Source organism: Homo sapiens, chromosome 12, assembly GCF_000001405.40.
Source record: "Homo sapiens chromosome 12, GRCh38.p14 Primary Assembly".
Taxonomy (NCBI): Eukaryota; Metazoa; Chordata; class Mammalia; order Primates; family Hominidae; genus Homo; species Homo sapiens.
This window is the reverse complement of record NC_000012.12, coordinates 17,955,988-19,109,420: the sequence shown is the minus strand read 5'-3', so window position 1 is coordinate 19,109,420 and position 1,153,433 is coordinate 17,955,988. Positions and strand designations below refer to the sequence as shown.

Sequence of the window (1,153,433 nt, the reverse complement as noted above, 5' to 3'; positions counted from 1 at the left end):
TTATGCTACATTTTACATATTGATAGTATACATCCCTGCGTAGCATAGCAGAATTCACACTCTCTTAACTTACCAATCAAGAGAAAGATTCTGTCACATAAAAAATAAGAACACATGCCAGGCATGATGGCACGAGCGTGTAGTCCCAGCTACTTAGGAAGTTGAGGCAGGAGGATCACTTGAGCCCAGGAATTTGAGGCTGTAGTGAGCTATCATGGTGCTACTACACTTCAGCCTAGGCGACAGAGTGAGACCTCTGTCTCTAAAAATAAAATACATAATAAAAATACTAGTTCTTCAAAAAGTTAAATATAGAATTACCACATGATCCAGCAATTTTGCTTTAATTCTAGGTATGTACCAGAAGGACTGAAAACAAGGACTCAAACCTACCTGTACATCAATGTTCAGAGCAGCATTATTCACAGTAGCCAAAAGGAAAACAACTCAAATGTCCACTGACAGACGAATGGATAGACAAAATGTGGTCTATGCATAGAATAAAATTATATTCCATAGAGCGGAATATAATTCAGCCTTAAAAAGGAATGAAATTCTGATACATGCTACCACATGGATGAACCTTAAAAACATGATGCTGGCCGGGCGCGGTGGCTCACGCCCGTTATCCTAGCACTTTGGGAGGCCGAGGCGAGCAGATCACGAGGTCAGGAGATTTGAGACCGTCCTGGCTAACGCGGTGAAACCCCGTCTCTACTAAAAATACAAAAAAATTAGCCAGGCGTGGTGTCGGGCGCCTGTAGTCCCAGCTACTCCGGAGGCTGAGGCAGGAGAATGGCGTGAACCTGGGAAGCGGAGCTTGCAGTGAGCTGAGATCGCGCCACTGCACTCCAGCCTGGGCGATAGAGCGAGACTCTGTCTCCAAAAAACAAACAAACAAACAAAACATGATGCTAAGTGAAATATGCCAGATTGTATGATTCCACTTATAAGAGGTAAATGGAATAGTCAAATTCATAGAGACAGAAAACGTAATAGAGGTTACCTGGGGCTGGGGAAGAGTGGAATGTGGAGTTATTGTTTGATGGGTAAAGTTTCTGTTTGGGATGATAAAAAAACTTCTGGAAACGGTTGGTAGTGATGGTTGCACAGCGTGGCGAATGTACTTAATGCCGTTGAATCGAACACTTAAAAACGGTTGAAATACAAATTTTGTGCTATGTTTATTTTACCATGTTAAAAACACATATTAAAAAATAAAGGGGTCGCGGTCGCTATGGAGGAACCAGAGATGCAGCTCAAGGGGAAAAAAGTCACGGACAAATTCACTGAGAGTGTCTACGTCCTGGTGAACTGTGGCTGTCTGTGGCCCCGTACCGGCTGCAGGAGCACATGCGCCACTCCCTCCCCGGAGCTGGCCCAGCGCAAGGCAGACATGCAGCGTTGGGAGGAGTAGAGCCGGGGAGCCATCTACACCGTGGAGTACGCCTGCCGCGCCGTGAAGAACCTGGTGGACAGCAGCGTCTACTTCTGCAGCGTGGAAGGTCTGCTCAAACGGGCCATCAGCATCCGAGACCATAGGAATGCCAGTGCCCAGGGCCACAGGTAGGTCCTGGGACCGCCCGCCCCTGCTGCCACTCTCAGCCGCAAGGACTGTCTCTCAGCTGCGCTGGGAACCCGCTGCTTCTCGCTTATTAGAAAACTCTTTCCTCTTGTCAAAAAACTAAATTAAAAAATAAAATAAAATAAAGATAGGCCGGGCGCGGTGGCTCATTCCTGTAATCCCAGCACTTTGGGAGGCCGAGGCAAGTGGATCGCTTGAGGTCAGGAGTTCGAGACCAGTCTGGCCAACATGGTGAAATCCTGTCTCTACTAAAATACAAAAATCAGCCGGGCTTGGTGGCAGGTGCCTGTAATCCCAGCTACTCGGGAGGTTGAGGCAGGAGAATCGCTTGAACCTGGGAGGCAGAGGTTGCAGTGAGCCAGGATCATGCCACTGCACTCCAGCCTGGGCAACAGAGCAAGACTCCATCTCAAAAAAATAAATAAATAAAAAATAAAAACAAAAACACTAACAGTATTTAACCACGACAGAAATTTTAAAAAATGCCATAGCTTCATAGCAGAAATTGCTCTTGTTTTCAAATGTGCATTATAGTTTATATTTCTAAGCATAAATTTAATTTTAGTTTTACGTGTTTTTTAAACGTTGAGATAGACTATTGAACACTCTGCAGGGGAAAAATGTTTCATGCTGTTAACCAAACAAAGCTAAGCAGAGTTCTTATTAAGCTAACTTTAAAAAATCTCCACTGTATAGCATGCAGCCTTTTTCAAATGCAAATGACTCCAGACCTTTTAGTAATTCCTTGACCCAGTGTTCCTCGGGACACTGTAGACTATTGCTAACCAGCCACCTTCACAATATAATCTGAGGATTGGCCACCAGGACTGATTGATTGATAATCTTATTCCTTGTTGTTTGTTAATTATTTTATTCTTTCTACGATTTATGGATCAATCTAACACTTATTTATTACCAACATTGTGCCAATCACTATTCTAGGTGCCATTCAATGTCCTGATGAGCTTCCAATGCCTAGACGTGTGTAATCTAAAGTACCTTCTGTTTACTATTATCCTTGAGCCTGTCCAATCAAAGGCTTGCCTCATTTCACAGGGATCCATGTCACCTTTTGTATAAAACAAATGGGAGGAGAGGTTTCTTAGTTGGGATTGGCAGAGTCTAGTGTTGGAAGGAAGATCCTCTCTCTACCCACTGTTCACAGACCTTCTCTCTTGGGCCCTCAAGCAATGGGGAGTTCGCTTTTTCTGCAGTGTCACAGGTTCATACCACAAAACTATCTCTACTTTCCATTTAAGTGGATCTGGGGCATCTGGGCCAGAAACGTGGGATATACTGTTCTTTGGGACTTCTCTCTGGAATCCTGTTTTCCCAAGAGAGGAATCTCCTTGGCTATTGAGTCCCAGAGGCTTACTCATTTATTTATCAAAAATATACAGAGTATCTTCTAGAACCTGTAATTTTTCTTTTTTTTTTCCTTTTTCTTTCCTTCTTTTTTTTTTTTTTTTGGAGATAGAGTCTTGGTCTGTTGCCCAGGCTTGAGTGCGGGGGCATGATCTCGGCTCACTGCAACCTCTGTCTCCCAGGTTCAAGCGATTCTCCTGCCTCAGCCTCCTGAGTAGCTGAGATAACAGGCGTGGGCCACCACACCCAGCTAATTTTTGTATTTTTAGTAGAGACGGGGTTTCACCATCTTGGCCAGGCTGGTCTTGAACTCCTGACCTCGTGATCCACCTGCCTCGGCCTCCCAAAGTGCTGGGATTACAGGTGTGAGCCACCGCGCCCAGCCTAGAACCTGTAATTTTTTTTTTAACCAGGTCCTAGGAATATAAACATGAATAAAATTTTTTCCTTGACTAGAAAAACTAGGCACATATCAGCCTAACAAAAATTCACTGGGATAATGATACCCTATCAGCATCAACTGAGTTACAGCAATTCCAAATACCTACTGAGTGCTCATTATGCCAAGTATTATTCTAAGTATGTTACATGTATTATCTTGTTAGATATCCATAACAAACTTACGAGATTGTTACTTACATTCTTCCATTTTATAGATAAAGGAACAGGCAGTGGGTCCACAGTTATACCACTAAGAAATGGCAGAGCTGGGATTTGCACCCAAGCAGTTTGGCTCCAGAGTTGGCACTGTTAGTCACTATTCTACGATGTGTCTCTAGTGTTAGCATAAGGCAGTAGAGGAGAGGCCTCTCCTGTGAAAATCACAACCTAAGTGCTACTTGAGCTGGGTCTTGATGGTTGAGTCACATTTCGTTAAGTACCAGGTAGACATATGTATGAGGGGGGCAGAGGAGGAAAGGAAGAAGGGAATGCTGCACATATGGTTGTGTAAGTTGTGCACAAGGATGCCCAGGTAAGAAAATGCAGACAGGGGGCTGGAATCTATAGCCCCTCTGCTCGCTGAGCTGTGGATCCTGGCATGCCTCTTCACCACCTGGGGGAAAGGATGTACTTTGCATAAAGGTACTATATATTGTTCTTTCCATCTGGGTTCTGGGAGTCATCTTGTGGGATGGGTAAACTGTAGAAAATGTAAACTAGAAAAATTGAATTTAAAGGCTTTCTTCTGTTTGTCTTCCAATTCTTGTCCATAATTCTAGCACTTTAGTACTAAGTGTCATCAATGCTGCCTTCCTGTCATAACTGGGCCTGCCTGCCCCTCAAAATACCCCCCTATTTCAAAATTAATTCTTCCTTCTCCCTAGCCATAAGAACATTTCCAGCCGGGAGCAGTGGCTCACGCCTGTAATCCCAGCACTTTGGGAGGCCAAGGCGGGCAGATCACGAGGTCAGGAGATCGAGACCATCTTGGCTAACACGGTGAAACCCCGTCTCTACTAAAAATACAAAAAATTAGCCGGGCGTGGTGGCGGCCGCCTGTAGTCCCAGCTACTCGAGAGGCTGAGGCAGGAGAATGGCGTGAACCCAGGAGGCCGAGCTTGCAGTGAGCTGAGATCGAGCCACTGTACTCCAGCCTGGGCGACAGAGAGACTCCGTCTTAAAAAAAAAAGAACATTTCCACATTTTATTTATTTATTTCTATTAAAAAAATTTTTTTTTCAGAGACTGGGTCTCATTTGTGGCTCAGGTTAGAGTGCTGTGGCACAATCATAGCTCACTGTAGTCTCAAAGTCCTGGGCTCATGCGATTCTCCCACCTCAGCTTCCTGAGTAGCTGGGACTATAGGCACACACACCTGGCTAATTTTTTTTTTTTTTTTTTTTTGTAGATACAGGGTTCCTTTCATTATGTTGCCTAGGCTGGACTTGAACTCCTGGAGTCAAGCCATTCTCCTACTTCTACCTCCCAAAGTGCTGGGATTACAGACATGAGCCACTGCTTCCAGCCTATTTATTTATCTTTAAGAGACCAGTGTCTCTGTCACTCAGGCTTGAATGCAGTGGTGCAATCATAGCTCACTATAGCCTCAAACTCCTGGACACCTTCTGCCTCAGCCTCCCAAGTAGCTGTGCTACTACCCAACAGTCCCATGTTTTAAAATATAGTTTGGAACTGACTGGTTTCTTCATCGTTTATGTTAAGGTATGAATGACTTACAATCTTCCTTCAAATGCCAAAAAGAGATTGTTTAATGAATAAAAAGAACATCCAGGTAGTAAAGTTTTAGGCAGGGGAAGATGTTTTTGGATAGAGGGAACAATTAGCTTGTGGGTAAAATTCAAATGCCTAGCCACCTGTGTTCTGTTTAGGTTCAAGAACCTTGCAATGTAGTTCTCTTACTTGGCCTCTCCTTACAACTAACCTTGGAAATATACTACCGAGTGTATGTTTTAGATTGTCTCTCTTGCCCCTCCTTCAGGTCCCCTGTCAGTTCTGTTTCTTTGTTCTTCTGGGAGTTGGGCCATTGCTCCGTTGACATTGATGACTGTCCCTAGCTTACATATCCATGGATCCTTTTCCTAGATCCACACCAGTAAAAGTCATCTCCAGTCCTAGCCATGTCCCAATTTGGGTAGATGGACCCAGACCAAGAAGATTTTTTGAATATTCACCATGATGACCTGTCTCACCCCATGATCTAATATTAATTTAATATAAACACCACATTAAATAGGGTTGTGTATAGGTTGTTGTCCATAGCACTATAGTAAGTTTGCTGTTCTGGGAAGCCCAGAAATATTCTGTTGGCTTCCCCTCTCTTAAAGGTCTTCTTTTAAAGTGCAAATACTACAAGTGCGAATAGCACTTTCAACTCATTTACACTGAGGTGTTAGTGACTTTTTTGATGGCCTTTTTTTTTTTTCCTCTGGAGGAATTTAGCCAGGGAGATTAGAGAATGGGACAAGGGAGAAAAAAGAGAAGGAGAAAGAAAGAGACAAGAAAAAGGAAGAGGAGGAATAAACATAATTGAAATTGAATTATGCCTAAAGTCTAACTTTATCCTGTGGATACTTTTTACTTTGGGGACAACATTTTAGAATAACACCTAGGGAATGTACATTACTCATTAACTATACTTCTAAGGAAACCAAGGAGACCTATGCAGGTTTCCAAATGCACAATTTTAGACGTACTGATCCAGACATCTCATTGTATTTGAGGCAAACTTTCCTACTTGGTAAATAAGAAACAAGTTTCCTATTCATCTATTTCATGGACTCTGTGAATTCTTTAACATTTGTGAAATAATAAAAACTTTTTCTCAAAGTGTGACAACATTATGTATGCCTTTGGACATGTTTGATACGAGAAACATATTTCTTCTAAGCTATCTAAAGAAAAAAAATCTCTTATAAACAGTCAAGGTATCTTACAGAACTCAAGGGCAAGAAATGCAGCCACATTCCTTGAGGGACTGGAGCTGAGGACTGGAAAGTTGTCAGTGACTGAGGCAACTCTTGGGATATTTTTTCTTTTCCTGAAACTTATCCTCTTCCCCACTACACTTTCACCATAGTTGTTAATTTTTGCTATTTCTACGTTTCTACTCCTTTTTGCAGAATAGCTTTCTTAACTCCACTTTTATATGGCACATCATGTACAGTTGCCAGATTTGACAAGCAAAAATATAGCATGCCTGTATTTTATCTGGCAACTCTAAAATCATGCCTAGCCAATCCAGAGCCCTCATTTCCTGAGTCTAGCTGATCCATAACCCAGAGCTCATTTACAAGACTCTCTGCGTCCTTATTCAAAAGGCAGGAGGATGAATCTAATTAGTCCAGCTTGGTCCACTGTCCAGACCTGATCACATCTTGTGTTGCTGGAATTAGTGACAATGAGAGTCACAGGGCCCATCTCCTAGGTGGGAAGCATTGTTAGAAAAGGGAAAAGTGCTGATAATTCAGCTCAAAATGTTATTGACTAGATATAAATGTAGGCCCTAAGTAAACATTGCTATACATATAGAAGTTGCTCTTGCAAACTTCTTGAGGTCATAGAATAAGTTTTATTGGTCTTTGTATGTCCTGGTGCCTGGCATCTGGTGCTCTATACCTATTGGTGAATTGTGTTAAACAGGAAAAATTTCAAAAATTATTCTATTAATTTGAATATCTGAAAATGTGGAGGGAAACCAAGGCAACTTTCCAGAAGTGGTGTTCTAAGTGGCTGACCATGTTGCTTTTAGTGAATAGTACAATAAGGCATCAAATGGGGACCTGGCGTCAAGAGTCACTGAAAAGCTCAGTGACTTAAAAATAGCTTAAATTTTTTATCCTCAGCCCATTTTATCAAACAGATATCTTTTAGAAGATAAAAACATTACTCCAGCAAGATTAATATATTAGCCAATCACTAAGAGGATAATTATTTTATTAAAATTTCAGATTAAATGCTCTTCTCTTAATAAACCTTTTATAAGGGGCCATTGCTCTTTTATTTTCTTTCTTCTCTTTAGGCCGTTCATAATATTCTTTACATAATGATTAACCCTTTCTTTCAGGTTCCTTAATGCATAGGAGTAGCTAGCGACTTTTTACTTATTACCTATTGCTTATATGATGCTAACTAAAGATGGGATAAAAACCATTTGCCTTAGCAACATCTAAAGCAGTGATGGCTAAATGCCATGGTACCATAATTTACTTCTTATGGGAGACAGACCACGGAAAGAAGAAATTAAAGTAGGATCACATGATCTAGGCTTGAAGACACATGATTTAGGTTTAAATCTCAGCTCTACTTGTAACTCACTGTGATGCCTTAGGTGTTTCATAACGTCTTTAAGTCTTGGTTTCTACAAAGCAAAGATAAATATGGCTGCCCAGGCCACCTGCCAGAGTCATTAATCAAATGAGATAATGTAGGTGAAAGTGTTTTGTAAACTATAAGACACTTCACAAACAAGTTTTTTTGTTGTTATTATCCAATAAAAGATGCTTATAAGTCATATTAATGTCTAAGAAAAAATAGCATTACTACGTTGATGGCTACTATGAGCTAGAGGTATAAGCTATAAAGATAGAATTATTCAAGGAAAAATAAATATGTACTAACTTTTCTTTTCTTTTTTTTTGAGAGAGAGTCTCGCTCTCTTGCCCAGGCTGGAGTGCAGTGGCATGATCTCGGCTCACTGCAGCCTCCGTCTCCTGAGTTCAAGCAATTCTCTTGCCTCAGCCTCCCGAGTAGGTGGGATTACAGGTGTGTGCCACCATGCCTGGCTAATTTTTGTACTTTTAGTAGAGACAGGGTTTCACCATGTTGGCCAGGCTGGTCTTGAACTCCTGACCTCAGGTGATCCGCCAGCCTCAGCCTCCCGAAAAGCTGGGATTACAGGCGTGAGCCACTGTGCCCGGTCTGTACTATCTTTAAGGACACAATTTTCCTATTGCTTATTATTTTTTAATGTATAAGATGAACAGAGAGCACACTAGGCTTGAGAGAAACACGAGCCCCTAAAACAACAAAAAATGTGGTTAACAAAGCCTTAATGATTTTGGTCTTTAACAACGGACTGCCTTGATAAGCATGGGAGTCTTTGAAACCTCCCCTGTTTAATTTCTATGCCTGTGCCATTGTCTCATCCCATATCCTCATTTTTGTTGGAATCTCCAGACAAAAGGCAGGGCATAGGTGTTTGTACATCCTCTGCCCCACATAGAAATATCAGTATCTACTCTCTTCTCATTTCATTTTTCTCCACAGTCTTAAGCCTCCCTATTTAGAGAAAATGAGAACTAGCTCTTCCTCACAAACGATGGGAGACCTGTGGAAAAGCAAAGCTTTCTCTACCGCTGAAAGCTCCTTTCTTCTTATAATGAGTGTGGAACATATTGGTTTTATCTGTGGTGATTTTTAGGCCCTAACTGGGGCCTGATACACATTGGTGCCCAATACATAATTATCAAATACACAAATTGATTGACTGTAGCTTGCCTGAATTATTATATTCTCAAGACGGGATATCAATATCTTTTTGCTAATTAATCCATTTAACTGTATAAAGATGATATTATAAGGACTTTGACCTTGGAGTTGTCTATGGATGCAATTCCTCAATATACACTAGTTGTGGAACAGCATACTATTATTAAATCAAATACTTACGACTTGCCTTACTTGGGAAACACTTGTAAATATCCATTTTGAGTATTGATAAGGCAATGTCTAGATCCTCTTTTGTATTACTGGTTTTATTATTTTTTATCATTTAAAATGTTAAAGTCAGTTGAATTCATGTCTAGCCAAACTGAATTGAATTTCAAGTCTATGCTGTTAAGTTTGATTAACATCTACAAAGGGAAGGAAAGCAGGCTATTTCCAGGCAAGTTTTATGTTTACAAGTTGTGGAAAGATTGCCTATTTTAACCAGTGGAATTGATCTTGGAATGATGAACTTTTAAAACAAGATGGACTATGGCCAATTAGACCCAGAGATACAGAAAATGAATTATAAAAACAACATATAGGAAAGATAGAGTTGCATTGATGGGCAGCTTTTAATAAAAAATTTAAGCACTGTTATTATTCTATTAATTTTGTTAGATTCATACATAAATTTTGTACTTGGAGCATTGGAACTAGTTAATATATCAGGTTTGCTCATCTACTTACTGCAGAGTCTGTAATTGCTTGTCATTTTATGATGCTTTATTTGTTTCATGCTGGTGTTCACCATCACTATCAAGGTTTATAGAATTCTGCCCTTGTTTGCAGTGTCCATCTTCTTTTCTTATTCTTGCCAGAAAAAAAGTTAGCTGCACCTTGTTGCTCTCCTCTGTGCCTTGTCTCTTGCTTAGGTCCCAAGTTTCTGCCTAACTGGTTGGAGGAATACTTCTGGGCTTGCCACTGTAATTTGTTTAATCAGGTCCAGGTCATGGGAACAGAGCAATGATTCTGAGAATGATTTGCCCTCAGCTGAGATCTGGCCACCCTAGAGAATAGACTTCATGTTATGGAAACAACAGCATGCTGTTTCAAAGCAGGGGACACGTAGCCCTGAGAAATCATTTGGGGAAAAAAATTTGAAGATTAACCTGAAAATGGGGAATGCTGGAACAAAATACCTGCCATGCTTGAATGGCAATTCCATTGGTCGTATACTTTGCCTCAATTGTCTGGCCTTAGTTAAAATGATTATATTTTCTTGTTGCTTCTATTTCAGAAGCGAGCACATTCATATATCAGTCAAATCTTTCCTTTTGGATACCACTGAAACCTTTTCTGTATTATAATTAAATTATAATTATTAACTCATTTATCAAAATAAAATTTCTCTAGCAAAGAACTAGATATAACAATTTTAAAAAGTTATAGGCCCGGCGTGGGGCTCATGCCTGTAATCCCAGCCCTCTGGGACGCCAAGGTGGGCGAATTACTTGAGCTCAGGAGTTCGAGACCAGCCTGGGCAACATGGCAAAAACCTGTCTCTACAAAAAATACAAAAATTATCTAGGCATGGTGGCACACGCCTATAGTCCCAGCTACTTGTGGGGCTAAGGCAGGAGGATGGCTTGAGCCTGGGAGGTCAAGACTGCAGTGAGCTGAGATTGTGCCACTGCACTTCAGCCGGGGTGACAAAGTGAGACTCTGTCTCCAAAAAATAAAAATAAAAATTTAAAAATTTATATTATCAACCCACCTTATTAATCAGAAGAAAAAGAAAGAAAAAAATGTTATAATAAAGGGAACATTTTGACATTCTCCAAAGATGTCTCTGGGTATTAAAGGCAGACCACTAGAATAATGGTACAGTAACATAATAGCTCTATTCTTATTCTACCCTCATGTTTGCTCACATATACAGTAGACTTAGTAATTGCATAAATGCCTTTAGCCTCAACGTGCTATAAGGGTTTTGTAAAATTATATCTAAGAACCACTTTTGTTCCATTTGGAACTTTCCCATGGAAAGTAATTAAAATTTCCTTTTTTCCCCCACAAACTTTTTCTTAAAGTATTATTTGCTGACCCCAAAAGGATTTGGGAAACAATAATGGATATTTACTTAAAGTGAATGCTGTGGAACATGTGAATAAAAACAAACTTGAGCTATGGTAGTATTCTTTGGATATTACAATTTTAAATATGTTCCTGTTGGGCACGGTTGTTCACATCTGTAATCCCAGCATTTTGGGAGGATGAAGGGAGAAGATGGTTTGAGTCCAGGAGTTGGCAAGTAGCCTGGGCAACATAGTGAGATCTCCATCTCTACAAAAAAATTTTTTAAAAAATTAACCAGGTAGGCTGGGTGCAGTGGCTCACGCCTGTAATCCCAGCACTTTGGGAGGCCGAGGTGGGCGGATCATGAGGTCAAGAGATCGAGACCATCCTGGCGAACACGGTGAAACCCCATCTCTACTAAAAATACAAAAATTAGCTTGGGGTGGTGGTGCGCACCTGTAGTCCCAGCTACTCGGGAGGCTGAGGCAGGAGAATCACTTAAACCTGGGAGGTGGAGGTTACAGTGAGCCCAGATGGTACTACTGCACTCCAACTTGATGACAGAGCAAGACTCTGTCTCAAAAAAAAAAAAAAAAAAAAATTAGCCAGGTGTGGTGGCACTCACCTGTTGTCCCAGCTCTTGGAAGGCAGAGATAGGAGGATCCTTGAGCCCAGGAGTCCGAGGTTATAGTGAGCTATGATTGTGCCATTGTGCTCCAGCCTGGGTGACAGAGCAAGACCCTGTCTGGGGAAAACAAAAAAAAGCTTGCTTATTTTCAGTTCAAAATACTATTAAAATAAACTTCGCGGCTAGGCAAGGTGGCTCACGCCTGTAATCCCAGCACTTTGGGAGGCTGAGGTGGGTGGATCACGGGGTCAGGAGATCGAGACCATCCTGGCCAACGTGGTGAAACTCCGTCTCTACTAAAATAGAAAAAATTAGCTGGGCATGGTGGCACGCACCTATAGTCCCAGCTACATAGGAGGCTGAGGCAGGGGAATTGCTTGAACCCGGGAGGCGGAGGTTGCAGTGAGCTGAGATTGCACCACTACACTACAGCCTGGGTGACAGAGCAAGACTCTGTCTCAAAAAAAAAAAAAAAAAAAAGTTTGCCATATGCACAGGATTCCTAATGATTGACTTATGATTGTTGCAAATCCAGCTAGAACATAATATTTGGAAAAATCTGGTCTTTACTGGCAATCCAGTCAAGGGCGGGGGTTGGTGTGGTAAGACATGAGGTTCTCATAACACAGTGGCCAGAGGAAAAGAAAATAAGTCTTTTGTGTCCTTATCATGTTTGTGTAAAAAAAAAAAAAAGAGCTGCTCTAAAAAATTGCGTAATAGAAAGTACTCAGAGCTTTAAAAGATTGCAATACACAGGACATGCATGTCATTTAATTATGCACTGATTTACCTGTTCAGACATGTCTTTGCTGTCCCTGGGTATTCATTAGAAGTTCAACTATAGTTACAATGAAGATTTTAAGTACTTAGCAACATACATATACAGCATTTGTATAATTACACGGAGCAATAAAGTTTGTTTTAGAGTTAGATACGTGCATATAAAACAAATGACATTTCCTAAGATTATCCTTCCATGTATTAATTTTCAGCTGAAAAAAAGACATAACTTTGCCAGTAAAAATCTATTTTTTCCCACCAGTTCTGAAATTTAGTGTATTAGGTAATCGAGTTTTATCAGAATGCATGCATGTCAACTGTTGTTTAACTTGAGGTTTACACGTAAGCTCTTAGGCAGATTTAAAATATGATAAGCTTATTGAGACTGTATCCAAACTGTTTTGCCCTCCTTTGGCAATCTTTCAAAGGCTATATATATATATATATATATATATATATATATATATGTATGTATATATGTAAAGTCCCCTCTCTTCCTTCAACTCTTACTGAATTGGTTAATGTTCCCAATATTACAGAATTTGTAGTACACAAAGAAAGTAGACCAAATAATTAAATACTAGCTCTGTATTCTCTCTTCCTTCAACTCTTACTGAATTGGTTAATGTTCCCAATATTACAGAATTTGTAGTACACAAAGAAAGTAGACCAAATAATTAAATACTAGCTCTGTATTGCAGGAACAACCAGAATTCAAGATAAGAATAGAGAAATTTCTAGGAGTCTTTCTTTTCTTTATGAGTAAGCCTACCACACCCATCAGAAGATGACAAAGTTCAATGGGTGAATAAGTACAAGCTTCCCTTGAAACAGTGGTTCGCAGATTTTTTTTCAGTGACTCTTTTACTAACAAAATGCCGCATATCCCCTACCCTTTTTCCTGGTAATAAGTGCTTTTCTTTTCGTTTCTTTCTTTCTTTCTTTCTTTTTTTTTTTTTTTTTTTGAGACAGGCTCTCACTCTGTCACCCAGGTTGGAGTGCAGTGGTGCCATCATGGCTCACTGCAACCTCAGACTGCCAGGCTCGCATGATCCTCCCACCTCACTCTCCTGAATAGCTGGGACTGCAGGTGCATGACATCAAGTCCAGGTAATTTTTTAATTTTTATTTTTAGTAGAGACGAGGTCTCGCTATGTTGCAGAGGCTGATCTTGAAACCCTAGGCTCAAGTGATCCTCCAGCCTCCCAAAGTGTTGGAATTACAGGTCTGAGCCACCATGCCTGGCAATAAATACCTTTCTGAAGGCTACTTCTGAAGTGGTTCGTAAGCCAATCCCTTACTAACTTAATACCTCCCAAATTTAACGGCAGTTTAATGCTCCAAGAATACAAACATGAAGGCTCTTAGGAATAAGCCAATAAGTTTAATTGTGATAGGATAGTGCTTGAATGTAAGAAAATAGGGAAATACAAGCCTTTAATGCCTTTTTGTCTAAGAAGGGAAGACTCATATAGAAATAGTCATGCTTTAAAAATGTTAATGATGCTATTGTGGCGGTAATCTAGGACTATGGGTCCTGATAGAAATTCTCGATGGTTGGAAAAGGGGATAAAATATTCGAAACCACCAAGCATTCCTCCCTGCAACTCCTCCACAAATGGTGGGAATGTGTATTTGTCTTGGGGTTTACCACCTTCCTTTGTTTAGAGAGGACTCATATATCATGAGCAAAGTATCTGTAAATTAATTAAGTAAATAGCAATTTTTAAAGGTGGGTATTTGTAAATTAAGTGCCCACAATTACCTTTGGGGAAGCCCATTGATAAAGTCATCCCCAAATAGATACTAAGTCTGCTGAATTCTTTTGGGGGTAACTGTCTCTTGGAAGACACTTTGGTTACATGACCTGGCTCTGCCTCTTCTAGCTGAGCCTAAGACAGGGCTTGGGGATATGTTATTTGTGAGAGGAGAGATAGAAAAGAAGAGCTTTTATCTTGAGAATGTTAAATGGTTTCTGTGAACATCCCAGAAGCCTGGGGCCCAAAGAAAGAGTCTGCCTGAAGAGTCCCTTTGAAATGGCATGCCAATAGACTCTAGGTTCTAGGATGAACATCTCACATAAACATTCATATTTTCCTTTTCTTTATTATAATCCCTTGCAACTTCTTCAAGCCTTAGTAAAATATGCTAAAATGTTGGTTAGTAGTATTTTCTGAATTCAAGGTGTGGGGGGATCCATTTCTTCTTTCTTTCTTTTTTTTTTTTTTGAGAAGGAGTCTCACTCTGTCGCTCAGGCTGGAGTGCAGTGGCATGATCTCAGCTCACTGCAGTCTCCACCTTCTGGGTTCAAGCAGTTCTCCTGCCTCAGCCTCCTGAGTAGCTGGGACCACAGGGGCGCGCCACCAAACCCGGCTAATTTTTGTATTTTCAGTAGAGATGGGGTTTTGCCATATTGGCCAGGCTGGTCTGAGGGCATCCATTTCTATGTTTTTGGCGGAATCTGTGTCTATATTCTGGGGAGACTAAATAGCCTCCAGCCAGCGTGATCAGTGGAGAAATCTGATGTAGCAGCCCAGAGGGAGTTGACCCAAAACACCCATGATGGATTTGTGAAACATGAGAATTTACTATCTTCATAAAATCTAGGGGTGGGACTAGACTCCCTGCATTCCCTTGGATGAAGGCTCTTATCCTTTTTATTTAGCAATTATAGAGAAAGGTGACCCACATAGGCTAGTGAAGTTGTGTTACATAATTCATTTTGTAAAAATGTATGAAAGTTAGTCAGGCATGGTGGTGCACACCTGTAGTCCCAGCTACTCAGGAGGCTGTGATGGGAGGATCACCTGAGCCCAGGAGCTCAAGGTTATAGTGAGCTATGATTGTGCCACTGTGCTCCAGCCTGGGTGACAGAGGAAGTCCCCATCCTTAAAAACAAAAACAAAAAAGGATGTAAGAAATAAAATCCTATGTCACCCTGATGAACTAGTATCTGGTAGTAAAGTAAGAGGATCATGTTAGATAATTTCAGAACAACTTGGAGGATGAAAAAAGGAAGCTTTAAATATAAAAGTCTGGCTGGGCGTGATGGCTCACGCCTGTAATCCCAGCACTTTGGGAGGCCCAGGCGGGCGGATCACGAGGTCAAGAGTTCGAGACCAGCCTGACCAACATAGTGAAACCCCGTCTCCACTAAAAATACAAAAATTAGCTGGGCGTAGTGGCGCGCGCCTGTGATCCCAGCTACTTGGGAGGCTGGGGCAGGAGAATAGGTTGAACCCGGGAGGCGGAGGTTGCAGTGAGCTGAGATCGCACCACTGCATTCCAGCCTGGGCGACAGGGCGAGACTCCGTCTCAAAAAAAAAAAAAAAAAGTCTATTACCTCTCTGCTAAATGCGATACTTTACTATTATGTAAGAGCATATGCAAAAAATACACAGGCATACCAAAAGAATAACTTTAAGTGCATATTAATAAAACATCATAAAACGACTATGGTTTGCTCATTATGGTGGGAAATGCACACACACACACAAAGCTAGGAAACACGTTCCTGCCCTTTAGAAGTTTACCATTATAAAGTCCAATTTGAATTACAAATTGAGAGACACATATGACAGACCAAAGAAAGCATGTGCAGAAATCAGTATCTGTTTTCCAAACAGGACATACCACTCTTGACCACAATGTCGAGGAAGGCATAGAATGAGGTGACCACTCTCAAACCAGATTTGGAACAAGTAAGAGGAGCCGGCAGTGGCAGTTCTTCAGAAGAATGGTTGAGATTATCAGTGGGATGCAAGTGGGCCCTCTACTTTGTCAGACATGTTTGTTTCTCCTCAGCAGGGAGGAGAATGGAGCAGTCCACTAAGGGAGGGACTATTTAGTACAGAAGTCCAGAGCAGAAACTCTAAAGCCATACTACCTGATTTCCAACTTAGGCAAGTGACTTCATTAATCCACCTATTTTTCTCAAGAGATCCCCTTATTTTCAAGGACAATAATCAATCTAGATGAATCACTAAAGTGGTGATGTTTTATGACTTGCTTTAAATATTTCCAACCAGGTGTAGATGAAGTCTTATGTGATGATTCTGGATGCAATTGGTTTCTGCCTACTCTGGATTCATTTTGAAATTAAAATTAATCTTTTTTGGGAGCAATGGAATTATACTAAGGTGGCTTCTTTTCCTATAATTGAGTTTAGGCCTGTGTCTTTCTAGACCTAGGATACAGATGGACTCACGGGCCATTTCCAGGTTGATTAGGAGCAAATATATTGGCTATAGACTAGTAGTGCCATTAGAATGATTTCTGTTGCCTCTATGGTGTTTCTGCTGTAGCCTACCTCCCAGTGACATGGCAGTCTTTTTTTTTTTTTTTTTTTTTTAGTATTTATTGATCATTCTTGGGTGTTTCTCGGAGAGGGGGATTTGGCAGGGCATAGGACAATAGTGGAGGGAAGGTCAGCAGATAAACATGTGAACAAAGGTCTCTGGTTTTCCTAGGCAGAGGGCCCTGCCGCCTTCCACAGTGTTTGTGTCCCTGGGTACTTGAGATTAGGGAGTGGTGATGACTCTTAACGAGTACGCTGCCTTCAAGCATCTGTTTAACAAAGCACATCTTGCACTGCCCTTAATCCATTTAACCCTGAGTTGACACAGCACATGTTTCAGAGAGCACGGGGTTGGTGGTAAGGTTATAGATTAACAGCATCCCAAGGCAGAATAATTTTTCTTAGTACAGAACAAAATGGAGTCTCCTATGTCTACTTCCTTCTACACAGACACAGCAACAATCTGATCTCTCTTTCTTTTCCCCACATTTCCCCCTTTTCTATTCGACAAAACTGCCATTGTCATCATGGCCCGTTCTCAATGAGCTGTTGGGTACATCTCCCAGACGGGGTGGCAGCTGGGCAGAGGAGCCCCCCACCTCCCAGATGGGGCGGACATGGCAGTCTTACAGAGTGAAGGGAGCAATGGCAGAAGAAGAGCCAACAGGTATTTCTACGATTGGTATAAGACAGAAATTGTGTAGTCTGGTTTATTGAGAAGTTTTATAGGGCCATGTTGGTTTGAAAGTACTAACAGCAGTATTCTACAACACTAAATGCATTCTCTTGAAATCCTAAACTGCCTTTAAAAAAAAAGTGTTGTGCTATTAAAAATTGTAGCGAATACATTACATTTAATTTCTTTCTTTTTAAAAAAAATTTTAAAAGACAGGGTCTTGATCTGTTACCAGGCTGGAGTGCAGTGGTGTAATCATAGCTTACTGAAGCCTCAAACTCAAATCTCCTGCTTTAGCCTCCCGAGTAGCTGGGATTATAGGTGCAAGCCCCCACACTTGGCTTAATTTCTGCCCTTTAAAAAGAAAAAGTATGGCAGTGCAATTGTTCTGTACTACATAAACTTTGTTTAACAATAGTCAGTTTTTTCTGTAGTATAGTACTTTTCTGAGCTGACATTAAAATGTGAACTAAAGACTGGGAAAAGAAAGGTAGGAGAAAGGTGGATAATAAAAAACAAACAATACTACACAGGAAAGGGCTGGATATAAAAATATGCTCCAAATACTTTTAACAAAGTGTAGTTTTTGTTGTTGTTGTTTTGTTTCTTTTTTTTGAGACAGGGTCTCACTCTGTCACCCTGGCTAGAGTGCAGTGGTGTGACCTTGGCTTACTGCAACCTCTGCCTCCTGGGTTCAAGCAATTCTCCTGCCTCAGCCTCCCGAGTAATTGGGATTACAGGCCCCCACCACCACACCCGGCTAATTTTGTATTTTTTTTTTAGTAGAGACAGGGTTTCACCATGTTGGCCAGGCTGGTCTCCAACTTGTGACCTCAAGTGATCCACCCACTTCAGCCTCCCAAAATGCTGGGATTACAGGTGTAAGCCACCGTGCCCAGCCAAAGTGTAGTTTTTATACTTGCAATATTTCAGATAAGAGTTCTAGGAACTACACAAAGATTCAATGAATCATTGTTCAACTTTTCTTGAAGATAGCACTATCCTTAGTTTTATAGATGGACAATCTAAACTACATGTTAAAAGAGAAAATCACTGCAGGTAACAAAGCCAGGGCTCCTGATTCTTGGTTCCTGCGTCAGCCACTCTCTCCTCTGAATAAGTTCCAACAGTCTGGAAACTTTGATCTAGAATCTTTTGTCTAGACGTTTCCCAGAAAGAAATTACCCTTACTATTGTGCATTTATCATGGCTAGAATAAAAATCTGCTTTTGCATTCTGCCACTTTTATTTGAGATGGACATGTGAGACATTGCAAAATGCTGAAATTTGCCAATAGTGGCAGTTCAGTTACCTGGTCTCATCTGAAGTGTCTTTCTTTCCCATATACAGTCTGTACTGTACTCAAAACTTCTTAATTTCTCATTTCTTTGAGCCCCTTAGAGCTAAGAAACTAGTCTGCTAGGAAGTTTCTCCCTCATATGTAATTACAACATCCTGAGCGAACTTGAGATCAAGTGGTTGGGGATGACCTGAGCCCATGGACAAACCACATGATGTCAAGATTAGGTCCTCCAGAGTTCCATTCCTTCTCAGCCCAAATACTGAATGGAGTATGGAGCAGCAGATTTCTTAAATTAGTAGCAGATTACTTGAAGTTAGAGTCACTTTAGTGCTCAGTGGACGCAAGGTACTCCTTTGGCTAATTTAAAGTCTTAGGCCTGGCTGAGATATGCAGTAAAAACAGCAAAATTTGTTTTATCCCTTAAGATCTCAAAGGTCTGGCTGGGCACAGTGGCTCATGCCTGTAATCCCAGCACTTTGGGAGACCGAGGAAGGTGGATCACTTGAGGCCAGGGGTTTGAGACCAGCCTGACCAACATGGCAAAACCCTGTTTACTAAAAATACAAAAATTAGCAGGGCATGGTGTTGCATGCCTGTAATCCCAGTTACTAGGGAGGCTGAGGCATGGGCATCTCTTGAACCCGGGAGGCAGAGGTTGCAATGAGCCAAGATGGTGCCACTGCCTTCCAGCCTGGGCAACAGAGCGAGACTCCATCTAAAAGAAAAAAAACAAAACAAAAGAAGATCTCAAAGGTCTGTACCCTAAGGTTCTTTCTCTTCAGTTGAATATTTCCTTGGCCTGAATAAGGAAAACTGTAACTAAGTAGTAAATTGTCGCAGTCTGCATCTTTTTTTTTTTTTTTTTTTTTTTTTGAGAGCAGGTACTGTTTATTAACCGACCAGCTTAGAAAAATAATCATGGTAGACACCTTAGTTCATTCTTCTAATAAGCCTGTTGACCTGGTCCTCCCTGTTGCCAGCATCTCCACCTTCTACAAAATGGGTGGTCTTTTTCTTCATTCCACCTCGTGGAGAAGACAATTTGAAGGCCCACAGGAAGTTATTTGCCTCTTTGAAGCCTTTTCCAACAGTATAGATCTCATGAATCAGATCCTCCATGCAGATGATGCCGTATTTACCAAGAGATCGAGCAATCAAAGTGTTATCTGTCAAAGCAATTCGCTTCTTATTCATTTTGCCATAACCACGCTTGTAGATTAGTTCATTTACTGACTTCAGATTGGGGTACCCCCATGCAATATATGGCTCTACAATCCTCAGCATGTTAATCGAAGCCTTGTCGAGCTTCACAAAGGTGCCATTGAAGATTTGACGAAGGCGAAGAAGCTGCAACACCTTTCGGACCTTTGGGCTCACGCCATTGACACCTCTGATTCTGACGACAAATGCCAATTTGGGTTCTGCAGGTACATAGAAATTGCCAGCTTTTCTTGCCATCCTCGCCTTTCGAATTTCAGTTCTGTACATCTGCCTGTATTCCTTGTGATAGTGCTTTGCTTTTTCATAGATAAGCTTCCTCCTTGTCTTTCGAAGCGTCTTTTGGGCAAACTTCTTTCTCAGGCGCTTGATCTTCAGCTCTGCAAAATTCCTTCGCTTTTTCTTAAGGGTTTCTGGCACAGCAAGAACCTTCTTCTCTTCTACACACTCCATGGTTCCAGCTGGAAAAAGAGCGCAGTCTGCATCTTGTGGCTGCTTTTACCCTTGTAGAGATCCACCTGGCCAGCACATTTGTTTACACATTGACCTTGGTGAGTTTTGCATGGTAATGCCAGGCTCAGTTGGTCCCTGCACTTTTGCTGAGTGGTCCAAGTGGTCAAGAGATGCCTCCTGGAAGCTACATACAAGTACATACAAGTAGAGTCTCTGCTTCTATAGAAACATGTGCTCATCTCAGTACAAAGCTGCCAGGAATTATAGTCACCCTTCTACATGACTGAAAACTCAAGGCTTCACTCCCATGCTGTAGGCAAAAGCCATCTGCCCATCTGTTAAATCTGTGTGGCTAATATAAGCCTCTACAAACCACTGAGCTGAAAATGCCCTGCCATAAGCTGAAGTCTAAGTCCCTCGGCCACCTGTTCTTACCCTACCGAAGGCCACTCCTGCATGCGTTTTTCCTTCTCCTAATTCCACCATGTATTCTCTTTGATTTGTCAATGTTAATAGCCAGTACATCAAATTTTGGGGTCTCTGTAGAGGTCCACAGTGTCCTTCTTTTCCTTCTGGCTTCTGAACGAATTGAGAAATAAGGTAAAAGAATAAGAGAGATAAGATGTCCAAACTTTGCCATTACCCATAAAGCCTTAATATAAAAACCAAATGGACTTCTTCATACTTAATCCAAATCCACAATGAAAGTCACAACAACGCTGGACCTGGAGACCACATGAATATTTTACTTTGCCACACTTGTTGGAGGTGAAGAAGGCAGCAGTACTAGTTCAGATTAGCCTTATCATGTTGTACTGTTTCATAATTCAAAGAAATCTCGTTGTGTTGAGTAACTTGGGATTCAGCAGGAATTCAACAGTACCTGTTGTCTAGAATAAGAATATAAGTCAAAGGAATCTCTCCTTTACCCTCTCTTATGAAGTTTAGGGTGTAACAACTGCTTTCTGTTCATTACAGCTTTGTTTCATTTTTCCAGAAACACTGGTTAGATCTGTTTTAAATCAGCTGCCAATCAGCTTAGCTACAACTGGTAAACAATGTCGTTCTGCTGAGGCCTGGTTAGACTTCTAGAGGAAGACGAGCGGCAGCTCAGCTCGGAAGAACTGGTTTTTATTGTTGTTTTTGTCATTGTAGTTGTTATTGGTGTTTGTGGTGTGTGTTTGTGTATGTGTATGTGTAGGTATGGCAGTGAGAATTTTTAAAGAAATTTTATAAGAAATATAAATTTTATAGAAGAATTTTATAAGAAATACCATTTTTTCTTTTTTGAGACAGAGTCTCCCTCTCTCGCCTAGGCTGGAGTGCAGTGGCACTATCTCAGCTCACTGCAACCTCTGCCTTCTGGGTTCAAGCAGTTCTTCTGCCTCAACCTCCCGAGTAGCTGGGATTACAGGTGCCCACCACCATGCCTGGCTAATTTTTGTATTTGTAATAGAGATGGAGTTTCACCACGTTAGGCAGGCTGGTCTCGAACTCCTGACTTCAGGGGATCTGCTCGCCTCAGCTTCCCAAAGTGCTGGGATTACAGGAGGGGTGAGCCACTGTGCCCGGCCAGAAATACCTTTTTTAAAGTAGTGAGAGCATATCTTTGGTCATGGAAATGTGCGTTTGGCTAGCAAATGTGAGATAATTAAAGGCATGGGCTGAAGTTCACTAGGGAAACTAGAAAAGTATAAGAATATTGGAGAAAAAGAATACTCTGAAATAGAAGAATACATATGGAAAAACAAATGTCTGACACTGAAAATTTGTAATTTGCTAAGAAAATGTGACCTAACCTTTTCTAAATATAGGGAAAAGAAACTGAGAAAGAGTAAAGATTTAGAAATATGGCTTAGAAATATGGTGTCATATCTTATGGTCATAAGAAAAAAAACCTGCAAATAATTGAGCAATAAAATCAGTATTCAATTTACATAAAGGTTGAATTAGAATTTTTTTTTTTCACAGTGAATGAACTAAGGAATTTTGTGCAACTGTGTAATTTAAAAAGACAGCTTTTTTAACTTGCAAAAACACATTATGATAGAGGTTATAAAGTTTATTATTATTTTTATTTTCAGTAAATACCTTTCTATCCAGTTGTAAGTCTTTATCTTAAGTGAAGTCACATTAATTCACAATCAATAATTATACCTAATAATAGAAAAACACATGGTAAAACTAAATGCCATTAATTTATAACATGTTCCTTTAAAAAGCCATCCTTTGAAGTTTGTTTCAGAATTAAAATAGGATTACAAAGAAAAGGCAAAAAAGAAATATTCAAAGTTGAAACTCAGGCCTGGCACTGTGGCTCATGCCTATAATCCCAGCACTTTGGGAGGACAAGACGGGAGGACGGTTTGAGCCCAGGAGCCTGAGACAAGCCCAGGCAACAACATGGTGAGACCCTGTTGCTGCAAAGAATAAAAAAATTAGCTAGGCATGGGAGTGCATGCCTGTGGTCCCAGCTGCTCGGGAGACTCTGAGGTGGGAGGCTTGCTTGAACCTGGGAGGTCGAGGCTGCAGTAAGCCATGATTGTGTCACTGCACTCCAGCCTGGGTGACGGAGCAAGATCCTCTCTCAAAGAATAAAATAAAATAAAATAAAATATAAAAAATGGAAACTCAATGAAATCTTTTGTCTCCATTGATAACACTTTGCAAGAGCCACTTTTAGAAAAACATTGGCAATTTAATGTTTGAATTTGTGGAAATCCATTCATTATGCAATTAAATATTTTTGACTTTTCAAAAAATGTTTTTCACTACAAAGTTTGAATTATCTGTGGGAAATAAATGATATGTACTTGAAATTCATAGATTATCAAAACCAATAATTTTAATTTTCTTTCATATGAAATCTTTAGAAAAATAAATTGAAAAAATTTAATATTAAACTTACTTTCTTATCTAACCCTGTACGGTTGTCATAAAATTAAAAGAGATAATGCAATATGAACCCAAGTGTTTTACTCAAGTTGATAATAAATTGTAGTGAAAAAAAAAGTTGCGGTTAAATAAATTAGGGAAATTCTGGATTGAGTAAAATTAGACAGGCTTTTCTTTTTAAAATATTGCAGAGGTTTTAAAATGCTAATAGACAGTAAATGAATATCTAAGAGATAAACAAAACATATTTCCCAACAGGTGTTATTTGATTATACAATATTTATTCTCAGAGTATCTGTCAGGTCTAGCACCATACGCATATTATATAGCTATTTTTTTTTTTAATTTAGAAATCTGTGAACAAGAAAAAAGGGACCTAGATGACATACAAACTGTTAAATACATAATCATTGTCAAGTGTGGTGGTCCTTAGTGCCACTTATAAATATCCAGTTCTCCTCTCTCTCCCAAGATATCAAATACTGAATTTCCTAGCTGATGAGTTTTGAGTGGAAGTCATGTGAGTCACTTCTAGGCTGTAGCATTTACATGCCAAGGCACACTCCTTAGAGCTCTTTTTCCCTTGACCACCACTTTTGGTGGTGATATTCCAGGTGGTGGCTACTTGTCAGCCTGGGTCCCAGAGTGAGGAGACCAGATCACCACAGCAGACTCTTAACTGGCATACAGTAGAAGCAAGGGGGAAATCTTGATTGTTTTAAGTGCTGAGTTTTGGGGCTGTTTGTTATCATAGCATAACCAAACTTATACTGACAGCTATGCCAAATGTATTTTTAAAACTGGAAAATAAAGTCTTCACTGCTTAGAAGAAAGAGAAGTAGGTCAGAACCAGAGTCTAGTTAGTGGCTAGCCATGTCAGAGCAGAGAAGGCAAGGACCCAGAGGCCGGGCAGATACACCAAGTTGGCACAGATGGTCAGGGAGGTGTGAGCTACAGAATGAGTCACCAGGAAAGTCATGGAACAGCCTCAGTAATTGAGACTTAATGGTAAGGAGGCCCGATGTGACCTAGTCTTTGAAGACAGGCCCCAAACCTGGGGATGTGGTCATAAAGAACAATGCTTATTTTCTAGAACAATGCTTGCTCATTGTCCAAGCAGATTAGATGATAAACCCACTGGCACAGAGCTTATTAAATAATCTCTGACTAGGGATATCTTTAATTTTGGATTAGGGGTGGGGCTGAATCTACAGATGAAAAATAAATGGCTCAAAATAAGAAGAGTAGTGGAAGGGAGCCAAGTGAGTCATTACAAATGGAAGACTTTGTGAATGGTTCTAGGGAAAAGAAGAATAGATTTTGAAATAAATGTTAGAACACCGAGTTTCTATTGGTTTTACACCTGTTAACTCTAAGACAGAAATGATTTAGCTTTGACATGGTTGTGCTTCTTTCTTAAACTGTAGGGTACTTGGTCATATGTTCTGGCTAGAGGTCTCTTCATGAACTCTAGTTGCACTCCTACACGCTTGATGGAATTGGGCTGACTTGACAAAACAAGGCCATTTATGGAGCAGTTGTGAAGGCATATGTATTCGATTTCTAGGGCTGCCATAATGAAGTACTACAAATGAGGTGGCTTAGACAAAAGAATTTTATTGTCTCCCAGTTCTGGAACCTCACAGCCAAGATCAAGTTGTCAATAGGGTGTTGAGGACTAGCTGAGGACCGTGAGAAAGAATCTATTTCATGCCTTTCCTCTATCTTCTGTTTTTCTTCTGGTAATTTTTAGTGTTCTTTATCTTGTAGAAGCATCACCCTGATCTCTGCCTTCTTCTTCACGTGGCCTTCTCACTGTGTTTATGTGACCCCAAGTTTCCGCTTTTTATAAGAACACTCATCATATTGGATTAGGGGCATATTCTATTCCAGTATGATCTCATATTAATTAATTACACATTCAAATACCCTATTACTAAATAAGGTTACATGCTAGAGTACTGAGAGTTAGGACTTCAGTGGATGAATTTTAGGGGAACACAATATAACCAATAGCATCATGCATTAAAGGAGAAGTTGTTTCTCTCACCATACCTATCTGTTCCCATTTTTTTTTCTTTTACCTGGCCTCTTACAGAAGTATTTACAGACTTTCCTGGGCTGCAAGCTTTTTTGAGGTCCGATACTACACTTTTAAAATCTGTCCAGCTCTTAGCCGGGTGCGGTGGCTCATGCCTGTAATCCCAGCACTTTGGGAGGCCAAGGTGGGTGGATCACCTGAGGTCGGGAGTGCGAGACCAGCCTGACCAACATGGAGAAATCCCATCTATACTAAAAATACAAAACTAGCTAGGCATGGTGGCGCACACCTGTAATCCCAGCTTCCCAGCTACTGGGGAGGCTGAGGCAGGAGAATCGCTTGAACCTGGGAGGCAGAGGTTGCGGTGAGCCAAGATTGCGCCATTGCACTCCAGCCTGGCAACAAGAGTGAAATTCCATCTCAAAAAAAAAAAAAAAAAAAAAAGAAAAAGAAAAAAAGAAAAGGAAAACTCTGTCCATCTCCTGACAGGAATTATTAAAAAGTAAGGTCATCATATCTCACCTGAACTGGTGACTGCAATAGCTTTCTGACTTCTCTCTCTGCTTCCTCCCTTTTTGGTTTACCCATTGTGATTCATCCTGAACAAAAGTTTTCCCTCTTTAAAAAATGTCCTTCACCAAGTGGTCCACCTGGAAAGCTGCCATTCACCCTTCTACTCTCAGATCAAGCACTACTATCTCCAATGCCTTCGATGACATTCCCAGGCAAAATCATGTAACTGATTCCTCTTTGCTTCCATGTAATACTGTGCATACCCTGTGGCAACCAGTAGGCACTCAATAAATGTTGGAATGAGTATCTGAATTAATGAAAGGAATAATTTATAAGGCAAATCCTATAAAGTAATTTTAGGGAATATTTTCCTCTTTCTGTTTGTACTGCTAAATTAAATGGATCATGCTTTAGAATAGTCTTCTCATGTTTGTATCACTTGTAACTCTGAAGAAGTACCCATACATTTTTAAAAATGTAATTCATAAACAACACTGCATCAATATAAAATGTACAACTTTTTATCAGGCTAAGAAAAAAAAAAACTATAGGGTCCTTGAATCTTCTTTAAAATAATGATAGGTCTTCTACTACCATTATCAATATATCTACCCAGAAATGCTATTAGCATCACTTGACAAATCAGAAAACTTCATCTCCACAGAAAGGCCCTGGAATGTAACCACTCCTTAACAATCTAGGCCATGATGATCAGGCGTCAACTCTTTGGGTTAGGCACATGAAAGGAGGTGGATGACAATCAAATTGACAGAGTGGACTAAGACAGTGAGTAGAGCAATTCAAGGACGTGCTGAAAGCAATTTGAAAAACTCCCTATAGCAGAGTCATTAGGGACAAGTAGGAAACTATCGCTGCCAACAGAGTCAAATTGCAGATCTTGAGGTTTAGATGGTGAAAAAGTGGATTATCTCACCTATGAGAAATACTGACAGCAAAGTCTAGGGGCAGCCAAGTCTTCCACCCTCTAGCTGCTACCTACTCTTATGCCACTGCTTTTCATACACGCCTCTCCAAAACATCATCTCCATTTGCGGTTCACATTTTCAATTCCCTTTTACTTTCATTCATTCCACTTCAGTCTGGCTTCTATCACAACAATGAAAATGAAAGTGTTTTTCTAGGTCGCTGCTGGCCTCTTACCTGCCAGAACTCACGATGCTTTTCTGTCTTTAACTCAGTCTTCTGTTGTGGTCCACATTGATGATGAAGACTTGAAACTCTCTGCCAGGCCTGGTGGCTCACGCCTGTGACCCCAGCACTTTGGGAGGCCAAGGCAGGCAAATCACCTAAGGTCAGGAGTTCAAGACCACCCTGGCCAAATGGCGAAACTCTGTCTCTACTAAAAATATAAAAATTGGCCGGGCATGGTGGTGGGCGCCTGTAGTCTCAGGTACTCAGGAGGCTGAGGCAGGAGAATCACTTGAACTCAGGAGGCACAGGTTGCAGTGAGCTGAGATTGTGCCACAGCACACTCCAGCCTGGGTGACAGAGTGAGACTCTGTCTCAAAAAAAAAAAAAAAAAAAAAAAACCCAACAAAAACTCTTTCTTTCTCAGTGTCCTCATAGTCCTTTACCATTCTCCATTTCCATCATGGGTTTCTGTCTTTCTACTGATGCTGTAAATGTTGGTGGCCCCACCAAATCCACTGGTCTTCTCACTCTCGTTATCCCATCCCTTCCTGGGTAGTTATATCAGCACCGATTTCTGCTATTATACCTGCTCATGACTTCTCCAAATTTCAGAGTTTATATCCTACTGATAGTCTTTACCTGAAGGTTTCACAGGCACCTGAAACTCAACCTGTCTAAAATAAACTCCATACCCTCATCTATGATTTAAATGGTTGGTGACATTAACAGTCTTCCAGTCACCCATGCCAAGGGCTTGGGAATCACCTTGGACTACCTCTTTCTCAGTCTCTCAATCTCATCACTCACCAGTGCTACTGATCGTAATTTCTAAACTTTTCTTGAATTTGTCCCCTCCTCTTGTCTATCATCACTGACTTAATTCAGGCCTTCATCCTCTGTGATCTGGAATTCTGAAAAGAATTCCAACCCCTCCTCTTGTTTCTAGTTTTATCTTTTTAAATTGGTCCTTCACAGAGAGGCCAGTTATCTAACTAAAACACAAGTCCAAACATGTTGTGTCCTGCTTGATGCCCACAAGGGGCTTGAATTCCTACATGGGAGTCCTTGAGGGTTGAGCAGCCAGAGCATCCAAAGAAGACTCAAGGGCTCAAGAAATGACTACTAGCAATCTCACTATTCTAGCAACCTGTGCAGTTATACTGGTAGATACCTGCTATGCACAGTATAATGTTTCTCACCTGCACCTTTACTTATGCTCTGCTCTAACTGCAACCTGGCTAACTTCCAGGCATCCTATAAAATAAACTCAGGGGTCTCTTCCTCCATAAAATCCTCCTGTCACTTCCCCCAAATACCTTGTCTCTATATCTTCTAAATACTGCATGAAAGTATCTGTCTGTCTTTGCATTTTCCACATTAGTTCCACCCCTTGTGGACAGGGACTATGGCACAAAGCCAAGTTGTACAGAATCAAGGCTCTGATATAGGAAAGCCTTGATACATGCATGGTGAAGGTTATTGTGAAGGCGGTCGTTGGTTGAGTGCTTGGAAGGATCTGGAACCTAGATAAGTAATTCTTTATTTTCACTGCCTCATGTTCAACTGCAATTTTTTCATATGTATATGAAAGCAAAAGAAAGGAAGAAAGTCACAAAGGGCTGTCTGAGGCACATGATTGTGAAGAGTTAAAGGGAAAATCCATTCTTCTGCTTTGTGAGAGCTCTCAAGCTAAAGTAAATGAGCCTTTAGAAGCCAAACATGCAGCTAACAAAGGTGAGCTCATGGAGAAGCCTATGAACAGTTGTTGGTCCTGTGGGTCCACAGTCAAGTGTCTGGGGCTATTGTTGGCAAGCAAGACCAAACTAGAGGAAAAATATGTCTATGGGCATGCAGTGATGGTGCTGGGGGAGAAGTAGGAGGAGAAGTGAACAAATAAGGGTTTCATTTAGGAAGATCAAGAGATGACAGCCTTCTTAGGTATCTAAGCAAATAGCCCCCAAAGAGAATTTAAAACATTAGATTCTAAGGGCTAGAGAGTTTTTTTGGGCAAAATAATTAAATCACTGAAAAATAAGAAAGAAAGAAAGAAAACTCTTGAGGATTGCCTGTCTTGCAATCACGTGTACATCTCTTTTTTTTTTTTTTTGGGACAGGGTCTCACTCTGTCACTCAGGCTGGAATGCAGCGGCGTGATCTTGGCTCACTGCAACCTCTGCCTCCTGGGTTCAAGCAATTCTCCTGCCTCAGCCTCCCAAGTAGCTAGGATTAGGGGTGTGCTCCACCACACCTGGCTGGCTAACGTTTGTATTTTTAGTAGAGATGAGGTTTCACCATGTTGGCCGGGATGGTGTTGAACTCCTGACCCCAACTGATCTGCCCACCTCGACCTCCCAAAGTGCTGGAATTACAGCTGTGGGCCAGCACGCCTGGGCTAAATGGGCCTTTGAAATGTGTAGAAGCTTCTACAGGATCACCTCTTTCTTCCCATTAAGTTATATCCCCCTAAATTGTATAGATGATTTACTGCCTCATGGGAGCAGTATGTATGAATGTCTAGATTCCCTCAGAGATTGCCCTGCCTCTAAGAAGTGTTGGATCTTGTGTTGGAATTCTTGGATAAAGATCTTAATATTCAAGATATGCATTAGATTTCTTTTTAAAATTAAAATTAAATTTTTTATTTTTAAAATTTATTTTTTATTTTAATAGGTTTTTTGGGAATAGGTATTGTTTGTTTACATGAATAAGTTCTTCAGTGGTGATTTCTGAGATTTTGGTGCACCCATCATCCAAGCAGTGTACGCTGTACCCAGTGTGTAGTCTTTTATCCCTCACCCTCCTCCCACCTAGATATTTGTTTATTTATTTATATCCTGGCTTATTCTGCAGAAGATTTGAGGCTGATTACAATAAGAATACATAAAATCATAATAAAATATAAACAGAAATGGAAGGATTACAGAAAAGAATACATCTATGAAAATAATAAGGCCCAACAAAGTTGTTTTACTGATTCATTCAATCTTCCATTCTTTCATTCGTCCACCAAATATTTAGTATGTATCTACTATTACTAGCCATACAATGGGTTCTATTGGCTTTGAGCTTCTTGCGAAGCCAAATTAACAAGGGAAATATGATCAATTGCATAATTTTTATTATTAGACAGGAGGAAACACATAGTTTCCCTGAAGAAAATAAAACTTTCTCTATTACTAAATTTTGAAAAAAAAATACATGGCATTTGGTGTCATTGATAATGAGTCAGAAGACAATGCCCTCAACAACTTATAGCAGTAAATGTAGATTAGTTCTCATACATGTACTAGGTAGAGGTGGCTCTTTGGGCTGGTTCTAACAGACCAGAGACTGATACTTGTATAACAGTTATATATACCTAACTAATACATTTAGTGGTAGTTTAGTGCAAGGAATAGCACTGTTCCAGGCTTACCAACAATGGAATAAATTACTTACGTCTCTTGTGTCTTAATTATAAATTGATCATCACTATAGTCATACTATTCCACCCTTTACAGAGTTGCTATAAGAATTAAACAGAAAGTGCTTTGTACATTGCTATACAAATGCTATTTCTTTAAAACGATGAACCATTTGACGGTAAGAACTCTATCTTATTTATCTCTGAACTCCAACATCCCATCTCCTCACCACAGGATTAGGCAAGCAACATGTGCTTATTAAGAAAGCAGGAAAAATGATACAGAAAGGCAGAACAGATCCTTGTCTTATGCCCCTGGAGATTATTTGACTACTTACATTTACTAAATTATTAAACTTTTAGTTTTCTGAGTATCAAAACTAGCTCTGTCTAAAGAGCCAAAAGGTAATGAAAAGCACAAAGGCGCTGCAACTTGTTTTACGTGGAGGCTGGAAGATCTCTCCTGGGTGGTGGAAAATAGTTCCATTCAGTAAGACAAGGGCGCGGTGGCTCACGCCTGTAATCCCAGCACTTTGGAAGGCCGAGGCGGGTGCATCACGAGGTCAGGAGATCGAGACCATCCTGGCTAACACGGTGAAACCCCGTCTCTACTAAAAATACAAAAAATTAGCCGGGCGTGGTGGTGGGCGCCTGTAGTCCCAGCTACTCGGGAGGCTGAGGCAGGAGAATGACGGGAACCCGGGAGGCGGAGCTTGCAGTGAGCAGAGATCGCACCACTGCACCCCAGCCTGGGTGACAGAGCGAGACTGCATTTCAAAAAAACAAAAAATAAAAAAAGACACTGGCTTAGCCTGAAGTCTGCTTTCTCTTCATGGAAAAACTCAACTGAGAAAACCTGGTGTACAGTTTAAGTAGCAAACTCGTGTAAAGGTGGTTTAAAAAATCGTGTCTTCTTTTCTGCATATAAAACAAAAACTGGTTATTCTGGAAAATTTTGACTATATATAAAAGAAGAAAATTTAAAAAATTAATATCATCCAGAACTTGAGCATTTAGGGGTTGTCATTTTAAACATTTTGATGATTATCTTTCAGTGGGTTTTTTTGTAAGAATAAATGCATGCACAAATGTGGCATCATCATGAATACACTATTTTGTCACCCTTAGTCTCCATATGATTAAGGATTTTTTTATAAAATGATTTTTAATGGCTCCCAAACAACTCAATTAAATCAACAAGAATATTAATTGTTAAGATCTACTGAGCACTTGCTGTGTAGTAGAGCTATAAATACTTAAAATACCTGTTTAAACTTCACAATAGCTCTGCAAGGTTATTTTAACATGAGGAAGCTGAGGCTTAGAAAATTTAAATAACTTTCTCACTGTCTCGCAGGTAGTATGTGACTTGAACTCAAATTTAGGTAACCACGAATACTGAGATTTTAGTCACTATGTTCTTCTACTGGTTCGTATATGGAAATAATACAGTTTATTTAACCAGTTTTACACTCTTGGACATTTAGATGGTTGCCAATTTGGTGATATTAAAAAATACTGTGATTTCTAGTAAAATTTATATACACAAGAAGATTGTTTCTTTAAGCTAAATTGCTAGAAGTAAAATTGCTTAATCGAAGGAAATGGACAATTTAAAAAACATATTTTAGCCGGGCGCGGTGGCTCACGCCTGCAATCCCAGCACTTTGGGAGGCTGAGGCTGGCGGATCACGAGGTCAGGAGATCGAGACCATCCTGGCCAACATGGTGAAACCCCGTCTCTACTAAAAATACAAAAAATTAGCCGGGCGTGGTGGCGGGCACCTGCAGTCCCAGCTACTCCGGAGGCTGAGGCAGGAGAATGGCGTGAACCCGGGAGGCAGAGCTTGCAGTGAGCCGAGATCGCACCACAGCACTCCAGCCTGGGCGACAGAGCAAGACTCCGTCTCAAAAAAGAAAAAATAATAAATAAATAAATAAAAATAAAATAACATAAAGAAAAAATAAAAATAAAAAACCTATTTTATACTTATTGCCAAGTTGCCCTCCAGAACTATTGTAACAACTTACAATACCTAGTTTCCTGAAACCTCCTCAACACTAGATATTGTCTCTTCTTCAGTCTTTGGCATAAAGTTTTCAAAGTATGCCCAAGGAAGTAATAATTTTATAGTTTTGAAGGAGTAGAAGATTGTCCTTTTTGAAAATTGGGAAGACTAGATCTTGATTATATCTACATGATATTGTACTTGAGAAATTAAATCAGTAAGTAGTTTGGTGAGAGCCAGAGCCCTAAAATCAAAATAGACTTTGAAAATTTATGTCAGCAAGAGTTCTTCACCGTGATTTATTTAACTTAAGAACTTAAAGCTGCTAAAGGCACCAAGAGGAGGATTTGCTCCATGTTGGTTGAAGGGAATGTTAATGGCAATGCATTCTCTTTGTAGTATTTCATGTTATTCTGTGAGATTATACGTGTGTGTGTATGCGTGCACAAACTTGCTAGGAAAATTCAGTTATTTTTAGTTCTAGGAGGTGTAGTATATTATAAGAACAAGATTACTGTTTGATTTTTTGTTTATTTATTTTTTGAGACAGGGTCTCACTCTGTCACCCAGGATGGAGTGCAGTGGTGCAATCTCGGCTCAATGCAACCTCTGCCTCCCAGGCTCAAGTGATCCTCCTGCCTCTGCCCATTCACAGGAAACTATACAAATGAATGTATGGTCTGTCACCAAAGAAATGACAAGCAAGACAAACACACATCTAACTGGCCTGCTTTCGTTCACTACATAATCATCAGTGATATTGCCCTAAGTAACCAATTTCTGTGTCTCCTCTTGAGAATGCATATGGCAGTATATTTAAATGGTTATTTTTTGTTTTGTATGATTGTTACCTTACCTTTGTAATAAAGTTGTTAACATGTTTTGATGCTTTGTGTTTAACTTTTATGTTTATATATATATATATATATATATATATACATATATATATATTTAGATGAAGTAGAACAATTACCTCTGCAACTACAAATGGATTGCTGGTTAAAAGCAGGACATTTAAAAAGCAAATGTGAAGATGGAAATTGTAATATCGATCAGGCTTACACTTTAAGAGAGACATGCTGTATTGATCAAGCCCAGGATAAAACCAGTCATACTATAAAGTACTAAATGTGTCTTTAAATTTTATCGACCAAACTGACAGGGGTATGCAAAATGAAAGCCATATGCAGAAAATTCTCTTCAAAGTCACTGTGATGCAAGTTTACTTTTGTTTGGCAATTCAGGGTCCCAGTGGATTACAGCTACAGATTAAAGTATCAGGAAGAAAATGAAAATGTAAAGGCATAGTAATTTTTAAGAAAGCATTATTTACTTTTGGGATTTGCTTTTGTGATAGGAAGAATGACCGAATCTCCAATGTGATTGCTTTGCAGGATACTTCTGTTCTGTGGCAAGTTATAACACCATTTTGAAATAAAATTTTGTGAATCTAAAAATAAGGATTCCAGATTCTTTCATCAATATCTTGCAGCTCCTCCCTTCAAGAGGTGGAGTCTATTTTCCCACTCCTTGAATCTGGTCTTGCCTTGTAATTTGCTGCGACTAATAGTACGTTGCTGAAGTTACATTGCGTAGACACTAGACCTTCAGTGGAGCGCCTGCCTTTCCTTCTTGGAATGCTTTGATCACCATGTAAAGCCACCTAGCTACTGAATGATGAGAAACCATGCAGAAAGAATGGCGTAGCTAACAGCCAGCAACAAGGCCCAAGACATATGTGTGAATCCATTTTAGATCCTCCGGCCCCAGGCAAGCCACCTGATCAATGCAAACACAGGAGTAATCTCAGGCAAAACTAGCAGAAGAACAGCTCAGCTAACCCACAAAATTATTAAAAATAATAAGTTGCCTTCTTAAGTCACTGATCTTTGGGGGTGGATTGTTATACAGCAATAGATAACTGATACGACATAGTAACAAACACGGGTGCAGGTCAGTAACATTGTCTGATAACACACTCTAAAGAGGATTTAAGAATGCATCTAAAGAACTTGAGGTCCTGGTCAGAAAGCTGAGATGATATGAAATCTTTACAAAGATTTCATGCCTGAAACCTTTACATCAGGCATGAGCCACTGAGCCTGGCATGTTATATGTCTTCTTAAGCACAACCGATGATACTGCAACTGATGATACTGCAAATGCTTTTTATTTTCGCTTAGTTTATGGTATATTCCGGTAAGCAGATATGAAGAAGGTCTGTTAAACAGATGACTCATGGTAACCAGAAAGCAATGATAACAGTTAAAATCAGTTTGCAAATACTACTAATGTAGGAATGTCTTCAATGATTGTGTAAGGGCAGTGGTAGAGGGGAAAAGCACCAAAGGATTGGTGGCTTATGGAAAAGTTGTTGCCAAGATGTATTTAATTACTCATCATGTGAGGTATAAGACAAGCACTAGCGATTATAAAGATTCTCACATCTTTGCACACAGTATTAGATAATGCCATACAAATTTCAGTTTTATTAAAGCTTAAACTTTCAATCGTAGGCTTTTCAGGATAATTTGTAGTGATATGCGCACTTAGTTCTAGAACCTGAACAAGCTTATGTTTGTTTGGAATTCAAGGTCCAAAATGAGTTACAGCTATAAATTAAAGTGCCAGTAAAGAAATGAAAACAAACTTTAGACTCAATATACAAACTAACATAAATCTCATTTTTTTTGAAAATTTCAGAAAATATCTGACAAAATGATTCCTCAGGCATGTGGGATTTTAGAAAAGAAATCACTTAACATGCCATAATTTAATAATATATGTTTGAAAGTTATTTTTCCACCAAACAATGGCAGCCTGAAAAATCTGTTTACTGATTATCTCCACACTGAACACATAAGTTAATGTTTGTGGATAATATTACTTATTAAATATTGAAATGTCATTTTTCTTTCAAATGCCTTTTTTGCTTTCCTCAGATGTGTTAACTTGTCTTTAAGCGGGCCACCATCAATTTGCTCAACTCCGGGATAGTTGAACCTAGGCAGGCCTTAGTGACTTGTTTAAGTAATAGAATATGTTGAAAAATATCTTTGGAGCTTCTGAAGCTAGGTTATAAGAAGACTTGGAGCTTCTGCCTACGCCTCCTGAAACACCTACTCTTGGACCCCTGAGCCACCATGCAAGAAAGTTTAGTCCCTGCTGGAATGAGTTCATGGAGAGGCTCTGAGTCTGTATGGAGAGGGAGACAGGCCTAGCTGAGCCTACCTACTACCTGTGCCCACTAAAGCATCAGGCATGTGAGTATGGTCACGTTGACCACCCCAGACCAGGTCATCTGTCAGTTGAGTACCACTGAAGAGTGACTCCGGTTAACAGCCACATTGACCAAAAGAATCAACCAGCCAGATTTTGCCTCAATTCCTGAATTTCAGAAATTGTCATTTTAAGCCACTAAGTTTTAAGGTGGTTTGCTACATTGTAATAGATAATAGAACACTGAAGAGTAATCTGAGACAACAAGGTAAGCTATTAGAAAATTATTACCACTTCCAACTATTTATCTTGTGAATCAGGCAACAGAAATGGAGAATACAAAATACAGAAATAAACTGGGCATCCTGTCTGGTTTAAGACTACATGTCTAATTTAAGACTATAGTTCACACTAATAACTTCTAATTTTCAATTTCTTTGCATTTATAAAACAGCTCTATTATCATTGATCACTTGTATAATTAATACATATTATACATTTGAATTAAGGATAAAATTTTGCTAACATTATACCACTTTTAATCCATTTTATACCTTGGGGTCTCTAATAATATTCTATTTGGAATATTCTATTTGGGAGATAGTATTTGAGCTTAAAAATCTTGAAAACCACCAAACAAATATTCTTAGTGTTTCCTTCTAGCTCTAATATTTACAAAATGTGTTGCAGTGGGCATGGTGAATTTTGAGTCACAATCTCTATCAAGGGTATCAAAAACATTTTTCTTTGTGCTTAGACAGGGCATTTGTCTTAGAAAGGAAAGCAGAATCATTTGAAAATGGCACCTGCCCCAATAGTGGTAAAATCACTTCCATTTTATGAGCATTTATGGCTCATTTAAATCTCAGTCCACAGAAGAAATTATGTAAGAAATGTATGTTTATTTTTCAATAACCCAATTTAATTTCTATTTGAACACCCACTCCTCCAGCATGGTGGAGACTTAATTGTGGTCAGTTTCCCCATTTCTTTTACCTCCCTTTCCTTGGATTGCATTTAAGACCTGGCGTGCTTACTTAGTTCTAAGCCTTCACAGCTGAAGAGGACATTTGATCACACATGCATCTCTAGACACCTATTGTCCCGTCTTGTCCATGTATGTTATGAATTGAATATTTGTGTTATCCTCAAATTCTCATGCTGAAGCCCTAACCCAATGTGATGGTATTTAGAGGTGGAGCCTTTGGGAGGTAATTAGATTTAGATGATGTTATGAGAGTGGGCCCCATGATGGGTTAATGTCCTTACGAGAAGAATAAGAGAAACTGAAGCTCACTCTCTTTCTCTCTCCACCATGTGAAGATGTAGTGAGAAGGTGGCCATTCCCAACCCAAGGAGAGAACCCTCACCAGATACTGACCCTGCTGGCATCTTGATCTTGGACTTCAAGGCTCCAGAACTGTGAGAAATGAATTCTTATTGTTTAAGCCACCCAGTCTATGGTATTTTGTTATGGCAGCCAAAGCTGACCAACACAGTGTACATTGTCATGGGTGCATTCTTCATTCCCGTCTGAATGAAATCCTCTGGGCTCTCAGCTACTTTCATGCCTTTCTAGGGATCTTGGGAGTCACATTCTACTCCCATGTCTTGCTGATATTTGTAAAGCTCTGAGGAGGCTGTTAAGACCCTCTCTTGCCAATTTCTAAGAAGCTACTCAGAAAATAGGGCTCAAGTCTCCTTTGCTCTAAGATCCAACATATTTATCTGGGTTTTTTTTTTTTAAATTATCATTATACTTTAAGTTCTGGGTTACATGTGCAGAACATGCAGGTTTGTTTCATAGGTATACTTTTTTTTTTTTTTATGTCAAAGGAGCTGGGCTCTAGGAAAAGAGTACTGGGTTCCTCTCTTCTGGGTCCACTCATTCCTCCCTTTGTTTTCTCCATCTCTCCATGCCAAGGAATCTTGTGGTAGTCAGGGGCCTAGGTGAAGGGCAAGCCTTGCTCTTACTCTATGTTTTCTCCTAAATTTTTTCTGTGCCATGAGTCCTTACTATTCTACAGAGGTTCCCTGCCTTTCCAGTCTCATAGTGTCCTTACTATGTCAATTTTTTCATAGAATCCTTAAACTAAGGCAAAGAAAGAAAGAAACAGCAAGTAAACAAACAAAATGCTAAAATCCTAATATTTCATTTATTAAATAGGTTCAAAAACTTAATAGTGGTAGTTTGTGTGGTGTCCGATAATTCAAAAATTTAAATATCTCACAACACGCCTGTTCATGAAAGCCCCTAGCAAACTGTGGGTTTAGGCTACTGAGACAAAAAACCCAAGACGACTTCTTTCTCTGCTGTTATATGCCTTCCTTTTTTTTTTTTTTTTAGGCAGGGTCTTGCTTTATTGGCCAGGCTGGAGTGCAGTGATGTGATCATAGCCCACTGCAGCCTCATCCCCTGGGTTCAAGCCTCAGCCTCAGCCTTTTAAGTAGCTGGGACTACAGGCTTATACCACTATACTTGGCTAATTTTTAAGCTTTTTGTAGAGATGGGGTTTCACTAGATTGCCCAGGCTGGTCTTTAACTCCTGGGCTCAAGAGATCCTCTTGCCTTTGCCTCCCAAAGTGCTGGAATTACAGGCATGAGCCACTGAGCCTGGCATGTTATATGCCTTTTTATGCACAAAAGCTCAGAAGGGTCTGCTTTTGAGTACCATTTGGCAGTAGTGAATGATGTGGTTGTGGGAGGAGAACAGGATATCGTGGAAAGTAAATGGCATAAAAACAAATGGTTTGGTTAGGGAATCAAGAGCCATTATAAGTATTACTGATACAAGAGATATATTATAGAAAAGGGAAGGAGCTTGGATTTATTAGAGGAAAAAGAAAGAACAGCCGGGCATGGTGGCTCACACCTGCAATCCTAGCACTTTGGGAGGCTGAGGCGAGTGGATTGCCTGAGCTCAGGAGTTCAAGACCAGCCTGGGCAACATGGTGAAACCCCATCCCTACTAAAATACAAAAAATTATCTGAGTGTGGCGGCATGCGCCTGTAATCCCAGCTACTCAGGAGGCTGAGGCAGGAGAATTGCTGGAACCTGGGAGGCAGAGGTTGCAGTGAGCTGAGATCGTGCCACTGTGCTCCAGCCTGGGCGACAGAGCCAGACTCTATCTTAAAAAAGAAAGAAAGAAAGAAAGAAAGAAAGAAAGAAAAGTAAAAAGAAAGAATGTGGTGAAGTGAAGTTTTGGAAGTTTTTAGAAGGGGTTTTGGAAGTTTTTGGAAGTTTGGAAGTTTTTGGAAGGGGTAATGAGAGTGATGGAGAGTCTAGTGCATCTGTTACATGGGTGACAAGTCAAAGACTGCAGAAAAGCCCAAGAAGCCCAAGCATGCAGCTAACAAAGGGTGAGCTCATGGAGAGGTCTATGGACACCTGTTAGCCCTGTGGGTCCACAGCCAAGTGTCTGGGGCCACGGTTAGCAAGCAAAACCAAACTAGAGGAAAAATATGTCTACATGCATGCAGTGATGGGGCTGGGGGAGAAGTAGGAGGAGAATTGAACAAATAAAGAAGAGTTTTATTTAGGAAGATTAGGAGATAACAGCTTTCTCAGGTGGCTAAGCAAATAGCCCCAAAAGATAATTTAAAATATTAGATTCTAAGGCTGGAGAGTTTTTTGGGCAAAATAATTAAACAAAAAACAAAAAAAAAGAAAGAAAAAACCTCTTGAGGATTGCCTATCTTGCAATTATTTGTACCTCTTTTATTGTCATTTATTAATGTCCTCAACAGGAATGATTGGCATGTCAGTTGCAATGAATGAGAGAGATCAAGAATAAATGGTGTAAGGAAATTACTTTCCTTCAGTTTATAAACATAAAAGGAAATCTTCAAATGCTCTGGTACTCGTGGCAAAGGCAGTTGGTTGTGATACTGTCACACTTCCAGACAAATTGAGTCTATGAGTTCTATTTAAAACTGTAAAAGCCACTGAGCATAGAAATAACTTGGCTTTTGATCTTAATTACATAGAGTCATATCGTAGTGTAAATATGAATTAAGCATTTGTAATTTTTTTTAAGACAGAGTCTCACTCTGTTGCCCAGGCTGGAGTACAGTGGCGTGATCTCAGCTCACTGCAACCTCCGCCTCCCAGGTTCAAGTCATTCTCCTGCCTCAGCCTCCTGAGGCTACAGGCACATGCCACCATGCCCGGCTAATCTTTGTATTTTTAGTACAGACGGGATTTCACCACGTTGGCCAGGCTGGTCTCAAACTCCTGACATCAGGTGATCCACCTGCCTTGGCCTCCCAAAGTGCTAGGGTTACAGGCATGAGCCACCGTGCCCAACCAAGTATTCGTATCTTTAAGTCACTTTAGTGGTACTAAAATGTTGGTAATCTGCTGGTTTAATGCTATAGTGAATTGTAGTGATGATTTTTGGGTTGAAAACCATAGCCTGTAGTTCTCAATGCCTAAAATCCTGACAAATTTAAACAGACGCTGTAGAGGATGTACATTAGTCAGTTAGTGCTGGATGACAAACAATCACAAAATCTAGTGACATAAAACCATAAGTATTTATTTCTTGTTCATTCATTTGTGTGTCAGTTCTAGTTCAGCTTCTTCAAGCTCTGGCTGAGGGTTGGGCTTGAGTCTCCTTCATGAATATTCCTTTTGGGACTTGGTCTACAAAGTAATAGCTATCCAGCAGAAGTTCTTTTCATAGCAATAAGAAGGAGTGCAGGAGGCAAACTCAATCACACAGACACATTCTAGCCTTGGCTCTCATCATGTATGCTAACATCTTATTGGTTAAAGGAAGTCACATGGCTAAATCCATCAGTAGGGAAGTGTGTTCCTTCTATGGAAAGGGGAAGAATGAACATTTCCTTAGCAACAATCTAATTTACTGTAAGATGCTTTATATATTGCTATTATTCCTAAAAATTCTTTAATTTCTTAACATTTCAAATTATATAAGTTTGTATTTAGTTGCAAGTGACAGAAAACCCACAGGAGCTTAAACAATATAAACTTTTATTTCATACATATAAATGAAGTCCACAGGAAAGCAAGCTGAAATGGCATGGCATCTTTATAATTTTCAAGAATGCAGCGGCTTCTCTTCAGCTCTATTCCTATTCCCAGGCCGCCTTCTGATCCAAGAAGGCTGCTCAAGTTCCAGCCATCAAGTTCATATTCCAGACAGCAAGGTGAAGAACAAGATGAAGGAAGTCACATCTCTTCTCTTCCCAGAAGTTGCACACAATTCTTTTGCTTGTCTTATTGGCCAGAAATTATTCACATAATTACACTAGCAAGGAAAGTTAGAAACTTAGACTGTATTCTTGGAATTCTCCAGGTATCTATATTTGCTGTCAAAAATAATGGATTTTATAATGTTAATATACTATTAGAGAAGAACAGCTGTTGGTGTAAACAATTGATAGTCTTTGCCACAAATTCCAAAGAAACTACATTCTTGTCACTACCTAGCCTTTCAATGAGATATTTTATTCCTTCTTCTAAGTTCTTACAATAAAAATATGATTGTTAACAAAGACACCATAGATATTATCTCTTAAATTAAAGTTCTGAGTTATTTTTAGTTACAGCTGGCAAGCTGCCAAAAGGAAAAAGGGAGAGGGACTGAAGTTTCTAATATGGATGTCAATTCTCAGTGGAATTATCCAGCTCTACTACCTTCCAAGTTGATCCTGAGAACGGATTCCAGGGACAGCCATTACTTTATCTTTACTACTATAATATGTTAATTTCAGTATATGAGTTCTTGAAAGACTTCAGAGAAGAGAACATTTCCTGTTACGAATAAATGGTTACAAGTTGAATTAACCCACAGACATTGATGGTTGTCATGATCATTAACCTGTAATCAAGGTTATCCAAGATCTGTTCCCAATTTACCTTTCTAGGTCTGTCTCCCACTACTCTTTTTCACGTATCTTTATAAAATTTATAACATGCTGAAAAAATGTCAAGTATTATAGATGACTTTCTTAAACAAACTAGATTAATTGTGCCACCCAAATATATCCTGTATCTTACTTTTTTGCCTATGCTTGAGTCATCTCAGTAGAGTGACCCACGTCATACCTACTATAAGTTTATCCATTAGTTTAAGACTGAAACCAAAATCTTTCTTAAGAAAGTCTCTCTAGAATCCCATAATCAGAAGTGATTTCTCTCAAAAGTCCAATACAACTGTATATTATATTCCCTCCTTCCTTTATTCATTCATAATTAATATTTATTGAAACCTATTTTGTGTCACTGTGCTAGGTTTCATTTATAGTCTAATGGAAGGCATTAATCAAATAACATATTCCTTATGTATAGACCATGACCTATCTCACATTATACTGCTACTGTTCATCTTGCTTACTTCCCCAAGCACTGAAAACAAATGGAAAAGCTGTGTTTTATCGTGTGCCTACCCTTCTGACACCTAGTAATGTGCCTTGCATTGTTAGTTAAATGTTCAGCAGCAATATTCGATGAATATTTCATTTATTGCCTTACTCTTCACCCCGGGGGAAGCAATTCAGAGGACATATGTTACCATTAACTGCTGTAGAAAAATTCATTTGAAATTGAAACACGCATTTAAAAATATATACATGTGTCTTCATAACTGGAGTGTTGAGGATGGAGAAGAACCTATAAGATGAAAATCCAGCGTGTTTGCCTTATTAGAAATGCAAATGTCTACTAAAATATGATTATGAGAATATGAGGTGTCCAGTGTCCAGACGTGCAAAAATCACACAGATAAAAGCAAATCTCTCTCTAATCTTTCTTTGCTTTGTGTAATTAAAAGACAGAAAGCAAACTACGCTTTCTAAATAAATGATATTCAGTCAGTTTTAGAAATGTTTGCATCCTGCTACAATCACCGCTATAATAGGTTTTCTAGGCTCTGCAGCCTTTTCCTTGTTTCCTGCTTATTCAGGCTTCAGATCTGTGGAGTGGATCATAATTAGGAATCTACTGGTTCTTTCCCCAACTCTGATTCAATTAGCCATATGTTACAGGCAGCAAACACAGTGGCTGTCAAACTTTAGCAATTACCAAGCGGGGGGGGGAGGGGAGAAAGGTTTGTGGGGTCAAAACTATGAACTTATAAAAAGCTCTTGAAGTAAAGGCAAATCTTAATAGTGGAGCATTAATCAGAATTTTGTCTGGCCATTCATTAATCATCTCACACGGACCAGCTCTGGAAAGAGCAGCCTTTCATACACGTGGGACAGAAGTGTTGAGCTCTCAGAGCAAAGGTATCAGAAAAGGCAATGAGTAAATATGCAATTCTGTTTACATTCTTCATTCCAACAGTGAAGAAAAATCAATAGGCTTACAGAATATGGCAATTGTCCTTTGAAATGAAGGCTTTCTGAAAGGTAGTTTTTCTAGCTCATAAGGGCTGATTCCAAATAAATGATTTACTCTTTGTGGAGTGCTACATGCTTAATGAGGGCTGTTCTGGGTAAGACTGGAAGTGGAAAATCCTTGGAGGGTCACTGTTAAATTCATTTTATCGAAAAGGCAGAACATTCAAATTTAAACATTTGACATTCAAAGCTGTGTTAGTTCAGAACTTCTCTGCTACATGCTGATTTGTTAGAGAAAGGGGGTTGGAAGTCCTGGGGTAGATAACATTTAAAAAAATAGTTGAAAGAAAATGAGCATTGAAGCATGTCATTCTTGAGGAAAAACTCACATAATTAGGTAGGCTTTGTGAAGAAATCTACTGCTTTAAAAAGAAAAAACCTATTAATTTTTTGGCTAACCTACCCATTCATGCTCTTCTCCATAGAAGGAGGAACTGAGTTACAATACAGCCACACTCCATTTAAAATAACATTTATTCAATAGCAGGTCTGCCTCGTAGGCAGGCTTACCTCCTCATAGAAAAGGCCTATTATAAATCCCAGTAATTTTCCCATGAGTTCTACAAAGAGTGTTTCTTTGTGGTGGGTTTGAGTACTTTATCCACTATAATTTAAATGTCTCAAATGATGTCACTTCAAACTGTTTCCCTCAGGAGGTTGCTCTAGTCTGAAAAAATCTTCATTAAGATATTTCTCTAGTATTTAACCTGGAATTTATTTATCTGTCATCCGAAATAGGTCGTTTCCCCACCAGCTTTAACCACTGAACTTTGTTCAAGAAGCGAGTGTGCTCTAGCATAAGAAAGGTTGTTATCTTTTCTTCATAAAATAAGTGACTTTTAGCTCAACTGTATTGAGTGCATTAAAATTCCCATTTGATTTATTTTGCTCTAGGTATGTATCCATGTCTGTGGACACTAGTTGAGATTTTGGTCCAGGAAAAGCTGAGGTTTGGTTGGGGGAGGGTGAAGGTGAGTGGAGAGGATTTTAAAGTGTAAACTTTTACTCTCTCATATCAAATAGAAATTTTAAAAAAATATCGAGAGGGTAAACATTCACCTAGTGGAAAAGAAACTGAAGAAATCAATGAAGCCACGGAATATAGGTGTGACCTTTAGACTTTTTTCTTTTTGAGGTTAACAAAGTGGAAAAGCATCTTGCTAAGAAGTCAGGGTACAAATTTCTGACCCCTTTAAGAACATCTACTGTAACACTTTAGCTTTAAGTACTTCTACTTATTTATTTATTTAATGACTGCATCTTACCCTGTCACCCAGACTGGAGTGCAGTGGCACTATCAAAGCTTACTGCAGCAAACTCCTGGGCTCAAGTGATCCTCCTGCCTCAGCCTCTCCAGTAGCTCAGACTACAGGCCTGTAGTGGCCTAATAATTTATCATCACTCCTGGCTAATTAAAAAAAAACCCCTTTTTTTTTTCTTTTTGTAGAGACAGGGCCTCTCTAAGTTGCCCAGGATGGTCTTGAACTCCTGGGCTAAATGCTTCTTCCTCCTCAGCCTCCCAAGTAGCTAAGACTTCTGCATTGATTTTAATAGCTTAATTGGAATGACAAGGGAAGTGAGGGTTGCCAGAGCCAACACGTTAAATGCCTGTCTTGGGTGGCAGGCAGCTCCATGGTGAAGAGAGAACTCACTGGGCTCCATTGCCCCTTCCTGTGATGGGCTACCACACAGGATGAGGATCTTTGCTGCTAAGTCTCTCATCTGTTTCAAGTGTGTGTGCATATTGACAGTTCTCCTAAGGAAAGCAGAGCACTCCTATGGAGGTCCTAGAGGGTACATACAGCAGCTGATGATAACGTTTTTTTTTTCTACTAGGAGAGTTTTAATTAAAACTACATGTGGTTTGAGATGTTTGCTGTTCTTTCTCTTCTGAAAATCCTTACAATTCATTTTGCATAAAAAGAAAAATTCTAAAGTCTTTCATTTAAATAGTGAGATGATAGCTTCAGTAAGAATTGCTGTGTTGGGCTTTCATATATGGTTACTGAAAGCACAATGCAAAGGCCAGGACTGAATTTAACAGGCCATTTGCCGCAAGTAGCAGTATCACTGGATACCACCAACAGGTTCATGTTGAAGGTTTTTAAAAAAGCTTTTAAATTTTGCAATTAAAACATATACAGGCCAAGTGCAGTGGCTCATGCCTATAATCCCAGCACTTTTTGGGAGGCCGAGGTGGGTGGATCATTTGAGGTCAGGAGTTTGAGACCAGCCTGGCCAACACGGTGAAACCCCGCCTCTACTAAAAATACAAAAATTAGCCGGGCGTGGTGGCAGGTGCCTGTAATCCTAGCTACTTGGAAGGCTGAGGCAGGAGAATCACTTGAACCCGGGAGGCAGAGGTTGCAGTGAGCTGAGATCATGCCACTGCACTCCAGCATGGGCGACAGAGTGAGACTCCGTCTGAAAAAAAAAAAAAAACAAAACCAAAAAACCAAAAACGTATGGCCTAATAATTTATCATAAGGCATGTAACCACCACCCAGATCAAGAAATAAAATCTTCATTGCAGCGCTATTCACAATAGGAAAGACATGGACTCAACCTAAATGCCCATCAACGACAGATTGGATAAAGAAAAATGTGGTACATATACACCATGGAATACTATGCAGCCATAAAAAGAACAAGATCCACTTTGGGAGGCTGAGGCAGGCAAATCACGAGGTCAAGAGAGCGAGACCATCCTGGCCAACATAGTGAAACCCCGTCTCTACTAGAAATACAAAAATTAGCTGGGCATAGTGGTGCATGCCTGTAGTCCCAGCTACTTGGGAGGCTGAGGCAGGAGAATTGCCTGAACCTGGAAGTAAGTGGAGGTTGCAGTGGGCCGAGATCGCGCCACTGCACTCTAGCCTGGGTGACAGAGCAAGACTCCGTCTCAAAAAGGAAACAAAAAAAGAACAAGATCATGTGTTTTGTGAGAAGATGGGTGGAGCTGGAGGCTATTACCCTTAGCAAACTAACACAGAAACAGAGAACCAAATACCACATGTTCTCACTTATAAGTGGGAGCTAAATGATAAGAACTCATGAACACAAAGAAGAAAACAATAGACACTGAGGTCTACTTGAGGGAGGAGGGTGAGAGGAGGGAGAGGAGCAGAAAAGATCACTCTTGGGTACTAAGCTTAATACCTGGGTGATGAAATAATATGTACAACAAACCCTCACAACAGGTGTTTACCTATGTAACAAACCTTCACATGTACCCCCCAAATGTAAAATAAAAGTAAAACAAAATCCTGCCAGCACCCCAGAAATCCAACTTACGTTCCCTTCATCTTCCCTTGGCTGTTATTGTAATCATCTTCTGGCTTGCTTTATAGATTTATCTCTAGGCATGTGTTGCTAAACTCTATAGTTTAGTTTTGTCTGTTTTGAATTATATAGTGAGAAATTACACAATATAAATGCTTTCATGGCTGGTTTCTTTTGCTCGTCATATTTGTGAAATTTACTCAGGATTTTATTTTAACTGTAATTTTTATTTTTCAGTATTTTTTAATCTTCCATTATAGAATTACAGCTACAATTCATTTATCAATTTTACTGTTAATGGGCATTTGGGTATTTTTAGTTTGAGGCAAAAACAAATAATACCGCTAAGAACGTGCTTCTACATGGCGCTTGGTGCACATATGTACACATTTCTGTTATATCTGTTCCTAGGAGGGGAAGTGCTAGATCTACAGTGTGCTTGTATTCAATCCTTAGACACTGCCAGACTCTGCTAAGCAGATTGCATTAATTTTATATGCTAAACAATAGTGAATGCCTCAATGATTGGTATTTTCAGTCTTAAGTTTTGGCCACACTGATGGGTTTGTAGTGGTACTTTATCTACTTTTAGTTTACATTTTCCCTGAGTTTACATTAACCAATGAGTTCAGTACCTTTCACATGTTCATACATTCATTGACTATTTGGATATCATCTTTTGTGAGTTGGCTGTTCAAATCTCTTGCACATTTTTCCATTTGGTTGTTCACCTTTATTATTATTGGTTTGTAGAATTGTTTATGTATATTAAAAATATTGTCTCCTACTCATGGCTTACTTTTTACTCTCTTATTGATGTCTCAATAAACTTGATATAGTAACTTTAATTAGTCTTTCTTTTTATGATTTTGCTTTTGGTGCCCTGTTTATGAAGTCTTTTCCAATTCTATCTAGGTCATGAAGAAATTCTACTAACATCTTCTAGAAGCTTCAGAATTTTGTTTTTTCACACTTAAATTTGCAATCTCTCTGGCATTGTTTTCTCTGAATGGCATGTGATTAAGTTTAGAGTCCATTTTTTTTTTCACCTATGGGGATTTCCAATGTTGTCAGCAACATTTATTGTAAAGTTATGCTTTCCCTGCTATTCTGAAGTGCCATGTTAATTGTAATTCAGGATCTAGATATGAACAGGTCTATTTCTGGAATTTTGTTTTCATTTCATTGTTTTATTGTCTGTCCTTTAATCAATACCATATTGTGTTAATTATTTTTACATGTAGGGTGTATCAATGTCCTGTAGAGTAAGTCCTCGCATCATGTTCTTCTTCGAGAGTATCCTCACTATTCTGAGTCTATTGCATTTCCATATATTTCCATTTTGGTACCGGACTGGTCCAATTGCATTTTGATGCATTTTCATTTTAGGACCAGCTTTTCCAATTCCATGAAAACAACAACAAGACAAATACACAAACACATAAATATAAACACACACATAATATATGTAAACACACACATATAAAACAAATTTAAAAATGGGTTAAGATTTTAGCTGGGATTGTACTGACTCTATACAGCAGTTTGAAGAAAATTGACATTACATTATTGAGTCTTCAAACTCATGAACATGGTGTGTCTCTCCTTTTGTTTTAGTCTTTAAGGTCTTTCAATGTTTCATAGTTTTCTGTATAGAGGTCTTATATGTCTTTTGTTAGATTTAATATTTAATAATTTAACATTTTTGGTTTATAATAAATAGTATCATTTAAAAATTTTATTTTCTGTTTATTGTTGCCATAAAGTAATATATTTAGGAGCCTCTGGAGCTTCTAGAACATAACAGGAGAATATTCTTCCTGACCTGAAGTAGGAAAAGGAATGCATTTATTTACTTGTGTAGCAATTTTGATGAACTGTCTTGTTAATGCTAATTTTCTGTCATTCTTTTGACACTTCTATGAACACATGCACATATCATCTGGGTTTTATTTCTTATTTCTTTCTTTCCAGTCTTTCCCCCCATTTCCCATTCCTCATTTTCTTTCCCTTTTGTTTTTCTGTATTAGCTGGGCTCCCTTTCTGTACTGGTGGCTACCTTCTTCCAATGTTGAAAGGAAGTGGTAACGACAGACATACCCATCTTTTTCCAGATCTCAGTAGAAAGCTTACACCGTTTCACCGCTAAGAATAATGCTTGCTGTATCTTTCCTTTTCGTACTCTTTAACAAAATAAGAAGATTACCTTGTATTCCTAGTTTGATGAGAATTTTTATAATGAATAGATTTTGAATTTTATCACAGTATTTTCTTTATTTATTTAAATGATCATATGAATTTTCTCTTTTCCACTAATGTGATAAATTGAACTGACTGATTTTTAAATCTTTGACCAATCTTGCACTCTTGGAATGAACTCAGATTTTTATATTTTGCTAAATTTGATGTTAGAATTTTGTTTAGGATTTTTTCAATTTGTGCTCTGAGTGATACTGACTCAGACTTTTTCTTTCTTGAAGCATTTTTGTCATGGTTTGATATCAACATTAACATAATAACTTCAAAAATAAAGAGAAATAGTGCCTCATTTGCTGTTCTCTAGAAAAGTCTGTTTAAACGTTTGGTAGCATTTACCAGCAAACCATCTGGGCCTGTCATTTTCTCTGTGGGAAGGAATTAAATTGAGAATCCAGTATCTTTAACAGGCCATTTAGACTTTTTATTCTTGTCTTAGTTTTGGTAGCTTGTGCTTTGTCCATGTCATCTAAATTTTATTTTATTTATTTATTTTTGAGACAGAGTCTCACTCTGTTGCCCAGGCTGGAGTGCAGTGGCATGATCTCAGCTCATGGAAACCTCTGTCCCCTGGGTTCAAGCGATTCTTGTGCCTCAGCCTCCCAACTAACTGGGATTACAGGTGTGCACCACCATGCCCAGCTAATTTTTGTATTTTTAGTAGAGACGGGGTTTTGCCAGGTTGCCCAGGCTGGTTTCAAACTCCTGGCCTCAAGTGATCTGCCCGCTTTGGCCTTCCAAAGTGCTGGATTTCGGGCTTTAGCCACTGTGCCCAGCCATGTCATCTAAATTTTAAAATTTATTGACATGAAATTTTAAAAATAATATATTCTTTTTTCTTTTGTAGAGATGAGTCTCACTATGCTGCCCAGGCTGGTCTTGAACTCTTGTGTTGAAGTAATCCTCCTGCCTTGGCCTCCCAAAGTGCTGGGATTACAGGCATGAGCCACTGTGTCCGGCCTGTAATATCTTGTTATGATCATTTTAATGTCTGTATGATCTAAAGCAGGAGTGGGCAAACTATAGTTCTCAGGTCAACCTGGCCCATGGCCTGTTTTTGTTTGGGCCAGTGAGCTAAGAACGGTTTTTATATTTTGAAAGAGTTATTAAAAACAGAACAACAACAACCAAAACACAAGGATATGTGACAGAACCCAGTTTCTGCTCTTAGCTTTAATATTTCCTTAGTTTACATTTGTGGTTTAATTTCCTTTTCTTTTTTTAGCTTCTTGAGAACCCAGTTTTAATAAATACTATATTCTGTGTGTAGCAGAAAAGAACAAGTTTGCTATGCTGTTATTCAAATCTTCTACATCCTTACTGATTTTTTGTCTTTTTATTCTATTGGTTAGTAAGAGTTGTGTTAAAAATCTGCCTCTTTTATTGTGGATTCACAAATTTCTTTTTATAGTCCTGAAATGAACTACTCTTTTTGAGGTCATAGCATTAGACACATATAAATTTAGAGTTGTTACAACTTCCTGATGAATAAAATCTTTTATCATTATTAATTGGGATGGAAGGGAAGTACATTTTAAGCAGTAGCAACATTCTAACAAAGATAAAAGAAAATGTAAAACATATTTTGGAAGAGGAAATAATACGATTTAATTATATTGAGAGGTCTACTTTGGGGAATAGAAAAAAGGAGACTATGAAAATAGAGGGAGGGCTTTATTTTGGTTTGCTTCAAGCATCACAGTGAGAAGTTTGTATCTAAGCCAACCATACATTTTTGAATCCAGTTTTTTTTCACCTAAATTCAAGTTTGTCACAATCGTAAGCAATAACTTTGGCTTAAGGCTTTATACATCTTTACATATCTTTACCTAAGATAAGTGATCTTAACCATTTATTGTTAAACATCCAATTTTAGTAATTATTCTACCATCTTATTTCATTTTTCTCAAGAAAGGAAAGTAGATTTTTATAAACAAAAATAATGAATGAGTGCTCGTTTATTATCCTTTCCTGAAAATATTCATGCCAGCTCTCCTTTATTTTCTTCTGAACAATGACCTTTGAAAGAAAATAACTGGTGGAAAAACAAAGTGAAAGTCTTGCCTCAGAATTTGGCTCAGTGTCAGAGTGATGTATGCTCCAGTTTTACCTCAGAGACAGACAGTGGCTGCAGTGCAATGCTGATTTGGTGGGTGGGCTAGGTTAGGGTTCAGGACCCATTCAGCTGAGCCGAAGTTGCAGTGTGACTTGCTCGGCCACGCTGGGCTTGAAGCTGGCTAAAGGCAGGAATGGTGGGAGGTGCAGGAGAGCAGGCTTTAGGGCACACAGATGTTCATCTAATGGCCAGAAACTGCTCTGCCCTTTAGACTAGCCTCAACTTCTGGCTCACCTCACAGCCTCAAATCCACAGCAACCATATCAGCAATGATTTGTCAGAGACTGAACTGTTAATTTCTATTTCTCTGAATAGGACCTTCCATCTTCCCAGCCTTCTATTTGTTGGTACTAAGGATTCAGAAAAAGGCAGGTCCTAGCTGGGATGGGATGCTGATGTCCTTATCTGACAGGAGAGGTATCTATTACATGACTGGCTTTGTTCCCTGCTCAACCACTTACGTGTAGTGAGGCCATAGATAAATTACTTTATCTGTCTCTGCTTTCATTTCTATATCTGTAATCTGAAGATAATAGAGTTATACCTACTCCTTACACACTTTAGTGACATACTTGTGAAGATAAATTGAGGTTGAATTGTAACGTGTCTGCAAAGTCCCAAGAGCTTTGGGAATAAAGGCTATCTATAAATAAAAATGTATTATGAATGCTTGAATTTTAATAAAAGCTTTTATATTTTACCCTCATGGCACTTTAGAAAGTCATAACTGTTGAATATTGAACAGATCTTTTTTTTTTCTCTCTCCACCCTGCCTGAAATAACACTTTCTAAACTAAGTTAGATCCTGGGAGATATCCATAAAGAAGATAAAGTTTGTTTCTGTGCTTCCAGGTTCCCCATTTTGCCCTGTTTTCCTTCTCAGGATGATACACTTACACTACTATTCCAAACGGATTCAGGACTTTCAATGACTTTTTACCCCCATTAAAATACACTCTCAATCAAAAATTAAATAAACTTATCCATTGGGGCAGACTGACAAGCCTAATGTGTTATCTTTCAGTATTTTTAATCTTTTAAACCAGGACATTCTTTAGCCAAAGGATTTAATCTAAAGTGGGAAGTTTGGATTTCAATCTAAGTATGGAATGGAGGCGTTGATGCTGATGGTGACAAGGAAAGAAGGCAAGTAAGTTGGAGCTTTTTTTTTTCCTTTCTTTTTTTTTGAGACGGAGTCTCGCTCTATTGCCCTATTGCACAGGTTGGAGTGCAGTGGTGCCATCTCAGCTCACTGCAGCCTCCGCCTCCCGGGTTCCAGTGATTCTCCTGCCTCAGCCTCCTGGGTAGCTGGGATTACAGGCACGTGCCACCACACCCGGCTAATTTTTGTATTTTTAGTAGAGACAGGGTTTCATCATGTTGGCCAGGCTGGTCTCGAACTCCTGACCTCTCAGATGATCTGCCCACCTCAGCCTCCCAAAGTGCTGGGATTACAGGTGTGAGCCACTGTGCCTGACCGTAAGTTGGAGCTTCTGAAATCTTACCAGATAGGTACAGGCATTAAAAAATAACTCCAATATCAAACACTTTATATATAATCAGCCATAATTAAGAACACTAAGGAAGGCAACCCTCACTGAAGTAGATATTATTTGCTCCATTTTATAGATGAGGGTACGGAGGCTTGAAGAAATTAAATAACTGTGAGATCACACACCTAGAAAGCAGCTGATCTGAGCTCAAACAAGCTTGCTTGATTCCAAAGTAGCTTTCTTGCCATGTAGAGTAACAAAACAAATCATAAATATGTAGAACTATGGCTGGGATTAACTCTGGACTCAACTTCTTTTGTTCCTTTGATGCTAGTCAAGCACACTTTTTTTTTGGTGCTAGCAGTCTCCATGTCTCTGAATGTAATTTTTTTTTTTTTTGGACGGAGTTTCACTCTTGTTTGGCCAGGTTGGAGTGCAATGGTATGATCTTGGCTCACTGCAACCTCCACCTTCCAGATTCAAGCAATTCTCCTGCCTCAGCCTTCCAGGTAGCTGGGATTACAGGCATGCACCACCACGCTCAGCTAATTTTGTATTTTTAGTAGAGATGGGGTTTCATCATGTTGGTCAGGCTGGTCTCGAACTCCTGACCTCAAGTGATCCACCCGCCTCAACCTTCCAAAGTGCTGGGATTACAGGAGTGAGCCACCGCGCCTGGTCCTTGACTGTAATTTATGCCACAAAAATAGACATCCCTGTTCTCTGGAAATAATTATATTGTGGTAAAATGTCAAAATAGATCTTTGGTATATTCCAAATGCTTTTTAGTATATTACTAAATTTAGTAATACATGTGTTTTAATTAAAAATCAGAAAAATGTTGCTAATGCTATAATAATGCATTTATGCAGAACCCAATCTGGAGGCCCTTTCTTTATCAGCAGTTTCTTTGATGTGTGCAGCATTTCCCTTGAATCTCTCTCTCTTGAATAGTGTATTTTCTTAGTTCCCTTGATACTTCTTCAGCCAGTTTCCCTCATATTCTTTTTGCTGCTTCTTCTTTCTCTTTAATGTGTTTGTCTCTCAGAACTCTTGTGTCAGAATTCTGCTATTTTTTTTCTATTCCCAGTACTCCTTAAGCATGCATCATTTCTTATAGCCTCAATGACAATCTTTATGTTGGTTTTCATTTCTCTCCAGCATGAATCTTGATTCAGGCAATTCAAGCTTAGATTTCCATTCATTCTTCTTGCTTTTCTGTATACTTATGCTCAACACACACACACACACACACACACACACACACACACACACACACGAGTCACCCATTCAGTCCAAGCTCTGTGTTGCCCATGATATGGTACATTATAACACAGAATTCCTCATCTTTGCATTTTCTCCCTATCATATCAAAAAATTAAAATGGCAGAGGTATATATGAAAAGTAGTTTCCTGATAAAGTTAGTGATACTTACATACTGAAGTTTATCAGTAAAAATTAATAACTAGCATTAACTAAGTGGAGCCATTATCAAGCTATAAGTGTATCATTTGGTTTTCTTATGTTGTCTTCTCCTACCCATGGGTTCTCTCTACTCATTTACAGTTTTTCGTTCACTGTCATTTAATGACTCAGCTGCCTGTCAACAAGAGTATTAATTGGGGCCATTCATGACACGTCCTCTTGTCACATCTGCTCACTCCACTGCCATTACTCTGGTCATTCGATCTTTGATCCAGCACTCTCCCTAATCTAGATAAATTTTAGAATTTTTCAGGCTTCACGCTGTCAAATTTAAAATCTCTGGTATTCTCTATTAATATCCTTCCCCCTAACTCTGTCCTAAAGTGGAGGGACAGTCCTTACATTATTAACTGCCTATTTTTCTTTTAAAATTTGATGGCTTCCATTTTCCCAGGACATACTGAAATTATTTAAAAGGGAAAATTGTTTAAAATATGTTTCATTACAAATTGTGTAGTCTATTTCTCCACATAGCAAAAATCTTACCAATTTTCCCTTCACAAGCATTTTTGTTGCAATAAAAAATAGTTTGCAAATGATCTTTTGTAGTTTCACTTTCATCTCTAGAGTATTCTATCAGTTACCCTAATTGTGATCAACAGAAACTGACTACCGTTAGCTTAAACCAAAGTACATTTATTTAGGACCTTGGTGGTAGGGGAAGGGATGGATATGGTGCTTGCTTACGTGGGGATAACAGGCTAGCAGGCAGCAAGGCAAGGCTTGGGAACAGAGAGGAGCAAAAGGGGATTTAGAAAACCAGGAAGCAGGAAGAACAGAACCATCTCATGGCAAAACTTGTCTGGTTAGCGCACCTCTTCTCTTTTATTGCCACTGAAATGAAATCATCTCTACAATGTTTTCTTCATTCTTGTATTATTCACTCAATATTCACAGTCCCAGAAAAGAGAGAACTGATTGGCTGGAGTTAAGTCACACAACTGACCCTTGGGACTACCAGAAAAAGGATCTGGAACACTTGGTTTCCAAAGACGGGCAATTGCTTTCCTTGCCACGACCACATGCAATGGGGAAGGGGCATTTTCCCAGAACGAAATTGGCGGAAGGTGAATGGATTGGGCAACCAGTAAAGACCAACGTCCATGAAGGAACTAATATTTTTTGGTTGACTTTTTCACCAGTTGAAATATTGTAGGGAAGGAGAGTCTAAAGAGAACTTTATAAATCACAGGAAAGAATAATTTGGTTTTTTTTTTTTTTTTTTTTTGAGACAATGTCTTGGTTTGTTGTTTAGGCTAGAGTTCAGTAGTGCCTTCATGGCTTGCTGCGGCCTCAAACTCCTGGGCTCAAACCATCCTCCCCCTTCAGCCTACCAACCAAGCCCAGCTAATTTTTCTTTTCTTTAAGATTTTTGTACAGATGGTTTTGCTATGTTGCCCCGGCTGGGTTTAAACTCCTGGCCTCAAGCAATTCCTCAGATCCTGGGATTACAGGTGTCAGCCACTGCCTCCGGCTTTGAGGAAATAATCAAGGAAATAATTTTAAATAACAGTATGTCTGCCCAACAAGAATTTACAATAGTATACACAAACAAGGAATTCCGAAGTGAGCATAAGAGATAGTCTCTTTGTTTTTTTCATTGTCATTTATTTTACATATAGGGTGGTGCTGAGATGTAGAAAAGGAGGAGAGAGGAGAGGAAATAAATTTGAATGGGAGAAAAAGACAAGAGAGGCAACATGGGGAACAGATATGGGTGTGTCAGCATTTTACATGTGTCATCTGCAGGTCTAATTCTAGTTTTGTGGAAACTTAGAATTGCTTTTCAAACCTTTGAGAGCATCTGCTTTACCTTTTCTCTGTCCAACTTCCATCTTTCTCTCTGGCAGCTAGGGTTTTCTGCATATTGGTTCAAGCATTCAAGCTAGTGAAAAAGCCACATATTTTTACTCTCCACTCTTAGGCAATTTTTCTCTCCATCAGAGCCAGTTTGTGCACGCTGTTCATGGGCTCCAGTGGTAAGAAAGATTCATTTTTCATAAGGGAACATCAAAATTAAGAGAAGTGTAAAACCATTTAGCATCCATTGTTCTTTTTTATAATTAGCAAGAATGGGCTGAGGGCAAGATAAAGCATATATATTTCTGACATCTTTAGATTCTTTTTTTTTTGGACACAGATGACAAGGCAGATTTGGCTGTTTCTTGTCTAATTTGACAAGCTGAATATTGTCAGGCAGATGTCTTCATTAAGTCTGTGTAGGAAGAGGGAAGAGAATCAAAGGGAAGAAGTAGTGAGCTTTCCTTCTGGTACTCTGGATAGGGGTCTGATATCTTGCAGGGTGATCTGTGAGTACAAGGGTAGTGTAAAGTGTTTTGTGTAAAATATTTTTTTAGGATTAAAAAGACCTGTGGCAATCATCTATTGGGTCCTAACACCTCATTTTGTAGTCTTGGAATATGCAGTGTTATGACCCACTTCAGGAAGCAGTGACAATTGCAGTATTTAGGTCAGGAAGCATAGCAGAGGGGTATATGGTGAGGTTACTCAAGGTTGGGGAAACCTGAAAATGAGTTGGTGTTACATCTTCACCAGTAGTGAGGTTTGATCTAAAAGATATCTACCAGTTAAGTCATTTCTGTAAATACTATCTGTTTAATTTCAACCTTGTTCATTCCATGCAGAGGAGATAACTATCTGACGGTGAGCTCTTTTGCCATTTAGTATTCCTCTTTTCCTTTCCTCTATCTCTACTGTCAGTTGGAAGCGCAGCAAAATCTTCCCTCTGTCATTTCTTACATTTGCTTCTTTTATGTCCCTAAAAGCTTTCAAATCCCCCTTCTCAGGATTTATTCCTATTTTTGGTTCTTTGGTTGTTTTCAACTCAACTCACATCCCTCACATAGATCATATTATAACGATTCTTTAAGAAGCAAAGCATGTTAGCAACTCCTGAGTCAGTTTTCTTTCTGTAAGCAACTAGGTTACCTCAGCCAGACTGGGTGAGAAAATGGCATCACAGCAAGAAGCTTATATTGTGCTAGTTAAGTACCAGCAATGACCAGTAGCATGCAATCAGAGACTGGGGATGAAACAACAGTGCAGCTATTTGGGACAAATTTCTGCTCTATTAATTCAGTTATACATTGTGATAACTAATATGCATCCATGACCATTGACAGCAGGTGATCAAATTATGCCTCTCAATCATCATGATAATCTAAGACATTATAAAAGCAGCGGGTATAAAATGCCATGTGCTATCTGAGTAACCAGAGAATCAGGGTTAAGAAAATAGTGCTGCCAGGAAGAGCCATTGTTCTTTTCTTTCCTCCTTTCTTCTATGTTTTAAGTGTTGGTTCCTTCCCAAACTACTAGAAAAATGCCTACTGTACATTCTGAGCACTGTGCGTCTGACACTTCTTTCCCTCCCCAGGTAGCACGAATCTTGAGAAATGAAGTAGAGAAAATGGCATAACACTTTGGAATAGCACAAGGATATGGATCAGGGAGCATCGTCGCATTTAGAAATGAATGGACTGATAGGAGGAGGGATGAGGGAGGGAAGTAAGTAATGGACAATGACCACTCATGTTAAAACACAGCACATACAAATATGAGACAAAATAAATGTAAAGGGTTTTCGCTTAAAATTACTTGTAATATGTCAGAAAACATTTATCAATTTGTCAAACAAAAGATTAAAGGTAATGCACTTATTAATGCATTTAATCAAAAAGAATTTATCAAATGTTCATATGCCAGGTACTGCTTTAGTTGCTGGGAGATACAGCAGTGGACAAAGCAAAGTTTTTACTCTTATGGTGCCTATATTGCAGTAATAGTAAGAGAAAACAATAAAGAAACAAGTAAGAGCCGGACGCGGTGGCTCATGCCTGTAATCCCAGCACTTTGGGAAGCACAGGTGGGCGGATCACCTAAGGTTGGGAGTTCAAGACCAGCCTGACCAACATGGAGAAACCCTGTCTCTACTAAAAATACAAAATTAGCCGGGAGTGGTGCTGCATGCCTGTAATCCCAGCTACTTGGGAGGCTGAGGCAGGAGAATTGCTTGAACCTGGGAGGCGGGAGGCGGAGGTTGCAGTGAGCTGAGATTGTGCCATTGCACTCCAGCCTGGGCAACGAGAGTGAAACCCTGTCTCAAAAAAAAAAAAAAAAAGAAACAAGTAAATAGATAGCATGTTAGTTGGTGCGGAATACTACAGAGAAATAAATCAAGAAGGGGCAAAAGGAGCAATGGTAGTGGTGAAAAGTTAGCTATTTTACATAGAATTCTTCAAAAGAACCCCTAATGAGAAGATGGCATCTGAGCAGAGATCTGAAGGAAGTGACAGAGCCATCTATGTGGATATGTGGGCAAAGAGAGTGCAGGCAGAGGAAAGAGCAAGTGCAAAATCCGTAGGGAAAGATTGTGTTTGGTGTATTTGAGGAAAAGCAGTGAGATGCTGTGGCTGAGCATGAGGAATGTAAAGGAGAGTGATAGGGGATGATGTCGGTAGATAGGTGGGTGGGCGAAGCAAGGCAGATCAGATCATGTAAGTACTCATGTAGAACTTGATGCTTTAGAAAATCTTCTGGCACATATACACCATGGAATACTATGCAGCTATAAGAACGATGAGTTCATGTGCTTTCCAGGGACATGGATGAAGCTGGAAACCATCATTCTCAGCAAACTAACACAAGAACAGAAAAACAAACAGCGCATGTTCTCACTCATAAGTGGGAGTTGAACAATGAGATCACATGGACACAGGGAGGGGAACATCACACGTGGGGGCCTGTTGGGGGGTGGGGGGCTAGGGGAGGGATAGCATTAGAAGAAATATCTAATGTAGATGATAGGCTGATGGGTGCAGCAAACCACCATGGCACGTGTATACCTATGTAACAAACCTGCACGTTCTGCACATGTACCTCAGAACTTAAAGTATAATAATAAAAAAAAAGAAAAAAAAGAAAATAAATCTTCTGGCTGCTATTTTGAGATTACACTGTTGGGGCTGGGGACAGTACAGAAGTAGGAAGATAGTATAATACTTAAAGCTAGAGATGATGTGACTTGAACTAGATGTCACATCAGTTGAGGTAGTGGAAAGTGGTTGGCTGTTACAAATGAAATTACTGTGAACATTTATAGACAAGTCTTTGTAAGAACTTAGGCTTATGCTTCTCTTGGGTAAACACTCTGGAGTAGAATGGCTGGATCACATGATAAGTGTATATTTAAGATTTTAAGAAATTGCCAAATGGTTTCCAAAGTGATTGATCCAGTTTATATTCTCACTAACAGTGTGTGAGAGTTCTAGCAGCGCCACATCCTTACTATCACTTCTTACAGTCTATTTTATTTTGTCAGTTCTAATAGGTATGTAGTGGTATCTCATTGTGGCTTTAATTTTCATTTCTCTAATGACTAACGATGTGGAGTGTTATTCCACGTGCTTATTTGTCATCATACATCTTTGGTGAAATGCTGTTCAAATCTTTTGCCCATTAAGAAAAATTGGGTTGTTTGTTTTCTTATTGTTACTTTTTAAGAGTTCTTTATATAATCTGGATACACATCCTTATTAGATGTGTAATTTACAAACATTTTCTTTCTCTCAGTCTTTTGCTTTTTAAAAAATTATTTATTTTTATTTTATTTATTATTGGTATTATTTCTTGAGATGAAGTCTCACTCTTGTCGCCCAGGCTGGAGTGCAATGGCACAGTCTTGGCTCACTGCAACCTCCACCTCCCGGGTTCAAATGATTGTCCTGCCTCAGCCTCCTGAGTAGCTGGGATTACAGGTGTGTGCCACCACGCCTAGCTAATTTTTGTATTTTTAGTAGAGACGGGGTTTCACCATGTTGGTCAGGCTGGTCACGAACTCCTGACCTCAGGCAATCTGCCTGCCTCAGCCCCCCAGAGTGTTGGGATTACAGGCGTGCGTCACCAAGCCCGGCCTAAAAAAATATTTAAACAGTGACTTTTGAGGAGCTGTCGTTTTAAATTTTGAAATAAAAATTAAAAAAGAAAAAATTGGGTACTGAGCTTAATACCTGAGTGATGTAATCATATGTACAACAAACCTCCGTGACATGTGTTTATCTATGTAACAAACCTTCACATGTACCCTCATACCTAAAATAGAAATTTTAAAAAAGAAAAAACTTAAAAATAAAATGAAGAAAAAAATCTGGGTTCAGTACCCAGTCTAGGATCACATGCTGTACTTAGTTGTCATATTTCTTTAGTCTCATTTTATCTGGACTAATTCTTCAATCTGCAGTAGTTGCTCATGTCCTTGACATTTTAAAAGAATACAGGCCAGTTATTTTGTAGAATGCTTCTCAGTTTGGGTTTCATGATGTTTCCTTATGATTAGATTTGGGTTATGCATTTTTGGCTGGAATACTGTAATACAAAAGTGATATTGCTTACTTCTCAGTGCATTGTATCATGAGACACACGAATTTGATTTGTCTTAATACTGGTGATGTTAACTTTGATTACTCAGTGAAAGTGTTCTGCATTGCAAAGTTTCTATTTTTCTCCTTTTAATTAGCAAGTATTTTCTGGGGAGATAGTATACTGTAGGACTATGTAGATCTCTGATTCACCCACTAGTTTAAGTATCGTTGACGACTTTTGCCAAAGTTGATTATCAGATTTGTGACATAAAAGCTTTTTTTCTTTTCTTTCTTTCTTTTTTTTTTTTTTGAGACAGAATCTTACTCTGTCACCTGGGCTGGAGTGCAGTGGCACAAACATGACTCACTGCAGCCTTGACTTCCTGAGTTCAAGCAACACTCTCACCTCAGCCTCCCAAGTAGCTGGGACCACAGGCATGCACTACTACACCCGAGTAATTAAAAAAAAAATTTTTTTATTTTGTAGATACAGAGTCTCACTGTGTTGCCCAGGCTCTTCCTGTATTTTCTATATTAGTATGAATTCATGCATTTGTATTTTTTTTAATGGGCTTTCATTTAATATAATTATTTTCCTGCTGAATTTTTTCCAGATTTGGACACATAAGACATTTTCAAATTGGCTCCTGTGGTTTTTTTTTGACATTCTTATCATTTTTGAACCAATTCCTTACTTTCTGCCATAATAAGATATGGTTCATCTTATACTTTCTGGGTCCCAGGCTGGAATTAGTCATTTCTCCAAAGAGCACTGGTTCTTTTCAATGAAAATTGTAGTTAGAAGTCAAAATCTGGGCACGTTTTCATTGCTTTTGGGAGGTGATTACTTCTAGGATTTCTCAGAATACAGTGCTGAGAAATATGTATGTATGCACACATATGCACACCTATACCCTTAATCTATTTCTTTACCTCTCTCCCTCTTTTAAAATATATACACTAAATGTCATATGTTAAATATCTAACTACAGCTCATTTTCTTTAGAATGAAAGTATAGTGTCAAAATGCCGTGTTAAAAAGTTGTAAGTAGATCTCGGAGATATTGCATGTTTGGTTCCAGAACCACCACAATAAAATGAATATCGCAATACAGTGAGTCTTATAAAGTTTTTGTTTTCCCAGTGCATATAAAAGTTACGTGTACACTATACTGTAGTCTATTAAATGTGTAATAACATTGTGTCCAAAAAAACCCAATGTACGTATTTTCATTAAAAAACACTTTATTGGTCGAGCACGGTGGCTCATACCTGTAATCCCAATACTTTGGGAGGCCGAGGTGGGTGGATCACTTGAGGTCAGGAGTTTGAGACCAGCCTGGCCAATATGGTGAAACCCCATTTCTATTAAAAATACAAAAATTAACTAGCTGTGGTGGCATGCACTTGTAATCCCAGCTACTTGGGAGGCCGAGGCAGGAGAATCGCTGGAGCTGGGAGGCGGAGCTTGCAGTGAGCCGATTGTGCTACTGCACTGCAGCCTTGGTGACACAGCAAGACTCCGTCTCAGAAAACAAAAACCAAACAAACAAAAAAACAAAAAAGCTTTATTGCTAAAAAATGCTGGCAGTCATCCGAACCTTCAGCAAGTCATAGTCTTTTTGTTGGATGAGGGTCTTGCCTCAACGTTGATAGCTGCTGACTGATCAGGGTGGTGGTTGCTGAAGATTGGAATGGCTTTGGCAATATCTTAAAACAGGACAACAATGAAGTTTGCCACACTGATTGACTGTTTTTTTTTCATGAAAGGAAAATACTCTGCTGCTGCTTTATCAGCTAAGTTCATGCAATCTTCTAAACCTTTTATTGTCATTTCAATAATGTTCACATATCTTCACCAGGAGTAGATTCATCTCTAGAAATCCCTTTCTTTGCTCATCCATAAGAAGCAACTCCTCATCCATTCAAGTTTTATCATGAAATTGCAATAATACAGTCACATCTCAGGCTCCACTTCTAATTCTAGTTCTCTTGCTATTTCCACCACATCTGTAGTTACTTCCTCCACTTGTCTTGAATACCTCGAACTCATCTATGAGGACTGTAATAAACTTCTTCTAAACTCCTTTTAATGTTGATTTTTTTGACTTTGTTCCTTGCATCACGAATGTTGTTAATGGCATCCTAGAATGATGAATCATTTCCAAAATGCTTTCAATTTACTTTGTTCACATCCATTAGAGGAATCACTAACTATGGCAGCTATGGGCTTATGACACATATTTCTTTCTTTTTTAAAAAAATTTCCAACTTTTATTTTAAGTTCAGGGGTACATGTGCAGGATGTGCAGGTTTGTTACATAGGTAAACCTGTGCCATGGTGGTTTGCTGCACAAATTATCCCATTACCTAGGTATTAAGCCCAGCATCCAGTAGCTATTCTTCCTGATGCTCTCCCTTCTCTTGCTACCCTCAGACAGGTCCCAGTATGTGTTGTTTCCCCCATGTGTCCATGTGTTCTCATCATTCAGCTCCTACTTACAAGTGAGAACCTAAGGTATTTGATTTTCTGTTCCTGCGCTAGTTTGTTAAGGATAATGGCTTCCAGCTCCATCCATGTTCCTTCAAAGGACATGACCTCGTTCCTTTGTATGGCTGCATAGGGACTCCATGGTGTATATGTACCACATTTCCTTTATCCACTCTATCATTGATGGGTGTTTAGGTTGATTCATGTCTTTGCTATTGTGAATAGTGCTGCAATGAATAAAGACATGCATGTGCCTTTATAATAGAATAATTTATATTATTTTGGGTATATATTCAGTAACAGGATTGCTGGGTCAAATGGTATTTCTGCCTCCAGGTTTTTGAGAAATTGCCATACTGTCTTCCACAATGGTTGAACTAATTTACACTCCCATCAACAGTGAACAGTATAAATGCATTCCTATTTCTCCACAACCTCGCCAGCATCTGTGTTTTTATTATTTTTTTTTTTTTTGGTTTGTTAGTAATAGCCATTCTGACTGGTGTGAGATGGTATCTCATTGTGGTTTTGATTTTCATTCCTCTAATGATCAGTGATATTGAGCTTTTTCTCACGACATATATTTCTTGAATTAAAAAACTTGGAAGTCACAATGAATTCTTGATCCATGAACTGCAGAATGGATGTTGGGTGAGCCAGCATGAAAACATTAATCTTCATGTATGTCTCCATGAGAGCTCTTGGGTAACCAGGTGTATTGTCAATGAGCAGTAATATTTTGAAAGAAGACTCTTCCTGAGCAGTAGGTCTCAACAGTGGACTTAAATATTCAGTAAACCATGCTGTACACAGATGTGCTGTCATCCAGACTTTGTTGTTCCATTTATAAGAGTAATTCTTAAGGATTTCCAGAATGATAAATGAACATTGGCTGCAACTTAAAGTCATCAGCTGCTTTATCTCCTAACAAGAGTCAGCCTGTCTTTTGAAGCTTTGAAGCCAGGCATTGACATCCCTCTATCTATGAAAGTCCTAGATGGTATCTTCTTCCAACAGAAGGCTGTTTCATCTACACTGAAAAATCTGTTGTTGAGTGTAGCCCCCTTCATCAATGATCTTAGCCAGATCTTCTGGATAACTTGCTGTAGTTTCTCCATCAGCACTTTCTGGTTTACATTGTACTACTATGTTATGAAGATGGCTTCTTTTTTTTAAACTCTTAAGCCAACATCTGCTAGCTTCAAACTTTCCTTCTGCAGCTGCCTCACTTCTCTCAGCCTTCCTGGGATTGAAGAGAGTCGGGGACTGGCCCTGGATTAGGCTTTAGCTTAAGGGAATGTTTCGGCTGATTTGATCTTCTCTCCAAACCACTAAAACTTTCTCTATCTCAATAAGGCTGCTTTGTTTTCTTATCATTCATGTGTTCACTGGAGTAGTACTTTTAATTTTCTTCAAGAATTTTTCCTTTGCATTCCCAGCTTGGCTAGCTGTTTGCACAAGAGGCCAAGCATTTGACCTGTCTCAGCTTTTGACAGGCCTTCCTCACTAAGCTTAACCATTTCTAGCTTTTGATTTAAAGAGAGAGACATGGGACTCTTCCTTTCATTTGAGCACTTGGAGGCCATAGCAAGGTTATTACTTGCCCTAGCTTCAATATTGTCCTGTCTCAGGGAGTAGGGAGGCCTGAGGAGATGGAGAAAGACAGGGAACGGCTGATCAGTGGAGCAGTGAAAACACACACGACATTTATTGATTAAGTTCACTGTATTATATGGGCATAGCTCATGGTGCCCCAAAACCACTACAGTAGTTACATCAAAGGTTACTGATCACAGATCAACACAGATATAATAACACTGAAGAATTCTGAAATATTGCAGGAGTTACTGAAGTGTGCTACAGGAACATAAAGTGAGTACATGTTGTTGGGAAAATGGTGCTGGATAGACTTGCTTGAGTCAGGGTTGCCACAAACCTTCTGTTTGTAAAGAACACAGTATCTGGAAGTGCAATAAAGGGAAGCACAATAAAGTGAAGTACGCCTGTACTTGAATTGCCCTTTCCTGCCCCTACGCCCTCCTGCGTGTTTATGTTATTCTTTTGAAATATAACAAGGTTCATTTGTTTTAGTTTGCACTCCCTCTTAGGAATAAAATGTATTCGTTGTTATTTTATAAATATTAAAACATGAACATGGTAATTGTCCAAGTGATAAAAATGATAGGGAAGTATCACTTCTCCCAAGTTTTCCATCTTCTTTCTATCTCAGGAGTATGTTTTTTTAAGGTTTAAATCTGACTGTGCTCCCCTTTGTTTAAAACGCTGTTATCACTTGTCCCAAATCCTGGAAGTGTCTGTATGATGTGACCTGCCTGATTTCTAGCTTTGTCCTGTGCTGTGCCCCTCCTTGCTCATTGTGCATACAAACGTTCTTTTAGTTCTTCGAATGATGCTACTCCTTGCTTTCTTATGACCTTCTCACATACTACACCCTCTACCTGCAATACCTGTTTCCTCCTCTTATTAACTGTGTTAACAGCAATTCACACTTTAGGCCCAAATTAAATGCCATTTTCTCAAGGAAACCTTCTCTGTCCTTGTCTCTTCTTGCCCAGTGAAAAATACAGTAGATTAGATCTCCCTGTTATTTTATCCTCACAATGTTTCCTGCGTAGCACAGATCACAGTTTGCCATTATAATGCTTATTTGTTTGATTACTTTTTTTTTTTTTTTTGAGACAGAGTCTTGCTCTGTTACCCAGGCTGGAGTGCAGTGGTGAGATCTTGGCTCACTGCAACCTCTGCCTCCCAGGTTCAAGCAACTCTCCTGCCTCAGCCTCCTGAGTAGCTGGGATTACAGGCATGCGCCACCATGCCCGGCTAATTTTTGTATTTTTTGTAGAGATGGGGTAGATGGGGCTTCATCATGTTGGCCATGGCTGGTCTCGAACTCCTGACCTCAAGCGATCCTCCTGCCTCAGCCTCCCAAAGTGCTGGGATTACAGGCATGAGCCACTGTGCCTGGCCTGTTTAATTACTTGAATCATGGCTATCTGGTCCACCATGCTGTAGGGTCCATGTACAGCAAATATTTGTTGAATTAATAAATGAGGAGTAGAAAAAACTGTGAAGTTTCATATGTTTATTGTGGCACTATTCACAATAGCAAAGACTTGGAACCAATCCAAATGTCCAACAATGATAGACTGGATTAAGAAAATGTGGCACATATACACCATGGAATACTATGCAGCCACAAAAAATGATGAGTTCACGTCCTTTGTAAGGACATGGATGAAATTGGAAATCATCATTCTCAGTAAACTATCGCAAGGACGAAAAACCAAACACCGCATGTTCTCACTCATAGGTGGGAATTGAACAATGAGAACACGTGGACACAGGAAGGGGAACATCACACACGGGGGACTGTTGTGGGGTGGAGGGAAGGGGGAGGGATAGCATTAGGAGATATACCTAATGCTAAATGACGAGTTAATGGGTGCAGCACACCAGCATGGCACATGTATACATATGTAACAAACCTGCACATTGTGCACATGTACCTTAAAACTTAAAGTATAATAATAATAATAATAAAAAAAGAAAAAACTGTGAAGTTTAAGTTAGTATGTAGTTTCAGAAAATAGATGACTTCTTATTTGTAGATATTTGAACTGATTCACAGATACTTTAGTTTTGTTCACAAATTTGTATTTATTTGTCCCATCGTAGTTGTACGAAATCTCTGTGGCCTTGCATACTCCACAATGGAAAGTTGAGGTCTGATTGGCACATTCTAAACCATACCTTTTACATAACAAAATTAGAGGAAAAAGAGATACTTAAGAACAGAGGGGCAGGTAAGTGAAATAATTACGGTATTTTCTTATTGCTAAGTATAGGAAGCAGACAGAACAAAGTGAGAAGAAAGCTATTGACATAACACACATCAGCTATTTTGCTATATGACTGAAATGCCTTTTCATTGTTTTTTCCATGTTTTCCAATATGTTTGCAAATATGCTTATAGATTTTGTTTTTGTTTTTGCTTTTTTTTTAGGTGGAGTTTCTCCCTTGTTACCTGGACTAGAGTGCAATGGCACAATTTCGGCTCACTGCAATCTCCGCCTCCTGGGTCCAAGCGATTCTCCTGCCTCAGCCTCCTGAGTAGCTGGGATTACAGGCACCCACCACCACTCCAGGCTAATTTTTTTGTATTTTTAGTAGAGATGGGGTTTCACTCTGTTGGCCAGGCTGGTCTTGAACTCCTGACCTCAAGTGATCTGCCCGCCTTGGCTGCCCAAAATGCTGTGATTACAGGTGTGAGCCACCATGCCAGGCCTTTATAGATGTTAAGACAGAATAAATGCCTTTAATTTATATGATTAATATGTATGATTTAATCCATGATAAATCAAAGCAACCGTTCCATTTTAAAAGATCAAGTTAGGTTAAGTGCAGAAGAATTTGACTGAGAAGCTATGGGAGCTTAAAGATTCATGGCCCTTCTTTCCATGGCTCATTCCAAAGTCCTGGGAAGCACCCTAGCAAGATGTTCACACAACCATCTAATTTTGTAAAATTTGCAAACTTTGAGCTGCAATTGGTTAAGATTGCTGCTTCGCTCAGACTTTCCCTCCTCATGCTTACCCTGGTGTCTGGCATTTGGGGGATGGAGTTGGCAGTCACTTCTGTGTGTAATGAGGCATTTCTTCGAAAGAATCACTTCTAGAAAACTTCTGCTGTTCACCTGGCATTGTGACACATAGGGGCAAGACCAAAAATCATGTTGTGATATGAGTGTGTCCCAAAGCACCCAGCCCTGAGGTATGCGCACAGTAGAAAAGAAGAAATGATTTAAAAAGATGAAGCGAGAACTAGTCTGTGGAAAATTCTTCTAATCTTCAGAAATGTGGAATTAGAAGCAGAGAATTCCCTTATCATTACTTAAGCAAAATGGCTATTCTTTCCTCTCAGGAATATACTTAATAATGCAGATTGTACAGAGGTAAATACACTATATTTTTTCTGTTGTTGGATGAGAATCATGCAAGATAAAATTTATCTAATTCCTGTGTTCATACTTTATAAACTCTAGGAGTTTTACAAATAGCGATCATGTCTCTTGGCATACTGCAGAGTACTTCCCAATATGTCAGATCACTTACAGTGTCTGACATATTGTGTCCTTATAAAGTTGAGCAGTTATTAGCCAGGTGCAGTGGCTTAAGCCTCTCATTCCAGTTACTCAGGAGGCTGAGGCTGGAGGATCACTTCAGCCCAGTAGTTGCTAGCCTGGGCAACCTCGAGAGACCCTGTCTCAACAATAAAATAAAAAATAATATAAAATAAAGATGAGTGGCTCTAGATGAAACAGCACACAAAACTGCTAACAACGCAGCAATACACTGAAAATAAGTGCTCAAGTGACATAATTCTTACAAACACCCATCAACTTAGTCAATATATGTAGTATTGGAGTAGTTTGATTATACATTTAGGTAGCTCAATATAATATGGCAATAATTTAAAACTGTATTTGAATTCCTCTTGTGTTACACTTAATTTTGTATGGTTTTCCAGTGTATGAAGCCAAAAAATAGGGAAAACGCATCTATTAGAGAGGTTTATTGGGCAATTAATAAAATATTATGCTATTTTTCTGTCTTAAGTGATGCTTAATGTATGTATTGTTTTTTTAATTGTATTTTGTTGCAATTTATTTTCTGTTTCCAAACATATATTCATTTTTGTTTCTAATTTTTGATATGTAAATTTTTGTTGTTTTTCTTAAAGGGTACCTCTTCAAGATGGACCACTTCAGGCCCCATAAAACTTGACTCCCTGTGGTTAGATAAATTAAAAATGTTTCTGTCCTGTGAAAGCTGGGTATAGTGAGCCACCTTTTCCAAAGTACTCAGACAAAGAAATGGTTTTTCTGTTAATTATCAAGATAATTAAACACACACACACATGCACACACACACACACACACACACACACACACACTGCCCTTCCTCAGCTTTGTTCTCCAATATTTACCAGATAATTCTATCCGTTTTGTGTGTGAGTTCAGCTTCCATTTATGTTGTGTATGTTTGAATTATAAATGAACAGAAATTGAACTATAACAAAAAGGAAGAACTTTTAACCACCCCATCCTTCCATGATGGGTCTTCTGAAATTTCCTTTGCCAAAGGTAGGCAGCATCCTCCAGAAGAGAAGTCGGAGCTTTAAGCCAGCTCAGAAAAACAGGGAGATGGAGCAGGATCGAGGACTCAAACAGAATAAGTGAACGTTGGGAGAATCCTACATTATAGAAATAGATAACTCTCAGTATTGGTTTTAAAAATATGGCTAGATAACACCATGCCTGTAGGATACAAAAGGCAAATACATAGCTAGAGCTTATCAGATGCCTAGGAATAACCCATTGAATACACAAAAGCAAAAAAAAAAAAAATCACTGACTTTAGTTTGAGAAATTATAAGAGCCAGAGGCTTAAACATCTATGTAAAATAAACAAAGGAAATAAAAAGAATAGAAGACAAAAGATCAACTGAATGGAGGGCATATCATTAGGTGGGAAGCTCTCTTGAAATTATTTGAAAAGAACAATTAATTCTCTCCTGACAAATGTGCCATGGGAAGCCAAGGCCTCTGGTACTGCTCCTGTTTTTCTCTAGCCTCAGATTTTGGTCTCCCTGCCACGACGCTCATATATCTAGTGAGCAGAAACATTGTTCTTCCATAATTCCCACAGAGGCTTTGCGACTGGATCTCTTTGAGGCTACTACCTACCTCTCCTTTTGGGGCTTATTTATTTCTGCTTAGGTACAGCTGGGAGTTGCAATTTCCAACCGGCAGCTCAAGTGTCTAAAGCTCTTTGATGTTTTCATCATTGCAGAAAAATTAAACTAATCCACAGATTATGAAATACATGCTAGAAGAGCACTTGAGAGAAAAGATAAAGAAAAATCCCCAAATTGAGAACAGAGTACAAAGTGCTAAAGTACTCAAGTGTTGTTGAGAACTCCAAAACAGCATAAAAGTCTACCAAATACAAACTCCTGAAACTTCATCATTCTCTCTTACACATATTTTTACTATCCTTTGGAACTTAAAAAAAATACGATTGTTTAGCATTTTTGACAGCCACCAAGCGAACAGAATAAAATGTAAAATTCAATTTCAAAAAATTGATAATTCTGAGCTGCATTAAGAAAGAAAGTATTTTAGCAAAACATCCCAAAGTCTCTGCTCTACAAGTTACCTCCTCTGGAGAGCTGTAATAATATGACCTGTTCTGCTGAGTGTCATGTGATGCTTGTTTTGAAAATATTTTGCATTTCTTAGATGAAGGGCACGCTTTAACACTTCAGATTACAATAACACGGCGTTACATTTCAGCTACTTCAATTCACATCAGTCTCACAATTTGGCAGAAACATTTTTCATCCAATCTGCATTTGTTCTGGTCACCCTGAGAATTCTATTTTTAGAAAAAGGTCTTTAAAAAGGAAGCACAAACACAGAGTTTTAAAAGATATTATCTTGAAACCTATTCATGTTTTTCAGATTTCTGTCCTATGAGATGCTAGTTAATTTTTACGGAGGGTCCTATCTTGCCTGAACTGGAAAAGCAAAAAGGGAAACAAAAGAAAAAGCAATATAGAACAGTAAACTCAGGGAAATCTTTTCTCTTCTAACTCTTTCAGGAGTAGAGAAAAAGTAAGGGTGGAGAATTATTTGTAGGATTATATTTCATATTTTGATTTAAATTTTACAAGGCCTGTTTATAGAGAAAGAAAAAAAAGACCCTGACTACCCTGAAATGCTTATTAAATCTAACAGCATACCTGCTACAGATTAAATGCCAGTAGCTCCTTGACTCATAACACTTTTGACATCCCAATATCTCTCTGCACCGAAGTATATCACTTTTATTGCAGTAAATCAGAAAAACATGGGAGTTTGACACACAGGTTGGTTAAAAGCAAACAAACCTAAACAATTAAACATTTTTTGAGAAAAAACTTTGAGCTTGCAAAGCTTACGACACTTGTCATAAAACACAACCCTGATTCTTTGATAACTGCGTGCATCACTGCTTAAAGAGCACTGGAATGGTACTTTCAGTGGAATTTTTAAAAAAGAAATCTTACCTTGTGATCTCAAAAGAGTAAGAAAGCTCTCTTTTGCTAAAGGGAAGTTCTTCTAGACAGATACTTCACCATAGTGAGGTATTTATTGTAGCTCATTTTTATGAATCCAGCAGCCTCAGCTCAGAGGCATTTTTGGAGAGGCTAGAAGAGGGTCCAGTTAAGGACTCGGACCTGAGGCAGAGGGGAGACTGGTGAGGGAATCAACAGCTGAAGGTGCAGCAGCTAGTGGAAAGGAGCTTTATTTGGGAAGACACTGTTCTCCTGGGAGGCCAATCAGGCTTATAGTGAACGACTGTGGAATTTAGAGGCTTGTGAATGTGGGCAGGCATCAAGGCAGGTTTCAGAAAAAGGCTCCAGTCCTGTGTCGTAAATGGAGGGCAAAAGGGAACCCTGAAACTGTAGCCAGAACTTGGCCCTGGACGATAGTGCTGCAGTGGGCAAATCTGTGGTCTAGCGGCCTGGGACATGCCAGGCAGAGGACATCAAACTTAGAGCAGGAAGATTGATTTCACACTCTGCCGCCTGGTACATCTGAGCCAAGCCTAGTTCTATATAGAACCTGCTCAGGCTAGATTCATCTCTGGAGCTTCAGCTGTTGGTGTCAGGGCCTGCAACTGGGAAACTGGAAGAAGTTTCCGATAAGTCCACTTGTTTCGTCTCTCCCAAGCCACTTCTGTATTATTCTGATCTATTTTTCACCAAGAAGTCAGAGAGGTCCTTCAAAATGTGCCTCATCATTTGACCCCAAACCTGTTCAAATTCTGTCAATGTATTCCTTAGGACATTAGGCTAACACCAAACCTTAACGTGGCCTACCAATCTCAGTATGATTGAGCTTTCCTAATTCATCTGGCCACTCTCCCTATTAATTTCTGCCCTTCAGCCATAGTGGCCTTTTCCCAGCTGTTTAGTGCCCATGCTCCAGCTTTACACTGTCTACTCTGCCTGAATTTCTTTTCCCCACTCATTTGCTGAAGAAGAAACTTGTCCTGCAGCTCTCAAGCCAAAAGTCACTTCCTTATGGAAGTGGAGACTGGGTGAAGTAAGATTTCTTTCATTTTCAAAGCAGTTATCACAACAGTGATCAAATAATTAAGTGTATAATTAGTTGCTCAATGTTTGTCTCCCCTGCTAAGACTGAAAGCTCTGCTAGACTAAGACCACTTTGATGTTCCATTCCACTGTACACTCAGTGCCTACCGATTAAAGACCTTTTGCAAAGTAGGTGCTTAGAAAATAGTTACTGAATAATTGAGTGCATGAAATAAGGGATGAGCATCTCACTATCACATCTTAAATCACAATGGGATCCTTTCTGCACATTTGCAAGGCTGGCCCACTGTAAGGATCAGTCTTGGCCAAGCATTCTATCACATGACATTACAACAAAGAGTGTAGCTTAACAACAAAATAAACCATATCGATGGCTTGCTTCATTTACTAAATTTATTTTTCCCAAATTCTTTTCTTAGAGTTGGACTAAAATTGTTTTTTAGAGAATGAAGGAGAGAGAACAAAAGAGGCAACAAAATACCTCATCAGTCTTCAGGAATGGATAAATCAAATTGAAACCAGCCCAATTCCCACAGAGCTGATATTTTTGGATTTTTTGAATAAACATAGAAATTGGTCCTCCAGGTCTTAAAACATGAAACTTACATTTGTCTTATCTGAGTTCCATCCTCAGGAAACCAACCCTCAGGCAAGGGACTGAAACGTACCAAAACACTACACCCAGACAATGAGATGCCCGACCTCCCATTAGTCAGGATTGCCTCCTTTCCCCTTCCTAATTCCTGTTTTCCAGCACGTACTTACATTCCTCCTCCTGATACATAAAGCCCTCAATTTCAGTTGGTAGGGGAGACAGATTTGAGACTGATCTCCTATTTTCCTGGGCTGACATCGCATGAATAAAAAGGCTTCTTTCCTGGCAATCCTCCTCTCACTGATTGGCTTTCTGTGTGGCATAGCAACGACCTCACCCCTGGTGTTTGGGTAACAAAATGAACACTGTGTTGGTGGCTTTTTCCATGTTCAATCATGAGCTGCTAAGTTTAAAGTAGCTTTCCACAAAATCGCATCAGTCAACAAACTGTTACTCTCATCAACCTAGAAGCTTTGGAATGTTATAAGAGGCCCTTATCTCACCTCCCTGTGGTAATATTGGAGTTGAAGTGCAGCAGCTGACATTGTACCAGTCCACAAATGGAAAAGGAAAATGTGTGCAGGGTTTCCTGACAACTCTGCTCAAACACTGTCAAAAACTACTGCATGTGATGTAGGAGTTGCAAATAGCTATCAATTCAAACTCTAAAATATCTCTTGAATCTGTTCTCTCTTCCTACTTCTGTTCATATCCCTACTTTCACTACCTTGATTTGGACCCTTTGTCATTCCTTGTCTGGGCTATTTTTTTTTTTAAGACAGAGTTTCGCGTTGTTGCCCAGGCTGGAGTGCAGGGGCACAATCTTGGCTCGCTGCAACCTCCACCTCCCGGGTTCAAGTGATTCTCCTGCCTCAGCCTCCCAAGCAGCTAGGATTACAGGTGCGTGCCACCATGCCCAGCTCATTTTTGTATTTTTAGTAGAGATAGGGTTTCACCATATTGGCCAGGCTGGTCTTGAACTCCTGACCTTGTGATCCACTCTCCTCTGCCTCCCAAAGCGCTGGGATTATAGGCATGAGCCACCATGCCCTTCCTGTATGGGCTATTTTTAACAGTTGTATGTTTTTTCTACCTTTTACGTTTTCTTTCTCTAATCTTTTCCCCACCTTGCAGCCAGAATTAGCTTTCTAAAATATAAGTACAGTCATTTAATTTTCTTAAAAAATTTCTATGACTCTTGTTTACATGAGTGATTTTAAAACTTAAAAATAACAACTAAGCTCTTCTTCCAAGTTGAAAATCTAAAAGAGATACATAAGAGAGAAGAAGTGCAGTGAGGTGGAGTGGTGGGGGCGGTGTGCAGAAACTTGACCTTTTGACCCACCCTGTGCTTCCATTAGGGCACTTTTGGGAACCTAAAAGTCTATTGAATGAAAAATAGCTGGCCTCATAAAAGCCAGTCTCTTTGGACAAACATCCATGAGTCTTCATAATCTGACCACACTTCATTCTTCCAACATAACCTCTCACTAGGGGTTACATAATCCACCCACTCATAATTCTCCAGTACTCCCATACTCCATGTGTTTTCATTCATTTCTACTTGGCATATTCTGTTAGTGCTGCTTGGAAAGGTCATACTCTGTTGGACAATTTCGGACTTAGTTTGATTAAAATCCCTTCTGGAAGTCTTTTCAGACTTCCCCAATCAGAACTGGTCTCTCTCCACCACTCAACTTTGGCTCTGTACTTAACCCCATCACAGCACTTAGCACATTGTATTGTCTGTCTTCCTACTTGATGTCAGAAAATATTTTAATTCATCTTGATAAAAGTAGTGTCTTCCTAACACAATGCCTGGCTTATAGTTATGCATTTGCTGAATGCAAGTTGATTTTATCAGGCTTTCTCAGGAAATAAAATTCCTAGGGATGGATTCAATATAACTTTTTCCTCACCACCATGTCCTTCCCTATCACAAAACATACCTACACACTTAAGATACTGTTTTTCTTTTCTCCCTGATTTTAAGTGTGATATTATGATTTACAATAAGAAGTATATACTAGGTCTTTGTAGTTTCCTGGCACACAGCTCCTATGAGTCTTGGAATTTGAGAAGTGGTTGGTGTCTTTTGTGTGCTAATGAGATGATTGGTGGCTGGGGCTCCTGGAAAGTGTCCAGTGGGGGCTTGTTGCCAGGGTGAACCAACCACGTGATTACAAGGTTGAAACTTTTAGCCCCACCTCCTGACCTAAGGGAGGTGAGAAGAACTGGAGATTGATTCAATAAGCAATGGCCAATGATTTAATTAACGATGCCCAGTGAATCCTCCCCTAAACCTCAAAAGGAGAAGGTCTGGGGAGCTTCCAACATAAAAGTGCTGAAAGGGTGGCACATCTATTGGGGGCATGGAAGTTCCACATCCCTTCCCACATACCTGAGCCTATGCATCTCTTCTATTTGGCTTCCTGAGTTGGATCCTTTTTATAATAAATGGGTAACAGTAAGTAAAGTGCTTTCCTGAGTTCTGTGAGCCGCCATAGCAAATAATCAAATCTGAGGAAGGGGTCGTGGGAACCTCTGATTTACAGCCAGTTGGTCAAATTACAGGTGATAACCTGAAGTATCAAGTGGTAGTGTGGGGCAGTCTTGTGGGAGTGAGCCCTTAAAACTGTGGATCTCCAGGTAGATTGTGACAGAAGCTAAATTGTAGGACACCAGTTGGGTCTGCAGAGAGTTGGAGAATTGCTTGGAAAATCCCACTCGTCTGTTGTCAGAAGTGAAGACATTTGAATACAATTATTATGTATCAATTTTAAAAAGACACCCTTTCTGAAAAGAAATAGATGTTTTAGAAGATGATGTAGTTTGGCTTTGTGTCCCCACCCAAATCTCATCTCGAACTGTAATCGCCACGTGTTGAGGGAGGAACCTGGTGGGAGGTGATTGGATCATGGGGTGGTTTTCCCCATGCTGTTCTCATGATAGCAAGTGAGTTTTCATGAGATCTGATGGTTTAAAGTGTTTGGCAGCTTCCCCTTCCCCCTGCTGCCATGTAAGATGTGCTTGCTTCCCCTTTGCCTTCCACCATGATTGTAAGTTTCCGGAGGCCTCCTCAGCCATGTGGAAGTGTGAGTCAATTAAACCTCTTTTCTTTATAATTTACCCAGTCTCAAGTAGGTCTTTATAGCAGTGTAAAAATGGACTCATACAGAAAATTGGTACTGAGAGAAGTGGGGCACTGCTATAAAGATATCTGAAAATGTGGAAGTGACTTCGGAACTGGGTAATGAGCAGAGGTTGGAACAGTTTGGAGGGCTCAGAAGATGACAGGAAGATGTAGGATAGTTTGGAACTTCCTAGAGACTTGTTGAATGGTTTTGACCAAAATTCTGATAGTGATATGGACAATGAAGTCCAGGCTGAGGTGGTCTCAGATGTTGTATTAGTCCATTTTTTGCACTGCTATAAAGAAATACCCAAGACTGGGTGATTTATAAAGAAAAGAGGTTTAATTGACTCACAGTTCCCCATGGTTGGGGAGGCCTCAGGAAACTTACAATCACGGGAGAAGCAAAAGCAGACATGTCTCACATGGTGGCAGGTGAGAGAAGTGAAGTGCAAGCAGAAGAAAAACTGCCACTTTTAAAACCATCAGATCTTGTGAGACTCACTCACTATCACAAGAACAGCATGAGGGAAACTGCCCCCACAATCCAATAACATTCCATTAGGTTTCTCCCTTGACACATGCAGATTACAATTCAAGATGAGATTTGGGTGAGGACCAAGAGCCAAATCATATCAGATGGAGATGAGGAATTTATTGGAACTGGAGCAAAGGTTACTTTTGCTATGCTTTATCAAAGAGACTAGTGGCATTTTGCCCCTGCGTTAGAGATCTGTGGAACTTTGAACTTGAGAGAGATGATTTAGGGTATCTGGTAGAATAAATTTCTAAACAGCAGAGATTCAAGATGTGACCTGGCTGTTCCTAAAAGCGTTAAATCATATGTGTTCACAAGGAGATGTTCTGGAATTAGAACTTATGTTTAAAAGGGAAGCAGAGCATAAAAGTTTGGAAAATTTGCAGCCTGATCATATGGTAGAAAAGAAAAACTCATTTTCTAGGGAGAAATTCAAGCAACGAGCTGCAGAAATTTGCATAAGTAAAGAGAAGCTGAACGATAACAGCCAAGACAATGGGAAAAATGTCTCCAGGGCATTTCAGAGATCTTCATGGCAGCCCCTCCCATCACAAGCCCAGTGGTCTAGGAGGAAAAAACGGTTTTGTGGGCCAGGCCCAGGGCCCTGCTGCTCTGTACGGCCTTGAGACATGGCGGCCTGTGTCCCAGTTGCTCCAGTTCCAGCTGTGGTTAAAATGGGCCAAGGTACAGTTGGGTCATTGCTTCAGAGTGTGCAAACCCCAAACCTTGGTGGCTTCCAGGTGGTGTTGGGTATGTGGGTATGCAGAAAACAAGAGTTGAGCTTTCGGAGCCTCCATCTAGATTTCAGAGGATGTACGGAAATGCCTGGAAGTTCAGGCAGAAGTCTGTTTCAGGAGTGGAGCCCTCATGGAGAAGCTCTACTAGGGCAACGCAGAGGGGAAATGTGGGGTTGGAGACCCAACACAGAGTCCCCACTGGGGCACTGCCTAGTGGATCTGTGAGAAAGGGGCCATCATCCTCCAGACCCCAGAATGGGAGATCTACTAACAGCTAGCACTGTGCACCTGGAAAAGCCACAAGCACTCAACACCAGCCCATGAAAACAGTCTCAGAGGCTGTACCCTGCAGAACCACAGGGACAGAGTTACCCAAGGCCTTGGGAACCCATCTCTTGCATCAATATGCCCTGAGTGTGAGACATGGAGTTAAAAGGAGATTATTTTGGAGCTTTAAGATATAAAGATTGCCCTGTTGGGTTCCTGACTTTCATGGGGCCTCTAGCCCCTTGGTTTTAGCTGATTTCTCCCATTTGGAATAGGAGCATTTACCCAATGCCTATATCCCCATTTTATCTTTGTAGTGGCTAACTTGCTTTTGATTTTACAGGCTCATAGGTGGAAGGGACTTCCCTTGCCTCGATGAGACTTTGGACTTTCACTTTTGGATTAATGCTGAAATGAGTTAAGACTCTGGGGGACTGTTGGGAAGGCATCATTGTGTTTTGAAATGTGAGAAGGACATGAGATTTTGGAGGCACTAGGGGTGGGATGATGTGGTTTGGTTCTGTGTCCCCACCCAAATCTCATCTTGAACTGTAATCCCCAGGTATAGAGGAAGGGACCTGGTGGGAGGTGATTGGATCATAGGGGCAGTTTCTCCCATGCCGTTCTCATGATAGTGAGTGTGTTCTCATGAGATCTGATGGTTTAAAAGTGTTTGGCAGTTCCCCCCACTGCTTCCTGCAGCCATGTAAGATGTGCTTGCTTCCCCTTTGCCTTCCCCCAAGATTGTAAATCTCCTGAGGCCTCCCCAGCCATGCAGAACTGTGATTCAATGAAACCTCCTTTCTTTATAAATTACCCAGTCTCAGGTAGTTCTTTAAAGCAGTGTAAAAATGGACTAATATAAAAGACATTAATATTCTCTTGATTGTTGGACCAGACTTTGGGTCACTAAAAAGATTCTCATGAAGTCACTTCTGAAGAGCTACTGGAGGAGAAAATGTAACCGTTAGTGTTAAGCCTTAAAATAAAAGGTATTTTAGATAAACATGAAGAGAGACAGAATTTTTCTTCCTTGCATGGAATATAGTGAGTATGAATTCCTCAAAACCCAAGACTTAGATATGTAAGGAAGGAAAATTATTAAAATGTTTTTTAAATTCCAATTTGATATCTCTCTAGAGACTCTATTCTTCCTAATGGAAGTAACCATAATTTTAGTCAATTTCTGGCAGTCCTTCACTTCATTTTCCCTCACTGAATTTAACTAACCTCATGGCCCCAGGGAAGTAGGAGGTACCCGGGCCATGGTCAGTAGTTGTACACGCTGTCATCTGTGAGATTGTCCTGTGTGGTTTCCAGACTTAGTCCCTGCTTTCCAGTAGTTTCCATTGAAATACTTATGTTCTTACTAATCCCCAGCTGTATGACTCAAGGTCCTTATGGAGCACCACGCCCTTGTCATGACCACAAAATTCCTTCAGAGGTCTTCATTCCGTCAACTAATTCTGTGCCTTCCATGGGGGCTGTTGTTAACCTAAACCAGTTTGGTTTTGCACAGCCTTAGATTATTTTAGTATACAGTAGTAACAACCATGAAATAGTGTCACTCTCCAAAAATTATGCCACAAATACAGACCTTACTGAAAAAAATACTTAATAGTGAGCAGACCCCAAAATATTTATACTAACTGTTCTGTAAGATTAATGAAGTCCTAGCTCTCTGTTCTTTGGGTGCTCCAACTACTTCTTTGTATGAAAAGTTTACATGAAGTATTTACTTGAATGCAACAATAGCCAGAGGCAGCAGAATCCTGTGCCCATAAGTTGGCATCAGGAAAGCAGGAATTTTCTGACTCAATGATTGGACACAGGTTCATTTAAGGGTGAAGTTTTCAGGTGTTATCCTTAAGGAGACAGATTATAAATCTGGGTGGATTTTCTCATTCTGTTCATTGAACAAGTTATCTTGAAGTTCACTAATTTCCACAATGACACCCCATTTTTAACATTTATTATGCCAAGTAGAAAAGCTTCTAATATTGATGGAGACATGAATAGCAGAAAGTGTATGTTCATATTGACTGTCTCTGAAGTGTGAGCTTTCTGATTGGAATGCCAGCTGACTACTCCTGAGATTTTAGTTCGTGATCTGGGTACCTAACCGAACCTTGGGTTACAACTGAAACCAAAATCTATATAATATTACATTGGTTATGCTGAAAGATTTCAAAATATGTTGTAGACATGCAAAGGCACAGGAAAACTTGAAAGCCTTCCACACAATTCTGCCCGGTGGTTTTGCCTCAGGTCCTCTCTGTTCTTGGCATCCCAAACAGTCCTTTGTCTTGCTGACCTCCTGTCAGAAGTGCAGAGAGCCTCTGCGAGGTTTCACCTCCCAGAGTTTTGGGCAGAACATTTGCACAGGATTTCTTTGCTCTGATCTCTAAGTAGGGAAATCATGCATAGCAGAAAAATAATTTTACAAAATGCAATAGTAAGCATCTGGTACATAGTAGGAGCTCATTTAGGATTATTGTTTGGATGAACGAATGATTGAATAGATGAAAGTGTGATATCAAAAGACCTCATGTTTGTGGATAATAAGACACAGGCAAAGGCATGGCAACCTTATGCATACTAAAAACATCTAGGTGATTGACAGAATTTGCTTCTGTAGAAATGATCATAGAGAAAACAACACACTGCCAAAATCTGTTGAGACAATTAAGATGAAGGGTCTACAGTGACTGCTTCCCATCTGTTCTTTTGAATATGAAGTCCAGGATCTCTGAGGTATCCTGATGGGGACAGAGAACTGCTATTCTGACAGTGGAGATGGGGAGAAAGCCATTAGAAGGCTTTTGTCCTGAGACTCGGTAAACAGAAAGGCAGAAGTTCCTTGCCAGAAGAAATTTGGAAATATTTACTGAATTTTAACTTTTATGTTGGAGTAAATTTATTCTTTAATTTGATTTTATTCTTATGAAACTATTCTAGGAATAATTTAAATGGTCAAATAATATTAGAATGCTTATAACAACAAAAAGTTTCCTCTCTCTTTTTTTTTTAAAGCATCCTGTTTTTATTTCATTGATGTGATAACTTCTCTCTATGAAGATACTAGAGGGTTTTTTTGTTTGTTTGTTTTGACACTTTCTTCTGCTTCTTGTGTTATGAAAGCAGAGGTAATCCACTTTTCCTTTTTCTTTTTTGGCCACTACTTTTATATCAAGGCTTTCGTTACACCCAGTGATCCTTAGCTGTCATATATATATATATATCTCTCTATCTATCTATCTATATAGATATAGATATAGATATAGATAGATAGATATAAAATATATGACATCAGGCTGGAGACCAGGAGAGCTAATGTTCCAGTTCCAATCTGAAGGCAATCTGAGATGTATATATATTATATATATATATAATATATATATAAAATATATATCAGGCATATATATTTATCAGAATATATATACACACACACACACACATATATATATATATATATATTGCCTTCAGATTGGAACTGGAACTTTGGCTGTCCTGGGTCTCCAGCCTGATAGCTCATTCTGCAGATTTTAGACTTGCCAGACTCCATAATTGCAAGCCATTTCTTTGTAATAAATCTCTCTCCCCCCATATATATACATATATACAGCATTTATATATACACACATACCCCTATTAATTTTGTTTCTCTTGAGAGCTCTAATTAGTACAGCCTCCTTCCTTACCTTAATTTCACCCTTATTCTCATTCATTCTTCAAATTGCAACACCCAGTTGTCTTCTAAAACTCAAATAGGGTAATTTCACTTCCCTGTTCAAAAGATCTACAGCACCTGCCCTAAAGTCTTGCAAGGTTCTAAGCTATCTTTAAAACTTTATCATCAACCCAACTGTTTTCTGAAATGCTGTGGCCTTTCTCCTTCAGTTCTTTTGCATGCATGGTTTCTTTTGGGAATATTCTTCTCCTTCTTTTCCATCTGGAAAATTGATCTTCATCCTTTAAGTCCCAGCCCAAATGTCACTCTTACATGAAGTGTTGCTAATGCCTTTTCCTCTGTCTCCTGAGTTAAGGGCCTTTCTCCCCCCCAGCCGCTCAAAGCCTATACTGTAGTACTTACAGAAAGAAATGCAAACAAAACTGATCATATTCCATTGGGATTATTTATTCATGTCCCTCTTTCTCATTAAACTCTGAGATCCTTCAAGGGAACCTAGTACATAGGAGGTATTCCACAAACATTTATGAAACAGACTACGAGAGCTATAGCTGCAATTTCTTCAGCACTTTTTTATTGTAGTTGGAAGATGAATGACAAAATACGAACAGAATTCATTGCAGTTGAATTTAAATTTCAGTTCTGCACATGACAGTTGGCAGAGCAAAAAAGGAAGACTGCTTTTATATTTTCTAGTACAATTATTCCCGCTTGCCACTCCCAAGGGAGGAGTGCCCCCATTAGGTCCTGCCATCTTGTTCTCTTGCTCCTGATTTAATGTTCTAACTGTTTTAATGTTTTAAGAGTCTCTATTGTATGGATGCCTCAATCTCTTTTGGAAATTGATACTTTATAAATAATAAATAGCCTAAGCCAGCTTATTGCTTCTTTTCCCAAGAGGCTTTACTTGTAAAACACTAGTTACCTTCTCCTTTTTGAGACTTTAAATATTGTTTAAAAAATAAAAGGCCAGGCCGGGCGCAGTGGCTCACACCTGTAGTCCCAGCACTTTGGAAGGCCGAGGCGGCGGATCACCTGCGGTCAGGAGTTCAAGATCACTCTGGCCAACATGGTGAAAAGCCGTCTCTACTAAAAATACAAAAATTAGCTGGGCTTGGTGGCGGGTGTCTTTAATCCCAGCTACTCGGGAGGCTGAGGCAGGAGAATCACTTGAACCCGGGAGGCAGAGGTTGTAGTGAGCCGAGATCACGCCACTGCACTCCAGCCTGGGTGACAAAGCGAGACTCCATCTCAAATAAATAAATAAATAAATAAATAATAAAATAAAATCAAATAAAAGGTCAGAAAAATATGCTTAAGGGGAGAATGACTACAAACTACCACCTTCTTCTGATTTTCTCAGATCCCACCTTTCTCCCCATGATGGAGATTCATTGTAGGGTGGACTCCAGAAGTTAGACGAAGTCACATCAGGTAGGCTCTTTCTTGAAATTATTCCTCACTCGACACCAGGCTTTCATAGTGAGAACCAAATTGATCTCCGGCTTCTGAGCTCTGAAGAAATTGATGCCTTTCCACCCCACAGCCCTGGGAAATGGATCTCTCCCTGCTGTCCAGATCATCACTGCAGCAGCTGTGTGGGATAGGGACTTCCGGAGCTCTGCTTCATGTTCTTTCTCAGACTCCGATTTCCAACAGTCAGGCTGAGTTTTCTTCAGTCTCATGAGAAGTTTACACTTCACAAAGTCTCTTGCTGCTTCTTTTACTTCCCAGATATTAGTGATTTTTGGTGTCAATTGTCTTTTCTTCAAATTCAATTTAAAGTTTCAGTCCTTTGGTAGTCGGTTCTTAAGGCACCAGCTGTGCAAACGAAGCCTTTTCTTTGTTAGGGACAGTGTTTGCAATAGAGAGGGAGAAGCTGTCAACTACTTTATTAAGGCAGATTCTTAATAAAGTAGTCTGTTTATTTTAGGGAGCCATTCAATCTCTTTGTATGTTTGATTTTTTTTTTCTTTTAAACTTCTCAGGTTATTGGATTCAGTGAGCTTTAAAATTCTTTGTTAATCCCAACATGTACCTCCTAATCTTTTCAAAAGGTTTGTTATGAGATAGGTCACCTGAGAAACCAGGAACAAATGCAAACTATGGCAGGGCACCACCATAGAATTCTTTTATGTAGCTTTGCTGGTAGGCATGCTGGATAAAGCTTTTCTCTTAAAACAAGACTGAATGGAAGCAGTACAAACTACCTAACAAAGCAAAATAGCAGCAACAAAAAAGACTTCTTTTTATAGTTTCCAGAAAAAAAAATTGCCAAAGCTTCTGAGAGAATATTGGAGTCTATTATTTTGCATCTGTTGTGGTCAAAGTTGATAGCAACCAGTTTCTCCCCAATTCAAGTTGTACAATATCTCTATTCAGGATCATCCTGAGAAACAATAAAAAGCAGCCTCATGGCTCGGTGAATAATAATCAAAGGGAACTTGACATTTAGTATGCTTTTGGTTAATTATTGCTTTAAGATGAAACGTGAAGTTAAAGTTTTGGTTCAAATTTATTTCTTCAGCCTGGGCAACAGTAGTGATACCCTATCTCTACAAAAAATAATTTAAAAAAAATTAGCCGGGTGTAGTGGTGCGCACCTGTAGTCTCAGCTACTTGAGAGGCTGAGGTCAGAGGATCGCTTGAGCCCAGGAGTTTGGGGTTACTGTGAGCTGTGGTCACACTACTGCACTCCAGTCTGCAGGAAGAGTAGGTTTGGTTTCTAAAAAAAACATTTTCAGTCAGGCTCTGCTGGTATTTCACAAACTGTTTCTTTTGGTATTAGTTTTTTCTGTGAACTGAAATTTAAGTCCTTATTTAGAGAAAGCAAAGCAATTAACTTAATGCAACACCCTGTAAATGGTACTTTTATTGGTTATAAGTAAAGTTGGTAAATAGTTTCATGTTCCTTTTATTGTTATGTAATTTAGTGCTGAGAGAAAAAAATTGCTTTGGTCAGAACTCTGTAAATCTTTTCTTTCTCCTGCTCAAAGGGAGATTCAATAGGTGGAGTAACAAAAGCCATGCAGATGGCCTCATGTGGAGGCCAAGCAGAATCAAGATCACCGTTGCAGAAATAACACAACAAAAGAATGAAGGTGGTAGTGATGAGGGACGGGATAGTCTGTGTTAAAAAGTAAACTGGGAAACAATAACGTTTTATAGAGTTTATTTGAGCAAGCAGTGATTCATGAATTGGGCAGCTCCAAACCAGAAGTGGTTCAGAAACTCCACTGAGGGAATGCAAAGGAGAGGCTTTTAACTGAGACGCCGAAGTAAAGCAAATAAAATATCCAGTTGCCTTACAGTAATCCCCCCTTATCCTTGGAGGATACGTTCCAAGACTCCCAGTAGATGTCTGAAACCATGGATAGTACTAAAACCAATATATACTCTGTTTTTTCCTATATATACATACCTACAATAAAGTTCAATTTATAAATTAGGCACAATAAGAGATTAGCAACAACAATAAGATACAACAATTATAACAATATACTGTAATAAAAATTATGTGAGTGTGGTTTGTCTCTCAAAATATCTTATTGTGCTCTACTCATCTATTTTTGGACTGTGAAACTGAAATTGTTGAAAGCAAAGCTGAGGATAAAGGGGAATACTATATTTGATTTATCCTTTTGGGAAATTTCTAGTTATATAATTTTAAGTTTGTTGGCTGTTTCTGATTGGTTGAGCTTACATTCTCTTTTTCTTTAATATAGGCATTTAAAAGAAATAGCTCAAGTTAAGTTTTGCTTATGTTTGCAAATCAAGCAAGGCTTAGCTCACTTATGAGGCCTATCTGGCTTTGTCTGCTCAGGGATTTTTTCAGTCTGTCCATTTTAATTTACTTTAACATCTGTAAGGTCAAGCTAAGGATTCAGCTGTTTTCTGGCCAGGTATTAGGCTCTTTTCTATTCTAGTCTTCCAAAAAAGAGAGAGACGGAACGTTTATTTATATATACAATGAAAATTTCATGCATATTATAAAATATTTACTACTTTTCCTTAGAATCAGACCAGTGTCATCAGATAGAATAAACTTTCCCTTTTACTCATGAGAAATGAAATAATTCTTACCATCTAATGGGTATCTAGCATGTGCTTGGTACACAGATAGGTACGATGTATATATTGCCTGATTTAAACTCCATAATTTATATTAATTTCATTTTATAAAAAAGAAAATGATCTCAGTGAAATTATAAAACTTGCCCAATGTGGTGCAGCTATTTAAAAGTGTTCACATCCCCTCAACATACACTGTAGATTGAAACGCTCTTTTATATGAACTTAATGTAGCAATAAATCTTGTATTTCCTTCACTTGAGAGCCAGTTGTTGAAGAGAATAAGCATTTTAAACTAAGGGATACATGTAATCCTTGTAGACTCCAAAGGAAAAACAAATTGTTTTTTTCTCTCTTCTTTACACTCAACATATAGAATACTTCTGTGACCAGATGTGTTGCAGTTCCCCCCACTGCCCACAAGCAATTCTCCTGAGGAAACCAGTTGAATGTCCTATCATCCAGTTCAATTCTGACACTATCTACCTGGACATAGCATCAGAGCCTGTAGGATAAGGGCATAATCTCACAAGATCACATGTCCCCACTTCAGATGCCAATCACAAGTCTCAGGATGTGACCCGTGCTTCTGACTGACCTGCCATAAATCTGTGTTCTCAAGACTCCTCTTTTTGGATTCAGTGATTTGTAGGATGGCTCACAGAGCTCAGAGAAACACTTCACTATGTTGACTGGTTTATTATGATATTACAGAAGATACAGATGGATAGCCAGATGAAGATATGGATAGGGCAAGGCATGGGGAAGCAAGGACTTCCAGAGGGTGCCCAGTCTGGGCTTGCCACCCTCCCGGCACCTCCACATGTTCGGCAACCTGGAAGCTCATCAAATCTTGTTCAAGAGTTTTTATAGAACTTGAGCTCCGTGGCTTCCACCTCCATTTCCCAGAGGTTGGGAGATGGGGCTGGAAGTTCCAGTCCTCTAATCACTTGGTCTTTCTGGTGACCAGCCCCTTCCTGAGGCTATTTAGGGGAACCACCTTAAGTGATCTCATTAGCATAAACTCAAATCTGATCAAAAAGGGCTCATTATTGTAACAAATCTCCTATCACTTAGGAAATTCCACAGTTTTTAAGTGCTCCGTGACAGGAACAAGGGACAAAGACCAAAATATATGTTATATTATACTACTCAGGCCCAACATTCTTTCAATTTAATCATTATTTATTGAGTGTCTACTATGTTCTGCTCTGTGAAAACAGGTGCTGAGGATATAGCAGTTAATAATAACTAATAAACAGTGCAGTTTTGTCACATAGTCCTGAAAAATTATTGTATTATGCACAATGCAATGACATTTGACTTTATGAACTTACTTTCTGAACAAAATAAACAAAGGGTCTTCAAATTGTTATCTACCCAGTTGCATTTCACATTACATTCCAAATCCAGAATGTATAAGAATCATAACATCTAAGAATGACATTGGTATATGCTTAACTCAGATTGTGTGTACATTTCCATAAGATTTCTTCTTTTGGCATTTAGTAGTAGACCATCAAAGTAAAAATATGGGAAGTTTATGTAAAAAAATAAAAAGCATTATTAAGGAGAAAACATTTTCCTTTCACCTTTTACATTTGGTTCTTGGGGGCCTACAAATAACAGTGGCAAAAGCCAGATTAATGAGAGAAAAAATATTTAATTCTGTAAGATAGTTCACAAAGAAATGTGGCTCTGTGGCCAGGGGTGGTGGCTCACGCCTGTAATCCCAGCACTTTGGGAGGCTGAGGTGGGTGGATCACCTGAGGTCATGAGTTTGAGACCAGCCTGGACAACATAGTGAAACCCCCTCTCTACTAAAAACTACAAAAATTAGCCGGGCATGGTGGTGCACACCTGTAGTCCCAGCTACTTGGGAGGCTGAGGCGGGAGAATTGCTTGAACCTGGGAGGCGGAGGTTGCAGTGAGTGGAGATTGTGTCGCTGCACTCCAGTCTGGGCAGCAGAGAGACTCCAACTCAAAAAAAAAAAAAAAGAAAGAAAGAAATATGACTCTGTGAGATGGTTAGAATTTGGGGCTTATATACTATCTTAACAAGGAATGAGGAGGGGAAGAGGGGCACTTCTGGAAGAACAAATGACTTTTAGGAATTATAAATGGGTCCTTAGGAGACTAGATTGGGGATATGGTAGTTTTAGGACAACGTCCGTTTGGGTGATTTCATATTCAGGTGCTGTCTTCTCATCTTTGTGTAGTCTTTGGTGATGAGTCTTCCCTGGCTGTGAAATTTCTAGTCGGGGGGTGGGGAGCATTTATGACAGTTGGGGAGGCTTTGCTTTTAGGAAGTTAAAGGGAATTCAGAAAAAGCCTCTTCCTGCAGCTGTTGATTCTTAAATGTCTTTAGCTTAAAATAATCCTTATGTCACTGTGGTATATTCTGGACCCCTTCAGCATATATATTAGTCACCTTAATAAACACTGCTCTTAGTAAAGGATCTACAAAAGTGTCTAAGTACTTATTTATTAGAGAATTCAGTCTAATGATAGGTAAATTTTTATTTATTTTGTAATGATAGGTCAGATTTTAAGTCCGCATGGAAAATAAAACTTTTTAATGAATTTATTACAGCTTCGCTAGTGCCCTTTTCCTTTGTTGGTACCACAGTACAAAAAAGATGACCTTTTCTAGCGATGTTTTGCATCAGCAAGAAACATCAAATCTTTTGGGAGTGAGATTGTTTTTAACATGTAAAAGATTTTGGATTATTGCAGAGAATGCAAGGACTGAAGCAGAGAGAAGTTCTTAATTGATAATATACCCAGAGGGGAGCATATCCTTTTAAGTATAACACTTCAGAAGCTATTGGCAGGGGGCAGGGGTGGGAGTTTGGGAGAGGAAAGAATGCTTTTTAATCTTTGAGTACTTAGTTGAAAAATGATGTCATATATTTGGTTGTATTGAAGCCGTTCTCACAGGGTTAACAAGAATTCTGGACAGAAATATAGTTATATTAAACATTAACCAGGTTGCACTTGACCCACTTCCTTGTAACCAAAAGTTGTGTTGCACTTGACACTGACTGTTTGCATTCCTGTGGTTCCTATAGACAGGATTTCTGACATTAGAATCAGAAGGCTTTTACTTAACATAGATAGAATTTGTGATGTTAGAATCATAAGGATTTTGTTTAAGAATTGCATACAATGTTTTTTAGATCTCAAATTCCAGGGAAAAAGCTGATACCGACCAATTTGAAGACCCCCACAGAAGAAGGGAAATAACATGAGAATACAGTTTGTATGCAGTCCTCCCTGTCTAGGACTTCCATCTGCTATCTTTGACCAATCAGCAATCTCTACACTTCAGCCCACTCCAAAATCCTTAACAACCTTAGCCCCAGACTCCTAGGGGAGACGGAATAGAGGTTTCCTCCCATCTTCTTGATCTGCAGCTCTATGATCTGCTGTAACCCGGTGTCTCAGGGCATTGACTTGCCATGCATATTGGACAATGGACCTATTACGGTTCCAGTATGTCTCATATGTCTTCTTGGACCTGTTTTTTAAATGTTTTTAAAATGAGACAATGTACAATACAAATTTGGAATAATTTTACAACATATTAAAGTCAGATAAGAAACAGGCAAGATACACGGAATTAAAACTTACCATAAAGGTTCATTTTTTTTTTTTTTTGCTAGAATAGGGAATTTCTCCAAAATGTATTTGAAAACCATTAAGAACTCAACTGAGACAGTGACTTCAATGATCCAGTGAATCAAAGAGGCCACAGTGATTAATTTTAACTAATTCTTTGTTTAGATCAAATTGAACAAACAGCCTTCCTATGCAGTTTTGATATTGGATTATTTTTTTTTCACTGTAGGAATGCAGAGTAATTGATATCTCATATTTAAGTTATAAGAACTGCTTGAGAAATTTGAACATTGAAGGAAAGACCTTTGGAATTTGAAGAGCTATGCCACTAACAACAGACATACATATAGTTGTTCATTTAGCAAAGTACACCACGTGGATGCTACATTTGGGAGGAATTTTGATGGGTGCATTACAAAGTCTGACTAAAAGCAATGCATGTTTGGTGGTGATGTTAGTTCTTTTAATCACTCCTGATGGACCATCCATATCTTCCTATGACCACATGTCCGATGCAGAGGAGAAAAGATTATTTTCCTCACCCACTGCTAGGTTCATTGCTGAGACCCCTATAACAAAAGACAGACTAACAAGTGGAAGGCATGCAAATGTAAAATTTATGTGATATGGGCACTTTCAAAAATGAATGATAACTCGAAGAAACAGAAAAAAACTGTGTATTTTTATGGACAGTCATGCAGAAGTATGATTGGAAGATAAAAGGATATGATCTAAAGGTAATAAACTGCAGGAACAAGCAAGGCCTGTTTTTCAGTTTCTTCTTGATATTTCTGTGCCTTTGAGGACAAGGATGTTTCTCTCTTTGGGGTATAGGGAGGACCCCTCTAGAATGAAGGTCTTATAACCTACTTTAGGGAAAGACCAGAGAATTTCTGCTTCAGTGAAGAAGGAGCGAGAGGAAGGTGAGAATGACCTTCCCGCTTCTGCTTTGTCTTCAAATGCCAAGGTGTCACATTTTTTGGTAGCATGTCTCTAACCCTCTCATGGATAAAGAAGGCTATTACTGATTTAAAGACCATTTGAATCAAATTGTAGGACATTCTGCCATTTAGTAACTTTTTAAGAGCCCCAGTAATACCACAAGCAAATACATACATTAACATATATTACTTAATCAATAATACATACATACCATCCATCCTACTATTTACTTTGAGTTCCAATGCTACCTAAAATGAAAAGTTTTTAATGCATTTTAGGAGCCGAAACAGAATTCTGTTTCCTGTGTGATACAGAAAAATAAGAGCAAAATTGAGCTTTTGATGCTTTAGGCAATCACAGATTAATGAGAATGTGAGTTCTTGGCACTAGGAAGGAGCTCTGCATTTAATATTATCTCTCATATTTGAAGATGATGCTTGACAGCTTGACCATGATGCCAAATAAAAAAGAAACTTTCCTGTTTGCAGAGACTATTTGTGTTCATTAGGGTACTAGCTAAGTGGCTATAACTTGAAGACCTCAAATAAAGAGGTATAAACTAGAAAAATGTTTATTTTTCTCTTACTTAATAGTCCAGAGGTAGGTGAGCTGTCCAGGGCAAGTAGACAGCTCTTTTCCTGTCATCCAGGGACCCAGGGACCCAGGCTCCTCCCATCTTTAGGTTATATCATCCTTTAGGATGTCTCATGGCCACTGTGTTTAAGTTCGAACCACTAGAAGGGGAAAGAAGGACAGGGCAAGCAGATTCCTTTTAAGGTTATGACAGTGTTGAAATTTACCTGAGCCCTGTGATCCTGAAAAACAGCCATGATTAAAGAAATCCTGCCACCCATTGTGTTCTAGGAAACAGCAGCTTACTCAACCACGACTTTGTTAAGAATCAAGGATGCCCGATATGGTTTGGATTTGTGTCCCTGCCCAAGACTCATGTTGAATTGTAATCCTCAGTGTTGAAGTAGGGGCCTGGTGGGAGGCGATTAGATCCTGGGGGTGGATTTCCCTCTTGTTGTTATTGGGATAGTGAATTCTCACAAGATCTGGTTGTTTAAAAATGCGTAGCACCTCCCCCTTCTCTCTCTTCCTCCTGCTTCAGCCATGTAAGATGTGCCTGCTTCCCCTTCACCTTCTGCCATGATTGTAAGTTTCCTGAGGCCTCCCAGCCATGCTTCTTGTAAAGCCTGCAAAAACTGCGAGCCAATTATGCCTCTTTTCTTTATAAAGTACCCAGTTTCAGGTTATTTCTTTATAGCAGTATGAGAACAGACTAATACAATGCCCCTCTTGTTTTCCTATGACAAGGCCAGACACAGACTTTCCAAATTCCTATTCTTTGCCTTTGAAATTATCAGCTGGACTGTTTTCTCACCACCGATCAGTGGAAACAAAATGCTTACTAACCAAACCTTTGTTAAGATTTTCTCCTTCCTCTAGTCCCCTGAACTCTTGCCTGCTTTAAGCCTGAGTCAGCCATACAACCCTTCCTTAAGGATCTCTGCCAAAAAAATAGACTGGTCTCAGGGTAAAACATTCCTGGATGTACTATCTGATCCTTCCATACTTTCATCCCACTTCTCTACATCTACATCTTTCTGGTCTTGTTTACTTCTCTTTAGACAAGAAAAATCCTTTTTGCCTAAAGCTTGCAGATCTTATAGTCAAATGTTCTCCTTTGTGCAATAGTCCCTCTCTTACTCTTTGCAAAAGTCCTTTTGAATAAAGTCCAGATTTGTTTTTAACTTGACAGATATAAACCAGAAGTTCCATTGGTTGGAGCCTAGCTACAAAGGGGCCTGGGAAGAACACTGTCTAGCTGGACAGCTAAATCCAGCTAAAACTCAAGAGTTCTATTATTAAACAAAAGAATCAGGTAATATATATTAGAAGACAATTGCCAGTATCTGCCACTCTCTTCTCACAGTAAGATACTGTTTGTAGTTCTACATTTCTTCTCTCAGACTGGTACTTTTGGACAAAATAGGTAACTCAGAATCTGGTTGTCCCTTGTCGCTTTTGTCTTCCTGTCAGTTTCCTGGCACTTGACTACTCTGCCATGTTTCTGAAAATGTGTCAAAATGGTCTTTCTTCCAAGTAAAACGCTTAGGGCTTCTCAAATTCAGCTTAGGACTTAGAGCTTCTAAAGTTCTGTTTAAAACCTAATCAAACTTTGGAAAATGTGGTTTTTTTTTGGTGTGGAAACAGCTGGGCTTTGTCCTTACTGTATATAATTATGGAGGCTGAGCAATCCTACCAGGCAACCCTGGTTTTTAGAGATGGATGGCTCTGGTATCAAATCCTGGCTCTGCCAGTTACTAGCTGAAGAGCCTTAAGTGTGGTATATAACCTCATGAAGGTTTGTTTTCTTCTCTATAAGAGTACTAAAATCTATATTGTAGACTTATTGCAAGAATTAGAGATAAAATTTAAAAAATGTCCAGTATAATGCCTGGCCTTGGCATACGCTAAAAAAATGGCAGATGCTACTTTAATTATTTGATACAACTTTTCTTTGGAATTCTTCCATTACATATCTTCCAGGTGCCTCATCATTTTGCATTGCTCTCCCTCGTCTGATTCTACACCCACATTTCATATTTCTAGATGTCATGCTTTGCAGTCCTCAACATTTTTGCTTGTCCTCTTCTCTGCTCTCAAAATTACCTAATTTGGGTTTAATTCTTTCAAGGTTCTAATTTCTCATTTTAGATATACAATTTCTTTTAGAAAAGTAATTCTGCCAGGCTGGGCAACATGGCAAGATCTCATCTCTACAAAACTAAATAAATTAGCTTTGTGTTGTGGCATGCACCTGTAATCCCAGCTACTTGGAAGGCTGAGGCAGAAGGATCCTTTGAATTCAGGATGTTGAGGCTGCAGTGAATCATATTCACTCCACTGCACTCTAGCTTGGGCAACAGAGTGAGACCCTGTCTCTAAAACAAACAAACAAACAAAAAATTCAATTCTGGTGTTCTGGAACTACAACAAATAGGAAGGATGAGTTAGATCTTTGGTTGTTTTTGAATTGCATCATGCTGGGCTTCTGGCCATCAGAATTACCCAGTGATATTTTCTAAAGAATCCGCTTATTACCTATTTTCTGCACATATTAGGAGCAGTAGAATTTCATTGCTCCCACTTATTGAGAAAATTCCCGCAAAGATGTTTAAGTGGTCAAAATTCATTGCATATCTTGGTAGCATGCATTTTGATGGAATATGCACAAAGTAGTGATTGATACTAGTTGCAGAATCCACTCCCCAAAAGGGAGAAAAATGGAATCACTCATATTCTTTCACAGTGCTGAGATAGTATCTGTGAGTGAATGCACAAGATTCTTATTTCAGGTATATATGGCTTTAAATTGATATCTACAAGTCATATTGTGGACTTCCTTATGTGTTCATTTGGTATAGATTATTAGAAGTTTTAAAGTCCCGTCACTGAACTTGTTTTTCTAAGAATAACCCTTCATATTTGAGTTCTTGCCAAATTCAGTCTTAATCATTATGCAACAAAATATTCTATGTCATCTGTTGGTGTGTTTACAAAGGAATGAGCATAAGCACATATGTATTTACGACCAAAAAATTAATCTTAAAAAAAAAATCACTCTAAGTTATGGGGAATTCTGGAAGCTTCTGAGTAAGCCAAAAGACAAGTTTCATATAAGGAGGTTCAGTAATTTTTGTTGCATTTGATGAGAATAAAACAAGACTTCACATATTACTAGCAGCTCAACTTGGTGCTAAGACTAAAGTTTCCCTGATGATGAAGCATTTTTGCCTTTCCCCAAGTCTTAGTGCAGGATTTGAGGAATAGGGATATAAATAAGACAATGTGTTGAGTAAGTTTCTGAGATGGAGAAGAAGGTTGCAAGAGAATAACTGAATGGTTATCAGACAATATTTGATGTCAATGTCTAAAAATTATTCCTCTGCCACATTCCCTTTTGGAGAGCCTACAGGCTAACTGGTGATAGTTCCAGGAGTGAATACATTCAGGAGTAAGTCTATTTCAAACACAAAAAATACTCCTTTCCTCCAGTCAATATCTTAATATCTTGAAGAAATTAATTTTTTTTTTTTTGAGACAGGGTCTCACTTTGTCACCCAGGCTGGAATGCAGTGGTGTGATCTTGGCTCACTGCAGCCTCAACCTCCTGTGCTCCAACGCTCCTTTTGCCTCAGCCCCCAAAGTAGCTGGGACTACAGGCTCACGCCACTATGCCCAGCTAATTCTGTGTATTTTTTGTAGAGGTGGGGTTTCGCTATGATGGCCAGGCTGGTCTCGAACTTCTGAGCTCAAGTGATCTGCCTACCTTAGTCTCCCAAAATGCTGAGATTACATGTGGGAGTCATGGTGCCTGGCTGAGATTCGATTTTTAAAATCTTTATAATATGCTTGAAATTATTCCATCTCTCCATCACCCTTGCCACTAAGTCCAAGTCACCATCATCTCTGGCTTGGATTATTGCAATGGGTTCTTAACTTGTCTATCCACTTTTGTATTTTTTCAAATTATCACAAGGTAGCCAGAGTCATTTCCTAAAAACAGAAATCAAATCATGACACTCTTCTCATTAAAACCTCTCAATGGTTTCTCACTGAAGTTAGAGGAAAATCCAAACTTCGTCCCATGTCCTACAAGACTGAATACTCTGGCTTCTGAAGGTCTTTCAGCCTTGGCAGCTTTTCTTACTGAGCATTGCTCCAGACCCTTGGGTCCTTCGTCGTTGTCAGTTTGCTGAGTGCTTTCCTGCTCCGCCTCTGCTCTCTGCTCTCTCCCAGTCTTCACAGGGCATTTTCCTCATTGCAGTTTAAACATGAGCTCCTCAAGGAGGCCTTTTCTGATTACCCCATTTAAGTAGGCTCTCCTTACTCTGGTGTTCTCAATCATAGCACCCTGTCTCCTTCGTAGCTTTTATCATTATTTGTAATTACATACTGATTTATTTGTTTATCATATGTCTCCCCTACAAATGTGTAAACTCCCTAAAATGCAACGGCCATATGTAACTTATTCACCACTCATTATTCAACCCTTAGAACATGCCAAGAACATAGTAGGTGCTCAATAAGTAGTTGTTGAATGAATGGAATGAACAATAATTACACAAACAAATAGCTATTGGACCTTTATTATGTGTTGGGCACTTGGCCTACCATAATAATAATGTTTTACCTTTATGAGAAGCCTGTGAAAGAGATACTGACATCTCTGGTTTACCGATGAAGAACTGGAGGATTAGAGACTTTAAATAACTTGTCCAAAGTTTCACAGCTAATAGGTGACAGAGATAGGACTCAAACTTAGTTCAAGCTTAAGATTCATGCTACTGTATTAACTACTACTATCTATCATTTATTTTGCAAATATTTATTGAGGATATAAAGTGAATAAAAGTACTGGGAAATAAGGAGCAGCAGTAGTAATAGTTATATGCTAACTGACATTTGAAATACACTTATAGATGAAATTACCAGATGATATTTGCAAAGCATCAAGCACAGCACTACAGTGTACTATACAGAGGGATTGCAGAGTCAAGACATAATTGAGAGCGCCCAGTGACTGATAGAAGGTCCTGCCACGAAGAGTTGTGGATGTGGTTTGGAGACATCTCTGGCTGAGCCTGATCTGCTGCTAGAGAGGAGACAATGGTGCATCTTAACAAATGACAATGCTGCTTCTGGTGTGATAGCAGCAGACTCAAATCAGGTTTTCAGTCTACTTTTAAGGAAACAGATGGTAATGTATACCTTATAAATGCTTGCAGGCTTTGTGGATAAAATGTCCTTTCAAGCCATTTGGAAATGTTCCACAGATCTGTGTTGTTATGGTGATGCAATGGAGCAGACGTAGAATAAGATTTGTAAAGAGAAAACAAAATCCAGCTCTTAAGGCTTACAGTCTGTCCTAGCCTAATTTATTTCTCTTTGAAAACATGGGGAGGTTCTTGGGGAATTAGAAAATGTGAAAACATTGAGACGTTGCTCTAGCCTTTAGAAAGCCATGGGGCAGACTATACTAATACACCATCAAATTAAATCATGAAGTTCCCTTCTAAATTTATCAGTATTAAAGAGGCAGCTTCAGAGTTTCTCTAAGAAAGAGCCACATACTAATTAAACAGCAGAAAGTTTTGCTTGAGCAAAAGGTTAAGATGCTTAAATATATAGTTTTCCATGTATCTCTAAAAATCTCGGATAAAATAATTATTGTTTGTGTCAATCATTTATTTGCTCTTAAATTCCTTTTATTATATTTAGGTTGAGAAATGCTTCATGCAAAAGCACATTTCAATGAAGTTTATTTTAACACCTCCATTTAGGGGTTTATTTGTAAATAGAAATAGGACATTTCAGACACTGATTGGACTGATTAATGGCGCTCATCAGGAAGAACCAAGGGATCATAATTAAACACCCAAAGTACATGGTCTGATGGTTTTATGTTGTATAAATTATGCATGAGTTTGGCATTTATATTTCATGGAAAAATTACAGTGCTGTTTCCTTAATGCATTGTCTACATAAAGAATATTATATGTGTGTGAATATGAATATGAATCTACAATCCCTGATGTACTTTTTTTTAATAATCAAAAATTTCAAGCAAAGATTCAATAGTTTCAGCTTAATGATGCAGGAGGTTCCACTTCTCTCTACTGGATGCTCTACACTATTCACCCTTTCAGAATAGCCAACTATTTAACATAGGAATGAATCTAGACACTGTTACCTTTACAGGCAATTGCTCCCGGAGTTGTGGATTTCACAGAATATAAAGAGACAGCCAAAGTCAGGTGAAAATAGCCACTTTTGGAGTGCAATAGAGTAGCTACCTTTTTATTTTTCTGGATACGAATGTGGAAAATAAAACCAACTGTTATTACTGTTATTTCATGTAAGGACATAACTATAAAATTCAAAATGGAATATGTTTCCCTTTATTAAGAACTCTCTACATTGTGCTTATTTTTCTTATCTCACCTCCAAACTCTAAAACTTATTATTCATAGCATGACGCCAACCTGTGGGCCAACCTTTGGAAATGATTGCTTCACGAGTCATTAGCCTTTACTTCCTAGGTAATATTTACATATCATTGGCAATTGGTAACACCAGGGTCATATCACTTTTATGCCCAGTCTCTTAGGACAAAGGCTCTAGGTTAGCTATTAAAAACATGAGACCTGTCTCAAGGTCTCCTTTATATGACTCTCTACTTGCTAACCAGACTCAAGCCACAGTGGCCTTCTTTCAGCTCCTTGAATGCGTAAGACCTCCATGCTTCAGAGTCTCAGATACTGTTCTTTCTGTCCATACCATTCTTTCCAGCATTCTTCTCCTGGTGAATACCTCCTTATTCTTTAGGACTCAGTTTAAATGTTTTCATAGTGACCATCCCAGACAACCCATCTCAGATAGGTTTCCCAGTTAGGCTTTCTAACAAAACCTGTAGCTTCGCTCTGTTAAACTTACAATTAGTAGACTTTAAGAGCCCCGAAAGCATAGTGCTGGATAGGCTTGTCTTCGTATTCCCATCACCTACCATATGCTTGTCACGTAGCTGATGCTCCATAAACATTTGATGAATGATTAATAATTAATTATAACAAATTGATAATAACAATTGCTATTACCATTTATTGAATGCAGACTTTATTTCAGGTACTTTATATGGAATCATTGTTTTTAATCTTCGCAATAAGTCTCAGAGGGAGTTCTTTCTATGTTTATTGTATGAATGAAGAAACTGTAGTTCACAGGTTGGGATTTTTGTCCAAGGTTGCCCGGACGGTAAGTGACAGTGCTAGAGGTTTTGTTTGTTTTTTTCCCAAGGAGTATTTGGCTGGGCATGGTGGCTCACACCTGTAATCCCAGCACTTTGGGAGGCTGAGGTGGGTGAATTGCTTTTGAGCTCAGGAGTTTGAGACCAGTCTGGGCAACATGGCAAAACCCCATCTCTACAAAAATACAAAAATTACCCGGGCTTGGTGGTGCATGCCTGTAGTCCCAATTACTCAGGAGGCTGAGGCAGGAGGGTCACCTGAGCCTAGGAGGTCAAGGGTGCAGTGAGTGTTGATGGTGCCACTGTGCTCCAGCTTGGGCTACAAACTGAGATCTTGTCTTCAAAACAAAACAAAACAAAAGTATTATTTGTATAAATTTAAGGGGTACAGTACAAGTGTAGTTTTGTTGCACCGATATATTGTGTAGTGGTAAAATCTGGGCTTTTAGTGTAATCATCACCTGAATAAAGTACATTGTACCCATTAAGTAATTTCCTATCCCTCACTCCCCTCCCTCCCTCCCAAATGGAGTCTTCAATGTCTATTATTCCAGACTCTATGTCCATGTGTATATATTGTATGAGAGCTAGAGTTTTAACCTAACTATGTCTTGTTTCAGAGTTGATGATCTTGGCTCTATCATGCTAAGGTATTTTTTTACTGAAGAACAAGGAGTTATTAATACACAAAGATAATTTCTTATTTTCCAGCTAATTATTATAAAAAGCATCTATTGATTGTTTTGGTTCTCCATTGCTATATTAAAAAATAACCAATTAGTGTCTTAAAATAGCAAGAGTAATGTATTTGTTTTTAAATCTGCAATTTGAAGGGGGCTTGATGGGATAGTTCATTTCCATCTCACACGGTATCCGTCCTGGAAGCTTGATTGTGTCTAAGGATCTAGTTCCTAGAAGGCTCACTCATATGGCTAAAGTTGGTGCTTGCCAGGACTAAGCTGGGCTGTCAGGCAGGGTCTTGATGGCCCTCAAGGTGGCCTCTCCACGTGGCTAGGGTGGGCTTTTCACAGTATGGTCTCTGGTTTTCAAGAGGGAGTGTTTCAAGAACAAGCATTCTAAAAGGACAAGCCCTGATGTGCAAGTCTCTATTTTCATTATGCCAACGAAAATACCGTTGGCCAAAGCCAACCAAATGGTCAATCCCAAAGTCAAGGTCGGAAGGGACTACCCAGGAAGGTATGGTTCACTTGGAGCAAGAAGTACCAAAGGAACAATCTGCCACATTGCTCGTCAAAGCAGAATGGTAGAAACAAAGCTCTTTTGGTCTCACTTGTTTTTAGTATTTTTAGTCTTTATTTATTAAAACATGAAGTGATAGCTGACTCACAGGTGGTCACTTCCCCAATTAATATTCTTTTGAGAAAAAACACAACTGAAACTGGAGAGTTTCTTTATCCTGCTTGCAGGACATGCGACAGGGGTGTGGCTTGCTTCTTCCATCGCCTACTGCGCAAACCCCTAGGGGTAGCATGCAGACAGGCAGGTGCAGAGGCCGTGAGCTTTTGGGCTCCAGCCCCACGGCAGCATCTAGGGGTGGGTGTTTGAGACTCCTGAAGCCCAAGAGGGCCTGTGCTTTTTCAGCTTTGTCGGCTGCAGACGGCTTGGGTTAATCACCTCTGTAGACCCTCCGCCTTATGGCAAGCGCAGAGGGCCAGTGTGACAGCTTTCTGTATTCTGAGTGCTTGCCCAGTGTACCCGAAGAATTGGAACACATGTGGGCTTAAAGGATGAGTGCAAGATTTTATTGAATGGTAGAGGTGGCTCTCAGCAAGATGGAAGGGGAGCCGGAAGTGGGGGTATGGAGTGGGAAAGTGATCATCCCCTGGAGTCCCGCTGTTCTGGCGGATATTGAGACGCGCCTCCTCCCTCCTTCGCTGCTGGGCCTCCCTGCCACTTTCCACCGCTCTCTGCCGCTCTGTTCCTCTGCTCCTCTGGTCATACTGAATAGGAATGGGCCCCTAATCTAATATGACTGGTTTCTTTGTGAAAAGGAGAAATTTGAACACAGATATGCATACAGGAAGAACACCATGTGAAGAAGAAGACAGGGATCATGGTGATGCAGCAGAAGCCACAGAATGCCAGGTTGCCAGCATGCCACCAGAAACTAGGAGAGCAGCATGGAGCAAAGTTCCCCTCACAATCCTCTGAAGAAACCAACCCTGCTGACTCTTTGATCTTTAGAGCTGTGAGACAATAACGTTCTCTTATCTGAGCCACCCAGTTTCTGGTACTTTGTTACAGCGGCCTGAGTAAACTAATGCAAGCACTAACGACTGTCACAATCTCTAGCATCTCTTCTGTTTTCCTTTAAAAGTGCTTCTTTTTTTCTTCTAAGTTTTCCTTTTTGTTTTCATCCTGCACATATTGTATACTTGAGCATTAGTTAGAGACAACCTATTTTTTTTTCCAATTTAAGACTGAAGTTATTTACAACTCCTTTTTTTTCCTCTGATTAGATGCAATTTCTGCAAATATTTCCTTATAACATCTCTTGAATTCTCTTACTTTTCTCTCTTTTGTAATTTAAGCCTGTCTCCTCTTACATGGCAGAGTGATAGGTTTCTACTTCGTTTCTTGGTCTCAATTCATGCCTTGCTGCTATTCATTTTACATATTCTTTTCAAAACAGCCTACTTCAAACACCAGTCTCTATACATCATTTCTCTACTTGGTTCTACTATGTCTTATTATTTTCTAGCCCATTTTTCCTATCTCTGGGTTTATTACCTCTCTTCCTCTCTCCTTCCATACCTCTTTCTGCCTCTTTCTGAATTTTCGCTATGATTGGGCATGGCTTGTCTGACCTAGCCAAAAACACCTGATGGGTTGCTGATTGCTATGCTCATCTTAGTAATTTTTCCTTGGTGCTTTTGCATGATTTTCTTATACAGAATGTTCTCTCTAATAATTTCTTTAATGGTCATCTTAGAAATCCTTTTCCCAGGGAACCTTAATGGATAACACCATCCATACTACTCTTAACCCTCTCAGCAGTTATTTAGTTTACATTATTATTATTCTTAATATGAGCCAGGCATTGTGCTAAATGGTCTATATGAATTATTTAATATACTTCTTTTGCCAGTACAGTAAATTAGATAGTATTACTCATATTTTAAAGATCAAAGTTCAGTGAGGTTAAAACCCATTGAATCTTTTATAGCTAGTGAGAGTGATGATGATTTCACAGAAAAATTACTTTGGGTATAATATATTTAAAAAAAGTGCACTAATTTTAAGAGTCCTTGAGGAACTTTGACATATATAGATATGTGTGAGTGTGTGTCTGTGCACACGTGTGTATATATAATCTCCCTATAATCATCATCCCAACAAGATATGGGATATTTCTATAACACCAAAAGCTTTTCCATGCCTCTTTACAGTGAATCCTCCACTCACAGGCTCAATGACCCAATTTCTGTCACTACGGATTAGTTTTGCTTGTTTTAAAATTTTGTGTAAGGTCAGGTGTGATGGCTCATGCCTGTAACCCCAGCACTTTGGGAGGCCGAGGCAGGTGGATCATCTGAGGTCAGGAGTTTGAGACCAGCCTGGCCAACATGGTGAAACCCCATCTCTACTAAAAATACAAAAAATTAGCCAGGCATGGTGGTGCATGCCTGTAATCCCAGCTATTTGGGAGGCTGAGGCAGGAGAATCACTTGAACCTGGGAAGCAGAGGGTGCAGTGAGCCAAGATGGTACCATTGCACTCCAGCCTGTGCAACAAGAGTGAAATTCCATCTCAAACAAATACAATAAAATAAAATTTTGTGTAAATGGAACCATACAGTATGTTCACTTTGGTTTCTGGCTTTTTTTGCTCAGCATCATGGTTTTGAGATTTATTCATGCAGCATGTACATTAGCAGTTCTTTCCTTTTAATGCTAAATAGTATTCCATTATATGGGTATAGCGCAATTTGTCTACCTATTCACCTTTTGATGTTCTTTGGTTTCCATTTTTTGGCTATTTTGAATAAGGCTGCTATAAAAAATTTTGTAGACGTTTACATATTTACAAATGTTTTTATTTCTCTTGGGAAAATGCCTAGGAGTAGAAATTCTGAGTCATATGGTAAGTATACATTTAACCCCCATAAGAAACCAACAAATTAGTTTTCTAAGTGAGTATACCATTTCACAGTTCCATCAAAAATTTATCAAAGTTCCTGTTGCTTCACATTCTTGCCAACAGACGGTATTGCCAGTCTTTTCAATTTTAGTCATTGTAGGGAAATGTAGTTACAGCCCACTATGGTTTTATTTTTCATTTCCTTGATGGTTAATGATGTAGGGAATATTTTCATGTGCTTCTTAGGCATTCATATGTCTTTTTGTAAATTTTTGTTTAAATATTCAGCCCATTAAAAAAATTTAGTTGTTTGACTTCGTGCTGAGCTGGAAGTGTTCTTTATGTATTCTGGGTTCAAGTACTTTGTGAGACATATCAGTTATGAATATTTTCTCCCAGTCTGTGCCTTGCCCTTTCATTTTCTTGATGATGTCTTTCAAATAGCAAAAATCATAATTTTTTAAAGTCTAATTTATTTATTTTTCCTCTGCAGGGCAGTGTTTTTTGTGACGTGTTCAAGAAAGATCTGCTTTTCCCAATGTCATGAAGCAATTTGGTAGGCTGTATCTTTCAAGAAGTTTGTTGATTTCATCTAATTTTTCTAACGTATTGGCATACATTGGCTAATAATATACCATTAAAATTGTCAAGAATGTGAAGGGCTGAGATTTTACCCTACTTGCAACTTAAGTTTATCTGCTATAGTTTCATGGATGCTGCAGAAGACACAAGACTCTCAGTCAGAGATGGAGAGTTCATTACTCACAGCAATAGCAGTAAAGTATCAGCATTTTTTCAGCAGTTCCCCAAAATCTAGTTACCACAGGGTGACACTAAGAGGGCCAATAACACCTGCATATGCAGGAGGTTGTATTACAGAAGGGAACACTAATTCTTAGGGAAACCTAGAATTTCATAATGATCAGTAATCATACCTTCCCTTTATTCTACATGGTGTCACTATCTGTATGTATCTCACGAGGCTGCAAGAAAACCTGATATTACTATCAGAATCATTGCTAGAGAGTTCACTAATTAACATAAAGGTTACTTATTTAATATATTTATAAATACTCATAGAACATTTATTATATGCCAGACCCTGATCTAAGCAATTTGCGAATATCATCTCATTTAATTCTCATAATAACTCTACAAGGTAGGCATAGTTATGATTCCTATTTTACTGATGAGAGAAAAGAGGCACAGAGAGTTTAAATAACTTGTTCAAGGTTATGTGGCTAGTAAGTGGTACAGACAGATTTGAACCCAGACAGCCTGACTGCAGAGCCTACATTCTTTATCATCATACTGTGCTGCCTCTGTTGGAAATCATTGTTAGTTGGTGAAATAAGTGGTATTTAAAATATGTTTGTTGACCCAAAATCATATAAAGACACCTCTATAAATGTTGCATAACAATATTGCATCATAATATTACATATTAATAAGAACTAAGGAGCCCATTGGCCTAAAGCTCTTTGAAGAAGCCCTCAGGCCAAGGATTCCATTTAATCCATCTACCACTTAATGGAAAATGCCGTTGTCTAATTCAAGTAGAAGATTAGCTGATTCTAATGCTAAAATATTCCCACATTCTTGCAAGACAGATGTTTGAGGGCCTAACATCTGAGATGGGACTTCACCAACCTTAGAGGTTGTATGGCATTTTTAGTGCCTGTTTCCTAATAAAAATTTGCATTTGCCACAATATTTGGTCTGAGATTTGCCTTTATTATAACATCCTATCTTTTGGTAAGACTGTGGGTAGAGTTCTCATCTACTGTTAAGTGCCAGAGATCACAGACATTTACCAAAAAGAACCAGATAATTCTGAAAGGCTCAATTGGCTTTAGCTCAGTTAACAATGTCATGTTTGTCTGACTCAAAACGTCTGTGCTTTTGTTCAGGTTACAGCTAGGTTTTAATAATCCTCCATTTTGTACTTTAGAAAAATACAACTCAATTATTTTTTTTTCTTGAAAGAGGTTGGCAAAAAAGTTCCAATTGTGCAAATGGCTAAGAGTGAAAAGAAAGTTTCACATCTACCCCTGTCTTAAAGTCCTCCTTTGTAGACAAAACCACTGTATTTACAAATTCTTCCAGAAGTATTTTATGTGCATATAAACATATGTTTTTAACCTATTTTAATTGTCTTTTATGTGTCATCTCGTATCCCCAAATACATTTTGTGTTCATTGAGGGAACATTGTTTATTCCATTTTTTATTCTTCTACACTGCTCAATGTAGTTTCTCGAAAAGAGAACTCTCAATAAATGTGTTTTGCTGTTTTCAGTTTGGGTAGGATGAATAATCAAGAAAGGAGAGATATGTATCAAATTAAAGGTGATGTTCTGGCGTCCAAATACCTGAAAACTTCAGACTGTTAAGTGAAATTGTACACATACCAATTAGAATGGTTAACTTTGAATCAGAAGTGCTTTCATTTACGTATTTATGACTATATTCTAAATATCCCCAAATTTCGGCGGCTTTAGTTACAAATGAGGCCATGTTAGCATATATCTTTATTTTGTTAGCTGGCTGATTACCACTGGTACAACCTGTAAAACTCCCTAGCCATTCCTGGGATTCACATGTATTCACAAAATCACTCTAGCGCTATTGCATTTAAGTGTTTTTGAGAGCTGCTGGGCGCAAGCTGCCTTACAGTGACCTCTGTGCAAATGGCACTTCTCTATCCAGCATACTTTCTTACAGCGCTCCCCAAGCTGCAAAATCTCCACCTTGCCGAAGACTACTGGATTCCTCTCCATTTTTACTGCAACACTGGAGCCATGCTATGTTGTTTGCAGAAATGATAAAATACCCTTTCCCCAGCTCTGCCTTGAAGATTGTTAATCTGGTGCTAATCTCACAAAGTTCTTTGTGTAAACAGCCACTTCAACCTTTCTCTGCAGCCTTTTTTCTGTATTATGGTTCAGAGTGAGTCCCTAGGGCAGGGTATTAAATGAACTAGATACTGTGCTTTGTGTTTTTTTTTTTTGGACCAAGCATCCACACACAAAACTGTTCTCTTCTGTCCCTATTTGGCCCCTATAAATGGTTGCTGAAGGAGGGATGGCTGTTGCCAACCAAACAAATCCAATCTCAACTGTGTAACATTTACCCTAGTTGGTTTATCTAGTGGAAACATAGAACGTGGTTTACCAAAATGCCTGGTATACGGCTTTATATCCTATTTGGTGACATTTAGAACTCTATATTTTGGACTATCTCTAAAACATCAGCATTTTTCTTAATCTTCTCAAGTGAGGAACCTTTGAGCACTGGGTTGTAAATAACTGTGTTTTCGTAGTTCACATATAAAGCATTATGTTGAAATCAATGGGCACACACTCTGAATACTGATTTGATAGAAATGCTTCATTGATTTTACGAGAGCTAAGCCAAATTCATTAACAACTTAGACTCATTAGGAAGACACCATTAATTCAAGGAAAAATGATTAAATTCTTTTATTGTATTTTACAAAGCATTACACATTAATTAGAATTTAGTATATTTGGTTTTTAGACTCTTTCCATTTCTTCTATGGACCTTTACAGAGAACATATCTGTTAGTTTGCTTATCAAATATTTATTTGTGTTAGTCACTATGTTAAATTTTGTGTGAGTATGTGAATTGTAGGATGGGTTTTTAAAATCCTTAATCCTCTTGGGTGAAGTGCTTACTCTCCCCTCCTGCAGTTCTGATTTATTCCAAATTTGGAGAGCAGAAAAATGGTAAATTGGAGATAAGAGACTGAGGTTCCTTAGAATAATGCATCAGCACTATGCAGTCAGATGAAGGAGTTTCATCTGGCTCTGGGCAGAGAGAAGCAGTTTCCCTTTGTCCCTTCTTTCTGCAAAGGAGACACTGGTTGAGATGAGTGAGAAGTGGAACTAGGGCGAAGAGGGCAAGTGAGTAAGAGAACTGTGAGAGAAAGAAAGAAAGGGAGAAGGAGACAAAGAGGAGAGCCTGACAGCCCTTTGAGCTGGGCTCAATAGGGACTGGCAGTGCCTCTAGGAAAACAAAAAGGGCTCCTTTTACCATCTTCGGAAGCTGGATTTACCTCTGATCTTCTCTTGGTAAAATTTACTTTTGGGCAATGGGCTGCCCAGTTGAGGCAGTGCTAAGAGATCTAGGGTTTTTGTAGCTCCCAAAATCTTTGTCAGAATCCCAAAGCCACCCACGTAGCCCAAGTGAAAATGGTATGCTAACCATGCAATTGTCTTTTAAATGAAATTTCCAATGCCTTCCCTCCCTTTCCTCCCAGATTTCCAGCTCTAAACCCCTTCTTTGTAGGAATTCTGGAGCGTACTGCCCTTCCAGCATTTAATGGCACAGCCAAAGGATTATCCTGTATGCATAAAACACCATCCCTTTCTTTTTAGAGCATACACTTTTGAAAAAAAGAAAAGGCATTACACAAATCACTAAAATAAAATCAGAAAAAACCCTGTTCAGGAATAGTGTTAGAAAAGAAGACAGAGGTTTGAAAGATATTGTGAATTTGACTGATTTGAAGTAGGGGTCAAAGGAGGAAGAATGAAGACCACTCTGCACTTGTGTGTCAGATTGACTGGAAAGTTAGTATAGATTGACTGGAAAGTTAGTATATCATTAACAGAAATAGATCATGTGGGTTGGGTGTCTGAGGGGAGAATAACAGGATTCTCACTAGGGAAATGTCGAGTCAAAGGAGGAGAAAGGACAGATTGGGGGAGAAATAAGGTGGGCACGCAAATATTTGGTTCTGTATATTAAGAGTGTTCTCAGCTAGAGACAGATTTGGTGCCATTCTGGATGCAGGTGAAACCTGAAGCTCTAATAGGATAATTTGTTTAGCTGGTTAAGGGAGAAAGAACAGATACAAATGAAACACAGAAGAACAAGGAGAGCAAAGCTTTATCAAAGCCAAAGGAGAAGAGAGAGAAAGAAGAATGAAGGGATCAGTTGTATAAAATGTGGCTGAGAAATTAAAAAGGTTGAGCTCTGAGTAAAGTCCAAAAGTGGTCATAAGTGACGATAAGGAGGTTGTTGGATGGGAAAAGGAGCCAGCTTGTGTTGGAATAAGGAGTGAATGAGTAAAGAGGAAGTAGAGGCAGTGACTGCTAATTTCTAAACGACTGAACAAATGCCTTGCATAATCAGTGCATTTAAAAGTTTGTGTGATTTATATTTCAAAGCTCACCAATGGTGAGCAAGATGAGACATTTAAAAGGTTTTCAGAGGCAGTGAAACAATAATTATTCAAAGGTTTTCAGATGTAGTGAGATAATTTGTCTATGAGAGGATAGTTGGTGTCAGAATTCTTTTGGTGGAGAGAGAAAAGTTAAATCATCTATATGTTAAAGAATAATCAATATATGAAGAATATTTTTTAAATGAGGCAATGGTCTCTATCCTGTGCGTGCACTATTTAGATTTCTCTGAAATCCCTAAGATATAGTTTATATCTTTAGAGGAAAGTAATTTTACATTATTTTATAACAGGGTTAAAAAAGGTAGTTTTTATTTCTAGTTCCTTAATACAAAATTAGCTAACTAGATCATTTATTTTTCAGTATCATCTTTTAGAGAGTAGGTTTCCAAGGTCTTAATACTTATTAAGTAATAGACCTTACTATAAATGAAGATTTGGAAACATCTTAGATTTCTGAAAACAATCAAAAGATTAATGTAAAAGAAACTTAATTAAAAAAGAAAAAAGTTCTAAACGTTTAGCAGCTCTTCTGTGTCTTTGAGTTGAATTGCAAATATACCATGATGAGAAGAATCTAATTTCTCATAATTAGTTAGAAGACATTTAACATAGCTCTAGGAAAAATAGAAACTATTTTAAAGCATAAGAACATATCAACCTTATGCATAGGGATTCTTGATTTTAGTGAAATCGCTTTGATGTGTTTGAAATCCTTCTCTTGAGTATCACACTATCTAATGTGTTACGCAATCGAGGGCACACTAAGAATTGCAGAGGGCAGGATTATTTTTCCAGCCAGACATCACATGGATAGAGAACCTAGCTGGAAACAATATGAGAATTCTTTTAAAAGAATTTAAAGCAAAAATAGTCTCACTATTGATCTTTTTAGTATGTAAGAAAGCTACAGGGCTCATCTTAATCTTTTTTTTAACCTAAGGCACAATTCAAAATACTGAATAGATATGGAAAATGTCATTTCCCATGCATATATTGAATAGGATCTATAGAATTTTGAGTGTACTAAGTTAGGAAAAATTGTCTTTGCCTGAAAGATATCTGCAAACACCGATTACTTAGTTATTTTTTGAATAATTACTAATTTTATTAATAATATTGGCACTTTTTTTTACAATTGTTGACTGAACCTCCCACTAATACAGAACACAGAATTTTAGATGATTTGGGGGAAACACAGTAACTTGATCAACTGAATCCTGTGCTTTCCAAGCTGGGGTCTATTTTTACAGGGAGGCAAGTATTAGCTTTCTCCTTCAATACGGCGTAAAGTGAAGGCGTCAGATTTGTTTGTATCCCAACTCCCCTCTTTACTACTGTGTGACCTGGCAAGGTTTTTTTTTGACCATCAGTTTCTACATGTAGAAAATGAGGAAATATGTACCTTACAGGATTATTGAGAGGATTCAGTGACAGATGTGGAGCTCCTGACTCAAAGTAATTCTCTTTGTGGTGATATTTCATACATTTCTTCCTTTTTTTTTTTTGACAGAATCTCACTCAGTCGCCCAGGCTGTAGTGCAGTGGCGTGATCTCGGTTCACTGCAAGCTCCACCTCCCGGGTTCAAGTGATTCTCCCGTCTCAGCCTCCCGAGTAGCTGGGATTACAGGCACCTGCCATCATGGCTGGCTAATTTTTGTTTTTTAGTAGAGACGGGGTTTCACCATGTTGGCCAGGCTGGACTTGAACTCCTGACATCAGGTGACCTGCCCACCTTGCCCTCCCAAAGTGCTGGGATTACAGGCGTGAGCCACTGCGCCCAGCTGGCATTTATTTCTTTTTTAAGTAAATAACTGAAAACAGAGAGTGCTATACAACTTTGTGTCAGGCACTGAAACTTAGTGTATGGTTTTCTACTTAAAATTTTTTTCATTTTATTTTTATTTTTAGACAGAGTTTTTCTCTCTCTCTCTCTGCCACCCAGGCTGGCATGCAGTGGCACAATCTTGGCTCATTGCAGTCTTGACCTCCTGAGTTCAAGTGATCCTCCCACTGCAGCCTCCAGAATATCAGGGACTACAGGTGCACAACACCATGCTCAGCTAATTTTTGTCTTTTTTGTAGAGACAGGGGTCTCACTATGTTGGCCAGGCTGGTCTTGAACTCTTGGGCTCAAGCACTCTGCTCACCTTGGCCTCCCAAAGTGTTGGGATTATAGGCATGAGCCGCTGTGCGTGGCCATGGGTTTCTACTTCTAATGTGCCCCATTGCTGCAGAGTCCATCCTTGCTTTTTCATGTACAAAAGAGACTCACCTAGCTCTTGGGTTGGACCATATAAAATTCCTGATATTCAACCGGGCGTGGTGGCTCACGCCTGTAATCCCAGCACTTTGGGAGGCCGAGGCGGGTGGATCATGAGGTCAGGAGATCGAGACCATCCTGGCTAACAAGGTGAAACCCCGTCTCTACTAAAAATACAAAAAAAAAAAAAAATTAGCCGGGCGCGGTGGCGGGCGCCTGTAGTCCCAGCTACTCGGGAGGCTGAGGCAGGAGAATGGCGTGAACCCGGGAAGCGGAGCTTGCAGTGAGCCGAGATTGCGCCACTGCAGTCCGCAGTCCGGCCTGGGCGACAGAGCGAGACTCCGTCTCAAAAAAAAAAAAAAAAAAAAAAAAAAAAAAATTCCTGATATTCAACATTTTTGACCTATAAGAATGACATATGTTTTCGTATAATTCAACCTAATAAATTCTATTTAAACCATAAAGTTCAACTCAGATCCTAACATCCAATGTGAGACTGAAGATGAACAGTTTCCAGGACCCAATAATGGCTCTTCTTTTTCTGTCACATTTCCTGTCCTATTTATTCTGACATTTCTTGCATACTATTTTGTACTGTTGGCAGTATTTCCATATGAATGTGTCTTGCCTTCTCAACTACTTTGTACATTCCTTGAGGCAGCCCATTGTCTGTTCTCCATTGTGGTGCCAGGCACAGTGTTGCATATAATATTTGCCGGGTAAATTTTTTAAATGATGCTAATAATAATTAATTAATTCATAACTATTGACCTGACTGCTCTGAGAATTAAAAATTTATATCGTGTTTTCTTTTAACATTTAACCGTCCATGTGTCTAACATCAAAGAAGGAAAGTTCTTTCATTTTGAGGAATCTTCTGTTGCTAATGTATGCAATGATAATGCTGTTCTTGGTCTACATAAAGGTTGCTACTGATTAGTAATTCAGCATGACTCAGGTTATTGTTCCACTAAAGGTCCTGGAATTCCAGTAATCATTATGCTCTCTCCTTAGATTCCACTTGGATAAAGAACTAGAAGAGTTGGGCCGGGCATGGTGGCTCATGCCTGTAATCCCAGCACTTTGGGAGGTCGAGGTGGGCGGATCACTAGGTCAGGAGTTCAAGATCAGCCTGTCCAACATGGTGAAACCCCATCTCTAGTAAAAATACAAAAATTAGCTGGGCGTGGTGGCTTGTGCCTGTAATACCAGCTACTTTGGGGGCTGAGGCAGGAGAATCGCTTGAACTCAGGAGGCGGAGGCTGCAGTGAGCCAAGATTGTGCCATTGCACTCCAGCCTGGGCAACAGAGTGAGACTCAATCTCAAAAAAGAAAAAGAAAAAGAAAAAGAAAAAGAAAGAACTAGAAGAGTTAGGTGGTTAGCCAAGGTGAGTAGAACAAAGTTAAATTAACTAGTCCACGTGCGGACAGATCCTTTGTTGTTGGTATGATGTATATTGTGTATTGAATCAACCCCAACGGCCAAACTCCAACACCAAACACAGCTTATTTAGGAAAAAATGATATTTTCCTTTGGAATTCTAATCACATATCTTCAGTCAGAAATAAGCGAGGAGGAATCAGGGTTAGTGTATGTTGCAAAGGGCTGGAGCTGGCAGAAGGACTATGTTACATAGGTTTACATTTGGTAAAACTAAGGACAGATGTTCAAATCAAGAGCCTCAAAAGAGCTTCAAAGTCAAAGGAAACTGCCTAAGTGAGTCACCAAAATAAGGAGGAAGACTCAACGCAGGGCATTGTTGAGGCTTGAGGTGGCCAATTAATCACACATCTTTTGACTCTGGGTTTATTTTATTAATAGATATGAATTTGAAATGTGCCTTGTGCCCAGGGCCCAAGTAGATTCCTGCTTTTTCTCCCAGGGAATCAGACTGATTTAGCCTGTGATAGGCAGAGCAGCTGGGCATCTCCAGGGCAACCCGCGCACTTCATGGAGGGGAGAAGGCCTGCAGATGAGAGAACAAAAGCCACAGAGGATAGGCTGCCTGCTTCGAACAGCTCTTCTCCGAGGCTGGGCCATGAATGATGCCACTTCTCTTCCTATGTGGAGAGCCCAGTGAGAAGTATAGAGAAGGGAAGATGTTTCTCCTTAAAATTCAGCCAATGTCGCAACTTCTAGTTTCAAGCCTGGGAAAAATTCAGGGCTAGGGAGAGAAGTCCCCTGCCCTCTCCTCCCAACCTAGTGAGAACGAACTTGAAGGTTTGAGGAAGAAGGCTGAATGTAAAACTGGCAAACAGTCTGGACAAATGCCAGAGAGAAGTGCTTGGCTGAAGCCAGCACTTAAGGGCTTCCTGAGGAATGAGTGTGGACTGGCTGGCCTCAGAATAAAGGACTGAGACAAAGCAGATGCCAGAAGTCTATTGAATTTTCACTTTGTTGTTTCAGTATCCTCTTATGCTTAATGTCTTCAGTCTTTTGCTTCTGGCTATGATGAAGTTACTGATACAAGGCTAGCCTCATGCCGTCAACAACCATGAAACTGAACAAAATACATGTGGCAACGCTTTCCAGACTGTGGAAAACAGGCAATGCAAGATTGATCCCTGAAAGAAAGAAAAATCACAAGGTAAGACCCATAACTGACCTGAATGTACCTGGGAAACATTTCCCAACCACAGCACAGGGGGCTAGAATTCACAGTGGTGATGTTCTGCTTGAAGAGATCGAGGTTAGAGTTCAGGACAGCAGAAGCAGTTGGGACAGGTGGGTACTGAAGAGGAAGAAGCTGTGTACAGGTACAGAAGTTGGTATGGTGGTTCCGCACCAGTCCTGATTGAGGACTAAGCTGGATGTGGGCTGGGTGAGACTACTCAAGGCTTATCAGAGAGCTGAGGCTTGAGGTTGTAGGATTGAGGGACTAGAGCTACTAATGCTGGGGACTTGGAGTTCCAGCCCAGCCATAGGAGAGAAATCCAGTTAACATTTCACTGATATTTATTTATTTGTTTATTTATTTATTTATTTATTTATTTATTTTTATTTTTGAGACAGAGTCTCACTCACTCTGTTGGCCAGGCTGGAGTGCAGTGGCGTGATCTTGTCTCACTGCAGCCTCTGCCTCCTGGGTTCAAGTGATTCTTGTGCCTCAGCCTCTCAAGTAGCTGGGAATACAGGTGTGTGCCACCATGCCTGGCTAATTTTTTTGTATTTTTAGTAGAGATGGGATTTCATCATGTTGCCCAGGCTGGTCTTGAACTCCTGGTCTAAAGTGATCTGCCTACTTCGGCCTCCCAAAGTGCTGGGATTACAGGTGTGAGCTACCACACCCGGCCATTTCACTAATATTTATTACAATCCAGCTAAGACCTCAGAAAGGCCTCTAAGAACCCAGCCTAGGGTACAGCCTAGAGTACACCTGGCATAATAGAGTCAGTCTATGACCAAGCCCTGATAAGATCAGGAAGATAGCGTTGGAAGTTGAATTCTTCCAAGTTAGAAGGACTTGGAAAAAATATCTTTCACTTCCCACAGATCCTTTGTAACAAAGCATAAAACTGAGCATACATCAGCTCATCAAGCCCATCATATATCAGATCATCAAGTAATTAAGCTGCCTTAGAAAATGCATCAATTTTTCAAAGGAAGATAACAGAATCCAGAGTCTGTACAATAGTTTATCTACACTATCCAGTCTAAAAAAAATTACTAATACAGTTTTAAAGACAGGACCATGTAGTCCAAAATCAAGAGCCAATTCGAAAATGACCCATATTTTGAATTTAGCAGGTGATGGTTTTAAATGGACTATTATATATATGTTCAAAGAATGAAAAGAAAAACAGAAAAGATATATTAGCAAAGAATTTTAAACTATCATAAAGAACCAAACAGAAATTCTAGAACTGGGAGCTAAATTAATGCAATGTAAAATTCACTGGATGTTGTTAACAGCAGATTGGGGGTGGCAGTAGAATGTTTAAAGACTTCAGAATGAAAATTCAGCCACATCACCTTTGGGGTCTAAGTTTCCTCAGTGACCTATGCTGAAAAATTTGGAATCATTTAGGAGATTATTTGCTCTTTTATTGTTTATACTCCTTAAGTCAGTAGGACCTATTGATCTTCTCTTCAAAATATTTTTCATATAGTGTTTTTGTCTCCATTTCCATTTCTACTTCTCTAGTTCAAGGTGTTTCCCTTTTGTGCTTAGATGACTGCTGCAGACTAGTGTTTCAATCTCAAATCCTTTCAATTCATTTTTGGATTTATCTAATCTTGGTCAGTGCTGTAATTATTTATTCATTCAACAAATGTTTATAAATCAACCACTCTGTTTATGATTAATGTCTCTATTCTGTTCTGAAATCTTTAATAGCTCCATTTTTCCTTAAATACAAAGCTAAATTCTTCTGTTTGGATATCTATATTAATTTCCTTGACTCTCCAATAATGATTCCAGTCGTATTTTTATTTGTCATAGACACTGCAGTAGACTTTTGGCCATCCAACAACGGAACTCTTTTCTTATCTATGGGGAATCTCCAACCTTCTGAAGCAGAGCTACCCTCGTGCTGTAGAGGCTGCAGATACCAGATAATCACTATTCCGGCCTCCCTTGCAGTGCCATCATGTGTCATAGCACATGATCTAGACTCTCCTAAGACAGACATATAAAATGAAAGGATGCCACAAAATGCAAAGCGAACTTGAGGTGATAGTGGCAATACCCACCCACTTTCCAGAGGCATCAGTGACAGTACTTTGGGGTCAACAATGCAAACTCCTGTGTCTATGCATCAATAGCTACCGTAGACCCTTCACCAGACCAGTTTTGCATTATGATTTTGGTCATTGACTCTGGCTGCTTAGCCTCTAAACCTGGCCCTATGTTTCTCCTGAAGATTTTATAAACTATCCAAATCCTTAAATTAGCCAGAGCTTTCTGTTGTACACAGCTAAGGATCCTGACTGAACACATACATACACTCCCTACCCTAGACAGACCAATCAATCCTCTTATCCCAAGAGCATGCCAGGCTCATCCTGGAATATCTGCTTGGCCACAGTCATGTTAACCCTTCAAAATTCTTCCTTTTTCCCGTGTCTCTATTCAAGTCTTGCATACGTTCAAGCTCTGTTGCTTCAAAGAGACTTTTGTGACTTTTCTGGACCTTAACTGTCATTCTGTCATCTATACTTTAAACCTTAACATTAGGTAATATATAAGCCAGGCATGGTGGCATGTGTCTATAGTCTCAGCTACTGAGGAGGCTGAGGCAGGAGGATCACTTGAGCCCAGGAATTTGAGACCAGCCTGGGCAACATAGAGAGATCACATCTCTATAAAGAAGAAGAAGAAATAAGCCAGGCATGGTGATGTATACCTATAGTCCCAGCTACTCAGGAGGATGAGGTGGGAGGATTGTTTGAGCCCAGGAGTTCAAGGCTGCTGTGAGCTATGATTGCGCCATTGCACTCCAGCCTGGGTGACAGAGTGAGCCCCCCTCTCTAAAAGAGAAAAAAAAAAGAAGAAAAGAAAAGAAAAGAAAAACTCTAAAACACTGGGTAATACAGTCTTCTGCATTCACTAATTTCCCTCTATCTTGAATGTAAGTTGACTGAAGTGATTGCTGGGCAGGCCCTAGATGCTTGTGTCCCTCACCATGCTTAGCGTTGTGTTCAGAACATTGTAATTATTCACGTATACTAAAAGAGGATACATTTTTATGAAAGACTTTGCTTTTATTTAGTATTTCATGAGTAGAGGCAAAACCTGATAAAGTTAAAGCATGTTAGCCTTTGGAAAGGAAGATGGCACTATTAACTGAAACTGTCTGACATGAGTTCTTCGCCTTCTTTCTCTCCGCATCTTAATATTTCCTTAAGGCTAATTAATCCTTCTCTTTATTATTCCTTTCCAAAGGTAACCTTTGACCCTCTTTCAGATATTTTGAAATCTTCCTCTATTAATATTTTTATCTCCCATAATCTTTCTCTCTTGTTACTTCTTCCTTGTATTAAGGTAATAACAACAACTCTCACAATCTGTTTCTCTCTTCTCTTTTAAAACATTTTCTTTTGGAGAGATAGGGTCTCACTATGTTGCCCAGGCTGGTGTCAAACTCCTGGTCTCAAGTGGTCCTCCTGCCTCATCCTCCCAATGTGCTGGGATTATGGGTGTGAGCCACCGTACCCGGCCTATTTCTGTCTTCTGTCAGCTTCAAAGTTGCTGAATTCTTTTCATCTGTTTAAGACTAGATTAATACTGTGCTGAATACTTCACCTTTTCCCCCATCCTATCACTTCAAACCTTGCAGACAGACTTTTTCCTCATCTCTTTAGTGAAGCTGCTGTCTTGATAGTTATGAAAAATTCTCCTCTATCAGTCAATATGGGCTTGATTTTAGCCAGAATCTCAACTGCCGAAAATCTCAAAGGTGTGCTTCTCATGCATGTTGTATATATGAGTTGTATATATGACCACCACAACATTGCAGGTGGGCTGGGGGCTCATCTTCGCTCTGAGACCCAGGCTGATGAAGCAGCCCACGTTTGGAACATGGCAGGTTGCCTTGGCAAAGGAAAAGGGAATTCTGCCAAGTTTTGCACCAGAAAACTATATTTTCTGGCCTGGAAATGTGACAGGTAATTTGTGCTCAAACTCATTGGCCAGGACCAGTCACACAGCGCCATCTCACCAATGGGGCCAGTTGAGGTAGTATAAACCTACCACGTGCCCAGAGGAAAAATAACAAAAATACATTTGTTGAACCTACCAAGTGTCCTTATTATCAAATCAGATAGATTTTTGTCTCTTTTCATTCTCCATTATTCTTTTTCAATGTTTGATATTATTGACTTATTTCTTTTTACAACTAATAGCACGCTGTATGAATCCAGCTGAGTGTTTTCCCAATACCTCAAACTCAGCATATACAAGCATATATTCAGCAGCATCATCTGCCTTCCTGCCTCTTCCTGGTTAATTCTAAGCCTTTCATTCTATTCCCTATTTCTGTTTATGGTACTACCATTTTCCCTGTCACTACATTTTGAAACTTCATATATTTTTGATTTCCCTTCCTTCAATAATTTCTTCCATCTGGTCAGTTTCCAAGTCCTATCTATTTCCATTTTCCTAGTATTTCCTGAATCTGTTTCTATTCTCCTTGACCCTGGAATACAGGATACCAAGCAAGTGTCATTTTGGCTGCTTTTATCCAGACCTGCCTGTCTTCACTGTGTCCTACATCCCCCTGCCACCTTAGCCCCTCAGTGTTCTGACCAGGTCATTTGCTGTATTAAAATATTTTTTGTTTCTTACAAGACAAAACTTATTATTTTGTATTCAAAGTCTTCTAGTATCTGGTTATAACCTATCTTTTTAGAATTTTCTCTCAATTTTTCCCATAAATTTCAGACCAGATTTCACTTTTTTCGTAAAATCATCTTGATTGTATTAGCTAAACATGAACTTTCTGTCCTTTGTAAGACTCTGATGCTTTTTAAAGTTCATGGCGCTTACCATACATCATATTATGTCTACTAATTACTTCTTGCTTATATTGTAGTTTCCTTTTTACACATCTCAACCTTAATATTAGGCTTTATTTCTTTGTTGGGAAGGACATCTCCTGAAATTGGATGTCAGGTTGTAAGCTGCTCTACCCATCTTAATTTTCTTTTTACCTGTCAGTTGCCTAGGACATTACTTTGCACACTGGTAGATGTGGGATGTTTATTGATGAATGAATGACTTACAAATTTTTCTCTTTTCTCTAAGCAGTGGCGGGGACTTGCCCTGAACTTCCCACACTTGTTCTCTTAATATTCCCTTGAGCTCACTGGTGAGGTTTTTCACATGGCGGGCTGGATTTAAGAGTTTAGTCTGCATCTGTGGAATGGTGGTTTTGTCTAAATGAAGTTAATTGGCTCATGCAGAGATCGAATCCACAACCTTGGCCTCATTAGCGCCTTACTCTAATCAGTTGAGCTTTCTGGTCTGATGCTATGAAATATCCACAAAAGACATAAATATAGATATGATTTTACCAGCCTCATGCTTTTCCCTGTGTACTCTGGCGAATGTGAAAATTAGTTGCCTATTGAGCTTGGACAACTGGTTTAAGCTGAATAGTGGAATTAAGAAATATAATTTTGAATGAATGAATGAATTTAATTGGGTCAGAATAGGCTAATTAAAAGCAATGGAGCAGATTGAGCCTTTGAAATACTAAGAAAGACAATTTCATGTGATGTTTTGCACCTTGCTGACTTCTGAAAAAATGCCAGACAACTACCCAGTGGGGCTTCCAAACTGTTGAATAAACATGCCTAAATGCCAAAAAGTGGTCCGGCACAGCAAGAAGCTTCTCAAAAGCCCTAGCTTGCCAGCTGTTTGTTGGATCAAACTTGAAAGCAGGTGCAGGTTGGTAATATTGGGTTAGGGCCAATCTTGAGACACAACCATGAAGAGCAGCTTTGATGGGGTTCTTTGTGATACTCATATGGTGGCAGTGCTTTAAAGTTGAGTGCATGCTATATCAAAAGTACCTCAGGGAAATAAAACGTTAAATAACAAAATTGACTGCTCATGCTCTGAGGTAGGAATGGTACCCGATGGGGAGTGCTAGGGCTGACTTGTCTATAAGCTATGCTTCGTCTACTCATGGCAGACAGCCCGGGGCAGTTGAAGGGCCAGATCTCAATTTAACTCCAAAATTAGGGGTAGGAGCCCACATAAGGAATCAGGCATCTGGGGTCCGATGAAATGGATTTTTAAAAGCCATACTATTATTTACTTGTCTGCTACATGTTTAAAACTGTGTTTATATTGTAGCTTCCTGAAAACAGTTTATTAATTAATATTCTTAATTGGAATTTTCAATATTTATCATGGACACAGTAGTTTATCTGGGTGCCACCTTGTTACAGATTTAGGGTGGAATTAAACACATCTAAATTTGATGCAGCATTAATTTTGCTTTAGGCCAATAATTGCCAATTTTCCCCTCATGTACTTGAAATATTGAAAATTGATGTATTTTAAGTAGTTTTATTCTGAATCTGGAGCTCTGAGGGCAGCACTGCTGTCTCTGAAGTATCAGCTTATGTATTTGAGGGCCCTTTTAACAAGTCGAAGAGGTTTGTGATGGAAGAATGTTCATTAAGCCCAGGCCCTGGGGGAAAATGTCCGTCCAGGTTATTCAGAGAAAAACGTTTAAAAGGGATCATGCAATCTTAATGAAATAAAAGGAATTGTCAGAAAGTATTTTTAAACAGAAGGATAAAGTTTCGGTGAAAATGTTGAAATATAGCAAGGAAGATGAATGTCTTTCCTTGTTTCTTTCAATGAGTAGATTACATAACTAAGGAACAGTTTGATAACCTCACTGCCTCCAATGTAACTTCTTTTAATTAGTTTATTTTTCCTGATTATAAAAGTAACCAATGTACATTGTAGGAAAATCAGACGTTCCTAATATAATTTCAAATAAAATGCCGATACATTTAAAACGAAAATGGAGTAAGACCAAAGTTAATGGATTTTACTGTATCCTTTATACTAAATGCATCAAAAGATTCTTAGGAAGAAAGCTTATGCTTCAAACGGAAAGAAGCAAAATGTGACCACACCAGACCTTACCTCCAGAAATCTCTATTGGCTGGTATTGATTCAGTTTAGAAGTGGAGAATAACAATCACAGGTAGTTGGGCCTGAGAACTCATTTGTGGACATTGGCTTTCTGTCTTCATGTGATTCTCACAAGAATTTCTTTCTATTTCAACTGCTCCAGACTGTTCTTTCTGGGCAGAAGACAGGCAGAGCTCTGCATTCACAGCCGTGTCCCCTGTTAAGAGACTGCAGAGTCATCCACTTCGTGTGCACTTGAATGGTCTCCTTCAAAAGAACCAGACAGTCATTGCTTTTAAAGTGGGCCTGATGCTCTATAACCACAAAGCAGTTTCTTCTGAGCTGTGCTATTTGATGGACCAATTTTATTTTTAAATCTACCCAGTGAATTAGATGCTGGAAAGAAGAAGCAAAGCATTTTCTATCTGAAAGAATCTTGCAGCGATTTATTAAACACATCTATAAACCAATAGTCTATGTAGAACTAGGATAGAATGAACAAAATCTATTTTCACTGAACTATAAATAGTAGGAAGTCTTGTAAAGGACCAGAGGTCAGGCTAAGGATTTTTTTAAAATGCTATGTTTTTAGAACTGGTAGATATTTTGTTGAAAGCTTTCTCTCTAACACAATCTAATCATGAGTTAATTGAGACTAAAACGACTTTCAGTCTTAAAGGGGTTTAGATTAAAAGGCTTTGCCTGAACAGTATTTTTTACTGAAAATAGGCATGTCTTTGTCTTTAGTTTTCTTAGAACTCACTTCTAAATTGCAGTGAGACACTGCTAATATACCTGTATTTTCAATGGGATGTTATAGCTCAGGGTCAGAAGAGTAAGATAAAATAAGAATAATATTGTTCTCTGGGGAACAAGTGCAAATGAACCAGTTTATTAGCTAATCAGTGTTGCTTAAGAGAATGTCAGGAGTGGATTGTCCCTGTGACTTTAATGGTAATTCATCTTTGAGACACTTTCAAGTAGTGAAACTATGACTCCTTCGTTTTGAGATAAAAATAAAACAAAAATAGGCAGATTCCATGTAGTACGTATTTGCTTTATCTCGTTAATGAAAGGAGCTATTGAATGTTTTCTCTTTACCTTGAGGTAGCTTTGGTAAGTATTTAGAAGTTCAGAATAAAATACTGTCATGACAAAGTAGGAATGATTTATATGATGAAAATGTTTGTTCTAGAGTAATCCTTTTAGCAAGACTTCTACACAATTAGAAACTCTTAAACTACAGCTCATGTCCAGCTGTAGTCTAAGTGTCATTCAAACTATTCTAGAGTAGAGTTGGCCCTTTGTATTTGTAGGTTTGTATCTGTGGATTCGACCAACCTGGGATTGAAAATATTTGGGAAAAAAAAGATGGTTATGTCTCTGCGGAACATGTATAGATTTTTTTCTTGTCATTATCCCCTAAACAATGCAGTATAACAACTATTTACAAAGCATTTACATTGCATTAGAAATTACAAACAATCTAGAAATAATGTAAAGTATATAGGGCTATATGCATAGGTTATCTGCAAATACTACACCATTTTATATAAGGGACTTGAACATCCATAGATTTTCGAATCCTGCGGGGTCCTGAACTAATTCCTCACGTATCTTGACAGATGACTGTATAACTTAAGGGGCTAAGTGAGGCGTGGTTGATGATTTACACTTCTTTTAAATAAATGTCGAGCAAATATTGACTTCACTTGGGAACCAAGATTGGTCAGATTCCCAGCATATAGCCTGATTGTAATCGATTTCCGACTCTTTGTATTAAGGAAGAGACTTTGCTGTTTTTGTTTACCTAAGTAGCTGGCTTCCTGTTTATAGTAGGGCAATTTTAAAAATCATAGCTTGTATCTGGCTAGAATTTATTTGGATGAAAACCAATGTGTGTACATGATGAATACTCTGAAATGGTGCAAACAAGATCACTGGAGTCTGATGATTAGCTCCCCAATTGATTTTTACAAATGCAGTAATAGAGAGCAACTTTAGACTGATAAACATAAACAGGTACACAAAACATCAAAGGCAAAAGCAAGTAAGAGTCTGTAAAGCAGATAGCAAGCAGGTCTGAGTGTAATAAGACACAGAGCAATGGTTTACAGCATAATTATCAGACAGTCACATTTTAAAGGTTTCTAGTGAGAAATATCTCACTTTAAAATAGTTTATAACATTTGGCTGAAATGTATAGGAATTTCAGAAAAGGTGACACTATGCAATTAGCATGGTCTACCCTGGTGGTAAACTCTTCAGTGGCCCAGCAAAGTGTACTCTACAGGATGAAGTCCAAACTGCTTTTCCTAACCGAAAGGGTTCTGCCTGATTTGGCCTCAGCCTTACCATTTTGGTCTTGGTCTTTTTGCTTCTAAAGGACTTCCCTTAAACTCGCTTTTTTTTTTTTTTTTTTTTTTCCAGAGAAAATCCTACACTTTCCTTAAGACATTTCACAAATCTACTCCTCTGGGAATTGTCCCCTTGTCTTTTTGCAACTATAAATCATAAAATTCAGCCATTGCGTTGATTACTAAATTTTCTAGGGCCGGGCACAGTGGCTCACCCCTGTAATCCCAACAATTTAGGAGGCTGAGGTGAGGCAGGAGGGTTACAAAAAAGAGTTAAAAATCAGTGGGGCGTGGTAGCTTGCACCTGTGGTCTTAGCTACTTAGGAGGCTGATGGGGGAGGTTCGCTTGAGCCCAGGAGTTCCAGGTTATAGTGAGCTATGATTGCGTCAATGCATCCCAGCCTGGGAGACAGAGGAAGACCTTGTATCTAAAAGAAAGAATAACAATAATTAAAAAAAGGTGGGGTCTTTAGATGGTGATTAGGTTTGAGGGCTCTGCTCTCGTGGATAGAACTAATGCACTTATAAAAGGCTGGAGGCAACCAAGTAGATCCTTTTGCCCTTCCATCACTTTCACCATGTGAGAGCACAGTGTTTGCCACCACTGGAGGAGGCAGCAACAAGATACCATCTCAGAAGCAGAGACCAAGCCTTCAGACACTGAATCAAATCTGCCGGCAGTTTGATCTTAGACTTCCCAGCCTCCAAAACTGTGAGAAATACGTTTCCATTATTTATAAATTACCCAGTCTATAGTATTTTGTTACAGGAGCAGGAACAGATTTAGACAAAATGACAATAAACACTTCTGAACAACTTTTGCTAGATATGTAGACCAGCATCTTAACGTTTCTTTTAGAGTGGTGTATTAGAAACCTGATTGATTCAACTTTTTTCTTTAGTACTCTCACCAGAATTTGATGGAAACTTGACTAGAATGGTGAAGAACTGCAAGGTTATGTTTTTTTTCACTAAGAACTCAGTAACTTTGTGATCTCATTTTTTCCCTTCCATTGCTTTTGGAACACATAGGCCTATTTCCATAAATTTTCCTCTCAATTTTAATGTTAAACTATTTTTCCAATATTGTAAAATTGTTTTTAAATCCTCAGTAGAAAAGTCTGTTGTTTACACTCTTCCTATTTTACAATTAAAGGCTCATGCACAAAAAGATATCTGGATTACTGCTTTAATATTTATTCAGTAGTTCAGGAGGGAAGTATATATCCATATCACTCTTACTTGTTTTTGCTATTTAGCCATAGCCTTTGACAGCACTGAGAAACAAAACATTGATTTTCCCCCTCTGTTTTTGGGAGGGAGTTGGAGGCTGAAGGAGGAGAGGGAGCAAGTGGCCTTCTGAAGCAAGTTCAATCAATGAAGACTTTCAGGAAGCAGGTTTTTCCTATATGCTTTTAAGCCTTCTCATGTAATATTCAAATCCCTCTTAGAGGGAGAGGAATACTTGGTTTGAAATTCTGTTAAAGCTGCGTGGAAAGCTAGACGAGGGGGCCAAAGAGAAAAAGCATACACTCCTATTCTTTCATTTATGAACTTTAATGTGAAGAAAGTGACAATTATAATACACTATATTTACAGGGCCAGTTCTTTGCAAAGCACTTTGACTTATCTGATCTTCAGAAGAAAGGAAAATTCATATATATTTTCTTAGTCTAAGAAAGTTTTCTGGTTGTCTTTTCTCAAACAGAAATGAAAATAAGATTGCTAGGGTTCTTTCCAGTTGAAAGATGTAGAAATCTACAAAATTAGAATTGAGGTGAGGTTCATATTGAGTTGTTCTCCAAGGCAATTTCATTTTTAAAATATTTATTTGATTACTTTTAAATTTATTTTTATTTATTTTGTGGATATGAGGTCTCTCTATGTTGTCCAGGCTGGACTTAGGCTCCTGGGCTTAAGTGATCCTCCTGCCCCAGCCTCCCAGGTAGCTGGGATTACAGGTGTATGCCATTGTGACTGGCAACAGGGAGTGGGCTCTCCCCAGACACCAAATCTACTGAAATCTTGATCTTGGACTTCACAGCTGCCAGAGCTATAAGAAATAAATTTCTGTTACTAATAAATTACCCAGTATGTGGCATTTTGTTATAGCAGCAGAAATATTTTTTGTCTGGTGTGAGGTAGGACTCCAGTGTATATAGTACATACATTGTACGTACATATTCATACATACAATGTAGGTAGTACATACATTGTACGTACATATTCATACATACAATGTAGGTAGTACATACATTGTACGTACATATTCATACATACAATGTAGGTAGTACATACACTGTACGTACATATTCATACATACAATGTAGGTAGTACATACATTGTACGTACATATTCATACATACAATGTAGGTAGTACATACACTGTACGTACATATTCATACATACAATGTATGTACTAATTTACATATCCACTAACAGTGTACAAGGGTTGCATTTTGTCCATATCCTCTCCAACACTTGCTATCTTTTATGTTTTTGATAATAGCCATTCTAGTAGATGTGAGGTGATATCAGATATATGGTTGGTTTCTGGTGAGGGCCTCATGCTGTGTCACAACATGGCAGAAGACATCATAGGGCAAGAGGGCTGAGTATGCTAGATCAGTCTCTCTTTCTAAAGAGAAAGCCACTAATGCTACTAATATAAAGCCACTAATGCTCCGCCCTCGTGACTTCATCTATCTTAATTACCTTGCAAAGGTCCCACCTCTTAAATACCATGGTCAGATTTCCCACCCTTTTAATGCTGTTACAATGGAGATTAAGTTTCAACATGAGTTTTAGAGAGGACAAACATTCAAATCATAGCATATGTATGCATTGTGGAATGGCTAAATCAAGTTCATTAATATATAAATTACTTCAGATACTTATCACTTTTTTGTGGTGAGAGCACTCAAAATACTCTCTCAGCAATTTTCAAGTACACAATGTGTTGTGTTAACCCGTAGTCACCATGTACAATAGATCTCTTGAATTATTCCTCCAGTCTAACCGAAATTTTGCATCTTTGGACACAACTCCTTCCCACAGCCTCTGATAACCCCCATTCTATTCTCTGCTGCTATGAGTTACACTTTTTAGATTACACATATAACTGAGGTCATGTGGTATTTGTCTTTCTGTGCCTGGCTTATTTCACTTAACATAATGTCCTCCAGGTTTATCGATGATGTTGCAAATGACAAGATTGCCTTTTTAAAAAGTCTGAATATTATTCTCTTGTGTATGTATACCAAATATCTTTATCCATTTATCTGTTGATGGATACTTAGATTGAATCCATATCTTGGCTATTGTGAATAATACTGCAATGAACATGGGAGTGCAGATGTTGCTTTGACATATTGATTTCATTTCCTTTGGAAATATACACAGGATAGCTGGATCATATGGCAGTTTTATTTTTAATTTTTCGAGGAAGCTCAATACTGTTTTCCACAATGTATGTACTAATTTACATATCCATTAACAACGTACAAGGGTTCCTTTTCTCCACATCCTCTCCAACACTTGCTATCTTTTGTATTTTTGATAATGGCCATTCTAATAGATGTCAGGTGATATCTCATTGTTGTTTTAATTTGTGTTTCTCTTTTGATTAGTGATGTTGAGAGCATTCTTCATACACCTGTTGGCTATTTGTACATCATCTTTTGAGAAATGTTTATTCAGGTCCTTTGCTCGTTTTAAAATCTTATTTGTCTGTTATTGGGCTGTTTGAGTTCCTTACATATTTTAGAATTAACTCTTTACCAGATGTATGGTTTGTGAGTTAATTTTTGTGTCTGGTGTGACGTAGGACTCCAACTTCATTCTTTTTCATATGGCTGTCTAGTTGTCCCAGCACCATTTGTTAAAAAGACTATTATTTTCCTACTGAATTGTCTTGGCAGCTTATTGAAATCAACTGACGATAATGTCATGGTGTGTTTCTGGACTCTGAATTCTGTTTGTCTGTATGGCTATCCTTATGGCAGTAGACCATTTATAATTTGCCATCTTAAAGATTTGTTAGCATATTTGTTTCATATTCAGTTTGGAGTCTAACAATTTTGTTTCCTTCTATGAGACAGATTTCTGAAAATGCTATTCTAAGTAAATGGATTATGAAAGAAAATTTTTTAATACAATAATTTGTGGTTATTTTCATACCCCAATTGCTCCAACATGTTTAAAATATAAGGGAATATCCTTAGGGAAGGAGCATCAAGTCTAAAGTAAACATGTCAAAGTATTATTTTTTCTCATAAGAGTTTTTAAAACTATGGTATTATTTGCAGCAAATAAAAACACATAGGTCACTTGTCTAAAAGTATGCATTCCTTGGAAACAATAAATATATTTTTAGATTGGTTTTGTCAGTATTCAAAGAATTTAAAATTCTAAAAAGTAATGATTTACATTCAAAGACTATTTCATACTCAAGAAGCTGAAGCAGATATTTTGTAGGGAAACTTGTAGATTACTATTGTTAGAGTAGGTAGTTAGGCAGATGTGAGCAGGGCAGCACAGGCCACCCCCTGACGCCCCGCTCATCCCAGAAATGTCAGGCAACCATCAGGTGACGGTCAGGCAGTTGTTAAACTATCTCTCTAAAATAATAATTGGTCACAGTCAGCACCAGGGAAAGGCAGGCTCCCTATAGATAGAAAACACCTGAAACTGGTAATCAGCAACTTCTCAATAGGATCTCAGGATTTGGGTGAGTGAGCTGAAGCATGCACACTAAGAGGCAAAATGGTGGAGTTTAACTGGTGTATGACCTTCCTCTAGGGACACTTGACTAGTAAGGGAAAACGTCTCAAATGAGCATGTGCACAACTTTAGTAAATACACTGTGCGTGCAGCCACTCCTAAGTGCTGACAGGCCACCACATTGTGAACAGCACGCCCAAGGGAAGGATCAGGGGAGAAGATACACAAACCTGAGAATCATGCCAATGTAAAAAACCCCAAATCAAGGGTCAGATGGGACACATCAAGTCACCTGCCTGGCCCTCTTCCAAGTGTACTTTACCTCCTTTCAATCCTGCACTAAAACTTTTTAATAAACTCTCACTCCTGCTCTAAAACTTGCCTTGGTCTCTTATACTGCCTTATACCCCTTGGCTGAATTCTTTCCTCTGTGGAGGCAAGAATCAAATTATTGCAGGCCCATGCAAATTTGCCACTGCTAACTTCCCTGGTGGGAATTAGAATCCTGTTTTACTTCATTTATTCTTTAGCTACATATTAAGGACTTAGTACTTACCAAGCACTGATTACCAAGGCCCGGTTTTTGCCTTTGTGGTCTTAATGATTAGCATGGAGAGATTGATACGCATTGGAATGGTTTATTTTTAAATGTTCTGCTACTAGTATATGTTTTATATTATAAGGAAAAATTTGAAAGACTTTAAAATGGGCAAAATTCTGTGTTCACTTGCTAAAAAAAGTGTTCTCATTGGCATACTCGATTTATTTAGAATTTGACATTTTGTTTTGTAGAGCTTTGGGATTTTTTTTATCCGTCCATGCATCCGTCTGTCCATCCATTCATGCAACCATGCTTTCATCCACGCATGCATGCATGTATCCATCCATCCATCCATGTATCCATCTATCCATCCATTCATCCATTCATCCATCCCTCCATCCAAATTGAGCACTTTCCATGTGCTAAGCACTGCCCTGAGTCCTAATGACACAAACAGTGAGTAAAACTGATAAAAAGCCCTGTTCCTATGGAGCTCACATTCTGGTGGATAAGGCCTTAAAAAACAAAGTGAAACAAATATGTGAAACATATAGAACATTACATAATAATGGGTGTTAAGAAGAAAAAACCCACAAGGAATAAGGTTAGTGACAGGGTTCCGAACACACTACCCCACAATATGGCGCTTTGGCACATTGAATATCTTAAGCTGAAGAAATGTGGGAAAGGCTCTTACTTTGCCTTCTCTTCTGAAGCATGTCTTAAGACCCTCTTGTGAGTGCCTTCCCTGGACCTGAAGGAAAGGAGAATCCTTATCTCTGAAGAAGGAAGACTGCTGAAAGGAATATGAATAAACAGATCTTGTTAAATTTCCTACAGCTTGCTATCCTGCAAGTCATACCCTTCTGTCCTATTGTAGCAGGACCAGCTGCAGACAAAACTCCTCAGACACAGAGTTGAAGAAGGAAGTGGTCTATTCAGCCAGAAGCATCAGGCAAGACTCCTGTCTCAAGAGCCGAGCTCCCCGAGTGAGCAATTCCTGTCCCTTTTAAGGGCTCACAACTCTAAGGGGGTCTGCATGAGAGGGTTGTGATCGATTGAGCAAGCAAGGGGGTACGTGACAGGGGCTGCATGCACCAGTGGTCAGAGTGAAACAACAGATCGGGAAGTCTCACAATGTCTTTTCTATACGATGTCTGGAATCTATAGATAACATAACCAGTTAGGTTAGGGGTCAATCTTTAACTACCAGGCTTAGGTCAGGCAGGCCCAGGCCTGGTTTCGGGTCTGGTTCCTCAGTTTCGAATCTGGTTCCTAGACCCTGGGCTACCTGCCTTTTGTTTCGCTTTTCTTTTCTTTTGAGTATAAAACAATATAAAACAATATGAGAGGGTCTGTCTCTCTTCTCTCACTATCATGTTTTTCCACAATGTTCCACTCTTCATCAAACCTAGTATAAAAATGCTTAGGCTTAACCACATAGTTGGGTCTTCATTTCCTTGTGAAGGCTCCAGTGTCCTGTAAAAATTATATTAAATAAATTTGTATGCTTTTCTCTGTTAACCTGTCTTTTGTTAGTCTAATTTACAGATTCCCAGCCAGACAACCTAGGAAGGTATGAGAAAAAGGTATCTTTTTCCTTCCTTACATTAGGAAGTGTGTATGTGTGAGTATGTGAATGTGTGTTCAGGTGGAGTGTGGTTGGTGAAATATTTTGATGAGGTGGCTGGAGAAGGCCTCACCTAGCAGGTGACATTAACTGTCCAGTCAGTCTTGAGGTCTAGACCTCTTCTGGCCCTCCCTCTTCTGTTTGTCATTTCTGTCCTTTTGGAGACAGGTGTTCTATGGACACTCATTTCACCAAATAAGGTGCTCAGAGTTCTGCAAACATGATTTTAAAATATTTTAGAAAGAAGTTGCTATTTTAGAATTCTTTTTACATTTTGAAACATTGTTTTGACACCTCAGAAAAATTATTATTCAACTTTTAGTAAAACTGGGTGACTATTACTTGGACCTCAGCCTCAACTTTTTTTGTTGTTTTTCTTTAAGCTTTAAAAAACCTGCCAATCTAGAAACCTCGTAGCTTTCTGGGGGCAATTTGAATTCAGTTTTAAAGGTAAACTGCTCTTTTGTTTTGGGAAAATCTCTTGACTAAGGCTTTTAGATATGCATTTGAAGACTTCTTTCAAATGTTGTCCTTTTTTTTCCACCTTTACAGTTGGGGAAGGCCTAAAGGTGGTGTGAGATAAACGGAAGCAGATGTTTCAGATGGAGATCATATTCTGTATAGTCATGAAATTGAGTAGATCCTTCATGTTTTCTTTAGAGAATTTGTTTTCCCCTCTAAATGTAGGTCCTATAGTCTCTGAAAATGATTGTTCTTGTGGAGATTGCATGTGTACTCTTGATACAGGAGTTAAGAATAAATTACTTAGGCAGATAGTGAGGATACTGGAGTTCTTGGTAAGGTTTTCCTTTTTAATGAAAAGTAGTGCCAAATCATTTTCTAACAAACAGCAGCCTGTAAAATCGAGCTGCAGACATAGCTGCTGGGGGTTGTGCCAATCATGTTAAAAATGGCGGCTCCATCTTCCCTTTTCTCTTTGCCATCCACGTGTACAGCGGAGCAGACAAGATGTTGCTGGTCAAGTGGAAACTCCATTTGCATAATAAGATTAGGGTTGGGTGGCCTGCCTTCCCAGCGCTATGTAAATATCATACCTGACTGAACCAATCTGTGTGCCCTAGGTAAATCAGACACCACCTCCTCAAGTCTGCCTATAAAATCCGGCGAACTCCACCCGGCCTTTTCCTCAAAAGCCCCTCTTTCTCACTAGAGAGAGAGCTGTTTCCCCTTTCTCTTTTCTTCTGCCTATTAAACCTCCACTCATAAACTTCTTGGGTGTGTCTGTGTCCTAAATTTTCTTGGCGTGAGACGATGAACCCTGAGTATTTACCCTAGACAATGAAGCCGCTTCACTCTCGCTCATGCCATGGTCCAAGTACTTGTCAAAGATTAGGAGAGATAACCACTTCAGTAGGAAGAATGCACAGGCAAATGGATACCTCAAATTCAGGGAGGGGACTCAAAAAGGGATTTGACTGAGATTGTTAAATTTTACTTTTCTAAACTGTTCTGTTGAAGGACTGCAAATAATTTTATTAAAATCGAATAACATAGACTTTAGGAAAATGTGCAAGTATTGAATTACAATGGATTGTCCTTTTACAACTCTTAGGGCAAGACTAACTTCCAGTGGGTTGGAGATGGAATATCTCTTATAAATTACTGTTGCAAGAGGTCAGTTCTGGGGCAGAGAGATAAAAATTTTTGGAGGCAAATATTTAGTTATTCTCTTTGAGTGAGACAACAGTTTTGCTTGTAGACAGGTACCTGAACCTCCTCTGTAGTAGAAAAGATGAGCAGGCCTCTGCACCTGGAGAAATTATGGAAATTGTCAGAAGTGTTAGAAGTAGAACAACTCCATCTTGAATAGGGGCTGGGTAAAATAAGGCTGAGACCTACTGGGCTGTATTCCCAGGAGGTTAGGCATTCTTAGTCACAGGATGAGATAGGAGGTCAGCATAAGATACGGGTCACAAAGACCTTGCTGATAATGCAGGTTGCAGTAAAGAAGCTGGCCAAAATCTATCAAAACCAAGATGGCAACAAAAGTGACCTCTGGTTGTCCCCACTGCTCATTATACACTAATTATTATACCTCAACATGCTAAAAGACACTCCCACTAGCACCATGACAGTTTATATATGCCATGGCAACCTCAGGAAGTTACCCTATATAGTCTAGAAGTGGGAGGAACCCTCAGTTCTGGGAATTGCTCACCCATTTCCCAGAAAATTCATGAATAATCCACCCCTTGTTTAGCATATATTCAAGAAATAACTATTAATACAAGTATAATCACTGAGCAGCCCAAGCTGCTGCTCTGCCTATGGAATAACCATTCTTTATTCCTTTACTTTCTTAATAAACTTGCTTTCACTTTATGGATTTGCCTCAAATTTTTTCTTGTGCGAGATCCAAGAACCCTCTCTTGGGGTCTGGATCCAGACCGTCTTCCGGTAACAAAACCAGGCAAGAGTTCTGAAATTGAATTTTTGTTTTAGATTCTAAGAGTGACCACTTCAAATAGCAGTTGTTGGAGAAAAAAAAACTTTCTCTGCCTTTTTAGATTCTGTGCTTGGAGGCCTGTACGTTAAACTGACAAAAGACAGATCAGCAAGAGAAAAGACAGATTTTTATGCAGAAGTTCACAGAAAAACATGACTCAAGGTGGTGGTTAGAATTTGGGGCTTATATACCATCTTAAACAGAGATGGGGAAGGGGAAAGGGACACTTTTGGCAGAAAAGATGACTTTTTAGGTGAGGGGGTGTGGAGAAAGGGCATTTATGAAAAGAAAAATGACTTTTTGGAAAGATGAATGGTTCTTAGAATAGATGGGAGATAGGATAGTTTTGTAACAACGTCTATTTGGGTGTGGTGCCAACTTCTCGATTTTCTCTAAGGAAAGATTAGAGTTGCTCTCAGAAAGGGTATTTATGAAAATTGAGTTGTTGGGGGGCCCTGCTTTTAGGCAGATAAGGAATCTCAGTAACTCAAATGCCATCAGCTCAAAATAATTTTTTTATGCCATAGTAGACCCCATTCACAGTTCAAGCTACTCTGTTTTGTTTGTCCCTTAGTTATCCTCACGTATCTGTTAAAAATGCTGGTCTGCCTTTGAGCTGTGAAGAACTGGGGACAGAATTCCCCCGTGCTGAGGAAGTAGGAATGCAGTTGTCATGCAAGCACAAAAGGAGATAGGTGTACATAGCAGCAGAGGAGTTTTCTCATAAAGGAACTGGCATTAATAATTGACAAGATATGTGGGGATTTAATTTCTGAAACGAAGAGCAGCAGGAGTCTGAGCTATTATTATTTGACATTTTAAAAATTTCCTTATTTTGGTGTCTGGGTTTGTGAGATCTATGACATATTTATTTAACAAATACTTACTGAAGTCTTAATATGTGCCAGGTACTGTTATGTGTTTAAGATATATCAATGAGCACAGCAGAACCTCAAGGAGCATACATTCTAATGCAGGAAGATGGACTATAAAAAATAAATTATTCAGTATGTTGGAAGGTGATTGGTACTATGGGAAAAAGCTAGAGCAGGTAAGATAGGGGAGTAAATAGGATGATGAAAATGGGGTGAGGAGTTGTTGATTATGGCCTAATATGGTTTGGCTGTGTCCCCACCCAAATCTCATCTTGAATTGTAGCTCCCATAATTCCCGTGTGTTGTGGGAGGAACCTGGTGGGAGATAACTGAATCACGGGGGTGGTTTCCTCATCCTGTTCTCATGGTAGTGAATAAGTGTCATGAGATTTGATGGTTTTATAAGAGCTTTCCCCTTTCTCTTGGCTCTCATTTCTCTCTTGTTTGCCGCCATGTAAGATGTGGCTTTTGCCTTCCACCATGATTATGAGGCCTCCCCTGCCATGTGGAACAGTGAGTCCATTAAACCTCCTTTTATATTTATTTATTTATTTATTTATTTATTTATTTTTGAGATGGAGTCTCACTGTGTCGCCCAGGCTGGAGTGCAGTGGCCTGATCTTGGCTCACTACAAGCTCTGCCTCCTGGGTTCACGCCATTCTCCTGCTTCAGCCTCTCCGAGTAGTTGGGACTACAGGCGCCTGCCACCACACCCGCCCAATTTTTTGTATTTTTAGTAGAGATGGGGTTTCACCGTGGTCTCGATCTCCTGACCTCGTGATCTGCCCACCTTGGCCTCCCAAAGTGCTGGGATTACAAGCGTGAGCCACCGTGCCCGGCCTAAACCTCTTTTTATTTATAAATTACCCAGCATTGGGTATGTCTTTATTAGCCGCATGAAAATGGACTAATACATTGACATTTAAAATAGGGTAGTCAGGGTTGGCCTCACTGAGAAGGTGACACATGAGTGCAAACTTGAAGGAATTGAGGGAATCAGCCACATGGATACCTAGGGGAAGTATCCCATGCAGAGGGAATACCAATGCAAAGGGCCTGAGGTAGATATGATAGACTGAATAATGACCTCCCAAAATATGTTCATTTGTTAATGCCCAGAACCTGTGAATGTTACTTAATATGACAAAAGGGACTTTGCAGATATGATCAAATTAAAGATTTTGATATGGAAGATTATCTGGATTATTGAAGTGGGTGCAAGGTAATCTAACTCCTTATAAGAAGGAGTGTACAGGAAAAGCCAGAATCAGGAGAAGTAAATGCGGTGATAGAAGCAAGGGTTGGAGTGATGCACTCTGAAGATGGAGGAAGGGGCCCTGAGCCAAGGAATACAGGAGGCCACCAGAAGCTGAAAAAGGCAGAGGAATGGACCTTCCCCTCCGAGCCTCCAGAAGGAACCATCCTTGCTGGAGCCTTGGCTTTAGTCCGGTGAAACTGATTGCAGACTTCTAAACTCCAGACTGTAAGAGAATACATTTGTGTCGTTTTAAGCCACAGACGTTGTGGTAAGTTGTTACAATGGTAATAGGAAATTAGTACACTCTGACTTTGACCAAAATTGTTCAAGCAACAGAAAGTCTAGTGAGACTCGGGGGAGAGAGTGGTACCAGCAGAGGTCAGAGAAATAAAAGGAATGGAGAAGCCCTCCTGAATCCAGTTAAGATTGTTGTGCAGAGGAGTGAAATGAGCTGACTTTTACAATTCACTATGTGTATATGTGTGTGTTTTGGGGGAGGATTTGGGAGGAGCCATAGGTGGTAGAAGAGAGGTAGTTTAGAAACCTATTTCAGTAATCACGTATAGAGATGATGGTAAACCAGATCAGGCAGGTACCAGTGGAGGTGGTGAGATATACTTTAAGATAAGGCCAACAGTATGTCCTGATGAATTAGACATGGGATCTGAGAGAAAGAGAAGAGTCAAGAATGGCTCTAACATATTTGGCCTGAGTAATTGAAAGGCTACAGTTGTCAGTCAACTAAACTGAGGAAGACCACAGGTGGAACGTAGATCTAAAGTTTAAGATATATATTACATATCCAAGTGGAAATCCAATTAGGCAGTCCTACAGGTTGGGAGTTCAGAGGAGGTTCTGGAGTGGAGATACAAATATGGCAGTTGTTGACAATATAGATGCTATTTAGGTATGAGATTAGATGAGATCACTGAAAGGGTAATTGTAGGCAGAGAAAAGAACAAGAAGGCCTAAGCCCTGGAATATTCCATCATTCAGAGGTTAGGGGTACAGGAATGATTGATAAAGAAAACAAAGAAGGAGCAACCAGTGGTGTAGAAGGAAAAACAACCACTTTCTTATCCAAGTGACAACAAACACTTGCATTCTGAATGGAAACACACAACACTCTAGAGCCCAAAGAGGAAGGTCACTGTTGGGAGCCACCTCTCTGTGGGTCTCTTGTTTTTGCACATCTGTGGGCAGAGCACAGAGAGCCTTTATTCCAGATTATCTCTTTAAGAATATTTGTGTAGTGAACAGCCTTGAAAGATATAGTGTTTCCCTCTGTAGCGGCGAGCAGATTTATTGCCCAGTATAATAAAGATAATGCCTCCCTCCACCGCAAAGTTCAGGCTGGTTTGTTAACTCTTATGATAAAAGATTGGGGATTCCAATGCTTGTATTCCATCAGATGTGACATAAACCCACCTGGGCCCCTCTGCATGGCCCTTGAAGGACTTGAGGGTGGAAAGGGAACTGACAAATATGAATCTCATGCTTCTTGCTGTGCTGTGAGTAATAAAGTCCTTTGTCTCTGACCCAGTAGTCTCATGTCTTCTGCCAGCATCTATGAAACTGTGGCAGGCTAACTTATTAGCTTGCAAGTAGGGTAAAATCCTTTCACAGTTCTTGAGAGTCATAGTTCTTCGATTATCTGGATGTGTTGAAAATTGCCCTGTTGCACAGCAATATAAAAACACTAAATAAATGGTGTAGTATTAACAATTTTCAAGGATAGCCTTTCTAGAATTTACCACATACCTTCCCGTTTTCCAAAAGACAAAAGTTCTGAAATAATTTTTGATGTTTCTGGGTTTGATGTGTGGTTGGGCCCCAAAGGCCCACTGAGTTACAGAGTTGTCAGTGTCTTTGTGATTCTCAAACTGTCCTTTATGTAAGAATCACCTAATATGCTTATGAAAAATGTGCTTTTCTGGGCCACACCCTCCAAGATTCTAATATGCGGCTCAGAACCTTACCTTTTAAACAAATCCTCAGGTGATTCTAATGTAAGTGCTTTAGGCCCACACCTTGAGAAATTCTGCTTTATATAAAATGACTCTGGATTAGCAAGGGCCTGACCTCTTTTGGTTATGTTTTATAGTTGTCTACCCTCTCTTCTTACTGTCATTTGTAAATTATTTTTGCTAAATAATTTCTAGCAGTTTATCCTGTTTCATATTTCTGTGCCCTAAGAAACACAATAGCCAAGCCTGTTAGAATAGTGTCTAAATAAAATAGCTTTAAATGAAGATAGAGACATTCCATTGGTGCAACATGTGTGACCTTTGGTGCAAAGCTCTTGTAACTAGATTTGAGCTTTTTAGAGTAATTTTATTTTACTTTTTTGATTAACTGTATTTCAGAGATATATGCTGCCATATAACTGCTATCTGGACAATTGATTGAATTGATTCCAATCCTTTCCTCAAGAGAATTTAAAATAGCTTTTACAATATTTACTGATAACCAGTAGAATTTACTGATAACTAATCCTTTCCCCAAAATAATTTAAAGTATCATATATATGTACATATATATGTATGTATGTATGTATATATGTATATATATATGTATATATACACATATATATGTATATGTGTATACATATATGTATTTTTTTTTTTTTGAGACGGAGTCTCGTTCTGTCACCCAGGCTGGAGTGCAATGGCTCGATCTCGGCTCTCTGCAACCTACGCCTCCTGTTTTCAAGTGATTTTCCTGCCTCAGCCCCGTGAGTAGCTGGAGTTACAGGCACGTGTGCTACCACGCCTGGCTAATTTTTGTATTTTTAGTAGAGATGGGGTTTCACCATGTTGGTCAGGCTGGTCTTGAACTCCTGACCTCGTGATCTGCCCGCCTCGGCCTCCCAAAGTGCTGGGATTACAGGCATGAGCCATTGTGCCTGGCAATAATGTTGATAAAAAGTAATAAAATAGATATAGAAAATCAGATCTATGGAAAAATGGAGAATGCAAAATGATGTCATGTGGATTAAGTCACTGCCATACTGAACGTGATACTTGCTTGTGAGATTCCTGGCAGTCAGTGCAAAAGGGGGAATACAATTAGTTGCATGCTTCTTCTTCTTTAAAAGGAAGAAGCACAGGTCTTAGAAAATACAGGATTTTTTTTTTTTTTTTTTTTCCTGGCAGCATATCCTAGAATACATTTATCTGAGGGGCTTTTCTTTTTCTTAAAATTTTTTTTTTTCAATTTTTTTAGTTTTACTTATCTGTTGTGACCTTCGGGAAGGGGCTTTTCTTTGTAGCAGGCATTGAGTGATAGGTTTGATAATCTACCCAACTATTTTTTTAAGCAGCAAACGCATAGGCAAACGTCTTTTGACTGTTTCTTATAGCAATATTTCGTGGAAGCTTAAGGTATCATTAAAACATAGCTCAGTCAAAGCAATGCTGTGAGAGGCTGAACTCCTGTGGTCCCAGTATATATCATTTTCATAATTTAATAAAGTGAGGTATAACTGTGTTTAATTTTGGAGAAAAAAATGCTTGCAGAGAAAAAGTTCACATTTCTCTCCTGGGATGAATGACTGATGTAATATTTCTCAACGAGACAATTAAACTATGATACATAATGTGCCTACTGCTTTGACCCATTGGGTTAGTTCGTACATGCTACATTACGTTACCTTTCTTACGGGAATCTGCAAATACTTTATGTGAATCCTAGCTGGTTGGGGCTTTTGCTTTGTAGACTGTTGTTCTGCTCACCAAATTGATTAAAACCTGCTTACTTTAAACCCAAGTCTTAAAACTTTAGGGTACTCTTGCACTATTATCATTTGTGCTTGTGCTATATGTTTTGAACATATCATTCATCACACAGTCCTTTGAGGCACTGCATAAAATTACCACTTTGACTATAAGACAATATGTTAGCCAACTGTGACTAAAAAGGTGTTTAGATACTAGCTGTCAGCATGGTTTGAAACACCCACCTAAATATGGAAATTGTGGGAACGGCAAAAAATCCAACGTGCCTCTAAACACAATGTTAAAGAAATACTGACTGCCAATATTGGTCAAAACAGAACAATTTTAGAAAGAGAAGAACCAGCTTATATAAATTGGTAGTAAGTGGAAAAAAGGTAGGCATGTGTCTTTATTTTTAAGTATCTTGCTTACTTTGGAAATAGACAATTGGTTACATAGAACTTTATGATGTGTTGTATCAAAATAAAAATTTTTGCTAGTTTCAGGCTTTTACTGCTATAGGTAGAAATGAACTCTTCTATCCATAGTAAATTTTTGTTGTTGTTGTTATTATTGTTGTTAAATGTATTTTAAAAATAATTTCTTTTAAAAGTTCTTTTAAAAGTCACCAACCAACTTCTTTTTAGGGTATGGAGGTGTTTTTTTCTTTAATAGGTAGAATAATATTTGTGTTTTTAACTGGAGGATGAGCCCAAATTATTTCATATTTCTACTTGAGTGAGATTTTCTATGTTATCTTAATATGCTTTCTACCATTCACCAGCAAGCAGCATAGCAACCGAGATAATTATATAAACACTCTATGTAAAAATATTCTATCTAAATCTGTGTAATTATATAATAACATAATATATAAGCTATATTTTCAGACTACCTCTCAGAGATTGCAAAGCTCTTATACAGATGTGTTCTGGAACATATAGGAATCTGACGGCAAGAGGGGATTTTAAAATTGATGGCAAGGTTGAAAACGGTCTGTGTTCCAGATCTCTCAATTGTTGCCTTGAATACGAAAATATTATTGCAACAGAAACAAGGTATTTGCCACTTCTCAAGAAAATTTTATATGCCCCCAGTACGGTCATCTGAATCAAATGGTTAAACATTCTCATCAAAAATTCTTACCCTCTAAGTGAACAGGTTGGATGTTTTCTAGGATGCTTGACTGGGCATTAAAGAACATCTTGGGGTTGTCATGAGTGGGCAAAGTGGGGACTTAACAGTGGTGGTGAACATAGCTTCCAGCAGCTAAACACATCCTTCTACATGAGTCTTTGCTAATTCTTGGAAGCCAGGCCAATTGGAAAAGAACCCCAATAGGCCAGAGAAAAGTAGAGAATCAAAGTAATTAATAAACATAATGGTTTTATAGGTGACTATGATTGAATGATGAATAAAACCCAGTATAACTGGTAGAAAAGCAAGCTGCTTTTCAGTTTTTGGGATATATTGATCCTATCGTTAGTTGTGGTTCATGAATTGAAAAAGGAAAGGGTGAAGGTTAAAAAACAAAAGCCATTGGCATTTGAATAGGAGCCTCAAAACAGTTGGGAAAAGTAATGACTCAACTTGATTTTCCTTCCTCTGGCAGCTCAGTGTTGTCTTTGTTTTTCCCTATGGGCTTTGTATAAAAGTAATAGGGACTCTTTAAAGGCAAATTATGCTTAAAAATACATAAAGTTGCCATTTGTTGAGCACTGCTATATATTTTTTAATGAAGACCGCATCGCAAAATATCTTACAATTGTACTTGAGCAATTTTCTATGTTATCTTGATAGGCTTTCCACCATTCATAGAAATGGAGAAAAATATAAAAAACAATGTGTACAAATAAAGTATTAAGCAAAAGTGTGCATTCTACCTTGTATCCTATTATCACTGTTGGATGGGCATCCTATCCTATCCCCTGCCCCAACTACTCAGATTGATAAAATTGAGGGTAAGTGGATTTAAGAGGCTTGCTCAAGTTCACATGGCTATTAACTATAGTGTGGAGATCCCCACCCAGGTTTGTGTCTAAATGGGGTATTTAAACCCAAATCCCAAGCCTGGAATTCTTTCCATGAATTTCCTAAATAATGATCTCATACAGCTTTAGCTTGATTGATTATCTTGGAATCAGGCAGAATGACTTCATCACAGAGCACTTATAAAAAGAAAAGTAGTCAAAGAGACTGGTTTCATCAGAAGTGTTTAGAAAGAAATCAGATTTACTCCAAAGGAAAGTTCAAAGGGTTCAAAAGTTCGAAGATCCACAGGAAGGAGGCTTTCCTTCCAAAGGAAGGATTTATGTTTGGGACAAACGTTGCTGTAGGGCAGTGTTTCCTAAATTTACCTTATTATAAGGCTCTCTCGGGGTGCTTGTTAAAGAATACAGAGTGTTAGACTTCTCGCTGAGAGAATCTGGTTCAGTAGGCTTTATGCAGTAGGGCCCAGAAATCTGTATTTTAACAACGACCCTTCTTCCCCACCCCCAAGGTTGTTTTATGATTAGGTAAGTTTGGAAAACACTGCTTAAAAAGGATAGCTCCATATTCTGAATGCCCAGAAACTAACAGAGATATGTCTTTTAAATAGAAGTTAGAAAAAGAGTACAAGTATAACAAAGATTCATCAAGATTGTGTTTAAAGGTAGCTGTTAATAGCCAGCTCTGTGAAAAAGTCAGAGTAAATGGGATTCCAGTAAAATAAAAGACAGTATACATATTATTCAGTGCTCTCTCAGATGCATGTGGCCAAAGAGTGGCTCATTGCAAACCAGTTTAAGCAAAAAGAATGGTGTGGGTGTAGGGTGGGATATATTGGTTCACAAATGCGGGAAAGATCTAAAGGCTTAAATAATGTGTGGGTTTAGCTTCCTGACTGCTGTGCCATCTTCAGGGAAGGATGCGATTGGTCAGCATGAATCATCTGCCCACCCCTATCGTGCGTATGGACTGTGATTGACAGTTACGTGCACCACATGAAGAAAAAAGCAGAGTTCTTCAAACAGCATGATACTGTAAGAGAAGGAATGGGGGACAAGATCTAGGGCTGCAGGATTAAAAAAACAACCAAACCAAACAGCTGCTACTCTTCATACGTGTCATTATTCCTTTCCCTTTATTTTGTGAAATATTTAAGTATTTTTATAAATTGTGATATTAGCTGCTTAAAGTATTGTAAATAAAATTAAATATTGTAATTGAAGATGTATATATAACTCCCAAGGTGGCATTTTGCTGTACATTTCCCACAGCCCAGCTTGAATTGACTTTGCCACTCATTTTTCCATTACCATGGAATAGAGAAAGAATATGGTCTATAGGGCAACTAATGAGCCTCTTCAGGACTTGCCCAACTCCCAAATAATGAATACATCATTATTTCATTCCTTTTTACATCCACACTTCCTTAAATGACCTGTATGAAATGATAAATTATCTCTGAAAATTGATTTCTAATTAAAAGCATCAATTTTGTTAGAGATTTCCAGCGATGTTTCAAAAAAAAATTCTGTGACTTTACTTCCTTGCCTATGCATTGTCTTCTTCCCAAAAAAGGTTTCATTCTCAGTAGTTGCAATAATCAAGCAATAAAATAATGTCTGAACACCTTTTATTGAAAAGTTGAGATTTAAAAAATATTTTAGCATACTAAAAAATATCAGTTATGTTGGCAGCTTTTTAAAGGAAAATATCCTCCTTTGAAATCAAAGATGAAAGAGGCAATGAAGGAAAAACCATTAATTCATCCACTTAACAAATCTTAAATAAAAAGCCCACTATGTGGCACATTATAATAAGCAGTTTCATTTTGGGAGTCTTGGCACATGTTTCTCATTATCAGGGGTAAGATAAGTGTGTCTGCAATATCGATTCTCTACGTCTCTCAGAAATTGGTTGCCTAACAACTTTTTGCTCAATAAATTTTGGAGACTCCTGGGATTGGTGCCTTATCAGAAACATAGGTAGGCAAAGTTGATCTTTTGCACCAGCTCAGCAATTTTTTGGCACTTTTTCCTTGCCTTCTGTTCCATTTCCCTCCGATCTAGTCCTTGCAAACTTTGTGCCCTGAGTGCTGTCCCTTTGGTGCTTCGAAGGACCTGACCAGTAGCACTGTATAGTCCTACTCTCCTACATTGTCCTATCTTCCAGAGTTATCCCTTGTTACCGGTTGTGATAAATTTTGGTTGGTGTTGTAAAATGGCATTATGGTTAGCAACATAGAAATACATGAATCCTATCAGGTTTTCAGGTATTTTTTTTTCTCTGCATTCCTAAAGAGTTTGCAAACATCACAAAAAAAAAAAAAAAAGGAAAAAAATAAAAAAAATGCTTTGCTCACTGTGCTAGGAGGAAGCTCTGGTGAGCTCAGCAGGACTTGCTGGCTCAGGCTGGAGGACCAAGGAGCTTCCTTCTTCTCCAGCCTAAACTAGAACCTTGAGTATTGCTGCCATATAATAAAAGACCTCTATTAGGATTCTTCAGAAAAATTCTTTGTATGATGGTGGCTGAGAAGTCTCACATTTGCTATCTGCAAGCTGGAGGCCCAGGAAAGCCCGTGTTGTAGTTCTAGTCCAAGCTCGGAGGGTAGAGAATCAGAGGGGCCAAGATGTTAGTTTTGGTTTGAGTCCAAAGCACCAAGAACCAGAAGCACCAATGTTTGAAGGCAGGAGAAGACAAATATTCCATCTCCAGAAGAGAAAGCAAATTTGCCCTTTCTTAGCCTTTGTGTTTTATTCAGGCCTTCAAAGGACTGGAAGATGCCCACCCCACTGGGTAAGGGTGGATCTTCTTTACTCAGTATACTGATTCAAACGTGGATGTCTTCTGGAAACACCCTCACAGACACCCCCAGAAATGTTTTACCAGCCATCTGGGCATCCCTCAGCCCAGTCAAGTTCATGCATAAAATTAATCATCATGAGGCCCATTTAGCACACTTCCACTACGTCCGAGAAGATGCAGCCAGGGAGAGACAGATGGATTTCTGGTCTCCCAGGAGGGCCTCCCTGGCTGTCTTGTGGGATAACAAATCCTTAAATGTGCCTCTAAGATTTGTCTCCTCTCCAAGAACACGTTTTAGAAATGGTTTTGAACATGGAGCCTCTCCTAATAACCATGAATTGTTCTGTACTAGCTTTTTCTTCACACTGCACAAACTGGTATTAGTAGATTAGACTTCACTTCTGAAGTGCTAGCTGTAGGCATTTATATGACACTCTTCAGCTCTACTCTAACTGTGGTGCAGTACGGAGGGATGAAGCTGGAAGGCAGAAAATGTATCTAGCTCCCCTCTGCTCCACACTGCCCCTTGACTATAGGCAATTCACTTAGATTCTCTGAACCTCAGTTATCTGATTTAATCTAAGAACACTATTACTGAAATATCCTTCCGAAGGCAAGATAAACTCTTAATGTACCTAACATCTACAAACCCTAAACCTCTTAGGCAGGCTTTTCAGGATCCCAAAGTGTGAGGACTTTTTTTTTTTTAAATCTATTTACTTAAAAGGGATTGAAAATAAAGGCAGAAGCTTCACCTGTCTCTAAAACTTCAGAACAGATCTCCCCAAGAGGCTCGCTTACATCACACTCTCCAGGCTTCCTGGGAGAACAGATGGAAAGAGCTCTTAGACATGAAGCACATGCCCTTGGGACAGCAGGATGGAGACACTATAACCAGAAGAAACTGACTGTGGTCCCAGTTCCTGAAAGCAGTGTCAGGTGGCAAGTAGCTTTAAGAGGGCCAAGGTACTCGTATCTGCCTGTAGATGTGGTTTGGCAGGAACAGTGTTTCTGGGAACAATGAAGGGTTTCTCAGGAAGTAAAAGGCAAACAAAATGAAGCTCAGTGGAGGAAATTCTTTCCTGACTGAAAGTTCGTCTGACATAAAATTCTGTCTATATAAATCTGTTTTGGAATACCTTCTTGATCACCTTGAGAATTAGTGGGGGCTTAGAGAGTTAGCGACTCCTGCTCATAAACTCATTGACTGTTTGGAGAAAGAAAAATTGTAGAAGAAAAAATATTTCTAAGAATATTCATTTGGAAAAACCCCAGTGTATAAACATGCCTTTGAAACTTGCACAAAGAGAGCTTGTTTAGTTTCTAATAAGCAAGGCATTGGTAATAGAGCTGAGAAAGACAGCGCCATCATTACCAATGCACTGCAACCCATGCTCCCCGGGCCTCACCTGTCTATGCACACACAGGTTCATACTGATGGCAATAGCCACATTTCTCTGACTCTTGCCTTCATCTGTTCATGTCTAGGTGTCCCTGGTTCTTCTCTTCTTATTCAGTTATTTCTGGCCATATCCAGTGTGTCTCACTTGTGCTTAAGATAAATTCTCTTGGCTAAAGACAATGCCAAATCTGCCACATTCTGCTTTCCCTCTCTGGTCCTTTTGGTCCCTGTGACCACCCTAGGGGCCACTGCTGCCTGGCTACTGTGGCTTGAATCAGCGAGACTACTCCAAGTGTACTCGGCGAGAGTTGCCTGATGCTCCCAAAGTACCCACCCTGAGGTCTCCAAGCAGCAAGGTTAGAAATGGGGAGGAGGCTTTTGTCCCTTTCTCAGGATCACATTGTTAGCCATTGTTACCTGTTACCTGGATACCAAATGCAGTATGCTGGCTCTACCCTGTGAGTTTTAGAATCTCTCATTTAGCCTGGGCCTGCAGTCTGTCTCTATAAAATGGGGCCTTGGGGCAAGACCTGGGAATTGGAGAGATGGCAGATGTTGCCCTCTTCTCCTCTCCCCCTTCCTCTTCCTCTGTATATGTCTTTGTTTTCTCCCCCCCATGTAAGCCATTTTTTTCTTTTTCAAATAGATGCTTGTTGGCCAACTGCCCCATTTTCTCATATATATGCCTTGAGGAGTAAAATCCTGAAATTTGGGACCCCTGCTTTGCTAATTTATTGTGTTTATTGCTATACTCATTTATGTAAGCTCTCTTTATTTAGGGTTGCCAGGTAAAATGCAGGATTCCCAGTGAAATTTGATTTCAGATAAATAATCACTTTTTGAATAAATGTGTATCAAGTGTTGCATGGAACATACTAAAAAAATTATGTGTTACTTATCTGAAATTCATATCATACTAGGTGTTCTGTATTTTTCTCTGCTAAATCTAACAACTCTAGTTTTTATCACTCTGTTTTAGTGATTTAAAAATATTTAAAAAGCTTTTTATGATCATTTGGATGTAAGTTTTAGAATCCATTCTTTTTTCCTATAAGCTTTTCTTCAGCCATAAATTCCTCTACCAGAGGGCTTTTAGAAATCTAAGCCCAAAGGTTGGAAAGTTGGCTGTCATAATCAAATTTTTTCACAGAGTTGAGAACCTTGGCTTGGAAAGCAGTGATCATAAAATTAGAGAGGGAGGGAGACATTTAATCAAGCATGTGGAGGCTATGAGGCCTGGGTTCCAACAGGATGAGGAGGGTGATTTGAGGAGGTTGGAGGTCTTGGGTATTTTCCAACAGAGCTTTGGAATTCAGAGACCTTTGGGGTCATCACTCATGGCCTCAGTTATTGCTCAAAGCAGGTGTGACCTGACCAGAAAGAGTTGCCCAAAGTTAGAGAACAATATACACACGACATCAGTGAGAAGAGCACACTGGCAATTCTGATAACAGCTACATCTCCCAAGTTTTAATATTCTGTGTTGAAAAATTCTGAACAAAGACTCTGTGGATATATATAAAATGACAGAAAATACTTTTCCCTTAGAGAGAGATGAAAATAGAAATTGTGCCTTGAAAACCTTAACCTAAGAAATACAGTCTTTATTGATCTGAATTGCTAATGCAAAAATACTGTGTTTTTATTTTAAAATCTCTGTCTCTGCCTTAAAATTTTTCATAAATATTGTAGCAGAATATTAGCTTTCATTATTTATGGATCTGTTGAACTTTGCAAGGATTTTCTGTCAGTTAAAGGATAACAATTTTAAGGATAGTTCATTTTACATCATAAATAACCTAAAAGGTCATTCAGTATTTTACAATAACATCCAAAGAGAGTAGATATTGAGAGTAAGTATTAGAAGCTAGATAGAGGAGGCAGAGCAAGGTGGCTGAATAGAAGCCTCTATCAATCATCCTTCCTGCAGGAACATCAAATTTAACAACTGTCTACACAAAAAAAACACCTTCATAAGAACCAAAAATCAGGTAAGAGATCACAGTACATGGTTTTTAACTTCATATCACTGAAAGGGGCACTGAAGAGGGTGGAAAGACAGTCTTGAATTGCTGACACCACCCCTCCCCCATCTCCTGACAGCAGCCACATGGTACAGAGAGAGAATCTGCGTGTGTGAGGGAGGGAGAGCACAGCTATTGTGAGACTTTGCATTGGAACTTATACTGCCAACACTGGGCAGAACTCAGCTGATGCCCATGGAGGGAGCATTCAGACCAGCTCTAGCTGGAGAGCAACTGCCCATCTCAGCGGTCAGAACCTGAGTTTCAGGAAACCTTGCCAAAGTGGGCTAAAGGGCTCTGGATTCTAAATAAACTTGAAAGGCAGTCTAAACCACAAGGACTGCAGCCCTTAGGCAAGTCCGAGTGCTGTACTTGCCTCAAACTGGGGGGGCATATAACCTAGTGAGACAGCAGCTGGGGTGGGTAAGAGAGTGCTTGTGCTACCCCTCCCAGGCAGCACAGCTTGCAACTCTGAAAGAGACCCCTTCCTTCTGCTTGAGGAGAGAAGAGAAGAAAGAGGACTTTGTCTTGCAACTAGGATACCAGCTCAGCCATAGTAGAATAGGGCAATGTGGTCTGGGAGCTAGGGCATGGAATGGGAACCTCATTTCTAGATATACCCCAGGCCAGAAGGGAACCTGTTGCCTTAAAGGGAAGGACCCAGCCCTGGAAGGAGTAATCACCTGCTGACTAAAGAGCTCCTGGGCACTGAATAATCAGTAGCAGTAATCAGGTAGTATACACTGTGGGTCTTGGGTGACACTCTAAGACTTTCTGGCTTCAGGTGTGACCCAGCATATTCAAAGCTGTGATGGTTACAAAGAGAGACTTCTTGAGGAAACATAGGAAAGAGTAAAGGGGACTCTGTCTTTCAGCTTAGTTACCAGCTTGGCCACAGTGGAGAAGAGCATTAAGTAGGCTCTTGATGTCTCTAATTGTAGGCCTTGGCTCTTGGCCAGCTTCTGGGCCTACCCTGGGCCAGAGGTGAGCCCACTGCCATGAAGACTGAGTCCCAGGTTTAGCAGCATTTGCCCCAAGCTGACTGAAGTGCCCTTGGGCCTTAAATGAACATTGGCAGTAGCCTGGCAGTACTCCCTGTGGGCATGTGGCAGTAGTTTTCATGGGGAAAGAATCTTCTGCCTGGAGAAAGGGGAAGGAAGAGTGGGAAGAACTTTGTCTTCTGGTTTGGGTGCCATCTCAGCTGCAGTAGAATACAGCACCAGGTACATTTCTAAGGTGTCTGACTCCTGGCCCTGGCTCCTGCATGGCATCTCTGGACCTGTCTAGGGCCTGGGGAAGCTTGCCATCCTGAAGGGAAGAACACAAGCCTGGCTTACTTTGCCACCTACTTACTGTAGAACTCTAGGGCCTTGAACAAACATAGGTGATAGCCAGGTAGTGGTTATAGTGGGTTTTGGGTGAGACCCAGTTCTGTGCTGGCTTCAGGTCAGTCTGACACAGCAGAGACCCAGTGGTAGTGGCTCAGGGGTGCTTGTGTCACTCCTTCCCCAGCTCCAGGCAGCTCAGCACAGACAGGGAGAGACTCTACTTGTTTGGGAGAAAGTAAGGGAAGAGAACAAAAGTCTATCCTTGGTAATCCAGAGAATTCTTCTGTATCTTCTCCAAGACCACCAACGTGGTATCTCTGCAAGTCTGAAAGAACCATAGCATTACTAGGCTTGGGGTACCCTCTAATGCCCATATGACTGCAGTAACCAAAAACTTAGATCATAACACCCAAGTCCGTTTGAATACCTAGAAAGGCTTTCCAAGAAGGATGGGTACAAACAAGCCCAGATTGTGATGACTACAGTAAATACCTAACTCTTCAATGCCAGACACTGATGAACATCCATAAGCATTAAGACTATCTAGGAAAACATGACATCACCAAACTAACCAAATAAGGCACCAGAGACCAATCCCGGAGAGACAGGTATATAAGACCTTTCAGACAGAGAATACAAAAATAGGTTTTGAGGAAATTCAAAGAAAATCAAGATAACATGGAGAAGGAATTCAGAATTCTATTGGATAAATTTAACAAAGATGTTGAAATAATTAACAAGAATCAGGCAGAAACCCCAGAGCTGAAAATTGCAATAGACATACTAAAGAATCAATCAGAGTCTCTCACCAGCAGAATTGATCAAACAGCAGAAAGAGTTAGCTTGAAGACAGGCTATTTGAAAATACACAGTCAGAGGAGAGAGAAGGAAAAAGAATAAAAAAGAGTGAAGCATGCCTACAAGATCTAGGTCTAATAGCTCCAAAAGGCCAAATCTAAGAGTTATTGGTGTTAAATAGGAGGCAGAGAGAGAGAGAGTTAGAAAGTTTATTCAAAGGGATAACAACAGGGAATTTCCCAAACCCAGAGGAAGATACCAATATTCAAGTACAAGAACGCTATAGAACACTAAGCAGATTTAATCCAAAGAAGACTAACTCGAGGCATTTAATAATCAAACTCCCAAAGGGCAAGGATAAAGAACCCTAAAAGCAGCAAGAGAAAATAAATAATATGCAATGGAGCTCCAATGTGTCTGGCAGCAGACTTTTCAGTGTATATCATATAGGCCAGGAGAGAGTGGCAGGATATATATATGTAAAGTGCTGAAGGGAAAAAAAATGAAAACCTTTTACCCAAAAATTGGATATCCAGTGAAAATATCCTTCAAATATGAAGGAGAAATTAAAACCTTCCCAGACAAATAAAAGCTGGGGGATATCATCAACACCAGACCTGTCTGACAGGAAATACTAAAGGGAATTCTTTAATCTGAAAGAAAAACATGTTAATGAACAATAAATCATCTGAAGGTACAAAACTCACTAGTAATAGTACATAGACAAGCACAGAATATTATGACACTATAACTGTGGTGTGTAAATGACTCATGTCTTCAGTAGAAAAATGAAAAGGTGAACTGATCAAAAAGAATAGCTATAACAACTTCTCAACACATAGTAAAATGAGATATAAATAGAAACAACAAAGAGTTAAAAAGCAGGGAGACAATGTTAAAATGTAGAGTTTCTAATAGTTTTATTTTGCTTGTTTATATAATCAGTATTAAGTTATCAGTTTAAAGTAATGAGTTAAAGATAGTATTTGCAAGCTTCATGGTAACTTCAAATCTAAAACATACAATGGGTACACAAAAAATAAAAAGCAAAACATTAAAACATAGCATCAGAGAAAAATCACCTTCACTAAATAGTAGACAAGAAAGAAGGAAAAAAGGAATATAAGATCACGAAACAACCAGAAAACAAATGACAAAATGGTAGGAGTAAGTCCTTACTTATCAATAGTAACATTGAATGTAAATGGAGCAAACTCTCCAACCAAAAGACATAGAGTGGCTGAATGGATACACAAGACCCAATGATCTGTTGCCTACAAAAAACACCCTTCACCAATAAAGACACACAGAGGCTGACAATAAAGGGATAGAAAAAGATATCCCATGCAAATGGAAACCAAAAAGGGGCAGAAGGATTTATACTTATATCAGATGAGATAGATTTCAAGACAAAAACTATAAAAAAGACAAAGAATGTCATTATATAGTGATAAAGCAGTCAATTTAGCAAAAGGATATAACAATTATAAATATATATGCATTCAACACTGGAGCAACCAGATATAGAAAGCAAGTATTATTAGTGCTAGAGAGAGAGGTAGACCCCAAGGCAGTAATAGTGGGAGACTTCAACACCCCACTTTCAACATTGGACAGATTATCCAGGCAAAAATCAGCAGAGACTTTGGACTTAATCTGTACTATAGACCAAATGGACCTAAGAGATATTTACAGAACATTTCATTCAGTGGCTGCAGAATACACATTCTTCTCCTTAGCACATGAATCACTTGCAAGGATAGACCATATGTTGGGCCACAAAACAAGTCTTAAAATACTAAAAAAATTGAAGTAATATCAAGTATCTTCTCTAACAACAATGGAAGAAAACTAGAAATCAATAATGAGAAATTTCAGAAACTATACAGGCATACAGAAATTAAACAATATGCTCCTGAATGACCAACGGGTCAATGAAAAAATTAAGATGAAAATTGAAAAATTTATTGGACCAAATGATGGTGGAACCACAACATGCCAAAACCTATGGGGTACAGTGAAAGCAGTACTAAGAGGGAATTTTAGAGCTGTAAGTACCCACATAAAAAAGTAGAAAAACTTCAAATAAACAATCTAATGATGCATCTTAAAGAACTAGAAAAGCAGGAGCAAATCAAACCCAAAGTTAGTAGAAAAAAATAAAGATCAGAGCAGAAATAAATAAAATTGAAATGAAGAAAGCAATACCTAATGATCAATGAAACAAAAAATTGGATTTGATAAGATAAACAGAATTGACAAGAGCCTAGCCTGACTAAGAAAAAAAGAGAGAAGACCCAAATAAATGAAATCAGCAATGAAAAAAGGGACATTACTGCTGATACCACAGAAATTCAAAGGATCATTAGTGGGTACTGCAAGTAACTATATGCCAATAAATTGGAAAACCTAGAAGAGATGGATAATTTCCTAGACACAAACAACCCACCAAGATTGAACTATGAAGAAATCTAAAACCTGAACAGACCATAAGAAGTAAAATCAAAGCTGTAATGAAAAGTCTGTCAGCAAAGAAAAGCCTGGGACTCAATGGCTTCACTGCTGAATACTATCACACACTTAAAGAAGACCTCATACTTATCCTACTCAAACTATTCCAAAAAATAGAGAAGGAGAAATACTCCAAAATCATCCTGTGAGGCCAGTATTGGGGTATACCAAAACCAGACAAAGACATACCAAAAAAAAGGAAATTATAGGCTAATATCTCTGATGAACATTGATGCAAAAATCTCCACCAAAATACTAGCAAACCAAATTTAACAATACATTAGATCATTACATTACATTAGATCATTTACACTACATTAGATCCTTTCATTACAATACATTAGATCGTTACATTAGATCATTTAACAATATGGAAGATCATTCATCATGACCAAGTGGCATTTATCCCAGAAATGCAAAGATGGTTCAACATATGCAAATCAATCAATGTGATACATTGTATTAACAACATGAAGGATAAAAACCATATGATAATTTCAATTGATGCTGAGAAAGCACTTTGTAAAATTCAACATTCCTTCATGATAAAACCCTCAAAAAACTGGGTATAGAAGGAATTACCTCAATGTAATAAAAGCCATATATGACAGGCCCACAGCTAGTATCATACCAAATGGGGAGAAACTGGAAGCCTTTCCTCTAAGATCTGGAACAGGACAAGGATGTCCACTTTCACCACAGTTATTCAACATAGTACCAGAAGTCCTAGCTAGAGTAATCAGACAGGAAAGAAAAAGAAATATAGGAAATCCAAACTGGAAAGGAAGAGGTCAAATTATCATTGTTTGCAGATGATATGATCTTATTTTGGAGAAACTAAGGACTCCTTAAAAAACTATTAGAACTGATAAATTTAGTAAAGTTGCAGGATACAAAATCAACATACAAATATTAGTAGCATTTCTACATGCCAATAGTGAACAGTCTGAAAAAGAAATAAAGGGAGTAATCCCATTTACAATAGCCACAAATAAAATTAAACACCTGGAAATTAACCAAAGAAGTGAAGGATCTCCACATTGAAAACTAAAATCGAAGAGGGCATAGAAAATGGGAAGATATTTCATGTTCATAGATTGGAAGAATCAATACTGGATTGGAAGATTCAATGCAATTCCTATCAAAATACCAGTGACATTCTTCCCAGAAATAGAAAAAAAAATTCTAAAATTTATATGGAACCACAAAACACCCAGAATATCCAAAGCTATCTTAAGCAAAAAGAACAAAACTAGAGGAATTGCATTACCTGACTTCAAATTATTCTATAGAGCTATAGTAAACATCATGATACGGCATAAAAACAGACATACAGAACAATAGAACAGAATGCAGAACCCAGAAAGAAATCTGTGCATCTACAGTGCACTTATTTTTGACGAAGGTGCCAAGAACATACATTGGGAAATGGACAGTCTCTTCAATAAATGGTGCTGGGAAAACTGTATATCCATATGCAGAAGAAGGAACCTAGATCCTTATCCCTCACCGAACACAAAAATCAAATCAAAATGGATTAAGGACTTTAAGACCTCAAACTATGAAACTACTAAAAGAAAACATTGGGGAAACTCTCCAGGACATTGGAGTGGGGAAAGATTCCCGAGTAACAACCCACAAGCACAGACAACTAAAGCAAAAATGGACAAATGGGGTCACATCAAGTTAAAGAACTTCTGCACAGCAAAGGAAGCAACCAACAATGTGAAGAGACAACCCACAGAATGGGAGAAAATATTTGCAAACTACCCATCTGACAAGGGATTAATAACCAGAATATAAGAGGAGCTCAAACTCTATAGGGAAAAATATCAAATCATCTGATCAAAAGATGGGCAAAAAAATCTGAATAGACATTTCTGAAAAGAAGACATACAAATGGCAAACAGATATATAAAAATGTGCTCAACATCAGTGATCATCAGAAAAATGCAAATCAAAACTACAGTGAGATATCATCTCACTCCAGTTAAAATAAATGGCTCTTATCCAAAAGACAGGCAATAACAAATGCTGGCAAGAATGTGGAAAAAAGGGAACCCTTGCACACTGTGGTTTTTTGTTTTTGTTTTTTTTTTTTTTAAATGGAGTCTTTGTTGCCCAGGCTGGAGTGCAGTGGCACGATCTTGAATCTTGACTCACGGCAACCTCCGTCTCCTGGGTTCAGGTGATTCTCCTGCCTCAGCCTCCCGAGTAGCTGGGATTACAGGCATGCACCACCACACCTGGCTAATTTTGTATTTTTAGTACAGATGGGATTTCACCATGTTGGCCAGACTGGTCTTGAACTCCTGACCTCTGGTGACCTTCCTGCCTTGGCTTCCCAAAATGCTGGGATTACAGGTGTGAGCCACCTCACCCAGGCCCCTTGTACACTGTTGATGAGAATGTAAATTAGTCAAACCACTATGAAGAACAGTTTGGAGGTTCTTCAAAAAACTATAAATACAGCTACCATATGATCTAGCAATCTCACTGCCAGTTATATACCCAAAAGAAAGGAAATCACTGTATCAAAGAGATATCTGTACTGCCATGTATATTGCAGTATAATTCACAATAGCCAAGATTTGTAAGCAACCTAAGTGTCCGTTAACTGATGAAGGAATGAAGAAAATGTACACATACACAATGGAGTGCTATTCAGCCATAAAAAAGGATGAGATCCTGTCATTTGCAACAACATGGATGGAACTGACGGTCATTTTGTTAACTGAAATAAGCCAGGCACAGAAAGAGAAACTTCACGTTTTCTTTTTTACTTTTCTTTTCTTTTTTTTTTTTTGGTGGGAACTAAAAATTAAAACAATTGAACTCATGGAGATAGAAAGTAGAATGATAATTTGCAGAGGCTGGGAAGGGTAGTGGGGGGGTTGAGTGAGAAAAATTGTTAGAAAGAATTCATAAGAGCTAGTATTTGATAGCACAACGGAGTGACTATAGTCAATAATAATTTAATTGTACATTTAAAAATAACTAAAAGAATATAATTTGATTGTAACACAAAGGATAATGCTTGAAGATATGGATACCTCATTTATCCTGATGAGATTATTACACATTGTATGCCAGTAACAAAATATCTCATATACCCCATAAATATATATACCTACTGTGTACCTGCAGAAATTAAAAATAAAAAATAGGTTAGAAGAATTGACAATTACTTCAAAAATAGTCCATTGATTAAAAAAAATGGAAGTAAAAACCTGAAATCTAATTAGGGTTAATATGTATTGAAAAGTGGTTAGTTTTAGTTAATACCTTTTCCAAATTTCTTCTTATTTTGGCATAATACTTCCCTTTTTTCACGGAATTTTTGTGTGTGTTTATAGTAATGTATTAGTGAGGGTAGAGGCCAGGCTGCTCTAGCAAAAATACTCAAAGTGGCTTAAAAAATTATAATGCCTTAAACAAAATAGTGATTTCTGTTGGTTTTTCCTTCTCACATATAAACTTAAATGTCTTGGACCAGGAGGTCACTTTACTTTTCTTAACCTATAGCCTCCATATGTGAGTCCAAGCTGGCTGCCTGTCTTAGCCAGTGGGCTGTGCAAAGGTGTCAAGGGACTCCTGCTCAAATGTTTTGAGGGCAAGGCTCATTATTTTTGCTTATATCCCACTGAATAGAACTTAATCAAATGGTCACAACTAGACACATGGAACACTGGGATTTATCTGGGGCCATTTCAAAGTACTCTTCCCCTAGTTTCGGGGGGACTGTAACTAACAAAAAAGTTAGGTTCTGCTTAAACAGTCTCTGTCTCACTCTGTTGCCCAGACTGGAGAGCAGTGGCATGATCTCAGCTCACTGCAACCTCCACCCCCTGGGCTCAAGTGATTCTCCCATCCTAAGCCTCTTGAGTGCACCACCACACCTGGCTACTTTTTGTATTTTTTTGTAGAGACAGGGTTTCACCATGTTTCCCAGGCTGTTCTCAAACTCCTGGCCTCAAGTGATCCACCGGGCTTGGACTCCCAAAGTGCTGGGATTATAGGCATGAGCCATCATGCCCAGCCAAAACTAACTTTTAATAACCTTTGCTTTCTGATAAAATTTTATTTTGATTAACTTTCCTTTAAGATAAAAATAAAATTAATTCACCTTATATAACATTATAAATAGTATTTGTTCATCAGGAAATTTTTGAAATAATCATGAACTCCAAGTAGGATATGGTTAGAAAAGTAAAATTGTCACCCTACATGGAAAATAAGTTAATATCAAGGTTTAATCTTAGATGGGGGTTTTACATGCTTATGTTTCTATTGGATTTACAATTTGATGCAGATTTTTTTTCTTTTTTCAGAGGAGTGGTATACTGAAAGTGGTTTTCAAATACTATGTCAACTAAAGCATTTGGTTTGACGTTTTACTCCAAAAACACTGACGTAATGGAAACAACTCTTATGAACCACTATTTCTTTATACTCCTAAATTATATAATTTGGCTTGTATCATAGACATTTGGTGACATGCAAGTTGCACTGTTGAATGTGATGGCTAAGATGAAGGGTTTTTGGTACCTCTGCAAGCTGGATGACAAGGTACTGCTCATGCCACCAAATTGATTAGAGCCCAGGAGATTCAATGGAGAATAACAAACAGAGCTTTGACATCTTCCGTGATGTTTCCCTAGCCTCCTTGCAGATAGGAATTACCAGGGGCACTTATTAAATATTTAACTTTCCAGACCCCTCACTTGGAGATTCTGATGCAGTGGTTTTAGGTGGAGCTTGAGAATTTGTGTGTATAACAAGGACCCCAGGGAAGTTTAAAACACTGTGCAGTGATAGACTTTATCCACTGTGCTGAAGGGATAAAGGGACTCCTCTGCTCCAAGTGATGGGGTGGCAAGCTGAGTGTCACTACCCCGTGCCTTCTGAGGCTGTTCCTCTGGCATAGGAGAGCCACTGTATGCACTACAAGAGGCACACCTTTGGTCTTAGAACTGAGTCATAAGATGGCATATAAATGTTTTTTCTCTGGTCCAAGATCCACTATCTGAGAGGAAATAGTTTCGTGACTATGGATGCAGTCCTAGCTGCCTTACTTCCACTACAATCCTGAAATAGAGTGACAGTCATTAGCAGTAATGGGAGGTTCACAGATGATTCACTCTATCGGTGATGACTACTGTATTTTTCAAAAAGAATTCTTTACTCTCTAGATTTCTTGGTAACTGGAATATTTTCCTTTTCTTTTTTACTAATAGAAGCAGGAAAAATAATGGTTTACCCATTGAAACTTTCTAGCTTTCCTCTGGGCTTTGAATAGTTCAAGATAAAGCTAGAGCCCATACTAGGATAAAAATAGCTGGGACCTTGGATAAGCAGATGTGTGAAGATCTTTTTTTGTTGTTGTTGTTGTAATCTGAACTGAAAAACTCTTGCTGTTCTAAGATTCTGTATCCTTGATCACCAAGATGAGGCACTATTTAGAATCTGATTCTAAGCAGGGGTTATTACATAAATATTTACAGTTTTGCTCTCCCAGTTCCAGCATATATATGTTTCATATAGTTTTGGGTATAGTTCCACAGAGTAGGTTAGCCATAAGCTTTCTAGTTAATTCTAAATGGAACTGTGCAACTGTGCCATGTAAAATAAAGAGCCTAGACTCAATAGTGAGAATTTTTTCTAAAAACAGCAGAATTTAGCAATAGTCTGTAGTTACATGGAATAATAAGTGGCTCTAAAAACACACCAATATTCTTGGAATATATGCTTGAGGCCACTCAATGGACACATTTTCTGTTCAGTGTGGCCAGAGTACCAATTTTGCATGATATAATAGCAAACTAAGTATCAGGAGGGACAGAAAGGGTTGTTTTGAAACCTGTTATAAAGTAGTCACTTATATATAGTAAATTACTGGAAATAACAAGTACAATTTTACAGACTGCAAAATGAATAACCATGAGTTCCATGGATGCAGGAGTTGTACCCATTGTGTTAATTGTTGTATCCCTAGCTCCTGGTGCATAATTGGTGCCTAATAACTTTTTCTTGCATAAATCAGGAAATGAATGAATATGCATTCTTGTTATATTAGAGGCTTATATGCAAATATTGTCCTTAGAAAGGAACCAAGGATCTTGTGTTCAAATTCCCTTATAATCTGTCTTGGCCCACTTTCTGGAGGACTGAAAACTATTGTCATCTATAGTAATGATGGCCACATCTTTTCTAGAGAAACAGTGGCCATTCAATAAGTATAGAGCAATAGTCTGCTTTAATTCTCCTTTCCGCCATTCCTAAAGCTTAATTTTCTTTTCATTTCGACTGCAAATTGCCGAGAAAGAAATAATAGAATCATAGGAGCTCATAGGTTTGAAAGAATCCTAATAGCTGTCTCGTAGTCCAAACATCTTTGGACTACTGGAGTCCAAATGCTGGAGAAATTTTACATCCCACCAAGTTGCCTGGCTGATATTTATCTTGCCCTAGGGATTGGCAGAAGCTTCCCATCTCTTGAGACAAATCATTCTCATCTTATGTAGCCTAGATTGTTCAACTGATTTTCTACAGACTATGCTGAAATCTTTCTTCTAAGTTCTACCCATAAAGACCATATGGAACAAATCTTTCTTCCATAAGACCGTTCTTTATACATTTGCATACAACATTCATGACCCCACATGGGTCTTTTCATAACAATTATGATAGTTGCCATTTATAATACATCAGCTCCTTTGCTAAGTACTTTACAGGCATCATTTCATTTAACCTGCACAATAAACCCACACGCTAGGTACCACCATGATCTTCATTTTGTAGTCTTAGAGAAATTAAGTAATTGCCCAAAAGTCATAGAGTTAGGAAGCTGCAAAACTGAGATTTGAACATATTTAGATTGGAATTTAGTTTCAGGTCTACTTGACAATGAATTTCCCACTATCTGTTTGAGAAGCCCGGGCTGCTTTCTGTTATCGATGGCTAAATAGGTCCTAACAAATACACTTGCCAGTTTGCATTTTGCAGCATCCAGCTTCCTCTTGCATTTGGAAAAAATGTTTTTTTGTTTCCTGTCTCCAGTTTCAAAGCCCTTTTCCTTTTCCCCTAGATTCTTCAAGATCACTGAATGTGGTTTCAACTACTTCTGACAGGAACGAACTGTGTCTACAAAGCAGAACAAGTAAATTCCCACTCTGCCAGGCTGCTAGGCAGCATTTCAGGGTGGCATGCAGCCATTACTATACCAGCTCCTTCTTTCACTAAATATAAAATGTATATGCTGCTCCACAGGGAGAGGGGGAATAGTTGGCAGGGTGAGAAAGGGAATGCATTTCCTTTTAATTGTATCATCTTATATGAATTCATTCTCTTGTTTAGAAAACAGACTTATTAGAGTCTATTTTCTGAGCAATTTTTGGTGTTTCTGAGACTATTGTTTGGGTATTTTACAACTTTGTGCTGATTTGATATGGACAGATCATCCCAGTGTTTTATCAGACAAAGTATAACACTCCAGCCGACTTCTGTTACATAGACCAAGACAAATTATCTGAGAACATGGGAAAAATGAGAGATCCTAGAAGTGGGGAAAGAGGAAGCATATTGAGCCACAAGAATTAAAAAAAAAAAAATCAAGCACACACATACACAATAACTACATCTTTAAAATAAAAATATGGAATCCCAAACATATCTCTAGTTCTTCTTTCTCCAGGATTTTCAAGCCTAGTCAGAAAGTAGCCCGTAGGCTACATTAAGCATGATTATGTTTTCCTGGTTTTTATCCACTCTGATTCACCTCTGATCTCATGCAGACACAGACTCAGGTTCTTTCAGCTTTCTTGTGATGTTCAATTCCTTTCCTTTTTTTCTACACTGGCTGCTCTCATTGATATCTGATATAATATTGTAAATAGTACGCCGAGGTATTGGCTGCCCACCAAGCTGAACAAGGTGGACTGGCTGTGACATCTAGGGAAGTAACACTGCTTCGCAGTACCAAAGTCACCTTGCTACCCTCTTCCTGGGCCCCAATCAGGCCAACATGTGCCTTACAAAAAGCACAATTTAGGGTCAAATTGGATTTCCCTCCTCCTCCAGAGACTGTAAAGAAATAAGAAAAAGGGCATATTGAGATTGAGCCAACTCTTATTACTGCATTGGAGAGCAGGTTTGTATATCAATTATAATTCTCCCGTTATCGTCATCTAATCATTTATTGCTTATTATTCTTATCAATTTTGCCAATGGGTTAGCATGGTCTGGAGGAGAAATTGGAAATCCAACTGATTTTCCTAGCAGATTTTGTGAAATGGTGGGGAAAAATCTTGAAAATAAAGTACTGGTTACAGAGAGATTTTACCATTATCCATGGGCTTTGCTTATCTGTGCCCTCCCGATCACGCACTACCCCAGATAATTGAAAATGTACAGTGTATGCATAACCATGTCAGCATGCAGCAAGATGACACAGAGTGAAACAGCAGGTTTGGGTGATGTGGTAGATTGGTCTAAAACAACGCAATAAAGTCAGATAGCTGAAAACAAATTCAAAAACAAAAAGATAAAGTTACTGAACAAAACAGAATGCAAAATTAGTTTGGAAATATAATGTAAATAAATCCTTGTGTTTAATATTCAGTGTACAGACCCATAAAAAGTCAATTAAAGGTTTAAAATTTCAGCACTGATTCATGTCACTGCATGTGTTCTTAAGCCCTGGTGCAGAAATGAGTTTTTTTTTTTTTTTTAAATAATAATCCTTTATTCATGAGGTCCCTTAGGCCTGCCATGCTCATGAGTCCATCAGTCAATTGAAAAGAACTGTTGGAAATATCGTAATAGTCCTCCAGATCTGAGAGATGCAACACAAAACTGTGATACGGCCAATACAATTGGTATAATTATTTTTAGCTCCAAAAATTATGGACTTCTTTCTACCATGGTTTATTTGCAGTCTCCTGAGAGAGATAGCAACCTGTAATTTTATTCATTAGTTTTCCACCCCTCCCAAGGGAAAAAAAAATTAAATGCTAGGAAGCTGACATGATAAAGATAGCACAGAGGTTAGAGGGTTCACTCCAGCAGGAAATAACACTTAACTGAGAGGCTACAAGCAAAATTATTTCAACTCTAAATTCCGATTTTGTTTAAAGTAGAACGTATTATTTCCTTCCTTCGCTGGGGGTCGGGATAAAGGGGAGGTTGGACAGTTGATGACTGTTTAACACATTATGGGCAACAAAAGCAGAGCTCGAAGGCTCTGGCCACTCCCTAGGGGATGTGGCTGGGGCAGTCTTTGAAAACCCACCTCTGTTGTCCCCTTCTCTGCCTCTCTTAGCTGTACCAGGGCGGAAAAAGGGGGCAAGAGAGCAGCCGTGCTGATACTTTCCTTCCCCAGACTCAGACCCCTGTCTTTACCCTGGTTCTTTGCTTTCTCAGCATGCTAGGAGAAAGGAGAGGGATAATGATGCAACTTGGGGTCATTCCATGGAGACTGAAATTCCAAAAGGAGTGGGAGGGGCTCTGAAGAGCAGTCACTCACGGGGTCATCTCTCAGTTCATTATTATTTTAAAGAGCACAAGAGCGTGGTAGGACTCGGAGATCATGCGAGATTGTAAGGGGTGAGAAGTGCCAGGTGAGGTCAGCTCACAGGATTATAAAATGATAAGCTTGGAAAGATGTAAGGGAGACATCTTCTGTGAACTGTTTTGCTGATGAAAAATTTGTTTGTGCCTAAAGGATTTTCTTGGAGGCTATGACTTTCTTGATGTTTCAGGAAAGTAAGATTGAATATTTATGGATAGGTTTTCAGGTTACGAGAACAGGTGCCAGCCCTTTCATATTTTGTTTGGACTTAGAAAGGAATGCTAACAGGTGAGGAGAGTGTTGGGTGTGTCTGCTGTCTCCATCACCATGAGGCATTGTGGGAGTTTTGATAGATCCTTCTTGGGCATCCAACCAGGTTAATATCTTGACTTCTAGATCTTACCCAAACAATAACCTTTCTACTACTTAGAGCTTTAATTTTGGGACAGGCTAAAAGAAAGCTCCCTGAGCTTCAATTCCTGTTTGCATTAGTGCATTACTATAAATACATGTGGCAGGCTTACTGTGGAAAGCAAAAATGCCACCTCACACTGCCCAAACAGTAGGATAACTTTGCCTTTCTCCATTCTCCTCCCCTAGTTCCCCAGGAGAGATTTAGAGGGAGGTGGTGGTAAAGGCATTAAGCATCCATCTTCTCAAACTGCCAGTTTTCCTTTAGTCCGATGGTTCTGTATATAATTGGAAGAATTCCTAGAGCAAACTAGGGCCAGGGTAGTAACTCAATCATCCCTGAATTTTATTGGTCAGACCATTACAGTTCTGTCTATCATGCTGAGATTACAAAAGCTCCAGGGCATGGACTAGGTCTTCTCTTCTGTCTTATATAATATTAAACTCAAAATGGGCCCTTGAGAAATCACAAATACAAATAAAATGAATATAATTTAATATAAATGTCATTCGGCTACTATACATAGATAACAATAATGGAAAATTTAAGGAAAGTCTTAGTTAAATCTGTAAGTGAATTTATGATTGGAACAGAAAAATAAAATATCTCCCATGGATTTCTCATTTTAAATTAGTGTGACATTTCAGTAAAATACTGACCAGGATCCAACTGGATCTTTTAATTAACTCTTGTGTGGGATTTACTAGGGGCCATGCTTGGGAGTGAATCCCAGGCACAGCTTAGCTCAGTATAAAATGTGGCAATAGCTTCTAGAATTTGACCAAAACCTATCATTTGACACCTGTGTCCAGTTAGTTCTCAAAATCTGTAGCTTCTTGCATTGTATTCCTGGTATTTATTCCTTTCTGTTTAAAAAGAAATCAATCATCATCACCTAGGTCTAGAATTCTAGGGCCTGGCAGGTGCAGGAAGCCATAAGTATTATTTAAAATTTTACAATAATTAAAAATGTTTTTATATTATATTCATTATATTGAATAGAGCTCCCAACTTTTTATACCATTTATTCATGTCTGCATGAAATTCGTATGGTGTCTACATCATACTATAGTATCAGGTCTTTCAAAAGACATATTTTTAACAACAGTTGAAGGAAATTTTATTCATTAGTTTTTATTTTATTCATAAAATAAATGGCAGTTTTTTTTCCTTGATGCTTGTTTTTTAGGTTGTGTATGAAACTCTTTAGAGTTTCATGTGGTTTTAAGGCTATTAATTGGTCTCCAAAGCAATCCAGATAGCCCTACTTGTCCTTAATTACCCTTTACTCCTCAAATTTAATTGTCTCAGTGTTCTTAGTCTTTCATAAAGACAATTAACTACTCCTTCTCCATTCTCCTTGGTTTACTTTTAAAAATTCCTTTTAGGTGACCCTTTCCCCCCCCATGCCCAACTGGATCCTTTAATTAACTCTGTGTGGGCTTAACTAGGGGCCATGCTTGGGAGTGAATCCCAGTCATAGCCATTTCTGACCACAGTGCTAAATTTTCTCTGCCCTTGGCCAGGATGTAAGACTTTTATTTTTTTATTTCAATAGCTTTTGGGGCACAAGTGGGTTTTGGTTATCTGGATGAATGCTATAGTAGTGAATTCTGAGATTTTGGTGCACCTGTCACCCAAGTAGTGTACATTGTACCTAATTTGCAGTTTTTTATCCCTTAGCCCTCTCTCAACGTCTCCCTTCTGAGTCTCCAATGTCCATTATACCACTCTATATATCTTTGTGTTCTCATAGCTTAGCTCCCACTTATGAGTGAGAACATATGGTATTTGGTTTTCCATTCCTGAGTTACTTCACTTAGAATAATGGCCTCCAGCTCCATCCAAGTTGCTGGAAAAGACACTATTTCATTCTTTTTTATGGCCGAGTAGTATTCCATGTTGTGTATACACCACAATTTCTTTATTCACTCATTGATTGATGGGCATTTAGGTTGGTTCCATTTCTTTGCAATTGGAAATTGTGCTGCTCTAAACATAAGTGTGCATGTGTCTTTTTCACATAATGTTTTTTTTCCTTTGGTTAGACCCAGTAGTGGGATTGCTGGATCAAATGGTAGTTCTACTTTTAGTTCATTAAGGACTCTCATAGAAGTTGTACTAATTTGCATTCCTACCAGCACAGTATAAGTGTTGGGATGTAAGTCTTCATCCACTTTTTTTTCTTTTTTCTTTTTTTTTTTAATATAAAGACAAGGTTTTACTCTGTTCCCCAGGCTGGCCTCAGGTGATCCTCCCATCTCGGCCTCCCAGAGCATTGAATTACAGACATGAGCTACTGTGCCTGGCTGACCCATTTCTTGTTAAACTTGAGACACCATCCACCTTTAATGACCTTGAGTAGTTAGTTCCATTGCATGCATCTGGTTCAGGCAAAGCCATGTACATTGGAGTGAACATTTGTATAGTGCTTAGACCAGCATCTGGTATCTTTTTAAGTGCTATGCAATTGCTAAATGCATAAGTCACTTGTGCCCCATATGTACTTGGTGTTCCAGACCAGATTGTGGTTTGCTTATATTCGTCTCACCCTAATTAAGGCCCTCGTTGAGGGCCATAGCTAGAGGGTGCTGAAGCTGGCTTGCACTGGCTTACCAGTCACTTGTTCACTTTTCAGGAGTTTTGTGAACTGGTTGTAAAACATTGACATAATTAAACATTAAATTATATGAACTTGTAATTAAACAACTTATTTTAAAAAAACAGGTAATAAATACTCAAGGCTTATCACTTCTTAATGGTTTTACTACATTCTAGTGTTATCTATATGCTTGAGGTTATGTCTATTGTATCTGTGCCATGGATAGCACACAGCCACAGGGCAGCTCACTGCCATGGTTGTTTCTTTCAATGGCTGTTCTTCAATAGATAGAAGGTGGAAACCTCAAGATGTTTTATATATTATTCTATACCAAAAATACTTTTCTAACCAATACCATTGATTTTTTCTTTTTAAAAATTGTTTAATGTATTGTACATACAAAAATGCATAAACATATGGGTATAATTTAATAACTATTATGTAGTAAATATCCAGGAAACCACTACCTAGGTCAAAAAATAGAACATGATTAGAAACCACTTGATACCTCTCCCCACATAGAGGCAACCACTCTCTGGACTTTGTAATAATCTCTTACTTGTATTTCTTTATAGTTTTGCCACTCATTTCCATATAATTTCTCACCATAATTTATTTCTGTTTTAGAATTTTATGTTACTGAAATATAGTATGTGTATATCTGGCCTTTTTCTTTTCAAATTTTTGTTATGTGCTTCAGACATGCTGTCATTTGTACTGAAAAAAAAAAATCCTTCAAACCTTGTGACTAGTGGGCATTTGATCAATTTCAATGAACTCATACCACTAACTGGAGGTGAAATTCAATGGAGATGGTGGACAGAGGGGCCCACATACATCTCAGCTATTTTTTTTAAAACCCCAGATTGCCCTCAGGCCCCTTCCATTTTTTCTTCTGGAAGCCAGGCCACCAGAGCTCAAGCACCCAGCCACTTTGTACAGCAGCTACATTACCCGTATATTTGCTCTTCCCTCATTTCCTCTGAGCTCTCAGAGTGAAAGTCCTACAGAGATATGGGTCCCACTGCAATCTTCCAAGGGTGATACCTGGCTGGTGGGAGTTGGTCATATCTTTGGGAGGGCCAAGTAAGCACTTGGCATTTCCTTGAAGGCTACCAGGATTGCTACTTGGGATGCCTCCCTTCCCCACATAGTGGGGACAGGCCTGCTCTGGCTGGGCATATGTAGGATGGAAGCAGCATGTAAAAGCCATGATGGGTGTGGGTGGCAGGTCAGCATGCTGGTCAGTGTGAGCGTGGCCTCCTGGTGGGGCCAATCCCAAACTCCTTGAGCCAGACTTCTATGGTTCTTGAAGGGAATCTATGTGCAGGAGGTGGAAATTTGGGAAGTTGATGTGCATAGGTACTCAATCGTCAAAAAGGAGTCCTCCTTTAGCATGAGAACAGAGCCCTGGAGTCCCTCTGATGTTCCAGGAATAACCGTTTAGCTTCTAAATTGAGGAAACGTTATGATGTTCTCAGGGAAGATGCTGGGGCAGCTTCGGGGAAGCCGGCATGTTGTGTAGCCCTCAGCGGAGTTATGACAATGGCCTTTTCCAATGATTAAGGAAGTAACTTGATATTTTATCATTGTTTCGACTGTACTCCTGTGCAATGGCCAAATACTAGCCCTGGGTATACGTGTGTGTGGTGAGGGACAGAATCCACGTACTCTAAGGACTCTTAATTCCTTCTACTGGCTTTCAAAAATGCACAAATCTTTCCTGTTATGGGTGAAAAAATCAAAACAAAACACATTAACTTGGTTACAAATTCTAGCTACCATTTTATTTTTCTACCATTGTTCACAGAAAAACTGCAAAAATAAAAGATCCAAATTGATAGCCTCAATCTTCTTTCTATCGGCATCCTTCTCAATCCACTTTAATCTGCTTACTTTCCCAAAAAAGTGAAGAAGGCACCGAAACTAAGAATAGGACACCATGGAAAGGGAGCTATCGGAGAACAAGCAGAAGTTCCTGGTAAGTACAGATAAGATTGATGAAATAAAGATGAATTAAGACAAATGGAGACTCCACCCACGAGCTTCTGCACACATCTTAAAAGGAGTACCGAAAAGGGCAAATTGAGAAAAAAGGAGACTAAAAGATAAAATAATATTTTTTCTCAGAATGGACAAAATATATAAATGATAAGATTGAAAGGGACTATGAAGTGCCATGTTGAATAACATTTTTTAACATCTTACACCAACTATATCACTGATGAATTTCAGAAGATGATGAATACAAAGAAGAAAAAGTTATTCAAAGGAAAAACTTCTTACCTATAAAGGAAAATAAATAATATTGGTTTTAGACTTCCAATCAACATCACTTGATACAAAAAATAATAGTTTAATTACTTTAAGTTATAAAGGGAAATATTTGATCCTAAAATTCTATTCCAGTCCAAGAAAACATTTCTAGAAACAAAAAATTGTCTCCCATTTATCCTTTATGAAAAATTTATTTGAGAATATATCTAAAGAAATAAAAATAAATCTATGAGAAAAGAAGGGTATGGAATCCAAGAAATATTAAAACTTGTCTAGTAATATGATAAAGTCCTAGGATGATCCAAATTATAGCATGAAGCCCAACATTCCAGAAAGAATGTCTTTAAAAAAAAAAGTAAATTGTATTACAGAATTTCATTGTCAGGGCCAGGCGAAGTGGCTCGTGCCTGTAATCCCAGCACTTTGGGAGGCCGAGGTGGGTGGATCATTTGAGGTTAGGAGTTTGAGACCAGCCTGGCCAAAATGGTGAAGCCCAGTCTCTACTGAAAATACAGAAAAAAAAAAAATTAGCCAGGTGTGGTGGCAGGATCCTGTAATCCCCGCTACTCAGGAGGCTGAGGCATGAGAATAGTTTGAGCTCAGAAGGTGGAGGCCACAGTGACCCCAGATCACACTACGGTACTCCAACCTGGGTGACACAGTGAGGCTCCATCTCAAAAAAAAAAAAAAATTGTTGTGAAGAAATTGTGTGATCTTCAATGAGATACCATCTCACGCCAGTTAGAATGGCGATCATTAAAAAGTCAGGAAACAACAGATGCTGGAGAGGATGTGGAGAAACAGGAATGCTTTTACACTGTTGGTTAGAGTGTAAATTAGTTCAACCATTGTGGAAGACAGTGTAGTGATTCCTCAAGGAGCTAGAACCAGAAATACCATTTGACCCAGCAATCCCATTACTGGGTATATACCCAAAGGATTATAAATCATTCTACTATAAAGACACATGCACACGTATGTTTACTGCAGCACTATTTACAATAATAAAGACTTGGAACCAAGCCAAGTGCCTACCAGTGATAGATTGGATAAAGAAAATGTGGCACATATACACCATGGAATACTATGTAGCCATAAAAAAGAATGAGTTCATGTCCTTTGCAGGGACATGGATAAAGCTGGAAACCATCATTTTCAGCAAACTAACACAGGAACAGAAAACCAAACACCACATGTTCTCACTCATAAGTGGGAGCTGAACAATGAGAACACATGGACACAGGGAGGGGAATATCACACACTGGGGCCTATTAGGGCATGGGGGACAAGGGGAGGGAGAGAATTAGGATAAATATCTAATGCATGTGGGGCTTAAAACCTAGATGACGGGTTGATGGGTGCGGCAAATCACCATGGCACATGTATACCTATGTAACAAACCTTCATGTTCAGCTCATGTATCCCAGAATTTAAAGTAAAATAACATAAAAAAGTAAAAAAAAAAAAATTGTGTGATCTTATTGATAAGATAATGATTTGTTTTACTAATCACTGGAAAGAGGACAATAAGAAGCTCTGGGAAAAGTGACTCTTAAAAAAAATCATAATCCCAATGTTGAGCAAAGTAAAATGTGACATGAATTTGGTAATTGATGGATTGTCAGACAAGTAATCTTATTTGATGTTGATGTTTGGGACATTTTCTTTCCACACAGCTGAGAGTTAGGGCTTACTGGGAAGTTCCAATGTGATAACATTTGAAGGCACCCAACATGACACCTTGTATATAGTAACTGCTCAAAGGTTAGTTCCTTCTCTATTATCCCTGCCTTAACTCCTAGCACTTCCAACTGCTTTTTGCCAAAACCTGTATTTTAAATAAGTAAGACTTCCAAACTTTGTAAATGATGTTTCAATCATTAAAAAAATCGTTTAATTTCCCTTTAGGAAGAAGTGACAGCAGCTTGGCCAGTTATAAGGAAATCAGATGATTGCTTTGGATTGCACACGAAGTTCTAAAGATTAAATAATACTCAGAAATTTTTTGGGGGGGAATTCTTGATACTCTCAATACCTTAAAAGAATAATGTAGTGACTGAAAATATAATATTAGAACACAAATACCTGTTCTCTCTGAAGGAAAAGCAGTATACTATAACAGATCAAAGTGATACATTTATGATTGCTTTACTCTTTCTCCTTTCTTTACAGCAAAGCATATATTCCCACTGCTCTGTAGCTATAGACATTTCAAGGAGATTGGTGTGTTTCAATAGGTTTCCTGTCCTTCCTTCAAAAGAAGCTGAGTGTATGAAAAATTCTAGGCAGATCATTAAAATTGTAATAATATTCCAATGTGGAAGATGAAAGGGAAGAACTCTGCCTCATGCTGGATTTACTTTTAGTGCCCAATGGGTGTTTTTTTGTCTGGTACTTGGATCAGGTCACCCCAGAAGGAAACGATCACATTAACATTGGTGTTTGCTGTGAGATATATTATTTAGTGGGACTGTAACCTTTGAAACATAGATGAAAATGAATGGAGATGATCCTGCATCAAATTCCACTTATTGAAACCAGCTATTTTGGCTAGTGAGGTGCCTGACAATTCAAAGTAAACTCATCTCTTTTGAAACAATTTATTGCCCAATTTCAGATAGCAATCTATTGCCTGATGCATGCCGGACCACATGCAAGGTATCTGTCACTGGCCCGAGAGTCTTAGAGTCATATTTTATTTGCTTCCACATCAATAGAGCCCTAATCTCACGTCAGAATTTTCTACAAAGGCAAAGTCAATAAGGATTGATATCCTATCTGCTAATGAGAGGCAGTTCGGTTATTGATGACTGTTATTTTGAGAGAATCCCAGAGCTGCCCTTCCTCCTGGCTTCTGCCTCACTTTTCCATTCTTTCATTTCATTACAGCCTCATCAGAGTGAGATTTGAGGAACACGTAGGTGGCAAAATGCAGGGAAGCTAATTTGAATACTTCAGGAGCTTCAGGAAAAGCTTTATGGGGAGGAAGTTATCTAGAAACTAGAAATCTTCATCTGATTTCACCAAGTGACTTCATCTAATGATTGGCTTTGAATGTTCACGTAAGAACAGTATTTTCACAATAACCATTAAAAAAAAAATCACACAACCTAAAATGTTAACAAATGTTCTTTTTGCTAACTTTGCAATTTCGGGAAAGATACTTAACCTCATTCAGCTTTAGCCTCATTTTTAAAAATAACTGGGAAGTAATAGCATCTACATCACTGGGTGGTGGGGAAGATTAATTGAGATGAGTTATGAAACATGATACCTGTGCATATTAAATATAAATCTAATATATGATCTGTACATTCACAGGATTAGTGAAGAGTAACAAAAATGTGGGCTGTTTTAAATCTACAAAAATATGCAGAATTTTTCTGTTGTTAGATTTTAATTTAAAGATTTGTTAAATGCTCCAAGGCCATTTAAAATTTTAGTAGAAGACAAAGTTTCACCAGATTTCTTTCTGGAACTGCTGCATAAAATGCTAAAGCGGCTTTGATGGCATTTACACTTCCCTTTGTCTTTTCTATCTATAACCACCCTTCCTTCTTCTCCACCTATTGATAGGTGCCCATTGAAGGTTTTGACTATGAGACCTTTAAATCCATCACCTATCTGTACAGTAAATTTTGGAGGAAAACCCAAAACAACTCTTGGGATTGCCAATCCTATTTAATCTAAAAATATTAGAATTCTATTAAGTAATTTTCTTTCTTTCTTTCTTTCTTTTTTAAGACGGAGTCTCCCTCTGTCCCCTAGGCTGGAGTGCAGTGGCGCAATCCCGGCTCACTGCAACCTCCGTTTACCAGGTTCAAGCGTTTCCTACCTCAACCTCCCAGCTAGCTGGGATTACAGGCATATGCTACCACGCCTGGCTAATTTTTGTATTTTTAGTAGACATTGAGTTTCACCATGTGATCCGCCCGCCTTGGCCTCCCAAAGTGCTGGGATTACAGGCGTGAGCCACTGTGCCCGGCCTCCATTAGGTAATTTTTAGGACTTTGCAAGTCACAGAGAATGATCTCTGAAAAAATGTAAAATGCTCCTCAGCTGAAGTATTGCATGTTTAAAGCTTTAAAGCATGTGACTATGTATCTTAATTGACAAAATTTCAAAGGCTTTTATTTTTTTAATTTAATTTTTAAGTTATTTTATTTTATTTTATTTTATTTTGAGATGGAAGGAACCTCGCTCTGTCGCCCAGGCTGGAGTGCAGTGGCATGATCTAAGCTCACTGCAACCTCTGCCTCCTGGATTCATGCGATTCTCCTGCCTTAGCCTCTCAAGTAGCTGAGATTACAGCCGTGCGCCACCATGTCTGGCTAATTTTTGTGTTTTTAGTAGAGACGGGGTATCACCATTTTGGCCAGACGGTCTCAAACTCCTGACCTCAGGTGATCCATCTGCCTTGGCCTCCCAAGTGCTGGGATTATAGGCGTGAGCCACCGTGCCCGGCCTCAAAGGATTTTATTCCTATAATTAATTTCACTAGATTATTTTCTAGATCAGGCACAGTATTGTTATTTGTTTTCTATCTCTTTCTCCCGGAATTTTAATTAGAATCATCTTGGCCCTCATTATTCGAGTTCCCATACGTCTTAACAGCTCCATATTTTGCATCTCTCTGTCCTCTCTGCTCTATTCTGGGTCACTTGTGTGTGCGCCTGTGTGTACTGTTTCATCAATCTTCTCTTCAACTGTGCTTTATTTTCAGTTTAGCCCATTGATTGAGATTTTAATTTCAACATTTGATGTTTCCTTTGTATGAGTTTTATTTCAAATATAACTTTCATTTTAAATAATTTCTTTTTGATGGGTGATCTGATTTTATCATTTATTTTCATTGTTTTGTAGGTAGTCATTCTGTATTCTATAGCTGCAATTACATTATCTACAGCCCCTGGATCTGTTGTTTCCTCTCCTTTCCTCAGTCAACAGTGGCTTGTTTTCAAGTATGTTTGGCCAACATATATTGTGAGTTTCCTGCTTACTCTTCATCGATAGCTGTTCTTTGTGCCTAAACCGAACACTTGAGCAGTCGTTATGTAGATTTCCTTTTTTTTTTTTTTTCCTGTGGTTAGCACCATCAACGTGGGACTACCTAAACTCTATATGTCAGAACCAGGCTGTTGTTCTGCGACTCATATTGGTCCAAGGCTGGCTAATGGCTCAGTTTCCAGACAGCACTGCTTCCCTCCATGAATTCTGCTCGTCCTGAATGTCTGCTGTCTCTTCTGGCCCAAGTGACTTTCTTTAAAGAGAGTACGTTTTTGGAAAATGCTCCTACTTCTATGTGACTAGCAATATTTCAAATAGTGTGTTGCTTCCAAACTTTAGTTGTTCTGTGGAGGGATGTCCCCTTGAACCTCCTAACCAGGCATATTGTTGGAAGCAGAAATCTGTTATATGACACACACACACACACACACACACACACACACACACTTTACAAGCAAGCTGAGCATGCTATACCTTACTGTGAGTAGTTTTTTGAGTGAGTACATTTTAGATAAATGACATCTCTCTCTCTTGAACTCACCATTTTACTAACTGTTAATTATAATACTACCTGCTAAATCTGGAACAAAATCAGATTTTTCCAAATAAAAAGATACTTAATATTTGCTTATTATTTTACTTCATAACATGTATATATATTCTTTTGTATATACTAAGTTTTTCATTTATCTGAAAAGAGATAGGTACACAGGATCAAAAAGAAGACATAGAAAGAATTGGTTGCCAGGTACCTCACAAACTACCTAACACGAGGATGAGTACATATTAGATAAAATGATGTAGATAACAGTAAGAAGAAAAAAAGAACATGTGGAAATAGGAAGATTACTGGATGAAACAGGATCATAAGAAGGCTTGGGCTATTTCTGTAAAATGGAGAAATAAAAACAGGTATCTTTCCAAGGCATCAGGCTACCCAACTAACTGGGAAAGTTCAACAATGTGGATCAGCTATGAGGCCCACCTGGGGTAGGGGCAGCATCCTCAGAGGGATCCAGGGTTTATGGGGCTGCATAAACAGGTAGTGAACTTTTTCCCAGGAATCAAATCAGTTCATATTAAATGGCAGATTGAAAACTTCAGTAAAACTACTAAAATATTTTACATTTGAAAGTTTACAATATCACCATTCCCTATAGAATACTCATCTCCACAAGCTGTAAATACAAAAAATCATACTTTGGACTGGGCGTGGTGCCTCATAGCACTTTCGGAGGCTGAGGTGGGAGGGTCGCTTGAGGCCAGAAGTTCGAGACCAGTCTGGGTAACACAGTGAGACCCCATCTCTATTTAAAAAATCTTCTTTTGGCTGAAATAACTTTTCTGTTATACTCGTTAATTCTGTGCTATGCTTCAGGGTGGCACAAGATCATGTTCTGAGAGGCCTGTCTTTTATTTTTAAGTACATAAAAATCCCAACAAAATGGTGCTTTGGTATAAAAAGGGAGAGCTCATAATCTAGGGGTCCAAAGTTTGCACTTTTTCTTTCTCCCAAAACACAGTTCTCAAAATGTATCAAGGTCTTAATTCATGGGAAGGATTATGGTACAATTTGCAAGAAGTTGTCTTTCCAAAATGCTAATCATCATTCTGTAAGTGTTCTTTAAAAATTTTTTTAATGGATCTAATTTTCACTAGACAATGTCAGTTGTGTAAGTACCATGTGCTATGTCCCAAGGGACTCCCAGGCAAATAGGACACGCATCCTCTGCCTGTAGTTTTCTTATAGTCTGCAAATCATAGAGAAGCAATTAAGCTGCAGGTTTTATGACACATGAGGGGCAAAGAAAGGGCTATGTGACTTGTATTTGTGCTTTGGACAAGATAAGACCCAGTTAATAAGCATACATGTAGATATGCTTATAAAGCCTGTGTATTAATAAAGTTTGAAAGGATATGCAAAAATATTAACCATGAGTGGTAATTTGTGGGTGGTAGGATGATGTATGAGCTTTACTTTCTTCATTTTTGGCTGTTGGAAACATTTTCTGTAATAATCACAAATTACCTGTTAATCCTTAAAATGCTTAGTGTTCAAGCATTCGACAAGAAAATCACAATGACCCTTATAGGTAGGAATTAAAGTGTTGTCTTTTAAATTGTGGCTCTTAGACAGACTGCATGCTTTTTGCTGTAGGTAAGATGGTGAGTAAATTGCCACCAGTCAACAACCTTAGTGTAGCTTAAGGCAATGTAATGAACAATTACAAGTGTGATAAGTACTGCACTATAACAGGAAAAGTACAGATTTTATGAGAATAATAATAAGAATAACACCTTCATGTGAAGTATTTTTAAAAAATGTAACCTTCACAGTAAGTCTATTAAGAATGCATTTTTTTACATATGAGAAAACGAAGACTTAGAGAGGCTGAATTAACTTACTCAAGATGATATGGTTATGTTAAGTGTCATGAACTCTAAAGCCTATTTTCAGATGGTTTGCCTAAAGGGCAGTGTGTGTGTGCATATCTGTATCTATGTCTCTACATAATATCAGTGGCAAGCTACTGGGCTAATTGTGTATTTATTTCAGATTTACTGGGAAGTTAAATATTTCAAAATTAAAAGAAAGATTACCCAACTAGGAAGAGTTGGGATTCAAATACAAATCTAACACGGAAACTCACATACTTAAAAACTTTGCTGCAGTCATTTTGTTACAAGTAATCTCTCAGTTCTTCAGGCATACGTATCATTTTATATGAGGGAATAGGAACAACATGTTAATATACGGTGAAATATTAAGTATGTAAACCTACTTTAAAAGGCTCAATTTTCTTGTAGCCTCAATTGAGTATTTTGAAAGATAGTATACCTAATTTGGACCTTGGAGCATTTGACTTCTAAAACCTATTTTGTATCTCTTTTCTGAAGTACCTATTTTGTATCTCTTTTCTGAAGTGTGTGCAATTTGACTGATTGATTTGTCATTTGAGAAGTATTTATTAATCACCTACCATATACTCAGTCCTGGGGTAGATGTAGCTAATATAGAAGAGTTCAAGTTCAAAATATTTTACCTTTTAAAGCCTGGCTAAGTAGACATAATACATGTAAAACAAGAATGAGCAACACCAACACAATTATATAAGCCAGATTTTTGATATAGACTAAGTTCTCAAAAAAGTAATAAGACAAGTCAACGTGGTCTTTAGTAACCAAGGAAGGCTTCATGAAGAAGGCAATCTTAGAATTGCTTTGAAAGCTGGTTAAGATTGGAAAGCTTAGAAAAGGGCATTCCAATTAGAAAAAATATAATCAATGGCACACGAGTATGTTGTGTTCATGGAGCCATGATACAGCCTTACAAAGAGGGTCTCTGATAGTGGGATGAATTGGTTGAAACACATTCATTCTAAGCTGAGGGGTCTATTCTTGTTATTACAGGAAGAACAAACAAGCCAAGTGAACGTTATACTTATCAGAGTGTGGCATGATGAAGCTTTCTGTTTGGAAATGCCCATTTTCTACTTTTATTGTTGAGGCTCTGTCAGAATCACTTTCATCGGGTTGCGTTGTTGTGTTACAATCACAGCTTATAAGAAATCTGCACGAATCAGTCTTTGACAACTTGTTACTGCATTCACTATGGGGATGCTGTCAAATGCCTCTTCTGCTACATCTCTCGGGGCCTCTATGTTGGGGACAAGGAGCTTCTCTCCCATGTTTTTGATTGGATATGGAGAAAGTCTTGCAGTACATCATTCCTCATATCTCTTTGCTTCTCAGTGAGTGAGTTAATCAGACTGGTGATTCTGGAAGAAGGACTGGGCAAGGATAGCTCATTTCCTGCCTCTCCTCTTCTTTTTGGAAGTGATTCTCCCCACAAACAGAGTATGCACCCAACTGCCCTCTGCCATTCTGGGAGCTTAGTGATAAAGGATCAGGCCCTGCTTCCATTGGAAGCCCCTGGGCAGGGAAGACTGAGAAAGTTTGTCTAATTCTGCGTTCAGTGTTTACGCCCACCTGTGTGCATACATAAGTCACATTCTAACATCACCTTTTTCAGGGATTATCTTGTTTTAGTTTCATTGGCTTATTCCTTTACTCCTTTCTTCTTATTTTTCAGTTACAATAAACCCTGGGTGGGAAAGAGGATTACTACTTATTGAGCCTCCTCAACACCCCATCATCTTACAAAAGCAATGTTCATATTTTGAACATTAACAACAATGGAATCTATGTCTTACATTTTATTTGCTCTCTCTGATTGTTCAAAACCAAATTTTTACTAAAGTAGAACCACTGTATATGATTTTATAGTCTACATATCTGTGTTTTATTCCTTCCTGATATTGTGTTTGCATTCTAACGTATTTTCTGTAGTTCTGATTTTTAAGTCTACAGTGAACTTTTTTATTATATGTGCTTTCTATATGCCACTCAAATATTTTTGTGGAATGAGGCCAAATTTAAATAATACGGTACTTCCATGATGTATTGACAGGCCTGAGAGATTGGCAGCTGGATATAGAAAATGAAGGAGAGAAGTTTATTAGAAGTGATTGAAAGTCTCATGTAAGTGACTATAAGAAGAAGGTATTACAATGAGATGGTGAGACACATGGCAGGTGGTGGGGCTCAAGAGAGGAGCTCAGGAAAGTGAAAAAATGAAAGTGCTAAAGAATGAAGAGAGAGAGAGAAAGACAGAGAGAGAGAGAGAATAACCATATGTAACCATATGTAGCTTCAGAGGAATTTCCATAGTTGATGTAAAGAAACAAGTGAAACCAGAAAATAAAATGAAAAAGAATCAGAGAAGAGGGGGAGAGAAAGAAGAGAAAGTAATGTCCCTGAAACTGTGGGAAGATTCAGGTAGTAAAATGCAAATGCCACGTTTTGAAAACTGCAAGACAAAGTTTCAGGAGAATGATGACTATAAGTCTTTTACTAGGCAACAGGTTCTTTGAAGCATTTATCTTTCAATAATTTTCTGATTCCAGAAATATTTATATGGCACTCATTATAATACCATGTAACTTGTGCTTTACATATGATAAGCAATATAAAGGACTTGATTGAGGAATCTTGGTAGCTGCTATGTTGTGTAGGGTTGTATCCCCAAAGATTTTCCCCTAAATTGTAAGGCAGACTGTGAGTGCACAGAATGTGGGTGCACATACACAGCTGGGAATGTGTGAGCATGGAGGATATGGTCAAGCTGGCCCCTCTCCCTCCTTACTAAAGAAGAAGCACTTAATTCTGTGGTGTGCACATTCATGCTAGGAACTCTGACATTCCTGGGCGTATTGTTCAGTTTGTTTAGAGAGCATTTCTCTGATTTTAGGCTGGGGGAAAATGCTCCTGCTGCCAGTCACTTTGCCCATGTGGGCATGTAGGTGGGTGGGTGGGGGTGGGTTGACTGTGCATCTGCTCTGCAGACAGTCCTCTGATTGATCACCTGATTTCTGCCTGTTTCCCACTCTGATTCTGAGTTTGGAGTTTTGCTTGAGCTGTGCTGGAAAGAATGGCTTCTTCCTCCCCTGCAGCCTTCTCCTCTGCTTGTTCTTGACTGCAGCCTGCCCCACTCCCCACTTTCCATCTGCACAATTCCACCTGCTTTCTATTTTCTAGAAATCATTCAAACTCTCAGTCTGCTAAATGATCACTCCTTCCTCTTGGGGCTGCTATGAATTTATTTTCTTCTTTGTTTTACACTATTGTCATTTCAATGAGATCTTTGGAGGGAGGGGCTGTAAATGTTTACGTGTTCAATCTACCATCTTAAACTGCAAGTCAATTCTCAACTTCAGTTGCCAGGATCCCCACTTGTCACTGTTCCTAGTAGACTTTTGAAATATATTTATTTCTCAAATTGCGTTTATGATAAATTATGATGATAAACATATATTTTCCCTTTAAAAGCTCATTACGAAAGGCCAAGCAAAGCTTCTGATCAGCATGAGGTAAACTATGACATCAAGCTGAATTGACACAATTCCAGCAAAAGACAAGAAATTTGATGTTTTCATTTTCTAACGTGGGTATTGTGCCTGAAAATATATTACTGATGTCAAGAGCTGATTGAGATTCCCTACGTATTTATCAAACCGTAGTTATGTTTTATGCATGCTGCTAGACTCTGGCTATATTCATGGACAAAATAGATGTCTGCCCTCATGGTGTTTATAGATTAGTGGAGAGAAAGGCACTAAAGACATCCAAGTATAAATTAAATTGTGATAAGCCCTTTAAAGGACAAGTGTAGGTTACTACAAGGAAGGATAATAGGGGGAGCCCAATTGAGTCTGGAGGATCGGGAAAAATCGTTATTTATGGAAGTGACTTTTTTTTTTTTTTTTTTTTTTTGTCTCCCAGGCTGGAGTACAGTGGCCTGATCTCGGCTCACTGCAAGCTCCGCCTCCCGGGTTCACGCCATTCTCCTGCCTCAGCCTCCCGAGCAGCTGGGAGTACAGGCGCCCGCCACCATGCCCGGCTAATTTTTTGTATTTTTAGTAAAGATAGGGTTTCACTGTGTTAGCCAGGATGGTCTCGATTTCCTGATCTCGTGATCCGCCCGCCTTGGCCTCCCAAAGTGCTGGGATTAGAGACGCGAGCCACCGCGCCCGGACTGGAAGTGACTTTTAAGCGGAAACCTAGGGGTTTAGCTAGGCAGAATCGCAGCGGAGGTACTGGAGGTAATGCAATAGCAGCTCAGATGCCCAGTGTGGTAGAATTGGACCAAGAACAGCAGAGGAGTGGCTGGAGAGGTAGGTGGAGACCAGATTCAAATCATGCAGGGTCTTAGATTATATCCTGAGAGCTTTCAAAAGGTTTTACTTTTGGCATTTACCTTACCTGGTTTGTACTTTGAGATATTTTCTGTTTTCAGCTTTGTGAAGAACAGATTTGTAGGTGTTACTATTGCAGTAGTACAGGTGAGAGATGATGGCTAGAAATGGCAGTGGATACTGAAAGAGGTGAATGAATTTGAGATGTGTATTGTATGCTGAAATGCCAAGAAAGTAATGGTTGTGGTAGGTTTAGGAAGGGGAATTGTCGCAGATGACTTTTAAATTTCTGATTTTGGCAGCTGGTGAGATTGAGGTGCCATTTACTGAGATGAAGAATATAGAATAAGAATGAGTTTTGGGGAGAAAAATTAGGAGTTCAGCTTCTAATTTTTACTTGTGAGGAAGACAGATCCAAGTGGAAATGTCAAGTAGTCAGTTGGATGTGTGGATTTGGATCTGAGAAAAGAGATGTTGGCTAGAGATGTAAATTTGTAAATTGTCACCACATAGATGTTATGTATGGTGGCATTACATACCTGGAGAAAGATGAGAAAGAGAGGCAGGCCCAAGACCAAGCTCTGAGGAATCCCCAAACTAAGAGGCTGAACAGATAAAGAGAAGCTCGTCTGAGAATTTGAAGAGATCCAGAGAGGTAGGAGTCAAGTTTTTCAAGAGAAGAGAGTATTAAAAAAAAGGAGAAATAAATGATAACCTCCTTAAAATACTCCTAAGGGGTCTTCTGAGTTTAAGGATCCACATTACAGTTTTCCTTTAAAAGGGTAAGGCGGAGGGGGAAATTGCATTCTGATACCAGAAGGAGAAATTCTGGGAGTAGCTGGGCAGATGGTAGTTGGTCTTGGGATTGTTTGTCACCGGTTGATAGGGCAAGCAAAAGGTATGTGTTCCAATACCTTATCCAGTACCTTTTCTCTCTTAAATATCTTTGCATCATCATTTCAACAACGATTATGTTAACTTATTACTTGAAAAATTGTTTTGAAGGCAACACCATTGGAAAATTTCCTAAAGAGAATAATTTCTCCTCCTATTCCTGTCCAGGTATGATGCTCTGGACCAAGGACATCAGCTTGAGAACAATAGGAATAGTTAATGCAAGTAGTTTTTGGGGAAAATAAAGCATTTTAAACTCAATTTTTCTGAGTAATTATCTATATTATGTGAATTACTCAGATAAGGACTTAGGTCTTTGACCATGTGGAACTGAACTTTAATTGAAAATGGAGTGTTAACTTCTGCTGAGTCCTTCTTCCCCTGCCAGCTTAACATGCTTAGGGAGATGAGATCATAAAGTATTGTGACCATTTCTCCGCACAGTTTTTCAGATCAACATTATGACCAAAGATTACATTTCTAAGTGTTTTGAAGTTGTGCAACTATGAGAGAAAATGTTAGGTTGAACCACAAAAATTTGTTTTGTAAAAAATGATCAAACATAGGCAATTTCATATGAGTTAACCTAATACGTGATATGTGATGATTGGTTTATTCCAGAAATGGCTTATTGTTGTTGTTGCTCAAATAGTCTTTCTTAGGGACTGTGAGCTGTGACAAATTAACTTGTGCTAAATTTAATTTTGTAGTACTGAACATATTATTGTGAATTTTCGTCTCCCTACGTACTTTGTTAAATGGCTCCAGACAGCTCTAAGAAAAGAACTTAATCCAGAATATAGTGAAAAGTTTTCAAATTTTACTTGCCCTCTTCTAGTTCTTTTCTTATACCTAGGGTTTAAGTGGATGGGATTTAACAGAAGCTCATCTTGTGCCTCAGAGTTATTTTCCACTGTGCTTTTAAGGAGTGGAAGAAGCAGCTTGGAAAGATTCCCTTGGCTGTCTGGAAGCATAGTAGCTATCCTTTTATTACCCGTCTCAGACCAGATGATCTTTAGCTATTTTATAAGAAATTTCATAAAAGAACAAATTTGCAGGGCTTAATGGTGGCCTACTATAGGGTCTTTCATTCTTGGACAGAATCAGCTGTCATACAGTTTATTTTTAAACTTAACTGATGCTGGAGTTGTTTTTATAGCTGCCAGGTTAGTAAAGTTTTTTTTATTATGAATAGATTCAATATTCATTAAATTAGACAGATCTTTCTGTTTGTAGGTATATACACATGAAAGAAATGATTCGGAGTTTTATTATTGGTGTAAATAAGTAAGTGGTATTCTAATTCACAGAGTTTGACTCATTTTTACTTGTGTGACGTATTTTAAATCTGAAAGACTATCATTGGAAAATAAATGAAAAATCAAGTGAGTAAGGCCTATTAGTTCTTTGCTCTTTTATATAGGCAAAACATTAGAAAAAACAGATTTAGAGTCCTAGGACTGCTTTATAATCTATGGATTCTAAAATGAGGTACACAGTTGTATTTTCTTAAGTTTGTATGTGTGGTGTCTTTTAGAAGTTTGGGAAAACATAGAATATAGAATAAAGACAATCAACACCCCCATAATTTTACCAAGAAGAAATAAAACCTATTAATGTTTTTGTGTGTTTTGTTTTCACATATGAAACAAAATGTGACCATTTAGAGTGGCTCTATCTTTTTTTCTTTGTATTTTCTTTTTCTTTTTTTTTTTTTTTGAGATGGAGTCTTGCTCTTTCACCAGGCTGGAGTGCAGTGGCGTGATCTTGGCTCACTGCAACCTCCACCTCCCGGGTTCATGCCATTCTCCTGCCTCAGCCGCCATAGTAGCTGGGACTACAGGCACGCACCACCACGCCCAGCTAATTTTTTGTATTTAGTAGAGATGGGGGTTTCACCATGTTGGCCAGGCTGTTCTCGATCTCCTGACCTCGTGATCCGCCCGCCTCAGCCTCCCAAATTGCTGGGATTACAGGTGTGAGCCACTGCGCCTGGCCTAGAGTGTCTCTATTTTTCCTTTGCTTTGCTACTAGTGAAAGATAGTACACAAATATTTCTTCTTATCTTCTGGAAAGGGTTGAGGATGAAACTTTCCTTGCACTCAAGAAAAGGAAAGTTATTTAATGAAATTGCCAAAGTTATGGATTATGGACTTATGGGACTTCACAGTTTATTATAAAAGAGTAAGAGTAAAAGAGTAAGAGAAGGGTAATTTTTAGGAAGGCATGGAGTGCCACGGGAGGAAGCCAGGCAAAAGTAGGATGGGTTGGGGAGTGTGTGGTGTGGAGTAATGGGGGAGAAGTGAGGAAGAGTCACAGAAGAGTATCTGGTAAGATGAGAGGTGACAGAAAGGTTTGTCCAAGAAAGGAGAGGGCTTGATTCCTGGGAAGTACCAGATGAGTGGACTGGACAAAGAGATTACTGGGGGAAACAAAGATTCATGGCAGAGGTCTGACCTACCTCTTCATATAACTTGATTATGACTTCCGGATTAGCATCACCCAATCTGGAGTGTACCATTTCCTTTGTATGATAGGTTGCTAATATGCCCAGCAGAACTTGTGATTTGGAGAGTTAGACAATACATAGCTCATGATAGGCATCTTTTAGCTATTTGATACCAATGGTTAGGTACTCAGTCTCTACAAAAGCCCAGAAACATGCTAGACACTACTTTTTGAAGAGCGAATAGTTCTGTGCTGTGAAGTTCTTCTGCCTAGCTCCGGAATCCAAGATGTTAGCATTGTGAATCTTTCGAGAGCTTTCCAGAGAACCTACCATAAAATACAGCTCTATGGGATCTGCCAGGTAATATGTTCCACGTGGCAAGGCTGCTAGTACCAGTCTGAACCTTTTGCAGAGTTGTCTTTTGTCCTGGGCTTCAGTTGAGAATGGCAGTTTTCCAAGTCATCTGATAAACATATTGGGGTCATATTCCCAAGTATGGTTTGTATTGTCTCCAAAATCCAAAGGAACTTACCAAATGTTGTGGCTCTTCCCTAATAATGGTAGTGAAAGCACAGCAATTATCTTTCATCTTGGGTGTGTATGTAGAGAAATGTCTCAGCATGCCTGATATGGTTTGGTTGTGTCCCCACCCAAATCTCATCTTGAATTATACTCCCATAATTCCCCTGTGTTGTGGGAGGGGCCTGGTGGGAGATAATTTGAATCATGCTGGCAGTGGCCCCCATACTGTTCTCACGGTAGTGAAGAAGTCTCACGAGATCTAATGGGTTTATCAGGGGTTTCCGCTTTTGCATCTTCCTCGTTTTTCTCTTGCCGCCACCATGTAAGAAGTGCCTTTCACCTCCTGCCATGATTCTGAGGCCTCCTCAGTCATGTGGAACTATAAGTCCAATTAAACGTCTTTTTCTTCCCAGTCTCAGGTATGTCTTTATCAGCAGCATGAAAACAAACTCATACAATGCCCCAGACTTCTAAACCCCTGAAATATTTGCCAGTGTGCCAGGCCACTGAATCTGCCTTCTAATGCCCCTGTCCTATCAGGGTATCCAGAGGACTCACCACTTCCTTCTCCCCAGGTTCATTTAACATAATATCAGCAATACAGTGGATTAACATGATGTTCTATACAATGCTCAGATGTATCAATATCCTTTTGGTCTTTATTAGTACAGGAAGCAGGGGCATTAACAAAGTCCTGGGGCAAGGCCGTGAATGTGTGCTGCTGTCTAACCCAAGTGAACATAAGCTGCTTCTGGTGGGAGATTGAGAAGAACTTTTGCAAATGAATAGCTACATACTATATTCCAGAGACTGTTAATTTCTTAATAGGGTATCTTAATTAAAGATACCACATCCTGCACAGCTGCAATGACTAAGGCTACCATTTAGTTAAGTTTACTGAAATCCACTATCATTTCCTATGACCCATATGGGTTTTGTAGGGACTAGACTGGTAGAGTAAAGAGGAATTTATTGGGGACCAACCAACCATCTTGCATTCCTTAAGACATTGAGGGTGACACCAAACTCCCATTCCTCCCAGGAAGTAGTATTACTTTGACTTACAGTGTTGTATGGGGAAGGGGTAGATTAGAAGGATACAAGTTGCCTTTCTTACCATTATGGCTCTTATTTCATGGGTTAGAGAACAAAGGTGAGGATAAATGCTAAGTGCATTGATGCTAACTATGCACTCAAAGATTCAGAAAATGACCACAAGAGGGTTCATGGCCCGTAGTAAGGTCTTGGTCTCGACCTCCATTTGCTACCTTGCCTCTGTAGACTTTCCTCCTAATAGTTGGGCTATGATGGTGCTTTGAATCTCCTAATAGTATCAGCAAAGACCATGCAGCCAACAGTACTTACATAGTCTGGGCATTGTCTTTATTCTATCAAATATCCATGGGTCTCCTTGGAGATGAACTGGGAAAATTGTTAGTCTTTACACTTGCGATAGTGTCACAGTGTCCTTCCTCAGGGGGGTTGAGAATCTTCTTCCATCAGTGGACTTTGGGTCTGAGAATCAGCTCAGGTCTAGAAACTATGTCACTCAAAGGAACACAATGATCTTTTAGCCATTGCCACAGACCTTTGTGAGTTGGGGTTCTCTGATGCCATTTTAGCCTTGTTGTTGTTGCAGTTATTACATCTACCTTGCCTCTGATGATTAAATATTGCCATCTGGCTGTTGCAATTCCAGATCCTATCATGCCCATTAATACCAGGGAGCCCAGGTGCGTAGCATCATTATTACCATCAATTCTAGCATACAGAGAACAGCCAGCACTGAACTTTTCAATAATGCCCATGTACCTGTCACTGGCTCACTCATTATTTGTTTAGTGAAGGGAGTGTCCTCTGACCTCCTGAGGGACATAAAGGTGAACCACAGCTGGTTGGTTCTCTGATGTTATATAATGCATACATTCTAGCATGTTCAGCTTCTGAGCCTTGACTCTTTCCTCAATCTTCTGCCAAGGTAGTTCTGGTATCACATCTCTTTTACTGTAGGACTATCTTTTTTTCCTAGCTTCAAGGAATTATTCTAGCAAGAGTTAGGACCAATTCCAGGTGTCTTTTCCAGGATGCTCAATTCTGAGTCAAATTGAGTCAGGTACAACATTATATTGTACCTCCTTTTGTTCAGTACCCTCAAGATTTGTTCCCAGGCATGTTCTCCTAGTTTTTCCCATTATTTAGTAGGCAGGTCCTACATAGCAGGCTATGCTAAGACTTAGCCCTAGTTATTGGCCTGGAAGCAATCAGGAGAAGTGGGGGCAATTCTTGAGGCAAGAATTATCTGCTCTGGATGAAACATCTGTTACAGGTGAGGATTTTGCATGATCTATAGACAAGAGAAGGCAGGGGAGTTGGATGACTTCTGCTGGCCTAGAGGGTTTAGGGGATCCTGGGGACTCATGTTTCAAGTGCATCTAACCATGTGTCCACTTCCCAGTTTTCTGAATCCCATTCCTTTTCTATCAGAGGACTTTCCTTGACTTACAGGGATTCCGAATTCAGAATTTTATTATAATTGCTAATCTTGCTTTCAGGATCTGGGCTTAATATTCAGCAGTTGACCTTTTAGCTGCAGGATTTGAGTCTCTAAATGTTATTATAGAGGCTTTCCTTTCAGTTTTCACATTGTCTTCTGATTGGATGACCTGAGCCTCAGTGTTTTTCCTTTAGTGCATCAATGGCATTTAATGACACCAACTAATCAAAGATTTCACAGTTCTTATAATATCTCCCAAACTCTACTGGTACTGCATAAACTAGTGTGTCCCTTTTCACCTTAGTCTGACCCTAATATATAATAGTTGAGGGTCTTTGTAATTATGATGCCACAGCTAACCACAAGCTGTCAGTCTCCACAATTTCTAATTCCAGAATCCATTACAAGATCTACTTCCTAGAACCATTTCAGCTGCCAACTGTCTCAGTAGGGGTTTCCACAGAAGCGCCCCAAAACAAAGACTTGGTGTGACTAGTTGATGGGATTTTAGGCAACTCCAATAAAGGTTGAGTTATCAAGACAACTTTGTGGGTAACTGAAATTTAATTCTTGGGGGGATACAAGGAGTAGGTACAGAATAAGTATCTCAGAGTTATCTTACTGAAGGAGCAAGAAAGTTGGAATATTTATACAACAATGCTGGTAAGTCATTGTTTGAAGACTGGTAGGCATGGCAGGTTTTACCTGCTGTGCAGTCCTAGCCTGCTGTAGGTGCAGGCAGAGAAGACTCTGGATGCCAGAGAAAGTCCTAAGGTACTTGGTAGTCAAGCAATGTAGCCTGCAGTTGTAAGACTTGATGAGACACGGTAGGGCATTGACAATGTCTGCTCCAGGATGTAGAAACTCAGCAGAGGACCCTGGGTGTTTCCTGGGCTTGTGGGTCACATGCACTCTGGAGATACCTGAATTCAACATGTTTGAGAACCCCTAGCTGGGGTATGGCTAGATTGTATTACATATACATGTCCCATGTACGGTTTTGTACCTTTTCTTCTCACTTAACAGTATATAGTAAGTACAACTGTATATTAAATATTATTAACTTTTTTAGATCATTAGAAGTTTTATCTTCAGGCTGTGCCCAGTGGGACACACCTGTAATCTCAGCACTTTGGGAGGCTGAGGTGGAAGACTCACTTGAGGTCAGGAGTTTGAGAACAGCCTGGGCAACATAGGGACATCCCGTCTTTACAAAAACAAACAAAAAAAGAAGCTTCATAAGTTTTATCTTCAAATTAGAAGGCAAGTTATACTCCTATAGTGACAATTTTTAGAAATTAAAAAGCATTAAAAATGTTGAACCTATAAACTTATAGTGTGTAAAAAATATAAAATAAAAACTGAAGTCTCCATGAAATACATATGTAACTTCGTGTCGAGGTGCATTTACTTTGCCATCCCGCTACGTTCTCAGGTTGCCCTCCTGCTGCTAACAGAGACGCCATCTGTGTGAGTGCTTCTGATGGACAAATTGCTTCCCATTGCAGTCCCCGATTGCCTGTATGAGTAGTACTTAGGAGGTAATTGCTTGGGGGATCTCAAAGCACTCAGCCCTAATGAATTCTTCTGGCATCTTCTGAAGTAGTCACAGGACTTGCAACTGTGAGGCACCAAAAAACTGGTTTAAAATGTAGGAAGTAAAAAGGTATGACTAGGGCAGGATCAAGAAATGCACGAGTTTTGTGATCCTGAACACAATATACCGGATGACATATTCATTGGGTGTGCATAACTGAGAGTTTCTCATTCCTGGCCTGTGGAGGTAGGGTGGGGTGGGATTGCCAGGTAGCTATGGGCAAGGTTAGGGGAGGGGATTGTAGGAAAAGTAGTTCACAGCATACATGACACTGTGGAACTCTTAACTATGCTATCTACTAAATGAACTTGCCTCAGAAAGGGCAAGCATAAAGTAACTATTTATTTTAGAAATACGTGTTATACAGGCTCAGGGACTATTCCCTGTTCCTGGTTCCTGCATGATGTTTCCAGCAGGTTTCAGAGTTTTTAGCTACTTTTAAATAAATCAATAATCTCCTTGTTTTAGCATTAAAATTCCATTTAAGGGTCGTGGGAGAGGTAGATGTGGGGATGGTTCACAGGTACAAAAATGTGGTTAGATAGAATGAATAAGATCTAGTATTTGATAGGGTGACAGGGTGACAACAGTCAACAATAACTTACTGTACATTTAAAAATAACTAAAAGAGTATAATTGGAATGTTTGTAACACAGGAAATGGATAAATGCATGAAGTGATGGGTACCTCATTTACCCTGATGTGATCATTACACATTATATGTCTGTATCAAAATATCTTACATACCCCATAAATATGTACACCTACTATGTACCCATAGAAAAAAATCTCAGTTTGGTCTAATCACATAATTGCTGTCCAGTGCTGGGTGAAATCTGCCAGTGTATTTCAACTTGATCCTTCAGAGCTCAATTCTGCTTTAGGCTTGGAGGCCTGCAGTGGGAGGAGTGGCGGTGGCCAGCTTCTTGCTCCTGGTGATGAACGTCCTTCCCATGGAAAGCGATTGTCCTTGACCTCTCCAGGGCTGGCCCAGCCAGAGAACAGATCAGGAGGAAAGGGTCAATTCTGTGTGGCTCGTGCAGCTGCAACCTGGGTTTGTTTCCCTTTGGATTTTGTTCCTGTGCTATTGCTGGCTCTTTCTCTCTTCCTGTTGTGGCTCTCTTCCTGCAGCTCCCAGGATGTGAGTATGCCTGGAAATAGTGGGCTCCCTCCACCACTGGATTCTGGTATGCTGCAATGCACAGACCCTTTCTACTGTTGAAACCTTTGTCCTTCCAGGCATCCAGAGGCAAATCCTTTAAAAATGACCACAGGTCTGCTCCCTGCAACAGCAGAGTCCACATAGAGTATCCTGAAAAAACGACCCACTTTCTACATCAATAGTGGAGCTGTTCACTCCCGATGCAGTGCCTTCTCTCCAAACTGCTATTTTTTTCTTTTAGTTTTTCCTGATAGGAATAAATTGCCAGTTTTTATTTTTCAAAGTTGAACTATTAGGTATCTACCCAAAGGAAAAGAAAAAAATTATATCAAAAAGATACCTGCACTCACGTGTTTACAGCAGCACAATTCACAATAGCAAAGATATGGAATCAACATAAGTGTCCATCAACAGATGATTGGGTTAGGTAAAGGAAATGTGGTATAAGTGTAATATACATATATATATATATATATATATATGTATATATAAAACTCAGCCATTAGAAGGAATGGAAACATGTTTTTTTTGCAGCAACATAGATGGAAGTGGAGGCCATTATCTTAAGTGAAATAACAGAAAGACAAATACCGCATGTTCTCACTTATAAGTGGGTGCTAAATAATGTGTACACAAGGACACACCTTGTGGAATAATAGACAACAGAGACCCCAAAAGGGGAGAGCATAGGAGGAGGGTAAGGGAAGAGAAATTACAGACTGGGCACAATATTCATTATTTGGGTGATAGTTCCACTAAAAGCCCAGACTTCACTACTATGCAATATATCTATGCAACAGAACTGCACTTGTGCCCCTTAAATTTATACAAATAAAAAAAAGATTAAGGCAAATGTAAGCATGCTTTCTTAAAAAAAAGGAGGGGATACATGCCACACTTTTCTAGTGTCCCCATGACATTTAAGGTAGCAGGGATTCACCCTGCTCCTCACTCCTAAGGAAGGGAGAGGAACAACGCCATGATAGCCTAACAGCTCTCTCTAAAGAAAGCATTTGCTCTAAACTCTTGAGGTATGAGAGGCTAACTCGGACAGAACTGGTTTGTTGCTATCTTGATATGCTCTGCCTTGATGCTGAGGAACCCCACTTTAGGTTTTGGGTGGTACTTGGCCCTTACGTGGTTCTTGATCTTTGGGGAACTTGGCCACAGCTGAGAAGTGTCTAATTTTACCACCCCATTTCCTGTGCTCTGGTGTCAGAAGGGTGCAGGCTCTCCTGCTTGTGACTGAGCAACCTCAGGCAAGTAACTTCAACTCTTGCAGCCTCAGTTCTTCTGTCAAAGTGGAAAAAACACCTCTCAGGTATGGTTTTGTTGTGAGGCTGCTTAGTGCATAGAATAGTGGAAATGCTCCATGTGTGATGTGCAGCATATGAACGTGATGAAAATGTTAATGATCGTGGTGGTGGTGATGTTCTTTTAGTTCCTGAGCATCTTATCACCTCCACCTATTGACAACAATTGATTAAATTTTCTGCCTGAAATAATTCCCCAGCCCCCAACTTCTAGCAGCAGAGCAGTGGGATGCCAGATATTGGCAAGGTGGCACTCCTAGGCATTCTCATCACTCAGAAGAATCCTGGGGAAAGGTGAAGAGTAATAAGAGTTGGCCATAGTCTATTATTCATTCCTCTAGTTATTCCTCCCATATGTCCATTGGAACTGAAGTGTTGGAAGAGTTAGCTCTACTTCTCTCCTCTCCCAGGTCATCCATTTTCTTTCCAGCCTTATTTACCAACCAGGAAGGGGGAAACAAGGAAAGGTTTCCAACAAGGAAAACTTGGCTGATGGTGAGGTGCCAGGCGGTCCCTGCTTGCAGGGAAATTGGATGTGACAGCTATAACTTATTGTCCTTGCAGTTACCCTGCATATTGCCAGAGAAAAGAGCTTTGTAAATAAGTGTGAGGGAGCGGATAGCAAAAATCTGAGGCTGCACCGCAGTGCTTCTAACACCATTATGGGGCACTGATTTAGTATTGGCTTGCAGCAACCAAGGCTACCTCGAGTACTGAATTACCACATCCCCAGGGCATTCTTTGGCATTCAACCCAGGCGGCTAACCAAGTCCTCCATGCTTCATTTATAGGATCTGACACTATCACACACTCCAGCAGTATAGTTGCAGGCTCTAGTAAATTCCTAAATTAAAAGTCAACCCAGTCAAGGGTATTTTGATGTCCAGGGATTTGTATGCAGCTCCCATTAGGATTAGTGCCCAAGTAACTTCTGACTTCCTGAAATAAATGCAGATCCTTCTATCTTAGCTTCACATTTTTGTACAGAAATTTTTAAAGCTGAGATGAGATTTCCGTGTAGGTCAATCACTGTAAGAATGCTTCATTTTCTGTGCGGGAGGCATACTGCATATGTAAGGCACTAGTCTGCAGAAAGCATAAAAATACTACACTGAAAATAAACTATTCTTTTCGGTTTTGTGCTTTATACTCCATTTTCTCACAGAGTCCAGCTAACACATAACCATTGAGGAAAATGGAGAAGGAAAATGTGTCAACGAAGCAGTGATGAACAGAATGGAGGTTGCCAGAGGAGCCTTTTTTTTCCAGCTTTTTAGTTCATAGATATTTAGATGGCTGATCAGAAGCCACCAAACATTTAATCACAGTGTGTTTTGGTGGTACAAATTGTATTATGCCAACCTGTTGGCAAGATGTTTTTAATAATATGCTTTCCTGAGCAATGAAACCAACTAAATTGTTATTGGTTCATTTATTTCATCCTCGTCCACGACATGCAATTTAGAGTGGAGTATTGTCCCAGTTACTCAGCGGTGATGTGTAATCAATGTGCCCAGCAGCCTCTCAGTCATGTGTGAGAAAACTGCATCCAGAGGCTTTGATCTCACAAAATTTGGTCAGCCAACAATTTACAGACATGGGAAAAAGGAAAAAAAACAACAACAAAAAAAATAGAAGTAGACCTTTTCAAAAAACAACAAACCCAAATTTTCATTTTTTGTTGGCATTTTCCATATGCCAGATTCTTTGCTTATACTATGTTGCACTTAGACAGGTAAATGGTTTGAAAATGTGGCTTAGCAAAAGTTCTGTTGTTTCAAATTTGATCTGTAGGAGAAGCAAGTGATTTTACTCTTCTCTGTTACTGCAAATTATGGTATATGATGAAAAAAAATTCCAGTTGTTTGTAACATAATCACAAAGGAAGTATTTTTAGGAGAAATGGACACAGTGCTAAAGAAAACCCCAAATATGAGGTTTAACACTGAACCAGGAAACCTTAGAACTGGAAAGAATCTTAGAGAACATCTATGTAAAACTTCTTATCTTCGTTCCCATTCTGTCACAACCGAGACCCAGAGGTGTAGTGGCTGTCTCAGTTCATAGCACAAAGTGGTAGCACTATCTGATGCCTATGGCTTTCTGATTCATTTTATCTGATGATAGAATTTTAGGACTGTGATAAGCCAAGCCAGCATGATAATATTTTGTGGGACAGGGGACAGGGTGGGTTGAAGAGGGGCACATTGGCTTTGAAGTACTTGTGCAGAACTAAATAAAATAGCTAAGAAAATCTTGAAAAAGAAGGGCAATGGTAGTGTTAAAGAAAGACAAAGAAGAATTAATCCCTGGAGATGTGAAAATGTATTATAAACCTTTAATAAGTAAAATATGTGGTACTGGTTCACAGACATATAAAGCAATGGAACACACTAGAGCGAGACATATAGAAATTTAGTATATGATAAAGGAATCTCAAATAAGTAGGGAAAAGTAGCCTTATTATAAACGATGTTGGAACAATTGGTCAGCCATCTGAAAAGTAATGAAGGATGATGAATGCCTTTAGAACCTCGGTGTGGAGAAGGGCATTGTAACTATGATGCAAAATCTGGAGGTGTAAAAGAAAAGATTGATAAATCTAAATACATAAAAATAAAGACATTTTCTAGGGGGATGTCTACTGGGAGAGTTAAAAGACAAATAAAAAATTGGGGAAAATATTAGTATTCCATTTCACAGATAAAAGACTGATTTCTCGAATATGTAAGAACTCCTGTATGATATAAAAAGACCAATTCAATAGAAAAATAGTCAAAAGATGTGAATGGGGATTATAAAATGAAATAAAAATGACATAAATATTTTAAAAAGATGGTCTATGCCATTCATATTCAGTGAGATGCAAATTATACATCCACTGAAAGTTTTGTAATTTACTGAATTGATACATATTCCAAAGTTCATTAGCACATTTGCATTGAGGCAAGCATTCTCCAAACAAATACTTTATTCAGTTGATACTGGGAAGTTTAGGAAGATCTCTCACAATCACAAATGCATATGCCTTGTGCCCCTTTGAGTCATTCTACCTGTATTTTCTTCTATGCATATTCTTGCTCAAAGTACATAATGATTTTTATACATGACTCATCATATATAACATGTTTTCTATCTATCTATCTATCTATCTATCTATCTATCTATCTATCTATCTATTTAAATGATTTTAAAGGATTTCACTTGTGGGTAATAGCAAAAGTGTTGAAATAAGCCAAATGTCTGCCAGCAGGTGACTGGTTAAATAAATCACGGTATGGATAGGAAATAGAGCTGAGAAAAAAGCAAGAAGAAGCTCTTTGTATAATGAAATGAAAAACTCTTAAGAAAGAGTCAGGAAAAAGCTGAGTGCAGATCATTGTACATAGTAGGCTACCTTTTCTTCTGTTTTGTAAATTGGGAGAAAGAATATATATCTGTGTTGAGTTGCTTATGCACAAAGGAACTTTGGAATTACAAGGAAGTAATTCTAGCGGTTACCTATGACAGGTGGTGGTGGATTAGGAGCTGGGAGAATGGGGAAGAGAGTAGAAATAAATCTTTTCATTGTATTCCTACATAAATATAAAGAACATGGGAATATATCACCTTTTCAAATAAATACAATAAAGAGAAAATATTAGAATGAGAAATGAATACCATTGACTCTGTGTATCACTCAGAGTTCTAACAGAGAAATAGAACTGTAAGATGTATATGAAGAGTTTTATTGCCACAACATTGGTTAATGTGACTTGGGGGCCTGTCTAGGCAAGTCCAAAGTCCTTAGGGCAGACTGTCAGGATGGGCTGGCTGGAAAATCTGTGGCAAGAGCTTATGCTGCAGAATTTTTTCTTCCTCAGGGAAACCTCAATTCTGCTCTTAAAGCCTTTCAACTGATTAGATCAGGCCCATCCAGATGGTAGAGGATAATCTCTTTTACTTAAAATCAACTGATTACAGATTGAACCATATCTACAAAATAACTTCACAGTGATATCTAGATTAGTGTTCGATTGAATAAGTGGGGACTGAAGCCTAGCCAATTTGACACATAAAACCGACCATCTCACCTTTCCTCTGAAATCCAGTTTGTTATTAGAGAAATGGCAAGGTTTGGCAATAAAGGCAACATATACTGAATGTGACAGAAAAACAAATCACTTTTCCTGGATTTTCTGAGATATTTCTGGGGTCAAAAATATTTTATTGAATCTAAGATGACATCGATTGTAAGATACACCATTATTTTTTGTGCTACTAATAAAGAAAAAAATACCACCAGTTTAACAGACATGCTATTGATCATAAGACATATACTTATTTCTGTTATATTACAATGATTATGTGTATTGGCCAAGGCTCTCCAGAGAAGCACAACCAATATGCTGAACACTGGCATACTGGCTCTTCCCACTTCTTCCTATTAGATACATAGGGAGAGTTTTTTTTTTTAAAAAATATTGTGCAATTACAATTTTATTTAATTAAGTTAATTAATTTTTAAATTTCCAACTTTTATGTTCAGGGGTACATGTGCGTGATGTGCAGGTTTGTTACATAGGTAAATGTGTGCCATGGTGGCTTTCGGCACAGATCATCCCATCACCCAGGTATTAAGCCTAGCATCCATCAGCCATTCTTCCTGATCCTCTCCCTCTTCCCACCCCTCCACCCTCTGACAGACCCCAGTGTGTGTTGTTCCCCTCCATGTGTCCATGCGTTCCATCATTTAGCTCCCACCTATAAGTGAGAACATGTGGTATTTGGTTTTCTGTTCCTGTGTTAGTTTGCTAAAGATAATGGCTTCCAGCACCAGCCATGCCCTGCAAAGAACGTGATCTCATTCTTTTTTATGGCTGCATAGTATTCTATGGTGTATATGTCCCACATTTTCTTTATCTAGTCTATCATTGATGGGCATTTAGGTTGATTCCATGTCTTTGCTATTGTGAATAGTTCTGCAGTTAACACACATGTGCATGTGTCTTTATAATAGAACAGTTTATATTCTTATGGGTATATACCCAGTAATGAGATTGCTGGGTTGAATGGTGTTTCTGCCTCTAGGTCACTGAGGAATCACCACACTGTCTTCCATAATGGTTGTACTAATTTATACTTCCACCAACAGTGTAGAAACATTCCTTTTCTGCACAACCTCTCCAGCACCTGTTGTTTTTTGGCTTTTTAATAACAGCCATGCTGACTGGCATGAGATGGTATCTCATTGTAGTTTTGATGTGCATTTCTCTAACGATAAGTGATGTTGAGCTTTTTTTCATATGTTTCTTGGCCACATGCATGTCTTCTTCTGATAAGTGTCTGTTCATATCCTTTGCCTACTTTTTAATGCGGTTGTTTATTCTTGTAAATTTGTTTAAGTTCCTTAGAGATGCTGGGCATTAGACCTTTGTCAGATGCATAGTTTGCAAAAATTTCCTCCTATTCTGCAGGTTGTCTGTTTACTCTGTTGATAGTTTCTTTTGCTGTGCAGAAGCTCTTCAAGTTTAATTAGATCCCATTTGTCAATTTTTGCCTTTGTTGCAATTGTTTCTGCCATCTTCATCATGAAATCTTTGCCCATGCCTATGTCCTGAACGGTATTGTCAAGGTTTTCTTCTAGGGTTTTTATAGCTTTGGGTTTTACATTTATGTCTTTAATCCATTGTGAGTTGATTTTTGTATATGGTGTAAGGAAGGGTTCCAGTTTCCATTTCTGTATATGGCTAACCAGTGGGAGAGATTTTTTTTTTTTTTAAGGAATTGGCTCACATGATTGTGGAGGCTGAGAAATCCCACAATCTGCCTTTTGCAAGCTGGAGGCTCAGGAAAGCTGGTGATATAGTTCCAGTTCATACTTGAAGGCCTGAGAAACAGAACAGCCAAAGATGTAAGTTGTGGTCTGAATCTGAAGGCCCAAGAACCAGGAGCACTGATGTCTGAGGGCAGGAAAAGATGGATGTCCCAGCTTAAACAGCAAGAGCAAATTCACCTTTCTTCCACCTTTTGGTTCTATTTGCTTTCTCAGTGGACTGGATGACACCCACCCACACTGGTGAAGGCAGTGTTCTTGAATAATGCAAATGCTAATGTCTTCTGGAAACACCTCACAGACACACCTAGAAATGATGTTTTTCTAGCTAGCTGGGCATTTCTTTGCCCCATCAGATTGACACATAAAATTAATCATCACAGTATGTGTATCTTAGAATTGACTAAAATACTCTATTTTGTGCTCTTACTAGACCATGTACAGCTAGACCAATGTGTCATACTTGTATGTTCAAATTTTGATTCAGAAAATATGAACATATTACATGTGACACATGTTTTTGAATTGTCTGCCCCACAGTCTGGCTCAAGAGCTGAACATTAGCCATGTCTGGAGTCCATAGAAGTGTCACCAGAGAATCCCAATAAAAGACACATTTCTAATCTTCCAGGCAAACGCTGGATGTGGTGGGCTTTTTGAATGGAGAGTAGAGGTTGAGAGGAGAGTCAGTTTTCATGACTTCTTCCTGTCCTCCCTCCATCTCCCAACCCCAAGCAGGCAGGATTACAACAGGAGTCTGTGACATTGTTTGTGTGTCATGCAGGGGATAATTCTAGCTGATCACTGGCATACTGGCTTTTCCTGCTTCTTCCTCTTTGATACTGAGAGAGTGCAGGGAGAGGCCAACCTGATATATTTCACATGCTGAGCCTAAATATTAAAAGATTACTTTCATATCATGATAACCACAGGAATATATAAATTTTATTCAATGGTTTTTGAAGTGTACTAGCTCCTAATTTAGTTTAACTTTAGGACATAAGGGTGACAAAGCCTCCCTGCTGTCTAATTTAGAGTTACAGAAAAAGAAAAGTTGGGTGCTGTGATTCTAGACAGTGAGAGAAGAAAATGACATCTGGAACCCAACTGAGTCATCATAGTGGGTACAGTGACCTACAAGCTGCAAAGGAGTGGGTGGCTGGCCCTTCCATTTTCTAGGGCCAAATTTTCAATTGCTTTTTATGAATTGGAGCTCTTACATATAGCCAATGTTTGAACATCATCTCATTGAGTGTAGCCAACTGTTGGTAGGAAAGTGGTTCTGATTCCTAACTTCAAAGAGGCCAAAAGGGTGTATCAGAACCATGCTTTGTTCAGCATAACTCACTAATCTTGCTGTACCTACTTTACTATATTTTATGGAGTCCACAAAAAAAAAAATCTCATTTTTGACACAATGGGCTCAACAAAGTAAAAAACAGTGCAGTCTGCCTTTTTAAATGCCTGAGTCATAGAAATCTAAGCTTAAAAACTATCATCTGCTTTTATTCAAACTGATAGTAAAAATATTAGACTTAGAAGGTACTTACATTGTTTAATAGATGACATTATTAACTCTGTGCTTTGAAATTTGCCTCTTTATTGATTTTTTCCTGAAAAACAAACCATAAACAATTTTAGTTCTGAATTCCTTTCTAATTTATCAACCATTGGAGGTATTATTGTAGTTACAATGTCAAAAGAAGAAAACAAAATCCTATAAAAATCAGGAAACAGTGCACCCCGAACAGTGAGTGGTTTTGAGGACTGCTGTTAACCCCTATTGTGCTGAAAATCTACTTGAAATGTGCATGTATATACAATAGACCGACAGCGGCCCAAGGAACCCTTTTGTGTCTAACATGCAAGTCATCTGAATGCATAAAGAACAGTATTGTGCCCCCAAAATACATTTTATTTTAAAAGTATTTGGAAAAAAAGAAAATAATAGCTACAGGTTCAGTTTCTTCTTTATAAAAGAGGTCAAAGTCATTTAGATGAAAGCCTAGGAATTGTTGAACTTTGACACTTATTTTCATTATTATTTTCCAAAATCCTACCATTATGCCTCCGATTCTATTGTAAAATCTTATTTTCACCCTATCTTCAAAAATATACTTCTGAAATACGCACAACACAGTATATAAATTTAGGAGTAGGCTCTTTAAATTCAGTCAGTCACTTGAAAAGGCAGGGTGCTTATTTAGTTAAAACATTTATTGAGCATCTTCTATGTATAAGGCATTGACTCTGAGCTGTGGAAAACGCAAAGATGCATAAGGCATAGTTCCCATCATTGCAAAGCTTACAGAAGACAAAAGAGAGAAAACTGTAGAACAATTACAAAATATACTGAAAGTCAGTCATACAAATGATTGCAGTGAGATGTAATCCTTCCTTATGAATTCAGCTCCTTCCTCTTAAAGGCTTGAAAGCCGGCCACAAACCTTGTCTCCCCACTGTAGCCTCCCACACTGTGAATGCAATGCTCATCGTTCTGGGGCCCTGCATTTGCAGAATCTGGATTCTGTCATATACTAGCTTATTTCTACCAGTTTCCAGCAGTGCTTTGAGAACAAATGAATAGACTTCTAGTTACATGAATGTGTTAGAAGAGCTCTGTTTATCTTCCCTCTTGAGCAATTATTTTCAACAAAAGTTAGTGGTACTGTTTTCTTCTCTAATAAGAATGGATGCCAATATATTGCATCCATTACAATTTCACTGTTCCCACGGCTGCAGAAACCACATTAGGTTTTGACTCTAGGAGGCGTTTAAAAAACATAAAAGCTGAAGAAGTCATGGGTAATTAATTTATCTAAATTAGTTTATTAGAGATTATTCAACTAGTATTGTTACCAGTTAATGGCATCAAACATAAGTTGGCTAAGTTTTGGTCTAAACACCAGGGGAGGCCCAGAGCAGTGGCTCACGCCTGTAATTCCAGCACTTTGGGAGGCCGAGGCAGGAGGATCACCTGAGATCAGGAGTTTAAGACCAGACCTGCCAACATGGCAAAACCCTGTCTCTACCAAAAATATAAAAATTAGCCAGGTGTGGTGGTGTGTGCCTGTAGTTCCAGCTACTCGGGAGGCTGAGGCAGGAGAATTGCTTGAACCCGGCAGGTTGAGGTTGCAGTGAGCTGAGATCATGTCACTGCACTCCAGCCTGGGTGAAAGAACAAGACTCTGTTTCAAAAAGCAAGCAAACAAACAAAAAAAACCGAACCAAACAACCAACAAACAAAACAAAAACATCCAGGAGAGGGAGAAGAGGGGTCAGCACAGGGCCACAGGATGCGGGATGTGTCAGGGCTCCGTGGGGAGACCATAGACTCTACAGTCAGACTTATTGGACTTGAAGCTCATGCTCTTGCATAATTAGTTGTGCTGCCTTGGAAATTTAAGTTCTTTAAGCCTCAGTTTCCTAATATGTAAAATCGGTTTAATAACTCACGGTTGTTGGGAGTGTTAAGTGAGAGTGTTGGGAGTGTTAAGCGAGATATCATTTAGCACAGGTTATTTATGTGTTTCATGGTGTTTGCTGCATAATGAGTATTCAGTAAATGTTAATTCCTCTCTCAGGGCAGAGAGAGAGAGAGAGCACTGGAAAGAAAAAGGGAGGACAAGGAAAGGAAAAGGAAGGAAAGAAAAGAATGGAGGATGAAGTCTATAGTATGGCTGAAGGTAACTCTGATTTTGAGTATCTATTGACCACAGAAAACTGGTATTGTCTAGGAAAATAATAAGCCTTTTTCCAGGCACATAAGTAGAAAGACTATTGGATTAGGATTTAGGAGGCTTGTGTTTTAGGGTTAGCTCTCCTACCAAGTAACATTTAGATTTAATTTAGATGATCTCTTCATGTCCTAAAATTCTTGATGAAGTATTTAAGATGAAAATAACTGAGAATCACCTCATGTATTTCATATAAATTTAAGTTGTTAACTTGTAATGAATGGAAATGGGTTTGAAGAAATTTTTACAAAGGCACTATTTACAAGGGTGCAGTGTTAACACAGTAAAAACAGTGAAGTAGTTACTACCACTAGGCCTGAAGGTGGGGAGGAAAAAGAAAGAGGCTTGTGGAGGCCTCTGAGAGGAGCCATGACCATGGGTTATGGACATACCAGTCATAGGATAGTTTACAAGGAAGGAGCCAGGGAAATGAATCACCTCATCTTATACCTTTTCTTTTTGAATTTCTGCTGGGTCTTTCCACTGTTGTTCTACATCCAACTGGAAGCCTCAAGACCAAAGGGCCTAATTATGTAGCCTCTACCTGTTAGGTCCTGAAACAGGAAGAAGGGTAGTAGAATGGAGAGCAGATATGGCCGGGAATAGAAGACATATATCAGGGGCCTAGATTTCTTTATTTTTATTTTAAATTAAAAATTTATAAGTGTATAAACTTATAGGGTACAAAGTATATTAATAATTTATAAATACTATGTGGAAAAATTAAATCAAGCTAGTTAACATGTCCATCACCCAAAAAACTTACCATTTTTTTGTGATGAGAATGTCTGAAATTTACTCTTAGCAATTTTGAAATATACAATATTATTAATTATATTCACCAGAGTGTGCAAAAGAAACTCAAAAAAATAAAGAAAACATACTCCTTCTGTCTGATATTTTGTACCCTTCAACCATCTGGCCATTCCCCGTACCACATACGAGTGAGAACATGTGGTATTTGTCTTTCTGTATCTGACTTATTTCATTAGCATAGTGTTCTCCAATCCTACCCATGTTGCAAATGACAGATTTTCTTTCTTTTTAAAGGCTGAATATTTCATTGTGTATATATGCCACATTTTCTTTATCCATTCATCCATTGAGGGACACTTAGGTTGATTCCATAACTTGGCTATTGTGAATAGGCTGTAATGAATACAGGACATTTCTTAGAGAAACTGACTATCTTTTGGGTAAGTACCCAGAAATGGGATTGCTGGATCGTATGATAATTCTATTTTTAGTTTTATGAGGAACTTCCATACTGTTTTCCATAGTGTCTGCACTAATTTACATTTAACCAACAGTGTATGAGGGTTTCCTTTTCTCCACATCCTTGCCAACATTTGTTATCTTTCATGCTTTTGATAAAAGCCATTCTGACAGGTGTGAGATGATAGCTCATTGTGGTTTTACTTCACATTTCCTAATAATTAGTGGTACTGAGCATTTTTCACACATCTGTTGGCCAGTTGTATGTTTTCTTTTGAGAAATGCCTATTTAGGTCTCTTGCACATTTTTCAAATTGAGATTTTTGTTTTTTTGGTATTGAATTGTTTGAGCTCCTTGTATGTTTTGAATATTAGTCCCTTAACAGATGTATGGCTTGCAAATGTTTTTTCCTAATCCAAAGGTTGACTCTGTACAGTGCGAATTGTTTCCTTTGCTGTGCAGAAGCTTTTAGGTTTGATGTAATCTCATTTGACTATTTTTGCTTTCATTGCTTGAACTTTTGGAGTCAAATAAAAAAAAATCATTGACCAGACTAATGTCATGTAGTGTTTTCCCCCATGTTTGTTTCTAGTAGTTTTAGAGTTTCTTGTTTTAAGTCTTTAATCCATTTGGGTTAGGTTTTGCATATGATGTGAGATAACAGTCCAGTTTCATTCTTCTGTATGTGGAAATTCAAACTGCCATTTTCCCATTGCATATTCTTGGCACCTTTGTCAAAAATTAGTTGACTTGCATATATTCATTTCTGGGTGCTCTATTCTGTTTCGTTGGTCAACATGTTCATTTTTTTTTTTTTTTGCCAATACCATGCTGTTTTAATTACTATTGTTTTATAGTATAGTTTGAAATCAGGTAGCTTGTTACCTCCAGCTTTATTCTTTTTGCTTATGCTTGCTGTGACTATCCAGGATTTTTTGTGGTTCTATATGAATTTTAAGATTGTTTTTTCTATGTCTATGAAAAATGATGTTGGACTTTTTATAGGTGTTGCATTGAATCTGTACATTACTTTGGATGGTATAGACATTTTAACAATATTAACTCTTTCCACTTATGAACATGAATTTCTTTCCATTTATTTGTGTCTTCTTCAATTTTTTTCATTAACATTTTATAGATTTTAGTGTTTAGATCTTTTACCTCTAGGTTAAATTTTTTCCTAAGTATTTTATTGTTTCTGTTACTGTTTTGAATGGGATTGTTCTCTTGATTTCATTTTCAGATAGTTCATCGGTAGTATATAGAACCACCATTGACTTTTATGTGTTGATTTTGTATTGTGCAACTTTATTCATTTATTAGTCCTGACAGTCTTTTGGTGGAATTTGTAGGTTTTTCTATATGTAGGATCATGTTGTCAGCAAACAGTGAAAAGTTTACTTCTTCCTTTTCTATTTGAATGCTTTTCATTTCTTTCTCTTGCCTAATTGCTCTGGCAAGAGCTTCCAATTCTATGTTGAATAGAAGTGGTAAGGTGGGCATTGTACCTTGTTCCGGATTTTAGAGGAAAGGCTTTCAATTTTTTTTTATCTTTGAGTATATTGTTAGCTGTGGGCTTCTCATACATGGTCTTTGTTGTGTTGAGACTGGCTTGACCCAGGAAATCAAACAATGGTTCCACTCAGCCAAAAGCACTCCCAACAACCCCATTCAGGCAGGGAGACTCCTGCTTCTATAGATTTTAGAGAAGCAGAGGAGCTAGACCAGCTTTGCCCAGGGAGTCAAACAGTGGCTCCACTCAGCCTAAAAGGTCTAGATTTAGATTGGAGTCTTGAGTGAGATCCTGCTTTGTAACTGCAGAAGAGTCCCAAGATGCTGCCTCTACAACTGTCCCATGGTTTCATGGAACCTGTAGATCTGAAGATATGCTCGTCACAAGGCAAAAGCCCTTAGTGAGTGTCCATATCTCACTTTTCTCCACTTTGAACATGAATTGTCCTGTATTCTTTGCAACACTAGTCACAATAGCCAAGTTACAGAATCAACCTAACTGCAATAACAGATGAATGGATAAAGAAAATGTGGTATATATACATAATGGAATACTGTTTATCTACTCTAGGTTAGCACTAGTCAGGAGCCCTGAAATGTTCAGATGGTTAGAGAGCTCTGATACACATAATTGTTCGTGCGATCCATGAGCCAAAGATGTATAAAATTTACCTAGGTCTTATATGAGGGATACAGAGCCTGCCAGACTGCATTGAGAGTTCCACTCAAATTGTGCTAGAAACTAAATAAGGCAGACATTTTGCCTCCAGCAAATTAAATTTTATCCTGATGCTTGGTATCCTCAGGGTACTTTTGATTACCTTCTGGAATAATAAATACAGCCATGTGCTGCATAATGGTATTTCAGTCAACTATGTACTGCATATAGGATGGTGGTCCCATAAGATAATAATGGAGGTGAAAAATTTCTATCACCTAGTGACATCATAGCCATCATAATATTATAGCTCAATTACTTAATTTTAAAATAAATTTAGTATAGCCTAAGTGTATAGTCTTTTAAAAGTCTGCAATAATGTACAGTAACGTCCTAGGCTTTGACAGTCACTCATCACTCACTCATTGACTTACCCAGAGCTACTTCCAGTCCTTTGAGCACCATTCATGGTAAGTGACCTATATAGGAGTGCCATTTTCATCTTTTACACTGTATTTTTGCTGTACCTTTTTATGTTTAGATACACAAACACTTACCATTGTGTTACAATCGCCTACAGTTTCCAGTGTGGTAATATGCTGTATAGGCTTGTAGCCTGGGAGCAGTAGGCTATACCATCTAGCTTTGTGTAAGTACACCCTATGATGTTCTCACAGCCATGAAATCACCTAGCAATGCATCTCTTAGAACATATCCCTGTTGTTAAGCGACTCATGACTGTAATTACCAATAATTGAGGGCTTTCTATGTGCCAGACTTTGTATATACTTCACATACAAAATAAGATAAAATTATTCCAGTTCCCTCTAGATTCTGGGAGTAGGGCTAGAAAGACTCCATGAGTATATTTTTCTTATTAATTAAGACATTTGAAAATATATGAATATCTGTTTTCTCTCGCTCTGAAGGAGACGGTAAAAGGAAAATTTGCATACAGAGCTCAGTAGATTTTCTTGAGGAAAGGTGTGTGAAAACTCTTCTTTCAGAGATCTGAAATTATGAAAATGGGTCGTTAAGTCTTGTTATCAAGGAAAGGCCCCCAAATTCATGTTTATTTGAAACTTCAGAAAGTAACCTTGTTAGAAAATAAGGTGGGCAGGTGTAATTAGTTAAGACAAAGTTATAGTCATTTAATGGATGGGCCTTAAATCCAATGACTGGTATCCTTATAAGAAGGGAGGACTCCTAGCGTTACACAGAATGAAGAAAACAGGTGAAAAAGAAGATACAGATTGGAGTGATGCGGCTACAAGCCAAAGATTGCTGGGAACCATCAGACGCTGGGAGGCATGAGCGTTTTTCCCTTGCAGCCTCCAAAAGAAACCGGCTCTGCTGACACCTCGATTTTAGACTTCTGCTTTCTTGGACTGTGAGAGAAGATATTTCTGTGTTTTAAGCCAATCAGTCTGTGGTAATTTGTTATGACAACTCTAGGAAACTAACGTAAGCCTCAAGGCCTTGAAAGGGAGCTCTGGGCAGAACCTCATTGGGAGTTAGCGCACAGGACTCCAATGTAAGAGTCTGAGGAGGGGCCGGCTGCAGCAGAGCAATGGCTGTTACCTGGGAACCCAAGAGTGAGGCACCCTGTGTCTCTCAGACACCCTGGGCACACATTGGAGCCAGCAAAGGCATTACTGGTATAGTGAGCAAGCATTCGTCAGAGAGCAGAGGAAGAGCCTTCATGACGCTGTGTGCAGAAACTGGGTCCGTGGACTGACCAGCAGTTCCAGCTCTCTCTTTGACTTACCTAGATTTGACCTTTTCAGATGGAATGAATCTTCAGAATTCTTGGACTAATTGGCATTAGGCTTCAAGAGGGAGATATGGAACATCCTGTTAATAAAGATACCTGGATGCTTGAGTTGTTAACCAAAAATCAGAAGAGGCTGTGTCATCTGTTCATGCTCACTTGGTGTAGCTGGCTATGCTGCTTGTATCTTTATAACTTAGGTTAGGTGCATTTATCATCTTTACGTAGTTTTAGAAACTGAGGCTGGTAGAGGTTAGGTAACTTGCTTACTGTAACACAGTCCAGATTGAAATTCAAGTCTGGGTTCAAAGCCTGTGCTTTCAATAATTGTAGTTTCCTGCCCACTAGTACTGGGAAGCTGCTAGATCTTAATAATCTCACAGAAACTTTGTCCAGCAGACCAATGTTAGAATTGGTAGTTTACATTCTGAGCTAGAGGCAGAGTCTGAATGTGGGCACGAGCAGGGAGGAAGCTTGGAAAGGTTGAATGGGGCTGGAAGGTAGGTGTGAGGTGGGCTAGACTCAAACTCATCTCAGGAGTCATGACAAATTGAAACCATAGGGTGGGGTACCCGGGTGAATCTAAATGCAGCAGCCAGACAGCAAGCATGGCTCCAATAGAATGAGGTTGTCATGGAAACACACACAGATCCAAAGGCCAGAACCTGGAATCTAAACCAGGTCAGAGTGAGACAGTGTCTGAAGCCACAGCTGGAGCTAAAGGGGTGCACACACAGGGCCTGGGCAGGCAGATTTCCTTTGAGTGCCTGGCTGTTGCTCTGGCTGGCTTTGCAGTGGCCCGCTCACTGTGCATGGGGAGCTCTGCCTCTGGAGTGCCTTCAAGGCTCTCTCATTCTTCTGACAAGTAAAGAGCCCTTCTACGACCTCCCTTTACCGAGTTTGCTGGCCCCTTCTCGAATATATTCAGCAAGAACGTTCTGAGGGAATGGTTTATCTTTAAACAGTTTAATTATAAATATGTTTTTTCTTATATGGGACTAAAACCTGATCCTGAATCAACAGAGTGTTTCCTCTTTCTCCTGGGTATCAGCCCTTAAACGTTTCGTCACAGAGACTGGCTGGAGAAGACCTTCAGAATCACAAGGCTTGAACACAAACATTATGATTCACTAAGTCTCAGACAGGGCCAGAAAAATCCACATTTAAAAAAGCTCCCAAGGTGCCTCTGATGTGCAGCTGGAGTTGGAAACCATTCATTTAGCTTCCTCAAGATTCTCATTAAAATCCTGTGGATTCTACCCGCTAAATATTTCCACAAACAGCTGGGAAGGATCGCCCCACTTCCCGTGCTTGCCATGTTAGCGTAGCTTTCATCGTTGTTTACCTTCATTATTAGAAAGACTTCTCACTGGTCTTCCCATGTCCAGTCTTTGGCCTTTTCATCCACCCTCCTTATGGTTGCCAAAGTGATCTTTTGAAACTGCACATAAATGTCTGGGCATGCCACTTTTTACTTCCAATTCTCGGCTCACTCTCTATTGCAGTGATAAATGAGATAATAATAAAGTGAGTAGACAACCAATGGTGTATACTAGGCCTTTGAGGGTTAGGTCTGTGCCTGCCACCCCTTCTTCTGTGCCCTGGTCATGCCACACCGCTTCAGGGTCTCTGATGCCTCCTACTTTCTCGGTATCGTGGCTTTACATTTGCTTTTCCTTCAGCCAAGAATGTTCCTTTACTTGCCTGATTAATTTTCCATTTGTCCTTCTACACTCAGCTCTGGCGTGGCCTTCACAAGCGTGCTATCCAAGACTCTTCTGGATCACATAATTTGTTATATGATATTTTGATTTGGCTATTTTGGTAACTTTTACCCTGAGGACATTTTGATTCCAGAAACATTTTTATGCATCATCATTTGAGTTCACTTTGATGGATAAAATAATGAACCATTACATTTTCAACCCAGGAAAAAATCCTAAGGAATTATTAAAACATTTATTCTTATTCTGTTGCTGACCTTTACAGCATTGCTGACTTACTCCTCTGTGGGTGGGGAGAGAGAGGGGATGTGGTTCAGGAATGAGGTGAGGGGAGAATGAGTTCTGCAGTGGAGTCAGAGATGAAAGAAGGATCCACGGTGAGGTGAGTATTAGGCTCAGGGTGGAGGGTCAGAGGCTCCTGCTGGCATGGGAGTAGAAATTTTGTTGCAGTTGCTGCTTAGATAGTAACAAAAAGAAAAAAAAAAAGACATCTGGACATGATTATTTCAAATAAGCCATATATTGTGGATTGAATTTTGTCCCCCCAAAAGATGTTAAAATCCTAACCCCCTGTACCTGTGAATGTGACTTTATTTGGAAATGGGGTCTTTGCAGATGATCCGGTTAAGGTGAGGCCATTAGGGTGGGCCCTAATCCAATGTGACTTTGTTCTTACATATAATACAAAAGGAAATTTGGCCACAGAGACAGACATACACAGAGGAAAGACTATGTGAAGAGATGCAGGGAGAAAACCATGTGCAGATGAAGACAGAGATCATGGTGATGCATCACCAAGCCAAGGAAAGCAAAAGATTGCCAGCAAACAACCAGAAGCCAGGAGAGCAGCATGGAACAGATTCTCCCTTACAGGCCTTAGGAGGAACCAGGCCTGCTGACTCTTTGATCTCAGACTTCTAGCCTCCAGAACTGTAAGACAGTAAATGTCTGTTGTTTAAGCCATCTAGTTTGTGGTACTTTGTTACAGCAGCCCTAGCAAATTAATACACCATATAAAAGGATTGTATCAAAAAGGCTGGTCAAAATGCCCTGTTTCAAGGTGAGTTGCCCATCCTCTGAGCTCCCAGAACATCATTCCCAGGACATCATTACTCTGTATGTTAATAGTCTGAAACTCGTCTGTATTAGGCACAAGCCTATAAGCTCTTCAAGGTCCACAGCTTTTCTCTTTATTTCTGTGTTCTCAGTACCCAGCTTATTGAGTCTAGATAACTTAGGGATAAACAAATCACGTAGGCTTAAGGTTCTGAGAGTTTGGCTGGTTAAGTGGTTGCCCTAGTTTTCAGAGTACTACGGTTGAGACTGGTCTCCAGGCTCAGCACACTTTCCATTACATCACGAAGAGCTCTATCAAATTCACCTGTAGTGCCTTCCTCTTCAGGCTAAATTTCCTCTGTTCCTCTATCCATTCGTTACATGCACAGGTTCCCGAAGCTCTCATTATTCTGATCACTCTCCTTCTCTGGATAGACTTGTTCTTAAATAGTGGCATCTAAACTGAACATAATCTTCCATCACCATCACCTTTCTTGATAAAGACCCTAGCCTGGTAGTAATGTTGATTAAGACTGTTGGAAAATTCTGGCTTCTTATGGATTGCAATCTACATCCTGTGCAATGCCTTTTGATGCAGAAAGTTCATCCAACTCCCTCTCACTCTGCACTCAATTTCTACGAATTTTGAACTAAAATCCATGACTTTATTAAATTTTACTTGGGTTTCCTCTAATGTTCTGGTTTATTGAGATAATTTCATATCTCTACTTATTGCCTTAATAATATTAGCTCTCTCATTCCATTTTGGGCCATTTGAAAATATGGTAAGAGAATTATTTATGTTTTCAAATCACTGCTAAGCATGTTGAAAAGTTTACCTAGCACAGCATAGCTGAGTAATCATCAACCTTCTGTTTTATTTTCTTTCTTTGTGGCCTTGGAACAAATCAGCACAAAGCTGGTAAGCAGAACAAAGCCTTTTCAATATGATGACAGGCAAGTAGATATTTGTTCACATAACCACGTGGGTACTGGGTAGTTGACAGTAAGGTTTCTGTGAGTTACAGATTCCTCCTCACACAACCATTCATCCAGTCTCAGCTAGGCGTGTCTGGTTACAGCAATCTGGTAGAAGCCTCCTCCCCACCTAGCTGCTTCAGTGGGGCCTGGCAGAGTAACATGTATCTATTCTCAAATTTTCCATTAGAAGGAAAACTACAACTGCCTGCTTACTTTCTTATCTCTTTTTAAAATCCTATTGATGAGAATTTTATATAGTAAATTGATCAACTTTTTTCAAACTGCTGCCATCACAGGTGCCACCTAATTAGTGGGACACACTGTGAACTTGGGCCACAACATGATACAGTAATTAAGAGTGAGGACCGTGGAATTTGTCTTTGGTCTGACTTTGTCTTTGCTGCAAGACTGTGTGGCCCTAGCCAAGTTATTTAATCTCTTTTTGGTTTAGTTTTCTCATCTGTTAAAAGAAAATATCAATTCTGTTATTACTAATGAGTATTAAGCTGAATCATTCTGTGGTAAGTGCTTATCATGGGGACTGGCACATAGTAGGTATTTCATAAACACTACCATCTTCATTATTATTTAAGCACAAAACATTTACATATTTTAAAATCACAAAGACTGAGGTGACTATGTATGAAATATGTGAACTGCACTTATGTCTGCTAACAGAAGAGCTTAATGTCCATATCAATCTTGGCATGAAAATGAGTTTTATTGAAATTATTTCACACATCTAAGGATTGTCTCTAAATAAATTGAATGGTTCACCTAATTACCCAAGTCCTTTCACTTTAAGTAGAATTGATTCACTCTTCTAATATGCCCTGGAGAGGGATGAAATCCAAAAGACAAGCAATTTCAAGAGAAAGTAGTCCAAACTTTCCTAAAACTGAAGCTTTTTAGCCTACAAAAACCCTACAGAATCCTCCAAAGAATGGAGACTAACTCTGATGAGGTCTATCATGCACTATTAACTAAATAGGAATGTTTCTTTAACATTGTACATTTGACCAACACACCTATTTAAGGTAGTAAAGAAATGGTTCTTCCATGGAATTGACTTCAATAGTACAGTTTTTATTTTTTCATCCTGCCCACTTGCTTTTCCTCCTTTTATTTTCTTTTCTCAACAAGGTGGTTTCTCTTGTCAGATTAAGAAGGGGTAGCAGTACAGGTTGGTAAGTCCTTATGCAACCTGTGATGTGAGAATTGCTATAATAATGACTGAAGTCAACAATAAAAATTCGATTCACTTCAGCAAGCATTTGTTGTATAGCTTTTTATGTGCAGGCGCTATGCTAGGGCCTGTAGGGGATACAAGGATGACTAAATCTTGGTTTTGGTCCACAAAACAATTAGAAGGGGCACAATTGCGGGAGGAATTTTATAAGTAAAGACATGGGGGAGGAAGTGAGGATTTGGGAGATGCTCAGAGACTAGTGGCTAGAGGAAATGACTTGCTGTGGAAAGAAAGAAGTTGGAAAGGAAGATAGCAACCTGACAGTGAGGGCTTGACTGTAATTATTTCGCACACGATTTTCTATCTCATAATTGGTCTAATATACCAAGTGTCAGTTTTCGTTGAACAAAACACTGAAATAATGGCACTTAAATGAGATGAAGTCAGTGTTAATAGCTTTTGAAAAGCGTATCTGTTAGTTTTCTCAGTATTAAATTTGCTTGTCTGACACATCATTATTTATTAATTAGTGATGAAAGTACTCTAAAACTTCTAAGGAAAACCTTCACAGATTGACAAATCAGAAGTCAGGCATTCCTTCCTTTCTAAATTTTAAGAGTCCCCTACCACTCCCCCCGTATTATTTGATTCACATCGGCAAATTTTCAGCAAACTCAAAGTAGTTGCACTATGTCGCATTCTTTCAGTTGGAGGGGACCTAGAAGGAGTGGTGTGATCACAGAAAGTACATAAAGGCAACACTGAACCCTGATGTTTTTGGAATAATATTCAGTATTTTGTAGTTACTAAGAATTTGAGAGATAGATAACCCACTAGGCAAAATAAATTCGTTATTAGAAAGGCAGCATAAATATTCCAAGGTCCAACCTTTATGATTCAACATTTATTTGCTTTTCCAAAATTCCTTCTCCTAGAGATGGCAATCACTGGTTCTGTAGGTTGTCTGGTACTTTGAATATAGCCCCTGGCAGCTTTTAGGGTAGGTCGCTTTCATGCATCAGGTATTGCATTAGGCACTGCTGTGGTTTGAATGTGTTATCTCTAAAACGGGGAGTTGCCAATGTGATAGTATTAAGATGTAGGGGCCTTTAAGAGGAAATTAGCCCATGAGGGGTCCTTCCTCCTGAGTGGGGTTAGGTAAACAGCTTGATGGAGAGAGTTTACCTTTCTTTGCCCTTCCATCTTATGCCATGTGAAGACATAGCATTCCTCTCCTCTGAAAGATGCAGTGTTCAAGGCGCCATCTTGGAAGCAGAGACCTGACTCTCACCAGATGATGAACCTACTGGTGCTTTGATCTTGGACTTCCCTGCCTCCAGAACTGTAAGAAACATTTCTATTGTTTATAAAGTATCCAGCCTCAGGCATTTTGTTATAGCAGCAATAACTGGACTAAGACAGGCACTTACCCTAAGATCAGGTCTAGCACCATCATATCTGCAGGATCTCCCCAATGGCATACTTATTTTCCTTTTCTCTCAAGGCAGACAAAAATAGATGATGACAAGTAAAATAGGCCCTCCTCTTCTAATGTCTTCATAAGTCTGGTCCTAGTCCATATTCTTTCCTTTTTCTAATGAGTCTAGCTTTTTAACTGTAAACTCTGGTATATAAGGATTGAGACTTTTTTTTCCCCATAAATCAACTTAAATCTGCCTTTGAGTTCCCATCCTGTAGGGCTGGTAGCAAATTTAATTAGAGATGAGGTCTTGTTTTGTCACTGAGGCTAAAGTGTAGTGGTGCAATCATAGCTCACCACTGTCTTGAACTCCTGGGTTTCAGCCATCCTCCCCAGCCTCTTCAGTAGCTGTGAAGACAGGCACGAGCCACCATGCTCAGCAGCAATTTTAATCTTTAATGTCATCTTCCCTCTACTCCACCAGATTGTCAAAATTCTGAGACATTTTAGGCTGCACCAAAATAAGAAGGAGACTCCTCTTACCTTACTGATAAACTCTGCGATGCCTATTGTCAATGTTCCTTCCAAGTCTGGCAACTGTGCGGCTTTTGTTTTAGGCTTGGGACATAGAAATTATTACTTTTGATTAGGGTCCAGTGTTCCTGAGTGACCACATAGCAATGCCCCGAGTTTAGCTAACTTCTCAGGTTAGTGCTACAGAGCAGGGCCATTCTTTGCACAGGTGTGCCTCTGTTATTTGTATACTTCCCTTTACTTTGTTCTTAAGTTATGGGTCTTTTTCTTTTTCTCCCTACCCTCTAAACACTGGCATGGTGTCCTCTATGAAGCTGGTCTTTTGCTGTTTGCATAGCACAATACTTGAATCAGGAAATTCAAAGGATCTGGCTACCTGTTTGGCAAGGTGGAAAGAAAATGGAAGAGAGGATTGATATGAATTAAATCTCAGTAAATGATCCTGCCTCATTCCCGAAGTAGGATTCTTAGTGACACCCACTTTCTCTTCTAAACTTTTTTCCTACTAGATTCCCTTATCTTCAATTTTTTTTACACATTCCAGCTGTTTTTAACCTTTTTTTTTTTTTTTTTTTTTTTTTTTTGAGACAGGGTCACTCTCTGTCACTCAGGCTGGAGTGCAGTGCTGTGATCTTGGTTCACTGCAGCCTTGATCTTGCAGGCTCAATGAATCTTCCCACCTCAACCTCTTGAATAGCTGGGACTACAGGTGTGTACCCCCATTCTCAGCTAATTCTTTTAATTTTTTTTTGTAGGGCTGTGGTCTCACTATGTTGCCCAGGCTGGTCTTAAACTCCTGGGCTTAAGTGATCCTCCTGCCTTGGCCTCCCAAAGTGATGGGATTATAAGCATAAGCCACCTTGCCCCAACTGTTTTTAACATTTTAAAGCTACTTCAGACCTCTGCTAAAAATACTGCTGTCCTTTCTCCCCCTAAATATCTTTAATCTTTTAAAATAATCACAATTGCACTATAATAGTATAACCCCTTGGTTATGTGTGTGTATGTGCAATGTATTACTAGAAAGAAAACAGTTTTACATTTAGTTGGTCATAAACACACACGGAGTCCAGAGAATGAAGGTGAGCAAACATTTCCTTAAGTTCTTTCCTTTTCCTGTTGAGCTGCCACTTTGTACTCCTGGGGTTAGGCTTTTTTGGGTTTCTGCAAGTTCTTTTCCTCCCTGGTGTCTCTATTTTATACCAATCGCAGCTCTGCTAGTGCACAGAGAGGTCAAGGTCATGATAACCTTTGTTCTGGGCTCTATCAATTCACATGGTTCTTGCGGTAGCCATTAGTACTGTTTTGTCTTGATACTGGCACATAGTAGGATTACACTTTGTCAACAACTTTGTAGTTAGACGTGACCATGAGACTTGCTTTGATCAATGAAACATGAGCTGAAGTGATGTGTTTCACTTCTAAGGGTAACATCCTGAGCTAATGGGTACTTTTTTGCTGTTTCATTCCATGTTGTGGTTCATCAAGGAAGCCTGTATTAAGAAGAAACCCCTGTCTTCTGAACCCCCCGTTTAGCCTCAGTCCTTGAATGACCACAGTGAACAGAATCCAATGTCAACTTGCCTTGGGCATGTAGAGGAAGTGAGAAATGGATGTGCTGTGTTTAGCCACTGGGATTTTGGGATTGATTTTTACTGTAGGATAACTAATCCCATACTGAATATACAGTCTTTTTTTGGAGCAGACTAGCTATTCTAGATATTCTTAAGTCAAGTAGCTAAGAGACACAAAATAAGTATCTTTGTCTTAGTAATATTTACTACCACATTGACATTTTTTAAAAAGTTATGATGTCTCTGCCTCTTTTCTGTTCTTCTAACGATCCCTTTATATCTGAGTGAGTGCAATGGATTCGAAAGAAGAGATTGATTGGTGTAGACTACTCCCTTGTGCCACAATAGATCTGGGTACTGGTAGTTTTCATTTTTTCCAAAGCTTCGTATTTCTCAAATGATCTGTACATAATAAACACCTATACTCTACTTCTATCTGTTTTTTGCTAAGTCATTTGATTGTTCCAAGATAGAACCCCCGGGAATTCCAATGACGCAAAAGCAAAAAGCAAGATAGCATTTTTCCATGCTGATGTGAGAGCCCTACTTGTGTTAAACACAGAAACTGCAGATCTTGCACAGACACATGCTCAGTATGCTTTTCGTTCAGTCTTTAAATCTTTCTAAAATTTATTTATTTTTATTTTTATTTTTTGAGACAAGATCTCAGCTCTGTTGCCCAGGCTGGGGTGCATAATCAGTGTCACAATCATGGCTCACTGCAGCCTCAACTTCCCACTGGGTATAAGTGACCTCAGCTTCCTCAGTAGCTGGGACTACAGGCATGTGCCACCACGCCCAGCTAATTTTAATATTTTTTGTAGAGACAAGGTCTCACCATGTTGCCCAGGCGGGTCTCAAACTCCGGGACTGAAGCAATCCCCCCACCTTGGCCTCCCAAAGTGCTGGATTACAGGCATTAGCCACAGCGCTTAGCCTTATTCAGACTTATAAAATGATTATTGATGGCCCACTAGGTACTAAGGACATTCATAATTATTATTAGCAATACTTGCTCTGAATACAAATTGCAAGAAAATATAAACGCATGTATTAGGTAGAACTGAAATACTTGAAGGTATCAGGAAGCTGTTCTTGAGGAAGCAACATCTGAGTTGAGAGTTGAAAGATGAGTTGCAGTTGTCCAGCAAAATGATGAGAAGGGAGTAAGATTGGGAATGGGGTGGGGAGGGAAGAGTAAACAGCAAAGTAAACAGCATTTGCAAGGAATCTGAGGCTGAAGAATCATGACACAATGGAGAAGGCGAACAAACAAACAAACAAAAGCTTGTATAGGCTGGAGTACAAATGTTCATAAGTGGCATGTGATGAGGCTGAGCAAGTAGCCACAGTCAGAGCCAGATTTTAACCGGTTCTTGTAGGCCATATTGATTTGGTTGTTTTGAAAGTTACGGGAATCTATTGAAAGATGGATATTTTAGGCTGGCTATTGACACTATAAGATTTGGATTCAAGACCAGATTTAAGTCCATTCATTCATTCAGCTTCACATGGGGGTTACATAATAGGGTGTTGCATTAGCTGAGGTCACCTTTATGGAAGTCAGAGAAAAGATTAGGGAAATTGCCTAAAACAAGCTTAATTGTCTGTAGCTTGCTTTGATGTGGCAGCCAGAGTGTAGGGCATGTGATGAATTTTGTACAACGGCTAGGATGGATAAGAGTGGGCCTAGTCCTCTTAATATATTGTTCCAGGGACAGGCTGCATCCTAAAAGACAGATTCAATAAGCCATAACAAAGCAAGTTTTTACCTTGTCTTATTACCAAGATTTTACTTTCATAAGACCAATCACAAGTAGAAAATATGTTTGGATGTGGAAGGTAGTACAGTTTACCGAAGGAGGTCACCAGTTCATATCGAAGCATATTGTCCAGGACTCCTACAAGCTCTCCTTGATGTTTGGTAGCAGCTGAGTCATATTTTAAGATAGTCTGAAGTCAGCTTCTGAGGTTTTATGGTAGGGAGCAATTCTGCATTGGCAGGAAGCTGAACTGAATGCCCTATAGATCATTTCCACACATGAGTTTCCATTGTACAAAACAAAACCATATTCATCCCAATGATTTCCCCTTTATTCTTTTCAAACTCCCAAATAGAAAAGATTAGATTCAAGACTCCTCTCATAAATTACACAGTTTTAATTCAGTAAATTTGCATAAGCTCCAAACACCAAACTTCCTACAAATAGTTGAAATAAATATAGCACTTAAGGATCACACCTAGTCATAGATTTTCAAATGATAAATTATCTAGCTTTTCTAGAATATGACTATGAGAAAGGTCACATTCAGTCCCCATAGCAAAGATGCAACCAAAGGGATGTGCTGCTTAATGAGCCCAAGGTCCATAAACTGGAGTCCAAAAAAAGATTAGGAGAGTTGAAGAACAAAGTAGAATCCCAGAACACCTAAATTTAAGATGAAACGAACATTTGGAGCAGTATCTTGACATAAAAACTTGTGTTAAGCACAAGATTCCAAGCCATCAGTATTACCCCGTACTAAGATGGATATTTGATATTCTGAATTGCTGATAAATTCCTCCAAAAGACTCCAAGACGGCTTCCCTGGAGATTGGATGACTCAGTGGCATTTGGTTGTGCCTGACAGAGTGAAGACATGTTTATAGTTCCCATTTTCTGACCTTCACGTTATTGCACTTCATTGTTTCTGCTCATCAAATCGTCTCATTCTTCTCCTCCTTGTGCTTATCATTTCTCCCTTAAATTAATGGCCTTATTGTCTTTATTCAGTCAATTTTCATTTAAATTAATGGCCTTATTGTCTTTATTCAGTCACTTTTCATCTTCTGAAATAACGTGTCTCCATACCTCCTGACTAGACCACACTCATCCTTCTTGGACCTTCTTGAATTCTTCCTCCTTCAGGAAGCCTTTAATGTGTGTTATTTAGTCTTTTTTCCCCCCTTTTTCCTTTTATCTGGATATCTATTATTCTTATAATCAACACAATGCAATTTCATGCCTGTTTTCAAAACTTTTAGTGAGGTTTGTTGCATCTCCTCAATGCTTCTTTATGACAGGGGCCGTGTCTGGCACTTTTTAAACCACTTGAACAGGCTTCATTTGGGCACAGAGCAGGTACTAAAATTCTGTTGACTCATTATATTGCTTTCCATCCTCTTCTGTCAAGATTGTGCTGTATTATTTGAGGTTTAGCTGGTTTTGGAATAATTTCACTGTAATGGCATGGCTCTTGCCAAGAACATTAAAATATAATACTGTGCAAATATAAGTTCTTAGAAATATGGCAGGTGAATTCTAAATTTTATAGATCATCAGTTTCTTAAGTATTCAATGCACTTATGTGAAATCACACCAGTTACTATTTTTGTCTATAATATGTATATATTATAGATATATGTATATATTATAGATAAAACATATATGTATATATTTACATAAAATATATATACACACGTGTGTGTGTATATAGGGTATATATAAATTTCATATTTATTTTAACAGTGCAGGTTGAGAATACTTCTATAATGTACTATAACTGAAGAATTATCCTACATTTACAAAAAAAGTTGCTTTAAAAGCAAATCTAAACAAGATAAATTCTTAGTTATATAAGATGTTTAGGTTTTGATGTATTATGATACATCTGTAATAACTACTAAATTAATAAATTATTATTGTCTGTTTCAACATTTACTTTATTTCCAGATTATATTGACAAATTCCATAAAATTACTGACTTATATTAAGTAAAATATTAGTCTATTGACCATGATCAGAACAAACTGGAGTTTCATAAAATTCTTCATGGTTTGGGTTTGAGGATGTAAAAAATATGAAATTAATTTAGTCCTTTTTAAATAGGATGATAGTTGTTTGATTACTTAGAATGCTCTAAAATACATTTTCCAAACAATATGTGTTCATTGTAGAAAATAAAAAATATCAGGGCGGGGCCAAGATGGCCAACTAGAAGCAGCAGCGATCAGAGCCTCCCATTGAAGAGCCATAATAGCCTGTGAATCCTGCACTGGCAACCAAGGTATAGGTTCTTTCATCAGAACTGACTAGGTGCCTAGTGTGATCCATGGAGAGGAAAGAAGAGCAATGTGGTGTCGTGGCCCACCTGAGAGCCACACAGGGCAGGGGAGCCCCCCATCCCCCAGCCAAGGGAGCTGGTGAGTGAGAGTGTTACCCAGCCGTGGGAAACCGTGCTTTTTCCACAGAACTGTGCAACCCACGGACGGAAGATCCCACTCGCAAACCCACGCCACTGGGGCCTAGGATTCTGACCCTGGAGCCGTGCAGATCCTCAATGGTCTCTCAGCTAGAATCTGCTTAAGGCTGCCGAGTTCCCAGGGGGAGGGGCGATGAGCACCACAGCTGTGGCTGCCTGCTGTCTAAGCCCTTGGAGCTCCTTGGGGGAGGGGCAGCAGCCAACACTGGGACTGATAACTGCCTAACACGCTGAGTTCCCTGGGCGGGGGAAGGGCGGCAGCCATCTCTATAGCTCCAGGCCATGCTTTTTTCCGGCTGGAGCCAGGGAGGCTGGACAACTTGGTCCCAAGAGGCATCCCCCACAGCCCAACACACTGGCTGTGGCAGATTCAGGCCACAGCATCTCTTCAGGCCTGATCCTGACCCATCCTTCCTCACTGGGTGGAGCCTACCTTCAGGAACTCCAACAACTCCAGCCAGGGGCTCAGGGACAGAACCCTGATCTCCATGGGCCTGAGCCCCTAAGGGGAGGGTTGGCTGCATTCTCTGTAGATCAGCAGACGTAGCCTTTCCTCTGGGTAGTTCTGAGGAATCCGGGCAGCCCAGACGAGTGGGATGACCCCAGTGAAGGACACCCGCTCCACCAAGGGACAGTCAAAGTGCTTCATTAAACGGGTCCCGGTCCCCGTGCCACCCAACTGGGTGAGACCCTCCCACAGGGGTTTTCGGACACCCTATACAGGAGTGACCCTACTGGCATCAGGTTGGTGCCTCTCGAGGTCAGAGATCCCAGAGAATGAGCAGGCACCTATCTTTGCTGTTCTCTATCCTCCTTGACTGACATCTCCAGGCACAAGAGCAAACCAGATGAATACAGCCTGAAGTGAACACCCAGCAAGCTGCAGCAGCCCTGTGGAAGAGGGACCTGACCATTGAAAGAAAAACAAACAGAAAGCAACAACAACAGCATCAGCAACAACAAAAAGTCACCACAAAAACCCCATCCAAGGGTCAGCAGCCTCAAAGATCGAAACTAGACAAACTCATGAAGATGAGAAAGAATCAGCAAAAAAATGTTGAAAACCTAAAAGGCCAGAGTGCCTCTTCTCCTCCAAATGATCGAAATGCCTGTCCAGCAAGGGCGCAGAACTAGATAGAGGGTGAGACGGACAAATTGACAGTATTAGGATTCAGAAGATGGGTAATAAAAAACTCCACTGAGCTGAAGAAGCATGTTCTAACCCAATGCAACGAAGGTAAGAACCTTGATAAAAGGTTAGAGAAGCTGCTAACTAGAATAACCAGTTTAGAGAGGAATATAAATGACCTGATGGAGCTGAAAAATACAACACGTAAACTTTGTGAAGCATACACAAGTATCAATAGCCGAATTGACCAAGTGGGAGAAAGGATATCAGAGTTTGAAGACCACCTTGCTGAAATAAGGCATTCAGATAAGATCAGAGAAAAAAGTATGAAAAGGAACGAACAAAGCCTCCAAGAAATATGGGACTATGTAAAAAGACCGAACCTATGATTGATTGGAGTACCTGAAGGAGACTGGGAGAATAGTAACAAGCCAGAAAACACACTTCAGGATATTATCCAGAACTTCCCCAACCTAGAAAGATAGACCAACATGCAAATTCAGGAAATACAGAGAACACCACCAAGATACTCCTTGAGAGGATCAACCCCAAGACACATAATCATCAGATTCTCCAAGGTTGAAGTGAAGGAAAAAATGTTAAGGGCAGCCAGAGAAAGGCCAGGTCACCTACAAAGGGGAGCCCATAAGAGTAATGGCAGACCTCTCAGCAGAAAGCTTACAAGCCAGAAGAGAGTGGGGGCCAATTCAACATTCTTAAAGAAAAGGATTTTAAGCACAGAATTTCATATCCAGCCAAACTAAGCTTCATAAGTGAAGGAGAAATAAAATCCTTTCCAGACAAGCAAATGCTGAGGGATTTTGTCATCACCAGGCCTACCTTGCAAGAGCTCCTGAAGAAAGCACTAAATATGGAAAGGAAAACTGGTAGCAGCCACTGCAAAAACACACCAAAATATGAAGACCAATGACTCTATGAAGAAACTGCAACTAGTGTGCGTGCAAAATAACCAAATGGCATCATAATGACAGGATCAAATTCACACATAACAATACTAACCTTAAATGTAAATGGGCTAAATGCTCCAATTAAAAAACACAGACTGGCAAATTGGATAAAGAGTCAAGGACCATCAGTGTGCTGTATTCAAAAGACCCATCTCATATGCAAAGATACACTTAGGCTCAAAATAAAGGGACGGAAGAAAATTCACCAAGTAAATGGAAAGAAAAAAAAAAAAGTGCAGGGGTTGCAATTCCAGTCTCTGACAAAACAGACTTTAAACCAACAAGGACAAAAAAAGACAAAGAAGGGCATTACATAATAATAAAGGGATCAATTCAACAAGAAGAGCTAACTCTCCTAAATATATATGCACCCAATACAGGAGCACCCAGATTCATAAAACAAGTTCTTAGAGACTTACAAAGAGACTTAGACTCCCACAAAATAATAGTGGGAGACTTTAACACCCCGCTGTCAATATTAGACAGATCAATGAGACAGAAAATTAACAAGGTTATTCAGGGCTTGAACTCTGCTCTGGATCAAGTGGACCTAATAGATATCTACAGCATTCTCCATCCCAAATCAACAGACTAGACATTCTTCTTGGTGCCACATGGCACTTATTCTAAACTCGACCACGTAATTGGAAGTACAACACTCCTCAGCAAATGAAAAATAACTGAAATCATAACATCCTCTCAGACCACAGTGCAATTGAATTAGAACTCAGGATTAAGAAACTCACTCAAAACCGCACAATTACATAGAAATTGAACAACCTGCTCCTGAATGACTCCTGGGTAAATAATGAAATTGAGGCAGAGATCAAGAAATTCTTTGAAACCAAGGAGAACAAAGAGACAACGTACCAGAATCTCTGGGACACAGCTAAAACAGTGTTAAGAGGGAAATTTATTGCACTAAATGGCCACAACAGAAAGCTAGAAAGATCTGAAAGTGACACGCTAAACTCACAATTAAAAGCGCTAGAGAAGCAAGAGCAAACTAATCCAAAAGCTAGCAGAGGACAAGAAATAACTAAGATCAGAGCAGAAATGAAGGAGACAGAGACATAAAAACCCTCCAAAAAAATCCATGAATCTAGCAGCTGGTGTTTTGAAGAAATTAACATAATAGATAGACTGCTAGCTGGACTGATGAGAGAGAAGAATCAAATAGACACAATAAAATATGATAAAGGTGATAACACCACTGACCCCACAGAAATACAAACTATCATCAGAGAATAGTGTAAATACATCTATGCAAATAAACTAGAAAATCTAGAAGAGATGAATAAATTCCTGGACACTTGCACCCTCCCAAGACTAAACCAGGAAGAAGGTGAATCCCTGAATAGACCAATAACAAGTTTTGAAATTGAGGCAGTAATTAATAGCCTACCACCACCACCACCACCACCAAAAAAGCCCAGGACCAGATGGATTCACAGCCGAATTCTGCCAGAGGTACAAAGAGGAACTGATAGCATCCCTTCTGACACTATTCCAAACAATTGAAAAGGAGGGAACCCCTCCCTAACTCATTTTATGAAGCCAGCATTATCCTGATAACAAAACCTGGCAGAGACACAACAAAAAAGGAAAACTTCAGGCCAATATCCCCAATGAACATCAATGTGAAAATCCTCAGTAAAATACTGGCAAACCGAATCCAGCAGCACATCAAAAAACTTATCCACCGTGATCAAGTCGACTTTATCCTGGGGATGCAAGGCTGGGTTGAACATATGCAAATCAATAAACATAATCCATCACATAAACAGAACCAATGACAAAAACCACATGATTATTTCAATAGATGCAGAAAAGGCCTTTAATAAAATTCAACATCCCTTCATGTTAAAAACTCTCAATAAACCAGGTATTGATGGAACATATCTCACAATAATAAGAGCTATTTGTGACAAAACCACAACCAATATCATATTGAATGGGCAAAAGCTGGAAGCATTTCCTTTAAAAGGAACAAGACAAGGATGCCCTCCCTCACCACTCCTATTCAACATAGTATTGGAAGTTCTGGCCAGGGCAATCAGGCAAGAAAAAGAGATAAAGAGTATTCATACAAGAAAAGAGGAAGTCAAATTGTCTCTGTTTGCAGACAACAGTATTGTATGTTTAAAGAACCCCATCTCTCAGCCCCAAAACTCCTTAAGCTGATAAGCAACTTCAGCAGTCTCAGGATACAAAATAAATGTGCAGAAATTCACAAGCATTCCTATACACCAACAACAGACGAGTAGAAACCCAAATCAAGAATGAACTTCCACTCACAAATGTCACAGAGAGAATCAAATACTTAGGAATACAGCTAACAAGAGAAGTGAAGGACCTCTTCAAGGAGAACCACAAACCACTGCTCAAGGAAATAAGAGAGGACAAAAACAAATGGAAAAACCATTCCATCCTCATGGATAGGAAGAATCATGAAAATTGCCATACTGCCCAAAGTAATTTATAGATTCAATGCTATTCTTATCAAACTACCATTGACATTCTTCACAGAATTAGAAAAAACTACTTTAAATTTCAGGGAATCAAAGAAGACCCCGTATAGTCAAGACAATCCTAAGCAAAAAGAACAAAGCTGGAGGCATCACACTGCCTGACTTCAAACTATATTACAAGGCTACAATATTCAAAACAGTATGGTACTGGTACCCAAACAGACACATAGACCAATGGGACACCACAGAGACTTCAGAAATAACACCACACTTCTACAACCATCTGATCTTCGACAAACCTGACAAAAACAAGCAATGGAGAAGGGATCTCCTGTTTAATAAATTGTGCTGGGAAAACTGGCTAGCCATAGGCAGAAAACTGAAACTGGACCCCTCCCTTACACCTTATACAAAAATTAAGATGTATTAAAGACTTAATGTATTAAAGCGGTATTAAAGACAAAACCATAAAAACCCTAGAAGAAAACCTAGGCAATACCACAATTCAAGACATAATCATGGGCAAAGACTTCATGATAAAAATGCCAAAAAGCAATTGCAGCAAAAGCCACACTTGACAAATGGTATCTAATTGAACTAAAGAGCTTCTGCACAGCAAAAGAAACTATCATCAGGGTGATCAGGCAACCTACAGAATGGGAGAAAATTTTTGCAATCTACCCAGCCTACAAAGGTCCAGAATTTACAAGGAACTTAAACAGACTTACAAGAAAAAAACAACCCCATCAAAAAGTGTGCAAAGAATATGAACACTTCTCAAAAAAGACATTTATGTGGTCAACAAACATATGAAAAGAAGTTAAACATCACTGATCATTAGAGAAATGCAAATCAAAACCACAATGAGATACCATCTCATACCAGTCAGAATGGTGATTAATAAAAAGTCAGGAAACAATAGATGCTGGCGAGGCTGTGGAGAAATAGGAACGCTTTTACACAGCTAGTGGGAATGTAAATTAGTTCAACCATTGTGGAAAAGACAGTGTGGCGATTCCTCAAGGATCTAGAACCAGAAATACCATTTGACCCAGCAATTCCATTGCTGGGCATATAACCAAAAGAATATAAATCATTCTACTGTAAAGACACATACACACATATGTTTATTACACTATTTACAATAGCAAAGACATGGAACCAACCCAAATGCCCATCAATGATAGACTGGATAAAGAAAATATGGTACATATACACCATGGAAATACTAAGCAGCCAAAAAAAGGAATGAGATCATGTCCTTTGTACGGACTTGGATGAAGCTGGAAGCCATCATTCTCAGCAAACTAACAGGGGAACAGAAAAGCAAACACCGCTCGTTCTCATTAGGTGGGAGTTGAACAATGAGAACACATGGACACAGGGAGGGGAACAACACACACCAGGGCTTGTTGGGGTTTGGGAGGTGAGGGGAGGGAACTTTAGAGGACGAGTCAATAGGTGCAGCAAACCACCATGGCCCATGTATACCTATGTAACAAACCTACACGTTCTGCACATGTATCCCAGAACTTAAAAAAAAAATACAAAAAAAGTAAAAGTGGAAAATAAAAATCACCAATGACCTAATGTCTGAGACAACAACTATTAACATTTTGCTAGTTTTAAAAAACTCAGCATTTGATTATAAACATAAAACATGTTTGATATTTTTGTTCTTAGCTACCCAGAAACAAATATAAGTTGATATTTATAAAATTAAAAAAACTTATAAAAATATAAAAGATACTTATAAAATTTTTTAAAGTTGTGAAAATATCAGTTCATTTTATTACCTTAAAATATACATTTTTGCTCTCCTGAGTTATAGTAAGAAGTCTAGCTTCTAGCTTGATTTGTAGAGGTTTTACTTTTTATTATTTGCCATTATATCTAGAAGCAAAGTTGCCAATTATGATCCTTGAGGGTTATTTATATCATTTGAAATATTTTAAAGCCTTCTGAATCAGTTGTTTAGCTCAGGCTAGAACATATGCTCTAGTTAGAATTAGGGGCATAGTAATCATTCCCTCAAATTTTTAGTGAAGTTTAAGTGTTAGAGAAACATTCCAGATTGACTGATGATGTTATCTTAGAAGACATCATAAACACTGATAAGTACACAGAAAACCTGTCTACTTCGACCACACTCAGAAATAATAGGCAACAACTATAAAACTCTAAACCCATAGAAGGAAAGCATATCAGGAAAATATACTCAGCAAACAACAGAGATTGAAAATAGTACATTATATAAAAATTGTGCTATAGTGTAGCATAATTGCATATACATTGGTAATAGTGTAGACTGTAGATTACAGCAGCATCATGCAAATGAAGGGAAATGCTGTGTACAGCTAGAAATAAAGCCTTGGTTATGAAGAGTACACAGACTGTATAATACATTGGCAATGGGCAACAGAGATTCTTCTCGATTTCATAATTTTATGAAATGATGAATGACTACATGTGTGATATTGAATATTGAACATTTATGTTTGGAGACATATACACTGAAGGTGGTTTAGAAAAAAATAACAAATACTAATACTGCCAGGAAAGTTAGGCATCAAGATGTAAGTACAAATTCACTTCGGTTCATATATACATGTTTACAGCATTTTGCCATTTAAGTGAATGTCATGGAGTTCAACCTCAGAGTATAAGACAAGGTGACTCAAAATCCAGACCATGCTGATACTATAAAATGTGTCTACACAATCGTATTTGTTGAATACCCCTGTCTTTGTTTGTGCTGCTATAACACAGTACCTGAGACTGGGTAATTTACAAAGAACAGAAAATTATTTCTGACAGTCCTGGAGGCTGGAAGCTCTAGAACAAGGCACAGGCATTTGGTGTCTGGTCAGGGTTGCATCCTCCAGCAGGGAAGAATGCTGTATTTTCACATGGAAAAAGCTGGGAGGGTGAGAAAGGAAGAACTCCTTTTGCCAAGTCCTCTTACAAGGGCGTTCAATCTCGCCCACAAGCGATGAGCCCACATAGCCCAGTCGCCTGTCAAAAATCCTGCCTCCCAACATTACCGCATTGGCAACACCTGAAATTTAAAGGGGGATACATTCAAATCACCTCATTCTGCCTGACCCCTCCCCCGCAAATTCATGTTTTCTCAGAAATTCACTCACTCTCTCATTCAACACACATTTATGAATTAGTTTAGTCAACAAACATGAATGAATGAATGAAGACAGTGGACTATAGATTGCAGCAGAGCCATGCAGATGAAGGCAAATGCTGTGTATAGCTAGAAATAAAGCTTTGGTTATGAAGAATACAGATCTTTTCAAAAATTATTCAAAAATTGTACATGGGAATTTTTTAAAGCATCTGGATAAATTAATATAAAACATAATACAGAGGGCAATTGTGTATAGGGAAATGGGAAGGATGTTTTGACAAGCTTTAATTATATCCCAGCCCAAAGACAAAGGTCTTATCTAGAAGCAGGTTACAAGAAGAGCAGAGGCAGAGAGCAGGGGATTATTATTCAACCCTACTGTGATTCACCCTTCATTTGGATTCAGATTGGCTTGGCCTCTACTCTTAGCCCAGCTGTGTCTCCACCCACCGGGGAAAGAGTGGAGTCAAGGCAATTATCCTGCTAATTTATCTAAAAATGGCAAAATTGAAGAAATAGTTTTCTCAGCTCTCTCTGAATTATCCAGGCAGGGGGTCCAGCATGATTACGCTTCTGAGGGAATCTTTTCCTCCCTTTCATTTTGCAACTGTGTACACAGGCTCTTTCTCCCATCTCTGCAGAGGAAGTTTGCCTTCTGTTAAATATTTTGAATCCTGTGTCTTTATAATTTGGCCATGAGGTGACTATATGTATCTGAGAAGTTCCACGTCTAAGACACACACACACACACACACACACACACTCACAAAATGGAGATCCATTCCTATAATAATTCTCTATATTTCCCAAGTGCCAGTTCAAGAGCAAAGGCTTGTAACTGCGTGGACCAAGATTTGCTGGAGGTTTACTTTAAAGGCTTACTCTAAGCTTGTTTTTCTAAGCAGATTCTATGCTCTTTGATGGGAAGGACCATGCCATTTATTTCTAATAGCAGCCTCCGTAATACTTAAAATGGTGCTAGTCACATAGCTGTTTTTCAAGAAAGTACTTTTGAAATTAAAATCTCAGTGTAGTGTTTATTTAATGTGGTGTTAAATCTTCTAAGCAGAGTGTTGCCGAGTTCCTGGCATGTGTGACACTGACGTAGGGATGGAGACATGCTTTTTTTTTTCTTTTTTCTTTTTCTATAGCCTCATACTAGAGGTGAGGTGACATGGTTTATAGGGGCTACCTGGCATATCTTAATCTGTTCATGCTGTGGTGAGGACAGCGGAGGCAGAGCCCAGCTAAGACATGGGAGCTCTGTGGATGGCTATAAGAATTCAGTAATTCTTCAAACTGCCATTCTTTGAATATTCCTTCAATATTTATTTTAAGAAACTACTGAATAAAGTATGAAAGAAGGATAAAGAAAGAGAACCAGTTGTGGTAGTTCTCAGGTTTTCTATAATAATCACCAGAAAGTCGCTTTTGGCCTGAAACTTGAAGTTTCCTGTTAACAAAACACACACACACACACACACACACACACGCACCCTGTGGTCAGTCAGATGTAGCTTCCTTAGAAGGAAGGCAGTGTCAGCAAGGTCCTGAGGGTGCCTGTATCAGTCTGTTCTCACACTGCTATGAAGAAATATCCAAGACTGGGTAATTTATAAAGAAAAGAGGTTTAATTGACTCACAGTTCCGCACAGCTTGGGAGGCCTCAGGAACCTTACAATCATGATGGAAGGGGAAGCAACACATCTTTCTTCACGTAGTGGCAGGAGAGAAAATAAAGAGGATGAGCGAAGGGACAAGCCCTTTATAAAACCATCAAATCTTGTGAGAACTCACCCACTATCACTGAGAACAGCATGGAAGTAATCATCCCCATGATTCAATTACCTCCCACCGGCCCCCTCCCACTACACTTGAGGATTATGGGAACTCCAATTCAAGATGAGATTTGGGTGGGGACACAGCCTAACCATGTCAGTGTCCAATCTCCCCTAACCTGTGCCCCCATCTTTAGAGGAGTTTATTCCTTCCATCTATAAGCAGTTTTCTCTGAGAAGAGTTCAAGTAAAGATAACTTTCTTTGTCTCATTCTTGTCCAGTGAAACACAGTGACGTTTTAAAAATAATCACTAAGTACAGTTGCCCAGCCACCACGCAGTCTGGCTCAGGGAAGAGTTTGTGATGTAAAAAGTTGGGATAAATCATTTAGCTTTGGGACATGTCTGACCCATGGGCTGCAGTACAAGTGAAATATCCTGGACTCAGTCTAAAGTCTCCCCTAACCTTTGGAGATGACTTTTCAAAGAGGTTCAACATAGACATGAAAAATAGGAACTGCTTGGATTGTAGTTATTATTTTTCCTGTTTCCTGGGCTCTGTCTGGTAAGACTGACTTACTAAAGAGTTTGTGTTCTTGCCCATGCTCCACAATGAATGTGGCTGGGGAGGCTGCTGCAGGTGTACAATGTTCTAGAGCTTCTGGAGGTTAAGCTCTCAGCAACATCTAATTGGAAGCCACCAACAAGAGGGACACAGAGATAGCTACACTTAACTTTCTTTATAAAAATTTACATTGTTAATCCTTGATCATAGTTTTCAGTATTAAAATGTATTGATCTGAATCTACATTAGCATCCTCTGGGATTTAAAAGCAATTACATTTAAAAGTGAAATTGCGGTCAACACATAAACAGGAATGATCTTTAAAGCAAATTAAGCAAAAGGCTCTAATTACAAATCCATTTAATTTACAGACAGAGAATTAACCTTTAGTTCACTGGTAAATATGCAGAGAAACAATAATCCACAATTTAACAACATGAACATAGTATTTCTCATACGCTTTGGGGTTGATGTTTGATCAGTTTCTATATCACTTCACCTTTTGAATTTTGAAACGTTTAAGAAGAAATTAGTGTGTGGAGAGGAGAATCTGTTCTAAGATGGATTCTGCTCACTCTCTCTCATTTATTATGTCTGGAGATTATTATCTCACAGGGAGATTAATGCTATAAAAACTGAATTTTACAAAAAGGTGTTTTTTTTTTCCACATTGCTTTTATTTTTGCTAAGTGCCCTCATCATGTAGAGTAGTCTGGAATTTACAATGGTTTAACCTGGAGCCTCCACCAATCTCACCCACTCCAGTTGAAAAACTGCCTTGAGTTTGCAAATCTCCAAAGTAAATTCACACCAATCATTTTGCTACACTCAACATGATAGTTAAATAAAAATTCCCTCTTTTAGGAGCAATTTACAGAAAACAGGCTCATCAAATGATAGTGTTGAGACTTGGCTATGAGAATTCAAGGTACTATAAAATTTGGCTTACCTATTTTACTAATGTCATTCCCTTTATTCCTAAACTAAATATTATACTGTAGTTAGAATAAACTGAATAAACAGAAATTAACTATAACTCATGACCCCTTTCATTAGCTAATAACTCATTTTTTGATCAAGGTTCCATCTCAACACTATCACAATGGCAATTAAATTTCAACAGGAGTTTTGGAGGGGACAGTCAAGCTATAGCAATAATAGAGTTTTGGATTCCTAGGAATTCATGTTGGTTCAGAGCTATTGAACAGAATTTGCTTAAAAAAATTGGCTAATTTCTTTCTCTAATGCACAATTAATCTGGTTAATAGGTAAATGGTTGCCAGTCTCTTTAGAAAAGTATTAGAGGAAGATTTACACTGTATGTTTTAAAAGAGTAGAAGGATTGTCTTAAAGAAGACCTGGTCTTTTCTCCATGTAAGGGGCTCAGGGACTGGTAACAAGCTAACATCTGGAAACTGGTTGAAGAGCCCCAACTCTGTATGAAAGTGATTCAAGACAGACTTCTCCTTACCAGAGCAAGACAAATCAAATTAAACTTTAGGAGTCTGCCCATCTATTTCAGTCCTCGTGACAGAACAATCAATTAGCCAACACCAAATAACTTTGTAGTTGAAAATGCCCTGATTACTTAGCTTTTCTGCCCACTACAGTAACTATAAGCCCCTGGCTGGAGATCAAGTGCTGCTACTTGTTTCCCATCATCTGGGGTCCCATCATCTCCACTCAATTCAGGAGCCCAGTTAAATGAAGCATCTGCTCCTGTCATTTCCATCCTTTAGAGGACAGCCACCACACAGTATTTCTGGGATGCTTTGCACCTTCAGCAATTTTATAAAACCTTGGAGAAGGAGACTGTCCTCTGAAATCTTCCAGGAGACACACGTAGGCAATAGGCGGGCACCTAAATACACTCCAGCCTTCCAATCTCCATAAGCATTTGGATACAATAGAGAATTGGCATCTCAACTTTATTCAGCTTAGGTCACCTTTGGGTCCAGGTTTAAGCAAACTGTTAGAACCATGCCAATGTGCTCAAGATAATACACCGAATTCAGAATATCTGATTAGTGCACCTCATAAATAAATGTAGCCCAATCCAACATGAATTTCTTCCCAGCCTGATCCAATATCCCTAAAATCCATTCACATATATATTCCCCAGGTTTTCATCAGTATAAACTGGTAAAATCTGGTAATTATTTTGGGCTACATGGGACCTCTTCCTGGGCCACCGTTTGTACCCAGCTCCCGGGTCCTACTGGGACCTGAGGCTGGTTATAGGTCTAGAAACAATGAGAAGTGGTAGGGATGAGTCTTGAGGAGGATCATTATTTCCTGCAAAGCCACTATCTTAGGAAAGGTCATTGCAAGTTCTTCAGAGAAGAAATGAGGAGCTGCTTTTTTATTTTTATTTATTTATTTATTTTTTAGAAGGGAAGGATTCAGCAGAATTGGGGTATTCAAGATCCTCAGCTATGAATTCAATTTGCACTGTAATTTAGTGACCTATAAGTTCTGACTTTGGGTTTAGTTTTCAGAAATATGGATCCCATGTGTACAGGAGGTAGGAATTTTTTTTTTTCAGGGAAATTACGAATGTTTTTCTAGATCCTTACTGTGTCATGATTGGAAAATTTAAACCTCTGAAATGACAATTTTCTTCCTGCAAGCTCCACGAGTAGACAAAGAACTCCTCAGTTTTTATTTTCTTAATTTCTAATATAATATCAGATGGATGCAGCAACTTGGTCACCCAAAAACCCTTCGCTTTTGTTGGCACTCACTTGCAGGTGTTTTCAAGTCATAATTTCAGTTTTTTGCCACTGGATATTATGGACTACTATTAGACCATTAACTAATAGCAGCAGAGTTATTAATGCTTCTATGTAATATATATATTGATATAATAAATATAAATTATTGTATTTAATCAGAACAGAGAATAAATTTCAGATTCCTTCCCCTGAGAGTCTTTTCATTTGAAAACACATTCAGTACCAAGCTTAAACCATCAGGATTCACTCAAGAAAACAATCACTAAAATATTATGGGATTTACTGTAGAAATTAGGACATATGCATATGTGGGAGGAGCTAGGAAAGTGAAGATCAAGAAGAGAGGAATCAGAAGATCAGAAAAAGTCACTAACACCACAGCCTGAAGCATTGGTGCTGATGTGCAGGGCAAAACTTGTGGGAAAATTCTCAACACAGAAACCCCCAAAATGTTGGTTTTAAGCAGAATTTGCCAAAAAGTATTCCACTGAAGTGCAATGTAAAGGGAGAGCTCATAGTGAGGTCTGTGGAAGCTGCTACCTCTAAGGGAAATACGGCCAAGTATTTGGTGATCGGTGTGAGTTACTTTTGGTTGGCACAGCCAGAAGCTGAGAAAACAAGCTGAAAGCCAGAGCCCTTTAGGCACATTTACACTGTCTTCACCTTGTCTGATTGCCATCATCTTCCCAGAGTAATGGCTTCTGTCGCTCTTCTGCTTTCCAAATGTCACATAGGGACCTCTCGTGGCCAGATTTAACCCAGGACATTATGGGAAGGGTATTTGGAAGATGTTTCCAGCCTCAGACTGGAGTGGCAATGCCATGTTGATAAAACACAATCTAGCGTGCAGATGGCAGGATGATGCAGTGTGTGAAATAATTTCATGAATTAACAAGGAATTTAATAGAACAGATCCAGCGTAATATTTCTTTATTTGGTTATCAAGAAGGGTGATATGGATAACACTGTACGCTCTCCTCACTCCCTTATGTGGTACAAGAACCTGAAGACTTATTCAGTTCCAGAAAAGAAGACATCCATTGTGGTCAGTTCTGTGGAAGCTCTCAGTCCAGGGTCCAGTGTTTTGCAGAGACAGGCATCTCTCAGTGCAAAGCTTGACTATAGATGGGGACCGTCAGACTTCATAGTGGCCATCTTAAGGCACCTACACACCCTTTCCTACATGAGTTGCTACTTAATTTTGGAGTAGTGCTTTGCAAGGTCTCTGCTCTATTTCAGAAAACATATAACATTTCTCTTCCTCCCAAAACTCATTCACGTCAAGAAGCTCTCTTTAATTCTAGAATCCAGCAGCCTCCAAAATGTCATCTTTTGGGGAAATTCAGCCTCATTGTTTTGAAGGACTTGGCCATACAAAACAAAGTCTGTGTGGAATTGTCTTTTGAGTCATCCCACCCCTACTTGCTACAGCTCCTTTATTTACCCCAAATTAATAGGTTATTTTTCTTACCTTTCATTTTTTTTGAAACAAGACTTAAGTGTATTTCTCATTTACTCTGGCCTTTAGCAAATGTTAATAAATATCTTTTGACTAAACCAAGTAGGTTACTGTTTCAACTGTTTCCTAGATAGTTGAAATGTTAGCCATATTGAAAAATAATATTTTTCATATTGAGTTAGTATGTTCTATACTAACCTCAGAAAAATGTCATGGGTTTTGATAACATGTGGTATACTCTTAAAGATTACAGGACAAACCTCTAGATTTGATGTATTGTTTGGTTATAGATGATGAATTTTTCAAATGGGGTTATGTTTTGTAATTTAAAATTACATATTTCAAAGATATTTGATATGCAGGTAGATGCTACAGAATTAAGTGATTGTATTGTGGAGACTTTAATAGAAAGAACTACTAGTTTGTGCCCTGAAGTGTTATAGGCTCTATTTTGATATAGGAGATACTACATATGTAAGCCTGTGTGTGTGTGTGTGTGTGTGTGTGTGTGTGTGTGTGTATTTACCTTCATGTTTACTCGTGCCAGTATCAGAGACATTACCTGTTAAGGACTAGCACCACTTCTCCTCACACTCTTGTTAATCACAGAGCAATCTCATATTTCATCATTATTACCACAAAAGAGTTTAATATGATTTTACTGTTGGTACTTTTGTATGCTCAGGCTCTGTACAAAAAAGAATGACAGATGTAGGACAAACAGCAGTTTAGAAGATTGAGCTTTAGGTCTGTTATCAAAATGACCTTACTCATACTGAACCCCAGAATTTGGCAGGCTTATCAAACAGACACATCCAATATTGGACCAAGACATATATATCATCTCCACCCCTGCTGTTGGGCAGAGCTGGTCCTAAGGGTAACCTACACTGTTTCTGGGCAAGCTGCTTCCTAAACAGGAAGAAGGGCAGGGCTGAGTTAAGCATGCCCAGTAGAATGGACTAAATATTTGTATCCCCCCAAAATTTATATGTTGAAATCCTAACCCTAATGTGATGGTATCAGGAGGTGCAGCCTTTGGGAGATGATTAGGTCTTGCGGGTGGAGCCCACATGGATGGGATTGGTGCCTTATGAAAGGGATCTCAGAGAAAGTTCTCTTGCCTTCTTTCTGCAATCTGAGGACACAGTAAGAAAATAATACTCTATGAACCACGAAGGGAGTCCTCATCATAATGTGTGAATCTTCCTATACATTAATCTTAGACTTCCCAGCCTTCAGAACTGTGAGAAATAAATTTTTTTTTTGTTTAAGCCACCTAAATTAAGACATCCAGTTTATTATTCCCAAATTCACCCATAAGATAAATTTTTCCAAATCCCTTGAGGTAGAGCAATTATAGGAGTGGGTAGGCCAGAAGTGACACTAAAAGTTCTTCTCTTAGAGAGGAGACGTGAGGAAAGAGGAGTAAGTTTTATCTCCTAACACTACCAGATGAAGAGATTATTCAGGTAGCTATGACTAAACAAATTGCTTCAGTTTATACCTTTTCTGATTCCCTTTGTTCTTGAGACACCATTGGCCGCTAAGTCTATTCCTGTCATACAAATTCAGTAGAGGTTAGCAGGGAGTAGGCATCTGTATTTTGAAAAGGGTTCCTAAATAAATCGGAAATATCCCCTCATCTACTTATTACTCTCTGTTAGGAACCACTGGCTTAGATTCTGGATGTGCCAACTGATGTTCCCTCATAGCATTCACAAATCCTTGATTTCTGTTGCTCCTCTGGCTCTGACTCAATGCTTGATAGGCCCTGCAGGTTTGCATATGTCCTAGTTTTCTGGTCCTGGAGTTTCATCCAGGCCTCAAGCATGCTGCCGTCCATGTGACAACCAAAGTTAAAGGAGAAGGGTAATGAGGCAAGAACGTGCTTGCAAGAGAGTGACTGCCTTCATGGCCAGCACTGATTGGGAACAGGGTAGTTGGCTCCTGTGATGCTCCAACTGTAGGTCAGCAGCTTGAAGCCCTGGGCTGCCACCAAATCAAAGAACTTTTCTGAACAGTGTTAGAGAAAAACGAGGAGAGAAAAGAAGAACCGTCATGGGACATATGGGAAAGACATCTTTTGAGCGTATAGCAAAGATGTTCTTCAGCATCTACTTCAGGGCTCACAAACTGGCTAATGTGTTTGAAAAAAATGGAGTTTGATTGCCTTTAGGACATAGCCTCTCCAGTTTGCTACTGTCATTCTCTTCCATTTGCCTTTTTTTTTTGAACAGTAGGCTGAAGCCCACATTGATGTTATCTGCTTGGACCAGAAAGTATTGAGTTTTTCGCACCAGGTTTAGTTTGAACGTGACATCCTGTTTGTTTTGTTTTAAAAACAAAATAATCCAAAGTCTTGGTCCTCAGTCTGCAGCCTCATCTGTTTTCCTTGGAAAACAATCTCTAATTTTCTTGTTATTATGCTTAGTTCCTTCCTTCACCTCAATATCATTCAAAAGTACCTCTGCAGTGACAAGTCAAGCCATTTACTGATTAGGTTGGCACTGGGACTTTTACATTCAAAGAATATGGTATGCAACCATGTTATGGGCTAATTGTATCCCCCCACCCTGTTCCCATTTGTGTGTTGAAGCCCTACCCCCAGTACTCCAGAGTGTGACTGTATTTGGAGATAGGAACTTTAAACTGATAAGAACAGATACTACACTAGGCCTTAGCCCAAAGGCCTAAAAGCCTATTGGAGATAGGACCTTTCAAGAGGCAATTAAGTTAAAATGACAATGTTTGGTTGGGCCCTAATCCAGTCTGACTGATTCCTTGTAAAAAGAGAATAAATTTGGACATACAGAGAGATCCAGAGGTGCCTGCACACAGGGGAAAGACCATGTGAGTATACCTCGAAAAGGTGACCATCTGCAAGCCAAGGAGAAAGGCCTCAGGGGAAACCCACCCTGCCCCTACCTTGATCTTGGATTTCCAGTGTTCAGAACTGTGAGAAGATAAATTTGTGTTGTTTAAGCCACCCAGTCTGGTATTTTGTTGTGGCAGCCCTAGCAAACTAAAATAAACCATTTACATGGGAACTTGCTTCTGAGTATGTATACTGGGATGGGAGTGGGGGAGAAGGAGATTCTACCATCTTTGATATTTTTGTCCAAAAAAAGCCTTATGTAACAATATGTCCATTTATGCTAAACATTCTGTCTTCCTTTTTTAGCACACATCACTAAGCAGACCATATTCCAAGCTCTACTTCCCCAGAGCCTCCTTTCTCTTTAAAAGACTGATTGATTATGATATGCAGCTACAAATTAAAGACAATCTAGTATCATTCACTGGTCTGCTTGTCACTCAAACCAAATGGCCTACATATAGCGTGGGCTCAAGGGACCCCAAAAGAGAATCTAGGTCACTCTGCCTTATGGTTTCATTTTTTCCCCTATAGGCTCGTGGGCCCATATTGTGTCCAAAATGAAGTGTAGGGATAAATATAGCTACATGGAAACTGTGGAATCTGAGCCTATATGGGGGAAACATAAGGGAAAGCTGAGCACACATATAATAACTTTGATAGACAGGAAAGCCGTGGGGACATCTTGGGTAAAACACTCCTGTCTGCTGTTTACTGCTCCTTAGCAGATTTCTTGGTGTAAATAACGTAGTTGTTGATTTTTTTTTAATCTCTATTTCCTATTTCAACATAGTATTTCAGTTCCTTTATCTTCAAACATTTGTCTTGTGATTATTCATTCACTTAGTAAACACTTTTAAAGCCTGGTATTGTGCTTGGCATTGAAGATAGAAACGTGTCTATATACAACCTGCCCTCAAGAAATTAATTAGTTTAGAAGGAGGGGACAGACATATAAACAAATAATTACAAGGTGTTTAAGCACTCCCCAGCTTACACAGATGAATTATGTCACATAGCCAAAGGGAAGCCACTGGACATTCTTTGTTTTTTTTTTTTTTTTTGAGATGGAGTCTCGCTCTGTTGCCCAGGCTGGAGCACAATGGCGTGATCTCAGCTCACTGCAACCTCCACCTCCTGGGTTCAAGCGATTCTGCTGCCTCAGCCTCCCAAGTAGCTGGGATTATGCCTGTCACCATGCCCAGCTAATTTTTTTGTATTTTTAGTAAAGACGGGGTTTCACTGTGTTGGTCAGGCTGGCCTCGAACTCCTGACCTCATGATCTGCCTGCCTCGGCCTCCCAAAGCTTTGGGATTACAGGCTTGAGCTACCATGTCCAGCCAGCCACTGGCCATTCTTTGTAGGGGATGTTGCTGATGTCCTACACATCAGGAGTTTGTACTGGTCCATGGCTTGTTAGGAACCTGGCTGCACAGCAGGAGGTGAGTGACAGGCCAGCATGCATCACTGCCTGAGCTCCACCTCCTGTCAGATCAGTGGCAGCATTAGATTCTTATAGGAGCTCAAACCCTATTGTGAACTGCGCATGCAAGGGATCTAGGTTGTATGCTCCTTATGAGAATCTAATGCCTGATGATCTGAGGTGGAACAATTTCATCCCCAAAACATCCACCACCCCTTACCCCATCTGTGGAAAAATTGTCTTCCACAAAACCATTCCCTGGTGCCAAAAAGGTTGGGGACTGCCACTCCATATGAAGACCTAGGAGAACATTTCTCTGAGGAACCATGATTATTCCGCATCCCATTTTTGATAGGATCGATAGAATTCTTACAAGAAAATTTGTAACATAACACGATTTTAGTAAATGGGTAATGTGTGTTGGTATCTGAGAATCCCTCCCTTTGCAACATCCCCTAAACACACACAGAGAATAGGAAGCAGTACTTTGGGTTAGGCTTTCTTCATTGTCAGAATTCCGTAAGAAGGCAAGGTGTGTGTGGGGAGGGTGGGAGAGTATAAGCAGGGAGGCCTGGGCATGGGGAGGGTTGATAATGGATGAGGTAAAGTCTGCACCTTGGAGGGCCTAGTTCCTCATGTGTAATGAGAGATTCAGGTGGTTGGGCCAAAGGCATAATTTCTTACTCAGCTCCTTCCTCCATCCCTATGCCCTGCCCCAAAGACATTTTGTCAAGCTTTGGAAACTTCACTGGAGTCCCTTCAGTAAAAAACTTTAAATCATGAAGGCCAGACTGTATTTCCTTCAGGGACAGACAAACGTGGTGGCATTCATTAAGGGTGGAGAAGGGATATTGTCCCCAGTCAGCAATGAATGGATCCCCTTCCTCTGCTGGAGTACTAGGCAATAAAGAGCATCATCCCACAACCTGCATTCAGTTCAGGAAGCAGGGCTCTATCTATCCAGAGAAATAGTTCATGGTAAGTATTTCTTGGAACAGGAAAACTAAAGAGCCTCATTCATGGGTCAGCACCCCAGGACTTCAGCAGGAACATGTGAGTCTCCTCATGGTGTCAGCTTCCTCATTAAGTAGTCCCTAAATCTATCACATGTGGATAAACCAACTTTACATTTTTGCCATTTACATTTAACACCTGTAGTGCTCTTTACTTAACTATTTCTGGGAATACACTCGTTCAGAAATTCTAAATAACTCTAACCTTGCTTAGGACAGATATCTAGTGTGTGAAAGCGTAAGTTCTATGTGCAAGTTGTATTTTTAAAAATGTGGATAAAAATATAGGTAAAACATCGAAAGCAGGTAATTTGCATATTACTTAAAATCTTCTCATGTACTAGTTTAGGTAACACTATCATATTTATTTAAAAATTTGATTTGTTTATACATTTAATAAATGGTTTTTCTAAACTGCCTTAATTCCTTTGCAGAGCATGGTGGATGCTATAGTTTGGATGTTTGTCCCCTCCAAATCTCATGTTGAAATTTGTCCCCAGTGTTGTAGGTGGGACCTAATGCAGGTGTTTGGGATATGGTGGTGGATTCCCCATGAAAAGATTATAGTGGGGTGGAGGGTGAGTGAGTTCGCTATTAATTCCTGTGAGAGCTGGCTGGTAAAAAGAGCCTGGTACCTGCTGTCTCTGTCTCTCCATGTGACACAGCCAGCTCCCCCTCCCCTTCTACCATGAGTGGAAGCAGCCTGAGGCTCTCACAAGAATCACATGCTTGTGTCATGCTTCCTGTATAGCCTACAGAGCTGTGAACCAAATAAACCTCTTTTGTAAATTATTCAGTCTCAGGTATTCCTTACAGCAACACTAAACAGGCTGAGATAGTGCAGCACGTATGAACAGGAAACATGGGTACCAGTGTGATGATGTTGGGGCAAATTGGTTGTCTTGGGAGGCAAGTCCTTGTTGGCTTTCCACCAGTAGAAGCCCTTCCTGGAGGTTACAGTCCTTGTTCATGGAATGCTGATTCCTGTACTCCTGCTTCTCATAGCCACCCCTGGTTTATTCCTGTAATTGAGGGGTTCTGCCACAGCAGAACTTGCCCAAGGAAATCATCCTTAATTTGTCATTTTCTGACTCTAAGTGAAAAACCTAAATTTGTCATGTTACCTGGGAGAAAAAACAAATTGATGTTTCCAGGTAACAAGGCTGCCAAGCAACCAATTTTATATTTTCTATATTTTTATGAAGTTTTGACATACTTTTGACTGTATTACTTTAGGTCTGCTTTGCAGAGCTCATGCATAAATGGTCATGTTTGTTTTTGCCTGAATCGCTACAGCAATCGCAAAACCCTTCCTCAGCTTTGGCTGGAGAGACCTAGAGGATGAGGGGTGTCTTGGAGACATACGTCAGTGAATCTGTCTGAAACCTCCTTTCCATCCCTCATACTACCTCTGATATGAGCCTCATCTTCAGTTGTCTTTACTGGTGCCAGCCAGCTTGCCTACAAAGCTACAAAGCAGCTTCAAGGAGTGATTTTTTTTTTCCTTCTTTTTAAAAGCTTTTAGAAGCAAAAATAGCCTGTTTCTTTCCTGTGTGGATATGGATTAATAGCTGGTCTGTCTCTTTTTCCCACTGGCAAAGCTCAGTGGCACCTTTTTCAACAAATATGGTCTGAACGAGCCCAGCTTGTGGTGCCCTAGAACGGTTACATTATGGAAAATAAACTGGAAAGGAAGTTTGCTTAAGAAATGGATGGGAAGCAGTGGGCAGTTCATTTTTTAGGATGGTAATTGGCCAATGCTCCCTTCGAATATGTGGCAGCAGGTTTTACTGTTGTGCGGGAAAACCCACTGATACATTTTCCAGGTGATTTTATAGAAATAGTCCATCACTGCCTTGCCAGCTACAATACACATTGAAAGTTAGCTGTTTAAGAAAGCCCTTAAGACTTTATATAATAAGATTAAGTAAAGAATGGTGACATTTTCTGTGAGCCAAACAACCCTAGACTTTGCTTTTAGAGGAAGCACGTTTTAACGGCAGAAGAGAAATAATAAGAATAATCTTGCAGGTTTTTTTTTTAAGAGTAATCCTGAAAAGATTTAAATCAGCTGAAAAGTGTTTGCCTTTAGGTTTGTCTGTGCTGCTCTGTGAATGGACTAGATACTCTGCATCAGTTTCTGAATGTGATTTTATAGTCTGATGTTCTGGGATAACACATGCTTTCAGAGAAATATAGCAGTTGAGTTTTTAATTTTGTGTTCAACACTAACCTTGCTCACAAGGGAATAGAAGCTCTCCCGCCATCCCTTGGCCTGCTGGTCACCACCAAAGTGAAGTTGATTGTCTCCACAGTTCCTGTGTCAGAATTCCAGCCTCTGTCTTACAATGTGGCAGCACACTGCCAGTTCTGTGTGTTCTGAATCATTACATCATTTGATACAGTCCTTAGAACAATCTGAAACAGGATTACTATCTTTGTGTTAACAAGGAAACTGAAGCTCACGGATGTTAAGCAACTTGCTCCAAGTATCAGAGCTTGGAAATAACCTGCTTCTGAAGCTTGTACTCCTTCCACACTGCTACAACTGTTGGAGGAAGTAGCTGGCAATCTCATACACGGAGTTAGAAGTACCAGTGGTCCCCCAACTTATCTCTCTTGATGTGCTAATTTTCATTTAATTGGAGGAAATACTTTGTCTTTAGGAGGTTTCTGAATGCTTGAGGATATTCTTGTCTATGCCAGAGGTTAGATTCCTGTCAGAGGTTCCATTTTCAAGGGTCTCAAAATTATACTGAATGCAAACGTCCAAAAGTCACAGTGCTTTTTTGTGTAATACAATGAAGCATGAACATACTAACCTTCCAGTAATTATGTGATTTCATAATTATGTGATTTCAAGCCACATCAGATGCCATGTCATGCTACTATAATTTTATGTAGATGGGCTGAGGGGGAGATCACAGGTTTTAAGGAAAATGTGTGGTAAATATTAGATTGGTGCAAAAGTAATTGTGGTTTCTGAATTGAAAATATTCTAGACAATATTATTACTTTTATTTTGTTATTGCAAATTGAGGAAAATGTGTGGCAAATAACTTTAAATTGAAAACACTCTAGTCAGTATTATTACTTTTATTACTATTATTGCAAATTGAGGAAAATAACTGCTAACTTAGCAAAGGATCATCTGAATTTTACAGTTTCATCCTAGCATAATTTGAGAGCTACTGGGTTAGCTAGATGACTCCTTGAAAGGAATGGGTAAAAGGTAGAGATAAGTTTCAGTGATGGGAGGAAGAAGATGAGCAAGAGGTTTGGTAGCTGATGGCTTGAATAAAAGGTTAGGGTGAAGTCTTAGGAGACTGAATGACACTAAAGGCAAATTTTTCCTACTTTGCCACTCTTTTCAAGCTGGTTCTGAACATTCTCTCCTTTTCTCCATTTCTTAGCCTTGGGCCCCACCCTGCTACTTTAGCAGTCCATACCACAAATATTTGGGTCTGTCATGAGAGAGCACATGAAATGTGGTACTCATGAAGTCTACATGTCCTTTAAGTGAGTATGAACTGGAATCAAGGACATGGATTTCACAGAAAAACTGTAGCATCACTCTAGAGAGTATATTAAAGGAAGTTCTCAAGAATTGTAAACAACTTTTATTCCTCTACTCACCCATCTCCAAAGTTTGTTCATAACTTTATGAGACACTCTTACTACCATACTCAAAATACTGATTCTTGATGTTTTTAATTTCAAATCATTTGCCACTTGAAGGGTTAATTGAAAGCCCTTTCCATCATGCCTCTCACCCTACATTCAACATCATAATCATCAGAAGTACAAATCTCATTAAAAATCATAACTTCTCATATGCAATTTTTCCCTCTCATCTCAAAACCTTAAACTACGTCTTTTGAAACTTCCGGTTTATCATCTTTGTTCTCTGTTTTGCAGGTTTACTTTCACTTCTTACTTAACTTGATTCCTGAAATCAAAGTTTCCTTTCTTGTCCTTGGCATTCTGTAGCCTTGTAAAATATGCCCACTTAAAAATGATTATCCCAATACATTGCTTCTTCCTCTAGATCCTGTGCACCTCAGGACCTTACTGTGGCTGCCATGGAAGCCACAATGAGGCTGTGGAAGATGCTCAGTTTTTCAGCTTCCACCGTAGCCATCATTTCTGGTAAATGATCTGTCTTTTGTATCTCCCGCAAAGTTTCTTTTCTTGTCCTTGGCATTCTGTAGCCTTGTAAAATATGCCCAGATGAACCCAAATGAACCTCACTTGTTTATCCCACTTAATGTGTATGCCCCAAGTGAACCTCACTTGTTTATCCTGCTTGATATATATGGAACTTCCTATATATATAAAATATAAAATATAATATATAATATGTAATATAAAATATAATATATTATATAATATATTATATAATATGTAATATAAAATATAATATATAATATGTAATATATTACATATTATATAATATGTAATATATTATATAATATGTAATATGTAATATATTATATAATATGTAATGTAATGTATAATATGTAATATATAATATATAATTGTGTATATTATATATTACATGTATTATATAATATACAATACACTATATAATATAATATGCAATATACTATATATAAAATATACATATGTCTTTTAATATATATATGTCTTTTATCAATTCTGAAACATTTTCAGGATTTTCTTCTTGAACTGATCCCTTCTGTATTTTAAAATGTTCTTTCCTTCTGAGATTCAATGATAGGCATGCCAGAATGTCTCATTTTCTCTGTTCTTTCATATAGTCTTAGTTGTTTTCTCTCTGTGCTGCAGTCTAGGTAATATCTTCAGATCTAGCTTCTAGTTCATTCTCTCTGTTCTCATGTGCCACTCATTTGTTGAAACTCCATCTTCAATCATTTCTTTCTTTTTCTTTTCTTTTCTTTTTTTTTCTTTTGAGACGGTGTCTTTCCCTGTCGCCCAGGCTGGAGTACAATGGAGCCATCTTGGCTCACTGTAACCTCCGCCTCCTGGGTTCAAGCAATTCTCTGCCTCAGCCTCCTGAGTAGCTGGTCTTACAGGCACCTGCCACCATGCCTGGCTAATTTTTGTATTTTTAGTACAGACAGGGTTTCACCATCTTGGCCAGGCTGGTCTTGAACTCCTGACCTCGTGATCCACCTGCCTCGGCCTCTGAAAGTGCTGGGATTACAGGCATGAGCCACCGTGCCTGGCCAATCATTTATTTCTTCTTCTCAAATGTTGAGTCTCTCTTAATTCTTTATGGCTATTTCTAAGTGTCACTTCTTCCTTGATCAGTTTTTGATCATTTATTTTAGTAAAATGGAAACATTTTATTCATGTTCTTTTATATGTTGTATTTAATAATTCTAAGAGCAGTCTTTGGTGTCCTTTTCTGCTCATGCTTGTGTTCGTCTGTATCTCTTGTTTTTGTCCTTTTCTGATTTCGAGTTCTTATTAGTTTAAACTTAAATTTTTGGAATCCCAGAGCTTTCATTCCAGGATATATTTCTGAAATTTATTTATTTGCTTATATTTTTATTGCCTATATTTCCTGACAAGAATATAAGCTACTTGAAGTCAGGAACTCTTGTCTTGTTAAGACTGTATTTCCAGTGCCTTGGACAGGGCCTGTCATATAGAAATGACTCAATATATATATGCTCTGTCATCCTCTTTCTCCCTCTAACCAACATATGTATGCTCATATTTTGTCATACAATTTCAGAGCTTCCACTGATCCTAATTTAATAAGCATTGCTCTAAATATATATATGTATATATATAATGCAATATATATAATGCTATATATATATATATATATATATATATATATATATATATATATATCTCAGCTTCCAGAGAAGGGAAAAATATATACCAAATATTGTCAGATCACACTCCCTTACATTTTTATAATTTATGTCTTTGAGATAGTACTTTTAAACACAAGCTATTGATTTTGGATCAATAAGAGTTTAAAACTGTAAGCTAAACACATGTTTGCCATCCTGGTTAAAAGAGTAAGTATAGTTAGAGATTCTTTACTTAGTTAGAGTAAGATTCTCTACTTAGAGTAAGATTCTTTACTTAATCCTGAAACTAATTTGATGTGTCTTTTGGAGAGTTCTTTCTAACTAACTCACAATATGTCGTTACAATCCTTAGTAAAAATGGGCTAAATGCGCAAACTTAACTTTATTGAACATGGTATTATTTAAAATATGAAAATAACTTTTACATTCTTGAAAAAATAAAACATATACTTTATGATTAAGTGTAATACCTCTGAAACATAGAGAAAATATAACCAAATTCATAATATGTTTACAAAACTGAAATTTACCTAAGAATTTTTGTATTTTACTTCTAGAATAAAAGAGTTTGTATTTCAAAACAACAGTCTTATTAGGCTCATGTCTAACTTAGAACAAACTATTGCAAATTATTTCTATTTCTCTAAGTCTGAGCTTTGCAGGCTCATTTTTTTTTTTTTTTTGGACAGAGTCTCACTGTGTCATCCAGGCTGGAGTGCAGTGGTATGATCTTGACTCATTGCAACCTCCACCCCACAGGTCCAAGTGATCCTAGTGCCTCAGCCTCCTGAGTAGCTGGGATTACAGGCGCCCGCCACCATGCCTGGCTAATTTTTGTATTTTTAGTAGAGATGGAGTTTCACTATGTTGGCCATGCTAGTCTTGAACTCCTGACTTGAAGTGATCCGCCTGCCTTGGCCTCCCAAAGTGCTGGGATTACAGAGGTGAGCCACCATCCCCAGCCAGGTTCAATATTCTTTAGATTTTTATCAGATAATTATAGCAGAGTAGCAACTAGAGCCTCAAAAATAAAACACTGCTCTCTATTAGTTGCTAGGACATAGGGCATTTTCTAATAATGTCCACACTCTATGTAGGCATTGATGTTCATCAAGGTTATATTTGAAGATAATAAGAATGAGGACTGTGGAACAACTTAAGAAAGATTTTTATGTCACCAGGGAAATGGCTTTAGAAACTGAGTGCCACTGTGTACATTATTAATGAATGATATGGCTTACCATCAAAGTATCACTCATAGACTTCTAATCTTTTATCAAAACCAACAACATTTACTTGTAACTGAAGTAGTTTTATAAAAAAATGTTTATGACCCAAGGATGATCACAAAAGACTTAGTGTTTCTACTCCTTTCTTCTCTAAGTATAAAGCCATAAGAAATTCCACTTCTTCAGCAGCAACTGACTGTTCCCTGCAGTTCATCAAGTGTGAATGACTTTATTGGACCACTTTAAAAACGAGAGTTTTCAAGACTCTGTAGGACTTCCAAATCCCATGGGTATTTAACAGGAAAGGGAGTCAGTGACTGAATTATCTACGGCAGTACTTCAGTTCTCTCATCCTCATTTTGGAGCCCCGGCTTCTAAAACTGTCTCTGTCATTTCTTCCCTTGTGCTTTATTCACTCTGACAGTCTGGGTCAGAGTGATGAAGAATGATTGAAAGTGTCTCCAACTCGCGCCAGGTGAACAATGTTCAAAGTAGTTGGCAAGAAGACATTATGCATTTCTGAAAATATCAAGACTCGCAGGAAAAGCTTCAGCCTTGGGATAGTAGGGCAAAGGTCATATTAGGCTTGGTTTCATGCATAGTGACAGTCATAGACACTCGTAGACATCCAGGAAGAACACATTAAGTGAAAGACTTATTGAATGAAGTTAATACACATTGAAAACAGGATGCTAGTATATCTTGCTGCTTTGATGACAGATAAAAGTAAAGCATTTTTGGCTGTCAAAGCATCTGAACAGTCTTTAAGAATTTTACTCAGAGACTAAATCTTCAAACCAGAAGTCGAAAACTTACTAAAAAAAATTTGCAAACTGAAATAAGGAACTAGTGTAGGTTGGCTTAAAAAAATAGTTGTACACTGAGTGAGTATCAAAGTCGTAGTTACAGAAATGACTAATGAAATTACTACCACAATAACACAGAATTGAGCCTGGAAAATATCCAGGAAGACTTGATTACAGTACATATCCTTTATATACTTCTGTACAGCCTAGCTTGGCCTCTTTTATATTCAGATATTTACTTCTGGATGAGATTCACTTGTGCTTTTTTTTTTTGACTTGTCCTCACATTGCCTGTTAGATTCCCTTAAAGGGCCAAGGTGCCCTTCTTCAACACACTCAGACAAAGAAATCTTTTATAAGATCTTAGGCTGCAAATAAAATCTCCTTTACCCCACTTTCCTTTGGGTTGGCTGTACTGACATCCTTCAACTCCTCCCTGTAAATCCCTTCCCTCCCCTTCCTTAGAAATATTATACAGGCCTATTACCTTCCAACCAAATGTACTGGAAGGAATTGTTCAAAGCAAAAGGTGCATGAAGAGAAGGATCATTATGTATACTGATACCTATAGACTGTGCTTGGGGTGAACAAAGAAACTGAATGCATAAGCAAAAAAAAAAAAATGTTTTTGATGTGGCATTTTAGTGGAAGCTTCACTTGCAATTACGGGACATTAAAGGGCTAAATAATTATTGCCATTATTAATAATAACACCACCCAAACAACCAGTCACTCTGACCCAGTCATCTGGAAGAATCAGGGCACCCTCTTATCTAATTAGTACTTTGAACTTTTATCCACAATACAAACGAATGTGAACTTATCAACTTTTTAAATTTTAGGGAATGCTAGGTGGCAATTGTAACATCAGAAATTCCATTAAGGATTAAGATTGCTAAACTTTTTTTCTTCATAAGTAAAATAAGATTATTTTGTAACCAATGTTATGTCTCCCTCTTAATGAAAACTTTCTCAGAATTTGGGGTAATGACGATGTCAATGATAATAATAATAACAGTAGCTCCTACTTAGTAAATACTTCATATGTATGAAACACTAGGGCGCCATTGCACTCCAGCCTGGGTGACAGAGCAAGACGGTCTCAAAAAACAAACAAACAAACAAACAAACTATAGGTTATTTACATACATTGTTTCATTTATTTTTATAATTACCAGTCCTCAAAGTAGATATTATTCCCATTTTACAAGGGAAAGTTGAGGCTTAATGAGTTTAACTTTCCCAAGGACACTTAATTAATGAATAGAAGAATGGGGAATCCCAATATAGGACTGATGGTAAACCTATCCTTTTGGTTATGTTGCTGTTCTCTCTCTCTGTGTCTCTGTCTCTCTGTGTGTGTATTGTCCATATAAAGAACCCAGTTGATTATGAAATGCAATTAGAAGCTGTTATTTTTGGGACTCTTGCCATGGCTGGAGTAGGCTTGAATTTAAGAGACACAACTCTTGCCACTGATTAGTTTCTGGCAGCACTCTCATGCCTGGGAAGGGTGTCATCAACCAGTTGATCATGTCAGCTGGAGTAACTAGTAGTCGCTAATAAGGACCTTTCCCCAAGCATCTATATCTGAGAATTTCAGAGATTCACAAATGCAATTAAGAAATGTCATTATGTAGTTACATAAATGTTTAATTTTTCCACCCATATGTTTACATTTTGAATATTTTTGAATATTTGAATATTTTCTATAAGCCATGCATTGTTTTAATTTCTAAGAATGGTTACATTTTCTGTATGATGAAAAAGCTAATGCACAGAGAGTTTAAGCAGGTTGCTCTCCAGTGTACAGATGACAAATGGCGGTGCTAGGATTATAATCAGATACCCTGAGTGCAGAGTCCATGGCCTTCTTCGTGACGGAGACATTGCTAGATGCTGGGGGGCACTATGGTGAAAAGGATTCTCTAACCCTTATGAACATAGAAGAGAGAGATATAAGTAAACAATTCTCTGCTTTAGTTCACAAATACTGATGAATTTTCTAGATCAGAGTTTCCATGAACAATAGAAACCAGGAGAAACCAGGTTGTGAGGAAACTTTTTTCCTTGTTAAGAATTTCATTATTAATAACAGAGTCCTTGAGGACTGGTCATAACTAATAGAGGCTAGGCTGACAATTAATGCTTGCTTTATTCATGCCTTTAATCTTGGTTTGAAATACTACACCTGGATAGTTTATGTCAAAACAAGAATTTTAAAGCCAGAATACTTAGCTTAGAATAGTGTCTTATAGATATCCACTTTGTGTTGATGTTTTTCTAAATCTATTCTTCACATATAGAATTTAAATTAAGACTGCTTGTATAACCCTGGTAAAATGAAGCTTGTACATCTTCTATTAATATTCTTAAATGAGATACTCTTATGAGGTCAAATGAAGTGCTAACATGAAAAAAATCTGAGCTAAAAGTCAGATTACACATCAAGACATATGGTATAGATGATTGGATAAAGGCAGAAGTTATTGCTTCATTTATTTGTTTTTCTTTTTTAAAACTCATGCTGTTCCATAAAAGATTTGAAATGACTTACAACAAAAACGCATATACAAATATGTTAAGAAAAATAGGATTTCAATAAAAATATTGAGTAAATACAATTTAGAAGAGTAACGTAAAAATCATAGGAAGAATTAAGTAGAGTTTGAGATAATTATATGTGAGTCAGTTCTTAAATTGCTATGTATGAAAAAGTAAGAACTTCCACTCCTGCATTAACTACTTTGGGTATCTCCACTAGACAATTTGTCTGGGTAGATGCAGGCTTCCCTGGGCATCCCTGTATAATTTTTAGCGTATCTGTTTTTCACAGATATGAAAAGCAGAAGCCTGTTTATTCATAGAACAAAAGCTGGGTAGATATAAAATCAGGAGATGATGTCACAGTCTTAATCTCTATAGACTGAATTTGATGATTTTCCATTGGAAACTTTATTGTGATTGGCTTGGAGTGCATTAGCAACATAAATGTAAGGAGCTACAATGCATTTGACTGTACTGGACATTTTATCACTCACACCCTCCTACCTACCTGCCTCACTATGACCCAAAAATTCAGCCGCCAGGCTGGCGGGACTTGGGAAGCCACCTGTGATCACGAATGGAAGCAGTCTATGTTCCTGCAGTACAATCAGCAGGCAACTACTTATTATGGTTGTTGTTATTATTATTATTTTTGAACAGAACAAGAAAGAAGGAGGAGATGAGGAGGAGAATGGGAATAGGGTGGAGATGGCAGATGTCACAGGGGAGAACGAAGAGAAGGAAAATACCAGATGGAGGGGAGAAACATTTAAAAAAGAGAACTGAGAGAAAGAAAGAATGAGAGAGAAATTTACAGGAAAGAAGCAGGTTTGAGTAGAACCAGAGACAGAATCAATATAACATTTTTCCTTGTCCTGGTATGACCCAGCTAATTCCCGATGGATGCCAACTTGTTCATTTATGGGATGCTGCAGGAGGGCAAGCAACAAGATATCCGAGGTCACTCTCAGTCACTCTTCAGTAACCCTCTAACCTCTAAGAACCCGAAGGCAGCTGTGTCCACTGTGGAGCAAACCCTGGGGGAGGAGGAAAACTGTCTCAGTGTGTTGGTGACTCATTCTGGTGCTGATTTGGCCTTATGAAAGTAATTTAGCTCCACTGGGCTGAACCTAGTCATAATTAATAACAGGATACCTGGTTATACAGTGGGTCCAGTATTACCAACAAAGTGTTGCCTGAGGCAGAGGCAGAGAAGAAACAGAGAAGAAAACAAAAGGAAAGCAAGAGCAGACGATGGCTTCCAGTATTCTTCAGGCTGTAGAGACCCTGTGAAGGTTTCTGGATACATATGTATACAATTGAGGTTTAAAGGAACTAACATTTCAGGGTCTATTACGTATCAAACAGAGTGCTGGATGCCTTTTCCATGTAACTCATGTAATCCACCCAGCAGTCTTGTGTAGTAGCTGTTATTATCCCCCTTTTACTGAGGTTAGGAAAATAGCTTGCTTGGTATAAGCAGGTTTAAACTCAGGTCTATATAACTTGAATCCTAGCACATGTTTTTAACTTCAAAATAATCATACAGTCTAGGTGACACTTAAAGAGATGTAGTTTGCTTATGTATTTAAAAGCAAGTAGCCATTACCTTCTACCAGAGCCTCCTTCTCTCTTTTCTGGTTCTCACTTTGTCTTAAAATCCTAATGTATTAATTTGTGCTTCAGCCTTACAATATACTAAATGATTTTGTAGTGGGAAGAAAATGGAAGGAAATGGATTTTGAAGGCAGAGAAATCTGGCCTCAAATTTGATTTTCACAGTTCATTAGCCATATGATCTTAGGAACCTGTACAATGGGATTAATAATATTAGTTTAGTTTTTTTTTTTTTTTTTTTTTTTGAGGATGAAATGAGTTACGGGAACATACCTAAACTAACATAATGTTTTTCACTTAGGGGTCACTGAATTGTTGGTTTCCCTCCTGTCTTTCAAAATTTAGATAGAATTCACTGGTTTCAGAATTTCCTAAACTATGCTCTGCAGAAAATTAGGTGTTCTGAGAGAGGTAATTAACATTCTTCATAAAAACGTTTTTCACGGTCAGTATGTTGGTGTGGAGTGAATGCTTCTAAAGAAATGCTTCTCTTAAGAAATGCTTCTAACTCTTGCTTTTACCCACTCTCCCTTCCCCCAGAGGATCCCAACCATACAGAGCTCATAGGTCAATTCCAAATGCATTAAGGAACTAAATGTGAACATAAAAATGGAAACCATTTAGAAGAAATATGGAAAAATGTTATATGTAATTTTTTCATAGTGAGTATCTCTTTAAAAAAGACAAAAACTCAAAACATAAAGGAAGAAATTTTGACTATGTTAAAACGTAAAACTTTCCTAAGACAAAGACACAATGTAAGAAGGTATTTCAATGTATTTAACTAACAAAGGATTAGTATCTGAATATATAAGCATTCTCACAAACCAGCAGAAAAAGGCAAACAATGCAATAGAAAAAAAGCAAAGGGTGTGAATTGACAATTCACAAAAGGGAAAGTTGTGTGGCCAAGAACATCTAGAAAAAAAAGCTCAATTTCACTAGTAATTGAGGAAATGCAAACTAATATAAAAATGAGATATGTTACACTGATTAAATTCACAAAAATTCACATTTTAATTGCTAGTTATAATTTCTTCAACATTATACTGTAATTTTTAATCAGCACGGTAACACACCTAAACACACAAAGGAATGAAGTGAAGAGCATAAGGATTGGGCAGCAAGACACAAAACTGTCATCATTTGTACACAGTGGTGGCATATTTACCATACAATTTCAAGAGAAAATAAGTCAGACTCTTCCAAATGGATTAAGGAACTAAATACTAAATGTTACGAGATATTAAATGATTTTGTAGTGGGAAGAAAATGGATTTTGAAGGCAGAGAAATCTGGCCTCAAATTTGATTTTCACAGTTCATTAGCCATATGATCTTAGGAACCTGTACAATAGGGTTAACTATGTTAGTTTAGTTTCTTTAAATGAACAAAATAAAACTATGAAACAAAATAAGACCGTTAGAACTAACACAATAATTTAGCAAGTCAATTAAATTTAAAATTAAGATAAAAAATTTAATTTTAATAAACCATACCAACAGCTATGACAGAAGAAACTGTTCACTAAATATTTTTGATTTTGTATTAGTACAGGGTAGGATTTCACTTTCTTGTCTCCTTGAAGTTAGGTTTGATCATGTGACTTGCTGTGAACAATGAAGTGTAAACAGAAGTGATGCCTGTCTCTTCCAGGTAGAAGCTGTAAGAGACAGCACAAGATTTGCTGCTCTTTTCCTTTGTTTCTTGGAACAAGGAATGGCAGTCATCTTCCACGTGGCAAATTGATAGAGCACCATTATCCGGAAGACTGCCATATCTTCCAGATATTGGTTGCTCTATAGACAATTTGGGTCCTGGGGTGAGGACAAAAGAGAATAGTGCCCTACCTAATACATGATAGACATACAGCATAAACAAGAAGTAAACTTCATTTTCAGTCATTGAAATTTTAGGGTTATTTGTTAATGTAGCATCCCCTAGCCTATCCTAACTGATATGACCAATGAACATCTATTAGTCATTTACCATGTGCCAAGCTGTTCTGAGTCCTCTCTCTCTTTCTCTGTCTCTCTTTCTCTTTCTCCTTCTTTAATGTAATCACCACCAGAATTTTCTGAAGTAGGTATTTTTATGACCCTCGATTTGACAGATGAGTGAATTATCCCCTAGAGATACTGAGAGATTAAAATAACTTGCTTTAGGTGACACACCTTGTAAATGGCAAAGGCAAGATTTGAACTCGAGTCTTTTGGTTTCAATACCTGAACTTGTTCTGTTAATCACTTGGTATGCTGTCTTCCTCAGAAAATGTACTATAAAATTTTTACATATCATTTGTAATAGGAGACAAAACTATATGATATGTAGAAAAACACTTATAAAACATTACTGAGACTTTTACATAGAAAATTTTAAAACTTCATTAAAAGAAGGCTTAACTGATTGAAAAGATGTAATATGACTGTGATATCGTAATTTGTGGTTGGGAAAACTCAAATTCATAATGATGGAAACATATCCAAATTAATTTATAAATTTAGTGTACTTTCAATAAAGATATCATCAATTTCTTTTGAATAGAATTTGACAGACAAATTCTCACATATATATGGAAATATAAATGACCGAGAAAAGTCAACACAATCTTGAAGAATAAAAATAATGGTAGATTTGTCTGACTAGGTATTATAACTTTTGTAAATCCTATGAGTAAAAACTGAGGGTTGACACAGAAATAGACAAACCAATGGAAAAGAAAAAGGAATTTAGAGCCCAATCTATTTATATAGTGAGGGTGGCAATAAAATTTTGGTGGGAGCAGGATGGATTATTAAGTAAATGACATTGTGACAATTTGTTATTGATATTGAAAAATTCTATATCTGTACATTTATACATATTGAATTCTGGATAAACTAAGGGCTTAAAAAGTAAAATAATACAAATTTAGAAGAAAACAGGGAAAATAATAGGTGAATTACATCAGGTAAGGGTTTTTTATGTATGATGCAAAGGCACAAACTATTAAGGAGAATATTAACAAATTTGACTACATACTAGCTTCTATAAGATACCATGAAAAATATGAAAAAAGAAGATAAAAACTACAAGAAACTTGTAATACTATAGCCATCAAAGGATTAGTATCCAGAATATATAAAGAGCTTCTACAAATTGATGATAAAAAGAAAAACAATGCAATGGAAAAATAGGTAAAGGTAATGATAGGTAATTAGTAGAAGAAGAAAACTGAATGCCAATAAAAATTTGAAAAGATTCTCAATATTGCTAGTATTCTGGGAAATATAAATTAAAACATTCAGACATACCATATGATACTTATCTAATATGTAAAACTTAATAATTCTGATGACACCTACTGGAGAGATTGTGAATTTTCAGTGGGGCTGTAAATGTGAAGATGGTCATCTGCCATAAACGCAGCAATTACACTTTTAGGGAGAAACCTGTACGTTTATAAGAAAACGCATACATAGTAGTTCTTCAACATCATGTTGCAGAGCTGTGTAAAGAAAGTAGACCTTCAGATATCAACACAGGTAAAGCACAAAAACACATTTTTAACAGGAAGAAAGGAGGTTAAAAAGATACAAATATTTATATGCATATTATGTATGTAAAATTTAAAAATATATGAAACAGTAGTACATTTTCTTTGTGGAGGTAAATGTCTCAAAACTTATATGGAAAGATATAGAAAAACTTCAGGAAAGTGGTTGTTTAGAGAGGAAGACAAAAGGAAAGAAGGGAGGAAGGGCTTTAATTTTAACTGTAACATTTTGTATCCTCAAAAGAGAGAAAGCTAAAACACATTATGGAAAATGTTAACATCTGTTTAATGTTAGTGGTATGTAGTAGGTAACTGTTATAGCATTTTCTGTACTTTTAATGTTTGAAGTATTTTATGATTAAAATTTAAGTCTAAAAAATCCCTAGATGGTACCTTTTCATGTATATACTGCAGTATGGTTAGTCTCAGATCTTATACCTAGGCCTTAAAGTTTGTTTTTTAATTTTTCATAAATGAGATTGACATTTTCTTTTAATTTATGCTTTTAAGCAGGTAGCCTTATTTTAGGATCTTCAGCAATAGTCATGTATGTTTTTAAAACATTTTATTTATTTGTATTTATTTATTTATTTATTTATTTATTTATTTATTTATTTATTTAGAGAGAGATAGGAGGTCTTACTATCTTACTATGTTGCCCAGGGTAGTGTCAAACTCCTGGGTTCAAGTGATCCTCCTCAGTAGCTGGGACTGCAAGTGTACACCACCGAGGCGAACTTGTTCTGAAAACTTTTTAAAGTCTACAGGCTTATTTCAGAGATGTCAGCTTTACTGTCACACAGTATCCTAGAAGTAGACATTACAATGTTCTAGGAAGAAAATAAGACTCCAGATTGCCCAAAGTCATCGGCCAAAAAGTAACAAGGCTATTAAATTTGTATGTAAGATTTCAGTCTCTAAATCAACGGCTTGCTTCATGCTTTTCTGCCTCCAATTGTTTTTGTTTTGTTTTGTTTTGGTGCACAATGGGGTTCATATTAGGGAAAAAGTGATCTAGAAAGACAGCTATTTAGCCACGGCCTTAATTATCTCCTTCCTTTCTAGAGTGCAAATTTGCCTCTAATGGATGGAAATGCTAATGATTTTAAACCTTACTACAAAAAAAACAGTCTAAAAATTTTTAAAGAAATACTTTAGCAAGCTTTATATATTCTATTGGGAATAAGACGTCCTTTAGGCAACAATTATCTACAAAAGAAAGGAAGTCATGAGAAAGGTGGGGGTGAAATGAACAAGGGAATGGGATGGTGGTAGGGTTTTTTGTAGGTGACTACATATTTGGTAGAAAAAGGTCAAGAGCAGAACTCATTCACTTCACTTCAGGGAGGAAGAGGAAAGCAGGATATTAGAGTGGAAAAAAGAGAAAAAAGAGCTGAATATGATTCTGGGATGATAAAGTACTCCTGAAAACTGCCTCACGGGCTACTCAGGGGCACTAAGGCTCACCTGCATTCGCCATAATCCATCCTTTCTGGTCATGCAGGGTTTTCAAGGAGGGAGCCTGACTTTTAGGAATGAGGTTAGTAATCCAATCTGTTGCAGTCTAGGCAATGACTGTATGTAAAACTGGCAACTGGCACTATTAAAAGTGGAACCAGACAGCATATTAGAAGAGGAAAGAGGAAAACGTGGACATGTGGGAGCTGCAGGAGGAGAGAGTTACTGAAGTGTGTGACATGTAGGTCTTCTGTCTGCCAAGTGGAGTTCATTAAGTGGCAAGAGTCTATCACTTTCAGCTCACAAATAGCTCACAAACAGAAAGATGGCAATGACAGTGCAGTTGTCACTGTTAGAAATGACAAGTCTTTGCAACACTATTCCTCCAATTTTAAAAAAGTATCAAATCAGACATTGAGATAAATATAATTAAAATATGTGATATGAAAACTTTCTATATAAATTCCATTTTAAAATATCAGACATAGAGACATTTTAAGTAGGTTCTAGATGGAATTTATGTATGAAAACTAGGAAATGAGCTTAGTGGAGATATTTTTCATAAATGTTTATATATGAGTAAGTTTTAAATACAAATAGATTTTTAAATACTATGCTCTAAGAGATGTAAACTTTAAGAAGAGTAAGGGAATAATAAAAATAAATATTCATGGAGAAATCTCTGATCCCATTTATTTAGCAAAGTAGCCGTCCTTCTCTATGAGAGATGTATTGAGTAATTCAATTAGCTTTTCATTTACAAATTCGTATCCTAAACTCATATTTATTGAGCGCCAAATTGTGTTTCTGTTTAGGAGAGGTAAGACTTTACCTACTTACGGTCTCCAGCTGGGCTTGAGAATTAAATTGATATCAGACAGATTAACAGGAGAAACGCACACAAATTTCTACATGTGCATGGGAGCCCCCATAGGAAAATGAAGGTCCAAAGAATTGGCAAGACCTAAGTGCTTATAGAGTAGGTTGAACAAAGTGTGACAATTGTGCAAAAGTAACTAAAATGTATGGGAAGGCTAAAGGAAGATGAGTGATTTTAACAAGGTTTCCTTGTCCAGATTTTTCTGTTTCCACTCTCCATTTCTGGTGACAAGAATATTTATTCTCTCCTGGCACAGGGAGGTCAGAGTGTCCCTTTTGTATCTGTTGTTTTCCAAGTGCCTTTAGCTAGAAAAAAATCCTTCTGCCACTCTTCAGCAGGCATTGTTCTAGTGTTTGGGACTTATTTGTATATCAAAGACACAAAAATCCCTGCTTGTGTGTCTTACATTCTAGGAAGAGAAGAAATAAACATAATAAGTTAATTCTATAATACTTTAGAAAGTAATAAGTGCTGTAAAAATCAAGAAGAAGACACCTGTGTGCATGTGTGTGTATGTTGGGCGTGAGGGGTGGGCTAAGAGGGTAGCATTTTGTCGTACAGATCGCCTTCTGAGGAGAGGATATTTGAGCAAAGACTTGAAGGAGGGGAAAGACCGTTTCAGGCAGTGAGAATAGCCAGTGCAAAGCCCTCGGGTGGGAGCATGCCTGGTGTATGTAAGGAAGCTTGGAGACCAACATAAGAGTATAGTGAGCAAGATTGAGAGTGTACGAGATGAAATCAGGGAGGTCACAGGGGCAAGAGCACACAAAACCTACAGGGTATTGTCAGGGTTTGCCTTCAGGAGCCATGGGGGCATTTTGAGCAAAGTGAAGTGATCTGACTTAGATTTGAAAGGGATCACTCTGCCAAGAACATGCTGTGGAATGGTGAGTGTGGAAGTGGGGAGACTGGTAAGGATGCTACTGCAACAGTCAGGTGAAAGATGATGGTTGGAGCAGATGGTAGCAGTGGAAGTAGTGAGAAGTGACTGGACTCTGGATATATTTTATAGGACAGGCCAACAAGTTTCTCTAATAAAATGTATAGAAAGGGCATGGAATGAAAGAGGCAGAAATCAGTGATGACTCTGACATTTTGACAAGAACATCTGCAAAGGTGGAATTGTTGTCAACTCAGGCAGGAATTTTACAGGTTTGTAAGGAAATATTAAGAGTTTGATTTTTGGATCTGCTAAATTTGAAATGACTATTAGATACACAAAGAGAAATGTTGTGAAGGTAGTAAAAGAACCTGGAGTTCAGAAAAGTGTGAGTTGGAGATACAGAAATTATCTTACGTCTGACAGCCATGGAATTGGATAAGGTTATCTGGAAAATAAATGTTGAGTAAGCGAAGATGTCTAATGACTAAGCCCCAGGGTCCTTCAACCTTTAGAGGTTGGGAGAAGAGGAGATGCCAACAGTGGAGACTGAGAAGAAAACCTTAGTGAGGAAGCAGGAAAGCCAATGAAGTGTGCGATCCCAAGACAAGTGAAGAAAATGTATCAAAGAGGAGTGAATGATCTAATATGTCAAATGCTGATGATGAATTAATAGTGAGGTCACTGGTGACAACAAAGACTTAATGGTGAGAGCAAAGCCTTATTGGAGTAGATTTCTTTTTAAATTATTTTTTTCCAGCTTCATTGACTTATAATCAGCAAATAAAAATTGTGTATATTTGCATCATGTGTACTTAAGGTGTGCAACATGATGATTTGATATATGTATACGTTGTGAAATGACTCCCACAACCAAGTAATTAACACATCCATCCCTCACATTGTTACTTTGTGTGTATGTGTGTGTGTGTGTGTGTGTGTGTGTATGTGTAGTAAGAATACAAGATTTAGTCTCTTAGATTTCCAGTAAATTATATGGTATTATTAACTGTAGTCACCATACTGTACATTAGATTCCTAGAATGTACTCATCTTATAATGGGGAATTTGTACACTTTGACCAATGTCTCACCATCTCCCCCATCCTCTAGATTGCGAATAATACTGCAATGAACATGGGGGTATAGATATCCCTTTGAGGTCTTGATTTCAATTCCTTTGGAATATATACCCAGAAGTGGGATTGCTGGATCAAATGTAGTTCTTTTTTTCTTTAAATTTTGGAGGAATCTCCATATTGTTTTCTATAGTGGCTGCACCAACTTATGTTCCCATCAGCAGTACACAAGGGTTCCCTTTTGTTCACATCCTTTCCAACAGTTGTGATCTCTTTGCCATCCTGATAGGAATATGGTGATGTCTCATTGTGATTTTGATTTGCATTTCCCTGATAATTAGTGATGTTGAGCAGCTTTTCATATACATTTTGGCCATTTGTATGTCTTCTTAGGAAAAATGTCTATTCAGGTATTTTTTCATGTTTTTTTTAATTATTTCTTTTCTTTTCTTTATTTATTTTAGAGATGGGGTCTTACTATGTTGCCCAGACTGGTCTTGAACTCCTAAGCTTAAGCAATCCTCCTTCCTTGGCCTCCCAAAGTGCTGGGATTACAGACATGAGCCACCACACCGGGCCTTTTTTCCATGTTTTAACCAGATTTTCTTTTTTCTGTTGAGTTGTATGAATTTTGTATACATTTTGCATATTAGCCCCTTATTAGATATATAGTTTACAAATATTGTCTTGCATTCTGTAGGTTGCTTTTTCATTTGTGGATTGTTTTCTTTGGTGTGCAGAATGCTTTTAGTTTGATATAGCACCCCCCCCACCAACTTGTTTATTTTTGATTTTGTTGCCTGTGCTTTTGGTGTCATATTCAAAAAATCATTGCCAAGGCCAATGCCAAGGTGATTTCTCCCTGTTTTCTTCTAGGAGTTTCATGGTTTCAGGCTTATATTTAATTATTTAATCCATTTCTAGTTAATTTTTGTGTATGATATATGATAATGGTCCAATTTCGCTCTTTTGCATGTGAATATCCAGTTTTTCCAATACCATTTATTGAAGAGACTATCCTCCCCGTATTGTGTATTTTTGGCACCCTTGTTAATTATTAGTTGACCTTATGTGTGTGGGTTTATTTCTGGGTTCTCTATTCTGTTCCACCGGTTGATGTGTCTGTTTCAATGTCAGTGCCATACTGTTTTGATAGCTTTGTAATACATTTTGAAATCAGGAATTATAATGCCTCCATCTTTGTCCTTCTCTCTCAAGATTGCTTCAGCTATTAGGGGTCTTTTGTGATTCCATGTGAGTTTTAGCATGGCTTTTTCTATTCTGTGAAAAATGTCCTTTGAATTTTGATAGGGATTGCATTGAATCTATAGATTGCCTTGGGTGGTACAGACATTTTAACAATATTAGTTGTCTAATTCATGAACACATAATGTTTTTCCATTACTTGTGCTCCTTCAATTTCTTTCACCAATGCTTTATAGTTTTCAGCAAACAGATCTTTCACCTCTTTGGTTAAATTAATTCCTAAGTGTTTTATTCTTTTTGATGCTATTTGTTAATGAAAATATTTTCTTAATTTCTTTTTCAAATACTTCATTGTTAGTGTATAGAAACACAACCTGTTTTTGTAAGTTGACTTTATATCCTACAAGTTTACTGAATTACTTCTTAGTTCTAACAGCTTTTTGGTGTAGTCTTCAGAGTTTTCTATACGTAAGATCATATTGGAGCAGATTTTTAACATTGCTTATATTTTACAAAATTTTTTTCAAAATTCCACTAAAACATTATTAAAACCTTGTTATTTACAGTGGACTTTATAATATAAACTTACATTAATTTGTCCAACTTATATCTTCTTCTTACCACTTTTCTTGCTTTGCAATGCAACCAAGAATACACAATACCCAGACCATGTCAAAATGATATTGTTTGTAATTAAACTGCATTATTCAGCTAATTATTTTCTCATTTGCATTTATTTTTCTTCACAGCAGAAACTATGGCAATTTAGGGCTAATTGTTTAATACTTTCTCATAATTTACCAAAAATATGATGATATATTAATTTTTAAAAATACGTTGCATTAATCACACCAAGCACCTTGGCTGGAAGCTTACTCTCAATATGAGAACACATTATTTCTAAAGACACAAGTGACAAAATATTTCATCCCAAGATGTGGGTGGACTGTGACAAAACAGCCTGCATTCATCACTTTGTTTATTTACTAGGCAAAAGTTCAGTGACAGTGACCAATTTTTCACCTTTCCCTATATTCACAAATAGTGCCTTTCTATCATGGGTGGGGTGACCTATCCCACCCCTGACAGTGGTTTCAACCATGTGACTTGCTTTGGCAGATGGGATATTATCGGACATAAATGCAAGAAGAGACTTGAGATGGGCCTGTGTGCCGTGGTTTACTCTCTTGTGCGTCTGCCATCACCATGGGAACATGCCTGAGCTCTCTTGCTAAAAGGTGAGAGACACATGGAGCAGAACTGTGTCACCATGTCACCCCCACTGTTCTGGTCAAGACTAGCCTAGATCAGCCAACTGCCAGCTGACCCCCCAAACATGAGCAATAAGCAATGACTGTTGAATGCCACTGAAGTTTTGTAGCAAACGATTACTAATGCTGTATCCTTTTCTGGCTTTTATGTTCAAATGACTTAGTAGGGTCTGGGCTGATATCACCTGATTCTCAATGTGTCTCTTATATTCTTAGCCTTTGGCAATTCTGTCAGAGCACTTTGCCATCCTTTCCCAGACTTTCTGTGAGCAGTTCCACCCACAGCCTTTTCTGCTGCTCTCATCTCAAATTTACTTAGTCCCTCAAGGCAGCTGTCTGGTGAACACTGGAAGTTAGTGAGCACAATGAAGATAAGAGGGTAGACGTGAAAATAAAGATTTGGGAGTTACGAAAATACAGTCCATGGAAAAAGCAATGGGAATGAATGGAATTATCACAGAAGAAAGCTCAGAAAGAAAAAAAGGAGAAAACAAGGGCTGAACTTGGGAACAACTCAATACGTAAGTCCCAAAGGCGTGGAAGAAGCTACAGCAAGGAAAACAGAAAGAAGAGGTCAAATGAGTAGGAAGAGAACATGGATAGAATACTAGCTTGGAAGCCAATAATTAGAAAGTTCCAAGAAAAGGAAAGTGGCAGAAGTGTTCATTATTTTAGGATATTTCATTAGAAGTATGTCATTGGAGCTGAAAATTAAGACGTCACTGGTGATTTCTGCCAGAAAACAGAGTGAAGTAGTAGAAGCCAGACTGAAATGGAATAAGGAGTATGAGATGGGGAGGTGGAAGTGGGTATAAACCATACAAAACATTGTCTAAAGTGCATCAAAATCATTTGGGTGACGTGGTGAAAGTGTTAAAAAATAGAGATTTCTGGGTCTCACTCTCAGAAGTCCTAATTTAGTCTTACCAAGAGCCAGAAATTTGCATTTTATAAAACATCCTATTAATAAAGTCTGAACTTTTTTTTCAAAAAAGTTGGCAAAAAAAAAAAAAAAAGAAGGAAGATGCCAAAGGGAGGCCTAAGTGCTAGTGGGGGTGACAAACACTTTAAACACTTTGTAATTTTAAACTTGCTTCTAGAGAAAGCTTCTCCCCTGGGGCAATAATGTGTTGATCAGTGCATATAACGAGCAGCCTGCTTAGCAGTTGCGCTTTTCATTATAAATTGTTTAATTGGCTTTTGGTATAAATCAGTCCTGAGTTTGGGTACCATGACCTAACATCCTAGGGCCTCATGACCCTTGGAAAAACTGAATGTTGATATTTTAGCCCTTAGTAAATATCCCTCATCTTTATGTCTCCTGTTTTTTTTTTTTTTTTTTTTTTTTTTTTTTTTTTTTTTAAACTAAGAAAAAAGATTCCTAGTTGATAACCTCTAGGCAACCTTTGAAAAAAAGGAAAAGCATTTTACTGTTTTCAATCTTTGCAAAAATCCTTTTGCTATTTTTAAGTCCTTGAGAGCCCTCTCTTCTTAAACCTCTTTAACCTATCTGAATTGTAACCCTCCTATTCTACTAAAATAGTGCTATTTAAGGTGTAGGGGTGAAAAGGCAGTATCTTTTTTGTCACCTATCACAAGGGTCGTGGCTGAATACCTTATAACAAAACACAGATTAACAAGAGAAAAGCGTAACAAATTTATTATAAAAACTTGAAGGAAGTTTTACATGACATGGGTGCCTTCAGAAATAAATACCTGAAGATCCAGGGAAAACTGTGTGGTTTTTTTTAACATTTATTTTTATTTTTTCTTATTTAGTCTTTTGAGAGTCTGGCTATGTTGCCCAGACTGGATTCAAACTCCTGGCCTCAAGTGATCCTCCCACTTCAGCCTCCTGGCCACCAGCAGATTACAGGCATGTGACACTGCACGTGGCTTAAAACTTTGTGGTTTTATGCTAAGTCTGATGGAAAGAAATAGGTCATTGTGGAGAAAAATAACTGGACAAAAAGGGTATAATCTCATGGTAATAAACTTGAGGGAACTTAGCAAGACCTGTTCACTCAAGTTCTTCTTGGCTTCTCTGTGTAGCATTTTTTCTCTATGAGCTTAGGGCAGAACACCTGACATGTGAGTGTCTTATGAGCTACTTTTAGGGGAGGTAGGTCAGAGAGTGACCTTTCTAAGTTTTATTGTTTTGGGGAAGAGAGAGCAAAGAGGGAGACAAGAGGGCAGAAAGTCAGAGACACCTTCTTGCTTCTGAGACCCTCCTGTTCTCTTCAGCTCAAAAATACTCACATGTCAAGGTACTATACTTTGAGGTATTGTGTTCTGAGCCTGAGAAAAGTCACCCAATGGCTCCAAAATCCACACTGAATATCTGTTTGGTTTAAAATTTTTGACTACTCTGAAACATTAAAGATTGTCAGTGCCCCTTTTCTAAAGTTTTCTATTCTTTGGATGTTTCCTGTTTTCCATCCTGCAGTCTAATTGTGGATGGCCACAATGCATCTTTTATTCAACATTTACATAGCAGTGTCACCTAGTCAGATAGGTAGAAATGTAAACTATACAGACTATTTAGAAATCTCTGATTTCTAACTCAGCCTTTTTTTTAAAGCTGCTATCTTATGTTTCTCACTGCCTGTTAGACTTTTCAACTTGGAGTCTTTATTTCTTTTAGTGATTCTACCATGCTTTCAGAATAAAGTTTCTCCCTTAATTTTGCATGTGAGTAATTGCTGACATCTATCATTTTTTCCTTTTTGATGTACTTTGGAATCATTCTCTCAATTTCCATTGACACTGGTATCAGATGTAATTTGGATCTTTTTTAATGATCTGCAAGAATTAATGCAAAAGCATTTTTTAAAAGTTAGGTTCACCTGGGTGTAATTTACATACAATAAAATTCACTCTTTTAAGTGTGGAATTTAATGAGTTTTGACAAATGCATATACAGTCATGTTACTACCACCATGATCAAGATACAAAATATTTCTATCGCCCCAAAATGTTTCCTTGTGGCAATTTGCAGTTACTTCCTGTCCTAAACCTTTAGCCGCTGGCAACTGCCAATCTGTTTCCTGTCCCTATGATTTTGTCTTTTACAGAATGTCACATAAGTGGAATTGTTCTGTATACACACTTTTGTACGAAGCTACTTTCACTTAGTGGAATGCTTTTGAGGTTCATTTGTATTGTTGCATGTAGTTCATTCCTTTTTATGGCTGAATAGCATTCTATCATAAGAGTTGTATCACAATTTGTCTATCTATTGACCAATTGATGGATATTTGGTTGTTTCCATTCTTTGTCTACAATGAAAAAGCCTGCTGAAAACATCTGCATACAACTCTTTCTTTCCATATATATTTTCCTTGCAATAGCACTTGAAGTCATTTCTCTACTCTTGTTTCTCAAGTTCATGTTGCCCACAGAAAAATCTTAATAGTTGTTATAGTGTTTTTCACTTACTCTAAAGCTTTTAGTGGTTTTTTATTACAGGAGATTTATTAGACAAATGTCATTTCTTAGATGACTTTGTTCATTAGTTAATCTTATTGTTCATTACTTAATCTTGTTAGATAAACATCAAACCACTTGTCTTTCTATTAAAGACTTCCAAAGTTGATCTCAAAATACTTTTTCAAATTTACCGCCAATTACTCACTTTATGCTCAAACTATGCTCCTGGATTATTAACCACTCCTGGCATGACATCTTTAAGACTTTCTTCTTCTGTTTATACCATTAATTTAAATTGAATTTAGCTAAATAAGCATTCACTGACCACCTACTATGTGTAAGCTACAATGCTTTGTAGATTCAAGTATCCCCTGCTAATCAAATCTTATTTGTTCTTGAGTTTTTTCTTTGTTTTTTTTTTGTTTTGTGTGTGTTTTTTTTTTTGTTTTTTTTTTTTTTTTTTTTTTTTTTGAGACAGAGTCTCTTCCTGTCACCCAGGCTGGAGTGCAGTGGCACAATCTTGGCTCAGTGCAACCTCCATCTCCTAGGTTCAAGCGAGTCTCCTGCCTCAGCCTCCTGAGTAGCTGGGACTATAGCTGTGTGCCACCATGCACAGTTAATTTTTGTATTTTTAGTAGAGACTGGGTTTCACCATTTTGGCCAGGCTGGCCTGGAACTCCTAACCTCAAGTGATTCACCCCCCTCGGCCTCCCAAGGTGCTGGGATTACAGGAGTGAGCCACAGCACCTGGCCTGTTCGTGAATTCTTGACAGCAAATAGTGGGAGTTCAGCTAATATAGAATACTGACCCTATCTTAATTTATTTGAGTCTATTTGATCTCAGATAGTGAAAGAAGAGTCCCCAGCCCCAGAAAAGTTGCTTGTGTATAATGGGTGCCTAATAAATGTTTGTTTAAATGAGTTTAATTAATATCAATGGCATAAACGATGAAGTAGATTTCAGGTGAGTATGGTGAATTTATTTTTTCACATGCTGAGATAGAGACATCATGGGAATGTGAGATAGGAAGTAGGGATCACATTTGAAGACATAGCTTGAAGCAGGAATTGCTTAGAAGTGGTAGCTGATGCCAAGGGAGTGAATAAGTTTCCTTAGGGAGAAAGTAAAGAATGAGGAAAGACAGAGCTGGGAAACCTTTGGGGAATGCAGGCATTTCATATCTGCTGACTAGGGCAGGACTGAGATAATTAAAGAATAAGTGGAGCAAAAGCAGTAGGAGATATAAGAATATGCAGGGAATAGATGAGGTGGTAAGGAGAGTGTGGGAAGGTGAAATGCTTGGACATTTATTGAATGACTATTATGTGTCTGTTAGAGATTGATAGGCAATTTACTTAATTTGCCCCATTTAATCCTCATAACAAAGCCCATGAAATAGGTAATATTATTCTCCTTTATTAGATGAGAAAGCTTATGCACAGATAATTTAACAAATTTTCCCAAGGTAATATAGCTGGAAAGTGGCATAGCTGGGTAAAATATTAAGCGTAGTAAGGGCATGTTGTTCTGTGTCTAACATTGTTCCATGTCTGCTTTGTTTAACATTGATCCTCAGAACCTAGTTTGGTTCCTGGTACACACTGTGCATTCAATAAGCACCCATTGATTATATTAAATCAAACTTACGTCTGTTTGACTTCAAAGCCTATGGTCTTTGCGTAATACCTTATTGAATGATCACAGAAACCAAGGAAGGTGAAAGTTTGAATACGAAAGCATACACTAACTCATTCAGAGCTGTTGAGTCATCACAAGGATTTAGAAGAGTTTATTGACTTTCTCAGAAGGAGGTAGTCATTGACAAGCTTAAAAAGAACATTTTCCATAGAGTAGACTTCAAAGGCAGAATGTCATAGGCTGGAAAATGCCTTGCCTCAGCATACTTTGCTATTGCAAACTGTTTCTTATACGTGGCAGCAACACTCCAATGCTCTGAGATAATTGCAGCTCATTAGCCCATTTCTACTGCCTCCAGATTTCTTGGGTGGGAGTCAGATACTATTCCCCTGTGTTCCTCCTAGCTTCGAGGTTCACATGCTAAGCTTCAAAAGCAGACTCATTGGTGCTCCCTTATTAGGCTTGAGAGCTCCTGTATCTCCAAGGAGGATGGGACTCTTAAGTAGAGTCTTAGAAGAAAGAAACCTAATTAGAAATCCATCCTTTATCTCAATTTTCATTTTTTCTATAATTTCAAGGTGGATGAGGGATTCAGGTATTGTTTAACTATTCTAATTATCTATTTTTAAAATTCTGCAAATGGTCTAGCACCTCCTTTGGAATGTAATATCTATTGTGTTGATTCCTTCATTTAAATTTATAATTTAACATCTTGTTTTATCAGCAAATTTTTGCAGTTCAGTATACCGAGTGCTCTATAAGAAATATTAAAGATATGGAGCAAAGGAAAGTGTGATCAACTCTCACCTGGGGTGGAGATGTGGTCAGGCAGAACTTCACAGGAAATGTGATGTTTGACTTTAGTTTTGAAGGATGGAAGCGTGTGGGTAGCATGGGACTTTGACAGTGGGAGGAATATAATGTTCTCCCTGTAGCTATGTGTCCCTGCTGGCCTCTTTCCAAATTACTTTGGTATAGGTGATAACCTACAAGTGCATAGCATTGCATTTTTTATTAGGTGGAATAAATTTATTTCTTTCAGTTTATATAATAAGTAGTTCTGCTGCCACTGCTGCTGGCTTGCTTCATGGTTTGCTTATGTGCCGTTGGTGGAAAATAAGAAGAAGGAATGACTTAAATAAAAATACAAAAAAAGCAAAATTACATAAAGAGGCCCATGGAAGAAAACTTTTTAGGAACCAGTAATGGGAAGGGTTACTATTAAAGAAATGGGATGACTATCAAGAATGTTATTGTGTCTACTGAATTTATTTAGGCATGTTGAGTCATAGACATAACTTAATGTGTTAAAATACATTCTCACAGATTGACCAAACCAAATAACATTAATATAAATGTGGTAATAGAATAATATTTCAAGTTGAATTTTAGACCATACAGATAGAGTGAGGGAATGTGGAGGATACCTGTCATTTAAGAGACCACAAAGGACTCTTTCCTGAGGTGAATGGAAGGTGGAGGTGAGAATCTTGGTCTCAGAGTGCATACCTGGGTTCAAAGTCCAATTTTGCTATTTTCTGTCTTTTGACTTTGGGGAAACTATTCTTTCTAACCCTCAGTTTTCTCATGTCTAACATGGAGATTATATCTTTGTTACATTTTGCTATGAGAATTAAATGACTTCACATATATAGAGTGTCTCACAGTGTACCTGGACCAAAGTAGTTGCTCAATAAACATTGGTTAATTTCTTTCATCTCTGTTTTCTTTTCTACTTCCCCTTTACCTCCTCATGTCTTCCTTTCTATCTCTTCTCCCACTGAAAGATGGGAAAAGGAAGTTATATTCAAGGAAATGTTCAGTAATGAACTATTCAAGAATTAAGGCTCAGCGCTTACATAAAAAAGTAACATAGACTTCATGTTGAAGATTTTACTATTATCAATGTCATTTTATATATAAGGAAACTGAGGTGTGGAGCGATTAAGTAATTTACCAAGATTAATCTTGAATAAGTGTCAGATTCAGGACTTTAACTCCCCATCCTTTTGATGCTAAAGAACAAGCTCTTAATGACAATTCACAATACTGTGAAGATTTCTGTGAACTCAACTAAATTCCTCAGTCATCATTTCACCTGCTGCCTTTAAGCCACAGCTCCCTCAGCCTGTACCTAAATAGCATGCTTCTTTTGTTTCTTTGTTTTTTGTTGTTGTAATGGCCTTATATTTATCCTGATTAAATTCCATCTTGTTAGATTTGGCCTATCTTTCTAGCCTGTCAAGATCTTTTTGATTCATGATACTGGCATATTGTCATCCAACATATTCCTTACCCTTCTAAGCTTTTTATCAGGTGCAAATATAATACACATATGTTTCCTGTCCTCATTCAAGTCATTGATAAAATTGTTGAACAAGATGAGGCAGAAGGCAAAGCCCACAGAGAGTGACATTATTTCATCATTAATCAGTATCCTCAAGAAATGGCTTTTCAATTCATTTCAAATCCATCCAGTTTTATTAACATTTACTCTTTCTTTTGCAAGGGTATTAAAAAAGACTTTGTCAAGCCTTTTAGCCTTGATGAAGTCTAGGTTTCTGATATCCACTGTATTTCACTGATGTGCAGGTTTAGTAACCCTGTCAAAAAGGACTCTAGTTTTCAACCTAACTTTATGCATTACATGTTGTTTGCTAAAATGTTTCCTTTTGAAGGAGTCCCATTTAATATTTTTATTTACAGCTGCCTACTTCAAGTGAAACGTAAATCCAGATCATAGAGCTCCCGACTATAGCTATCTTTGTACAGAGCTTCTCACTTATGCCTTTTCTAAATAGAGTTGGCCCTTCATATTTGTGTGTTCCATATTTGTGGATTCAACCAACAGATTGAATATATTCCAAAAAAATTGTGTCTGTATTGAACATGTACATACATTTTTCCTTGTCATTATTCTCTAAATGATATAGTATAACAACTATTTTTATAACATTTACATTGTCTTAGATATTATAAGTAATCTAGAGATGATCTAAAGTTATGGCAGGATGTGTATAGTTTACATGTAAATAGTACCCCTATTTTATATCAGGAATTTGAGCATTCATTGATTTTGCTGTTTCAGGGGGTCCTGGAACACATTCCCCAGTGGATATTGTGGGACAACTGTACTATAGTCTCATCCCTCATTCACTTACACATGAAATTAAAACAATAATCTTCTGTTAATTTTTATAATTCACATAGTCTCAAGAGAGTGTGCTTAAAGCTTCTAATGTTCCCCATATCAGGAATTTAAAGATTAATTCCAAGAAGCTGACAAAATAAAAAAAAATTATATTAAAAGTGACTGACTTTATTTTTCAAATAGAGGCAGGACTGGATTGCAACTCTGACTTGGATGGACAGAGCAGCGTGCAGAGGCTCGCATCATAAATATTAGCTTCAGAATGAGTGCAAGAGCAAAGCAGGAATCCCGAGAGGACCAACAGACCCTCTGAAGGAAGCAGATTGTTCCTGTAGGACCCAGGAAACACACCAAATACTGTGAGTGCCCAAACCGTGGAAGTGGGAAAGGGACATCCTCCACCCCCGAAAACACATCCCCACTGGGGAAACTGAAGATCTAGTTTGCAGGAGAAGTTTCCAACCTTACCTGGAGCCGAGTCAATTTAGAGAGCTGAGTGAAATACATGGGGTAGAGGAAGCAGCAGGAAAGGTCCTGGGAGCTGGCTGGGTCCCCAAGCAGGCCATTCCTGCCTGGTGTCACAGGGATCCTTTGGGAGGGCGGCCAGAGGCTCAGGGGAAAATGCCACAGGGAGAAGGTAGAGCTGAACTTTGTAAGAATTTGAACTGGGCGAGAAGCTTCCTGGCCAGAACTCGGGGGAGGATGTGAATCCAGCATGTAGACTCCACAGGCAGGGGAAAAACCAAAGCCCTTTTCTTTCACAGCTGGGAGATGGGGAGCCTGGGGTAAGTTCTCAAGCCCTGCTAGCCCACTGGCCTGGAAACAGACTTGGTGCTGTTAGAGGGGGCACTGCAGGAATGAGATTGACCCTTTGGATTGTGTGGGAGCTGGGTGAGGCCTGTGACTGCCGGCTTTCCCCCACTTCCCTGACAACCTGCCTGACTCAGCAGAAGCAGCCATAATCCTCCTAGGTACACAACTCCATTGACCTGGGACCTTACCCCCATTCTCCACAGCAGCTGCAGCAAGACCTGCCCAAGCAGAATCTGAGCTCAGACATGCATAGCCCTGCCCCACCTGATGGGCCTTCCCTACCCACCCTGGTAGCTGAAGGGAAAGGGCATATAATCTTGGGAGTTCTAAGGCCCTAACACCACTGGTTCCTCTCCATAATACCACAGCTGATGCTCTCTGGAAAGTGCCACCTCCCAACAGGGGCCAACCAGCAGGAAAATAGAACATTAAACCACCAAAGCTAAGAACCCTCACAGAGTCCGTTTCACCCCCTGCCACCTCCACCAGAAGAGATGCTGGTATCCATGGCTGAGAGACCCATAGACGGTCTACATCACAGGACTCTGTGCAGACAGCCCTCAGTACCAGCCTGGAGCCTGGTAGACTTGCTGGGTGGCTAGACCCAGAAGACAGATAACAGTCACTGCAGCTCAGCTCTCAGGAAGCCACATCCATAGAAAGAGGAGGAAAGAACTACATTAAGGGAACACTCCGTGGGACAAAAGAATCTGAACAACAGTCTTCAGCCCTAGACCTTCCCTCTGACAGAGGCTACCCAAATGAGAAGGAACCAGAAAACCAACTCTGGTGATATGACAAAACAAGGCTCTTTAATACCACCAAAAAAAATCACACAAGCTCACCAGCAATGGATCCAAACCAAGAAGAAATCCCTGATTTACCTGAAAAATAATTCAGGAGGTTAGTTGTTTTCTCTTTCTTTTCTCTCTCTTTTTTTTTTTTTGACATGGAGTCTCGCTCTTGTTGCCCAGGCTGGAGTGCAGTGGTGCAATCTCAGCTCACCGCAACCTCCGCTGCATGGGTTCAAGTGATTTTCCTGCCTCAGCCTCCTGAGTAGCTGGGATTACAGGCACCCACCACCATGCCTGGCTAATTTTTGTGTTTTTAGTAGAGACGGGGTTTCACCATGTTGGTCAGGCTGGTCTTGAACTCCTGACCTCAGGTGATTCACCTGCCTTGGCCTCCCAAAGTGCTGGTATTACTGGTGTGAGCCACCGTGCCTGGCCCAGGAGGCTAGTTATTAAGCTAATGAGGGAAGCACCAGAGAAAGGTTAAGCCCAGTGCAAGGAAATCCTGAAAATGATACAAGAAGTGAAGGGAGAAATATTCAAGGAAATAGCATGAAAAAGAATAATCAAAACTTCAGGAAACACTGGACACACTTATATAAATGCAAAATGCTCTGGAAAGTCTCAGCAATAGAATTAAGCAAGTAGAATAGAGAAATTCAGAGCTCAAAGACAAGGTCTTCAAATTAACTCAATCCATCAAAGACAAAGAAAAAGGAATAAGAAAATATGAACAAAGCCTACAAGAAGTCTGGCATTACGTTAAATGACCAAACCTAAGAATAATTGGTGTTCCTGAGGAAGAAGAGAAATCTAAAAGTTTGGAAAACATATTTGGGGGAATAATCAAGGAAAGCTTCCCTGGCCTTGCTAGAGACCTAGATATCCAAATATAAGAAGCATGAAGAACACCTGGGAAATTTATTGCAAAAAGATCATTGTCTAGGCATATTATTATCAAATTATCTAAAGTTAAGACAAAGGAAAGAATCTTAAGAGCTGTGAGGTGAAAGCCCCAGGTGACCTATAAAGGAAAACCTATCATATTAACAGCAGACTCCTCAGCAGAAACCCTACAAGCTAGAAGAGATTGGGGCCCTATCTTCAGCCTCCTCAAACAGAACAATTGTCAGCCAGGAATTTTGTATCCAGTGAAACTAAGCATCATACATATAGGAAAGATAACAGTCTTTTTCAGACAAATAAATGCTGAGAGAATTCACCACTATCAAGAAACCACTACAAGAACTGCTAAGAGGAGCTCTAAATTGTGAAACAAATCCTGAAAACACATCAAAACAGAACCTGTTTGAAGCATAAATCACACAGACCCTATAAACAAAAATACAATTTGAAAAGCAAAAACAAAACCCCAAAAAAACCAAGGTACACAGGCAACAAATAGCACGATGAATGGAATGGTGCCTCACATCTCAATACTAACATTGAATGTAAACAGCCTAAATGCTCCACTTAAAAGATCAGAACTACAGGATGGATAGAACTCACCAACCAACTATCTGTTGCATTCAGGAGACTCACCTAAAAATAAGGACTCACATAAATTTAAAGTAAAGGGGTAGAAAAAGGTATTTCATGCAAATGGACACCAAAAGTGAGCAGCGGTAGCTATTCTTGTATCAGACAAAACAAATTTTAAAGTGACAGCAGTTAAAAGAGACAAATAGGGACATTGTATAATGGTAAAAGGCCTTGTCCAACAGGAAAATGTCATCCTAAACATATATGCAAGTAACACTGGAGCTCCCAAATTTATAAAACAATTACTAATAGGCCTAAGAAATGAGATAGACAGCAATACAATAATAGTGGGGAACTTGAATACTCCACTGACAGCACTAGACAGGTCATCAAGACAGAAAGCCAACAAAGAAACAATGGATTTAAACTATGCCTTGGAACAAATGGACTTAACAGATATATACAGAACATTTCATCCAACAACCACAGTATATATATTCTATTCAACAGTGTATGGAACTTTCTCCAAGATAGACCATATGATAGGCTACAAAGTGAGCCTCAATAAATTTAATAAAATTGAAATTATACCAAGCACTCTCTCGGACCACAGTAGAATACAATTGGAAATCAACTCCAAAAGAGACCTTCAAAACCATGCAAATACATGGAAATTAAATAACCTGCTCCTGAATGATCATTGGGTCAAAAACGAAATCAAGATGGAAATTAAGAAATTCTTCTAATTGAATGACAATAATGACACAACCTATGAAAACCTCTGGAAAACAGCAAAGGCAGTGCTAAGAGGAAGGTTTATAGCCCCCAAAAATGACATCAAAAAGACTGAAGGAGCAGAAAATGACATTCTAAGGTCACACCTCAAGGAACTAGAGAAACAAGAACAAACCAAACCCAAACCCAGCAGAAGAAAGGAAATAACCAAGATCAGAGCAGAACTAAATGAAATTGAAACAAACAAAAATACAAAAGATAAATGAAACAAAAAGCTGGTTCTTTGAAAAGATAAATAAAGTTGTTAGACCATTAGCAAGATTAAACAAGAAAAGAAGAGAGAAAATTCAAATAACCTCATTAAGAAACGAATCGGGAGGTACTACAGCTGACACCACTGAAATACAAAAGATCATTCAAAGGTACTATGAACACTTTTACGCACATAAACTAGAAAACCTAGAAGAGATGGACACATTCCTGGAGAAATACAACCCTCCTAGCTTAAATCAGAAAGAGTTAGATACCCTGAACAGACCAATAACAAGCGGCAAGATTGAAATGGTAATTTAAAAATTATGAACAAAAAGAAGTCTGGGACCAGATGGATTCACAGCTGAATTCTACCAGACCTTCAAAGAAGAATTGGTACTAATCCTTTTGACACTATTCCACAGCATAGAGAAAGAGGGAACCCTCCCCAATTCATTCTATGAAGCCTGCATCACCCTAATACCAAAACCAGGAAAGGACATAGCACAAAAAGAAAACTACAGACCAATATCCCCGATGGACACAGACACTAAAATCCTTAACAAAATATTAGCTAACTGAATCCAACAACACATTAAAAAGAGAATCCACCATAATGAAGTGGGTTTCATACGAGGGATGCAGGGATGGTTTAATATATGCAAGTCAATAAATGTGATACACCACATAAAGAGAATTAAAAACAAAAATCACATGATCATCTCAATAGATGCAGAAAAAGCATTTGACAAAGTCCAGCCTTCCTTTATTATTAAAACTCTCAGCAAAATCAGCATACAAGGACACACCTCAATGTAATAAAAGCCATCTATGACAAACCCACAGCCAACATAATACCGAATGGGGAAAAGTTGAAAGCATTCCCTCTGAGAACTAGGAACAAGACAACGATGCCCACTCTCACCACTCCTCTTCAACACAGTACTGGAAGTCATAGCCAGAGCAATCAGACAAGAGACAGAAATCAGTAAAGAGGAAGTAAAACTGTCACTCTTTGCTGATGATGCAATCGTTTACCTTGAAAACCCTACAGATTCCTTCAGAAAGCTCCTAGAACTGATAAAAGAATTCAGCAAAGTTTCTGGATACAAGATTAATGTACACAAATCGGTAGCTCTTCTATACAAGAAGAGCAACCAAGTGGAGAATCAAATCAAGAACTCAATCTCTTTTACAATAGCTGCAATAAATAAATAAATAAATAACTTAGGAATATATCTAACCAAGGAGGCGAAAGACCTCTACAAGGAAAACTACAATACACTGCTGAAAAAAAATCATAGATGACACAAACAAACGGAAATACATCCCATACTCATGGATGAGTAGAATCAATATTGTGAAAATGACCATACTGCCAAAAGCAGTTTACAAATTCAACGCAATCCCCATCAAAATACCACGATCATTCTTCACAGAATTAGAAATAACAATTGTAAAATTCATATGGAACCAAAAAAGAGCCTGCACAGCCAAAGAAAGACTAAGCAAAAAGAACAAATCTGGAGGCATCCCGCTACCTGATTTCAAACTATACTGTAAGGCCATAGTCACCAAAACAGCATGGTATTGGTATAAATATAGGCACATAGACAAATGGAACAGAATAGAGAACTCAGAAATAAACCCAGATACAGCCAACTGGTCTTTGACAAAGCAAACAAAAATATAAAGTGGGGAAAGGGCACCCTTTCAACAAATGGTGCTGGGATAATTGGCTAGCCACCTGTAGGAGAATGAAACTGGATCCTCATCTCTCACTTTGTACAAAAATCAACTCAAGACGGATTAAGGACTTAAACCTAAGACCTGAAACTAAAAATTCTAGAAGATAACATTGGAAAAACCCTTCTAGACACTGGCTTAGGCAAGGATTCCATGACCAAGAACCCAAAAGCAAATGTAATAAAAACAAAGATAAATAGCTGGGACTTAATTAAACTAAATAGCTTTTGCACAGCAAAAGGAACAGTCAGCAGAGTAAACAGCCCACAGAGTGGGAGAAAAATCTTCACAATCTATACATTTGACAAAGAACTAATATGCAGAATCTACAATGAACTCAAACAAATCAGTAAGAAAAAAGCAAACAAGCCCATCAAAAAGTGGGCTGAGGACATGAATAGACAATTCTCAAAAGAAGATATGCCAATGGACAACAAACATATGAAAAAATGCTCAACATCACTAATGATCAGAGAAATGCAAATCAAAACCACAATGCAATGCCACCTTACTCCTGCAAGAATGGCCATAATAAAAAAATCAAAAAACAGTAGATGCTGGCATGGATGCAGTGATCAGGGAACACTTCTAAACTGCTGGTGGGAGTGTAAACTAGTACAACTATTATGGAAAACAGTGTGGAGGTTCCTTAAAGAACTAAAAGTAGAACTACCATTTGATCCAGCAATTCCATTACTGGGTATCTACCCAGAGAAAAATAAGTCATTATATGAAAAAGATACTTGCACAAGCATATTTATGGCAGCACAATTCACAATTGCAAATTTGTGGAACCAACCCAAATGCCCATCAATCAACGAGTGGATAAAGAAACTGTGCTCTCTCTCTCTCTCTCTCTCTCTCTCTCTCTCTCTCTCTCTCTCTATATATATATATATATATATATATATATATATATATATATATATATATATATACACAATGGAATACTACTCAGTCATGAAAAGGAGACTTATTCTAAGTGAAGTAACTCAGGGGTAGAAAACCAAACATCGTATGTTCTCACTGATATGTGGGAGCTAAGCTATGAGGACACAAAGGCATAAGAATTATACAGTGGACTTTGGGAACTTGGGGGGAAGGTGGAAGGGGGTGAGGTATAAAATACTACAAATAGGGTACCGTGTATACTGCTTGGGTTATGGGTGCACCAAAATCTCACAAATCACCGCTAAAGAACTTACTCATGTAATCAAATACCACCTGTACCCCAATAACCTATGGAAAAATTTTTTAGAAAAGTGACTGACTTAAAACAGAATTTATTTAAGGCAATCATATTTAAAATTGAAAGTATATTTGACTGTATGTTTTTGGAATATCAATAGTAAGCATATTTCTTGGCATAAAGATGGCGATTGCAAAATTTTTATTTAGGTCTTTGTAATTGCTATTTAAGGAGACTTACATATTTGTAAAACCCCTTCTGCTTTAGGAACTTTCAATGTATAGACGTGGTGGTATTGGGAAGGCGGGGGATATGCATGAAAAGAGGTTTATCAAATAGTTAACATAATGTTTATAGCCTTTGACTTGGTACTAAAAAAACAGTAATCTATACCTAAGTATGAGTTCAAATTCTAATAATCCAGCATAGGAAATGACCAGTGAAGGTTATCTGGATGTAGGTGATCATGGGTTTACTGAATTTTTTTAATTTGTGGTGATTACTATTTTAGAATAATATGCTAGCACAAAGATCCTGAGATCAAAAACTAGGCAAAGAGGATAGTGGAGATAAATAAATTCCACAAAGAAAAGTTGAATTTTGTTTTGTTTTGTCTTTGTTTTTGAGAGGGAGTCTCGATCTGTCGTGCCCAGGCTGGAGTGCAGTGGGGCGATCTTGGCTCACTGCAACCTCTGCCTCCCAGGTTCAAGCCATTATCCCACCTCAGTCTCCCAAGTAGCTGGGATTACAGGCACCTGCCATCATGCCTGGCTAATTTTTTGTATTTTTAGTAGAGATGGGGTTTCACCATGTTGGCAAGGCAGGTCTCGAACTCCTGACTTACAGATGATCCACCCGCCTCGGTCTCCCAAAGTTCTGGAATTACAGGCGTGAGCCACTGCACCCAGCCAAAAAAAGTTGAATTTAAGACAGTAATTCCAACTTCTATTCTACAATAAAGTTCTCCTTTTCATACTATTGTTAAGAAATATTATTTAAAACTTAAAAATAAGGCAAAGGGATGAGGGTCAATAGGTTTATTCATTGCCACACTGGGGCTTCATTTAATGAGCTTACCTAAGGATATTTTAATTATCTAGGGAAATGTATCTGTGTTTCATTTTGCTATTTTCTATTTGATTGGAGTCCAGACACATGTTAATTTGAATTTTTCTGTTCAGAAAGGGAAGATAAGAAAGAAAGAGAAGATAAGCCCAAATGTTATGATTTTATAACACTGTAAGACACTAATCAAATTTGTATCTTACGTAGCAAACTTATTTTTATTCTTACTTTGTTTTCCCAAAATGCCTATAAATGCCAGTTCCTCAAAATACCCTCAGAACCAGCTTTAAGATCTTAGTGGATCCCTCATTAATGAGCTAAAACATTTTGACATGTATTCATCTGTAATTGTAAGGAAAACATGTTTTTTTGTTTTTTGAAAATTGTATTTTGACTCTGTAGACAAAAGGCAAATAGAGTAATTTACAGTTTAGCTTTCTGTGATCTGAAATAGCTAGAAAGTAGGAGCCAGGTATGAGTCATTTCCTTAGAGTCTAATATATTGATGTGTCTTTTAAGATAGATAGTTTTAATTAGTAAGTAGAAGTATGAACCATCTCTGGTTCATTATATTAAGTAGGATGATATGAAATTGAAATTTTAATAAGTCAAATAATTGAATATCGAACATTTCATATGACTTAACCTATTATTTGCAATTGAGACAGAGACGTTATTAAAATTTCTCTGTAATTGGGTAATAGCAGGAAGAGTCTAGTTTGTGTATGATTTCTGATGCAACAGGGCCATTTTCATCCTGGAGTTTATTTTTCTAATTGGCACTGAATAAATTTCCCATATTATGAAGAGGAATGAATGTTCATGTAATGCCAGAGAAGAAAATATACAGCATTTGGATGCCCAAATAGAATCTTTATGGTGATGAAACAAACAATTCGCGCAATGCTTGCCAAAGTGAATAATTACTGCTCTGACAAAGTTAAGCTGGAGCAGTGTTTAGCTTTCGAGGACAATGAGCAGATGGCCTGTTCTCATAATAGGAATGACGCAGGGTCACTTATTTGAGTTAGTTACTGTGATTCATTGGTTTTACATCATATGTTGGAAAACAAGATTAGTTATGGATATGTTTGGATGACTTTGCTTGTCAGCTTCCTTTAAATAGTCTTAAAATATTTAAAACCCTGAAATAAAAGAAGTGAGATGGAAATATTGGATGACTTATTTATTGTTCATTTATAGAATCTGGTATTAATCTCAATAACACTTTTGGAGGCACTACAGAATGAGACAAGTGGCATGGTTGTAAACCTTAGCATAAATTTTTATTATAAAATTCGGTGCCTTTTCCAAAATAGCACTGTCCTTGGAATGTCTTCCTGAACTTCCTTTACTTGAACCTATTAAGTGGACTCTTTTTGTTAGTTAAATGTATCCTTAAATCTCATCTCTTTTTCAAAATGTTTCAGTGCTGATCATATTGTAGAGCCACGCACTCATGAGGCTTTACCTCATCTTTCTTCAGTTTTGAATTGCATTGGATATATACCTTGCTGTATGTATATGTGTGTCTTACTTAGAAGTTCTTATTCTGTTGATTTTTATAGGAATTTTATCAATTTATAGTGGTATCTCTATATGGATAACCATAGCAGCACACATACACCAAATGAGATACTGCATGTGATGTGTTTTTTGAATTATAAAATAGCAGACAAATATAAATAATGATTGTTAACCTATTTCTACTGAATTGTAAAATTCCATAGTGTAGTGGTTAGGCTATATTTATGAAATTCCTTGTTATCTCATTATATAAGATCAAGCACTTGTGATGATGGTAGTTAGAAAGGGAGAAGAATTAATATCAGTACAGCTTTTGTATGTTCTTGGTTCCATTTAAGATCTAAAGAAAAAGCTCGTCACTTATTTTACAATTCTAAAAATTGTTAAGTACCATTGTGATAGTTTAAGAGATTTGTGATTTTTGCTGGGATCTCCCAGGACTTAGTGCAGTAGGAGTTTAATAAAATTTGTTAATGAATGAGTGAAAATGTGGCTATATGATAGATAAAATTATTTTTAGGACTATGTATATTTTGTCTAACTTGGCTATTTAGAGCTTTAACATTTGCTAAGTTGTATTTCCTGATATAACCCATTTGAAAAAGTGGTCAATAAACATAGATGCATGAGAAGTTAACTGTTGACTAATTGAAGGAAGACACTGAGTGATTTAATATACCCTAAATTATAAATTCATCTCTGTGGCATTGTAAGCTTCTTTTTCTTTTTCTGTCTGTCTATACACAGAGAAGTATGTGTGTGTATATATACACACATACATCTACACATACATATACATATATGTACATAGAAGTGATAGAAATTTTTGTTGCTTTATGGTGTTCAGGTCTTTTCTATTCATCCTTTTATCTACAAAAACAACCCTTAAAAAATTGCATTACCTAATATTTATTCTTCAAAGGAATACTGTCTCAGTGTATTTTTTAAAGAAATTAGCTGTGAATATTTCTCAAGGTAGACTATATATGTATAGGGGTTTTTGCTATGATATTATACATATTTAAGGGATTGATTGATGATGTTAGAGTAAAATCATTTAGATGTCACATCAATGTAAAATAAAAGCCAATAATTTTAAAAGCAGTTTGAAATTGCTCATATTGATAATTTTTTACAATAGTACTATCATGTTTCTTGAAAGAAATCCATTGACTTTTATAGTGAAGTTTAACAATCACTTTCTCTTACATTTCATTTTAAAATGCTTTCCTACAATAAATGTCCACAAATTATAGAAATAAAATGCCAACTACAGTACAATCACATATCAAACCAAAATAGCCCATCATATTTTATTTATAACTAGGTACCAATCATAATGCAGAGAATAAAAACAGGAAAAACCCATATGTACCAAGCTGTACAGCTAAGGGTGCAAAACTCCTGGATCTATTCCTTGGGTGATCACGAGGTCTTTATTTTTAAATTTTATTTGTATTTAAAAAAAATTCCAACTTTTATTTTAAGTTCAGGGTTACATGTGCAGGGTGCGCAGGTTTGTTACATAGATAAACATGTGTCATGATGGTTTGCAGCACAGATCATCCTATCACCCAGGTATTAAGCCCAGCATCCATTACCTGTTCTTGCTGATGCTCTCCCTCCACCCATCCCTCACCCTCCAACAGGCCACAGTGTGCGTTGTTCTCCTCCATGTGTCTATTTGTTCTCATCATTCGGCTGCCACTTATAAGTGAGAACATGAGGTATTTGATTTTCTGTTTCTGCCTTAGTTTTCTGAAAATAATGGCTTCAAGCTCCATCCATGTTCTTGTGAAGGACATGATCTCATTTCCTTTTATGGCTGCATAGTATTCTAAGGTGTATATGTACCACATTTTCTTTATCCAGTCTATCATTGATGGGCATTTAGGTTGATTCCATGTCTTTGCTATTGTGAATAGTGCTGCAGTTAACACACACATGCATGTGTCTTTATAATAGAACAATTTATATTCTTATGGGTATATACCCAGTAATGGGATTGCTGGGTTGAATGGAATTTCTGCCTCTAGGTCACTGAGGAATCACCACACTGTCTTCCACAATGGTTGTACTAATTTACACTCCCACCAACAGTGTAAAAACATTCCTTTTCTCTACAACCTCACCAGCATCTGATTTTTGACTTTTTAATAATAGCCATTCTGACTGGCATGAGATGGTATCTCATTGTAGTTTTGATGTGCATTTCTCTAATGATCAGTGATGTTGAGCTTTTTTTCATGTTTGTTGGCCTCATATATGTCTTCTTCTGAGAAGTGTCTGTTCATGTCCTTTGCCCACTTTTTAATGTTTTTTTTTTTTTTTTTTTTTTGTAATTTTGTTTAAGTTCCTTAGAGATGCTGGGTATTAGACCTTTGTCAGATGCATAGTTTGCAAAAATTTCCTCCTATATTGAGGTTGTCTGTTTACTCTGTTGATAGTTCCTTTTGCTGTGTAGAAGCTCTTTAGTTTAATTTGATCCCATTTGTCGATTTTTGCTTTTGTTGCAATTGCTTTTGGTGCCTTCATCATGAAATCTTTGCCCATGCCTATGTCCTGAATGGTATTGCCTAGGTTTTCTTCTAGGGTTTCCCCATCAAACAACCATTGACATTCTTCACAGAATTAGAAGAAACTATTTTAAAATTCATATGGAACCAAAAAAGAGCCAGAATAGCCAAGACAATCCTAAGCGAAAAGAACAAAGTTGGAGGCATCAAGCTACTCAACTGCAAACTATTTGACAGGGCTACATTTGGGCTTTACATTTAAGTCTTTAATCCACCTTGGGTTGATTTTTGTATATGCTGTAAGGTAGAGGTCCAGTTTTAATTTTCTGCATATGGCTAGCCAGTTCTCCCATCACCATTTATTAAATAGGGAATCCTTTCCCCATTGCTTGTTTTTGTCAGATTTGTTGAAGATCAGATGGTTGTAGGTGTGCAGACTTATTTCTGGGTTCTCTAGTCTGTTCTGTTGGTCTATGTGTCTGTTCTTGTACCAGTACCATGCTGTTTTGGTTACTGTAGCCCTGTCAAATAGTTTGAAGTTGAGTAGCTTGATGCCTCCAACTTTGTTCTTCTTGCTTAGGATTGTCTTGATTATTTGGGCTCTTTTTTGGTTCCATATGAATTTTAAAATAGTGTCTTCTAATTCTGTAAAGAATGTCAATGGTAGTTTGATGGGGAAAGCACTGAATCTATAAATTGCTTTGAGCAGTTTGGCCATTTTTACAATATTGATTCTTCCTATCCACGAGCATAAAATGTTTTTCCATTTGTTTGTGTCCTCTCTGATTTCTTTGAGCAGTGGTTTGTAGTTCTCCTTGAAGAAGTCCTTTACTTCCCTTGTTAGCTGTATTCCTAGGTATTTTATTCTTTTTGTGGCAATTGTCAATGGGAATTCATTAATGGTTTGGCTCTTGGCTTGCCCATTATTGGTGTATAGGAATGCTAGCGATTTTTGCACATTGATTTTGTATCCTGAGACTTTGCTGAATTTGCTTATCAGCTTAAGAAGCTTTTGGGCTGAGACAATGGGGTTCTCTAGATATAGGATTATGACATCTGCAAACAAAGATAGTTTGACTTCCTCTCTTCCTATTCGAATACACTTTCTTTCTTTCTCTTCCCTGATCACCCTGGCTGGAACTTCCAATACTATGTTGAAGAAAAGTGGTGAGAGAGGGCAACTTTGTCTTTTGCTGGTTTTCAAGGGGAATGTGGCCAGCTTTTGCCTATTCAGTATGACATTGGCTCTGGGTTTGTCATATGTGGCTGGCTCTTATTATTTTGAGATATGTTCCTTCAACACCTAGTTTATTGAGTTTTTAACATGAAGGAATTTTGAATTTTATTGAAGGCCTTTTCTGCATCTATTGAGATAATCATGTGGTTTTTGTCTTTAGCTCTGTTTATGTGATGAATCACAGTTATTGATTTGCGTATGTTGAACCAACTTTACATCCCAGGGATAAAATCTACCTTGATCATGTTGGATAAGCTTTTTGATGTGTTACTGGGTTTGGTTTGCCAGTATTTTGTTGAGGATTTTTGCGTCAATATTCATCAAGGATATTAGCCTGAAGTTTTCTTTTTTTGTTGAATCTCTACCTGGTTTTGGTATAAGGATGATGTTGGCCTCAAATTAGTGAGGAGTACCTCCTTTTCACATTTTTGAAATAGTTTCAGTAGGAATGGTACCAGCTCTTCTTTGTACCTCTGGTAGAATTCAGCTGTAAATCCATCTAGACCTGGGCTTTTTTTTTTTTTTTTTTGGTTGGTAGTCTATTTATTACTGCCTCAATTTCAGAACTTGTTATTGGTCTTTTCAGGGATAGAATTTCTTCCTGGTGCACTACTGGGAGGGTGTAAGTGTCTAGGAATTTATCTATTTTCTAGGTTTTCTAGTTTATCTGCATAGAGGTATTTATAATATTCTCTAATGGTGAGGTCTTTAATAGACTTAGAATATTTTTCTTTCTTGTTGCAAAGATTACTCTGAAATATAAGAATTTAATGACTAAACAAATGAATTCTCCTGGATCCAATTTTGAAAACATTTGACCTTGAATAGTTCAAACTAAGGGCATATTTGCCTTAGTCTCAGGAATAGAACTCATGTATCTAAATTCTTGCGTTCTAGTATCAGTCAGTTTGAAATTCTATACAGGACACTTGCATATGCTAATCTCTGTCTTGTCTCCTTTTTGTACCTGAGCAAATTTTAGTCATCCTTCAAATATCAACACAAATGTCCCTTCCTTGGGGAAGCCCTTTTTAATGACCTCAAATCTCTTTATTATAAGCTTTCATATTACCATAGCCTTCTCATTTTATAGAAATTATTAATTTCATACTTTTGTATGATTATTTGATTCTCCTCCCTGTTTTCCACTCAACTGCAGTCTTTGAGATTAAGAACTGTTTCTGCTTTTGCTATTCATTTTTTTTTTCACTGAGTATAGTGGTTGGCTTATTGTAGGCATTAAATACACCACAATTGAATGAATGAATGAGTATGTTAGTTTGTACTCAATACATTAATTGGAGATAATCTGAGGGAAGAAGAGAAAGAAAATGAAGGAAATAAAAATGCATTTGGAGATGGTGGGATGAGTAGTAAAATATTATCCTCAAATGTAAGGTTGGTGCACATAACTCATTGTGTCCTAGCATAGCTCACTGCATTGCTTAATTTGAAGTTACCTAAATAAGAAATGTAATGGATGTAACAACGACATTCTAGCCAAGGTTTTTATAGCCATTGAGGACCTAATCACAGTGCATAATGTACTTTGTTATGGTTTCACAGCCCCCCATTAAAGAAAGCTATTGGAATGACAATCATTACTAAGTTTTGCCCGCTGTTAAATTCCTTTAATCTATTATTTCTTCAGCCAAAAAGTATGTAGAAGATGAAGGAAGGAACTTGTGAAGGAAGTTGGTTATTATATAATTTCACAATCAGTTCTCAGATAATTTAGGAAGCAGTGGATTATCGCTCCAATGAGTTAACCAAATAATTTTAAAAATCCTACCTCTAATATTGGGATGAGATTGGAAAATAAAAAAAAATTAAATTTGATATTTTAACTCTACTGCATATGCTCAGTGTTTATTTTGGCTTTTTTTTTTTTTTAGAGGACTATGATATGGTCAAGATTAATAAAAATGCTGATGTATGTTACAGGAAGACATGTTCCTAATTCAACCTTGCTTTATGCTTTAATATATGTTTTAGGTACAAGAAATTCCTTTCTTTTTCCCCCAGAAGATATTAAGAAAACATTTGTAATGATGAATGACAATGCCACCAGTAATTCTAATATAAAAATCTGTGCTCTGAAATACAGAAGTATCCCTACAAAAATACTGTTGGTGGCTTGTGCTGTTTGTCTTACTGGCTCCCCGGTCTTCATCCTTTAAGTCTTTTCATCATGCATCAGGCTCAGATACCAACTCCCTGGTGTTTTTACAACTATGGATAATGTGGACAGAATTACCTCCCTCTAGAGAGTCATCAGAAACTGCTATGGTGCTGCTGATAGCCTGCTTATCTGCTGCAATGTAATAAGTCTTGTCCTTAAAAAAGCTTCTGCTTATGGCTAGTTAGCTCAGTTTGCTAGGTTTCTAATGAGGCCAAGTTCATGGTGCAGAACTTTAATACACTCTATCAGCTTTTTACCATTTTTTAGCCATGTACTATTCCTAATCCCTGTCCAATTGTCTTACAAAATGCATGCTGTTATTAGCAATAGGAACTGGGCAAGAAAGGAAATAGATCATGACAAATCTCTCACTTCTGATAAATAGCCAAAATAAATAGGAAAATTAAATAATATCAATTTTGTAAATGGAGGTCAACATATCATTATTATGGTAAATTATTTTCCCAAGAAGTTGTGGTTCTTCTCATTGATTATTTGGCTATTAAGCTCTCCCACTCTCTGATTTCTTCTTTTATATAGAAATGTTCAGATTTTATCCAGGAATGATTGTTACACTTACAAATGTAGAATAGTGCTTTATATGCAGCAGACTGCCAATAAATGTTTATTAAATGACTTTGGAATTTTGAGTGCAAGAAAGAATAACAAACCAGAGGGACTTTGCATTGTCTTCCAATTTTCTAAGCAAATAGTAATTATGCTATTTGGTGTCAATAGAATAAATAATTCCAAATATTTCATTAAAAATAGACTGTCGTATAACATATATTATGTTAAATTCAATTCATTTTTCCTGACTTGCCCTCTGAGCACTCTTGCCTTATTTGCAACTACCTATGGAATATTTACATTGGATAACCAAGCTATACATGCACAACAGAAAATGCCTGGAAGATGCTATACGTCTATTAATGGTTGGACTTTTGTATGAAACTCCAGTGTAGGTTCCTGATGGAGGTGGAGGATGCCTTGTACTTTTAAAATAGTAGAGACGGCCTAATCCTCCCATCTTGGCCCAAGCGGTGCTTTAATTGTAGCCAAAATTTATCTCCCAAATATTGCAGAAATTTGCAGCTAAGAATGTCATAAAAACTGTTCTGAAACCAGTGAGCATTAAAAAACTTTAGCAGAAGAAAATATAAATTTAATCCACAGTGGTAAACCTCTACAGTCCAGGACACATGTAACTTTTGTAAATGATAAATCCCACTGAATATGGGAAATATGACAAATCATGCAACAAGATAAACAGATGAAATAAATGAAAGTATTCATACCTAAGAAGAACCAGAATGATCTAAGAAAAGCTCTAAGATAAGTGTGCCTAAAATGTTCAAAAGTTATCTCTTGAGAAATAAGATAATCCACAAAACAAGAGCATAGCATCAGAAGGAAACAGCAGACAGATTGTAAATCACCAAATAAACATTATATAAATGCAAGGGGTAGTTATTGAAATAAAAATGTCAAGGATGAATTAACAGTAGAGTAGACAAGGTTGAAGAGAGAATTGTTTAATTGAATGACAGCTCTGAGGAAATAATTCTGAAAGTAGCATAGTAAGGAAAGGGGCAGAAAATACTTAAGAGATGTGAGGAGATGTGAAACAGGCCTAAAAATTCTGACATGTCTAATATGCAGTGTAGACTTGAATTAGGAGGCAGAATTGAACAAAGATTTGAACACTCATATTAAAAAAAAGCATACAGGGCCATGAGAAAGATAAATAATAGTAAATCTATAGTTGAGCATTGTTTATTTATTCAGTAATCAGAAAAAAAGTTTTGGAGACTTATTATGTGTCAGGTACTGTTCTGGACACTTGGGATTGTTCAAAGCCGACAAATGTCCAGTTCTCATAGAGCTTACATTGTAATATGTGGGTGGAGAAGAGAGATAATAAATAAATGGTACATCAGGTAGTTATGGGTGATAAGAATAAAGTAAAGCAGAGATAGGGAGTAGGAAATACTAGGGGTGGGGCAGGGTAGGTAAGGGTTCTTGTTTTATATAGATATGCCAGGAAAGAGCCCTTTGAAAAGGGCACATTTGAACAGAGAGACTTGAAGGGAATGAGTCATATAAGTATATGTATGCAAGTAGGCAGTAAAGAAGTAGGAAATGCCTGGTATGATGAGGAGCAGCAAGGAGTCCAGTGCACCTGGAGTAAAGCATTAATCCAAAAGGGAAAAACTGATAAATTGAACTATACTAACATCAAAACATTCTGTTCCCTAAAAGATGCCATTTAGTGAATGAAAAGGCAAGGTACAGAGTAGAGAAGGTATTTGCAGTCCTATTAAAGGACTGCTATCTACAATATATGAAAACAATAGAGTAGTAAGAAAAAGACAAAACACTTAGTAGAAAAATGGGCAAAATATTTTAATAAGACTTCAAAAAGTAGGTATCAAAAATGCCCACAAACAGATAAGATGCTCAACCTCATTAGTTATTAGGAATATGCACTTAAAACCACATTATGATGTCACATCACACCAAGAAATGGCTAAAAAAGATTTACAATACCAAGTCTCAGTGAGAATATGGAGCAACCAGATTTCTCAAATGTTGCTAGTGGGAATGTAGACTGGTACAACCACTTTGCAAAACTAGGAGTGTCTAAGTTGAACACAATTACATCTCATGACACAATAATTCCAGTTGTAGCTATTACTCAACTGAAATGTATACGTTTAATTACCATGTAATATGCAAGCACATGTTGCATATTGATGTTTTAGTCAGTGATGAATTGTTTATATGACAGTGGTCCCATAAGATTATAATGTAATGGAGCTGAAAAGTCGCTACTGCCTAGTGATGTTGTAGCCATCACAATGTCATAGTGCAATACACTATTCATGTGTTTGTGGTGATGCTGATGTAAAGACACCTACTGTGCTGTCAGTTGTATAAAAATAGAGCACATACAATTTTGTAGAGTACATAATGCTTGATAATGATAATAAATAACTGTTACTGATTTATATATTTACTATAGTATGCTTTTAATTGTTATTTTAGAGTGTAATCCTTTTACTTATTAGAAAAGTTATCTGTAAAACAGCCTCAGGCAGATCCTTCAGGAGGTGTTTCAGAAGAAGGCATTGTTGTCATAGGAGATGACAGCTCCACATGTGTTATTGCCCCTGAAGACCTGCCAGTGGGACAAGATATGGAGGTGGGAGACTGATATTGATGATCCTGACCCTGTGCAGGCCTAGGTTGATTTATGTTTATCTTTTAGTTTTTAGCAAAAAAGTTTAAAAATTAAAAAAAGCTTTTAGAAATAGAAGAAAGCTTATAGAATAAGGACATAAAGAAATACAATATTTTTGTACAACTATACAATATATTTGTGTTTTAAGCTAAGTATTATTAGAAAAGACTTAGGAAGTTAAAATAAATTTTGTAAATAACATACAAAAACCAACTCAAAGTGGATTCAAGACTTAATTGTAAAACTGGAAGCAATAAAAACTCTTAGAAGAAACAGGGAAAATGTTTCTAAACATTGAACTGGGGAATGATTTCTTGATTATTATACCAAAAACATAGACAACAAAATAAAAAACAGACAAGTGGAATTACATCAAACTGAAAACTTCTGTACCGAAAAGGCAACTAATGAAGTAAGAGAAAATATTTACAGACCATATACCTGATAAGGTGTTAATACCCCAAATTATAAAGAACTTCTACAACTCAACAACAAAACAAATAAATAATCCAGTTTCTAAAATGGGCTAAGGATATGAATAGACATTCTTTTAAAGAAGACATAGAAATGGCCAAGATTTATATGAAAAAGTGCTCAACATCACTAATCATCAGAGATGAGATATCATGTCACACCTGTTAGAATGGCTGATATCATGTCATACCTGTTAGAAAGGACAAGTGTTGGAGTGGATGTGGTGGAAAAGAAAAAAAACCCTTGTACACTGTTGGCGGGAATGTAAATTGGTACAGCCTCTATGGAAAACAAGAAGGCTGTTTCTCAAAAAATTAAAAAAAATTACCACTGGAGCTAGCCATCTCACTTCTGGATATATAGCCAAAGGAATTGACATCTGGATCTTGAAAAGAATTTTGAAACAACCCCATGCTTATTGCAGCACTATTTGCATTAGCCATGATATGGAAACAACATAAATATCCATAAACAGAAGAATGGATAAAGAAAATGTGGTATATACACTCAATGGAATATCATTCATTTTTTTAAAAGGAAAGAAATCCTGCCATTTGCAACAACAAAAATAGACCTGGAGGAAATGATGCAAAATGAGATAAACATGACACAGAAAGACAAACACTGTGTAATCTCACTTACATGTGGATTGTAAAATAGTCAAACACATAGAAGCAGAGAGTAGCAGGGGCAGGGGGAAGGGAAAATGGAGAGATGTTGGTCAAAGGGTAGAAAGTTTCAGTTATGCAAAATGAATAAGTTCTGAAAATCTACTGTGCAATGTAGGGCCTATTATTACCAGTATTGTATTGTATCCTTAATATTTCCTGAGAGGATAGATCTTATGTTAAGTGCTGTTACCACAAAAGGAAAAGAAACATTATAGGGGTGAGAAGATTCTTTTGGAGGTGATAGATAAATTTACTACGCTGATAGTTTTGAGAGTTTGATGGTTTCACAGGTGTGAACTTATTGCCATGTACATCCAATTGTATATGTTAAATATCTATGGCACATCATATGTTAATCATAAACTGGTTAAAAAATTTATCGTCACTATCATCTCAAGCTATAAGGTGTTCATTTTAGCCAGCAGTTAAGCTTTGTGAATATTATCTACAAGAGAACTGGGTCCCAGCAACATAAATATGGTCAGTACTATTACTATTGTTGGTATCATATAAGCATTATTATTTTCATTTTACTGAGACCCACATAAGTAACTTGTCCCTGGTTATATAGATAGAACATTATGAGAGCTTGGATTCAGAACCATTTCTTTATAATGCTAAAACCAATGTCTTTAAATACAAGTCATTTAATTCTCAAGTAAACATCTAAACTGATTAGTTGACTTATCTTTAATCATCTTATTTACCTGGTTGAATGTTAGGCCACATAAAATGATGACTCCAGCTGTAAGTTACTGTCAGAGGGCTCAGAACAGCATCAAACAGAGCATACACATGCCATTCCCCTTTAACAAGACCGGTTCTCAGCCAGGGTGATTTTGCCCTCCAAGGGATGTTTGGCAATGCCTGCACACATTTTTGGTTGACATAAATGAGAAGGTCATTTAGGGAGTAGAGGCCAGGGATGCTGCTGATTACCCTACATTGCATAGGGCAGCACCCCCACATCAAGGAATCATTTGGTCCAACTGTCAATGGTGACAAGGCTGTGAAACCCTGGCCTACAGGACGGCTTTATGTTACCTGGCTTCTTCACAATTAGTCACTCAGATGGTAAGATTACATTTGGAAGGTGCCAAAGTCTTTTTTACTTTTTCTGCTGACAAACACCATCCACTAGCCCCAGGATTGTCGGAGTGCTTATATTTTACAGTAAATAGTGAAGGTATTATTTTCTGAGAGTTTTATTTAGGACTTAAAATTTTTATCAACACCATTGCCATCTTAGCTCTAGTAAAAATGATAGCTATTACTAAATTAATATCCATTTTGGGCAAGGTACTTTTTTTTTTTAAAGGCAGAGTCTTGTTGTGTTGCCCATGACAGGCTTGACCTCGTGGGGCTCAAGCAATCCTTCCGCCTCAGCCTCCTGAGTAGCTGAATCTACAGGCTCACATTGCACTTTTTATTTAACATTGCAAATCTTCGGAAATTTAGGTATGGGTTGAGCATCCTTCATCCAAAAATTTGAAATCCAAAATGCTCTAAAATCCAGAAGTTTTTGAGCATCAGCATGATACCATAAATAGAAAATTTCATACCTGCCCTCATGTAATGGGTTGTAGTCAAAACTCAGGTGCACAACACACAGTTTATTTGTTGTCCCCAAGGGGAAAAGAGCCTCCCAATTTCCTTCAGCTGTAATACATCATTTCCACACACACCCAGATTTGCCTACGCAAGCATGCTCTTGAAGAATAATAAAATGGCTCGTGTGCAGGCCAAATGTGCCAATGGCAATTTCTTCACAATGCCCCACACAGAGTTAAGACCTATGCATATTACCCGCTGTGTTCTTTTGATTATTTTCTGCTCTGTGGTGTGAAGACATTGTTGAAAACGTCAAAAAAGCCTGCAGATACCCGTATGTGTAACGGCGATAAGAAAAAGAGGAAGCATTTATGTTTATCTATAGCACAGAAAGTTGAGCTGTTGGAGAAAATGAACAGTGGTATAAGTGGGAAATGCTTTTTTTTTTTTTTTTGAGATGGAGCCTCGCTCTGTCGCCCAGGCTGGAGTGCAATGGTGCGAGCTCGGCTCACTGCATCCTCTGCTCCTGGGATCAAACATTATCCTGCCTCAGCTTGCTGAGTAGCTGGGATTACAGGCATGCGGCACCATGCCTGGCTAAATTTTGTACTTTTTTTTAGTAGAGATGGGGTTTCACCATGTTGGCCAGGCTAGTCTCGAACTCCTGACCACAGGTGATCCACCTGCCTAGGCCTTCCAAAGTGCTGGGATTACAGGCGTGAGCCACTGCATCCAGCCAGGAAATGTGTTATAGAAGATTATGGTGTGGGAATGACCACTCTATATGATCTGAAGAAAAAGAAGGAAAACTGTTGAAATTCTATGCTGAAAGTGATAAACAGAATTTAATGAAAAATTTTAAAAAAACACTGCATAAAGCTAAAATGAAGATCTTGATTATGTATTGAAGGAGTGGATCCATCAGCATCACAGTGAGCACATGCCACATGTTTGCATGCTCATGAAACAAGCAAAGATCTATCACAATAAGCTGAAAATTGAAGGGAACTGTGACTATTCAATAGGCTGGTTGCAAAAATTTGAGAAGACATGGCATTAAATTTTTGAAGATTTATGATGACATTGCATCTGCTGATCATGAAGCAGTGGGGAAGTTCATTGACAAATTTACCAAGGTCATCACTGATGAAAATCTTACATCAGAATGAGTTTGTAATGCAGATGAAATGTCACTGTTTTGGTGTTATTGCCCCAGAAAGACACAGACTCCAACTGATGAGACAGTGCCTACAGCAATTAAGAATGCCAAGGACAGAATAACTGTGCTGCGATGTGCCAATGTAGAAGGCATGCATAAATGTAAACTTGTCATGATAGGCAAAAATGTGCATCCTCACTGATTTTCAGGATTGAATTGCTCACCAGTCCATGATTATGCTAACAAACAGGCATGGATAACCGGGGTATCTCTTCTGATTGTTTTTACAAACATTTTGTACCAGTAGCTCATGGTCACTGCAGGGAAGCTGGACTGGATGACAACTGTAAGATTTTGTTATTATTTGACAAGTGTTCTGCTTATTTCCAGCTGAAATTCTCATAAAAAATAATGTTTATGACAAAAAATGGCAAAGTATGGTGGCTTACTCCTGTAATTCCAGCAATTTGGGAGGCTGAGGCAGGAGGATCACTTGAGGCCAAGAGTTCGAGACCTGTTGGGCAATGTAGTGAGACCTCATCAACAGTAATAGTAATAATAAAATAATATTTATGCCATGTATTTTCCACCAAATGAGGCTTCATTAATTCATCCATGTGATCAGGCTATCCTTAGATCAATGAAGAGTAAATATAAAACACTTACTTGAACAGCATGTTAGCAGGAATGAACAGAGATGTGGGTTTGGAAGGTTTTCAAAAGCACTTTAGCACGAAGGATGTCATATATACTGCTACCAACGCTTGGAACACATGATAAAAGACCCAGCTGTGCATGCCCGGCACAACCTCTGTCCTGCAACTACGTTCAGTCATGACAATGAACAAGGTGGTGACTTTGGAGGATTTTGTATGTCAAGTGAGGAAAAACAGATGTCTGACTTCTTTACGTATGCAATAAATATACGTTCAGAGTTTTTGTCAGTAAGTGGCAGAAGTGTACATTGAAGAAGTTTCAACGTCAGTAGTGAGGCTCCAGTTGTTTATGTATTGACTGATGGTGAAATAGCTCAAATAGTTCTGAATCAAGGTGACCATGATATGAGGAGGACGTTGTTAATATTGCAGAAAAATTGTCTATAGGCAGCATGATGAAAATATGTGATGGGCTTATTGAAGGACTAGCACAGTGTGCATTTGTAACAGAACAGGAAATTGCGTCAGTTTATAAAATCCAAGGGAGGCTCCTGAGATGAAAAAATTTTGTTAATAAGGCAGATGACTCTGGGGGAAAGATTTTCTAAAAGCCATTCGGCAGAATGTCTCCTCAACCCTAGAAAACTCAGTTCCTGGTTGCTCATCTGCTTCTGATGTGTCTTCTCATCTAAAAAAATAAAATGTGGTGTACAGTTACCTTTTAATCAAAACATAGCATTGGAGGTGGAGACTGAAGGCCTGTTGTTTGCTGTTGCTGTTGTTTGACAACTGATATAGGTATTCTGGTGATGCTGCTGGAATGCTCACTTACCCTGAAGACATTGCTTTTTCATCATACCAATGGTGTATTTACCATTATGTGTGAATAAGTGTAAGAAAATGATTGCCTATTGGTAGTGTGTAAATTCAGAGTGAGGAATGATGGTGGTGCTAAACAACCACAGACTGTCCCCATGGGTGGCTGAGATGATGACGCCTTTGCTTTCTGATGGTTCAATGTCACAAACTTTGTTTTGTGCTCAAAATTATTAAAAATAGTGTGTAAAATTACCTTCATGTTTATGTGTATGTGGAGTGAATAAAATATAAATGAATTTTGTGTTTGGACTTACGTCCCATCCCCAAAATATCTCATTATGTATATGCAAATATTTCAAAATATGGAAAATTCTGAAATCTGAAGCACAAATATTTCCAAATCTGAAAAAAATCTGAAATCGGAAGCACTTTTGATCCCAAGCATTTCTGATAAGGGATATTTACTGTGTATCATTATCTGCATTTTACACGAGAGCAAACTAAAATTTAGAATTTAGGACTAGTCAAGGTCACACAGCTAGTAAGTAGTGGAAACCAGCTCTGTACAGTTTCAAATTGTGTGTTTTACCCACATTTCTTGTTGCTAAACCTTCCAGGAATGACCAAAGAGCTCGTTTTAATCTTTCTGTTTTATAATTACTTGTAAAAGAACCCAATCTTTGTTAAGTTACTTGGGTTATTTAGATTTTTTCTTAGCTTAGAAAAAAGATCTTACGTTAGTTGAAGGCATTAGTACATTTCTAAATATTTTTCTAATGTTTTAGTAATTATCATTAAAAAATCTGCATTTCTAGGTTCCTTGGATCTACTGGACCCATTGCAACACAGAGTCACCGATTATCCCTTTCTAGCAAGACAGCATAACCTTGGTGCCCTTAATCATCAGTTTCTCAGCTTAGCCACTGAATAGACTTAGAAGGATATTTAGTAGCTGCTGCTTCAGGGAACATAATTGTTGCCCCATGCTTTATTTCATAAGCTGAAATTTTTTTGGACCCACCTAGCTTCACAGTTTAGTCTCTATATTTAGAATAGAATTTAGAAATGAGTTGGCAAGTAGCTAGTGCAATAGATACTATATGGCATATATCCCTACATGTGGTTGAGCAAAAAATCCTATTGTTTAAAGCACTATAATAGAATCTATCAAAATGGAGATATAGTCCAACTCCTGGATCTCCTCTGTTTATAACCAGTAAAAAAGGGAAAGCTTTTTATTTCTCATACTCAGTCTGCTGCAGAGGATTCTCATCCAGATGAAGTGAGAAGGCAATTTACTTTTTTGTTAAATTTGAAATTTTAGATTCTCCAAATGCCAAAACGTTTTTTAAAATCAATTTTTTTTTAGTTTTCTCAATTTGAGGTCATCTGAAATAAGAGATCTTTCAGGAGAAATAATGATACTTTATATATATATATGTATATGTGTGTGTATATATGTGTGTGTGTGTGTGTGTGTGTGTGTGTGTGTGTGTTAGACTCATTTTGGGAAGAAAGGTTCACTTTCTTAGACAATTGAGATTCTTTATAGTAAGGGGAAATTAGTTTTCTCTCCATTTCCCTTCCTATGGTAGATACATAAGAGTGGCTTGTTGGCAAAACACACTGTTCAGGGGCGAGGGTAGGAGATGGAGAGTGAGATTTTTTAGTTTGGTAAGTGAAATTACTCTATCCTGAACAAGACAGGATGTTTTCCTTCACAGAAGGGGTACAGTATTTTTTTTTATGAGCAGGTAAATAATATAGAGCTGAAAATCAGGAAAATCTTGAGCCCAATCCCTGGATGCTTGTGGAGGAACAGTTCTGGAGGATCTAGATTTGAGTGGTGCTGGTTATTATGGAAATTGCCAGAGATTTTAGGACCCTTTCGATGAGACTTTTTGTCTTAATTTTAAAAGATAATAATTCTGTTTAATAAAAAATGTAATACCCACCACCATATATATTCATACTTAAAAGCCTTCTAGAAACCACGGGTGGTAATAACGTGCATTTCAATTTATATTTATTTTACTCTTTCCTCAAATGTTTCTGCCTATGTGGGAGGAGGGTCAGGTAGGAATGAGATGGGAGGGAATTATGTGTTTACCTTGTTTGGTGTCTCATTTTATTGTTTGCTTTTCTGCAACTTATGATGTATAGGCTGGAATTTTCAACCTTCATAAAAGAAAAGGTAAGTTCGTTCATAATATGATTGGAATATGAAATAGAGAAATGAGCTGAAATTCACCTTGGTTTATGATAACAGGCCATTTGCTGGCAAGACAGCCAGTTTTATTGGCAAGCCTTTAATGAATGGACTTACAAGAGGAACAAAGAGAGATTGCTCTTCCCCGAATCTTATCATCTTTAGTCCGTGTCTTCATGATGACATTCGACGTCTAGTTGTTTCAGCTCATCTGAGTAAGTGCTTATCAGTTCTGGATCATTAATTCAATTCCCATACGGGCCAGTCGGCTTTGTTTAGTTCTGTGACCACAGGTTAACTCTGAACTGTCATCTTGCTATGGATGCCATTGATCACGGAAGACAGAACCAGAGATTGTGAGTGAATAAGCACAAATTCATCATCATTGCCAGAGTGGAACTCAAAACACAGGCCCAGCATGGCAAATTAGTTTGAACTTTTGTGTCTACAAAAGAAAATAATGTCTTTATTTATGTTGGGATTTAAGGTCTATTTAGTACTTTTAAGTTAGCTCATTTAAACCTCACAATAACTCATCGAGGTAGATATTTTCTGCCACTTATGAGAAAAGGAGACTCAGGTTAAATATGGCAGAAGGGAAAAATGATGTACTTTGGGCACTTTAGTGTTCGAAATCTAGTTTTGATCATATGTAATAGTGTGAGGTGGGAAGAGATGCTTCGTTTTTTAAAACAGAGTGAAAAATATTTGCCTTACGTTATAAAGGTTAAAAGAAATGATATATGCACTCAGTATTTAGCCTAGCACAAAGTATTTTTATTAAATGATCTGTTTGAGATCACACAATTAGTTAGGTGGCAGTACTAGGGCTTGTATGTGGGTGCTCTGACACCAGGTAGAGGGCTCTCTCCCCTACATGACAGCTGATATTGTGAGAAGTGAAGGATAGAGGTGGAAAGGTCGTCATCATTTATCTCTATACAGTAGTTCCCAAGCCTGCCTATGTGTCAGATGCTCTTATGGTGGGGGTGTGCGAGTCTCCTCAAATCTGTTTTTCACTTCTTCCTGGGCACATTGCAGTCCAGATACAGACTATGTTTCCCAAACAAATGATTAAGTTGTTTTCATGAGAATCAGGGTGGAAGTGGTGTGGGCAACTTCTGCCCTACTTGCTGATATATAAAACTGCTGAGCTTGAACCTTTAATCTTTCTCTTCCGAGAGTTGTAAAGTGAATGTGACAGTGGCTGCACTTTGACCAAACAAGGGACATTACGTTTATAAGCGCTTTTTGATTGTAAGTGGGCCCCTTGGATGAATAAGATGGAAGGAAATTGGGATCTTTAATGATTAGGCAGAGCCCAGCTATCCTGCCAATCTGGATCCTGGTGTTAGGACAGTTAAGTGAGAAAAGAAATACATTTCTTATTGTGTGTGTGTGTGTGTGTGTGTGTGTGTGTGTGTGTGTGTGTACTTTTTTTTTTTTTTTTGAGAGGAGCTCTTTGTTGCAGGAGATTAATCTTTACCCTAAGCCAATTGAGGAGCTTTCAAAAGTACAGATTTTCAAGCCCTAACAGACTTATGAAATCACAATAATCTTTGTGAGTGAGGCTCAGGAATCTATGTTAGTAAAACATATTGATGTATAATAGACTTGAAAACCCCTGGTCTCTATAACAAAGACTTCTCTCTTTGGAAGTCTTCACTCTTTATAGAACAAGAAAGATTAGGAGAAGAGAGGAAAACCTAGACAGAAGAAAAGAGTAAATGAAAAGAGAGAAGCTAAGACAAGACTGAAGAAGTTTCCTAGTATTTCTGGTGTCATTCCTATTTTTGGATCCAGTTCATTTTTAAGGCTAACTTAGCATTCCTGCTCTTGAGATACTTGTATGTCCTTAAAACTATGAAAGAAAAAATATTTTTTGAGAAGTGGTCTTGCTCTATTGTCCAGGCTGGAGTGCAGTGGCACACTATTGGCTCACTGCAACCTCTGCCTCCCGGGCTCAAGTGATCCTCCTGCCTCAACCTCCAGGGTAGCTGGGACTACTGGCATGTGCCCTCACACCCAGTTAATTTTTGTAGAGATGGAGTTTTGCCATGTTGCCCAGGCTGGTCTCAAACTCCTGGACTTAAGCAATCCACCCGCCTCAAGCTCCCAAAGTGCTAGAATTACAGGGGGGAGCCACTTTGTCCAGCAATAAAATACTTGATCCTTCAGTTTTCTCTGCCTTCCAAGGAGGTGGCTACCTAGTCCCATCGGTGAAGCATACAGGCTGGGGAGCTACACATCTCAATTCCTTTCGTGTAAGAAAGGAAGCTCGGGTCTAAGTCCCAGAGCTTAACTGGAGGGACTGGAAGAGCTGGACTTGGAGAGAGAAAGAGAGACTGTATCGAGAGAGAATATTTTGAAAGACAATGGAAGTTTAGCTACACTGTAAGAAATATAAATCCTCTTTGCAGTCTTCTCACAAAAACTTCAATAACACATCTTTTTGTGTGTGGATCATACATTGAATAGCTGGATCTATGTGATCTATGTTTGGATGTCTGTGATATTTCAAAGTACTAAGTCCAACTTGCAGGTTGGTGTGAGGTGAGATGAGTGTTTGTCCAGAAGGATCCAACCAATATTTGTTGCAATGAGTTGTTTTCTGTAACTGACAACTAAAATTAAAAAAGCACTGATTAGGTTGGTTTGTATGGGCATAGGTACAAACTTAGCCTTTTGGTATAATATACATGCTAATTTATATATACCAGTTGTATTTTTGATATCCATCTCTTCATGATTTTTAATATTGGCCCCTGTATGTTTATTTGCTGTATACCTGATACTTACACTTGAGATATCGAATAGAGTTTAGGAAGAAGAAAACAACGCCAGCATTTTCAACTGGGTGTAATAGTCATCTTTATCTTCCTGTTTTAGACTGCTAACTCATACTATGATGAACAGTCTCATTTCTCTTCACAACAGCTGCATTTTATGGATGTAGCTTGTTATGTTTGTAAAAAGCCCATAGGTTACAAGTTGGCTTGTGTGCAAAGTGCTGTGATTAATGATCATTTTCAAAATGACAAGTGATAAAGCACTTGAGGATGCAGTGGATGAGAGACAACCTTGTAGCCTTATTGGAGGTTTCTGCATCTTCTAGTTACTATAAAAATAACTTTTCAAAGATGGGCTAGCCCTCACATCCTCCAAGACATTAGAATGTGGGATAGTCACATCTTCTCTTGTCAAAGAGCTGTTGCTTTAGTCAGATAAAGGTCGGAGGATGTACATGATACTTGAAAACTGTAGGAGACTCTGTACCATAATACATTATTGTTTCTATCTTTTGCATTTAGGCTATAAACCCATAAAATCCAGGATGCCATTTTATAACCACAAGACAGTATATTCAGAATTTCAGGAATATCCCAGAAGTTTTAATAAAGAAGACAGTGCTGAGACATTGATTTGTTTGTGGACTGTTTTGCTGTTGTTATTTTGTTTGGCTTTGTTTTTATAACTTTTCAGAGGAGGAGAATAACTGCTTGTACTGCTATAGCTTTTCCCCTGGACACCCATGTGGGACATATTTTACATGAACTACAGTCTCTTGTTGGCAGTAACTTCCTTTCATTTCACTGCGTTATTAAGGATCCTTTTCTTCAAACCATCTCTTAAAATTTACATCTGGAATAGGAAAATAGAGGATTCTAAATATGTCTTTGAAAATTAATTTTATAGTAAGTCTTTTTGCCATCCCGGGAATTGAAACTTAGCTGCAGAGTCTCTTTAAGTGGGCTCTCTGGATGCAGGGCAGGCTTCAGTCGGTGAATGAGAAGACTGTATTGAAAACAAGGGAATGTTAGTGATGGCAATCAGCAAGCATTAAACAGCTCATGTTTTAAAAAATGAGCTCTGAATCAGAAGTCATAATCACTCAGTCACCTGCTGGGTTCATTTGCCCTTCAGAGATAAGGACATCTCAAAGTGTAGAACATTTTAATAGAATAGCGGCAGACAAGCTTGTTACTTAGAATTTTATTTGACAGGCTGGAGCTTGTTTTCAATATTCTTTTTCTGAATTACATGAAAAACTTTATTATAGGGTACATTGTGGAGGCATAAATTGTAGATGATATAAAAATAAAAAAAAATTTTTGTTTCTCTGTTTCCTTACAGAGATTATCTTCCTGTGGCTGTGACTTACCAGATCCCATGATAATGCAATTAAGCAGTCAGTTCATTTAAAAAGGTTACTCTAATATCAGGCTGGAAAAATAAAATACCACAAATAGATGTGCCTTTTGAGCATGGAATTTGGTAAAATATACTTGGTAGAGGGATTATAGTGAAAATGGTAAGGGAATTGCAACTAATGATTATTTTTTCTTTGTAAAGTCTTTATAAAGACTTTCATACAAAGTGACTTTCCAATCTTGTCTTCTTAGAGAATAACAGGATTAACTTGGTTATTAATTTTTATCTTCGTTGAAAATTTTGAGCACATTTACTATTTCTGATAAGAGGAAGAGTTCACCATTCTTCTGACTTTCAATCTGTGTTCATGAATATATAAAGTTCTGCCAATTCATCCATACACAATTTGACCTACAGTTCACGAAAGCAAAGCAGACTGAATTGGATGGGAAATGATAACTAGTCTTCCATAATGTGTTCTTTCTCTGCTTAGGAAGAGACAATATCAAAATGGTGTCTGAATACTCCATTGTAGGGTACCCTGGACGTCAAAATACCATCTAGCCTTGTTTCTTTATACACATTCCAAATAGCATTTCCTCTATCCTTTTGAACAGTATCATAAATCATATGCTTTTATACCTAATTTATAATTGTGATTATATAACTGTTAATTGTAGAAAATTTAGAAAAGGTACACAAAAATCCTAAAATTCTACCTCCATACATAAATGGTATTAACGTTTCAGTCTCTTTCTTCCTTCCTCTTACTCTCCTCCCCATCCTTTCCCCCTCCTTCCTACATTTCCTTTCTGTCAGATTAAATTAAATTGTAAATAAAGAGGACAATCTTATATAATGCATCAGAGGACTCATCATTCTACCTGGCCACTATGGTCCATCCGTTTCTTAGGTGTGTGTTGGAAGTACACATATATAGACATTAGCCCAGTATTTAGGATGTAGCTAATGAGTTACTTAGATACTTCTTCTTCTTTTATTTTTATTTTTTAAATTTATTTTATTATTTTATTTTTTTGCTACTTCCTATATAGAGTTTTCACATAGGGCCTGATACATAACTCATAACTTTGGCATTAGAGACTGGATTAAGTTGCTGCTCTTATGAGACAGTATCTTATCTTGGCTTTAGCATGGGCCCAGCTCATGGAGAGCTTCTGGGAGGAAAGAGCAAAAATGTTTACTTTTATTTTTTCATCTCCAGGCCAGTAAAGAGCTATACAAAGGAAAATGGACTATTTATGAATAATGTAGTAGTAAACAGTACAAGTTCTTCTGTCAGACAGACCTGGTCATGATCAGTGACTTTAGAGAAATCTCTTAAGTTCTAAGCTTCCATGTCTCCATCTGTATCATCTGTAAACTATAGATAATTACAGTGTCTAGCTCACAGGATTCTTAGTGAGCATCTATCTCTCTCTGTACCCCCTCATGTTTTATAACATATTCCTCCAAAAGAAGCTGCTATATTCATTTTGACAGCGGTTAGGGTGCCTTAGGTTGAGTTCCTGGAAAAAGGCTCAGAACAGCACTGAAAGGACGAAGGGAGGCAGGAACAGGCAGAAGGAAAAGATGATCTGTGATGTAGTTGCCACAAGGCCACAGGCAATCAATTCCTCAGGGAGCTGTGGTCTGGGATGGCCATTCAAAGTTGTTCCAAAATGAGGCAAGGGTCTGGACTTTTATACCCCTGCATTGGGCAGCCATTGGATGTGGCCTGCTCCAGGGAAGGGGGAATGAACTTGCATTAGGTGTCTCCCCTTGACTGAGGATAGTTCCCAGAGAGAGATAAAGCTTTGAAGTGTCAGTAGTCAACATTCTTGGCAGCGGTGGAAATGAGTGCCTCAGTCCCAAAGGGGATATCTGAGCAGTGCGCCACTACATCCTCTACTCTCCACCCCTTATGCTGCTTGGATCCACTTGCCTCTCAAAGTATATTTCTCCTGTTTAGAAATAGATTCTCCAGGATTGTGTGTGTGTGTGTGTGTTTTAAAGTTATTTCCAGGGAAAACTTACAGGATAAACTTAGTTGGAAGAAACCACAACCCCCACTGCTGCTGCTGCTAGCCTCAGGGCTGCAATCAATACTCACCTTCTCCCTCCTCTGTTATCCATTCTAGATGTTTTAACTCTCAGCTAGTACTTCTGCTGGTCTGGTGGCTTACTTGTGGACAGCCTAGACTCTTCTTTCTTAGAGATTTGAGTTCCTGGTCATCACGCTTTTCTTAGGATGTGGCTGTTGCTTTTGTCCATTTACCATCAACATTTGGCAAGGGGAGTCCCAAGTCAAAGTCCAGAACCAAATGTCTTCCTCCTGCTGACATGAGCAGTTACTTCTTTGTGATGTTCAGGATCAATTACACCTGTCACTGTGACCCTTTCCTTGGTTCTGATTACTTGGCACATGGATCCTGAAGTGACCGGTAAGAGGCATAATTTACTGTATTCCCCTGTGAAAACATTCATCCTCTTGGAACCAGAACTTCTACACTGGCACAGTCCAAATCTGTAGGGATGAGACACACAAATTCTCTAAGTGGGTCATGGGAGTGACGTAAGTAGGGCCACTCCTACTGCCACACTTTACTTCTAGGGTTCATGTGTTTTAAGTAGCTGGGGACTCATGACCATGAAATAGTCATTGCTTTAGGGCACATGCTGTGTCCTCAATGATGGTGCCTCATCCTCACAGGCATCTTCAAGGTGATGTCTTACCTATGCCTTCAAAGACTGTCCCATTGCACTTTCAGCCTGAACATTTCTGGTGGTGTGCTTTGTAATGGGGGACAATTATTCCCATGGTCATATGCTCAATGCTATACCCACTCTGCTCTAAAATGAGTCTCTTCATCCAATGCAGTGTTAAGGTGGATTCTTATGTCAGTGGGTCAAATACTATTTAAGTTCTTGTAGACGGGTACCGGCCAAGACCTGGTGGGCAGGAAAGACAGTCCATATTTGGAATGTGTTTTGGTCTTAGTCAAGAAGGGCTACCACCTCTTTGAAAGTTGAAGGGGTCCAATGAAGTCAAATTGCTGCCAAGTAGTTGATTGAGTCTTTTCTAGAAATGCTGACATTCAGGGGCTTCCCCTAGGGAAGGGTCAAGGCAGCTCCATTCATCCAAGGGTAACTTTTGGAGGGCATGTAGTTTTGCTCCTGGCTACTAGAGGAATGAGTATCTCAGTCCTGAAAGTATTCTGAGTGGCACACTACAGCATCCACTACATATAGAAAACAAAACGAATTGGCTTAAGTTAAAAAAAAAAACTGTAAAGGGAAGCTTATTGGAAGAATTCTGGCATAAGGCATGGAATCTAAACATGTGTTGAACATCTAGAAAGGCAGGAAGCAGACTGACTCTAGAGATTTCAGATGAATAAGTGTTGCTGTTAATTTGATTCCTCTTCAATAACTGCTAATCTTGTTTTGAATTTCTCACTCTCCAATTTTGAATTCTTACGATAGAAAAGGTGATTGACTCAGTTTAGGCCAGGCATCTTCCCTCAATCAGTCAATATAGTCATTGAGGTAGAATCATGTTTCAGAGATATGGCCTCAAAGAACCCATTCTACCTAGGGAGGGTTTACCCAGATGAGGGGGATTCACTGTGAATCTAGCAGCCTGCCTAAAAGGTATTTAGTTATATTTTCCCTTTTATTTCTCATGAAGATATGAAGTTTTTACATTTTTGCAACCGTATTTTTTCAAAACCAAAATTTATTGCACTTTCTGATAATTTTGGCATATATTGCCTAAGTTACCATTATGTATCCTATATAAAGCCAAGGTGCTCATAGCTCAGTCCTGTGTGAATTGCAGTTCAAGAAATATTTTCTGTAGCTAGGGATTTATTTCTAATTGGATTAATTTGAAGCATTTCAAATCTTTACTATTGTTAATGGAAAATATATACACTGAGGGGAAAGTAAAGCATGTTATACTGCAGAACTCACCAAAGCTCCTTCAAAAAAAAGCTTTTCTATTACAATTCTTGAAAATTCCAAGGGAAATTTAGTGCCGATGCTCTGAAAGTCCCCTTACATTTCTCCTTCAATATCTCTCTTATGGTAGATTGATGACATTGATGATGTCATTACATTGATCCGCTCCCTGCATCCACACCTGTAGTAGCTTGTTACATTAATAGTCCCTAATAATCATATTTCTCTGTATGCACACCCTCCTAAACTGATCCTGGGCTTGGTTCTGTGATTTTTCTTTGACCACACAACTTGCTTTGGCTGATGGGACTTTAGCAATCATGACCACAAAGCACTTGTGCAATAGAATATGCCCTCTCTTGTCACTTTTGTAAACCAGCCATCATGAGAAATCCTGGGTTACTCTGTCGATGATACACGATCCAGCTGATAGCAAGCACCAACTCAGACACATGTGTCAGGACATCTTACATTATCTAATCTCAGCTACGTTGTTGGTTGAGCCTCCAGAAGAGTAACTCTGAATAGTAAGCAAATTAAATGGCAGTTGTGTTATGTTACTAAGTTTTGGGGTAAATTTTTAATGGAGCAGTAGATATTTAACAGAGTACCCTCTGCCTTTGACTTTATATTTTCTCTTGCTAACAAGAACGAGTCTATTTTTACCTCTCTTAATTCTGGTTTGTCCCTGGGACTTGCTTTGAACAACGAGATGTTAGCAGATATGACGCAATAGAGGCTTTAAAAAGTACATTTGTGTTTTTGCTATATCTCTTGCTTCTCTTTGTTATGAAAAAGCCTGACTTGCTGGAGAAGAGACCCAGTTCTGAATTGCTCCAGCTCCCACGGAGGCTATCCAAGATCAGCTGATTCGCAGCTGATGGCCAGACACGTGAGTGCGCCCAGCTAAGGCTGGAACTGTCATGCCAACCTCAGTCTAAATTGATAACCCACAGACGTGTAAGCTCAATAAATGCCTATTGTTTTGAGCCATGAGTTTTGGGGTAAATTGTTATGCAGCATTACTATGACAATGGATAACTAATGCATCTCTGTTGCCTAAATGTTATGCACTCACGGCAGCTGCAAAAACACTGTCTTATCTATCCAAATGTCCCCATATGGTCCTCTCACTGCTCTAATTTTCTCAGTTCATCATCTTTTCTCAAGCCCATCTTAGTGACTCAGGTCTGAACTTGATTATTTAGTCCTGTTCCCAAAAGGCCTCTAGCATCACCTGCTACCTGATGAGCTTCATAAGTCTGAGATTTATGCGGCCTCTCAGTTTGATGATGAAACTCAGAATTTTTGAATAATTGATGGATAAAAATCACATTCACTGGGACTGATCCAATCAATTCTAATGCTGCTTGATAGCTGGCCCACTGCAGCAGTCCCTCCAACAGAAACACAAAATGGAACATTTCTTCTCATTTTAATGTTAATCATGAATTCCATATGCAAATTCTTGCTACTTCATACCCTGCTATACTAGCTTTCTAGGGGAGGGAAACAGTCTACCAGGGACATAAAGAGTCTGGTGTTTTTGATTCCTGAAATAAATGTAAATGCTGGGTCCTATATGTTCCCACTCACTCCTCTAGTATTATCAGTTACTAATATTTGCCATCTTTCCAGCATTTTCAGTGTTGTGTGCCAGTCATGAGTCAAATGACTCCCCCTGAGGTGGGACCATCTGGAAATTTCTCTATTTATGGAATCAGTAGTCTGTATCCATGTAAAGGCTACGTGGACCAGTTGAAAGACCGAGAGCAGCCACCGCGTCTCCACAGAGCCAGTCAGTAAAGCAGAAATACAAATTTGAACCAGTCCAAGCGTGTCTGATCTTTCTCTCTTTCTTGTGCCAAAAATAATTCTAATTTCTTTTTTTTTTTTTTGAGACAGAGTTTCACTCTTGTTTCCCAGGCTGCAGAGCGATGGCACAATCTCAGCTCACTGCAACCTCTGCCTCCCAGGTTCAAGCAAGTCTCCTGCCTCAGCCACCCAAGTAGCTGGGATTACAGGCATGCACCACCACACCCGGCTAATTTTGTATTTTTAATAGAGATGGGGTTTCTCCATGTTGGTCAGGCTGGTCTCGAACTCCCAGCCTCAGGTGATCCGCCCGCCTCAGCTTCCCAAAGTGCTGGGATTACAGGCGTGAGCCTCCACACACGGCCAATAATTCTACTCTCTAAAATGTAGTAAGTATGGCCGGGCGCAGTGGCTCACGCCTGTAATCTCTGCACTTTGGGAGGCCGAGGCAGGTGGATCACGAGGTCAGGAGATTGAGACCATCCTGGCCAACACAGTGAAACCCCGTCGCTACTAAAAAAAAACCACAAAAAATTAGCCGGGCGTGGTGGCGGGCACCTGTAGTCCCAGCTACTCAGGAGGCTAGGCAGGAGAATGGTGTGAACCCAAGAGGCAGAGCTTGCAGTGAGCCGAGATGGCGCCACTGCACTCCATCCTGGGTGACAGAGCGAGACTCTGTCTCAAAAAAAAAAAAAAAAAAAGTAGTAAGTATGCATTGTGTCTGGGTTCAAAACTAATATTCAACTTTGTGAGTGAGCTGTTTATATGTTCTCATTTAGTAAATTCATGAAATGTTATGTGATATTGGTCTCTGCCTGGATCGTCCATTCTTGAACCATGCTTTCTCTCATAAACTGCAATTCCAAGCTCAGCATGATCTCCTCAATGCCCCTCTGAATCACCCATGCTAGTCTAAGCTGCTCACCCAGCTAAATGATTATTAACATGAAAGGGCAAATTCCTGTTTATAGGGATAGTTTTTCCTCAAATTCAGAATATAACATATTCATGTCATACATGTGTTATTTAACATACTTTTTATGATAAATATTGTCATCCTTGAGATTAAAAAATCCACTGCATATAAGAAGTCTTTGTTTCTGTAAGATATGAATAATACATTATTAAAAGCAGTCATAATCATTGCTCACTTAACAGAGTAATGTCTATTTCAGTTGCCTCAATAGGGCTTAAGATGGGTTGGATCATTAACAGTATGGAAAGGAACTATAAGTTTAATGTATAAGATATACTATAGTGTCCAATTGGTTTTTTAAAGGCTCTTTTTCTGATTCTTGGCAACAATTAAACTATACTTCATGTGGTACTGAATTAACCAGAAGTAGCAGGATCATTTTACACCTATAGTTAGTACTTTTCCTATTTAAGGTGAACTGGACTACGGTATCTCTAGAAATATTCTGCTTTGCCTAAATGATGCGTTGCATACTAACTGCAATGCAATGCCATTTTCCTGCTGATCACTCTGTATTGTCCTAGATGTCTTTTCTCTTATGATTGGCCGCCATTTGGCAGTGGCTACTTAAGCCACTTTCCTCATAAGAGAGTTCAGTAAATAAACACTTAAATGCACCAGGGGTGTAGCTTTTACAAAGTCCTTGGTAATTCACATAATCACCCCCTAATGTTTTATAAGAATCTTTGAGCAAAGCTTGCTGTTATACTGTCCCATGGGGTAAGAGCACTTCCCCCAAAGATAATGTGAACACATGTTTTAAAGTCTATTACATGGTTTGAAGTAAATGGTATGTAGAGGGAAAAAATAATAAAGTTCAAATAAGCAAGCACACAGTTTTCAATAACATTGGACGATTTCTACTGAGAATTGATATCTAAAAGATTCATGGCATGTCAATTTAACAGAAGGAAGCACAAGCCAATGGGAAAAGTTGAAAGAATGAAATTGACATAAGCAAGAAAAAAGGAGGAGGGGTTCTCCAAACAGGGTGAGTTCAATATTAAAAAAAAAATCAAATAAAATCAAGAGGGTAGGATTTTATAAAGTATTCTTAAGTCCCTCGTCTTAATAACTTCTCCTTTCCTCTCCCAGGAGGCCTGCATCTGTGACAGTAATATTAAATGTCAAGTGTTGCGACAAACGGTGATGCCCTTTCATTGCTCTCATCACCTATTTATGCTAAGCTTATAGAAGGCTTCTCTGATTAGAAGTCATTGACAGAGAAGCTCAGCATGGTTTCTTTTGAACAGTCATAAATAGTTGAAGACTTGCAGTATGCATAAAATTAGAATTCCTAATAATTTCCCAGCAGAGAAAATATCATTTTTTTATAATTTAAAAATATACTCAGCCATAGGTTTAAATACACCATACATTCAAATCTTAGCATCAGGCTAAAATCTCTTCTATTTAATATTCAATTTAATGTTTAAAGCCATTGGATCAGATTCTTATGTCAGATGTCTTCTTTGGTTCTTATCTTTGGAGATTATATTACTTTGATGTTACTGGGAAAGAACTATGGCATCCGAACACCTCACAACTGGCATGGCCTTAGATTTTTGCTTTGCCTAAGTTCCTGGAAGAACCACTTCTAACGCTAGGTCTCCAACTCCATTGCCCACACAATACCACTACTCTGTGTCCAAGGATACTTATTTTTAATACAAATATTTTTCAGTGGAATCATAGCCTGTCATTTATTTATTATTTTCTTTTAATGAACAGAAGAATTTGAATCCTTCCGGCTCTTTTTTTACCAGCTCTGTCAGTTTTAATCAAGTTACTAGTCTTCTTTGAGCTTCAGTTTTTTATTTGTTAAATGATATTAGATAATTTCTCAGGTCTCTCCAGACACTCAGATATTATATGCTACGCCTTTCACTACTGAACATGTTACATTTAGTATCAGAGAAAAATTTATTGGACATTTTTCTGTGAGTCCATCTTTCTATGAACTGAGTCTTCATAGCTCATAGAGCTGGTTAAAATATCAAAAACCAGAAAAGGTCATAGTGTTTGGCTATCCTGGATGAAAACTGAACTTCTATGGGTGTTCACCATTTTCTTGGACAATTATGGCAACCTCTTCTTGATATTTCCTAACTGGGAACTACCTTTTCTCTTCTGCCCAGTAGCATAGGGTTCTTTCCCCTATGTAAGTTTCACAGAGCCCCTTGCTGGTTAACATCAAGACAGCGGGAGTGGGGTGGTTTTAGACTGAGCTCACTGTAGAGAAAAGTTTGTAAATCTAGTGGATTTAGAAATTGGGCTGAGGTGGTCTCCAGCCTCTGGTGGATATGAACTTCCCTTCTTATTCTCTGCCATCTGTTTTTTATCTGGGATAGTCATATTTCAGATTCTGAGACTATAGTCTTTTCCCCCCAACAACATGTGCAGGTGCGAAACACCATGATTCTTGTCTTGAGGAACACACATCTAGATTGTGGTAATACATAGATAAATATGCTGTTGTGGTTTAGCTCTATTAGACATTGTAAATATCTAGACAAAAGGACTTGAGCAACATTTGGAACACGTGCATGTGGGGATCTAGCCATAAGCCACTGAGTTCTGATATTTAGTGAGGGCAGATGGAGGGAGGGGGAAGTGATTTTTTAGGAAAAGATAGTGTTGGAAAAGTGATTCCCGAGTTAGGCAAATACCATCAAAGCATTTGAGCGTGATTTGATTTCTTCACTTTTTAAAGATAAGAACAAGGTTAAGGACATTAGATAATTTGTCCAAAGTCATATAATTAGTACGTAGCAGTAGATTGCAATATTTAAATTCATTTCCATATAATTTCATAAGACATTATTTTCCTATTATCCAAATGCCTTGGTGCCACATATATTTTGGGTACCAGAATTTAGAAGACAATACAGTGCAAATATCACGTACTATATAAACAGTCCCAGCAAGGCCTGGGGCTCCCTGTAATCAAACAGATTCATATTTTGGCAGAAAAACAATAACGTTCACCTAACGTGAGATAAAAAATGTCTGTAAATAGCCTTACGCGAATGCAGGTCAGGTTTTGCAGCCAAATGACTCAGGTCATTTCAGCTTCGCTGCCAAAAGAGTTTGGAGCTTTAGAACTTTTTGAATTTCAGGATTTTAGATTTAAGAATCATGCCCTTGATCATTAGCCTGCCTGAGTCTATTGAGGGAGTTTTGAGTGGGCTCTGGACCAAAGCTAAGTTTTCTGACTGGGGAAACTGTCTCTATCCCAGGCCTCCCTGCAGCCCTATCTGGACTGGTGAGTGTCAGGACCTGCAGCTCTCACCCTGAGGGGCATAAGGCCCAGGGGCTTCTCCCTGAGCAGCGAGAGGTGAGGGTCTTTGGAAACACGCAGTGCTCCATGGCAAGGGAGCCTCTTGTGGCCATGTTCTCACTGCATCTTTAACATGCTTTGTGACCAGAGTTTACAGAAGGAACTTTTCAATGATATCACATTTTCTATTATATTTGGGAGGTCACTGAAAAATATCGGACTTAAATCTGTATAAATTCGCATTGCAGCTAAATTCAAAGAAGCATATCTAATTTGAAAAGTGATGGATATCTATTGTTAATGAGCTAAAGCTGTGTTATGCTAAGGTTATTTGAAAATAGAGTGAGATTAGAAGTGGAAGTGACAGTGTTTTTTCTTTTCCATAGGCTGGGCTTCTGGGACAGGAAAAAGCTATTATGTACCTGAAATATTTTAAAAACTGATGTATGGTATAATCACTTTCAAAAAAATACACTATTTGAAATATAACTAGTTGATAGCTTTTTTTTTGTTCTATATCTCCAATTGTTTCTATATCTTAACATGGTAGAAACATTAATACTTTCTAAATTGTGATTGAACATGAAGTTAATGTTATGAGGATATTAAGAATTCATGCCATGACAGCAGTCTGAAATATAGAGGTACATTATGTTGTACCCAAAATAAATTTGACCTTGGTGCTTCCCATGCATTAATCACTTTCTTCTGGGCACAATAATAGCAGAACACTAACTGGATATGAATAATGGATGCCAAATTTTTAGACCAATTTTTAGCTCTTTAGTCTTTGTATGAACACAAAATGAGGTTAAATTAAGATTCTCATTCTGTTTCAAGTGCCCAAATTTAAGATATTTATAATTTATTAGGCTTAGAGGTTTTTCATTAGTATAAACTAAATAGCTGCTACAATAAATGTATGGCCGTATGGATTAAAACAGTATTCTATAGGTGTGTTGCCTTACCTTAGGTCTATAATCAAATTCAGATTGATCAATTTAGGTGATATGAACTGATTTGTGAAACCTCAACAGAGCACAAAGGATAAAGTAGCACATAGGATAAATCTATACCATGATAGGTGAGAGCAAATTCATGTAAATGAGAATAATCAAAGACATATCTGATGATAGAGTTAATCTAATTATGAAGTTTTAAAATCAAATGAAGTCTTTTTCATGAACTTAATGACTGAAAAGTATATATGCTAAGAGTTAATTATATCTTTTGGCTGGATAAAGACCAGTATCTTATGTTCTCTAACTTAAGAACTAGAACCTGAGATACTGGTCTTTATCCATTGTATTCTCAGGCATAAGAGTATAACTTGAACTTAATTTAACTTTGATATGCTCAACATTGCTAGATTTATTTTGTTTAATAATCATAAACTTTATCAATGATAGTTCCTGAAGTACCTTAGTTTTTGTAATCATATCATATACAGCAGCTTCATCATGTGCCTCAACTTCTTTGTAGAACAAAATAATGGGAGGTGAATATAAATATATGAATAAAAATAGAAAAGCTAAGTCAGTTTCTATGATGGAGAAAGAATACTTCTATATTTATTTTGCATTTAGAGAAATAATGTTCAATAGTCAATTCAGTTATTATTGGACATTGCTTTTCCTACTAAAGTTTGATTATATAGAAATGTTCAAAAGATGTTTACCCATAAATTATATTTTCCTTCCTGCTACCAAGATATCTATTTTGAAATTCTCCTTTAAGGCTCTTTTTGGCTGCCTCTTCATTCTTTATGAGGATTATTTCTGTTAAAATAAAATCAGCAAAAGATAAATCTTCAATCATACATGAGTAAGTGACTAAAGTTTATAGTTTGCATTAAAATTAGAGCCTAGAGCTAGTTAAGAACTGTTTTATGATTAGGAGATGTTTCAGTTTTCTCAGATACATTTTCTCCTGAAGGAATGTGTGGGTCTGTTCTCTCAGGATGGTCTCAGTATCATGCTGGTACCTATTATTTACATACATCTAAGTAGAAAATATTTTTAAAAATCACTGTGGAATGAGGGTGGCATGTCTCAGTGTTGTTTTCAGTTTGGGGCTACTCATCATGATTATTATATTATATATTAAATTCTACAGTCAATAAAACATGGATATTTCCTAATTTAATTAGTCAAGAAAATAAAAAATAATACAGGGCATGATATGGTTTCTAGTGAACACACTATACTTTCTTGAAACAACATAGTAGTGGTGATTTACTATGCATTTTATTGATGTCATCAGCAGATGAAACAAAATCACAGTCCTTTCTTGTGAGATGATATACCATGCAGATTGGGAAAAGTAATCCAGCTGCAGAGGCTGACAATCAAGAGCAATTAGTAAATGGTTGTTTTAAATAAAACGTTTTAAATAAAGACTATGTCAAGTACTTTCAACACGTGCATGTGCACTGATTGCTAAGTCTTGCTTTAAAAAGGGCCTTCTTCTCTGAGACTTTAGCCACTCAGTAGCCAGTACCAAAATTGTGACCATGGATTCTTAAGTGGATCACCACTTTCCAGGGAAAAGAGCTTATAAATTGAACTTATTTATATGAACTACACATGACATGAAGTCACTTTTTTTTTTTTTTCTTTGAGACAGAGTCTCGCTCTGGCACCCAGGCTGGAGGACAGTGGTGAAATATTGGCTCACCGCAGCCTCCACCTCCCGGGTTCAAGCAATTCTCCTGCCTTAACTTCCTGAGTAGCTGGGATTACAGATGTGCATCACCATGCCCAGCTAATTTTTGTATTTTTTGTAGTGACGGAGTCTCACTATGTTGCCCAGGCTGATCTTGAACTCCTGGGCTCACGTGATCCACCTGCCTCAACCTCCCAAAGTGCTGAAATTACAGGAGTGAGCCGCTGCTCCTGACCCAAAGTCACATTTTTTATCAGCTCCTAAGACCTACTATAAAGCTGGCCGTATTGCAATAAAATAAGAGCTTTTCTATATCTTATATAAATCTTGTTCAGAATGTTCATTTGGGAATATAGGTTATCTTTGTCTAGACTTGACTCCCCTGATATGGCATGACAGTAAAATCCTGTAAATGTATAATAAAAATATGAAAGGAAGAGAGAAACAGTTGACAAGACCACTTTCATTCTCTGGGTAGTTTATTCTGTCCTGCACACCATTATAATCAGAAAGTTTTAATAACGTGCATTCAATATTTTGTTATATCAGTCTAAGATTGTTTCATGCATTAATTTCCACAATAAATGGGTTATACACAACTATGGAACAAAGCCGATCCAGTCACTAAGCTGGGGATTTCTTTTGTAGGGGTGTAATGTTAACTCTTGTAACCTTCCTTTTTCTCTGCTTCCATTGCTGACAGATCCCTTTTGCAACTATTCCTTCAGGAGTAACATTAGTTCATCTATTTTTAAGATTTTGAGAGTCTTCATAACATTCCCTACAGATCAGTAACAGAACTTAGAAGTCACCTCCAATGAACTGATGAACTAGGAGCATTATAATATTGGAAAACAGATCACCTTATAAAAAATAAGATAACAGATACTCCAGATGGGTCTAGTTGGGGCCTGAATTCAAGAATTCATAAGGGTAAACAATTGTCAAGTATTTGCCAGAGTGGGCCATACACAGTTCTGCGGAGCGAGAGTCTTTATTTAATATAAGTTTTACAATCAACAGTGCTTTAAGAAACCATTGTCGGCCAGGCAAGATGGCTTATGCCTATAATCTCAGCACTTTGAGAGGCCAAGGCAGGAGTATACCTTGAGGCCTAGTGTTCGAGACCAGCCTGGGCAACATAGTGAGACCCCATCTCTACAAAAAATTTAAAAAAAATAGCCAGGTGTCGTGTTGCGCACCTGTAGTCCCAGCCATTCAGGAGGCAGAGGCAGAAGGATCACTTGAGCCTAGAAATTCAAGGCTGCAGTGAGCTATGATCTCACCACTGCACTGCAGCCTGGGCAACAGAGGAAGACCTTGTGTCCAATTAAAATTAAAAAATCATAGTCAATGGTCAATTAGAAAGAGATGTGGGGTTGATGAAGTTCACAGCAGTATTTCTTGAATTATGGAGAAAAATGGGTCTCCAAGATGGCAATAGGGGCTTGGTGTGGTGGCTTATACCTGTAATTCCAGAACTTTGGAAGGCTGAGGCAGGAGGACTGCTTGAGCTCAGGAGTTCAAGACCAGCCTGGGCAACATAGTGAGACCCTGTCCCTACTGAAAGGAAATTTTAAAATGATGTTAAATGAGATGTCTTCCATGGACTCAGTTATGACAATCATGCCATTGGTAGTTATATCCCAGAATCTGGCCTCATTCCCTACTTTAATTGCCAAAACCCAATACTCATACTATAATACTAAGAAGATTATAGTATGATTTAAATTACTTAAGATTGTAGTATTTCTGGATTATGTGGATGATGACAGTAATGATTTTGCTTCCCATTATCCCTATCAGTATAGCAACTAGCAGGGAGAGTGTCATTTATACCCAAACATAAATTTTATATATATATATATATATATATATATTTTTTTTTTTTTCCATTCAATACTTCTAAAACACTAACTATATGCCCCATTTTCTCATAGAAAAATTCCCCACACTCAATGATCTTACATGATAGTGGGAAAGGACATGTAAATAAATATAGAAAGAAGTATATAATATGTCAGATGGCAATAAGTTCTTTGAAGAAAAATAAACAGTATAAGGGAGATAGAAATACTTAGGCAAGCTAGGGAAGGGGTTCCTATTTTATATAAAGTGGTCAAGAAAGCTAATATGGTGAAATTTCTGTATCTTAGAAACAGCGGAGAGGCTGGGCGTGGTGGCTCACGCCTATAATCCCAGCACTTTGGGAGGCCGAGGCAGGCGGCTCACGAGGTCAGGAGATCGAGACCATCCTGGCTAACATGGTGAAACCCCGTCTCTACTAAAAATACAAAAAAAAAAATTAGCCGGGCTTAGTGGCGGGCGCCTGTAGTCCCAGCAACTCCGGAGGCTGAGGCAGGAGAATGGCGTGAACCCGGGAGGCGGAGCTTGCAGTGAGCCAAGATTGCACTACTGCACTCCAGCCTGGACGACAGAGTGAGACTCCGCCTCAAAAAAAAAAAAAAAGAAAAAATAGCAGAGACAAGAAAGAGTGACCTCTGTGGCTGTCTAGGGTAAAAGAAGCACTTCAGGGAGCGGGAACAAGAAGGGCCAAAGTACTGAGATGGGGCCTGTGTGTAGTGCCCCATGCAAAACACCCAATGTGGTGACTGGCGATGGGGAGGAGGGGAGAATCTGAATTCAGAGAGATTATAGAAAACCAGATTATGTAGGTCACTTTAAGGATTTATGAAATTATTTTAAATGATTTGGGAAACCACTGGAGAACTGGGCAAAGGAGTGACCGGATCTCATTATTCTAAAAAGATCAGTGGGCTACTCGTAGAAATCCTACGCGCTAACATCCTATTGAATTGCAAAAGACTGAATGCTGTTCATCTAAGATGAAGAACAAGGAAAGGATCTCGGTGCTAACTACTTCTATTCCACATTGTACTGAAAGGCTTAACCAGGGCAATACAATACAAAAAGGAAATTAAGCATTCAAAGTTGGAAAGAATAAAAATTATTTATTCTTAGATGACTTTATTTTTAAAATGTAGAAATCCTAAGGAATCTGCAAAACAACTAATATAACTAGTTGAATTTAATTAACAAAGCTGTAATTTTCCAGGTCCATATAGGTAAATAAATTATATTTCTGTATACCAGCAAAACAATTGGGAAATGAGATAAAAAATACAATTCATAATAACAAAGAACCATAGAATACCCAAGGATAAATTTAATTATGGATTTCCAAAACCTATACACAGAAAACTACAAAACACTGTTGAGTAAAACTGAAGAGGACTCAAATAAGTTGGAGAGCTATATCACATTCGTGGATTAGAAGACATACTATTAACATGGCAAGTCACCATGAAATAACAGCCAGCCTAACAGTGAAATGAGACTTGAACTAGGAGAAACAATCTCCTACTTGGGAAGCCAGAGTGCTTGGGGAAATTCCTCTGAGATTTATAGATATATGAGTGACTAATACTTAGTGAAAGTTTTTTTTTTTCTGGAAAAAACAAAAGACTTACAATTGTTTATATGAGGTGAGGAGTTTTATAAAACCCTGTTTTTTAGCAAACATGTAATATTTACCTTCATTACAAAGGCCAGTGCCTTGGAAAAGCTTATTTTGTAATTAAATCAGCATAACTTGAAGTAAAAAAAAAAAACTCTTCCCCACTGAAGCCAGAGTTTAGAGTATCTCATATTTAAAAAGTCAATTTATTACCTTCTCTAGATTATGGCTTTATTAATTTGTGGTGTATTCCATCCAAATCTGCTACTTGCTTCGAAGTCTGAGAGTTTCAGGCCAATATTTTATGTGAGTAACAGTCAGGTTTTATATATGGCCACTCCACACCTAGTAAATCAGGAACAGTATTAGATAATTTGTGGCATATGTAGATATTCAGAATCATTATACTTCTGTGGGATTAGAGTGATTAATGAGTACTCCTGGACCAGGGAGTTAGAAATAGCCAACACGTGGTTATGTTTTGCCTGCTCCTCATTCTTTTCCTGCCCCTTTCTTGTTTTACATTTATATTTTCATGTTCTAGAGCCACTTTCAGATGGTCTAGATGCATACACTTGCCATGAAAGACAAAAGGGTATTTTAAAAACCGTGGTGACAGCACGACCTTGCTAGTTAATTATTGCTAAAAAAGGATATCTGATTCTCTTTCCTAGAACAAAAGTGTTTTGTTTTTTTTTTTTTTGTACTGATTCTTTAATTTTCAACTGGGCAATGAATAACAATCCCATATAAAAATGACTGGTTACTCTGTTACATATCTGGCTAATAGTTTATCTTGGAAGGAATACAGGAAAAAAAAAAGTGGTGTTCGGAGCTAAGGATCTGAGGTTACTTTATTGAGAGTTTATTCTGCCAAGGCTGAATTCTGGTTTTATCTGCCTTCAAATTTTACAGGCTAAAACTATTTTGACCATGTTCTTTAGAAGAGAACTTTTAAACTTTGCTCATTCATTTATCTTAGTCCTGGAGGAGACTGGGAATAATTTTCTGAGAAGAACCCTGGCTCTGCCAGAGGGTGTTCCCTCTGCTCAGAGCAAAGGCAGTTTAGGTGGGATGTTTTGATTCATATCATTTTTCTTCTTCAAGGAACAGACACCCACTTAAATGAGCTCACATGGAAATGCAGTTATAGGGGTCATATTCATTTTCCAGAGCTGCCATAACAAAGTACCACAAACTGAGTGGCTTAAACAACAGGAATTTTGTATCTCACGGTTCTGGAGGCTTCACGTCTGAGGTCCGGGTGTCAACAGGGTTGGTTCCTTCTGACGGCTGTGAAGAAGTAACTGTTCCATGCCTTTCCCCTAGCTTCTGATAGTTTCTGGCAATCTTTGGTGTTCCTTGGTTTGTAGATGTGGCATCTTGATCTCTGCCCTCATCTTCACTGAGTGCTCTTACTGCGTGTACCTATTCCTTAATTTTTAACTGGGAAATGACTAGAAATCCCATATGGAAATGGCTGGTTACTCTGTTACATATTTGGCAAATAGTTTATCTTGGAAGGATAACTATTCTCCAGACTTCCCCTTTTTATAAGGACAACAATATATTGGATTAGGGGCCCACCCTACTCCAGTAGGAACTCAGCTTAACTAATTACATCTGCAATGACTCTATTTCCAAGTAAGGTCCCATTCTAAGGTCCTGGAGGTTAAGGCTCCAACATATGAATGTTTGGGGAATACAGTTCAACCCATAGCAGGGGTTTTCCCAGAACTCTCTTCTCTGGTGCACAGCAGGACCTCACAGATACTGGAAATCTGTCTGGCAGCACTGGAATGTCTGTCACTTTGTCTCAAGGGTCACGTGGTGCCTCTCTTTTCTTTCTGCATGTGGGTTCTGCTTTTTTTGTCTCCAAATCTGCTGCTTCTGCAAGACTTTTGGTTTTTACTCCTCCATAACTTTGGTTTGGTATGGTGCTGACCCTGGTTTCTGGCGGCACACCTCCTTAAAACTGACTGGGGTCTCTGTGGCTTTTAATTAATATTCCTTAGAGAGACATCATGATTGCTTCAGCCCAGCCTGTGGATTGCCTGAATCAGGAATCCACCTGGGGTTCAATCAGCTGGGGCTTGAGGTGGGGGTGCAGCAGTATTGCAGATGGGGGATCTTCAACTCTGGTTGAAGTCAAACACCTTGAGAAGGTTCCAGGGGTGGGGCATGGAAAAAGAAATGATGTGTGACTTAAAATAGCCACAAATTCTTTGACTCTCCTTCCACTGAAAGGTGAAATTTTATATTAGTATGAGTATAATATACTAATTTATATTAGTATAGTATAATATGCTAGTCTATATTAGTAGAGTATAATATACTAATTTATATTAGTAGAGTATAATATTCTAATTTAAGAATTAGACAGCAAAATAGCATTAAATAAGCAAGGATTTTATTAGAGGCCATGCCTATGTGAATGGAAATAGAAAAGAAGTCAGGGAAGTCTGGGGAGTCAGCAGACAGCAGGGCGAGTCCAACTCAGTGCAGGAGAGACGGAAGGAAGCGTGGGGGCACCGCAGATTGTTGTGTATCTAAGGAAGGTTCAGCAAAGCTGTTGGGGAGTCCTTGGGCCAAAGGTGACTGGCAAAGGAGTCCTGTGTCTTCCAGAAATAGGTCTGCCTTATAATCTGCACAATTCTCAATCACTGGTTGGGAGATGTGGACTTTGAAGTGTAGTAGCTGGGCCCCTTATTTAAATACATATCCAGCAATAGGAGGTCTGCAAATCTTTTTTTCCCTCCACTTGAATCTGAGAGGGGTCTGTGACTGCTTTGATCAATAGAATATGGCAGAAATAACCAGGTCACAGTTTCTTAGCCAAGGCCTTAGGAAAATAGCAGCTTTCATTTCCCATCTCTGAGATCACTCTCTGAGATTTCTGAGTCATGGTGGAAGACTTACGAAGACCCTGAGACTTCCATGCTAGAGAAGCTATGTGGAGGTGTTTTGGCTGCCAGTCCTCACTAAGAAGGCCTCAGAATTGTAAGAATGACCCACTGGGCCCCGGTCAAAGTCCTCATGTAGAGGATCATGAAATATTGTAAGTTGATTATTTTTTTGAAGCATCTAAGATGTAAGAATAATTTGTTACTTTGCAGTAGCTAACCAGAACATTAAGTGTCTTACCTATGTTATATGGTATCAGATAAATTCCATCAAAGGTGACAGCTTCCACATAGTTGGACCCTCCTAGAGAAGCAAACAGAGGGTGAAAACTGGAAGCAGCTTGTTGAGGCAAGGAAGGAGAGGGGTAGTGGGGAAAGAGGCTGTGGCTTTTCCTGCTTGCAGTGCACTCTTTCTGTTTTTACTGTCTCACCTATTACTTTCATCAGCATTACAAAAACACCTCATGAGGGGAAAAAATAATTCATGAATAAGTGGAAAAGTATTTATATTAAAATAATAAAAGAAAAAAGTCAAGCATTGTTAGAAACCCATGATATTGAAAATGGTTGTGAGTACACGTTACAACCAAAAGTTGTAAAAAAAAAAAAAAAAAAAAAGCTTCACAATAATAAAATAATTATAAATAACTTGAATTTTTAGAAAAGTTAAAAATAAAAAGCAAGCTAATATTAGAAAGTTAAGATGTAAAAGCACTACAACAGAGGGATGAACAATTGTGAAGAAAAATTTGGATAAGAAAAAATTACCATATAAAAAATATTTTATTAAGAATTATGGAACAAATATAATTTTTAAAAGTCAAGAGATTTAAAGAAAGTAGAAATGAGTCCTGTAAGCATAGAAAATTTCATTATAAAATTAGGGCAAATCAGCACAAGTCAGGATAATACAGCACCTGAGAATACGCTACTTTTTATTTATTTATTTAATTTTATTACTATCTTTTGTTTTCTTTTTTTGTATCATTATTTTTTGTCTGCAGCTTTTTAGACCCATCAAATAAAGCCTAAAAAACAGAAGAAAATAAGAACAGTATAATTTTAATGAAACATACTGATTCAGGAGGGTGGTGAATATTTGGTAGAGTGCTCCAGCTTGGAAATGGATTATTGTGGCTTCCTACCAGTGCCATCCCAGCACATGATGAGGGTCCAGAGTCCTGATACAGAGAGCAACCAACACCTGGGAGTGGTTGTGCCCTCTCTCCCCATTTGTGCCCTCCACTGTGGTCACATCTATGAGGCCAGGGGATCTGCCAGTTACAAAACTTGGGCAATATGGACCTGAATTGAGCTCAGTGCCCAGAATAGTTTAGATACTTGGCAGAAACCCACAGTTTGATTATGTTTTAACAAATTGCATCTGTATTTTCATTTTTAATCCAACATACCATTTGTAGCCAGGCTCAAAAAATACAAATATGTATCACCTTAAGGCATTTATAAATCTGGTACAATGTGTTCACCATTGTTACCTTTTTAGAGAAAAAGATGTGCTACAACTTTTTGCCTAGTCTTTTTATTAAGCTCCACCTACCAATTTTTTGATTTTTATTAAGTAGCCAGGTCGTAGTCATTTAAGTCCAGCCTCTGTCACTTACTACTTACTGATCATACGCAAACAACTTAACCTCTTTTATCCTCAATTTCCTTGTCTGTAGAGTGAGGATTAGAATAGAATTTATCTCATAAGATTGGTGATTAAGCAGAAAAGGCAACTAGAGTGCTTTCCATAATAACTGCCTCATACTAAGTAATAAATGCTATCTGTTTTTTACCATTAATGTGTTATTTATAACAACCATAGATACTGACATCTACTGTTTAATATACCCAATCAGAAATATAATATATTGCTACAACTATTCATGTCTTGTCTGTTATGCTATTAAAAAAATTCAAACCCTAATGACCTAAATTAAATGAGTATTCTAGCATTTAAATATGTTGACCTATATTATCAGTGAAATTAATTCTTCTTCTCAATTAATCTAGTCAGGTATCATTTTATAAAGAGATGCAATTAAGTTTGGTGGATTCATCTTACAGTTTGGACCTCAGTGGATTATTGTCTTCAGTGATAATTTTATTATTATTATTTTTTTGCTTCTGGCTTTCCAGATACATATTCATGCCATCTGCAAATATGACTCATTTATATTTTCATTTTTATGTCTGTGTGCCTATTTTTCTTTTTGCTTGAATAATATTTCCAATGATATTAACATACAAATTGCCAGGATTATTAACATATTAAGTAGAAGTACTAAAAGGGAGAATTTGTTGTCTTTTTTTTTTTTTTAGAGAATTACTTCAATGAATCTGTATTAAATATATTAACATGCAACTTGAAATAGATATACTCTGTGAAGGTGAGTTAAGGAATTCTCAATGACTCTAGTTTTAGATTTAAAACTTGGAACAGATACTGGATTTTTGTCAAATGTGCTCTTGGTGTTTACTGAGAAGCTTAGAATATCTTAGCTTTTTCTCCCCTTGTTAATATGATGAGTCATGTTGATTACTTTCTTTGTGCTACATCAATTTGAAATCCCAGGGTAAATCATTGGCAGTTTTTATAATACTTGAATACATTTTAGAATACTTGAATATTCAAGTATTATAAAATATATATAACTTATAAATGATTATGATTATCATTTATAATTGAGGTTGGCCTAGTAAAACTGTTGGTATTTCTCTTTTAGGTTTTGCAATCAAAACAGTTTTTGCCTCATGGAGAAATGTGGGGTACTTTTTCATTTTAAATAATTTTAGATAGTTTTATATATGTATATATATGTATTATTTAAAAAAATTTTTACAAAGCTTTGCAATGAATTTATGACCATGGAATATATATAGTTATATATAAAACTATATATAACCACATATATAACTATATATGAAGTATATATATGAAGTATATATAGTTATATATATGAAATATACTATATAATAAAAGTATATATAGTTATATATATGAAATATACTATATAATAAAAATATAGTACATATAGTTATATATATTTATATATGTATAGTAACAAGTTATCTATCTATCTATCTATCTATATATATATAGTAACAAGTTATCAATGCTACTTGGTTCTTCAGTTTGAATCAATGGTATAGTGAGAATACCAATGCACAGGATTGGATTGGAAAGTCAGCCCCACATGAATCAGAGATCTTACCTTATATTACCCAAATGAAGTTAAGGAACAGGCACTCAGTCGGTTCAGATGCAGTGAGAAGTATTTTCCATGTTGGCTATGTTCCTCTGGCTCAGGATAGGCTGGTTTGCATTTGAGGTTATGGGAGTATCTCCCACAGTGGGAGATAGTCCAAGGGAATTGAATAGCCCACGAGGCATTCTCCAAGGGATCATGCCCCATAGATCCTGGATTCTATTTACTATAGGTAATCTGTAGCCAGAGACTTCCTGTTAAAGGCAATTCAGAAATAAGCTATCCTCTTCCTAATAAATTTCTGTAGTATATTTACCCAGTGGTACAGTTGACAAGGAGGAGGTCACCTGCCTTCTGCCAGGGAGTGGCTTATGAGAACATAGTACCCCCACCCCATGAAGAGAGTGAATGAATTGAAGGCCATCTGCTTTGACCTTTTCCTACCAGTTAATTAGTGTTTCTGGTGATCAATTTTTACTTATTTTTGTCTCCCCTTTCCCAAGCAAGCTTGTTTTTGCTCTTTGTTGTATCATTTCTTTTTTCCAACTTTATTTGGCCTAATTGTTTCTTTCCCAAATCTTAGGGTGGTGTCAGTTAGTACATATATTCAGAAAAGTACATTTGTTTTTAGATATTACTTTGGCAATACCTTATGAATTTTCATATGTTTTACTTATATTTTTACTGTTCAAATATTCTGATATCTTATTTCTTCCTTAAATAAGATTTTGAAGTGCTATTTTTAATTTTTAAATTATTAGATAACTTTTATTTTGTCTAATATTGCAATGAATGCTGTGAATGTAGCATATCAAGTTCTGCTTTTTGATATCTTCTAAGCAAATGCTTGAGTTTCAAAGTATCATGAATTTATGGTATCTGTAAACATTTATCAAGCACCTAAAATGAAGTATCACTGGAATGGAAGAAGTATCTCTGAATCCTCTTTCCTCTCATTTCTTAAAGATTTTGTGATCATATTTTCTTATGCTGGCATCATTATATTATCCTCTCTACTAAAGTATTCTAACTGGCATACCCCAGTATCTCTCATATATTAAATGGGATGGGAAAATTTGGGGACACTCAGTATGTTTCCTAATCCCCCAAACCTGTGGATCTGTTACCTTACATGGCAAAAGGGTCTTTAAAGATGTGACTTAGTTGAAGATCTTAAGATGAAGAGATTATCCTGGATTATTCTGGTGAGCCCAACACAATCACAAGGGTCCTTCTAAGAGGAAGGCAGGAGGTTCAGAGTCAGAGAAGAAACTGTGATTAAGGAAGCAGAAGCTTTGGAGTGAAGAGAGGCCATGAACCAAGGGATGCAGGTGGCTTCATATGTTGATTTTGCATCCTCCAACTTTACTGAATTTGATCAGTTCCAATAGTTTTTTTATGGAATGTTTAGCTTTTTCCAAGTATAAGATCATATCATCTGAAAACAGGGATAATTTGACTTCTCCTTTTTCAAACTGGATGCCCTTTATTTATTTCTCTTGTCTTATTGCTCTAGCTAGGAATTCCACTACTATGTTAAATAACAGTGGTGAAAGTGGGCATCCTTGTCATGTTCCCAATATTAGAGGAAAGGATTTCAGTTTTTCCCATTTAATATGATACTAGCTATGAGACTGTGTATATGCCTTTTATTATGTTGAGGTATGTTTCTTCTACACCCAGTGTTTTGAGGGTTTTCATCATAAAGGGATGTTGAATTTTATCAAATGCTTTTTCAGCATCAACTAAAATGATCATATGGATTTTGTCTTTTATTCTATTGATATGATGTATTGCATTAATTGATTTGCACATGTTGAACCATCCTTGAATCCCTGCAATAAATTCCACTTGATCATGATGAATGGTCTTTTAAGTGTTTTCTTGAATTCGGTTTGCTAGTATTTTGTCAAGGATTTTTGCATCAATACTTATCAGTGATATTGGCCTGTGGTTTTCTTTTTTTGATATGTCATTGTCTGGTTTTGATATCAGGGTAATACTGGCCTCACAGAATGAGTTTGAAAGTACTCACTCCTCCTCATTTTTTGGAACAGTGTGAGTAGCATTGGTATAAGTTCTTCTTAAAATGTTTGGTAGAATTCAGCAGTGAAGCCACTGGGTTTCTTGCTTTTCTTTTTTTTTATTATTTTATTTTATTATTATTATACTTTAAGTTTCAGGGTACATGTGCACAATGTGCAGGTTAGTTACATATGTATACATGTGCCATTCTGGTGTGCTGCACCCATTAACTCGTCATTTACCATTAAGTATATCTCCTAATGCTATCCCTCCCCGCTTCCCCGACCCCACAACAGTCCCCAGAGTGTGATGTTCCCCTTCCTGTGTCCATGTGTTCTCATTGTTCAATTCCCACCTATGAGTGAGAACATGCGGTGTTTGGTTTTTTGTTCTTGCGATAGTTTACTGAGAATGATGATTTCCAATTTCATCCATGTCCCTACAAAGGACATGTACTCATCATTTTTTATGGCTGCATAGTATTCCATGGTGTATATGTTCCACATTTTCTTAATCCAGTCTATCATTGTCGGACATTTGGGTTGGTTCCAATTCTTTGCTATTGTGAATAGTGCCGCAATAAACATACATGTGCATATGTCTTTATAGCAGCATGATTTATAGTCCTTTGGGTATATACCCAGTAATGGGATGGCTGGGTCAAATGGTATTTCTAGTTCTAGATCCCTGAGGAATCGCCACACTGACTTCCACAATGGTTGAACTAGTTTACAGTCCCACCAACAGTGTAAAAGTGTTCCTATTTCTCCACATCCTCTCCAGCACCTGTTGTTTCCTGACTTTTCAATGATCACCATTCTAACTGGTGTGAGATGGTATCTCATTGTGGTTTTGATTTGCATTTCTCTGATGGCCAGTGATGATGAGCATTTTTTCATGTGTTTTTTGGCTGCATAAATGTCTTCTTTTGAGAAGTGTCTACTCATGTCCTCCGCCCACCTTTTGATGGGGTTGTTTGTTTTTTTCTTGTAAATTTGTTTGAGTTCATTGTAGATTCTGGATATTAGCCCTTTATCAGATGAGTAGGTTACGAAAATTTTCTCCCATTTTGTGGGTTGCCTGTTCACTCTGATGATAGTTTCTTTTGCTGTGCAGAAGCTCTTTAGTTTAATTAGATCCCATTTGTCAATTTTGGCTTTTGTTGCCATTGCTTTTGGTGTTTTAGACATGAAGTCCTTGCCCATGCCTATGTCCTGAATGGTAATGCCTAGGTTTTCTTCTAGGGTTTTGATGGTTTTAGTTCTAACGTTTAAGTCTTTAATCCATCTTGAATTAATTTTTGTATAAGGTGTAAGGAAGGGATCCAGTTTCAGCTTTCTACATATGGCCAGCCAGTTTCCCCAGCACCATTTATTAAATAGGGAATCCTTTCCCCATTGCTTATTTTTCTCAGGTTTGTCAAAGATCAGATATTTGTAGATATGTGGCGTTATATCTGAGGTCTCTGTTCTGTTCCATTGGTCTATATCTCTGTTTTGGTACCAGTACCATGCTGTTTTGGTTACTGTAGCCTTGTAGTATAGTTTGAAGTCAGGTAGCGTGATGCCTCCAGCTTTGTTCTTTTGGCTTAGGATTGACTTGGCGATGTGGGCTCTTTTTTGGTTCCATATGAACTTTAAAGTAGTTTTTCCCAATTCTCTGAAGAAAGTCATTGTTAGCTTGATGGGGATGGCATTGAATCTCTAAATTACCTTGGGCAGTATGGCCATTTTCACTATATTGATTCTTCCTACCCATGAGCATGGAATGTTCTTCCATTTGTTTGTACGCTCTTTTATTTCATTGAGCAGTGGTTTGTAGTTCTCCTTGAAGAGGTCCTTCACGTCCCTTGTAAGTTGGATTCCTAGGTATTTTATTATCTTTGAAGCAATTGTGAATGGGAGTTCACTCATGATTTGGCTCTCTGTTTGTCTGTTATTGGTGTATAAGAATGCTTGTGATTTTTGTACATTGATTTTGTATCCTGAGACTTTGCTGAAGTTGCTTATCAGCTTAAGGAGATTTTGGGCTGAGACAATGGGGTTTTCTAGATATACAATCATGTCATCTGCAAACAGGGACAATTTAATTTCATCTTTTCCTAATTGAATACTCTTTATTTCCTTCTCCTGCCTAATTGCCCTGGCCAGAACTTCCAACACTATGTTGAATAGGAGTGGTGAGAGAAGGCATCCCTGTCTTGTGCCAGTTTTCAAAGGGAATGCTTCCAGTTTTTGCCCATTCAGTATGATATTGGCTGTGGGTTTGTCATAGATAGCTCTTATTATTTTGAGATACATCCCATCAATACCTAATTTATTGAGAGTTTTTAGCATGAAGGGTTGTTGAATTTTGTCAAAGGCCTTTTCTGCGTCTTTTGAGATAATCATGAGGTTTTTGTCTTTGGTTCTGTTTATATGCTGGATTACATTTATTGATTTGCGTATATTGAACCAGCCTTGCATCCCAGGGATGAAGCCCACTTGATCATGGTGGATAAGCTTTTTGATGTGCTGCTGGATTCAGTTTGCGAGTATTTTATTGAGGATTTTTGCATCAATGTTCATCAAGGATATTGGTCTAACATTCTCTTTTTTTGTTGTGTCTCTGCCAGCCTTTGGTATCAGGATGATGCTGGCCTCATAAAATGAGTTAGGGAGGATTCCCTCTTTTTCTATTGATTGGAATAGTTTCAGAAGGAATGGTACCAATTCCTCCTTGTACCTCTGGTAGAATTCGGCTGTGAATCCATCTGGTCCTGGACTCTTTTTGGTTGCTAAGCTATTGATTATTGCCTCAATTTCAGAGCCTGTTATTGGTCTGTTCAGAGATTCAACTTCTTCTTGGTTTAGTCTTGGGAGGGTGTATGTGTCGAGGAATTTATACATTTCTTCTAGATTTTCTAGTTTATTTGTGTAGAGGTGTTTGTAGTATTCTCTGATGGTAGTTTGTATTTCTGTGGGATCGGTGGTGACATCCCCTTTATCATTTTTTATTGTGTCTATTTGATTCTTCTCTCTTTTCTTCTTTATTAGTCTTGCTAGTGGTCTATCAATTTTATTGATCTTTTCAAAAAACCAGCTCCTGGATTCAACAATTTTTTGAAGGGTTTTTTATGTCTCTATTTCCTTCAGTTCTGCTCTGATTTTAGTTATTTCTTGCCTTCTGCTAGCTTTTGAATGTGTTTGCTCTTGCTTCTCTAGTTCTTTTAATTGTGACGTTAGGGTGTCAATTTTGGATCTTTCCTGCTTTCTCTTGTGGGCATTTAGTGCTATAAATTTCTCTCTACACACTGCTTTGAATGTGTCCCAGAGATTCTGGTATGTTGTGTCTTTGTTCTCGTTGGTTTCAAAGAACATCTTTATTTCTGCCTTCATTTCGTTATGTACCCAGTAGTCATTCAGGAGCAGTTTGTTCAGTTTCCATGTAGTTGAGAGGTTTTGAGTGAGTTTCTTAATCCTGAGTTCTATTTTGATTGCACTGTGGTCTGAGAGACAGTTTGTTATAATTTCTATTCTTTTACATTTGCTGAGGAGAGCTTTACTTCCAACTATGTGGTCAATTTTGGAATAGGTGTGGTGTGGTGCTGAAAAAAATGTATATTCTGTTGAATTGGGGTGGAGAGTTCTGTAGATGTCTATTAGGTCTGCTTGGTGCAGAGCTGAGTTCAATTCCTGGGTATCCTTGTTAACTTTCTGTCTCGTTGATCTGTCTAATGTTGACAGTGGGGTGATAAAGTCTCCCATTATTAATGTGTAGGAGTCTAAGTCTCTTTGTAGGTCACTCAGGACTTGCTTTATGAAACTGGGTGTTCCTGTATTGGGTGCATATATATTTAGGATAGTTAGCTCTTCTTGTTGAATTGATCCCTTTACCATTATGTAATGGCCTTCTTTGTCTCTTTTGATCTTTGTTGGTTTAAAGTCTGTTTTATCAGAGACTAGGATTGCAACCCCTGCCTTTTTTTGTTTTCCATTTGCTTGGTAGATCTTCCTCCATCCTTTTATTTTGAGCCTATGTGTGTCTCTGCACATGACATGGGTTTCCTGAATACAGCACACTGATGGGTCTTGACTCTTTATCCAATTTGCCAGTCTTGTGTCTTTTAATTGGAGCATTTAGTCCATTTACATTTAAAGTTAATATTGTTATGTGTGAATCTGATCCTGTCATTTTGATGTTAGCTGGTTATTTTGCTCGTTAGTTGATGTAGTTTCTTCCTAGCCTTGATGGTCTTTACAATTTGGCGTGATTTTTCAGTGGCTGGTACCAGTTGTTCCTTTGCATGTTTAGTGCTTCCTTCAGGAGCTCTTTTAGGGCTGGCCTGGTGGTGACAAAATCTCTCAGCATTTGCTTGTCTGTAAAGTATCTTATTTCTCCTTCAATTATGAAGCTTAGTTTGGCTGGATATGAAATTCTGGGTTGAAAATTCTTTTCTTTAAGAATGTTGAATATTGGCCCCCACTCTCTTCTGGCTTGTAGAGTTTCTGCCAAGAGATCTGCTGTTAGTCTGATGGGCTTCCCTTTGTGGGTAACCCGACCTTTCTCTCTGGCTGCCCTTAACATTTTTTCCTTCATTTCAACTTTGATGAATCTGACAGTTATGTGTCTTGGAGTTGCTCTTCTCGAGGAGTATCTTTATGGCGTTCTCTGTATTCCCTGAATCTGAATGTTGGCCTGCCTTGCTAGATTGGGGAAGTTCTCCTGGATAATATCCTGCAGAGTGTTTTCCAACTTGGTTCCATTCTCCCCGTCACTTTCAGGTACACCAATCAGACGTAGATTTGGTCTTTTCACATAGTCCCATATTTCTTGGAGGCTTTGTTCATTTCTTTTTATTCTTTTTTCTGTAAACTTCTCTTCTCACTTCATTTCATTCATTTCATCTTCCATCACTGATACCCTTTCTTCCAGTTGATCGCATCGGCTCCTGAGGCTTCTGCATTCTTCACGTAGTTCTGGAGCCTTGGCTTTCAGCTCCATCAGCTCCTTTAAGCACTTCTCTGTATTGGTTATTCTAGTTATACATTCTTCTAAATTTTTTTCAAAGTTTTCAACTTCTTTGCCTTTGCTTTGAATTTCCTTCTGTAGCTCGTAGTAGTTTGATCATCTGAAGCCTTCTTCTCTCAACTCATCAAAGTCATTCTCCATCCAGCTTTGTTCCGTTGCTGGTGAGGAACTGTGTTCCTTTGGAGGAGGAGAGGCGCTCTGCTTTTTAGAGTTTCCAGTTTTTCTGCTCTGTTTTTTCCCCATCTTTGTGGTTTTATCTACTTTTGGTCTTTGATGATAGTGACATACAGATGGGTTTTTGGTGTGGACGTCCTTTCTGTTTGTTAGTTTTCCTTCTAACAGACAGGACCCTCAGCTGCAGGTCTGTTGGAGCTTGCTAGAGGTCCACTCCAGACCCTGTTTGCCTGGGTAACAGCAGCCGTGGCTGCAGAACAGTGGATTTTCATGAACTGCGAATGCTGCTGTCTGATTGTTCCTCTGGAAGTTTTGTCTCAGAGGAGTACCCGGCCGTGTGAGGTGTCAGTCTGCCCCTACTGGGGGGTGCCTCCCAGTTAGGCTGCTCAGGAGTCAGGGGTCAGGGACCCACTTGAGGAGGCAGTCTGCCCGTTCTCAGATCTCCAGCTGCATGCTGGGAGAACCACTGCTCTCTTCAAAGCTGTCAGACAGGGACATTTAAGTCTGCAGAGGTTACTGCTGTCTTTTTGTTTGTCTCTGCCCTGCCCCCAGAGGTGGAGCCTACAGAGGCAGGCAGGCCTTCTTGAGCTGTGGTGGGCTCCACCCAGTTCACGCTTCCAGGCTGCTTTGTTTACCTAAGCAAGCTTGGGCAATGGCGGGCACCCCTCCCCCAGCCTCACTGCTGCCTTGCAGTTTGATCTCAGACTGCTGTGCTAGCAATCAGCGAGACTCCTTGGTCATAGGACCCTCCGAGCCAGGTGCGGGATATAATCTCCTGGTGTGCCGTTTTTTAAGCCTGTTGGAAAAGTGCAGTATTAGGGTGGGAGTGACCCGATTTTCCAGGTGCCGTCCATCACCCCTTTCTTTGACTAGGAAAGGGAACTCCCTGACCCCTTGCGCTTCCCAAGTGAGGCAATGCCTCACCCTGCTTCGGCTCACACAGGGTGTGCTGCACCCACTGTCCTGTGCCCACTGTCTGGCACTCCCTAGTGAGATGAACCCGGTACCTCAGACGGAAATGCAGAAATCACCCATCTTCTGCGTCGCTCATGTTGGGAGCTGTAGACCGGAGCTGTTCCTATTCGGCCATCTTGGCTGCTTCCTCTTGCTTTTCTTTACTGGAAGAAATTTTGTTACAGCTTTGATCTCATTACTTGTTATAGATCTGCTCAGGTTTTGGACTTTCTTCATGGATCAGTCTTGGTAGGTTGTCTGTTTCTAAGGATTTATCTGTTTCTTTTAGATTTTCCAGGTGATTGGCATATAGTTGCTCATAGTAGCACCTAATTAACCTTTGAATTTCTTCAGTATCAGTTGTGATGTCCTCCTTTTCAACTCTGATTTTATTTATTTGAGACTTCTCTCTTTTTTCTTGCAGAGTTTGGCTAAAAAGTTTTGTCAATTTTGTTTATCTTTTCAAAAAAACAACTTTTTGTTTCATTGATCTTTTGTATTGTTTTCTTCATTTCAATTTTATTTATTTTTGCTCTGATCTTTATTATTTCTTCTACTAATTTTGGGTTTGGTTTGCTCTTGCTTTTCTAGTTCTATATGATGCATTATTTTGCTGTTTATTTGAAGTTTTTCCTCCTTTTTTGATGTGGGTGCTTATAGCTATAAACTTCCTTCATAGAACTGCTTTTGCTTTGTCCCATAGGTTTTGTTATGTTGTGTTTCCACTATCATTTGTTTCAAGAAATTTTTAAATTTTCTTTTTAATTTCTTTATGGACACACTGGTCATTTAGGAGCATATTGATTAATTTCCATGAGTTTGTACAGTTTCCAAAATTTCTCTTCTTAATGATTTCTAGTTATATTCCATTGTGGTCAGTGAAGATACTCAATATTAGGCTGGGCATAGTGGCTCACACCTGTAATCCAAGCACTTTGGGAGGGTGAGGAGGATGGATCACTTGAACCCAGGAGTTTGAGACCGGCCTGGGCAACATGGAGAAACCTTGTCTCTACAAAACGCACTCATACACACACACACACACGCACACGCGCGCACACACACACACACACACACACACACACACACATCCCTTAAAAAAGATGCTTGATATTATTTCAATTTTTAAAAAATGTTTTGAGACTTATTTTGTGTTCTAATATAAGGTTTATCCTAGAAAGTAATCCATGTGCTGAGGAAAAAATGTGTAGTCAGCAGCCACTGAATGAAATGTTCTGTAAGGATCTATTAGGCCCACTTGGTCTATAGTGCAGATGAAGTCTGATGCTTCTTTTTTGATTTTCTCTCTGGAAGATCTGCTTAGTACTGAAAATGATGTGCTGAAGTCTCCAGCTATTATTGTATTGGGGCCTATTTTTCTCTTTAGCTCTAATAATATTTGCTTTATACAACTGAGTGCTCCAGTGTTGGGTGCATATATATTTACAATTGTTTTATCCTTTTGCTGAATTGACTCTTTTATCATTATATAGTGGCCTTTATCTCTTCTTATTGTTTTTGTCTTGAAATTTATTTGGTCTGATAGGAGTATAGCTATTCCTGTTCTTTGGTTTTCCTTGCATGGAATAGTTTTTTCCATCTCTTCATTTTCAGTTTATGTGTGTCTTTACAGGTAAAGTGTGTTTCTTGTAGGCAATAGATCATTGGGTCTTTTTTAAAAAAATTCAGCCACTCTGTGTCTTTTGATTGAAGAGTTTAGTCCTTTTACATTCAGTGTTATTATTGATAAGTAAGGACTGTGAACCCAAAAGTATCTGAGACAGGTCTCAATCAATTTATAAAGTTTGTTTTGTCAAGGTTAAAGACATGACCGTGACACAGCCTCAGGAGGTCCTGATGACATATGCCCAAGGTGGTTGTGGTACAGCTTGATTTTATATATTTTGGGAGATGTGATATGTGTAATAGGTACATTGATTAATTAATACGTGTAATCAATTAATATGTGTAATCAATTAATATGTGTAATATGTAATATTACATGTTAATTAATCAATTAATATGTGTAATATGTAATATTACCTGTTAATTAATCAATTAATATGTGTAATATGTACATTGGTTCAATCTGGTAGGCGGGACAACTTGAAATGGGGGCTGCCAGGTCATAGGTAGATAAAAGACAGATGGTTGCATTCTTTTGAGTCTTTGATCAACTTTTCACTGAATATACAATTTATATGTGAGGGGTTGGGGTAGGAGATAGTCACTTCTGCCTTAATCTGCCTCAGAGAATCTCTATTTTTACATAAACAATTGGACAGAGGAAGAAATCAGATATGCAGTTGTCTCAGGCGAGCAGAAGGATGACTATCAGTGCTGTCCTTTGTCCTGAACCTGTTAAGATAAGCTATCAATTTATATTGCCAAGATAAAATTCAGCAGAACTGTTTTAGAGTGAAGATCTTAAGGTCCACAAGGAATTTTCTTGTCAGCAAATCGTGAGAAGGTATGTATATCTTTTACATTTGTAGCTTTCTTATTTAGGAATAAAGTGGGAGGCATGTTTGCCTGACATAGTTCCCAGCTGAAGTTTTCCCTTTGGCTTAATGATTTTGGGGTCCCAAGATTTATTTTCCTTTTACAGGACTTACTCCTGCCATTTTTTATTTGTTTTCTGGTTGTTTTGTGGTCTTTTTTTCCTTCTTTTTTTTTTTCTTCCTGTCTTCCTTTTAGTGAAGGTGATTTTCTCTGGTGGCATGATTCGTTTTCTTGGTTTTTATTTTTCATGTATCCAGTGTATTTTTTTGATTTGAGGTTAACATGAGGCTTACAAATCTTATCTTACAACCCATTATTTTAAGCTGATAACCACTTAACATTGTTTGCATAAATAAACAAGCAAGCAAAAAGAAAATTAATAAAAACTCTACACCTTAACTTGGTCTCCCTGCTTTTTAACTTTTTGTTGTTTCTATTTATACCTTATTGTACTGGCTGTATCTTGAAAAGTTTTTGTAGTTATTATTTTTGATGGGTTCATCATTTTATGTTTCTACTTAATATAAGGCTAGTTTACACACCACAGTTACAGTTTTATAATATTCTGTGATTACATGTGTATATATTATTAACAGTGAGTTTTGTGCCTTGAGGTAATTTATTAGTGCTCATTAACATCCTTTTCTTTCTGATTGAAGTACTCTCTTGAACATTTCTTGTAGGACAGGTCCAGTGTTGATAAAATCCCTCAACTTTTGTTTGTCTGTGAAAGTCTTTATTTTCCCTTCATATGTGAAGGATATTTCCACCAAACATAGTATTCTAGGGTAAAATTTTTTTTCCTGCAGCACTTTAAATGCCACCCTCTCTTGGCCCGTAAGGTTTCCACTGAAAAGTCTGCTGCCAGATATATTGGGTTCCATTGTATGTTATTTGTTTCTTTTCTCTTGATGCCTTTCAGATCCTTTATTTATCTTTGACTTTTGGGAGTTTGATCATTAAATGCCTTGAGATAGTCTTCTTTGGGTTAAATCTGCTTGGTGTTCTATACCCTTCTTATGTTTGGATATTGATATCTTTCTCTAGTCTTGAGAAGTTCTCTGTTATTATCCCTTTGAATAAACTTTCTAACTCTTTCTCTCTCTCTACCTCCTCTTTAAAGCCAGTAACTCTTAGATTTGCCCTTTTGAGGCTATTTTCTAGGTCCTGTAGGCATGCTTCCTTGTTTTTTATTCTTTTTTTTTTGTCTCCTCTGACTGTGTAGTTTTGTTTATATGTATTTTTTCTTTATTTCTTCTAAAATAAAACCAGGATACATGTGCAGAATGTGCAGGTTTGTTACATAGGTGTACACGTGCCATGCTGGTTTGCTGCACCTATTGACCCATCCTCTAATTTCCCTCCCCTCACCCCCCACACCTCAAAAGGCCCTAGTGTGTGTTGCTCCCCTCTCTGTGTCCATGTGTTCTGAACGTTCAGCTCCCACATGAGAACATGTGGTGTTTGGTTTTCTGTTTCTGTGTTAGTTTGCTGAGGATGATGGGTTCCAGCTTCATCCATGTCCCTACAAAGTACACGATAGCATTCTTTTTTATGGCTGTGTAGTAGTCCATGGTGTATATGTACCACATTTTCTTTATCCAGTCTATCATTGATGGTCATTTGGGTTGGTTCCATGTCTTTGCTATTGTAAATAGTGCTGTAATAAACATATACGTGTGTGTGTCTTTATAGTAGAATGATTTATAATCCTCTGGGTATATACCCAGTAATGAGATTGCTTGTTCAAATGGTATTTCTGGTTCTAGATCCTTGAGGAATCACCATACTGTCTTCCACAATGATTGTACTAATTTACATTCCCAAAAACAGTGTAAAAGTGTTCCTATTTCTCCACAGCCTTGCCAATATCTATTGTTTCCTGACTTTTTGACAATTGCCATACTTACTGGTGTGAGATGGTATCTCTTTGTGATTTTGATTTGCATTTCTCTGGTGGTCAGTGACATCGGGCTTTTTGTTATATGTTTGTTGGCTGTGTTAATGTCTTCTTTTGAGAAGTGTCTGTTCATATCCTTTGGCCACTTTTTGATGGGGTTGTTTGTCTTTTTCTTGTAAATATGTTTAAGTTCCTTGTCAATTCTGGACATTAGACATTTGTAAGATGGGTAGATTTCAAAAATTTTCTCCCATTCTGTAGGTTGCCTGTTCACTCTGATGATGGTTTCTTTTGCTGTTCAGAAGCTCTTTAGTTTAATTAGATCTCACTTGTCAATTATGACTTTTGTTGCAATTGCTTTTGGCGTTTTCCTCATGAAGTCTTTGCCCATGCCTATGTCCTGAATTATGGTATTGCCTAGGTTTTCTTCTAGGGCTTTTATGGCTTTGGGTTTTACATTTAAGTCTTTAATCCATATTGAGTTAATTTTTGTATAAGGTATAAGGAAGGGGTCCAGTTTCAATTTTCTGCATATGGCTATCCAGTTTTCCCAGCACCGTTTACTGAATAGGAGATCCTTTCCCCATTGCTTGTTTTTCTCAGGTTTGTTGGAGAACAGATGGTTGTAGATGTTTGGTGTTATTTCCATGGTCTCTGTTTTGCTCCACTGGTCTATATGTCTGTTTTGGTACCAGTACCATGTTGTTTTATTTGCTGTAGCCTTGTAATATAGTTTGAAGTCAGGTAGCGTGATGTCTCCAGCTTTGTTGTTTTTACTTAGGATTGTCTTGACTATATGGGGTCTTCTCTGATTCCACATGAAATTTAAAATAGTTTTTTCTAATTCTGTGAAGAATGTCAATGGTAGTTTGAGGGACTAGCACTGAACCTATAAATTACTTTGGGCAGTGTGGCCATTTTTGCAATGTTGATTCTTCCTATCCATGAGTATAGAATGTTTTTCCATTTGTTTGTGTCCTCTCTTATTTCCTTGAGCAGTGGTTTGTAATTCTGCTTGAAGAGGTCCTTCACATCCCTTGTTAGCTGTATTCCTAGGTATTTTATTCTCTTTGTAGTGATTGTGAATGGGAGTTCATTCATGATTTGGCTCTCTGCTTACCTATTGGGGTAAAGGAATGCTTGTGATTTTTGCACATACTGATTTTGTATCCTGAGACTTTGCTGAAGTTGCTTATCAGTTCAAGAAGTGTTTGGGCTGAGATGATGGGCTTTTCTAAATATAAAACCATGTCATCTGCAAACAGAGACATCTTGACTTTCTCTCTTCTTATTGAATACACAGTCAGAGGAGACAAAAGAAAAAAAAAAAAAAACAAGGAAGCATGCCTACAGAACCTAGAAAATAGCCTCAAAAGGGCAAATCTAAGAGTTATTGGCTTTAAAGAGGAGGTAGAGAGAGAGAGTTAGAAAGTTTATTCAAAGGGATAATAACAGAGAACTTCTCAAGACTAGAGAAAGATATCAATATCCAAATATAAGAAGGGTATAGAACACCAAGCAGATTTAACCCAAAGAAGACTATCTCAAGACATTTAATGATCAAACTCCCAAAAGTCAAAGATAAATAAAGGATCTGAAAGGCATCAAGAGATTGCCCTGGTCAGAACTTCCAATACTATGTTGAATAGGAGTGGCGAGAGAGGGCATCCTTGTCTTGTACCAGTTTTCAGAGGGAATACTTCCAGCTTTTGCCCATTCCATATGATATTGGTGGTGGATTTTTCATAAATGGCTCTTACTATTATGAGATATGTTCCATCAATACCTAGTTTATTGAGAGTTTTTAACTTGAAGGGATGTTGAATTTTATTAAAGGGCTTTTCTGCATCTATTGAGATAATCATGTAGTTTTTGTCTTTGGCTCTGTTTATGTAATGGACTATGTTTATTGATTTATATATGTTGAACCAGCTTTTCATCCCAGGGATGAAGGTGACTTGATCATGGTGGATAAATTTTTTGATGTGCTGCGGGATTTGTTTTGCCAGTATTTTATTGAAGATTTTTGCATTAATGTTCATTAGGGATATTGGCCTGAAGTTTTCTCTTTTTGTTTTGTCTCCTCCTGGTTTTGGTATCAGGTTGATGCTGGCTTCATAAAATGAGTCAGGCAGGAGTCCTTCCTTTTCAATTGTTTGGAATAGTTTCAGAAGGAATGGTATCAGCCCCTCTTTGTATTTCTGGTAGAATTCAGCTGTGAATCCATCTGGTCCTGGACTTTTTTTTGTGAAGCTCTTAATTACTGCCTGATTTTCAGAGCTTGTTATTGGTCTATTCAGGGATTCACCTTATTCCTGGATTAGTCTTGGTAGGGTGTATGTGTCCAGAAATTTATTAATTTCTGCTTCAATTTCAGACCTTGTTATTGGTCTATTTAGGTATTTGACTTATTCTTGCTTTAGTCTTGGAAGGGTGTATGTGTCCAGGAATTTATCATTTTCTTCTAGATTTTCTAGTTTATTTGCATAGAGGTCTTTATAGTATTCTCTGATGGTAGTTTGTATTTCTGTGGGGTCAGGGGTGATATCACCTTTTTTATTGTGTCTATTAAATTTTTATCTCTTTTCTTCTTTATTAGTCTAGCTAGTGCTCTATTTTGTTAATTTTTTCAAAAAACCAGCTCCTGGATTCATTGATCTTTTTTTTTTTTTTTCCTTTGGAGGTTCTTTGTGTCTCTATTTTCTTCAATACTGCTCTGATCTTAGTTATTTCTTATCTTCTGCTGGGTTTTGGAATACATTGCTCTTGCTTCTCTAATGCTTTTAATTGTGTTGTTAAGGTGTCAGTTTGAGATCCTTCTAGCTTTCTGATATGGGCATTTAGTGCTATAAATTTCCCTCTTAACACTGCTTTAGCTGTGTCCCAGAGATTCTGGTACATTGTCTTTTTGTTCTCATTGGTTTCAAAGAACTTCCTTATTTCTGCCTTAATTTCATTATTTACCCAGGAGTCATTCAGCAGCAGGTTGTTCAGTTTCCATGTAATTGTGTGGTTTTGAGTGAGTTTCTTAATCCTGAGTTCTAATTTGATTGCACTGTGGTCTGAGAGACTGTTATGATTTCAGTTCTTTTTCATTTGCTGAGGAGTGTTTTACTTCCAATTATGTGGTTGATTTTAGAATAAGGGCCAAGTGGCACTGAGAAGAATGTACATTCTGTTGATTTGGGATAGAGACTTCGGTAGATGTCTACTAGGTCCACTTGATCTAGAGCTGAGTTCAAGTCCTGAATAACCTTGTTAATTTTCTGTCTCATTGATCTGTCTAATATTGACAGTGGGGTGTTAAAGTCTCCCACTATTATTTTGTCTGACTGTTGTCAGTGTTCCCTCGAGGCCCAAGGGCTCTTCATTCAGCTTGTGGTAAATGTTGCCTGGCCTGGGTCTAACCCTTCAGGGAAGTGGGCTCGTCTCTGGCCCAGGGCAGGTTCTGAAATGCCCTCCATGAGCCAAATCCTGGAATTAGAGACCCCAGGATCCCACTTGGTTCTCCATTCCTCTTTGGCCAAGCTGCTACCTAAGGTGCAAGACAAAGTCCACTTGGCCTTTTTGTCCACTTTTCTCAAGAAGCAGGGGTCTCTCCCCATAGACACCATAGCTGGGAATGTGCTGAGTCTTACCTGAAACCAGCAAGTTTCAGAGTCTCACCCAAGCTCCATGGTGTGCTACCTTGGTATTGCTGCTGGTTTTTCAGAACCAAAGGGCTCTTTAGTCAGCAGATGATGGGTCCTACAGGACTGGCTCCTTCCCTTCAAGGAAGTACGTTCTCTTTTGTCCCAGGGCAGGCATGGTGATGTCATCTGGGAGCAAGGGCCTAGAGAAGTGGCTTCACTACTCTGACTGGTGCCCTTATCCTACTGTGGCTGGGCTAGTATTCAAGACAGAGTCCTCTTTACTCTTCCCTTTCCTCCTCTCAAGCGAAAGAGGGTGTCTTTTCAATTCACGAGCTGTGCAGCCTGGGGTTGGAGAGAGGTGGCACAAGCACTCTCTTAGCTGCCCTGGCTGATGTCTCACTAGGTCATGTGCTCCCCAAGTCCACTGGTACCAAGCCCAGCACAGCATTAGGTCTTGCCTAGGAATTGCAGTCTTTGTGGCCTAGGCAGCCTTTGCCTTTCAAGTTTATTTAGAACCCCAGAACACTTTAGCCCATGGCAGCAAGGCTTGCTGAAAGTCAAGTTCTGACTGCTGGGATGGGCAATTCCCCTCTGGATAGGGCTGGCTTAAATACTTCCTCCATCAATGGGCATCAGCTGAGTTCAGCCCAGTTTTGCTCACTGCTATGACAGAGTAGCACTAAGTTCAATGCAGTGTCTCACAATTGCTACACTTTTCCTTTCCCAAAAGCACAGATTCTCTTTCTGTGTCAGGCAGCTGCTGCCAGGGATGGCGCAGGGGTGGTGTGGAAGATTCAAGACTGTCTTTTCTCCCCTCTTCAGTGCATCTTTCAATGACATGAAGTTAAAACCAGGTATTATGAGTGCTCACCTGATTTTTGGTTGTTATGAAGGTGTTTTCTTAAAAAATGTAGATATGTTGTTAAATTGGTGTTCCTTCCAGGGAAACAACTGGTGGAAACTTCTATTCAGCCCTCTTGCTCCACCTCTCCTATACATTGTTTTAAGCAGTGAGTTTATGGTACTTTGTTATAGCAGCAATAGGAAACTAATACGCTAAGGAAACTGCACTCCCAACTGGGAGAGAGTGCTGCCTTATTCCTACTTTGACAGCCTTCTCTGTGCAGTCAATATATTTGCCACTGTAGGCACTTGATATAAAGTTAACTGTGCCTTTTGAGGTCTTTCTGTCCTTTACTGTTCCATTGTAACACCCATCGTAGGTAAAGTGATAACAAACTCTGCTCTGTGATCTCAAAAGAATGAACAGAGAGTGGGCCTTAACTTTTAGGTTGCTAATATTTCTGGATATTAAGTGTAACTCTTACAAGCAACAGCGTGTTAAAATTATTTTAAAATTTAATTAAGGACAGTTTCTTTTTACAGGAAAATTTTGCCTCCTTACTTATAGTTTTTTTTATTTCCTTGCTCCAATTGCATTTTCATTATTGGTTCTGTTCATATGTTGAAATTTAATAATGCCATTCATTCTTTTCCCTTTTCATTTACATCGTATCTCCACAGATGCTAAACTTTCCAAACAATGCATTCAGTTTACATCATGATGAGGGATTTCAAAGTTAGATGTTTTTCTTAGAATATGCATCTCTCTTTCCAAATTTCCCATTGAAATAAATAATTAAGAGAAAAGCTCAGATTACATACAAGGAGATAAAAATTAAAGTGTCCTCAGAATTGTTTTCTTTTCCAGTGAATATTATAAGAATTCAGAAATGACAGAGTTCTAGGGGAAATTATTTGAAAAGAATAGGACTGTAACCATACAAATTTTCTGTGAGGACACAGAAAGTGCTTCTTAGATATAAAAGAAAACTGGAAAAATGAGTCAAAGATAAGAATGCAGTAATGATGAAATAGCAATTGGAGAAAACTAGTGGTGATTACTAAACTCAATTCATTTCTTCATTTACTCAAAAAATATTTATTTAATGACTCTTAGGCCTTGATCACTGTTCTAGGTGCTAGGGATATAGTTGTAAGCAGATCTTCTCCATAAAGTTTAAATTCTAGTGGAGGAGAAGATGAAAAAGCAAAATGAATAAATGTAATATATACTGTGCTGGATGATGATACATATGATTAAAATAACTAAATCCAAGAGGGGGATACAATGGGAGTTTATGGAGTATTGTATTTAAAATATGATAGTCAGGGCTGAGAAGACGATACCTGAGTAAATGTATGAAGTAGGTGCTAAACTAAGGAATGTTTTAATAATTTTTTAAATACACTAAATTATATACAGTGTTTTTCTTTTAAAGTTATATTTTAAATTTATAATAAAATAGAAATTATACATTGTTAAATTTCAGGGAAGACTTTAGTGTAGAAGTTAAATATATGAGCTCTGGCTCCAAAGTTTCTGGGTTTAAAGTTCAGCTCTACCATATACTAAGTTTTATGACCATGGTTGAGTTAAACTCTCAGCAACTCAATTTCCCTACTTGTAACTGGAAACAAGAATAACAGCTGTTTCGTAGAGTTGTAGTTAGGGTAAAATGAGTTAACATATAAAGTGCTTAAAACTGACTGGCACATAGTAAGTACTCAATAAATATTAGGTATTACTATGGCTATTCTTGTTATTATAATATTAAATCTACAAGGATCAGAAGGAGAAACATGGACCCAATAGGAACCCCTACTTTTCAAAAAGATAGGTAAAATAATACTGTTCAGTTATTGAATTAATTTAATATGGGTCATTGCCAAACTACCAGATTCACTAGTAGGAACAAATGTGTTTCTTTCTCTTTATAATTTTTGCAGAGAATAATAGCAGAATAATAAAGAAAATCAAGAATAGAATGCATAGAATAAAGTTGACTGAAACAAAAGCAAACTCAACAATTAATGATATTTAATGTAAACAGGCCAAATCTCCATATGAACAAATAAATCACCATCTAACCAGTTTTTTTTTAAACAAAGGAATATTCTTCACACAAAAGTACACCATTGTAAAATGAAACAGGAAAAAAGAGATGTATTAGGAAAGATTTCAAAAATTTAAAAAAGCAAGAATGACATTATTCATATCAAACAGGTATAAATTAAGACAAAACCTTCAGAATAGGACAGTTATTTCATAATGTTAATAACTACCATACACAACTAAGATGAAAAAAATCCTGAAATAATATTATAATTTATAAACCAAGACCTGTTAGAATTAAAAATTGAAATCCACAAATAATATAGTGGGATATTTTAATACTCCTTTATATATTCATGTTGGAGCAAGAAGACAAAACATATATAATATTTGAATAATATGATTAATAATTGAACTAATAGTTTGGTATCTGACATTGTAATCCATGCAGAGAAAATATTTTTTTATTTTTAAATGATAAAGGAACATTTATTCAAATAAAACTTTGACTAGGCCAAAAAATTTCAACATACTTCACAAGTAGAATTTCAATATACTTCACAAGTATACAGAGATTGTTACAATCAATGTGAAATGCACTTTGGCCATATCTTGCCGAGTTAAAGATATGGATAACCCATCACTGATGGTTGCAGTCCTAGGTACCCTATAGAAATTTTTCCTCATGTGCATAAGAAGATCATGCAAGAATGTTTGTTGCACCACCATTCATAATTGCAAAAAACTGGAGAGGCCTTAACTGTCTATCTAAAGAAGAATAGAAGCATGAATTTTGGAGTATATATGCAATTAAAAACTCTATAGCAGTTCAAATGAATAAACTATGAGTACATACAACAGTGGATGGATCTAAAAAATATAAAATTTAGCCAAAAAGAGCAAGTTTTAAAATTATACAGTGTGATTCTATTTATATAAATCTAAAAACATACAACAATACATTTTGCTAATGGATATATATGGGAACAATACCACATTAAGTAATGAAAATAATAACTACTAAGTGCAATATGGAACTTACCTTTTGTGAGTTAGAAACCCTATGGGTCAGATTCTTTGGTTACCTAAAACATAACAAGAATTAATTTTAAAATTTTAATAACATTTTTTCAATCATTTGTATACTTAAAACATCCCCACAGATTACCATAGGATCAAACAACAAAAAACAGTCAACAGCTTACCAAAGAAAAAAAAGAAATATGAATATCAAAACTTACATGATTTGGCCAAAGATAAACTTATTCACAAGTAAATATGTATTTTTTAAGTTTTTACTTTTATTTTAGATACAGGGGATACATGTGCACCTATGTTTTACATGGAAATATTGTCTGATGAGGTTTGGGGTATGGATCCCATCACCCAGTGATGCATAGTATCTGATAGGTAGTTTTTTGATCCTCTTCCTCTTTCCACCCTCTACCCTCAAGCAGGCCCTGGTGTTTGTTGGTCTCTTCTTTGTGTCCACGTGTACTCAATGCTTAGCTCCTACTTATAAGGGAGAAAATGTAAAATTTGGTTTTCTCTTCCTGCATTAGTTTGCTTAGGATTATAGCCTCCAGCTCCATCCATGTTGCTACAAAGGACATCATTTTGCTCTCTTTTTTATGGCTGTGTAAAATTCCATGTTGTTTATATGTACCACATTTTCTTTAGCCAATCTGCCATTGATGGGCACCTGAGTTGACTACATGTCTTTGCTACTGTGAATAGCGCAGGGATGAACATACAAATACATGTGAGAAAACTCCAGACTGCTTTCCACAGTGGGTGGACTAATTTACATTCCTACCAACAGTGTATAAACATTCACTTTTCTCTGCAGCTTTGCCAGCATCTGTTTTGTTTTTTTTTTTGACTTTTTGATAATAGCCATTCTGATTAGCGTGAAATGGTATCTCACTGTGGTTTCAATTTGCATTTCTTTGATGATTAGTGATGGTGAGTGTTTTTTCATGTTTGTTGGCTGCTTGTATGCTTTCTTTTGAGAAGTGTCTGTTCATGTCCTTTGCTCTTCTTTTAATGGGGTTGTTTTTCACTCATTGATTTAAGTTCCCTATAGATTCTGGATATTAGGACTTTGTCCGATACGTAGCTTGTGATGTCTTTTCTCATTCTGTAGGTTGTCTGTTTACTCTGTTGATAGTTTCTTTTGCTGTGCAGAAGCTCTTTAGTTTAATTGGGTCCTATTTGTCTAGTTTTGTTTTTGTTGCGATTGCTTTTGGGGACTTAGCTAAAAATTCTTTGCCAAGGTCAATATCAAGAAGAATATTTTCTAGGTTATCTTCAGTGTTGTTACTATTCCTGTCAAACTACCAACATCATTCTTCACGGTATTAGAAAAAGCTATTCTAAAATTCATATGGAATCCGAAAAGAATGCAAATAGCTAAAGCAATCTTATGCAAAAAACAGAACAAAGAAAACAAAAGAAAACAAAACCCCCCCCAAAAAAAAAGCTAGAGGCATAACACTACCCAACTTCAAAATATACTGTAAAAATATAGTAATCAAAACAGCATGGTACTGGTACAAAATCAGACACATAGACCAAAGGAACAGAAAAGAAAACTCAGAAATATCTCCACACACATAACAACCATCTGATCTTTGACAGGACCAACACAAACAAGCAATGGGGAGAAGACTTCTTATTTAATAAATAATGCTGGGATAACTGGCTAGCCATATGCAGATGATTGAAGCTGGACCTCTACCTTTCAACATATATAAAAATTAACTTAAAATGAATCAAAGATTTAAATATAAGTAAACATTTTTATATTCTTTATACATTAATAAAAGAGAAAATTAATTAATCAAGCATTCAATGTAAAAAGATAGAAATAAAACAAAAATGTTAAATTTAAGGAATCTGAGTGAAAAGAAATAACACATACACACCAACACATGCACACACATATATAAATTAGACTTAAAATGAGATAAAATTTAAAAAGTCACAGATTGATATAGACAAGAATTAGTTTTTTTTAAAAAAGCCAAACTAATGGAAAATCTAAAAAGGAATATACACACCATTTGAAATGAGAAAGAGGATTTAACAATGAACAAAGAATAAATTAAACTCATAAGAGATTTGATGCACATTAAAGCCTACAACTTGAACATTTCAATGACATGAATAACTTGTCTGATGAAAGAAGTATTAAAATTGACTCAAGAGGTAGAAAACCTTTCTAATGTAATCGTTGGGAAAAAAATTTAAAAACATGCCAATTATCTAAAAACACATGCTCCAGAGTCACAAAGTGCTTGAAAATTATGCATTTAAATATTTCAGGAATAGTTCATTTCAACAGTATATACTTTGCTCAGAACATTAAAAACATGTATGTGCTTGTGTCATTCATGTTCCCCTCTAGATCCACTCCACCTTTCCCCTCACTGCCCTCATACCCAGATGTACTACTTTGAAGGACTCCCTGCACTCTGTTTTGGACTGGTTTCAGCCAAATGGGAAACCCAGCAGCAGGTTTAAGGGAGGAAAGAAAGTAAACTTGCAGTATTTATATCTTTAGCTCGTTTTCTGAGGAGTTACCTTAGGCTGTTTGAGACCCCTACTAAAGATTATAGGTTTTTGCAAGTTGGCCATTTTAATATTATCCTCTCATTCTGAGTTTGGTAACTATTTCTCCCTTTACCCCTTCAGACCTAGGTGTGTTAACCACCCTAAGATACTATAGTGTAGCTGGTGGTTAATCTACACTCCCTGCATACCTCTTTGTACATGGTAAATTTATTAATCTTTCCTGAAATTATCTTAATTTGACTATAATATTTGTTTCTTTCTGGTACACTGATTTATACAATAAGCAAATCATTGAATGAAGTATCACATATGATACCAAAACCTGAAAAGATGGTGCATAAAAGAATTACAAATTTCATGTTTTATTAAAAATAAAATTCTAAATAAAATATTAACAAATAGATATACTCCACCATCGACAAGTAATTTGCATTAAAAAATGCAAGGATGGTTCGAAATGAATGCACTTACTTTATATCAATAGATTAAATAAAAAATACTTTTAATAGGTACTGAAACATATTTAATAAAATGTAATATATTTCTGGTTAAAAAATCAATTACTTAAAAAAATAAATAAAAATTGTTTGAAACTAAGAGGTGCCTTATCCTTAATGATTGAACAAAAGACCTTTCATTGTCATTAAATTATTATTTACACCATATTATACAGTGTATATATTATACTATGTTAACTACTGTTACAGTATTCTAGAAGGTCAATGTAATTAAACATGGAACAATAAAAGCTAGAGTGTTTTGAAAACAATGAGACAAACTATTATTATTGCAGATAATGTAATATTTCAAATGTAGGTAGCCTAGAATTAAGCAACCTCATTAAACTGGCTGAATTCAAGAAAATGATACAAAATTGACCATTATTATCAGTATAGTGCCCAATTAGATAAAACAACAGGGCAATCTCATTCACAGTTGCTACAGAAAAAAAATCATAAAATATTTAGGAATCAACTCATGAAATGTAAAGAAATATAAGAAAACCTGTCACATTTTACTTATCCATATGAAGGGGTTCTTGAATGGATGGAGAGGTGTATTGTAGTAATTGATGAGAAGGTAGTATATCATGATAATTAAGATCATGGGCTTGGAATCAAACTGACCCAGGCTAGGATTCTTGCCCCTCTACTCAGTAGCTGCTTAAAGTTCCTAAGACTCAATTTTACTATCCGTATGTTAGGGATACAATGGTATTTCCCACAGGTCTTGTGAATACATTGTCACTTGTTTTGGTAAAGTTCTTAGCACAATGTCTTGAAAATTATAAGGGTTCAAAAATGTTGGAATGAACAATTTTCCTCAAATTAATTGATAGGTTTAACACAATTCTGATCAAATTGAAAAATATTTTTTTAGGGGGAACTTGACAAAAATTCTCAAGTAAATCTAGTGGAAAATAACCACACAGAAATAGCAAAGAACTTTTTGACAAAAAAGCAGTTATTACAGTGTCCTAACAGCACACCTTTGAAAATATGTGATAAGGATTTAAGGAAAGAAAATTAAAAAATGGAATGAAACACAAGTGTATGTAATGAAACAGATACAAGTATATTTATCATATATACATCATAAGGAAAATCTGTACAACAATGATATAGGCAAGGATATTCACCCAGATGACATTGGCATTCTTAGTGGAGGAGAAAAAATCAGTTTGATTTCAGTTTTACACAAATTGGCAAAATAACATCAAGATAGTTAAAAGTTTAAGGATATGTCATCACACTATCAAATTGCAGGGGAAAATGTGTATAATTTGATTAAATTCCTTACCGAAATATATCTTGCTGTATGTTGTTAAGTGTTCTTTGATCTTATTAAAAGATTATTCGGGTTCTCTAAAGCTTTAAATAATCTTTTTCTATCTTTTCTGAGCAAATTTGCTTGCCTGGGCCCTTCTTGTTATTGCATTTCTTTCTTTTTTTTTTTTTTTTTTTTTTTAAAGATTTGGATGTATTTATCTTCAAATTTGCTACAACGGCTGCATGGTTATATGTAAAGTCATTATTATTTTATGTTTTAGAATAATTTTCTTCATTCTTCCTGGTAGTTAGTAATACCCTGGCCTTGACTTACATTAGAATATTGACATCAGGGCTTACAAAGTTTGTTCTCACCAAGAGGTGAGTTTCCGTATTCAGATGATTTCTCCACCACTTCCCTGTCACACAGATTTCATAATTTGACTTTATAACTGGTTGTGTTCCATTTTGATAGTTAAAGATAATATTTTTTTCCCACAAAGAAGTTATTTCACAAGTAGTAAACAGGAGGGGTTTTCTTCCTTTAAGAAAATAACCTGCTATTTCTATCCTGCAAGCTGCTTGGATCAACTGTGCTTTATAGTAGGATAACTGGGACTCCCTACAGAACTTTGTTATGATGATATAGTTCACTTCTCTAACCAGAATGCTGTACTTCACTCTCATTATGGTTTTATTTTCCTGACTCTGAGGTGGCATTTCATAGCATTTGTCCTTTTAATTCCTAAAGTAGCAGAAGTTTGGAGACAGCCGTGAGAGTAGCATCTGACACTTGCACTTCTACCATGAAATGACTGAAAAGATAACTATGTACCTAGAACAAATGAGGCATGGTCTCACGGTGCTTAGAAAGGGTCCAAGTACAGCAGGTTGTGTTAGGTAGAATCCTGGGTACTTTAGGAAACTTGTAAAATTGGAATGTAAGTAGAAGAGATGAGGATGTTGAGGTTTCTAGAGAGCATAGCAGTTAAGTGTACATGAAGGAACTAGAGAAGTACAGCCTAGAAAATGGAGGGCTTGGGTGGTAGAACTATAAGGCAGTGATATTATCAAACGGTATACTGAAGACAACCCTGGACTTGAAATGACTTGGTTTCCATAGGGCTTTGCCAAGGAGTTACACTGTGGCCCTGGGAAAAGCATTAACCTTTCAGAGCCTCAGCATCTTCTGTAAATTAGGGAAATTAGATGAGATCACCTCTGCATTTTTATAATACCATGATTTCAGTATCTTTTTGTGATACTGGAATATAGCTATGATTTTTCAAAATCACTTTTAGAAGTGTAATTCTTTCTTTTTAAACAATGCTTTACTGGGAGCTTCATTGTATAAAAAAGATAAAAACAGAGTTTCTCTGGTTGAAACAATGACAAAGAACTAGAGCCCTACTCACAGGGTTTACTTTCCACATGGCATCAGCTCCTGTCTCCCCTCTTGAGTAGCAGTGTAGACGCTTCTGCAGAACTCTGTGGGAAACATAGTCTGAAAACACTGAGAAAGTGGACCGGAAAGGAATATGGACTTTATAGGCTGAACTTTATGAAATGGTTGATTCTGAAGCTCAACAGTGTAGTGCACTTCATCCTAATAATGCGCTGAGTAGGATTAGAGCCTCCCTCTTCCTGTCCCTCATATCTTTCCCTTAAATGAATTTAGAATTTGAGACCTACACAGTGTTTTTTTTTTTGTGGGAATACAGATTTCCAGAAACTTCATATCCCTCATCATAATGTCCTACTCCCACTTCAAGTGGGAAAAATTCACCTTGCTGTATTTATAATTGTTAGTCTGCTATAATGTTCATAACTATAATAGTTTTCTTTAGTTGGCTTTTAATAAATTAGCAGTAAAATGTTTGCACTATAAAAAGTATCTTAAACCCTTAAGGAATATTTTTCATGGTTTCATGAATACAGAAAATGATCTTTATAAAATTTACTACTAATAAAATATCTGTTATATACATTTTGCTTTGTACATAATGTATACAGTTTCAAAGTAAGATATTTGCAATTAAAGCATATCTCAAGAAACTTCAAAAACACTGATTTTTATTTTATTTTATTTTTATTATACTTTAAGTTCTGGGGTACATGTGCAGAATGTGCAGGTTTATTACATAGGTATACACGTGCCATGGTGGTTTGCTGCACCCATCAACCCATGATCTACATTAGGTATTTCTCCTAATGCTAAATGCTATCCCTCCTCTAGCCCCCCACCCCCCACCAGGCCGCAGTGTGTGATGTTCACCTCCCTGTGTCCATGTGTTCTCATTGTTCAACTTCCATTTATGAGTGAGAACATGCAGTGTTTGTTTATCTGTTCCTGTATTAGTTTGCTGAGAATGATGGTTTCCAGCTTTATCTGTGTCCCTACAAAGGACATGAATTTATCCTTTTTTATGGCTGCATAGTATTCCATGTTATATTTGTGCCACATTTTCTTTATCTAGTCTATCATTGATGGGCATCTGGGTTGGTTCCAAGTCTTTGCTATTGTGAATAGTGCTGCAGTAAACATACATGTGCATGTCTGTTTATAGTAGAATGATTTATATTCCTTTGGGTATATATCCAGTAATGGGATTGCTGGGTCAAATGGTATTTCTGGTTCTAGATCATTGAGGAATCACCACACTGTCTTCCACAATGGTTGGACTAATTTACATTCCCACTAACAGTGTAAAATCGTTCTTGTTTCTCCACATCCTCTCCAGCATCTGTTGTTTTCTGACTTTTTAATGATCACCATTCTAACTGGCATGAGATGGTATCTCATTGTGGTTTTGATTTGCATTTCTCTAATAACCAGTGATGATGAGCTTTTATTTGTATGTTTGTTGGTTGCATAAATGTCTTCTTTTGAGAAGTGTCCATTCATATCCTTTGCCCACTTTTTGATGGGGTTGTTTTTTTTCTTGTAAATTTGTTTAAGTTCTTTGTAGATTCTGGATATTAGCCCTTTGTCAGATGGATAGACTGCAAAAATTTTCTCCCATTCTGTATGTTGCCTGTTAACTCTGATGATAGTTTCTTTTGCTGTGTAGACGCTCTTTAGTTTAACTAGATCCCATTTGTCAATTTTGGCTTTTGTTGCCGTTGCTTTTGGTGTTTTAGTCATGAAGTCTTTGTCCTGAATGGTATTGTCTAGGTTTTCTTCTAGGGTTTTTATGGTTTTAGGTCTTACATCGGAGTCTTTAATTTAACTTGAGTTAATTTTTGTGTAAGGTGTAAGGAAGGCATCCAGTTTTAGTTTTCTGCAAATGGCTAGCCAGTTTTCCCAACACCATTTATTAAATAGGGAATCCTTTCCCCATTGCTTGTTTTTGTCAGATTTGTCAAAGATCAGATGGCTGTAGATGTGTGGTGTTATTTCTGAGGCCTCTGTTCTGTTCCATTAATCTATATATCTGTTTTCGTACCAGTACCATGCTGTTTTTGTTACTGTAGGCTTGTAGTATAGTTTGAAGTCAGGTAGCGTGATGCCTCCAGCTTTGTTCTTTTCGCTTAAGATTGTCTTGGCTATACAGACTCTTTTTTTGTTCCATATGAAATTTAAAGTAATGTTTTTTTCTAATTCTGTGAAGAAAGTCAATGGTAGCTTGATGGGGATAGCATTGAATCTATACATTACTTTGGGCAGTATGGCCATTTTCATGATATTAATTCTTCCCATCCATGAGCATGGAATGGTTTTCCATTTGTTTGTGTCCTCTCTTATTTCCTTGAGTAGTTGTTTGTGGTTCTCCTTGAAGAGGTCCTTCACATCCTTTGTAAGTTGTATTCCTAGGTATTTTATTCTCTTTGTAGCAATTGTGAATGGGAGTTCACTCATGATTTGGCTCTCTGTTTGTTTGTTATTGGCGTATGGGAATGCTTGTGATTTTTGCCCATTGATTTTGTATCCTGGAACTTTGCTGAAGTTGCTTATCAGCTTAAGGAGATTTTGGACTAAGATGATGGGGTTTTCTAAATATAGAATCATGTTATCTGCAAACAGAGACAATATGACTTTCTCTCTTCCTATTTGAATACGCTTTATTTCTTTCTTTTGCCTGATTGCTCTGGCCAGAACTTCCAATACTATGTTGAATAGGAGTGGTGAGAGAGGGCATCCTTGTCTTGTGCTGGTTTTCAAAGGGAATGCTTCCAGCTTTTGTCCATTCAGTATGATATAGGCTGTGGGTTTGTCATAAATAGCTTTTATTATTTTGAGATATGTTCCATCAATACCTAGTTTACTGAGAGTTTTTAGCATGAAGGGGTGTTGAATTTTATCAAAGGCCTTTTCTGCATCTATTCAGATAATCATGTGGTTTTTGTCCTTGGTTCTGTTTATGTGATGCATTAAGTTTATTGGTTTGTGTGTGTTGAACCAGCCTTGCATCCCAGGGATGAAGCCGACTTGATTGTGATGGATAAGCTTTTTGATGTGCTGCTAGATTTGGTTTGCCAGTATTTTATTGAGGATTTTCACATCAATGTTCGTCATGGATATTGGCCTGAAATTTTCTTTTTTTGTTGTGTCTCTGCCAGGTTTTGGTATCAGGATAATGCTGGCCTCATCAAATGAGTTAGGGAGGAGTCCTTATTCTATTGTTTGGAATAGTTTCAGAGGGAATGGTACCTTCTCCTCTTTGTACCTCTGGTAGAATTCAGCTGTGAATCCGTCTGATCCTGGGCTTTTTTTGGTTGATAGGCTATTAATTACTGCCTCAATTTCAGAAATTGTTATTGGTCTATTCAGGGATTTGACTTCCTCCTGGTTTAGTCTTGGGAGGGTATATGTGTCCGGGAATTTATTCATTTCTTCTAGATTTTCTAGTTTATTTGCATAGAGGTGTTTATAGTATTCTCTGATGGTAGTTTGTATTTCTGTGGGATCAGTGGTGATATCCCTTTTATCATTTTTTTTATTGTGTCTATTTGATTCTTCTCTCTTTTCTGTATTAGTCTGGCTAGTGGTCTATGTATTTTGTTAATCTTTTCAAAAAACTAGCTCCTGGAATCATTTATTTTTTGAAGGATTTTTCATGTCTGTATCTCTTTCAGTTCTGCTCTGATCTTAGTTATTTCTTGTCTTCTGCTAGCTTTTGAATTTGTTTGCTCTTGCTTTTCTAGCTCTTTTAATCGTGATGTTAAAGTGTTGATTTTAGATCTTTCTTGCTTTCTCCTGTGGGCATTTAGTGCTATAAATTTCCCTCTAAACACTGCTTTAGCTGTGTCCCAGAGATTCTGGTACATTGTGTCTTTGTTCTCATTGGTTTAAAAGAATTTCATTATTTCTGCCTTAATGTCATTATTTACTCAGTAGTCATTCAGGAGTAGGTTGTTCAGTTTCCATGTATTTGTGTGGTTTTGAGTGAGTTTCTTAATCCTGAGTTCTAATTTGATTGCACTGTGGTCTGAGAGACTGTTTGTTATAATTTCTGTTCTTTTGCATTTGCTGAGGAGTGTTTTCTTCCAATTATATGGTCAATTTTAGAATAAGTGTGAAGTGGTGCTGAGAAAAATGTATATTCTGTTGATCTGGGATGAAGAGTTCTGTAGATGTCTATTAGGTCCGCTTGGTCCAGAGCTGAGTTCAAGTCTTGAATATTCTTGTTATTTTTATGTCTCATTGATCTGTCTAATATTGACAGTGGGGTGTTAAAGTCTCCCACTATTATTGTGTGGGAGTCTAAGTCTCTTCGTATGTCTCTAAGAACTTGCTTTATGAATCTGGGTGCTGCTGTATTGGGTGCATATATATTTAGGATAGTTAGCTTTTCTTGTTGCATTGATCCCTTTACCATTATGTAATGCCCTTGTTTATCTTTTTTTATCTTTGCTGGTTTAAAGTCTGTTTTATCAGAGATGAGGATTACATCCCCTGCTTATTTTTGCTTTCTATTTGCTTGGCACATATTCCTCTATCCCTTAATTTTGTGCCTATGTGTGTCTTTTCATGTGAGATGGGTCTCCTGAATACAGCACACTGATGGGTCCTGACTCTTTATCCAATTTGGCAGTCTGTGTCTTATAATTGGGGTATTTAGTCCATTTACATTTACGGTTGATATTGTTATGCATGAATTTGATCCTGTCATTATGATGCTAGCTGGTTATTTTGCCCGTTAGTTGTTGCATATGTTATAAAGCAACTACAAAGTTAGTTTCTTTATAGTGTTGATGGTCTTTACAATTTGGTAGTTTTTGCAGTGGCCGCTATCAGTTTTTCCTTTCCATATCGCTTACAAAGCTTAGTTTGGCTGGATATGAAATTCTGGTTTGAAAATTCTTTTCTTTAAGAATGTTGAGTATTGACTCCCACTCTCTTCTGGCTTCTAGCATTTCTGCAGAGAGATATGCTGTTAGTCAGATGTGCTTCCATTTGTGGGTAACCCGACCTTTCTCTCTGGCTGCCCTTAGCATTTTTTCCTTCATTTCAACCTTGGTGAATCTGACGATTATGTGTCTTGGGGTTGCTCTTCTTGAGGAGTATCTTTGTGGTGTTCTCTGTATTTCCTGAATTTGAATGTTGGCCTGTCTTGCTAGGCTGGGGAAGATCTCCTGGATAAGATCCTGAAGAGTGTTTTCCAACTTGGTTCCATTCTCCCTGTCACTTTCAGGTACACCAGTCAAATGTAGGTTTGGTCTTTTCACATAGTCCTGTATTTCTTGGAGGCTTTGTTCGTTCCTTTTCATTCTTTTTTTCTCAAATCTTGTCTTCATGCTTTACTTCATTAAGTTGATCTTCAATCTCTGATATCCTTTCTTCTGCTTGATCAGTTCGTCTATTGATACTTGTATATGCTTCACGAAGTTCTCATGGTGTGTTTTTCATCTCCATCAGGTCATTTATGTTCTTCTCTAAGCTGGTTATTCTAGTTAGCAATTCCTGTAACCTTTTTTCAAGGTTCTTAGCTTCCTTGCATTGGGTTAGAACATGCTCCTTTAGCTTGGAGGAATTTGTTATTACCTACCTTCTGAAGCCTACTTCTGTCAATTTGTCAAGCTCATTCTCTGTCCAGTTTTGTTCCCTTGCTGGCGAGGAGTAGTGATCCTTTGGAGGAGAAGAGGTGTTCTGGTTTTTGGAATTTTTAGCCTTTTTGCACTGGTTTTTCCTCATCTTTGTGGATTTATCTACCTTTGGTCTTTGTTGTTGGTGACCCTCGGATGGGGTTTCCGTGTGGATGTCCTTTTTGTTGATGTTGATGCTATTCCTTTCTGTTTGTTAGTTTTCCTTCTAACACTCAGGCCCTCTCCTGCAGGTCTGCTGGAGTTTACTGGAGATCCACTACAGACCCTGTTTGCCTGGGTATCACCAGCAGAGTCTGCAGAATAGCAAAGATTGCTGCCTATTCCTTCCTCTGGAAGCTTTGTCCCAGAGGGCACCTGCCAGATACCAGCCAGAGTGCTCCTATATGAGTTGTCTACCCCTGCTGGGAGATGTCTCCCAGTCAAGAGGCACAGGGGTCAGGGACCCATTTGAGGAGGCAGTCTGGCCCTTAGCAGAGCTCGAGCACTGTGCTGGGAGATCTGCTGCTCTCTTCAGAGCTGGCATGCAGGAACATTTAAGTCTGCTGAAGCTGGGTTGACAGCCGCCCTTTCCCTCAGGTGCTCTGTCCCAGGGAGATAGGGGTTTTATCTGTAAGCCCCTAACTGGGGCTGCTGCCTTTCTTTCAGAGATGCCCTGCCCAGAGAGGAGGAATGTCGAGCTGCAGTGGGCTCTGCCCAGTTCAAACTTCCTGGAGGCTTTATTTACACTGTACAGGGAAAACTGCCTACTCAAGCCTCAGTAATGGCAGATGCCCCTCCCCACACCAGGCTCGAGCGTCCCTGGTCAACTTCAGACTGCTGGGCTTGTAGCGATTTCAACCAGTGGATCTTAGCTTGCTGAGATCTGTAGGCATGGGATCCACTAAGCTAGACCACTTGGCTCCCTGGCTTCAGCTCCCTTTCCAGGGGAGTGTATGGTTCTGTTTCACTGGCATTCCAGGAGCCACTGGGGTATGAAAAAAATCTGCTGCAGCTAGCTTGGTGTCTGCCCAAACAGCTGCCCAGTTTTGTGCTTGAAACTCAGGGCCTTGGTGGCGTAGTCACCCAAGGGAATCTCTTGGTCTGTGGGTTGTGAAGACCATGGGAAAAGCATAGTATCTGGGCTGGAACCAGCCATTCCTCATGGCACAGTTCTTCCTGGCTTCCCTTGGCTAGGGGAGGGAGTTCCCCTACCCCTTGCACTTCCCAGGTGAGGCAATGCCCCACCCTGCTTTGGCTTGCCCTCTGTGGGCTGCATCCAACATCTAACCAGTCCCAATGAGATGAACTGGGTACCTCAGTTGGAAATGTAGAAATCACCTGCCTTCTGCATTGATCTCGCTGGGAGCTGCAGACTGTAGCTATTCCTATTCAGCCATCTTGCCAGTCACTACCGATTTTTTTTTAGTAAATGATTAGATTCTCTTACATTTGTTTTAAATGGATTAAGAAATATGAACTAAAATCCAGAGGGTGAAGTAGCATCTTCTTCCATGAAGTCTACAGATCAGAACAGTTAATGCTGTTGACATGACTTTGCATTGACCTTTTGATGAAGAGAAAAATGTTGTCAAAAGTTATAATATGCTTAAATGAAAATGAACTTCAAATAGAATCTTAATTACTAAAGCAACTGGACTGGAAAAGATGATGTTAACAGAAACATAGTTAATTTTTCAGAAAGTACCATGGAATAAATTTGCATTCACTAGTTAAGAAAAATAACAGCACCAAATATATGAAGACTCTTGGTTTTAACATATTACTTTCTGAGCATGTAGATAGATGAGCAGGAAGGTGACTTTAATACAGATGCATTTGAGGCTTTAATTCATTAGCAATTCAAGAAGGAATAATAAATACTTCAAATAAGCTGTGCTTTTCATATCTGCTCAGTAATGAAATTTTAATTAACTATAGAACCAATTATAAGATTTTGTATAAAATATTGCAAGATTAATTTTTTCAGTGGCAATTAAACTGTTCAAGTAGAGATTCTGCTAGGTTTTGTCTAGAAAGATTTTCCTTCTTTCTTTTTTTCAATTTTTTATCATAATAAATGTAAAAAATATATAAGAATTCCAATTTTGAAAACCAAATCCCTTTCTTTTGTCTGTTGTATGTTTCATATATGGACAGTCCCCAATGATAGGTTGACTTACTATTTTTCAGCTCTATAGTAGTGTGAAAGCAATGTATTCAACTGAAACTTCAAGTGCCCATACAACCATTCTGCTTTTCACTTTCAGTAGAAACTTCAATAATTTCCATGAGATATTTAACACTTTATTATGAAATAGGCTTTGTGTTAGATAATTTTGCCCAACTTTAGGCTAACATAAGCATTCTGAGCATGTCTAAGGAATGCTAGGCTAAACTATGATGTTCAGTAGGTTAGGTGTATTAAATGCATTTTCAACTTATGATACTTTCAACTTATGATGGGCTTATTAGGACATAACACCATTACAAGCAGAAGAGCATCTATATATATTTTGTGTATCATATATAAAAATTTTAAAATATAAAATTATATATCACCTAATTTACGTAAAGTGTTAGCCAAAAGAGAGACTGCCATCTACTTTATAGGCCCTAAAGGAGTTATGGGTCCCTTTACGTGGAAGTGAGTGAAATACTCAGAAGTCTAAGATACAGACATAAGCCTAAAGAGTTTTTCAAGTCCCTTTTATTTTCCTGCCAAAAATATTAAGTAATAAACAACTATTGGCCAGGCACCATGGCTCACGCCTGTAATCTCAGCACTTTGGGAGGCCAAGGCAGGCAGATTGCTTGAGCCCAGGAGTTCGAGACCAACCGGGGCAACATTGTGAAAACCCATCTCTACAAAAAATATAAACATTTGCCAGACATTAGCCTTAAGAAACATAATTCTTAAATAATAAGACTTGAAAGTCAAAATTACCCCTTGATTCATGGACTGCAGAATGGATGTTGTGTTAGCAGGTATAAAAACTCTTTGTACATCTTTCCCAGAGTTCTTGGGTGACTAGGTGCATTGTCAATCAGTAGTAGTACTTTGAAAGGAATCTTTTTTCTGAGCACTAAGTCTCAACAGAGAGCTTTAAATATTCAGTAAACTATGTTGTAAATAAATATACTGTCATCCAGGCTTTGTTGATGCACTTATAGAGCCAGGCAGAGTTGATTTAACATAATTCTTAAAGGTCCTATGATATTTGGAATGGTCAACGAGCACTGGCTTCCACTTAAAGTCACCAGCTGCATTGAAACTCTGCATTTGAAACTCTGAAGTCAGACACTGACTTCTTTCTAGGTATGAATGTTGCAGGGTGCATCTTCTTCCAATAGAAGCCAGTTTTGTCTACAATGAAAATCTGTTGTTGAGTGTAGCTACCTGCATCAATGATCTTAGCTAGATCCTCTCGGTAACTTGCTGTAGCTTTTCCATCAGCACTTGCTGTTTCACTTTGTACTTTTATGTTATGAACATAGTTTCTTTCCTTAAGCCTCAAGAACCCACCTCTGCTAGCTTTCAACCTTTTGCCTGCAGCTTCCTCACCTCTCTCAGTCTTCACAGAATTGAGGAGACTTAGAATCTTGCTCTGGATTAGGCTTTGGCTTAAGGGAGTGTTGTGGCTGGCTTGATCTTCTCTCCAGACCACTGCAACTTTCCCCCTATCAGCAATAAGGCTTTTTGCTTTCTCATTATTCATATATTGACTGGAGTAGCACTTTTAATTTCCTTCAAGAACTTCTCCTTTGCATTCACAATCTGGCTGTTTGACACAAGAGACCTAACTTTCGGCCCATCTTGACGTTTAACATGTCTTCCTCATAAGCTTGTTTCTAGCTCTTGATTTAAAATAAGAGATATGTGACTCTTCTTTTCACTTGAACACTTAGAGGCTATTTATAGGTTATTAATTGGCCCAATTTCAATATTGTTTTGTCTCAGGGAATAGGAGAGCCCAAGGAGAGGGAGAAAGATGGGACAATTGCTGGTCTGTGAAGCAGTCAGAACACACAATATTTATCAATTAAATTTGCTGTCTTGCATGTGCGATTACAGTGTCAGTAGCAATATCAAAAATCACTGCCAGGTGTGGTGGCTCACGCCTGTAATCCCAGCAATTTGGGAGGCCGAGGTGGGTGCATCACCTGAGGCCAGGATTTTGAGACCAGCCTGGCCAACATGGTGAAACCCCATCTCTACTGCAAATACAAAAAAAAAAAAAAAAAAATTAGCCGTGTGTGGTGATGGATGGCTGTAATCCCAGCTACTCAGGAGGCAGAGGCGGAAGAGTCTCTTGAACCCAGGAGATGGAGGTTGCAGTGAGCTGAGATCGCACCACTGCACTCCAGCCTGAGAGACAGAGTGAGAGTCTGTCAAAAAAAAAAATCACATATCATCATAAAAGATGTGATAATAATGCAAAATTTGAAATATTGCATGAATTACCAAAATGTGTCACAGAGACGTAAAGCGAGCACAGGCTATTGGAAAAATGGCATTGATACGCTTGCTTGACACGGTCAGCTTCAAGCTGTTGCTAGCTTGAAGTGAGGAGGCAAATGACTACAAATTAGGCTGTTGATTATTTTATATGCAACTGAAAAGTGTTCTGGAACTGTCAAATTCCTTAAGATAGTAGATAAAAACTGTTACATGATTTTTTTTTTCAGATTGGAGTTTCTCATATGCTGAAGTAGTTAAACTTATTTTCTGAAATCATTTCATAAAATAATTATTCTGATTTCTGTCAGTCTAATCTTGTTTCATCTCTAAAATATTTAATATTTTCTACTTCCTACTAGGAAAATATAATTGAAACTAACTGCTGGATTAAGTAATTTTTAGTAGTACATATAATTTTTAAAATAAAATACATAGACAATTTTGATTAGAGATTTGTTAACTATACTTTATACATAGTTCATGTATATATATATCAGACTCCTCACTATAAATAACTCATAATTTAGTCTTGCAAATTAAGAAATAAAAATGGCATTTGATCATGTCAATTTATTAGAAAATGATAAATTACATTATGTAGATATGAAAAATTGCAGTCTTGGTTGCTTTTAGTAACTTACATTACAAGATATGACTTCTAATTTATTTCACAGTGAATTTTATATTTCTGAAAATACGTGTATTATCCTTTTACTGGAAGTTAAAACTTGAGGTCTGATTTTTTTTTAAGAGTGGCTGATGGCTGACATTATTAAATGTGGGTTGGCTTGCTTAATTAGGTTATATGGTGGATATTTCCCACTAATTAAATGAGCATAACACTGCATTTTGTTCCTGGATGTTGACAGTTTTCAAAGATGCATTGAGTTGAATATTTTAATTTCTCCCTCCCTGCCTAAATATATTGAATTAAACACAACCCCTTTCAGTGAAAGAGCCACTGGTATAGGCTTGTCATTGAGTGAGTCATGGTAAAGACTTTGTGCTCTTAGCGCTCTTCCTTTCAGAAATTGAGGATGTCAGTGGCTCTAATAATAGAATAACAAGTCCATTTTCAAATATATTGGTTTCTTATTGTTTGCTTTCAATATAACAGAAGGGCTGGCTAACAAAGTGTCCATTGACATATTATTAAAAATAATGTTTGATGATAGACTACTGTGATTTTTTTGGTATAAAATTCAGAAGAATTTAAAGAACTGAGTGATATTGTCATAAGAAAACTCTTTCCCATTCACTTTTTTTCTGATCAACGTTGCTCATTGCTCATATCTATGAAGTAAAAATAAAAATAGACTGGATGCTGAACACTCTGTCTTTCTAGTAATAACTAATATTCATTGATAGATATATAAACTAATCCAAAATAAATGAGCTTGATCCATGTCAGTATGAATTGTGTTTTCAATAAGTTTAAATTTTTATCTTTAAAATTACATTAAATTTGTTAATATCTTTATGTTGTTTTGAATAGTTGTTTATAGAAGAGAAAATTTTTAAATCTTTTAGACTGGTGGGCACAGGAAAAAATCATACACATGTTTTTGTAGCAAACATGTATGACAGAATAATCAGTGAAAGACTTTTCAGCATAAAAATGTATTAAATTAGTATAAAATGTATTGGTGAAATGACATAGAAAGTTCAAACAGAGAAAGAAACTACATAAAATTAGGGAAGTGTTCGTCTTTTTTTAAGAAAATGAATAAATCTAGTGTATTTAGATTCTGCTGCATACTTAAAAAATCTGATAAAAAGATTTTATTTGAAAATGTTGATATTTACAATATGTCTCAAACTACATGTTACTTTTCACTTTTTAAAAGATAAATCTTAAACATCAACTTAAAAATGTACAAGAAGATACCTATTTTTCTAAAATTCTTCCAAAATTTTAGGGATTTGTCAGTTGAAGTCCTCTATCTTAGGGGACCATGTTTTCTTGGTGATAACTTTTAAAGTCTGTCTTTTTCTTTATTGAAGGAATTATTTTTGCCTGGATGGTGGCCAAGCCTCTTTATCTCCAAGAGGGGACTGCACCAAGGTCCTCAGGAACATGACCACATTAGTGGTTGAATCAAGGCCCTTCAGCCTGTTCTAACTTACTACCCCAGCCTTGCACTGTGGCCCCCACCAGAGCTCCATACTCTCTCCACATCAAATCTCTCAGTCTGTGACAATATCAGATCCTTTTGTACTTTGGTGCTTTGAACCTTACGTTTCTTCTGCCTGCAGCCATCATCTCACTGTCAAAGGCAAAGGCAAAAACAAAGACAAAAACTAAAACCCAGAACATGTAGGGAGATTGATTTTATTTGGAATTTTGCAATACCAAGAGCACCCCAGATCTGAGGATCAGAGCGTGTCATCAGGGTGGTTTTGCCTTGGATTTTATAACAAAGAGCTTGTCTAAGCTATATGTGGGATGACTTCACAGTTAGGATTTTTTTTTTTTTTTTTTTTTTTGTAATCAGGGGGAGACTCAGTCTGTCAGGTTGTTACTGGAAAGGGGTTCCAATCCAGACTCCAAGACAGGGTTCTTGGATCTCGTGCAAGAAAGAATTCAGAGCTAGTCCATACAGTAAAGTGAAAGCAGGTTTATTAAGAAAGTATAGGAATAAAAGAATGACTATTCCATAGGCAAAGCAGCAGCACGGGCTGCTCAAATAAGGATACTTATAGTTATTTCTTGATTATATGCTAAACAAGGGGTGGATTATTCATGAGCTTTCCAGGAAAGGGGTGGGCAATACCCGAAACTGAGGGTTCCTCCCCTTTTTAGACCATATAGGATAATTTCCTGACATTGCCATGGCATTTGTAAACTGTCATGGTGCTGGTGGGAGTGTCTTTCTGCATGCTAATGCATTATAATGAGCAGTAAGGACAACTAGAGGTCACTTGTGTTACCATCTTGGTTTTGGTGGGTTTTGGCTGGCTTCTTTTCTGCAACCTGTTTTATCAGCAAGGTCTTCATGACCTGTATTTTATGCCAACCTCCTATCTCATCCTGTGACTTAGAATGTCTAATCTCCTGGGAATGCAGCCCAGTAGTGATAGGGACAGGCGGCAAAGAAATTCTGGGCAGAAGAGGGCAGGTCCCTGGTAAGGGCCCCACCCTCAAGCCAAAAAGCCGGAGACTGCAGCCCAAAGTGAGAGTTTACATCGCTGTTTTCCTGCTTGAATGTTGCCTTTTCCAACACAACCCATAGACCCACCCTGCCCCATTCTGTGCCTGTAAAAACCCCAAACCCAGCCGGCAGAGAGAGGAGAAGCAGCTGGACGTTGGCTACTACTGCTGGGTGTTGGAGAAAAGTGGCTTGACTTCAGAGGGACAGATTGACAGCTTCTCTGGTAACTTCAGAGAGGAATCCGGCAGGAGATAGCTGGACTTTGGGGGAAGAATACCTTCCCACTTTATCCCCTTTGCAGCTCTCCTTCACATTGAGAGCCACTTTCATCTGCAATAATATCCCCCACGTTTACCATCCTTCAATTTGTTCACATGATCTCATTTCTCCTGGACACTGGACAACAGCTCGGGAGCTGTGAGTGTGGATGCAAAAAGACTGTCACACTGACCCTTTGCCTTTGTTGGCAGAAGGCAGCTGCCTCACATGAAAAGGCAGAGGGTACACTGAGCTGTTAACGCTTAAGCTGTCCATGGAGGGAAGAGCGAAAAGAGCTCTCTAACACTCCCTCTGGGGCTTCAAGGGTCGTGGGCACCCCCGCAGTGCTGCCGCTGAGCATGCACAGAGTTTGCTCTTGCCAGCACCCAGTAGCACTCACCCTGGCTCCTGCACCCGCTTACCTGTGTGCCCTGTCCGACGAGGGGTGGAAAGCAGCGGGTCTGAGTGAGTGGAGTTTGCTCTTGCCAGCTATGAAGTAGCCAGCTGATTCTAGCACTCGTGTATTCCAGTTCCCGCCTTGTTGGCTTGCTCACTCCCTCCTATGAGGAGTTGAGAGCTGTGGGCTGAGTAAACGGGGCACCCCTGTTGCGAGTTCCACAAAGGGGTCAGTGAAATGTCCTGCTTCAGTAGGTCTCAGCCTTATTTTATCCAGCCAGTATTCAAGTTGCTCTGGTTCGAATGCCTCTGACAAGATGAACAAGAAATGTTTATCTCTGTGTCAAGCTAGTTTTGGGAGGATAAACAGTTCAGCTAATTATTTATGAAACAAAGACAGTTTTTCAGGGTCTGGCTTTGTTATACAGAAACATTTGTGAGTCTTATGTGAGTTAGGAGAAAGAGTGAATTTTGAGTCTCATGTGTCACCTGGGAAGGGGATTCTTTGCAGTAAACCCTTTCCCAGAACACAAAAAGGGTGAGGAATTCTGGAAAGCTACTTTTCAGAACCACAGGGCATAGGTAAATTTCAGTGTCACCAGCCTGGTTAAACCTTTGGGTCCTAAGTACTTCCTTTGTCAAACTGAATCCTCAGGCTCCCCAGGAAATAGAATTGAGACAGGGATTAGCTTGCCGGATGTTTACTGGGAGGTCCTTTTGGGATTAACAGCTGTGGAGAGCAGGTGAGAAAAGCTGTTTAGGGTGGAACAAAATTCCACAAACCAAATCTGGTTCATGGCCTGATTGTATTTGGCCCTGAGATAAGTAAGAATGGTTTTTACATTTTCAATGGGTTTAAAAAAAAAAATAGGCTATCCGACAGAAATTGACCTTATGTGGCCTGCAAAGCCTAAAACATTTTACTCTGTAGCCCTTTCAGAAAAAATTTGCCTACTCCTAGGTTGGAAGGGGGACGGGGAACTGCTGATTCAGTCATAACAAAGGCCTTAGTCAATCCTCCTGGGAACTTGGAAGCTGGGATGATGCTGCAAAGTTGTCTTGAACTGGGGCAAAGGGGTAGGATTTCCCATGTGGTCTGCTCCTGGGAAGGAACCTTATCTTGATGAGGCAGCTGGAGGACGAGTGCTTCAGTCCTCCAGGGAGGGTGGGGGGTGGTGGAAGCATTCACTATGTGAGCCTTCTCTAACTTCCTGAGGGAGAGTTTTTTGCTCTCCTTTCGTCTCCCACAGTGTGAAGTTTTTGCCTAATTAGTCCTTTACATGCCAGTATCCTCCTCTCAGCTGGGACCTACCAGGAACAAGAAGAGTGTGCAATTTCCTTTTGTGCTCCTAGTGCGTAATGTAGAGTCTGGCATAAAGATTGGGCTCACTAGCTATTAACCGAATGAGGAAATATTCTTGCCTTTTATAAGACTGAAATATGGAAAATAATCTGTCTAGGCATTCATAGAATAAGTGGAAGGGTTTTTTAAGAGTCAGATATCTTGTAAACCAGACCTTTGTTTATTTTTATGAAATGGATATGAACGGATGCATGACATTTGAATACAAGAAAAGTAGAATGTCCAATTTCAATCACACACTTGGATTTGGGAGAAATTCTCCCCCTGGCTTCATAAGCTGCCCTATTAATGTTCCTGACACTTCCTGGCATGTGGTAGGAACAATATGGATTTCTCTGCTGGACTTTGATTAGCTTCATTTATCTCTAACTTCCAAACACAAAACTCACTATCTCCTGCCACTCTTCAGATGAGCCAACTTAATTCGCTTCCTCTGGACCTGAATCAGAAAAAGCTGTTAATTCTAGGACAAGGGATTCTAGATCCTGCTTACCATGAAGGGGAATATTGCTTTATTTATTCTTTGTATTGATTGAATCTATAGGAACAAGAAGCAAAGGTACTAATTTCTCAATATTGCTCTCTGTTAAAATTATTATCTCTGAATTGCAGGAAACATAGAGATAACACCTGAAGTTACAATAACTATCGCTCTTTAAAAGGTCCATAGCAAGACTCTGTCTCAAAAAAGAAAAAGAAAAAAAAGATCTTCAGCTCCTGGAGAGCAGAGATCATTACTCATATTGTTTTTCAGTCTATAGTTCCTGTTACAGGGATGTTTTCAGGACAATAACTTGTAGAATGAATTGATGGGAAGTAAATTCTTTGTGATATGTCTAGTACTATAACACAGTATGGGTTAAAGTTTATGCTTTGCTCCACCAACAGTAGATGAACTGTACTTGTTTCAGATATTTTCACATTCTGTAGACTTTTGGGGAGAGTTTACTGTTGGCATCATTTGAAGTTTCTACATGGTCGCTTTCCCAGAAGAAAGCTAATAGAGTGGGCGTGCAGAAAAAGAGAATAGTTTAATTTGACGGACAGCACACCTAGGTTTCTAACTCTGGATGTAGATGGACAGCATTGACAGAGGGATCAAGAGGGACTCTGTTCTATTCTACTGACTCCATATTCTCTCAACATAGCCATTCCAAATACCTTTTGGCTTCAGTGCATACAAGTTGTATTTTAATTATATGCTTAAAATGTAATTGTATATATTTTGAGTTTGGTTATCATAATGCCTATAGTATTTTCTAGTGCTGCAGTATGAACTGTGCATTTCTAATGCACTCTATTTCACAGAATCACATATCTTGGGGTAGATGTAAATTGGCTGTCCAATATTAAGTCTTCGGCTGTCTGTCCTTTGTGCCAGAAACTCCAGGGCATCCTGGGAATACATGTGATTGTGTTTCAAGGGCACCAAACCATCTACAGTACCTATTTGAGAAGTGTCAACTCATTTTCTGTTATACTGTCATTTCCCAGAAAAATATCACTAATAATTTTACAGCTAAATTCCTTCTAATTTAACACTCTGTTTAAAGAGAAATGGATTTTTATCTTTGTGGTTTTGCTTTTTCTGACATATTCATTGAACTATAATAAGTAAAAATTTTAAAAATGAGTAGTTCAGCAACTTCTTTTTGTTAATTTTCTTCACCACCAGGAGACTAGACCAGGCAACAAGATAGATATGAACAAAGTTGAGGATTAGAGGGGGCAACTGGAGAGGCAGGAAATTTCTGCACTCCTTTGTGAAGCAGTTTTATAGAAGAGAAAATTATTAGAATTTTGAGTGAATCACAGTACAGTTATACTATATCTTTATGGTCAGGTTTTCATAATCTACTGATCTGGTAAGAAGAAATACACAACTTTTTCAATTTCCCAGTTAGAATTTGACACTGCTTACAGGTCCTGGCCTCTTTTGATCTCTCCTAAACAATCCTTTGGTAACAGTGACAGCCTATGAAGCCAAATTCACTTTTTCCAATCACCTCCTAGGTGAAAACAGAGATAATCTGTTTTTTCCAATCCCAGTTTGTGTTTGTCTTGAGAAATTCAACCCCAGCCAGATGAGTGGCATTTCTTGCTTTGCTCAGAGCACACCCTTGCCCAGCACTCAGCCTCATCTGATTACAACAGACCACTCACAGTTACATAAGGCAAGGTTGAAGTGTGGTGCTCTCTCCCTGACACAAGCGGAGGAGAGGGAAAATGTGGGGACATATTTCAGTTTAGCTTTGGCAGCTTTAACCTCATGCTGCTTCTGAATAAATAAAACAATTTTTTACTTCTGTTTGTTTTCCCTTTAGTTTCCTCCTTTTGTGGTTCTGGTTGTTTATTTTTGGTTTGCTTTCTTATTTCCCTTGTTTTAGCTTTTTTTATTCACCTGTTTTCTTTTATTCCCCATAGCTCATTTCTTTTCTCCTCTCTGCACAGGCAACCATTCTAATACATTTAATGTGTATTTTTTTTTTAAAAGAGCATGTGTTCTTGAAAAATGTATACTGCAATTTGTAAGCATCTCCTTTCAATTTTTGCATTTGTTATTGTGATATAAATCGCACTGTGTCTTACTCTTTGTTACCCAGCTGTGTGCTTTTAAGATCCACTCATGTTGCTCTGGGTATGTCTACTCCATTACTTGCAGCTGTCCCTGGTACTCCTTGGTGTGTATCTGCCACCTTTACCTTTTCATTCATCGAAATTGCAACTAACTTCCTGCCACTGCAGTGAACATCCTTGCACATGTTTTCTTCCAGAGCAGTGTGAGCATTTTGGAAAAAAATAGACCCAGGAATGGAATTGCTAAGTCATAGGGCATGCCTGCGATTAATTTGACTAAATAGTGCCACATGGCTGACAGCAGCCCTTGTCTACCTTCCCACTAGCAATGTATGAGACTTCTAAACACACACACACACACACACACGCACACACACACACCCTCTAACCAGAATTTACCTAAACTGGCTTCTAATTTTTGCCTTTTTAAAAGTGTGATATAAAACTAATTGCAGTTTTAATTTGCATTTCTTTGATGATTTCATATGCTTTTTTTCTTAGTTCTTCTGGGTTTTCTGTTCTATAAGTTTTTATATACTTCACCCATTTTTTGTATTAAGATTGCTATTTTCTGGTTGATTTGAACAGTTTCTTGTGTCAAAGTGTGTGTATACTGCTAGAAGAAAGAAGGGTAAGATTTACTTCTCTTCTTTATAGCGTCCCACTCAAGGTCTCAGTAATTTTACCCTTCATCAGCCATATGAAGATATTTTTCAAAGATTTGTTACAACTTATGAGAGCATTACAGTTACCTTGATTTACTAAGAAATTGTAGATTATTTTCTTTTAAAGTACCACCCACTTGTCGGCAACTTGGAAATAGAAATGAGAATGGAGCTGTTGAGACTTTCTTTCTTAGGGCAAGTTCCTCCAATTATCAGAAGGTACAGGGGAAAAAAATTGACATCCAATTCTACTTCTGCCATAATGCACAGCTGGGCTGCCCCATAATGATGGAAATGTGAGAAGCTCTTTCCAAGCATCTTCTCTGAAATTAGGTGTTGGCTCAACCATATCCTTTGTGTCCAAACCCTCACATGTCTAAACCCTCCTAAGATCTGCCTGATGGGCTTAGTAATAATAGAGGAAATGGAACAAAATGTGAATATAATGCTGGGCCAGGACTATAGTATTGATTAAAGTTGCATGATTGTTTTAAAAAAGCACTCAAATTATCTGGGCCTTGTTTCAGTTTCCCGAACTATAAATGAAGAAACAAAACTGTATGGTGGCTATTGTCTTTTAGTTAAGAAAGAAAAAAACAAAACACAAAACTATTAAAGTCTTCAAACTGTTTTCAAGCTTATACATGGCTCATCAGCAGAAGTCTTCAACATGAATTTTTCAAGGCAAGAATGGAATTAGTCATAAGGAAATTCCCAAAGAAAAGGAAAATTCTTTGTAGAAGGAGACTTTATCCAAAAATGAGGTATAAAATGAAATACTGAGGTGAATGCGCAAAATATTTATTAGGAAGCATTGAGAAATTATTCCAATATCCCTGCTAAAAAACATATAATGTATATAGAATTTTCCAGTATCTTCAGTAATAAGCCTTATATGATACTTCACTGTCACTGTGTTTGCAAATCACAGTGTTGAGATCAGCCTGTTGGCTGCCTAGCTGAGTGGTTTTCCCAGGTTTGATAAGAAAGCAGTCTTACATACCAATAAGTTAACTCACTCTCTCATGCCACAACTGCCTCTGAATTTAGGCTACATTTGCATGCCATTAGGGTCACAGATCACATTCCCAGGGAATGAAGAAAATAAATCTGTCCAATTAGCAAATCCTATTCGCACCACAAATTCTTCTTTATTTGCATGAGTTTGGAGTCTGAACATGGTGTTTGCAAAGCAAGGGCACTTTACATATTCTAAAATAAGAATGAAAAGTGACTAGGGAGATAAGAACAGTATGGTAAGAATTATATTTGTGTAACAAAATTAATTCAGGAAAGCTGTTGCATTTATAACCTAGAAGAGGTTGTCCTTTTCAGGGGAATTAAAATGGACTAAAATATACAGAACAGTTACTTGAAAAGCTTCCAAACACATCTTTTATGTAGTGATACAAAATATATTTATTTACTTAAACAAATGGCATTTCCAAATGAACAAAAGGATAAAATATCTTTAGTGAATGCCAGATGCTCATCTTATCAAAATGAAGCTCTGTAAGGTGTCAGAAATAGCATTCAGATGAATGGATGTTTGATATCTCCTATTTGCTCTTCCAGTCTTACTTTCTTCCCTTCACCACCCTATTGTTAACCTGTGGAGGCTGATGTGTATGGACTATATTCATGGGCTCTCTTGTCTGTCCTCCGTTTGTAGATTGAGTTAGCTAGAGAGCCCTGACGGAGACTGGAGAAAGGAGGAGAACATTTATGCTGTTAGCTTTTTCCCTGAGCAATGTCTTTAGACTGTCAGTGTCGTTCCACAGAAGTTTACACCCCTTCTTATGGTGGCCCAATAAATAGACTCCTCCTTCCAGGCTCCAGTGACCACTCCCTAACCTAGGCCTAAAGATATGAACTGCTTTCATGTTACTTTACCACTCCATGTGTTTCCACATCTTTGTTGATAATTCTTTCATTATACCTTCTTTGAATTATTAGATTGGTATTTGTCCATCTGTTTCCTGTTGGGATCCAGATTTACTGAATTTGGAAGACAAATCTTGCCCCCGGCACCTTTTTAAAGAATCTATGTCCACTTGGCTTGTAATAAGACATCAGGAGTGAATTGTCAGGGAAATAACAGAGTGAGGAAATTATATATTCTCATTATGTGCCAGGTACCATGAAACACTTTTTAATTGCAAATCTGTACATCCAACCCAGAGGTATCTGTAAATTGGAATTTCTGAAAGGTAGAGAGCTTGGCTGGACTGGGGAATGATGCTCTCAGAAGCTTTCTCTTATCACTGGGAAATATTGCCTGTCCAGCTCTGGCCAACCTGTGAGACTGATGGACGTTCTCTTCTTTTGGACATTTACTCATTCACCAATCATTTACTGCTCATGAAATATATGTAAACACCATACGAGGTGCTGCAGATTTGCAGCTGCAAAGTGCTGTACAATTAACTCACTATCTAATTTTAACGTTGCAAAAATCTTCCCCATTTAACAGATGGAACAATTGAGTATCAAACAAATCATATGTTTTAACTATGCCTAAAATTACAAAGATAGTAATTGGTAGAATAAAGACTTGAACTTATGTAGTCTGACACAGTGTTTCATAGATTTCCACTATATTACCTAAGAATGAAAAAAAAAATTCCTCCTTTAGTTTATTAACAGAAGCAGAACACACGCAGACACATTTAATATTCAAATTAGGGTGAACAGGCTGAGCGCGGTGGCTCACACCTGTAATCCTAGCAACTTGGGAGGCCAGAGCAAGAGGATCCCTTGAGGCCAGGAGTTCAAGACCAGCCTGGGCAACATAGCAAGTTCCCATCTCTGAAAAACAAACAAACAAAAATAAGGTGAACAAGTACCAAGGCAGAATTAGAGATAAAATGTGTTCACTTTTAGGGAATTTAGAGCACCTCTGGTGAGGCCAGTAGAACAGGCTTTTTAAAAAAGATGCTGGAGGCCAGGCACGGTGGCTCACACCTGTAATCCCAGCACTTTGCAAGGCCGAGGCGGGTGGATCACCTGAGGTCAGGAGTTTGAGACCAGCCTGGCCGACATGGTGAAACCCCATCTCTACTAAACGTAGAAAAAATAACCAGGCCTGGTGGCGCATGCCTGTAATCTCAGCTACTTGGGAGACTAAGGCATGAGAATCACTTGAACCTGGGAGGCGGATGTTGCAGTGAGCCGAGATCCCACCACAGCACTCCAGCCTGGGCGATAGAGCAAGACTCCATCTCAAACAAAAAAAAAAAAAAAAAAAGAAAAAAGAAAAGACAAAGAAAAGATGCTGGAAGATAGGGACACTCAGGTCATGGAGGACATTAGACTGCTAAGCTAGGGAATTTGAAATGTATCCCCTACTTAGTAGATATTTGTAAAAAGTGTTTGATCAGGATTGTGAGGAATATCAGTTAATAAGCAATTGAGGCTTATAAAGATGAATTTGGAAAAACTTCATAGAATAGGTTGGAGACTAAGAGAAAAAGAAATGAAAACAGACCAGTTAGACAACTTGATAAGTGAAAAATAACAAGGATTATTAAGGGGATAAGAGAATAAATTTTAAAAATTGCAAAATAGAAATAGACCCAATGAATTGAATTTTAATAAATGGATAATTAATAAATGACAAAGGGAATAAATATGGAAAATGCTTTCAAGGATAGAAACAAAGGAATCCAATGACTTATTGGATTTTATTTTGTGTTGTTTTATTTTATGATTTTACTTTTTAAAATCTTTGATTGTAGGTTCAGGGGTACACATGCAGGTTTTTTACACAGGTGCATTGTGTGTGACAGGTGTTTGGTGTACAGATTATTTCATCACTCTGGTAATAAGCATAATACTCGATAGGTAATTTTTAAATCCTGCCCCTCCTCTGACCCTCCACCCTGAAGTAGGCCCCAGTGTCTGTTGTTCCTTTCTTTGTCTCCATGTTTAGATCCCACTTATATGGGAGAAAATGTAGTATTTGGTTTTCTATTCCTGGGTTAGTGTGTTTAGGATTATGGCCTCCAGCTCCATCCATGTTGCTGCAAAGGACATAATCTTGTTCTTTTTTATGGCTGTATATGGTGTATATGTACCACATTTTCTTTATCCAGTCTACTGCTGATGGGCATTTAGGTTGATTCTATGACTTTGCTATTGTGAATAGTGCTGCAATGAACATATGTGTGCATGTGTCTTTAAGGTAGAACAATTTATATTCGTTTGAGTATATACCCAATAATGGGATTGAGGGGTTGAATGGTACTTCTGTTTTAAGTTCTTTGAGAAATCACCAAACTACTTTCCACAGCGGATGGACTAATTTACATTCCCTTTGTGTGTTCCCTTTGGAAAACAAGTTAAGAATGCTTAAAATCTTGACCTTGAGTTAATGGTAAGATAGTGCTTCCAAGAGCGGAAAATAAGAGAGAGTAATTTGTTTGAAGTGGGGCTAGGGGACAGGAAAGAAAGAAGCGATTTGGATCTGGGAATGTTGATTTTTGACATAGTATGGCTTGGACTGGTAGGCAATATTGGAAATGTGTAATCATTGTCAGGAACTGGGGATAGGGGAAATGGAACATTGTTCTTCAGTGGATATAAAGTTTCTGTTATGCAAGATGAATAAGTTCTAGATGTCTGCTGTACAACATAGTACACATGGTTAACAATACCTCATTGTGTGCTTTAAAAATATGTTAAGATAGATCTCATGTCAAATGTTTTTACAAAAAAACCTCACAAATGAACATAAGGAAATGTTTTGAGGTGTTGGATATGCTTAGTACCTTGGCTGTGATGGTATCATGGGTGTATGCATATGTCCAAATTCATCAAGATATATGCATAAATGTGTGCAATTTTTGTATCTCAATTATACCTAAGTAAAGCTGAAAAAATGAGAGGACAAAGAACTAAAGTTGGAAGAAGCCTGTGTTTGGCTGAGGGGTGGATGAGGAGATATGGAAGAAATAGTGGATGAGGAGATATGAAAGAAAGTAGAGAAGAGATAAACTAAGATGCAGGCACAACTGAGGAAGTAAGGTTTTCAAGATAAAACCAAGTCCCTGTGATAACTGAGGAAAGGTAATTGGAATGAATAATTGATATTGAAACTTTTGAGAATGGGTGTTAGTTATGCTGATGGAATAGAAGCCAGGGGGTAGAGTTAAGGCAGCATGGCAAGGTGTAGAGGGCATGAATTTTGAAGTGTGACAGGCCTGAGTTGGAATTCCAGTTTTGCCACTTACCAGCTGTGTCAGTTAGGCCACGTTACCTAAGAAATGATAAAGGGGGTATCACCACTGACCCCACAGGAGTTTGAGACCAGCGTAGACAACATGGTAAAACTCCATCTCTACAAAATATTAAAAAAGCTAGGTGTGATGGTGCATGCCTGTAGTCCTAGCTGCTTGGGAGGCCGAGGTAGGAGGATCTCTTGAGCCTGGGAGATGGAGGTTGCAGTGAGCTGTGATTGTGCCACTGTACTCCAGCCTGGGTAACAGAGTGAGATACTGTCTCAAAAACAAACAAAACAAAACAAAACAAAACAAACAAAACAAACGCCCTGATGGATAAAGAGCCTAGATGGGAAAAGATCAAGAATTTAGGATTCAATGCACAGGAGGAAAAGTTAGTCTTAGAAAGGAACATATACTTCTTTGGTGACTATTTGGAAGGAGAAGAGCATAAACATATTTTTAAATGCAGAGAAAAGCAGCAGTAGCTCTTTCGAAAGAATGTGTCTTCTCGGTGAAGGAACAAAGTCGTTTGCTATGTGAAGCAGTGATGAAGAAGTGGAGCTTAGTAAAGTAGAGAAATTTGAAAGCATATCATAAAAAAGACTACAGACGTTAGTAGAAAAGAATAAATAGATTGCTCATCAGGAGTGAAAGACAAGTGACTGAAGTAGAGTCAAGATAGATTTCATGAGAATTTAGGAAAAGGTAGACTGGTAACCCATTTTCTAAGAATAGTAGCAAACCCTAGGGAGCTGCTTCAGTTATCCAAGTAAAGGGGCCAGAATCTAAGGTACGTCATGATGAGAAGATTGAGAAGAAGGTGAGATAAATCAGTAACATGGCCAAAAATTGGCTGAGTGGCAGTGAACCAAAATCACTTTTCATATTGACTCACTAAAATTTAATCTACTATGGAGAGGGCCTTTATAAGCTTTTGAACATCCAAAGAGTTGAATAGGAGCTCCAGTTGATTATTCCCAGAAATGCATGATACATAGAAGGGAGTAGTTAGGTGTTGTATAAAGTGATAAAAGTGCAAAGAAAGTGGAAACGATGAAGCATGCTTTAATCACAAGGCACTCATGAAGCCAGGGCATGTTCCAGAGCAGCAGGGACATACCGTAACATGCAGGCATGTTGAAAGATGTAAGTCTCCTCATGGACCTCTGCTTGAGTAGAACATGATACGGTCATTCCTTTAGCTCTCTGAACCAGCCTCCAAGGATAGAAAATCTTTGACAGAGAATCATGTAAAATGTAATCAATGTAAAATGAAAAGAAATGTATGACTTTTGAAGAACTTGATTTTCTTACATTTGATAGAGGAAAAATCTCCTACCATTTGGAGTCAGAAAAAAGCAAAGGTTTTCATCACAGCAGAAGACCAATGGCAGTTTCTGAATGGAATGAACTGCCTTGGAGTAAGGGGTAACAACGTCAGCACTGGGAATCTGCGGTGGGATGCATGCCTCCTAAGGGACAGCGGGTGTTGGTGGGTTACAAAACCTTAAGGCCAGTTAAACCTACTGTGCTTCCTATCTTTGTGATCCTTATTGATTTGTTCATTCACTCATTCATTTGAGTACTTACCATATGACAGACAATAACGGATTAGGTACTTGAGATTGACAAGATCATCATTCTCATGGAGCTTATATTTCTGTTGGGAGTGGGATTTGAGGGAAAGAATGCAGTGACTCCTCAATCTGAAATATTTTTTATGTGTGCATGTGCGTAGGCATGTGTGTATGTATGTGTCTTGAGTGCAGGTCTAAGTGTGTGTGTGTGTGTGTGTGTGTGTGAGAGAGAGAGAAAAGAGAGAGAGCGAGGTCAGAGAAAAAGAGAGGAAGAGAGGACAGAAAGAGAGAGAGAGAGAGAGGTACGGGGAACAGGTAGTAACTGCATTTCCCTGGACCTGCCAATTTCCATATAAGGAAAATAACTACCAAATTAAATATCTTTGTGGGACTACTCTTGACGTAATGAAGTATAAGTTCATGAAATAACTTTTTTTTCCTGTTTTGTATTGTCTAAGATTTCCTTGTTGCTTATCAAAAAAATTTGATATTATATGGTCAAGATTACTGTGCTGAGCTAGATACTCTCTTAATGCTACTAATGGGATGATAAATTTGTCAAAATCTTTATGGAAAGCATTTTGGCAATATATATTAACTATTAATATGTTCATGTCTTTTTAATATGCAGTTTTAAGGAATTTATCTCAAGGAAAATAACCTATGATGTGGACAAACAAATGTTCATCATAGCATCATTAATAACAGAGATAAAATGCTAAAAATTTAAATTATATATGAATAGAGAAATGATTTGTCTTGTTATGGACATCTACAGTATGAATATTGTGTAAATAATTAAAATTATGTGCTCAAGGAGTTTTTAATGACATGGGGCAATGTTTATGATATATGTGTTATAAAAAAGAACAAGATACAAATTTTTATATTTTGTCTATTCTTCATATTTAAAGCAGTTCTATAAAATTAGACAGAAGAAAATGGGCCACAATGCTTTATGCTTTAAGCATTTTCCACGATTTGTACATGTGACTTTTATATTCAGAATTATCAACAAATATTACTTAAAAAAACCCTATGTTAAAGCAGGAGCTAAATGCCTCTGTAATTATCCCACAAACCACTGGGTCCTAATCTGCAATGATCTGGAAAATCAACCCTTACACATATAACCATAATATCAATTCAAATTTTTGCTTAAGGCTTCACTGGATGGCTGTATTTTAGTGCTATGAGAGCAACTTTCTTTTCTGCTTTTCTTTAGAAAGTTTGTTTTTACCTTTTTTACATGGCAAGGCCCGTCCTTGGTCTGTGCATAGTAAATGCAGTAAAGTGGTAGCAATGGCCTTCACTGGGCTATGGTTTTGTGGGAAATGATTTTAATTAAGTAAAGAGAAAGCACAGGACATGCTATTTTAAGATTAGGGAACATTTCTTAAAATGTGGCCCTGAAATATTTTGCATCAGTGTAACCTCTGATACTTGCTAAAATGCAGATTTCCCAGCCTACTAAATCAGAATCCTAGGATGGGCCCCAGTAATGTATATTTTTAAAGATAAATCCCAGGTTATTCTCCTGAGATTCTCTAAGAATCATCAGCTGGGGAGGTTTGAGGTTTAGAAATTCTTGCACGGGATCTGAATGCTCCAATGTTAATAAGTAGAATTAGAACTGTTTTTCAATTGCATAAACACAAAATACAAAACACTTTGCTTCTTAGATAAATCAGAATTGGAGGATGGGGCCTACCTACTGCTGTACTGTAATCTTGTTAAAGAGTTTTACATTTGGGAATTTATTGAAAGAGCAGATACCAGTGGTCAGTAACATTGCTAGGAATAGTGGTAGGGTGAGTGTATAGGTGATTTACTCTGGCTAGAAAACAGCTGTCACAAGTTCCATTTCTTCTGGGATATCCTTTAAGGTGGAATGCTTGGCAAAATCAATGTACATCAGAGTCCATAACTCATAATGAAATAGGCTTCCATGGGGAACTGTTGTACCCTGAAGCATGAGCACTAAGTCAGATACACTTGTCACTATGTGGTACGGTCTGATTGTTTGTGTCCCTCAAAATTTATATGTTGAAACTGAGTCCCCGAGGTGATGGTATTAGGAGGTGAGGACTTTGGGAGGTGATTGGCCATGAGAGTGGAGCCCTCATAAACGATATTAGTGCCATTAATAGAAGTTCTACAGAGCTGCTTTGCCCCTTTTACCATGTAAGGTCACAGTCAGAAAGTCCTATCTATGAGGAAACACACCTTTACTAGGCACTAAATCTGCTAGCAACTTGGTCTTGGACTTCACAGCCTCCATAACTGCGACCAATAAATTCCTGTTATTTGTGAGTTACTCAATATATGGTATTTTGTTATAGCAGCACAAGTGAACTGTGACACTATGTGTCTGGAAGATGTGAACAACTTGAGAACTTAGGTTTTTCTTAGGTACAACGGAGATAATACTAGTACCAGATTAGTGATGAAAAATGTTATGCAAAATATTTAGCACAAGCCATGTTATGTAATAAGTACTTCTAAGTGTTTACAGTGACGACTTCACAAAAGCCTGGCTGTAAAAGTTTGGGAAGTCAGGCTTCTCTGGTTGGCTTGGAAGACCATGTTAGTTATCAGACAAGCCAGGGATTTTGAGTAACCCCAATTCTTGAGGGGAAGAAAGTAGAGTGGAAGAGGAGCCAAAATTACTAATAGTCCTTCATCTGAGCTAGATTTTTGATATCTGTTGGTTTTGTGGAAAATCCAAACCTAATGTCTTTTATTGAAATTCCCCATCTCGTGGATGGTCTAGGACTGAATTGAGTTATGTAAAATATCATTTGTGGAGTGATATTCATTTGTATACCTTTTCAGTTCGAAACAGTCAAAAGTCTCTCTCTCTCTCTCTCTCTCTCTCTCACACACACACACACACACACACACACACACGTACACACCCACACACAGCCTTAACCCTGGCCACCTCTATACTATTTCTGGAATCCCAGATTCTATAAAACTATTTTAGTTTCTAACAAATGTCTTGGTCTTTATGATGGTCACCACCATGAAACACAGTTACTTTACACTTTCTTGCCTTGTTCATAAATATTCCCCAAGTAAAATTACTTGCTACACTTTTCCCATTTAAATTTGCATTGGCTAAGTGAGAGACATCTCTACAGATTGCTCAATTTTAGGAAAATAACCATTCCCAAGAAACACAAACAAGTCAAATCAAGATAGTTACCAGGAGCAATTCTTTATATTATCCAGTTGCACAACACACTTCTTGAATAAATGACATATCCTAATTTAGGATACATCACCAGATTCAAGTCAGAGAGTATCCTGTGCCAGTCAATAAGAGTGCGGGTCACTGGAAGATCCCTTCGTAGAATTTTTCTCAGGGCTTCATTGGATAACTCCTGTAATTCTTCCAAGACTGCAGCTTGAAATTTGTTCTCTTGCTCTTCCACAAGCCTTGCAAAACTTAGAGCCAGTTGAGCTTGGTTAACTATTTCCAAGCTTTCTTTCAGGTCCTTGGATATTTCAATATGAAGGTTGACACACCTGAAGAAGTGAGCTTGCACAAATATTCTTCCCGTTACTTGGGTTAGAAATGGGTTAACTTGGAAAATCCATTTAGATTTCCAAAGTCCGTTCCAGCACTCTCCTGTTTCATAGTTGTGATCTTCAATGCAAGCTATCAAGTACTCCTTACTTTTGACAGTTTTTCTCAGCATGTTGCAATTTCCTTTTGGATAGTGGTCATTCACATACAGTTTTAAGGCGCACAGAAGAACAACTCTCAGGTATTCTGCCTCATTCTGAATGATACCATGACTTTGGATGTCTTTCAGCTGATTTTGAAGCAGGTCATATTTGAAAGAAAGTTTGCTTTGATGGTCAAAAAATCGGTAGTCGCCCATTACATTGTGGTGAGACAAGAGTACTGGATTTCCATCGATGCAGAGTGGTACAGAATATTTTTGGCAGTGTTGGTGGCCTGCACACTCACCTTGGTGGTGCATAAGTTTTTCATCACGGATAAGCAGACAGAGATCATCAAAGGCATTTACAAATTCCCCTGGAGGGGCCTGTAATAACAGTCTGCGAATTACTCTTTCCTTGTCCTTCCTGCTCAGCACGCTAAGTGTCATGTTTGGTTGCAACAGAAGCAAAGCTTCTGAAATGAGGAGTGTTCAAAGGATAAGAAAACATTCCATGAGCCACCTTTCCCATCAAGGTGTTAACATTCAAGCTGAAGGTTTTTATGTCTATCCATGAAAGCAGGCAGTCTGGCAAGGTCTGAGCCTCCTGATGAGGTCATAAGAAGCTTTCCTTGTGAAGTGTGGAACCTCTGATGATATCACAATGGGAATTCAGACCAAAAGGAAAAAATGACAGTCACCTGACAGTGTGGTGCCCAGCCAACCAGCTATACCTCTTTTGAAGATTTTAAGAACTTAGCCTCCTGAACAGTCTTCTTCGAAAGTGGTGTGTCTCTGTGTGCATTATATGTTGTCAACGATCTAGAGAAGCAGCCCAAAGTTTCAAGAGTGACAGCACTTTGCAACTTCAGGAATCACAATGGTGTTGATTTATACTCAGGCTCTCAGAGTAGCTGCCCAAACCCACTGGAAGCATATTATGATGAAAGGTTTGAGGGGTTTAAACAAAGTAGTAAAAAATAAAAGGAGATACAATGGCAGTTCATGGAAAAATGCCAGACATCAGGGAAAGCTGTGTTTTCAAATATTGTGGGTTTGGAGGTGGTCAGAACGTAAGAAGCCAAACAGTTTCAAGGGCAGGGTAGTGCAGGTACCACATCTTGCATACTGTTTCTATGGTTAAGTGTGAGCTAGCTTCAAAGAACGAAGGCAAAAAAAACCACTGTGTGTTCTCTGCTTTCTCCCTAGAAAAGTGGTAACAGCTGATGAGTATCAAGAAATTATTTTCTGCAAAGGGGCAGAGTTAATTGTATTTGGAACCCATGACAGCACCTACTGGGGAAAGACTTCTAAGTGAGGAGAAACGGCTCTACAGGTCATGAAACTATGGAAATGAGATATCCATTGAGAGCTTCTTTCTGCTCCTCTTCTTCTTTCTCCTACTTATCCTCTTTACTTGATGCTGTTATTCTTTTCGAGGAGTTCTGAATTTAAGTCCTCTTCATTTAAGTTGAACTGCTTTTCCCTGTTTGTTCTGAGCTTTTCTAACTTTCCCTGCATTCTGGTATCTTTTTCTTACAAGAACATGAGCTTTGCTGGATTAAGTCATAACTATTAAATTTAAGGAGATCTCATTAATTCGTTCTAACAATCTGAAACTTAGTAGTTTTGCACAATTTTTACCTATACCTTTTATAATTTTAGTGATAATTGTCATTATCTCATTTCGATCTTAGTTTTTCAAATGGAAGTGTCCTAGTTTTTGTAGTTTATCTATGATAAGTAAGCTTTTAAAAATTTTTTTCGTTTTTCATACCAAATATACACTCACCATGGTATTTCTGATGCTTTTTGATGGTACTGTCTTGAGTGTGTGTGTAGCTGGGCATTGGACTAATGTAGTAATAATAACTTTATCAGTCATGGTTACTATTTATTGAACACTAAGTAGCAGAAACTGTGTTCGGTGGCATATTAGGAATTCATCTAATGCTTCCACTTTCCTTAAGATTCAGGGTTAATTTGCTCACCTTTCTGGAAGAGAGAACTAAAACAGAGAGGTCAGGTGAGAGGCGATCTTGAAGTCTAGCTGCCTTCCAACTTCATGCCTTCAGGCAATAGATTGTTATAATGTTTTAATGTATGTTCTAAGTAATGACTTCAATTCTCAAATTTTAACTTTAATTCTTTTTTTTGTATTTTTACTGTGCTATGCCCTTTCATACCTTTACCATAGCATAGTAACTACTTAATTTTGTTTTTTAAAAAATATTTATCATACAATTATACTATAATTTACTTTAAACATATTCTTTAAAAATAAAAATAATACAGTAAATCAAATGTTTCTTTAGGAATTTTAAATATTCAATGACTTTCTGTGAGAATTTCCTTAACTTTTTTGTGCTTCTACATGGTTTTTGTCAAAGATTCAGGATGACTTCAGAGGTGGAAAAATTAACCTAGAAAAAACTCAGAGGTTACTTGAAAAATTAGATATTCGGTGCAGTTATATTCATGTGAAACAGATTTTTAAGGTAAGATGACATCCACCCCCTGCCTATCCTATCCTAGGTGGAACTTAATCCAATGTCAGTAATTGTCATATAAAGGTTAGTCTCTTAAGAAGAAAAGCAATTAATTATACTAACTATATTTACAATCAAGATGGAGAGCATTTCAGTAGAAGGTAAAATTAGTTGTTGAGAAAATCTGAAATAATACCAGGATATCAGTTTAGAATAATTTCCTGAGCATACAGAAATGCTAACATTAAACCTAGGATTGGATGTCTAATTATATCAGACTGATAATGGTAACTGTATTAGATGTTAGTGATTTATAAAAAGAGTGGAGAATAAGCCCAAAGTTAGCAGAAGGGAGGAAATAATACAGATTAGCACAGAAATAACTAAAATAGAAAAGAAAAAAATTAGAAGAAATTGAGGAAACTAAGACTTGTTTTTTTGAAAAGTTAAATAAAATTGACAAATACTTAGAGTAAGAAAAAAGAGAGAGGAGTCAAATAAAATCAGAAATGAAAGTGGAGACATTACAACAGATCTCACAAAAATGAAAAACACATAGAGCAATCATACACCATAAAATTGGACAATCTAGAAAAAAAAGGGAAATTTCAAGAACCATATAACCCATCAAGACTGAACCAAGAAGAACTAGAAAGGTTAAACAGACCAATAACAAAAAGGAGACTGAGAGGCTGTGTGCAGTGATTTGTACCTGTAATCCCAATGCTTTGAGAGGCCAAGGTGGGAGGATCACTTGGGGCTAGGAGTTTGAGACCAGCCTGGGTAACATAGTGAGACCCTGTTTGGAGACTTAATCAGTAATCAAAAACTGCCCAACGAAGAAAAGCCCAGGACCAAATGACTTCACAGGTGAATTCTACCAAAGATTTAAAGAAGAATTAATACCAATCCTTCTGAAATGCTTCTAAAAAATAGAAGAGGGAACACTTCCAGTTTTATTTTATAAGGTCAACATCATCTGGATACCAAAGCTGGACAAAGGCACCACAAGAAAACAAAACTTTAGGCCAATATTCCTGATGAACATAGATGCAAAATTCCCCAACAAAATAATAGCAAATCAAATTTATAGCACTTTAAAAGGATCATATTCCATGACCAAATAATATGTGTCCCTGGCATGCAAGGATGGCTCAACATACAGAAATCAATCAATGTGATACACCACATTAACAGAATGGAGATAAAAATCACATGATTATCTCAAAAATATAGAAAAAGCATGTGACAAAATTTAACTCCCTTTCATGATAACTCTCAGTAAATTAAGTATAAAAGGAACTTAACACATTAAAGTCCATATATGAAAAGCTTACAGCTAATATCATATAAAATAAACTGAAAAGATTTTTTTCTAAGATCTGGGAAAAGGCAAGGATGCCCACTCTCACCACTTCTGTTCAAGATGGTACTGGAAATCCTAGCCAAAGCAATTAGTCAAGAAATGAAAATAAAAGGCAATTAAATTAAAAAGGCAGAAGCAAAATTATCTCTATTCACTGATGGCACAATCTTACATGTAGAAACTCCTGAAGATTTTGTTAACAAACTACCACAAGGCCGGGTGTGGTGGCTCATGCCTGTAATCACAGCACTTTGGGAGGCTGAGGCAGGTGCATCACCTGAGGTCAGGAGTTCGAGGCCAGCCTGGCCAATGTGTTGAAACCTCGTCTCTACTAAAAACACAAAAATTAGCCAGACGTGGTAGTGCACGCCTGTAATTCCAGCTACTCAGGAGGCTGAGGCACGAGAATTGCTTGAACCTGGGAGGCAGAGGTTGCAGTGAGCTGAGATTGCGCCACTGCACTTCAGCCTGGGCAACAGAGCGAGAGTCCTCAAAACAACAACAACAACAACAACAACAAAAACAACTACTAGAACTATTAAATTCAGTAAAGTTGCAAGATACAAAATTACTATGTAAAAATGTGTTGCATTTCTATTCATTAACTATGTACTATCCAGAAAGAAATCAAGAAAACATTTTCATTTACACTAGCATTAAAAAATATATAATGCTTAGGAATAAATTTAACCAAGGAAGTGAAAAACTGGCACACCAAAACTGTAAACCACTGATGAAATAAACTTTAAAAGTTACAAATAAACAGAAACACATCCCATGTTAATATATCCATACTACCCAAGGTGATCTATAGATTCAATGTAATCCCTACTAAAATCCCAATGGCATTTTTGTTTTGTTTTCACAGAAACAGAAGAAACAATCCTAAAATTCATATTGGAATCAAAAAAGACCCTGAATAACCAAAACCAATCTTAAAAAAGAAATATAAAGGTGGAGGCATCACAATTTTTGGTTTCCAAATGTATTTAAAATACTTCAGTAATTGAGGCAGTATGGTAGGGGCATAAAAACAAATATGTAGACTAATGGAACAGAATAGAGAGCCCAGAAATAAACCCCTTCATATATAGTCAACTGATCTTCTACAAAGGTACTAAAATACATAATGGGGAAAGGATAGTCTCTCCAATAAATGGCATTGGGAAAACTGGATATTCGCATGTAAAAAATGAAATTGGACTCTAACCTTACCCCATATGCAAAAATCAACTCAAAATCCATTAAAGATTTAAACTTGAGACCTGAAACTATGAAACTCATAGAAGAAAATAGGAAAAAAGCTTTTTGACATTGGGCTTGGCAAGAATTTCTTAGATATGATTCCAAAGGGATTGAAACAAAGACAGGTAACAAAAACTTGTCTAAAAATAGAAAAGTGGGATTACATGAAACAAAGTGGCTATTGCACAGCAAAGGAAACAATCAACAAAAATGTAAAGCCAATTTACAGAATAAAAGAAAATATTTGCAAGCCACATATCTGATAAGGGATAGTATCCAAAATTGAATCCCACAACTCCATAGAATGGAAACCCCAAGTAACTTGATTAGAAAATGTGCAAAGGGATTGTATAGACATTTCCCTAAAGAAGCTATACAAATGGCCAACAGGTATATAAATAAGTGCTCAACATCACTAATCATCAGGGAAATGCAAATCAAATCACATGAGCTATCACCTCATACCTGTAAGAATGATTATTATAAAAAAGTACAACAGAAAAGTGTTGGCAGGAATGTGGAGAAAAGGGAACTCTTGTATACTATTGGTGTGAATGCAAACTGGTACAACCTTGTGGAAAACAATATGGAGGTTCCACAAAAATTAAAAATAGAACTGCCATATAATCCAGCAATCCCATTTCTGGGTATATACCTAAAGGAATTGAAATCAAGAGATATTTGTACTCCTGTATATATTGCAGCATTATTTTATGATAGCCAAGATATGCAAGCAATCTAACTGTCCATTATGAATGAATAAAGAAAATATAGTATGTACATACAATGAAATATTACTCATCCTGAAAAAATAAAGAATATCTTGTTATTTGTGACAACATGGGTAAAACTAGAGGACATTATATTAAGGGAAATAAGCCAGACACAGAAGGACAAATAGTGCATGACACCACTTATGTGAGGAATCTAAAACAGTCAAACTTATAGAAGGAGAGAGTTGAATGATAGTTACCAGGGCTGGGGGAGGGGAAAACAAGGAAGTGTTAGTCAAAGGGTATAGTTTCTGTTATACGGCACAAATAAGTCCCAGCGAGCTACTGAACAGCATAGTACCCGTGATAAATAACATTGTGTTGCATATTTAAAAGTGTAAGAGGGTAGATCTTAGATTGAGTATTCTTATCACACACAAAAGTTATAAAGAGGGTCCAGGCGTGGTGGCTCATGCCTGTAATTCCAGCACTTTGTGAAGCTGAGTTGGGCAGATCGCCTGAGCTCACGAGTTCGAGACCAGTCTGTACAACATGGTGAAACTCGTGTCTACAAAAAGTACAAAAAATTAGCTGGGCCTGGTGGTGTGTGCCTGTGGGCCCAGCTACTTGGGAGGCTGAGGTGGAAGGATCCTTTGAGCTCAGGAGATAGAGGCTGTAGTGAGCTGTGATGGCACCGCTGCTCTCTAGCCTGGGTGACAAAGAGAGACCCTGTGGGGAAAAAATAATTAAGAGGGCAGAAGGAAACTTTTGGAAGGAATGGATATGTTTATGGCATAGATTGTGTTGATAAATTCATGGCTGTATACTTATCTCCAAACTCATCAAGTTGTATACATTAAATATGTGTAGCTTTCTGTATGTCAATTATACCTCAATAAATGGATTTAAAAAATCAAGAAGGAATAAGTAATCTGAAAACATAGGTTATTTCACTTATTCCACAAAAGAAAATCATCCAAAAATTATCTTTGTTTGAAGAATAACTAGTAGGAGGGAAACCTGGCTCAATGCTGTCACTAGATGACAGAAGGAAAGATCATTAACAAAATTAGGAAAAGCCATTTTAGCTGAGTTTTGTACTAGGAAGATGACAAATTTCTTGGAGAATGAGGCAAGAAAGCTACACTGGCCAATCCAGATCAATAGGAACCTTAAAATCCTGCGTATGATTTTGTTTTTTGAAAGTGAGTACTCAGATAACACAATCTGTGTTGAAGTTGTTATTGGTTACACAAACTGGGAAAGGTCTGATATTTTACCCTCCCTGCAAGCTACCAATTGGCCTGATGTAGCTCCATGGAAGCTGGTGGAAGCAGGCTTGTGCGTCAAAAAAAAAAAAAAAAAAAAAAAAGACAGCTTATTACTCACAGAAATGACAGTTGTCAGAGTATTAGCATTTTGACGTTATTTCCCCAAGCCCCAGTTTTTAAAGTGTGGTACGAAGAGGAACAAGTGACACACAGTGAGTTGCATTATAGAGTAGGTACCTTAAGCTTAAGGAACCTGGGCCTTTTATGGTGGGCAGTAAGCCTACCTGATCTTTGCCCTGTAGGCTGTCATCATTATTATAGGAAACAGTAAACAAAACTGCTTTTTTTCCTCTGGAAGGAGACAGTATCTTTACGAAAGCTGTTCGCTATACAAATGTCCTTGAAAATCTAGTATGGAAGAAAAGCAATCAATACCTCTGCTCAGAAAACACATAGAAACACGAGAGACCTATGGAGAATTGTCTTCCAACAACCACTTCTCTCAATAACATTTAGCCCTCAAGTTTACAAACCACAAAGAGGAGGTTAAAAAAGAAAAGTTGTACTTCTCAGGAGACCCCAGTGAAAACCAAAGTTGCAGAACTGTGTCTCTGAATCCAAGCAGTGCATGTGGCCATAAGGTATCAGAATTTTAATCGATTCATGGCTAATACCACATTCAAAGAACACAAGTTTTTATGAACATCTTTACATGTAGGATTTTTCCTCCGGTAGTATCTTCCAAAGGGAGAAAAGCTATTGCTTCTCGATTTATTAAAATTTACATTAAAGGCAAAATAAAAATAGTAATATATTGAAATCTGTATCAAATGTGAAATGTAAATATTATTCAGTGATTATCAAGTTTCTTTATGTTATCTTCAGGGCAGAGATATCTGAAGTGAAATTTAGTAAAATACATGTCATATTTAAAAGCATTACATAGAATGCTCAACCATTATAAAAGTACGGAAATGGCTCACTAATTGAAATGTATGATTACGGACATGAGCAGGCCTGAAGATCTATTGTTTAGCAAAGTGTTTCTGGAGTGGCTATTAATATAATATTAATTATAAAAATTAGAGACACAGAGTTTGCTAAGAATACTTCAAAAACCTCCCTAAAATAACTGTAAGTACTTTAGAAGCATAAATTACATATAAACAAGGCTGATAATCATGATAAACTATTCTTATCTAGTAACATAATTCTAGAACCACTAATTTAAAACTTTGTCACCTTAGGCTAAATTGCCATGTATGCATTAAAATGTTGATTAAGTAGAATCCTTAGGGAAGGTGTATTGGTTAACTGTATTTTATGGATAGCTGAAGATTAAGCTGCTTACACATTCAACTCACTTGCTTCAACTCTTGTTGCTAATTTTTTCTCATTTTATGGATGCACCTTTTCCCAGAGTAAATAAAATGAGTCCTACGTGACCAAAATCTTCTAGTCTCTCAGAGCACTAGAGATTCTTGGCTGTAAGACATCCTAGCTGTTTACTACTTGGCAAGTTAAAAATCTCTCTGAGCAAATTTCTTAATCCGTAGAATGGGACTAACATAGCTATCTCACATGATTGTTGTGGGTATTAAATAAGATATTATGTATGAATATACCTAGTACTAGGCATGACACAAAATAGGTGCTCAATAAATATATGTAGACGCTGCATCAGTTAAGTATACACAATTGAATTACATTTATTCATTATCTAAGCTGACGTAAATTCTGATGTGAGTTTATTTTCTTACAAGGTGACATTTTATTATAAATTTGAGTAAAGAAAATATAACTTTGTGATCTTGGCAATATATTCTGAACTTCTTTCTACAAGATTAATTATTGATTCATGGCTTGAGCAGCAATTCTCTAAGATTTTTTAAATCCCTTTACTAAAAAAGCCTATTGCTTTTATCATGCAATAGTCTTTATAGCATTTAAAATATTTTATAGGAAATATATGTTATTTCAATACACAGTATGAGTGTTGGATTACACTTTTGATTGTTGGTTGAGTAAGAAATAGTATCCTTTGTAATTTCAGGATTTTTTAAATTGGATTTGCCCTGAGTCTTCAAATTCTTTAAGGAATTAATAGCCACTATTAAATCTATAGTATGTGGTGACACTCTGTAGGAAACTGTGAACTGTAAAAAATGAATAAAGTGTTATCTTTCTTTTAAGGGCAGAAAAAGGAATGCAGAAATTACTGTTTTATAAGTAGCTTATAATATATCTCGTGGGTAATACAGGGAATCTGAGAAGAGACTCTATTTAGTTTGGGCTTTTATAGAAGATGCCATGATGGAAGTGGCATTCTTGCTGGACCTTAAATAAGAAGGAATATGTATGGAGTATGTGGAAAGAGTGCATGGAGAATAAAAAGTAATCAAATATGACTGGAGTACAGGATGCATGAAAGGAAGTGGTAAGAAAGAGTTGCAAATGACAGTTATAGCCAGATGATGGAAACCTTGAATGGTAGACCATGGAAATTATATTTCCTTTTGCAGGCAAGGGGTACTCACTGAAATTTCTTGAGTAAAGAAATATTACATATTTTAGGATAAATAACATGGCACTAGTTAGAATGGATTGGAAGCTAGTATTCAGAGAGAGAGAGAGAAATTATTTCTCTACTGATTCTGCCCTACAAATCCGCTACCTGGAATCAACTCAGCCACTTATATTCTGTTTGGTTCCACCTCAAGTTTATGGTTTCTTACTTTAGTTGGTCCTCCACAATGTAAACTTTTAAAAAGTCTCATCTAAAAAATAAATAGCACCATATCCTCTTCTAATGTTACATTCCCTGTTTTAGCAGATAAACCAAAAGAATCCTTTACATTTCTTTCTCCACTCGTTCAATGATCCATTGCAATCTGTTTTGCTTTCATACCTATCTCGAAAATCTTTTTAGGTCATAAATGCTAAATCCACTGGTTAGCCTCTCTGTGCATTTCACTTATCCCTTTTTATAAAAAATTTCCCTGTTCTGACTTCTATGACATCATTCTCTCCCAATTTTCTCTTCAAATCTGTGATCAGTCCTTCTCCTTCTGTCCTGTGACCACTCCTTCTGCTCTCCTCTTAAAGTTGAGCTCTTTATATCCTTTATTTTTACATTACAAACTTTTCCTGAGCTATCTTATTGACTCTTAACGGCTACTTCTTAAATAGGAACAAGTTCCAAGTTTTCTATCCTGAACGTTGAAGACATGTAAATGGCACCATTTGTTCATCATCTGCCATAATGTAGACACTGATTAGGTGTTGCACTCATTTTATTAAAAACATATAAGGAAGTTATTGTTAGCTTCTTTTTATACATAAGGATATTGAGTGTAAGAATGTTGATATAATTTCTTCATATCTCACATAACAGTAGAAACTCATGTCTGGGTCTGTCTGACTGCAAAGTTATCATTCTACTTTCTTCTATAGCATATTGTTTTCCTCTATTCCTAACACACAACCATTTGCCTGCTGGCTGTCTCTGTTTAGATGTCATCTCAGATGTACTTCAAATTTAATATGTTTAAAGTGAAACTCGTCTTTCCCTCTTAAACTGTCTTTCCTCCTTTATTTCTTTGCTTGGTGATCTCGGCACCATTCTCAGTTATCTAAGCAGAAATTGAAGAGGTTTTCAGACTCTTCTTCTGACCCTATCTTTTTAGGTCCATATACTTGCTACACCATGTCAATTGCTCTTGAACTACTTACTACTTATTGTGGTCCTCAGACCAGAAATGAAGCTGATTGCATTTCAACAAGTCCCAAGTTGACTCATATGCATATCAAAGTTGGAAAAACCCTACAGATTGGTTTGTTTTAAATCCCAACATCTACCTTCTACACTGCTGCCAGAGTAATCTTTCTAGAACGAAAATCTATGGGATTTCTCTCTTAAAACTGATCAATAACTCTTTATTCTTTCCAAAGAAGTCTAAATTTCTCACTGTGGCTTCCGAGGAACCCTGGGATTCAGCTGTGCTTCCTGCCTTATCTGCTCCCGCAGCTTCACTAACATTCTCTCTAATTACACTCTTCTGTTTTGTACTTTGTACTTTCATTTGCTCTGATCTTAACAAATAGAATTAGCCCCTTTCCTCCCTAATTTCAGGCAAATATCTTCCTTCTCACCTCTGAAGACTCAGTTCCAGGATCACTTTTTCTATAAAGATTCTCCTTTGACCCTCCAGGAAGAATTGTCCAACTTTCCTTATTGTGTCTATTATCTATAGAATTTATTTTATTTTTAAAATGTTAAAAAAATTAGAGAAAAGGTCTTGCTCTGTCACCCAGGCCAGAGTACAGTGGTATGATTATAGCTCACTCTAGCCCTGGACTCCTGGGCTCAAGGGATCCTCCTGCCTCAGCCTCCAGAGTAGCTGGGACTACAGGCAGGCACCAATGCACTTGGCAAATTGTTTTTTTTTTTACATTTAGAGACAGGGTCTCACTATGTTGCCCAGGGTGATCTCGAACTCAGCCTCAAGTGCTCCTCCCACCTTGACTTCCCAAAGCTTGGGGATTGCAGGCATGAGCCATTGTGCTCAGCTACAAAGATTATATTTCGGCACCTGTATACTTCCATGCCTACTTTCTTTTTCTAGACTATCTGCTTCCAGAGGGCACTGACAATATGTTACTTTTGCATCCTTGTTACCCAGTATAGTATCTGACTCATATATTTGGTAAGGAGGAAAGGGAAGAAGAAAAGGAAACAGGAAAACTGCCAAACAATTTAAACTAGCGCGAGAGTTTGGGAAAAAAGAAAGTGGCAAGTCATATCATTTCCTGTAATGTAATTTGAATTTACTTAGGCTTTATTTTTAGTGTAATTTTAGATACAACCAACTCTAAAATGCTGTATTTTACATTAAAAGTAAATTCTGTTTTGATAAATCAGCTTTCTCATCACATTATTTTAAATAACATTTCATATTTTTACTAGCAAACTGAGCATTGGAAATGGAAAATGGTGACAATATGGAAAGCCTTCATTCTGTTTCTGAAAGTGTACACTCAGAATGACAATCAATAGAATTATTTTGAATTTTATTTTCCCTTGTTTATTCAATCACTCATTTAAACGTATAGTAATTAAGCTCCTCCTCTAGGTAGGTCCAGTAGTAGGCATTGGGAATAAAAAGAATAAAATGTCTACCTTCATGATGTTCACGGTCTTGAAGCATATGGTGTATTTCTAAATATACAAGACATTGAATGAATTGTTTGGGAAAGTGCTTTTTGTAATGCTTTGCAAAGAATAACCACTTAAGGAACGTTTTTTAAACAGGAGACAAATGATTTTATTACTCTTATTTTATGTTGTATGTTTAATGATTAATACGAAACATTTTAAAGGTGGTAGTGAACCCTGAGGTGGGGCCTGAGATTTTGCATATCTTCTGGGATATGCATTTTTAAATCTCTTTTCCTATCCTCCTTAAGTCTAGGGAGATACTTAATTCCTTTATGTAATTATTGTCTAAATGCACTTATTTCATCAGTTTCATAAAACTGGGTGGTAGGCCACACTCTGAATATCTTCAGTCAGGCACTTTTTTGAGTCCTGAGGATACAAGAAACAAATGACAAACTTGCTGTCTGAGGCAATTCTAGAATGAATATAGAAAAAGGCTGTCATTCCAATCTAATAAGGCCTGTAAGAGAAGAAAGTGGAGTCTTCTAAGAACCCAGAGAAGGGATATTTTAATGCAACCTGGGGAGGAGATACAGAGGAAGATTTCTAGAGTGGGTGACACTTTTTCAAGGATTAGTAGAAATTGGTAATTTAAACAGAAAGAAGGATATTCCGGAAAGAAAAACAAACAAACAAAAAACAACAACGAGAAACATAGGTACCATAGCAAGAGATGGTTTGGTACCTGTACTGCAACTAATTCAGAGCACCTGAAGTGTGAGGTGGAAGGAGGAAAAAGATAAGAGCAGAAATCATCCATGACATTTTAGATGGCCTTGGATGCTACACAATACAGTTGGGGTTTTGTCTTGAAGACAAAGGAGGTACAGTGAGAACTTTAAGAGGGAGTTGAGATGGTCAGATTTGCAATTTACAGAATTGATTTCTGCATATATACTGTTAATCTGTGTAATGGTATACTGACTTTTTTTCTTCCAGCTGCTCCTCTGGGTGGTCTTAGAGTTAGTTAAAAATCCTGGTCTACCTGTGTGGCTGGGGACAATTTACCTAAGATTTTTGTGCTTCAGTTTTCTCTTACAGAGGAGTCTAGCACGTTGGCAGTCTGAGCTGCTGTCACGTGCCTCAGCACTCAAATTGCACCTTCTTTCTTATTGCTTTTCTTCTCCCCGCTTCCCTTGATCATGATGCTACCACGTCCTGCTTTTCTTCCCCATTGTCACTTGCTCCTTGTTGCTTTCCTTTTCCATTCTCTTTCTACTAAAATTAGATCTTCCCCTCTTCAGTGATACAACTCTCACTATTCTGTGTGGTTTTCATTTTTCTGTAATTTGATTAACATTTGACTTTGAATTCTTCTTTGATTTTGATCAACTATAGTGATTCTTTGGATTTGTGGAATTTTGTTTGGACTTATATCTCCAATTCTTTTTAGTACAAGATGGCAACTTTGACCTTTTAGAAGAACACGAGACAAAACAAATTATCAGAGAACATTTCGGATGACCAAGCTTATACTCTGTTTGAAAGTAATAAAACTGTCATTATTCAGTGAATAATGTATATTTTATTTTATGCTGCTATTCAGTAGAACCATAATTTTTTATTTACATAATTTTCTATAACCAAAATTTTCAGGGATTACGGGCACATTTTAAATTTTTATTGACTTGCTTAAGATTTTATGACAAATAAGAAGTGAGATAAGGCTAAAATGAAATTAATTCTATAACATCCGCTTCCACAGACCTCAAAATCCAGAATTTAAAAACAGTAAGTTGAAGCATGTTATTTAAGTAAGGTAATGAACAATACGCATGAATTACTTTAAGATTATATAATTTTAAGGTGCTATCATTGTTTAATCAGCTCTGGAGACCCCGCATCTGATTTGACAACCACAGATCCCACCATGACACAATGCCCCTTCAACACATGCTTCTTGCATTCAAGCTGTTTACAATGTAACAAGAGAGTTAAGATGTTATAAAAAAGCATTTTTTAAAAAATTAAATCTCCCTCTTAGCTGAAATTCCTATTTCCCAGTTTTTTTATTTGTTAGTGATACTATAGTTCTACCAGTTTTTCTAACTCTCCCTGACCCCAGTCATTCTTGAGTTATCTCTCTCATTTGTCTAAAATTTCATTGTGTCGAATTCTTCTGAATTCTTCCTTCGTCATTTCACCGAGGTCTGTTCTTTAGTGTCTATTCACCACCTCCCACTTGAATTTCATCTTATCTGCTCTTACCTGCAGTTCTCTAACTCTTCCAATTGGAAATGCACAACTAATCAAACCAATCTTCTATTTTTGGTATTGATTTTCCTATTCAGAAACTCCCAATCATCCTGGTACTTTTAACAACTTGCCTTTTCTCGTAAAGTTCAAATATGACCTTTCGAATCCACTCTTTCTTATTGGAACTCATCTTGTTTGTACCTGCCCCAAATCCTTCAATGATTACTCAGACTCCACTTCCTCAAGGTATTGCATAACTACTACAGCTTCTGCAGTTTACATTGATCTTGAATGTGTCTGACTCACTCTGACATATATGGTCCAGGCTGCACACCAGTGGCATGAGATTACACACTGCCTGGTATGGTTTTAAGAAGATATTGAAGTAAAGTGGAATACAAAAATGAAATGTGAAATTGAAAGACAACCTGGAATCCTCATTTTCTCCCACATTCCTTTCTTTATCCCTATAACCACTGGGTTTCAAGAGTTAACTAACCCTTTTCCAATTTTGACGTCACTCCATGCAGCTTTGTATATTTTATCTTCAATAAGAATCCAATGTAATTTTCATCTTCTTTCAAGTATAAATTACTACATGTTACATAAATACTCTAATATTCATTTTATGTATTTTTTATACTCACAATGTGAGCCCACCAGTCATTTTTTTAGTAGGACAATGACAGGCTGAAACAAGGAAGAATCACCATAGAAGAATTTAGAGCAATTTATCGAATTATCACGCACAGAGAAGAAATTATTGAGATTTTCAACACATATTCTGAAAACCGGAAAATTCTTTTAGCAAGTAATCTGGCTCAATTTCTGACACAAGAACAATATGCAGCTGAGATGAGTAAAGCTATTGCTTTTGAGATCATTCAGAAATACGAGCCTATCGAAGAAGGTATGTTTGCATTTCAAACTTTTATCGGAATATTTATATGTGAAGTATTTTTTCTTTTTTCAAAAATTATTTCAAAGCAAAGTATTTTTATGAATTGTGGTTATCAAATTACCGTTTTTGGATGGGTCAAATATCTTTGAGAAAATATATTTTATAGAATTGATACCTTTTAGAATGCTATAGTATGCAACCATGACATCCTTTCCTATACATTGTTCAGCTCCTTTCTTTTAACTGCTTCCACGTATCTCTCAAGTGTTCAGAAATGAGCTTGGAGGTGAAAGTAAGACAATGATTCTATTACATGTACCCTATTAGAAGAAAGTATCTTGATCTCATGAATAAGATAAAACCCCAGTTATAGGTGGTCTTCCATTTTAATGCATTATATTATTGAAAATATCTATGAAAATTAAATGTGCTAAATGAAAAAAAATTCTAAGAAGAAAATATTATAAACTGATGAATTTTACTTTGTTTATAAATATAATTATCTACAACATTTCGTAAATATATATACTTTTCGCTTGTTCTTCATTTTTGAACACATAGTGATTTGGTTTAAATTAAATGACCATTTAGGCTAACGATCTGTCATAGAATTTGTGATCTTTGTTCCATCTTTCAATGGGTAAAAACACTTCACAGTTTTTCATTTATGTTCATTTTGAAATAAAATTATAAACACATAATACAATAAAATAATCATATATGGTACCAAAACATTGTTAAAGCACAATGTTTGACCTTACAGAAACTAACTGATAGAATAGCTCAAAATATTCACCTAGGAGGGGCGTATGAAAGTTCTAGTTTTGCCTCTTTAAGTTGGTTTAGGCTACCAATGTTTAACACATGATAATGTAGTTTCTAAAAAACCAAACTTATTTCTGCATTGGATCATACATTCATAATTTATTCAAATATTTATCTGTAGTAACCAAGTATGGTTTTGGGGGCTGAAGATATAGTGAAGAATAAGGCAATTAGGTCTTGAATTCCTGATGGGTTGGAGGAAAGTTGACAGTAAATAATGAAGCATGTAAAAGGATATCTTAAGAGAGTGCTATGTGATACGGAAACATAGAGCAAGAAGGTGATGGAGAGTAAATGACCTGGGAGGCCTAGTTCAGGTTGGGTGTTCAGAAGAACCCTCTCTGAGAGTGTGAGATTTGAGCTGAGACTTAAATGACAAGAAGGGACAAGTTATATGACAAAATGGGAGAAGTGTCTAAGGTCCAAGAAAGGGAAGCATTAAATCTGAATTGAATAACTGAAGGAACAGGAGGACTGTGTGGTTAGAACTTTGAGAATGAGAGAGAGATGAGTTTGGAGAGACTGGCAGAGATCAAACCATATAGGTTCTTATAGGCCACAATAAAGATTTTGGCTTCATGACTCAGTGCCATGCAAAGATTTTGAAGGGTTCTCGATATTGTAGTGGTGTCATTGAGTTGAGTCTTAGTGACAATTTGGTCTCAGCACCATTAAATTTTTGCAGGTTAGCAGCAAGGTAAAGAGCTTGCACAAGAATACTAAGCGACTATATCACTAAGCAGAACTGATGAGTTCAGATGACTTTTTTTTTTTTTTTTAATAGCAAGACTTTCTCTAAGGAAGTAGTGAATTGATTTATGTTCTGGCTCAAGCTCTTTATGTCATTGCCAACTGGAAACAACCAGTTTACAGATGAGCACTTTAAGTAGCACTGATCTAGAGAATATTACCAAAACAATTACTTTGGCACTGTAAACTTCAGGTGGTAAATTAAAAGATACAAATGAGATGTTGGGATGGAGGCAGTGACACTTTGGAATTGTGTTTGCATTTTAACTACAATATTATACTGTTCATCCATTTCCTCTTTTGAGCCTTCACCTGCCTCAAATACTCTCCAACACAGCCAGGACCTTGCATTTCATTTACATGATTATTGATCACTTTGGTGTCTTATTAAGGCCAATTTGAATTATGATCTTATAGTTCCAAATGCTGCCAAGTTCCTCAGCCTCATCCCTCATTGGTATGTGACAGGCACCAAATGAGGTTTTTAAAAATCCATGTGATTAATCCTTATTTCAAACTGGTAGTTTTTAAGGGAACAAAATGAGTTTATTTTCTATTCCATTACCAAAGATATTTATTTAATTATTCAGTAGTTCAAAAGGGCTAAGCCAATTACTGCTAATTAAACAGGGAAAAATAATAAATGTATGCAAGTCATTACTGTTACAATGCATGATTCATTTGCTCCATACACTTCTATCTTCCTAAATTTATATGGCTTGAAATAGAGGGTTTGTATACCTATAAAAATTTCATTTATTTTCTTCTAGCTTTTATTTTTTTAAACCAAAATAGTAATAGCATTTTGAATGCTGTCTTCTTCATTTTTATGATGTCATAACATTTACTTACATCACTATATTTTTATGATACATTATTCTTAATGGCTGCTTAGTATTGTATCATATTTTGAGCTTTAATTTGTTTATTCCCCTGCACTTATCTTGCTTTTATAAATAATGCTAATGTGAGCATTCTTGTACATCACTGTCTGAGTCTCTACTTCCATAGGATAAATTCCTGGAAATAAAATTCTCTGCCAAAGATCACACTCTAATCAAGTGAATGCTCATGTCACCTTTTCTTTTTGGTTGAAATGAACTATCAACAGTAATAATAGCAACTAAAAATTTTAGAGTGAATATATAAGGGTAGATCCTATTATTACCCCCATTCCACAGATAGGGAGAGGTTAGCTAATATGCTCAAGATCATATAACAAGTTAAATGGATATGAGTCCAGGCTGTTTCCAGAGCCAGTCTTCTGCTTGATAGATATTTTGGTACATATTACAGTGAGTAAAACAGTTCAGAGATTAATTACTAAAGATGATCAGATACAAATGACCCAGAAATTCCATTCCTAGGCATGCACCATACAGAAATGTGTATATATTTGCACTAAAAGACATTTACTGGTTATTTTTGGCAGCACAATTTGTAGCAGCCCCAAACAGGAAATTATCTAAATGCCTATCAGTGATAGAATGAATAAATAAATTGTGGCATAGTCATACAATGGAATACTGTAAAGTAATGGGAATGAGCAATGTATAACTATAACTACATGCAACTACAAGAGTAAATCTTTGAAATAGAATGTTGAGTAAAAGAAACCAGGTACAAAAAATACATACTGTCTGAGTCAATTCATATAAAGTGCAACAACCAAAGAAAACTAATCTATGCTTTTCGAAGTCAGATCAGTTGATATACTTGGGTGTGGTGAGTGACTGGGAAGTTAGTCGGAGGCAGGCTTCTGGAACACTGCAATGCTTTGTTCCTCAACCTGTGTGCCAGTCATCCAGATGTGTAGCTTGTCGAAGTTCATTGGTCCATAATATATGTACTTTTCTTGTGTGTATTTTCAAAACATAAAAAAAGAGATAATTAAATAATATATTATTTACTTGAATGTTAATATGGAAGAACTGAAGGTTTTACTACAAAAATTTGTTTCCAAACAACATAAATATAGTATTAATATTAATTCTAAAGGAATATTTTAGAAATATGCTCTACTACTGAGTAAGTTTACAAGTGAGATGTAGTTTTTTATCTTGCTAATGGTATTTTTGCATCCTTTTAACTTATTTTATTTTATTTTTTTAGTTAGGAAAGCACACCAAATGTCATTAGAAGGTTTTACAAGATACATGGATTCACGTGAATGTCTACTGTTTAAAAATGAATGTAGAAAAGTTTATCAAGATATGACTCATCCATTAAATGATTATTTTATTTCATCTTCACATAACACATATTTGGTATCTGATCAATTATTGGGACCAAGTGACCTTTGGGGATATGTAAGGTATTTATTTTATTTTTAAATCTATTACATTTAAAAATACTTGGAAGTTCCTGGCAGTGTCTACCTCAGTAGGCAAGAGTGCACAATAAAAAGAAGACTCTCCATGTTATCCAAACTCATAGGGAATAGAAATTTTTACTTGTACATATCTTGAAGATCCAACATTTGGATGAAGTGGCAACGTAATTTATTGTATGCATTAGTATCATATGCTTTCCTTCTAATCCCACCTGTTAACCTCCTCTCCATGGTTATGGCCCCTCCGAAGTTTGCTGAATAACCTAGACACTTCTCAAAGGAAAGCATATGAAGAAGACTCTTATTTAGCTAGTCAGAAGATCCTCTATTTTAATAAGTATGGTTAAAATTAATTCTCAGACATCAGGACACATACTATAACTAAAGCCAACACATAAATACAGTACATTGTACAACTTCACATTTGTGGATAGTGATTTTTATAGACTTGTATGTTAAAGAGTTTACATAGATTAAAAATAATCCACATTGCATTGCTGATTTTATACCTAACAATGTACCTATCATACTGTTAATACCAGACTTCAGTTTAGTCAGTCAGCTCAGATACAGTGCAGAATAAGATTTTCAAAGCTGCTACATTTATCTGTGTACAAGCAGATAGACAGATAATAACCAGGTAAAAAATGTTTTCAAGGATGAATGAATCATACAGGGAAGATGAACTAAGGTAATGTGATAGAAAGTGACTGTGGGGTGGAGGGTGTTACTTAGGGTAAAGTTGTCAGAAAAGTCTTCTCAAGAGGTAAAAAGAAATAGTTGTGGCATGAGTGATGATACAGGAAGCCTTAGAAACATCTAGTGGGAAGGTCATGTTAAACAGAGTAAGTGATTGGCATGTTTAAATGAGAGAAAAATGGCAAATGTGGCTAGAGACAAGTCAATGGTGAATGAAGGGAGGTGAGTTTGAGGAGGTAGGCAGAGTCAGTTAATGAGGATCTTGTAGAGCATGGAGAGGAGAATAGATTTTATCCCAGCTGCACTGAGAAGGATTTTCCTTAAGATAGTGTCATAATTTGATTTATTCAATAATGTGGAGGAATGACTGATGGGGCCAGAGTGGAGGTAGAAGATGATTTGGGAAGATGGTGTAGCAGTGCAGGTGATATAGCTGGTGGTGAACTCATGAGGCAGCAGCTGAGATGACAAGTAGTTGAATTTGAGATACAGATGCTTCTCAACTTACAATGTGGTTACATCCCAATACTTGAAAATATCTTAAGTTGAAAATGCATTTAGTATATCTAATCTACCAAACATTATAGCTTCACCTAGCTTACTTTAACACACTTACACTAGCTTACAGTGAGGCTAAATCATATCCTCACTCCCAAAGCACCCCCAAAAACTGGCAACACAGGACACCATAGAGTTTTGGTTGTTTACCCTTGTGATCATGTGGCTGAGTGGGATCTGTAGCTCACTGCTGCTGCTCAACATCGTGCGACGGAGTATCTCATACAGCATATTGCTAGCTTGGGAAATGACCAATATTCAAAATTCGAAATGCGATTTCCACTGAATGCGTATTTTCTTTGCATTATCATAATGTTGAAAAATTATAAGTTGAACCATCATATGTTGGGGACCATGTAATTTTAGGAGGTATAGCCAACATGACTTACCAGGTGTTTTGAAGAGAGATATGAGGGAAAGAGAGGAATCAAGATGTTCATTCCAATAACCAAATTACAGTAATACTGTTGGCTGAGATGTTGAAGCCCAAGAGAGAAGCCCATTGTAGGGTTTGAGGCAACATGCAAGGGTTCTGTGGTTTCCATGCTAAGTTTGAGATATCAATTAGTTTCCAAATGGCTAGATCAGATAGTCTGATCTATGTGTGTGTGGAATTCAGAAGTTATCAGACTGGAAAAACAGAATTGGAAGTCATCAGCATATATGGGATATTTAAAACCAAATGATTAGATAGCATTACTTAAGGTAAAACCATCAATAGAAAAGATATCTTCTAATTCCAAGATAATATCAAACATACAAGTAAATATTGCTGCTTCTCTAATTTCAAATCTAAGTAAAGACATAAATTCACAAATTTTGAAATGTATTCATTTAGAATTCTGTAAAGACAGCCCAATTTATAGCTATAATTTCATTATAGGAATTTCCATTCATTTTTTGTTATTTTAATTTTTTTAAGAGAGAAAATATAAATATTAAAGCAGTTATATTTAGAAATATATATAATTACTTTTACATTACAAGAAAAAGTTTCACCCAACTGCAAATTTACACTTAAATTTAATTGTACTTTTCTCTGTTTCTTTATCCACCTTTGGAAGACACATGCTTAGTATGAAAGTCTTTCAAAATATTTTTCCTTGTGACTAGTGGCATAATATAGTGTTTAAATATCAATGTTTAAGTTTCTAGTGCTCATATTTCTTCCCTTTCCCTCATCTGTTAATTTTGTGACAGATATAACCATTGTGTATCTCGATTTCCTCATATTTACAAAAGGAAAAAGAATATTACTGCTGTAAAGCATTCAATATCTTAATGTACCAAAAGATTCTTAAATTTATTTTTATTACCAGTTAAAATTCAACTTCAAATAGAAAATAGTAACATTACACAATCTAAATAAGTTACAACAAAAATTACAGTATTTTATACCTTGATAGTTTATAGGAAGTATTTGAAGGAAATTTAAAGATAAATAGATGAAATAAAGTTAAGAGTGGAAATTTCATACCACAAAGTTCTGTACAAATTCTAGAAGGCATGGAGACTATCACCTGTAAGTTTCCTAGCAGCCGAAGTCAAGAGAGAAACAGGATTAGTTACAAGGTTTACAATGATCATAAAAAACAGCAGTGAATGAGAGAGAAATTTTCTCTGTTTCCAAAAAGGCTCAAAGTTAAATAGTGGAGTGTCCTCAACATCACCATTAGAGAAGGTAAAACTTTCTCTTGGGTGCCTCCACATGTAAGTGGTTGGCATGACATTGCATAATCACTGAAAACATTTTGCTGGTGACCAAACCATGTAGTCTGAATATGCAGTTTTGTAAAGGTTGACTTGATCCATGGATAAAATTAAAACTATCTAGAGAAGTAGCAAGAGCCAATATTATTTATGAAAAGTTTTCTTTCACAATATAGTTCTTGGTGGTTTTTTCCCCCCACCCCAAGTAAAAAGCTCAAGATTGTTCTCTGGCAGCACTCCAGAGAACTCATACTCTGTTGATAAAATAGGCAAGACAATTTACCGTCATAATCAAATACGAGTCAGGAAAGCAAACATTCTTCCATAGAAATTAAGAAACTTTACAAATAAACATTGTTTCTTCTCCAACTTAAAATCTAAATACATAAATAAATCCGTAAGCCAAGAAATATATTCATTTGCAATTCTACAAATGTAGCCGAATTTAGAACTTCTGCCTTATTTGCCCAGAGAGTATCCACGGGCCAGACAAGATTTCTCTATGAATATTCTAGGTCCATTTCTCCAATACAAAGACAATTAGTTAAGAAAACTCTGAAGTTTTACATTATAGTGCATTGCCACATGCCTAAATAAAGCACTGTGCACTTAAACAAACAAACAAACAAAAACCAAAGCAGATTACCCAAATGTGGTAGCATGTGACTGTAGTCCCAGCTAGTTTTGAGGCTGAAGTGGGATGATGACTTGCGTCTAGGACTTCGAGGCTGCACTTTAGTGTGGGTGACAGAGACCCCATCTTAAAAACAACAACAAAAAAACAAAAACAAAAACAGACACAAAAACAAAAAGCAAAATTTAAAAACCCCATCCTGGCTAACACAGTGAAACCCCGTTTCTACTAAAAATACACAAATTAGCCAGGCGTGGTGGTGGGCGCCTGTAGTTCCAGCTACTCAGGGGGCTGAGGCAGGAGAATGGCGTGAACCCGGGAGGCGGAGCTTGCAGTGAGCCGAGATCGCGCCACTGCACCCCAGTCTGGGCGACAGAGCGAGACTCTGTCTCTAAAAAAAACAAAAAAAAAACCAAACACCCCAAAAGAATTTATTAAGAATTTAATTATTCTTAATAAAGATTTGGCTTGGTTGGTGAAGCCTCCAAGTTAAATGAGATTCACCAATTCTCTTTCTCTCTAAAGCCTTACTTCCTCATCAGGGTTCTTCCAACTTTTATCTCTATTATTCCCAAGGGTATATAAGGTCTCTCTCTCTCTCTCTCTCTCTCTCTCTCTCCCTCCCTCCGCCCCCCCCCCCCCCACCGCCTTTCTCTCATATTTTAGGCAGTCCTGAATTCAGTACATTGACTTAGTGTTATAATTGTTTTATCTGTTCTCAGCTATGCTCTTACCTAAGTACTTCTTGGGTCATCTCCCTAGAAAGGGACTGCATATGATCGCCAAAGAAGAACTAAATCTAAAAGATTCATTTTCTCATATGGCCCATTTGGTGCTCTGTGCTTCTGTTTGGAAAAACTACTGATTTTATATAAGTACTTGGTGCTGGGACGACACTCCCTTCTCCAGGTTGTCATGACTTACAGCAGGGTTTCTCAAACTTTTCATTTTTTAAGTCAGATAATTCTTTGTTGTTGGGGGCTGTCCTGTGCATTGCAGAATGTTTGGCAGCATTGTGACCGTTACCTGCTAGATGCCAGTTACAAACCTCTCCCTATCTCCAGTTGTGGCAGCCGAAAATGTCTCCAGACATTGCCAAATCCCTCCTGTGAGGCAAAGTCGTCCCAGTGGAAAACCAGTAGCCTGTAGACATGGGGTAATTTAATGTACTTACTGGTTTTCTATGGAAAAATATCTCTATGTATGACAAGGGAGCTTTTTTAACCTCTTTCCTATTATGTATCGATTCTAAGATCCCGGTGTTTCAAGTCAGCTCTCAGATTCAGTTTTGTCTCTTCCAAGATCGCGTTTTAGATCACATTTTTCTGCCTTCCACTTCTCTTCTTACATCTCTACAGTTCCCATGTTTTCTAATATAAACACAATAAATATTTACTAACAGTCAGTTTATGTCAAACATGTTTTATGGACTGAAATTTCAATCCCTGCTGTTGTAGAAACAGCACTAACCATTGCCTTATGTTAGTGTTGCTGACCCTGTCTGTGGTTGGCACATATTAGCTCCATGTCAGGCCAGGTTCATAGGTAATAGGAACAACTATGCAACTCTTTGTATGTGTCTGTGAAATAATTTAAAGAATTATCTTAACGCTATAACTATATTTGCATGAATCAAGAAAACAATATCTATACATAAATCAATAAATTTGAGTGAACTCTTGGTAGTTTGGGGCAAATGACCTATTTCATGATGGCATACAATGGCCTACTCTGGGCTGGGTATGAAGATTTTGAGACATCCCTATTTGCTTTTATTCATTATTATAAAGTCAGTGAAAAATCTGAATGCAATCAGCTTCCACTGACACAGAGTAAATAAAAGCATATGTGCTAATAAAGCATCCTGTCACTGCTCTCTTGTAGTATGAACACTGAAAATTAATTTAAACACAGTGGGTACAACTGATTTAATGAACCTAAGATAGAATTTATGTTTAAATCAAGAAACCAATATTTATTTTTTAGGTAGAAAAATCAGGCCCAGTTTTAGATATCAGCAGAAGCAGAAATATAGTTTCCTCAGTTTTGATAAAGCTGTGAACTTGTATTCTGAGGTAAGCAGGTCATACGTTTCTCCTAGTGAAATTATGAGTCGAATAGACAGAGATGAGCAGGTGTCCAGGCTTCCTTTGCATAAACCTTGATTTTCTCTAGTGCTTACTTGGATTAAAATTAGAGATGGCCTTATGTTAAATGGTTAGAGAGATAAGGATTATTTGCTGATTCACCAGGCCCTCTAGCTTCCATACTGTGTAGCCAACACTGTTTCCAGAGAGCAAGTATTGTCATGCTTTATCTTTTCTTTATCCTTGCCTTTCTGCCATATACCCCATTCCCCAAAGCCTGACATGAGGAAAGAATTAGATAAGATTTTATTAATATATTTTACTATTCTGAGAGGGCTTTGAACATTATCACTTTTGAATGGTATGGCATTGAACAGTAAATGCCACCATAAGTAAAATTATATGGGTTGGGAGTAGGGATGTTTCAGAGCTACAACTATGGAGCAGGTATCCTCATTGCTTACTGAAAACCAAGCCTTGTATGGAGAGCACGGAAGAGTAAAACATTTGACTAGCGAGAAAGACACAGTATTGTACTACACAGATAGTATGTGTCTTCCCTTTTAATGCAAATTTCTAGAGACTCAAAACTTGTCCCAAAGACAAGTTTTTATAGAGTTTTATGGACTCATTTATGCATTTATTATAAAATCAAATGGTCTTTGGAATATTTTAATACTTTGGTATATATTTTTAATGGTCCAGGAGTAACATTTTATTTTGCTGAAATTTTGCTAGTGCCCTTGTGAAAGGATGCCGTTGTTTGGAGATTGACTGCTGGGATGGAGCACAAAATGAACCTGTTGTATATCATGGCTACACACTCACAAGCAAACTTCTGTTTAAAACTGTTATCCAAGCTATACACAAGTATGCATTCATGGTATGTACATATCTTTGTTCAACTGTAGCTATTTAAACAGAAGCAATTCTAATTTACTTGCTTCAAAATCCTATAATGCTTAGCCTTACTTTAGATGATATTTCAAATTGTGGGTTATGATCCATTAGTAGGCAGTGAAATCCATGTTGTATATAGTTAAAGGTAGATTTATCAAAGTTAGTTTCAGGTGGTAAGGTACATAGTGTTTCATGGAACTTTTTGTTTACTCGTGTGTGTGTGTATTGTTTCACAAGGTAAAATATATTTATTATTGTGGATGATGGCCAGGAAAGTTTGAGAAATACTGGTCTAGGTAATAGTAGATATTTTACCAATATTCAACTCTTTTACTTTCAAGACAAAATAAAATGTATCAACAATGCATCATTTCAATTGCTGACATTTTAATGACTATAATGACAGCTATTGATATAGTAAGAAATGTTCAGAAGTTTACTTTGGATTCAAAAATGTTTAATTTATTACAGATTCAACGATATAGTTATTCCTAGAATTTGAGCTCAGTTTATGAATCCTACTCTATAAATTGAGCAGGTTTTTGCAATCCCTCAATGTTAAGGAGTTCTAAATAACACTGGTTTCATTTATAAACGTGGCTAATTTTGTACCTTCAGACATTGTGTTGTTTTTGTAAACTTAACACACTTGATTTCTTAAGTACTTCAATTATAGTACAATTTTAGTACAATCAAAATGACTAAAAGAATTCTTACTACGTACTAAAACTGTGTAATGTGTACCTAATACATTAAATTTACAAATGTAATAAAGTTCTCCTATGTCAATACATTACATAATCTGTCAACATAAACTTAAAATCACAAATTTATATAAATTTATCTACTATATATTAAAATGGAGTACAAAATAAATATTTCAAAGATACAAATATCATATATGAACAATTTCTATCTTAATATAAAAACATTGAGAGTATGGCACTGATTCTCCTAAACATGTAGTTTCTATTATTTCTAAATTTATTTATTTCTACTCCAGTCTCTTTCTTGAACTCACACCAAAGTACACAACTGCCTGTTTGACATTACCACTTGGATATGAATAGGCATATTTAACTTAACATGTTTAAAATTGAGCTCCCTGATATTTCTCTAGTCCTGCTCTCGCCACGATCTTCCCCATCTCATCAATGACAACTTTCATGTGCTCTAGCCAAGACCTTTTTTGCCAACTGTAACCTACTTCTCCTTCTCTCAGTCCCCTCAGTCAATTCTTCAGTAAATCATCTTGGCTTTACTTTTATTATTATTATTATTATTATTATTATTATACTTTAAGTTTTAGGGTACATGTGCACAATGTGCAGGTTTGTTACATATGGATACATGTGCCATGTTGGTGTGCTGCACCCACTAACTCGTCATTTAGCATTAGGTATATCTCCTAATGCTATCCCTCCCCCCTCCCCCCACCCCACAACAGTCCCCAGAGTGTGATGTTCCCCTTCCTGTGTCCATGTGTTCTCATTGTTCAATTCCCACCTATGAGTGAGAACATGCGGTGTTTGGTTTTTTGTCCTTGCGATAGTTTGCTGAGAATGATGGTTTCCAGTTTCATCCATGTCTCTACAAAGGACATGAACTCTTCATTTTTTATGGTTGCATAGTATTCCATGGTGTATATGTTCCCCATTTTCTTAATCCAGTCTATCGTTGTTGGATATTTAGGTTGGTTCCAATTCTTTGCTATTGTGAATAGTGCCGCAATAAACATATATGTGCATATGTCTTTATAGCAGCATGATTTATAGTCCTTTGGGTATATACCTAGTAATGGGATGGCTGGGTCAAATGGTATTTCTAGTTCTAGATCCCTGAGGAATCGCCACACTGACTTCCACAATGGTTGAACTAGTTTACAGTCCAACCAACAGTGTAAAAGTGTTCCTATTTCTCCACATCCTCTCCAGCACCTGTTGTTTCCTGACTTTTTAATGATCGCCATTCTAACTGGTGTGAGATTGCATCTCATTGTGGTTTTGATTTGCATTTCTCTGACGGCCAGTGATGATGAGCATTTTTTCATGTGTTTTTTGGCTGCATAAATGTCTTCTTTTGAGCAGTGGCTTTACTTTTAAAATGTATCCTGAATTTAACTATCTCTGCCCATTTTTACTGTCACTGTCGTAGTCAACCAACATCACCTCTCATTTAAATGATCCCACTGCCCTCTTCTCTGATATTCTTGCTTCTTTTCTTATTCCCCTGCAATCTCATCTCAACATATCAACCAGAGTGATTTTTGGTAACTCAGACTATGTCATTCCCCTTCTCAAAGCCTTCGGCCTCACTCAAAATAAAAGCTGAAATTTGTACAATGACTCACAAGGCCATAAGTGGTCAGTTTTTCATTACCTATTTTAACTCTCCTGCTACTCCATCCCTGTTCACTTGGCCATTCTGGCCTCCTTAGTCCTTTTCAGACATATCTCAAGGCCTTTGTACTTGCTATTCCCCCTTTATATGAAATACTCTTCCCAAATATTTGCATGGCTAACTCCCTCACCTAATTCAGAGTGGAAAAATGAATTAAAAAAAATAGTGACAGTCTTAAAATTCAAAGGCCTTGCAAGGATGAAAAGCCTACAGCTTCTAAGATTCCAAAAAGCAAGAAATGGGCAACTAGATAAGAAAAAGAGACAAAATGCAATGCTTTCTATTATTTCCAATAGGAAGAAAAGAAGCAACATTATGTTTATTTGCAGATGACATAATCCTGTATGTAAAAAAGCCCAACGATTCCACACAAAAAACCCTGTTAGAACTCATAAATGAATTCAGTAAAGTTGCAGAACACAAAATCGACATATTTAAATCAGTAGTATTTTTATACGCAAATAGTGACCTAATTGAAAGAAATTAAGAAAAAATCTCATTTACAATAGTATAAAAATGACATATCTAGGAATAAATTTAACCAAGGAAGTGAAAGATCTGTATACTGAAAACTATAAAACATGGATGAAAGAAATTGGAGACACAAATACGTGAAAAGATATCCTATACTCCTGAATCAGAAGATATAAAATAATATTGTTAAAATGTTCATGCTGTCTAAAGCAATACACAGGGTTTTTTTTCCCTTGGGGTGTGGTATTGTTATGTTGTCGAGGCTGGTGTCAAAGTCCCAGCCTCAGAAGATCCTCTCATCTTGGCCTTCCAAAGTGCTGGGATTACAGGTGTGAACAACTATACTAGGCTACAGTGTACAGATTTAATGCAATTCTTATCAAAATTCCAATGGCATTATTCATAGAAATAAAAAAAAAGTCCTAAAATTTGTAAAGAAGGATAAAAGACTTCAAATAGCCAAAATAATTCTGAGAAATGAAAACAAAGTTGGAGGCATCACACTTTCTGATTTAAAATTATGTTACAAAGCTATAGTAATCAATACAGCATGGTCCTGTGCAGAAAAACAGACATATAGACCAGTGGAACAGAATAGAGAGCCTAGAGATCAACCTAAGCATATATGGTCAACCTAATTTTTGTCAAGGAGACCAAGAAGACAAAATGGTAAAGGATAATGTCTTCAATAAATGGTACTGAAAAAACTGAATTTCGACATGCTAAAGAACGAAATTAGACCCTTATCTTATACCATACACAACAAATCATGTTAAAATGGATAAAAAACTTACATATAATATTAGAAACTATGAAAACCCTAAAAGGGAACATAGGAGAAAAGCTCCTAGACACTGACTTTGGCAATTATTATTTTGATATTACATCAAAAGCTCAGATCACAAAAGCAAAAATAAATAACTGGGACTACATCAAACTAATAAGCTTTTGCACAGCAAAGGAAACAATCAACCAACAAAATCAAAGGGCAGCCTATGAATTGGGGAAAAAATATTTGCAAACCATGTATCTGATAAGGGAGTAATATCCAAAATTTATGAAGAATTCATACAACTCATTAGTGGAAAAAAAACTTGATTAAAAAATGAACAAAAAACCTGAATAGGCATTTCTCCAAAGAAGACATAAAAATGGCCAACAAGTATATGAAAAGGTACTCAACATTATTAGTCACCAGGGAAATGCAAATCAAAACCACTATGAGATACCACCTCACAGTCTTACCATGTTAGAAGGTCTCATCAAAAAGTCAAATGATAACAAATGTTGGCGAGGGCGTGGCAAAAAGGGAACCCTGTACACTGATGATGGAAATGTAGATTGGTACCACCAATGGGAATACAGCATGGAGGTTTCTAAAGAAATAAAAAATAGAGCCACCATATGACCCAGTAATCCCTCTTCTGGGTACATACCCAAAGGGAATTAAATAACCATCTCATAAAGTTTTTGTGCTGCAGTGTTCACTGTAGAATTGTTCACAATAGACATGATATGGAAACAACCTAGTGTTCATTGACAGACAAATGAATAAAGAAAATGGATATATGCAATGGAATATGATTCAGTCTTTACAAAGAATGAGATCTTTCCATTTACCACAGCATGAGTGAGGACATTATGTTAAGTGAAATAAGCCAGACACAGAAAGAAATAATGCCTGATCTCACTTTTATGTGGAATTTAGAAAAAAAACTCTCAAATGTACAGAGATAGATAACCAAACAGTGGTTGACAGGAACGAGGTGTGGGGAGGGAGAAGAAAATGGAGAAAGGTAGGTCAGAGGCTACAAAGTAGCACATATGTAGGATGAAAAAGTCTAGACATCTAATGTATCATATGAGGATTATAGGTAATAAAGTTATACTGTATATGGTATTCATGCTGAATGAATAGATTTTAGCTGCTCTTGCTACAAAAATTTTAAAAAGGGTAACTGTGAAATGATGGATAGATGGATATGTTAATTTGATTCACTGTAATAACCTTCTTACTATCTACGTGTGTTCCATAACATCATGTTGTATACCTTAAGTATACACAATAAAATGCATTTAAAAACACCCAAAAGAGCAAGAAGTGAGATTTTAAACAAGGCTTTGAGCAGTGGAGACTCAATGAGACTTCCCAGCTGAACAAGGTGACTCAGTTTTGCAGCATAGATAAGATTAAAGTTTAGACTTCCTACTCAAGGTAGTCACTATTTGGAAAAAGAGGACATGAAATTACATAGACAATAATTATGACTAGGGAAGTCATAACTTGGTCTAGTTGCATGAGTTTACTAGAATAAATACATAAGAAATCTAAGTTTTAAGGGACTTATACTGCCAAAAACCCTCATAAGTATGACTCTTAGGTGAGCCTTAAAACAGCCTTTGGTAAGGAAATGGGGGGCAAACATTGCTTGGCTTTCAAGAGAGCAAACTCCTCAACATCCACTTTCAATGTGGCCAGGGAAGATAAAAGAAAGAGGATCTTCCCACAAGATGGAGCCAAGAAGAAAGAGAAATGATGTCAGTGACATCAGGGCCTCATGGAAGAATCCACCTTTTAGGCCATCACTTTGCCCAGTCTCAGAATTACTTATTATATTTGGAAAAAACTTTACCTATTCTTTTGGGATCAGAGTGAGTCAGTGGACTCACTCTAATTCAGAAGATCATTGTGTAGGTCAAATAAGGGCTTCCAAAAATATTAAGTTTTAATTCCTGGAACTTGTAAATGTTGTTTTATTTGGAAAAAGTGTCTTTGTAGATGTAATTAAGTTAAAGACCTCTAGATGGGGAGATTATTCTGGATTATCTGAGTAGGCGCTGAACACCATCATAAGGACTTTTATAAGAAGGAAGTAGAGAGAGATTTGATACACCAGAGGAGGAGGCAGTGGGAAGACAGGGACAGAGATTAGAGAGATGTGGCCACAAGCCAAGGAATGTGGGCAGCCACCCAAACCTGGAAGAGGCAAGGAGGATTCTTCTTCAGTGCCTTCCAAGGGAGTGCAGCCTTACCAACACCTTGATTTGAGACCAGTGAAACTGATTTCAAACTTCTGGTGACTAGACAGTGAGAGAATAAATGTTGTTGTTGTAAGCCACCAAGGTTTGTAGTAATTTTTGTCACAGCAGCCACAGAGCAATACACTCATACATTAAAAAGACATAGTAATAATCGACCCTGTTCTGAGTGCTGTGAAAATGCAGTAAGACTTGTGATTCCCTGGCTTGTTTACAAATTGGTAAATTTGTGCCCTGATAAGTATATATGAAATCAAAACAAAGAAAAAAATTGTAAATAAGATCCAGTGATGTTTTGTTCCCTATTTAATGGCAAGTTTTGAAGTTACAGCAATGAGAAAGGGCAGAAAATACCTTTGTAGAGCCACCTTCACTTAATAAAACTCCTTTGCTATTAGAAACTGGAAATATCTTTATCTTTGTTTCTAATTCTAAAACAATGAGTTTTGATTTCAGAACTTAAAACTGAAAAAGCAGAATATTGACATTTCCCCCAACTCATCAGTGTTAATAATGTTTTTGTTTCACTTTTTAAAATCTCTAAATATTTGTATATTAACAATAAAAATATAGCATGCTACTTTTTGGTAACTTGCTTTTCTTCATAAACCCGTAGATAACTTTCTATAGCAGTATAGATAGCTCTGTCTTCTTCTTTTTTTTTTTTTATTTTTATTTTTGAGACAGAGTCTCATTCCGTCACCCAGGCTGGAGTGCAATGGTGCAATCTCGGCTCACTGCAACCTCCACCTCCCGGTTCAAGCAATTCTCCTGCCTCAGCCTCCCAGGTAACTGGGATTACAGGCACCTGCCACCACGCCTAGCTAATTTTCTTTTTTGCATTTTTAGTAGAGATGGGGTTTCGCCATGTTGGCCAGCCTGGTCTCGAACTCCTGACCCCAGGTGATCCACCCGCCTCGGCCTCCCAAAGTGCTGGGATTACAGGTGTGAGCCACCATGCTCGTCCTGCCTTCTTCTTAATTGGTCTATATCATTCCTTTATATGGATATGGTATAATTTATTTATTATTATTATTGTTATTTTTGAGATGGAGTCTTGCTCTGTCACCCAGGCTGGAATGCAATGGCGCAACCTCGGCTCGTTGTAATCTCTGCCTCCCGGGTTCAAGTGATTCTCCTGCCTTAGTGTCCTGAGTAGCTGGGATTACAGGCACACACTACCACACCTGGCTAATTTTTGTGATTTTAGTAGAGATGGGGTTTCACTATGCTGGACAAGCTGGCCTCGAACTCCTGACCTCAGGTGATCCGCCCGCCTCAGCCTCCCAAAGTGCTGGGATTACAGTTGTGAGCCACTGAGCCTGGCCAGTATAATTTATTTAAATAAGTACTCACTGATGGATGCTTCAGTTGTTCCTATTCTTTTGGTGCAAATAGTAATACATTTCTTTTTATGCAGATTTAATGGTCTCTGTTTTGCCAAACTCAAAAGTACTTTCAGTTTAAAGAATAGTTATTTTGCAAAGGTACTAAACGTTAGAAGTAAGTTTTAAAATACATTAAGCACTTATATTAATTGCCTTACAATTATTTAGAAGTTTTGATGAATAACCATAGTAATGGTTACTTTTTTAGACATCTGACTACCCAGTGGTGCTCTCTTTAGAAAATCACTGCTCCACTGCCCAACAAGAAGTAATGGCAGACAATTTGCAGGCTACTTTTGGAGAGTCCTTGCTTTCTGATATGCTTGATGATTTTCCTGATACTCTACCATCACCAGAGGTAACATTTTTTTCTGAGAAACTCAGGTTAAGAAAAAAGTCCATGAAAACATGTCACTGTTATATTGGCCTGTGAAACTGGGCTAGAGACCAATGAAAATGCTTAGTTTTGATCACGTATAGAGGTTTATTTTTGCAATGTTGCCTAGGGAATGTTCTCATGAATGCTTAGGTGAATATATTTCGATTAAAATTTATATATATATACATACAACCCACATTTTGATTGTGTCTCCTACCCCATGGGTCCACAATATCAAAGCAATTAGTATTAAGGACCAGAAATTTAGTATGTTTTACAGGCAAAAGTCCTAGAAAGTGGCAAAAGTTCTAGACTATAAATAGTCAGTACCCAATATCTCAACAGCTGGGTAGCAAGTTCCCCTTTAAAAAATCTACTCTTTTCAATTTCCCTGTCTCTATGACCCTTTCCGTCTTAATTTGAGCATACTGAAGTATTTGCTTTGAAAAATCACGTCCACATCTACCATCAGGACTTCACTTCTCTCTCTGGCTGTCTCTTTATTACTCCCTCTCTATGGCCCGGTGCAGTGACTCATGCCTGTAATCCCAGCACCTTGGGAGGCTGAGGAGGGCGGATCCCCTGAGGTTAGGAGTTCACAACCAGCCTTGAGCAACATGGTGAAACCCCGTCTCTACTAAAAATACAAAAATTAGCTGGGTGTCGTGGCATCCACCTGTAATCCCAGCTACTAGGGAGACTGAGGCAGGAGAATCGCTTGAACCCGGGAGGCGGGGGTTACAGTGAGCCAAGATTGAGCTACTGCACTCCAGCCTGGGCAAAAAGAACAAAACTCCTTCATATTGAAAAAAAGAAAGGAATTACTCCCTCTCACGGCCCAAATTTTCATTTTCTTGTCTCCTTGCAACCTGTTCAGTCCCTCTTTCTCTTCTAATTGCTTCACAGGAAAGTTCCCATCACATTCATCAAAGATTTTCTTACTGATAAATTCTAATGAACCTCTTTTAGTCTTCATCTGGTTGTCCTCTCATTAACATTCAATACTGTCGACCTCCACTTCCTTTCCCTGAATTACTTTCTGTTGTAACACCACATTCTTTAGCCTTCCCTCACTCCTCTTTGACCACTCCTGCTTAGTTTCCTTTGCTGGGCCTTTCTCCCTATCCCAAATTTTATCAGATTACAAATAAACTTTCTTTTTGATGAATAGTATTGTCTAACAACAAATAGTTTGGTTTTGACATGTCTTCATTTTTGCTAGACATAACAATATTTTTGTAATATTTGGGTATTGCCCTCTGTATTTTCCTTATTTTTTTTGCCAACTTAAAATAATCAAAAGGCTTGGGATTCAGTTAGAAGAATTTATTCAAGTGCATAGTGTAAGGGTAGCTTTCTGGGACACACAAGACAGCAAAGAATAGTAGTCATTGCTCCTGGTGTGGGAAAAAGTGAAAATTGTTTTATACAGGCAAAAACAGAGGTACAGAACAGAATTACAGTATTTTCCACACAAGGGTTAACATACAGATTTAAGATTTGATTGGCTACGGTTGATTACACTCTAAGGGGTTTGCTTAACATTCTATTGTAAAGAGGTAATCACAAGGTTCTCTATCTCTAAGGTCATTTAGTCAGGGTTTGAATAAAGAATAAGGAGTCTGGTCAATGTATAACATCTCAACACAAAGGTCAGAAAGCAATGGTCATGCACCATCGAAGAAAAACAGCTGTATTACATGACTAAGTTTCCAGGGCTGAACTTTTCTCCCTGACATAATAAATTTGGAAGATCTTCAAATTTTACTTCTTTTAACATTTTATTTAAATCAGTGAAAAATTTTCAAGTGAAAGTGTTGTGACACTAGTGACAAGACATATAGGGCTGATGATAGAACTGAGACAGAAAAAAATGAACTGTGTGATAAATGGAAAGACCACGGTTCTTTTGTGGCATAAGAATGCCCACAGACTCAATGTGTTCAATTGTGGTGGAAAGAAATAGTAAAGAATTTCGAAACATATCATCAAAGATTAAACCCAAATCATAGTCCAATTCTGGAACTTATAATTTTCAGCTTTCTTGGAAGAGAATCCCGCTTCCTATTATATATGAATCTATTTTTCTAGCATTCCCGTACATAGCTTTCATTCAAATTTTAGCTCCATATTAAAGCAGGGAGGTGCTTTTCAATGAGTAAATAAAGAATTAAAGTTACCCTGTAATCCCAGCTACTTGGGAGGCTGAGGCAGGAGAATCTCTTGAACCCAGGAGGCGGAGGTTGCAGTGAGCTGAGATCATGTCACTGCACTCCATCCTGGGTGACAGAGTGAGACTCCGTCTCAAAAAAAAAAAAAAAAAAAAGTTACTTTATCCTACAATATTCAGTCCTTGTGTGTAAAAGAATTGCCTAGAGACTTGTTAAAGGAGGCCCAATTCCAGCCCCACAATTCAAGATTCTGATTCCCTTATTTTGAAGTAGATCCTAGGAATTTGTCCCTTTCCCAAGCACTTCTGATAATATTCTTGATACATGGGATTGCAGAGTGCATTTGGTAAACTCTGCAGTGGAGAGTATCATAAGGGTCATTGTGAAAGAGGGAAGACCCAAGATGATGGAATAATTTGAATGGATGCCTGAGGATGACAAAAGAGAAAGGACAATCAAAGCTCCCTGGAGAAAAGAACTTTACTTTATAACCCAGATTTCAGCATTGTATATAACAGAGCCGGTACTTAAATGTACTTGTTAAATTAAAGAAATTATCCTAAGGGCAGGAATAACCAAGTGAAAGAATGGAACCAGAAGCCTTCAAATTTAGAACAAGTGACACTGATGGTAAATTTTGCTATGCTTCTAAGTTTGAAGGACAGAAAATATTAAGTTAATGATGTTTATGTGTAATACAGAAGAAATTTGAAGAGCCTTTATTACGAATCTTTAATTTAGTCTATACTAGATGCCAGACACTTATGATAGACATTTTAATATACCTGATTTCATTTAATACTTTTTAATGTTGGATAAGAAAATGATGAGCTGAAGCGTTTACTACCAGAAGTTGTAACATTTTCATTGCAATATCATGGTAAGTATTTATATATATATACTTTTCACATATTTCAAATTGTTGGAATAGTACCAACTTGGGAAATATAAAAAAAATGGCATATGGTAAGTCTCAATCATAACAGGCTTATTTTTTGGTGAATTACAATCAATAGCATTATATCACTGTATTCATTCCTCTACTGAGATGTGAATAGGGGTATGGGAAAAAATGGAGTTCTTACATATCTTATTACTGTAGGCTAATTGGAAATATAGTGAAACACTTTTCAGTGACTGTTACAATGCAAATTTACTTGTAAATGTGTAATTGTATCTCTCAAATTGTTTCCTTAGGCACTAAAATTCAAAATATTAGTTAAAAATAAGAAAATAGGAACCTTAAAGGAAACCCATGAAAGAAAAGGTTCTGATAAGCGTGGTAAGGTGGAGGAATGGGAAGAAGAAGTGGCAGATGGAGAGGAGGAGGAGGAGGAGGAGGAGGAGGAGGAGGAGGAGGAGGAGGATAAATTCAAAGAATCAGAAGTATTGGAATCTGTTTTAGGAGACAATCAAGACAAGGAAACAGGGGTAAAAAAGTTACCTGGAGTAATGCTTTTCAAGAAAAAGAAGGTGAGGTGGTGTTTTGTGAAAATCTTACAAGTGATTGGAAAGTTTTCTAATTTTATTCTTGGAGATTTTTTTAAAATTCTGGAGAAAAATCATTTTCCTTCTTATAAAAACTCTAGTCTATCATTTACAATTTACTTTGAAAACATCGATGGTGGAAGATGAATTTTTTAAATTGCCTCTTTTCTTATGTTAGCTGCTTAAACATTTTTTTCTCTAGGCTGAGCACGGTGGCTCATGCCTGTAATCCCAGCACTTTGGGAGGCTGAGGTGGGCGGATCACATGAAGTCAGGAGTTTGAGATCAGCCTGGTCAACATGGTGAAACCCCGTCTCTACTAAAAATACAAAAATTAGCCGGGCATGGTGACGCATGCCTGTAGTTCCAACTACTTGTGACGCTGAAGCAGGAGAATTGCTTGAACCTGGGACGCGGATGTTGCAGTGAGCCGAGATCGAGCCATTGCACTCCAACCTGGGCAACAGAATGAGAGATCCTGTTTCAAAAAAAAAAAAAAAATCTCTATAATTGATAAATATTATGCATTCTTATGAAACAGGCTTTGTGCGAAGTGCAAAAGATGCAGAGATACACAACGTAATTTCCCTGGTCCCAAGTAAAGACAAAGACAAGATTCAATATTAATAATACATAATGTTATATGTATATACATTAGCATGATGAAAGAAAGTATATTAGGTTGCATGTGACACAAAACCAATCCAGCTGGTTTAAATAAAATGATAATTAATTAATTGGCCTACATAGATGAAAAGTTCAGTGAAAGGGATTTTAGTTTAAAAAATGACTTGATATAGTGTCTCACATAAAGTCAGCAGAACTTCAATTCTTTCTCCAGCTTTGCTCCCACTTTCTCTGTGTTGGTGCATGGCTATTGCAAGGAGTCAGCTTTATATCATTTCAGCTTCAAATCCAGTGGAATGCCTATCTCTTGGCAGAGCAACTATTTTTTTTTTTTTTTTTTTTTTTTGTACGTTGGCTCTGATCTGGTTATGCGCACATCCCAGAACCAATTACTGTTGCTAGGGGAATGCAAAGCTCTGTTTAGCTGGCCCAATCTGCCTGACTCATACTTGGATTGAGCATGAGCAAGAAATGTTTTCCCAAAACAAAACTTGGGAAATGGCTAAAAAGAAGTGTAAAAGAAATAGATGCCAGGTTGTGAAATGGCAAATGTTCGCTATGTAATAGAAGTCATTTCAATATAAATTTATTAATGACAAAAATTCCTAAAATTATAAAATTCATGGGAATACACTGAGATCTTTAGGAAAAAAATAAATAGTAATAATTGTGGTCCTCAATACTTATTACATTAATCATGATTTTTAAATTTAAGCTAGCTTATCTTAACATTAAATATTTTTTTGTTCCCAAAAATAATCATATTGAGTTAATCAAATGGTGTTTGAGGAGATAATCTTATGAAAAGATGAAAATCATTTGTTTGAAAGTGTATTTTCTTTACTAGAAAAAATTTTTTTTCCCAATGATTAGCATAAAAATGTAAAATTACTGCATTTTATTTTTAGACCAGGAAGCTAAAAATTGCTCTGGCCTTATCTGATCTTGTCATTTATACGAAAGCTGAGAAATTCAAAAGCTTTCAACATTCAAGATTATATCAGCAATTTAATGAAAATAATTCTATTGGGGAGACACAAGCCCGAAAACTTTCAAAATTGCGAGGTAAATTTTTGTGACTCAAATAGATGAAATGTTTAAATGAGTTAGATTCACTGCTAGGGTGTTAAGATTGCTCAATGATATTTATAAAATGTATATTCTCATAAAATTTCAACACATTTAACATAATTTAGAATGGGGTTACATACCTCAGGTCTCATTAAGTTTTATTTCATGGAACTTAGCCATTAATTAACTTTCCTAAGCCATGACATTTTGATTGAGAATGTCCGATGTGGCCACATTTGTTGAGGGCTGGGGGGCTGTGGTGAGCAGCTTGTATAGGAGAGCAGTGACAGGGCTGCAGAGGGAGGCAGAGCCGAATTAGAAGGCTTGAACTTTGTCCTGGAAGCGAAGGTGCGCAGGAGAAGATTGAACTCTCAGGAGTGGCATGATCCACTCTATTTCTAAACGATACCTCTGATAGCAGCCAAAGGGTGAGATTGCAGGCAGGAAGGCGGTAATAAAGATTTCTGGCAGTGAGAGTGGAGACAGGATGAACTTTGTGGATTTAATAGGCATTGAAGAGGGTAGGGTTAATCAGACTTGGAGGCTCTATGCCTATGGTGAAGGAAGGGGAAGAAATGGCGCCCAGGCTGGACTACCAGATGGCTGTGCAGAGTGTGCATGCCCCACTGCACACCTGTAGAGGTGCCATCTGTCTCTGCATCTTCCTTTCACTGCCTCTAATTCTAAAACTGAGGTGGTTATTCTGTTTGGCAGTGCCCAAGGTAAAACGGGGCCTGAGAAAGAGAATAGAAAGAAGACTCATTATGTGGGGAATGTCCCAAACTTAAAAGGGAATGAGCAACTAACTTAAGAGCCAGGTGACTCTGCTAATCCTCAAAAAATGGCAGTTTTTTTTAGTAGCAGGGGTATGGGGGAAGTAAGGACAATAATGGATACAAAACTATAGTTAGAATGAATAAGACATAGTATTTGATAGTGCAACAGGTGACTACAGTCAACAATAGTTTATTGTACATTTAAAAATAACTAAAAGAGTATAATTGGATTGTTTGTTACACAAAGGATAAATGCTTGGGGTGATGGATACACCACTTATCCTGATGTGTTACTAGACATTGTATATCTTTGTCAAAATATCTCGTGTACTCCATAAATATATTTATCTATGTACCCACAAAAATTAAAAGTTAAAAAAATGCAATCTACCATCTTGTGTAGAAATACCACAGAAGGAAAATCAGCACCTGCAATTGACTTGAGAAAAGCTGCTGGCTGTTTGGGAATGCGGATTCTGAAAGCTTTAATGATTAACCTTATTGGGCTGGTCATAGATACCCAAAGATTTTGAAGTATACTTTAGTTCATATTCTCTAACTATCTATTAGAGAGATCCTGGATTTTTTAAAGGCTCTTTTCCTTTTTTAACCTGTGTGTTGTAACCAAAAATCAATTCAGTAGGTCTGGACTACAGTTAAATAATAGAATAGAATAGAGTAGTATAGAGTAGAATGGAATGGGATGGAATGGAATGGAATGGAGTAGAATAGAATAGAATAGAATAGAATAGAATAGAATAGAATAGAAGAAAAGTGTATTGCAAGCAGTAATAATAAATATGGTTTTATGAAGCAATTGTGCATCGTGCATGTGAGTTGGATTGTAAAATGTATTTCTTGCTGTAAGGTGTGGTTAAGAGAGTTTGAATGACATGCTTTACTGGTCTCTGTTCCTTCATGTTGTTCATGAGGACAGGTCCTCATGTTGTTCATGAGGACAGGACCTGTAGGCACAGCATAAATTAATTATAATTGTATTACTCTCATCATATTAAATACTTGCAAAAATTTTGGAAAGGAATTAGATAGTTCTGAGTAGAGTCAAAGTATAACATTACCATTTCTTTGAAGGGGCATAGAGCATTTTTCTTGCACCAAAAGTTATAGTAAATAATCAATGATGTCTGCAAAGGTTTAACTTCAAGGATGCCAATTATTATTATAAACATAATGAAAATCATTAAAAAATAATGTTGTAGATGAATATTATTGAAATGAAATGATGTTCACATTATTATAGTAAATAAAGATAACGGTTTGTGAAAGGGAACAAACATTATCATTCAACTAAAAATTATACACATACAAAAGAATGGGAAGATATATGTGAAGGAGTTATCAGTGGTTATCAGTTGAATGATGACATATGGTTTGATTTGTTCTTTGATGTCCTCCTATTTTACAGTAAACATGAACTGTATTTGTAATAACAAACATGTTTATTTTCTAAAGGTTAATCTCAGAAATAACAAAATCATATTATGTTATGAGACCTTAGTCATCATTCACATTTATTACTTTGTAAATGAGAAACATTAAGACTCAGAAGAGTATGTGTTTTGCCTAAGGACAGACATCTGTTAGGACTAGATAAGGGAGCATGATACTTGGACACCTATGCTGTATTTATACACACATGGTTTCAAAATAAACTTTCTCTCAAGGAATGTGTAACTTTTGAAAATAAATATTGATAAAATTAACTGTAATTTTTAATTTGACAATGCTTCCTAAATAATAGTATTTAGGATGAAGGGAGAGGTGATTCTATTCTAGTTGGTTTAGCAAATGAAGTGAGCCATAAGCAGTAACCATTCTCCCATGATGAGTCACTATATCAGCAGGAATGGTTGCAGAAACAGGATCTGTTTAATGAAAAAAGAAAATCCTTGGAGAAGCATGAAATTTGTGTTCAAAAATTTGAAGAAGGTGCCAAATGGTAAAGGGTTTAAGTTAGTTTGAATCTCAAGTGACTTAAATATTATATAGACAAGAAGAAACACAAAGAATATGTACAGAAACTAAAATAGACTGTGTGTGTATGTTTGTTCCTGTTTGTGTGTATACTACAAATACGTAGAGATTATCCCAGTAAGAACGACATTTGAAATAATTAAAAGCATTGAAAGTTTTTCAATGGAGACATGTAAACACAGATTGAATAAACTTTGGGGGAAGATGCTGGAGTGAAGGGATTGGAAGTCGAACTGGACAACTTTGGGGTGCCTTTCAACCCTGAGAACCTGTGAAATGTTCAGTAGGATTAATTTAGCTGGAATCGTATAGCTTTGTGTGACTTCCATATGATTCTGCCCTACTGTGAAAATCAAAGTGGAAAAATAATAAGGGAAAATGCTGCTTTTGTTTTGAAAAATGAATGGATTATATTTTGGAGTTTTATGTATTCTTACAACAAAGTGAAATAATTTGGGTGTAAAAAATATATAAATTATCTAATCAATTTTTTCCTTGAATGATCAGTGTACATACATTTTATGATAAAATTGTCACTAACATCTAAATAATAGTGAATTATACTATAAACATAAAGGCATGGATTTATTTTGATATTCATGAATTGCAAATTTTTGCCAAGACAATACATATCAAAATTGTTGAAACTATTATAGAATTATATGATATATATATATATATATATATATATATAGTGGCTTTTTAAATTTATTTGAATTCTTTCACAATGTTTTAATTATTCTTTTTCAGTCCATGAGTTTATTTTTCACACCAGGAAGTTCATTACCAGAATATATCCCAAAGCAACAAGAGCAGACTCTTCTAATTTTAATCCCCAAGAATTTTGGAATATAGGTTGTCAAATGGGTATGTTATATACGATATTGAGTTGTTTGCAGAAGTAACATAAAATGAATTCATTTTATGAATGTATGAAAAACTCGTGAAAAGGGCTTTCTGTAAAAGATTTTTTAGCCCGGGGGCTTTGGGGTCAGGCACTAATGGTGGGTCATGTGTTGTAAGAGTTGAAGTCATTCCTATCTGGGTTGAAGCGGGGTAAATCTCAGTGATGGTTTGGGGAATGGTGGTTAAATTCACGAGGAGTTAATATGAGACATGTGTAGTGGAGGAAGGGAACAAGGAAACCCAAATGGACATTGAAGATCAAATTCCTTTGCTTGAGGTATGCTCAAGGCCTCTTCAAATCAAGTGACCTCTATCATTTATACTTTACATGAGCTTCTACATTCATAGTTTTGAAAAGTGAATAAGATTGCCTAACTTGGTTATTTGCCCTCACCAGACTCTTATTCCAAATTGAACAGCTAGTACAGCACTGCACTAACCCATCAGAAAGTACCAGGTGTTACCCTTCTACTGGATTGTGGCAAGGCCTGTAGGTGTGAGGAGGGGGGATATTGGGGCTGGGTGGAGGGTGGAGTGTGGTACTCTCTACAGTGGCTATTTACCAGGCTATACTGAGGTACTTCCATATTGTAACGACAATTATTGCTTTGCCTGTTTCTCACTTTCTCCTCAAGTGACAACAGCATCTCATGGACTTGAAAATTTATGACATAGTTGATGTCTTTACCTCTTGCATTCAATGCACTGATACTCTTTATTCTGACATTTCTTAAGTGTTACCTGACATGAACATTGTTATTCTGTAATCTGTACTGGATACCATTTTGATTTCTTTACTCAAAGCTGTGTAGTAATTTACTTACAGATTAAACTTTGCAACTCATCAATATACATTAATATAGACATGGCAGGAGAAAGAGTTTTAAAAATCATGAATTATTAGGCTAATGATACTTGCTCATAGAACATTTGGGGACATAGAATCCATTATTAGATTTCAGTAAGTGGTTTGTGTTCCTTTATTTGTATTCTCTATTACCTGACAATGTCAAAATACTTCTTTCTTACAGTGGCTTTAAATTTCCAGACCCCTGGTCTGCCCATGGATCTGCAAAATGGGAAATTTTTGGATAATGGTGGTTCTGGATATATTTTGAAACCACATTTCTTAAGAGAGAGTAAATCATACTTTAACCCAAGTAACATAAAAGAGGGTATGCCAATTACACTTACAATAAGGGTAAGATTAATAAATTTTCTTTTACATTTTTTGGTTATTATATAAACTAGATAGTGTACATTAGTATTTTGAATTCCACTGATTTGCTTCAATTTCTTTTAAATTTCTGTTAATCTTTTCAGGTACTATATGTGGGTAGTATTCCAGCATCCTTCTATATCTGAAAAATGTCTTCCTGTTGTAATTTTACATGAATGATTATCTGCCTGTGAATTGACATATTGAGGCTAAAACCTTCTCCTCTCAAAGTTCTACTATATGATTTCATTGTATTTAGGCATTTAATATTGTGAGATACAGGTCTCAGTTCAGCCCACTAATTACTTTGTGGGCATGTTACTTTTTCTCGCCTTTGATGAATTTTACCTGGAAATTTTAGGAGCCCTTTTCTTTTCCTCAGTCTCCACAATTAGGCTTTTGTAGGTCAGGATTCTTCCCCCCATATGTCTGTGAATATCATTTGATTACTTAAAAAGAAAAATTATCCATATGTCTTTCTCCAGTATCTGTCTTCAGTGTCTGTTAATTTGTGTCAACTTTAACATATTCCCTTTTCCTCTGCATGTTGGGAGAGCTTTTTTGTTTGTTTGTTTGTGAAAGAGCGCGCTTTATTGGGAAGCAGACTGCTGCACAGTGACCAACAGACAGGCCACCCAGTGGGCACTTACACATCGTACTCCAAAAGACACAGGATGTTTTGCTAATAAAAATCAATGGGAACAGAGATTCCTCTGGGCAACTCCCCCAGCCTCATCCCTTTCAGGGACTGAGAAATCACCCAACCATTTTCCTGATGGCAGCCGTAGTTCACTAGAGATACAGCCCCTCAGGGGTGTCTTCCTGTTTCTTATAAAGAACATTTTCTTTAGATTTTTTGAAGTCTTCATTTGTTACTTTCATTCTACGTTCTCTTAAGGCCATCAGACCAGCTTCTGTACAGACTGCCTTGATGTCAGCACCAGAGAGGTCATCTTTAGCCATGATCAAGTCGTGCAGGGTTACATCATCAGCCAGCGTCATCCTGCTTGTGTGAATCTGAAAGATGGGCTTCTTCGTCTTTTCATCAGGCAGGGGGAACTCAATCTTCCTGCCAATGCGGCCTGGTCTGATAAGCGCTGGATCCAAAGTTTCTATTTGGTTTGTGGCCATGATAGCTTTCACATCTACCCTAGAATCAAATCCATCCAACTGGTTCAGCAGTTCCAACGTTGTTCGCTGAATTTCTCTCTCACCACCAGAATTGGAGTCATATCTTTTTGTCCCAATGGCGTCAATTTCATCAATAAACACAATGGACGGTGCACGTTCTTCAGCAACTCGAAACAATTCCCGTCCGAGTTTGGGCCCATCACCTAGGTACTTCTGAATAAGTTCAGAGCCAACCACTCTCAAGAAAGTGGCTGAGGTTTGGTTTGCTACTGCTTTGGCTAACAAGGTTTTACCTGTGCCAGGTGGACCACAGAGAATGACCCCCTTGGAGGCTTTATACCCATCTCTTCATAATATTCAGGATGGGTGAGAGGAAGCTCCACAGATTCCTTAATTTCCCGAATTTGGTTGTCCAACCCCCCAGTATCTGCATAGGTCTCTTGGGGGGCCTTTTCCACCTTCATCACTGTGACCAGGGGATCCATGTCATCCATCAGCACCCCTATCATGGTATGCACCTTGTGGTTGAGCCTGACCGAGCAGCCAGGTTCCAGAAGATCCTTGTCTGCAAATGAAAGAATGCTGATGTAGTGTTCTGAGCCCACAGATGTAGACACGATGGCATGATTGTCATCAATGATCTCTTCCAAGATTCCTACTGACATTGGGGTCCCCCTCAGATCATCCACTTTTGATCTTTTCCCTTCTTGCTTTTCTTCTAATGGTTTCATTTGTTCCTGATTTCTAATGAATTCTTCCTCCATGAGAAGATAGTCTTTAATTCTCTCTAACTTCAGTAATTTTAACTGGCACTGAGTGTGAGGTGTCACCAGTGGCAGTTTGCTGGCAGCATCTGGTCCCTTTGTTTTCTTCTTCTTTTTCCCCACTGTAGTTGGTACAGGAGGTTCATATTTCTTTTTCTTGTCCTTGAGTTGTTAGAGCTTGTCATCCTTCTTGCCACCTCCAGGACCATGACCACCACTCTGACTTTGACCCATCTTGCCTTGGCCTGGGAGAGCTTTTAACATTTTTTCTTTATGTTGATGATTCAAAGTCTGTATTTGATTTTGTTCTTTACTGATTTCAATGTAGAAATGATTTTTTTCTCCTGCATAATTAGTCCTCCTGCCCCATTGCGGTTGACCTCATATTGCTTCCTTTTTATTTCTGTCTGTATCCCACCTAGCACCTTTCCTCCAGACTCTCGTCTTATTATTTTAGCTTTTATTTTATCACATCCTGTAAAACCTTATGGAGCATAAAAGCAGTTGTCTAAGATTTGTTTCCATTAGTAAAGACTTTTCAAAACGTTTTTCTTTTTCCTCTATAACCTAAGTGCTATGCTTATTTTCTTTTTAAAATGTCATTAAATCTTTTGAAAAACCTCTAGTTGCTTTTTCTCTCCACTTACTTATGAGCAGTTCTATTTTAGGCTATAACTGTACCTGTTGTTTGCAAATCAATAGAGTGGCTATGGTTTCATTGGTCCCTCTTTCTATTTAACTAGTTACTCCTAGAACTGTATAAACCATCTCAGATCCTACCTGGAATTTTGTAGTGTTTATGTTTCTGTCCCTGGCCAGCAATGTCATTACTTAGTGAAGCTCTGCCAGCTGCTGAGCGCTCCTCTGCTCCCCATTACCTGGCTGTTAGAGTGCAAGAAATGCTGGGGCCTCCAGAATGTGCTTCTCCTGCGACTTTTCCTGGCTCAGCTCCTTTTTCCACCATCGTAATACCACAGGATTTGGGAAGCTACACTCCACGTCTACTTCAGGACCTAGCCACTTTATCTCAGCTGAGAATGGGAGGATTGAGAGCTGTTTTCCAGAAATTAATGTGGAAAGTATAGCAAAGATGACCAGGACTAGAATGATCCTGACCATTGCAGGAAACAGTGCCTGTGAAGTATGTAGCTGGCTTTTGTATTGTCTGTTAAGGAGTTTGTGACTCTGATGTAGAAGCATTTAATGGATAGGCAGCAATTGCCTACAACACTGGATTGTTGGTACTCCTTCAAGGTCTGGCAAAGAATTAACTACTGACTTCACTTTACAATGCTATTATAATGTTGACATCTTTTTGTAGTTGATCTGGTAAAAAGAAGTGGCAAATCAGCCACTTTGAAGAGCCCTTCCATTTCTACACACATTGCTCTTCTATGCTCTGGGACTGGACTCTCCTTTTACCCCCTACCTTCCAAGTGATTGTCATTTTTACTTGTGGCTTCCTCTTTCTCTGCCTTCCCTTAAGATATTTATGTTAACTAAAGTCTTTCCTTAAACCTTGTCTCAAACTATTCTCCTTGGATTCTGTTACATAAACATTCATAGTTTCACCACCAACAATGCTCAAGTCTTTAATTGGACATGATTTTGGGAATCTAAAGGCATATTTTAGCTCACTGAGCATCCTTACCTCCTTAATCACCATTCTGTCAAATTTAAAATAGTAAAACTTGAACATCCCTTCCTAATCAAATCTACTTCTGCTCTTACTTAAATGTCAACAAATTGCCCCATTCTTCCACTCTGCTCGGACTAGAAAATTGGGAACCATTCTAATCTTTCACATCTCCTTCACATCCCACATCCAGACCAACGTTAAATTCTGCTGATTCTATTCCTAAATATTTTCCTTCTCCATTCTCTTGATCTGACCTATTTTGCTGCTCTCCTGTATCAGGAATTTACTACCTGTCATCAGGTCTATTTCTTTGGCTTCCTGATGGTTTCAGGTAGCCTGTCTCAGTCCTCCATATCTATTCTCCACAAGTTGACCGGAGAGATTTTGCTACAGTGCTAATATTATCATGCATACGTAATATTTATTTGTGTCTCTTGACTACTATCTTAGTCAGGCCTTGCCCTACTTGCCTAGCCCTATCTCTCACCACTTCTAGCCTTTCATCCTGTTCTACAACCATGTGGAACTAGGATCCTTCTCTAACCATGACTCACCTCCACGAATTGCGTAGGCTCTTCCTGTGACTAGAGCATTCTTTCAGCCTTACCTGCCTATTTCATTTTGACTCAGTTTTCAAGACTTAGGAATCATGTCTTTTTGAAAGCATTTTCCTAGGCTAGGTTAGCTGTGCTTCTTTTCATAGCTTTGCTGTTTTCCGTAACACCCTCTGCATGCATATATTATGGCATTTATCACAAGGTTTTATAATTGTTTATTTACTTGTAACTTGTCTTCTCCATTTGTCTGAGGATTCTTTAAGGATAAGAGATGTGGGCTGGGTATGGAGGCTCACATCTGTAATCCCATCACTTTGGGAGGCTGAGGTGGGCAGATTACCTGAGGTCAAGAGTTCAAGACCAGCCTGGCTAACATGGTGAAACCCTGTTTCTACTAAACATACAAAAACTTAGCTGGGCATGGTGGCATCCAACTGTAATCCCAGCTACTTGGGAGGCTGAGGCAGAAGAATCGCTTGAATCCAGGAGGCAGAGGTTGCAGTGAGCCGAGGTCGCACCGTTGCACTCCAGCTTGGGTAGCAAGAGCCAAAGTTCGTCTCAAAGAAACAAACAAACAAACAAACAAACAAAAAACAGATGTGTTTTGTTCCACCTTATTTGTGCCTTACACAAAGTATATGCCCAATATATCTAGGTTCATTGAACAAATACATTATTTTTCCTGTTATGAATAGTAAAGAGAACATATGTGCTCTTTTATTGAGAAAGTGAAGGTGGAAGGCAGCTAGTGTGCACAAATGCTCACAAGTGCCACGTTTGTATTCTGAGGAGTCTCTTGTTGAGGTGTAACTGGCATGGAGAGTTAATGATTCTCCAGGAAGCTGCTGCCATGGCCATGTGGGTCTTTCTCTGTTGCCTCTATCACTCTAGGGAGCTTTGTGATTACTTTATGACTTGCTCAGATAGTAGAAGGCACGATTTGGGAATCAGAGAGCCAAGTTTTACTATAAGCTTTCTTAAGTTCTTGATGAAGGCATTTGACATTGCTGCTTTACTCTTCGTCACCTGCAATCTGAGAGTTTTGGTCTAGGCCAGTTATTTTCAAATTTATAAAAGCTACAGGACTGCTTTCTAAATCCAAAATCTTATGGGTAAGGCCAATGGGTAACAACAGAGTTGACCACTGAGGGCTTATTGTTTGATATCCCTTCCTCTGCATTGGCTCCTGTACAAACAAATTTGTTAATTTATTTACAAATTATTTGATCAATGCTCCCTAAACCAGGGGTGTCCAATATTTTGGCTTCCCTGGGCCACGTTGGAAGAAGAGGAATTATCTTGGGCCACACATAAAATACACTAACACTAACGATAGCTGATGAGCTTTAAAAAATGCAAAAAGAATCTCATAATGTTTTAAGAAAGTTTATGAATTTGCGTTGGGCCGCATTCAAAGCCACCATGGGCCACATGTGGCCCGCAGGTTGGACAAGCTTGCCCTAAATTCTCATTCAGTTTTCATATTCAATTATGTTTTTCAAAATTAGATAATTTTTTTTTTCTTTCTGGAATGAGGTACACCGAGCTGAACCTACTCCATTTTGGGAAGGGTCTATTACCTGTAAAGTGATATTTAGCGGGTCTATAGTGGTATTGGGACCAGTGTACTATATGTTTATGGCCATTGTTCTTTCTAGTTACTTTGATGTCTAATTATGCTGATGCCCATTCCATGCTGATTGCTAAACAGTTGCATAGTCATACTGGCTTCTAGCTAATGCCGTAATCTGTGGAATTAGGAAAAATCACACATTAGTGTTTTTTCTTTTCCTTTCTTTTCTACTCCTTCTCTCCCTCCTTCCTTCCCTCTTTTCCTTTCTTTATTCCTTTATAATCAAACTTAATTATATATTTGTTTCTCCTTATGTAACCTTCAGAAATTGGAATTATGCCTCAATTTTTATAACTGCGTTTTTAGGCTTATATCTTCTATCTCTTAGCCTAAGTCAGTACATTTCAAATATAGTTTTGTTGTGTGCTCATTTTGTTCCTTAAATTATAACACATTTTTGCTTCAACAATTAGCTTGGCAAATACAAGTTTAAATACAATTATTATTAATTACTTTGTTAAGATTTTTTTGATACCCAGTCCCTAATATACATATGAAATAACTGATTTTGTGAAACTCAGAAAATGCTATCACAGGGAGTTAAATGGTACATTTTTTAAAAAGTAATATTTCTATTGCTTTAAATTTTTTCCAGCATATATATATATATATATGAATTCAAAAACAGTACGTTATCAGAGTAACTCGACCTGAATTCCCTGAAATGTGATCATAACAAATGATTTTAAAACAAAAATATGTTAATAAATCAAAAATTGTGGACATTGTGGATTTCACTATAATTTTGTACATATTCTTGGTGTTTATCTACTGATAACTGAGGATAAAAGACTTAAATTTTAAAATTTGTATTGTATTCCACTTTCAATGTTTGTGGGAGCTGACTTAGAGTCCATCAACTTTTTGTAATACATAACTTAATTTTGAAATAAATGGTGATGTAACTTAATATCTTGCTAAATTCTTATATTCATATATATTTGTGCAGCTCATCAGTGGTATCCAGTTGCCTCTTACTCATTCATCATCTAACAAAGGTGATTCATTAGTAATTATAGAAGTTTTTGGTGTTCCAAATGATCAAATGAAGCAGCAGACTCGTGTAATTAAAAAAAATGGTGAGCTCCTGATATACCTTATTGAATTTCCATTAGACTTCTTGTTGGAAAGCTTACAAATTATATGTTGATAGAGTTTTTGTACATATTTATTATTCATAAGACAAGGGTTTTCCATTATGTCCAAAATTAGCAAAATGTTATATGCAACAAAAACATTTTTATAATGATTAGGTTGTTTAGCTGTATTTTCAGATTATGAATACAGAAATGTACCTGACCTTCAAAATTATTGCTTAAAAAAAATTTACCTCTTTTTTATGTTTTCTCTCATATCACCGAATTAAGAAGGCATTTTAACAGCCTCAAATCTACTTAGCTTCTAGCCTTTGTATTAAATCAAAAATTTGTGATTTTTGACACAGCATATTATATATTTTTATAATGAATTATTTGAATTATTTTAGATTAAAAGTCTATGGCTTCTGAATCAGGCTAAGGATGCCATAGAAGCCTACTGATAGAATTTTTGGATAATTCAGTCATTTTTGCCATAAGGGAAGTGAAGAATTAAGGGAAATAACTTTGGTAAGATTTTCATCATTCTGGCATGCTATGACATCTTACACAGTATAGTACTGGCATTGCCATTTCTTCTCTGAGGTTGAAATGACTAAGGAAATTAGAAAAGGATAGGTTCCTGGGATTGATCCCTGGTCAGGATCACCTTGAAGGAGACATTGGAACTGATTCTTGAGTCTGGAATCTTCTTCAAGGGATATTCTCAAAGCAAAGTGGACTTCATTCCAGAGTCTAGAAATATGCTCCAGATCAAATGGCAATGACAGAGTAGCAGGCACAGTTTTCTTTTTCTTCTTGGATAATAATTTCTAACAATGTCCATAGTCTGCCTCCTTTGCACTCCCCTGAATACTTCCAGTGTGGCTTCTAGAGCGAAAGTCATGGAAAAAGATTTGGAAAGATTTTATTGCCTTATCCTATGTTATCAATGGGAAGGGATATTGATGATGACTTCCTGCCTCATTTGACACCCTTTAGAGTTGAAGGCACATTGCTACGGCTGTGTCCAGAGATAGTAACTGCTGATGTCATGAAGCTTATAATAATCTATCTCTTGTTCCCTCCATCCTCTACTTGAATCTTCATCACAAAATGCTTAGAAACTTAATTTATTCAATGCACCCCTTATAATACTGTGATTCTAGAATTTGTATTACCTCCTTGGATTTTATGGGAATATCCTTGCAGAAATTCAATTTGGTTCATCAAACATTACTGAGCCTCTGCTATGCTAAAAGCCTTGTGCTGAGTAGTAAAAGACTTAAAATCTGTTTATTAAATGAATTCTTATATATGGACCAACGAACTCTTCTATAGATAGTTTATAGTTCAGTGTGAAAGATGATGCTATAAGTAAAATAATTATGATTTAGAGTAATTCGTGCTTCAAGAAGAGTACAAAGATTTGTACTCCAAGGGGGCACTTTTGGAGATGGTTCTTGGAGAATGAGTAGAATTTTTTAGAGATTGGGGACAAGGACATTTAAGGCAGAAGCCATAATATAAGTCTTAAAATATGAAGAAAATACAATTTAAACATACCAGAGACAGAACACAAGTCCTAAAATATGAAGAAAACACAATTTAAACATGCTAGAGAAAAGCCAAGAAACTCAAGATGGGTGGAATATAGGGTGCTTAAGAAAGATTAGTGAGAGATAAAATGAGAAAATTATTTAGGGAGGGTCATGGAAAATCTCAAAAGCCATGCTAAGGTGTCAGGAACTTTCTTTTTTCTAGAAAATGGATAAAATTCAGACTTTTAAGTAGGGCTATAACTTTAACAGAGTTGAGTGTTAGGTTTTTTTCTGCAGATTTGAGAAGAAGTATACGAGAGGGAAATGAGAAATACAAAGTAGAGTCAGGATAAAATTTCAGTGGTTAGAGGATATAAAAGTCATGGTATAAAGGAGGCCGTGGCAGTAGGAAAGGAATGGGGGATGTAAGTGAGAAACACTGCGCAGAAGTCAACGTCCAGATGGCTGGACAAGAAGAATTTTAAGATGATTTAGCTAGACATGAGAGTCTGGGAGGAAAAGGATAACATTTGGATAAAATGTGGAAATAATTCTTCAGTTTTGGTCATGTCTAGGATAACTATTTTCATCACTATCAAATTTGGTATCCTGGTTTACTTTTTTTTATGTTGACAACTGAAAGTGAGGGCTTTCTCTTATAATTAATCCATATTATTGTATGTGTGTGTGTGTGTGTGTGTGTGCGCGTGTGTGTGTGTGACAGAGAGAGATACAGGAGGAGGATGGAAGGGAGGCAGAGGCACATGTGTAATGAAGTAGGATTGGAGGAAGAAGAAATCAGTATAAACATTTCTGCAGATGTTTTGCAGTATCTATAAAGAATTGACTCTAAACCTGCCTCTGTACCCCATGAAATTATTTCTCTTCTTAGGTCAAGGTAATATGGTCATTATTCCAGCATGAGCCAATTAGTTTACTATTTCTGTGGGCATAGACTGCACCCTAGATTGCTATGTGGTAAATGTGCTCTTGTGACCACAGGTGAACCATAGAAAACATAGATATAGTATAATTAGAAATTCATCAGTGCTTCTGGAAATGTAAGTCAAAGAACAAAAACTATTGACATAGCAAGTGTAGCATTGCCTTTGTAAATGAAAAATAATACACATGATTCTTCTCCAAACCTTTGAGTCTTTATTAAGCAGAATTTATATTTAATCTGGATGTGAATTTCTTGATTCTGTTAAATTACGCTTTACTTTTTGGATGATTTGGGTCATACTGTGACACGATGTGGATTTCTTGCTTGGCAGAAATTGGTTGCTTGGGATGATTTATTTTCTTAGAGATTGAAATTCATCAACTTTGGACTTTGAAAGGAGCACTTAGTCTAAAGAAGGATCAAGAGTTGGCTTTAGTTTGTTATCTAGCTTTCAGTCTAACAACTAAGTATGGAACTCTTCCCATAATAAGACTGACTGTATTAGTCCATTTTCATATTGCTCTAAAGATTCTACCTGAGACTGGATAACTTACAAAGGAAAGAGGTTTAATTGACTCACAGTTCCTCATGGCTGGGGAGGCCTCAGGAAACTTAGAATCATGGTGGAAGGTGAAGGGGAAACAAATTTGGACCTTTTCATGTGGCAGCAGGAGATTGCTAGTAAGAGTGGGGAAAACTGCCTTATAAAACCATCAGATCTCATGAGTACTCACTCACTATCATGAGAACAGCCCCCTATAATCCAGTCACTTTCTACCAGGTGTCTTCCTAAACACCTGGGGATTACAATTCAAGATGAGATTTGGGTGGGGGCACAAAGCTTAACCATATCAAGGACTTAGTATAGAAAAATGATGTTACTTAATTTTCTTCATTTCTCAATTTATTTGCTAAAGAATTGCCTAAGTACATCAGTCATATTGCATAATGATTAAAAGCTTTTGCTCTGAAGTCAGACTCCCCGTTTTTGAATTCCTGATCTGCCACTTAATGACCACATATGTGAAACCTTAGGAAATTATGTAACATCTTTGTGGCTCAGTTTTCCCATCCCACCCTGATGGGGTGGTTATCAGAATTAATTGAGTTGATCCATTCTTAGAACATTGCCCAGCAATAGTAAACACTCATTATTGTCTGGTTATTATTCCTCTCACACTGAGTATATTAAAAACCTATGTGCTCTAAACACAAGATATTATTGTTAAAGGGTTGAAAAGAAAAAGTTTGGAGAACAAATGTAATCTATTTTTTCCTAGATATGGTATCTATTATTCTTTGTATCTTCTTTTTTTATATTTCAGCTTTTAGTCCAAGATGGAATGAAACATTCACATTTATTATTCATGTCCCAGAATTGGCATTGATACGTTTTGTTGTTGAAGGTCAAGGTTTAATAGCAGGAAATGAATTTCTTGGGCAATATACTTTGCCACTTCTATGCATGAACAAAGGTAATGTCCCTAAAAGTTAGATGATTGTACCAGCATTTAAATATAACTTGTGTATATCAAAGACACATTTTGACATACCAAATAGCTCTATCATAAAGTAGGATGTAAAGGAAATTTTATGTATTGACACATATTTTTTCTCTGTGGAATTATAAAAATGTGTTCTCATGTGGAAGGTGGGGTGGGGGTGTGGGACTGACAGGAAGGCTAATTAGACAAACTTGGCATGTATAAGCATTTCTTTACATGCATCCTAGTTCTTCTGTTTCAGTAAAGAGTAGTCATGACTACCATAAAGAAATGATGATGGGTGGCAACCAGAAGGGAGAAGCAGTGACTCATTCTTCCTGCCTGAGGAGAAGAGATTGGGAGCCTGAGACTATCCTTTCCTGACCCCTTTTCAGGGCTGACTACCTTTATGTTGCAGAGTCACCTTTCCAGGGTGATTTACACTGTGCTCCCAATTACCTTGTCTCAATATGCTTACTTTTCTAACAGCATCTGAGATGTGCCTAGGAAACAGGTCTTCCTGAAGCAGAAGGGTGGTGGCTAATTTTGGATCATGCAGCGCTTTGCGGAAGGAGAAGTATGAGCTGTGTATTCAGTTTTGGGCAGTTAGGAAGTCAGAATAGAAAATGCAAATATTTAATTTTTGTGGAAGATTAATATACCAGATGGGAATATAACTCTATAGTCATGGTTTTTAATGTAGGCTTAGTAAAGAGCTCTTGTTTCTCAGCAAGGCTATTGGAGACACCACTGATTAATTGGTTATTGGTCTAATTAGATATAATTCCTTTTGCAGGTTATCGTCGTATTCCTCTGTTTTCCAGAATGGGTGAGAGCCTTGAGCCTGCTTCACTGTTTGTTTATGTTTGGTACGTCAGATAACAGCTAATGATAAATGACATATCATTAGCTATGCATCGCAATAAAACAGCCAAAATGAATGTCTTTATGTTTTCTTTTTTAAACATAAAGAAAAATAATTACTCATAAAACTAGAAATATTGAGCCCATTCACTTAAAAATATACAAAAATAAATCAGTGGAAGAAAAGAAAATAGAAACTTCAGAGGGTCCTAACCCAGCATGGCGTTCTTGTTTGCTGATTTCTCCTGCCCTTCTGCTGCTGAGTTGTTTTCAACTGGCTTGTATCATTTTTAATTACTAGAATTTATAAGCTTTTGAAATACATCTAATTATAAAATATACATTGGCAAATATTTAGCAGTATAAAAGAAATGTGAAATCTAAGAGTGTTTTAACTTCTAGACACCCACTACTGCGTATTTTTGTGGGAAGGAATTAGATTGCCAGGCCCTCTGAGCCTTTTCATATCCTGGAGAGTAATTAGCCCCTGCATTCTTATGCTAGTTCTTAGATGCTGTGCACTGGAGTTGGTACCCTGTAATTAGACAGCCATTTTTACGAGTGTGTATAAAATTGATTTGCCTGCAAACTGTATTCAGACTCCGTATCTATAAAAGAGATCTACTGTGTGGACTTACATGCTTGGATCTTAAATTAATTTGCAATGTTTCTGAATCTATACTAAATATACTTTCAAGATGGTTTCTTGGTCAGAGATGAAGTTCCTGTGCTATCTCACTTGCTGGACTTCTTACCAACAGCAAAACTTTGCTTTATTAAATGTCATGTAGAACAATATGGAACCACTGATATTAATACTAATTCTACCACATTGTTGCATAGTAGTGATGTGAAAGCACCCAGCACAAAGTTTGACAAAGTCAGGGACTTTTAATAGGGACTTTTGCAATGGAATCCTAACTAATAACTAAAATAATAAAATGTTTGGGATGTGTACTAACACGTGATATCTTTATGACCAGAAAATATAACCCAACTAGCATGTTTTACTATTATCATGGTTTACTCTCAGTACTAAATGTTTAAAATAAACGTATCACTGAGAATTCAAATTCCCAAGCCATAGGTAGTAAGAAATGGATGTGGTTACTAAGTGCACAATCTTCCAGTTTCCACCTCAAGGGCTGTTGGATTTAAGATCAGTGCACACCCTTCCCAGTAGGGATGCACAGCCAATTCTTAGAAAGATGCCTCTGTTTTGCCAGATAATGAATGGATCTTATTTAAATCATCTACTGTTCAGCATGACAGCAGGAGGGAGTTTCAGCCCATTGACCCAACGCTTTACCCTTCCCTAATCTCCTAAGGCCTTTTGAAGATCTGGAATTCCATGAAATTTAAAGGCTTTAATCAAGCGAGTTTTACAAGAGAGTTCATTAATTCTGCAGTGGAATAAACTTCTCATTTATACCATCAAGCTTTGAAATGAGAGAGAAAAAGGATATATTTTATTTTCTCTCCTTTTCTTTAGGTACCAAACTTATCTCACTAATTTTGAAGACCAAATTGTTCATTTTGAAATATTCCACTCTATATTAGGAATACGGACTTTGCGAGAAATATTAAATTATTTTATTTCTTGTTCAAGAATCTTATGATGTCTTGAAACATTTTTGGTTCCATTTTAAAATTTGCATTATTTATCATTTAATGTCCCTATGTATTGAACTAGAATTTTGATTAGAATTTTCTCACAAGAACTATTAACAGATTTTATTCATGTAAAACTCCAGAGTCAGGGAATGTTCTCACATTTAGAATAGGTTGGGAATGTTGTGAGAAGATAGATTTGATTAATGCTTTTTAGGTACAATTCATTTACAAGAAAAAATTGTGTTGGTAAATGTAAGAAAACATCGGAAAAGGCTAAATGAACCCTTGAGACTGTGGCAACAGAAGATTTTTTAAACTTTAAAGTCTTAGTTTAAAAGTCAGTTCCTCAGGGAAGCCATCCGTGTTCTGCTAGATTAGGTTATATTCCCTGACTTACGCTTCTTTACAACTGATAATGACAGTCAGGAACCAACTTTGTACTATCAGCCAGACTTTAGTGTTGCTAGGAGCTGCCGTGGAGCTCACAGCTAAACTGTCGTGTTTCCTTGTTGAACAATAAACAGTTTCACAGAGCATCAACCCGGACACAGCCACTCTGTACCATGACGGAACACGACAAAGACAAGAACATTCCGGAATCATGACTGAATGCACGGCAAAAACATGAATATCGTCCAAACGCAACAATGCTACACACTCCCCTATCCTGGCTGACATAAATGACTATTAATTTATTACCAAGTATCGCTTTAGCCTTGATTTACTCCTCTCATCATATAGATAAGATTTACTCCAATCATAGAATTGACCCCTGTTCTTGACGACATCCAAATACAGAGGAGAACTCTACTTTTTTGAAATCTCCCCCAGATCATTTAATCCAAGCCCAAATCCAATAGTGAGTCCTTTCTAATACCCTCTTACTGAGATGCCCTATGGCTTCCCATGTTGTGTCTCCTTTTGTAGTGAGCAATAGATGCAACTGTGTGTTCCTGGTTGTCTTTGGCTGGACAAATTCTGACTTCTTCCATTATCTTGTACTTACATGTGTTACAGAAAAGTTTAATTATGTTGTTAATTTTGAGGGTTTATTCTTTTTCTGGTTGTGGTTGGTTAGGGTCTCAAATAGAAGATGAGTACAGTCTCTCTACCCAGACTTATCTGGACTTTTGTCTGGGAAATGATGGTCACTGGAGGTAAATGACAGGCTGGTTGCTAAAGAGTAAAGTTGCCCTGTCTCTGAAAGAGGTGTGAGGAAGCTTCCCTGTAGCTGTAAAAAGAAGGTCTCCATTTTAAATGTTGGATATAAGGGAGTGTCTTGAGGGATGTAAAACATGTCCCTTATACAGAGCCTCTAGGAGTTCTAGTCAAAATCTTTGTGTAAATCTCAGGAAATTTGGGAGTCACACTAGGAAGAAGCTTGTGCTGTTGGTTAGTGCAGAGAGAATGGAATCCCTTTTGAGTGAAATGCTTATGGGATTGAACAATGGACATTTTACTGGGGGACTATATGGACTGGATTTCATTTTTCAAGAGTTCTTAATATCCCTTTCTTCTCAGTACTGCAAAAACATCTGTTTAATTACATTACTTTCCAAGTAATAACACACTGGAAATATGTGTACCAACAAAGGGTTCTTATGATGCATTCTAAATTCTTAGGCCATAAAATTTGAGCATTCTATAGGATTCATAGTTAAGCTACTTCTACCAGCCACTGGAAACCCTCATTCCAAACACTGGAGGGTTGAATTGAAGTGGATTTGAACTGATGAAGAGATAGATTTTCTTTTATGTATCTTCTACGCTTACACAACAGCTCAGCACACCTGGGAGCTGGTGTTAAATGCCTTTATAATGTACCTGTTTTCAGGGATAAGTGCCCTTTTTCTACTTTCCATGTGTACATAATTTAACTTTCACACTTTCAGTCATCTTTTCCATTCTTCTCGCAGGGCAGTCTTTTTTCTAATGTATTAATCACAATATCTGCAACGTTAGCCAGGGCCTAATGTGTGCCTAATATTAATAAAAATTAATCTTAATCCTTTCAGCAATCTTACATTGTATTGTTAATGACACAGGCTCGGAAACATTGAGGCAATGTTTACAGGCATTATAAACATTGCCTATGGTTTACAGTAAATGACAGAACCAGGGTTATTAATCTAGGGCCATCTGGAAAAAATGAATGTTGTCACTTAATGCACAATACACAAAAATTAACTCAAAATGGGTCATAAACCTAAATGAAAAAGCTAAAGTTATGAAACTTCTAGAAGAAAGCAGATAGAATATCTTTGTAGTCTTGGGATAAGCAAAGGTTTCTTGAAACATTAAATGCATGAGGCATAAAATAAATGATAGAGTTGATTTCATCAAAATTTTTTTAAAAAGAACTTCTGCCTTTTGAATACATCATAATGAAAATGATAAGGTAAGCTATATATATATCAAAGGACTTATATCCAGACTATATGAAGAATACTTACACCTTAATAATGACAACCCAGTAAGAAAAATGGGCAAAATATTTGAACAGGCACTTGCCAAAAGGAAATATGTGAATGATTAATAAGCACATGAAAAGAAGCTCAATGCCATTCATCATCAGAGAAAGGCAACTTAACACTATAATGAGTTATCGTTAGTATTGCTAAAATAAAACACAAATGACCACACCAAATGTTGAGGTGGATGTGGAGAACTGAACTCAATCACTGCTAGTGGGAATGTAAAGTGGGACAATCACTGTGAAAACAGTTTGACCATTTCTTACAAAGTCAAGCACATCCCTACCATATAACTCAAGCTTTTTGGTCCTAGATATTTACTCAAGGGAAATGAAAACACATGTCCACACAAAGGCTTCCATAACTGTTTATAGAAGGATTTTTTATAATAACCCCAAACTGGAAACAGCCCAAATGTTCATGAACAGGTGAATAGACAACAAATGATGTTATATCCAATACTATTTAATGTAATAAAGGAATAGACTATTCATACATGCATTAATAACAATGAATCAAAATGATTAAAATGAATGAAAGAATGTAGGCAAAAGGTAGTTATGTACTGTGTGGTTCCATTTATTCAAAAGAACAAAAAATGCAAATTAAATTTCTATAGTAACAGAAAGAAAATCAGTGAATGGCGTTAGGGATGGAAAGAGGGATGGATTAAAAGGAGCCACAAGAAATTTTTGGCATGGATGGAAGTGTTTATCTCAATTATCATGATGGTTGAATAGGGATATGCTTATGTCAAAACGAATCAAATTGTATACTTCAAACGTGAAGCTTTATTAACTTCAACTATATCTCAAAAAAGTTGAAAAAATTCAAATCCTGAAAAGAAAAATAGCATAATTCTGGCTTTCTTTTGAGCACGCTGACCAGTAACTTGTGTAAATGATGCATGAAAGGTTTATTTGGCTCAGATGTGACAATGTGTGTTCTAACAGCAGTATTAGCCAGACCTCTAATTGGATCAGGTGATAGAAGCCTTCCTAAGTGGGGACACAGAATTGAATGAATAGGAGGTGTAAAGCACTGTTCTAGACTCTGTGGACAGCTGGGCTTGCTAGAAACTTGTATAGAGTTGTTTGCATAATATTTATAGCAAATCCACATATCCACAATGTCATTCATTTAACCAATGAGAGTTATATTTCTCATATTCTTTATGCTAATTGACATACTCTCTTGATTGAAATACATTTATGTGCATCCACACACACAAACACACCACATACACAAGCACACATGAATATGGATACACATGCTCACACATAAATATCAGGTGTTTTATGACAAATTATTAAAGTACAATTTTAAAACCAAAATGGAAGGATAGATTTGTGCTTATATTTTTTAGATCTATCTACATGTTTAGAAAACACAAATAATTATTTTTGTTTTAAATGTAGACCAGTTGTTCTTAACCTTATCTGAACACTGGAATCATATAGAACATTTTAAAAATACTGATGTCTTTTCTCCCTTTTAAGAGATTCTGATGAAATTGGTGTGGCGTTCTGCTTCAGCTTTGTGATTTTTGAAAATTCTTTAGGTTATTCTAAAGCAGTGCTCTTAAAGCACTGCATTAGGTCCTCAGCCAGTGAAAACAGCATAGGGGACATTTTAAGAGACGAAAATTCACAGGCTTCACCCTAGACCTCCTGAACTGGAAACTCAGAAGGTCTGGCCAAGCAGTCTGCCTTCTAACCAGCCCTCTATGTGATTCAGATGCATGCTCAGATTTGAGAACCACTGTTCTAATCAGTGGTCAGGACTGAAAACAACTAGCCTTGCCTCTATTCATTACCGGTTTGATTGCACGGTGCTGATTCAGCCTATGTCGTGTGCCTGGCTTAGCTTTCTAGAAACTGTCTTGCTCGCCATCTTTCCTCAATTCATATGCTGGTTTAGATTTTGCTCTCTGGATTTAAAGTGCTCACATATTTGTGCATCATATTGTGGCAAGCAGCCTGACCAGGATCTGCTGTTGGAATATGACAGTATCTTGTGTTCAGCCAAAGCCCTGATACAGACTCCCCTTTTCTACATCAAACTTTCTGGAGAGACAGAGCTTTCTTCCCTGGTACCTTTTATTTTCCTTTTGGGAAAGAATCACTCTCATTCATCTTTATATTGTTCATGGTGATTTATGACAAATATCTGTTCAGTAAGCAACAAAGTTGTTTGAACCAGATGTTCTGGGAAATAAGAAAAACAGTTTTGCTTTTACAGTCTTTGGGAATCTGAAGTTTTAAAAAATGAGGAATGCATAGATCTTCCTGTTATTATTATTTTACATGGCTGTGATCAATCTTATATGTGTGTTTCCATTTCAGACCTCTTCCTAGCATAATCTTTCCCTTCTGACCTTCTAGTTTTTCTAACACCTATTACCTTTTAGGACTTTGCTGAAGAAAGAAAGGTAAGACAACAGGAATAGTTAAGTGGGCAGGCAAGTTAGTAATAATTCATTACATTTATAGTAATGCTTATACTATAGTCCTGCTTATTGTTCTACTTTCATCTTGCTAGACTGATTATTCTTTGTAGTCTACAACAGAGTCAGACAGTAAGAAATACACTCCCTTCTTAGACACCTAACTATAAAATGAACATAACTACCATGTATGTAAGTGATAACAGGAGAGAACAGAGTCCTCAGGTGGTTGAGAGTACTCAATGGGATACTAGCAAGGCAAATGCAGGCATTTTCACTGAAGAAGCAAGGGGTCAATGTACTGAGACTGATGCTCAGTTTGCTAAAGGGACATCTGCAAAAAAGCTGACTATGGGACATGGATTATATTAGATTCTTTCAGTTACAAAGTACACTGAACCTGGCTTGGTGGTTTAAGCAAATATAGACATTTATTAGCTCATATTGCTAAAGAGAACAGGTAAATCTGGTCTCAAAAGAGGCTTGACCTAAAGGTCAAACAACATGATTAGGACCTGGTTTCTTTCTCTTGTTTTTTCAGTTCCATGTATTCAGTTTTGGGTCCATTTTCTAGCTGTCTCTTGCCTCACAGTCCCAAGATGGCAATGTCTAAGGACACCCATGCAAAGCAGGAAGAATGAGAAAGACACAGGTCTATTGACTCGTGTTGATGGTATAATTTTTTTTCCTTTCTTTCAAAAAGTTTTTTTTTAAATAGATTCAGAAGGTATATGTTCAGGCTTGTTACCTGGCTATATAATTGTGATGTTTGAGTTTCTAATGTGCTTGTCATTTTAATAGTTAACATTGTACCCAAAAAGTAAAATCTCAAACCTCACCCCCCTCCCACCCTTCCCTTTTTGAGTCCCTAGTGTCTATTATTTACCTATCTGTTCATTTGTACTTATTGTTAGCTCCCTCTTATAAGTGAGAACATGTGGTATTTGATACTTCTGAGTTATTTCACTTAAAATAATGGACTCCAGCTCCATCCATGTTGCTGCAAAAGATATAATTTTATTCTTTTTCCTGGCTATGTAGTATTCCATGGTATAGATATATATATCACATTTTATTTACCCAATCAACCATTGATGAGCACTTACTTGGTTCTATGACTTTGCTATTGTGAATAGTGCAGTGACAAACATACAGGTGCAGGTATGTTTTTGATATAATCATTTCTTTTCCTTTGGGTGGATACCTAGTGGTGGAATTGCAGAGTTGAATGGTTGTTCTGCTTTTAGTTCTGTGAGAAATACCCATACTTTTTTCCACAGAGGTTGTACTAATTTACATTCCCACCAGCAGTGTATCAATATTCTCTTTTATCTGCATCCATGTGAAGATCTGTTGGTATAGTCTCAATGTACCTAGACTTCTATAATGGTTATAAAACTTTCCCCAAAACAGAGTGGCTTGAAACAGCCATCGATTTGTTTATGAGACTACAATTTGGCTGGACTAAGCTGATTTGCTGGTTTTACCAGGTGGGAGAGGGAGGAGGAGAGTTTACTCATGTGACTGTAGCCATCTAGACCAGCTCTGTCCAATTTGACTACTTATATTTAAATAAATTAAAATCAAATACAATTTAAAATTTTGTTCTCTAGCCACATTATTAATCACATTTCCAGTGCTCAATAGCTGTCAGTGGCTAGTAGCTACCATATTGAATAAGGTAGTTACAGACTATTGCCGTCTTTGGAAGTGCTGATCTAGAGAGTTGGCTGGGGCTAGATATTCCAAGATGGCTTCACTCACGTGACTGGAGCCTCAGTTGAATGCTAACATAGCTGAGTCAGCTAGTCTTCTCTCTCTCCCCAGGTTACCTTTCATCCCAGGGTTCTTCACAGGCTGGTGGAAGTGTTCTAAGCGGACAAGAGCAGAGGGTGCAATCTGTGTTGAGGCCTGAGCATGGAAGTCATACCATACCACTTTCAACTCATTACAGAAGTCATACAACATCACTTTCACTCTATCGTGTTAGTTAGAGCAAACAAAAGACCAGCCTAGCTTCAAGCAGTGGAACATTATGCTTTGCCTCTTCATGGGAGTAGTTGCAAAAAATTTGTGACCATGTTTCATCTACTATAATGCATGACAGCAAGAAAATGTAGGTTTACTCTCTCAAGAATAATGGTTGGCAGACTGAAAATGTTAGATTAAATGTTGATTGGAGAGAATTAAAATTCTGAGTTTAGGAGGACATTCATGTATTTGCTCAATTTATTTGTCCAAAAAATTCATAGAGTGAGAAAATATCACGTGCCAGGCATAGTAGCTGAAGATAAAGTGGTAAACAAAACCAACACGCTTCCACTGTCATAAATCTCACATTCTATTGCAGACATGTAAAACAAACATACAAAATTTTAGATAGTTACCAGAGGATAGTGTGAAGGTGTTACTTTAGAGAGTAAATTCAGGAAATGAGAGAAATCCTTTAGCTTCTCTAAATGTCATTATTATATTAAGCTATTGTTTGAATTTAATATATGTGGCTTATATTTAAAAGGTGCAATGAATGGAAAAGCATTTAAAATGTAGTTCCAAAAGTATTTGAATACATGTGTTTCTATATGCTTTTCCCTCTAATATTCTTTGTCTTTCGATTTTATTCTTCACAGTTGTGGTAGACAGACTGTAAGATATCTACCAGTGATCTTCACTTCCTGATACTCACAGCTTTGTGTAATCCACTGCCTTTAAACAATCTGCTTTTATCCAATAGAATACAGCAACATGAAGGTGATGTCACTTCTGATTGTGACTTCCATCTTGCTAGTAGACAATTGTTTTCTTGGCTTGCACACTATGATGAAGCAAGCTGCCATGTGAAAGAGGTCCATGTGGCAAAGAGCTCAGGGCAGCTTCTGTGGAACAGCCAGTGAGCAACTGAGGCCCTGAGTCCAACAGTTTGTGAGGAGCTGAATGCTTCCAACAGCTACTGAAAGAGGGTGGCAGTGGATCCTTCCCCTGATGAGAAGTCAGATGAGACTGCAGACCCTTTGTAGCCTTGTGAGAGACAGTGAATCAGAGGGCCCAGTAGCTGTGCCTGGATTTCTGACATACAGAAACTATGAGATAATTAATGCGTATTCTTTTAAGCTGCAAAGTTTTGGAGTAATTTGTTACATAACAATAGATAACTAGTAGAATAGGTCTTTTCTTTGTGGGGAGATAAAGGATTGCAGATATCCAAGGCTTCTCTAGCCTTGTTCGTTTGTTCATTTTTGGCTTTTTCCTTGCCATCAAACCCTAATAGTTTTAGAATTCCATAATGGATGTAAAAAGTATATCTTGGTGAAATGGCTCTGTTTATGATATTTTCATATAACAACAAATTTTTCTATTCTAGTATTTTCTCAGTGGGGACATATATATCACATTTTCATTTCAATAACTTATATACTATTTCAAATGTGAAATTTGAAATTATGTTGTAGGGATTACAGTGGGGATAGCTGAAGAACAGTTTTTTAAAATTTTGTTTTTAAAAGGATCTTTTCCTGTACCCTTTATGAGGGGCAGTATGTGAATCAATTTAACCATTAAAAACATGAATAAATTCCCCTGTTCCTTAAGCCTGTCTTCTTCATACCTTTTGGAACTAATTTTTAGAACTTTTCTGCTTCAGCTAAATTAGTCTGCTTTTTAATTCTCTTCTATGTACCACTTTGGCAAACACTTCTGTATTTTAATGTATGCCATCTTTTGTGTCATGTACCAATCTGTGCACAATTTAGCCTTCACATCTCACTTCTTCCTGAAAGCTGTTCTTGGTTGTCCTCACCTGAGCCAGACATTTTCTCTTAGCTCCTTCAGCAGACCTACCCTCCATCCTGCTCACCTTGCCCTCTGCCTAGGTAGTAGCCCTGAATGGACTACATCGAAGCATTTCTGTGCCCTCTTGCTCCTGTTAGGTTAGGCCATGGGGAGCAGCCTACCAGGAGGTTGAAGGGAGGGAAGAGTTCAAGGCATCTATTCCTCAATTTTCCTCCCAGTGAGGTCACCTTGGGATGGTCATGTTCCTTAATGTGACTTGCTACCCTTCTGGGTTCTGGTCAATAAGAAACTCAGTGTCAGTAAAGAAAAGGTCAAATAATGAAACTACATGTTCTGATTTTCTCATATTCATTCAAATGTGATGAGTAGTGGGAGTAGAAATCAGCCTCCAGCATATGGAATGTTGAGTATATTAAACAACACAAATTTATTTTTATATAGTTGTTTTAACCTAGATTTATACCAGTTTTTTTTCAAGTCATTTGACTTTAATTCCAGATTCTATCTTGAAACTTACATAATCAGAGATCACACATTAAATGAGCACATAACATAATGAGTAAAAGTAAACAATTAAAAACCTTTCCCTTTTCTTAACTGTCGGGAAAGGTTTGTTCTAGATGAGCAATGACGACTGAGTAATAGAGGTGCTGAGAATTAAGTTAGAATAAGACAGTTGTATTTTCTCATTAAAAGCAGTAACAACAGAACAGTTCTCTGAAGTAATATAAGCTAATTCTGCCAAACTGAGAAATGTCAGAAACTATAAAGCCATAAAACATGATCCACTGCAAAATAAAATAATCTCTTTAAATTCACTTGTCTTTGCTATGATCTGAATGTTTGTGTCCCCATAAAATTCATATGCTGAAATCGAATCCTCAAAGTAATGGTATTAGTAGGTGGGGCCTTTGGTGGGTGACTAGGTCATGATGTAGCCCTCATGTATGGGATTTGTGTCCTGATAAAAGAGCCCTAGGGCTCTTATATGCCCACTCTACCAAGTCAAGATGTCATGAAAAGGTGCTATATATGGGAGATGAGCCTTCACCAGACATTGAATCTGCAGGCGCCTTGATCTTAAACTTCTCAAACTCCAAAACTGTGAGAAATCAATTTCTATTGTTTGTAGCCCCTCCATGGATGATATTTTTGTTATAGCAGCTTGGATGAACTCAGACAGTCTTTTTGCATTTTGGAAAAAAATTCAAATTTCCCTTTTCTTCATCATTTTTCTGGAGCCTTTCCTTTCCATAAATTGTCTGCAATAATGAAATTTTTTTTTATATCCAATATAGTAGCCACTAGCCATATGTGCCTCCTCACCACTTGTGATGTGCCTAGTACACCTGAGAAATCAAATTTGTAGTTTTGTTTCATTTTTAATTGAGTAGCCACACATGGGTGGTGCCTCCATAGTGAATGCTGTAGCTCTGGAGTGCTGATCTCATGTGTGATCTTCTTTAGGTTCAGGTTTTCTGCATTATGCTGACGCAGTCACACACAGTCCCTTATTACACAAAGGGGCCAGGCTCTCGTGTTCTTTCTCCTACATGTGTCTGTTTCTTCCCAGCTGTACTTACTCGATTGTGGATTCAGTCCAATAAAAAAAAATCCCAATATCTTCTCTGTATGGTGCATAGCAGTTTATGAAATGTTTTTACATACACTATTTAGTTTGATCCTCATAATAAATGGAACTAGATAGCACTTTTTCTTTTTCTTTCTTTCTTTTTTTTTTTTTTTAGATGGAGTCTCACCCTGTCACCCGGGCTGGAGGGCAATGGCCTGATTTCGGCTCACTGCTGAAATCACTGTCACCTCCACTTCCCAGGCTCAAGTAATTCTCCTGCCTCAGCCTCCTGAGTAGCTGGGATTACAGGCGCACACCACCAAGCTGGGCTAATTTTTGTATTTTAGTGGAGACAGGGTTTCACCATGTTGTCCAGGTGCTCTAACTCCTGACCTCATGATCTGCCTGCCTCAGCCTCCCAAAGTGTTGGGATTACAGGCATGAGCCACTGTGCCCGGCCGAAACTGTGTTTGTTTTCTTAAATAATTTTTCCAATTGAAAGCTTCCTAACTGATTTGATCAAGTAAAGGAGCTCATTTGAAAGAATGTTTCATGACAATGTAAACATTGGTTATTCTGGAATTGGTGAGAAAAGTGCACCTAAAATAGTTCAGGATGATAAAGTAAAAAGAACACTGAAGAGCTGTGCCTGCCACTTATCATGAGATTGATAATAGCAATAATAATAATGATAATAGTAATAGAGACATGTATTACCCACTTACCATATTCCAAGCATTATCCTAAGTGCTTTATATGCAGAAACGAAGTTAACCCTGCAGAAAGGAAGTTAACCCTCATATCAATCCCTGGAGATTTTGCAGATGAAGACAATAAGATTAAAGAGGTTAAGAACTGTGTTGAAGGTAATGCATCTTGGGTAGTTGAAGCTGTCTTGGGTAGGCCCTTCAACTCTCATGGTTTGTTTGCTCCCCTTTAAAAAGGAGGTTGCTGAACTAGACAATATCTATGTTCTAGCTCTCTGTGGCACAGACAATTGAAATGTCTAAATCAACAATGTGATTTTTGGCAGTGTCCTTTCTGATGTTGTGTGTGTGTGTGTGTGCGCATATGTGTGTAATTTCTGTAATTGTGGAGAAATGTAGCAATCTGATAAAACAACTCTTCTGAAAAAAGTGATTTCCTAAAGCATTTCATTTTTATATTGATCTTGTTTCAAGGCAGCATACTTCTTCTATCTAATGATCTGATATCTGTTGTGAATGGAATGTTTATGTCCTCTCCAAACATTCCCAAATTCATATTTTGAAGCCCTAACTCCCAATGGGGTGGTATTAGGAGGTAGGATCTTTGGGAGGTAATTAGGTTTAAATTAAGACATAAGGGCTGAGCCACTATGATAGGATTAATGCCCTTATAAGAAGAGGAAGAGGGCCGGGCGCGGTGGCTCACACCTGTAGTCCCAGCACTTTGGGAGGCCAGGTGGGCGGATCACAAGGTCAGGAGTTTGAGACCAGCCTGAGCAACGTGGTGAAACCCTGTCTCTGCTAAATGAGCAAACAAAAAATACAAAAATTAGCCAGGCATGGTGGCACACGCCTGTAATCCCAGCTACTCAGGAGGCTGAGGCAGGAGAATCACTTGAACCCAGGAGGCGGAGGTTGCAGTGAGCTGAAATTACATCTCTGGACTCTAGCCTGGGTGACAGAGCGAGAATCTGTCTCAAAAAAAAAAGAGAGGAAGAGACACCAGAGCTTCCTCTCTCTGCCATGTGAGGATTCAGCTGCAAAGGCAACTGTCTGGAAGCCAGGAATAGGGGCCCTCACCAACAACTGAATCTGCTGGATTGGACTTTCCAGCCTCCAGAACTGTGAGAAATAAATTTCTGTTGTTTAAGCCACCGAGTCTATGGTATTTTTATTATAGCAGTTCACATTAAGACAGTATCTTTTAGACTCTCACTGATAATATGAATTAGATTATTTAAAGTGAGGATAATTATCCTTACCACACACCAATTTATTATAAAGGTTAAATGAAATAATGTTTACTGTGGTGCCTGCTACATAGTAAGAATACAAGAGACCACACATATAATGGAAAGAGAATATAGTGCAGTGGTTAAGAGGATGGATTCTGATGCTTGATTGCCTGACTTCATGTCCTTTGCTACCTACTAGCTGTGGGACCTTGGAAAAAAATTACTCAACTTCTTTTGTGTGTGTGCTTTAGTTTCCCATCAGAGGAATCAAGAAAATAATCATTGTTACAAGGCTTAAATGAACTGTTGTTTATAAAGAATTTGGAACAGTACCATGAAAATGCAGAACAGAGACAAGAGTGTCACATAAATATTAGCTATTATTATTATTACTATTTTCTGCACTAGCTTTTGCTCAGCGGGGGAAATTAATTACACACCTGGAGCTTCTCTCTTAATCTCTTATTCACGATTTTTTCTTGCACATCTAGTAATTTATTTCGTCTTTGCTGACATTTACAATTGAAAGTCCAAAAAGATCCATCAGAATTTTTGTCCGGTGTAAGCTCCTTCTGCACTCGTGTATTCTGATGTATGAGTAGATATGTATCAGAGCTGGGCAGGCCTGAGGTGAATATCAGCAGGCAGCATTCCCAAGCAATAAATATAGCTTTGGGGTGTGAGCACTTCTACCCAGAGAGTGATAAATGGTCTTTTCCTTTATGGGCTGGAGGTGAGTTGGCCTGAAGTGAGCAGCACTTTGCTCTAGGGAGATGAGTTGTGCTATGATCTGTGGGCTTCCCCAGGGTGTTGGTCCTATCTTCAGTGTGCCAGAAGATGATGGTCCAGCATGCATGATCTCCTTGAAGAAGGCAAAGGGCACTAGGGTTGCAGTCCTGGAGCTTCAGTTGTAGTAGACGGCAGGCAGGTTAGTGGTCCCTGCAGTCCTTGTCTCACCTTGGTGCTCCATGTGTGTAGGTTGGGTTCCATTTGATTTCTGATGGATGAGCAAGGTTTTCCTTTTACAAATTTTCCCTTAATCACCTCAAAAGGGAATTAGTAAACTGGTAAAGTGGCAAAGATATGTTCTTAGTTTCTCTGACTTTCCAAAGAATTATTATCCGTAGGGAAGGTTCATGTAAATACTTAATGAAAATGTGATGTGTGTTTCTTCTTAAGAAATAATGGGCTTACTGTGATATTCTGTAGGGGATGTTATTGAAAGTATGACTGGACTTTTTTTCTTTTTAAATTTCACTACCTGCTAGTCCCTATGAGACAGAGAGATTAAGATAATACAAGTTGGGGCTAAGAAAAAGACAGTGACTCTTTTAGTATAATTACGCTAAGTGGAGACGAACTTTGACTGTATCAGAAATCTGATTATATTAGGTAGTGTCCTAAAGGTAGACCTTAGGTAAAAATCTTTTGCCTTTTTTTTTTGTTGTTGTTGCTTCTCCTCAGGACTCAAAGTTTTCCCCTGCTCCCCGTCTCACTCTCCACCTTGTTCTGTTTACTGGGAAGAGAATCTTCTAGAACCATGGGCAGAATCTCTCCTCTTAAGAAGGCAGAGCAATGTGGTGGAAATGGCATGGAGTTTGAAGTCAAGCCAGAGCTGGGATTGACTGCTGGGCTCAAGGACATTTCTTAACTTTATAGAGTTTCATTTTCTTTTAAACATAGAAATACTATTGCTTATTTCATAGACTTTTATGATAATGAAATCAAATGCTGTGGGTAAAGCAGTAGCACAATGCCTTGTACAAACTGGGTCTTCAATAAACGCTAACTCCTTTCCCCTTTCCTACTACAGAAAATTGGTGACAAGAAGGATCATGAAGAAAGGATCTCAAGTAAAAATAGAAGAAAAAAAGTCTTAAATATGTTTTAAAAACAAGCCAAACTCTAGCTTATAGAGCAGTTATTTTACTAAAATTATATTCTCAAAACATAGTACTTAGTGTTGTCAAAGACTATAATATTGACTCTGGAGACCTGAATGAGAGCAGATAGATACAGGTAATCTTGATTTTAGCCCCACCAGGTGCCCATCAGTTTATAACAGTTAAAAGTTGATGACTGTTAACTTCTTGGTAGGAGGTTTCTCCCACCAAGGGTTTAATTAAGATATTACACATATCTCTAAGTGGTAGTCATATGCTGTCATAGCTCTAAGAAGTAGTATATTCACTTACGTATTTGAACTATTCCTGCCTTCATTCAAAGCTTACAAGTTTATAATGGTGGCAACCCTCATCATGAGACCTTATTTGAGACCCCTTTCAATATACTGAAATGCCTTTATTTTCATTCTCCATTTAAGCCTAGTGTTTCTGGCAACTTCCCCCCACTGTGATGCATTGAGGATGCACTCTGTCTGGTGATATAGCCTACACCATTATTGAGAAACGGTATTTTTAGTTCTAGGCCATGATTGCTACTTTCTCTGCTTTTTGCTAAGGAATTGTGGTTAAAACCCTGAAACCTGCCTCCTAGAGAATTTGTTTAAAAATAACCTTTTACTTAACAGTTTTAGGTTTACAGGAAAATTGCAAAAATAAGAAATGGAGTTTCCATATACCACATAACCAGTTTAGACTATCATCTGTAACCTAATATGTGGTCTATCCTGGAGAATGTTTCATGTCTACTTGTGAAGAACTTGTATTCTGCTATTGTTGAGTGATGTGTTCTATATATGTCTGTAGTTTTAGTTGGTTTATAGCATTGTTCAAGTATTCTATTTCTCTGTCTTTCGTCTAGTACTTTTTCCTATTGAAAGTTGGGTATTAAAATCTCCAAATGTTGTTGAACTATCTGTTTCTTTCTTCAATTCTGTCAGTTTTTGCTTCACATATTTTGGGGGTTTCCCATTTATATATTTATAATTGTTTTATCTTCTTAATAGATGGATACTTTTATATTATATAATGTCCTTCTTTGTCTCGTGCAACAATCACCTTGAAGTCCATTTTAAAAATTAGTATAGCCACCCCAGCTCTTTTTGAGACTATTTGCATAAATGTATTTTTCCATTTTCAACATATTTGTGTCTGTAAATCTAAGGAGTGTCTTGTAGACAGTATATAATTGGATCGTGCTTCTTAATGCATTTTGCCAAATATGCCCTTTAATTGAAGAGTTTAATCTACTTATATTTAATGAAATTAAAGATATAAAAAGACTTACTTTTGCCAATTTTCTCTTTGTTTTCTATAGGCAATATCTTTTAATTATTAATTTCTCTATAATTTTTTTCTTTTGTGTTAGATATTTTCTAGTGTCACTTGATTTCTTTTTCATTTGTTTTAGTATACACTTTTAAGTTATTTTCTTAATGGTTTACCTGGAGATTACCATTAATATCTTAATTTATAATAATCTAGTTTAAATTAACATTTAATAGTATACGAAGACTTTGGTCACATATAGCTCCATACCTCAGGCATGCACCACCACGCCCAACTAGTTTTTTTTTTTTTTTGAGATGGAGTCTATCTCTGTCACCCAGGCTGGAGTACAATGGCGCGATCTTGGCTCACTGCAACCTCTGCCTACTGGGTTCAAGTGATTCCCCTGCCTCAGCCTCCCAAGTACCTGGGACTACAGGTGCGCACCACTACGCCTGGCTAATTTTTTGTATTTTACTAGAGAAGGAGTTTCACCATGTGGTCCAGGATGGTCTCGATCTCCTGACCTCGTGATCCACCTGCCTCAGCCTCCCAAAGTTCTGGGATTATAGGCATGAGCCACTGCGTCCAGACCGCCAGGCTAATTTTTGTATTTTCAGTACAGACAGGGTTTCACTATGTTGGTCAGGCTAGTCTCCAACTCCCGACCTCAGGTGATCTGCCTGCCTTGGCCTCCCAAAGTGCTGGGATTACAGGCAGGAGCCACCACACCTGGCCATAATTATTGTTTTATATAATTATCTTTTAAATAATACAGACAAAATAGAGAAATTACAAACCTAAAATACATTACCAATGACTGTTTCTCAATTTTTTTTTCTTGTGGTGAAATACAAATAATATAAAACATACTATTTTAGCCATTTTTAGAGGTGCAGTTCAGTGGTATTAAATACATTCTCATTCTACAACTACCACTAATATCCATCTCCAGAACTCTTTCCATCTTGCAAAACTGAAAGTCTATATACCCTTTAAACAATAACTCCTCAATTACCCATTCCACCAGTCCCTGGCAACCACCATTCTTTGTTCTTATTTTTTTTAATTTTTTTTTATTTTTTATTATTATTATGCTTTAAGTTTTAGGGTACATGTGCACAATGTGCAGGTTAGTTACATATGTATGCATGTGCCATGCTGTTGTGCTGCACCCATCAACTCGTCATTTAGCATTAGGTATATTTCCTAATGCTATCCCTCCCCCCTCCCCCCACCCCACAACAGTCCCCAGAGTGTGATGTTCCCCTTCCTGTGTCCATGTGTCCTCATTGTTCAATTCCCACCTATGAGTGAGAACATGCAGTATTTGGTTTTTTGTCCTTGTGATAGTTTACTGAGAATGATGATTTCCAATTTCATCCATGTCCCTACAAAGGACATGAACTCATCATTTTTTGTGGCTGCATAGTATTCCATGGTGTATATGTGCCACATTTTCTTAATCCAGTCTATCATTGTTGGACATTTGGATTGGTTCCAAGTCTTTGCTATTGTGAATAGTGCCGCAATAAACATACGTGTGCATGTGTCTTTATAGCAGCATGATTTATAGTCCTTTGGGTATATACCCAATAATGGGATGGCTGGGTCAAATGGTCTTTCTAGTTCTAGATCCCTGACCTGGCAACCACTATTCTACTCATTGTCTCCATGATTTTGAACACTTTAAGTATCTCATATAAATAGAATCATACTTTATCTTTTTGTGATTTTTCTTATTTCACTTAGCATAATGCCCTCTAAGTTCATCCATGCTGTAGTATATGCCATAATTTCCTTCCCTTTCAATGCTGAACAATATTCCACAGTATGTATAAACTACAGTTTCCTTATCCATTTATGTATCAATGGATATTTGGGTTACTCCCCAAGCTATTGAGAACAATGCTGCTATAAACATGGATGTACAAATATATTTTCAGAAGCCTGCTTTCAGTGTTTTTTGGTATATATTCAGAACTGGAATTGTAGGATTATGTGGTAAATCTATGTTTAAGTTTTTGAGGAACCACCAAACTGTGTCCCACAGTGGCTATACCATTTTACGTTCCTACCAACAGTACATAAGCGTTCCAATTCTTCCACATCCTGACCCTCGCTTGTTATTTTCTGGTGTGTCTTTGTTTGTTTGTCTGGTTTGGTTTTTGATAGTAGCCATCCTAATGAGTGTGAGTGTTATATCATTGTAGTTTTGATTTGCATTTTCAATGATTAGTGATGTTGAGCATGTTTTTATGTGCTTACTAGCCATTTGTATATCTTCTTTGGAGAAATGTCTATTCAAGTCCATAGCCTATTACTTAAACCAGGTTGTTTGGCTATTGGTTATTGTGTTTTAGGAATTCTCTATGTATTCTGGATATTAATTCCTTATAAGATGTATGATTTGCTAATATTTTCTTCCATTTTGTATATTGCCTTTTTCTCTGTTGATAGTGTTTTCAGATGCACAACATTTTTCAATTTTCATGAAGTTCAATTTCTTTCTTTTTTCTTCTGTTGTTTGTGTCTTTGGTGTCATGTCTCACAAATCATTGCCAAATCCAACATCATAAAGCTTTTGTCCTATGTTTTTTTTTCTAAGAGTTTTACAGTTTTTGCTGTTATGTTTAGGTACTGGATATATTTTAAGTTAATTTTTACAAGGTCATCCTTTGGTATCAATGTGGGATTATTTCCAGGACCTCCTATGGATATCAAAATCCACAGAAGTTCAAATCTCTGATATAAAATAGCATAGTATTTGCATATAACCTATGCATATCCTCCTATGTAGTTTAAATAATCTCTACATTACCTATGCTTGACACAATGTAAATGTTATGTAAATAGTTATTATACTGTATTGTTTAGGAAAAAGTGCTAAATTAATTAATTCTAACAGTTTTTCTGGACTCATGGTTTTCTAAAAACAGGATCGTATTATCTGTGAACAAAGATAATTTTGCCTCTTCTTTTCAAATTTAGATGTCTTTTATTTCCTTTTCTTGCCTAACTGCTCTGGATAGAGTATCCAGTACTATGTTGAATAAAAGTGATGAACCTGTTCACCCTTGCCTTGTTCCTGATCTTAGAAGAAAAGCTTTCAGTCTTTCAACATTGAGTATAATATTCATTGTGGATTTTTCATATGTGGCTTTTATTATGCTGAGGTAGTTTTCCATCTATGTCTTTTGACTGGAGAGAGTTTAATCCACTTATATTTAAAGTAATTTCTGATATGGAGGCACTTCTGTCAGTTTTCTATTTGGTTTCTACATGCCTTATAGCTTTTATAGTCCTAATTGTTATCTTTGCATTACTGTCTTTTTGTGTTTAGTTGATGTTTTTTGTAGTTAAATGTTTTAAGTATTTTCTCATTTCCTTTGGTTTTTATTCTATGTGCATTTTCTGTTTGGTTACCATGGGGATTACATTTAACATGCTAAAGTTATAACTCTCTAATTTGATTTTATAACAGCTTAACTTCAGTAACATATGAGATTCTGCTCCTTTACAGACTAGACCTCATTTTTCAGTTATTGATGCTTCAAAATTACATCTTTCCACATTGTGGGTCCAGATATATGAACCAATAATTACTTTTAATGCATTAATATCTTAAATAATGTAGAAAACAAAATGTATAGCTGCAGACCAAAGTTACAATAATACAAATTTTTATAATTGTTCATGTATTTACCTTTACTGTGGATCTTTACTTCTTCACAAAGCCTTTTTTTTAAACTGTGTAATGCTCTTTTATTTCAAAGTGTGAGGCCACCTTTAGTATTCCCTGCAGGGTAGATCTAGGGTCATAAATTTCCTCAGCTTTTGTTTATCTGGGATAAACAAAATTTATTTCTCCCTCATTTATTAATTTCTTAATTTCTCCCTCAATTTTGTGTTTTTTAAAAATTGTACTTAAAAACCTTTATGTTTAGAGGTACATGTTCAGGTTTGCTACATAGGTAAGTTGCATGTTGCAGGGGTTTGATGTACAGATTATTTCATCAGCCAGGTGATGAGCATAGTGCCTATGCTATTTAGGTAGCATAGCATAACTACTTAACTCCAGTGGGTGGTTTTTCAATCTTCACCCTCCTTGCACTTTCCATCTTCAAGTAGTCCCAGTGTCTATTGTTCTCATTTTTGTGTCCATGTGTACTCAAGATTTAGTTCCTACTTAATACGGGAGAACACGCAGTATTGGTTTTCTGTTCCTGCGTTAGTTCACTTAGGATAATGGGATAATGGCCCCCAGCTCCATTCATGTTTCTGCAAATGATATGATCTTGTTCTTTTTTTATGGATGTGTAGTATTTCATGGTGTATGTGTACTTCATTTAAAAAAATCCAGTACTACTGTTGATGGGCACATAGGTTGATTCCTATTGTCTTTGCTATTGTGAATATTTCTACAACGGTAGAACAATTTATATTCCTTTGGGTGTGTATCCAATAATGGGATTGCTGGGTCAATGGTAGTTCTAAGTTTTCTGAGAAATCACCAAACTGCTTTCCACAATGGCTGACCTAATTTCTTTCCCACCAGCAGTGTATAAGCATCCCCTTTTCTCCACAGCCTCACCAGCATGTTATTTTTTGACTTTTTAATAATAGCCATTCTGACTGGTGTGAGATGGTCTCTCATCGTGGTTTTGGTTTGCATTTTTCTGATTAATAATGTTGAACATTGTTTTATATTCTTGTTTATCCCTTATTTATGAAGGACAGTTTTGCTAGATACAGGATTCATGGTTGACAGTTGTTTTTCTTTTAGCACTTTAAATATATAATCCTACGAAAAGGCCTTTTTATGTGATGTGTCACTTCTCTCTTGCTGCTTTCAAGATTCTCTCTCTCTCTTTTTTTTTATTTTTGGCAGTAGGATTATAATGTCTTGGTACGGGTCTTTCTGAGTTATCTCATTTGGAGTTCGTTAAACTTCTTGGATGTTTATAATTCTTGTATCTCATCACACTTGGAAATATTTGGGGTACTATTTCTTCAAATAATCCCTTTGCCTCTTTCTCTTCTTGCAGAACTCTTACAATGGATATGTTGGTCTGCTTCATAATATCCTACAGGTTGGTTAGGCTCTGTTCACTTTTCTTAAATCTTTATTGCTATTCCCCAAACTCAGTAATTTCCATTGTTCTGTCCTCAAGTTCATCAATTCTTCTAACTGCTCATATATATACCCTTCAATTCTTCTAGTGAATTTTTGTCTTCAGTTGTACTTTCCAGTTCCAGAATTTCATTTTGGCTTCATTTGGGTTTTCTATATTTTTATTGATCTTTTTATTTTGTTCATGCTTTGTTTTCTTGATTTTCTTTACATCTTCCTTTACTTCTTTGACTATCAATTGTTTTAAACTCTTTGCCTAGTAAATATTTCATCAGGTCTTTCTGAAGGACAGTTTCTGTTGGTTTATTTTTTCCTTTGAATGAGACATACTTTCCTGTTTGTTGGATGCCTTGTGGTTTTTTTGTTGAAAGCTATATATATGAATCTAATAATATCATGTCTCTGGAAATCAGATTCTTCTCCTTTCCCAGAATTTGCTGTATCTGTTCTGTTTTAATTGATATAGGCTTCTCTGTGCCAAGGACCAGCCTGAGGTATAAATCTAAGGTCTTTTCTGGTCATTTCTGAGTCTATACCTTTCTCCGGGCATGCACAGTTACTTTCTAATTTCCTCTATATATGTGGTTGCTTTTAATTTAATGTCCTAGTCTTTAATGTCTGGCTCTCAAAAGGGGAAAAGGAGAAAAACTAAAGGTGCCGAGGCGCTGGCCCTTTAAACCCCCCTGGATCTCACTTCAGCTGGAGAGGGAAGGGCTTGCAACAAAGGAGGAGTTGCAACAAAACTTCCCACCTTTGTCTGTGTCTCTGCCTTTTTGATCAGAGCATCAATCAGATATCAGAACACAGATCCCTGATATTTAATGGACAGTATCCTTATGGCTCCTGCTGGTTTCGGCAAGCTGTGTGCAAGCTGATCCAGAAATACGCAGGAGAATGGGGATGGATAGCCACTGCTGAGTTAAGAGCTGAAATTGACCTAAATGTACTGAAATTTACTATCCAGGTCCTCTCCTGGAAGGTGCAAGCAAGCCTTCAGTAGACTCCAAGATTCCAAAATATTTACCTCAGACAGATTATGTCAGTGTAATTGTTCTGTTGGAGGGGAGATAAATTTTTGGTGCTTCATACTGTGCCATCTTCCCAGAATTCTCTCCAACATTTGTTTTTTACATTTACTTATCTTTAGCAGTGTTCTTTATTTCTCTATGTAAATTTGAGTTAGCCTAGAGTTCTTTTATTTCAGTCCAAAGGACTCCCTTTAGCATTTCTTATAGAGTAAGTCAACTAGCAGTTAACTGTCTCAGTTTTTATCTGGGAGAGTCTTAATTTCTCCTTTATTTTAGCATTAGGTGATATACATAATGCTAAATAACGAGTTAACGGGTGCAGCACACCAATATGGCACGTGTATACATATTTAACAAACCTGCACGTTGTGCACATGTGCCCTAAAACTTAAAGTATAATAATAGTAAAAAAAAAAAAAAAAAGAATGGAGAACTATTCCATAGTAAAGGAGACTTAAGAGGCCTGACACGTAAATGAAATGTGTGATTCTAATGTGGATATCCTTTCACTATAAAATACATTATTGAGACAATTGATAAAACTTGAAGGAAGTCTATGCATTAAATGATAGTTATGTAATTTCCTGATTTTGATCATGGTATTTTGGAGAAGAGAGAGAATATTCTTGTTTATGAAACATCATCTCTAAGTATGCAGGGATGATAGAGTATCAGGTCAGCCGCTTAATCCCAAGTGATTTAGGGAACAAAGAGTTCTTTATCCTCCAGTTACAAGCGTATGGCTGTGGGCAGCTTATTTTGTCTGACTACTTTTGTTTTCTCATCTATTGTACGGGACTAGTGATAGTATTTATCTCTTTGCATTGTTATGAGATTAAATAAGATGGTAAAGGTAAAGTGGTTATTTAGTGCCTAAAGTTGGCTAGTTTTTGAGTACCTTTATATATTAGCTCCAACTATAATATGAGAATTATGGTTACTGTTTATTTTTTACCTTCCTCCTATCTTGGCCCACTTTTAGTGTGTCTTCCCTTCTGCCCTACTGTTTCCTATCCATGTTGGTTTCCTTTCCATAGCAACTCTTGCCTCTCCAATACAAAGCTTCATGCTCCAAAAAGCACTGAGTCATAGAGCATGAGTTATTCCTTGCATGATTATAATATCTTCACCAATAGAAAGAGATAATTTGTGTGAAAGGTAAATGTACAAAAAAAATACAAAAATCTCATTTTTACAGGTTTCATAATGCAAATTTTTTCCATTCAAATAGAATAATTCACTTTAGAACATTTCTGAAGGTGAATTAGATTCTATTGTAGTAAATACCTAAGCTAAAGTATAGCATTCTCTCCCTTTTTACTCTCTGTGAAATAGAATATGTAAAACCTTCTAAAAGAATTTATATGCATAACTCAAGCCATCTATTCCAAATACTTAAAGTTACAGGTCGGTTATGTATATATGTAAAACTGGTACTTTAATGCTATTATTTATTAAAATATTGATTTTCTATTAAAAAATTCTCCTTTATTTTTCAAAAATAGTTTTTATCAAATATAGATCTCTTGGTTGATGGTCTTTTCTTTTAGCTCTTTGAATATTTCATATGTCTGGCCTCCATGGTCTGTGGTAACAATCAGCCATTAATCTTATTGAGGATTTCTTGTGCATAATGACTTGCTTCTCTCCTGCTGCTTTTACGATTCTTTATCTTTTGCTTTTGACAGTTTGATTATAGCGTGTCTCATTGTGAATCTTGTTATGTTTATCCTACTTAGAGTTTGTTGAGCCTCTTGGATGTAATTCATCAAGTGAATTGATGTTTTGGACCATTATTTCTTTAAATATTCTTTCTGTCCTTTTATCTTTTTATCTCTCTTATCTTCTGGGATGCCTAATATGCAAATGTTAATATACTTGGTGGTATTTCATAGGTCTCTTAGGATCTGTTGATTTTTCTTTATTCCTTTTGTTCCTCAGATTAGGAAATCTCAATGAACTTACTTTCAAGTTTGCTAATTCTTCCCTCTGTCTGCTCAAGTGTACTGCTGAACTTCTTTTGTGAATTTTTCATTTCAGTTGTTATAATTTTTTAATCCAGAATTTTTTTTTGGTTACTTCATAATATGTCTCTTTATTGAAGTTTTCTATTTGAAGTGATATTATTCTAGTGGTTCTCTTCAGTTCTTTGTATGTGGTTTCCTTAAGAGCTTTAAGCATATTTAAATAGTTAATTTAAAGTCTGTCTAGTAAGTCCAATAGATGAGCTTCCTTAGGGATAATTTCTATTACTTTCCTTTTTTTTCTGTGTATGGGCCATACTTTCTTATTATTTGCACACTTCACAATTTTTTGTTGAAGACTGAACATTTTGAATATTATAGTGTGGCAACTCTAGAAATCAGATTCACTTTCTTCCTTGGGGGTTTGTTGTTGCTGCTTATTATAGTAGTTGTTTGTTTAGTGCCTTCTCTGAACTGATTTTTTAAAGTATGTATTCATTGTTGTATCTAGATTCTCTTTTCGGTTAGCTTAGTGGTGTTCAGCTAATGATTTTACAGAGATTTCTTTAAACTACTGGAGCCGAAAACAACAACAAAAAATTAGAAATCTTTCAGCCTTTGCATATGGGCTCTATGTGAATGTTGAGGCATGCCTTCAACACTTCAGCTTGTAAGCTTACTACTCTGCTATAGTCTTCATTTGTGCTTTCATAGAGCCTGAGGGTCAGCCAGTGACAAGAGCTCTGGATCTTCTCAGGTATTTTCTGAATATGATCCCATCCCTGGGCACATATATGGTCATCTAAATCCCAGGTATTTGTGGAAACTTTTCAGAGCCCTTATTCCCCAAAACATCTCATTTCCCAGTCTTTCGCCCCCAGGTTTTTCAGTTAGTAAATTGTTTGTTCCAACTCTATTATTCCTTGTCCCCAGCAGCAGTGGCAAATACATCTGCCTATAAATATTTCAAACAAATTCTCCCTGGGTAGTCACCTCAGCACTGGTAGAGATTTGAGTTCGTTAAAATAAAGACAAACCCTTTGGGCTTGTTTTTTTGGGATCACTAGCCAAGTCAAAACAACCACAATTCTTTGTGGTCAGAATGAGATCTATTTTACTCTCTGTCATATTAGGACCCTATACAAAAAATGTGAGCTGCTGTCATTAGGGCTGCCTTAAAAAGTTGAGCTGGGAGCAGGAGATGGGGCCAAAGTAACTTTAACACCACATCTCTCTTACTGAAATTTAACTCTCTTTTCTTGATTAAGCATTCATTTTGTTGTTGCAAAATTTGATTGGTTTCAATTGTTCTAATAAAGTTGATTCTGACCGTTTCTGCCTGTATAATTGTGTTTTTGTTGTTGTTGTCGTTGTTGTTGCTGTTGTTTGAGACAGGGTCATGCTCTGTCACCCAGGCTGGAGTGCAGTGGCATGATCATAGCTCACTGCTAACTTGAACTCCTGCCTCAAGCAATCCTTCCACCTGAGCTTCCCAAGTAGCTGGGACACCAGGTGCATGTAACCATGCCTGGCTATTTTATTTTATTTTACTTTTTTCAGGACAGAGTCTCGCTCTGTCGCCCAGGCTGGAGTCCAGTGGTGTGATCTTGTCTCACTGCAACCTCCTTCTCCTGGGTTCAAGCAATTCTCTGCCTCAGCCTTCCAAGTAGCTGGGATTACAGGCGCCCGCCACCATGCCCAGCTAATTTTTGTATTTTTAGTAGAGACCATCTTGGCCAGGCTGGTCTTGAACTACTGAGCTCGTGATCCACCCGCCTCAGCCTCCTAAAGTGCTGGGATTACAGGCGTGACCCACTGCGCCCAGCCACCTGGCTAATATTTTTTAATGCTTTTTTGGTATAGACAGGGTCTTGCTATGTTGCCCAGGTTGGTCTCAAACTCCTGAGCTCAAATGATGCTTCCGTCTCAACTTCACAAAGTGCTGGGATTACAGGTGTGAGCCACTGTGCCCAGCATATTTGCTGTTTTTGTGGAAGAATGGAACTTTAGACTTCCCTACTTCACCATTTTTGCTGGTGTCACTCTCCTTTACTAGTATTAACAACTTATATTAGAATTTGTCACAATTGATGAACCAATATTGATATATTGTTATTAGCTAAAGTCCACTTTAATTAAAATTTACTTACTTTTTACCTAATTCAAATTTACTTAGTTTTTCCGTTTCAGGATCCCATCCAGGGTACCACATTACATAGAGTAGTCATGTCTCCTGAAGCTCCTCTTGGCTGTGACAGTTTCTCAGGCATTCTTTGCTTTTTATGATGTTGACAGTTTCAGGAGTACTAGTCAAGTATTTGGTAGAATGTTGTCAATTGGGATTTGTCAGTTCTGATTTTTTTTTTTTTTTTCATGATAAGGTTGGGGCTGTGAGTTTTTGGGAGGAAAACCTCAGAGGTAAAGTGCCACTTTCATCACATCTTGTCAAGGGTACATACTGCCAACACGACTTCCACTGTTGATATTGACCTTCACTACCTGCCTGAGGCAGTATTTGTCAGGGTTTCTCTACTATAAAGTTAATCCCCCAATCCTCTTTTCCATATTATATTCTTCAGGATGACGTCACTATGCATAGCTCATATGTAAGGAATGGGTAGCTATGTTCTACCTTTTATCAGGTGCAACATCTCCATAAATAATTAGGAATTCTGCGTGGATTTTGTTTCTTTCTCCCTACTTATTTATTTATTCATTTATAGCAGTGTGGATTCGTGGATAACTATTTTATACTTCAGGCTATAATTTAATGTTACTTACCCAACTTGTCCCAGCTTTGGCCATTGGGAACTCTTTCAGTTGGCTCCTGTGTCTTTGGGAATATTTTTTTCCTTCAGCTGGAGGACCACTGGAAGCAGGTTCTTTACCTGAAGCTGCAGTTGATGTTTCTGATACATTAGAGTCTAGTGATGATTAATATTTTCACCGTATGATCTCCAAAACCCTTTCTCTTCTTAGCTTTTAAATTTCACAAGTCTTTAACAGTATTTTCCTGTTATGGTCTTTTTCTCAACAAGAAACATCAAAAGCCTCTGGTATTTTTTTTTATTATTGTTTCTGTATACTTTTAAGACTGTTTCGGCTGGGTTTATAACTTTTTATTCAGCTTCTTATATGGGTCTGTTTACTTCTTTATTTCACATAGGGATAACATTGTTTCCCAGAACTAAGTGTCTTTTTTCTTTTTCCTTTCCCTTCACTCTCTGACCAAAACATTTGTTTTTCCAACTTTCCACTCTCAAAATTTTATCTTGAGAATGTCCCACATTAAGAGAGATGAAGTCGGTGAGTTCGATGTTTGTCACTTATCCCTTGTTCAAACAAGTCTTGATTATCTTGATCCTTATGAGTAGGAAAGTCCCATGTAAAAGATAATCTTATCAGACCAAGAGCTGATCCAGACCAAGTACTCAACTGGAATCATCTTGTCTGATTTCCCTTTAATAAGTCCTCTCTTTGCTTTACTTTTACCTGGAATAACAGTTCCACAAATTTTCCAAATATTTTTCCTCAGGGAACACCCGTGGCAATAATTTTGCTCATTTGCAGTTGACACAGATGCGTTTTCATCCTTTATACTGATTTTCCTGGGATTTCGGTCTGAAATCGGACCACATTTTCTTAACCACTTGAAAGATCTATTCCAGTTTTGAAGGAAAAGGTGATTTGATTGTTCTTACAATAATGCTGATACTTTAAGAGGAGTTTTAAAAAGCAAGTGTGATTCTTAGTCTTTCCAGGAAATCATTATATCTGCTCTCCAAGGCTTTTCCTTTTCTTATCTGATAGATTTTTTTTTTTTTTTTTAGGTACTAGTGTTTCTTTTGGAAATGGCAATAACTAAAATGTATTGCTCTTTTCTATTACCTTCTTCAAGAGAAGTTGGACCTGAGTATATTGACTTTTTAACTTTATAGTTATCTCTTCCAGCTACTAGCATTTCATTTCCCCTTCATATCTGCCCAGTCTGTGTTTTGAGATCCCAATATTTCTTTTAAGGCAGTATCTTTCTCATTACTACTCAGTTTGACACATTCTATTTTATTTTCCTTCTTCTGCTACCATTGCTCTGATAGTAAGAAACTATCAGAAAATGAGGCTCTTTTTTAAGCTACTCAAGTTATTTCTTGATTCTTGGGGTAAATCGGAATCATGGAGCCAGAAGGCTGACAGGTATAGTCCTTTAAATTGCTTTCTGAATTTTGGGGCATGCAATAATCTCAGTCACTTATTTCTGAACCTCAGCCTAGGAAGAGGGCATTTTCTCTTTATACAAAGAGTTCCTATATTTTATTTTAAATGTTAATAAAATCCACTTCCCTCCTATAATTGCAGCTGTAGTTTGAATCTCCAAACTCTAATAATGAGTGTCTTTCCTTTAATTATTAAACTCAGAGTCTACTTAACACCATGTGGTTGAGGTGACTTAAGTATATAAACATACCACTTGAATTCGTTTGGTTTTGTCTCCTCCAGTGCTCTGTCACCCTAAAACCACTTCAAAATAGCATGCACACATACAAAGGAACACAATTTGGTGAAGTTTAGGTAACAGTCAGGTATACCTGTGTCTGGAGTTAAGAATTTTAAGCTACAAATTTACTAGAGCTTGTAACACATTTTGAATTCAGTCACTGTTCAAATATCAGGCCTAGCAGGTGAGACTTGGCCAAGAAGCCCATTGCATTGAGAGTATTCAAGATTTTGTGCTAGGAAATAATATATACATAAATTTGTAACATTTGTGTTACATCATGAGAGTTCAAGTTGCTGAAAAATTACTTTTATCACTGGAGTTTTTCCTATGTAATATCAAATCTTCACTTTTGGCATGGGTAATATGTGACTAATGATGGCTTCTCAATAATCCATTTCCTCTGGGAATCAACTCCTGACCCAAACCATGCTGCCAATGCTGGGAGTGGGTCTCTGCTACTGCAACCACTTTGTTTTATGATATTAGTAGCCAGGCAATGATCTATAACCTCATTTATTTTTTTCCAGCCTGTGCTTTTTGAGATGTCTTAGTTTTTGCAGAAGTTTCGAGGAGACTTTAAGGATGAGAGTGATAGGTAGGGGTTTGAGGGGGTGACTGTGTGTCCAAAGATTCCAGCTCCCTCATCCTCACTTAGCCTAAAATCAGTCTCTCTCTTTCTCTCTCTCTCTCTGTGTGAGACAGAATATGTATATTCTGAACATATACATATATATGTATATGTTCAATGTAAGATTTCATTTGAATAGAAAGATATGTTGCTATGAGACAACTGAATGTTACTACTCTCTGGAGACATAATAATTCTTTCTTTCCCACCTCATTAGGTTTCTAGTAGGGAACAAATAAAATATACATGTAAAAAGCCTGAAGGAACTTTGCAACATTGTATGAATGTGAGTGAAGACTGGGACCTTGCTTTTCTTGTACTGGTGTGCCATTCTATCATTTGTTTAGGTAATAATTTACACATTTTAAAAAACATTGTGCCAAGTATTTGTGGGGCTGGGACAACACAACAGATGATGACCCAATATATTAGTTAGCTAGGACCGCTGTCACAAAGCATCACACACCAAGTGGCTTAAGCAACAGTATTTTTCCCCCACAGCTTTGGAGGCTGTAAGTCCAAGATCAATGGTTGGTTCCTTTTGAGAGCTGTGGGGAAGAATCTCTGCCATGCCTCTTTTGCAGTTCGCAGTGGTTTTCTGGCAATCTTTAGCATTCCTTGACTTGTAGATGCATCACTCTAATATTCACCTTCATGTTTATATGACATTTTCCTTCTGTGCAGATCTGTGACCACATTTCTCCCTTTCATAAGTATATCAGTCATATACTTATATGTGACTGGTATATGGGACTGGCGAATTAGGGGACCACCTCACTCCATATGACCTCATCTTAAATAATTACATCTTTAGTAACCTTTTTTCTTTTTCCCAAATAAGTTCACATTCTGAGGTACCTGGGGTTAGGACTTCAACCTATCAATTTTGGGGAGTACATGATTTAGTCCATAATACTCAGATTATCATCTGCCTAACTTTAAAAGTTATACGTAAAACTAACAAACTAACAAAGAAAATATGTTTTATTCTCCTCCAATAATAAATATACTTTTTTAAACACCTGGAGAGATGAGCTTTTTGGAATCCTTAGAGATCCCTGCTGAGTTATGATGGAATGGAAAGAGCTGGTCCTTATCCTCAACCTCCTTCATGCCCTTCTATTTATTCCTGCCCCTGGCTCCATCCTGCCCTGTGGTTGCCTCATGCATATGTCTGTGAACAATCAACTGGCACATTCCAGCGACATTCATATACCCTGCAAGGAGCCTTCCCTTGGTTATCCTTGGAGCCCAGGCATTGCTCCCATTGGTGGTGAGTCTGACTTCAGATGAATGGATCTAGAGAAAAGGCCTTCAAAGGCTGTTCAGGCCGGAAGTTCCAAGGTCCTTAGGTACCTAGACTGTGGTCTAGAATGAGGGCTTTGGGTGTTTCTGAGTCACAACTAGAGAAGGCAGGGTTCTTTATGGTGAGGACACCAGGGCAAGAACTTCTCTTGCCTGGATCTAAGTCTCTACTGTCAGTGAACTAAACTTCCTGATAGTCTTATGGCTAATTGCCTAGTGAAGGGAGACAAAGCATAAATAATAAGCAAAATACATAAGTAAATTATATAAAATATTCAAAGATGATAAGTGCATAAGATAAAAGTGGTGTAGAGTAGGAAAGATCTGGTGTGTTTCCAGGGACAGGGCAGCTTGCAACATCTCACATAGGGTGTTCAAGGTAGGCAGGGCAGAGACGGAGACATCTGAGCAGGATTTGAGAGAGGTAAGGGAGCTAGGCAAATGGATACAGGGCACAAAGGCACATTTTGGGAAGAAGGAGTTGGCTGATCAAAGATCCCAGGGATGAAGCGTGCCTGGAGTGTCCAGGAGATACAAAGGAGGCCAGTGTTGATTGAATGTTATAAGCATAGGAGGATATAATAAGAGTTAAAATCAGAGAGATGAGGATGGGAGGTCAGATCACATAGGGCCTTTTAGGTTATTTTAAAGGCTTGGGCTTTTACTCTGAGATTAGAAGCCCCTGCAGAGTTTTGAACAGAAGAATGATATAACCATTCCCATTGCTGTGTTGAGAATAGACTATAAGGAGCAGAGTAAGCATAGAAAGGAGGAGACTGTTCAGAAGGCAATTATATAATCCAGGCCAAGGATGATAGCAGTAAGTTGGACCAGAGTATTTTCAGGTGGAGAGTGATAAGTGGTTGGTGATTGGATTTGGGAAATATTCTGAAGGTGGAGCCAACAGGACTTCCTGATGGACTGGAATATATATATATATATATATATATATATATATATATATATATATATATATATAGATATATACACACACACACACACACACACACACACACACACACACACATTTATATTCCAGTTATGTAAATAATAGGTATTTCGTGTATTTCAAGTGAGCCCGTATCAGCTCTCATATCAAGCACTCAAAATTTTCAGTAAATAAATGTATAGACTTTCATGTGTTTATATGGTAATGTAAATGAGCATACAAAATAGCTTAATTTTTTTTCATACACAGGAAAACATTTAATTAGCAAGTGTTTACATTTTTTCAGTAATTTGAATGGCAAAGATTAAAAAAATTCCTATGTAATTCTCTTAAAAAAAAAATGTGTGTGTATACACAGACACACAGACACACACACACACACACACACACACACATATATATATATATATAGAGAGAGAGAGAGAGAGAGAGAGAGAGAGAGAGAGAGAAATTTGGGTTAGCTTCAAGTTTTTTGCTCTTAACAACTGAATGATGGGTTTGACATCAACTAGGAGGGGAAAGGATGTGGATAAAACAGGTCTGGGGGAAAAGAACCCTAATATTTTCCCTGATCCCTGTGTACTTTTGGGGATACTGAGTTTGGGATATTTATCAGCAATTCAAGGGAATATTGAGTTGGCAGTTTGTTACTCATCTCTGGAATCTGGGAGGTATTCTGGGCTGGAGTTATAAAACTGGGAATCATCAGTATTCAGATGATATATAAAGCCTTGAGAGATGAGATCATTAAAGGAGTTAAGCTTGATGGGAAAGGGGAGCAAGGGGTGAGCCCTGGGACACTCCAGCACTGGAGGTGGTGGAGAGGAGCATGCTCCCACACAGAAGACTAAGAAGGAGAAACAAAAAGGCAACGAAGCTAAACTAAACTATAACTAAAAGGAAGCACAAGAGGATGTAGGGTATTGGAAGCCAAATGAAGAAAATATATCCAGGAAGATAGAGTTACTCATTGTATCCAATACTGTTGACAAGTAAATCAGAATAGTTCTGAAAAATAACCTTTGGATTTAGCTAATTGGAGGTCAACAGTGATTTTGACTAAAGTAGTTTCATTGAAATGGTGGGAGCAAATACCTGCTTGTAATGGCTCTAAGAGAAAATTGGAGGTGAGAAACCAGAGGCAGTAAAGACAACCATTTTGAAGAGTTTTGCTGCAAAGAGGAGCAGGGTAGTGGGTCAGCAATTGGCAGGGAAGTGGGGTAACGAGAAAGTTTTAATTTTTTGATGGGAGACATAACATCATGGTTGCATGGTGTCCAGAATTATCCATTAGACAGTAAAGAAATGATGATTTGAGTAGAAGAGGATTTCAATAGCAATGTTTTGGAGTAGGTCAGAGGAGATGGGATCAAATGTACAAATTGGGAGACTGGTTTGGGATAGGAGCATGGGTAGTTCTTCTCTGGTAATAAGCAGAGAGGTGGAACATGGAATTTGCTTACCTGGATAGATGCAGTTGTGGAAATCTGTGGCAGTTTCTTTTTACTGATTCTAATTTTTAAGTGATGTAGGAAACAATGCCATCAGCCAAGAGTGAGGATTAGGGGAGGAGTTGCTGAGGTTTCAGCAGACAGAAGGGTGTATAATCGTCTAGCAGAAAGGGAGAGTAATAGACTAAGAACATACAGAATTAAGGGCTCACTTGACTTGCATGATCACGTATTTCAAATGAGCCCATATCAGCTCATATCACATACTCAAATAATTTTCAATGAATACATTTACATGCTCATATGATATAGAGGAGGTGATGGGAAAAAGCTTAGATTTTTTTTCATTCATACACAGGGAAACATTGAATAAGCAGGGATTTAAATTTTTTCAGTAATTTGAATGGCAAGATTAAAAAATTTTTTTGATTGTTTTAAAGAATGTGGCATAGTGCATTAAATTTTACCCACTGTGCAGGTGGAAATCTGTGGGATTGTTTGCCCTGGTAATGGTGACTACGAAAGTAGGTTCAGAAGCAGGAAAATAATGTGCACAGATAAGAAATTTGATCAGAAGGGAGAGTTTCAGAGTTTGAGATCTTGGAGTCCAGGCATAACCAAGTTTAAATCGTGCCTCTGGGTGGCAGAAATCCAGTGACAATGAATTGATTGGTGGTGAAGAGGGTGAAAAACTACAAAGAAGTTTCTTCCAACAATTGAATGTAAGAATTTCAGGATTTATGTTTTGGTTTTCTGATAGAAAATAATATAGCATTCTGCTGAAATATACCAATTCCCTCAATAAGTAAGATTATGAGTAGGTATAAGTATATATAATTTAAGTTTTAAAAATTGATTACAGATATACCTAGATCTTGAATTAATTGATGAGGTTTATTTGATTGTCTTTCTTATAAAATACATTAAAAATACTGCTTTTAACTGTAGGCACACAATTAAAACAAATGTAAACCTATGTTTAATTTAAAATATATTAAAATGATTTAATAAAGGTCTTTTATTATTTTACACATCAAATTTCATGCAATCAGTACTCCACTGAAGGAGAAAAGATTATGAAAAAACAATGAAAGCACAGGTAGAAAATAAACAACACAAAAGACTAATTCTGATTTTTTTTCTGTGTCCTTAATACCCTGTGCTGTCTTTGACAACAAAGATGCCTTACTTATGTGATTCAGAGGCCCAGAAGTGAAAAAAATACAAGTAGTTAATGAATAATGCATATGTTCATAGCAATGGTCAAATTATACTGTTTCCTAATGGATACCATTTTTCTTTATCGAGTGGGACACTACAGAGTCGGATGTTAATTGCTCCCACAAATACAGTTTTACTCTTCACAATAAGCATTAAGACATGTCCTTGGAGCTCTGTGACTTCATCATATACTACCTAAAAACGGAGAAAATAATGAAAATATAAATCAGAAATGCTTAAATACATCTCTTTTTTGAGTATTGCTTTTAATAAAAAAAATTAGCTGCTAATATCTTATACCCTGGAATAGATAGGTTAATGTCAGACTCTTTTATTTCTAACTTTTATTCTGAAAAGCTGAAGTTTCTGCTAACACAATAGAGTTTAATGACAGGCTATTTTTGTAAGAATCCTAGAATTTACTGATTCCACTAAGAATTACCCACTCTATATTTAGCAAGATGGTAAATTACTCTCTAGGAAGAAATTTAAATATACTTCACCTTTTATACCCCATAAATATGTACAGCTATTATGTATTCATAAAAATAAAAAGAGAACATCATTCTTCTGTGTTGAAGGTTAATGAGGAAAAGCAGACTATTTTTTTTTTTTTTCAATTTTAGATTCAGGGGAATAGATGTGCAGGTTTGTACCAGAGGTATATTGCATGATGCTGTGGTTTGGGCTTCTAATGATCATGTTGCCTAAGTAGTGAACGTAGCACCCAATAGGTAGTTTTTCTACCCTTGGTCTCCTTCTTGTTTCTTCTCTCTTTTGGAATCTCCAGTCTTTATGGTTCCCATCTCTGTGGCCATGAAACAGACCAATTTCTATGATTTTCCTGTGCTACTTAAATGCAGCACAATGACATTTTCTTGTGCATATGCAGGCATAATACTGTGGTTACTTTTATTTATTCAAAATTACTAATTTTTAATTATGAAAATACATGCTTATTAAATAAAATCTGCATGAAACAAAAAAAAATACCAAAAAGGAAGAAAATAATTGGAATTTTCACCATTGGGAGACAATTACAGTTAACATTTTGATGTTCTTTTTGTTTTCTATATATAATCACTTATTCAGAATCTGACTTGTAATTATGCTGTATATACAGTTTCACGTCTTGTTCTTTTTTTGTGACTTTTTTTTTCAAAAGGAATCTGGTCAGCTGTCCTTTTATAATGTTCAGGAAGTAAGTTACAGGTCCATCGGCAACCTGCAGTGGTAAAGCAACGTAAAGGCATAGTACCGCTAAGAAATTAGTTATTTATCATGAAAGGAGGAGAGAGCTGAGTGGAAATCTGGCATGGTTACCAGGGAAATGTCTTAGAACACATTTAGAAAAGGAATTTCATATGCTGCTACAAACTTGCCTGCTTTTTACAGCCAAGTCACAAGATAGAAACTTTCTCAATATATGCCAAAAAGAAGCAGAAGAGACAACTTGAGAGGGCAGCCCTCTGAGTTCACTGGGTGGCCTCCCCTGTGAGCATGGATTTAGCTTCCAGTACTTTGTACAGCATAGGCTTACCTTTCATTACGTTATCAATGAAATTCAGTTCCAGGTCAATCTGTTAGTGACTCTGAACAATGATTCACTTACCAAGTAAATAGGTTCAATCAAAGGGCATGAGATACAATATGATATGCGAATGCGGTCTACCCTGATCCATGTGAGTGTTCTTGGCTACCTCTTCTTCCAGAATTTTACTCTCATTCCATACAGGAGATTATGGTTTAGTTTTCTGGTGTTGCTCATTCACAATGATATTTTCTTGTACATATGCAGGAGTAATACTGTGGTTACTTTTATTTATTCAAAATTACTGATGTTTTAATTATGAAAATACATGTTCATTAAATAAAATCTGCATGAAACAATTTCATTTCATCTATTGAGTTTTCCTGGGATAATAAAGGATTTTAAGAGTTGCCTTAAAAAATCTCAGAACCCTACCACTGTAATTCATGCTTTTTAACAACTGGATGCCCAATGCTGCCTGGAAATCTTTCTAGGACTTCAGAGTAAACTCCTTTTCCTTTTCTCTAAGTGGGTATTTTGAGCTGTCTGAACTATTCTCCATTTTTCTTCCTACATCATGTTCAGCTGATGAACTCCTCTCTTATTTTACAGAGAAAACAGAAAGGAACCCTCAAAGTGTGACTGTATATGATGCAGAAAAATGGGGAAGTCTGGCTAAGGACTCTGTGAATTGCATGAATAAGTCATAAATTGTAAGTTTTTAAAAAACATATCAATAATTTATATTTTCATGAATCTGTTGTCAACTGTGTGTTTTCTCATTTGTATAATGATGATAATAATCCTTACCTTTTAGCATTATAGGGAGGAAGAAATGAGATAATGAATATAAGCCTTGCTACAAAGCCTGGAACATATTAGACACCAGTAAATTATAGCTGAAAAAGATCCATCAAATACACAAAAAGGAACAGTTGTTTCTTAGTATTTTGCATCAATTGACTGGAGAAAACCCTTCCAGACAGAATTGAGTCTTCCAGGTATTTAGCAAGCTGAAAGCTTCAAGAAATGACTTTAGGAGTTAATTGCTTTCCTGGTTAAAATACAAACATTTGAACTTCCAAAGTTTTTATTACTTCATATATTTTTTCCCTCTGCTTCATTAAGAAAAGTTATTTTCTTAAAAGTGACTGAAGTTTTATAAACCTGTAATCATTGCACATTATAGATGATAAATATCTATTCTGATTGCTTTGGTGCATCCATGATGTTGTTAAATAGTAAGTACTCTTTTCAACTGAGCAAAGAATAATTAGTGGCTAATGTTAGCGAAGTACAGAGATGATTATATTCTTTGAGACCTTTTCGTCAAAGGATTTAATATATATTCTGCATACTCAGAACAAAAAAAAATGGTTCTGGTACATACTCAGAACCAAAAATAAATAGCTCTTTTAATTTCTTTTTCTAATAATTTTTACCTATAGGCATGAGTTAAGTCTTTACTACCTTCTGACAAATAACTAAATGTGTGGGTTTGGAATTATTACGTCTAATAGAAAACACTTAAGGTAATTAATATCTATTAACATATACTGAACATTCCAAGAATTTACTGAACATTAGTTGACACAAGGGTCTAGTAAATAATTCTAAAGTGTATTTTCATGATTGAAATGAGAGGACAATAAGATAGGAACTGAAGTGTCTCTAGTGCTTGTGGGAAGTGGTAGAGGAGGCAGGATAATGAAAGAAAGAGTTCAAAAGCGAGAACAGGGGTACTGCGTGGGAGGAGACAGGTAGGAATAACAGCATAGTGTAGTGCGGTAACCATGAGCTTTGGAATCAGGCAGTTCTGGGCTTGACATCTAGTTGTGTAACCTCTGGGTCACATTGTCTTCACTTACAAATACAATTTTCATCATGTTGAAATTGCAATAATATTATAACACAGATAACAATAACTATAGCTTACTGAGTGTGCCATATACTTGGCATTGTGCTAAGTAATCACTGTATATTCTGCAGGAGATTTTAAGGGATGTAAAATGCATAGAACGTTCCTGTTCTGTTCTTTCTAATTTTCCCTTTACACCTTACAACAGAATAATATATAAGAAAAGGTTACAATATACAAAATATATTGATTATAAGCATGTAATTCTGTCATAGGGTAGAAATTCTGTATTTCTAATGAATTGTGTGAAAAATGATGGTTTTTAAGAAGATGGCAAAAGTAGTGGCGTGGAAAGAGGCTTTGGAGCCCGGAATCCCACCTCTGCTTCTTCAAGCTGTATGGCAGTTCCCTGAGCACTCACACCCCCAGCCCCAGACCCATCTTGAGACCAGCCATGCCTATCACTGGGATTTGTACATGACAGGGGTTTTCAGGGAGACTGCTGATGAAGCCTATTGGGGCTCACTCTGCGAAGTGTCAAATAGACAAGCTTGGCCCTGCATCAAAGCCTTAGTATGGGAAGGGTGGAGACTCTGTCACTTTTCTGTGTCCCCGACCCAGCCCCTCTCATCTCTGGATATTAAGGAGAAAGGAGGATAGGAATAAAAATAAAAAGAACTATTTTCACAAAAGGCTTTGTAAGACATTGGTATGCAGTGTAATATCTTCTTTGTACTCCTCTGAGAGATTTATATAAAGAGGAGAGTGAGGTCATCCTCTCCCACTTCAAGAACAGTACACGGCTTTTACAGTTTGAGAAATCCCAGCTGTGGTGAGTGGTTGATGCAGCAGTACTCAGTGAGGCGGCGGAAGTGGAGGAAAAGTTTAAAACAAGGTAGATGCCCTGTGATAACTCACTGGGCTCTCTAGTAAGCACTGGGCTTATTGGTAAAGACATCTAGTAAGGTGCTCTTGAGGTTGCACACAAGTGATCGAGGAGTTTGACACAAAGATGGGATCCTACATCACAACTGAGGGCAAGAGACAGTAAAATCAGAGTTAACATCTAGTGTGCTTCTTTGCATTTCTTATAAATATTCTTGTTGTGTTGATACAGGCATAGAATGAAAAAAATTAAATTAACCGTTGTTGCCTTTTTTTCCTTTTGGCTCTTGGAATTCACCCAGCTTCTTTGCCAGAATTGTTTATATGATTAGAAACCTCTTACTGTCCTAATGACTACTACTAAAATCATCACTTATACACACACTACTTCAAATTTCTGCTTGATTGGACTATGTTCTCATCGGAATTGGCTATGCATGGACCATGGCTTTCGAAGCAATTTAAAATGTGTCCAAAGTATAAAGTGTCTATTCATGCTACAAGTATAGATCAATTGAGAAAGATTTGTAGTGAGTTTTAATCAGTGGGTTATGGATGTGTGAGGACCTAGGTATTGCAAGCCCTCAGAAAAGTTATGTGCACAGCAAGAATTATAAAATAATTTTCCATGAATATAATTTACTACTGTTTTCTTATAATACATAAAGCTTGAAATAAAACACAAGTTTATTTAAATTGTTCTGAATTGTTAGTGGTTTCTTGTTATTATATGTTTTCTTATACTGAAAATGCTTATGCCTAACACAGGGTCTGAGAAGTTTCTTGATAGTGAGGCATGGAGACTTGTACTCAAAAAGTATGAAAAGAAACAGTGATATATTGTTGGGAAGTGTATGCTTCTCACTGTTGACATCATGACAAATAATAGTGTCAAAATATTTTTCCTTACCAGTTTAGAGAATCTCTCTCTCTCTATATATATATGCAGTATATACATGTATTTACATTTTATACACACACACACACACACACACACACACACACACACAGTGTCACTTATAAAACTGCCCCGAATATTTATTACACATCATTTTAGAGGTAACTAAGTGTTAAAAGTATTAAAAAGGATAAGACATTTAACCCGCCCTGGAGAAGTTTATGATATACTAGAAGAAAAACCGTGTAGGACTAAAGAAAGGATTATAAGTGTGGTGTGAGTCCACGAGGTGACAGTGTTTGCAGAGTTCACATCTGAGGTCAGTCTCAAAGCAGGCAGAGAAGGGCAGAGAGAGGTGAATGGTGGCATGAGTTCTATCACAAAATCCTACAGTCCATTCAGGGAATGACAAGCTGTCTGATGTGATCTGAAAATATGGCTAAGTATGGGATAACAAAAAGAGTATAAGAACACAAATATTCCCAAGTGATTTTTGACAAACGTGCAAAAGAAATTCAGTGGAGGAAGAATTGCCTTTTCAACAAATAGTACTGGAATAATTGGTATCCACAGTGGGGAAATAAAGAGCCTTGACTTAAACATCACATTTTATTAAAAATTTAACTCAAAATGGGTAATGTACTTAAATGTAAAATGTAAAGCTATACAACTTTTAGAAAAAACTATAAGAGAAAATCTTTGAGACTCAGTGCTAGACAAAGAGTTTCTTAGTTTCGACCCCAAAGGTACCATCTATAAAAGAAAGAATGAATGGAGGAAAGCCTGGTCTAAAAGTGCCTATGAGACATTCAGATGGAGCTCCCCAGTAATCAGGTAGAAGTGTGACAGAGGCCGGGCATGGTGGCTCACGCCTGTAATCCCAACATTTTGGGAGGCTGAGGCGGTGGATCACCTGAGGTCAGGAGTTTGAGACCAGCCTGACCAACACGGCAAAACCCCGTCTCTGCTAAAAATACAAAAATTAGCTGGATGTGGTGGTGGGAGCTTGTAATCTCAGTTACTCGGGTGGCTTAAACAGGAGAATTGCTTGAATCTGGGAGGTGGAGGTTGTGGTGAGCTGAGATTGCGCCACTGCACTCCAGCCTGCTAGACACAGAGTGAAGGGCTCCATCTCAAAAAAAAAAAAAAAAAAAAGCTTGAGAGAGAGAAGCCAGGGTTTTAGGAGTAAATTCAGATGCAACCTACCTATAGGTGATAAATAAAACTTTGTTGATCCACAAGATAAATGTGAGAGTATGTACAGGAAGAGGAGATGAGGATGGATCATGTGACTTCAGTAAACAATAATATTTTAAGAGAAAGAATAACAATGAAGGAAAATGAGAGAGGTGGTAGAGAAATGGAAATAAGTGGTAGAGAAATAAGTGGTAGAGAAAATGGAAGAGAATTAAGAAAAGGTACAACTCAAAAAGCAAAACGGAGGTTTCAGGAATGGGGCTGTGGTCAGTAGTGCTGCTGTATAACTGATCCAGGCACGAGAGCCTGAGGGCTCTTTGGATTTAGCAGTTAGGAGTCTATTGATGCCCCTTGAATAAAGTACTATCAATAAAGGTCAGAATCCACATTGCAAAGCATTCAAGGGTGAAAGGGAGAGATGAAGGGAAAGCAGATCATGTGGGTTAATTTTGGATAAGTTTGGAGGTGATAGTGAGGGAAAGAAAATTTGCTTAGCAAGCCTGAGTTGGGGAGTTTTTGTTTTTGTTTTTTAATATTTCTGAGTGGAGGATCCTGTGGATGAGACAGCCATAAGAAAAGGAACACAAATAAGCAGCTGAGCAAGGTGCAGAGGAGATGGGAAAGGATGGAATCAAGAGAATAAATGTAGGGGCTTGCCTTAGAAAGAAGTTAGGGAATTGCACATTACAAATAAATTAGAGAGCTATTTATAATATACATTAACTTCCATTTGTATTTTGTATTTATTTTTTTAGTTTTTCAAAAGAGATTTTATGAGATTTACTGTTATACCCAAGGTAGTATATGATAAAATTATTAGGTAAGGAAAATCAGGTAAAGGAGAATAAGGTTAGAGAAAATAAGATGAAGTCAGGAATAAAGTTAGTATGCAAAACAAGTCTTGGGCTCTTGCTGGAGGTTAGCCATACTTGCAAATTGGTTTATAAGAGCTTTGAAAGCAGTATCTGTATTTTCCAGTGCCCATAGCATCTAGAAGAGTGATCAGCATACTGCGACTACTTTGGAAAATATCTTTCCTTTATGAAATAATGCTGCCAATTACTGCAAATTTTCCATATTTGGTTGTTAAGCTGAAAAATGGTAAGAAAAATACAAAATGACTGGACAAAAGGTGACTTATACTTACAATTTCATTGTAAGTGGGGTCCGTACATTTTGGAACAGATTTTGTTTTCCTCCTACGAACTTCACTGGGATATGGTAAAAGATAAAATTCAACATGTGCACTGGGCGCAGAGCCATCTGGGAGATGCTGCAAAGGAAAATGGTTATAAATATTAATGCATGTTGCTATCAAAGAAAACAAATACAGAGCTACTAAATATCCAGACCAAAGGCAGGATCAGGATTTATTACAGTCACTTTGTTGATGTGAAAATAAGAGAAAATCAAAAGAAATTCATCCATGCTCAAAGATAATTCCAAACTACAGTTTAAAAGAGTAAAGCTGGCCATCTTAAATTAAGTGTTGTGTCAGAGAACTACATTTAAAGTCCATTACATATAATTTACTTTAATTTTTTGCTGTAAAATCTAAATTTGCATTTTGACAGATATGGTCAAGAGATAAATATTAGCCACAAGCAGAGACAAAAATATGAGTGTCAGGATGTGGTACACCACTTTTGAAAATTAAAAAATTCAAGTTCAATATATAAAATGAGATGTAGCATTTAATAATATGTATATGTATATTATATAATATCACATTTTAAAATAAAATATAATTAAAATATTAATTAGAGCTATAACTTTAATATACCTACAAGATTTAAAAATGATTATAATAATTTTATCATCTAAAGTACTCTAAATTATGTTGGATAATCCCTTTTAAATTATGTTCTATGGTGCTCCAAAAGTTGCCTAAGGCAGTTGCTGAATAGCATGGCTAAATGGGTGGATCTCTGGACCTCCACTCCCCAGTTCTTCCTTAAACTCTCTCCTCCTCAGCTCCCCTTCCTGGCTTCAGAACTTGTTTCCACCTTTTCCATCTTGCCTTCAAATCTGTTATGGATATGTTAATTTCTAAATAGATCATTTGAAGAATGACTCCCCTGTTTCAAAAATTTGGAAACCATCATACTTGAAAGAAATGGATTTTACCTTTGTGATCTTGACCAACTGTAGAGTAAATGGTACTAAAACTCTGAAAGTCTAGTTTTATAAAATGAGAAATATTTGTATAATTTATATTTAAAGCAGATGATTTAAAAGTAAAATTTGAGGAATTAAGTGCTTGTTTTGTTTACTAATTCTATTAAATCAGTAATTTTCAAGAAATATATTTTAATGCTCTGAAATACAGTGATATTCACATGTGAAAACCAGTGCACCCCCACACCCAGCTCCATTAGCTTTAATTTCACATCTTTCTTCAGAACTCAAAAAAACGTGTAGTAAAGCAAGAAAATATGATATATATTATTATAGGACTAAATTTTATTCAGTTCTAAATTACATATTAAAAATTATATCATTAGACAGTTTGGGTTTTTATTATAATTATTAACAAATAAGATAAAATATATCTGGACACCCTCATTTGTCAATATGTTAAGAATGAGGACCGGTACTTTATTGGAGCTCAAGGTATACCTCTGCCATTTGATATCCTCCCCCAGGAGGGGGAGCACTGAAATCTATCAATGGTATAATGAAATCTTCAGTGACACAGAAAGAAGTTGCTATTAATATTTGGGAGTAGATTTTTTTTTTTTTTTTTTTTTGGTGAGAAGAGTGAAGTAGTAAAAGTGTTTCTGCTCTGTTTAACTCTCTGTCTTATCTGTTTTGGAACTTGAGGATATCCTGCCTATAATCCCTAGATACTGCAACTTAGTGGGTAAAACTTAGTGGGTAAAACATGTTTCTGGAAATGGATTTTCTGATTGCAAATCTGGGTCCCCAAATTTGCCAGCTATGTGGCTTTAGACAGGTATGATGGTTAGTTTTGTGTGTCATTATGGCTGGGTCGTGGGATGCCCAGATATCTGGTTAAACATTATTTCTAGGTTTGTCTGTAAGGGTGTTATGTGGCTCAAAGACTGCATAAATGACCTAAAACTTCTATGTGTGCCCTGAAGGAGACCCTTATCTCCTGTACTGTGGGGCTGAGATTGCTTAACACCAAATGCAGAATCTCAGCTTGACACTGGTTGAATTACAATGCGAGTTGAACTCCAAGCTTCACAAAGTGTCTACTGTTAAAGTGAAGCATTGATGAGATTCTGTAATTTGGGATGGGTTGTGTAGAAAGTCGCTGATCAAGTTTGGAACATGGAGCTCCTAAATTCTGATGAGCCTTCTTTTCTAGTGGAAGTGGCCTCCTTACCCCAGTGGTGTCTCCTCTACTTCACCTCCAACCTCTGAGAGGATCAGCTCTGCACTGTCTGAGCAAATAGTGATAGCCTCCTCTGAGGCAGCTGCTATGCAAGACAATTTTAATTCTCCTGAGAACCCCTTTACCTCTACCCCATGTCTCATCTCTCTCTGCTTCTAGCCCTATAACCAAACTCAAATCCCAGCTGGCTTCTAAAGTTGAGGTTCAAAGTGTGACCCATGAAGATGTGTGCTACACTCCAAAATAATTACTTGAGTTTTCTAATTCTTACAGACAGAAATCTGGGTAACAGGTGTAGGAATGGACACTAAGGGTGTGAAATAATGGTAGAAAGAACATAAAGTTATATTAAGTTAAATTTTTTTGTTGTTTCGGGCTCACTAAGCAGAGATTCTTCATTTAATGTTGAAGCTTGGGGAATCAGAAAGGGTTCTAACAGTGTGCTGGGTTGGCTGACACATGGACCAAAAGGTGGACAGGCTGGACCTGCCTTGATTTAATGTAGCAGAAAGGATTAAAAGCATATGGAGAGTGGATTCGTCATATAAGACCCACACTGAGAGTAATCAAAAGACACAATTTTCAACAACACTGTGAGAAATAAATTTGTGAGGGGAGGCCCAGCATCCTTGAAAAGCTCTGTGATCACTCTTCTCTGTAGGCCAAGCCTCACAGTAGGACCTGCAGTCACTGAATTGGGAAACCTAAATGCAACGGGGGTAATTAGATCCCAGTGTGGCAGGGGCCAAGTTGCCTTGCTAAACTGCCAAGGTCAGGGTGGGTGTGGTTACCATAGCGGACAGCAGGGCCAAAGCAGCTATCAGAACAGTCTGATTCCTGCAGACGCATGATGTAGGCTAGCTTTTATGTGTTCCTTGAAGTGAAATCAATAGGAAGACTACAAATTCTTATTTCATTTTTTTGTAAAAAAAAAAAAAAATATCTAGGTCAAGTGAACAAAATCTTACCTGAATCATAAAAACAGAGAGTTACGGCCTCTCAATTAATTCCTAGACTTGAGTCAGCTTACAGATCCAGAAACCCTTGAATGAAGGAGAGACTGGGTCCCCTTGAGGAAAGACTCTTGGATACTATCCAAAATTTATACTGTTAATCTTTATTCAAAGGGACCTATGGGTTTTTACGAGGAAAACTGTGCACTAGGGGAAAGGATATAATCAGATCTTTTGGGAACTACTGGACACTGGCTCTCAACTGACACTGAATTCAAGAGACTCAAAATGTCACTGTGGACCACCAGTCAGAGTAGGGGGCTTATAGAGGTCAGGTGATCAATAGAATTTGAGCTCATGTCTGTCTCACAGTGGGCCCTGTGGATTCTCAAACCATCCTATGGTTACTTCTTCAATTCTGGAAGGAATAATTGCAATAGACATAGCAGCTCACAGAGCCCTCACATTGGTTTCCTGACCTGTGAAGTGAGGGCTATTACGGTGAAAAAGGTGAAGTGGGAGCCACTAGTATTGCCTCTATCTAGGAAAATAATAAACCAAAGCCATGTCACTGGGGGGATTTCAGAGACTGGCACAACTATCAAGGACTTGAAAGACACAGGGGTTGGGGGTGAATCCCACCACATCCTCACTCAATTTGCCTATTTGGCCATATGGATGAATCTTGGAGAATGAGAGTGGATTATCATCAGCTTAACCAAGTGATAACTCCAATTGCAGCTGCTATACTAGATGTGGTTTCACTGCTTACACAAATTAACACATCTCCTGATACCTGGTATGCAGCTATTGACCTGGCAAATGCTATTTTTATCAATACCTGTTAACAAAGACCACCAGGGGTGCAGTGGCTCACACCTGTAATCCCAGCACTTTGGGAGGCCGAGGTGGGTGGATCACATGAGGTCGGGAGTTCGAGACCAGCCTGACCAACATGGAGAAACCCCATCTCTACTAAAAATACAAAATTACTGGACATGGTGGCACGTGCCTTGTAATCCCAGCTGCTTGGGGGCTGAGGCAGGAGATTCCTTTGAACCCACGAGGCAGAGGTTGCGGTGAGCCGAGATCGTGCCATTGTACTCCAGCCTGGGCAACAAGAGCGAAATTCCATCTCAAAACAACACAAAACAAAACAAAAACAAAGACCACCAGAAGCAGTTTGCTTTCAGCTGACAAGACCAGCAAATCACCTTCACCTTCACTGTCCTACCTCAGGGGTACATCAACTCTCCAGCTCTATGTCATAATTTAGTTCATATGGTAACACACTGGTCCATTACACTGATGACAGTATGCTAACTATAGACTTATTTGTGAGACTTTTGCATGTCAGAGGGTGGAAAATAAAGCTGACTAAACTTCAAAGGACTTCTATCTCAGTGAAATTTTTAGAGGTCCAGTGGTGTGGAGCATGTTGATATATCCCTTCTAAGATAAAGGGTACGTTGTTGCAGCTGGCTTCTCCTACAACCAAGAAAGAGGCACAATGACTAGTGGGCCTATGGGATTTTGGATGCAACATACTCCTCATTTGGGTGTGTTAGCCTGGCCCATTTGCTGAGTGACCTGAAAAGCTGCTTGTTTTGAGTGGGGCTCAGAAGAAGAGAAGGTTCTGCAACAGGTCCAAGCTGCTGTGCAAGCTGCTTTGCCACATGGGTTACATGATCCAGTAGATCTAATGGTGCTTAAAGTGTCAGTGGCAGAAAAGATGATGTTTGAAGGCTTTGCAAGTCCCTATGGTGAATTTCACCACAGGCCCTTAGGATTTTGGAGCAAAGGCCTGCCATCTTATGCAGATAACCTGTCTCCTTTTGAGAAATAGCTCTTGACCTGCTACTAGGCCTTAGTGGTGACTGAATGCTCAACCGTGGGCCACCATGTCGCCGTGTGCCCCGAGTTGCCCATCACGAATTGGATGGGCATCTCACTCATGAAGCCATAAAGCTGGGTGTGCATCACAATACTCCATCATCAAATGAAATCGGTATACGCATAATCAGGCCTGAACTGGCCTTGATGGCGTGTCACGATAAGTTACATGAAGAAGTGGCCCAAGTTCCCATGGTTTCCATTGCTGCTGCACTGACTTCTTTCCTCCAGACTGCGCCCGTGGCCTCATAAAGAGTTCCCTGCGGTCAGTTGACAGAGGAAGAGAAAGAAAGATGAGGCCTGGTTTACGGATAGTTCTGCATGATATACAGGCATCAGCTGAAAGTGGACAGCTTTAGCACTATAGCTCCTTTCTGGGATATCCCTAAAGGACAGTGGTGAAGGAAAATCCTCCCAGTGGGCAAAATTTCAAGCAGTTCACCTGCTTGTTCACTTTGCTTGGAAGGAGAAATGGCCAGGTGTGTAATTATACAGTGATCCATGGGTTGCAGCCAGTGGTTTGGCTGGGTGATCAGGGGCTTAGAAAGAATGTGATTGGAAAACTGGTGACAAGAAGATTGGGGAGGTAGCATGTGGATAGGTCTCTCTAAATGGGCAAAAAAAAAGTGAAGATATTCACATCCCATGTGAATGCTCACTGAAGGGTGACTTCATCAGAAGATTTTAATAATGAAGTGGATAAGATGAGCCATTCTGTGGATACTCATTAGCCTCTTTCCCCTGTCACCCTGTCATTGCCCAGTGGGTTCATGAACAAAGTGGTCATGGTAGTAGGGGTGGAGGTTTTGCCTGAGCTCAGCAACACGGACTTTTATTCATCAAGGCTGACCCAGCTACAGCCACTGCTGAGTGCCCAAAATGTCAACAGCAGAGACTGACACTCAGTTCCTGAGATGGCATCATTCCCCATGCTGGTAAGCTATCTGATGGCCGGTTGATTACATTGGACTGCTTCCATCATGAAAAAGTGGTGTTTCTTCTTACTGGAATAAATACTGTGAAAATGGATTTGCGTTCCTTGTGCAGTTTCTGTCAGAACTACCGTCCATGGACTTGTAGAATGCCTTATCCACCACAGTATTCCATGTGAGGAGTACGTTGCCTCCAAAATCCCATAGGCCCACTAGTCATTGTGCCTCTTTCTTGGTTGTAGGAGAAGCCAGCTGCAACAACTTATCCTTTATCTTAGAAGGGATCTATCATCATGCTTCACACTATTGGACCTCATTGTTTATGATTATGGGACTCACATCACAGCAAAAAGAGCATGGCAATGGGCCCATGTTCATGGACTTCACTGGTCTTACTATGTTCCCCACCCTCCTGAAGCATCTGGTCTCTACAGAACGATGAAATGGCCTTTGAAGACTTAGTTACAGTTCAAGTTAGGTGGTGATACCTTGCCAGGCTGCAGCAAGATTCTACAAAAGGCTGTGTATGCTCTGAACCAGCATCCAATATATGGCGCTTTCTCTGATAGCCAAGATTCACAGGTACAGGAATAAAGGGGTGGAAATGGGAATGGCACCACACACTATTATGCCCAGTGAGTAACAAGCAAATTTTTGTTTCCTGTTCCTACACCCTTACACACTACCAGCCTAGAGATCTTAGTTCCTCTAAACCGAATCATAAAAACAGAGAGGAACGTTTCCATTGGGAGGCACAACAATGATTGCATTGAATTGAATGTTAAGACTTCGACTCAGCCACTCTGAGCTCTTCAAGCCTCTGAACCACCAGGCAAAAAGGGAGTTACAGTTCTGGCTAGAGTGATTGATCCTGACTAACAAGGGCAAATTGGACGACTACTGCACAATGGAACTAAGGAAGAGTACTTCTGGAGTACAGGCGATCATTTAGGGCAACTCTTAGTATTACCATGCCCTGCAATTAAGGTCAACAGAATACTACAACGACCACTCCAGGCAGGATCACTAACGGCCCAGACCCGTCTTGAAGGTTTGGGTTACCCTACCAGGTAAAGAAACATGACCAGCAGAGGTATATGCGGAAGGCAAATAGAATAAAGGATGGAAGTAGGTAGTTATAAATACCAACTACGACAATGTGACCAGTTACAGAGATGACTATTTTAAGTATCATGAGTATTTACTCTTTATTTTGTAATGAACACTTAGTACGTATAGCAAATATCTTTGTTTTCTTTCCTCTTTTATTCTCTTATGTAACATGTGTTTATGTATATATTTGTTACGTTATTTGTTATTACATCATACTTTATATTAATATCATAGTATTTAAGCATTATTCATTTTACATCATAGTATTTAAACAATGAAATATCAAGGAGAAGAGTAAACATCACTCAAGGACTTTACCTCTTTCTGAGGATGGCGTTAGCATGTTTTTGGTTGTATGGAGCACAGTTGTATCATGTTTGGCAGAATTATGACATTACTGTCTTTACTTGAAGAGTAAGGACTGTTAAGGAGATATATATGAGTGGCAAGTTGACAGGGAGTGAACTCGTGATGGTTAATTTAATGTGTCAACTTGACTCATTCACAGGATGCCCAGATATCAGGTTAAATATTATTTCAGATATCAGGTTAAATACAGGGTATGTCTGTGAGGGGGTTTCCAAAAGAGATCAGCATTTGAATCCAGAGACCCAGTAAAGTAGATTGTCATCCCCAGGGTGGGTGGGCATTAATCTAATGCATCAAATCCTGAATAGAATAAAAAAGTGAGAAAAAGATAATTTATTCTTCCTTCCTGTTTCAGCTGGGACAGCAGTCTCTTCTGGTCCTCTGGGACTTACACCATTTGTACTCCTGGTTCTTAGGCCTTCAGACTTTGACTGGATCTACACCACCAGTTTAGTTTTTGTGAATCTTCAGTTTGTGGACAGCCAATTGTGAGACTGCTGCAACTCCATATGTCCATAAGCCAATTCCTCATGATCAATCTCTTTATGTCTATATTGATGCTTATGACTATGTCTGTATCCATATCTGTTTTCTATATCTCTATCTGTGTCCATATCTATACTTATTATTGGTTCTGTTTTTCTGGTGAACCCTAATACAGCAGGTATCTTAACTTTTCATTGGATGTTTCCTCATCTGCTAAATGAGGATAAAAATAATGCCTATCATGGGATTTTAAAGATTAAATAATATACCATGTAATGTGAGGACAGTACTTAAGCAGTAAGGCTGAATAAACATTGATATTATTTTTATTTCCTAGGAATTAAACATGAATATACTGTATGTACTGATTGGATAAGGTATCTCCAATGTATTATGACATTTATGTAGAGCAGGGTTTCTTAGTCTTGGCACTATTGACTCTTTGGGACAGATAATTCTTTTAATTCTTTGTTGCAGCGGGCTGTTCTGTGCACCATAGGATATTTTCACAGTGTCCCTGGTCTCCACCTACTAGATGCCAGTACCATCATCCTCCCAGTTGTGACAACTGAAAATGTATTCAAACATCATTAAATGTCACCCAGGATACAAAACTGACCCCAGTGGGGAACACTGATGTAGATGACTCCCAAATAAGAATCTCTAGTTGATCCCTAGGATCCCAGCCTAGAGATCTGTGAATATTTCCATCTGGATGTCTTCTTAGCATTCTTACACTCAATAAACTTCAATCTGAATCTATCTTCTATTCCTCCTCACTGTTCCAAAACAGATTTTCCCAACAAATTAGACTTTGTTAGTACTGCTACTCAGTTTTCCTGGTGCCCCCCTCATCCTTGATTTTCAAATCCACTATGTACCAAGATCGAACACCTTCTTTTTCGCTTTGGTTCATCTGCCACCACATATCTTTATTCCCTGACTTATTATAACTGGATTTTAATACTTTTTAGTCTTCTAATTTTCCCACCCTTTTCCTTCATTCATTCTATATACCACTGGTGTACTGAATCTTCCCATAAGACTGCTTTGATTACGTCACTTTCCTTCTCTGAACATTCGAGGATTCCCCATTGTATGAAGAATAAACTCCACATTACAGAAGAAGAAAATCCATTTGTATAGAGCCTTTTCCCAGCATTAAGTAACACTCAAGGTTTGGGCTTCTATTTCTAAGTTATTAGTGTCTTTGACGAGGTCCTTGAATATTGTGAAGTTTTTAGAATGATAGAACAGCACAGGTTTTAGTTGAAGTCGGGAGTGCATTAGATGTAAGCAGCAGGCTTAGTTTGTCCTTTAACAGCTTAAAACACAGACATTGATTTTTCAAATCTTTAAGAGAAACTTCTCTTCCCCCCAATGTTGTTGTCTTATCAACAGTAATTTGTTTTTCTTCTTACTAGCATCGTATCCTCTTCCTTCAAAGTCTCAAATAATTTATTAAAGAAATCACTAGCTGTCTCCTCATCAATACTTCTCATTTCATCCTTTGCCCTTATGATTTAATTATGCAAATTAAATTTTACTTTAAAATGATTAAATAACCACTACTTGTCTAAATGTCTTACACTGCAATTTTTTTTTTTAAACTCTGGCTGCATTTTAGACCTTCACAAAGACTTAACACTCCCCTGAAGAATGATTAGGGTTAGAGATACAGAATTCTCAGTCTGATCCTCAATATAAGCAATGAGAAGTTTCCTTATGTCATCTAGAGGACTTCCTTACTCATGGTAGGTTGAAATAAAGTAACAGTACTCTTTTCTTTTAGAATTCCAGGTAATAATATTACTGTGCTCAGAAGGTAATATGAAGTCATCTAACTTTAATTCTTTTTGCTCATACCAACTGAATTTTATATAGTCTAGATTTGCTGTTAAAACATAATTTTTCAGTGTTTTAAAAATAGTTTGATATGTATGTCATCTTCCTCATGAGGTACAAAATTATTTAAAGGGAAGGTCTATGTTTTGTTCCACTTCTTCCCCGACTCCACATTCCCTTGGGGCTTTGCTCCATTGGTTATTCACTACCCTACTACCCTAACCCCATCCTAGACCCTTCTTTCTAAGCTGTCAATATATTTCTAAATCTTCAATTAAAATTTAAAAGTTTTTGCTTGGAATCAGGCTTCCTTTCATCTTATTCTTTTGTTGTTTTTGTTTTTGTTTATTTTGTTTTTGAGAAAAAATCCCGCTCTGTTACCCGGGCTGGGGTGCAGTGGCATGATCTCGGCTCACTGCAACCTCCCTCTCCCAGGTTTGAGTGATTCTCCTGCCTCAGCCTCCCAAGTAGCTGAAACTATAGGCATGAGTCACTATGTCTGGCTAATTTATTATATTTTTAGTAGAGACAGGGTTTCACCATGTTGGCCAGGCTGGTGTCAAATTCCTGACCTCAAGGAATCTGCCTGGGATTATAGGTATGAGCCACCGCACCTGGCCCCCTTCATCTTATTCTTTACTTTCATAGTCATGCCTTCCCTTCATAATGTTCCTTTCTTTTATAGCAAATCCTTTCCTTAACACAGTGCTTGGTAGAGGGTGGATACTAAATAGTTATTAAATGACTGAGTCAATGAGGTGTGTATTAATAATATTTAGCTCTTTGAAAGTACTTCAGAGTTATTTGTTGAATCATCATTTGTAATGTAATATAAAAAAGATATTTAATTGAAATAGTTCCTGTTATCTATTGCAATATTTCTTATTGTAATACCAAGGAATAAAATGTCTATCATAGGGTAAAGTGAAAATATCTCGGGTTTATCCTAGGTGTTTACCCTAAACAGCTAGCCATCTGAAGGCATGTCTCTGATAGAAGTGACTTTCTCCTGCACATCATTTGGATTTTGTGGCTAATCAGGAGTAATCATGTCAAAGTCTGCTTGTCTCAATGCTCCACTTCTAAACTTTTGGCCTTATCCTATCTCTGAGTCAATATTAGGCAATTACACGCCAACTACCCTTCTTTATCCCCTCTACTCCCAACTGGAGCCAGACTTTATTTGTAACAGCATTATTCAAACTTAGTCCCAGAATTAATCCTTAGTCACCATCCTCCTCACTTTCTTTTAGAGACTTCATCTCTAATTGTGTTCCTTCCTTGGGGCCTTGTTTACTCCTCTGTGATATGCCTCATCACCTCTCCGGGTTTCTCCACCTTAACTCCTTGAAAATCTAGGCAATGAGCACAAGAAGTTCTTAAAATCTCCTAGGAGCTGATGATGACCTGACCATTTCTTAGGGACCTTGTAGGCAGAGACTGTGAGCTAAAGTTACATTTTTGTGCTGTATTCCTGTGCCCTCTCTCATATCTGTGCAAGTTCTCCCTCTCTGTTGTGCAGTACAAGGAAGAAACAAAAGAAAATCAGCACATTCCTTTGCTCTGGTGATATTAAGTTATTCAAAATTTATTGGAGAGGCATCGTATGGTGACCCATGGTTAGGCCAGGGGGCTGGATCCATGTTAACACCAAACATTCTCCACAGAGGGAATTAATACATTTCACTCAAGTTTGCTATTATTTTGTCAAATATATGTAAATGCTCTTGTTACCACAATTTTAATATTTTTAAAAGCACTGCTACATTTATAGTGGTTTTAAAAATTATTTTATATTTCTTAAATTATCAGATTATTTTTTCAGAGATGGGGTCTCACTACATTGCCTCAGCTGGCTTCCAACTCTCTGGCTCAAAAAATCCTCCTGCCTCAGCCTCCCAAGTAGCTGGAACTACCATGCCACTGTGCCCAGATAAATTATAAGATATTAAAAAGATTTCAGGGACACTTGATAGATAATTTTCTCTAAGTTTAAAAAGGTGTCCCACTACTTGGAAAGATTGGAAATGAAGACCTTAGGATCTTCTTAGAATTCACTAGTGAGGATACTTCTTTCTCAACTGAAGAGAGGAATACAGGGGATTCTTAGCTTAGTTATTATTTCAGGTTGCAAAACTTAAAATCTATGATGCATATTAGTAATTCTTTGTTCACAATGTTGACCTCTAAATGGTATTGTTTTAAGTACATGAATAATTAAATATACCAATCTTCTGCCTTTGTTTCTTGCCCCAGATTGCATATAGCATTTCAAATGGCTTTCAATGCTACTATTGTTCTTATCACCAACAAATTAAAATTATCTTAAAAACATGGGTAATATATCAAAACAGAAAAAAAGCAGTAGCATGTTAGTACAAAAACAAAGCACATTTTAAACTGTTTATAAAGTAAGTGAAACATCTAATATTATGGGGTATGCCAGCAACTCTTCAGTATTTTCATATGTGTATATGGGGAAAATATTTATTTTGCACTCATAGTAATAATAACAATAATAATAGCTATTACATAATGACTATTTACTATATTTAAAGAACTCTATTAAAATAATCCTCAGGCCAGGATTATCAGCTTCAGTTTATTGAGGAGGTTTTTCTATATAACCTATGTTCCTAATCACGATCCTATATTGATTCACTACAAAGAAAGACCAAGAAAGAAAGAGCACTTCTAGATCAAGTTTTACCAGGAATGTGATGAAGATACAGACGTGGTTTAAAAATATCAGATGCATTGGAAACTTCTGTAGATTAATCTAAGGCTTAATTGTATTTAATAGGTTATTATCTTTTCAATGAATAATTTATGAGAATTTTTCATCTTTTCTTTAGCTTAAATGTCTCCAATCATAGGATAATATAAGCTTTAGTGGAAATCAACTGATGATTAAAATATGATGGAACTATCAAAACCTGAGGTCTATACCAGAAACAAAACAACATAATATAAAAGCATTTTCTCATCTATGTGCCTGTCACATTGCAGTTTTTAAATTCAGGTTAGCCATCATGAAAAGGGTCTGTTTATAAAATAATAGTGTATAATAAAAGCACTTGCGATATGATTTGTTTTTGTGCCTCAGTTAAATGGTAGAATGAATAATGGCTGAGGAGTGATGTCAGCAAGATGGGGCAGAATAGGAGGTCACCTACTTATATCTCCTTACAACAAGAATTCTGCACCCATCCACAGGTCTATCTCTGTCAAAGAACACTTGTAAAGGCCAGAAAAGGTGGCTGCCTCCACAAATGCACAAACACCAATGCAAGGACACAGGTTTACAAAAACTCAAGGAATCATGGCATCTCAAAAAGAAACCAAAAATGCTCCAGCAATGACGCCCAAAGAAAGGGATATCTAAGAAATGACAGAAAAATAATTCAGAATAACTCCGTAAAATAATTCAATGAACTCCAAGAATATATGGGCAAAAAGTAAAATTTGGAAAACAGTACTTGAACAAAATGAGAAGTTTGAGAAAGAAATAGAAATGATTTTAAAACCCCAAAAATAAATCATAGAGAAGAAGAATATAATGACTGAACTGAAAAAATGCAATAGAAATTTTCAACAGCCAGTGAAATCACACTGAAGAATCAGTGAGTGTGAAGACAGAACATTTGAAATTATCCAAGCAGAGGAGCAAAAAGAAAAAAAAAATGGAAGAAGGAAAATTTATGGGAATGTTGGTACACCATCAAGAGACCCAAGCCATGAGTAAAAGGAATTAAATACAGAGAGGAGGAATACAAGGGTCACAAAGCATATTTAAAGAAATAATGGATGATAAGTTCCCTAATATGACCAAAAAAGCTAACATCCAAATATAGGAACCACAGAAATCTCCAATCAAATTCAGAATTCAACACAACATATAAGAATCAAACTATTAAAAAAATCAAAGAAAAAATTCTGAGAGCAGCAAAAGGAGTCCCAATACAACTACCAGCAAACTTCTTAGCAGAAACCCTTCAGTCCAGGAGAGAGAGTGGGATGATATAGTAGAAGTGCTGAAAGAAGAAAAAGCCTACCAACCAAGACTATTTTACCCAGAAAATCTGTCTTTCAAAAATAAGGAAGAAATAAAAACTTTCCCAGACAAACCATGCCATGGGAGTTAATCATCATTAGGCTTGCATTACAGAAATTATTAAAGGGAGTTCTTTAAACTGAAAGAAAAATTTGTTAGCTAATAACATGAAACTTATGAAATCATGAAATCTAATGGTATAAATAATACCGAACAACATTCAGAACACTCTTAAGACTATAACGGTGGTGTGTAAAGTAATATTATCCCAGGCACAAAGACAAAATTATTAATAAGAACTATAGCTAAAATAAACTGTCAAGGAATACATATTACAAAATAATATATATTCAGACATAAAAAACATAAAATGGTGTGTGAGGAGAAAAGTATAGAGTTGTTGTATGCAATGAAAGTTACATTGTTATTGGCTTGAAATAGACTGTTGTAAGCGAAAGATATTATTTGTAAGCATCAGGGTAACCAAGGAGAAAAAATCTATAGAAAATGCACAAAACACAAATAAAAATATTGAAAACATACTACTACAGAAAACCATCAATCCACAAAGAAAGACAGCAACAGAGGAAGAAAAAAACCAAGTATCTACACATAAATAAAACAATACAGTTAGTAACAAAATGATACTAGTAAGTCTTTACCTGTCAATACTTACTTTGAATGTAAATGTATTAAATTCTTTAATAAAAGATACAAAGTGAGGTAATGGATAAAAAAATACAGGATCTAACTATATGCTGTCTGCAAGACGTTCACTTCACTTTTAAGGACACACAGACTAAAAGTGAGGGGATGAAAAACAATAGTCTGTGAAAACTGAAACCAAAAAAGAGCAGGGGTAGCAATACTTATATCAGACAAAATAGACTTTAAATAAAAAACTGCAAAAAGAGACAAAGACATTGTATAATGGTAAAGGGGTCAATTCATCAAGAGGGCATAGCACTTTTAAATATATATGCTTCTAACAGTGGAAGAGCTATATGTATAAAGCAAATATTAAAGTTTCTGAAGGGATAGATTCTTCTCAATACAATAATGGTAGGGAACTTCGATACATCACTTTCACTAGTGGACAGATCATCCATACAGAAAATTAATAAGGAAACACTGAATTTGAACAACACTTTAGACCAAAAGGACGCAATGGATGTATCTGGAACATTCCATCCAACAGCAACATAATAAAGTTTTCTCTTAAGCACACACAGAATATTCTTCAGGACAGATCATATGTTAGGCCGTAATAAAAGTCTTAGAAAAATTAGGAAGATTGAAATCACAGCAAGTACCTTTTCTAACCACAATGATATGTGAGTAGAAATCAGTAACAGGAGGAATTTTAGAAAATTAACACATAAATAGAAATTAAACCACACACCCCTGAACAGCCAATAGGTCAATGAAGAAATTAAAAGGGAAATTAAAAAATACCTTAAGACAAGGAAAAATGAAAACATAACATAACAAAACATGAGATACAGCAAAAACAGGTCTAAAAACAAAGTTTGTAACAATAAATGCCAATATCAAATAAGAACAAAACTTGCAAATAAACAATTTAATGTTGTGCTTCAAGGAAATAGAAAAAGCAAACAAATTAAGCCCAATGTTAGCAGAAGAAATAATAAAGAACAGAGCAGAAATAGATGAGACTACAAAAACAAAACAAAGATCAACAAAACTCAGAGTTTGGCTTTTAAAAAGATAAACAAAATCAACAAACCTGTAGTTAAACTAAGCAGGAGAAAAAGAGAGGACTCAAATTAAAATCAGAAATTAAAAAAGTGCTATTACAACTGGCACCAAAAGAATACAAAAGATCACAAGAGACTATTACAGAGAGTTGTATGCCAAAATATTGGATAACCTAGAAGAAATGGGTTAATTCTTAGACACATATACCTATGAAGACTGAATCATGAAGAAATAGAAAATCTGAATAGTTCATTAATGAGAGAAGAGATTGAAGCAGTAATAAAAAGTCTCTCCTCAAAAAAAAGCCCAGGACCTGATGCCTTCACTGCTGTATTCTATCAAATATTTAATGAAGAAATAATACCAATTTGCCACAAACTTTGCCAAAAAAATTGATGAGGAAGAAATACTTCCAAACTCTTTTTACAAGACCAGCATTACCCTTACAATATAGGGAGAGAAGAAAATCACAAGAAAAGAAAACTACAGGCCAATAGTCTTCACAAACATATTAATAGACATGAAAATCCTCAACAAAATACTAGCAAATCAAATTCAATAACACATTAAAAGGATCATTGACGACGAACAAGTGGGATTTATCCCTGAGATGCAAGGATGATTCTACATATGCAAATCAATTAATGTGATACATTGCATTAACTGAATGAAGGACCAAAATCATGTAATCATCTCACTAGAAAAAAAGCAGCATTTAATTAAATTCAACATTCTTTTATGATAAAAACTTTCAAGAAATTTGGTATGGAAAGAATGTATCTCAGCACAATTAAGGCCATATATGACAAACCCATAGCTAACATCATACTCAATGGGGAAAATGAAAGCTTTTCCTCTAAAATCTAGAGCAGGAAAAGGATGCCTACTCTAACCACTTCTATTCAATATAGCACTAGAGTATCCATCCTGAGCAATTAGAAAGGAGAAAGAAAGAAAAGTCATCAAAACTGGAAAAGAAGAAGTTAAATCATCTTTGTTTGCAGATGGCATGATTTTATATATAGATAACTCAAAAGATTCCACCAAAAAACTGTTAGAACTGATAAATGAATTCAGCGAAGTTGTAGGGTACAAAATCAACATGTAAAAATCAGTAGCAATTCTCTAGACTAACAATGAACTTTCCAAAAAGGATATCAAGAGAATAATTCCATTTGCAATAGCTACAAAAAATATTTAGGAACAAATTTAACAAAGGAGGCAAAAGACCTGTACACTGAAAAATATAAAACATTAATGGAAAAAATTTGAAGAAAACACAAATACGTGGAAAGATAGCCTGTATTCATGGATTGGAATAATTAATATTCTTAAAATGTCCATATTTCCTAAAAGTGATCTACAGATTCAGTGCAAACACTATCAGAATTCCAAATTCATCTCTCATAGATATAGAAAAAAAGGAATCCTAAAATTCACGTGGAACCACAAAAAACTCCAAATTGCCAAGGCCATCATGAGCAAAAAGAACAAACCCTGAGGCATCATACTACCTGATTTCAAACTATACAACAAAATGATAGTAATTAAACAGCTAGTACTGGCGTACAAATAAATATATCAACCCAATGGAACAGATTAGAGAGCCCAAGAACCCCCACATGTACAGTCAATTGATCAACAAGAGTGACAATAACATACGATGAGAAAAGGACAGCCTCTATAATTAATGGTGTTGGAAAAATTGGGTATTCATATGCAAAAGAATAAAATTGAACCCTTATCTCACACCATACATAAAAATCAACTCAAAATGAGTTAAAGACTTAAATATAAGATCTTAAACTGTAAAACTATGAGAAGAAAAGTCAGAGAAAAATCTACATGACATTGGTCTGAGCAATGATTTTTTAGATTTGATCCCATAGCACAGACAACAAATGCAAAGATAGACAAATGGGATTACATCAAAATGAAAAGCTTCTGCACAGCAAAAGAAACAATAAACAACGCAAAGAGACAACCTATAGAATGGAAAAAATATTTGCAAGTCATATATCTGATAAGGAATTAATATCCAAATTATATAAGGAACTCAACTCTATAGAAAGAAAACAATTCAATTAAGAAGTGGGTCAAGAAACCCAGATAGACATACTTCAAAAGAAGACCTATGAATGGCTAACAGATACATGAAAAAAATGCTCAACATCACTAATTATTAGGCAGATGCATTAAAATCACAATGAGATATCACCTTACACCTGTTAGAATAGCTATTATCAAAAAGACAAAAGACAATTATCGACAAGAATGTGGAGAAAAGGGAACCCTTGTCACTGTCAGTGGGAATGTAAATTAGTACAACCATTTTTAAAAACAGTATGGAAGTTCCTCAGAAACTAAAAACAAGATTGCCATATAAGCCAGCAACCCCATTTCTGGGCATTTACATGAAATATTTGAAACCGGTATGTTGAAAAGATGTCTGCACTGCCATATTTATTGCAGCACTATTCACAATAGCTATATTATGAAATCAACCCAAGTGTCCATCAAGTAATGAATGGATAAAGAAAATGTGGTGTTTGTGTACAATGGAATATTATTAAACCTCAAAAGAAAAGAAATTCTGTCATTTACAATAACATGAATAGAACTGGAGAATATTACGCTAAGTAAAATAAGCCAAACACAGGAAGACAGATACTGCATGTTCTCACTTATATGTGGAATCTAAAACAATTGAACTCATAGAAACAGAGAGTAGAATGGCAGTTAACAAAGGCTAGAGGTGTGGGAAATGGGGAAATGATAGTCAAAGGTTACAAAGCCTAGTTAGACAAGAGAAATATGGGTATTTTTGAGATCAATAGCACAGCATGCTGAATATCACTAATAATTGAGTATTGTACATTTCAGTATCACTAAGAGCAAATTTCTAATGTTTTAATTACAAATAGTTAAATATTTGAGGTGATATATGTTAATTAGCTTAATTTAATCATTCCACGTTGTATTAAAAAATCATAATATCACTTTTGTATTTATGTCCCCCATACATATATACAATTATAATTTGTCAATATCCAATATAAAATAAATGGTAGAATAATCTTTCCAACGTGTGTGTGTGTGTTGATTGTTAATATAAAGGTGGAATAATTTCAGGTCTTTATGAATTAAATTAGCACGGTCTCGTACTTCATTTCACATCAGTTTAAGCCAGTAACAAGAATCTTATGATAAATAGGTGATTTTCAATAATTATTTTCTAAAAATAAGTTTAAAAATCTAACCACCGTGTGTCTAGCACTTTGCATGATTGTAAGAGAGCACAAAAAGGAGATCAGAATAGCTTCTGCCTTCAAAGAAATAACAAATTCACTAGTATAATAATCTTGTTATATACATATATGTTAATAACATATATATAAAACATGTTATACACATGTATGTTAATAACATATATATATAAAACATGTTATACATATTTAATCTTTGACTTGACGAAGTTATCAACTGGACAGAAGTCACAGTCTAGTAGATATAATTCTTTTTCTAACTCAATACATGCAAACTAAATTTCTTCTAAAAATTCAGAATTCTAATTAGATCCCAGATTTTGTCACTGAAGTGTCTTCTGAAGTTGGGCAAGTTTTTCTATTTCTCTATTTTAATAACATGTAGAAGTAAGGTTTTAAACTTCACTTATTTTTTAGAATGTACTAAATACCAAATGCTGATGAGTTGTTTATGAGCTAACAGGCAATTGAACTCTTTGTTTTTCTTTTCTGTTTTTTGTTTTTTTTTCAAATTGCTTTGAACTGCCTTAAATGATTCCAAACTTCCTGACACTCAGCCTCTATTCCCAGATGCTGAAAAAAATTGTACAAACAAGAGAAGATGAACTATCCATTGTTAGTGGTTATTGAGAAACTATACAAAACAGATAAAATACTGGAAGATTAAGTTCATATGTTTTTCTTACTACAGGGAGAAGACAGATTGAAAAAGAAGAACTTACTAATTTAGAGGTAAAATATAAGCATTTTCTACCTATATACCTTAGATACTTATCTTTATCCTGTACCACTAAACAGTTTTTATCATGGTTTAAAGAAATATATAGGTATGCAACGTGAACGTGTCAATAACCTGAGAATGAATGTGTCAATAATGTGAATATGCTGGATTAAATAACCAGGATTAAGAGGGACTGGAATGATGAATTGTATCCAACAAGGTTAAAAAGGATAGATTGAAGATAGATTGAATGTCAGTTTCTTCTTTTGGGTGTAGAAAACTCACTTTGCAAATTCAGAATATAAAAAAAAAAGTTGGCTTAGCAATAGCACTTGGGAAAGTTTAAAGAGTTATGGATGAGTATAGGTTCAATACATTTGTATGCCAGGGATTACTAGCTGCACCCTACAGTATGGTTACCTATCTATCTATCTATCTATCTATCTATCTATCTATCTATCTGTCTGTCTAATCATTTATCTATCTGTCATATGCACAAGAAGCCCACTTTAAATGTAAAGACACAAATAGGTTAAGAATAAAAGAATAGAAAAGCTATACCATGCTAATATTAATCAAAAGAAAGCTGAATTATCTATATAACCACCTGGAAAAGTATTTTTGAGGGCAAAAAATACTACTAGAAATAAAGATGTTCATTTTATAATGATGACAGGGTTAATTAATCAAGAGGACACAATCTTAAATTTGTATGCAACATTATACAAATTAAAAATTAGAGAGATTTTAATACCTTTCTCTTAATTATTCGTAGAACTAGTATACAGATAATTAGTAAGGCTATAAAAGACCTGAACAACATAATCAATGTGACTTAATTGACTTTCATAGACCCCTCCGTTTAACAGGAGAACTCATATCCTTCTCAATTGGACATGGGATATTTACCAAATGTGTCATGCCTGGGACATAAAACAAGTTTCAATATATTTTAAAAAATTAAGGGGCTGGACGCGGTGGCTCATGCCTGTAATCCCAGCACTTTGGGAGGCCGTGGTGGGCGGATCACGAGGTCAGGAGATGGAGAACATCCTGGCTAACATGGTGAAACCCTGTCTCTACTAAAAATACAATAAATTAACCGGGAGTGGTGGTGGACGCCTGTAGTCCCAGCTACTCGGGAGGCTGAGGCAGAAGAATGGCGTGAACCCGGGAGGCGGAGCTTGCAGTGAGCCGAGATCGCGCCACTATGGAGTGAGACTCCATCTCAAAAAAAAAAAAAAAAAATTAAAATCATACGAAGTATGTTCTTTGACCATAATGTAATTATTAGATATTAATAACAGATACATCTCTGGAAATTTTCCAAATACTTGAAAGTGAAACAGCATGTGTCTGAATAATCCAAAGACAAAGAAAAAATCAAAAGGGAAATTAGAAGAATTATAAACTGAAAGAAAATGAAAATATACCATACCAAAATTTTGGGGATACAGCTAAAGCATTACTCAGAAAAAAATTATAACACTAATTACCTATGTGATAAAAGATGAAACATCTCAAATTGGCCTTAGCTTCCGTCTTAAGAAATTAGAATGAGATTAAAATCTTTAGCTTTTTTTGTTTGTTTGTAGAGTTTGTCTGCTTGGGGCAAATTCTTTGTGTTTTTTTATTAGAATATGTATTTCTTTCTCCTTTGCTGCAGAGGATATTTTCTCTGGTGATAGAATTCCAAACTGACAGTTCTTTCCATTTTTGCCGACATTTTAAAGACGTTCCACTGTCTTCTACCTTCTGCTGTTTCTCCATAGTCTCCAGACTACATTATTTCACTATTCCTCCATATACCATATGTTGTTTTTCTCTGTTTCAAGATATTTTTAGATTGTTTTTAGTTTTCAGCAGTTTTATTACAATGTGTAATATATAATTAAATAATATATAATATAATTAAATTTATGTCTTTCACTAAGTTTCTGGCTATCAATTCTTCAAATATTTTTCTGCCCCAACCTCTTTCTTCTGTCTTTCTTGGATTCCAAAGGCACAAATGTAAGATCTTTAGATATTTTCCAACAGACTCCCAATCTTCTGTTCTCTTTTATTTCAATCTTTTTTCCTCTACGTTCTGTAGCTTGGATAATTTCTATGAGTCTATCTTCAAGTTCACTGTCATCTTCATTCTTCTCTTGAGTCCATCCAGCAAGATTTATCATTTTAGGTATTTTATTTTTCAGTCTTTAAATGTACATTTGTTTTGTGATTTTTATTTCTTGCCAATAATTTCTAACATTTCATTGATTTCAAGTGTGTTTTTTTCTTACCTCATGGAGGATAGTTATTATAGCTGCTTCAAAATATTGCCCAACAGCTCCAAAATCTGGATCATTTCAGAGTGTATCTATTGTCTTTTCAACTGAGGATTGTTCGTATTTTCCTGGGTATTATATAAGCAATTTGAGTTGTATTGTGGATATTTTTAATGTTATGTTGTGGAAACTCTGTGCTGTTTAATCTTCTGGAGAAAGTTGACATTTTAAAGTAGGCAATCAATCTAGTTATATTAGGAATATAAATTCTGTTCTAACTTTTGTTTTTAGGTGTTCAAATCTCAGTTAAATTTGCAAAGGCTTTTTTGTTCTGATATAAGTCTGTCCTGCTCAATAGCAGCTCAGGGATTAGGCTGAGAATTGTGTAGATTTATATACAGAGTTAGTGCATACCCTTCTGTCTTTTATCGGGGACTTTCCTATAGTCTCTGGCAAACACAGGCCACGTTTCTTGGTTCTTTCAGTCAGAAACACAAAGTTTCTGTTGGAGATTTTGCTGTCAAAGCTGCCACTACCATCTTGCTTCTCTGCAACTAGGGTCCACCCTCAGGGCACAGCTCTACAGGTACATAAGTTAAAAAAGAAAAAAAAAAGTAGAGAAAACGTCCTTATGTGGGTAAAATCTCCAAGTTCTGATTTCCTTTCACAATTTGCCTCCTTTTGTTTATTATTAAGGTGTCTTATATAGTTTTAAAAAATATATTTTCATAAATTATAGTTGTAATCAGTAGGTGGGATGGGCTGTGGTGGTCTTATGCCACATGCCACAACTGGAAGAGCTAATTTTAATTCTCAGCACATACATAATAGCCTACTATAATCAGCCTGTCAGAGGTTTCACATTACACCTAATATCTTTTGCTCTTTATCCTCTTTCATTTAGCTAGGTAATGTCTCCGCTATAGAGGGTTTGCCAAGTACAATGTAGCCACTATCTTTGGGGATATTTCCTGGGTACATAAGAAGATGCTCAGGTCTCTGGCTGGAAACTGTTTTTGATGAGCCAGGCAAACATTTGAAGAGTCTTTCTGGGCAGTATCTGGCAAGAACAGGTATAGCCTAGAGGTACATAGCAGAAAAATAGACTGCTAATGCTATAATACAATCTAGAATCAAAAATAAGGGCTCATAATTGTGAAGGCTTTAGATTTCAGCCCTTAGTTATGAGATCTTGGAAAAATATTTAAACTTGCTGAATTTCAGTTTACTATTTTGTGAATATGCATACAAAATTTTCTCTCTTTTGGTGAAACATGTATAAAAGTGACAGTTCTTGGCATACATGGTATAGGCAAAAAAGCTTTTCATGATATTGATAGAAAGCGAGTGAAACTGAAGACAAAAAACCTGGAAAAGTCAGAGAGTCTATAGTTCCTATGTAAGTCACGCAGCAAGGAAGGAATGTATCACGTGTTTATTTGCAGGATTCCAATGAGTTGAATGATAGGTGACACTTTTATTGAGGTAATCTCTCTGTATGCACACTTACAAATTTTTTATAAGGACAAATAACTGAGATAGGTGGTCAGTTACAGGTAGACTGCTTCCTCAGATGGCAAAAATCTCCCCTGAAGGAATACAGAAGCATAAAGCAGGAGAAAGAAGATTCTGCCACTCAGTAAGCTAAAGGGATGAGATAAAAGACTTGAATGTTTTTGGCAAAATGAAGGCCTTATCTGCATTAGATTAGAGTTTTAATTCAGGAATTGCGTGACTGCCAGCATTTACATTTTAATATTTGCTGTTAATAAAAAGTATTTTAACTACTGGATAAAAATAAAATTTTTAAATCTCTGGAAATTATTTAATCCATTTTGTATTTTTTGCATATTCAAAATATAGTTCTAATGAAATGACTCTTTTAAAACAATTTTATAAAACAAAAATTTTCAGCTTTTTGCTATTCTCTTTAGGTATGTACTTGTTCATCAATCTTTAAAGTTCTTTATTGCTTCTTTTGTAGGTTAGAACTTTTTTAGGTCAGAATGTAAAACTGAGGGAGATTTAGAGAAAGGGCAGAGATTACGGTACAAGACTGTCAGAAAAGAACAGAGAGAGAATAAATGAAATTTTAGTCATGTGGCGACATATCCATTGATGGCTATGTCATCTGGAGAGAAGGAAAGTGTTCAGGGTTTTTGAACATTAAAAATAAAAGCCTTCAACAAGAATTCACTTTATTTTTAAGTGAGACGGATGTTAAGATCAAATATTTGACATTTGACCTTCCTTAGTTTAGTGTCAAGTATTAAAGGTAGCTGAATTCACAGATAAAAGCTATTGATTTATAAATATAGCTTAAGCTTTTCTGGATTGTGGATATTTTTCACATGATGTACACTTAAGCAAACATTTGCTTATTTAATAACTGTGTGTTAAGGGCATAATATTTTGCTAACCACTGTATTCAAAATATATTTTCCACAGTTTTTTATACTCAGCGAATTCTCAATACAATTGAAACTGCAGGATAAATTAAGATAATCCAAGTTTTAAGAGCTAAGTCAGTGAATATCAAATAGATGGTGTATATAGTAAAGTTTCCAAAGAAAAGAAAGGTCACTAGGAGCAGGAGTGACCCAGGAGCTTCAGGGAGGATGAGCAATTTGACCTAAGCCTAGAAGATTACATTGGATATAAACAGTAAATAGAAGGTAAATAGATGTATGACCTAGTCAGATAGAATGAGTGGTGTGTATTTAGTGAACAATGAATGATCCTTCTAGATATAATACAAATTTTGTGTTGAGAGGTGAATATTAGAGGTAGGTTATAGCTAGATTGTATAGTACTATAAGGTATTAAGCTAAGAAATTTCAAGTTTACAGAGACTCTGTTAAAATTTTTTATTGATATAGTAAAATGCAGTCTTAGAATGTTTTGTGCAGGAGAGAATTAGAGAAGAAAACAAGGAAAGGAATATTATAGCAGCCAATCAAAGTAACCCATAGATGAATCAATGGAGACTGTTGAATAGGATTTTGAGAATAATAAAAGTAATCTAAAAGAAACTAAAAGGATTTGTTGCTGATTATATATATGAGTAAAAGAATGAATTGAAATATAGAAAAAAAGTAGAGCTACCATTTGATCCAGCAATCTCACTACTGGGCACCTACCCAGAGGAAAAGAAGTCATTATATGAAAGACACTTGCACATGTATGTTTATTGCAGCACAATTTGCAATTGCAAAAATATGGAAACAGTCTAGATGCCCATCAACCAACAAGTGAAAAAAAATGATATATATATTTTAGGTATATATATATATACCACATTTAGGTGTGACCATTGAGTAATACTACCGTGATATATATATATACACATACACACACACACACACACACACACACACACACACACACACCGTGGAATACTACTCAGCCATAAAAACAAATGAAATAATGGCATTGGCAGAAACCTGCATGGAGCTGGAGATCATTATTTTAAGTGAAGCAACTCAGGAATGGGAAACTAAACATTTTATATTCTCATGTATAGGTGAGAGCTAAGCTATGAGGACACAAAGGAATAATAATGATATAATGAAATTTAGGGACTTGGGGGGAAGGGTGGGAAGTGGGTGAGAAATAAAAGACTACACATTGGGTACAGTGTACACTGCTTGGGTGACGAATTGCACCAAAATCTCAGAAATCACCACTAGGGAACTTTTCCATGCAGCCAAAAAGCACCTGTTCCCTAAAAAGCATTGAAATAATAAAAGAAAAGAAAAGAAAAGTAATTATAGAGAAGTTTTGATCAGGAATTACTTGATGATGGTGCAACAATTTATAGAAATAAGTAATTCAGAATGAAAGATGGTTTCAGTGGTAAGCAGAGGGCCATATTGTATAACTGTTCAGTTTAAAGAGATGGCAAGATATTGGACTGTAAATGCCCATCAGGCAGTTGGAAACATGTAAATGAAGGTCAGAGAAAGATTGAATGTAGAGATGTAAATTTAATAGTAATTCATATTATCTTTGAAGTTTCAAGACTGGATAAAATTTCTTAGGAAATTAGTTTCAAAAGTTAAAGCCCTGAATACTGGAAAATCTTCACATTTAAGAGCTAAGGGTAAAGCCAACATTTATTAAGCCACTACACATACATCTATCTTAAATTTACAAGAGCCAAGGAAGCCTCAGAAATAGTGCTGTCCAAGTAGTTTAGAGAATGTGCAGACACAATTAGCTTGGTGCCAATGTCCAGTGAAGTTTCATGAAAAAGCTGGTAACAAAATGTTCAAAAAGGAAGGGCTAGTTAAAGGTGTTTGTTAGCTGTTAGAAAGAGGTCACTGATAACAGGTTTTAGAACAATTAATGGTTTATTTCATTAAAAAATAATAGGTCATCTTTGAGGGTCAATGTTTCTTTGGCAAAAAAAGTCATGAAACACAGTAGAATATCCAGATCTGGACAGGTACTCTTCACTATCCTTTGCTTTGTATCTTATTCTTTGAAATGGTAGATCAATGTCAAAATGGGCCAACTCTGGAAGAACAATTTTCATTCACGGAATGAAGGAAAAACACATTTGATAAGACGATTGTTATTAGGAAATCATCCTTTATTTTAAAAATTGACATTTATTTAGATTGAAGTGCATCTAGGATGAAACAAAGACAAATTTCCTTTAAGAATCTAGATTTTAAAAAACAACAAAAAATTAAGACTATCAGAGGACTCAGCCAAGTTAATTTTAAAAAGATATGCAGAACATGTTGTTTTTATATGTCAAACATTGCCATTGTCTGTGCTTTATTTTCACAACCCTCAGTTGTTATCTTCACCAAGTCCAAGTGTTGTCTTTGTTCTACATCAAAGGCACCACAATTTACTTGGTGCCAAGTACCGAACTCACCACATTGTGTGTAGAGTGCCATTTGGGACATTAGGGTACTAGCCACTTGGGTTATTTTTTCAAAGTGGTCCATGAACCATTTGCACCAGAGAGGCTTCTGGAATGCTCATATTATGCAGCAGGAGAGAGGAAAGAAGTCTAGAAATGAAAGAGACGGTAGAGGAATCCATGGGACCAAGAGATGCCTGTATTGTGCAGATGCAGATAGCCCAATCTATACTTACAGAATCAAAATTACTAGGAGTGGCACCCAGAAATATGTATTTTAAAAACAAGGACCCCCAGGCTACACTCAGACACATTAAAAATGTAAAAGAAGAGTTTAAATAAAAAAATTAAAAGTAATACAGTTTTAGTGTGTGGGGGGGTTCTTGTGTTTGACTCTACTTCTCTCTCTCTCATGTTAATTTTCATATAGAAACTACTTTTCCCATCTTTTGTCTTATGAAAGGATTGAAGGTACCACCTTTGAGTTGTCTTCTATCTTTCCTGACATTTCTTGCTCCTTGTTCTAAGAGCCTAAGAAAGTGTGGGTAGATTCAATATCAGAAGAGAGTTTCATCCTATTGGTTATGTTTAGCACCTTCTGGAATGCGAACATTCTGGAGCAGGGAGAAGAGAGCAGCCTAGAAACTACACAGACTAGAAAAAAATCCATGAAGTCAGCATAAAATGCATGGAGAGACATTGTAGACATCAATGAAAGAGAGCATTTTAAGGACGGATACATGGAAAAGTGCTAGAGAGAGTTTTTAAAAATATTTCAAATCTAACTGTTCTTTATATGTTTCTTTGTCATATAAACTGAAATGGTGTTTTAGAAAATCATGGCCAAGCTTTTAAATACTTGCACTACTTCATCAGTCTCTGTGTGCTAGAGTGAATCATATTGTGATGCTTTGAAAGGGAAAGAATTTTAGCAATTTTATTTTAGTTTGTGATCTCACAGGAGGAAAGTAACTCTCAGAGCAAAGCTTCATAGATTTAATAAAAGATAAACAATACTTTTCATCAAACTTAACATTAAACATAACAGAACTCTAGGCATAATAATTCATTTTAATATTAATGTAAAATCCAGCACAATGTTAGTCTAATTATTTTGGTATGGGAACATACTAAAGGATCGACAAATAACAATTAGCTAAAACTTGAAATTAGCAAATAAAATATGTTGAGAATTTATAGATGGATTTTTATGTCATTTATAGTAGAAAGTTGTTTTAAGCAGAAGAAACAAAATAATCATTTAAAGGAAGCTGTGGAAAATGCAATGCATAACTTTGCTGTGATGATTTTTGGAAGATGAAAACATCCTAGTCCTTAGTTGTTCACATGAGAAGTAAGTCGACATTCTTTTATTTAACCAAGGCTTTACTGAGTACCTACTATATACTTGGCCCTATTCTATACACCTTGGGTTATAGCAGTGGCACAGGGGAGGAAAGAAAGTAGAAAAGAAAGGTTAAAAGTGACAACAAAGAGGAGCAGTGTTGTAGTTTTAAATTTGGGAGTCAGATAGGACTTTACTGAAAAGGTGAGAGTAAAATACAAGCATTCGGGACATGTGAGATTGAGCCACAGAGAATATTGATCCATGAGCTTGGGAAGAACATTCTAGGTAAATGGAGTAGCAGATACAAAGGTCCTGGGGCAGCAACATGCCTGCCATATTCAAGGAACAGCAAAGAAGGCACTGAGGCTGGCACGGAGTGACTGAGGGAGTCTGTGGCTGGAGATGAGGTTAAGAGGCCAAGAAGTGAAGATTGACAGGGTCTCACAGGTCATTAACAAGTACCTTGGCTTTCATTGCAACTGATATAAGACTCCTTCCGCAAAGGGATATGAAGAGAGGAATGACAGGATCTGACTTTTATTCTCAAAGGAACATTCAGGCTGCTAGATTAAAAAGAGATTATAAAGAAGGACAGAAGCAGGGACAACTGTTAAGAAACTATAGCAGTAATTCAAGTAAGAGATGCTGGTGACTTCAACCAAAAGTGGAAGCAGTGGAGGAGAAAGTTGGTGTGTTCTGGATTTATTTTGAAAGCAGAATGACAGAATTTGCTGGTAATATGGATGTAGCTTGTGGGGAAGGAGAGGAGTCAAAATGACTCTAGGTTTTTAACCTGAGTAACTAGAGAATGAAGGTGCTATTTACTGAGATGAAAAAGGTGGCAAACGATGTAGGTTTAGTGGGGCAGTCACGAGAATTTTGGTGCATATTGAGTCTGAGACACTTATTATACTTATACTAGAGTTGTTGATAGTCAGCTGTACATATAACTCTGGATTTCAGATGAGATTTCCAAGCTGGAATTGTAGATTTGGAAAAGAAAAACAAGTAAGTAATGTTTAAAGCCATGAGGCTTGAGGTAGAAAAAGGAGAGGCCTAGGATTGAATTTTAAGGCACTAAAATCTTTCAATGTTAAGAGATTAGGGAGAAGAGAGGAACTAGCAAGTAAACTGAGAAGGCAGACTGAAACAAGTATTACTACATCATTAGTAACTCTTTTTGAGAGCATTGGTATTATAGAGGTTCTCATGGCCCTAAGTGTTTTTTCACATTTTTTAGGGTCATTTGGTCATTTTCTATTTACCTATAACTTGATCTCAATCTGAAACTCTTGCTCTTTCCCATTCACTCCTCCTATCCCTGCTTCATGCTTGCATGACATTCACTTTGAAGATCTTCATTGGTACTGTAATTTCATCTGAGTGTAAAATGCATTTTTGAAAACTGTCAAAAGTAATTTGGTGATTCATCTGGTGAATGAAATGGATGACTAGGTTGGTTAATATCACTTCTGATCAAAAACTAGGAGTGACCATTGAGTAATATCACCAAGTTTACTGTGTGGTTTACATGCCCAGTCTAAAAGCAATTTCATCAGGTGTGCTCTAAAATGTTTTGAGCAATGATAACATTACTGGAATAAATATATCATTTCTAAAAGGACTATGTTCAAGACTAATTTTCATATATGAAGTACATATGTAAGTTCTGTTAACTTGATTAATATTTCTTAATATTCTATTGTTTTATCATATATGTTTATATAGTTGCTTAAAGTCCATCAACATGCATATAGCCATAAATAATGTCTAACTGAATCTTCATTTTGCAATGTAAGGGTTTCTTTAAAAACTGCTATTCTCATTTAAGATTGATTATCTAATGAAAAACAATGGAAAATAATTGTTTTAATTAGAAAAAGATTTGCAAGAAAATGTTAAAATATTTGCCCAGATACTACAAAAATTGCTGATAGTGAGCACCAGAGGTTTGCAAACACGCCTTCTTGGATGTCTGACTAATAATGAATTTGTAATGAACATATTCTCTTCAAATTATGCCAATTATTTGTTCACCAAACAAATATTTATTGTTTCAATATGTTATGGATGTGTGTCATATGGAGAAGAGTTTGCTCTTTTAGATCCTTCCAAAGGCATCCTCAGAGATTTATGTGCACAAAGAAGAGAGCAAAAATTGTGTTACTGACTTTCTCCACACCTGATATAGTCTCCTGGGAAGTTATACCACGTGGAGAACCCATTTTGTCTAGGCTCAAGGAAGATTAAAATAGTTGGTGAGGTTTCGTGTTTTCCTTCTATGTTTGCTGCACCCCAACTCGGGTCATTAGTCACTTATCCTGTGACACAGAATGCTTCCTCTCTTTCTTAATGATATGGCCCAGTTACCATCATTGCCTCTGACTTGCCCCAACCTTAAGTGGCATGTAATAGAGAGTGGAACTTTTAGTTTTCTTTGGAGGCTAACTACAGATTTTGTTCTAGGTTCTGGGATGGGGAAACGGAAACAAAGATGGGGTTTCCATTCTCAAAACACTATTATTTTTTGAGGAGAAGGAAATATGGGACCCAGCCTTTTTTCTTTTACCCTTCAATCCTCCAGCTAATCCTGCTTTTTCAGAGCCTTTTCCCTAGTCTTTTTCCTGACATTTTGAATAAAGTTTAATGTTCATTCTAGGACTTTCCTTGTGAAGTATTTTAGAGTCTTTACCCCAAGGATCACAATCATCCCGAGGCAAAAATATTGTAATTGGCTCATTGTTTCTTACTTAAACTTGGCGGAGATACCCATTCTTCTAGCTAATGTTGACACTAATTGCCCAAAGGAGGTAAGTGATTTCTGGATGTAGGCTTACATGTTTCTTATTATACATAATAAACTTACAATGTTTTTCATGTGTTTCACTAGTATGGTCAGCTTCACATCCTCGTAGGATATGACTAACTGCACCTTAGGCTTCTTGTCTGGAAACTTCTCACCTGATAAAAGAATAGAATTTCAGTGAGTTCAGTTGGAAAAAGCTCAGCACAGGAACAATCAAACATTTAAAAACTAAAACAGGACCAATAAATAACAAGTAGAAGAAACATTCTTCAGATAATGTTGAAGAATCTTAATGCTCTTCAGGAGGCAGTTGGTTACATAGAGATGGGATTTGTGTCTAATCTTTAACTAACTCTTCCCCTAATATTTCATATTTTGTTTTGATTGATACCATTATTTTCTCAACAACTTAAGCTTAAAACCTCAGTGCCATTTTTGGCTCCAATTTTCTCCTTAGCATTCACTATAATGAGCTTAAAGTATTAGAGGTCATAGAGATTAAAAGTGTGGCCTTTAGAAATCAGTGAACCTGGGGTTCAAGGCCCAGCACTACTATTCATGACTGTGTCATCATGACTAAATTAATCAACTTTATATAAAATGGAAATAATAGTTACTTTTTGAGATAGGTGGTTGAGATGATTAACTGATAAAATTCAAAAGTTGTCACGTAGTAAGTGGTCAATTTGCACTAATCTCTTTTTTCTCATCCCATAGCAGCTAATTCAAACTCATATAAACGTTTTGCCTAAACTACTAGGACATTCATTCACTCCTCCCACCCCCTGCACAGAATCCAAATCTATTTGTATACCATTACCAATGTAAGTTTCAGACGACAACTTTCATAAGATTATTTTTTGATCAAAATGCCTTTCAGAGATTTCCATTGCTTATGAAAAAAGGTCTAAATTTCTCAGCCTTGTATTGTAACTTCTTATTACTGTTTTATTTCCCACTTTTATTCTATACTTTTTTTATTATTATACTTTAAGTTTTAGGGTACATGTGCACAACGTGCAGGTTTGTTACATATATATACATGTGCCATGTTGGTGTGCTGCACCCATTAACTTGTCATTTAACATTAGGTATATCTCCTAATGCTATTCCTCCCCCCTCCCCCCACCCCACAACAGGCCCCAGTGTGTGATGCTCCCCTTCCTGTGTCCATGTGTTCTCATTGTTCAATTCCCACCTATGAGTGAGAACATGCAGTGTTTGGTCTTTTGTCCTTGCCATAGTTTGCTGAGAATGATGGTTTCCAGCTTCATCCATGTCCCTACAAAGGATATGAACTCATCATTTTTTATGGCTGCATAGTATTCCATGGTGTATATGTGCCACATTTTCTTAATCCAGTCTATCATTGTTGGACATTTGGGTTGGTTCTAAGTCTTTGCTATTGTGAATAGTGCCGCAATAAACATACGTGTGCATGTGTCTTTATAGCAGCATGATTTATAATCCTTTGGGTATATACCCAGTAATGGGATGGCTGGGTCTAATGGTATTTCTAGTTCTAGATCCTTGAGGAATCACCACACTGACTTCCACAATGGTTGAACCAGTTTATAGCCCACCAACAGTGTAAAAGTGTTCCTATTTCTCCACATCCTCCACATCCTCCACATCCTGTTGTTTCCTGACTTTTTAATGATGGCCATTCTAACTGGTGTGAGATGGTATCTCAGTGTGGTTTTGATTTGCATTTCTCTGATGGCCAGTGATGATGAGCATTTTTTCATGTGTCTTTTGGCTGCATAAATGTCTTCTTTTGAGAAGTGTCTTATTTATATTCTTCGCCCACTTGTTGATGGGGTTGTCTGTTTTTTTCTTGTAAATTTGTTTGAGTTCATTGTAGATTCTGGATACTAGCCCTTTGTCAGATGAGTAGATTGCAAAAATTTTCTCCCATTCTGTAGGTTGCCTGTTCACTCTGATGGTAGTTTCTTTTTCTGTGCAGAAGCTCTTTAGTTTAATTAGATCCCATTTGCCAATTTTGGCTTTTGTTGCCATTGTTTTTGGTGTTTTAGACATGAAGTCCTCGCCCATGCCTATGTCCTGAATGGTATTGCCTAGGTTTTCTTCTAGGGTTTTATGGTTTTAGGTCTAACATTTAAGTCTTTAATCCATCTTGAATTAATTTTTGTATAAGGTGTAAGGAAGGGATCCAGTTTCAGCTTTCTACATATGGCTAGCCAGTTTTCCCAGCACCATTTATTAAATAGGGAATCCTTTCCCCATTTCTTGTTTTTGTCAGGTTTGTCTAAGATCAGATAGTTGTAGATAAGCGGCATTATTTCTGAGGGCTCTGTTCTGTTCCATTGATCTATATCTCTGTTTTGGTACCAGTACCATGCTGTTTTGATTACTGTAGCTATTCTATACTTTCATTCGTATGTTTAGTTCTACAAACAGGCTCTACTATTTCTTTCTAGTAGTTTCTCATATTATTCCTTTCAATTAAAATCATTTTGTTAACCATTTTTGTCTATTGAACTTCTACCTTTCTTCAAAGCTTAATTAAAACGCAAAATAGTTTGTGTGGTCATCTTTCCCTGAACTCTCCTAGCACAGCCCTTATCGTGAAATGTTACATTGTAATTATTTTATATGTCTCAGTTTGTTTAGGGGATTACAATCTATCTCAGGGCTTACTTTTTACCCCTATATCCCCAAGGGGCAAAGCCAATGCTTACTCCATAATGTGCACATTAAACATTTATTTAATAACAAGAGTAACCTTAATTTTTCTTTTGATTTGTATCGCAACATCGTTAAAATGAGAAATTTAGTTTTTTTAATTAAAAATTTATTGTTTACTTCCCAAGGATTAAACATAATTTATAGTTTTACTAATATTTCCCTTATAATCTTTGGTTGTATGTTATCTGGGGTAATTTAGAGATCAATTTATTAATAACAAAGAATTTGTCAATGGTCATCAGAAAGTCAATCTTAACTTTCTAATCTTCTCTAAGATTTGAAAATTATACCTGAGCAGTGTAGTTACACCTGATCAGTATAATTTTCAAATATATAACTTTTCAAAGCCTTCTACATGTTTATTTGAATAATTTATACATTGTATGAGGTGATATTAATTTTATTGTTAATAATATGGATTTGTGACATTGAAAAGGATGTTTTTTACAATTGCAATGGTAATATAAGAAAAAATCACTTATAATATCTTGATTACACTAACTGGGAGAGACTATATAGACTAACACAGAGATACTATGAGATAGTTCTTAGTAAGACTGAAGTAAATTGCATTTCATAATAAAAAGATGTTTGGTATAAAGGTGCTAAAAATGCTGATGACGTTTTGAGGCACAACGAACATTATATTTGAATTAAAGAGTGGAAGAATTGTTAAGTAGACAGCCAATGTATTTAATCAGAGAAGTTTTAATTCAAAGGTAGAAAATTAGCATAAATTTGTGATTGACTGCCTAAATAGTAAAAGTACAATTGCCACTTGAACTGACTGAAGATGATAGTTCTCCCTCCACCTCTTGCTCAAGATTAGTAACTAAAGTGTCCATCAAAACATGCCGGAGTTCAGAACCCAGTGAAAACTCACACCACTAGGAATTGACACTCAGTAGTCAATGTAGCAGTAGGAGTAGAGAGGCTTATTATTTCTGTAGCTTTGACTGTATGCCAGGCTAAGAGCTTTATGTACAGTAACGCATTCAATCATCATAGCAAATCTATGAAATTTGTATTATCTCCATTTTACACATGAGGAAACTCAGGCACTTGGTCCAAGGTCATAGAGACAATAAACGGTGCAGGTTTAAGTGATCTCCAAAGCCTGTGTTTATAAGCGCCTGGTTTATAAGCACCATGCTGTAGAGAGTCAAGAAAGGCGGCTACAACATAAGAAAAACAGGTTAAATGAACTCAAGAGGGACATTTGTGAATAGCTTAATATGTTCAAGAAGACGCTAAGATATTTTGGTCTTCTGCTTCAAGTTAGTCTGAGGGATTCAACTATGCTTAGATTAACCATTTATAGTCACCCCAAGAGCTGTTAAAATATTTTTAATTTTAAGGATGACTGTGTTCATCAAGGATATAGGTCTGTAGTTATCTTTTTTGGTTGTGTCCTGTCCTAGTTTTGGTATTAGCATAATGCTGGCTTCATATAATGAATTAGGGAGAGGTCCTTCTTTCTCTATCTTGTGGAATAGTGTCAAAAGGATTGGTACCAATTCTTCTTTGAACGTCTGATAGAATTCTGCTGTGAATCCATCTGATCCTGGATTTTTGGTCAGTAATTTATTAACTACCATTTTAATCTCACTGCTTATTATTGGTCTGTTCAGGGTATCTAATTATTCCTGATTTAAGCTACAAGGGTTGTATTTTTCCAGGAATTCATCCATGTCTTCTAGGTTTTCTAGATTATGTGTGTAAAGGTGTTCATAGTACCCTTGAATGATCTTTTGTGTTTCAGTGGTATCTGTTGTAATATCTCCCGTTTCATTTCTCCATGAAGTTATTTGGATTTTCTTTCTTTTCTTGGTTAATCTTGCTAATGGTCTATCAATTTTATTTGTATTTCCAAAGAACCAGCTTTTTGTTTCATTCATCTTTTGTAATTTTTTTGTTTCAATTTCATTTAGTTCTGCTCTGATCTTGGTTATTTCCTGTCTTCTGCTGAGTGTGGGTTTGGCTTGTTCTTGTTTCTCTAGTTCCTTGAGGTGTGACCTTAGATTGTGTGTGTGCTCTTTCAGACTTTTTGATGTAGGCAGGCTGGGAACTTTCCTCTTAGCACAGCCTTAGCTGTATCCCAGAGGTTTTGATAGGTTGTGTCATTACTGTCATTCAGTTCAAAGAATTTTTTTAATTTCCATCTTGGTTTCATTTTTGACCCAACACTCATTCAGGAGCAGGTTATTTAATTTCCATGTATTTGTGTGGTTTTGAAGGTTCCTTTTGGAGTTGATTTTCAGTTTTAATCCATTGTAGTCTGAGAGAGTGTTTGATATAATTTCAATTTTCTTAACTTTATTGAGGCTCATTTTATGGCCTGTCATATGGTCTATCTTGGAGAAAGTTCCAGGCACTGTTGAGTGGAATGTGTATTCTGTGGTTGCTGGATGAAATGTTCTAGATATATCTGTTAAGTCCATTTGCTCCAAGGTATAGTTTAAATTCATTGTTTCTCAGTTGACTTTCTGTCTTGATGACCTGTCTAGTGCTGTCAGCAGAGTATTGAAGTCCCCTACTATTATTGTGTTGCTGTCTATCTCATTTTTTAGGTCTTTTAGTAATTGTTTTATAACTTTGGGAGCCCCAGTGTTAGGTGCATATATGTTTAGGTTTGTGATAGTTTCCTGTTGGACAAGGCTTTTTACCATTATATACTGTCCCTCTTTGTCTCTTTTAACTGTGGTTGCTTTAAAGTTTGTTTTGTCTGATATAAGAATAGCTAACCCTGCTCGCTTTTGGTGTACATTTGCATGAAATGCCTTTTTCTACCTATTTACTCTAAGTTTATATGAATGCTTATGTGTTAGGTGAGTCTCCTGAAGGCAGCAGATGGTTGGTGAGTTCTTATGCATTCTGTGGTTCTGTATCTTTTAAGTGGAGCATTTAGGCCATTTACCTTCAATGTTAGTATTGAAATGTGAGGTACCATTGCATTCATCATGCTCTTTGTTGCCTGTGTATTTTCATTTTGTTTTTTTTGTTTGTTTTAGCTTTTTAACTTGCATTTTTGTTTCATAAGTCCTGTGTGATTTATGCTTTAAAGAGATTCTTTTTGATGTGTTTCCAGGATTTGTTTCAAGATTTGGAGCTCTTTTTAGCAGTTCTTGTGGTAGTGATTTGGTAATGGTGAATTCTCTCAGCATTTGTTTGTCTGAAAAAGACTGTATCTTTCCTTCATAAATGATGCTTAGTTTCGCTGGATACAAAACTCTTGGCTGATAATTGTTTTGTTTTAGGAGGCTGAATATAGGGCCCAAATGCTTTCTAGCTTGTAGGGTTTTTGCTGAGAAATCTGCTGTTAATCTGATAGCTTTTCCTTTATAGGTTAACTGGTGCTTCTGTCTCACAGGTCTTAAGATTCTTTCCCTTGTCTTAATTTGGATAACCTGATGACAATGTGCTCAGGAGAAGAACTTTTTGCCAGGAATTCCCAGGTGTTCTTAGTGCTTCTTATATTTGCATGTCTAGGACTCCGGCAAGGCTGGGGAAGTTTTGCTTGGTTATTCCCCCAGATATGTTTTCCAAGCTTTTAGAAATGTCTTCTTCCTAAGAAACACCGATTATTCTTAGGTTTGGTCATTTAACATAATCCCAGACTTCTTGGAGGCTTTGTTCATATTTTCTTTTTCTTTTTTCTTTGTCTTTGTTAGACAAGGTTAATTCAAAGACCTTGTCTTCAAGCTCTGAGTTTCTTTCTTCTACTTATTCAATTATATTGCTGAGAATTTCCAGAGCATTTTGCATTTCTAAAAATGTGTCTGAAGTTTCCTGAATATTTGATTGTTTTTTAAGATATCTATTTCCTTGAATATTTTTCCCTTCACTTCTTGTAACATATTTTGGATTTTCTTGCATTGGCCTTTGCCTTTTATCTGGTCTTTCCCTGATTAGCTTAATAACTAACCTCTTGAATTCTTTTTCAGGTAAATCAGGGATTTCTTCTTGGTTTGGATCCATTGCTGGTGAACTAGTGTGATTTTTAGTGGGTGTTGATGAGCCTTGTTTTTTCATATTACCAGGGTTGGTTTTCTGGTTCCTTCTCATTTGGGCAGTTTCTGTCACAGGGAAAGTCAAGGGCTGAAGGATGTTGTTCAGATTTTTTTGTCCCATGGGGTGTTCCTTGATGTAGTACTCTCCCCCTTTTACTGTGGATGTGGCTTCCAGTGAGCTGAAGTGCAGTGATTGTTGTCTCTCTTCCGGGTTCATTCACCCAGTGAGCCTACCTGGCTTTGGGCTGGTACTGGGGGCTGTCTGCACAGAGTCCTGTGATGTGAACTGTCTGTGGGTCTCTCAGCCATGGATACCAGCATCTGTTTTGGTGAGGTGGCAGAGGGTGGAATAGACTCTGTGGGGGTCCTTAGCTTTGGTGGTTTAATGCTCTTGTGCTGATGGCCTCCTGTCAGGAGGTGGAGCTTTCCAGAAAGCATCAGCTGTAGTAATGTGGAGGGGGACCAGCAGTGGGCGGGGTCCTAGAACTCCCACAATTATATGTCCTTTGTCACCCACTACCAGGGTGGGTAGGGAGGGACCATCAGGTGGGGGTGGGGCTAGGCGTGTCTGAGCTCAGACTCTCCTTGGGCTGGTCTTGCTGCGACTGCTGTGGGGGGTGGGCGTGAGGTCCCGGGTCACTGGAGTTATGTGCCTAGGAGGATTATGGCTGCCTCAACTAAGTCATGCATGTTGTCAGGGAAGTGGGGGAAAGCTGGCAGTAACAGGCCTCACCCAGCTCCCACACAAACTGAATGGCCAGTCTCACTCCCACCGTGCCCCCCTGCAACAGTCTGTTTCCAGGTGGAGGGCGAGTCAGGCTCGAAAAGTTGCCCAAAGCTTTCCACCTCCCAGCTGCAAAAGAAAAGGGCTTTAGTTCTTCCCCTACCTGTGAAGTCTCCAAGCCGGATTCGTGCCCTCCCCTGAGTTCTGGCCAGGAGGCTTCTAGCCCCATTCAAATTGTTACAGAGTTCAGCTAGAGAATTCTTTCTCCCTGTGCAGTTTTACCCCCTCCTCTGGCCACCCCACTGATGGATCCCTGTGGTGCCAGGCAGGAATGGGCTGCTTGGGGACCCAGCGAGCTCACAGGGCCTTTCTGCTGCTTCCTCTACCCCTGTATTTCCCTAAGCCCGGCTCTCTAATGTCCAGTATAGTTGAAAGTCAGGTCATGTGATGCTTCTGGCTTTGTTCTTTTTGCTTTGCTATTTGGACGTTTTTTGTTGTTGTATCACATGAATTTTAGAATAGTTTTTTCAAACTCTGTGAAAAATGACATTGGTAATTTGAATGAAAAAAAATTCCATGCCCATAGACTAGAAGTATCAATATCATTAAAATGGCCATACTGCCCAAAGTAATTTACAGATTCATCATTAACATATTATGATTAACTATAGTCATCCTACATCCTACGTAGTATAGAACCCTAGATCTTGTTCCACCTATCTAGCTGTAATTTTGTATTCTTTAAAAAAATCTCTCTCCATCTCTCCTTTACCCCCACCTTTCTCACCCTCTAGTATCCTCTGTTCTACTTTTTACTTATTTGAGATCAGCGTTTTTAAGCTTCCACATATGAGTGAAAATATATGGTGTTGAACTTTCTGTTCCTGGCTTATTTCACTTAACATAATGTCCTCCAGTTCCATCCAAGTTACCACAAATGACAGGATTTTTTTTTTTTTAATTTTTATTTTATTGGTTGTTTTGTTAAGAAAGGTCATTCAATTTTATCAAATGCCTTTTCAGGGTCTATAGAGGTGACCATGTGATTTTTATCCTTAAATCTATCAATATGATAATATGTATTATATATTATGTATAGTACTAATATTGAACTGTTCTTGCATTTCTGTCATGGTGAATTATATTCCTTTAGTGTGCTGATGGATTATTTTGGCTAATATTTTATTTAGAATTTTTCCTTGATATTCTTAAGTGAGATTGGTCTGTGATTTCTTATTTGCCACCCTTGTAATCCTTGAAACTATTGGTGTAAATACTTTATGTGCATCATAAAAGTCATATGGAAAATTTTCTTTCTTTTTCTCTGCTCTGGAAGTGTTTAAGTAACATGAAATTGTCTGCTTTTAAGGAGTTTGGTAGAATTCCTCTGGAAATTATCTGAACTTGGTATTTTTGAAAAATGTAAAAGTTTTGCTTGCATTTTGAAGCATTATATTGTATTTATTTGATCAAACTTAATCTTGTTAGAATCATCTTCTCTGGGCCAAGTAAATTTTTTTTTCCTAGAAAATTATCAATTTCAGACAGATTTACAAATTTATTTTCTCATGGAGTTGAACAGGTAGTCTGTTACTATAATTTCATCTTTCTATGGTTAATTCTTGCATTTCCTTTTGTATTAATATTTGCGTACTTGCATTACTCCCCATTTTTGATTAGGTTAGATAGTGACTCATTTATTTTATTGTTTACTTTTTACTTCTGATTTGTTCCAGTGTTTTCTTTGTTCTAACTATTTGAAGTCTACTTTTATCTTTATCCTTTTTTGGTTTATTTGGTTTGGTTTGTAACTTTTATTCCAATATTCCTCTGAGCATAGTTTTGTCTTTCATGGTTTCTGAGATGTAGTATTTCACTATTGCTAGTCTTTAGAAATTTTGCAAATTTTTTCTGTAATCCATTTGATCCAACAGTTCTTCAAAAGATTTTTTTTTAATTCCTAAACCTAAGTGTCTTCTAGTTTTCTGAAAATTTCCATTAAATTTTCACTTTGTTAAAGTGATTAAATGATTAAAGAATTTCAACTACATTATTTTTACTTTTTGGACTTTATTGAACTTTTCTGTAGTCAAATATATCATCTATTTTATAAACTTTCATAGGCATTTGAAGAGAAGATACATTTTTTTTCAGGATAAAGTTTTGACTTATTGACTACTTTATTTTTCTATAAATCTACTTAGGTTTTTCCATTTGGTCTTTCATAAATCAAGATGTGAAATAGAGTATCCTACTACTAGTGTGTTTTTATGTGTTTCTTCTTGTGTGTTCAATAATTTCTGCTTTATATATGTTGCTGTCAAATTATTTGATATGAAGTCATAACTGCGCCTATCTTTATTGAGAACTGTACTCATTATAAAATTCTCTTATTTAATTCAATGCTTTTTAGCCTAAATTCCTCTTTTTCTTCATCAAGATTGTGACCTCTGATTGAATTTTCTTGCTTTGCCTAATATACCTATGGCTATATTTTAATTTTCAACCTTTCACAATCACTTTGTTTTAGGTGTGTTTTCTTTATTTTTATTTTTATTTTTTTTTATTTATATTTATTTATTTATTCATTCATTTATTATTATACTTTAAGTTTTAGGGTACATGTACACAATGTGCAGGTTAGTTGCATATGTATACATGTGCCATGCTGGTGTGCTGCACCCACTAACTCGTCATCTAGCATTAGGTATATCTCCCAGTGCTATCCCTCCCGCCTCCCCCTACCCCACAACAGTCCCCAGAGTGTGATGTTCCCCTTCCTGTGTCCATGTGTTCTCATTGTTCAATTCCCACCTATGAGTGAGAATATGCGGTGTTTGGTTTTTTGCTCTTGCGATAGTTTACTGAGAATGATGATTTCCAATTTCATCCATGTCCCTACAAAGGACATGAACTCATCATTTTTTATGGCTGCATAGTATTCCATGGTGTATATGTGCCACATTTTCTTAATCCAGTCTTTCATTGTTGGACATTTGGGTTGGTTCCAAGTCTTTGCTATTGTGAATAATGCCGCAATAAGCATACGTGTGCATGTGTCTTTAGAGCAGCATGATTTATAGTCCTTTGGGTATATACCCAGTAATGGGATGGCTGGGTCAAATGGTATTTCTAGTTCTAGATCCCTGAGGAATTGCCACACTGACTTCCACAGTGGTTGAACTAGTTTACAGTCCCACCAACAGTGTAAAAGTGTTCCTATTTCTCCACATCCTCTCCAGCACCTGTTGTTTCCTGACTTTTTAATGATTGCCATTCTAACTGGTGTGAGATGGTATCTCATTGTGGTTTTGATTTGCATTTCTCTGATGGCCAGTGATGGTGAGCATTTTCTCATGTGTTTTTTGGCTGCATAAATGTCTTCTTTTGAGAAGCGTCTGTTCATGTCCTTCGCCCACTTTTTGATGGGGTTGTTTGTTTTTTCTTGTAAATTTGTTTGAGTTCATTGTAGATTCTGGATATTAGCCCTTTGTCAGATGAGTAGGTTGCGAAAATTTTCTCCCATTTTGTAGGTTGCCTGTTCACTCTGATGGTAGTTTCTTTTGCTGTGCAGAAGTTCTTTAGTTTAATTAGATCCCATTTGTCAATTTTGGCTTTTGTTGCCATTGCTTTTGGTGTTTTAGACATGAAGTCCTTGCCCATGCCTATGTCCTGAATGGTAATGCCTAGGTTTTCTTCTAGGGTTTTATGGTTTTAGGTCTAACGTTTAAGTCTTTAATCCATCTTGAATTGATTTTTGTATAAGGTGTAAGGAAGGGTTCCAGTTTCAGCTTTCTACATATGGCTAGCCAGTTTTCCCAGCACCATTTATTAAATAGGGAATCCTTTCCCCATTGCTTGTTTTTCTCAGGTTTGTCAAAGATCAGATAGTTGTAGATATGCGGCGTTTTTTCTGAGGGCTCTGTTCTGTTCCATTGATCTATATCTCTGTTTTGGTACCAGTACCATGCTGTTTTGGTTACTGTAGCCTTGTAGTATAGTTTGAAGTCAGGTAGTGTGATGCCTCCAGCTTTGTTCTTTTGGCTTAGGATTGACTTGGCAACGCGGGCTCTTTTTTGGTTCCATATGAACTTTAAAGTAGTTGTTTCCAATTCTGTGAAGAAAGTCATTGGTAGCTTGATGGGGATGGCATTGAATCTCTAAATTACCTTGGGCAGTATGGCCATTTTCATGATATTGATTCTTCCTACCCATGAGCATGGAATATTCTTCCATTTGTTTGTATCCTCTTTTATTTCCTTGAGCAGTGGTTTGTAGTTCTCCTTGAAGAGGTCCTTCACATCCCTTGTAAGTTGGATTCCTAGGTATTTCATTATCTTTGAAGCAATTGTGAATGGGAGTTCACTCATGATTTGGCTCTCTGTTTGTCTGTTATTGGTGTATAAGAATGCTTGTGATTTTTGTACATTGATTTTGTATCCTGAGACTTTGCTGAAGTTGCTTATCAGCTTAAGGAGATTTTGGGCTGAGACAATGGGGTTTTCTAGATATACAATCATGTCGTCTGCAAACAGGGACAATTTGACTTCCTCTTTTCCTAATTGAATACCCTTTATTTCCTTCTCCTGTCTAATTGCCCTGGCCAGAACTTCCAACACTATGTTGAATAGGAGTGGTGATTGATACAAAAATCCTCAATAAAATATAGGTGTGTTTTCACATAGAGTTATGATTTGCATTTTTGTTCCAATTTGGAAAACAACTTCCTTAATAGATGAGTTAAGCCCATTTATACTTATTAATATAATAGATTAGTTTTCTCTTAGGTCTATTTTAATGCTTTATATTATTATTTTTATGATTTTTAAAGAAAGTCTTTTGCTAAGTAATTTGCTTTTATTTTCATGTATTTGTGATACCTAAGAAAGTTGTTACTTTTGTTTTAGCAGCTGCCTTTATTTAATAGCCTTAGACTTTTTATTTCTTTTGACAATACTTGTTTCATAAGTGGATAAAGATAAAGGTGAAATTAGTGTGCACAATCTTTCTAACTCTATTTCATCTACCACCCAATTATATTCAATGTTGCGATTTTTCTCGGTGTTTTGGTGTTTCCCTAACACAGATATAGATTTTTTTATTGCTTGATTTCTTAGATTTTACTTATATCCTTCACACTCAGATGTTAGAGATGAGGTAATTAGAGAAAGCCCTCTAACTCATCATTTTTTAATCTTTTTCTTCCCAGATCAAAGTAAAAGTCCAAAATATTTTTCTAATTAAAAACATGAGGTCATACAACATAGCAAAATGGCTACTATGTTAAAGCTTTCAACTGAATGTTTCAGAAACAACTTAACACAAATATTTATTTTTAAATAGTTCTATTCTTACACTGCTTGGCCTTTCACATCATTAACATTTTAATTGAAAACCTGAGTACCATACTTCAACCCATGGATAATTGATCTGGGCTCTGCCAGAGCGAGTAGCTAGACCATTAACTAGTGAGACCCTGGCATGTAGATGGCATGGCCTCAAGTTCTCTTTCAAAATAACATCTCAAATGGGAGGTAGTGATACGAGGTAATGATTGAAAGCTTGTGTTTGCAATCATTTGTAATTTTTAATGGTGCTTAATCATGCTCATTAACTCATCCTCTTAACCCTGACAATTGCTGTGTTTGATCATGTTCTACTCCATTACCTATGTTATTATTTCTGTACCTTGACAAATAACTATCTTCTGGGTGTCAAAGCTATGTAGTAGTTGTGAGTAGATAATTTTATTTTATTTTTTTGTGGAGGTATTATTTGGTATGTGGGCTATATTAATTTTGGGAGAATATATAGGATCATGTCATTAGAGAGTTAAAGAATATACACTTAAAATAAAATCCAGCAACTTTTTTGGTTACTGCTTTGTTGAGTCTGGTATCCATAATATTTAGTGTAATAATTTGTAGTTTTTTTATTCCAAGTGATAACTTTAAGATAATTTTAGCAGTTCGGAGACCCTGAATTTCTTGTGCCAGAACATTTACACATGAAGTAATCAGTTTGGGAGGAATAGCACGATTTTGATAAGGACAAGAGAGAAAAAACCAAAATCAAAAATTATTTTACAAATGCCATGCTACCTTGATAGAGAATATCAAGGTGTCCTTCATAGTTGTTCTTTCTGTCATCAATCATTTATTCAGTAATTATTTATTGAACAACTATAGTAGGCCAGACACTGTGCATGACCCCAGGGATACAATGGTGAGCCATATGGACATGGATTATCCCCAGTGGATTTCTAGTCTACAGATAAACACACAAGCAAGAATTATCATGGCAATGAGTGTTTTGAAGAAATAACATTCTAGGCGTGTATAGCAAAGACCATATTCTGCTGGAATCCCATGATGAGAGTTTTGATGTTTATCCAAAGGGCAAGACCAGCTACATAATTGGTGGGGCTCAGTGCAAAATAAAAATGTGGGGATGATTTTTCAAAACTTATTAAGAATTTCAAGACAGTGGCAGCAGAGTATTAAATCAAGTGCAAGAACTTTTTAAGCACCCTGCCCTGTGTGACTGTGCAGGTCACAAGTGGATACAGCTGGCCCTGCCTAAGGGCAATCAGAAGCCAAAGAGAAGGTTTAACTAGAGAAGAGAGATGATTGAATTGGCATTTGAAAAAAATAAATTCCTTAAATTCCTCAATTGTTCTCCCAAGGCATGTTTAGTTAGTGAGTAAAGGCAAAGAGTATTAGTATCTCCCAGATTTAGAGTTAAATATTACTATTATTTTTCTAAGTCAGGTGCCTAGATACACAGGTATCTGGAATCCACCCTCTTAATTAACTTGCAGAGGTAGTAAACTAGTGAAATCTGAGTTTTTTGCTTAATGTTTTCCTAGGTTAACCAACACTTTAATACACTCGAATGATTTCACCCTGTAATCATTTAACAACATACACCTATTTTCAACTAACAGCCAGGAATAGTGCTTAAAATAAATATTGTGCTTCTTGCTTACAACCAGCTAATGTTCTGTGACAAAAGAATTAAGAATTCAAAAACATGAAAAAGAAAATAATTTGATTAGCACAAGAAGGAATAACTTCCTGCTAATCCTTGCTTATTATATTAGTTTGCATATTGTGCTAGGAAATATGTATTCTGTTGTTTTAAGATAATAGATTATATTTAATATGTAGCCGATAATCTAAATGTATTGAGAATCAAATCTTTTGTCACTCATCACTGTTGAAACAAATCTTGAATATTCTATGATGTAAGAAATAAAAAAAGTTCTCAACCATTTTAGTTTTTGCAATAATAATCCTAAATTTTTAATGTGTGCAAATGTATTTCAAAACACCTTTCAAAGAAATAATATTATAATCAAAATAAAAAAGATTTGACAGTGGTCTGCAATTTAATTTCTTGAAACACAGAGAAACAATTTTCTTGAGAGACTAGTGACAAAATAGAGTCAACCTTTCATCAAAGCCCCACACCTCTAGAATTCTACAACCTCATGTTTTATTTTTTCAAAATCTGGATTATTCAAGTTTACGCTATGGAAATGGTTAGAAAAGAGTATTAAAGTCTTACTCTTAAAAAGAGATTTTAATTGAAAAATTGAAAAAAATTAGTTGTGATATCTTTTTGTCCAATTATTTTGAAAATCACTGTACGTAATATAATGACAAATTTACTTACCTAGGTACACAGGTGATGATTCTTCAACTGTTTGTTGCACAGCCTCAGAGAGGAAAAAGCTAAGTACACAATCACTCTGAAAAACAAAATGAAACATAATATTTCTTTATTTCTTATATTTGTTACTGCTATTCATTATTACATAAAATTGCCATATATATCATTTTAAAATAGATACCTGTTATAGATTCTACAAATAGAGAGAAAGTATATTAGAAAGGTTAATTAAGTCAGTGCTATCATCTTACCATTAAGTTAAACTAAACTTTTGTGTGACTGAAGGTCAGATTACTTTCCATTTCTTCAAGAGGTTCAAGTGTGCTCTGCTCTTGGACCTCATCATAAATGTCCACATTCTTGAATTTTACAAATATGCATGCATTTCACATCTCAATTTTCGAAAACAAGGTGTATCCTTGGATGGCCTTTCTGAGAAAAATTACTGTGAGTGGGACAGACAGGCTCAGTTAGTGAGTAACCACTACTACTCAAGGTTCAATTCTAGGAATACTCGCTGAGTACTGACTACACTCAGAGCACTGAGGAATTTAAAAGAGAGGCATGGTTCTCTGTACATAGTAAAATTATTTATAACTAGAATTTTTATTAAAGTAATATAATCTGTTTTCTCCACTTAATTGTTTTCTAAAGAGAGAGAATCAGGGGATATATCAAGACAGAAAGATGCATAAGGTATTCTCTCTCTTTAGAACACAATTAAGTGGAGAAAACAGATTATATTACTTTAATAAAAATTTCAGTTATAAATAATTTTACTATGTACAGAGATGCATGCTTCTCTTTTAAATAGTGATAATCACAAATTGACATTTAACCTGATCTCCAAATGAATGGCTAACTGGGAAGTCTGAGAACAGCTTTTCCTTAGTAAAACTGGCATACATTTTGTTGGAAGCTACTATATGACCAAAGTAGTCCTCTCCATGAGATCTTACATTATTATCTAAAGGGCACCAAAGAATAATTGATTATTTCCCTGGACTACCTTTCACAGGCTGATGCCATAGTAGCTGTCAAAGCTGCCTGACAGCCTCCCTGTTCTTTTCTCTCACTCTGTCCAATGGCTTTTTCTACTCTTCCCCAGGAGACTTTAACTTCCAACTCTGACTCCTTCTCTGCTAATGACTGTCTCTACTTCCAAGAAAATAAAAGGCAGATGGAAATTCCTAAACTTCCTGCCATAAAATCTACAGACACACAGCTTTCCATCCGCTTACAATGGAAAAAAAAATGTGTCTTTCCCTCTGTCATAGTTGAATTATTTCCCCCTCCCAAATTCGTATCTTAAAGTTCTAATAACCAGTACTCCAGGACATGATATTATTTGGAAATAAGGTCATTGCTGATGTAATTAGCTAACTTAGGATGGGGTAATACTTGAGTAGAGTGGGCCCCTAATCCAATTGACTGGTGTCTTTATAAAAAGAGGAAATGTGGACACACTCATAGAAGGAAGACAAGGTGAAGAGACATAGGAAGAAGATGACCATCTACAAACCAAGGAGAAAGACCTGGAATAGATTCTTTCCTCATAGCCATCAGAAGGAACCAACCCTACAGACATCTTTATATCAGACTTTTAGCTTCCAGAACTGTGAAACAATAACATTCTGTTGTTTAAGTCACCCAATTTATAGTAGGTTGTTATGGCAGCCCTGGCAAACCATCTAATGCTGAACCCTTTACCTGTGTCCTGGATTCTATTAGTTCCTCCTCAGGAACCTTGTAGAAGATTCCCATCTATATTTTAGCCACTTCACTCTTCTTCCGTTTTTCCTCATCAACATAAAATATGGTCAATTCTGTCAATTTTAAAAACTAACAAACAGGTGAGTCAAACCACCCAAAATATACTCACACATAAATCGAATTTTGTCATTAATGCCCCTTGCAAATTGTGTGTTATTTTTCTCTTCCCTGATGCAAACAAACCTATGGGAAGAATTGTCTGCACTCACACTGATTCCACTTCTTCAATTTCTACTCACTTTATGATCAACTACATTCAGGTTTCTGCCACTAAATGTCCTCTGAAAAATGCTCTAATTATCTTCTCTAACAAGCCCTCTCTTAAAAACTACATACATATATATTTCAAAACCAATGGGAATTTCCTTTGTCATGATATAGCTATTCCATTTTTAGTGAATTCTGTCTTGTCTTTGCTTTTATATTACATGTTCTCCCAAGTGACTGTCTTCCCTTTCTATTGCCATCACTTCTGAGACTTTTTTGTGGACTCCTTTTCCTTTTGCTTGTGATTTAAGTTTAAGTGTTTCTCACTTCTAGGCCCATCTCTCTTATTACTCTAATGTATCCTTTCTGGGTAATATTATGGTCTTTGGTGACATCTATAATGATGCATAAATCTAAACATTTATTCCAGATTTGTCTCCTAAACCTAAGCCTTCTATCTCAAAATATCTTTTCACTGGTTCACTTGACTCTTCTAAGCACAAATCAAACCACAAAAGTGTACCACTAAATAGTTTTTCCTTTCCTTCACCTCAATTTGCTGCTTCTCCTATGTCCATGCTCACAATAGAGTGTACCTACTTGGACTCTCTGTTCTCCTCACCCCATACATAAAATTAATTGCTAAATCCTGTCGATTGTACCTGCTAAATAGCTCACCTATTCATCTTCTTCCAGGTATACTAATATCATCTAGTTCCAACATCATCAATTCTCATCTATGTTATAGCCTTAATGCTTATCTTGGGCCCTTTATACTTATCTTGCTACCCTTTAATCCAATCCAGTCTCTACACAATTGCTCAACAGATCTTTCAAAATGAAAATCTAATAATTAACTGCTTAAAACCTGTAGTGATTCTGCATTACTCTTAGGAAACAGACCAACTGCTGAACAAAGCTTGTAAGACTGCTCTTGACTGGGATCTTGCTCATTTCCCTATGTTCTTCTCTCACCCTTTCTCATCTGGTGCTTAATGCTTACCTTTGCTGAATTATATTTACTTTCTCAAATGTGTCATGGTCTCTCACTTCCTTGTCTTCCTATATTTTCCTTTCTCTTTCTTTTCTGCCCCTATCCACCCATTTGCCCAGGGTTTGTCATGTTCTCTTTTCTTCACTCTTGTTAATATTAGTAAAATACAAGTACAGAGATTGTGACTTATTCCCTTATGCTCCTCTTCAATAAAACAGTGTTTCTTTCAATAAATACTAGTTAACAGAAACAAACTGATGTCTGTCTTCAAATGTAGAATACATCAGTTTCAAATGCAGGTATTCTTATCTGCACAGCAGTTTATGCATCATTGTAAATTAGTCACCAATTTTCTTCTATGTATCATTGTAAATTAGTCAGTTGCCAATTTTCATCTGTGAATTGATCTCTTGTGAACTTGTTTAATAGAAGTCTACTTTTAAGAAATGGACTCATATTCAAGGAGATGACAGAGTCAAGATTTTTTATTTTGAAAGCATAAAATCAAACCTCAGACTGCAGAATCTGTTTAAGGAAATTTGACCTTCTTTGGCCTTTTGACAACTAGTCAATTACTTTTCTTTGGTGACATTTTGACCTCACCATCCAATGGTTATTAAACTTCAATAGTAGGAAAGAAATCTTTCCAATTGGTGTCTGAAATGTCACTACTAGCTAATTATTCCCTTGTGTTTACACCGTCATATCCTTCAAGTCCTCATTTATAATTCTGGGTGTGGATGACTAAATACTAACTTCTTATTGTAACAAGGTTATTTTCTCTCCTGGGAATAAACAAACAAGATCCAGAGTCAAGAGAGGGATAAATCAATAAAAGAGATGAAGAAGGTACAAAAAGTAATATTACTGGATCTCAAAATGATCAACTTTTAAATTTTCTGAGACTTGACTTTGCTTATATGTATGCCTCCCACAGCTTTTTTTCACATTGCACCAATAGATAGTCTGAAGATTTATAGAATTATCAGTGCTACATTTGCTCTCATTAATAACCTATGCCGGTGTTCTCCACTGGTATTGACCTCTAAGCAGTGTTGCCACATTTAGTAGTGTAGGTTGGATACCGCACAACTCTAAGGGGCCATTTTCACATAGTCTACGATGTATGCAGGAGGGTTCCCCATATGTAGGGTTACCAGCTAGAGTAATAAAAACAGAGGGTACCCATACAATATTTTGGACATACTTTTACTAAAAACTTTATGGTTTATGGAAAATTCAAATTTACCTGGGTAACCCATATTATATCTATCAATCCTGGAATATGAGGTGTTCGGAAAGTATGTGGCCATCCTTTTGGCTGTGTCAAGGACTGGAGGATACAACTAGAAATTAATGGGCAATGTCACTTATCCTAAGTGTCCTGAAATACCTAGAAGATTCTCACATTATGAAGAACGTTTCTTTTCTGCTTAATTCCTCAAGTGGTTGTAGTTTCCCAGGTGAAAAAAAAAAAAAAACTCTGAATTTAACTACTGTATACTATAAATGAGAAAGTTGGATACCAGAGAGAATAAATGATTGTTTGGAATCAGTACAAACACAACTGGGACTGTGTGGTTACCAAGTCCAGGCTCACTTATGTAACCACTGAAAATGGACTATAGAAGTGAAGAGTGCTGATGGGGTACAGGCAGGAGAGAGCAAGAGAGAATTTCATAGGGAACCTAGAGGACATTCCTCTTCTAGCTTAAGGCTAGTTTGACCTATTTATCAATGTAAAGAAGAAAAGCATTACAATCCTGTTTGTTTTAAGAAAGATGAAAATGGAGCATTGTGGAAAAAAGAAAAGACAGCAATTAGCCTTGGAGAATGCCATGGGCAAAATTCCTTATGTGCTAAACAAATTGTATTCTCTGAGTGCTCCATTCTTCTTCCCCTTTAAGTCTCTGAATTGGTATCTGTGTTCCCTCTCATTTTCTTAATAATCCTTGTCCCAGAAGAAGGTGGGGTAGGCATCCTCTTTGTATTTACTTGCTCCTCTAACCTCTATTTTTCCTTCCTTCATAAAAATGCCCTGATTTGAATAGCATGTCTACTGACTATACTGCCCTCTACCTCTTGTTAACACACTTGCCTACTGGTCTTAGGTCACTGGAATTCATAAAGATGCTATAATTTATTTTAACAAAGAAAAATCTTGACCTACATTTCTCTGCACACTCTTTCATCTTTAGAGCAAAGCTCCTGCAAGGATTGCTTTCTGCTTTCTATCTCAAATTCCTTTCTTTACATTCTCCCTTAAGCAATTCCAATCAAGTTTTTGTTCCTAACATTCCCATCACACTGTTTTTCTTTTCCTTTTTTTAATTTTAAAATCATATCTAATTTATTAATAGATCCATAAATAGATCTCCTGATTAAAACTTTAATCTTCTTTCTTTTTTTAAAAAACTTTTAAGCTCACAGGTACATGTGCAGGTTTGTTATATGGGTTCCCTGTAGTTATTTTTTCTGATCCTCTCTCTCCTCCTATCGTCCACCCTCAAGTAGACTCCAGTATCTGTTGTTCCTGTCTTTGTGTTCATGTGTTCTCATAATTTAGCTCCCACTTATAAATGAGAACATTTGGTAATTGGTTTTCTGTTCCTGCATTAGTTTGCTAAGAATAGTGGCCTCCAGCTCCATCCATGTTCCTGAAGAGGACATGATCTTGCTCTTTTTTATGACCGCATAGCATTTCATGGTGTATATGTGCCATATTTTCTTCATCCAACCTGCCATTGAGGGCATTTAGGTTGATTCCATTTCTTTGCTATTGTAAATAGTGTTGCAATAAGCCTACACGTGTATGTGTCTTTATGATAGGATGATTTATATTTCTTTGGGTAGATATCCAGTAATGGGATTGCTAGGTCAAGTGGTAGTTCTCTTTCTAGCTTCTTGAGGAATCACCATACTGCTTTCCACAATGGGCTGGACTAATTTACACTCCCAACAACAGTGTATAAGCATTCCTTTTTCTCCATAACCTCTCCAGCACCTGTTATTTTTTGACTTTTTAATAATAGCTATTCTGACTGGTGTAAGATGGTACCTCACTGGTTTTGATTTGCATTTCTGTAATGATCAGTGATATGAGTAATTTTTCCTATGCTTCTTGGCTACATGTATGTCTTCTTTTGAAAAGTGTCTGTTCATGTCCTTTGTCCACATTTTAATGGGGTTGTTTTTTTTCCTGTAAATTTAAGTTTCTTATAGATGTGCATATTAGACCTTTGTCAGATGCATAGTTTGCAAGTATTTTCTCTCATTCAGTAGGTTTTCTGCTTACTCTGTTAATTATTTCTTTTGCTGTGCAGAAGCTCTTAAGTTTAATTAGATCCCATTTCTCAATTTTTCCTTTTGATGTGATTGATTTTGGTGTCTTCATCATGAAATCTTTGCCTGTTCCTATGTTCATAGTGGTATTGTTTAGGTTGTCTTCTAGGGCTTTTATAGTTTTGGGTTTTATATGTAAGTCTTTATACCATCTTGAGTGGATTTTGTATATGGCATAAAGAAGGGGTCCAGTTTCAGTCTTCTGCGTATGGTGAGCCAGTTATCTCAGCAGCATGTATTGAATAGGGAGTGCTTTCCCCATTGCTTTTGTCAGGTTTGTCAAAAAACGGTTGGCTATAGGTGTGCAGCCTTATTTCTGGGCTCGTTATTCTGTTCTATTGATATATATGTCTTTTTTTTTTTAATCAGTACCATGCTGTTTTAGTTACTGTCTCCCTGTAGTATAGTTCTGAAGTTGGGTAACATGATGCCTCCAGTTTTGTTTTTTGCTTAGGATTGGGTTGGCTATTCAGGTGTTTGTTTTGTTTTGTTTTGTTTTGTTTTGTTTGGTTGTTATTGTTGTTGTTGGTTTTTGGTTTCATATGAATTTTAAAATAGTTTTTTCCAGTTCTGTGAAGAATGTCATTGGTAGCTTGACAGGAATAGCATTGACTCTGTAAATTGTTTTGAGCAGTATGGCCATTTTAATGATATTAATCTTTCTATCCATGAGCATGGAATGTTTTTCCATTTGTGTGTCATCTTTGATTTCTTTGAGCAGTGTTTTGTAATTCTCATTGTAGAGATCATTCACCTCTCTGGTTAGTTGTGTTCCTAGGTATTTTATTCTTTTTATGGCAATTATGAAAGGGATTTCATTCTTGATTTGGCTGTTGGCTTGACTTTGTTGGTGTATAGGAATGCTACTCCTTTCTGTATGTTGATTTGTATCCCAAAACTTTGCTGAAGTTGTCTGTTAGCTTAAGGAGCTTTTGGGCTGAGACAATGGGGTTTTTGAGATATAGTATCATGCCATTTGCAAACAGAGATAGCTTGACTTCCTATCTTCCTATTTGGATGCCCTTTATTTATTTCTCTCGCCTTATTGCTCTGGCCACGACTTCCAATACTATGTTGAATAGGAGTGATGAGGGAAGACATCCTTAACTTGTGCGGATTTTCAAGGGGAATGCTTCCAGCTTTTGTCCATTCAGTATGATGTTGGCTGTGGGTTTGTTATAGATGGCATCTATTATTTTGAGATAGGTTCCTTTGGTATCTAGTTTATTGAGTTTTTTTAAATGAAGGGATGTTGAATTTTATCAAACGCCTTTTCTGCATCTATTGGGATAGTCATGTGGTTTTTGTGTTTAGTTCTATTTGTGTGATGAATTACATTTATTGATTTGCATATGTTGACCCAACCTTTCATCCCAGGGATGAAGCCTACTTCATTGTGGTGAATTAGCTTTTTTATGTGCTTCTGATTTGGTTTGCAAATATTTAGTTGAGAATCTTTGAATCAATGTTATTTTGGCCTGAAGTTTTCTTTATTTGTTGTGTCTCTGCCAGGCTTTGGTATCAGGATGATGCTGGCCTCATGGAATGAACTGGGGAAAAGTCTCTTCTCAATTTTTTGGAACAGTTTCAGTAATAATTTTACAGCTCTTCTTTAAACATCTGGTAGAATTCAGCTATGAATCTTTCTGATCCTGGGCTTTTTTTGGTTACTAGGTTATTTATTACTGATTCAATTTCAGAGCTCATTATTGGCCTGTTTAGGGAATTAATTTCTTCCTGGTTCAGTCTTGGGATGGTGTCCAGGAATTTATCCATCCCTTTCAGGTTTTCTAGTTTGTGCGCATAGAGGTGCTCATAAGTAAGTCTCTGATGGTTGTCTGTATTTTTGTGAGGTCAATGGTAATGTCCCCTTTGTCATTTCTAATTGTGTTTATTTGGATCTTCTCTCTTTTCTTCTTTGTTAGTCTAGCTAATGGCCTATCTATCTTACTAATTTTTTCAAAAAATTAACTCCTAGATTGATTGATTCTTTGAGGTTTTTTGTGTCTTGATCTCCTTCAGTTAAGCTCTGATTTTGGTTATTTCATATTGCTTGGTCATTTCTTATCTGGTTACTCTTCTGCTAGCTTTGGGGTTGGTTTGCTCTTGATACCCTAGTTCTTTTAGTTGTGATGTTAGGTTGTTAATTTGAGATGTTTCTAACTTTTTGATGTGGGTGTTTAGAGCTATAAATGTCCCTCTTAACACTGCTTTAGCTGTGTCCCAGAAATTTTGGTATGTTGTAACTTTGTTCTTATTAGTTTCAAAGAACTTCTTGATTTCTGCCTTAATTTCATTGTATACCCCAAAGTCATTCAGGAGTAAGCTGTTTAACTTCCATGTAATTGCATAGTTTTGAGCAATATTTTTAGTCTTGATTTCTATTTTTATTTTGCTGTGGTCTGAGAAAGTGTTTGGTATCATTCTGGTTATTTTGAATTTGCTGAGCATTGTTATTTGTCCAATTGTGTGATTGATTTTAGAGTATGTGCCATGTGGCAATAAGAAAAATGTATGTTCTGTTGTTTTTGGGTGGAGAATTCCAAAGACGTCTGTTAGATCCATTTGGTCCAATGTTGAGTTCAGGTCCTCAACATCTTTGTTAATTTTCTGCCTCAATGATCTGTCTAGTACTGTCAGTGGAGTGTTGAAGTCTCACACTATTATTGTGTGGGAGTCTAATCTCTGTGTAGGTCTCTAAGAACTTGCTTCATGAATCTGGGTGTTCCTGTGTTGGCTGCATATATGTTTAGGATAGTTAAGTCTTCTTGTTGAATTCAATGCTTTACCATTATGTAATGCCCTTCTCTTTTTTTTTTCTTTTCTTATCTTTGTTGGTTTAATGTCTGTTTTGTTGGAAATTAGGATTACAACTCTTGCTTTTTTTTTCTGATTTCCATTTGCTTGGTGGATTTTCTTCCATCCCTTTATTTTGAGTCTATTTGTGTCACTGTGTGTGAGATGGGACTCTTAAAGATAGCATACCACTGGGTCTTGCTTTTCTATCCAGTTGACCACTCTTTTTAAATGTGGTATTTAGCCCATTTACATTCAAGTTTAGTTTTGTTACATGTGGATTTGATCCTGTAATTGTATTGTTAGCTGGTTATCATGCCAGCTTGTTTGTGTGTTTGCTTTAGAGTGTCACTGGTCGGTGTACTTAAGTGTGTTTCTGTATCATCTGATAATAATGCTTCCTTTCTATATTTAGTGCTCCTTTCACGATCTCTTGTAAGGCAGGTCTGGTGGTAGCGGACTCCATCAGCATTTGCTTATTTGAAAAGGATCTTATTTCTCCTTCACTGAGAAAGCTTAATTTGGTTCATATAAAATTCTTGGTTGAAGATTTTTTTTCTTTAAGTATGTTGAATACAGGCCCCCAGCCTCTTCTGGCTTATAGATTTCCTGCTGAGAGGTCCACTGTTAGCCTGATGGTGTTCCCTTTGTAGGTGACCTTCCCTTTCTCTCTAGCTCCTTTTAATATTTTTTCTTTCATTTCAATCTTGGAAAATCTGATAGTTATGTGTCTTGGGATGATTATCTTCTGTAGAATCTTGCAGGGGTCCTCTATATTTACTGAGTTTTATTGTTTTCCTCTCTAGCAATGTTGGGGAAGTTTTCAATTGATTATATTCAGAAATATATTTCCAAGTTGTTTGCTTTCTCCCGATTCCTTCAGAGATGTCAATAATTCATAGATTTGGCTTCTTTACTTGATTCCATATGTCTCAGAGGTTTTGTTCGTTTCTTTTCATTCTTTTTCTCTTTACTTTTGTCTGACTGTCTTATTTCAGAGAGCCAGTCTTCAAGTTCCAAAATTCTTTCCCCAGCTTGGTCTAATCTGCTGTTAATATTTGTAATTGTATCGTAAAATACTTTTAGCATGTTTTTCTGCTTTATCAGATCTATTAGGGTTTTTAAAAATACTGTCTATTTAGCCAGGCATGGTGGCTCATGCCTGTAATCCCAGCACTTTGGAAGGCCAAGGCAGGCGGATCATGAGATCAGGAGATCGAGACCACAGTGAAACCCTGTCTCTACCAAAAATACAAAAAAAAAAAATTAGCTGGGCACAGTGGCGGGTGCCTGTAGTCCCAGCTACTCAGGAGGCTGGGGCAGGAGAATGGCGTGAACCGGGAGGTGGACCTTGTGGTGAGCCGAGATCACGCCACTGAACTCCAGCCTGGGCGACAGAGCGAGACTCTGTCTCAAAAAAAAAAACAAAAAAACAAAAAAACTGTCTATTTAAAAAACTGTCTATTTTATCTGTCAGCTCCTGTATTATTTTATTGTGATTCTTATGGGTTGGGTTTTGCTGTTCTCCTGAGCATCAATGATCTTTGTTCCTATCCATATCCTTAATTCTATTTCTGTCATTCCAGCCAACTCAGCCTAGTTAAGAACCCTTGTTGGAGAACTAGTGCAGTCATTTGGAGGACATAACTGGCCATTTGAGTTGCTGGAGCTCCTGCATTTTTTTTTTTCTTATCTTTGAATGTGGGTGTTCCTTTAACTGGTGGGCTGCCTCTGATTAAAGTGGTTAGGCAGGGGAAGGGTAGTTGTGCTGCAGTCCCAGGTTGGGAAGCCCTGCCTAGTAAGAAGTGATGACCAGGACCTGTGTGGCAAACAGTATGTCCACTTTTCTGTGTGGTGGGTGCTCTGTGCTGGGGGTCTGGACCAGCCCCTGATCTCCACAGACTCTCCAGAGCCTGGAGACAGCAGGACAAGGGCTGCAAAACAGCAGAGGTGGCAACCCACCCCTCCCACTGGGAGCTCTGTCTCAGGGATTTGCAGAGCTGTTACTGTCTCGATATTCCTAACGAGGGATGCTGGAGACTCAGGCCAGGAGGACCCACCCACTGAGGAGATACAGGGCTGGGGACCCATGTAACAAACAGTCTGGCCACTTTTCTGTAGGGCTGCAGTATGCTGGGGGTCTGCTCTAGTCCCCAGTCACCTTGGATTTTTCAGCACCTACAGTGAAGGTAGCAACAGCAAAGGCTTTGAAACAGCAAATATAGTGGCTTGCCCTTCTCTCTGGGAGCTCTGTCTCTATCCAAGGGAGGTATGGACTTGTTGCTGGCCTGAACACACTGACAGGGGTGGTTGTAGACCTCAGTCAGGAGATTCTGCCCAGTGAAGAGAAATAGGATTCAGAATCCATATGAAAAAGCAGTCTGGCTGCTTCTCCACAGAGCTGCTGTGCTGTGCCACGGGACTGCTCCAGCCTAAAGTCACCCCGGACTCTCTAGCACCTGAAAACAACAACAGCTAAAGCTGTGAAAGAGCAAAGATGGCAGCCTGTCCCTCTCTGTGGGAGCTTCATCCCAGAGAGGCTTGGAACCACTGCCAATTAGAAAACACTGGGTGAGAGTGGCTGGTGATACCAGCTGGGAGGTCCTTGCCCAGTGAGGAGAAGAGGGGTCAGGGTCCCACATAAAAAAGAAAAGCAGTCTGACTGCTTTTTCTTAGGGTGGCTGCACTGAAGGCAGTAACTGCTAAGGCTGCAAAACAGCAAAGATGGCAGCCCACCCCTCCCTCTGGGAGCTCTGTCTCAGGGAGGTGTAATGCTGCTACCGTAGTGACTGACTGAAATTCTCAGCCAGTGGGTCTCATCCTGCCAGGTTCTGTGGAAGCGGAGCCTGCACACCATTGCTGCTCAGCCCCCTGGATTCAGCCCCTTTCTTAGGTGTATGTATAGGAGTCTAACCTTTCGCTTTGGCAGAGTTGCAGCCACTTTTGCTAGGAAGCCCGGTATCTAAAGCTCCTGGTGCTTCACGTGTGTCTTAGTGGCCGCTCCGCCAAGATTCTACGTAGCTCAGTCTGTCAGACTGAAGGCCCTGGTGGAGTGGGTTCACCAGGGGATCTCCTGACCCAAGGGTTGCAAAGATCCATGTGAAAACTGTGGTTCCTGGGGTTTGCTCACTCACTTACCATTTCCCTGGGCTGGGGAGGTTCCCCTGTTTCTGTGTTACTTCTGAGTGGGCAGTTGTTGCTTTTCTCCATTCTCTGTGGGTTGACTCGTTTTCTTGATGAATCCCAATGTGTGAGCCCGGATGCTTCAATCGCAGGTGCTGTATTTCCTTGCCCCTTCTATTTCTCTCCATGAGAGCTATGCACACTAGCTGCTTCTAGCTGGCCATCCTGTCCAGCCTGCTTTGAAACTGTTTTTCTTCATTTCACTAATCATACCCATTTTTGCTTAATCCAGTGGTCAATTCTCAATTTTTGACCATCAGTAGCATTTGACGCAGCTCATTATCCCTTCTTCTTTGAAATATGCTTTTCTCTGAAATTCCAGGCACCACAGTCTTCTGGTGTCCAACTGGTTGCTCCTGCTCAGCCTCCTTTGTTGATTCTCCTGTATCTCTTCAAGCTTTAAAATTGGGGTTCTGCACAGTCTAGTCCTCAGACTGCTTCTTTTTCATATTTACACTCTCACCCTAAGTAATCTTATCCTGTCTCATGCCTTTGATAATCAATTATTTGCTGACAACTGCATTATCAGTATTTCCAGCCTAACTTCCCCCCTAAACTTGAGATACATGAATCCACCTTCCTACTTGACGTCTCTGGAAGCCTTATAGGCAACTCAAATGTAGTGGGTTTAGATTCAAACTCCTTCTTGCCCCACTCTCCATTCCCAAGTTTTTGCCATCACAGTAAATGTTCAGCCAGTGCAAGCTTGTCAGTCCATAAAGGCACATTAGTGGTTGGCAATCATCCTGACTAGGTCAGTGCTTGTGCACTAAGAGTTGTTAGATATTTGGAACACTTCTCCTATGTAGAGCATTACATATTTGGTGAATAAATAAATAAACGTTTGGGATTTTTCTTAGGGGATCTAAAGTTACTGTCCTTTGGTATCAATGACTCAGCTAAATGTGTTAAGCTAAATGAAATGCTCTATGAGGTTTTATGTATGTATTTTTTTCACTGTCAGAGTAGATATGTTTATCTAATATAGGATTTTCAATGTCTAATAATGTGCTTTTAAATTTAACAGTGCAATCAATAAAGAACAAATTTGAAACCCAACTGAATAATTTTAAATTAAAATCTTCATCAGTTTACAGTTTAAGTTCAGATACTTTGTTTGCCAATTATGTTGTCATTTACAATTTAATATGATTGATTTTTTCAGAGAGTTGATCAATTCAAAGTTACTTAAAACCTAAGTGCTTTTCCTATGTCATCTGAACATATTCTTGTTATCAAAGACTACAGAGTTAAAGTACTTGCAAAGGCCAGAAGTAATGTAATATAACAGCAAGATCAATTTTTTCTTTCTCTAAAAACAGCTCAGTGAGCATTCCCATTTATTAACTGGTCAGCCAACATCTAGAATTGGCTGCAAGATTTAGCTTTAGTGAGTTAAAACAATAAGCTAAATCTGTCTCTCTCAAACACGATGAAGTGCTGTAAAAATGTGAATTTAAAAACGAATTTCCATAAGAGTTTTAAATCAAAGTTGAACAGTAATTTTATTTTATTGCTTTTTTTATAAAGCAGTGTGTCAGAATGTCCAGTCTTTAATGTAGTTCCACCCACTATATTCATATTAGAGTTACATGGAAGAATGACACTATGAAGAATAGTGAACTTTTAAAGAATCCTTTACAATTCTAGTTTAAAATGTCATCAACATTTTAGTAGACTGTGTAAAGTAATCTTGGCTTTACTGATGGTACACATATGACATTTATCCTGCGTGCAACATAATCTCAGCTAGCTCCAAATAAGAAAAGAGCAATGTCGTCACAAATGTAGTAATTAACATCTGGGTTTAGCAAGCAGGGAACAAGAAACATATGCTCACGATTAAGATAGGATTTATCCATTTGGATTTATTTTGACATTTGATTTCTGCTTTAAAAAAATAACACTGCTTAAACCTTAAGTAATATCAATTTCTTATTTTAGGGAACTTCTGGTAATGAACAACAGTACTGAGAAGAGCTAAAGCTCACAGTGAATATGGCTTTAAAATTTTTAAAAACAACAGCTGTTTGAATATCTCAGCTAACCTCAAATATGGGTACACATTTATTTAGGTACTGCTATCATTTGCTATTACTTTTATTACATGTTTCTATTACTCTCTCTCTCTCTTTTTTTTTTTTTTGAGACAGAGTCTTACTCTATTGCCAGGCTGGAGTGCAGTGGTGCGAACTCGGCTCACTGCAACCTCCACCTCGTGGGTTCAAGCAATTCTCCTGCCTCAGCCTCCCAAGTAGCTGGGACTACAGGTGCGCGCCACCACGCCTGGCTAATTTTTGTATTTTTAGTAGACACAGGGTTTCACCATGTTGGCCAGGATGGTCTTGATCTCTTGACCTCGTGATCCACCCACCTCGGCCTCCCAAAGTGCTGGGATTACAGGCATAAGCCACCACGCCCAGCAGTTTCTATTATTCTTTATAAAGATCTTATTTAGTCCACAACACAATTCCACCAAAACAGAGCAAAATTTTAAGAAGGAAAGGAATTCTTGTTAGCACGACAAGAATGAACTTAAATGAACTACAAACACTGAAAGAAAAAAAGCTTAAATCCATTTTGAGGAAAAGAGTGAAGCTAAAAGACAAGCCAGGTGGATATGGAACGAGGATGTCTAAACTGATCAACTCCATCAGAAGAGGTATTAGGATAGTCCATTTTCTTTTGTCAGTTGTGTGCATGTGTGTGGGAGAGAGAGAGAGAGAGACAGACAGAGGAACAGACAGAGAGATCTCAGAGATTTATAGGCATCCCTCCACCTGGGCTGCTCTTGTATCTTTAGAACAAATCCCCAGAGACCTCTTGCCCATCTAACTTAACCAATTCTGGCCTTTAAAGAAGTCTCTTTATCTCATTCCCTTGGCAAAAGTAAGACTGCTTATAATTAAGAATTATACTAGAAGGGCACATAATAATATTTCATATTAGCAAGTTAAGGTTGTACGATTTCATGTTAAAGCTACATTTTCTACTTTTCTTCCATTTTTCCACTCACTGTCATATGTTATTTATATTCATGTCTGTATTTATTACAGTACTGTAAACTCAATGAGAGTAAAATATATGTTGCATTATTTTTAATCTCTCTAATTTCTTGTCTGCAACCAACTTAAAGCTCTTAATCAAGAGTGTTACACATAGTGTCAGTAAAAATTTAAAGTCTTTACAAGTTATGTAATGATATTAAATAATTTTATAATTGTTATAAATAAATATATCACGTAACTAAAATTGGGGTGTGTTTTAGTGTAGAAGCGTATAGGATTATCTTTACTTTTCCTATGTTGTCATAAGACTAGCAACTATAAAATGTGAAAAACATTTTAGGAGAATTTTTCTAGAATCAGAGATGCAGATTATTCTATTACGGAAGTATTCAGCATAAATAGTATAGATTCAAGTTAAATCTCTTGTTTTATTAACAAGAGAAAAGAGAATTTGTGAATGCATGAAAACATCTAAGACGTTCATATCACTTAAAATAGTAAAAATATTTATGGCATATAGACTACATAAATTCTAATGTTTATGTAGATATAACTATGTTAATATATATGAAGAAAGGGAGCTGTATCGGTAATACAAGATTTTAAAAATCTGAAAATAACATGATTTGGTTTGGAATTATTTATGTGATCTTTAGGCCAATAATGTTTCATTTAATCTTAAAATTATGTTTTTATTTCTTGAATATAAACAAACTGACTTAGGCAAGTGTCCATAAACATATGGAGATGCATAATGCTTTCATGAGGACTAACTTACTTGCAGATAGTTAAAATCTGACTACATTATGCAACACAGAGAGCATGAGTGATTAGTCAGATCACACTGCTTATTAATGCTGAGCAACATCTGATGACATCATTACTGTTCTATCACAATATAACTCATATAATGAATATTATCCCAAGTCCCATAAAATTCCTTTGGAATATAGGAGGAAAAAAAACCCAACGTGTGAAGTTATAAAAGACTTTATGAAGCCACTGGTGCATATCAACATAGACAGAATATAGACACAGACTGTAAGCTTCTCATGGCAGCATTGTGTCTGATTCAGCTTCCTACTTTCTGGGGTAGAGTTTCCCAGACCTGGTCGTGCATCTGAATCACTAGAATTATTGAAATGCAAGACAGATACCTAATATATCACCTTCTACCTTTAGAACCAGCATGTTTAAGGATGGGGCTCTGAACAATCCCTTTAAAACCTTCCCAGTTTATTCTAAAACAATTGGTTACCAGGTACTATTTTGGCACCCCTGGCCAGAGAGTATAAAATGTAGGCAATCAATAAACATTTGTTGAATGACTAAGACAGTGATTTTCAATGTGGCAGCTAATACGCCGAGGCTCCTCACTGTCCACATTTAATTTTTGATGATTTGGCAGCTATCAACATAGCACTACTTTATTTATTTTGTAGTCCAGAAAGGGCAAATAATAAGTGAGATGTAGATTGTACATCTCAGGAAGGTATGGTACCCTAAATATTCATTATGCAAAATCAACTACGTTAATTACCAGGATGATACCTTGGGAGAAGCTATTATATCTATAATTTTAGCTTCTTTTAGTATGAGACTATTATGGAACAAGACAGGATTCCCCTCCTTGAAACTCCAGTGTTAGAAGATGGCTGAAATATTCTCACTTGGAGTATTTTTAGGCTATGTGATTTCACAACAGTACTTCATGTTTGATGATATAAATGCCTTCTCCCATTAGATTTTAATTCAATTCAATATAAAAACAATGTAGTGCCTGGAATTTCTTTAGCCTTGCTTTCCGTAAATACTGACCAATGGAGATTAAAAGAGACACAAAACAAGACGAAAACATCTCTCCTCAGGGCCTCTAGGGTAGTACTTTAATTAGCACATTTGTAAATGTGGATGTGACAAAAACAGCAAAAGCTATGTTTGGTGGTTTTGGTCTTATGTCCCCATGCAGCAATGAGTATGATGGGCAACAATATTCATTAAGCCTTGCCGTGCTGTGCTGTGTACACCTTTACAAAAAACCTTCTCTGCCTGTGCATGCCTGGCTTCTTTGCCTTCTGCTCTCATGACAGCCCTCTGCTAATACTTCTATCTTAACCCATCCTGTGAGATTTCATAGCAGATACATTTAGGAGTTTCCTATTGAAAGTCTGCTGCTTCCAATATTCACCTTCTTCACACCAGTCCCAGAAATCAGATGCCTTTTTACTTTGCACTTATTGGCCTCAGCTTACATAGCCCAAACCTGACAATTTCAGCAGTTGTTGCACAGGTATTGTCTCCAAACTGCTTTATTATAATCAGTAAGACAGCCCTCAGCATGCAAAGATAATAATCCATCCACCATTCCCTTAGCACTTTCCTTTACAGCTACTGCCATATCCACAGCCCTTGACTACAGTATAAATGAACAGACGTGACCTTCAGAGAATGTCAGCATCAGTGAGGGACATTAAGATGTCAACATTCTATGTGCTTCTTTAACATGCAAAAATCACTTGGAACCCAATGTGATGAATTAAGTTTCCTTGATTCTCTAGGGCAGAAGCCTTAGTCATAATTCATTCTCCACTGACTGAGACAGAAAGGCAAATAGATTAAGACATGTTATATAATTTTATATTGAGAATGCACATACAATATCTTGCTTTCCTATTGTTTTGTTAACAGTGTTTTCAACAATTATTTTATTTTACTTCTTTGTTTCCTCCTACTACTAATATTATTATACTCTGTTTCCCTATTACACTATTCTATCTTCATAGTGAGTGAGCACATACTGTTCATTTCTTTCCCTTTGCTCATAACAGATACATTACAAATGTGATTTACATAATCTGAGTGATCTTTCTGGAGGGCACAGTCATGATTTGGTGTGCTATTACCATTCATCCTTTCTGCCCATGGCCAGGCAATGTTCCTGGGCATGGCACTAGGCAACCAGTGCAGCCTACCCCAGAGCTGGCAGTGAAGAGGATTCCCACGATCATTCTCTACAATGCCAGAGGTGTCTGTCATGACCTTCATGTGGGATTATGCACTGAAGTGAAGGAAAATATTAAAAGTACTATGAATGTTTATTTTGTAATAACATTCAAACTTCTTTTTCTAAATTTTTCATTTTCTGCAAGTTTTAAAATGTGTGTCACTATTTGTATAGTAGTTTGTGTATAAAATATATTTAAATGAGTTATATATTTTGGAACCATGAGCAATTATTTAAATAAAAACTTGATAAGATATAAGAATAAACAAGTTTAGAGACCATGGCTAATCACTTCTCAGATGCAATCTTTCAGTCCCTTAGGTTTTCAATAGCAGCAGAAGTTTTATAGGCTAGTATGTGCTAATGATTTTGTTATTCATTTACTCATTCAAAAACACTAATAAACATTGGTAAGAGTATTAGTGCTAGACATGGGGTAAAAATAGAGATAAATATAGTCATTTTGTTCTTTAAGTTTCTAAACAGGAGAAAGCGTGTAACCATAATGTTTTGTTTTTGCAGTTCTCTTTGCCTAGCACGACTTTTCCCGATTTCCAGTTACCAACTGCTACTTGCCCTTTAATATCATCTTAAATGCCATACCATCTGGGATGCCTTCTCTACCTCACTTGGAATTAGTTGAGTACACCTCCTTAGGTGCTCAGGCAGTTGCCCTTTGACACAACATAGCATCTCCAGCTGAGAGTCTACCAGCCTTGAAATAATATTGCAGCACAATGTTCTTGTATCAAAATTTGCTAAGAATCAATAATATAATAGAATACTTGAGTACCTGCTATGTTGGAGGCCAAATGACTGACCATATTTAAACTGAAAAATAAATGGGAAGATATTTATTGTCTGAGACGATGGTTCTCAAATACTACCATGTATTGAGATCTTCTGGAGGACTTGTTAAAAACAAAGATTGCTGGGTCCCACCTCTTAAGTTTCTGATTTAGTAGCTCTAGATAGGGCCAATATTTAACATTCTTATATCAGTTTCAAGGTGAGGTTCCCAGCACCATATAGGAACTATAATTTGAGAACCACTTGTTTTCTTAGTAACTGCTGAAAGGGATCTAAAAGCTTCACCTCTTCTTGCTCCTGACTATATGCAATCTAATGCAGTCCTGATTGACAGCTCAGGTTTTCTCTAACAGTGCTTAGGACCCCTATGACCTAGGATTTTCTTCTTTAAGTACATCTATTTATCATTAAACCACAATATTACTGAACTAGGAGGCACAGCAATAAGCCAACATGCTGAGTCAGTGAGTCTATTTTACAATTAGGAGGCTATTTTGTATATATGCATTGATATATTTTTAAATTTCAGTAAGTTTTTTTTATATGTACTGATTCAATCTATTATATAGCATGTAACAAAAGAAATTTAAACCATGACTTGAGATGTAATTTCATCTAAAGGCTTTCCCAAGATCCAGTGGAAAAGAAATGTTGTTGAACTGACAGCTGAGAAAAAAATAAAGCTCTTTTGCCCTTTAGTAAGTTCTAGTTACGGGGTTAGCTGTTTTCCTACTGTTACAATGCCTGTAATTTACTTTGAAATATGTCTGTATGTGCAACATGATATTATATATATGTCTCTTAAGTCAAGGTATAACCCAAGTGCTGCTAGCATTTAATCAAGACTGCAGAGTCGAGTCTAGGAATGACCTGTTAATGCCCTAATCAAAGATGCACAATTGGGGCAGTGGTATGGGGAGGGAAAAAGGAGGGGGTTTTTAGTATTCTAATCAAGAAGCCCATTCTAGATGCAGTCAGTACATGTGCTTCTGTTATTCACTCAGAACTTGATAATAGGCATTTTAGTAACTAGCAAACTGAATGTTACAGATAAGTTTTTCTTTATAAAAATGGTGGCTTATTGACTAGTCGCGTTAATATTAGAAATGGGTTCTCATGGGTGACATTAAAGTTATCAAGATCTGAGGACTAGCTAAAAATATTCTATAACTGTTCTTCACTCTTACATCAAAACGCAAAAAATCCAAAAGGCCTTGTACTCTTTACTTTTAAGGATAATGTTTCAGATAAATCACTAAAAGATCCTGTGTCTCTCCAAGAAATCTAGAATATTCTGTTAGTTTGGTGCCTCCCTATGAAATGTAGCATTCATCTCAAATAAGATGAGTCCTTCATACAGGATGATGATATGAGAACCTAACAGTAAAGAAAATTAGAGCTCCTTTTAGCATTCAGAAGTTGTATGTTCTGTGCATATATAGAGTACGTGTGTGTATTTGTGTGATCTTAAAAGCCTTTTTTGATCCACATGTGAGATGGGACAGAATTAGGGTTTAGCATTTCCCTTCAATTTTCTAGGCTATTCTCAGAGCCACTGGTGGGTAGCAGCAAACAGCCCAATAAGAAATCCTTTAATACTTTTTGGGCTGGAAAGTGACCACAGACTGAGACCCTACAATAGCAACCTATGAGAGAATGGCTGTAGTAGAGCACAAGAAAGAGACGGAGAAGCAAAATGGCAGCTATCTCTTAAAACCAGGGGTAGCTTGGGTGATGGCTGCAGTTTTAGACTCCATTTTCTGGTGATAGTAGGTTAGGCCATTTTGTCCAAATATCCTAATGAGAATAATTGAAACAGCTAGACATTTGCTTTTTAAACTTTGCTGGAAAGTGTTAGACAGCCAACAAGATAATGAAAAATTACCAGGGTAGGATCTGGAAGGAAGGCACAAATTCAGGAATGTGGGTCCAGGATTTGGCACTGCTTCTCTGTTGTGGGTGTTTACTCACACAAGTGGGAGCAGTTGAGAGGCTGAGAAGTTAAGCAGCACTTTTGACCACTTTGCAGACACAGGAGAAAAGGAAATTGAAGCCAGGACTGCCAGGTAGGCTTCTGGTGAATCTGCCTCTCCTTGAGTCTGGACCCCAGATGGCTGTATCTGAGGAATAAGGATGAACCAGAAAGAGGCCCTCACAAAGGCTATAGTTCAGTTTCGAATAATCTGAATTGCTGCAATTGAATTTTGGCAATCTCAGATTGCTAATGTCCCTATATTTAATTCTTTTCCACACTAAGATAATAGTAACCTAGGTGGTAAATTATTTCTACAAAGGATATTGCAGTATAATATCTGGCCACAATAAAAAAAGAAAATAACTAAACTCACAAGTGAACAAGACTACATGATTGAAAATCAGTAGAAACATTACACATTAGAATCATACATGCAGTGATTCTCAATAGTGGCGTTTTAAGAAAGATTTAAAAATAACTATGCTTACTATTTGCAGATATAATAAAAAAGGCTGAGATTTTCAGTAAAAATGGGGAACTCACATAAAAATGGAAATCATAAAACTGAAAAACATAATGTTTGAAATTAAGAACTCAAAGAATGAGTTTAATAACATATTAAACACAGATAAAAGAGAATTAATAACCCAGAAGTTATGTCAGAAGAAGCTACTCAGAATGAGGCATGAAGAAACAAAATAATTAAAAAATACAGGAGTAAGAGTAAGGAGTAGGAGGCATAAAGGATATAGTGAAAAGGTTTAACATATATGTTATTACAGTCCTAGAAAAAGAGAAGAAATGGTACAAGCAATATTTGAAGTCACAATGTCTGAAAACTTTCCAAAACTGATGAAAGACATCATAGCACAAATTCAAGAACCTCTGAAGCTCAAGCATGATAAAAGTAACAACATTACATCTGAGTAGATTATAGTAAAAGTGCAAAAAAACAAAACCAGATATGTATCAGCAGATTATATTTATATATATCAGCAGATTACATTTATATATATCAGCAGATATATGGATATAGCTACCTATATAAAGCTTTATTATATAAATTTTATATTTAATAACATAAAGCTTTATTATATATTATATATAGCTTTATATATATCGCTTTATATATATTTTATATAATTACAATAAGGCCGTATGATATATAACTTTATATATAAATATATATATTTTTATATAATTGCTATTAAAATAGTATTGTCAGCAAAAATATCCCTGAAGAATAAAAGACTAAAAAAAGTTGATTATATGAATTAAAAATAATAACTACTTCAGTTTATAGATACAGATATAGATGTACATTATTTGTAAATAATATAAGACACAAGTGGGTTAAATAGGCATAGGGCTCTAAGGACCTTGTATCATTGGGAAATTCATAAAAATTCTAATTTATTTTAGACTTAAATAAGTCAAAGACACATAGTTTAATGTCTATGGTAATTCCTAACAGGAGAAGAGTTTATAACTACTGAGGTTACATAGGACAAAATGGAAAAATAAATACTAAATTTAAAAAAAGAATGGAAGAAAAGAGAAAAAGCATTAGGTGATAGACTTGAGTATAACATATACACATAGACACATGCACACATGTATTTATCAATGACAGTAGCAAGTGTAAATAATTAAGCAGTACAAGTAAAAGATGAAAATTATGTTACTGGATTTAGAAAAAAACCCATCTGTGTGTTGCTTATAAGAGTGATCATTGAAATGGAAAAATATGAAATGATGAAAGTAAAGCAATGGAAAAAGTTGTATCATGCAGACACTAGCCAAAATAAAGCTGGCTTGGCTATATTAGTAATACAGAAGAAAGATTTTTCAGACAAAAGGCATCGTTAGAGATAGGAGAGACACGTGAACGTTAGTGAAAATTTCAATATAATGGGAAAAATATAACAATTCTCCATGTAAGTGATCCTAATAACAGTCACAAAATATATAAAGCAAAAATTAACAGGAAGATAATGAGAAGTAGTTAGATGTATAAATATAGTGGAATATTTCTATAAACCTCTACTGGTACAAACAAACAAAAACCAGTCAAGATGACAATTTGCACTAATATACACGTGTAGAACACTGCATCTCACAACTACAGGGTGCATTCTTCTAAAGCATGCATGGAATTTTTACCGAAATTGCCCATATTTAGGATCATAAAACATTGCAAAATTTAGAAAAAATTGAAACTATAGGTGTATTCTCTGACATACTTAATCTAGAAATAACAAAAAAGAGGCTAAATATATTTGAAAAAATTAAAAAGTATTTCCTAAAAATCCATGGCCACAAGAGAAATCACAATGAAAAGTTTATAAATATTTTGAAAGAATAAGAAAGAAAATATGGTATTGTATATCAAATTTGTATATACAATATTGTATAGAGAGATTTGTGGGGTGCAATCAAACCTTTACTAGAAGGGAGTCGAATTTTAAATGTGTAAGTTAGATAGGTTGAAAGTAAAGTTAAGCAGCCATCTGTAGTGAATCTCTATAATTTTCCTTTGCCGTGGCATTTATTTTGAATATAAGTTGCACTTTCAAATACTAGAAGAAACTCTTAGTCATCTTTGACAGTTTTCGGTTCTCTGCCTTCGAGCTCCTTGATGTGGTCGATCCAGATCTTTCTTATACAACTACCTCCTGGTGACCATCTCTCTATGGGTCAGATAGATATAAACTTCTTGACTCACTCTACTCATACCCACACACTGCTTGCATTGCATAGATATGCTACAATGACTAACTTCAGTCACCATTCAACTCTATAGAACCTGCACCTGCTTGCCCTAAATCCTCTAATTAGAACTCCCTGTGGGAAACCTGCTTGGATAATGCCCTATACTGCAATAAAGGCTTTGGTCCACAGGTCCCTTGCCCTCTCTCTCTTGTTCTCTACTTGCTGCTTGAGTGTGTGTATTAATAAAGTGTGCATCTCAGGCTGGGCACAGTGGGATCACGCCTGTAATCCCAGCACTTTGGGAGGCTGAGGCAGGTGGATCACCTGAGGTCAGGAGTTCAAGACCAGCCTGGCTAACATGGCAAAACCCCGTCTCTATTAAAAATACAAAAATAGGCTGGGTGTGGTGGTGGGCGCCTGTAATCCCAGCTACTGGGGAGGCTGAGGCGGGAGAATTGCTTGAACCTTGGAGGCAGAGGTTGCGGTGAGCCGAGATCAGGCCATTGCACTCCAGCGTGGGTGACGAGCAAAACTCCATCTCAAAAAAAAAAAAAGTGTGCATTTTATTTATGGATAAAGAAGTATTACATGAAAGGCACATTGTAAACCTGAATAAAGGAGAAGAGCCGTTGATCATGGATCACCACAAAAGATTCACACATTTATGACATTGAGGTAGGGTATGTTCTTACTAAGAAAATATTGATACATTTCACTTCATTAAAATTAAGCATTTCTATTCATCAGAAGACATGATAGAGCAAAGGGACAAGGTACAGAGTAGAATATATGAAGAAATACACCTTCCAACAATTTCAACCAAGAAATGAATCAATAAATGAATATTAAATTATTCAATAGAAAAATGGTAAAGAGACATGAACTGGCACTTCATGAAAGAAGATATCCGAATGACCAAAAAACATATCAAAAAGTGTTCAAGCTCAATAGCAACAGGAAAATGCAAGCTAAGAGTTCAATGAGACGCACACCAACCAGAATGGCCCAAATTTAAAAGATTAAAAAGACCAAGTATAGAAAATTGGAAAATGTATTTATTGCAAATGAGAGAACAAACTGGTCATTATAAGGTTGAAATAAGTATATCCTACAATCTGGAAATTCTATTCCTGGGTATAGGAACAACATGGGGATACTGAGTCATGCATGTGAAAGAATGTTCATAACAGTATGGTTTGTAATAGCCCCAAACTGGAAACATTCCAAAAGTCTATGTAGAGAAGTATCTACAGATAAATTCTAATATATTTGTATAATAAAATATTATACAACAATAAAAATCCATGAACCTTGGAAATGGGCTATCACTGCATTGTTGGCCTAAAACCAGTCATTCTATTATTATCTCTTAGTTCAGGTGTTCGAGAGGGCTCAGCTGGGTGTTCTGCTTGGGATCTCTGATGAAACTGTGATCATTTGGTGGTTGGGGATGGAGTCCCAGCTGGGGACTGGAACAGTTGCTGTTCCTTAGATATCTCTCTTCGGATTTGATCTTTTTGGTTTCTCTGCCGGGCAGACTCAGGGTAGGTCAGCTTGAAAGATGGCAACTGAAGGCTCCCGCAGTGACCATTCCAAAAGAAATTGTTAGAAGGTGCGTGGCATTTTCTAACCTATCTTGGAAGTCATAAAGGGTCACTTCCACCATATTCTATTTGATGAGCAAATGACAGAAGCCCTCTTGGGATCAAGAGGTTGGGACACAAGCTGCCTCCTCTTGATGGGAGGGTGGCAAAGCATTTTCAGACATGTTTTGAAACTACTGCGTGGTTACATGGGTGTTCTTATAATTTACCCTTGAACTGTTCAATTTTCTTTTGTGGATGTTTCTGAGTGTGTTTACATTTTACAATTTCAAAGTGAAAAAAAATAGTAAGAAGAACAATGTGCTAGTCTAGTAAGGAGGGCCAAGATCTACCAAAGTGGTGAGGGGCATTGTACTTCACAATGTTTTTAGTTCCTCACGACTCTTGTGATGGTTAATTTTGTCTGTCAACTTGGCTGGGTCACAGTGCCCCTGTATTTGGTCAAACATTATTGTGGATGTTTCTGTGAAAGTGTTTTTTTGGATGAGATTCATATTGAAATTGGCAGAGTTTGAGTAAAACATATTACTCTTCATAATATGGGTAGGCCTCATCCAATCAATTGAATACCTGAACAGAACAAAGACTGACCTCTGAGCAGAATGTCTTGGGACTCAGATGGTAAATAATCTCCTCTGGTCTCCGGCCTGCCAGCCCACCCTACAGATTTTGGATTTGCACCTCCACAATCATGTGAGCCAATTAAACAAATTTCTTCTTTTCTTTCTCTCTCTGTCTCACACACACACAGACACACACACACACACACACACACACACAATTTTGTTGGTTCAGTTTCTCTAGAGAACCCTGACTAACAAGCTCTCTAAGGCTTAGTTTTAGTTTCTAACAACTTGGGCTTGGCGTCCAAACTCTTACCTCACAAGAATGCTGAGATCCATCAGAGCTGTGTCCTTGCACATTTTCTTAGATCCCCGTGATAGGCAGAATAATACCCCCTACCAAAAGATGTTCATGTCCTAATCCCTGGAAACTGAATATGTTACCTTACATGGCAAAAGAGACTTTGCAGATAAAATTACATTAGGAATCCTGAGACGGTGAGATTATCCTAAATTGCCCAGATGGACACAGTGTAATCACAAGAGCCCTTCTGAGAGGGAGGCAGGAGGGTCAGAATTTGAGCCAAAGAAGATGTGATGACACACTCAGAGGTCAAAGTGTGCCACTGTGTCGCTGGAAGAGAGCCACAAGCCAAGGAACACAAGCAGCCTCTAGAAATTGAAAAGATTCCAGAACCAGCCCACTAACATTTTCATTTTAATTCCATAAAACCTGTTTTTCAGACTTCTAAATTCCAGAACTGAAAGAAAATTGATATGTACTGTTTAAAGCCACCAGGTGTGTGGTAACTTGTCACAGCAGCAACATATTCAAATTTTAAGAATACTATTTCTTTTTGGTTTTTCTCACTCATAAATTTTCTTATATTGTTGAGACACTTCCCCAGACCACCTCTGTTTAATCCTACTCAGTGTTAAAGGCTCGGCTCAGATGCCCTCTTCTCCTTGAAACTTTATTATTGCATCGGGAATGATTCTTACTCCTCTAAAACTCTAGAGCACTTCACGGCACTGATAGTCCATTTATCACATATTATTTCATTGAAGTTATTTGAAGTCAAGGTTCTATACTTGTTTTGCTGCTCCACAATTCTCAGTTCATGTATTTTATACAAATTAGGCATACATATTCATTGAATGAATGAACCCAAAGAATGTTATCATAAAATATTATTATTATTAGAGACAGAATCTGGGTCTGTCACCCAGGCTAGAGTGCAGTGGCACTATCATAGCTCACTGCAGCTTCCAACTCCTGGGCTCAAATGATTCTTCTGCCTCAGCCTCCTGAATAGCTGGGACTACAGGCATGTGTCACTATGCCTGGATAATTTGAAAAATTTTTTGTAGAGATGAGGTCTCGTTTTGTGGCCCAGGATTGACTTAAACTCCTGGCTTTAAGCAATCATCCCACCTTGACCTCCCAAAGTACTGGCATTACAGACATAAACCACCACACTCACGAATAAAATATAAAATAGTTGATGTTTTATGTAAAAATAGAAAAATTAATTATAACATACGTTTGTAACTTCATGTGATACATTTAATATCTGTTCCATGTAATGATTTAGATCTCTGAATCTTCTGTGATCTGAATTTGTAAAAGGTAGGTGCCACCAATGAGGAAACCTGTTTTAAGAGAAAAAAAAGTTATCTTCATTAGTTTGAAAACTGGCCTTTTCATCTTAAGATTGTTCATGTAGTTACAGCTGTATCAGATGGAAGGGCCAATGAAAACATTTGAAAAAGTCATAGTCTACGTGATTAATCCTCAGAATTTTATTAATATGGCTGTGGTCATTCATGCCATATTAATGGTCATTAATATTAATACTAACTTAATTTAATTTGACACATTAAATTCATTTATATGTCCCTTCTTACTATATTTATGGCAGACCACACATTTTGTCTTTTAAATATATGTGGGGTCTTAAAAAAAGACTGTCTGAAGTTAATGGTTCAAAATTTTTAAAAAGGTTCAGATTCTATTGTTTCTTCTGGGTTCACTAGAGACACCATTACACTAACTAAATTAAGCATTTTAGCAAGTGACATATGCGTCCATCTGCTCTTAGCCTTCTAGAAAATAGTAACACTTTCCCCAAGAGTCTGACTATTTGCAGAATTTCCTTTGCACAATCTGATGATTCATCTTGATGGGTTGGACTTCATTAAGACCAATTATTAGGTGGGATGACTGGTAATGGGTAGCATTTGGTAACATATCTTGCTGTCTACGTATACCCTTTTAGGAACTACCTAGCAGCCTCCTCTGACTCCAATCATACTGCTGCCTCATCCACACTTCTGCTTCTTTGGTAGGAACCACGGCTTGGCTACCATGCTTGGAGGGGAAATGAACATGGAGGATAGTAAAGGACAGTCAGCAAAGATAAAGATGTATGTGATAATTTCATGCCACCCCACTGATTACTGTTGGAAATGTCAGGAAAGTCCAAAACTCTATGCTTGTATATTTTAACAATGAACATTTTATTTTTTTAAGTCTCTTGCAGACCCTAAGACTTAAAAGTCTTTAAAATTTTTATCCAAATTTAATCATGAAAATTAGTACCAGTATACAATCAATTGAGCATATAGCATAGAAGATAGATAGATAGGTAGGTAGAGAGATAGATCTATATTCTACATATCCATATATGCATAGTTTTTTTGGGAGAAATGAATTTGATAAATGAGAGATTAGGCTGGTTTTAAGTATTAATTCACATGTCCGTGTGAGTTTTCCTTGTTGATAGAACAAAACAGAAGTCTACGTCAATTCTGCTATTTTGTTAATATTTTTATAGATATATGTACTAAAACATCTTATGTATAAATGAGTACATGAAAGTTGAGGAATGGTTCTATAATACTGTCATTTAATTGAAACTTCTTCGAGTTATATGTCAAATACAGCAGTTATTGAAAATTACTTTTTAATGACCTTTTGTCTGACAGTATCATCATATCCTCCCTCAATTTCATTCACAACAAAGATTAGAAAACATCTGACAAAGATTTGATTTGATATTTCATTATTAGAGTAATTCATTTTCTCAATACCAACACCAATATTTTGATTTGCCCTTTTGTCTTGTCCTCAGAAGTTTCTATAGCCTGATCAGTGTACCAAAATAAAATTTTGGATGGTTGGGAGAAGAAAGTCAACTCTCGCCAAGCATATTACTTTTCTAAAAAAGATTATTAATTTTAAGGAATATTTTCATGTCGTGTACCCCTGGAAGTTACCCAGAAACACAAATAGCTGATTTGAAGTCCACTGTTAGATGGTATGAACTGATTAGAATTTCATTCTTCATGACTCTGACTTTCTGATCATGCCTTCCAGATGACATTTACATAACTCTCGTAGGGCTTCTCTCAGTAATTTTAGAAGTCATAGGGAATCTTCATCTTTCATTTATGTGCATCACTGTAAGCCTGGGCCCCTTTGTGAGTGTCAGCATGCAAACAGTGTTCAGGGAACATAGGACAAAATGTTCCTTGCCTCCACAGGTTGCTTACACAGTTTGAAAATCAATGTAAGAACCTCCAGGCAGCAGTAATGAGCAAAGCAGAATCCTAACAAAAGCTGAAAACTGAAAAGAGGCCAATTGAGATAGATTATTAGAATTTTTAAAGTTTTACAAGTTATACTGATATGTATTGGTGAGGTACAGTGTAGAACAGAGACATTTTTGAAACCAAAAAAGGATAGCCGTTAAACAAAGATTAACATATTCTTCTCAATTATTAATTAGTAGGGTATCATGGCAAACATTGATGTTGAATGTGGTATTTGCAGCCAAACGTTGAGCTTTTTTTTGCCTGTGTCTCTTTTTTTCAGTTATTCTATCAGATTTTGTGATAATTCTAAAACTTGATGTTCCTTCTAAAAGTTGCCAGAATGACTTTGCCTCCCTCTCAGTCTCTTGAGTATGCTCTTAATTTCTGGACTTCCTGATGCTCAAAGCATCTGAATTTCAAAAATCCCTGTTACATATGCCAGTACAGTTTTTTTTTTCATGAATGTGAACTACTCAATTTTTAATATTGTGCAATATCTCCCTATGCACTAACTTTGCTTATATTTATATTTTGGAAGGTGACTAAATCCTGAAAGCCGAGTAAAAATCCACATGTATCAAGTATGCCAGGTAAAGTATAAACAATTACATCATAAAAGGACCATTTACTTTACTTAACAAAAATCTCACTGTAGATAAAACATCTGATTAACCTAAATGCAATATCATGATTTCTGGAAAGCTCACATTTTTAAAATCAAGATACACCTTTTTTATAGACTGAAGTCTATGATCAAAATTTGACTGCTTCTAAGTGATGAATTTTTGAAGGGTTATTTGAACAGCAGTTATTTTAATGATATTTTTAGTTTGCTTATGTTTAACATTTTTCCATTACAACATAAATGAAAATAATGATTTTCAAGATGGCTTCAAAATGAACAAAATAACAAATTCAATTTAGATAATGCAAGTTAATAATTTAAAAGTTAAAAATCAATGGCACAAAATGAGTTAGTAACATATGAATTGATATAAATACATTTACATTTTTTCTGGTATTGAAATTAAATATATAATAAGCATATATAATTATATATAATTAAATATGTATATTAATAAGCCTATGTGTATATATAGGCTTTATATTACAGTTATTTGTTGAAAAAGTAAACATATCCAATTTTCTTCTGCAATTTCAATTTCAATTGTATTTTTATAAAAAATAACTAAGAGGATTAAATTAAAAACAGGCAAATGAGACTATTTTCCCAATAATCGAAGAAAAACGAAGTAGCTTTTGAAATTGTCTGTCTACAAAATCAATGACTGGAAGTAAAAAGAAAATTGCAAATCTTGTTCTGTTTTATGAGACAAAAGATTCTTCACTCTGAGAGCAATTCAGACTCTCTGCTGGGATAGATTCAATGGCATTGGAGTCAGAATACTGTGTTTCTCACAAATAGAAAATCCCATAACCATAATTTTTCTTTTTGCTCAAGGACAAGTACTGAAGGCAAAACAATGTAAAAGGACAGTGCCTTACTCTGGGAGAGTCAGTGATGCAAACTGCTTCTGAAGTTGGCTGTGAAGTTTTGAAAACTGCTCAAATGATTTTTCTGTCAGGCTTGTTTCGTTGTTGCTGTGTGTCACCTGGATCAGATACAGCTGCAGAAAGTAAATAGATAGAAATCAAAAGATGGCAATATCAGCCTGTGATACACTCTAAAACCCGATTTTATGTAAACCAAACAAAGGAAGTACCTTTCTGCAAAACATTATCATAAAAGCTAGGAGATGCATTTTGTAAAGGCAAAATTAAATATAAATAATATCTAAGAGTATCACAATTGTATGTGCTAGGAACAGATTGCCTAATTTTTGCTGTTCTTGTGGACATTTTAATTAGTTCTTGATTTATACTCTACCACAGGGCAGGAATTGTTCTCTTTGATGGTTCTCTACTCATAGTCTTGTTGTTATGATTTTTCCTTGGAACATCCTCTTAATGACACTTCTGCTTAAATTGTAAATTATTTTTCATTTGCTTAGTAAAAAATTATGCTATAAGAAAGGCTGTGTAGCATAGTGAAGAGAAGTCTGAGATAAAGTCAAGTGATACGTAAGTCAAGATGACGGACTTTAAACTTACATTACTGGATTTCTTGCTGAACCCTAAAATTGTTGCTCTTTCAATCGACCTAGTTGTACTCAGCAAACAGGATTCCTGAGGAAAAGTCTGTGAAGTAGATTTGGCAGGGCTTATGGCTGACATTTGTGCAAGTGTGTGGATCAAGTTATTCAATTTAACAGGGAAACACTCCAGACTTTCCTTTATTTTCCTAGAGAAATGTAAAAGAAAAGATAGTGAGTGACACTCCTCTGCATCTACTCATTTCATTTATGATCTGTTTCCTTGTGTTTGTCAGTATGAGGGGAAAAAGCCAAGAACCATGTATGTTTATTTGGAGCCCAACAATTAAACGTTATTTGTATAAACTTCAAGTTTGCATCTGGAGTTGTTAGCAAATAAACATACAAGAAACTCTTGTGATGAAATATAAAACTGTAGTTGCTATATTGTGTGACTACGTTTTAAAAAGATTTTGTTGTGGCCCGGCGCGGTGGCTCACGCCTGTAATCCCAGCACTTTGGAAGGCCGAGGCGGGCGGATCACGAGGTCAGGAGATCGAGACCAGCCTGGCTAACACGGTGAAACCCTGTTTCTACTAAAAATACAAAAAAATTAGCCGGGCGTGGTGGCGGGTGCCTGTAGTCCCAGCTACTCGGGAGCCTGAGGCAGGAGAATGGCGTGAACCCGGGAGGCGGAGCTTGCAATGAGCCGAGATCCTGCGGCTGCACTCCAGCCTGGTGACAGAGCGAGACTCCGTCTCAAAAACAACAACAACAAAAAAAGATTTTGTTGTTTATTTGGGGGAATTTTTAAAAAATTTAATTCCAGCTTATAATTATTAAAAGTATTTACAACATTCCAGAAGTAACGCAAATTCCAAGAAGCCTAGTAGCTATTCCCATACTTTCTACCCTATTCTTTCCCTTTCCTTATATGTAAACAGTTTTAACACTTATGGCTCAACTTTCATTGTTTAATTTTTAATTTAAATTTTATTTTTGTATATTTTTATGTTTTTCTATCTTTAAAAAAGGTAGCATACTTAAATACTATATTTAACAGACACGTATTTTATATTAAATATTTTTCATTCTTTGATTTGTTTTCCTTTGTTTTTGGTGTTTTTATTTTTGTTGTCTCTGCTTTTTAAAGGTTTTTTTTTGTATTTAAGAAAGTTTGCATTCTAATGGTGTAATAATTTATTTCTATATTTTCCTTTACCTCTTCTTTTTTTATTTTTAATTCATTCTCTGTTGAGAGCAATATTGAAATCAGCTAATAGCTTCTTTTTTCATACTGTTCGTTCCCTTTTCTCCAGTATCTGACTTGTGATATTACCCTTTTAAACTCAGTTAATACCATAAAGCAAACAGTATGCTTATTCTACTTTTAATTTGTGCTTCCTAGCCCCTACTTCCTTTTTTTATTTTCAGAGATAGGGTCTTACTCTGTCACCCAGGCTGGAATACAGTGGTGAGATAGTAGCTCACTACAGCCTCTGAATCCTAGGCTCAAAGGATCTTCCCTCCTCAGCTTCCTGAGTAGCTAGGGTTAGAGGCATGTGCCAGTATGCCTGTCTAAACCCACCTCCATTTTTTTATTGACCTACGATTGTATAGTACAATTGAACTGTACCGTATAGTACAATTGAACTCTATCATATAGTATGTATACTAAACACACTTTGCAGTTTCTCTTATAACCTTCACTTAATTTTAAACTCTCTACCAGTCTTTGTGCCCACATCTCTACAGTCACTTTGATTATCTGAAACTCATGTTCCAGTAAATTCTTTAAGAAGTGCTCAAGGAAATAAGTTTCTGAATTCTTGTAAGCTGACAACAGTTGGTCTGTGGCCTTTATACTTGAAAGTTAGTTTGCCTTGATATAACATCATTAGCTCACATTTTCTTTTTGAGTGCCATAAAGCTATTCTATTTTCTTCTGGAATAAAGGATTACTGTTCAAAACTCTGATGACATAGTAAATTGTTTACCATATAAGTGAGTTAGTCTTCCTGCCTACATGCTTAAAGGAAGTTTCTCTTTCTGCAAAGTTCAGTAGTTTTTCTAAAACATGCTTCTGTATTGGTTTTTCTGGGTCATTTTTTTAAATAGTGCCCTTTCAATATGTAATTTCAAATCCTTTCACTTTTGAAATTTTTTTCTTATAGTCTTAGTATTTGTTAAAATACTAAATATGCTATTTAGTTTTGATATAGTTTTATATATTATTTCATTTTCTTTTTCTCAGGGACTACTATTATATGTACATTGGATCTTCAGTGCCTTTATTTCTTTTTTATTTTAAAAGTCCTCTCTGTTTTTACCTTCTCTCTTGAGGCATTGTGTGTTTTGTTGTGTTTGTTTATTCCCATGTCTCTTCTAGCTTATTGTTTGTAAAATCATGTTTTCTTTTATTTCTAATTCTTTCTTGGGTTCAGTCACTTCCTTTCTGAGGTTTCCTAATTGTGGTCTATGTTGTTCCTTCACATATTTATCATTTTCTTCATTTCTTTTATCTCAATTAAATATAAGGATACAGTTTATCTTTTTGGTGGGCATGTCTTTCTGGCCCACTTTTTTTAAGGATATTATTTTGCTTCTTATTTATCTTTTTCTTGTTATAATTCTATATGACTTTCAACCATGGTCACTTTTCTTGTTCATTTTTATATAAAATGAGTATTCCTGAACTTTCAGGAAGGAGTAGAGGATTTTTTACGGTCTGGGGCTTTCCTATCTGTTGCTGTCACATAGTGATTAAAAAAAAATTATTTTGGCCAGGTGCGGTGGCTCATGCCTGTAATCCCAGCACTTTGGGAGGCAGAGGCCGGTGGATCACCTGAGGTCAGGAGTTTGAGACCAGTGAAACCCCATCTCTACTAAAAATACAAAAAATTAGCCAGGCATGGTGGCAGATGCCTGTAATCCCAGTTACTTGTGAGGCTGAGGCAGGAGAATTGCTTGGATCTGGGAGGTGGAGGTTGCAGTGAGCCGAGACTGGGCCACTGCATTCCAGCCTAGGCAACAAGAGCAAAACTGTCTCTCTCTCTCTCTCTCTCTCTCTCTCTCTCTCTCTCTCTCTCTATATATATATATATATATATATATATATATATATATATATATATAATTTCATACAATACATTCTGAGATATTTCTCCTTTGATCTCCTCCCTCCAACTTTTTCTGGACTTTGATTTTCCCTTTGCTAATATTATCTCTTGTCCATGCAATTTGGATTATATGTCCAACAGTTTCTCTTCAGTGTGAGAGAGACCTTTTTTTTTGGAAGAAAGCCCCAGTTGAGAATTCATAGATTGCCTAATATTTTTATATTTGCCACAGAACCCTCACCCTTGCCTGTGAAATAGAGTATGCAAAAAGTACTTCCAATTTCAACTGCTTTTCTCAAATTAGCCTGCTCAGCTTCCAACAAATAACTGTTGACTCTTTTGGAGTACTGCTCTCAGGTCAGCCAGAGTACCTGTGGTTTCCCTTAGCTTCCTTCTGTCCAAATGCTCATACGACACAAATCTTGTAATTTAATGGTTTGCCTCCACCTGCTTTTATTGTATGGTTCTTAGGGTATACCTTGTTGCCTAGTTTTGTCATAAATGTTGTCCAAGCTTTTGGATTTTGCTATCCTGGTTGATTTGCCTGTTGTATGTAAGAGATTTAGGGACATTTAAAAACTTGGCATTTTAGCATATATAATTCAAGCAACACAGGAAAATATAAAGTAAAATGTGGAAGGTTCCCTTTTTCTTTTCTCCACAGGAGGCCAGTGCTCCTCCCCAGAAATAACCACTGTAAGCAGTTTGACATCATTCTTTTTTGAACTTTCTCTATATATTTGTGCAAACACAGAGACATGCAAACATACAGACATGCAAACACATAGACACACACATTGTCCTTATTCCTATTGTATGCCAGGTACTATTCTGGTGATGGGATTTAGCAATGAACAGAAGAGATGGAAGTTTTTCGCCCTTTTAGAGTTTGTATAATCTAAAATTCTGATGGTAATTAATCAAGTAAAAATATAGAATTTGATAAAGTAATATGTATTATAAAAGAAAATAGGAAATAAGGAGAGGAAGTATGGGGGTAGATAATAGCTTTACAGTTTTAAATAGGATGCCCACTGAAAAGTGCTCATCTCACTGAAAGATGAGCTGAATGATTTGACAAAGACCTTAACTTGCCATGAAAGTAGGCCATGGGAATTCTGATGAAATGCATTTTAGGCAGAAGCAACAGCTAGTCCACAAGCTCAGAGGCAGATGAATGACTAGAGTGTTTAATGAGCAGCAGTGTGGCTGACACAAAGTCAGTAGAGAAAGAAGGGAATCAAAGACCTAAAGGGCACAATTGCATAAGAACTTTGACTTTGTGTGAGATGAGAGTTAGAGAAGAATCACAATTGTATGTAATGTTGCAATTTGTTTTTGTTAACTTAATAATATATTTTACAGGGAAAAATTAATAGTAACTGGTACATAGTAAGTGATCCAAAAATATTTGTTGAATGACTGAACAATCTTTCTAATTCAGAACATAGCATTAAATCATATTTTTAAATGGCTATATGGTTTCTCCAAATAGGGATGAACAATGTTTAATGTAACAATTTTTTAACTTGCAAAGACATTTTTTTCTTTACTGTTTAACTTTGTCCAAAACCAAGGGTCTGTATATACACAAGACTGTTTCTGGCCTCCTCGTTTTGTTGCATTTATCTCTTTGTCTATCTCTGTGTCAGTATTATACTATCCTAAATAGCTGGAACTTTATAGTACATCTTGAAATCCAGAAGAATGATTATTTTACCTCATTTTCTTTAGGGGGCTCTTCACTATTCTAGGCCCTTTGGCCTCCTAAATATATTTTAGAATTAGCTTATCAAGTTCACCCACACACAAAACCAATAGGTAAGGATTTTGAATGTACTGTATGTAAATTAGAAATCAATTTGGAGAATATTAACATCTCTGTAGTATTAAGACATTCAGTTCACGAATGTGGTATATCGTTCTATTTAGTTTGGTCTTGCATATTTTTTGTTGGAGTTATTCTTTGGTTTGGCATATTTTGTATGGCATAAATGCTATCTTGTACTAACTTTTAATTCATATTTGATAATATATGAGTAGATCTTTAACTCTTATTAATTCTAACAACATATGCATATTCTTTTGAAATTTGTATGTACACAGTCATGTAACCTGCAAATAATGGTAGTGGCTGTTTTTGTCACTCTGCACTGCTAAGAAACTTCCACTTCAATATTAAATGGAAGTGGTGATAGCAACCATTTTTGGTGTGTTCCTGATTACAAAGGAAAAACTTTCAATGTTTACTGTTAAGCGTAATGTTTTCTGTAGGTTTTTAGCTATACGTTAATGACATTCTTTTCTATTTCTATTTTTTTCCTAAATGAATGGTTCTACATTTTATTAACTACACTTTCTGTATCTATTTAGGTGATCATATATTTTCTTTTTAATTTTTAAAGTACTGAGTCTTAAATGTTTACTTTGTAACCACTTATTTTACTAAATTCTTGTTATTTTGATTTGTTTGTGTGTGTGTGTGTCAATTCTCTGGGATCGTATTAATTATTGTATTATTCACTTGAAAAAATAACTTCATAACAAAGTTTAATTAGAGAGCTTTATTATCAATATAGAAGATACTATCTTTTCCCCACCATTAATAAGAATGCTTATCATTTTTAACTTTTGAAAGTATGATGCTTATCTAAGCTTGGATCTATTCTGAGTGTACTAAAACTTTCCAGGAGGAATGGATGTTGAATGTAATCCAGTATGACTTTTCTGGGTTGGCATCTATCAAAGTGATCATGCAATGCCTTCTTTACAACTAATCTGCCATGTCCTCAATGTTAAAAATGTACTTCAATTATGTTTAATAATTTTCCCTTCAATTTCATAAAGATTCAAGGCCATTTATCTTGTTCTGGTCTTAAACTTTTTTGAATAAATTCCAAATTTTTCCACTATTATACATCAAGTTAGGCCAAAACTTGCTAAGAAAGTTAAAATATGACTCTGATCCCATTATTCATCCCAGTGTTCACCATTTCTAAAGATGTTGTTTGCACTTATGAATTTACAGGTGCACAGTGCAGTACAAAACATTATTTCTTCATCAGCACTTTAAAGACATGAGGATAATAGCAGGAGTATAATATTAATCATGATTTATGGAGACTCTACCATTCATTCATTGAACATCGATCCAACAAACATTTACTGAACACATTTTATTTGCTGGAGTGAAAAGCTTTAGGGTGACAGCATGCACTCACTTCTCATGAAGATATCAGTTTTAAGTTTTGTGAATCATAAATGTTAAGTTTTGATGAACTCACCCTCACAAAAATCTCAACTATGCCCATACCTTATTCTTACATTGCCCAACAGTTAGGATGTAAGAAGTCTGAAGATGAAGGGTGAGACTTTATGGTCAGCCCATGGTTTGGGGGCAGACTTTCACTCAAATCCATCTCCTATCTCTCAGGTGTCAGACTTAACGGGTCAGACAAAACAGTGCTGTTAACTGTAATTGGACTTGGGACTGGGGCTCTGAGTGTAGTCGGTTTCAGGCCTCTGTGAGGATCTAATTTATCCAAGTAATAGCTCCCTGATTTATTTTGTTTAATGGCAGCATTAGCAGGATTATGCTTTGGATTATCCTTATATTACAGGAATAAAGCAGCAGCTGGGAGGATTTTAGCTCTTAAGTTTCCTAAGGGAAGTCTCCAAGCAGTCTTGATAAACACTTTTAACTCTCCCTTGCTAGGCACTATTCTATGTGCTGGGAGGTAAAGAAGAGAAACCAAATTTCTGCCCTGAGGAAGTATATATCCCTTGGCAGGTAGTACACTAAATGCTTCATGTTAATCTTTTCATCCTTAGAGAAGAGCAGTCCAATTATTTCAGCAATAGATAAGAAAATGACCAGGAGAAGTTAAATGCATACCAAAGGTGACATCAACTAAGAAGTAGTAACTGAAGAATTCTACTCATGTTTATCTGATTCCTTAGTCTTTGCTCTCACTGTGGATTTTAAAAAGCAAACAATAATTCAATTTTGTCTTTCAGAGAAAAATAAGCCAATAACTTGTGGAATTCTCAGGTGGATCAAAGGTACTAAGACAATGAACCTTTGATTTTTACATAGAAATAACCCTTAGGTAAAAAAAATGTAACATATTTCTAGCTGCCAAGGAACATAGTCTAAAGGGACCTATAATAAGCATAAAATTTCTTAAGCCTTAGGTCCTATCTTAAAAAATGTGTATACATTGTATTCTACTTCATAATACATGCACTTTTTATACAAACTAAATATTTTAATTGCTTATCATCAGAAACAATTGCTTCTAACAGGTTTCTTAGCACTGTGTGTGTGAATGGGCAATTGAGTCTATCAGTCTCAGAAAACTGAGTTGAATCCAGAGCTCTGATCTTCTGTGTCAGGTTCAGCATCTAGGCAGATTATTTTTTCTCAAATTAAATATAAATTCACATTTATGTTGATATGTGACTACAAATGGCAAACATTTTTCGCTGCTTTATGAGCTACATCAGACTAAGCATTGAGGAGAGATGACTACGATGCCATTGGCAGTTGAACCAAGGTTCTTAGGCAACACCTGATGGAGATTTCTATGACAGCGTATTTCAATTTACAGTTTAAATTGTTCATATATTTGGCAGTTGGATAGAATAACTGTTTCAATGGTCAGTCTCTTTAATAGTCACAGGAAAATATTTCTCATAAGGCTTCTGTGAAGGAATTTGCATGAGAACATTCTTTATTTTACCACTGATACTGTAAGTTCATAATATATAAATACAGGAAGAGTTGCAATTGACTGACTCCCCATGAACAAATTTCTTCATCTAAATCTCAAACTTCATTTCATTGCAGTATTCTGGCATGTGCAAGAAACACATTACTTTGTTTTTTGTATTGAAGTTACTGACTGAGTGTCCAGCTTTACAAGTCACTCTTAATCATTCAAGGGGAACAATGAATTAATAAAACTTTGTCATAGTTTCTTTTATCGCATAAAGAAAATCAGTAGTTCGGCATTGAATTTGTAATCTCTGAAATATATGACCAGTGCTTTCTTTTACTTAAGCTTATGAGTATGCTTTCGGATAATTCCTATTTTACTACAAATTCATACTGCACTAAGTATTCAAACACATATTTTTTAAGCAAAAAAATTTACTATTCCTAAATGAGCTCAGTGACAATCATTGCTAATGTATTCTGGGTACATGATAAAACAATTCATTTCTATGCACTTTTATTCTTAAAAATTCAAAATTGCACACATGGAAAAAGCACATGATGATTTTGGTTGCACATGTATGTAATGTGTAGGTACACATTTGACTCCAAACTTTACAGTTTATATTCTAATCCTTTAAACAAAATAAGATACTAAAAAGGATATGTCACATGAATCCTTGGGGCTTTGATAGCGTGGTATGCCAATTTGAGAAACACAGCTATAAGCATGTAGATGTTTTTCTTATGATGGTCTTTCAACTAATCTGAAGACACTAAAGTTAAAGAACATTTATATTTATCTGACAGTCAGGACATTAAGAGTTCCATATGCAGAACTTTTTTCCACATGATTTGGCATAGTTGTGTCCTGGGAAGAGCGCTCATTATGCAAGAAATAAACCTTGTTCTAATCTGTACTCACTAGGTCTACCCATGATCTCAAGAAAGTAATTGTTGAACAATTTTAGGATATTCAACTGTTGCATCTATAAAATGCAGTTGGTGACTCATGCCAGTGATCTCAAGAAAGTCATTGTTGAATGACTTCAGGAGACTCAATTGCTGTATTTATAAAACATAACTGATTGCTAAGCCATGCCATTTCCCAGGATCATTGATAGGATGAAATTAGATAAAGTAGGAAAAGTCTTTGGAAATTAAATAGTATTAAGCAAATATTATTTCAGAAAATCTACTACCAATGAGTAAAGAAATAAATGCATATGAGTCTAAAAGGTAGCAAACTATACAAAGAGGGATACAAGAGAAAATGAATGTATAAATTTATTGTTCAAAGGAAACTGACTTGTGGTGCTCTCTTGAACTCCTACAAGAGAGATATTAGGTAAGGATAAGAACAAGCAGCATCTTTAGTGTTTATTTTCTTATTTTATTTCTTCTCCCCATCCCCTTTTCCTGCTTTACAGTTTAGATATGGCTTAAAGACTAACAAACTTAAAGGTCTTTGTTGTTTTCCAAGTTGAGGTTTCAAGTCTTCAGAATTCATGCTACAAGTTCAGCTAGTCTTACGTAAATGTCATCACAGGCACCAAACTGCATTCAAACAAGAGTTTTAGGCTCTGTGGACTTGGCTGGGAGTGGATCATTCTTTTACCTTTTTAGATAGATGCCTTATGAAAGTGACCAAATCAGAACAAACTGAATCAAGGAACCAGGGAAGGGTTGATGGGCTAGTCTTACTATGAATAAAGTGATATGCCAGTGAAATGATATTCCAGTTTTCAGTTCCCACTCCCAAAGCCATTTTATTTTATTAATGATATTAAAAGGAAGTTGTATGCAAAGCAAAAAAAATAAATCTTAACATGCAACAGTAAAGAAAAATCAATAGTGATAAATGGTGCTAATAAAAATCTTTAAAATGTGAAAAATATGTTTTAAAATAGTAAACGATTGTAGCCTAATTGCTTGTTAAATCACTGGTATATAGTAATTGTATGCAATGCGTAGGGTCAGAAATATCAATGGGGATTAACAGGTACACAGCGCTGTTGTGCATAAAACAGCTGTTGGGAAACAGCGCCATCTGGACTATTCATCTTTTTTCAGTAATGATTTCTGGTACTCTTGGTGGGTACATTAAACTTTTCAAATGCTTTTAACCTTTAGACTGATAGTCTCCTGAAGAGTTTACGATATCTTTTTTCAAAGCTTAATAGCTAAGGTGTATCCTGACTTGGAATTTAGGCAATTTAGGCAAATTCTCAGTTTAATTCATATAATTCAAAAACAGCATTTCCCCTACTGCAGAAATTAAGAACAGCAAGCACACTATCAAACATCATAATGAATGTGACTGGGCCGTGCAACTTAGGAAGTACAGATATTATAAGTGGTTATATCTGCAGTTAAAAATAGTTTATAAAGCTAATTTAGTTCAGGTTTGTTATTATAACTAAAAATAATGGGAGACTTTCACAATGAGAGGAGAAATTTCTACTTGTTTTAATTTACATTTTCCTTTGAATCTGCTTTCTTATTTAGGAAAAGCTGGACTTCTTGATTGTTATTTTCTCTTGGTTCTGTGTCCCTATCTCCCCTTGGTAGTGTTTATTTCTGTAGGTATCAATTGTTAAGCTAAGACAAAGGAAAACATTGGCTCTTATTTGTGGAATTGTAACCACAGTTCGCATCACAGTAAAAAAAATAAGAAAATTTAATGATAAAAGTATACAAGGATTTGCATTTCCATCTCATGCTATTTCTCAGTTTTGAAGAGAAAAAAGATATAAAATCATTGAACTATGTTTTAAGACATTTGAGCATAAAGAGTCTTGTCTCACACCCTAGCCGTGAGAAATAAATGAGGAATGAGGGGAACAAAGAATTTCTGAAATTGAGTCTGCAAACCCTCAGTGGTGCAGGGATTCTGGCTCCTGTGTCCATGATGTGGAGGCCAGGTGCACTCTCGGGATGCCATCCACATTTCCAACGGCTTCAAAGTTGTACCTGTTGGATGGTCACTGTGCCTATTCTGCCTAATGGCCCCTCCTAAGACTTCCCTCACAGCTCAAAGTTCACAGAAGAAGCTCTAGGCTATTTTTCTGTGAAAGGGTGGCCTATGATAAGAATACGGCTGGGCAACGAAATCCACTGTGGCTTCACATGAAGGAACTTGTCCAATAAGGACAAAGGCAACTAGTTAAGTCAAAGAGTTTGCCTCTCTCTGGAATTTACACTGAGGAATATTGGGCAATGAGCAGGGAACAATAGAATATGCTAAGCAGAGGTAAACAGAGTAGAAGGCCTGTGTGTTTCCACTAGAAACTAGCCAAGCCCTATTGGTTTCTGGGATTTCTTAGCTTACAGTTTGACTCCATGTAGAGCCTTTAATCTAAGGCTACCAGACGGGGTTCTTTTGCTGTCAAAATAGCTCATGATTGCAAACAATTTGTCTTGTTGTTTTGTTTTGGGTTTTGTTTTTTGAAGTGTGGGGTTTTGTTTTGCTTGAAGCTGGCTTCAGTTTTAGCTGACGAGCAGATCATATACTTACTAAATGAGAACTTACATGGCAGGCCAAGTGGAATATCTGAGCATACATGAAAAATGTCCTCTCACTCTCTTGGAGGAGAAAATGGATAGAATGAAAAGCACTATCTCTATGTGGGAGGGGAGGTAGGCAGGGAAGTTTATGCTTAATGATCCCAGTCTGGTCTGTGAAATAGGTTAGCTCTTGATGAGGACAGCTAACCCGAGGTTTGAGAGTGATTGAAATTTCTGAAATAACCCTTTTGGACAACATTTTAATGGATGGCTGCCTTTGTTGCCTAGCAGTGGTCTCTGCAGAGATATTACATGAGAGTATCAATTTGCAGTGGACTGTGTCATGATACTTTCTTGATTCTATTCAACAGCACTCAGCTGTAAGGGGAGTGAAAGAGAGTAAGGGAAACAGAGAGTAGTTGATGATGATGTGAAAAGCATTTGTGGCCAGCAAACCAATTTTACTTTCCATTTTCCCTCTAAATACCATTAATTGTACAGGATTTTAAATTCCACACAGTATGCAGCATCGCCTGAAACTCTTAGGATCAGCTCTTGACCTAGAATGGATATGTCCAAGAGTGAGGAAAAATCTTGGGTTGTTCATAAATAGAGTACATTCTCCAAGAGGCAGGAAAAAGCTGTTTATTTCTTTCAAGTCTCAAATAGGGTCAAGAGGGGCAGCCCTTTAGTGCTAATATTGTAGTTAGGACCAGGGCACTTAAAGTAGCCACATATGTTATGTCTCAGATGGCCTGGTCTTGGCTCGGGATCCCAATCTGTGAGCCTAGTGGAGAAGGGAGAAGGGGTTTTCTTGTCTTACTTTTGTCTGTAACTTAGTAGTTGTATCACAATAAACAGTGGCATAAAATACTTTTAGCCTATCAGAACAAAGAAATAAAAAGAACAAGGAGTTTAAATATAGAGGGGCTCATATTATATGTATATAATATACTTTTATCAATTATCTATCTATGAATTAATGCCACTCATTGAAGCACGAAGACACCAATGATGGATCTATGACAAACCATTTTTTTTTTGGTGAATTATGTGCAACGAGGTCTGCATTTAGTCTCCCTAAGTTTTAAAATCCATGTGATATCAGGGAACACAGCACAAAATAGCAATATTATTTACACAAAGTAAACAAGTCTACATTATTTTTAACAGTTATTTGAGTCATGGGTATCCTGTTATTTAGAGTTCCATTAAAGTTGTTTTTAATTATCCCAGGCTGCTTTCATAAATTCACTCTATTCATTGTTTAAGGATTTCCAAACAACATAATACATAATTTGTTTCAGAAATTTATAATATACAAATGATAGATCTCAGGAAATATTTCTAAATGGTAGTTACAGTTACAATTAATGGAGGCTGCTGGCCCCTCTGTAAGAGATTGTTCATAGTGCTAGATGGGATGTGTGATAGAAAAGATCCTCAGTGCTTGATGTATATATGCTGAGCAAGAAACACAGAGAAATTGAACAGATATGCTACTTGCACATTAAATCATGTCTAAAAATAAAGGTATGTAATTGAGACTTTAAGATTAAAAAATATGACTGAGATGGGCTCTTGGAAGTTAGGGGATAGTGAGCCTCATGGGATATTTCTCTGAGAAGAAAAAAAAAGTAGAGAGAGGCTCATGGCATTGTGGAATGGGCCACAAAAGGAAAAGGAAGGAAGGTGACTTCCAGGAAGTCAGCTGCCAAGTTACCCTTTAGGGGTCTCTCAGGGCAGCAAAGCAGATCTGGAACCAAATATCCAGGGGACTCCTGGTGGTAGCATAGAGATAGCAGTTCCAGAAAGGAACTTCTGTTCTCTGCTGATGCTTGAGGTATTCCGGATAAAAGGATGAGTGCCTGAGAAAGGCTGGAGAATATATCTTTGTTCAACTTCAGCCAACGCAGGCTCTGAAAAACCTTGAGAAGACTGTGGTCTGAATTACAAAGCAGCACATTCCTGAGAGCCCACATATGGAAGAGGTGATTTTGAGCATAGAGAACGTTCTCTGGTAAATTATTTAACTTCCTTGGGGTCTCAATTCACTAGTATAAAAATGTAGATAAAGATATTAATACCTCATAGGATTGTTATGACAGTTAAATACATTACTGTAAGAAAAGCACTTAGAACAGGGCTTGACACACAAGAAGCACTGCATTAAGTTGTAGTTATTATTATATGCTTTTTATATACTTGATATTTGATGTTTAAATTGCATTTTCTGTTAAATAGGGCTTGTTTCATATTCAGATATTCTTAGAATTGGGAATACATTCCCTGCTTTACTTGGGAGAAATTGATGTAACTCATCAATATATTAATTAAACTGATATACAAGACAGTATGTAATTCAGTAATAAATTAAGGACAGCACAAAAGACGGCATGTTCGAGAGAATTATAGAAGAAAAGATTGGGAAGTACTGGAATGATCAGATAAGGTTTCATGGATGAGGTACTAGCTGTCCAGAATATCAAGGGATGGGTGGGATTAAAAGTTAGATCAGAATCTTCCTGTATTCCAGAAATTTTATGATTCCATTGGAGTGTTTCTAGTGAGCTAGCAAAGCGAGTTAAACAGACAATGCAGGAATGAATATACATGGAGAGAATGGCCTATCCAGAAAAGGATTCATGTGGAATAATGGAGACAGGGGGCGGGTAGTTGGATAAATCTTGACAAAGACAATCAGATTATAAGGTCCTAGGAAGTGAGAGACAGGAGATGGCACACCAAGGAAAATTATTGAACTGAGAAATGATGTGTCCTAGTTTCCATAATTTGATGCCTTTTAAGGCTTCAATGGAGAACAAGTTCTTTATTCCAAAGTCATAGAAAGAAGTTTAATTAACAGAACATACCACATAACATTGGTAAGTGGGAAGATTGGCCTGGCAGAGGTATGCAGGCAGGATCACAAGGTCCGCCTCACTGCCATGAGGTTCTAGCTTCAGATCTACTTCCACGTTAGTTCATGTCCTCTTGAATGGGAAGGGGAGATAGGTCACCGTAGGCAAGATCACTGATATCCAAGATTATGCTCTTTACAGATCTCAGTGTGTTGCATGAAGTAGAGGGATAGGGAGAGATGGAATTCTGGCAGATGAATAAAGCCTATTTACATTTCTCTTTTGGCCAGGGCCTGAAAGAACTTTTTTCATCCAAATACATATATGGCATTTCCTTTTTCAGGAGGGACTAATAGTAAGCTACAGCACTATAATTGTTCTGCCCACACAATGACACATCTCGAACACAGGCCTTGCAGTCCAACTTTGCATTCCTTTTTTCTACCTTCCCTAGCTTTCTCCATGCTCCTCCTTTGTCTTCCCACCCAGCCCCACTGACATGTCAATCATTGTGTCTGCCATGCTGCAGCCATTTTAAAGAAAAGAATCCTACTCAGATCCTCTCCTGAAGGGATACCCTCAGGGGGCTATTTTTGCTACCACGTAAACCCACCTGCATGGGATGGAGTTTTGTACTCGGGTTAAACAGTCAGAGGGGAAGGAGTAAGTTCCTGCTGATGTGGTCCCTGGAGCTGCCTTCAATTCTGAAGGACCTTCCAGACTCTGTGACGCTGCCCTTCTGTTCTTCCTGAGGCTTTCCCTGGGTTTTCTCATGCAAGGCACCCATCCCCATTAGTTGAGATAACTGTAGAGTTCCTGATCCTTGAAATAAAGGGTCTAAAATACCTCCCCAAGTCTTCAAGCTAATGTCTTTGGCCACAGTCGAACATCAATTACTTGGGATTTTGCTAGTAGATGTAAACAAATGCTTCTTTCAGAGGTCATTGTACTATTAAAGGGCATTTTTCAAGACTAAGACAACCTGCTGGACTCCCTTAAGGGATCTCTAATGAACTAGATAGCAAGAAGGCAGGGTTTTTTTTGTTTTGTTTTGTTTTGTTTTTGCAACAACTCTTCCTGGAGTTCCATAATCATATCATATAATTTCCAATATTGAGTACTGGAAAAACCCAGGACTAGAGGGACCAGACACTGTTTCTTGCTACTTCTACTAATTGTGGGCAAGACAATTCTCTGTATCTCAGTTTTCTCACTTGAATGTCTATTGTCAGAATAAATAAACTATAAAGGCTCTTCCAGCTGTAATATTTTGTGATTCTGTCACATTGTCTCTTTTCAACAACAAGGGCAGCACACCCATTCAAGTTCATGAAACAGAAATCCCTGAGCCAAGTGAAATTCCCCAAGTGTGTACGACATCCCCATGAAGCCGCACTGCCACCATTGGAGTGGGAAGCAATTTCTTGCTGTATATTCTGGAAGGGTGAAAGAAAAAGTAAAACCTGGAAGAGGTTTTATTATAATCATGATTTTCTTTAAAGCATACATTCCACTTAAAAGAATATAATCTCTGTTTATAAATTTTCAGTGGAAAATATTAGAACAATTAAAAATTAGACTCAAGACCACAATTAAGAGGTTACAGGAAAGAAAGAATGCAGTTTTTCTCTCCTGTTTGTAGGAAAATAATTACTGCTAACATTTATTGAGCACCTAAAATTTGCCAGGAATTATATATCCATTTAAAAAGAAAAATTCAAAAAGATCTTATAAAATGTACTGTCCTTTTGACCAGATTTGGGGTCTGATATTCATCATATTCTGCCCAGATTCTTACCTTGATATACATCAGTGTTTTGCTGGACTTGTTTAATAAAAAATAGATTAAAAGTAGAAGAGAGTCACAGGTCTTTGACCAAATATCCCAATATTTGTATTGTCTTACATAGGAAAGTAGTGAGTACATATCTCATCATAAATCTCTTTTTCCAAATTGTTTTTCTGGACATAGTTCAAGTAGAACAACCAATTTATTTATGTCAGCTCTTGCTCTTTTCAATGACCTCTTATTGAGCAATCTGTTAGATGAAGAGGCTGGTTAGCAAACAATGACATGCTGCAGAAACACTGACTAAGGCCTTCTGCTAGACATTCACATTGCTTCCTTTCTGCTCTTTGGGAAAGGGAACACAAGCTTGTTCTAGAAACAACAGCTTCATACCAATGACTGGTCAACCTGAAATCATCTCCACTGTGGAACATGTGTCTGCGTACATTCATGCATGCATGCTCACACATTCATAGGTGATCTTACTTGGTAAAATGACTTGTTGCTTCCAGGTCTGTGTCTTGTGGACGAAGATTATTATACACATATTTCAGGTCTTGAATTCCACTTAGCTCAGGCAGTCCTGCATACAGCATCTTAACCACAACAAGAACAAGCAAAGCAAAAAGAAGACAGAATAAATGCAGATACAATCAAGCTTACTTGATTAATTCTACCCAGAGACATCTAGACCCAAGTTTGCATGGCAATGTCTTTCAGTTTATATACACGAATGCATATAAGTTCGTGCGTTTTTAATCTCTTCTATTAAGTAGTAGAGACAACAGCAATAACAACTATAACAAAAGAACCACTATAATTGGAACATTCTTGTAGATTAATAATTCAGTTTTATTCTCATCATAAACCAGTGAAATAAGCATGATATTATCCCCATGTGAGAATTTGTGGACCCATCATTTAAAATCTATGTGATTTTGAGAAAGTTCCTTAACCTCTGAGTCTTCATTTTCTCGTTTTTAAAATAGATATAAAATAAGAAAGAGGTTTATACATTACAAAATATTACACAAAAATTATATAATAATATGCATTTTAGAGAAGAAAAGTTTAATCTCCACAAAACTGTAAGTGATATGTCCAGGTCAAATGATGTGCAAACATAGAGTATAAAACTCACCGCTCTGGTTCTTAATCCTATGTTCTTTTATGACTCCATGATTCTCACTAGAAGAATACAATTTTCCCTACTTAAATGGTGACTGCATTTACTAAGGCAATAAATAATTAAGGATGAATTGTATAAGATATTTTCCTGCCAATTATCAGGAAGATATTTTGTTTATATTACAGTGTAGACTGAGGGAATTATAATCTCTTTAGACTACTTTTTTTTAAAGAAAATAATAGAACTTTCTAAACTAAATTTGAACTTTGCAAAAAAAAAAATGAAGACTGTTATCAGCACTTCTATGACTAAGATGATAAATTATTTACTGCTCTGGAATAAAGGCCCTCTTACAATAAGATGTTAAGAATGATACTATCGATCCTTAAAACAAAGGGTAAAGTGAGAATATGGTTTTGGAAGATGGGTGAAATTGTGATTAACTTGCTGAAGTTCAAATGAGAAAAAGAATGGTATAAAAACTATTCTTTTTTCCCACCATCCCCACCCAGGCTCAGGAAGCAGCATGTATAGGAAAGCAAGACATACAAAGGAAAGCAAGATGTCTTTAATATGTCTGCAGAAAGAAACCCAGGCTGGCTTTCTGGAACCGAGTATTACATGGGTGAGCAGCAAGAGATGGGGATGAAAGGCAAGTAGGATAAGACATTCTGGCAACATTAAGGATTTTGTACTCTATCCTAAAGTACAAAAAAACAAGAAAGCTCTTTAAGTGTTTTAACATGAGAGTAAGAGATTTAATTGTGTCTTGAAAGATCATTGTGGTTATGTATGGAAAATGGACTAAAATGAGGCCCGTTTAGAGGCTAGATTAGGAGACTGGTTAGGAATGAAGATCAGTCATTGGATTTTAAATAAATGTAGGAAGTAGAATTGAGAAAACTGGGAGATAGATTGGACATATTGAGAGGGTCCAAAGCACATGCTATAATACAGATTTGACTGTCATTAGCATATAAATGATAATTGAAACCAAGGAGATGGATGAGGGAGTCCTGGAGAGTTGTCAACTCTCTATCCTCCTGGATGATCTATTAGCATCTTAAACTCATGACATCTAAATTACAGCAAATTCTCTTCTCACATAAACTTTTCCTTCTTTTTTTTCTGTTTCATTTACACTGCCACCACTGCCCAACTAACAAGAAATTCATATCTTCTTTGATTCTCTCTTTTTCCTGGTTCCTATAATCAATTACTTCATTCTATTAAAAACACTCCTCAGCAGTCTCTTGTATTCATCCCCCTTTTCATTGTAATTATCATTGTCCTAATTCAGCCCCTCATCTTCATTTGCCCAGATATCTTGAATAACTTTTATCTTGTTCTCCAATCCTTATCTCTTTAATTACATAAACTCTGTTATCTGCCTAAGATCCCAGCTAGATAATGGTACTTCTTTATCATAAGCATACAAACTTCTAGTTTGTCAAGTGTCTAGGTACTAAAGTCTAAAATCCTCATTCTGGTCACAAATGTCTTTTATAATCACACTGTAACCTATCACTCCAGCCTCATCTTCTACAGAGATTTCCATCTATAGCACAGACTGGGCACACTTGGTTACCTTCATTTACTACACATCATGCCCATGCTCATTAAACCTCCACACATACATTTTTCTCTCAGCTGGAATTGCCTTTTCTCTCTTTCCTTGTCACTGAAATTCTTTTTCAAGGCTCAGCTTCCTCCTTGAAGCATCACTGATCCTCTTCATGAGATTTAATGACTGCTTTCTTTGTACAATCATATTTTGGTTCTACTTCTTTCATAGTACGTATTGCTTCCTAGCTTTTACTGTGTTTTGTTCATATGTATGTTTGTCATATTAGATCTTAAGTTCTTTGAGAACAGGAACTGGATTTGTATTTAATGTTGAATTGTGTACATTGCACAGCACGGCACTTTGTAAATAGCTAGATTTTAATAAATGTCTGGGATAATGAATGCATGAATAAAAAAACACATGATTCAGGCTAAGGTAACCAAAACAGCATGGTACTGGTACAAAAATAGGCACACAGGCCAATGGAACAAAATAGAGAGGCCAGAAATAAGGCCGCACAATTATGATCATCTGATCTTTTACTAAGCTGACAAAAACAAGCAGTGTGGAAAGGACTCCCTATTCAACAAATGCTGTTGGGATAACTGGCTAGCCATATGCAGAAGATTGAAGCTGGACTCCTTCCTTACACCATATATAAAAATCAACTCAAGATGGATTAAAGACTTAAATATAAAACCCAAAGCTATAAAAATCTGGAAGACAACCTGGGCAACACCATCCTGGACATAGGAATGGGCAAAGATTTCATGATGAAGACACCAAAAGCAATCGCAATGAGAGCAAAAATTGGCAGGTGGGATCTAATTAAACTTAAGAGCTTCTGCACAGCAAAAGAAACTATCAACGGAGTAAACGGGCAACCTACAGAACGAGATAAAATATTTGCAAACTATGTATCTGACAAAGGTCTAATACCCAGCGTCTATAAGAAACTTAAACAAATTTACAAGGAAAAACAAAAAAACCCATTAAAAAGTGGGCAAAGGACATGAACAGACACTTCTCAAAAGAAGGCATACATGTGTCCAACAAGCATATGAAAAAAAGCTCAATGTCACTGATTACTAGAGAAATGCAAATCAAAACCACAATGAGATACCATCTCACACCAGTCAGAATGGCTATTACTAAAAAGTCAGAAAATAACAGATGCTGGCAAGGTTGCAGAGAAACGGGAACACTTACACACTGTTGGTTGGAGTATAAATTAGTTCAACCATTGTGAAAAGCAGTATGGTGATTCCTCAAAGAGCTAAAAGCAGAACTACCATTAGACACAGCAATCTCATTGTGGGTATATCATTCTACCGTAAAGACACATGAACACAAATGTTCACTGCAGCACTATTTACAATAGCAAAGACATGGAATCAACCTAAATGCCCATCAATGACAGATTGGATTAAGAAAATGTGGCACATATACACCATAGAATACTATGAAGCCTTACAAAAAAATGAGATCATGTCTTTTACTGGAACATGGGTGGAGCTGGAGGCTATTATCCTTAGCAAACTAATGCAGGAACAGAAAACCACATACTGCATATTCTCACTTATAAGAGGGAGCTAAATGGTGAGAACTCATGAACACAAAGACAGAAACAACAGGCACTGGGATCTACTTGAGGGGCGAGGGTAGGAGGAGGGTGAGAAGCAGAAAAGATAACTATTGGGTACTGGGCTTAATACCTGGGCGATGAAATAATCTGTACATCAAATCCCTGTGACAGAAGTTTACCTATGTAACCAACCTTCACATGTACCCCTGAATCTAAAATAAAAGTTTAAAATAAGAGAGAAAAAAATACTTGATGCTATTAGGCAATGAAAACCTACAATTAGCAAATTTAATGCTGACTAGTAAACTTAACAAAATCAACCATAGGAAGACACATTCCCGATAGCCACTAGAATCTAGATTAGGTTTTATCTTACTAGTTCTGTACTAAGAGGTTTGGAGACTTCCGTGTGCTCATTGAGGCAGATTTCTTCTTTATCACACCATAACTATCCATTTTCTAAGGATAGGCTTCTTCTGTAAGGTCTGAATTGCATTCCAGTTTCTCTGGATACCCTGAATTCACACCTGCTTGGTTAGAACTCTATCAAACATTTCTCTGGAAAGTGGACCCTATACTTACTCGTTCCCTTGCCAACACCCACACACATAACCCACACATGTCACACACTAGCTGCCAAGTACAGACTGCTTCATACCAGATGAACCTATAATAGTTCTCTCCCCACCATGTATCTGACTAAAGGTAACATGTGCCAAGTTTGCCCTTATTAATGTGTTCTGTTCCTTGGAGAGGAGACTTTGAGTGTTGACTCTGCAAATCACAGAGTAAGGATGGCCTCTTAGCCGGGTACACTTAGCTATGTCTCTTCTCTGACCCCTAGCCACATGGTTCTGGTGCCCCCAACTCTAGACTGCATGGGTAATAACTTTAATTGGGGCAATACCAAGGGAAAGGGAAGCTAGAACAGGAAGTGAACAGATACAGGTAATGAATAGATACGTCCCTTTTTAAAAGTCAGGAACATTTTTGAAGTCTTTACTTCTGTTCTCTTAAGTCCAAATCTATTTTAACAGTTATGCTCAGAAAAGCAGACACTCTTCCCCATCACATAGAGAAGTTAGGAAGATCTCTGATGGGAAATATCTAATATAATAATGGGTGTGATAAACATTTTAAACTGGGCAAATGGTCTCTGTGTTCTCTGGGAGCCTTCCATAATAGCTGATATTGATTTTTTAATGAGAGAAAAGCTGATGAAACACAGGCTTTTATTTTCGGGAACTCAGCCGGCAATACTCTTGGGTCTCCTACAGATGTTACTTTTAAGCAAGATGGGAATTTCATGGATTACTTTTTACCCCGCTTTTCTCAGGAGTAAATAAAAAGCAATATGGATATCTGGAGACATGCTGCTCTTTACTAAGGATGAGCCATTAACTCTGTAGTGGACCCACCAAATGTCTGTGGCCCATAATCCTGGGGACTGATCATTTGCACAAGATAGAATTTATGACCCATGTCAAGTATTTCTCAAGTTGTAACTGGGTCATGGTAAGTAGACTGAATTCTTTTTAAAGAATTTAACATAAAAGAGTCGGGTTGAGACAGAATTAATGAATAGATTACATACATAAGTAGAAAATAGTCTTTCACAAATTTAAACTTGGTTTTATTTTATAAGAAGCTATACCAAAGAAAGGGTGGTCCTGAAACTTTCACTAAATGCTTTGATGATCTACAGTCCCATAAGATAACACAGTTGAGAAGAAGAGAGTTGAGAGGTAAATGAACAGAAACTGAGGTAATAACACAGTGCTGTTTTACATGTATTTATTCATTAGTTTAATTGGTCCACATTGCTTCTGATCTCTATTTCAATTTCTGTGAGAGCCTAAATCTAAGATTATATGTTTACTCTGGATTAGTGCCTTCCACTGCCAAATTTTCTTCCTTAGCCTAAAAGAGCTGAATAATTAGAGCATAGAAGTTTTTTTGGATATACTATATTCCAGAAATTTTCAACAAGTGATTAATGATAAATTATTTTAATACTTATGAATAAAATACCACAGTTACTTCTTTTAAATAAAATACCACTATACATTCTCTTTGGTGATTGTTTAACATATCATGACTCTTATGCTGAATGCTTTGTTAAGGTATGTAGAAAAGTTTATTAAACAAGAGAAAAAAAGCCCACTGATAGCTTTCTGAAAGAGCTGTTCTTTCACATTATTTTAACATGCTCAGTTTTCATCAGCATAATTTTAGTGTCACCTGAGAAACAGCATAACTTATATTTGTGCTTTTCTGTTTTGGGTTTATTTTTGAAATATCTGGAGCAGGTTAAAGCAATTGTTAAAATTGGGTACTATTCCTCACATGTAGTTATTTATATCATTATAGGCATTTAGAAATGCTGGATACCTCGGTCTTTTATGTAAATAAATTTTATCTTCCTCATTAAGTTGAAAATTTTAAGACTCTGGGTCTCTTATGTTAATGTATCCTTGCAATTTCTAGCCTGTGGTAAACACTCAAGAGCTCATGAATTCATGAGCTAGAGCTTGCTAGAGTCCAAGGAGACATAGACTTGATACTACCTGGATATTTATTATTTAAATGGGGTCAGAATCACAGACTTAATCCTTATAGGGTTTTTTTGTTTGTTTGTTTGTGGTACAGACACATTATAAACCGTAGTCATCTCATACTTGCAAAACGGCCTAATAGAATTGGGAGATAGAATGCAAATTTACCAATAAGAATCCTTGGCTATTACTGAAAAGTAATCTTGAAGATTTCGGAGATGGGTAGAACTTTATATATCCACTTTACACAAGAAGAAACCAATATCTTTGCATATGAAGGACATGTTTATAATATTTTTAGAGATACTTATCTTTCAAGGCAAAGTGGAGAGAAGTAAGGTGAATATGTTGTTTGAAAGTTAAAACAAGAATCCAAATCAAATCTTCCTTGCAACAAAGTCAACATTTGTTCTGTACTAACCAATGGAACTTTTCTGTGGTGATGGAAGTTTCCTATCTGTGCTGACCAATATGATGCCACTAGCCAAACGTGGCTACTGAGTACTTGAAATGTGATCAGTGAAATTGAAGACTGGAATTTTAAATTTTGTTTAATAAAAATTAATTTAAATATAAACAAACGTGACTAGAGGATATTACATTGGACAGTGGCCTTATAAATTAACAAGGATCTAGTATAATAACATAAATGAATTGAAGTCTACTAAATGGCAAGTACTGTGCTAAGTGCTTTATGTTAATGATCTGTTAGGGTTGTTATGAATTTTAAATCAATTAATACACACAAAGCACTTAGCACAATGCCTGGGCCATGCAAAGAATTCACTACTAGGTCATTTATTCATTAACTCTACAAGGTAGATGTTGTTATCTTCATTTAACAGATAAGGAAATAGTCTTTTGGGGGTTAACATGTCCTGAAGAATGTAGCCAGTAAAATGCCAAACTAGGATTGAAACCCAGAAAGGTCTGCCTGCCATGTTTGTACCCTTAACAACATCTGGTAGAATTATTGTCATCTGGAAGCTCTAAATCAGTTATTTTTCATAGACTCCAAATCCCATGCTGATAGACCAAATGTATGTTTCCCATGTATAGTTTGCTGCAATCACTAGTGTGTACGTATGTGCCTAGAGGAATCACTATATCCCTCTCCTAGAAGATATTTCTATCAGATTTTTCTTCCCTCATGGTACATATCTGGTCTCCATCTCTTTAAAGTGAACAGTGGAATAAAACCTTAAATTTTCCCCTGTTGGTCACAAGAGAGTGTGTAGGACCATGACTCAGTACACCTAATGCATACCACGAAAAGCTGAGTTGCTAGCAACTCACTTTCCACTTTTGACTCTCAGTTTCTTAATGTGGGAAATTGGCAAGTGATCAAAGGTGGAGTTTGGAATGGACAGCCAGGGAAAATTCTTGCCTGGTCTACACTATTAGGTTGTCATGATATATAAATGAGATAGTATATATAAGGCATTTTTGAAAGATCCTAATGCCTAGTATGACTGAAGGCATTATTTTTAAAATTACTGTCCTTGAACATTAGTCAAAATATAGTGGGATAACCCCTACCTGCATCAATATTGATACGAATAGGAATGTTTGAGACAATAACTATGAACGAACATATTAAATTATTAAGAAATACGTTTATAAGCTGTACAATGGTACTCTTAGTTTTCTCATTCCTTTCTCTTCCGAATAGCTCCTTGGGGAACTCCAAGCCATTAGTAAAAATAGACTACTGAAGCAGAGGCATAAATGAAGCTTATTATTTTTGTTTTTTTTTCCCAAGGGACTTACCATTTCCAGCAGGTTCAAGAGCAGTTGGCTGTGCTTTCTGATAATATTATAAGCACGACAGCAAAGTTCCACAAAATCTTGAAAATGCTGTGGGTTTTTCCCACCCTCTGTAATAAAGTATTCCATCTCTGAAGTAAAAATGAAAGGAGCTCGGTCCCTGTAAACCAAAAACAGTAGCAATCATTCGAAGGAAGAGAAATGGTTTGTCAGGTTAAATCAGCAGTTATAACGACTTATTTTCATTTGAATTTTCTTTTTTTTTTCTCTACTGTAATAGATAAATTTCCTTCATTGTGAGGCAGCTTGAGAAACTGCATAATTGTAGGCTTTGAATAACCATGCTGCAATAGAGAGAAAAGGATAAGATATTTTACAATGTCAACTATATTGTCTGAAATGTTTAATTCTAAATTACATTTGGAGGGGAATATTATTCATTAAAAGTAACATAAAGGCCAATTCATAGTGAAGCTGATATTTATAGAGTCTTTATAAAAAGTACATTTTCTGCTAAATTTTGATATGATCGAACAGATGTGTTTGACCTTATAGTATTAAAAAAAATTTCCTTGTATGATGACCCTTTAGGAAAAAAGTTTCTGGTAAAAGCTAAGAAGCAAGCAGATGTTACCAATTCACTGGCATATGCTTAGTGAAGGAGAAAAAAGGTAGCTATATTTTATTTCACACTGGACCCAGTAAAAACGCTGGTCAGAAAGGAAGATATGAGTAGACCATATCATTATGTAAGTAATACTGACCACTGTAGTCTAAGGATGGAAAAATAAGAAAACAAAAGACCAGAGAGAAGATGGTCCCACGTCCCCCACCTTTGTCAGTTTTTTTATCATGTCATTTAAGATACGGATAGGGCTGAGATGAAATATTAGCAATTCTAACAGAGAATAGCAGAGAGAGGATTGGAAACATCCCTGTTGGAGGAATTACCACTCATTGAATAAGAACACAGAGTTTTGATACCTTAGGCCAATTTGACACTAATTTGGTGAAAGGTTAGACCAAGTAGCAATTTAAAAAGTCATGGATTATTGAGGGAAATTCTTATTTTTGTTTTAAATAATAAAACATAATTGTTTTCTTTTTGTTGCTTATGCTTAGCTATTTCAGTAAAAATACAATGGAGTGAAAAATTTCACTGATCTGACAGTTAATGAGACCTTTCAGTAGTGTGGATATTTATATCAGAAAGCTACAACTTCGTCAATTTGTGGCAGGTTTGGGACAGGGGGGTCTAATTGCAGGCAAAATCTTTAAAATAAAACAAACACTCGAGTTTTTTGGCTATGATTATTTTATTTAGAAACTTTATTTTGTAATCCATGCTACCACAATGCCTGGAGGAAAGGCTGGAATACCAGTACCTTCACTTCTGTTTATATTCATTCATTTCTTCAACAAAATTTATTGAGCACATACATACACTGCGGACTATGTCTAAAGTATCAGGTCTAAATTTTAAAATTTTGGTTCAAAATCCTTTTTTATTTGGCCTTCATTGACTTATCCAACCTATATTCTATGAATTATTTTACAAGTTCTTGACTTTAGCCAAGCTGGGAGAAGAGATGTTGAAAACATGAGATATAGCATAGGTTCTAATTCTGGACCTGCTATGTCTCAATCCTTCATCTCTAAACCACCTAACTCTTAGAATTGCTGTGAGGATTAACTTAGGAAATGTACATGTACATAAATGCCTGACACATAGGGAGGGTGGCACATTTGTGAACTGCTCACATTAGAGAGAGGCTTTTGCAGAGGCACAAACTGTGGGCCTGTGAACCAGGTTTCAAATCATGGCTTCACCACTTAACTATAGTAGTTCTATGACTCTGGGTGACTTAATCTCTCCGTTCTCTAATCTCCTTCTTTGTAAAATGGAGATAAGAGCACTTGACTCTTGGTATGGTTGAGAGAATCAAATGGGTCATAGCATGTGCAAGTGCTTACAACATAGCCTAGCATGTAGTAAGCACTCACCAAATTTTAAATAGTATTGTCTGCAAACAGCCAAGTGTTCTCATAGCTGAACCTTGTTATCACTAAATTTCCTTGTCTCTTCAAAAATCTATCAGAAAAATCTCATCCTTATTCCAAGATTTAATTTACTCTGTTACTCCATGTAACCTCTCTTGCTGCATAAACCCGTAAGTGGATCTTTGAATTTGATAGCATTTTTTTAATTATACTTTAAGTTTTAGGGTACATGTGCACAACATGCAGATTTGTTACATATGTATACATGTGCCATGTTGGTGTGCTGCACCCATTAACTCTTCATTTAACATTAGGTATATCTCCTAATGCTATCCCTACCCCTCTTCCCCCACCCCACAGCAGGCCCTGGTGTGTGATGTTCCCCTTCCTGTGTCCATGTGATCTCATTGTTCAATTCCCACCTGTGAGTGAGAACATGCGGTGTTTGGTTTTTTGTCCTTGCGATAGCTGATAGCATTTTTTATATATTGCTCACTCACTCATCACTATTGCCAATATTTTAGTAGAGTTTTAGCAATATCATAGATTTTCATAATCAGAAAAATATCTTAATTTTATATGTAACAGTTTTCTAATAGTTTTTCCACCCTACTCTCTATGCTGTGTTTACTATATCAAGTAGAACTTCGGAAATAATTTTAGAAGAGTATTAATTTTTTACAACTTCCTGAAACTTTTTCTCCTAATATGATGAATATACTTTTCTCTTTTCAATAAGGAGAATTATGATGGATCAAATTAATTTCTCTTGGGAGGTTTCTGTAGTTATGCTCAAGTTCATGAGATAACACATTTCTTTTGTCCATAGTCACCATTATTAGAAATCAGATGCAGAAACACCATAACAGAAAGTTAAATACACAAAAGAAACATATACAAATTAAATAAAATATAAAGTAATATTAAAGAAACAAATTTTAGTTGTGCTTAAACATTATCATAGTCTAAATTTTCAGTAGATCCAACAAAATAAAATTCTGTATCTTTTCTATATGATTTTCATGGCTCACTTCTGAGCAATTTTTTTAAACCTCAGAATTACCCTAAACTTGTCTATAAATGAAAAGAAACTTCATATGTGAAACAAAATCCCATCTATTCCTGTAAGATGTAGAAATTTCAGTTAGGATAAAATTTATCAGTCCACTGAAATGTAAACCTATTCCTATGTTATAGAATTAATGTGTTGGAGTTTATCTCTGAAATTTAAGCATTACTTATAAATCTGAGGTATAAATTGGTTGTGACAAAAGGGAATATTCTAAATTTGATCTCTCATGGTCTATACTGTGATTATATTTTGAATTATATATTGAAAATCTTATTTATAGCTATAAAAATAAACTATAGATATTTCTTGCTGTGACAATCCTAACTTTTTTTTTCTAGATTAGTGGTTTTACCTTTGCTTACCAAAGTCCCACCTGTTCTTGCTTCTGTACCTTTTATTCATATTGTAACTACTTTTTTTTTTTTTTCATCTCTCTCTTTCTCACCTGATGTTCTAAAACTGATTTAGATATCAGGACCAAAAATCTTGTCTTATTAGTCTTCTCCAATTAACCCAAACCTTGTCAGGATCAGAAGCCTTTCTTTTTTTTTAATCCAAATGACCCGTATGATTTTCAAGAGCAGAGGAAGTAGTCCACCTTCCTTTTATATAGTCTTAACATCAGAAACAATATTTTGATGTTATTCTCTTACATGCGATGAATGCAACAATAAATAAACATAGCTCATATAGTGAAGAGCTTGTAACAATTTGACATTTATTTGGGAAGGCCATAAGTACAAACATATTTGTAACGATTCTGTCATTTTTGTTGTCAAAATTAATATTTTCATTAACTTATGACCATTTTTCCCTGAAGTTATTATTATTTTTAAATGCAGAGAGTGATTATTTTACAGATTTCCAATAGGGGTGAGAAGTGAGTTGGTGGTTTAAAAATGTATATATACTTAGAAATGTAAGAACACTTATATTACGGATAATAATTATTAAGCAGACAAATAAATTCACTTGATGTAAGAAATAGCAAGAGGCTGGGCATGGTGGCTCACACCTGTAATCCCAGCACTTTGGGAGGCTGAGCAGGGTGGATTATCGGAGGCCAGGAGCTTGAGGCCAGTCTGAGCAACATGGTGAAACCCTATCTCTACAAAAAATACAAAAGTTATCCAGGCACAGTGGCACACACCTGTAATCCCAGCTACTCGGGAGGCTGAGGCACAAGAATTGTTTGAACCCTGGAGGGGGAGGTTGCAGTGAGCCAAGATTGTGCCACTGCACTCCAGCCTGGGAGACAGAGCAAGGCTCTGTCTCAGAAAAAAAAAAAAAAAAAAAAAAAAGAAATAGCAGGACAATTAATAGTTTGCTGTTTATTACTTTCACATGTTTTCCTTCTAGCCATACTGTATATATAATCTCCTTGTATAGTCATTAGAATACCAAGATCATTATCATTAAGCATTTGCAGATCACCACTGAACTAAAGATATGTAGAGTTTTAGGGTATATTTCTGTCTGTTAGGTGAATTGAATCTAATCAGGGAGATATACACTGTAGTTATTTATCAACAAATACTGGGCTTCTATAATAGATTTGTGCAAGGCTTGTGAGGTGAAAGATTTTAAAAAATCAATGTTCTAAAAGCATTATAAATTTATTAAATAAGAACAATAGTGTTTTGAAAAGATTACTCCACTAACAATACAGAGAAGGGTTTGGAGCAGGAAGGGTATATATGAGCAGATCAGACAAGAGACTTTTGCAAAACATTTTGACCAGATATGATAGTAGCTTAGATTAGAGTTGTGGCATACAGATAACAGAGAAGTGGGAAGACTTAAAAGCATATTTCAGAGAAAAAAAAATCAATAGGATTTCACGATAATTAGAATGAGAGGGAGAAGAGGTGCCAAGAAGAACTTTAACTTTTTCCCTTGTGTAGCAGGAAGACTGCAGTGCAACATTTGGAGGTAGCTGAGCTTTGAGCTTAAGTTATATTTGAGGTGGCTTTGAGACATACAAATGCAGATTAAAATGAGGGTACTCATTTCTGGACCATGGAGAAAAGATTTAGGTTGGAGGTAAAATTTTGTGAGTGAAACTTCTGATTCTGGGAAGATGAAGTAGGCATATTTTTCCTTGTTCCTCCCACTGAGTATATTAAGAACTCTGGAAATTATATACAAAGCAAACATAAGGTGACTCTGACAGGCATAAAGAAGACAGACTACCTAGGGATGTCAGGACTCAAGTAACAACATGGAGGTGAGTTTTCTGGGTTTTCTTTTTTGCCTCATATATTCTAGGCATGAAATACATGCTGCTAAAGCAGGCAATTCAAAAAGCCCCAAAGAAAAGCCTGCTTTAAAGGGGCAGCTGAAAAAAAAAAAAAAAAAACAGCAAACTTTTAGATTGTAACCACTCTACTCCAGTTAAATATCAGGGAAGACACTGTGACACCACTTCTCCCCTACACCAGCCAAGGGCAAGGTAGGCAGCCAACACTCCCACTCCTACCAGACTGTGATGTGGCACTTCAATCCCCCACAGGGTACTGTCAGAGACAGTTCAGTAAGAAAATTGGTATTGGTGGCAGAATACACATAGGCTAATGGAACAGAATAAATAATATAGAAACAGACCCACACAAATACATGCCCAACTGATTTTGTACAAAGTTGTAAAAGTAATTCAGTGAAGACAGGTTAGCCTCTTGAACCGATGATACTGGAACAATTAGACACCCATATGTAAAAATATAAACGACCCAAACTTCATACCTAATACAAAAATTAACTTACAATGGTTCACAGACTTAAATATAAAATGTAAAGTTATACAACTTTTAGGAAAAAAAAGGAGAAAGTCTTTTACATTTAGGGCTATGCAAAGAATTTTAAAATTTCAACATGTCTGTCTTGTGAAAAATAATAAGGAGATGAAAAGACAAACTATAGACTAGAAGATAATATTTGCCAACACATAGCCAGCAAACTGCCAGTATCTGGAGTGTCTATTTTAAAAATTCTCAAAATTTAACCATAAAAATCAAACAATATAATTAGAAAATGAGCAAAAGAGATAAAGAGATGTTTCACAGAAGATGACTTGCAGATTGTAAATAAACATATAAAAAGATGTTCAACATTATTAACCACTAGGAAAATGCAACTTAAACCCACAATGAGATATCACTACCCACCTATCAAAATGGCTAGATAAAAAATAATAAAACAATACCAAACACTGGCAAAGATGTGTAGAAACTGGATTACTCACACATTGCTGGTGAAAATGTGAAGTGGTATAGTCACTCTGGAAAATCACTTGGCAGTTTCTTAAAAACAACAACAAGATACAACTACCATACAACCCAGAAATTATACTTTTGGACATTTACCTCAGAGAAATACATGTTCACAGAGACTTACAAATGAATTGTTTGCAATAGCTTTATTCTTAATAGCCAGAAAATGCAAACAACTAAGATGTCCTTCAATGGGTGAATGGTTAAACAATACATGGTACATACATATTAAGAAATGTTATTTGTCAATAAAATAACATAATTTTGAAAACACAACAGCTTGAATTAATCTTCAGAGAATTATTTTGTGTGAAAAGAGCCAATCAATAAAAATTGCATACTGCATGGTTCTATTTATATAACATACTTGAAATGACAAAAACATAGGAATTGAGAACAGATTAGTGGTTGTCAGGGGATAAGAATGAAGTGGGGAAGAAGGTGAGAGGGAAGTGAATGTGGCTACAAAAGGGCAACCTGAAGAATCTGGAGGATGAAATTGTTCTGTATTTTGAATGTATTGATATCAGTATCCTGGTTGCAGGAACTGTACTGTAATTCTGTAAGATGTTACCATTGGAGGAAACTAGTAAAGGATTTATGGAATCTCTTTGTATTATTTATTACAACTGCATATGAATCTTCAATTATCTCAAAATAAAAAGTATTATTTAAAATATATTTTTTTATTGTGAGTTATCTGGATATAGATATTGATAGAAACCTTGACATAGATAATATATATAGATGATAACAGTTTGATGGAAACTGTAGAGTGAGATGAGAAAAGCACTAAGACAAATCTTGGGAAATCAATCTTTTGGTAACTTGGTAGAAGGAAATAATTTTGAATTAGATATCAAGAAAGGGAGAAAAACTAGAGGGTGATGATACATTACATAAGGCATGTGAAGAAGATACTTTGAGGAAGGAATAGTTAACATTGTTGAAATTTGCAGGTAAATCAAATAAAATGATGAATAAGTATTTTTAGGTCTAGTATCCCAAAGGTGTATTATTCCATTCTCACACTGCTATAAAGAAATACCCGAGACTGGGAAATTTATGGAGAAAAGAGGTTTAATTGACTCACAGTTCTACCAGCTGTACAGGAGGCATGGATGGGGAGGCCTCAAGAAACTACAATCATGGCATAAGGTGAGGGGAAGCAGGCACCATCTTCACGTGGTGGAGCAGGTGAGGGGGAAGTGCTACACATTTTTAAACAACCAGTTCTCATGAGAATTCACTGCCTATCACAAGAACAGCAAGGGTTAAATCCACCCCCATGATCTAATCACCTCTCTCCAGGTCCCTCCTGTAACATTGGGGATTACAATTCAACGTGAGATTTGGGTGGGCACGCAGAGCCAAGCCATATCAGGTCATTGTTGATCTTATCAAGTAATGAAGAATAAAACCAGATCAAGTGGTTATGGATTGAACAAGAGGTAAGGAATGGAGATCAAGAGTTTATAGACAACTCCTCCAGGAAATTTGTGAAGGCGAGCAAAATGGCATGAAGCCTGGAGATTTTGAGGCAAGGTTATTTAAACTTTGGAGAGACAAGCTTATTTAAAAATATTATTTGAGAGGGAAAGGATAAATATTCAAGAAAAATGAATTATTGATAGTACAATGTTCATCAGAAGGTAGGAGGAGAATGGCTTCAAAGCACAGATGGAAGGACTGACTTCAGAAGGGAAAAACAGGTCTTCTATTATAAGAGAAAGGAAGAAGAGTGTGTGAGATTTTTATTGGGTAGAAAAGTAGACTCTGTTCTGATGATTTTATTTTTCTCAAGAAAGTAAGTATGGTCATCTGCTTAAAGCAGGGAGTTGGTAGGAGTGATCTGAGGTTTATGCTTGAGAGGTTAGGGTGCCAATTGTTGTAGAGAGTGAAATAGTGGGATGGCCACAGACATGTGCCATTGCTGGGCCATGAGGGTGCCTCATTTTAAACTAGTGACATGTTTGCTCTGGCATGTGGTCTTAGAGCCCTTGGCTGCTGTGCATAGAACAGAGACAACAGATGGGTGGGTTGTGGCACTTGGTTATCTTCTGCTTCCACATTTCTGTTCATAATATGTTCTGCTCTAGGCTGTCTTTCCCCCACCTTTCCCACAAATTCAAGTCCAATCCTTTCTTTAAAATCCTGTTCATATTGCACTTCCTCTTGAAATCTTTCCAATAGCACCAGCCCTCACAGTGGAAATGGCCATATTTTAAAACACAATATTAAAGAAATGGACAAGGATGCTAATTGTAATAAATGAACTCTGAAATAGCTGAGGAGCTGTATCCTTAAAGTTATCAGCCTTTTATTTATTGAATTATTCTTTAAACAAATACATACGTACTCAAAAAATGAATGATGTTTGATTTTCAAGTGTTACCTACATAAGCTATTTAAAAACAAAATAATTCACAGAGGCAGTTTCCTCAAATGTGAATTATGCGTCTAGATAATACCACTGGGTTGCTTCCCAACAGTTCAGGGTGGTCTTCAGACATACTAATCTCAATAGGATAGACTCTGGTAGGCTCTGAAATTAGAGTAAAATATCATAAATGTTTAACTTACATGAGCTTAACTGTACCTATTAGATTTTTTTTAAAAAAGTAAGAAAAATCTTAAAACAGAGTAAGCAATTCTGCCTGCCTTTTCACTCAAAGAGAAAATGCCCAATGATGAGAAAGTGATCCTGATACTTTAACACTTGGACTTAGTTTTTGCATGCCTCTTGCAGTGCAACCACCTTTCATGACATTTAATTGTAGTTTTTAAAGGTATGAATTTAATATACATCAGGGTCATAAATGCAAGATGCTAACTAAAGAAACAGTCATCTATCCCAATGCTGGAAAAAGCGTAGGCTGTGTTGGGATTATCGAGAAATGGGAATATCATGGCATCTTCCAAAGATTCTACCATCTACTTATTACCTACAACTTTGAACAAATTTTAACAACTAAGACTTCTCTCTGTCTCAGTTCTTCATTTGTGAAATAGAGAAAATAACAGTATCTACCTCAAAGAGTTTCTGTAAGAATTAATGCAGCTAGTGCATAGCAAGTACATATGAGACTTTAAAGGGTATTTTTGACCATTTCCTTTATAATCTGATCTTCTTCACTTGACGATGCAGCACCATGCTACAGGGCACTTGATTGTGCCAGGCCAGTGACAAGCTGCACCAAATCCAGAGCAATTTGAGAAGAGCTACATGTTTGATATTCATGATAGAGGCAGGGGATATGGAGATATGGAAAGTGGAATGAAAAGATAGAACTCTATCAATAATTCGTGATAGTAGAATTAGTCTGCTGGACTCTGTGAACATAGATATTTCTTCCTCTTATAGTTTAGTTTATCCAGTATTTTATTTGAGCAACTGATAAAGTCAGTAAATAAAAGTATGCAAGCTTAAATCCCAAACTGAAAGACTTGAGTGTTTGAATAATACATTTGTACCCCAAACTAAAACTTAGTGGGACTTAGTAATAAGGCACATTTTGTTTTTATTATTAACATTATTTGTATTAATTCTTTGAATTTCAACTATTTTTATTCCTAGGAAATATAATAATAACATTAATGTATATTGTTTAAAGATTTCTAAAAGTTGTAGACTCCCATAATAGTGAATGGGAATAGAAATAATGACTACAAAGCACATTGGGGAATGTTTAAGCTTATACTGTTCTTGATATCACAAATGACCTACATTTCAGAGAGCACATTTTGCTGTTCAGCAGAAAGAACACAAGTCTCTTGTCTAATATCCATGAGTTAATTGAGAAGGCAAATTTGGAATCTCCATTGGATAGGATAGAACATTAGATAATTAAGCAACACAGAAAACCTCACATGTACAATATGATGAGAACATGAGAGTGCATGTACTATTATAGAAAGAACATTTAACACCCTGTGAGATCTCCAAGCTCTCTGCAATTATTAACTAAGGACAGCCTTAGTTAGTCTTTTAAGTGTAAAACAATTTTTTTTCCTGGTTCAGTCTCTTGTAAATGTAATGTGTGTCCTAAATTAGACCCCTGGAAGTCCCTGATCATCAATAGATTAATAACTTTAGTTACTAACTCTGGTTCCTCTCAGGCTCAAATACAGCATCTCTCTTATTTGATAAGGGTGATTAAAACAACTATTTCTTCAAAATTATCAAGTCTCCTTTCCTAAGTATAATATATTGTGTCTGAATTCATAGTAGATCAGAATTTCATAAGACAAAAAGAGGCTGATTAGATCCTTCAACTGCCCACTTTTTTTTTTTCTTTGAAGTTGAGTTTAGAGGAAAGAGCTCTTTGAGGAAAGAGCACAGCTATGTTTCGCATGGAATTCCAGTCTATACTTGAAACAGAAGTAGTCTAGTCTGGATATGAGGAAAACATTAACAATGCTATAACTCTTGGGTGAAATTGCATTTTAAATACACATTAGTTTCTAAAATCAGGTTGAAGGTGAAAATCAAGAACAGCCTAAGTTAGCTGTAAAAACATTTAAATAACCCATAAAGTTACCATGTGCATAATCAAAATGTATGTATGAGGCATTGAATGTGCATATTATCTCTTAATAAATTGAACCCCATAGTTGTTTCCCCCAGCAACAGAAGTGGGGCACTATTTCTTTAGTTGGATACTACATAAAGTTCTTATACTAAGCTTATGTTTAGGAGACATTTGTATTATTCTACAAATTTAGTCTAAAACTGAATTTAGAGTCAACGCTATGAGATCCTTATATTGGCAAGCACATTGTACCTTAGACCAGCTGAGGAATCAGCATTCATGCCTTCCATCTTATGCTTGCTTTGTTCACAATGGGGCATTGGCTTACTGAGTGTGAGAGGGCAGAATCCTTACACCATGTAAGTGGATCCTTCCTTTGTTCTTTTATTTCATCTCTCTCACAAACATTTTTCCCTTCTCAGTCATCCTTTACTCTTTTCATCTGAAAACCCACAAAGTCTCTCTTTGGAGAAAATTTATTTGTCTTATCAGAGAAACTGTTTTTACTTATAATCAGGGGTTGATATAAGGGAGCTATTCAAAAGAAATCATGCAATAAAACAGTAGAACGATGAGGTAAAGTCAAAAAGGGAGAAGTAATAGTGAGAAGATGAGATCGATAAAACAAACTTTGTTTCTTGAAATGGTCCGTGTGAGTAAGTGAGAGCGCTTTGTAACATCCAAAGCACTATTTAAATGTGAGGTGTAGTTTGCCTAGGAATGGCTCTGTGACTGGCAGAAGACTTCATCCTCACATGAAGAGTAACCATCAGGTTAAAAAACAAAACAAAACCAAAACAAACAAACAACAAACAAAAAACCCTTGGTAAATTTCCAGCTAGGGTTACAGAATATAGCACGTTCTTAATAAATTTATATTTAGAAAAATCGTACCCTCTCAGGTTCTTGGGTCAAGGAAAGTAAACGTGATGACATTTTGGAATGATCCTACAATCAACTGAAATTGAACCTCTGCTCTATGCTTGGTGCTTAGGCTACAAAGATATCCTTAAAACACTCACAGTTGGAGAGATACTGGAAAGTATGTTTCCTTTCTAGAAAACTCAGATGATACAAAGGCCTGCTGTGAGTAAAAAGAAACCACCATGTTTCTGAGAAAGCAATTGTGAATAACAGACCAATGAGAATCACCTAATTTCAAAGAAAACTAAGGTAGTAATTAAAGCATGAAGGAGATTATTATTACCTATCATTTGGATCACTGTGAATATTGTACTGAAGGAGAATGATTGGAGTAAGACACAATTACTCCTTTAATCTGTTAAGGGAGTTTTTTTGTTAAAAGATAGTTTTAAATTGGGAAGATTTAGAATATAAGTACTGTAATACTCAAATTAGAAATTAAATTAACTTTTAAAAAAATCAGTGGTAATTAACTATTGAAAATAATATCAAAATGATTATAAACACAGGGAATTTTTGTGAATAGTATTGGGATGAAAATGCTGAGATTAATTATAGTAGGTAATTTGTTGTCTATTGGGATAAAACTTATAGAGTGTTTAAACAACGTTGTGATAAGACTGATATATGATATTTTGATCATCTGGGTGTAAATATTTCAATAGGAAAAGAACAGAGGTTGATTTTTATTTTGCTGAGTTCTGGAATCATTTTCTATGTCTTTAAAGTGGATTTATGTCCTGTTATGCAGTGATGAATATTTAATAGCTGGCTTACTTTGTTTCCTTAGGAAAAAAGCTCTGATTTGTGGCATTTGCCAATTTTATGTGGTGTAAATACTCCCATTATGGGTGATTTTAGGGTATCAATGTGATGTCATTAAATACAGAATTGAGAAGAAGGACACACAATTGGCTCTCGCAAAACAGTATGGGCCAGGTTCAGCATACCTCTGCTTGTATCTGAAATTGTATTAGAAGTTAGGGATGACTTGATGAAATACCTCCCAATCTAAACCTGACAAAAAGTGTGATCCAGTCTGTCAGTCAACAAGCCTCAAACTCAGAGAACTTAAATGACTAATAGTTCAATTTATGAACTTCGATATACAGATTTTTTTTTTTGAGATGGGGTTTTGCTTTTGTTGCCCAGGTTGGAGTAACAGTGGTGCAATCTTGGTTCACTGCAAACTCTGCCTCCCGGGTTCACGCGATTCTCCTGCCTCAGCCTCTCGAGTAGCTGTGATTACAGTTGCCAGCCACTATGCCCAGCTAATTTTTTGTATTTTTAGTAGGGACGGGGTTTTATCATGTTGGCCCAGCTGGTCTCAAACTTCTGACCTCAGGTGATCCACCTGCCTTGGCCTCCCAAAGTGCTGGGATTATAGGCATGAGCCATCAGGTCTGGCCCAATATACAGATTTTTTAAAAATAGCAAAAATAAACTTAGATAATTTTAAATAAAAGAAAAAACAATTACCCAGAGATGTAACTAATTTCTCATCACTTCATTTGGAACACTTACATTAATTGCAACAAACTTTTATAAAGCCCTCACTTAGTGCTGGACATTCTTCTAAGAATTTTACTGATATCAATTCATTTAATCTTCAAAAAAAAATCTGTTTTTTAAACAAGAAAACTGAGGCACAGGCCGGGTGGGTGGCTCATGCCTGTAATCCTAGCACTTTGGGAGGCCAAGGCAGGTGGATCACCTGAGGTCAGGAGTTTGAGACCAGCCTGGCCAACATGGCAAAATCCTATCTCTACTAAAAATACAAAAAAATTAGCCAGGCGTGGTGGTGGGCACCTGTAATCCCAGCTACTCAGGAGGCTGAGGCAGGAGAATCACTTGAACCTGGGAGGCGGAGGTTGCAGTGAGCCAAGATTGCGATGTTGCACTTCAGCCTGGGCAACAAGGTTGGAACTCCGGCTCAAAAGAAAAAAAAAAAAAAGAAAACTGAGGCACAAAGAAGCCACTAGTTTAAGGTCACACCATTAACATATACTAATACAGGATTAAAATAACACATTGGAAGAGTGACATCAACAAAGTGACAAAGATTTCTGTGGCCTCACTACCCCCATACCCAGAAATTCAATTAGCAACTATCCACAGGCGAGAATACCACCCTGAATATCCTAAAACTTGAGAGTGAAGCTGAGACACCCTTTGGACTGCAGAATCTAGAAGGGCTATGATTACACAGTAAAAGAAATGGTTCTCTTTGATTGTGTCACCGCTCCTTCAAGCTAGCACAGCATCATCCACAGATAATTTCCCTGGACTTGCAGTTTCTACAGAGACAAATGTGAGTTGGAGGCACACATTCAGTCTTCCCACTTTTCTGGGACCCTTTGCAGGAGGCTCACTCCTGTCTTGTCTCAAAGGAAATGCTAGGAGTACCAACAAGGTTAAACCACCTGGGCTCATTTAGAAAAAAAGAAAAGGAGTGGGGCTCTCAGCCACCAGCACACAGATTGTGGGGGTTGCTCTTCATCTGGCCAGTGGAGGTGCCATACCAGAGAGACTAGCAACAACATTATAATGGAGAAAACATAGTTCATGGATATTTCATGGTCCAATCCTTAGACAGCTTCCCCACACAGCCCAGATGCTCTCACAAGTCTTCCCAGGGTTGACAGGCAACTGTAGATCAGTGATTGCCCATGGAGAGAGTATCCGAACTTGCTCAGTCCTACCAGTGGAGAGGTAATCCCCTAAGTTTCGGTACTCAAATTTAAGTTTTCCCCATACTGGGGAGGAACTGCAGATCAGTGATTATCCACAGAGTATCTGGCCCTGCCCAACTCTGGCCATGAAGAGGTGATCCAACTAATTTCAATGCTTGCATTAAGTCTTTCCCAGACTTGAAGGCAACTGCAGATTAGCAGTTACCCATGGAGGGAGCATTTGGCCCTACCCAATCCTAGAAATGAACAGGTAATCCAACTGAGCCCAATGCTCTTGTTGTCTTCCCCATGCTAGGAGGCACCTACAGATCAGTAATTACCTATAAATGAAGTATTTGGTCCTGCACAACTTTAGCTGCAGAGCAGTGATCCTACCAATGTTGCTACCAGCTGGCCCAACCAGAATTCTAGGTTATACTAAATAGTACAGCTCTATCACCATCAAAAAACACAAACAATGACTGGAAGAGGTGATGATGTCCTCACATATGCAGGCACTAATATAAGGACACAAGGATTATAAAAAATCATGGAAATATGACACTGCCAAAGGAAACTAATAAAATGCCAGTAACAGACCATGAAGAAATGGAGTACTATGAAATGTCTGATAAAATATTCAGAATACTCTTAAAGCAGTTCAAGGCACTAAAAGAAAATTCAGATAGAAAATTAAATGAAATATGGAAAACAAAAGAATACATCTTACAAAGAAATATAAAAAATACCAAAAACCCAAGTAAAAATTCTAGAGATAAAGAATACAATAACTGAACTGAAAAAGTTATTAGAAAGCTTCAATAGTAGACATGATCGAGCAAAAGAAAAAAACAGTGAGCACAAAGACAGGACATCTGAAATTATCCAATCAGAGAAACAAAAAGAAAAACATAATGAAAAAGAATGAAGAAAGTTTATGAGAATTAAGAGCCACTGTCAAGTGAACTAACCTTCAAATAGTAGGAGTTCCTAAAGGAGAGGAGAGAGAAAAGGGCCTAGAAAGCATATTTAATAAAATAATGATGAAAAATGTCTCAAATCTGAGGAAAGATGACAATGTTCAGATATAGAAAATTCAGAAGTCATCAATTAAATTCAACTCAAAGAGGAAATCCCCAAGACATCACACTCCAATTATCAAAAATCAAAGGTAAGGAAAGAATAATAAAAGCAACAACATATAAAGAAGATATCACATTCAATGGACTACAAATATGACTTTAAACAGATTTTGCAGCAGAGACCCTGCAAGCCAGGAGAGAATAGGATGATATATTCAAATTGCTGAAGAAAAAAAAAAAAACCTGCCAACAAGAATACTTTACCTGGCAAAGTTGTCCTTCAGAAATGAGGGAAAAAATAAAAGCTAATGGAGTTCATCACCACTAGCCCTGTTTTACAGGAATTGCTAATGGGAGTTATTTAAGCTAAAATAAAAGTCTGCTAATTAATAACAAAAAACAAATGAAAACGAGAAAAAAAGGCTCAATGGTATAAGTGATGCATATCCATACTCAGAATTCTCTAACACTCTAAGGGTGGTGTGTAAAGCAGTTTTAGAGAGTTAGAAGAAAAAGCTATTAAAAACAACTGCTGAAGTAAATTGTTAAGAGATACAAATTAGGGGCAGGGCCAAGATGGCCAACTAGAAGCAGCAGCTATCAGAGGCTTCCATTGAAAAGAACCATAACAGTGTGCAAATCCTGCACTGGCAATTAAGGTATCCAGGTTCTGTCATTAGAACTGAGTAGGCAGCTGGTGTGACCCACAGAGAGGAAGGAAGAGCAGTATGGTGCAGTGGGCCACCTGAGAGCCACATAGGGCAGGGCAGCCCCCACCCCCCAGCCAAGGGAGGCAGTAAGTGAGCGTGCTACCCTGCATAGGAAACCATGCTTTTTCCATGGAACTGTGCAACCCATGATTTGGAAGATCCCACACCACTGGGGCCTAGGGTCCTAACCATGGAGCCGCACAGATTCTCAACAGCCACTCGGCTAAAATCTGCTTAAGCCTGCTGAGCTCCTGGGAGGAGAGGTGGCCAGCACCACAGCTGCAGTTGCCTGCTGTCTAAGCCCTGTGAGGTCCTTGTGGGAAAGGCGGCAGTCGACACTGGGATAGAGCTACCTAACAAACTAAGATCCCAGGGCGGGGGATGGGCGGCAGCCATCTCTATAGCTCCAGGCTGCACTCCCCCTTCCTAACCCCCCACCCCTCCTGGCTGGAGCCAAGGAGGCTGGAAAGCTTGGTCTCAAGAGGTATACCCCACAGCCCAACACACAAGCTATGGCAGACTGTGGCCAGAGTGCCTCTTCATGCCTGACCCTGACCCACTCCTACTCACTGGGCAGGGCCTCCCTGTAGGAACTCCAACAACTCCAGCCAGGGGCTTGGGGACAGAACTCTGATCTCCCTGGGCCTGAGCCCCTAAGAGGACGGGTAGCCACAGATTCGGCAGGCCAGCAGACCTAGTCTTTCCTCCTGCTAGTTCTGAAGAATTGGGCAGCCCATATGAGTGGGTTTTCCCCACAGTGAAGCACAACCCTTCTACCACAGGACAGTCAAAGTGCTTCGTTAAACGAGTCCTGCTCCCCATGCCACCCAACTGGGTGAGACCCTCCAACAGAGGTTGTCAGACACCCAATACAGGAGCATTCCTAATGGCATCAGGTCAGTGCCCCTCAAGGTCAGAAATCCCAGGAGAAGGCACAGGCACCCACCTTTGCTGTTCTCCAGCCTTCTCGAGTGACATCTCCACACATGGGAGTTACCAGATGAATAGAGCCTGAAGTGAACCCCCAGCAAACTGCAGCAGCCCTACAGAAGAGGGACCTGACCATTAAAAGAAAAAAAACAAACAAACAGAATGCAACAACAACAGCATCAACAAAAAAGGTCCCCACAAAAACCCCATCCAAGGGTCAGCAGACTCAAAGATCGAAACTAGACAAACTCACGAAGAATTTGTGAGTTTGTCTCATGAAGATGAGAAAGAATCAGCAAACAAACGCTGAAAATCCAAAAGGCCAGAGTGCCTCATCTCCTACAACTGACTGCAACACCTGTCCAGCAAGGGTGCAGAACTGGACAGAGGATGAGATGGAAAAATTGACAGAAGTAGGCTTCAGAAGGGGGGTAATAGCAAGCTACGCTGCACTAGAGGAGCATATTCTAACCCAATGCAAAGAAGCTAAGAACCTTGATAAAAGGTTACAGGAGGTGCTAACTAGAATAACCAGTTTAGAGAGGAACATAAATGACCTAATGGAGCTGAAAAATACAGCACAAGAACTTCGTGAAGCATAAACAAGTATCAATAGCTTAGTTGACCAAATGGAAGAAAGAATATCAGAGTTTGAAGACTATCTTGCTGAAAGGAAGGCAGACGAGATTAGAGAAAAAGAATGAAAAGGAATGAACAAAACCTCCAAGAAATATGGGACTATGTAAAAAGACCAAAGCTATGACTGATTGGAGTACCTGAAAGAGAATCAGAGAATGGAACTAAGTTGGAAAACACACTTCAGGATATTATCCTGAAGAACTTTCCCAACCTAGCAAGACAGGCCAATATTCAAATTCAGGAAATTCAGAGGACACCACTAAGACAATCTCTGAGAAGATCAATCCCAAGACACATAATCATCAGATTCTCCACGGTTGAAATGAAGGAAAAAATGTTAAGGGCAACCAGAAAGAAATGCCAGGCCACCTACAAAGGTAAGCCCATCAGACTAACAGCAGGCCTCTCAGCAGAAACCCTACAAGACAGAAGAGAGGGGTGGCCGATATTCAACATTCTTTTTTTTTTTTTTTTTTTTTTTTAGTATTTATTGATCATTCTTGGGTGTTTCTTGGAGAGGGGGATGTGGCAGGGTCATAGGATAATAGTGGAGAGAAGGTGAGGGATTTCATCACCACCAGGCTTGGAGGAGCTCCTGAAGGAAGCATTAAATATGGAAAGGAAAAACCGGTACCAGACACTGCAAAAACACACCAAAATATAAAGACTAATGACACTGTGAAGAAACTGCAGCAACTAGTGTGCAAAATAACCAGATAGCATCATGATGACAGGATTAAATTCACACATAACAATATTAATCTTAAATGTAAATGGGCTAAATGTCCCAACTAAAAGACACACACTGACAAATTGGATAAAGAGTCAAGACCAATCGGTGTGCTGAATTCAGGAGACTCATCTCACATACAAAGACACATATGGGCTCAAAATAAAGGGCTGGAGGTAAACTTCCCAAGTAAATGGAAAGCAAAAGAAAGCAGGGGTTGTAATCCTAGTCTCTGACAAAACGGACTTTAAACCAACAAAGATCAAAAAAGACAAAGAAGGGCATTACATAATGGTAAATGGATCAATTCAACAAGAAGAGCTAACTATTCTTATATATGCACCCAGTACAGGAGCACCCAGATTCATAAAACAAGTTCTTAGAGACCAACAAAGAGACTGAGACTCCCACACAATAATAGTGGGATACTTTAACATCCCACTGTCAATACAACGAGACAGAAAATTAACAAGGATATTAAGGACTTGAACTCAGCTCTGGATCAAGTGGACCTAACAGACATCTACAGAACTCTCCACCCCAGATCAACAGGATACACATTCTCAGTGCCACATGGCACTTACTTATAAAATTGACCATATAATTGGAAGTAAAACACTCCTCAGCAAATGCAAAAGAATTGAAATCATAACACGATCTCTCAGACCACAGTGCAATCAAATTAGAACTCAGTATTAAGAAACTCACTCAAAACCACACAATTACATAGAAATTGAACAACCAGCTCCTGAATGACTCCTGGGTAAATAGTGAAATTAAGGCAGAAATCAAGAAGTTCTTTGAAACCAATGAGAACAAAGAGACAACATGTCAGCATCTCTGGGACACAGCTAAAGCAGTGTTAACAGGGAAATTTATAGCACTAAATATCCACATCAGAAAGCTGGAAATATCTCACATCAGCACTCTAACATCACAATTAAATTAAAAGTGCTAGAGAAGCAAGAGCAAACTAATCAAAAAGCTAGAAGACAAGAATTAACTAAGATTAAAGCAGAATTGAAGGTGATAGAGATACAAAAAACCTCCAAAAAAATCAATGAATCCAGGAGCTTGTTTTTTGAAAAAATTAACAAAATAGATAGCTATCTAGAATAATAAAGAAGAAAAGAGAGAAGGATCAAATAGACACAATAAAAAGTGATAAAGGGGGTATCAACACTGACCCCACAGAAATACAAACTACCATCAGAGAATACTATAAACACCTCTACGCAAATAAACTAGAAAATCTAGAAGAAACACATAAATTCCTGGACACATACACCCTCCCAATATTGAACCAAGAGGAAGTCAAATCCCTGAATATACCAAGAACAAGCTCAGAAATTGAGGCAGTAATTAATAGCCTACTAACCAAAAATAGTCCAGGACCAGACAGATTCATAGCCGAATTCTACAGTGGTACAAAGAGGAGCTGATACCATTCCTTCTGAAACTATTCCAAACAATTTAGAAGGTGGGACTTCTCCCTAACTCATTTTCTGAGGTCAGCATCATCCTGATGCCAAAACCTGGCAGAGGCACAACAAAAAAAGAAAACTTCAGGCCAACATCCCTGATGAACATCAATGCGAAAATCCTCAATAAAATATTGGCAAACCGAATCCAGCAGCGTATCAAAAAGCTTATCCACCACAATCAAGTCAGCTTCATCCCTGGGGTGCAAGGCTGGTTCAACATACGCAAATCAATAAATGTAATCCATCGTCATATAAACAGAATCAATGACAAAAACCACATGGTTATCTCAATAGATGCAGAAAAGGCCTTTGATAAAATTCAACATCCCTTCATGTTAAAAACTCTCAGTAAACTTGGTATTGATGGAACATATCTCAAAATAATAAGAGCTATTTATGACAGACCCACACCCAATATCATACTGAATGGGCAAAAGCTGGAAGCATTCCCTTTGAAAACCAGCACAAGATAAGGAAGCCCTCTTTCACCACTCCTATTCAACATAGTATTGGAAGTTCTGGCCAGGGCAATCAGGCAAGAAAAGAAATAAAGAGTATTCAAATAGGAAGAGAGGAAGTCAAATTGTCTCTGTTTGCAGGCAACATGATTCTATATTTAGAAAACCCCATCATCTCAGCCCCAAAACTCCTTAAGCTGATAAGCAACTTCAGCAAAGTCTCAGGATACAAAATCAATGTGCAAAAATCACAGGCACTCCTATACTTCAACAATAGACAAACAGAGACTCAAATCATGAATGAACTCCCATTCACAACTGCTACAAAGAGAATAAAATACCTAGGAATACAGTTAACAAGGGATGTGAAGGACCTCTTCAAGGAAAACTACAAACTACTGCTCAAGGAAATAAAAGAAGACGCAAACAAATGGAAAAACATCCCATCCTCATGGATAGAAAGAATCAATATCGTATTAATTTCTGCTGTGGCTTAAGTTTTGGTGCTCTTTGTAAGCGTTCCCCAGACTGAGAAACAATGGCAGGGCAGCAAGTTAGGTCTTGTGCAGTATTTTAGTTCTGGTACTCACGATAAGTCTTCCCCAGAATGGAAAGTAACAGCAGACAAATGATTATGTTCTAATGTTAAGTACCAAACCACCAAAGATCACCTGCAAAAGCTGGAAGACATGGCCAACTTCTCAAATGTGTGAGCATCAGTGAAAATATGCAAGGATTGTGAAAACTTAGGGATAGTTGACACTGTCAAAAAAAAAAAAAAGGAAAAGCAAAGCAAAGAAAAAAGAAAAACAACATCAACAAAGTTCCAATAATGGACACAGAAAAATTGAAGTTCTATAAAATGTCTGATAAAGAATTCAGAATAATCTTCTTAAAGGAATTCAGTGAATAACAAAGAAAATGTTTAAAAAATATAAATAAAATTTGGAAAACCATCCAGAAATAAAAAATTTGACAAAGACAGAGGAACAATTTAATGAAAAACCAAATAGGAATCCTAGAAAGAAAAAACCACAATAACTGTACTGAAAAACTCATCAGAAAACCCCATTTAGACTTGTTCACACAAAAGTCAGTGAGCTTCAAGACCAGATATGTGAAATTACCCAATCAGAGAAGGAAAAAAGAAAATAGAGTGAAAAAGACCTATGGGAATTATGGGCCACCATCAAGCAAACTAAGCGCCACATAATAATAATTCCCAAAAAGGAGGAGAGAGAAAAAGGTCTAGGAAGCATATTTAAGGATATAATGTCTGAAAATTTTCCAAATCTATGACATTGTTCAGGTAGAGGAAGCCCAGAGGTCACCAATCAAATTTTAAACTAAGGAGAAATTCCCCAAGACACATTATAATCAAATTATCAAAAATTAAAGACAAAGAAAGAATGCTGAAAGCAGCAAGAGAAGAGAAACGTATTTTTAGCCGAGACTCAATCCAGCTTTCAGTGGGTTTCACGGCAGAAACCCTGCAGGGCAGGAGAAAGCAGGATAACATATTCAAAATGCTGAATGAAAAAAAAAAAAAAACCATCAGTCAATAATACAGTACTCAGCAAAGCTATTCTTAAAACATCATGGAGAGACAAAGACTTTTCTAGAAAAATAAAAACTGAAGGAATTCATTTACACCGGATCTGTCTTACATGAAATGCTAAAAGGAGTTGTTTATTCTCAATGAAAAGAATGCTAACATGTAATAAGAAAACACCTGAATGTATTAAAATCACTGGTAAAAGTGAGTACACAGACAAAGTCAGAATAACGTAATACTATAATTATGATGTGCAAGCCATTTATATATTTAGTATAAAGACTAATTTTTAAGGAAAAAGTTAAATAGAAAATTTAAAAAAATTCCTTGAGGCAAGTTCAAATGGAAACACAACCTACTAGAATCTGTGGGATATAGCAAAAGCAGTTCTATGAGGGAAATTTATATTAATAAATGCATACATCAACAAAATAGAAAGATATTTAAAAAACAACCTAAAGTTATACCTCATGGAACTAGAAAAACAGGAACAAACTAAGCCCCAAATTAGTGGAAGGAAAGAAACAACAAAGATCAGAACAGAAATAAATGAGAGATTAAAACAAATACACAAGATCAATGACGAAGATAGTTGGTTCTTTAAAAATAAATAAATAAAATTCACAAACATTTAGCTAGACTAAGAAAAAAAGAGCAAAGACAAGTAAAATCAAAGATTTTTGAAAGGGACATTACGACTGATATGATAGAAATACAAAGGCTCAGAAGAGACTATTATGGGCAATTATATGCCAACAAACTGGAAAATCCAGCAGAAATAGGTAAATTACTGGATACATATAATATACCAAGATTAAATCATGAAGAAATAGAAAACCTGAACAAACTAATCATGTGTAACAAGACAGAAGTAGTAATAAAGACTCTTTCATCAAAGAAAAGCCCAGAGCCTGATGGTTTTACTGCTGAATTCTATTTGAAAAAGAACTAATACAAATTCTTACCAAACTCTTCCAAAAATAGAAAAAAGCGGAGAATCATTCCAAACTCATCTTATGAGGCCAGCATTACACTAGTTCCAATACCAGAGAAGCACACAACAAAAAAAGAAAACCACAGGTCTGATGAGCATAGATGCAAAAATCCCCAACAAATTACTAGCAAACCAATTCAACAACACATTAAAAAGATCAGTCACCATGATCAAGTGGGATTTATATCAGAGATGCAAGGATGATTCAGCTGCAAATAAATAGGTGTGATACATCACAATAATAGAATCAAGGACACAAATCATATAATTGCTTCAAGAGTTATAGAAAAAGTATTTTATAAAATTTAACATCCTTCATGATAAAAACTCTCAACAAATTAGGTTTAAAAGGAAAATACTCATTATAAAGTCAATATATGACAAACCCACAGCTAACATCATACAAAATGAGGAAAAGTTAAAATTGTTCCTCTAAGATCCGGAACAAGAAGACAAGGATGCCCACTTTAACCACTTTTCTTCAACATAGTGTTGGAAGTCCTACTCAGAGCAATTTGGCAAGAGAAAGAAAAAAAGAACATTCAAATAGGAAAGCAGGAAGTCAAATTTGTCTGTGTTTGCAGATGACATGATCATTTACATAGAAATACTAAAGACTTCACAAAAAATTTGCCATAACAAATAAACAAATTCAATAAAGTTGCAGGATACAAAATCAATACACAAGATTAGTAGCAATTCTATATGCCAGTAGAGAACTACCTGAAAAAGACATCAAAAAGGCACTTCCTTTTACAATGGTCACAAAAAAGTAAAATAGAAATAAGTTTAACCAAGGAGGTAAAAGATCTCTGCGATAAAAACTATTATGCATTAAAGAAAGAATTCAAAGAAAACAATAGAAAGACCCTGTGTTCAGGGATTGAAATAAAATCAATAAAGAAATATTGGACGTAGATTATACTTTAGACCAAATACAAAACATTCCATCCAATAGCAGTAGGATACCCATTCTTCTCAGGTGCACATGAAACATTCTCCAGGATAGATCGTGTAAGGTCACAAAAGAAAACAACAAATTCAAGGTGATTGAAATTATATTAAGTATATTTTTGGATCACAATGCTGTAAAACTAGAAATCAACTACAGGAGAAATGTGGAAAATACTCAACTATGTGGAAATTAAACAACATGCTCATAAACAACCAATGGGTCACAGAAAATATAAAAAGTACATGGAGACAAAAATAAAAACAAAACAGACTAAAGCATATTGCATGCAGCAAAAGCAGTTCCAAGTGGGAAGTTCATAGCAATAAATGTCTATGTCAAAGCAGAAGAAAAATCACAAATAAGCAATGTAACATAACGCCTCAAAAGTCTAGAGACAGAAGAACTACCTTAGTTCAAAGCTGGCAAATGAAAGGAAATAACAAAGACCAGAGCAGAAATTAACGAAATAAGCACTAAAAAACAACAGAAAAAAAATCACACAGTTGTTTTTTGAAAAGATAAACAAAATACAAAATACAAACCGTTTACTAGATGGTTTGCATTTTGTAATAAACTGTTTACAAGATGGTGATACAAACTGCTTACTAGACTAACTAGGAAAAAAAGAAAGACTATTCAAATAAACGAATCAAAAGTGAAAGAGGAGACATTATAACTGATGCCACTGTAATAGAAAGGATCATTAAAAAATGGGATGAGCAATTATATGCCAAAAAATTGGATAACCTTGAAGAATTGGATAAATTCCTAGACACATACAATCTACCAAGACTGAATCAGAAAGCAGCAGAAAATCTGAATAGCCCAATAATGAGTAAGGAGATTGGATCAGTAATAAAAAGTCTCTCATCAAAGAAAAGCCCACAACTGGACAGCTTTACTCCTGAATTCTATCAAACATAAAAAAAAAAGAATACCAATTCTTTTCAAACTCTTCCACAAAAATGAAATAGAAGAAATTCTTTCAAACTCATTTTATAAGACTAGCATTATCTTGATATCAAACCCAGAAAAGCACACTACAAGAAAAGAAAATTACAGGCCAATATTTCTAATTAACGTAGATGCAAAAATACTCAAGAAAATATTATTAGAAAGCTGAATTCCAGAACACATTAAAAGAATCATTCACCATGGTCCAGAGGGATTTACCCTGGGATCCAAGGATGGTTCAACATACCCAGATTAATAAATGTGATACACTAAATTTACAAAATGAAGGATAAAAATAACATCATCATCTCACTGGATGCAGAAAAATCACGTGACAAAATGTAACATACCTTCATGATAAAAACTCTCCACAGATTAAGTATAAAGGATATGTACCTCAGGACAATAAAGGCCATATATGACAAACTCATAGCTAATTTTATTCTCAATGGTGAAAAGTTGAAAGCTTTTCCTCTAAGATCAGAGACAGGACAAGGATGCCCATTCTTACCACTTCTTTTCAGCATAGTACTGGAAGTTGCCAGAGCAGTTAGGCAAGACAAAAAGAAAATTGAAGGCATCCTAATAGGAAAGGAAGAAGTGAAATTGTTTCTATTTGCTGGTGACATGATATATATAGAAAATCCTGAAGACTCCACTAAAGAACTGTTAGAACTGATAAAGGAATTCACTAAAGTTGCAAGACACAAAACAAACATACAAAAATCAGTAGCATTTCTATATACTAATAATGAACTATCTGGAAAAAAATTAAGAAAATCCCATTTATGGGGGCAACAAAAAATCAAATACTTAGGTGCAAATTTAACCAAGGAAGTAAAGGACTTGTATAGTGAACACTGTAAAACACGGATGAAAGAAACTGAAAAAAACTTAAAAGATTTTCTGTGTTCTTGGATTGGAAGAATTAATATTTTTAAAATGTCCGTATTACCCAAAGCAATCTACAGATTCAGTGCAATTCCTATAAAAACCAGATGTCATTTTTTTTTCACACAAATGGACAAACAATCCTTATCATGGAACCACAAAAGATCCCAAGCAGCCAAAACAATCTTGAGCAAAAAGAACAAAGCTAGAGGAATCACACTACCCAACTTCAAGACATATTATAAAGTGATTGTAATCAAAACAGCATGGTCCTGGCATAAAAATAGATACATTGAACAAACGGGAACAAGATAGAAAACCCAGAAATAAACCCATGCATTTATGGTCAACTTGTTTTTGACAAAGGTGCCAAGAACACATGATGGAAAGAAGACAGTCTTTCAATAAATTGTGTTTGATAAACTGGATATTCACATGAAGAATAAAATTAGGAACTTAGCTTACATCAACCACAAAAAATAGCTCAAAATGGAGAAATTACTTAAATATAAGACTTGAAACTATAAAACTGCTAGAAGAAGACATAAGGGGAAATCTCCATGACATTGGTCTCAGCAATTTTTTTTGGATAAGACCCCAAAAGCACATGCAACAAAAGCAAAAATAGACAAATGGAAGGCATCAAACTAAAACACTTCTACTCAGTAAAGGAAACAATTAGCAAACTGAAGAGATGGCCCATAGAATCTGAGAAAATGTTTGCAAACCATTTGTCTGATAATGGGTTAGTATCCAAAATATATAAGAAACTCAAATAACTTAATAGCAAGAAAACAAATAAACATTAAAAAAATAAGCAAAGAACCTAAATAGACATTTCTCAAAAGAAGACATATAAATGGCCAATAAGTACATAAACTGTTAGGCATCACTAATTATCAAGGAAATGCGATTAGAGCCACACTGAGAAACCACCTCACATCTGTTAGAATGGATTTATCAAAAACATGAAAGATTAAGTGTTGGGGAGGGTTTAAAAAAAGGGAAATTATGCAATGTTTGTGGGAACATAAATTAGTACAGCAATTATGGAAAACAGCATCCACTTTCCTCTAGAAACTAAAAATAGAACTACCGTATGACCGAATAATCTCGCTCCTGGGTATTTCTTCAAAAGAATGGAAATCAATATGTTGCAAGAATGTCTTCACTGTCATATTCTTTGCAGTATTGTTCACAATAGCCAAGATATGGAAACAAATAAATGTCCATCAATGGATGAAGAGATTAAGAAAATGTAGTACGTACACACAATGAAATACTATTTAGTTTTAAAAGAGGGGAAATTCTGTCATTTATGACAACATGAATGAATCCAGGGAGCATTATGCTAAGTGAAATAAGCCAACCACAGAAAAAATCACATGATCTCACATACATGTGAAATCTAATAAAGTTTAATTTGTAGGAGTAGAATGGTGATTATCAGAGTCTTAGGGAGTGAGGAGTTGGGGGGAATGGGAGCTATTGATCAAAGAGTATAAAGTTTCAGATAGACAGTAGGAATAGACTTTTAGATCTATTGTCCATCAGTTGACTACAGTCAATAGTAATGTATTATAAATGTAAAAATAATAGAGTAAATTTCAAATGTCTCACCATAAAAAAGTGATAGGTAAGCAAGGTGGTGGCTGTGTTAACGAGTTTGATTTCGTCACATTGTATCCCATAAATGCAAACAACTATGATCTGTCAATCATAAATAACATAAATAATAACTTTTTCAAAAATAAAAATAAAAACAAAACAAAAACACATAGTCTGTCTCCAGTGTACCTGACCTTAAACACTGGTCATATTGCCCTTTAAAATTATCTAGAAAGAAAGCTACAAAAAACACTTAATGCAAGGCTAGCATCAGCAAAGCGAAAGGCCATATAGAATATGAAAACACTGTCTAGTCTAAAAAATAAAAGTATGAAATAAAGAGCTAGGAGAGCAACAAACATCAGTAATAAATGTTTTTCTCAATTTCTCCTGCTTTATGAGAGCATGTAATTATCAAGAAATTATTGAGTTGAAATTTTGAGTTTATTACTACAGTGAAATCTTTTATGTAATGAAAAATCACTCTGTAGAAATCATTGTTACAGTGGAATTGAGTGCAAAATTGTGGATGCACAATTTGTTGGCCACTTTAATTTGTATCGGTGAAAGAAAATTAAAAAATGAAGATAGGTCGGGCACTGTGGCACATGCCTATAATTCCAGCATTTTGGGCCGAGGTCCAAATTGTTTGAGCCTAGGAGTTGAAGACCAGCCTGGGCAACATGGTGAGACCCTATCTCTACAAAACAATAAAAAAGTTAGCTGGGTTTGGTGGTGCATGCCTCTGGTCCCAGCTACTTGGGAGGCTGAGGTGGGAGGATCGCCTGAGTCCAGGGAGGTAAAGGCTGCAGTGAGCCATGATTGTGCCACTGCACTCCAGCCTTGGTGACAGAGTGAGACCATGTCCCCCAAAAAAGAAGATAATAATTAGGCAATAGTTCAAAAGAAAAACCAACTGGTTTCAGAGAGCTGGAGAAATTCCTTATTGTTTCCATTATAAAGATTAGCCAAATTTTCCCCAGAATCATTAAGTAATACCTCAGTTGTTCTTTGATTTAATCTGATGGTATAAATTCTCTTTATCTAGTCTCACAGCTAAAGCCAATAAGAAGGGATCATTTGTTTATATGCAGGATGTGAAATCCTTCATAATCATAACTAAGATTTAATTTTTCTCTCTTAGAAGTTTGAAAGTTTATGGGAGCCTCAGAGTTGGTCTGAGTGTCGAAATAGAATTTCCAGATTCCTGGAGAACTGAATTCAGAGGAATTGTTCAGGGACACCTGAGCATAGATTCCAAATGAGAGAGTGGCTTTGCTGACTCAATTTAATTTAAGAGCCAGGAGAGCTCAATGTCTGTAACATATCCTAAAGAGAGTAACACAGATGCTTAGTGTGAGATGTTCCGGAATGGTGATGTAAGCATGAGTATAAAGGGCAGCAGCCCAGTGAGAAATGTTTTTTTCTCAAGATCCTTCTTATATCACCTCTTTGCTGTGTTAGTTAATACACAATGAATTAGTTAATATATGTTAACAATATTTTGTAACTGGGTGCAGTGGCTCACGCCTGTAATCTCAGCACTTTGAGAGGCCGAGGCGGGCGAATTGCCTGAGGTCGGGAGTTCGAGACCAGTCTGGCCAACAGAGTGAAACCCTGTCTCTACTAAAATACAAAAAAAATTAGCCAGGCGTGGTGGCATGTAATTACAGCTACTCAGGAGGCTGAGGCAGGGGAATTGCTTGAACCAGGGAGGTGGAGATTTCAGTGAGCTGAGATTGTGCCACTGCACTCCAGCCTCGGTGACAGAGCGAGACTCCATCTCAAAAAATAAATAAATAAAAATAAAAAAGCAATAATAATAATAATAATATTGTGTAAACCATAAAAAGTTATACAAATGCTTTTCCCTTCCATGTTTTTAAGAAATAGACAATAGAAGAAACACGTGTATCTGTACATATAAACTCTATGCTTCCAGTGGGTGCAGCATTTTAATTAAAGACTATGACCTAGGGTTATTGTTGTTTGGTATTGGAGCATTTTATGATCTTGTCAGACTATGAGACATTATGACAGTCCTAGGGCATGATTTATAAATCTGGTTTTGTATATTATGGGGGGTGTTATTAAACTCATTTATGTCTAGTGTTCCATTACTGGAACGCTAAGCTTGTAGGAGTTATTTATATCCTACTGCTCAAGGTCATTGCTAAGGTCTGATTTTTCACAAAAAAAATTTGCAACCTCCAGCATAAGTGGGTTAATACATCTGAGTATGTGTACAGAAACTAGGTGTGGGCTAGGTTTCTCTCTACAAAGGGGGTCCATAACATAATAAATGTGGGACAAATAAGCACTTTCATTTATCCTAGGGGAATACAAAGGTCCTACTTATAGGACCTATAAGACTTGTAAAAGGACTTTTGTGTACCTAAAAAACAATAAGAACAAACAATGAACCTAGTATGGAAGAAGTTAGCTGTCCTAGAAAACAACGTTCTGTGAATTCCAGAAACTGAAAGAGCTTAGGAGGAGAAATATTAGATGCTTCCTACAATTCAAAAGATAGTGTAATAGGTATGGTTCAGTTTTACCATTAAACAAACTTAGAGCAAATGTATCAGCATTGAGAAAGTAATCCAAGGAGACACTGCCAATGAGCCTTATGGGAGCCACCAGCGGACATAAAATCTTAGAAACAATAATCCATATGGCTCATGGAGCTGCAGTTGGCCTCCTTAGCTGGTGGTTAATAACTAATATTCTCAAAGGAAGACAGTGGCAACTTCATTTTCATTCATCCTATCAATAATTATTGAATGGTTGATGATTGGTTTATTGGCTGCTTAATTCAGCAGAAAATATTAAGAACCGATTATGAGTGTGGCTGTATGCTGGGCACATTTTTAATTGACCTATGATACTGCTTAAGAAAGGTTTAAAATTGCCAAACTCTAGAAGTAGCAGTAGCTGCTGTAGCATCAACAAGCAGCTAAACTGGAGCTTGATATTCTCTACAGACCGTGGTATATGAACTTACCATACTGTTTTAATAATCTTTTCTTTACTTTTTTATGTCTGCCAACTGGAACTTTTTCTGTAGAGCTGAAATATCTTTTTTCATTTTAAACCACTCACATGAACAATACAGAAGCCAGTGCAATAAATGAATAAGGGTACTCCAAATTGCCAGTGTACAAAACATCAAAATTAAAAAAAAAGATGTCCAAACTGAATCTTTGAATTTTTAGAAAAAGGTAGATAGAGTTCAGGAAAAAACTGTTACATGAATAAATTTTATATACACTCAAGTATGTTAATTGACATTTGTCCCTCATAAGCTAGGTATCCCTCCTCTATGACATTCTCATGGTCTGTACATTTCTCTATCTCTGCCCTTATAACATTTTATAATAATCATTTATGTGTCTGTATTCACAGTACTTGAAAGAGTATCCCTAACTTTCATGGTAAATGCATATTAATTATCTTTGTATCTCCAATGTTTATCACAGTCCTTGGCACACAGACCATTCCCAGTGGACATTTAAGAAGCGAATGAAGGCCAGGCACGGTGGCTCACACCTCTAATCCCCGCACTTTGGGAGGCCGAGGCAGGAGATCACTTGAGGCCAGGAGTTCGAGACCAGCCTGGCCAACATGGCGAAACCCCACCTCTACTAAAAATACAAATATTAGCCAGGCATGGTGGCACACTCCTGTAGTCCCAGCTACTCCGGAGGCTGAGGCAGGAGAATCGCTTGAACCCAGGAGGTAGAGGTTGCAGTCATCCAAGATCATGCCACTGCACTCTAGCCTGGGCGACAGAATGAGACTCCATCTCAAAAAAAAAAAAGTAAAAGAAAAAGAAGTGAATGAATATGTGGTAAATTTTTCGAGGCTGTTTATTAAAGAAAGCAATGTATTGAGAGTAACAGAAAGTAAAATAATCCATTTGTATATATCATGTAGTTTATGTTGGCATTTTAATGCCAGGTTATGGCCATCTGGTATAAATTCGATCACATTATCTTGTAAGAAATATTATTATTTCTTATATTGAGGGGCTGTTCTCAGGCGAAAGTGACTAATTAGTCTTTGGAATGGCTTGATCCTATTTCTACCTTCATATAAAATATATTTTTAAAGACTTTTAGTGTTCAACTTCTGATTTCCTTACTTTCGGCTTAAAGAAAATGAAACAAAACCTATTCATCTATCAGTATTCCTTATTTCAGTAAATAATATAATTATTCAGTCATTTGCTAAGATAAAACAATCTAGGCATCATCCTTGAATGTTTTCTTCTCTGACCTTCTGTGCCCCTCCTCCAGTTCATTAATCACAGCCAACGTCCAATCAATTAGCAGATCCTGTGGCTCTGTCTTCAAAATATATTCTGAATCTGTCGGTTTTTACTACTTCTACCTTTACTGGTCTCACTTTATTGCAGTAGTCTCTTCACTGGTCTCCATTACACAAGGTATCAAAGAAAGCTTTTGAAAACCACTAAAATTGAAAAGTTTCTCCTGAACTTAAAAAATAAAAGCCACACTCTATATGCCCTCTGTGCCCTACCTGATTGGGCCTCCACCAAACTCTTCACCCTTACCTCCTACTGCCCGCCCCTCTCCATCCCATCTCCAGACTCCAGGTCTTCTTGTCACTGGAACATGCCATGCTCATTTCTGTGCTCACTGCTATTGTATGTGCTGTTGTTTCTTCCTGGAATTCTCTTCTCATGGATCTCCATGAGGTGGTCATAAGGACACAGCTCTTTGTCATGTCTTCCGAGATGCCTCTTTAAAATAGTATCCCCACTCCAGTTACTTTCTATTCCATTTCTCTGCCTTAGTTTTCTAAAATAACTTCTCATTTTCTCAAGTCATTTCTTAGCTTGTAAACTTGTTTAATGTCTGTCACCCCTACTAGAAAGAGATCAGGGTTTGTGTCTGTCTTGTTTACTGTTATATCCTTGAATAGTAGGTATTCCCTAAATATCTGTGGAATGATGTATGGCTAGTTCAGTGTGGGAAGTAAGCTAGTATTAATATGTGTAGACCAGTGATGATTTGCTATGAGCAATATAGCAGATGTTTTGAGATCATCAATTCATACCTCATTGTCCATTCAAGGTTCATAAGGAAACAAACAATATTACTTCAAATGACAGACTAAAACAGGATTAGCTGCTTCTCATGGGGGAAGACCAGTTTAGTCTACTACCAATTTGAGGAAATCAAATTTGTTGCATTAAAAATCTACTTTAAAACTTTTCTTCAATCTTATTAGATATATTATCATGTTTATATTACCTGGGGGGATTTGAGAGATGGGAGCAAGTCATCAGCAGGGTTTCTATGCAATTACATGTTATACATATTGCTTAGGACACTGCTTAATTACTGTAATAAACATTTGTGCACTGACCTTTTTATCCCTCCAAATGTTTGTGCATGACCTAAGAATTTTCCAAAGTCAATATGAAACATGTGGCCCGACTTTGTCAGCATGATATTATCATTGTGACGGTCACATACTCCCAGGATGAATGTTACCACACACCAGCCAGCACAGGAGTAGAAAAAGTTCCTCAAGGCCTAATTCATTGAAAAACAATCATGCAAAAATAACAACAAAAAATGAGCAAATGCATTAGCATCAGAGGTAATCATAAAAAGTAAATGATAAGCAAAATTACATAATCAGGAAAAATTTCTACATCTCAGTGGACAGGAGGGTACAGTTAAGCAGCTGATTCTTGATCTGCTACAGAAGAATATGAAACAACTGTTCTTTAGCCTAATAGATGAATGTTTTCACTGAAACTGCGGAAAATATTTCTTTCATTCAGATGGAGCTAATTTTCATTGGTTCACTAGAGAGGTTTCCTAGTGTCATTTTTTGATACCTCAAATATACAATATTGAATGATTTTTTTTCAAAGTAAAAGGAGGAACAATACGCCCCAATATTGCCTATTCCCAGAGGAATTTTAAAATATCAATGGTTGAATATTTGAAATTTTGGAATACAGAGAAAGCTATACTGAGAAATCTGTAACATTTTATGTGTATTTTTACAAATAGGTCATCAATGTAGTTGATGTCTGAAGCTGTTTGGTATAGTACATATATATCAGTGAATGCCTGTGTGGGTGGAAGCAGATTATCATTAAGTCAATTTGTGTTTATGTTTCTCTAATGAGCAGATGTTTCTTTCCAAAAATACACTTTGCGTCCAAAATGATCTCCTGGGTATACATCATTTCATCAACTTGGTGGTGTAACCAGGAATGACTGGTTGGGATAAGGTTATGGGTCTCCTAGCATGGAGGGGCTGCCTTGATGTAGTGAAGGCTAGGTCACCAGGCTACATGCTAGGGTGCCTTAGTTCTAGGTTTCCTACATGCCTAAGCAAGTCACTTAATTTGTCAATCCAAATGTTCTTCACTTAGAAAGTGAAAATAATAAAACATATCCTTCAAATGGTGGTTGTGAAGAGCGATGTATTTGGAAATAACGTAACCACAAGGATTAATGCAAAACTGAAGTTATAATTTTGGGAACAGCTAAAAAGTAGACTTCAAGGTAATTTTATCTAATTATTTATTATTTGGCCTGTAAAGCTTGTATTTTGCTCCAACACAATGTTATGGAAGTGTGGAATAGATGAACTCTGGGGTCTATTTTATCATGGCCTTTTTATCATAGGTAGGGTGACCAATCATCCCAGTTTACCCAGGTTTGAGGAATTTCTCAAAATAAGGGGATTTCAGTGCACAGGATAGTACCAAGCAAATCTAATGGTGCATTTTTTGCATGAATTAGCATTTAGGTGCTCCTTCCTCTGGGTGGACCCAGCTGTACTAGATCATAGCTTGGCAAGTGGACCAAGGACTGGTTCTAGCCACACTCATCTCCTTAGCCAAGATCCCTAATACAGGGCAGAACCTGCACAACTGTACACTGCAAGCCAGATACCAGAATGAAGTAAACATTGAGAAAAAGTGTTTGCAGTCAAATAAAACAGTACATTTGGTAAAATTATGACATACATAAACTCTGTTTTGCATTTTGCAAACCATTAAGAAAATGGGAGACGAAAAAGTGGGGAATGGCAGAAGAAATGTATTGCAAAGAAAAGAAGGGATATTTATAGAAGTTGTAGATTACTTAAATGAGGTAATTTCAAGGGTTATTGTTTCTGGTGTAAGATTGATGTCAGGATGGCAGCTGAGCAAAAAAAAATCTTTATTGATAACCAGGAATTTCACCCAGAAACTAAATAAAATGCAGAAACTTTTATGTAGTTAATATATCATTTAAACTGGGCTGATTAATTAATTACTGGGCTGATTGAATTAGAACTCAAAGTGCACTTAATTTACTTTTCTACAAATCAGAATATCTAATGAACCAGAGCATATTCTTATTTAAGTACATTATTTAAAATGATCTGCAACAGGACAAACCTTTTCATAATCTGCCTTTAAGTGGTTGTGCTGACTGAACCACTTTTTAATTGTATTTTCTTTCAATGGTCCTATCAGTCCAGAATGGCGATGAATCTTTGCTAGGGTCACAGCATCAGGTACCATCTGCACCAATCCTGGTAGAGAAAAAAAAGATTACAGAGACAATTCCTTCATCACAAGATGAGGGAGCCTTAGGAAATATAACAACAATAGCTTCCAGCACTACTGGATTACCCCTTTCCTTTTCAAATCTTCTTTTCTGGAGGAGGCTTATCTAGATGCATCTCTTTCTAATTCTTCCCAAAATCCTGGAGAACAATGAGGCTACTTGTGTTTGGATCGGATTAATCAGAAGCAGCTTTAATATTTTTTCTAGAGCTATGGTAGCAAGCCAATGTTGATGATGAACAGAGACCCCACTGAGTAGTGAATTAATTATCACATGGCTGGTGCACTCATTTACAGTTTAAGGGAGGACATTTAAGCTTGGATAACAAATATATTTACAATTTAAGGGAGCCAAATACACTCTCCATAACAAACATTGCACATATATTATAAAAATCAATGTTCGGGTTAAAAAAAGCTTCACAGTTAAATGTTACATTTGCGGGAGTGAACAGAATAACTCAGCAGTGAACATCTAGAGAGCCACCTGCTCCTTCCTTCTCAGTCAACATTAAAGAGAAACTACAATAGTAATTTTTTTTAAAGGGAGCATATATTGATTGAACTTCAATAGGAACTTTGCTCCGCTGGCCATATATCCATCAAGGCTTTCTTTTATTGTGCTCGTAAGGTTATTGGAATGTAAATATTTGCAAACCTTCTGATTTTCATACTGTACAGAACAGCAATTTAGATCCAGTACTTAAAGCTCTCTCAGGGATAATGTCTACAAAACAACCCGCAAAGTACAGTATTATAAATAAAGTCGTTAAAATAAATTAAAGTCTAGAGTTTCTGATTTCCATAGTCTCGACAATTGCAGGAGTTGCAAACTCAAATTCCCAGAGAGACCAGGGACACAAATATAACTATATGAACAGAGAGATGGTTGAGTTTTTTAAATTGACCATTTAATGATCTACCTAAAAAGCATTCAAATTAAACAACATTAAAGTAGATTATGGTGGTGATAAACAAAAGGCTTATCTGTGCTGAATTTGGTCAGTTACAGCTAGTTTGCAGCCTTAATTTCTCTTAATATCTGATAGTCCTGTTATGATCATTGGGCATCTACATTTGTGGATCAGAAGGAAATTTCACATCCCAGAGACAGGTCCTGGGAATATCCATAGTATCAAGACACTTCTCCCTTCTCTCCTAATAGTATTTGGCTGTTGCCCAGGTTTTCTCATGTGTGTTAAGGGAGATAGCAGATTTAAAACATTTTATGTCAGTAGGTGATGCTTTTTAATCCTGAAAATTTCCCTCCTCATTTTTTCAGTTCCTCTATTTAATACTTCCTGAAGAAAGTCACTTTCTACATGGTTGCTGAGTGTTTCAATGCCATCTTACCTTTGACCATGCCCAAAATTAGGACTTAGATGATTCCACCTTTTTGGATACTTTGCTGCAGCAATGTCAATTGCTTTTCCAACTACGTTGATCTAGGGAGTTAATGTTTGCTAAATCCCAAGACACTGATCACAAGCCTTGAATTGCTGACTATCCAGAAAACCTTGTATCTAATTTATAGTAATCATGGTGGCTAAATTCTGCTCATTAATTGAAATCATAAATTACATTTTATACATTTTAAGCTAGTATATATCATACACTATTTAAATTCTTCGAACATAATTCTGTGTACATAGAGTAATATGTGTGGTTTCACTCTTATAGTCCTTTAATGCAATATTTCTCAAATTTTAATGCAACAAATAACTCTGTTGTATGGTTTAGCTGTGTCCCCAGTCAAATCTCATCTCAATTTATAATCCCCATAATCCCCACGTGTGGAAGGAGGGACCTGGTGGGAGGTGATCAGATCATGTGGACAGTTTTCCCCCATGCTGTTCTCATGATAGTGAGTGAGTTCTCACAAGATTTGATGGTTTTATTAATGTTTAGCAGGTACCCCATTCTCCCCCTTTTTTTCCTGCCACCTTGTGAAAAAGGCCCTTGCTTCCGCTTCACCTTCCGCCATGAATATAAGTTTCCTGAGGCCTCCCCAGCCATGTGGAACTGTGAGCCATTTAACCTCTTTCCTTTATTAATTACCCAGTCCAGGTGCGTCCGGAATTGCTGGGTTCCTGGTCTCACTGACTTCAAGAATGAAGCCGCGGACCTTCGCGGTGAGTGTTACAGCTCTTAAGGTGGCGCGTCTGGAGTTTGTTCTTTCTGATGTTCGGATGTGTTCGGAGTTTCTTCCTTCTGGTGGGTTCGTGGTCTCGCTGGCTCAGGAGTGAAGCTGCGGACCTACGCGGTGAGTGTTACAGCTCTTAAGGCGGTGTGTCTGGAGTTGTTCGTTCCTCCCGGTGGGTTCGTGGTCCCGCTGGTTTCAGGAGTGAAGCTACAGACCTTCGCGGTGAGGGTTGCAGCTCATAAAGGCAGTGTGGACCCAAAGAGTGAGCAGCAGCAGGATTTATTGCAAAGAGCGAGAGAACAAAGCTTCCACAGTGTGGAAGGGGACCTGAGTGGGTTGCCACTGCTGGCTTGGGCAGCCTGCTTTTATTCTTTTATCTGGCTCCACCCACATCCTGCTGATTGGTAGAGCCGAGTGGTCTGTTTTGACACGGCGCTGATTGGTGCATTTACAATCCCTGAGGTAGAGGTAAAGGTTCACGTCCCTACCAGACTCAGGAGCCCAGCTGGCGTCACCCAGTGGATCTCGCATTGGGGCTGCAGGTGGAGCTGCCTGCCAGTCCTGCGCCGTGCGCCCACACTCCTCAGCCCTTAGGTGGTCGATGGGACTGGGCGCCGTGGAGCAGGGGGCCGCGCTCGTAGGGGAGGCTCGGCTGCACAGGAGCACATGGAGGCTTGGGGAGGCTCAGGCATGGCTGGCTGCAGGTCCCGAGCCTTGCCCCGCGGGAAGGCAGCTAAGGCCCGGCGAGAAATCCAGCGCAGCGCTGGTGGGCCGGCACTGCTGGGGGACCCAGCACACCCTCCGCCGCCGCTGGCCAAGGTGCTAAGCTCCTCATTGCCCGGGCCGGCAGGGCCGGCCGGCCGCTCCGAGTGCGGGGCCCGCCAAGCCCACGCCCACCTGGAACTCCAGCCGGCCGGCAAGCACTGGGCGCAGCCCGGTTCCCGGCCGCGCCTCTCCCTCCATAACTCCCCGCAAGCTGAGGGAGCCAGCTCCGGCCTTGGCCAGCCCAGAAAGGGGCTCCCACACAGCAGCGGCCGGCTGAAGGGCTCCTCAAGTGCCGCCAAAGTGGGAGCCCAGGCAGAGGAGGCGCCGAGAGCGAGCGAGGGCTGTGAGGACTGCCAGCACGCTGTCACCTCTCACAGGTATTTATAGCAGTGTGAAAACGCACTAATATGTTTGGAGATTTTGTTAAAATGTTCTAATTGAGTATGGCAGGCGTGCGGCCTGAGATTCTGCATTTCTAACAAGTTCCTAGGTGATGTCAGTGCTGTGGGTCTGTGGTTCACACTTTAAGTAGCAAGGCTCTTAGGGATAAAATTACCCAAGGTGGTGTTGTATGAGGCGGTGTCTTTCAGACAAGGGTGCATAAGAAACACCTGAGCAGCGTTTTGCAATCAACCTTTGAGCCTCTCCTCCACCTCCGGGGAAGTCTGATTTAGTGCGCTTGGGTTGGGGGTAGGTTGTATCTACTCTTTCCATCCCCCTATGTAATTTTTATGTTCATCAAAGTTGGGGGACCAATGATAAAATAAATCCTGAAGAATTTTTATTTGCCCTGAAAATTTCTCTCAGAACTCCTAGGACATTACATACAAAGTGACCATGAGAATGATACTCAGCAATAATGTTGATAAAGTCATGGAAACTTCGTGGAAACTGGAGTTTACTCTCCTCAAGGGCACAACTCTATTTAGCTCATTTTAGCATGCATTTCCCATCTCACGTTGTGACATTTCTTGAGAAAAGTAGGTATTCAGTAAGCCTTGGAACCTGATTAAAAATGCAACCTAATCTTCTAAAAATGATATTTGTTTTAATGATCTCTATTTTTCTTGAAGAATTATTTTGTCAGTATAATGCCCTCTGAAATCTTACAGCTATTGAAGGTTGTTGTTGGTAGACAGAGAAGAAAAATAACTTTTGTCTTGCGACATCTACAACTTTGGATAAGTCTATAGTTATTTCTGCTGAATTATTTTATTAACTAAAAGATTCAGCCTTGGTTACATTCCATGATTATAAATAGAAATGAGATGAAATTTAAAAATTCCACTGGGATCAGTAATTTATTCAATATCTGGAGAAAAGGTGATTCATGTAACATCAAAGATCTCAGCTTGGATTATGTAGCATTATTCTATTTCAGCATTTTAGGATAGGAAAGCATTAGGTCACTTACGTGAGAAAAAGTAGGGTAAGATGCAAGGAATAACAATCTCATGGTAGCAAGGATAAATGACTGTTGTAGGAACTAGAGATTTAGAAAGTATTTAGAGTGGGACACTTGGCATGGAAGTAGGAGCCCTGTTATCAGAATCAAATCAATTGGCTAGTACGACTGTAATGCAGTCATTGTAAGGTATTAAGTGGCGAGTGAATTTGGAGGTGTTTTCATACTTAGCATCTAAAATCTCAACTGTTGACTGGGGTATTGAGCCTGCTGGTGGGACCTCAGGCAGTGAGGATCCATGGCATGACAGTTCTCTTGTGATGACAGGTTTAAATTGTAGCTCTGCTTGAATTAAAAAAAAAAAAATGACTACATGGTCTAGATCCCCTCTCCAGTTCTATGATTTCATCCCTTTGTTTATGCACATGTATGTGCTATAATTCATACCAATTAATTTAATAAAATTCTAAGTGGCAATGGTTATATGTAAAAAAATTTATAAGATATCTTAGATATTGTTGTCTCTTTAATTTGGCATTATTGTAATTAAGTGCAATTCTACCTCTGATGTTTTAGTAATAATTTGGGTGGTCTATTGACATTACTTTCACTGAAAATGTGCATAAGTATAATTATGTTTTCATATTGATTTCTTGGCTTTTATAAAGGAAAAGAAATGCTGACATATGTTCAATATTTACATGTGTGGCCAACATTGACTGTTGATATTTTATCTACTCAAAAGTATTTTAGAAATTAAATTAAGGTTTATAATGTGTTTAGGATTTCCAGAACTCCTTTCAGCACTTGAAAATGTGTAGATTTTGTGTTAATAAGTAACAATTGTATTCTTTTAAAAATGAGTAGGCTTTATATAAGAAAATGAGAAAAATAACAGTAAGTTATTAATGAAACTCACTCTTAAAGACACATAAAATAAAATCACAGTTAACATTTGTAATGTGAAGGTCCTAATTAATACCTAAAAGCATATTATGCTTTATATAAATTCTGTTGGCTTATCATTTTTGAAAATAATTCTTTAAAAAAAGAAGAATGTGTATAGTTCTTTGGATTTTCAAACTTGTAGTTTAAAACGAAAGCTGGAGAAAGTTTCGTAGCCTATTACTAGTGAATGTGTGAAATAAATAATGTGAGCCAGCGCACTTTCTAATCTATACTGACCTTGGTCTTTTCCTGTGGATAGACATCTATAAATGATCATTTGCATATCCAAGCCTTCCTGCAGCCAAATATTGTCCATCACTTGAATAAGCTGCAGAACAAGCATATCCTGACGAAGATCATCTCCAGCCTGTTAAAAACAAAATTATAGACCCTGGGTTTTTCCTTGAATTTGTTAATTAAAAGCAGTCAAATACAGTACATGTCACTTTTCTCCTTGGATACATTTCTAGCCTGACTTAGAGTGGTTTTAATGGTTTTGTTAGCACTAAAATTACCTTGTGTTTCTGATAAAAAAAATTTTTAAATGAGAACTTCCTTTTAAATAATTACAGAAGCTTCAACCATCAAATTAGAGGTGCTGCTTGGAATGTTGTTCCTTGATAATAATTTTCAATTTATTATCCACGTGTGATTTCTCAGATTCAAAGTCTGGCAAAGACAGGCTGGATGAATGTTTATTCAAATTTCAAACTTAGCCAAGAGAGATCTCTTTCTAAGTGAAACATTATTTGGTATGTCATAAATTTATGCACCGATATGCAGTTAGAATACCAAGAGCTTCTTGACTGGGAGTATAAATAGCATCCATATGATTGATTAGACTTTAAATCAGTGATTTCTCAAATTATTTTGAAGATAGTTAAAAGGTTTTCAGAGAAAATGATTTTTGATAATAAGAAATGATAAAGTGGTGATAGTCATGTATTGGTTAAGGAGATTGCATATGTCCAAAGGGGAAGGATAGTTCTATCCTTTTAAACAAATAAGAAATTTCGTTTTGAAAACACTTTCTAAATTATACACGGAAAATCCTGCCAAGATAAGATTTTGTGTTTTCTTTTTTCCCCTTCATGAAAAGTACAGCATTGTGGGACCACTAACTCTTGAGGTGACATGACAAAGCAAAAGTCTGGGCACACTACTCATTATCCTCCAAAATAGACAGTGAGAATTCACCAAAGATTCACTCTGAGACCTTGTTGCACGGGCTTGGCTGAATAATTGGCCAAATAAACTGGAAGACGGGCATATTCTTACTTTTTACCCTAATCTCCCTCTCTGTTCCCTCTTTCCTACGTGCTTATAAACCTGTTACTACCTTTTCTCTGTTTTTCCAGTGGGATTAATGATGAAGACTGAAATGACCCATATTTACTTTTTTATTAAAAAAAACTCAAATTACTAAAATGAACAAGTGCTAGCAGGCAAGAATTTAATGTTAAATTAACTTATGTCATTTCAGTTCCAGTTAATTTTGATCCCAATTTAGTATCTAGACCAAAATAAAACTTTCCTCACATTCAACTTTATCTGCCACTTAAAAGCAATCATATCACTTCATTTACTGAATTATATTCTCTTAGGTTTTGCACTGAAGGCTCCCTGGCTTTGAGCCAGTAATGTTTGATTTATTGCCAATTGGAGTTTGGCACATACTATATATAATCCTGTAAAAAGGCAGACTCTAAAATAACTGAAAAACCTATGTGTTGTTGCTGGAGGAAAATAGCCACAACAATTTCTTTTTGTGAGTAATAAATCGATAGTTCTGTGTATGGAATCAATTCATGTTTTAAGAGCGCTACCATACCTTAAAAATAATGCTGATGTTTTTGCCCATCGGATTAGCATTGATGAAAGTAATCTTCAATGGCAAAGCATTAGATGTAAAATATGAACATGCCTATAGGAAAAGAAAAAGGGAAAACTAGTGAGCAAAATAAATCAGACCCCAATCCCCAAAAAGCAAACCTTTTCCCCAAAATCATAGCCCCTTGCAGACTTTGTTGTATGAACAAATGTAACACATATGAATAATTTTTATACTTTGGAACACAGAAACATACAAATTTTAAAAAATTTAGTCCATCAACTGGAGCCTTTACTTTGAAACCAAGAAGCCAGCTTTTTGACAGATTACAGATCTTCAACCACGTTTTTTCCTCAGTGAACAGTAGTGATATGTTTGAGGTTTAAATGAACTAAGCAGTGTATGAATATTGGCTTATGCTAGCTGGTTAGTAGATAAAAGTTAAAATTTTATTTTAAAAACTTTATTTCCCTTCCATTATTTCTACCTTGCAGAATACTTTAAGGAAAAATAGATAGAAAGTTAAGAAAGGCTTGAGTTCAAATCTAAGCTTTATAACTAATTTGCTGTAAAGTGGAGAAAGTAACCTCTCCCTCATACATCTTTGTGATAGATTCAGGAACTAACGGATATAAGATACCTTTTACAATGCCTGACACTAATCAGGTACTTTGAAAAATCCTTACATTTTTCTTTATCTTTTAGTTAATGAACATTTTCTTGTTTTTTATAAATAGCAGTACAACATATATTTTGTCTTCTCATTTCCAGTAATTACACCTTCCATTTGCATTTTCAGCTTTGTGATGTTGACTACTTTTCACTCTACTTTCCTAGTTGCCTGTTTTCCTCTTATTTTCTTACAATTAAGCATTGAAAAGCTGTATGTCTTTAGGCTATTAGAGAGTTCATGATGGCATTGAAGACTTCATTCAATATAAAGAAAGGAAAAAGACTCTATGCTTTCAATTTATCAACTTAGTAAAATATGACATCAATGCATGTTGAAAGATCAGCTTGAACAACGTTATCTACAAGAAGTCTGAAATTAGAAGTTGAGAGAAAATATCTATTTCTTAACTGACCTATCAACACAAATCTAACCCAATATCTTAACTAAACACAAACCCTTGCTTACTGAATCATAAGCAAGAGTTTAAGAGATGGAAAATAGATATTTTCTACTTTCAATTTGAAAAATCAAATTGATTCAGTAAGCAAGGGATTGTTTAGTTAGAAATTGGGTTAGATTTGTGTTGATAGGTCAGTTAAGAAATAGATATTTTATAGATGTAGATGTTTTATCTAGAAACAAAAATAGATGTTTTATAGTTTTATGGGTGAGGATGCTTGTTAAGCAATGAAATTCTGTTGCAAAAGTCAGCTAATTAGGGATCACATGACCATATATCATGGTATTGAATTAGCAAATTCTGTATGAGGCAAGAAATGAGTGTAGATCAGTGGTTTTTAAATTCTGCTCATTGAATATGTGGGGAATCTCTTTGAGTTATCCCAAGTTCAGGGAGGCTGAAGGCAAGGCTTAGCCTATCTTTTTAACTACCACCCAGAGACATTCTGCTTTTATTGTTTCACATCTTGGTTTTCATGTGCGGTATATATTTGAGTGATTGTCAAAAATATGTATTCAACAACTAGTATGCACATTATATGCTAAAAAAAGAAACACTACATCTCCCCTCACAAAGCCTATTAAATTTGGTGGTACACACACAGACACACACCCACACCCACCCACACACACACATATTAAGTTGAAAATAATTCACAGGATAGTTTATCATCATTGAATGAAGCCACATTTTAAGAAAAAAATTTTCAGAGTTTTACTAGATCTTGAAGATTTTGAGGGCCATAGATTAGCAAATAGACAGAAGCAAGGGTTTTCTAGATAGAAAGAGGCAAATGATAAGATATTAGATTAGAGTGATAGTTATAAAGTAGATTGGAATGCCCATGGATGGAAGAATTAATCAGAGTCTTAGAGGAGGATTTTATGGAGATGGTATAATAAGATAGAAAAGCTGGAAGAAAGGAAGATAGGATCTCTGTCCTTGAGAAGCACACATTAATGACAGATATCTAAAAATTAGTTGAAAAAGAAACCAGTAAGTAAATGAAATACCTGGTGCTTGTTTTCCCTAAGTAGTGGGGAAGAATTGCATTCAGTTCCTCCCACTCTCCCACTTGGTCCATCCTTTAGTGATTTAAAAGGAAATAGGGAATGGTTCATTGTGATTAATGGTTTGTGGGTAGGGGTGGGAGGCAAAGGTTGAGAATTTGTCTTATAAAGACAGTTTAGCTCAGACCTGAGCCCCTTGCTCTTTGCCTTTGAGAGCCACGCTTTAAGAAACGAATTGAGCCATACCTGAGTGCTTCTCCCCAGTATAGTTGACTGATAGTGATAGAATGCTGATTAAAGGCTTTCCCATGCTCACTGCATTCACAGGGCTCCTTTCCAGTGTGAACCCTCTGGTGCACAATCACTTGTGAACTATAATGGCTCACACAATCATATAACAGCTTTCACACTATCATTGCATTTATAAGATTTCTCCCCACAATGGGTTGTCTGATGTACCACAAGACTGGCACTATAACTGAATATCTTCCCATACCCATTATATTTGTAGGGTTTCTTAACAGTGTGAATTCTCTGGTGTATAATGAGGCATGAGTTCTGACTACACATTTCCATGCTTATCATATTTATAGGGCTTTTGGCAGGTGTGAACTCTCTGACACAGAATAAGACATTTACTCAGACCAAATGCCTTGTCACACTGCATTCAAAAGGTATGAATTTTCTCATAGTCAACAAGTTAAGAGCTCTCATAGATGGTTTCTCCAAACTGCTTCCATTTAAATAAGGTTTTTATATGAACCTCAGTGTGTAGGCTCTGATGTCAAATAAGACATTTAGTTTGAATGAAGGCCTTGCCACATTCATCATGCTTATAAGGATTCTCCCCAGTGTGGATTCTCCAGTAGTTGATAAGGTTTCTGTTGAAACAGAGAGCTTTTCCATACTCATTTCAACTGTAAGGTTTCTCACTTCTTTGTTCAATGGGACTGGAGGATAGATTCAAATGTTTCCCAAGATGGTGTCACCTGGCCATGTCTGTCCTGTTCATTGTTGTACCCATAGGTGCCCAACCCTGTGCCAGGCATAGCTAGTCAGAGCAAATGGAACCAGACAGTGGTTCTACTTGGGACAGCTTCTGCAGGAAAAGTACTGCTAACCGTAGGGTGCTATATAGGGAAGGAGTGTGGTCCCACCTGCAGCACTAGGGGTGGTGACTCCTGGGCAGCTGACCCCTGGCCCAGCCGGTGCACCTGCACATGCCAAACTTATATGTAATTTTAAGTGAAAAAAAACAAAAACAAAAACACTCTTCTCCTTTAAAACAAGCAGCCAATAAAGCAAAAGCAAAAACAAACAAACAAAAAATACATGGACTCAGTGATCCCTGTTGTTCTTTCTACATTAAGGTACAGTGTCTTTGAAATGCTGAGTTCCTACATATGTGCAGCATTAGACAAGAATACTGCTGATGATGAAAAAGTTGGGCAATTTTTTGAAAATTAGTAATGATTTGGATTTCAGCCCAGACAGACATATCTCAGTTTAAGGAATTTGAAGCCTTATTTTGTTATGTTTCAAAATATATTTATGAAGCATATCAAAAAATTTTCAGGGAGTCTTACTTGTGGCAAAGTGATAAAGATGATGGTATCAAGTTTTTAGCAAAACATTTTACATTCACAGTAATAATGGTCTAATTTTTCACCTAATTATTGGGTTTGTTTTCTTGACTGTCTTATGACTTCAGTTAGGTAACATTTATTGTCCGTGCATGATAGCTTAACCTCTTCACTTTTAAATCTAACATATTCATAATTTTCTCTGTTAGTGTCTTTGTACTCTTGGGCTTTTGAGAAGGAAGATAATAAAGCTTATCAGGAACAAGGGAGAAAGAATGATTCTAAGTCAGAGAAGTGTGACTGAAGAGGTACCATATGACAGAGGATTAGGAAGAGAAGGCTTAGGAAGTTGTGAGTCTGACAATGCCAAGATGGGCTTTCTAGGCGTGAGTAAAATCACAAACTATATGACACACTGACATATTAGAATCAATAAATTTTAAATCGAATCAAAATAGAAATGTTGTAGCTAATGACTAATGTTCGTGTACTAGGTATGGTTATGCACATAGTCTAAATAAACCATGAAATTATACCCAGCCTGCATGGGGTCACCAAATCAATCATTTTTAATGAGTCAAGAAATTAACCCAGCGATATGTTCCTCTATGTTCCTCTATTTTTTTTTTTTTCACTGAACTGATGGATAGTTTGTTTCCAAATAAACAAATCATATGATAAGGCCAATGTGATCCCAACTGGTCTTAGTGTATCAAAGGGAAAACACAATGTAAATGGATTCAGTTACTTTTTCGTTAAAATAATTGCAGTGTCAACTTACGAATTCTTTTTGCCATTTCAAACATATACAATGAACTAAACTATACAAAACAGAAATATTCCATTAATCTGAGGAATAAGTTGACTTACATCGTGATCAATCCCTTTTATACATAGGGCAGGGTTCAGAGGAAGATGACAAGTATTTACATCTTGAAAGAACTCTTCTAGTCTGCCAATTTCTTTCTTCAGTACCTCCTGTGAAAAATCATTAGAAAAAGGATTTAAGAAAATGTAAAGAACTTGACTTTTCCTTCAGGTTATAATTTTCTTCTATTGATTAAATGAATTCTTGAATTCAGGGTTACACACTTGGATGACTTTGGGGTCAGGCAGGTGATGTATTCAGGCATGAGAAGACAGTGGGCTAAAGACAATAGGGCATGTTGGAGAAATGGGAAACTAAGGCATGCATGCCCTTTCTAAAGGACCTCAAATTCAACTAAAAATAAAAACCAAACAAAGCACTGTACTGTTCAAACAAAACATAAAAGGGTTGGACTTGACCTGCGTGGCCGCCAATTTGGAAACCCTGCTTTATGTAATTATTAACATGATCCTTTTCTGATAATTTTCTGAAATCTGAGTTTGTGACTCTCAAAATTACACTCAATAGTATAGTGCATTTTACAAAAAAAAATTACGTACAGTAGTAACAACAATGACAAAAATCCAATTGCATAATGCTGTCAGAAATGATAATATGTAGGAACAAATAGTTTACTGGACATCAATGAGTATATTTCTGTTATTTACTCATTCCTACACTCCACTATACTCATGGCAGCTCAGATATCACAAACAACACCTTTAAATTGTGCATCCTATGACAAAAGAGATAGGAAATAATTACAATTCATCACAAAACAAACAAAGCTTCTTTTAGTCCACTTTCACATATGCATGATGGAGTACTATCCAACCATAAAAAGGAATGAGATCCTGTCATTTGCAACAACATGGATGGAACTGGAGGTCATTATGTTATGTGAAATAAGCCAGACACAGGAAGACAAATATCACATGTTCTCACTTATCTGTGACAGTTAAAATTTAAAACAATTGAACTAATGGAGACCGAGAGTAGGAGGATGGTTACTAGAGGCTGAGAAGGGTCGTCAGTGCAGCAGGGGGCAGGGGGAATAGTTAATGGATACAAAAAAAGTGTTAGAGTAAATTAGAAAGACTTACTATTTGCTAGCACGAGGTAACTATGGTAGAAAAATTTTTTTGTGCATTTTAAAATTGAAAATTAAAAAAGAAACTTTTTGAGCCCAATTCAGAAGACAAGGATATCATATTAATAATGTTCACTCAGCTCTCAAGAGTTTCTTACCTTTTACTCCTGGCTTATTGGCAAATAATAGAATCCACAGCTCCCAGAATCCAGAAGAGCAAAGTGTAGAGAGAAAAGTTGCATTACAGCCCTCTGTGTGTGTTGTTCTCCTTTGCCTCATCTATACTTGGATTTGCCTGGCAGATATCATGGAGAGGAATCTCTGCTCCCTTCATTTAAGTAAAGTATCTTCCCAGTTCATATAGTTATGCTTAATTAGTGCTTTTTTAAGTACAAAAGTAGCCATTAGGAACTTAAATTTTTGTGAGAAATTATTATTTCTTAAATTGTGAGAAATTATAAATGCCTCTTCCACCTCTTCCTTTTCCTCTTCCTATTTTCCTATGTGAAGAGATGTTATCACAAAAGCAGCCACTCAAGGCAAGATAAATATATTTACCTGAGTGAATAATGTCAATATCACTCTGGTACTTGAAGCGAATGATCAAAAAAAGCACCAGAATTATTTAAGTATAATGTACATCTTAAACATGTGAGGGATTTTAAAACATAGGAGATAAAGACCAAACCGTCACACAAACTTCTGTAAATTTTAAATCAATTTATTTAACTTGCCATCAACTTTTTGTCTACCATTACAAAATAATTAATGAACTTGTAGTAACGTTTAAAAAATCATAGAACTTTTTTTTGCATTGCTTATCCTATTATATGCCTTAAGGATCCTCTGTGTACTGGAGTCTATATATCTCCCATTTAAAAATTAATTCCAAACTTTTGCTTTTTTATTTTCCATTTTCTCCCAGGAAGGTGAAGTAGCATAGTTTCTGGCACTTCTACTAAATGAAGTGAGTTCCAGCAAGAAAAATCCTGGGCTGAGAAAGAATTCTGGGACACTTTGCCTACTACTATTTTTATATCATTTTGTTGAAAATTCTTGTTGATTTTAGATTATAAGTGGAGAGAAACTGAGTTCCCTTGAGGACAAAACTCATGTTTTGGTCATCTTTCTATCCTTAACCCCTAGTCTATAGTAGGTAGTTAATTATTATTGAATAATATTCTTAATACAATGAAAGAATGTCCCCTTTCTCCCTGCATCTAGAGTGTTGAACTTGAGAGAAACTACTTAATGGTGTATATCAGTATAGGGAACTAGTGATGGAGATAATTAAAAAGAGCAAATATTCTTCCAAGAAAAATAATAGCCAGGTCCATTATTATAAACACTGAGAAAGAGGCACATATTTTGACTAGTATCCATAGATCTTAGTATAAAAAGTATTACTGTTCTTAAGGCCATTGATTTATTTCATTTAATTCATCTTATTTGTTACGTGAAAAATGTCCTTTGCTGAGCAACGACAAAAACGTGCCCTAAAACTTCTCATGTATTTCTCCATGAGTCTGAATTGTGCCTCCATATTGACGCGATTAGTTTATCAGGCTTGTTTAGTCCAACTGCCTATACGTTGGTCTTTTCTTTTCAGGTTCTCTCTGTGTGTCACATGGCTATTTAGGTCAAAAAACCATGTCCTGGTGATAGACATTATCATTAACTTAAGAACAGTAGGTGGGGAAAAAAACTTGACTAAAGTAATTGATTTAAGTATCTTCTATTTAAGTGTAATCAAGGAATTTGCTTTGCAAACAATGAAATTAAAACTTAATTTAAGCCAAAGTTAAAAACATTACTACCTGAATATTAATATTTCAACAAACCTGTCTTTGATGGTCACTGGCAGACTTGACTCTTTCCCCAATATCTCCCAGAATTTTGATAAGTTTCTGCTCCTTGGAAAACTCATCATTCAAGGCTTTACCTGCACAGAATTGGAGAGCAGCTAGTAGCTTCTGATACCAGCTTTTAAAATAAGCTTCATTTTCTGCATTTTTTAGCAGCCTGAAGGAAAGAGAGAGAAAAAAATTCTTGTATGTAAAGCTAATTTTTTAAACCACATCCAGCCGGAACAGTAAGTGCATTTCAAACTAATCTGTATTTGGTGGCTTTGGGCAGTTTAACAACCTAGAATGGGGAAAATGTTGTTTATTCATTGACAGTCATCAAGTTCCATCTGATAGTTAATGAGATTCCAAGAGTGAAGAATCAATAAGAGATCTGCCTTTCTTCATTTCAATTCATAACACATCTTTTCTCCTTTCAGTCCTCTTAATTCTGTAACACACACTTTTCTCAAGAACATGCTTTTGACTTCTTAAAATATGCACAAATACCTTTAGAAATAGTTTTTATAAGTGACTGTACTATATGGAGACTCAAACATCAAGCCTAACTTTTTCTTGTTTCCTTCAAATGATAATATCCCCGCACTGTCACAAACCACAAAAGGTGCTGTCTTTTTCCGAGCACCTCCCCTGGACTACCTGGAGGAAGGTATTGTAAAGGCAAGAGCATGGTTTTTTGTTTTCAGGCATATCTGGACTCAAATCCCAGCTCTCAAACTTACAAATTACTTAATTAGGCTGAGTTTTTATTTATTTATCTTAAAATAAGGTAATTCTATAAAGCTATAGAGCTGTATAGAACACAGAATGAGGCAATGCATTTGAAAGTGCTTAGCACAAAAACATTAGTTCATCCACGTCTCATAGCCTTCCCAAGTCAGCTTCTGTCTCTGCCTGGAAGTCTGCTCCTATCATGAACATGGGAAGCATAAATCACGACGAAGTGAGAAAACATTGCAAGATAATGGAGCAACAACAAATGTTTGACAATTTTACTTTCTATTATACCCTTAAAACACTGAAATGGAATTAAAAAAGACTAATTTATTTGCACATTAACTTCTCTCTAATTGATTCTTTTAATCTTAACTGGTCTTTAGTTTTTGCCTTCTCTGAAAAATGATTAGCATTCAAGGAACTAAAAGATAATTCTGAGAACTAAATACTTAAAAAAAAAGGATTTTTAAATATATAGATGTGTTTTATTCTGCATGCCTAATTTTGCATCTCTGTCCAATGTGTATTATGTTAGAGATACTCTAACAAACAAATTATTTTTATTCAATGTTTTCTGTTGCTACACATTAAAGTTAAAAATTAGTTGAATGAGTTTGCAGTTTTTTAAGGTAAGGGCCTGTTCCTTTGTCATTATTAGAAGCCAACTTGTCTTCTAGTACCTCTTTTATTTTCTCAAAGGAAATACAAATTTTGTGTGAAATAATGGCTCTTATTTACTTCTGGAAAGCATTTACACACACACACACACACACACACACACACACACACACAAAATACCTCAAGGGACTAAAGATGTATCACTGGTAAAATATTCTCTATTGATACTTGGTTCTTTTCATTTTAAGAAGAGTAGCAGTGAAAAATTTTCCTACTCATCCCTATGATGAGATTTTGAAATGTCAAACAAGTAATAAATGGACCACATAATTAATTAACTGGAAGCTCTAAGCAAATGCATGTTGCATGCATGTGAATGCAAAGCTGCAGATGCAGGCATGCACTTGTAAAGCTTGAAGATGTTTTTTGCAGAATTGTGTACTGCTCAGATTCTCACAGTGCTTTGAGCACAGTGGTAATGTACCATTTTATAGTCTACATGGGATTCATCGGAATAGGGAGTGGATCGATGGAGTATTTCTATGTTGAATATCAATGTTTGTCAGCACTTTCATACACTTTGAATATTGGGCTACTTGTTTTTTTTTTAAGTATTTTTAACCTGATCTAGTACATAAATATAACTCTATGACTACCCAACTGCTACATACGTGATAGAAAGAAAAGTTAATTTACACAGACAAAATCAACAATTTTTTACCAAAATAATTAAAGAAATAATATATTTTAGGGTTGGGGTTATAGGGACTGTCAGAATTGTTCAGTTAATTTGTACGTATAATACTCTTATTCCTTATTCTATTGAAATGAACTTGTTCACTCATGAGCAATGTATTTGCTTCTCTCTGGTTCAAGGAGGAAAAACTCAGTTTGATTCCTTGCTCAAAATAAAACCGAGCAGGGGAGAGTCACAGAGATAACATGTGACTATATCCTAAAAAACATAAAAGCTAAGAAAACTCAGTGTATTCTGTTGGGATTATTTTCCTTGGAGAATATACCTCATTCAAACCCTGCATCCCTGCCAAGATTACATGTTCTCCTGGTGAGATCTGGTTCAAGATCCATGGCTTTTTACTCAATGTGTAGAGAGTTTGTTTTTGTACACTGCAGAATTGAAATCATAGAGTGCTGGAGATGAACACGAGAGGTCAATTATTCTATTCCTGTATTTTCAGGCACAGACACTTTAAATGACAAGAGAAATTAACATGCCCCTTAACTTTAAACAACTACGGAAAAGGCTGAACTACAAAGTTTTGGGTGGAAGGTTACTCAGTTCTGTGTCAGTGACCTTCTCTATAAGGAAGCAGTAAATCCTAAATATTGTAGTTTTTATCCATTGCCTCTGTCTATAAGATTGTAGAAAATAGCTGGCCACTCTCTTTTAAGGTTTACAGAAATTCTTTTCAAAAGATGCCGTAACCTGGGAGAGGCAATATTGCTTATGGCAAAAATGTTTAAAAATAAAAAGTTTAAGGTCAAGGGACTGAGAAGTATCAAGTAAGACTTGCTATTAAAAGACTGGGCTTTTAAGATGCAGGCAATGTGATTTTGCACAAACTGTGAGGTAAATCTTAAAATGCCAGAGACCTGTTTACCCTAATGTCTGCAATATCCAGCTGTGATTCAATTTGGTATTATTTTGTACACATGCCTTAATGCTTTATAAAGTGTAAGTTATGACAACATTAAAATGAGGATGAATGCATAAAATCTAGATGATTAAAGAAGATTTTGACAGTATTAAGTTTGGTAGGCGGTAAGGAAGAGGGAAAGAAACATAATCCAGGTGACTGAGCAAATTTTTTATAGGATGTCATGGAGGTATTTAAGTTAAGTGAATTATAGTGGACTCAGAGATACAGAGATAGTCACCAACCTCAGCTAGCATAGAATGGAGATTTTTCTTGAAAATTAGAACTTTTCTACATTTCTTCATGCATGTCGCTGCTTCTGGTCACATGATGAGGGACTTGCTAGAGCCACAGGAAAAGTACAGATAGTTCATATTCCATCAGTCTACCAGCAGGACAGAACAGAGTAATCACATCATCCCAGCCCTCTTTGCCTCATAAACTCATTCAATCCAGGCCGTAATTTTAGTTTTCAACAGCAGGATATTGCACATCTCAGGGACTGTCCTAGAATTTTACTCACGTGTGTATTTTCTGTGGGTCAAGAGAGGAAACAACATCCAGTAACAGAAAAGAATTGAGCTACACAATAGAGATGAGTGATTTCAGATCACTCCAGGGCTTCCCCTTCCCACTTCATCTTGTATATTTTGCTACTTTGTTTGGGCTGAGGTACGTGGATCAGGAGACCAATTTTTAGTGAGCACAGGTGGATTCCAGAATATGACTTTTTCAAGTGTATTTAGAACTCTGGGACAAATAAAGAATACAATTCAATAACTAAAATATAATTGTTAATTTTAAGATTTTAGTAGTGTGGCTAGGAAATGAAAAGCATGCCTATTTAGCGTTAGCAACTTTATTTTACCTCTAAGTGGCTAAGAGATTTATTTAGTATTTTCCTCAACTGAGGAACTTGATACGTTATACAATCCTTGCAAAGATAATTGTTTTTTCTGACTAGCCCATTTTTAGAATATTGATTTGCTCTTTCAGAAATAGCAGCACTAACTGTTGAATTTTGCATATAAAGAGCATTATATGGGGCAAGTCTGCAGATAATGCAAATTCCAATCAGTATTCTGCAATATGTGTTTATCAATAAATTACTTCGTAACAACTCAAGTATAAAACTATTCACAAAGGAAACAAGTTCGGAAAATGATTAAATCCATACCCTAGATGTTGTATATATTTTTAGAACACTTAAATATATGAGAGGAGCCTATAAGGCATGAAACTGACTTGGTTTATACCCCTACCATAATTTATGAGGCTAATCATTCTGATAATTTCCAAAGTAATCTCTTTGGAATGTTATATATTCATGATGTTCCCACTGTTCCCACACTGTGTGGTAGATTTCATTATTGTTCCCAGCTCCATGTTTTCTCCTTTGTAGAAGATTATACCTCTAGACTCTTTGTCATGTGACTTCCAGTACCTTCCTGTAGGTAGAATTTACTTCTTTATCCCTTGTCAGATTGGTCATGTGATTTGCTTTGGTCAACAGAATGTGACTGGATGAAACCTATACTCATGTCCATGGAGACGCTTTAAATGGGCTATTGTGATTTGGTTTGGCCTCCGGTTTGGTTTAATTTTGCCTCTCCTTTCTTCCTGGAGAACAGCATGTCCCAGTAGGAGGCTGTTCCTTTAGTCCTGGAATGAGAAGACAATGTGGAGCCAAGCTGAGCATTGATGCACAGTCAGGTGGAGCCAAGCAGGACGACAGCAAGTCTGCAGCCTGAGTCCTACATGAATGAGAAATAAATCTTTGTTGCCATAAGCTACTGAAACTGTGGGGCTATTTGTTGCTATGGTAAAAACTAATGAATATGCCAACTTTCTTTGTTTTTCTTTTCTTTTTCCACTTGTTTGTTTGAGTTGCCTTTAGAATGGAAAGCACATTTTTTTAAACATTCTCGGGGGGTATCCCTGAGGATATTTTGGGGCAAATCTAATTACTGAAAATAAACAAAAGTCATCTGGAGCCAAGTCTGGTGAATTAGATGAATAGTCAATTTGAGTATAATATTTCAGATAAAAAAAACTATAAAAGTAATTAACATGTCTTTTTTCGTGGATCATAAAAAGTCCCAAAAGATATTCCAAAAATGATTTGATCCAGCTTACTTGGACATGTATATTCTGTGCCACTGCTAAAATTCTGTTGTTATTTTATTACTACTAACATACTTCTTGACTCATTTAAAAGTGTGAATAGGCCTATGTACCATCTGTTGCTTTGTCTAGCCAAGTGTCTGAGTATCTGATAGGAGATGCTCTCTGAGTAAAAATGTTACAGTACTAAGTGCAACAGGGCAAAGGCAAACTTTTTTAGGGTTTACATAACACAGGGCTAAACAAAGGGTCTGATGGCTGAGGGCAGTGAAGGAGATGGTACATGTGGCTGTTCTTAGGAACTAAAAACTTCGGCTCTACCCTAATGGTAATATTTGAGGACTGAAGTGGCTGAAAAGGGGCCAATGGCTTTGGATGAGGAAGCATCTGTATTAGCATATTGAGTGTTACTTTCCCTTGTTGCTCTGGAGTTGGCTACCAAGACCTAAGACTGAAGAAAAGAGATAATAGTTATCCTATATTTCAAGAGTGTTGCAAACATTGACAACAAGAAGACAACAACAAGTAAACGAAAAACCAACTGGGGGTCAGATAACTCTTCAAGGGTTATCAGGAAATGGATAAAATGGCTATGTGCATTATCTCCTCTACATATTTGCAGGTGGGGGTGTTTGAGAGTCATGAGTCATTAGCCCAGTGAGGAATAGAGTGAGTCCACGATGTCCACTTATCCTTTCAAAGTCCAGTGGGGAAGGAAGCTCAATCTGAGCCATTTATAGTGATTTGAGTGTATGCAATAAGAGACTGTTACCCCAGTTTAGACTTCTGCTCTGAAAGAGAGTTTGTTGATTTTCCCTAGGCTTCTGTGAACATGAAGAAAAAGCAAGGCCAGGATGGAGAAAAGGGGGGGCAAAGAAGCAACCTGCATTCTTGCACCCCTGCAGTTTGACAAAACAAGGGTTTGTAGGGTGGATGTTACTCAAGGTTTAAATAAACTCATAAAAGGTAATTATATGTGCTCCACTCTTTTTATAGGTAGAGGTTGAGCCAGAGCCAAATCTCCTGGTGGGGAGGTTCTCCAAGGCTTCCCAAAGAACTCACCCATGGTAACCCCAAGGTAGCCAGCTTTGACCGTGAACCCACAGTGGGCCTTGGTGGAGAATCTGCGCTCACAGAGAGGGGATTGCAATTCCTGCCCTATCAAGTATGAGGGTCACTTTTCTCTTTCTCTTTTCTTCCCACTCTTAGCTAAGAAAAGTTACAGCCAAAAAAGAAAGAGAAGAAGAGTGAAATAACAGATCATATCTTCTATTCCTAAGCTAGATCTTGGCTAGTATTGGAGTCTAGGGGTGCGAGGGTGGCGGGGGGCGGGTGGATGGGGTGGGTGAGGTATCTGTCAAATTAGAGAAGAAAACGAAGTTTTAAATTGGACAAGATGGGTTGAAGTTTTTTGTTGTCCAAAAGTATATACGATGAAACTATAGAATCTAGCCTGGTTTTAATTAGGGAATGTGAAAGGGAAAAGGTAGTATTTTTTAAATCGTTAAAAGTTTTGAGACCTACTATGCTCAATTAGTTTAATAAAAACTAGCCAAGACAGTTAAAAATCTAAGAGTCAGAAAGAAATGTGCAGCTTCAGGAAGTGTCCTGATTGCATTGCAGGTGAGAAAAGCCCTAAGATGCCGAATAAGGGGGATCTTATTCTGGGGCAGTAGAATTTTGGGGAACCTTGACCCAAAACTCTTGAGAGTTAGGCTGAAATCATTCTCTTTGCCTCTCTTTATTCCCTCTCCACCACTTACTCTTCCAGATCTGGGCTTATTTTGTTTGATTTCATTTGTGGATGAGCATGGCTAAGCAATGAATTGTATTTAAAAAAAAACTTGTTTCTTTTGCAATAGGTTATTAACACTGCATATATATGAGTATATACATACTATCACAATTAGTTGTCATGATAATTAAGTAAAATCCTTAACAGTTATGGTCAGTCACATATTTAATGATAAGCTTAAAATTAGCTATAGATGGTATCTGTTTGTGTAAACAACCTACAATGAAGAGTTCTATTACACAACAGTGTTGCACTCAGGGTCAGCTGGTAGCTATGGAGGGAAAAAACTATGTTGAGCAGATAAGTTTCCCTGAAGTTTCCTGCACCTGTAATAAGAAATCAGAGCTCCTTACATTCATCTCACAGAAAAACGTGGTCAACCCGGGAGCCTGATGCAGGATAGGTGAGCCCCCAAATTGGTGATTAATCTGGGAGGGATCTTCACCCAGGGAAGAATTCAAGCCAGGTGCAGTGGCTCATGCCTATAATCCTAGCATTTTGGGAGGCCTAGGTGGGCTGATCACGAGGTCAAGACATCGAGACCATCCTGGCCAACATGGTGAAACCCTGTCTCTACTAAAAATACAAAAAAAATTAGCTGGATGTGGTGGCATGTGCCTGTAGTCCAAGCTACTCAGGAGGCTGAGGCAGGAGAATTGCTTGAGCCTGGGAAGCAGAGGTTGCAGTGAGCCGAGATTGCGCCACTGCACTCCAGCCTGGAGACAGAGTGAGACTCCGTCTCAAAAAAATAAAAAATAAAAAAATAAAAAAATAAAAAACTCAAGGGTGAACCAGAGGTGTTAGCAACTTTTATTGAAGCAGCAATGTAGAGCAGCAGCAGAGGTATTTCTCCTTGCAGAGCAGGGCTACCCATAGGCAGTGTGCCCAGACTAGCAGCTCAGAGGCAGTTTTGCAGTCATATTTATATCCACCTTTAATTATACGCAAATTCAGGGGTGAATTATGCAGAAATTTTTAGAAATGGTATGGTCACTTTCAGGTCATTCGGTTGCTGCCATGGAAAGGAGCAGTAGCATTTGGGTGTTGTCATGGCAATGGCAAACTTGACTTGGCACACACACTTACAGAAAGCTTCTTCTGCCCCATTCTTGTTTTAACTAGTCCTCAATTTGGTCCAATGTCTGAGCCCCACATCTGGAGTTAAGTCTTGCCTCCTACCTCAAGGCTACATGTAAATACATAAAACTCCTTCCAGCCTACTCATATGTTAACACGTAACATATGTTCACATGTTCCAGCCTACTCACACGTTAACATGTAACATGTTCACATGTTAAATTTATCAAATAATGGGGTTTAAGAGAAGGGACTGTCCTGTTTACATTACAAAACACACTTACTGCTTTAGTGTAAGTTATTTTATTTATCATTTTTCTAAATTAAGCACTCTGCTGTGAATAGCTTATAGTGACCCCTCTCTCCCTCCCCCACTACACTCCGTATATGCTTGTTAATTATATAAGCAAAAGAAACAGGTGGAATTTTAGCCCTGGGCACACTTTGGAAGACACAGGTATCTATGAGGCCCTCCTGTATCCCACCTCCCTTTTCGCTCATTTTGGTTTTCTCCTTTCCTGATCCCCAAGAAAGCCTTGGCTCCAGCCACTTCTCCTTTGTCAAAAACTCCACCTTGTTCTGCTCTCTTCTGTGGTGTCCTGGGCTTCCAAATAGTCCTTGTCCTTCCCACTCCAGCTGAACACATTCCCTGAGTATAATTATACTCATATTCTCAGTGGGATAATATTACAAGAGCATGGAGCTGAACAATACTTTGAGGAAATTTCTCCCACCCTTACATTTGTTAGGTGAGGACACTGAGTGATCGAGAAATTTGGCCAACGACCTATGACAAGAGCCCAGCTTTCTGGACAACAACTCAGGGCTCCTTGCAAAGCACCATATTCTGTGTTCTAAAATCCACTGAAACGTGATTTGAAAGACTGTTTTCTACTTTCACCAACTCTGGCAAGAACCTGCATGCTTTGGTTCTTCACTTTCCTTCTCTGTCAAATGTTGGCATTGGTGAGGTTTAGTAAGCTGCCTTCCAGTTCCGGGGCTCTATAATTTTATTCTTTTATGAAATTATCAAGCATTTACTCTGTGCCAGGTGTTTCCGAGCATTTTGCATAGCTGTGTTAGGCAATCCTTACCTCAGCTCCAGGTCATATGATTTCTTCCTTCTCACAGATGAGGGAGGATATTGTGATTCATGCAGGTGGAGTAAATTGCCCAAAGTCATCCACCCAGTGGACTGGGGATTCAGATCCAAGTGTGTCTGACTCCCCAGCCCTTGCTCTTTAGCCTTATGCTGTGCCACCTCCTGATGTCTTAACATGGATACCAGCTGAGGGGTTAGCCCGAGACTCTTATGCAATCTAGGAATTATCTTCTGCCACCTTCCTGCCCTGTTTTCCTTTAATCTTTTTCTCTTGCTTCCTGGTTCCTAACACTCTGAAGTCTCATGTTCTCCAGGTTGCCTTCTTTCTTTCCAAAGGCTTCCAACTTTCTATGTATGTATGTGTGTGTATATGTATGTATGTATATGTACTTTATATGTATTTATGTGTGTATACATATGTATATTTTATACATACATAGATATATTTTATATATGTATACGTATATATGTATAATGTATATATGTGTGTGTGTATATAAAAATATATATATACATATATATATATATTTTTTTTTTTTTGAGACAGGATCTCACTCTGTTACCCAGACTGGAGTGCAGTGGTGTGATCATGGCTAACTGTAGCCTTTACTTCACAGGCTCCACTGAACCTCCCACCTCACCCTCCTGAGTAACTGGGACCACAGGCTTGCGCCGCCACGTCTGGGTAATTTTTAAATTTTTTGTAGAGGTGGGGTCTCCTTGTGTTGCCCAGGCTGGTCTGGAACTCTTGGGCTCAAGCGATCTGGCCTTGGCCTCCCAAAGTGTTGGGATTACAGGCATGAGCCACCATGCCCAGCCTTAAATATAACTTTGTGTGAAATATTGATAAACAGGGATATTTTTCTCTCCCTTACACAGCCCACTAAAATAATAGAATTGTGGGATCTATTCTGATGATGCAAATCATACACCTGACTCACTTCTCCTCCACCCCTTCTTCACTTGAGAAAGTGGGACCAACATCACAGTTTCAAAGGGTCTGGCCTCCTTGGTTTATTTAGACAAATGGCAGTGGGTGGCATTGGGGGAGTAGATGGGAGAAGAGGCCACATTGAAAGCAATACACTGATTGCATTTGCGAACCTAAGAATCTTGATGAACTGTGCACATGCAACAGATGTGCTTGAACTACCCATTTTAACTGGGCCTGGGGTTCAAAATAACTCAAAATGTAGCAGAAAAGAAATGGGAAGTCTCTAACATCAGCACATGTGCTGTAATAAAATAAATTTTGCTTGATATATAATTAATGCTGGAATCCATGCTCATGGAATTTTAAGTTAGTTCAATAGGTGTCTACAGTTTCCCTTACTCTTTGAAAATGTGGTTCTGAACTGAGTGCCCAGCTCAGTCCTTTTTTTAAAAAATTTCTCTTTTTTCTTCTAAATACCCATATAGTTACTTTAAAGGCAATGTAAGCATCTTTTTCATAAAGTTTCCTTAACAAAATTTCTTTTAACAGCAAGGCAATTCCTTTGCTATATGAATGTTTCATAAGAATAGCAAACTAATAATAAAATTCCCCTTTACCCCTCAGCCTTTTGTTCTTGCACAGCCCTCTGGTGAAAGCTGGATAATCATCATATTGCGCAGTGAACAATTCATGTGTTTGAACACAGCTGGAGAGGCAGGTTTATAGGTGCAAGGCGAAGCTGGCTTTGAAATACCTAGTTTCCCTGGAACCTCAGCTTCAAATCACAGCTGGGGCAGGTGCTTCTCCCTTCATTCTTCAGAGTCACAAACAGTGAGATTCATTCTGTAAAGGTATTAAAGGTTCTCTGGGACATTATCCATAAGATCTGGAGTTGTGTTTGATGTCCTGAGAAAACTTCTGCAGCATTCTCGTTCGTTGTCATAAAAGAACTTGTCCCCTAAAGTTGGCTGGGACCATTTAATCCCATTCATTTTGGAAACTCAGTAAGAAACTGGTGTTGTTCTATGAGGCCTCCACAACCTACCTGGCTAATTTCCTGTTGACTTATGTTATGTAATTTACCTATCCTTGTGCTAATTTTCTGTTGACTTATGTTATGCTGTTGTTGCTATTGTTGTTCAGGTTGTACCTTATAGGCAGGTATAATTGTCCTTTTCACTCTATCAGTTCGTTTCAAATGCTCTCTCTGTAACTGTACAAGCAGTTTAACAGTTCCAACCTCAGCCTTTCCATTTGTAAAATGATGATAATCATGTCTGTCCTGTCGTTTAATCTACGTTTTTGTTTTGAATTGTGTCCTCTCCCAAAACTCATATGCCAAAGCCCTAACTCCCAAGGTGACTGAATGTAGAGACAGGGCCTTTAGGAAGGTAATTAAGGTTAAATGAGGTCATAAGACTGGGGACTTAATCCCATAGGGCTGGCGTCCTTATGAGCAGTGGGAGAGAGCAGGAGAGCACACGCACACAGAGAAAGGCCATGTGAGGACGCAGGGAGAAGGTGTCTGTCTTCAAGCCAGGAAGAGAGGCCTCACCAGAAAGCAAGCTTGCTGGCACCTCGATCTTGAAATTCCAGCTTCCAGAACTGTGAGAAAATAAATTTCTGTTGTTTAAATCACCCAATCTGTGGTATTCTAGGAAGCCCTAGCAGACTGATACAGTTTCCAACTTAGAACTCTTTTTTTTTTTCAATCCAGACCATGTTCATCTATTTATAAGATAGCACACTTAAATTTTCCTAAGGCATTTTAACCTTAACATGTCTGATTTCATCATCATTCTCCCCAATACCTGCTTCTTCACCTGAATTACTTATCTCCATGAATAGGATGGCTAGACTTCCATCACCCTAACTAAAAATGAGGCTGTTATCCTTGGCCCTTCTCTCACCTTCATCCCCAACATCAAGTTTTCTACCATGTCCTATTAGGTTTACCTTCAAAATAGCTCTCAAATCTAGTTTCTTCTTTCTGTCATTGCTGACAGAGTTTAACTGGGGCCTTCATTTCTGGTACTCAGTTTTCCCATTACCTGTGAATTTTTTCCCGCCCTCTCTTCCTTTTTTACTTAGTCTAATGAAATCTAATTCTAGGGATTAAAATCACCTAGCCTTCCCCGGGATAAAATAGAAAATCCTTAGTATAACAAACAGAGCACTTCATGATTTGTTTCTCTCGGGTCTTTAAGTCTTATCTCATATTTCCAATCATGTTCTTCCACCCCAAACATAAAGTACTACCCTTGGTAACTTGAATCTTCTCAGCTTTCTCAAGCTGTAATGCTTTTGCCTTGCCCTGTCCTCTGTATCTGAAATGATGCTTCTATACAACATCTGTGTATCTTTTAATGTTTAACTTAGCACATTTTCTAAAAAAAGCTTCCTTGGATTTCAGGCTTGGGCAGGTATGCATTATCCACCCGTGTAAGGATGAAGTACTTTCCTCTATTCGTTGTTCTTATTGACAGTTATTTTTTGCTTTTTAAAAATCGTGTTTTAGTTTTTTTAAAACGTCTTTCTCCTACTAGATTTTAAATTCTTTCGGGACAGAACTGTAACTTTACACCCTTGTGGTTCAACAGTTTCTCCTTGTGACAGAGTAGGCAGTTAATATTTCTTGAATAAATGAATTAAATACTACTAAATAAATAAATCCCATCTTCCTAAAATTTATTTATTGATTAAAATTTTGGAATATGAGCCCAAACTAACCTAGTAATAGCTTGGGAATTATAGAATCCTAAGTAATTACATTTTCACATGGTATTTCCTTTAGTCGCCTAAGAGTTTGCATATTATACATATACATGCATATACTTAAAATATATTTATTAATGTAGACATTAATTACAAACTGATTAAACTTAATTTATATTTGAGAATTTTGAAAGACTCCAAGAGAATACCAGAGTTTCTCTATCATATTGTGATTTGAGGATTCAGATCATGGGGAAAAATTTGGTGGAATTGTTACTGTTTAAAAATAATTGCATAACTAAATGAACTTAGTTGTTGAACCCCCATCGTTGGTAAAGTTACATTAGCTAAGAATCATCCCACAGAGTACTTTTCTATCAGATAAGCCATGTCATTTTAGAATTGGACATTTTTCATCTCGGGGGAAAAATTAATTACAAATGTAAGAAAAAAATGGTGTGTGTGTGTGTGTGTGTGTGTGTGTGTGTGTGTTGGGGTGGTGGGTGAGATTGAGAGAGAGATTCTATTTAGTTAAGTAATCTAAGCATTTATCTCTAAAGAATTTTCAAAAGCCTGTTGTAAGAAGTTTAGATTGGCTGCTACTAACAATGTTGGTGCAAAAAAAAAGTCAGACTCTAAAACCCAGTCTTATTTAAGATATAAGCAATTATAGCAATAACCAAAAAAGGTGGCAATATCTACCAAAGTTAAATTAGCCTATAATAATCTATCGGTGGCTTTTATTCTTATTGTTATTTTCATTTTTGCTCCTCTTTAGAAAAGTCTTTTCACACCGGACCATTCGGTTCTTGTGTTCTTATGAGATTCTCCCATCATAATTATCCTTTAAGAAAAGTTTTAAGAGCCTTGCCTTAATGAGACTCTTCTCTGTCTCTGAAATCATCAGTAGAGGTTGGATGATAGTGCTTAAAGGGCAGATAACTGAAATTGCTTTGGAATTAATTGGTTAGCAATTTTCTTTTTTTCTGATCGGAAAAAAGGACAAATAGTTACTGTTCACATTTCTTAGAAAATGGCATTAACTCAACCAGAATTTAAAAATCATTTATTTGAATTATGAATCAAATATTTACATGCTCTATCTTTAGAAGGATTCTATAATACTGTTCCTAAAATAGTATTTTCCTCTATGTTAGTATTTTATGTTGGACAAACTCAATAATGCTTAACTCATCTTCTTATTTGTATGCTTTACTTTAACTTTTTTTCTTGTTTTCTTGATTTCAATTAGCAACAGAAGAAATTAACTGGCTTATTGTAGTGCTTTTCTAATTACTTTGTAATGATTTTTTATTTTCACAAATTGGGAAAATAGAGTAATGAGATGGTAAATTTTTGATGAATTTCACTTGTTTTCTTTCCCAAGAATTCTGGAAAGGTATAAATAGGGAATTCAGCAAGAGAAAGTCTCCTGTTTTTACATGGTAAATTCTGCTTCAGGACGTCTCATTACCAGTTCCGTTTCTGTTTCTTGGACTGGCAATGCCTGTGTCAATTAAAAAATTCTAGTATCAGTTTTAAGGCCTTGAAATATAGGCAAAGAACAGGCTAAGGAGTTGGCTATATCTGAGTTGGAAACATGGTTGGACGATTTAAAGGCTGTGTGACTTTTGGCCCCTGACTTAACTTCTCTGAATCTCAATAGTAGCTAATGATACTCAATTGACAAGGTTGCTGTGATAATTAAATGATATAATTTAGAACAGTACCTAGTGAATGTGTGATATTAATATCTGCTCAATAATAATAGTAGTTGTTGTTCTTGGTATTCACAAAAATAGGCAGTTTGAATACTAGCTCAGATTGTTCCAGATTTCATAAATATTTTTGCTGTGTGGCTCATTTTACCAAAAATGTTTTGCCAAATATGACCCAATGAAAAACTTAAACTTTCCTCCATCAAAATACCTGCTAAATTAAAAGTATTACTTATTTTATACTGTTTTTGCCAAAAACAATTAAGAAAAATGGCAGAGTGCTTTCTCAACTGTTTAAGACAAAACTGGTTTCAAGGATATTCAAGTTCTGTACCTTCAGTTAGTTTCATGTCATTGTCAAAAGCATCAGTGAAACAACTACTGTAATAAAAATTAGAATAAATATATAATAATCATAACAACAATAGCAGTAATTGAAGTCAAGTCACCGCTGTAAGAACAGTAACAGAATCAATTCAGCAGGCACTCTACTGCAACATTACTCTTACTAACATCAAAGATAGCTGAGCATTTTTCTTAGTTTCTCAACAAGTACTGAATGGCTGCTCTAGATACATTATTTCTACTTGATCCTTATCACTGGGATGGTTGTTTCAATATTTGATCTGAACTGAGCAAGCAGGCAAAGAAGTAGCAGACATGAGCACCAGCCGGAAATCAATACTGGGGACTTCAGTACCATATAAAAAGGTCTACAGACTGGTCCAGATACACAGGGCATTTTGTCTTTTGATAAGACACATGTGCTATCACTTCTAGATTAAAGTTTGCACAGTATCAGAGAGGATAATTATTTTTCAGTGTTTTTCCAAGCATGTGAAATTAAACAACAACAATAACAAAAACAAACCTACAAACATAATCTGTAAATCAGACCTGGACTCTGGAAAGATCTATGGAAATAATCTAGTTTAGAAGTTTCTTTAAAACATTGTAAAAGCAAAATCTTACTTAGAACCATCTTCCTTCCTCAACATGCACCCCCAGGATAAAAAACGATTTGCCCTACTGAGAGGGCAGTAGGCAGCCTAGACCACTGCTTGTTTTGGTTTCCCCTTTCACACTCTGAGAGAGCTCTAATGAACCTTGTGATTTGGAGAAACACATTTTTAAAAAACATCAAAATAGGCCATGCGCGACGGCTCACGCCTGTAATCCTAGTACTTTTGGAAGGTGAGGTGGGTGGATTACCAGAGGTCAGGAGTTTGTGACCAGCCTGGCCAACATGGTGAAACCGCCTCTCTACTAAAAATACAAAAATTAGCTGGGCGTGGTGGCGGGTGCCTGTCATCCCAGCTACTCGGGAAGCTTAGGTGGGAGAATTGCTTGAACCCAGGAGGTGGAAGTTGCGGTGAGCCAAGATCACACCACTGTACTCCAGCCTGGGTGACAGAGTGAGACTTTGTCTCCAAATAATAATAATAAAAATATTGGAATAGATAAACTTTTCTATTTTTAGAGGGGCAACAATTGAAGCCAAGAGAGAAAAAATTATTTGCTGTAGTTCAGGCAAGTATTTTATTTATTCAATGAATGTATATAATACTAAATGCCTACACAAACCCTGACAATACAGCGAAGTGACTAAGACTTTACTGATCATGAGGGTGATCGTGATGACCAGAGTTCATGTGGTCACAGAGCTTACATTATAGTTGGGAGTAGGGAGAGGGAGACAGTAAACATACAAAAATGAATAAGCAGACAAGTTAAAAATGTGATATAACATGATTGGGACAGGACTTTTAGGTAGCTGATAAGTACAGCTAGTTAAAGAACGTCTTTGGACACAAATCCAGAGTCCAAAAAATACTAATAAAATATTTATAGATGTTTTCTTTCTAAGATGTGATGATTTTAACATAAAGATATGTTAAGCAAAAGTGAAAGAATTATAAATGTATCATTATGATCACTTCTTGAATTAATTGAATTTCTGCTTAATCTGTTTCTTCTTTTCCTGTTTTTATACATTTGAACATATTTTTGAATCAAGAAAAGTAGAAAGTCCTTTCAAATTTGAAGATACAAAGAAATTGAATTTAGTTTCCATTTTGGATAATTTAGGTGACTGAGAAAGTTCAGTGTAGTAGTTTAAAATAATAGAACCAAATTTCTCACAGCCTACTAAGAGTATTCCATTCTGATTTTTGTAATGCAGTATCTAATTTGATATAAATGGAATCTATTATGAATCTACAGATCTTTCATTATTAATTAATATCCAAAGTTTAATAAATATTGATTATTGACTATGGGTAACATGTTACTAAGCATTATGAGAAAGCCATTGAAGCATAAAAATTTCTAGCCCCAGAGGCACTCACACAACTTAATTGGAAGAAATAAAACATACTTAAATACACAAGATCTTACATTATAAGGATCAAATAATAGTATAAATTTTTTTGGTACAGAAAATCAGTTAGGAAGAAATTACCATTGTTCAGAATAATTGTAGAAAGTTCACAGGGGAATGTGCTCTGTGAATTGAATCCTAAAAAAATAAGATATGGATGGGTAGGTGTTGGAAAAGAAATAAGTAGTAAGGAAGTTTCCAGAGATAAGACTGTCATAAGCCAAGGCTTTGTGATGAGAACAAGCAAGAATTATTCAGGCAACAGTTACCTGAAAAATTGGACAAGAGCAGAAAGTTAATGGTGAGGATTAGTGAAAAGGTTACAAAGATAGATTTGTAATAGATTTGGAAGGTCTTAAATACCTAAGCCAAAAGGTAGATTTGTTCTATAGGTAGCACCGGGGAGAGCAGTATATATACATTCAAGATTTTTGAGTAGAGAGGAGATGTTGAATTCATGTAGGTTGAGATTCCTCTAATCCCGAATGCCCATTTTGTACATGAGAAGACTAAGGTCCCTAGCAGTAATTGTCTTGTCTGAGGTAAGGCAACTGGTCCTTCTGGAGCATCGCTTTCCTTCCCCTGGCATCTTTATGGCATACCAGAAAGTCTGTCAAAATGAGTACAAGTTTTTTCATTTGTTTCTTTTCAGATAATTGCATTGCTGAGGGTGACTCTGGTACATTGGAGGGAAGAAAAATAGTTTAGAGTAAGTCTGATTCGATGCTTAGGGCATCATAAAGGTCTAAGTTAACGTTTCTTAACTTTTTAAAATTGAATCTGTCTTTGGATATATAAAATTAATCTCATTCCCTTTAATTCTTTTGGAAACTTTGAAATAAAGTAAATTAGTTTGATGATAAATAAAACATTATAATAAAACATTATAATAAAACGTTATAATATTTAATTTTGATTTTTGAAACTACACATTCTCCTGTTGATGTGAACTATCTCCATCTTTCCTCCCTTCTGTTGACATTGAGAACCACTGACATGAACATGGGTGGTGGCTGGAAGGAAGGAAGAGTTGCAAGGGATTTTTTGAGGAATGAACCGTGTGGCTTACAGAACTTGGGGACCAGTTATGAAGCTGAGAGACGAGGTGGCAAGGATACATCCTAGGCTCTAGTTTCCAAAGAGTATTCCTTCAAAGACAGTCAATAGGTCAAATAGGTTTGAGAAAAGCTACAAAAATTGAATTGTTCTAAAGCACAGGAGTTTTCAGCATCTTCACATTTTAAAGTGCACAACTTTCTATGGTTGGAACAAAGCATTCAGCCCTTTGCAGATTTATTTGACCACTAAGCCCTAACCGCATGGGGCTGTGGTTTCATGGAAGAAATGTTTGGGATATGCATCTCTAAGTTATTAGCAAGTCTCTACTTGAAAGCTCTCTGACCAAGTATTAGAGACCCTGGACCCTGCGTCTTCCTACCTTGAACTGGTATCCTGGCTTGAAGACTTTTTCTGCTAACGGGCAGCCTTGAAAAATATTCTGGTTGGCCTTGACTAACTCAACCCAAATGCTGGTCTAGATCTAGATCAGTTATAATCTTAACTGCTTCTTTGCCAGCCACATACCTTCACTCATGATACTATTATTATAAATAATATCTCCCAAATTGTTTACTATATTATGCCTTAAATTGGCAGTCTATCACCCACTGTGGTCAGAAGCAGAAGGATGTGTGGAGTAAAAGAGGAGATATAATAGCAAAATGTGATAAAGAAATAAAGTATACTGAAGTTTAACTCTCAGGTAAACTTTAGATATGACTCTAAAGCCTATGACAAAGTTGGTAATACCAGTCTCAGAAAGCCATAAAACCCAAATGAAAAAAAAAAAAAAGAGTAGCAGGTGGCTGCATTTTGTTTTACCACACTTGACAAGCTTTAAACAATTAGTGAAGATAGCTAGGTAATAAGAGGGTGCTGATATCTGGTATTAGAGTAACCAGTGTGTGTAATAAGCTTTTTTTTTTTTTTAAAGAGAGACTTCACAGGTGAATTAAGCATACATTCATCTTTTGTGGAGAAAAATAAAATGTAATATCAAAAGATAATATAAGAAACCAAATGTGGAGGGAAGAGAAGTGGAGGGGAGAGAGAAAGAATAATTTGAGGAGTGGAAGAAATTTGGGGAAATTAGTTGTAAGAAAATATTCAGAGGGGCTAAGATAAGCATCCGTAGGACAAAAGTCAGAGTAGTATATTTAATAGTTTAAATAAACTTCAACTACAATTTGAAAAATGATTACAAGTATAGGATAATTTGAGCATATTCAGCATGTCTTTGAAAAGGTCATAGTTTTAAATAAGCAATTTTACTGCCATTAATTACCAAGTTTATAAAAGTATTTCCAAGAAAACATTTTCCCCCCAGCAGGGGTTCACTCGTTTCTTTCCTGTAAGAAATAATCATTTCCATTTTAAGCAGAGTCGAAAGCTTTGTTGCACTGAAATCAAAGAAGCTATAAACTGCTTTGTAGGTAAAAGCCTCCTTTTCAGAAATGGGTCTCTCAGGCAACTCCAAATTAGAAGCAATAGTTTAGAGATTGAGGGTGACAGAGGAGCTGCCAGTCACACTGACGTAGGAAGCAAATTTAACTCTGATTTGGAAATAAAGATTGAAAATACTATACAATGGCTTTGTCTAATTAGCTGATTGAAGCAATCTGGGTATATGATCAAGGAATGTGTGTAATAATTTCTAGAGACCCTTTTGCTGCAAAGATGGATTATGATGTTATAATTTCAGAGGAATAAAATCATGTTGGTCTTTTTCTTCTCCCTAAGATATATTTTAGTCATTGGCTTGTTTTGTGCATTACTCACCATTAACCAACAAAATTAAGCTGCTCAGTTTCACATCAATGGTTTGACTCATTTTCTGGTCATTAAGCACATGCTTCTTCCTGTAGTCTCTTCTTCACAGCAATAAGGATAGGATTAAAATATTTTTTTAAAAAAGTAATTCACAGAGGCACTTACAGTCATTATTTTTTATGAAATTCATTCCTTGAGCAACCAATTTTGAATCATAAATGGCTGGAAATTATTTTTTAATCACAGAATATTACTGCTTAAAAATCATGAGCTACAACAATGAATCACAATGTGGTATTTAGAGTCAATAAAGGGAGAAGTCACAGTAACTAGTTATTCCCTGTAGCTTTATAAATAATGATCTTAAACTGAGTTTAAGAAACTGTGTCAGTCAGATCAACTGAATAATAGAATATAAGGATATTCAAGAATATCCTCTTAAGCATTTAAAGTATCTGACCATGAATTTGAAGATGATTCCGTAGGCAAGAATGCTGAAGGCAAGAAGGAAGAATACTTAGCAGTTGTGAGGTGGTGAATAGAGTATGTCAGGAGTAGTTAAAAGAAAAGTCCTTGCAAGAGGGTGGCCACCAGAACATTTGATCCTGTGATGTGTCAGTGGGAATTCTGCATTGGAATGGATTCTTTAACCAAGGAGATGAACAGAGTTGGAGCTCTGGACCAGCAATCTCAGTTCTTGTGAGAGTAAACAAAAAAATTGCAGACTAACTCCAGAATGCAAGCTTAAAGCAAAGTTAATTGAAGCATAGAAATATACTCTCAGAGGGAGAGCAGACTTATTTTTGTGAAGTGAGATCAGCACCTCTTTACAAAACTTGAGGTCCTTTTATGGGTTTCTGGGGAGCAGTTGAGGTTTGGGCTGTGTTTGAGTGACAGGATGATGTCATTTGATTGGCAGTTTATGTTTATGTAGCTAAAATTAAACTGTGCATATTTTTACCTATAATTTGTTTTAAAACAATGCCCACTCAGGGGAGCAAAAACCACATGTAAATTTTATTATAATAATGGTATCATGAGCCTAGGGTCAATTCCAAGATAGAGCTTTAGGTTATTGGGCATGTGCTACTTTGGGGGATTTCCACTTGTGCTCTAGTTTCTCTTTCTATAAGATGTGCTGGATACAGTCTCCACCAAAAACTCCATCTGTTAGGGTGGAGTTAGGGTGGTTCCAGAGCTGAACTTAGGTGGGCCAGATGCAGTTTTAGAGATGGCTTTTCTGCTCTCTTCTCTTACCCCTTCCCAGCTGCTAATGTCTATCTCACTACCTAACATGAGGAGCATATTTCTGTGGATTCCCAGGGAAGGACCAAATTTATCAAAAGTGAAATGTTAATCAAGATCCTTGTCAGGTAAATCTTGTCTTACATTGGTTCTTGATTCAGGTCTACTTTGCTTTACATAGTTGAAAAGTGTCTGAAAAAAAAAAAACCTGTAAATAAAATTTTGTAAAACAAACTCTTTTAAATGTTCTGGCTGAGGAGAGCATTCCAAGTACCAAGAGGGAAACCAATTGTAGATAAAAATTTGAAAAAAGAAATATTACCCTTTGCATGCTTGCTTTGTGGTTTTGGAGGTTAACATTTTGTGTGTTGGGTTTCTTTCCAGAATAATACACCTATACCTGGAATGATTCTAAGAGTAGGAGGAGTAGAATCAATTCTCTGAAGCTGTGTCTGTATATTTAATATTGATTTGTCAGCTTTGAGCAAACTGAGATAGTTCTAACTTGTTTGATTGAATTAATGAGGCTGTTCCATTAACAGTATCAAATTATTTGTGCATGGCTTCCTATCATTGAGCGTTTCAAGCCTAATACACTATGAATGACAATAGTAAAGTTATTTAGAATTTATTCTTCTAAAAAATGGTAAATTCCAAAAGTGAACTCAATAAAAATAGCAATTAAAGCTGAAAATTAAGAGTCCTGTTGATTATGTTTTGTTTTTAAGAAATGCACTATTGCATTTTCATATTAGTTCTACTAAATTAGAAACATTCCAAGTGAAAAAAGAAGTTATTAATTCTGTTTGTGTCAAATGTTATTACTTTGTTTGTGTGTGATTGAATTAGTTATTAGCAACAGATGAAGGTTAGAGAAGGGTAATGGTGATTATCTGACCTTAGAGTCATCTTAAGAGGACTTTCTCCTGTTTGTGCTAAAGTAAAGTGGTTTGCTATTGACTTTTTCCCTATGTGCTATTTATTGAACCTTTCGAGCTTCTCTAAATAAATCATCCATCCAACTAGTCATTATGCCATCTGACAAATGTTTAAGCTTTTTGAAGGCACTCACTAAAAATATTCCTTAGAATAGACTTATCTGATTAAATGTGTAACAAATGTTTTAAACTTATGTAAAGCAATTATATGAATAAAATTAACTTTAAAATGTATATATTATTGTGTGGTGTAAAACTTCCTTTTAAAAAGGGTTCTACAAATAAGGAAGTTTGAAAATCAATACTTTAATACAAAGTCTGAAGATGTTCTGAGTTGAAAGCAGAAATTAGAGTATTTCAATATAGAATGTGATAATGTTGAGAACATTATTCCAGTTTGCTCTATAAATCAGAGTCAGTAGCAACAAAATAAGAAAGAATTAGATCCGTAAAAACTTGAGCAGTTGTAATTATCAGACATACACAGAAAATAGTGATACCTAATACATTTAAACAACTTTTTAAAGAAGTAAGGGGGAATAAAAAAGATGAATAAGAGCAAGACACTATACTAACAGAATAAATAATAAAAATAACTTTCAGTAATAAAAATACATAATTAAAATAAATTTAGAACTATCTCTTGTTCTATGTATAATATATACACACATGCAAATACACACACACGCACATAAATACACATATACACACAGTAGAATATTAAAAATAGCTGAGGAGAGAACAGGAATAAAATTTTTAAAAAATTATCTAGAATCTAGTGTAGGAAGATAAAAAAAGAAGTATGTAGAATAACAATAAAAAAGACAGGTAAAATAGAGCGAGTAGATCTAATATATGGGATTCCAGAAGCAGAACAGGGAAATAATGAAAGAGACAGTATCCCAAGCAATAAAAGTTGAGAAATTTTCAGAACTTTAGAATGTTAATGAAAAACACTTATCTTCAAAGTCCAAAAGCCCAACTTCCATGCAGAATAAATAAAAACAAGTTGACATTCAAACACATCTAGACACAAAGAAGTCTTAAAAATGGCCAGAAGAAAAGACTATCCAAAAAGAAACAAGTAGAATGATGAATGATTTCTCAACAGCAACAGTTGAAGTCAAAAGATCATAGAATATCTCCAAATTACTGAAAGGAAACAACAGCCAACCTAGAGTTGTATATTCACTAAACATATCTTTCAAAAATGAATATGAACTAAAGTTGTTTTAGAAAATAAAAAGGGCCAGAGTTTGCAACAACACCCTTCCACTAAGAAGCCTTTTCAGGTAGAAAGAAAGTGATTCTAGATGAAAAGACTAAAATGCAAGAAGAAATGATGGACAAAGAAAGCAAAACCTATAAATATTTACTAAATAAACAGCTACTAATGACATATTGTAAAGCTAAATATACAGTAAAATAGAACTCTGATACCTAACACCAATAACATATAAAGTAGGAAACAAGTTGTTTGGGTTGTACTAAATGTCACTAAGATGGAAACACACATAAAGTACGCTAAATTCATTAAGAAGGAAGTTTTCACAGAGTGTAGTTCCAATAAGAACTTCCAAAAGGTTTTTGTATGTTTTTTGACTGAGGTATTCAAAGGGCTGTAACAATTCTTTGAATGAATGACTAGGTGAAGAAAGTTTCTTATTTTTCAGTATTAGATTCTGATAAATTAAGTGTAGATGTTACAATTTCTAATACAGCTTTGGTAGATTAGAGAGTTTACAAATGTCAAACTAGTCAAGGAGGAAATGGAATAAAAAATCCTTTAAAATAAGATAACAAAGGAAAGGGTAAAGAAACAGAAAATGAAGGCAATTAGAAAAAACAAAATACAATGATAGAAATAAATCCAAAAATATCAGTACTCACAATAAATATTCATGGCATCCAAAGTAGAAGAGATAAATTGTGATGCATTTATACTACAGAGTACAATAAACTAGTGAAAACTAACAAACTAGAATTTACAAACAAAAACATGCGTGAATGTCAAGATAATTTTGCCCACACAAAATTTGCAGAAGACACATACAATTCTATTTATGCAGGGTTAAAAACACATAAAACTAAATAATATATTTTTGTAAGGGTGTAAACATTAGTGATAAGGTCATACAAAAAAAGTGAATTGGAATAATTAAAGTCATTTCTTCTTCTGATGAGAAAGATTAAATGAATATGATTGGCATAGGTCATATAGGAGTTGTCAAAGTTCCTATTTTGATGCCTCTTAAACTTGGTAGTGAATTCATGGCAGTTTGTTGTATTGTCATTTACAATTTAGACCTATTGCTACAGTCTGAATATTGTATTTCCCCCAAATGCATATGCTGAAACCTAATGTTTAATGCAATTGTGTTGAGAGTAGGGACTTTGGGAAGTGATTAGGTCATGAGGCCTCCTAACTCATGAATGGGATTCATGCCCTTATAAAAGAGATTTGAGGGAGCCTGTTTTCTCTTTCCACCACGTGAGGACACATACAAGGTACCATCTATGAGGAAAAGGTGCTCACCAGACACTAAATCTGCTAGCGTTGATCTTGGACTTTTAAAATAACAGTACTTTAGGGCATATGAGGCCAGCTTTACACTTGAGGCAGCCCCTTTTCAAATTTCTTTCATTCACTAAAGTCAGACAATTTTTCACTCCACAAATCCACAATTTATGATTTGTTAGTACAGATCATTCTGGGGAAGGTAATAATAGAATTCAGTACACAGCGAAGTGTAATGATCTGAGATCAGGGCTTTGATAGGCTGGGATGTGAAGAAGAGGAAAGGACACTGAATATCTGGGAGGAAGTGAGACCAAGTAAAGAGCAGAGCGGAGGAGTGAAGGGCCTGTTTGATCTTCATAGATCTGGCTATTACCAGCTCTAAGGCCGTCAACAAACTCATTTATGGATAATATAAAGGGATTTGGAGGAGGGATTTGGAGGCTCTTCAAGTCTCTCTGGCCTCCAGTTTCCTCAATTGTAAAATGTGAGTCTAGGTCATGAAGACATTTGATGTCTCTCCCATTTCTTACATTCTATGCTGTGTGATTACATGAACACAAAGCTGTCTTAATTGCCTTGGTTTGCACCAGAGAATAAATGCAGATAAACTACCCGTGCTCATTAAATTCCATTCAAATTATGAACACCTGCATTAGAAACACGACCATCATATAATCGCTGATGCAGTCCACTGGTGATTAATTAGGAAGTATTATTCCTCTTGTGTAAATGTTTAACAGGGATCCTCATGTTGCTTATGCTGCGTTTATCTATGGGAGGGAAAACCTGGATTGAGGCATTAAAGGTGAAAGATTTCTTTATGGCAGAGAGGAGTCTAACAATTTATATTTTCAGAATTTTACTCAGCTGCTGAGCTACTCATTGTCAAAGGGAGGTAATGCTTCAGTTTCTTGCTGCCTTATATAATTTCCATTAGATATGTTACTAAAATTGGTAAGCTCTACTATAAGTATGCATGAAAATCAAATAGTGAAATAGCCCATTCTATATGTTATAAAATTTTGGTACGTAGGATATACCATGACAATGAATAACTAAAGCAAATCTGATGACTCTGAAACAATAACAGAAGTCAGAATCAGATCACAGTAATTAATGCTGATGATAGTGACTATTAACAATGGAGATAAAATCAAATATATCCTTATTAATTACTGAATTATCCCATGATTTATAGAAAAACTCTATTTTTAAGTGTATCCAATAAAGGCTATAGTATTCTTTTCAAAGAATGATGCTATGTGAAAAGAGCATTTTATAAATTATAGCACTTATTTTTTTTAAAATGTTTGTTTGCAAACCATTGAAAAGAATGCAATGCTGGATAATGTAATTTTACTACTAATAAAGAGAGTAGATTATATTGTTGGTAAGCAAGTTAATCTTTAGGAAGCAGCCAATATTATGTGTTGAAATGAGGCCAATTTAATCAGCGAGCAGAAATTCCTGAGTCAGAAACCCAACTTGCCAAAAAACTGACATTACTTGGAATAAAACCAGCGAGTCCACATTTAAAACTTCCTCTCTTTTAAACTTGGCCCTAACTTTTAGATTCTCTTGCAGCCTAACAACAACAACAAAAATGCAGTTGTTTCATTTAGCTTTCCCATGGGCACTGGCCCAGATTTCAGAGTCATCCATGCTTTTTGAGTTACCTTCTGTCAATAGTCTACAAAAAAGGGCCTGAACTAAGATAGTCGAGATAATGCAAACAGAAGGGAATAAGAGAGAAATGGACTGCTTACTTGATTTCACTCTGGTTTATCATAATGTCAGATATAATGTGCATGTAATACCCTTAAGGGAAAACCACATTTTTTTTTGTATGGTGCTCTGAAGTGCATTAGCTATATCTTTTATAAAAGGGTTGTTTTTTATTCTGCGTAGTATCTGTGAATAGCCAATATTTTGTAGACCCTTTATACTTTAATATTGGAATTAAATTTCTTCAGCCGTTTGTAAGGATTAGCTAACAGACTGTGGATTAAAGTAAAGGCTACCCAAGGAAGAAATGAAAGTAACTTGCTATGGTAAACTGAATAATGCGCCCACTCCTCCACTCATAATGTCTGCATTCTAATTCTTGGACCTGTCCGTATGTTACTTACACGATAAAGGAGACTTGTAGATGTGACTAAGTAAGGATTTTGAGATGGGGAGATTTTCCTGGGTGGACCCAATGTCATCACAAGCATCCTTATAAGAGGGAGGCAGATGGGTCAGAGGGAAGAGAAGATGTGACAACAGAAGCAGAGGTCAGAGTGATGCTATTGCTGGAAGGACATGAGCCAAGGAATGTGGGCAGTCTCTTGAAGCTGGAAGAGGCAAGTGCCTTAGTTCACTCAGTCTGCTATAACAAAATACCATGCACTGGGTAGCTTATAAACAACAGAAATTTGTTTTTCACAGTTCTGAGTCTGTGGAGTCCAAGGTCAAGGTGCCAGCAGATTCTGTGTCTGGCCTGCTTCTGGTTCACAGATGGCATCTTTTAGCTGTGGCCTCACATAGTGGAAAGGGCTATTTAGCTTTCTGGAGCTTCTTTTATAAAGCAACTAATTTCAATTATCTCAACAATTAGACACTATTAACAAACCAAGTTAGAATACAGATGTTGGTGGAGATGCAGGAAACAGCTGGTCTTATTTATTGCTAATGGAAGTGTAAATCCTTACAACCTTAATAAAAGGCAATTTGGCAATGTAGATCAAAGTAAGTAGAATATTCTCATGTGTATTCTCTGTTCTATCAATTCCACCCTATGTAAATAGTCCAAAGAAATAACTAAGGACATATGCAAGTGTTTAACTACAAAGAAGTTCATCTCAATGGGAATATACAGTCACAGGAAAATACTGGAAACAATATTTTTGTCCAACTTTTGTTTGAATGTCCAACAACAGGGGTTTGGTTAACTATAACATAATAAATTATAATGTAATAAGTCAATAAATGATGTTAACTAACTATATAGTACTGGTAAGTTGCAAAAATGACGTTATGAAAATATGCTACTTACTTTTTAGAAAGATGCTGAAGGTAGGCTGTATTTTTTAAATAAAGTGAGGTATATCACAATATCTATAATGCACCTTTTTCACTATATATATAAAATACCACGCAGATTATATACATACATACACATAAACATACAGTTTTGAAGAATATTTACCACTGAGGTACACTAAAGGCTAACACTTCTATATCACAACTAGGTTCCGGAATTTGTTTTGAGCATTTTACGTGTATTAACTCATTTGATCCTTACAGTAAACTAGAAAAGTAAGTATTAATATTAGCATTCATTTTACAGCTGAGGAAAGCAGACCCCAGAAAGTGTAAGGTGATGTAAATAATGAGTGAGAGATCTGGGATTTTACCCTAATACGGTGTCCAGGATCTGCATGCCTAATCCCTAGGCAATACTACTGCCTCTCTCAACAGGGCCTATCAAATATTTTATTTGATATGTATGCTAATCTGCGTTTTCTAATTTTCATATAGCAACAATAAAAAATAGCTAAGATGTACTGAGTGATTTAATTATTCTAGGCAGTGTGCTAAGTGCTATATATATATATATATATATATATGAATATGATGTCAATCTTTTTATTTATATTTATTTATTTATTTATTTTTTGAGACGGAGTCTTGCTCTGTCACCCAGGCTGGAGTGCAGTGGCGCCATCTCAGCTCACTGCAACCTCTGCCTCCCGGGTTCAAGCGACTCTCCTGTCTCAGCCTCCTGAGTAGCTGGGATTACAGGCGCGTGCCACCACACCTGGCTAATTTTTTTGTATTTTTAGTAGAGCCGGTGTTTCACCATATTGGCCAGGCTGTTCTCAAACTCCTGACCTCGTGATCCGTCCTCCTTGGCCTTCCAAAGTACTGAGATTACAGGAGTGAGCCACCGCACCTGGACAATTAGTTTTAATTAAAACCTACAAAACAATGCTTTTAAACATACTTTTTTGCATATTAAGTAACTGAGTCTCAGAGAGGTTTAGAAACATTTTCATAATCATACAATTATTAAGTGTCAGATTCAAATTTGTATTTACCTCAGTCCAGGGTCATTATTCTTAAACACGATATCACTCTGCCTTAATAAGTATAACATGTAGAAAAAAGTAATTAAGAAAAAAGAAGGGCTGGGTGCGATGGCTCACGCCTGTAATCCCAGCACTTTGGGAGGCCGAGGCGGGCATCTTACTTGAGGTCAGGAGTTTGAGACCAGCCTGGTCAACATAGTGAAACCCCGTCTCTACTAAAAATATACAAAAATTAGACAGACGTGGTGGCAGGTGCCTGTAGTCTCAGCTACTTGGGAGGCTGAGGCAGGAGAATCACTTGAACCCCGTGAGGCAGAGGTTGCAGTGAGCCGAGATTGGGCCACTGCACTCCAGTTTGGATGACACAGCTAGACTCTAGTCTTAGTTTCAGAGGGCTTTAGTATAGCATTTGATGTAGTATAATAACAGTGATTCTCTGTACATCACAGACTTGGTTAATATTGAGTCTGTTTCATTAAAGTGTCCATTCAATTTAGGCATAGGTTAAGCATGCAACAGATTCAATATAAATTTCACTGTAACTAGTGTATTTCCAATATATAATCCAAATAGTGGAATTTGAATTTAATTGTTCCTAACAGGAAAGATGCCAACTACATAACATAAAGTTGTCTACACATTCACAGGGATTGATGTATAAGCAGTAGAAAGAATCTTTCACCCTTTCCCATGAACATTTATTTGAGAAATCTGTTGTAGTGAGGGAAGTTTACAACCAAAATAATTAATTGCTTCCTAACATAGGCTAGTTTATTAACTGGTTTTTCATGTAGGTTAGTCTCTTTTACTTTTTCTAAATGCCTTAGACTTAGGTTAAATGGCTAAAAACAACTTGGAGTGGACTGACTTCTGCCAAATGCTTGCTCTTCTATATGCAATTATTTATGAATTTGTAAATTATAATATTTGGGGGTTGCCTGAGGAACAGTTACACACTTAAAAAATTTTAACTTATGATTTCCAGTGATAAACTTCTTAAATCTCTCTTTCCTCGGGCTTCTTTTAGATTTTAATAAGAGTCAGTGCTGACAGTCTTCATTAGTGGCTTAAAACCATGGCTACTTATTGGCTCACAGTTCTGTAAGTCAGAAGTCCAGGAATGGTGTGGCTGGTGCTCTACTCAGGGTATCATAAGGCTAAAATCCAAGTATTGTCCAGACTCATATTTATCTGAAGGCTCTGGGAAAATACTCACTTCTATGCTTGTTGAGATGGTTGGGAGAATTCAGTTCCTGGTGGTTGTAAGGAGAGTCCAGCCCCTCCCCGCTTCCTTTTTTTTTTTTTTTTAAACTGGCTGTCAGCCAGGGGCCACTTTCAGCAACTAGAAGCCATCGTCATGCTTGCTGCATGACCCTTACCATCTTCAAAGTCAGCCACAGAGCATCCCCTTGCATTAAATTCTGCTTGCACTTTGAATCTCTCACTTTGTTTTTTGCCAGCTGGAGGCAAATCTTTGCTTATAAGGGCTCAAGGGCTCTAGTGATTAGTTGGGCCCACTCTGTATAATCTGTCCTTTGCCATATAATGTAACACAATCACAAGAGTGATACTCATCATATTCAGCTTCTTCCCACATTGTAGGGCAGGGGATCTGGCTAGGAGGAGAGTCACTAGAGGCCATCTTAGAATTCTTCCCACTACCTCTACTTAGCATTTAGGACACTGAATTATTTGAAAACTTCATCCAACATTCATATAATATATACAACGAGCATCTGCAAGTTACTAGGCATGGTGCTAAGCAAGACTAACCATGCAATCTACTTTTTCTTCATGTTTTAATCCATGACTTGTCATAGAAGCAAGTTCTTTGGGATATGGGAATATCTTTTGCTCTAAATAACACAGTATGCCCAGAAAATTATTGCTTCACACTAACATTTCTTTCTTCCCTTAGAATGCATAATATATTAAAATGTTTAATCCACTTTTGGAAATGAAAAGCAATTGGAAGACCTAACTGGCCTATCCCTATCATTTCTTCATTCCTTTCTGTCTATAAAACTAACCTAGCTTATGGTGGATAAGATGAAGGTAGTAAATAAGAACAGGAAGGATTACTCCATAAAACTTAAGAAGTTTAAATTTCATTTTTGAACATTGATGTAAAATAAATTGTTATCATTAATAAATTAATGTTAATTAGTTTCTTTAATGTTAAAGAAAGAAGGTTATAAAAGAAGTAGATAATGTAGAATTTTCTATATCTTGACTTAAAAAAAACTATTGTCACCTATTTACATATTTAGATTCTAATTAAATAATACCAAGTGTCTGATTAGGTTTTGGTTATTATAAATGATTACCCCCACTCTAGATTCATGCACAGTCCATATTATCTTTGTTCACATTGACTTTAAAAAGTCTAAGAATAGGCAGTTTACTCTACTATGGCTATCACTGGATTCATTCTGATTGAAAGAGAGTCTAGAATAAAAGATGTGGCCTTTCATTAAAAAAAAATCAGTGCACCTCATTCTTATTTTATAGAGATTGAAGAGTTTCAGAATCAGCACAGATGATTACAGACAGAGAGAGTGGGGAGTGTGTACTTGCTGGAAAATTGCAACACAAAGCCCAAGGGAAATTTTTGGAGTGGTATGAACATACACACATATTCCAAAATCATGATGTGGTTAGGACAGGCAGAAAAGGGCTCACACGGAACTGAGGCCAGTGCAGGTGGCACTAAGAATGGGCTATATTTTTGGTTGTCTACAAGACAATATAATTTTCTGATGGCCAAAAGACACTAAAGAGTGATTGTTAAATTATTAGTACACTGGATGTGTATTTATTTCTTACTTCCTCAATTGCCATCCAAAAGGAAATTCAGAAAGAAAGAGAGGGGTAATATATGACTTTGCAGAATCAAAGGAAAGCACTTAACTATTCTCTGCGAACATCAATTTTATATTTATATGTATTCAGTAATTTCCTATGCACAAACTACACAATACAGTATAATCTGTGTATCTTCCTTCTATCCATTATCCATGGCTCCAGTTTGGTCTTGTCTCCTCCCAGCCAGTTTCTCTATCCCAGTCTACCCTTATTGTTCCTTTTTCTATGTTTCCATTGTACTTGTATTTCACATTACAATGCTTTGAAAGTCACCATTTTTTTTGATGGTTTCAAGATCATTGGTTTTGTCCCTCAAGATTACAAAGTTCTCAAAAATGGAAAACTTTTATATAAAAAGAATGGACTGTCAATCCAGCTCTGCCATTTACTAGTAGTATAAATGATACAGGAGCTAAAAAGAAATTATTTCAGCCGTTGGTGAGAGTAAAAGAGTCCTTGGTAAGGCTTCTCTTTTAACAAAAAGCAGCCCCCAAATTATTTCTTTTCTAACAAAGAGCAGCTTGTAAAATCAAGCTGCAGACATAGATAAGCAAGCTGGAAGCTTGCACAGGTGAATGCCAACAACTGTGCCAATAGGAAAAGGTTACCTGGGGGCCAGGTATGTTCAACCTGGAGGCTCCATCTTCCCTTTTCTTTGTCAACCAAGTGTACAGTAAAGGAACAGGTAACATAGTGCTGGCCAGGTAGGGGACCCATCTGCATAATAAAAGATTAGGTTGGGGCGGCTAGCTTCTTTGCACTATGTAAACGACACACCTGGTCCAACCAATCTCTTGTGCCCTATGTAAATTAGACATGGCCTCCTCAAGCTCATCTATAAAACCCCCTGTGTATTTCACCATGAAACTGGAAGACCCACTTGGGAGCCCCTCTCTTTCTGCAGGAGAGAGAGCTTTTCTCTTTCTCTTGACTAATAAGCCTCCACTCTTAAACTCCAGGAAAGAGAGCTTTTCTCTTTTCTCTCACCTATTAAACCTCCCCTCTTAAACTCCCTTGTGTGTCCGCATCCTTAATTTCCTTGTCATGAGACAGCAAACCTCAGGTATTTACCCCAGACAAACGATGTTGCTTCATGACCTTGGACATTTGTCCAAAATATTTAACATTTTAAAAACTTTATTTATTCCTAAACTTTAAATAGGTCAGTAAACTAACAGATAAACAATTGCCTTTGCTGAGCTCTTCTTGAGAACAAGGACTTGTGTCTTTGTTCTGTAAGGCAACAAGGGGCACATTTGAATGCTTAACAAACATTGCTGGGACTGAATAACTTCTGGGAACTCCAGAATGGTAAAGAAAACAAGTAGAACTGGCATAAGGCGAATGTCATTGACAGATTATGAGTGGAGGCAGACAGTCTATTTTTTTCTTTAAAGGATATAATGAATGCGTGAATGCTATCAACTGAATGTTTGTGTTCCTCCAAAATTCGTATGCTGAAATCCTAACCACTAATGTGATGATATTAAGAGGTGAAGCCTTTGGGATGTGATTAGGTCATGAAGGTGGAGATCTCATGACTGGGATTTGTGCCCTTATAAAAGAGATCCCAGAGAGCTTCTGTATCCCTTTGGCCATGTGAGAAAACAGTGAGAAGACAGCTGTCGGTGAAGCAGGAAGCAAGTCTTCACCAGACACTGAATCTGCTGGTACCTTGATCTTGGACTCTGTAGCCTTCAGAACTGATAGGAATAAATTCCTATCATTTATAAGCCACTTGGTTTATGGTATTTTTGTTATAGCAGCTCAAATGATCTAAGACAAAGATTTTGAACTTAAAATTTATAGCAATTAAAATTCTGCAATTCAAGGGAGAAAATAAAATTTTAAACACCAAAAGAGGCTTTATCAAGTAAAATAATCCTATGTATGTTATTTACATGAGAGTCATTCTTGACTCTTCTCCACCAACCGCCACCCCCCTCCCCTTCCCAACCTCCTGGCATACCTTAGGTGGGAGGCATCTTCTGATGTAGCTCCCAATGATCCCACCTACTGGTGTTCATGTCTTTGTGTAAAACTCTTGCCTAAGTGTAGGCTGGACCTAGCGATTTCTTCCTAGCCAATAGATTATGACAAAGCTGATATAGTGATCTTCTGTGATTAGGTTGTAAAAGGCTCTGACTTTGGTCTTGCTGGTATATTCTTTAGCTATCCTTGTATGTTTGCTTTGATGAAGTGGGCCTCCTGGCAAGGAATTAAATGCTGCCAGCAATCACTTGAGTGAGCTTGGAAGCAAATCTTTCTCCAGTTGAATCTTGAGATGAGGGTAGATCCCAGGTTGACACCTTGATTACAGCCTCTTGAGAGAAAAACCCTGGAGGAGAGAACCCAGCTAAGGGGTACCTGAATTCCTGACCTACAGAAATAGTGAGATAACAAATATGTGTTTCTTAAGTGAATAAAACTTAGTTATGCAGCACTAGATGATGAATATATCTCACATCCAATTCATCAGTAAATTCTGTCAGTTCTATCTTCAAATTAAGAAGAGAAATTTCTAAAATTTTCTGAATTCTAAAATTCAGAAGTAGAATAGAATCTGACTACATCTGGTACCACCTTCAGCTAATGCAATAAAATTTCTCAGCTGATTATTGCAATAACTCTTAGGAATGTGTGACTTTTCTGCTTTTGCCTTTGTCTCCTTAATTCTATTCTCAAAACAGCAGGCAAAGTGATCCTGCTAATGGATTCCATTCTCATTCAGATACTCAGCCACCTTACAAAAACCACAAGACCCTGCATGATCTTTTTCCTTTCCCTGTGTATACCTCACGTGACTACACTGGCTTTTCACACTTCCCTACATTGCTAAGCACACTCTAATACCTTTGAACTCACTGTTTTCTCAGCAGAGAAAGCACCTCACCCAATATCTTCATGGCTGATTCCCTCAAATATCTTTACTCCAGTGCTTTTCAAATAGTTCCTCCCCAGGTGATTTATCTAAAATTGCACTGCCTCCTCCCAACATAGGTCCTTGTTTTGATTTCTCATGAGAGAATATTTTATGCCCCTTATTTATTTATCTTGCTTATTATTTGTTTCCTCCACTAGGATGTAAACTCCATCAGGGTGTTGAGATTTTTATTTTGTTTACTGTTGTATCTCCAATGCATGGGACAAAGCTTAACATATAGTAGGCATTCATTAAATAACTGCTGAATTAACTAAAGAAGCAGATGAATGAATATGACTAATTTCTACTTGGTAAAAAAAACTAGTAGAAAAACTCTGTTTTGAAAAGAAGACGTGTATCAGATAGGTGTACAAAGGCATTTATGTGGCACTTAAAACTACAAGAAGCTTTACATTAATAAAATGCTAAGCAGAGGGGTGGAATTAAGCCAACTTTTGGCTCTTCCTAACAAATGAGTAAATTTTGGCATGGAATAGTCTAAACCATAGATAACTGACAACATTCAAATTAGACAGTGAGTCAGAACACTAATTAAAATTCACGTTTAAAAGCTAATTGAGCTGTGTTCACTTGCATACTTTTTTTTTGATAGCAAATTACTTTCTCTCTCTCTTTTAATTGAAAAGAATAAAACAAAACTGACAGAGGGTCTCTTTTTGTTGTTTAAAAATTACTATTCAGAACACCTGTGAAAGAATTCCTAAGGTGCTTTACAATGTGTTTAGTATTGGCAGTAACCTCAAGATATGAGTGTTCCATTTAACTTGTATGTTGAACCTGAAGCCTAACCCCTCCCCTCAAGATCTACAAGTCAATTATTAAAAGCACAGGTCACCAAAACTTTTCATCACATACTCCTAAGAGGAAAAATTGTTGAACACCTCTCAGATATTTACATTCATTAAAGAGTTGTATGCATACAAAATAAAGGGAGGGAGGAATATTTACCAAGCAAATGAAAAGCAAAAAAAAGCAGGAGTTGCAATCCTAGTCTCTGATAAACAGACTTTAAACCAACAAAGGTCAAAAACGACAAAGAAGAGCATTACATAATGGTAAAGGAAATAATGCAATAAGAAGAGCTAACTATCCTAAATATATATGCACCCAATACAGGAGCACCCAGAATAATAAAACAAGTTCTTAGAGATCTACAAAGAGACTTAGACTCTAATAGTGGGAGACTTTAACACCCCACTGTCAATATTAGATAAATGAGGCAGAAAATTAGTAAGAATATTCAGGATTTGAGCTCAGCTCTGGACCAAGCAAACCTAATAGACATCTACAGAACTCTCCAACTCAAATGAACAGAATGTACATTCTTCTCAGCACCACATAGGACTTATTCTAAAATAGACCACATAATTGGAAGTAAAACACTCCTCAGCAAATGCAAAATAATGGAAATCATAACAAACAGTCTCTCGGACCACAGTGCAACCAAAATAGAATTCAGGATTAAGAAATTCAATCAAAACTGGACAACTACATGGAAACTGAACAACCTGCTCCTGAATGACTCCTGGGTAAATAACGAAATTAAAGTAGAAATAACAAAGTTCTTTGAAACCAATGAGAAAAAGGCACAATGTACCAGAATCTCTGAGACACAGCTAAAGCAGTGTTTAGAGGGAAATTTGTAGCACTGAATGCCCACATCAGAAAGTGGGAAAGATCTAAAATCGACACCTTAATATCAAATCAAAGGAACTAGAGAAGCAAGAGCAAACAAATTCAAAAGCTAGCAGAAGACAAGAATTAACTAAGATTAGATCAGAACTGAAGGAGATAGAGACACAAGAAACCCTCCAAAAAAATCAATGAATCTAGAAGCTGTTTTTTTTTAAAAAAAGATTAATAAAAAAGACAGCTAGCCAGATTAATAAAGAAGATAGAAGAATCAAATAGGCACAATAAAAAATGATAAAGGGGATATCACCACTGATCCCACAGAAGTATAAACTACCACCAGAGAATACTATAAACACCTCTATGCAAATAAACTAGAAAATCTAGAAGAAATGGATAAATTCCTGGACATATACACCCTCCCAAGACTAAACCAGGAAGAAGTAGAATTTCTGAATAGACCAATAACAAATTTAAAACTGAGGCAGTAATTAATAGCCTACCAACCAGAAAAAGCCCAGGACCAGACAGATTGACAGCCGAATTCTACCAGAGGTACAAAGAGGAGCTGGTACCATTCCTTCTGAAACTATTCCAAACAATAGAAAAAGAGGGACTCCTCCCTAACTCATTTTATGAGGCCAGCATCATGCTGATACCAAAACCTGGCAGAGACACAACAAAAAAAGAAAATTTCAGGCCAATATCCCTGATGAACGTCAATGTGAAAATCCTCAGTAGAATACTGGCAAACCAAATCCAGCAGCACATCAAAAAGCTTATCCACTACGATCAAGTTGGCTTCATCCCTGGGATGCAAGGCTGGTTCAACATACGCAAATCAATCAACATAATCCATCACATAAACAGAGCCAATGACAAAAAACCACATGATTATCTCAATAGGTGCAGAAAAGGCCTTCGATAAAATTCAACACCCCTTCATGCTAAAAACTCTCAATAAACTAGGTATTGATGAAACATAAACTAATAAGAGCTATTTATGACAAACCCATAGCCAATATCATACTGAATGGGCAAAAGCTGGAAGTATTTCCTTTGAAAACCAGCACAAGATAAGGATGCCCTCTCTCACCACTCCTATTCAACATAGTATTGGAAGTTCTGGCTAGGGCAATCAGGCAAGAGAAAGAAATAAACAATATTCAAATAGGAAGAGAGGAAGTCAAATTGTCTCTGTTTGCAGATGACATGATTATATTTAGAAAACCCCATTGTGTGAGCCCAAAAACTTCTTAAGCTGATAAGCAACTTCAGCAAAGTCTCAGGATTCAAAATGAATTTGCAAAAATCGCAAGCACTCCTACACAGCAATAATAGACAAGCATAGAGCCAAATCATGAGTGAACTCCCACTCGCAATTGCTACAAAGAAAATAAAATACCTAGGAATATAACTTACAAGGGATGTGAAGGACCTCTTCAAGGAGAACTACAAACCACCGCTCAGGGAAATAAGAGAGGACACAAACAAATGGAATGAAATTCCATGCTCATGGATAGGAAAAATCAATATCGTGAAAATGGCCATACTGCACAAAGTAATTTGTAGATTCAATGTTATTCCCATCAAGCTACCATTGACTTTCTTAACAGAATTAGAAAAACTATTTTAAATTTCATATGGAACCAAAAAGGAGCCTGCATAACCAAGACAATCCTAAGCAAAAAGAACAAAGCTGGAGGCATCGTGCTACCTGACTTCAAACTATACTACAAGGCTACAGTAACCAAAAGAGCATGGTACTGGTATCAAAACAGATATATAGACCAATGGAACAGAACAGTGGCCTCAGAAATAACACCACACGTCTACTACCATCTGATCTTTGACAAACCTGACAAAAACAAGCAATGGTGAAAGGATTCCCTATTTAATAAATGGTGTTGGGAAAACTGGCTAACCATATGCAGAAAACTGAAACTGGGACCCCTTCCTTACACCTTATACAAAAATTAACTCAAGATGGATTAAAGACTTAAAATCTAAAACCATAAAAACCCTAGAAGAAAACCTAAGCAATACCACTCAGGAACATAGGCACGAGCAAAGACTTCATGACTAAAACACCAAAAGCAATTGCAACAAAAGCCAACATTGACAAATTGGATCCAATTAAACTAAAGATTCTGCACAGCAAAAGAAACTGTCATCAGAGTGAACAGGAAATGTACAGAAGGAGGGAACATTTTTGCAATCTACCCATCTGATGAAGGTCTAATATCCAGAATCTACAAGGAACTTAAACAAATTTACAAGAAAAAAGCAAACAACAGGCAGGACTGGTGGCTCACACCTGTGATCCCAGCCCTTTGGGAGGCTGAGGCGGGTGGATCACCTGAGGTTGGGAGTTCGAGACCAGCCTGGCCAACATGGTGAAACCTCATCTCTACTAAAAATACAAAATTAGCCAGGCGTGGTGGCACATGCCTGTAATCCCAGCTACTTGGGATGCTGAGGCAGGAGAATCACCTGAACCCAGGAGGTGGAGGTTGCGGTGAGCTGAGATTGTGCCATTGCACTGCAGTCCGGGCAATAATAGCAAAACTCCATCTCAAAAATAAAAATAAAAAACAACGCTATTAAAAAGTGAGCAAAGGATATGAACAGACACTTCTCAACAGAAGACACTTATGTGGCCAAAAAACGTGAAAAAAAGCTCATCACTGGTTATTAGAGAAATGCAAATCAAAACCATATGAGAAACCATCTCATGCCAGTCAGAATGGCGATCATTAAAAAGTCAGAAAACAGCAGATGCTGTCGAGGATGTGGAGAAATAGGAATGCTTTTACACTGTTGGTGGAGTGTAAATTAGTTCAACCATTATGGAAGACAGTGTGGCAATTCCTCAAGGATATAGGACCAGAAATACCATTAGTGGGTATATACCCAAAGGAATACAAATCACTCTGCTATAAAGACACATGCACACGTATATTTATTGCAGCACTATTTATAATAGCAAAAACTTGGAACCAACCCAAATGCCCATCAATGATAGACTGGATAAAGACAATGTGGCATACATACACACCATAGAATACTATGCAGCCATAAAAAAGAATGAATTCATGTCCTTTGCAGGAACATGGACGAAGCTGGAAACCATCATTCTCAGCAAACTAACTCAGGAACAGGAGACCAAATACCACGTCTTCACTCATAAGTGGGAGTTGAACAATGAGAACACATGGACACAGGGAGGGGAACATCACACATTGGGGCCTGTTGTGGGGTGCAAGGCAAGGGGAGGGAGAGCATTAGGACAGATACCTAATGCATGTGGAGCTTAAAACCTAGATGACGTGTTGATAGGTGCAGCAAACTACCATGGCACATGTATACCTACGTAACAAACCTGCATGTTCAGCACATGTATCCCAGAACTTAAAGTAAAATAAAAAAAATAATAAATAATAAAAATAAAAAAGAGTTATATGCAAACAAAGCTATAATGATCAAAGCAGTATGGTACTGGCATGAAAGCAGAGACATAGACCAATGGAACAGAATAGTGAGCCTAGAGATAAATGCAAGCATATATGGTCAAACTAACTTTAAACAATGGCACCAAGAGGACTCAATACACTGTTGGTGCAAATGTAAATTGGTACAACTATTATGGAAAACAGTATGGAAGTTTCTCAAAAAATTAAAAATAGAACTACCATATGATCCAGCAATCCCTCTTCTAGGTATGAACCCAGAAATAAATAAAGTCAACCCCTCGTAGAGATATCTGCAGTCTCACATTCATTGCAGCCTTATTCATAATAGCCAAGAAATAAAAACAACTTAAGTGTCCATCAGTGGTTGGGGAGGATGGATAAATTAATTGTGGTGGAGATATATCTCCACCACAATTATATATATATGTGTGTGTATAATATATACATATAATTTGTTTCAATATAAGATGTTTTCAATTTGTAACAATATTTCATTATATATATAATGATACAAAATATTATTCAGCCTTAAAAAAGGAAATCTTGCCATTTTCTACAACATGGATAAACTTAAAGGACATTACATGAAATAAGCCAGACACAGAAAGAAAAATACTGTACAATTTTACTTTTATGTGGGATCTAAAAGAAAGTCCAACACATAGCATGGTGGTTGTGGGATGTGGACAGGGAGAGGAAATGGGGCAATGTAGGTAAAGGGAACAGAGATGCAGTTGTATATGCTGCATAAGTCTAGAGATCTAACGTACAACATGAGGACTATAGTTAATAACACTGTATTGTATATTGATCATTTTAAACACGTAGATTTTAAGTGCTCTTATCCCAAAATGGACCATAACTATGTGAGATGATTAATATGTTAATTTGCTTGGCTATAGTAACCATTTCACTATGTACATCAAAACATCATTGTGTGTATATTAAACATATAAAATAAAAACAAACAGAAATGAATTATAGGTATATTCTTTCATACTAATATATTCCATTACAAAACATACACAAACTGAAATCAAATTAAAAAGAGTAAGAGAGAGGAAATACTATTCAAAAATAATTTTATTGTATGTTTTAATCAAAAAAGCACTTTTTGCTCTAACAATTATTATTAATTAATACTACTTAGTGAGAGTTATGTTATTGAATATTCTTCGTTACATTTTAGGACCTTAGTTTACATTTTACACTACTGAGGTCTCATTCCAATATTTGATTTCCTTAGCTTCATTGCCAGGAAGAATCTATCACAAAGATGCAGAGACCCAAGTGGAGGAAATCCCCCATAATCTGCATTAATGTTATTGATGTATTCTCAATGATAATACTTTTAAATAATACCATCCAACAGTTAAGCAAACATTTTTAACAATTTTGCTTAACATTTTCAATATTACTCAATAGCTATCAGTTGTTCTTTCATACTAGTGGAAGCTGTTGCACCTTTATACTTTTAAATTCATTATTTGAAAGATTCTACGACAGAATAGAAAATTTTGTCTCCAAGGTTTAAAAGTACACGATAAAAGATTTTTTTCAGGTAATATTTTTACATATTTTTAATTAACAAATCCAGGTAGTTATGAAAACATATCCAAACAAACATAACATTTTCAGAATACTCCCTCGTAACATATTCAGAACAAATAATATTTGCTTTTCCATTACCGTGAAAAATTACCTTTATCTTGAAGGGGCACCTGACATGAAGTGCGTGTATCTGTGTGTTAATAGGATATATGCCAGGTGGCAACCCACTAGACATCACAAGAAAGGCTGCAAATTTGAAACTTTTATTTTAAAAAGAAAATGCAAAAATCATTCTTAAGTTTGACAACTTGTTTGAGTGTTCTGTCACAAGATAACCACTGAACATCTGTCTGGACAAAAATCTGTCATGGTTACTTTCTATTTATTAAAAAGTCTTGTAGTGTTCCTGCCATTCAGAATAACACAAATCTACCTAACTGGGCACAAGCAAAAAGGGCCACTGTCAATTGCTGCATATTGTGGAACTGCCACTCGTGGTTCATAATATCACGTGGCCCTGAGTAAAAAGTGATCATCTAACACACGAACCAAATAGGGGTAACATGACTATTCTTATATTAATCATGAGGAAGTTATTACAATATTTAGTTCAATATCTGTATTCAACCTTTGAACAAAGGTGAAGTAGCTTGGAGCAGTGGGAAGAAACAGAAGTATAAGATCACCACCTATAAGGAAATATCAATATATTTTCATCTCTTCTAAATAAAAGAATTTCATCGGACTCTTTCTACTCTCTATTTTATAGCGTGTGTGGCATTAAATAGCGAGATGCCTAGCAATCAAATTTAAAAGAAGAAAAAAGTGAAGGAAAAAGGCCTTTGAAACCAGTAGACTGTATATATACAGAAGTAGACAAAACAGAGTGCCCTTCATTTTGAATAAAGACTCTATTTTGACATACATATTCTCTTGAAGTTAATATAAAACTTCTAACTATGCTTTTGTGCATGGTTCATGCCAATGATTAAATATTCACTTTTAATCATTCCTATGTTAATTATAGCAAAACAACAACAACAATAGCTGCTTCCTCCACTGTAACAGGGTCTAAACAGAAAATGCACCATTCAAACAACTTGAGGAAGGTTTAATGGGACTGTTAAAAAAGGTTGCAGGGAGAAAAATCACACGGTATGGGTGGTACATTGGGGCCAGTGACAGTGATACTGTTAGCACTGAGGCCTGAGGTGTGGGACTTCAGGAATGAGTCAGCGGCCATGAAGGGAACAGTGAAGACACAGCCAAATGAAGGAGAGTCCCACAGTTAGGGAGGCAGAGAATACATACCATGAACTCTCTTTTTTTCCCTGTAATCTCCTGCTGAGACTGCCAATTGGCTTATCCAACCAAAAGCCAGGGGCAAGAGAGACTCTGAATGTTGTCCACGGAGGTGAACCTCCAGGGCAGGGGCAGGGAAATGGTGGAGTGGGTCTTAAGAGGCAAACAGAAGACATCTGGCAAGATCATCTTCAAGTTCATTCCCTTCCATATGATTAAAATAATTAAGTGGCAGATTGGCAGGGTCTAAATTCTGTGTTTATATAAAAAGATATGGGGAGATTATACAGTCTGTTGCTGTTGCTCTCAAAACATGGCTAATTATAGGGTTTTCAAAAATTATCTACTTTTCTTACTCTTTTAAATAGGCAATGTATCTAGGTTACAAAATCCGAAAGATGCAAATGAGACTACAATGAAAATTAAGTCTCCAGTCCTCCTCTCTCTGTGCCCATTTTCCCCTCGTTAAAAAGATTGCACCTAGTTTCTTTTGTATCCATTCAGAGATGTTCTATGCAATTGCACTCAAGGTAAGTAAATAAATATTTCTTTTACGTGAATAGTAGAATATTATACACACAGACTGCATATTGCTTTTGAAATGTAATAATACATCTTGGGATGGTTTACAGTTAGCATGTAGAGTGCTTTCTAAAGTAAATAAGATTTTATTTGGATGAGTATAACAAAATCTTTTTACCAATTCTACATTGATGAGTATTTGTTTTCATTTTTTTTACCACCAAAACTACCATGAATATTATCATACATGCATCATTTTGCACATATCTTAGTAGATCTGTAATTAGCATTTAAAAGCAAAATTGCTTTGTGAAAATACATGTATTTTAAAATGTAAAAGATAACTGATAAACAAACCTCCACAACATTTTAACAATTAAACTTCCATCTTCAATTTGCGATTCTGTTTCCCCACATTTTCACTAGTAGGCTGCCACCAATTTTTTTTTTTAATTTTTGCCAATCTGATAGGTGAAAGCAGTATATGATTATATTTTATAATTCAAGTTGAATACCAATTCTTGTGTTTAAGAACCATACACAGTATATATTTTTAATGGAATTACTTGCTTATATTCTTAAACCACTTTTATGGGTTTGTAGGGGTTCTGTGTTAATTAAAGAAATTAATTCTTCACCACTGAAAAGATGATATACAACACCTATTTATTAAAAAGTATTTTCCTAATATAAAAAAGTCTCTGAATTTTTCTTTTGGTATTTTCATTGTTTCTCTCTTCTAATTTTTTAAATATCTGGCTTGTACTAGCTTTGGATCCATTTTTTTCCCCTCAGCTGGCCATCCAAACACCATTCATTAAATAATCGATCTTTCCTCCACTGATTTAAAATTTTTTGAAAAACTATAAATTCTTGAAGATAATCAAGTATATTTCTGGTCTTTTCTGCTTCATTGATCTTATTTGGCAGTGTTCTTTTTTGGCAAGTATCATATAGTTTTAATTATGGGTAAGGACAAAAACTGAACATAATTGTACTAAAATTATACAAAAGCATCCACTGTGATAGAGAATGTGTATGAACATATCAAACTTAGGACATAACCTGAATGGATTCTTTGGGTTTGGCTGAAACGAAGGGACTCAGAAATATTTTTAATACAAAGAATAATTAAAAGTATCCAGTTTATGTTAGATAAAACGTCAAATCAGTTCAATCCCACTGAAGGAAAAGAATGAAAGAAAAAAATAGTCATTGTTGATATTGTTGTTATTTGTCATCATCATCAGCAGCAACAGCACCACCACCATTTATTGACTAATTGTTATATTCAGGATATAATTACTATTATCCGCATTCTACAGTATGGAAACTGAACTTCAGGGAATTTAAGATTATTCAGCAAGGAAAGGTCAAAACCACCATTAAGTTTGTGGTCTGCCTGATTTTGCAGCTCCAATTCAATAAAAATACTGATAAGTATTTACTAAATATATTAGGCTAAGTGTGAGAATTCGTAAGATGCAGACATACATGTAAGACTAAAAACATAAATACCAAACAATTGATAAAGACAAAATATGATACAGGATTTCAGCAGAGTTGGAAATTCTCAAGATTGGAGTTGTTCAGGTGAGACTTCATACTACTGATAAGACTACTAAAGGCCCAGGAGGTAAAGACAGGGGTGGCCGTTCCAGGAAAGGGCACTGAATGCCAAACATAACATTATAGAGGGAAGATGGCTTATAGTGTGTTTGGAGGAGAATGGGTGTATAGATTTTACTGGAATGGGAACTTTAATATTCATTGATTTGTTTACATATTTATTTTGTAATAGAATAGTGCCTTGGCACTCTCTGATTGACAAGAAGAAAGCCAATATTTGTTTCTTGCCAGATAAAATACACTCAATACACGAGAGCATGAGTCAGGCCTGGAGTATTTGCATAGTTATATAATGCTTTATGAATTGGGAATGTTGAAGTGGCAACTGTGTGAATAATTCTTGGGCGTCAAGGAGAAGGGTCGTTACACTCTAAGATGCTTTCTATAAATATTTTGGCAATCCAATTTTTAGAGAATCTTTCTAATGTCTAAATGATTAGAGATGGCATATACAACAATTATTAAAGTTAGTGAATGGTAACAGATCAGAGATAGACTTTAGTATTTACTCATTTTGATTTAGCAATTGTCCATTTTCTTATTATCATGGTATCACTTTTCCGTGAAAGAATTTTCTGTTCATTAGGTCCCATTCAGTTGTTCTCTTTGTTTTTTTAACCAAAATTTTAACTTTTTAATAACATTTCTTCTGATACATATAGAAGGAGTTTTTCGGTGATTACAGAAATAAAAGGGTACACATTTTACTTTTCAGAAATTCCTGTAAACAAAGATATAACAAAAGAAGTGGTTTTTCATTTCCTGTGTGCTGTAAAATGAAAAAAAAACTTTAAAGCCATAATAGGGTATGAAATAAAAGTACAATACATTCACATCACATTGAATGAAAGTCTCAAATTAAATAAATATACTGATATTTTTTATTACTTGTGAAAAATTATATATACATAAACATACACACATACATACATACACTCACAAACACACACACACAGACAGCACCATGTACAGAGTAGGTACTCTTATGCTTTCTGAATGCTAATTCTATTTCTTAATTTGTAAGATCAGTTTAGGTTCCAGGTAATCATTCTGGAATAAAAAGTCGGATATTAGGCTGGGCATGGTGGCTCATGCCTGTAATCCCAGCCCTTTGGGAGGCCAAGGCAGGTGGATCACCTGAGGTCAGGAGTTCGAGACCAAACTGGCCAAAATGGGGAAACTGTCTCTACTAAAAATACAAAAAATTAGCTGGGCATGGTGGCGGGTGCCTGTAATCCCAGCTACGTGGGAGGCTGAGGCAGGAGAATCTCTTGAACCCGGGAGGTGGAGTTTGCAGTGAGCCGAGATTGCACCATTGCACTCCAGCCTGGGCCACAAGAGTGAGAATCTGTCTCAAAAAAAAAAAAAATGTAGGATATTGACCATACAGAGGAACTTGTAGACCGAATGATTCAGATCTAACTCAAGTCTATATAAAAATGTATGCATAAAAAGATGCATAATTTTCTAATCATTTTAAAAGGTATACTCTTAAATATTTTAATCAATTGTAAATGTTGTTAATATCTGAAGAATTATAATGTTATAACTTGGAACTCTTTTTCACATTCATCCTTACAATGAGTCCTGTTTTAGAAACATAATATGGCTACTCCTCTCTCCTTTTAGCCTCTCTATATTTGTATGAGTTCGTTCTTGGAATCTTTTCAGTTTACTCTTATCTGTCATCTCCTCAAAATACTGTTTCAAAACCCCTCTTCTAAGAATTCACCTCAACTAATCTCCTCCAAATCGAAAGATATTTTTATTTTTCTTTCCTTGAGGGCTATTGTAATTATCATGCCATTATTGCAATATTACTTTATAAATGTTCTTTTCAGATTTGATTGCTTATTTATATTTTTCTTATTCTTCTAAGGAAGATGTAAACTTTTTGAGGACAGACAATAATATTCATGTTTGTGAAATTGGTCCAGTGCATATTTTACAGTATTCCACACTCAGTGAGTACATTCATTGTCTGGGTGAGGTTAATAGAGTTATTTCTCATAGTTTTGGGGTTAATACTGTCAGTTAGAGAAAAGCTATAGTGATTATTCATATCAATATATCTTTCATTTAAATATCATTGATGCAAAAACATATTGTATATTAAATTCTAATTGCATATTCCTATATTACTATAGTGCAGATCATAAATGCTGCTAATATTGGTCAATGTTTTCATCCCCTTAATAGAAATACTAATTTCTATTCTAAGTTTAATTCAGCCTCACTACTGAATTAAACTTTTATTTTTAAAGTTTCATATTTTTATATCTTCATTTGAATAAGAAAAATACACAGATAGACGTAGGAAATTAAAAGAAAACAAAGCTTCAAGAACAGTTAAATCAGAAGTTTAAATAGAATGATTCACAATGCTGCATTTGACACTTGAGACTCCAGGATGCACTTCTGTCTATAGCACATTGTACCCCTACTTTTATCTTGTTTTTGTCATCTGCTTTGCTGGTTTGTCCTTTGTTGTCTCATTGGGAAATCTTAGACTTCTCTATTACTATAAGTGATTCTGAGTTTGTTGCATACAGAAAACAAAGAGGCCCAGACACAGTCATGAGAAGATGACTTTGCTTCCTTCACTCTACAGGCAACTACCACCACATGCACCCACCCGCCTGTTCCAGTCCACTCTTCATTTTCTCCTCTTACTATGTATGGACTTTGTGTACCAATCTTCCTGTGCTACAGATATCACACCCTATCATTACTCAAGGATTTTGCACCAGAAATTCTTTCTTCCGTCTCATCAATGTTGCCCTCTCTATTTGATTTTTCCCACCAGTATATTTAAAAAGCAATTTTTCCTATTGTAAAAGCAAAGAAGCAACACTCTTTTCATAGACCATGTCCCTCTTCAACCATTACCACATTTCTCTCTTCCCTTTCCTAGCAAAACTCCTAAAATAATTGTTTTTAATAGCTCTCCTTTTCACTCTTCAATATATTCCCATCAGGTTTTACCTCTACTCGATTGAAAGTGCTTTTTTGATGACCTCCAATGACCTCTATGGTGCTAATCAGATCTCAATTTTACTTGACCTACCAGTAGCATTTGACACAGGTGATCACATCTCTCTTTTGATGCTTTATATAGTGTTACAGAATTCCATGCTCACTTGGTTTATATTTTATATCCCTGACTGCTTCTCTTCAGTTTTCTTTTTTGGTTCTACTTTATCTCTTTGATTTTTAAAATGTTGGCGTTACCACTAAATATTTGGACTTCTTTTCCTTTCTATTTGTATTCATTCTCCTATGACCTTCTCTGTTAATGTGGCTTTGAACCTTACGTATATGTTGATAATTTTCTCATTTTTAGTTCTAGCCCAGATGAAAATGTTCAATAGTTACTTCACACTTCAATAGATCAAAACTGATCTCTTGATAATATAAGCCAAATTGTGCCTTTCATCTTCTCAGAGCCCTCTAATCATTTGGATTAAAGCTAATATTCTAATAATGCCTAGGAATTTTTATATAACCTGCCCTTACCCCTACTCTTTCCCCCTGTAACCTCATCTACTACTAGTCTTCCCCTCATTCAAGTTAACCCAGCCACCTTAGCCCCATTGTTGTCCTCCCAACACCCCAAATAGACACCTTAATGCCTTTGCACACGCTATTACTTCTTCCTGGCATCCTCTTCCTTCAGATACATAGGCGGTTCACTCTCTTACTTCACTGAGGTCTTTTTCAAATGTCACCTTTTTAATAAGGCCTTTTCTTGCTTCCCCAGCTTAAAATTGCAACTACCTGACCCTTGTACTTTTTATGTTTCCTACTTGTTTTATTTTTCTCCCTAGTACTTATCAATGCCTTACAAGTATGGATTTTATTTCTCTTAAAAGCTACATAAGGAAGGACTGGGTTTTTTGTCTCTTTTATTCATTGCTATATCCCTGAAGACTACAATGTGGCTTAACTCATGGAAGGTGCTCAATAAATATTTTTTTTTTGGTGAACAAGCTCTTCCTATGGGACAGGATTATAACTCTTATAACTCTTACAGATATAAGCCTGCATGACTCCTGGTTGAATTCACACGGCTATCCAACACCGTGGCCCCATACTGCATTAGTTCTTACTATAACCTTCTGAAAGTAAATATTATTATTCTAATTTTTAGTGCCTGAGAAAAATGAGTCCTGTAAAAATTAAGTATCTTGCTTAAAGTGAGACACCTAATAAATAGTAGAAACAGGTTTGCATCCAGGTACAGTGAGGTAGATCCTAAACTATTAACTACTACTTTATGAATTAAAGAGGATAACAATATTTTCATATGTGAAACACAAACTGGTTGCTTTGGAACCAGTTGATAATAAAATAAACGTATTTTACAAATGTATCCTGTGATTCATTATACATGGTGTGTGATTAATAAATTTGATCTTTATGCTATAGACATTGCAAAATCATTGTTTAGTTTTAAAGCAATATGGAGAATGACGTGGTATGGATAGAATCTTGAATGAGGCAGACAGAGTAAAAAAACATAGCACTAGCAGTAAGGAAATGATGTCATACTGAGTTAAAGGTTTAGTGGAGATAAAGAAAGGGTATTGATTCATGAGACATTTTGCAAGTGACTTGTTATATACACGGAGTGCTAAAAGAAATTACCCCAGATACATACATGAGTGGCTCAGAAAGTTGGTGGGAAAGCAAGTCAAATTATGGAGTGGTCTGATGAACTTGAAGAAGTCAGAGGTGGAGTTTCTAACACTCAACTCTATTTCAGTGTGAATAGTAACGTCAATGTAATAAGGTTAATACATTAAATAACGCTTTAAAAGAACTAAGAAATTGATGAAGAATTTTACTTGTACTTTCTTGATCTGTATTATACTAGCAGGCAGATGAGGGATGTGAGTGAAATATGTGTTGGCTATTGAAATGCAAAAACATGTATCAACTGGCGATCTGTGACTTTTGTTAGATTTCTCTGTATGTTAAATTTCACTGACACTAAATGACACACATATTTCCAACTTGTTCTGACACTTAGCATGTTTCAGAAACTTTTCTTAACAGGCCCATAAACTGGTTTGTTTATACAGTGATTTTTCTACTACTCCTTTTACTCATTTCAAACTCTGTTATTAAACTTAAATTTTAAATTTGCAATTAGGATAAGACAAGAAGAGCAATGCAATGGTAGGAGTCAGGAGTCAAATGTCAGGAATCTGAGATCCAAATTCCATGTCATTAGTAATCTGTGATATAACCTTGGGAACTGAAACTTTGGTGATACTTCTTATCCTTTCTAAATGACTCCAAAAACATATTCTTGAAGGTATAAATACGTATTATATATATTATGCAATATATATGTTTAATAAAAACTGTGTTAAGCCCAATTGTATTTCTTGTATAGGTAATAAAATTGATGATCAGGGAGGTCGAATAATTTTTCAAGGGCTACCCAGCTTAGGAGAGGCCTGAGTTGAAATTTTTCTTCAAGTATGTTTTTCTCCAAATCTTGTTCTCCCTCTATTACATTATTCTATCTTTTATTGTTATTTTTATAGCTTTCATAATATGTAAGTAGAGTGATGGGTACTAATGTATGAGGCACAGGATCAAATGTTGGCTCTTCTTCTTTATAGCTCTGTATACCTAGCATCTCTGAGTATTAATATTTTTCAGAGAAATGGAGACTAAAGAATTGTTGTCAGTTAATGAAGTAATATTTGAAATGACTACCATAGTGTCTAGCATTAACTATACTACGTGTACCATAAGACAATCTTGTCAAGACAAGAAGGAGTAGTCAAAGCAGAAAAGTTAGATGATTAGAATTCTTAGCAACACTCTCTCAGTCAGAGCCACACTGGAGTCTACTGTTTAACCTTAAACCTTAGTATTCCTTTCTTTATAGCAGAGAAAGAACAGCAAAATTTTCCAGAAGATTATCCAAGTCACCGTCTGATCACCAATTCAGTTCTTGAAATTTCTTGATCCTGGAAAGGGGTCTGTAGACACTTGACACAATTATGTCTAAGAATAAATAATTGTTAATAAATACATTGAATTCAGGTTTACAATCCAGTCAAGGAAGACTTGAAAATCACTAAATAAAATGTTTAAAATTAATTTATTGAGACAAAAGGGTTGGAAAAATGACTCTAGTGTTTGTGGTAGCTGCCTGAAATAGCTAGAATACTTTAAAAAAACACATATTGCTTAATCCATGTTTATTATAACTTGTTTATATTTTCTATTTCCTCTGCAAGCGTTATCTATTATGTGCATAGCAGGCAGTCAACAAAAACTGGGAGAATAGATATTTGAATTAAAGAATGAATGACTAACATAAAACTCTCTTTCCTCAATACGCTTCCTAGGCAGTTTCTTGCTTCTGTTCACTGACGTCTACCAGTCTACTTATGCAGCTGTCCCTATAATATCTAGTAATTGATTATCTAGACTGTCTTGTGTAATTTTCAGCATCATCAATCAATTTATGTCAACATTTTATTGAGCAGCAGCCTCTTTAAAAATAATCATAAATTTTAGTTGGAAGAAAACAGAAGTTCCACCATTTTGGTAAATTAATGACATTTACAGAACTCTCAGGAACATATGGGCCTAGTGCCCAATTTAAAAAGGAAAGTGACACATACATTAGGGTTCTTCCCTTTAACAACTTCAGATAACTAAACCCAAGCAAGATAACCCAATTATCTGACATTCTGTCAAGAGTGGTTAGTGTATCAGGTAGACTGTCAAGTCTAAAGAGTCACTATTTGTGGAAGCTGTTCATTTTTCATTGGTCAAAAATAAATCATACATACCAAAGCAAGTACAAGAATTCTAAGTTATTAAATGTAACAAGTGTTTGATTGTAATATCCAAGTCTTGGTTTTGTTACACTAAAAGCAACACATCTGAAGTTCTTTAGACAATAAACAAGAAAGTAACTGTCATTTTCTTATAAATATTAATTGTATACAAATGAAGTATAAAATTGAATTAGAAGAAAAGCAAGAAAAATCCCCATTCAACATTTTCAAGGAGCAATCTTTTCATGAACAAAGATACAAAAAATTAAGATGGAGCCTGAAAGTAAAAGCCTTATCCATTAACTAATACAAAATACAGAGAACTCTGAGTCTTCACAGCCCTGGGAAACAAAATAGAAGTGGAGAATAGAGAAGCCAGAAAAAATCAGAAACTGTTTAGTAATTCCCCAATGCTCATAGAGAATCTCAATGCAGAAAATTGTATTTTAAAAGATGGTAAGTGGTTGCTTAACAAGGCCTCCCCAGAAAACACTTTTTTGCCAGATAACTAGATGCAGCCTTACATTTTCAATCAGGGTTAAAATAAACATCGTTTTTAAATCAGTACAAAACAACTCACACTATGAACGGGATCAATGTAACACTTGATACTGTTTCAAAAACCCTTATTCAGAACGTCAGATTATTCTGTAAGTCATTTAACTCAACTTCACCCAATTCCAGAGAGCTAGAGAGTCCATTTTTTTAAAAGAGAAAAATACATCTTTTGTAATATGACTTGTTCTGATTACCTGCTGTTCTAAGGATAGTAGTCAAGGTAAATTAACCTGTAGGCAATACACATGTATGTGGTGTGATTATTTTTATTCATTCAATAGGTATTGAATGAATTGTATACTGTGTGCAATGTTCTATGTTAAGGATAGATGGTTAAGTTTTGTCCTCACAGTGCAGAAGAGAAACATAGGGTTTGTCTATACCAAATCTACTCTCCCCTTAATGTCTGCAAAAAGAATCTGCTTTTATTCAGATATCAAAAACCTTAGAGGAAGATGACCAGTTTAGAGATAAATTCTGAATATGCTAAACCAATCATGTAAGCTGAGTCATCAGATTGCCATCTGGTCATATGATGGGTTCATGATAAGGGACCCAATTCTGGCAAATAATATGAGAAGTTAACTCAGCTTTGGGGTTTATGGAAAAATTTTCTAACTGAGGAAGAGACATTCTCTTTACTCTTGCTGCATGGAATCATGTATGGATGTGAGACCCATTGTGTCAATCTTCTTGTAACAATGATGTGAAGTAGACTAAGGACAAGTCAACATGGTGAGGATGGCACAGCAGAAAGGTGGAAAGAAATTAGGTTATGACATCATCAGTGAGCTGCTGCAATAATAAACTTTGGAACCACACTACTGAAGAGCTTCTTGTTATGTGAGATAAAATAATTAATTCTTCATATAATTGTAAACCAGTTGAATCAGGGTTTTTTTTTTTTTTTGTTACTTGTAGCTCTAAGTATCTTGAAGTGAAGAAGTATCTTCAAGTGAAGGAAGGGAAATGGTCAAGTAAAGTATGAAATATGTTAAGAACTGTATTGTAGATGTGTACAAGGGAGCCAAGGTCAGAGACATCTTCAAAGAGGATAAAATCTTGAGCTGAGTCCTAAAGGATTCTATATAGACAGACAAGGGAACAACTGCATTTCAAGAAGTTGGAAAACTGTGTGCAAAGTCATCAGGGCATGAAAGATTTGAGAATTTGAGTAACTACTTGAGAATAATAAAAAGAAAGATTATATTTGGATGTAGAAAGGCTTACAAGATGAGGTGGGAGATAGGCAGAGTGGAAACTATGAAGCTCCATTGCCAAGTCATGTTAAGAGAGAATGGATTTTCTCTCTTAACATGGATCTCATACCCTAATTCTAAACTCTGTCATAAGAAAAGAGGAAACTGGAATTAAGAAATTATGCTAACCAGCTGGAGGTTACCCATGACCTGGAGCTGACTTTATGAGTTTGGGATCAAGTTGTTACATGTGTAGATTATTCTGAGAGCAGTGTGGAGGATGGATGGACTGGGGATAGGTAAGAATGAAAGTGAAGGAAAACAGCCTGGAAGCGGTAGTGATAGTCCAAGTAGATGATACCAAAGGTGCTAGCTATAAAGTAGAAAGGAAAGGACAACTTAAAGACAAATTTATGAGAAAAGAGAATCAAGACTTAAGAAATAAGTAAATAAAGATTATTGGGTAAGAATAATGTCTTCTAGATTTTCTGTGTTGGATATCTTAGTAATGGCTGTAAACTAGGGCATTGTGTATTTTTAAAAGTTTGGGAATGGTGGGTGAAAGAATTGAAATGGTAGAGGGTAGGAATATTGAATTCAGTTTTGAATTTCTTGAGCTGAGATGCCAGTCGTATACCATGGCTACATAAATATCTTAATAATGAGCCCTCCAGAAAAAAAAAAAAACCTGGTTACAAAATGTACCCATAGGTTAAATCTCTTGGAATTATTTGTAAAATTTTTGGACAAAAGTCAAAGACATTTTTAGAGGATGTCTATTAAAATGATGATTCTTACTGGAGTAGTTAGCTAGTAATCTTTTTTTGTCTGTTAAGACTAATTTTGGTTTTTGAAAAGAAAGCCAATTAATATGTGGAAAGGTGGATATTGGCTTTTCTTTCATGCCCTCTTCCTCTACCACTTTATGGAGAGGTTTCTTGAATAATCTATGCTGTTGTACTTGTATGGCAGAAACTGCTACAGGTTTACCAAATTAAACTGCATTTTGCTTCTGTATATATACATACATGGACCACTTTCCTTTGCCACCTTGCAGTTAGGTGGGGGCATTATTACTGACTTCTGGCCTACGGAATATAGACAAAAGTGATGTCTGCTATTAGCATCTAAAAGCATCTCCAACATCATGCTATGATTCTCTTGCTATGATTCTACAATTATATGCTATGATTCTCTTTCTATGATTCTATGCTATGATTCTCTTTCTATGATTCTATGATTATATGCTATGATTCTATCTTATTTGGGTCCAGGTTCAGGGAATACATTTGAGAGTTCCAAATTTAGGGGATGTAATGGTTTCAATGTGTTCCCTTTAAAAATTCATGAGCTGGAAATTTAATCCCCATTGCAACAGTATTGACAGGTGGGGGTCTAATGGAAGATGTTCAGGATCTATTCACTCATGAATGGGTTCATGCCCTTATAAAAAAGTCTCCCAAAAGTCAGTTTGCTTTTCTTCACTATTCTACAACATGAGGAACAACAGTCCTTTCCTCTGGAAGATGCAGTGTTCAAGGTGCAATCTCGGAAGCAGAGACTGGGCCCTTACCAGACACCAAACCTGCTAGCATCTTGATCTTGGATTTTTCAGCCTCCAGAACTTAGAGAAATAATTTCTGTTGTTTATTTCTCAGATATTCTGTTACTGCAGCACCAATGGATGAGGATAGGGAATGACTGAGCCATAAGATGAAAGGATTCTGGGTAAGTCCCATCAATGAGCTGATGACATTCAATTTTCTGTCACCATCCCAGATCTTTTCCCTGTCCTTCAGGCCTGTACCCTACTGCTTACTGTGTATTTTTAGTTGGAAGGAAACCAAACACTCATTTGCCTACATTTTATTATTGTCATGTTCTTTCCCATCCTAGAGGGATTTATTTTCTAACTCATTTAACTTGATGAAATGGGTGACTTAATTGTATTAGCATAATTGGTAGTTGCTTAATTGAACAGTGTTTTTGAGAAAACTGAGAAAGTCTTGGTTTTATGAAATAGGTGCTGAAAAATAAGTACAAAGTGAGTCTACTAAGTAGATTACTCAGTTATTGTTATCATAACTCATGGTTTAATAGTAAAACTAAAAGAGCACACTTAATGTTTTATTTTTATTTATTTATTTTTTTCGAGATGGAGTCTAGCTCTTTCACCCAGGCTGGAGTGCAATGGCGTGATCTCGGCTCACTGTAACCTCCGCCTCCTGGGTTCAAGTGATTCTCCTGCCTCAGCCTCCTGCCTCAGCCTCCCAAGTAGCTAGGATTACAGGCACCTGCCACCACGCCCAGCTAATTTTTGTATTTTTAGTAGAAATGGGGTTTCACCATGTTGGGCAGGCTGGTCTGAAACTCCTGATCTCATGACCTACCCTCCTCGGCCTCCCAAAGTACTGGGATCATAGGCATGAGCCACCACGCCGGGACACATTTAATGTTTTAAATATCAATTAGACACTATAAAAGAAAGATTCTGGAAACAATCTGCTATCTACTTCAAAGCTCCTTCAAGGATACAATTTTAGTGGGCTTATTGTATATACCTACTTATTAACATTTACAACTGACAGCACTTGTGAGTCATGCCAACAACTAGGGGCAACAATTTTGAGCTTTTAAATATCTCAATTTTCAATATGGTTTTCATTTCAGTTTTGCTCTTAAGTTAAAAAAAAAAAGTCACATCTTCAGTACTTGAATGAGTTCCTAATTGATAGAAAAAACAAACATTTCCTGAATTCTTCAAATTACCCTTTTTTGAAAGTAGATGTTGAATTAGAAAGAAATCTGAATTGGGCATGAGATATCATAAACGTATTTTAATTTCAATTCTTCAGTCAGCTTAGATGATTGTCATTGGAAAAATCACTTAACATGTTGAGATCCCTTTCTGGGATAGCAGATGATCCTTCAAGTCCCATTTGGCTTCAAAATACTGTAACTCTATGAATATCTGTTAGTGTATTCCTTTTGGATGCCAAATTCAAATATTATTAGAAGACAAGAATAATTTCTAAACAGAATGCCTTTTTGCCAACCATATTTTTTGTTGGCTAGAGCAAAGTCAGTCTGATTGAGAAACAATAAATAATTAAACACTATAATACTGCTTTTCAGGGACTTAACCCAAATCTCTAGTATAAACTATGACAGTGGGGGACTAACATTATTATAGGGAAACCAGATTACTATCTAAGGAAGCAGTGATGTAATTGGATGTGGTTATTATAATGAAAAATTGCTGGACAGTGGATTAGGAAGCTCAGTTCCCAAAGGCCTGGGTGGGTCCAAGTTTCAACATTTGAGTTCATTATGTATATACATAATGTTCATTTCCATAACTCTTCACTTTTTCTTAACAAAATAGAAGATTTTGAGGGAAAAATGATTTAAACCAGTGATACATTGATGCTGGAGCTCTTTTCTTGGCTTTTGACTTGATTTGTGGTAGAAGTTTGTATAAGATTCTATTTTCATAGATATTTATTAGCAGTAATAAGGCTTAAATGACACCAAATTTATTTAAAGATTGTATGGTATTTTAAAAATCTTTTTATTAAAGGAACTACATAAAATCTCTATTGCATAAAATAGAAACAAAACAGACAAAAACAACTGTTCCTGTATTATGCCTTCACTGGAAAACTATGCTAATGGATTTTACAGATTATTGTGTACAAAGGAAACCTTGTTACCACTATCTGCCTCTTTTCCTTCAGGTTGGTTGGGATAGAGAACAGTTGCTTTTGGTTTAAGCAAGTTGCTGAAGGTAGGGATTCTATCCTGTGTATACATTTCTGAGGACAACAAAGTGGAAAGATGATTACAGCAGATCAATATTAAAAGTCAGTGAGACATATCTTTCCCTAACAAAAGATGAAGCAATAATTCATCATTTATTACATTGTAAAGGTAAAAAAATAAATTAGTTGCAAAATAATGATTCTCAAAGGTAAAGGGCTGAGGCTTTAAAGCCCCCTATGGATTCTGTATCATGTGTGCTGTATTGCTCTGCAAGACCTCCCTGAAGTACAGCTCTTTCCCCTTGCTTCAGGGAGTGTTCCAGACATCAAAACAAAAAGAGAGAGCATTTACCTCCTTTGTGTATTCATTTGTAAGCCTTTATCAGTATTTAAAACTGACAGAATGGGAGCACACAGACTTTTTTACTCACTGGATGTCTGGCCTTGCCTCTCTGCTTTTATTTGGAAAAGGTCATAGGCAAAACTGTAAAGTGGACAAAATTTGTTGAGTTCCCTCTCTCTACTCTGTCCCTGCCACGTGGCCAGTGGGCTCTTTCCTCCTGCCTGGATGCTAATGTTAGCCCCTGAGCTTCTTTAAGGCAAGGATCATCCTTTGTTTTATTGTTAATCATTCAACAGTGTCCATCATCTCTATGTTTGTCACATTAATGAAAAAATGATAAACTAATTCCCATAATCATTAGGTTCAGAATATATATATTTTCATATTAGAAGAGAACTGCTGGAAGAGAGCAATACTTAACCTCAAGGAGTGACTTGCAAATGAGAGAATTTCAGGCATTAGGGGATACGTATTGTGGAGAGGCGGGTGAGAGAGACAACTGTGACTTTGAATCTCATGATGCCAAATTTCCACATCTTTTTGCTTTATTTAAAGTCATCTGTGACTTGAGAACTTGCCCCCAAAATTTTAGATAAAAGAGTTGAGGGAAGATTATTTAAAAAAAAAATGGACAGATTTTTGGATCATCTCAGTTTTATGGATAGCATATTAAAGTCACAGGATATGGTCATTTAATACCCTGTACCAGAGACAACATTGGCTTAATTCATTTCGTGGTTTTCTCAACTGGTACAGAAGATGCTGCTCCATCAACTTGTTCTTAGGCCCTAACTCCTGTCTTGGTTTGTCCTGGACTTCTGCTCACATTCTCCCTCTTCTCCAGTTTTGGTTTCACTAGTGATATCCATTGCCTCGTTTCTGATCAGGTCAATCTCCTGGAATTGCTTTAGCCAGGCCAGCTCTTAGTTGACCTCTGAAGCAGCTCTCCTCCACCCCCTATCGACATAAGTCTGCATGTGCACAGCTGAGTCCAGGAAACTTAATCCTATTCATACATTGAATAGTAAATTATTGAATGTCTATAAAGTGCCAAGTACTGTTCTAGGTACTTGTGATATATCAGTGAATAAAGCAGAAAAAAGATCCTTACATTGATAGAGCTTGCAAATGGGAGCCTCACTTCAGGTTATCCCCATACTTTGAAAGGAACATTTTGAAGAGATTTTTGCATTAGGTGCCTTAAGTGACACCTTATAAAAGGAGCTGTGTTATAATATGGTTTCCTACCAGACAGTTTTTCATTCCAATTGGTTCTCTCTTGGAGTTTGTTCAATCAGACTTGGTAGGAGGAGTGGGAAAGACTGCAATACTGTTGTTCTACCTACGATGTATCCCATAGCATACTGATGCTCCAGTTTCTAAAAACACATATTTAAATTTTTATCTTCCATAAGAAATACTTATTGTAGGTCAGGTTCTCTAGAACAGGACATGAGGCAGAATTTCACTGTTTGTGATTTACTGAAGAAGTGCTCTTCAGGAAAAATCTTATGAGGGAGTAAGAGCAGAATTATAGGGAAGGGAAAGGAATTAACAAGGATGAGATCTCGGGTCAAGTCTAACCTTGATCTGATTTATGGGGAGGCTCTGGAATGTAAATTATATCTTAGAGATTTTCCCACTTCGTAGGCCAGGGGGCTGTGGAATCAGAGGCTAATTCTCCAGAGAAGGGGCCGTATTTTGTTAGCAGTCACTGCAGCAGATGGGAGTGGGTGCAGCAGCCAGGTAGAGGCGCACAGCAGTGCCTTTGACAGTGCCCAATTTCATATTCCCTGAGTACCATGGAATTTCCAGTACTGTGTGTGAAAATATTGATGGCCTTACAGACATTTCTGTGGATTCATAATTTTTAAAACATTTTTTGAGTATCTACTGAGTTTCAGATACTGTGCTGGATTGGTACATGGAAGAGTGTGACATGATTGCTGTCTTGAGCTACTCTGTGGACTAAGAGGGGGAAGGGACAGGGCAGCAGTGGTGTCAAGGGAGTGTGATATGATGTCTGGCAGAGTCATGAACAGTATGCTGTTTGACATGATGTGGAAGCAATACTCAATCCCAGATGGTGGCTGGGAGAGGGTCAGGGAAAGCTTCCTGATGATGTGACATCCTAGGCAATTGACTCAGAGCCTTCATAAAGTCTGTTATATTATTTTCCTGTGGCTGCCGTAACAAGTTAACACAAACTAGTGATAACAGAAATGTATTCTCACAGTTCTGGAGGCCAGAAGTCCAAAATCAGGGTGTAAGCAGGGCTGTGCTCTCTCCCAAGGCTCCGGGGAGAACCTTCCTTGCCTCTTCCAGCTTATGGTAGCTCTAGGCATTCCTTGGCTTGAGGCTGCAATCAATGCCTCCCTTTTCATGACCTTCTCTCTGTGTGTGTCTTCTCCTCTTCTGCCTCTCTTTAGGTCACTTGGCATTGGATTCAGGGCTCACCCTGATAATCCAGGGGGAACTAATCTCAAGATCTTTAATTAAATTCTATCGTCAAAGACCCTTTTTCTCCATAAGGTCACATTCACAAATCACAGGTTTCTGAGGTTAGGCTGTGGACATATCTTCTTTGGGGCCACCACTCAACTCAATACTTGACTAGTGGTTAAAGTGTTTCCTATTCCAAATGGAAAGGGGCACTACATTTAAGCTTTTGTAATTAATTGTTACATAATGGGGGAGGGGCCTCCTGGGCATAAGCTCCAAATGTTATGGTTCCCATTTATAGCCACCTTTTAGGATGCAAACTGTGAGGTAAAGCTTTTAAATTCAAACACAAAGCTTCTAGTTAACTCACTTGCCTTGGAAAATAGGGGCTATTCATCCTACATTCACTCTTCCAGTGGAAGAGACTCACGTGAGCCTAAGTCAATTTCACCTCTCAGAAAGGCTACCCACAGTGATGCCAAGTAGTCAAGATGGTTTTCATTCCAATCTTACTTATTCATAGCTCAGTATCTGGTGAGGCAACTTTCTGATCACTGATAGTGACAGGTGGAAGTTGTGGAGCAGGGAGCGCTGTTGAGGATATATAGAGTTATAGGGCTTGGTGAATAATTGGTCATGTTAGTGAGAAACAAGGAAGACCTCAAGACCTGTGTGAGCAAGACAGGATATTTAGTTCAGTTTTGAATATGGTGAATCTGAGGAAGCAGTAATTCATCCACGTGAAAAAAAATCTCATAAACTCATGACTGATGGGTTTCTAGTTTTTTTTTTTTTTAAATAAGACTTTTTTTTAAGGAAAGATATTTTGAGTATTTTTTTTTCATGAATCGTGAGATGGGAGCTGCATCTTTAAAGTTTTAACACAAACATTTTGCACAGAAGCAGTCACTCCCTAAATATGATGCTTGGCTTGAGCTATATTTTTTAACTCTGATATATTTTAAATATAATTAATATTATTTTATGCTTAGTGCATGTTGCCTGATTCTTAATTTTTATTTGTTTTAAGGGGATGTAGGCACTTTTGAATCTCCCCCCTTAGAGGATCAGGAACAATAACTAATAGGTCATAGGCTTAATACCTGGGTGATGAAATAATCTGCACAATAAATCCCCATGACACATGTTTACCTATGTAACAAACCTACACGTGTGACCCTGGACTTAAAAGTTAAAGAAAACTCCTTCCTGTTTTATTTCTCTTTTTTCATATTCTTACAAACAAAGCTCTCAAAACAAACAGTCCATTTATAATTTATATTCTTTTCTATTCCTTCTTAGTTTCTCCTTGAATCACTGAAAGGAAAAATGGGCTTGATTTTTTTTTTCGAAAGGATGAGAATTATACACAAAAAAGCTTCCCTTCCAACCTTTTTGGAAACAGTGACGTAATTGTGTTTACATGAATTTGCAAGTATGACATTGATTTACCACTTTGTGTGCACCCATTGTTGCCTTTCAAATGACTCCACTTTTCATACAACTTTAGCAAATGAAGAACTTACTGAGGTGGTCCAAGTATTTTAACAATCGTTAGTCAATTAGAATAAGTCTTTAATATTTTATTATATTTTTAATATACTTTTAAAACTTTTTTTTTTTTTTTTTTTAATGGAGTCTCGCTGTTGTCAGCCCAGGCTGGAGTGCAATGGCGCGATCTCGGCTCACTGCAACCTCCCGGGTTCCAGCAATTCTCCTGCCTCAGCCTCCTGAGTAGCTGAGATTACAGGCGCCCGCCACCAGGCCCGGCTAATTTTTGTATTTTTAGTAGAAATGGGGGTTTCACCGTGTTGGCCTGGCTGATCTCGGACTCCTGACCTCAGGTGATCCACCAGCCTTGGCCTCCCAAAGTGCTGGGATTACAGACGTGAGCCACCACGCCCGCCTAAAACATTGTCTTTTATATATTTTATACTTTATATATTTTTATATTTTTGTTCAAATATTAAAATAAAAATTGTTATCTGGCTATGTTACTTTTTTAATATGTGTGCATTTTAATAATGCATGCAAAAAACAGTAAAGTTTTAAGGGAATTAAACATTGAGTTTAATGGAGTCTTACATTTAATATGACAGCAGAACACCACAAAGTGTATCCACTTAACTTTCCTTTGCCCCAAAGTAGCTTTCTGAAAAACTGAAGAAAATAAGACTTCATTCAGAGCTTTAATAAGAGTCTATTCATGGAAGGGCCTCATGCCAGTCAATGTATCTTATGTTTTATTATAATAACATGCTAGAGGAATTGTTCTGCTTTTTAAATTAGGCATTTAAAATGAAAATAAGCATCAAATCAAACAGTCTCCGACCAAGTTCCTGTGTATCTTCTTTGCTACATCTTCTTGAGTGATTTTCATGAGAAGAGTGATCTCATTATGAGTAACATTTCTTGAAGCAGAAAAATATGACACTCCAAAATGATATTGACTTGCTGTTTTCCTGTTATTTAGTGGTCTTAACTATCAATCAAAGCAACTAAATGATGCCTGTCATACATTCAGGAGAGTAAAACATAGATCTAATTTTATCCTTAGGTCATTGAAACTTATAATTGTTAAAACTTTGTCCTATGAAATTAAAATTGAATCAACAAGGTTAACAATACAAAGGAAAGTAGGAAGAACAGTATGCAAAGAATATTATGTTCAATAGAATCAAGTGTAGGTGATAATAGGATAAATCGTTTTTTGAAAACAGGATTGGAACCAAAATTTGTTTTTAATAAGTGAGTTTTTAACATTAGAAGGATTTTATTCTTAACTCTCAATTATATAATCACAAAAAAAAATCAATGTTTCAGGAAAACACACTTAATCCTAACATAAAATTCATGTCACTTATCACAAAGTTAGATAGTCAAGTGTATAAAGGAGAAACAAAACAGAAATAGTAATTTTAAACCACATGAGACATCGCAAAGAATTTTTTTTGTTAATAAACAACCCATAAATACTTTTACATACTACATTTCAAAAATGATGCATCTATGAATAATATGATAAAGGTCATAGTGTTGAAGACTTTAAATTCAAGGTCATCATGTTGAAGACTTGAAATTAAATTCAAGGTTGTAGTGATGAAAAATTCAAAGTCAAGGTCTTGATGACAAAGACTTTAAATCCAAGGATATATTGTGTAAGAAAGGACAAACCACTAGCATTCAAGTTATTTATCCAATTAGTTCTCTGTGAGTACAAAATATAAGAAATCACTACATGGATTGGCCTAATTAGAAATTTTATTTCATTTATAAATAACTCTTAACTTCAGGAAATCTTTTCACAGAATCATTCAGTCACATGGTATTTATCTACCCTTGTGTAGGTATTTCTGCTACACTTTAAATCCTTATTCAAAACAATTCTCTCTCCATTTCTCTATGTTTTTAAGTATAAAATATTTTAAAAGGAAGAAATGTCAGCTGGGCTTGGTGTCTCACACCTGTAATCCCAGCACTTTGGGAGGCCAAGGCAGGCAGATCATGAGGTCAAGAGATGAAGACAATCCTGGCCAATGTGGTGAAACCCTGTCTCTACCAAAAATACAAAAATTAGCCAGGCGTGGTGGTGTGTGCCTGTAGTCCCAGCTACTCGGGAGGCTGAGGCAGAAGAATCGCTTGAACCAGAGAGTTGGAGGTTGCAGTGAGCTGAGATTGCACCACTGCACTCCAGCCTGGTGACAAAGTGAGACTCCGACTCAAAAAAAAAAAAAAAAAAAAAAAAGAAATGTCTGTCCTTTAGCTAGAGAAAAAAAGCAACCCATTTCCTTCTTTACTTCAAAAACACAAAACAAACCAAAACAATCCAATTCCTAATGTAATGTCATACAGAACACAGGGCCTGGAACAATATTTCATTCTGGTTTTCCTGCTATATGCTGAGAATAATTTAGTTATTTACATTATTGAGAAATCTATTTAGCAGACTAGAATCATCCCAATGCTTCCATCAGCAGAAGGCTTGCTAAAAAAGGCACGAGCAGTGGCATCTACAAATGGGAACATCAAAGACTCTACTCTCTCTTTCTCCTCATCTTCTTCTGATTCATCCATATCTGCTGAATCATCATCAGCATCATCATTATCATTTTTTCTCCTCCCCCTCATCTTTCTCTTCCATCTCTTCATATTCATCAGGACCCATTTCCAATCATACTATAGACACCCTGAACGTTGGACATGCCATATGGAATTGGAGAATGGCAACATTAAAGATATTTAAAGTACAGGAAATGGTAGGTATAATACCCTTCCATATATCGTGGTGTTGTAGAGAATGTGGTACAGCTGCTCCAGTCATATACCCAGCCTGGGCTGATGACTGGAAATTCACAAGCTAATCCAGGTCCTTGAACTTCTTCTACTTCACCTTTAGCATTCGTTAGTCTCCACTAGCAACTGTCCAACTGACAAGCCTTCTCAGGAATAGCATCTTTTGACAATCTTAATTCGGTGTGTGAAGGAATAGTGGGGTTGATGTACAGAAGCTAAGTTCTGGCAGAAACTATGGGGAAACTGAAATGCTAATATCCTCAGGTGTTGCTATAGACATTCTGGCATCTTATGAATCAGTCTTATTTCTTCACTAATAATATTTCAAATTTATGCTTTGGGAAAAGTTTAGTGCTCTAGAAATTTTCAACAGAATGAGTATACATTAGCCTTTGAATTTTATGGTTTATAACTAATATTGCACAGAAAGTATTTTTATACCACATATTCTTCCAAAAACATTCAGTCTCATAACTAGATTTTACATTAAAATCTTCAAGGAGTAGATATACAAATTGCACTTGTCATTTAAAGCTACAAGAAAGGCATCATTCAGATTTGAAATTCTGTTTGGATTTAACTTCCTGATTAACAGTAGCAACTGTCCAACTGGTAGATTTTGAAAATGATGACACATTATCCTCTTAAATAAAAATGACATTGACAAAGACTCAAAACTGCCTGAATTTTATGGTCTGTATCAATTATAAGGTAAAGAAATATTCTGCTTCCTCTAAAGCTGCCCCATAGAGAAGGTGGCAATTAAAAAGGCATCCTTGCCTGATTTAGTTAATCTTACCAGTAAAGACGATGGGCAACCTGGATGCTCTGCAAGGAGCGGTGGAGTAGAAGTTGCACTAAAGGACTCTCAAGGTTCCATTCAAACTTGACAGCCTGAAGTAAGAGACACAATTACTTTACTTCTCAGTAACAAAATTATAGCAGAATACAGAGGGACTTCAGAGGCTTGAGAAAAGACTAGAGAAAACAGCATGCATATTTTAACAAAATGCTAATAACACATTCGATGATTTTATGAGTCGGTATATGACTAATAACAAAACACATATACATTACACCATTTGGATTTGTATAGTTTTGCTTCCTTTCCTTGTATATGGATAAGAAATAAGGGCAGGTGGTTGGTGGAGTTCAACCATGTACCAGGGGAGAATACTGACACAAAAAGTCCTGGATTATTAAATACAATATTATTAAGCCACAGATATTTTTTCCTATTTGGAGATGAAATTAATGCACATTCAAAGCCTTAACAGAAATCATCATCAACTGGTGTATCATTATCAACCTCCAGGCCTTGAGGTTTTGCTTAAAATTTCAAAACTGACTGTTACTACCGTAACTCAGTCCCAAATCCTTTCTTTCATCTCCACTGTGAACAACTCTTAAGTTTTTTAGGATACTCAACTGGGTAGAAAACAGAGATAACAGTGGCAGCCCCCACTATCCTTAGGGACCTAATTTAGGGCTTCATCTGTCCTCTGCAGGGACTTCACTGACAGGAATCTGTAGCTGAGCTGCTATCATCATCCCAGGAATCTGTATATATGAAAATGAAAACCCAGTTCTCATAAAAATGCCCATTCCTGCTTGAGAGACAAAGCTTATATCTTTAGTTGTTTGATAAACCATTTAAGTCTCTCTCTCTTACACACACACACACACACACACTCTCTCTCTCTCTCTCAAAGCTTCAGAGTCTAAGCCAGGCTTTATACCACAGTACAGACAGCAGGAAAAAATGAGTACAATATCCAGTCATACATACACTTGAAGAAACACCTCAATATGCTAGCCATCCTCAAGAATGGGAAAGTTTATAAATTCCTAAGATGTGAGGGTGCTGAAGATGAGTTCAGCAAATTTGCATAAACTCCTGATGCTGTCTGACTATAGAAGGACAATAATGTGTGCTGTCTTAAACTGTAGCCATGGCACTCTATCATTCACGTGCTACTGCTGGACTGACTAGGTCATGGGTTTTATTTATGCCCTAATAGTGAGCATATTATATGAGCATATGAGCAGGAGGTATGTTTCAGAATTACCTACATGCTTGCCTTTTTAGATGTCTGCCCATTATTTCTTCTTGAACCCAGTATCTATGTGTTACCCCTCGCTTCCAAGCTTCCTGCTTTACTCTGTCCACTGTTACAATTTCCCCCTAAATCCCGCCTGACCATCTAGAATGTAGACAATTTTTCTGGTGAACACCACATTATCTGAAGTGGTTTGCAGTAACCCCTGGGTCTGGGTCTTATTTGACTCTTAGCTATGAACTGCATCTTCTGTTTTGTTACAGCCTTAGGGTCTTTTCTTACAGCTTTAATATAGACTGCATAATTCTAACATGATAATACGTAACAAAATAGCATGATTCAAGAGAACAACCAACAGGTTAGGATTTTTTTATGTGTTGGAATGTTTGAAATTCAAGGTAGAGTATAGAAGTCTAAGGACAATGAGTGTTTTGAAATTCTTCCAGTGTTTTTTTTTTAAATTTTTCTAGTCACATTATCTATTTCTTTCCATCTCAGGACATTTTATAACTTTCCTTTTTAATCATGACATAGTTGAAACTTTAATTTTGCCTTCTGTGTATTTGCTGTGTTAGATTGTGTGCACACTGTCTTATACATTTGGATTTGTGGCAATATGGGTCTCAATGACATTCCTGATGCCAAGTGTACTTACTCAGATAGAGACTTTCAAATGAGTTTAATGTCTACAGACTTTTGTGAAAACGTATTCTCCTGAATTGGGCTCGAAATAGCATGTTGCCATACCCATGAGTCATGAGATGAACGGTAAACTTGTAAGTTAGATTAACCCTTATTTTCAAGAAAGACTGGATTGTACTCTCTGGTACAGCTATTTCTAAACCAGCTCTCTTTTTTAAGGAGAACTTCAGAGAAATTCATAATCTCTGTGCAGTCATACTCTACTAAAGTTTATTAATATAGGCTCCTTCTACCAGTTTCCAGTCACTTTTCAAAACCTGAGGCAACTGACATTCAAACTAGCTGTAACAACCTGACCTTTCAGATAAAAAAAAAAAGCTGGATTAAAAACAAAACAAAGCATAAAAACCACAAGTTTAGATCTATTTAGCTGTCAGCATACAGTCATCCTGGAAAAAACAAAAACAACTTACCTTCTATTCTATATCTATTAGATACTCTGTTATTTACATGGTCATGTGTGGCATGTTTAATTTACTTGTTTATATTTCATCGTATTCAGACTAAATCAGTCTTTGCTTACATTTCTAGATAACTTTATATTATTTTCTAAAATTACTCCAACATTGTGATATTTGATGATACTAAAATGTACTATTTGGTGGCAAAATTTGGCTATTAGAAATTACTGTGATAAAATTTATTATCAATATTATAAGCCTCTAAAGAAGTGCAAGAAACTCATAAATTATGAAAACCTGCCTAGCAAATGATTATTTTCTACATAACATTTATTTGGTAATTTTTATCATTTTATATATACATATTTATAAATTTGTATCATGAGCATGTCTATTTTTTCATATTCTAATTAATAAATGAAATCATTTTTAAAAAATTTTCCTTTTTGGAATTAATGTATTTTGTAATTGTAACAATTTCAGCTAGAGAATGTCTTCATTACCCATGTTGACATCATTTAGTCCCTTGGGTGGCCAAATTGCAATGTCACTTCTAGATAGACTATTGTTGATTCATTAGGAACCTTTTAGAGATAATTAGTTAAAACCCTGGGTTTCCTTAGCAACTCTTCTATTCTTACCTGAACTAGCTGTGGGAGATATTCCAGTAGTTCATCATTCAAGAGGTTGTCTAATTGTTGAACTGCCACTTTACGAATTTCTTGATCTGGAAAACTAATACACAGTAAATATATCCACTAAGCTGTTAATGGTAAGGAATAATGCATAAGACATGTCAGGGAGAACAGAGAATGAATTCTACCCCCAGTGCATAAGGTAAAACAATTATCCCACAATCGATTAAGGTAATATTAGCACCAAATAATTCTTATTTTTTCATATTCTATACTCTCGTGTGGACTACAGTAGAAAATCCTTTCAACTAGACTTTGGAAATGTGGTTTTAAGTCTGATTCCTGCCGGCTTTCTTATCTATAAAATGTGGATTATGGATAATCTAAAATCTTTTCTAAAGTAGTATGAAAATCTTTGCTTCTTATTTAGCCAAGCATTTGATAAATAAGTTATTACCAACTGGAAATCTGATTATATGATTCAAAATGTGATCTAATATTTTTAACCAGTCTTAGCCAGATCTTACCACAAACCAGAAATCTAAAGTTCTTTAGAATAAATAAACAAAAATAATTTAATACAGCTAAATCTTACTAGTAGACTGTGAAGTTCTTGAAAGAAACTGTGCCTTATTCATTTTTGGATGGCATTTGCCTGTTGTAAGATTTAGCACCCATTAGGCACTTAATAAATGTTTTTTATTTAAATAAATTTGTGAGGTATTTAGCATTTGAAGTCCTGTTCCAAAGACAATTTATCCTGAAATGGATTCCTCAAATTGTCATCTTGCTCCATCAGAAGAAATAGATTCAATTATCTCAAAGTTCCTGGGAAGTGCTTGGAGATAATTTTGGCTCCATATTGCTTTGACATTGATTAGATATTACTAGGGCTTTGGTAAGAAGAATTAATTTTAAAGAAACAATTTTTTAGAAAAAAATTAACAAGCATAATTTAAAACGTGAAGGAACTGCTTATAGTAATTTATTTACAAATAAAAACAAACAAACCAGAAATTAATTTTGTAGACAACTAACTGAATGCTTTTCAACCAGTCAGGTGAGGGCTCTAAAGATTGGCTTCCAGTAGGAGGTTAGAAAACTGTAAAGTCTTTAATGGTCAGTGTTTTCTCAGCATATCAGGTTACTGAAGGGTTAAATGGGAACTATGCCGCCATCGAGTCAAGTAAACAGTGGTATCACATAACTCAATTGTCCTTGATGGCAGCTTCAAATGGAATGCTAAGCAAGTTACATATTTTTTCTTCATTAAACTGAGCATTTTAATTGCAACAAGAATTTTACCTATAAGGTTAGTCAGTCAAAACTCTTATTTCTGACCTGCAAGTACATTTCCAGTATTTTTCTCCTGTTGAACATTCTAGCAACGAGACCTACTGAGAACTGCGGTCCAGACACATTTGGTGAAGTATTGCAAAGGTCAGAAGATCTCAGCATAACGTCATGCACAGGTGGAGGGCAGAAAGAGTGCAATTAAAATGCAAAGCTAGAAGCAGTTCAGCTTGTTTTAGTACATTAAGACTTTAGATTCTCCTAACTAAATGTGATTGACTCTAATTTATTGCTCTCAATTACTAAACCATTTGTCTGAAACTTGTAGACATCAAGGTCAGTGTGAGGACAGTTTGAAGTCTTGGAGGGAATAGTTACTAGGTAAGTTTTGTTGCCTAAGTGATGACTTGTTAAGTTAGCTATCAGTCGCCCATGCTTCCCTGTGTGACTATTTTACCTTATTGATAGAAATGACAAAAGAGGAGTATAAAAGGAACATCACAACAAAACAATGCTCTTTGGTGAATGCTATATCTTTAACTATGTGTTTATTTCCACTAGAATGCAAACTCCAGAAAGGCAGTAAATTTTTGTCTGTTTTGTTCATAGATGTGTCCCCAATGCCTTCAGATTTGTAGGCACTCTCTACATATTTCTTAGAAGACTGTTCAACCTGAACTCATTGTCGTTACACGTAAACATCTTTACTACCAGCCTTCCTCACTGTAGTCTGTGTTATCACCTTTCTCCAATTACATAGACTTAAAATGTTAAAGGTAATATTTTGCCCCTCTTTATTACTTTTTTCACCTTTCCCATCTGATGGAATTCTATTCATCCATGAACTCCAAGCTCAAGCATCAATTTACCTGTGAAGCTGTTCCAGCAATATTTTAACACCCTGTGGAGTTGATAACTCCCTTCTCTATAAAATTCTATATTATATACATCATTGAGGGCAGGCTCATTTAGTTATGGTTCCCTAGCCCAAGCGCAGTTGAATAAAAGTTTTTGGAATTCCTAGTATTCTCTTATCTTTACATCTAATCAGTTGCCGAGTTCTGTTGATTTTTCTATCCTAATGGCTCTAGCCTTTAATGCTTGCTTTTAATTTCTTCTGCTGCTGTCTACTCTAGGCCATAATTACCTCATGCTAATACTAACATTTTTAATAGTAATACCTTATCAAATCCCTTAAACTATTTTATTTGTCATAAAACATTAAATGGTTTTCTATATCTAATAAACCTCCCTTTAGTACACACTGCAATCTAAATATTCAAGGCTAGCAAAACACTCTAGATTTTTCTTCTACCATTAATATTCACTGAACCAGTCTGGCTCATTGATATATTCTACTCTGAAAATGCATGTGCATTTTCACCTTTGTGCACACTGTAACTTCTGCTGGAAAACCCTCCCTTAGTTCTTTAAGTTCTAGTCCTCCTTCAAAATGTAGATCAAATTCCCTTGAAGGTGCCTCTGTTAGTCCTTAGTAATCACTTCTCTGAAAGCCAAGGATATTGACTGGTTGACTCCCACTTAAGATATGACAGTGTGTATTAGAATTTATCTTTTTACATATGTGTCCTTATTCCTCAACTACTGACTAATTCAACTGAAGATGAGGATTGTTCAATGTTTTCTTTTTTATTGCTAGGATTTAGCAACTTCATATATGGTTGCAATGAATAAAAATGCATTGATCATGATGATAATAATTACAAAAATACTACTATAAAGTCAATTTTATTTCCTTCTGTGTTTTGAGATAGTTTCCATTGGTTGCAATAGGTTTAATTTTATAAATACCACTCATATAAATTCCAGATCTTTTTTTCTCTCCGTCAAAAGCATAGGAGAAAAACAAATCTGAAGGCAATGAAAGAGAGGGATGTACAGGCATACCTCAGAGATATTGCAGGTTTGGTTCCAGACCACCACAATAAAGTAAAAATATCACAATAAAGCCAGTCGCACATTTTTTTTTTGTTTTTTTTAATGTATGTAAAAGTTCTGCTTATACCATACTGTAGTCTACTAAATGTGTAATAGCATTATGTCAAACAAATCATTAAATTAAAAACTTTTATTAAAAATACTTTGTTGCTAAGAAATGCTAACAATAAACTAAGCCTTCAGCAAGTTCTAATCTTTTTGCTGGTGGAGGGTGTTCGGTCCATGTTGATGCCTGTGGACTGATCAGGATGGTGGTTGCTGAAGGTTGGGGTGGTTGTGGTAATTTCTTAAAATAAAGGCAACAATGAAGCTTGAATCGATTGACTCTTTTTCATGAAAGATTTTTCTGTAGTATGTGATGCTGTTTGATAGCATTTTATTAACAGTAGAACTTCTTTCAAAATTGAAGTCAATTCTTTCAAGCCCTGCCACTGCTTTCTCAATCATGTTTATATAGGATTCTAAATCCTTTGTTATCATGTCAACAATGTTCGCAGCATCTTCACCAGGAGTAAATTCTATCTCAAGAAACCACTCTTTTTTGCTCATCCATAAGAAGCAACTCCTCATCCCTTCAAATTTGTCATGAGATTGCAGCAATTCTGTCACATCTTCAGGCTCCACTTCTAATTCTAGTTCACTTATAAGTTCTACCACATCTACAGTTCCTTCCTCCACTGAAGACCTGAACCCCTTACTGTCATCTATGAGGATTAGGATCTACTTCTTGAAACTCCTGTTAATGTTGATGTTTTGACCTCTTCCCATGAATCACCAATGTTCTTAATTATATCTAGAATGGTGAATCCTTTCCAGAAGGTTTCCAATTTACCCAGATCCATCCAAGGAATCACTGTCTATGGCAGCTGTAGGCTTATGAAACATATTTCTTAAATAATAAGACTTAAAAGTCAAAATGACTCCTTGATCCAAGGCTTCAGAATGGATGTTTTGTTAGCAGGCATGAAAACAACATTAACCTCCCTATACATCGCCATCAGAGCTCTTGAGTGACTGGGTGCATTGTCAATGAGTAGTAATATTTTGAAAAGAATCTTTTTTTCTGAGCAGTAAGTTTCAACAGTGGGCTTAACATATTCAGTAAACCATGCTGTAAACAGATGTGCTGTCATCCAGGCTTTGTTATTCTATTTATAGAGTACAGGCAGAGTCATTTTAGCAGAATTCTGAAGCACCCCAGGATTTTTGAAATAGTAAATGAGCATTGGCTTCAATTTAAAATCGCCAGCTGCATAGTCCTAACAAGAGAGTCAGCTTGTCTTCTGAAGCCTTGAAGCCCAGCATTGACTTATCTTCCCTAGCTATGAAAATCCTAGATAGCATCTTTTTCCAATAGAAGGTTGTTTCATCTATATTGAAAATCTGTTGCTTAGTGTAGCCACAGTCTTCAATGACCTTAGCTGGATCTTATGGATAACTTGCTGCAGCTTCTACATCAGCACTTTCTGGTTCACCTTTAGGTTACAAATACGGCTTGCTTGCTTTCTTCCTTCCTTCTTTTCTTTTCTTTTCTTTTTCTTTTTGAGATGGAGTCTTGCTCCATTGCCCAGGCTAGAGTGCAGTGGTGCAATCTCAGCCCACTGCAACCTCTGCTTCCCAGATTCAAGTGATTCTCCTGCCTCAGCCTCCTGAGTAGCTGGGATTTTAGGCACCCGCCACCACACCCAGCTAATTTTTGTATTTTCAGTAGAGACGGGGTTTCACCATCTTGGCCATCTGGCCTTGAACTCCTGACCTCATGATCCACCCGCCTCGGCCTCCTAAAGTGCTGGGATTACAGGCATAAGCCACTGCGCCCGCCCGGCTTTTTTCTTAAACCTTATGAACCAACTCTGCTAGCTTCAAACTTTTCTTCTGCAGTTTCCTCATCTCTCTTAACTTTCATGAAATTGAAGAGAGTTAGGGCCTTGCTCTGGATTAGGCTTTGGCTTCAGAGAATGTTGTGAGATTTGATCTTATATCCAAATCACTCCGACTTTGTCCCTTGCAGCAATAAGACTGTTTCACTTTCTTATCAGTCTGTCTTCACTGGAATAGCACTTCTAATTTCCTCCAAGAACTTTTCCTTTGCATTCACAATTTGGTTAACTGTTTGGCACAAGAAGCCTAGCTTTTAGCCTATCTAAGCTTTCAACATGCCTTTCACGTTATGCTTAATCGTTTTAGGCTTTTGATTTAAAGTGGAAGACATATAACTCTTCCTTTCACGTGACTACTTAGAGGCCATTGTAGGGTTATTAACTGGCCTAGTTTCAATATTGTAGGGTCTCAGGGAACAGGGAGGCCCAAGGAAAGGGAGAGAGACAGGGAGCAGCCAGCAGGTGGAAGAGTCAGAACACACACAACATTAATGGACTAAGTTCACTCTGTACTGTGGGTGCACCTTGTGGTGCCTCAAAACAATTGCAATAGTAACATCAGCAATCGCTGATCACAGATCACCATAACAGATATAATAATAACAATGATACTTGAAATATTGTGAGAATTTCCAAATGGGACATAGTTACACAAAGTAAGCACATGCTGCTGGAAAAACCTCACCGATAGATTTTCTTGACTCAAGGAAGCCACAAATCTTCAGTTGTAAAAACACACTATCTGTGAATTACAGTAAAGTAGAGCACAATAAAGTAAGGTATGCCTGCATTTTTCTTTCAAAAACAGGAGAACAAAAAATTAGTAATACAGTACCTATATAGTCAAAAAGGAAAATTGTGTATTTGTATCAATATATGCAAATGCTGGGAATAATTTTTTGCACTTTAATGGAAAGGGATGTCTCTGTTTATTTATTACTATTGCTTGAAGTTCCAGAAGAAGCTGAAAGAGAAATAGCTATAAAACTAACCACATGACATTCTGAGATGTGACTAAGGCCTAACTTGACATTAAAGCATGTCCGAACATAGCTTGCATTTGACTATTTTAGGAAGTGTTGGCCGCATTAAAAATGATGCCAGCAGTACTGCTGAAGTTCCTGCAACATGGGCTCTTTCATACTTGTTGGCAATATAGGTCAACATGTATTAAAACAAAACCAAAAACAAAATTTAAGTGTGCTTATTTTTTTTGATCTATCTATTTACCTTTTGGGAATTTATTTTAAGAATATGATGAGTGACGTGTGTGAAGATATGTATGTGTATGCAAACAAAATTGGGAATAATATAAATGTCTAAAAATTAATAGTTAAATTAAATATGATATAACTATGTGATGGAATATATGCATTCCTTAAAAATAGTAAAAAAGTTTAATGAAATAAAAATACTAAGAGCCATTTTTTGTAGTATAATGCCATTTTTAAAATATGTATATGTCTCTCAATATGATTAACAAAAAGATGAGAAGGATGAAAACATTAATACCAAATATCTGAATGGAGGTGTCATAGATTACTTTAATTTTCTTTTTTAAGCTAAGTTTTAAAAAGTTTTTCAAATTTTCTATACGAAAGTTTTATTAATTGCTAAGAAAACGAATAATACTTTTTAAAAGTAAAGCTTGTCCAACTAGTTAATGAATATATATGAATAATTACGAACTCATGACTAACACTAGAAAAAAGCTTCAAATCATATGCCCTTTTAAGAGTATACATTGTTGCGTGAAAGAGCAAGCATTCTACTTTTTAGTTGCCTTAAAATTTTCTTCTAACATAGAATACCTCTGGAGAATTTATGCTTAACTTGATACCTTTTCAAAAAGGGCTCCTGAACTCAGGTATAGATCGATGGACAAATATGTTCCACAAATCCTGGCATTTCTTTTCTGTGATATTATCTGAAATTATTTAAACACTCTTTTGGGATATAGTTGTTGGCATTTCATTCTCAGTAACTTGATCCTCAATGAGGTGAGGGCTACGCATTATTTCTCTGACTTTGGTGTGATATTTACAGACTGAAATGTCATATGTAACAGAAAAACTACAACCTATTTTGAATTTTCCACAAGCCAGGTTATCCTGCTTTATTAGATTTGCTTGAAAAATGCACATATAATTCCTTTATATCATACCAGGAGACACTCTTTAGCAATTCTGCTAACCTTGGAACTACTAATTACTATTGAAGTGAATATTACACTTTGAGTATGGGACTTAAACAAAGTACTGCTAGGAGATTCATGAGGCTGATGTCAACTAGGACCTTAATTACATTTATAAGAAACTTCCTTATAATCAATCATAAAATGGATTATTACAATGTAACAAATGGACATCTGGCTTGAGATATAAAAAAGATAAAGGTCAATAAAATTTCATTATTTCTTGGGAAGCAGATCATGTAAAGCAAAAGAAATTCTCATTTATTATGAAAAAAATACTTCTTAAAATTAGGCTTGACAAGAATTCATGTACAATAATCAATTCTTTAAGGTAGTTCATTATTCTCTAAGTGTTCACCTAAGCACTTTATGTTACTTAATTTATTTTCCCAAATGTGTCTTAACAGGGAGGAAACACAAATCACTCTGTCTCTCTGTTTCAGGATTTAATTGGCCTCCAAGTTGAGCTAACAATTGAGTCTCTGGAATCTGTTAAAGGACAAGATCTCATCGCTAAGATAAATATAACTCTGTACATTAACCATTAAGAAATTATCTACACTTGAACATGGGCCATTGTCCAATGAAGACACTGAGAGACAAAGAAAAAAATACTCTATGAAGGCTAAGATTGTAAGGGTTAATAAAAAGAATCAAAGACACATGGCTAAAAACTCAGAAGGTGGAAAAGGTATAATTAAAGCAACTTCATGATTATTTTCAAAGGAACTTCAATGAAATAGCAACTCTATATCTTGCCAACAATGTAGGGTAAAACACAAAATGGAGGGCCAAGCAAAGGATTAAGTTGAAATGGTAATGCTTACACGTGCAGGGAAGGAAGAGCACCAAGTGTTTAGGTAACTCTCCAGCTCAAGGTGGAGGTAATAAGTGACCAATGGTTAGGATTTGTTGTACAACAGTGGCCTTTTCTAATGCTGGGTATCAGGACATTTTTACATTCTTAAAAATTATTGAAGACTTCAAAGAGTTTTGGTTTATGTGAATGATATCTATCAATAATTATATTAGAAATAAATTCAGGACATTTAAGAAATATTTATCAATTCATTTGCAATCACATTAATAAACCCATTTTATGTTAACATAAATAATATATTTCTGAAAAGAATATTTCCAAAACAAAGACTATTTGGTGAGATTAGTAATATTGTTTTACATTTTTGCGAGTCTCTTTAATATGTGGCTTAATGAAAGAGAGCTGGATTCTCTTACTGCTTCCACGTTAAATCTGTTGCCTTATTTTAAATCATGTGGCCCCTGGAAAACCCCACCCTACAGTCATGAGCAAATGAGTGTGACAAAGGCAAATAGCATCTTAGAATTATTATGGAAATAATTTTAGCCTTGTAACACCCCTGTAAGCATTTGGGGGATTTCAGGCCTCACTTTTAGAACCTCTGATGTACACAGCACAGTTTGGCATGGATCATTGTTATGTGGCCATAAGTTAAGGAATTAGCACTTGTGGACTGTTTCTCAGCCTGTGTTTTCTCTGGGCTCAAATTATCTGTGAAGTCATCTGACCAACATTCAGACTTGGGAATCGTCATTACTCTTCTCTTTTCTCAAACATTTACAGTCCCTCTCATCTCAGAGCACTGTAGGAATATCCAGAGGATTTAGGCAAATGTCAATAGGGCCGGTGGAGTCATGAAATAAAATTTCAACAGAAAAATATATTTTTCAAGTTCTTCCATTTGACAGTAAAAAAAACACTTCTATTCCTTTTTTAGATTTTCTCCCCTTATTGTTTTTTTCACTTGTTCCTCTTTTCTAGTTTGAAAAGGGTATAGGGAAAATATCTTACTCAAAGAACTTTTGAAGTGATGGGTGAAAGCCAAATGCGATGTAACAAATGTCAACCTTTTAAAAAAGCAACTTTGAGTAAACTGAAAAGCAAAGAAATCTGAGATCAAATTTAAGTGTAATGGAAATGTCAGACTTCAGAATACACAGCAAGAATTCATGCAGAATATGCCATGAGGCTATTCACAGCTAAAAGCCCCAATGTCAGGTTAGAATTAGAAAATCATCAGAAGTGCAGAACTGTTTCTCCAACAGATTTTGAGTCTGATGACACACTCAGCATCAGCTTGGAAGAAAAATGTCAATATGAATATCTTTGCTATTTTTCTAGTACTAAAAATGATCAGATGTGACAAGAATTTTTTTTTCTAGCAAAGTGGTGAATAGGATTTTTTTAAGATGATTGTAAATGTCTATCTACTGAATAATTCATGTTCTTTCAAGGATTTTTATATGGTTACAGAATATTAGAACCCAAAGAAACTTGAGACCTAGTTTAATCTCCTTATACAGATGAAAAAACTCAAACTCGGAGTATAAGCAGTTTTCCCAACACCATTTGTTTGTGTCACTGAAACTATCATCCAGATATCCAAAACACTAGGCCATTAGGCTTTCTACAGCACCCCTAGCAAGGACTTTTCATTTTTTTGACTGGATATTTTTATATTTACTTATACAAAAATCACAAGATTATCTTGGGTATATTATTTATTTTATTGCATTCTAAATGGATCAGTAAAGATATTTAATAGTAAGCAATGTAATCTGTCTAACTGGACTGGGACATTGACCCAGTCATGATATAACAGGAATAATAATGAATCTCAGACCGAAGGAGACATGGAAGCCATACAGAGATATTTCCTGATGGATAGTATATGGACTTGCATATAGAAATTGGGAATTAACTAGATGGTCATTGTATTAGTGAATTAAAATTGCTATTTACAATTAAAAAGCAGTTCTTGATTTCGCTCCTCTTATATAATTACACGTTGATTTTACATGTAGCTAATCTTAAAAAGTCACTGTCATAAAGCCAGTAGTGTACTGAAAGCACCATGTAGATATTATGTTTGGATGCACTAAACATAAACATTATATGTAAAAGTAACATGATGCACTGAAAAGGATAGAAATTTTGAGTTTAAACATCGAGACTGTTCTTTTATTGCCTTATGTTCCCTCTCTCTAAGCAAATTCATCTATATCTTTCACTTAATTCACATCCTTCTGTGGATGATTACAAAACAAATTGGAGTCTCTAGCTTAGACTTTTTGAACAACCAAATCTGTAAATGCAACTATTTCATGACACCTCAAAGCCAATGGATCCTAATCTGAAAAATAATCTTTTTTTTTTTTTTTTTTCTTTCTGAGATGGAGTCTCACTCTGTTGCCCATGCTGGAGTGCAGTAGCGCAATCTTGGCTCACTGCAACCTCCACCTCCTAGGTCCAAGTGATTCTCCTGCCTCAGCCTCTTGAGTAGCTGGGACTACAGGCCTGTGCCACCATGCCTGGCTAATTTTTGTATTTTCAGTAGAGACAGGGTTTCACCATGTTGGCCAGGCTGGTCTCAAACTCCTGACCTCAGATGATCTGCCAACCTCACCTCGGCCTCCCAAAGTGTTGGGATTATAGGCGTGAGCCACTATGCCTGGCCTGAACAATAAGGCTCTTCTAAAATTTGCTAGTCAGCTAGTGTGCCCCATGTTGGTGAATGTTTCTATTATGACCTACTTACATAAGACAGAAACATAGAACTGAGCCTTGATATGGTTTGGATTTGTGTCCCCACCCAAATCTCATGTTGAATTGTAATCCCCAGTGTGCTGGAGGTAGGGCCTTGTGGGAGGTGATTCACTCATGGGGGCAGATTTCCCCCTTTAGTGCTGTTCTAGTGATAGAGTTCTAATGATATCCGGTTGTTTAAAGTGTGTGGTACCTCTCCCCATCTCTTCCTCCTGCCCAGCCATGTGAAGGTGTGCCTGCTTCCCCTTTGTCTTCCACCATGGTTGTAAGTTTCCTGAGGCCTCCCCAACCATGCTTCCTGTATAGCCTACAAAACCATGAGACAAACCCCTTTTCTTTATAGATTACTCAGTCTCAGGCATTTCTTTATAGCAATGTGAGAACAGACTAATACATCCTTGACACATCTCTTTTTCACAGACCCTCTCCATTCAATTCTGCCATTTTCACTCCCATTTTCTCATTCTGTTCATTTAATTACATCATTGCTGCCACCTTCCGAGGATGACTGCCATTCTCTGACACCTAAACTACTTCCATTGCTTCCTAACAGGAAGCTTATTTTTATTTTTTATTTTTTAAATTATACTTTAAGTTCTGGGGTACATGTTCAGAACAGGCAGGTTTGTTACATAGGTATACACATGCCATGGTGGTTTGCTGCATCCATCAACCCATCATCTACATTAGGTATTTCTCCTAATGCTATCCCTCCCCTAGCCCCACACTCCCCAACAGGTCCTGGTGTGTGATGTTCCCCTCCCTGTGTCCATGTGTTCTCATTATTCAACCCCCACTTACAAGCGAGAACAGTTGGGGTTTAGTTTTCTGTTCTCATGTTAGTTTGCTGAGAATGATGGTTTCCAGCTTCATCCATGTCCCTGCAAAGGACATGAACTCATCCTTTTTTATGGCTGCATAGTATTCCATGGTGTATATGTGCCTCATTTTCTTTATCTAATCTATCATTGATGGGCCTTTGGGTTGGTTCCAAGTCTTTACTATTGTGAACAGTGCTGCAATAAACATACATGTGCATGTGTCTTTATAGTAGAATGATTTATAATCCTTTGGGTATATACCCAGTAAATGATTGCTGGGTCAAATGGTATTTCTAGTTCTAGATCCTTGAGGAATTGCCACATTGTCTTCCACAAAGGTTGAACTAATTTACACTCCCACCAACAGTATAAAAGCGTTCCTATTTCCCCACATCCTCTCCAGCATCTGTTGTTTCCTGACTTTTTAATGATCGCCATTCTAACTGTCCTGAGATGGTATCTCATTATGGTTTTTATTTGCATTTCTCTAACGACAAGTTATGATAAGCTTTTTTTCATATGTTTGTTGGCTGAATAAATGTCTTCTTTTGAGAAGTCCTTCACCTACTTTTTGATGGGGTTGTTTGCTTTTTTCTTTAAATTTGTTTAAGTTCTTCGTAGATTCTGAATATTAGCCCTTTGTCAGATGGCTAGATTACAAAAATTTTCTCCCATTCTGTAGGTTGCTTTTTCACTCTGATAATAGTTTCTTTTGCTGTGCAGAAGCTCTTTAGTTTAATTAGATCCCATTTGTCTGTTTTGGCTTTTGTTAAAGACAATCCTAAGCAAAAAGAACAAAGCTGGAAGCATCATGCTACCTGACTTCAAACTATACTACAAGGCTTCCATAATAAAAACAGCATGGTACTGGTACCAAAACAGATATAAAGACCAATGGAACAGAACAGAGGCCTCAGAAATAATGCCAGACATCTACAACCATCTGATCTTTGACAAACCTGACACAAACAAGCAATGGGAAAGGATTCCCTATTTAATAAATGGTGTTGGGAAAACTGGTTAGCCATATCCAGAAAGCTAAAACTGGATCCCTTCTTTACACCTTATACAAAAATTGACTCAACATAGATTAAAGACTTAAACATAAGACCTAAAACCATAAAAACCCTAGAAGAAAACCTAGGCAATACCATTCAGAACATAGTCATGGGCAAAGACTTAATGGAAGCTCATTTATTTTTGCTTTCCTCACCAAATCTATGCTTCACTCAGAAACCAGAGTGATCTTTAAGAGATGCAAATCTGTTCAAAATATTCTGTTACTTAGAATCATTTATGCCTTACTGTTGCTACTAGCATAAAGGCCAATTTGCCCAACTTGGTCCTGCTTTAGAAGTCCTCAACATGGTCTTCTAGTTTGACCTTCAAATGTCAGTTCATCTTAAATCATGTACTCCTCCCCTGGACTTCAGCTACACTGTCTCTCTTCCAGTTTCCTATGTGCAGTTCCTGTCTCAAGACTTAGTCATATTTAAGTTCTTTCTTCCCGGAAAATCCTTCTCTTAATCTTTCCCTTTTGTCAATTCATTCCCACTTATCCTTTAGATTTGAGCTCGAATATAACTTACTTAAGGAAGACTTTTCTCCTTTGAAGAAAGGTTTGGTTCTTTTGTTGTATGTTATCATAGGATTATGTAGCTTTTATTCAGAGTTGTGATAACAACTGTTGTTTTACACTCATAATTTGGTAATGGCCTATTATCTACCTCCAGAAGATTGCAAGACCATGAATAAAGATCATGTTTCTTTTTGCTAGTTTCAGGGCCTAGCAAAGTGTCTAAGGTGAGTAGGCCATCAATATACACGTATTGAATAAATGAATAAACAAATGGGTTTCAATGTCTTCATCTGTAAAATGGAGATCAGTAAAATGGAGGAAATAGATGTTGGGACTAATATTAAGGAGGTTTTTCTGTATTTCAAGTCATATATTGTGAAATGCTTTGTAAATTATGTCCTTCAATTATAAAATATTATTAAGATGCTAACTCTTTATCATGTAAGTTTTAACAAGTGTGTTTAAGTCATTTATGTTTAATAGAAATTAAATATTTCTCATGAATTTATTTATATTTAACATTTGGCAATGAAAGAATCTGAAAGCTGAAAATTCTCTTTAAAATGTAATTATAATGAAGGATTCATGATAAGAATGTTTGGTAGCATTTATTGAATGCTCTCATATGTACCTTACCTTATTTGTTCCAGACAAGAACCCTAGGAGGTATATAATATTACTCTTTGTTTTAAAGTTAAATAAACTTGTCCAAGGTCATTCAAGGAATAACTGGTAGAACCAGATAAGTCTGATTTCAAAGCTTATGTTATCAACTGTGAAATCTGGAAATAACTCAAGAAACTCCAAAAGCATACAAGGACAAAATATGTATCTTTGTGTTTATATAACTCCACCTTCTTCATTCTCACCTTCACTCTTCCTCGATAGGGAATACTGAAATTTCCACATTTTTCTCTTCTGTATCCACACTTATCTATAATTGTATTCATATTTTTCCTTCCCTCTCACCTGAGAGGAAGAAGTTACACTCTTTTCCCTGGATAAAATGCTTGCTTGCACTTGTGTTCCAGGCTGTTGGCTGTTAGTACCATCCCATTTTGCTACTTCACCTATCTATCTCTTTTCTGATCTTCCCTTCAAATATCCTTCCTTTCACCTTGTAAGCACGCTGGAAGCTCTTTTATTTAAAAAGGGATACAAACCCCAAACATCAAACATGTTTTTCTGACCACTTCCAACTTTAGCTATCTTTTTGCCTTTATCATCAATTCTTTTCCAAGAGGCACCATTTATATCTCCCTATTCCTTTTTAGGAACTTGAAGTATGGAATCTAACTTCACTATTAAAATACGACCCAGTAATCTCATTTCTGGATATATATCCAAATGAATTAAAATTAGTATGTCAAAGAGATATCTGTACCCCCATGTTCATGAAAGCATTATTTACAATAGCCAAGATATAGAAGCAACCTTAGTGTCCATTAAAGGATGAATGGATAACGACACTGTGGTATGTACACACAATGTAATACTGTTCATCCTTAAAAAGAAGGAAGTTCTGTTATTTATGATAGCACGAATGAACTTGGAGGACATTATGCTAAGTATAATAAGCCAGGCACAGAAACACAAATATTTTAATAATCTCACTTAAATGTGGAATCTGAAAAAGTCAGTGTCATAAAAACGGAATGGAAAGGTGGTTACCAGAGGCTTTGGGGAGAGGAGAAATGGAAAAAGAGGAGATTGTTGTCAAAGGGTACAACATTTCAGTAGCTTGGAGGAGTAAATTTCTGTGATCTATTGCACTGCGTGGAGATCAGAGTTAATAACAATGTATCATATATTTTGAAATTGCTAAAAATAAATTTTTAACATTCTAAACACAAAAATAAGTTTGTGAGATGATGACTTTGTTAATTAGCTTTATTTAATCTTTCTACAATGTATATATAGATCAAAAGATTATATTGTACCACATAAATATATACAATTATTATGTCAATTAAAACTAAATTTAAAAAACTGCTCTCATTGATATCATCAGTGACTACCTGATTTCCAAATTCATTAATCTGTTTTTAGACCTAATTCTATTTAATACTTCTTTAAAGCCTTTGAAAATCTTTTTCAAGAGTTCTAAGATACCACCCTTTTCTGGATCTCCTGCAACCTTTTGGTCACTTTTTTTTCAGTTTATTTTCCTGGTTTTTCTTGCTTTGCACTGTTCTTAAAATGTTGCTGTTCTCCCGGGGAGGCGGAGGTTGCTGTGAACCGAGATCGCACCACTGCACTCTAACCTGGGAGACAGAGCAAGACTCCATCTCAACAACAACAACAACAACAACAACAACAACAACAACAACACAAATGTTGCTGTTCTCCAGAGTTCCATCTCTGGCCTCTTTCTATACTTCCTCTCTATAGCTACACACAGTACTTGTCACACATCCTCTACTTCCGTAGCTTCAACTACTGCCTGAAAGCCAACAACTCCCACATTGTTTTTCAAGTTTTGATTTATCTGCTAAAATTCAGACCTGTATACACAACTGCATACCAGGCATCTTCTTCTATGTGTCTCATGGGTTTTTAAAAATGTGACATATCCAGAATAGAACTTTTCAACGTTCACTACGTAAATTTGCTCTTTCATCTAAAACTTTTATCTTGGTGAATGATGCAATTATCTATCAAGTTTCCCAGGTCTGAAAGCTTAAAGTCTTCCTTATTTCTTCTCTCTTTTTTACTTTCCTCTGAAACTTCTCTCAAATCTGCTTTGTGCGTTCCTACTGCTTAGACTTCTTAGTTCAGTCCCAGACCATTTTTCAAATGGATTATTTCAATATCTATTATCTATCTAATATTCTTTCTCTCATTTTCTTCTTTTTTCAATCTGTTCTTTATACTGATGCCAGATTTGTGCACATATAACACAAATCTGATTTTATGACTCCTGTTCTTAACAAAATTCCATGGTATGCCATAACAAGTTCATAGTACCTACCTGGCTCAGCAGGCCCAAAACAATCTAAATTGAACCACCATTTTCAACTTTGTTTCCTGATACAATTCTCTTCTAATGTTATATAAAATGATTCACTATTTTCTGAACCTGTATAACCATGCACACACTAGTCTTCCTTCTTGGAATGTCATTTCCCCGCTTCTCCACTCAGAAAATTCCTATGAATATTTCAAGTCAGAATCCAATTTCTTTGTGAACTTTTCCTTACTTTCCTTGAAAGAATTTTCCTCTCTCTCCTTTGGGCTCGTAGAGTACTTAATACTTATTTTGGTGATGGTACAGAGCACATTGCCTGGTAACCTCTAGCTTGAGTCTCTCCCTATAAATTGTACCTTGTTTAGAGACAGTCACTATGGCTTATTCATCTACCTCTTTGATTCAGTGCCTACCAATTTGTCTGTACACATATTTTTGTTCAATAAATAAATGGAAAAGATACACCATCATTCATAATTTAATCAGTCAAATGTGAGAGTTTTAACTGCCTCCCTATGCCATATTCCATTCTTTCTATTTACAATGTTAGTAAACAATGGCATCAGTATAAATTAAATGTACAATAAAGAATACAATGGTTTGGAGAAAAAAAATATTTTGGAAATATTTTTCCAAGGAACCTAATTTTGGAAGCTAAGGCACTGTTCTGTTAAATATTGCTTTTCTTCTTGCAAAACAATAATTTTACATCATGTGGGATGGCAAGTTCTCATACCTTGTCAAATTTTTATTTAAGCTTCTGATGTAATCCTCTGATGCCAATTCAAAGTTGCTATTTTTAAATGAATACTTTCCTTGAACTGACTTTTAATTCCTTGGGTAATTTTTGCTTGTTATTAGCAGTTGAATAGTTGTGCCTGGGAATGAGGGTTCAGGAAAATAGCAACCATCTGCCAGGAACCACAGACCTTAGCCCTTGGTCTCTGTTTTCCTGACAGCACCCCCTTCTCTAATGGAAGTTATCAGTACCCAGGGAGCTCTCTGCTGGCACTCAGTAGTAGAAATATTAACACTGTATGGCCCATCCTAGGTAAATTAAATTTCATCATGCCTCTTGCTAAAATTAAAGTAAAAGGAGATGGTGAACCTTTGGACAGATTAAGTAAATAGCAATATTAAAAACTCCCCAAGCTGGAAATGGAGCACACCAGTTGTCAAGAGGTTAAACCATTTAAAAAAATAGATTGTTCAAAGGAGGAAAAATATAGATCTCTCAAGTACTCACTCTGACAACTCACTTAATAAGCACATACTGTTTGTTCTCAGAAAAGTCAGCTTTTTAATTTAGAGGAGTTGAAAGGTTCATTTCTGGAAACAGCTTGTCCTCAAGTTTTTTAATAGTTCAGTAAAACTGAGAGTGGGAGTCAGAGGATGAGTACAATGGAAATACTCCAACATTTGCAGTGACCTTATTTGGTGCATGATAAGAAACTTTCCAGTGTGTAAATAAATCAGGATTCTACTAAGTTCCCTGAATGAAGTTTAATAAACACCTTCTACTTTAAAATCAGTCCCCATAACCTCTAAAAATCTGATTATTCAGAAAAAAAGAAATTACACAGTGAAGTAGAAACATCTGAGCATGACCGAGATCGCTAAGTGCTCCTATTTACAATTTTAAAAAACCGTTTAGGATAGCCAAGATATTTCATATGTAAATAGCCTAGCATGTTTATGCAGGAAGGCTTTAAACAGAATGGTTCAGATTATAAGCTCTCATGAATGCCTGGATTTGATTCCCAGGTTTTCAACTTACAGGGCACTTGAGGCAACATAACCTCTATAGGCCTCAGTTTCCTCATATGTAAAATAGGAATAATAATAGTATTTCCATCATAAGGTTGTTATGGATGTTAATATGAGATAGTACTAAGGGGCACTAAGTAAAAATTTTATCTGGACACATAAAACATTGAATGAGCCAAACAGATTTTGAAGATCTGTTTAGATAAAGAAGACTCACGAAGCATAATTCTGCTTAGTTATCAGGGATCAGAGGATATTGAAGTTCATCCAGCTAATCCTCTTATTTAATAAGTGAGTAAACAGAGCAGTATTACAATCTCATTCTATTAAAGATTTTTCTAAAAAATATTCCATGAACTTTAAACTTTGGAAAGTTATCTTGTTAGAAAATTATTCTTTAAAGATATTAGAGAGATTCATAGATATTACCTTCACAATTATTTTCTCAAAAATTTTAAACACCTTTACCACGATATTGAAATACCATACAATCCACCCCATTTAAAGTGCACAATTCAATGTTTTTAGCATGTTTCCAGATTTGTGCAACAATTATATCAATTATAACCACAAAAGGAAACCTCATACCCATTAGCAGTCAATCTCCATTTTCTCCCAACTTGCCCTCGCTCTGGGTTACTGCTAATTTACTTTCTGTCTGTAGAGCTTTGCCTATTCTGCACATTTCATACAAGTGGAATCATACCATATGTGGTCTTCTGTAACTGGCTTCTTTCACTTAGCATAATGCTGTCAAGGTCCTTCCATGTTGTAGCATATATCAGTATTCATTCCTTTTTATTATCAAATAATATTATGTTGTATGGATAGATCACATTTTACATATCTATTGATTAGTTGGTGGATATTTGGATTGTTTCTACTTTTTGGCTATTGTGAATAATGTTGTTACAAACATGCGTGCATGAGTTTTTGAGTGGGCATATTTTTAAATTTATCTTGAGTATATACTTCATAGTAAGATTGTTGGGTCATATAGTAACTCTGGGTTTAACACTTAAGAAACTGTCACACTGTTTTCCAATTGGCTACACAATTTTGCATTCCCACCAGAGGTAAATGAGGTTTCCAATTTCTCCATATCCTCATCAACACTTTTTATTTTTTGTCCTTTTTGTATCTTTTGATTATAGCCAGACCTAGTGAGTATGGTATCTTAGGTGTTAGGTGATTTTCATTTTTATTTCCTTAATGGCTAATGATATTGAGCATATTTTCATGTAAATGTTCGGCATTTGTGTATTTTCTTTGGAGAAATGCCCATGCAGAGCCTTTGTCCATTTTACAGTTGGGTTATTTATCTTTCTATTGTTGAGTTTTAAGAGTCTTTATATGTTTTGAATAAAATTTCCTTGTCAGATATTTATTTTCTCTTATTCTGTCAGTTGTGACTGTCACATTTTGAATGAATTCTCTATTAGTTAATCAACTCAAGAATGACAAAATAATAATTGTGCTAATAGCCCAAGTCTAACTTCAGCAAAAACCGGCTAGAATTTAGCATAACAATTTTACAGATTTTAGCTGTTCTTACATCTAAACCAGAAAAAGGGGTAGGATCATGTTGGGAATGAGACCTTTTTTCCAAAAGGATCTTTAAACACTAGCATGATGAATTGTGAATATCCCAATGAAACCAATCAATTGTTAATTACCACATGACTATTTTATTAACTAATGCAACTGCACAAAGTCATGTAGGAAATAAATAATAATGATAATATCCTCAAATTGCTTATAATTTAAAGTTAAACTACTGTAAAAATAATAATAATGCATCTTAGAAAGTGATTGGTTCAATACTGAGGAATTACTACGTCCTAGGTAATACTAAGCCTTCAGGAAACAGAAACATTGAGATGATCTGTTTTGCCTTGAGTAGCTCTGAGTCAGATGTGAGTGAAAATATACACATTTTACCTGTTGCATATAAACACATTACCATAAAATGCAATGTGTAAAGTAACAGAGCACTGTACTAGTCCAGGAGTGATCAATTCTACATGGCAAGGTCAGAGAAGACCCCACACAAGAAGGCTTACAAAAGAAAAAAGTTGCAAGCTCAAATAGAAACAAATATAAATATATATATTCCATTATATATATAAAGAAAGAGGTAGGCATCCGAGCACACATCAGTTAATGGAAGAAGCCATAAAACTAATAAAATCTTCAAAGTGAGGAGTACAAAAATAGTATGTAAATTTCGAGCTTGGGTGACTGAGAAGCTAGTAACTCTTACAAATAATAAGAAAAACCCACTCTCCCCTTTACCCACCCCAGAAGTTTTCTGAAGGACACTCATTGGTAAATAAATCTTTAAAAGTCAGTTTAGGTTACATGAAGAAAGTTCTTCATGTAACTCCCTTTCCCACCTTTCTTCTCCTCTTGGGTTCTTGAGAATGGATTCAGAATAGAGCGGGGTTTCACAATTTTTTGCCTGGCTCAAGAGATTGCAGACTTTCTTCATGGCATCAGTGAGCTGATGCTATCAGGACAAACTTAAAATATCTTTTCTTGGCTTTGAATATAAAAGGAAAACCAAGGAAGACTTGTTTCTCCTGGACCAGAGCCAGCTACCACAGTTGTTCCTACAAGCTTCTCCTTAACAGGAAGACATCATTAGCCCTTTCCTGGTGCTCCATGCATTTGATTCTGAGTGAAGATCTCAAGGACATGCAAGGAATAGATTTTTTTCTTTTATTCCTATCATCATCATTATCATATTAATTGTACAACTACTTTACACAGGGCATTTTGCTAAACTTTGCATATTTTAATAGTACAAAAATGATCCTAATTTTTAAAGACATTTTTAGTTTGAGAGAAGAAGTAGGGATTTTTATTTTTCCCTGCTTAATTAAATTATTTCTGTAAGAACTAGAATCCTCATTTAAGAAACTTCTACAATTTATTATACTACAAGCTTAGGGCAGCAGACATGATTATAGCTTAGATTTGTTTAAAATTTATATTCATAGCTTACATTTATCTAAAATTAATATCCATAACTATCAAAATTGAGAACAAACAGAATAGCTATTGAATTAATTATATGGTTCTATAGTTCTCTTCAAGCAAGTTCTTCTCAGTCAGTAATATCATGCTTGTTATGCAATTCTTACCTGGAAGTCAAAAGCCCAAGAGCCTCTAAAGGTTGAGAAAATGTCCATCTTCTCAAAATGGTATGCATTTCTGAAACAGTCCTTTCATCCCATCCAGGGGCACTACCCAGGACTAAAGGAAGGGAGCAGTTTTCATTATTGCAGTAGAAGCGATAAAACCATAAATATCTTTTCTTTTCTTCAGAGAGTCTGAAAAACCAGATTGGAAACTGTAATTTACTGGAGTTTGCTGCACTAACAAATGTTGCTATAAATATGCAGTAGAAAACCTTACTGTAGTTCTTTGAATTTTATTTTAGTTTACTTTCAAAAACATCTTTTACCTTCTTCGGATATTTTCATAGGTTATTTCATCAGTTTATTTTCCACTAACTTTATTCTTTTGTATTATTATTTTGAAAAAAATAACATCAATTCAGATAACTCACATTTATTTTTGTTCACTCTTATTCGTGTTTTTTTTTTTTAATATGTCATTTTGGTTGGCAAAATCTCTCTCCTCTAGGGAAAACCAAGTTTTTCTGAATCCTGCGACACATCCTATTTAGAACAGAGGTAATCAACCGTTTACTTTCTTATTTTTTTTATTTTTTATAAATTAACTGAGATCCAAGTGGGCCTGTGAAAAAATGGCATATTTTTTTTTTTTTTTTGAGACGGAGTCTCGCTCTGTCACCCAGGCTGGAGTGCAGTGGCGGGATCTCGGCTCACTGCAAGCTCCGCCTCCCGGGTTCACGCCATTCTCCTGCCTCAGCCTCCCAAGTAGCTGGGACTACAGGCGCCCGCCACTACGCCCGGCTAATTTTTTGTATTTTTAGTAGAGACGGGGTTTCACCGTTTTAGCCGGGATGGTCTCGATCTCCTGACCTCGTGATCCGCCCGCCTCGGCCTCCCAAAGTGCTGGGATTACAGGCGTGAGCCACTGCGCCCGGCCAAAATGGCATATTTTAGTAATGATATTTCTTCATCTTAAAGCAAGTTTTATCGGAGTTAAGAAATCTTTGCTGTTGTTAACTTCAAAAACAAAGATCTCAATTCATCCCTGGATTATGTCTTTAAATGTTCAGAGTTCATGGGAAGTTTGGCGTGAAAATGTCATTGATGCTAGTTTCTTAGATGCTCAAGTATTTGCCCCTGGAGAGTAGTCTGAAATAAAAGATCTAAATCTAGGACTAGGGCCTTGACTTGCTGACAATTTATCATGTTTTGCTCACACTCCAGTAGAAGTATTCAGAACCACAGTTCAATTGGAGGACAGCTTCCCTCACACGACAATGGCTTTTGCGCACTCTCCTCCAAAGTGACACTGAGCTTGAATCTGCTGAAACTCCCAAGAAAGCTAATGAAACATAAAAAAATCTTTTAAAGGTCTATCTTTCTCTATAATTCATTTTAAAGTTTTCCTCATCTGTAAAAAGAAAAGACTGGATTATAGGTGATTTTGAAGGTGTGGTTAGGTTCCTTTTTTTATATTTTGCTACCACCTTTTCCTCTGAAAAGCCCACAGAAGAAAAAAAATCCATAGTAAAATTACTAAAACATATTTGCTCAGATTAAATTTTTTTCCCCAATACTGAACAATGCTTTCTTTCTTTTTTTTAGCTCTTTTTGTTAAAGCAAATTCACATTCAAGGACATTCCGCAGCTTCAGTTCAATAAATTTTTACAAATGCATGTACCAGATAACAACCACACTCCTATCAAGATATAAAATAGTTTTGTTGATGTCATCAGAGGCAAGCACTGGTATCATTTTTTTCTCTCTTGATAAATATTAACCTTTTAGAACCTCATATAAATGGAATCATAGAGTAAATATGTTTTTATTTATGGCTTCTTTCACTCCATCATATAATGTTTTTGAAATTATCCATATTGGTTGAGTTTGTCAATAGTTAATTCCTTTTAATTAATGAATATTATTCCTTTGTATAACTATGCCATAATTTACTTATTCACTCTCCTATTTGATGGACATTTGGGTTGCTTCCTTTTGGGGGGGTATTATGAATAAAGGTGCTGTGATCATTTGTGCACAAGTTTTTATATGAATGTATTTTTCATTTCTCCTAGGAAATATCTATGAGAGGAAGGACATGGTTATATGTTAGGTATTTATCTTTACAAGAAATTGTGAAACTGTTTTCTGAAGTAATTGTAAAATTTTACACTATTGCCTGCAGAGTATGATAGTTCCATTTGTACCACATTCTTGCCAACTCTTGATTTTGTCTGTCTTTACAATGTTATCCATTCCAATGGGTGTATAGTGGTATCTCATTGTGCTTCTAATTTATATTTACTTGGGGTCTAGGCAATTCTTCATATACTATCTTCTTATATATTTTGTTTGAACTCTCTGCTCATGTATTTTCCCAATTTTTTTGTTTGTTTAGATTCATTTGCATGATTTCTTTATATACTCTGAATACAAAAATTTTGCCATATAAATGTTTTGCACATATTTTTCTCAGAATGTGGCTTGCCTATAGATTTCTTTAATGGGGTCTTTTCATGAATAGTTTTAAATTTTGATAATGTCCAATTCAGAAACTTTTAAATAGTTATTACTTTCTTTATTTGTTTAAGAAAACATTGCCTATCTTAACATTGATTCTTGTGATTTTTTCTGAAGTATTCTGAAAGCAGTATTTTACTTGCTGAAAGTACATTTTTCATTTATTGCATGGGTGGCCTTGTCAAAAATAAATTGAACATACAAATAGGTCTCTGGCTTTCTATTCTATCTACATTGAATTGTATTCTGTTGATCTATTTGCCTGTCCTTAAGCAATATCACATTATCTTAATTGCTGTAAATTTATAGTACATGAATCCATACAAGTTATGAAGTGAGACTTTGTTCTTTTTTCATGATTGCTTTGACTATTCTAGGCTCTTTTGCATTCCACATAAATATTGGAGTCAGCTTTTTAATTTCTACAAAAACCTGCTGGGATTTTCATTGGGATTATATTTTATTTATAGATGAGTTTGGAGAGAATTATCATCTTAACCACAGGAATCTTTCAATCAATAAATGTAGTATATTTTTTCATTTATTTAGATTTTCTTTAATTTTCCTTAGGAAAGTTTTGCACTTTTCTGTAAATAAAATTTTATTAAATAATTTACTAAATTTTAGTAAATAAAATTTTGTTACAGTAAGTAACATTTCAAAACAGAATTTATTTTATATATATTTTTACTGGAACACAATTAGATCTTGTACATTGATCTCAAATGCTGTGACCTTTACATAATCATGCTATGTAAAAATAGTCAGTTTTATTTCTTTCTTTTTAATTTTTACCTTAATTTTTTTTTCACATTGTGTGCTGGCTAGGATTTCCAATACAACATTAAAGAAATGTTTGAAGCAGACATCGTGGCTTTGTTTCTAACCTTAGGAGAAAGCATTCATTCTTGCATGATTTAACATGATACTAACTATAAACTTTTCATAGATCACTTTTCAAGGTTGAGAAAGTTTCATTCTATGTCTAGTTTTGTGAGTTTTTATCATGAATGGGTGCTGAACTTTACCACTTTTTTTCCTAGATCTAGCAAGGTGATAGGATTTTCCTGGAAAGTATTATTCTTTTACTTTTAATCTAATTGCTTATATATAAAATGTTTAATCTAATTGCTTATATATAAATGCTTATATATAAAATCTAATTGCTTATATACATGTTCCTGTAAACAGAATAAAATTATATATTGCTTTTTTGATGTAGGCTGACAATTTCTGCTTTTTAATTTGAGTTCTTAGTGCATTTACATTTAATGTCTTATTGATATGATTACCTAACCATACCAAAGGCTCACTGTACTGCTATTAGTTTCTATGGCGTGTTTTTTTCTTTGTTTGTCTAAACCATTTCTTGGTCCCCTTTTTTCTTTTTTATGTTTCCTTTCATATTTTTTTCCTGTTATATTTCATTTTTATCTTCTCCTTGGTTTTTAAATATACTCTTAAAATTTAAGGGGTGTGGTTTTCCTAGAGATTAAAATATCCTTTGTTTAAGCATATTACAGCCAACCATGAATTAACATTATGCATCCTTACATATAATATGAAAAACTTGGAACAGTTTACTTCCATTTTCCATTTTCATTCTTATTGAAGTTATTATAAATTTTATTTTTTATACATTATAAACCAGAGTACATTGTGATTCATTTTTCTTCAATCACTTTTTAAATAAATTAATAAATGTGTAAATGAAACTGTTTTTATTTATTTACATATTTTGGGGTATTTTTCATTTCTTCTTACCAATTTGAGTTTCCATCTAGTATGATTTTCTTCCAGCTTGATGTACTTCTTTTACTATTTTGTATAGTACGGATGAACTTATACTAAACTAACTCAGCTGGATTTGGTTGAAAATATCTTCATTTGGCCTTAATTTTTGCAACATAATTTTACTGTGTATAGAGTTCTAATTTGAAAAAGTTGTTTTCATCTTTAACACAAAGATAGTATTCAACCTCCTTTTGTCTTGATTTTTTTTTTGATGAGAGGCCTGTATTTAGTGTTTTATATAGAACATCATAATATTAATATTATAGTTGTTTCTCTATATGGAATTTGTTTATTTTATCTGATGTTTCAAAATTTTTAAATTTATCTTATTTTTCAGCAATTTCTCTATAAGGTACCTGGGGGTGTTTGTTGTGTGTGCGTGTGTGTGAGAGAGAGAGAGAAAGAAAGAAGGGAAAGAGAGAAAGAAAGAATGAAAGAAAGAAAGAAAGAAGGAATGAAAGAGGCAGGGAAAGAAGGAAGGAAAGAGAAAATGAAAGAAACAAAGAAAGAAAGAAAGAAAAAGAAGAAAGAAAGAGAAAGAAAAGAAAGAAAGAAAGGGAGAGTATGTATTTGCTTAGGGATTACTAAGCCTTTTACTTCTTATATTTGTAGGTTAATTTTTTTTAAATCAAATTTGTAAAATTTGGCCATCTCCTTAATTATTTTTTGCCTCACTATCTTTCTCCTTTTTGGTGTGTCCAATACACACATATTGTTTGATATTGTCCCTCAGGTTACAAGGCGCTCTCATTATTTTCAAGGTTTATTTTCTTTTTGTACCTCAACATGGGGGATAATTCCTATTGCCCTGTCTTCAAGCTCACCGTTCTTTTTTTCTTGCATTTCACAATCTATTAAGCCCATTTGCTGATTTTTTAAACAAATATTTTAGGTATTGTGTTTTCAGTTCTTAAATTTCCATTTTTAATAAGATTCTTCATTTGTTCATTCATATACATCTTTTTAAAAAATCAATAAATATCTTTATAATAGCTGTATTGGAATAATTATTTGCTAATTTAAAACTCTTTGGATCTGTTTCTATTAACCACTTCCTCTCCCCAGGCTATGTTTATATTTTCCTGATTCTTTCCAATTATTTTCCTAGTTACTGACTGTATGCTAGACATTTTCCAATAGTTTTCTCAATTATTGATCATATGCTAGACATTTAGAAAAGTACATTATTGAGAGTCAGCATTCTGCTATTTTTCAGGGGTCAGATCTCATTTTTTTTAGTAGACAGTTCAATTACTGGAAGATCAGCCTAATTTTTTTGAGACTGGTTTTTATGATTTGTTAGGTTGAGTCTACTACAGTCTTTAATCTAGGGCTAGAGTGGACTTAATCCTAATGTGCATCTTTTTGGTTTCTTTATTAAATGTAAGGGACAGCCTGTGAGCTTTCTCCATTCTTATTGGTCAGAATTTCTATGTCTCCCAGCATTGTGTGGCTTCTCAAATCACATTTATTTTACATCTCCCTGAAGCAGTTCTCTTGTAGGCCCTGGAAAGTTTCCACCTGGAAAGTTGAGTAGTTTAGCACTCAACCAAATATTTAAGAAGACTCCAATACAGATTTCTGTAGCTCTCATCCTGCTCTCCAGTATGATGCTCTGAAGATGCCAGCTGCCTCAGCATCACTGAACTCTAAATTCTGCCTTTTTAAAAATATCTCAGCAGGAGCTGCATTCTCTTCTTATATTCTACCTTCGCAAGTCATGTGGGAGGACCCAGGTATAGAAAGTGACTCCAGGCTGAAAGCCACTTTAATCCCAAGGCTTACCTCAAGTCCTGTCTGTTTAATTTATGAAAACAGTTGCTTCGTATCTATTTTTCTCTTGTCATAATTCTGTCAGTCATGGGGGTTAGTCTTGCACTAGGTATTCTTCATGGTAGAAGTAGAAGTACTAATCTATTTTAGAACATATATTGTTATATATTTCATTCTGGGGTCTTTAGATTTGGAAGCATTTTTTGGTTGACATCAAGAAGTTTTTTTTTCAATTTTTATTTTTTACAAATATCACAGGCATATTTTCACTGAGTTTCATTGAGTCTGAACTTCCTCACTCTGATTACTTTTGGTCAGTTTGAAAGAAGGAATAATTAAGTCATCAACTAAATGATAAAATGTGGTACTGGGAAACTGAGGTTAATCTGATTCTAACACAAGTTTCACCACATTGAAGGCTGTTCTCCATCTATTTTCACAGTCCAGAATAAAACTGCACCACACTGATCATTAATAATTTTATTTGAGTGGGTGAAACAGAGGAAAATGTTGCTTATTTTATGAGTGTTATTAGCTTAAATAGAAACTGAAATATAAAACAATTAGAAATCACCAGGGTTAATTTAAAAACACAAACCTCTGATATTTAAAGGGAGTTACCATGATTATTATTTGTTGGTTTTGACCTCTTTTTGCTTGAATATATTTAAAATTTCAAGGCATCTTTTTCATATTAAAAACCTCTAAGTGTAAATATGCTAGCCTCTTATTTGTGGCACACTTGTTGAACACACGGTTTTACATTTTCAAGTAAGACAGAAAAAGATGCTTCATCTAGTTAAGATGACAATAGTCTAGTATGACAATGGATTGTCAATATATGTGTCATGAAGACTATGAGAATTTTCTGTCATCTTCAGTTCTTAAGGCAACTTTTTATACCAGAAACTATGCAAGGTCAATTCAGTCCTTATAATCTATTTATTCACACACATTGTTATCAGTGTATAGCATTAGAAATATAGTGATAAACAAGAAAGATAGGTTCCTTACTTTTTCCAGTTCTTGCAAATTAATGAGGGGGACAAGAGCTAAACACATGAGTGGGCAGGATAATAGCTTGTGTTAAGTGTTATAACATAAAAGGTAATATGATAGAGAGTGAGGGAAAAAAGGCTTCATCACATAGAGTGGCCAAAGAAGGACTTTTTGAGGTGACATTTAAGTGAAAGCCTAAAGGATGAGATAATTTAGTAATGTGAAGAACTTAGGAAACAGTTTTTCAGGCAGAGGGAATATCAAATAAAAAGGCCTTGAGATGGGAGCAGGACTAGCACATTTGAAGTTTAAAAAGGAGTTTGATGTTACTGGCTTGAAGTGAATGAGAAAAACAGTAATAAATATTGAAATTAGAGAGTAGGAAAGTAGCAAGATTACTCAAAAGAAAACTCCTGATCGCACTCAGTGCCCTAGTATGGGAGGGCCCAAACTAATTCCTCCTCCAGAAAATGACTACCATCTGCCCAGTTGATTTGGACTCTCTATTGACTTAACCTTGATTCTTTAATTTCTTAAGGGACTTACTCCAAAATTCTAATTAATCATCAAGTTATGTCTTCTCAACTGCCAAAATATGTCTCCCAAATCTAGCCACTTCTATGAATATCCACTGCTATCATCTTAGTTCTAGCCATCATGGCCTCTTGCCTAAACTGTTACATTCACCTCCTTGCTGCACTGCTTGCTTCTACTGTCACGTCCACTCCAATCCATTCTTCAACTTGTCGTCAAAGGTATCACTCAAGATTTTTCTGGTCACATGATTCCCTTGTTTAAAACCTTTACATTAATTTTCACTCTTGGAGTAAAGTCTGTTATCATGTTACATATCTTAATCTCTCTCTCTCTCTCTCACACACACACACATACACGCACAAAGAGATAGAGAGAGAGAGACACTTTCTCAGTTTGATGCCCTTGGCTTGTTATTAATGAGCATGATCAGCTGTGACATGCATTTTGCCAAGTATCAACTACAAATGCCACTAATTCCCTACTAGTTCTTCCTGGGATTTTGGTTCTATTCAAAGAATTATTATTTTACAAAGTACTCCTTAGTCACTAATTTGTGCTGTTAAAACAAGACTTATTTCTTTTCTGCTCTTTTTAAAAATCTGCCTTAATTAAATGTTGCTTTTCCCTGTTGACTAAAACAACTTTCTACCTCCTGGAAGGAAGGTTGAGAGATGGTTTATCACTGCTATGTGCTGATGTATATATGATCACTCTCTGCTTTGTTATTTTGAACTGAATAACTTCCAAACTTTTTACTTTTCCTTAAGACCACAGGAAATAAATCGTTAAAAGCAGACAAAATTACTTATTTACGTCCTAAACATTAATTAACCATCCAAGAAGCATGACATCAGGAAATGAAACCAGTTATGTAGGAAGGAACACTCACTCTTTGAAGCTATCATGCTTCAAGAATGATTGAGGAAATCATAAACAGCAGGCAAAAATTCATTCACAAGACCTAGGTCACTTACAGTAGGGGAGTCTGTTTCTGTGAAAGTCTGGCAATATGTTTTATACACTCCTTTAGTGGCTCTTCAAGATTACTTCTATTCTCTTCAGAATCAGGTTTCATATACTCCCACCCAGTAGCTGGAAAATCAATCTGAAAGAAAAAAAATGATTTGCCATGTGTTGAAGGTGTCTCAAAATACATTATTGATTTAATATTCCTATCTTAGATTTATAGAAACTAAAGAACAGAATAAATTCTATTTTTTCTGTGCTATTTATAATTTTAAAATAATTTCTAAAATAATTATTAGAGGTTGGACTTAGGATTTAAATATACAAGTTATTTAGCCAATTATGTATACAAATGGTATAGATGGGTCACCGGTAATGTTGTCTGAGGGAAAATGAGAGAAATAATAATATATGGTCTCTCCATAAAGATTAATATGTTACATTTTTGGTTAATGCTAACATTATATCCTTTTTACATTTCGGTGTTAAAATGTCTCCTTACGAAATGATGAAATTTAACATTGGTAATTATGCTTTTTTCATGTAACCCGCCTGAAAAAATAGAGTTAATCTATATTGATCTCTAGTTCATGAAATTTGCAAGTCTGAGAATCATTATGTACACATGAGTGAGCTCTTCTTTGGTAAAGAACTGTTGTGTTAGTAAAAAATCAAATAGAATATTTCTGCTTTGGTTCTGTAGTTCAGATTTATAGACAGTTCTAGAATCCAGCCTCCTTTTTTTTCTGGCTCAGTCTACTTTCTGTTAAACCATGTTTCAGTGATTCAGAATCTGATTAGTAAATAAAATTACAGTTAACAAAAAGACAGTTCCAGGCTATGTAAATAAGCTGGATATTCTAGGGCTCCATAGGTTTGCTTAAGGTTATCACACATACTGGGTTTTTTTCATTTTAATATTAGAGATCCCACAGACATTATTTTTCTCTGCTGAGTTATGTTAGGTTGGAATCTCAGAAAAAATTGAGGAACCTTACAAAGTAGATGGTGTGAGTTTCAGTTTGAAATACAGTTTAATATATTTGAGCGCTTATTTATTTGAAAAAGTTTTAGTAATTTCATTCTATAACCTCTAACGTTTGTTATAAGTTTTGTTTTTGATATAATCTGTGTTACAATATATCAATTACTACTCCAACATGATAAAATAAACAAGTACGAGATCAGCTTAACTGAAACATTACAACAAAGTTTGCCTCTTGACAAAGATTAATCTTGAAAGATGAACTTTGGTACCTTAGAGGGGAAGGGCATCCAGTACGAGCAAGTTACATGCTACTCTTTATATGGACAAATATTTTTAAATAGCTCTTAATGAGTTAGTATAATTTTATGTTGATACTAAGTAAATGGCATGGTAGATGAGAAAACTGAGAAAGGTAGATGAGCATACAAAAGAATTCCTGTGTACAAACCTATAATAAATTATTTGTGTATATTTCACTTAGGAAACAATTTTCATTTCTGATACGTGAGATCTTTTATCAAATTGCATTTTTTCATGAATTATGAGGCTAAATAGCTACTGATTCTTGAGTTACTATAGAAAATATTGGAATTTTTCCTAGTTGCCTTTTCTACTTTTTATAAGAGAAAACTTCCCCAAAACTATGCTTTAATGCATTTGCTTTAGAACACTTTTAAGCACCATACATAATGAAAGATATAAGTAATATCTATTATTTTCTGATAACTTAAAGTTTAATTGAGGAGAAAAGGCGCACACATTAACAATTAAAATAGGGAATAATAAATACATAGCACCCCAAAGCTGCGCTTCATTGTTGTGCTTTCAGTACTGACAAACACTCAGCTCTGTTCTTTCTCCTTCTATGGCTGTGGCTGACCAAGCCTGGCTTTGGTCTCAAATTTCTTTTTTTTTTTTTTGAGATGGAGTCTCACTCTGTTGCCCAGGCTGGAGTGCAGTGGCACCATTTCGGCTCACTGCAAGCTCCACCTGCCGGGTTCACGCCATTCTCCTGCCTCAGCCTCCCCAGTAGCTGGGACTACAGGTGCCCACCACCACACCCAGCTAATTTTTTTGTATTTTTAGTAGAGACGGGGTTTCACCATGTTAGCCAGGATGGACTCGATCTCCTGACCTTGTGATCCACCCGCCTCGGCCTCCCAAAGTGCTTGGATTACAGGCGTGAGCCACCGCACCTGGCTTCAAATTTCTTTTGAAAGGAACGCTTCAGGAGATCTATTCAAATGTCAACATTGCATGCGCCATGACATCTATTTCTCACATTCCTGGCTAAGCCTTGAGGATGCACTCCTTATTTTAACAACAGCAACAACAACAACAGCAACAAAAATATGTTTTTTTGGGGGGGATAGAGGAACATATTCAAACCTGGTTATCCTCCCTTCTAATTCACAGCTCCTTACACATTTGGATATCAACTTCTTGTGTTCCATTTATCCATCTTGCTTCACTTCTTCTGCTCATCCTTTGTCATTCACAGTTGGCCACCATGATTTCTACTATGGCTTCATTACTTGGCACTGCTCACGGGAGCTGTTGTGAATGTCCCTAGCGTCCATGCCCCACAACCATACCCATAAGGTGCCCCTGGGCCAATTTTGGGTTCCCATGATTCTGTCAGATTATTCAAAGAACTTCCACTTGGACTGTGCGTAGGTTGGTATTATAAGACACACGTGCTGGGCATGGTGTCTCATGCCTGTAATCTCAGGACTTTGGGAGACTGAGGCAGACAGATCACTTGAGGTTAGGAGTTCAAGACCAGCCTGGCCAACATGGTGAAACCGTGTGTCTACTAAAAATACAAAAATAAGCTGGGCATGGTGGCATGCACCTGTAATTCCAGCTACTTGGGAGGCTGAGGCACAAGAGAGAATCGCTTGAACCATGGAGGTGGAGGTTGCAGTGAGCTGAGGTCACGCCACTGCCCTCCAGCTTGGGTGATGGAGTGAGACACTGTCTCATAAAAAAGAAAAAAAGAAAAGAAAAGACATACGTATGTTAGACCATGAGTTCTATTGCAGTTCAGAGGAAGGAAAGATAACTGCTAACTGGGTGGCAATTGTGGTGAGTCTGAAAAAAGGAGTTGTAAAAGAGGGATCCATATGGTGGTTTTGGAGTGAGAAAAAAAAAAGGATCTCCGTTACATTAGAAATAAAAATACAATGTGTTCTAAAAACTTTGTATCAATGATAAGACTGGTGCTTCTTCCTAACGCTGACGATAATGGAATATAAGCATGTACTAAAATGTTAGAAAAAGTAAAATACTTCGAATGAGTGAGTAAGGTCTGTGGTTTAAGGAGACGTCTTGCTTAGATAAAAGGAAGAGCCAAACATTTTGGTATTCAGGTTCAGATAAGTGGACCAAAGGGCTAAATTGAGACATACGTGTGGGCAGTGTTTTTGTAGTCATCAGAAATATGGATACATATCATTAATTTAACAAAAACATTATTCCAACTACTGTGCTAGATGTTTGTGATATAATACCTTCAATGCCATCAGAGATCACTCAGTCAGTGGGAAGGAATACGAAGTGATAAATGTGTTGATAAAAATGCTATTGGGTATTACGTGAACATAGAAGAAGGGCACTTAACTTTGCTTGGTGTGAGAAGAGTGGAGGGGGTAAGGGAGAGATTTCTAGAGGGTCCGTGGGTGGAAAAAGATGAATCTCATTTACACAGAGTCAGAGGAGGGGTGGACAGTGGAGGGTGAAGGGGCGAGGGCACATTATAGACAGGGAACAGTATTCATAAATTCACATAAGGTGAAAGCAAGACAGTGCATGTCAGAAACGACAGCATTTTCAAAGTTATTGAAGCTTGAAGTGTCAAACAGGGACTGGCAAGAGAAGCGATGGGACAGGGGTCATGCTACAGAGGTTGGCCTTAATCCTCTGGGTAGTGCTGAGTTATTGAAGAGTCTAAGCAGGGAACTGGCAGGTTCAGATTTAAGTTTTAGAAGAATCACCCTTGTGACTGTATAAATTTTGGATTAGAGAATGACAAAACTAAAGCCAAGGAAACCAGCAGATGAGGTGAGGAATTGAGAGGATAGACAATAAAAATATAGAATATAAATTGGCAGGATATAGTATGGACCGGATATGAGTAGAGAGAAAGAAGGAAGGAGACAAGAAAATCAGGTAGGTGTATGTGGGGCATGAACAGACATAAAGAATTCAGAGGGTGAAAGTAATTTTGGAGAGGAAGTGGGCTCCGTTTGGGGCATGTTTCGTTTGAAGCTGCCAATAGAATATCCAGGTGGGGGTTTCAGCAAGTATGTGGCTATATTTGTCTGAAGCTTGATGTGTGAAGAAGTCTGAACTAGAGATACAGACTCAGAAGTGCACTTACACAGATATTGAGACAAGAACCTTAGAAATGTATGAGACCCAGTAATTCCATGGCTAAGTACATATTCAAGAAAGATGAAAACATATGTTCACACAAAAACATGTCCATACATGTTCATAACAGCAATATTCTTAATAGCTAAATAGTGGAAAGAATCCAAATGTACATTGACGGATAAATTAATAAATAAAATAGGGTATATTCATATGTGCATATTACAATAATGTAATATTATTGTATAAAAATGTATCTGTAATATAGAAAAAGGAATGAATCCCAATCGGGGCTACCACCTGGATGCACTTTGAAAATATTATGCTAAGTGACAGAAGCTGGCCACAAATAAGATCACACATTGTATGATTCCATTTAAATGAAATGCCCCAAACAGTCAAATTGACAGAGATAGAAAGAAGATTAGTGGTTGCTTAGGATTGGGGGAATAGGAGGTGAGAGCTAAGGGGTATGGGATTTCTTTTTTGATGTGATGGAAATGATCTGAAATTGACTGCAGTGATAGTCGCACATATCTGTGAAAATACTAAAAACTACTGAATCGCACACTTTAAATGGGAGGATAGTATGGTATGTGAATTACATCTCAAGAAAGCTGTTTTTTAAAAGAAACTAAATGAATGAGAGCATCCAGGGAGAATATGTCCACTGTGCACGGCAGCGGGCTGCAGACTGGAACCTTTGAGAATTGTCTTTGGTGAGAGCCTGGGAAGGAGACAAAGGATGATCAGAGAGCAGTGGAAGGAGATAACCGAGGGCAGTAACACCAAAGCCAGAGGAGGAGGGGGTTTGGTTCTGTGGAAGGAGGAGGGAGAAAGTTCAGTCTCTTTGAAGAAGAGGAGGGAGTTCAGTTATGGGGAAGAGACAGACAGTGCCAAGAAGAGCAGAGGGAGGGCTAGCCTGATGAGGACTGAAAACCATCACTGGGTTTGGCACCTAGGAACTAGCAGGTACCTAACCACAGTTAAGAGTGGTGGCAAGCCAGAATACAGTGATTGTAGATACAAACGGGGAGGTGAGGAAGTAGAGAAACATAGATCCCAGCACTTTGGGGGTCCGAGATAGGTGGATTACCTGAGGTCAGGAGTTCGAAACCAACTTGGCCATCATGGTGAAACCGTATCTACTAAGATACAAAAATTAGCTGGGCATGGTGGCGCACACCTGTAATCCCAGCTACTTGGGAGGCTGAGGCAGGAGAATTGCTTGAGCCTGGGAGGAGGAGGTTGCAGTGAGCCGAGATCGCGCCACTGCACTCCAGCCTGGGCGACAGAGTGAGAATTCATCTCCAAATAATAATAATAATAAAGAAACATAGACTAGAACAAGAACCGCATGAATTCTATGAAACAGCTCTGCATTTCGTGCTTAAATATGTGACAGAGCTGTTCCACTAGATTGCATTCGGGGAGAGGCAGGAAGTTGAAGGAGACCCAGGCTAAGTGAGTCAAGCAGTAACTTATGTATTATCTGCCTCCACTTCTGAACTAAAATCTATTTCACTCTGTCGACTGCTTCCGGTCGGCACATCAATCAACCATAGGACCTGAAAAAAGTATTGCCTGGAAGTGATCACATCTGTGTCATATTACATCCCTTGTCATACTGGAGTGGCTGCAGTGTGGCAGTAACCACCATCTAATGAGGACAATCGGAAAAGTGAAGTCAGGTAGGCTTAGTATAATCTTTTCATTATGCAGAGGATAAAATAGGTTAGGTGACTTGTTCAAGGTCATAAAGTTTTCTGTAAAAGGAAGACTAGAATCCAGATTTTCTAACTCAGCCAGATGTCTTTCCCCGAGACTCATACTAACTCCCTAACGAAACACTGGATGCAGAACTTGGTTGTAATTTCACCATCTCATAATCTTTAGGTTGAAAGATTCTGCTCTAAATTTAGCTGACTATTTAATTAAACTGATACTATTAAAGGTTTTGCCTTTACTACCTTAATAACTCTTATTTTATATATTGCATCACCAATTAAAATCATGCTGAGAGGCTTTTCATGTGTCTATACAATTTGAAATTATTTTGTAAAAATGGGATGGTTTAACTTTCGCATACTGTGGAATGATTTACATGCCCCTCTTCCACTTATTTCTAAGATGAATTCTATTATGGATCCAGATCTTTACGTGGAAATCGGTGCCACTATTGAATATTTGAAGTTTTCCTTCAAATTCCACTTGCTAAAATCTATGTTGATAAAGGAACTATTTACCTCATCTGAGAAGAATCAAGGATAGTCTCATCTGATAGACCTTCTTCTCCTTCTTCTACCACCATCACTCTTCTCTGCCCCATAGAACCTTAAAATCATGAATTTATATCCACAAAACTCTGACAATGGTCATACTTGAAAATTTTCATTAAGCTAAGGTGGTTTGGACCTGTCAAGAAATAGTTTGATAGAAAATACATTTGTCTTCTTAAAGAAAGATCACTTATATCTACACTTACACACCCCACAGGCCTATATAAAATGCAAGGTATCTCAAACTGAGTTCTTCATATTACTCTGTTGAAGACTGTCTATCTTTTCTCTGTGTTCATTCTTAAAACTGAAGATATTGCTATGAACTCAGGAACTCAAGTTTCTGTCTCTGTTTCCCTATATATTTCCTTCATATGGTTGCACCCCTTTCTGTTTAAAAAAAGTTTCTAAAATCTACCACTTAATTGTTTTTTCTTAGTTTTTGGCCCTATGATCCTTAACTTAGATCACTAAAATATTCTTCTAATAAATGTCCAGGCTGGGTGCAGTGGCTCACGCCTGTAATCCCAGCTCGTTGGGATGCTGGGGCAGGAGGATTGCTTGAGGTCAGGAGTTCAAGACCAGCATGAGCAACATAGTGAGACTCCCATCTCTACAAAAAAAAAAAAAATAATAATAATAATAAAAATAACAGGGCAAGGTGGCATGCACTTGTGGTTCCAGCTACTTGGGAGGCTAAGATGACAGGATCATTGGACCCCAGAAGGTGGAGGCTGCAGTGAGCTATGTTTATTCCATTACACTCCAGCCTCGGTGACAGAGTGAGCCTCTGTCTCAAAAAAAAAACACCCAAACCCAAACCAAAACAAGTGTTCACATATCCGATCTTCCTGTTTTTTTAAGGCATTTTCTACAACATTGCTGGAACTACTTTTTATGACTTACTGCCCAGATAATCATGTCCAAACCTGGTACACAATCTAGTGCCCTAAAGATTTTCCACTTTTTACCACTGTTCCTCACATAATTTATTCTTTAATCTTAACTAACTTGCCATATTTTGAAACTGCCAACTCTTTTCTGAATCTGTGTGTTTGCATTGTGCATTCCTTTATGACTGGATAATCCTTCCCACTTAAACTCGTTAGTGAGAATTTACTCATTCTAGAAAGGGCATTCAAATGTCATGTCCTCTGGGTGTCTGTCCCCAGACTTTTTACATTTCTTTACTTTCCCTCAGAAATATTCATTGCTATTCTCGCTGTGTTAGTGTCCCTACAATGGCTATAGTATCTGTCACATTACATCAGAGTGAGTTGCGAAAGTCTGTCTCTCCAGCTGGATTTTGCATTCCTTGAATTCCTGGCTTAGTATTACATATTCGCTCATTTTTGTAAGAGTGTTTACCATAATGTTTGGAGCATAGTAGTCATATGTAAAACATGAATCAAATGTGATTGAATTGAACCTCTGGCATTTTGCTATTTTTCTTCATTAGTAGAATATGTTTACCGGGTTTGTGATGAGTCTCTCCTCTTTATTCATGGATATATTTATCTTTTTGTTCTTTTAAAACAGAACAAGTGCTAATTGATAAGATATCGTGTGTGGAGTGTCTATGATATTGTGCCAAGATCTAATCTGAATAAGCATTCTTTTTTAACATGTCCACAGATTAGAAGTGGACCTTTAGGTGTCACGTGGTCGAATCTTCCTCTGCAAGAGTGTGATGCCATATTTTAGTAGCATTAATTTTTCCTTTCCATGTTAAATATTTTTCTGCGCATCTTTCTCAACTCTATGTCCCAAACCCCTCACCACAAGCCTGGAAACTTAAGAGCCTGGAGACTCTACTGACTTCTTCTAGAGCAGTGATGTCAGCTGAGGAAATCCTTTTCTCAAATCACATTTGACAATATCTGGAGACATTCTTTGATTTTCAGAATGAGAAAGTGCCTCAGGCATCTAGTGGAAAGAAGCCGGGGATGTTGCTAAACATCCTGAAATACACAGAGCAGCCCCCACCACAAAGCATTCTCTTGTCCAGAATGTCAACACTGGTAAAGCTGAAAAACTCTGTTCTAGAGGGTGCTGCCCAGAGAGCATTTTCTAATTTTTCCTATAGAGATGAAAAGTTCATATTCCATGAATTTCCGTGTATGAGACTGTGCATGCCTCACGTTTCCAACCAACCTGACAAACTACAATCAGGAACCCATAAGGAGCTGTCAGCAGTAAGGACCAAAGGCTGAAGTCATTTACCACCTTTCTTTTATGATCACTAATCACACAGAGTAGAGAGACTTTAAGAAAAAAAGAAGGATAATTACTTTGCAGTTTTTTTTCTACTACTCAGTTAATTGCTAGTCATTTTAAGAAACATATAACAGAAGAGATTTTAAAGAAATATGACACAAAGCAGAGGCAGGTGTGAGTAGGATACCAAGTTAATAATACATACCAATGACTGTTTTTAGACAATAGAAAGAAAATGAATGCCCATAATGAGTATACTAATGGCAACACTCCATAGTTCTCCAACATGACCTTGTAGGATGGAGAATGGTTTGAAATTGCCATTATATAAGCTGGGAGAAAAGTGCTTTGAGAGTACTGTACATAAAAGCAGTAGAGGTTTCACAAATCCCAGAAGGCTGGAGGCAGAGAAGGCTATTAAAATGTGTGATCCTGGAAGAAATTGTTTCTATAATTGACAACAAACTACGTATCAACCAATACTTGCCATGTGTACTTTAATCTTTTAGCCTGGCACTTACCTGCAGGGTCACCGGGGATGGCTGACTTACATCCCACACTCCTGGAGTTATCATTTCTACGGGAGGCTCACTCTGTAATGTCATGCTGAACAGCATAGACCCGAGAATGGATTTTCTGCAAAAGACAACACACACACACACAGACAGGAGTCACTTCATGAGGGAAGTTATAATTATCTGTAAATGTTTTCTTTTGGAATATAAACATAATCCGCTCTTACAGGGGCTTTATTCAGTTGCTAGAAAAGAAATGAGATAGTCCACCAGCCTAGACACTGATTAACAGTTCGTTTCTAATATACCACATGCTTGGCTATTTTCATAAATGCCTACATTTATTTTGCACATGAGAAAATTATTTGCCCACAGTGGTTTCTAATGGGTAGCATTTATTTTTAATTGCCATCAATGGTGATTATAAAGTGGGACTAAGAATTTCAGATTTATATTATTGGAGTTACAACTGCCTTAAATCAATAAAGATGTCAACTCTTCAGAACATATTTTGCTCCATGGAGTGACTAAATCCCCTGGGAAACTTTAAAGATACAAGTTCTAAATTTATTAAAAAAAAAAAGATTTAAATTAGCATAGCATATGATCTGCAGAATAAAAATAGTTGTGGGGCTTCACGGAGGAAACGCTTCCTTATGCATAAATAGAAAGATTATTCATATTCTAAATGTTTAAAAATCGGTGGTAAATTACCATAGTAAATGAGAGTGCATACAGGAAAGGCTTTAAACAGGGAAGAGTTTGTGGATGGTTTTAACAGCTTCAGTAACATCCAAATCCACAGATCCTTATGTGAATTAAAAAAGAAGTTGTACCTGGCTAGGTATATGAGTCAGAATATCAGTAAAATGTTCCAGTGATCACAGAAAACAGTGTTGGATTTTAATATGCCAACTTGAAAGTGCAAAACTGAAAGTCAACAAAATTAAATTTAAGTTTATAAAGAACTTTAATGCATCCAGTGAGCTTTTCTAAAAGCAATATACAATTCCATCTTGCCATTTAACAGATCTTATGCAAAGCATGAGGAAAAAATTCAACAAATAAAGCTTTCTTTAGACCTTTAGCTTTCTGAAGACTGCCTCTTTTATCATTTTCTCTATTTAAAGATATTGTCAGCACATATCTGCCTAGAGGAGTATAATGTGCTTTATTAAAATATAGGCAGATGTTTTATATGACTCAAGAATATTCTTGTAGCAGGATGAATTTTGGGTCTTCTTTGTTTCTTTGTTCCATCCCTCCCTTATCTAGAGAAAATCTGTCTTGGTATAACAATATCAGGGGTCCAGTATTAGTAAGGTATGAATTAGTTTAATAGAGGTAAAGATTAGAAAATTTTTATTGTAATTTTCCCCTTTGCCTGTCAGAGCATAGGAGCTTCACCCCAAATGGCCAAATCCCCATCTGCCTGAGAAAAGTTTTGGATTAGTGTTAGGCAGAATGCAAGAGGAGGAAGAAACATGTCCAATGCCAAACTTGGAGGTCATATTGTTCTCCACAGCATTTAGAGAAAATGTTTCTGTGCATGGGACAGAGTCAACAGAGGTGAGGAGGGAGGAGGATGTGCCATATTGGATAGGAGAACATGACGACAGAAAAGCCCATCACTTCCTGGGAATTTGGGAGGGTGAGAAGTAGAAGGCAGAGAAAGAAGGACCTGAGTAAGCACGGCGGACATAGGCGTCCCAGTTTGCCTCTCCTCTGCTTTGGCAAGCAGATGGGGAGAAGTGTGAGATCAGTGAGCAAAACATAATGTTGAAGGCAGAGGCGCTCCTCTTCTCACTCCCCGTTTCAGATCCTGGAAGGAAATCACCTCTTGAGAGGTTCTGCACTGCTTGTGGCATGGCCATTAAACTTGGCGTCATGTGATTAACAGGCAGGAGGAACTCGTGAGTTTAGCTTTTGTGGGCCTTCTTTGGTTTCTCTGTAGGTGAGATGGGATCTGGAAATATCTAAAGATTTTCGAGAGGGAGAGTTTCCAGAGTTTCCCTGGTGGGGATAAGGGCTTCTGTAACAAGGGCATGTGATAGGACCATCCAACCTGGGGCCAACTGGGAGTCGTTGGCAAACCTCAAGAGGGTCTATGGTGCCTGTGAGAGCCTGAGTCACCCAGGGCTTGCCAGGAAACCCTGGCCAAGCTGGGGGAGCCCCAGTCATGAGCTGCAGACTTCAGCTGTAACAAGCATCCGTCAGCTTAAAAAGGGGCTTTCATTTGGATATCAGAAGTCACCAGGGCAAAGGATCTGCTTTTATGATTTTGTTTTCTCCTTTTCTTATATATCCTTTTCCCCTCTTAGGAAGAGAGCCAGGGTGTGAGAAATTTATCTGAGTGACCCAGCATTTTTTTAAATTATACTTTAAGTTCTAAGGTACCTGTGCACAACGTGCAGGCTTGTTACTTATGTATACATGTGCCATGTTGGTGTGCTGCACCCATTAACTTGTCATTTACATTAGGTATATCTGCTAATGCTATCCCTCCCCCCTCCCCCCACCCCATGACAGGCCCCAGTGTGTGATGTTCTCCTTCCTGTGTCCAAGTGTTCTCATTGTTCAATTCCCACCTATGAGTGAGAACATGTGGTGTTTGGTTTTTTGTGCCTGTGATAGTTTGCTGAGAATGATGGTTTCCAGCTTCATCCATGTCCCTACAAAGGACATGAACTCATCCTTTTTTATGGCTGCATAGTATTCCATGGTGTATATGTGTCACATTTTCTTAATCCAGTCTATCACTGATGGACATTTGGGTTGGTTCCAAGTCTTTGCTATTGTGAATAGTGCCGCAATAATCATACATGTGCATGTGTCTTTATAGTATCATGATTTATAATCCTTTGGGTATATACCCAGTAATGGGATGGCTGGATCAAATGGTATTTCTAGTTCTAGATCCTTGAGGAATCGCCATACTGTCTTCCACAATGGTTGAACCAGTTTACAGTCCCACCAACAGTGTAAAAGTGTTCCTATTTCTCCACTTCCTCTCCAGCACCTGTTGTTTCCTGCCTTTTTAATGATCGCCATTCTAACTGGTGTGAGATGGTATCTCATTGTGGTTTTGATTTGCATTTCTGTGATGGCCAGCAATGATGAGCATTTTTTCATGTGTGTTTTGGCTGCATAAATGCCTTCTTTTGAGAAGTGTCTGTTCATATCCTTTGCCCACTTTTTGATGGGGTTGTTTGTTTTTTTCTTGTAAATTTGAGTTCTTTGTAGATTCTGGATATTAGCCCTTTGTCAGATGAGAAGATTGCAAAAATTTTCTCCCATTCTGTAGGTTGCCTGTTCACTCTGATGGTAGTTTCTTTTGCTGTGCCGAAGCTCTTTAGTTTAATTAGATCCCATTTGTCAATTTTGGCTTTTGTTGCCATTGCTTTTGGTGTTTTAGACATGAAGTCCTTGCCCATGCCTATGTCCTGAATGGTATTGCTTAGGTTTTTTATCCAAAAGAGACTGCATATTTCTAAAAGGACTATTTAAAGTTACTGAACTAATACTTTATCATAGATGAAACTTTATTTCTTCTCATTAGTTACGGGGGGGGGAACTCATGAGGAAGAGTGTGATACATGAGTTGCATTATTTATTCACACCTAAGTTGTGGAATGTGTTATATTTGTGTCCTTACCATATTTTTATGTCTTGGCTATGCTTTACTCCAGAAATCTGAGTGGTCTAAGCTGGTCTTGACAGAAGATGAGGGGACTCAAGAATTTGATGGTAATTACTGTCCTTTGATGGAGTCTTGGATGTATTAACAGTCACCATGGCTTTAACCCTGAGGCACATGTGGCAGAGTGAAGTCATCTGACATAGATGTGTGTATGGGGCAATGTATCAACAAATGGTGATGCATGCCTGTTATATCCCAGCTACTTGGGAGGCTGAGGCAGGAGAATCACTTAAACCCGAGAGGTGGAGGTTGCGGTAAGCTGAGATCACACCATTGCACTCCAGCCTGGGCAACGAGAGTGAAACTCCATCTCAAAAAGGCTAATATAATATTTAACTTAAAGCCATATATATATGTAATATTTATAACTTAAAGCCATATATAAGACCAGGCAAATGGGGACCACTGGTCATTTTTTAAAGTATTACTCCTGTGAAAACATTTATTATGTTAGTTAAAATTAAACATTTTGAAGGCAGGAGACACAAAAAAAGACTTTCATATAATGGAAAGAACACCAGAGTTTATGTCAGGACATCTGGAGCCTGCCTTTATTACCTTCCCTTTATTAACTTAACTTTTTTGAGCTTTTTGGACAAAATCAATGGTCTTCAGAGTTTACATATAGCTTTGAGGTTCTGCTGGTGTTTGAGGGTGAACTTCAGAAAGATGGGAAGATGTCAGTTAGGCTGGGCTATGGGTTTGTAAATTCTTGTAACGCAACACATCCATGTAATCATTCTTACACTTTGAGACTTTTTAATATGATGCCATTAGAAGAAGGACTATGCTGCTAAACATAGTATTTCAAAATATTTGTTCTGGAGTATCCTTAAGAATATTTTTAATTTGAATATATCGTATAAATTCATTGACTAGAAAAGCCAACACAAAATTTGTGACACCAGGAGAACAGATGGGCTGGTTTACCCTCTTTGGGCCCCATTTCCTCAAACAACAAGATCAGGTGTTTAAATAAAGCAATTATCAATTTTAGCCATAATATTCTATGTGCCCATTGCTGGCATCCTGGAGCCAAAGAATCTGTAGCTGGCAGGACCAAAGGATCTGATGTTATAAAATTCTTTGGGCTGCTGACTTTATTATGTCTAACAGGTTTCATGTGCAAGAGTAGAGCCCAGGCAAGGCTGAGCTGGAACCCTGTTGTGTAGGCTATTCTTGTGTCACTAAAAAGAAATTCCTGAGATTGAATAATTTATTAAGAAAAGTTTACTTGGCTCATTATTCTGCAGGCTTTACAGAAAGCATGGTGCTGGCATCTGCTCAGCTTTTTGGGAGGCCTTAGGAAGCTTCCAATCATGGTGGAAGGCAAAGGGTGAGCAGGTGTCTCACATGGTGAGAGCAGGAGCAAGCTTTGAAGATGTGCCACACACTGCCAACCAACCAGATCTTGCAAGTACCCACTCACTATCTCAAGGACAGCCACAAGCCAAGAAGGACCCATCTCCATGATCCAAACATCTCCCACCGTGTCCTACCTCCAACACTGGAAACTACAATTCAGCACAAGATTTGGAGGAAACAACATCCAAACTATATTACTCTGCCCCTGGCTCCTCAAATCTCATGTCCTTCTCACACTGCAAAATACAATCATGCCTTCTCAATAGTCACCCAAAGTCTTAACTCATTTCAGCATTAACTAAAATGTCTGAAGTCCAAGTCCAAAGTCTCATCTGGAGATCAGTTCTTTCAACCTATGAGCCCATAAAATCAAAACAAGTTACTTACTTCCAAGATAAAATGAGGGTACAGAAATTGGGTAAACATTCTTATTCCAAAAGGGAGAATTTGGCCAAAAGAAAGGAGTTACAGGTCCCATGGAAGTCTGAAACCCAGCGGGGCAGTCATTAAATCTTAATGCTCCAAAATAACCCTTGACTCCATATCCCACATTCCAAGCACACGGATACAATGGTGGGCTCCCAAGACCTTGCTCAGCTATGCCCCTGTGGCTTTTCTATGCTGAGATTGTAAGCTGCTGGTGGCTCTACCATTCCAGAATCTGGAGAGTGGTGGCCCACTTCCCACATCTCTACTATGCAGTGCCCCAGTAAGGACTCTGTGAGGAATCCAACCCCATATTTATCCTCCACACTTTTCTATTAGAGGTTCTCTGTGAGGGATCTGCCCCTGTAGCAGGCTTATGGCTGGGCACCCGGGCTTTCCAAAATATTCTCTGAAATCTAGGTGGAGGTTAACAAGCTTCCTTCACTCCTGCACTCTGTGTGCTTGCAGGCTTAACACCTTGTGGAAGCTGCCAAGGATTGTAGCTTGCACCTTACAAAGTGGTGGCCCAAGCGGTACCTGCGCCCCTTTGGTCTGAAGCTGGAGCCAGAGCCACCTGGATGTGGGGAGCAGTGTCCTGATGCTGCACAGGGCAGCAAGCCCCTGGGCCTGGCCCCAGAAACCATTCTTTCCTCCTAGGCCTCAGGTCCTGTGATGGGAGGTGCTGCCTGGAATATCTCTGAAATGCCTTTGAGACCTTTTTCACATTTTCTTGGCTATTAGCACCTGGCTTTTTTTCAGTCATGCAGATATGTCTAAGAAGTGGTTGCTCCAAGTCCATTTCAACTTCTCTCCTGATAATGCTTTTTCTTTCTCTGCCACATGGCCAGGCAGCAAATTTTCCAAACTTTTACACTCTGCTTCCCTTTTAAGTATAAATTCCAATTTTAAGTCATTTCTTCACTCCTGAATCTGAGATGAGGCTGTTAGCAGCAGCCAGGCCACCTCTTGGATGCTTTGCTGCTTAGAAATTTCTCTTGTCAGATACTCTAAGTCATCATTCTTAAGTTCAAACTTCCACAGATTCTTAAGGCATGAACACAATGCAACCAAATTCTTTGCTAAGGCATAACAAGAGTGACCTTTGCTTTGGCTCCCAATAAGTTCCTTATTGCCAACTGAGACCTTGTCAGCCTTTACAGAGTCTATATCACTATCAGCATTTTGGCCACAACTATTTAACTAGTCTCTCAGAAATCCCAAACTTTCTCTCATTTTCATGTCTTCTTCTGAGTGCTCCAAACTTTCAACCTCTGCCTGTTACCCAGTTCTAATGCCACATCCACAGATATCTTCATAGCAATACCCTACTCCTGGTACCGACTTTCTGGGTTAGGCCATTCTTGCATTGCTGTAAGGAAATACCTGAGACTGGGCAATTTAAAAGAGAAGAGTTTAATTGGCTCACAGTTTTCCAGGCTTTACAGGAAGCATGGTGCTGGCATCTGCTGGGCTTCTGGGGAGGTCTCAAGAAGCTTACAATCATGGCAGAAGGCAAAGGAGGAGCAGGTGTCTCACATGGTGATAACAGGTGGGAGGAGGTGCCACACACTTCCAAACAACCAGACCTTGTGATTACCTAGTCACTATCTCGAGGACAGGACCAAGTCATGAGATCTGCTCCCATGACCCCAAACACCTACCACCAGGTCCCACCTCCAACACTGAGGACCATAATTCAATATGAGATTTACAGCAGACAATATCTAAATTATATCCCTCTTGTAGGGTAGTGAAGTGTTTACAGAGTGTGCATGGAGTAAGGCATGGCACCTAAGAGCAGGAAGGGAGGTGGCGTAAGGTAGTTAAAGCTCAGACCTGCATTCTAGTTCTTGTTCTATTCTAAGTAGCCTGGTAACCAACTGCCGGTTTTTCAATCTTCCTTCATCATAGAGTTCTTCATCTATAAATGACGTATTTGGACTAACTGAGGGTCTTTTGGATAGGAGAGAAAAACAATAAGAAATTCTCATCCAGTTTTTTTTTGGTTATGATTTTGAAGATACATCTGAAATGACTTGACACAGTGGAGTCAGGGTTGGCTACTCAGGCAATTGTCTAAGGAATCTAATTGTTTTGAGATTAAGGTTTATTTTAGGCCTTTTTTGAAATTATGAAAAACATCCTGATTTTTCAAGGTTTTAAACTCACCTTGGGAGCTTTGAAAATACTGGTGCTCAGGCCAGGTCACAGACCAATCAAATTAGAATCTTTGGGCATGCTTGGGCTTTGGGATTATTTTTAAATCTCCTCAGAAAATTCTATTATTTAATGAGGGTTGAGAATCTCTGTGCTGAAGTAGCTTACCACAATTTAGAAATGCTAAGTAACTACCATACTATTAATTTTGAACTTGAATAGGGGAGGAAGCTCATGGAAATTGCTGAGGTGAGGATAACACTTTCTCGCTACATTGTGGCTACATTACAAATGCAGATGGAGTGGAAGCCTTGTCTGCAAAAGACATGATTATAAAACTTCTGTGGGCCAAATTTACCTTTGGACTTGAGCATTTTTTTTTTTTTTAGACGGAGTCTCGCTCTGTCGCCCAGGCTGGAGTGCAGTGGCACCAATTTGGCTCACTGCAAGCTCTGCCTCCCGGGTTCACGCCATTCTCCTGCCTCAGCCTCCCGAGTAGCTGGGACTACAGGCACCTGCCACCACGGCCGGCTAATTTTTTTTGTATTTTTTTAGTAGATACGGGGTTTCACCATGTTAGCCAGGATGGTCTCGATCTCCTGACCTTGTGATCCACCCGCCTCGGCCTCCCAAAGTGCTGGGATTACAGGCGTGAGCCACCGTGCCCGGCCAAGACTTTTAAAAATAGAACTGAAGACAAGTTTGCATGCTTGAAAATGTAGAAGTTTATTTTTATTTTCAGACTTTGTTGATGCAGCCCTAACTGATTTATCTGAGTTTAATCACCATTGGTTCTTCTGAAATCCACTTCTGGAAACCACAAAGCGATAGGAAACCTTTAATTCTGCATATTTTCAGTTGATATATGTGTTGGAAAAAATAATGACATAAGCGCTCATTATAGTTCCACGTGGCTAGCTATGGGCAATTTGAACTGTAATAAAAGACAGATTCAATACCAAATGTTTATGAGCAGGGATTACCCCCGAAAGGAAATGAAATTCAGTCACCAATTTGCTGTGATCTGGAAATATCTGCATCAAATAAACTGGGTTAGAATCTTTGTAACTTGAAGCAACGAACAAAGTGGAGTCTTTGCAGCCTCCCAATTGCCCCATGTGACATATTTCTGGTTTCTTAAAAATATCTTTATTTCCTTAAATTGTCTAGCACAGGAGAAAAGCAGATTTTCTGATTTTCAAGAGAAACAGGTTTTTTTTGAAAAATGTTTAGAAATCCTTATTGTGTAATTGTTGAAGTGAGTTGTGTTTTTTGATGTCTCATTGTCTACAATTTTGACGCATCCCCTTAAAAAATAACACCTAGGATCAGTCCCAGATGCCATCTCTCACAAATGCTCATCTTCTGTGACCACTCGCCTGTAACGTGCTTACCAGTGGTAAGTGACATATGACAAAACAACATGGAGGTGGTATTTTTACTATCGTAACCATCTGGAAAAATGCCTTGAAGATTAGTTTTAAAGACAAAAATATTCCTGAATTCTTATATGTTTAGTGTTTATTGATATGTGCAAGTAGTGTGTTACATGATGGGAGAGTAAAATGGACTTAACCTTTTTTTATTTTCAGTGACTAGCTAGAAATATTCTACAAAAAATGGTAGATCTTACAAATACTGCAGGTAAAACTTTAAGGAAACTCACTCATGAGAAGGAAAGACACTTGTATAGCTGCTCCTAGTGAGAAAGAAAATAAAGTTCTTAGCATACAAATCATATCTTTGAAATGTCTGCTAACAGCAGTAGGTATTGCTTTTAGGGATAAACTGTTTCTTATAGACCTTGAAATCCTATTTCATTCTTTATCTCCTATATAGGGACTGTTTTTTTCCTCAATTCAATTTAGTAAACAAACTTGTATTGATTGCCTATTTATATGAGGTGCTACATTAGATGATAGATATGACAAAGATAAATACATTCCCTGTCCTCAAGGAACAATGGTATAGAAATGGGCTAAAGCATGAAAACAAATAACAGAACAACACACACACACGTGCCCACACACACACACACACACATACACACAGCTTACATCAGAATTAATCCAACAAAGAAGATTTGAAATATCTATTATGGTTGCTGATAATAATTTTTTATATTGATTAGGTCTGGGAAATAAAAATTAATAAATTAAAAAAATATTTTTGTATCACCATATCTTTCTAAAACAGCAGAGGGAAAAATATGCTTTATAAAAATATTAACATTACAATATATGTTCTGATTTTTTGAAAGTCCTGAATTTTATCATTTGATTCTGAAGCAAGACTAGCCGTGTGAAAAATGGTTGATTTTTAAAAAATATTTTTCCTTAATACCATAGAACATCATGTAATTGATTTTATCAAGTATTCTGAATATTAATATTTTCCAAGATTTATGGTTGAATCAACACTTCATTTTGCAACGGTCATTAGTTCTGAGAGAATATCTGAACTTATAATTGACCTAGTTTTCTGGAAAATATCACCTTAAAATTACTAAATATTTCTTCTTCACAAGAAAAGGTCAGTAAGCCAGTTACCTTGTATAATTTTACTTTAGCCAGAATTCCATGACTTACATTCTTTCTAAATGACAATATTAATCCAAATCATTTTGAATTACTAGTTCCAAAGAAACCAGCTGGTCAGAAAAGAAAAAGTAATTGAGATTGGTCATGCCAATACCTTTTCATTATAAATGATCCAGCTGACAAGTTCAGCATGAGTCCTGTTTTGAAAGCCATTTCTACAATTTCACTTTTCAGTTCTGATTTCAGCAGTCACGATTTATATTGAACTATGTCAATTTTAGAATAAAATGTCTTGATTTCCTCATTATGCCATATACTCCAAAATATTTACTTCTAGGAATGTTTTATTGAAATGATAGGCTTATTACTCACAATTGATACACTTACTCTTTTGGAAACAGTGGAAGACAAGTCCACGCCAGTAAATTTGCATTGTTGGTTGCACAGGCAATCCCAAACAGTTTTACAGTGAGCATGGATTCCCTTGGAAGTGACTTTATTTCAAGGGGAAAATTGATCCTGAGAATAAAAGAAAGAAGAAGCATTACCTACCCAATTGTACTGATATTTTAATGAAAATGTTCTTATAATGTACTGGTCTGGGACAAAGATATTTAACTATTTGAATTGAGGCTGCCTCTTGAAATTTTTTGTTTAATCTTGTAAAAATGAAAATTTAACAGAAATATGTAGAATAGTGAGATTTTGTTAATCGATGAAAATTATTCCTGATAATGTTGACATGTAGGTATATTTTTAAAAGTTACAATAAGTTGAACATTTACTCTTAAGCTGTTGCAAGCACAGATGAAAAACAGACTTAGAAAGACACTGTGTTAGGGAGTTGGAGGAGGCAGGAAATAACTCAAAATGATTCTCAAGGTTTAAGTTAGCTATAATGAGATGGAGATTTGGAAAAGAATATTCCAGAAAGAGGAAAAAGCACAGACAAGGGCATATATGGATGAACAACTAGGTGTGTCTGATAAATGGTGAATGGTTCATTGTGGCTAGAACAAAAGATGAAGTCAAGTTGATAGGGGAGATTGTGGAGGATGTAATTAGAAAGATAGGTGGTTGCCAGAATGCTTAAGAGCTCTACATGCCAGGCAAAAGAATTTCAACTTTTCCCTAAAGTCAAAAAGAAATATTTGAAAGATAACAGCCAAAGTGTAGAGAGTTTTTTGCCATTTTAAATGTGGACCATTCTGGGTCATGATGAGGTCCTAGGAATTTGGAGGATGGTCACTGAAATGTAACACATATACAATCTCTGGATATGATAAGGTCAAGACTCTCCGAGCTCAGATCCTGGATGGATTATAGATACTAGCAAATAAAATTGGCTAAGGATAGACACAGGATTTTTAATGATGAGAAAAACTCGAGTTTGGGTTGAAATCATCAATATATGTAAGGAAGTGTCCAGAAGGTCATAAATACTACTGTAAGACTGGATGGGGTATACGTAGGTGGCATGATTGTTTGAGAAGGGGCTTTTGACAGAAAGTTGAGATTGTGATCTGGCATCCCTAATAGGGGCAGGGAGACATCTACCTTTCATTCTTTTCTGGAGTCATCTCAATTGTATAGAATTATATGATCAGGTTCTCATATATGATCATTATATGATCATATGTCAATTATACGATCGTTATATGATCATATGTCAATTATACGATCGTTATATGATCATATGTCAATTATACGATCGTTATATGATCATATGTCAATTATACGATCGTTATATGATCATATGTCAATTATACGATCGTTATATGATCATATGTCAATTATACGATCGTTATATGATCATATGTCAATTATACGATCGTTATATGATCATATGTCAATTATACGATCGTTATATGATCATATGTCAATTATACGATCGTTATATGATCATATGTCAATTATACGATCGTTATATGATCATATGTCAATTATACGACCGTTATATGATCATATGTCAATTATACGACCGTTATATGATCATATGTCAATTATACGACCGTTATATGATCATATGTCAATTATACGACCGTTATATGATCATATGTCAATTATACGATCGTTATATGATCATATGTCAATTATACGATCGTTATATGATCATATGTCAATTATACGATCGTTATATGATCATATGTCAATTATACGATCGTTATATGATCGTATGTCAATTATACGATCGTTATATGATCATATGTCAATTATACGATCGTTATATGATCATATGTCAATTATACGATCGTTATATGATCATATGTCAATTATATGATCATTATATGATAATGCCTCAGAGAAGCCTGGTGTTTAGGAAAGAACTATTTATGAGACAAGGAGATGAAAGAAATTTTTTTTCTAGGAGTTGAGATGGGGAGATATGTTTACAGTAGGTGAGAATGCTAAAGAGGAATGAGAAAACTGGAACAAAGTTTGGCAGACAGGGCCAGAGTCATGGGAGATAAATCACAGATGAATGGGAAGGATAAAGAGCAAAGAGACTTGAAGAGTGACCGAGCATCTTTATGGGATGATACCTGATGGCCATGAGATGTGAGGGAAATACACAGAATCTACTGGCCTTGTCATTCCCAGTTGAACTTTGATGTTAAATTATTAGAGCAGTAGGTGATTATTAGAGTACTGAAGATGACAAAAGCCTATTGTCCAACTGAAAGGTGCGGACTGAGGTTCACCCAGCTGAGGCCTCAGGTAATATTAAGCATCTTCTCACACTAGGAGTTGGCTTTCTAATCTGGAGCCTAGGGAGCAGTTTTTACCCAGGGTTTCAAATCAAACATTGGTGACTTCTTTTTTTCAGTGCCTGTACAGCATCCAGCCTTGGGGATAAGGAGAAGTTAATTTAATTCAATGACCATAATTGAATTTGAGGAAGTACATCTGTCTCTCCTACTCATGGTGTCCACTGAGATAATCAAATCCAGACCCAGCGTGGTTATAGAGCAGCTAACAGGATGAAAGATAGAAGAGCTGTTTTAGAAGTAAAAGGCATAACTAATACCTGACTGATGGCATACCAGTGGAATAAGACAATAAAGAATTAAAGACGAATTCTAGTTTCTAGATTACGACAGATATTTTTAACTGATAGGGAATAAAGAAGATGGGATGGGAATAATTAGTATAGTTTAGGGTATGATGTTATTGAGTTAATGATAATTGTGAGATGCCAATATATAAACTGTCTGCGGATAGGATGGGTCCAAGTTTGGATTTGGATCTATTTGGATCTATTTATGCTCAAAAAATGACCCTATTGACTAAGATGCATTTAACCTTTCTAAGTAATGCATTTAACCTTTCTAAGTCTTACTTTTCCTTTTGCACAAAATGGAACTGCTATTCTATAACACAATATATGGCAAATTGTAGGTTGTATACCGCATTATATTCATTTATTCAATTATTATTACAATAATTTGTATCAGCCATTGTGCATTTAATACACAGGTTTGTAAAAAACACATTCCTTGTAGACAGATGAAATGTAAGTTGATATGATTTGGCTTGGTGTCCCCACCCAAATCTCATCTCGAATTTTAATCCCCAGGTGTTGAGAGAGGCACCTGGGAGGAGGTGACTGGATCACAGGAGCGGTTTCCCCCATGTTGTTCTCATGATAGTGAGTGAGTTCTTAGAGATCTGATGGTTTTCTAAGTGGCAGCTTCTCCTGCTCTCTCTCTTTTCCTGCCACCTGGTGAAGAAGGTACTTGCTTCTCCTATCCCTTCTGCCATGATTTTAAGTTTCCTGAGGCCTCCCCAGCCATGTGTAACTGTGAGTCAAGTAAACATCTTTCCTTTATAAATTATCCAGTCTCAGCCAGGGGTGGTGGCTCATGCCTGTAATCCCAGCACTCCCACCAAGATGGGCAGATCACCTGAGGTCAGGAGTTCGAGACCAGCCTGACCAACATGGAGAAACCCTGTCTGTACTAAAAATACATAATTAGCCAGGCGTGGTGGCACATGCATGCCTGTAATCCCAGCTACTTGGGAGGCTGAGGCAGGAGAACTGCTTGAACCCGGGAGGCGGAGGTTGCAGTGAGCCGAGATCACACCATTGCACTCTAGCCTGGGCAACAAGAGTGAAACTCCATCTCAAAAAAAATAAATAAATAAAAATAAAAATAAAAAATTACCCAGTCTCTTGTAGTATCTTTATGACACTGTGAGAACTGACAAATACGTAATTCTAGCTAGACTTAATGGAGAAAAATAAAGAAAATACTAGAGTGAGAAGAATCTTCTATTGTTAAAGACTGTCAAATTTTAGATTAAAATATTAAATTGGATACCTAGATATTTCGGTATCCAAAACTAAACGTCCTCTCTTTGTTTTCTTTCAAATTCTTTCACACTTGTCATATTCATTTAAGGTAGTATGGACATATTTCTCAGCTTAAAAGAAGCTCTGAAACTTGACATAAAATGCTGATGATCCTGTGGAATGCACAGCAATTTCTTTAATGTTCTTTCTTTTACTTATAATTGACTTTCTATTCAGCTTTCATATTTCTGTGCTAGGATGAAAACTGTAATTTCACTTTATTTCTCACATGATCTAGAATGTTCTTTTTTTCCCATTAAGTCTGGCTTCTTCATGTATAACTTCACTTGTTAGTGAGCTTTTTTTATAACAAGAATGAAAGAAATTATATAAGTTACAGTGGATAGTTACTGCCAATCTCCATTCTGTCATTTTTATTAAGAAAAATAAATTCCTTTAGGATAAGAATAAGTGCTTCCCAAGGAGTTATTTATCCATTCTTTAATACCTATGAATTTTTAAAGCCAGAATAATCTCAACTTCACTGAAAATTTTTTTAACTTTTGTATAGCTACTTAAAAGTCAAAGGAATGAACTTTCAGACAAAAAAGGAAAAAAAAATAAGAGACACATCAGTAAGCGGAAACAGATTGCTTTTTTTTTTTAAACCAAGGAACAGGTATAGTATAGATCTCAAGTTTTAACCACATGTTTGCCTCACTATACTATTTAAGAATGAATAATCACTACAATTTTTCTTAAAATTGTTTTATTGTATATGAAATAGTTTTGCTAAGACCAGAGTAAGCTTCTGAGAGTGAAAAATGAGAGATTTTGAAAGCTACACTTTTAATTATTTATTTATTTATTTTTTTGAGACAGAATCTCACTCTGTTGCCCAGGCTGGAGTGCAGTGGTGCAATCTCGGCTCATTGCAACCTCCTCCAGTGTTCAAGCAATTCTCCTGCCCTGACCTCCCGAGTAGCTGGGATTACAGGTACAGGCCACCACGCCTGGCTAATTTTTGTATTTTTAGTAGAGATGGGGTTTCGCCATGTTGGCCAGGCTGGTCTTGAACTCCTGACCTCAAATGATCCACCTCCCAAAGTGCTGGGATCACAGGAGTGAGCCACTGCACCTGGCTGAAAGTACGTTGTTTAGAACTCTCCTATTAATACTGAAACAAAATGAAGACACTAAACAATAGACCATTGCAAGTATTTTATCTTTTCACTGAGTGAAATGGGGAGCTAGTTCAGGATTTTTAGACAGAAGAATGACATGCCTTGACTGATATTTTAAAGAGACAACTTTAGCTGCTGTGCAAGAAGAACTACAAAGGTGTAAGAGAAGTAGGGAGACCATTATAAAGCTATTGTGGTATAGAGAGGAGAGATGATGGTTTTTTAGACCATTGAAGGTGATGAGAACATATTCTGGATATGTTTTGAGAAGAGAGCCATTAAGATTTTCTGAACATAGGGTCTGAAACGAGATTCAGGCTAAGGATTTTGATCTGAACAACCAGAATTAGAATTGATTATCCAGAATGGCCATCCATAGGTGGAGTGGTTTGAAATGTAAGATCAGAAATTTAGTTTAGGATATATTGATTCTCTAAGTGTGGAGTTTGTGACTGATGGCTGGGTTAGTGATATAAATTTGGGAGCTGTTGGCATTTAAATTGTATTTAAAGGTATATAACTGTAAGAGAAAAGTGAGGGAATAATGACATATACAACAGAGAAGAGGGTTAAGGGCTAAGATCATAATCAGTCTGGGAGAAGAGAAGGACATGGAGAACAAATGGCCAGTGAGGTAAGAGTCAGCCATGTGGAAAGCAAATTTCAAGATGGAGGGTGAGATCAACAGTGCCAAAAGCTTCTGATAGGTCATGTAAGATGAGGATTGAGAAACAAACATTGGATTCAGTCATGAAGGTTACTGGTGACAATTTCAGTGGAGCAGAGGTGATGAAAGCCTGATTGGAGTATGTTATAGAGCAGAGAAAAGATAACTGAATAAAGTGAATATAGATAGTTATTTGGAAGGTTTCACTACAAAGCAGAGAAAAGAAATGGGGTAGCTGCTGGCAGGAGGATGGAGCAGAATAGAGGTTGTTATTTTATTTCTTAAGTTAAAACTTGAATACTATTCATGGGATGTAAATACTCTTGTCAAGATTTTATATGTTGTATGGAAAAGTATGTAAGTCACAGTAAAACCATCAGCTTAGGAGTCACAGTGGGTCTAAATGCTAGCTTTGACACTTTCTGGTTGTGGGAACTGGGCCAAGTTAATCAGTAAGTATCAGAACTAGCATTCAGAATTTTTTCTTTGAAATTGAGTTTAGAATTAGATTTTTATCTTGAATTATCTATATGATGGCATAAGTGTGTGAGTTGAAAATAAATCTGATGTTTTAAAACAACCAGAAATTACTTTTAATTAAATCAGAAGAAAAATTTTAGGGATTGAACTGATTAATGGTTTTGTTTGTTTGTTTGTTTGTTTGTTTGTTTTTAGACTTGCTCCGTAGCCCAAGGTAGAGTGATGTTGGCTCACTGCAACCTCTGTCTCCTGGGTTTGAGCAAATCTCCTACCTTAGCCTCCCGTGTGGCTGGGATTACAAGTGTGAGCCACCATGCCCAGCTAATTTTTATATTTTTAGTAGAGACAAAGTTTCACCATGTTGGCCAGGCTGGTCTCAAACTTCTGACCTCAAGTGATCCATCTGCCTTAGCCTCCTGAAGTGTTGGGATTATAGATGTGGCCACCGCACCTGGGTTGGTTAATAACTTTTTAAAGGAGTCACTTGTTACACAAAATTTATTAATTTGCCCAATAACACTTACTGGACCCTTTGTCTGGTGCTGCTTTACCTGCTGTCGACTAAATAAAATTAAAAAAAAAATCTTTGTATTATTCGGTAGGAGCATACAGAAATCTAAACAAACAGTAGGTACTGTAAGAGAAATTTACAGGTTAGACCAAGCAAGGGAAGAAAAGATGAACAATTTTGCCCAATGATACAGGAAGGGTTTATACAGGAGGTAAAAGATGCATCGTGAAAGATAATTATGTGTTTCCCAGATGGGCAAGTGGAATACTGTGTTCCTGACACATGGAGGATCCCTGGCAGAGGCCTGACTTCTCAGTTCATAGTTAGGGTAAATAGATCAGATGCAAAGAATGACTGGTGGACAGTCAAGGGATAGTTAGGGTAAGTAGATAAGATGCAAATGACTGGTGGATAGCAAGAACGGGGAATGGGGTTAATTCTAGAGGTAAAGATGCAGAGATAGGTAGGGGCCACACTACAAAAGGCCTTGTGTGCTTTGCTAAATGATTTGTACTTTGCCTTATAAGAATTGGAGAGCTACTGAAAAATTTTACAAGCAGAGTTGATTCTATGAAAGAAAAAGGGATATTATTATTGAATGTCAGGTCTTTGGTCAAAGGAATAAAGAACCTTACCCAAAGAAGGGGAGATAGAGATTGTCATGGTCCTATAAGAAGGCAGATTTAGTTTGGAATGGGAGGGGCCATGAGGTATGCGAGAATTGAAGGTCACATGCCATGTTTCAGGACACAGTCTCCATTGATTGTGGTAAGAGTAGAATAGATGGTGCTATCTAACATCATCCTCTTCTACAAATTCTGACACGTATTTATTAATGGAAAAGCATCATACCGGGAGTCAAACTGTCTTCTAAGAAAGCCAGATCATCTGAAAGAGCTGAGGGGAAGTAGGCTGGGGAATTTTCTTCTGCTTGAGGTGGGAAGAATATTGATCTGAGTGAAGCAATACAGACTGCAGGGAAATGACTGAGAGCAAGCTGGCAGAGCAGTGAGGAAATGCAGCAGTAACCATGGAAGAGCTGTGAATGAGGCTGATGAGCCCCCTGGGGTTCTGAGTAAAGAGAGGGCTTAAGTTGGGTGCGGGGAGCAAAAAAGTGGAGAAAGACAGTGATAATGTTAGGAAGTTACTTTATCTTCTTGACTTAACAAATCTTTACAGAAGAAGGAAGTGGGAGCCAGTCACCCCAAATTAAGCTTACACATCTATAGATGTTTATTGTCAAAAAAACTTGATTGTTTAAATAAATTTGTACTTCAGCTTATGTGAGAAAATTGAGAAAATGGAGATTACCCACGTTATCAGGAGGGTTGTCTTTTCTTTGTTACACCTGGACTCCCTCCACTCCTGCCTCAAAGAGAGCATATTCCTGATATGCACAGTGTGTGAATGATTAATAAGTCTTCTTCTTTTTTCAATTTCCCTTTTTCTCAGTTCAATAATGTGAATTGGACACTTGTCTAGGTTTCTAAATGGACTTTTAATCTGTTGAATTGAACAATCAGTTATCTATTAGCCCTAGTGTACTTATCATACCACTGAATCAAATCAACTGGCAGCATATTTTTTTTAAATTACATCCCTTGCTTTTAAAAAAAGGGGGAAAAAGCTGACATTTATTACATAAATGATCCAGATACAGTAAAGATTAAACTTACGTTTCATTCCAGTTGACCAAGAAAAAAAATAATTTCTTGTCTGGAATATTTCTGTAGTTTCTCACTTGGCACAGCTTCTTTCCAGCATATGTAAGCCAACAGGTAAAAGAAAACGCTTTGTAGCTAAAATGAAACAACATCAATTCAATATGCTTAGCACTTTAAAGAAACTAGCTTTCTATATGGGTCAATTATTTTTGTAGTCAAAAGTCAAATGATAAAGTGATGACTGCTTGCATAAAGCATGCTTTAAAAATTGCTTTAAGAATTTAGGCTGAGTATGTCAAAAAGACAGTGGAATAGGAGGCCCTAAGACCTTCCTTTATTCATGGAGAGAAAAATATGCTGACCGATTCCTTTTGAAAGAAAACCAGAAACCAGTTAAGAGGCTCCTGTATCCCAGGTGAATTCAAAACCAGCCATGTCAAAGTTGGTAGAAAAATTTGTGGCACTCACTTACCAGAGCCTCTTCCCTGGCACAGTGTGGCATGATCAGAAAGAAACTCTCAACTTCTGGCTTCCCACCAAGGAGGGAAAGAGAACACGGGGACGTACATCTAACACTTAGACTTAGCACCTTTGAGGCTACACAAGGAACTAGCTTTTGTCTTTCCTGGATATAAATGATGACAGGAAATGTCACCAGTTTAGGGGCCACTGAAAACAAAGATGATGGTTTTTACTAGCACGTACTTGCTATTGCCTCTCTCCACAACTCAGCATAGAATGATTTTTTTAAAAAAACCCAATTTATGGCTTCTCCTTGGGTAGGAAAAGAGTTGATTCGTGTGTCCAACATTCCAGTTTTGGGGCTACTATCAGAAGGACTAGTTTCTGTCTTGTCTGTCTTGGAGCACTGACAGGACCCTGCATACCCTAGATGCCTGGAGACTGTTGAGAACAAAAAAAAAAAGTTGGGTGGCTTCTTATTGTTCCAGAGGTCCTATGGTACAGTGGACAAAGCCTATATACCTTGTCAGCCACTCCCTGGTCAGGGAAAGTGATGGGGAAGAAAGGAGCATATGTCCAACACTTCAGCTTTTAAAGAGATTGCCTGAGGGACTGGTTTCTGTCTTATCCAACTAGAAGCACTGATGGGAGGCAGCATACTTTAGGTCCACACTACTGAAAACAAAAAGATCTGATCACCTCACAGAAATTCCAGAGAACCTGCAGTACCACAGACAGACACCAGAAAAAGCAAGAAAACATGAGCTCCACAAGACAGAAACCAGCAAAATCCCTCTAATTGGGAATTTACAAGTACAAGCAGAGTGAAGATGTGCTCATATGAAAGGTTTGGAAGGCACCCAGAATCTCTAGCAAGGCTTATTTTTGAAGGTTTTTTTTTTTCAGTGGGAAGCCAGACAGACCATAAAGACTGAGAGAGTTAGCTGTTTTTGCAAATGCACATATCTCAACACAAGGTAATAAGGCACACAAAGAAAGAGGGGATCATGACCTAGCTAAAGAAACAAAGGAACAAAACAAATCAAGTCTAAGAAAATAAAGTTGTATAAATTACATGACAAATAGTTCAAAATACCCATCATAAAGATACTCAATGAAAAATTATGGATGAATAAAATGAGAATATCAAGAAAGATATAGAAAATATTATAAAAATAACCAAATAGAAATTATGGAGCTAAAGGATACAATAACTGAGTTGAGAAATTTACTACAGAGATTCTGAAGCAGAATTGATAAAGCAGAGGAGATAATCAGTGAACTTGAAGACAGGTTATTTGAAATTATCCAGCCAGAGAAGCCAAAAATGAAAACAACAACAACAACAACAATAACAAAAACCCCACAATGAACTGAAGAAAGCCAAAGAGAATAATGGGCACCGTCAAGCCGGCCAATATATCAATGTATCGTTATGGGATTTTCAGAAAGAGAAAAAAAGAAAAAGAAAAAAAGAGGAATGCTCATTTGAAAAAGTAATGGTGAAAAACTTCCTAAATTTGGGGAAGAAAATGAACATCCAGATTCAGGAAACCCACTGGATGCCAACTATGAAGAAGCCCAAGAAGACCCCACAGGGACATATTAGAATCAAATCATAAAAAGTCAAAAAGATGAAAAGACCATTTCACAAGCAGCTAGAGAAAATGACTAATCATGTACAAGAGAACATTCGTAAGATTATTAGTGTATTTTTCAGCAGAAACTTTGTAAGCCAGAAGGGAGAGAAATAATATATTCAATACGCTGAAAGAAAAACCTGTCACTAAAGAATACCATATTTGATAAAATCATCCTTCAAAAATGATGAAAGAGAAATACTTTATGAGGTGAATAAAAACTGAGGGAGTTCCTCACTACAAGACCTGCTTTGTAAGAAATGCTAAACACTGTCCTTCAAATTGAAATGCAACAATGCTATAGAGAAACACAAAAGCATGTAAAACTATAAAACTCACCGGTAAAGGTAAATATATAGACAAATACAGAATACCGTAATGGTGCTAAATAAATTACTTTTAACTCTGGTGTAGCATTTAAAAGATAAAAGTACAAAAATAGCTACAACAATAAATTGATATGTAATATAAAAAGATGTAATTTTTAACATCAATAACATAAAGTGTGGTGGGAGGAGAAATAGAAGTACAGAGTTTTCGTATGTGATTGAATTTTAGTTAAAAGGTTAAAGAAGGTTGTTATAAATATAAGATATTTTGTATAAGACTCATGGTAAACACAAAATGAAACTTATGGAAGATACACAAAAAACAAGAAAAAAAATCAAAACATATCATTACGAAAAAAATCAAAGCAAGTCACTACCTCCCCCACAAAAATAACAACAAACACTAAAAATACACAGCCAGAGAGGAAAAGACAAAGAAGATACAAGACAGAAAACAATGGACAAAATGGCAATAGTAAGTCCTTTACTATTAATTACTTTAAAAGTAAACAGATTAAATTCCCCAATCAAAAGACATTATCCATTTAACCAACAGCATGGCTAAATGGACAAAAAGTATATAAGATCCAACTAGATGCTACTTACAAAAGACTCAATGTAGATTTAAGGACACAAATAGGCCAAAAATGAAAGGATAAAATAGCTATTCTATGCAAACAGTAACCAAGGGGAGCAGGGGTGGCCATTCTTACACCATGAAAGTCAAGTTTAAGTAAAAAACTATAACAAGAAAAAGAGAAGGAGATTGTATAATGACAAAAAGGTAAATTGACCAGGAAGATATAAGAATTTTAAATATATCTGTACCCAACGTCAGAACACCCAATATATAAAGCAATATCAGAACACCCAACATATAATGCAAACATTGACAGAGCTGAAGGAATAAATAGACAGCAATACAATAATACTAGACATCAATAACCCACTTTTAATAAGTAGAACAACCAGACAGAAGGTAAGTAAACAGAGGATTAGAACAACGCTATAGACCAAATGGACCTAACAGATATATACAGAACATTCCACTCAGCAGGAGCAGAATACATATTCTTCTGAAGCAAACAGGAAACACCCTCCAGGCTAGATGACATGTTAGGTCACAAAACAAATCTCAACAAATTTAAGAAAACTCAAATAATATCAAGTAGCTTTTCTGACCACAGGAGAATGAAATTCAAAGTCAATAGCAGAAAGAAATCTGGAAAATTCACAAATAGGTGGAAATTAAACAACACACTCCGGCAAAACCAACAGTTCAAAGAAGAAATCAAAAGGGCAATTACAAAACATCTCAGAATTGGCAGTGCTTACAGCTTGAGGAGAGCATCTTGCCCAGGTGCAGTGGCTGCCATTGAGATCCACCTGAGGCCTTTTGCCTTCAGCCTTTTGCCTTCAGCCCTTCAGCACTCCCAGGCTGCAGCTCCTCACCTGTTCAGCTTGCTCACTCGCCCTCCCTTCCCTGTAGCCTGCTGCACCATGGAGTTGGCATTAGTGGCACCAGTGGCAGTTGAGCTGGTCTGCAGCAGCAAGTACCAACATTTATAGAATGAGGAAGAGCCTGAGGAACCTGAGAAGGCTTCAGGTGAGGTTCCTCCACCTTATGGCATCAACTCTGCAGAGAGTATGGTATATTTGACTACACAGATGAGTCTAATTTTCCAAAGCCCCCATTTTACAATGTGGTTGCAAACATTACCAATTTATAATAAAGTCATGAGAATCAAGGCTGAAGCTCTTTCTTTGGTTCCTGGAAGAGATGAGGATTTTGTGGGACAGGATGATTTTGATGATGCTGACCAGCTGAGGATAGGAATTTTTTTTGGTTAACTTTTGTCCTGGCATTCTTCTTAACTGGGTTAAGTTCTTTTCCTGTCTTTTTGCCTCACTGCTTCAGTGGCAGAAAGGTATGACACCATTTCAGAATTTGGTCTCTTTCTAATTAAGTGGGTCCTGAGAGTCAAATTTCTAACCTGTTTTCCTTGATACTTTGATGGTCAGCACTGCTGCTGTGAGATGAACCAAATGCTGAGTTAAGGTGCCCGATCCAATGTGATGATCATAAATTATTAGACATCTTGGGGTTGAAATGATCTCAAACTATCCTTACATTTTAAATGGGTAAGCATCCCAGCTTGCTGGCATAAAGCCAAGTGTGGGATGCAAGTGCCTAGTGGACTACTTCCGGTAAGCAGAACTGGCAAATGTTAGTTTGGTAAATAAACTCAGCCTAAAGTTAGCAGAAGAAAAGAAATAATAAATATGAGAGCAGAAAAAAGTGGAATACAGAATATTAAAAATAGAACTACCATATAATCCAGCAATCCTACTTCTGGGTATTTATCCAAAAGAACTGAATTAAGATCTTGAAGAGCTATCTGAACTCCCATGTTCATTTCAACATTGTTCACAGTAGCCATGATGTAGAAAGAATCTAAATGTTCACCAGTGGGTGAATAGATGAAGAAAACATGGTATATACATACAATGATATATTATTCAACCTTGACAAGGAAGAAAATCCTGTCATACTACAACATGGATAAATATTAAGGACATTATGCTAAATTAAATAAGCCAATCACAGAAACACAAATACTAAATATACCACTTCTTGAAAGCAAAAAGTAGAATGTTGGTTACCGGGCACTTGGAGATAGAAAAGGAAGAGGAAGAATTTTAGCCATGCCAGATGAAAAAGGTCTACAGATCTCCCATACAACAATGCACATGTAGTTAACATTACTGTACTTTACAATTAAACTTTTTTAGTAGGGTAGATTTCATTTTCTGTATTTTTACCACAATTTTTAAAAGATTGAAAAAGAAGAAACAATATGCTAATGTTCTGGTAAACATAAATTATTTAGCACTAGATTTTTGTATAAACTTCTAATGTGAAATTCAGCATTGGAGCCAAAGTTTCTAAGAATACTTATTCACTTTGCAATTTTAAATTGAATGAGAATTTGTGTGCATTAGATTTTTAAACATTTAATGAATTCATAGGATAACTAACAATAGTGCTAATATTTCGCAGCAGTTCTGGAAAGTACATACTGTGTTTGAATATTTTTAACTTAAATGTAAAACATGTTTGTACACAATATCTGATGAGCTTTCCAACATTAAACACACACACACACACCCACACCTCCTGACAAAACTATAAAATCTTGTAAAAAATCTTAATAAGTAAAAGCAATATTAATTTAAACTATTATATATGTATATAATAGAAATTCTCTGCAAGTAGCAAATTTTCCCACATATCTAAACAGCAAACAGGTCTTTTAAAATAAAATGTTCTTAACATTTTGAGATATCTTTTTTTAGTTTTTATAGCTGTCATCTCTTGATCTTTTATATGTACTGTTGCCTAACAATTTAATGTGATAATTAGAATGAAAGAGTTTGGTATTGATACAGACAGGAGGCAGGAAAATACTAGACAGAAAAGGGTGGGGTGCCTGGCAAAGCCTCACCCTCAAGCCTGGGCCTGAAGCCTAAAGTGAGGACGTGTCTTCCTGTTTTCCCGCTTGAATGTTACTTTTTGGCCCACCCCCCGCCCCATCCTATAACCATAAAAACCCCAGGCTCCAATGACAGATGGGCAGCAGAGAAAGAAAGAAGAGAAAAAGCAGCTTGAGGTCAGCAAGAAGCAGCTTGACTTCAGAGGGGCGGCTTGACAGCAGGATCTTTCAGAAGATTTCGGCCAGCGATGGCCGAACTCCAGGAAAAGACCACCTTCCCACTCCATCTCCTTTCCAGCTCTCCATCCCACTGAGAGCAACTTTCATTGGCAGTGAAATCCCCCACATTTACCATCTTCAATTTGTTCATGTGACCTAATTCTTCCTGGACATCAAACAAGAGCTCAGGATACAGAGGGCTGTCACACTGAGCTGTTAGACACTTAAGCTGTCCGTGGATGGCAAAGCTAAAAGTGTACTGTAACACATGTCCTCTGGGGTGCCAGAGATTGTAGGTACCCCCCAGATGCTGCCACGGGGCCACATGGAGTTCTACTCCTATCAGCACCCAGAAGCACTTGTCCTGGCCCGTACACCCAGTCACCGGCGTGTTCCCCCTCCTGTGAGGGGCTGAGAGCTATGGACTGAGTAAATGAGCCAACCCCTTCATGAATCCTGTGAAGGGGTCAAGGGAACCATCCCGTTTCATCGGGGGGCTTGCCTAGGATACTTCAGAAGGGTAAGCAAAATGTGGATTTATCTCTCCTTGTCCTCAGACTTTCCTCTGAGCTATGCCATTTGCAGGGGATAGGATGCAACCTGCCATCTCTCTCTTTCTTTTGGGTAAAAGGAATGTTGGCTCTGTTTCCCTTCCTGGAGGTCTAGTTGTCATGTGGGACTGGAATAAAGTCCTGGGGAAACTGAAGGCCTCTTGCCAAGGCCACTCCTCAGTATTGCCGGAAGGCCACAAGACTGGACCTGTTCCCCAAGTGTCTATCAAGGTGTCAGCCAAGACCCCCAGACTTTTCCTTTGATATCTTTCCTTCCTTCTTTCATGGTTTGAAATGGCTCCTGGCTCTTCTTTTATAATGTTAAGGGTTCTACTACAAACAGCAGCAATGATACTAGGCAGAATGTATGTTTAGTCCAGCCATCAGATATGCAACTCAGAACAATACAATTTCCATATGTTCTTAGAGGTATGACCCCAAACCCCAATGGCCACAGGTGTGTGAATGGGATGGGCAGGTGAATGGTGGTTCCCTTCTCATCCCCTCCCCTCCAGGCTTGGGTGCCTGGGCATGTCCGTAGCATGCATGTGCTGTGCCCAACAGCTAAGTGGGGTGGTGGGAGTTAGCGGTGCATGCTGCCCAGGCCCCAGGGTAGTCTTTGGGGCCAGGGACCCCGTGCAGCCGGCTGGCCAGTGCTCTCTGCATGCCTTCCCCTCCTGCCACAAGCCCATAGACTCTTTCTTTCCCTGGCAAGGAGTTCAGCCTGGTTGGAACTAGGGGAGAGATACAATGATTAAAGTAACCTATTCGTAGAAAGCAAGAGGTTCTTTCCCTGGACCACCCCCATTTGCCTTTTAAACTATTTTTGTTCTTTTTTCTTTTCTAAGTGAGAGGTTTCTTTTCCTACCTCAGCACTCTGCTTACGATAGGGAGGCAACAGAAGAGTGAGCCCTGCTGGCTGATAACTGCAAATTTGGCAGGGCCCATTTGGGATTTAATTTAAAAGGACCCTGAAATACCTTTTGTTCCCAACCTGATTCCAAGCTTCAGGTTAAGGCCTTAGGAAGGAAAACCAGATCTGAGGGATCCAAGCAAGGAAACAGGCACAATGTAAATGGGCAGGACAATTTCTGCTAATTAAGCCTCCACGTCATGGAAGGAGGCCATGCTCCATGGCACAGATAAGGCCTGGGAAACCCAAAGGTTGCTGACAGTAGGGGGAATGGAGGCATGGCATAAGTGAATGTGGACAATTCCTATTCTCTAAGACCTCCCTGCTTCATGGGTGCAGGCTGCAATGGCACCTGTGGGTGGCATCTGTGTAAGGTCACCAGGACTTGAGAATAAGAAGACAGAAGAGAAAGGGGCGATGCCTGCTTCCCCTCCCTCACATCTGAGTTTTTGCTGAAAGAAGGAAGGGAAATGAGGGATACCTATTTCCTTGTCTTTCAGAATGGGCAACCAACTGTCTCCACCATCACCAGTTTATACTCTTCTGGAGTGCATCCTGAATGACTGCGACTGCTTTGACCCTCCAAATCTGGAGGAAAAATGCCTATTAGCCCTTTGCACAAAGGTTTGGCCAAATTATGAGGACTGGCTTGGCCTCAGGAGGGAACCATTCATTTTGATATCATCTGGCAGTTGGAACTTTTCTGTAAATGCAAGGACAAATTGTCTGAGACCCCATATGTGCAGGCTTTCTTTACCTTGCAGGGCAATCCAGACCTTTGCCAACAGTGTAGGATTGATCCATCCCTCCTATTGGCCATCTCAGGAGAGGCTGCAAGGGGCAGTCTCAGGGAATTAAAGAAACAAACCCCAGAGACACCTCCCACAGGGGAGCCAGCTCCCTTCAGCCCTGCTCCTCCGGGTTCTCCCCGTCCTCTCTCCAGCTTGCCCCCTCCTAGAAATACCCTAGACAAGCCCCAGTATCACTCTTGCCCCTCCAACAGATGCCTGTTGAATTTGGCCCCAGTAAGGTCCAGGTCCCCTTCTACCTACAGGACTTGAGGCAAATTAAGGGAGATCTTGGCAAGTTTTCAGATGACCCTGACAGATATAGAGAGGCTTTCCAGAATTTAACCCAAGTATTTGAACTCTCCTAGAAAGACGTTATGTTACTTTGAAAGCAAACCCTGACTAACACTGAGAAGCAGACTGCTCTGCAAGTGACAGAGTGATTTGGTTATGAGCTTTGTATCACATATAGCATCAGGGAAGGTGCCAAACTTTATCCAAATGAAAGATGCAGTATCAATGGATGACCCTGGAATGGATCTCAATGATGAGATGGGAGAATGGAAGAAGAGACACTTACAGGTGTGCATAATGGAGGATTTATGTAGGACTTGGACCAAGCCTCTCAACTATACTGACCTATTCATGAAAGACCAGGGATTTGATGAGAATCCCACTGCCTTTCTGGAAAGGCTGAGAGGCCTTGGTAAAGCACACATCTCTATCTTCTGATTCTGGTGAGGCATAACTAAACATAAAGGATAAATTTATTACTCAGGCAGCCCCTGATATAAGGAGGAAGCTGCAGAAACAGGCCCTGGGAACAGATACTACTTTAGAGGACCTCCTGAAAGTGGCCAACTCGGTTTTTACAGTAGAGATGGGGGGACACAAGAAAGAGGCAGAAGCTTTAATGGCCACCATGCAAGCCTACAAATCCCAGAATTCTCAAGGTGCACCTGTTGACTGCTACAGATATGGCAAGAATACTTATCTCTCTTATAAAGTTTAACTGCTCCCACACAAGGTTTAATTTCTTTCACCAAAGTGAAACGGCTTGGGGTACAATGTTGTTAGCATATTTCATTTCTTCTTTCTGTAATCTTTGGCACTAGATTCTTTCCTTGTATAATACACATGTGTGACCCATGCATACTTAACCTTGTAAAACTTGGGCTTTTTTTTTCCTCATGTGCCTAGAGGCCATCAAACTCTGAACAGTCAGGCAACTGGAGCCTTGGACAATGGCTCCCTTTTGCTAGGGACCCTTAGGTAAACTTTAGGGAGGAATCTGACTGCCGTTTTCCCCAAAACAATGCCCCCTGTCAGCAGGAAGTAGCTAAGATTGGTCATCTTCCATATTTTAATGGCAGTAAGATGTGCCTCTTCAGAGCAGGGAAGTGATATGGACAGGAGGCAGGAAAATACCAGGCTGAAAACCCTCAAGCTTGGACCTGCGGCCCAAAGTGAGAACATGCATTCCTGTTTTCCTACTTGAATGTTGCTTTTTAGCCTGTCCCACCCACCATCCTATACCCAGAAAAACCCCAGGGTCCACTGGCAGAGGGGTGGCAGAGCAGCTGAGTGGTGGAGTGGCAGACTGGCAGAGCAGCAGAGTGGCAGAGAAGGAAAGAAGAGAAGCAGCAGTCTGACATCGGCAAGATGCAGCTTGACTTCAGAGGGGTGGCTTGACAGCGGGATCTCAAAGAAGAGTTTGGCCAGGAATGGCTGAACTCCAGAAGAAGACTACCTCCCCACTCCATCCCCTTTCTAGCTCTCCATCCTGCTGAGAGCCACCTTCATCAGCAATAAAATCTCCTGCATTTACCATCTTCAATTTGTTCATGTGACCTGATTCTTCCTGGATGCCGAACAACAGCTCGCGATGCAGAGGGCTGTCACACTGAGCTGTTAAACACTTAAGTCATCTGCGGATGGCAAAGAGAGCACTGTAACAGATGCCTTCTGGGGATCCAGGGATTTTGAGTACCCCTCCTAGACACTGCCATGGGGCTACACAGAGTTCTACTCCTGCCAGCACCCAGAAGCACTTGTCCTGGCCCCTGCACCCACTCACCTGTATGTCCTCCCCTCCCATGAGGGGTTGAGAGCTGTAGGCTGACTAAACAAGCCAACCCCTTCATGAGTCCTGCAGAAGGGTCACGGGAACTGTCCTGTTTCAGAATCAACTCTAGTAACCAGTTAAGGATGAAGTACACTGAAGTATACTCACTTCTGCTGTGGTAAACAGAAGGGACTTTAGAAAGACAACATCTGGAGTTGTCATAGATTAGTTCTAGAACTGTAATTTCTTAATCTGCAAAATGGGTATGATAGTGCTCTTGTGTCACTGGTGTGAGGATTAAATAAAACAGAGTTGGTCCTCTGTATCCCTAGGTTATGCATCCACAGATTCAACCAACCACAGATCAGAAATATTTTTGAAATGACAATAAAAATAAAACAAAGGGATATATTGTGAGAATTGCATCATTAGGTGATTTTATTGTTATGCGAACATCCCAGAGTGTACTTGCACAAACCTAGATGGCAAAGCCCACTACACATCTAGGGTATACGGGATAGCCTATTGCTCAAAGGCTACAAACCTGTACAGTATGTTACTGTCTTGAAGACTGTAGGTGGTTGTCAATAATGCCTCACAACACATTTCTCAGAACATAATTCCCCAAGTCATAAGCTATGCATGAGTGTATTTACATAGTTTACATTGCACTAAGTATTATAAGTAATCTATAGAAGATTTACAGTATACAGGATGACGTGCATATGCTATGTACAAATACTATGCCATTTTATGTAAGGAGCTTCAGCATCTGTGACATTTGTTATCTCCAGGGGTCCTGGCACCAATCCCTTGCAGATAACAAGGGACAACTGTAATGCAGGTTAAGTATTTTTCCCAGCGCAAAACTCACAGAATGTGCTCAGTTAATAGTAAGTACTATGATGAGGATAAATCAGCAAAACTCTTAGAATGTGCTCAGTTAATAGTACTATGATGAGGATAAATCAGAGGATATAGGACTTGTTTGTTGTTCTTCTACCAGAATGCTGGTAGAAGATTTTTCTTCCACTTTATTATCCTTGATTTTTATAAGCTGGACAAAACAAAGCAAAATGGCATAGAGGAAATGGTGACATGATTGCTATATTAATTTTTAGTCTTTTATGTCTTATTTATAATGTGAGGCTATATTTTTCACTTTAAGAATAGCTTTGACCATATTCCATATGTTTATTATATATTTTTATTACCTTTAAGTTATAATGTTTTCTAACTCCTTGATTAATAAAATTAAAAGTACATACTTAAATTTATGAATATATTTATTTTTTGTTACTGTTTTCTAAGTTGCATCTCAGAAAGTGGATGAGATCTTTATTATATAGGTTATTGGAAATTTGCCTACTATTTAATATTTGGTCACTTAAAATAAATATTCTATATGTGCTTGAGAAGAATTTGTATTTCCAAATTATCTTCTGTAAGTACAATATATATTTATTGGATCAAGCTCATTAATTATATGCTCACTCCTATATCCTTCCTAATTTCTCAGTAATGTATTAATTCCTGAGAGAGGAATACTGGTATCCCCCACTATCATATTGGCCCCATCAAACTCTTCGGATTTCTGTCAATGTTATTACTTTGTTGCATCTTTCTGGTGAATTGAATATTTCAATACCATGTCAGGACTTTATATTTAATGATGCTCTTGATTCAGAGTCCATTATGTTGGTCTTTATGCCAATATTTGGTTGGTATATGCATCAGTATTTATATTGAGAGATTGTGCCTGTTTCCCACACATTCCTTAATGTGCTAATACGATGAGCCAAGTTTATAAATTAGACTTTAGTGACATGAATGGAAGACATAAACTGCACACATGTACCTTTTAATGGCAAAGGTTATGGGACAAGAAACCTCTATATGCCATTCGAATCTTCCCCATAAAAAGGGCATCGTCTTGATGAGAAAGAATTTCAACTTGCCCCTGTGCACACAGTATCCCATAATTGAAAGTACTGTCAAATCATTTTTTGCACAGATATACTTTATTACATAATATGTATTACTGTACATATTATGCATTTTTGCATAATTATTTTTGCATTCTATTTATCAAACAATGATACCATACTTTATGAGTGACTTAAGGGATTTTTTAAAAATAATGTTTACTGACTTACTTATAATCTCCTCATATAACAATATGATTCTGCTGAACTCTTACTAATTATTACTAACAATCATTTTAAGAATTGTCTAGTCAACCACTCTTACACTGCCACTAATTGCTCTGGACTCACTTTCACTGATGCTGGCCCTCTTGACCTCAGGCACTTAGCTTTGTACCTCTATTGTAATATTTTCTTGGCTTCCTTGGAATATCTCCTGGTCTACCTTCCTGTATGGTCATTGCTTCTTTATAGTTTTCAGCTCAGCTTACATTTTTGCCCTCAGTAATAACCACGACATGGACTACGTATTCCTGCTGTCGAGACCCATGTAACAATTTCACAAACCAAGTATGACACATTTCTCTATTCAAGGGATTTTGTTCAAACATTTTTAACCAATCTTTATCGAGTGCCTGTTGCATGCCAGGACATGTTTTGGGTACTAGAGGTTTTTAAAAACTATAGTCCTACCTACAAATGTGCATGGTCACACGGACATTGTAAAAGGACTTGGGGGAGAACTAACAATATGCTATTATTAAGATAATGAGCATCATGAAATACATACACAAAACGATAAATTTATCTCATCTTTGAGTGAGATAAAGGCACTTTCAATCTATAGAGAGGATAAAGTTAAGTAATTAAATTTCTATTCTATATAATGAGAAATTTAGGATAAATATGAATGAGTTCTTAATCAGTGTAATGAATCAAGGAAAGAATTTGTTTAATCAAATTATTCTAAGTAAGATACATTCTCATTTGTCTTTGATAGCTTGAGTGGGGTGTTCCCTGAAGGCATCTGTGGAGTAGATGATAATTCAGTTTCAGATCCTCAGATTTGATAGTGAATGTTTCACTCTTTTTTATTGTAGAGTCCTGTACCTTAACAAATTAGTTTCACTTGCTGACATTAATTATGGTCCTTTTGACTAAAGCCATCTAGAAAGTTGTCACTTTGTTATTTTACCCCCTCAGTTTGTCAGTACCTATGCTTCTGGAGATACCTCTGGCCTGGTTTCTTCCCAGGTGTCTTGCCTCCAAGATAGCCCCCAATGATTCTGTCTCCTGGTATGCGAACCCTTGTATCATGCTTTCCCACAGGATACAATATGGCAGAAGTAGTGGTATACCACTTCCAAGATTAGATTACAAAGATTGTCTCTTCTGTCTGTGGTGTTCCCTTGCTCATGGACTCTCTCTCATTCCTTGGATCATCTGCTCTGGGAAAAGCCAACTCTATGGCCTGAGGACATTTGTTGAAAACTCTGTGGCAAGGAATTGAGGCTCCCACACCTATACACCATGGGGAACTGAGGTCTTTCAATAACCACATCAATATCACCTTAGAAGTGGATTCTTCAGCCCCAGTGAGCTTGAGATGACTGTGGTCTCAGTCAACAGTTTGACTGCAACTCATGGGAAACCTTAAGCCAGATCCACCCAGCAAAACTGCTTCCCAGATTCTTGAGCCTCAGAATGTGAACTCATCAAAGTTTGTTGTGCTAAACTGCTAAGCTTTGGGGTAATTGGTTATGTATTAATAGATAACTTATATACTAGGTCCCTAGGAAAATCTACAATAAAGATGTAATTTGTCATGAGGTAAGACATCTTGCTGGAGCCTCTTCCCAAAGAATTTTGACTGGTCCATGGATTCCTTAAGACAGGAATAGCTTCATGTTTTCCCATGTCCAGCCCTTTATAGTTTGTTCCAGTAATGAATGGCTGGGATGATTTTGTTTCCTTCATCAAAGCCCTAATTTATTTATTGATTATAGGAACATTTGCAGAAAAGCATTATTTTATATTTATAATTATATGTACATATGTACACATCTACCTGTATATAACAATATTAGAAAGTGCTCTATTTTTACTCTGCATGTAGGTACTATGTAGAGACAGAAAAAGGAGAGTTGGTTAGATCATTCATACGCACACACACACACACACACGCGTAAATGCACACTTTTTTATATTCATATGCATTTTACATTTGCACGCATATGTATATTTACACACATATGTATATATTTTACATTTTGCATTTACACACATATGTATATATTTATATATATATTTATCCTTGTCTCTCTACATATAGACACACATATATAAATGCATGCCCTATACATATAGCTTTATCTGTATTTATCCGGCTATAGGGATTTTCCATGGGAATTCAAACTAAGGAGTATTTATTGATGGTTAGAAAATTAAAAGAAAACATTAATTAGAGTAATAATTTATTTTACTATACATCGGCCCTTTAAAATTTTTCATAAAATTATAAAAGGAAAAAGAATAAAAATATTATTTTATGGATTCTAAACAAATATGTGTGTAGATAGTGTTTTTTATATACATAGGTAAAATTTCCTCTTTAATTTACTCTGAATATTTATACAGTTTATTTTTTAAAAAATACAGATCAAGATAAAGATTGATTTTTTTTTTCTTTTTTTTTGAGACAGAGTCTCACTCTGTCCCCCAGGCTGGAGTGCAGTGGCACGATCTCAGTTCACTGCACACTGCAACCTCTGCTTCCTGGTTTCAAGCGATTCTACTGCCTCAGCCTCCAGAGTAGCTGGGATTACAGGCACGTGCCATCATGCCCTGCTAATTTTTTGTATTTTTAGTAGAGACGGGGTTTCACCATTTTGTCCAGGCTGGTTTTGAACCTCTGACCTGAAGTGATTTGCCCGCCTAGGCCTCCCAAAGTGCTAGGATTACAGGCATGAGCCACTGTGCCCGGCCAAAAGTTGAATGTTTACTGAAATTATTTATTTCAGTTTTTCCTTGAGATGCTAAATGCAGTAAGTATAATAAATCCATTACCAAATTACTATCTTATCAACTTTAATTATCTCTATATTACTGTAATTATGTTATTGAAGAAAATACTACAGAGTCAACTTAAAATCTGATGATATTCCATGTGTAATTGTCGTTCATTTCTATTGAAACGCAAATAATTCTTGGCTAATTCTCATTTTATCAAGGTACAATTCTTGCAAAATACCACTGAAACCTGGTGGGGATCAGAGTGATTTTTTTTTTCTATTTTTAAAGACTCTCTATCTCTCTGCATGTGCATATGTTTTTGTCTTACTATGTTTTCTTAACTAGCATTAGCCATTTAAACCCAAACATGAAAAAGAAAATTTTAGAGGAGCCACTAAATGGAATTAGTATTTTCTATTTCCATAACGATATATTGGCAATGACAATTATTTAAATATGGGAAATGGAAGAAGAAAGAAAATTAAATATCCATTTTGAATCTAAACATTTAAAATGTGATTTTAAGAATATGGATAAAACTATGCTGATTAATTCCAAAATTTTATGAAATCTTTGCTCCTGCATATAAGAACATGACAAATTGCATTCTACTTAGAAGCTATGTAAAAATGAATGCTTTTGTGAAAAACTCACCACCACTCACCTGTGCACCCAGGTTTCTGGAATGTTGTGTGCTGCATACACTGTGAAGCTGAGGTGGGAAGGAAGCCCGGGATTTAGATAGGAAGTGCATCTAGGTACATTTACAGGCTGAAAATCTGCATAAAAGCTGTTACAGTAGACATTGATTAGCTGGTAGATGGATGTGGATAGTTCAGTTGTTACCTTCTCTATCAAGCCTAGAAAGGAAGAGATAGAGATCAAGTCACTAAGAAGGGCCATATTTATCATAGGCCATCAATTACAGCTTTGAAATGTCATATAATACAATTTCAATAATTTTAATTAAAGTGACCCTTTACCAATTGAAGAGAATTAACTATCTGTACCTCTGAATGCAACCTGGTTTAGTTGCTGCTAGATTAGACATCAATAAGCTTTCTGATCTTCAGCTGCAGAAATCTTGGAAGCATGGCCTTTTCATAACAATTTGGAATTTAAAAAATTATTAATTTGACATTCTGATCAACTGTAATTTGCAATAATTTTTGTTCTGATTTGTGATTGTTTAAAATTAATTTTCAGACAAGGAATATAGATGGCTTATAAGTACATCAAACAAATTCCATCTAAAGAATTAATCATAATAAATTTGATGATGCTATCATGTTTACTATTAACTGAACACTAATCATATACAATGTGTTGATATTAAAAAGAGAATGAAAATAGTACAAGGCTAGGATTTAAAACCAGCTTGAAATGAAAGATTTATGATGTTTACTGTATCTCTTCAAAATCAAAGACTTTCTTGAGTTTTGCCATTAGTTATTTAAAAGGAGTCTACTGGTTATTCCTAAAAGTGACTTGTCATGAAAGAAGAAAAATGAAAAATTACTAGTTATAGGAGCTAATAGTTTTCCTCTGGCAGCTAAGTAGAAATTGAGAACAAGTAAGCACATCATCAGAAATTGTGTTCTTAAGATCTGCTGTGATGATTCCATGTGCTAAGTTAGTCGATACAGTTGTTTATTCAAACACATGCAATTCTTTATAAGTTGCTTTTAAAACATGCAATTCCCTATATAGTAGTTCAGTCTTAACAGTACTTTCGCTTTCCACAGTTTGTTACCTTAAGTAAACTTAAGTAAAAAAAAATTAAAAGAAAATTCTAGAAATAAACACTTTATAAGTTAAAAAAGCATGAATTGCCTTTTGTTTCTAATTGTTTGGAAATGAAAATAGTGCAAAGAGCTAGATATTTCCTTTGATAATCTACAGTGTTCCAGCACACAGGCAGTTGGATGCTTCAGGAAAGGGGCCAGCTTGACATGGAGCTTCCTCCCACATCCTGTCTGTGCCTCAGTACGTCTGTCTATAATTAAACATTTTTGTTGTTGTTTAACACATGCTATTTTTCACTTAGTTATTCATAAATTTGTACAAAATATATAAGGTAGATTAATTTTCCTTATTTGTTATATTTCTTAAATTGTGCCCTCTGTTGAAACAGTCTGGGGGGGACAAGCAGAGGAAAAAGAAAACCTGTAATTAAAATTCTCTGAGAAGTCAGCAGTAGCAATTAATGAAGCGGAAGAGTAAAGCAGTGTAAAAATAGTCTTAAAAGAGGCCTCATCAAACTTGGAGGCCAACCAACAGAGATTCTGCTGAACAGCAGGAGGCAGAGCATTATAAATTTATGGAAACATCTTGTTTCTTTATCTCCAAATTGTACTTTTGGTATACTGAAGCAGGAAGCACAAACTCCTTTTCAAGAATTCCCAACATTGTGCAAGTGAACACACATCTAAAATAAATCATAAATTTGATTTATTAATTTAAGCTTTAGCGTATATTTTGGGGAAAACTTAGCCATTTGGTTAATTAAACTCTACTTTTTGCTTTTCATGCAGAAACATGGTTCTTGGATAAAATTTGCTACTTTGAGTTTGCATAGAGATGTATGCTTATGCATTATGTTTTACTTCCTGAACTCTGGATGCAGACTACATTTCAAATAACATCATCAAAACATATTAAGAACCCAAGACACAGGGCTTGGTGGTGAAATATGGTGGGAAAAGTGTTTATCGCACCTAATTTTACTCTGGAAAAGAGTTATAGTGCCATGAAATAAAGAGGCAAGGACAATCTATGTGCAATTTAGACTCAATTAAAATCTATCATGATTTATTATAGAATATAAGTCTCCAGGAACATTTCTGTACAGTTTTGTGGGATCTCATATTCCAGTCCCCTGAGGAATATGGGGGAGGAGACCTCATTACAACATTCCTGATAGAAAGGGAGAATCAGTTTCATACAGACACGCCTGCAGCTCGCTCACTCCACATACGACCACTTAGATTCTGTTAGCAATACTGTCAGGAAGTGTCCATTCCTTCCCTCCCTCTATGGTGTTCTGGAGTTTTATGAACACCTAGAATAGGGTTTTTGTACTTGCACAAGTTTCTTTATACCCTCCGCCACCCTATTTTCCTTTTTGATGTGAGACGGGGGAGTTCCTCAAACTTAATTGAGTGTCTTCTTTTGAGTGGTGGGAATTAGAGTTGAGAGGATATACTTTTGTACGTGACTCTTTACTGAAACAGTTAAGGGTGTGGAGGGCAGGTTAGGTTTTCATTTGCTTTCCAATGGATTGTTCTGAATCCAGGGGTTAGTTGAACATCTGAGGGGCAGGCAGTTTTCTTGCAGATACTCAGAGTATTCCTGTGCCAAGTACCATCTACAACCAAGAACGATCCTGACCAGATCCTGCACATTAAATCCTATTATATTGTTTATGCATATTACTATAACGGGATCAAAGAGTTTAATCTAGATTCACAGACTCTGAAAGCAGAGTCTTTGATTCAAAACCAGTTGAGATTTGAGTTGGGAGAGTTGAAATTCAAAACCAGTTCTGCCTGATTCCAAAAGTCAGACTGCTCCGTCCCATGCAATCTCACACCTACTGTTTTCTATAGAGGCAAAGTCCTCCCGTGGCTTGCAATTTTATAGACTCGAAGCCTCTGTAAACACTAATTATTCCAGAACCAAATCCTCCTACCTGTTATATTAGCTTGGTCTTTCAAATAGAGCTGGAATTCAAATTTGAAGTGGATGACCTTGCAGACAGACATCTACTACTTTTCTAATTTTTCTTACATCAAAATATAATTAAGTAAATGGTAAAATTTTCAATGTCTTGGAATGGTTATAAGATATTTTCAGTATTATAATTTTTATAGATCTTTTTATTTTTCTCATTATTTTTAAAATATCAGGCTAAAAGTTTAGAGAGTGCAGATTTTTATTCCCTTGCAGAATAATCACTTCCATTAATAAAAAGAACTTTAGAAAAGCATCTTTCTCCTCAAAAAGCTCGTGTGTGTGTGTGTGTGTGTGTGTGTTGTGTGTTACCACAGTATTTGCATAAAAAAATTGAAAAAAGTATTTTGGATTCTGTAACTTATTTTTTTCTTTATTTCAAAATACTTGAGTACATGTATGTTTTACCTTTTGCTGAAGTCTCTGAACTTTGATAAAAATTCTGAAAAAAAATGTAAAATTATACTTGTTATTCGCACAACAAATTCACAAAATAGTCAAATAGTAATGTCCAAAATCTAAACATTATAATTTCTTTGTCATGGTAAAACAACAAAATATTTCTTGGCATCATATATCAATTTGCTTATTAAACAGGATGAATTTAAATTGTATGATGAAATAAAAACTTTCTAAATATTGTAATAAGCAATGTAGGTTATGTATTTTTTTAAAAAGAAATTACCACAACAGATTGTCTAAGCTCAATCCTCCTTACATAACAGTGACTGATTTTTTGATAAAAGTGCATTTCTAATTCTCTCTGTATGCCGTGTCCAGCTCTTATTCCTAGCAGTTATTCAGCAAGCTTTGGACAGCACCAAAAACAAGACTGAATTGAAGTGGACAAAATCAGTACAGATTCACTAAATAGTTTTCTTTCTTTTTTTCTTCTTAGGGAATTTTTAAAAATCTGATAGTCTAACACTTGAAAAAATAAAATATCTTGAGTCATATCTTAAATAAAAAATACAATCTGAAATCCTATTTTTTTGGTTTTCATTTTCATTATTCTTTAAATTCATGTCCATTAGTGTGGTGGCCTTCCTTATTTATTTATTTTTATCCTTGTTAGAAGCCTAGAATTACTTTGGTGGCTTAGGATTTGCTGGTTGTAACTAAACTATCATGAAAACTGTATAAGGTGATTTATAGACATCCTAAAAAATGGTTTCAGCCCAAAAGGAAATACAATTTTTAATAAGATCCATTTTAATTAACATTAAAATTTTTTAAATTTATAAACTCAAAATTTAAAAAAGTAAAAATAAAAAAATAAAATTTCAAGTCTTGCATTTAAGGAAATACAATTAGTTAAAAGCCAGGTTTCTCAAACAAATAAATTAGAGAATAATTGTTTTTCCGTAACAAAAAAATTGTTACAGTATTCCTTTAGAGAGAGAACATTTTGATCATGTTTAAAATGTCATTACATTTATATGCAACTTTTTAATTAAAAGCATCATTTGCATGAACCTTTTCAGAAGCATTTCTATTAGGCAAAATATTTCATTAGAGTATAGTATCAGTTGCTACTCTTAACAACTACATATAAGATCCCCACTCTATCTATGTGGGTGAGACTATTAAAAATGTTAGACTGATTTAACTAAAATTCAATTTATTTAGAAATATAAACTTGTATTAGAAAATCACCGTGACATCCACCTACACCATGATGTGCAAGACCATATTTTCACTTCGTGGTTCGCCTATTATGTAAGCATTTAATGGAAATTAAATTATGTGAGTTCTGGAATATAATTTGAAGGATGCAAATTGTTTCCAGTGCTGGGTCAGAGAATAAAATAGAGTACAAGTATGTTTGTCATATAATTCTTCATCTTGCCAAAACTTACATTTAATAAACACCTAAGGACTTCCCTGTATGGCAGGAAATAGTCCTTTGCATGTTGACCAAAAATGCAGCCAAGAAAAAGAAAAGCTTCTTAAATTTCACAGTTTGTTGGCAGAAGACCTGTATTTGTCATTTCTTCAATCTTAAGTTCATGGTGGGTGGATAGACTGCTTTGGCATTGTTAACTGTAGCTGGTTACTGCACAAATTCTGTAAAATGTACTTACTATGTGTGCCAGTACTCTTACATAGGTGGGCTCACATTTAAAATGGGATGGAAAAAGAGATGAACAAAAGTATAAATGCAACTGATGTAGAATAAATGAGCTTTCAGCAGTCTGCTCAAAATAAGTGGGACCCAGTTTTTACAGAATATTGAACTATTTTGTCTATTGACATATATTAAATAAACTCCTTATTTTCAACTCCTTTTTTAATTTCTATGCATGAAAATCATTTTAGTCTTATCAAAATATAGGATAAATATTTAGACATTACGAGTTTAAAAGTTTCAAAGAAATATCACACAAAATTTTGTGTTTATACTAGTACATAAGGAAAGTGAAATGTGAAGATGAGTTTTTCTTGAGTATTATAATTGTTTATGGCTTTCCTATGAAATACCCAATTCCTTTGTGAAGAATTCTTTTAGCTTCAAATATTGTAAGTTTGATATTTCTGAAAATTGTCATTTTTATTCTCTTAAGGAGTTTCAGAAAATGAGTGTTTTGAAGATAAAACTTTTTATAACCAGCAATACTTTAACATCCTTTGAAATACTTCATCCTAAAATTATATTTTCCTCGTTGTTTGGTCAGTTGTTTGCCAATTCGTTAAGAACTGGACATAAAAGTCGAAGAATAACCAAATAGTCTTAACAGATGGGAAGACGTGTCGACATCCACACATCTGGTTTCCTCCTCTGGCAGTGGTTCATATTTGTCAGGAGGCTGGCTGTAATCGATGGCCATGAGGTGACAAGGGCCAACCTTCCTGGTGCTTGTGTGAATTAAAGCCTTCATATTGGCGTTGTGGGAAAGATTCTCCAGAACTAGCACCAGCACCATCCTTAATACCTCCATTAACAGCAATGATCTCATTTAAGCTACACTGTCATCAGGGCCCTTTATTAACATTGTTTCCCATACTCACAAGAACTCAGGAAATTATTTTATTTTTCTGTTTTAAACATGAGGAAAATTAAAACTCCAAAAAGTGAATTAGTTTTCCACAGGATGTTTAGATAGAAACTGGTAGATCTTAGTATCTGCATTATCTTATCTCATGTATTTTATCAGCTCTTGGAGCTTGTAATGTTTCTAAAATGTGACAATTTAAGAGTAATAACTGCTTGTTCAAAGTTAATTCTCACTACCTTGTTATACTGACTTAACATCACCAATTAGAAAGCCCTTTTTCAGCATCATATAATTGCCAAGTTTATAAGCTCATCAAAATAGTTGTTTTCAAAACATACTGGTGAAATGCTTTTTAAGACTCTGATACAAGCTTGTCCAACCTGCGGCCTGTGGGCCACATGTGGCCGAGGATGACATTGAATGTGGCCCAACACAAATATCACAAATATGTAAACTTCCTTAAAACATTATGAGATTTTTTTTTTTTAGCCTATCAGCTATTGTTAGCGTTAGTGTATTTTATGTGTGGCCCAAGACAATTCTTCCAACATGGCCCAGGGAAGCCAAAAGATTGAACACCCTGCTGTAGTATATTTTTTTCACTCTGAAGCAGAATAGAAAAATATGATTATATTATATATGATCAAATTAGATTGTTTTACCTTGTTGTTATTTGTAAAGGCACTAGGTCTTAATAGCTACATATAAAAACAGTTTTGGAGACTACATAGTTATTCCATTTCCTTCTATAATTGGAAAGTAAAAGAGAAGGTGTTTCCTTATTAAGAAAAATTTAGGGAAATAAACACAAATCTGTCTTTGATATTTAATTTCTGGATTTATTGTTTACATTATTTAAATTTTGATTTCTTTAGTGCTTTGCATTTTAGCTTTTCAGCAATGTTTATCCTTAAAATATTTTTGTGGTATACCTCCATGACTCATCAAAATCTTCATTGTCATTGTTCATGTAAAGAACGTATTTAAATTTCTATATTCATTTTTTTACTGTCTAATCACACAAAACTTTGGATTAAATAAGATCTAGAAAGCCCAACATTAAGAAACTACTGAATTTTCATACCCACTTATCTATTTGAAACAATAAGCAGTAAGCATGACTATTTCTGTTTGGTAATATGATTATCTACATTGTAAATCAGTCTTTTGAAAATTTCAAGATTGGCATATTCAAAAGTAGTAGAATTTCTCTTGTTCTTTACCATGCAGATAGAGAATGTATGTATTCACTCTATCTTAGAAAGTTTCACATACACTGTAATGTGTGTAGAGGCCTAGGTTCAAATCTGTATTTTGCCACTTATTAATTCTCTGTACACACACACACTGTAAGTGTTGAGTTTTCATAGTGAAATGAACATTAAAATACCAACTTTATGACATTGCTGTGAGCATCTATTGAGATAAAATAAAAATTAAATTCAGTGAGGTAATGCATATGTCAAACTATTTTATACATTACAATGGACTAGCAAATGCTAGTTATTATCATCATATCTTTCTGCTTTATCATTTGCTAAACTAATAATAAGATAAATGAATTTATTGTAACCAGATGTCGTAATATTTTTCTTGGAAAATAATCACTTACAGGTCTACATCAGATTTCTGAGAATTCAAAAGAAAATCACATAATGCCCATTTTTTAAGCCCACCAAATCATGATGTGGGATCCATAGAAAGTCACACAGAAATCATGGAGGCAGTGTGCACTGCAAAATTCGCAAAAGATACCACAAAAATTGATTTTTTCTTTTTTATAAATATGCTTATCCATACAAACATGACACTTAATGCCTGTATACACTCGTATACATGAGAACCATTAACAATCTATACAAACACTTACATGTGATTATTATATAATTACGTTCATTTAGGTAGGATTGTAGGATTGATTACAATATCACCTGAAGTTATAAGGTGGTTACAAACTTCAAAGGTGTAATCAGTGTTCTTATAGTTTAATCAGATCTATTTGGCATAATAGACTCAAGCTGCCAATACCCCCAAACAATTGAAATATACTGTTTGGCTGCATGCACACACACACACACACACACACACACACACACACACACACACACAGATACACACAAACATACACACGGAAATATAGTTGTTAGTAAAAAGTCTTTCACTCTCCTTAATTAAGTATTGAACTCAGGTTTAAAACTACTGTGTAATAAATGAATGTACTTACCTCTCCTTTTCTCTGAAGAATTAGACTTAGTTCATTTACTGCATCTGTAATTTGTTTGGTTTCCACACACCCTAGAACACTGCATATTTTTTTAACTTCTTCAATAATATTATACACGTTTTCCTGTAGATAACAAGATTCACATCTTACAATCTATTGAAATAAATGAGGGGACATTAATTTATCCTCAAACTTCTTCTTTTTCCATGAGGAGCAAGTGGAATAAAATATGCTTGTTTGCTTTCACACAAAAAGAAAGTTCTCAAGACTCTGGTTATCCTGTGACTGGGGCTTTAATTTTCATTGAGCAAATGTTCAAAATTAGAACTGACTTAACACTAACTTACTAACTTAGCTCTAATTTGACATTACTTGAAACAAAATGAGAGAGAGAGGTATAAGGAGAGGAAGTGGTAAGGAAGAGGGAGAGGAAAAGAGAGAAAGAGAGGGAGGAAGAAGTGTGGGGAAAGCAGGGAAACTCAGCCTTAGACAAAGTCTGTGGTTTCCACAAAACACTATGAAGAAAAAGTTATGATGGCCGACCCCAGGAGAGTTTCAAAATACACCTATTGTTTGGAATCAGTGTATAGTTGGGCAAACTTACTAGAAAATCGGAACAAACTCTGGACAGCCAGTTGTGGTGTTAAGGTGTTTGATAATCATCTGATTGCACTATCCTTGAAGTGACTGATTTTTCAAAAAAATCGCTGATGACAAATATAATCTACTGATATAGTTTGGATGTTTGTCCTCTCCAAATCTCATATTGAAATATAAGCCTCAATGTTGGAAGTGAAGCCTGGTGGGAGGCATTGGGTCACAGGGCGGATCCCTCTTGAATGGCTTGGTGCTGTCTTTGCAGTAGTCAGTGAGTTCTCACAAAATCTGGTTGTTTAAAATTGTGCAGCACATCCCGCCTCCCTCTGCTCCAGCTCTCGCCACGTGAGACACCTGATTTCCCTTCACCTTCTGCTATGATTGCAAGCTTCTTGAGGCCCTCACCAGAAGCAGATGCTGGCACCACACTTCTTGTATTGTCTGCAGAACCATGAGCCAATTCAACCTCTTTTCTTTATAAATTACTCAGACTCAGGTATTTCTTTATAGCAACACAAAAATGGCCCAATACACCTACAGCAATGACAAATTCTTAAAATCAACAACGCAGGCTGGCCTTAAGCTAGACAGCGATTTTATGGTCACCATTCTAAGAACTTTTCATTAGCCGTTCTGTATCTCAGATTTACACATGTTCTTAAATAAGCATTTATTTTAAAAAATCTTCTCTGTTTTGACCTTATTCTTTTCCATGTTTTTCCATTAACTATAGTGAGAAATCTCTCTTTTCATTGATTCTGTGTGAAGCATGTTTCACTCTACAATGTTTTTATATTCTTTGTCTTTATCGTTAACAATTGTGGTTTTTCAAAAAACATCAGTTTTGTCACCAGCACCACCGTCCTTCCAATGGAGAATTACAATAGTTTATTTCAAGAAGAGATGGAACAGAGTTTTTCCTTTTATTTTCACACAAAGATATGTGTTCACAGCATAAAAAATTTTTAATTCTCCTTATTCTAGGGTATTTTCTTAACAAAGTGTCAGTACAAAGACACAATGCAAGTTTTATATAATGGGATAATACTTTGCTTCTTTTGTGGAAAAATAGCCAGTATCTCTGATATGTAATTTTACAAATCCGAAACCAATGACAAAAACCTGAAGAATAACTAATTAATACTATAAAAGACAAAGTGAGGATTCCAAAAATTGTCCACAGATTTTATTAATGAGCTAAAAGTAAAAAGATGCAATTTAGTTGAGATCTATTTTGTCTTTCATGGATTAAAAAATACATCCGCTCAATAATAACATGGAGAAGAAAAATTTATGAGTCATCCAAATGGAAAAAAATCATTTATTTCACTTATGTGTGAACTCAATGTAAGTCAATATTGTGATGTGGCTACCAGATCCAGTTCACAATTAAATAGAATCAAAAGACACATGCTCTCCATAACTAGAAAGTTAGTTCCACCACATTTTCAATGTATATTATCCAAACTGGAGTTTAGTTTGGGTACTAGATTTGAGAAAGTACTAAACAAATTGGAAATTACCAAAAGACAACAATCTCACTATTAATATACTGTTAATACAGTATTCATTCAGAAGAACATCATAGACAATATTGTCAGCTCTGAAGTCAAGATCTGTTTGTTTACACCCTGGTTCTGCCCCTTTCTACCTGTGGCCATCATCAGAGTATTTAACTTTCATGTACCTAGACTCCCTCTTCTGTGAAGTGAGAACAATAAATAAGTTTCTGTAAAGATTAAATTAGATAAAATATGAAATATGGTGCCTGGCAGATAATGAGGGCTAAATTTTAATGTTTAACTAATTAATTTTATTCATTTACACCAATCTTTCAGTTTATAAGAGAAATGAAACACTGTATATGCAGAGATAACTAATAGAATAAAAATTAGAAAATCATAAAAAACTGAAAAGTCATATTAGGTTCTATGTTTTTTTTCATTCATCTGTTCTAAGTAAATATGTGTGATACATGGGTTTGTGAAAATTCATAAACATCACTAATTGAAATACTAATACTGGGTTGACTTGGGTCACTAGGTAGCTAGTAGCTGATTTATTCAATCTATTACTCCAGTCTTGCAGTACTTCTTATGTGATCTACTTATCTCATTTAATCTTCACATTCTGACATTCTGAAGATAATCATTATATTCATGCATAACTGAGATTGCTAGAATATGTGAAGTAAAAGATTGCAATTGTAAAATTGAGTTGGTGATTAACTGGATATGAGAACCAACAGAAAGTTTGGATTTAAGATGATTCCAAAGTTTCATTTCCAAATTTTGGAAACTAAGAATATGGGGTGCTATTCATTATGGCAGAAACACAGACAAATATTTCTGGTAGAATTGTGATGTGAGTATTTTTTGATACATAGCCTTTGAGCTTCCCAGAGGAAATGCAAGGGAGTTCTATCTCTAGCAACTGTTGGACTGAGAAAATATAGACACACTACACCACACATACATACACACACACACACACTCCCCACATGTTCATATAAACATTACACAAATTTTAAGAAAGGCAAGATAAATCTCAGGGTTGCAGACATTTAGAGGGAATTTCAAGCCTGAGCAGTAGCTCCAACAGTGATGCTGTAATGGCCTGGAGGAAATATCAGACTAGATGTAGATCCTCAGCTGTAGGATTGGTGTTTTTTTGCTAACAGTGGGACAAGTGCTGAAATCTTAGGACTAAATCACTTGGTGAAGGTAGGGGGAAGGGGCAGAACTGGAGCTAAGATCCTCGAATAGTCCTCAGACATTGGATAGCAGCCACCTGTAAAAAGTGGGAGAAGAAAAACTATGCCTACTGATCAGAAACACTTTTGATGAAGCCTCTCTCTACTCAGCCCTTGAGTAAGAAAAATGATTATGTGAGGAACTGAACCCTCGTCTGTGCTCTGTGTGTCTCTGGGGTATTAATTTATACTACTCATAGTAGGAATTTATGTTAAAAATTGCACTAGGCTATTGTGACTTTTTGGACCCAGGCAGAAGTAAATGCACAATTGTATAAACACTTTTCTATACTGACCTACAGAGTTTCTCCCCAAATACACATACATATACAAATGCATGCACACACACATGCACTCACACACCAGAGTACGAGGGGAATATCAGTTTAAAATTTACAAACCCTATGATGGCTGATTCGCAAGGTGAGATCCCCTGCAGACACAAAATGCAGCAGGGTGAGCACCCTATTTCAAGAAATAACAAAGGTAGACTTGGGCAACATTTTCATAGAGGTGATACATAGACTAAAATTTGAATGTGATTGTCCCGAGAGAGAATGTAGACAGAGAAAAAAAAAGTTGAACACTGGGTGCATAACATTTCAGAACATTTAATATTTTAATGATGGAGGAGAAAGTTTGGGTCACAGATGGAGCACTTAGTGTGGAGACATAAGCCAGAAGACTACAGCTTAATAGACATCAACGTGAAGGTAGTTGATGGTATTACAAAATTTTAGCTTGGCAAAAAAGAAGAAAAATAAAACATTATAACCATTTCAAGTATTTGATGGTCTTTCAGGTAAAAAGAGGATTAGATTTATTGTAAGTAGCTCTAAGATGATAAATGAGAACAAATGGTTGCACACCTAGAAAGGTTCTTTTGACTCAATATAAGAAAAATTTTTCTTAAAATTATTTGTCCAAAAACTGCGTAGGCTGCCTGTTGAGTAGAAAGGTGCTCCAGATTCAGGTATATGATCAATCAGGGATATTTAGAGAAGATTTTTGCATTGCATAGGAGTTTAGACTAAACTGCTTCTAAATTCTTTCTAATTTCTTTGGATTAATGAAAACTGAAAACAGCACTATGATGTTATTTTATGTAGTATATTCTAAGCTTATCGTTGGAAATATTGGATGTGTCCCGGACTTTGAAGGAGCCATATGCTAATACTTTAGAATTAATTAATCATACTTGAAAAATGTTTTGAACATTTGAAAAGGTGGGTAACAGCCTTGTCTCCCCTGCATCTTTCTGGAAAACCAAACAAAACGGCATAAGTGGTTGATTATTCTCCTCTCTTATTTAGCTGTGATGGAGACCAAAGCAGTATGCATTTAAACAGCCATGTAACAGCTTACCATCTTCCAGATTTTATATAAACTTTCATGAGTTTCTATTTATATTAGACACAGTGAAAATTATCAAATTCAATTAATGAGTTTGGAGACAAATTGAGAATTTAGAATGCCGTTCATTCCAGGTTCAGTAGTTAGTGCCAATATGAATTATTTTTTCCTTAAAGATTAAAAACAGCTTTGAAATGCAGCTTGGCTTAAAATATAAAAAAGGATGAGTTCATGTCCTTTGCAGGGACATGGATGAAGCTGGAAACCATCATTCTTAGTTAGCAAACTAACACAGGAACAGAAAACCTAACACCGCATGTTCTCATTCATAAGTGGGAGTTGAACAACGGGAACACAGGGGCACAGGGAGTGGAACATCACACACCGGGCCTGTCGGTGGGTGGGGGGTTAGAGGAGGGAGAGAAATAGGAGAAATACTTAATGTAGATGACGGGTTGATGGGTGCAGCAAACCACCATGGCACGTGTATACCTATGTAACAAACCTGCACGTTCTGCACATGTATCCCAGAACTTAAAGTATAATAAACAAACAAACAAACAAATGAAAATATAGAACATCGATCTCTCTGCAACAATGAAAAATCCAGATAATATACAAAATTATAACTTTTTCTGAACCCCGCTGAGATCTAAGGTCATAAAGTGACCAAGTAAACCAAACTACACAGTGAAAACTGCTCCAAAGAGAGATGGGGCACACAAAATGTTCAAACTTTGGCAGAGCACAGGAGAAAGAGATGGTCACCATATCCATGAGTAAGAAGATATTAAGAAATTAGCTAAAATTTAACAGATTTTTTAAAGGCCAGGTGTGAGCTAGCATGTCAGTTTGGAATATCAGGAAGCCCAAGACACATGGGGAGTTTACAGTCTCCTGCAAGCTCTTTTCCATGGACGCCTACCAGCTTTTCGGGGAAAATACTGAAGGCTGTGCAGGAAACTGAAGTCATATTCGGTGGCTCAGGTGTGTAGGTAATCAGCTGTTTCTGGGAGACAGTTACGGCGCTCTGTCCACTTCTGTGGATCCTTTTTGCATAAGAAGCAAAACTCTAAGCTGCACGAGGAGGAGCAGCAAACCCTGCATTTCCCTGAGCCCAGGCAAAAACCCCTTGCTTCTGGAGAAGTAAAAAGCAAAATAGTCTTGTCTCTGGGGGAGAAGTAGGACATAGATGAGAAGCTCCTTTGCTGTTGAAGGAAGGGTAGAAGCAAAAGGCCTTTGCTTCTGGGGAAAGGCCAGGAAAGTTGTCTTGGGTCCAAGATCTTACCTGGATACCCATTAGAGGTCAGGGATAAGGAGCAATAAACTCTCGTTTACTGTGAACGACACAGATATAAGGCAGAGTTTGGCCGCCATGTGGAGGAGGGGCAGGAATGCTCCAAGAGTCCTAGTCCTGAGACTCAAGTACACAGAGTCTGCCTAAGGCTGTGACTGGTTCATTACAACACAGAACTCTCCTTGTCCCCACTGCCAAAATAGGTCTAGCATTGAGTAATAAATAAGCAAGGGTGGAGTACCGCTGGGAGAGTGACAACAGTGTTTAGAGAGACTGTCTCTTTGGCACAGACAAGCAGGAGCTGTCAAAGCTGAGGATGAAGCAGGATCCTACAGGGAGGGAAATGTCATGGTACCACAGGCTCCACTGTAAGCTCAGACAATAATAGCTTATCTAATATTTTATGAGGCCAGCATTACTCTTATGCCAAAATCTAACCATATTATAAGAAAATAAAAACACAAACTGATGTCCCTCATAAATATAGATGCAAATATCCTTAACAAAATATTAGTTAATTTAAGTTAGAAATATATGAAACAGATTATAAATTCTTAGTAAGTGTAATTATACCAGTAATAAAAAGATTTTTAAAATTTGAAAAGAATAAAAGAGAAAAACCATACGTGCATTTGTACATATGCACAAAAAGCATTTGACAAAACTCATAATCCATTCAAGAAATAAGCTCTTAGTAAACTATAGAAGGAAGCTTTTTCAACCCAGTAAAATATAACTAACTTTTTATATTATAACATAACCTCTAAATAACTTTACACTTAATGATAAAAGACTGTAAAGTTCTCCCTCAAAATAGCAAGGCGGGGATTCTGTTCTTATGACTACTTGTAAAATCCTATTGGAGACTCAGTAAGTGTTAAATTATAAGGCAGGCAAGTAAAAAAATAAGAGGGCTATAGACTAAAGAGGAAAACATAAAATTATTTCAGAGATGACATGATTGTATATGTAGAAATCCTAAGGAATCCAAAAAATAACTCTTAGATATAAAAAGTGATTTCAAGAAGACATAGTATAGAAGGTCAATATATGAAAGTGAGTTCCACTCCCACGTATTAGTAACAAACAACTGGAAAATAATATAAAAATATTATTTAAAATATTAGACAAAAACATGAACTAATAACTTTAATAAACTATGCATAATCTCTATGCTAAATTGTAAAGCATTGCTGAGTGATTTAAGAAACCTGTGTAGGTGAAGAAATAGATCAGATTAAATTGATCTCTCATGGATTAGAAAATACAATTTTTTAAAATATCAAGTTTCCTTACATCAATCTATATATTCAACGCAATCGTAGCAAAGTACTTAGAATAGCCAAATATTTTTTTAAACAAGAATGATTTTGGAGAACTTATATTGCCTGATACCAAGACTTTCCATGAACGTATGGTAATTAAGGTAATGTTGACTGGTATTAGGATAGACATAGATTTATGAAACAGAACAGGGGGTCTAGAACTACAACTATAACTTGAAATGGATCATAGAACTAAAGAACAGCTAAAACTAAAAATAGTATTGAAAAATATAGTATGCAAACTTCTGTGGGCAAATCTTTATTAAATATGATAAGAAAGCATAAACTGTAAAGTAAAAATAAACCTGGACTTCACAAAGATTAAAAGCTTCTGCTTTTTGAATGGCACGTAAGTGAAATAAAAAAGCAAGCGAACGAACCAACAACCAGTCACAGACAGGGAGACAAAGTTTTCAATACATATGTCCTACACCTCACAGTGAACTTTCTTCTGGAACATATTAGAATGATTACAATTGCAGTTAGTCGTGTGCAGGAGGGAGTTTACTGCTCCTCATCCCTGGCCTCTCATTGATACCCAGGTAAGGTTCTGGACCCTCACAATTTGATAACAAGAGGATATATAGTTCAACTTTAAAAATAGGCAAAAGATTTGAACAGGCACCTGACAGCAGAAAATATATAAATGAGCAATAATTCCATGAAAAGTAATTCGGCATCATCAGCCATTGAGGAAATACAAATTAAAAACTGAAGGAAATATTGCCACATAGTCACTAGAATGGCTAAAATTAAAACACTGACAATAACAGGTGTTGGTGAGGATGCAGAACCACAAGAACTCTTATATTGTATATGAGATTCCATTTATATAAAAGTCAAGGCAAAATAAAACCAAATTGAGAGCAAATAAATTTTTGGTGTATGAAATCTGGGATGAGAGAGATTTACTGTAAAGACGCAGTTGGGCATTTTCTCTTGTAATGCAAATATCTTGTATCTTCATTCCAGTTGTTGTTACCTAATTATATACATTTTGAAAACTAGTCAAACTACCCACTTAACATGGGTGCATTTTATTTTATATAAATTAAACTTTAAGAAAAGTGACTTAATAAATAAGACATTATAATTAAAGCGAAAAGCCCCTAAATGGCAGAAGACATTTACAATACACATAACTGAAGGAAGGGTAAATATATAAAGAACTCCCATAAATCTTTTTGAAAAATCTACAGAAATGTGGAAATATCCGCAAAAGTTTGAACAGGTAAGTTATGAAAGAGGGCAATTGAATAGTACATTTTTAAAAAAGGTAAAGACAAATTTATGAGTTTAGTATGAATTTGTGAGTCAGAAAAATTAAAGTTAATACAAAGATAGCATTACATATACCTAATGTTGGCAAACACTTATAATTTGGACTGTACTATAAGTTGGTGGGAAAATGCAGCAATAGGAACTCTCATATATTGTGAATGGGTAAAAGGTAAAACATCATTAGAAAAGTGTTTGGTGTTGCCTTGTAAATCTATGTCCCTAGCTATGTGCTCTAGAAAACCTCGTGATATTATTTCAAATATACACCAACAAGTGGGATAGATAAATTGAAGTCCAGTCTTTTAATGGAATTATTACACAACAATGAAAATGAACTAATAACAACCACATGGAAAAAGGTGGATAAATCTCACAAATAATACTGAGTGAAAGATACAGGGCTCAAAAAGTGCATATAGTTTGATTCCATTCATGGAGACCTTAGAAAGAAAATCAACACCTTATATTGCTAGTAGATGCAAACTTTGGTGATGAAATGATAAAGAAAGTCTACAAAATCCTTTTCATCAAATAGGACCTTTTACATAGAGGAGAGGAGACATGAAGTGGCAAACAGGTGTGTGATACCAAAAATATTTTGTTCCTTAATTTATTAATAAGAGTGGGTTTTCTATTATTATTCTTTAATTGTGTGTTCTTCATGTATTATATAATTTAGTACATAAATCACTAGTAGAATGTCAGATCATGTTATTCCTTCGCACAAAACCCTCTAGTTTTCTCCATCTCATTAGCAACACAGATTATGTTGGCTAGTGATTATCTTCTATTTTGATAATCTACTTTTAATTTTTTTATACTTCTTCAAGTCTGAGAGTGTTCTATACATGATAGCTTTGACTTTTAGTACAATCTGCCCTTTATTTCTTTTAAGGTCAGTTTCAATTCTGCAGTTGTGCTTCATTTTCCTGTGCTGTATAATAATAAATAATTATTGCCTTTATTTCCTTGACTTCTTTTGCAACCTTGCAACTGCTCCTTGTTACCTCTTAATTTTATCCAATTTTCTTACACTTTTTTTGCTCATTTCCCACCTTTACTTATGTTCTATTCTGAATGCAAATCAATTTTGTGAAAATTTTCTTCTGGATTCTATACAATCCTCAACTTGAATAATAGTGATAGAAACGGTAGCAGTAAAGTAACACGGGTACTCACCTTTTCTTAAAAATGTTTTATCTTCCATCACTATATTATACTAAGCCCATTATATCCATTGTTTCATTAATTATTTAAAACATCATTATATTATATTTATTATCCTCACTCTAGTGATGAATCATATAAATCTGAGGAAGGTCGAATACAAAACTTCCATAGTGGTGGAGGGTTGACTTATACATTTATCTGACTTTGGAATCTCTGCTCCTAAATTTTGTTTTAGACTACCATTAGGCTTAAGTTATGTTTGAAATTGGAACTTCTGAAAGTCTAACAATAGATTTGCTTGTAACCAAGAGAGCTTCAGTTTAAAAGAAGCTAAATATAAAATCCCTATGTGTCCTCTTTCTTTCTACTCATATATGGAATTTTCTTTCTCTCTCTAGATGAATACAGTTAGATTTTGGTCTTGAGCAAGTGTTAAATAAGATTATTTTGCCCTCCTCACTGAATTACTTAAACCTGAACACTAGAGATGTCATATTCTCCTGGTTATCTACTTGGTATAGCCTCTGAGTCATGGGCTAGATGGTAGAAGGACTTAGGGGTTCTCAGTTATTTTCTGACCAGATCGATGTTTCATGAAGCTAAACCACATTTTGAAGCATGAATTGATTTTTCCTCAACCCTGGTTCATCTAATTTACAATAAATTCAACAATTACTAGATTCTAGTGTAAATTTGTCATTCATGGTAGGGACTTCCTACCATGATCCTCACTGGCATTTTAATAAAGAATTTTGGAGACAACATATTAGAGACTACTAGGAAGAAGTGATTTTAAATCAGAAGTTGATTCTTTCTCCAAGGCTACGATTTAGTTTTATACTGCTTTGCTCTGTATAGACACCATTGTGTATATTATTTATGTGGATATGCTGTCTCTCCAACTAGATCATCGACAACTTCAGAGTATGGTTTGAACTCCCATTTCTCTTGGTTTCAGTGAGTAAACAGTTTCATAATTTGCATGAAGTAAGCATTCAGTGATACCTTGGGGGGGAGGATTCTCTTTTTTCCATTCTTAATATTTCTGAAATTCCTATTGAATTCATATTATTCAATTTCTATAAAATTAAGAATACAGAATGAATTCAAAAATATTCTCTATAGTTCAGGGTTTTAATGGAATAGAAGAGAGGAAAAAATGTCCAGTGAAAAAGCTCTTTGTAAATTAGATACAAAACTAGCCATTTGACATAATAGCCAGAATGCCTGGCCTAAAATTGTTATCATCTAAAATATGTTGAAATAATAATTGTCAAGAAAGAAAATATTTGGTACTTTAAAATATTCATATTATTCAATAATATTCATGTCTGACTTATTCAGCTGCATGCTTGTTGTTTTTTCAAATCATGTGTAATAATCCAAGTTTGGGAAATATGAAAAAAACATTATTTTTCCAATTGACACTGTTTTGGACATGATGAAATGCTACTTAATGTACTTGTCAAATGAATAGAAAGCGCAAAATTGTGAACTGATAATATCATAGTCTGTCCTCATTTCTAAGATATTTACTATTGATGTTTCATAGGCAAAAATCTCATTAAAGAACTCATTGTTTTGGATTGAGTTCATCTGGAAAATCACATACACTGTGACCTATTTATAAAATAATTTAGCTGCGAGTGATGATTGCTGTTTGCCAGTGATAATGGAAAGACAGCATTTCTTTGGTATTTTGCCAACTTTTAAGTCATATTAGAAAAATTTACAATAGTCAATCATTTCTTTCAAACTAGAAATATAGGAGGCTTCATACATAAGTAATAAGATCAAACTTCTGAATTTGGAAATTAAGAACTGTTATAAATTATTAATAATTTGTGTGTGAAAAAAGATGTCTATGATATGTGAGCAGTGCTGAGACATTTAGATAACTAAAATTCATTCATAAGTAGGTTACCATAACCTCAAAAGTATTTCTACACATAGTAAAGAGACAAAAATACTCTAGGAATTAAGTCTTAATATATCCTGGTAACCTGGTAAGTTTCACATTCTACATGAGAAAGAATGACTCTCACAAGGCTGATTAGAGGTACTAACCAAAACACTTTTATGAGACTTAAAACAAGCTAATTGTGGATTCTTTTCACATTCCACATTTTAAACTTCCAGACTCAGACCAGGCTGGAGCAGAAAAAATAGAATTAGGGTGAGAGGATTACACTTTAGGGAGAAACCTAAGTCTTGTATTTGTAGTCTCCATGTCTTTACATATTTATGTGGAAGTCACATATGATTTCAGTATCTACATCAATAAGTAGAATTTATTATTTTCAGATATATTTAGTGTTTATTGATATTACAAATAGTTATTATCTGAGTTATGTACCCTTTTATTTATATCAGGAATCAATTATTTAACAGAAAGAAAGAAGTCACTTGTTTAAAAAATGTTCCCTGACTCACAATATTCTGTAATAATATGATGTGTTATCTGTGGAAGGCTAAACCTTCCCTGGAAGAAGAAGCTGTAAGAAATAATCTGCCTAATGGAGATCACAACTTCAGTGCCCAATAGGTGACCAAATTTCAGTGGCCTTATAATGAACCCATCATTCCCTCTGCCATGCTACCTTCTCTCTTCACTATTATAGTGAATTGATGTCTCCACAGAGTCAGTCAGCAGTCCAGAATTTTGAGTTATTCTAGGCACATAATTTCACCAAATCATGTAAATTGCACATTTTCACTTCTTATGAATCTGTCCCCTCATATCATCCCTATAGTAGAGTGTTTGTCCATGCCCTCATCATCTCTTTGGGCTAATGAAATGTCCTTCTAATCATCCATCAGTCATTCTACTACTCTGCCTAATGGCTCCATGTCATCAGCTGACAAAGTAGAACATCATAAAACTGGCCATAAAAGGTCCATAAGATCCTACATAATTTGGCCCCTGTCTGCTTCTTTCATCTGATTTTTTTTCCAGCCTCTAACTTTGAACACTAACTGCAGCCATTTCAAATGTCATAGTTTCCTAATCACAGCAGTCTGGTTCCTGACTCTTTTCTCTCTCTCTCTCTTTTTTTTTTTTTTTTTTGAGACTGAGTCTTGCTCTGTCACCAGGCTGGAGTACAGTGGCCCGATCTCGGCTCACTGCAACCTCCACCTCCCGGGTTCAAGCTATTCTCCTGCCTCAGCCTCCCAAGTAGCTGGGATTACAGGCACCCACTACCACGCCCAGCTAATTTTTGTATTTTTTAGTAGAGACGGGGTTTCACCATGTTGGCCAGGATGGTCTCGATCTCTTGACCTCGTGATCTGCACACCTCGGACTCCCAAAGTGCCTCTGTTCATGTTGTTCTTTGCCGAAAGTTATCTCTACTCCCCACCTTCCTTCACAATGCCCGTCTCTGGCTGGGAGACACATACAGTCAACATTTGTCAACATTCAGCTCAAATGGATAAAACTGACCATTCTTTCTTATGCATCTTGTGTACATACAGTCTTTCCTCAGCAGCTGTAGCACTTTACTGCATATGCCTTTCTAGTTGTCTATTTTTCCAGGTTGAAATGAAAGCCTTTCAAGTGTAGATCCTCTGTTTTATTCATTTTTGTCATCTTCAAAATTTGCAAAGTTTTAGAAAAATAGTAGATGCGTTAAAAACGCTTACTGAATTGATGGATAAAGTAACAAAAGTCAATACCTGGGTTTTCAATAGGTATTTCAGGTGGAAGTCATATTTTCTGATGAGTGTTAAGAGACATTGTCTGGAAAATAAAAAATAGAAACTTTGTTTAAAATTGGGTGGGAAAACTTATATTACCTTTAGCACAAACATTTATCACAAATTGTTTTGCCCATGATACTATCGTAGGCATGGTATAAAAAGGATTATTGTTGACATAATTTTAAAAACATCTCAGAAGGGTGCCTTATAAAGTTTGTATAACTTGATAGACTACAAACATATCTGAAAGTCTTAGAACTCCAAAGAATTCATGATAAATTAACCAAACCTCTCAAAGGCTGATCATTATATAAAACTACTCTTAATTCAAACCGTAAGTTGCAAAGGGATTCATAAGCAGATAATGGCATATATTAACATCAAGAAATATTAAGTATGGCATATCTTGTAGAGAATTGCATTTGGAATTAATGGCTTATATTTATAATAGATGGGGTTGTCTCTGACACCAAACCTCTGCATTTTTCTTTCCTAAGCTTCTCTTACTGCTCCAGCTTTATCTATGCTTAGGGAGAAGACATGCAATTTGAGCAGAAATTCTTCTGAGCTTCGCTGTTCAAAAATTATTTTCCCAAACATTATTGACTTTACCTTCTTATTTGTCTTGAAAACTCCTGACTTAAATTGAATCATAAGTCACACAACTCAGAAACGCAACATTAAAACAAACACCATTATTTTTACAGTAGCTGCATTCTCATTTTTCTACATTATCACTTTAGTTGGAGTCCCTCTGTCAGTTCAAAGACAAAATGCATAGAATATGTAAAAGTCAGTGAAAGGGGAGGAAAATAATAACTAAAGATTTGGGCAATGGCAGTGGTTTTTTTTTTTTGAGACGGAGTGTCGCTGTCGCCCAGGCTGGAGTGCAGTGGCGCGATCTCCGCTCACTGCAGGCTCCGCCCCCCGGGGTTCACGTCATTCTCCTGCCTCAGCATCCGGAGTAGCTGGGACTACAGGCGCCCGCCACCACGCCCGGCTAATGTTTTGTATTTTTAGTAGAGACGGGGTTTCACCGTGTTAGCCAGGATGGTCTCGATCTCCTGACCTCATGATCCGCCCACCTCGGCGTCCCAAAGTGCTGGGATTACAGGCGTGAGCCACCGCGCCCGGCCAATGGCAGTGTCTTTATATAAAACCTGAAACTATTAGTACCACCAAGAATGCACCCACTTCAGCACTTTGTTTTTGGATATTGTATCTATTTTATAGAAAAAACCACTGGGAAGTAGTGAAGGTGAGTGATTTGCTCAACTTCTAAGAGGAAGTTGAGTCATAAAAGAGAAGGGCTGAAATCAAAGCCCTTGCCATCCAGTGCTTGATTTTTTTGATGATCCAATACGGTGTTCTGAGGAGGGCAGGCAGGGAAGCATTGTATCCCCAAAAGTAAAGTTCTACAGTGGCCTTTATGAGGCTGAGAATGTCTCTGTGATCCAATACGGTGTTCTGAGGAGGGCAGGCAGGGAAGCATTGTATCCCCAAAAGTAAAGTTCTACAGTGGCCTTTATGAAGCTGAGAATGTCTCTGTGTTAGATACCCTTTGAGAAAAATAAGGGGTGAAGGGTCAGAACATAATGGAAGTGGAATAAGCACTGATTCAGAGTTAGATACTTGGTTTTAGTCATGGCTATGGGATTAAATATTTGTGTGATGGTTGCCAAGTGTTTGAACTTCTGTTTTTAGTTTCCTTACCACAGACAAAATAGCACTGGGAGATGGCATCACCCCAGACTGTAATCCACTGCCCTGGGATTGGAGGGAGGGATGGAGGAGTAAAGTCTGAAGCTAGGCTGTCCCAGACATGTTTCCTCTACCCTTGCTACAGCAGAACTTTTGCTTTGCCCTGAATTAACCCTCTGGACCCCTGCAACTGCACACTGGCCATCAAATATCTGCTAGGGGGCAGGCAATGGCAGGGGTAAGACAAGAACAGAATGAAAGCCTCCTTCTCTCACTCTCTTCTCACAGCCTTGGCTTGCCTCTCTGTGCCCCAGGTAGCAGTGACTTAAAAGGTGCAACAACCCTCCACCAACCCAGCAAAGTCCTTTGTGTCCCAAGGATATCCTGCTTTTTGAAAAACTTCCCATATTTGAGGTGTATGTGTGTTTCTCTCCCTTTCTCTCTGTTCCCCCCACCCCTGGGTAGATTTATTTTGGAGAAAGGAAACTACAGACCTTGTTTGTATGTTATACAACAGAAATCTATAGTGGAATCATGTAATTACCTATAAAACGAAAATTTGTATTAGATTATGTCTAAAATCCTTTCTAGTCCTAGCCATTCTATGATTTTATGGAGTGAAGATGGATGTTTTTAGGGGGAAGGGTGGCAGAGAAGGGCAATGGAAAAACACAATAGTTAATGAAAGAAAATGTCCTTTGTAAATTTCAGGCAGACCTGATTTTAGTCCTGCCACTGATGACTAGAATGGCCTTAGGTGAATTATTTAGCCTCTCAGAACTTCAGTTTCTTTAGTTTTGAAACAGGATAATATATACTATCACAGAGTTTTAGAAAGAATTAGATGAGATAATATATGTAAATATATAATAACTTCACAAAATCATTACCCAACATAGTCACTAAAAACAATTTTAGCTCACATTTTTATTTATTTTTAAACTTAATTTTATTTTATTATTATTTTTAAATTAATTATTATTTTTTTTTTTGAGATGAGGTCTCACTCTGTTACCCAAGCTGGAGTACAGTGGCGTGATCTCAGCTTACTGCAACCTCCACATCCTGGGTTCAAGTGATTCTCCTGCCTCAGCCTCCCAAGTAGCTGAGACTACAGGCACATGCCACCATGCCCGGCTAATTTTTGTATTTTTAATAGAGATGGGTTTCACTGTGTTGGCCAGGCTGGTCTTGAACTCCTGACCTTGTGATCCGCCCGCCTAGGCCTCCTAAAGTGCTGGGATTACAAGCGTGAGCCACCGCACTTGGCCAATTTTATTTTATTTTAAGTTCTGGGAAACGTGTGCAGGATGTGCAGGTTTGTTACATAGGTAAACGTGCGCAATGGTGGTTTGCTGCACCTATCAACCCATCACCTAGGTATTGAGCCCTGCATGCATTAGCTATTTATCCTGATGCTCTCCCTCCCCAACTCTGATGGGCCCCAGTGTGTGTTGTTCCCCTCCCTGTGTCCATGTGTTCTCATTGTTCAGCTCCCACTTATAAGTGAGAATGTGTGGTATTTTGTTTTCTGTTTCTATGTTAGTTTGTTGAGGATAATGGCTTCTAGCTCCATCTCTGTCCCGCAAGAGACATGATCTCATTCCTTTATATGGCTGCATGGTGTATATGTGCCATTTCTTTATCCAGTCAATCACTGATGGGCATATGGGTTGATCCCATGTCTTTGCTATCGTAAATTTAGCTGATATGTTATATCAGCCTTTACTTTAGAGATTTATGACCTGTACCTCCCACACTACATTTTCTACTGGTTCAGCTCACAACAACCTTAACTGCAGATACACCCAAACTCCCAGTTTAGCTACGCAATAAGTCTGTTCTTCCAAATAATACATGCATACATTTAGATATAAGAATGAAGTAGGATATGTTCATTTGTTGTCAATCAAGTTTTCCAATTTGAATTTACACTCCTGTATTTATGATATACCATTTATTTTCAGGGAGTTTCAGAAACAAGTAGGAGATGGTTACCTTCGAAGTATTAAAATTGTTTTACAAAGAGCTTAAGTGACATATGCAAACCCAAAATCACAAAATGAATCGGGAAAACAAGTCCTTGAAAATGTAATAACCAGCAGCAGAGATTTTTTTAAATGAATGTTAGAATGTTCTGGAAAGTGTTAGCAGCTCTTCAAATATGTCTGAATAACTTTGAAGAATGGATAATTATTAACAGAATTTGCCTGTTAAAAGTACAATAGCTTCCACAGTCCCAGTGAATGGACAGTTTTTACAATCAACTGAAAAATACTGAGATTTGACATTTGAGAACTCAATCAGAAAGTAGTCTTGGAACAAATATAAAATATCTTACCTGGATACTTTCCAAATATGCATAAATTCTAGAAGTTGATTCAGATAAAACTGACTGTGGTCCTCTTCATGCTGTAGACAGCAGAATATATTAATATTTATTGAGTGAATAGGAATGAGTACCAGATAAAAATAGGTCCGTAACTTCCTGCTGTCATTTTATTCACCTATTTTGATAAACCTCATTCATCGCTTTTATATTCTGTCTGAAAGACCTTAAAAGGCTCTCCTTAACTATATAAGCCTTTTCAAAAGTAAAACAGAAAGCTTGGCTTTTGTTGAGAATAAACCTGAAAGATAGTTGAAAAACATCGTGGCATCAGCAAGGTCAAACATTAAATTCTTCTACTAAGTATGAAGGCAGATTTTTTGCCACCAGTTCTCCCACATACATGCACATTTTGTTTTCACATTTAGGCCATGAGTGCCATGGCAGTGTAAAGCCTGACATTTTGCCAGATGGGCGGGCAGACACATAATCAACTCCTTCATTTTTCAGCTTCACCACATCTTGCCGCCAAAATGTCAGTGTAAGAGAGTTTTCCATTCCATGAGCACTAAATTATGCTAATTAATGACAATTACTGGTAGGTATAAATGTTAGGAGTTGGCATTTTGTTTTCTTCCTACATAAGCATGAACTACTTATCTTAAAATATCATGCCTATGGCCCATATGTGTGTGCTCACACACACACGCACACACACACGCATACCTTAACTTCTTGACCAGCTCTCCTGCAACAGGGCATTCATGAAAACCCTTTGCAAGTATGCAGAGAATGCAGTATGTCTCAACATAATTGCACTATTTCACCACACGGTGGCATTAAGGTTGAGATCTGAGTGGGTCCCTTAATGCCTAGGGTGTATGTAATCTTGTGTGTCAGTACACACACAATCTATTTTTAAAACTGACTATTAGAAATTCGGACAGAAAACATCAGAAGGAAAACCTTCATATGGCCCAATGTCAAAGGTAAATTAATTTTTATATTGGTTTGTTTTGTGAAGAGGAAGAAGGAAGCTAAGTTAGGTGGAAAGAATAAGGTCACTGTTATAAAACAATATTTTGACTACATGCTGTGAAAAAGAAACACTATGTAGAATGACTGAGAAACGAAGATGTGAGTCTTACTTTCTAGAAATTTACATATAGAGTCACTGGGACAGCTAAAATAAAAAGTGTGATGGTGACAAGACAATTTTTTTCTGCGACAGAGAAAGCTAAACTGTAGTCATGAAAAGTACAGTAAAAGAAGAGGGAAAATAGGAAAGTGAAAAACAGTAAAAATAAGTAAGATTTGAACTGTAATATTTGGCACTTGTCTTCTTTCAGAAGTTAAAACCAAAGCAAGAATATAAAGAATATACTTAGTTACATCTTTCTATGAAGCATAATCATATTCATTTAAAAACCAATTTATTTGGTTTCCAGAAATATTTTCGGTATTAGTCATAGTACCTTTTGCTAGAAAAATTTTTTAATTTAAATACCTTCATAGGCTGGAGGAAAAATAACTTTGTAAGATACATGTATTGGAAACTTTTTTTGTCACAATTATTAACAGATCTTGAAAAAAAACAAAAGCTGGAGGAAAATTCCTGTAATTGTCCATGAAAGATAGTGTGCACTTAACTTTTCCTTAAAGCTGAGGCCATACCTTGGCCTTAAGGAAAAAGGAAAAAGTTAAAATTTTTTTTTCTCATACAAAAATCTATTGCTGTAAATGTTCGTGAATGTTCCCCTGAGCTATAAGAAAATCTTGATTTTATGATTCTACAACGTTGGCATACTTTTGACCAAATTTGAGATAGACAAAAAGGGAAACCAATTTAAAAATATTAAGTTATTCATAGCTAATCAAGGTAGCAGCTTTAAAATTTTGAAACCTTGGATGATTTCTAAAGATCATCAACCTGCTTTTTATTATTTATTTATTTTTTTTTGAGACAGAGTCTTGCTCTGTCGCTCAGGCTGGAGTGCCATGGTGTGATCTCGGCTCACTACAACCTCCACCTCCCGGGTTCAAGCGATTCTTGTGCCTCAGCATCCTGAGTAGCTGGGATTATAGGTACACAACACCAGGTTTGGCTATTTTTGTATAGATGGGGTTTCACTATGTTGGCCAGGCTGGTCTCAAACTTCTGACCTCAGGTGATCTGCCCACCTCGGCCTCCCAAAGTGCTGGGATTAGAGGCCTAAGCCACTGCTCCTGGCCTGCTTTTTTTTTTTTTTAGAACAACTTTCTTGTTCTCTTGAAATGAGGATTAAATTATACTATTTCAGTATAATATTATCAAGTTTAAAATAAAAATATTATCTAAGATGAATTGAGCTTTGCACAATTAGAAAGCTCTAAAGTATCTACTGCGAGGTAATGGTATCAATAAATTTAATATAATGATGATAGTCATATTCCTAGTATTATGTGAAAAAAATACTATCAAGACAATTTTACAGTTTTATTAGAAAGATTATAATTGTTCATAAATGTTTTACTTACAGCTGAAATCCTGAAAATCACAGAGAATTTTGACACCATTATAAAAAATAAAACTGAGAGAACATTTGCTATCTTCTTATGATGTATATATAAAATTAAATATACAAATCAAGGGTTACTTATGTAAAATAGGGCAATTCAGATAATGAAGATGAGACACAAGTTGATAAACTGTTTCAGTTATATTAAGTTAATCAATAAATCATATACATCTTAGAAAGAAAATTTTATAAAGCTTACCTCAAAACCAAACCAGTTTACTTTTACTTTCTTGTTACATATAGAAATTTCAATTAAGACTAAAATTTATCCTGCTCTATGAGTATGAAAGCTTACAAGAAAAATTGTGATATATTAAAATTGTTGATATATCAACAAAAGTCATGATACTGCAGTGTATATACTGTTTTGACATAACACACAAATGTCCATCTCTCTCAATATTTCCAACACAGTGAGTAAATTTCTAAATGTTTTAATGCAAATTAATGTTAATAATGTTTTAGAATTTTTAATTGTAAAGGGCCAAAATAGCACACAGTGAAACATCCAATTTTATGACGTCAATAGCTACTGCTTAGGTAGTCATACTAAGTGCAGGCACTGACTTAAGCTCTTCATTTATATTTCTCAGTTGAGTTCTCATAATAACCACATTAAGTAAGAACTGTTATTATTCACATTTTTTGATGAAGAAATTAAACAGAGATTTAACAATTTGCCTAAAAGTGAACATTTGAAATACAGCAATATGAAACCAGAATTTTTGCTTTTTTATAGAAGGCCAAATGAACAAATTTAATATTCCTCGTTTCTAACGATCAGAGCTAGGCCTATGTGCTCCAGGATTTAGACAGAAAAACAAGCACTATCACTAGCCCCTCTTACCCATCTGCATTAGGTGGTTCTCTCAACTTTTAGAGCTGGCCATATTTTCTTTCAGAGTACATATCTCCATAGGACTTCATTATATATATTTGTTTATTGTCTGTCTCTCAACTAGGATGTGAACTCTACATTTTAGAAAAGGCAAGTACTATGAACGGCATGTAACAAGTTTTATTTGTTAAATTAATCAATTGTTACTAGATTGTATATACTGTATAAAGTACTTATCCCAGTTCCTGGAAGTAAATCCTTAAAGTTTTAATAAAATGTAATATCTTCCCCTTTGAAATGTAATGCGAAAAAAAAAATCCTGAAACTATCAAGACTTGGACCAGGCACAGTGGCTCATGCCTGTAATCCCAGCACTTTGTGGGGCTGAGGCAGGTGGATCACGAGGTCAGGAGTTTGAGACCAGCCTAACCAACATGGTGAAACCCGTCTCTACTAAAAATACAAAAATTAGCCAGGCATGGTGGCACGTGCCTGCAATCCCAGCTACTCAGGAGGCTGAGGCAGGAGAATCACTTGAACCCGGGAGGCGGAGGTTGCAGTGAGCCAAGATCACGCCACTGCACTCCAGCCTGGGCAACAGAGCGAGACTCCGTCTCAAAAAAAAAAAAAAAAAAAAGAATCAAGACTTAGAGAGATGGGGATACGGAATGCCTTTTTCATATTCTGCATGGAAGTTACCCCTGCTTTTTAATTGGAAATCAGTGTCAGTTGCATCCCCTGAATCCCTGAGGGCTGAGATCTTATTGCTATTGCTCACTACTCTACGCATTAGTGTAGGGCCTAATACACAGCAGTTACATAGCAAATACTTATTGCATAAATGGAGGATATACAAATATACAAATACATTTGCCATCAGGTGTATTATCCATTATTTTATTATTATTATTATTATTTTGAGACAGAGTCTCGCTCTGTCACCCAGGCTGGAGTGCAGTAGCGCGATCTCAGCTCACTGCAACCGCTGCCTCTCGGGTTCAAGTATTATCCATTTTAAACAACAGCATCAATATTAGCAAAAGTTGTGGATGAGAAAAGGCATTTATACTCTTTGCCTATGAGTTGCTGAATTATCCAAGAATTGGTGATATTTACTGTAGGATGGATAAGCTTGTAAGTTGAACCATGAAGCATCAAAAAGAACTATGTAACTTAATTCCCACTGTGATTCAAATGGCATATTAAAAAACTGGCATTTCTGATGAGAACTACACATTATACACCCAGAGATAACAATATGCTTGTCCCTGGACATGACAACAACGGTGATGACAGCAATATGATTATCTCACCTTTTTTTCTCAACATTGAGGGTAATTTGAAGAATCTTAAGTTTAATATTGACGGAGTCAGCTACACTATGTAACTGCGCTTGCTGACATTACCATATAGTGTGATCTGTAGCCACATAGTTTTGCTCTGATCTCATCACCCTTATTTACTAGCTGTGCAACTTTGGATGATTTAAATAATCTCTTAACTTTTCAGTTCTTTTATTTTTATAGGATAGAAAAATAGTTGTATTTATTACTTCTTTGCTCTTGGGTTACTGTCAATTAATTCATTTAAAGGACTAAGAACATCACTTGGCACCTAATATATACCATCATAATATAATATATAACCATATATAATATGGTTAGTTATTAATCACCGATCATGCCCCAGACTTTGAGCTACATGGATATTGCTGTGGAAAAAAATTACACACACACACACACACACACACACACACGTGGATGCATGAAGCTAGAATTTTTGACCAATTACCTTGAAACACACATCCAAAACCTTTGAGAATATACTGCAAATTCTGAGTATATTTCCCATTTAAGTTGGTAGGAATGCATGGGCTCTGAAGACCCACTGACTGTGCTCAAATCTGTACTTCTCTGCTCGTCAGTTTCATGATTTTAATCTTGGGAAAGTCTTGATACCTCCCTGTGATTCCGTTTCCTTATTTTTAATAGTGTTTACCTTATAGAATTATTGAAAAGATTAAATGTGATAGAAATGTTAAAGTCTCAGACATGTATGTATGCCCTATATCAGAATAATAGAGTTACAAGAGTTTTTAAACAGACCTTAATTTACATGAGTCTGAAATGTTAGTGATTTGTTAATTACTACCGATAAGTTATTATTTTAGCAGCATCCAAATTAGAATCATACATTTTATCTTCTTCCCCCATGCTCCAATGAACTATGATGATTTCAGCTTTTTTTTTCTCAACATTGAGGGCAATTTGAAGAATCTTAAGTTTAATATTGACAGGGTCAGTTGCACTTTATAACATTTTTTTTCCTGGAGATTTCAGATGTATAGCCTTGGAGCTGTCAACAGCAGCTAAGTTGAGCACAAGATCCAAAAGATATTTCTAAACAACTGTCTTTTGGCCTCATTATGTTATGTTCCACATTGATATGTTGCAACCTAATGTACTACCTGAAATTTTCTTATGATGAAACACTTCATACTAGAAAAAAAAGAAAACATCCACTGGAAATCTGTTACTTAATATAAATGACAGGGTGAGAGGATTTTTGCTTAAAGCAAGTAATTTGAAGATTCTACAGATAAAAACTGCCATAATACCAAAGTTCACTGCATACTGTGCAGTTTGAATTGGAAGTAACTCACAACATGACACAGGGAATAAAATTCGCATCTAACAGCATGAAACTGTATCGTCAAAGCACAGTCATCCTTTTCTAGGTAGCTTTATTATATATATTATGAAAGTTTATCTGTCCTAATTTAAGCTGTGTTGACATAAACAGTCTTCACAGAAAACAAGTTATTTTTTTGCCTTCAGTGATTCCCCTTTACATTTTCTATTTCATTTACTTCTAAGAAGATATGTGAAAAGTATAAATACGATAACCTTAATAAGTGTCTCACAGATGATTTTTGAAAGAAACCAACAGATTTGTTATACTCAGTGTATTAGTCAGCCTGGGCTGCTATAACAAAATACCAGAGACCGGGTGGCTTAAACAACATACATTTATTTCTCTTCGTTCTATAGGCTGCAAAGTTTATAATCAGGGTCAGAGCCCTTTTCCTGTGTGCAGACAGCTTCCTTCTTGCTGTGTCCTAACCTAGTGAGAGGAAAGAGAAAGAGAGAGTGATAGAAAGAGAGGGAGAGGGAGGGAGAAAGAAGAAGACAGAGAGAACGCTCTAAACACTTTTTATAAGGGCACTTACCACCTCATCATAAGGGCTCTGCTTTTATGACCTCATCTAAACCTAAATACCTCCCAAAGACCTCACTTCCTAATACTATCACCCAGGGCCTCAACTTATGAATTTTGGGGGGACACAGACATTCAGTCCATAACACTAAGATTGCAGTAATGTGTTCATGTTATTGCATCAGTTCAAATCATTAACAGGTATTTATATTTAGATAAGATATTTCATCATGTTTCAATGAATATATTTAAATAAACATGTATTAATTAAGCTATATAATTCCAAGTTGGCAATAGTTCAAAAATTAGAAATATTGTCCTTAAAACTGTCAGTTTGCCAATTGAAACCAATGCTAAGAAAGTCTTACCTTTCGAGATAGCTTTCCTGGAGCTTCCCTACTTTTCTGCAGGTGGAGCTGAATAACAGATTTATCTTTTTGAAACATTTTGTGGCTCCCCAAACAGTGGTCGCTGAAGGAGGAAAAAATGAACACAATCATATCCTCCCATAATATTCCCAAATACATGTTTTCCTCTCTGACTTCATTTTCTTTTATTTTTGGAACTTAGTTTGGTAAAAACTGAGTGTGTGCGTGTGTGTGCGTGTGTGTGTGTGTGTGTGTGTGTGAATATATATGCATTACATATTTTTGTGTATAAATGAATAATATGACAGGAAATATAGATATATAGATATAAATGATGAAATGTGAAATTTTTATGTGCATTAATAAGTTAGAAAATGATTAAATGATTAGACACCTTTAGAATTATCACAATAAATTTTAACAAATAAGACTTTGCATATTCTAAGTTAGTTTTACCCAGCCATCTCAGGGTTCAAAGCTGATGACAGCATGCTTCTGGGTGGTCTAACTGATGCCATTATGTCTGTGTGGAGACCTTGTCTCAAGAAAGCATTGGGATGTGGTGAAAATGTCACGAGCTTTAGAGACAGATTTACTAGCTCGATGACCTTAGGAAGGCCAATTAAACTAAAACTATCTGAAACCCAATATTTTCTCTTTTAGAGTTGGAATAGTAATGTCTACATCAAAGGGTTAGCAAGCAGAATAAACAAAAGAATTATACCTATTTCAGAAATTTCTACTGGCACTGTTATATTTCTTTGTCTTCCTTCCTTTCTCTTTCTTTTTTTGCCTATAAATATTTATCAAGCACAAATTAACTGAAGAGCACAATGAATTACTATTTTGCAACATTTTTCTTATAAATACAATTTGATTCTTCTGTGAAATGAAGGGCTTCTACTATATAAGTCCCTTTACAGCTTTAAATTTTGGTATCTCTGGTGACTTTTAGTCATTGAGAAAAGGATGAGTTATGTTAATGCACATTGTTTAAAGGACCTTAAATATGAAGGATTTCAGGAGGAAAAAAGTATATTAGATACTTGTAATCCTTAAGATGATAATTTTACTTATATGGAAAATTCAGTAAATAGTTGGCATAGCTTGTTGCCAACAATGCCAGACAAATAGACCATTAATCTGTAAAATGAATTAACAAAAATGTATAGAATTATGTAGAATAATTATATAGAATTTACTATACTATATAGTAAATTCTTTTTAAATGTTTCTATTTTAACGTTGTTTTTAATACTTAAAAAACTTAGTACCTATCTGCTAGCCAAAATGGTGAATGTTAGTATGTTCATGACATATGTTCAGTGCCTATTCCTATCCCAACTGTTAGTCTAATCTAGATTCTTGTCCCTGGGGTATCCATAGGGCTCTTACACTGTTCGCTGAGTTGTTTTCACAGCCAATCTAGACAAAAGTCATGGCCACTGCTTTTCTTCACTTGTTCTTGGAACTACTGATTTCTCCTTCCTCCTTCCCAAAGGTTTGCTTCAAGGGCCAGCCTCACAATCTATCACATGTAATCAAGTTCCTGTCCTTTCATCTCCCTCTACTCAACTCTTTTTTCCATGCTAAGAGCTCTGTTTCCCTGTTCCTGCTATGGGAGGTGACTTAAGAATAGTGACCCATCTTGCTTTCAAAGATTCCTTTTCTCTGTATGTTGAAGTCTTGATACTGCACTCTGGACACCAGTGCAATGACTTCAGCCTCATACATGGCTACTGCGTGCTTACTTAAACTGACCTTCTTTATTTTATCCACCTGCGTGTATACTTCTTCCTAGAATTGCCAGATAATATACTTGATGTCTAGTGTGTTGGTTAATATTGAGTGTCAACTTGATTGGATCGGAGGATGCAAAGCATTGTTCCTGGGTGTGTTTGTGAGTGTGTTGCCAAATGATTAACATTTGAGTCTGTGGATTGGGCAAGGCAGACTCATCCTTAATCTGGGTGGGCACAATCTAAACAGCTGCCAGCATGGCTAGAATAAAAGCAGGCAGAGAAACGTGGAAGGACTAGACTGGCTTAGCCTCGCAGCCTACATCTTTCTCCCATGCTGGATGCTTCCTGCTCTCAAACATCAGATTCCAAGTTCTTCAGCTTTGGGACTCTTGGACTTTCATCCACAGACTGAAGGCTGCATTGTCGGCTTCCCTACTTTTGAGGTTTTTGGGACTCGGACTGGCTTTCTTGCTCTTTAGCTTGCAGATGGCCTATTGTGAGATCTCACCTTGTGACAGTGTAAGTCAATACTCCTTAATAAACTCCCCTTTATATATACACATCTGTCCTATTAGTTCTGTCTCTCTAGAGAACCCTGACTAATACATCTAGTATCTATAAATTACAGAGAAACAATGAGTGAATATTTTTAGTATATATTTCATGTAGTATTTGATACATATTTACACTAAACGTGTGTGTATACATGTATGTACACATATACTGTAGTATTAAAATTTATTTTCACCTGTTTCTTTGTGTATTTTCATGCACACACACACACACACACACCCCTTTATACCATATAGGTGTATATATGTGTGTGTCTATCTATATAGATAGAGATATATAGATATAGATAGATACATAGATATAATACCTTAATACTGTTTAGGTGTGTGTGTATATGAGTGTGTATATATATACACCTTTCATATAACTACATATAAAATACTACATGAAACATATACTAAAAATATTTATGACTTTGAAATAAAACTGGATATTCTATATTTTTATTTGCTACATCTGCCAATTTTACTGCTTTCAAAAACTAGGTCTTAGTTCTTTCCTTACCTTTGCTTCATTGTGTATGTCCTCGTGTGTGTGTGTGTGTCTGTATGTGTGTGTATATGGTGGAATCTGGCACCATAATTATCAGATTTGGGGTAATAACAGATGTTGAAACAGTCTTTTTCCTCTATGATTTTTTTCAAATTACATTATAGGAATATATTCTCATGGGATACATCCAAATTTTACTCAACTCTACAAAATAAAAGAGATAAGAAAAATTCTTCCCTTTCCCTTTTTCTGGAAAAACAATTACCAAGAGCTTATTATACTTTCTTTGAGGGCTGAAATAAATAGGTAACACACGTATTTCTGTTATGAATGAGACTATCTTATTTTAGTCATGTCTCTAGCCTATAAATTCCTTTTAATTCATTTTTGAGTCTTTGACTTTTAATCAGAGAAGTCTCAGCTATCCAAGTTATAGTAATGCCTTCTGCTATATTATTTTTGGTTTATATTAACTATATTGTTTCTTTTAGAATTATTTCCTTTCATTTGTTGGGTTTATTTGAGCCATTTTTGAGTCTCTTCTTTCTCTATTTATCTTTAGAGCCTTGACATTCATAAACATATTTTTACTTTCTGGTGGTCACCTTTTTTAAAGAAAAGGAAACATATCTTAAAGCTTTTCTATTGCAATCTCAATTTAATTACTATGTGACAGACACTCAAATAAAATTTAGAGCTTTATATGACTTCAATTCAGTTCTCTCTTAGAACCTTACAACTGCTCAAGTAGAGATCACTTCAAATATTAGCTCCAGATTCTTTTATCACTTACTTGATGAAATATAAAAAGTAGTAGATTAGTTGATTAAAAAAGTTAAAGTTGGGAATTATAAAGAAGACAGATTTCTTAAAAATAGTTTATTTTTAAACTAAACGTAACTACGTAGCCTCTCACTAGCCAAAGTTCTGATATTAGCATCAAGTCTTTGCTATTGGATGAAGGGTCAGTTGATAACAATTTTGTGTCATCTTTCTGATATAAAACAAATCTATAAGTAATTATCTTTAATTGCCTATTGTACTTTCTTAAATGTGTAGCAAATTCTTAGAGTCAAAGAAAAACTTGAATGGAAAATCATTTTAGATTTTTATAATTATTTTTCTAGTCTAAGTTGTTTCCTCTACATTGAATTCAGCAACAATAGATTTTAATGGCTCTCCTTTATTAATTATCTTTTAAAAATTTCAACTTCATTTTCATAGAAACACTGACTTTCTTTCTTCACTCATACTTCATCACTCTGTAAATACTTCATTTACTTACCTAAATAAAATAACAATAGAACTGGCATAAAAAGGTTCAGGAATAAACACAACTGACTCTAGGTACGTTTACAACTCAACTTACAGAAGCAAAAGTGCGTGGGCATAATATACTTTATAGTAAACTATTATGCTAGAGAAGTAGTTATCAAAATGTTGTCTACAAAACCCTGGAGCTACAAGAGACACTTCCAGGGTGTACATGCACTTGTAGGAAATAAAAATCAGTGTCACTTAAAAATATCCTTGATAAAATGGTAAAAATTATTAATTTTGTTAAATCTAAATCCTTAAATACATGTGTCTTTAATTTTCTATATGAACATATAGGAAAAACAGTTAAAGCACTTCTGCATACTATAATATAGAAGTTGTCTTCAGGAAAAGCCCTCTTGTACTTGCTTGAGTGGCAAAATAAAGAAGTAACTTTTTTCATGAAACAATTTTATTACATGAGAGAATTACAGGCAAACTGTGGTTATTCAGACAGGTGTTTGGCAGTCAAAAATGAACAAGCTAAGCTTGTCACTTTTAAGGAAAACAACTTCAGAAATAAGGATTTTGTAAAATTTATATTTTCCACTATGAGCTTGCTGGCTAACCAATACTTATAGACTTTTCTCATGAGAAAAATGCTAATATTAAAAAATGAACTTTTTGATATTTTATGGTAAAGTATGGCAACATTTGGAAGATCTGCAGAATCCAATGGACATATTTGTCTAAATGACAATCCATGATGCTTCAAATCTTGCATGGGTAAAAAAAGATTTATCAATAGGGCAAGACAGACCAATGGACTCTAAATAGCCTAGTGTGAAAAGTATTGATTTTTTTTTATATTCCACATTGTATCTAAATTTTAAAAGACTATTACTTGTTGATTTTGGTGTAGTATCAAAGAAAGATGTTCACAATTATCTGAAAAGACTACTAAGATATTTATCTTTTCCACAAACCATATTTGTGTGAGGCCAAATTTTCTTTATATACTTCCACTCAATCATCATAGTGCAACAGACTGAATGGAAGAGCAGTCAATGGTCTTAATTAAACCAGACATTTAAAAGATTTCTAAACACATAACAGTGCTACATTCCTCACAAATTATTTTTGTTTTGCAATATATAGTATTTATAATAAAAATATTTTATGTGTATTTACGTGTAATAAGTTTATCATTTTTAATTCAAATAATAAATGCATATTTAAAAAATTTCTCAATTATAATTTCCAACATGGTAAATATTGATAGACAAAGTCCACACAAATTCTTTTTGGGGTACTCAACAATTTGTGAGTTTAAAGGATTCTGAGACCAAAATGTTTGATAACTACTCTTCTAGAACAAACAATGAATTCTGGGCCTTAATCATTCTGTTTTGTAAAGGAAATAAAGAGTGTTAATACAGCAAGTCAAGCAAGCAGAGATAGATAAAGGAGCCTCTACTAATTTATTTTCTTTTTTTTTTACTATATTTTAGAGCTTTTTAAGTAATTATGTTAACCATTGATCTATATTCCATAGGGCTTCATTGTTTATTTTGTTGAAGTACATCTTCACATAATTTTTTAGAGAGATAATTTATGGACATAAAATGTTTTTATTTCTGAGAATGTCTATTTTTACATTGTCCTTGAATGCTGGCTTATTGTTAGTTCCAGAATTCTAGGTCAAATTATTTTCATAATATAATATTGTAGTAGAATTATCAGTTAAGATTAAATCTCTGCTGTTTTTTAAAGGACGTTAGAGTTTCTAATAACCGTCACACTTTCTAAGAGCTGTGAACTACTCGTTTTACCATTATACGTGGCAAGACCACAATTTTGATCAGTTTGTGTTTAATGATATAGAGCTATGCTGTCTAGTATAGCGGTTAGTGAATACAAGCAGCTACTAATCACTTGCAATGAGGCTACTTTTAATTAAGATATGCTATAAATGTAAAATACACACTAGATTTTCAAGACTTGTCATATTAAATAATGTGAAACATCTCAATGATTTTCTTTATTTTGATTACATGTTAAAATGATAATATTTGAGGTATATTGAGTTAAAGAAACTGTAGTATTAGAATTTATTTCCATGTGTTTCTTTGCATATTTTCTTAGTGTGGCTAGTAGAAAATTTAAAACTCTTCTGTGGCCTACGTGATAAATTTGTTAAATGGTGCTATGTAGAGAAAATGAAAAAGAAAAGAGAGAAAAAGCATTAAATAATAGAAAGAAGGGTGGGAATTTAATAAGTAAGTGCAGTAAAAAATGAATTTTTATTTGAGAGTTCTAGATATCAAAAAGGGTAAGAAGAAAGGTTACCATACCAAGAGAAAGAGAAATGAAAGGCACGGACCATAAGGTGGGTAGTGTGGAGAGAAGGGTTGTGCTCTAAGAAAAGGCCACACTGGGAATTACAATGCTTATAACATGAGCACAGGAATTATCCATTTAAGGTTGTACACACCAGGTGTTTTTCTCAGTCTGGTAACATTCCAAATATGAGCACTACCTATGTTTTATTTAATAATCATCTATAAAACTTCAGCTGTTAAATGAACTGAATGTCTGTGATACAATAAAAAGTTTAGGCTTTTTCTTCCCATATCCTAGGAAATCAAACTTTCTGTATATTAATTATTTATTCTCTCTACACATATTTGATTCTATCTATCTGCTAGTTACTATCTTAGGAACTATTATGAGTATACTTGTCATTTAAGATGAACACTAAGAGGCTGAATTCTAGCACCATAATTACCCTTATTTCCTATTCCTAAATAGCTCATGTTATTTTAAAGTATTTCTGAGGCAATATGTTTATATAAAGAGAGATTAATGACCTTAACACCAAAAAGTGATAAGTACTCAAATTTGTCTTATGAGCAAGTAAGCATCCTAGATAACATTCAAACTATGAATATTGATTCTCATTGCCCTAGCCGCTCCTTGGAAACCCACATTTAAAAGCGATGCTCTTTCATTGGAATAAATACTTACGCTTGTTTTATATAATTTGAATTAAGCTAAAATGTTCTTTATTCTTACATGTAAGAAGTAGTCACAGAGGTGTATTGTGAAATATTAAACTCATGTATAGAAAATAAACGATTTCTATTTGATTTTGTAAATATTGAAAACCAGGATTGCTGACAGCTTCTGAAGGTATTTCTTTAAGAAAATTCAGTAACTAAGCTGGACTTAAAATCTTTGGGATAACTAAGTCAGAAATGTAAGGTGAATATAACAAAATATTAAAATAATATTAGTACTGTAGTACTGTTCAGAGTATTTTTCAGCTAGTTATGTGTATGTGCACACTTGGCACATGTACACACATTTGGTATGTGCCCCTTCAAAATTTCTACAATGTTAAATCTGCCATATCCTTAATTTGAGTAAACTGGTCTTTGCAACTAATAAAATAGCCCTGGATTTTGTGCTCAAAGTGGTATTTGGAGCTGACTCAGCATAGATAAAGGTCAGTGATACGTTGTTTCACTAAACCAGTGCTTCTTGAGTTTATTGTTATTTTGTCTTCAAGTGAGCTACCAATAGGAAAAGTCAAACTTTATGACTTTTGAAGAGACAAGAATAGGTTCAATCCTAAAACTAGGGCTTTTAGGCATGAGGTGGTTAGTAGAGGAGAGTCAAGCTTTTGAACAAAAATCCTGTATGGGACATAAATTGATACCAACAGCTAATACTCAAGAGGGATTTGGACCAAGGAGATCTGAAACTTTCTATTCAAATGCCCTATTTTTCTTAAGACTTCCCACAAGCCTATAAAAAGGCAACTATCCCTAATGCCTCCTCACTCAAATATGGTTATTTTTCTTCGTACATATAGTACATATGCATTTCTTAAAATTCAAAAAATGGAACATTCTGCAAAGAGGTTTTTTTTTAATCTGGAAAAAAGTTTTATAACAACTCTCAAGTTTGCAACGCTCTCCCTACTAAGTAACACAGTCACAAAAGACAAGTAGTAACATAACTATATAAATGAAGTTACTAAGAAAGTCGGTAAAAAAAAAAAAGATAACAATGGTGAAACTGTAACTTTCTTTCTTTCACAAAAAATATATACTGAGCCCCAAGGAGCTCTTTTTGTGGGGGGTATGGTATGTGAAATTTATAAAATTTAGTAATTATACCAGGAGATCAAATATGCAGACTTCATTCTATCCTAAGGTTTTATTATTGTTTTTTCCCACAAAATCTCCAGAGGAGAAACATCCTACTACAGACTTTACAAATAAAAAACAATAAATGAGTAATGTTTTGTCTTATTAAGGTGATTTCAGCTAATTTGAAGAAATATGTAATTCAAAAATTCTCTAACTAATCACTTTATTTAAGAAAAATGGAGCATTGGGTCATTTAAACTTTTATCAATTGAAAATTAGGAAGATTTAATAATTCTTAGCTTTGAAAAATAGACAGTGCTTTTGGGTAACAAAAATAATGTGACAGCTGCATTTTGGTATTATACATCTACAATAATATTAAATTATGTACCTACTTTCACATGTAATTTGCCATGTCTTCTTGGAACACTCTTGCAACAGCTTCGAGATTCCTTTGACCAAGTTTATTAGTTAATGATGCTTGTGCAATTCAGCTTTTTAAAAAACTTGGGGCTGAAATATGCTGTCATTTTTACAAGTAGCTTTTAATCATAATAAACAAACTTTATTTAGCACAAGGTCTTTCTTTGGGATTTCACTCTCAAGTGAAGGTATATACAGAGTATCTACATATGAGGACATTTGTTCTAGCACAGAATTATTGAATTAAGACCAAATGCAGGTTTGTATGGTGTGCTATTTTTGTGGTCATTAGCTATTTACTGAAGATGTAAACCAAAGTTAATTATAGAATATTAGGTGAAGCACTATGAAGGAGATTAAAAAAGAAATTAAAGTCATTCAAGAAACTCTAATTGAATGATTTATTAACAGAACACACTTTTTTACTGTGTGTGAGATAGCTCAAAGTTATGATATGTTCCTTTCTATCCTCCCACATGGTTCTGTGATTTTATAAGTGGAGGAGTAGAGTTATGTAAAAGAGAAATGCACTTTATCTATTTCTTTGCTCAAAGTAAGTCTTAAAAGTTGGAAGGAATTTTAATATTTGAAGTCTTAGGCTGTAACAAATTTGCTGGAAGTAATCAATTCGTTCAGGTTTGCTAAGTGAAATCCTTAACTTCACTGAGAAGAAAAAAGACTCTTCTTCCCCAGCAATATATACAATGCAGTTTTACTGCTAATGAATGTAATCTATTACTTAAAACTGTATATATTATGACTTAGCCTTTTTCTCACTGGTAATTAATAGTTTTATTTTTACTCTGAGTACAAGACTATTTCAATTTACAATCAAATGTTTAATGAACAAATTAATATAAATTGGGCCGGGCGAGGTAGCTCACGCCTGTAATCCCAGCATTTTGGGAGGCCGGGGCGGGTTGATCACTAGAGGTCAGGCATTTGAGACCAGCCTGGCCAACATGGTGAAACCTCATCTCTACTAAAAATACAAAAATTAGCTGGGCATGGTGGCATGCACATGTTGTCCCAGCTAATCAGGAGGCTGAGGCAGGAGAATTGCTTGAATCCAGGAGGCAGAGGTTGCAGTGAGACGAGATTGTGCCACTGCACTCCAGCCTGGGTGACAGAGTGAAGACTCCATCTCAAAAAAAATGAACAAATTAATATAAATTGTCATGAGATTAGTTAGAACTTTTTTAAAATATAGAAGTTTTTTGAAAAGGATTATTTTAGAATTTTAATTAAAAGGATTTAATTTTGTAAAACTATTTTTGTACTCTAATAAAAGGAATGCATCGTCTCTACTAGGAGAGTCCCAGAGAGAAAAACAAGACTCTCAAGTAGATAAGAAGATCATTCTAATCAATGTGGGTGATGAAAAAAGAGGTAAATACCACCTTCTTAATTTGATTTTAAAATATATAACTACTTCCAAGTAAAATTTTTAATTACTGTAGAATTTCTTTTTTTTTTAAGAATATGTTTTCAGCACTCAATTCTAACATTCCTTGACAACCGTCAATTAAATAATAAAAAAATTGTTTCATTTAAATCAAACATATAAAATTTGACCATCCTGTAAGCAATTGGCCGAAACAGAATTTTTAAAAAAGACTAGTATTTACTCAGGAGGCATTTATGGTTTACTACTGACAATGCAATGATTATTCAGCAAAAGCTTTTAAGTACAGTAAATTTTATTGTTTTACATAGAAGCTAATAAGAATTATTTTTAAGTTAAATTAGACAGAAAGACTTAGAGTAAGATTTTTGAGATAAGAAATTACTTAGGCTGGGTGTGGCAGCTCATGCCTGTAATCCCAGCACTTTGAGAGGCCAAGGTGGGCTGATCACTGGAGATGAGGAGTGAACCTGACCAACATGGTGAAGACCTGTCTCCACTAAAAATTCGAAATTAGATAGGCGTGGTGGTGCGTGCCTGTAATCCCAGCTACTCTGGAGGCTGAGGCAGGAGAATTGATTATAACTTGGGAGGCTGGGGTTGCGGTGAGCCAAGATCATGCCACTGCACTTCAGCCTGGGTGACAGAGTGAGACTGTGTCAGAAAGAAAGAAAGAAAGAGAGAGAGAGAAAGAGAGAAAGGAAAGAAAGGAAAGAGAAAGAAAGAAAGAAAGGAGAGAGGGAGGGAGGGAAGGAAGGAAGAAGGAAGGAAGGAGAGAGAAAGAGAGAAAGAAGGAAAGAAAAGAGAAAGAAAGGAAAAGAAAGAAAGAAGAGAGAGAAAGAGAAAGAAAGAAAGAGAAAGAAGAAAGAAAAGAAAAGAAAGAAAGAAAGAAAGAAAGAAGGAAAGAAAGAAAGAGAAAGAAAAGAAAAAGAAATTACTTAAATCACATAGGTTAGGCCCATCTACCACAGCCTACTGCATCTGTGTGTACCACTGGGGGGTCTGAGGACAGGCCTGCTCTGGTTTGCACTGCCCCTCCACCCCGTGCTCAAGCCTAACGTCTGGGACCCTGGGAATCACCCTGCCTCGTCTGCCACCCAGCCATGCATGTGCACCAAGAGGAAGCCTGACAAAAGACTTAGCCTGCCTGCCACATAGCACCCAAACATATCCGTGGGGCTGGGAATCACTGCATCCTGCCCATCACAGCTTGTACTCCTAAGTACCACTGGGGACCCTGAGGACAGTTCTGCCCTATCTAGTGCTACACCTCTAGTGCCCAACTACACTGCCCAGGTCCTTGGGAATCATGCCACCCTGTCTATGCCTGAAACACACCAGCAAAACATCAGATGGCCTGACAAAAGACCCACCAGGACCCAAGCATGCGAGGTGGGGACCTGGGGATTGAGCTGCTCTGCCTGCTTCTACTGGTGCACATGAACACCATCAGGGAGCTGCAAAACAGGCCCAAAATGCCTGTCATCAGTGCCCAAGCACCTTATCCAGAGTCCTGAGGATCGCCCTGCCCACCCATAACATTCTACTCCTGTGAACACCATCATAGAGCCTGAGGACAAGCCTGAATTGCATGGCACCACCACCACTGCTGGAACCCATTCACACAAGCCACTGGGGGACTTAGGGATTGGCTTGCCCACCTTGTCACTGCCACTGCTAGCACCAGTGTGAGCCTCCTGGGAGCCTGAGTGTTGCTTCTTCTCTGCTACTTTCATCATTGATTGTAGGCGCACTGCCAGGGGCCCCAAAACCTGCCTATCCACTCGGCCCTCTGCTGCCACTGCTGGCACCCAAGGAAGTCACCTGGGAGCCCAAGCATCAGTTCACCTGAGCCTGCTAAATCCAGTGCCCACATAGGCTACCCAGGAGCCCAAAGACAGCCATGGTTGGTCCACCACTACCACACTGGAAGCTGAGGTTTAATTCACCCAGTATCCTTGTCCCTAGCAAAGCCTCACCACTGCCTGAACTAACAACTGTAGCTTAAGCCACTGAGGAAATTACAGAAATCATTGATGCTGATTACAGCTAAAGGAATCACAAGAAATCACTGCTGTATTTGCCTAGAAAGAATGCTGAAGTTGTATACCCACCCACACTATAGATGTATCTGTAGGAAAAAGTCTTCCTCTATGAAAGCCTATCCAAAAAAATTGGAAGAAGTGACTATTACACTAATAGCATATATATTTTGTGTAAAGACATAAGAAATATAAAAAGCAAAGAAATATGAATCTTCAAGAGAACACAAAACTCTCCAGCCACGAATTTCATTCCAAAGAAAAGAAAATATATGAGATAACTTTTTAAAATAATGATATGAAAAAAACTCAGTGAGATACAAGAGAACACAAGCAAACAGCACAAAAAATCATAAAAACAATTCAGGATCTAAATAAGAGAGTAAAAAAAGAGACAAAAATAATAAAAAAGGAACAAACAAAAATTCTGGAACAAAAGAATTCAGTGAATGAAATAAGAAATATAACAAAGAGCTTTAACAATAGACTAGCTCAAGCAGAGAGAATTTCAGAACTTCATAATAGGTCTTTTGAAATAACCCAGTCAGACAAAAAAAAAGTAAAACAATATTTTCAAAATAAAGAAAGCCTATGTGACATATGGGACACCATAAAGCAACCAAATATTCACATTTTGGGTGTTCTATAAAGAGTGGAGATGGGCAAAGGCATAGCAGACCTATATAATAAAACAATAGCTGAAAACTTCCCAAGTTTTGCTAGGGATTTAGAAATCTATATATAGGAAGTTCAAAAATCCCCAAATAGATTCAACCCAAAAAGGTCTTTTCCATTGCACATTGTAGCCAAACTGTCAAAAGCCAAAGACAAAGAGTATTGTAAAAAGAGCAAGGGAAAAGCATTGAGTCACATGGAAGGAAATCGCCATCAGCCTAACAGCAAATTTATCAGCAGAAACTTTACAGGCCATGTAAGAATGAGATGATATATTCAAAATGCTCAAAGAAAGAAAAAAAGAAACCACTCTCAACCAAGAATACTCTACACAGCTAAGTTATACTTGCCAAATGAAGGAGATATAAAGTTGTTCCTTGGAAAGCAAAAACTGAGAGAATTCATCACCACTAAACCAGACTTACAAGAAATGCTTAAGGAAAGCCTACATCTGGAAGTGAAAAAACAATATCTATCATCATGAAAGCACATGAAAGTATAAAACTTACTGTTAGAGCAGTCACAAAAATGAGAAAGAAAAAGAACTAAAATATTACGCCTGCAGAAAACCACCAAGTGGCAGTGCTAAATAATGAGAGAGAAAGAAAGGAACAAAAGATATACATAACTAGAAAACAATTAAGAAAATGACAGGAATAAGTCCTCACCTATCAATTATAACCTTGAATATAAAGAAATTAAATTACCCACTTAAAAGATACAGATTGGTTGAATGGATTTTAAAAAATGACCCAATTATATGCTGTCTACAAGAAATGTCACTTATAAAGACACATATAGACTGAAAGTGAAGGGATGTAAAGATATTCTGCATAAACAGAAACCAAAAGTAAGCAGAAGTAGCTATACTTATATCAGATAAAATAGACTTAAGTGAAAAACAATACAAAAGAGACAACTAAGGTTTGTCTCCAATAACAGTGGGATCAATTCAGCAAGAGCATATAACTATTCTCTTTATATGTGAAATAGTACATACATATTTATATGTATCCAATAAACACATACAACTTATCAAGATTGATTCAGGCTGTAACAGAAAACCTGAACAGACCAATAATGAGTAATAAATAAGACTGAATCAGTAATAAAAAGTCTCTCAGCAAGGAAAAACTCAGGATGAGATGGCTTTATTGCTGAATTCTACCAAACTTATAAAGAAGAACTAACACAAATTATTTTCAAACTAGTCACAAAATTTGAAGAGGGAGGATTATTTTCCTAATTCATTCTACAAAACCAGCATTACCCTGATACTAAAACCAGACAAAGCCACCACAAAAAATAACACTACAGATTAATGTCCTGATAATGAACATCAACACAAACATCCTGAAGAAAATATTGGCAAACTGAATCCAATTATACATTAAAAAGGTAATACACCATGATCAAGTAAGAGCCTAGGGATGCAAAGATGGTCCAACATATGCAAATCAATATGCATGATACATCATGACCACAGAATGAAGAATAAAAACCAAATGCTCATCTCAATAGGTACAGAAAAAGTATCTGATGAAACTAAACATTCTTGATAATAAAAACGCTCAACAAACTAGGTATAAATATAACATACCTCAACATAATAATATGACAAACCCACCATTAACATCAAACGGAATGAAGAAAAGCTGAAAGTCTTTTCTTTAAGAACTAGAACAAGACAAGGTTGCCTACCTTTAGCACTCTTATTCAGCATAATAATGGAAGTCCTACACACAACAATTGGGCAAAATATATAAATAAAAAGCAGCCAGATTGGAAAAGAGAAAGTCAAGTTGTCCCTCTTTGCAGATGACAGGATCTCATATTCAGAAAAACCTGAAGATTCCACCAAAAAACTCTGTAAACTGATAAACAAATTAAATAAAGTTGCAAGATATCAAATCAACACACAAAAATTAATAACATTTTTATGAACCCATAACAAACTAACTGGAAAAAAATTAAGAAGGAAATCCCATTTACAACAGCTGCCACACACACTGAAAAACCCTAGGAGTAAACTTAACCAAAGGGGTAAAAGACCTCTGCAAGGAAAACTACAAATCTCTGGTGAAAGAAATTGAACAGCACACAAATAAATGGAAAGACATCCCATGCTCGTGTATCAGAAGAATTAACATTGTTTTGACCATACTACCCAATCTACAGATTCAAAGCAATTCTTATCAAATTACCAATAATATTCTTCACAGAAATAGAAAAAGAATCCAAAAATTTGTATGGAAGTAAAAAAGAGCCCAAATAGTGAATGCAATCTTGAGCAAAAAGAACAGAGCTGCAGGCATCACACTACTTGCCTTCAAAATACATTACAAAGTTATCGTAACCAAAGCAAAATGATATTGATATGAAAACAAACACATAGGCTAATGGAACAGAATAAAAAAAACCCTAAAATAAATTCATTTATTTATAGCCTAGTGATTTTTGACAAAGATGTTGAGGACAAACCTTAGGGGAAAGACACCCTCTCCAATAAATGGTGCTGATAAATCCAAGTATTCATATGCAGAAGAATGAAACTAGACTCCTATCTCTCACTGTGTATAAAAATCAACTCAAAGTACATTAAAGACTTAAACCTAAATCCGGAAATTATAGAACTTCTAGAAGAAAGCATAAGATAAATGTTCCAGAACATTGGTGTAGGCAAGTTTTTTATGGCTAATACCTCAAAAGCACAGGCAACAAAAACAAAAATACACAAATAGGACTATATTAAACTAAAAAGCTCCTGCATAGCAAACAAAACAATCAACAGAGACAATCTGTTGAATGGGAGAAAGTATTTGCAAACTGTTAATCTAACAAGGACTATTATGCAGAATATAAAAGAAACTCAACAGCAAAAAAAAAAAAAGAAAAAACACACAAACTAAAAATGAACAAACAAATAATCCCATCAAAAAGTGGGCAAGCAATCTGAATAGACCTTTCTCAAAAGAAGACATAGAAATGGCCAAGAAGTATATAAAAAATGTTCAAATCACTAGTCATCAGAGCAATGCAAATCAAAACAACAATGAGATATTGTTTTACCCTTGTTAGAATGGCTGTTATAAAAATAAGTAAATAAATAACAAATGCTGGCAAGGATGCAGAGAAAAGGGAGCTCTTATACACTGTTGGAGAGAATGTAAATTACTACAACCATTATGGAAAACAGTATGGAGATTTTGCAAAAGACTAAAAATAGAACTACCATGCAATTCAGGAATCCTACTTATGGGTGTTTATCCAAAAGAAAGGAAATTAGTATAACAAAGGGATACCTGCACCTCCATGTTTATTGAAATACTATTCACATTAGCCAAGATACGGAATCAACCTAAGTATTCATCAATGAATGAAGAAAGAAAGAAAATGTGGTATACATACACAATGGAATACTGTTCAATTATTTAAAAAAGAATGAAATGCTGTCATTTGCAGCAACATGGATGGAACTAGAGGCCATTACATTAAGTAAAACAAGCCAAAATATTCTATATTCTTACTCATATGTGGGAACTAAAAATGGTTATCTCACGGAGTTAGAGTGTAGCATGATAGTTATAAGAGCCTGGGAAGGGTATGGGATGGGGAGAGGATGAAGAGAGGTGGGTTAATACATATAAACATATAGTTAGATAGAATGAATCAGTTCCAGTGTTTGGGAGCACAGTAGTTTGACTACAGTTAACAACAATTTATTGTATATTCAAAAAAACTAGAAGAGAAGATTTGAAATGTCCCTACTACAAAGAAATGACAAATGTTCTAGGTGGTGGATATTCTAAATATCCTGACTTGATCATTATACATTCTATGTAGATATCCAAATATCACATGTACCTCATGAATATTTACAATGTATCAATAAGAAAATATATCACACAAAGAAACCACAGCTGTAGAGAAAACAAATCACTGGAGTGGTTTTTTGGTTAGGATTGAGAAACAGAAAAACCTGCGCTCCTAGTAAATATTTGGCTAGAGAGTAATAAGAGAAAAAATTATGAAGAAGCATTATACTTCATATATTATCAATATATTTATGAAGAAAAATACTCATGTGAGACGGTTACAAGTATAGGTGAAGGTACAATTGTTACTCCCTGTCAAAAAGAGAGATGCAGGGACGGTCTAGGAAATAGTTTCATTTTCTAGGATCTCATATCTGTGCTACATTCAATAGGAAAGAAAAGATATAATTCCTGTCCTTGAGCTCACTGGAAAGGCTGACTGGGATCAAGCTATTGGACAAGAGCATGGAAAATGGGATTATCAAGGACTCCTTGCTCCATGGTAATTAAACCGGGAGTTAAAGAACAGGAACATGATGAAAGATTTTAATATTTTTTGAATGAAGCAGATGATTTCTTTTCTTCTATTATTTATCATATTGCTGACAATTTTGCATCAAGCTTCCATGAACGTATGACAAAATTGATAGTTCATGTTCTGATTCTTTAATTTGCTCTGTGTTCATTATATATTGTATTATTTAAAATCAGACAGGGAGAGTGAGAGTAAGAAAGTGAGAGAGAGAGAAAATGAAAGTGAGAATAAGAATGAGTGAGTCGGGATATTTTAATTGAGAGAAAAGCTTTTCTGATACTAAATTAAAATGAATGTTAAATAACTTGCAAAAATAGTATAGTTGATATATGAAAAGGGAAATTTTGATTTGCTAGGAAAATCATCTTTTTAATTTTGCAATAGTACAAGGTAAAAATGTCTTTATTACTTTGTTGATTAGAGCTAGTTTTTATACCACGTACTGTTCTGGAAAAGAGGATAATTTTTGGAGAGTCTAAGTTCTTAAGTCATTACCATTCTTGGCTTCTAATATCTCACTACTTGAAATGTGGGCTGTAGACCGGCAGCATAGGCATCACCAGATGCTTGTTAGAAATGGACAGCCTCAGGCCTCACCCAGACGAACTGAAATCAGAATTCTTTTTCTAACAACATCCTCAGGTGACACTTTAAAGTTTGAGAACACGGTGTTAATATCAGAATAATTTTGAAATTTCTATATGCATTATATGGGTTCATAGTCATATTTATTTACATTTCCCCTTTTTCAGGATTTTATGTAATACTTCACTAACCCTGAGAAATATAGGGTCTTAACTAATATAGCAATATAACAGTGCTATGTTTGTAGTCATATGTTTCATGATCTATTTGACCATTATTTTGAAGTATTATCAGAAAATTAGCATTTTCCCCAGCTGAATACTCCAAATGAAGTGTACTTCTATAAGTTTTAGAGTCTAAATTTTTACTTATTGCACTGTTAACTTATTACATGCTACCTGTGTTCTCTGTATAAAGAAGAGCTTTATGAACAGATTTCCATGTCTTTAAGGACATATTTTTTAGACAAGTTACACAGGAATACACTAAAAGTAATATTTGAATGACTAATATATATTCCTTTAGATGCTAGAACAGTAGTAAATATTCTGCACATTAAAATAAGTTCTGTCAATACAAATAGGCTATTACTCTTAAATAATATGCAAATCCTTGACATACACAAATGTTTCAATGTCCATTAGGGAATAAATGACTATATTTTACATATATTAATATTTGGCAACTTTCCTATCTTAATAAAACCCAATTAAATAAATTTTAATATGATTAAATGACTATGAAAACATTAACATGTACATTTATTAGTTAAATATTGAGCCATCTACTTATGAATAATTTACCTATTTAAAACAATGATTAAATCAAGGTGTGTAAATTTTCTCCACATTATACTTTTCCGAATTTCTGTCTCTTTAATACAATTGCTTTCTGGATGGCATTTTCTACTGCTAAAACTTAATGCAAATATTTGACAATGTTTTGCTCTTTGGATATAATGTTTTGGCATCAAGAAAAGTCTAGATGTACATTTGGAAAACTACACATTCAAAAGATGAGTTTAAATGAGTATTCAATATAAGGTTAAATTTACTAAAATGCTTTCCTGTGCTCATTGGATTTACTGTCAAAATTGTATGTTGGGAGAAGGTAGCAGACTAGTAAATGAGTGTGTTAATAAGTTCAAATAAAAAGGGAAAAGGGAATATCTGTGAGCTTAGTGCAACAAAACATATGTAATTTCATATAAATATTTATTATTTTGTTTATGTATAATTATTTATTATAAAATAATAATTATAAAAATGCTATTGAAATATTATTTTAATACAATATATTTTGTTATTAAAATAATAAATAATAATGAAATATTATTTTTCCCACAAAAAGGAAAATAGTCTTAAGGCCATTCACTGTTAACACTGCACAGTAAAGAACTGGATTTACTAATAAGAATGTCATCAAATTTATCAAACTTCCCAAAAGATAATTTCAAGCACATTCATGATGGAATAATAATGACAGTGACAATGAGAATTTCAAAGGAAATACATTTTTACTTCCATGAGATGTTTTCAATCTTTAGATACTTGTAGAGATGCAAAGGGGATATATAAATAGGGATCTACTGTATTAAACGTTTTAGTCTTTAATACTTTACTGTTTAGAATAACTATGCAATACCAGCAGAGAAATATTTATTTTCTTAAAGCTGTATTATTTGTTCAAGACTGGTCTGTAGGAATTTCAGGCAAATGGTTACTTTGGTAAACTAAAAGATGATTTTTTTTTATCAAATAAGTATTTGAAGTTGATATACTGAGGACAGGCTTTTCCAATTGTTTTTAATGAGCTGCCTCAATAAAGAAATGGTGGTTTAGAACTTACTCTTCCATAAAAAGTAAGTTATAATGCTTATACTTAAGGCCCCTGTGATTTAAAAAAAAATCAGTATTTAATCAACATGCAAGTATTATTCTAACCAAAAAATTACTTATCACCAAAGAATTTATTTACTTAGCTGTGATCAGTTCTAATAAGCTTTATTACAGGTAGGATGAGCAACTTGTCCTAGTTTGGGACTTTACTGGTTTTAAAACTGAAATTCCTACATCCTGAGGGCTACCTCCAAGCAAACTGAGATGGTTGGTCACCCTAGTCACAGGTCATTTAAATATTTGTTTTCATAAGTAGTCATAATATAAAATCAAGAATAAGATTGTTAATATGATTTAGAAAATTTCAAATTCACTGCAAAGGGGGTAAAATTGATTTAATTATATAAGACTATAATGTTTGTGTAAAGTCTGTTTAAAACAAAACCATAAACAAGTGGTAACTTAATATTTACAGATTATAATACAACCAAAATTTCATAAAATACTTACTTTTGTAAAAATTCTTCAGAGCCACATACACTTAGAATATGATCTTTGGGGAGTAGCTGGTCATTTGTGCAAAAATGCAGAATTTCTGCAATTAGATCTTTGACAAGATAATTAGCTAAAGAAAAAGAGGAATAATAAAAGTCAATAAAAGTGTATCATATACTGACTAGGAAAAGTTTTTGAGCACAAAATATGACCAACACATTATGAAGGATTGTAACTGTCTAGCTTCATCAAGGGGAATTAAATTGAGATTCATCTGACTTATCAGACTGGTTAGATTTAAAGATATTTGGGGAAAATGTTGTTTGCAATTCCTTTGATCAGTTCTGCTTTCATGTGATATAACAAAGCTAGGTATTGTGTTTCTCATGTTAAAGCCCTTGGTACACTGCAGTTCTGCATAAAAATCTACTGCAGTTTCTCTTAGGGACTTGGGAAATACACTCAGGAACTTGGGTATAGCCAGGCAAAAGTTCCAGGGGGTGTTTGATTCTTTCCATTTTCAACCAAAGTGAGACATATTGCTCCTTCTAAGGGTATCAGCAAGATAAAAGATTCTGAATTAACTGCAATAAATATTTTCAGGGCATTTACACTAGTTAATATTCATATTCATGCCATGACATTAAGACAATTCTGTGATCATTAAGATGTTCTTATCAATGTTCTGTCACTGAGACATGGAAATAATATAGATTTTTCATTTTTTAGTTGATTTATGTAAACAAGTTATTTCGCCTTTTTGACCTAGTTTCTTCATCTGTTAAATAGGATTTATAATAGCACAGTTTATTTTCTTCAAGAATCTGGTGCGAAGCTATCATAAAAAAATAGACAAACGTGGCCAGTAAATTTAAAAGTGTTATACAGGTTATATTCACTCTGGGATATAATGTTAGTATTAATATTAATAATAGCTATATTTTACGGAGCAATTACTCTATTAAGTGCTTTACATGTCATTTCTTGATTATTGTACCTATTATATAGGTATTATATCCCAAGTTTCAAAGATGAATGGACTCATTTTCAGGGAAGCTATGCAATTTTGTAGAGATTACACAGTTAGTGTTAAGTGTCACACTTAAACAATATCTGTTTACTCCAAGGCCTGTGCCCTTAATGACTGTAAGTCTCCACAGTTGGTTGTTCTCTAGACTCTAAACAAGATCTGTCAGACTCCAAATCCACCGTTGGTTCTTCTTCCTTTCCCATGTAGTAATTACTCAAGGTTCTAGCTTGAACAGCTATATTATAGAAACTTTAATGAATATCTACTCTCTCTCTCCACCTTTTCCTTTGGAACTCAAAATGTAGACATGCTATAGGGTAAAGTCATTTGTCTTCTCATATTCACATATCATAATCCTCCCTTTTAAGCTCTTACATGAACATGCTATTTAATAGTGGCCAGCAACTGAAGACAACATGACCCAACCTATGGTCTTTCTGATTGGATCAAGGTGCAGCATCATTGATCTTGGCCGAATAATCAGAATCTGGCTTTTAGGAACTGGGAGCTGGATCCCATAGAGATAGTGAACTGTCTGTAGATAGCTAGACTAGTAGCTTGGCTTCCCACTTGTTTTAGATAAGCAAAGGAAATGAGTGATCAGAGAGTGAGAGGAATATGAGAAGCAATTATATGAAATGAAATGAGATGCATACAGGAATTCTGGGCTGCTTGATTATTTGTGTTTTTCATATATTCCTAATTGTTTGCTGAAATTCATATACTTGAATTCTATAATAAATCCATATATATATATATATATATATATATATTTTTTTTTTTTTTTTTTGAGATGGAGTTTTGCTCTTGTTGCCCAGGCTGGAGTGCAATGGTGCGATCTCGGCTCACTGCAACCTCCACCTCCCTGGTTCAAGCAATTCTCCTGCCTCAGCCTCCTGAGTAGCTGGGATTACAGGCATGCGCCATCACACCTGGCTAATTTTTTGTATTTTTAGTAGAGATGGGGTTTCTCCATGTTGGTCAGGCTGATCTCGAACTCCCCACCTCAGGTGATCTGCCTGCCTCGCCCTTCCAAAGTGCTGGGATTACAGGCATGAACCACTGTGCCCAGCCCCTATATTCTTTAAAACAATTTTTTTTTTTTTTTTGCTTAAGCTAGCAGGAATTGGTTTCTTTTCATTTCCAACCAAGAGGGTCTTAACTAATATACCAATATAACACTGCTATGATTGGAGTCATCTGCATTAGCTGAGAACCTTGAATAGAGTAAGAAAGAAGCACAATAATAACAATAATTAATAAATAAAAGAAAATATTTAATGGATCATTATGTGCCAGGAAATAGTTTCCTGTTGATATGTAGAAACTCACTTAATAGCAATCTAAATGTTTAAAGAGCTAATACTGTTTTGCAAAATAGTGGACTATAACAATGAAGTAAGATACTAAATAACTTTACAGATATTCTAAAACTTTAGAAAAGTAAAAATCCTCAGGCGAATTTGATAAAATATAAATTCCTGGGTGTCATCCCCAGAGACTGAATCAGTAGGTTTGCTAATTCTGATGGAGGTATGTTATACCATGCTACTAGATTCCTCATTAAGGAAATAGAGATTCTGTGTAACAATGCCTATTCTACCTCACAATTTATTTATATTTCAAGGAAATACTTGTTCCTAATAGATAGAAGCAGCCATTTTTACTTTAATACCATCCTTATCTAGAATCTTTTGAAATTCATTTTTTAATATATTAAAAACTTGCTATACTTGCTATTAAGCATTTTATAGCAGGAAGATAAAATATTATCGGGTGAGCTATGTGAAGATACTTCTTGAAGAAAATAGTTTTGCTTTCCTCCCTTAAGTATTAACAAATGGATCCCTGATGTTTTCTTCTTATTTCACTTCAGAGAAAAACAGTAGCTAATATTATTTTTTAATAACTTCAGACTTTGAATTCAAGGCTACGTCGCCAATACCAGCTTTGTATAGATTTGTAGACTTATTTGCAAGGTTGCTTACCACATGGCATAAAATGAAGAGGTTGTGTTGAGTTATCAATAAAAATATGTATATTAAACTTGGTCTTAGAAAAGAGCTGATACGGAAATGCTGTAGTAGTGCTCCAGATCTTCCCAGAATTGAAATTAACATCAGCTGCATGATATCTTTCTCTGATTCTGAAAAACATATGTTAAGAAAAATACTTAGGACAAGACCTGCAAGACACAGTTTAAAACATATTGCCCACAATGTAATTTTAAGAAACTTCATGTAGTGTTTTGCTATAAAAGACTTAAAAGATGAAAGCAATCAGTAATTGATTTGTGATGCAGTGCATTTAGCTAGTCCAGATTGGTAGAGATTGCAATTATACCAAAAACAAGTGTAAAGGACTGTTCTTTAGGCTTTCCCAGGAGCATCTCATTTGAAATAATTAAGAATTCATTGTCATAACATGAAACGTGAGGATTCACGCTGAATATTATTACTTGCTTCATTTACATTGCTTTTGATGTCAGAGTTCTTCCTCTTGGATTTCTTTCATGCCTAATTTTGTCAAGCTGCGAGTCATTCATTTTGATTTAGAAATTTTGGCAAATAAATTCTCTTGTTCTTGTCAAGTTTGTAAACACTATTTTTGTCTCTCCATTTTCTTTAAAATTTTTGGATACTACACAACTACTTGAATTTTACACAAATATTGGAGCCTAAAAGTAATTCTTATATTCTGAACAATTGCTTACACATAAATGAGTCAAAGAATTGCAAAAACAGTTTATCCTTGGAGCCAGAAGCCTTGACTTTGAATCCTGGCACTTTCATTTAGTAATGTTATGGCCAGAGGCAAGTTATTTGACCAATTTTTTTGAACAAGTAAAGATATTAATAGCTACCTCAAAGGTTTACTGAGGTGGATATTAATATCTACCTCAAAGGTTTTCTATTACAATAGAAAAGACATGTAAAAGATTTACAGATTATAAAGCAATATACACATGTAAAGTATAATTGTCATTATATGTTACCATAGCTTGATTCCCTGTGATCAGTGTTTTATGCCCACATGTAGAACATAACATGAAGATATTTTCAAGTGGATATTTAAAATGTTTCTGAGGGTGAATATGAAATCTTGTTTTTTTTATGTTAACTATGCTGACATCTAAACCTCATGGTTCTCTACCTAAATTGCAGAAACTGCAGTTAATTTTGCACAAACCTAATAGCTATTTTTGTAGCACTAAAGCTTTATTCCATGGAAACATCTCCTCCATCAGGGGCCTGGCAAATGGGTAAGTAAATACACATTCACCCAATGGCCTGGCATGCATCTGTATCCACTCGTGTTCTGGATCCCATCCCCTTAGTTTCTGATTCAGTAGATCTGTGGAGGGTTCCCCAAACTTGTCCTACTAACAATTTTCCAAGTAAGCTGCTGCTGTTGCTGCTCTGGAACTGCAGTTTGAGAGCCACTGCTCAGAATAAGGACATGGGCCACTCTTCATTGTTATACTCTACCATAAAGGTCTAGAGTCCAGTTAGGGATTGAGGAGCCTTATGAGTTAGCATTTATCATATAATAAGACACTCCTCAATGCGTCCATGATTTCAGCTTCTACCATTTTAAGAAATTAAATTTAAAATACAAATTCATGATTCATTCTCTCCTAAACTTTTGCTGAGCATCTACCATGGGCCAGAAACTTCTTTCATATGTTATGGCATGTTACCATATTTGTTACAAGAATATGGCATTTTTTTTGAAAGATGTGGCTTTAAAGTATGTTACAATGAGAAATCAAAGTTTTGGAGAACCTCTTTTGAAACAGCTCTCAAATTCCATTTGATCTTCTTTTGAATTAAGGGTGCTTGCCACATACTAGGTCCTCAAACATACTTATTTTTGAGTAAATATCCTGTTGTGTACAAAATAATTATGCATGTATACATTTAATCATTTTATAAATATTTGCCAACAAACAAATTATTGAAAACAAGGAAAGAGTGTGTGAATATAACTTATGGCTTCTTTTCACTACTCTAAAGTTATTGTTTGGTGTATGTTTTAGTTTTCATGACTATTATGAAATAAACTATTTAGAAAAATTATATTAAAGAGCTTGGAAAATGCACTATAAGTCACTGGAAAATCATCACATCAAGTATTTCGATGTCACTAGTGCATCCACAAAAATATTTCATCCAAGAATAAGAAATTGTGTTTTAAAAAAGAGAATTGCTGGAGGAGCTAATAATGTGGTCTGTGAGTAGAGTTATTCAGAAGAGTGATATCTTAAAGTATGAAGAGAGTTCTTTGCCATGCTTAGAAGGTAAAATAAAAATTAACCATATTTTAGACTTAAAGTAGCAAGTTTCTAGCTATGCTTATCATATTGTCACAGTGAGTAGCTTATTCCTGAAAGAATAAATGTTGATGACATTAAAGACCCTAATTTAGGAATCCTAAGTACTATTTAGAATTTTTTTCCCATAAACTGGAGCAAGAAATTAATTAAAGATTGAACATTTTCGTGAACTTGAGGTGATTTGTTTTGTATCTTTGTGTGTAAGCCTTTCAATCCTTCTTATGGTTATAGGTTTTATGAGGCAGGGACCTTGCTTTTTTGTTTACTTGTTTATTTTAAATTTGAGTATCTCTCATGCATAAGCTAGTTATTAGACAATGAAACAGACTTTAAATGAATGATTAAATAAATGATTCAAACATTTTATTTCAAATAATCATTTGGTAGAAACTGAAAGCTTATAAAAATGTATAGTTATTATATTTCAAACAATAGCCAAAACTGAGTTAAAACTAAAGAATTAAAATATGAATGCATTAGTTTATCTTCTTCTCTTTTTTTTGAGACGGAGTTTCCCTCTTGTCACCCAGGCTAGAGTGCAGTGGCGCGACCTCAGCTCACTGCAATCTCCACCTCCCAGGTCCAAGTGATTCTCCTGCCTCAGCCTCCCGAGTAGCTGGGATTACAGGCGCCTGCCAACATACCTGGCTAATTTTTGTATGTTTAGTAGAGACGAGGTTTCACCACGTTGGCCAGGCTGGTCTCGAACTCCTGGCCTCAAGTGATCCACCCACCTCGGCCTCCCAAAGTGCTGGGATTACAGGCGTGAGCCACCGTGCCCAGCCTATTTTTTTTTTCTTTTTTGAGACAGAGTCTCATTCTGTCGCCCAGGCTGGAGTGCAATGATGTGACAGCTCACTGCAAGCTCTGCATCCCGGGTTCAAGCAGTTGTCCTGCCTCAGCCTCCCAAGTATCTGGTGTTACAGGTGCACGCCACCACACCCAGCAATTTTTTTTTCTTTTATATTTTTAGTAGAGACAGGGTCTCACCACTTTGGCCAGGCTGGTCTCAAACTCCTGGCCTCCAGTGATCCACCTGTCTTGGCCTCCCAAAGTGCTGGGATTACAGGCGTGAGCTACCGCGCCCAACTGAATGCATTAGTTTTTCAAAACTTTCAGAAACCCTAGCAACAGAAGAGGTAGAACTATATAAATTTTAATTGCTAATATGAAATTTGCCTTAAAGAAGGCATTTATGTTTATATCATAAATTCATTTTTAGATTAACAAAATATCAGTGATTTTTTTGGAATATCTGCCAGTGATCAAATTCATTTCTCAATGCATTAACACACACGTATTTATTCAATATTCTGCCAATCCACTCAAGATAAGATTGAACTATGATGATTCTAAATAGACTGTCCCAGGTAGGGAGGATAAGTTTGTGTTAATTTGGGGGTTAGCCAGAGGAGTTAGTCACTTACGTCATTAAACAAAAAAAAAAATTCACTGCAAACCAAACCACCAACAAACAAGTGCATGTCCAAATTTATAAAACATTTAACTTTAACCAAATTTTTAAGAGAAAAACATCTATTTGACTATAAACAACAAAAACATTAACAGAAGTTGATTATTGAACTAATTTGTCAAAAAATTTTATTTTTTAGTGTGTTCAGAAATTACATGACTTTGACTTTTATATGCAAAATTAATCAGTTCAGTGATGTCAAAATACACAAATTTATTCAGGCACAAAAATTTCAAAGTTTAATGAAATACCAGTACTCACTTTTTTACTTTGTTGCAAAAAGAGGCCAGACTCGTATTGCTGCTTTGAGGTACTTCCACTAGCTGAATGGAACAACCTATTGACTTAAAATAAAATCTACTAAATTAATATAATTTGGAGAAGAGAAACTATTAAATAATTCTACAATTTTATCCTGTTTTGAAGTTTCATTCAGACTTCATTTTTAATTTTTTTTAGATTTTTTAAAAATTGAAGTAATATTTACACATAGAAAAATGCACAGATCTTAAGTATATAATTTGAGTTCTGTGGAAGGCATAAAACTCTACTATCAGTACCCCAATGACAATATAGAACATTTCTTTCATTTTAGAAAATGTCCCCATGTCTTTTTTATATCCATCTGCATATCTATTTGGTAACTACTGTTATTTAGATTTATATCACCATAAATAATGTATATGCATTCTTTTGTTTGTGGCTTCTATGTAATGATACACATGTTTTAAAATTATTTCTGCTATCACACATATCAAAGGTTTATCATTGTTATTGCTGATTAGTAGTATTCCATTGTGTAACTGTTCCACAGTTCGTTTAGTCATCTTCCTATTAATGAACCTCTGAGTTGTTTTTAGCTTTTTGGTATTGTAAAGAAAACTATTAATGCTCATATACAAGTAATTATGTGAATGCATGCTTCATTTATTGGGAATATATGCATGAATAGCTTGGGAATATATGAATGAATAGCTTGGTCAGTGAGTGCATGTAGGATTAAAGAAACCATTTTTGCCTTATGCGTTTTAAAACTGTTATTAGGTACATACACATTTAAATTTATTATCTCTTCCTGATTGACCATTTTAGCATTACGAAATGATCCCTTTTTTCTCTAATAGTACTCAGCCCTGAAATATACTTTTTCTGATATTAATAATCATACAAGCATTTTTTTCTGATTGAATGTTGTCTTTTTGTTTATTTTACTTTCAATCTATCTCTGCCTTTGTTTCTTGTGTCCCTTGTAGACAACAATTGAGTCCTTCCTTTTTTATCTCATTTGTCAATTCCTGCCTTTTGTTTGGAATGTTTATTCTATTTACATTTAGTATATTTATGGAAATTGTTAGATTTAAGACTGTCTTATTTATATTTGTTTCTATTTGTCTTTTCTATTTTATTCTGTTCTTCTGTTTCTCCTGACATGTTTATTTTATTTTATGCCTTTGCTGCATTTTTAGATTTTCTTCTATTTTTCTTTTTTTTATAATTCATGGTACTAGCTCTAGGAATTGCAATATACACCCTTAATATATCTCAGTTTACTTAGAACTACTATTGTACCATTGCATTTAATATGTAAGAATTTACAATAGCAAAATAACATTTAACCCCTTCCACCCATTATGTTATTATTGTCAAATAGTTTTTATCCACATACACAATAAATCCTACAATAACATGCTATTATATTGCTTGGTACATTGTCTTTCAAAAAATTTAAAGTAGTCATTTGTATTATTCAACATATTTACTATTTCTATCACTCTTCACTCTTTCCTAGATTCCATCTGGTGTCATTTTCCTTGTACCAGAAGTATTTAATTTGGCATTTCTCATGTGCCTGCTAGCTGACTAATTTCTTTCAGCATCTGTTTACGGTAATGTCTTTATTTTGTTTTTGGTTTTGAAACTTATACTCAGTGGATATAGAAGTATGTTTTATTTTCTTTTAAAGAATTTAAAAATGTCATTCTATTGTCTCTGGCTTCCATTGTTTTGAGTGACAAGTTTTCTTTCATTCAGATTGTTGTTCCACTGTGTGAAATCTTTTCTTACATTTTTGCCCCCTTCCCTAATTTTCTCTTTTAATTTTCAGATGTTTGAGTATAAAATGTCTATATGTGGCTGTCTTTGCATTTATTCTATTTGGGTTGTGGCGAGCTTGTTAGATCTGTAATTTGATATTTTCTATCAAATTTGAATAATTTCCTGACCATTATTTCTTCAAATTAATTTTGCTCCCTATTTTTCTTTCCTCCTGTTAGCATTCCAGTTGTCCACATATTATGTTTCTTGTCTCATAAGTCTCTGAATCCCTGCTCATGTTTATGTGATCCCTGTGTTTTCTGTACTTCAGTTTGGCTAATTTCTACAGTTTTGCTTTCAAATTATTATTTTTTCCCCTGTTCTTTCCTATCTGTTGTTAAGCACATCCAGTTACTTTTTTATTGCCTATGTTTTGTTTCCAGCGCTGGACTTGGCCTTTGTTTTTGTTCCTTTGTTTCTTGATGTTTCTAATTTCCTGCTGAGATCATCACTAGGCTAGCCATTATGAACTTCTTTAACTTTATCTACTTGAACATACTTTTAATAACCAATTTAAAGTTCCCATCTGTTAATTCCAACATCTGGATTATCTCAGAGGCTCTTTTGACTGGTAGAGTTATTTTCTTGAGCGAGAGCCAAAATTCCCTGCTTCTTTACATATCTATGCATTTTTATTTTATGTTGAATTTTGTAGATGGCACACTATGAATCGTTAAGTTTTTTTTTCATTGGCAGGCAGTTAAAATCCTTGTCTTATTTGCCTTATGATTCTGAATTTTTGTTGTTGTTAGGCCACATCTATTTTGGTTGATGTAGCATTGATTTTAGAGCATGAGTTTTACTCTTAAGACATGGCTTTGTAGCTTCATTTGAATGCCTGAAGCGCTCAGCTCAGTCTCTTCTCTAATTTGGCCCAAATTTCTGCGTTGTAACTTCAAGTCTGTGTAATTAACACAATCCTATCCAATTCTCAGCCAAACGCTGACATTATCTACTAAGGCTTGCAAGCACATCCCAATACTTGGCCAAGCCGTAAGTCCTCTCTCTACTTCTGACCCATACCCATTTCATAGCTACCTCTTCTTTAGCACTCTGCTTGTCAAATCACAGCTGCTTCTGCAACTTGGAACTGCAGGCACTGTCTTCGCAGTCAGTGATACTGCTGCTCAAATTGGGCTCCAGCAGCCTGCATAGCAGCATGAAATTACCCTCAGGCACAGACTGAGATGATCACAGGGCTTGCTTTTCTCAAGGATTTATGTTCCATACTGCCTATTCAACACCTTCAATCACCTGATTCACTTATTTCGTCTAATTGTATAGTTGTTTTGATGAGTAGGGAAAGTTTAGTAGTTATTACACTATTGTGATCAGAACTAGACAGCCCTAAGATTTACTGAATTTTAATTTAGATCCTTTGAGGTGCTACCTCTTTTGCAAGTGAATTCAAATGAAGTAGAATTAGATGTTTCTTTTCCTATGCACTTACTCCACCTGTTATTTTACTATGTTGCCATTATTTGTTTGCAAGTAAACATGAGCAATATGCTATTCCTGAATTCAAGTATCATATCTTTTCTTCTTTGCATTCATTCTGGATAGCATATCACAATATGTTTTAAGGATTTGATAAATAGTTGTTGAATAAATAAAGAACCCTTCTGCCTCACCCAGGAAACTGCAGCTGCAATAATGTTTCTTCTTTTTTAAGTCGGAAATAAATATTATTTACTGCTGATTTTACTTTGTCTAGACTCAAGCAGAGAAATAAGTAGAGAAATCTTCAAATACAGAAAAAACTCTGGTTACTAAAATGATTGGAAAGCTAGTAATAAAAGCATTAAGATGAGTCACACAATGAATACTTAATTTCCTACCCTTGGAATGATCTCAATAGAAGTTGCCTGCCAATCGTATAAATTAGGAGACTCTGGGTAAAGGGGCATTTTTTCCTACCAATAATGATATAAAGTTTCAAATCATTACAATGTGACTCAAAATATAATGTAATGAAACGTATTTGTGTTTGTGTATGTGCATTAAACAAAAAACAGAAAATATTATCAGTTAAACCTTCAACTCTGCTATTTTTATCAATGAAATGAAGGTACCATAACTAAAACCAAGTAAAATTTTATAATAGTTTTGATGAAACTGGAACTGGAACTTTATAGATGATTTTTTTTTTAATTTCCCTTTTTCTCAGAAAAAAAATCATTAATACAAGAACACATCATTTGTGAAAATTTTTTTCAAAAGTAAGATGAATAGATTTCCCTATTTAAGTTTAGTTATCTTCATTACCAAATTAACCCAATACATTATTGAATGATTCTTTCAGATTCATATTTTTACATTGACATGTATTATACTTACCTCTATATTCTTCTGCCATGTACTTTCCCACATTCCGGGTTGAAGAGAGCCTTTCAAAAGCATCAAAGATGGTTCCACAATGTTCACATGTCCACTCCTTTTATTCTCTTCTTTCGGCATGAAGTCACTTGAGAAGGATGAATTTGTTGGAGGAATGCTACTTTCAAATCCTATATGGTAGTTATGATTTTCATTTTCTAATTCTTTCTCTAGATTAATTTTATCCAAACTTGTGAATGATGGAGCTAAAATACTGAATCTGGAATCATCAGCACCATGATGTTTTCCTATGGGGCTTCCCCAGGAGCATTCTTTATTCGTATTTTGAGGTTTTGGTAACACAGAAGGACTAAAACCAATTGCTGGTGCTTTGCTAACTTGATGCCAGGAGAGTTCACGGCTTTTAGAAGTGAATTCATTCAAGGATATTTGGTGTGCTTCATTTAATGAATGCCCTGTTGAGTCCCATTTTGGTGCAGTGGGCACAAAAAAGGTGTTTTCATCAATTTCACTCTCGTAGTGTGGAATTTTGCCACTGATCTCATCTACTATCTGATCAAAACCCAGACTGACTTGGCTAGAAGAATGGGGTTGATTTACAAAGAGAAATTCTTGGTGTTCATACTGCTTTTCGTGTGATTCATTAGGATTTGGATCCGTTTGCCAAGAATATGCCATTTTTTATTTTATGTAACTGAGAGGGTTGACTCTGCTCCAAATATCTCCTTGATAATACAAAAGAAGATAGAAATTTTCCTAGAAAAAGCATAAAATGAAAGAAAATATATTGAATTTGAAAGAAAAGAGCTTGTAAGACAGATATAGGATAAATAACTATAACTAACTGTTTTGTGGGCTTTTTTTTAGCAAGTGAAATAATTCCTTAAGTACTATAAAACTCTATCAGGGCTTACAACATTATAAGTCTGAAAGGAAAGTATTGACTTTGGATAGACTGACAAAACTCCTGTGATAGAAAAATAAGTTCACGTCAATTTTAATGAAAGTTTCATGAGTCTATTCAAAGTCAATATTCTCTTTTTCTATTGAATATCCACTTATCATTTGACTACAGAGGGAAATCTATAAGCATGTTGGCATGCTAAAGTCTCTTTCATATTAGCTAAACAGTCTCTTCTTGACCAGCAATTACCCCATCCATAGACACAGTTTTAACTCTTTTCTACCCACCACAACTAATCACCTTAATATGGTTAGCTAAACTTTTTTTCCCCCAAAAAACTCGAAATAATTGCAGAGCCTTTTATACTTCCCTAAAACTACTAACATTAAATTCATCAACTGACTTTATGTTAGTAAATTCAAAAGACAGTTTTCCATCCTTTTTGAATTTATCTCTTCACAGGATTTGATACCGTTCACCATACTTAAAATTTCTTGCTTTCTCACTTTGGCTTTCCGTGACACTGGAATTTCTGTCTTTCTGTGTTTGCTCTTTCTCAAACACTGGCTTTTTTTTTTTTTTTTTTTGCCTATTATGCATTTTCCATCTTATCCTTGTCAGGGCTTTTTTTCTTCCCTGTTATTCTTTTATTGTAAATTATTTCATACCTCCTGTGGTTTAAATTACCATCCCATCCATTTGTCAATGACTTTAACCTTGGCCACTCTTCTTATTACTTAATCAATAGCTCCATTTGGATATTTTTTAAGTCTCCAAGTGAAAGTCCAAAACCAATCATAATTCACCCAAGAATCTGCTCTTATTCCAGTGTTCTATGGGGCAAAAAAATGACCCAATTATTCACGCAGCTGCTCAAACCAGAAACCAGAGTTTCACCTTTGAACCCTTCCTCATCTTTCTTCTTCTATATCCAATAATCCACCAGTCCTTGTAGGATGTACTACATAAATATATCTTAAATCTATCTTCCCCTCTCTGTCTATCACTACCATAATTGTCATTTAAAGCTTTCATATTTTCACTTGAAATATTGTATTGACTCTGGGACTCCTTTTCCATTTTCTGCAATTCATTTTTGTGCCTTATACAGTAATCCAATTATGTATGTTTTATTTAAGACACTAACCAAATATCTCCACTGGTTATAGTTTTTCAGTGGTTCCCCATTATCTCAGGATAACATTTATAATTCCTCAGTTGACTTGGAAGTTCCTTAACGACCCGTGACACTACACACTCTCTAGGTTCACCTTATGCTACTCAGTTTCATTCTCTCCCTTTTCATCATCTTGGCCTTCTGGCTCCTCAAAAGGACTTGATTTTTGATAACTGACATTTTCCCAGGGTGTTATCCTGGACACTCATCCTACTTCTTGCCTTGCTAATTCTTTTTCATCATTCAGGATTTAATTGAAATATTATTTCTTCAAAGAAACCTTCTGAATGCCCGGGAAAGGTAAAACTACTGTATATTTTCTACTGTTTACACTTCTTATTGGGACTAATAATTACACCTGTAATTACATATGTACTATTTCCCTTTTCCGTTAGATCATCAGACCATATTTGTTATTGGTTTTTCTTACTTAAAACTCAGTGCCTAGTCCATTGCTTCACTCATAGTAGATGCTCATTTGTTGACCGTATTATTTAATAAACTTTTTAAAACCACACTTTAGTTAGGAGAAAAATGAAATCGTGAAGTATTTGCTTCACTTTGATGGATTTATTAATTCTCTTAACAATTATGTGTGCATGTGGTAAAGACAAAAACAATTTTTAAAGGATAATTCTGGTAATGACTATCAAACATTTCTCTATCAATCTTTTGTTGCAATGCAATTTGATTTTTATTATGTTGGCATTTAAATTTTTTTGAAAATCATAATCACCTAAGGAATAAATGAATTAGATTTATTATACTTTATATATTCAGTAAAGTAACTGAACTAACTGATAAATTTGGGAAAGATTTTCAAGAGATGTATGTAAATGGTGTATAAAGTGTTAACCAGAAAATGAATCTCAAAATATTATTTAAAGCTATTATAAGAATTCATGAGTCACATAGCTATATCATTATCTACCTGAAATGCCCTTTTCAGGAATGGCAATTTTTCTCTTTATGTTTGTAGAATAAGCTATGTTTCATTGGAGCAAATTGTACTCCTTCAACTGTCTATCATGGAACTCAGAATTTGTCAGCAGGTGTGACTTTAATTTTGACAACAAAACTTAATATTCTGTTCCACTCTTTCTTAGCTTGACTTGCTCCTTGTAGTTTATTATGGCAAATGTAGCTACATTAAAGTGATTTTTACAATTTTTGATGCTTTCAAAACCTTGAGTTTTTTTAATTTTATGGAGCCACAGGAAGGTCTTTAAATAAGGTATCAATGGTCTGATAATGCAATTAAAGATTTCTTTAGGCTGGACGATCTTGTTATTGTTAACGATACCTAACATTTTTTGAGCACCTACTCTGTGCTAATGCTTTAGATATGTAGATATTCACATGTTTTAACATGTTTATTTCTCACTTCAACCTGTCAGATATATAATATTATTACTACCACTGAGCAAATAAAGACCTGAGCAACAAAAAAATGTATTAACTTATCTAACGTTTGAGTTTATGTTCACAGATTTATTATAAGCAGGGATTAAAGGAGGCATATGGGTGAACATGACATACTAGTATAACATGTAGAGCATGCCTGGATTTTGGCCCTGAACAGAGTATTCGCTCAAATGAACTATCTCCACTAAAAAGGGTTAAAAACTTTTTAATTTTTATTAATAACAATATTTTTTTCAAGTACTTCTCACAGCAAGCTTGAAATGGGTTAGAAGCCTGTCTGAAAAAATTTCATTATCATGAGATAAAGGAGAATGAGAAATATCTTTTCATATTGAAAATGTAATAAAAACACAACCTCTTCCAGATCCATTTCTTAATATTAAATTTGGTTGTTTTAAGAAATTTCTAGGAATTTTCAGTCTTTTTACCATCATATTCTAGAAGCTACAGTATTTCTTAGTTTATAAACAAATAAAAATATTATTTAGTTCCAGCCAATAAATGTTTGCATTTTGCATTATGAAGTAATGTATAAAATAATTAAAAGTCATACACTTCGACTTTGAAACAGAACTACACATGTAGTTTAAGAGCAATTGTGACATATTTGAGAAGGCATGTCTAAGAGTCCCTGATTTAACTAAGACTGCAGAACTATAGAAAATGTATTTTGTAGACAAAACTGTGTCCCCTCAAATATTCCCATGTTTTGATCCCTGGAACCTGTGACCACAGTAAGTTACCTGGCAAAGAGGATTTAAGGCTGCAGATGAAATTAAGTTTCCTAATTAGCTGACCTTAAAATAGAAAGATTATCTCATTGGACCCAGGGTAATCACAAGGATCCTTCAAATGGGAGAAGGAGGCAGAAGAGATCAGACTGCTGTGATATGTGGATTAAATCCACTTTGCTGGCTTTTAAGATGAAGAAAGGGGCCACATGGCTAGGAACATAAGACGTCTCTAGAGGCTGTAATGGTCAAGGGATCTCTACCTTGGAGCCTCCAGAAAGGAATACAGCCCTGATGAAATCTTGATCTTAGTACAGTGGGACCCATGTTGGACTTCTGACTTACAGAACTGAAACGTAATAAATGTATTGCTTTAAGCAACAAAGTTTGTGATAATTTGTTACAGCAGCAATAGAAAATAAATACAATATATGAACTGAAAGGTATTTCCTAAATTAACTGGAAAATCAGAGACTAGAATAAGTATAGAAGACCACACACACAAAAAAGCTCTCTATTATTGGTTGGAAAGTTCAGCTCAATTCAAACAGTGATATTTGAAAGCTGGTATTATTAATGACAACTCCTTAGTGTACCACAGTTGCTTATAACCTGGTATTCAGTTAAACTTGCAAGAGGTCAGTTTCTGTTGAGGATTAATTACTTATCTGGCTTCAAAGAGAAAGTATAGACAAAATTTCGACACCTATCAGAAAAAGGACAGCCCCTGCCAGCTGCTTCTATTTTTTAAATCTATAAAGGTGTAAATATCATTCAAACAACTCCAGTGTTCAGAATAGGAACAAAAATGTTTATTTTACAAAAGAACAACAAAAAAGGAACCTTTCTGAGAATGTTTGTTCTTGATCCAAAAAGTCCTGGCCACATTACTAAGAATATCTACAGGAGGAAGATGAGAGGAGTGTGGAAGAAATAAATTATGGGACTAAATAAAAATGATCTTTATTTCAGATAACAAATTTTAGGAATATACAATTTACCAGTGTTTTAATTTATATAAATGTCATGGGAGATAGAGATTGTGCCAAGACAGGATGTGTCAATGTCTAATGAGCTAAACCATCTGTATTTTTAGTGAGGTGGAAAGGAAGTCTGTAACTATGGCGGCTGACCTGGTTACTGAGAGGGCTCTGAGTGGAAGGATATTCTGAAATTCCCAAGTCTCTCTTCATCTGCTCAACCAATTCCCAAGTATCTCCTCACTTGCTGAGCCAAGTGTATGTATTACATAGACACACACACAGAAAATCATATTTTAGCAAGACACAAATCTGACCTTCCTCAGTTCAATTTGGTGTATAAATTCAGAGAAGATAATAACTAGATAGACAGATAGGTAGATAGATAGATAGATTTATCTTTTATTATTTACATTATCTCACTTTTCTCATTTCTAATTTGGAATCGAGTGATAAGGTAAACATTTTACTATTTACATAAGCTCTGATACTATTTTTATTTAAGTGAAGACAAGAGGTGCTTGGGGAAAACATTAATCTTTACACAGTCTTGATTAGCTGCCCTTTTATGCGAACAATTGATGTTTTCTTATTCACCTATAATCTTATAGAAGTTTCACTTCCCATTAAACTGCCTAAAGATTCTTGCATATGGAAAATTCAAAGCCATCATTTATTCTCATTTTTGAGAGATATTGACTTTAATAAATACATTTATTTATTCACACACCTATTACTCATTTGCACATTTGTTTATTCAGTAGCTGTTTTTAAGTATATATGTCAAGCACTGTACAAAACACTTGTAATACAAAAATGAATACAAAAACTATAAAATACAGCTCTGGCCTTCAAGTAGGTCATAGACAAAAATTTATATTACAGTACAATATAGGAATAACTTTAATACACACAGGCTCCATTTTATTTGTAGGATTTTATATAGAATATTATTAAGCTTATTTTGCCTTGGAAAAAGCAAAAGTAAAATTCATGAAGAACGTATTTGAGGTTTATATATTGGGTATGTTTTTGTTTAGAATGTGCAATATGTCAAAGATAATTTTGTGCAGGATCTTGAGACCTGGTTTCAAGAATGTTTTGATTCCTAAGCGTTGTTACATTTTCAACCTTAAATATAATAAAGCAGTTGAATCAGTAATTCATTCAATGCCTCTGAGTGTGTCTCAGGAGTAAATAAGACAATAAAAAGTTAGCCTCCTATTTTCACATAACAACTTTGGGGTAAATGATTTGTGGGAATAAAGCTTGCTTCAGGGAAAGACATGGAGAGTGAAGGAAACCCACAGACTGAATCCTGATAGCCTTTGAAATATGACACTTGCTGGGGGCTGCATGAGTACAACCTAGTGGCATTTGAGGAAGAAACAATAATGATTCAATTATTATCAGACAAATCTAACCTGAAGAGAATTCCAGGACAATGAGAACGCTTACTGATCAGAAGATGTAGCTGCTGTTTTCTTTGTCTACTGCAACAAATATGCAGATCCCCTTCCTCTGTTTAAATATTGTTTTACTGAGTGTTCTTTTAGTAATGAATTAGAGGACTGGAAAATTATTTTCAATAATTTATTTGCTGCTCAGATAAATTTTTTTACATTACAACTGTGAGCAATGTCATTAGGAAAAGAAGATTTCAGTGTGTCAAAGTGAGTGGGTAAGATTTCAAGAATAGAAGATTCCTAAGCTAACTTGAAGGAAGTAACAGTTTTTCTGACAGATTTGAGAAGAGGAAGAGGAGGTCTTTGAATTGGTTTCCATACAGAGGATATGAATTTGGCAAAGCCAAGGCCAAAAACAAGAAGGGAGAAAAACAGGAGTAAGAAAAATAGAAGATAGGCCAGGCATGGTGGCCCACGACTGTAATCCCAGCACTTTGGGAGGCCGAGGCGGGTGGATCACGAGCTCAGGAGTTTGAGGCCAGCCTGGCCAACATGGTGAAACCCTGTCTCTACTAAAACTACAAAAAATTAGGCAGGCGTGGTGGCGGACGCCTGTAATCCCAGCTATGTGGGAGGCTGAGACAGGAGAATTGCTTGAAACCAGAAGGCAGAGGTTGCACTGAGTCGAGATCATGTCACTGCACTCCGGCCTGGGCAACAAGAGCGAAACTCCATCTCAAAAAAAATAAATAAATTAAGAGGATAAAAAAGATGTGGAATATAAAAGGAGAAAGATGAAGTGAATGAAGAAAGGTGAAGACATGAGAAGGCACTTTGTTACAAAGTACTAGGTCATGAGTCACAGCAGTGAAAAAGGCCAACGTAGTCTTACAATCTTTTGGGAAGGAAAATTGTCAACAGACTTTTTGGCAGCAACACCTTGTGACAGAAGCAAATAATGTGATATATTTTAGATATTCAAGAAAAGAGAATTAAACCAAGGACATAAACTGACTTCAAAATTAAAGCTTCTCAAACTGTCATGACCCCGGAACTCAGGAAACATGCAGGAACTCAGAAAATATTGTTCTTATGGACTTTTAAAAATAAATACTGGAGAATAAGCTTCAGACAATCAAAATGACAGAGATATATCAACACAAAGCCTGTTGGTGAGAATTAAATATATAACATGTTTTCTTAGAGACCTCAGACAGATGAGGGACATATTGAAGACAGTTTAATATGGCTATCTGATCTGACAACATATACGTAGTTCAACTTTAATAAAAGGTGGAGGACATGAAAATAATGTAGGCTTTTTTTTATTATTATTATACTTTAAGTTTTAGGGTACATGTGCACAACGTGCAGGTTTGTTACATATGGATACATGTGCCATGTTGGTGTGCTGCACCCATTAACTCATCATTTAGCATTAGGTGTATCTCCTAATGCTATCCCTCCCCCCTGCCCCCACCCCACAACAGTCCCTGGGGTGTGATGTTCCCCTTCCTGTGTCCATGTGTTCTCATTGTTCAATTCCCACCTATAAGTGAGAACATGCGGTGTTTGGTTTTTTGTCCTTGCGATAGTTTGCTGAGAATGATGGTTTCCAGCTTCATCCATGTCCCTACAAAGGATCTGAACTCATCATTTTTTATGGTTGCATAGTATTCCATGGTGTATATGTGCCACATTTTCTTAATCCAGTCTATCATTGTTGGACATTTGGGTTGGTTCCAAGTCTTTGCTATTGGGAATAGTGCCGCAATAAACATACATGTGCATGTGTCTTTATAGCAGCATGATTTATAATCCTTTGGGTATATACCCAGTAATGGGATGGCTGGGTCAAATGGTATTTCTAGTTCTAGATCTCTGAGGAATTGCCACACTGACTTCCACAATGGTTGAACTAGTTTACAGTCCCACCAACAGTGTAAAAGTGTTCCTATTTCTCCACATCCTCTCCAGCTCCTGTTGTTTCCTGACTTTTTAATGATCACCATTCTAACTGGTGTGAGGTGGTATCTCATTGTGGTTTTGATTTGCATTTCTCTGATGGCCAGTGATGATGAGCATTTTTTTCATGTGTTTTTTGGCTGTGTAAGTGTCTTCTTTCAAGAAGTGTCTGTTCATATCCTTCACCCACTTTTTGATGGGGTTGTTTTTTTTCTTGTAAATTTGTTTGAGTTCATTGTAGATTCTGGATATTAGCCCTTTGTCAGATGAGTAGGTTACAAAAATTTTCTCCCATTCTGTAGGTTGCCTGTTCACTCTGATGGTAGTTTCTTTTGCTCTGCAGAAGCTATTTAGTTTAATTAGATCCCATTTTTCAATTTTGGCTTTTGTTGCCATTGCTTTTGGTGTTTTAGACATGGAGTCCTTGCCCATGGCTATGTCCTGAATGGTATTGCCTAGGTTTCCTTCTAGGGTTTTTATGGTTTTAGGTCTAACATGTAAGTCTTTAATCCATCTTAAATTAATTTTTGTATAAGGTGTAAAGAAGGGATCCAGTTTCAGCTTTCTACATATGGCTAGCCAGTTTTCCCAGCACCATTTATTAAACTGCCCTAGGTAATTTATAGATTCAATGCCATCCCCATCAAGCTACCAATGACTTTCTTCACAGAATTGGAAAAAACTACTTTAAAGTTCATATGGAACCAAAAAAGAGCCCGCATTGCCAAGTCAATCCTAAGCCAAAAGAACAAAGCTGGGGGCATCACGCTACCTGACTTCAAACTATACTACAAGGCTACAGTAACCAAAACAGCATGGTACTGGTACCAAAACAGAGATATAGACCAATGGAACAGAACAGAGCCCTCAGAAATAATGCCGTATATCTACAACTATGTGATCGTTGACAAACCTGACAAAAACAAGCAATGGGGAAAGGATTCCCTATTTAATAAATGGTGCTGGAAAATAATGTATGCATTTTTAAGAAAACTCTTTTTGTTAATCATATAAGTGACTGTATTAGAATTTTCATCCTCATAATATTTTGTGTGTAATGCTGGATTTTAAAAAATGAGTAATTCTAGCATCCCCAGCATCTCTCTCTTTCTCACTCTCTCTCTCTCTATCTCTGTGTGTGTGTGTTTGTGTGTGTCTATGGATGGGGGTGTGTGTGTGTGTGAGTGTCATTTCTTATAACTTCATTCCTTGGAAGGCCTAGAAGTAATGTTCATTTCAGTACAATGAGCATTCCTCACATTCAGATTGTGGTACTGGAACATCATTACCTAGTAAAAGAAAGCAGGGTTGCTTGGTGGACCAGTTGATTTCAGGTTTGGGCAGATAATGTATACGATGAGCTAGGATGTCCTGTGACTCTAGTTCACAAGAAAGATATCAAAGAATATGAGGGTACATCAATAGAACCTGTGAGCTAACTCAAAGAGGCTCTTACTAGCTAATACAAATATGTTTATATCCATGAATTCACATGACACACATTCATGCACAATGAATTAATTGTCTTTGTACAATGCAGGGTTAATAAAGTGTACAATCAAACATTTATTTTGTCATTGTTAAAATAAAGCTGTCACTGGATAACTAAGTAATAGATGAGGCAAAGTTTCTCTTTGTAGAAGAGAAATAAATAAATGAAGAAAGTGATGAAATTGCATTATCAATATTTTACAGAAACTAATGAATTATAAAAACTAGGCATCAAGCATTGGTGACTGCTAATATCACAAGAAGAGAAGCAGCCAGGTGTTTTGTGCTTCCTGATAAAGAATTCAAAACTACCATGAAGAAGTCTTGCCAAAAATTCTAACTTGAATATATTTGATTAAGCCTCTAGATTTAATTACCAAGGCCCAGGAAATATGGAGGACAGAGGTACACATTAAACTAAATCAGGTGGAAATCTGTACAGAAAAAATAATATGGTTTCTTTAACAAGTAAATTTCTAGAAAAAAATAAACGGAGCAGGAATACATTAATTAAAAAATACTTAAAAATACTACTCCCCAAAATAAGGGAAAATAAAGCCATGCAATTTAGGAATAAACACTTGCTTGAAGAAATTATATAGAAAAGTACAGAAGTGATATCAGAAGAGTGTTTACTCATGGGGAGACAAAGGGCATTGTGTTTGGGAGAGTAAGCAGGGCTTTCTGGATGTTAGGAAATTTCTAGACATGGGAGGTGATTACAAGTTTGTTCAATTTCTAATAGCACATTAAGCTGTACCTTTATTTTGTGTAGTTGCTAATATCATCAATTTAAAGAGTATTAGGTAGCATGATTCATTGGATGTATGAAACTGAAGGACTTGTACAAAATCTATGTGAAGATGCCGAATAAGCAGTTATTACATGTGGGTCTTGAATTGAGGTGACATATCTTATGGTTTATTCCATAAGTCTTTTTTAAAGACGGTTAAGAGATTAAGAAGAGATATCAATATGAGAATAAAATCTCAGTATAAGAGACAATCAGTATATAATGGATTGACCCCAAAAAGAAAAGTACAGAATAGTCTGAGAGGTAGGAGAAAAATAATAAGCCACTGCCATCTCACTTTGTCCACTTGTGGCCCTGGTAAGAGGAAAATAAGTGAAAAGCAAGCTGCTTCCTTTTAAGGACCTGATGAGACCTGCATATATCACTTCTGCTCACATCTCATTGCCCTGAATGTATAACAACAGGAAGGCTGGAAACGCAGTCTCTTATTTTGTTTGCCATGGGCCTAGGGAAAAACATGAGTATTTTATTACTAAAAGGAATAAATGACCTTATTTAGAAAAATCATGATTGAATGGCTTTGAAGTTCTCTGGGAAGCCTGGAGTTAGAGTGTGAAATGAAAATGCTGAGCCAAGTGTAACTAGCAGGAAAGTCTCTAACAGATGCGGAGGAACAAGGTCAGAGGAGGTCAGCAAGTAGAAGAGACATGGGGCAGTAGCGAAGGATGTCTGGGGACTCTAAGGAATGGAATTTTATGCTGTGTTGAAAAGGAGGGGCCTGGTAGTCAACAGCCATATAGAAGAATGTGGTGGGCCTGTCTCCTATTCCTTGGTATGAGGGGCATGGGACTATGAACAGCTTCCACTAGAGTGTCACAAAAGAACAGAGTCCTAAGGGAGAGCCAAGTCTTCCTTACAAAAAGAGGGTAAAGGAAGCCTAAAAAAATCAGCAAAACATCTTGCATAGATTAAATCTCAAGTGAAAGAATGTGTCCCACTGTATATTTTACAAATTGAGATACTGTCACTCTTCTTGCTTTTATGAGAAAAAATATTAATCAATTCAGATGTAGTTCGTAAAATTATAGTTTTAATTTAAATACCTTTTAAAATTTATATATTTTAATAATAGAAGGAGTTGGTATGTTAGTAAACAACTTCAGGCATGTCAAAGTTACATTTTTAGAATATGAAACTATTCCTTAAGAGGATTTATATTTATAAAGCATTATATCTTTTAACCATAAAGTACCCACAATAGACTGTTTTCTGTTATTTTAAGTTGTCTAGAATTAGAGTAAAACTATAAATCATTGTATAGCTAGCCTACATTTTATAGAATACTGGTCCAATAAACATTGGGACTGGTTTAACTGATAAGTTTTACCTCACTTGGGAACTAAGACACTGCATATTTTCCTGGAAAACAGTAGTAGTCCTTGGGCCACATTTAATGTTATTCCCTAAGTTCAGCATAACTCTACAAAACTAAAGGAGAATTTCAGCACCATTTAGTCAAAGGTAACAGGGGTTAATGAGAGAGAAAAAAAAAAGATGGGCTCAAGAGAGTTTTATCTTCACTCTTCATTAATAGCTGCATGACTCTGAGTAAATTAGTAAACATTTCTAACATCTCAAATTTGTTATTAATAAAAATAGAGATATTAATAACTGCCTTCCATAGTGTTAATAAGTATTATATAAGAAAAACTTGTCGGGCTGTGCGCAGTGGCTCACGCCTGTAATCCCAGCACTTTGGGAGGCTGAGGTGGGTGGATCACCTGAGGTCGGGAGTTCAAGACTAGCCTGACGAACGTGGTGAAACCCTGTCTTTACTAAAAATACAAAAATTAGCCGGGCGTGGTGGCTCACGCCTATAATCCCAGCTACATGGGAGGCTGAGGCAGGAGAATTGCTTGAACCCAGGAGGTGGAGGTTGCAGTGAGCTAAGATCTCACCACTGCACTCCAGCCTGGGTAACGGAGAGAGATGCCATCTCAAAAAAAAAAAAAAAGAAAAGAAAAAAAAAGAAAAAAGGGTAACTTGTCAGTGTCTGACAAATAGTAGCCACATCATTTTATAATTGCTATTTGGATGTATCCTGTAATCCATTAATTTTTGTCTATTTTATTTAACTGATTCTATGTATTTTAACTGATAATAATAAAATAATGTGTATTGTCATCTTTATTTCCATTTTGCGTAAGCATTATTGTTAGTTACCAATGTAATGCAGCAAAATTTTCCACTCATGCAAAAGATTACCCTTGTTTTTATGAGTATTTGACTGTGAATGGAAGTAAGTAGCAGAAAAAAATAATTCCATAACAGTTTCTTCTTTGCAAAACTCTAATATTGTTCTGAAACCAAAGTGGTAAATAGTTTTAGCTCTTAAATGAAATCTCCTTACATGGTAGTCACTTTACAGGACATGGTTTGAGAAGACTTGCATGGGTGAGGAAAACCTAGGGGAGATAATGTTTCATTACTGCCCTCTGCCCAGATGCAGGAGAGGGGAGAGAAACTACATATACCCCAATGTATCTATTGCTGTTCTAGTGGCTAGAAACATGTGGATGTTCTTCACCAAAAAAAAAATTATAGGTGAATTAATTATGCAAAATATAAAAAATATGAACAGATACCTACTTAATGATGTTTAATATTAATGTAATTGTTAGCATGAGGATATAGGTTCTTAAGAAATCTAAGTTTCAGCTGGCACAGTGGCTTATGCCTATAATACCAGCACTTTGGGAGGCCGAGGCAGGAGGATAGACTTGAGGCCAGGAGTTCAAGATCAGCCTGGCCAACACGACAAAATCCCATCTCTACTAAAAATAAAAAAATTTGCCAGGTGTGTTGGTGCACGGCTGTAATCCCAGCTACCTGGGAGGCTGAGGCATGAGAATTGTTTGACCCAGGAGGTGGAGGTTGGAGCACTGATATGCACCACTGCACTCCAGCCTGAGTGACAGAGTGAGACTCGTTTAAAAAAAAAAAGAAAGAAATCTAAGTTTTGACTGAATCTTTGACAAAGTTATTGTTATGGTGAATGATATATTTGATAAGAATATGATTTAGAGAAAGATCTAGAAATTTTTTGGAAGGCAAATGTAGGTAAAACCAATGGTAAGTTGAATACACTGGTAATTTTAATGCTTCTGAGAACACAGCACACACAATGATAAATACCACATAAAATTATTTTTTAAAATATGGCTAATACGCACTGTTTGAATAGTCACATTTTATTTTCACTATTTAAAACAAGTATCTGAATTATGTCATATGATTCACTGCATAGGAGGCACAACAGTGGGAATTCATCTAAAAATCAATGTAGTCTAAGAGTTAAATGAATTAGTATGGGAAGGCTGAATGAAAGAACAGATAGGTAGAAAAATTCAGAAAACTTTGTAAAAACTTGAAAAAGGTTACAAATTATGAAATTAAAAGCTGGTCAAATAGACTGTGGTTTCGGGAAATAATATCCTTAATGATATCTCTAATCTTAGAATAATAATAATAATAATAACAATAAAAATCAAGGTTCTTAGCATCAATACAGTTGACTTGCTGTAGAATGGTATCTGGCTGGTAACATAACTCAAAAAATTAAGCAAATATTTTATGAATTGAATAAGCAAACAAAAAAATTCATTTAGTATAGCATTACCAGCCACAAAGACTCACATCCATTCAGTCAACTAAATTTTTATCATATGTAAGTCAAAACAGATTAAACAGAAATGGAAGGAAAAAATCCACACGTACTGGCTGGCCCTTGCTTTGTATCTGGAGGAGAATAAATATCCCAGCCTGAAAAAATGGTAAAGAAATGGTTCATTTTCCTGCTACTGCTGAATTGGGAGATATAGGGTCGGATCAATTCCCTCCACCGCCCTAAAAAGGTTGATCTGTTGCACAGCAACACCTTTCAGTAGCAACGAGGGCCACATGGCCACTTAGCTTTCTACATGCGTTCTAAGACTAAAATTTGCATTAATGCAAAATGTCGCATCTATGGTGACTGTGCATTTGTTTTGCCTTATGTAGGAACGGGGGATGAATGTTTGGGATACAAAGAATACCATGAGAAAGTACAAAAACAGTCCACTTCTGGCAAAAGAAGAACTATATATTGGCTAGAATTACCTAGATACGTATACCTTCTCAAAATAGTCAATTGGACATGAAAGCAATATAGATGAAGTCCAGAATTTAGGGAAATTAAGTGACTGCTAGTGACCAGAAATCAGATGAAGTCTGTTCATATTTACCATCCCTTTAGTTGAAAATCTGAGAAACATGCTCTAACAGGTCAATAATGAGAGGAACCAGGCAAGATAAGCTGCAGACATTATTTATGAGTCATCAACGGAGAGAATTCAAAGGACGAGTAATTGGGAAAAATGTGTTAATATAGATGTGCAAATATTCTGCAAGAAATAAAGTGAATGCTTATCAAGACATAAAAGAAGATCTTACTTCTGAAAAATATATGCTATGTATAACGAAGTAATTATTATAAAAACAGTAGTTATATGTGATCTATAAAATTAAGAAATCATGTGTTCTATTAAATAATCTATAAAATTAAAAAGTAGCAAAACAAAATGAAAAAAAGAAGAAATTGGGTAAGAGAGAGATGCCAATAAAATGGAGCTTAATGAGATACTGAGATGTGAAGAAACTGAAAATTCAGTCACATATTTAAAATATTCCTTAAAGCAGAATTGATACATCAGAAAACTAAATTTTGAATTAAAAATTGAGAAATACTATGAATACAGAATAAGAGGAACAAGTGAGAGAAAGTATAAGATGTGATACTACAATTGTAACATTCATAGAAAGGAGAGAACTATCACTGTATTATGGAAATCCTAAAAATAAATCAGAAAAAGTAGAAACAACCAACATTGAAGATGGCAAAAAAAGAAAACCCTGAATATGCATATTACATCTGCATATGTATATGGTACATATATACATAACCAGAAAATATATGTGTATTGTGATATTTTAAAAATGAAGCATTTACCCAACATGAAAAAAATGAAGAAAAAGAAGAGAATGAGGAGGAGGAGGAAGAAGGGAGGGAGGGAGAGAGGACGAGAGGAGGAAGAAAAAGGAGGAGAAGAAAGAAAAATCTATCTGGACATACAGTTTACTTGTAAAGACAAACTGCCTTAAGATAATGGAACTATGTCTACATAGTTCTAAAGTAAATATGTTCTATACCAAACATTCAGTTTGTCTTTTGTATGTGAGAGCAGCTAAAACATATTTGAACATATGTAAGTGCTCACAAACCTTTGTGCACTTCTAATGAGTAACATGCATCCGGCCACAAAATTTTAATCAAAATAAGAACTCAATAATAGGGAACTAATAGTAACTCTTTAAAAACCAGTTAACATTGACTAGGTCTAAATAATGATTGCAAATATATTTTAATAATTTCAAAATTTACTCCGTATTAATGAGCAAGGTGGAGTCTTAGATTATATTTCAACTAAAACTGAAAGGCATGTTAAGTGTTCTGTCTTACAAGAGGAAAGGGGATAAAATATGCTGTTTTGTTTCTATCAATGCTTTTTTAAAAGTTCATATATATTTGTTTGTATATATAGAGTTATTAAGTATTATAGAACTATTAGTTGGAGAAAAATACCATCCGTATTTTCCAAAACACTAGAGGAATCAAAATGTGATAACATTTACATTATATTCAGCAGGAATATAGGAAATTAAAAGTATGTTTTAAGAATAGCAAACAGAATGGGCCCTGTAGGATCACTGACATCTAATGATGATAAATATAAGCAGTTAATAGGATTAAGAACATTATGCAAATATAAATTTTCTATTGCGTAGTGTTTTTTTTTTTTTTTTTTTTTTTTTTTTAGATGAAGTCTCGCTCTTGTTCCCCAGGCTGGAGTGCAATGGCACGATCTCGGCTCACTGCAACCTCTGCCTCCCGGGTTCAAGCGATTCTTCTGCCTCAGCCTCCTGAGTAGCTGGGATTACAGGCGCCTGCCACCATGCCTGCCTAATTTTTATATTTTTAGTAGAGATGAGGTTTCATCATGTTGGCCAGGCTGGTCTCAAACTCCTGACCTCAGGTGATCTGCCCACCTCAGCCTCCCAAAGTGCTGGGATTACAGGCTTGAGCCACCACGCCCAGCCTATTGCATAGTTTTTGTAACAGAAACACATAAAAAAATTAAAGCAAAGTTAAAAGTATTACCAAATATATTACTCAAACATACACACCTACACAGACACACACACAGAGACATGCAAAATGAAGCAAGAGAGGCAATATTAGTAACAGAAAACTGTAGGCTAAAAGCATCAAGACCATTTTATTGAAATTTTTACATAAGTTATAATAGATATAGGCATTTATGAATCAGGTAAAAGTGTGTGTTTTAAGATGAATTAATGGAGGCTTCTGGAATTTTATAACCAGCTCAATTTATTAACTAATATTAACTTTACATTTATACTATATATATTTAGCTTTTCCATCTGCTAAAGATTGAATCCTTTTGTTTATCAATAAATCATACAAAAACATTTGTTTTGCATTTAATTTTGTATTTATTCATGATTCCTTAAATGATGAAGCATAAATGAACATACCTAAAATGTGAAAAATAATTTTCTCACATCAGAAACCAAGTATCAAGGACATATTTGAGAAGGGGATTTAACCAGAGCCCAAGTGGCAGAAGTACAGATTAAAGAAAAATTTGCCACTAATTATTCTGGAGAAGGTTTTTCTCCTTGGAGTTTGAATAAATAGCCACGCACATGTATACACAAAAATATAGAAACACACACAACCATGAAATAATCAAGCTGATGCTTATAAAATTATTTCAGTACTATGAGAAGAGAATGTTATCATGAAGACTCTAAGAAAGAGAATTCTCAAAATCATTGAGGAAAAGGCTTGCTGAGTGAGCAAATGTTCAGATGCCCCATGCAGGCTTCTACAGTGGGTTATTAGTCTGGTAAGACAGAGGAGAAAAGAGTGGTGATGCTGATCTCAATCTACAGAAGACACTATGCACTGTGAGCCAGGTAGATGGTTTTTCTCCCCACGCCCAGAGAGAGTTTTCTCAAAAGGTTGAGTGTTGATGAGAAAGTATTCAGAAAAATAGATCAGAATTCAGCCTGTCTGCTCACACAGCTGATTTTCTTCTTTTGTTCTCACATACAATATTCCAAAAAGTAGCTGTCTCCAGAAAAAAAAAAATTACTCCTATTCAAAGATGCACAATACCAAGAAAGTAATCATAATGGAACCTAAGCAAAAAATATCACAACAAAGGAGGAAGCCAACGTGATCTCAGCGGGAGGTGGAAATATGAAGAATATAAGCCAATACTCAACAAAACAGCATTTTGAAAAGCAGAACAAAGTAAAAATGTGTTCTCATAACCTGTTTATCTCTAGGACATTACCATTAATGGAAATTTTTAAAGAATGTGCTTAAGAGTAGAAGGAAAATTATCCCAGGGAAGGTCTGAAAAATACCAGAAGGGGAGGTGAGTGAACATGATAGTAAATACGTGGATAATTCTGGACTAACGTTGACTATATAAACAATAATAACAATTTCTAATCTGGAAAGCAAAATAAGTAAGATATAATGAAATACTAGACTATAATACTATGTAAGTTGGGGTTGAGCAATCCAACTTAAAAAACATTTTCTATTGAGAAAGTACAGATATAAATTTTGATTTTTGAAGAATACATGTTAAATTTTTAGATAATACATGTATATTCAGATAATAGAGGGTATATTTTCTACCGGTAGGAAGCAAAGAATGAAAACAACAACAAAAACAACAAACATCAATCAAGTTGGGAGAAGTTCCGTAAGTGAGAAGATGAGAAAAGGGTGGCACTGATTTCAATCAGCTGGAGACAAACAATTGCCTTGTCCTATCTTCAGCTGAAGCACAAATATAAATGTTCTCTAAGATGAAGAAATGAAAAGGTATATATCAGAAACACATAAATGTGAATTGTCTGGTTATGTCATATAAAATCTATAGATTGTTACATTTTATTAAGAAAAAAAGCTAAATGAGATTTGTTACAGATATACCAGAATTTAAAGGATAAGTATTGCTTAAAATTTAAAAGACGAAAAAGGTATCACAGGCAATTTGTAATAATATCGACAACAACAAAAAACTGATGTCATTACATTGAAAAGACAAAACGAACCTATTGGAAAAAGTAATTCAGGAGGTAAAGAATAACACTTTATAAGGTAAAGAGTCAATTCACCAGGTGCATATCACAGATTTATACTTAAAAATAATTCATTTGAAATTTAAATGGCAACAGTTTATACTGCTACAAGGAGAAACTGATATAGCCACATTTATAATGGAAGTAATAGTAATCTCACATCATTTGTAGAGTGATCAGTCAAAAATATACAATTAACAAGCTTAATTCAATGAACATATATAAGATACTGTATCCAGTATTGGAATTTATACCTTTATAAGGACAAGATGGCTTATGAGAAATGATCATATATTTGGCTAATTTTAATATAATTCAAAGTCAGTATTGTACAGACTGTTTTCTCTGTCCCCAATGTAGTCAAAATCAGTAAAAATAAGATAACTTACAGAACTCATGTTTTTAAACTTAAAAAACATTTTTAAATAACTTGCACAGTGAAAAACCACAATAAAATTAGAAAAACTTTGAGATAAAAAATAAGGTTGCCAAGAAAAATACATATTTTTGCATAAGAAATTCAAAGATACACATCACTCTTATTTTATAGCTGAAAAACTCTTGAAAATATTTCAGCCAACAGAAAAATAAATCATAATAATTTAAAATGCAAGAGTTTTGTCATAAAAGGTCTATTGCTAAGAACTGATAACAGTTAAAATGGATTTATGCCTAAACAATTTAATCATATTTTGCTATGATTATCTGTATAACATTTCATCAGATCATACATTTGGAAAATAGCAAGAATTTAGTTAGAAATACAATACAATGCTTTTCTAGATTGGAAATGATTACTTCATCACGTTTTCTTCCTAAGCTCTGAGAGAATTGTACCATGTTTTGCTTACTTGAAGAGGGCTTCCTCACGACCAAAATGATTCCAGCTCAGGCAGAAGAAAAAGTGAAATCATAGCCTTGGGGTTCACAATGGCATCACAGGATCTTGCTTATTTAATGAATCAGTGAAGACTCACCTACTATGAACCTTTTCTATAGGAGGTAGAAGTTGTCTTTTTTTTTTTTTTTGTCAGCTCACTCATGGTTAGCTATTTTCTTATGCTCACTATTTTCTTATGCTCAATTCACAAACTTGCTTTTTATCTGGTTCAGATGGCAGATAGACATGCGTGGAGAATAAATAACATGTCATGGAAAGAGCCCTTGAGTTGGAATAAGAAAACCTTGATTAAAATCCAAGCTCTTAATAACATTATTAATGACATGAGGGGTATGTGTTCTTTAACCTCGCTCTCTGAGTCTGTTTCCTAAGATGCAATAATTACATTAGCTAATGCATTTAAAAAGGAGATCACTATGTACAAGTTATATATTATGATTAGTTTGAAAGAATGGGGTATATCTTATCTCTAACTTTAATCCTAAGCTTCAGAAATAGAATTGTTCATCAGACAAGAACATAAGGGGGCAACTGGGACACACAATAGGTTCACATTGGCCTCAGTGAGCTACGAATAAAGAGGTAGGCAAACAGCAGAGACGGACCGCAGCACAGAGGGAGGAAATGGAAATAGAACAGAGCTTCTCCCTAGCAGGAGTTGCTTCTAGTTTGGATCCCATATGTTAAGAAATTCCACCTTCCATTTAACAAGAATTTCCTCTGGGAGCCATCATGGGGATGCCGTCTACAAGCTAGTGGCACGAGATTCAAGACACTAAAAGTGTACACTAAGAAAAATCTACCAGTAGACATGAATGAAATAATTAGCTCAAGGCTCTGATGAAATGGTATGTTATCAAATGCAATCTGTGGTGTCAGCTAGCTGGAGAGAGAGAGAAAGAAAGAGGCAGAGGGAGGGGGGAAAGAGAGAAAGAATAAGTTTATTCAGGAAAGATCTATCTTCTGGTTGTAGATTTTGGGGAATATTTACAAGCTGGATATCTCTGTTTCAAAATATGGCACAAACTCACTCTGATTTTAAATTCATCTACCATTTTTGTATCACAGTATAATTAAAGAGCTATTTTGCCTCAATAATATATTTGAGTCGAAATATCATGCTATGTAGTTAAGTATAGGAAGTTTATTTGTTTTAGTTTCTTACCTGACGCATATATCTTCCTGAAATGAAACACGATCTCATTTCTTTTCAAGAGTCAAATACGCTCACACAAGCTAAAACACTTCTATTTCAAGGGAACGTGATGCTTCCACTGGAAGCTTTTATTCCTGTTTGGCAGGTTGGGCGTGTTTGGAAATCTATTTTCCATCAAACCCTGAAGGGTTATATGGAAAAAAAAAGAAAAAAGGTTTGCATTGACATAATGAATAGAGGATTTAAGCCAAAAACCCAACCATAAATGAGCTTCTCTGTGCTAAACAGAATTCGGGCCAAAGATACTGATCAGCAATATACAAACGAAAATATATTTTTTAAAAATGTGTAAGGTGGGCATATTTCCCCTCAAATTACAGCTAAGGTTATTATGCATTTAAACGTGGAGGTGGTTGGATGTGGTGAAACCAGTGGTCTCAATTTGCAGGAGCAGAGGTGAGCCCTTGAAAAAGGTATTCTAGCCATTCTGTGAGTTTCACCTATCGAGGTATTTTCTTTATTTAATTAGAATTTAATAAGTTCATTTTTTTCTAATTTAGAAAGATATTAATTTTTAGTTTAGCCTTAGGATGCATAGTAAATTTCAATTTAAATATTTTTAATAACATCTGAAAAGGAACAGCAAAATAAAACAATATTTATAAGATTAGCAAGTAGATGTGGGTGGTTTATTGTTTTGGTATACTGCTCTTGAAATTGAACAATGTGTGGAGACTCTGAGACAACACAAGAAATTATATAATTAAATCCAGGTAAAATAGGATCTGCCAGAAGTAGGCCTGCTTTACTGGGAGAAAGTTTTAGGAAATAAAAATAAATTGGATTACTCTTGTTTCCAAAATATGTCGTAGGATCCTTTTGTTGTTGCTGTTTTTTTCTCTTCTTTTTTCTTCTTTTTAGATTTATAGTAGTTTTCTGTAAGAATGATTTCTTACATGGAAGGGTAGAGAAGAGAAAGTTGAGAATTATATCACTTTCAGGGCTACTCATGGAAAGATATTTATAGTATTGAAGGTTCACAATTGTACAACACCATCCCCTGACCCTTGTACCCCTTCTGTTCTAAAGCTACAAAGGTGTGAGAGGTCACAGAAAAATGGGAGCTTGACCTAGAAGTGGAGGGTGATGTCACACAGGAAAACAATCATACCTTTATATTTTAATAATAACCTGAGCTGCAATTCTTAGCTTTGGAACTCTGGGGAGATAGATGACTTTAAAAATAACTTTACATGTAGTGATTTTTTCCAAATACATTTATGCTAAACCCTTAAAAATCTCTTTAAATTAATTCCTAAAATGAGCCACTATTTAAGAAAAATAGTCCCTTCAAAAATTGAAACATTTTGGATCTACAAATCTCTTACCACACATTAAAGTAGGCTCATACATTTTTCAGGAGGACTTATGAGAGCTGGACTGGGTTGAAAAGGAACAATCTAATCTTGATAAAACTCAAAGATTAAGGTTAGAACAGTTTGATAGTCATTATTCATTAACAAGAAAGGGTACAAAAATGTACCTTGTACTTTGTTTCCTTTGAAAATATGTTCTTCAATAATTTATCTTTCCTTGCTTAACATGTACGCTTACCTATTTTAGTAGCACTTTTAATTAAAATAAAATCCAGAGAACAATTAAGCTTCTTCTAAAATTTACTTTTTTCATGGCTATGTCCTATGTCTAAAATTTAAACACACAAAGCCTTCTGTCTTACCTGGTAGTAGTCTACTCCGTTTTTTAGGCAAAGTATTTAAGACAGAATGATCAAGCTTCAACAATGAAATGCAAATTTTATTTAAAAATCAATGTTTACGTGCAAGTTTATTTGATTTCCTGTCTATTATGTTAACATTAATTAGGTTATTTTGTTTATGCATTTTATTGTAAGAGTCAAAATTTTAAGTTCCATGGTGAACAGCCTTCTAAAACTTTCTTGCTTGTTACATTAAGAAATCAATGTCAAATTATATATAACCTTCTATTTTTTTCTAAATAGGCTTATTTCCCCCCACTCTAAAGCAAATGTGATTTCTTTGTTCAAAATTCCTCAATTTTCAGAACACACACTGCAAGATGAGTTCTACAAGTGTCCTTACTCATCTGCCTGTAGTCTTGCTCGAAACCTGGGAAAGATTTTTCAACACTCGCTCTGCCAGTAGGTAGAACTTAGCAGAGTTGTCTTTAAAGTTTAATATAAAGAGTTGTGACCCAGACCCCGAAGCTGGCTACCTGCATATTTCATACATGCTCCACATTTTCCATCTCATTCTCTTTTTAATGTTATTTGTATATACCCATTTTAAAGCAGGATCTCACTTTTTAAGTCAAAAGTTCTGATAGAGTATCTACTGGGTACTTAGCAGCTACCTAGTACAGGTTATAATGTGGTGAAAAAGACCGACAAGATTTCTGCTATCATGAAGATTACAAGAGCAACTTCCCACCCTGTTGCCTAATAGAGTGACCCGAACCTAGTTACTACCTGGGTGAAAAACAAATGAAGGCAGATACAGGTAATAATGCAGCTACTTGAATATTTCTCTTTCAAATATAGGAAACTGCCAGAGAAAGGAAAATGTTTTGATCAAGTTATTTAGAAATTAAGTGCTAACTGCATTGCTGCTCTATTAAAAAGTAAATTGCTTATTCATTCACTTTAAGAGGGAAAAAATGAATCAATAGAATATGAAATTCTTTATAAAGATAGAGCTTTTAGACATTCCAAAAATACTATTTAATGTCTAGCATAAACAAAATATTTATATCGATTTTTCTAAGTCTTATACAACCTGAGCCTCAACATTTTGTACTAAACTTGAACCAATCATTTTAAGACGATATTCATTATCAAAGAATCAACATAGATGAGAGATTCATCTACTGCTATATAAGTAGAATGAGTACATATATATAATAGAATCCTCTCCCGCCCTTAAAAAAAAAAAAAAGGAAATCCTGACATTTGCGCCAACATGGATGATCCGGAGGGCATTATCTTGAGTAAAATAAGCTAGACATAGAAAAAGAAATACTACATAATCTTACTCATGTGTGAAATCTAAAAAAGTTAAATTAATAGGAGCAGAGAGTAAAATGGTGGTCACCAGAAGCTGTGGGAGGGAGACTGGGGAGATGTTGGTCAAAGGATACCAAAATTTCAGGTAGACAGGAGAACTAAGTTCAAGAGGTCCATTGTGCAACATAGTCATTATGGTTAAAGCAATGTATTGTATACTTGAAAATTTGTAAGACAGATTTTAAGTGTTTTCACTACAAAAAAAAAATGGTATGGGAAGTAATGTATATAGTAATTAGCTTTATTTAGCCACTCCACAATGTATATGTCAAAATATCATGTTGTACACCATAAATATATACAATATAAAAGAGTAGATTGAACAATCATCTGTCATTTTCATTATTAATTTGGAAAAAATAAGGCTTTAATAATATATGCTCTTCTGTGGTGCCCATTGTTCAGCAGGAGCAGAGGTGGATGTTTTGACCCTCTGCCAAGTGGACATGCCTTACTCTAGATTCTGAAAATCTAAAAATGACACTTCCCATATGCCTTTGCAGCCGAGAGTCAGGATGAGAGTTGGTTCTACCAAGAAGTTGTATTTGTACAGGTAAAAGGTACAAGCAAGGAGTATATTTCTTTATCTCTTTCTGTTTCTTTTCTTTCTTTCTTTTTCTATCTTCTTTCTTTCTTTCTCTTTCTTTTCCTTTCTCTTTCTTTCTCTTTCTCCTTCTTTCTTTCTTTTCTTTCTTTCTCTTTCTTTCTTTTTCTTCTTCTTTTTTTCCTCCCTCCTTCTTCCTTCCTTCCCTCCCTCCTTCCTTCCACCTTCCTGTCTCCTTTGTCTTCTTTCTTTTTTCTTCTTTCTTTCTCTCTTTCTTTCTTTCCTTCTTTCTTTTCTTTTCTTTTTTTCTTTCCCTCTCGTGTACTGGCAAGGAAGATCTTGTTTTTCAAAGCAATACTGCAGTATCTATTCTTCACTTCCCTTGGTGTTGAGAAGCAGCTGTGGCAAAAGTAGTGGTGATAGCTGATTCCCAGCTTTCTAATTCTGAGATTGCTTTTATAGTGGATTGTTCATCTGCAATAGTCCCAGTGGTGATCTCAGTCCCTGGGTGTGTCAGTTCTCCTGTGCTGTGTTCCAGCCTAGAGCCCACAACTGTGGCTCTTCCTATCATTATTGCAAAAAGTAGTTTATTCTCTGTGTTAAATGAATCTTTCCTGCTTTAAATATTTAGATTTGTTTCTGAATAACAGTATTGCATCAAACCGAGAATTGTCACCCCGTATCTTTTCTTAACCTGTTTCCACAATAGAGTTTCAACTGGTCACATGCCCATCCAACTTAAGACTTCCTTTTTCAACCTCCCTTTTGAGAGGTAGGACCATGTGTCTAAGCTCTAGACCATGGAATTTAAACAGAACATATTTGGTACTTAAGGCTTTGTCCTTAAAGATTAAAGCATGCAATATTCTGGAACCTTTCCCTCTTTCTGATAGTTGTGTCAGGCATGGCAAAAGCTGTTTCCCTGAATCCAGAGACAGAAGTGACATATTGAGAACGGAAGAGTTGTCCTGCCAACAACAAGTAACCTACCACTTGATATTTAGTGAGACATAAATTTTTATCTAGTATAAAATGCTGTGTTTTAGGGTCTCTTTCTATGTTTTAATGACATCTAATCTTAAATGAAACATGACTTGGTTACTAGAAGTGTACTCTAGCATAATAAAAAAAATGAAGCTTTGGTCTAAGGATTGAGAGTGGGAGAGAACACAGATATTGCAGGCTAGAAAGTTAGTAATTCTCATTACTTTATGATAAAGCATTTCATAAAACTGTCATTTGCAATCCTTAAAAAGGGAGATTACTTGCCAGAAGAACACGTAACCTCTGTGAACTGCTGAGGAAGATTCTTGTGCAAAGTTCTGTGACAATACGTACTCGGGCTAGAGGTGACTCTAAAAAAGGAGGGCCGGCAGTAAATAGGCCTCTGACTTTTTCAAGTGCCCACATTAAAACCTCTCAGTTAATTGAAGTTCTTTATAGTTTCGAAGGTTAGGCTGAGAGTGATGCTTTCCTGCCTAAACTAATATTTTCAGGTAGCTTCAAAGTAGACACCCATAAACCGAAGGAGAGCAGAATGTGCTAAGCAAAGAAACCAGTAAATAAAAGAAGATAGTCTGCGTGCATAGCAACACTGCCTGGGTTAGGTCTTTGGGTATGATAATTTGCCCATGGATCTGACTGGAAGCAACTAGATCAAAAGCAGACTAAGGTTTTCAGAGAATTGCATTGACCTGCAGAAGCCAATCTGTGTTTGACTTAAAGTATCTCCCATGCCCCACTACTGGTTTTGCAGCATATACATCACAAAATATGCGCAGCTCCAAAGAGAGAATATTTTCTAGTTCTTTCTTACAAAATAATTACAGGGTAATTAAATACTTCTGAGAATAAAATGGATACATATTTAGAATAGATAATTCATTTATTGAATACTTACATTACACCAAAACAATGTTTTGGTTACTATAGCAGTAATGGACAAATAATCTCATAGAGAAATGAAAATAGGAACCATAAGTAATAAGGGACAATAAATTCCTCCAAGATAACATAATTCTTCCTCGATAATCATGGAAATTATTTCACTGCCATAGCAGAAGAGGTCAAAAATCTTGTCCAGTGGTATTTGATCATTGCCTTGAAAAATGACAGCTGTGCTTTTCCTCTTCTTGTATACCTGGATATTTGGGTAATTGACTGCAAGTTGTTCCACAGTATTTTTTACCGTCTTCTTTCCTGATGATGGCTAACTAGCCAAAGGCCATCTTTTCAAGCCTTTCTTTCAACTAGATGTGGGCACCTTACTGGTTGCAGTCAGTGAAATATGGAGAGGAACGATGCCTGATTATTCTAGTTGTGTTCTTAAAAGAATTATCTGTGCGCTCTCCTGTCTGCTCCCTCGCCCTCAACACACACACCATCAACCAGTTGGGAGATAGTGAGGAAACCTTGCGCTGAACATGGCAAAGCTGTATTATAGGTTCTCAGTGTCATCTTAGATATAAAAGAAAGAAAGTAAAAACACAAGTGAGAGAAATTTTGTCTTGTTTACACGGCTGCATTTTGGGTACTTTTGTTATAGAATTAGATCAAAACTGTATTAACTCCTACAGTAGCCATAAATTCAAGTAATTATTGTTCTTAAAAAGTTACTTATAGAAAATAGAATCAGAATAGACTCAAACTATTTCTTTTTTTCTTTCATTTATTTGTTTGTTTGTTTGTTTATTTATTTATTTATTTATTTATTTATTTATTTATTTTTGAGACGGAGTTTCACTCATTGCCCAGGCTGGAGTGCAACGGTGCGATCTCAGCTCACCGCAATCTCCACTTCCTGAGTTCAAGTGATTCTCCTGCCTCAGCCTCCCAAGTAGCTGGTCAGGCATGTGCCCGACTAATTTTGTACTTTTAGTACAGACGGGGTTTCACCATGTTGGTCAGGCTGGTCTCAAACTCCCAACCTCAGGTGATCTGCCCGTCTCAGCCTCCCAAAGTGCTGGGATTACAGGGGTGAGCCACTGCGCCCGGCCTGAGCCACTGAGCCCAGGCCTCTTTCTTTTTTTAAATTTTTAAGTGAAAATTTAAATTTTTTAAATTAAGAAATTATTATTATTATTATTATTTTGAGACAGAGTCTCACTCTGTCACCTAGGCTGGAGTTCAATGGTGCAATCTTGGCTCACTCCAACCTCTGCCTCCCGGGTTCAAGCAATTCTCTTGCCTCGGCCTCCCGAGTAGCTGGAGTAGCTGGAACTACAGGCACATGCCACCATGCCCAGCTAATTTTTGCACTTTTAGTACAGACTGGGTTTCACCATGTTTGCCAAGATAGTCTCAATCTCTTGACCTCATGATCCACCTGCCTTGGCCTCCCAAAGTGCTCGGATTACAGGTGTGAGCTACCACGCCCAGCCCAAACTGACTATTTTTAGGTGCAGGTCCAAAATGAGAATATTACAAATATTACAAAAACTTGATATTAAAAAATTATAATAAAATATATATGTTTATAAATAACTTTCCCCAGAGAATATGAAAATAAACAAGTCATCTATTGAATATTAATGCTACTAATCATTAGATTAATTTAAATAAACAGATTCACATCTTCGAGATTCCTACAGCTCTCCACATGGTTTGGTAAAGAGCCAAGAAACAGTGGTCATAGATGGACCTCTGGAAATGTGATTTCATAAAGTCTAGGGTTCCATTCTGAAAAGAAAAACAAAACAGTAAGAATGGAAAGCAGTCTACCTTAGATCATTAAGTGAGTGTAAAGTTAATATTCAACAACTAATACAAAGTACACAAAAATAGAGGGTTGGTTTTTAAATTCTTCTAACTCTTTAAAAATAAAATAAGAAAAACATATATTCTTCTATTCTCAAATCTGTTGATTAAAGTAAACTGCTCATGTTTCTCCACTTTAAGCACTAGGCTCTTAGGATGCATCTTTTTTTTTCTTACTCAGGTTTGTCTCTTTGGAGCAGCCTCAGAAAATGCTCACTGCTTTATGGCTTCTAGGGTTGCTGGAGTGAGAGAAAAACTGAAACATGCAATCTGAGGAATGAGATGCAGAAGATAAGGTTTGGCTAATTGCTGTCTTAAAATGAAAAAAAAAAAAATAATTGAAGCCACCAGATGGGTTATTGGCTAGTTTTATCACTAATCATTGTGTGTTACCATAATGGCCAGATAATTAGAATATAGAACATAAGAGATAGTGATGATCAAGCTGGAATTACTTTGTGGACATTTGGGAAACACATAAATAGTTATAGTCCTTCAAGAGTTTCATTGCGCTACAACTCCAGAGTGTGGCGGTCACTGTGCTGGTTTCCTTTATGCCTATTTTTACCTTTTAAGGTTTCAGTTATTTAGATAAGACCTTTTTAATAGCTTCTCCTGTACTTCTGAAATTGCATTGGTCTTTATCTAAACAAATCTTGAGGTATTTATATCTTTCTGACTCGTATGATAATATCTGTGCATATATATACATATACACACACACGTTTTACTCTCCCACTATAATATGGAATCGGTGTTTTATTCACATACCTTTGCTTCTTGATTATAATAAGCACCAATTTTTTTTAACAACTGTCTATAGGTCTTGATCCTGCTTCTGTGCCTTTTGTGTTTCCACATCTGTTTTGTATTACTTCTACCGTGACTATATGTGTTACAAATAAGTTTTTTTAATTTATCGACTTATTTATTTCTTTATTCATTTTCTTGCCAACTGGAGACAAAGCTGATGCAACAAGGAGATAAATTTTCCTTCTTTCCCATAACATTTTGTAGCACAGCTTTTAAAAATGTTCTCTTTAAAAAATCTATTCTTTGAATATGATCATTTTTCTTGAGATATAATTTATACACAGTGAGACGCATAGATCTAAGAGCACAGCTTGATGAGTTTTGAAAAGTGCATAGACCTGTCTTATCTTGTCAGGATATGGAACATTTCCATCATCTCAGGGAAAGTTTCCCCATACGTCTTCCAAAACAAGTGCTACCTTTCCTCCCAGAGACAGTCACTGTCCAAATTTATATTAATGGACTTCAGGGCATGCTACCCCAAAATATGGCATTTTGGCATTTAAGGAAAGAGCAGAAACAGGAAACTTACTCTCTGACCTTCTCCTGCCCTTCTCCCCTGAAGCAGGTTGTAAAAGAATTCTCTGCCTTCCTTCCAAACTAGGTCATAAGACTTTTCTTTGGAGAGGTACCCTCCTCATACATAGAGAAAAGAAATGTATATGTTTCTGAAGACACAGGGACACAGAGTCGAATTTGAACAAACAGGCCTTGCTGGTTCCCCCAAGTTTATTACCATTAGATTATACATATCCTTTTGTCCTTCAACTACATTCCTGCACGACTAGCCACTTCTTCATTGAATTTAGCATAAAAATATACAAGTGTCTATTTCTTTGGGTTTTCATTTCTGAAGGCTCCAACACCACACAAAACTTTTATTCAATACATTTATATGCGTTTTGTTAATCTTTTATTACAGGTGACTTAGCTATGAGCCTTGTGATAGGTGAGGAAAAGATATTAGTTTTTCTCCTCCACATTATTGTCATATATTATTTCCATCTTTATAGATTTGTTGGATTATGCGGTCTTGGGTGAAGAGTAATTTGTCTGACAGAGAATATACTGTTGCGTCAATTTGATAATATTGGGCTTGATTACAGCAGGGTGAGAGACTAACCTTGCTCACTGAGCAAAATTGTGTCAAGGATTTGCACCGTATTAGTTCTATAGTTTCGGTTATATCCTGTACATAAGTTGTTATACTCAGAGAATTGTAATAACCTTTTTCTATATTTGCCTGAGAAGTAAAAATATTGATATGACTCGGAATATTTGATCTGCTTAATTTCTAACATGAATATTTGAAAAATTTATGTCCTGTAGTTTTTTAACTGAATGTTCCTTTTCTGAATATGTCTTTTCTGGAAAAAACTAATTTAAGTATTTACAGAATAAGTGTCATTTACACATTTAAAAATACTTGAGTAGAGTCTATTGCATTCAGAGATGGTGTGTTAGTAGAAACATGAATATTACAAAGTGTCACGTGTAATTTTGGTATCTTCATTCCTTTCTTCTTAAGATAAATTACTAGCTTAATTTGCAGACATCCTCCCAAATCCTGAAAATGACTGTGGTATGCATATTTCTATAATACATTGTAAATTGAGATGATAGAAAAGCCTTAATTTAACAAAAATCAAGCTATGGTTATTATTAATTTTTAAGAATCCAAATATTTGTGCTACGTATTTCAAGAAAAACAGATTAAGTATAATAGTATGACTCTTCAAATTTTAAGTGATGGATCTATGCCTTCCATTTCAACAGATATTTTAAACCATGGTGCATTGTGAAGATAATTTCATAAAAGTAAGAGTGGGACACATTGATGTATTTGTGATACTATAGGCTACACTAAATACATTGCACATGATGAATTTCAAATATATTTCTAGTCATTGTCTACTGTTATCACATGCTTAGAGTTTTACTAGAGATGCATTTGTAGTTTGTGTGATATAACAGGTAGTAAACAACAAGGCTCAAATAGACAAAAAAAAGCTCCCAGTATATAAATGACTATGACTAAAATTTCCAATTCTTCCAAAAACTGTAAGTTGACAGTTTTAAGTGGACTTTTCCATTCTAAATATAACAGTTTTCATTTGACCACTGAATAGGTTCTTGTTGCTTACATAAATAATGTGCTATAAATACTCACAATCTCAGGCAACATCACAGATGTTCTCCATCTGTCTTTGCATAGAAAACAGATCAATTTACTGTAGTCGAAATTTATTACATATAATGCTACATATGTTTTACTAGGCAAAGATTTCTAAAAACTCTAGAAAATTCAAGAATTAAGGAATTCTACTCTCTTTTCTGATTTCTTTGCTCTTTCTTCAATTTCCCCATACACTTATTAAATCCTCAGGTTTTAATAATGCCAGAAATATTTTAAATAATCACTAGAAGATCCATGAATTTCTATAGTTAATTATCTGATTTTGCACATGAATTCTCTGATTTTACGTATATTTTGAGTATAATACAATTATATGGCATGAAATGCTATTCAAATGCATTTATAGATAAATTTTATTAAATGTTAAAGCAGAAGTTGGTATTTCTCATGTAAGCCTGGCCTACTTTTCTAACATATCCCTTAATATTTTTGCTTATTTTGTTTTTAATATTGCACTTTCTAAATTGTTGTACTGCTAGTTTGCCTAGACAATTAGGTCACAGACATAGGAAAATGGTGATTTTAAAATGTTAGCAAGGAAAGGGCAGTAGGGCATTTATTTAATTTGAATACTCTTAGAATTGCAGTTAACTTGGATGTTAATGAAGGGAATATCTGCTTTGTTTCTGAGGGAAAGCAAACCTGCGTTTTTAACTATTCTACAGCGCCACCTTCTGGAAATGAAATGCTTCTCTAAATGTCAAGAAGCTCCTCGTGATTGTGGCTAAAAGAACTAGGACATGAGAAAAATCATGCCTTATGAGAACTATATATTATTTTTCAATCAAATATGTTTTTTCCCTTTGGGAGTATGAAAAAGGACAATAATGTACGGCAAATTCATAATAACAAAATGTTTTTCGACCGCTATACTGGGAATAAAATTCTGTCAATTTCACTTTTTTTTCTGTTGGTACAATTAAATAATAAAATTGTCCTGCTTCCATAATATGTGCCATTTTATATTACCTAGATATAGTACATAAAATGTATAAATCTATTTTCACCATAATAAGAACAAGCTAATTGTTAGCAGTTCCAGTCGATATTTTCTAAACTAGTGAACTTAACATTTTGTTTGCTTGAGACAGGAGAAAATCAGATTTTTCTGACTAATTCTGGTTACATTGAGTGAGCTAAACTTACAATTAGTTAGAGTTAAGATCTGTGTACAGGGCATCCCCCATTTACCTCCTTCAAGGAAATATTATTTTCACTGTGATATTATTAAAAGGCTTTTTTTTTTTAAAAAGGAACTATTAGTATTTATTAGTTGGAAGCTTATTCGAGTTAAGATGGGTTTGTAAAGAAAAGTTTAAAAAGGACAGTTTTATTTCTGAAATTTTAGCTTTGTGAAATATAAGATATTTCTGAGTTTTCACTTTTTTAATGAAAAAAGTTAGCAGAAGATTTTCAATTTCTAATTTCTGTTTAATTTATAATCCTGGTTGCTAAATGACTATGTAGATATATACTGTTCAAATAATATTAATGGTATCATACAACTGTTTGGCTAAATCTGGAGAAGCAAATTTATTTAGTAGTGAACAGTCGCTCCTGCCCATGATAGATATTACTAATTGATCTTGGCTCTATTTCTTACTTAGCCAGGAAGCTGTTTATACGATACTTTGCTTTAAAGTGCTATTCAATTTAATTTATGAAACATGGTTTATGGATTAACCAGGGCCTAGGAGGACCATGAGTAGGATGAAAAGGAAAATACTTGTAGTGGAAGTCAGGGAGAAAGAGAAGCAAGTAATACCAATTTTAAAGAAAAAGTGAAAACGTAGTTACTTTATCAATATAATTTATGTTGGAAATAGAGTTTATAGTATCAAACTATCTTCAATTAAATTCCACCATTAGATATTCATTCCTCTGAAAGTAATCATTTTTATTCAACAGTAAATACCTTTGAAAGGTCAAAAACATAATGCTATCCTAGTCACTAACAGTTCTATTAACTTTATTTCTTAAAATATCAGTCACCTTAGAAACATCTTTTCTTGAGTAAGGGTGGTGGCAGGGAATGAAGTATAACAGATATTCTAGCACAGCGTACAGTCCAAAAAGAGCAAATGCCATAGGAAGAGAAAAATAACAGATTGATGATATTGTCTAAGAAGAAATCCAACAACTTTCAAGCCTATTAGGTGCCAGATACTGTTTTATGTGTTTAGGATAAAGAGAATATGCGCTAGAGTCCTAATAACAAAAAAAAGCACCTTACAGGGTCAGAGAAATATGCATAAATGGAGATGTTTGGAAACTTTTCATTTAATTCATTATCATGCCTGGAAGTAGTACAGAGGGTAAAACAACCTACAAATAAAACACATTTATGTGTTTTATGTGTTGCCAATAAAACACATTTATGTTGAGTAATACATTTAAAAACACTCAGAGAGAAAATAAATCGCCCCAAAGACATATAAGACAAGAGCATGGCATACCCAAAAGTGTTGTTCATATATAAATGACTTTACATACATAAGAAATATGATGATCTTAAGGAGCATTGGTTAGTAATAGAAACGTATAAAAATCAGCCACGAAGTTGAAGAATTGTTGTTGTTGTTGTTGTTGTTGTTGTTGTTTTGTTTGAGATGGAGTCTCGCTCTGTCACCCAGGCTGGAGTGCAGTGGCGCGATCTCGGCTCACTGCAGGCTCCGCCCCGGGTTCACACCATTCTCCTGCCTCAGCCTCCCGAGTAGCTGGGACTACAGCGCCCGCCACCTCGCCGGCTAATTTTTTGTATTTTTTTTAGTAGAGACGGGGTTTCACCGTGTTAGCTAGGATGGTCTCGATCTCCTGACCTCGTGATCTGCCCGCCTCGGCCTCCCAAAGTGCTGGGATTACAGGCGTGAGCCACCGCGCCCGCCCGGAAGAATTCTATCCAAATACTACCCATGTTAATAGGTAAAACATATTTTAGTTGCAAATTGGTTTAAGGAGAAGAGAGGGAGAGAATTTACAAATTTCTAGGTTTATAGAAATTTAAAATTCAAGGGTACAGTTGACTTGAGACACTGCTTGAGCTCAGAATTTAATACCATCACCAGAAATTGGTTTTTCTTTCTCCCTGTCTCACCTGTGCTTTTCTCTGTGTCAGCTCCATTCTCAGGTACCGTTGGCAGTTTTCAGGTACCATTTCCTTGGTTTACAATCCAGGTAGTTAGTTTCTGCTTCTCAACAATTCTCAATAATTTGATTCTCACTGGTACAGGAGTTAAGAATAAATTACTTAGGCAGATAGTAAGGGTATGGGAGTCCTCGGTAAGGCTTTCCTTTTTAATGAAAAGCAGTCCCAAATCATTTTCTAACAAAGAGCAGCCTGTAAAGTTGAGGGGCAGACACAGAGAAGCAAGCTGGGAGCTTGCACGTGTGAATGTGGCAGGAACTAAGGACTAGACATGTTCAAGATGGCGGCTCCATCTTCCCTTCCTTTTGTCAGGCATATGTACAATAAGAAGCAGACAAGATGGTGCTGATCAACTGGAAAGTCCATTTGCATTGTAAGATTAGGGTGGAGTGACCAGCCTTCCCCTTGCCTGCCCTATGTAAACGTCATACCTGATGGAACAAATCTGTGAGCCCTATGTAAATCAGACACCACCTCCTCAAACCTCAGACCATAAAATCCTATGCATTGGCCACCAGTGGGTCACTTCGCTAGGAAACACCTCTCTCTATAGAGACAGCTGTTTCTCTTTCTCTTTCTTTTCTCTTCTGCAGATTAAACCTCCACTCCTAAACTCTTGGTGTGTGTCTGTGTCCTAAATGTCTCTGGCACGCGACAACAAACACCAGGGCACATACCCCAGATAACGTAGCTGTTTCATCAGTGACTCTAATTGTCCTGTTTTTCTCTTCCTATAGATGTTGGGTGTGTCAAAGTAGAGATGTCCACACATCTATCTTGGGAGAAAAAACTGGAGTCTTTTAAGTATTATAATTCCATAATCCAAACCTGGTTCTCTATTTCTGAGAGATATTAATAGATGTTCTGCCTATTTCTCCAAAAATTCTATTTAGGAAATGGGACTTAGGAGACTTTCCTCTTAGACATCAGTAATGAACACTGGCATATTAAAATCTGGGAGAAGTCTTGCAGTGAGAAAAATTTATAGAATTTGAGTACATATTATGTTTTATATAACATATGATTTTCCTTCATGAGACCATTGAGATATAGTTTGGGAAATTATAAGACTATCTCAAATGTAAACATAAATTATTCTCGTTATAATAGCCTCTTGCCATTAAATATTTAAATGATAGTATTCGTCTTCTTATACACCAGAATATGCCAAGCAAACATTTGGTTATAGTATGAGTCTCCAGCTAAGTCTACTGGTGAGGAGAGGTTGTCCTAGACCTGTCCACAAGACAATTCCAGTCTGAATGACTGCCGTATTGCTGATGGTAAATTACAATACTTCCCCATTTGAGGCTTCTAAAACACAGATGCCCCCATAATCTCTTAAAGTACTTTTCAGTTCACATGCTTTATCATTTCATCCTCACAAAAATTCTGTGAACAGATTGGGTGAATGAAAATACATCTTCTTTACAGCTGAAAAATTGAGAGTCAGAGGGGAAAATGGAACTTGCTTGGAGCCACCAAGAAAGAATTATAAATCCGGGAATCTAACCCAGATCTTTGACTGCAAAATAATATTTTATAATAAGCTTGTTTTTGAAAATTGTGCTTTCTACCTTTTAAAACACCACCAATATTATAATCTATAATATATAAATTGGACTCAGTATAATACATCAGATTCACAGCCAGAAGTACTGTGTGTTTTCTTATGAGAAATGGATTCACTTGTGATGGGCTGAAAATATCAGCTTTCTAAGTCTGCAATGTAGTTAAGTTTTGATCCCGAAATTTGGTATATTTAACCAGCTATGCTTCATTGGGAAGCCACCTAGAGGCCAGCCAGCTATCATGTTTTGGAAGCACCCAACTGTCCTTTTAAGGATTTTCTCTGGCCTTCAGTTTTGCCCATTGTGGTTTGATTTTGCAAAAGATGATCATGGTACTGTTCTGAGAAGCTCAATGAATCTTATGGAGGGCTCAAATTGAGATAAAGATACTTCTAAAGCTTTGCAATTAAAATTTATTTCTCAGCTAAAACCTTAACTTCTTTTAAAGGGCAATATATTTTATTCTTGATAAGCTACCAAAAATTTTAAAATCATGAAAGCCAATACTAATGAGGTTTTGCAAAAAATTGTGCAATATTCGACTAGTGGCAATGGTAACATTGCTCTAGGTAGTCCATAAAATATTTAAGTGCTCTAATTCTAGAAACTCAAGTTGCGAATTTATAAATAAAAAAATATGGTAATGAAATGGAAAAACTTACAATAAATATTTTAGCATGAGAGTGATTTGTAACAGTGAAAATTTTTGAGCAATCTTATTACCAAACCACAAAGAGATGGTTAAGCAAATAATGCTGTATTAGATAAAGGGAAAATTCTGTTATCACTAAATTTGAATGTATAACGACTAGCAACCTTAAAAATTGTAAGTTACATATGCAGTGCATCCAATTGTACATTATAATGATAATTAATAAAATGTGTAATTTAAAAAAATTTAGATGGGAACATTGAAAAATGGAAGACATTATTTCTGCTTGTGAGGATACAGTAGATTTTTTTCCCTCCCAAATCACTCTTGGGTAATTTTTAATACAGATTTTTTAAATGAAGTAACAGAATGCTGTAAAAATATTCAAAGGAAATCTAACAATTTTATGATAAAATATTGAGATGTAAGTAAATCTTTCACTACGGAGTAGGTTTTTTCCCAGTGTTTAATTATATCACACTGACATCAAAATGTGTAAAATGCAGCGCTGACTGAGTTAAAATTGGAATTCACTGGAAATGAGAGGTTCTAAAACATGAAGGATCGAACGTTGTTTCTGAGTAAGAGATGCTCCCAAACATGAATTATATAAAATAGACTATGCCTTGTTTATTTTTTATTACGAGTTTTCCTATTTTTTCTGACTCACAATAATTCCTCAATTGAGGCTTCTAAGATACAGATGCCCACGTAATCTCTTAAAGTATTTTTCAGTTCACATGCTTTATCATTTGATCTTCACAAAAATTCTGTGAAACAGATTGGGTGAATAAAAATACATCTTTACAGTTGAAACATTGAGACTAAGAGGGAACAGAGAACTTGCTTGGAGCCACCCAAAAGAATTATAAAGCTGAAAATATAACCTCGATCTTTGACTTCACAAATAATATTTTATAATAAGCTTGTTTTCAAAAATTGTGCCTTCTTCTTTTTAAGATGCCACCAATATTATGTATAATCTATGCTAACTCCATATTGCCATACATTGCTTCTGAATTACTTCTGAGATTAATGTTCATTGTTAGAAAAATATTATAAGTGTCCCCAGGACAAGACTGGATCTTCCCTTTAGTTACTCTTCACATTTGGAAGCAGCTTGATAGCATCGCGGCAGTGCCTAAGACATACCTGATTAAATAATGGCTGGAAATTGTAGTATTTTCCTGATTTGATTAACACTTTAATTTACTTGTAAATCACTTTTAGAGATAGCGTAAAATGCAGAGAAAATGATTGGATTTGTGGATCTCCTGGATAAATGTAGTTTTGAGACCCAGAAAGCAGGTATGAGATAAGCTCAGAATTCTACCAAAAGTACGGAAAAAGTTCTTGTTTACTAAATTTTCTGTTTTATTATACCTTTTAAGCAATTTATCAAGAACCCCCAGTATTCCACTTTATTAAACAATCTAACATATTAGATTCTATAATTTATTTTCTACTAATGGTTTGAATAGAGCTCACTATACTGGAATTATCTTAGTATTCTTTTATTTTTATTTTAGGCTCTGCTATTAGCTGATGGTTATTTTATTACCTTTACTGACTGGCAGTTAGATTTCTATCCTGTTACAGATTATAGAATTTGGGGTAAAATATATTTTTCTTCTAGACATTTTCTTTAGTGAATAAAATTATTTTGCTTGATTTGGCATTTTGAATTTACCAAGATCATTTTGACAACTAATGTATTTTTAATCACTATTTTATGCTATACTCATGTAATATACCCTCTGTTCTCATAGTTATTACCACACTGTACCTTGTGCTTAATTCTCCCTTCTTCTCTTACTGAATATAAGCTCTGGAAGGCAGGGACTCAGTCTTAATTTTCTTGGTATTCTTTTGTCTGTTATAATACCTAGCACATAAACATCCTCAGGATGTTCAATAAATTAGAGTTTATAAGTGCCTTTTACATATTTTAAAAAGTCTTCTGTTTTTTTTCTGTTGTATTTTCTAGAAACCTAATTTACATTATTAAAGTAGCAAATCCAGTGTGAAGCTGGGTGTCACATTTAGAGTTTCTGAATTTGAAATTCTATTTGAAAATGGAGGAATTATAGGAAATGGGAGTACGCATTAAAAATGAAAGCCAGTTTCATAAACTAATAGACAAAAAGAAATCTAAATTGATGGCTCCATAACAAGCACTTTAGTTTCTCACCACTTGTTTCTTCAGGGCTTAGTGTCTACTCTCACTAATTATAATTTTTCAACTGCACTTGATAATTGTGATTAAAATGTTTTTAATTATCTGTGTTTTTAATTTTAATTTACCCCCTTGTTTTCTTTGAATTTGAATTGTACTTTGGGCCAGGTAGAAGTCACATACTGACCTTTAACATATGATTTAACCTTTCTGGGATGGTGCCATCTCTAACAGAAGAGTTTTCAACCAAGATCACCAACAATTTAATTACTGTAGTAATTATTCTTTTAAAATTTTTTTATCTGAAAAAATTTTTACCCAACACCTGCAAATGTAGTAATTATTCTTGCTTTACTCTATTCTGTCAACAATTTGTTATCTAGGAAAATTATCATTGAAATTAAAATACACACACACACACACACACACACACACACAGAAAGACTTTATAGGATTTAAACTTTATGAATTAATAATTTTATAATTATTCAGGCATTTCTGATTACATAAATCAAATAATCTTGATGTTGAAAACTTCATTTCAGGATACATTTCATAGTACAGTGTACATTTACATTACTTACCTTATATGTTCTTCTTTAAGTTGTATTTCTCTGGCCAGTAGAAATGCCAACAGGGCAAGGTCAGAGGCTCGTTTCGTGTTTAATGATTCACTATAACACTGTGAAAGGAGTTTTGGTCTCTGTTGATTTTATCTTATCAGTTGCTACACAAATAAAACTACATGTTCCCATGATCGGTTTGAGCACCTTGAGTGACTGGGAAAATCAGTTTTTCCAATCTCTTCCGTTAACACTTACTATTGACACACTTAATTCATACAACTTAACTGTTACTAGTATTAATTTAGTTGTTTAAACTTCCCTCTTTCATTAACTTCCAAGAACTAAGATAGGGGATCAGTGCTATAAAAGGGCTTTTATAAATTTATCTTAGAAAGTTGATTATTTGAAATTCTCACCTTATTTTGCTGTTACCCGCCTAAGATCTAAAAGTACCATCGATGACTCAGCAGAGTTGGAATGAAAGGTGTATGTTGTTGCTTTGTCGTGTATCTCTTCTCTTGTAAGAATATATTGGCTTCATTTTCCTCTTAAGGCATGGAGTTCAGTCTATACAGCCCTTCCCAAAACTTTGTGGCCTTGGGCATCTTTTATAATCTAAAAGATAAAAACCTCTGAAAAGACTTAAGATTTGCCACATTAGGAATTAAAATTCAGAAATATTTAAAATACGTATTTAACATTTTATTTTAAAACAACAATAATAAACTATTGCTTGGCAAAATAAATCATATATTTAATTTTACAAATAGTTATTAAAAAAATAATAATGAGAAGAGTTTTTTCACATTTTTGCAAAACTTGTTTGTGTTTGGCTTAATAGACAAATGGATTCTGACATCTGCTTCTGAATTCAGTCTGCTGCAACATACTGTTTTGAATCCAGGATCACTCAGATACGTAGTTGAAAAGAGAAAGTATTTTTAGATAATTGTGGATATTGTTATTTGGTATTTCACCAAAATTCATTAGGTGATAGTTTTTCAAATGATAGTTGCAATATGGAAGCTCTAACTGTACTGATAAAGTTTTCCTAAACTATTACATTAAAATTCATCTTGCAATGGATGTTTAACTCATGCATTTTGTAATTTTGTAACATCAAGCATATTTTATTTGGAAAATACTGATTTACTAAGTTATGCAATGTTCCAAATGTTGACACATTTTATTATACAATATCAAAAAGCAAATCGCATTTGTTAATGTAACTGCTGACCTAAATCTTTAAGTATTAGGAACATATAAAGCTCAGAGTGGTGGGTACAGACTTCACAAAATTCAAATTTTTACTTCAAGGATTTGATTTTGCTATTGGCAATAATTATAGTAAATTGTTTTCCTTGAGTTACAAAGTTACTTTCTTTCATTTTTGAGAATACCAAATACCTCATACCCAAGTCTCAATAGCCATGGTATCTGCTAGTCATTTCTTCAAGAGGACAGCATTACCGAGAAAGGGAGTTAGTTCAGTTTTCAGTTAAAATAAATGAACCTTAGCTTTTTCTAGACACAATCATTATCCTTTGATATGTAACAAAAGTACTTTATGTATAAGTCCCATGTAATTACACAGTGTGTTAAAACAAGATGCATTCAAAGGTTGAGATTTTATTAAAGATAATGATTATACTGCTTCATATAAAAAGTATTTTTGGCCGGGCGCGGTGGCTCACGCCTGTAATCCCAGCACTTTGGGAGGCCGAGGCGGGCGGATCACGAGGTCAGGAGATCGAGACCATCCTGGCTAACACGGTGAAACCCCACCTCTACTAAAAATACAAAAAATTAGCTGGGCGTGGTGGCGGGCGCCTGTAGTCCCAGCTACTGGGGAGGCTGAGGCAGGAGAATGGCGTGAACCCGGGAGGCGGAGCTTGCAGTGAGCCCAGATCGCGCCACTGCACTCCAGCCTGGGTGACAGTGAGACTCCGTCTCAAAAAAAAAAAAAAAAGTATTTTTACTGCTTTCATTCTTAATGAAACTGACTTAAGAAAAAAATTCCTGTACGCCACTGAGGAAAACGGTAACTACTAGAAAAATCTGGAGCCACTTCCTTGATTGGTGCTAGCTGCTTTACCCACAATGGCACTTGTACTATGAGCACAAATATCAACAAATTGAAAAAGGCAAATAACATTTTGTATTTTTATGAAAGTGGTTTTGACCTCAGGGACCTTCTCAAAGGATGTCTGAGACCCCTAGATTTATAGGGACACTGAGAATTACTGGTCTAGTAAAAATAACTTCTATCTAGAGTTAGGAGGCCTACTTAGGTAGCTCGGCTTTGCTAGAATTATTTTGTAATTTGGTAAGTGTTTTAAAATTTTAACCTCTTAATCTCAGTTTACTCATCTACAAAGTCCACAAAAATTATAAGATTAATGTGTGTGTTTGCATAAACATGCACCTCATTAGAACTAATGAAATGATTGATTTACCCTATAGCCCACACAGGAATACAGTGTGGTAATATTACCTAAGCTTAATTAATGAATCTCATATTTTTTGTTAAAATGTGATGGTGGGTATTACTGATAATTTTTTAAAATGCATGAAGTTGCATGAAAGTTAGTGCAGTGTGAGTTTGTCACATTTATATGGTAACTCATATTATATCAATATAGTGATTAGAAATTGGATTACATTATATTAGAGTGCTATGCTTTTCAATCTTTAACTGAAAATTCAATTTAACTATTTTTAAAATATATTGAAATATTGCTTTACAAAGTAGTACTAGCACTTGCAAGTTAACTGTATTCTGTTGCTAACTATGGATTATAATTTAAAAGAATTCCTAAAACTTCTGCACTTTTGTTTTTCTCATTCACAGATCAATATAAGAATCATTATTTTCCCTTTTGTAGGTTATTATAACACAGTAATTCAGCACCATCATTTGGAGTCATTTTTTAATTACTTTAGAGAGCTATACTTAGTCTTGGCAATGAAGATTGACTTGAGCTCTCAATCATATGCCTTATGGGGATATACAAAATTCTACAATATGTCTGTAAATATTGGTGATATTCTTGTTCATTTCCACTTTCAAAATCCTGATGTTGGCCATGCTTTCTCTATTTTGCACCATGTCCACCCACATATGTGTTTGAGCACATTCCCCATTTTCCATTAAAATTCACTTATATCTAGCATTGTTAGTATAGTAAACTAAAAACAAAACCTCTTTCTATAAAATTGCCATTTAAAGTGATGCAAAAACCTTTCTTTTACCCCTACAAACAAGTGGAAGCACTGAATAATATGGATGAATCATCTGTGTTCTTATGAAAGATAAGAAAACCCCCTGTGGCACAAACAGAAAGGGGACAAAAGCTGGGGTTAGGAGCAAAAGCTGATTCTGTGTTCACTTTAGGGATGTGAGTTAAAACAGACTGCTACAATAAATCTTGAAGCTACAAAGGGCTTCTCAAAAGATAAAGGAATATTGGACATACCGTGACCTCCAGCTGCAGCAGAAAATAAAATAAAAATTTTATCCTGATGTAAATTTAAGTGAGGAAAAAATGTCTCCCTTTGAGAAATCAAGACCTTAAGCCTGTGCCTCAGGTGATATTATATGTAACTATACCTCTCTCTGTCCTGCAAAAACACCCAGTCCCAGAGGTTAAAAAAAAAAAAAAAAAGTTGTCCTCATCCAGAGATACTCTTGGAAATAAGTAATACTACTCTAGAACTACCTTCTTAAAATCCAGGCTGTATTATATTTGGTATAGGAAAAAAAATACAAGCTTTATTTTGCTAAAGAGGAACTTGCAATTACAAATAGATCATAACAGAAATCAATGAAAAATGTACCATGTATGAATCATCAGTTATAACAAAGAGAAGCAAAACTTGGCATAATAGAGCTAGGTCAAGACTATAAAACAAATCTACTGTGTATAAAACCTGTAAAACTGTAAAGGAAGGCATAAAAATTACCACAAAAGGACAAAATGTAAGATAGAACAAAATGCTTTAAAACAGAAATGAGGCAGAAATACAAATATTTGGAAAAAGCAGATTGAAAAAAGAACAAAATTAGCTATATTTGATATTTAAAAATATAATTGAAACAAAATATAAGCACTCAATGAATGGATTAAATAGCAGATTAGACTCAGCTAAGGCTAGAATTAGTAGTCTGGAAGGTAGTTGTAAGGGAATTGCCCAGAGTGGCAGCACACAATTATTAAAAAAAAAAAAAATAGAATAAAAAATCTGGGACAGTTAAGAGACCTAAAAATAGAATCTTTCTCATAAGACTTTCCAAGGAGAGAACAGAGAAGTTCTCAGAAAATTTTCAAAAACATAATTTAACTTAAAAAAAATGGCTCCATTGTGAGAGCACAGTCATCACAGGACTGCTTCCTACCCTGGGAACCATAGCCCCTATATCTCTGCATCCTGAGAGCTCCCACTGACACACCCCAGTGTCCACCCAGAAGGCTGCAGCGGCAGAGCATTGGCAGGACCCTAAGATGCTATGTGGTTCCCATTACTCTAGCCCACAGGGAGTACTACTCCCAGGTGAAAGGACAGTGCAGTGCACACAAAAAGGCAGACCCTGGGACAAAGGAAACCAAAGTGTATGTTTCCAGAGCTTGAGGGCACCCTATTTGAGGTTGTAAGAAGTTACTCCACCCTACCAGTGGCAAAAATTCTGTGCTTAGCCTTGCAAGCAAATAATGAGATCCCCTCTCACAGACAGAATGACTTGTGCATTCAGGCTCATGCATGGAAATTAGGACCTCTTTTATCCCTCCACACACCACTGCAGACATAGCTGCTTCTGCTGCCATCAGACACTGGGGCAGGCAAACCAAAGACTGACTGTCTGGGGCTGTGAGTGATGACTGCATCCCCACAGGTGGAATGATCTCCATGTCCGGGGTTATGTTTGAAGCATGAGGTCTCTCCCCACATCTGGGTGGCACTGTAGCACTGCTGCAGAATGTGGGAGAGTGTCTGGGGCTATGGATGGAGACCCCGCACCACAGTCATTGCCAGTAACAGTATGCATCACCCAGGACACAGAGAGTTATCTCACCACTGCTACTGCCATCACACCATGCTGGCAACCTAGACATCCAATAATCTGCTCGCCAACCTGGCTCACCACTGGCATCAGAGCAAACCACCTGGAGGCTCAAGAATCAGCCTGCTGGTCCCACTAACACCAGTGTGAGCCATATGCTGCCTTGAGGCCTAAGATGAGGCATGCTCTAGCCCATCACTACCTCCACCAGAGTCTGAAGACTGGCCCAGCTTGCATCTCTGTCTCTAGAAAAACTTCACCATAGCTTCCCCTTATAACCGTATCCTAAACCACCAAGGAAATCACAGGTCCCACTGATGTTGTCTACAGCTAAAGAAATCATAAAGAAACTACACCACTGCACATTTATGCAAATAAACTAGAAAATCTAAAAGAAATGGATAAATTCCGGGACACATACACCCTCCCAATACTAAACCAAGAAGAAGCTGAATCCCTGAATAGACCAATAACAAGTTCTGAAATTGAGGCAGTAATTAATAGCCTACCAACAAATAAAAGACCAGGACCAGATGGATTCACTGCCGAATTCTTCCAGTGGTACAAAGAGGAGCTGGTACCATTCCTTCTGAAACTATTCCCATCAATAGAAAAGGAGGGACTCATTTTATGAGGCCAGCATCATTTTGATACCAAAACCTGGCAGAGACAAAACAAAAAAAGAAAATTTCAGGCCAATATCCCTGATGAACATTGATGCAAAAACCCTCAATACAATACTGGCAAACCAAATCCAGCAGCACATCAAAAAGCTTATCCACCATGATCAAGTTAGCTTCATCCCTGGAAAGCAAGGCTGGTTCAACATACACAAATCAATCAACATAATCCATCACATAAACAGAACCAATGACAAAAACCATATGATTATCTGAATAGGTGCAGAAAAGGCCTTTGATAAAATTCAACACCCCTTCATGCTAAAAACTCTCAATAAACTAGGTATCGATGGAACGTATCTCAAAATAATAAAAGCTATTTATGACAAACCCACAGCCAATATCATACTGAATGTGCAAAAGCCGGAAGCATTCCCTTTGAAAACCAGCACAAGACAAAAATGCCCTCTCTCACCATTCCTATTTAACATAGTATTGGAAGTCCTGGCCAGGGCAATCAGGTGAGAGAAAGAAATAAAGGGTATTCAAATAGGAAGAGAGGAAGACATATTGTCTCTGCTTGCAGATGACATGATCGTATATTTAGAAAACCCCATTGTCTCAGTCCAAAATCTCCTTAAGCTGATAAGCAACTTCAGCAAAGTCTCAGGATACAAAATCAATGTGCAAAAATCACAAGCATTCCTATACATCAGTAATAGACAAACACAGAGTCAAATCATGAGTGAACTCCCATTCACAATGGCTACAAAGAGAATAAAATACCTAGGACTACAATTTACAAGGGATGTGAAGGACTTCTTCAAGGAGAGCTACAAATTACTGCTCAAGGAAATAAGAGAGGACACAACAAAAGGAAAAACATTTCATGCTCATGGATAGGAAGAATCAATCAATATCATGAAAATGGCCATACTTCCCAAAGTAATTTAGAGATTCAATGCTATTCCCATCAAGTTACCATTGACTTTCTTCACAGAATTAGAAAAAACTACTTTAAATTTCATATGGAACAAAAAAAGAGCCTATATAGCCAAGACAATCCTAAGCAAAAAGAAAAAAGCTGGAGCCATAATGCTACCTGACTTCAAACTATACTACAAAACTACAATAACCAAAACAGCATGGTACTGGTACTAAAACAGATATATAGACCAACAGAACAGAACAGAGGCCTTCAAAATAACATCACAAATCTACAACCATCTGATCTTTGACAAGCCTGACAAAAACAAGCAATGGGGAAAGGATTCCCTATTTAATAAATGGTGTTCAGAAAACTGGATAGCCACATGCAGACAACTGAAACTGGACCCTTTCCTTACACTATATATACAAAAATTAACTCAAGATGGATTAAAGACTTAAACATATGACGTAAAACCATAGAAACCCTAGAAGAAAACCTAGACAATACCATTCAGGACAACGGCATGGGCAAAGACTTCATTACAAAAAAAAAAAAAAAAAAAGCAATTGCAACAAAAACTAAAATTGACAAATGAGATCTAATTAAACTGAAGAGCTTCTGCACAGCAAAAGAAACTATCATCAGAATGAACAGGCAGCCTACAGAATGGAAGTAAATTTTTGCAATCTATCCATCTGACAAAGGGCTAATATCCAGAATCTACAGGAATCTTAAACAAATTTACAAGAAAAAAACAAACGACCCCATCAAAAAGTGGGTGAAGGATATGAACAGACACTTCTCAAATGAATACATTTATGTGGCCAACAAACATATGAAAAACAGCCTTATCATCATTGGTCATTAGAAAAATTCAAATCAAAACCATGATGAGATACCATCTCACGCCAGTTAGAATGGCGATTATTAAAAAGTCAGGAAACAACAGATGCTGGAGGGAATGTGAAGCAATAGGAATGCTTTTACACTGTTGGTGGGAGTGTAAATTAGTTCAACCATTGTGGAAGACAGTGTGGTGATACCTCAAGGATCTAGAAACAGAAATACCATTTGACCCAGGAATCCCATTACTGGGTATATAACCAAATTATAGATTATAAATTATTCTACTATAAAGACACATGTACACATATGTTTATTTCAGCACTATTTACAATAGCAAAGACTTGGAACCAACCTAAATGCCCATCAATGATAGACTAGATAAAGAAAATGTAGCACATATACACTCTGGAATACTATGCAGCCATAAAAAAGAATGAGTTCATGTTCTTTGCAGGGACATGGATGAAGCTGTAAACCATCATTCTCAGCAAACTAACACCAGAACAGAAAACCAAACACCTCATGTTCTCACTCATAAGTGGGAGTTGAACAATGAGAACACATGGACACAGGGAGGGGAACATCACACACCTGGGCCTGTTAGGAGTTTGGGGGCAAGGGGAGGGATAGCCTTAGGAGAAATACCTAATGTAGATAACGGGTTGATGGGTGCCGCAAACCACCATGGCACATGTTTACCTATGTAACAAACCTGCACCTTCTGCACATGTATCCCAGAACTTAAAGTATAATTAAAAAGAAAGAAAGAAAAAGAAATAGCCCAGTAAGGCAAAAATAAAGAAAAAATAAGAAGAATGAACAGTCTTTCTGATATATGGGATACCATAACGTGACCAAATATACAAATTATTGCTATTTCCAAAGGTGATAACAGAATAAACGAGTTTGAAAACCTTTTTTAAAAAATAGAAGAAAACTTCTCAAGTCTAGCAAAAAATTTAGACATCCAGATACAGGAGGTCCAGTCATCCCAAATCAGATACAGTGTGGAAAGTCTTCTCCATGGCACATTATAGTCAAATTATCTAAAGTTAACAACAAAGAGAAAATTCTAAAAGCAGCAAAAGAAAAGCATCTAGTTATCTATAAAGAAGATCTCATTAGACTAACGGTAGGCTTCTTAGCAGAAACCTTATAGGACAGAAGAGAATGGGAGGATATATTCAAAGTATAAGAAGAAGAAGAAAACCCTGCTAATTGCCACCCAAGGATTTTGTTTCCAGCAAAATTATCCTTCATAAATGAGGGGAAATAAAGTGTTTCCCAAATAAACAAATGATAAGGAAATTTACCACCACTAGATATGAATTACAAGGGAGTTCTAAATCTGGAAGTGAAAGAACAACCATTACCATCATGAAAACACATGAAAATATGAAACTACTGGTAAAGCAAACACATAAATGAGGAAGAGAAAAGGCTTAAATGGTACCACCATAGAAAATCAACAAACCATAAGGACAATCAATAAGACAAAAAGAAATGAATAGATAATATACAAAGCAACCAGAAAACAATTAATAACATCACAGAAATAAAACCTCACATATCAATAATAACCCCCAACATAAATAAATAAAATTATTAACTTAAGAGATATACACTGGCTGAATGGATTAAAAAACCTGAAACAACTAAATGCTACCTACCTGAATGTACTTTACCTGTAGATACATATAGACAAAATTTAAGGGGTAGAAAAAGATAACCCATGCACACAGAAACCGAAAGCGATAAAACTTGTATCAGCTAAAACAGACTTTAAAGCAAAAATCACTAAAAAGACAAAGGATATCATTATATAATGATAAAGACATCAATCCAGGAAGATAATATAACAATTCTAAATATATATGCACCCAATACTGGAGCATCCAGACTCATAAAGTATATTAGTCCATTCTCATACTTCTAATAAAGACACACTCAAGACTGGGTGATTTATAAAGGTAAGAGGTTGACTCACAGTTCAGCATGGCTGGGGAGAACTCAGGAAGCTTACAATCACGGCAGATGGGGAAGAAACACATCCTTCTTCATATGGCGGCAGTAAGGAGAAGTGCTGAGCAAAAGGGGGAAAAGCACCTTATAAAACTGTCAGATTTTTGTGAGAACTAACTCACTATCACAAGAACAGGATGGAAGAAACCACCCCCATGATTCTATTATCTCCCACCAGGTCCCTCTCATGACACATGGGGATTATGAGAACTACAATTCAAGATGAAATTTGGGTGGGGACACAGCAAAACCATATCATAAAGTAAACAGTAGATGTAAAGAAAGAGACTACAATACAATAGAAATGGGGAACTTTGTAACCCACTATTAGCATTAGACAGAGATAGAAAATCAGCAAAGAATCATTTAGACTTAAACTGGACTTTTACCAAATAGACCTAACAGAAATTTACAGAACATTTTATCTAACAGCTGCAAAATACACATTCTTCTCATCCACACATGCGACATTCTCCAGGATTGACCATCTTTTTAGCCACAAAGAAGTCTCAACATAGTTTTAAAAAATCAAAATTATATCAAGTAATTTCTCAGACTACAATGGAATAAAACTAGAAATTCGTCCCAAGAAGTACTTTGGAAACTTTACAAATATGTAGAAATTAAATGACATGTTCCTAAGTGACCAATGAGAACATTTTTTTTGAAGCAAATGAAACTGGAAAAAACAACATACCATAACTTGTGGGACCCAGCAAAAGCAGGCTAAGAGGGAAGTCTATAGCAATAAATACCTACATTAAAAAAAGATTTTAAATAAAGAATCTAACAAGGCACCTCAAGGAACTAGAAAAGCAAGAACAAACCAAACCCCAAATTAGCAGAAGGAAAGAAATAATAAATAAGCAGAAATAAATAAAATTAAAACTTTAAAAAATACAAAGATTAATAAAATAATAAGTTGTCTCTTTGAAAAAACAAATAAAATTGATAAACTACTAACTAGATTAACCAAGAAAAGGGAAGACCCAAATAAACAAAACCAGAAATGTAAAAGGAGACATTATAATTGATACCACAGAAATACAAAAGATCATCATAAGCTATATGAGGAACTATATGCTAACAAACTAGATAGCATAGAGGAAATGAATAATTTTCTGAACACGTACAACTTAACAAGATTGAATCAGGAAGAAGTAGAACACCTGAACAGACCCATAATAAGTGGCTATATTGAATCAGTAATAAAAAGACTCCCAAGAAAGAAAAGCCAAGTACTGAATGGATTCACTGTGGAATTCCACCAAATGTATAAAGAAGAACTAAAACCAACCTACCTCTAATTACTTCAAAAAATTTAAGAGGAAGAAACTCTCCATAACTCATTCCATGAGGCCAGCATTACCCTCATACTCATACTGAATGAGGGAAAGTTGAAAGCCTTTTCTCTAAGAAATGGAACAAGACAAGAGTATCCACTCTGACCACTCTTATTCAACATGGTACTGTAAGTCCAAGCCAGAGCATTTAGGCAAGAAAAGAAAAGGCATCCAAATTGGAAGTCAAATAGTCCCTGTTTACAGGTAATAAAATCTTATATCTAGAAAAACCAGAAATTTTCACTTGAAAATTCTTATAACTGATAAACAGATTCAGTTTATAAAACAACCCATTTCATGAGGCCAGCATTACCCTGATAACAAAACCAGGCAGGAACACAGCAAAAAAAGAAAAATATAGGCCAATATTTCCGATAAACGTAGATGTAAACGTTCTCAAGAAAATACTAGAGAACCATTCCAACAGTACATCAAAAGATAATACATCAAAAGATAATACATCATAATCAAGTGAGATTTATCCCAGGGATAAAAGGTTCATTCAACACACAAAAATAAATCAATGTAACACATAATATTAGCATATGATTATCTCAATGGACACGCAAAAAGGCATCTGACAAAATTCAATACCTCGTCGTAGCAAAAATTCTCAACAAACTAGGCATAAAAGAACCATACTTTAAAATAATAATGGCCATAGATGACAAACCTACAGGCAACATCATACTGAATGAGGGAAAGTTGAAAGTCTTTTCTCTAAGAATTGGAACAAGGCAAGAGTACCTGCTCTCACTGCTCTTATTCAACATAATACTATCAGTCCAAGCCAGAGCAATTAGGCAAGAAAAGAAAAGGCATCCAAATTGGAAGTCAAGCAGTCCCTCTTTACAGATGATATAATCTTATATCTAGAAAAAAACAGAAATTCTCACTTGAAAATTGTTAGAACTGATAAACAGATTCAGTAAAGTTTCAGGATACAAAATCAACATATAAAAATTAGTAGCATTTCTATACACCAGTGACAAACTAGCAGCAGAAGAAATCAAGAAGCCAATCCCATTTACAATAGCTACAAAAAAGAAAAAAGAAAACCTAGGAATAAATTTAACCACGGTGGTATAAGATCTGTACAAGGAAAACTACAAAACACTGATAAAAGAAATTGAAGAGGACGCAAACAAATGGAAATTCACCTCATGTTCATGGATCAGAATTAATACTGTTAAAATGACTATACTGCTCAAAGCGATTTGCAGATTCAATGCAATTTCTATCAAAATTCCAATGTCACTGTTCACTGAAACAGAAAGACTATCTTAAAATTTGTATGAAACTAAAAATGATCCTGAATAGCCAAAGCAATCCTGAGCAAAAAGAAGAAAGGTTGTGACATCATGCTACCTGACTTCAAAATATGCTATAAAGCTGTAGTAATGGGAAACAGCATGGTCTTGGTGTAAAAACAGACATATAGACCAGTGGAACAGAATAGAGAAACCAGAAATAATTCCATGTATTTAGCAACAATTTATCTACACAAAGCCACTGAGAAGATACATTGGGGAAAGGTCAGTCTCTTCAATAAATGGTGTTGGAAAAACTGGATAATCATATACAGAGAAGAATAAAAATTGACCCCTATCTCTCATTATATAAAAAGTCAACTCAAGATGGAGTAAAAAACTTAAACGTAAGACCAGAAACTATAAAACTACTAGGATAAAACATAGGTGAATTGCTTTAGGAGATTGGTCTAGACAACCAATAAGGTCGGCTAATACCTCAAAAGTACAGGCAATAATAACAAAAATAGACAAATGAGACTATCTCAAATGAAACATTTTCTGACAACAAATGAACAGTCAACAGAGTGGGGAGACAACCTACAAAATGAGAGAAAATAATTTCAAATTACTCATCCACCAGGGGACTAATATCCAGAATATATAAGGAACTCAAACATCTCGACAGTAAAAACACAAATAATCACATTAACAAGGTGGCAAAGCACATGAATAGGTGTTTCTCAGAAGGAGACATACAATGGCCAACAGGTATATAAAAAAATTCTTAACATCACTAACATCAAAATAGTGTGAATCAAAACCACAACGAGGTATCATCTCAGTTAGAATGGTTACTATTAAAAAGACAAAAGCAACAGATAGTGGCAAGGGTGTAGAAAAAAGGGAACCCTTATATATTGATGGTGGGAATGTAAATCAGTATAACCACTGTGGAGAACAGTTGACAATTTCTCAAAAAACTTAAAATAGAACTACCATATGACCCAAGAATTCCACTACCAGGTATCTATCTAAAGGAAAAGAAATAAGTATATCAAAGAGATACCTACACTTGCATGTTTATTGCATCACTATTCATGATAGCAAATATTTGGACGTCATTCTAAGTGTCCATCAATGAGTATGTTGATTCCATCACTTCATGGATTCCACAGTGAATCCATAAAGAAAATGTGATAGATATACACCATGGAATACTACAGAGCCAGAAAAAATAAATCATGTCACTTGAAGCAGTATGTATGGAAGTGGAGGTCATTATGTTAAAAGAAATAAACCAGGCACAGAAAGACATATACTGCATATTCTCACTGACGTGGGAGCTAAAGAACTTGATCTCATGGAGATAGAGAATAGAACAATAGATTACAGAAGTGTCAAGTTTGGGGGGTGTGTGCGGGATGAAGTGGGGTTGGCTATGGTTACAAACATATGGTTAGATAGAAGAAATGAGTTCAAATGTTTGATAGCAGACTAGAGTGACTATCCTTAGCAATAATATTATGCATATTTCAAAGTAACTAGAAGGGAGGCCTTGAAAAAATACCAATACATAAAACTGATAAACACCCAAGGTGATGGATATACCTATGCCCCGACTTGGTCATTATATATTCTTTGCAAGTAACAAATGTTCACATGTACCCCATAAATATGTAAATTATTACATATTAATAAAAAAAGAAGAAAGGAAATAAAGAAAAATCAGGTAAAATGGGAGAAGAAAGACAAAGAATGGATAACAAAGTGTGTTAAAAATTATGGCAAATATTGCACAAATAACATGTAGAAATAAATCCACATTTTTGGTAATTATAATAAATAACAAATAAAATATCTTCCAAATTAAAAGAAAATGACCCTGAGTTTGAATTAAAATATAAAGGTGTCTGGTTAAATGCAATTTGTGAAATACATTATGAAAAATTTATTCATGGTATCTTTTGAGAACCTAGTATATGCCAAGCATTGTTCTAGATACTTTTAGTAAAACAATGAATCAAATAAAAATTTCTTTCCCCAGGAAACTCAATTTCCAGAATGGGAGACAAAATAAACAGTAATGAAATATACTATATGCTATGTAAACAATATTAAATATTGAACATATCTAAAACAGATGTTTTAGAATTTATATAAAAATGTATGTCAGGTGATACTTATCAAAAGAAAATTGAGATATTAATATTAACATGACAGAAAAATAAACTGGAAGCAAAAAGAACATTATTAGCAAATAGGGATATTCTAGAGATACAGCAAATTTTCGACAGAAGGGGAATATCTATCCTAAATCTGAATGAACCTGGTAATATAACCTTAAAATTTACTGAATAAAAGTTAAAGTAATTAAAATGAGACACTTAAAAATATTCAATAATATTTTGAAATTTTGAAGTTTTTAACCCAATCCTTTAAAAACTGCTAAAGAAAACAAATATTAGGATATAGAATATTTAATCAACAAAATCATGATCAAAGGCTTCCAACATAGAGTAGAAGTTTTTTAAAAAAATTCATTTATGAGCTATACAAAACATTGAAGGAACAAATACTTTATTGCGTATAAACTTATGCAGAGTGGAAAATGGTGGAAACTGACCAACTATTTTGTGAGGTTATTATAACTTGGTTTGCCAAAGCAAACAAACAAACAAAGACAAAGGAAAATTATAGTTTAAGTTTATTTTTGAACATAAAAACAAAAATCCTAAATATAGTATTTTAAAGAGAAAACAGGTAGTGTCTCATAAGCAGGTTGATTTTAACCTAAGAATGTTTTACCATTGGAAACATATTAAGATTTATTTACATTTTAACACTCGAAGAAAAAAAGCGTATGACTATCTCAGTATACGTAAATATTTATAAGTTAAAATTTTACACTAATTCAAGATAAAAAGTCTTAGTAAACTTGGAATGGATGAGAACATTCCCATCCTAATAAAAATTATCCAACATAACTAGAAAGAAAGAAATATCAATACAATATAAACAGAAATACCTAACAAATATGATTCTTGGTCAAAGATATTTAAAACAATTACAGTCATAATGAATTAAAGAGGAGAATTACTAACACTATGTCTATTCAACATTGTACTGAAGGTACTAGCCAATAAAACATGACAAGAGAAAAAGTAAGTGATAATAATTGGAAAGAATAGTTGTCATTATACTTTGATGATGTGATAATTAATATGGAAAAGAAAGTTGCCAAGGTAGTTATCTAAAAGTAAAATAATTATGTTTTAGATAACTACCTTGGCAACTTTCTCAAAGTTGTTTGAGGTTATACTGAGGGATTCATTGAAATTTGTTTGTAACATTAAAAAGCAATAAATGGCTAACAGTATACCAATATCAGGGATAAATATATCACGGCTTACTCATAAGATTGGGCACTAAAGAGCAACTGCAAATTAATGAACTAGACCTTTACATATGAAAGTACAAAAATAAGAAAATAATATTGAGTGAAAAGTAAAATATCTTCATAGTATAACAAGTATATGAATTCTGATCATTAAGCACAATAATTTGAGTTACATATACATACACATATGTACATACGGATATAATCATATTCAAGGTGTAAAAAATATTTACAGGGATATACACACTGAGTTCAGAATAACACTTTCCACTTGGGAAGCAGGATGAGGGAAGAATATGAGAATATGCTTTAACTTTATTTAATTATTTATTTAGAAATAGGGTCTTGCGAGGCCGGGCGCGGTGGCTCACGCCTGTAATCCTAGCACTTTGGGAGGCCGTGGCGGGCGGATCACGAGGTCAGGAGATCGAGACCATCCTGCCTAACACGGTGAAACCCTATCTCTACTAAAAATATAAAAAATTGGCCGGGCTTGGTGGCGGGCGCCTGTAGTCCCAGCTACTAGGGAGACTGAGGCAGGAGAATGGCTTGAACCCGAGAGGTGGAGCTTGCAGTGAGCCGAGATTGCGCCACTGCACTCCAGCCTGGGTGACAGAGCAAGAGTCCGTCTAAAAAAAAAAAAAAAAAATAATAATAATAATAATAATAATAATAGAAATAGGGTCTTGTTCTGCCACCCAAACGAGTGTGGTGGCACAATCATAGCTCATTGCAGCCTCAATTTTCCGGGCTTAAGTGATCCTCCTCATTCAGCCTCCTGAGTTGCTGGGACTACATGTGTGCACCACCACATCCGGCTAAGTTTTACAAGTGTTTTGTAGAGATGGGGTCTTGCTTTGTTGCCCAGGCTGGTCTTGAACTCCTGGGCTCAAGTAGTTCTCCCACCTAGACCTCCTAAAGTGCCAGCCTAACTATATCTTTATTTCTTTATTTTTTTACATAAAAGAGACATATAAAATATATTTTTTTACATAAAAGAGACATACCAAATAAATATGGCAAATATGGTAATGTTTGTTATTCTTAGGTAGCGTGCCCACTGGTGTCTGCTATATAAATTACATATTATCTGCACGCTGAAATATTAAAGAAATAATTTCTTTACTTAATAATATTTTCGTATCAGAAGGAGAAGGATTCACATTGCTGCAACCTCTGGGGGCTCTTTGGCACTTCCTCAGCATTGATAATTTCTGCTGCTCCCGCATCTGATGTAGTACCAGTGATAATCCACTTTTCTGTTCCTTTTGTTTCCAATATCTTTTTTCCCTTCCCTTTTTTGAGACAGAGTCTCGCTCTGTCCCCCAGGCTGGAGTTCAGTGGCGCCATCTCGGCCCACTGCAACCTCCGCTTCCCAGGTTCAAGCGATTCTCCTGCCTCAGTCTCCCGAGTAGCTGGGAATACAGGCGCGCGGCACTACGCTCGGCTAATTTCTTTGTATTTTTAGTAGAGACGGGGTTTCACCATGCTGCCCAGGCTGGTTTTGAACTCCCAAGCTCAAGCAATCCACACGCCTCGGCCTCCCAAAGTGCTGGGATTACAGGCGTGAGCCACCGCGCCCAGCCTCCCTTCCCTTTCTAAGGAGCAAGAAATAGAAAAATTCTCCCTTTTTTCATGTAGAGCTTCTTAAATATGATCAGTTTTCATGTTTGCCATCACCTCTACACCAAGCAGCTGAATGAAATATTTTTCCATGCCAACATGGTTCTTCTTTAAGAAAACCTTTCGTATCATATTTGAAGATAAAAATTTCAGCTCTTTACAGTTGTTTTAGTAAATTCTTGAGGGCAAATGCTTTCTGCTAATCTGCTTTATCCTCCAAGACTTCAAATGCAGAAAATCATGCTGGCATGTGTGGTAAAAAGCCATCAAATCATTAAATATGAATTCCCTTTTCCCGGAATTTGCCTCAGTGCCTAGAATGATAAAATAGCAAAAGCAATTTTGATGATAATAATAATAAATTATCATGTGAAACAGTCATTATGCATTCTCTAAAATTAAAAAAGTTTAAATATTTAAAATGACAACGATAAGGAGGCCTCATATTTTCCTTTTTCTGTACTAATTATCTATTTTTAACGTGTTGATGCTTTGTGGTGCTATAATAATTTTGCCTTGCCATCCATAATTAGTGCTTTGGGTTTTCCCATTTCAATTTACTTCTAATAATTGATGATGGCAATTTACAATTTTACCTTATTTCTGGGATACTAATATAAAATTACAATTTACTTACACTAAACTCTGAAGAACTTGCCAAATGAATACCAAGAAGGAAAATTAAGAAGATCATGGTTTTGAATTCTTGAATCTCAGTCCTTTACTGTTTTCTCGAGCTAAATATCCTTTTAAATGGATAAGATATTGCAGATTATATTAAGAATATAATATGTAAATATTCACAGGTGGCCTAAAATATTAAAAAGTGTATGTTTGTTGATATTTATAGTCATGGATATAGTGTCAGCTTTTAGCATCACATTTAAAGAAAAGGATATATTAATATCTACATAAGATTAAAATGTTAATTTACTTTTAAAGCTAATATTTAAATTCATCACATCCAGAGCCTTCTAGTTCCCTGTTTCTTCTTAGCCTTTCAAATTCCTGCAAAATTCCTCTGGAGGGCACTATTACCATAACTAATACAATTAGCTCCAGATGGCAAGGTAGTGAAAGGCACTGGGTCTTAGTACTGTTTATCTCCTTTCAAATCTTAGTCTAATCATGACTTTAATTTTTTTTTCTTCTTAAGAGAAAAAATAAACTCATCAGCCTATCCCTATTAAGAATTATAGAAGTTATCCTCACTCACATTATATAGCATTATAATCCACTTAAAAACAAACACTATTGCTGCCCTCCTTATTACTTCTTAATACAACTCCAATGAAGTGCTAGCATGAATAGTTACTTCTGCATAGACATTTTCTTACTGCTTAAAAAAGAGGCAAATAGAAATTTGAGTAGCAGTAGAGGAATCAGTTAAACATATAATTACATCTAAATTAATTTTCTTCAGCATAATCTTTTGCTTATTAAATGAGAATTTAAGACAACAAACAAAACCCAAAACAACACAAAAACCCCAGAGGTCAAAGAGTCAATGTCATTCAGAATTCTAATTGAAAAGAAACGCTTTTCATTGAAAAGCGATTGAGATAATTACATATACAAATAACACCTGCGTCAGTGCACTATTTCTCTGTAGCAGTGTCTTCTTCGGTATCTTCTGTATACTTTGTATCTCTGAATCTTTTTCATATACTGTTTAAATGAAAAATCAAAAGGTATTTGGAGATTTCATAAATTCCTAAATAACAACCAGATATGAAAAACTACCTCTTAGATTTAGTAATCTTAGAACTCTTAGTAGAGTTCTCCAGAAGTACTCTTTCATTTTAATGATGTGTAACATAATAGAAATGCAGCAAATACATTTTTTAGCATTTAAAAACAATTTGAGAGGGAAAGAAAAAAATGCACATAGAATGCAATTAAAAACAGAGAAAATATCTTTCTTAATCTCCCAAAATAGTACATATTACCTAAGTATATACCACATCCATCTATATCCATTTCTCAACGATTAGAAAACATTTTAATGTTTACTTTCACATTGGCTGCCCTATATGAAGCACATCACTGCATATTGACATTTATAACAGGTAGTTTTTTCTTTTCCCAAAGAAAATAACTTTTTTTTCCTTGTTCCCAGTAGGTTATACAATTGTGTTGCTTAATGGCTAACTCATCATGGGCATTTGCTCTAAAATGATGGTAGGGAAGGAAGCTCCAGGAGTGAGTGTACTCTGCTTCTTACAGTTTCCTGATAGAGCATTCCTGATAGAGTGATCACATACAGTGTGAAATGTCTCTGAAGCCTTCTGTTGTCTTAAATAGACATGTAGTCATATCATTTCACATGTTACTTTATATAAATCCATGATCATTTTAAAAGAAAGAGAATATCCAAATTACTATGCCATGTTTAGCGCTGACTGTAGCACCCCTAGGGTTTCACAGCCAAAATCATATTTGAGAAACAAATGAAAGAACATGGTATTTGCAATTAAGTGCTGGTTTCGATCTTAAGTTTATTGCTCACTGATATTGGACCTTGTATAATTTATTTAATTTCTCTAACATTCAATAACTCCCCTGTAAAATGGAGTTAATATTATATGGAACCATGTGAAATTGCTATGTATGCAAGTTTAAAGTAGTGGAATACTAAACATTTCTAATGGTTCAAGCTTACTTTTCCCACATATGTATAAACGAATGTGTGCAAAATTCCCAGTAAAGTGCGTAACACACAGTAATTTTAATTATGCTAAGAAAATTGTTGAGGGCTCTATGCTAGCAGTATAAATAAAAATGCTTTTTCTATTACAAATAAAAATGTTTTCTATTTATAGTGAGAAGGCCATAGAATTAGAAGTCACAGTTACATTTTTTATCATTCATTAACTATGAGTATAAAAATCAACATTTTTACTTTTCAAACAGCTAGTTCACATGGTTGTTAACATGCTTGAATGAGATAATATATGTTAGTATGTGTGTCATGTGTGTTTATTCATTAAAGAAAGAGTAAACTAGTATAAATAGGTACTATGTAGAAATAGTACAAGCAGGTACCATACTAGGTGCTGCTCTAGATGTCAGTAAGACAGCAGTTAATAAGACAAAGTCCATTCCCTCTGGAAGCATACACACTAATAGGAAAGAACTGATAATAAGCAAGTAGATAGATTCAAAAGCATAATTTTATATAGTGACATCAAATAAAAAACAGAAATCTTAGCATGCAATAGGTGCTCAACGCAGATTTTTAAAATTCAGCTTTTTTCATAATTATATATCCATGCCATTTAATCTAGCCCATAATTCTTTTTTCTGTTGCAGCTTAGTGATATGTGATAAGAGGGTCCAAATATTTGGGCAGTTTGAAGAATTTCTAATTATTAGCTTCTCTGGATAACAAGCATTCTATTGAAAAGCTTCTCTCCTCCTTCATTAATCCGTTAGCAGTAATACTTGCTTCTGTTTCAAAGGTAGTAGCCATAAAATTTTAAGGCTAAATGTAATCTAGGTTAAGAAATATGGTAATTGTTACCTAGCTATCTGAATTATATTTCCCTAAATAACCAGCTTTCCTAGATGAAACATTTTTATTTCACCTTCTCTTTTTATAGCTGCATCCCTTTGGAATCTTTTTATCATTTTATTGCATTTGAAGCGCTTTCTTTTTTGGGGAAATAAAAAGAACGATTTGAACTTTACAAACAGATATAAATGGAAAGGAAGAGGAGGAAGGTCAGATTTTGAGTCTGCTAACCTTGGCAGTGTCCTTTGAAAGTAGTCCCTAGGTAGTGTTAACTTCTGCAAGCTCACGTGAGCCTAAGATCACCCCCGGGCCTAGCCTGCTTGGCAAACTGACAGAGGTCACATTTTCAGACAAATGAACAATTTCCCTGATAAAGTGAAACCGGTACTTAAGCACAAGCTCTAATGAGCAGCCCCCTGTCTTTAGCTCCCATTTTAAAGTATCCCCAAGGTTTCCAGTACAATTTCATTTGACCTTTAGCTAAAGACCATATTTTACTAGATCACCAATTTCCCCAAATCCCTGGAGTGTTTTCCTATGTCAGCACTTATGAGAAACCCACACTACACACAAGGCAGGTGTTCATTATTCGTCTTTAAGAACAACCAGCCCCTCTTCTCGCCCATTTCCCCTGATTTCCTGTTTCCCCTTTGACGGGATGATAGAAGTTTTCAGACTGCATTTTCAGATCCCCCCAAACAGCAAGCTTTGAATTTATATATTTTTGTCTGATAGTAAGATATGATTGTGGGCTATTAACTGCTATTATTTTTTGAACAATCTAAAAGATGTGTGAACTTTCTTTAAGGTTATAGAAAGCACAGAGTATTTATACTATTTATATTAACCTCAAATCATTTATGTTAACTTCCTCTTGTCTTTTGTTTCATAATTAGGATAGTATAACAATTAATGTTAGTAATTGATCATATTGCTATTTGGTTGGGTTAGTAATTTCCTTTAATCTTACATTAGTGGTATTACTAAAAAAGCACAAATCCTTTTTGAATCATCTGATGTTCAAATAATACCACAGAGGTTATGAGGGACGGGCGCTTTTCCCCCACTAATATATGCATAAAAGTGAGAGAATTTCCATGCTGCTTTCTAAAGGGAAAAGCCTGGATGGGACACCTTCATATTTTTACACTTTCTCACTCTCTCATGCCAAGGGAATAGAAGTGAGTTATTAACTCAGTGTCCTGTGGGTATTGCACAGACAATGTGATCTGCTTTTCTTGTCATATGATAACCAGACTTGGATAGGCTTTGTCTGTATAAGGATGAGGACTACAGTTTGGGAGAGTAAGTTAATTCTGGAGTGAGAGATTATTAAGCACATTGTAGCTATACATGGAAACTATATGCATCACTCTAGAAAGCTGAATCTTGATCTTCATTTGTTTCCGTCATGCGTACATCTTCTGGTCAGTTGTAAATGTAGGGGAGAAACTAAAGATGGAATTTATTAAAACCCTAAAGCCACAACATTTATAAATATAAATATAAATTTTAATCTGAAAAATGATGTTATTACAATTACCATTATTATTTCCATCCATTTCAATAAGTAAAATTTGAAATATCTATCTTGTTTTGGATGGAACAAGTTCAAAACCAAAATCAAAACTAAGTTTGAATGTCCTTAGACATGCTTGTATTCCTCAGTGTTCTCAATCCCCACTATTCCTTAGTATCTAATTCATTCTGCTTAATAAAATTTGAAAAAGCTAACAGTTTAATTAAAATTTAAAGTGGTTATTCATGTTAGATCTGAAAATATGTAAGTCATAAATGTAATGATAGATGTCTGAAACAGATAGAGGGAAAGAAACACTGCACGTTTTGTGACCTTTTGGATGTAAACACCTCTGCAGCCATTGGAAATACAAACTCAAAAGAAATAAATGTAATAACTACTGTAACTCATCAAGATGGTGCTGCATGATATTTATGGTACTAAATGCTTAATGAGAAATATTTTATTTAGCCCGGGCGCGGTGGCTCACTTCTGTAATCCCAGCACTTTGGGAGGCCGAGACGGGCAGATCACAAGGTCAGGAGTTCAAGACCAGACTGGCCAACATGGTGAATCCCCATCTCTATTAAAAATACAAAAATTAGCCGGGTGTGGTGGTGCGTAGTCCCAGCTACTCGGGAGGCTGAGGCAGGAGAATTGCTTGAACCTGGGAGGTGGAAGTTGCAATGAGCCAAGATTGCGCCACTGCAGTCTAGCCTGGGTGACAGAGCAAGACTTGGTCTCAAAAAAAAAAAAAAAGAAATATTTTATTTAATTCACAGAAATCTAGATAGGTAGATATTATTATTTCTATTTGACGGCTGTGTAAACTGAGCTACCAAGATAAGAGGTAAATTTTTTAAGTTTATATAGGTAGTAAGTTGGAATTCAGATTTATATCCCAATTGTCAATCTCTACAACTCACTCTATTGGCTGTGTTTTCTTGACCTCAGAAAAAGTTATGGCTTGTGTCTTACAGAAAAATTTTTTCCTCCCTCGACTAGTGTGGCAGAAAAAGATGACTATTGTGTCTCTCAGCTTCAGAATAATTTTATTTCATTAATATTACAAATTTTGGCAGATTGAGTTTTATAGATTAGTCTATTATTTACTAATACATGTCCTTAACAGTTATAAGCTATAAATATATACAGATACATATTTTCCCAGGTAATCATTTTAACCACACAACTAATGCACTTCTTAATTAGCAATGGAAAATTATCTGACAATTTGAATAGATCATTTGAAAAGTTAAAATAAACAGTTTCTTCAGAGTAAAGAAAATAAATTAATATATAATACAGAGGGAATAAGAATTTCTGTAGGGCTCATATATATAGGGAGAATTGAATATATTAGGAACTAGAATCTAAATTTCAAGCAACAGCTACACTGCTCTTAGATCTATCCAGGTTTACTTATCCATATCAACAGCAGGAACATATACCCAGATAAATTTCTGCTTCCTCCATTCTATCAACAAATTATTGACCAAAGCCCTCCCATTAAAAGTAAATATGCCTTCAATAAATCTGTATTTTTCCAGACCAGCAACTCATGATTTGATATTTGAATTCTTTTCTGAAGTTCATTTATATTTTTTTCTAAAAATAAGTTGTTACTTTGTGAATTGAGGATGTGCGTGCGCGCACACACACACACACACACACACACACAGAGTCAATAATTAGATCTTGGAACAAACAGGCAAATGATAAGCAATACAAAAAATGTATAAAGATCTATTAAAGGAAGCATGAATACTGCACAAAAGGAGTCCAAGGCTGAAAATAATTGATCTTGTTTAGGATATTAGTAGGGTGAACAACTTTCTTGGTTTGCCAGGGACTGAGGGATATCTCTGCATGCTGGACTTTCAGTGCTATAATTAGGACAGTGCTGAGAAAACTGAGAAGGTTGATCAACCTAAAATGTGAAATTATTCAATAAGAAGATACATTTGGGGGCAAGTGTTTAATCATAACAACAATTATATTATCATTATTTCTAACGTCCACTGGCCTTATTGTGTGCCAGACATTGTTCTAAGGCAAATTATGTGGTCGTTCACTATCCTCTTTATATAATTGAAGAAACAGAGGCATGTTGAAGCTTGAAAGGGAATATGAACGTGAGAATCAGGACAGAATAGGTACTCGGGAATAGTAAAGATTTAAGGACACTGAAGAATAAAAGCGTGTCTAAAGGCATTAAAATTTTAGTTTTGATTGTACTTTTGAAAAAAACAAGTCACATCTGCAGACTGTGTCTGCTTAACAGCTACCAGTTGGAAGCTTCTGAGGGATTAATAGAATATGTTCCACAGTGAACATAGAGAAGACAGTTTGCATGCCAAGGAATGACAGGGTAAAAGACCCAGGTGCTGAAATATTTAATATGGCAGGAATATTGGTTTTTATGAAAGGGGAAAAGAGATACGGGTGTTGTTAAAATAGATTAGGGCCAGATTTTGAAGTATGTGTGATTTTTATTCTGAGCAGTGATCATTTGTCAGGGGCTTTTAAGTAGGAGCATGACCCTATTTTACCTATGTTTTTCAAAGATGAATTTGGTGCAGCATTAACAATAATTTGAAGAGAAGAAATGGAGAAAAAGAGCAGTTGAGAGTTTATGGCTATTGTCTTGTAAAAATTCATAATGACCTGAAGGAAGTCAGCAACAGTGGGGTTGAGGAGAATAGAGCCAAACACATATGGGAGGTAAAAATGAGTATGCTCAGTACATGACTAAATATGGTAGTCAAGAAGAAGCAAAATGTGAGAATGATTAGGAGCTTTCTTGCATGAATGGATGAATAAAGTGTGATTCATTATGAGTGACTTGAAAATGCAGAAAGTGGAGCAGAATTGACCTGGAGAGAATCAGGGAATATAGTCGTATTTAGTTTGAATATGCATGTGACTTTCTGCTCTACAATGAAACACTGAGTTGGAAAATGGTTTTTATCATTTTTAATATTATATGTTAAGTCCCTAAGGTAAGCATTCTGGTAGAAATGCTACAAACTTGGTAGAATAAGCCTACCTTGAAAACAAATCAGGTATACATGCTGGCAAATGGCATAGTGGAACGCTGCCAAATAGGTTAATGGTTCTGAAAATCATTTTACCCCAACATGGGTAAAAATCGTGTCTGTATGTGAACGTGTTGCAGGAGGGATTAATGGACTAGCAGCCTTTACTTTTGACTTCAGAACAAGTCATATTTCATAGTCCTATGGGATGCTACTTAGGGAATAATTTATCAGGTTAATTCATCAATATTAATTATTATTTATCACAGGTCCACAGTGTAGCACATTTTATTCTGTAATTTGTTAGATAGGGACAGACACAATTCGTTTCCAACAAGGAAATAGGAGATTATATGCAGAAGATAAATTCCAAAAACCATTATCAATTATGTGTGACTTTTCAAAATGATAATTAATTGATTAGAGCCTAGTGAAGTCATATTCACTCCAACATACTCTCTCTTTCTCTTCCTCCACTCCCCTACTCCAGGTCAAAATATTAGAGAAGGTTTTATAGAGCAAGTTATAAAAAACAATTCCATTCAATAAACATTTATTGTATATCCATTCTATGAAAATCTTTGTCCTAGATACTGCCTTGTGAAAAGTAAAGATGATTATCTTCCTTTGCCTTCAAAAAGTATTAATAATTTATGATGGTGGAAATTTAGATGCCTCTTTTTAACATATTATCTCATTTGATTTTCACAAATAACTTACAGAATAGGTAGGGGAGGTATTTTCCCACATTTTACAGATAATGTAATTGTATCTTATAGATAAGGCAATGTCATGTCTTTACATGTTTTAATAAAGAAAGTTGTTAGTTAAACAAATCGACATCAGAAATGGGCTATAAAAATGAGGAAAAATTTAAATTGAGAAGAGTTTGTGGTCTGGAGTGAACAGTTTAGATCAGTATCAGCAAACACACGGTATTTGTGAGAGACTTGTCATTCCCTCGACCTCTGAGAACATCACTAACCAACCCCAGAACTGTTTTCTACTAAATTGGAATTGGCCTTACGACCCCTCTCTACCTAGCCCTTCAAACAGCCATTACAATCCATTGCGAGTGGCATTTGTCATGAAACCTATTTGCACCTAGATAGAAAAGAAGAGGAGACAATTGAAAAGGCATATCAGTGAAGGAAGTAAAGATAAAATGTTGAAAGAAGAATTCAGAATAATATTTTTTTTTCTGAAATTGTTTTGAGAAGAAGTATGTGGTATAAGCAGAGAGGGGATAATTACAACAGCAGGTGTTATTTGTGTGATAGCAGATTGACAGAGAATTATAATTCTACATAGAAGATGAGAGCAGAGCTGATGAATACTTCTCCTAGATGGGCCAGGACACTTATGTCCTGTGCAACAGTCATTCTCTTGCTCCCCTTCGCTCCTCTTTCACCCAATTCACAGAGACACAAAATTTCTTCTTTGGAGAAATTGAATGGAATATACTCCTGGACCCTCAGACACCAAGCACTCGGATACACCGTAATCACATTTCTGCTGCCAGAGAAGAGGCAGTTGGATGCATGTCAACCCCTTTCTATTTGTCCTCTCCTAGACAGCAAATGGAGGTGTCCTTCTCTGAAAAAACGGACTAGTCCTGAAAAACAATCTATCCTCAACCTGCCTTGGAAGAGTGGCCCCATAAAATTCCTCTCACCATCTGCCAATTCTAAATTAGGCCAATGATGGGAATGTCACTTCCTTATACACTCCAATCAATCTTTTCATCCCTCTTAGAGATGAAAACAGACAAGTTTCAGAAGGAAATTCATTAATGTCACGAAAAGAAGCAAAAACATAAGATTGGAATGCAAACATTCAGAAAAGAAAAAATTTTGAAGAGACATACGTAAAATAGAAGAACTTCAAAGACAAAAGGTCTCCAATTGATACTATCAGATGAATAAGAGAAAATATTGCATCACCCAAAGAAAAGCAGAGTAATATTGGCAAGAAATGATTAAAGAAAAGATCAAATAAAAGCTTTGAAAATAAAAATGTGACAGTAGAAATGCAACATTTAATAGAAAGCTGAAAGGGTAATGTCAATGATAACTTCCAAGAAAGTAGAACAAAAAAAAAAACAAAAGAGACAGAGAGACAGAGACATGTGCACACGTGTGCATGTGTGTGCACACACACACGGGAGAGAGGGAGTAAGAGAGAGAGACGAGAATATAAGATAGAGGATCAATTTCTGGTTTTAACAACTTTAGAAAAAGATAACAAAAACAGTGAAAAGAAAATGTTATCCAAGAATTAAAATAATGAACAAATTCCTAAAAAGAGGAACATTAATTTCTGGTTTATTATTATTCATTTAATTACACACGTATGTAGGTATATATGTATATTTTTTTAAAAAATTCTTCCAGCTTTAAGTATAATTGACAAATACAAATTGTATTTATGTGTACAACTTGATGATTTTGTATGAATTGTGAAATGATTACCACAATCAAGCTAATTAACATATCTATCACATCACATAGTCAACTCCCACATTTTGTGGTGAGAACACTTAAATTTATTCTCTCAGCAGATTTTAAGTATACAATATATTATTATTAACCATTGTCAACATGTTACACATTATATTTCATGATGAACTATGCTTATATACATATAAGTTCATATGTGACAAACTTATTCATCACATAACTGAAAATTTGTACCCTTTGACTAAGATCTTTCTATTTTCCCCAACCCCAGCCCCTGGTAATCAGCATTCTACATTCTTTTTTTACTTAAGGTATAAGTGAGATTATGCAATGTTAGTTTTTATATGTCTGACATGACATCCTCCAGGTTCATTCATTTTGTATCAAATTGCATGATTTCCTTCTGTTTTAGGGCTGAATGGCATTCCATTGTGTCCATGTATCACATTTTCTTTATGCTTTACATATCAGTGGGCAGTTAGGTTGTTTCCGTATCTTGACTATTGTGCATAATGCTGCAGTGAACATGGGGAGTTCAGATATCTCTGAAAAATCCTGATTTTAGTTCCATTGGATATATACTCAGTAGTGAGATTGCTGTATCATAATGTAGTTTTATGTTTAATTTTTTCAAGAGACCTCCATAATGTTTTCCATAATGACTATATTAGTTTACTTTTCATCAATAGTGTACAGTGATCCCTTTTCTTTACATCCTTGCTAACATTTATCTTTTACTTTTTTTACTTTTGGTTTTGATTTGCATTTCTCTGATTGGTTATGCTGAGCACATTTTCATATACCTGTTAGACATTTATATGTCTTCTTTAGAAAAATGTCTATTCAGGTTTTTTGTCCATTTTTTAAATTGTGCTTTTTTTGTCATTGAGTTGTATGAAATCTTTACATATTTGAAATGTAATCCCTTATCAGACATATGGCTTATAATTTTTTTGCATTCCATCAGTTACTTTTGCATTTCGTTGGTTGTTTTCTTTGCTGTTTTCATGAAATAGTAACTTGATATAGGTCACTTGTTTATTTTTGCTTTTGTTGACTTGTTTTTGATGGCATATTCAAAAAATTTATTGCCATGACCGATTTCATGGATTTTCCACTACATTTTCTTCTAGGAGTTTTATGGTATTAATTCACATGTTTAGGTCTTCTGGAAGACTTAACTACTGCATTTGAGTTGCTTTCTGTGTATAATGTAAAATAAGGATCCAAAACTGTTTGTGGACATAGTTTTCCAACATTATTTATCAAAGAGACTATCCATTCCTCATTTGGTATTCTTGGTGCCTTTATCGAAGATAGTTACCTACTTATGTGTGAGTTTATTTCTGAGCATTGTAATCTGTTCCATTGGTCTATATGCCTGTTTTTATGGCAGTACCATACTTTGTTGATTACTATAGCTTTGTAATATTATTTGAAATTGGGGAATGTGAAGATCCAGCTTTGCTCTTATTTGTCAGAATTGCCTTAGCTGTTCAGGGTCTTTGGTGGTTCCATACAAACGTTAGACTTTTTTTCTATTTCTTTGAAAAATGCCATTGAAATTTTAATACAATTACACTGAATCTGTAAAGAACTTTGGGCAGTATGAGCATTTTAACAGTGTTAATTCTTCCAATTCATGAACATAGGATATCTTTCTATTTATATGTGTTTTCTTCAATTTCCTTCATCAATGTCTTTAATTTTTAATGTACAACTCTTTCACCTCCATGTTTAAACTTATTCATAAGCACTTCGTTCTTGTTGTTGCTATTGTAAATAACATTTTCTTAATTTTATTTTTGTATAGTTGTTACTACATAGAAACACAACTAAATTTTGTACATTGATTTAGTATACTATAATATAACTTTACTAAATTTCTTCATTATTTCCAATAGTTTTTGTGGTAGAGTCTGTATGGTTTTCTATATATAAGATAATGATGTCTGCAAACAGGGACCACTTACATTATTTCTTTCTGATTTGGATGTCTTTTATTTCACTTCTTATTTTTGCCTAATTGCTCTATCTAGGACTTCCAGTATTAGGTTGAATGGAAGTGGAAAGAGTAGGCATCCTTTTCACATTCAGGATCTTAGAGGAAAAGATTTTAGCTTTTCACTGCTGAGTAGAATGTTGGCTGTGAGCTTGTCATATATAGCCTTTATTACACTGAAGCATATATATCTTTAATTTGTAATTTGTTAAAAGTTTTGATCATGAAATGATGTTGAATTTTGTGAAATGCTTTTTATTCATCTTTTGAGAGAATTACATAGTTTTTATCTTTCATTTTCTTAATGCTGTGTATCACATTTGTCGATTTGCGTATGTTGAACTATCCTTAAATCCCGGGAATGAATCCCACTTGTTCATGATGTATGACCATTTTGATGTGCTTTTGAATTCAATTTGCTAATATTTTGTTGAGGGTTTTTGCATCTATGTTCATTAGGGATATTGGACTGTAATTTTCTTATATTGCAGTATCCTTCTTGGCTTTGTTACAAGGGTAACGTTGGATTAGTAAAATTATTTTCAAAATGTCCCCTCCTCTTCCAATTTTTTGAAAGCATTTTGAGAAGGACAGGTCTTAATTCTTTTTTAAACATTTAGTAGAATTTGTGAGTGAAACCATCTTGTCCTGGGCTTTTCTTTTTTAGGAGATTGTTGACTAGTGATTTAAGCTCTTAACTTGTTAATAGTCTATTCAGATTTTCTACTTCTTCAGGATTAAATCTTGGTAGGTTGTATGTGTCTAGGGATTTATCCATATTTTCTATCATATCTAATTTTTTGTATCTAATTATTAATAGTAGTCTCATGATCCTTTGCATTTCTGTGATATCAGTTGTAATTTCTCTTATTTTTGATTTTATTAGAGTTATCTCACTTTTTTCTTAGTGTAGTTAAAGATTTATCAATTTTATCTTTTCAAAAATCCAACGCTTTTTTTTTTTTTTTGGTCTTTTCTATTGTTTTTCTTGTCTCCTCTCTTTCATTTATTCCTGCTCTAATGTTTGTTATTTTCTTTCTTCTGCTAACCTGGACTATTTTGCTTTTCTTTTTCTAGTTCTATGAGGTATAGAGTTAGGTAGTTTATTAGAGCTTTTTCATTTTTCTGCATATAGACATTTGTCACTACATACTTTCCCTTTAGAATAGCTTTTGCTATATCCCATAAGTTTTGCTATGTTGTATTTTCATTTTCATTTGTCTCAAAATATTTTCTGATTCCTCTTTTGACTTCTCTGACACATTGGTTATTCAGGAGTGTGTTGTTTAATTTCCACGTATTTGTGGATTTTAAAAATTATTTTCCCTGTTATTGATTTCTATTTTCATACCATTGTGATCAGAAAAGCTATTTGATATATATTCAAACTTCTTAAGTTTTATGACTTTTTTGTGGCCTAACATATCTATCCGGAAGAATGTTGCATAAGTTTGATAAGAATATGTATTCTGCTTCTGTTGGATGGAATGTTCTGTATATGTCTGTTAGGTCCATTTGGTCTAAAATGTATTCAAATTCAGTATTTCCTTGTTGATTTTCTATTGGCGTTATCTTTTCATTGTTGAACATGGGGGTATTGAAGTTCCCCTGCTATCATTATATTGCTATTTATTCCCCCCTCTGATTTGTTAATATTTATTTTATATATCTAGGTGTTATGGTGTTGGATGCACATATATATATTCACAATTATTATATCCTCTTGATGAATTGATCTTATCACTATATAATGACCTTATTTGTCTTTTTTTATAGTTTTTGACTTACAGTCTATTTTGTTTGATGTAAGTGTAGCCAAACTTGCTCTCTTTTGGTTTTGATTTACATGGGTTATTTTTTTCATATCTCACATAACCCTATATGTGTCCTTAAATCTAAAGTTAGTCTCTGGTAAACAACATATTTTGGATCTTGTTTTTTCTTCATTCACTCAGCCACTCTATGACTTTTAATCAGAGAATTTAGTTCATTTACATTTAAAATAATTATTGATAAGTAAGCATTTAACATTGGCATTTTAAAATTGTTTTCTGTCTCTTTTGTTGTTCTTTTGTTACTTTTTCCCTCTTTTGCTGTCTTGTGATTTTTTGATTTTCTATTATGGTATGCTTTGATCCACTACCATTTATCTTTGCATATCTAATATAGTTTTTGTGTTGTTGTTGCCATGGGGCTTACATAAGAAATCTTACAGTCATAACAGTCTATTTTAAGCTGATATTAACTTAACTTCAAAGGAGTGGGTGAAGCACACAAAGTGTCAGGGGCACCTGTGGGCCAGCTTGTGGGGAGAGTCTGCAGGAGAAGTGTTCCAAGCAACTCATAGAAAGGACTCCTGATAGAGTCCACAAAGAATTTAACAGGCTACATGGCTCTTTGTTGAGTTTTAAGCCATTATTATTGTTAGTCTCTGCCTCTTTTCTTTGCTTCCAGCTTCTCCTAGCCATTCAGCTATGCTGATCCCCTCACTATTCTGGATGTGATTAGAAAGAGGTGGGCCTCTTGGGCAGTACTTCACACAGCTGGAACAGCTGGACAATCACTCTTTATGTTCTCATTTTCTCTTATAAGAAAAATCCTGGACAGAGGTGCTCTCTCCAGTAGTGAGCTGTGATGCCTTGGGGTGAGGTGACATGGGTAAAGTGAATTATTTTTCTTATCCTCCCCAGTGTGTCTCTTCTTGGTTATTTTTGCTCCCATGGTATGGTGGAACTTCTCTGCTGGACTCTTGGACTCCCTCAAAAGTACTCTCATCTGTGAGTGTCTGTTAAAATCACTGTGCTGTGGGAGGATGATGGTAGAAAACTCCAATTCCACCATCTTGCTTACATCGCTCTTTGAGATTCTGGTTTTAAATGTTTTTTTATGTGACCAAATATCTGAATTAGAGAAAAACCTACATTAATCCCGAAAATTATAAATATTTAGAACACTAGGGATTATGGTGGACATGATAAAAGCTTTAAAAAATATAACGAATTTATATTAAGAAAGTATTAAAATGGTAAGCATATTTTAAAAAGTAACATTTACGTACTAAAAGATGATGGACAAAGTTTTCAAAATTCTTTATATCAACCTACAATACTAGATCCAAACAAGGGATTACTCAAATGTGGTGGTAAAATAAAGTTGTGGACATTCAAGGACTTTGATATGTACTTTTCTTCTACCTACGCAAATACTTACAAGGGTACTATACATAAGTAAAGAAGTAAGCAAAGAAAGAAGAAAATAAGAAATAGCGAACAGGCAGTCCAACACAAGAGAACCATAAAGAGAAATCTCAGGATTATAAACATGCAGCGGGTGTTGAGAGTAATTTTTCCAGGTTTAAATAGGAGAAAAGAAAAGTAATAATTATTCAAAATGAGTTTGAATATTCAGGGGAAATAAATTTGATAGGTCTAGGCTGAATATGATAGGGCAGCTAGAGAATTTAGGGATAGGTTTATAGAAAATTGAGCAAGAGAAAAATGAATCAGTTATTAACTCTACAAAATTAATTTGTACAAGAAAGGAAATCACAGGTAATCTTATCTATGTTTCACAAGGAATATATTATTATCCTAGTTGCAAATGAAATACAGACTACCTATCTATGTCTTAATTCAGAATTATTTTATTGCACTGTTTAAAGTTCAAATACATTTGAGGGATAATTCAAATATCTGTTGAATGTATTTATTTGTAAAATATTTCTGTGACAATTTTAAAAAATTATGAAGTAAAGCAATGTTATTAAGTCTCTAATAAATGAAATAAAGCTCAGAGTGTATTTGCAGTAATTTGATGAGAAGAAAAGGGTCCAAGGGATTTGAAATAGAGTTTTTTTTAGTAATATACTAACTTAACAAAATAGACAAAAATTGTATGACATAACTTCTATAATATTTTGGTTAAACTATAATGGAAGAGAATTTACTTAATTCTACTCATTTCAGAATATGATTAACACTGATATTCTATAATTCATTTAGTGTTTAAAAAATCTTAATATTCTATAGCTCATCTAATAGTTGTTTGTTGTTTTGAGATGGAGTCTTGCTCTGTCACTCAGGCTGGAGTGCAGTGGCGCAATCTCTGCTCACTGCAAGCTCCGCCTCTGGGGTTCACGCCATTCTCCTGCCTCAGCCTCCCGAGTAGCTGGGACTACAGGCGCCTGCCACCACGCCCAGCTAATTTTTTGCATTTTTAGTAGAGACAGGGTTTCACCGTGTTAGCCAGGATGGTCTCGATCGCCTGACCTCGTGATCCGCCCGCCTCAGCCTCCCAAAGTGCTGGGATTACAGGCGTGAGCCACCACGCCTGGCCTCATCGAATAGTTTGTAAAAATCTTGTCTCTGTAAACCCAGCAGTATATTGGAAACATGTTGATTTTTCTTAAATTAACAAGGTTGTAGTATTATGCATGTCTGAAACCTAGGTCAGGTTGCACACCTGAGTTCTTTGGGTAGCCTCCATTATTGTTTGCTCTGATAATCTTCCTGGGCAAGTGGAAGAACTATAAGAATTGTAGGACATAAATGAACTTATTCAGTGATGATCTTAAAATCTGTAGCTTTTTACAAATCACTTTTACAGTGATTTATTTCCTATCGTGTTCCAGAGGATCACAGAAATCTTTAATGTTTTGATTTCAAGGGAATATTTATTAGATTAAGTAAAATATATAATTAAGTCTAACATTAAGAAATAATGTTAGACTTAGGCCACAAGTCTTGGTCATCAAGACACAGTTTAAGCTTTCAAGAAGCTAACAGTCTCGTGGCATAGGGTTGTATACATGAAACTGATGGAAAGGAAAATAAAAATAAGTGCTTGCTGCTCTGGAAATAAAAGATATCTAATGCAGTCAGTTTTGTGATTGGAAACTGGCTTTAAGATATGGCTTCTGGAGAAAGAGAAATCTAAAATGAGAGTTGAAAGATGAATAAAACTCATTAAGGAACAGTGGAAGAGCATGTGCAAAAACATGTTGATAATAGAACTGTATGAACTCCAATATGCTTTGAATTAATATAAGCCATAATGGTAATGATGATCATAATGACAGTGATAATGTTGTTGTTGGTGATTTGCATGAGCTAGGTTAGTGACAGGATTGAGAGACAAGTAGAAGCTAGACGACAATGGCTTTGAATGGAGACTTCCTAGTTATTTTACTCTCTGTAAGGCTAGTAGAGATAATTAAGGATTATAGCCTGACACAGACTAGGAAATATATTTATTTATTTACTTATTTACTTATTTAATTAATTTATGTTTTTTGAGACAGAGTTTCGCTCTTGTCACCCAGGCTGGAGTGCAATGGTGTCGTCTCAGCTCACTGCAACCTCCGCCTCCCGAGTTCAAGTGATTCTCCTGCCTCGGCCTCCCAAGAAGCTGGGACTACACGCGTGCGCCACCATGCCTGGCTAATTTTTGTATTTTTTTTAGTAGAGACAGGGTTTCACCATATTGGCCAGGCTGGTCTCGAACTCCTGACTTTGTGATCTGCCCACCTCAGCCTCCCAAAGTGCTGGGATTACAGGCGTGAGCCACCACACCCAGCCGGAAATATTTTTATTTTTAAAAGAGTATTCTATTCATGTAAGGAATGGATTGCTGGAAAGTAACTAGAGTCAGAAAGAAAGCTAATAAATTGTGACAATAACAGAAATGAAACATTCAAATAGTAACAGGGTTTTCTTATTAAAAAAAGAAGTTAGACTTGATAGATGTTTTTCTTAAAAAGGTTAAGATATAAACCTTTTTCCAAACTGATTGGAAAAGGGAGGAGTCAAAGATGGTTTTCAAGTTTGTAGCTTGAGTGGCTGGGAGGTGATGGTATTTAGAAAAATAGGAAATGGAGTGGTGAAAAGAGCAGGAAAGATAATGAATTCAACTGTGGGTGTTGGAACTGACATTTTCCATTTTTTTCAAATGGTTCAGGAAACAGAGAAGTGATGTTGGCTCCAATAATTTCTGGCAAGGAACTTCAGTTCTACAGCTGGAAATTCAAGCAATCAGCAGTGAAATTGATCCCTTTCTTTTTCTTTCTTCTCTCAAATAGTAGAAGTATTACTATTAAGAGTAGTAGGAATAGCAGCAGCAGAAGTGGTAGTATTAATAGTAACAGTAACAATAATAATAGTCATAGTGGTAGAAACTGCAAAATCATTTTCCTACTGCAATAGCGTTGTTCAGTTTTGATGGTAGAGGTTCCTTCACTGAAATAATTTTACATCACTGTTTTGGTAACTATTCTTAACTATTTTGGTTCAATTTAGGTTCCCTAGCCATTTCAAAAATTTTATTGAACATTTAAATTGTCTAGAGTCAGCGGTGTTGCTTGCAACTAAAAATTCTTCCTCAAACTAATATGTTGAATTTAGGTGACTTTAGAATATACAATTAGAAATATCAAATAGGACACATGAATGCATTGGTCTTGGTGCCAGAAAAAAATTCAGAGCTAGAGATGTAGGTTTGGCAATGATTGGTATTTGGCTGTTAGTTGAAACTGTTAGAATAAAACCCCTGAGATAGCAGGTTGTGAATCTCAAACACAGGTGAAGGATTATCCTCAGGCAAGCTATGGATACCTCATTCCTTAAGACAAGAAAAGAAAGGAAAAAAAAAAAAAGCACACCTAGAGATTGATTTTCTTTCCTTAAAGTCTTGATGTTTTGTAATGACAAGACTTTCTCTTGCAACCCAGGATTTCACCACAAAGAATTTCTTTTTCACCCAAGCATTTAAATGTACTTTTCTGAGTACCTTGTTAATGTCAAAGTGAGGCCAGGCACAGTGGCTCACGCCTGTAATCCCAGCACTTTGGGAGGCCGATGTGTGCTAATCACGAGTTCAGGAGATCGAGACCATCCTGGCCAGCCAAGTGAAACCCCGTCTCTACTAAAAAAAAATATAAAAATTAGCCAGGTGTAGTGGCACGTGCCTGTAGTCCCAGCTATTCGGCAGGCTAAGGCAGGAGAATCGCTTGAACCCGGAATGCGGAGGCTGCCGTGAGCCGAGATGCGTCACTGCACTCTAGCCTGGCAACAGACTGAGACTCCGTCTCAAAAAAAAAGTGTCAAAGTGAAATTCACACTTCCTCTTATATCAGAGGTAGGTCTGTATGATCAGTAAAATACTTGATATTTTCAGAGGTCCTAAACAGCATTTATGATAAGACATCTTTCCTCTGCTATACACTTGACCTCACTAGCATTTGATAACTGGATGCAATGCAATAAATAAACATTTAGTTTCAAGCAAATACAAGAATTCAAGGAACTCAAAAGTGTCAAATACATTTTTTACCAGAAATTCCTATGAATAGATTATATTTGACAGAAACAAAAAAAATTTGGGATATTGAAATAAGTATAGATTATTAAATGGTGAATTGCAGTAATCATTTTTCTAGATTCTTATTTTGTCATTAACTTTTCTCAGCCTTTACTTCTTATCTTTGATAATATATATAGGTTTATCTCTAAATATTAAGACTTTTTAAAGGTGACTTTTAAGGTGTTTAAGTTTAAGATGACTGTTTAAGGTGACTGCCTGCTCTTATCTTAAAAAATTCTTATACAAAGGAAAAGAAACTTGACATTTGAAATGAGGACAAACATATTCTTACCAATTATTTTGGCCCCATGGTTCTTTGCTGATATTTCCTCTATTGCCCTAGATTGTGTTTCCAAGATCTGTTTTCATGTTTCTCCACTTTTTAGATTTAAGATCCCCTGAAGGGCAGGGGCCATGTCTTAATAATTTTTGTAAATCCATAAGCTAATGTAGGATCTGACAGGCTAATGTAAGAAAGCAATATACTTTCAATATATATTTGTTGAATGAGAAATTGAAGTAATCATGACTCAATCAGAGAGAAATGTTGCTCATAAGGACCTTGAAAGGAGGTACAGTCTATTAGAAAAAGTATTTCATGAATAGAATTCATTTTTAATAACACATGTTTACTAAGAACCTCATACAATGCCAGATATTGTGAATACAAAAAAGTGATAAATCTCTTTTTGTAGGTTACATAATAGGGAGAGGAATATTTGAGAGATTGTCAGGAATATTCAACCCCTACCCTCACAATACATTTAGAAAACTGCACACATTTCTTAGTAAACAAAAGCACTTTTATTTCATGCTTGTGAGAATGGAATGATAAGAAGGAAAAAATATATTCTTACAAGACTTCACTAAATGAGTTCTTTTTTAGCAAATTAAGATAACTTAGGCTTTGGAAGCATTCCCAGACGTGAGAAATAAGGCAAATAACATCTGTTTTTCAAAGTATCCACTACCTTCTTTGTGAATATGGATTCAGAGTAAATAAGCCATAGCTCTCCTCATTTCTTGTTGAGAGGTAAGAATTGTCTCTCTTAGAATCTTTACTGATTCCATATGTTGTTACAAGGCTCAATATAAATTTAAGAATTTGGGTAAAAATACTTTGAAAATATTATCTGTGTATAGAATCTATTTGAACTTAGCAGGTGTCTCTAAAACGATTACATGAAAATGCTAATTTTATGATGCTTATATCCTGCTGTTCGATGGTTGATTCCAACAATTTTGTAATTAATTTTTTCCCATTTATTTTGTTAGTTTCTAAAGCCAGGGGCATAATTTATACAATTAAATAAAACCTTGGTGTTTCTAATCAAAAGAGCAGAACACTTGAAATAATATGGATCAGACCCTGTGAAAAAAGAAACTTGCTCATAATCTAGCCACTTCATTTTCAACAGTTACTGTCACAGCTTTTAATTTCAATTAATAATATCCTTAAAAAGATTCATGCTTTGATAATTAGTTTGGACCACACCAAATTTATTTAAGTGAGAAATCAGCTTTCAAAGAAAAAACATACATCATTTTAGAGGTCTGCTTTTTAAATTTGTAAGCATTTGGCTTTTATTTTGAAAAATTTTGGATGCTCAAAACGTTGAATAAACAGGAAAATGAGCACCTGAATACTCATCATAGACATTTATTAATCAGTAATGTCCTATCAACCGGCTCTACATTTCCCACTTTCTCCAAATAAATGCTGCAGACATCAACACATTTTACTTCTAATTACTTCAGCATGTATCTTTCAAGATAAGGAGTCACACCCAGATCTCTTCATTGTATAGGGACATTTTCTCCTTGGTAGTTAATAAGTAACATGTGAGTGATACTCTGAGATCTTGTAAATACCTTTTTATCCAACACGCCAGCAATGGTTTTAAGTTCTATTGATTACCCTGTGTGAATCATGAAAACTATATTAGCAGTTATAAAATAATGACTTTTGTTTGTTTGTTTTGAGACAGAGTCTTGCCCTGTCGCCCAGGCTGGAGTGCAGTGGGGCGATCTCGGCTCACTGCAAGCTCCGCCTCCCAGGTTCACGCCATTCTCCTGCCTCAGCCTCCCCAGAAGCTGGGGCTACAGATGCCCAGCTAATTTTCTGTATTTATAGTAGAGACAGGGTTTCACCGTGTTAGCCAGGATTGTCTCGATCTTCCGACCTCGAGATCCGCCTGCCTTGGCCTCCCAAAGTGCTGGGATTACAGGCGTGAGCCACCGCACCCAGCCAAATAATGACTAATTTTATCATTCCTTAGGATATGCTTCCTCCAACCTCATATTTTTTTTTCTTTTCCTCCTTCTGTGATACCCTACCTTCTTGTAACCTGAATTTTTCATGCGTGTCCATGTGAAGAGACCACCAAACAGGCTTTGCGTGAGCAATAAAGCTTTTAATCACCTGGGTGCAGGCGGGCTGAGTCCGAAAAGAGAGCAAAGGGAGATAGGGGTGGGGCCATTTTATAGGATTTGGGTAGGTAAAGGAAAATTACAGTCAAAGGGGGTTTGTTCTCTGGCTGGCAGGAGTGGGGGTCGCAAGGTGCTCAGTGGGGGAGCTTTTTGAGCCAGGATGAGCCAGGAAAAGGACTTTCACAAGGTAATGTCATCACTTAAGGCAAGGACTGGCCATTTTCACTTCTTTTGTGGTGGAATGTCATCAGTTAAGGCAAGGACCGGCCATTTACACTTCTTTTGCGGTAGAATGTGATCAGTTAAGGCGGGGCAGGGCATTTTCACTTCTTTTGTGATTCTTCAGTTACTTCAGGCCATCTGGGTGAATACGTGCAAGTCACAGGGGATGCGATGGCTTGGCTTGGGCTCAGAGGCCTGACATTCCTGCCTTCTTATACTAATAAGAAAAATGAAACAAAATAGTGTTGAAGTGTTGGGGCGGTGAAAATTTTTGGGGAGGTGGTATGGAGAGAGAGAATGGGCGATGTTTCTCAGCACTGCTTCAAGCAGGATTAGGGGCGGCGTGGGAACCTAGAGTGGGAGAGATTAAGCTGAAGGGAGATCTTGTGGTAAGGGGTGATATTGTGGGGATGTTAGAAGAAACATTTGTCATATATTATGATTGGTGATGGCCTGGATACGGTTTTGGATGAATTGAGAAACTAAACGGAAGATACAAGGTCCGAATAAAAGAAGGAGAAAAATGGGTATTAAAGGACTAAGAAGTGGAAGGACCTACGACATCCAATTAGAGAGTGCCCAAGGGGGTTCAGCATAATTACTTGCTTGGTTGGCAAGTTTTTGGGCTCTATCCTTGAGTTTTTTTATGTTGTCATACACCAGGCCAGATTGATTTAGGTAAAAACAACGCTCTTCATTTAAGAAAATACAGAGTCCTCCTTTTTCAGCAGTGAGTAAGACAAGGCCTTGGCAGTTTTGGAGGACAACTGCAGCTAAAAAGTCAACTTGGGCCTGGAGGACTGATAAAGTTTGTGACATGTCTGTGATGCTAGCAGAGAAGTCATTATACAGGCTATGGAAGGTTGTGACAGAGGTTGAAATGCCTGCTATTCCAGTACCGAGAGCAATAGTGGAGGCAGAAAGTCCTAAACCGATCAGCAAGGGAATTAGTAGAATAACTCTTTTTTGTTGTGTCAGTGTCATGAGGGGAACAGCGAGCTCTTCGGTCCCATTTGCAAATTGAATTATGGGGGTAAGGAAAACTAGTGTGCATGTACCTGTCCAATTAGCAGGTAGACACATGTAAGTAGAGGATCCACAGAGGAAGAAGAGACCTTGTGCGAGGCAAAACTGGAGATGCAAAGTAAAAAAGGTGAGAAGGAGTGCTGAAAAGGGGTGTCTTGTAGCCAGACTCCTAGGGATCCAGCTAGGGCGGCAGCCATCAGAGGTTGTAATGGGGACTGATGGGGTAACTGTGTAGAGGGGGAGGTTTGATTTTCATGGTGTATGAGAAAACATTGAGCATCTATGAACAACCTTTCACTGTTATTTTCAGGGCTGGGTTTAAGTAAACAAGAAGAGGGCCTGGGAGGAGAGTCTGACGAGCAAGGGGAAGGTAGCCAAGTATGGAGTGAAATACAGGGTAAGTGTCTTCCTAAGCAATAATTACTGCTAATGTTTTTGAGTTTGTCAGTATTGTTAGAGGGCTTGTCTGTAATATGGAGCTGGAAGTCTCCCATTGTTTCAGTGATGTGTGTAGTTGGGCTTCGGAGATGAAGAGTAAAGGAACATCGAGAAGGTGAAAGATTACCTAGGGGAATTCCAGTGGGTCTTTGCCGAGAGATACATAAAGGAGCGGCTACAGGAATAGTAGTTTGTGTTGTGAGAGGTCCAAATATGGGGAGAGTAGAGTTAACATAAGGAGAAAGGTTTTTTAAATAAGTGCAGAGGAGGGCGGCAGCTTGCTGATGTGAAATGTCTGGGGAAGTCTTGCTGGACCTGTCTAGAAAGTAAATGAGTTCTTCAGGAGGGTAAAGGTGAGGGCTGTTAAAGGAAGTTTGGAGGCGTAAGGAGACAGGAAATGTTGCCCAGAGTGCCTGTAAGATGGGGACAGCTGTGTAGGCACTGGAAGAAAGGGAAATGCAAAGCCAGAAGTTGTTCGCTAAGGAGAGATTAGAAGCAGCTAGGAGAGAATGGGTAAGGTTGATAGTGTGGTGGAGATAGCTGGGGAGAGGTAAAGGGTGGCATAAGAATGGGAATGAGAATAAGAGTGAGTATAAAAGTAAAGAATAGAGCTTCATCAGGGTGGAAGTATTGGAGGGTGCCCTGCCAGCAAAGATCATCTACCCACTCTAAGAGGGAATTAAGAGTGGCGGTTTGGGGATAGCACCAAGAGATATCAGCTGTGATGGCTTGAAGAAACAGTGTAAACCAGCAGTGTAAACAAGAGTAGGGCATTTATAAGTAGTTGAGAACGGAGAATAGGAGTATGACTAGAGAGAAAATAGTAGGGATGACAAGTTTTTTGGGGCTTGGCCTAAATGGTGGGGGTGACTTCGTAAAGCCTGTTGCAAAAAGTAGGGTAAGGACGAATAGACCTAATAGAATGAAGGGATATATTAGGCTCATAAGGGTTATTACTGTTCTTCATAAATATGAGTGAGTTTAAGGGAAGTAGGGGAGAGGACTTGCGACTTCCAGGAGGAAGAAGAGGGATTAGGCTGGCTGTCCAATGGACACAGCTTTATTCTGGAACGGTGAACCCAGTGGGGAGGATCCTGTAGGCAGACAGCAGTCGGGGTACTATAGATGACTAAGTAGGGTCCGGTCCATTGAGGTTGTAGAGTTTGAGGGGTCAGACTCTTAACAAGAACTGATCGTCCAGCTAGGGTGTCTTCATATGGCTGGGGATCTGGAGTAGGCAAGAGAAGATTAGCAGCCTGGCGGATTTCCTGTCTAGCCTGTTGGAGGACTGGAAGATAGTCGCCTAGAGGGCTGGTGTCTGGGATGAGGTTGGGGCCAAGCAAGAAAATGCATCCATATAAATGTTCAAATGGACTGTACCCTGTAGCATCTCGAAGACAGGCTCTAATTCTGAGAAGGGCAAGAGGTAAAAGTACTGTCCAGTCCTTTTTAAGTTGGAGGCTGAGCTTGGTGAGGTGTGTCTTTAGAAGACCATTAGTCTGTTCTACCTTTCCTGAAGATTGGGGATGGTAAGGGATATGAAGGTTCCACTGAATACCAAGAGCCTGAGAAACTGCTTGGGTGATTTGACTAGTAAAGACTGGTCTGTTATCAGACTGTATAGAGGTGGGAAGGCCAAAATGAGGAATTATGTCTGACAGAAGGGAGGAAATGACTGCGGTGGCCTTCTCAGACCCTGTGGGGAAGGCCTCTACCCATCCAGTGAAAGTGTCTACCCAGACTAAGAGATATTTTAGTTTTCTGACTCGAGGCATGTGAGTAAAGTCAATTTGCCAGTCCTGGGCAGGGGCAAATCCCCGAGCTTGATGTGTAGGAAAGGGAGGAGGCCTGAACAATCCCTGAGGGGTAGTAGAATAGCAGATGGAACACTGAGAAGTGATCTCCTGAAGTGATCTCCTTAAGGATAGATTTCCAAGATGGAAAGGAAATGAGAGGTTCTAAGAGACAGGCTAGCGACTTGTAACCTACATGGAAGAGGTTATGAAATGACAACAGAATAGAATGGGCCTGTGAGGCTGGAAGGAGATATTTTCCTTGGTCTAAGAACCATTTGCCTTATGTGGGAAGAGATTGATAGGTGTAAGTTTCAGCGGGGGAGTAGGTGGGAGTGACCAATGTGAAGGAGAAAAACTGGCCATGAGGGACAGAAGTTGGAGAGCTAGCTTCTCGTCTAGCCACCTTATCAGCATAAGTGTTGCTCTGAGAGACAGAAATTGGAAAGCTAGCTGCTTGTCTAGCCACCTTATCAGCATAAACATTGCCTAGAGCAATGGGATCTGATGCCTTTTGATGCCCCTTGCAGTGAATGACCCCAGCTTCCTTTGGAAGTAAAGCGGCCTTGAGTAGAGTTTTTATTAAAGAGGCATTAATGATGGAGGATGCTTGTGTAGTGAGGAAACCTCTTTCAGCCCATGTGACCACATGGTGGTGCAGAATATGAAAGGCATATTTAGAATCAGTATAGATATTGATGCGTAGTCCTTTTACAAGAGTGAGGGCTTGAGTTAAGGCAACTAGTTTGGCTTGTCGAGAGGTAGTGGAGGGGGGCAGAGTGGTAGCCTCAATGATAGATGTGGAAGATACTATAGCATAGCCTGCCTTTGCTGGTGAGTGGCGATTAGGCCTGGTGGAACTGCCATCAATAAACCAAGTGTGATCAGGGTGAGAAACAGGGAAGAAGGAAATGTGGGGAAATGGGATGAACGTCAGGTGGATCAGAGAGATGCAGTTATGGGGGACAGGTGTGGTATCAGGAATAATGTGGGAGGCCTGATTGAAGTCCTGGCCAGGAACAATGGTAATTGTGGGAGACTCAACAATGAGTGAGTACAGCTGAAGGAGCCGGGGAGCAGAAAGTATATGAGTCAGGTGTGAGGAAGAAAATAGATTTTGGAAATTATGAGAGCTGTAGAGAGTGAGTTGAGCATAGTTTGTGATATTGAGGGCCTCTAAAAGTATTAGGGCGGCAGCAGCTGCTGCACAGAGACATGATGGCCAGCCTAAAACATTAAGGTCAAGTTGTTTGGACAAAAAGGCTACAGGACGTGATCCCGGTCCTTGTGTAAGAATTCCGACTGCACAGCCCTGCACTTCAGCTGTGTGTAATGAAAAGGGTTGGGATGAGTCAGGGAGAGCTAGAGTGGGGGCAGTCTCTAAAGCTTCAAGGAATGGAAAGAGGAGTGGGGAAAGGATTTAGGATCTATGGGGTCAGCTAGGTTTCCTTTTGTGAGTTTATATAGTGGTTTTGTTAGGATGGCAAAACTAGGTATCCAAAGGCGAAAGTATCCAACCATGCCCAGGAAGGAAAGGAGTTGTTGTTTTGTAGAAGGGGTTGAGGTTTGAGAGGTTAGTCAGACGCGATCGGCAGGGAGAGTTTTTTATGAAGAATTATGCTGAGGTAGGTAACCGATGGAGAAGAAATTTGAGCTTTGGAGGGGGATACCCGATATCCTTTGGAGAATAAATGCTGAAGGAGCAGAAGTGTGTCACCTTGAGAAGATTCAAAGGAGGGGCTACAAAGACGAAGGTCATCAATATATTGAATAAGGTGAGAAGCAGAGGGGTGGAAAGAAAGTAAATCATGAGAAAGAGCTTGGCTAAAGTAATGAGGGTTGTCCCTGAAACCTTGCGGCAGTATAGCCCAGGTAAGCTGCTGGTACTGATGGGTGTCAGGGTCAGTCCAGGTGAAAGCAAAGAGAGGCTGGGACTAAGGGTGCAGGGGAATAGTGAAAAAAGCATCTTTAAGATCAAGAATGGAATAGTGAGTTACGGAGGAAGGTATTGAGGACAAAAGAGTTTACGGGTTGGGCACCACAGGGTGGATAGGCAAAACAATTTTGTTGATAAGGCGCAGATCCTGAACTAATCTGTAAGACTTGTCTGGTTTTTGGACAGGTAAAATGGGGGAATTGTAAGGAGAGTTTATAGGTTTTAGAAGCCCATGCTGTAGCAGGCGAGTAATAATAGGCTTTAATCCTTTTATTTTAAAGCATGCTGTGGAATGGGATATTGGCGTTGAGTGGGTTAAGGGTGATTAGGTTTTAATGGGATGGTAATGGGCATGTGATCAGTTGCCAGGGAAGGAGTAGAGATGTCCCATACTTGTGGGTTAAGGTGGGGGGATATGAGAGGAAGAGCAAAGGAGGCTTTGGATTGGGAAGAAGGGAGGCAGTGAGATGTAGCTGTAATCCAGGAATAGTCAGGGAAGCAGATAATTTAGTTAAAGTATCTTGGCCTAATAAGGGAACTCGGCAGGTGGGGATAACTAAAAGGAGTGCTTAAAAGAGTATTGTCTAAGTTGGCACCAGAGTTGGGGAGTTTTAAGAGGTTTAGAAGCCTAGCTGTCAATACCCACAACAGTTATGGAGGCAAGGGAAACAGGCCCTTGAAAAGGAGGTAATGTGGAGTAGGTAGCCTCTGTATTGATTAAGGAGGGGACGGACTTAACCTCCACTGTGAGAGTTACGTAAAGCTCGGCATCCGTGATGGTCTACGGAGCTTCTGAGGCGATTGGGCAGCGTCAGTCTTCAGCTGCTAAGCCAAGAAGATCTGGGAACGAGTCAGTCAGAGAGCCTTGGGCCAGAGTTCCAGGGGCTCTGGGAGTGGCTGCCAAGTGAGTTGAACAGTCCGATTTCCAGTGGGGTCCTGTACAGATGGGACATGGCTTAGGAGGAATCCTGGGCTGCGGGAATTCCTGGGCCTGGTGGCCAGATTTCTGGCACTTGTAGCAAGCTCCTGGGGAAGGTGGTTCTGGAGGAACACCTGGCCCCTGCGGTTTGGGCGTTTGGAAGTTCTTGTGTGCTGGAGATGTGGCTGGGGTTTGTCTCACAGTGGAGGCAAGGAATTGCAACTCAGAAATATGTTGGTACTTGGCTGCCTCTATTATTGTACACCTTGAAGGCGAGGTTAATTAAGTCCTGTTGTGGGGTTTGAGGGCCAGAATTTAATTTTTGGAGTTTTATTTAATGTAGGGAGCAGATTGGGTAATAAAATGTATATTGAGAATAAGATGCCTTTTGAGTTTCTAGGGTCTAGAGCTGTAAAGTGTCTCAGGGTTGCTGCCAAACGAGCCACGAACTGGGCTGGATTTTTATACTTGATGAAAAAGAGCCTAAACGCTATCTGATTTGGGATAAAGAAAAAGGAGCATTAACCTTGACTATGCCTTTAGCTCCAACCACCTTTTTAAGAGTAAATTGCTGGGCAGGTGGGGGAGGGCTAGTCACAGAACGAAACTGTAAGCCAGACCAGGTGTGAGGAGGGGAGGTGATAAAAGGATTATAGGGTGGAGGAGGGGAGGCTGAGGAAGAAATGGGACCTAGCTCAGCCTTGCGAGGAGGGGAGAGGTCAGATGGGTCTGTAGAAAAGGAAGATTAGAAAGATACCTCTGAAACCTGGGTGAATAATCAGAGAGGTGTCCCTGCAATGATTAAACACCAAGGGAAGGCTGCCTTCCATAGCCCGTGGTCGGCGCCGGAGTTTTGGGTCCATGGATAAAACGTCTCATTTTTCTCTACCAGAAAATGAAAGGAATTGAAATTAAGTGAAGGGGGAGATTGAAGTGTGGTGCCAAGATTGAATGGAGAAAGAGGTTGAGGGATACTGAGGGAGGTTGCAGAAGAGAGTAAAAGAGGCCGCTTACCGGATTTGAAATTGGTGAGATGTTTTTTGGGCTGGTCAGTCTGAGGACCTGAGGTCGTAGGTGAACCTTTCTCATGGAGCAAAGAGCAGGAGGACAGGGAATTGATCTCCCAAGGGAGGTCCCCCAATCCGAGTCACGGCATCAAATTTCATGCGCGTCCGTATAAAGAGACCACCAAACAGGCTTTGTGTGAGCAATAAAGCTTTTAATCATCTGGGTGCAGGCGGGCTGAGTCCGAAAAGAGAGTCAGCCAAGGGAGATAGGGGTGGGGCCATTTTATAAGATTTGGGTAGGCAAAGGAAAATTACAGTCAAAGGGGGTTTGTTCTGTGGAGGGCAGAAGTGGGGGTCACAAAGTGCTCAGTGTGGGGGATTTTTGAGCCAGGATGAGGCAGGAAAAGGACTTTCACAAGGTAACGTCATCACTTAAGGCAAGGACTGGACATTTTCACTTCTTTTGTGGTGGAATGTGATCAGTTAAGGCAAGGACCAGCCATTTACACTTCTTTTGTGGTAGAATGTGATCAGTTAAGCTGGGGCAGGGCATTTTCACTTCTTTTGTGATTCTTCAGTTATTTCAGGCCATCTGGGTGAATTCGTGCAAGTCACAGGGGATGCGATGGTTTGGCTTGGGCTCAGAGGCCTGAGAGAATTGACTCTCCTTTAGCTAAGAGAGCCAGACAGACTCTATCTTGGCTCCTTCACTTGCAGCCCCTTACCCACCCCCTTCCTCAAGGACTTAACTTGTGGAAGCTGACTCCCAGCACATCCAAGAATGCAATGAACTGATAAGATTCTGTGGCAAGCTATATCTGCAGTTCCCAGGAATTTGCCCCATTAATAGCACCCAAAGCCCCCGCGTTTGTGTCTGGTTGGTAACGCCCAAAGCCCCTCATCTGTCACCTTGTGATAGATTCAAAGCCCCTGCACCTGGAACTGTTTGCTTGCTTGTAACCACTTATCCTTTTAACTTTTTGCATACTTTGCTTCTGTAAGATTGTTTTAACTAGACCCCCCCCCCCAACCCTTTCGAAACCAAAGTATAAAAGAAAATCTAGCCCCTTCTTCGGGGCCGAGAGAATTTTGAGCGCTAGCCGTCTCTGGGTCACCAGCTAATACAGGACTCCTGAATTCGTCTCAGAGTGCGGCATTTCTCTATAACTTGCTCAACTCGCTTGGTTACAACACTTCTTTTCAGTATCACTGTCGATCCATGTGTATTTATTTTGATTCATTTTGTTATTATCCATTGATTTCATTTTCCATTTTGGTTCTGAAATTGACCCAAATTTGGTGAGTGGAATTTACTTCAAGCCAGTTTCTATTTCCGTGTATCATGACACTATTAGTCTTTGAGCACTTCCTTTTTGGGCAAAAAGATGTTCCAGCCTCACTTTTCTCTTCCACAGATCTAGAATCAATTATTTCTTCAAAGAACCCTGTCCTTTGAAGGCAAGATCTGGGCACTAGGTCCGTTTTTTGTTGTTGTTGTTTGGTTTGGTTTTTTAACCAAACTTTATGTATAATTGCTATTCTTCTTATTTTTGTTAACTAGTATTTGTTGTAAAATGTTAAATAGGCTGGGTGTGGTGTCTCATGCCTGTAATCCCAGCACTTTGAGAGGTCAAGGTGTGCAGATCACCTGAGGTCAGGAGTCCGAGACCAGCCTGACCAACATGGAGAAAACCCGTCTCTACTAAAAATACAAAATTAGCCAGGCATGGTGGTGCATGCCTGCAATCCCAGCTACTCGGGAATCTGAGGCAGGAGAATCACTTGAACCTTGGGGAGGGACGTTGCGGTGAGCTGAGATTGCGCCATTGCATTCCAGCCTGGGCAACAAGAGCGAAACTCCGTCTCAAAAAACAAACAAACAAACAAAAGTTCAATAGAAGTAGAGGCAGTGGTCATCCTTGTCGTTTTCCTAATCTAAGAGGAGAAGTGTATGTTCACCTGTGAATATGACGTAAGCTGCAGAGATTTGTAAATACAGTTTTTCAGATCAAGCAATATCCCTTCTACTCCCAGAATGCCAACACTTTTTATCTTGAATGGGTGCTGAGTTTTATCTAAAGCCTTTTGACACCTAATCAATCTTATGGATTCTCTCCTCTTAATGCTGTCATAGATTAGATTATTTGTTTTTTTAAAACTTTTGGAAGTGATTTCAAACTTACAAGAACATTTAAGAATTAAAATGCTTCAAAGAACACTTGCGTATTCTATTTGGTATAACTTAATGTTAATATTTTATTTCATTTTATTATTTAAAGCATGTACACTGTCTCTATAATATATACATATTTTTTGAACCATTTAAGGTAGTTGAGGTACATTATAGCCCTTTGTCCCTAAATACGCCAGTGTCTATTTCCTATGAATAGAGATATTATATTACCTATTAAAAGTACAGTTACCCAATGCAGTACATTATCATTATTTATAATACTTGTATTTAATCTACTCTTTCTACTCTAATTTTGTCAGCTCACTCTATAATGTCATGTCTTCCCTCTAGTACAAGTGGCAGTCTAGGGTGAGAAACCAGTTAGTGATCATGCCATTTGAACTTATAAAATTATGGAACATTTCTACAATTTTACTTTGCCTTTTGTGACAATATTGTTGAAGAATACAGCTCTTTCAACCTTTATTAATAAAAGTTCCTGATTTGTTTTTTTCTTGATGCATTCTTGCTTGAAAAACTGCATAGATGATGTTATGTCTTTCCCAGCATATCACATCTGGAGGCACATATTTTCCATCTGTCTCTCACTGCTGAATTAGTTTAGATCATTCTCTTAAGGTGTTGTCTGATTTTTCCACAGTGATATTACTGACTTTATTCTTCCTTGCAAGCAACAGTTTATAAGAAAACATTTTAAGAGCATGCAGTTGTTATTGAAGTATGACATTATTACTGTGAAGATTAGGTTTTAGCCTACGTTACGGCTAGTGTACTTCAGCTTTTCTTTGCTTCTAGGATATAAACCTTCAAAGACCTCAGCTGAAAGCCTAGGCTTTTACCAGAGTCTCTTGGTAGGTCATGAACACAAACTTCTGTCTTCTCAGAGCTCTACGGCTGTAAAAAAAAAAACTTCTGCTCAGCTCTTTGGCATCCCAGCTGCTGCTTTCTGGTGTTTCTCGTTTGTATAGTTTTTTTTTTTTTTTTTTTTTTTTTTTTTAAGTGTGTCTTTCCTATGGGCATCTTCAGCATTCAAACTTTCTGAAGAAAAGTTTCGTACAAAATTTTGGGTTCAGTTTTCAGCAGTTTCCTTCCCTCCATTTCTAGCCCCTTAGAAATACTAGATTGCAAACCTCTGTTTCCTCAACACAGGTGGATCGGGGCTTTATGTTCATTTTCTGTTGTCCTAGACTTAAAATTGGCAAATACCCTTAATTTCTAATCAAAAGTGATTATGGAGAATATTATGCCTGTGTTGGCTGATCTACAATGCATTTGAATGGGTGTTTTATGTATTTTGCATTGCTTTTATAATTGTTTTGGCAGAAACGTTATTTAAGCATGAATTATTTTGTAATAGCAAAATTGGACATCTACCCACTGTCCTTTTAACAATGGTCTAATCCCACACATTCAGCTTCTGTTCCTTATAACCTAAAATGTCACCTAATAAAAAAGAAAATTAAATGAAAATGTTAATAGATGTAATAATTTCTTTATTGGACTTGGTCAATAAGAGAAAATGGAAAATGTGCTGACTATTTATTTCACTATGCTCCCAAAACTAGATCAATTATCTGCCATTTTTTTCATATTCTATGCTTTTAGGGCTTAATTCTGTGGATTATATAATCTGGAGTTTTAGTTTCCCTTGGATTTGGGTTCAGACACAGGGAAAGTTAGGGGGTAGATTGAAAGCCATTAGGACAGAAAGAGTGGGCATTTTTGTCTGTACTTCCACTCTCTCCTAACAGTCTGGCAATGCTTGCATTCCTCTGTGACTAGGCTTATAGCTTTGATGGGCTTCTCTTTCTTTCACAGCTTTAGTACTTACTGATTCCAATAAATCATTGCCTTCCCTTGTCTCTTCAGGCCTAAGATAGTAAGACCTCCCTGCTATTACTTTTCACTGGGTGTTTCACCATATCTTAATAATTTCCTTAGACATTTCCTTGTTTCTATAAATGCCTGACCCATTAAATATCTTTAATTAAATTCTTTGAAGTATGCCATCACTTTGTTATATAGACTTTCACTGAAAAATTAGATTAGTAGTTAATGAGGAACTCTTCTAAAGAAAAAAAGATAAAAATATACAGAGAGGAAGATTTAAAAGAGGATGGATTGAGAAATTTTAATATTTGTCTCATTGGTGTTTACAAGTCAGATTTAACTAATTTACACCTAAGTAAAACTGACTGAAATATTCACAATAAAAATAATAAACATTGAGTTCTCATTCACAGAACATGTGTATTGAGAGTCAGTTTGTCCATGTTTTCCTTCCTCAGCAATCCAAGTTGATAGACTAACTCATATGTAAGACATTATTGATCTTATGTCTATAAAAAGTATGATAAAACCATGTTATCACTTTTAATACTTCTGGTTAGAATGTGGCACTTGTCAATCTTACTCAAATTTCATTGAACAAAGCAAGTCACATGGATTGAGTAAAAATACACCATACATAAGAAGTAATTACATAAGTAATTACTCAAAGTAAAGTGAAGAAAATTATGTAATTTCATAAGAAATTACAGAAGAAGAAAAAGGAGCAAAAGAAGAAAAAGGAATACTTAAATGGATGATAATTTAGAATCTTGTATAATTGAAGGAATTGTAAGTCCCCAAATCAAATGTAAACTTTGTGTACCAAGCCAATCAATTAAATATGAAACCATACTTAAAAAATGAGTGTATAATAGTAAACTAAAAGTGAAATAAAAATGTTAAAATGTATCAGAGAGAAATGACATTATCTATTAAAAAATGATAATTAGATTGAAAACTTTCTTCTCATTAACAGTGAATGGCAGAATACTCTTAACACGATATTGTCTACATTTGGGGAAACAGACAACGCAGTATTTTATGATAGTTAAGCTGTCATCCATGAGTGGAAACAACAAAGATGTATTTGTGAGTAATAAAACACTAAGTAAATTTTGACTTTTAGACTCTTACAGAAAAAAACTGTTTAAGAAGATAATTGATAATAAGAAAAATCCAAAGAGTCTGTGTAGTGGGAGGATGGGGAAGCATTAGCCAAAAATTCCAATGTTGCAATATTAATATAAGACAAAATTGATGATAAAGATTACAACATAGTAGTCAAATGAAGAATCTACAAAAAGATATATCATTTGTGAACTTGACTATATCTAATTACATGCTTTTGATATTTAAAAGTCAAATCTGAAAAAATTAATAAATTGTTAATTTCAGAGTCATGGGAGAGATTTTAATAAATTTTTAATAAAAATCAAGAGATAGGCCAAGCGCAGTGGCTCACGCCTCTAATCCCAACACTTTGGGAGGGCGAGGTGGGCGAATCACCTGAGGTTGGGAGTTCGAGACCAGCCTAGCCAACATGGTAAATCCCCTTCTCTACTAAAAATACAAAAAATTAGTCGGGCATGGTGTCAGGCACCTGTAATTCCAGCCACTCTGGAGGCTGAGGCAGAAGAATGGCTTGAACCCAGGAGATGGAGGTTGCAGTGAGACGAGCTGGCACCATTGCACTCCAGCTTGGGCAACAAGAGAGAAACTCCATCTCAAAAAACAAAACAAAACAAAACAAAAACAAGAGATAAAGAAAACAAGAATACAAATAAAGATTTGAGCAATGCTCGTATAATAGAAATGTGTAAATATCTGAAGCCTAATATAGAAAACCCATCATATTATATACAAATAACATATTTACAAATAAAGAACATGTACTTCTTCACAATGATGTTTCTAGACATTTCAAAAATAAATATTTTACAGACAGTGTTACTTGAGATAATGCAGCTAAATGAGACATGAACCAATAACAAATATAGCCAGAAAACACTATATGTTGTAAACTTTACAATTATCTAAAAAAGAAAGGCCAGGCTTTTGAGGGAAAAAAGTAAATATACTTTGAAAAATAGAACTAAATGGGCCGGGTGTGGTGGTTCATTCCTGTAATACCAGCCATTTGGGAGGCTGTTGCGGGTAGATCACTTGAGGTCAGGAGTTCAAGACCAGCCTGGCCAACATGGCGAAACCCCAACTGTACTAAAAATATAAAAAATTAGCCTGATGTGGTGGTGGATGCCTGTAGTCCTAGATACTCGGGAGGCTGAGGGAGGAGAATCACTTGAACCCAGGAGGGTATGTTGCAGTGAGCCGAGATTCTGCCATTGCACTCCAGCCTGGACAACAAGAGTGAAACTCTGTTACACACACACACACACACACACACACACACACTCACACAAAAGAATTAAATGATAATGAGTGCATTAATTTCACATAACAAAACTTTGGAACATTTCTAACCATAATTACATTTGTGTTTTCAACAAGAACAAATTAAAATTTCATGAACTAAGAATCTAATGTAGGCAACTTAAAAGAACAAAAATTAGCCAAAGAAAATAGAAGAATGGGCATAATAAGTATAAGAGCAGAGATTAATAAAATGTAATATAATAAATATACGATCTATACCTGAGTGTCATCCAAACCAAGGATAAATTCTCTAGAAAGGATAGTATAATAGAACAGTCTTTAGCAAGGCTGACTAGGAAAATAAAGTAATAACAAAAAATAATTTATTAAACTGATGAGAACAGATGCTATACTTGATCTTAGCCAAAAGGCCAATAAATTATGGGATAATCCATTAATATGTGGATCAACATCAAAAAAGGAGAAATAATTGAAGACACAATAGAGAGAGAGAGTGTGTGTGTCTATGTATAATGAAAAAGTTTTTGTCAATAAATTTGAGAAATTCTATGCAAAGAATTTCATATAGTAATATAAAAATAAAAATTATTTCAAAAAATAGATTTAAAATTCACAATGCACTAAAACTTTTAACTTTTTAAAAAATTATTTTACTTTAAGTTCTGGGTTACATGTGCAGAACCTGCAGGTTTGTTACATAGGTATACATGTTCCAAGGTGGTTTGCTGCACCTATCAACCCATCATCTAGGTTTTTAAGCCCCGCATGCATTAGGTATTTGTCCTGATGCTCTCCCTCTCCTTACCCTCCACCCCATGACTGGCCCTGGTGTGTGATGCTCCCCTCTCTGTGTCTATGTATTCTCATTGTTCATCTCCCACTTATGAGTGAGAACATGTAGTAGTTGGTTTTCTGTTCCTGTGTTAGCAGAGAATGATGGTTTCCAGCTTCATCCATGTCCCTGCAAATGACATGAACTCCTCCTTTTTAATGGCTGCATAGTATTTTGCGATGTATATGTGCCACATTTTCTTTATTCAGTCTATCATTGATGGGCATTTGGGTTGGTTCCAAGTCTTTGCTGTTGTAGATAGTGCTGCAGTAAACATACGTGTACATGTGTGTTTATAGTAGAATGATTTATAATCCTTTGGGTATATACCCAGTAATGGGATTGCTGGGCCAAATGGTATTTCTCGTTCTAGATCCTGGAGGTATCACCACACTGTCTTCCACAATGGTTGAACTAATTTACACTCCCAACAGTGTAAAAGTGTTCCTATTTCTCCACAGCCTCACCAGCTGTTGTTTCTTGACTGTTTAATAATCAGCATTCTAACTGGCGTGAGATGGCATCTCGTTGTGGTTTTGAGTTGCATTTCTCTAATAAGCAGTGATGATGAGCTTTTTTCTTATGTTTGTTGGCCACATAAATGTCTTCTTTTAAGATGTGTCTGTTCACATTCTTTGCCCGCTTTTCGATGGGGGTATTTTTTTCTTGTAAATTTGTTTAAGTTCCTTGTGGATCTTGGATATTAGACCTTTGTCAGATGGATAGATTGCAAAAATTTTCTCCCATTCTGTAGGTTGCCTATTCACTCTGATGATAGTTTCTTTTGCTGTGCGGAAGTTCTTTAGTTGAATTAGATCCCATTTGTCAATTTTGGCTTTTGTTGCAATTGCTTTTGGTGTTTTCATCATTAAGTCTTTGCCCATGCCTATGTCCTGAATGGTGTCGCCTGGGTTTTCTTCTAGGGATTTTATGGTTCTAGGTTTTACCTTTAAGTCTTTAATCCATCTTGAGTTAATTTTTATATAAGGTGTAAGGAAGGGGCCCAGTTTCAGTTTTCTGCATATGGTTAGCCAGTTTTCCCAGCACCATTTATTAAATAGGGAATCCTTTCCCCATTGCTTGTTTTTGTCAGGTTTGTCGAAGATCATATGGTTGTAGATGTGTGGTGTTATTTCTGAGGTCTCTGTTCTGTTCCTTTGGTCTATATATCTGCTTTGTTACCAGTACCATGCTGTTTTGGTTACTGTAGCCAGACAGTCTTACTTGTGAAATGTCTAAAATTTCGAAGCACTGATAAGATCTATTCTATATAAACTTTCAAAAATTTGAAAAGGTAGAGTGCAAACTTTATGAAGCTCTGTAATACTAACATCAGAACTAGATAGCAAGCTAATAAAATAACTATAGAACAAGTTTAATTTACTTAGATGAAAAAATACTAGCAAATAGTGTGACATGTTATAATCATGTAGAGGTTAATTAGGCATGCAAGAATAGGTAAATACCTGATAATCTGTCAATATGAAACTATATGTGAAAAGTTATATAGCCATCTCAAAAGTTATAGCAGAATACTTCTAATAAAATTCAATAAATATAAAAGCAAGAGACCCAGAAGTTTTCACTGATGAACTCTACCAAACATTTAAAGAAGAAATTATACCCATTCATGGCAACTCTTCCAGAAAGTAGAAGCAGATGGAATAATTTTTAAATTATTCTGAGGCAAGCATTATCCTAATACTGAAACCAAATAAAAGTGTGTTTACAAGAACGTAAAAAAAACAGACCAATCTCTTATGAACATATGTGCAAATATCTTCAACAAAATATTAGCAGATCAAATCCAACATGTACAAAAATAATTATACATGACAAGGCAGCATATATTACAAGTATAAAAAGATTCAACATTCAAAAATCAACTAATGAAATTTATCGTGTCGACAGGCTAAAGAAGAAAAATCATATATGTCAACAGATGCAGAAAAAGAATTTGATAAACTCCAACACATATTTATGATAAAAATTCTGAGTAAACTAGGAATAGAGAGAAACTTCATAACCATGATTTTTTAAAGAATTTACAAAAGCCTACAGTTAACATCATACTTAATGGCAGGAAAGAATATTTCCACCTTTAGAATAAGGCAAGACACTCCCTCTCTGCAGTGTTAGTCAACATTGTAGATAATCCAGTAAAACAAGAAAGTAAAATGTATACCAATTGAAAAGGAAGAAATAAAACTTTTATATTCTCAGATACTATGTAGAAAATGCCAAAGAATCAACAACAACAAACCTCATGGAACTAATAAGTGACTATAGCAAGGTTATAGGATACAAGGTTAATATACAAAAGTCAATTGTTTTCCTATATACCAGCAGGGAACAAAAGAATTTGACACTAAAAACACAATATCCTTTATATTAGCACCAAAAAATTAAAATACTTAGGTGTAATTCTAGCCAGATATGCATGACATATATGAGAAAAACAACAAAAATCTAACAAAATAAATTTATAAAGAACTAAACAAGTGGAACTGTATTCCATATTTTGGGTAGATAGACAATATTGTTAAAGTACCTGTTATTTCTGACTTTATTTTATAGAGTCATTATACTTTCAATAAAATACAAAAAAAGTTATTGTGTAGATATTGACAAACTGACTCTAAAGTTTATATGAAAATATTATAGATCCAGAATAGCTAATACAATAAAAAAGTGGTAAAACTAATATTACCCGAAGATTTAGGATAAAGCTATCAGTATGAATCAGTACAATGTGGTATTGATGAAAGACTATACAGTTAGATAATGGAATAGAATTATGAGCCCAGGAAGAAAAGTACACAAATATAGCAAACTCATCATTGATGGGGTAAAGGCAAGTCAAGGGAAGAAAGACTCTCTTCACCAAGTGGTGCTAGAATAGATGTAAAATGGTGAAAATAGACCAGATGTTACACATTTTACAAAATTTACCTAAAAATGGATCATAGACCTAAATGTGAAATACAACATCATATAACTTCTAGAGGATAATATGGGAAAAATTTAGGTTGAATTTGGTGACCAATATTGGTTGACCTTGAATTTGGTAATCACTTTTTAGATACAACACCAGAAGCACTATCTACAGAAGAAAAATTTGGTAAGTTGAACTTTATTAAAATTTAAAAATTCTGCTCCATGAGACACTGTAAGGAGAATAGAAATATAAACCAGAGACTGGAAGAAAATATTTGCCAAACACATAGCTGATAAGTGAGTGATATTCAAAATATACAAAGAACTCCTAAAACTCAACAATAAGAAAAGACCCCACTTAATTGAAAATGGACAAAATATCTAACAGACAGACACGGCACATAAGCATATGAAAAAAAATGCTCAGTATCATATGCCATTAGAGAATTGCAATTTAAAATAACAATGAGACACCATAATACTAAGCACCCCTTAGAATGGCTAAAATCTATTTAAAAAGCAAGACTGAAAATATAGAATGCTGGCAAAAAATGTTGAGCGAAAAGGATTCTCATTCATTGCCAATGGGAATGCAAAATTATACAGCCACTTTAGAAAAGAGTTTGGCAGTTTCTTACAAAGCTAAATATAGTCTTACATATGATCCATCAATCATTCTGTTAGGTATTTACCTGAGTTGAAAACATATCCACATCGAAGCTTGCATAACAGTCTTTATAATACCTTTGTTAATAACTGTCCCAAACTTAAAACAAACAAAATAACTTTCAATAGATAAACAGACTGTGGTACATCAAAACAATGGATTATTTTTTTAGCTATATAAAGAAATTATCAAGCCACCAAAAATGTATGAAACTTAAAAGTACATTACTAAATGATAGAAGCCTATCTGTAAAGGCTACTGTATGATTCCAGCTACATGACATTCTGAAAAAGGCAAGACTATACAGAAGTAAAGGATCAATGGTTGCTAGTGGTATAGAGGTATAGGGAGGAATAAATAGATGAAGCAGAGGATTTTAGGACATTAAAACTATTCTGTATGATAATGTAATGTGAACTCATGCCTTTACACATTGGTCAAGACCCATAGAGCTTTACTAAACAAAAAAATTAATCTTAATGTAAACTATGAATTTAGTTAATGATGTATTGATATTGATTCATTCATTGTAACACACGTATCACACTAATGTAGGATGTTAATTATGTGTGAAACTGTGAGCAGGGAAAAAGGTACATGGGAACTGTATACTATCTGCTCAATTTTTCTATAAATTCAAAACTATTCTAAAACGAAGTCTACCAAGTAAGATTACAATACTAGCTTGTATAAAAAGCATAGAATACGATGGAGAAAGCTGGAACATGGTACTGAATGAGGCAAATAAAATATATCCAGAATTCGAGGAGGAATTTGCTTCTTGATATCAAGATCTACTACAAAGCTATATCAATTCATATAGGTTGGTACTGGCACAGGGAAAGGTTAACTGGAACAATTTAATTCACGAAAATTACAGAAACAGACTCATGGACAAACGGAACTTCAATCCCATGAATTAGGAAGCATTGCAAATCAGTGAACAAAGAATGTATTATTCAATGGTGCAGGAAATAATGCTCTCACATGTGGAAAAACCATATTAAAATTCTACCTCATACAGAACATATTGAAAGTAATTTCTGATGAATAAAAGAGATATGAGAAAAACAAAGTTTAAAATTTTTAAAAGAAAATATATAACTATGGCAGTGAAGCATTCCTTAAGTAAGACTAAAGTCTCAAACCCTAAAATAATATTTGTAATAATTTGGCTATATTAACAAATGTTTTCCTGAAGGATACAATAAAACTTAATAGAAAAACTGCAGACTAGGAGAAAATAATTACAACACTATATTTGACAAAGGACGAGTACACAATATTTCATAATTAATATGAGAAACTCAACAACAGAATAGAAAAACGAGCAAAATATGTAACAAAATCTGAGTGACTTTTTATGAATAAATGTTCAATCATTGCTTAGAACATTTGAAAAATGCAAAATAAAACGATACTATTTTGCACTCATTAGAAAGGCAAACGTGAAAATATTTGCTAACACTAAGCTTTGGTAGAATTATGGAGAAACACACATTTCTAAACCATGATAATAGGAGTATAACTGGTACAATTTGGTAAATAATTTGATAATATCTAGTAAATTTTAAAAATGCACTTTTTTACTCAAAAATTCCACTTGAAGCTAAAAAAATTACTATCTATTTTGTTATGTTCTTGTTAATATGTATGTATGTTCTTGTTAATATGTATGGTTTTGTGTGTCCAATATAGAACTTTAAAAATTCTATTTGTTGTAAAAGTTCTATTTTATTTTGACTTTGTATCAGGACATTCACCCAGCAAACAAAGCATTGGTCATTGGAGAGAAACATATATTTCAAGCATGGCCTTCGGTCTATTCAGAAATATAACTATTCAATAGTATTATTATAGTTCTTCAAATAGAAGATAATAGAAATCGTTTCTTTTAACTTACTAGTGAAGATCAAACTTATCTAACTCTTTATTTGGTTTGTTTTTCTCTCAAAAGAGAAAATGGTTTCGAAGGACAAATCATATTTGATACATTTTGAGAATTCTGGTTCATAGACAAATATCCCACTGGTATTTCCATCATTCACAGCAAGCTCACTGCATTTTACCTCTTGTGTGGGCTCTGACAATATAATGATTTTCTAAGCCTTTTATTTCTGATCTTGAGCAAGAATCCTGGTGAGGCTGTCAGGATTTTAAATGAAAGTGAAAAGAAATTATACACCATGATGCCAGCAAATGAAAGGCAAATGTATAATTTGAAGTGTCAAATTTTAGAGAGACTAAAAGGAATTTGCTATTTTTAAGAACGTTTACTAGGAATTTATGAGAAAAAGACCTAAATCAATATATTTCTAATAGCTGGATCATAGATATAACTTATCAATTCTTATATTGATGCAGTAATAACAAATGTTTTTTATACCACCTTTAGGCACTGCAGGCATTACTAAAATATATTTTTTGATTATTGTAGTCTTTATCAAAATATACTTACTTTGTTAACATTATGTTGTGAGAGTACATTATTCAACTTAGTACAAAAATAAGGAATAAATTTATTTTGAAAGTTTCATTAATTATGAGTTTAAAAATAGATTTATGAAAGATACTAATCCAAAGTGAATATTCAAGGGTGATATTTATTTCCTCTTATTACATTATTTCTATTGTATGTCTGACTTTCAGGCAGAGAATTAAAAAACATTCAGTTTAAATATTTTTGGCATCTTAAAATAAAACTTCATTAAATTTTACAGAAACAAGTTTACAATTGCTTAAATAATACATATTGTGTTTTAACTGTGAGTAATGTGTTCACTTGCTTGACACATAACATTGTTTTACCTTTTCATACTGTAAGCAAACTTCTGAAAATAACTATCCAAGCTAAGAAGAGATACCATTTTCCTTGAAGTGTTATTTGTATTTCCCCTTGAGAGGAAAAACCTCCCCTTGAGAGGTTTAATTAAGCTAAAATTTATGGTGTTAAGAAATTTTTCAAAAACACTTCAGTTAAATTTTGGGTTTAAGGAATAAATCCTACAGAAATTCCTCTTTAAATTATTGTGAAAAATACTTCCCTTAAATTCTAAATAATATTTACTATCCTGATAAGATGCAATTCATATACATTTTAAGGTTATGTTTGGAAATTTTCTAATATTATTACTCTAAAGCAAAACAATCTATTTCAAAATAATTTTTTCTTTCAAGTTCTTAAAGACAAATAGCTATTTTAGGTATTAGTTATTTCTATTTTGTCTGATTTGTTTATTTTCTTCTCAGGTGTTTTAATTCATCTTGGGAAAGGGCCTAGCAGAGCAACTTCAATAGTTTAATGTCATAAAGCTGAAAAGAGAGAAGAAAAATGTTATAATTGCTTTTAGGTTAGCAATTATTAATGACATTTATTTTTATGATTAAATTTATAAAATGCTTTTATATAAATACTGATGTTATATTTCATTGAGAATTTACTATGTATCAAGCACTTTGGTAAGTAGTTTACCCGGAATATCTTATTTAACCCTCAAATGACCCTACACATCATTAGGTACTGCTATGATTCCTATTTTATGAAAGCAAGACTGAACTTTAGACAATAGAAAATCACATAACTATTACAGCAAAGCTAGTAAGTGGTACAGCCACTATAGCATATTATTGCTGTCTCTCTCCCCCCTTCTCTCTGTCTCCATCTATCTACTGATATTCTGTCTGTTTGATCTGCTTATTACTGACAAAAGGGACTTTGAAGACTCCAACTATAATAAATTTGTCTATTTCTCCTTTTAGTTCTATCAATTATACTTAAGATTTTTTCTTGGTTCCCCTAAAGTTTACAATATACTTTTCAAATTAACATAAGTCCACCTTTAAATAACACTATATTGCCTCATGTGTCTACCTTATACCAGAGTATTACCAATTCTACCATTCCACTCTTTGTGATATTTTTCTCATGCACTTCACTTATCTATTGACTATAATCATACAATTTGTCATTACCACTATTTAAGCAAATGGTTATATTTTAGGTCAATAAAGAATATGAAAAATAAGAGGTTTTATATTGTCTTCATTTATTCCTTGTCCAACACTCTTCCTTTCTTTATGAGGATCCAAATTTCAGACCTATATTATTTTCTTCTCCCTCAGGAACTTCTTTGAACATTTCTTGCAAGGCACATCTGCTTGTGATAAATACCTCAAATTTTGTTTTCAAAAAATCTTTATTTTTTCTTTCATTTTAAAAGGTAATTTTACTGCTTATTGAATTCTAGATTTTTTTCAATATTTTAAATACTTCATGTTATTATCTTCTTACTTGCCTGGTTTCAGATGAGAGGCCTATAGAGGCACAATATAAGGTTCCTTTATAGGAACTATAACAATTACAGAAGAGTTCTCATCTGAAACTTGTCTCATCTCCCCCCTGCACACTGGATTCTGTCAAGATTTTTCCTTTTCTCTGGTTTTACACAATTTGAATATGATATGGCTAGGTTCAGTATTTATCCTGTTTTGTGTTTTCTGAGTTTTGTGGATTTATGTTTAATGTCTGTCATGAATTTTTGAAAATTTTTGACCGTTGTTACTATAAGAATTCAAGTATTTTCTAGGCTTCTTTGGCTTTTTCTCTTCTCCTCTGGTATTTAAATTAGATGTATTTTATAACTTTTTATATAGTTCCACATTTCTTTCCTTGTTTTGTTTTTTTGTTTGTTTTGTTTTTCTTGAGACAGGATCTTGCTCTGTCACCCAGGCTGGAGTGCAGTGGCACAATCATAGCTTACTGCAGTCTTGAACTCTTGAGCGCAAGAGATCCTCCCTCCTCAGCCTCAAGAGTAGCTAAGCCTACAGGCATGCACCACCATGCTGAGCTAATTTATTTTTTATTTATTTATATTTTTTGTAGAGATGTGGTCTTGCTATGTTGTCTAGGCTATTACTGAACTCCTGGCCTCAAGTGATCCTCCTATCTCAGCCTCTCAAAGTGCTGGGATTACAGGCATGAGCAATTGTGTCCTACCCCACATTTCTTGTATGTTCTGTTTTGTTCATTCTTTTTTCCCTTTGCATTTTATAATCTTCAGGCTATATATCTGTGTTTTAGTGAGTCTGTGTATCTGGGCTGTGACCTTCTAAGTATTCTTCCAATGGTACTATTTTCTTTTCCCTTGTTCCTACTTGCTTCCCTATGTGTAGTATTTTCAATGTATACCCTTCAAGCCCTGACCCCTGTTAATCCCGCCACACCCCCACCCCCAACCTCCCTGTAACTTAGGTGAAATAGGAGGGCTAGAGGAAGGAGTGGTGAGAGGAATGCTTTTCTGCCTTCTGCAGTAAGGCTCTGGCCAAGTCTTTTTCCTGTAGAGTAAGCCTTTGATATGGAGAAGGCTCTGGACATGTTTCACAGTGGTTTCTCTTCCCCTCCGCCCCATTGCCTGCCCCTCTCCCTCCCCACCTCCACCACCCAACAGAACCAGCTCAGAAACCTTCTTTTGATCTTCACAGTGAGAAACTCAAGTTTGTAGGTCTCCCAAGACTGTAGCTCCCAGAAGTTTTTCCACTCTACATTCAGTGTCTAGCAATTTGTAAAAATTACCATGAAAGTATTTTACCAATGTATGATCCCAGCTTCTGTTCCATGTACATAGATCTTGTCTGTGTCTCTTTAGATTTACCTGTCCTTCCATATTTTAGTGTGAAAGTTTTCCCTGCAACCTCAACTTACTATTTTATCCAAGTAATGGATTTTCAGCTTCCCTGGCTTCCTGCTTTCTTCTTTCTTCTTCTTCTTCTTCTTTCTTCTTTCTTCTTCTTCTTTCTTCTCCTCCTCCTCCTCATTCCTCCTTCTTCCTTCTTCTTTCTTCTTTTTTTAAAGGACATCAGTTACAACTTCCATTCTTCTATATCGGAGATGAAACTGAAAATCCAAGTGCAATCAAAGACTCAGATAAAAGACATTAATTTAGAGTCTTGCACCACAGTTACAGTTATGAAATGTCATTGGTGGGCTTAAAAAGTCAAATCTTCTTGTGCAAATCGAAGACATCTTTTGCTATAATGCATCTTACTTCTTCTCATTTTACTATCTTTCTTTATTGTAGGTTGGATCATCTGGCATAAAATCAACTGCTTGTAGCTTTTGTGTTTCCTTGGTCTATAGAGATACATATATATCTTCCTATTAACTCCAATTAAGAGTTGGTGCAAGTTATTGCAGTTTTTGCATTGATGAAATTTGCCATTTGATATTGGAATACATTCTTAAATAAATGTGGTTATGTTATACTGTTACTGGTGGAGCGTGTCTAGGTTCTTGGCATCTCGAACAAAGAATTGGACAAAATGCACAAAGCAGAGAAAGAATGAAACAACAAAAGCTGAAAGTTATTGAAAATGAAAATACACTCCACAGTGTGTGAGCAGGTCTAACCATAGGGGTTCAAGGGCTCCATTACAGAAATACCCTCTAGAGGATTCCAGTGGTTACTTGGTGTACACCCTATGCAAATGAAGAAGATTAAGTAAAGTTACAAAGTCATTTACTTAGTGTACGCCCTATGGAGAGGATATTTCCTGTCATAGCTAAAGAGTGAATCTGCCTTACATTCCCTGCCTCCAGACCCTATTTTCCTTTCTCATTTCCCCCTGAGAGAGGTAATCCCTATAAATCTTTATGGGAGGTAGTGGGACTGATGGCCTTTCTTCTGTAACTGCTTCATGCTGGCTAACCTATTGGGCATCACAGAACTCTCACCCTGCTCTGTTTAGTGGAGGCAAGGTAGCTTCTTGAAGGCCAGGGGTGGTGCTTTCACTTGGAACTAGCTGGAACCTTTGTTGCATGATCATCTGAAGCTTGATGGTCTCTAGGAGAAAGGAAATGAATTTGGTTAAAAGATTTAATGGAAACTTCAGGGGATGCATACCTATTGTTATAAATAAAGTTTCGGTGCCACAAAAGAAATAGCACTCGAATATAAAATTTTCTTTTTAATTCTCAGCAAGGCAATGTACTTCTATAGAAGGGTGCACCCTTACAGATGGAGCAATGGTGGGTGCACACTTGGACAAGGGAGGGGAAGGGGTTCTTATCCCTGATGAACGTGGCCCCTGCTGCTGTGTGTTACCCTATTGGCTAGGGTTAGACAGCACAGGCTAAACTAATTCCAATAGGCTAATTTAAAGAGAGTGACGGGGTGAGTGGTTTGGCGGGAGTCAGGGTGGAGCAGGTAAGGGTGGAGCAGGTGATCAGAATGAGTCAGGGCGGAGCCGGTAATCGGAATGAGTCAGGGTGGAGCAGGTGATCAAAAAAGATTGCTTTACGAAGAAGTTAAGTTTAAAAGTGGGAGGCAAAGAATTGAACATACTGACCTGTTGATTCTTTGAAGAGGAATTTAGAACTTATATCTAATAATTCCCTCCTCTTGCATTTTCCTTACAGCTCTTTCTTTTCAAACTTCTTTAACATGTCCTGGCTTAGTTGTTCTGCTTGATTTTCCAAAAGAAGAAGCTTTTCTGGATAAGGTGGATGATAGTTAAGGGAGGTTTTAATAAGCGCCATTTCTATGAGCCTCTGCACCAACCCATGGATGCATGGTATGACACAGCACCTGACAATAATAAGTACACTCATTACAGCTGTGAGAGAAGTAAGAATTGAGGCTATTATTCCTTTCCATTTACCGAACCACTTTTCTAGCCATCCTGTAAAGGGGTCATTTACCCCTGAGTTGTTGGTTAACTCATCAGACAGAGCAGTCAGACCTTGCAATGCCTTTGTTATACTTCCATCAGGGGTGGTGTTGTTTGGGATCAAGGTACAACATTGAGTTTTAATTGTGATGCAAACTGCCCCTCTTTCTGCTAATAACATGTCTAAGGCTATCCTATTTTCGTGAGCCATCTGGCTAGTAGCCCCTAATTGCTCAGCTATTCCTTTAACAGCATCTCTCGTGTAGTTAATAAATCACTGTTGGTTGTAGTAGATGTAGTTTATCCAATTTACATTTTTATTAATTGTCACCCACCAAAATATTGACTCAAATTCTGCAGCTATTTGATTTCAGGCTTTAAATTGATCTTGTATTCTCTGTGGGACTCCAATTGCATTTAAATAGACGTAAGAGTTGAAAGACCCATAAGGGGCTCCTCTCACTTTATGATGTCTTATTTTTCCTTCCTCTGGTTGATGAAATGCCAGGGTGAAAGGGATAGCCAACTGGACTAAAGCACAGGTGCCACTCCAGTTATTTGGCAGAGTGTGCAGTAAAGGTCCACCACAATACCACCACACATCCACTCGGGGATGAGCAAGGGCTGACTGATTGATAAGCTCTGGAAAATTCTTAAGCTCACTGCATCCCTTCAGGTCTCCAAGGAACACTAAGTTTTCTGCCTGTTGTGAGAGACACGAACTGAACTTAGTTTTGGGAGATGGAAGCTGGATGGCCCTTGGGGGTTGAACCGCAGGGTGCCGGACTTTGGGATATAGCAGAGAGAGAGCTTGGTACGACTTGTTACTCCAGGCTGTAGAATCCCGGAAAAGAGCTACCATGAAGCCCATGCCCGGTCACCTGGAGGACCACCCTAGTGGGAAGGAGACAATCTGGGCCTCTGGCCTGCCGTGCACCCAAGCATAACAATTGCTTTTGTTTAACCTGCAGGCGGAATATTTGATCCATTCCAACCAGGCATTTGCATCTTGGTACCTGTATTAATTGTCAAAGTTTGTTTTAAGTCTTTAACTTCTACTGTAGCTATCTTGGTCTTGTCATTAGATGGAGGAGGAGCAATTGTTCCATTGTGAGAGGTTTTGGAAGAATGCTTAGAGGAAGCTGCAGGCAGTGGGGGATCGAATAAACACATTTCAAAGAATCCAATAGGGTCTGTCCCTGAAACCTCAGCCCCCATACCATAAAACTGGCTTAAAGAAGGGAAGTGGCCTAGAAAAGAGGAAGAACTTTGAGGGTTCAAGATAACTTGTATAGGATTGCACTGGTTTAGCTGACAGTTGGAGGGAGTGGTGCTGTCTCTCTCATAAAGTGAATGTATGGTTTTAGGAAATTACAAAAACCGGTTGGGGCAGTCCATCCTTGCTCTTTAGTGGTCCATAGAATGCTGGAACAACTATGGCATAAAAGCTCTACATTGGGGTGGGGGCAAGACTCCTGGTTGACGCTGGGGTCTTTATTGAAATCTTCCCAGATCAAATGGTCCCAATTCACTAATGCTCAGTCTTAGGAGAGTCAAGGGGGACAGAGCTACTTTTCTGAAGTAGAGAGCTGTCTTTGACTTGGCAAGTCCCCACAGGGTATAACAAAGCAAGCATCAAATGCAATAGTTTGAGGCAAAATTGACTTGGTTATGTTAATAACTAGATGGTCAGCAATAGAGTGAGGAAAGAAGAAAGAGTAATAGAATAGATGAAAGAGAGTTAAATTTTTCTTAGCTTTAGTTTGGTAGGGTTTTCCCCTGGGAATATGGCCCACAAATCTGAAAGGGGCAGCACTTTCTTGACTCGGGTGTGATGAGTCCATCCCCTTTCTGCTGTACGAACAGCAGCAGTCTCCGTGGTTAGCAGCACAAGGTAGGGTCCTTCCTAGGCTGGCTCGAATTTTCCTTCTTTCCACCCTTTGATGAGAACGTGATCCTCATACTGGTGCTGGTTTACTGGAAATTCTAGGGGTGGTACCTATGCTAGAGGATTTTAGTTTTGAGGGAAAGGAAAGTGTAAGATAAACCAAGTATGTAATTTCTAAGAAACTGATCTTTTGTTTTAAACGTGGGGACATCAGCAGTGGACTTTATGTCCTTCGTGCCTTCTTACTGAGAAATTTTCTTTAGCACTTATTTTTGTTAGTTTTTAGACCAAAGAAAGCCAAACACCATTTTATATTTGACAATGCTTCCTGTATGATTTTTATACCAAATAAGCTAAATTTCACCTTTCTATTAGTGTGTTACTAATGCTAAATTCAATTTTAATAAAACCTTGTAGACATATTTATCCAATTTTAACGTCTGACCATAAGGTAAGATTTTTATAGACTCTTTTTAATCTTTTATAATTTTTGTTAAAGAGCAGGTTAGTGCTTTAAGAAAAACCTGTGGTGCTTTTATTTTAATGTCCAGTTCACAGAAAGAGTAGATGACACCCCTCTAACTTTAGCCAATGTTTACACACAGAGTTTCCTTTACAATTAACATTTTAAAGCTTGCTTAAACCTTTAAAACAAAATTTTTTAACCTTTTAATGCAGGTAAAAATCCACAATCTTATGCCTCCTTATAATCCTTTTTCCAAAAGCATATTTTACTTTCCTTGCACACCTTGCACATAAACTGTTTCTTCAATAGTTTTACCATCAGGAGGCCAAACTACTTTTAAATTATACAACATTTCTTGCATAAATTCCCTTTTATAACTCTTTTTTTTCACAACTTTCACAATCTTTGACATGTCTCAACCTTCTGACTTGCTGCAAACATCCCTTTCTTTAAACAACCAGTTAATTTATTTTAGGACAAGAATTTACCATATAACATTCCTTTCATATAAATTATTCCCCTCTCCCTCTTTTTCCCCCATTCTTCTCCAAAGTGAACTTCCTTCATGTCTGTGGACTAGACTGCCTAAGGCCACAAGATTAGAAGTTAGGGTAATACATGTTACACTGTTAACTTTTAGCAAACTTCACTTTTGTTGAAAACCTTGTAAGTTTGGGATTTCAATTATCCTTTGCTATTAATAAGACCTTGTTTATTCCAAATTAACTTAGAATTGGTATAGATGGTTCCTTCCTGGTTCTGTAAGTACTTTAAGGCTTGGCTGAGTGCAAGCAGCTCGCATGTTTCAGCAGAACAATTATTAGGCAATTTTCCTAACTCTGCCTCTAGAAGAGTTTCCCTATCAATTACTGAATACCCATTGTGTCTTTTTCCCTCAATCACCCAGGAGGAATCATCTATCGTCCTGTCCTGAAGGGAGCTCCTCCTATGTCTGGCTGGACCTTTGTATAGTAGTTAATTAAGATTTAGATCCCCTGTTAGGAAACCTGCTGGGTTAAGAGAATTTTTAGTGGTTAATGTTGATCATCTTTTTTTTTTTTTTTTTTTTTTTTTTTAACAGAATAGCCTCATACTTTCTCCTGTTAGCAAAGCAGTTGTTGCTACAGATTGAATGTATTCAGGCCATCCGTGCATTACTGGGTTAAGGATTTTTGATTAGGAAGGCTACGGGTTGTCAGTGGCCTCAGTGCTCTGGGGCTATGCCCTTGTTTACACTGACAACAAGGTGATATTGGAGTGGTATAGGGTCATGGAGAAGACCTTCAATTATCAATTATAGGTTTTAAATTTACTCTGGCTTTTAAGGGAATAGGGTACACTGTTTTCTCTTTACTACTTCTATCTCTCTCTTTCTTTCTCTGTTTGACTTTCTGTCTCTTTCTCTTTAACTCCCTCTTTGTCTCTCTGTCTCTTCCTCTCTCTCTGCCTCTCTCTTTCTCTCTTTCTCCTTGACTCCCAATTTGTCCCTCTGTCTCTTTCTCTCTCTCTCTTTCCTCTCTGCTTATCTTTACCTGCCTCTGCCAGCTGCTTATGCTGCTGTTCTGCCCTCTCCTTCCCCTCCCCCTTCCCCTAGAGGAGGGACCAGTGGGAGTGGAGATACTCTTTCTTCCCCAGAGAAGAAAGAAAAGGGGGGGTTGTGTGAGGTTCAGCCCTTGAAATTAGTGGAAGGCTCAACCCCTCAAACCAGGGATGTCTTGCCTTGCCTTCCCTGGAAGTCTCAATCCCTCAAACCAGGGGTGTCTTGCCTTACCTGCCCTGGAAGGCTCAACCCCTCAAACCAGGGGTGTCTTGCCTTGCCTGTCCTGGAAGGTTGACCTGTCTCCCCCCTTTCTGTCTCTTAAGGTCCTTTGCACACTTCCCACTCACGGGGAGAACCCCTTCACTCCATCCAGCAGAGGACTTGTCACCATCCACACAAACAACACTGCAAGCAGGGTTGTTTGTGATCATTCACACACATACACATTCAGCCCTCCAGAATTTGACCACCAAGGAAGTACTTTACTGGCTCCTGTGGCTTCTCTTTCCTTGGTCGGTGCACAGAGTCATCACTGCAGTATGTGAGGATCCTTTACCCTAGGTTGCTGGCCAGTTTCTTTTCATGTTGCTGAGAGCTCAGGTTATTCCTCACACTGGGTAGGTCCTGATTTCTCACCCCTGAGGCCGCCATAAGGAGGTGGGGCATGCCTCCTCAAGAGAGAACCAGAGACCACCCCCAGAGGGGAATGTGATCCTGGATGAGCCCCCAAATTCTTATAAAGAAAGTTTTGATGCTGCAAAAGAAATAGCACTCAAATATAAAATTTTCTTTTCAATTCTCAACAAGGCAGTGTACTTCTATAGAAAGGTACACCCTTATGGGTGGAGCAATGGTGAGCACACACTTGGGCAAGGGAGGGGAAAGGGGTCTTATCCCTGATGAATGTGGCCCCTGCTGCTATGTCATTCCCCTATTGGCTAGGATTAGACCGCACAGGCTAATTCTGATTGGCTAATTTAAAGGCAGTGAGGGGGTGAGTGGCTTGGTGGGAGTCAGAGTGGAGCAGGTAAGGGTGGAGCAGGTGCTCAGAATGAGTCAGGGTGGAGCCAGTAATCAGAATCAGTCAGGGTGGAGCAGGTGATCAAAAAAGGTTGCTTTACAAGGAAGTTAAGTTTAAGAGTAGAAGGCAAAGAATTGAACATAGTGACATTGATTCTTTGAAGGGAAATTTAGAACTCATATCTAACACTATGTTGTCAGGAATGTTTATTATAAAGATTTGCAGGAGAAAAAAACAAAACCTGGTCTGTTCTAGAATTTATGTGTTTCCTTAAAGTCTTAGCAGAAGCAACTCCATTTTTGGTTTGGTTTGGTCTGTTGGGGCCTATGGCATGAGCTTAGTCCAAAACCATGGTCTCCCAGGATTTTCTTTAAAAAAATTCCCTTTTTGGTCAGGTTCTTACTTAGGTGAGAGTATGACCAAAACGTAGGGCCTTAGCACCACTCTCAGTTACCATCATTTTGGGTTTCCAGTCTTGGCATTTTATTATAGGTTATGGTGTCCTCATGGTTACACATTTCTTTCAGCTCTTGCCATTCCATTTGAAGAGAGACCATTTGACTTTCTAGAGATGGCTGCATGCAAGCATTTAAAGCCTTGAGAGAATATAGAGCACCAGGGAGACTATTATTATGACTGTTGGGAGGATAATAGCAAGAGTTCAGAGTAGGCTCCTTACCCAAGATCCCCATAAACCAAACCTTCTAAAATCAAATAGATCAAAGAATGAGCTAGATAGAATTTACTCACTTAAGTAAGCAGTCTTTTTGTTAATCCCCTACCACTGAATTTCTATAATCCTCATTTGATGTATTTCTCCATAGGCCACAAGTGCCAGCAGCTGCACAGACACTCTTCTGTTCAGCCAATTCTATCATAACTTTCACAAGAGAATTCAAAGTTTGTTGTGTAACTGTAGCCTTTACAGTAGAATTTGCTATAGAGACTATCATGGAGGATACATTTGTATTCATTGCTTCTTTTACTCTAAACCATCGAAAAAGGACCTAACAAATGATGCCATTCTAGAAGATTGAAGGCCTCCTGGCAATGTTCTCTTTATCCCATGATGTGGGTTAAAAGGAATGAATCAATGTTTTGTTTCTGACAGATTATGAGCCAATGTATGTACCATAGTTTACAAATGTTGGAGAAAGTAGGCAGAGAGAGAGAGAGAGAGAGAGAGAGAGAGAGAAATATGACTCAAATCCTGTTTATGAGAGCATACTTGACACACTTAAAGTATCAAGAAGCTTAAAATGCAAAAAGTTAGTTTAAGGTTTAAAGGCTAGTGTGCTCCATTAATTCCTGTGGGCTTCAGAAAAGTAGCTTAGGAATTCCAGATAAATGAAACAAATGATGGCTTGCTAGAAATGCATAGGGAACAAAAAAAAATGTTCACAGAACCAAATAAGAGCCTTAACTATATTTTTTAAAAAATTGCCAAATTGCCAATGCATTTTTTTTTACAATACTTCTTATTTTACTTCAATTAAAACTAAGAGCTTTAACTATGAAAATGTTAATTAGCCAAATGTCTATAATTCTGTATCAGGTTTTTAAAAATATTTTATTATTTAAACTTTTTCCACATCTTTCTCTCCTAAATGGTTCCTTACTACATTCTTTCATAAATAACCTTTTATCTGTAATTTGAACTATCTTTTGGATAATTTCTGAATTAGACAAAATTATTTTTCTTTTCACTAATAACATTACCCTTTCTGGCATATTTTATATACAGAATTACATTTTAACTAAAATTCTCATCCTTAGTAACCTAAAACTTTTGTAAAACCCTAAAAAGCAAGAAATCCTGAACTGTCAGATATGGGCATTTATGGATAAGAAAAATTCCACAATCCTTTCTTAATTGGAAATGACCCAGATAGTAAATGAGCGTAAAAAATAACTTTAAGATTTTAATTTAAAAGACCATAGAACAGTAGACATTGAGTTCTTCGGTAACTTCTCCTGTAGTTGTAACAGGAACAGCTTCGGTGATTGCTCTCAATTAGTCATAGTCAACTTCTGATGGCTGGCCACTACACTCCTCCTCATCAAAGCTGATCCTCTTACAACTACAGAAGAAGTTGCCAAAGAAATCAATATAGACCATTCTATGGTCTTTTAGCATTTGAAGCAAATTGGATATGTAAAAATCTCGATAAGTGGGTGCCTCATGAGCTGAGCAAAAAGTAAAAAAAAAATTGCAGTTTTGAAGTGTCATCTTCTCTTATTCTCTGCAACAACAATGAACTATTTCCCGATCGAATTGTGACGTGCAATGAAAAGTCAATTTTATACGACAACCAGTGATAACCAGCTCAGGTTGAACTGAGAAGAAGTTACAAAGTACTCCCAAAAGCCAAAATTGCACCAAAAAAAGGTCCTGGTCACTGTTCAGTGGTCTGCTGCTGGTCTGATCCACTACAGCTTTCTGAATCCAGGTGAAACCATTACACCTGGGAGGTATGCTCAGTAAATTGATGAGATGCACCAAAAACTGCAATGACTGCAGCAAGCACTGGTCAACAGAAAGGGCCCAATTCTTCTCCACAATACCCAACTACACATTGCACAACCAATGCCTCAAAAGTTGAACGAATTGGGCTACAAAGTTTTGCCTCGTCCATTATATTCAACTGAACTCTTGCCAACTGACTACCACTTCTTCAAGTATCTCGACAAGTTTTTGCAGGGAAAATGCTTCCACAACCAGCAAGATGCAGAAAATGCTTTCCAAGAGTTCATCAAATCCCAAAGCATGGATTTTTATGCTACAGGAGTAAACAAGCTTATTTCTTGTTGGCAAAAATGTGTTGACTATAATGGTTCCTATTTTGATTAGTAAAGATGTATTTGAATCTAGTTATTATATAATGATTTAAAATTCATGGTCCAAAACTGCAAATACTCTTGCACCAACCTATAGGAATAGGAAGCCAAATGAGGTTTACAGAATTGAATTTAAGAAACTCTGAGTATGGCTTATCTAAATATATCCTTATCTATATGTATATGTTGTAAGCCTAATTCTCCACCCACAAAATTAATGTATTCAAGGTTGCCTGAAGAGCCTTTTACAGTTTCTCATTTTTCTATTCCGTTCCACCTAAGTCATTTAGGAGACTCTCTTGAATATTTACTAGCACTTAGAATAAATCTTTTCTTCAAGTGACTGTGTTTTTGAGCTCAACTTTCTCAGTAGGTATTCAGAGCTATGTAGAGCCATGGTGAATTGAAGCACTCAGATAGAAGGAAATTTTTTATTTCACTAAAATATGTAATTCAGTCTTTCTATAATGTGAGTGAAGCTAATGAATACATTCTAGTTCTGAACAAAAGGACAATACCAAAGTTGATAATTTAGTATTACATCAAATAATTTGGTGATAAAATGAACATATATTGTTGTCTGTGCTTTCGTATGCAAAGATGTTGAGGTCTTTTCACATCTCACTGTGATTTCTGCAGCAGTAACCCATACCTTTTCTGTTCTCCAGTAGTAGATATTTTAGTTTTCCACTACTTAAGTACACAAAATTTTTAGGGTGAATTGAATATTAATGTATTAATGTAGGACATAGTAATGACAATTATAAGAGTAACATCTTAAAAGATCAGCATTTAATTTAACTCAAAGTTATTAAAATCTCAAAGAAAAATGTCCAGATTTTATTTTTGAGAAAGAATATGACAAAGAACAAAAATTATTTTTTCGTCAATAGTAAATTTTTCAATTTATCTTAATGTGACAGTTTTGCTAGAAAAAAAGCTTCTCCAGGCCAAAGAAGTAAGATACTCTACATACTGCTTCTTTTCGTGAAATAAATATTATCATTCTTATTAACTCCAATTAACAGAAAGTCAACTGAGGTTTAGAGAGTAAGAAACTCTGAGGATGGAACTCTGGCATCATCCATGACTGTTTCCAGCCACATGGGATAAGTCAGGTTGTAGCAAGACAGAATAAGAACAGGTAAAGGGAAGAGACAGAGAAATGGGAGAGTACATGCAGGAACCTGATTTGGCGAGCTTCCCTCTTGCTTATTTCATGGTTTGTTTCAGCTGTATAATTTTTATGTAATATATAAGCATACTGGTAAGAGTCTAATTTCAGTCACTGCAACATAGAGGCCCTAAATATTCATGGATTAAGCAAATAAAAGTTTGTTTCTTGATTGGCTCTGCTCTGAGAAGTTATAAGGGACCCCTTCTTTCCTGTATCAAATCAATGATAAAGAGGTGAAAATATAAAGGAAAAGTAGATTCAGATATTTGGGGCTGTGTGAGTCTGAGCAAATCAGATTTTGAGTTTTGCAGACTTTAGACACATATTCATGATGGTGAGTAGGGGCTTAACTCTTCAACTCAGAAAACGGAGGCTCTGAGAGGCAAAATAAGATGCCAAAGTTTGTACTCTCCCCATTGCAAGCATATAGACAAAAGGTAATCAAAACTCAGGTTATTCTGACCCTAAGAACCCCCCATACGCTTTATATTCTCACAGTGAACTGAACCATTGAACAATTAGTTCAATTTTGATAGAAATAGGAAGAAAGATAGCATTACAGGCAAGGTTAACAATATAAAAAATGATTGTAACAAGTCATATTTTCCACACCTCAGTGACGTTTTTAGACATGCAGCCTACAGAATCTGGTACGATTCCAGTTCTGAAATAGCATAGTAGGAACATTTGCAGTTTGAGAAAAAAAAATTGTTTAAATTAGGAAACATCAATAAAAAAGCATACTTTGCCCTGAAGCTATGTGAAATTATAGTGCTTGATGGTAGTTCATGAATCCATCTACTCACATATTCTAGGTCAGGTGCATATTTCAGGACCTGCTACATATTTTATTCTGCCTGTTTATAAAATAAGAAAATGCCAAACATATCATTTAAAAGGTTTTCATTGCCTTGCAGAAGTAAACTTAAGATTCTCTGGAGGGGAGATATAATGTAAATCAGTATTTCTGAAATATCGTAGCATTGTTTGAAGATCAAGAATTGCTTGGTGCCCTGGCACGGCTCTGATTTACAACTTAACAATTTCATTTTCTAGAAATAAAGTGGAGTTCTTGTTTAAAGGCTGAGATATTCCTGTTTTTTCTGGATATCAGTAATAATTAAAATTCATGACTTCTGTATTATTCATGCAGCCCTTTATTTTATTTTATTTTTTTTGAGACAGGGTCTCACTCTGTCGCCCAGGCTGAAGTGGGATGGATCAATCTCAGCTTACTGCAACCTCTGCCTCCCAGGTTCACGCATTTCTCCTGCCTCAGCCTCCCGAGTATCTGAGATTACAGGTGCTTGCCACCATGCCCGGCTAATTTTTGTATTTTTAGTAGAGATGGGGTTTCTCCACTTTGGCCAGGCTGGTCTGGAACTCCTGACCTCAGGTGATCCACCCACCTCGGTCTCCCAAAGTGCTGGGATTATAGGCATGAGCCACTGCTCTCAGCCATGCACAATTTAATAACAGTGTTTTTTATGTTCAATGTTTATGAAGGGTATGCCTTAAGGGTACACCGAGCTTTACAACAAACAGATGCTAGAAGTAACTATCTAGTGTGATACCCATATGAATCAAAGCCTAAAATATATGTTTTTAGTAATTTGAGTACAAAAAAGAGAATATTTTTCTTGAAATAAGGAAAATCTTAGAAAATTCAAACTTTCAACGCAAGTATATAAAAAGGTTATTGCTTACTTTACAAAAGGAGTTTCATCTTTATAGTGGGAGTCATATTTTAGAAGTTGAGGTATGTTGATAGTGGATTTCTTCAATTATGGCATAATGCGTTTATCATAGAGAAACAGTGTTTTAGAAAATAATACTAACTAGGAAAATACTCGACTGGGAAAAATATTAAAGCTTTTAAACATATATTATTCAGTAAGAAAATATGGCACCTTAGGATGCAATATAAGTGCAAACTATTATTTTAAATATAACACTAAAATCGCTATATAAAGAGTAGGGGACATGAATTGAGGTATTGCATGTCTATTACATAAAGAGAGAACTCCTTTGTAAAATTATGCTTATAGAACATTTAAATGACGACAGTGATTTTTATTTATATGAATTTGGTATTTACATCAAATTCATATAATTGGTATTTACATTCAAATAGTACATATTAGAGAGATAGTATACGCCTGTATTAATGAGTCATTAAAGTTATACAAATTTCACTGTTGCCATACTGTTTCCTCATTTAATTATTAAAAAAGTTAATGAGGTATCTTTGAAGGAACATGATATTAAAACTGCTATTGATAGATTAGATTTTACTTGGAATATGCTACTTATTTTCAAGAAGAAACTGGTTTTTAGAAATAATTTTGGAAACTTTTTAGCTGTTCTCAAATATATCTGCTCAAGAATATCTGCTTGTTTAAAATTATATTCTGATGAAGGTGAAAGTGGTTAAGGAGTAGTTATGTGAAAGATTTCTGGTAACCTTCCAAAGGCTGTGAATTTGGCAATGTTAAATGTAGTTTAAAATTTAAATTTAATACAGCTTAATTAAGCAAAATACTACTACTGCTAATAATAAGATTTGAGAATTGGGTAGCCCCCCGGAATCACAGCAGATTCAGAGAGACTCCAAGGATGCCACATGGTCAGAGCAAATTTATGAACAGAAAAATAATAGTGTTGTCCTGAAAATGGAAGTGATATACAGAAACAGCCAGATTGGTTATAGCTCAGCATTTGCCTTATTTGAACACGGTTTGAACAGTTGGCTGTCTGTGACTGGTTAAAGTATGGCTGCTGGGACAGAAGCATACTCCTCAGTTAGGAGTATGCCTATCTACTAAATTAGGTTAGAGTTCATCCATAAGGACTCAAGAATAAGAATATTTTCTCAGGCCAGATTTTAGTTTCATTTAACAATCCACTCCTTTTGCTCAGCCTCTCAATTTAGAGAGAATGGCCAAACTTTAGGCAATAACTTTACTCCCTGTCACCTCTGTAAATGACTTATTTTGTCTCAATATGAAATTCACAAGTGTTCTGTAGTCTTAATATGAAGTTCACAAGTCTTCTTTGGTGTCAGCATGGAGTTCACAAGTCACAGCTTCACATCAGCTGAATGATTCATTCTGTTCTTGCTGACCTAGTCAAAGTGAAACTAACTCTCAACGGATGGCTGCACAGAAAACATTTAAGATGTGAGAGGCTATAGAACACAAGAGGGATAATTATCATGACTATCAAAAAGATAACATCAAAATACAAAGGTGTATTTCTTAACAAGAGTTGTTATGAAATGAGCCAAACCATGTTAAACAAACCAAAGCTCAGGCAATGTAGGCAGTTCAACAGCATTAGTGTCTAATTGGTCACAGTCATTATTTGGAGTATGATAGAGATTAAGAACCATGGTTGTAACGTGGTCTGATTTAAAGAGGTATCCATTTTCATTGTTACCTTGGTAACACAAGTCATAATAACCTGGAGACCTAACTAGAAAAAATAAAAAGATTAGAAACCTTTGGAAATCCCAAGCTTGCCATCCATTATTTAGGATGTTTGCAAACCAAATTCTAATTGCTCCTGTAAACACATCATTTGTTCTTTTGTCTTGGGAGGTTTCTTTAATGTGTTTGTTGGCAGTGTCTAAGGAAACAGCAGTACCAGCCACATTTTTATTAATAATTAAGTTTTCTGTAGTAACAAAATCAGGGGAGAGAGAAGTATAACATTGAGTTTTGTTAAATGCCAAACATAGGCTCCTACCTTGAGTAAAAAGATCTAAAGCTGCATGATATTTAAGTGTTTCTGTTGAACACATATGTTACTTTATATCTTTCAGAAAATGGCTTCTACCCACCTGAAACTATGGGAGGTTTGAGTGGCTGAATGATATGGTTTGGCTGTGTCCCCACCCAAATCTCATCTTGAATTGTAGCTCCCATAATTCCCATGTGTCATGGGAGGGACCAGTGAGAGGTAATTGAATCACGGGCTTTTCCCATGCTGTTCTCGTGACAGTGAATAAGCCTTACCATTCACTATTAACCGTTCTTGTGACAGTGAATAAGTCTCACTATAAAATGTGATGGCTTTATAAAGAGAAGTTTCCCTGCATGTTGAACACATATGTTACTTTATATCTTTCAGAAAATGGCTTCTACCCACCTGAAACTATGGGAGGTTTGAGTGGCTGAATGATATGGTTTGGCTGTGTCCCCACCCAAATCTCATCTTGAATTGTAGCTCCCATAATTCCCATGTGTCATGGGAGGGACCAGTGAGAGGTAATTGAATCACGGGCTTTTCCCATGCTGTTCTCGTGACAGTGAATAAGCCTTACCATTCACTATTAACCGTTCTTGTGACAGTGAATAAGTCTCACTATAAAATGTGATGGCTTTATAAAGAGAAGTTTCCCTGCACATGCACTCTTGCCTGCTGCCATTTAAGATGTGACTTTGCTCCTCATTTGCCTTCCACCACAGTTGTGAGGCCTCCCCAGCTATGTGGAACTGAGAGCCCTTTAAACCTCTTTCCTTTATAAATTACCCAGTCACAGGTGTGTCCTTATTAGCATCATGAGAACAGACTAATATACTGAAAATCCAATTTTTCCCAATTTATGGATTAGCTTTAAATTTCATACAACTGGTACCCCACTACTCTAAGAGCGAGCCCCCAGAAACCTCCCTAGAATCTTTCCTCAGTGGAAACTAGCTTATCTTTGTCTATTTCCATGCTACTGATAATTTTGGTTATTGACCACTTTGGCCTCTGATCATAAGACTTGCTGTTATGAGAATTTTCAGGGAAAGCTATTCAAAAGCAGGCCAAGTCAAATAGTAAGATCCAAACCAAAGAGGAAGTAAAAAATGAAATATGCAGATTTTCTGCAGATCCAATATAGGCCCTCGGAGACTGGAAAAGAGGGTCACCTAGTTGCATTTGAGCAGGGGTCAGTTAGATTTGTTTGCCCATAAATCTGCATAGTTCTTGAACAAGGGCCAGTAGGAAATTCGCTTTTCTATGGCACCCTGTAAGTGTTAGGGTGTAAGGGCATATGTATATGCACACTAAATGTGGATATATATATATATATACACACACACACACATACATTTATATATTCCTCTATATATACATATATATTCCTCTATACATGTATGTCTCCACATTTATGTGTGTGTATATATAGAGGAATCTATATATGTAATATATATACACACACACATAAATGTGGAGACCATATATATATATATGTGTGTGTATATATATATATATAAATGTGTAGATATATATCTCCACATTTAGTGTGCGTGTGTGTGTGTGTGTGTGTGTGTATATATATATTTTATATATATATATATATATATCTCCACATTTAGTAAAAAGAGACCCAACTGGATTTAATCCAAGCAAATAATTGTAACCGCATAGATGATTCCCAAATCTTGAGTGTGTAATGCCAGGAAGCATAACATACCTTTTGCAGGCATCATTTGGATTTGTTTTCTATATTATTTATTAAAAAATAAGAGTGCTATTTTTAGTGAATGCAGGAAAGCAAGTAGCAACAATGTTTAGAATATCAAGGATAGCTTTTTATTCTTCCCTTGGAGTTTCAAGGTGATTGTCATTGCAAATGTTGAGAGGCATTGGCATCAGTGTAATTGTTTCTTGATTTTTTGGCATTAACTAACTAACCCAACAATTAATGGTTTTGTATTAGAGCATAATCTTGAGCTAAAGCCATCCATTGCGTATGGTCCCATGGATTTTCCTGCAGGAAAAGGAAAGAATTAGAGCAACAGAAAGTAAGAAATAGGAAAAAAAAAAAAAAGCACATAAAGTTTTCATGTTTGCAGCGAAGTTTTGATCTGTGATCTTGAGAAAGAAGCTCATGACTTGGATTCTGTCTGCTTGTATGGAGAGATTTCCCTGGTCAGCTTTACCTTAAAATCTCCAGCAGGCGTACAGTTCCAGGAGTCTGAAGGGGCGCTTTTGAGGTGTGAGATGTGGATCCAACGTTTAAGGTCCTGAAGCTTCACTGCAGTGTGGGTTGTGAGAAGAACTTGGTATGGCCCCTTCCAACAAGGTTCAAGAGCAGCCTTCCTGTGATGGCATTTCCAGAAGACCCATTCTCCAGGTTCTAGACTGTGGAAGGTTTGATTGCCCTCAGTTGGTGGATCTCAAAAACCTTCTTTATCTGGTGAAAGTACACTTTGGCATAATGCATTAAAGCCTTACGGTATTTAGGCATAGCAGAGTTTAGGGGAGCAGGACATGCATGAAGTTCTATTATTAGGGGTATACATCTTCCAGTGTCTATTTCCTAAGGGGTAATTCATGTTTTCCAGTGAGAGTGGATATGATTGCCATTAAAGCCAAAGGTATTACTTTGACCAAGGCAACCCAATTGATTCCATTAACTTTGCCAATTTCAGTTTTAATATGCATTTTTTTTTATTTCAACCCTTTCCAGAAAACTGACAGTGACTAACACCTTATTTAACTGATTTATAACTTACCCAGTAAAATAAGTTTCCCTATCACTGGAGATTTTTCCAGGGACGCTCCATAAAGGAAACGTATTTTCTAATAATTTCTTAGCTACTGTCATAGCATCAGCTTTCCTACCCAGGAAGACCTCTACTCAATCAGAAAACATGCAAATGATTACAAGAACTTACTGATATCTCACTAAGGGTGGCAGCTGAATGAAGTCCATCGGTAAATGTGCTTTGTTCCATCAGGTAGTGGAAATACACCACCTAAAATTTTAATTATTTTTCCAGGATTATGAGTTTGACAAGCCAAACATTGTTATAGACCATTTTAGCAATTTTGGAACAATCACCTCAACTGTACTTATTTCATAATTTAGATTATTTTGTCTGTTTAGTGATAAGTTGTGGAATGCAGAACTTTTAAGAACGGAAGCTTCAAAAACTCAGGAAGAACCAGGAGGCTGTCTGGGCCCTCTGTGAGCCTGCATTTAACATTAAATTTACATTTTTTAAGATACAAATTTTGTTTCTTCAAATCAGGTACATTGCACTGCTTATTAAATAGGTCACCGCAAGGGAGTTGGCTTGGATTAATCTTATGGAGTTTATTTAGATTGCATATCCAAACAGTTTTAAGCAGTAGCAGATTTAGCATAAAAATGTGATAAATTATTCCCTGAACCAAAATAGGTTCAGATCTATAGGTATCAGCTTCAATGTTAGTAACAGTGATCTATTATGGTAACAAGATAGCAAAAATGAGTTTATCTACTTGGAGTCCATTTGTGATGGGAGTCCTGCTAAAAGTGAGAAACTCTCATAGTTTTCATATTATGTCTAAATTGTGAATTACTCCAAAAGCATATCTGCCATCCATATAAAGATTTACTCACTTGTATTTACTTACATGACAAGCTTGGGTGAGGGCAAAACGCTCTGCAGCTTGAGTTGACTTAAATTGAGGAAGAATTCCATTCCCTATTCATTTATTATAAGTGGCAACAACACACCCTGCCTGATATTTTCCTTCTGAGTTTTTGGCATAGAACACATGCCAATATTTTAATTTTAATTCAATATTACCCAGTGGAGCATCTCATAAGTCAACATGAGAGGTAATTATTTCTGACACTACTGTTACACAATTGTGGTCTTCATCATTGTTAGGCAGAGGTAATAGAGTAGGAGGGTTAAGTGTACTGAGCATTTTAGACAAAGATTAGGAAACTGGAGAAGTATTTTATAAGACGTTAGTCTACTTACTGAAAAATGCTGGGCTTTGTTGGAATTTAGTAGACTTGCCACAACATGTAGGATTTGCAAATTATGTTCATTTCCTAAAACCAGATCAGATGAAGCTTTTACAGCTTGGCTGCTGCTGCTACTGCTTTTAAACAACTAGGATATGCCTTAGCCACTGGGTCTAATTCTGGGATATAATATGCAATTGGCCTATGTTTTCCCCCATATTCTTCACTAAGAACTCCTAATGCCTGACAGTTATGTTCATGAATGAGCAAGGTAACAGGTTTAGTGTAATTTGGAATTTCTAAAGCTGAAGGCGGTTGTAAAGTCAATTTCAGTTGGCTGAAAGACTGCTCATGACTGTCTTCCCAAGATAAAGTCTCTGGTACAGCATTTTTAGTGGACTCATACAATGACGAGACCATTAAGAAAAAATTTGGAACTCAGAATCTGTAACATCCTGCAAGTCCAAGAAAACCTCTCAATTGTCTTTTGGTTGCAGGTTGATGAAAACTGAATAGTTTTTACCCTCTTAGGTGAGAGGGAAATCCCTTTAGCAGTCAAGTCATGTCCCAAATAGTGGGATCTTTCTCTGAAAACTGAAGTTTTTCCATAAAAGCCTTGTGACTTTTATGTGAGAGTTGCTATGAAAGGCAAACAGTCAATTTCAGAGCACTCTGCTCTTTAGTGGGGGAGTATAACAAGAAATCACCTACCTCCTGAATGAGAGTAGGATTTTGAGGAAACTGTAGTATAATTAAGTCCTGATGCAATGCCTACGAAAAATAGGAAGGGGCTTTGGTAAACCCCAGTGGCACTATAGTCCAGGGGTACAGCTGATGTTTTCTAGTAGGCAAACAAGTGTTGATGCTCTTTATGAACGAGCAGTCTAAAGAAGACTAAGCAGAGATCTATTGCCGTGAGCCACTTGGAATCAGTGGGTACATTAAATGATAGAGTATTAGGATTTTGGACTACAGAAAAACTTGGTATTACAATTTTACTGCTTGTCCGTAAATTCTGAGCAAATCTCCAACCTCATCCATTTGGCTTTTTAACTGGTAGGATTCGAGTGTTACAAGGGCTGGTGCATGAAATTATAAGTCCTTGTTTAATTAAATCTTCTATAATTGGTGAGAGCCCTGAAATTGCTTCAGGATTTAGTGGATATTGTGAAAATTTAAGCAAAAGTGTAGAATGGTCTATTTGGACTTTTATAGGTTCCACACTTTAATTCTTCCTACATCAATTGAAGAAAAGGCCCATGAAGATTCAGGTATTTTTGAATGATCAGGGGTATTGCAAGCCTAAGTTTTGTTCTTATCAATTTCTGCCTGTAGACAGCATAACAATTCTGGTTCAGGAGACTCAGGAAACTCTAAGATTTTTTTCTCCCTCTGAGAAAAATTTTATGTGCCTTTTAGCTTTGAAAGTAAGTCTTGCCCTAGCAAATTTACTGGAGTGGTTTCACATAGTGAAAAGGAGTGTTTTTCTGAAAAGAGCCCCAAGTTCAGATATTGGAATCTACCTTTCTACCCCAAGGAATTTGTTGGCTTATTAAAGTGGGATTTATTGTAGATAGAATAGCTCTAGTATCCATCATGACTTTACATGACTCCCCATTTATTTTAACCTCTGTTTCTCCATGTTTATTTAAGGGTGTAATGGGGAGCAATTTATCACAGAATCCCTTGGAGCCGCATCAATGTTATCATCAGAACAAAGGTCTCTTTGGCTCCCTCTAGTGGCAAAACAGTTTGGCCTAAAGAGAGGCTTATGGGTGGACGGTTACTAAAGGGGGACAATCTCTTTTCCGCTGTCCTAGCTGTTTGCAAATAAAGCAGACATCTTAGAGTAAAGAATTTCTTGTTCTAGGACCTCTTGGTTGTGATTTAAAAGGAGAATGGGAAGGTCTGTTTGGTCCCGGCCCCTGTAACTGTTGTAATTAAAGAGATTTAAGTTTGTTAACCTTTTGGGTTTTTTTTTCCTGGCTCTAGAGTCCTCTCAAAATGTTCAGTTAAGGTCACTAATTTAGTCATATCTATAACTTCCCATCCCAGTTTATGGTTTTTAATTAAATTATTAAGTTCAAAATGGAATCTACTTATAAATAGACCAGTTAATACCATTTCCGTTCCTGCAGGAAATACTCCTTGCTGAACTTTGAGCCCAGAATGTTTCACAAACAAGTGTTTCTAACAGTGTTTCTACAGAATTTGTAATCTGAAACTGGTCCCTCATCCTGTTTTTGTTTTCATGATGTACTGATCAACTTTTTGTGGAAAATTTAGAAATTGAATTTAAGAAGTTTTCAGCATTTTTTCTAACGCTTTTTGTTCCTTCTCATAAAAAGGTTTTGGATGGGTCTTTAACATCGTCCTCAGGTTTGTCCCATTTTGCTGCTATAATCCATTTGCAAGCTTTATCAGGCTTCAATATCAAGTGACTAAATTGATAAAGGTCAGGGAGTCCTGGATTATAACCTTCTATGAGGATCCTAAATTTCTCAGTAAATTTTTGAGAAGTTCCTCTTGGATCAGGGAAGTACTTTCCAATGGCTCTAAGCTCAGTTTTAGACCATGGAGTGAGAGTGGTTGCAGCAGACAGGCCTGGCTGATCAGAAGGCCTTACTTTGTTAGGTCTCTAATTTGTCTTTTTTCATCATCTTCCGAGTGAAAAGGTAATTTAGCAAAAAGGTTAGTGGTGTCAGAGTATGCAGGCAGAGATGGATAAAGAGAAGGAACAGTTGGGGTTAGTTCATTTGCTTTTTGCAAAGAATTTTTGAAGGAGAACATTTTGATTCATTTAGTCTCTTAGAAGCCTCTGCATACCAATGAAAGAACACATTGCAAAGTTTTTGTGGGGGTTTTTGATCTCCTTTCCTTAATATGCCTCAAAATAAATAATTTTATCCAAATTAAAAGTTCTCCATTGTGGCTATCTTGATTCTAAGTTTTCTCTAATAAGATTAACCCATTTTCCTAATGATGCACACATTCTGGGCCCATAATTTGTATATATAAAATTAGCTGGAGTCCCAGAAGTTGGGGTCCCAGACTCATTGGATTGAGACAAATTCACTATCAAAAATAAGAGCATCTACCTAAGGCTTCAAACTAAATCCCATCCAGTTAATTATCAAGTGTAATTTGATTCTGTACCCAGTTCAGTCTAAATATTGCTCAGATAAATTCAGCGCTCAGATCACAAATTAACGAAGTTCAGAATCCTAGAGAAATCTCATCTATGACCTCCAGTTACAATCGAGGGAGCAGTGAGCACAACTAGTGCTGTGGGCACCTCTTCTGGTCACCTAGTATTCCTAGAGGTTGCTGGAATTTTGCCTCAGATCCCACTTGTGACACCAGATCTGTTCGAAGAAAAAGTTTAGAGAAATCAAATGCAACAAAGTTTAATTGAACAAGAAAAAGGAAATAATTTGTGAATTGGGCAGTCCTCAGAATCACAGCAGATTGAGAGAGACTCCATGGATGTTGCATAGTTGAAGCAAATTTATGGACAGAAAAAGGATAATAATGTATAGAAAACAGACGTGAGGTAAAGAAACTGCTGGATTGGTTACAGTTTGGCATTTGCCTTATTTGAAAATGGTTTAAACAGTCGGCTACCTATGAATGGTTGAAGTATGTCTGCTAGGGTTGGCTGATACTAAGTTGCTGTTACCGAAGCATACTCCTTCATTAGGGTTTCAGTCTGCCTATCTACTAAGATGTGTTATGGCTTGTCTATAGGGACTCATGCATGGAAATACAGAGGATTTCTCAGGCCAGATTTCAGTTTGCTTTAACAATAAGAATATAGACACACTGCTGGACAGCAACCTATGCTCAATCCTGAATTCTTTTTATTGTTAACTGAAGGAGTTTGGTCAAGTTATTTAATTGTTTAAAAGCCACATTATCTGTAAAATGGGGATAAATAAAAATGAATAACTGCACATTTTTTCTGTGGAGTAAATGAGGTAATCTGCATTAGGGCTTGATTTGTAACTAGTATTCACAAAATATTGTTAAACTGCTATTAGTTTTCTTTCATTCAATTTTTTTTCCCAGTTTAAAAGAATGTTGCGATACCAGCAAAAGAAAAATAACTGCCTAAGAACTCTGAAGGGAAATAAAAGTTGACCGAAAATGGAGAAGTATTAACATCTTCAGCAGTAACCCAAATAGAAGTGAATTTTCTTTTGTTTCCCTTTATTCTCTTGTAGCTTTGAAGTGAGAACAGGTCTGGTTCATGGGACTGACTGGTGGCATAGCTGATATTTAAATGACGCTCCACCCAACAAGAGCAGAATATACTTTCCTTTCAGATACACATTCAACTTCCAACTAAACCATTTAATGAGCTACAAAAATCCTTAGTAATTTTAAAATAATGAAAATTATACAAAGTATGAGCCTGAACAATGATAAAATTAAACTGGAAATCAGTAACAAAAAAATCTTGAAAACTGTCTATATTTAGGAAATAGTCAACAAACTTTCTCCTTTGTTAGAATATCACAAGGGAAATTACACATTTTTTAACTGAAACAAGTGAAAATACAATATACAAATGTATACTATTCTGTTAAAGCAGTGATTTGGGGAAAATTTATAGCAAAAAATACTTCTAGTAGAAAAGAAGAAAGGACTCAAATTGATGATCTAACTTTTATCTTAAGATATTGGAATAAGAAAAGCAAATGAAAGTTGAAATAAGCAGAAGCAAGAAAATCTTTTTTTTTTTTTTTTGAGATGGAGTCTCGCTGTGTCACCTAGGCTGGAGTGCAGTGGCATGATCTTGGCTCACTGCAACCTCCATCTCCTAGGTTCAAGTGATACTCCTGCCTTAGCCTCTTGAGTAGCTGGGATTACAGGTGTGTGCCACCACACCCAGCTAATTTTTGTATTTTTAGTGGAGACGGGGTTTCACCATGTTGGCCAGGCTGGTCTCGAACTCCTGACCTCAGGTGATCCACCTGCCTCAACCTCCCAAAGTGCTGGGATATCAGGCGTGAACCACTGTGCCTGACCACATCTTTAAAAAGATTAATAAAATTGGTAAATCTGTAGCCAGATTGACAGAAATAGCCATATAAATAGAGATTTTATTAGGAATGAAGACAAAGAATCATTACAGTCATTCAAATTGATAAGAAAATATTATAAACAACTTTATACCAATAATTTCAAAAGCTTAAACTAAATCAATTCCTTGAAAAGACACAAACTATTAAAATTCACTTAAGAAGAAACATACAATGAATAGTGTTACACTGATTAAAGAAACTGAATTTGAGTTTAAAACTGAACAAAGGAAACTCCGTTCATGGATAGTCTCACTGATGAATTCTTTAAAAGAGTTAAATAAACTGAAGATAATTAGAATCTTTCTAACTCATTGTATAAGGCCAGGTTTACCTAATTACCAAAACTAGATAAAAACATTGTTGTAACCACCCAATGGGTTCACCTTGCCCACTGCCTAGACAGAGCCAATTATCGAGACAGGGAATTGCAATAGAGAAAGAATAATTCACATAGAGCCAGCTGTGCAGGAGACCAGAGTTTTATTACCACACAAATCAGTCTCCCCGAACATTTGGGGATTGGAATTTTTAAAGATAATTTGGTGAGCAGGGGTTTGGGAAGTGGGGAGTTCTGATTGGTCAGATTGGAGACAGAATCATAGTGGGGTTGAAGTGAGGTTTTCTTGCTGTCTTCCCTTTCTGGGTGGGATCATAGAACGGTTGAGTCGGATTACTGGTCTGAGTGATGTCAGCTGATCAACTGAGTGCAGGGTCTGCAAAATATCTCAAGCACTGATCTTAGGTTTTACAATAGTGATGTTATCCCCAGGAGCAATTTGGGGAGGTTCAGACTCTTGCAGCCAGAGGCTGCATGATTCCTAAACCATAATTTCTAATCTTGTAGCTAATTTGTTAGTTTTAAGAAGGCAGACTGGTCCCAAGGCAAGAAGGGGGTCTTTTCGGGAAAGCGCTATTATCAATTTTATTTCAGAGTCAAACTATAAACTAAATTCCTTCCCTAGGTTAATTTGGCCTATGGCTAGGAAAGAACAAGGACAGCTTAAAGGTTAGAAGAAAGATGGAGTCGGTTAGGTCTGATCTCTTTCACTGTTATAATTTCCTCAGTTATATTTTTTGCAAAGGTAGTTTCATTATGAGAAAAGAATACTGAAGACCAATATTCCTCAAAAACATAGGGACAGAAATCTATAACGAAATATCAGTATATCAAATCCAGGATTACACAAAAGACCTTTGGATTTGGATTTGAGTTTGGATTTGAATGTAAGGTGAATTTTCTCACCAGAATGACAGGTAGATGTCTATGGTTAGCCAGGTTGACCTATCTTTCTCTTCCCTTGTCTTGCAGGAGAGTACTCTAATAACGCAAACATTTGCAAATGCTTCATCTACAGATTATTACATTAAAAATTTTGTAACATTTGAAAGATCACTGGACAAGGCCTCTATAGATAATGAGGGGAAAATCAAAACAATGCTTGTCTACCATTTCTGATAAAATAGCACAACTTATTAGAGGATGCTGGCTGTAATGGAAACAAGGATCTGGAGACCGAATTGGAGAGGACTTCAAAAATGGGATGAATGTATCTTGCATTACCTTGAGTATAAGTTTATTCACTTGGCCCAAGTTGTTGGTAAGCATTGGAAGTTCAAGCATCCCTAGATATCCTTAGGACAGAGTGGTTTTGCCCTCTCTAGATCACCTGGAATTCAGGAAAGCCACAGCTATTAAGTATGAGTCTCCTCTATTTGCCAGGGTTCTCCAGAGAAACAGAGCTAATAGGATTAGCTAGCTAGCTAGACAAAGAGATTTATTTTATTTATTTTAGGATTTGGCTCACACAGTCATGAAGGCAGAGAAGTCCCACAATCTGCTGTCTGCAAGCTAGAGACCCACGAGAGTTGATGGTATAATTCCAGTCCAAGTGTAGAAGACATGCCCCACTTCAAAACCAATCAGGCAGAGAGAGAATTCCCCTGTACCATGGCTTTTGTTCCATTTAGGCTTCCAATGGATTGAATGAGGTCCACCCACACTGGGGAGGGTAATTGACTTTACTCAGTCTACTTATTCAAATGTTAATCTCATCCAGAAACACCTTTACAAACACAGCAACAAGAACATTTAACCAATTATCTTGGCAGACCATGTCTCACTCAAGTTGATACTTAACATTAACAATCACCTCTCTCAACAGTAGGCTGAGCTGCGTTTTACACATACATGACAAGAGCTTTTGAATACCAATTGAAATTTCTGAGCGTGTTTTTATTTGAATTTTAAATATAAATTTTTCTAAAATATGTAATACGTGCCTCAGGCTTCTTGACCTATTCAACATATAATAGTATAATTTAACATGTGCTTCAAAAATTCAGGTATACACACACACACATTTACACACACACACATCCATGTTCATTTTCTGAATGGCTAAGATATAATATCAAACTTTTTGTATATTTATAGCTTTAGGTACAGAGAGATAAATGGGCACGGAGAAGGCTCTGTAACTTAATTTATTGAAAAAGATCCTGATGTAGTTTCATTTTCTAATAATATATCCTCTCCCTCAAGAAACTCTGAGTTGCTTATTTCTGCCACCTCTTCTTTTTCTCCCACTCCACATACTAAATATTACAGGTATCTCTTGTTATTGATTTGTCTTTATTGTGGAACCCTGATTATCTTAGAGGCCTCTTGCCCTGCTTCTACATGCCAATGTTTCTAACTTTTGCTTATTTATTGCTGAACCATATTTTTCCTCATCTCTGTTTCTGAAAGCCTCAACTGCTGCTAGGTAGCACTGTTTTAAATGATCATTTCTGCTGTCATCAGATTTAAATGAAGGTACCTTTTCTATTGCTTGATCTCTCTTTATTTCTCTCCATTTTTTCCTTCTCTTGTCCGCTTTTGCCAATAAAAACTTCATCTATCAGATATTCTAGAAAGTATTTTAAATTTCCAATAAGCAAATTTTAAACATTGCAGTAATAATAACTTCCAAGTACTAGCATCGGGCAATCAATTATTTGTGGTTTAAGAGTGCAGCTTTTGGAGTTAGACCTGGCTGTGTTCTTTCCAAACATTTATTCATTTATTTAACAAATATTTGTTGAGCTTCTACTATGAACAAAGGACAGTGCTAGATGCTGCAGATACAGTGAAAAATAGGATTAAAATTTTCCACCCCAATCGAATTATGGCAGAGGTGATTCTGATCGTGCTAATGTTTGACAATTAATTACCCAAACTGTTTTCTTTTTTTTTTTTTTTTTTTGAGATGGAGTCTTGATCTTGTTGTCCAGGCTGGAGTGCAGTGGCCTGACCTTGGCTCACTGCAACCTCCATCTCCTAGATTCAAGTGATTCTCCTGCCTTAGCCTCCGAAGTAGCTGGGATTACAGGCATGTGCCACCATACTCAGCTAATTTTTGTATTTGTAGTAGAGACGGGATTTCTCCATATTGGTCAGGCTGGTCTCAAACTCGCAACCTCAGGTGATCCACCTGCCTCGGCCTCCCAAAGTGCTGGGATTACAGGCGTGAACCACCACGCCCAACCTTATCCCAGATTATTTTAATAGATAAATCTGTTGTGGTCTGCAAGGAGAAGGAAAGTGTGTATGAAGTTGGAATTAAGAGTAAAAGTGACTAGCTAAGCGAAGAGGAGGAGGCAACCATTCCAAGCAGAGGAAACAGTAGGTGAGATGATCTGACATGAAAGAGCTTTGGTACACTGAGAAGCTCATGTGTAAAGGCCACTCACAGGTAAGGCTGAAGTGTCAAAAATGAGAGGGGCTGGGAAGATAGGCAGAGCAGTTCATGGAGGGCTTTGCAGGCTGGATTATGGGTTGGGATTTTCTTTTAAGAGCAAAGAAATTTCAAGAGTTTTATATGCAAATCACACTACAGTCACACTCAGTTTACACCTCTGTAATGGGGATAATAATATGAATCACAGGGTTGTAACTGGAATTATATATGATTAAATTTAAAAAGTGTTAATTTTAGTTTTTAAAATATTAATCACTTAATTATGGTTATTAATTTATTATTGTTTTATGATGTGCTTTTACATGCATGATTTCTAAACCTTAAAACTATCCTAAAAGCATGGCAATCCTCTCTTAACAGGTAAGATGATCAAAGCTCAGATAAGGTGATAACTTACCCAAGGTTATGGTCAAAACATTAATACAGAGTCTTGAACAATTGTGACCTACCAGGTGGAATGCCTCTCTGCCTGAGGTCACTAACCCCGCCATGCTTTGTAACCTGCCTGTGTCTTTGCAAAAACTTTTCCCTCTGTCTTCAGAACACAGATCAGATACTATCTATTTAGGAAGTCTTCCTGAGTCCTAGGTAAAGTAAATCTGTTTTTATTCTGCATAATTCTGTGCACATATTTCAGCTGCGATATTATCATGCCCTCAGATTTTATTTGTTCACTTACCTATGTTCCTTACTTGACTAGGAGCTTTCTGCTCCCCTCAGTCTAATTCCATATCTGTGTCTCCAGTACCTTTCACAATGCCTGGCAGATAATGCCTTATTAATAAATGTTTGTTAAATTTAGTTGAAAATAACTAAGACATTTACAACTGTAACATTTTATATATTGATTAAAAGATATTATGCATCTTTGTCATCATGGTTTACTCTCCCCATGTTTAGATAGCTACCTTTTTTTCCTCTACATTATGTACTTGAATGTGAGTATATTGGTTCATTCATAAGTATATATATCTGATATTTTGAAATCCTGACCTTCTTTTGTTCCATTTTTTTCTACATTGTCTTTTGCTTGGCTGAATCATCTCGTTATCAGTCTTGTTACAGATAAATAACTAAAGCTAGAAACTTGTCATTGCATCATGTTGTGCCTTAAATATCTAGCCTAGCTGTTAAACTACTTAAATTCTGATGAGAATTCAGTTTATAGCATATTATGGGGCTTGCATAGTACTCATCTACCATGAAGCTGGAACTTTCTTAAGCTTATTGTTTACTAGAGTGCTTGTAGAACACTACAGAGGAAAAGCTTTATATAGTGCTAGCTTGCCCACAGAGTAGCGTGTTTTTTCATATGTTAGCAGAAAGATATGATATATTAAACTGTTTTGAATTTAGCGCCAATTTAGCTTTGAAAATGAATGTTTTAAAGCTTAGACTCTACTTTTACTACTCATCTCTTAGCATACTAACATTAACATAATACAATTTTTGACAGAAGGGATTCTCCACGTGTCCCCTCAATCTTTAATTCAATGTAACTGTGATACATCTTAGAACGAAATCAACTTTCACTTATGTAAACCATGTATTTTGTATCTGGCCATGCTTTAAATATTATGAGATATGTAGGAGGCAGTATTCAATTTTTTTGTTTGTTTGTTTTGAGACGGAGTCTCACTCTGTCGCCAGGCTGGAGTGCAGTGGTACAATGTTGGCTCACTGCAAGCTCTGCCTCCCGGGCTCAAGCAATTCTCCTGCCTCAGCCTCCTGAGTAGCTGGGACTACAGGTACGTGCCACCACACTGGGCTAATTTTTGTATTTTTAGTAGAGATGGGGTTTCACCATGTTGGCCAGGATGGTCTCGATCTCTTGACCTTGTGATGTATCTGCCTTGGCCTTCCAAAGTGCTGGGATTACAGGCATAAGCCACCGTGCTGGGCCCTATACAAATATTTTCAATAAAAATTCTTTGTATGTACCATTTGATTTTATTTTATGTGTTATAAAATTAAAATGCATCCTCAAAAAAATACAGAAAAATAAAAAAAGTAAAATAAAAAATTCTCTCAAATATATAGACAAATAATCAAGAGAGAAATGTTTACGCATAAGTATATAAACATCACAGTTTTATGCACTCATATATGAGAATGAACTTATCCACACTGAACAATCAGGGCTACACTGATTGCAATAGTCATACTGCATACTCCTAGACACATTTCACACAAGGAACTAATAAAATATCCCTTTATCACTCTTCTATTTATTTCTGCCGTTTAGTGCTAGAGCAAGTCCAGCAAGAAAGGAGAGAGCACTTAAAATTCCCTGCTACTTGAAATTTTCTTAATTTTTCCCCTTTCTATATGTACTATGTGTACATTTTTTCTTTTCTGTTTGTAATGTAACTTATTTGTATCATAACTCTTTTTTTCTTTATTTTACCAAAGGTTTAAAATCAGGTTTTAATTTTTTTTTAATTTTCTTGTTGTTCTTTTAAATTAATTTATACTATTTGCTTTAAATATTTTTCTTTCATTTTTAAGTTTAGATTTACTCTTGTTCTTTTTCCAAGCTTCTTGTGTTGACTACTTAATAATTTTTCAGGGTGTCTTGTTTTATTAATAAACACATTTGCAATTTTACAATTTTCACCAAAAATTATTTAGCTGCATTCCACGTCTATTGCAATGCAATGCTTCTATTGTCTTCACTTTTGAAGATTTTGGGTAAACATTATCTTTTTTTTTTGAGACAGGATCTTGCTCTTTCACCTGGGCTGGAGTGCAGTGGTGTGATTACTGCTCACTGCAGCCTGTAACTCCCAGGCTAAAGCAGTCCTCCCAACTCAGCCTCCTGAGTAGCTGGGACAACAGGTGCATGCCACCATACCTGGCTCATTTTTGTATTTTTTGTTGAGACAGAGTCTCACTGTTACCTAGGCTGGTCTGGAACCCCTGGGTTCAAGTAATCCTCCTGCCTTCGGCTCCTAAATTGCTGGCATTACAGTCATGAGCCACCACACCAGACTCATTTTTTTTTAAGCTATGAGAGCAGGCAAAGAGCCAGACTAAAGAACCATGCATGGGCTTTCGACTGCCTCTGCTCAGAAGGATCACACATCTCTCATGCTCACATTTCATTGATTAGAATTAATCACAGAGGAGTGACTCACTGCAGAGGGGAGAAGTACAAACTTCAATGTCCAGAAAGACAGGATCACCAGCTACCTGTGAGCACCAGTGAGCCCACTACAATGTTTGAATTATGCTTTTTATTGTTATGTGCTGTGTCTATTCACTTCTCTGATTTTTATATTAAATTTAAATTTGCCCTCATTTTAAAGTTAATATGTCAGTTTTCTAAATTGATCTATGTTATATGTTATTACATAGACTCTTTTAAAAATTATTTTTCTGGATTTTTTGCTGAATATTTTTATTTTTCAGTTTTTTCAGTGAGATGTAGATTTACCATATGTCTTGATTAGGTAGATTTATCATTTGTCTTGATTCAGATTAGGTCTGAAGTTTTATTTTAATTTTCTTAAATAAATTGATAAATACCACTTGTTTATATTTGTTGTGTGTGTATGCACACAAACACACACATACTTATGTTGTGTTTTTTATTTCCCAGTTCTATTTTTTAAATTCCTCACTTTCTTTTGTTTTATAAATTTGTTTGGACAGAATATGTATTCTTACTCTCTTTCTCATGCTTCTGTTGTTTTAGAAGTGATAGAGTATTTGTCTATTACAATACTTAGCTTTAAGTGTGGAACATACATATATAACTAAGTTCTTTAACACAACTTAAAATCTTGCAACATTATTCTCTCCCATCTTTAAAAGACAAGAAACGTCAGCCCTTTAACTCTGAACCATTCCCCTCCCAGTAGTACTAATTACAATCTTAGTTTTATCATTTATATTTTTTAGTTTCCAATTAGCTATGCTATGATTCATAAATCAATAACTAATTCAATTTGCCATTTTACATCATAATATTCATATGACTACTCCTATCTATCTTGGCTGTTTTCTTCTTGTATAAGTATATATATATATACATATATATATATATATATATTTTTTTTTTTTTTTTTTTTTTTTGAGACGGAGTCTTGCTCTGTCACCCAGGCTAGAGTGCAGTGGCATGATCTCGGCTCACTGCAACCTCCGCCTCCTGGGTTCAAGCGATTCTCCTGCATCAGCTTCCTGAGTAGGTGGGACTACAAGTGCGTGCCATCATGCCTTGCTGATTTTCTGTATTTTTAGTAGAGATGAGGCTTCACTGTGTTAGCCAGGATGGTCTCGATTTCCCGACCTCGTGATCTGCCCGCCTTGGCCTCCCAAAGTGCAGGGATTAAAGGCATGAAGCACCGTGCCCGGCCAAGCATATATTTTAATAAGCCTTTCAGTGTGAATTTGGGGACTATGAATTTTCTCATTTTTTAATACCTGAAAATATCTTTATCAGTCTTCTTGAATGTTAGTGTGGCCAAAAATAGAAATTTCAGTGGAAAGTTATTTTTCTTTGGCACATTAAGAACATCATACTTTTGTCTTCCAGTATTTTTTATTGCTGATAAGTATATTGAAAGTCTAATTGTCTCTAATTTCTTTTCAGCGATCTGACTTTCTTCTCTATCTACATTTATAATTGATTATCTTTAATTTCTGATGAATGTAAGTTTTCTGTCAAGACTCAAGTATTTCACTGAGCTTTTGTTTCTTTAAATGATTTCCTACCATTCGGCCACGCTTCTTGGATTCCTGTTAGAGTTGAAGACTCTCAATTTATTCTTTATGTCTCTTAGCTGCTCCTTTATATTTTAAAAATTTACTTGTCTCTCATTACTGCACACCAAGAAAATTCCTCATTGTCTTCTATTAATTATTTGATTTTGTTCACATCTCTTCTATTGAATGTTTTTCTTCTAGAGATAATGTGTTGATTTTTTAGATATTCTCTCTATTCACTTTTTATATCATTTTTAATTGCCCTTTTTCACTTTTGGAGTTGATTCTTTAATGATTCTTTTATTTAGCTTTCTACAGACTGAACATACTTGCTCCTGTTTTTATCTTTTAAAACACTTTGGTTGTTTTCATTTTATCTGGTGTGAAAGCAGCTTTCAAGTGTTAGTGTTTTGGATCATTATTCTCATTGTTAGATTTGATTATTTATTTTGGAATTTTTAATTTCAGGCTCAGTGGAGTAGGACTTTTCACTTTCTGTAAACTGTGCATATCTTTTAGCTTTTTGGTTGACTGCACTCAATTGTTTAGGAATTCTAGTGCAGAATGAAATCTTAGATTAGCAATTCTGATTTCCTGTCCAACAGTGATACTAGAAAACTTTGCATCTTCATATAATTTTCAGTAGCAGCAGAACATGGCAATTTTATCTGGCTTCATTTCATAAGAAATAATTTAAGGAATTGCATGGCTTGAAATAATGAGCTCAGTTCCCACCCTTGTCTTGCACTTCTTTTGTTTTTTGACTACCTGATATCTTTATAATTTTTAACTTTTTATAATTTATCCATTACTGTTACATGTATGGTAGTGTCTTGGAGTATAATATACAGTTAACTTGACTGAAAGTGCATGCTGCCTAATGTTTCATTGTTGTTTGAAGATATAGTGGAGTCATAATTTACATGGATGTTAGGTCCTAAAAAACAGCATGCGTTTTCATGAGTTACATGCAATTACAATTCAATGCCATTCTACGTATTGTGTAATATTGGAAGGGACTTCCTTATTTATCTTTGTATCACCAGTGCATAGCTGGTGTTGAGCCAATGAAGCAATAATTTTTTTTTTATTTGCAACGTTCTCTTTTGTTTCTCCTAATATAGGCAGAAGTTGACATTCTTTTACTTGAAAAGTAAATATTTCATTTTTTAAACCTGTGGGAATAAATTTTCTCTTTCCTAAAGATAGTGATAGTTTCTCATAACATGGAGACTATGAATTATTGTTTTAGATAGGCGATAATTTTGAGTAAAAAGTATTGTAAGTGCTAAATATTTTTCTATGCAAAATATAGCATGTGACAATGGAGAAAGTTAATTAACTATTTTTGAGATTTTCCAGGGGAGACTCTTGAACTAAGTTTAGAAAGACGCGTTTATAACTTCCAGGCAGAGAGAACAAAATTTGCCAAGGCAGGAAGTTATGAAATAGCATTACAAATTTGAGCAATGTACTTCTGACTTTGATAAGTCAGATGTAGAAGTTTTCAAAGGGTATCCATGAACAATAAAGTTGAAGAGAAAGTCTGAGATAAATTCATGGAGACCTTTGTGTGCTGTGAAAAAGTGCTTGACATTTATCCAGTAGGCAATTGCAAGGCTTTAAAAAGAGGACTCTTAATGAAATTTACGGGATAGAAAGCTACTTGATGGCAATGTGGAAAATGGATTGGAAAAGAGCTGGGCTGTAGTAGTTCAGGAGCTGAGACATATGGAAAGGTACTAGTGAGAATCAAGAGAAGATCACGTTTTTTTCTTTTCACGTATCAAAACAAATGAAATTACATATTTTATGAGCTATCAGGAATTTATGGTGAAGAAAAAAGATATTTCCTTTACAATTCTGTCAAGCCTGACTATTCTTTGTTTTCCTTAATGGGCCTCAACACCAAAAGATCCGTGATAAGAAAACATGACCTGGGTACCAGCAGCAATGACAATATCAATAATAAATATGACCATTTCTTTAGCAATTAATGTTTCCCAAGGATTTTAGTAAGTGCTTTACATATATAGCTCTGCCATTTACTACCTAGATGACCTCACCTGTAAAATTGGGACATGAGTAGCATTTACCTCACAGGCTATAGTGGCACTTAAACTGGTTTACAAAAGTAAAATGAAAAGAGTACACCATACATGGTATGCATTATACAAGTGTTTAGTGCTACTATGGTTATAATGTTCTGATTTGTTCATATGGGACTGTCTGTTCTCCCTCTACCTCCCCTCGAAGCTCATTAGTTCAATCAATTTGAGATTGCAAATGAAATAATGAATCACATTTTTGTATAAACTTTAAAATGTATAATAACAAGTAGAAACTTCTAATCACACTCCTATCCAGAAACCTGAATACATAAATTTAGTTCTTTTGAAGTTTATATTACAAAATAAGCTTGATTGGTTAGTTCAGTTAGTTAGATCATGGCGGTAATAAAGATTTTATAACAAAATAAAACCAAAATATTGAAACAAAAGAGGACAATGTAATAAGCACTCATATATTAATATCTTTCACTCAGCAGTGTCTAATAATTATGTCATTTCTTTAAATATTGTTTGAGGAGAGGTTAAACACCCCAGAATTGAAGCCTTCCTTGACTAAACCCAGTCCTATAGTTTGCTATTCTGAGATGTAATCACTCTCATGAATCCAGTGCTTACTAACCTGATAAATGCTTTCAAATTTTTACAATATATTTCTGTTTCCTTTGCATAGATGTTCTGTAAATATGTGTAATATTGCAAGCTAAAAATTTTATATAAATATTATTAGACTATTTAACTTTATGTAATTTGTTTCTGTGATCCAATATTGAAGTGAAGGTTTAATACGGGACTCTAATTTAGCCACCTCCACTACCTCTGCCCCACGACTCTGTACCTCTTTCATTCTTTACTGTTTCTCTACATTGTGTGTCATTAAGAAAAAAAAGATAGATTATTCTTTTTTTCATATAGTCTATATTCCCTTACTATAACATAGATTGTAAGAATAGTCTGTACTTCTTTTCATTCTTTTTTGTTTCTCTACATTGTGTATCATTTAAAAATAAACAGATCAATTATTTTATTCATATAGTGTATATTCCCTTACTATAACAGATTATAAGAATCCAGAAATTGTGTATGTTTTGTTAATTGTCCTCAGCACTTAGAATACCTAGCACACAATAGCACATCAATAAATACTTGTTAAATGTTTGCATAAAATTCTTTTGCAGCTGTAAAATATTTTAGTAAGTTTTAGCATTTTTTTGTTCTATTTGTGAGAATTTTGGTGTTTTTTTCTTGCTTTCTCACTTTTATTATCAACAAGGAAGGGATAAATATGTTTATACATGTCTTGTGAACATGTGCAAGACATAAGAAAATGAAGATTTTTCCCCCTTAATATGAAACTGTAAGAAATACAGTTTGAAAGGGCTGGAAAGGGCAAAAGTGGATGAACATTCTGTCACTGCATGGCAGAAGAGCAAAAGAGAGCAAACCCACTTCCTCACATTTTTAAATAAGATCCTTAATTCCGTCTATGATTACACTTTCCTCATGATTTAACTACCTCCTAAAGGCCTCACTTATTTGCCATTACATTGGCAATCAAATTTCAACATATGAATTTTAGCGGACACATTCAGATCATAGCAATAGGTCATTATACAATTTTTACATATCACCTGAATATTCATCTAGATTTTAATTGTTAATATGACATTATTGCCTTTTAAGCTCTAATATGTTTAGAAATTTGATTTAACATAGTGAATAAATATTCCCATGCATAAACTATTACAGATAATTCTGAATTTTTAATTCATAGAAATAAAATTTTTTACTTAAAAAGTCTGAATATATTTAGAGTTGCTTTATTGAGAATATTCCCAACATGCTCAGAAAATTATATTGATTTACTTTTCTATACCACAAAATTCTATGAAGAAACAATTTGGTGCAAACAAAGTAGAAATATGGTGATAACAAACATTAACGAGACAAGGGTTTGCTTTGAATGAGGCCACTGATAACCTTATGGAATTTTCCATCTAGGGCCAAGGCTTGATTGCTAGAAAAGGCATGAATTTAATCATGGATGAAGCAATAATAGAATTATCAGTTATCTCATTAAAATATTTCTGAATACACAGCAATTTAATTTTTAATATCAAGTGCATTGAATAGTTCTTACTATTTTACTTGACCTCTTTAGCATTATTACGTAGTTCATCACTCTTAATTTTTGACAGCTCTTTTTTCTCTGACTCCTTTCTTTTAGAAATATATAGCTAAAATAGAAATATTTGAAAAGAGGAAAACCTGAAGATCAGTAATCTAAATTAACAGCAAAATATAATCAAAGAAAACAAAAGAAGAAAAATAATAAAGGTAAGAGAATAAATTAGTGGAAGTAAGTGAATAAATTGAGAAAATTATTAATGAATTAAATTAATGAAATAGACAACACAAACTAGTAAACATTAAATAAGGCAAAGTTTGGTTCAAAAAAAGGCACTAAAACTTAATAAGCCTCCAGATCACTAGATCTGGAAAAAGAGAGAAAAGAAAACATTTTTAAATTAACATCAAGAGCATAAAAGGAGACATCACCAAATATTATTCATTTATAAAGAGAATTGTATGAACAAGTATAGGTTAATAAATTCGGAAATTTAGATAAAATATGCACATTTATTTAAATATAGAACTTAACCAAAACAGAAATAAAAAGAGTTGGGAAAATCTTGATTTAAAAACTGTTACAGAATGAAACCATAATGTGAGATCTTCAAATTCAAAAATTTCAAGACATTTCCAGTGAATTGCACTGAATATTTAAGGAAAAAAATGTATCAAACTTAAAGACTTTCATAGAGTAGAAAAAGAGGGACAGCTTTTAAACTCATTAATGAGAGCAGCAAAACCTTGGTACAATATCCTGACAATGACTTTTCAAGAAGTAAACATCATAGGCTCCTTTTCTTTAAAACAGAAATGCAAATATTTTACACAAAATATTTTTAAAAACTCTCATCATACTATGTTTAAAAGCATAATATATAAATGAGAAAGTTGGGTTTATATTGGGCAATCAAATTTTTTTTTGTTTTAACTAGGAGTGGAGAGAAACTTTCTTTATAAAATGTTTATGTGAAAACCTATTGCCAGTCTCATATCTAATGTTGACACATTGATAGTTTTGTCTGTAACATATTGAATAAATGAAGACTACATGATTTTCATTCATCATTGTACTGAGTGTCCTGGCCAGTAAAATAAGACAAAAAAGTAAATAAAAAATACAGAGTTGTAAGTATTAAACAAAATAATATATTCAATAATAAAAACAATATACCTTTGTATGTAGACTCTAAAGGTGATAATTATAATTGAAAGACAGTATATCAAAGTTTATGGATACCAGACAATATAAAAGTTTGCTGTATTTTCATACTTTAGCATTGAATAATTGGAAAATGCAATTTATTAGAGATAATCTTGCAATATTGAAAGATACAACTCTGCATACCTAATCAGTTAAAGATTCATTTAAAAATACTCTGAGCAACAAAGGCTGATTAAATTTCAATCTACAAACAAAATTCAATTCAAGGTGTGTTCATAATGCCCTTTATTAAAAACACTAAATGGATCAACGTGATCCTAGTAAATGTGTCAGTTGAGGAAAATAGCTCAAAGCAAAATGACTAAGAGTTTGGCTCACCCAAGAAAGCCTGATGACTTTAGACAGAGCCTTGTCATGAAAATAATTGTGGGTGTTTCTCTTGGCACATTTCCAACACTTAGACAAATAAAATGGACAAAAGTTCAATAATGTTTGAGAGGATTATACTGCCAAGCACAACCAGCCCGAATTAAGAGTGTCTCTTCAAGATGTATAATGGCCTAAGTTTCCTACGTGTCTGCTCACAAGAGGCATTGCTCTTCAGATGTAGCTGAGGAGAAAAAAACAAAACAAAACAAAAAACCCACAATATCCAGAGAATAAAATCAAAAGAATAAGGACTGGGAGGCAACTCCCAGGAAACAAGCCTAAGAGTCTAAGGAACACTCCTTATCATCAAGAAAAGCTCTCTTGCAAAATTGCCAGCAGGAATTCACAGTCACTATGGATCTGTGTCCCTTGCTTGTTTTTGACAGAAGGGTTGGTTGGGATTATTATTAGAACTATACTTCTGAAATTGTTATGTCATCGTATGCACTTAAGTTTGGTAATTTAAACATAGAAACAGTTTCACATGGTCTGTTCTCATTTTACTTCTTTGGAATTTATGGTGGTATATTAGTCTGAGTTAAATGCAGAAAGCAGATGCACTTTATGTATTCCAAGAAGTATTGGCTGTAACACAGGAAATTAGAGGTTTGTGCATCCATTGAACTGGACTGGGGAGTAAAGGTCAGAAAAATTGCTGCTAGAGGCTATAAAAATTACATTGCAGGCCATGTTTTCAGCTGCCTACAACCCTCAAATGTGAAATTTGCAGAACCCCCATACAAAATGTTATTACCTTGAACAATCTTGGGAAAACCTGCAGATCCCAGGTGCCCGTAAGCACTGAGATGCATGATTTACAGAAATTGTTTTGGATATTGCTGCAAACCTCCCATTTGCTACTTAGCCATATCCCTTGTTTGCAACTGTCATCAGAAAAAAAGCCTTCCGTCTTTTCTTCTCAGATCTCAACTGAGATCCTCCCATTGTCAGATTTTGACCTAGGACCATCTTGGAAAGGGATTCTTCTGTGATTCAGAGGTGAAGGTAAGGAGTGAAGTCGGATGCGGAGTTGATGCAGGCAAGTCAATAGACAAAAGAACACATCCGATGTAATGAGGAGACATATTTAATTATTTTGGAATGTTTTGCTAGTTGGAATTCTTAGCTGTTGACAATTATAAATATCGTCCTGAAACAAGTAATTTATTTAATATAAACAGAAACCATCAATGTAATAATCTCTTTTGATGTGAAAATATTTTGTTATTTTGATATATACTCAACCACTCTACAATTTGTTATCAAGGACAACCAAAGGAAGTCCAAAAAAGAGGCAAATACACAATGAGAAAAAATTTTGTGTGTGAATGTAACAGACAAGCCACCATAATTTGGGTAGCAAATTTTAAGAGTGAAACCTTAATGCTTGCCAAATCTCTGGTTGATTGACTTAGTCATAGTGCTGTTTTAAAACAGCTCATAGATTTTAAAAAATATAAATAGGAAAATCACTATTTAACATGATTGCAACAGTTGCTTTTGAAATCCTTTGTTTGTTTTCAGAATAGTAAAAACTTTAGGTTTTGCTTTGGAAAAACTGAAGGTTTTTAACATTTGAGTTAAAGATTTGTATGTATAGAGTAATGTCACCATCTTGTGGTCTTTTAAGATATTGCTGCTAAGAATATTGAGTTAGTATCCATGAATAACATGAAGGCACTATCTTTTAGTACTTTTCTCTCAGTAAGATCAAATATATATAAAACCAATGAATCAACATTTTTTAACGCTTATATAATGAACAACTGCTTTAGAACTTATTTAATTATGATATTCTGTTTTTGAAAATATCTATTAAATGGAAGGCTTTTATTTAGTAAGTTGAATTCCACTTACAAATCTTATTTGCTTGTTCATTTATTTATGATTATTGTCTGCCTCTCCCATAAAAATGTAAGTTACATGAAAAGAGGAATTTTTATCTTGTTCACAGCTGAATTCTAGAGAAAAGAACAGTGCCGGGCACATAGCTGACCTAACAAATACTTAATGAATCAGTGAATATAGATGTGAATGAATGGATTCTATCTGTTATAAATATTTTAAGACAAATTAGTTCCAGAATTTTCTTGGTTTTGTAACAAACCACACAAATTAAAACACAGTTTTGTTTAAACCAATCAAATGGGTAAGCTCCGAGAGATACTGGTGTTTGGTTTTGTGTTTTATCAAAGATATTGTAAGGGGACCTAGCTGGATGTTATATGATCAGCTTGATTTTGTTCTAATTCGCTACATTAGTGCATATGTAGGTTTGTAAGTTAATTAATTTGGCTCACTATGGCTGATGCAATGTGGTGGAAAAGGGGTAGCCTTTGAAGTCAGTCAAGCTAACGTTCACTTCTAGCTCTGCCAGAAATGTGTTTTGGGGAAATGAAAGTTTCTCAGCATTTATTTCCTTTTCTGATACTGGAGAAAATAATAACCTCCCTCGTAGCATGTATATAACTAGAAATATTAACTTTTACCATTTTGAATGTTTAATTATTCTAAACCACATTTTGCCTCCACAAGTGGATCAGTTACCAAACATTTAAAGGTGAATCTATTTCATGTTAGGCATAATCAGGGAAAGAACAAACATGTAAGACATAGTATTCCTTTTCAAAAGCTAATAGTCAATGGCTGTTGAATCAAAAATCTTATGAAAAGCAAATTACTATTCCTTTGATTTGAAGCTCCAGTTCTCCAGTTAAGTCCGAGCCCTGACATTGATTAAAATGAATTTGTACTAATATGATAATTATGGAAATCTTGTAATATATTTTGTTTCAGGTGGATTCACCACAGTTAGCTTCAATTCTGTCTTCCATCACATTCAGCATAGAGGGAGGGAGGAGAGGGAAAGTAATGGGGTAATAATCTTCATTTGTAGATTCTTTCTAGCTTCTGGGGTCTGGCAGATAGTTAAAGAGAACTCTTTCCGGGCCTTCAGGAGGGATATCTGCTGGGTCCCTCTCCCCTGAAATTGCCTGATGTGGCTGATGATTTGTGACCCATTCCTCAGCCCCTAGGTATCAAGAGTCACAGCTCCAGCTTCCTTCTGCTCCCCAGTATGCAAGACTGTCATCCCTGGGAAACATTTATGTAACACGTCTGAAAACTCCTAGGGTGCAGAACTATCCCATGGCAATGGTATTCCTTGGATCTGCCACTGAAACATTCCTTGTTCTCTAGATTTTCCAGGTAGGAGTCATACACCCAATTCAAAGGTGAAGCAAAAGCCCTCACCAAAGAAAACTTCTTTGTGAAATTGCTTTGATTATTTTATTTTCTCAGAATAGGTGAGGGGGTTCACCTATAGGTGAACAGACTGGTCTTCGAACCAAGTGTCATAGCTATTCTTTGGAAAATTATATTTTGGTCTGGCAATTTGTGTCATAATTTCATATCTATTGCAACTTGTGCTTTAGTGCAAAGTCATATTTGAACACTCAGTAAAAAGAATACTATATAAAATCATATTTCAACATTTTCTGATCTGCTATAACAAACTAAGCTTTGGGAAACTTTAATGCCCCAGTAAACAAACCAGCCATGTCAATGTTACGTCACTCTACAAGATCCAAATAAAATTGTGTTTAAGGGATACAATTAATATTTACTTTCATTCTTTAGTAATATTTATCAATATCACTGTATCTGCAACTGAAGTTTGATTTTTACTTAAATGATTTCATACACCATATTAAATATATCTTATATGCAAAAAAATCACGTCACTGTTCATTTGAAAGAACAGATGTATTATACAAGATTATCAGAGGTCAAGTAGAGAAAACATATCTGATGTTTTTGAGACTGTCCGCTGCATAAGTGGACACTTAGTGGTAAATCAAGTAGCAGGGATGAGAAAATTTTGTGTGAAATGTAGTGTTATAAATTAAATTACAGAATAAAAATAAAAGGGCTTAATCAGAGACATTTATAAGTACAATGAGTCATTAAACTGCCAAGTGTCTGAAAGAGCCAAGACTGCAAAGACATCTTTTGTTCTTTTTATAGAATTCTCCAAGGATAGATTTCATTGAAGAGATTTTAGAAGAAAACAAATCAATAGACTTTTAAAATTCCAAAGTAATTCTTTGGCTGAATTAATATGGCTGTCTTTTTAAGAATTTAAGGCAAAAGATAAGGTGACTTAATTAAATGACCCCAAGTTTTCAAAATAATAAATATGAACAAACACTGAAACCATCTTTATTGTCATCATAGGGCCATCTTTTTTTTTCTCTTGTGGCTTTTTCATATTGATCCAAATATAATTTAAGGCAGCTGCACTAAATTTAGGCTGCACTAAATTTTTTTATGTGTATATTTTTTCTGATAATTAGGCCCATAAATGAGGTTAAAAGGAAATTAGGTAATAGAAAATTTTAGACTGGAGTAAGTCCTATTAGGTAAGGTCTACTTATTTTAACAAAACCAAATTAACCCTCTCGTAGTCCCTGTTAGTGTAAAAGGCCCTAAAGTAAAAACATGATATTTATGGAGTGTTACTATGAAAATCAACATGAAAAAATAAAAAATTAGCATATTCAGTTGTACAACAACTAAGTTTGATTAGTCAGGGGGCAGCTGTCTGAGCTCTTGCAAATGAAAGTATTTTATGGTTGAACACTAACATTTACAAATGGGTCGTTCAAGTCATCTTTCATATTTAAGAGAGGATCTGTTATTTCTTAGCATAGGAAAATCCCAATACTTGTTTAAGAAGTAAAAAAATTAGTTCTCTCAGGACAACTACTCTTAAAATCAAGCTACCCTTTCAAAGAACAAAATTATAATCTGTTAATGGTAGCAAAGACCTCACATAATACAGTTATGACTGTTTAATGGTCAGGTTTAAAACTAGTGCTGGACAATTATAACACAAATGTGTTCAATTACTTGTTACAGAATATGGTTATGCAGCCTATATTCTGACCTTACAGAAGTAGGGAAAGCATAGAGTTTCTTGCCTTAATTAAGATAAAATGGAGGTTGGAGAGTCCACATGAGATCACGCTTCATGTCTGTGAGCTACAACAATATGTACCTTTCCAATAGAAAAATGTAATGGCTAGAGGAATGTAGATGAGGTCACTAGCTATAGTCCCCAGTATATTTTACTTGCCATAAATTGTAAAATCTTCTGTGGGTGAGTTTAAAATGTGTGACAATAGTTTCCTGCGATCATGCGCAGTCTATAACCTTTATCCTAGAAACCCAGCCTTCTTTCATAGCTGTCTCACTTTCTGGAATCACTGCTTTCTTTCCTTTGTTTCAAAGAAGAAATTGTAAGTTTTTACAGGTAGCTACAATTCTTATAGGAACCTTCCTCGATCACAAGCTTTATGTCATCACTGCTTCATTACTTTAACTGACCCGTAGTTTCCCCCCATCTGATTTTCAACTCCACTCCAAATAATACATGTATATTGTTTTCAGATTAAGTTCTGTTACCAGGCTACTACTGTTGCAAAAATCCTGCCTAACAGTCACAGAATCTCATTGAAATAAAACAGTAAGGAATTATCATTAATGTCTGCAGACTTACATCTAGTAGGTAGCTGTTTCTCAGGCTGTATGTCTGCTTGGAATTGGGTCCTCACTGCTACTAATGTGTTAATTCTGTGGTCCAATCTAAAGGGGCACAACTATTTTCTCATTACAAAGTCAGAGATGCAAGAGAGCAAAATCCAATGTACAAGCTCATTTCACGTCTTTTCTTTGGCCAAAGCAAATCTTATGACTAACTTTAACATCAATGGGCAGCAAATATTTCCTGAATAATCCGGATGATCAGAGATTTCTTGTTCTAATTACTATTGATATATACAAAATTCCTCGAAAAATTAGTGATTAAAAAACTATTTGTTTTGTGCACGATTTTATAGGTCACACATTTGGAAAAGCCTTGCCTGCAGTGTTCATGTTTTTGGTATCTGAGTCGCTGTAGTCAGATGGTAGCTGAGGCTGCAGTATTTTAGAGCCCACTATGCTAGATACATATCCAAGATGACTCATTTGTATGACTGGCCATTAATCTTGGCTGTTGGCTAAAAATTTGGGCAGTTAACTGAGGAGCTTCCTTTCCAGCGTAGAAGCCACGGGATAGTGAGACTTCTTACATGGCAGAGTCCAAGCAGAGTGAGAGGGAATTGTAGCGAGAGTGGAAAAGTTCGGAACAAAAAGTGCCTCTATCGCCTTGTGATTGGATATTGGAGTTCTCCAGGCTTAACGGGTATTTAAAGCTGTCTTTTTTGTGTATGGAGATATTTTCAGATTTTTGGAGGTTCTCTAGTGTCAGAAACATTCTTATAGTTTTAAAGGGCAATGCATAGCCTCTGGAATGCTCTTTTCCTATCTTACTTCCAGTGATTCTCTTCTGTAGGCTGAGGACACTTTCTCTGGAAGAAAAACCTCCTAAATGACCTCTAGACAACCTCCCATAAAGTCCAAATAAGGTCTACAGGAAACAATACCTCTGACATGCAGATGTTGGACAACACAGCTGGATTCCATTGTAACTACGTTTAATCACTCTGTTGACTCCAGAGAAAACTTTCCTCTAATTCTCAGGCATGAGTTAAATACAAATATTTAATGTATTCTCCAAACGTCAAGCTTCTGGTCCCGTTGTCTCAGGATTTTGTTCTCTAATTTCCAAGTCCTCTGGCACCTGTGAATTCCAACCTGTTGTCTCCTCAGACCAATAAGACCACTCATCTCTGTTTGTGCCACTAGAATGGAACAAACTGGAAGGTCGCCTCAAGGACAAATGTGGATCAATGTGGAGCCTATTGTATGTTTCTTTTGTTTCAAGCATTACAGTCACTCTCTTTCCTGACTCCATTTCCTAATTGCTCCCCAGTGTCATCAAGTAGTTATGTGCCCCCCTCTGCTTCTGTAATTGTTATTAAATTGAAAATCAGTTAGATTCAAACTACTCCATCATACACAAAAGTAAAAGCTAAACACTTATATCCTGTTATCTGTCCTTTGGTATTACCTAGGTAACAACTCAAGACTCTATTTTTTTTGGCAACTACAGTATACTTAGTGTTTAAGTTGGCACTAACATTTGCTTATCTCTAGGATATCCTCATTTTTCTCTTTCAAAATTATTGCTTTTGTTTGTTAACAATGTTATATTTTCATTATATTTTATTTGGCACTATAGTTTCTTCAATGGAGAGAGTTGTTTGGATAATTCTTAGTCTGCTGGATACTGGAAATGAAATGCTAAGTCCACTTTTCCATACTCATTCCAGAATTGTGATGCTAAAAATTAAATACAAGCATGTTATCCTCTGTTTGAACTTTATCATAACCTTCCCATTTCCTAAATTCTAAACTCCTCAAATGGCATACGCTGCCACACTTGAAAAGAATTGGATCCTTCCGGCCTTCTCAAATTCATTTTGACCGACTCTCTTTTCTTCTTTTTCAACAGCACAAAATTGCTTTTAGCCTAGACATCCCAAGCTACTTCATAGCCCAATGCCTTACTTTTGTTGCCTCATTTTCCAGGAGAACTTTACAGTTTTCACCGTCTGCTTCAGTTGATAAAGCTACTCCTTTCAAGTACTAATTCTAGGAAGCGTTTCTTGACACCTTTCCAATACACACACACACACACACACACACACACACACACACACATCTCTATCATCATATTCAGTACAATTATAGATCCTGTGCCATGGTGCCATGGAGTTTCTGGTCTCTTTTATAGCATATGTTCCTTCTTCAACTAGATTTTATACACCTTAAAATTCTAAGATGTTTCTTTTATAGTCTGCTACATATTAGAAGATTCTGTGCTTATAGTGGGGCATCATTCAGTGCTTTTTGGATTTACTTACAACTGTATTATACATAAACCAAAATACTATTTGCCTTTAAATATCAGAATTGAAGCAATATTGTCTGATAATAATTCAGTCATTGGTCTTATCTTTTAAAATTCTCTTGCTTATACTGACAAATAAACCACTCATATCTATGTATATTAAACATGAAAATTATTATTTTTTAATGGAATAGATGTATTAGTCAGTTCTCACACTGCTAATGAAGACATACCCAAGACTGTGTAATTTATAAAGAAAAAGAGTTTAATGGACTCACAGTTCCACATGGCTGGAGAGGCCTCAATCATGGTTGAAGGCAAAGGAGAAGAAAGGCACATCTTACATGATAGCAGGCAAGAGAGCTTGTGCAGGGGAACGCCCATTTATAAAACCATCAGATCTCATGAGACTTATTCACTAGAAGAATAGTATCGGAGAACACCAACTCTCCCGTGATTCAGTTATTTCCACGTGGCCCCACCCTTGACACATGGGGATTATTACAATTCAAGGTGAGATTTGGGTGGGGACACAGCCAAACCATATCAATACTGAACTGAGAAATATAGCACAGCATAATCATCATCAATTCTTTTTATCATCAATGCTGGGCTAATCTAGAGGACAATTAAACATTCAGCTGTCTGATTAAAATATTTTGTAAAATATTTACCACGTACAAATATAATTTAAAAAGAAATATTACCTGTCCAATGTATATATTTATGGTCCTAAAGGAGACTTTAGAAGAGGTGAGAGTATCTACATAGATGAATAATTTAATTGCTTTATGATTACACAGAACTTACCTTTATCTTGTTTAACCCATATTCTCTGTTTTCATAGATTATCACTAGATATACATTGGGAAATTTATGCCACTCTCGCAAATTTAAACTACTTTAGTTATCTCATGTTGTATTCAACACAGAAAGGGTTACTTTTAGAACATGGTTTAATATCAATATCTATATGAATTATTTTAAACATTGTTATTCTCATGTATATTCTCTATAATTTTTGGTTCCCATGTATCTCTTGTGCATAATTTTTCTTTATTTATTTTTCTTTATTTATTTATTTGAGGTGGAGTTTTGCTCTTGTTGCCCAGGCTGGAGTGCAGTGGGGTGATCTCGGCTTACCGCAAGCTCTGCCTCCCACGTTCAAGCGATTCTCCTGCCTCAGCTTCTCAAGTAGCTGGGAATACAGGCAGGCACCACCACACCTCGCTAATTTTGTATTTTTAGTAGAGATGGGGTTTCTCCATGTTGGTCAGGCTGGTCTTGAACTCCCAACCTCAGGTGATCTGCCCGCCTTGGCCTCCCAAAGTGCTGGGATTAAAGGCATGAGCCACCGTGCCCAGCAAATAATTTTTAAAATAAAGCAAATATTTTGGAATATGGGTTGACTGAATTATTTCAATCATGACCGCATTTTGCATATTTATTAAATATTTCCAAACTTTGCCCCAATAGCTTTACATTCAGAATGCATAAATGTAACATATTTATCTTATGTTCTTTCATGGTGATTATACCCTATTTAACTTTTTCATCTGGTACTTCTACTTGATGAATCCTATGGTAGTTTGCTCTTATCTAATTTCTGATTGTGCATCTTTCTCACCAATATTCTTGATCCATTTTTGTCATTATGGTTCCATTTTAGTTGCTTAGACTATCTGTCTAAGCTTCCAATACTCATTAGTATCTAATTTATTCTATTGTTACACATAGTTCAGACATTTTTACACTTTTTAAAACTTGAAAACTTCTATTAAGTGATTTTATGCTATAATAATCAGTTCTTATAAATAGTTACCTCCTTTTTTGTAAATTACAAGCAAATATGTCATATGCTTGCACTGATAGGATGGAATAATTGTGTGAAATGTATGTCCATTTAAATTTGGGTAAAATAAGCTAGTTTTATATAGAAAGGTTTTTACACTTCTATAAATGTGGTTTTTTTTCCACTAACAATGCCAGGTTCTTAATTTTAAATATTAGAAATAAGTGCTTTTTCAGTAGTTTTATTTCGTTTTATCTGTAAAATGTCTCTTTCCCACTAGTTCCCATCCAACCCGTGTTTCTGCTTGATATTTCATTAGACAAATATAATACAAAGTCATGGATGTAGTAAACATGCTTATTTTTTCACTAAAACCTCAATTTCTAAAATGAAAGATGAAGGAAATTATGTGAAAATTTTAGTAGAGCCATTATTTTATTTTATTTCTACTCCATGTGCCTCTTTTTAACCCCAAAATACCTCATAAGGTTAAGCTGAACAATTTTCACTTATGTAAAAAACCATGCAGGCATTTAATAAAAATGTATAACTTGAAAATTTTAAATTTGAAAGTGAAAATAGATATGATCTAGAGCAAGATGACAGCATGTGATGTCTTGAAAATGGTGCAGGGATGTAAAATTAAAACCAAACAGCTAGTTTTCAGAATTATACGTTCACGGACTTTACATGATATGTCGTACATTAATAATGATAAAATAGCTATGCAAGCCAAATAAAAGTATAGCTCAGTTAAACTCCTTTGATTACAAATTTTGATTAGTACATTGGAATGGAAAATAGAAACCACAAAGATAAAGGTATGAAATTTGATATGAACATTTAAAACATTTGTATTCATTAAAATATTATGGATTAGAGATATGTGATAAGAAACTCAAATCAGGAATATGAGATATAAAATGAAAAATATGTAGTCATTGCAGGCACATTCTCAGTAGGATTTGATGTTAGGTATCTGACTAAATGAACTGAAACTCTTTTCAGACACATGTTATAAAACAAGTTCATCTACAAGTAATTTAATTTACATATGTGAAAAAGCTCCGCAGTGCTCTGTGTGGCATTAGGTGTCTTAGTCATATCACAAAAGCAATTAGATCATACTGAAAACCAGCTGTGCATCAAGTAGATTGCTTTTATCTAAGTGATAAAAACCTTGTAGAGTGTGAACAATACGGGGTATAAAATGTAACATTTTAATGAACGGCGTAAAAGATGAATAGAATGAACAAGAGAAACGGCACATTTGCAGGGGACATGTACAGCTGGAGGAAGGGAAAAGGAAAGTGAGAAATGTTTGTACTGGGTTGAAATAAAACGTTCACCTGTACTGACTTTTAATCAGAAAGATTTCAACATCATTTAATTAACTTATCAAATATATAATCTCAATTTATAGTTTAGCCACTCTGGGCAAATTCAGAGTTTATAGATCATATTCTGAAAGAAGGCATACATAAGGTTATCAATATTTATTCTTTACTAGCGAAGTTTTTGCAGTACAGAAGGAATGAAGGCAGAGGCATAGATGAAGAGTAAGAGAGAATTGAATTATTTTGAAGGACACTCCTGACCAAAAAAAGGCAAGTTCAGGCAGGTCTGCTCATATCATTTAGACCAAGTGCTATCATATTGTCATCACTTAATAAAAGTTGGATGAATGAATGGATAGATGGGATACATTTACCTGAGTAGAAGTACGTTGAAAGCCAAGAAAGAGAAAAAGAATAATCGATAATACCACAAAGTTTTCTCAGTATTATTAAGAATATGATTTATTTTACTTTTTAACTTTCTATAGTGACTTTTAACATCTATCAAGTCTACTAAGAGATTTTACATTTTGAATAGTCTCAAACATTTTTAGAATACAAGAACACAATTGTAAACTGCATCTGATTACAGGAACTCACATATCTGGGGGAATTACAGTATTATTTCCCACTCTAAATTATTTATAATTGCTGCCACTTACTGAGCATTTACTATATGCCAAGCCGTCTGTAAACCATATTAGGTTTAATTCATTTTATTTAGTCAACTCTCTTGAAGACTTAAATTGAATTTTAATAGCAATATCTAAGACATGACATTTTAAAGCTGTCATATGACCCTATGAATTACATACATAATTGTTTTCAACATTTCCTCAAAATATATGTAAATATGCAAATATATTAAGAATAATAGTCACTAGCCCAACTGAGGAAGCTATGGGTGATTAAACAGACCCAATTTAAAAAAAAATCAATGTTTTCCTTAAAACCAAATTCATGTTAATTCAGTGATGTCAGTAGTTAAAATGAAATTCTTAGTAGAATAGTGTAGTTACAGTTATGGAACTTCTTAAAAGGAACCAAATTTTCATATAACTGGTTCAGAAATAACCTGAAAATGAAAGGAGGAAGGAAGTATATAGAAAACAAGAATGTATAATAGTGTTTATTGTTCTTAAAATGTAATTGGTCTCTTGAAACACAAAGCCACACAAGCATTCACTCTTTTTATTTTTTCCTTAATATTTGTATTCTACAATTATATACACGTAAAACAGTTGAAAAAGTGACCAAAATTGTAAGAAAAGAAATCTAAAAGAATATTCTATGTACTTTCTATGATGATTGTAAAAGTATTTTGGTCATAGAAGTAAAATGTACTATGAAACTTACTGATAGAGACAGTTTGAAAATGTCCATGAGTGTGACTTTAAGGTGCTGAAAGGAAGATAAATCACAAAAATTTCTAGATTCCAATGTTTCTTATTTCTAGATAGTTCACTTTTTTCAATACATATGGTAATAATTGTTGTATTAGTCTGTTTCACACTGCTGATTAAGACATACCCAGGACTCGGTAAATTACAAAGAAAAAGAGGTGTATTGGACTTATAGTTCCACATGGCTGGAGAGGCCTCAAAATCATGGGAGAAGGCAAGGAGGAGCAAGTCCCATCTTATGTGGATGGCAGCAGGGAAAGAGAGAACATGTGCAGAGAAACTCCCATCTTTAAAACCATCAGTTCTCGTGAGACCCATTCACTAACATGAGAACAACACAGGAAAGACCCACCCCCGTGATTCAATCATCTCCCACCAGGTCCCTCTCACAAGATGTGGGAATTATGGGAGCTATAGGGTGATATTTGGGTGAGGACACAGAGCCAAATCACATAATTCTGCCACTGGCCCCTCCCAAATCTCATATCTTCACATTTCACAACCAATCATGCCGTCCCAACAGTCCCCCAAAGTCTCAACTCATTTCAGCATTAACTTAAAAGTCCACAGTCCAAAGTCTGATCTGAGACAAGTCAAGTCCCTTCTGCCTATAAACTTGTAAAATCAAATGCAAGTTAGTTACTCCCTAGATACATTGGGACTACAGGTATTGGGCAAATGCAGTCATTCCAAATGGGAGAAATTGGCCAAAATGAAGAGGCTCCAGGCTCCAGGCAATTCCGAAATGCAGCAGGGCAGTCAAATCTTAAAGCTCCAAAATGATCTCCTTTGACTCCAGGTCTCACATCCAGGTCACACTGATGCAAGATGTGGGTTCCCATGGTCTTGGGCAGGTCTGCTGCTGTGACTTTGCAGGTTGCAGCCTCCCTCTTGGCTGCCTTCATGTGCTAGTGCTAGGTGTCTGCGGCACGTGGTGCAAGCTGTCAGTGGATGTACCATACTGTGGTCTGGAGGATGGTGGACCGCTTCTCACAGCTCCACTGGGCAGTGCCCCAGCAGGGACTCTTTGTGGGGGCTCTGACCCCACACTTCCCTTCTGCACTGCTCTAGCAGAGGTTCTCCATGAGGACCCTGCCCCTACAGCAAACTTCTGCCTGGGCATCTAGGCATTTCTACACATTTTCTGAAATCTAGGTGGAGGTTTCCAAACCTCAGTTATTGACTTCTATGCATTCACAGGCTCAACACCACATGGAAGCTGGCAAGGCTTGAGGCTTGCACCTCTGAAGCCACAACCCAAGTTCTATGTTGGCCCCTTTCAGCCACAGCTGAAGTGGCTGGGATGCAGGGCACCAAGTCCCTGGGATGCACACAGCAGGAGGACCCTGGGCCTGGCCCATGAAACCACTTTTTCCTCCTAGGCCTCAGGGCCTGTGATGGGAGGGGCTGCTGCAAAGGTCTCTGACATGCCTTGGAGACATTTTCCCCATTGTCTTGGTGATTAACATTCGGCTTATTGTAAATTATGCAAATATCTGCAGCAGGCCTGAATTTCTCCTTAGAAAATGGGTTTTTCTTTTCTATTGCATTGTCAGGCTGCAAATTTTCCAAATTTTTATGCTCTGTTTCCCTTTTGAAACTGAATGCCTTTAATAGCACCCAAGTCAAGTCTTCAATGCATTGCTGCTTACAGATTTCTTCCACTAGATACCCTAAATCATCTCTCTCAAGTTCAAAGTTCCAAAAATCTTTAGGGTGGGGCAAAATGCCACCAGTGTCTTTGCTAAAACATAATAAGAGTCACCTTTGCTCCAGTTCCCAACAAGTCCCTCATCTCCATCGAGACCACTTCACCCTGGATTTCATTGTCCATATCATTATAAGCATTTTGGTCAAAGCCATTCAACAAGTCTCCAGGGAGTTCCAAACTTTACCACATTTTCCTATCTTTTTCTGAGCTCTCCAAACTGTTCCAATCTTTGCCTGTTACCCAGTTCCAAAGTCACCTCCAGATTTTGGGGTATCTTTTCAGCAGCACCCCACTCTACTGGTACCAATTTACTGTATTAGTCTGTTTTCACACTGCTAATAAAGAGGTACCCAAGACTGGGCAATTTACAAAAGAAGGAGGTTTAATGGACTTACAGTTCCACATGGCTAGGGAAGTCCCACAATCATGGCAGAAGAAAAGGAGGAGCAAGTCACATTTTACATGGATGGCAGCAAGCAAAGAGAGAGAACTTGTGTAGAGAAACTTCCATTTTTAAAACCATCAGATCTCATGAGACCCATTCACTGTCACTAGAACAGCATGGGAAAGACCCGCTCCCATGATTCAACAATCTCTCACTGGGTTCCTCACAGCAGGTGGAATTATGGGAGCTACAAGATAAGATTTGGGTGGGGACACAGAGCCAAACCATAACAATTGTATTGACCATTTCTTATCTTTTTCTAGTATTATTTTCTTCCAATCTCTGATGTTGTGACCGTCTTATGGAAAAAAAAAAGTTTTCTTACTTCTATTCCTCCATTCTGATGACTACATTCTGAACGCACAAAGGAAATCCCAAGCAGCTGGGTGTGGTGGCTCACACCTGTAATCCCAGCACTTTGGGAGGCTGAGGTGGGTGGATCACGAAGTCAGGAGATCGAGACCATCCTGGCCAACATGGTGAAACCCCATCTCTACTGAAAATACAAAAATCAGCTGGGCATGGTGATGTGTGCCTGTAATCCCAGCTACTCGGGAGGCTGAGGCAGGAGAATCGCTTGAACCAGGGAGTCAGAGGTTGCAGTGGGCCAAGATTGCACCACTGCACTCCAGCCTAGTGACAAGAGAGAGGCTCTGTCTCAAAAAAAAAGAAAGGAAATCCTGAATCTGTGATATAAATTAAGGAATTCTATCAACTACATGCTGAAACCATTGTAATAGACATGGGACAGAGCTTATCAAATAGAAGCATCTTGAGCCAACTTGCAACTCTTTCTCCTGAGTGGGGAGGCAGTATCCTTAGAAAGTCATATTAGAAAATCCACACGAATAATTATATAATATTAATGAGTCAAAGGATAAAAGTTTCTACATTTGATATACTGTATTATCTAATTTTATAGTATTATTTAAAAATTAATAATAAAACTAACTTTTCTTACCACAGCTAGAAATCATGACTTAACAACTTAATCATAAAATATTAAATTTTATACTTAATTTTGGAACATGAAAATATCATTCTAGAGATCATAGCCAATGCAATAAAATAGGAAAAAATATGCATTTATAAATTTTGAATAATTTTATAACTTACGAGTTATAATTATAGAAAAATAAAAGAAAAAACATATTTTTGTATTTTTTTTTTATTTTGAGATAAATAAGAAACAGGCTGGGCATGGTGGCTCACACCTGTAATCCCAGCACTTTGGGAGGCTGAGGCAGGCAGATCACCTGAGGTTGGGAGTTTGAGACCAGACTGACCAACATGGAGAAACCCTGTCTCTACTAAAAATACACAATTAGCCAGATGTGGTGGCACATGCCTGTAATCCTAGCTACTCAGGAGGCTGAGACAGGAGAATTGCTTGAACCCAGAGGCAGAGGTTGCAGTGATCCAAGATCACGCCGTTGTACTCCAGCCTGGGTAACAAGAGCAAAACTCTGTCTCAAAAAAAAAAGAAAAAAGAAAAAAAACAAAGTTTAAAAAAATCTATTAATTCTACTGTACTGTGTTCAGTACATTGACAAAAATATTATCCTTACCGATATCAGAAATAACTAGTTAGAAAAGCTGAAAGAGAAATATGTCACCACAAAGTAATGGCATGTTATAAACTATCTAGGAATTCATTTTAAAAACACAATACCTGTTTAATTTAATAGTGAAATGCTTTTTATAATTTTAAATAAATGAAGTAACTTGTAAGTTTCCTGTAAGGAATGATTCAATATTTAATTATATCAGCACCATGCAATATAGCAATGGGACAAATCTGCACATGCATCCCCTGAATCTAAAAGTTGAAATTATAAAAAAGTCTACCTTATACATTTTCAAAAAATGTGATTCTCTAAATAAAATTCTCATCATAAAATAGAGAAAACTGAGGAAAATTCCCAAAAAGTAGAAGAAAATAAGGGAGCATAAAAACCAATATTTTGTTTGGGAAATAAAGGTCAATTATTTAAACTATAAAATAAAAATAAATAAATATGTTCCCAGAAACACACTCATAGGCAGGCAGTTCTGGCTTTGCTTGGTTCTAATATGCATTCATTTTAGTTACTGCAGTTTAGTTAAATACCAATCCCCCAACACAATTCATATTTTACTTACTATTTTCTCTTACCTGTGGGTAATTACATAAAGCACAAACTTTGCTATTAGTCTTACGGTCCACACATTACTAAAAAACGGATGCACATTACAATCTCTGACCAGTTGTCACTTCTTTGACAGTCTGTCAGTGATGAGTCTCTGTGTATCTGTTACTCAGTTCACCCTGAGACAGCAAAGTATGTAGTTGTGTTGCCTCCTTATTTCCCAGTGAAAAATCTATGTGACATTTACAAAAGTGGGTAACTAGAAAATGGCCACTGGCCAAAAAGATAAAAGTGCAGCAAATAAATGAAAAGTGACAAGGCAGGAAATAAAACTAAAATAGGATGCAAATGAAGTTATAGAAAAAAAAAGGCTGCTTTCAAGAATGTTGAAAATACTGTTGTTAGTGTAGATATGCAGGCAGACGCTTGTAGCAAAGTCAAATTTACCAACAGAATGAGGCAAGATATCTCAAAGGAACTGCTGTTGATAAAAAATTCACATTAGAGGGACTCTCAGAGATATTTCATGATAATAAAAGCTACAGAATAAAATGTTGGAAGCTGATTCAAATTTTAAAAGGAGTAATTCTATTTACTAAGGCATAGAGAGGATGCTTGCTTGTGTTGTAATTTATGTGACAAAAGAAGTCATCTTTATTCAAAGTACTCTTGACAAGTATTTTTTTACAAAGAAATCAAACACTGTAATGTTTCTAAAGTTTTACTTTAGAGTATACTAAAAAAAATTTGTTTAACATTTTTTCATTTTCTTATAATCTTATAACTGTTAATAAGAAAGTTTTTAATGTTTTGTGAAAAACTTAATAGTCTTGGGGGAAAAAATCACAATTTTCTTATTGATTATTAAGATTGCCTGTATTGTTCCAGCTGGCATGGTCATTCTTAGAGTCCCTCATTATCATCCAAAATGAGCACTGCCTACCAGACAATGAGATCATATTTAAGGGTCCTCCTATTATTTCTGGGAGTTTCCAAAGGAGTGCCTCACCTATACCCACAGAACATTGCTCTGTTTACAGCCACTTTGCAGTATCTTCCAGGAACCATCTTTCCTTTCCAAATCCACTTCTGCCTCTCGAATGTTACAAAGACACTTAAGAGTATCATTTCTTTTACAGCTGTCAGCTCCTGTATGAGAATACCAACAGTAGTGACAAGGTTGCTGTCCCTGCGTGATTATAAACTGCAGCTATTTAGATCGTCAAAGAGGAGTAAGATGTTCACAGTGATCATGGTGTGGGCTTTTTTCACAGCAATGGGCTACAAGTGATCCCTTCAAGATGACGAAGCAACTCTGACCATTGCTTGGGTCTCTCTAATTATCTCATGACCTGTTTCCATCAGATCTTGGTCATCAACGAGTAGATAGAGTCCCTGCTCTTCATATTTTTCCTTTGTGTAAACCTTGCTCCCCTCAACCTCTATTTACCTTTTCAAGATAAAAAATCTAAATCTTCACATGTCACTCTAAAGACAACTGAGTAACTCAAGGCTACTTGAGTTACATGTAGGTCCTGACTAAACCAGTCAAAATATTTTGTAACTAAAAGTATAAGAAAATTCCAATAAAACCTAGAGTTTTTTTAAAAATATGACAAATTAGGTAAATATGAAAAAAATAAAAAATGCTTCAAAAGATGTCAGATAATTGGAAACTATTATCACTGTCATAATTCTACTTAAATGAAGAGTGTGATCTTGATATAAGAATAACTAAAATAACACAAAGTGTGTGCATGTGTGTTTGTGTGTGTATGTATGTATCATGCCAACTGAGGTCATCCTTCTATTTACTACTATCTAGTTGGCAGTTTATTGCGTTTCTTTCAGTTTCAGGACTTGTGTCTCATAATTACTTCAGCCTCAATTCCTGTCCTTGTTTTTCTTTTGTAAGACAAAAGGCCCAAGAATATGGGCCTAACCAGGTAACTCATCCCTGTTGCTTGAAATATTAGAATTTGTAGCAGAATATACAAGTTGGGGAATGAGAGAGTGCTTTAACAGGGCAGCAATGGAAACATTTGAGACTGTGTTTCTTAATTACCCACCTCACCTCACTTTTTGCAACAACCATATCCATTCTCTGTCTTATGTTTTAAATATTGGTGTCTGAAATTCTTATTGATTCACTTGATTTTGTATTTATTATTTTTCTCTCATCTAAAATATAAGCTTTTGAGGGATTTATGACTCAATAGCCAGAATAATGTCTTTGCCGTAAACATTTAGTAAATGTTTGTGGAGTAAAAAAAGGAAGAAAACTCCACGTAAATGTCCTTCAGCCACCAAGCAAGTTATTCTCCTTCATGTGAGACTTCCTCTATTACTTGACGTTTTCCTCTCTCCTTCTTTTACTACTCTCTTTTTTAGGAATTCCCTCTCCTTAATTTTTTTTTCTTATTTCTTCAGAGCATAAACCTCCTGCCACATGGTCTCAAAAAATCATCTTTCATCCCTAACAATGGACAAAATATGTTTTTCATAAAAGAGAGTTCTATATTAAATTTTGTCACCAGTAATTGAAATAATATATATAATTTTTATCACATGTAAAACAAATAAGACCCCCTGTATCTAAAATAAATGATGAAAATTTGAAAACACAAAAAAGTTGGGTAATAATAACAATTATATTTCAAGCCTTTGAGAAAGCATTAATTGTATATGATAATTAAAATAAATAAAATTAAAATCATTCAACAGTAGTTGTAGGATTATTAATTATTTTGACAGAAATTTACAGAAATACCTCCAACTAGGCCCAGCGCGGTGGCTCACACCTGTAATCCCAGCACTTTAGTAGGCCGAGGAGGGCAGATCACAAGGTCAGGAGATCGAGACCAGCCTGGCCAGCATGGTGAAACCCCGTCTCTACTAAAAATACAAAAATTAGATGGATATGGTGGCACGTGCCTGTACTCCCAGCTACTCAGGAGGCTGAGGCAGGAGAATTGCTTGAACCTGGCAGGCGGAGGTTGCAGTGAGCTGAGATCGTGCCACTGCACCCCAGCCTGGGTAACAGAGCGAGACTTCATCTCAAAAATAAATAGATAAATACATACATATGAAATACCTCAAACTATGTATCAATAAATTTCAAATGAATTAAGGAGATAAAGATAAAAATCATAAAATAATCAGATGGCTAGATAAGTAATTATGTTTAATCTGATGGTAAAATATCTTACATCCATTAAGATACATAAAATAAAACTATTAAGAACCATTTACAATAAATTACCATTTTTGCCAATAAAGTTTGTACTGAGTAAAAATAAAATAATTGTACTTAGTGCTTGTGATTGAGAACTACCATCTATAAATAGCTAGATGAGATTCCTTTTCTGATGAGTGAACTGAAACCTGTGTATTTACATAGGTTGAATCCTTGCTGGTCCTGACTTTATTAGGTTGGCGCTTTCAAATTTCTGGTGTACTAGCACTTTCAGAAGAGGAATACTATGGGGTGTGTCAGTGATGACTTCTCAGTTTCAGGTATATTCTCCTTATCTTCATTGAGTAACTCTGGCTCCATTTCCCCTGAGAAATTAGAATCTGTCATACCAGCCAATACAGTGATCTCTCACTTTGCCTGCAGAATCAGGAACACGGGGAGCCCAGAATAGCCAGGAGTAGTCTCAGCTTTCAATTTAATAGGATCATGTGTACCCTACTGGAAACATTAACCTTTTATGAACTAAAACCTTCTGATCTACTGACTGAGTTCCCAGATATGTGTAAGTGGTTTACTTGTTGTCAATGAGAGAGGCTGTTTTCTTTTCCTTTGTTACTAGGCTAGATGGCTCTAGAGTAGATGACAACACATGTGGCCTCTGGTTTGAGGCATATATCACGTATTATAAGAGAGTGTTCTGAGTGTACAGCTGTTGCATCCCAGATGATGTTATAACTGAGCCTTCAGTAGGTGACCCCACCATCCCTTTGCCATGAAATGAGTTCCCTGATGATGTGTGGAATGTCAAATCAATCATGGAATGTCAAATCATCAGTTCCCTGATGATGTGTGGAATGTCAGTCATGAATGGTGGTGCTGACAGAAGTGTTTCAGACAGGAAAAGCAAATCTGTAACTGAGATATGAATCTGTTCTGAGTATAAATGATTGCTCCTGTAATAATGCAAGGAAGTAATGGAAACAACCTGCCACCATGGCTGGTACTGCCAGGAAATTGTGCCAGATTAGGGGCTCATAACTTGTCATTGCAATTGGGACCTTAATGGTAGTGGGAAGATCAGCCTTGGTGAGACATGTTCAGTATTTTGAGACCATGCACAGCCTTTCTTCTTGCTGCCATGGACTCTGTGAACACATATGATCATGTCTGACAGGCTCTCCCAGGATGGGTTGTCTTACTCACTTCATTATGAAGAGTTCCCTCTTCATGGATCCTTTCTAGTCAGCATGTTATAGAACACAGATTTCATAAAAAATATGCTTATTTCCAGAGATATGTACTTCTGCCTGAGATTACTTTCTCAGCTATCTTTTAATATTATAAAAACTGACTTCATTTTAATGTATATTACTTTAATTTTTATATTTTATTTTTGTTTTTTGAGACGGAGTCTAGCTCTGTTGCTCAGGCTGGAGTGTGATGGCGTGATCTCAGCTCACTGCAACCTCGGCTCACTGCAATTTCCGCCTCCCGGGCTCAAGCGATTCTCCTGCCTTAGCCTCCTGAGTAGGTGGGATTACAGATGCCTGCCACCATGCCCGGTTAATTTTTGTATTTTTAGTAGAGACGGAGTTTCACCATGTTGGTCAGGCGGGTCTTGAACTCCTGACCTCAAGTAATGCACCCACCTCGGCCTCCCAAAGTGCTGGGATTGCAGGCATGAACAACCGTGCCCAGCCGTATGTTACTTTAAAGGGCATATCAATCCAAGACTGAATCATTATAGGAAAAACTTCAAGAAAGTTATATAAATTCAAAACAGTAACCAAGGCATAATGTGATAAATGCTATTCTGGTAGAGTACACAATGAGATCATTAAATACATGGGGGATCAAATATATCAGATATACCTGGGTAAATTTGAAGGACAGAGTAAATTTTGAACTGGGCTTCATGAGTACTTGAATTTCAATAGCAGAAATATTCTTGCTCTTTACCTAAAGAGGACGTGCATACTCCAGCTTCACAATATTCTTTCAACAATATATTTTTAAATTTCAATAGTCTTAGCAGGCAAGGACACACCACAATGACTATATAGTAGAAATAATAATTTCGAGTTGCCAGGATTTGACTAACCAATCTCGTATTCCCATAATAGATTTTCTGTACTATTTTAAGAAAAGAACATTCTTTAGAGTTTTTGCCACCAAATTGTCAAAATAACATTGCTTTTCATCCCACCCTGGCTATAAAATAAGAAATGTATGGCCATCAATCATATAAACTTGAGGGTGAAAGTTTCTAATATTTTAAAGTCCCAAAAGTCATGTGAATGTTCCCTTCAAAACCTGTGCCTGAGAAAGGTCAGTCCTGGTCTAAAAGTAGAAACATTAAAGTCATGAGTAGGTTCAGAACTTTTCAACCTCTGTTCTCTTGTTATGGTGGAAATGCTGATGTTTTAGAATAAACTTCTGCAAATACAGTTAGAGCTTCTTTATGTCAGAAGATCAGCGTCAATATTAGAAAGTCAAATCACCTGTTTCTTAATGATAATAAAATCTCATGAAATTTAGAATACAGTCTTTTGTGGATTCATGATCATTTGGCTTTAGTAAAAATGTTGAATTTATAAATAAGAAGGTTAGTTAAAAGGCTGCAGCTTTTTAAAAGGTGGAAATATATAAAGTAATTTAAGAAAATCAAATATAAATTACACTTTTTACACTAATATAAAACATTTACATGCCTTTTGGAAAGTTTTATATTATGAACCTTGTAACTGTAAGAAATATTTTGAACTGTGTACAACATTTAAAAAGAACGATGAACAATCTGGACTAACAAAGAAATGATTATACCTTCCTCTATATTGAAAATTTATTGAAATGCCTTATTATCCATTTATTGCAGTTAGCTTAATTATTTGAAAATATGTGATGCATATTTTTCAGATTTCTTCAAATTATTTTTTTCTTAGGTTTCACCAATGCACCTACATATTTAAGATAAAATCACAGCTGATAACTTTGAAACTGCACTCCTTTCTCTTTCCCTTCTACCCCACATCTGGGCAAGCTGATGAGAAAGCCAGAGTGCTTCCTGGTGCCTGCATGAAGTTCAAAGCCCACAGGCCCTGGCACATGGGCACTGGACCCCTCATGCCAGCCCCATCCCTAATCCCACTAAAAGCTAAGATAGTGACAATTCCCTACTTATCTAAGGCATTTGGGCCTCCTTAGGAGGCTGCACTCTTCTTCCCAGAAAGCCTCATTATTTGAGTAATAAACCTTTCCATCACCTATTGGTGTGGGTTACCCTTTTCAATATCCAAATCAAAATTTGAGTAGGGTACACCCCGTGCCTGTGGGGGTGACTACAACACTTATGAATAAAAACTTTCATGAAATCTATAGTCATTATTTAACTTAGTCTGTAACTAATTACATAACTACTAATTACATATATAAATTTTGATATATTTAACTATTCCTTATACTAATTGTGTATATATATTATTCATATATATGCACATACATAATAGCTATTCAGTGTTAAAGATTAGCTTTTATTTAAAGGAGAATAGTTTTTTATTAAAATAGAACACAATTTTTAAAATTATTTATTTATTTTTATATATATTTCTTATAGACAGGGTCTCTCTCTGTCACCCAAGCAGCAGTACAGTGGCATGATCATAGCTCACTGCAGCCTTGAGCTCCTGGGCTCAAGTGATCTTCCTGTCTTGGCCTTCCAAAGTTTTTGGGTTAGAGGTGTGAGACACTGTGCCCAACTGGCACACAATTTTTTTTTTTTTTTTTTTTTTTTTGAGATGGAGTCTCACTCTGTCTCCAGGCTGGAGTGCAGTGGCGCCATCTCGGCTCACTGCACCCTCTGCCTCCCGGGTTCAAGTGATTTCCTGCCTTAGCCTCCCAAGTAGCTGGGATTACAGGCACCTGCCACCATGCCTGGCTAATTTCATAATTTTAGTAGAGACGGGGTTTCACTATGTTGGCCAGGATGGTCTCAATCTTCTGACCTCATGATCCACCCACCTTGGCCTCCCAAAGTGCTGGGATTGCAGGTATGAGCCACTGCGCCTGGCCCACAATTTCTTAAAGTACATATTGTGCTATAATATTAAAGAGCAATAATCAAAGTAGTTCAGATAAAATAATACAACAGCCATAAAACATATTGACTTAATAAGACATAAAATTTCAAAGTGGTAACTTAGGAAAAAGAAGAATAGCCCAGATTAAAGTTTGACAAGTTTCTAAGATCAAAACAATAAATTGGGAAAGCTCTGCCAGGAGGAATCCTTTAAAATACCTCTTAGTTAAAAGGGCTGAAATAGACAATCTCTGAGATCCCACTTTGTTACACATCCTGTAGATCTATCATGAAAAGTTGCTTTGAAATTAGTGACTTGCCTTCACTTCCTTTACTTCTCTCTCAAAATATTAGTCATTGACATTCACATGTAAATCCTGGATAGGTACTGAGAATACATAGATGCAAGAGATATTATTCTTGGTCTTAGTGAAAACTATCCACCTCTTTTATTGCATAGGGTGATGAATCGTTTTGGACAATACTAGTAGCAGTAGCACACAGATCCCTATTAAATTTTGAGAAGGGTTTCTCTAAAACACTGAAGACCAAGTCAGTGGCCCTAGTTTCTCATGTATAAACTAGTACTGTCTTTGCTTAACTCTTCTGCCTCTTCCGTACTGTTCCATAAACTAAAGTAGTACTATCTTGTACTTTTTTTTTTTTTTTTTGGAGATGGAGTTTTGCTCTTGTCATCTAGGCTGGAGCGCAACAGCGCGATATCTGCTCACTGAAACCTCTGCCTCCCGGGATCAAGCAATTCTCCTGCCTCAGCCTCCCGAGTAGCTGGGACTGCAGGCATGCACCACCACGCCCAGCTAATTTTTGTATTTTTAGTAGAGATGGGGTTTTGCCATGTTAGCCAGGCTGGTCTTGAACTCCTGATTTCAGGTGATCTGCCCACCTCGGCCTCCCAAAGTGCTGGGATTATAGGTGTGAGCCACCTGGCGTCGGGCCTATCTTGTACTTTAATGTGCATAAGAATAACCTAGGGATTTTGTTTAAAGATAATTACTGATTCCCTAAATCGGGAATAGGGCCTGTAATTCTATATTCTAATATACTTCCAGATAATGTCGATGCTGCTGGTTAAGTGGTAGAGGCAGTCACCTGTAAAGGCTTTCTTTAGCTCTAAAAAGAAAATTCAAAATGATTGTTTTACCCTATAAGTTATTTTATAATCTGCCTCTTGTCTATTTTTACATCATTTAAAACAACTTATCCTCCTTAATTTACTACAGTAAATAGTATACATTTTCAGTTCCTCAAACATGCCAAACATACAAAATTGTTCACCATTTTGCAGGGCATGGTTTATGCTTCTATCACTGGCATGATTACCATGTAAAGTACAATATAGGGGCACCCCATTCCATCAATCAAATGCATCAAATCTGGGACAATGACCATAAAATATACTTTGGCAGGCATTTGTTTGGAAACTGGCAAGTATGTATGAATGGTTGAGTGACCTCTGATGATGCTGGGCTGATTAGGTGAATAGCCCCATTAGGCCTCCCTAGACATCTCTTCTGCTTGGGAACTTTGATTTTAGCACCTTGAGCTTGTTTTCCAATTATGTTGTAACCATTCACCATCTACTTCAAGATTATCTAGGTTATTTATTGAAATGCATTTTCTTGGGGTAGACCTCCACAAAAATTCTTATTTGGTGGGTCTGTGTGTGGCCCCAAAACCTGCATTTTGACAAATTCTCTAGGAATTTAGATGCTCTAAAGTGTTAGAACTCCTAAGGGGAAACTATCCTTCTGGGTATACTGTTAGCTCAAGATTGTAACTCTATTGCAAAGAGACTATTCCTGCTCTCCTATTCTAGATTTTAGAAACTAAAGTGAATATTTGTTTGTTTGTAACTGTATATTTTGACACAACACTTTTTTTCCCTTTGCTAGAATTAGAGAGCAGGAATAATCTCCTCAGCTTATCCTAAGACACTAGAGGCCTAAAGAAACATCAAGTCTCTAATTTCAAAAGCAATTGTGAGATAATAATGAGATGACACTTAAGTGCTTACTTTTTACAATAAGTTAATAATTTTTCCATAAGATCCTTGACAGTCACAATTATCATACCCATTTTATAGATTAAAAACTGAAATGCAAAAAGGTGAGGCCAATTATCCAAAATTATATAGTAACGATTGATGGATACTGAGAATTCAGAGCTCAATCTGTTAACCACTACAATTTACTGTAGAATTTTCTATTACCTCAGTGGTCATTTTATCAAATGCAGGGCGCTATAGAGACTGCACCTGTTATTTACAAAGTCAACTTTATTATCATATTCTATGTAAACTCATTTGACAGAACATTTTCCTTCCACAGAGCAGATAATTTCTCTAAAACAGGCAAGTTGCTGACTTGAAATGACATTAACATTTTTGATTCGGTTTGCAAGTCTTATTGATCTATGAAATAGAGGTCTTAAAAATAATGTTAAAGATTAAAGCTGAGAGATAATTTAGTTCTAAACACGGTGGTCTGAATTGACAAAAGTCTCATCGGGGAGATCATAAACTACTTGCCAAAGGCCAAAGCTGACAGGTGAATTACCTGGGAATTTAGTTCAAATATAAACACACTTTGAATGGAGACAATGTATGAGCCAGGAGATGAAAATTGGGTCAGAAGTTATATATACCAGAGCCAAGGTCAGAAGCAAAAGTATATTTTTAAAAGTGAGCAGGATACTGGAAGGAGCGAGTACAAGTCGTTGTCTGAAATAGACAGAGAAAGGGTAAGTTGTGGATAAGAATAGTGTTTTTAACGGGTCTTTGAAACAAGCATTCTGGAATTTATCCATGCTTGTTGGCTCTCCCAACAGGCTGGGTTGGGGAATTAAAGGGATCGCCTCCTAATAAAAAGTGTAGACTTTTAGTCCACTATTCCTATAAAGATGAGGTTAAAATACTCAAGATAACTGAACAGAAATCAAACTCTAAAAATTATGGAACACATATAAGACACACATCTACTGCTACACCCTCAATTTTCTTTTGCTATATACAAGGATATTTCGAAACAAACTGAATTATTCTGAAGGTCATTTTGAGTGAAATTTTTACTATAGTTTTGAATTACAAAGATTGGAATTGTAACACATAAAGACTAATTTTCTGGGCTCTAATTTTTTAAGAACACAATCAACTGAATCTAATTGGCATAATTATCCTTTCACAGATAGCTTTAAATTGTTTATTTGGATCATAGCTAAAATGAACAAGGGAAGGAGGAAACAGCAATTAATTTCATGAGTCCAGATTTTCGACTTTATGAAGCTTCAATGAGGCTGTTTAAAGATTACACTTCTAAACTAATGTATAGCCACAAACTAGAAGTCAGAAAATAAAATTAATTATTCTACATTTTTTATCTGACATTATTCAATATTATTTTCTAACTAAAGTGTGGAAATGCTTTGCTTAACTTTAAATTCAGTCACATACAGAGATTTTTAGAGCAATATTTTTGATGAAGAGCAAGTGAAACTAAAAATGACACAAGTGACTATTAGAATTTTATTTCTTTGCAAAAGAAACTTTGCCAAATTGACTCCAAAACTGAGTGCCTTTGTGGATAAATATGACTTCCACTTGAGGCTGAGTTCTTTAATGAACCCCTTGACATAAGTTGTGAGTGAAAACATGAGACTATATCAGAATTTTATCCAAAAGACAGGCAATATCAAATGCTGGTGAGGATATGGAGCAAGCAGAACACCCCGTGGGAATGTAAATTTGTAGAGCCACTATGGAGAACAATATGGTGTTTCCTCAAAATAATAATAGAACTACCATATGATCTAGCAATCCCACTGATGGCTATATATCTAAAGAAGGGAAATCAGTACATTGAAGAGATATCTGCATCCCCACCATTATTACAGCACTTCTAACAATAGCCAAGATTTGGAATCAACTTGTGTCCACACCAGCAGATTAATGACTAAAAAAAAAAGTGGTACATACACACAATGGAATATTATTCAGCTGTAAAAAGAATGAAATCGTATCATTTGCAACAACATAGATGGAACTGGACATTACGTGAAGTGAAATAAGCCAGGCACAGAAAGACAGATAGCAAATTTTCACTCCTATATGGAAACTTAGAAAATTGGTTTCATGGAGATAGAGAGTAGGATGATAGATATCAAGGGCTGTTAGGGATTTGTGGGTGGGTTGGAAGGACGAAGACAGGTTGGTTAATGGATACAGACATACAGTTGGATATAAGGAATAAGTTTTAATGTTCATTAGCAGAGTCAGGTGACTACAATAAACAACAATGTATAGTATATTTCAAAATAGCTAGAAGACAGGAGTTGAAATGTTCACAACACATAGAATTGATAAATACTCAAGGTGATGTATCCCCTAAATGCATGACTTGATCATTACAATTCTGTGCATATGACAAAATATCACATGTACCCCACAAATATGTACAAATATTATGTATCTATTTTAAAAGATAGATGCTAGGGGATAAAAGACAGAGAGAAGACATAGATTACCTTCAAAGACTGATAGTTGATTCTGAATAGCAATAATGAAAGGCAGAATAGAATGGGATAATCATTTCAGAGGACAAAGATTAAATATGAGCCAACCAATATATATCCAAAGACATAATCTTTCAAGAACAAGAGAGAAATAAGGACACTTCCAGACAAAATAAGCATAGCGCTTACTTCCAACAGATTGTCACCAGGCATTTATAAAGTATATGATTTTGGGAGAAGAAAATTATTCTGTATGGAAGGTCTGAAATGCAAGAGGCAATGGTAATCATTTGTATTATAAGATCAAATTTAAAACAAGTCAGTTGGACTGTGAAAATGAATAATGGTAATGTCTGATTTTGAAAATTTAGAAAAGTAATTTACTGTCAGCATTATTGAGTTTTAAATTATATGGCATTTGCAGAAGTTCATGCATATTTTTACCTAGCAAAGTGTTACACAGGACTACGGCTCTACAATCAGGTTCCTTTCAGGATAAGTATATTTGTTTTGTTCTCATTTGTTTTATTTTTAGTTTATTTTTAAATTTATTTTCAACTTTATTTTTGGTAATGTATTCGGTTTCTTGTTTTGGTTTTCTCTGTGAGATTTTTCAGTCCTGGATTTGAACCAACAAGTAGTTTGATGACATGAATCTTGATTTTTTATGTCTGGGCACATTTAAAATTTTTTAAAAAACATAACTAAGTTATGTTTTATACCATGTTAAAATTGTGAAATTCCCACAAATCTAAAATGTAATCCCTTATATAAAAGGCTTTTAAAATTGTTGTTGCAGGGCACAAGTTCAGTTAGTTTTAGCTTATTTCTTCTGTTCTAACTTTGTATTTGATCACCTTTAAGTGGGGTGGGAATTCCTTCTTCAGTTAACCACCACGTACAGAAACACCTTTTGTCTTATTTTTGGCCATTTCACCCATGTATGTTATTTGCTTGTTACTTGAATGCATCTGAGTTATTGATTAGTGATTTACAATATGGCAACTACCTGAAATAGGTGTATGCCAGATTTTAAAATGTTGGAAATTTCCCAAATATGCTTGCACTTTTCTAGGAAAGCCCAAAGTAATTTTAATACCAAGACTTGTTTAAAGCATAGATTTGCCAATTTTTGATGTATAATTTTTTGATGAGATAGTTATTTAATCTCTGTCTCTGCTTCCCACCTACAAAATAAATTTAATTATCCTTGCCCTGCTCGTTTCAGCTTACTTTATAGATAGATCTCTGTTATAAACATTTTCCCCCTAAAAATGAAAGACAGTCCATCTCTCTATAGAGACTATCTAGGAAAGACTAGTTGATATTCACATACAGGCAATCTTGTTTTCTCTTTCCTGAAACTAAGAATAATATCAGTAAGATTCCAGCCAATGACTATTTCATTATATACACAATGTTTCAACATAATATATTTTTTTCCCTAACAAAAGCAAATTCACCTAGGCTCTTGAAAATAGCTTTCCATAGAGGCTATCCTGGTTCAAGTGCTTTTCAGGTAGTTTCTTTCTTTTCCTAAAAGCCAAAGCCCAAATGTGTGGTGCCTTTGTAACCCCTCAGTTACTATTGATTGCTGTCCTTACTAATTAACCTTGGAGGTGAGGAGTTTTGGTCACTACATGGGCCACAGGAATGGATACAGGAAATATATGATATTCTCTGTTTCTCTGGATATGGTAATACAACCTAACTGTCAATAACCTGTTTAAAAGACATGAAATCTAAAATGTTCCATGTAGGCTTACGTACAAAGCAGTTTATTTAATCAAAAGGTCAAAATTTTTCTGTAATAGCTATCTCATATAATGCTTTCCATTCACCAACTATAGATAAATGTAATATGCTGAGTTGCTTGCTTCATTTCAATTAATTAAATAATTAATTATTTCTCATTGTATGCTTGACTTCTCTGTGTTAATGATGTCTGGCCCTCATCTTACTCTCAAATATAATAATATTGAAACCCAAATTATCTTTCCTTCCCAGTTTTCCTGCTCCTGTTACTAAGGCAGTTAGTGTCCTACTATTCCAGACCTGAAAACTTTTCATCATCCTTTAACTCATTCCATTTCTACAAACAAGTTTCCATGAATGTTTCTCTGAATTGCTTGTTCATCTTCATTACCACCAATCACCCACTGAATTATTTCTATCCATGCTTTTCCTGAACATCTTTGAACATATTTTGTTTCTCTATATTAATTTTGTTCTGACTCAGATTTTATGGTATTATAAAAGCTGACTTGGTATCAATGATTACAGAGGAATAGGGCACCCCAGGCTGAAGGATATGCTTGCTTGAGATGGAGTTGAGTATAAAGATGGGTCTTTGCAGAGGAGCTGGACTTTCCAGGTGTAGGATCCAGTGGAGAAATACTGCTCAAATTTAATTCCCCAAATGGTCATTATTACAGTTTTCAATCTGGTGTACAGGGAACAGTGGTAATGAATCCAAGTTCTTAGGAACAGTCCTAGTAGCAAAATGGCTTTAAAAATGTTTCCATATAGGGAAGAAAACCAATCAAGCATTGGTAATGTGGAAAAAGCCTTTGTTCCTTGGGAGGAAAATTGCCAACAGTGTTCTTTATCAAATATACTTTGGGTGAATATTATTTTAAAGATTCCAATAACAAAATACAATTTCATTTGCAACATGTATGGAAGAACACAGCTAAATTCTGGTTTCATCGAATTAATGAAAACAAGTCTAAGAATAAAGACCATGAGATTGCACAGATTTGCAAAAGGAAATTCTGTTTCGGATTCACATGGGAAGGTTTCTGTTCTCAGCTGGAGTTCCTTTGGGAAGAATTTAATTATTAAAGTGAAAGAGAACTAGTCTTTGCTTAGATAAATAACTAAATTCTATCAGAGATAAATGATTTCTCTATAATAGAAGTTATAATAACAATGTGACTATTTACATCTATTAAATTAAAATTCAGGAACTAATCTTAGGTTGATTGTATGCATTCAAAGATAGCCAACAATCAATAAATGACAAATGGAATATCTACTATATGTTAAATTCTCTGCTATGTATTATAGGAATGTAATTTGTTTTAAAATTTGATTTCTGTAACATCTTCAGTTTTGTTATATAACACTATAAGCTGATTTTAAAAAATCAATATGAACAAATGCTACGAACAAGAATCATTTAGCTTTGGGAAAAGATATCTCAATGTCAAGGCACAGCATGGTAGGATTACGTGTCGGAGAAATTGTAGCTGGAATTCTAGCTTCTATTTCCTAAGAATATTTCTCTTGGCTATCTACTTAAAATGCCCTCTGGGCCTCAGTGTGCATGCCAATAAACTAGGAATAATATTATTTATAATTCTTATTTACAGGGTTGTTAAAATAAGCAAAAGTATTTTATTTGATATATTTTTTAAAGTTTACAAAATATGTAAGGTGCTTTGACTTAAGAAACTGTTTTTAAAACAAATGTGGAAAAGTCTATATAAACAGCATTCTCCTTTTTTCCAGAGATCAAAACAAATGTTTTTCAGAAACTCTTTCACTATCAATGTATAACCCTGTTATAAAAGCAAACTTCACTCTTATCAAAACTTGTTTTGATAAGACAAACTGTATGCCTCATCCCCTCTGCTTTTTCTCTTGCTAGCTTTAGACTTGGACAGCCAACTCACTACTGCACAGATGAAGTTCACAGCCCCAACAGTAACTTAAATTTAACATGTCTAAAACTGGAAACATATCTTCCTTTGAACTATTTCTTGAAGTAAAAATAAGTAAAAAAAATTAATGCACTTAATGACATCACTATCAACGTAATTATTTAAGTCAGAATTTAATTAAGCTCTTCCCAGACTGAACCAGGTCCTGTTTCGTGTTCTCGTAGCCCAATAACGAGATGCGGACCAACTGGGAAAGAAGAGAGTTTATTTCAGTAACCAGGTACAGGGAGAAGGTCAGAGAGAATTCATCAGACCAACTCAGGATTCTAAAGTTTTTCCAGTCCTTTTATATGTTTTGAACTATATGCCTATGTGTGGTGTCATATTCGCCTATGTCTATAGGTGATGAATTTTGTTTTAACTGAAATGTCAGAGGCCAGAAATGTCCTCTAAATCTACTTAATGCATGAGGTCTCTGGTATCGGGATGATAAAGAAATGTCCCCTAAATCTACTTAATCTATTAGGCCCCTGATACCAGGTTGATTACTTCTACCTTATGTTACCTATGGTTTGGGTCTAGAGAGTTGCTTCAGACCCCCAGCAAATGTATTGAATCCAAGACGGGTGTTGGTACAAGGAATGAAGGGCTGTCTTGACTCACCCCAGGTTTTGTGGACCCAAGACAGGACCTCGTCAAGACAAGGAATTTATGAAAGTTTCCTTTATCTTGACTTGCCCTGGGCTTCAGCAGAAGCCCGGGGAAAGGTCTTACCGAAGATATGTTTCATTGTTGTCTTTGGTGTCTGGGCATTGATTTCCCTAGGTTTAATTATTAACTTAGTGTTAAGGCAGATGCCATGGAAGTTTGCCTGTATAACGGGAGTGCTATGGAGGCCTGTGTGTGTGACTGTCAGCAAGCATTGGCCTACCACAAAACAATCACCAAATCTTGCTGATTTTCAGATTTTCATTGGCTATTTCTTCAAAATTTTTCCTTTATCTCATTGTTATGCTTGTCAAGACCCTTTCTGAGGGTACTTAGTCTTCTAAGAGGTATCCCTGCTTCTCCTTCTTCATCCTCTTTTTATCTCCTCTCTTTCTACCTCCAAACCATGTTCCATGTCACTTTCAGAGTAGAATATCTAATCAAAAACTTTTGCTCTCATACTTAAAATTTCTTGATATCTCATTGTGCCCTTTAGGATAATGTCCATAGCGTGCCATATGAGGTCACCATGATTTCCCTTAGTCTTGTAAATGCGCCCCAATTCCCATGATTTCCTACCTAATTCTTGGCTCTCAATCAATGCAGAGGCATTTCAGTGCCCAGGATTTACCATACTGCTTTCTACCTTCATGATTTTGCTCAAGCTGTTCTCTCTCTCTGCAATACCTTCAGTATTAGTTTTCTATGTCCTGTGACAAGTTGCTGCAAACTTTGCAGTTTAAAACCACACCCATCTATTCTTTTAGAGTTCTGGAGATGAGAGTTCAGTTTTACTATGTTGAAATCAAGGCATCAGTGGGGTCTCACCCTCAGCAACACCAGGGGAGAATTTTTTTCTTGCCTTTTTCAGCTTCTGGTGGCTCCAGTGTCCCTTGGCATGTGGCCACATAATTTCAGTCTCTGCCTCTGTGGTCATATTGCCTTTTCTTCTGTGTCAAATCTCCTTCTATCTCTTTTTTGTAAGGACACTTTTCATTGCATCTAGGGCTCACACTGGCAATCTAATATAATCTTCCTGTTTTACTCAGCTCAGGCTGTTACAACAAAATACCATAAACTGGATGGCTTAAATAGCAGACACTTATTTCTCTCAGTCTGGAGGCTGGGAAATCCAACATCAAGGTGCCAGCAGACTCAGTGATTTGTTAGGGTGCTCTTCCTGGCTTGTAGAAAGCCACCTTCTTGCTGTCTGCACACATGGCCTTTCCTTAGTGAGAGCTCAAGATGGCATAGAGAGACAGATCTGTCTTCCTCTACTTACAAGGGCACTGATTCCAATGTGAAGGTCCCACCTTGTGAGCTAATCTAATCCTAATTACCTATGAAAAGCTCCACCTCTAAATACCATCACATTGGGAGTCTGGACTTCGACACATGAATTTTTGGAGGACTTGAACATTCAGCCCATGACGTTCCCATCTCAAGACTTTTAACTTAGTGACATTTAAAAATAGCCTTTATCTATATAAAGCAACATTCATAGGTTCCAGGTTAGGTTCTAATATCTTTGGAGGCCATTATTTAGCCTACTGCTGCTTTCTTTTAGAATTTAGCAAGGTTTCTCTTATTGATAACCCTTGGCACCCTATGCTTACCTCTGAATTTACACTTATTACATAAATATTAAATCTTTCTACCTAGAATGAACACTTCTCAAGGGCAGAGGATGTACATTTTATTCATTTTTCCTTTGTTACTGTCAATACCCTGGGATGGTGTCTGGCACATAGTAGGTGTTCAGCATGTATTTATTGAACTTTTGAAATGATGACATCTCTGATTTTAATGTTTCAAAATAAATGACTTAGCCAGTGGGAATGAACAAGAAAGGTAACATATGGTTGTCTCACTCTCTGGAGCACCTCATGGGCAATGTGGCTTGCTTCCTGACCCTATCCAGTGAAATACAGGTTTTCCTCACTTCACTGTGTTTATTGTATTGTGCTTCTCAGATACTGCATCCTTCACAAATTGAAGGTTTGTGGGAACTCGGCATCAAGCAAGTCTGTTGACACCATTTTTTTTCCAACAGCAGGTGCTCACTTTGTATCTTTGTGTCAGCATTTTTGGGCAATGAAACACTTGTAAATTAAGGTATGCACATTGATATTTTTTGTATGTCATTGTATGACACACTTAATCAATTAAAGTAAAAATGTAACTTTTATATGCACTGACAAACCAAAAAATTGGTATGCCTTGCTCTATTGCCATGGTCCAGAACCAAACCCACAATATCGCAGAAGTATGCCTGTAATACAAATATAAATACTTCATTTTTCAAATGCTGGTTTGTTAATTCACTTTTTTAGGGCAAAAATTTTATGACATAATGGCCAATGAGATTATAGGGAGATTTCTGACTCAGACTATCACATTGAACACTAATTATGGCCACAGATGATTATCTATTAATGTAAAATGTGATCATTTTACCATCGATAATACTTTTTTTGGTGAATGGAACAAAATAAAGGTATATCTTGTTCAGAAGAACTGTCAAATAAAAAGTTAAGGCATGTAACATACACACCTTTAAGCGATCCCAAGAATCTTAGTTTATTTTGTGCTGCCATAAACAGCAGAACACCTGAGCCAGGATAATTTATAAAGAACAGAAGTCTATTAACTCACAGGCTGGGAAGTCGAAGGTTAAGGTGCCATGAAGTTTGGTGTTTGATGAAGCCATTATCTTCTTCCAAAATGAACCCTTGCACACTGCATCCTTTTGGGGATGGAGCACTAGATCTTCACATGGTGGAAGGCAGAAGGGCCAAGACTAAGAGCCTACTCCTAAAACCCCTTTATATAATGACATAATCCATTTATGAGGGTAGAGCTCTTACGGCCAATCACCTCTTAAGGTACCAACATCCCAATGCTATTAGATTGGTAATTAAATTCCAACATCAGTTTTAAAGGGGGAACAAACATTCAAACCATAGCACCAAGTGAGCCACACTGTTGTATAATCTCCAACCCTGGACTGCTGACAGGACCAATGACTTGCTTCTAACCACTAGAGTATGGCATATGGCAAAAGTGATGGAATGTGACTTTTGTGAAATACACATACACACAAACACAACCATATTTATATTCAATACATGCATGTTTACAGTGTTTTACATATGCATATGGCAGATTTTATTTATGTATACATTCAATGTATTATATATATGAATTATCTATCTATCTATCTGTCTATCTATCTATCCATCCATCTATCCATCCTATCTTTCTTGTGCTTGCTAACATGCATGAGAGAGATTCCCCTTCGTTACTGGCTTTGAAGCAGTAAGCTGTCACATTGTGCAAGGGCATATGAACAAGGCCAAGCGGCAAGGAACTGTAGGAATCCTCCAGGAGCTGAACCAGGCTGCGGGCCAACAGCCAGCAAGAAAACAGTAGTCAGAATCCTACAATCACAAAAGGAGGGGAAGTGGCTGTTTTACCAGTTGGTCCTCAGAGAAGATCATAGGCCCACCTCACCCTTGGGTTGCAGCCTGGTAAGGCTCTTCCAGGCTGCAACTCAGAATCACAAAACCCTCTTTAGCTGTGCTCCCTGGACTTTTGGCCTGTAGAAAGTGTGAGATAATAATGTGTGTTACTTTAAGTCACTCAGTTGTGTTAAGGGATTATGCAGCAATAACAAACTAATCCAGGACACAACAGTCTGTGATGTAGATTTGGTGGAAATGTAAGGGAGTTACTGCAGAAAATTAGAGTAGTAAAAATTATAGAAGAAAATGCTTCATATAAAGCAAAACCAACAATTCAATTGCTTTTACTTCCAATAAGAAAAAATAGAAGGAAACCTAAAAAAACACGGCTTTATGCTTATGAATATAAATAGAGAGCTCCCTAAAGGGCTCAATTTTTGGAAAAATAGTCAAGAAGATGGTAAGAAATAAAACAAATATAAATATATACTGCAAACCTTTTAGAATAATGTCTTTGCGGCTAAAGCACAGGTGATTATAATTTTACAAAAAATGTCAAAGAAGGAAAAATAAATGTTTTATATAAAAATGATAAGCCAAAAATGGTGGCTGGCAGTGTGTTATAGTGGAAAGACTGGGCTTGTATTAATTTGGCTTCTATATTTACTATTTGAGTAATCTTGAGGAAATTGCATTTTGAAATATTTGATTAGTGATAAATCTCTTTAGAAATTTTATTTCTCAGTGTTCTCCAGTAAACCCTAGAGACATATATATGTATGTATATCCATTTATTTACCCATCTATCTACAGAGATTTGTAATAGGAAGTTGGATTATGCAGTTATAGAGGCTGGGAACTCCCAAGGTTTGAAGTTGGCAAGCTGGAGATCCAGAAAAGCCAATGGTGTAGTTCCAGTTCAATTCTGAAGGCCTGAGAACCAAAGCTAATGGTATAGTTTCAATATGAAGGTGGGCAGGTGATGTGGTTTTGCTCTGTGTCCCCACCTAAATCTCATCTGGAATTGTAATCCCCACATGTTGAGAAAGGGACCTGGTGGGAGGTGATTGGATCATGGGGGTGGTTTCTTCCATGTTCTTCTCATGAGAGTGAGTGAATTCTTATGAGCTCTGGTGGTTTAAAAGCATGTGGTGGTTCTCTCCTCTCTCTCTCTCTCACCACCATGTTAGACGTACCTTGCTTCCCCTTCTCCTTCCATCATAATTGTGAGTTTCCTGGGGCCTCCCCAGCCGTGTGGAACTGTAAGTCTATTGAACCTCTTTTATTTATAAATTACGTAGTCTCAGGTAGTTCTTTACAGCAGTGTGGAAATGGACTAATACAGAAAATTGGTGCTGGAAGTTTAGGGCACTGCTATAAAAATACTTTAAAATGTGGAAGCGACTTTGGAACTGGGTAATGGACAGAGGTTGGAACAGTTTGGAGGGCTCAGCAGATGACAGGAAGATGTGGAGAAGTTTGGAACTTCCTAGATATCTGTTGAATCACCACAATGCTAATAGTGATATGGACAATTAAGTTCAGACTAAGGTGGTCTCAAATGGAGATGAGCTTATTGGGAACTGGAGCAAAGGTTACTCTTGCTATGCTTTAGCAAAGAGACTGGCAGCATTTTGCCCCTGTCCTGGAAATCTGTGGAACTTTGGACTTGAGAGAAGTTGATTTAGAGTGCCTGGCAGAAGAAATTTCTAAGCAGCAAAGCATTCAAGATATGACCTGGCTTTTTCTGAAACCGTACAGTCATATGTGTTCACAAAGAGATGATCTGCAATTGCAACTTATGTTTAAAAGGGAAGCAGAGCATAAACATTTGGAAAATTTGCAGCCTGTCCATGCGGTAGAAAAGAAAAACTCATTTTCTGGGGAGAAATTGAAGCCCAAGCCACTGCAGACATTTGCATAAGTAATGAGGAGCCCAGTGTTAATGGCCAAGACAATGAGGTACATGTCTCCAGGGCATTTAGAGATTTCACAGCAGCCCCTCCCATCACAGGCCTGGAGGCTCAGGGGGAAAAAATAGTTTCCTGGGCCAGGCCCAGCACCCAGCTGCTCTGTGCAGCCTCAGGACATAGTGCCCTGTGTCCCAGTTGCCCCAGCTCCCACCATAATTAAAAGGGGCCAAGACACAGTTCAGGACCATGGCTTCAGAGGATGCAAGTCCCTTGGGAGATTCCACATAGTGTTGGGCCTGCAGATATACAGAAGACAATAGTTGAGGTTTGGGAACCTCTGCCTAGATTTCAAAGGATATGTGGAAATGCCTGGATGTCGAGGCAGAAGTTTGCTGCAGGGGCAAATCCCTCACGGAAAACCTCTACTAAAGCAAGCAGAGGAGAAATGTGGGGTTGGAGCCCCCACACAGTCTCTACTGGGGCACTGCTTAGTATCACTGTAAGAAGAGGGCCACTGTCCTCCAGAACCCAGAATGGAAGTTCCACCGACAGCTTGTATCACGTGCTTGGAAAAGGTGCAGGCACTCAATGTCAGCCTGTGAAAGCAGTTGCAGGGGCTCTACCCTGCAGAGCCATAGGGATGGAGCTGCTGAAGGCTTTGGGAGCCCACCTCTTGCATCAGCATGCCCTGTATGTGAGACATTGTGTCAAAAGACATTATTTTGCAGCTTTAAGATTTAATGACTACCCTGCTGGGTTTTGGACTTGCATGGGGCCTGTAGCCCTTTTGTGTTGGCCAATTTCTCCCATGTGGAATGGTTTACCCAATGCCTGTACCCCACTGTATCGTGGAAGTAATTAACTTGCTTTAGATTTTGCAGGCTCAGAGGCAGAAGGGATTTGCCATGTCTCAGATGAGATTTTGTACTTGGAATTTTGTGTTAATGCTTGATTGAGTTAAGACTTTGAGGGACTGTTGTTAAGGCATGTTTGGTTTTTAAATGTGTAAAGGATGTGGTATTTTGTTGGGGCTGTGGCAAAATGTTATGGTTGGACTCTGTGTCCCCACCCAAATCTCATCTGTAATTGTAATCCTTATGCATTGAGGGAGAGACTTGGTGAGAGGTGATTGGACCATGGGAGTGATTTTCCCTATGCTGTTCTCGTGAGGGTGAGTGAGTTCTCACAAGCTCTGATGATTTAAAAGTATATGGTGGTTCCCTCACCTTGCTCTCTTCCAATGCCATATAAGACATGCCTTGTTTTCCCTTCTCCTTCCACCATGATTGTAAGTTTCCCGAGGCCTCCCCAGCCATGCAGAACGCTGAGTCAATTAAACGTCTTTTGTTTATAAATTACCCAGTCTTAGGTAGTTCTTTATAGGATGTGAAAATGGACTAATACAGCAGGCTTGAGACACCAGAAGAGGCAATGTTTCAGTTCAAGTCTGAAGGCATGAAAAGACTGATGATCCAGCTTAATGAAGCCACACAGAAGGAAATTCCCTGTTACTTGCAGGAGGTGGTCAGCCTTTTGTTCTGTTCAGTCCCTTCAGCTGATTTGATGAGGCCCACTCACATGAGGAAGGACCATATGCTTTACTAGGTCTAACAATGAAAACATTTATATTATCCAAAAACACCCTCATAGGCCCACCCAGAATAATGATTGATCAGGTATCTGGGTGCTCTGTGGCCAAGTCAATTTGAAGTGGACAGGTTTTGAGACAAGCAACCTTTAACCTTTAAATGCGCTTTAAAGACTGAGCATTTATCTCTTGTCACAAAGAATGAATGTCACATCTCCAATAAAACCAGTCCTCGCTTTTCATCCTCCCTACCATTTAGTATTGCCATAAGGTTAAGTTCTAACCAACAGCTTGTGAACAAAATAAACCTCTTCCAGGCTAGCCCACCAAACCTCCTGCACATGATTTGTCATGCTCTTCCCCTTCTACCACTGTGATGAAGAGTGTTCAGAAGCCAGACACTGAAGACTTTGAGAGAGATGTCCACTTATCAGAAACATCTATATAAAATTTTATGTGAGCAAGAAATATGCCTATCTTCTTTATGAACCATTGCATACATTAAGGTCTATTTAAAAGGCTTCCAAAAAATCAAACTTCTTTATACATTCTATCCTATGTAATTGTAGAAATAAGCTTGAATACTGAGTTTATTTTGAAATATTTATTTCTAGAGTAATAAAATGAGCAGAAAAATAAGAGTAACATATCCTTACCACATTTGCATTGTTCAGCCTTTTAAAAATCATGTTTCTGCATAACTTGCACGCACTGAAGTGTTGCTCCCTCAAACTTCCTGTTCCAGCAGCTGCACTACAGAAGGAAGAGCGTTTTTAAAGATCAAAGTAACTTCTGTAGTATTGACCAACCACAAGTGATTAAGAAGGAGCTAACTAGAATAGTAGCCTATTTTTGAGAAAAACTATATTAGCTTAGAAGAAAATCACTTAGTGTCTACAGAAAGACTAACATAATTTTTACAGAAGGCAAAAAGGATGAATAGCTGAGTCGTAATTACTGTTAGTGATAATTTTAAAGGTATTATAAAATATTGGAAAACTAAAACCTTAAGGAACAATAAACACCTCAAGAATAATTTAAAAGAGTAAAGTAAATACCAAATCATTACCTGCTGAGGTATTCATCATTTTATTTTTCAAAAAAATAGGCCCGTGTACTTTAGTTAATTACTAACATTACATATCAAAAATGATATTTCTTCAAATATGATACCTAAATGAAAGATTATCTTTCAAAGCATGTTCTAAAAGTATTTAGAGTTATGAAGACATACTTCTGTAGGTTAATTCTATTAATGATGACAGTTTTTAACTTGCTTGGGAATGATAGAAACATCTCTATCCTCTTCACATGAAATTTATACACAGACACAGATATGTATTATATCACAAAAATCATACATGGTATATTGAAGTGTAACACAGAACAATTCTGGTTTGTGAAAGTGAATTTAAATATGGGAATTATGTACAGTTCAAAATTTTACTGCAGATGTTATTAATTAACTTTTCCTCGAAACAAATTAACATATACAGTATTTCAATACAATAGCAGCACACAAGAAAACACTCTTAAATTGATATGTATTATAAATGTAATACATACATCACATATATAACATATGTATATACACATATCACATATACAGTATATATAGTATATACATACATATGTATCACACATACGTTATATGTGTGATAATCTCTATATGTCACACACATATACTTATATAGTATATACAGCTATACACATATATAAAAAACGTAAAAATACAAGTATATATCACATATATAGTGATATATACTTGATACATATACATGTATATATGTGATATATACATGCATTTTTATATATTTGTATAAAATACTTTATATTTTGTATTTGTATATTGTATAATATAAAATATTAAAATATATAAAATACATTAAAATATATGCATGTATTATATATATATATATATCCCATAAGTATATATATACTACAAAGGTGAAGTTAAAGATATAGAGTAGGGCAATAGGAGAGAAAGAGTCAGAGTCATTGGGAATCAATCTTGTAGGTTCAACTGATGTAAGAGTTTTGGACAGGCAGAACACAGAAGATAGATTTGGATAAATTGTTAAGGGGATAATACAATAAAATTTCCCAGAACTGAAAAACAGGAATCTCCACATTTAAGAGGCGAAGTGAACACTGGCACAATTAATGAAAAAAGCGACTTGCGACAAGGAATAACATTGTGAAATTTTAGAATACCACTGATACAGAAAAACTCCTAAAAGAACCCAGAATAAAATGACGAAAGGGAAAGAAGATAAGGAGAAAAAAGACAGAGAGAGATAAAGAAAGAAGAGACAGAGAGAGAGGAGTAAAGACACAGAGATAGAAATAGTCACAGAAAGAAGGAAAGGGGAAGGAAGGAAAAGAGGGTGATGGGGAGGGGAGGAGAGAGAAAAGAAAAGAAAGATCAGTAGCAGTTTTCATAGTAGAGTGGTGTTCAGTATTCAGATATGATTTATCACATTTGAAGTAGGACTTCCAAGTAGCTGTAAGCCAAATCTAATACCACGAATAGGATAGACCCTAAAAACATTCTTCCCAGAACAAATAATGTGGGAAGTACACTTGTTCCAAAATGATCAGTTTCACATGTTCAGATGAAAAAACAATCCATCAAAACTAATCACATAAAAAAGTATTCTACGTGGGCAATCTGATGTTGCATGTATAGTTTAAACTGATGTTGAACTGTTAGGACATTGTTGAAATAAGCAATTATTAGTTTTATGAAACACATATTGTAGCCAAAATAATACTGGGTTGTGGGTTAAGAGAACCTTTTGTATTTTAGTAGCCATTATTATAATAGCTTCATCATTTGGTTAGGTAAATGTCCAGATGTGAATAATTTATCTGGAAGAGATATTGGAGGATTTGTGATACCTCTAGCTGAATTCCTTTAGTAACTTGGATTAGAGGTGAAACAAATAATTCAGATTTATAATCATCTATTTGCGTATAAGTTTTCATTTTGTTGTGAATAAACATGCAAATAAATATACTTTGATAACTACTCCCATGAGACTAACATAACCAATGCAGTTTAATTATGATTACTGGGTAAAGAAAATATGCTGTATATGTACATATACACACATATTATTATATACACACCATATATATACACACACACAATATTTTCTATATTTTATATATAGAAAATTTTATATATACACATATTTTTATATATACATATATTTTATATATACACATTGCATATGTGGGTATATATATGTATTATAGTATATATATGTGTGTGTATATATACACACACATATATATGGTATACACATACCATATATCTCTACATACCATATATATATCCCATATATACCCCATATATATGCCATATATATCATATATATACGCCATATATATATACCATATATGTATATATATTTACAAATATATGTGTACATATATATGTGTACACATATATACTTATATATGTAATTATATATGGTTTATATGCTATATATATACCTTATATATGGTATATATATATACTATGTGCTATACATAGTATATATACTATGTGCTATACATAGTATATATACTATATGCTATACATAGTATATATACTATATGCTATATATCATATATGCTATATATACTATACTATATATACTATATATACTATACTGTATATATTATATATACTATATATACTATACTGTATATATTATATATACTATATATACACTATATATAGTATATATACACTTTTTCTATAGTGTATATATAAATAGTATAGTATATATACTATATAGTATATATATACTATACATAGTGTATATAGTATATAGTATATATACCATACATAGTATATATACTATATACTATATATACTATACATAGTATATATATAGTATATAGTATATATATACTATACATAGTATACATAGTATATAGTATATATATACTATACATAGTATATATAGTATATAGTATACATATACTATACATAGTATATATAGTATATAGTATACATATACTATACACAGTATATATAGTATACACATACTATACACAGTATATATAGTATACACATACTATACACAGTATATATAGTATATAGTATACACATACTATACACAGTATATATAGTATATAGTATACACATACTGTACACAGTATATATAGTATATAGTATACACATACTGTACACAGTATATATAGTATATAGTATACACATACTGTACACAGTATATATAAAGGATACACATACTGTACACAGTATATATAAAGTATACACATACTGTACACAGTATATATAAAGTATACACATACTCTACAGTATATATAAAGTATACACATACTATACAGTATATATAAAGTATATGTAGTACATACATATTATAGTATATATAGTATATATAGTATATATCGTATATATAGTATATAGTATACAGTATATATAGTATATATAGTTTATAGTATATAGTATATATAGTATAGTATATAGTATACAGTGTAGTATAGTATAGTATATCCTATATAGGATATATAGTATATAGTATATATAGTATATGTAGTATATAGGATATATAGTATATGTAGTATATAGTATATAGGATATATAGTATATGTAGTATATAGTATATACAGTATATGTAGTATATAGTATATGTAGTATATGGTATATACGTATATATGTATGTATATATGTGTTTATACACGTATAAATACACACATACATATACACACATGTATACTTACATGTATACATACACACGTGCATACATACATACATGTACACAGACACGTATACACACATGTATACACACATGCATGCACACATACATGCATGCATACATGCATGCATACACACATGCATACACACATACATACATGCATGCACACATGTATACATACATGTACACAGGCATGCACATGTATACGTACATGCATACATACACGTATACATGCATACATGCATACATACACGTATACATGCATACATGCATACATACACGTATACATGCATACATGCATACATACACGTATACATGCATACATGCATACATACACGTATACATGCATACATGCATACATACACGTATACATGCATACATGCATACATACTAGTATAAACACATGGATACACACCTGCATACATACATACATGCATACACATGCATACACACATGCATACACATGCATACATACATACATGTATACACACATGCATACATGGAGGCATACATACACGCATACATGCCTACATGCATGTATACATACATGCCTACATGCATGTATACATACATGCCCACATACATGCATACATACGTGCATACATGCACGCATACGTGCAGATACGTACATACATGCACGCATACGTGCAGATACGTACATAAGTGCATACATACGTGCATACATGCATGCACACATGCACTCATGCATGCATACACACATGTACACACACATGTATACACACATGTGTACATACACATGCATACACACATGCATACACACATGTATACATACACACATGCATACACACGTTTGCATACACGCATGAACACACATTTATACATGCACACATGTATGCACACATGCATACACGCATGTATGCATACATGTATACGTGTATATACATGTATATACGTATATATGTATGCATGTATATATGTATATGTATACGTGTATATACATATATGTATATGTGTGTATACATATATATACTACATATATGTATATATTTACTGCATATATACATATATGCTATACATATATACTGTTTATAATATATATACTATATATAGTGTATATATACTACATATATGGTATATATACTATATGTAATATATAGTCTATATAGTATATAGTATGTATAGTATATAGTATATATAGTATATATATCGTATATAGTATATATAGTGTATATGGTATACTATGTAGTATATAGTGTGTATATATAGTATATATATACACACAATATATGTATATATAGTATATATGGTATAGTATAGTATATATATAGTATACCATATATAGTATACTATACATATACTATGTATATATGGTATATATATAATGTATATATACTATGTAGAGTATAGTATATATAGTACTATACTATACACACACACACATATATATACACACACACACACATATATATACACACACACACACACACACCATTGAATATTAAGCCATAAAAAGGAATGAAATCATGTCTTTTGAAGTAACATGCATGTAGCTGTAGGCCATTATCTTAAGTGAAATAATTTAGAAACAGTAAGTCAAATACTGCATGTTCTCACTTATAAGTGGGAGCTAAATAATGTGTACACATGGAAATACAGAGTGAAGTAGAGGATATCAGGATCCCCAAATGGTGGAGGGCAGGAGAGGGGTGAGGGATGAAAAATTACCTATTGGGTACAATGTATTACGATTCAGTAATACACTAAAAACTCAGACTTCAATATTTATTTTATAATCAGCAGTAGGCATTAGAGAATCCTTTATATTAAAAATTAACCGTACATTCAATTTCAGTTATATTCTTTGCATTCTTATCTCCCTGGGTCCCCCATCTTCCTTCCTTCCTTCTTTCCTTCCTTCCTTCCTTCCTGAAAAGGACTATATTTCTATCATATTATAAGTTAGTAACGGGACCTACCTCATAAATAAAGGAATAAAATGATTTGGTTTTGGATGTGAATGAGTATTTCTTTAGAGAGCTGTAAGAAAAATTTAAGTAGTATAACAATGTGGCTAATAGAATATTAATATTTAGCACCCATCATCTGAAGCAAAAAAAAAAAAATGGCACTTCTGGTTCTTAAGAAAATATGTACATGCTTTTTTTCTTTCAGTTCAGGTTTACAACTTCACTCTATTTCAGTGCCAGGCTGCTTTCTTGTTAGAGCCTCTTTTGGAATCCAAGTGAAAGTACGGAGGAAGAGGACATGAGAAAAGAACGCCTGTATATTGATAACAAAAATTTATATGTTGTTTTCAATATCCTCTATTTTATGAAGTTAAATCTTGCCTTAGGTTGAGAGGAGCTCAACCTAATTTTAATTGGCTCTAAACCTAAGGCAAGGGTGAGGAACTCAACCTCTAAAAACATCAGAAGTTTCTTAAGAAGACAAAAATAACATTTCTCCAAATAGAGAAAAAACATCTAATTCCATGGTATAATAAGTCGGCTGGCAAATTTCCTTTTAAAAAATTCATTCTTGTTACTATTTATACAGTTGCAGAAATTAAAGAGATCATATCTATTTCTTTCAAATTTGTAATAAAGAAAAAATGCAATTTGGTTCAGCAGTTACCTTGCTGATCTCACAAACTGTCATACTCTCTCTTGTCCCTTTTCCTTTATGGAGTCTGTTTCTTCTTTTGGAATAGACACATCTCCTTAATCACTAGTCACTTTTTCCTCCTTCTCTCTATGTTTAAAGACTTATCTACTTTTTGAAGACCTTTATATCCACATGTTCTGCTTTCCCCGGTCCTATTTTAGCAACAACTCTATTTACTGTAATTTCAATTGTTTCCATTTTCTCTTAGTAGAGTGTAGACTTTATCGGCAGGAAATTCATGATTTAACAATAGTGAGTCATTAAACCTAACATAGTTTTAAAATATACTTGCTATAAAATGTTGGTTAAATAAATGCACTTTTAAAAAAGTAAATGGTCTAAAATTCTCTTTTTTTGTTGTGCCTTTGCCAGGCTTTGGTATCAAGATGATGCTGGCTTCATAAAATGAGTTAGGGAGGATTCCCTCTTTTTCTATTGATTGGAACGGGTTTCAGAAGGAATGGTACCAGCTCCTCCTTGTACCTCTGGTAGAATTCAGCTGTGAATCCATTTGGTCCTGGACTTTTTTTGGTTGGTAGGCTATTAATTATTGCCTCAATTTCAGAACCTGTTATTGGTCTATTCAGAGATTCAACTTCTTCCTGGTTTAGTCTTGGAAGGGTGTATGTGTTGAGGAATTTATCCATTTCTTCTAGATTTTCTAGTTTATTTGCATAGAGGTGTTTACAGTATTCTCTGATGGTAGTTTCTATTTCTGTGGGATTGGTGGTGATATCCCCTTCATCATTTTTTATTGCGTCTATTTGATTCTTCTCTCTTTTCTTCTTTATTGGTCTTGCTAGCGGTCTATCAATTTTGTTGATCTTTTCAAAAAGCCAGTTCCTGGATTCATTGATTTTTTGAAGGGTTTTTTGTGTCTCTATCTCCTTCAGTTCTGCTCTGATCTTAGTTATTTCTTGCCTTCTGCTAGCTTTTGAATGTGTTTGCTCTTGCTTCTCTAGTTCTTTTAATTGTGATGTTAGGGTGTCCATTTTAGATCTTTCCTGCTTTCTCTTGTGAGCGTTTAGTGCCATAAATTTCCCTCTACACACTGCTTTGAATGTGTCCCAGAGATTCTGGTATGTTGTGTCTTTGTTCTCGTTGGTTTCAAAGAACATCTTTATTTCTGCCTTCATTTCATTATGTACCCAGTAGTCATTCAGGAGCAGGTTGTTCAGGTTCCATGGAGTTGAGCGGTTTTGAGTGAGTTTCTTAATCCTGAGTTCTAGTTTGATTGCACTGTGGTCTGAGAGACAGCTTGTTATAACTTCTGTCCTTTTACATTTGCTGAGGAGTGCTTTACTTCCAAGTATGTGGTCAATTTTGGAATAGGTGTGGTGTGGTGCTGAGAAGAATGTATATTCTGTTGATTTGGGGTGCAGGGTTCTGTAGATGTCTATTAGTTCTGCTTGGTGCAGAGCTGAGTTCAACTCCTGGATATTCTTGTTAACTTTCTGTCTCGTTGATCTGTCTAATGTTGACAGTGGGGTGTTAAAGCCTCCCATTATTATTGTTTGGGAGTCTAAGTCTCTCTGTAAGTCTCTAAGGACTTGCTTTATGAATCTGGGTGCTCCTGTATTGGGTGCATATATATTTAGGATAGTTAGTTCTTCTTGTTGAATTGATCCGTTTACCATTATGTAATGCCCTTCTTTATCTCTTTTGATCTTTGTTGGTTTAAAGTCTGTTTTATCAGAGACTAGGATTGCAACCCCTGCCTTTTTTTGTTTTCCATTTGCTTGGTAGATCTTCCTCCATCCCTTTATTTTGAGCCTATGTGTGTCTCTGCATGTGAGGTGGGTTTCTTGAATACAGCACACTGATGGGTCTTGACTCTTTATCCAATTTGCCAGTCTGTGTCTTTTAATTGGAGCATTTAGTCCATTTACATTTAAGGTTAATATGGTTATGTGTGAATTTGATCCTGTCATTATGATGTTAGCTGGTTATTTTGCTCATTAGTTGATGCAGTTTCTTCCTAGCCTCAATGGTCTTTACAATTTGGTATGTTTTTGCAATGGCTGGTACCAGTTGTTCCTTCCCATGTTGAGTGCTTCCTTCAGGAGCTCTTTTAGGGCAGGCCTAGTGGTGACAAAGTCTCTCAGCATTTGCTTGTCTGTAAAGTATTTTATTTCTCCTTCACTTATGAAGCTTAGTTTGGCTGGATATGTGACAAAAACAAGAAATGGAGAAAGGATTCCCTATTTAATAAATGGTGCTAGGAAAACTGGCTAGCCATATGTAGAAAGCTGAAACTGGATCCCTTCCTTACACCTTATACAAAAATTAATTCAAGATGGATTAAAGACTTAAATGTTAGACCTAAAACCATAAAAACCCTAGAAGGAAACCTAAGCAATACCATTCAGGACATAAGCATGGGCAAGGGCTTCATGTCTAAAACACCAAAAGCAATGACAACAAAAGCCAAAATTGACGAATGGGATCTAATTAAACTAAAGAGCTTCTGCACAGCAAAAGAAACTACCGTCAGAGTGAACAGGCAACCTACAGAGTGGGAAAAAATTTTTGCAATCTACTCATCTGACAAAGGGCTAATATCCAGAATCTACAAAGAACTTAAACAAATTTACAAGAAAAAAACAACCCCATCAAAAAGTGGGCGAGGATATGAACAGACACTTCTCAAAAGAAGGCATTTATGCAGCTGGAACACACATGAAAAAATGCTCATCATCACTGGCCATCAGAGAAATGCAAATCAAATCCACAATGAGATACCATCTCAAACCAGTTAGAATGGCGATCATTAAAAAGTCAGGAAACAACAGGTGCTGGAGAGGATGTGGAGAAATAGGAACACTTTTACACTGTTGGTGGGACTGTAAACTAGTTCAACCATTGTGGAAGTCAGTGTGGCGATTCCTCAGGGATCTAGAACTAGAAATACCATGTGACCCAGCCATCCCATTACTAGGTATATACCCAAAGGATTATAAATCATGCTGCTATAAAGATACATGCACATGTATGTGTATTGCGGCACTATTCACAATAGCAAAGACTTGGAACCAGCCCAAATGTCCAACAACGATAGACTGGATTAAGAAAATGTGGCACATATATACCATGGAATACTATGCAGCCATAAAAAATGATGAGTTCATGTCCTTTGTAGGGACATGGTTGAAGCTGGAAACCATCATTCTCAGCAAACTATCGCAAGGACAAAAAACCAAACACTGCATGTTCTCACTCATAGGTGGGAATTGAACAATGAGAACACATGGACATGGGAAGGGGAACATCACACACCAGGGCCTGTTGTGGGGTGGGGGGAGGGGGAGGGCTAGCATTAGGAGATATACCTAATGTTAAATGACAAGTTAATGAGTGCAGCACACCAACATGGCACATGTACACATATGTAACTAACCTGCACGTTGTGCACATGTACCCTAAAACTTAAAGTAAAATAAAAAAGAAAAGAAATGTAAATGATTACTCCTGTGATCAACTTAGTCTGGAAATGAAACTTTTTCACTTGGGCCTCAAAATTTAGTACACACATGTAGACTTATTGTATTTGTTGTAGAATTTCTACATATCTAAATTGGGAGATAAAAGAGAAAGACAGTAATGGGGCAGTAGGGAAATCTGACAAAAAGAAATATGAAAAACTCATCATTTTGCATACTAAATTTATCTCTTTATTATAAAGCAGGAATGAATCATGCCAGAATACCCCTTCCAAATTTTCTTTCCTTTATCATTTCTCTTTTCTAATTTCAATGTACTACAGAAGGAAATATGACAGGTTTATATTTATTTTTCTAACAAATGACATTGATTGCTTTATTTTTCTCCAGAAATATTGCTGTTTTCTATTGACAAAACATTTTTAAAGGAGAAATTACTTATTAAATAAGACATTGGATAAGTTAAAACTCTGTACTGCCCATTTTTGCTTCTTGAGAATCTCATATGATTCACAAACATGGTCTAGATATTTATTTGCATTGGTATCCAACCTAAACTTCTAAATCCTAGATAGTTGTGCTCTTTTTATGATTGAATGAATGGATTTCCCTTTTTTTTCACAGAAGAAACCCTAGCAGATATAGGCTCAGATACTAATAAAACAAAGAAACCAATCCAATCAAAGTAAATTTACAGAGATGTTTACCCATCCTCTAAAAATTTTCTAAATGAAAAGAGATTATACTTTTTTTTAGGTCCTAGGAGAAGGTAGATTCCAGGTACACAAAAATAGAGACTTGTAAACTAAGGTTCTGTTATAAATATATACATATTTTCTTCATAAGCCTTTGTGTCTAAACAGTAACTCCAGTTTTTTTTTTAAATGTTATATGAAAACTGAGTTGAAAACTACTCTAGGAAAACATTTTTAAAGTTATTGTTGGCTGGCAGGAATATGGGGCGGAGTTGAGAAATGAGAGCAGCAATAAAAAGGAAGTTAAAAAAAAGCTTGTCACAGGGCAGTGTAGTTCCAGAAAATAGGACTGACCAAGAAGCAGAAAAGCAAGATGAATGATGTGAAGCTTGCTGTCTTGGGTGGTGAAGGAACAGGCAAATCTGGTGAGTGGTGACATCTTCTCTGTTATCATAGAGTGTAGAAAGAGTGAGAAACATTGACATGTTAACCATTAACCACGTATTTCATATATATTTCATATATATGAAAATATATCTATAATAACATTATCTCACTGGGATGATAGGCACATTATCTTTCATTAGGAGTTTTCATTTTTATAGGTAAGTAACTGTATGTTTATAGAATATATAGGCAGGCATAGCAAGATAAATATCTGAAATGTTAATTTGTATATTGTTCTACTGATGTTTACAATTCATAGGAATAACAGGAAATTTCTGCATCACTATCCCACCTACTTCTCACTTCAACACACTTGCCTTATACCCACTAGTTCCCAAACAATGGCCTTGATAGAACTCATCTGCTCTGAAACTGGGGTAGGGAGATGTTTGGAGGTTTGTGGATTGTATTTTAAATGTAGCATTACTAAGATGAAGGAACTTTGTGGGGCGCATGGCTTGGTGGATGTTCTGGAACTGAGCAATAATGTGCTCTAACTTTGGAAGTCATGCTTTTGTTTTGCTGTGTTTTGCTTTGGTTTCGGTCACATTATAATGGTGACATGCTACCAATAGGGTCACTTGAGCCTAAAGAATCATAGCATCTTAACTGGCCAAACCCAGGAGCTGTGACATGATGAATGGATACCAGAGGTTCTTTTTCTATTTCCTGGATTTGTAGGTCCCTACATCCTTAAATAACTGCAAATACTTGGTAGTGTCTTTGTGACTATTACACATAGTACCTTGAAGCCAGACTGAGTTTGACAGAGAAAATAAACAGATGTCAAACTTCTTGCATCTCAAATATAATGAGAAATCTGTTTCTGTTACAAAAGGTAAGTGGCCTTATGTTTTTGTGGTAATGAATTAACTGCATAGTGATTTAGATGTGAAGCACTTTAAGATCACTTCCTTTCTAACTTTCTAATCATTTGTTTGTACCATGGAAATATTGTTAACTACTATTTAGAACAGAATTTGGTCTAATTTTAAAGTCTTTATTAATTCTTGAATATTTTTGGTTTAAGAACTAAAGCCTTATGCACATAACCAAATTAGCTGTTTCCTAAAATATAACAGCCCTAAATCTAGATTGTTTGCTTTGCAGCCCTTACAGTGAGGTTTCTTACTAAGCGATTCATTGGAGAATATGCTTCTAATTTTGGTAAGTCACTACTCTAGACATTTTTACCTTAAAACTTTTAACATCGTAATTAAATCCCACTTAAGTACAGAGATGCATTTTGATAGACTATACCATTTTTATGCATATGAAACAATTTATTTATTCACATATTCTGATTAGAACTGCCAAAATAGGTACTTGAATTAAATGTTCTTTTATGGTAAAATTCACCCAATTTGATGTTAAGTAAGACAGTTGGTTTCAAAGTCTGGAACTGGAAAAACATTAAAACTAAGATCCTCTCTTCAAAATATTGTAGAAGATGTAACTGAATATTTCTTGTAAGGTATAAAACAACTTTGAAATTCAACATTCTTTAAAAAATAAGAGAAAATTAATACTAAAACCACAACTAACAAAGGAGTAAAGTTTATTTTTATTGTAAAACCATAAGAAAATAATAGGAAAATTATGCCTTGATTAAATATCCTATCATTATCTAAGTCATTTATATAAATGTAGAAAAATTCTAAAACACATGCTGGGGCATTTTGATATAATTTTAAGATTATTTCTCGAACTCTTCTATAAATTTCTGTTTTTTGACTAGAATTAGCATAATATATGGGAAATAGTACAACACAAAAAGTGAGAAATTTTGCCATAATTTTGAGCATATTTTTGGCTCACCAATTAAACAATATAATGGTGCTAATATCTTACCCAATTGAAGAAATGAAATGAGGAGATGAATTTTTTTCTTTTTTAAAAAATAAGAATGGCAGATTACAGAAAATACAAAAATTGAGAGAAAGGAGAATGTTTTTGTTGATTATTAGTTATTTAGACTAAGAGGAATTTATGATTGCAAGTGTATTTTTCCATGAGAAACAAAAATCTTTAGCATTCAATCATGAAGTAGCATAATTGGAGTATCTCAGAAAATAGCTTTAATATATTACATTGTGTTTTTCCCTACATGAATTCAACATAGTATTTCAGTCCCTATGACATTATGAACATTTTAGGGCAAGAGCTTGAAAGCTGATTATAGAAAGTTGAAAACGTAAAAAGAAAAATTCCTGTTGTTTCATTTGTGAAGGCAACGACATCAGTCAAAAAGGTCAACATAACATACAAGTTAGGACTCGGGCATGAGAAAATGTCCCAGAACTAAAAAATAAAACAAACACAGAACGATATGCTATCCAAATAACAACAAAAGCCCTCAACTTAAACTTTGATATAATATAGTTGTATAAATTAATGAAATGTTTACATATTTCTGGCTGTTACCTCTCGATGAAAAATAAAAGACCTAGAGGCATTTTTGAAAAGCTAATCAAATGATCAAAAGCTCATTAACTCTATGAGGGCAAACTAGCAAAAATGACTCCACTTTGTATATTAAAACTAGAAGGGGAAATAATACAATTCTAAAAATGTGAGAATTGATGACACTTGCTGGCAGTTTTTGAGATTTGAGAGTGGATAGTTTTAATTGGCTAGAAGGAAATAGTGTGGTTTGGAGTCAAGAATAAACCTATAAAGTTTAGAAGAAACTGGCTGAAAACATAATTTAAGGTTTCAAGAAACTGTAACAAATTTCCTTAAATATAACCTGGTAGGAGTTAAGAAGTCAACCCTAATCCTCTGAGAGATGGGGAGTCATTGAAGAAATTTGATCAGATAAGTGATGTGATCTGGCCACAAGGTTCACTTTTACTTCTGTGTTGAGAATACACCAGAAACAGGAAGGGTGTTAGAGGAAGGATGGAAACAGAAAGATGACTTAGGAGGCTTTGTGATAAATTAGGCAAGTAATGATGGTGGTCGAGACTAGAGTGTTAGCAATGGAGATGGTGAGATACAGACAAATTCAAAATATATTTTGAAGGTAGACTAAAAAGGAATTTTAGAATAAATATGTGACATAAGACAAATAAATAATCAAGGATAATCCTAGGGTTTTTTGCCTGAGAAGCTGGAGTTATGGATATGCCATTTAACAAAATGGAAAATTGTAGAAGGTGCAGCCTTTGCAGGGATATCAGGGGTTCAGCTTGAAGTGTGTTAAGGTTGAGATAGCTATCAAGTATCTAAATGGAGATGTTCATTAGTAAGTTATTTGTGTCCGGAGTTCAGGGATGAGGTCTGGGCTTCAGACATAAGTTGGGTTCATCAGAAATAATTGGCATGTAAAGGCCTGGGACTAGAAGAGATCTGAAAAGGAATGTAAGAAGAGAAGAAACCTATGAACTTGATCCATGTTTGAAATGTGAGAAGTCAGTGGGGGCGGGGAGAGGTGAACAAAAAAAGATTAAGACGGAGCAACAAGGAATTAAAAAACAAAAACAAAAACTGGAGACAGTGTTGCCTTGAAGGTCACGTAAAGGAAATACTTTAAGGAGGTAGGAATGATCAACTACATTAATGCTACCAATAAGGCGAATAAAATCAAGATACAGAATTAACCATTAAGTCATAATACATTTAAGTTAGAAGAAATTTTTCATGTTTGTAAGATGTTGCTAATTGTATGGTAAAGAGGAAAAAATTATGATATATAAGAGGGAAGTAGAATTGCTGAAGCCATGTCTTTCAGTGGGTGAGGGGAAATCATCACTAGCTGAGAGTGAATGGATTTACTTTAGATGGAAACACAGATGTTCCATCCACAGTAATAGGATGGAATATAAGTATATGAGCAAAAAGGTATGTAGGTGAATATAGATAGTGGTGAGATTCATTTGTAAGAAACATATTGGCTGGGCGCGGTGGCTCACGCCTGTAGTCCCAGCACTTTGGGAGGCCGAGGCAGGTGGATTACGAGGTCAGGAGATTGAGACCATCCTGGCTAACACGGTGAAACCCCGTCTCTACTAAAAATACAAAAAAAAAAAAAAAAAAAAAATTGGCCAGGCGTGGTGGCGAGCCCCTGTAGTCCCAGCTACTCGGGAGGCTGAGGCAGGAGAACGGCGTGAACCCAGGAGGCGGAGCTTGCGGTGAGCCGAGATCGCGCCACTGCACTCCAGCCCAGGTGACAGAGACAGACTGTGGCTGTGGCTCAAAAAAAAAAAAAAAAAAAAAGAAACATATCTGAGTAAATACAACAAATACATGCTTTCAGTCACCAGCAATATAAAAAGAGCACAATACGATTCCACTAAAATGTGAGTGGTTGAATTTATCAGTTCACGTTTGGAGTATTTTCATACTGACAGTGGATATGCATATTTTTGCAGAATCTATCTATAAGAAGCACTTGTGTTTGGAAAGGAAACAACTAAATCTAGAAATATATGACCCTTGTTCTCAAGTAAGTAAAACAAAACACCTTTTTTATTGATTTATTTATTGATTGATTTTTTAGCAATTATGATTTGAAGATTATATGGGGGTAAGTGAAAAAAGTGAAAAGTTGCGGTGTTAAAACCGAAGTTTCTTCTCATTTTAATTATCAAAAATTTAAGAGATTACTTTCTAGTGTTGTCAGTTCCATCATCTAGCACGTCTGTAAGTTCATGTCGAAAATGATCATATCACAAATATCTTTAAAATTGCAACATTAGGCTGTTTCTATATTTCTATCAGGTTACAGTGTCACTGTCAGAAGTTAATAAGTGACTTATCAATTCACTTCTTATTTTCACTAATTGCACTTATAACTAACCAGTTGTCAATAGAACATAATAAATAAAATAGATTTTAAGTACAAACCTCCTTGTCTATTCATATGGGAAAACAGTTAAAATGGGATTATACACGTAAGAGAAAAGTGGCCATTTATTCAGGGTTTCAAAACAACTGTATGAGACAGATCATTTTAGGTAAATCAAAATGTATCTTAAATATTTTAGCTAAACCCTTATAATATTTTTGATTTTTATTGATTTAAATCTAGTACCAAAAATCAATAGATATTCCATTTACTAACAGATAAATGATATATTTTCACAACAAATATGTGGATATTATTCAAAAGACAATTATTGTAGCTCATCAAATTTTCTGAAAAAGTGGAGATGTTTTCTTCCGGAAAAGTTATAAAATTAGATAGATATAACTTTATTATAGTTCTGTTTTACATTTAGTCACTTTTAATTAAGGACAAAGCAATAAGAGAGAAACAGAACTATATTTTAGAAAATATCAATATTTAACACATTGATGTATCTTCCAGCGGAAGTGGGTCTCCATTAGTTAACTGTTTAAAGTATAAAAACACAGGTATTAGATCCCACCACTTTTAATGCACTTGGTTTATTTTCAGACACAGAAAGCAAAATTCTCCCTCACAAGTGAGCTTCACTGGGCAGATGGGTTTGTTATTGTGTATGACATCAGTGATAGGTCTTCATTTGCTTTTGCAAAAGCGCTGATCTACAGAATCCGGGAGCCACAAACTAGTCATTGTAAAAGGTAAGGTATTTTTCATTCCTTTCTCCTTTCTTTTTAGTAAATCATCATATAGCTGTAAGCATCATTAGGAAGAGTTTAATACAGCCTTCCAATTACAAAATTTAACAGCCCTGAACAATTCACCTTCCTATTCCACAGGAGTTACACATGTAGTAAAAAGAATAAGATGAGAATGCTTTATATCCTCGCTGACATAAACAGTTACTTGCCCCGAGTAAATGGCTATTTTACAAGACAGCTTCTATTGTTAACATGACACTCCCTTGCAAAATAATGGTCCTTTGTATATAAGATAGTTATCTTTCCAACCTTTTCTTTTCATTCTCACAAAAATGTTAAGGATACTAAATAAATTCAGATTTATTACGTTTGGCACCACATGAAATCCAATTCCTAGTCACTGAGTTGTTCAATCTATCAAAGCAAAATAGACTGAGTAATCAAACTGTTTACAAATTCTAAATATGAGAATACATTTTTCTCCATTTTACCTCCTAAAGGGCTGATCAACAATTCCTTTTTCTTAATTGTCTTGACACAAGGAACTATGAAGGAAGACATGATTGTACCTTAAGCTACTGTTTCATTAGTAGATCAAAGTTTAAGCATCTGAGTTTTCCATTTTAGTTTTCCCTATTTTTCAGTCATTTTGGCCTTTTCCATTGAAAGTATTTATTTTTGCTCAACATGCTGATTGTAAAAGAGTCTTTGTGCTTTTAACCAGTTTTGCCCTTAGAATCTAAATAGTATTCTAATCTGGTAAGTAAGAAAAGCACAATATTATTACTGAGAATTGGTATGTGTACTTTTAATAACTATTTTAAATGCCCACTATAAAGAAATCATGGATAATAATTGATAAAGTGTATTTCCCTGGAGTTAGATGATGTACATTCTTGCTTTCCTTTGATTTGCCTTAAGTAAGCCACTTTAATCTCTAGAGCTCATTTTTCTAATTATTTAACTGGTGGAAGCAGGATAGGAGAAACAGATGTGATTTTACTAAGGTGCCTCATAGCTCTTACTTCCTATAATATTACTGATATTTTAGAACTCCATTGTTTCAATCATTAAATATCTTATATTTAAGCATCATGGTGTAGGTAAGGGACAGGACTAAAAAATTCTGACATTTCTTCAAATCAGAGTAATCACTCAAGAACACTTAAAAACATACTGAAAGTATAAACATTTGTATTGGACATTTTTCAGGAAATATTTCTAGTTTATTGACTAGATAATCCTTTGAATATTCCCAGCTCTCAATCTGTAAAAAGACTAGGAAAGCAAAATATATCACTATTTCATTAAATTATATCTGATATTTGTGTCCCACCCTTGAAAATACATGTATATATCCTTCCTCATTTACCCTTTTCAATAATTTTATAAACTAGACTAAAAAAAGACCTTAGCAACATTTTTAAAAGTTCACCACACATTGTCATTTGAATGAAACCAACTTTTAGTGGAATCAGGGCCAATAAGAGTTGAAGACTGACTGTGTGCACCCATTTTTTTCCTTATAGTAGATACATTTGCAGTGTTCTATGCCATTTAAAGCCTAGTGATTTTAATATATTCTTCAACTCAAACTCTATTTTTATATTGTTTCTTTATAACCAAGGAAGACATACTGATATTTTCAGAGACATTTTATCTTAACAAAGACACATTTCTTAAACAGGAGAGTTGGACAAGTCCATGAGATTATACAATTTTCTCTAGAGCATGCTATAATGGATATTAGCAGAGCAAAAACAGCAATAAATATTGAATAATATTTTTGCTTATGAAAATATTGTCTAAATTGTTCAATTATAGTAACTGTATAAGTAAAGAGACATTTGCTAGCTCTTCCCTTGCAATTGATAAGGAACATGAAAAACAATACTTAGTAAGCATCTTTCATTGCCTGGGCCTGTGTTAGGTATTTTTATGTACATCATTTAATGTATACAATCTCCATGAGCTTTAACCTCTGTGAGAATTCTGTGTGAGGAGGATTATTTTACCATTTTTAAAACTTTGAATTTAGGTTCAGGGTACATGTGCAGGTTTTTTACACAAGTAAACGTGTGTCATGGAGGTTTGTTGTACAGATTATTTCATCACCCAGGTATGAAGCCTAGAACCCGTTAGTTAATTTTTCCTGATCCTCTTCCTCCTCCCACCCTCGACCTTCCAATAGGCACCATTGTGTGTTGTTCCCCTCTATGTGTCCATATGTTCTCATCATTTAGGTCTCACTTATGAGTGAGAACATGCAGTATTTGGTTTTCTGTTCTTGCATCAGTTTACTAAAGATAATGGCCTCCAGCTCCATCCATGTCCCCGCAAAGGGCATGCTCTCATTCTTTTTTTTTTTTTTTTGGTTGAGACAAAGTCTTGCTCTGTTACCCAGGCTGGAGTGCAGTGGCACAATCTTGGCTCACGGCAACCTCTGACTCCTGGATTCAAGTGATTCTCCTGCCTCAGCCTCCTGAGTAGCTGGGACTACAAGTGCGTGCAACCACGCCAGGCTAATTTTTTGTACTTTTAGTAGAGATGAAGTTTCACCGTGTTAGCCAGGATGGTCTCGATCTCCTGACCTCATGATCTGCCCGCCTTGGCCTCCCAAAGTGCTGAGATTACAGGCGTGAGCCACCGCACCCAGCCACTCTCATTCTTTTTTATGGCTACATAGTATTCCATGATGAATATGTACCTCATTTTTACATTAAAAGAAACTGAAAGTGGAAAAGGTAACAATCATACTTGGTTAGTAGACAGCACCAGAATTCAATAATAGGTCCATGTTACTTCAATTCCTGTGCTTTAAGAGACTTGTTGCTTCTGTGCCATTTACTACATTTTATCTAAAATGATTTTAAGTAATTGGGGCTATGTGTAACTGTATACACACATGACCATAAGTAACATACACACAATATTTTTTCTTTTTTGATTTATAATCCTTTGGTTATAAATCTGTTTTTTTTTTTTTTTTAAAAAAAAGAGTTGTTAAAACAATCTTGCTAAAAATTGTGTATCTCTATTTCAGAGCTGTGGAATCAGCAGTGTTTTTGGTTGGCAACAAACGAGATCTTTGTCATGTGCGAGAGGTTGGCTGGGAAGAAGGGCAAAAGCTGGCACTGGAAAACCGATGCCAATTCTGTGAACTGTCTGCAGCAGAGCAGTCTCTGGAGGTGGAAATGATGTTTATCAGAATTATCAAGGACATCCTGATAAACTTCAAACTCAAAGAAAAGAGACGTCCCAGTGGATCTAAATCAATGGCCAAATTGATCAATAATGTATTTGGAAAGAGAAGGAAATCTGTTTAGTAGACAGGTAATCCTGGGAGATTTCCTATATCAGAGAGTTTCAAACATTCACATGATAATTAAACTAACCTTTGTATGCAATTTTTTTTTGGTAAAAAGAATTCTCTTGGAGATATGAAATGATTGAGTATGAACCACAGCTGTGTTTTCAAATATGTAGTTTGCCTTTTTGGTTGTTGTACCCTGCTCACTCTCCTTCACACAGAACCTTTCATTTATTGTACAACATCACACTCACCCTAACCTACTGGCGGACAGCGATCCCAGTTTGCCTTGCCAAATAAACTCTGTTTATGTGAATTTATTAAACGACCATGCCATAGTTTGTGGTTTACCTTTATTTTATATAGTTATTTGGAATGAAATGGGTATTTATATTCATACAGTTAATAGGTCACAGAGCTTAGTTTATCAATCTATGAAAGTTCTTCATTTATTTAATAGAATTGCATGCATTTATTTTAATCATGTCTTTACAATAATTCAGTAGCTTACATAATATTATGCATATAACTTAGGCCCCTAAGCAAATTCCTTCCCCAACAGTATATATATTCTGTAGTTGACGTGATGATGAAAAAGTCTACTCTTCCCCATTTCCATGTATCACGCTATGTTAGCAAGGATCATTATCACATATTATTTTATAGAGCTAAGGTCCTTTTTAGATCAAAAGATTTAGAAACTCATACATCATAGGATGGAAAGAAGTAAAAACTTATCGGGGAATTTATAACCTTAAAGGCTTTTTTGCCCTGAAATAAGTATTTGTGGATTAGGTACAAACATTTTGGTTCTTCTCAGGTTACTCTAATTACTGTTTCTTTCCAAAGAGAAGCATCCACCTCGTAGACCACAGTACCACTCCCACAGCCCCTGTGGACCTTTGACGCAAGATGTGTTTCAAGTTGAGACCCAAGGCTTAATTTTGGCCAAATTGCTGACAAAGTTAGGTCTCAGGCACAGGAAATTACGACAACAAGCAATGCCACATGTACACACTTGGTTAATAAGTATTGTCAAGACCCTGGGGACCAATGTGATGAAGATCTTTAATAGAGAGTGTTAGAGTGGCCTTGGAGAGGGGTGAAACAGAATATTAAGCTCGATAGGAGAAAATTTACTGACATGAGATCATTCACCATGAGTCACAATGCAACATTGTAAGAGTGACACCTACAGCTGGTCTAAATAGATTTGCTGTTCCCTAGAAGTCTGACCTTGACAATATAACTAACGTAAAAGTAGTGGGAAAACGGAAATTAATGTGGTAGTGTACAAAATTGGTTTAGAATGTTTATAAGGACATGAAGGAGGAATTTAGGGTTAATATATTAAACTAGTCCCAAGAACCCAGTGTTTGACTATGATCCCTGGGAGAATTCAGGGGAACTTCGTTTACTCAGGAAGTAGGGATGCACTGATGAGTAGGCACAGACAGCTCTGAGAAGCTTAGTGGTGACTCTGCTCTATGGGTCAGAGTTAACAGTAGATCCACTCCGTTGTTTTACATCAGTGGGTGCTACCACTGAACTGTGCTGCCCCATATCAATGCAGATCATAGGATCCTGGAACAGCAAAATCTGGATGCTAGCATTTAACCTGCAGCTTGTTATCTACTCTCCCAGCAACCTAAGAAATGGTGCCACGCCCGGGGTGGAGGTTTTACTTCAGAAACTGACTGGTTGGATACTTAGAAGTGATGTCCTCAATCAGCCACATTGAGGAAAAGTCCATATTGTAGACCCATGCATTGCTTCCATCTCTGCCACCATGGCCACTGTTATCGTGGGTCAGTTACATAAGGAGAGATGGCCAGAAAAAAGAGTCAGGTGGATATCTGGTGGCCAAGTCATCCTGTCCAGCTCGTTGTAAAGTTATATCTCTGCTGGGCATTAACATGATACACAAAGATCTGTGTATTTTATGATTCCTCTGAGAGTTATCCTTTCACATACTTTTCCTTTAAAACTTATTGTCATGGGTATTCCAGCTTAACCTTTTACATACTTCTGACCAACTGGAAAAACTATTAATCACTGCCTAGAAATAGTGTATTACATGCTACTTTTCTTACCCTACATTTTTAAAGTGGTGAACTTTTAAAAATGTTACTAAGGTCTTTTTTAGTCTAGTTTATTAAATTATTGAAAAGGGTAAATGAGGAAGGATACATACAAATGTTTTCAATGGTGAGTCACAAATATCATATATAATTTAATGAAATAGTGATATATTTTGCTTTCCTAGTCTTTTGTAGACAACAAAGTGTATTTCTTGAAATTCTGCCAACTGAGATAATTTCTTTCTGTTAATAAACTTCATGGTCATCTCTGTAAGACTGTAATGACACACAGGCTTCTTCTGGCTGGCACTAATATATCATGTTTAAGTGAGGACAGCTTCCCATCAACTAGGAACATTTATATTAGATAGCTATGTGAGTGAAAAATAAACTTCTATTGTACAAAGTTATCTTAGCAAATTTAATGATACACTCTTACTGTCAACTGTTTATAAAAATTGTATTAATCTTTGATAGTTTTAATATTGGCTATATATACATATATATTTATAAGTACAAGTAGTTATACTTGAATATGGTTTTTGTTTGTTTTGTTTTTCTTCTGGATCATCTCATTTTTAGAGATTTGGTTTTCATTCCTTAGAATCATTTTTCCAGTTAAAGAAAGATTTGGGGACAATTTTGCCTTAAAAATAACATATTTATCTATGTTAAATGTAAGAACTCTAATGTTAAATGGTAATTTTTAATAGTTTAATTCAGGCATATGTACCTGTGATAAGTCAGAGATCAAAATTTTTCTGTCAAAGATACCACTTATATTTCCATATGTTTAAAATTTTTAATTAGACGCTGATGTTTTAGAAAATTGACCTTGGATGACACACCTTGTCATAAGGAATATATGGAATGTAGTAACAAGAACAAGAATTTATATTAAGATTTTTTTGATGCAGTAATTTTAGAAACGAACAGCTAATTATTTTTTCAGAGTGATATTTGAAATTATTAGATTAATTCCACCTTTGATAATGTGACAATTTTAAAACACATAAACACATTTTTTGATACTTCTCCCATCAAAAGATTGTTCCAATTCCCTTCCTACTGATGTAGATCAGTTTTACGGACTCGTCTTAACAAACAGATTGAGGCAGAAGTAACGTGTATGACTTACGAAGCCAGGTTAGAAAAGGAGACACAGCTCCCATCTGTTTCTCTCTCCCATGTTAACTCTGCTTTGGAAGCTATGAGTCAACATGTATGAATCCAGCTACCTGGAAGGTGCCAGGCTGGAGATAGCACATAGAGTTAATGACCACACAACCACCAGATAGATATACAAGCAAATCTTTGGGTGATGCCAGCCTACAACCTTTGGGCTACTCCAGCTGATGGCAAGTGAAACAGAGATAGGTGACTGCCACAGAACTCTACCCAAACTACAGATTTGTGAGCATAGTAAATATTGTTTTTATTTTGGAATTGTCGCATGGCAATAGATAACCAGAAAAAATAATTCATTAAAACCCTCAGCAACTCAGCCAATATGAAATATTTGGCTTTCTTACTAGGGAAAAATGAGGTGTTAAAAGGAATTCTCCAACCAGATTCAAAATTGTTTAGAACATGATATTGTCCCAATATCAGTTTTCTTGTGAACATAATTCACTTGTAAAACAACTTGAAAAACCTTAAAAATAATAAGTTGCATTTTTCTAAAGTGAGCAAAAACCACATATACCTACAGAGAAACAAATACATCAACACTAAGCAATAGAATGTTGTAGTTTGAGGACAGCAAGTGTGTCTGTAAATCTCAGAGCTAGCCAAGCTGTATCACTAGGCTGGGAATTGCCTATGCTGCTTCTAGTAAGAAAGATGCTGTCATTCATTTTGGATAAGCTTCAGTGAGATGACATATAATGAGGGGCAACAGCTGAGGAAGGGAATGCCAAAGGGGAGGGGTCTTTAAAGTGGTTTTGATTTAATACAAGGCATGCACTATTAATAAAGAGGTTGAATGATACCTGTATGTTTTATAGGTTTATAAATTGGCTGTAGTAAAATGTTTTACATCTTAGATCACTAGGTATTGTTTCAGCTTATTATGGGAGATATCTATCTAGAGTTGACTGAATTGTATTAATCTGAACCTAGTTTAATGATGCCTTAACATTTTTATGGGGCAATTTAATGTTTGCAATATCCATGTTCCTTATTTGAAAGCGTGACTTATAGGTTTCTCATCTTCCTTAAATTATAAAATCCTTCAGCTAATAAAGGAAAATGATTATAGTTTGCAAAAAAGGCAAAGTCATTTAACAATCCATATAACTGTCTATTGTAGGGCTTTGCATAATAATTGTAATTTAGCTATTAAGGATTCTAAAGGCAGTTATCAGTCATACTCTACAATTCTGGGGAATCAGGCAAAGCCCAAAAATTATTTAAAGTATTTTAAATTCCCAAAGAAATAGAGGCACACCATAAATTTGAAATATAGTCTATAGTGACAAGATATTATTTCATAAGAAAAGAAAAAAATTCATCATAATTTTCAAATATATAAACCACCAAACATTATTTTTCTTCCTTTTGGATATAGATGTAACACAAGTTTATGTTTAATAATGGAAATATAAATTACTCTAAGAAGCAAATTTGCAGACTATAAAGTATCAGTGTCAATGTAAAACTTGACCAACATTTTAGTGGTCCTGGAGCAGCTAAGGCATAATGAATTAAGAAAAATGTGAGTGATGGAATCACTTGACATTACATGAAAGAAAGTGTAACCATGAGTTGCCTGTATGATTTTTGACTGTTTCATGGGACTCAACATGAGCATTTAACAACTAGACACATGAAAACTTGTAAAAACACATATGTAAAATCAAGCTGATATATGCTTTTTCAACTGTAAATTTCAAGGTAATATAATATTTAAGTTCATAAAACTTAGAGGTATTTCTATATAAAAACACGTTCAAAGGTTAACTTTTTTTTGATTGAGTCATGGGTAGTATGTTTAATTAACTCAAACAGTAACTATAACTGTAATGAAAAACCAGTTGTTTGATTTGATCAGAAGATTTTGAAGCCTTCAGTGAAATAAGTCTGTATGTCATGCAAAGTTTGTTTTCCACAGTACATAGCTCATTAACCTGCTTAAAAATAGTATAGCATTATGGAATTAGATCATTATTAATGAAGTAATTTTTAAATAAACATATTATTACAGTTATTTGTTTGCAGACTAAGACAGAAACATGTGTACACATATTCTTAGGTAAAATAGTGGTTCTTTATATGAACTTAATCTCTCAGAAAGAATACAAAATATGAAGTGAATTAAAGGCAGAGAAAGAACAGAGATAGCAAAATAAGAGAAGAAAGAAGTATGATCAGATGTGAGAAATGTTACATTCAAAATCATAAACTTGGAAAAAGGTAAATTCCCAGATGGGTTCCTTTAGGACAGAAAGAAAAAAGTGCAATTATAAAATGGGGAATAAGTGGATATATACAAATATTATAGCAATTGATTTGAAATTACAAAAAAATGAGTAGGAGCTCAGTAATTTAGCATGATAATTACTTGAGTGGGCATGACCGAAACATGTGAGTGAATAGTTTAGAAGAAAGAGGAATATAATTGAAATATTATGAGGTAATTTTCCTGTTGTTCTCAGCAAACATCAGAATTGCGAGAAGAATTAGTAGTCATGTATGAAATGTTAGAAAAGTAAACGTGAATAAAGGTTTATAAATGGAGGATTTTGTGTCAAAAGGAAAAACAATTTGATAAAACCATCTTCAAAAATAGATGTATATTCACTATAGACTGCATAAAATGGGCTTAAATTGTGACTTGTGAAATTCAGATTATTTTAAGAAAAATATTCCTGAAAGTGAGGACTATAGTGCAGTGAGGTGGAATTTAAGATGACTGTGGGCTTCCTTTTCTGATAGCTGTGTGAATGCATGTGGAGATGTGGAGATGGGAAAGAAAATAACTCAAGGGTCTTTTCAACTCTTTGGGCATCTTATAACAGTGAATAGCATGTAACTAAGAAACTACTAAAAATGAGAAAATGATTTTTGAAAAAATAACTTCTACATTTTTCATTTTAAAACATAAATACAATAGTTTGTGTTATTCAATATTGTAAACTGTCAGGTATAGAGCCGTAATTGTGTATATTACTTTATTATTATTTTTCTTTGAGTAACACTTCTGTGTCAGTCCCCTACTAGAGAACCTTCACAAAACTGTGTTGACAAAAAATGATTTAAAAAAATAGTAGTGATCTTTGATCAATGATGCTCTCATTGAATATCTTCAAATAAATAGAATTTCTTCTGTAAGGAAAGCATAAAAATGGCTTCAATAAATTTATTTTATATTTACACATCCACTAGTAACTGATATCCACTAAAAATCAATATTGTATACATAGTAGTATTTTTTTAATCACAGGGGCTTAATTGAGACAGTGACTAGTTATGAGAATGGAATCCACCATTTTATAATTTTCTGTTAAAATTCTAGTTTTTAATTTGAATAATGACAATTTACAATTGGAATGAAAGTTCATGTAACAGAAATCATGTTAACAGAAATTCAATGTTTTACTATTGAGAATTAAAATGATAAATAAAATCATAGCCTATGTTTGTGCCACCTTCAAACTGAAAATGCATAATTCATCTGGTAACAGGTAGCTACAATATTTTAACTTATTCTTAAGTCCCAGCTTGCACACAAGCTTTGCACAACCAGAAAACTGGCCAGATGTCCTTCCCCTACACGGGTATAGTTTTTAAAACTCTTCTATCACTCAGGACCCACCACTAGCAACTCTATCTTTCTTCAAACATTCATGGCTAAAGGAATACAAGAAGTGGGAGTGGCAAATTATCTTAGCCTGTGTAGTGCTCATGACTAAAGGCAAACACAGGAAATGTAGATTCAGTTGTTGGAAATGTTGGGGCAGGATCTCAAACAGCTTTTGTTATAATCACTCATGTAAAGCACTTGAGTAAAAAAAGAAAAGGAAACCCGCAATCTGTGTCTTTTCTTTCCACTAACGAGAGGATGGTCAATTTGGGAACCACCTTCCACCTCAATAAAACACTAACAAAGTAATTCAATTCTGGTTACACATAGAGATTATGCTGAAACAGGTACAGCAAACAGATTTGTAGTATGAGATTAGACAGAGCTACATTATCCCCTTCCAAAAATAATGATTGAAAGAATAATGAAGATACAGATAAAATAGGTGTACCATGTGTCAGCAAACCAGACCATAGAATATCTTTCCTTTAAAGAAGATCAAGAAACATAAACAAATCCTTTACACACACATGCATAAATAGGAATGGGTTCAAAAATATTCCTCAGGAAAAAGAACATAAATATTAATATAAAATGAGAAATTACATACCTAATTTTTAAAATAGAAGATATAATAGAAAGTCCAGATCAGACTTTAGAATTTGCATTTTAGGCAGTGAAGAATTGAACTGACACTACCAATTGGTAAAAGATATAGGTGTAAAACCTGAGAAGATTTTTAAGAACACAAAGGACAAATTAATGAAAAACATGTACAAAAAGCATACCATGGATATACATAAATATTATAGGTGTAAATATTAGAATCTAATCTATAATACTTCATGTTTCTGGAATATAGAACTCAAAAATCCACAGCAGAAACAATTTCTATTCTGGGAGGAAGGAAGATAAACTTCTACATATCAAATACAATTCAATGTGTTTCACACACAAAAAATAATATTCTCTCGGAAGAAGTAGGTTAAAAAACAATGGAAATAATTCAAAAATGGCTTTATTTTCTTGGCAAACTATATAAGAAGTTAAGGAAAGTCTAAAGTGTTTCAAGGGAAACTTTTGTAAAACTCTAGTTATAAAGACAGATAAATTCTGTTTGAAAAATGAAGAAAATACGTGTAGATGTCCAAGTGCTCTGAAAAAAATATACTCAATTACTTTTGCTAAGATTTTTAAAGATCCAAACCCAAAAATAAATTAATCATTTAGAAACTAGAAGGCTATAATGTAAAAGAAATAGTGATAAGCTTGGTTGTGGTACGGAAGCGGGTCAGGGAAGTGCTGTGAGGAGAAGGGCGGGTCCCTAGCGAGGGCTGTACCCCGGGCCTGTGCACACGGACTTAGGTGAGGACAGGGACTTGCCCTCGTGCCCAAATGTTGCATTTCCCAAGATCACTCTGGCCTACCACACCCCCATCCTGCACCTATAAAAACCACACAAGCGGCTGGACGCTGAGAGGGATACACCAGCGGAAGAAGATGCAAGTGACCGGACGTGTAGAGGAACGCACTAGCATAAGAGCACACGGACAGGCACCAGCTGACCCCAGCAAGCCATCCACCAGAGAAACCACATGAAGTTTGATGGGGGTGGTCGGAGGAGAGTCTGGCTGCTGAGTGGCCCAATTCCAGGGGATATCCTTCCACTCCCCTTCTGGCTCCCCATCCATTTGCTAAGAGCTACTTCCACCATTCAGTAAAAAACTTTGCACTCATTCTCCAAGCCCACGTGTCATCCAATTCTTCAGGCACACCAAGGCAAGAACCCTGGGATACGGAAAGCCCTTTGTCCTTGCGATAAGGCAGAGAGTCTAGTTGAGCTGGTTAACACAAGCCACCTACAGATGGCAAAACTAAAAGATCACATGGTAACACACGCCTGCTGGGGCTTCAGGAGCTGTAAACATTCTCCCCTAGATGCTGCCCTGGTGTCAGAGCCCCACAACCTGCCTGTCTGTAGGGTCCCCCTGGAGGTTTAGCAGCATGGCACTGAAGAAGCAAGCCACTCCCCCTGTCTCATGCCCTGTGAGAGGGACAAGGGCACTTTTCCTGTTTCAGTTGTATATATAGAATAATATGTGTGATACTATCAGCAGTGATCCTGACACTTCTAGAAATCTAGGTTATGGCTAATCAGAAAAGCACTGACTTAAATATATTTTATATAAATACACACAAGCACCCTGCAAAGGTGATATTGCTGTTATTTTACATAGTTTAATCATTTACATATCTCAATATAGATGAAAGGGTTAATCTAGGTCAAAGGTCAGTTATTGACAGGGCCGAATTCTCCAGAATACAGACTCAGACTCTTAGCTGAGAGTCATAAATATAACAGGCTCTAAATGGCTGTCCCCACATCATACTTCAATGCTACTGAAAAGTATATACAAAATTAAAATCACTTCTACAGGTGTTTTTGGAGATTTTATGGTGTTGGGGTGATCAGACCCAGCACCAGGTCATGGGGGTGACAAAGTCCAGTGGAGTCAAAGGATTGGATTGAGAGAAAGAAAAAGGTGGGACACCAGGGGCCATTACTAGCGTACGTAGGGCTGCGAAGGCACCGAGCTCTGGGAGCCCACACTATTTATTGGTAATCCAACAAAGAAACAGGTGGTGAGAATGTGGAGGTCAAAAGGGCAGGTTGCATTAAGCACATGATTTACAACTGTGATGGTTTAGCATTATATGTAACATGTTCTGCTACTTGAGATAATGGAAATAGGAGCCTAGGAGCCTAGGAGGGCTAGAAGCAAGAAGCAAGTCTAGACACATTTCCCGAGGACATTATGCAAGCCCTGCTTCAGTCTCCCTCCCAACACTCAGCTTTTTCCCAACATGCCCCTGCCTTCTTTTTGTAAAAGAGAAGGTATCATTATTACTATCATTACTAGCTATCATAAGCAAGGCGATTGCAGGCTGTGCAGCCCTTAATTGCCGGTTGGTGACCCAGCTTCATTTTTCTTAGCCCTTATTCAAACAGGAGTCCCTCTGGTTTGAATGCTTCCCACATACCTCCCCTTTCCCTTTACAAGAGAACCCTTAATCCTAGGGGTTGCAGAAGGATGAAGGTCCATCTTCTGTAACTTCTTCATGCTGAATAGGGGCAATGATATTCCTGCCTAACTATTAGGGTCTCTTTATTCAGGTTAGAGAGGAGCTGAGTCAGAAAGCACTGGTCTGTTAAGCATCGTGACTCCAGTCGGTCCTTGTTCCATCTTCGCATTCAGATTCAGCTGGCTCATGGCTCGTACTGGGGGAACCCGGTCCATGGTTGGGATCCATGGGTCCCTCCAGTCTCCCGTTCCATGGTTGATACACATCTTGAGGGCATTCATACAGTTTGTTCATCTCCTGCAAAAACAAAAGCGTACCCTCACACCCCCATGTTTGTAAATCTACTACTGAAACAGAAGCAAAAACTTTTGTGGTTGTAGCTGAGAGGTCACTGATAATGAGAAACCGGCCTTTTCTGATTAACAGAAGGCACAGAGAAAGCAAATTGAGGCTTTTCAAACCTTCAATTCACACTGTACAGGTGGGTCCACTAGATGCTATGGCTCGTGATCTTCAGATGTGGTGGGCACCCACACAGGCACCTGATTGTCACCTGAAGAGACACAAGCAAATCCTCTTCCCGATAAAATTAGCTTTAGGCAGCAATTGGAGGAAGTAGACTCAGAGGCAAGGAGAATTTTGGGGCCTAATGGCTTCCTGATGTTTGATAGGTGTTCCCTCGGAAGTTAGGAATTCCCTTTCTCTCCATATTGCTGCGTGGGCATGGAGGACTAGGTAAGCATACTTAGAGTCTGTATATATATTTACCCTTTTTCCTTCTCCTAATTCTAGTGTATAATGGCCCCTGCTTTTGCTAGGATGTCTCTCCCTAACCAAGGAGTGGGGCTTTCAGGCATAATTAGAAAGGCATGTGAAAAGACTAAAGTTCCCCAGTCACAACTTAGTGGCTGGGAGAAGTATCTAGTGACTGCCTGTCCCAGGAACCCTCAGATAGTGACAGATCTGGAGGACAGTTATCCGGGACAGGAGAGTAAGACTGAGAAGCCCGCACCAGTGTCCAGGAGACAGTTAACCTCCTGGCCTCAATGGTCAAGCATACCCGGGGCTCTGGGAGAGTGACGGCATGGGCTGGTGTTTGCCCTGGGCACCCTCAGTCCTGCTGCTGGATCATCTGGTTAGTGGTTTCTGACTTAGAGGACTTTTGCCCCCCTGGGGCAGTGGGCCTTCCAGTGATTCCCTTGACATGAAGGGCATGGACAAGGGGGTGGCTTATTTCTATTCAGAAAATCATTTTTAAATTGTCCTTGCAGACCGCACTGGAAGCTAAGCCCTTTTAGGTATTCGATTTTCCCAGCCTTTCCCTTTTCCAGAGCCTCCCAAGTCCACTTGCCTGAGGGTCATGACTAAAGCGGTGGCTTTTTTTCCCCCCATTTGTCCCATTTTGCCTGTTTCTCCTGATCTCTATTGTAAAAAACTGAGGTTGCCAAGTTCAATAGGGTTTCTAAGTTTTGCTCTGGGCCTAAGGTGGACTTTTGAAGCTTTTTCTAATGTCTGCAGCTGACCCAGTGATAAACTTTAAGATTAGCTGGCCTTCAATAGAGGCAAGTAACAGAGGTATGCTTCCTCAATGCCTCCCTTTGTCTCTCCAGAAAGACAGTAGGATTTTCCTCCTTTCCTGTGTTATAGTGGACATCATTGAATAATTTATAGGCTTCTTTCTAGTTTTCCTTAGTCCTTCTAGCACACAAGTTAGCAAATGTCTGCGGCACCAATCTCCCGGTTCTGATTCTGCATCCCAATGAGTGTCTACACTGGGAATTGCTTGCTGGCCTGTGGGGAATTGTTCTCTTTCCTCTGTTGTCATCCTATCATTGACCTGACTGAGATACCAGAGATTGCCAAATTCTGGGGCTGCAGTTATGGCAGCACTTCTTTCATTTGGAGTGTCTGATCTAGCAGTAACATTCTATGTCTCCATGTCAGATCAAAAGATTGTCCTAACCCTTATAAAACATCAGTATATCCATCAGGGTTATCTGAGAATTTGCCTGGGTCTATTTTAATTTGCTTCAAGTCTGAGAGGGAAAAAGGTACATACACTCTGACAGGGCCGAATTCTCCAGAATACATCTTAGGGGCGTTTTTGCCTTGGGGGGAATGTTTCCAATCTGAAAAGAATAACATAGGGATGCCAGCACCCCTAGTCATTTTCCGATGAGCATTAGTCCTAGAGTGTCCTCGAGGGTCCTAACGCTTATTCCTTTCCAGGGTGCGTAACCACCCATGGACCTCTGCTTATCGGATTAGTTATGCTCACCGCTGTAGCAGTCCTGCACCCGTTTTCCTGCATTTCTGGACCACAAAGAAAGGGGTCTGGGCTGCTGGATTCTAGTGGTCCTTTACCAGCGTGTCTGACATTGCCTTTGCGCTCAGGGGTGAGTTCTAGAGCTGGGCTGGGTTCCTAAGTATTTCATAACAACCCAGCTGCCCTATCAAGATGCATTCCTGTAAACAGTTCTTATGCAAATACGTTTCAGAGAGGGTGCAGGTAACATTTGAGTTAGGATTGAGATACAGTTTTTTGATTCTGTAAGTACTTTAAGGCTTAGGCTGAGTGCAAACAGCTCGAACATTTGAGTAGACCAACTATTAAGCAATTTTTCTAACTCTGCTTCTACAAGTCTCTCTATCAATTACTGAATACCCATTGTGTTTTTCCCCTGAATCACTTGGGAGGAACCATCTGTCCTGTCCTGAAGGGAGTTCCTCCTAGGTCTGGTGGACATTTGCATGGTAATTACGATTTAAATCCCTCATTAGGAAACCTGCTGGGTTAAGGGAATTTTCAGTGGTTAATGTTAAATCACCATTTCCTAACAGAATAGCCTCATACTTTGAGTTAGTAAGCTAACTTTTTGCTTTTTTACTTAGGATAGCTCTGAACTAGTGAGGTGTGCTCACAGTGAGGTTTCTTCTAAAAGTTATTTTTCTACTTCTATTATCAAAGCAGTTGCTGCTACCGATGAATGCATTTGGGCCATCCGCAGGTTATGGGGTTAAGGATTTTTGATAGGAAGGCTACTGGTTGTCAGTGGTCTCAGTGCTTTCAGGCTACGCCCTTGTTTACACTAACAAGGTAGTATTGGAGTGTTTATAGGGTCATGGAGAAGACCTTCAATTATCAGTTATAGGTTTTAAATTTACCCTGTCTTTTAAAGGAATAAGGTAAACTTTTTTCTTCAATGACTTGTATATCACTTTCTCCTTTGTAGATGGATTTTGGAAAGACAGCGGAAGGACGTTTGCTGTCCTCCCTGTTGGATTATAGTTAGGGGAAATTGCCATGCTTCAAAGTCTTCCTTCGCTCTAGCCTTTTGAATAGAATTTTGTATAGGACCACCAATTGCTCCAGGTTTTAATGTTGCAACTACGGGAGCAGTATGTTTTGTGGCTAATTCATCTTCTTGCCCATTAAGGGGAGAGAGAGGAGGTGGGGTTTCACTTAATTCAGCAGGTGGAGCCGACAGGCTAGTTAAAACATACTTTATTTCCCTTTCTTTGAGTTTCCTGTTCGTCACATTCAGAATCTGTAGTTTTTTACACTCGTCCTCTTCCTCATCTAAATCTGCCTCGTCATCTGTTTGAAATGGCTCAAGAGCTACTTTTATTAGCACCCACATTGACCAAACCCAGACTGGAATTTTTGCCCCATCTTTATATGCTTTTTTAAAAAATGTCTGCCAATTCTCTCCCATTCATCCAACTCCATAGTCCCTTGTTCTGGGAACCATGGACAAAACTGCTTTACTGCACTGAAGAGTGATAAGTTTTGAGTACTTTCACTCCCCCTCTTCATAATAAATGCCTTAAATTTAAGTTAAGTAGAATGTCTGCTTTCACTTTGTCCCATTGTTACCCTGGTTCTTCAAGTGCTTAGCTTTCCTGCTGAGCTTCTTTCAGGAGTGAAGATATTTCCGAGATTCATGTTTCAATTTTTTTGGGTATATACCCAGGAGTGGTGTGGCATGACAATATGGTTCCTTTTTCTCCAAGTTTGTCTATTTTAGATACCTCATATAAGTGAAATTGTGTCATATTTTTCCTCTATGTGACTGACTTATCTCATTTGACGATGCGTCCTCTGCTTTCACATGCTCTAGTGTTCCTTCACTGGGGTCTTTGTCGCCCCACATTGGGCAGCCAGGAATGTTGGGGTGATCAGACCCAACACCAGGTCGTGGGGGTGACAAAGTTGGGCAGAGTCAAAGGATTGAGAAAAAGAGAGAAAAAAGGTGGGACATTAGGGGGCCATCACTATTGTACAGAGGCTGCGAAGGCCCCGAGCTCTGGGAGCCCATGCTCTATTGGTAATCCAACAAAGAAACAGGTGCTGAGAATGTGGAGGTCAAAAGGGCAGGTTGCATTAAGCACATGATTTACAGCTGTGACGGTTTAGCATTTATATGGAACATGTTTTGCTACTTGAGGTAATGGAAATAGGAGCCTAGGAGGGCTAGAAGCAAGGAGCCAGCAAGTCTAGACACATTTCAGAGGACAGTATGCAAGCCTTGCCTCAGTTTCCCTCCCAACATTCAGCTTTTTCCAACACATGGGAATATGCCTGTTTTATTTATAATTATAAACATGAAAACATGATACAAAAATATAGGCCATGTGATTTCATTTATGCATAAATGTATCTAGAAAAATCTTTGCAAAGGAATATGCCAAAAGATTATTAGCCTTTAGATGATTTTCTTTCTGTGCTTTCCAAAATTTTCTGTACATGATCATGAAATATTTTTGTAATCAAAGGATAATAACAATTACTTCCTATTTATAAATGTGTTTATTATGCTGAATTGTATGCTCAAGAATCTTACATGAATTATAAAAATTACTTCCAAACTTATGTTTATTAAGATCTTTTAAATCTTTATCTTCCAATCTAAATCAAATCCTAAATCTCATTAACAGGCTTTGTTAATTATTTATTTAAAAAATGGATTTCTTCATTCAAATTTTCTAGAATAGCATGTGTTATAATTGAGGAAAGAATATATAGCTTTGTATTTTTCATTAAGATCACCTACATACGACAATATGTATATTTTAAGTGTACTGTTTTGTAAGTTTTAACAAATGTCTAAACCTATAAAACAGTCAACAAATCATGAAATAGAACATTTCTAACATCCCAGAAACTTCTTTGTGCCCCTTCCAGGTAATTTGAAAGTCAGTTTGACATTTTCTTTAATAAACACAAATGTAACATTTAAAGTATTGGGTATAAACAATAAAAAATATTGCAATTATTATGCGGTGAGTATATCCATATTATATTACTCCAACCTCCAAAAAACCAGTGTATCTTTGATTTTTGTTCAATGCCATCTCTCAGGGACCTTAGCACAGTGTCTGGCACATAGTTGGAGCCAGTAGTATACTTATTGAATAACATGAAAGTGTATATTATACCACAGACACTGTATTATTATCTTTAATAAATAGTTTTATTATAATGTTATCACAGAGATACATGCTGTTAATAAGTGTTGGAAAATAATATAAAAGTTATAAAGGACAAAAATAAAGAACTTACATCATCTTCAAATGATTCCCAGGGTATTGAATATTATTAGTGTGGTGTGTTCTTTTTATTTTTATCTATCTTTCCTCTTGTAAACATAGAACACATACTTCAAAATCAAATCAAGCAATGATGTTTATTGACAGTCTATTATAGATCAGGGCTTTATTCTAAAATTCGAGGAGAGAGAAGTAAACAACATGTAAAACTCCATACTCCCATAAAGTTTATATTTTAGTGGAAAGACACAATGATAAACAAAACATGTGAATTACACAGGATGTTAGAAAATGATGAGTGTCTAGGGATTATAGAGGAAAATTAATCATGCAAGAAGGATAGGCATGGTAGGAGTGGGAGAGAGAGGTATGGCTGCTTTAAACACAAGTTAGGTAGAGCCTTTTGACATGATAACTTGTGAGCAAAGATGTGAAGGAAGTCAGGAGTGAAGTGTTCAAGATATTTGAAAAAAAAAATCCACAGAACAATAAGCAACTATGTACATAGAATCAGTTTGATCATTTTGGTTATTGCTTTTAACTTTGTTAGGCAAGTCCAGAATAGCATTTAGTTAAGAGTTAATTTTCTGCACTACTGAGGGATGACATTAGTTGATGCCCAGTGAATTAGGAGGTTTTCTATTCTTCCTATTGGGAAAGGCACTATTCCCAAACATGTAGAGCTGGTCTGCCTAATCCTTTCGGGTTGCACTTTTTCTGGTTTCAGAGAGTTTCTTCATATCCATGCCCTGATTAGTATTCAACTGGACTCTGAGATTACTCTGTGAAGTTCTCTAGAATTCTCTTTCATTACAGCTATCTCTTCTTTACATTGCTACTCTACAAACACCAGCCATGTCTCAGCTCCATCTCCTTCATTCAGGGAGACTTCCAAATTGTGTCTGGATTTCCCCTGCATGTGCCAAAGTCTGGAAATTTTCTATAGACAGTAAACTGGGCTATGCTTATGGCTTAGCTCATTTGTTCTTTTCTCAAGAATCACTGTTCATCATTATTTGTTGTATAATGTCTTGCTTATCACTACCTGACATCTAGTTTATTTATTAAAATATTTATGGATCTCTTGTTTGTCTCTTCCCACAAAGATATAAAATCTATGATGAAAGAGGTTTTTTAAATTATTATCTAACTATATATTTCTTTTTCTAGAATAGTTTTTGGCACACAAAAATACTTAAACCATTTGTTGCGAGAAGAGTGAATAAATAAATATTTATCAAAGTGTCTATTTTCTGTGTGGTCTGGTGTTTCCATTGTAGAAAAATTGAAAGAGTTGAAAACAGTTTGCAATATTTTATCTTCTACAATTATCTTAGGAAATTGAATTTACCATTAAATAATTTAGTGAAATATGCATATAATTATTTCATATGTAATTTGAGATGGGTTCTTAAAGTTGGATTAAATTGCAGGAGATCAGAAAAAATAATTTTCTTGAGTGATTAAAACTTTGTAAAGCAAAACTTTGAAGAAGAAATAGAAACATGCCCAGTGGGGCACACTGATAATGACATGAAAAGAAGAAAAGTAGTAGAGTTTTTCAATTAATTGTCAGCACATAAAATAACAGCTTAAATGAAAATGCAAATAGACTTAACATGAGAACTACCCTCTTAATATGTTTTTAAGTACATCACACTTTAGTGTTAACTATAGGTACTTTGTTTTACGGTAGAGATTTTTCATCTCATTAAACTGTAACTTGATGCCCACTGAACCCATTTCCCTCTCCTCCCATCCCCTGGCAACACCGTTCCTTTTTCTCCTTCTATAAGTTTGGCTAGTTTAGTTACCTCATATAAGTGAAATTATGCCATATTTTTCCCTCTGTGACTGACTTATCTTACATAGCATAATGTCTTCAAGATCCATCCATGTTGTCACAAATAAAAAACATTTTCTTTTTTTAAGACTGAATGATATTCAGTCTTAAAATGTGTATACATACCATATTTTCTTTACCCATTTGTCTGCTGATGGATTGGTTTGTTTCTGTATCTTGGCTATTTTGAGTAGTGCTCCAATGAATATGGGAGTGTTGTGGGAAGTCAGGGACCCTGAATGGAGGGACTGGCTGAAGCCATGGCAGAAGAATATAAATTGTGAAGATGTCATGGACATTTATTAGTTCCCCAAATTAATACTTTAATAATTTCTTACGCCTGTCTTTACTGCAATCTCCAAACATAAATTGAGAAGATTTCATGGACACTTATCACTTCCCCAGTCAGTATTCTTGTGATTTCCTATGCCTGTCTTTAATCTCTTAATCCTGTCATCTTCATAAGCTGAGGGTATGTCGCCTCAGGACCCTGTGATGATTACGTTAACTTCACAAATTGTTTAAACAATATGAAATCTGGGCACCTTGATAAAAGGACAGGATAACAGTGATGTTCAGGGAACAAGGGAGATAACCATTAGGTCTGACTGCCTAAGAGCTGGGTGGAACAGAGCCATATTTCTCTTCTTTCAAAAGCAAATAGGAGAAATATCACTGAATTCTTTTTCTCAGCAAGGAACATCCCGGAGAAAGAGAATGTGTTCCTAGGGGGAGACCCCTAAAATGGCTGCTCTGGGGACGTCTGTCTTTTATGGTTGTAGATAAGGGATGAAATAAGCCCTGGTCTTCTGTAGTGCTCCCAGGCCTATTAGGACAAGGAAATTCCCACCTAATAAATTTTGGTCAGACCGGTTGTCTGCTCTCAAACCCTGTCTCCTGATAAGATGTTATCAATGACAATGCATGCCTTAAACTTCATTAGCAATTTTAATTTTGCCCCGGTCCTGTGATCTCACCCTGCCTCCATTTGCCTTGTAATATTTTATTACCATGTGAAGCATGTGATCTCTGTGACCCACACCTTATTTGTACACTCCCTCCCCTTTTGAAAATCACTAATAAAAACTTGCTGGTTTTGCGGCTTGGGGGGCATCACAGAACCTGCCGACTTGTGATGTCTCCCCCGGAAACCCAGCTTTAAAAATTTCTCTCTTTTTACTCTTTCCCTTTATTTCTCAGACTGGCTGGGACACTTAGGGAAAATAGAAAAGGACTCATGTTGAATTATTGGGGGTGGGTCCCCCTGATATGGGAGTGCAGATATCTCTTTGAGATTCACATTTCAATTTTTTTGGATATATACCCAGAAGTGGTGTGGCATGACAATATGGTGATTCTATTCTTAATTTTTGAGGAAACTTCATAGGGATTCAACCATTTTACATTCAAGCCAAGAGTGTACAAGCATTTCATTTTGCCCAAATTCTCACCAAGAGTTGTCTTTTAAAAAATAATAGCTCTCCTAACAGGCAGGAGGTGATATCTCAATGTAGTTTGGTTTTCATGTCCCTGATGATTGGGAATGTTGAGTACCTTTTCATGTAGTTGTTGGTCATTCGAATATCTTCTTTGAAAACACGTCTTTTCAAGTCTTTTGTCCATTTTAAAGAAAGTTATTTCCTTGTTTGATTTGCTATTGAATTGTAGGAGTTCCTTATGTATTTTGTAAATTAACTCCGTATCAGATAAATAATTGGCAAATATTTTCTTCTATTCTGTGGGTTGCCTTCTCATTCTGTTGAATGTTTTCTTTGCTGTGTAGAAACTTCTTAGATTGGTATAGTCCTACTTGTCCATTTTTATTTTGTTGCTGGTGATTTTGATGTCATATCCATGAAACCATTAGTGAGACCAATATAATGAAAGCATATTGTATCACCTATGCCCTCTTCTAGGAATTTTACATAAATTCTTACATTTGTCGTTAATTCACTTTAAGTTAATTTTTGTGTATAATGCAAGACAGGGCTTCAATTTTGTGAATTTTAATGTGGATATCCAGTTTTTACATGACCGTTTATTGAAGAAACTGTATTTTCCCTATTGTTTATTCTTGGTGCCCTTGTTGAAGTTGACCGTATAATACCTGGTTTTATTTCTCTGCTGTCTATTATGTTCCACTGCTTTTATTCTATATCCCTGCTTTTATTTCAGTACCACACTGTTTTAATTAGTGTAGCTTTGTAATATATTGTGAAATCAGGAAATGTGATGTCTGTAGCTTTGTTCTTTTCCCTCATGATCACTTTGTGATTCTGGGTCTCTTGTTGTTCCATATGAATTTTAGAATTCTTTCTTTCTTTCTTTCTTTCTTTCTTTCTTTCTTTCTTTCTTTCTTTCTTTCTTTCTTTTTTCTCTCTCTCTCCCCTTTTTTTTCAGCATCTCTCTCTGTGGCCTGGACTGGAATGCATTGGCACCATCTCAGCTCACTGCAACATCCTCCTCCCAGGCTCAAGCGATTTTCCTGTCTCAGCTTCCTAAGTAGTTGGGATTACAGGCACCCTCCATCATACCCAGCTGTTTTGTATTTTTAGTAGAGACAGAGGTTTCACCATGTTGGCCAGACTGGTCCTGAACTCCTGACCTCAAGTGATCTGCCTGTCTCGGCCCCCTAAAGTGCTGGGATTACAGGCATGAGGCACCACACCCAGCCTAGATTTTTTTTTTTCCATATCTGTAAGAAATGCCATTGGGATTTTTTTGGGAACAACCTTCAATCTGCAGATTACTTTCAGTGGTATGGATGTTTTTAAATAAGACTAAATTCTCCAGTCAGTAAACACTGGAAGACTTTTCACTTATTTGTGTGTGTTTGTAATTTCTTCCATCAATGTATTGTAGTTTTTAGTGCATAAGACTTTCACCTCCTTGGTTAAGTTTATTAATATTTTGTTATTTTTCATGCTATTGCAAACAGAATTGTTTCTTAAATTCTGTTTCAGGTAGTTCATTGTTAGTATACAGAAACACGACTGACTTTTGTATGTTGATTTTGTGTCTTGCAACTTTACTGAATTTAGTAGTTCTTGCAGTTTGTATGTGTGTGTCTGTGTGTGTCTTGGTGTGGGTGCAGTCTTTAGGGTTTCTTATGTATGCTATAATGTCATCTATAATCATATATCTTTCTATGTATATGATCATGTCATCTTTCCTATGTATACAGTCACCTCATTCTTATTTATACAATCATGTCATTAATAATTTTATTTCTTTCTAATTTGAATTTAGATTCCTTTTATTTCTTTTTTCTTTGTTCCAAATTGCTCTGACTAGGACTTCCACTACTATGATGAATATAATTGGTGAGAGAGAGCATCCTTGTCTTGTTTCTTATCTTAAAGAAAAAGCTTTTGCCTTTTCACCACTGAGTATAACATTAGCTGTGAGATTTTCAAAAGTGGACTTCTTAGTGTTCAGGTACATTCCTTTCAGAGTCTAATTTATTTAACGTGAAAGGGTGTTAAATTATGTCAAGTGCTTTTTCTGCCTCTATTGAGATGATGATATGTTTATCCTTCATTCTATTAATGTGATGTATCACATTTATTGATTTGCATAAGCTGAACCATCCTTGCATCCCAGGCATAAATCTCACTTGATTGTGATATGATCTTTTTAAAGTGCTGTTGAATTTGATGTAGAAGTATTTTAAAGACTTAGGTACCTATGTTCATCAGAAATATTGAACTGTAATTTTACTTTTTTATAAGTGAACTTGTTTGGCTTTGGTATCAGGATAACATTGCCCTAATAAAAGTGAAGTTTTAAAGTGCTCCCACCACTTTAATTTTTTGAATGAGTTTGAAGATAATTCTTTTTAATTATTCTTCAAATATTTGGGGAAATTCAGCAGTGAGGCCACAGGTCCTGGGCTTTTCTTTGTTGTAATTTTGTTAATTACTAATGCAATCTCCTTACTTCTTATTGGTCTGTTCAGATTTTCTATTTTTTCATAGCTTTGTTTAAGTAAATTGTAGGTAGCTATGAGTTCATCCATTTCATTTAGGTTACCAAATTTGTTGGCATATATTTGTTCTTAGTAATCTCTGATTTTTTTTATTTCTTTGGCATCAGGTGTAATGTCTCCTCTTTTATTTCTGATTTTATTTGAGTCTTCTCTCTTTTTTTCTTAGCTTAGCTAAAGATTTGTTAATTTAATCTTTTTCAAAAATTAGCCTTCACTTTTGTTGATTTTTTATTTTGTTTTTATAGTCTCTATTTCATTTACTTCTACTCTTACCTTTATTATTTCCATCCTTCCACTAATGTTGAGTATAATTTGTTCTTCGTTTTCTAGTTCCTTGATGTCTAGAGCTAGGTTGTTTATTTTATTTCTTCTTTTTTAATGTAGATATTAATAAACTTCCCTCTTACAACTGGTTTTGCTGTATCATATAAGTTTTAGTATGTCATGTTTTTATTTTCATTTCTCTCAATATATTATTTGATTTCTATTTTGATTTATTCATCAATTCACTGGTTTCTCTGGAGCGGTGTTTTATTTTGTTGTGTAGTTTTTTTATTCCTTTTTTCCTCTCTTTCCTTTGTATTTCATTATTTTTTTGTAGAGACATTTCTTTGATTTTTTCTCTTTTTGACTTTTATATCTTCTATTTTGTTGTTGTTGTTTTATTACTGTGAGACTTACAAAAACATCCCTTCGTTATAATAGTCTATCTTAAACTGATGATAATTTCAATCACATACAAAACCTTACATTTTTATATTTCCTCTCCCCACACTTCTTGTTGTCAATGTCACAATTTAAATCTATTTATATTATGCATACATTAACACTTTTTGTAGTTATGGTTATCCTTAATGTCTTTTTTACTTTTACACTAAAATGAATAGTGGCGTGCATACCATCATTACAGATGTACAGCATTCTCTACTTTAAATTTCTTTATTGAGTTTTATACTTTTATACATGTTTATTTGTCATTTAGGGTCCTTTCATTTCAAGTCAAAAAATTCACTATCATTTCTTATAACGCAGGTCTGATCGTGACCAACTCTTTTAGTTTTTATTTGCCAGGAACGATTTTTACTTCTCTTTCATTTTTAAAAGATAATTTTTCTAGTTACAGAATTCTGGGTTAGCAATTTTTTTTTCTTTCAATTTCCTAAATGTTTTCCTGTTCCATTCCGTCCTATAAGGTTTTTCCTTGAGAAATTCCCGATAGTCTTATGGTGGACTCTCTTGCACCAGACAAAGTGTTTTTATCTTGCTCTTTAAAAATTTTCTCTTAGACTCTGACTTTTGACAATTTAGTTATCTTATGACCCAGTATAGACTCCATTAATTTATCTTATTTGAATTTTGGAGGCTTATGAATCTGAATCTGAATGTCCCATTTCCAGAATTATGAAGATGTCAATCATATATCTGGAAATAAGCTCTTTGTCCTTTTTGCTTTCTATTCTCCTTCTCAGACTTCCATAATGAATATATTGGTTCACTTGATGATGTGCCATAAGTCTCATAGGCTTTCTTCACTCAATTTGTTCCACTGACTGGATAATTTTGAATAACCTATCTTTGATTTTGCTGATTTTTTTTTTTATTTCATTGAGTCTGCTCTTGAAGGCCTCTATTGGACTTTGCAGTTCTGCCATTGTATTTTCAGCTTCAGAATTTCTATTGGTTCTTTTTTGTGGTTCCTATCTCTTTGCTGATATTCTAATTTTTCCTTTATATATTTTTCTTGATTTTTGTTCAGTTGTCTGTCTTCTTTAGCTCACTGGACATATTATGACAATTATTCTGATTTTTTTTCCAGGTAATTTGGATTTTTCCATTTCTTTAGGGTTACTGCAGATTTATTTTGTTCATTTGGTAGCATTATATTTCCTTGTATTTTCTTGTTTCTTGTAGCTTTACATGTCTCCTCATGTGAAAAAGCAGCCACCTCTTCTGGTCTTTGCAGACTGGCTTTGGCAGGGAAAGACCTTCACTAATTAGCCTTACTACAGATTCTGGGAATGCCTCAATTTTTTTTTATATGTGCGCATGTTACACTCATTTCCTTCCTTGTGGAAAAAAATCTTAAAATTTTGCACCTTCTACCCATCCCACAGAGCCATGCTGGTTATTGAGGGCCACTCTTGCATTTTCCCAAGGACTGTGCGTTGGAATGCTGGGACATTAGGCGCAAGCTCCACTATTTTCTTTCCATAGTGAAATAAAAGTACCAGAATTGTTTTCTTTGTCCCAATCCCACAGAGCCATGCTGGCTTTTCAGACCTGCACTGTCTGCCAAGATTGGTGCCATCTGCCAAGATTTGTACCTTCTCCTAGGAATTATGCCTTCTACTTTATTCAGCAAAGAGTGCCTGGTGCCATCCTGGTTTCTGGGGCCACACAGCTGTTGTGATCCACACAGACAACAATAATCTGTGCTGGGTTCTGGGTGCTGCACCTTTTGCTACAGGCCTTTTATCAGTTGTGATCTGTGTGGAAAGCTGCAATCTGCACAGAGCAGCTGCAATCCATGCCAGCTCTTGGGAGCCATTTGACTGTTGGAGGCCATGAGAATTGCTGGTGATCTTAATGATTGCTGAAAATCCTGCAGCTGCTAGAAGCTGGGTAGATGCCGGGGACTTTGCCAACTCCTGGAGACAAAGAGGGTGCTGAGAGTCACCTGTTCCTCCTCTTCATTTTAGCTGCCCTTGGGTGTTCCAACTATGACAAATTCCTCAGTATACTGGGGTAGACAAGACAAGAAGAGGTCTCTCTGGAAGTGTCCCAAAAGGCTGATGACATTGGCTATACTCCTTGTGCTCTCCTTTCTTCAGAGAGGAAATGAAGAAACAACAGCACCTCTCTTGGTACTGAGCTATGCTGACTCGGGGGAGGAGGCATCATAGACAAAATCAAACTACTACTCCTATTCATCTCAACATAGGCATTCTCTGTTCAGTGATTTCTGGGGCTGCTGCAACTTCTTAATTGTATTCTGTGGTTCTCACAGAAGTATTCTGGTCTGTATATAGTTGTTAAATTGGCATTCTGTGAGGGCTGGGGGGCGGGGGACAATAAGGACCTTTTATTCTGCCATCTTGCTGACATCACCCTAGCATCATATTTCTTAACTGTAGGAGTATGTCAGTCATTTTCACTAGAAACTAGAAGGCCTTGGGATGAGATTGTCTGTCTTGCTCATCACTATGTCCTCAGTACTCAGCATAGAGTAGGTGCTCAATAAATATTTGCTGAGAAGTTAATAAATAAATAGATATAGGTATCTTCTAGGATATAGAGATTATGTGTATGCTTTTGTTGTAGAGAGTGGAGTTAGGGATAAACACCTAGAAAGAAATATTTCAAGGCGAGCTAAAACGTTCTTTATGTATATGACAACAGGTGATGGGGAAGATGGTGGCATAGTGTGTATTAGAAAGTGCCTGTGCCTCAGTAGTTGTAAACAATATAAAAATATTCACAGTCAAATGATTCAGAGGACCTAGTAAGAATTACCAAATGAATTTGTTTAATATACTACTTCTGTCCCAGAATCTTGTATATCACAGCTGCTTAATAAATATCTCTCTATGTAAATTCCTAATCCTTTACCTAATTTTACAAATAAAAGATGTGTGTGCATGCGCATCTGGAATTATGAACATAGACTGAGTGAATGTGCTTTGCAAAGGGAGGCTCGATTGAAAACCACCTTTAGCAGTATAAGATCTGCATCTTATCTTGGATGAGAAATGATCTTCAGCAATACATACCAGTGGATATGTTTCTGGCCTTTCTAATCCTCCTTTTTATTATTATTCCGTTTTTGTTTTAAGCATCTGAAAATTGCTTGTCTCTTCATTTCTAAACACCTATCATAAAAGTCAGTACTCCATATTGTTTCTTTAAAATACAATTATAAAAGTTTTTTTTTTTTTTTTTTTTTTTTTTTGAGACGAAGCCTCACTCTGTCACCAGGCTGAAGTGCAGTGGTGAGACCTTGGCTCACTGCAGCCTCCGCCTACTGGGTTCAAGTGATTCCTGTGCCTCAGCCTCTCGAGTAGCTGAGATTACAGGCATGCGCCACCACACCCAGCTAATTTTTGTATTTTTAGTAGAGACGAGGTTTCACCATGTTGGCCAGGATGGTCTCCATCTCCTGGCCTCGTGATCCACTCACCTCGGTCTCCCAAAGTGCTGAGATTACAAGTGTGAGCCACCAAGCCCGGCCAAATCATTTCTTATATACCATTCAATTTATTTCAGTGATATTTTGTTACTTGTACTATAGAAAGTTAATAGGTCTCATGCACTGTATCTAGAATACAAATTGTACTGGTAGCATATTCCAACCTCTAAATGCCTTTCATGTCAGCATGAGAGATACCATCAGGCATTTGAAAGCTCTGGCCTATTTATAAAGATACCATAAAAACCTGCCTGATGTAGCTGGCTTATGAATCAATTATCTGAACTACACCAAGTGATGTATCTATTCTGAATTTAGAGTCATATATTTGAAGCGAAACTACAAACAGATAAACTATTCAATAGCCTATCATGATTCTTATCTTCATGTTTATACCTGTCAAATATAGGGGGAAAAAGCAAAATCATACTGATTTTACTGAGAAGAGTTTTTTTTTTGTAATCACACACACATTTTCCCTCTCTCTCTTTCTCTCTCTCTCTCATACATAAATACAGACACATACACACCCCTGGCTATCAAGTTACTTATGACGTGAGGGATAATGACCACAAACATTAAAAAAAAAAAAGAAACTCAAGAGCACACAAGGAATTACTCTTGTAAAAGGAATAAAAATAACAAGATTAATTCTCTTAACTTTATGTCTTAAATGGCTGAGTATTGTAGTAAAAAGAAATGTCATTTTTATTATAAAAGTTAGAAAACCACTGGATGTGGAGAGGAAATGGTTATATTTTATGTAAGATGTTGCTGAAAATAAGCCAAGCTTGCCAGAGACTTGTTTTATTCTCTTTTTAGGCTATACTTCATGAGATATATTCTATTTCAGAATCTACTCTTCATTTGTAAATACTAATTATCTCAGTTTTATTACTACATCTGGTAGTAGTCATATTTCAGGGAAGTTTTACTCATGCTAATAAAATTAATAAGAAACTGATATGCTAGTGTGGTGATGTATTAATACAGAGTGAGGAATGTAAGTAACTTTCGACTTCTTAGTGAATTATCTTCTCAGTAGTAACACCTATGTAAAAGACCAAATAAATATCTGAAGTTTGCTTTTCTGCATTGGATTATGATAAAAGAAAGTTAACGGGCCACTGCTTTTTTTTTGGTTTGGAAAAACAGTGACTATTAACATGAGGCCAAAAAATGTGAATTTAATGCAACATAAATCAAGGTTTTGAAGTTATGTTCCCTATGCAGAATCTTCTGGGTGTTGGCTATGGAGAGATTGGAATTAACTTAAAATATAAAGTTCCGATCGCCAACCTAGGTTTATTAAATTAAAATATGTGGGTGCATTCTTCGATCAGTTTTAATATACTTTTAGCAATTCTTAGGTATATTCAAGTTCAACTTTTTGGTAAAGAAAGAATCAGGAGAAAAAGCTAGTATGATAAACAGGAGACGTATTAAGAAGTGCTTAGGCATAGTGATAAGAGATTTGAAAGTTATGCTCGAGTTAACGAGTAGCCATTGGGCAGCGAACTGATGTGCTCACATTTGTGTCTTTAAAATATTATTCTTTCTGTAATCTAAAGAATGGCTACGTGAATAAAATAATGGAATTAGGAAAATCATTATTAAAGGATGGTGGCAGTGATCTAGTCATAAGATGATAGTGGTTTGCATTAGTAATACTTAACAATAGTAAAAGGAATAGTTAACATTTGCTGAATAAGCCTATGCCAAGAGGAGTGCTTTACAAGCACTTTGTATAGTAACAGATCATACCTCACCCATGAGTGAGGTATGAACTATTGCTATCCTATATGAACAAAACAGAAAACCTGAACCTCAGAGTAATTAGGTGCTTCATATAATTAGTAAACAGTAGAACAGGGATTCAATTCCACATCTCTGACTCAGCTGCTTATAGTGTTGCCTTGTGAGTTACTTTGACCAATATGAATAAATAAATAAAGCAGCAAACTAGGAAGCTACATAGAAGGTAGAATTGACAGGACTTATGATTGATTACATGGCAAAAGAGATAGGGAGGACCAAGATGATGCCTGAAATTCAAGGTGCATTATCATGCTTTTCACTGACATAAATGAATATAATATGAGGATTGGCTTAGGAAGGAAAGAAAATCTTATATTCAGTTGGAGAAATTGAGTTCAAGAGGCCTCTGTGGAACCTTCATGTAGCTACATCCAGTAGGCAGATGAATATAACATTACAGAGTTCAGGGTACAACTCTGAATAAGATAATAATTTAGGGAGACAGATGCGCATAGAAGAAAGTCAAAGTCTCGGGATTGGGGATGACATCTGCAACATGGTGAAATAGGAGGTCCCAGGCTGTCCTCCCTCCCCCACAGAAAATTTAACTAGGAAGTATCTACAGGCAAGAATGTCTTTTTGAAAACCCACAAAATTAGGAATGAGCCTGAGACAACATGTGGAACACAGAGGCGAATAGAAACTGCATTAGAAGGGTAAGAGGAACGGCCTCATTTAGACCATGTCGCTCCTCCCTCAATTTGGCAAAGCAACAGACAGAGTAGATTCTCTGCCCACTCTAGAGTAGGAAAAGAGAACTGGAGGTAGATGTCCGACTTCTCTAGCATTCCAAGGTGCTTCCCAGAAAGCATACTCTAGTCTCACCTCATGGGAAACGCTGGAATTAATAGCATGGCTGGACTATTCAGGGTGAGGTAGAAACAAAGAAAACAGGTAGAACTAACGGCAACCAACTCGCAGATCTTGCTGGTTGTTCTGTGTTACGCACACACACGCACACATACACACACACGCCTGTTACAATATTACAATAATATTACAGATGCTACTAAATTGCATGTTAAAATTTTCTGTTGGTTTTCTCTTTGCCTTTTTAATTTTAATTTCTTAGTGTCTTCAGAGAATAGTAGCCTTATGTACTGCTGACTAGACTGGGATAAAACCCATTTATGCCCATGACCTTGCTGTAGTTACTCAGTTTTTCCTTTTACTCTCAGAGTGACTCTTTTTGGAAAATATATATATGTGTGTGTGTGTGTGTGTATATATATGTATATATGTATACATATATATACATATACATATATATACATATACACATATACACATATATATACATATATACATATACACATATATATACATACACACACACATATACATATTTGTAGTGACAATCTCTCTTAATTATTTTCATTCTCTGCCTCTTAGTGCTCTTCAGGTTTCTCTGCTGTTCCTTCTTTTTCTTCTCATTATGGTTGAGACATTAATATGAAACATTACTATCCATTCCCAATACATTTTTATGAGTTGAAAACTGTCAAATTATAATTGTATATATTTTGTGCATACAACATGCTGTTATGACAGATGAATACAAAGTGGAATTATTAAATCAAGCTAATTAACTTACCTAATACTATGAACACTTATTTTTGTGATGATAACAAACATTTGAAATTTACTATCTTAGCAATTTTGAAATATACAATATACTGTTTTTAACTATACTCAACATGCTGTGCGTTAGATCTCAATCTTATTCCTTCTGTTTAAAGCTCTGTGTCCTTTGACCAATATCTTCCCCTCACCCGCCTACCACCCTTTGGGAAACAATGTTCTGCTCTGTATGTTTATGAGGTTGACTTTTTTTACATTTCACATATGAGTGAGATCATGTAGTATTTGTTTTTCTATGCCTGGCTTATTTCACTTAACATAATGTCCTCCAGGTTCATGCCTGTATTCACAAGTGACAAAATTTCTTTTTTTTTTTAAAGGCTGAATAGTAGTATTCCATTGTTTTTATATAGCACATTTTCTTTATCCATTCAGAGCTGGGTAAGCTAATTCCAGAAATTGGTGAATAAATCTTCAAGGAAATGGGAGTATAGATATCTCTTTGACATACTGTCCTCAAAACATTTGAATATGCTTGCACATGCATGCCTGTGGACCAGGCAAAGTCTCTGCCCTACAGATGCCAGCACATGCAAGCATGTGCACTGTACCATGTCACCACCACTGGTGTGCACAAACACTGTCACACTGATATCCTGGTGTAGCTGGCACATGCAGGTAAGCATGGATACTGCTGCCATGACTCCAACAAAAGGCTTTTACTAGCACTCCCCATCAAAGGGTTGTTGCCAGCGGACTGGGAATAGCTTGGCCCCTCCAGTGCAGCAGATGCTTAATCTTGAGGGGCAAGAGAAAAAGCCATGGGCCTTGTCCCAGTCCCCCAGGGTTATAGCACACAGCCTAGGAGTGGAGAGCTGAGCCTTGGCCCCCTGAAAGTGCCAGAAACAAAGCCAGTTAACTGAACCTATCTTATACTATTGAAGGTAACTTTGATACCCTCAAGGGCATCAAAGACTGTAAAAGTAAAAAGCCCCGTCCAAAATACAGAAACTTCAAAAGATTAAAGAAATATTAGCCTACATAAATGAGAAAGAACCAGTGCAAGAATTCCTGCAATTCAAAAATCCTGAGTGTCTTCTTTCTTCCAAATGATCACACTAGCCACCCAGCAATGGTTCTTAACCAGTCAGAAATGGCTGAAATGACATTAAATTCAGAATCTGAATAGTAATGGTGTTCATAAAGTTTTAGGAGAAAATTGAAACTCAATCTAAACAATCCAGTAAAATGATACATGAAAGACAAAATAGCCATTTTAAGAAAGAATCAAACTGATCTGATAGAGCTGAACAACTCACTACAAGAACTACAAAATACCATCAGAAGTGTTAACAGCAGAATAGAGAAAGCAGAGGAATGAATCCCAGAGCTCAAAGGCTGGTTGTTCAAATCAACACAGTCAGACAATAAGGAAGAAAAAACTTAAAAAATGAACAAAACCTCTGAGAAATATGGGATTATGTAAAGAGACCAAACCTATGACTTATTGGCCTCCCTGAGAAGGAGAGAGGGCAAGCAACTTGGAAACTATATTTGATTATATTGTCCACAATAATTCCCCCAACCTCATTAAAGAGGCTGACATTCAAATTCAGGAAATTCAGAGAATCTCTATGACATTCTATACAGGACTACCATCCCCATGATACGTACAAAATTAAAAAATCAGTACAAAATTTAAAAATATTAAAAGCAGCCAGAAAGAAGAGGCAGGTGACGTAGGAAGGGAACTCTATAAAGCTAACAGCAGATCTTGCAGGAGAAACTCCAGAAGCCAGAAAAGAATGGAGAATTATATCCAGCATTATTAAGGAAAAAAAATTTCAACTAAGAATTTCATATCCAGCCAAACTAAGCTGCATAAGCAAAGGAGAAATAAAATCCTTTTCAGATAAGCAAATGCTAGGAGTTTTCCGTACCACGAGACCTGACTTACAAGAGGTCCTTAAGGAAGTGCTAATCATGGAAACAAAAGACTGTTACCAGCCACTACAAAAACAACTTAAGTATGTAAACCAGTGATATTATAAAGCAACTACACGATCAAGTCAAAGAGGACGTTACTATCAACCCACAGAATTACCCCAATTTTCCTTTCTTTATAAATTACACAGTTTCAGGTATTCCATTATAAGCAATAGAAAGTAGACAAAGACAAGGATACAGCTTCTAAATGGAGTTAAATGGTTATTTTAGCAGAAATTTCTTTAATATTCTTGTTATGAAAACTTATAAGTATTTATTCTTGAAGACATTATAATGTCTTAATTTTAAGAGAAGCACTAAGAAATTGTGATGAAGATTAGGTAGCCCCATTATCCTCTGCTACTTAGTTTTTATTATTATTTTTTGAGATGGAGTCTTGCTCTGTTGCCCAGGCTGGAGTACAGCAGCATGATCTTGGCGCACTGTAACCTCCGCATCCCGGGTTCAAGAAATTCTCCTGCCTCAGCCTCCAAGGTAGCTGGCACTACAGGCATGTGCCACCACACCCGGCTAATTTTTTTGGTATTTTTAGTAGAGATGGGGTTTCACCATGCTGGCCAGGATGGTCTCGAACTCCTGACCTCACATGATCCACCTGCCTCGGCTTCTCAAAGTGCTGGGATTATAGACGTGAGCCACCGTGCCCGGACAGTTATTATCTCTTAAGTATACATGTCTGAGAAGATTTATACAGATGATTAATATAACCAACTGTCATTTATTTTGTGAATATTTCAGACAGTGACTTTTTAAATTATCTTTATTTCAAATTTTGGGTTAAACGTTATTTCAGTTTGGCACCCTGCAATGAACCTGCTCATATAATTTTTAAAAATATAGGTGTTTTAATATTCTCATGACCAATAATCCCTTTCATTCATAGAGTAACTCCAGTGCTTAGTAACTCCACTTACTTTCCCATTCTTCCCTAAACATCTGTAGTGGACTCCAGCCATACAGCCTCCTTTCTCCTTTCTGATTGTCTGTGTTATTAGTAGTTAATGACATTAGGCTATTTTGTAACTGTCCCTTAACTCATGAGATATTTCTCCAGTTCATAATTGTTTTGTCCTATTGTAGATTTAGTCAGGCTTTACAATAATTCTATAAATAATATGTGCAAAAGTAAATCTTTGACACATGTGTTTTTTTCCATGATATCTTAAAATCAATTATGGTGCAGGACGCATCAACATGCACAGTGTAAGGACACAGTGAGTACTCAAAAACATTTGTTGAAAGGAATACATTTTTAAATTAATTCAAGTAGAGAATAGAAACTTGTGTAAAGTAGATTCAGAAATTGTAATTTGGCCCTGAAAGCCCCTAGCATTGTGATAGAAAATGCCCATTTTGTAAGACAGTCCTTATATTAAAATGCCCTATACTTTTCTCAGCATTTGTTAATGTTATTTTGGGGGGACTTTTAAAAATTGACTGCGACATATTTAATAATTGAGTGTATCTTACTAAAGGGATAATGTGGCACTGTATTTACAGAAGCATTTGACAATTACTGTGTAATATATTTTAATTATTGAAACACCTCACAATGTACCTGTAAGAAATTCTTCTAATTTACAGTTTATTATATCCTTAGAAATGTTTCAAAATATTCAAAAATACACTATAACAGGTTTACCTTTGCACAGGAGATAATAAAAAATTACTTTTTTGTAATTGCGTGTATTAATAACAAAATGGAAAAGTATAAAGTATTAAAAGTAATATAAAGATGAGTAGAAATGTAAACATTTAAATAGTTGATTTTTGACATAAAATAAATAAAATGTGTGAAGTTCCAGAGCATATTTCTTTTATATAAAGTGTTCAAATATGATATCCCTAACATTTAAATTGTCTCATAAATCATAAAGGAAAATGAAAACAGCAACTCTATATGAAAATGACTAAATGACAAAATGAGAAAATACAAAAAAAAATGAACATAGAAATATTGTTTGGGTCCTCTCCTAACTAAATTGATTTTCTAAAAACATCAAGAAGATTCTAGGGGTGGCTAATGTTCAGTGCAAACCCCAGGATAGTGACGTTGACATCCTCATATTCTGCTGGGAGTGTACATATTCGTATAACTTTACATTAAAACAATTTGTCAATATTTATCAAAGTCCTGTTACAAAAATATGTTTTTCTGTATCCATTTACATGACACTATATAGACTTAGTATGTTTTATTAAAAAAACTAAAATAACTAAAAACATGACCAGGTGTGATGGTTCACTCTTGTAATCCCAGAATTTTGAGAGGCCTACACGGGGGGATCCCTTGAGCCCAGGAGACTGAGACCAGCCTGGGCAACATGGTGAAACTTTATCTCCCCAAAAAATACAAAATTCAGCAGGGCACAGTGGCCCATGCTTGTAGTCCCAGCTACTCAAGAGGCTGAGTTGGGAGGATCCCTTGAGCTCAGGAGGCAGAGGCTGCAAAAAACCAAGATTACATCAATATACTCCAGCCTGAGTGACAGAGCTAGAGCCTGCCTCAAATAAATAAATAAATAAAATAACACAAAATAACATTTTAGATTATTGCATCGTTTATTTTTTCTGACATAATTATTTAATTATTACTAAATTTAGAGAAACTACAGGAAAATTATGTCTTTTTTCCACATCTTTGCTCAACTCCACAAATGTAGAATATATGATTTTTTGTAATGTTTCAAATTTACAGCAGTCAAAATTATATCAAAATGTAAGTTAGTTTAAATTCCTACAGTTTTTAAAGTAATATTAAAATAATTTCAGTTACATTTTTGTACAAAAAGAGAAATGCTGATATTTTTGTACTATTATGCATATATTCCAGTTGATTACAAGTAAATTTATACAAATAATTTGCTTTAGAAGCTTGAATGGATTGGTTTTAAGTGAAGATATGTTTAAGCACATAAAGTTATTTGATTTTTTTCCTATGAGGCCTATTGTTTTGACAGCATACTAAATTGAATCAGAATTATTTAGCAAAGTTTCAATCATTGTGTTTCTAATTTTTAAGAATATAAAGTTCACATTTGCTTTAATGTCTAGTCCAAGTTGACTTTTGGTAAGAAATCTTACACCCCCTAGAGTATTTTTTTATGATTTCATTGGAATATTTTAAAAAGCTTAAGTGTGCAACTTAGAAGTTTTCAATTTGTAATGAATTTGAAAGAAAAGGTAGAAATAATACATAGGACAATTATTCCTCTTTTGAATTATTCCTTCGAGACAAACACACACACACCCCCACCCCTCAGTCTTGTGAAATTGTTGCATCTTTTTGCCATGAAGCATTTAATAACTTCATGTAAGTTTACAAATTGTTGTTTTTATTGAATGAGGACAGTAAGAAATTTTAAGGTTTTTATCTAATTATCTATTTAATATATATTGCTGATTTTTATAGTGTTTAGTATTTAGCGTGAATATAATTACTCTTTCATTTTTATCATTTGAAAAATTCTTTCAAAAATAAAATTATAAAACTTATATGTAATTTTAAAGTTAGAATTATGATTTGATGCTAATATATCAATATTTTTAATATCATTTTAAATTGCCTCATTTTACTGAATGTAACATTCAATATTTAATACAGAATTACCATTCTGTACTCACACATTGTTTTTTCAATTTTATTAGAAATGATATATTTGTGTTATTCATCTTTTTCATAGAATATTACATATAAGCTAAAATTCTAGAATAAAAAATTTTATCTCAATTGATATGCATTGTTTCAATACTTTGATACATATTTCCAAGTTACTTTCTTTTTTCTTTTTTTTTTTTTTTTGAGACGGAGTCTCTCTCTTTCACCCGGGCTGGAGTGCAGTGGCGTGATCTTGTCTCACTGCAAGCTCCACCTCCCGGGTTCACGCCATTCTCCTGCCTCAGCTTCCGGAGTAGCTGGGACTACAGGCCCCCGCCACCACGCCCGGCTATTGTTTTGTATTTTTAGTAGAGACGGGGTTTCACCGCATTAGCGTCTCGATCTCCTGACCTCGTGATCCACCTGCCTCGGCCTCCCAAAGTGCTGGGATTACAGGCATGAGCCACCGCTCCCGGCCATTTCCAAGTTACTTTCTAAGAAAGTCTGTCCGTTTATATGATCTCCAGCAGTGTATAAAAGTACCTTGGACCTTTGCTTATTTATTATTTCCTTCAATTTTCAGCATCTTTTGCATTTAGTCGCCACGGGATTTTTTGCTGTCAAGTGCATTCTCTATATTTGAGAATATCCAGTTCTGTCCTGGAAAAGGAAAATGAATAGGATAACTCACGTGCTAAGCAGAGGTAAGTGAGTATACTGTGGTGCTTGTTAGAAAGATAAAGTAGATATTTGTGCATATAGAAAGGGACGCAAGAATGCAGTGATACCTCCCCAATATTCATGAGGCACTAAATATACATGAGACACCTGGGGCATTAAATATGCATGACATACTAAATATACATGAGACACTCAATATTCATGTAGTCTTAATTCAGTCAACATTTGGTGACACCCGTTATGGCCCCGTGAGTCCTCTGCCCAAAATACACTCAAATGTAAACTTTTGTCCTTGTATCCATACTGTAGTGGGGGAGGCCTACATAGCAGAGAGAGAACGTGAACATTACATACTCCAGGGATCAAGTAGTGTAGTGTTGTCTTTTCAACTAATTACGTCATATCCTAAGTCTGAATTCATTTTATCTGTTTCACTTTGCTTTACACTGTCTGCTTTAAATTGATTCAAGTCATTCAATTTGATCTGTGAACCTTTTTGCTCCCCAATTGTTGGCATAGCTTGCACGCTAGTTTACTTGGAGGCTACTTTTGTGTCAAGGTAATTTTCCACATGACACTTTCTTACTTTTGGAGCGGTACATTTTAAATATTTTGATGCATTTAAGCACCAAAATATTGCATAAAATATTTTAAGCATTTGTAGTGTTTTGTGTGAAGAATCTTAATATCACACAGTGTTAGCCAGAACACAGAAAAATGATTATAAATGTACTAATGGGCATGTAAATTTACACACATACTCTTTCATCCGATAATATAACCTTTAGTAATTATTCTGCAATAACTTTAAAATATACACAAATATATACGTTTCAAGTTATACCAAAATTTCTTATACAATGTAAATATACATTAGGAAATAAAGTAATAGTTTGAAGCTTTTAAAATGGATGCTAATATAGAGCGCTCTCAATAATAAATTGAATTAAAAATGAAAGATATCAGAGTAAGCATGCTTGTATGTGTACAAAAATAAGGTAGAGCTACACCGAACATAGAACTTTTTCTAAAATGTCATATGTTAGTGTATTTATTTGAATGTACATGTATACCTGATAAATATTTGGAAGAACACACAAGAAAGCTCAGAATAGTTACCTGTGAAAATGAAATAGAGGTCTGGAATGGGGAAAAAAATCAGTATTTTATTTTTTTTTAATTTTTTTTCTTATGGAGTGAATGTATTATTAATGTAATTATAATAATAATAGATTTTATACATAAAGTAGTAGTTATAATAAGTTCAAACTCTGAAGTTAGGCTACTCCTAATTGTATCAATTTGTGATGTTGGGCTGGTTACTAAACATCTTAGTGCCTAAGCTCCCTTATCTGTAGAATGTAAATGACAGTAGTTCCTAGTTCCATAAAACTGATAGGAAAAGAAAAATATTTAAAAAGTGATATTAATATTTTAAAAATCTGATATTAAATATTGCATTAAATACAATGTTATATAATCTTATTGTTGTTATTTTCTTCAAAGAAATAGGTCTTTATAATGACTCTTCCACTGATAAACATTGACATTTAGAAAGAAAAATGTTAAAATAAAAAAAGAAATAGGGCAGAATAAAGACAAAGTAGAATGGTAGCTTGTTTTCCTTTTTCTAAAATATAATGTTTGGAATAAAGAGAAAATATATTAATGACTTGAAGTATGGCAGGTACAATAATGCCTTTTATTTTTAGCTGGAAACCTCCTTACAAAGCAGAGAGGAAAAAAATAAAGGTACAATAATACCTGCCATACTTCAAGTCAGAGGAAGGAATAAAGTACAGAAGTAAGAAAGGCAGAAAAAAAAGTAAGAAAGAAGGAAGGGAGAGTTAGAGTAAGAGAGAGAAAGGAGGGAAAAATAAATGAAGGAAAAAAAGAGGAGCAGAAAAGATAACTATTGGGTACTAGGCTTAATACCTAGGTGATGAAATAATATGTACAACAAAACCCGTAACACACGTTTACCTATGTAATAAACCTTCACATGTACCCCAAACCTAAAAAGTCGAAATATAATAATTTTAGTAATAAATTAAAAAGTAAAGTATTTCCAGGAAACAGGGTAGTCCATTCTATTTTTTTTACTGTCACTAATTATATTATTTTGTACAAGCCACTCATTTTTGTTTATTGTGATTTTAAAAACTACATAACATGCAATCTATATTAACAAATATTAAGTGTATGATACAATATTGTTAACTAGAAGCACAATTTTGTACAGCAGATCTCTAGAACTTTTTGACCTTTGGTAATCCACTCATTTTTATAATTTTTTTCTTATACCTCAAGAGAGTTATGGGCCATAAGGTGAGAATCAATGAAAGTACGTTTTGAATGGCATAACAAGTTATACAAGAGAGAGGGATGCTGGTATTCTGGCTGTCAAATTCTCGGCCCTCTGTTGGTGCATGAGAATAAGCTATTTAAGAGTACATTATTAAACATTGATGAAAGACTTTCTTCCTTATCCTGGTAGTATAACTGCTATGCTGGTGAAGCAGAGGGTCACCCTGTGGGTAGACAGAGATGAGAGTATTTTCAGGGACACTCTTTAAAAAGATAGTTTCCTTTTAGATATATTTATACATGAGGCAGAAGGAACCATTCTAGATTTCTTCTTTGCTGCTGTTGGGTCACTGGAACTCATGCCAGATGTGTTAGCTGCTGCTGCTAGAACCATCCCTCTAAGATATATGTGCCTTGAATGAAGATTGGGAAGTGCATGGGAGAGAGTAGTCACCATTGTCGCAAATGAAGATAACAGACTCTGGATAAGTGTGGCTGTCTCAACTTGTGAAGAATAATTCTCTAAGTATTTAGAGTGAAGCTTTTTTTCTTTCTCCTAGTTATGGAATAATCTTCTTCCAACTTTCAAACTGAAAGTTGGACCTCATACTTATATGCTAAAATTAAAGTTACAAGACTCAGGTGAAGTGAAATGCTTTTATAAAACTACCCACAGAACACAACTATAAAAGAGATGAACAACTAATGTGGTTGCCAAAAAAATAAACTGTATCAACCAATAATTTAACTGCTGTCTTGAAATGAGAGTGGCTTCATTATTAATGCAATATATATTTCTTTAAGAATTGAGAACTTGAAATTAAAGAATAGAACACAGAGCCCAGAACTCATTTAATGCATACATTCACTATATACTAATTAAAATCTTATATACTACTTGCAGAAAGTACTTTTGTGGCAGCTATTGTATGTATGCATTCTAGTTTATGGTTTCATACATACTAGCAACCAACAGTTTCACTAGTTCCTTAGAAGAATACTATGACATAAAGGTCATTAGGTGCACAAGGAGGAAGATGTAATGAGTTACATAAGCAACTGCAAATTCTAGATAGAGAACAGATTATATGCTGGTATGCAGCTCTCTCACGTAGTATAAAGAATTCCTTGGGAGTCTCTTAAATTCCTATTGAAAGAAGTCATAGTTGGGGCTATACCTATGAATATACCAGAGCCTGCAAGAGGGAACTGAGGCACCTATAATATAGGGGAGGAAGAATTGAGAAAATAGGTGACACAGCATCTGACATCTATTCTCAAGAGATTCATCATCAGTGGACCCACTTCAATTCATTCTGACCCAGCATCTATACCGTTGCTATAGCAGATGAGCTGTCATGAGACATGCGTCAGCACCAAGTTACATTCAAGCATCATCAGTTTAAAGTCTATAGAACATTGAAAAGCAATTTATATCTTTACTAAAATTTCTCAAATATGTATCAAAATAAATTGCATCACACATCTCAGGACCAAATACCCTAAAATCCACTTACCTTTGCTAGAGCCCCTGAAGTCCTAAATATTACAGAAGCCCCCAGTCTACTGATCTATCTGATTCCATTTAAAAATATGTTTTTTTTTCCTTTTAAACACTAATTACAACTTGCTCATGTTATCTCCTCTCTGTTTGTATAATTTTGTAGATCAATTTAATTGCTCCCTAACTAAGCAAGCTCATTACTGTTATCACAAATAACTCAGCAGTTTTAGGTGGAAACCTCCTTAAAAAGCAGAGAGGAAAAAAAAAGTTTTCTAAGTATTGGTCCATGTCACATTAGTGTTATAAAAGTATACAGGCTTGTGACTCTAGGGGAAAGCTTTTCTTCTCTTTTTTCTTTTCTCATCTTTTGTTTCCCTTTTTATATACTTAGATCCCCTTTTTCTCTTTTCTTTGGTCTGTCCTCTGTGTTTTTTTTTCCTTGTGTAGGTCAGGGAAGATTTCACAGAAGTGAAATGTAAACTGGCCATTCCTCCAGCAGTTTCTCTACACTTAAAGTCAATAATCCTTACTATGGCCTGAAATGTTTATTAAGTGGCCTATTGGACCTTAGCTAGTGACAGAATTCCAAATCATCTAAAATGACTAAAGTTAACTCTTGCTGTTAAATGGAGTGGTGGTATATATTGTAGTTACTGGAACTTCACCAGTTATACCCAAAGTGGTCTTCCTCACTCTCATTCTTTCTCTCTCTAGCTCTCTCTCCACCCCTTTTGTGTCCAGAATTGGTGGGTTCTTGGACTCACTGACTTCAAGAATGAAGCCGTGGACCCTCACGGTGAGTGTTACAGTTCTTAAAGGCGGCGTGTCTGGAGTTTGTTCCTTCTGATGTTTGGATGTGTTCGGAGTTTCTTCCTTCTGGTGGGTTTGTGGTCTCGCTGGCTCAGGAGTGAAGCTGCGGACTTTGGCGGTGAGTGTTACAGCTCTTAAGGCGGTGCGTCTGGAGTTGTTTTTTCCTCCTGGTGGTTCATGGTCTTGCTGGCTTCAGGAGTGAAGCTGTAGACCTTCGCGGTGAGTGTTACAGCTCATAAAGGCAGTGTGGACCAAAAGAGTGAGCAGCAGCAAGATTTATTGCAAAGAGCGAAAGAACAAAGCTTCCACAGTGTGGAAGGCTACCCAAGAGGGTTGCCACTGTTGGCTCAGGCAGCCTTTTTTTATTCTCTTATCTGGCCAGAGCCACATCCTGCTGATTAGTCCATTTTACAGAGAGCCAATTGGTCCATTTTACAGAGAGCTGATTGGTCCGTTTTGACAGGGTGCTGATTGGTGCGTTTACAATTCCTGAGCTAGACACAAAAGTTCTCCACGTCCCCACTAGATTAGCTAGATACAGAGTGTCGATCGGTGCATTCACAAACCCTGAGCTAGACACAGGGTGCTGATTGTTGTTTTTACAAACCTTGAGCTAGATACAGAGTGCTGATTGGTGTATTTACAATCCCTTAGCTAGACATAAAGGTTCTCCAAGTCCCCACCAGACTCAGGAGCCCAGCTGGCTTCACCTGGTGGATCCTGCACCAGGGCCGCAGGTGGAGCTGTCCTGCCAGTTCCGCGCCATGTGCCTGCACTCCTCAGCCCTTGGGTGGTCAATGGTACTGGGCGCCATGGAGCAGGGGCGGCACTCGTCGGGGAGGCTCACGCCGCACAGGAGCCCACAGGGGCGGGGGAGGCTCAGGCATGGCAGACTGCAGGTCCTGAGCCCTGCCCTGTGGGAAGGCAACTAAGGCCCAGTGAGAAATTGAGCACAGCAGCTGCTGGCCCAGGTGCTAAGCCCCTCACTGCCTGGGGCTGGCGGGGCCAGCTGGCCACTCCGAGTGCGAGGCCTGCCGAGCCCACGCCCACCCGGAACTCATGCTGGCCTGCAAGTGCCGTGTGCAGCCCCAGTTCCCGCCCGCACCTCTCCCTCCACACCTCCCCGCAAGCTGAGGGAGCCGGCTCCAACCTTGGCCAGTCCAGAAAGGGGCTCCCACAGTGCAGCAGCAGGCTGAAGGGCTCCTCAAGTGTAGTCCGAGTGGGCGCTAAGGCTGAGGAGGCGCCGAGAGCGAGTGAGGGCTGTGAGGGCTGCCAGCACGCTGTCACCTCTCAATCCCCCCTCTAAACAGGACAACCCAACTGCTGTTGGGAATTTGGCTGATGACTGCTCTAGCTACTTCCTGCTGGATAGGGGCAAAGAAGGGGCTCTGCAGTTGTAGCGTCCTCCGGAGGGGAACTCTTTAGGCCAGGGGAAGTGCCAGTGGGTTCGTCCGGGGTCCTCGGTAGAAGTTGTTAGTTGAACTCATTTGGGGTTCCATTTGTAAGACCATCTGTAGCTTGATGGCCTCGATTCTAGAGGAAACAAATTTGACAAGAAGGATAAAAATAAGGGGCCCAAAAGCGAGTAGCAGCTGGCTGCCATGGGACCTAGGAAGGGGAGAAGCCATGTTGCCCAACTCCAGAGGTTGGTATAAGAATTTGAAAGGCGTTGTCTGCTTTCAGAAGCCTTTTCCTGTAAATGCCGGGTGGCATCTCGTACTATCCCCTACTGGTTAGTGTAAAAACAACACTCCTCCCCTAAGAAGGTGCAGAGTCCTCCTTTCTCAGCAGTGAGGAGGTCTAGGCTTTGGCAGTTTTGGAGAGTCACTGCTGCCAAAGAATCTATTTGGGATTATGAAGTAAGAATAGATTTCATTATTTCTTGCAAACTGTCTGAGAAATCCTTTGAGAGTGTGTGGTAGTAGGATAATGAAGTAGATAAACCGGCTATTCCGGTTCCTGTAGCAGTAGCCATTCCTAACCCTATAAGTAGGGGTATTAGTTGTATGGCTCTGAGCTGACGGAATTGAGCTTTGAGGGGTACTGATAAGGTCTGATTTCCTGGGGTAATGTTAATGTTGGGACTTAGAAAGACTAAGGTGCAGGTGGCTGTCCAGTTAGTGGGGAGGCAGATATAGGTCGACATTCCACATAAGAAGGATATGCCTTGGCTGGGTAGACAGAACTGGTTATGTATGTTAAAAAGGTGTGTGAGTTTTTTGTTTTCATTTTCCCATACTCCTAGAGTACTTGCCAAGGTAGCTCCAGTGAGCGGCTGGAAAGGGGTGTTGGGAGCAAACTGAGTGGCTTCCTGTGTTCTATTTTCCCATTGGAGAAAAAAATGTTTTGTATCCACTAGGGAACCATTCAAGAGAGTGATTGAAAGAGAGGATGAGAAGGCATTCACTAGTGGTGGGGGCACTGCTGCAGGGAGTCCAGGGGTGAATGGTCATGCAGGGTGTATGTTTGCCATTACAAAACCTGGACTGTTTGTTAAGTAGGGAGGAGGTGATGATTCTGGGGGGCCCTGAGAAGTGGACAAGCCATCTGAATGGAGCTGTTTAGGTGACTCAAAAGTTACTATGATCAGTTGGGGCTTGAAGTTGTAGGGTGTAATTACACTGATGCGGTGGTAGGTGCCCCAGAGGCAGGCCTGATAACAGGTTGCATTGGATGCATAAAGGGGCTTGGAAAGTTAAGATAGTATTCGTGGTTACAGGGCTGTGTATGGGCTTTTCATTGCTTGTGTAATAGGTGAGGTTGGAAATGTAAGAACGTAAAAGTTGGGTTGCACGTCCTGTTAGGATGTTCTTGGTCCTATCAGATATGGGGAAGTCGGCTAATGATTGTATATTTAGAAGTTGGAAAGGGTCTTTTCCTTCATAACGAGGGTGGTAGGTCAAGTTGGTAAAGACCCAGTTTTTTGCGGGAATGGGAGTGGCAACTTAGGCAGAGGTTGATAGAGAGATACACAGCCAACAGTCATTTGCCAGGGAAGGATTGGACTGGTTTAACAGAGTGTGAGTTGAGTTGAGAGTCTTGTAGAGGTAATTAGGAGCTAGTGAAAGGGGAGGGGTGATGGTATGAGGTATCCAAGAAAGCAGGAGGGATACAGAGGCGAAGAGCAAATAGGAAGGTAAAGAGGGTGCTCTGGAAAACGAGATCATTTTATCTAGCCTGAGTTAGAGGTAGGAGTAAATTACTGTCAAAAGGAAGGAAGATAGAAGGTTGATGTGATTAGGATTATCGTTCTGGCAGGAGCTAGAGTATATAGTCCTATCACAAAGAGTATGGTTAGTATGCTGTGTTCATTTATCTTTTTTAAGGAGGAAGGGGTCTTTCCTCAGGATCAGTGGTAGGAGCCTTTTTAGTCTGGAATGTTTCCTTCCAAAATAGGAGGTGCAAGTCCTCCAATGGTTCGCAGGTGTATCAAGGCTGGTCTGGCTGATCTTGGGACTCCTGAGCTGATGATCCCACAGGTTCCTCAAGGGATGTCCAAAGTTTAACTCTGGTGTGGTGAATCCAAGATTCCACTCCTGCCAGCTTAACTGCAGTGGGAGTAGAGAGGATTACCAAGTATGGTCCTTCCCACAAAGAGTCCATGGATGGGGAGGTAGAGGGGAGAGATTTGACCAACACTAGATCTCCTGGTTGAAACAACTCTGTTCCCTTTTCTCTGTGACATCCTTCAGGTAGGTTTTTAAGGTTTTGTTGATATTTTGCCAAAGAAGTTATATCTTTGACCAAGTTGGCCATTTCCTGATCAAGTAGGAGGTCATTTGTGAGAAAAGGTCATCCATACAGCATTTCATATGGACTGAGCCCTATTTTGTGGGGAGAATTTCGGATTCTCAACAGGGCCATGGGCAAAAGAGTAGGCCATGGGAGGTGAGTTTCTTGTGTTAGTTTCCTTAAGTGCCTCTTGAGTGTTTCATTTGCCTTCTCGACCTTCCCTGAGGATTGTGGCCTCCAGGAGCAGTGAAGGTGATATTGTATCCCTAGGGCCCTGGAGATTCCCTGAGTTATCGTGGCTTTAAAAGCCGGACCGCTATCACTCTGTAAGCTTTGGGGAAGCCCAAATCTAGGAATTATTTCATGAATTAGGACTTTAATCACTTCCTGAGCCTTCTCTGTCTTGCAGGGAAAAGCTTCTATCCGATTTGTAAAGGTATCAACACAGACCAACAAGTATTGAAATCTCTTTGACTTAGGCATATGGATGAAGTCTAATTGCGAGTCCTCTCCGGGTTAGTGACCTATTCTTTGTTCCCCCAAAGGGGCCTTATGATGAACCAAGGGATTATTCTTTTGGCACACCTCACAGGCTTTGACTACCTGTCGGATGGTCTGGAGGAGATTTGGCCCCATAAATAGGGATTTGGCCATTTGATTAGTGTTTTCAATACCCATGTGAAAAGTTTGGTGGAGGGTTTTAAGTATTTTCCACTGGCTGGCTTCAGGTATAAGTACCTTTCCTTCTGCTGTCACCAACCACCCTGAAGGGAGAAAACTATGCCCCCGTGAAAGTCCCCATTCTGTTTCAGTCAGGTCATACTGGGTCTTAATCTCTTGGAGGGGGTTGTTCCATACCAAGGGTCCTTCTGTAGGTATTTCTAACAGGGTGTTCCACCTGGCAGCAACCTCGGCCTCAGCATCTGCCTGATGGTTTCCTTCTGCCTTCTCTCTTCAGCTTTCTGATGGCTTTGGCTGTGTAAGACTGCCACTTCCTTGGGTTTTTGCACTGTGTGCAATAACTCTATAATTTCCTTGTGGTATTTAATGGGGGTTCTTCTAGAGGTTAGGAACTCCCTCTCTTTCCATATTGCAGCATGGGCGTGTAGGATTAGATAAGCATACTTGCTATCTGTATACCCATTTATTCTTTTTCACTTTCCCAGTTCTAAGGCTCGGGTAACTGCCACTAGTTCTGCTAACTGGGCACTGGTCCCTGGGGGAAGAGGCTTACTTTGAAGTATGGTTATATCACTGACTGTGGCATAACCTGCCCTTCGTATCCCATTCTCCACAAATGAACTTCCATTGGTATATAGGTTAAGGTCAGGATTAGTTAAGGGGCTTCTAAGGGATCATCTCGGGTGGCATAAGTCTGGACTATAATTTGTTGGCAGTCATGCTCGATTGGTTCCCCATCCTCTGGGAAAAAATTGGCAGGGTTGAGGGACATGCATGTGCATATTTGAAGCACCAGTCCCTTAAGGAGTAGTGCCTGGTATCTAAGTAGGCAGTTGTCTGACAGCCATAAACTTCCTTTGGCACCTAGTATGCCATTTACATCATAAGTAGTCCAGACAGTGACATCCTTTCCTTGTATTATTTTGATAGCCTCTGACACTAAGATGGCCACTGCTGCAACTACCCTTAAACAGTGAGGCCAGCCTTTTGCTATTACATCAATTTCCTTACTTAGGTATGCCACTGGTTGTAGGGTTGTCCCACGAATCTAAGTGAAGACTCCAAGAGCTATCCCGGCTCTCTCTGTCATGTATAAAGAGAAGTTTTGTCCTGTGGGAAGGCTTAAAGCTGGAGGTTGTACTAGGGCCTGCTTTAAGGTTTTGAAGGCTGTTTCTGCCTCTGGTTCCCATTCTACTAGATGAGTATTTGCCTTCTGGATTTCCTTACTTAGAGTATAGAGGGGCCTGGCTATCTTGCTGTATCCGGGGATCCATAGTTGGCAAAAGCCGGCAATTCCAAGGAACCCCCTCAACTGTTTTAATGTCTTAGGGTGAAGATAAGCCAGTATAGGCTGTATTCATTCCTTGCTGAGGGCCCTGGTCCCTCTGGCTAAGATTAGGCCTAGATATTTGACCTGCTGTAGGCGAAGCTGGGCCTTCAACCTATACACCTTGTACCCTTGATTAGCTAGAAAGTTCAAGAGATCCAGAGTAGCCTGCTGGCATGAGGCTTCCGAACTGGTAGCCAAAAGTAAATCATCCACATATTGAAGGACCAGAGTGCCCAGACTTGAGAAGTGGCCTAGATCTTGGGCCCGTGCCTGACCAAATAGATGAGGGCTATCCCTAAACCCTTGGGGCAAGACCGTCCACGTAAGTTGGGATGTGAGGTCTGTGGGATCCTCAAAGGCAAAGAGGAACTGGGAGTCAGAGTGCAGGGGAATACAGAAGAAGGCATCCTTGAGGTCCAGAACCGTGAACCATTCTGCTTCCTCTGGTATATGAGAGAGCAGGTTATAGGGGTTGGGTACAACTGGATATAGAGGAATTACTGCCTCACTGATTAGTCTAAGATCTTGCACTAGTCTCCACTGATCGTTTGGTTTTTGTACTCCTAGAATTGGGGAATTGTAGGGACTGCTGCATTTCCTTACAAAGCCTTGAGCTGTTAAATGTTTAACAATATTCTGTAATCCTTTGTGAGCTTCAGGGCTTAAGGGATATTGCCTTTGATAAGGAAAAGTGGTGGGATCTTTTAACCTGATTTGGAATGGGTGGGCATTTTTTGCCCTTCCAAATTGTCCTTCCAATTCCCAGACTTCAGGGTTGGTTCCCTCCTCAAGTAGGGGACAACAAATGGGTAACTTGTTCCCCATATTCATGTAGATAATAGCTCTAGCCTTGGCTAATATATCCCTCCCTAATAAGGTTGTGGAACTTTCAGGCATAACAAGAAAGGCACGTGAAAAGAGCAAAGTCTCCCAATTACAACTGAGGAGGTGGGAGAAATACCTGGTTACAGGCTGTCCCAGGATTCCTTGGATGGTAATAGACCTTGAGGACAGTTGTCCAGGACAGGAGATTAACACTGAGAAGACCACACCAGTGTCCAGGAGGAAGTCAATTTCCTGGCCCTCAATAGTTAAACATACCTGGGGCTCAGTGAGGGTGATTACATGAGCTGGCACTTGCCCTGGGCACCCTCAGTCCTGTTGTTGGATCATCTGGTTGGGGGCTTCTGACCCAGGGAACCTTCGTCCTCTAGGGCAGTGCATCTTCCAGTGATTGCCTCAGCATAGTGGACATGGACGAGGGGGCAGCTTGTTTCTCATTGGACAATCTTTTTTAAAGTGTCCTAGTAAACCACACTGATAACAAGCCCTACCAGGTGATTGGCCTGCTTTATTTTCTGTCCTCTCTGAACCACCGAGGTTTGATTGTCTGAGGGCCATGACTAAGGCTGCAGCCTTTCTCTGATCTCGCTTTTCCTTTTGGGCCTGTTCCTCTTGGTCCCTGTTATAGAACACCAAGGTTGCCAGGTTTAATAATGCCTCTAGATTTTGTTCAGGGCCCAGTGCTTGCTTGAGCTTTCTCCTGATATCTGCAGCTGACTGGGTAATAAACTTATCTTTTAGAATCAATTGACCCTCGAGTGATTCGGGTGACAGGGAAGTATATTTTCTTAAGGCCTCCCATAGCCGCTCGAGGAAGGCAGAAGGATTTTCTTCCTTTCCCTTAGTTATGGTAGACATCATTGAATAATTCATGGGCTTTTTTCTAATTCTCCTTAGTCCTTCTAGAACACAGGTTAACAGATGTTTATGACTCCAGTTGCCATTATCTGAGTCAAGGTCCCAGTGGGGATCCATACTGGGGATGGCTTGCTGACCAGTAGGGAATTTGTCCCTTTCTTTGGCTGTCATTCTATCATTTACTTGACTAAGATACCAGGTATCTCCAAACTCTCAGGCTGCAGCTAAAGCCACATTCTTTTCTTTAAAGGCAAGGGTTTGATCTAACAGTAGCATGACATCCCTCCAAGCGAGGTCAAAGGTTTGCCCTAGACCCTGTAGGACATCTATGTACCTATCAGGATCATCTGAAAACTTCCCCAGGTCTGCCTTGATTTGCTTTAAATCAGAGAGGGAGAAGGGGACATGTATCCAAGTTGGGCCAAATTCCCCTACCCCTACATGCTGTCACCTCACTTTCTCTTAATATGTATTTCCCAGCAGTAAAGTGAACCATACATAAAGCAGAAGCAAAACATGTGAAAAAATAAACAAAGACTAATTGGATTTCTGGGATCTATAAGGCTGCCTCCCAGAAGTTTATGAAGATAATAAGAGTGTTTTTAGGCACTCATTCTTTTGTACTTTCAAATATTCTACCTCCCATTTTTCCCTGTTACCTTTACTTATGATGTCTACTCAGGAGAAAAATATTTGGAGACACCTGTTTTTCAAATTAAAGCTTCAGCACCTACTAGCTGTGAGATTTGTGGCTAGTTACTAACCTTTTGTTTTTTTGCAGTTGTTACATCTGAAGATGAAAAGAACAATGTATATCTTATAGAATTAGAGGCATTAAATCAGATAGCATATAAAAGCACTAAGTGTACTGTCTAGAAAACAAAAACGAGTCAATAAATGTCCTTTACCTGCTCAATTACTTTTCTTTAATAGAACGTATTTTCCTGAAAAGGCCTAATAAAAGTTCACACTAAAGGAATAAGTTTTGTCGATGAATTTCTTATCCTGAGAGCATTCAAAATTGGAGCTTCATATAAAATAGTAAAATATCAAATTTATTCTAATTAAAGGGGATTCTCAAATGTTTAAGCCAGGAGAATTGATCTATAATTTTTAAGTAAATTTTTTCTGTAGGAGATGATAGTATTTGAATACTTGTTTCTATTAATCACAAAGCTTCTTTCATATATTCTTGTTGGTCAGTAGAATATTCAAATATATAAAACGTGAAAGAAAAAGTTAAACATTGTGAGTTTCAAATATTACCTGGTTACAAGTTATCAACATCTGAATATCACAGTTTCACCGTAAGAACAATGATGTTTTACATCCTGCACTAGATAGCATAGGAACCATTCAACTACTTTTTATAAAACTTCACAACTAGTGAAATGTGTTTGTAAAATTATTGCTTTTCATGGTAAAAGCTTTACAATTAACAAGCCAGTGATTCAAGTCACTATCAATTTCTTTATGTTTATTATAGGTTCCATAGTAATCTACACTTTAATAATATAGATTAGGCAGCACTTTAATGAACAGAACCATTAGCCTTTGTTTTACAAAAAGATGAAAAGAAACCAGACTTTTAACTTATTTGAGTCTCAGTGTTGCAAAATAATACCAAAGCTTTCAGACAAAGGGCGTAAACAAATAGTGCTATGTGTAATTTTGAATATGAGTTTTTCTTTGTTCTAAAACTATCTTTGGGACCTTACATTCATTACTATTTTTAAGAATTATTTTTCATTTAGATTTCAAAATGGAAACGGAGTAGCACCTGGAAACTAAGGCAATTACAGGAGACTTACTTGATTAACTCTGATTAATGTTTATTGTCCAAAGAGTATACATATAAGGAAAATAAACATGATCCCAGAAGAAAAGTCCAAGATGCAATAGTAATGTATCGAAAGTGCTGTGAATATGGTTGAATCTAGACAAATAGTGCCAGTATAAAACAATAACAATATTGTTTTAAATGAAGAGGTAAAAATTCAGGACCAAACTAAAATGCTAGGAAAGAATATGCCTTTTTCTAAAGACAATTAAAGAAAATAATTCAGTTTGTATACTCTGAACTTATATGTGTGTTTATAATTTCTATGATGAAGACTTTAAGTTATGACTGGGATATGGTAGTTAGCAGCAAACCAGCATTCCCATCTGGTATAAAACATAAAATGCATACAATAAAATACATAAAATATAGAAAAAATATAGGGACAAAGTGAAGGAAGTAGAGAGGTACTGGAGTAAAATAATATAAAAAATCATAAAATATCATAGACAAAAAATGGTTTCTATACCATTTATAACTTGGGGGCATTTGCTAAACATAGGCATATGGAGAAGGCTAAAACTCTATTACAAAGACCAGAAAAGGTTACTGAGAAAAGAGAGAGAAAATCAAAGAACTGTAAAAAAAATTTCATTCCTACGTGAGTGAAAATATGTGATATTTGTCTTTATGTGCCTGGCTTGTTTCACTTTTACCCTGAATTGTTTAGTACACATTTATGTTGGTATCAAAATTTCACATGTACCACATAAATATGAAAACTATATGTTCCCATATTAAATAAAAATAACAAAAACAAAATGAAAAGCTTAAAAGCACTACAAATATGGTATATTGACCTTAATAGAATTACAGTAGAGCTTTGATTTATTACAATCTCTGATTGGATTAAAATGATCAACCACCACTCTTTATGTACAGTGAAATTAAGAATGATTATTCTCCAGACAGAAAATCATATGTGAAAATATCATACGATTCTCTACAATATTTTAGAAACACAATGTCAATAACTCAATAAGAAATTAAAATGCATGGCAAAAAGAGGACAATTGGGACAAAAACCAAGAGGAAAACAAAAAATATAAATATATCTCTACATAGCACAAATATTTGTGTTATGTAAAAAAATAACATTACAATAATGATGGTAAATTGGTTCAAGAGAGTTGCAGCAATAAATGAAAAAATAAGTTCACCAGATAACTGAAGCCTACACAAATAATCAAATACAAATAATAGGAGATATATCTATGTCTTAAAAATATATGTATCTTACTAAAAGACTTTAAAATCAGATTAGAGTAGAAGATAGACTTATCAAACTAAATGATATGATAATGGAAAATATTTGAGCATATGCCTAGGAAAAAGAATTAGGAACATAGAAAAAAATTGAAAAGTGTTAGAAAAAATAATCTGACTCAGAAAGAGACTTAATGTTAATGGAGCCACAAAGTAGAGGACATAAAAAGTGGGGACAAAATTGTTACTGAATCAGTTAGTATTGGGACACATGGAAAAAGTAGTTAAAACATATTCAAACAGTATTGAAAGACTCGATACAAATAAAAACTACATCTCGGTATATTTTGCTAAAGCCACCAAAAATTAAAGACAAAAAATAAGTAAAAGTAGACAAAGAAAAAAGGTAACATTTACTTCAAAGCAACAACAATAAAACTGTAAACTGACAAATGACATTTCCACAGGTGTGATGAAAGCCAAAGGACAATCGAACACACACACACACACACACACACACACACACACACACACACACACACAGAGTTGACGTCTGAATAACATAATGAGGTGGTTAGAACTGCTGACCCCCTCACAGTTGAAAATCTGCATATAACTTTTGACTCCACAAAAACTTAAGTATTAATAGAATACCGTTAACTGAAAGCCTTACTAATAACATAGTCAATTAACATGTTCTATATATGTGTTATACACTGTATCATTAACACATGTTTTGTATATTATATGTATTATACACTATATATATATATATATATATTTTTTTTTTTTTTTTTTTTTGAGACAGAGGCTTGCTCTGCTGCCCACGCTGGAGTGCAGTGGTGTGATCTTTCCTCACTGCAAACTCTGCCTCCTGGATTCAAGCAATTCTCCTGCCTCAGCCTCCTGAGTAGTTGGGATTAGAGACATGCCCCACCACACTTGGCTAATTTTTTAAAAATTATATTTTAAATTTTAGGGTACATGTGCACAACATGCAGGTTAATTACATATGTATTCATGTGCCATGTTGGTGTGCTGCACCCATCAACTCCTCATTTAACGTTAGGTATATCTTCTAATGCTATCCATCCCCCCTCCCCTCACCCCACAACAGGCCCTGGTGTGAGATGTTCTCCTTTCTGTGTTCATGTGCTCTCACTGTTCAATTCCCAACTATGAGTAACAACATGCAGTGTTTGGTTTCTTGTCCTTGCGATAGCTTGCTGAGAATGATGGTTTCCAGCTTCATCCATGTCCTACAAAGGACATGAAATCATCCTTTTTTATGGCTGCATAGGATTCCGTGGTGTATATGTGCCACATTTTCTTAATCCAGTCTATCATTTTTGGACATTTGGCTTGGTTCCAAGTCTTTGCTATTGTGAATAGTGCAGCAAAGAACATATGTGTGCATGTGTCTTTATAGCAGCATGATTTATAATCCTTTGGGTATATACCCAGTAATGGGATGGCTGGGTCAAATGGTATTTCTAGTTCTAGATCCCTGAGGAATAGCCACACTGACTTCCACAATAGTTGAACTAGTTTACAGTCCCACCAACAGTGTAAAAGTGTTCCTATTTCTCCACATCCTCCCCAGCACCTGTTGTTTCCTGACTTTTTAATGATTGCCATTCTAACTGGTGTGAGATGGTATCCCACTGTGGATTTGATTTGCATTTCTCTGATGGCCAGTGATGATGAGCATTTTTTCATGTGTTGTTTGGCTGCATAAATGTCTTCTCTTGAGAAGTGTCTGTTCATGTCCTTTACCCACTTTTTGATGGGGTTGTTTGTTTTTTTCTTGTAAATTTGTTTGAGTTCATTGTAGATTCTGAATATTAGCCCTTTGTCAGATGAGTAGATTGCAAAAACTTTTTCCCATTCTGTAGGTTGCCTGTTCACTCTGATGGTAGTTTCTTTTGCTGTGCAGAAGCTCTTTAGTTTAATTGGATCCCATTTGTCAATTTTGGCTTTTGTTGCCATTGCTTTTGGTGTTTTAGACATGAAGTCCTTGCCCATGCCTATGTCCTGAATGGTAATGCCTAGGTTTTCTTCTAGGGTTTTTACGGTTTTAGGTCTAACATTTAAGTCTTTAATCCATCTTGAATTAATTTTTGTATAAGGTGTAAGGAAGGGATCCAGTTTCAGCTTTCTACATATGGCTAGCCAGTTTTCCCAGCACCATTTATTAAATAGAGAATCCTTTCCCCATTTCTTGGTTTTGTCAGCTTTGTCAAAGATCAGATGGTTGTAGATATGTGACATTATTTCTGAGGCCTCTGTTCTGTTCCATTGGTGTATATTTCTCTTTTGGTACCAGTACCATGCTGTTTTGGTTACTGCAGCCTTGTGGTATAGTTTGAAGTCAGGTGGCGTGATGCCTCCAGCTTTGTTCTTTTGGCTTAGGATTGACTTGGCAATGCGGGCTCTTTTTTGGTTCTGTATGAACTTTAGAGTAGTTTTTTCCAATTCTGGGAAGAAAATCATTGGTAGCTTGATGGGGATGACATTGAATCTATAAATTACCTTGGGCAGTATGGCCATTTTCATGATATTGATTCTTCCTACCCATGAGCATGGAATGTTCTTCCATTTGTTTGTATCCTCTTTTATTTCATTGAGCAGTGGTTTGTAGTTCTCCTTGAAGAGGTCCTTCACATCCCTTGTAAGTTGGATTCCTAGGTGTTTTATTCTCTTTGAAGCAATTGTGAATGGGAGTTCACTCATGATTTGGCTCTCTGTTTGTCTGTGATTGGTGTATAAGAATGCTTGTGATTTTTGCACATTGATTTTGTATCCTGAGACTTTCCTGAAGTTGCCTATCAGCTTAAGGAGATTTTGGGCTGAGATGATGGGGTTTTCTAGATATACAATCATGTCATCTGCAAACAGGGACAATTTGACTTCCTCTTTTCCTAACTGAATACCCTTTATTTCCTTCTCCTGCCTGATTGCCCTGGCCAGAACTTCCAACACTATGTTGAATAGGAGTGGTGAGAGAGGGCATCCCTGTGTTGTGCCTGTTTTCAAAGGGAATGCTTCCAGTTTTTGCCCATTCAGTATGATATTGGCTGTGGGTTTGTCATAGATAGCTCTTATTATTTTGAGATACGTCCCATAATACCTAATTTATTGAGAATTTTTAGCATGAAGTGTTGTTGAATTTTTTCAAAGGACTTTTCTGCATCTATTGAGATAATCATATGGTTTTTGTCTTTGGCTCTGTTTATATGCTAGATTACATTTATTGATTTGCGTATGTTGAACCAGCCTTGCATCCCAGGGATGAAGCCCACTTGATCATGGTGGATAAGTTTTTTGATGTGGTGCTGGAATCGGTTTGCCAGTATTTTATTGGAGATTTTTGCATCGATGTTCATTAGGGATATTGGTCTAAAATTCTTTTTTTTTGTGTGTGTGTCTCTGCCAGGCTTTGGTATCAGGATGATGCTGGCCTCATAAAATGAGTTAGGGAGGAATCCCTCTTTTTCTATTGATTGGAATAGTTTCAGAAGGAATGGTACCAGCTCCTCCTTGTACCTCTGGTGGAATTCGGCTGTGAATCCATCTGGTCCTGGACTTTTTTTGGTTGGTAAGCTATTAATTATTGCCTCAATTTCAGAGCCTGTTACTGGTCTATTCAGAGATGCAACTTCTTCCTGGTTTAGTCTTGGGAGGGTGTATGTGTTCAGCAATTTACCCATTTCTTCCAGTTTATTTGTGTAGAGTTTTTTGTAGTATTTTCTGATGGTAGTTTGTATTTCTGTGGGATTGGTGGTGATATCCCCTTTATCATTTTTTATTGCATCTATTTGATTCTCCTCTCTTTTTTTATTCTTTATTAGTCTTGCTAGCAGTCTATCAATTTTGTTGATCTTTTCAAAAAACCAGCTCCTGGATTCATTGATTTTTTGAAGGGTTTTTTGTGTCTCTTATTTCCTTCAGTTCTGCGCTGATCTTAGTTATTTCTTGCCTTCTGCTAGGTTTTGAATGTGTTTGCTCTTGCTTCTCTAGTTCTTTTAATTGTGATGTTAGGGTGTCAATTTTAGATCTCTCCTACTTTCCCTTGTGGGCATTTAATGCTATAAATTTCCCTCTACATACTGCTTTGAATGTGTCCCAGAGATTCTGGTATGTTGTGTCTTTGTTCTCATTGGTTTCAAAGAACATCTTTATTTCTGCTTTCATTTCGTTATGTACCCAGTAGTCATTCAGGAGCAGGTTGTTAAATTTCCATGTATTTGAGCTGTTTTGAATGAGTTTCTTAATCCTGAGTTCTAGTTTGATTGCACTGTGGTCTGAGAGATAGTTTGTTATAATTTCTGTTCCTTTACATTTGCTGAGGAGTGCTTTACTTCCAACTATGTGATCAATTTTGGAATAGGTGTGGTGTGGTGCTGAAAAGAATGTATATTCTGTTGATTTGGGGTGGAGAGTTCTGTAGATGTCTATTAAGTCCACTTGGTGCAGAGCTGAGTTCAATTCCTGGATATCCTTGTTAACTTTCTGTCTCGTTGATCTGTCTAATGTTGACAGTGGGGTGTTAAAGTCTCCCATTATTATTGTTTGGGAGCATAAGTCTCTTTGTAGGTCTCTAAGGACTTGCTTTATGAATCTGGGTGCTCGTGTATTGGGTGCATATATATTTAGGATAGTTAGCTCTTCTTGTTGAATTGATCCCTTTACCATTATGTAATGGCCTTCTTTGTCTCTTTTGATCTTTGTTGGTTTAAAGTCTGTTTTATCAGAGACTAGGATTGCAACCCTTGCCTTTTTTTGTTTTCCATTTGCTTGGTAGATCTTCCTCCATCCCTTTATTTTGAGCCTATGTGTTTCTCTGCACATGAGATGGGTTTCCTGAATACAGCACACTGATGGGTCTTGACTCTTTATTCAATTTGCCAGTCTGTGTCTTTTAATTGGAGCATTTAGCCCATTTACATTTAAAGTTAATATTGTTATGTGTGAATTTGATCCTGTCATTATGATGTTAGCTGGTTATTTTGCTCGTTAGTTGATGCAGTTTCTTCCTAGCCTCGAGGTCTTTACAATTTGGTATGTTTTTGCAGTGGCTGGTAATGGTTGTTCCTTTCCATGTTTAGCGCTTCCTTCAGGAGCTCTTTTAGGGCAGGCCTGCTGGTGACAAAATCTCTCAGCATTTGCTTGTCTGTAAAGGATTTTATTTCTCCTTCACTTATGAAGATTAGTTTGGCTGGATATGAAATTCCGGGTTGAAAACTCGTTTCTTTAAGAATGTTGAATATTGGCCTTCACTCTCTTCTGGCTTGTAGAGTTTCTGCCTAGAAATCAGCTGTTATTCTGATGGGCTTCCCTTTGTGGGTAACCTGAACTTTCTCTATGACTGCCCTTAACATTTTTTCCTTCATTTCAACTTTGGTGAATCTGACAATTATGTGTCTTGGAGTTGCTCTTCTCGAGGAGTATCTTTGTGACATTCTCTGTATTTTCTGAATTTGAATGTTGGCTTGCCTTGCTAGATTGGGGACGTTCTCCTGGATAATATCCTGCAGAGTGTTTTCCAACTTTGCTCCATTCTCCCTGTCACTTTCAGGTACACCAATCAGACGTAGATTTGGTCTTTTCACATAGTCCCATATTTCTTGGAGGCTTTATTCATTTCCTTTTATTCTTTTTTCTGTAAACTTCTCTTCTCACTTCACTTCATTCATTTCATCTTCCATCACTGATTGAATCGGCTACTGAGGCTTATGCATTTGTCTCGTAGTTCTCGTGCCTTGGTTTTCAGCTCCATCAGGTCCTTTAAGGACTTCTCTGCATTGATTATTCTAGTTAGCCATTCATCTAATTTTTTTTTCATGGTTTTTAACTTCTTTGCCATTGGTTCGAACTTCCTCCTTTAGCTCTTAGAAGTTTGATCATCTGAAGCCTTCTTCTCTCATCTCGTCAAAGTCATTCTCCATCCAGCTTTGTTCCATTGCTGGTGAGGAGCTGCTTTCCTTTGGAGGAGGAGAGGTGCTCTGAATTTTAGAGTTTCCAGTTTTTCTGCTCTGTTTTTCCCCCATCTTTGTGGTTTTATCTACCTTTGGTCTTTGATGATGGTGACATACGGACAGGGTTTTGGTGTGGATGTCCTTTCTGTTTGTTAGTTTTCCTTCTAACAGTCAGGACCCTCAGCTGCAGGTCTGTTGGAGTTTGCTGGAGGTCCACTCCAGACCCTGTTTGCCTGGGTATCAGCAGCAGTGGCTGCAGAACAGCAGATGTTGCTGCCTGATTGTTCCTCTGGAAGTTCTGTCTCAGAGGAGTACCCAGCTATGTGAGGTGTCAGTCTTCCCTTACTGGAGGGTGCCTCCCAGTTAGGCTACTCGGGGGTCAGGAACCCACTTGAGGAGGCAGTCTGTCTGTTGTCAGATCTCCAGCTGTGTGCTGGGAGAACCACTACTCTCTTCAAAGCTGTCAGATGGGACATTTAAGTCTGCAGGAGATTCTCCTGCCCTTTGTTTGTCTATGCCCTGCCCCCAGAGATGGAGTCTACATAGGTAGGCAGGCCTCCTTGAGCTGTGGTGGGCTCCACCCAGTTCGAGCTTCCTGGCTGCTTTGTTTACCTACTCAAGCCGTGGGGCAATGGTGGGTGCCCCTCCCCCAGCCTCGCTGCTGCCTTTCAGATTGATCTCAGACTGCTGTGCTAGCAATGAGTGAGGCTCTGTGGACATAGGACCCTCTGAGCCATGCACGGGATATAACCTCCTGGTGCGCTGTTGGCTAAGAACGTTGGAAAAATGCAGTATTAAGGTGGGAGTGACCTGATTTTCCAGGTGCTGTCTGTCACCCCTTTCTTTGACTAAGAAAGAGAATTCCTTGACCCCTTGCACTTCCCAGGTGAGGCGATGCCTCACCCTGCTTTGGCTCATGCTTGGTGCGCTACACCCACTGACCTGCACCCAATGTCCTGCACCCACTGTCTGACACTCCCCAGTGAGATGAACCTGGTACCTCAGTTGGAAATGCAGAAATCACCCATCTTCTGCATCGCTCATGCTGGGAGCTGTAGACTGGATCTGTTCCTATTCAGCTGTCTTGGCTCCAACCCTCGCTAATTTTTTTTTTTTACATATTTTTAGTAGAGATGGGGTTTCATCATGTTGGCCAGGATGGTCTCAAACTCTTGACCTCAAGTTGTCTGCTTGTCTTGGCTTCCCAAAGTGCTGGGATTACAAGTGTGAGCTACTGTACCCGGCCTGTATGCTGTATTTTTACCATAAGGCAAGTTACAGAAAAGGGAATGTTGTTAAGGAAATCATATTGAAGATAAAATATATTTATTATTCATTAAGTAGAAGTGGGTGATCATAAAGTTCTTCATCTTCATCATCTTTACATTAAATAACCTGAGAAGAAGGAAATTCAGAGGGAGTTGAAAGTCAAAGGGGGTTGACCTTGCTGTGTCAGGAGTGGCAGAAAAGGCAGGCACACTTGGTATAACTTTAGGGAAACACATCATAATTTCTGTCTGAATTTTTTGCTTTTTCATTTCTCTAAAAGGGTTTCTATATGGTACCAATCCTTTTCCCATTGTTTGCTTTAGTTTCAATGCTCATATAGAATAATGCTGGTCATAAAAATGTCAAAAGCAATCTTGAAAAATTGAAAGCCTTCTGTCAGATTGGTTAATGTCTATTTGGTTTCTGGCACTGCTCTTTCTGCATCTTCTTCCTCATAGTCTGGCACCTGTTTGGAAGCATACATCTTCATCAAGTCATCTTTTGTTACTTCCTCTGGTGTGGCATCTATTAGTTCTTGAATTTCTCTTAGATCCATATTTTGAAATCCTTCACCCCCTAACTTTCTGCCACATTCACAATTATTTGTATGATTTGCTTGACTGGCTCTGTCATATATCCTGTGTCATCATTCACAACATCTAGACATAGTTTTCTCCACCAGAAATGTATTGCTTTAGGCTTTATGGCTTTCACAGTATTTTCTACAAGAACAATGACATTTTCAACCGTGTACTCTTCTAACTTTCATTACATTCTCTCTACTAGCTTTCTTTTCCCTAGCCTTGACACTTTTTTCCCCATAGAGTGCCATGGATATACTTCATGATGCCTAATTGAAAGGAAGGATACCTGTTATTGTATTTAATATGATTTGAACAATCTCTATACGCAAAAAAATCTTTCACAAGATTTCTCATAGTAGTGTTATTTTAATAGTAGAAACCAGGAAATAATTTCAGTGCTCAAATATACTAGAATGTGAAAATAAATTGAGATCTATTCATTTAATGAAATGAATATTATTATTGTTACCATAGTAAAAATAAACCACGTTAAGGCACAATGACTTGAATGAATTTGACAAACATAATATTAAGTGAAACCTGACACAAAAAGGGCACATGTATTACATGCATTATAGGCCATTGTGAGGAGAGTACTTACACTCGGGCTGCAAGATGGAAAGCAGAAAGAGAAGTCTCTGAGGTTTTATAATATTTGTTTTTTGTTTGGGTGATCATTATAATTTCATTACTGATAATTCATCTAGGGGAACACTCATACCTACACCTTTTTTCTATTTTTTAAATAATTCAATTTAAAATATTATGTAAAAAAGTCCAAATACTGCTTCTACCATGGGTCCATGTGTAAGTTGCCTGTTATATGTTTTGCTGATATCACTGATTTCTAGTGATTGTTTTAAATTTTTATTTTACTTTATTTTCTTCCTTCCAACTTTTATTTTAGGTTCAGTGGGTGAATGTACAGGTTAGTTACATGGGTAAATTGTGCACTGTGGGCATTTGTTGTGCAGATTATTTCATCACCAAGGCAATGAGCATAGTACTTGATAGGTAGTTTTCTAATTATCACGTTCCTCCCACCCTGCACCCTCAAGTAGGCCCCAGTATCTATTGTTCCCTTCTTTTTGTCCACATGTAATCAATGATTAGCTCCCACTTATAAGTGAGAACATGTGGTATTTGGCTTTCTGTTCCACATTAATTCACTTAAGATAATGGTCTCTGCTTCTATCATGTTGCTGCAAAGAACATGATGTCATTATTTTTTATGGCTGCGTAGTATTCCATGGTCTGTATGTCTCACATTTTCTGCATCCAGTCCACTATTGATGGGTGTCTATGTTGTTCATATTTTTGCTGTTGTTAATAGTGCTGCAATGAATGTATGTGTGCATGTGTCTTTATAGCAGAATGATTTATATTCCTTTGGATATATATCCAGTAATGGAATTATTCAGTTGAGTGGTATTTCTGTTTTAGATCTTGGAGAAACCTCTAAACTGCTTTCCACAGTTACTAAACTATTCTACACTTTCACCAGCAGTGTATAAGCATTCTCTTCTTTATTCACAACCTTGCCATCATCTGTTTTTTTTACTTTTTAATGATAGCAATCTGACTGGTGTGAGATGGTATCTCATTGTGATTTTTGTTTGCATTTCTCTAATGATTAGTGATGTTGAGCATGTTGTCATATGCTTGTTGGTCACGTGTATGTCTTCTTTTGAGAATTGTCTGTTAATGTCTTTGACCATTTTTTAATGAAGTTTTTTTTTTTGCTTGTTGATTTGTTTAAGTTCCTTATTGATTCTGGAAGTTAGACCATTGTCAGATACATCCTTTGCAAATATTTTCTCCCATTCTGTAGGCTGTTTAGTCTGTTGATGGCTTATTTTGCTGTGTAGAAGCTCTTTAGTTTAATTAGGTCCCACTTGTCAATTTTTGTTTTTGTTGTAGTGGATTTCAGTGTCTTCATCATGAAATCTTTCCAGGGTCTATATTTAGAATCGTACTTCCTAGGTTTTCTTCTATGGTTTTTATACTTCTAGATTTTATATTTAAGACTTTATCTTGAGTTAGTTTTGTATATGATGAAAGGAATGAGTTCAGTTTCAGTCTTCTGCATGTGGTTAGCCAGTTATCTCAGCACTATTTATTGAATAGTGGATTCTTTCTCCATCGCTTATTTTTGTGGACTTTCTCAAATATCAAATGGTTGTGGGTGTGTGGATTTATTTCTGGGTTATCTAATCTGTTCCATTGGTCTACAGATCTGTTTTTATACCTGTACCATGCTGTTTTGGATACTGTAGCCTAATAGTATAGTTTGAAGTCAGGTAGTGTGATACCTTCAGCTTTGTTTTTTATTATTTTATTTTATTTTATTTTTTATTTTTTTTGCTTAGGATTTTTTTGGCTATGTGTGCTCTTTTTTGGTTCCATTTGAATTTTAGAATAGTTCTTTTTCTAATTCTGTGAAAAATGTTATTGGTGGTTTGATAGGAATGACATTGAATGTGTAAATTTCTTTGGGCTGTATGGAAATTTTAACAATACTGATTTTTCCTATCCATGAACATCAAATGTTTTTCCATTTCTTTGTATCATCTCTGACTTCTTTCAGCAGTGTTTTTAAATTATCATTGTAGATATCTTTCATATCCCTGCTTAGCTGTATTCCTAGGTATTTTATTCTTTTTGTGGCTATTCTGAATGGGATTGCATTTTTTTATTTGGCTCTCAGCCTGGATAATATCGGTGTATAGAAATGTTAATTTTGTACATTGGTTTTGTATCCTGACTCTTTATTGAAGTTGTTTATCTGTTCTAGGAGCTTTTGGGCTGAGACTTTGTGGTTTTCTAGATATGGTATTATATCATCTGTCAAGTGAGACAGTTTGACTTCATCTCTTCCTATTTGAATGCCTTTTATTTCTTTATCTTATCTAATTACTGTAGCTAGGACTTCCAGTACTATGTTAAATAGGAGTAATGATAGTGAGCATCCATGTTTTATTCTGGTTCTCAGGGGAAATGCTTCCAGCTTTTGCTCATTCAGTATGCTGTTGGCTGTAAGTTTGTCACAGATGGCTCTTATTATTTTGAGGTATGTTTCTCTGATGCCTATATTTTTGAGGATTTTTACCATGAAAGTATGTTAAATTTCATTGAAAGCCTTTTCTGAATCTATTGAAATGATAAGGTAATTTTGTTTTAGTTCTGTTTATGTAATGAATTACATTATTGATTTAAGTATGTTGGGCCAATCTTGCATTCCAGGAATAAAGTCTACTTGACCTTGCTGTAATAGCTCTTTGATGTGCCTCTGGATTTTGTTTGTTAGTATTTTGTTGAAGATTTTTGCATCTGCGTTCAGCAGGAATATTGGCCTGAGATTTTATTTTCTTTTCATTGTTTTTATGCCAGGTATGGGTTTCAGGATGATGCTGATCTCATATATAGAATTAGGAAGGAATCTCTCTTTTTCAGTTGTTTGAAGTAATCTCAATGGGACTGGTCCTAGCTCTTCTTCATTTGTCTGATAGCAATTGTCTGTTAATCCATCTGGTCCAGGACTTTTTCTGGTTAGTAGAATTTTATTACTTATTCAGTTTTGGAACTCACTATTGGTCTGTTCAGTGTTTTAATTTCTTCCTGGTTCAATCCAGGGAAGTTGATGTTTATAGGAATTTATCCATTTTTTTTCTAGATTTTCTAGTTTGTATGCATAGAGGGGTGCATCAAGGTAAAAGTCTCTAAGGGATTTTTGTATTTCTCTGGGGTCATTGTTTATCTTCATTTTGTCATTTCTGATTCTGTTTATTTGGATTTTCTCTCGTTTTCAGTTCAGTTCAGCTCTGATTTTGGTTATTCCTTTTATTCTACTAGCTTTTGGGTTGGCTGGATCTTATTGTCTAGTTCCTCTAGGTATAATGTTATGTTATTAATTTGAGTTCTTTCTAACTTTTTGATGTGGGTGTTTAGTGCTATAAACTTTCCTATTAACATTGCATTAGCTGTGTCCCAGAGATTTTGATGTTTTATCTATTCATTAGTTTTCATTCGTTTCAAAAAATTTCTTTATTTCTGCCTTAATTTTATTGTTTACCCAAAAGTTATTCTGGAGTCAGTTGTTTAATTTCCATGTAATTATATGGTTTTGAGAGCTCTTCTTACTATTGATTTCTGTTTTTATTGTGCTGTGGTCCTAGAGAATGGTTGGTATGATTTTATTTTTTAAAATTTGTTGTGAATTATTTTATGGCTGAGCATGTGGTCAATGTTAGATTATGTGCCATGCACAGATGAGAAGAATGTATATCCTGTTGTATGGAGTGTTCTGTAGATGTCTATTAGTTTCATTTGGTCAAGCATCAAGTTTTAGGTCCTGAATATCTTTGTTAGTTTTTTGCCTCAATAGTCTGTCTAATACTCTCAGTGGGGTGTGAAGTCTCCCATTATTATTGGATGATTATATAAGTCTCTTCATAGGTCTGCAAGAGCTTGTTTTATGAATTTGAGTGCTCTAGCATTGGGTGCATATATATTTAGGACAGTTAATTCTTCTTGTTGAATGAATCCTTTTTATTATGTAATGTTCTTTTTTTATCGTAGCTGGTGTAAAGTCTGTATTGTCTGCAATTAGAGTAGCAACACCAGGTCTATTTTGCTTTCCTTTGTCTTGGTAGACTTTTCTCTATATCTTTACTTTGAGCCTATGGATGCCATTTCATGTGAGATGGGTCTCCTAAAGACAGCACACAGTTGGGTCTCCCTTCTTTTTTATTTTATTTTTAATTTTTAAATTTTTTTTGGAGACAGAGTTTCACTCTTTCATCCAGCCTGGATGAAGTGTCACTATCTTAGTTCACTGCAACCTCCACCTCCCACTTTCAAGCGATTCTCATGCCTCAGCCCCCTGAGTAGCTGGGACTACAGGTGTGCACCACCATGCCTGGCTAATTTTTGTATTTTTCATAGAGACAGGGTTTCACCATCATGGCCAGGCTGGTCTCAAACTCCTGAGCTCAGGTGATCCAACCATGTTGGCCTCCCTAAGTGCTGGGATTACAGGCATGAGCCATTGTGCCTTGCCATACTTCTTTATTCAACTTGCCACTCCATGCATTTTAAGCAGGGTATTTAGACCATTTTAATTCAAGGTTGATATTGAAACATCTAGATTTGATCCTGTCATCATACTGTTAGCTTGTTGTTATATAAATTTGATCATATAGTTGTTTTATAGTGTCAATGGTCTCCGTACCTAATTGCGTTTTTGTGGTGGCTGGTAACAGTCTTTCATTTCCATGTCTAGTATTCCCTTAAGGTTCTCTTATAAGGAGGTCTGGTGGTAACAAATTCCCTTTGCATTTGCTTTTCTGAAAAATATTTTATTTCTTCTCCACCTATATAGCTTAGTTTTGCTGAATATGAACTTCTTGGTTGAAATTTGTTTTCTGTAAGAATGCTGAATATAGGCCTCCATTATCTTCTTGCTTGTAGGGTTTCAGCTGAAAGGTCCTCCATAAGCTTGATAGGGTTCCCTTTGCAAGTCATCTGCCTCTTCTGTCTAGCTGCCTTTAATATTTTTTCTTTCATGTTGACCTTAGAGACACTGATGACTTTATGCCTTGGAGATAGTCATCTTATATTGTATCTCAAAGGGGTTGTCTGAATTTCCTGAATTTGAATGTTGACCTCTCTATTAAGGTTGGGAAAATTTTCTTGAATAATATTCTTGAATATGTTTTCCACTTTGTTTGATCTTTCTCTCTCTCTTTCAGAAATACCAATGAGTCATAGGTATGGTTTCTGTATATAATCCCACATTTCTCAGGGATTTTGTTCATTCTTTTTTATTCTGTATTTTTGTCTAAGTTGATTCAAGAAACCAGTCTTTGAGCTCTGAGATTCTTTCCTCAGGTTGGTGTATTCTGCTGTTAATACTTCTGATTTTATTATGAAGTTTATGTAGTGAATTGTTCAGCTCTAGAAGATCAGTTTGGTTCTTTCTTAAATTGGTGATTTTGTCTTTCAGTTTTTGTGTCATTTTATTGGATCCCTTAGATTCTTAGGATTGGGTTTCAACTTTCTTCTGAATCTTGATTATCTTTGTTGCCATCCAAATTCTGAATTCTGTGTCTGCCATTTCAGCTGGGTTAAGAACCATTGCTGGAGAGCTTTGTGGTTGTTTGGAGATAAGAACTCTGGCTTTCGGAGTTGCCAGAGTTCTTGCACTCACCCTTTCTCATCTGTGTGGGATAATGTTCCTTCAATTTTTGAAGGTGCTGTTCTTTGGATGGGATTTGTTGTTCTTAATTCTTTGATGCCTCCGACAGTTTAACTGTAGTATAAGTTGGCTTTAATTAACTGGTTTGGTTTCTGGATAATTTCAAGGGGGCAAGGCTCAGCTCAGCACTCCTGGGAGTGCTCTGCAGGACTGGGACTAGGCCCATAGGCCCATTACTTTGTTCTCTGACTCCTCAAATGTATACACCTGCTATCCATGAGGGAGCAAAGTGTTCCTAGTCTGCTAGCAACAATACTCTAATGATGGATTCCAGCAACAGTGCTTCATCAGTGCAGTGGCTGTGAGATCCACACTTACACATGCACACTGTCAACAAAGCAGCAGGATTGGTTTACATGCTTGTACACCAGTGACGGTGAGATGGCAGGGTCCGGCATACATTCAATATGAATGTTTATATAAATAAGATTTACAAAAAGTAACATAACATAGAGATCCTGGGGTAATCATTGAGAGAATAGAAAAAGAGTCCCTTATTATAGTACCAAATACATCATATTTTTGATGTATCAAGTATATCAGATTTGTAAGCTCATTTTTAATTATAAAAGCCCAAGAAGAGAGATAATCAACACACTTATTTTGTGTAATTATTCTACATAAATAGAAGCTGCTACTTTGAATTAGAAATATATTTATACCTATCTCTATAAGTATAGCTATTTTCTAGCCCCATAGATTATTTTCCCATTTTTTAGAGAAAAAAATAACAGCCTAGGATAACGAAAGGAACAATATTTTTGTTCTGTATTTTAGTTGTAAATAATTTAACTTTAAAATAAAAAGTGATAGATGTTAAATGTAGCTCAAAGGGAAAGGTTCACATTATTTTATTGGAATTATATTAAAAATATTGGGCTTTCAAAAAGTATGATTAATAATATTACATTTTTTAGTCAAAATCATTCGGACAGGTTGTTCATTTATCACATTAAATTTCAATATACTTAATATTATAAGCCTGCGTAAGAAAAAGTTTAGTGACAATGACATAGTTGTTATCCAAACCTTCTCCTTAAGAATATTAAGAGCTAACCATATGATCCATCTATTTTACTGATCTTATTCAATTTCTGCTTACCTTTTTTCACATTCCATTAAATTTCTCTATGTATTTCAAGAAAATATACAATATCTGCTAATTTTCACTTAAGCAATTTAAGACATATTCAGAAATATGCCACATTTCCTTTCTAAAGTGCTTTTTTCATGTTTTATAAAAGAGCTTTTAAAAATGTATTTGAACAATGTGAAACATTACCATGTCTGCTATAGTATGTTAAGATTAGCAGTTCTATTTATATTAACTGTGTAATTACATTATACTGAAGATATATCTAAATTTTAGTAGAGCAATCAAGACAGAGCTAGGTATAATAATATGATGACATATTATGAAGAGATATTCTGTATAACTTCCCGCAGTACCTTGCTCATAGCAAATTGCTATTTGAAAAAAAAACCCCTAAAAATTACCTTCAAAGAAAATTTCAGTTTGAACACTTTATTACTAAGGTAAAAAAAGACACAAAATTATAAAGCCATTGAGCTAAAAGTGAATATATTTATTTATACAGAAATAGCCTAGCATGTTTAGAATTTTAATCTCTTTAAGAAAACAAATATAAATGCTCTTATGAGTATTAACTAGATCTCTGAAATTTGTTTTATTTTTATAGTATAAAATAAATTTCTGCCTTTGGAAAAAGGTGTTTGGAATGATAATTGATATATTTAGAGATTGGAAGACTGAACATAGTAAAGATGTTAATTTTCCTATGTTGTTCTATAGGCTCAACGCAGTTTCTATCAAAATCTTAGCAAGTTATCTTGGAGAAATAGACAAGTTTATTATACATTTATATTAAAAGAGAGGCTCTAGAATGGCTAAAACAATTTTTAAAAGAAGAATAAAGTGGGAAGAATCACTCTCTGAAGTTAAGGTTTACTACGTAGGTATGGTAGTCAAGATAATGTGATATTGGCAGAGGGAGAGACACATACATCAATAGAATCTAACAGAAAACACAGAAGGTAACCACAAATATATAGTCAAGTGATTTTTACAAAGGTGCATAAACAATTCAATAAAAGAAAAGAGACTTTTCAATAAATTGTGCTGGAATAAGTGGGCATGTATAGTAAAAACAAAACAAACACAAATGAACCTCAATGTAAGCCTCACACCTCATATAAGAATTAATTCAAAATGAATCATGGAATTAAATGTAAAAAGAACAAATATAAAATTTGCAGCAGAAGAAAGAGAAAATCTTTGAGACCTGTGACTGGTCATAGAATTCCTAGATGACACCAAAAGCACAATTCATAAAAGGAAATATTGATGTTAGACCTCAACAAAATTAAAAACTTTTACTTTGCAAAAGATCCTGTTAAAAGGATAAAAGCGAATTACAGATGGGAAGAAAATATTTTCAAATCATATATCTGACAAACAACTTTTATCTATAATATGTAAAGAATTTTCAAAAGTCAACATTAAAAAATCCTAATATTTTAATTTGACAGTGGGCAAAAGACATACATAGATATTACATTGAAGAGGTTATTCAGGTGGAAAATAAATATTTGAAGATATGTTCTTCATTTGCCATTTGTAAAAGCAAAATTAAAATCACAATGAGAAATTACTACATACCTACCAGATGACTAAAATAAAAAATAGGGATAAGACCAAATGCTGACAAGAATGCAGAGAAATGGAATCACTCACACATTGCTTATGGGAATAAAAAATGTTAGAAGAACTCTAGAAAATAATTTGGCAGTTCCTTTTGAAACTAAAAATGTATTTACCATGTGATCCAGCAGTTTCCCATTTGCACGTTTATTCTAGAGAAATAAAGACTTATTTTCATGCAGAAACTTGTATGTGAATATTCATTATAGCTTTAGTATGATAACTCAAACCGGATAACTGCTAAACATTCTTCACTGGGTGAACGGTTAAGTAAAATGTAGTATATCCATACTGTAAAATACCTTTCAATAATAAAAAGGAAAAATGATTAATAGTCACAACTTGGATGAATCTCAAGAAAATTATGCTGTATGAAATAGCCAATCTCAATGGACATAGACATATACCCATATTACATTTATATAACATTTGCAAAATAACATACCTGTAAAGATTGAGTATAGATTGAGCATTCGAAGGGTTAAGGATGGAGGAGGGGTGGTTTCAACTAAAAAAGCATGGTGGAGTCTTGTGGTGATAGTACAGTAAAATATCTTGACTGTGATGGTGCTTTATTTTTTATTTTTTATTTTTTGACACGGAGTCTCACTCCGTTGCCCAGGCTGGAGTGCAGTGGTGAGATCTTGGCTTACTGCAACCTCCACCTCCTGGGTTCAAACAATTCTTCAGCCTCAGCCTCCTGAGTAGCTGGACTATAGGCGTGCACCACCACACACAGATAATTTTTGGGTTTTTACTAGAGACGGGATTTCACTATGTTGGCCAGGTTGGTCTTGAACTCCTGACCTCAGATGATGCACCCGTCTCTGCCGCCCAAAGTGCTGGGATTATAGGTGTGAGCCACCGCGCCTGGCCATATGATGCTTATTTCAAGATACACATGTGCTAAAATTGCATAGAGCTGCACACACACACACACACACACACACACACACACAGAGACACACACAGGAATGCATATATAACTGGTGAAATGTAAATAAACTCTGTGGATTGCATCCTTGCTAATTTTTTTGTTTTGTATTGTACAGTTATGCAGGATGTTAACACTGTGGAAAGCTGGGTGAAGGGTACACTGAATGTCCCTGTACATTTATTTGCAACTTCCTGCGAATGTATTATTTCAAAATAAAGGTTGAAAAAAAAAACTCACTGATATATATACAAGACTTCCACTTCTACCCAAAATAGAGTATCAGGGACCATATCTACTACCTTGTCTGAAACACAAAATAACAATGAAGGACAATGCTTACTGGGAAATGGGAAATAAGTGAGATGAACCTCACAATTTCCCCAACTGAATGTCTTGAGAGAGACAGATTCCAGGCCACAGTACATGGAAAGTGTGAAGGAAGACAGAGCCTAATGTGGCTCCCAGCATTGAGGCGATGGGGATAAAGTCCCAGGACATGAAAGCATCCAGAGTTCACAAGACAAAGAACAGTAGAGGCTGGAGCTGCACAAAATATTCTTAGAGATCTTCAGGGGTATTCAACAGAGATGAATGCATGTATGTGAGAAAACTATGCACAGGCAGGGACAGAAACATGAAAGTACTAGAGGAAGAATACACGATGCTCTTATGGGGCCAGGAATAGTGCATGTTCCCACTAGCCAGACTAGAAAATCTCATAATTCACAGGGCTTTAAGCAGAGTGCTGAGATAAGGCTTGCCTTCATCGTGGTGAATAGTTCACCTTAAGCTAAACTCTGCTCTGTCAGTGTTTAAGGTTTGTTCAAGCAAACCTTAGAAAAGCAAGGCACACATTATTCTAAGTGAGATAACTCAGGAATAGAAAACAAAATATCATATGTTCTCACTTATATGTGAGAGCTAAGCTATGGATATGCAGAGGCATACAAAGTGCTATAATAGACATTGAAGATGCGGAACTGGAGAGGGTGGAAAGCAGGTGAGAGACAGAGAGAAAAAAACCTATTTGGAACAACACATGATACTTAGGTGATGGGTACACTCAAATCTCAGACTTCACCACTACACAATTTATCCAGGTAACCAAAAACCACTAGTTCCCCAAAAGCTATTGAAATACAAAAAATATATATTTAAAAGAAGAAGGCAAGGATGGCCCGCACTTTCCCCTTTTGGTCCATATTATACTGGAAGCTCTAGCCAATGAAACCAGAAGAACAAATTAAAGGCATACATATTGGAAAGAAGTAAATCTAAAAATCAATCAATCAATAAATAAAGTATGCCCTTGAAGAAATTAGACTATGAACTAGATAACCTGTTGGGGTTCCTCTCAAATCTGTGTTCTTGTGATTTCAATAATTATGTTCAGTTGGCGGTAAATAGGTCCTGATAATTATGTGTGAGGTGATTTTCTTAACCTTTTGGCAAAGAGATTACATGTATTACAAAATATTTCAAATGATGGTAGTATTTATGATGTGCAATATAGAAATATTTGGATTATTATAAAACGAGGTAGCTAGAGCAATCATCATTCATGTTACATGTTTTTGCAGAAGAAAATAAATGTATTACATTTTTTCTGCTTTTGCATTTAACTACTTTTGTTATGTTAATTCCAGATGTAATAGAAATACATAACATTTTAGAGATAACTAGCTTTGAGATAAAACGTTTTACCGGAATGGGAAGATAAAATATATTTGAATTTTTATTTTTGTAAAATTCACTTCAGTACCTTTTAGTAAGATTCTAATAAATAGAAAATCACAGATAAAAAAAAAAAGCAGGGCAGAAAATGATCAAACTGTTTCAAAGTAACTTACATGCATCTCAGGATAATGCTCAATAATATTTATAGAAAAAAATAGTATTCAGTACCTAGCAAGGTGAAAATCTGTAATGTTTGACATCTGATTAAAGATGATCATGCATGCAAAGATTCAGGACAATAATAACTCATAATGAGGAGAAAAAATCAATTAATCAAAACTGAGGACTGATCTAGATGTTAGATTTAGTAGAAAAGGATAAAAATAATTATGTCAAAATGCTTATGAAGAGATATAGAAGACATACAAAAGAGAAACAAATAAAAATTTTAAGATGATAAATAACTTGAATGAAATTAACAGCAGATTTGACATTGAAAAGGAAAAATTTATTGAAATTGAAGACATAGCAATAAAATTTCCAAAAATAAAACACTCAGAGAAAAATAATGGAAAAAAATACAAAAGCATAAGTGAACTGTATACAACTTCATGCAGCCTAATGTCTGTGTAATGAAGATCCATAAAGGAGAGGCAAAAACAGGAAAAGCAAAAAAAAAAAATTGAGAAATAATAGTTGCAGAATTCCACATTTTATAAAATATGTAAATTCAGATTTTTCAGAAATTTCAATAAGCTCTATGCAAAAGAAATATGAAGGAAACTACATCAAGGAATATAATCAAGTTACTCAAAATGAGTGATAAAAAGAAAATCTTAAAAACAACCTGATGAAAAAAATCATGTTATATATAGCAAACAAAGATAAAGATGACAGAAGATTTCTTGTTGAAAACAGTATAAGCAAGAAGAGGGGGTGTACTAACATCATTAAATTACTGAAAGAAAAAACTTCTACCAACCTAGAACTCTATATACAGGAAATATAAATTTTACAAAGTGGTACAATAAAGCCTTTCTCAGACATAAAAGAGCTGAGAGATTTCATCACTAATAGACCTGTACTCTGATAAATGTTAAAGAAAAGCTCTCAATCAGAGAAAATGGTACCAGCTGGAAATCTGGAAGTCTACAAAAGAGTAAAGAGCTTTGGAAATACCTATATGGCTAAATACGTGACTGTTTAATCATTTAAGTTTCTTTAAAAGGAAAGTGATGGCCTAAATAAAAATAATAGAAATGTATTGTTGGGTTAATAACATATGCAAAACTAAAATACATAACAATAGTGTCATAAAGGTCAGGAGAAGATAAATGGAAGTCCACTGATGTAAGGTTCTTAAACTATGTTTTTAGTACTATAGCACTCAGGGTAGACTGTGTTAAAGGTATGCCCTATAATTCCAAAACTAACTGGTTAGACAGTCAAACAGCAAAGGAGCTAAACTGGCATTATAAAAAGTACAAATTCATCCAAAGGCAGAAAAATAAGAAAAGGGGAACAAATAAGAGATAAGAAAAATAGACAGTGAAGAATAAGGTGCTATAAACTTAACCATATGAATAATTACATTACATATTAAATTATCTAAACACTCACTACAGTTAAAAGGTCATGATGGTCAGATTAAATAAAAAAGTAAAACAGATATATGCCATGTAAAACATAATTCAAGAAAACATACATAGGTTTAAAAGTGAACAGATGGAAATGACACAATATCTACATTAATTAAAAGATGTTTAGATTATATGTTAATATCACAGAAGTACCATTTAGAGCACATTCATACACATATAATACATACAACATAGCACACCCAGACTCACAGATACAGAGACAGACTTTTATAATTAGTGACAAAAGAGGTTTGAAAACCATATTTTGTATGTTTTTGCTTTGCTTCTTGAGCCAGAAAACTTCTTTTGAGTTTGTATATGATTATGATACAAACTTTTGAGTTTGTATATGATTATGATACAAACTTTTGAGTTTGTATATGATTATGATATAAACTTTTGAGTTTGTATATGATTAACAGGATTAGGTTTTAGATATTAATAAAGAGATAAGTCTAGGCCTCAATAAACTTTGAATATTTAAATTAAATTTGAGAATGTAGAGAAGTACCTTATTGCTAAAATTCAGAGATCCTGTAAACTCTACCATTGTGAAGGTTTCCATGAGGAAGCAAGCTTATATAAAATAATTATATGTGAAAAAACTGGAACTTGATTTTACTAAGTGTTATATTTCAGAAATTTTTCTGTATGCTTGGATACTTTACATATGAAATGATAATCATAAATATTATAGTAACATGATAATAAACCACTTAGAATCACCAATGAGGTATTGGAGTAGTTAATTTACACATTATTCATTTTGTTCTTCTCTACATGTGTCAAGGAAAGTATTTTTCTCTCCATATATGAAGAAACTGCTGCTCAGTGACATGTCCAAATGGTTCAGCTACTGGCAAATTGGGACTCAAACTATTTTAACTCCAAAACTTTACATTTTTAAAATGTTGACAGATCATGAACCTGTAACTAATAATACTACAAAAAATAGCATAGCCAAAGCAGTAAAATTCCTATGTCAGCAATATGATTACTTTTGCTCATTAAATTGAAGGCAAAGTTCATTTAATCTAGTTTTCAGCAGCTATTTAGCTGGCAAGAGTTCCATGTAGTATTTTGAGATTTTAATTCCACTATCAGGTTGAATTTGATTTCAAGCCACTACTAATTTTTCCTTTTCATAACAGAAATAATTTGACTCTGACCAACTGGTTGTGCCCAGATTCCATGTCTCTCTAGTCTCTCATATTTATACTCAGCATCAGCTTTTCTTTCCTGATAATCTGACCCTGCTCAGGCTTCTGTTCTGAGCATTAGGCTACTACTTAGTTCCAGAGTCTTCTCTCCATACTGGCCATTTGTACTATAAATAGGGTCATTTGGCTGCAAGCAACAGAAACTAAGTTAAGCTGCCTTAATAAACATGACTTATAATTAAGAATCACATAGACTGAACCTGAAATAGGAATTCTTTCAGTATAAAACATCTTTGGAAATCAACTTCAGTCTGTTTCTTTCTCGAGAAGTGGTATTACACCATACTGATGAAGATAGATCAGCACCAGTCCTCAGCTCAGTGACTTTACTAGCTTTGTGGTCTTGGGAAATTATTTCATCTTCTTTTTCATCAGAAAAAGGTAGGTCCCTACTTTATAGGCATGTTCTGATTAATAGATTTAGTATGTGTAAAACAGTTAAATTTTAGCTGGATCAAGCCCTAAATCTGTGTAAAATTTGCTACTATTTTGTATAAACTTTGCTATTGCTTTGTGTATACTTCATAGTAACCTTTTTGCATTTATTTATTTATCAAGGTAAAATTTATGCAATTCAGTGATATTTACTGCATTCAGAATGTTGTACAATCACCACCTCTGTCTAGTTTCAAAATAGTTTAATCACCCCAAAAGAAAACTCCATGCTTTTTAAGGAACCTATCTCTATCCCCCCACCACACACACACTGGGGCAGTTTACACATTTTATTGATATTTTAAAAGTAATACATTTACTTTTTAGAGCAATTTTAGGTTCACAGCAAAATTGAGAGGAATGTACCTAGGGTTCCTATATACCCCCTCACCACATACGCAGAACCTCCCACACTATTGGCATCACACAGCACAGTGGTATATATTTTACAGTTGATGAACCTAGATTTTACACTTTATTATCCCAAAGTCCACAGTTTATAATCAGTTCATTCTTGTTATTATACATTCTTTGTTTTTGGATAAATACATAATGACATTTATCCAACATTGTAGCATCACATAATAGTTTTACTGTCTTAAACATCCTTTGTACTTTGCCTTTTCATCCCTCTCTCCCCTCCAATCCATGGGATTCACAAATGTTTTTACTTCCGCCATAATTTTGCCTTTTCTAGAATGTTCTGTAATTTGAGTCATCCATTCTATAGTCATAATGTATGTAGTTATACATTGTTTTATTCTGAAATGGAGTCTCCCTCTGTTGCCCAGGCTGGAGTGTAGTGGCATGATCTCGGCACACTGCAACCTCTGCCTCCCAGGTTCAAGTGATTCTCCTGCCTCAGCCTCTCGAGTAGCTGAAACTACAGGTGGTTACCACCATGCCCAGCTAATTTTTGTATTTTTGGTAAAGACGGGGTTTCACCATGTTGACCATGCTGGTCTGGAACTCCTGACATCAGGTGATCTGCCCGTCTCGGCTTTCCAAAGTGCTGGGATTAGAGGCGTGAGCCACCGCACCTGGCCTATACATTGTTTTAGATTTACTTCTTTCACTTAGTGATATGCATTTAAATTTCCTTTATGTTGTTAGCTGGCTTGATAGCTCATTTCATTTTAGCACTGAATAATATTTTATTGCCTTGCATAAATCACAGTTTATCTATTTACCTACTGAAAAGGACATCTTGGTTACTTCCATGTTTTGACAATCATGAATAAATCTGTCAAAAACATCTGCAGGCAGGTTTTTTGTTTGTGGAAATAAGTTTTCTCTTCATTTGAGTACATACCAAGGAGCACAGTTGCTTGATCTTATAGTAAGAATATGTTTAATTTTGTAAGAAACTGCTGCACTGTCTTCCAAAGAGGCTGTACCATTATGCATATCCACCAGCAGTGAATGAAAGATCCTGTTTCCTGACATCCTTGTGGCATTTGCTGTTGTCAGTGTTTTCGATTTGGGACATTTAAATTTGTATGTGTTGGTATGTCCTTGTTGTTTTAATTTGAAATTTTCTAACGAGATATGTTGTTTAAAATATTTGTATATGTTTACTTGCAATCTGTACATCTGTTTTTTTGTTGTTGTTGTTGTTTGTTTGTTTTTTGAGACAGAGTCTCACTCTGTTTCCAGGCTAGAGTGCAGTGGCGTGATCTCTGCTCACTGCAACCTCCACCTCCTTAGTTCAAGCGATTCTCCTGCCTCAGCCTCCCGAGTAGCTGGGACTACAGGCATGTGCCACCACGCCCAGCTAATTTTTGTATTTTTAGTAGAGATGGGATTTCACCATGTTGACCAGGATGGTCTCGATTTCTTGACCTTATGATCCACCCACCTTGGCCTCCCATAGTGAGCCTGGGATTACAGGCGTGAGCCACCGTGCCTGGCCTGTACATCTTTTTTGACAAGGTGTCTGTTCAGGTCTTTTGCCCATTTTTTATTTGGACTGGTTGTTTTCTTGTTTTTAAGTTTTAAAAATTTTTGTGTATTTTGTATGAGTCCTTTATTAGATGTGTCTTATGCAAATATATTTTTCCTCATCTGTGGCTTGCTTTTTGATTCTCTGAAGACAATGATTCTGACACTGTCTTTTGCAGAGCAGAAGTTTATTTTAATAAAGTCCAGGTTATTGATTTTTTTTTATTTCAGACCTTTGGGGATGTATCTAAAAAGCCATCATCATACCCAAAGTAATCTAGGTTTTCTTCAATGTTATCTTATAGGAGTCTTATAATTTTACATTTTATATTTAGTTCTGTGATCTATTTTGAGTTAATTTTTGTGAAGGGAAGGGCATAAGGTGTTCTGTGTCTGGATTCACTGTTTTGCAAGCAGATGTTCAGTTGTTCCAGCACTTTTTGTTGAAAATACTATTTTCACTCCACTGGGCAGTATTGCAGCTGTTCCCTTGTCAAAGATCAGTTGACTATATTTATGTGGATCTATTTTCATGCTCTTTATTCTGTTGCATTGCTTTATTTATCTGTTCCCTTGCCAATACACTGTCTTGATTACTGTAGCTTTATAAGTTTTCAAGTCAGGTAGTGTCGGTCTTCGAACTTTTATCTTCTTTGGTATTGAGTTAGCTATTTTGGGGGTTTTGCCTCTCTATATAGACTTTAGGCTCACTTTGTTGATACCCAAAAAATAATTTGCTGGGATATTGATTGGCATCCTGTTGAATCTATAGATCAAGCTGGGAAGAACTGACATCTTGACAATATTGAACCTTTATATCCATGAACATGAAGTATCTCTTCATTCATCTAGTTTTTGTTTGAAATCTTTCATCAGTGTTGTAGTTTTCCTTATATAGATCTTATACAAATTTCATTAGATTTATATCTAAATATTTCATTTTTGGTTGCTGATGTAAACCATAATGTGTTTTAATTTCAAAATTCACTTGTTTATTGCTGGTATATAAGAAAGTGGCTTACTTTTGTGTGTCAACTCTGCATCTTGCAACTTTGCCATCATTGCTTATAATTTCCAAGAGCTTTTTTGTTGATAACTTTGGATTTTCTACATAGACAATTATGTTACCTGTGTACAAAGAGAGTTTTATTTATTCCTTCTGAATTTATATATCTTTTATTTTAGTTTAATATCTCTTTACATTAGCTAGGACTTCTGGTATGACTTGAAAAGCAGTGGCAAGGGAGGATATCCTTGCCTTGTTCTTGATATTAGTGGGAAAGCTTCGAGTGTTTCATCATTAAGTATGATATTAGCTGTAGGTTTTTCTATAGATATTCTTTATCAAGTTGAGGAAATTTTCCTCTATTCCTGGTTTACTAAGAGTTTTCACCATGAATGGCTGTTAAATTTTGTCAAATATTTTTTCTACATCTATTGATGTGATTGTGTTTTGTCTTTAGCCTATTGATGTTATTTGTTATATTAATTAATTTTCTAATTGGGAGCTAGCCTTCCATACCTGGAATGAGTTTTACTTGATCGTGGTTTGTGATACTTTTTATACCTTGTTGGATTCAATTTGCTAATATATTAATGTTTTTGTGCATCTACGTTCATGAGAGATATTGAACTGCAGTTTTCTAGTTATGTCTTTGGGCAGTTATGTTATTAGAGTAATGTTGGCCTCATAGAATGCATAGGAAAAGTTCACTTTTCTTCTATCTTCTGAAGGAGATCAGAGATAATTATTATAATTTATTTGTTAAAAGTTTGGTAAAATTCACCGGTAAACCCATCTGAGCTGAGTTTTTTATTTTGAAAATTAATTAATTATTGATTCAATTTCCTAATAGATATAAGCCTATTAGTATAAGATTGTATACTTCTTCTTGTGTGAGTGACAGGTTGTTTCTTTCAAGGAATTGATGCATTTTGTCCAGGTTATCAAATTTGTGAGCATAGGGTAGTTCGTAATATTCCTTTATTATTGTTTTACCATTCGTGGGATCTGTAGTGATGCCCTATCTTTCTTATGTCATATTAGTAATTTAGGTTTTCTTTCTTTTATTCTTTAGCTAGAGGGTCATCAATTTTATTAATATTTTCAAAGTACTAGCTTTTGCTTTAGTAGGTTTCAGTATTGATTTACTGTTTTCAATTTCATTTACTTTTGTTTCAATCTTTATTAGTTCTTTTCTTCTGCTTATCTTGGATTTAATTTTCTCTTCTTTTTCTAGCTTCCTAAGATGGAATTTAGATTTTTTATTTCACATCTTATTTTATTTTCAAATATCCATTCAATGCTGTAAATCTTCCTCGAAGCACGGCTTTTACTACAAACTACAAATTTTTATGAGTTCTGTTTAATTCTCATTTACTTCAAAAGTTTTGAGGTTTCTTTTTTGACCCATGTTTTAATTATTAGTGTATTTAATCTTCAAGTATTTTGGGGTTTTACAGCTACCTTTCTCCTATTGATTCTTGGTGTAATTTCACTGTGATCTGAGAGCAGACATTGTATGATTTCTCTTTTTAGAAATTTGTTAAGATTATGTTTAATGGCCCAGGATGTGGTCTATCTTGGTGAACGGTCCATGTGAGTTTGAGAAGAATGTGTAATCATCTGCTGATTTTGAATAGTCTATAAATGTCAATTATATCCAGTTGATTGATGGTGTTGCAGTCAGCTATATCCTTATGGATTTTCTGCTTACTGGACATGCCCATTTCTGATGGAGAGGTGTTAACACCTTCAACTACAATAGTAGATTTATCTAGTTTTCCTCCCAGTTCTTTCAATTTTTGCCTTACATATTGTGACATCTTTTGTTAGATGGATACACATTAAGGATTGTTATGCCTTCTTAAAGTATTGACCTCTTTATTATTATGTAACGCTGCTTTTTATTCCTGAAACCTTGCTTTGCTCTAACATTTGCTCTGATTGAAATTAACATTACCACTCCCACTTTCTTCCCCTACCCAACCCCTACTTTATTAAGGCATAATTGACAAATAAACATTGTATATATTTACAGTGTGCAATGTGATGTTATGATATATGTATATATTGTGGAATTATTAAATCAAGCTAATCAATATAGCCATTACTTCAAATACATATTTTTAAATAATAAGAAAATTAGAGATAAATTCTCAGCAATTTTCAAGTAACAATACATTGTTATTAATGATAGTTAACATGCTATGCAATAAATCTCCAGAATTTATTCAGCCCATGTAAAGGAAACTTTGTACCCCTTAACCAACATCTTGTCATCCTTCTTTCTACTTCTGACTACCAGCATACTACTCTCTTCTATAAATTCAGCTTTTTATTGATTCCATATATAAATGAGATCATGTACTATTTGTCCTTCTGTGCCTGCTTTATTTCCTTCAGCATTTATCCTCCTAGTTTATACATGTTGTTGCAAATTATAGGGTATCTTTATTTTTAAGGCTAAATAGCAATCCATCATATATATGATACACATGCACAAACACACATACATATTATCTTCTTTATTCACTAATCTGTTGATGGACATTTAGCTTGATCTCATATCTTGGCTATTTTAAATAATGCTGCAATGAAATGGGATCACAGATAACTCTCTGACATACTGATTTCATTTTCTTTGGATATGTACCCAGAAGTGGTGTACAGGATTATATGATATTTTTAGTTTTTTGAGGATCTTCTACAGAGTTTTTCATAATTCTTCTACTAATCTACATCTCAACAAAGAATGTATAAGGGCTCCCTTTTCTCTGCATCTTTGTCAACACTTGCTATGTTCTGTCTTTTTTATAATAGGCATTCTAGCAGGTATGAGGTGATACCTTATTGTGGTTTTAATTGGGATTTCCCTCAAGATTGCTAATGTTGAGTACATTTGTTTTTTTGTTGTTGTTGTTAATTGAATCTTTGTGTTTTCTATATATTTTGGAATTTAGACCCTTATCAGGTGTATGGTTCAAAAATATTTTCTTCTATTCCATAAGTTGTCACTTTTCTCTGTTGATTGTTTCACTTGCTTGAATAAGCTTTTTCATGTGTTGCAATCCTATTTGCCTATTTTTGCTTTTGTTTCCTGTGCTTATGGGGTCTTATCTAATAATTTATTCCCCAGACCAATGTCATGAAGCTTCCCCGTGTTATTTTTTTTTTTCATAAATCTTACGCTTCAGGTCTTATGTTTAAGTATGTAATCAATTTTGAGTTTGCTTTTGTAAATGATGTGAGTTAAGGTTTCAATTTTATCCTTCAGCATGTGAGTATGCCGTTTTCCTAACACCATTTATTGAGGAGACTTCTTCCTTTATTGTGTGTTCTTGACACTTTTGTCAAAGAGTAATTGACTGCAAAGGTGTGTATTTATTTCTTGTCCTTCCATTCTGTTCCAATGGTCTGTATGTCTGTTTTCATACCAGGACCATGTTGTTTTGATGACTACAGGTTTGCAATATAATTTGAAATGAGATAGTATGATGCCTCTAGCTTTGTTCTTTTGTTCAAGATTGCCTTATATATTTAAGTAACTTTGTGGTTTCATATGAATTTGTAAACTATTATCATTTTTTCTATATCTGTGGGAAATGCCATTAGAATTTTGATAGCTATTGCATTGAATTTTTAGATTGATTTAAGTAGTATGGGCATTTTCTTCCATTCATGAACAGAGAATACCTTTCCATTTATTTGTGTCTTCTTTCTATTTATTTCTCATTTCCATTCCGTTAATGTTTTCTTTATGTATTTAGTCATTCCTATGTTAAGTACATATTTATAATTTTTATATCAATTTACCCCTCTATCATTACATAAAAATCCTAATTTTCTCTTGGGACAATTTGACTTAAAATCTATTTTGTCTACTATTATAACTACTCAACTATTTTTTGGGTTGATTACCATTTTCACGGAATCTGTTTTTTCTTTATTTAACTATTTTAGTCAAATAGACTAAAAGAACACTTTTAGTCAATTTGTGTTCTTAAAGTGAGTTTCTTCTGAGCAGTATATAGTTGGTTGTTTTGTTTTTTTTTCAATCCATTTAGCCAATCTATGTTTTTTCAACTGGAGAATCTAATCATTCACATTTAAACTAATTATTAATACATTAGGACTTAAGACTTTCATTTTGTTGTATCCTGACTCTTTTGTAGCTCCTTTGTTCTTTTATTGCTCTTTTGCTGTTTCCTTGTGATTTCATAATTTTGTATTGTAGTAGCTTTGATTCCTTACTTTTTGTCTTTTGTGTGTCTACTATAGATTTTGATTTGTTGTTACTATCAGATAAAACATAACAATCTATTTTAACTTGATAGAAATTTATCTTCAATTGCATATAACTCTACATTTTTACATCCTCCCTCACATTATAAGTTTTGATGTCAAAATTTACTTTATTTTTTATTGTATTCATTAACACATTTATTTTCAGTTAATACTTTTGTCTCATAACTTTTATACTCATGTTTAAAGGGATTTATATAGCACCTTACAGTATTAGATTATTCTGAATTTGATCGTATACTTTCCATCGAGTTTTATACTTTCATATTTTCTTGTGTTAGTTAGAATCCTTTCATTTCAACTTGAAAACATTTCCTTTGGCATTTCTTATAAGGTAGGTCTAGTGCTGATTTCTGGGAAGTGCCCAAATATCTTTGCTGGATCAGTTTCTCCCCCACCTCTTCTTGCTTGTAGTTCTCAGCATAACTGTAGACTGCACTGAGAATACAACACCCTGAGATAGAAAGTGTCCAAACAGCCCAGGCTTTGTTGCTGTTCCTTGTAGAAAATTGTAACATCATGAGATAGAGAAGAATTTCCTGAGACATCCTGTGGCAAGGAGAGCCCAGACTCTGTTCTTCTCTCCCCTAGAAACAAATGTCCTTTAACACTGTAGATCAGGGTATCATGCAGCCTGAGGTATATAACCTGTAGTGGGCTGCTTTCAAAGTCCCTCAGCCTTGGCACAAGTGTGCCACATGAAGTCAAAACTGCTTCCACCCCAGGAAGCTTTTCTCAGTCTTGTAGACTGGATTGCAATAACTCATAGCCTTCTCTTGAAACATTGCTGCCTATATGTAAATAACAAATCCACTTAATGTAACTTGTTGCATGTGACTGTGTTCTGTCTAACTGGACTCAGGCAGTTAGTAAAACTGAAACCTGTGATGAAATCAGCAGAAATATTCAAACTTCTATTTCTAGTGATTGGCACAGTGATGATCTTTGCTTTCCTCCATGCAGTGTTAATTCTCCCTTGAGACTGGTAATTGGTAAACCTCCTTTGCACTGAGGAACTGCCACAGCACTTGATTTTTTAGGAAATTCCTTATCTTTCTTTCACATATGAAGTATAGCCAGACTGTAGTATTCTTGGTTGTCAAGTTTATTTTTCTTTCATATCATCCTACTTTCTCCTGGTCTGTAAGGTTACTGCTGAGAAATCTGCTTACAGTCTTATGAGAACCTCCCTTGTATGTGACAAGTCGCTCTTAATTGCTTTCAAAATTCTCTCTTCATCTTTGATTTGGAGAATTTGATTATAATGTGTCTCAGCAACAAATTCTTTATGTTTAATCTATTTGTGTTTCTTTGGAATTCATGAATCAAGATGTCCATTTCCTCTCCATATTTGAGCAGCTGTCATTATTTTTTAAAGCAAGTTTTCTGCTCCTTTTTTTTCGTCTCTTCTTCCAGAATTTCTGTAATGCATAAATTGGTTCATTTCATGGGGTCACCTATTTCCTATAGGAAATATTCCTATTTCCAATCTTTTTCATACTTTTTGTCTTTCTAACTGGGTAATCTCAAATAACCTGCCTTGGAATGCACTGATTCCTCTGCTGAAAAGCTCTCTATGAGATTTTTTAGTTCATTCATTGTATTCTTTAGCTCCAGAATTTCTGATTGGTTTGTGGTTTCTCTTTGTTGATGTTTATGTACCATTTTCTTAATTTCATTTAATTGTATATTTGTGTTATCTTATAGCTCACTGAGTTTCCTTAGGGTGATTAGTTTGAATTCTTTGTCAGGCAGTGCATAAATCTCTTTTCTTTAGGGTCAATTACTAGTGTTTTTGTTTTTTTTTTTTGGTGGTGTCAGGTTTCCATTATTCATGATTCTTGTGGCTATAGGTTATTGACTGTGCATTTTAAGAAGTAGGCACCTCTCCCGCCTTTAAAGACTGGGTTTGCTGAGAAAAGCCCTTCACCAGTTTGCCTATCCATAATTTCTGTGTGTGCTATTTGGTGGGTTAGTAGGTTGGCTTGCAGCTGGAATCCTCGGCAGAGAGAACTGATGGTTTGGTCCGCAGTTGGGTGGACCTCGGGTCTGTTTCCACAGGATCAAACCTGAATTTTGGGTCCACAGGGGCTGGCCTTGTGTCAATGTCTATGGGTGTGGATCTGCTGAATGAGTCCATGAGGTGGTTCTGGATCCTGGGCTTACAGTGCTGGGCCTGAAGCCTGTGTCACTGAGGTCAGCCTGAAGCCTGGGTCCACTGGGGCCAGCCTGGTGCTAGAGTGGGTCTTTAGCCAACTTGATTCTATAGATGCTAGCCCAGCACTAAGTTCATGAGGACAAGCTTGGAGTCTCAGTCCTTGGGAGCTGACCTGGCACTGAGGTGGGTATGGAGTCTAAGTTTACAGGGGAAGGTCTTAATTTGTAGTCATAGGGTCTGGCCTGTACCCTGAATCCACAGGGGCAGTCCTACAGTGTGGGTTCATGGAAGCCATCTCATGTTATTTCAGCATTAACCTGAACCCTAGGTCCAATGGAATGGGCTTGGACCCAACCTGGACCAACAAGCTTTCGGGGACCAAGCTTGAACCTGAACCTGGCCTGGAGCTGGGACAAGCTTGGAGACTGAGAAATTAGGTTCTAGCCTGGCACTGGTGCTGGCCTGGTGCCTGCTACTCCTTGGGCCAACCTGAAGCTGAAGCATGCCCAGAAGGTGAGTCTATGGGGCAGACCTGGATCCTGGGGCTACAGGTGCCCCTCTGACACCTGGGGCAAGCCTAGAAGCTAGGTTTGTGGGTGTTATCCTGGAGTCTGGGGTGGAGGGAGCTGGCCTGGTACTGGGTTGAGCCTAAAAACTTAGACTGAGGCTCACCTAGACTTTGGAGTATGGGGGCCTGCCTAGCACTGGGTTTCACTATGGTGGGATTGGTACTGGGTTCCATAACAAAGTTAAGTGCAGTGAGTATCTCTCCGTTCTGGGCTACCAGGGCTTTTGACATGGATAACATGAAAGTGCCCTTCCTACCATCTTCAGTGATTTTATTTCTGTGCTGCATCTCTGTGCTGTAATCACTCATCTGGTTTCCTTAGTTCTTGTGAAGATATTTAAATAGTCATTCAAATTGCTGTTTCTTCAAGGGAACAAATGCTGGAAAGTCTTATGATGCCATGTTACTGAAGTTCCCCTGATGTCTTTTAATTAGTGTTATTGTTGTATATATTTCTCCATCTTTTTATCTTTAATCTACATGTCTTTATATTTAATGTGGAACTCTTATAGACAACATATATTTTGGTCTTGTGTTTTGATTCACTCTGACAAGCTAAGTCTTTTAATTCATGCCATTTATTTTATGCCATTTATTTTAAAGTGATTATTGATATATTTGGATTAATATTTACAATATTTGTTACCATTTTCTTTTTTCTTTTTCTTTTTTTTTTTTTTTTGAGACGGAGTCTCGCTCTGTCACCCAGGCTGGAATGCAGTGGCACGAGCTTGGCTTACTGCAAGCTCCGCCTCCCGGGTTCACGCCATTCTCCTGCCTCAGCCTCCCTAGTAGCTGGGACTACAGGCGCCCGCCACTACACCTGGCTAATTTTTTGTATTTTAGTAGAGACGGGGTTTCACCGTGTTAGCCAGGATGGTGTCGATCTCCTGACCTCATGATCTGCCCGCCTTGGCCTCCCAAAGTGCTGGGATTACAGGCATGAGCCACTGCGCCCGACCAATATTTGTTACCATTTTCTATTTGTTTCCCTTGTTCTTTGTTCCCATTTTTGTGCTAAATAATAAATACTAAACATGTTTTAGTGTCATTATTTTCATTTTATTGGTCAAGATAGTGAGGGTCAGAATTAGACTCCTGCAATAAGAAAAGAAAAAATGATTCTACTATTATGTTTAAGTTTCAAGAAGTGAAGCAGCAATCAGAACTGAAGACTTTATGATTTATGTATCTTCTTGTTGCCTGTTTCAGAAGAATTTTGGACTATCGGCTGTGTCCTTTTATCATGTTCCATCAATGCTGCTTTATTACTGGAAATTCTAGTAAGCCATTTTTGTTTATTTTTTTTTCACTTGAGCCTCTAGACTAACATTTGGGAAATTATTTCTTTACCTTTGGCTCCAAAAGCTTCCAGATTGTGCTGGCTATTGAGATACTCTCATCATCAACTCTTTTGTCAGGGTGTCTTTAGTATGATAATAGAACAAATCAGAAACGAGTTTTAAAGATATTATTGTAGGGCATGTGTCTTAACTAGTTATTACCATCCTTCAATGGGTTAAATTATATGGCAGACGTCAGTCACTAGAAAACAATGCAGGACTTTCCTAATTATAATTAGAAATTATTTTTAATAACTTGTATTTGAAGCTGTATAAATGAATTCCTGGTTTCTAGCTGCAGTTCCCACCTGACATTTTAATGCAATACCTGCATTCATGAGGGATCAGAATATGGCTATGACATTCTCTGAACCTGAATTGCTGTCCTTGGGCAGTTTATCGTTTCATTATCACATTCTGTAAGAAAGGCTAATATTCTTCTTGAGAAGTTAGGGGACACATTTGAACATATTTTCTATAAGATATAAATATGTTTTACATATTTTTATGCTAATTTTGCATATGATAAGATTTTATTGTTTCTTAAATACTGTATTTCTGATTATGTCAAACCTTGATTTTCTACTTATACCTTGAAAATCAAGTCTGTCAGACATATTCTGGCCTTATCTGGTAATCTATTCTTTATTTACCCATTGGCTCCCTATTACTCTTGTAGTTTCAGGAACCTCATTCTATTAAATTATTTGTTTTCCAATTTAAGACAACACCACTGAATTAGAGAATATTTGAGATGGAATGCACTAGTCTCCTCCATCCTGGATATAGACTCACACTAGGGGACACTAGTATACTTATGCCCACTGGTTTTCCAGAAATTTATTAATTATTCTCACGATTGAATTGTCTTCTCTTTTCCTTCATTCAATCCTATTCATTTCCCAACTGTTGCTCTTCTCATTCAGATGAGAATACTGTTTATTTATTCTGTTTATTTATTGAATACTGTTTATTTATGATTATCTCAAATTTGACTTCACGTCTTGATGCTTCAGCATCTGATTTCAAGATCTCATTTAACTTTTTCCATAATACATTTCTCTTAATCTAATTCTTTGGAACTCTCAACCCACTATTGTCAACTTCTAAGTAAACCAACTAGCTTGTCCAGTCTCTGATGAGAGGAGACTTTCAGCCTAAGAAAACATATCACTAATTCTCATTGTTGGAGGGGGAAACTGAACACCAGAGATGAAGCACCTTAATTAAAGTGAGGTTAGAGTCAAGACATAGTCAAATCTTTGGTTTTCTGACCTTTTTTTTCTCCAATCACGCTCCTCTAGGAGAGTAATCTTTAGTGTTACTATCATCAAAATGTATAATATTAAAATACTCCACCACTAAGAATGCATCTATCTCACGACCAGCCTGGCCAACATAGTGAAACCCCATGTCTACTAAAAATACAAAAAACTAGCTGGGCATGGTGGTGGGCACCTGTAATCCCAGCTACTTGGGAGGCTGAGGCAGGAGAATTGCTTGAACCCAGGAGGTGGAGGTTGCAGTGAGCCGAGATCGCACCATTGCACACCAGCCTGGGCAACAGAGTGAGACTTCATCTCAAAAGAAAAGAAAAGAAAAGAAAAAGAATGTATCTATCCATCTATCTAGCAAAAGTAAATACGGTAGCCACAAACGTGAATGTGTAATCTTTGACTAATATGGTTTGCTCTCAACAAGAAGGATATACATTCCTTTATTATTCTGCTGTACTGTTCTGGTTTCTGGGTAAGGTTCAGCCATCTAAATCCCTGATCACATTTCAGCAAACATTCTTGCCCTCACATGCCATCTAATAATAATGTTTATAACTCAGAAAGCAATATTCAACTCTAATCAGGGAGAATAGTAATGACATGTCCTAAAATTGTTGTGTATACACACTTATATAATGGAATAAAATAGTTATTCTATATATACGAATACATGATTCTCTGGCTATTTCAACTATGCTTTTATGCAACACTTAAATCAACTCTTTTTTTTCTGTTTAACAACTTCACTAATTTGAAATATAACTGAGAAAAAGAAATTCAATAATGAAATATTTCAAATATATTTAACAAGTAGTGAACAGAAGAGTGTGCTGTTGTCTTTCTCACCAATCCTATTCTTTAGCTGACCTTACTGTCAGTGGGTAGGTGCCTTTAATTTGAACAATAGGTATATTGTATATTAAATAGAGGGCAGAAAATGAGCAGAGTTAGAAACTGGTAAGAATTTCTCTTTTTGTGATTTGTGGACATAAGAGAGACAGACACAAATAGATAAAAAGTATGATCAATATTAGAGATAACCACTAGTTAAGCCAAAGAAACCGCTGTTGTGCTCTAAAATAGCTTCAAATTGTTTAAGCCTAAAAACTAATTCAAGCTCCAAACTTACATAAATGAGAATCAGGCTGAAAAGTCTGAGCAACCACAAAAGCTAGCATACTCTTCAACACACCCTTCAGATGTGGCTGAGAAGAAAAAGACAACAGAGAATCCATTAGCTGGAGGAGCAGGGGGCTCTGGAAATGTTTACCAGAGATCAGACTCAGGTCTAATAAAACAACTTTCTCCAATCTAAGGGAAGAAGGCCTGGTTTTTGTATGTTGGAGATTGGAGAAGGAGAGACAATTTGTCTTTTTAATGTGTTTGCCATTGGACTTGCTTCTGAACATCATGGAGAAATCTACACAAAACCAAGTGATTCTGGACTTTAAGCTGGATAGGACTTCAGGTTTTCTCCTTACAAAAGAGTGTCAGCATATTCTACGCATAGCAAGAAATGTGCAAATGGATATTTGATTACCAGTAGGCAAACTAAGGCAGAGAATGTTAGCTGTCACCATATTTTTTTTCCTCCATGGTCCTATTTCTACCCTGCCTGTGGTCATGGGACTGAATTTTGGCTCAGTTCTAGCGGAAATGCTATAACACTTGCAGGCCATTTTCGTTTCTCTGATTGATTGGAATGAGTGATGTTTGGGAACCATGGAAGTTGCATGTTGAAGATAAAAAGGTGTTAGCCTGGCTTCCCAAAGGACTATGTAAAGGACATCATTAATCTAAAGTGTTATTTAATAAAAAACAAAACTGTTTGGTATTTAACCACCTGTTATTTTGCAGTCCACTTGATATTGTAACATATTGAGGACCCATTGTCCTATTTTTTTGGCAAAAAATGGGGCTTTTGCCTCTAATATAGTACCATGATCTATGGGATTAAAATCAATGTCAAATGTGGTCATATCTTATTAAAACATTGTAGATTATTTGCTTAGAAAAATACCAAAATTTTTCTTCTCTGTTTCCATTAAAATGTAAGAAAATAATATAGTTTTTGAAGCAGGAGCTCTTTAAGAATTCAAAGAACTTGGAAAACAAGCCATTTCCCACAGTTTTAGGCTTAACGGGGATATAGAACATTTCAATATTTCTAATTAAACCGACAGAGTAGGTGATGATAACATCTGTTTTTCTGTAATAAAACCTATTGATGTTGCTGACCTGAATGTTTCTTATCTGCAATAGACAACAAATGAAGATAAGCCAAGTTTAAAAGGAAGAAAATGGAGAAAATGTCACCACCAAATAGCTAGTTTTATAAGTTTAAGATTAATTACTCCCCTAGATTTTTTTCAAGAAACTTTTATTTAACAAACATTAGTTCAATGAATCAATAGGAATATTTCAGAGTGTTCAAGAGATATTTGAATACAGATAAGAAATGTGCTACAGTTGTCTCTTGTATCTCTCAAAAACATATTCTGGTAAAAGATTTAGTCTCCTCAATTGAACCCAATTTTTAAGTCGCAAGTAAATGGAAATTTTAACCCATTTGTACCCACTCGAACATTTTTCAACTTTTGTTTTTGGTGTGTTCGTCAAAGACAGGGAAAAATAAAAATAAAAAGCTTAGAGGAATAACTAGATAACACTGCTAATCATACATGCAGTAATTGAAATGGAGCCACTTTCTGTCTAACCCTCAAAAACCGACCAAAAAAGTACACCCTTAAGAAATAAATCTAGCTCTAATAAACAAAGTGGTTTGCAATGTTTGAAATTAAAGAAGCTTTTTTTTAAAATACAGAAACAAATGTTTCATAAAAATCAGTCTTGTTTCTAATCAGAGGATTGAATCTGTAATCATCGCCAACTCCTGCAGTTTGACTATAAGATGAAGGCAGTGTCAACAGATGTGTCTAAGCAAAACAAACACACGAAGAGCTAGTCCTTTTAAACATCTCAGAAGTAAATTAAGCATGAAAAACATAATGCTAACTTAACTTGTAATTGTGACAATCAGAACCAAAAATTATATCCAGGCTGGGCAAGCAGCACGTGCTCTTCCGTCTCTGTAATGATGCTGTTTATTTTCTCATTTTTATATTTTTTTCCCACTAAAGCAAATATTTCATATAGCGTTTGTATTCTTTTTATTACTATCAGGTTTGCATTCGGTTTCCACAATATTTAATTTCTACACAAGATTGTCTTGTCTTTTGACCTTTTGGGATGGATTGCAAGTAAAAACAGTGTTTGAAATGGGTAATTTATGCAAAAAATGAGGAATATGGAGGTCGGCCACTAGGGGGAGAGCAAATACAGTTCTGTGATAGCTGGAGAAAGGGAACTAACATGTTATTGAGTCTACTTTCTGTGGTCCTTGAGGTTTGCCATTTTTACATATGTTATTAATAATTATGAAATTCTTACAATAGCTTTGAGGGTAGGAGTCATTTACCCTATTTAAGGCTAACTAGCTTTTATGATGCTCCAGAATGTTGTGATTAGTGCAGCAGAAAGAGTTAGCAAATGCTGGAGCTTAAATTCCAATCCAGGCATATATTCTTACTCCCTAGCCAGAGTTGCTGGTATTTTCTGATAATAGCAGGGAGAAATTGAAAAACATGATGACAACAGTGGGGGAAAAAAAGAGTTCTTGTTATTTCCATTGTTTTCTGACACCTCCTCCCCAACACACGCATGTAAACATCTGCACACACATGTACTTGCACACGCCCACACTAAGACCAGTGATTCTCTGTGTGAGTGAGACCCACCAGAAATGGGCAGGGAGGAAATCACTAGAGGTGGGATCAGGAGTAGTAACCTGCAAGCCACTGGCCAGAGTCTTCCATTGTGAGTGATCCCCTGATAGAAATGGGGTCAACATTGAAAGTCAGAGCAGACAGGAGCAGAGGTGAGAAGACATGCTCAATTTTCTGCAATTGTGAGAGAAGCAGAGATATTTTTGACAGTTGAGGATTTGGATACATTTAGCTTCCATTACGCCTTAGATATTTTTAATGTTTGTGGTTTTGTTATAATCTTGCTTTAACAATGTCTATAAATGTGTAGTTTTAAGTTGTTTAAAATGTTATCTTTTTCAAGTTATGTTGGGTGAAATTCAATGTTAAATGAGGTGGTATATCAAATTATTGTCACCTTGTAACAAAGCTTGATGGATAAAGGTCAATTTGCTATGGAAATGTTCTAAACATTTTCTCTATTAGAATACCAGGTTTTCTTTCAGTCTTCATGTAGGAAAGAGATAAGGATACATCTGACATCTTACATTTGACAATAGCTAACTTATTTTTCCCTAGGTTGTGCCACGTTAGATTACAGAAAGTTTTCTAGTTACTGATTATAACTGGAATTATTTTTATTAGGCATAAATTAATTTTAAAAAACTAATTTGAGTGTAGTTTCTTTAGACTTCAGAGTAACCTGACAGCCATCTGAAAGTTAAAGAAATTAAAAAAAAAAACCTGATATCTTGTATGTTAAAAAGAGAACATCTGCTTCCAGAGAATGCATTTGTGATACCACTATTATAGAGTATTATAGAGACAAAGGTTTAAAAAGTATGTAGCATTTCCAATACAATAATACTCTTCTTAACTGTGTAAGAGAAAAGTTTAATTAAATAAGAAATAATAATTAAATAAGAATTAATAGATAAAGAATGTTTTTGCTGTTTTCTTATTGTCTTTCTAGACATCTGGAATGTTGCAGATCAAATTCTGTTACAAAAAATGCTAAGAAAGTGTATTATCTGCTATCAGAATGCACACATACACATTTTTTAAAACAAAGCAAAAGATAACCACCAGCTGATTTCGAGCTTCCTTATTTCAAAAAATATTTAATGTAAAAATAATTTCAGTACAGCAAGATTTTGCAAACAATCTATATTATTCACTGTATAAGGGTCAATAAGCGTAACTCCAGTTCTATATCCTTTCTTCATTTGCTGTTGTATAATAGTGCTGATGCTTAAATATAGTATAACCTTATTTTCTTTTTAATTTGGAGATGTATTGATGTTCCTGTGATAATCACATCTCAATAATCACAAAGCCATGATTGACTACTGCTAGATGCCTTTGGCATATTAGGTAGATTATCTTGCTCAGCATCTGTTCCACTTCCTAGTGTTCTGCCTTATGTACTATACAGATAAAAAGCTACAGACTGCATTTCCAGGACTACCTTGCAGCAAGAGTTCTGGATGTGTTTTGGTCCTATTAATCAGGTATACTCATATAAGATTTGAATTCAGAACTAACCTAAGTAGAGAATGGTGCCTAACGTCAGTTTGGCTAGTGAAGTGTAGCTGTGGAACTATTTATCCTGGTGGAGCGTCTTTATTTTTGGATCACAGCCCACAGTGTCTTCTCCATACTGGCAACAGTAGTGGTGGTTTTCTGATCTCCAGATTCCAGCTGAGTTTGCGTGATCATAAAGTCAGAATGTGGGAGAGCAGCATCCTGCTTTAGTTTCCTGATTTTGTCAGAGGCAGAGTAGTGGTCAATTCTGTGATGTGATTTTGAAATTATTCAAGTAGGCCCAATCAACAGTCTCCTTTTCCGGAACTTCCAATGATCTTGTTAGCACTTCGTTTCTTCTATCAAATAACTTTCTGCATCCAATAGAGCAGGTTCTGTTAGCTGCAAACAAACCCCAGTTGGTATTGGCACTTTCACAACAAAAAGGTTAAGTGATAAAATGAGAAAAAATCTGAAAAGAACTTCTGAAGTCTTTTGCACAAATTACATGTCAGAATAGAGTATCAGTTAAAATTGATAGAGAGTGAGAGAAAGAGAGAGAGAGAGAGAGACAGAGAGGATACATAGATTACTTCATCCCAAGAAAAATGCTGCATCTGGGGACTAGAACAGAGTAAGGAATTTGAAAGGATTTAGGAGGTAAATCTGAATCTACTCAAAGGCAAGCATTGTTTGGTCTCTGCAGTCTAATTTCAGTTATCTAGGAAAGCAAACTCTCTGCCTACTTATCACCTGTTTTTGAAAGTAAAAAAAGACCCTGTAATATTTCTCTCCACAAAAGAATGAGTATTTTTCTAATCAGTACTTTTTTGTTTTGTTAAGATAAATCTGCAAAGCATTAGTCTAAAGTTATTGTTTTTTAAATCTTAGGATCACAGATTTGGGAATTCCCTCAGGTGGTCTCTGACAATCTGAAATTAAAGGCAATATGTTGCATATGTAAATATGAAAAATTTTCAAGTGAGTAGGTAATATCCTAATGTAGGTGATCTCTAGACACTCAAAAGGTCTCATGGTCAGAAGAAGACTGAGAACCAAACGGGATTCTGGAGACCACGCATAAAAACCCTATTCTCTACATTATAGTCATACTTCCTACGTACAAGTGAAAATTTCTGTGTTCATATGGTATTGCATTTAATTTTTATTATAATTTTGTATAAAGCATTCGTAATCATTGGATTTTCACAATAACCTTATGGCACAAGTATTTTATTTCTATTCTATGTCCAGTTTAAGTTAGAAGGCCAAATATTTGCATTTATTTAGTTGTTACTCAGTAGAGCCAGATTTGAAATTATAACAGTCATTGATTTACTCAAATATAAACATGACTTAAATTTGTGGAAACCTATAGAATTATTTTCTGTGATTTGCCATAACTGGTTGTAATTATTTTTAAAAAATTTCAATCAATAAAATAATTGCCTGATAGCCTAATGTGGGTGAATCTCATAATGTTGAGTGAAAACAGAGAAGCATAGTATATAATTTTATTTATGTAAATTTCAAAACAAATCTACAATGTTTCCTTTGAAATGAAGGTGGCTGGTCATATTTAGCAGGGGCTTAAGAGGGCTTCCGTGGCATCAGTAATGTTTTAATCTTTACCTGTTTTTTGCTAAATGGCTTTGTTCTTTTTAATGATGATTTATTTCACTGTGCATTAATGATTTATACATTTTTTATTTGTTTGTGTTGTACTTCAATGAGATTTATTTTTCAAATTCCTAAATAAGAAAGTTATTTTTATTTAGATGCTCCAAACATTATCCTCAAACACTACATTTATATTAACTACTTGGTCAAGCTCTGTGGTTTCCCCTTTCTTTCACGATGTTTTTCTTTCTACCTTAAATCCCTTTAATATTCTTCCTGGAAGGATCATTTATGTTTAATTACTTTTGAGGTCACACCTACTATTCTAAGAAAAGAAGTCCCTTAAGACATTTGATCTGGGCATTTGTTAAAGGAAGCCTATGGGCCTGCTTATAGGCCAGGTAGAATGTGGGAGGTAACAGTATTCTGAATTGATCTTTCATTTATTTGATCTTTTATTCATTTGGCATTTGATCTTTCATTTATTTGGCATCATCCCCATCATTTCCAAGGCTTAAAAATTCTATAAAATTGATTTTATACTTCTGTGTTCAGACTTTTTTTTGTCACATACCTGGGATCCAAGAAGAGACTTACCTAGTAAATTTTATCCTGACATTTTCTACTACTTTGTAGGCTGACTATGCAAGATTGGGATTTCTGATGCTACTTCTTTCTAGGAACCAACATGTAAATTTGAGACATGGTATTTGTCCTTAGAATGATGCAAGTCTAAACAAACTAAATTTTTCATTTAGCTGAAAATAGAGTCTATAAGAATACATATTCTTTTTTATAGTTGATACTGATTTTTTATAAATCTTTTAAATTTAGTAAAATAAATACTTGTATCTAGGTACAATTAAGACCTTTTAAATACGTTTTTAGAAACAGTCTTAAAATCCTCAACTACAGCTTAATCCATTTGGCATTTTTTCTAAGATGATATCAATTTAATATCACTTGTATTTGAATATAGAGAATCTTACCTTAGGAACAGTCAACAACCTTGTATCAAAATCCTTTCAGGTCAGTTCTCTCCATTTATCTTCTATCCATCAAAACCATACTAGGTACACTTTTTATATCCAATGAATGAGACAAGCAAATGATTTTCCAATCATTACTAATCAGAATAATTAGCAATTCCAAATAAACTCCAAGGCATATAATGCCTTTTTTATGATCAATGACAATATTAACTTCAGTTTAACTTGGGCAACATTGCAACCTATAACCCCCTCTTGAGTACTTACATCTCATGTTGTTATGTTACAAGATCTGAGGAATTTTTCAGAAATAATACTTTATTAACTGTATTTGTGCATTTTCTAAATTTGTCTGGCATGGAAATTTTGTTTTATATAATGCTTCTTAACATCCTGCTTATATACTCTGCAGAATCCACTTTGAATAGCTCTGATATAGATGACTTAAGAAGCACTGCTCACTTCCACTGCTTCCCAAACGCTGGATAAGGGTGCAGGACCCAGAGTTGCATGCCATTGCATATATCCTCATGAAGCTTACATGACAATGACATGCTTTCTTCTATCCAAATTCTGGCAAATGAGAAAGAGCTCATCTTTTATAGTATGAGAAAAGTCTTACATAAGTCCTCCTCCCCACTCCCACATCCAGTATCTGTGATAATGAATATTTATGCTTTTGAAATTAAAGTTGCTAATTATTAAGTTTAAAACATAGACAGATGTACACCTTAGAAAACTTTTTAGTTTTCTTAGCAGCAATTACCAATGTTTGTGTTATGATTTTGATGGGAAAGAGTATTTGGGCACATATTTAACTACTCACTAGTCAGAAAGGGCAGAAGAGAGTAAAATTAGAGGAAACCAATAAGTTGTTCAAGATATTCTGACTAAAACGATGACCTTCATGTTGCCTGACCCAAGGGCATTTATTCACCTTATCAATATTCATGTAATATTTATACAAATGATACTCCCTAGACTTGTGCAATGTGTTGAAAAATCTGAAAGAAAATATTCATAATATTTTTAGATAATGTATAAAGGAGGAAATTTATAGAGTGAAATGGTTAAGATCATGTACTCAAATATCGGTACTGCAAGTTACTGACTGTAGAGGCACTCTCTCTGTGCCTCACTTTTCCGATCTGAAAAATGGTAACAGTAATGTTATTTACACAATGTAATGCTAATTAAAGTACCTGATATAACAAATGTTACTTGTGTTAATTCTAAATGCTTTCTGTCATTATTAATGCTTAGAACATATTTTGGAGTCATAAGATGAGTTGATAGCTATAATTCATTCATTAGCTCAACCAATACATGGGCTTACAGCGTGCTTTGGATAGTTCTGAGAGTTGAAAACACCACTGTGATGATAATGACAGTGTTCCTGCTCTCAGGAAGCTCCTACTCTAGTGAGAAGAAGGTAGACAGTACATAAACAATACGTGATAAGAGAATTGAGCCTCATATGATAGCATGCCTACTATATGAGAAACTGAGTAAACAGCAATTATAAATAAAGTTCTGCTGTGAGAATACAAATATGTAAAAAGAGAGTGTGCAAGTAAGTATTGAAGTATTTACCAGTCAGAGAAAGCAGAAGAGAGTAAAAGAAATGAGTGCATTTGAGAACCAGAAAAATGGTTAGCATGGCTGGACATTAGTGAGCTTAATAAAAAAAAATCATTAGTGAATAAAACAGACATGATCCTACCTTTGTGGATGTCATCGACTAGTATAATATTAACATCTTAATTTTAGGAAGTCTCATTAATTTGAAAGAATCTTAAATGAAGCTAGTACATTGGCCTGCAGAATATTAAACCAGTTAAGTTATTGCCTGGAAGGGAAAAATTAATACTGGTGCTGTTTATAACACTCAGCATCTTCAAATGTGTTTTCTCATCTATAAGACGGAAATAGTCACAATTATTCTGTCTATTTCATAAGGTTATTTGGAGAATAAAATCTAATGCTATATCAGGAATATTTTGCAAAGTAGAAAATGACAAATTATTGGAAGTAATTCGTATGAATATCTGATTTTTTTTCTATAAGGTGATTTACTGCCTCATCTCCTTCTAGTCTATTACTATTTCATTGAGGCCTACCTCAAAATACTTTTTGATATTAAAAACCACACTTGTCAGTCCCCATCTACCCTATATGATTTTATATGTTATTTTTTCCATAGTACTTACCCATTTATAACCTCCTTTATAACTGAATAAAGGTAGAGTTTCTGGTGTATACATCCACTGCCTTATCCCCTGTATCTAGAACAGTACCTGCCACAAAGCAAATAGTCAATAAATATTTGTTGTATAAATGAGCCACTGGAAAAAAAAAGACTTAGTTTCCAAACCACCATTAACTTCATTATAAGAATCTTTTTTTTTTCATTGTTAGTCAACATATGTTAAAAGAGACAAGAAAGACAGTTATACTCAATGTCTAAAGCAGACTTTTCAAAGAGGAAAGAAGACTGCCTTGGGGACAGAGACTCTACTGTTGATGTTCTTTACACAACATTAAAACACTTCTTCAACTTTTAGTTCTTCCATTCATTGGGTCTTCATAATTATACTTGTTTATCCTACTTTACACATTGGATAAAAGGATAAAATTATTAAAGAGTATGGAAGCTCTTTGAAATTACCCAACTTATGCAAATATAAAGAATATTGTTATGAAAAAGATAAATAAGCAAAAAAAGATATCTAGACATCAAGTGCTCTCTTTGAGCAGAAGTACCATCTCATTTAACAATTCTTCATCTAACCTATGTTAGTCTCAATGCAATTTAACTTAGTATTTTGCTGGAGGAAAAAAACAAGACAAAACAATAACAAAATATGCCACAACTACTTCCTAATTGAAGTAGTGATCCTATTTTAAAAGTTGTTTAGCATATACTGTATTTCAACGCTAATGGTAGGATTTTGCTCCTTTAATCAAGGTAGTATATTAAATGCATGAATAGAGTTTTTTTAATGCTTAGCAAATTATACTAGTAACTAGTTTATAATTTGTGATTGTGCATGATTCTGATAGTGAAGAAATTTCATTAAAGGTAGGTTGAAAAAGCAGAATGCGTGTGCATTTGCATGTCTGGATGCAGGTAAATAAATAGTAAAGCTCATTGATAACAGAGGCTATTATAATTTGAATAAGATTATATTCTCTCTAGGAGAGATAAAGGGTAATGAAAGACAATTCAGAGCTAGTTTGTTATTACTTCATCAAATACCTCAGCCTCAAGCTGATAAAACTCCCTTGTATCGCTCCCTTGAGACATTAACGACAACGATGCTGCCAACCATTTGTAGTGATTTCCCAAATCATTAATATCACCATTTAAATGAGTTTGTGATGTATATAACACAGGGTAGAGCCAGAGGTGAAACTACTACATATGCTTTCATAAAACCGTAAGAGCTAAGTTATGGGAAATAGTAAAATGAATTGTATTTAGCCTGGACAGATGCAATGTCAAGATAATTTTCTATGGAAGCCAACAATGAGCTTTAATGACATGTTAATTATGTCACTTATGAAAACTCAGAATTATATAGTAACTTTATTTGCTTTTTTGCAAATACTAATTGTATTAACTCTTTACAAATTATATTCATATTTATTGTCTTTATTTTTCTTTCAAATATCAATTCCTTATGTGTAATCTTCCCGAACCATAATCTGCAGATAGTTATTTCTAAAACAGATGATCTCCAGATTACATCAAATGTGGTACAGAGGGTGATATTTCATTTTGTTTTGTTTGTTTTCTCATAGTATAGTTTAATAAGATGGCAGCCTCTATTTTGATGGTATACATTTAGGTACGACATTAAATATGCAGCAAATATTTAAGTACATAAATAAGTTAAAAAATAATGATGGGACTTCCTAGTTTTAAGGAAATATCTAAAATTAGACAAATTAGCTTGATTCAGAAAGATAACACTGAAAATCATTTTTAACTTTAAATTCCATGTTGCTATTTATTAATTTCCCAAACCTTAGTGTCTTGATAACTTTTAGCACCCAATTTTCTTCTTTTTGATTAACTGTGACTGTAACTCAATAGAACACACCATTTTAAAGATAAAATTTTAAGGGGGGGAACAAAATATTAAATTTTTGAAAAATATAAGAGCTGTTAAAGAAAAAAAATCAATAAGGATGGTTACAAGATACAATATTCTTTCAGAAGAGAAATGTTTAGTAAGTTATAAATTATTTCACTAAATAGTAACATTGTATGACAAGTAGAGCTGTTTAACTTTTTGCACCTACCTATGTAAAATAAAAACTAATTGCAATAAGAGTTAGACTATTCTGACATTCTATGAAAGCACATAGACTTTATCATATATCTGCCAACACATTTTATAATCTCATTTTTGTCATCATGTTTTTCAATTATACGTTTTGCAGGTAAAAAAAATGAAATTATCATGGTCCTGGTAAAGCCCACTCCCCTTGAATAGACTGAGTTTGGATACAGTTGGTTGTGTAACCCAAAATAGTGTTAATCAGTAGCATTCAACAGCTTACTTTTTGAGGGGTGAAATTTAACTTCACTGAGTAAACATTCTTCTGTTTTTATCTGACCTCTGCCTGCTTCTGCCTTGCCATTTTTTTTCAGCTTCTCTGGTCAGGAAGCAGTTTTTCAACCACCCATTTGTCAGCTTTATCCATAAATAAGCATCTCTTCTTTTCAGTTTTGCAAGCCTTGGTTTCCTGCCCCAGTGAGGAATCCTTGATTTTGCTCTGACCTGAGCTTCAACCCAGTTACCTATTGTACCCTCAGCATATTAAACTTGTTCTCAAACTTTAGCCCCAACAATGAATTGTTTACCAGGCTCCAGCTCTGACTTAACTGGCTCTGAAACCTGACTCACTGGGCAGCTCATACCTGGATTGCAGAACCTGGCAGTCTGCCCCCAGTGCCCCACGAGGTGTCCTGTCCAGGCAATCTCCTGATTATCCGAGGCCTTTCTTCTGCTCTCTAGGCTAAAGCTTCCTAATGCTAACATTAAAGTCATCGTGTACTTATATCCAAAATACTCTACTAGAGGTGTATTACAATAAGTTCCACACACATTTCATGCTTTATCTAATTTATGCCATTCCATCATTAGAGAACATATCCTATAGTTTTCTCTGTTTCTAAACTTTCAGATACTCATGTTTATTCTTCTGCTTAACATTTAGTTAGTGTCTAGTTGTTTCTTCCCTCTTTTTCTCCATCATTTTCAATCTATGGTTACTTAATTCCTAAATACTTTTTTTTTTTTTTTTGAGACAGCCTTGCTCTGTCACCCAAGCTGGAGTGCAATGGCGCGATCTCAGCTCACTGCACTTCCAGGGCTCAAGCAATTCACCTGCCTCAGCCTCCTTAGTAGCTGGGATTACAAGTGTGCACCACTATGCCTGGCTTAGTGCGTGTGTGTGTATATTTTTAGTAGAGATGAGGTTTCACAGTGTTGGCCAGGCTGATATCGAACTCCCGACCTCAGGTGATCCACCCACCTTGTCCTCCCAAAGTGCTGGATTTAGAGGCGTAAGCCACCATGCCTAGCCCCTCCTTACTAGTTTTCTTGACCTCAGTCTTACCTCTTTGAAAGTCATATTCCAAACAATTGCCAGGTTAGCTTTTCTAAGTGGTTATTTGACCTTATCAGTATCTTTTAAACATATTTCAAATGCTCCTTACTACTTGCCGGAAAAAGAGAGAAATCAGAAGATAGTCTTAAATAACAGTGACTTTATAATTTATTGCACAAATTAGGCACTTTTATGAGTGAAAGGGGATGCAATTGATAGTTTTGTCACTACCAACAGGAATACATCGGGTCAAATAAACTATATGGTTGCCCTGGATAAGATGTTTTTTTATGGTATGTTATCTGTTTCCTACTTCAGTTTCAGCTTTCCTGATCCCAATCTCAAAATTTGCATTCAAGTTCTAAATCTCCCAGTGCTTATTATGTTGCTGTTTAGTGATTTTTTTTCTGTCTGGTAGACTCTTGAACTTTTTTCTTTCTACTAGACTGAACTTTCCATCTCCCTAAGAGAAAAAGCTTTGTTTTTACTTTTCATTTCTGCAAAGTTAGATTAACGATGTAGTTACTAGTAATAATTATAAAGATAATATTGCAGTTTGTATTAAGAGAGAGCATATTCTTAAAGCAACTAGGGAAGCTTTAAGAAAATAGATAAAATCTGTACCTCACCTTGAGTTTGAACAAGAGTTCAGTAGGACCACCAAAGAGAGGAAGTCATCAATCTATGTTTCCTTTAATCAAGGGATGAAGAGGGCCCCCATTTACTCAACCAAACCATCAGAATCAACACTGGTCATCAATGGGATTATAGTATAAAGATTTATTCAATGCCAAGTTTTTCTGAAGATTGTTGCGTAGTTATGCCCTCTCCTCCTGCAAGAGCAATTTGATGGAAAAAAAAAAGTCAAAAATTTAAATGGGAGGAATTATTGATTCACAAAACAAACTTGCTGGAAATTTTGAATTTCAGCTGTACTACGTTTCATCTCTTAAGAAAAAAGTAAAAAGAGAGGAGTTGCAGGGAGTGGGTAAGAATATTTTTCCCATATGTCTGTTTGTATCCATCATGAGCATGTGTACACAGAGAAACACATACATACTCAGATTCTTGCATTTTAAAACCATACTTGGCTTGTCAAACTTGGAAGTTTGGTCTGCATGTAATTATTCACATGTCTTAAAACTAGTATTGTGCATATAGAATTGTACATATTATGTGTTTAGGTATCTGATATATGAAACATTGCTTTTTCCCTGTGTTGTGATATTTTTTGGATCAGTACAAATTACACAACACTAGCACTCTGAAACGCAGATATTAATTGCTATGCATCTATGTATTACTATTTCTATTAAAATTGTAGAATTTATACACTGTAAATAAATACAAATCAATTTAATTTCGTCAATTTAGTAGAAATTTTCAGAAAAAAATCATGCAATAAGAAAGACAGTCTGAATTTAAAATGTGTTCAAAGAAAGAAATTCGCCTACATTTTAAAATCCTTGACATTTGTGACATGCACATCCCTGAAATAGAAAATACACACAAAATGTCTATCAAAAAATAATGCACTGAACTTTTGACATGAATTGGCACAAACATGACATTTTATAAACATTATGAAAAAGTTAGTAGAAAAGAGTTTTAATGCCTAAGTATTTTGGTAACCTAGCTTTTATGAGTTGGGTCAGTATCCATATAATATGTTCTTATTTCTACACTTTATCAAAGCAGAAGCAATATTTTGTCAATAGTAGTTGATTCAAAAATAAATTTTAAAAATTATTTAGTCAATTACCTTATTAATTACATAAAAGGAAGCTACTTGCTTATCTAAAAAATTGTGCTAGCTCTTCTGTTAGTTACTAGTAAAATAAGTATACAGGATTGCTGGTCACTGCATTGAAGGAACAAACAAGGTAGAAATCTTAGTATATCTGTCTACAAGATTAAGTTAACTAGCTAATGCACTGGTTTCCATAAAAATGTAAAATCATTTATTCGTTTATACTATTACCAATCTGTTTTTTCCATGATTATAAACTGATTAGATAGTATAAGCATATCATGTTTTAAAGATCTGATTCACGCTCTCTATTCAAGCAGATTAAAGTTGTGATGTTTTATATTTGTTCAGTATGAATCTTCATTTAAAAAATCAAAAATGAAGAAAATATTTGACCAGACATTTTACCAAAGAAGACATATGGATGGCAAAAAGCGCATGAAAAGATGGTAAACATCATTAGTCACTAGGAGAATACAAATTAAAACCCCAACTAATTATCACTACATATTTATTATAATGTCTAAAATTAAAAAGATTTTACCATACCAAGAAGCGGTAAAGATGTAGAAAAACCAGAACTCTTCTATGTAGTTTACGGAAATGTAAACTTGTACCACCACTTTGGAAAATTTAGTAGTCTATTAAAACGTGAGGCCGGGCGCGGTGGCTCAAGCCTGTAATCCCAGCACTTTGGGAGGTCGAGGCGGGCGGATCACGAAGTCAGGAGATTGAGACCATCCTGGCTAACACGGTGAAACCCTGTCTCTACTAAAAATACAAAAAATTAACCGGGCGTGGTGGTGGGCGCCTGTAGTCCCAGCTACTCGGGAGGCTGAGGCAGGAGAACGGCGTGAACCCGGAAGGCGGAGGTTGCAGTGAGCCACGATCGCGCCACTGCACTCCAGCCTGGGCGATAGAGCAAGACTCCGTCTCAAAAAAACAAACAAACGAAAAAAACGTGAAGGCTGGGTGTGGTGGCTTACACCTGTAATCTCAGCACTTTGGGAGGCGGAGGTGGGTGGATTACTTGAGGCCAGGTGTTTGAGACCAGCCTGAGGAACATGGCGAAACCCCGTCTCTACTAAAAATACAAAAATTAGCTGGGCTCTGGGGTGCACGCCTGTAATCCTAGCTGTAGTCCCAGCTATTCGGGAGGCTGAGGCACAAGAATTGCTTGAGCCCGGGAGGCAGAGGTTGCAGTGAGTCGAGATTGTGCCACTGCACTCCAGCCTGGATGAGAGACTGAGATGGCTGTCTCAAAAGAAAGTCAAACACACACCTACTATAAGATGTGTTTTCATTCCTAGATGTTCACCTAAGAGAAATGAAAGTGTACGTACACTGAAATACTTTTATGCAAATGTTCATAGTTGCTTTATTTGTAATAGTCATAAATTGAAAACAAACCAATGAAGAGTTCACACTCTTCATTAAAAATTTACATTTTTAAAAATTGGGATATATCCGTATAATACTACCAAGCAATAAAATGAATGAACTATTTATATACACTATAACATGGGTAAATAGTAAAATAATTATGTAGAGTACAATAAGTCAGGAAAAAGAATATGCTAAATGATTTTATTTATACAAAGGTCTACAAAATGACAACTAGACTGTAGTGATAGAAAGCAGATCCCTTGTTGCTTGGGGATGGGAGAGTAAGGGTAGGAAGGAGTGGGAAGATAGAAGTACAAAGGGTCAAATTGGAAAATGATGGACAGTTTCATCATCTTAACAGTAGTAATGGTTTTAAAGGGCATATATGAGACAAAACTTTTCAAAACATACACCTTAAATATGTGCAGTTTATGGTATGTTTTATTTATTATAAAGGGATATGGGTAAACAGAATTGAAGGAAAACAGCAGTCTATAAGAGAGATTGGATATGGTATCCATGGGCCATGGTGACTTAGTATATTAGTGCTATACTAAGACAACCAATCTGGGGACATGGAAGAACTCCTATTGCAGATATCAGGGGACCTGCGGATATCTTTTGTTTGTGAAAATGGAAGATTGGCTCATAGTGAAGAAACTTCAAATGATTTAACTTCCTTTTTTTTTTTTTGTCATTAGCAAATTGTCTACCTGAGATTTAGAAGTATCCTATTTAAACAAAAATAATTCCCAGAACTTTTAGTAGTTGCCTGGGACCAATTTTATTTCTTAAAAGCAGCCATTCAATAAATAAATACTAATTATATTGCAGATTTATGATTACTTAGATAATATGCAGAAAGATTATTCTTTTACCTGATTTCACAGAATAAAATATACATTTTGTTTTGCTTTCACAATAGAATTTTTGCTTTACATAGAGGTCACTTAGAAAAGGGATTTTAAGCTTTATAATCTGACAGAATGGATTGTTAAAACAAAGAACAAAGAAAATATATTACCCAATGAAAGTTTTCTGTTGTGTTGTAATATAAAGTGTTTTATTTTAGATATATAAATTGTCATAGGCCATGTTAATAAATTTCAAATGATGTAGCTATTTTCTTTGATACATAAGTTTAGAATTTTCTCAAAGCAGTCATATGCTTAGTGTATACAAATTGATTGGCAGCTAAGGTAAAACAATCCTTTCCATCCTCATTTAATTAAAAACTCTGGACCATCTCCTTTTCAATATACTAGGTTTCCAGATTTGTGCTGAATGCTTCTACCTATTTAATCAATATGATGTCAAATACTGAAATATTTGTTTTTTTACCTATGTGTTATTTGTTTACTGTATTCTCAATTTTTTATCTGGATTTTTTGGGTGACAACTACACAGAGCCCAAGGATGGTTAAGACTGAGATTCATAAATCTAACTTTCTTTTTCTTTGTCACAACTGACAGTAACCTTGAGGAAATCATTTAATCTCTTTGTGCCTCCATCACTTCACTATAAAACTTGGATAATGATACTTATCTCACTGGATAAGAAGGAGATGTTAATGTTTGTAAAGACTTAGAGATCTTTAGATAAAGTAAACTAGCCCAGAATTGCTAACATAAAGAAATCATCATTGTTACATTCCTTCCTCTACTAATTTCAAGGTATATGTAAATGGATCATTGCAAGTACTTCATTAATGCTACTTTATTTAAATCAGTCACTGAAAATGTAATATAGTAGATACAGAAGGATTTTGGTGTAATAGATATAAATTGCTCCATTAAAACGAATAAACTTCCTTTTTACCTGCCACTCTTTAGGGACAATATTCTCATATAAATAAATATACTTTTATAGAATATACCTTAGCATCTACCTTACATAGATATAGAGAATCACAACTTTGAATTGTTCTTATTTCTCAATTTCCACTATTTTAAAATTAACTAAATATTAAGTATTGAAATATATAATCATCCAGAATCTTTGAACTATACACTTCATGTTTTCTCGAATTGTACGTTACTTTTATTCAGATGATATCATCTAGTCCAAATAAAGGTGTGTGTGTGTTAAGAAACGTGTCTCAGGAGATAACAATGATAAACTGTACAGAGCTTCTACACTCAATGATGCTACATTATGGTGAAAAACACAATCACATCTGATACAGATGCTGAGAAGATGTGATAATCTAGTACAAACTAAAAATAAGGAAGCCACAGGAAAAGACTGATTTTGGCCAGGGATCTGAGAAAGCTTTATGACCATGAAGTGAATTTAAGATGGGTCTAGAATAATAAGTGTTTAGGATGGGTTTTGGGGAGGAAAATACAGGACGTCAAAAGATGTCATTTCAGGCAGAGATGACAATTTTAGCTGTCGAGTCAATGGGGATTATAGGATTCAAGAATAGCAGAGGCCAGATGCAGTGCATAATCATGGCAGTGGGTGAATGCAACACTGGCAATGAGCGGCAAGCATAGAATGGCCAGGAGGCGGCAGTAACACACAAGAATATGTGGGGAGGGCTAGTAAATCATTTTGTTATTAGAGGTGAGAGAGATGGGTAGTCAAGGAGAGTGTTACTTGATTAAACATCAGAAATGATCAACAGCAGGTGAGCAGAAGGCTGATGTCAGTCACCATAGTGGAAAATCATGATCCGCTCTCCTGATGTTGCAACAGATCTTCCAAAGGCTGTTGGATATAAGTCAGAAACCTAAGTACTACCAATGGTAAAAGAAAAGTGATGATGGCCCTCCATTAGAGAGAAGGAACACAGAGGGCAGGTGATAAATGGACCTTGCCCGAAGTTTGCCTCATAGAAAGTCTAATGGATGTGAGCACAATTCTGTGGTCATTTCTCTGGTCATGGGTTTGTAATAAGAATAATTATAGTTAAAAGCTGGCAGATCCTCCCACTGGCTCTGTATAATGTAAGAGCTTCACTTCACTGTAGGGAAGGCCAAGTAGAAGCCTGTAAAATTGTACTCACATTCTTGGCTCAAATAAAAAGTCAGAGGCAATATAATATTTCAAGTTGAATGGCAGTGATTAATGTTTTTCTCAAAGATTTAAAGAAATTAGATGTGGTAGTCTCATATCACAATTTAATTCACCAATATGACCTCTGGTTCAGCAAATGACAGAAATCCCTTTTTAACATAACAGTTAGTTTCAATCATAGCTGATACTGGCATCACAGCCACAGTTGATGTAAATTTGATACTAGAACAAATCGACAAAATCTCTAGGACTTACATGCAACTATTGATTCCTTGAATGTATTTTTTCATCACTGTGGTGAAAGAAAAGTAGAACATTGCATTCCTATGGAATGGACAGCAATATACTTTCATTATTTTGCATCATCACTATAATTATATTCTTGCTCTTTGTCACAATACAGTCCAAAAAAACTTCCGATCATCTGCATATTCGGTCAAACCTCAAATTGTTCTCTCACATTGATGACATCATCTTCTTTACATATCAAAACCAGGAAATTGAAATAACTCAGGTAAATAAGACACATGAGCACTATATGGTACAAAATAAATCCTACAAAAATGCAGGGGACTAGCTTATCAGTGAATACTGTAGAAGCACAATGTTCTAGCATGTCCCATCCAAGGTAAAGGACAGTTATTACTCCTGGTAACTCCCATCTCTAAGAAAGATGCATAGTGAATAGCGGGACTCTGAGGAGTTTGAAGACATCAATTCAGCTTTTAGAACAAATTCAGGTTTTAGAACAAAGAGTATCTGTGGTAAAACCAGAGTACCACATGACATTTCTGGCAATTACCAAGGAAAATTCTAAGAATATAGTGTCCCCAGGTTGCTGGTCCAAGGCCATGCCCTCTGTTGCAGATAACTATTCCCCTCATTCAAATGCCAACTTCTGGTATGCAACGCGTCCCTTATAGAGACCTTATATAAATATGTACATATGCATCTATTAAGGGATACAGGCACTGTTTCACAGGAGACTACGAGGCAAAGAAAGTCATATGATTCTGGTATACTATACTTGTAGGGAAAATCACTTATATGAGACGTGGTTTCTGTTACATCCTGGGGACAAGTAAGTGTATATGTAGAAAACAGGGTGTTCACTATGGTCCTCCTTTTCCATGCTCAGTTAGTATAACTATAATGTGACTAAAGCAACAATGCTTGAAAAGAGCATGATAACAAAGGGTCAGCCTCCTTTGGCAATTAAGATCCGGGTTACTCCGCCGAGCAATCAATTTAGGAGAACGGAAATGCTCGTAAAGGATAAGCAACATTTTGAATGAGTCGTATGGCAGTGATAAGTATGTTCTTATACAGCATAAGCAAATCTGTTCAGTGCAAGGAATAAACTACAGAAGACAATTATGATCTCCTTCCCATATCTATTTGGGCTTTACCAAATTATACACACTAACCCATCTCCCAACTGGCTCAGTTTCCCTGCAATTAGACCCATTATGTCTACATGCTGGGAAGGACAAAAGTGCTGAAAATTAACATCCAGCCCAGGAGTAACCCTCAGCCAATGACTAAAGGGAACTGGTGCACAAATATCCCAGGTCCCTCATTCTGTGGGAGAAAAAATAGTGCAGTACAATCTTTGCTGACTCCCAAATTTCTCCAATCTTACTTTCTTATTTTTTACAGGTGTTCCCTGATTTTATCTCCTAATGAAACTTATTATTGTTTTTAGGTTGGCTGCTAGTGTAACAAAAACTACAAATATACACTTAATTATTGAAGGGAATTTGTTACAGGTTAATGGGAAAGTGGTCTTGAGACAACAGTTATATTACAGAAAAACTTCTTTGTAGTTTTGGGTGAGTTTACATGTGATTCCTTTGGTAGAAGTCAGGAGCAGAACCCAGTCTTCTTATTTTTGGGGGAGTATAGGGCTCTTTTTACCATAATACAATGGCTTCCTCTTTGGGGGGCATTAAGCAAAAGAAAAGTAATTTGTATTCACACTAAAATATATCAATCCAAAGATAAAATTATATGACAAGGACCTCACTCATTAATATTCTTGTGTTAAAATTTTTGCTAATTTTCCTTTTGCATTATCTTTGATAGGTTATTCCACTTTAAAATGGAACTTTACTCCTTTACTTATTTTTCCTTACAGTTATGATGCCTAGGTACTTGAGGGTACTGGTGATAAGGTAGTGAACCATAAGGAACACTATCCCTGCCCATTTTAAAGTATAGTGGGGAGACAGATATTAATAAAAAAAAAATCCAGCCAGGCGTGGTGGCTCACGCCTGCAATCCCAGCACTTCGGAAGGCTGAGGCGGGCGGATCACGAGGTCAGGAGATCCAGACCATCCTGGCTAACACGGTGAAACCCCGTCTCTACTAAAATACAAAAGCTTAGCCGGGCGTGGTGGTGGGCGCCTGCAGTCCCAGCTACTCGGGAGGCTGAGGCAGGAGAGTGGCGTGAACCCGGGAGGCGGAGCTTGCAGTGAGCCGAGATCGTGCCACTGCACTCCAGCCTGGGGGACAGAGCGAGACTCTGTCTCAAAAAAAAAAAGAAAAAAAAAGAACAGTAAGTAAGTAAGTAAGTAAATAAATAAATAAATAAATAAATAAATAAATAAATAAATAAAAATTTAAAAAATCCAAACACTTCAATGTGTCTATGAATGTGCTCCTAGAAGCACTGGGAGCATAAACTGAGAAATAAGATCTAGTCACAGGTTTCAGGTAACTCTCTGAGAAAGCACCACTTGGAATGAGGTCTATACGATGAGTCTAATTTACTAACTTGAAGGGAAGTAGAGTCTAGGCATAGAAAAATATGTGTAAGGACACCTTAGCAGAAAAGAGTAGAAAACTTTTGAGTAAGTGCCAGAATGCCTGTGTGAGTGGAATGTGAAGGAAAAGGGGATGCTTGATAACAAATACAGGTGGCGAAATAGGCTAAGATCTTTCAAAGAACTGAAAGCCAAACATAAGTAATGGAGAGGAGAGGGTTGGGGTAAGACCAACAGGTTTGGATTTTACCATGACCAGTTTGGCTAAAATGTAGATACGGAAGTGAAGGCATTGAGAATGGATGACATTGATAAAGAAGCCATTATAGTCTAGATGAGATATGATTTATTGATCCAAAATGATGATATTAAGGAAAGAATGTAATTTTCACGTTTAACGATATTTAGAAGGAAAAATTAATGGGACTTCCTGATAGATATTAAATAGTAGGAATTGACCTGTAGAAGAAGATGAATAGCTCAATACTGTAAGAAACTCTGGAATATAACAATATTTGAGAAAAAACTTATCAATTAAACCCAGGCATATCAGTCCTGAAAAACCCTTGAGAAATCTAAGTAATACTGTGGAGTAAACAGTGACTTGAAATAGCTGTAGTTCAGAAAAGTCTGGCTCAAAATTATAAATCTGGGAAGAATAAGTAAATGCATATATTGTACATGAAGTTCTATGTAAATGAGAAAAATTATAGGGTGAGAAAGCAGATGACTTTAGGATGATCTTCTACTGCCTTCTTGAATCACTCCTTTCCCTTTTTTATGACATATTTTTCTGATTTTCTATCACATTTCAGGCTACTGCCCCTTAGTCTGTTTTTTAAGTTTATTTGATACAACTGCTATTGCTATGGATGATGATGACAAAGGCAAGTATCATAAAAATTATAATATAAATAAGGACAGTTAATATATATGAAAAGGTTACTTTTTATAAAAAAATCAAAGTGTTTATATGAGTTAACAAATTCAGTCCTTATTACTACATATGAGGTAGTCATCTTCATTTTATTCCCACTTCACAAATAGAAAAGATGAGTCATAGTGTGTTTAATAATTTTCCATGACTACAGAGTAGAAAGTGGGAGAGACGCAAAGCCAAACATTTAGTTCCAGAAACTTTACTGTTAATCACTGTGCTGCACCAATGGAATAAGCATTCTTTTTGGGTATACATTAATCATTTAGCAAGATGTAATGAGTGATAAGGCAAATCTCAATAGATTTTTAAAGATTCAAATTATCAAAATTCTCTGGCCATAACAAAATTAGACCAGAAATCCATTTTTAAAAGATACTGTGAACAATAATCAAATATTAGAAATTTTATAACATGCTATAAAATAATCAATGTGTTAAAAAATTACAGGAACATTAGAAAACATTTTGAACTAAATGAAAAAGAAAAATACAATATATCAATGTTTGTGTATGGCAGCTAACATAGTACCTAGAGCGATCTACAGCATTAAATCTTTATATTGAAAAAGAAAAAAACAAGGCCGGGCACGGTGGCTCACAGCTGTAATCCCAGCACTTTGAGAGGCTGAGGCAGGCCAAATCACAAGGTCAAGAGATTGAGACCATCCTGGCCAACATGATGAAACCCTGTCTCTACTAAAAATACAAAAATTAGCTGGGCATGGTGGCATGCGCCTGTAGTCCCAGCTACTCAGGAGGCTGAGGCAGGAGAATCGCTTGAACTCAGGAGGCAGAGGTTGTAGTGAGCCGAGATTGCACCACTGCACTCCAGCCTGGTGACAAAGTGAGACTCTGTCTAAAAAAAAGAAAAAAAGAAAAAAAAATCTAAAATCCATGTTCTAAACCTGCACCTTAAGAAAGTAAAAAAGAAAAAAGAAATAAATACCAAATAAGCAGAGGAAGAAAATAATAAAAATAAAATCATAAACCAAAGAAATAGAGAAATTATGGAGAAAAATCAATATTAACATCATAGTAGAAGTTCTAACTATTGCAATAAAATTTTGAAAAAGATTTACAGAATGGAAAGGAAAAATATTAAAATGTCTGCATTCAGAGATGACATGATGTAAAAAACCCCAAGAAATCTACAAAAAACTTCCAGAACAAATAAATAAACATAGCAAGGTGGCAAGATACAAGGTCATTATACACAAATCAATTCCCTTCCTATAGAACATAAATGAACAAATGGAATTGAGGATTTAATAAAATACCACTTATAATACAACAAAATACTTAAGATTAAATAAATAAAAATATGTATAAGGTTTGTAGGCAGACACTACAAAATACTGATGAAAGAAAAGATATACATGAAGAAAAAGATATTTTATGTTCATTGACTGGAAGGTACAGTATTGCTGTCAATTCTTCCAAACTTGATGTATATGTTCAATAGAATGCCAATCTAAATTCCAGGAAGCTATTTGCTAGATACTGATAAAAATGACACTAAAATTTATATAAGTAATCAAAAGACCATTAATTGCACCACGCAATACTGACAAGGATGGACAAAGTTGGAGGACTGACATTAACTGATTTCCAGACTTACTATAAATTGACAGTAATAAAGATAGCATACTGTTGGTGAAAGAATAGATTTATGTATCAAAGAAACATACAGGAGAGCCCAGAAGTAGAGTCATGCAAATATTCTAAAGTTATTTTTGACAAAAGTCAAAGGCAATTCAATGGAGAAAGGATAGTTTTTTTTTTTTCAACAAAGGCTGCTGAAAAAATTGGACATCCATATGCTAACTGTTGAACCTAGACACAGGCAATACATTTCAAAAAAATTAATTGGAAATGATCATATTTCTAAATGTAACCTTAAAAACAACAAAACTTCTAGAATCAAACATAGGAGGAAATTTATGTGACCTTAGAGTCAGCAAAATATTTTTAGATTCAATACCAAAAGTATGATCCATGAAAGAAAAAGTAGATAAATTTCACTTTATTAAAGCCAAAAGATTTTTCTCTGCAAAATACACTCTTAAGAAACTAAAAACTTAAGCCACAGATTGAAAGATATTATTAGAAACAAGTATATCTGGTAAAGAATTTGAATCCAGAATACAAAAAAAGTAAAACTCAGCAATAAGAAAATGAACAACCCAATTAAAATGTATGAAAAATTAAAGATATCTCACTAATTGCACATAAATACCAAAAGAAAAATATAAAATGTGCTCAGTTTTTTTTTTTTTTTTTTTTGAGACAGCATCTCAATCTATCACCCAGGCTGGAGTGCAGTGGTGCAATCACAGCTCACTGCAGTCTTGACCTCCTGGGTTCAAGAGATTCTCCCATTTCAGCTTCACAGGTATTTGGGAACACAGGTGTACACCACACTTGGCTAGTTTTTTTGTTTGTTTGTTTGTTTTGGTAGAGACAGGGTTTCACCATGTTGTCCAGTGAATGTCATTTTTTATTATTAAAATACCCATTTAAACAACAAAGAGATGCCACTGTATCTATTAGAATGGCCAAAATTAAAAAATAAACATTGCTAATTTCTGGTTAAAATGCAGAGCAAGAATTGTCATTCATTGCTGGTAAAAACACAAAATGGTACAGCCACTTTAGAAGAAGCAAGTTTATCATATGATCCAGCAATTTCACTGTCAACATTTCTGAAAACTTATGTCCACATGAACCTACATTCAAATATATATAGAAGTTGTACTTATAATTCCTAAGGATGGAAACAACCAATATATCTTTCAATAGGTGAGTGAACACAGTGGTAAATCCATATAGTGTAATAGTATTCAGCATTGGGAATGAATGAATGACCTATTAAATCAGGTAAAAATGAAGATTAATTTTAAATTCTTTCTTCTAGATGAAGAAAGCTAGTCTGAAATGGCTTCATAATGTATAATTATATTTATGTAACATTATGGGAAAGGGATAACTGTAGAGATAGTAATAGAAAAGTTTTTTCCAGGAGTTCAGCAATGGGGGACAATTGAATAAGTAAAGCATAGGAGGCTTTTTTTTTTTAATGACAGTGAAACAATTCTGTATGATACTCTAATGGTATACACCATGACACTGTGCATTTGTCAAAATGTGTAAAACTTTGTAGCAGAAAGAGTGAATTTGATATCTCAAAGTTACAAAAAAATATATCATTTAGAACAGCTGTTCCAAACCTTTTTGGCAGCAGGGGCCAGTTTTCTTGCAAGACAATTTTTCTACAGACAGGAAGGATTGGGGGTTTTGGGGATGAAACTGTCCCACCTCAGATCATCAGGCATTAGTTAGATTCTCATACGGAGAGCACAATCTAGATCTCTCACATGCACCGTTCACGATAGGGGTCGGGCTTCTGTGAGAATCTAACGCCGCTGCTGATCTAACAGGAGGCAGTGTTCAGGCAGTAATGCTCACTCACCTGCTGCCCACCTTTTGCTGTATGGCCCAGTTCCTAACAGGCCATGGCCATAGCTGTCCATGGCCCAGAGGGTGGGGAGCCCTGATTTAGAATGTTAGCTGGGACAAAAGAATGTAACACTATTTTAGATATATGCTATAACTTCACATAAGGGAATGCTGACCTAATTTGCTTTGGAAATGAGTGGAGTCTGTAAGACTAAAGGAAAAAAATGCACATAAACACCATGTTCTAGTTAATAAAGTTGTTTCCCACAGGGGTATGTGTTAAAAGTTCTACACTACTATATATGTACACTGGAACTGAACAATTCAGTTCATTAATGACAGGATGGTAGGTACCAGGTTTCTTACTTTTGGAGTGGGAGGTTACAGACAAGCAAGGGATAAGGCTAGAATGATCTTTGGATAATGAATTAGAGTTGACATTATCAACTTATGTAGAGTTTAATATAGATACAGATGGTTACATCTAGAAATATATATACACACATACATACACAATAGTCATATAAACACGTTTCCTTGCTCTGTCAGCTTAGAAGGTCTGGAAGCAATGATGCTCTAGTAGCAATGAGCACACCTAACACCTACATCTTGACTTCTAAAACAATTTTTCGATTAAAGAAACCATGACTCCTGGAGAAATGGCTGATTCTAAGACTGGGGCAAGAAATACACAAGATGAACCTGGAACATCTTACAGTGCCAGAAAATAAGGAAGTTCACAAAACGCACAATGAAGGGCCAAGATGGCTGACTAGAAACAGCTGTGGTCGGGTCGGAGGCTTCCACTGAGAAGAACAAAAACAATGAATGAATACTGCATCAGCAACTGATATGTCCAGCTTCTCTCATTGGGACTGACTAGCAGTTGGCATGACTCGTGGAGAGCGAGAAAAAGCAGGGTGGGCAACAACCCACCTGGGAGCCACATGGAGAAAGGGAAGCTCCCACTCCCAGCCAAAGGAGGTGGTGAGTGATCATGTTACCCTGCCTGGGAAACCACACTTTTCCTATGGATCTGTGCAACCTGCAGATCATGAGATCCCCTTCATGAGCCCACACCACTACTAGGGCCTTGGGTCGCAGGCACAGAACTGAGCAGATTCTCAGTGGCCACTTGGTGGGAGACTGCTTGAGACTACTGAGTTCCTGGCGGGAGGGACACCTGTCATCACTGTGGCTGCCTGCTGCCTAAGGCAACAGAGCTTCCAGCTAGTGGGGTGGCCGCATCACTGCAGCTCTAGTCTGCCATTTTTCCCCTGCCAGTGCTGGGGAAACTGGATGGTTTGGACCCAGGAGGAATTCCCCATAGCACAACACAGTGGCTGTGGCAGATCATGGCCAGACTGCCTCTTTAGGCCAGACCCTGACCCATCCATCCTCATTGGGCAGGGTCTCCCTGCAGGAATTTCAGCAACTCCGGCCAAAGTTTTAAGGATACAACTCTGATCTCCCTGGGACTGAGCCTCTGTGGGAAGGGGTGGCCACAGTCTCTGTGGATCAGCAGACTTAGTATTCCCCCCACTGCTGGCTCTGAGGAATCCAGGTAGTCTGGATGAGTGGGTTTTTTCCCAGCACAGTGCAACCCCTCTGCCAAGGGGCAGTCAGAGTGCTTCATTAAGGGGGTCCTGGATCCTGTGCCTCCTGACTGGATGAGACCCCCCCCAACAGGGGTCGCAAAACACCTTATACAGGAGTGTTTCCGCTGGCGTCAGGTTGTGGTCCTCTGACAGGAATCCCAGAGGAAAGAACAGGCAGCCATCTTTGCTGTTTTGCAGCCTCCACTGGTGACACCTCCAGGTGCAAGATGGATCCAGGCAAACAGGGTCTGGAGTGGACCTACAGCAAACCAACAACTCCATGGAAGAGAGACCTGACTGGTAAAAGAAAAACTAGCAGAAAGCAACAACAACAACAATGAGAATCAACAAAAAATTGTCCCCACAGACACCCCATCCAAAAGTCAGCAGCCTCCAAGATTGAAGCTACATAAATTCATGAAGATGAGAAAGAATCAATGAAAAAAATGCTGAAAACTCAAAAAGCCAGAGTGCCCCCTCTTCTCCTCCAAATGATCACAATACCTCTCTGACAAGGGCACAGAACTGAGTGGAGGCTGAGATGGATGAATTGACAGAGTAGGCTTCAGAAGGTGGGTAATAATGAAATTCACTGAGCTAAAGGAACATGTTCTAACCCAAAGCAAAGAAGCTAAGAACCATGACAAGTCATTACAGGAGCTGTTAACCAGAATAACCAGTACAGGGAGGAACATAAACGACCTGATGGAGCTGCAAAACACAACATGAGAATGTCACAATGCATCCACAAGTATTGATAACTGAATAGAATAAGCAGAGAAAAGAATTTCAGAACTTGAAGACTATCTTGCTGAAATAAGACAGGGAGACAATGTTAGAGAAAGTAGAATGAAAAGAAATAACACATCCAAGAACTATGGAGTTATGTAAAAAGATCAAACTTATGACTATTTGGGTACCTGAAAAAGATGGGTAGAATGGAACCAAGTTGGAAAACATACTTCAGGATATTATTCAGGAGAACTTCCCTTACCTAACAAGACAAGCCAACATTCAAATTCAGGAAATCTAGAGAAACCCAATAAGACACTCCATGAGAAGATCAACCCAAAGACATATAATCATTAGATTCTCCAAGGTCGCAGTGAAAGAAAAAATGTTAAGGGCCACCGGAAAGAAAGGCCAGGACACCTACAAAGGGAAACCCATCAGACTAACAGTGGACCTCTCAGCGGAAACCCTACAAGCCAGAAGAGATTGAGGGCCAATATTCAACATGCTTAAATAAAACAAATTTCAACCCAGAATTTCATATCCAGCCAAACTAAGCTTTGTAAACGAAGGAGAAATAAAATCCTTTTCAGACAAGCGAAAGCTGAGGGAATTCATCACCACAAGGCCTGCCTTGCAATAGCTACTGAAGGAAGTAGTAAATACGGAAAGGAAAAACTGTTGTCAGCCACTGCAAAAACACACTGAAATACAAATACAAAAGCTAATGATACTATAAAGCAACTACATCAACAAGTCTGAAAAATAACCAGCTAGCATCATGAGGTCAGGATCATATTCACACATAACAATATTAACCTTAAACGTAAATGAGCTAAGTGCCCCTATTAAAAGACACACAATGCCCACTAGATAGAGTCAAGAACCATTAGTGTGCTGTATTCAAGAGACCAGTCTTACATGCAAAGACACATATAGGCTCAAAATAAAATTATGGAGGAAAATTAACCAAGCAAATGGAAAGCAGAAAAAATCAGGGGTTTGCAATCCTAGTTTCTGACAAAAAAGATTTTAAATCAACAAAGATCATAGAAGACAAAGAAGGGCATTACATAATGGTAAAGGGATCGATTCAACAAGAAGAGCTAAGTATCCTAAATATATATGCACCCAATACAGGAGCACCCAGATTCATAAAACAAGTTCTTAGAGACCTACAAAGAGACTTAAACTCCTACACAATAATAGTGAGAGACTTTAACACTCCACTCTCAATATTAAACAGATCGTCAAGACAGAAAATTCACAAGGATATTCTGGTCTTGAACTCAGCTCTGGATCAAGTGGACCTGATAGATATCTACAGAACTCTCCACCCCAAAACAACAGAATTTACATTCTTCTTGGCACCACATGGCACTTATTGTAAAATCGATCACAAAATTAGAAGTAAAACACTACTCAGTAAATGCCAAAGAATGGAAATCATAACAAGTGGTCTCTCAGACCACAGCACAATCAAATTAGAACTCTAGATTAAGAAACTCACTCAAAACCACACAACTGCATGGAAATTGAGCAACCTGTTCCTGAATGACTCCTTGGTAAATAATAAAATTAAAGCAGAAATAAAGAAGTTCTTTGAAACCAATGAGAACAAAGAGACAACATACCAGAATCTCTGGGACCCAGCTAAAGGCATGTGAAGAGGGAAATTTATAGCACTAAATGCCCACATCAAAAAGCTAGAAAGATCTCAAATCAACAGCCGAGCATCACAACTAAAAGAACTAGAGAATCAAGAGTAAACAAACCCCAAAGCAAGCAGAAGATAAGACATAACTAAGATCAGAGTGATACTGAAGGAGAGAGAGACACGAAAAATCCCTTCAAAAATCAATCCAGAGGCTGGTTTTATGAAAAAATTAGTAAAGTAGACCACCAGCTAGACTAATAAAGAAGAAAAGAGAGAAGAATCAAATAGACATGATAAAAATGATAAAGGGGATATCACCACTGACCTCACAGAAATATAAACAACCATCAGAGAATACCGTAACCATCTCTATGCAAATAAACTAGAAAATCTAGAAGGAATGGCTAAATTCCTGGAAACATACACCCTTCCAAGTCTGAACCAGGAATTAGTTGAATCCATAAATAGACCAATAACAAATTCTGAAGTTGAGGCAGTAATAAATAGCCTACCAATGAAAAAAGCCCAGGGACCAGATGGATTTACAGTTGAATTCTACAAGAGATACAAAGAGGAGCTGGTACCAGTTCTTCTGAGACTATTCCAAGCAACTGAGAAGGAGGGGCTTCTCCCTAACTCATTTTATGGGGCCAGCATCATCTTGGTACCAAAACTTGGGAGAGATATAACAAAAAACAAAACTTCCTGCTAATATCCCTGATAAACATAGATGCAAAAATCCTCAATAAAATACTGGCAAACCGAATCCAGCAGCACATCAAAAAGAGTATCCACCACGATCAAGTTGGCTTCATCTCCAGGATGTAAGGCTGGTTCAACACACGCAAATCAATAAACTTAATTCATCACATAAACAGAACCAAAGACAAAAACCACATGATTATCTCAAAAGATGCAGAAAAGGCCTTCAAAAAATTCAACATTCCTTCATGTCAAAAAATCTCAATAAACTAAGTATTGATGGAAAACATACCTCAAAATAATGAGTCTTTTATGACAAACCCACAGCCAGTATCATACTCAATGGGCAAAAACTGGAAGCATTCTTTTGAAAACCAGCACAAGACAAGCATGCTCTCTTACCACTCCTATTCAACATAGAACTGGAAGTTCTGACCAGGGTAATCAGGCAAGAGAAAAAAAAAAATAAAGTGTATCCAAATAGGAGGAGAGGAAGCCATACTATCTCTGTTTGCAGATGGCATGGCCATATCTAGAAAACCCAGTTGTCTCAGCCCCAAAGCTTCTTAAGCCCATAAATAACTTCAGGAAAGTTTCAGCATACAAAATCAATGTGCAACAATCACAAGCTTTTCTACACACCAATAATAAACATGCAGAGAGCCAAATCATGGAGGAAATCCCATTCACAATTGCTACAAAGAGCATAAGATACTCAGGAATACAGCTAACAGGGGAAGTGAGGGACTTCTTCAAGGAGAACTACAAACCACCACTCAAAGAAATAAGAGAAGACACAAACAAATGTAAAACAATTCCATGCTCATGGATAGAAAGAAGAAATATTGTGAAAATGGCTGTACTGACCAAAGTAATTTATAGATTCAATGCTATTCCCATTACACTACCATTGACATTTTTCATAGAATTAGAAAAAACTACATTAAAATTAATACGGAATAAAAAATGAGTCTGTATTATCAAGGCAATCCTAAGCAACAAGAACAAACCTGGAGGCATCATGCTACCTGACTTCAAACTATACTACAAGGCAACAGTAACTAAAACAGCATGGTACTGTTATAAAACCAGACACATAGACCAATGGAACAGAATAGAGATCTCAGAAAAAAGACCACACATCAACAACCATCTGATCTTTGACAAACCTGACAAAAACAAGCAATGGGGAAAGGATTCTCTATTTAATAAATGGTGTTGGGAAAAGTGGCAAGCCATATAGAGAAAATTGAAACTGGATCCCTTCCTCACACCTTATACAAAAATTAACTCAACTCAAGATGGATTAAAGACTTAAATCTAATCCCCACAACTATAAAAACCCTATAAGAAAAACTAGGCAATACCATTCAGGACATACGCATGGGTGAAGATTTCATGACAAAAACATCAAAAGCAACTGCAACAAAAGCAAAATTTGACAAATGAATCTAATTAAAGAGCTTCTGCACAGCACAAAAAACTATCATCATAGTGAACAGACAACCTACAGACAACCTACAGAATGGAAGAAAATTTTTGCAATCTATCCGTCTGACAAAGGTCTAATATCTAGAAACTACAAGGAACTTAAATTTACAAGAAAACAAACAACCTCATTAAAAAGTGGTCAAAGGACATGAACAGACACTTCTAAGAGGAGACATTTATGCGGACAACAAACATATGAAAAAAAGCTCAACATCACTGAACCTTAGAGAAATGCAAATCAAAACCACAATGAGATACCATCTCACACCAGTCAGAATGGCAATTATTAAAAAGTCAAGAAATAACAGATGGTGACAAGGTTGTGGAGAAATAGGAATGCTTTTACACTGTTGGTGAGAGTGTAAATTAGTTCAACCTTTTGGAAGACAGCATGGTGATTTCTCAAAGGCCTAGAACCAGAAATACCATTTCACCCAGCAATCCCATTACTGGGTGTATACTCAAAGGAATACAATTCTTTCTATGATAAAAATACATGCACACATATGTTCATTGCAGCACTATTCAAAATAGCAAAGACATAGAATCAACCCAAATGCCCATCAATGTTAAACTGGATAAAGAAAATATGGTACATATACACCATGCAATACTATGCAGCCATAAAAAGAAATGAGATCATGTCCTTTTCAGGGACATGGATGTATTTCGTAGCCATTACTTTCAGCAAACTAACACAGGAACAGAAAACCAAACACTGCACATCTTCACTTATAAGTGGAAGTGAAACAATGAGAACACATAGACACAGGGAGGGGAACAATACACACTGGGGCCTGTCAGTGGGGTGGTGGGAGAGAGAGCATCAGGATAAATAGCTAAATAGCTAATGCATGTGGGGTTTGATACCAAGGTGATGGGTTGATAGGTTCAGCAAACCACCATGGCATATGTTTACCTATGTAACAAACCTGCACATGTATCCCAAAACTTAACATACACACACACACACTGGTGGGAGTACGTCAAACACGCAGAAAGTAACTGAAAGAGTTCTCAATGTCCAAAAGTAAAACTATTTGACCAAAAAAATTCATAAAATAGCATTGAATTATAGCTTGAACTATAAATACATATCCATGAGTTAATATAAATAAATAAAACAATGCAGAAGAAATAAGTCTCACATGCCAAAGAATTTCAAGGAATTTCGGATAACTTATGTAGATAGCCTCAAGGAGAAGAAGCATACTGAATTTGTACTTCCAAAGTGTGGGCAAAGTGGAATGACTTCCTTCCAAAGAGCATAGTATGGGCCGGGTGCAGTGGCTCACGCCTGTAATCCCAGCACTTTGGGAGGCGGAGGTGGGCGCATCACCAGGTCAGGATATCGAGACCAGCCTGGCCAACATGGTGAAACCCCATCTCTACTAAAAACACAAAAAAAAAAAAAAAAAAAAGCTGGGCGTGGCGGCGTGCCCCTGTAGTCCCAGCTGCTCTGGAGGCTGAGGCAGGAGAATCGCTTGAACCCGGCAGGCGGAGGTTGCAGTGAGCAGAGATCACACCACTGCACTCCAGCCTGGGCGACAGAGCAAGACTCTCTCTCAAAAAAAAAAAAAAAAAAAAAAAAAAAAAAAAAAAAAATCATAGTATGGAGAGAGGGAAAAGAAAGAGTTAAGTAAAACCTGACAAACACGACTTCTTCAAGGTTCTCAATGTTTATGTAGACAGTCCTAAGTCATGTTGATAGTATGTACTCTTGATATGATGTAATGAGAATAGGGGATTAGCTCTGCGCTATTCTTCCCAAAACTCCTAATCCTATAATAATCACAATAGAAACATTTGATAGGTCCCAATTACTAGATACTTTAAAAAATGTCTGAAAAGTACTGCCCCAAACAGTCATCAAAAACAAAGACAACCTAAGAAACTATCAGACTCAATAGGAGCTTAAGGAGACATGATGACTTAATGTGATGTAATATCCTGGATAAGATACTTCAATTAAAAATATATAAAAATAAATCTGAATAAAGTACATGTTTTATTTAGTAACAATATATTGGTCATCGATTAAGACAGATTATATCAATGTAAGATGTTAAAAATAGGGGAAATTCAGTGTGAGATACACAGACACTACAATTTTCACAACTTTTCTGTAAATCTAATATTGTAAAGTGAGTATTACAAAATTTAAAGGAATAAAAGATTAGGTATCCCAAACCACGAGCAAGCTGTAGTTACTTATATTGTGCATGCATGAAGAATATTATTTTTTACTCAATTTTAGTGATGTAATTCTCCAACACTTCTGTGGCCTAATCAATGAGGTTACATCCTGTTCTGCTTCATGGCTTCAGCAGTCTGACAGCCACAAAGTCTACACCATAATTTAGGAAAGTATGTCTAGAAAGATTAATCACCCTCATCCCTAAGATTTAATGACGCTCAATAAAGACATAAGGGAAATTCATAAAAGAGGACATTACCACAAGTTAGCCAATATTCTATGAATCTTTAACTGCAGAAAACAAATATTTTTTCAAAACATAATTATTAAGATTTCTGTCCTGCCGGTAAATGTTATACTCAGCAAACATGAGAGGTGATATTTGTTTTCCACTGGACACCGAAGTCACCAATACCTTAATTCTATTTGCTAAAGATATTGCCATTAGTACTAAAAACAGGGATACCAATAGTGAAACATTCATTTTCAGGTTCCAAAATACACTTCTTATTACATAATATGAGTTTTTGAGAGTTGGGCTATAATACATAACTCAGAATAAACAAAATAAAGGAACATGTGGCTCTGGTAAATATACTTTCTACATAAAGAGAAGTCAATTCACTTAACCTTGAAATATCAATAAGATTGAATTCTCATTGTAATCCTATACCCTAATATTATTTGTAACTAAAAACCATGAAAACCAGCATTACTTATTTTTATAGCAGAATAGAAACAAAAATATTAAAACTGAAGAAACTAGAATCTATGTTTACTTCACATAATATAGTGAAAACCAGATGAACCTAGATGTATAACATAAGGTCTTTCATCTTAGAGTGGTAGACAATGCATATTTCATAATAATCTCTATTGCATCTAAAGGAAAGGGTAACAGTATTTTTGTATTAAGAATAAAAATCTTTTACAGTGCCTTCCCCGGAGACAAGGTTTTAAGATTTTTTTTTCCCTAGTTGTATGCTAACCCTCTTAAAATCATAGCAGATACAATCAGTTTTTGAAATGACCTTTATAACTGTCAAAGTAGATAAAATTACAGATTTGTTGGATCTCTAGTGTGATGTCATAAAATCCCATTTGCTCCAGCAAGAGTCATTATCTGTCTTTTTTGACAGTGTGTTTCACATGATCAGTAAGAGAATCACGGGAATAGTTAAATGGACATTTAGAAATAAAAATATCCTTGAAGTTTAGTAGGAAATCTATGAGAATCTAAGAACCATGCTAAGAAGATTTTTTTTAGGTTACTATGATTAGAATTTATTTTAACAATAAATGTTTTAAAAGTATGAACAGAAATACCAAATTTTTGTATTCACATATTTGACATTGTGGCAGTTTATCATCTTTACATATCTCCATTTGATTGTCAAGTTTATGTAAAAGTTTTTAGTTAAATATTATAGTTTCATAGCATTGTGCAAATGCAGGTAAGAGTATATCATGATAGATTTATTCGTTCATTCAATTGACAATATCAAGCCAATTTTGGCCTTTTAAAAAGAATGATGTTATAGACATTATAATGTTATGTACATGTTATGCATATTGATTCTAATGCACACATGATAAATTTTATCCAGCGCATAGCCCTAGCAGTGAAAATGCAGGGTCATTAAACGTGTGCCTTAAAATTGATTAATATTGTTGTTTTACAAAATCATAATGTAATTAAGTTTAGCACTACCAAAATATATAAAAGTTCCAATTATGCCATATTTTTGCCATTACTTGGTACTGTTAAACTTTATAAAATTTACCAATTTTGTTGGTGTATAATAGTATATATTCACCATATAAATTTGCATTTTCCTGATAACTAATGAGGGTTATCAAGTCAAGCAACTTTTCATGCCTTATTTTGGCCTTTTGGTCAGCCTTATTTGTGAAGTTTCTTTGAAATTATTTTACTCATAAAATAATTTAGTGAGTAAAATATTTATTAAAAAATGTATTTTATTCATAATTTCATGTACTTTCATAAATTGATTTGTAGTTCTTATATATTCTATTTTATTTTCTTAATACATTTTATTTTGCATATTTAAGATATACAACATGTTAAAATATTCATATTTGTGTATGTGTATGTATATTGCATGATCTCATATGATGAATATAAACATTTTTAAAGGGTCAAGTACATGGAGATAGATAACAAAGTAGTTGTTATTAGGGTCAGAGTGGAGGGAGAAAATGGGAGAATGTAGGTCAAAGGATCAGGTATTAATAACAATAGTCTTCATGTTATGGATTAGACGTTTGACTTGTTCATCCCACGTATTTGCTACCTTGAATCCTTTGACCTACTTTCACCCATTTTCTCCCCTCTACTCTGACCCTAATAACAACTGATTTTTTTCTCTATGTAATTGACCTTTTAAAAATGTCAATAAGTTTAGATTCAACATATGAGATCATGTTTCATTTTTCTTTCTATATCTGGCTTATTTCACTTAGCCTGATGTCCTTCTGGTCTATTCATGTTGTGACAAATAGTAGGATTTTCTCTTTTTTAAGGCTGGAAAATATTCCATTGCATATGCAGTATATATCTCCATTTCTTTATCCATTTATCCACTGGTAGAAATCTACATTGTTTCCATATTTTGGTTATTGTGAATAAGGTTGCAATGAACATGAGAGTGCAAATACTTACAAGGTGTTGATTTCATTTTCTTTGAGTATGTACCCAGAAGAGGATTTCCAGGTCTTATGGCAGTTCTATTTTTAATTTTTTAGCAACTTACATACTGCTTTCTATAATGGCTGCACCAATCTACATTCCCAGCAACAGTGTATAAGAGTTCCTTTTTCTCCATATCATCACCAATACTTGTTATGTCTTGATTTTTGGCAACAGCTATGCTAAGAGGTGTGAGATGGTATCTTATAGTGGCTTCGATTTGCATTTATCTGATGATTAGTGATGCTGAGCACATTTTTACATATCTGTTGGAGATTTTAATGTCACCTTTGAATCAATGTCTATTCAAGTTTTGGTTCATTTTAAAATCAGGTTATGCATTTTCTTGCTATTGAGTTGTAAGCACCCTTTAAAAACCTTGGATATTAATTGCTTATGCAGATATATGGCTTTCAAATACTTTTTCCTCAATCTGTATGTTGCCTTTCATTTTGTTAATTGTTTCCTTTCCTGTGCAGAAGCTTTTTAGGTTGATGCAGTACCATTTATTTATTTTGGCTTTTCTAGTCTGAACTTCTGGTGTGATTTCTAAGAAATCATTGCCAAGACGAATGTCAGGAGTTTTTCCCGTGTTTTCTTCTAAAAGTTTTATGGTTTCAAGTCTTATGTTCAGGTCTTTTATCCATTTTGAGTTTATTTTGGTGTATGGCATAACATAAAGGTCCAATTTTATTCTTTAGCATGTGAAAATTCAGTTTTCCCATTAACATTTATTGAGGAGACTATTATTTGCTCATTGTGTGTTTTTGGTGCTCTTGTCAAAAATTAGTTGAGCATATATATGTTTAGATTTATTTCTAGGATTTCTATTCTGTTCCCCTGATCTGTGTGTCTATTTTTATAGCAGTATTATACTTTATGATTACCATAGCTTTGGAATATAATTTTAAATCAAGAAGTATGATTCTTCTAAATTTGCTTTTTTTCCTTCACAATTGCCATGGCTATTTGAAGTCTTTTGTGGTTTCATACATATTTTACAATTGTTTTATCTATTTCTGTGAAGAATGCCATTTGGATTTGGGTAGGAATTGCTTTGAATCCATATATATTGCTCTATGTAGTATGGACATTCTTCCAACCCGTTAGCATGAAATACCTTTCCTTTCATTTATGTCTGCTTTGATTTCTGTCATCCATGTTTTATAGTTTTTAATGTATGGGTTTTCAAACTCGTTGGTGAAATTTATTTCTAAGTACTTTATTTTATTTTTGATGCTATCTTAAATGGAGTTGTTTTCTTGTTTTGTTTTTTTTTTTTTTTTTGGACAGGTCATTATTTGTGTATAGAAATTCTACTAATTTTTGTTTGTTGATTTTGTATTCTGCAAATTTACTGAATTCACTTATTATATCTAACAGGTTTTTTGGCGAAATCTTCAGGGTTTTCTACATACAGGATTTATGTCATCCTCAAATAGAACTAATTTTACATCTTCCTTTCCAATAAGGATATTTTTTGTTTCTCTTGTCTACTTGCTCTTGGTAGCTCTTCTAGTACTATGTTGAATAAAAGTGGTGAGAGTGGGCATCTTTGCCTTGTACCAGATCTTAGAGGGAAAACAGTTTTCCCTCACTGATTATGATGTTAGCTCTGGGTTTTTCATGAATGACTTTATTACATTGAGAAT

General features: G+C 36.6%; 4 protein-coding genes, 4 long non-coding RNA genes and 6 pseudogenes across 42 annotated transcripts, besides 14 other annotated features; 6 read left to right on the top strand and 8 right to left on the bottom strand.

Annotated features, from left to right (window-relative positions):
• Nucleotides 1,225-1,678, top strand: BORCS8P1 (BORCS8 pseudogene 1; annotated as a pseudogene).
• Nucleotides 16,719-16,919: a silencer, noted in NCBI's record as "peak1590 fragment used in MPRA reporter construct". NCBI's record gives its function as "represses an SCP1 promoter by STARR-seq MPRAs in K562 erythroleukemia cells {active_cell/tissue: K562}" and the evidence as "EXISTENCE:reporter gene assay evidence [ECO:0000049][PMID:32103011]".
• Nucleotides 19,470-20,290, bottom strand: RPL7P6 (ribosomal protein L7 pseudogene 6; annotated as a pseudogene).
• On the bottom strand, nucleotides 40,483-72,592 carry LOC107984527 (uncharacterized). The gene is made up of 2 exons (XR_001749033.1): nucleotides 72,321-72,592; nucleotides 40,483-40,837 (listed from the first exon to the last, which is right to left on the bottom strand). It is a non-coding gene; the product is annotated as an uncharacterized LOC107984527 (long non-coding RNA).
• Nucleotides 72,292-72,586: a silencer, noted in NCBI's record as "tiled region #14790; HepG2 Repressive non-DNase unmatched - State 24:Quies". NCBI's record gives its function as "represses a minimal TATA promoter and a strong SV40 promoter by Sharpr-MPRA in HepG2 cells {active_cell/tissue: HepG2}" and the evidence as "EXISTENCE:reporter gene assay evidence [ECO:0000049][PMID:27701403]".
• Nucleotides 77,463-78,662: an enhancer, noted in NCBI's record as "P300/CBP strongly-dependent group 1 enhancer chr12:19183693-19184892 (GRCh37/hg19 assembly coordinates)". NCBI's record gives its function as "activates an origin of replication core promoter dependent on BRD2, BRD4, P300/CBP, MED14 and CDK7 cofactors, with strong dependence on P300/CBP, by STARR-seq in HCT116 cells {active_cell/tissue: HCT116}" and the evidence as "EXISTENCE:reporter gene assay evidence [ECO:0000049][PMID:35650434]".
• Nucleotides 103,459-103,960: an enhancer, noted in NCBI's record as "NANOG hESC enhancer chr12:19158395-19158896 (GRCh37/hg19 assembly coordinates)". NCBI's record gives its function as "activates a minimal SCP1, AML or CMV promoter by ChIP-STARR-seq in primed H9 embryonic stem cells {active_cell/tissue: H9 hESC(primed)}" and the evidence as "EXISTENCE:reporter gene assay evidence [ECO:0000049][PMID:30033119]".
• Nucleotides 126,459-126,659: a silencer, noted in NCBI's record as "peak1589 fragment used in MPRA reporter construct". NCBI's record gives its function as "represses an SCP1 promoter by STARR-seq MPRAs in K562 erythroleukemia cells {active_cell/tissue: K562}" and the evidence as "EXISTENCE:reporter gene assay evidence [ECO:0000049][PMID:32103011]".
• LOC102724227 (uncharacterized) lies at nucleotides 292,090-356,261 on the bottom strand. Of its 3 annotated transcripts, XR_001749032.2 has the most exons (6): nucleotides 355,651-356,261; nucleotides 336,031-336,073; nucleotides 312,925-312,987; nucleotides 309,994-312,020; nucleotides 295,718-296,131; nucleotides 292,090-293,247 (listed from the first exon to the last, which is right to left on the bottom strand). It is a non-coding gene; the product is annotated as an uncharacterized LOC102724227 (long non-coding RNA). The 3 variants fall into 3 exon arrangements; XR_429054.4 differs by lacking the exons at nucleotides 292,090-293,247; nucleotides 295,718-296,131 and having other exon boundaries at nucleotides 309,271-312,020; XR_931403.3 differs by lacking the exons at nucleotides 292,090-293,247; nucleotides 295,718-296,131 and having other exon boundaries at nucleotides 309,271-311,936.
• Nucleotides 355,461-356,032: an enhancer, noted in NCBI's record as "NANOG-H3K27ac-H3K4me1 hESC enhancer chr12:18906323-18906894 (GRCh37/hg19 assembly coordinates)". NCBI's record gives its function as "activates a minimal SCP1, AML or CMV promoter by ChIP-STARR-seq in naive H9 embryonic stem cells {active_cell/tissue: H9 hESC(naive)}" and the evidence as "EXISTENCE:reporter gene assay evidence [ECO:0000049][PMID:30033119]".
• On the bottom strand, nucleotides 370,233-371,302 carry CAPZA3 (capping actin protein of muscle Z-line subunit alpha 3). Its single transcript, NM_033328.3, has one exon. It carries the CDS (start codon nucleotides 371,150-371,152, stop codon nucleotides 370,253-370,255), a length of 900 nt encoding a protein of 299 aa, NP_201585.1. The 5' UTR covers nucleotides 371,153-371,302; the 3' UTR covers nucleotides 370,233-370,252.
• Nucleotides 371,409-463,812, top strand: PLCZ1 (phospholipase C zeta 1). 15 transcript variants are annotated; one of them, XR_001748912.2, is made up of 16 exons: nucleotides 371,409-371,489; nucleotides 371,912-372,060; nucleotides 373,077-373,200; nucleotides 385,879-386,110; nucleotides 389,789-389,990; nucleotides 396,435-396,579; nucleotides 404,106-404,255; nucleotides 407,645-407,920; nucleotides 409,471-409,627; nucleotides 413,155-413,271; nucleotides 414,342-414,511; nucleotides 421,203-421,332; nucleotides 425,142-425,291; nucleotides 426,097-426,169; nucleotides 463,494-463,594; nucleotides 463,699-463,812. XR_001748912.2 is itself a non-coding variant. In XM_017020177.2 (16 exons), exons 2-16 carry the CDS (start codon nucleotides 372,050-372,052, stop codon nucleotides 428,343-428,345), a joined length of 1,857 nt encoding a protein of 618 aa, XP_016875666.1. In that variant the 5' UTR covers nucleotides 371,409-371,489; nucleotides 371,912-372,049; the 3' UTR covers nucleotides 428,346-428,360. The 15 variants fall into 15 exon arrangements, 14 of the variants coding, with proteins under 14 accessions (XP_016875666.1, XP_016875665.1, NP_149114.2 ...); XM_017020177.2 differs by lacking the exons at nucleotides 463,494-463,594; nucleotides 463,699-463,812 and adding an exon at nucleotides 428,303-428,360 and having other exon boundaries at nucleotides 407,645-407,729; nucleotides 407,853-407,920; XM_017020176.2 differs by lacking the exons at nucleotides 463,494-463,594; nucleotides 463,699-463,812 and adding an exon at nucleotides 428,303-428,360.
• On the bottom strand, nucleotides 382,604-866,460 carry PIK3C2G (phosphatidylinositol-4-phosphate 3-kinase catalytic subunit type 2 gamma). Of its 17 annotated transcripts, XM_047429007.1 has the most exons (35): nucleotides 866,373-866,460; nucleotides 847,844-848,015; nucleotides 826,662-827,417; nucleotides 822,492-822,574; nucleotides 818,409-818,566; nucleotides 815,406-815,520; nucleotides 795,357-795,459; nucleotides 788,389-788,459; nucleotides 784,323-784,386; nucleotides 770,873-770,995; nucleotides 766,061-766,094; nucleotides 762,585-762,780; nucleotides 746,535-746,657; nucleotides 738,110-738,241; nucleotides 727,541-727,655; nucleotides 718,169-718,299; nucleotides 709,574-709,762; nucleotides 688,387-688,480; nucleotides 685,382-685,476; nucleotides 620,792-620,972; nucleotides 617,863-617,970; nucleotides 613,267-613,359; nucleotides 611,673-611,802; nucleotides 606,004-606,140; nucleotides 603,960-604,129; nucleotides 571,109-571,265; nucleotides 562,989-563,098; nucleotides 546,529-546,718; nucleotides 545,923-546,044; nucleotides 542,364-542,472; nucleotides 514,852-514,927; nucleotides 499,792-499,886; nucleotides 468,867-468,992; nucleotides 393,622-393,735; nucleotides 382,604-384,417 (listed from the first exon to the last, which is right to left on the bottom strand). In XM_047429007.1, the coding sequence occupies exons 3-35, from the start codon at nucleotides 827,337-827,339 to the stop codon at nucleotides 384,394-384,396; spliced, it is 4,446 nt and encodes a 1,481-aa protein (XP_047284963.1). In that variant the 5' UTR covers nucleotides 827,340-827,417; nucleotides 847,844-848,015; nucleotides 866,373-866,460; the 3' UTR covers nucleotides 382,604-384,393. The 17 variants fall into 17 exon arrangements, 16 of the variants coding, with proteins under 16 accessions (XP_047284963.1, XP_016874960.1, XP_016874962.1 ...); XM_011520697.3 differs by lacking the exons at nucleotides 382,604-384,417; nucleotides 393,622-393,735 and adding an exon at nucleotides 433,726-434,569; XM_047429005.1 differs by lacking the exons at nucleotides 382,604-384,417; nucleotides 393,622-393,735 and adding an exon at nucleotides 461,005-461,545.
• Nucleotides 384,547-385,746: an enhancer, noted in NCBI's record as "P300/CBP strongly-dependent group 1 enhancer chr12:18876609-18877808 (GRCh37/hg19 assembly coordinates)". NCBI's record gives its function as "activates an origin of replication core promoter dependent on BRD2, BRD4, P300/CBP, MED14 and CDK7 cofactors, with strong dependence on P300/CBP, by STARR-seq in HCT116 cells {active_cell/tissue: HCT116}" and the evidence as "EXISTENCE:reporter gene assay evidence [ECO:0000049][PMID:35650434]".
• PSMC1P9 (proteasome 26S subunit, ATPase 1 pseudogene 9) lies at nucleotides 415,098-416,662 on the bottom strand (annotated as a pseudogene).
• Nucleotides 417,993-419,192: an enhancer, noted in NCBI's record as "BRD4-independent group 4 enhancer chr12:18843163-18844362 (GRCh37/hg19 assembly coordinates)". NCBI's record gives its function as "activates an origin of replication core promoter dependent on BRD2, P300/CBP, MED14 and CDK7 cofactors, and independent of BRD4, by STARR-seq in HCT116 cells {active_cell/tissue: HCT116}" and the evidence as "EXISTENCE:reporter gene assay evidence [ECO:0000049][PMID:35650434]".
• ZKSCAN7P1 (zinc finger with KRAB and SCAN domains 7 pseudogene 1) lies at nucleotides 615,636-616,346 on the bottom strand (annotated as a pseudogene).
• Nucleotides 652,633-653,134: an enhancer, noted in NCBI's record as "NANOG hESC enhancer chr12:18609221-18609722 (GRCh37/hg19 assembly coordinates)". NCBI's record gives its function as "activates a minimal SCP1, AML or CMV promoter by ChIP-STARR-seq in naive H9 embryonic stem cells {active_cell/tissue: H9 hESC(naive)}" and the evidence as "EXISTENCE:reporter gene assay evidence [ECO:0000049][PMID:30033119]".
• Nucleotides 654,647-655,162: an enhancer, noted in NCBI's record as "OCT4-NANOG hESC enhancer chr12:18607193-18607708 (GRCh37/hg19 assembly coordinates)". NCBI's record gives its function as "activates a minimal SCP1, AML or CMV promoter by ChIP-STARR-seq in primed H9 embryonic stem cells {active_cell/tissue: H9 hESC(primed)}" and the evidence as "EXISTENCE:reporter gene assay evidence [ECO:0000049][PMID:30033119]".
• On the top strand, nucleotides 663,521-696,489 carry LOC124902891 (uncharacterized). The gene is made up of 3 exons (XR_007063234.1): nucleotides 663,521-663,556; nucleotides 675,402-675,471; nucleotides 696,150-696,489. It is a non-coding gene; the product is annotated as an uncharacterized LOC124902891 (long non-coding RNA).
• On the top strand, nucleotides 750,277-750,988 carry NDFIP1P1 (Nedd4 family interacting protein 1 pseudogene 1; annotated as a pseudogene).
• Nucleotides 789,092-789,386: a silencer, noted in NCBI's record as "tiled region #15440; HepG2 Repressive DNase unmatched - State 12:CtcfO". NCBI's record gives its function as "represses a minimal TATA promoter and a strong SV40 promoter by Sharpr-MPRA in HepG2 cells {active_cell/tissue: HepG2}" and the evidence as "EXISTENCE:reporter gene assay evidence [ECO:0000049][PMID:27701403]".
• On the top strand, nucleotides 805,341-824,714 carry LOC124902890 (uncharacterized). The gene is made up of 3 exons (XR_007063233.1): nucleotides 805,341-805,389; nucleotides 812,330-812,439; nucleotides 824,020-824,714. It is a non-coding gene; the product is annotated as an uncharacterized LOC124902890 (long non-coding RNA).
• Nucleotides 905,199-906,153: an enhancer, noted in NCBI's record as "OCT4-NANOG-H3K27ac-H3K4me1 hESC enhancer chr12:18356202-18357156 (GRCh37/hg19 assembly coordinates)". NCBI's record gives its function as "activates a minimal SCP1, AML or CMV promoter by ChIP-STARR-seq in primed H9 embryonic stem cells {active_cell/tissue: H9 hESC(primed)}" and the evidence as "EXISTENCE:reporter gene assay evidence [ECO:0000049][PMID:30033119]".
• Nucleotides 906,154-907,109: an enhancer, noted in NCBI's record as "OCT4-NANOG-H3K27ac-H3K4me1 hESC enhancer chr12:18355246-18356201 (GRCh37/hg19 assembly coordinates)". NCBI's record gives its function as "activates a minimal SCP1, AML or CMV promoter by ChIP-STARR-seq in primed H9 embryonic stem cells {active_cell/tissue: H9 hESC(primed)}" and the evidence as "EXISTENCE:reporter gene assay evidence [ECO:0000049][PMID:30033119]".
• On the bottom strand, nucleotides 919,768-919,947 carry LOC124903122 (uncharacterized; annotated as a pseudogene).
• Nucleotides 955,146-955,743: an enhancer, noted in NCBI's record as "OCT4-NANOG hESC enhancer chr12:18306612-18307209 (GRCh37/hg19 assembly coordinates)". NCBI's record gives its function as "activates a minimal SCP1, AML or CMV promoter by ChIP-STARR-seq in naive H9 embryonic stem cells {active_cell/tissue: H9 hESC(naive)}" and the evidence as "EXISTENCE:reporter gene assay evidence [ECO:0000049][PMID:30033119]".
• Nucleotides 1,019,228-1,028,552, top strand: RERGL (RERG like). Of its 3 annotated transcripts, NM_024730.4 has the most exons (6): nucleotides 1,019,228-1,019,332; nucleotides 1,020,036-1,020,192; nucleotides 1,020,465-1,020,521; nucleotides 1,023,728-1,023,801; nucleotides 1,024,756-1,024,904; nucleotides 1,027,948-1,028,552. In NM_024730.4, exons 2-6 carry the CDS (start codon nucleotides 1,020,138-1,020,140, stop codon nucleotides 1,028,228-1,028,230), a joined length of 618 nt encoding a protein of 205 aa, NP_079006.1. In that variant the 5' UTR covers nucleotides 1,019,228-1,019,332; nucleotides 1,020,036-1,020,137; the 3' UTR covers nucleotides 1,028,231-1,028,552. The 3 variants fall into 3 exon arrangements, 2 of the variants coding, with proteins under 2 accessions (NP_079006.1, NP_001273130.1); NR_104413.1 differs by lacking the exon at nucleotides 1,020,036-1,020,192 and having other exon boundaries at nucleotides 1,024,859-1,024,904; NM_001286201.2 differs by lacking the exon at nucleotides 1,020,036-1,020,192.

Bases quoted from the DNA above. Each gene is read 5' to 3' on its own strand.
- PLCZ1 (XM_017020176.2), top strand. The intron at 373,201-385,878 runs GTAAGATGACAT...TTTTTTTAGTAG, and splicing joins ATGTGAAACAGATTTTTAAG to GACAATGACAGGCTGAAACA. The intron at 386,111-389,788 runs GTATGTTTGCAT...TTATTTTTTTAG, and splicing joins ATACGAGCCTATCGAAGAAG to TTAGGAAAGCACACCAAATG.
- PIK3C2G (XM_017019471.2), bottom strand. From the start codon at position 827,339: ATGGCATATTCTTGGCAAACGGATCCAAATCCTAATGAATCACACGAA. The intron at 818,567-822,491 runs GTGAGTACTGGT...TATGTTTTTCAG, and splicing joins TTTTGCAACAAAGTAAAAAA to AATCAGAGAAAGATATCATG. The intron at 688,481-709,573 runs GTAAGAATTGCA...ACTGTGTATTAG, and splicing joins CTTGGGCTTTTGACTTCCAG to TTTTCCAGATCAAGAAATTC.
- CAPZA3 (NM_033328.3), bottom strand. From the start codon at position 371,152: ATGACACTTAGCGTGCTGAGCAGGAAGGACAAGGAAAGAGTAATTCGC.
- RERGL (NM_024730.4), top strand. From the start codon at position 1,020,138: ATGTCAAACTTCTTGCATCTCAAATATAATGAGAAATCTGTTTCTGTT. The intron at 1,020,193-1,020,464 runs GTAAGTGGCCTT...TTTGCTTTGCAG, and splicing joins ATCTGTTTCTGTTACAAAAG to CCCTTACAGTGAGGTTTCTT. The intron at 1,020,522-1,023,727 runs GTAAGTCACTAC...ATATTTTTGCAG, and splicing joins AGAATATGCTTCTAATTTTG to AATCTATCTATAAGAAGCAC.